The sequence below is a fragment of the Felis catus genome, chromosome B4 (assembly GCF_018350175.1).
Source record: "Felis catus isolate Fca126 chromosome B4, F.catus_Fca126_mat1.0, whole genome shotgun sequence".
In the NCBI taxonomy this organism is placed as follows: Eukaryota; Metazoa; Chordata; class Mammalia; order Carnivora; family Felidae; genus Felis; species Felis catus.
In genome coordinates, this window is record NC_058374.1 from 189085 (window position 1) to 1342517 (window position 1153433).

At 45.8% G+C, this 1153433-nt stretch overlaps 4 protein-coding genes, 8 long non-coding RNA genes and 2 pseudogenes across 58 annotated transcripts; 7 read left to right on the top strand and 7 right to left on the bottom strand.

Annotated features, from left to right (window-relative positions):
- Nucleotides 1-22173: 22173 nt before the first annotated feature.
- On the bottom strand, nt 22174-78881 carry LOC123386400. 6 transcript variants are annotated; one of them, XR_006600175.1, is made up of 13 exons: nt 78742-78881; nt 76495-77845; nt 75661-75724; nt 67866-67885; nt 63568-63672; nt 61704-61804; nt 60458-61477; nt 53928-54085; nt 43921-44311; nt 42350-42438; nt 40519-40675; nt 23045-23201; nt 22174-22329 (listed from the first exon to the last, which is right to left on the bottom strand). It is a non-coding gene; the product is annotated as an uncharacterized LOC123386400 (long non-coding RNA). The 6 variants fall into 6 exon arrangements; XR_006600176.1 differs by lacking the exons at nt 22174-22329; nt 23045-23201; nt 40519-40675; nt 42350-42438 and having other exon boundaries at nt 42756-44311; XR_006600177.1 differs by lacking the exons at nt 22174-22329; nt 23045-23201; nt 40519-40675; nt 42350-42438; nt 43921-44311 and adding an exon at nt 44336-45338.
- LOC111558167 lies at nt 46227-46379 on the bottom strand (annotated as a pseudogene).
- On the top strand, nt 78783-155503 carry LOC123386401. Of its 3 annotated transcripts, none has more exons than XR_006600183.1 (9): nt 78783-78918; nt 85232-85321; nt 104347-104549; nt 113283-113400; nt 120367-120523; nt 151944-152082; nt 154323-154379; nt 155302-155362; nt 155470-155503. It is a non-coding gene; the product is annotated as an uncharacterized LOC123386401 (long non-coding RNA). The 3 variants fall into 3 exon arrangements; XR_006600185.1 differs by having other exon boundaries at nt 104393-104549; XR_006600184.1 differs by lacking the exon at nt 104347-104549.
- A 255-nt stretch (nt 155504-155758) lies between these two features.
- Nucleotides 155759-195495, top strand: LOC109495578. Of its 2 annotated transcripts, XR_006600181.1 has the most exons (6): nt 155759-155877; nt 158540-158693; nt 191868-191974; nt 192602-192757; nt 194115-194359; nt 194553-195495. It is a non-coding gene; the product is annotated as an uncharacterized LOC109495578 (long non-coding RNA). The 2 variants fall into 2 exon arrangements; XR_006600182.1 differs by lacking the exons at nt 155759-155877; nt 158540-158693 and adding an exon at nt 158888-158988.
- LOC123386402 lies at nt 158999-163863 on the top strand. Its single transcript, XR_006600186.1, has 3 exons — nt 158999-161063; nt 161861-161865; nt 162499-163863. It is a non-coding gene; the product is annotated as an uncharacterized LOC123386402 (long non-coding RNA).
- Nucleotides 195496-209842: 14347 nt separating the features above from the next.
- On the bottom strand, nt 209843-309522 carry LOC123386798. The gene is made up of 4 exons (XM_045062598.1): nt 308971-309522; nt 271947-272101; nt 217696-217813; nt 209843-209999 (listed from the first exon to the last, which is right to left on the bottom strand). The coding sequence occupies exons 1-3, from the start codon at nt 309520-309522 to the stop codon at nt 217768-217770; spliced, it is 753 nt and encodes a 250-aa protein (XP_044918533.1). The 3' UTR covers nt 209843-209999; nt 217696-217767.
- A 54580-nt stretch (nt 309523-364102) lies between these two features.
- On the top strand, nt 364103-498847 carry ZMYND11 (zinc finger MYND-type containing 11). 15 transcript variants are annotated; one of them, XM_045060782.1, is made up of 16 exons: nt 364103-364206; nt 424618-424752; nt 450698-450857; nt 458182-458226; nt 460806-460967; nt 472771-472848; nt 473716-473808; nt 475834-475921; nt 476678-476733; nt 481488-481565; nt 482407-482525; nt 487451-487658; nt 488007-488204; nt 488866-489138; nt 489451-489636; nt 498307-498847. In XM_045060782.1, exons 2-16 carry the CDS (start codon nt 424637-424639, stop codon nt 498427-498429), a joined length of 1983 nt encoding a protein of 660 aa, XP_044916717.1. In that variant the 5' UTR covers nt 364103-364206; nt 424618-424636; the 3' UTR covers nt 498430-498847. The 15 variants fall into 15 exon arrangements, with proteins under 15 accessions (XP_044916717.1, XP_044916715.1, XP_044916714.1 ...); XM_045060780.1 differs by having other exon boundaries at nt 364178-364311; XM_045060779.1 differs by lacking the exon at nt 364103-364206 and adding an exon at nt 364468-364598.
- Nucleotides 498848-500145: 1298 nt separating this feature from the next.
- Nucleotides 500146-530334, bottom strand: LOC109501255. 8 transcript variants are annotated; one of them, XR_006600188.1, is made up of 6 exons: nt 530031-530334; nt 529314-529414; nt 528612-528697; nt 501275-501400; nt 500831-501055; nt 500146-500255 (listed from the first exon to the last, which is right to left on the bottom strand). It is a non-coding gene; the product is annotated as an uncharacterized LOC109501255 (long non-coding RNA). The 8 variants fall into 8 exon arrangements; XR_006600189.1 differs by having other exon boundaries at nt 529540-530334; XR_006600187.1 differs by having other exon boundaries at nt 529314-530331.
- A 2580-nt stretch (nt 530335-532914) lies between these two features.
- On the bottom strand, nt 532915-945874 carry DIP2C (disco interacting protein 2 homolog C). Of its 15 annotated transcripts, none has more exons than XM_023256255.2 (39): nt 945574-945874; nt 740649-740720; nt 738917-739081; nt 729268-729378; nt 698304-698429; nt 687992-688201; nt 676106-676240; nt 673373-673492; nt 672135-672332; nt 663322-663413; nt 657018-657128; nt 644188-644311; nt 643783-643892; nt 643567-643669; nt 641744-641808; nt 640231-640324; nt 640014-640133; nt 638714-638828; nt 622279-622418; nt 620939-621075; nt 619094-619302; nt 618123-618237; nt 617436-617637; nt 611874-611983; nt 610560-610640; nt 605084-605207; nt 604518-604639; nt 603390-603501; nt 603202-603311; nt 595039-595169; nt 586074-586242; nt 583904-584074; nt 562186-562215; nt 560755-560816; nt 545781-545838; nt 543606-543680; nt 540696-540870; nt 538955-539078; nt 532915-536070 (listed from the first exon to the last, which is right to left on the bottom strand). In XM_023256255.2, exons 1-39 carry the CDS (start codon nt 945656-945658, stop codon nt 535818-535820), a joined length of 4866 nt encoding a protein of 1621 aa, XP_023112023.1. In that variant the 5' UTR covers nt 945659-945874; the 3' UTR covers nt 532915-535817. The 15 variants fall into 15 exon arrangements, with proteins under 15 accessions (XP_023112023.1, XP_023112022.1, XP_044916706.1 ...); XM_023256254.2 differs by having other exon boundaries at nt 738917-739084; nt 945574-945802; XM_045060771.1 differs by lacking the exon at nt 945574-945874 and adding an exon at nt 937567-938902.
- On the top strand, nt 729118-731205 carry LOC123386403. The gene is made up of 2 exons (XR_006600195.1): nt 729118-729400; nt 731061-731205. It is a non-coding gene; the product is annotated as an uncharacterized LOC123386403 (long non-coding RNA).
- LOC109501257 lies at nt 761170-768256 on the top strand. Its single transcript, XR_002159186.3, has 2 exons — nt 761170-765685; nt 767252-768256. It is a non-coding gene; the product is annotated as an uncharacterized LOC109501257 (long non-coding RNA).
- A 48312-nt stretch (nt 945875-994186) lies between the features above and the next one.
- Nucleotides 994187-1038440, bottom strand: LOC123386404. Its single transcript, XR_006600196.1, has 3 exons — nt 1036417-1038440; nt 995942-996044; nt 994187-994479 (listed from the first exon to the last, which is right to left on the bottom strand). It is a non-coding gene; the product is annotated as an uncharacterized LOC123386404 (long non-coding RNA).
- Nucleotides 1038441-1059307: 20867 nt separating this feature from the next.
- Nucleotides 1059308-1151523, bottom strand: LARP4B (La ribonucleoprotein 4B). Of its 4 annotated transcripts, none has more exons than XM_023256269.2 (18): nt 1151262-1151523; nt 1126470-1126604; nt 1125768-1125827; nt 1109606-1109756; nt 1109207-1109347; nt 1096451-1096529; nt 1094714-1094850; nt 1088856-1088959; nt 1085022-1085132; nt 1083505-1083558; nt 1083211-1083420; nt 1080582-1080688; nt 1079807-1080058; nt 1075654-1075699; nt 1067872-1068036; nt 1065616-1065746; nt 1065416-1065524; nt 1059308-1062948 (listed from the first exon to the last, which is right to left on the bottom strand). In XM_023256269.2, exons 2-18 carry the CDS (start codon nt 1126548-1126550, stop codon nt 1062676-1062678), a joined length of 2211 nt encoding a protein of 736 aa, XP_023112037.1. In that variant the 5' UTR covers nt 1126551-1126604; nt 1151262-1151523; the 3' UTR covers nt 1059308-1062675. The 4 variants fall into 4 exon arrangements, with proteins under 4 accessions (XP_023112037.1, XP_011281891.1, XP_011281890.2 ...); XM_011283589.4 differs by lacking the exon at nt 1151262-1151523 and adding an exon at nt 1150394-1150740; XM_011283588.4 differs by lacking the exon at nt 1151262-1151523 and adding an exon at nt 1113613-1115281 and having other exon boundaries at nt 1126470-1126549.
- On the top strand, nt 1062948-1064305 carry LOC123386405 (annotated as a pseudogene).
- Nucleotides 1151524-1153433: the final 1910 nt, after the last annotated feature.

Sequence of the window (1153433 nt, forward strand, 5' to 3'; positions counted from 1 at the left end):
GCCCGTAGCACTGCACCATGCAGTGAACCCAGTTCCCGCTTCTATGCAGCATGCAGTGAACACAGTGCCCGCAGCACTGCAGCCTCCAGTGAAGCCAGATCCCACGGCACTGGAGCCTCCAGTGAACCCACTTCCCGCAGCACTGCACCCGCCAGTGAATGCAGTGCATGCCGCACTGTAGCCTCCTGTGTACCCAGTGCCCGCGGCACTGCACCATGCAGTGAAACCAGTTCCAGCTTGTATGCAGCCTCCAGTGAACACATTGCCCGTAGCACAGCAGCCTCCAGTGAACCCACATGTGGCGGCACTGCTCCCTCCAGGGCTCCCAATGCCTGCGACACTGCCCCCTCCAGTGAACACAGTGTCCGTGGCACTGCAGCCTCCAGTGAAGCCAGTGTCGGCGGCACTGCACCCTCCAGTGATCCCAGTGCCCACGGCACTACACCATCCAGGGAACAAAGTGCCTGTGACACTGCAGCCTGCTATGAACCCAGTGCCAACGGCTGTGCAGCCTCCAGTGAAGCCAGTCCCTGCCGAACTGCATTCTCCATTGAAACTTGGATCCGCGGCACTGCAGCCGCCAGTAAAGCCAGTGCCCGCGGCATTGCGGCCTCAAGTGAAACCCGTGCCCACAGCACTGCAGCCTCCAGTTATCCCAGTGATCCGTGCACTGCAGTCTGCAGTGAACCCAGTGCCCAGAGCACTGCACTCTGCAGTGAACCTAGTTCCGACTGCACTGCAGGTTCCAAGGATCCCAGTGCCCATGGCACTTTGGCCTCCAGTGAACAAAGTGCCTGCGGCAATGCACCCTCCAGTGAAGCCAGTGCCCGCGGCACTGCACATTCTAGTAAAGCCAGTGTCCGTGGCACAACACCTTCCAGTGAAGCCAGTTCCCACTGCACTGGAGCCTCCAGTGAACCCAGTGACCGCGGCAGTGGAGCCTCCAGTGAACCAGGTGCCCGTGGCACTGCAGGCACCAGGGAAACCATTTCCCGTGGCACTGCAGCCTGCAGTGAACCCAGTGCCCGCGGCACTGCAACCTCCAGTGAACCCAGTGCCCAGGGCACTACAGCATCCAGTGAACCCACGTCCCACAGCGCACTGCACCCGCCAGTGATGGCAGTGCCTACCACACTGTCGCCTCCTGTGAACCCAACAGTGCCTGTGACACTGCAGCCTGCTATGAACCCAGTGCCCGTGGCTCTGCAGCCTCCATGAAAGCCAGTGCCCGCCGTACTGCAGTCTCGAGTGAACCTAGGGTCCGCGCCACTGCAGCCCCCAGTAAAGCCAGTGCCCACGGCATTCCAGTGTCCAGTGAAACCCGTGCACACTGCACTGGAGCCTCCAGTGATCCCAGTGATCCGTGCAATGCAGTCTGCAGTGAACCCAGTGCCCACAACACTGCACCCTGCAGTGAACCCAGTTCCGAGTGCATTATAGGTCCCAGGGATCCCAGTGCGCATGGCACTGCAGCCTCCGGGAACAAAGTGTCCGCGGCAATGCACCCTGCAAGGAACCCATTGACCGCCGCACTGCAGCCTGCAGTGAACCCAGGGCCTGCGGGTCTCTACCCTCCAGTGAGGTCAGTGAGCCTGGCACTGCAACCTCCAGTGAAGCCACTGCCGGCGACACGGCACCCTCCAGTGCAGCCATAGCCCACGGCACTACACCATCCCGGGAACAAAGTGCCTGTGACACTGCAGCCTGCAATAAACCCAGTGCCCGCGGCTCTGCAGCCACCATTGATTCCAGGGCCCGCCGTACTGCACTCTGTAGTGAACCTTGGGTCCGCGGCACTGCAGCCGCCAGTAAAGCCAGTGCCCGCGGCATTGCAGCCTCCAGTGAAACACGTGCCCACTGCATTGGAGCCTCCTGTTATCCCAGTGATCCGTGTACTGCAGTATGCAGTGAACACAGTGCCCACAACACGGCACCCTGCAGTGAACCCAGTTCCGAGTGCACTACAGGTTCCAGGGATCCCAGTGCGCATGACACTGCAGCCTCCGGTGAACAAAGTGCCCGCGGCAATGAACTCCAGGGAACAAACTGACCGCGGCACTGCAGCCTGCAGTGAACCCAGGGCCTGCGGGTCTCTACCCTCCAGTGAAGCCAGTGAGCCTGGCACTGCACCCTCCAGTGAACCCAGTGCCCACGGCACTACACCATCCCGTGAACAAAGTGCCTGCGACACTGCAGGCTGCAATGAACCCAGTGCCCGAGGCTCTGCAGCCTCCATTGAAGCCAGCGCCCGCTGTACTGCATTCTCCAGTGAACCTGGGGTCCACGGCACTGCAGACGCCATGAAAGCTGGCACTGCGGCATTGCGTCCTCAAGTGAAACCCGTGCCCACAGCACTGCAGCCTCCAGTTTTCTCAGTGATCCTTGCAATGAAGTCTGCAGTAAACCCAGTGCCCACAGCACTGCACCCTGCAGTGAACCTAGTTCCGAATGCACTGCAGGTTCCAACTATCCCAGTGCCCATGGCACTTCAGCCTCCAGGGAACAAAGTGCCTGGGGCAATGCACCCTCCATGAACCCAGTGCCCGCGGCACTGCAGCCTGCAGTGTACCCAGGGCCTTCGGGGATTCTACCCTCCAGTGAAGCCAGGGTCCCTGGCACTGCACCCTCCAGTGAACAGGGTGCCCACGGCACTACACCATCCAGTGAACAAAGTGCCCGCAGCACTGCACCATGCAGTGAACCCAGTACCCGCTTCTATGCAGCCTGCAGTGAACACAGTGCCCGCAGCACTGCAGCCTCCAGTGAACCCAGATCCCATGGCACTGGAGCCCCCAGTGAACCCACTTCCCGCAGCACTGCACCCGCCATTGAATGCAGTGCATGCCCCACTGTAGCCTACTGTGTACCCATTGGCCGCGGCACTGCACCATGCAGTGAAACCAGTTCCAGCTTGTATGCAGCCTCCAGTGATCACATTGCCCGTAGCACGGCAGCCTCCAGTGAACCCACATGTGGCGGCACTGCTCCCTCCAGGGCCCCCAATGCCTGCGACACTGCCCCCTCCAGTGAACACAGTGTCCGCGGCACTGCACCCTCCAGTGAAGCCAGTGTCCACGGCACTGCACCCTCCAGTGATCCCAGTGCCCAGGACACTACACCATCCCGGGAACAAAGTGCCTGCGACACTGCAGCCTGCTATGAACCCAGTGCCCATGGCTCTGCAGCCTCCAGTGAAGCCAGTCCCTGCCGAACTGCATTCTCCATTGAAACTGGATCCGTGGCACTGCAGCCGCCAGTAAAGCCAGAGCCCGCGGCATTGCGGCCTCAAGTGAAACCCGTGCCCACAGCACTGCAGCCTCCAGTTATCCCAGAGATCCATGCACTGCAGTCTGCAGGGAACCCAGTGCCCAGGCACTGCACCCTGCAGTGAACCTAGTTCCGACTGCACTGCAGGTTCCAAGGATCCCAGTGCCCATGGCACTTCAGCCTCCAGTGAACAAAGTGCCTGCGGCAATGCACCCTCCAGTGAACCCAGTGCCCGCAGCACTGCAGCCTGCAGTGTACCCAGGGCCTGCGTTTCTCTACCCTCCAGTGTAGCCACTGTCCCTGGCACTGCACCCTCCAGTGAACCCAGTGCCCACGGCACTACACCATCCAGTGAACAAAGTGCCCGCAGCACTGCACCATGCAGTGAACCCAGTTCCCACTTCTATGCAGCCTGCAGTGAACACAGTGCCCGCAGCACTGCAGCCTCCAGTGAACCCAGATCCCACGGCACTGGAGCCTCCAGTGAACCCACTTCCCGCAGCACTGCACCCGCCAGTGAATGCAGTGCATGCCGCACTGTAGCCTCCTGTGTACCCAGTGCCCACAGCACTGCACCATGCAGTGAAACCAGTTCCAGCTTGTTGCAGCCTCCAGTGAACACATTGCCCATAGCACTGCACCCTCCAGTGAACCCAGACCGGCGGCACTGCCCCTCCAGGGAACCCAATGCCTGCGACACTGCACCCTCCAGTGAACACAGTGTCCGTGGCACTGCACCCTCCAGTGAAGCCAGTGTTCGCGGCACTGCACCCTCCAGTGAACCCAGTGCCCAGGGCACTATAGCATTCAGTGAACAAAGTGCCTGTGGCACTGCAGCCTGCTATGAACCCAGTGCCCACGGCTCTGCAGCCTCCAGTGAAGCCAGTGCCTTCCGAATTGCATGATCCATTGAAACTTGGTTCCGTGGCACTGCAGCCGCCAGTAAAGCCAGTGCCCGCGGCATTGCGGCCTCAAGTGAAACCCGTGCCCACAGCACTGCAGCCTCCAGTGATCCCAGTGATACGTGCCCTGCAGTCTGCAGTGAACCTAGTGCCCACAACACTGCAAACTGCAGTGAACCCAGTTCCGAGTGCACTGCAGGTTCCAGGGATCCCGTTCCGCATGGCACTGGAGCCTCCAGTGAACAAAGTGCCCGCGGCAATGCACCCTGCAGTGAACCAGTGCCCGTGGCACTGCAGCCTGCAGTGAACCCAGGGCCTGCGGGACTCTACCCTCCAGTGAAGCCAGTGTCCGCGGCACTGCAACCTCCAGTGAACCCAGTGCCCAGGGCACTACACCATCCAGTGAACAAAGTGCCTGTGACACTGCAGCCTGCTATGAACCCAGTGCCCGTGGCTCTGCAGCCTCCAGTGAAAGCCAGTGCCCGCCGTACTGCAGTCTCCAGTGAACCTAGGGTCCCCGGCACTGCAGCCTCCAGTAAAGCCAGTGCCCACGGCACTACAGCGTCCAGTGAACAAAGTGCGTGCACACTGCACTGGAGCCTCCAGTGATCCCAGTGATCCGTGCAATGCAGTCTGCAGTGAACCCAGTGCCCACAACACTGCACCCTGCAGTGAATCCAGATCCCACGGCACTGGAGTCTCCAGTGAACCCACTTCCCGCAGCACTGCACCCGCCAGTGAATGCAGTGCATGCCGCACTGCAGCCTCCGGGAACAAAGTGCCCGCGGCAATGCACCCTGCAGTGAAACCAGAGTGAACCCATTGACCGCCGCACTGCAGCCTGCAGTGAACCCAGGGCCTGCGGGTCTCTACCCTCCCGTGAAGTCAGTGAGCCTGGCACCGCAACCTCCAGTGAAGCCACTGCCGGCGACACGGCACCCTCCAGTGCAGCCATAGCCCACGGCACTACACCATCCCGGGAACAAAGTGCCTGTGACACTGCAGCCTGCAATAAACCCAGTGCCCGCGGCTCTGCAGCCACCATTGATTCCAGGGCCCGCCGTACTGCACTCTGTAGTGAACCTTGGGTCCGCGGCACTGCAGCCGCCAGTAAAGCCAGTGCCCGCGGCATTGCAGCCTCCAGTGAAACACGTGCCCACTGCATTGGAGCCTCCTGTTATCCCAGTGATCCGTGTACTGCAGTATGCAGTGAACACAGTGCCCACAACACGGCACCCTGCAGTGAACCCAGTTCCGAGTGCACTACAGGTTCCAGGGATCCCAGTGCGCATGACACTGCAGCCTCCGGTGAACAAAGTGCCCGCGGCAATGAACTCCAGGGAACAAACTGACCGCGGCACTGCAGCCTGCAGTGAACCCAGGGCCTGCGTGTCTCTACAATCCAGTGTAGCCACTGTCCCTGGCACTGCACCCTCCAGTTAACCCAGTGCCCACGGCACTACACCATCCCGGGAAAAAATTGCCTGCGACACTGCAGCCTGCTATGAACCCAGTTCCCACGGCTCTGCAGCCTCCATTGATGCCAGTGCCCCCGTACTGCTCTCTGTAGTGAACCTTGGGTCCGTGGCACTGGAGCCGCGAGTAAAGCCAGTGCCCGTGATATTGCAGCCTCCAGTGAAACACGTGCCAACTGCACTTCAGCCTCCAGTGATCCCAGTGATCCGTGTACTGCAGTCTGCAGTGAACCCAGTGCCCACAACACTGCACACTGCAGTGACCCCAGTTCTGACTGCACTGCAGGTTCCAGGGGTCCCAGTGCATATGGCACTGCAGCCTCCAGTGAACAAGGTGCCCGCAGCAATGCACCCTCCAGTGAACCCTGTTCCCGCGGCAGTGAAGCCTGCAGTGAACCCAGGGCCTGCGTGTCTCTACCCTCCAGTGAAGCCAGTGTCCCTGGCACTCCACCGTCCAGTGAAGCCAGTGCCGCGGCACTGAACCCTCCATTGAACCCAGTGTCCGCGGCACTGCACCCTGCAGTGAACCCAGTGTCAGAGCACTGCAGCCTGCAGTGAACCCAGTACCTGCGGGTCCCTACCCTCCAGCGAATCCAGTGTCCCCGGCACTGGACGCTCCAGTGAAGCCAGTGCCCTCGGAACTGCACCTTCCAGTGAACCGTGTGCGTGACAATGCAGGCTCAAGTGAGGCCTGTGCCCGTGGCATTGCCCCCTCCAGTGAACCAAGTGTCAGTGCCACTGCAGCCTCAAGTGAAGCCAGTGCCCGCGGCACTGCACATTCTAGTAAAGCCAGTGTCCACGGCGCAACACCTTCCAGTGAAGCCAGTTCCCGCTGCACTGGAGCCTCCAGTGAACCCAGTGACCGCGGCAGTGGAGCCTCCAGTGAACCAGGTGCCCGCGGCACTGCAGGCACCAGGGAAACCATTTCCCGTGGCACTGCAGCCTGCAGTGAACCCAGTGCCCGCGGCACTGCAACCTCCAGTGAACCCAGTGCCCAGGACACTACAGCATTCAGTGAACAAAGTGCCCGCAGCACTGCAACATCCAGTTATCCCAGTGATTCGTGCATTGCAGTCTGCACTGAACCCAGTGCCCACATCCCGGCACCCTGCAGTGAACATACTTCAGACTGCACTGCAGGTGGAAGGATCCCAGGGCCCATGGAACATCAGACTCCAGTGAACAAAGTGCCTGCGGCAATGCACCCTCCAGTGAACACAGTGCCCGTGGCTCTGCAGCCTGCTAGGAACGCAGTGTCCGCAGCTCTGCAGCCTCCATGGAAGCCAGTGCCCGCCGTAGTGCACTCTCCAATGAACCTAGGTTCCGCTGCACTGCGGCCGCCAGTAGAGCCAGAGCTCAGGGCATTGCAGCCTGCAGTGAAACACGTTCGCTCTGCACTGCAGCCTCCAGTTATCCCAGAGATCCGTTTACTGCAGTCTGCACTGAACCCAATGCCCACAGCACTGCACCCTGCAGGAAACCCAGTTCCGACTGTACTGCAGGTTCCAGGGTTAAGGGTAGCCATGTCCTGCATTGAACCCACTGCCCAGGGTACTGCAGCCTGCAGTGAACAAAGTTCCCGCGGCACTGCACCATCCAGTGAACTCAGTACCCGTGGACACTGCAGCCTGCAGTGAAACCAGGGCCTGTGGGTCTCAACCCTCCAGTGAAGCCAGTGTTCCTGGCACTGCACCTTCCAGTGAAGCCTGTGCCCCCGGCACTGCACCCTCCAGTGAAGCCAGTGCCCACAGCACTACACCATCCCGTGAACAATTGTCTACCACACTGCAGCCTGCTATGAACCCAGTGCCCGCTGCTCTGCAGCCTCCATTGAAGTCACTGCCCGCCGTACTGCACTCTCCATTGAATCTTGGGTCTGCGGCACTGCAGCCGCCAGTAAAGCCAGTACCTGCAGCATTGCAGCCTCACGTGAAACACGTGCCCAGAACAATGCAGCCTCCAGGTTCCCAGTGATCCGTGCACTGCAGTCTGCAGTGGACCCAGTGCCCACAGCACTGCACCCTGCAGTGAACCTCGTTCTGACTACACTGCCGGTTCAAAGGATCCCAGTGCCCATGGCACTTCAGCCTCCAGTGAACAAAGTGAATGCGGCAATGCACCCTCCAGTGAACCCATTGCCCGTGGCACTGCAGCCTGCAGTGAACCCAGGACCTGCCCGTCTCTACCCTCCAGTGAACCCAGTGCCCACAGCACTACACCATCCAGTGAACAAAGTGCCCGCATCAGTGCACCATGCAGTGAAACCAATTTCCGCTTTCATGCAGCCTCAAGTAAACCAATCGCCAGCAGCACTGCAGCCTCCAGTGAACCCACTGACCGCGACACTACACCCTCCATTGAAGGCAGTGCCTGCTGCACTGCAGCCTCCAGTGAAACCAGTGCCCGCATAACTACACCATGCAGTGAACATAGCTCCCGCTTCTATGCAGCATGCACTGACCACAGTGCCTGCAGCACTGCAGCCTCCAGTGAAGCCAGATCCCGCAGCACTGGAGACTCCAGTGAACCCACGTCCCGCAGCACTGCACCCGCCAGTGAAGGCACTGCCTACCGCCCTGTAGCCTCCTGTGAACCCAGTGCCCCGGGCCTGCAGCATGCAGTGAAACCAGTTCCAGCTTTTATGCAGCCTCCAGTGAACACACTGCCCGCAGCACTGCAGCCTCCTGTGAACCCAGATCTGGCGGCACTGCCCCATCCAGTGAACCCACTGCCTGTGGCATTGCAACCTCCAGTGACCAACTGCCTGAGACACTGCCCCTTCCACTGAGCCCAGTTTCGCAGCACTGCACCATCCAGTGAACCCAGTACTCCTTGTACTGGAGCCTACTGTGAACCCACTGCCCGCGGCACTTCAGCCTCCAGTGAACCCAGTGCCTGCGGCACTGCATCCTCCATTGAACCCAGTGCACGTGTCACTGAATCCTGCATTGAACACATTGCCCAGGGTACTGCAGCCTGCAGTGAACCCATTGCTCGCGTCACTGCATCCTGCATTGAACCCAGTGGCCAACGTACTGTAGCATGTGGTGAACCCAGTTCCTGCACCACTGTACCATGCCGTGAACCCAGGACCCATGGTACTGGAGCCTGCTGTGAACCCACTGCCCGCGGCACTGCAGCCTCCAGAGAACCCAGTGCGCGAGGCACGGCACCCTGCATTGAACCCAGTGCACGCGTCACTGCATCCTGCATTGAACACACTGCCCAGGGTACTGCAGCCTGCTGTGAACCCAATTCCCGCGGCACTGCACCATCCAGTGAAATCAGTACCAGTGGCAGTGGAGCCTGCTGTGAACCCACTGCCCCTGGCACAGCAGCCTCCAGTGACCCACTCCCTGCGACACTGCCCCCTCCAGTGAACACAGTGTCCGTGGCACTGCACCCTACACTGTACCCGGTGCCCGTGACAATGCACCCTCCAGTGAACCCAGTGTCCAGAACACTACCCCATCCAGTGAACAAAGGGCCGGCGGCTCTGCAGCCTCCATTGAAACCAGTGCCCACCTTAATGCACTCTCCATTGAACCTTGGGTCCGCGGCAGTGCAGCCGCCAGTAAAGCCAGTGCCCGCGGCATTGCAGCCTCAAGTGAAACGCGTGCCCGCAGCACTGCAGCATCCAGTTATCCCAGTGATCCGTGCATTGCAGTCTGCAGTGAACCCAGTGCCCACATCCCGGCACCCTGCCGTGAACATACTTCAGACTGCACTGCAGGTAGAAGGATCCCAGGGCCCATGGCACGTCAGACTCCAGTGAACAAAGTGCCTGTGGCAATGCACCCTCCAGTGAACACAGTGCCCGTGGCTCTGCAGCCTACTAGGAACCCAGTGTACCCGGCTCTGCAGCCTCCATGGAAGCCAGTGCCCGCCGTACTGCACTCTCCAGTGAACCTGGGGTCCTCAGCACTGTAGCCGCCAGTAAAGCCAGAGCCCGGGGCCTTGCAGCCTCCAGTGAAACACGTGCCCACTGCACTGCAGCCTCCAGTTATTCCAGTGATCCATTCACTGCAGTCTGCAGGGAACCCAGTGCCCACAGCACAGCATCCTGCAGTGAACCTCGTTCTGACTGCACTTTAGGTTCCAAGGATCCCAGTGCCCATGGCACTTCAGCATCCAGTGAACAAAGTGCCTGCGACAATGCACCCTCCCGTGAACCCAGTGCCCGTGGCACTGCAACCTGCAGTGAACCCAGGGCCTGTGGGTCTCTACACTCCAGTGAACCCAGTGCCCACGGCACTACACCCTCCAGGGAACAAAGTGCCCGCAGCACTGCACCATGCATTGAACCCCATTCCCGCTTCTATGCAGCCTCAAGTAAACCAATCGCCCGCAGCACTGCAGCCTCCAGTGAACCCACGGACCGCGACACTGCACCCTCCATTGAAGGCAGTGCCTGCTGCACTGCACCGTCCAGTGAAGCCAGTGCCCGCGTAACTGCACCATGCAGTGAACATAGTTCCCGCTTCTATGCAGCATGCAGTGAACACAGTGCCTGCAGCACTGCAGCCTCCAGTGAAGCCAGATCCCGCAGCACTGGAGACTCCAGTGAACCCACGTCCCGCAGCACTGCACCCGCCGGTGAAGGCACTGCCCACCGCACTGTAGCTTCCTGTGAACCCAGTGCCCGGGCACTGCAGCATGCAGTGAAACCAGTTCCAGCTTTTATGCAGCCTCCAGTGAACCCATTGCCCGCAGCACTGCAGCCTCCAGTTATCCCAGTGATCCGTGCATTGCAGTCTGCAGTGAACCCAGTGCCCACATCACGGCACCCTGCAGTGAACATACTTCAGACTGCAATGCTGGTCCAAGGATTTTAGGGCCCATGGCACGTCAGCCTCCAGTGAACAAAGTGCCTGTGGCAATGCACCCTCCAGTGAACACAGTGCCCGTGGCTCTGCAGCCTGCTAGGAACCCAGTGTCCGCGGCTCTGCAGCCTCCATGGAAGCCAGTGCCCGCCGTACTGCACTCTCCAGTGAGCCTAGTGTCCGCGGCACTGCAGCCGCCAGTGAAGCCAGATCGCGGGCATTGCAGCCTTCAGTAAAACACGTGCCAACTGCACTGTTGCCTCCAGTTATCCCAGTGATACGCTCACTGCAGTCTACAGTGAACCCAGTGCCCACAGCACTGCACCCCGCAGTGAACCCAGTTCTGTCTGTACTGCAGGTTCCAGAGATCCCTGTACCCATGTCACTGCAGCCTCCAGTGAACAAGGTGCCCACGGCAATGCACCCTCCAGTGAACCGAATGAACGCGGCACTGCAGCCTGCAGTGAAATCAGGACCTGTGGGTCTCAACCCTCCAGTTAAGCCAGGGTACATAGCACTGCACTTTCCAGTGAAGCCAGTGCCCCGGTACTGCACCCTCCAGTGAAGCCAGTGCCCAGAGCACTACACCATCCCGTGAACAAAGTGCCTGCCACACTGCAGCCTGCTATGAACCCAGTGCCTGCTGCTCTGCAGCCTCATTGAAGTCAGTGCCCGCCGTACTGCACTCTCCATTCAACCTTGGGTCCCCGGCACTCCAGCCGCCAGTAAAGCCAGTACCTGCGGCATTGCAGCCTCACGTGAAACATGTGCCCAGAGCAATGACGCCTCCAGGTTCCCAGTGATCCGTGCAGTGCAGTCTGCAGTGGACCCAGTGCCCACAGCACTGCACCATCCAGTTATCCTAATGATCTGTGCACTGCAGTCTGCACTGAACCCAGTGCTCACAGCACCGCACCCTGCAGTGAACCCAGTTCCGACTGCACTGCAGGTTCCAAGGATCCCAGTGCCCATGGCACTTCAGCCTCCAGTGAACAAAGTGCCTGAGGCAATGCACCCTCCAGTGAACCCAGCGCCCGCGGCACTGCAGCCTGCAGTGAACCCATGGCCTGCGGGTCTCTACCCTCCAGTGAAGCCAGTGTCCCTGGCACTGCACCCTCCAGCGAACCCAGTGCCCGCGGCTCTGCATCCTGCAGAGAACCCACGGCTTGCGGGTCTTACCGTCCATTTAAGCCAGTGTACATGGCACTGCACCTTCCAGTAAGCCCCGTGCCCAAGGCACTACACCATCCAGTGAACAATGTGCCCGCAGCACTGCACCATGCGGTGAACCCAGTTCCTGATTTATGCAGCCTCAAGTAAATCAATTACCCACAGCACTGCAGCCTCCAGTGAACCCCCTGACCGTGGCACTGCACCCTCCATTGAAGGCAGTGCCTGCCGCACTGCACCCTCCCGTGAACCCATTGCTGGCGGAACTGCACCATGCAGTAAACCCAGTTCCCGCTTCTAGGCAGCCTGTAGTGAACACAGTGGCCGAAGCACTGCAGCCTCCAGTGAACCCAGATCCGCAGCACTTCCCGCAGCACTTCACCCGTCAATGAAAGCACTGCCTACCGCACTGTGGCCTCCTGTGAACACAGTGCCCGCGGCACTGCACCATCTAGTGAACTCAGTACCTGTGGCATTGGAGCCTGCTGTGAACCCACTGCCCACACACTGCATCCTCCACTGACCCACTGCCTGCGACACTGCACCCTCTTGTGAACACTGTGTCCGTGGCACTGCACACTTCAGGGAACACCGTGCCCACAGCAATGCACCCTCGAGTGAACCCAGGGCCCACAGGACTACACCATCCAGTGAACAATGTGCCCGCGGCACTGCAGGCTGCTCTGAACCCAGTGCCCGCAGCTCTGCAGCCTCCATTGAAGCCAGTGCCCCCCGTACTGTACTCTCTAGTGATCCTAGGGTCCGGGGCACTGCAGCTGCCAGTAAAGCCAGTGCCCGCGCCATTGCAGCCTCCAGTGAGACAAGTGCCCACTGCACTGCTGCCTCCAAGTATCCCAGTGATCCATGCACGGCAGTGTGCAGTGAACAGAATCACCACAGCACTGCACACTGCAGTGAACCCACTTCCGACTGCACTGCAGGTCCAGGGATCCCAGTGCCCATGGCACTTCAGCCTCCAGTGACCAAAATGCCTGCGGCAATGCACCCTGCAGTGAACCCAGTGCCCGCGGCACTGCAGCCTCCATTGAACCCAGTGCACGCGTCACTGCATCCTGCATTGAACCCTCTGCACAGGGTACTGCAGCCTGCAGTGAACCCAGTTCCCACGGCACTGCACCATCCAGTGAATTCAATACCAATGGCACTGGAGCCTGCTGTGAACCCACTGCCCGCAGCACTGCAGCCTCCAGGGACCCACTGCCTGCGACAATGAACCCTCAAGTGAACACAGTGTCCGTGGCACTGCACCCTCCAGTGAACCCAGTGCCCAAGGCACTACACCATCCAGGAAACAAAGTGCCCCGGCACTGCAGCCTCCTATGAACCCAGTGCCCGTGGCTCTGCAGCCTCCATTTAAGCCAGTGCCCGCCGTACTGCACTCTCCATTGAACCTTGAGTCCGCGGCACTGCAGTTGCCAGTAAAGCCAGTGCCCGAGACATTGCAGACTCCAGTGAAACACGTGCCCACTGCACTGCAGCCTCCAGTTATTCCAGTGTTCCGTGCATTGCAGTCTGCAGTGAACCCAGTGACCACAGTAATGCGCCCTGCAGTGAACCCAGTTCCGACTCCACTGCAGGTTCCTGGGATCCCAGTGCCCATGGCACTGCATCCCTCAGTGAACAAATTGCCCGCGGCAATGCACCATCCAGTGAACCCAGTGACCGCGGCACTGCAGCATGCAGTGAACCCAGGGCCTGCGGGTCTCTACCTCCAGTGGGGCCAGTGTCCCTGGCACTTCACCCTCGAGTGAAACCAGTGCCCATGGCACTGCACCCTCCAGTGAACCAAGTGTCCGTGCCACTGCAGTCTGAAGTGAAGCCAGTGCCCATGGCACTGCATACTCTAGTAGAGCCAGTGTCCGCGGCACTGCAGCTTCCAGTGAAGCCAGTTCCTGAGGCACTGGAGCCTCCAGTGAATCCAGTGACCGCTGCACTGCAGCCTCCAGTGAACCCAGTGCCCGCAGCACTGCAGGCACCAGTGAAACCAGTTCTCGCGGCCCTGCAGCCTGCAGTGAACTCAGTACACGAGGCACTGCAGCCTCCTGTGAACCCAGTGCCCGCTCTACTGCATTGTCCAGTGAACCCAGTGCCTGGGGCAATGCAGCCTCCAGTGAACGCACTGCCCGACACAGTGCAGCCTCCAGTGAACCCGCTGCCAGTGTCACTGCAGCCTCCAGTAAACTTTCCAACCGAAGCACTGCTGACACCTGTGAACACACTGTCTGAAGCACTGCTGCCTACAGTGAACCCACTGTCCGAGGCAATGCAGCCTCCATGAACCCAGTGCCTGCCATCAAGGAGTTATTTACGTTAACGCCTCATGTCATTAACCCTAAATTTACTCCTGTAGGAATGTAACCTTTAACAGGTCAACAATGAAATTCCTATTCATTGCCGGAAATTTAACTGATAGACCGCTGCCATTCCCTCAGGGAGGAAATCTCGCCTAAATAAGGTATTCCATGCCACTAAATTTGTTTTAAGTTTGTTTTGAGAGAGAGAGAGAGAGAGAGAGAGAGAGAGAGAGCGCGCACAAGCAAGGCAGGGGCAGGAATAGAGGGAGAGAGAGAAGCCCATTACCACGAGGTCATGATGTGAGCCAGGATCAAGACTCGGACACTTAACCAAGCGATCCAGACCCTCAGAATGTGGAGTTTCAAAGGTTCGAAGGCTTGGCTGGGATACATCCCTGAGGGCACTGGCCTAATCCTTCAGAGAATGCAGCAAACTACTTACAGGCAGATGGTATGGAAACAGTGACCTGTACATCGCCTGGTGTACACAGTGGGGCGATTATACACTCTCATGGAGAGCACCCCTGAGAGGCAGTGTTCACAAGGGGACAAAGGAGCCAGGACAGAAGAGGTATGTGGGACTATTTTCCTCCTCTTCCCCACAGCATAGACACAGAGCCATTTGCTGGAAACAATGTCATCCCCACACTGGCTGCCTAAGATGCTTACACCAACCCCACATTCCTGTGCTCTGGTGAGACTGGACTTCTAGGTCAATCAGGCTTGCCTCAGTCCCAATGGAGGTGTCCCCTTCCCCAGGAGACCAGCAGAAGCCCATGACCACACCACCTCTCTTGACCAGACAGTTCTGCAGAGCTTCACTTCGAGTGGCAGTCATTTCAAGTCTCATTTAAGAAGCAGATCGGAGCTGACCTAGACAAAACTCAGCACATTCTGGCTAAGGACCATACATTGTCCATACAACTGGCCTGAAGGACAGTGCAGCCAGAACACAAAACAATGTACGCAACACACACCACAGACACTCCCTGATGTGTCAGGCCCTGGACACTAGATGACCTCCTTTTCATAAAGCCATTCATCTCACAGGCAGCTAACATAATGAGCGTTTGTAACACAGAGAAGGCAAATACTCAGCCAAAATGCCAAGACAAGAGGAATGCATCCCAAATGAAAGAACAAGATAAGGTCATGGCCAGAGACATGGAAGGAACACTTCCAAACTCATTCTATGAGGCCAGCTTGGCCTTGAGTCCAAACTGGACAAAGACCCCACCAGAAAGGAAAACTACAGACCAATTTCCCTGATGACCCTGGATGCAAAAATTCTCAACAAAAGTAGCAAGCCGGATCCAACAATACATACAAATAATTAGTCACCACAATGAATTGGATTTATTCCTGGGATGCCCCACCAATTCAATATCTGCAAATCAACTGATGTGATACATCACATTGAGAAAAGAAAGGATAACAACCATATGATCCTCTCAATAGATGCAGAAAGAGCATTTGACACAATGCAGCATCCTTTCTTGATGGAAAAAAAAGCACTTATGAAAGAAAGGATAGAAAGATATTGTCTGAATATCAGTATGTCCAGATATGAAAGTCCCACAACTAATATAATCTTCAATGAGGAAAAACTGAGAGCTTTCCCCCTAAGGTCAGGAACACGACCGGGATGTCCACTCTCACCACTGTTATTGCACAAACTGTTGGAAGTCCTAACCTCAGCAAGCAGACAACAAAAAGAAATACAAGGCGTCCAAATTGGCAAGGAGGGTCAAACTTTCCCTCTTCGCAGACATGATGCTTTCCAAGGAAATCCCAAAGACTCCATGGAAAAACTGTTAGGACTGATACTGGAATTCAGGAAAGTCTCAGGATATAAAATCAATATACAGAAGTTGACTGCATTTCTATACACCAATAATGAGTCAGCAGAGAGAAATCAAGGATTGATGTACTTTACAACTGCACTGAAAACCATCAAACACCCAGGGGTAAACATAACCAAAGAGGTAAAAGATCAGTACACTTAAAACAACAGAGGGGCGCCTGGGTGGCTCAGTTGGTTAAGTGCCGACTTCGGTTTAGGACATGATCCCGCATTTGTGGGTCTGAGTCCCGTGATGGGCACTGTGCTGACAGCTCGGAGCCTGGAGCCTGTTTCAGAGTCTGTGCCTCCCTCTCTCTCTCTTTCTACCCCTCCCCTGCTCATGTGCTCTCTCTCTCTCTCTCTCTCTCTCTCTCTCTCTCTCAAAAATAAACAAAGATTAAAAACATAAAGGAACAAACCATACAACATCTATGAAAGAAATGGAAGAAACACAAAGAAACGGAAAAACATTCCATGCTCATGGATGAGAAGAACAAATATTATTAAAATGTCAATACTCCCCAAAGCAATGGACACATTCAATGCAATCCCTATCAAAATAACAACAGCATTCCTCACAGAACTAGAACAACCCTAAAATTTGTAGGGAGCCAGAAAAGACCCCAAATCGCCAAAGTCATGTTGAAAAAGAAAACAAAGCTGGAGACATTAAAATCTGGACTTTATGGTGTATTAGAAAACCGCAATCATCAAGACAGTATGGTACGGGCACATAAACGGACACAGACATCAATGGAACGGAATAGGGAACCCATAAATGGACGCTCAAACATATGGCCGAGTAATCTTTGATAACACTGGAAATAATATCCAATGGAAAAACAAAAGTCTCTTCAGCAAATGGTACTGGGAAAACTGAACAATGAGAAGATTGGACATGGACTATGTTCTTAAACCACACACACACACACACACACACACACACACACACACACACACACCTCAAAATGGATCAAAGATATAAATGTAAGAAAGGGACCATCAAAATCCTAGAGGAGAAAACAGGAAATCTACCTCCTTGATCCTGGCCACAACAACTTCTTGCTTGTCATGTCTCCAAAGCAAGGGCAATAAAAACCAAAATGAACTATTGGGACCTCGAGATAAAAAAGCATCTGCACAGAAGAGGACATAATCAGCAAAACTGAAAGGCCACTGAATGAAATGGGAGAAGATATTTGCAGGTGACATATCAGATAAAGGCTTAGTATCCAAAATCTATAAACAATTATCACACTCAACACCCAAAAACCAAATAATCCAGTGAAGAAATGGGCAAAAGACGTGAAGAGACACTTTAACAAAGATGACATCCAGATTGGTCACACATGAAAAGATGCTCAATCTCACTTGTCATCACTGAAATACAAATCGAAACCACAATGAGATATCCCCACACACCTATCAGAATGGCTAAAATTAACATCTCTGAAAAAGACAGATGTTGGCAAGGATGCAGAGAAAGGGAACGCTTTTGAAATGCTGGTGGGCATGCAAAGTGGTGTAGCCACTCTGGAAATAGTATGGAGATTTGTCAGAAAAACTAAAAATAGAACTACACTAGGCCCCAGCAATTGCACTACTACGTATTTATCCAAAGGATACACTAACGCTGAGTCCAAGTGGCACATGCACTGCAATGTTTATAGCAACATTATCAACAATAGATAAGTTATGCAAAGAGCGCAAAGGACCATTGACAGATGAATGGATAAAGAAGATGTGGTATATTCATACAATGGAATATTACTCGGCGGTCAAAAAGAATGAAATCTTGCTATTTGAAACAACATGGATGGAACCGGACTTGATTATGCTAAGCAAAATATGTCAGAGAAAGACAAACATCATATGATATCTCTCATCTGTGGAATTTAATACAACTGATGGACGTAGTGAAAGGAAAGCAAAAATAAGATACAAACAGAGAGGGAGTCAAACGATAAGAGACTCTTAAATACAGAGAAGAAACTCAGGGTTCCAGGAGGGTTCCTGAATAGGGGTATGGGCTAAATGGGTATGGGCATTACGGGCGCACTTGGGATGAGTATTGGATATATTTTGTACTTGATGGATCACTAAATTCTACTGCTGAAACTGTATTCCACTATAAAGTAACTAACTTGGGATTAAATTAAAAAAAAGAAATATTAAAAAGAAGTAAAGAAATGTACTACCAGTCAAAAGAAAAGAATATTTAAATCAGGCTCTTTGAGTGGAAATCTAGGACTAAAAGTGTTACAGACAAGAAAGGATCAGAGAAAACATCAAGAAACAATGGCATAACAACTAGTAGAATGGCACTAAATATATACCTATCAATAATCACTCGGAATATAAATGGACTAAATGCTTCAATCAAAAGACATTGGATAGGGCGTCAGAATGGACAAAACAAACAAACAAACAAGCAAACAAAAAACAATGTCTATCTAGATGCTGCCTACAAAGCCTTATTTGGACTTAAGTCTCCTGCAGATTTGAAGTGAGGGAATGAAGAAATATTTATTATGCCAATAATGTTAAAAGAAAGCCAGTAGCAATACTTATATCAGGCAAAATAACCTTTAAAACCCAGACTCTATTTTGGTACACTTTGGGTAAATACCTAATAGTGACATTTCATGAACCCAGTATTTATAGCAGCATTATCAAGAGTAGCCAAACTATAGAGAAAGCCCAAGTATCCATCAACTGATGAAGGTATAAAGAAGTTGTGGTGTGTGTGTGTGTGTGTAAGTATGTATACGCCTATATACATATGTACATATGTGTACGTTCATATATACAAACATATGTATATACAAAGAAATATAACTCAACTTCAAGAAGAATGAAATCTTGCCATTTCCAATGATGTGGATGGAGCTAGAATGTATTATGCTAAGTGAGATATGTCAATCAGAGAAACACAAATATAGGATTTCACTCATGTGGAATTGAAGAAACAAAACAGATGAAAACATGGGAAGGGGGCAGGAAACGAGAAGAGTGGTAACAAACCACATGAGTCTCTTAATGTTAGAGAAAAAAACCGAAGGTTGATGGAGGGAAATGGGTCAGTGCTGGGCTAGATGTGGGATGAGTATCAAGGAGAGCACTTGTTGTGATGGGCACTGGGTATTGTATGTAAGGGATGAATCACCAAATTCTACTCCCAAATCCGAGAATGCACTATATGTCAACTATGTCTTAAATTAATATAAATAAATAAATAAGGAAGGAAGGAAGTAAATAAATAAATAAAGCTATAACAAGAGATGAAGACGGACGCTATCTCATACTAAAGGGGACAATGAAACAAGAAGATCCAATGATTGTAAATTTTGATGCACCCAACATGCGATCACCAAGTATATAAAATATTTAACAACAACCATAAAGGAACTCATTTTTTATAATATAACGATAGTAGAAGACTTTAACACATCGCTCACATCAATGGACAGAAGCTGTAAACAGAAAATCAACAAGGAAACAATGGCTTTGAATGACACAGTGGACCAGACGGGTTTAACAGATATATTTAGAACACTCCATACTAAAATGGCAGAGTACATATTCTTTTCAAGCGCACATGGGACATTCTCCACAGTTGATCATATTCTAGGTCACATATCAGAAGAAGAACAGCAGAAGGAAGGAATAGAGATTCAGACAGAAATAAGGGATATTCAAACCAAAAAGACACTAGAAAAAATCAGTGAAACCAGGGGCTGGTTCTTTGAAAACAGAAATCAACATGAAAACTTCTAGGCAGACTTTTGAGTAAGAAGAGAGACAGGAATCCAATAAATAAAATCACAAATAAGAAAGGAGAAATAACAGTCCACACCACAAAAATACAGTTAGAAGTTAATATTATGAACAACTATATGCAACAAATTGGACACTCTGAGAAAAATGGACAAATTCCTATAAACACACAAACTACCAACTCTGAAACAGGAAGATACATATATTCTGAAAAGAGAAAGAAATCAAATCAGTAATAACAAAAATCTCCCCCCAACACAAAAGTTCTGGGCCAGATGGTTTAACTGATGAATTCTACCATCCATTTAAGAAAGAGGTAATATGTATTCTCCTCGAATTATTATGAAAAATAAAAAAGAAGGAAAACTTATAAATTCATCTTATGAGGCCATCATTACCATGATGCCAAAACCAGATAAAGCCTCCACTAAAACCGAAAACTGGCGGGGCGCCTGTGTGGCTCGGGCTGTTTACTGTCCAACTCTTAATTTCGGATTAGGACATTATCTTGCAGTGCGTGGGTTTGAGTCCCATGTTGGACCCTGCCATGACAGTGTGGAGCATGGCCAGGATTCTCTCTCTCCCTATCTCTGAGCCCCTCCCTCACTTTTATGTACTCAAAGGAAAGAAATAAACATTTAAAAAGTGTTAAAAAAATTTTAAATAAAACTGCAGCCCAATAGCCTGATGACTATGTATGCAGAAATTCTTATTAAAGTACCTTCAAATTAAAGTCAACAATACATTAATAGAATCATTTACCATAATCAACTGGGATATATTCCCGGGCTACAAGGGTGGTTCCACATTCACAGATCAATCAACATGATGCACCACAGTAATAGAAGAAAGGATAAGAACAATACGATGCTTTCAACAGATGCAGGAAAACTATTTGACAAAATGTCACATCCATTCATGATAAAACCCCTCAGCAAAGTACACTGAGAGTCAACCTAGCTGCACATAATAAAGGTCATCTAGGAAAAACCCACAGCTCATCTCATCCTCAATGGGGAAAAATTGAAAAATTTTCCTCCAAGGTCAGGGACAAAACAAGGATGACCCGTCTCACCACTGTTATTCCACATAGCACGGGAAACCCTAACCACAGCACTCAGACAACACAAAGAAATAAGAGGCATCCAAATCGGCAAGGAAGAAGTAGCACTTTCGCTATTTGGAACTGACATGATGTGTTCTCTAAACAGCATGAAATATTCCCTTAAAAACTGCTAGAATTGATATATGAATTCGACAAGTCACAATCTACAGAAATCAAGCTACATAGATGTACTGCATTTCTAACACAAATCATGAATTAACACAGAGAGAAAGTAAGGGATCAATCCCATTGACAGGCTCACATATACCACAAGAAACCAGGAATAAACCTAACCAAAGAGTTGAAAGACGTGTATTCTAAAGTCTATGAAACACTGATGAAAGAAATGGAAGAGGACACAAAGAAATGGAATACATTTCATGTTCATGGATGGGAAGCACAAAATACTGTTAAAATGTCTACACTCCTCAAAACAATCTACACATACAATGAAATCCCTATCACACTAATAAAAACATTTGTGACAGAACAAGAACAAATGATCTCAAAATTTGTATGGAATAACAAAAGTCCCCAAACAGCCAAAACAAACTTGTAGAAGAAAAGCAAAGCTGGAGACATCACAATTCCAGACTTTAGGTTATATTACAAAGCTATACTGATCAAAACAGTATGGAAGTGGCAAAACAACAACCACCACCACCACCACCACCACCACAACAACAACACACAGAGGCATAGATCAATAGAAGAGAAACGCAGAAATGAACTCACACCTATATGGTCAATTAATTCTCAACAAAGCAGGAAAGAACATCCAATGGAAAAAAAGATAGTCTTGGGACACAGGGGTGGCTCAGTCAACAAAGTGTGTGATTGTGAATTCAGCTCAGGTTATGATCTCAGGGCAGTGCAGACCATGCGTGGGATTCTCTGTCTCCATTTCTCTCTGCCCCTCTTCTGCATGCTCTCTCTCTCTCTCTCTCTCTCTCTCTCTCAAAAATAAGTAAATAAACTTAAAAAAAGGCTCCTCAACAAATGGTTTTGGAAAAACTGGACAGCATCCTGCAAAACAAAACAAAAACTACAATGGACCACTTTCTTACAACATACACAAAAATAAATCCAACACGGATAAAGACCTATATGTGAAACCTGAAACCATAAAATCCCAGAGGATAACACAGGTAGTATCTTATTTAACATTGCCTGTACAAACGTCTTTGCAGATATCTCTCTACAGGTAAGGGAAACACAAGCAAAAATAATGAGACTTCATAAAAATTAAAACCTTCCATCACCAAGGAAATAATCAACAAAACTAAAACACCTACAGAATGATATTTGCAAACGACATCAGATAAAGGGTTAGTGCCCAAAATATATACAGGTATACAGCACCCAAAAAATGAAAAATCTGATTAAAACTGGGCAGAAGACAAAAATGGACATTTCCTGAAGGAAGACATATACCTGGCCAAGAGACACATGAAAAAATAACAATACTGATCTTCAGGGAAATACAATTCAAAAGTACAATGAGATAACACATCACATCTGTCACAATGACGAAAATCAATGAAGGATGACACAGCACGTGTTGCCAAGGATGTGGGGAAAGAATAACCCTCTTGCCCTGTGGGTAAGAGGGCAAACTGGTGGAGCCAGTCTGGAAAACATTATGGAGATTTCTAAAAAAAAAAAAAAAAAAAAAAAAAAAAAAAGTGGAAATGGAAGTAACTTACGATCCAGCAATTTCACTACAAGGCATTTCCACAAAGAATACAAAATCTTCAAAGGGATACATGCACCATGATGTTTCCAGCAGCATTTTCTACAACAGCCAAATTACAGAAACTATCCAAGCATCCATCAACTGATGAACAAATTGAGATGTGGTATATGGAATGTAATATTATTAGGCCGTAAAAACATGAAATCTTGTCATTTGCCATGAGCTGGATGGAGCGAGAGAATGTTATCCTGGGTGAAATAAGCCTTTCAGACAAAGACAAATACCAGTTGATTTCACTAACACATGGATATAAAACAAAACAAAGCGGGGGGGGGGCGGGGAGGAGACAGTAACAAACAGACTTTTAACTAGGAAACAAACTGAGGGCTTCCAGAGCAAGGTGGGGAATGGGTGAAAGAGCTGCTGGGGATTAAGAAGTGCACCTGGGATGAGCACCGGATGACGTGTGGAGGGGTTGCTCTATATTTTACACCTGAAACTAATACTACACTGTATCTTTACTCACTGCAATTTAAATTCAAGATAACGTACGTTAATGACAGGTACCTACCAGGTTTTCTGTAGTTTGCAATCACTTAATTAGGTTGGAAAAATAACCATGAAACTTTTTAAAAGGCATGTATGATGTGGGGGACAGTTTGTGCCCTTACCTCGGTCACTGATTCTAGCAGGACTGGGAAAGTGGGTCCCAGCTCATTTTTCTAGGAGTTCCCAAGACGAGCATTTCATGTATTCATGTCCTAACGGAATGCAGCTCCCGTTCTTCTGAATTTCTGTCAGGGTTTCTTCCCGGAAACTAGCCTGAATCTGGAACAACAAACCATCGACTGCATCAATGAGGTGATGTCGTGGGACTCCGCAATCCATGAGACCTTTAGTAAAATACATCTTGTTCAAATACTGTCCGGGAAGGGGAGGAATGAAACACGGGAACAGCCCAGAAAACGCAAGGGCCTGTGCAGCTCAGCAACCAGCTTGCCCAGGGAAGCCACCCAGCGCCCACTCCTCAGCACTCAGTACAATAAGACAAATTCTCTCTGGCGACTCAGGAGATGCCAAGTTGCTACAAAGCTCCCAAGATCTCCCCTGGGGCGGGCGGCACAACCTGCTGGAAATGCAGCTCTGCTCTCTGTACTGAGGCAGCTGCAGAGGCCCTGAGTACTCTGGGAGCAATCAAAGCCCTTCCTGCTCTCAGGTGCCCTGGGTCAGAAAAGCCCATGGTGCACCCTCTGCTGGCCATCACTGCCTGGGCAGAGGAACCCGCCTCTCCGGGTCTGTGGTGCTCGAGCTCTCTCTGTTGGCCATCATGGGCATTTTTGCAACGTGGAAGGCCCTGGTTGCTCAGCTGAGACACTGAAGTTGCCTGGACAACTAAACCTGTTCTCCACAGTGGGAAAGGTTTTAATGACAGGGCCTGGGACACAAAGAAATCTTTTCCTTCTCCTTTCTTGTGAGTGAAGAATGAAACCGACTTTATTAACGTAATGACATCATTTGTAATGTTTTAAGCAATGTTCACAGAAAAATAGACCACCAATTTACACTTGCTGAGCAAGTGGTAATTGTGTTTACCACCAAAATACTTAGGTTAGATAAAGAATGAACACCTTTGAGAGAGATACCGGCGTCAGCTATGGAATGGATGAGTCCTAGGGATACAAGGGACAGCCAATGGAATGGAGTCAATCCTGTAATAATACTGTTGCATGCTTTCACAGGATAGCTACACTTGTGCTTAAGTACAATATAATATATAGACATATGGAATGACTACAATGTATGCCTAACACTCATACAACAAATGTGTGAACAATATTTCAATTAAAAATAGACATCCTTTACACTATTTTTAATTTCTCCTTCTTTGCCAATAAACTATCATTCCTGGGGCGCTTGGGTGGCTTAGTCGGTTAAGCGTTTGACTTTGATGCAAGTCGTGATCTTGCAGTCCATGAGTTTGAGCCCCGTGTCAGGCTCTGTCCTGAGAGCTCATAGTCTCGAGCCTGCCTCAGATTCGGTATCTCCCACTCTCTCCCCCCTCCCCAGCTCGGGCTCTCTCAAAAAAAGAAAAAAGAAACATTAAAAATGAAAAATCATTCCTAATTTGGAACCTGTGAAATTCCATTTATACCAGATTCTCTAACATCACCATCTTGATGTGGAGAGCTTATCTGAAAAGTCACTAATAATATCTTTGATGACACATATGTGACAAGGTCAGAATGAAACTTATAGGAAGCTATGAATCATTTGTGAATTTACAGTATGTATCCTTGGCTAATATTTCCAATGAAACGTGCTTTAGGGACACGGATGGATGAAATAATGTCCACCAGTCATATAGGTAAATATCCTGTAGGACCATGATGCCTTCGATTACTAATTGCCATCTCTTCAGCATTAAAAGAAAGCTGGGACAAGAAAATGTCTTTGAATTTGATGTAAGAGAAGACTAGAGTGTTTTACAGTGTTCACCTACCTTCTGGAATCCTCAGATTAGTTGTGGACAGGAGGATAGCAACCCACGATTGGGATGCACACCGCTAGTCCCAGAGGGAGGATATGGACCTTATTGTCATTTTTTTAAATCAATATCAGCAGTCCACCTCTACCAGGTACAGACTTCAGGACCTGGGGACAACATGATGCCTGATGCCTGGGTTCAGAACTTGAGGAAGGCCAGCTGGTGGGGGAGAGGGGAAATCCAACAGGGCCTGGGGCAGTGAGAGAGATGGCCCAGGACACCTCCCCACAGGGCAGACTTGGCGTATACCTGCCAAAGAGCGGCACAATCTCCCTCAAGACATCCCTCTCCATGACAGAACATGAGGCTGAGCCTCACAATTCCAGAAGAAATGAGGGATACCCATCTGTTCAATTCCAACGGCTTCTGCAGAGCTTGGACCCAGGGATGTTGGAGTTTTGGGGTCATGGAACTCTGGTGCCCATGATACAAGCTCTTTCTTCCCCAGCACTCAGAGCCACCTCATACATCCCCTCTCCCCTGATGCATCTAACGCCATCCACATACCTGGAGCAGGTGTCGACCTTCCTCTTTGTACTTCCTCTTTTCAGTGTTTCTCTCTAACCACATCTCTCCATGTTTCTTCCTTTCCCTCTTTAGGGAGTGGTGTAACATATGGTGCTAACCTTTATTCTTATACATGTGAATATCCAATTTTCCCAGCACCAGTTATTCAAGAGACTATTCTTCTCCACTGTGTATTTTTGACTCCCTTGTCAAATACTAGTTGACCGTGCATGCATGGGTTCAGATTTGGCTCTCAATTTCCGTTCCATTGTCTTATGTGTGTGCTTACGCCTGTGACATAACAGACTTCTTTGTGTTAGAATGAAGCTTGAAATCAAGAAGTGTGATGCCTCCTATTTTGTCCTTTCTTGCATTGGCTACTTTGGGTCTTTTTGTGGTTCCAAATACATTTGATGAAATGTGTTTCTAATTGCATAAAAATTGCATCGGAGTTTTGATAGAGATAGCACTGAATCTCTAGAAGGCTTTGAGTAGTATGGACATTGTATCTGTATTAATTCCTCCTTCAGATGGACATGGGGTGGCTTTTCACTGACTTGTGTGTTCTGTTTCTTCCATGCAAATTGAATTTCTTCCATTTCTGCACACAGGTTTATAGTTTTCTGTAGAGATCTTTCACTTCCTTGGCTAAATTTATTCCAACAAATTTTATTGTTTTTGATGCTATTGTAAACGTATGGCCAACTACTCTTTGACAAAGCAGGAAAGATTATCCAATGGAAAAAAGACAGTCTCTTTAACAAATGTTGCTGGGAGAACTGGACAGCAACATGCAGAAGATTGAAACGAGACCACTTTCTCACACCATTGACAAAAATAAGCTCAAAATGGATAAAGGATCTGAATGTGAGACAGGAAACCATCCAAACCCTAGAGGAGAAAGCAGGAAAAGACCTCTCTGACCTCAGCCGTAGCAATTTCTTACTTGACACATCCCCAAAGGCAAGGGAATTAAAAGCAAAAACGAACTACTGGGACCTTATGAAGATAAAAATCTCCTGCACAGCAAAGGAAACAACCAACAAAACTAAAAGGCAACCAACGGAACAGGAAAAGATATTTGCAAATGACATATCGAACAAAGGGCTAGTATCCAAAATCCATAAAGAGCTCACCAAAGTCCACACCCAAAAAACAAGTAATCCAGTGAAGAAATGGGCAGAAAACATGAATAGACACTTCTCTAAAGAAGACATCCGGGTGGCCAACAGGCACATGAAAAGATGCTCAACGTCGCTACTCATCAGGGAAATAGAAATCAAAACCACATTCAGATATCACCTCACGCCAGTCAGAGTGGCCAAAATGAACAAATCAGGAGACTATAGATGCTGGCGAGGATGTGGAGAAACGGGAACCCCCTTGCACTCTTGGTGGGAATACAAATTGGTGCAGCCACTCTGGAAAACAGTGTGGAGGTCCTCAAAAAATTAAAAATAGACCTACCCTATGACCCAGCAATAGCACTGTTAGGAATTGACCCAAGGGATACAGGAGTACTGATGCATAGGGGCACTTGTACCCCAATGTTTATAGCAGCACTCTCAACAATAGCCAAATTATGGAAAGAACCTAAATGTCTATCAACTTTCGAATGGATAAAGAAATTGTGGTTTATATACACAATGGAGTACTACGTGGCAATGAGAAAGAATGAAATATGGCCCTTTGTAGCAACAGGGATGGAACTGGAGAGTGTGATGCTAAGTGAAATAAGCCATACAGAGAAAGACAGATACCATATGGTTTCACACTTATGTAGATCCGGAGAATCTTAACAGAAACCCATGGGGGAGGGGAAGGAAAAAAAAGAAGTTAGAGAGGGAGAGAGCCAAAGCATAAGAGACTCTTAAAAACTGAGAACTGAGGGTTGATGGGGGGTGGGAGTTAGGGGAGGGTGAGTGATGGGTATTGAGGAGGGCACATTATGGGATGAGCATTGGGTGTTGTACGGAAACCAATTTGACAATAATCTTCATATATTAAAAATAAAATAAAATAAAATGTATTTATTTAGTTTAGTTTAAATTTATGTATGCATTTCTTATTTATTTTTTCAAGTTTTTATTTAAATTCCAATTGGTTAACATACAGTGTATGTTAATTTCAGGTATAGAATGCAATCATCCATCACTTACATACAACAGCCAGTGACCCTCACTGCTAGCGCCGTCCATAGCCCATCACCCATTTAACCCATGCCCCTGCCCACCTCACTTATAGTAACCCTCCATTTGTTATTTATAGTTAAGAGTCTGGTTTCTGGTTGATTTTTATTTCATTCAATTATGTGAGGGGTCACATTTATTGCTTTGCATTTCTGAAACATCCTGCCTTTACAGGGAATAAACCCTTCGTCACGGTCAATGATCCTTTTCATGTGATCCTGAATTTGGTTTGCCTGTACATTATTGGGAATTATTCATCTATATTCATCACAGGGATACTGGCCTATAGATTTCTGTTCAGGTAGTATCCTTTCTGGCTTCCTACTAGGGTAATTCCAGTGTCATGAAATGAGTTTGGTGGTGTTCATTCCTTTTGAATCAGTGAGAGGACTGCTGTTAGTTCTTCTACAAACGTTTGGTTAAATTCACCAATGAATCCACCTGGTCCTGGGGTTTTCTTCCTTGGCAGAACTTCGATTACTGATTCAATTTACTTACATTGGTTATCTTCTTGTATTGATACAGTTTTCCTTTAATGGGTCTGTGCAAACCTTGTATATCTTCCTGATACAATCTTGGTAGGTTGTGTGTTTCTAAGAACCTATCCATTTCTTCTAGGTAGGTAGTTTTCTGTCATCTAATTTGGCCATAGTCGCCACTTTGTCTGCTTTATGTTTCTTTGGTATAAGGCATAATATTTTCTCTTTTATTTATAATTCTTTTGAATTTGGTCCTCTTTATGTCTTAGCATAGTCTATGTATAGTCCTAACAACTTTGTTTCACTCTTCTAAGAACCCGCTGTTGATCTTCTTCATATTTTCTATTGATTTCATGGTCTGTTTCATTGGTTTCCCCTCTCATATGGATTAATTTCTCCCTTTTGAGAACATTGGGCATAGATTGTTGTTTTCTTCTATTTCTTAGAAGTTAAAGGTAGGTTGGTCATTTGAGTCTCAAATCTGTCCTCCAGGCATGCAAACCCAGTGACTCATCAGAGAACCTTCAATAGGTCTTTTCTGTCCTACTTCTCATTCTCAGAACTCTGAGAAATAGAATCCGAAAATTTATTTGAAGACACAATAAATGAAAACTTCTCTAATGCGGGGAAGGAAACAGATCCAGAGCAGAAGGCACAAAGGACCCCCTGTATATTCAAAAGAAGCAGATCCACACCAAGTCGTATAGTAATTAAAACCAAAAATGTCGTGATAAAGAAAAATTTTCACAGCAAGAAAACAAAAGTTGACAGTTACCTAAGAGGGAAAACCCATAAGGTTCTTACTGCATCCTCCAGTAACCCCAGTGCCCGCAGCACTGCAGCTTCCACTTATCTCATTGACCGGTGCTCTGTAGCCTGCAGTGATCCCAGTGCCTGCGGCACTGCAGCCTCCAGTGAACCCACTGCCCACGGCCCTGCAGCTTCCAGTGAAGGCAACGCCCACTGCACTGCACCCTCCAGTGAACGCAGTGCCTGCGGCACTTCACCCTCCAGTGAACCCAGTGCCCACAGCGCTGCAGCCTCCAGTGAACAATGTGCCCGCGGCAATGCATCCTGCAGTGAACCCAGTGCACGGGGCACTGCAGCCTGTAATGCACCCAGTGCCCGCGGCACTGCCTCCTCCAGTGAACGCAGCGCCCGTGGCACTGCAGCACCTAATCAACCCCGTGCCTGCGGCACTTCAGCCACCAGTGAAGCCAGTGCCCGCCACACTGCACCCTCCAGTGAACCCAGTGCCTGTGGCACTGCAGCATCCAGTGAACACAATGCGTGAGGCACTGCAGCCCCAGTGAACCCAGTGCCCGCGGTCTGCAGCCTCCTGTGAACCCAGTGCCCGCAGCAATGGATCCTCCAGTGAATCCAGTGGCAGTGGCACTGCAGCCTCCAGTGCCCCATGACCTCGGCACTGCAGCCTCCAGTACCCCAGTGCTCACGGCACAGAGCCTCTAGGCTCTGTGCTCGCGGCACAGACCCTCCAGTTTCTGACGCCACTCAGCATGTCTGAAGGCACTCCCCGTGCCTGAAGGCACTCCCTTTGCCTGAATGGCATAGGCACTCTCTGAGGGTGCACCCCTGCCAGAGGGCATTCTCTGTGTCTCCTTGAGTGCCCTGTGCATGATGGGGCGTCCCTTGTTGAAAGGCACATGTGCTCCCCTGGCCTGAATGGCACAGGAGCTCGCTGTGCCTGAAGCCGTGCCCCATGCCTGAAGAAGCTCCCATTGCCTGAAGGCAAGCACCATGCCTGAAGGCGCTCCCCTTGCCTCAAGGGCACAGGCACTCCGTGAAGGCTTGCCCATGCCTGACGGCGCACCCCTTGCCTGAGCGCGCCCTGTGCCTGATGGCGAGCCCAGTGCCTGTCAGCTCACACTGTGCCTGAAGTGCATAGAGGCTCCCCATGCCTGATGTCGCGCCCTGTGCATGAAGCCGCTCACTGTGCCTGAAGGTGCTCCCAGGGCCTGAAGACAAGCCCCATGGTTGAAGGTGCGCACCGTTGCTCCAGGCACTGCAGCCTGCAGTGAACCCAGTGCCCGCGGCACTGCAGCCTCAAGTGAACCCAAGGATCGCGGCAGTGGAGCCTCAAGTGAATCGCGTGCCCACGGGACTGCATACTCCAGTGAACCCACTGACCGAGGCACTGCTGCCTCCAGTGAACCCACTGACCGAGGCACATCAGCCTCCAGTGAACAAGTGCCCGTGGCACTGCATCCTCCAGTGAACACAGTGCCCGCAGCACTGCATCCTCCAGTGAACAGTGTGCCAAGGTACTGAAGCCTCCAGTGAACACAGTGCCCGCAGCACTGCAGCCTCAAGTGAACCCAGTGCCCGCGGCACTACAGAAATCAGTGAACCCAGTGCCCGTGGCACTGCATCCTCTTGTGAAACCAGTACCCGTGGCACTGCATCCTCCAGTGAATAAGTGCCCTCGGCACTGGAGCCTCCAGTGAACCCACTGCCCGAGCACTGTAGCCTCCAGGGAACCCACACACCGAAGCACTACAGCCTCCAGTGAACCCACTTGTGGAGTTACTCAGCCTCCAGTGAACTTTTCGCTGGAAGCACTGCAGCTTCCAGTGAACCCACTGCATGCGGAACTGCAGCTTTCTGTGACGGCAGTGCCCGCTGCACTGCACCCTCCAGTGAACGCAGGGCCTGCGGCACTTCACCCACAGTGTACCAAGTGCCCTAAGCACTGCAGCCTCCAGTGAACCCAGTTCCCCTGGCACTGCAGCGTGCAGTGAACCCATGCTCACAGCACTGCAGCCTCCAGTGAACAAAGTGCCCACGGCAATGCAACCTGCAGTGAATCCAGGGCCCGCAGCACTGCACACTCCAGTGAACCAAGGGCCCGCGGCACTGCACCCTCCAATGAACCCAGTACCCGTGGCACTGCATCCTGCTGTGAAATCACTGCTGGCGGAACTGCAGCCTCCAGTGAACCCACTGCCTGTGACATTGCACCCTTCAGTGAACAGAGTGCCCGTGGCACTGCACCCTCCAGTGACCCCATTGCCCACGGCATTGCCATCTGCAGTGAACACAGTGCCCGAGGCACTGCAGCCTGCAGACAAACTAGTGTCCACGCACTGCATCTTCAAGTGACCCCAGTGTCCGCATCACTACAGCATCCAGTGAAGCCAGTGCCCGATGCACTGCTTCCTCCAGTGACCCCAGAGCCCGTAGCACTGCAGCTTCCAGTTATAGCAGTGACCAGTGCACTGCAGCCTGTAGTGAACCCAGTGCCCGCGACACTGCACCCTCTAGTGAGGCCAGTTCCCACTGCAGTGCAGCCTCCAGTGAACTCACTGCCCGCAGCACTGAAACCCTCCAGTGAAGGCAGTTCCTGCCACACTGCACCCTCCAGTGACTCAGTGCTCGCGGCAGTGCACCATGCATTGAACCCAGTTCCCGCTTCTATGCAGCCTGCAGTGAACACAGTGCCCGCAGCAGTGCAGCCTCCAGTGAACCCACTGCCCGTGACACTGCAGCCTCCAGTGAAGCCAGTACCCGTGGCACTGCCCCCTCCAGTGAACCCAGTGCCCGCGCACTGCACCATGCAGTGAACCCAGTTCTGACTGCACTGCAGTTTCCAGGGATCCCAGATGCGACCTCAGTAAGACTCACCACATTCTAGCCAAGGAGCCTACCTTTCCCATACAACTGACCTGAAGGATAGTGCAGCCAGAACACAAAACAGTGCATGCGACACACACCACAGACACTCCGTGATGTGCCAGGCCCTGGACATTGGATGACCTCCTCTTCATAAAACCATTCAACTCATAGGCAGGTAACACAATGAGCTTTGGTAACACAGAGATGGCAAATACTCAACCAAAATTCCAAGACAAGAGGGAGGCATCCCAAATGAAAGAACAAGATAAGGTCATGGGAAGAAAAATGGAGGGAACACTTCCAAACTCATTCTATGAGGCCAGCATGGCCTTGAGTCCGAACTGAACAAAGACCCCACTATAAAGGAAAACGAGAGACAAATTTCCCTGATGGCCATGGATGCAAAAAATCTCAACAAAAAGTGGCAAACTGGATTCAACAATACATTAAAAGATTATTCAGCACAATGAAGTGGATTTTATTCCTGGGATGCACAACCGATTCAATATCTGCAAATCAACTGATGTGATATATCACGTTGATAAAAGAAAGGATAACAACCACACGATCCTCTCAATAGATGCAGAATAAACATTTGACAAAATGCAGCAGCATCCTTTCTTGATGGAAAAAAAAAACACCTCATGAAAGGAGGGATAGAAGGGTCGTGGCTCAATGTGAGAATGTCCAGATATGAAAGTCCCACAGCTAATAATATCTTCAATGGGGAAAACTGAGAGCTTTCCCCCTAAGGTCAGGAACACGACAGGGATGTCCATTCTCAACACTGTTATTCACCATTCTGTTGAAAGTCCTAGCCTCAGCAATCAGACAACAAAAAGAATTACAAGGTGTCCAAGTTGGCAAGGAGGGGTCAAAATTTCCCTCCTCACAGATATGATACTCTCCGTGGAAAATCCAAACGACTCCACCAAAAAACTTCTAGGACTGATACAGGAATTCAGGAAAGTCTCAGAATATAAATTCAATATACAGAAGTTGATTGCATTTCTATACCCCAATAATGAATCAACAGAAAGAAAATTAAGGAATTGATCTCATTTACAACTGCACAGAAATGCATAAAATACCCAGGGATGAATCTAACCAAAGAGGTAAAAGATCAGTACATTAAAACAAAAGAGGGGTGCCTGGGTGGCTCAGTCGGTTAAGTGCCAACCTCAGTTCAGGACATGATCCCGCATTTGTGGGTTTGAGTCCTGTGACGGGCTCTGTGCTGATAGCTTGGAGCTTGGAGCCTGCTTCAGATTCTGTGTCTCCCTCTCTCTGCCTTTCCCCTGCTCACGGGCTCTTGCTCACTCGCTCACTCTCTTAAAAATAAATAAACATTAAAAAAAATAAAAGAACAAACCATACAACATCTATGAAAGAAGTTGAAGAAGACACAAAGAAATGGAACAACATCCCATCTCATGGATTGGAAGAACAAATATTGTTAAAATATCAATACTACCCAAAACAATGGACAAATTCAATGTAATTCCTATCAAAATAACATCAGCATTCTTCCAGACCTAGAACAAACAATCCTAAAATGTGTATGGAACCAGAAAAGACCCCAAAGAGCCATAGTAATGTTGAAAAAGAAAAAAAAAAACAAACAAACCTGGAGACATTACAATTCTGGACTTTATGGTGCATCAGAAAGCAGCAATCATCAAGACAGTATGGGACGGGCACAAAAATAGACACATATATCAAAGGAACAGAATAGGGAATCCAGAAATGGACCCTCAAAATTATGGCCGAGTAATCTTTGACAAAACAGGAAAGAATATCCAACGGAAAAAAAAGAGTCTCTTCAGCACATGGTACTGGGAAAAATGGACAGTGAGAAGAAGAACCTGGACTATGTTCTTAAACCTCTGGGTCTCTGTCTGTCTGTCTCTCTCTCTCTCTCTCTCTCTCTCTCTCTCTCTCTCTGACTCTCTCTCTCTCACACACACACACCTCAAAATGGATGAAAGATCTAAGTGTAAGACAGGAGACCATCAAAATCCTAGAGGAGAAAAAAGGCAACCGACCTCTTTGATCCTGACTGCAGCACCATCTTTCTTGTCAAGTCTCCAGAAACAAGGGCAATAAAAACAAAAATGAACTATTGAGACCTCAAGATAAAAAGCTTCTGCACAGCAGAGGACACAATCAACAAAACTAAAAGAAACTGAATGGAATGGGAGAAGATATTTTCAGGTGACATATCAGATAAAGGGTTACTATCCAAAATCTATAAAGAACATATCACACTCAACACCCAAAAACCAAATAACCCAGTGAAGAAATGGGCAAAAGACATGAAGAGACACTTTAACAAGATCACATCCAGATTGGTCATACCATGAAAAGATGCTCAACCTCATTCGTCATAAGTGAAATACAAATCAAAGCCACGATGAGATATCCCCTCACACCTATCAGAATGGCTAAAATTAACATCTCAGGAAACGACAGATGTTGGCAAGAATGCAGAGAAAGGGAACGCTTTTGCAATGCTGGTGGGAATGCAAAGTGGTGTAGCCATTCTGGAAAATAGTATGGAGATTCGTTACAAGAAACAATAAGAGAACTACACTACAACCCAGCAATTGCACTAATAGGCATTTATCCAAAGGACACACTAACGCTGACTCGAAGAGGCACATGCACTCCAGTGTTTATAGCAGGATTATCAACAATAGCTAAATTATGCAAAGAGCCCAAATGACCATTGAGAGATGAATGGATAACGAAGATGTGGTATATTCATACAGTGGAATATTACTCGGCAATCAAAAAGAGTGGAATCTTGCTATTTGCAACAAGGTGGATGGAACCAGACTTTATTATGCTAACCATAATATGTCAGAGAAAGACACACATCATATGATTTCTCTCATCTGTGGAATTTAATACACTGATGAACATAGTGAAAGGAAAGCAAAAATAAGATACAGAGAGGGAGTCAAACGATAAGAAACTGTTAAATAGAGGGAAGAAGCTCAGGACTCCAGGAAGGTTTCTGAATAGGGGTATGGGCTAAATAGGTGATGGGCACTCAGGGGGGCACTTGGAATGAGTACTGGATACATTTTGTAATTGATGGATCACTAAATTCTAATCCTGAAACTGTATTCCACTATAAGGTAACTAACTGGGGCTTAAATTTTAACGAAGAAGAAATATAAAAATAAGTAAAGAAATGGACTACCAGTCAAAAGAAAAGAATATTTAAATCAGACTCTTGGAGTGGAAATGAAAGACCAAAAGTGTTACAGACAAGAAAGGATCAGAGAAAACATCAAGAAACAATGGAAAACAACTAGTAGAATGTCACTAAATATATACCTATCAATAATTACTCTGAATGTAAATCGACTACATGCTCCAATCAAAAGACAAGGATAGGGTGTCAGAATGGACAGAAAAATAAAAAGAAAGAAACAAAAACAAAAACAAAACAAGGTCTATCTAGATGCTGCCTACAAAGCGTTATTTGGACATATGTCACCTGCAGATTTAAAAGGAGGGAAAGAAAAAACGTTTATCATGACAATAATGTAAAAGAAAGCCAGTAGCAATACTTATATTAGGCAAAATAAACTTCAAAACCGAGAGTGTAGTTTGGTACCCTTTGGGTCAATACCTAGTAGTAAAATGCATACACCCAATATTTATAGCAGCATTATCAACGTTTATTTATTTATTTTTTGGGACAGAGAGAGACAGAGCATGAACGGGGGAGGGGCAGAGAGAGAGGGAGACACAGAATCGGAAACAGGCTCCAGGCTCCGAGCCATCAGCCCAGAGCCAGACGCGGGGCTCGAACTCACAGACCGCGAGATCGTGACCTGGCTGAAGTCGGACGCTCAACCGACTGCGCCACCCAGGCGCCCCTATAGCAGCATTATCAACATTAGCCATACTATGGAGAAAGCCCAAGTATCCATCAACTGATGAAGGTATAAAGAACTTGTGTGTGTGTGTGTGTGTGTGTGTGTGTGTGCATATGTACTCACGTGTATGCTCATATATACATACAAATATACATACGTATATACAATGAAATGAAACTCAGCTTCATAAAGAATGAAACCCTGCCACTTGCCACGATGTGGATGGACCTAGAATGTATTATGCTAAGTGAAATATGTCAATCAGTGAAAGACACATATATGATTTCACTCATGTGGAATTGAAGAAACAAAACAGATGAAAACATGGGAAGGGGGCAGGAAAAGAGAAGAGTGGTAACAAACCACATGAGTCTCTTAGCCATAGCGAAAAAAAGTGAGGGTTGATAGAGGGAGATGTGTCGGCGCTGGGCTAGACGGCGGACGAGTATTAAGGAGAGCAATTGTTGTCATGGGTACTGGGTGTGGTATGTAAGGGATGAATCACTGGATTCTATTCCTGAAACAGAGAATGCACTATATGTCAACTAAGACTTACATTAAAAAAATAAATAAAGCTGTGACAAGAGACGAAGATAGACATTATCTCATACTAAAGGGGACAACCAAACAAAAAGATCCAATGATTGTAAATTTTGATGCACCCAATATGCAATCACCAATATAAAAAACATTTAACAAAACCATAAAAGAATTTATAATAATAAAATGATAATAGAGGACTTTAACACATCTGTCACATCAATGGACAGAACCTGTAAACAGAAAATCAACAAGGAAACAATGGCTTTGAATGACACACTGGACCAGATGCGTTTAACAGATATATTCAGAACGCTCCATACTAAAATGGCAGAGTACACATTCTTTTCAAGCGCACATGGGGCATTCTCCAGAAATGATCACATTCTAGGTCACAAGTCAGGCCTCAACAGGTACCTAAAGACAGAGATCAGACCAAGCATCTTTTCTGACCACACGCTAGGAAACTTGAAGTTAACCACACTCATACACACACAAACACACACACACACACACACACACACACACACACACACACACATGCACACACAAAGGGGGAAAGGCCACAAATAAAGGGAGGTTAAATAACATGTTACGAAATGAATGGGTCAAACAGGAAATCAATAAGAAAATACACTGAAACTAATGAAAATGAAAATACACTGGTAAAAACTTTTGGAATGCGGCAAAAGCAATTTAAGATGGAAGTATATAGCAATACAAGCCTACCTTAAAGAGCAAGAAAAATCTCAAACCCTCCTAACTTACAACTAAAGGAATGAGAAGAACAGCAGAATGAAGGAAATAATAGAGATTAAGGCAGAAATGAGGGATATACAAACCAAAAAGACACTAGACCAAATCAATGAAACCAGGGACTGGTTCCTTGAAAACAGTAATCAACATGAAAACTTCCTAGGCAGAGTTTTCACAAAGAAGAGAGAAAGGACTCAAATAAATAAAATCACAAATAAGAAAGGAGAAACAACAGTCAACACTACAAAAATACAGTTAGAAGATAATATTATGAAAAACTATATGCAACAAATTGGACACTCTGAGAAAAATGGACAAATTCCTAGAAACACAAAAGCTACCAAAACTGAAACAGGAAGATACCTAAAATCTGAAAACAGAAAGAAATCAAATCAATAAGAAAAAAAAAATCTCCCCCCAATACAAGAGTTCAGGGCAGAGGGCTTCACTGATTAATTCTACCATCCATTTAAGGAAGAGGTAATATGTATTCTCCTCGAATTATTACAAAAGATAAAAAAGAAGAAAAACTTACAAATTCATCTTATGAGGCCATCATTACCCTGGTACCAAAACCAGATAAAGCCTCCACTAAAACCGAAAACTGCCGGGGCGCCTGTGTGGCTCAGTCGGTTTATTGTCCAGCTCTTAATTTTGGATGAGGACATTATCTTGTGGGGCGTGGGTTCCAGTCCGACATTGGACAGTGCATTGACAGTGTGGAGCATGGCCAGGATTCTCTCTCTCTGTCTCTCTGCCCCTCCCTCACGTTTATGTACTCTATCTAAGGAAATAAACATTTAAAAAAATGTTAAAAAATTTAAAATAAAACTGCAGACCAATAGCCTGAGAGTATGTATGCAGAAATTCTCATTAAAATACCTTCAAATTAAAGTCAACAATACATTAATAGAATCATTTACCATAATCAAGTGGGATATATTCTTGGGCTGCAAGGGTGGCTCCACATTCACAGATCAATCAACATGATGCACCACAGTAATAGAAGAAAGGATAAGAACAATATGATGCTTTCCTCAGATGCGGGAAAACCATTTGACAAAATGTCACATCCATTCATGATAAAAACCCTCAGCAAAGTAGACTTGGACTAAACCTACCTACACATATAAAGGTCACCTAGGAAAAAGCCACAGCTCAGCTCATCCTCAATGGGGAAAAATTGAAAGTGTTTCCTCCAAGGTCAGGGGCAAGACAAGGATGACCCGTCACCACTATTATTCCACATAGTACAAGAAGTCCTAGCCACAGCAATCAGACAAAAAAAGAAATGAGGCATCCGAATTGGCAAGGAAGAAGTAGAACTTTCGCTGTTTGGAACTGACATGATGCTCTCTATAAAAACCATGAAATACTCCAATGAAAATTGCTAGGATTTATATATGAATTCCACAAATCACAATATACAGAAATCAATGTACAGAAATCTATTGCATTTCTATAGACGAGTAATGAATTAACAGAAAGAGAAAGTAAGGGATCAATCCTATTGACAGGTGCACCAAATACCCCAAGATACCTAGAATGAACCTAACCAAAGAGGTGAAAGACCTGTACTCTAAAGGCTATGAAACACTGATGAAAGAAATGGAAGAGGACGCAAAGAAAAGGAAATATATTTCACCCTCATGGATGGGAAGCAAAAATACTGTTAAAATGTCTACACTCCTCAAAACAATCTACATATGTAATGAAATCCCTATCACATTAACAAAAACATTTGTTACAGAACTACAACATATAATTCCAAGATTTGTATGGAACGACAAAGACTCCAAACAGCAAAAACAAAATTGAAGAAGAAAACTAAAGCTGGAGGCATCACAATTCCAGACTTCAGGTTATATTAAAAAGCTGCACTGAACAGAACAGTATGGTACTGGCAAAAAACAACAACAACAACAACAACAACAACAACAACAACAACACACAGACGCAGAGATCAATAGAACGGAAACCCAGAAATGAACTCAAACCTATATGGTCAATTAATTCTCAACAAAGCAGGAAAGTATATCCAATGGAGAAAAAAAAAAGATAGTCTTGGGACACATGGGAGGCTGCAAAGCATGTGATTGGGGATTCAGCTCAGGTCATGATCTCAGGGCAGTGCAGAGCATGTGTGGGATTCTCAATCCCCATTTCTCTCTGCCCCCTTCTGCATTCTCTCTGTCTCTCAAAAATAAATACATACACTTAAAAAGAATCTCCTCAACATATGGTTTTGGAAAAAACTAGACAGCAACCTGCAAAACAAAACAAGACCAACAATGGACCACCTTCTTACAATATACACAAAAATAAATCCAACATGGATAAAGACCTATGTGTGAAACCTGAAACCATAAAAATCCCAGAGGATGATGAACACAGACAGTATCTTATTTGACATTGGCTGTACAAACATCTTTGCAGATATATCTCCTGAGTTAAGGGAAACACAAGCAAAAATAATGGGACTTCGTAAAAATAAAAAGCTTCTAACACCAAGGAAATAATCAACAAAACTAAAACACCTACAGAATACTATTTGCACACGACATCTGATTAAGGCTTAGTGCCCAAAACAAATAAAGTCATACAGCACCCAAAAAAGGAGAAATCCGATTAAAACTGGGCAGAAGACACGAATGGACATTTTCCCAAGGCAGACATACACATGGCCAAGAGACATATGAAAAGATGCTCAACAATACTGATCTTCAGGAAAACACAACTCAAAAGTACAATGAGATAACACATCACATCTTTCAGAATGACTAAAATCAATGAATGATGAAATAGCAGGTGTTGCCAAGGATGTGAGGAAAGAGAAACACTCTTGCACTGTGGGTAGGAATGCAAACTGGTGCAGCCACACTGGAAAACATCATGGAGATTCATCAAAAAAAATGGAAATGGAACTACCTTAAGATCCAGCAATTTCACTAAGAGGTATTTACACAAAGAATACAAAAATAATTCTTCAAAGGGATACATGCACCATGATGTTTACAGCAGCATTTTCTACAACAACCAAATTACAGAAACTTCCCAAGCATCCATCAACTGATGAATAAATTGAGATGTAGTATATGGAATGTAATATTATTAGGCCGTAAAAACATGAAATCTTGTCATTTGCGACGAGGTGGAGGAGCGACAGAATGTTATGCTGGGTGAAAAAAGCCTGTCAGAGAAAGACAAATACCAGATGATTTCACTAACACATGGAAATAAGACAAAACAAAGGGGGGGGGGCGGTGAAGTACACAGTGACAAACAAACAGACTCTTAACTAGGAAACAAACTGAGGGCTTCCACAGTGAGGTGAGGGAATGGGTGAAACAGCTGCTGGGGATTAAGCAGTGCACCTGGGATGAGCTCCGGGTGACATGTGGAAGGGTTGCTCTATATTGGACACCTGAAACTAATACTACACTGTGTCTTCACTCACTGGAATTTAAATTAAAAGATAACATAAGGTTAATGACACCTACCTACTAGGTTTTCTGTAGTTTTCAATCACTTCACTAGGGTGGGAAAATAACCATGAAATTTTTTAAAAAGCATGTATGATGTGGGGGCAGTTTGAGCCCTTACCTCGGTCTCTGGTTCCAGCAGGACTCGGAAAGTGGGTCCCAGCTCATTCTTCTAGAAGGTCATGAGACGAGCATTTCATGTATTCACGTCCTCACAGAATGCAGCTCCCGTTCTTCTGAACTTCTGTCAGGGTTTCTTCCGGGAAACAAGCCTGAATCTGGAACAAACCATCGACTGCATCTATGAGGTGATGTCGTGGGACCCCGCAATCCACGAGTTCTTTAGTAAAATACGTCTTGTTCAAATACTGTCCAGGAAGGGGAGGAATGAAACACGGGAACAGCCCAGAAAATGCAAGGGCCTGTGCAGCTCAGCAACCAGCTTGCTCAGGGAAGCCACCCAGTGCCCCCTCCTCAGCACTCAGTACAACAAGGCAGATACTCTGTGGGACGAAGGAGATGCCAAGTTGCTGCAAAGCTCCCCAGGTCTCCCCTGGGGTGGGCGGCAGAACGCGCTGGAAATGCACCTCTGCTCTCTGTCCTGAGGCAGCAGCAGCAGAGGCCCTGTGTTTCTGGGATCAATAGAAGTCCTTCCTGCTCTGAGGTGCCCTGGGTCAGAAAAGACGATCGTGCGCCCTCTGCTGGCCATCACTGCCCATGCAGAGGAACCCGCCCCTCCGGGTCTGTGGTGCTCCAGCTCTCTCTGCTGGCCACCATGGGAATTCCTGCAATGTTGAAGACCCTGGTGGCTCAGCTGAGGGACCGAAGGTGCTCTGGGCAACTAAGCCTGTTCTCTACACTGGGAAGGGTCTTAGTGACAGGGCCTAGGGCACAAAGAAATCTTTTCCTTCTCCGTTCTTGTGAGTGAAGAATGAAACCAACTTTATTAAGGTAATGGCATCATTTGTAATGCTTTAAGCAATGTTCCCAGAAAAATAGACCACCAAATTACACATGATGAACAAGAGGTTATTGTGTTTACCACCTAAGTGTTTAGGTTAGATAAAGAATGGACACCTTTGAGAGAGAGATACTGGCTTCCAGCTATGGAATGAATGAGTCCTAGGGATACAAGGGACAGCCAATGGAAGAGAGTCAATCCTGTAATAATACTGTTGCATACTTTCACAGGATAGCTACACTTGTGCTTAAGTACAACATAATTTATAGACATAAGGAAGGACTACAATGTATGTCTAAAACTAATACAACAAATGTGTGAAGAATATTTCAATTAAAAATAGACATCCTTTACACTATCTTTAATTTCTCCTTCTTTGCCAGTAAACTATCATTCCTGGGGCGCTTGGGTGGCCTAGTCGGTTAAGCGTCCGACTTCCACTCAGGTCATGATCTTGCAGTCCATCAGTTTGTGCCCCACGTCACGCTGTGTCCTGACTAGCTCAGAGTCTGGCGCCTGCCTCAGATTCAGTATCTCCCACTCTCTCCCCCATCCCCAGCTCGGGCTCTCTCATAAAAGGAAAAAAATAGGAACATTAAAAATGAAAAATCATTCCTAATTTAGAATCTGTGAAAGTCAATATATATACCAGATTCTCTAACATGACCATCTTGATGTTTAGAGCTTATCTGAAAAGTCACTAATAATATCTGATGACACATATGTGACAAGGTCAGAATGCAACTTACAGGAGCTACACATCTGTTATGAATTTATGACATGTATCCATGGCTTATATTTCCAATGAAATGTGCTTTAGGGATACGGATGGATGAAATAATGCCCATCACTCATGTAGGTCAATTTCCTACAGGACCATTATGCTTTCAATTAGTAATTGCCATCTCTTCAAAATTAAAAGAAAGCCGGGAAAGAAATTGTCTTTGAATGATGTAAGAGAAGACTATGGTGTTTTAAAAGGTTCACCTACCTTCTGGAATCCTCAGATTGGTTGTGGACAGGAGGATAGCAACCCACGATTTGGATGCACACCATTCGTTCCAGAGGGAGAATATGGACCTATTGTCAAATATTTTTTTTAATCAATATCAACAGTCCACCTCTGCCAGGTCCAGACTGCAGAACCTGGGGGCAACACAATGTCTCATGCCTGGGTTCAGAACATGAGGAACGCCAGCTGGTTGGGGGGGAGGGGGGAAATCCAACAGGGCCTGGGGGCAGTGAGGGAGATGACCCCGGGACACCTCCTCACAGGGCGGGCTCTGGAGTTTAGCCGCCAAAGAGCAGCACATTCTCCCTGAAGACATCCGTCTCCATGACAGAACATAACGCTGAGCCCCACAATTCCAGTAGAAATGACGGATGCCCATCTTTTCGATTGCAATGACCTCTGCAGAGCTTGACCCCAGGGATGTTGGAGTCTTAGAGTCATGAAACTATGATGCCCATGATACCAGCCCTTTCGGCCCCAGCACTCAGAGCCACTTCACACATCCCCTCTCCCCTGGCTCATCTCACCCCGTTCACATACCTGGACCAGGGCTCCACTTTTCTCCTTGTACTTCCTCTTTGTCTCTGTTTCTCTCTAACCACACCTCTCTGTGTTTCTTTCTTTCACTCTCTAGGTCTTGCCCAATTCCCCTATCACTCATCCAGTTTCTCTCTCCTTACCTCTTTGTCCACCTCTCCCCAGGCTTCAGGCTATCTGCTCTGTGCATGCAGCCCTGTCCAGGAGCACAGGGAACTCCTGTCTCTGTCTCTCTGTCTCTCTGTCTCTCTCTCTCTCTCTCTCTCTCTCTCTCTCTCTCGTCATGTTTTGCCCCAGGCCCTGATCAAAATGGAGGAGAATCCCCCATACAGCAGCTGCTCATATTGACATTTGCTAAAGCAATGCTGGCAGAATGTGGACAGCCAGACATTTACCGTTGGTGGCCCAGCCATGACCCAAAAGCTGCTGGAGGGCTGGCTGCTTCCCTAAGCTGGAAGGAAAAAAGGGCTCACAGGGTTCAGGGTCCCTGATGTAGATTGGATTGGCTGATGTAGAAGGAGCCGTATGCTTACACCCAACTCTCCCGGGTGGTGTCGAAGGAACCTTTCTCAGACCATGGACCTCTGCCCTCCCCATGCCTCAATATGGCTTCAGGGGGAGCTTTATGGGACACCATGTGACTCGCCACAAAAATTGTGCCATTTGCCCCCTTGGAGGCCACCTGGATTGGTGCTATTGCTAGCAGCTGGTAAGGTGCACAAGGGCGCAAAAGCTGAATTAATGCAGGGCCTCCTTACTGGTCTCCTGAATCCATTCCTCACCATCAGAAGAGACCCTTTCCTGGAGACAGATACCTGCCCTGCTCATCAGCACAAACCACATCAACTAGCACATGTGCCATGTGCTCATGAGCATCAATCTATACATGAACAACCACCACCAGATCTCCCTAAAGGATGTATCCAACCCCTAAGATGGAACTATTGGTCCCTTCCAGGCAATACAACCCCAAAGAATGATCTGTCTTCGTACACCAATACTATACATTCTACCTGTTTGTTAACTGCATATACAGGAACGCCAAAGTGTACACTTGATGGGGAATGAGTGTCGATTTTCCTGGAGGCAGACGCTGACATAGAAACACAACTATGACAAGTGTATTAGGGGATATTAGGAAGGACAATGTGGAGGGGACGGGGTGGACAGGGAAATCATTCAGACCAAGGGGTAGATTAGACACCATCTCTAAATATATAATAACCACAGCTGGTTTGTAATGGTTCAGTGTGCTCTTCAAATTTCAAACTGGTGGCCCTCTATGTCAAAGTGATTGAGTTATTGCAAAGGGAACTTCTGTTCTTCTATATGCGTGTTTTCTTCTTCAATACATCTGTGGCCTTGGATGAGCACATATTTGTCAGGGTGCATTTGTGTGTCTACCTGTAATGGAAGAGGATTATCTTCAGATCCCTAAACATCCATATTCTCATACTTATCTTTTCCTTCCTTGTAAAGTAGGACCTGAATTTTAATAGAAAACACACAGGGGTCTTTGTTGTATCCTTTGAAACTAGAATTGCCAATCTCTCAGCCTCAGGCATTATACCCTTAGTCTCATGAAATTGAATGAACATCTGCTGATGATCTTCTGTGTGCAGATACATTCGTTTCCACGCTGAAAAGGGTGAGTGCTCACTCATCCCATATATTTTACAAATTCCTCATGTGCTTAACCACCTCTTCATCGCACTGACCTCAGAGATCAACATTATCCCTGCTTCTCAGATCACAAAGCTGATGCTCTGAGCTGAGGCTCTCCCCACTGAGAGCTGGCATTAGGTCTGAGACAAGAGGGACACACGCAAAGCCTCAGGAAATTGTGAGGGAAGTGTCGGAGATGCAAACCTTCAGGCAGGGTGGTGAAAGCAGGTTCAGGGTTGCGGTGACAGGAGTCCAGCAGGGGCATTTCCTGGTCAACCCTGAATTCCCCGCTAAGAGTGTGACTCAGGCTGAAGCCAAGGAAGCCACACAGCTAATCTACAACCTTTCGTCGCATTTAGTCTCACAGAGATACACACACTTAGGCACAGCCCAACATATGTATGTCCTAAGAAGCTTGAGGAATCTTAACAGTGTCCTCAGTCAGCAGCACCCTTGCATTGAAAAGCCTGTGAGGCCATCTCTACATCTTCTCAAAGACTCAACAAGACAGTAGATGAATATGCTGAACATGTCAACTCATACTGTTCAGATCATCTTACAAATAGTCGAGGTGGAGGTCACTGAGGGCACCAATGAGCTGGTGGTGACTTATAGAGTCCATGAACAGTGATAAAGGGGATCTGTGGGCAGGGGCATGCAGGGTGGACCTGGTAAAAGAGGAGGTCCTCTTGCAACCATAAGGACACACGGAACAGAAGCGACAGGTATGTTGGTATGGCAGACAGAAGTAGAACGCCCACAGGAGCTGAAACACAATGAAGCAGGTGTCAGCACCTGGACCCTTGTTCATTCACGGGTTCTAGTAGAATGCAGCATCAGTGCCAGAAAACTCTACCCTCCCACGAGATCCCACTTACAACCTGAAGGTCTCACGAGGACCTCCTATGAGGTCCCACCTACAGCCTGAAGGTACCAGATGCACAAGGAGAAACTACTGTCTCCACACATCACTGCACATGTTTACGAATGCAGAAAGCCAAGGAATCCTATTCTTGAAATTGATGGCAGTAATGCCAGTCTAATAAAGGAACGTATTCCAGAGAGGCAGGCATCTGTGTTCAGGACACCCCTCTTCCACCAGATCTGCAGACTTTTTATTTACACATTGAGAACAGACAGAACATGAAGGAATGAAAGAAAAGCCCAGCACCACACAGAGATTCAGGGCCACCCCAGGGTCAAAGCTCAAATTGCCATCCCATTCATGTCCTTACTCTGCTTCCCTCACTGACAAAGACATCTTCTGTGCAAGGGCACAGAGACCTCTGAGGAGATGGGGATTCCTGCAGTCCTGCAGGGGGCCTAGAAATGTGTTTTCTGAGAGAAACACGTTACCTGCGCACATTCATTGGTCTCAAGAGTGTTTATCTTAATTCACAGGTAATTCAGCTTTTAAGTACAATATGAGTTGCAGAGCTATTTTATCCCATTGTAAAAGGGAGGTAGAAACTCTACATAAAAGAACGAACGGAAACATGTCTCAATTTCAGGTGTAAAACTCCCATAAGGCATCATGAGACAAAGTACCAGTTGCAACTGCTCCCGGGACACAAGAGAACCTGCTCATATAAATACAACTGAAGAACTCTGTGAGTTACTGGCCCTGCAGGTGATCACTGATTCTCTCCCTTCACGACTGAAGTTGCACGTACATTTTCGATTACACATGCCGCTTCTGAAAATTCAGAGTATTTCCACCTAGGGGACAACTGGAGAAATTCTCAATTAGCAATAATCGCGCCTCGGATAAACCTCATTGGCTATGATACTGCCACTGCGCAAAGCTTGGGAGAAATTCTCTATTGCACGTTGACCAACACAGAAGGACCAGTAATGAGTTCTGAAATTTTTCTAAGAACCCTCAACACTGCACAAAGCACACAATGTAGTATTGGAAAGTGTTGTTATCTTTTCCAGGCACGAGGCTCATAGCAGACATTCTGAACAAATTCATGGCCTACTCTGAAATAGGGAAAAAAATGAAAATAATCAGGATAATCCCATGCAAAGAAGGTGAGAAAGGTGTCCCATGCTCCAGAAGACTTGAGGGTGCAGTGAAGTGTCATTTTCCTCAAGTTATTTCCACAAACACAAAGTGATAGCCACGTGGTCCTCCGCCTCCACACACTTGTGGCGTCCAGAGGCACTAGCTAACATGATGATCTTAAACTGGAGAAGTCTGGAGGCTTGTGAGGATGCAAATCAAACAGTAAAAATACCAGAGGGCATAGAAAACCAGACAAGGTCAGACAAAAGTTTCCAGAAAGCTTTGCAACTGAAATAGGCAATGGAATATACCTTGTCTTTCTCTGCATCCATGATAGAGACACAACTGATATTCCCCATGGGAGTTGCACCATGTCCTAGGTCTCATAAAAGATGGAGGGGGATGGAAGTTGATTCTGACTTGCATAGACTGTGTGCAAGAAAAACAAACCATCCGCAACATGTTTCATTATATTCAACTCTTTCACATTCTCATGTCCCGTACTAGGGGCAGAGGGTTTTTCAGGTGCCTCAGGTGACCCTTGAGGACAAGAGGGAGATCTGATCCTGTCCTTTGAGGAAGGTCTACATGGCCCTGGTTCAGGAGTTTTTATAACTAATCAAGCAGCTGTGAACAGTTCAGGTCTCAACTAGCTAGAAATAAAGTTAGGGGTGTGTTTCATCCCTCAGAGAGTCCAGCACATGGTCTCTGTACAAGCTACATCCTAGGGAGTGCTATGTCTCTCAGCATGTATAAGGCCTCTTTCCTTCTCAGAGACATGTGTTGCCCAGCTCACTGGGTGGAAACGACTGCCCATTTCATTCATTTCCTGAGAAATTTGAAGCACATTACACTGTCCTCACTCAGGCTAACCTGAAAGCCCTGTGGTGCCATCACTGCATCTTCTCCAAACACTCAACAAGTAAAAAGACAAAACGTGTTTTATAAGTCAACTCATACTGTTTCAATCATCGTTCCAGATGGTGGAGGTGGTGGGTGAGGTCCCAGAGGCCACCAGGTTGGAGAAGTTGGTGGTGGCCCAAAGACCATGGATGGTGATAAAGAGCAGCCCAACGGGGTATGACACGGAGGGCACTTCTGAGAAAGGAGGAACTGTTCTGGAAGCCATTTTGACATGCCGGACAGAAATTAAACTCTTGAGATGTGTTAGAGTAAAAGGTGAAAAGTCCAACACCAACACTAACATACCTGAACCCCAGTGAAGCCGGAATGGCACCTCTCTCCTTCCCCTCCACCTGGTTTCAACAGGGCAGCATCACTGCCACAAAACTCCACCCTTCCCAATGGGTCCAACCTAGAGCTTCTAGGGGTTTGTGGAGACAAAGCAGTGCATTGCTGGCAGCAAGCATGGTACTAGCTGTGCCTGAAAATGTAGGGAAGGAAGTGGCTACTCTTAAAGGATCAGGGGGATAATTCCAGACTACTAAAGAAAGTCTGTTTCACACACACAGGCTTCTATTTCCAGGACTACTCTCTAACCAGCCCTTCACCACTTCAACAGTTACGTCTTGGCATAATAAGAGCTGAAATGGTGAGGAAGAATTTTGTTCTCATATCATTCATTTACATCTTTAATCCATTTCAAGTTAATTCTTGGAGTGATGTAACATAAGGTGCTAAGCTTTAATCTTATACATGTGACTATCCAATTTTCCCAGCTCCAGTTATTCAAGAGACTACTCTTCTCCACTGAGTATTCTTGACTCCCTTGTCAAATACTAGTTGACTGTGCATGCATGGCTTTAGTTTGGGCTCTCAATTTCCATTCCATTGTCTTGTGTGTGTGTGCCTATGCCAATGACATAACTGATTTCTTTGTGTTAGAATGCAGCTTGAAATCAAGAAGTGTGATGCCACCTGTTTTGTTCTTTCTTGCATTGGCTACTTGGGGTCTTTTTGTGGTTCCAAATACATTTGAAGATATGTGTTTCTAATTGCATAAAACTTACATCGGAGTCTTGATAGAGATTGCACTGAATCTCTAGAGGGCTTTGGGTAGTATGGGCATTGTATCTATATTAATTCCACTGACAGATGGACATGGGATGGCTTTTCACTGACTTGTGTGTTCTCCTGTTTCTTTCATACAAATTGAATTTCTTCCATTTCTGCACACAGGTTTTACAGTTTTCTGTAGAGAGGTCTTTCACTTCCTTAGCTAAATTTATTCCTATAAATTTTATTGTTTTTGTTGCTATTGTAAATGGGATTGTTTTCTTTTCCTCTTAGATAATTTGGTTAGTGTATAGGAATGCTACAGAATTTGATATGTGACTTTCTATTTTGGAACTTTATTGCATTTCTTGATTAGATATGAACAGGTTCTTTTACATTAAACTTTTTATTTCATTCCTTTACCTTATTTTTTAAAAAAATCATGTTATTTGGGAATAGCTGACACACTGTGTTACATTAGTCTCAGATGAACAACATAGTGAGTGGACAAGTGTATACATGGTGCTACGCTAACACAGGTGTAGCTGTCATCTCTCACCATGCATCACCACTCCAATACCATTCTCTATTTTCCCTATGCTATGTCTTCTACCTGCGATTTATTCATTCCATAAACAGAAACCTGCATCAACCAATCCCCTTCACATATCTAGGGCATCCTTGTCTTGTGCCTCATCTTAGAGGAAAATCTTTCACAATCTCACTATTGAGTATGATGTTAGCTGTGGGCTTCACATACATGGCCTTTCTTATGTTGAGATATGTTCCTTCTACACAGAATTCTAAAGAGATTTTTAGCACAAATGGATACCAAATTTTCTCAGAACTTTTTTTCTGTGTCTATTGACATCGTCACATGAGTTTTCTCTTTAATTTTTAAAATGTATTTATTTATTTTAGGTTAAATTTATTTATGTATTTCTTTAGAATTTATTTGTTCAAGTTTTTAATTAGATTCCAGTTGGTTAACATACAGTGTAGTGTTAGTTTCAGGTATAGAATGTAGTCATCCATCACTTACATACAACACCAAGTGTTCCTCACTACTAGCGCCCTCCTTAGCCCGTCACCCATTAAACCCATCCCCCTGCCCACCTCCCTTCTAGTAACCCTGCCTTTGCTATTTCTACTTAAGATTCTGGTTTCTGGTTGATTTTTTTTTTCATTCAAGTATGTGAGGAGTCACATTTATTGATTTGCATTTCTGAAACATCCTTCCTTTACAGGGAAAAAAGCCCTTCATCACGGTCAATGATCCTTTTAAGGTGATGCTGAATTTGGTTTGCTTGTATATTATTGGGAATTATTCATCTCTATTCATCACGGGGATACTGGCCTATAGTTTTCTGTTCAAGTAGTATCCTTTTCTGGCTTCCTACCAGGGTAATTCCAGTCTCATGAAATGAGTTTGGAGGTGTTTATCCCTTTTTAATCAGTGAGAGGACTGCTGTTAGTTTCTTCTACAACCGTTGTTCAAATTCACCAGTGAATGCACCTGTTCCTGGGCTTTTCTTCCCTGAGAGAATTTCCATTACTAACTCAATTTACTTGCATTGGTTATCTTCTTGTATTGATGCAGTCTTCCTTTAATGGGTCTGTGCAAACCTTCTATATCTTCCTGATACAGTCTCGGTAGGTTGTGTGTTTCTAAGAACCTATCCATTTCTTCTAGGTAAGTGGTTTGCTGGCATCTAGTTTGCGCATAGTCACCTCTTTGTCTCCTTTATATTTCTTCGGTATCAGGTGTAATGTCTTCTCTTTTATTTATAGATATTTTGAATTGGGTCGTCTCTCTGTCTTAGCATAGTCTATGTATAGTCTTGACAATTTTGTTTCACTCTCCCGAAAACCCACTGTTGGTCTTCTTCATATTTTCTATTGATTTCATGGTCTCAGTTTCATTGGTTTCCACTCTCATATGTATTCCTTTCTCCGTTTTGAGAACATTGCACGTAGATTGTTGTCCTTTTCTAGTTCTTTGAAATTAAAGGTAGGTTGTTCATTTCAGTCCCAAATGTATCCTCCACGCATGCAAATCCAGTGACTCATCAGAGAAGCTTCAATAGGTCTTTCCTGTCCTATTTCTCATTCTGAGAATTCTGAGAAATAGAACCAGAAAATTTATTTCAAGACACAATAGATGAAAACTTCCTTCAATCGGGGAAGGAAACAGATTCAGAAGCAGGAGGCACAAAGAACCCCCAAAATATTCAGCAGAAGCAGATCTACACCAAGTCATGTAGTAATTAAAACACAAAATGTCATGATCAAGAAAAATTTTAACAGCAGGAAGAGAAAAGATGACAGTTACCTACAAGAAAAACCCCATAAGTTTATCACTGGATGTTTTTCAGAAGAAAGTTTGAAACCGTAAGTGAGCAGCAGGTATGGTAAAGTTGCTGAATGGAAAACATCTGTAGCCAAAGAGAGTCTATCCACAACACTATCATTCAGATGGAAGGACAGATCAAGAGGTTGCCAAATAAATACTAAGCGAGTTCACAACCAACAAACCACCCCTGCAAGAAATGTTAAAGGAGACTCTTTAAGTGGAAAAGAAACACCTAAAGTGACAGTATTAAAGTGCAAAACGCAAAAGCAATAAAAATGAATATATCTGTAAAACATCAGCCAAGGTATCCACGATATGAAAGGTTTTGAAATATGACACTACATATCTACAACACGGGGAGGAGAGGAGTAAAGAACTGGTTCAAGCTTCAACAACTATCAACTTAATATAGACTTCTATATGCAGAAGTGGTTAGGTACAAACCTAATAATAACCACAAATCAAACACCACTAATACATATGCAGAGTATAAAGACAAGCAATTTCAACTGCACTACTAAATAAACCCAGCAAACCATAGAAAAGAGAAAGAGAAGAAAGGATCAGACAGATTCAGAAACAACCAACATCAAGTAATAAAAGGACAACTGTATGTCTATCAATCACTTTGAACGGAAACAGAATACATGCTCAAATCAAAGGCACTGGGGGACAGATAGGGGCACCTGGATGGCTCCATCGCTTGAGATTTCGACTCTTGATTTGGGCTCAGGCTATGATCCCAGGATCCTGGGATTGAGTCCCAACTGAGCTCTGCACTGAGCTTGGGATTTGCTTAAGATACATTCTCACTCTCATTCTCTCTCGCTCTCCTTCTATCTTCCCCCATTCCCCCACCCTGCCATCCCATGCCTGTGCACTCTCTCTTCATAATAAAAGGCACTGGGTGATAGAATGAATAAAATATAGGACCCATCTATCTTCTACCTACAAGAGACTAACTATAGAACTAAAGTATCAAAAGAAAACTGCAGTAGCCATACCTATATCAGAAAAAATAGATTTAAAAAGAAAACTGTAACAAGAGACAACGAAGGACACTGTAATAATAAAAGGTACAATCCAAAAAAAGATAGAACAATTGTAAACATATACATGCTCAACCTGAGAGCATCCAAGTACACAAAACAGTCAAAACCTAAAGTAAAGTATTGATAGTCATACAATCATGGTAGGGCACTTTAACACTCCAATGACACCCATGGAGAGATCATTCCATCAGAAAATCAACAAGGAAGTAGTGACTTTGAATGATAGAGTAGACCAGATGGACTTAACCGATATATTTAGGACATTCCATCCTAAAACAGCACAATACTCATTCTTTTAACATGCACATGGAAAATTCCCCACACTCAATAAAATATTAGGTCATAAAACAAGCCAAAACAAAATCAAACCAATCGACGTCATACCATGTGTCTTTTCAGACCACAATGCTATGAAAGTAGAAGTCTCCAACAAGAAAAAAAAAATCTGCAAAAGGCACAAAAACATGGAAGTTAAACAGCATGCTCCTAAACAATCAATGGGTCAACCAAGAAATCAAAGATGAAATCGAAATAACATGGAAACAAATGAAAATGAAAACACAACAATCCAAACTTCTGTAAAGCAAGAAAACTAGTTCTAACAGGGAAGCTTATAGCAATACAGGTCTGCCTCAGGAAAAAACAAAAAACAAAAAACCCTGAAGTAAACTCCATAACCTTATAACTATAAAAGCCAGACAAAGGACAACAAACAAAACCCCCAAACAGCAGAATGAAGAAAATAATTAAAAGCAGAGGAGAAATAAGTGATATAGAAGTTAAAACTACAGTAGAACAAGGTAAGTGAAATTAGGAGCTGCTTCAATGAAAAGAACATTGAAATTGATAAGCCCTAGCCAGACTAATCAGAAAACAGAAATGACACCTATAAATAACAATGACAGAGAACAACCAACACCACAGAAATACAAACAATTGTAAGAGAATATTATGAGAAACTATATGCCAACAAGCTGGACAAACCAGATTATATGGATCAATTCCTAGAAACATGGAACTTACCAAAACTGAAGCAGAATGAAATCGAAAATTTGAACAGATGGTTTACTAGCAAGAAGACAGATTCAGTAATCAAATGTCACCTAAGAGACAACAGTCCAGGACCGGACAACTTCACAAGCACATTCTATCAAACATCTGAAGAAAAGTTGATGCCTATACTTGTCAAACTATTCCAGAAAATAGAACAGGAAAGAAAATATCCAAATTAATTCAGCATTACCCTGATACCAAAACCAGATAAAGACACCACGAAAAAACAAAACTACGGGTCCATATCGTTCAAGCACACAGATGCAAATGTCCTCAACCAAGATTTGGTAAACAGAATCTAACAACGTACTCAAAAAAAAGTCCACCAGACTAAAATGGGTGGTGAATGTAAAACTGAGGCAGGTCTACGAATCTCTGAATGAGAAAATGGGCCAAAAAAGAAACATAAAAAAAAGTGGAAATGTATCAGACAGGGGATCTAAGCATCAATTTTCATAGAGACACACTATGCTCAGCCTTTTTCTTCTAAACTTGGCTCACAATGCTTGCTTAGTACAATCTTTCCCACACTGAGAAGTGGCATTGGTAAGTTCTTTGACCAGCAGCAGTCTCAGAGGGATGGCGTGAATCAGCTTTTAGTAAAAACTGCAATCAATTTAAAAGTATTTCAGTTTTTCACGAGTTCATGAGAAATTAAAAAACATGCCAAATCTCAACTGAAAAAGACATAAGGTAACTAGTATGTTTTTAAGATATCATTGATGAGATTCCTTCCAACGAAGACAAGAAAGGATAACTGTAACAAATTCTGACGCAGGAATAATATTGAATATTCAAATAACGGGAGGTTCCTGACACAAAGTACCTGTCAGGTTTTCAGTTGTTTTCAGCGACTACAACATTGTTGGGGGAAAAATACCCACTGAAAATTATAAAAGCATGTATGATGTGGAGGGCACATTGTGTTTTTACCTCTGGCTCTGCTTCCAGCAGGACTTGGAGAGTGGGTCCCAGCTGATTCTTCTAGAAGGTCCTGAGAGTCAACATTTGGTGTCTTTACTTCCAAACTGAAAGTGACTCCTGTTCCTCCGTATTTGTGACAGGATTTCTCCCTTAAAACAATTTTGAATCTGGAACAACAACAACAACAACAACAACAACAACAACAAAAAAAAAACCCAGCCTCTCTGACGTGGCATCGTGGGACCCCCTGAATCCACACATCCTTGACTGAAATACATCTTGTTCACATACCGGCAGGGGAAATGAAGAAAAAACCACGGACAGCCCTGAGAATGCAAGGGACTGTGCTGCTCACTGACCATCCAGCGCTTCCTGGAAGCTGCCCAGCACCCCTCCCCAGTACTCAGCCCCACCACTGAGGAGACACCAAGTGGCTGGGAAGCCTCCAGAGTCTCCCCCAGGCCTGGGGGCGGAGCCTGCTGGATACCCAGCTCTGGCTCTTTGCCCACACTCAGAGGAACTGGGTCCTCAGGAGCAAGGAAGCCTTTCCAGCTCTGAGGCACCCTGGATCAGAAAAGCCTAATGGGCGCCTTCTCTGGCCATCGCTGAGCCTGCAGAGGACCGGCCCCTCCATGGGCGTGCTGTGTGCGCGCCCTCTGCTGGCCGCTGTGGGAATTCCTGCAATGTTCAAAGCCATGGCCGCTCAGCTGGAGATACTGAGGGTGTAGCTGGTCCAGTTAAGCCTGCCCTCCAGATTGGGAAGGGTCTTATTGACAGGGCCTGGGACACAAAGAAATGTTTTCCTTCTCCTTTTTACTGAATAAGGAATGAAACCGAATTTATTGATACAATGATGTAATTTGTAATGCTTTAAGCAGCATTCCCAGAAAGACAGACTGCAAATTGACACATGCTGAATGAACGACAGGCAGTGGTATTTACTATGAAAATACATGGGTTGAATAAAAAATTGACACCCTTGAGAAAGAGATACAGGCTTCCAGCTATGAAATGAATATGTCATTGGGATACAATGTACAGGTTATAGAATATAGTCAACCCTGTAAGAAAATATTGCATGCTTTCACATCATAGCTACGCTTGTCTAGGTATATGGAGAGCATGTTGTATACACACGGAATCACTATGATATACGCCTGAAACTAATACAACACGGTGTGTCTACTATATGTCAATAAAATTTGACAATACTTTAACTTTCTCCTTCACCATTAAAATTTATTTCTAATTGAGAACACATGAAATTCCTTTTACACCATATCCTCTAATGTCACCATCTTGATGTTGAGAGCTTATTTTTCACGTTGTCAATAATGTGTTTGATGACACAAATGTGACAAGGTCAGAATGCATACCTAGAGGGAGCTACACATCTGTTATGAATTTCCTGCCTCTATATGGGTAATATTTTCTATGAAAAGTGCTTTAGGGATGAAGATGTGTGAAATAAGTTCCATCAGACTCATAGGTAGATAATTGTGCCTTGAAATAATTGCCATGTCTTCACAATCACAGGAAGGCTAGGTGAAGACAGAGATTTCTCTTTTCATGTAAGAGAAAGGGGTGGTGTTTTAAACTTCTCACTTACAATCCACAATCCAGAGATCAGCAGTAGATGTAAGAATAGCAATGCACTATCATGTTGCACATAACTAGTTCTGTTGGAGAAGTGGAGAAGGTACACTAAAGGTGGCTGATTGAACTAAAACAAACTCTGGTCTCTAGCTTAGAGACCCCGTCCTCCGGGTTCTTCTTCCCTTGTTTGCTGCACATTTAACCCCCCCCCCCCACACACACACACAAATACGGAGGCTGATAACTAAAAATTACCCTTCCTGCTCTCAATCAGGGTTGAGATCTTTGGAGACATACGGTCTCCTCTGAGCCCGCTTGTGTTAAATAAATCTCCAATCCCCCAAGATCTCTGAGTGCCACTTGGTTTTTCCACCAGTGTTCCAACCTGGTTCCATAACAAATTTGGTTCCCTGAGCAGGAAACCCAACCATGCTGGCTCATTGTTGCCACCAGTTTGGGAGAACAGCGAGGCGGTACCGGAATGAGGGATCCTAAGGTAGAGTGAGCAACCTGCCTAAATATCGGCAGTCTCCTTCTCTGTCCCATTCAGGCCAGCACCTCACCGCCATTCCCACCGGACACGAGGAGACTTGGCTGGTGAGGTACTGGACCCGAGGGTCAGAACCGGTAAGGCTGGGGCCAATCTAGTCAGGGCCACTCACAAGAGTGGAAGGGGCACCTGTTTACTCCCCAAGACTTCAGAAGCCTCACAGGTAGGGATTCTCTGGTAGGGAATATAATAACATCTGGTGTGTATGTGAATGTGAATGTGCGATTCGGTCTCACTTGCCTGCTGAGTAAGATTCTGTGGCTCCACAGACAGGTACCCTTGGGGTCCCTAGGGGCCCATGGAGACTGAGTGGGCCTGTCTGAGATTCCATAATGAATGGCACTGGGTCTGTGGTGATATAAGAATGGCTTCTGATCATGTGTCACAAGGCTGGGACCTCTGGGGCTGAGCGTCACCTGGGTTCCTTCAGGAAATGGCCAGGCAAGCATCTGGCTGGTCTCCTCATTGGAAGGGGCGCCCCTGTCCCTCTGTCCTTGTGACTCCGCCTCACGGGAGAATTGTGGAGTTGGGATGGAGCAAGGAGAGCCAGGCAAAGGTTTAGGCTGCTTTACCCGGAGACTCACCCAGGGAGCCAAAGAAGCGACAGACTGCTCCCCTAATGTTCCCCTCTTCATGACAATTTAGGCTCCCCTCCCCTCCCCTGAGCTTGAAACTCCTCCCCCAGAGGGCTGGCTGCTGCCACTGCTGCCACTGCTGCAGCCTCCCCAGCCAAGGCACTGCCACTGCAGCCACCCATTTTCCTCCCCTCCATGCAAGACAACCCTCCCCCACAAGGCCCTGTGGCCAGATTGTGCCCTTGGCCAGGTGCAGGTTCTCTCCAGATGCAGGTCCACATATGTTGATATCAGAGGGTCTCAGGGAGATCACAACAGGGGGCTTATAAGACCATAAATATGCCCAGCAGCAAGGGAGGAGGCCGAGAACCTCCTTAGCAAGGGGTCAATGATCCTACTGCAAGGGGAAAGGACATTAGAAAGAATAAGTGTCCCAACAAGGGAAAGTCCCAAAAACCCAGCAGATATCAGGAGGAACCTCCAGAAGAGGACCTTATTGGTCTAGCCGAGATAGAACCCAACTAAAAGGAGACACTGACTCTCTCTCCCTGTTCCTCTGCTTAATAGATGTGAGGGATTCTCCCTCATTTCCCAGGTTAACAGCTATAATTCGAGGGTGCCATGGGGCACACTCTGGTCTTTACCTGCTACCAAGCTGCACACGCTGCCTCAAGCCATTTATCTCCATGACTGATACAGAGACAGGACCCCAACACGCCAGGCAAAATGAGGGGCACCCATCTTCTCAAGGGCAATGGCCTGTACAGAGGTTGCCGCAGTGAGGTTGGAGCTTTGCACTCAGGGAACTGTCATGCCCAGGGTTCCTACACATTCTGCCTCCAACACTAAGAGCATCATCACAGAGCCCCTCCTGGATGGCCCATCGCCCTCTCCACACACCGTGACCAGCTCCATCCTTTCTTCCTTGCCTCCTCTTTGTCACTGCTTCTCTCTACTGTCTCCCTCTGTTTCTTCCTCTCACTCCTTCAGACATGCCCAATTCCCCCATCACTGACTCATTGTCTCTCTCCCTGCCTGTCTCTTTCTCTGCCTCTCCCCAGGCCCTCATCCTTCTGCTCTATGCAGCCCTGTCCATGAAGCATGGCACCACATGTCCTGTGTCCTCCTCTCTCCTGTCATCTTTTAGCCCATGCCCTGATCACAGTGTATGCGACTCCTGTTTACAGAAGCTGCTCATGATGACCTGTACTGCAGCATTGCTGTTCCAACCACTCCTGGGAAGCATGTGGACAGCCAGACCTTGACCCCTTGGTGGCCCAGCCATGAACCCAAAGTTTCTGGAGGGCCGGTTGTGTCCACAACCTGGGAGGAAGGAGGGCCCTGCAGACATCAGTGGCTCAAGGGCAGAATGCATGGGCTTTAAGTCCAGGACAGAGCCCTATGTTTACAACAAACCCTGCCTTGGTGGTGAGGGAGGAAAGGGTTTCATGTGTTTGACCTCTGCCCTGCCCATCCGTCACTAAGAAAACAGTGGGATGAGGGGCACCTGGGTGGCACAGTCGGGTAAGTGTCTGACTTCAGCTCAGGTCGTGATCTCATGGGTTATGAGTTTGAGCCTCTCATCAGGTTCTGGGCTGACAGCTCAGAGCCTGGAAACTGCTCTGGATTCTGTGTCTCCCTCTCTCTCTCTGCCCCTCTCTCGCTTGTGTTCTGTCTCTCTTTCTCTCCTGCTAAATAAATAAACAACCATTGCACAAAAAAGAAAGAAAGAAAAGAAAAAAATAAAGAAAACACTGGGAGGAATACGAGACATCATAAATCTCACCCCAAAAACGACTACCATAAATCTACCTCAGCTCCCACCTGGATTGGTGCTACTGCGAGGTAGCTGGTAGTTGGGAAAAGACCACAACATCTGGATTAATACAGGGTTTCCTCACTGCAAGCATTGCAGTGTTCTACTGCAAATATGTCTTCCCTGGGAATTCATAATATTTTTACTACATGAACAGCTGCAGTGACTCTGCAAAAGCACGTTTCCCAGAGATGGGAAAACTGATGAATTATGAAATTTGGAAAAAATTAACCTTTGACTAAGAGCATTCAAAATTGCTAAGCATATTGCAGAAAGTAGGACTTTTCGTGTTTTTCAGTTAGTGAGTTTCACAACCAATGTTCTAACCAGGTTAATGACTAACTCTGTACAGAAAAGGAGTAAAATAACAACAATTAAACTGTTTCAGTTTTCAGGAATATTCCCATGAAAGGAGGTCTGGAAGAAGTGAGCCAGGCCAGGAGACCTGAGTGTCAGGTGAGATGTCATCCTCCTCATGTTATTTCCACAAACACACAGTGGCTTCCCTGTGGTCCTCAGTCTCCAAACACTTATGGCTTCTGGAGGCACCACCAAAGATGACAAACAAGCTAAGAACAGAGAGGCCTGTAGGCTCTTGAGAAAGAGTTTTACTCTTTGTACAGTAAATAACGCCATAGATATATGTCAGAACATACAACCTAGAGACAACACCAGGAGAGAGTGCTGTATAAAGAGATAAAAGATTCCAGAGAGAGAGTTACAACTGAAAATTGTTGTATCATTTCCCTTGACCTTCGCTGTGTCCATAGTAGGGACTGAATTCTTGTTTCTCACAGAAGCTGCACCAGGTTCTGCATTTGATAGAGGCCAAAGAAGGGATGGAGGTTTTTTCCGGTTTGCACAGACTGCATGGAAATAAAAACATACAAAACAAAACAAAACAAAACACCTCCGTGCCTTCCTCCAACATCTTGCACTGCTTTCTACAATCAGGTCCCTTACCAGAAACAGAGGGCTTTCCACATGACAGAGGTGACCCCTTGGGACTCAGGGGAGCCTTGAGGAAGGCACCAGAAGGCTTTGTTTGGATATTTTTTAATCAGCCAACTGTGGACAGGTCAGGGCTCAATTCATTGGAAATCAACACTAAAAGAAGGGTTTCCTAATACACATCATGGGAAACGACAATTCATCACAGATTAAAAATTAAAATATGAATGGCTTAGTTAAGATAATGTCTGCAAATGTCAGCATGAACAGCACACTGTCCTTTTCTACAAGGCATGTGTGGGATTTTTCAAGTGCTGTACTGTATATATCATCTGCCTTATGTATCTGACAAGGGATTATGTAAGTATTCATGAAAAGAAACGACCTTGAGGAGACTAATACTATAGTAATGAGGAAGGGAAATGTTAACGCTATGTGGATTGAGCTGCAAAGTTTCAGAGTTACACTAATAAAATAACATTACAGAAGTGAAATTTCACAAGGATTTACTTTACTGAGAACTATAGTTCACAATACAAAAAAAAAAAAAAAGAATAAAGGGACCTGTAAACAGAGGAAGAAATGTCTGCTTTCTTTCATCAAAGCATATTTTCTCTGAGCATTTATCCAAAAGCCAATTCAAGAAAGCTCATCAGGACATACAGCCTCCAATTCATGCTGTTGTTCACGTTATTTATGTGAAACAAAAGAAACAGCCTTCAACATTGTCTCAAGGTGGAAGGGGCGCTGACCCACGATCTTTCTAGCACCCTCTCTCCAGTTAAGTGTAACCGGGAGGTGGCAGGGGGACCCACAGTCAGTGGAGGGGTGGGAGCTTTACCACACACAGGGACAGACCCAAAGAGCCCTGCTGGCTGGGGCATCTGGGGGAACTAGTGTCCTGCCACCACTGTGAGACAACCTGTGCCCTCTATAACCACCTGGGACTGTTTGCATGAGACCCAACAGTGACACTCACTGGAACGAGAAGCCAATTGTGTGGATGTTGCTGCAGAAGTTAAGCTACTGCATTTCAAAATGTGCTCCGTACCTCTCCATGGAGGGATCTCCTTGTCAGGTCCCCGTGCCATTGGCTTGTGCCTCCTGAATTCCTCTAGAAGCCTCTGTCTTTGGATGACTTCCAGTCTTAAAGATCGAGATGAGTCAATTTCACTAAGAGTTACCACAACCAGGCCTCCATTGGACACCAAATGGTTTAGCCTTTTTTAAAACGTCACAGCGCCCTTAAAAGAAATATGCCAAAATCCTGTACCTGCATTTCAAGTAGGCAACCTCCCTGCTCTGCTCCGCCACTGCCTTCTCCAGATCATGAGCCCCGAACTCGAGAGAGAAACACATCTACGTTTAGTTGTGGCGGGGTGTGCACAAGAGGAGGAGAGGAAACATTCTTACCCAGTTGTCCTGAAATGCCTTGTCACAAAGAGCAATCAGAAACAGTCAGCACATCAATAAAACCCATGTGGAGAGATTCAGTGTCCCGTTATGATCATCTGCGTTAGGTGCTGAAGCACTTAGGAACTACTAGGCAGAGTGCAGGCTACCTGGTGTCTGAAGGTGAGCTCTGACTGCTGCAGCTGTTCTTGTGTTTCTTCTATTCTTCTCCTGGGCGTGCAATGGCTTTCATCAGATGAAGCACCATGTTGAGCGTGATGTTAATTGGCCCAGTTTCCCATCACAAGAACTGAATTCTCATACATACGACCCAATCATAGAAGACACATTTCACATGAGGAGGAGAGTACAGAAATCTCAAAGCCATCACTACATCATCTTGGATTTATTATTTAATGCCTGTGGGGCTCCACATTGACACGGTTTCCTTAACTGTGGTGACAGCTCTCTAATTCTGCAGTGAGGATCTTTCATTGTAAAGCTCAAATCTTCTTTTCCTTGTATCCTTATCATATTTCTCATGGTTACAACAAGTGCGTCTCTAAAATGGGATCTTCATACTTGTCGATGTGATTTGTCCTTGACCAAACTGCTTCCTGAGGTGTGTAATCATTTCCAGGACCTCGAGAAACATGTTCAGGAACCATTTCCACATAGTCTGGCGAGGATCAAGGATCAGGAAATCTTTAGTTAATTAACTTGTTTAGATTAATAGTTTTAACTTATCATCTGGAAAATGTCACATCTCTCTTGAAGTCTCTATAAAAATGAATGTCTCCTGAATGTTTGTGTGTATGTGTGTGCTACTTGGCTCTAAACACTGTACAAAGTTTCAAAGTAATAAAATGGCTGTCGTGAGAGCTGCTGGTAGGAGCTGAACTCACTTGTAGTTCCGAAGCTCTTCTGCAGCTAATTTCACTTTCTCCTCTGTGGCTGACAGCTGCTTCTCCCCTTCCACTGCTCCCATTCTTTCAGTCCCAGCTTCCTATGAGGGGAAAGAAACATATATTTCCTGGTAACCCATGTAAAATTCTGCCTTTATTCCCTCCCTGAAATCTGAAGGCAGGACTCAAATGTCCCCTCTCCCCTTCCCCGTAAATGCACAGATCCACAAATACAACCAGGGGGAAGCAATGACACCCACCATCAAGGGACTAAACAAACACCAATTCCAGCATGCTTGCAAGTCTTTGGCAACTCTGAGCTCCTCTTCACAGCTCTCTATTCGTACTCATCAATACATCACATAAATATAAAAAGCCCAGCTGAGATGCACTAAGAGCCCTCCCAGTCTCAGGCTTTTGTTATTGGAACAGCAAAAGTGTTTTTCTTTTCAATGTACAAAACTAAGCCTGGCCAACTCATCCCAACTAAACACATAAGGATGACGCAGGGGTTTCTGACTTGACTGATTTCTCCCAAGAGCCCAGAACTTTCAATCAAGGCTCAGGCCATGACACTGCCATAGAGACATCTTTCTTGGACATGGTGTCATTATCACTGTACAATGACCTCCTGGATATTTCTACAGTTCGCGAGGGAACTCCTGCCACCTGCCTCAAAGACACCAGTTGACAAGAATGTAAAATACACTGGTTAAAAGAAAATGATGTGAATTGCCCACCTTTATAATGTTGTCTTCTGGAAAAGGAATGCGGGGAGGGGAAGGGAAGGGAAGGGAAGGGAAGGGAAGGGAAGGGAAGGGAAGGGAAGGGAAGGGAAGGGAAAGAAGGAAAGGAAGGAATACTGAGTTCACAGGTTTCAGTAATGCTGGCACTCCTGATCTCCTACCAGACATAACTCCCATATCATCTGCAGCAAGATACCATCACAGTACACCTGAATTTTCCTCCCAATATTTCCTACCTAATGTCTAGAGTGTAAACAAAAATATATACACATATGGCAGTCATGTCACTATGATGGGGCTGAAATGTAAAGGACAATGAAAATGAACCCTGAGGTTTTCACAAAGTGAAGGAAGGTGCAGATCACAGAAATTAAGGCAGAAGGGAGGATCACAATTCTTTACTGATTACTACGGTAAAAGTATGGTTGGTGTTAAATGTGCTCAACGAAAGAAAATTATCCCCACTGTCTGACACAATCGTTCTTACAACGGTGTTTGTACCAATTAACACCTGAAAATCTTACTTACTTCTGTGAGCTTCTGTCTTTGTCCACACATTCTACCACGAACGTCTACTTTCTTCTTCAGCGTGCCCCATTTTGCATCCCTTGCCCCTTTCACACTCCTAAGTCCATCACAGTGGCCCCCAGTTCCCTTTTGCTGTCTGTCAAGCATAAAACAGTTTCCTTGAGTGTGCACACCTATTCTACGAGTTTGGCCATGAGGGCGTAGAGGAGAAAGGACAAGATTACTAAGACAGGAAGCCACTTTTTACCTTCCCAGAGGAAACTCATTCTACCAAGTGTGGTTTTCTCCCCTCCAAAGCAACACCTATTTCAGGTTACATTATTAGACATCAAGACTCCCTGCATCAAATCCTTGCTGCGTGCAGTAGTATCTCCCGACTTTAAGACATATTTGAGAAAGGTGGAATGACTATAGAAGAACGTACACTATAGCGAATATACTTACCAATACTAAAATGTAGACTTAAATGTTTATGATGGGAATCTTTCTAATGCATGTATTTTACCACAGTGAAAGAAGAGAAACTTAAAAAAAAAGTAATGATGTTCAGTTCTCTGATTTATATAACACTTGATAGTAAATTACGTTACCTGATTCTTTTGGATCTTAAGCTGAGCATTTTCTTTCTGCAGAGGCTGTTTTTCGGACTTTGATTTCACTCCCTTGGTATCAACTTCATTAAGGGAGAGGTGAACCTGAGAAAAATATTCACTCTAGTGATTTCTTCCCAGGAAGAAGATCACTCAGTAGATAACATATAAATTGAATATTCTAAGACAGGAAGATTTGTTTTTCTTCAAAGCTAAAGTGTTCATTGGAAATCCTGCAGGAAATAGAGGGAATTTACTTCTGAAACTTCTGAAGTGTTTACTAAATTAGCACCTTTCAAGTTCTTTGTAGATTTTTCCTTTCCCTGATTTGCAAGAAGATAGAAACAGAACGTGTACGAGGCTTTCCAAACATACACTGGACAATGTGTCACGAAGAAGCATTGTCAGTAGAACATACCCCACAGTCAGTCTCTGTATCATTAAAAATCCAGTTTGGGACAAAGGGAAAAGCCAGACACATAAAGAAATGAAGGCCGAGGAGAATGGTGGAAGGGGTAAATGTTTCAGAGCAACTATCTTGGTTTTGAGACAATGGAACTGTGACTGGATGACAATGAAAAAACGAAGAAAGTGTAAAATCTTTCGAGCCAAACAGCTCCAATGAATGACTTTTCTTTACGGAAAAGAAATATTGTCACCAGATTCTCTTTCAAAATTCTCTGAATAAAGAGGAACACAACTGTTCAACATGGTGAGAAACCTCTAGTGCTCTCTCCTGACACCACTGAATGATATAAAACTTAAGCCAGGGTTATGAAAACAAATTCTGCCTCACTCCTACCTAAAAGAGGTACTGTGGTGTTCCTGCTTGAAACAGAAGTTAACAGCATGGAAGGTTGAGGGGCTCAATTCACCCAATGACCAAAAGGGCTCAAACATCAAATTATGGTAACTCAGGAAGCCCCGATTCTTGACATTCTGATTTGTCTCAGACTGCAGCGAAGCGTGCGCACTTGGAGCGATGTCCTAAAAAATTCATTAGTGCGCTCAAGTGTCTCACGGTTGTTCTTCAACAAAACACATAATCATCAGGAATACTTACTCCTTTCTTTTACTTCCATTTTTAAAGGACAAAGAAGGGATTTTAATACTTTTTAAAATTTAGTTTTTGCGAGAGAGACAGAGCGAGCGAGCAGGGGAAGGGCACACAGAGACAGAGGGAGAGTATCCCAAGCAGGCTCCCCACTATCAGCATGGAGCCTGATGCAGGGCTCAAACTCATGAACCATGAGATCATGACCAGAGCTGAAAGCAAAGTTGGATGTTTAACCAACTGAGCCACCCAGGCACCCCAGGACAAAGAAGGGACTTTTATCTTACATCTATGTGCTTCATAAGAGGGAAGATTATTTTGCCACAAGGTTTCTTGGGCACATTTCTTTGCTCCATTGATCTACACAAATATGTAATAAAGGATTCAGAATTCAAAAACATTAATTACACTGACATGAAAACCTACCTCTTGTGGGTAAGTCACTACAGAAATAAAGGATGTGGTATTTTACATATGTGATGATTGCTTTGAATTTAGCCTGGTAGAGGATGGGATGAAATGGGACATCAGGATAAAAGAGGAGATGGTAAAATCAGTGAACCATAAGTGAATGCATTTCTAGATGAAATCATGAAAATGAAAAAAAAATGGGGGGGATGATTATACCTGCTGTTCACAAATGGATATTTTTTTCTGAGCGTTTTGAATTTTCCTTCATGTAGTACTTAATCTTCTCAGAAACTTGATTTAAATTAACCAAAAAGATTACTAAAGCAATTTCTCAAGATTATTACCAAAACCAGTAAAATCAAATTACCCATTGTGTCTGGCACTTTGGTCACATGTAACATTTTGGCATTACTGTGGTCCCTGAAGAAGGTAAGTTTTAGTTACTGGCATTTTACTTTTCTTTCTCTCCTTTTTCTCTCTCTCTCTCTCTCTCTCTCTCTCTCTCTCTCTCTCTGTTTCTTTTTCTTTCAGAGAGAGAGAGAGAAAACACATGAGTGGGTGAAGCGTAGGGAGAGAGAAAGAATCTTAAGCATATTCCAGACTCAGCGGGAGTCCAAATCAGGGCTCGATCCCATGACCCTGTGATCATTTCCTGAGCCAAAATGGAAAGTCAGATACACAACCAACTGAGCCACACAGGTGTCCCCTAATATGCCATCATTAAGCAAGATTGTTCTTAGAATATATGAACAGTTCAAATTTCCCTGACTTCACTGGAGGAGAAATGGAGAAAATCAAGTATCCTACATACTTATATTCTGTATTTCATGATCAAATAAATAAATCAGTGCAATTACTTTAAAAACAAACATCAAACAGAAAAAATAACCTACCTAATTTCATCCAGGTTTTCCCCCACTTTCACTCACGCTTTAAAAATAAAGAAAGGGACTCCTGGGTGGCTCAGTCAGTGGAGGTCCCACTTCAGTATGGTCATAATCTTACCATTCACCAGTTTCATCCCATATCAGGCTCACTGCTATCCACACATAGCCTGCTTCAGATCTTCTGTCCTCCTCTCCCACTGCGCCCTCCTCACTTGCACCCTCACACCCTCTCATAAATAAATAAATCTTTTAAATAAATGGATCCATGGGGCGCCTGGGTGGCTCGGTCGGTTAAGGGTCCGACTTCGGCTCAGGTCATGATCTCACGGGTTGTGAGTTCGAGCCCCGCGTCGGGCTCTGTGCTGACAGCTCAGAGCCTGGAGCCTGTTTCAGATTCTGTTTCTCCCTCTCTCTCTGACCCTCCCCCGTTCATGCTCTGTCTCTCTCTGTCTCAAAAATAAATAAACGTTAAAAAAATAAATAAATAAATAAATGGATACATAAATAAATAACTCTAACTCTAACTCTAACTCTAACTCTAACTGTAACTCTAACTCTATCTATAACAAGAACCTCGGGCTTCTGGGCACGTGATCAGTTGATTTTGGCCCAGGTCATGATCTCACGGTCAGTGAGATTGAGCCCATGTGAGGCTCTATACTGAAAGCATGGAGGCTGCTTGCGATTCTGTATCTCTCCTTCTCTCTCTGCCTCTCCACCACTCGTGCACACACTCTCTTTTTCAAAATAAGTAAATAAACATTTAAACAAATACTGAGAGAGAATTTATTCTAAATGTCACTTTTTTGGCACTAGAGGCCTCCAATGTCTTTCTGCTGTTCCACATGGTCCCGTCCATGGCACCCAGGGTGGGATGCTCAGGTGCATATGGGCTTGGAATCAAACACACTTGGGTAAAAATTTCAGCTTTACTACTTAGTAGCTAGAACCCTGGATAACTCCTAATGTCCCCAAATCACAAGATGGTGAAAGCCCAAGATGCAAACCTTACCACCTGCATTATTGGTAAACACCATGCATGCAGGGGACACTCATCTTACACGTGGATAGCACATGGAAAGCACCTAGAACAGGGCCCAGTACTCCAGAATCTTCTGACAGGCATTGAATTCTATTGTTCGGTCCCAAGCTGCAAGCTTACCTTCTATTTGTACAATGTGAGAGCTCTGCTGCCCTGAGGTCACCCTTCTCTATACCAGCAGTGCTGTATTCCCCATAGCAACACCAGCATTTGAGGACCCACTATATGCCGGGTCACTTGATCAGCCCAGTCCCTGAAACCCATACACAATCCATTAGCCCCATTTTGCATCTTGTTCACTTCCACTCACTCTCCACTGACACTAGAGGGTCTCTCCACCAGGATTAATAACACATGCTTAAACCTCTCTAGTGACACACACGTGGCCTGGCAATATCTGACCTCTTATGTAAGCCTTGAGCTTCTTGACAGGCTCAGATAGTACCTCAATCTGTACATTTCCCCCAGTAGGCAGGTCATGCCAAAATACTCCTGCCACTGGATTCTTAAACATTTCTGACCCAGAGTTAAATTCATCCACTTCTCTCTAATTCTCTGATTTTTTCCTCTACTTGGTCACCTATCTCAGTTGCCTGCAACTCAATCTGTGTTATCACATAGGATGCAAATAAGGAAAAGTCACTGTAAAGAGTTAAGGGACTAACTAGACCATATAAGTCAATCTCTTTATTTCTAGCTGAATTAGAAACCACAGTGAACAGCTGTATAAAAAAAAGTTTAAGGGGCACCTGGGTGGCTCAGTCAATTGAGTTTCCAACTCTTGATTGTGGCTCAGGTCATGATCTCATGGTTTGTGAGATCGAACCCCGCATCAGGCTTTTGAATCTTTTTTAAAAAATTAAAAACAATAGATTACAAGGAAAATAGAAGCCTGAAATCTTACCTTCATATACTTGATTCTCCCTAGAAGAGGGATAAAGAAAATTAAATTTGATGTAGAAACAATATTTTTTATAAAAGTATACCTCATGACAACAATGTCAAAATCATAATCCAATGTGGTATTATAATAAAGGGTGGTTCAGCAAAATAAATTATGTTTATAACTGTTGCAATTCTGGTATAGTTAACATACAATGTTATATTTGATTTGGATGCACATATTGGGATTCAACAATGCTGTACATTACTCAGGGCTCATCCTGGTAAGGGCACTCTTTAATCCCCATCACCCATTTCTCCCATCCCTCCACCATCCTCCGCTTTGGTAACCATCACTTTGTTCTCTAAAGTTAGGAATCTGTTTCTTGGTTCGTCTCTCTCTTTTCCCCCCCTTTGCTCATTTGTTCTGTTTCTTAGATTCCCCATATGAGTGAAATCAGATGGTATTTGTCTTTCCTTAGCATTATATCCTCTCTATCAATCTGTGTTGTTGCACATGGCAAGATTTCATTCCTTTTTTTGCTGAGTAATGTTCTGTGTGTGTGTGTGTGTGTGTGTGTGTGTGTGTTAATGTATATATCACCTCTTCTTCGTCCACTTATCTATGGATGGACACTTGGGCTGCTTCCACAATTTGGCTATTGTAAATAACGCTGCAGTAAACATAGGGGTGTGTCGTAGACTCTAAGTCTAAAGTTCTCTTTTGGCCAGCAAAAGAGCAGATCCAGGATTGAAACTAGAGATGGCTAATGTCCAGGAAAAGGACAAGAACCCCGAATAAGGGTCCTTGCCCCATATTTATTCAGATCAGAAGGCTTGCAAACGTGATGGGTGTGTACAAAGAGACAAAGAAACAAGGACCATTAACTTGTGGATGTGAGGGGAAAAGGGGGAATTTGAAGATATACACTGTTTTGGGTTTGGGTCAACATAAAACAAAATCCAGGCTTCGAACAGATGGGTAGATGGCTGTTAACAGCAGACAGGAGGTGCTGTGCCTATTTATCTTTGCCAGCCTAGGGGATGAGACAGATAGTGAGAATAACCTCAGGGTTAATAAGCCACCTTTTCTTTTGTTAACCATATCCACTCCAGGCTGCTTTTCCTGCATGGCAGTAGTCCAAAGTCCAATTCACCACTGTACCCATCCTGGCCCTATTCTCCTATGAAAGCACCTTTCTGCTATGGTACTAAATTTGGGGTCTTTCACCCTGAATATCTAACTTGTTATTTCTGTGTATTGACCATCTTTCTGTCATTTCTATTTCAGTCCTTTGCCTCTGTATATATTTTGGGGGCTCAGCACCCCCTCCCTATTTTGGGGACTTTTGTACCTCCATATTCCCAGTACCTTTTTCCTCCCTATTCTCAGAGTGTCTTTGCACCCCCCCCCCATTCTTGGGATGCCAATCTGGTTTAGCCAAACTCGGTTGTGAGTATTATCTTGACTATGTTATTTCTTTGTGCCTTGTGAACCCATTGGTGTAAGCCCAGGGGATTCCTAAGGTTATCCCACACAGAGGTACTTACCTCCTTTAGAAGTAGTTTTTTTTTTTTTTTTTTTTTTTTTTTGTATTCTTTGGGTAAATACCCAGTAGTGCAGTTATTGCCTCACAAATCATTTCTATTGTCAGTTATCTGAGGAAAGTCCATACTGTTTTCCAAAATGGCAACAGCAATTTGCATTCCCAGCAGGAGTGCATGAGTGTTCCTTTTTCTCCACATCCTCGCCAACACTAGTTTTTTTCTTGTCTTATTGATTTTAGCCGTTCTGACAGGTGTAAGGTGATATCACGTGGTGGTTTTGACTGCATTTCCCTGACCATGAATGATGTTGAGCATGTTTTCATGTGTTTGTTGACCTTCTGAATGTCTTCTTCGTGGAAATATCTGTTTGTGACTTTGGTCCATTTGTAAATTGTATTATTTGCTTTCTGGATGTCGAGTTGTATAATTTATTCGTATATTTTGAGTACTAACCCTTTATCACCTATTTCATTTGCAAATATCATCTCGCATTTAGTGGGTTGCCTTTCAGTTTTGTTGATTGTTTCTGTCTCTGAGCAGGAGCGATTTATTTTGATGTAGCCCCAATAGTTTAATTTTGTTTTTATTTCCTCTGCCTCAGGAAACACTCTAGAATAGTGTACCTGTGGCCTACCATACTAAAACTTTAGAAGTAGAATAACCTATAGAAATAATTTCCTTTCTACTTGCTGATATTTCAACAACCATTTCTATGGAAGAAAATTAAGGTAGAAATCTTATTTTTGACCAAAAGCTCTGTTTACATTCTATGAAACAGACACCAAACTACTAATTTTCAATAATGGAAATGGCAGAGTTATTTTAGTGTAATAACCAATGCACCATTTACTTCCAATTCTTTTTTGTCAAGTCCAATAACCATAATAAACTTCAGAACCACAAATATCTCAGAGATTCAGACAAAACAAAAGTAAAGGTAAAATCTTTGGACTAAAAGATGCCTCTGACTCACCAGAAACACTGGAGAAATGTCTGCTGCAGTTGGCTATTTTCTGAACTGACAAACAATTCTGTCAAATCGGGTCCTATGATTTTTCCCCCATCACCAACCATAAAGGTTTTCAAATCAGAGAGGAAGGGGGAGATGGCTAGAGAAAACACACGAGCAACAACAGAAATGAAAACAAACGTTTCCAGAAAGTGCAAAAAGTGCTTCCTTGACGAGAGTCATTCCCTGAAGACATTATAAAATTAGACCAGGTACTTGAGACGTTATAGAGAGATCTGAACAAAGTAAATCAAATCATAGGAAGTATGTTCTCAGACCACAAATCACTCAAACTAGACATCAAGAACAAAAATGTCTTTGTTGGAAAATGACCCCAAAAAATGAAATTAAACAATAACCTTCTCAAAAAGACATGGACTCGATGGGAGTTGGGGGGGGGGGTGGTAATGGCAGAAATAGGTGAAGTAGATCAAGAGTACACTTGTGATGAGCATGAGAAATGCATAAAATCACTGAATCATATGGAACACCTGAAACTGATATTGCACTGTATGTTAATTATAGTTGAATTTAAAAAAATCCATAGAGGTCAAAGAAGACATTTCTGCAGAAATTTTAGCATATTTAATCTAAATGATAATGAAAATTAAATGTATTAGAGGGAAATTTATAATATTGAGTGCATATAAAAGGTCCAGCTATTATAAAATTCTCTGCTTACTTATGATTACAAGTCTATCTATAAGGTACTTTGGTATACACACAGCAAAACCAGTTCACCAGAGGTAAATTAGACAAGCATTAGTTCCCATGGAGGCAGGAATGATGCTATGTTTCCAGTGAATTTCAAACACATCACAGCCAAGAGGGAAATGGTCAGGCAAAATATGGACAGGCTGAAATAATATTGGAGATGATGAGGAATCTTAAAGACGTTTACACTATATCTGTCATAAATAATCATCCTTATAAACCCTCTACCAGCCTCCAGGAGGTTAGTAAGCACTCCTCTCAAATGTCTCCTCATGGAAGAGCGAGAGGACAGATGGCTTACAAAGGAGCAGGAGCAAACTTATGGGGGCGACGACTGTGTTTGTTCTCTTACTGTGGTCACGGTTTCATTGCTGCTTACCATTTGTCAGATATCAATGAATTGTATTCTTTAAAAAGGTATTGCTATTCTATACAAAGTATACGACACTGAAGCTGTAGGAAAAACATAATAGGCAACTCTGAGAAGTTTTATTTTGCTGACAAACATATTGCAACTGTGTTTTAATAGTAAGAATTTGTAAGGCAATGTAAAACAGAATAATTAAGAAAATGCAAATTTAGAGTAGATAAGAAGTCAATGACTTCTATTGTAGATTCATGAAGAACCTGGATACAATCCTTTGGAATATCTCCAAACTATGCCCCAAATTCATGGAAGAATGGAAGAACGTAAAAACACAAAATGTACTAGAGATACAAATGAGATTCTTCTACAGAAAGATGTTTACAGATACGGATATATCTGAGAGAGATGGGCAACTGCTATTATACTAATATGCGATTATTTTCCAAAAAGAGGAATTACACATTAGCATTCACTTTTTGATGTTTTCTTTCAATGTTCACTTTGATTCTGAATCACAGCTCAAAATGTCAGATTTCTGAGGTACAAAAAGATTTGCATAATCAGGTTGTATAGTTTGATAATATCTGTGGGATTTTAAGTTTCCTGAACACACATCTCCAAATAGCCAGTGAAAGGAATTCATGTTTCTATTTCATGGTATTGTGCCAAAATCAATCAATAGCAACTCTGAAAATTGATCTCTAAAAGAACACAGGGGTGCCTGGGTGTCTCAGTTGGTTCAGCAACTGACTTTGGCTCAGGTCATGATCTCGCAGTCCGTGATTTCGAGCCCCACATCGGGCATTGTGTTGACAGCTCACAGCCTGGAGCCTGCTTCACATTCTGTGTCTCCTTCTCTCTCTGTCCCTCCCCTGCTCACACTCTGTCTCTTTCTCTCAAAAATAAACATTAAACAATTTAAAATGAAAAATAAAGAAAGAATACAAAATTCTGGGATATGGTCACCAAAACAACAGAACACATATCATTCTACAAAAATTGGACTTAGAAGCACTTTAGGAACAAAACACTCACAATGCAATTCACACTAATTCACATAGCAAGCTTAATTTTGTGCAAATGAACATGTCTAGAAAGTAGCCTCTGAAATCTGTAACATTTTAATCTTCAGCTCTCAGAGATGAGGTCACAAAAATGTGTAATGGTGGGACATATACACTGTCTTTGTCTAACCACTGTCTGAAAGAAAGCAGTAGCTGTCAGCACAATGATTGGTCATGGGGCGCAAATGCACCAAAGACACAGGCCATCTTGTCACGACGGTAAAACATCTTCAGCTGTGGGCACTCTTGGTGCATCTGGCAGCTGTCTGCCTACAGATATCAGGAGTTGACGCTGAACTAGATTAGATCCATTGGGGCCAATAACACTAGGTTCTCACAGTCAGTGGCCATGAGTAGGTGGAGGTGGGAAATGCAAGACAAGTTAGTTGGTGGAAGAATGCAGAGATGAGGCAAGGAGAGAGAGTTGAACCTGTCCGTGAGAGGCAGGTAAAGGGGGGAAATTCTGTAAAGACGATCAAGAATTTTCCTCCTTCGCAGTCTCAAAAGAAAGAGAATTGATTCTATTTAGATTGGAGGCATTCATGTGGAATGATTCTGCCTCAGTGCTAGGGTTATTCCTGACTACTGGGACTTTTCAGGTCCCTCTCTAAGGATCCGGTACATTCCAATCTAAAGAAATCTACTTATCTCTGTGGTGTTCCCTGTCTGTCTGCCACTCTCACTCTCCTAGGGGTATGAGTTTTGATTAGTCACACTGGGTACCTGGTATTTCGTTGTATTTGGACAATCCCAAGGACATTCAAAACCCTTCTTGTTTTGAATAAATCAACACTCTGCACATACGTAGCTAAAGAAAGGACAACAGGGCTGCCTGGGTGGCTCAGTTGGTTAAGCGTCCGACTTCGGCTCACGTCATGATCTTGCAGTCCGTGAGTTCAAGCCCCGTGTCAGGCTCTGTGCTGACAGCTCAGAGCCTGGAGCCTATTTCAAATTATGTGTCTCCCTCTCTCTCTGACCCTCCCACGTTCATGCTCTGTCTCACTCTGTCTCAAAAATAATTTAAAAAAAGTTAAAAAATTTAAAAAGAAAAGAAAGGACAACAATTTATTCACTTCCTGATCATGTTGCTCCTAGTGATTTTCCTATCGTAAATGTGCAAGCAAGATGCAGTCACTTAGTGTCTGCTGGGCTTATGAGGCTCCCAACGACACAGTTGGACACAGAGTCCCTGGAGGAAGCTTCCAAGACCAGTGGCAAAGGGATGCCTCAGAAGTTGTTAAAAGTCATCAAACCAGGACGTACAGAGTCCAAAGTCATTACACTTTTTAACACTCTAGTACTAACACCAATCCAGTTATCACTGTTCCCAGGCCTACCAAATATCACAAATATGAACAATGTGCTGATAGGAAAATGAACTAAATAAGAGCGTGTGACATTTTTAAAAACAACTTTAGTGAAATAATTCACACATCATAGAAATACCTATTCCAGTCAATTAGCTCAATAGCTTTTAGTATCCTCACAAATCCTTCCTTCTTGACACTATAGACCTACTATATTCGGGTTTACATCCTGTCCGCACCGCTCTTTTTGAACCAAGCAGCACAGACAGGACCCAGAATTTGATGTGGACAGCTGTGGCCACAATGACTTCAGGCTTGTGGAGAAACCTTCCCTGTGGTCCTCAGTCTTCAGGAAGAAATGAAGTTCCTCTGAAGTTCCCATCAAAAGCCCCATAGAAAAGCTGTTGTTTAACCAGTGTGAAAGAACCCAATTGGAAGGAAGAATCCACCGATGTCCCATGTTTACTCACATTTGTGTTTGGGGAACGGGGACACCCAAGCACAAGGAGCTAGAAACACAGCCTCTGTCCCTTCCTGTCCCTGTCCTTTAAGGGGACTCTAGGGTTCCAGGCAGGAGGTGGACATGGGGGATGGGGTGTAGGTGGGAAAGGGAGGAGTGGGGAGGGGTGGGACACAGGGGAGGGTGGTAATTGAGGATGTGGGAGGAGTATAAAAACAGGGTGGGGTTAGGGAAGGGGAGTGTCAGGAGAAGAAGGGGGTCAGAGACAGTACCAGGATCAGATCAAGTACAAGAGGGGAGGGAGGAGGGTTCAGACAGGTTAGTAGGTTAGCAGGTCAGTAAATCACTAGGTGAGCAGGACACAAACAGCAGGTTAAGTGGACTCTCAAAAGCAGGTAGAGCAGAGGAAGGTCCTTGTTCTTCCAAGCCCTCGCCTGTCTGGGTGTTTCCATAACAACCCGGAACATTTATACTCTCTCTGGACCAACCTGGTAGAGCAACATAGACACCCCATGTGACCTCATTTTTAAAAAGCCGCTTCCCAGCTGGTTCACCACCACGTGCCATCCCAACGACCGTTTCTCTCTGGAAACTTGGCTGACCTTCTGGTTTCTGGGCCCTCCTAACCCAGCTCCCTGTCACCTCTTCTGAGTGCTCTCTCCTTCCTATCTGAACTCCCATCTCCCACGGGCAATAGCTGAACAACCGAAGAAGCAAAGGAGGACAGAACTGCAAGAACAATCAAATACACAAACAGACAGGAAGGTTTAACCCTCTCTCAGTAAGTCAAAGAAGATAGAACATCCATAAGACAGAGATCTTGAAAGCAAACCATCGGAATCCCACAGCTATATCCATATATGTGTCCACACGGACATAACACTGCAGAGGACACATTCACTTTAGGCACAGAGGATACAGTTACAAATATTCACCCTACTTGCTACAGCCATAAGGGAAATTTCAAAGGAATGAAATTCTTTGAGAGGAATAAAATCACACAAGGCATGGTTTGGTATTAGAATGTGCTAGAAATCGCTAATAAAGAGGTAACTAGAAATTCCCATATGTTTAGACATTGAGAAATTCCTCTAGAAGTAGAATATGAGTCGAGAAATCCCAAAGAAACAGACCTACATTTGACCTGAATGATAGAAGCCTGATAAAAGTGTAATCCAAAATGTCTCCTGGCCTGCAATATCCTGGAATATTGGTGGGAGAATATTGTCTGATCCCCAAATCATCTCTAACTGACCTAGACATTTTAACACCACAAACAGTGGTAGATCTGTTATTTATCTGTGGGACCGTCCTAGCTATTGGCATGGGCTGTACATTATGAACTTACGGGGGGAGAGGGTGGTCGTCAGAGAAGAAATCCAGCTGACTCAATAGGGATCTCCTGAGGACTCCTGGAATGACAGGATTTTAAGAGAAATAGTTCATCCGCATCTCTCCTGGGGGACCCACAACAACACCGATTGTTGGCAGCTCCAGGTGTGCTGGGTGGGGAGGGCCAAGCAGGTGGGCAGGGTCCAGGGACCCAGGGGACTAGACAAACCTACTGTATTCATCTCTCCTGGGCTCTGTCCTGAGCTGAGCTTCCTAGTTTCTCTACATGATCGACTCAATGATTACCCATCTGAAAATCATTGTTCTAAATCCCTTCACTTTTATTTTTTTGGCAAATTAGTTGTAACATGAACCACTTGGGCACTGCTAAAGGAGCAAAGCAAGGTCTCCAACCTAAGTATAAAGAAACCATACAAAACAACGAAAACCAAACCCAAAACAAACAAGAATGAAAAACTAATAGTTACATTCCCTTAAGATCCTGCTGCCTGCCTAAAGAACCCCAGTGTTGGGCTTTCCTGGTTATAATGGAGAGGTCAGCTCCAGAGGGGGTGGAGACTGACTGGCCCAAAAGTGAATGGGAGAGAGGCCCTGATTATAAGGGGCCCCAGGGAATTCCAAGAAGGGTGGCCGGGGTCACCCTGATTATAACTGGAGCAGAGACCAGGGAAAGTAGACGCAGTGAACAGAGTTTTGGCAGCCTTGAACAAGTGAGATCATTCATTTAAGTGTCCCCAAAGCCAATATCAGCCTCCCATCTGGGGAGCCTCTCATTGCCCCTGACAGCAGAGCCAGGAGCCTAGAGTTTGAGACCCAGTGTGCTGCTTACCAGCTGTGTGAGCCTGGGCTGGTTTCCTTCAGTAAAATGGGAGTGTCCATGTCTGTGTCCAGAACTGTGCTGAGGACAAGATTAAGCCAGGGGCAGAGCACTGGAGGTTCTGTGATCCCACGACAGAGCTAGGAGAGGCTGCTTGCGATTCTGTATCTCCCTCTCTCTCTCTCTGACCTTCCCCGGGAGTTTCTGTGCTGAGACCACAGAGCCTGGACGCTGCTTGGAATTCTGTGTCTCCCTCTCTCTCTGTCCTTCCCCTGCAATTCCTTCAGGCACTGGGAGTGCCTACTTCAGGCACTGGCAGTGAAGACTTCAGTCACTGGGAGTGAGGACTGCAGTCACTAGGAGTAACTGCAGACACTGAGTGTGACTTTGACTTCAGTCACTGGGAGTGGCTTCTGGAGTGACTTTCCTCACCTGGAGTGACTTCCAGAGGGAATTCCTTCACTGGGAGTGACTTCGCCAGTGACTTCAGTCACTGGGAGTGATATCTGGAGTGACTTCCATCATGGGGAGTGACCACAGGAGGGGCTTCCCTCATTGGGAGTGACTTTGGGAGTAACTTCCTTCACTGGGAGTGACTTTGACTTCAGTCCCTGGGAGTGGCTTTGGGAATGACTTCATTCACTGGGCATGACTTCAGCCATTGGGGGCGACTGACTTCAGTCACTGGGCTTGCCCTCAGGCACTGGGCATGCCTGTGCCCTTCAGGCAGTGGGCTAACCAACAGGCACAGGGTGAGAATTCAGGCGTGGGGCAAGACTTCAGACATTGGGCGTGCCTTCAGGCAAGGGGCTTGCCTGCAGAAACTGGGCGGGGCTTCATGTAAGGGGCAAGGCTTCAGGTAGGAGGGTTGCCTTCAGGCAAGGGGCTTGAGTAATTGCACATGGAGCTGTTTCAGGCAAGAGGCATGCCTTCGGGAACAGGGAGCTGCTTCAGGCACAGGGAAACTTTCCAGGCACAGGGCGCACCTTCAACCATGGAGCTTGTCTTCAGGCACTGGGAGCACCTTCAGTTACAGTGAGAGGCTACATGCACAGGGCACGACTTCAGGCAAGGGGAGCCTCTGTGTTCTTCAGGCACTGGGAGGGCCATCAGGCACTGGGCTCACCATCAGACATAGGGCACACTCAGGTAAGGGGCGCTCAGTCAGGCATTGGCAAGACTTCAGGGAGTACCTGTGACCTTGAGTCAGGGGAGCGCCTTCTGGCATGGGCCTTGTCTTCAGGCACGGGGAGCTTCTTAAGGCATGCGGCGCGACTTCAGGCACCTGGATCTCCTGTGCCATTCAGGCAAGGGGAGCACATGTGCCTTTCAACAAGAGGCTCCCCATCATGCACAGTGAACTCTAGGAGACACAGAGATGCCCTCATGCATGGGGTGCACCCTCAGAGATGCCTGTGCATTGCAGGCACAGGAAGTGCCTTTAGGCACTGGGAGTGCATTCAGGCACAGGCATGGTAAGTGGCTTCAGGAACTGGAGGCTCTGTGCTCGCAGCACAGAGTCTGAAGAGGCTGCTTGGGATTCTGTAACTCCCTCTCTCTCTGTCCTTCCCCTGCAGTTCCTTCAGGCACTGGGAGTGCCAACTTCAGGCACTGGCAGTGAAGACTTCAGGCACTGGGAGTGAAGATCATTCACTGGGAGTACGACTGCAGTCACTAGGAGTAACTGCAGACACTGAGTGTGACTTTGACTTCAGTCACTGGGAGTGACTATGACATCAGTCACTGGCATTACTGTCACTACAGTCACTGTGAGTGACGTCAGGAGTGACTTCAGTCACTGGGAGTGACGTCAAGAGGGACTTCTGTCACTGGGTGTGACTTAGGGAGTGACTTCCAGCACTGGGAGTGATTTTGCCAGTGACTTCAGTCACTGGGAGTGACTTTGGGACTGACTTCCCTCAAGGGGAGTGACTTCCTGAGAGAGAATTTCCTCACTGAGAGTGACATAGGGAGTGACTTCTGTCACTGGGAGTGACTTTGGGAGTAACTTCCTTCACTGGGAGTGACTTTGGGAGTGATTTCATTCACTGGGCATGACTTCAGTCATTGGGGGTGACTGACTTCAGTCACTGGGCATGCCTTCAGGCAAGGGGCATGCCTGGGCCCTTCAGGCACGGGGCTAGCTTTCAGGCACAGGGTGAGAATTCAGGCATGGGGCGTACCTTCAGGCAAGGGGCATGCCTTCAGGCACTGGGCGGGGCTTCTTGCATGGGGCAAGGCTTCATGCAGGGGACTTACCTTCAGGTGTGGGTTTTGCCTTCAGGCAAGGGGCTTGAGTACAGGCACGTGGAACTGTTTCAGGCAAGAGGCAAGGCTTCAGTAACAGGGAGCGGCTTCAGGCACAGGGAACGTCTTCAGGCACGGGGCGCACCTTCAACCATGGGGTTTGTCTTCAGGCACTGGGAGCACCTTCAGGTACAGTGAGCGGCTTCATGCACAGGGCGCGACTTCAGGCACGGGGAGCCTCTGTGCTCTTCAGTCAAGGAGCGGGCGCACCATCAGGCACTGGGCGCGCCATCAGGCACGGGGCTCCCTCAGGCAAGGGGTGCTCAGTCAGGCATGGTGTGTGCCTTCAGGGAGTGCTTGTGCCCTTCATTCAAGGGGAGCGCCTTCAGACACGGAACATGCCTTCAGTCACAGGGTGTGCCTTCAGGCACTGGGCGCGGCTTTATGCATAGGGCGCTGCTTCAGTCAAGGGGCTTGCTTTCAGGCAGTGGTTTGACCTACAGGCAGGTGGAGCTTTTTCACGCACAGGGCGTGCCTTCAGGAACAGGGAGTGGCTCGCGCACAGGGCGTGCCTTCAGGAACAGGGAGTGGCTTCAGGCACAGTGAGCATCTTCAGAGAAGGGGTGCTCCTTCAGCCGTGGGGCTTGTCTTCAGGCACTGGGAGTGCCTTCAGGTACAGGGAGCAGCTTCATGCACGGGGCGCTCCTTCAGGCATGGGGAGCATCTGTGCTCTTCAGGTATGGGGCACGCAGTCAGGCATGGGGCGAACCATCAGGCATAGGGAGTGGCTTCAGTCATGGTGCAGGGCTTCAGGCATGGGGCGAGGCTTCAGGCAAGAGGAGGTCCTGTGCCATTCAGGCAAGGGGAGCGCCTGTGACACTCAGGCACGGAATGCCCCATCCTGCACAGGGAGCTCAGTCAGACTCAGTGCATGCCTTCAGGCATGGGTTGTGCCTTTAGAGAGTGCTGGTGCCTTTCAGGCAAGGGGAGTGCCTTCAGACAAGGGGAGTGCCTTGAGGCATTGGAGGCTCTGTCCTGTGAGCACGGAGCCTGGGGCTCTGTGCTGGGAGTACAGAGCCTGGAGGGGCTTCTTGGGATTCTATGTCTCCCTCTCTGTCCTTCCCCAGGAGGCTCTGTGGTGAGAGCACAGAGCCCGGAGCCTGCTTGGGAGGCTGTGTCTCCCTCTCACTCTGTCCTTCCCCTGGAGTGCCTTTAGGCACTGCGAGTACCAATTTCAGGCACTGGGAGTGACGACTGGACTGCAGTCCCTGTGAGTGAAGACTGCAGCCACCGGGAGTCACTGCAGATACTGAGAGTGACTTTGACATCAGTCTCTGGGAGTGACTATGATATCAGTCACTGGGAATGACTTTGACTTCAGTCTCTGGGAGTGACTTCAGGAGTGACTTGAGTCACTGGGAGAGACATCTGGAGTGACTTCCTTCACTGGCAGTGACTTAGGGAGTGACTTTCATCACTGGGAGTGACTTAGGGAAAGACTTCCTTCCCTGGGAGTGACTTTGTCTTCAGTCACTGGGAGTGACTTTGGGAGTGACTGGGCATGACTTCAGACATGGGAGTGACTGACTTCAGTTACTGGGCATGCCCTCAGGCACTGGGCGTGCCTAGCCCTTCAGGCATGGGGCCAGCCTTCAGGCATGGGGCCAGCCTTCAGGCAGGGGAAGCCTTCAGTCAAGGGGCCAGCCTGCAGGCATGGGACCTGACTTCAGGCATGGGGCATGTCTTCATGCTCGGGGTGTGGCTTCAGGTAAGGGGCTTGTCTTTAGGTACGGGGCATGCCTTCAGGCACAGGGAGTGGCTTCAGGCAAGGGGCTTGTCTTCAGGCAAGGGAGGGCCTTCAGATTTGGGGAGCAGCTTCAGGCACAGGCGCGCCTTCAGGTACTGGGAGCATCTGTGTCCTTTAGGACACTTTCCATGGAATGTAGCGCTGCACCACTTCTGGCCCCACATGTGTGTGGTCATATCAGATTTAGGAATTTTGTCCTCATCGAGAGAGAGAGTCTTAGCTGGTGTTCGGGTTTGTGCCAGGGACTTAGATAGGGCTGAATGGACAGGAGACGCATTTAGTCTTTGTTTGCCAGGGCAAGCCTCCATCGTGGGCCATTCTTTGATTGGGACTTAGCAACCACTTCTGCAGCAACATCTGGACTTTGGATTTACATGGTGATATTCCACATTCCACGCCAAGTAATACTCTTCCTCCTCTGGACTCCATGCGTGTGGGATCTTCAGACTAAAGAATTGGGTCACCATCAGAGAGAGCCTTAGTTTCCGTTAGGGTTTGCTTCAGGGCCATTAGCAGCGATGAAGCAACACTACTCATGTTATCTACATGGGGTGTTGGATGAGGGACCATGCACACGTGAGGGTCTGGTGTAGGATTAGCATTAGATTTGGAGTGAGGTTTAGGTTGAGGAGTACTGCAAGGGTCACGGTTAGTGTTAGGGTCCAGGAGGCCCTAGGTGCTGAAACCCAAGCAGTGCAGTGATCTCCCTGGAGGGTGTTCATAGATGTGCACAGCCCCCTTTGTGGAGAAGTGTGTTCACACTTCTGAACAACCCCGGCTAGGGGAGGGTTGCCATTCGCACATGGGCCCCACCGCATATCACTGGGTGCTGTTCACACATGTGCATGCCTCTCCCTACTGGCGGAAGAGTGTTCACACATGCACAAAACTCCTGCTCCAAGAGGTAGGGCGTTTCCACATGAGCACAATCCCCATCAGCGAGGGAGGGCATTCATGCATGCTCCTTACCCACTACCGCAGGAGGCTGTACAGGCATGTGCACTGCCCCCCCCCCCACTGGTGTATGTTCACACATGCACACAGCTCCCCTCAATGAGGGAAGGCATTTGCACATGTGCCCCCCTCGCCTCGGCAAGGAAGGGTGTTCAGGCATGAGCAGAACTACCACCTCAGGCAAGGAGGTCGTTGGCGCATGCGCCCTGCCCCACTTAGCACAGGAGGTGCTTCAGGCTTCCTCCTGGCCCCCTGTCAGCATGTGAGTCAGTCACCCATGCACAGCGCCACCCCTCAGGGAGAAAGTACTGATGTCACTATTGAATGTGACGTTTCATGAATGGTTCTTTTCACTTTCACAGCTGAAGAAACACGTATCTCTTAAGGTTATGTTTAGGGTTAACATTACCATCAGTGGCAGGGTAAGGGTTTGGTCAAGCTTCCTCCCCCTGGGCATGGATTTCCCAACATTAGCATGTCCACTTTTGGCACGGGAGCGTGTTCAACCATGTGCCCGACACCACTTTGGCACAGCAGGGTGTTGACCTAGGCTTCCCACCCCCATATTGCGGGAGGCTATTCACACACACGCACTGCTACCCCTAGGGACAGAAGGGTGTTCACACATGTGCACGAACCCTCTCAATGTGGGATGGTGTTCACGCATGCACCCAGCCCTCTCCACTGGGAGAAGGTTCTCATATGCACCACGCCCCCTTGTCATGGAAGGGTGTTCATGCATAGGAACAAGCCCCTCTCTATGAGGGGGGGGTGCTTTCATGTATGTGCCCTGCAACTCTGCAGCCAGGGAGGCCGTTGATGTATGCCCCCCGCCCCCCTCGCCAGGATGGCGTTCACGCATGTACAAAGCACCCCCTCCTTGCCGAAGTGGGTTCAGGCATGCCCACAACCCCCGCTCTGTGAGGTAGACCATTTGTACAGGCACACAACCCTCCCTCAGCAAGGGAGAGCATTCATGCTTGTCCCCACTCACCTCGGTGTGAAGGGTGTTCACACATGCACAGAACCCCCCTCAGCGTTGGAGGGCGTTGAAACATGTGTCCCACCCCACTTGACACCAGAGGTGGTTCAGGATTCTGCCTTGCCCCTGGTTGGTGTGTGAGATGGTCACCCATGCACAGTGCCACCTTTTAGGGAGAGAGTAGTGATGTCACTATTAAATGTGATATTTCACGAATGGTTCTTTCACTTTCACAGCTGAAGAAACACACATCTCTTAAGGAAAATGTTAAGGTTGGGACTGACATAAGGGGTAGAGTAAGGCTTAGGTAGTACTTCCTCCACCCTGGTTATGAAAGGTTTTCAAGCATTAGCGTACCCCCCTTTGGACAGGAGGGGGTTAACACATGCACCCTCCCACATCAAGGGAGGGGGTCACCATTGCGCCACTGTCTCTGTGATGGAGGGGTGTCACTCATGTTCTCCCCCACACCTCTGCATGGGAGGGGATGATGCATGTGCCCCTTCTGCACCCCTTCATCGGCGATGTAGCCTTGATGTTCCTTTTAGGTCAGACGTATTTTGCACTGCCTTGGCCGCTCATTGGATTAAGTGTCCCACTTCGGTTCAGGTCATGGTCTCACGGTTTGTGGGTTCGAACCCTCGCTTCACCTCTGTGCTGATGACTCTGAACATGGAGCCTGCTTCAAATACTGTGTCTCACTCTCTGTCTGCCCCTTCCCCATGTGTGTTCTGTCTGTCTCTCTCTCTCTCAAAAAACCGTGAAGCTAAAAACATTTTAAAGCAGCTCCATCGGTCTACTTGTCTCTTGCCCTATCCCCGCCTCTTCACGGGAAGGTCCATTTCACTGATTGGAAGAGATATTAAAACCCTCGTGTGGCCATTCATATGAGTCACTATTTAGGAAACAAGTGATTATGCTACTCTTTCACGGTCAGGATACCATGGCCGTTTCATGAATGTCCCTAGGCAGGCAAGGCCTCTAAAACTAGAAATGCTAGAGGTGATTTTACTGGTAAACAGGTGGGGTTTGTGTTCACTGAGTTCCTTTTACTTCTTTTCATCTTCCTTGATTGCCTATCTGTGTTGGGTCAACAATTGGTTGGATATTGACTTTATAGTTAGGTTATTTTTATCTCATGGTTAACTATCCATGGTTATCTGCTCTGATAGAGCTTAAGCAAGTACAAATATTTCTTGTTGCACATACTAGCATTATTGTTTTCTGTGCACCTGCAGCTGTTTCTCCCAGTCCATGGGGAGCAATCACTTCACATCCAGCACCACCTGCTTTGTCCTCCTATGCCCAGCAGCACATGTGCCAGTGTCTGCAGAACTTCCCTTGTTTCTCTGTCAGCCGAGTCTGAATGGGTTTCTTCTCCCACTCATCCCTAGTTCTCATCTCTTTAATGGATGACACACATCGCTGAAGGTCACAGTGAAGTCTCAAACTCCAGTATGTGGATTACGTGGCACCATTTTACAGTCTCACTTGATTACTCCCTTTCTTTAAGGATTACTTCCTTCCTCCTCCCACCATCTGGGCCGCTGCTCACCTTTGTCTGTGTTGGTTGGTCCTCATCTTCCTGCCCCCCATCTGCTTTCCATCCGCCCTTACTCTGGGGTGATCTCAGCCAGCCTCAGGCTTCTATATGCCAGCAGCTGGGGCCTCTAAGTCTTTGCACGCTGCCCACAGCTGTTCATGTCTCCAGACGCCTGACTCCAGCTGTGCACCACACAGGTACTACCCTCCCCAGACTCTGCTACCTCCCTGTAGGCGTCTCCTGTTCCCCTCCCCTTTTTTACTGGGCTGATGCCACACTGGCTCCTCCCTGCTCCCTGAGCTTGTCAAGCACATACTCCTGCTTCAGGTCTTTGCACACACTTTGCCTCTCTCTGTCGGGGACATACTTCCATGTGCCAACATGACAAACTCCCTCATTTCCATCATCACCTTGCTCTGACATGACCTGCTCAGTGGTGTCTCTGCTAGCTCTCTATGTAAAACTGAAAACTGCTCCTTCTCCGACCTGAACACACGATATCCCTTCCCTGCATTCTTTTTCTTCCTGGCCCTTGGCACCATCTGTTTTTCTTTCTTGCTTGCTGGATGTCGCCTACTGCAGTCCCTGCCAGTTTGTCGGCTCCATGGAGTCCAAAGACCAAACTAGCTTTGTTTAAGCCTGGTTCCTTAGGGCCCTCGAACAGTGCCTAACTCCTTCAAAGGCTCACACACCTTTTACTGAGCAAGTAAATATTGGGATTTCATATTATTTTGCTGTGTCCGCCATCACAATGTACCACAGACTGGGTGGCTTAAGCAACAGAAATTTATTTATTTATTTTCTCACACTTTAGATCAAGGTGTGGCCAGGGTGAGTGTCCTCTCTCCATGACTGGTGGATGATCTCGTTCCCATTGTCTTCACGTGGTCTTCCTTCTGTGTGTGTAGTTGCCCACTCTCTTCCTATAGGACACCAGTTATCAGATTAGAGTCCCTCCCCACAAATGAGCTCATTCGACCTCCACTTTACCTTTCAAGATCTGGTATCCAAGTACAGTCTGATGGGTAGTTAGGACTTCAATGTATGGACTTTGGGGGCAAATCCATTCCATAACAGGTTTCTGTCTGTTGTACCTAGTCAGTACCTACATGGTTTTTTTTTTCCTCTATGCCCTTGTGCCCATTATTTGCTCACACAGTGCTAATCCCAGTTTGCCCTTAGCCCAAGTTATAACTCCGTTTATTTATTTGCATAGGCTTGCATCTTCCCTCTACCTCTATACTCCAAGTTCCTGGCTGGCACTGGAGTTACATCCTTAGCACGGACATCATAACCTCCACGTGAGGTAAGTATGATTATTTTCATTTTGAAAATCAACAATCTGAAGCTTAAAAGAGAGTAAGTCATGTTTCTGAGATCACAGTACTAGTAAGTGCTGTCCTTTGGATAACTTTGTTCTCATGGGCTCCAAAGCCCACTTTCTTTCATCTACCACATGTCTCCAAGTTGAATGCGGAAAAGTCATACTTCAGCCTGGTATAATATAAGCAATGGTATGTGTAATGCTGGCGTAAGAATTCAGGAAATGGGATTAAGTTTAGTATCTGAGTAATTATACCCACAGGTTGAATTTCAATCTCACATCCTTTTATTTTTTACTGCTGCAATTTCTGTTATCCTTAATGATTACATAAACGTATTCTTCCCTTTGCAAAATTTAGCCAGTAAGAATACTGAGAGAGTTTGTTTCCTTTGTAACAGGTCTGAATTATACAATGAATTCGTGTCAAGATAATAGCTGTTATTTTTCCTACAACATAGAGTAAAAGGTCATTGCTTTTGTTGTAAGAGTTTACCATGTGTTCTTGGTAACATGACTGAGCTGTATTGGTGAAAACCCGTCGTAGATTTTGAAAGTCAGTTATTTATAGTTAAGAGAGTATTGTTCTTTCTTTGGGTGCAGCTGATTGTTTGAAATAGAACCTGGGATTTGTCTGCATAGATTGTCTATTTCAGAATGAGCTTTGTTTTAAAAAGTATGTTATATTTGCATTCATGCAAGTTGTACCATCATTAAATTGACAGGAAAGCAGCTGTTAATAGTTGTCATTTGGGCATGTAGATGGAAATCCTAAGGGTCATGGTGTGACTCCTTACATGTGTTGAGCTCTGGTTTCATTTGGCATTTCCAAACCGTTGCCATGACCTTATGAATGTGGATCAAGTGGCCATATAATGGTTGTTTTAGATTGGTATCAGTGGTGTAGAGATGATTCTTAAGTTGTGTATGAGGAAGCTGTTGGTTTTCTGCTTCTATGTCTGTGTACCTCCTAAAAATAGAAGACTAGCGCATCTTATCAAAATTAATTCTGTTCAAAGTCAATGCACCTTGTGAATGAGCTAAAGGCTTAGATAATAGTCAATACTTTTGGAGTCTGATATTAATTTGCAATTTTAAAATACGTCTACGGGCATGTGTGGCTCAGTTGGTTAAGCATCTGACTTTGGCACAGGTCGTGATCTCACTGCTCATGAATTTGAGATCCATGTTGGGCTCTGTGCTGGCAGCTGGGAGCCTGGAGCCTGATTGAGATTCTGTGTCTCCCTCTCTCTGCCCCTCCCTGGCTCATGCTCTTTCTCTCTCTCTCAAATATAAACTTAAACATAGAAAATAGGTCTAGAATGAATCTGTAGACCATAACATATTTATAGTGACTGCTGATTGAAACAAAGAAATAGCCTGAAACTCCAAGCATACATTACTGTTGTGTCCCTAGGCTCCCATGAAATGCCAGGTTGACCATTAAGCTGAATACAAGCAGTAATCTTTTAGTAACCTGGAAGAGATAAGCATACTATCATAGCTAGTAAGGTTTGGTATATGTCGTTTTGGTAGACCTATTTTCTTTAATGATCAAAAAATTAATTTGAGGTCTCTTTTATTTGGGTATTCAGGATTAAGAGAAGTTACCCGAGGCAAATGAATTAAGACCATTTTAGAACTGACCTGGACTTAAACAGCCAGAGACTGGAGTCATGATAAAGATAGTTTGAACATGCCATTTCATCAAATAAAAAAAATACAGCTCCTGAATGACAATCATCATGTTGGAGGAGAGTTTCTGGTGTTCTCTCCACAAATGGTGCATGATCTTCAGTCAAGGATACAGCCTCACTGACTGTACTTTTACTGACATGATGGTTCAGATACCAACAGTGTTGTCTGTTGGGATTGTCTTTTATAAAACTGATATCCTTTCAGTTTTCAGCTTAATTAATATACTAAGGAGAAAAAAATGTTTCCCTCTTTCTGAAAAATAATCCCATTTGTATTTAGAGTTATCATTAAACATAGTATTTCTAAAAATGGTTAATAAATTGGAAGTCAATATAAATTTGCTTGTGAAGTTATCAAATGGAAAATTTTTGCCAAAGCAGTTATTTTACGTTTTATAGGAAAACTAATCTTTTATACCCTTACTGCATTTTTGTTATATCCTATTCACTTTGGTTTCGTGCTATTTGTATGTGTGTGAGTGTGTGTGTGTGTGTGTGTGTGTGTGTGTGTGTGTGTGTGTCTGTGTGTGTGTGTCTGTGTGTTTGCAACTAAGAGAAATGTGGAATATTTGGTCATTTAAAAAGATTCACTAGTTTAGGCAAAGTCTGCCATAAACAAATGCAATACATTATGTCCAAAGTAGTCAAGCAGATTTTGCATCATGAGTAAAAGTTGCTTTATCTCAAATGAATTTGCTTTTCTCTTTTCTTTTTTTTTTTAATTTTTTTCAACGTTTTTATTTATTTTTGGGCAGAGAGAGACAGAGCATGAACGGGGGAGGGGCAGAGAGAGAGGGAGACACAGAATCGGAAACAGGCTCCAGGCTCCGAGCCATCAGCCCAAAGCCTGACACGGGGCTCGAACTCCCGGACCGCGAGATCGTGACCTGGCTGAAGTCGGACGCTTAACCGACTCTGCCACCCAGGCGCCCCTTCTCTTTTCTTTTTAACAAGCCAAGTCAAAGGTGAATATGTTCTTTCTGCTCACCTTGAGGCAGGGCAAGAGCAGATTTGTGTCAGAGCACATTGCCTGTATTTATGAGAAACTAGGGAGATTAAGAAAGCCACTTAGGTACAAACCTTAGTGGAGACTCATGACTGGCTCAGATTTTCAACAATATTCTGTTGGGATATCTTTTATTTACTGGGTTAGTTTTTTTTTTAATTTTTAGTTAATTTATTTTTTTGTTTTCCACATTTAAGAGTTTTTTTTATGTTTTTGTCCCCCTCCATGATTTTATATTATTTTGCTTCCCATTCCTTATATTCATCTGTTTTGTATCTAAAGTCCTCATGTGAGTGAGGTCCTATAATATTTGTCTTTCTCTGACTGAATTATCTTAGCATAATACCCTCTAGTTCCATCCATGCAGTTTAAATGGCAACATTTTATTCTTTTGGATTGCTATGTAATACTCTATTGTGTATGTATATGTGTGTGTATATATGCATACACACACACACACACACACACACACACACACACACACACACATACACACATACCATCTTCTTTATCCATTCATCCATCGATGTGAATTTGGGCTTTTTCCATACTTTAGCTGTTGTTGATAGTGCTGCTATAACTTTGGGGTTCACTTTTCCCTTTAAAATAGCATATCTGTCTCATTTGGATAAATACCTAGTAGTGAAACTGCTGGGTTGTAGGGTAGTCCTCTTTTTCATTTTGTGAGGAACCTACCTACTGGTTTCCAGAGTGACTGTACCAGTCTGCATTCCCGCCAGCAGTGCAAGAGTTCCTCTTTCTCCACTTCCTTGTCAACATCTGTAGCCTGAGTTGTTAATGTTAGCCATTGTCACAGGGGTGAGGTTTTATCTCATTGTGGTTTTGATTTGTATTTCCATGATGATGAGTGATGTTGAGCATTTTTTCATGTTTCAAATGGCCATCTGGATGTCATCCTTGGAAACTGTTTGCTCAAGTCTGCTCATTTCTTCACTGGATTACTTGTTTTTGGGGGGTTTTGAGTTCGATATGTTCTTTATAGATTTTGCATAGTAATCCTTTATCTCATATGTCGTTTGCAAATATCTTCTCCCATTCTGTTGGTTGCCTTTTAGTTTTGCTGATTGTTTCCTTCACTGTGCAGAAGCTTTTTATTTTGATGAGGTCCTAATTGTTCATTTGTGCTTTTGTTTCCCTTGCCTCTGGAGACTTGTTGACTAGGAAGTTGTGGAAGCAAACATCAAAGAGGTTTCTGCCAGCTTTCTCCTCGAGGGTTTTGATGGCTTCCTATGTTCAATTTAGGTCTTTCATCCATTTTGAGTGTCTTTCATCCATTTTGAGTGTGAGAAGGTGGTCCTGACTCATTCTTCTGTATGTCGCTGTCCAGTTTTCCCAGCACTCTTGCTGAGGAGACTGTATTTATTCCATTGGACATTCTATCCTTTTTGTCAAAGATTAGTTGGCCAAACGTTTCTGGGTCCATTTCTGTGTTCGTATTCTCTTCCATTGATCTGAGTGTCTGTTCTTGTGCCAGGACCATACTGTCTTGGTGATTACTGCTTTGTAATACAGCTTGAAGTCCAGGATTGTGATGCCTCCTACTTTGGTTTTCCTTTTCAAGATAGCTTTGGCTATTTGGGGTCTTTTCTGGTTCCATACAAATTGTAGGATTCTTTATTGTAGCTCAGTGAAGAATGCTGGTGTTATTTTGATAGGTATTGGTTTGACTATGTAGATTGTTCTGGGTACTATGGACATTTTAACAATATTTGTTCTTCCTATCCAGGAGCATGCAATATTTGTCTTTTCTGTGTGTTTGCCACCTGCAATTCCTTTCATAGGATTTCTATAGTTTTCAGTGTATAGATTTTTCACCTATTTGGTTAGATTTATTCCTAGGTATTTTATGGGTTTTGGTGCAATTGTAAACGGGATCGATTCCCTGATTTCTCTTTCTGTTGCTTCATTCTTGGTTCATAGGAATGCAACTGATTTCTGTGCATTGATTTTATATCCTGCCCTTTTGGCTGAATTCATGTATTATTTCTAGCAGTTTTTTGTTGGACTATGGTGGGTTTTCCACATAGAGTTTCATGCCATGTATGAAGAGTGAAAGGTTGAGCTCCTCCTGGACGATTTGGATGCCTTTTATGTCTTTGTGTTGTATGATTGCTGAGGCTAAGACTTCCAATATTATGTTGAATACCAGTGGTGAGAGTGGACATCCTTGTCTTGTTCCTGACCTTAGGAGGAAAGCTCTCAGTTTTGCCCCTTTGAGGATATTAGCGTCGGGTCTTTCATATATGCCTTTTATGATCTCGAGGTATGATCCTTCTATCCCTACGTTCTTGAGGGTTTTTATCAAGAAAGGATGCTGTATTTTCTCAAATGCTTTCTCTGCATCTGTTGAGAGGATCATGTGGTTCTTGTCCTTTCTTTTATCGATGTAATAAGTCACATTGATTGTTTTGTGGATATTGAACCAGATTTGCATTCCAGGTATAAATCCCACTTGCTCGTGGTGAGTAACGTTTAAATGTTTTGTTGGACCTGGTTGGTTCATATCTTGTGGGGGATTTTTGTATCCATGTTCATCATGAAAATTTGTGTATACCTCTCCTTTTTAGTGGGTCTTTTTCTGGTTTTGGAATCAAGGTAATGCTGGGTTCAGAGAAAATGTTTGGCAGTTTTCCTTCCATTTCTTTTTTTGGGACAGCTTCAAGAGCATAGGTGTTAACTCTTCCTTAAATGTTTGGTAGAATTCCCCTGGAAAGCCATCTGGCCCTGGGCTCTTTTTCTTGGGAAATTTTTGATTACTGATTCAATGTCTTTACTGGTTATGGGTCTGTTCAAATTTTCTATTTCTTCCTGTTTCAGTTTTGTTAGTTTATATATTTTTAGGAATTTGTTTCTTCCAGATTGCCCATTTTATTGGCATATATTTGCTGATAATATTCTCTTATTATTTGTATTTCTGCTGTGTTGGTTGTGACCTCTCCTCTTTCATTCGTGATTTTATTTATTTGGGTCCTTTCCTTTTTCTTTTTGATCCAACTGGCTAGTGGTTTATCAATGTTATTAATTATTTCAAAGAACCATCTTCTGGTTTCATTGATCTTTTCTACTGTTTTGTGTGTGTGTGTGGGGGGGGTTATTTGTTTTTTTTTTTTTTCTGTGTGTGTTTTTGTTGTCGTTTTCAGTTTCGATGGCATTGATTTTTGCTGTAATCTTTGTCATTTCTTGTCATCTGCTGGTTTTGGTTTTATTTGTTGTTCTTTTTCCAGCTCTTTAAGGTATAAAGTTGGGCTGTGTATCTGAGACCTTCGTACCGCTTTTGGAAGGCCTGGATTGCTATAAATTTCCTCTTATGACTACCTTTGCTGAATCACAGAGGTTTTGGGGTGTGGTGTTATCCGTTTCATTGGCTTCCATGTACTTTTTAATTTTCTCTTTAACTTCTTGGTTCACCCATTCATTCCTTTTTTTTTATTTTATTTTTTATGTTTTAAAATTTACATCCAAATTAGTTAGCATATAGTGCAACAATGATTTCATGAGTAGATTCCTTAATGCCCCTTACCCATGTAGCCCAACTCCCTCCCACATCCCGTCCAGTAACCCTCTGTCTATTCTACAATGTTATGAGTCCATTCTGTTTTGACCTCTTACTGTTTTTATTTTCTTTTTGTTTCCCTTCCCTTATGTTCATATGTTTTGTCTCTAAAGTCCTCATGTGAGTGAAGTCATATGATTTTTGTCTTTCTCTGACTGACCAATTTCACTTAACATAATACACTACAGTTCTATCCACGTAGTTGCAAATGGCAAGATTTCAGTCTTTTGGAATGACAAGTAATACACCAGTGTGTGTGTGTGTGTGTGTGTGTGTGTGTGTGTGTGTGTGTATCTCTATATCTCTATATCTCTATCTCTATATCTATATCTGTATCTATACCACTTCTTCTTTATCCACTCATCCTTTGATGGACATTTGGGCTCTTTCCATACTTTGGCTATTGTTGATAGTCCTCCTATAATCATGGGGGTGGTGCATGTGTCCCTTCAAAACAGCATCCTTTGGATTTATCCTTTGGATAAATGCCTAGCAGTGTAATTGTTGGGTCGTACGGTAGTCTGTTTTTAGTTTTTTTGAGGAAACTCCATACTGTTTACAGAGTGGCTGCACCAGCTTGCATTCCAGCATTCATTCTTTAGTGGTATGTTATTTAGTCTCCACGTATTTGTTATCTTTCCAATTTTTTTCTAGTGGTTGATTTTGTGTTTCATAGCGTTGTGGTATGATAATATGCACGGTATGATCTTGAACTTTTTGTACTTGTTGAGGGCTGATTTGTTTCCAGTATGATATCTATTCTGCAGACATTCCATGTGTCCTGGAGAAGAATGTATATTTTGCTGCTTTAGGATGAAATGTTCTGAATATAACTTAAGTCCATCTGGTCCAGTGCCTCACTCAAATCCATTGTTTGTTTGTTGATTTTCTGTTTAAATGATCTTTCTGTTGTCATAATGGGGTGTTGAAGTCGCATACTATTATGGTTTTATTATCAATGAGCTTCTTTATATTTGTGATTAATTGATTTATATCTTTGGGTTCTTTCACATTGGGAGCATAAATGTTTACAATTGTTAAGTCTTCTTGGTGGATAGACCCCCTCAATTATGATACAACACATTTATTCATCTCTTGTTACAGTCTTTATTTTGAAGCCTAGATTGTCTCATATCAGTAAGGCTACTCTGTCTTTCTTTGGCGACCATTAGCATGATAGATGGTTCTGCATCCCCTTACTTTCAATCTGAAGGTGTCTTTAGGTCTAAAGGAAACAGTCTTTGGGTCTCTTGTAAACAGAATATAGATGGATCTTGTTTTTTTTTCCCCACTCTGCTACCCTGTGTCTTTTGATTGGAGCATCTATGCCATTGACGTTTAGAGTGAGTACTCAAAGATATGAGATTATTGCCATTATGTGTCTTGTACCATTGGATTTTGTGGTGGTGTTTTTTGTGCTACACAGTCTTTGGTACTATTGGTGTTTTTTCATTGTTTTTTTTTTTTTTTCCATCTTTTCTCCCCTCAGAGAGTTCCTCTGAAAATTCCTTGAGGACTTGTTTAGTGGTCACGAACTCCTTTAAGTTTTATTTGTCTGGGAAACTTTTAATCTGTCCTTCTCTTTTGAACGACGGACGTGCTGGATAAGGAATTCTTGCCTGCATAGTTTTCTGATTCAGCACATTGAGTATATCTTGCCACTCCTTTCTGGCCTGCCAAGCCTCTGTGGGTAGGTCTGCTGCAAACCTGATCTTTGTTGTCGTCTCTTGTTGGTTAAGGACTTTTTTTCCCTTGCTGCATTCAGGATTCTTTCCTTGCCTGAGTATTTTGTGAATTTGAATATGATATTCCTTTTACTGGTGGGTTTTTGTTGACTCTTACTAGAGTCCTCTGTGCTTCCAGGACTTTAATGTCTGTGCCTTTACCCAGGTAAAAAAAATAAACATCCGCTATGATTTGCTGACTTAACACTTCTACCCCTTTGTCTCTCTCTTCATCTTCTGGGAGCCCTATGATTCTGATGTTGTCCTTTTTAATGAGACAGGGTTAGGTGTAGGTAGAGGGTTATGGTTAGGGTTAAGGTTAGGATTAGGTCCCAGGACGCTGCAGGCACTGAAACCCCAACACTGCACTTGTCTCCATGAAGGGCTGAGTGGAGTACACAAGGGAGTATGCCAGTCAGGATTAGTCTTTGGGTTCCAAGACCACACAACTCTATGGGACGTTCTTCGGGTAGGTCTCAGAAATACTCTCTTGTAGACACACTCGGACACATGTGTCTCTTGTAGACACACTTTGGAAATCACATGGTGATGTTTCAGGTTCCATGCGGAGTGTTTCTGCACCTATTTTCGAACCCGTGTGCGTGTTGTAGTCAGACTTTGGAATTGGGTTACATGGGGAGAGAGCCATAGCTACTGTTAGGGTTCGGACCAGGGACCTCGACAGGGCTGACTCAACACTAGTATCATGAATTCCATGGAGGACTGAGGTGACGGCACATGCACAGCTGTGGGCCTGCTGTAGAGTTAGTGTTATATATAGAGTTAGGTGCAGGTTGAGGGTTAGGGTTAGGATTACAGTTAGGGTTAGGATATGTCCCAGGAGACTCCAGGCACTGACCCCACATGAGAGCAACTGTTTCCCCGAAGAGCTGAGTGGAGTGCACAAGGGAGGATGCCGGTCAGGATTAGTCTTTGAGTTCCAAGGCCAGACAAACGTATGAGCCACCCTTCAGGGAGGTCTCAGGAATCCTCTTGGGCAGCTGCAGCCAGGCCTTTGAAAGGACATGGTGATGTTCCAGGTTTTTTGCTGAGTGATTCTGCACCACTTCATGCACCCAGACACGTGGTGTTTCAGACTTTGGTATTGGGTCCCCATGGGGAGAGACCTTAGCTAAATTTAGGGTTCGATCGAGTGACATCACCAGTGCTGAAGCGAATCCAGGCTTGTGATCTCCATGGAGGGTTGAGGTGAGGGCCCATGCGAAGGTGCAGGTCATGAGTAGGCTGTGAATTGAGATAGGGTTAGGGATCTGTTGAGAGTTCTGGCTAGTGTTAGGGTTAGGTTTAGTTCCCAGGAGGCTCCAAGCGCTGACCCCACAGCAGTACAGTTGTCTCCCTGAAGGGCTGAGTGGAGGGCACATTGGATCATGCTTGTCAGGATTAAGTTTTGGGTTCAAAGGCCAGACAACTGTATGGGCCACTGGTCGGGTAGGTCTCAAGAATTCTCAGGGGCAGCTACAGCTCGGGCTTGGAAACAACACAGTGATGTTCCAGGTTTTGTGCTGAGTGATCCTGCACCGCTTCATGACCCCAGGCGTGTGGGGTTGTCAGACTTTCGTATTGGGAACCCATGGGGAGAGAGCCTTAGCTAGGGTTAGGGTTCGGTACAGGGAGGTCGCCAGGGCTGAAGCGATACCATTCTCGTGAATTCCGTGGAGGGCTGAAATGTGGGCACATGGGCGGTGGTGGGTCTGGTTTAGAGTTAGTGTGAGAGATCATGTTAGGTTTAGGTGTAGCATTAGGTTTACGGTTCTGTTTATGTTTGAGATTAGTTCCCAGGAGGTTGTAGACCCTGAACCTACAACAGTGCGGTTGTCTCCCCGAAGGGCTGACTGGAGTGCACAAGGGAGGGTACTGGTCAGCATTAGTCTTTGCATTCCACGGCCCTACACCTATATCCTCACTCTTCGGTAGGCCTCGGGAATCCTCCTGTGCATCTGAAGCCCTGCTTTGGAAATGACATGGTGATGTTCCACGTTTCACACAGAATTATCCTGCACCGCTTCTCAACCCTTTGTGCCTGCTCTTGTCAGACTGGAAATTCGGTCTCCATATGGAGAAAGCCTTAGCTACAGATAGGGTTTTGGCCAGGGAAATCTCCAGGGCCGAAGTGACACCAGCCCTGTGATCTCCCTGTATCGATGATATGAGGGCACATGCATTGTGAGTCAGGTGTAGGGTGAGTGTTAAAGATGAGGTGAGGTTTAGGTTCACATGTATACTGTGGGTCACTGTTAAGATTAGGGCTGGGTCACAGGAGGCTCCTAGCACTATACCCCCAGTAGGGTCATTGTCACCCCACAAGGCTGAGTAGAGGGTTCTAAGGAGGGTCCCAGTCAGGCTGAGTTTTGGGTTCCAGTGCCAGTCCTTGGTTAGACCTCAAGAAGTCTCCTGTGGATCTCCTTCTGGTCTTTGGAAATGACATGGTGATGTTCCAGGTTCCATGCCGCGTAATTCTCCTCTGCTTCTGGGCCCCATGTCCGTCATGTCCTCAGACTTAGGATTTGGATCCCCATTAGGAGAAAGCTTTTACCAAGGTTAAGGTTTGTTCCATGGATGTTGCCGGGGCCGAAGCGACACCAGTGCCATGATCATTCTGGAGGGCTGAATGAGGGTCCATGTGCGGGTGCAGGTCATGTGTAGGGTTAGGTTTAGAATCGGGGTGAGGTTTAGTTTCAGCGGTATGTGAGTGTCACAGTTAAGGTTAGGGTTAGGTTCCAGGAAGCTCCAAGCACTGAACCTCTGCAGGGTAGTGGTCTCCCCAGAGGATTGTGTGTGGGTCTCATCGGAACGGGCTGTTCAGGCTTAGTCTTTGTGTTCCAGGGCCAGCCTCGTGTGTGTGCCATCTTCAGTTGGGCCTCATCAACCCCCTTGTGCTGCTCCATGCGGGCATTGGAAATGTCATGATGATGTTCGATGTTCCATGTGGAGTAATTCTGCACTGATTTGGGCCATTTGTTTGTGGTGTTCTCAGAGATAGGAATTGGGTCCCCATCTAGAAAGATCCTTAACTATGGTTAATGTTCTGACCAGGGACTTCACCAGTGTGGATGTGACACCATTCCTGTGTGCCGTGTGCGTTGGGTTAGGGTTTGGGATTGGGTTTGGTGTTAGGGGTTATTGTTAGGGGTTAGAGTTAGGTTTATGCATTAGGGTTATCTTTAGGGTTATGGTTAGTGTTTAGTGTTATGGTTAAGTGTTAGGTTTGGAGTTAGAGTTAGGTTTAGGCATTAGGTTTGGGCTTGGGTTAGCCTTAAGTTTAGGGTTATGGTTTGGGTTTGAGAGTTAGGGTAATGGTTAGATGGTGGGGTTAGGGTTAGTTGATAGCATTAGTGTTAGGGTTTGTGTTAGGTTCAGGGATAAGGTGAGGTCTAGGTATGACTTGGGTTCGGGTTATGGGTGTTGGGATTGGATTAAGGGTTAGCCTTAGTGTTAGTGTTAGAGTCTTATGGTGAGGATTAGGGTTAGTTTTAAGTTTTGTAATTTTAGGATTAGCGGGTTGAGTTAGAGCATTAGGGTTAGGGTTTTATCGTTTGATTTATAGAGTTACGGTTAGAGATTTAGGGTCAAGGTTATGGTTAGTTCGGGTTATGTTTACTTTGTCGGTTCGGTAAGGTTAGTGTTGGGTTTAGGCGTAGGGATAGGGGCTTGGTTTTATTAGGTTTATGGTTAGTGTTATCTGTTAGATTTAGGTTTTGGGATTTTGGTTAGTGTTAGTTTTAGGGATAGGACATAAAGTAGGTCATGCTTGCACTCCCACTTGGGGCGGGGAGATGTTCATGTGTGCACACAGCCCTCCATCCAGGAGGGATTGCGTTCATTTTTTTCGTCCCTGTCTTTCTGCACTGGAGGTTGTTTTCACCTCGCCCCATTCGAGCTTGTCTCTGGACTGTTTCACACTGTCACCCTGCCCTCTCTCCGTATGATAGGAATTCACGTACTGCCTCATCCGTGTTTGATTAATGGGGTGCATAGTTTTAATCTCTATATCATTTATTTCTTCTGATTTTAATTGTTTTGTTCATTCTGCTGATTGGGAGTTTTGTTTGTTGTCCTTTGTCTGGCTTTTATACTTATAAGGTTATGGAGTTTACTTCAGTGTTTTGTTGTTGTTTTTTTTTTTTACCCCCCTGAGGCAGACTTGTATTGCTATAAACTTCCCTGTTAGAACCATTTTTCCTGCTTACAGAAGTTTTGATTGTTGTGTTTTCATTTTCATTTCTTTCCATGTGTTTTGGATTTTCTCTTTGATTTGTTGGTGAGCTATTGATTTTTCATAAGCATGTTATTTAACTTCCATGATTTTGTGCCTTTTCCAGATTTTTTTTCTTGTTGTAGACTTCTACTTTCATAACATTATGGTCTGAAAAGACACATGGTATGGCTTCGATCGGTTTGATTTTGTTTTGGCTTGTTTTATGACCTAATATTTTATCGAGTGTGGGGAATGCTCTATGTGCACGTGAAAAGAATGTGTATTGTGCTGTTTTAGGATGGAATGTCTAAAATATATCGGTTAAGTCCATCTGGTCTACTCTATCAGTCAAAGTCTCTACTTCCTTGTTGATTTTCTGATGGAACTATCTCTCCATTGATGTCATTGAATTCTTTACTTTTGGACTGTTTTGTGTATTTGGATGCTCTCAGGTTGAGTGCATATATGTCTACGATTGTTCTATCTTTTTGTGGATTGCATCTTTTATTATTATAGTGTCCTTCTTTGTCTCTTGTTACCGTTGTCTTTTTAAATCTATTTTGTCTGATAAAGGTATTGCTACTGCAGATTTCTTATGATACTTTAGTTCTATAGTTAGTCTCTTGTAGGTAGAAGATAGATGGGTCCTATATATGTACTCATTCTATCACCCAGTGCCTTTTATTATGAATACAGAGAGCACAGGCATGGGAGGGCGGGGTAGGGGGAATGAGGGAAGAGAGAGACAAAGAGAGAGAGGGGGAGAGAGAGAATGAGAATGAGAATGAGAATGAGAATGAATCCTCACCAAATTCCATGCTCAGTACAGAGCCCATTTGGGGCTCAATCCCATGATCCTGGGATCATAGCCTGAGCCGAAATCAAGAGTCCAAATCTCAAGCGATTGAGCCATCCAGGTGCCCCTATCTGTCCCCCAGTGCCTTTGATTTGAGCATTTATTCTGTTTCTATTCAAAGTAATTGATAGACATGTACTTGTCCTATTATTACTTGATGTTGGTTATTTCTGAATTTTTACGATCCTTTGTTATCTTTCTCTGTTTTTGATTTGCTGGGTTTCTTCACAATTTCACAGTTGAAATTGTTTGTCTTTATACTCTGCATATGTATTAGTAGTGTTTGATTTGTGGGTATTATTAGGTTTGTACCTAACCACCTCTGCATATAGGAGTCTATAATAAGTTGATAGTTGTTTAAGTTTGAACCAGTTCTTTACTCCTCTCCTCCCCGTGTTGTAGATATGTAGTGTCATATTTCAAAACCTTTCACATCGCGAATACTTTGGCTGATGTTTTACTGATATACTCATTTTTATTGCTTTTGCATTTCGCACTTTAATATTGTCACTTTAGGTGTTTCTTTTCCACTTAAAGAGTCCGCTTTAACATTTCTTGCAGGGGTGGTTTGTTGGTTGTGAACTCGCTTAGTATTTATTTGGGAACCTCTTGTTCTCTCCTTTCATCTGAATGATAGTTTGCTGGATAGACTCTCTTTGGCTGCAGATGTTTTCCATTCGGCACCTTTACCAAACCATGCTGCTCACTTACGGTTTCAAAGTTTCTTCTGAAATACATCCAGTGATAACTTTATGGGGTTTCCCTTGTAGGTAACTGTCAACTTATGTTTTCCTGCTGTGAAAATTTTTTCTTTATCACGATATTTTGGGTTTTAATTACTATAGGACTTGGTGTGGATCTGCTTCTTTTGAATATACTGGGGGTTCTTTGTGCCTCCTGCTCTGGATCTGTTTCCTTCCCCACATTAGAGAAGTTTTCATTTATTGTGTCTTCAAATAAATTTTCGGATTCGATTTCTCAGAGTTCTGAGAATGAGAAGTAGGACAGAAAAGACCTATTGAAGGTTCTCTGATGAGTCACTGGATTTGCATGCATGGAGGATAGATTTGAGACTCAAATGAACAACCTACCTTTAACTTCTAAGGACTAGAAGGAAACAACAATCTATGCCCAGTGTTCTCAAAAGGGAGAAATTAATCCATATGAGAGTGGAAACCAAGGAAACTGAGACCATGAAATCAATAGAAAATATGAAGACCAACAGTGGGTTTTCAGAAGAATGAAACAAAATTGTCAGGAGTATACATAGGCTATGCTAAGACAGAGAGAGGACCAAATTCAAGAGAATTATAAATAAAAGAGAGGACATTACGCCTTATACCAAAGAAACATAAAGCAGACAAAGTGGCGACTATGGCTAAATTAGATGCCAGAAAACTACCTACCTAGAAGAAATGGACAGGTTCTTAGAAACACACAACCTAGATTGTGTCAGGAAGATATAGACGGTGTGCACAGACTCATTAAAGGAAGACTGTATCAATACAAGAAGATAACCAATGTAAGTAAAATGAATCAGTAATCGAAGTTCTGCCAAGGAAGAAAACCCCAGGACCAGGTGGATTCATTGGTGAACTTAACCAAACGTTTGTAGAAGAACTAAGAGCAGTCATCTCACTGATTCAAAAAGAATGAACACCACCAACTCATTTCATGAGACTGGAATTACCCTGGTAGGAAGCCAGAAAAGGATACTACCTGAACAGAAATCTATAGGCTAGTATCCCCGTGATGAATATAGATGAATAATTCCCAGTAATATACAGGCAAACCAAATTCAGGATCACATGAAAAGGATCATTGACCGTGATGTATGGTTTTTCTCCTGTAAAGGCAGGATTTTTCAGAAATTCAAATCAATAAATGTGACCCCTCACATAACTGAGTGAAAGAAAAATCAACCAGAAACCAGACTCTTAACTATAAATAGCAAATGGAGGGTTACTATAAGGGAGATGGGCAGGGGCATGGGTTAAATGGGTGATGGGCTATGGAGGGTGCTGGCAGTGAGGATGACTGGGTGTTGTATGTAAGTGATGGATGACTACATTCTATACCTGAAATTAACATACACTGTATGTTAACCAATTAGAATTTAAATAAAAACTTGAAAAAATAAATACTAAAGAATTGCATGCATAAATTTAAATTAAACTAAATAAATACGTTTTAAAAAATAAAAAGAAAATAAATGTGATGATGTCAATTGACACAGAAAAAAAGTTCTGAGAAACTTTGGTATTGATTTGTGTTAAAAATGTCTTTAAAAATTCAGTGTAGAAGGAACATATTTCAACATAAGAAAGGGCATGTATGGGGCGCCTGGGTGGCGCAGTCGGTTAAGCGTCCGACTTCAGCCAGGTCACAATCTCGCGGTCCGCGAGTTCGAGCCCCGCGTCGGGCTCTGGGCTGATGGTTCGGAGCCTGGAGCCTGTTTCCGATTCTGTGACTCCCTCTCTCTCTGCCCCTCCCCCGTTCATGCTCTGTCTCTCTCTGTCCCAAAAATAAATAAACGTTGAAAAAAGAATTAAAAAAAAAAAAAAGAAAGGGCATGTATGTGAAGTCCACAGCCATTATCATACTCAATAGTGAAATTGTGAAAGTTTTTCCACTAAAATCAAGCCCAAGACAAGGATGTCTTAGATATGTGAAGGGGATTGGGTGATGCAGGCTTCCGGTTATGCAATGAATAAATCGCAGATAAAAGATATAGCATAGGGAACATAGAGAGTGGTACTGGAATAGTGATGCGTGGTGAGAGATGATAGCTACACCTGGGTTAGCCCAGGAGAATGTATACACTTGTCCAATCACTATGTTGTTCATCTGAAACTAATGTAACACAGTGTGTCAGCTATTCCCAAATAACATGTTTGTTTTAAATACGGTAAAGGAATGAAACAAAAAGTTTAATGTAAAAGAAACTGTTAATATCTAATGAAGAAATACAGTAAATTTCCAAAAGAGAAAGTCACCATATCAAATTCTGTAGCATTCCTATACACTAACCAAATTATCTAAGAAGGAAAGAAAACAATCCCATTTACAATAGCATCAAAAACAATAAAATTTATTGGAATAAATTTAGCCAAGGAAGTGAAAGATCTCTACAGAAAACGATAAAACGTGTGTGCAGAAATGGAAGAAATTCAATTTGCATGGAAGAAACAGAACACACAAGTCAGTGGAAAGCCACCCCATGTCCATCTGTAGGAGGAATTAATATAGATATAATGTCCATGCTACTCAAAGTCCTCTAGAGATTCAATGCAATCTCTATCAAGACTCCAATGTAATTTTTATGCAATTAGAAACACATATCCTCAAATGTATTTGGAACCACAAAAAGACCCAAAGTAGCCAATGCAAGAAAGGACAAAATAGGAGGCATCACACTTCTTGATTTCAAGCTTCATTCTAACACAAAGAAGTCCATTATGTCACTGGCATAAGCACACATACAAGACAATGGAACGGAAATTGAGAGCCCAAACTAAACCCATGCATGCACAGTCAACTACTATTTGACAAGGGAGTCAAAAATACACAGTGGAGTAGAGTAGTCTCTTGAATAACTGTTGCTGGGAAAATTGGATATTCACATGTCTAAGAATAAAGGTTAGCACCGTATGTTACACCACTCCCTAAAGAGTGAAAGGAAGAAGCATAGAGAGATGTGGTTAGAGAGAAACAGTGACAAAGAGGAAGTACAAAGAGGAAGGTAGACACCTGCTGGAGGTATGTGGACGGCGTTAGATGCATCGGGGGAGAGGGGTTGTATGAGGTGGCTCTGAGTGCTGGGGCAGAAAGGGCTTGTATCATGGGCATCAGAGTTCCATGACCCCAAGACTCCAACATCCCTATGTCCAAGCTCTGCAGAAGCCGTTGGAATTGAACAGATGGGTATCCCTCATTTCTTCTGGAATTGTGAGGCTCAGCCTCATGTTCTGTCATGGAGAGGGATGTCTTGAGGCAGACTGTGCTGCTCTTTGGCAGGTAAACTCCAAGCCTTCCCTGTGGGGAGGTGTCGTGGGGCCATCTCCCTCACTGCCCCAGGCCCTGTTGGATTTCCCCTCTCCCCCACCAGCTGGTCTTCCTCAAGTTGTGAGCCCAGGCATCAGGCATCATGTTGCCCCCAGGTCCTGAAGTCTGTACTAGGTAGAGGTGGACGGCTGATATTGATAAAAAAAAAATTGACAATAAGGTCCATATCCTCCCTCTGCGACTAGCAGTGTGCATCCCAATCGTGGGTTGCTATCCTCCTGTCCACAACTAATCTGAGGATTCCAGAAGGTAGGTGAACACTGTAAAACACTCTAGTCTTCTCTTACATCAAATTCAAAGACACTTTCTTGTCCCAGCTTTCTTTTAATGGTGAAGAGATGGCAATTAGTAATTGAAGGCATAACGGTCCTATAGGATATTTACCTATATGACTAGTGGACATTATTTCATCCATCCGTGTCCCTAAAGCACGTTTCATTGGAAGTATTAGCCAAGTATACATACTGTAAATTCACAACTGATTCATAGCTCCCTGTAAGTTTCATTCTGACCTTGTCACATATGTGCCATCAAAGATATTATTAGTGACTTTTCAGATAAGCTCTCCACATCAAGATGGTGATGTTAGAGAATCTGGTATAAATGGAATTTCACAGGTTCCAAATTAGGAATGATTTTTCATTTTTAATGTTTCTTTTTTCTTTTTTGAGAGAGCCCGAGCTGGGGAGGGGGGAGAGAGTGGGAGATACTGAATCTGAGGCAGGCTCGAGGCTCTGAGCTCTCAGGACAGAGCCTGACACGGGGCTCAAACTCATGGACAGCAAGATCACGACTTGCGTCAAAGTCGGACGCTTAACCAACTAGGCCACCCAAGCGCCCCAGGAATGATAGTTTATTGGCAAAGAAGGAGAAATTAAAGATAGTGTAAAGGATGTCTATTTTTAATTGAAATATTGTTCACACATTTGTTGTATGAGTTTTAGGCATACATTGTAGTCATTCCATATGTCTATAAATTATATTGTACTTAAGCACAAGTGTAGCTATCCTGTGAAAGCATGCAACAGTATTATTACAGGATTGACTCCATTCCATTGGCTGTCCCTTGTATCCCTAGGACTGATTCATTCCATAGCTGTCGCCGGTATCTCTCTCAAAGGTGTTCATTCTTTATCTAACCTAAGTATTTTGGTGGTAAACACAATTTCCACTTGCTTAACAAGTGTAAATTGGCGGCCTATTTTTATGTGAACATTGCTTAAAGCATTACAACTGATGTCATTACGTCAATAAATTTGGTTTTAGTTTTCACTCACAAGAAAGGAGAAGGAAAAGATTTCTTTGTGTCCCAGGCCTTGTCATTAAAACCTTTCCCAATGTGGAGAACAGGTTTAGTTGCCCAGAGCACCTTCAGTGTCTCAGCTGAGCGACCAGGGCCTTCCACATTGCAAGAATGCCCGTGATGGCCAGCAGAGAGAGCTCGAGCACCACAGACCCGGACGGGCGGGTTCCTCTGCCCAGGCAGTGATGGCCAGCAGAGGGCGCACCATCGGCTTTTCTGACCCAGGGCACCTGAGAGCAGGAAGAGCTTTGATTGCTCCCAGAGGACTCAGGGCCTCTGCCGCTGCCTCAGTACAGAGAGCAGAGCTGCATTTCCAGCAGGTTGTGCTGCCCGCCCCAGGGGAGATCTTGGGAGCTTTGTAGCAACTTGGCATCTCCTGAGTCGCCAGAGAGAATTTGCCTTATTGTACTGAGTGCTGAGGAGTGGGCGCTGGGTGGCTTCCCTGGGCAAGCTGGTTGCTGAGCTGCCCAGGCCCTTGCATTTTCTGAGCTGTTCCCGTGTTTCATTCCTCCCCTTCCCGGACAGTATTTGAACAAGATGTATTTTACTAAAGGTCTCGTGGATTGCAGGGTCCCACGACATCACCTCATCGATGCAGTCGATGGTTTGTTCCAGATTCAGGCTAGTTTCCGGGAAGAAACCCTGACAGAAATTCAGAAGAACGGGAGCTGCATTCCGTTAGGACATGAATACATGAAATTCTCTTCCTGGGAACTCCTAGAAGTATGAGCTAGGACCCATTTTCCAAGTTCTGCTGAAACCAGTGACCGAGGTAAAGGCACAAACTGTCCCCCACATCATACATGCTTTTTCAAAAATTTCATGGTTATTTTTCGAACCTAGTGAAGTGATTGCAAACTACAGAAAACCTGGTAGATACCTGTCATTGACGTACGTTATCTTTAATTTAAATTGCAGTGAGTAAAGATACAGTGTAGTGTTAGTTTCAGGTGTAAAATATAGAGCAACCCCTCCACACGTCATCCGGTGCTCATCCCAGGTGCACTTCTTAATCCCCAGCAGCTCTTTCACCCATTCCCCACCTTGCTCTGGAAGCCCTCAGTTTGTTTCCTAGTTAAAAGTCTGTTTGTCACTGTCTCCTCCCCGCCCCCCCCCCCGCTTTGTTTTGTTTTATATCCATGTGTTAGTGAAATCATCTGGTATTTGTCTTTGTCTGAAAGGCTTATTTCACCCAGGATAACATTCTCTCGCTCCATCCAGCTCATGGCAAATGACAAGATTTCATGCTTTTACGGCCTAATAATATTACATTCCATATACCACATCTCAATTTATTCATCAGTTGATGGATGCTTGGATAGTTTCTGTAATTTGGCTGTTGTAGGAAATGCTGCTGTAAGCATCACGGTGCATGTATCCCTTTGAAGATTTTGTATTCTTTGTGGAAATACCTTCGAGTGAAATTGCTGGATCGTAAGGTACTTCTATTTCCAGTTTTTTTTTTTTTTTTGAGAAATCTCCATGACGTTTTCTAGACTGGTTGCACCCGTTTGCCTTCTTACCCACAGTGCAAGAGGGTTATACTTTCCCACATCCTTGGCAACACCTGTTGTTTCATCCTTCATTGATTTTAGTATTGTGACAGATGTGATGTGTTCTCTCATTGTACTTTTGAATTGTATTTCCCTGAAGATCAGTATTGTTGAGCATTTTTTCATGTGTCTCTTGGCCTGTATATGTCTTCCTTCAGGAAATGTCCATTCGTGTCTTCTGCCCATTTTTAATCAGATTTCTCATTTTTTGGATGCCGTATAACTGTATATATTTTGGACGGTAACCCTTTATCCGATGTCATTTGCAATATCATTCTGTTGATGTTTTAGTTTTGTTGATTATTTCCTTGGTGATTGAAGGTTTTAGTTTTTATGAAGTCTCATTATTTTTGCTTGTGTTTCCCTTACCTCTAGAAATATATCTACAAAGACGTTTGTACAGGCAATGTCAAATAAGATACTACCCGTGTTATCCTCTGGGATTTTTATGGTTTCAGGTTTTACATATAGGTCTTTATCCATGTTGGATTTATTTTTGTGTATGTTGTAAGAAAGTGGTCCATTGTTTTTGTTTTGTTTTGCAGGTTGCTGTCCAGTTTTTCCAAAACCATATGTTGAGGAGCCTTTTTTTAAATTTATTAATTTATTTTTGAGAGAGAGAGAGAGAGAGAGAGAGAGAGAGAGAGAAGAGAATGCAGAAGAGGGGCAGAGAGAAATGGGGAGAGAGAATTCCACGCATGGTCTGCACTGCCCTGAGATCATAACCTGAGCTGAATTCACAATCACACACTTTGTTGACTGAGTCACCCATGTGTCCCCAGACTATCTTTCTTTCCATTGGATATTCTTCCCTGCTTTGTTGAAAATTAATTGACCATATAGGTGTGCGTTCATTTCTGGATTTCCATTCTATTCATCTCTGCCTCTGTGTGTTGTTGTTGTTGTTGTTGTTGTTGTTGTTGTTGTTGTCGTTTTGCCAGTACCATACTGTTCTGATCAGTACAGCTATGTAATATAACCTAAAGTCTGGAATTGTGATGTGTTCAGCTTGGCTTTTCTTCTTCAATTTTGTTTTGGCTGTTTGGGGACTTTTGTCATTCCATACACATTTTGAGATTATTTGTTCTTGTTCTGTGACAAATGTTTTTGTTAGTGTGATAGGGATTTCATTATATGTGTAGATTGTCTTGAGCAGTGTAGACATTTTAACAGTATTTTGTGCTTCCCACCCATGAACATGAAATGTATTTCCATTTCTTTGTGTCCTCTTCCATTTCTTTCATCAGTGTTTCACGGCCTTTAGAGTACAGGTCTTTCACCTCTTTGGTTAGGTTTATTCCTGGTTTCTTGTGGTATTTGTGAGCCTTTCAATGGGACTGATCCCTTACTTTCTCTCTCTGTTAATTCATGATTTGTGTTAGAAATTCAATACATCTATGTACCTTGATTTCTGTAGATTGTGACTTGTCGAATTCATATATCAATTCTAGCAGTTTTTAAGGGAGTCTTTCATGTTTTTTATACAACACATCATGTCAGCTCCAAATAGCGAAAGTGCTACTTCTTCCTTGCCGATTTGGATGCCTCTTATTTCTTTGTGTTGTCTGAGTGCTGTGGTTAGGGTTTCCCGTACTATGCGGGATAACAGTGGTGAGAGGGGTCATTCCTATCTTGTCCCTGACCTTGGAGGAAAAACTTTCAATTTTACCCCATTGAGGATGAGATGAGCTGTGGGTTTTTCATAGATGACCTTCATTATGTGCAGGTAGGTTGAGTCTCAATGTACTTTGCTGAGGGGTTTTATCATGAATGGATGTGACGTTTTGTCAAATAGTTTTCCTGCATCTGTTGAAAGCATCATATTGTTCTTATCCTTTCTTTTATTATTGTGGTGCAACATGTTGATTGATCTGTGAATGTGGAACCACCCTTGCAGCCCAGGAATATATCCCACTTGATTATGGTAAACGATTCTATTAGTGTATTGTTGACTTTAATTTGAAGGTATTTTAATAAGAATTTCTGCATACATAGTCATCAGGCTATTGGTCTGCAGTTTTATTTAACATTTTTAAAAACATTTTTAGATGTTTATTTCTTTCCTTAGAGTACATAAAAGTGAGGGTGGGGCACAGAGATAGGGAGAGAGAGAATCCTGGCCATGCTCCACACCGTAATGGCAGGGTCCAACGTGGGACTTGAACGCACGCACCACAAGATAATGTCCTCATCCGAAATTAAGAGTTAGACAGTAAACCGACCGAGCCACACAGGGGCCCTGGCAGTTTTCGGTTTTAGTGGAGGCTTTATCTGGTTTTGGTATCAGGGTAATGATGGCCTCATAAGATGAATTCGTAAGTTTTCCTTCTTTTTTTATTTTTTTGTAATAATTCGAGGAGAATACATATCATGTCTTTCTTAAATGGATGGTAGAATTCATCAGTTAAACAATCTGGGCCAGAACTCTTGTGTTGGGGGAGATTTTTTTTATTACTGATTTGATTTCTTTCTGTTTTCAGATTTTACGTATCTTCCTGTTTCAGTTTTGGTAGTTTGTGTGTTTCTAGGAATTTGTCTAGGAATGTTCTCAGAGTGTCCAATTTGTTGCATATAGTTGTTCATAATATTATCTTCTAACTGCATTTTTGTGGTGTTGACTGTTATTTCTCCTTTCTTATTTGTGATTTTATGAGTCCTTTCTCTCTTCTTACTGAAAAGTCTGCCTAGAAGGTTTTCATGTTGATTACTGTTTTCAAAGAACCAGCCCCTGGTTTCCTTGATTTGGTCTAGTGTTTTTTTGGTTTGTATATCCCTTATTTCGGCCTTAATCTCTATTACTTCCTTCCTTCTGCTGTTCTTCTTCTGATTTGTGACCTAGAATGTGATCAATTATGGAGAATGTCCCATGTGCGCTTGAAAAGAATATGTACACTGCCATTTTAGTATGGAGTGTTCTGAATACATCTGTTAATCCCATCTGGTCCAGTGTGTCATTCAAAGCCATTGTTTCCTTGTTGATTTTCTGTTTACAGCTTCTGTCCATTGATGTGAGTGATGTGTTAAAGTCTTCTACTATCGTTATATTATAATAAATGAGTTCCTTAATGGTTGTTGTTAAATATTTTATATACTTGGTGATCGCATGTTGGGTGCATCAAAATTTACAATCATTGGATCTTCTTGTTTGGCTGTCCCCTTTAGTATGAGATAGTGTCCGTCTTTATCTCTTGTTATAGCTTTATTTATTTATTTATTTATTTATTTATTTATTTATTTATTTATTTAAATTTAAGTCATAGTTGACATACAGTGCATTCTCGGATTCGGGAGTAGAATTTGGTGATTCATCCCTTACATACAACACCCAGTGCTCATCACAACAAGTTATCTCCTTAATACTCATCCCCCATCTAGCCCAGCACTGACCCATTTCCCTCCATCAACCTTCAGTTTTTTTCTCTAACAGTAAGAGGCTCATGTGGTTTGTTACCACTCTTCTCGTTTCCTGCCCCCTTCCCATGTTTTCATCTGTTTTGTTTCTTCAATTCCACATGAGTGAAATCATATATTTGTCTTTCTCTGTTTGACATACTTCACTTAACATAATACATCCTAGCTCCATCCACATCATTGCAAATGGAAAGATTTCATTCTTCTGGAAGTTGAGTTATATTTCATTGTATATACATATGTATGTATATATGAATGTACACATATGTACATATGTACATATGCGTATACACACACACACACACACACACACCCCACAACTTCTTTATGCCTTCATCAGTTGATGGATACTTGGGCTTTCTCTATACTTTGGCTACTGTTGATAATGCTGCTATAAATACTGGGTTCACGAAATGTCACCCAAATGTATTTACCCAAAGGGTACCAAAATAGAGTCTCTTGCATTGAATGTGTCGATTGCTTTGGGTAGTATTGACATTTTAACAATATGTTTCTTCTCATTCATGAACATGGAATGTTTTTCCATTACTTTGTGTTTCTTCCATTTCTTTCAAAGACGTTGTATGGTTTGTTCCTTTATTTTTTTGTTTGTTTATTTTTGAGAGAGAGAAAGAAAGAAAGAGCACATGAGCAGGGGTGGGGCAGAAAGAGAGAGAGAGGAGACACAGACTTTGAAGCAGGCTCCAGGCTCCGAGCTGTCAGCATAGTGCCCATCACGGGACTCAGACCCACAAATGCGGGATCATGTCCTGAACCGAAGTCAGCACTTAACCGACGGAGCCACCCAGGCGCCCCTCTATTCTTTTAAGTGTACTGATCTTTTACCTCTTTGGTTATGTTTAGCCCTGGGTGTTTGATGGTTGTAAACACCCATCAAACAGGTGTTTGTTTGTGCAGGTGTAAAGTACATCAATCCTTGATTTCTCTCTGCTGACTCATTATTGCTGTATAGAAATGCAGTCAACTTCTGTATATTGATTTTATATCCTGAGACTTTCCTGAATTCCAGTATCAGTCCTAACAGTTTTTCCATGGAGTCTTTTGGATCTCCTTGGAAATTATCATGTCTGCAAAGAGGGAAAGTTTGACCCTCCTTGCCAATTTGGACACCTTGTATTTCTTTTTGTTGTCTGCTTGCTGAGGTTAGGACTTCCAACAGTTTGTGCAATAACAGTGGTGAGAGTGGACATCCCAGTCGTGTTCCTGACCTTAGGGGGAAAGCTCTCTGTTTTTCCTCATTCAAGTTGATATCAGCTGTGGGACTTTCGTATCTGGACATACTGATATTCAGACAAGATCTTTCTATCCTTCGTTTCACGAGTGCTTTTTTTTTTTTCATCAAGAAAGGATGCTGCATTTTGTCAAATGCCCTTTCTGCACCTATTGAGAGGATCATATGGTTGTTATCCTTTCTTTTATCAGTGTGATGTATCACATCAGTTTATTTGCAGATATTGAATTGGTGGTGCATCCCAGGAATAAAATCCACCTCATTGTGGTGAAAAATTATTTGTATATATTGTTGGATCCGGTTCGCTAATTTTTGTTGAGAATTTTTGCATCCAGGTTCATCAGGGAAATTGGTCTGTAGTTTTCCTTTCTGGTGGGGTCTTTGTCCAGTTTGGACTCAAGGCCAAGCTGGCCTCATAGAATGAGTTTGGAAGTGTTCCTTCCATGTCTCTGGCCATGACCTTATCTTGTTCTTTCATTTGGGATGCATTCTTCTCTTGGCATTTTGGCTGAGTATTTGCCTTCTCTGTGTTACAAAAGCTCATTATGTTAGCTGCCTGTGAGATGGATGGCTTTATGAAGAGGAGGTCATCTAGTGTCCAGCGGTTGACACATCAGGGAGTGTCTGTGGTGTGTGTTGCATACACTGTTTTGTGTTCTGGCTGCACTATCCTTCAGGCCAGTTGTATGGACAATGTATGGTCCTTGGCCAGGATGTGCTGAGTTTTATCTAGGTGGTCAGCTCTGATCTGCTTCTTAAATGAGACTTGAAATGACTGCCACTCGAAGTGAAGCTCTGCAGAACTGTCTGGTCAAGAGAGGTGGTGTGGTCATGGGCTTCCGATGGTCTTCTGGGGAAGGGGACACCTCCATTGGGACTGAGGCAAGCCTGATTGACCTAGAAGGCCAGTCTCACCAGAGCACAGGAATGTGGAGTTGGTGTAAGCTTCTTAGGCAGCCAGTGTGGGGATGACATTGTTTCCAGCAGATGGCTCTGTGTCTATGCTGTGGGGAAGAGGAGGAAAATGGTCCCACACACCTCCTCTGTCCTAGCTCCTTTGTCCCCTTGTTGTGAACACTGCCTCTCAGGGATGCTCTCCATGATAGTGTATAATCTCCCCACTGTGTGCACCAGGCGATGTACAGGTCACTGTTTCCATGCCATCTGCCTGTAAGTAGTTTGCTGCCCTCTCTGAAGGATTAGGCCAGTGTCCTCAGGGCTGTATCCCAGCCAAGGCTTCTAACCTTTGAAACTCCACATTCTCGGGGTGCCTGGATCACTTGGTTAAGTGTCCGAGTCTTGATCCTGGTTCAGATCATGACCTCGTGGTCATGGGCTTCTCTCTCTCCCTCTATTACTGCCCCTCCCTTGCATGTGCTCTCTTTCTCTCTCTCTCTCAAAATAAATAAACTTAAATTTAGTGGCATGGAATACCTTATTTAGGCAAGATTTCCTCCCTGAGGGAATGGCAGTTGTCTATCAGTTAAATTTCCAGCACTGACTAGGAATTTCATTGCTGACTGGTTAAAGGTTACATTCCTACAGGAATGAATTTAGCGTTAGTGACATGGGGCCTTAATGTAAGTAACTCCATGATGGTCCTGTGAGTTTTCTTTACATTCCACACCCATATTTTTGCACATCATTTTTTTAATTAAAATCATAGCCCTAAATAATATTTTAGTCATCTACTGCCGGCCCGATGATCATATCCTGTAAAACTGTGACCATCTCCTAATCATAGATGAAGATCCACTCTGTGGCTCTAAGGCTTTTGTGACTCTAAATTACATTGATGTATGTTACTAAGATCTTTGTGAGTCTAGGTTACTGCTGGCCTTCTGAAGTCTTTGACCAAGGGACACCCAGCCAGATTGCTGAGCCATCACTTAGGCACAGAAGCACCCTTGCCCCTTCACCTCTTCCTAAAGCTTTGTCTTTCCCTCTGGTACTTCTGGGTCTTACCCTTTTGCAGATCACGTGCTGTGATGGACATCCCCTCATGAAAACCTGTCAAAGTGGATGAGAGAAACCTGCTTCTCTGTGATGTTTCAGAAATGTAAATCAATAAATATGACCCCTCACATAATTGAATGAAAGAAAAACCATCCAGAAACCAGACTCAACTATAAATAGCAAACGGAGGATTACTAGAAGGGAGGTGGGCAGGGGCATGGGTTAAATGGGTGTTCATCTAAGGAGGGCGCTAGTAGTGAGGAACACTGGATTTTGTATGTAAGTGATGGATGACTACATTTGATACCTGAAACTAACATTACACTGTCTGTTAACCAACTGGAATTTAAATAAAAACTTGAAAAAATATATACTAAAGAAATACATAAATAAATTTAAAGTAAACAAAATAAATATATTTTTTAAAATGTTCTTAATGTTTATTTATTTTTGACAGAGAGAGAGGGGGAGAGAGATAGAGAGAGAGAGAGACAGAGTGGGCATGATCAGGGGAGGGACAGAGAGAGTGTGAGACACAGAATCCAAAGCTGGCTCCATCTGAGCTGTCAGCACAGAGCCTATGCGGGGCTCAAACCCATAGACCGTGAGATCCTGACGTGAATCAAAGTTGGACGCTCAACCAGCTGAGCCACCCAGGCGCCCCATACATTTTCAAAATTAAAAAGAAAACTGCTGTGACTATGTCAATAGACACAGAAAAAAAAGTTCTGAGAAAATTTGGTATCCATTTGTGCTAAAAAAACTCTTTAAAAATTCCCCGTAGATGGAACATATCTCAACATAAGAAAGGCCATGTAACACGTTGTGTCTTTTACTTGTTATGTGTTTAGAGGAGATGCAGTGATGGCACCACAGGGCTTTCAGGTCAGCCTGAGTGAGGACATTGTAATGTTCTTCAAGTTTCTCAGGACATGCATGAAATGGGCAGTCATTTCCACATAGTGAGATGGGCAACACGTGTCTCTGATAGAGAAGGAAAGAGGCCTTATACATGCTGACAGACATAGCATTCCCTAAGATGTAGCTTGTACAGAGACCATGTGCTGGGCTCTCTGAGGGATGAAACACACCCCTAACATACTTTCTAGCGAGTTGAGACCTGAGCTGTTCACAGCTGCTTGATTAGTCATAAAAACACCTGAACCAGGGCCCTGTAAACCTTCCTCAAGGGACAGGATCAGATCTCCCTCTTGTCCTCAAGGGTCACCCCAGGCACGTGGAAAACACTCTGTCCCTGGTAAGGGACCCGAGAGTGTAAATGAGTTGAATATAATGAAACATGTGGCGGATGGTTTGTTTTTCTTCCACACAGTCTATGCAAGTCAGAATCAACCTCCAACCGCCTCCATCCTTTATGAGACCTAAGACGTGATGCAGCTCCAATGGGAAATATCAGTTGTGTCTCTACCAAGGATGCAGAAAAAGACAAGGTAAATTCTGTTGCCAGTTTCAGTTACAATACTTTCTGGAATCTTTTATATGGCCTTGTCTGTTTTTTGTTTTTGTTTTTGTTTTTGTTTTTGTTTTTTGTTTGTTGTTGGGTTTTTGTTTTTGTTTTTGTTTTGTCCTCTGGTGTCTTTACTGTTTGATTTACGTCCTCACAAGCCTCCAGGCTTCTTCAATGTAACATCATCATGTTAGCTAGTGCCTCCGGACGCCACAAGTGCATAGAGGCTGAGGACCACGTGGCTCTCACTTAGTGTTTGTGGAAATAACTTGAGGAGGATGACACTTCCCTGCACCCTCAAGTCTTCTGGAGCGTCTAACTCCTTCCACACCTTTTTACACGGGATTATCCTGATTATTTTCATTTTTTCCTATTTCAGTGTAGGCCATGAATGTGTTCAGAATGTCTGCTATGAGCCTCATGACTGGAATTGATAAAAACTCTTTCCAACATTATATTGTGTGGTTTGTGCAGTGCTGAGCGTTCTTAGAAAAATTTCAGAATTCATTACTGGTCCTTCTGTGTTGGTAAATGTATGATAGAGAATTTCTCCAGTTGTCCCCTAGGTGGAAATACTCTGAATTTTCAGAAGTGGCACATGTAATAAAAAATGTACGTGGAACTGCAGAGAATCAGTGATTACCTGCAGGGCCAATACCTCACAGAGTTCTCCAGTTGTGTTTATAGGAGTAGGTTCTCTTGTGTCCCGGGAGCAGTTGTAATTGGTACTTTGTCTCATGATACCTTATGGGAGTTTTTCACCTGAAATTGAGACATGTTTGTGTTCATTCTTTTATGTAGAATTTCTACCTCCCTTTTACAATGGCACAAAATAGTTCTGCAACTCATATTGTATTTAAAAGCTGAATTACCTGTGAATTAAGATAAAGATACTTGAGACCAATGAATATGCACAGGTAATGTGTTTCCCTCAGAAAACTCATATCCAGGCCCCAATGCTGGACTCCAGGAATCCCCATCTCCTCAGAGGTCTGTGGCCTTGCACAGATGTGTTTGTAAGGGAGGGAAGCAGAGTGAGGACAGGTATGGGATCAAAGGTAGAGCTTTGACCTTGGGGTGGCCCTGGATCTCTGTGTGGTTCTGGTCTATTCTTTCATTCCTTCATGTTCTGTCTGTTCTCAATGTGCAAAGAAAAAGTCTGCAGGTCTGGTGGAAGAGGACACCAGAGGGATCCTGGACACAGATGCCTGCCTCTCTGGAATACGTTCCTTTATTAGACTGGCATTAGTGCCATCAGTCTTCTAGAACAGGACTCGTTGGCTTTCTGCATTTTTAAACATGGGCAGTGACGTGTGGCGACAGTCGTTTTCCCTTGTGGCATCTGGTACTTTCAGGCTATAGGTGGGACCTCATGGAAGGGTAGAGTTTTCTGACACTGATTCTCTGTTCTACTAGAACCCATGAATGAGCAAGGGGCCAGGTGCTGACACCTGCTTCATCGTGTTTCAGCTACTGTGGGTGTTCTGCTTCTGTCTGTCACACCAACACACCTGTCACTTCTGTTCTGTAGGTCCCTATGGATGCAAGAGGACCTCCTTCTTTCCCAGGTCCACCCTGCACAGATACAATTTATCACTGTTCATGGGCTCTATGGGCTACCTCCAGCTCCTTGATGGTGGGACAGGACCCACCACCTCCACCTCAACTATTTGTGAGATGAACTGTGCCGTATTAGTTGACATGTTCAACATGTTCAGCTTCTATGTTGTTGAGTCTTTGAGAAGACGTAGAGATGGCCTCACACGCTTTGTAATGCAAGGGTGCTGCTGGATGAGGACACTGTTAAGATTCCTCAAGTTTCTCAGGACATACATATGTTGGGCTGTGTCATTTCCATTACTGAGCTGGGCTGCATATATCCTTTGTGGAGAAGGAAAGAGTCTTTTAATAGAAAAGCAGGCATATCAGTTCTGCAGATGTTCCCAGCACACAATCCATATCCCTGGCTCTGTGAGAGATGAGGCAAACCCTTACCATCAGGGGCTTCAACTGTCCTAATGGAGAGAGAGAGTCACATGTGTTAAATTACATGGACCTTCTGGTCTACAATAATGGCAGCTCCAGTAATGGGTCCTCAAGTACAAGAGACGGAGACATGAAACTCATGGAAATGAATTGGAGACTGTGCATGAGAAGGGAGAGCTGAGATGGTACAGAGAGGAGGGTGTTGGACTCAGTGAGATGGAGTTGGAGGCCATTTGTGGCAGGGCCCACAACCTGGGCAGGGATTGTGAGCGCAGAGTGGCATCCACACAGAGCTGCTGTATGGGTTCAAGGATAGTTCATGCAGGTATCATCTCTGAAATGTCATTGTGGCCAAAGTGCACCTAGTTCATTATCTAAATAAAGACTATTGTTTCTCTTGGAGATTCTCCTTAAGGTCCTGGATCCTTGTGAAAGAATGCTCTGGAGATTTGTAGTTTTCCTTGGTTCTTATGGGATGCTTGTCTGCCTAAGTTCGCGTGCCTCTCTGTGACTAAATGTGATGAAAGGTTGTAGATTAGCTGTGTGGCTTCCTTGGCCTTCAGCCTGAATCACACTCTTAGCAGGGAAATCAGGGTTGACCAGGAAACGCCCCTGCTGGAATCTTGTCACCGCACCCCTGAACCTACTGTCATTATCCTGCATGAAGGTGTACATCTCTGAAACTTCCCTCACAATTTCCAGAGGCACTGCCTGTGATCCTGCTGTCTCAGCCCTAATGCCAGCTCTCAGTGGGGCCATCTCAGAGCCTCAGCATTGTAATCTGAGAAGCAGGAACAATGTTGGTCTCTGAGGTCAGTGCGATGAAGAGGTGGTTAAGCACATAAGGAATTTGTAAAATGTATGGGATGAGTGGGCATTCACCCTTCTCAGGGTGGAAATGAATGTATCTGCACACAGAAGATCATCAACAGATGTTCATTCAGTTTCATGAAACTAAGGGTATAATGCCTGAGGTTGGGAGATTGGCAATTCCTGTTTCAAAAGATACAACAAAGACCCCTGTGTTTTTTCTATTAAAATTCAGGTCCTACTTTACAAAGAAGGAAAAGATAAGTATGGGAATGTGTATATTCAGGCATCTATATCTCAGATCTGAGGTAGACATACTAATGCAGCCACACAAATATGTGCTCATCCAAGGCCACAGATATATTGTAGAAGACAAAATGCATAGAGGAGAACAGAAGATCCCTTTGCAATAAGTCAAAATCACTTTGACGTAGAGGACAATCCGTTTGAAATTTGGAGAAGACACTGAACCATTACAAACCAGCTATGGGTATTATATATTTAGAGATGGTGTCTAATCTGCCTCTTGGTCTGAATGCTTTCCCTGCCCACCCGGTCCACTCCACTTTGTCCTTCCTAATGTCCCCTAATACAGTTGTCACAGTTGTGTTTCCGTGTCAGTGTCTGCTTCCAGGAAAATCAACACTCATTCCCCATCAAGCGTACACTTTGGGGTTCCTGTGTATGGAGTCAGCCAACACATAGTATGTACAGGATTGGTGGAAGAAGACAGATCATTCTTTGGGGTTGTAATGCCTGGAAGGGACCTATAGTTCCATCTGAGGAGTTGGATACATCCTTTAGGGAGATCTGGTGGTGGTTGTTATATCTGTAGATAGATACTCATGAGCACATGGCATGCGTGCTAGTTGATGGGGTTCATGCTGATGAGGAGGGCAGGTATCTGACTCCAGGAAAGGGTCTCTTCCGATGGTGAGGAATGGATTCAGGAGACCGGTAAGGAGGCCCTGCATTAACTCAGCTCTTGTGCCCTTGTGCACCTTACCAGCTTCCCCCAATAGCACCAATCTAGGTGGCCTCAAGGGGACAAATGGCGCAGCTTTTGTGGTGAGTCCCACATGATGTCCCCCATGATGTCCCACAAAGCTTCGCCTGTTGCCTTATTGAGCAATCGGGAGGGCAGAGCTCCATGGTCTGAGATAGGTTCCTTGGACACCACCCAGGAGAGTTGTGGGTAAGCATATGGCTCCTTCTACATCGGCCAAGCCAATCCACTTTGCCCCAGGCACCCCGAAACCTCTGAGCCCCTTTTTCCTCCCAGCTTAGGGAAGCAGCCAGCCCTATAGAAGTTTTTGTGTCATGGATTAGCCACCAAGGGTAAATGTCTGGCTGTCCACATGCTGCCAGCATTCCTCTAGCAAATGTCAACATGAGCAGCTGCTGTAGAGGGGATTCTCCTCCATTGTGATCAGGGCCTGGGACAAAACAAGACATGAGAGAGGGAGAGACAGGAGTGCCCTGTGCTCCTAGACATGGTGCATGCACAAAGCAGATATCCTGAAGCCTGGGGAGAGGTGGAGAAAGAGACAGGCAGGGAGAGAGACATTGAATTTGTGATAGGGGAATTGGGCATGTCCTAGAGAGTGAAAGGAAGAAATAGAGAGAGATGTGGTTAGAGAGAAAGAGAGACAAGGAGGAAGTACAAGGAGAAAGTAGAGACCTGGTCCAGGAATGTGGATGGGGTGAGATTGGCCAGAGGAGAGGGGATGTATGAAGTGTCTCTGAGTGCTGGGGCAGAAATGGCAGGTATCATGGGCATCAGTGTTGTGTGACTCCAAGACTCCAACATCCCTGGGGCCAAGCTTTGCAGAGGCTATTGCATTTGAAAAGATGGGTATCCCTCATTTCTCCTGGAATTGTGGGGGCACAGCCTCATGTTCTGTCATGGAGAGGGATGTCTTGAGGGAGAGTGTGCTGCTCTTTGGCAGGTAAACACTAGAGCCGCCCTGTGGGGAGGGAACCCGGACCCATCTCCCTCACTGCCCCAGGCCCTGTTGGATTTCCCCGCCGCTCCCCGCCGCTTCCCTAGCTGGTCTTCCTCATGTTCTGAACCCAGGCATCAGGCATTGTGTTGCCCCCAGGTCCAGCAGTCTGGACCTGGCAGAGTTGAACTGCTGATATTGATAAAAAGTATTTGACAAGAAGGTCCATATTCTCCCTCTGGAGCTAGCGGTGTGCATCAAGATCGTGGGTTTTTATCCTCCTGTCCACTGCCAAACTGAGGATGCCAGATGGTAGGTGAACCTTTTAAAACACCATAGTCTTGGGGCACCTGGGTGGCTCAGTCGGTTGAGCGTCCGCTTCGGCTCAGGTCACGATCTCACAGTTTGAGAGTTCGAGCCCCGCGTCAGGCTCTGTGCTGACAGCTCGGAGCCTGGAGCCTGCTTCGGATTCTGTGTCTCCTTCTCTCTCTGCCCCTCCCCCCCCTCTCTCTCTCAAAAAATGGACATTAAAAAAAAATAAAAAACAAAACACCATAGTCTTCTCTTACATCAAATTCAAAGACATTTTCTTGTCCCAGCTTTCTTTTAATTTTGAAGAGATGGCAATTAGTAATTGAAGGCATAATGAATGGTCCTATAGGAATTTGACCTATATGACTGATGGACATTATTTCATACATCTGTATCCCTAAAGCACATTTAATTGGAAATATTAGCCAAGGATACATACAGTAAATTCTTAACAGATGTGTAGCTCCCTGTAAGTTGCATTCTTATCCTGTCACATATGTATCATCAAAGATACTTTTAGTGACTATTGAGATAAGCTCTCCACATCAAGATGGTAATGTTAGAGAATCTAGTATAAATGGAATTTCACAGATTCTAAATTAGGAATGATTTTTTTTTAATTTATAATGTTTCTGTTTTTCTTTTTTGGAGAGAGCCTAAGGGAGGGAGGGGGGAGAGAGCAGGAGACACTGAATCTGGGGAAGCTCCAGGCTCTGAGCTGTCAGGACAGAACCTGATGCAGGGCTAAATCTCATGGACTGCAAGATCATGACCTGAGGGGAGGTCGGACGCTTAACTGACTAAGCCACCCAAGCGCCCCAGGAATGATAGTTCATTGGCAAAAAAAGATAAGTTAAAGATAGCATAAATGATGTCAACTTTTCATTGAAATATTCTTCACACATTTGTTGTATTAGTTTTAGGCATACATTGTAGTCATTCCATATGTCTACAAATCATGTTGTACTTCACAAGTGTAGCTATCCTGTGAAAGCATGCAACAATATTATTACAGGATTGACTCTATTCCATTGGCTGTCTCTTGTATCCCTAGGACTCATTCGTTCCATAGCTGGAAGCAGTTATCTCTCTCTCAAATATGTCAATTCTTTATCTAACCTAAATACTCTGGTAGTAAACACAATTACTTGCTCAGCATGTGTAAATTGGTGGTCTATTTTTCTGTGGACATTGCTTAAAACATTACAAATGATGTCATTATGTTAATAAATTCTGTTTCATTCTTCACTCAAAAAAAAAAAAGGAGAAGGAAAAGATTTCTTTGTGTCCCAGGCCCTGTCACTAAGACCCTTCCCATTGTGGAGAACAGGCAGAGTTGCCCAGAGCACCTTCAGTCCCTCAGCTGAGCGACCAGGGGCTTCAACATTGCAGGAATTCCCATGGTAGCCAGCAGAGAGAGCTCAAGCACCACAGACCTGGAGGGGCGGGCTGCTCTGCCTAGGCAGTGATGGCCAGCAGATGGCGCGCCATCGGCTCTTCTGACCCAGGGCACCTCAGAGCAGAAGGGCTGCTGTTGCTCCCAGAGGACACAGGGCCTCTACCGCTGTCTCAGGACAGAGAGCAGAGCTGTGTTTCCAGCAGGTTCTGCCCCCCGCCCCAGGGGAGACCTTGGGAGCTTTGCAGCAACTTGGCATCTCCTGAGTCGCCAGACAGAAGCTGCCTTGTTGTACTGAGTGCTGAGGAGGGGGCGCTGGGTGGCTTCCCTGGGCATGATGGTTGCTAAACAGCACAGGCCCTTGCATTTTTCTGGGTTGTTCCCGTGTTTCATTCCTCAATTTCCTGGACAGTATTTGAACAAGACGTATTTTACTAAAGGACTCATGGATTGCGTGGTTCCATGACATCACCTCATAGATGCAGTCGATGGTTTGTTCCAGATTCAGGCTTGTTTCCGGGAAGAAACCCTGACAGAAATTCAGAAGAACGGTAGCTACATTCTATTAGGAGTTGAATACACGAAATGTTCGTCTCAGGACCTTCTAGGAGAATGAGCTGGGACCCACTTTCCGAGTCCTGCTGGAACCAGAGACCAAGGTAAGGGCACAAACTGTCCCCCACATCATACATGCTTTTTAAAAAAAACTTATGGTTATTTTTCTAACCTAATGAAGTGATTGAAAACTACAGAAAACCTGGTACGTAGGTGTCTTAAACTTGTTATCTATTACTTTAAAATACACTTAGTAAACCTACAGTGTAATATTAGTTTCAGGTGTACAATATAGAGCACCACTTCCACGTGTCACCTGGTGCTCATCCCATGTGCATTTCTTAATCCCCAGCAGCTGTTTCATCCATTCCCCCACCTCACTGTGGAACCCCTCAGTTTGTTTTCTCATTAAGAGTGTTTGTCACTGTCTCCTCCCCCCCCCCACTTTGTTTTGTTTCATTTCCATGTGTTAGTGAAATCATCTGGTATTTGTGTTTCTCTGACAGGCTTATTTCACCCAGCATAACATTCTCTCGCTCCATCCACCTCGTGGAAAATGACAAGATTTCATGTTTTTATGGCTGAATAATATTACATTCCATATACTACATCTCAGTTTATTCATCAGTTGATGGATGCTTGGTCAGTTTCCATAAGTTGGCTTTTGTAGAGAATGCTGTTGTAAACTCATGGTGCATGTATCCCTTTGAAGAATTATTTTTGTGTTCTTTCTGTAAATACCTCGTAGTGAAATTGCTGGATCGTAACATAGTTCTATTTCCATTTTTTTTTGACGAATCTCCATGATGTTTTCCAGAGTGGCTGCACCAGTTTGCATTCCTTCCCACAATGCAAGAGGGCTTCTCTTTCCCCACATCCTTGCCAACACCTGCTGTTTCATCATTCATTGATTTTAGTCATTCTCACAGATGTGACGTGTTATCTCATTGTACTTTTGAATTGTATTTCCCTGAAGATGAGTAATGCTGAGCATCTTTTCATGTGTCTCTTGGCTATGTTTATGTCACCTTGGGAAAATATCCATTCATGTCATCTGCCCATTTTTAATTGGATTTCTCATTTTTGGGGTTCTGTATAACTTTATATATTTTGGACAGTAACCCTTTATCAGATGTCGTTTACAAATATTCTGTAGGTGTTTTAGTTTTGTTGATTATTTCCTTTGTGACGGAAGCTTTTTATTTTTATGATGTCCCATTATTTTTGCTTGTGTTTCCCTTACCTCAGGAGATATATCTACAAAGATGTTTGTACAGCCAATGTCAAATAAGGTACTGCCTGTGTTAGGTATCCTCTGGGATTTTTATGGTTTCAGGTTTCACACATAGTTCTTTATTCATGTTGGTTTATTTTTGTGTATGTTGTAAGAAAGTGATCCGTTTGTGTTTTTGTTTTGTTTTCCAGGTTGCTGTCTAGTTTTTCCAAAACCACATGTTGAGGAGACTTGTTTTTTAAGTTTCTGTATTTATTTTTGAGAGAGAGAGAGACAGAGAGAGAGAGAGAGAGAGAGAGAGAGAGAGAGAGAACATGCAGAAAAGGGGCAGAGAGAAATGGAGAGAGAGAATCCCACGCATGCTCTGCACTGTGCTGAGATCATGATCGGAGCTGAATCCACAGTCACACGCTTTGGAGCCACACGTGTGTCCCAAGAGTATCTTTTTTTCCCCATTGGATATCCTTTTCTGCTTTGTTGAGAATTAATTGACCATATATGTATGAGTTCATGTCTGGGTTTCCATTCTATTGGTCTCTGCGTCTGTGTTTTTGTTGTTGTGGTTAGTTGCCAGTACCATACTGTTCTGTTCAGTACAGCTTTGTAATATAACCTAAAGTCTAGAAGCGTGATGTCTCCAGCTTTAGTTTTGGTCTTCAATTTCTTTTGGCTGTTTGGGGTCTTTGTCACTCCATACATATTTTGGGACTCTTTGTTCTAGTTCTGTGACAAATGTTTTGTTTGTGTGATAGGGATTTCATTACATGTGTAGATTGTTTTGTGGAGTATAGACCTTTTAAGAGCATTTTGTTCTTCCTGTCCATGAACATGAAATGTGTTTCCTTTTCTTTGTGTCCTCTTCCATTTCTTTCATCAGTGTTTCACAGCCTTTAGAGTACAGATCTTTTACCTCTTTGGTTAGGTTTATTCCAGGTATCTTGGGGTATTTGGTGCACCTGTCAATGGGATTGATCCCTTACTTTCTCTTTCTGTTAATTATTTGTCTACAGAAATGCAATAGATTTATGTACATTGATTTCTGTATATTTTGATTTGTCGAATTCATATATCAATTCTAACAATTTTGGGGGGAGTCTTTCATGTTTTCTATAGAGAGCATCATGTCAGTTCCAAATAGTGAAATTTCTATTATTATTATTCTTATTATTCTTATTATTATTATTATTATTATTTCTTCTTCTTCTTCTTCTTCTTCTTCTTCTTCTTCTTCTTCTTCTTCTTCTTCTTCTATTATTTCTTCTTCTTCTTTGGATGCCTGTTATTTCTTTTTGTTGTCTGATTGCTGTGGCTAGAACTTCCAGTACTATGTGGAATAACAGTGGTGAGAGGGATCATCCCTGTCTTGTCCCTGTCCTTGGAAGAAAAAGTTTCAATTTTTCCCCATTGAGGATGAGATGAGCTGTGGGTTTTTCATAGATGACCTTTATTATGTGCAGGTAGGATGAGTCTCAATCTACTTGCTAGGGGGTTTTATCGTGAATGGATGTGACATTTTGTCAAATCGTTTTCCGGCATGTCTTGAGAGCATCATATTGTTCTTATCCTTTCTTTTAATACTGTGGTGCATCATGTTGATTGATCTGTGAATGTGGAACCACCCTTGCAGTCCGGGAATATATCCCACTTGATTATAGCAAATGATTCTATTAATGTATTATTGACTTAATTTGAAGGCATTTTGATGTGAATTTATGCATACATATTCATCGGGATATTGGTCTGTAGTTTTATTTAAAATGTTTTTAACATATTTAAAGCATTTATTTACTTAGAGACATAGAGTCCATAAAAGTGAGGGAGGGGCAGAGAGACAGGGAGAGGGAGAATCCTGGCCATGCTCCACACTGTCAGCACAGGGTCCAACGTGGGACTCGAACCCATGCGCTGCAAGATAATGTCCTAATCCAAAATTAAGATTTGGACACTAAACCCACCGAGCCACACAGGAGCTCTGGCAGTTTTCATTGTTAGTGGAGGCTTTAACTGGTTTTGGTATCAGGGTAGTGATGGCCTCATAAGATGAATTTGTAAGTTTTCCTTCTTTTTTTAATTTTTTTGTAATAATTCGAGAAGAATACATATTATCTCTTCCTTAAATGGATGGTAGAATTCATTAGTGAAGCCATCTGGCCCTGAACTCTTGTGTTGGGGGGAAATTTTTTTATTACTGATTTGATTTCTTTCTGTTTTCAGATTTTATGTATCTTCCCATTTGTTTTGGTAGTTTGTGTGTTTCTAGGAATTGTTCCATTTTTCTCAGAGTGTCCAATTTGTTGCATATAGATTTTCATAATATTATCTTCTAACTATTTTTGTGGCGTTGCCTGTTATTTCTCCTGTGTTATTTGTGATTTTATTTACTTGAGTCCTTTCCTTCTTCTTTGTGAAAACTCTGCCTAGGAGGTTTTCATGTTGATTACTGTTTTCAAGGAACCAGCCCCTGGTTTCATTGATTTGGTCTAGTGTCTTTTTGGTTTCTATATTCCTTATTTCTGCCATAATCTCTATTATTTCCTTCCTTCGGCTGTTCTTCTCATTCCTTTAGTTATAAGTTAGGATTGTTTGGGATTTTTCTTGCTCTTTATGGCAGGCTTGTACTGCTATATACTTCCATCATACACTGCTTCTGCCGCATTCCAAATATTTTTACCAGTGTATTCTCATTTTCATTAGTTTCAGTGTATTTTCTCATTGATTTCCTGTTTGACCCATTCATTTGGTAGCATGTTATTTAACCTCCCTTTATTTGTGGCCTTTCCCCCTTAGTGTGTGTGTGTGTGTGTGTGTGTGTCTGTGTGCGCGCACGCGCACACGGTTAACTTCAAGTTTCTTAGCTTTGTGGTCAGAAAAAATGCTTGGTCTGATCTCTGTCTTTGGGTACCTGTTGAGGCCTGATTTGTGACCTAGAATGTGATCAATTATGGAGAATGCCCCATGTGCACTTGAAAAGAATGTGTATTCTGTCGTTTTAGTATGGAGTGTTCTGAATATATCTGTTAAACCCATCTGGTCCAGTGTGTCATTCAAAGCCATTGTTTCCTTGTTGATTTTCTGTTTACAGGTTCTGTCCTTCGATGTGAGTTATGTGTTAAAATCCTCTCATATCGTTATGGTATTATAAATGAGTTCTTTTATGGTTGTTGTTAAATGTTTTATATACTTGGTGGTTGCATGTTGGGGGCATCAAAATTTACAATCATTGGATCTTCTTGTTTGGTTGTCCCCTTTAGTATGAGATAGTGTTCGTCTGCATCTCTTGTTACAGCTTTATTTATTTTTTATATTTAATTCTTAGTTGACATACAGTGCATTCTCGGATTCGTGAGTAGAATTCAGTGATTCATCTCTTACATACAACACCCAGTGCTCATCGCAACAAGTGCTCTTCTTAATACAGGTCCCCCATCTAGCCCCGAGCTGACCCATCTCCCTCCATGAACCTTCACTTTTTTTTCTCTATCATTAAGAGACACATGTGGTTTGTTACCACTCTTCTCTTTTCCTGCCCCCTTCCCATGTTTTCATCTGTTTTGTTTCTTCAATTCCACATGAGTGAAATCATATATTTTTCTTTCTCTGATTGAGAGACTCTGATCAGGCATGATGTGAAGTACATCCTGTAAAATCTGTGTATCATTCATTATCTAGGATAACTGCCTTTATGGAAAGCCATTTGATGACATGTTCATTCAAGATCTGAAAAACACTAAATTTACATACCACATAATACAGTGGTATATACATACGCTATTACCTTAAAATATGTAAAGTAGATATTTCTATGAAATGTATATCATGCATTGAGTTTTCTGTACCATGAATGCTATTATTTAAATTACACAATAGTAAGAACAACAAGAATAGGTACATGACCATCACTAGTAACTAATACTAGAACTAGTCATATAATATTATGTGTTGAAACATAAAACCATGATTACTAATAATCTTTTCATTCGTGGTGGGTTTCTAGTAACCAGAAAAATTGGGAAGATATTATTGAGTCTCCACATACATCAGAGTGTTTTCTGACTATTGATGCCCTCTAAGTTGATACATGATCACAATCAATATCCCAAAGAGATATGGTAGTATTAACTAATTTTATATTTGTATTCACATTGCTTCGTTTTTAACCTCTTCTGTCCCTGACTCATCCCAGCTGGCACATGACAGTCATCCTGTGTCCTTCGGCTCCACTTGGCCATGGCGATTTTTAGACTTTTCCATATTTTTCATAATCTGCAAAGTTTTGAGGGTATGTTTGTAGAATGTATTTTGTAGAATGATCCTTGGTTGGGATATGTGTAACGTTTGTTCAAATGCTTAGGCTGACTACTGTGTTTTGGAGCAGAAGATCCAGAGGCATAGTTCCATCCATAATTATCACTTCACATAAAGGTTATTTACTCTGAAGATCGGGGTCTTTTGTGGTTCTGTACAAATTTTAGGACCGTTCTAGTTCTATGAAAAATGTTGTTGCTATTTTGATGGCGATTGCATTAATTGAGTCAGTTGCTTTAGGAAGTATAGACATTTCCATGAAATTTGTACTTCCGATCCATGAGTATGGAATATCCTTCCATTTTTTTTGTGTCATCTTGTATTTCTTTCATCACTGTTTTATAATTTTCAGAGTATAGGTCGCTCACCACCTTGGATAGATTTATTCATAGATACCTTATTATTTGGTGTACAACTGTAAATGGGACTGTTTTCTTAATTTCTCTATTGCTTCATTATTGTCTAGAAATGCAACAGATTTCTGTACAATGATTTTGTATCCGGTGACATTGCTGAATTCATTTATCACTTCTAGCAGTATTTGGGTAGACTCTTTAGGGTTTTCTATACATAGTGTCATGTAATCTGCAAAGTGCAAAAGATTCACTTCTTCCAGATTTGGATTAGTTCTTTTCTTTTCTTTTCTTTTACTTTACTTTACTTTACTTTACTTTACTTTACTTTACTTTACTTTACTTTACTTTACTTTACTTTACTTTACATTGTTTTGTTTCATTTCGTTTTGTTTCGTTTCATTTTGTTTGATTTATCTGCTGGCTGTAGCTTGGACTTCCAGTACTATGTTTATTAAAAGTGGTAAGAGTAAACATCCTTGTCTTTTTCCTGACCTTATAGGAAAAGCTCTCAGATTTTCTCCATTAAGGTTGATTATAGCTGCAGGGTTTTCATAGAAAACATTTATTACATTGATGTATGTTCCCTGTAAACCTACTTTAGGGGGTTATAATCATCAAAGGATGTTGTAGTATGTGAAATGCTTTTTCTTCATGTATTGAAATGACCATATGGTTCTTTTCTTTTAACGTTTATTAATTTTGAGAGAGACAGAGTGTGACCAGGGAAGGGGCAAAAAGAGAGTGGGAGACACAGACTTCGATGGAGGCTCTTGGCTCTGAGCTTTCAGCACATAATCCGATGTGGGACTTGAACTCACCAATCATGGGGTCATGACCTGTGCTGATGTCGGACTGCTAAAGGATTGAGCCACCCAGGTGCCCCGATCATATGGTTCTTATCCTTTCTCCTGTTGATATATTGTATCACATTGATTGATTTGTGAATACTGGACAACCCTTGCAGCTTGGGTATAAAACCCACTTAATTGTAGGATATATTTACAGTTGTTATATCTCCTTTGGACTGTACCCTTTACTGTTATATAACATCCTCCTCTGTCTCTTGTTATGTACTTTGTTTTAAGTGTATTTTTTCTGATACAAATATTGCTACTCCAGCTTTTGTTTTTTCATCCGTTCTTACACCCTATGTCTCTAGATTGGAGCATTCATTCCATGTACCTTCAAAGAAATGATTGATATGTATCTATGTATTGCCATTTTATTACCCGTTTTCTTGTTTTTTCTAATGATTTTCTCCAATCCTTTCTTGTCTGTCTTTCATGTTTTGCTCATTTTCTTTAGTGAATTACTTTAATTTCTTTATCTTTATTCTTAGCATATTTGTGACTGGTTTTTGATATATTGTTACTGCTGGCTGGATTATTTATATAGCCTCTTCTGCGTTTACCAGTTTGTATTAAGCTGATGGTCATTTACCTTGGAACCCATTATGTTCTCCTCCCTAGGTTCTTGGTAGATGTTATTATATTTCAAATCCATATCTCTGAGTTCCTTAACTATTTTTTTACAGAAATATTCATGTTTTACTTGATTTATGTCTTTTAACTCTATACTGTCACTTTTTGTCTCTCCTTTCCACGCAGAGTCCCTCTTAATATTTCTTTCAGGACTGGTTTCATGGTACAAACACCTTTAGTTTTTGTTTGGGAAATCCTGTGTCTCCTTCCATTCTGAATGATAGACTTGCTGGATAGAGTATTCTTGGCTGCTGATTTTTCCATTCAGCACTTTGAATATGTGATGTCACTCGCTTCTGGCTTGCCAAGTATCTGTTCAGAAATCTGGTAGCTAGCCTTATGGGTCTTCCCTTCTAAGTGAAGTCTCTTTGTCTTGCTGCTTTTAAGAGTTTTTTTTTTATTGTCACTGTAATTTGCAAGTTTGCTTACAATATGTCTGGATGTTGGCTTGATTTTGTTCATTTCGATGTGAATTCTCTAGCCTCCCGGATGTGGATGTTTGTTTCTTCCCCCAATTGGGCATTTTTCAGCTACTGTTTCCACAATAAATTTTCTTCCCCCTTTTCTCTTTCTTCTGAGACTCCTACAATATCAATATTGTTATCTTTGCTGTAGTCACTGAGTTCCCTTAGTCTCATCTCACGTTACAAAATTCTGTGCTCTCTCTTTGGTTCAATGTGATTAATTTCCATTGCTCAGTCTTCGAGGTCACTGGTTTGTTCCTCTGCTTCTTGCATCCCTCTGTTAGTTCCAGCAAGCGTGTCTCTCCTTTATGTGCCCTCAATGTCTACTGAATTATTTCTTATCTCTAGTCAGGGGTCCCACTCTTCTACTCATTTCACAACTCTAATGAGTATCCTTATGATCATTGTTTTCAAATCTGTATCAGGTATGTTACTTACATCTCTTTGTCTTAGATCTCTGGCTGTGGCTTTGACTAGGTCTTTCATTGTGGATAAACATCTCTGTGTGTCCATTTTGTCTGTCTCTCTGTCTCTATTTCTCTGTGTTAAGAAAGTCAGCTGTCCCTTCTGCTCTTGAAACTAATAACGTGATGAAGAAGAGGTCCTGGAGACCTCAGCAGTGCATGTCTCCGTTTATAGGACCTGGACCTTCAGGAGGCTATCGTATGGGTATTCTTCACTCCATGCTTCTGTATCTGGGTTACTTTTCCTTTTAGTGCAGGTGTCTGCACTGGTTGCGTGCCTGTTGTGGGCTGTGCTTTGTCTCAGTGGTGTTTGTGGGACCCAGGCAGGCCAGCTGTGGGGTGGTATGCCCGCTGGATAACTTGGTCACAGGGCAGGAGTGTTAGCAAAATTGCATAGAGCTACTAGTCCTATGCCAGATTTCCCGATGTCCTTTGGTGCCTGGGGGCTGTGGACAAGCCATGGAAGCTAGGGGCGTGAGGATATGCACAGAGCATGTTTGTGCCTGGGGACATGTGGCTTAGTGAGACAGATGAGGGTGTCTGGATATGTACAGCTGGGTGAGGTACAGATGTGCACAGCGTGCTGTGGCAGCTATGCATGCAGCTTGTCAGACAGGGTGCCCTTTTGGTTTGAAAAATGTTTGCCCTGAGACCAGCCGGCTTGGTGTGGTGAGTCCCCTAGTGAACCCTTGGGACTGGCGCACTGCTAACAGGTTAGTTAGCAAGTGTCTGTGTAGCCTCACCCTCTTGTGGGTGCTTCTATGCTTATTCTGGGAGGCTGAGGGAGAAGAATGGTGTCTGTGAGCTCCCTCATTGTTGGAGAAGTCCTCCAACACACTCAAGAATCAGCATGAATACATCCGTCTCCTGTTCCCTCGGCATTGTGTAAAATGCCATGTTTACATTCTTCTCTACACAGGCGGGGATCTGGCTATCACTCATCCTCCTGGATCTCCCAGTTCTGGGTCAGCTGACCTCAAAAACTCCAGGATCTGAACACAAAGGTATTCAGCCCCTCAAGTTTTAATGCCCAATGTTATGGAGATTAGTCTTCCCTGTTTGACCTCCCTGGTGTGAGGGCTCACTTTTTCTGTCCCTTCTCCAGACAGATAGCCTCCACCTTTCTGACCTTCCTAACCTTTCTGATGCAGCTTCTCTCTACTTCGGTGTGGAGTTTGTTCTGCCAGTCTTTGGATCGCTCTCTGGTTCATGGACTTGGATGTGGATGTTATGCAGTTGAAAACATGGGACAGGGTGAGCTCAGGGTCATCTTATTCTGCTATATTAATTCTTTAAATGTCTTATTATTTTGGATTTTTGAGAGATGGGAAGACAGACTCATATCACACATGCACTTCAGGTTTGGAAAGGAACTTTCCCACATTTGCTTCTATTATTTTATGTTTTGAAACTCTCTTTAATGAGGTATAATTACATATAACAAAGCCTCAAGTTAAAGGGTATACTTTGATGCGATTGAGGGTACAGGACCATGGGTACAGCATCATGATATCATAGGGTTTCTCCCTAAACCTTCCATCACGATCCCTTTGTGTCTAATGCTAATGTTGCTTTTGAAGTAAGGACTTCTTTTTTTTTCCCCCATGTTATCACATATTGCCCAGGTGTCTGAAAGCCAGCATTGGGGTATCTCCTTTTCTTATAGTCTCTATTTCCATAAGTTTTGCAGTCAGTCTCCCTTTGGACTTTTGCTTCTATTGTATCTCTCTGTATGTTCACATACTTTCGTTGCACTAATTTATCATCATCGCTTTAATTTTCACTAAATGGTATGAGCTGCAGTTCCACTTATGACAGAATGCACAGGCTTCCTGTGACATGTATTCAAGAGCAAGGCAGATATCCTGAGCACTTGAGCTGAGAATGTCACCCTGTCTTTTTGCTGGCCCTCTTCCCTTCCCTGTGAGACAAGAATCTCCTTTTGTTCACACAGAAATGTGGGTGAAGTCAGTAGAAAACATTGCATTCTCTCCTCTTCCCTTTATCTGTCAAAATCCTTGCCACTATCTTCTGCCTTTCCCTTTCTCTGACTCAGTCTCCCAGGCCCACTGTTCCACTCCAGCCATGATCAGAGTGTCCTCCAGCTGCTGGCCTCTGCCCTGTCCAACCTTCAGTGAGAAATCTGGAGTAGGATTATGCAGTTCACAGGACTGATCAAGAAACGTGGTCCTCAGAGCCCTCCTGCACAAGGTTGATGTCCGTGGAGACATGACATTCTGAGGGAGGATCTGACTCCATATGTGGCCTCCTCACTCATCTCCCACAGTCACCCCTGGTCACTGATCCTTACCCACCATTAGAAATCAGCCATATGCTAGGGTCAGGTACCTGTCTATCTGACCCCAAGCACCAGGAGTCAGTGAATGTTTCTAAAATAAATGAGCACAAGCACCCCATGCATCTAGATATAGGAAGTTACCATCACCCCAGAAAACTCTCTCGGGCTCCTCTGCAAAAAGGGCGATCTTGCTACTATCCTCCATCACTGCAACTTCTTCTAGTTTGTTACCTGTGTGTATAGGAACCTCACTGTGTGCATTCTATGGGGGGTGAGAGTAGGTTCTCCTAGAAGCAAACACTGAAACAGAGACAGAACAGTGAAAGTACTCTTAAGGGATACTAATAAAAACAAAGTGGAGAGCGCAGGGTGGGCAGAGAAAGCATGCAGGCAGATCTGACACATTTTTAAGATATATAATCACCATACTCTGTCATCTCACACAGTCCTCTTCAAATTTCAAAATAGTTGTCGTATAAGGTGGTGGGATTTATGAGATTTGGGGTTATTTCCCTATGGTCTTATGTTTTCCTACATGCATTCCCTCTTCAGTACTTAATCTGTGGCCTCAGATGAACACTTAGGTGTGGATGCATCTGCGAGTCTATATGTCATGGAATATGATTGTCTTCAGATCTCAGATGTAGAACTCTGATATACACATTCTCGTAATTATCTTTTTCTTTCTTTGTCTGGTAGGGCCTGAATATTAATAGAATAAGTGTGTCATTGTCTTCTTCTTTAAAGTGGAGATCCCCAATCCCTGGGCTGAGGCGTTAACCGTCTTAGTTTAATCAACTTCTGTGAGCATCTTTTTTGATGATCATTTGTGTGGAGGTATCTTAATTGAAACTGTGAGAAGGGAGAGAGGACATTTCCCAGACATTTTACAGATGCATTCTGTGTTCAATGTCTTCTTTTTGTTATGTCCTTAGAAACAAATATTACCCCTGTTTCACAGATAACACAGCTCAGGATCTGTGTACGTCCCACTGAGAATTGGTATTCTGGCTGAGACAGCAGGAACACAGGGAAACCTTTGGGATATTGTGAGAGAAGTTTAAGGAGATAGATGCAAAGCTGTAGTCAGAGTGATGTCAGGGGTCCAGCAGGGGTGGCATCTGGGCATCCCTGAATTGTAGTTTGACCCAGACTGAAGTCCACTGCAGGCACTCAGCTGATCTAGATCCTGTCTTCACTTTTAGTCTCACTGAGGGACATCAACCTAGGCACACAAGCATTTCCTTAAGACCAAGTTAAATTTTCTATATATCCAGGGCATTTTTTCACCCATAAATATCCAGAACCTTCAGACAATGCAGGGAGACAACAAACTTTTTAGATGATCACCTAGGTGCACTTTTTTTTTTTTATGGGAGCTACTGTTTATTTTTTTATTATTTTTTTTATATATATATGAAATTTATTGACAAATTGGTTTTCATACAACACCCAGTGCTCATCCCAAAAGGTGCCCTCCTTAATACCCATCACCCACCCTCTCCTCCCTCCCACCCCCCATCAACCCTCAGTTTGTTCTCACAGTGCACAATGCAAGGTTCCTCTCCAAAATGTCATATTTGTAAAAGTGCACCTAGATGATCACCTAGGTGTACTTTTACAAATATGACATTTTGGAGAGGAACCTTGCATTGTGCACTGTGAGTGATACCACATAGCAGCTCCGTGTGGAACTCATGCTCCCTGCTCAGGCTGTGGTCAGGAATGGCCTGCAGCTGCATCTCACTGAACCCAGGACCCTCCCCTCTGCACTTCCTCAAAGTCTGCTTAATGTCCTCAAATTCCTCAAATTTCTATTCCTGTGTGATTCAAGTTTCCCCCACTCCTTCACTGGTTTTCAGTACGCCCGATACATCTGCCTTTGTGTAAAATCCTCTTTCTTTTTGACAAGAGAAACCTAAAGCTGACCTCATTACAGGGAAATTATACAGTCCATTGAACATATGTCCTGAGAAACTTGAGATATGTTACAAAGTCCTCAGGCAGTTTTGCAGTTGAATTGCCAAGCCCTAACAACCATCTCTACATTTTTCCCACAAAGTGTTTCACGAAGTAGATGAATATGCTTTAGAAATCCCTAACCACTTCAGTTTATCTACCCAAGTGGGGGAGGTGGAGGAGGGGGGGTGGTTCATAGCCCATGACTTGTGATGAAGGACTGTCCATGGGGTTAGGGTTAGAGTTAGGGGTTAGGGTTAGGTTTAGATGGTTAGAGCTAAAGGGTTAGGATTAGGGTGAAGGTTAGGTTTAGGGTTTAGAGGTTAGGGTTGGGGTGATGGTTAGGGTAGGGCTTAGGCGTTAGAGTTAGTGTCATTACTGGCCTCAAGGTTAGGGTCACGGTCAGGGTAGTGTCAGGGTCATGGGATATGTGTTAGGATTTAGGATTTATTGTTTACAGTTTAGCGTTTAGGGTTTGGGGTAAGGGTTAGGTGGTTGGGGTTAGGTGTTATTGGTCAGGATTTAGGGTTAGGGTCAGTGTCAGTGTTTGGTTTAGGATTATTGTTTAGGATTTATAGTTTAGGGATTAGGGTTAGAGTTTAGTGTTCGGGTGTAGGGTTTAAGTTTATGGTCACAGTCAGGATTTGGGTTAGGATTTGGAGTTTGGGTTCAGGGTTATGGTGTAGGCTTTAGGGTTAGTATTATGGTTGCAGTTGGTATTGGGGTTAGGGTAGGGTTAGTGCCATGGTTTGTGTTAGGGATCAGATTTAGGGCTAGGATTAAGGTTAGGATTTGTGTTAGGGTTAGGGTTAGTAGTTAGGATTAGTTCCTAGGACACTGCAGAAGCTGAACCCACATTATTGCACTTGTCTCCCCGAAGGGCTGAGTTGAGGTTCCAAGGTCGGGTGCCTGTCAGGTTTAATATTTTGGTTCCAACCCAGAGAACACTATGGGAGAGTGGTCTGGTAGGCCTCAGGAATCATCTCGGGTAGCTGTAGCCAGTTTTGGAAATAACATGTTGATGTTCCAGGTTCTATGCTGAGTGATCCTTCACCTCTTCTTTTCCCCAGGGCGTGGTGTTGTCAGACTTTGCTATTGCGTCCCCATGGGTAGAGAGCCTTAAGTAGGGTTATGGGTTGTTACAGAGTCGTCGCCAGGGCTGAAGCAACTCTAGTCTCGTGATCTCCCTCAAGGGCTGAATTGAGGACCCATGCGACATTGCGTGTCAAGTGTAGGGTTAGGGTTGTGATAGCTTTAGGATTCGGTGGAGGGTCCTAGTTAGGTTTAGGGATAGGTTTAGGGTTATGTTCCAGGAGACACCTGGTGCTGAACCCAGAGCAGTGAAGTTGTTTCCCCAAAGTCTAATTTGAAGGCACAATTGAGGGTGTTGATTAGCATTAGTCTTTGAGTCCAAGGCTAGACAACTGTATAGGCCACTAGTGGGTTAGGCCTCTGGAAATCTCTCTGGAGCTTCAACCGGTCCTTCAAAAAGGCATAGTATATTACAGATTCTATGCGGAGTGATGCTGCACTGCTTGTGTTCCCCAGGCATGTGGTGTTGTCATATCTTGTTATTGGGTCCAATGGCGAGAGAGCCTTATCTAGGTTTAGGTTTCCGTCCAGTGACATTACCAGCTCCAAACAAAGCCAGTCTCGTCATCTCCCTCGAGATCTGAAGTGTGGGCCAATACAACGATGTGGATCAATTGTAGGGTTTGGGTTCGAGTTAGGTTTCGGTTTCGGTTGAGGTTTCTGATTAGGGTTAGGAGTAGGGTTCAGGGTTTGTTCCAAGGAGGTTCAAGGCGCTGAACCCATAGCAATGCACTTGTCTCCCCGAAGGGCTGAGTTGAGGGCACAAGGGAGAGTGCCGGTCAGGATTTGTCTTTGGGTTCCAACGCCAGACAACTCTATGGGCCACTGGTCGGTTAGGCCTCAGGAATACTTTCGAGCACCTGAAGCCCAGCCTTGGAAACAACTGGTGATGTTCCAGGTTCTATGTGGAGTACCCTGCACGGCTTCTGTACCCCAGGCACGTGGTATTGTCAGATTTTGGTATTGGTTCCCCATGGGAGAGAGCCTTAGCTAGGGTTATAGTTCGGTCCAGGGACGTCACCAGGACTGAAGCAACTCCCGTCTTGTGATCTCCCTCGAGGGCTGAAGTGAAGGCCCGTGTGATGGTACTGGTCAAGTGTATGGTTAGGGTTCGAGACTGGGTTAGGTTTGGGTTGGCCGTTCTGGTTGGGGTTAGGGTTACGGTTAGATCCCAAGAGGCTCCAGGCACTGAACCCACAGCAATGTGGTGTAGTCGGACCTTGGAAATGACTTGGTGATGTTCCAGGTTCTATACCGAGTGACCCTACATCGCTTCTGGACCCCAGGCACGTGGTGTTGCGAGACTTTAGTATTGGGTCCCCACGGGGAGAGAGCCCTAGCTAGGGTTAGGGTTTAGTCCAGGGATGTCACCAAGTGCAAAGCGACTCAAGTATCCTGATCTCCCTCAATGGCTGAAGTGAGGGCCCATGTGACGGTGCGGGTCAAGTGTAGCATTAGGTTTCGACATAGGGTTTGGTTTCTGTTGAGGGTTCTGGTTAGGGTTGGGTTAGGTCCTAGGAGGCTCCTGGCGCTGAGTCCACAGCAGTGCAGTTGTCTTCCCGAAGGTCTGAGTTGAGGGCACATGGGAGGATGCCGGTCAGGTTTAGTCTTTCCGTTCCAATTCCAGACAACTGTATGTGCCGTTGGTCATGTAGGCCTCAGCAGTCCTTTCGGGCAGCCTCAGCTGGGCCTGAGAAACGACATGCTGAGATTCCAGGTTCTATCCTGAATGATCCTGCACTGCTTCTGGACCCCAGGTGCATGGTGTTGTCAGACTTTGGTTTTGTATGCCCATGGGTAAGAGCCTTAGCTAGGTTAAGGGTTCCATCCAGGGATGTCGCCAGGGCTGAAACAACACCACTGTTTGCTTTCAGTGGAGAGCTGATGTGAGGGAACTTGTGTGGCTGTGAGTCTGCTGTAGAGTTAGTGTGCTAGATATGGTTAGGTTTAGGGTGAGGGTTATGTTTTGGGTCACTGTTGGGGTTAGGTCCCAGGTGACTGAAGGCAGTGACTCTACAGCAGAGTAGTTGTCTCCCTGAAGGCCTTAGTGCAGTATAGAAGAGAGGGTGTTGGTTAGCATTAGTCTTGGGTTCCAAAACCAGACCAACATCTGGCCCACCCTTCGGGTAGGCCTCAGGAATCCTCTCTTGCAGCTGCTGTTGCGCTTTGCAGATGACATGGTGATGTTCTATGTTCCATGCTGAGTATTTCTGCACCAATTCTCGAACCCATGTGTGTGCTGTTGTCAGGCTTTGGAATTGAGTCCCAATGGGGAGAGTGCCTTAGCTAGGGGTAGGGTTCAGTTCAGGGAAGTCACCAGGGCTGCAGCGACTCCAGTTTTGTGGTCTTCCCCGAGGGCTATCTTGAGGGTCTGTTCAAGGGCGCGGGTCAAGTGTGGGTTATGGTTAGAGATCGTTTAGGTGTAGCATTAGGTTTATGTTTAGGTTTACGGTTAGGGTTAGGGTTACGTCCCATCAGGTTCCAGGCACTGATCCACATGAGAACAGTTGTTTACCTGAAGGGGGTAGTGGAGTACACAATGGAGGGTGCTGGTCAGGATTAGTCTTTGGGTTCCAACTTTAGATAAATATATGGGCCACCCTTCAGATAGGCCTCAGGATTCTTCTCGTGAAGCTGCTGTCATGCTTTGCATATGACATGGTGATGTTCTATGTTCTATGCCTAGTATTTATGCACCGATTCTCAATCCCGTGTTTGTGCTGTTGTCAGACTTTGGAAATTAGTCCCCATGGGGATAGACACTTAGCTAGAGTCAGGGTTCAGTAAAGGGAAGTCGCCAATTCCGAAGCGACACCAGTGTTTTGAATTCCACGGAGGACTGAAGTGAGGGCATATGCGCGGCTGTGAATCTGGTTTAGAGTTAGTGTGCTAGATTGGGTTAGGTGTAGGGTGAAGGTTATGGTTGGGGTTATGATTAGGGTTAGGGTTAGGTCTCAGGAGACTCTAGGCACTGAACCCACAACAGTGGTGTTGTCTCCACGAAGAGGTGAGTGGTGGCCCCAAAGGAGGGTGTCAGTCAGGACAAGTCTTTGGGTTCCAAGGCCAGACAAATGTAAGGGCCACCCTTCGGGTAGGCCTCAGGATTCTTGTGCAGCTGCAGTCACGCTTTTGAAATGAGATAGTGATGTTCCACATTCCATGTTGAGTATTTCTGTACTGATTCTCGAAACCGTGTGCATGCTGGTGTCAGACTTGGAATTGGGTCCCGACGGGGAGAGAGCCTTACCTACTGTTTGGGTTAGGTCCAGGGAAGTTAGCAGAAGCGAATCGACTCCGGTTTTGTGATCTCCCTCGAGGACTGAATTGAGGGCCCATGCAACAGTTCGGGTCAAGTGTAGGATTTGGGTTACTGTTAGGGTTTGGTGTAGGGTGAGGGTTATGCTTAGGGTTACGTTAGGGCTAGGGTTAGGTCCCAGGAGGCTCTAGGCACTTACCCCACAGCAGAGCAGTTGTCTCCCCGTTGGGCTGAGTGGAGTACACAAGGGAAGGTGCCAGTCAGGATTAGTTTTGGGTTCCAATGGCAAACAAATATTGGGCAAGCCTCACATAGGCCTCAGGAATCCCCTTGTTCAGCTGCAGTTCCTCTTTGAAAATGACATAGTGAAGTTCCACGTTCCATGTCGAGTATTTGTGCACATATACTCAAACCCGTGCGTGCTCTTGTCAGACTTTGGAATTGGGTCCCCATGGGGACAGAGCCTCAGTTAGGGTTAGGTTTCGGTCCAGGGACTTCACCAGGACAGAAGCACTAACAGTGTTGTGAGTTCCATGGGGGGCTGAAGTGAGGGTACGTGCGTGGCTAAGGGTCTGGTGTAGCTTATTGAGATTGATAGGATTAGGTGTAGGGTGAGGATTATGTTTAGGATTAGGGTTAGGTTTAGGTCCCAGAAGACTCCATACACTGTTCCCACAGTAGAGCTGGTGTTAACTCGAAGGGCTGAGTACACAAAGGAGGGTGCCAGTCAGGATTAGCCTTTGATTTCCAAGGCCAGACAAATGTATGTGCCACCCTTCAGGTAGGACTCACGAAGCGTCTCATGCAGCTGCAGTAACGCTTTGGAAATGACATTGTGATGTTCCACGTTCCATGCCAAGTATTTCTGCACTGATTCTTGAACCCGTGTGCGTACTGTTGTCAGACTTCGGAATTGGGTCCCCATTGGGAGAGAGCCTTAGGTAGCATTAGGGTTTAATCCAGGGAAGTCGCCAGGGCTGAAGCAAGTCCAGTTTCATGATCTCCCTCGAGGGCTGAAGTGAGGGCACATATGAGGGTGTGGTTTAATGTAGGGTAGGGTTAGATATAGGGGTAGGTGTAGGGTGAGGGTAATGGTTAAGGGTAAGGTTAAGGTTACGGTTAGGTCCCTGGAGGCTCCAGGCTCTGAACGCACAGCAATGTATTTGTCTCCATGAAGGGCTTAGTGGAGTGCTCAAGGGAGCGTGCCAATCAGTATTAGTCTTTGTGTCCAAGGCCAGATAAATGTATGGGCCACCCTTCCCATAGGCCTCAGGAATCCTCTTGTGCAACTGCACTCGTACTTGGAAATGACATTGTGATGTTCCACTTTCCATGCCGGGTATTTCTGCACTGATTCTCAAACCCGTGTGCATGCTCTTGTCAGATTTGGATTTGGGCACCATGGGATAGAGCCTTAGCTAGGGTTATGGTTCAGTCCTGGGACGTCGCCATGAATGAAGCGACACCATTGTTGTGAAATCCATGGAGGGCTGAAATTAGGAACACACTTGTCTGTGGATCTGGTTTAGAGTTAGTGTGATAGATAGGGTTAGTTGTAGTGTGAGCGTTATGGTTAGGTTACAGTTAGTGTTTTGGTTAGGTCCCCAGAGGCTCCAGGCACTGACCCCACAGCACAGCAGTTGTATCCCCAAATGCTGAGTGGAGTACACAAGGGAGGGTGCCAGTAGTATCATTCCTTAGGATCCAAAGGCAGAGATGTATTGGCCACCCTTCGAATAGGCCTCAGGAATCCTGTCATGGGCTTTGCAAATAACATGGTGATGATACACATTCCATGCCAAGTATTTCTACACATATTTTCGAACCTTGTGTGTACTCTTGTCAGATTTTGGACTTGGTTCCCCATGGGGAGAGACACTTAGATAAGTTTAGGGTTTGGTCCAGCAATGTCCCCAGGGCCGAAGCAACTCCAGTGTTGTGAATTCTATGGAGCTCTGAAGTCAGGGAACATGTGCAGCTGTGGGTCTGGTGTAGACTTAATGAGATAGATAGGGTTTGGTGTACGGTGACATTTATGGTTAGGGTTACTGTTAGGTTTAGGTGTAGGTCCCACGAGACTCCAGACACAGACCCCAAACAGCAGGTGTCAACCTGAAGAGCTGAGTGTACTACACAAGGAAGGGTGCCCGTCAGTCTTCGTATTTGGGTTCCAAGACCAAACAAATGTATGGGGCACCGTTTGGGTAGGCCTCAGGATTCCCGCTGTGCAGCTGCAGTCGTGCTTTGGAAGTGACATGGTGAGGTTCTAAGTTCTATGTCAACTATTTCTGGACCAATTCTTGAACCAGTGTGCGAGCTGTTGTCAGATATTGGAATTGGGTCCCAATGGGTACAGAGCCTTAGCTAGGGTTAGAGTTCATTCCAGTGGTGTGGCCACGGCTGAAGAGGCTCCAGTCTCGTGATCTCGCTGCAGGGCTGAATTGAGTGCCCATGCAAGTGTGTGGGTCAAGTGTAGTGTTTGGGTTAGATATAGGGTTCAGTGTAGGTTGATGTTTATGATTAGGGTTACGATTAGGGTTAGGGTTAGGTCCTAACCCAGCAAGCTCCAGGCACTGAACGCACAGCAGAACAATTGTCTCCCTGAAGGGCTGAGTGTAGGACACACAGGAGGGTGCCTGTTAGGATTAGTCTTTGGGTTCCAAGGCCAGGCAAATGTATGGGCCGCCCTTCGGTTAAGCTCAGGAATCCTCTTGTGCAGTTGTAGTCACGCTTTTGAAATGACATTGTTATGTTCCACGTTCCATGCTGAGTATTGTTGCACTGATATTCGAACCCTTGTGGGTGCTGTTGTCAGATTTTAGAATTGGGTCCCCATGGGGAGATAGCCTTGGCTAGGGTTACGGTTCAGTCCAAGGAAGTCGACAAGGCTCAAGCCACTCCATTCTCATGATCTCCCTCGAGGGCTGTGTTGAGGGCCTTAGCGAAGTTGGGAGTAAAGTATAGGGTTCAGTTAGAGATAGGGTTAGGTGTAAGTTGAGTGTTATGTTTAGGGTTATGGTTAGGGTTAGGTTTAGGTCCAATGAAGCTCCAGGTACTGAACCCACAACAGTGCAGTTGTCTCCCTGAAGGGCTGCGTGGAGTGCATAAGGGAGCGTACCGGTCAGTATCAGTTCTTAGGATACAAGGGCTGGGAGATGTTTGGGCCACCCTTGGAATAGGCCTCAGGAATCCTGTTGTGCAGCTGCAATCACACTTTGCAAAAGACATGGTGATGTCCACAGTCCATGCCGAGTATTGTTGCACCAATTCTCAAACACATGTGCGTGCTCTTGTCAGACTTTGGAATTGGGTCCCCATGGTGTAGACACTTAGCTAGGGTAAGGGTTAGGTACAGGGAAGTCACTAAGCCCGAAGCCAATGTTGTTAATTCCATGGAGGGCTGAAGTGAGGGCACATGTGCGGCTGTGGATCTGGTTTACATTTCATGTGCTAGATAGGATTAAGTATAGGGTGAGGGTTATGGTTAGGGTTATGGCTACGGTTAGTGTTAGGTCCCAGGGAGCTCTCCATCCATGTAGTTTCAAATGGCAAGATTTTATTCTTTTTGAGGGCTAAGTAATATTCCATTGTGTGTATGTATGTGTATATATACACACACACACATATACATATACATACTATGTATATATGTATGTATTTATACCACGTCTTTATCCATTCATCCATTGATGGACATTTGGGCTTTTTCCATACTTTAGCTATTGTTGATAGTACTGCTATAAACTTTGGGTTTCACGTGTCCCTTTGAAATAGCATATCTGTATCCGTTGCATAAATACCTACTAGTGCACCTGCTGGGTTGTTGAACAGTTCTCTTTTTCATTTTTTGAGGAACCTACATACTGTTTTCCAGAGTGGCTGCACCAGCAGTGCCAGCCAGTGCACCAGTGCACCAGCAGTGCAAGAGTTCCTCTTTCTCCATTTCCTCGCCAACATCTGTTGTTGCCTGCGTTGTTAATGTTAGCCATTCTCACAGGGGTGAAGGGGAGTTTCATTATGGTTTTGATTTGTATTTTCCTGATGATGAGTGATTTTGAGCATTCTTTCATGTGTCAGATGGCCATCTGGATGTCTTCCTTGGAGGAATGTTTGCTCATTTCTTTGCCCATTTCTTCACTGGATTACTTGTTTTTTTTGGGTGTTGAGTTTGGTATGCTCTTTATAGATTTTGAATACTAATCCTTTATCTCATATGTCGTTTGCAAATATCTTCTCCCATTCTATTGGTTGCCTTTTAGTTTTGCTGATTGTTTGCTTCTCTGTGCAGAAGCTTTTTATTTTGATGAGGTCCTAATAGTTCAGATTTGCTTTTGTTTCCCTTGCCTCTGGAGACGTGTTGAGTAAGAAGTTGTGGACGTCAACATTAAGGGGGTTTTACTTGATTTCCCCCTTGAGGATTTTGATGGCTGCCTATCTTACATTTAGGTATTTCATCCGTTTTGAGTGTCTTTTGTGTGAGAAAGTGGTCCAGGCTCATTCTTCTGCATATTACTGTCCAGTTTTCCCACCACACTTGCTGAGGAGACTGTCTTTATTCCATTGGATCTTCTTTCTTTTGGTCAAAAATTAGTTGGCCATACATCTGTGGGTCCAATTCTGTGTTCCTGTTCTGTTCCATTGATCTGAGTGTCTGTTCTTGTGCCAGGACCGTACTGTCTTGATGATTACAGCTTTGTAATACAGCTGGAAGTCCAGGATTGTGATACCTCCTACTTAGGTTTTCTTTTTCAAGATTGCTTTGGCTATTCGGGGTCTTTTCTGGTTCCATACAAATTGAAGGATTGTTTGTTGTAACTCTGTGGAGAATGCTGGTGTTATTTCGATAGGCATTGCATTGAATATGTAGATTGCTTTGGGTACTATTGACATTTTAACAATATTTGTTCTTCCTATCCAGGCGCATGGAATGTTTTTTTGTTTTTGTGTTTTTGTCATCTTCATTTTCTTTCATAATCTTTCTATAGATTTCAGTGTATAGATTTTTCACCTCCTTGGTTAGATTTATTCCTAGGTATTTTATGGATTTTGGTGCAATTGTAAACGGGATCGATTCTGTGATTTCTCTTTCTGTTGCTTCTTTGTTTGAAGAGAAATGCAAGAATGTAATTAATTAAATTAATGCAAATAATGCAATTAATTAAATTAAATGCAAGAATGTAATTAATTTCTGTGCATTGATTTTATATCCTGCCACTTTGCTGAATTCATGGATCATTTTAGCAGGTTTGGGTGGAATTCTTTTATCAAGAAAGGATGCTGTATTTTGCCAAATGCTTTCTCTGCATCTATTGAGTGCATCATGTGGTTCTTGTCCCTTCTTTTATTGATGTGATGAATCACATTGATTATTTTGTGGATATGGATCCAGCCTTGCATTCCAGGTATAAATCCCACTTGGTCGTGGTGAATAAAGTTTAAATGTATCTTTGGATCTGGTTGTCTAAAATCTTGTGGAAGATTTTTGCGTCCATGTTCATCATGCAAATTGGTCTATACTTATCCTTTTTAGTGGGATCTTTGTCTAGTTTTGGAATCCAGGTAATGCCGACTCATAGGAAGAGTTTGGATGTTTTCCTCCATTTCTATTTCTGGGGCAGCTTCAAGAAAATAGATGTTAACCCTTCTTAAATGGTTGGTAGAACTCTCCTGGAGAGCCATCTGGCCCTGGGCTCTTGTTTTTTGGGAGATTTTTTATTACTAATTCAATTCTTTTTGGTTACGGGTCTGTTCACATTTTCTATTTCTTCCTCTTTCAGTTTTCATAGTTTGTGTATTCCTAGGATTTTGTCCATTTCTTCCAGATTGCCCATTTTATTGGTATATAATTGCTGATAATGTTCTCTTATTCTTGTTTGTATTTCTGCTGTGTTTGTTGTGATCTCTCCTCTTTCATTCTTGATTTTATTTATTTGGGTCCTTATTCTTTTTGATCCAACTGGCTGGTGGTTTATCAATTTTATTAATTATTTCAAAGAACCAGCTTCTGGTTACATTGATCTCTTCTGTTTGTGTGTGTGTGGGGGGGGGAGTTATTTGTTTTTGTTTTTATTTTCAGTTTTGAAAGCATTGAGTTTTGCTGTAATCTTTATCATTTCTTGTCTTCTGCTGGATTTGGTTTTTATTTGATGATCTCTTTTCCATTACGTTAAGGTATAAGCTTAGGTGTGTATCTGAGACTTTTCTTCCCACTTTAGGAAGGCCTGGATTGCTAAACTTCCTCTTATGACTATCTTTGCTGCATCCCGGAGCTTTTGGACTGTGGTGTTATCAGTTTTATTAGCTTCCATGTACTTTTTAATTTTCCTTTATCTTCTTGGTTCACCCATTTATTCTTTTTTTTTTAATTTTAGTTTTTATTATTTACAATGTACATCCAAATTAGTTACCGTATAGTTCAACAGTTATTTCATGAGTAGATTCCTTAGTGTCCCTTACCCATTTAATCCATCCCCCCCACAACCCCTCCAGTAACCCACTGTTTGTTCTCTATATTTATGTGTGCGCTTCCTTTGTACACCTCCGTTTTTATATTATTTTTGTTTCCCTTCCATTGTATGTTCATCTGTTTTATCTCTTAAAGTCCTCCTATGAGTGAAGTCATATGATATTTGTCTTTCTCTGACTACTAATTTCACTTAGCATAATACCCTCTAGTTCCACCCATGTAGTTGCAAATGGCAAGATTTCATTCTTTTTGATTGCTGAGTAATACTCCATGTCTCACACACACACACACACACACACACACACACACTACATTTTCTTTTTTTTTTTTTTTTTTTTTTTTTTTGAAATTTATTGACAAATTGGTTTCCATACAACACCCAGTGCTCATCCCAAAAGGTGCCCTCCTCAATACCCATCACCCACCCTCTCCTCCCTCCCACCCCCCATCAACCCTCAGTTTGTTCTCAGTTTTTAACAGTCTCTTATGCTTTGGCTCTCTCCCACTCTAACCTGTTTTTTTTTTCCTTCCCCTCCCCCATGGGTTCCTGTTAATTTCTCAGGGTCCACATAAGAGTGAAACCATATGGTATCTGTCTTTCTCTGTATGGCTTATTTCACTTAGCATCACACTCTCCAGTTCCATCCACGTTGCTACAAAAGGCCATATTTCATTTTTTCTCATTGCCACGTAATATTCCATTGTGTATATAAACCACAATTTCTTTATCCATTCATCAGTTGATGGACATTTAGGCTCTTTCCACAATTTGGCTATTGTTGAGAGTGCTGCTATGAACATTGGGGTACAAGTGGCCCTATGCATCAGTACTCCTGTATCCCTTGGATAAATTCCTAGCAGTGCTATTGCTGGGTCATAGGGTAGGTCTATTTTTAATTTTCTGAGGAACCTCCACACTGCTTTCCAGAGTGGCTGCACCAATTTGCATTCCCACCAACAGTGCAAGAGGGTTCCCGTTTCTCCACATCCTCTCCAGCATCTAGAGTCTCCTGATTTGTTCATTTTGGCCACTCTGACTGGCGTGAGGTGATACCTGAGTGTGGTTTTGATTTGTATTTCCCTGATAAGGAGCGACGCTGAACATCTTTTCATGTGCCTGTTGGCCATCCGGATGTCTTCTTTAGAGAAATGTCTATTCATGTTTTCTGCCCATTTCTTCACTGGGTTATTTGTTTTTCGGGTGTGGAGTTTGGTGAGCTCTTTATAGATTTTGGATACTAGCCCTTTGTCCGATATGTCATTTGCGAATATCTTTTCCCATTCCGTTGGTTGCCTTTTAGTTTTGTTGGTTGTTTCCTTTGCTGTGCAGAAGCTTTTTATCTTCATAAGGTCCCAGTAATTCACTTTTGCTTTTAATTCCCTTGCCTTTGGGGATGTGTCGAGTAAGAGATTGCTACGGCTGAGGTCAGAGAGGTCTTTTCCTCCTTTCTCCTCTAGGGTTTTGATGGTTTCCTGTCTCACATTTAGGTCCTTTATCCATTTGGAGTTTATTTTTGTGAATGGTGTGAGAAAGTGGTCTAGTTTCAACCTTCTGCATGTTGCTGTCCAGTTCTCCCAGCACCATTTGTTAAAGAGGCTGTCTTTTTTCCATTGGATGTTCTTTCCTGCTTTGTCAAAGATGAGTTGGCCATACGTTTGTGGGTCCAGTTCTGGGGTTTCTATTCTATTCCATTGGTCTATGTGTCTGTTTTTGTGCCAATACCACGCTGTCTTGATGATGACAGCTTTGTAGTAGAGGCTAAAGTCTGGGATTGTGATGCCTCCTGCCTTGGTCTTCTTCTTCAAAATTCCTTTGGCTATTCGGGGCCTTTTGTGGTTCCATATGAATTTTAGGATTGCTTGTTCTAGTTTCGAGAAGAATGCTGGTGCAATTTTGATTGGGATTGCATTGAATGTGTAGATAGCTTTGGGTAGTATTGACATTTTGACAATATTTATTTTTCCAATCCATGAACAGGGAATGTCTTTCCATTTCTTTAAATCTTCTTCAATTTCCTTCATAAGCTTTCTATAGTTTTCAGCATACAGATCCTTTACATCTTTGGTTAGATTTATTCCTAGGTATTTTATGCTTCTTGGTGCAATTGTGAATGGGATCAGTTTCTTTATTTGTCTTTCTGTTGCTTCATTGTTAGTGTATAAGAATGCAACTGATTTCTGTACATTGATTTTGTATCCTGCAACTTTGCTGAATTCCTGTATCAGTTCTAGTAGACTTTTGGTGGAGTCTATCGGATTTTCCATGTATAATATCATGTCATCTGCAAAAAGCGAAAGCTTGACTTCATCTTTGCCAATTTTGATGCCTTTGATTTCCTTTTGTTGTCTGATTGCTGATGCTAGAACTTCCAGCACTATGTTAAACAGCAGCGGTGAGAGTGGGCATCCTTGTCGTGTTCCTGATCTCAGGGAAAAAGCTCTCAGTTTTTCCCCGTTGAGGATGATGTTAGCTGTGGGCTTTTCATAAATGGCTTTTATGATCTTTAAGTATGTTCCTTCTATCCCAACTTTCTCAAGGGTTTTTATTAAGAAAGGGTGCTGGATTTTGTCAAAGGCCTTTTCTGCATCGATTGACAGGATCATATGGTTCTTCTCTTTTTTTTTGTTAATGTGATGTATCACGTTGATTGATTTGCGAATGTTGAACCAGCCCTGCATCCCAGGAATGAATCCCACTTGATCATGGTGAATAATTCTTTTTATATGCCGTTGAATTCGATTTGCTAGTATCTTATTGAGAATTTTTGCATCCATATTCATCAGGGATATTGGCCTGTAATTCTCTTTTTTTACTGGGTCTCTGTCTGGTTTAGGAATCAAAGTAATACTGGCTTCATAGAAGGAGTCTGGAAGTTTTCCTTCCCTTTCTATTTCTTGGAATAGCTTGAGAAGGATAGGTATTATCTCTGCTTTAAACGTCTGGTAGAACTCCCCTGGGAAGCCATCTGGTCCTGGACTCTTATTTGTTGGGAGATTTCTGATAACCGATTCAATTTCTTCGCTGGTTATGGGTCTGTTCAAGCTTTCTATTTCCTCCTGATTGAGTTTTGGAAGAGTGTGGGTGTTCAGGAATTTGTCCATTTCTTCCAGGTTGTCCAATTTGTTGGCATATAATTTTTCATAGTATTCCCTGATAATTGTTTGTATCTCTGAGGGATTGGTTGTAATAATTCCATTTTCATTCATGATTTTATCTATGTGGGTCATCTCCCTTTTCTTTTTGAGAAGCCTGGCTAGAGGTTTGTCAATTTTGTTGATTTTTTCAAAAAACCAACTCTTGGTTTCGTTGATCTGCTCTACAGTTTTTTTAGATTCTATATTGTTTATTTCTGCTCTGATCTTTATTATTTCTCTTCTTCTGCTGGGTTTAGGCTGCCTTTGCTGTTCTGCTTCTAGTTCCTTTAGGTGTGCTGTTAGATTTTGTATTTGGGATTTTTCTTGTTTCTTGAGATAGGCCTGGATTGCAATGTATTTTCCTCTCAGGACTGCCTTCGCTGCGTCCCAGAGCGTTTGGATTGTTGTATTTTCATTTTCGTTTGTTTCCATATATTTTTTAATTTCTTCTCTAATTGCCTGGTTGACCCACTCATTCGTTAGTAGGGTGTTCTTTAACCTCCATGCCTTTGGAGGTTTTCCAGACTTTTTTCTGTGGTTGATTTCTAGCTTCATAGCATTGTGGTCTGAAAGTATGCATGGTATAATTTCAATTCTTGTAAACTTATGAAGGGCTGTTTTGTGACCCAGTATATGATCTATCTTGGAGAATGTTCCATGTGCACTCGAGAAGAAAGTATATTCTGTTGCTTTGGGATGCAGTGTTCTAAATATATCTGTCAAGTCCATCTGATCCAATGTCTCATTCAGGGCCCTTGTTTCTTTATTGACCGTGTGTCTAGATGATCTGTCCATTTCTGTAAGTGGGGTGTTAAAGTCCCCTGCAATTACCACATTCTTATCAATAAGGTTGCTTATGTTTATGAGTAATTGTTTTATATATTTGGGGGCTCCGGTATTCGGCGCATAGACATTTATAATTGTTAGCTCTTCCTGATGGATAGACCCTGTAACTATTATATAATGTCCTTCTTCATCTCTTGTTACAGCCTTTAATTTAAAGTCTAGTTTGTCTGATATAAGTATGGCTACTCCAGCTTTCTTTTGGCTTCCAGTCGCATGATAAATAGTTCTCCATCCCCTCACTCTCAATCTAAAGGTGTCCTCAGGTCTAAAATGAGTCTCTTGTAGACAGCAAATAGATGGGTCTTGTTTTTTTATCCATTCTGATACCCTATGTCTTTTGGTTGGCGCATTTAATCCATTTACATTCAGTGTTATTATAGAAAGATATGGGTTTAGAGTCATTGTGATGTCTGTATGTTTTATGCTTGTAGTGATGTCTCTGGGACTTTGTCTCACAGGGTCCCCCTTAGGATCTCTTGTAGGGCTGGTTTAGTGGTGACAAATTCCTTCAGTTTTTGTTTGTTTGGGAAGACCTTTATCTCTCCTTCTATTCTAAATGATAGACTTGCTGGATAAAGGATTCTCGGCTGCATATTTTTTCTGTCTAGCACCCTGAAAATCTCGTGCCAATTCTTTCTGGCCTGCCAAGTTTCAAAAGAGAGATCAGTCACGAGTCTTATAGGTCTCCCCTTATATGTGAGGGCACGTTTACCCCTTGCTGCTTTCAGAATTTTCTCTTTATCCTTGTATTTTGCCAGTTTCACTATGATATGTCGTGCAGAAGATCTATTCAAGTTACGTCTGAAGGGAGTTCTCTGTGCCTCTTGGATTTCAATGCCTTTTTCCTTCCCCAGTTCAGGGAAGTTCTCAGCTATTATTTCTTCAAGTACCCCTTCAGCACCTTTCCCTCTCTCTTCCTCCTCTGGGATACCAATTATGCGTATATTATTTCTTTTTAGTGTATCACTTAGTTCTCTAATTTTCCCCTCATACTCCTGGATTTTTTTATCTCTCTTTTTCTCAGCTTCCTCTTTTTCCATAACTTTATCTTCTAGTTCACCTATTCTCTCCTCTGCCTCTTCAAGCCGAGCTGTGGTGGTTTCCATTTTGTTATGCATTTCGTTTAAAGCGTTTTTCAGCTCCTCGTGACTGTTCCTTAGTCCCTTGATCTCTGTAGCAAGAGATTCTCTGCTGTCCTGTATACTGTTTTCAAGCCCAGCGATTAATTTTATGACTATTATTCTAAATTCACTTTCTGTGATATTATTTAAATCCTTTTTGATCAGTTCATTAGCTGTTGTTATTTCCTGGAGATTCTTCTGAGGGGAATTCTTCCGCTTGGTCATTTTGGATAGTCCCTGGCGTGGTGAGGACCTGCAGGGCACTTCCCCTGTGTTGTGGTGTATAACTGGAGTTGGTGGGCGGGGCCGCAGTCAGACCTGATGTCTGCCCCCAGCCCACCGCTGGGGCCACAGTCAGACTGGTGTGTGCCTTCTCTTCCCCTCTCCTAGGGGCGGGATTCACTGTGGGGTGGTGTGGCCCGTCTGGGCTACTTGCACACTGCCAGGCTTGTGATGTTGGGGATCTGGCGTATTAGCTGGGGTGGGTAGGCAAGGTGCACAGGGGCAGGAGGGGCAGGCTTAGCTCGCTTCTCCTTAGGTGATCCTCTTCAGGAGGGGCCCTGTGGCAGCGGGAGGGAGTCAGATCCGCTGCCGGAGGTTTGGCTCCGCAGAAGCACAGAGTTGGGTGTTTGCGCGGAGTGAGCAAGTTCCCTGGCAGGAACTGGTTCTCTTTGGGATTTTGGCTGGGGGATGGGCGGGGGAGATGGCGCTGGCGAGCGCCTTTGTTCCCCACCAAACTGAGCTCTGTCGTCAGGGGGCTCAGCAGCTCTCCCTCCCTTTGTCCTCCAGCCTTCCCGCTTTCCGAGCAGAGCTGTTAACTTATGACCTCCCAGACGCTAAGTCGCGCTTGTTGTCGGAACACAGTCCGTCAGGCCCCTCCGCTTTTGCAAGCCAGACTCGGGGGCTCTGCTTGGCCGGCGAGCCGCCCCTCCGCCCCGGCTCCCTCCCGCCAGTCCGTGGAGCGCGCACCGCCTCGCCGCCCTTCCTACCCTCTTCCGTGGGCCTCTCGTCTGCGTTTGGCTCCAGCGACTCCGTTCTGTTAATCCTCTGGCGGTTTTCTGGGTTATTTAGGCAGGTGTAGGTGGAATCTAAGTGATCAGCAGGACGTGCGGTGAGCCCAGCGTCCTCCTAAGCCGCCATCTTGCCGCTTCTCCACACTACATTTTCTTTATCCATTCATCCATCAATGGACATTTGGGCTTTTTCCATACTTTGGCTATTGTTGATCCTGGTGCTATAATCATGGGGGTGCAAGTGTCCCTTCAAAACAGCACACCTGTATCCCTTAGATAAATGCCTAGTATTGCAATTGCTGTGTCATAGGATAGTTCTCTTTTTAGCTTTTTGAGGAGCCTCCATACTGTTTTCCAGAGTGGCTGCAGCAGCTTAGATTCCACCATTCATTGTTCAGTAGGATGTTCTTTAGTCTACAAGTATTTATTATCTTCACAAATTTTTTCTTGTGGTTGATTTCAAGTTTCATAGCATTGGGGTCTGAAACTATGCACGGTATGATCTCTTTTTGTACTTGTTGAGTACAAGTAAACATAAAATTATTTATGTTTACTTATTTTAGAGAGAGAGAGACACAGCATGAGCAGGGGAGGGGCAGAGAGAGAGGGAGACACAGAATCCGAAGCAGGCCTCAGGCTCTGAGCTGTCAGCACAGAGTCCGACACAGGGCTCATACTCACAAACCATGAGATGACGACCTGAGCTAAAGTCAGATGCTTAACTGACTGAGCCCCCCAGCCACCCACTTTAATGAACTTTTAAATGACACCGTTCAAAGGGCACTTGCTACTTTGCAAACTCAGAGAGAGAGAAAGAAGTGTGAAGAAACAGGAAGTGGTAAGAGTCGGCTGCTGAGTTTTACCGTAATTTGGCTTTGGAGGCTTTTTTTTCATTGGGTGAAGTGAGCACAGCATATTTGCCTGCCATTTACCACAGTAGACAGTGGGCCTCTGGGAGCCAAAACCCTTTCTTTCCTTTTTTTTTTCAATATATGAAATTTATTGTCAAATTGGTTTCCATACAACACCCAGTGCTCATCCCAAAAGGTGCCCTCCTCAATACCCATCACCCACCCTCCCCCCCTTCCAACCCCCATCAAAACTCTTTCTGACCAATGAGCTGGAATTTTACTAGGACCGCCAAGATGAGTTTTGCTATTTCAAGGACTAGGAGTTATCTTTTATTTTCACAACTAGGTAATTATCACATCATTCAACTCTGTCCTCCACGATATGTAGAAAATACCCAAATATAGTTGAGAGAGAAAGGGTTATAGCCATAGTGTATGAACCTTTCCCTTTAAAAAAATATGTTTAAATTATGCTTTATGATTTTTTTTAATTTTAGTGAGGGGGCATGCAAGTGGGGGAGAGGGACAGAGGGAAAGAGAGAGAACCTTAAGCAGGATTCACACTCAGTGTGGAGCCCAACACAGGTCTGGATCACATGATCCTAGAAAAATGACCTGACCCAAAATCAAGAGACTAATGCTCAACTGACTGAGCTACCCAGGTGCTCAATAGTCTCTTTCTTTCTGAATGCTGAATAGTAAATTTTCAACGTGAATTGGGGGATAAACAGGTATACATACATACATACATACATACATACATACGTATACCACTAAGAAAGCCATGAGTTGTTAGACATGAACTATATTCCATCATCTTTGTCTTCTAGTTATATTCATGCCTCAAGGTGTTTTTTGATTGCAATGCACGATCTTGCTGTGTGAGGTACAAATTGTTGTGTGATCAGTTTTCCGTGAAAGTCTTTCCTCACATCTGCCTTAACCACACGATGCAAATGTTGAATTCGAGGATGCATAGCTAATAGCCTTGAGGTCCAATAACTGTCAACTAGAAGTTATATTTTCTGTTGGGGAGAAATCCCCATATGATGGCAATGACTTTGAATTGGTAAGGGAAAGAATACTTTCATGCCTTCATGGTTCTTGCCTTTTTTCTGTCTCACCAAAATCAAGACTCAGGTCATGTGCCCGTTTATCAAGAAAACACCCCTTTTTTTCCAGAAAATAAAAACGCCCTGGAAGACAAGTGTGATGCATTGAGGTCTGTAAAAGCCACAAAGGAAGCAAAAGTCAAACAGCTGAAGGAGAAAGCACATAACCTAGAAGAATTCTATGAACAAAGAAAAGTGCCTACAAAAAAGTAAGATGGGGGCGCTTGGGTGGCTCAGTCAGTGGAACGTCCAAATTCGGCTCAGGTCATGATCTCACAGTCCATGAGTTCAAGCCCCATGTCGGGCTCTGTGTTGACAGTTCAGAGCCTGGAGCTTGCTTTCGATTCTGTATCTTCCTCTGGCCCTACCCAACTCGCACTCTGTCTCTATCAAAAAATGAATAAACGTTAAAAAAAATTTTAGAAAAGATGTTCATGTGAGAACTGTCACAAGGACCGTATTGTATGGGAGATCATGGCAGCCAGTAGAGATAATTGTATTTCTTTTGGAACTGGGTCCAGAGTATTTTTGCCCAATGCATTCAGTAGAATTGGACCTTCCCTTCCTACCTTGCTTTCTGTAATGTAACCTGCATTTTCCTTTCTGTCCTAAGTGCTTGCCACACATTGTGTCATGTTTTGGGGGCAGAAGAGGGAAGGTACCATCATTAATAACTTTAATACCTGGATCCACTCTGGAATCACCTACACTGTCCTGTAGGTTTCAATCGCATCACACTGTTTTGTCACGCAGCAATTAGGTCATTTTTGTTCAGGACCAGACATGGGTCAAAAATGTGTGGGGAAAAAAATGAATTATCTTGCTGCAGAAACAATGGAAGTTGCTTTCTGGAAAGTGGGTAGGGGTACCAGCAGTACTGGATCCCTGCATCCATTCTGCTAGTGAGATTGTTCACTGCAGGCCCAATCCCTAAGAAAGTCAAGTTGTTTCCTGTCCCCCGATTTTTCAAGTGTAACTCTTCTGAGTCTTGGCCAAAGCCTGCAGCTTCACTAGGGCTCATCTTTGCTGGCCGCCCCTGAACTAGAATTGTTTACTTCTCAGTCTGTGCCCATAAAGTTCTTCAGCTTCTTTGCCGTTCAAATGTATGCCCCCCACATCAATGATGAGTCCTAGGGAGTTTGGGTCCAACTGCCAGGCTGGCTTTGTCCTGGGCTTCCTTCTTCTCCATCTTGGTCTTGTGTGTCTTCGTGGGGTTGTCAGATACTTGGTGCATTCAGTCACATGTTTCCTCCTTTGTACAGTATTTCCTTTTGTTCTCAGGAGGAGATGGGGGACTTTAGAGTCCCTCACTCGTGTTGGAAAGGGAAGTCTTCTCTTCCCTGGAGACTCACTTTATGTTCATCCTTCCCGTAGCTGGGGTTAGGGCTTGCTCTGTCTCACTGGCATCTTGTTTTTGTCAACTCGTAAGCTCTTTCTGTGAGTGGGTACAGCACCCTGACCACCTCTCTATCTTCAACCCCTTACAACAGAGCCACTACATTACAACCACTCCAGCAAGCATTTGCCCAAGGACTGCCTGAGAGGCCAGAAGGAAATGCATGTGCCTTTCTCTGTCTAGTGCTTTTGTGTCATTTGCTAAGAGATTTTCAATTTTGCATGTGATTCTTGAGTACATCAAGTGTCAAGTTGAAACCATCTCAGTCAACACCACAAAGAAAATAGTCTGAGGGCAACACAGCAACCCAGCCTTGCCAAGCATTGCCTTCTGCTGCCTTCACTATCAATGGAATGAGTCTTGTTAAAGTAGATTTGGCTCCATGAAGTTGAGAGTTTTCCACCTGAAATCTCTTTCCTGGAAGTAAACCCAGACTGTGTGACAGTTCATATCAGGTTGTACGTCAGGAGATGAGGTTGTTCTAAGATTGGCCTTTTGAAGGTGGAGGCAGGGGTTGCAGTCCTGAACGCTAGCGATGTCTGGGAGTGAGCTGCAATGTTAGTGAAACCATATTCTGGAAGGTCGCCTTTCAGGTGATTGCCTGTGTCATGGTACAACTTTTGGACTGAGAATCAGGGCTCCCCATGGAGGTGTAAGACTAGTGATGATCCCCTGCTTCATCCTAATGGGTACAGTTTGTCAGATACGGTTTTTCACTCACTGATGAAATGAGTCTTCGCCATATCAAACAAAAGACCAACTCTGGGAAGGCACAAAATACAATGGTATTTGATGACTTTATGATAAAGGAGATGAAACAAGCGAACTAGAAAGACAGTTCCAATAGTAGAGACGTGGCAGCAGACAGAAGTTGAATTTTCTTGAACTTAAATGGGGTGTTCACTTCATTTCTCTGATTGGGTTGTCAGTGTGTGCATTTATGGGAGAAGTGGGGGAAGGGATATTTGCATAGGCCTTCAAGAGTGCTGGGAGGTAAAAAGGGAGAACTTCTGGACCTTGGTCCTGACTGTGTATGTATTTTTCCCATCTTAGGAAGCTGAAAATGACACTGTGAACTGGCGGCAAAGAAGAATCAGCTGGCAGCTGCAGGTAAAATTTGAAAATAGCTACAGAAGGGGCGCCCAGGTGGCTCAGTCGTTTAAGCGTCCAACTTCAGCTCAGGTCATAATTTCACAGTCCGGGAGTTCCAGCCCCATGTCAGGCTCTGTGCTGACAGGTCAGAGCCTGGAGCCTGTTTCAGATTCTGTTACATCTCTCTCTGTCCCTCCCCTGCTCATGCATGTGCTCACTCTCTCTCTGTCTCAAAAATAAACATTAGGAAAAAAAAGAAAATAGCTACAGAAGAAATAAACAAGTACAAGTGAGTTCAGCTAGTCTAGTAATTACCAGAAGCTCATGAAACTGCTGTTCATTTTTTGGTTTTTAATCTTTTTGCAATGTTTAAAGTCAACATATACATAGAGTATTAACAGATAAAAAAAAGGTAAGTTTAGAAAGAATAAAACAATTAAGTTTATAAACATTTGCAGATCTCAAGTAGTGGCCAGACTGTGTGGAAACTTTGTCCATGCTAACATTCCTCGGGGGTGGTGTCAATTGTCATCATCTGTAGGAAAGCAGTGTGTCGTACAATGAATCATACCCATCAACTTGGTAGTGCCATTTCATGGCCCTCGTCTTTGCAACCCTGGGAAACATGGTGAGGATATAAGTTATAGAAGAATAGATCTTTATAAAAAAAGACACTTGTCACATGATGAGTTAGAGAAAGATTGAAAATGGGAGGGAATTCTATGAACTCTGAACCCTACAGGCATGGGATAATGAGTAAGGAAAGGATGTAACAATAGCTTTGATCCTACTGTACATTGATAATCATGGGCAAAGTGTTTCATGTGTAAGAATAAATTGTATCAGGGGACAGATATGAGGTTGGTGGGAACGTGGGCAGCTTATTTAAAATCATACCCAATATTGGGCCTTATCTGACAAGAGCAATTGTAACTCACAGGCAACAAATTGAACAAACACGGGAACAGCTGCAGCAGACAGAGCTCACCTTTAGATACCAGGTAACCTGAGTTCTGCCTGACATACTGAACCCTTAGCACCTCACGCGGGTGGGTGTAGTGGCCCTTGGAATCCCTAACCATGGGCTTTTCATTGTTGGCTTTTTCAGCTTGCAGTTCATGAGAATGCTCAGGACAACTAGGTAAGTGTTTTCTTGTTTCCTCCCCTTTCTTTGTTGCACAGTGTGGCACCACCTTCCGACTGAAGGTGGATGTGTTTTTTCTCCCCCAGATCAAGACTCAGATCTGGGACAGGGAGATGGTGGAGCAGGGCAGGGAGGTCGCTTACTTGAAATACAGGTGTGGTCATTTAATTTGCGTTTTTATGGGTGTTTCCAGGGATGAGGCCTGCATTGTTAGTTGTCTAGTAGAGGACGTGGTGTTGCAACTCTTATAGAAGTCCATTATTTTTATGTATCCAAGACTGGACGGGATGAAAGCAAAGAGGCTGCCTGAGGGATACACGAAGCAGAAACCAATGGCTGCAAGACCAGAGACGCAGAACCCTCCGAGGAGAGGTAAGAGGCACATTGTGATGTGCCGCAATCTAACTTCTGCTGTGCAGCTTGTTCCTGTGGATGATCATTGTGTGGTCTGGAAAGAATCACAAGCACTAAGGACGGCAGGTGGTCTGAAGGGGTGACAGAAGGGTGTTCTCCTCTGCTGCCGCAGACAGTGAGGCACTTGTCCCTGAGACTGGTGGAGCTCATGCCCCTCCTCTACCGGTGACCCTCTCACCTCCTCTAGCATCCCCCTGTCTGAAGAGCCTGGAAAGGATGACAGGATATGGGCCTCATCATTCTTCCCACCCAGACTCAATGTGAAGACTTTAGTTTATTTGAGGAGAAGGTCATTTATTCACTAGTTTTAACGGTCTTTATTTTTGTTTGTTTTTGGGAACTCTAGGCCTACATCCGTCCACTCAAGTTCCATAAAGCTTAGCTTAGTCCTCTGATGGTATCAGTGTAACTCTGCAGGTTCACTGCTAACTTCTCACAGTTTTCCTTTTCTCTATAGTGTAAAATTAGTCTTTAGTTATATACTAATTGCTCTCATGTGGAAGGCAGCTTGTAGATAAGCTGAGAGATTGAACAATTTGCCTGAAGTCTGAAGAAATGCACGCTTCTTGAGGACTCATTGAGGATATACACCAAACCAGTATTCTCAATGTTAATCTTTTTTTTTAAGTTTATTTATTTTGAGAGGAAGAGACAGAATGCCAAGCAGGTTCCACACTGTCAGTGAGGAACCCAACGCTGGGCTTGAATTCACAAGCTGTGAGATCGTGACCTGAGCCAAAATTCAGAGTCGGATGCTGAATCCAAGCATCCTCATATTCTTTATCTGTAATGAAATCGTGATTTCCCATGATGTATACTGAGAAAACTGTTTTACTGATGAATTCTAAATTGCTAGTTGTGCCTGACCTGTCCACAGTTATGTGATTAATTATGAAACAACATGAACTAGAGCACCGTGAGGTCTTTATCAAGGTGAGGCGATGGTTCTCTCCCTTATCCTTGGGGGTCACCTGAGGCATGTGGGATACCCTCTGCCTCTGGTCAGGGACCTGACTGTAGGGAAAAGTTTAAGATATTTGAGGAATGAGTTGAGGGATTGTTTTCATTATGCCCAGTCCTCTGAAAGCAGAATAAACCTCTGTCCCTTCTAAGGTCTTTAGTAGATCAAGAAACTGCTGAAACCTCTGTGAGTTACAGCGGCTCTGGCTGTACCAAGAATGCAGACAAGGGCAAGGTAAATGCCGGGGCCATTCTCAGTTGTAACTCTTTTGGGAAACCCTAATCTTTATGTACAGCATGCTCACCCAGCCTTGTCTTGTTTTGCGTGTTGTGTGATATGTCTATTTCTTCTTTGTTTTCAAAACGCATACTCATAACCCAGGAGCCCACAGGCTTCTCGATTTTTAGTCTGTCAGCTTTCTGTGGTAAGTTTAGAAGCCAAAAGCGCTTAGAGACTGAGTACCTTAAGGTTTTTCCGTGAGTTTCAAGAAATAACGAGAGGAGGATGACTGCACACTCCAAACAGAAGTCTCCTGGCCTGGGTGACCCCTTCCAGACCTCACCTCTGTGGGAAGAGTGTGGTTGCTGTGTCATTCTTTCTTGATTCTGGCTAGGAGATGAACCTGTTAGAAACGACCTCATGATTCCAACTTTATATTTTGTGCCCTGTGCCATTTACAGTGGTCCTAAGATAAAGCCAGTGTCATCAGTCATCCCCTTCCTGTCTTTGTTGGTAAATGACTTGCCTGGAATCCTCCACCTATACCTTAGGTAAAAATAGTTTGAACACTGTGTCCTTCAATTGTGTTTCTATGAGCAGTTTTTGGTTGTGTCCCCAGTCACTGTTAGAGCTCATACAGTCTCATGACACATACCAGGAGTTTTGTATCAAAACACTTGCATGAAATCTGTTATGTGAATTTCTCCTTCTTTTTTTCTGTTGCACATAATTACTCTGTGTCCTATAGTATGCTTAAAGTCAGAATTCCCTATGAATTAAGATGAACACATCTGAGCTTTGTAGACATTCACCACAAGTAACTTGTTCTTCACAGAAGACTCTCATTCCCCTGCAGGATTCCAGGCAACCTCCACTCCCCATAGGTCTCAGAGGCCTTTGACAACACTTCAAGAGGGAAGACTCCTTTCTCAGGGAGAAGAGCAGAGGAGGCATAGAGAGGGTCCGGCTGCAGAACGTTTTGCCAGGAGTGGCTGTGATTCCATGAGCAGAATATGAGCCGTGTATTCCCACTCATTTTTTGTGTGTTCTTAATATACCAAAAGCAGAGCATCTGAAGTCGCTGGAGAGGAGGGAGGCAGGGTGAACCTGGACATCGATGGCTGTCTGTCTGGAGAATGCTACTTCATTAATCTGTAATTAATTCTGTTAACCCGTTAGGACAGGACCGTTGCCATTTTCTTCCACAGACATGGGCAGTGATGTGTGGTGGCAGTAGGTTAACCTCTTGCATCTACTACCCCAAGCTGTAGGTGCTATCCAGTGGCAGGGACAGAGTTTTCAGGTACTGATGCTACTCTCTTGGATCCTGGTGGCAGAGAAGGTGGCAGGTGCTGACACACTCTTCTCTGGGTTACAGCTGCTTTTGGTATTGGTTATCTTGTCTGGCATATGGATGTAGCTGTCACTTCTGTTCTGCAGGGCAGTCTGGATCCTGGGGACCTCCTCCATTAACTGGACGATTCTGCATGCCCTACCCTGGAGACACCCCACCCCCATGGACTATTAGGCACATCCACCTCCTGAACTTTGGTGGCCCTGGGGCCATCCAGAACCCCTCCACCTGCAACACTTGGTAAGATGATTTAAGCACTAGGAGTTGACTTGTAAAACACACTCACCTTATTTTTGTTGCTGTTAGGTCTTGGGCCAAGGTGCAGAGGCGGTACCACAGACCATTGTGATGCAAGGGGAATGTGTCTGCTGCCATTACCACATTCCTCAAGTTGCTCAGGATCTCATCTTTGTCCTTTCCCTCACCATGGGTTGGTACAGGCGTCTCTTGTAGAGAAGGAATGGGGCTGTATGCAGAAAACTAGACATAGCGTTTCAGCAGAAATGCCCTGTACACAGTCCACGTGCTGGGATCTGTGAGGCATGAGGCACAACGTAACGTATGTGCATCTAGTTGTGCCCCCAGCCATCCATAGTTGTTCGATGAGTGATGAATCATCTGAATCAGGGCTTTTATGAGTCTTCATCACGTTATAAGGGATGGTTCTTCAAGTTCTTCTTGGGGATCACTGGAGGCATGTGGGACACCCTGTGCATGTAATTTGGGATCTCACTGGGGCAAAGAGTTTAAGTTGTCGGAAGTATCAGGGGAGGGTCTTTTGTTTTTATTCTCCAAACAGTGGACTCAAATCAGAATAAACCTCCATCCCTTCCAGGACTTTTTACATGTCCAGAAGTAGGTGTCAGAATCAAGAGTGACATTGACACTGGCTCTGCCAAAACTGCAGAGAAGCACAAAGTAAATGCTGTGGCCATTTTCAGTTCTAAGTCTTTACGGACAGCCACATCTTTCTGTACAGGACACTCTCTTGCCATTGTCTCTGGTTTGTGTGAAGTATGGTCTGTCTGCTGTTTTTGTTTTTTTCCCAAATGCAAAACCTTTACCGCCGAGTCTATGGGCTTTCCTGTTTTCCAGCTGGCATCTGTTTGTGGTAACTTGAGCAGCTAAGCGTGCCTAAAGGTGGGGACCATAGGGCTTTTCCAATGTATTCCTGGAATAAATCAAGGAGGATGACACCACGTTCCACTTGGAAGTCTCCTACATTGCCTCATTTGTGTGGATCTCCTCAATGTGGAATCATTGCTCTTGCTGTTTCTTCCTCTCCTGTTTCCTTCTATTGAGGGTTTTAACATGGTCAGAAAAATCTGTGGGTATCCTTACAATTTCAAAATGCGAACTGCCTTCACTCCAACTTACATTTTTGTATGTGTCATTTAGAATGGTCTTAGACAAAGTAAACTTCATACCCATCAGCATTTGGGTAAACATGCTGTCCAGAATCCCCTCATGTGTGCCCTGGTCACAAATACTCTGAACTATAAGAGGTGGCATATTTGTCATAGAAAACATGCACTGATACTTAAGTTGTGAAGAGAAAAAATCCAAAATTACCTGTGTGGCAATTCCCCACGGTGTCCTTCACTTGTGTTCACATGAGCACGTTCTCTCGTGTCCTGTGTCACAGGTACAGCTAAAACATGGAAACTTATACCAGACATCAAAGTGCATTTGTGTTAATTTTGTCTTTTAGAATTTCAGCTCATTTTTCCAGAGAACACAATTACCCTGCCAAATATACTGTACTTAAGCTGAGAAGTACCTCTGAATTCAAATAAATTAGCTGAACCTAACTAACATGTATAGGCCAACTAACATGTATAGACTGCCTGTTTCTCTACGAGCATGCTTTCCCAGGTCCTCTACAGGCCCTCAGGATCCCCATCTCCCCATATGTCTCTGTGCCCATGGATAGCACTTCCAGAGAGAAGGAGACCCCATCGTTGGGACAGTAGTTTGGGCACAGGCAGGGGCTTAGAGACAGAACCTTGAGCCACGAGGGCTATGATTCCATGTGTGGACTACTGGGATTTTCATTCCTTCTCATTCTGTAGTTCTTCACAACACAATAAACAGCCTCTGTGGTGGAGGGGATGAAGGGTGGAGTGTGATCCTGGACATAGTTGCCTTCCTATTTGGAATATGCTACTTTGTTAATTTAGTATTCAGACTATAAATCTTCTAGGAAAGGGCCCTTCCTGTTCCTACGTTTCCAGACATGTGGGGACATTAGTTTACCCCAATCACATCCTCTTCCCACCCCAAAGCTGTAAGTGGAACCCAAAGTATGGATAGAGATTTTGGCACTGATGCTGCCCTCTTGGAACCTGGTGGTGGGGAAGCTAGTAGGATATGAGCACTGCTGCTTTGGGTTTCTGCTTTTTGCTGGTGTTGGTGCTCTGTTCTGTCCTATGAACATACCTCTCATTTCTTTTCCACAGGCTATTTTGTATGCAAGAGTCCTGGTCCTTTCCCAGGATTGCCTTGCAGGCTGTGCCCCGTGGACCACCCTTCACCACCAGTCATGGGCTATAGGCCACATCCCACTCCTCCACCTACTCTATTTGTTAAGATGACCTGAACTGGATGAGTGTATATTCATCTTCTTCATGATTGACTTTGTGTCAATGATGTAGAGGTAGTTGTGAGTCTTGGCAATCCAACTACAAACTGCCTGAGGACACTGTAGCATATCTCAAGTTTCTCAGGACATACATACAATGGGCAGTGTCATGTCCCTGTAATACAGTGAGCTATACGTTTCTCTTGTCAAATGAAAGAGGATTTTTTACACAAAAGCAGACGTAGCAGCAGTACTGGGGCGTATGTTGGAGACACAATGTGTTGGGTTCTCTAACTTTTAGAGCATCAGGTGTCCTGTGTGAAAGAGGGACATTCATTAAATGGTTCAGACCTTGTAATCACCAAAATGGAAACACCAGTGAAGGATCCAGGGCAAAAACGGGGGAACCTTGAATCATACAGGAATAGAAGGAAAGTTGAGTACAATAAGCAGAGTTTGAGGAGGTGCAGAGGGGAGGGTGTTGGGGTCAGTGAGATACAGTTGGAGGTCATTCCTGGCCACAGCCTGAGCAGGGAGTGTGAGGTCCATACGGAGCTGCTATATGGGATCGCTCTCAGTGCACAATGCACTGTTCGTCTCCAAAATGTCAGTGTGTTGCCAAAGTGCACACAGGTAATCATCTAAAAAGATTGTTGTCTCCCTGGATTTTCCTGAAGCTTCTGGTATTTGTGGGGGGAAAAGAGACCTGGAGATATGGGGAGTTTAACTTGGTCTTATGAAAATACTGTATGCCCAAGTTCATATCCCTCAGTGAGACTAAAAGTGGATACAGAGTCTAGATCAGCTGAGTCATCCTACAATTCAGGGCTGGTCAGATGCCACCACTACTGGACCCCTGTCATCACCCTGACTACAGCTTTGCATCTCCTCAAACTTCTCTCACAATATTATGACGCTTTGCCTGTGTTCCTGCTGTCTCAGCCCTAATACCAGTTCTCAGTGGGACCTACACAGAGCCTCAGCTGTGGTATCTGTGAAAACAGGGATAACATTTGTTTCCAAGAACAAGAGAAAAAGAAGACATTCAGTGCAGAAAGCATCTGCAAAATCTCTGGGAAGTGTCCCCTCACACCTCTCACAGTTTCAATTAAGATATCGCCACACAATGATCCTCCAAAAAAGATGGTCACGGGAGTTCATTAAACTAAGACTGTTAACAACTTAGCCCAGGGAGTGGGAATCACTGTTTTAAAAAATAAGACAATGTCCCTCGTTTTAGTATTAGAATTCGGGCCCTGTCACACAATGAAAGAAAAGATAATTATGAGAATGTGTACATTCAGAGACCTAGATCTGAAGACATTTTCTATTACATATAATCTCACAGATGCAGCCACACACTAAAGTGTTCATCTGAGGCAACAAATAAACTACAGAAGACAGAATGCATGTAGGAAAACATAAGATCACAGGGGAATAAACCAAAATCTCTTTGCCTTATAGGACAACTCTTTTGAAATTTGAAGAGGACTGTGCACGGTGACAGACAATCGTGTTTGTATATACATTTTAAGAAGGTGTCAGATCTACCTGAATGCTTTCCCTGCCCATCATGTCCCCTCCACTTTGTCCTTCCTATTGTCCCCTAATCTACCTTTCATCGTTTTGTCTCTGTGCCAGCGTCTGCTTCTAGGGCCATCTACTCTTGCTCCCCATTGAGTGCACACAGTGGGGTTCCTGTACACACAGGTAACAAAGTGCCAGAAATGGTGGTAGGGAGGATAGAAGCAAGATCACCCTTTGTGCAGGGGAACCTGAGGGAGTTTCCGGGGTGATGGGAACTACCTATATCTAGATGGATGGGGTGCTTATGCTCAATTATTTTAGAATTATTCCCTGACTCCATGGTGCCTTGGGGTCAGACAGGTATTTGTCCTTAGGAAATGGCTGAGATCTAATGATGGAGAATGATGAGGAACCAGCAGTTTCTGTAGAGAGGAGTGAGGGTCAGACCCACGCCCAGGATGCCAGGTCTCCACAGACAGCACCACGTGTAGGAGGACTCTGAGGAGCAGATATTTCTTGATCAGATCCATGAACTATATAATACTCCTGTAGTTTCCTCACTGAGTGATGGCAGAGCTGAGGCCAGCAGCGGAGGACACCCTTATCATGGCTGGAATGGAGCAGTGGGCCTGGGGGATTGAGTCAGGGAAAGGGCCAGGCAGAAGGTAGTGACAGGGAGTTTGAGAGACAAATGGAAGAGAAGAGAAGGGACACTTCTCTGCTGACTTCACCTACATTTCTCTGTGACCAAAACGAGACCCTTGTCTCCCACGGAAGGGAAGAGGGCTGGCAAAACACCGAGTGACATACTCAGCTCAAGTGTCCAGAGTATCTGCCTTGCTCTTGAGTACCTAACACAGGAAACACGTGCTTTCTGTCACGATTGGAACTGCAGCTCATACCATTTAGTGAAAATCAATCCAACTATGCATCCCTCAGCATTAAAGTGCTGCATAAAATTAAGTGAACAGACTGAAAGATACAAGGCAGGATAAAGTCCAAAGGTAGAGCGACGGCAATACTTACGGGAATACAGTCTATCCGAAAAGGAGGTAGGTACCCTAGTGCAGGCCTTCAGCCACCTGGGCAATATCTGAAAACGTAAAAAAAAACCAAGTCCTTACTCCAAAAGCAACATTGGCTCTAGACACAAAGGGATCATGATTAAGGTTTAGAGAGCAACCATAGGACTTCATGGTGCTGTATCCATGAGATCAAGTTTCATCAAATTATACCCTTTAATTTGAGGCTCTTTGTTATATGTAAATTATACCTCATTAAAGAGAGTTTCAAAACATAAAATTCTAGAAGCAAATGTGGGAAAGTTCCTGTCCAATCCTGAAGTGCATGGGTGATATGAGTCTCTCTGCCCATGTCTCAAAAATCCAAAATAACAAGAAAGACATTTAAAAAGTTAATAATAGCAGAGTAAGAGAACTCTGAGCTCACCCTGTCCAATGTTTTCAACTGCATAACATCCACATCAAAGTCCATGAAGCAGAAAGCAATTCAAAGACTGGCAGAACAAACTCCACACCTAAATAGAGAAAAGCTGCATCAGAAAGGTTAGGAAGGTCAGAAAGGTGGAGGCTGGCTGCCTGCAGAAGGAGCAGAGAAAGTGAGCCCTCACACCAGGGAGCTGACACAGGGAAGACTAATCTCCATAACATTGGGCATTAAAACCCAGGGGGGCTGAATTCCCTTGAGTTTAGATCCTGGCACTTTGGAGGTCAGCCGACCCAGCACTGGGTGATCCAGGAGGTTGAGTGATAGCCAGGTCCCTGCCTGTGTAAAGAGGCAACGTAAATATGGCATTTCACACAATGCTTTGGCCACAGGAGACACATGTATTCATGCTGATTCTTGACCCAGCTGGCCTGCCTGAGTCCCACTGACACCACTGAGAGCAAGCACAGCCCACAACAGGCACACAATCAGTCCAGACCCCTGCACTGAAAGGAAATGTAACCCAGACACAACAGCAGGGAGTGAGCAATACCCATATGATATCCTCTTGAAGGTCCAGGTCCTATAAATGGAGACATGCATTGCTGAGGACTCCAGGACCTCTTTTTCATAATGGCATTAATTTCAAGATCAGAAGGCACAGCTGACTTTCTTAACACAGAGAAATAGAGCCAGAGAGACAGACAAAATGGACACACAGAGATGTTTTATCTACAATGAAAGACCTACTCAAAGCCACAGCCAGAGATCTAAGCCAAAGAGATATAAGTAACATACCTGATACAGAATTTAAAGCAATGATCATAAGGATACTCAGTGGAGTTGTGGAATGAGTAGAAGAATGAGACCCCTGACCTAGAGATAAGATATAACACAGTAGACATTGAGGACACAGTAAAGGAGAAACACGCTTCCTGGAATGAACAGAGGGATGGAAGAAGCAGCAGAACAAACTAGTGCCCTCGAAGACTGAGTGATGGAAATTATCACACTGAACCAAAGAGAGAGAACAGAATTCTGCAACGTGAGATGAGACTAAGGGAACTCAGTGACTACAGGAAATATAATAATATTCATATTGTAGGTGTCCAGAAGGAAGAGAAAATGGGGAAGAAAATTTATTTGAGGAAACAATAGCTGAAAACTTCCCTAATTGGGGGAGGGAAACAAACATCCACATCCAGGAGACTAGAGAACTCCCATCAAAATCAGGCCAACACACAAACCTATTGTAAGCAAACTTGCAAATTAGGGTGAGAATGAAGAAAAACTTGTAAAAGCAGCAAAACAGTCCTTAACTTAGAAGGGAAGACCCATAAGGCTTGCTACATATTTCTGAACAGAAACTTGGCAAGCCAGAAGTGAGTGACATCACATATTCAAAGTGCTGAATGGAAAAATCAGCAGCCAAGAATACTCTATTCAGCAAGGCTATCTTTCAGGATGAAGCAGACACAGACTTCCCCAAACAAAAACTAAAGGAGTTTGTACCACTAAACCAGTCCTGCAAGAAATATTAAGAGGGATTCTTTGAGTGGAAAGGGGAGACAAACAGTGACAGTATAGAAGTAGAAGACACAATCAAGTAAAAAATGAACATTTCTGGAAAAAAAATCAGTTAAAGTACTCAGAGAAATGGATTTGAAATATAATAACATCTGCCAAAAACCTAAGGAGGAGAAAGTAATGGGTTCAAAGGTAAATGACCATCAACTTAATACAAACTGCTAAATGCAGAAGAGGTTCTATAAACACCTAACAGTAGCCATATCCTAAAACCAGTCATAAATATGCTAAGAACAGAGATAAAGAAATAAAAATATATCACTAAAGAAAATAAGCAATACATGAAAGAAAGGCAAGAAAGGATCAGAGAAAATCAATAGAAACCACAACAAAACAGGCAATAAAATGGCAATACATATATACCTACCAATCAATTTTGAAGGGAAATGGAGTGAATGCTCCAATCTAGAGATGTAGGGAGTAAGAATGGATGAAAAAACAAAACAGATCCAGATGCCTACGAGTGACCCACTTTACACCTCAAGAATGATAGGATAGAGAAACATCACACAAATGAATGTCAAAAGAAAGCTGGGGTAGCAATATTTGTATCAGAAAAAACACACTCAAAAAAGTACATAACAAGAGACAGAAGAGGACAGTATATAACAGTAAATGGTACAATCCAAAAAGAAGATAAACCAACTGTAAATATATCCCACAATTAAGTGGGATTTATTCCCAAGCTACAAAGGTGGTTCAAGAGAAGGCAAATACTCAACCAAAATGCCAAGACAAGTAGAATGCATCCCAAATGAAAGAACAAGATAAGGTCATGGCCAGAGAAATGGAAGGAACACTTTCAAACTCATTCTATGAGGCCGGCATGGCCTGGAGTCCAAACTGGACAAAGACCCCACCAAAAGGAAAACTACAGCCCAATTTCCCTGATGAAGCTGGATGCAAAAATTCTCAACAAAAAGTAGTAAACCAGATCCAACAATACATAAAAAGGATTATTCAGGAAAATGAGGTGCATTTTATTCCTGGAATGCACAATAGATTCAATATCTGCAAATCAACTGATGTGATACATCACATTGATAAAAGAAAGGATAACAACCACATGATCCTCTCAATAGGTGCAGAATAAACGTTTGACAAAATGCAGCAGCATCCTTTCTTGATGAAAAAAAGAAACGTCATGAAAGGAGGGATAGAAGTATCATGCCTCAACATGAGAATATCCAGATATGAAAGTCCCACAGCTCATATCATCTTCAATGGTGAAAAACTGAGCTTTCCCTCTAAGGTCAGGAACACGACAGGGATGTCCACTCTCAGCACTGTTATTCACCATACTGTTGGAAGTCTTAGCCTCAGCATTCAGACATTAAAAAGAATACAAGGTGTCCAAGTTGGCAAGGAGGAATCAATCTTTCCCTGATCACAGACACGATACTCTCCGTGGAAAATCCGAACGACTCCACCAAAAAACTTATAGGATTGATACAGGAATTCAGGAAAATATCAGAATATACAATCAATACGCAGAAGTTGATTGAATTTCTATACACCAGTAATGAATCAACAGAGAAATCATGGAATTGATGTAATTTACAACTGTGTTGAAAACCATAAAATACCCAGGGATAAACCCAACCAAAGAGGGAAAAAATCAGTACAGTTAAAACAATAGAGGGTCTCCTGGGTGGCTCAGTCGGTTAAGTGCCATCTTCGGTTCTGGGCACGATCCTGCATTTGTGGGATTGAGTCCCTTGATGGGCTCTGTGCTGACAGCTCAGATCTGGAACCTACGTCAGAGTCTGTGTCTCCCTCTCTCTCTCTGCCTCCCACCCCCCCCCCCGCTCATGCACTTTCACTTGCTCGCTCACTCTCTCAAATATAAATAAACATTAAAAAATTAAAAGAACAAACCATACAACATCTATAAAAGAAGTTGAAGAAGACACAAAGAAATTAAAAAAAAAATCCCATGCACATGGATTAGAAGAACAAATATTGTTAAAATGTCAATACTACCCAAAGCAATCGACAAATTCAATGTAATTCCTATCAAAATAACACCAGCATTTTTCACAGAGCCAGAGACAACAATCCTAAAATTGTATGGAACCAGAAAAGACCCCAAAGAGCCAAAGCAATGTTGAAAAAGAAAAACAAAGATGGAGACATTTCAATTCTGGACTTTATGGTGCATTAGAAAGCCGCAATCATCAAGACAGTATGGTACGGGCACAAGAACGGACACATAGATCAAAGGTCCAGAATAGGGAACCCAGAAATGGAGCCTCAAACATATGGCTGAATAACCTTTCACAAAGCAGGAAAGAATATCCAAAGGAAAAAGAAGAGTCTCTTCAGCAAATGGTACTGGGAAACCTGGACAGTGAGAAGTATGAACCTGGACTATGTTCTTAGACTTCTCTCTCTCTCTCTCTCTCTCTCTCTCTCTCTCTCTCCCTCTCTCCCTCTCTCTCCCTCTCTCTCTCTCTCTCTCTCTCTCTCTCTCTCTCTCACACACACACACACACACACACACACACACCTCAAAATGGATGAAAGATCTAAATGTAAGACAGGAAACCATCAAAATCCTAGAGGAGAAAACAGGCAACCTACCTCTTTGATCCTGACCGCAACAACTTCTTGCTTGTCATTTCTCCAGAAGCAAGGGCAATAAAACCAAAATAAACTATTGGGACCTGAAGATAAAAAGCTGCACAGCAGAGGAAACAATCAGGAAAACTAAAAGGAAACTTAATGGAATGGGAGAAGATATTTGCAGGTGACATATCAGATAAAGGGTTAGTATCCACAATCTATCAAGAACTTATCACACTCAGCACCCAAAAGCCAAATAATCCAGAGAATAAATGGGCAAAAGACATGAAGAGACACTTTAACAAACAGGACATCCAGATTGGTCACATGTGAAAAGATGCTCCAACTCATTCCTCATAAGTGAAATACACATCAAAACCACAATGAGATATCCCCTCATGCCTATCAGAATGGCTAAAATTAACATCTCCGGAAACGACAGATGTTGGCAAGGATGCAAAGGGAAAGCTTTTGCAATGCTGGTGGGAATGCAAAATGGTGTAGCCACTCTGGAAAATAGTATGGAGACTCGCTACAAAAACCAAAAATAGAACTACACTAGGACCCAGCAATTGCACTACTAGGTATTTACACAAAGGATGCATTAATGCTGACTCCAAGTGGCTCATGCACTCCAATGTTTATAGCAACATTATCAACAATAGCTACATTATGCAAAGAGGCCAATGACCATTGACGGATGAATGGATAAAGAAGATGTATATTCATACAATGGAATATTACACGGCGATCAAAAGGAGTGAAATCTTGCTATTTGCAACAATGTGGAGTGAACTGGACTTTATTATGATAAGGAAAATATGTCAGAGAAAGACACACATCATATTAAATTCCACAGAGAGAATTCATAACACTGAAGAATGTAGTGAAAGGAAAGCAAAAATAAGATACAAACAGAGATGGAGTCAAACGATAAGACACCGTTAAATAGAGGGAAGAAGCTCAGGGTCCCTAGAGCGTTACTGAATAGGGGTATGGGCTAAATGGGTAATGGGCATTAGAGACAGCACTTAGGATGAGTACTGGATATATTTTGTAATCGAAAGATCACTAAATTCTAATCCTGAAACTATATTCCACTATAAGGTAACTAACTTGGGCTTAAATATTAAAAAAGAAGAAATATTAAAAATAAGTAAAGAAATATACTGCCAGTCAAAAGAAAAGAATATATAAACCGGGCTCTTTTAGTGGAAATGAAAGAGCAAAATTGTTACAGACAAGAAAGGAATAGAGAAAACATCAAGATACAATGGTAAAACAACTAGTAGGGCATTAAATATATACCTATCCATAATTAATGTAAATCGACAAAATGCTCCAATCAAAAGACATTGGATAGGGGGACAGAATGGAAAAAAAAAAAGAAAAGAAAAAGAAAAAGAAAAGAAACAAAAAAAACAAGGCCTACCTTGGTGCTTCCTACAAAGCCTTATTTGGACTTAATTCACCTAAAGATTTAAATTGAGGGAATGAAAAAAACATTTATCATGCCAATAATATCAAAAGAAACCCAGTACCAATACTTATATCGGGCAAAAAACCTTTAAAATCGAGACTGTAGTTTGGTACCCTTTAGGTCAATACCTAGTAGTAAAATTGCATGCACCCAATATTTATAGCAGCTTTATCAACAGTAGCTAAATTATGGAGAAAGCCAAAGTATCCATCAAGTGATGAAGGTATAAAGAATTTGTGGGGTCTGTGTATGTGTGTCTGTGTATTCATGTATACGCATGTGTGTGTGTGTGTGTGTGTGTGTGTGTTCATACATAAATACATACATATGTATATACAATCAAATATGTCTCAGCTTCAAAAAGAATGAAATCCTGTCATTTGCAATGATGTGGTTGGAGCTAGAATGCGTTATGCTAAGTGAAATATGTCAATCAGAGAAAGAAAAATATATGATTTCACTCATGTGGAATTGAAGAAACAAAACAGATGAAAACATGGGAAGGGGGCAGGAAAAGAGAAGAGTGGTAACAAACCACATGTGTCTCTTAATGATAGAGAAAAAAAAGTGAAGGTTCATGGAGGGAGATGGGTCAGCTCGGGGCTAGATGGGGGACCTGTATTAAGAAGAGCACTTGTTGCGATGAGCACTGGGTGTTGTATGTAAGAGATGAATCACTGAATTCTACTCACGAATCCGAGAATGCACTGTATGTCAACTAAGAATTAAATATAAAAAAATAAATAAAGCTGTAACAAGAGATGCAGACGAACACTATCTCATACTAAAGGGGACAACCAAACAAGAAGATCCAATGATTGTAAATTTTGATGCCCCCAACATGCAACCACCAAGTATATAAAACATTTAACAACAACCATAAAAGAACTCATTTATAATACCATAACGATATGAGAGGATTTTAACACATAACTCACATCGAAGGACAGAACCTGTAAACAGAAAATCAACAAGGAAACAATGGCTTTGAATGACACACTGGACCAGATGGGTTTAACAGATATATTCAGAACACTCCATACTAAAACGACAGAATACACATTCTTTTCAAGTGCACATGGGGCATTCTCCATAATTGATCACATTCTAGGTCACAAATCAGGCCTCAACAGGTACCCAAAGACAGAGATCAGACCAAGCATTTTTTCTGACCACAAAGCTAAGAAACTTGAAGTTAACCATGTGCGCGTGCGCGCACACAGACACACACACACACACACACACACTAAGGGGGAAAGGCCACAAATAAAGGGAGGTTAAATAACATGCTACCAAATGAATGGGTCAAACAGGAAATCAATGAGAAAATACACTGAAACTAATGAAAATGAGAATACACTGGTAAAAATATTTGGAATGCGGCAGAAGCAGTGTATGATGGAAGTATATAGCAGTACAAGCCTGCCATAAAGAGCAAGAAAAATCCCAAACAATCCTAACTTATAACTAAAGGAATGAGAAGAACAGCCGAAGGAAGGAAATAATAGAGATTATGGCAGAAATAAGGAATATAGAAACCAAAAAGACACTAGACCAAATCAATGAAACCAGGGGCTGGTTCCTTGAAAACAGTAATCAACATGAAAACCTCCTAGGCAGAGTTTTCACAAAGAAGAAGGAAAGGACTCAAGTAAATAAAATCACAAATAACACAGGAGAAATAACAGGCAACGCCACAAAAATAGTTAGAAGATAATATTATGAAAATCTATATGCAACAAATTGGACACTCTGAGAAAAATGGAACAATTCCTAGAAACACACAAACTACCAAAACAAATGGGAAGATACATAAAATCTGAAAACAGAAAGAAATCAAATCAGTAATAAAAAAATTTCCCCCCAACACAAGAGTTCAGGGCCAGATGGCTTCACTAATGAATTCTACCATCCATTTAAGGAAGAGATAATATGTATTCTTCTCGAATTATTACAAAAAAATTAAAAAAAGAAGGAAAACTTACAAATTCATCTTATGAGGCCATCACTACCCTGATACCAAAACCAGTTAAAGCCTCCACTAACAATGAAAACTGCCAGAGCTCCTGTGTGGCTCGGTGGGTTTAGTGTCCAAATCTTAATTTTGGATTAGGACATTATCTTGCAGCGCATGGGTTCGAGTCCCACGTTGGACCCTGTGCTGACAGTGTGGAGCATGGCCAGGATTCTCCCTCTCCCTGTCTCTCTGCCCCTCCCTCACTTTTATGGACTCTATGTCTCTAAGTAAATAAATGCTTTAAATATGTTAAAAACATTTTAAATAAAACTACAGACCAATATCCCGATGAATATGTATGCATAAATTCACATCAAAATGCCTTCAAATTAAGTCAATAATACATTAATAGAATCATTTGCTATAATCAAGTGGGATATATTCCCGGACTGCAAGGGTGGTTCCACATTCACAGATCAATCAACATGATGCACCACAGTATTAAAAGAAAGGATAAGAACAATATGATGCTCTCAAGACATGCCGGAAAACGATTTGACAAAATGTCACATCCATTCACGATAAAACCCCCTAGCAAGTAGATTGAGACTCATCCTACCTGCACATAATAAAGGTCATCTATGAAAAACCCACAGCTCATCTCATCCTCAATGGGGAAAAATTGAAACTTTTTCTTCCAAGGACAGGGACAAGACAGGGATGATCCCTCTCACCACTGTTATTCCACATAGTACTGGAAGTTCTAGCCACAGCAATCAGACAACAAAAAGAAATAACAGGCATCCAAAGAAGAAGAAGAAATAATAGAAGAAGAAGAAGAAGAAGAAGAAGAAGAAGAAGAAGAAGAAGAAGAAATAATAATAATAATAATAAGAATAATAAGAATAATAATAATAATAATAATAATAGAAATTTCACTATTTGGAACTGACATGATGCTCTCTATAGAAAACATGAAAGACTCCCCCCAAAATTGTTAGAATTGATATATGAATTCGACAAATCAAAATATACAGAAATCAATGTACATAAATCTATTGCATTTCTGTAGACAAATAATTAACAGAAAGAGAAAGTAAGGGATCAATCCCATTGACAGGTGCACCAAATACCCCAAGATACCTGGAATAAACCTAACCAAAGAGGTAAAAGATCTGTACTCTAAAGGCTGTGAAACACTGATGAAAGAAATGGAAGAGGACACAAAGAAAAGGAAACACATTTCATGTTCATGGACAGGAAGAACAAAATGCTCTTAAAAGGTCTATACTCCACAAAACAATCTACACATGTAATGAAATCCCTATCACACAAACAAAACATTTGTCACAGAACTAGAACAAAGAGTCCCAAAATATGTATGGAGTGACAAAGACCCCAAACAGCCAAAAGAAATTGAAGACCAAAACTAAAGCTGGAGACATCACGCTTCTAGACTTTAGGTTATATTACAAAGCTGTACTGAACAGAACAGTATGGTACTGGCAACTAACCACAACAACAAAAACACAGACGCAGAGACCAATAGAATGGAAACCCAGACATGAACTCATACATATATGGTCAATTAATTCTCAACAAAGCAGAAAAGGATATCCAATGGGGAAAAAAAGATACTCTTGGGACACACGTGTGGCTCCAAAGCGTGTGACTGTGGATTCAGCTCCGATCATGATCTCAGCACAGTGCAGAGCATGCGTGGGATTCTCTCTCTCCATTTCTCTCTGCCCCTTTTCTGCATGTTCTCTCTCTCTCTCTCTCTCTCTCTCTCTCTCTCTCTCTCTCTCTCAAAAATAAATACAGAAACTTAAAAAACAAGTCTCCTCAACATGTGGTTTTGGAAAAACTAGACAGCAACCTGGAAAACAAAACAAAAACACAAACGGATCACTTTCTTACAACATACACAAAAATAAACCAACATGAATAAAGAACTATGTGTGAAACCTGAAACCATAAAAATCCCAGAGGATACCTAACACAGGCAGTACCTTATTTGACATTGGCTGTACAAACATCTTTGTAGATATATCTCCTGAGGTAAGGGAAACACAAGCAAAAATAATGGGACATCATAAAAATAAAAAGCTTCCGTCACAAAGGAAATAATCAACAAAACTAAAACACCTACAGAATATTTGTAAACGACATCTGATAAAGGGTTACTGTCCAAAATATATAAAGTTATACAGAACCCCAAAAATGAGAAATCCAATTAAAAATGGGCAGATGACATGAATGGATATTTTCCCAAGGTGACATAAACATAGCCAAGAGACACATGAAAAGATGCTCAGCATTACTCATCTTCAGGGAAATACAATTCAAAAGTACAATGAGATAACACGTCACATCTGTGAGAATGACTAAAATCAATGAATGATGAAACAGCAGGTGTTGGCAAGGATGTGGGGAAAGAGAAGCCCTCTTGCATTGTGGGAAGGAATGCAAACTGGTGCAGCCACTCTGGAAAACATCATGGAGATTCGTCAAAAAAAAAATGGAAATAGAACTATGTTACGATCCAGCAATTTCACTACGAGGTATTTACAGAAAGAACACAAAAATAATTCTTCAAAGGGATACATGCACCATGAGTTTACAACAGCATTCTCTACAAAAAGCCAACTTATGGAAACTGACCAAGCATCCATCAACTGATGAATAAACTGAGATGTAGTATATGGAATGTAATATTATTCAGCCATAAAAACATGAAATCTTGTCATTTTCCACGAGGTGGATGGAGCGAGAGAATGTTATGCTGGGTGAAATAAGCCTGTCAGAGAAACACAAATACCAGATGATTTCACTAACACATGGAAATGAAACAAAACAAAGTGGGGGGGGGGAGGAGACAGTGACAAACACTCTTAATGAGAAAACAAACTGAGGGGTTCCACAGTGAGGTGGGGGAATGGATGAAACAGCTGCTGGGGATTAAGAAATGCACATGGGATGAGCACCAGGTGACACGTGGAAGTGGTGCTCTATATTGTACACCTGAAACTAATATTACACTGTAGGTTTACTAAGTGTATTTTAAAGTAAAAGATAACATAAGTTTAAGACACCTACCTACCAGGTTTTCTGTAGTTTTCAATCACTTCATTAGGTTCGAAAAATAACCATAAGTTTTTTTAAAAAAGCATGTATGATGTGGGGGACAGTTTGTGCCCTTACCTCGGTCTCTGGTTCCAGCAGGACTCGGAAAGTGGGTCCCAGCTCATTCTTCTAGAAGGTCCTGAGACGAACATTTCGTGTAGTCAACTCCTAATGGAATGTAGCTACCGTTCTTCTGAATTTCTGTCAGGGTTTCTTCCCGGAAACAAGCCTGAATCTGGAACAAACCATCGACTGCATCTATGAGGTGATGTCATGGAACCACGCAATCCATGAGTCCTTTAGTAAAATACGTCTTGTTCAAATACTGTCCAGGAAATTGAGGAATGAAACACGGGAACAACCCAGAAAAATGCAAGGGCCTGTGCTGTTTAGCAACCATCATGCCCAGGGAAGCCACCCAGCGCCCCCTCCTCAGCACTCAGTACAACAAGGCAGCTTCTGTCTGGCGACTCAGGAGATGCCAAGTTGCTGCAAAGCTCCCAAGGTCTCCCCTGGGGCGGGGGGCAGAACCTGCTGGAAACACAGCTCTGCTCTCTGTCCTGAGACAGCGGTAGAGGCCCTGTGTCCTCTGGGAGCAACAGCAGTCCTTCTGCTCTGAGGTGCCCTGGGTCAGAAGAGCCGATGGCGCGCCCATCTGCTGGCCATCACTGCCTAGGCAGAGCAGCCCGCCCCTCCAGGTCTGTGGTGCTTGAGCTCTCTCTGCTGGCTACCATGGGAATTCCTGCAATGTTGAAGCCCCTGGTCGCTCAGCTGAGGGACTGAAGGTGCTCTGGGCAACTCTGCCTGTTCTCCACAATGGGAAGGGTCTTAGTGACAGGGCCTGGGACACAAAGAAATCTTTTCCTTCTCCTTTTTTTTTTTTGAGTGAAGAATGAAACAGAATTTATTAACATAATGACATCATTTGTAATGTTTTAAGCAATGTCCACAGAAAAATAGACCACCAATTTACACATGCTGAGCAAGTAATTGTGTTTACTACCAGAGTATTTAGGTTAGATAAAGAATTGACATATTTGAGAGAGAGATAACTGCTTCCAGCTATGGAACGAATGAGTCCTAGGGATACAAGAGACAGCCAATGGAATAGAGTCAATCCTGTAATAATATTGTTGCATGCTTTCACAGGATAGCTACACTTGTGAAGTACAACATGATTTGTAGACATATGGAATGACTACAATGTATGCCTAAAACTAATACAACAAATGTGTGAAGAATATTTCAATGAAAAGTTGACATCCTTTATGCTATCTTTAACTTATCTTTTTTTGCCAATAAACTATCAATCCTGGGGCGCTTGGGTGGCTTAGTCAGTTAAGCGTCCGACCTCCCCTCAGGTCATGATCTTGCAGTCCATGAGATTGAGCCCTGCATCAGGTTCTGTCCTGACAGCTCAGAGCCTGGAGCTTCCCCAGATTCAGTGTCTCCTGCTCTCTCCCCCCTCCCTCCCTTAGGCTCTCTCCAAAAAAGAAAAACAGAAACATTATAAATTAAAAAAAAATCATTCCTAATTTAGAATCTGTGAAATTCCATTTATACTAGATTCTCTAACATCACCATCTTGATGTGGAGAGCTTATCTGAATAGTCACTAATAATATCTTTGATGACACATATGTGGCAGGATAAGAATGCAACTTACAGGGAGCTACACATCTGTTATGAATTTACTGTATGTATCCTTGGCTAATATTTCCAATGAAATGTGCTTTAGGGATACAGATGTATGAAATAATGTCCATCAGTCATATAGGTCAAATTCCTATAGGATCATTCATTATGCCTTCAATTACTAATTGCCATCTCTTCAAAATTAAAAGAAAGCTGGGACAAGAAAATGTCTTTGAATTTGATGTAAGAGAAGACTATGGTGTTTTGTTTTTTATTTTTTTTTAATGTCCATTTTTTGAGAGAGAGAGGGGGGGGAGGGGCAGAGAGAGAAGGAGACACAGAATCCGAAGCAGGCTCCAGGCTCCGAGCTGTCAGCACAGAGCCTGACGCGGGGCTCGAACTCTCAAACTGTGAGATCGTGACCTGAGCCGAAGCGGACGCTCAACCGACTGAGCCACCCAGGTGCCCCAAGACTATGGTGTTTTAAAAGGTTCACCTACCATCTGGCATCCTCAGTTTGGCAGTGGACAGGAGGATAAAAACCCACGATCTTGATGCATACCACTAGCTCCAGAGGGAGAATATGGACCTTCTTGTCAAATACTTTTTATCAATATCAGCAGTTCAACTCTGCCAGGTCCAGACTGCCGGACCTGGGGGCAACACAATGCCTGATGCCTGGGTTCAGAACATGAGGAAGACCAGCTAGGGTAGCGGGGAGCGGCGGGGAAATCCAACAGGGCCTGGGGCAGTGAGGGAGATGGGTCCGGGTTCCCTCCCCACAGGGCGGCTCTAGTGTTTACCTGCCAAAGAGCAGCACACTCTCCCTCAAGACATCCCTCTCCATGACAGAACATGAGGCTGTGCCCCCACAATTCCAGGAGAAATGAGGGATACCCATCTTTTCAAATGCAATAGCCTCTGCAAAGCTTGGCCCCAGGGATGTTGGAGTCTTGGAGTCACACAACACTGATGCCCATGATACCTGCCATTTCTGCCCCAGCACTCAGAGACACTTCATACATCCCCTCTCCTCTGGCCAATCTCACCCCATCCACATTCCTGGACCAGGTCTCTACTTTCTCCTTGTACTTCCTCCTTGTCTCTCTTTCTCTCTAACCACATCTCTCTCTATTTCTTCCTTTCACTCTCTAGGACATGCCCAATTCCCCTATCACAAATTCAATGTCTCTCTCCCTGCCTGTCTCTTTCTCCACCTCTCCCCAGGCTTCAGGATATCTGCTTTGTGCATGCACCATGTCTAGGAGCACAGGGCACTCCTGTCTCTCCCTCTCTCATGTCTTGTTTTGTCCCAGGCCCTGATCACAATGGAGGAGAATCCCCTGTACAGCAGCTGCTCATGTTGACATTTGCTAGAGGAATGCTGGCAGCATGTGGACAGCCAGATTTACCCTTGGTGGCTAATCCATGACACAAAAACTTCTATAGGGCTGGCTGCTTCCCTAAGCTGGGAGGAAAAATGGGCTCAGAGGTTTCGGGGTGCCTGGGGCAAAGTGGATTGGCTTGGCCGATGTAGAAGGAGCCATATGCTTACCCACAACTCTCCTGGGTGGTGTCCAAGGAACCTATCTCAGACCATGGAGCTCTGCCCTCCCGATTGCTCAATAAGGCAACAGGCGAAGCTTTGTGGGACATCATGGGGGACATCATGTGGGACTCACCACAAAAGCTGCGCCATTTGTCCCCTTGAGGCCACCTAGATTGGTGCTATTGGGGGAAGCTGGTAAGGTGCACAAGGGCACAAGAGCTGAGTTAATGCAGGGCCTCCTTACCGGTCTCCTGAATCCATTCCTCACCATCGGAAGAGACCCTTTCCTGGAGTCAGATACCTGCCCTCCTCATCAGCATGAACCCCATCAACTAGCACGCACGCCATGTGCTCATGAGTATCTATCTACAGATATAACAACCACCACCAGATCTCCCTAAAGGATGTATCCAACTCCTCAGATGGAACTATAGGTCCCTTCCAGGCATTACAACCCCAAAGAATGATCTGTCTTCTTCCACCAATCCTGTACATACTATGTGTTGGCTGACTGCATACACAGGAACCCCAAAGTGTACGCTTGATGGGGAATGAGTGTTGATTTTCCTGGAAGCAGACACTGACACGGAAACACAACTGTGACAACTGTATTAGGGGACATTAGGAAGGACAAAGTGGAGTGGACCGGGTGGGCAGGGAAAGTATTCAGACCAAGAGGCAGATTAGACACCATCTCTAAATATATAATACCCATAGCTGGTTTGTAATGGTTCAGTGTCTTCTCCAAATTTCAAACGGATTGTCCTCTACGTCAAAGTGATTTTGACTTATTGCAAAGGGATCTTCTGTTCTCCTCTATGCATTTTGTCTTCTACAATATATCTGTGGCCTTGGATGAGCACATATTTGTGTGGCTGCATTAGTATGTCTACCTCAGATCTGAGATATAGATGCCTGAATATACACATTCCCATACTTATCTTTTCCTTCTTTGTAAAGTAGGACCTGAATTTTAATAGAAAAAACACAGGGGTCTTTGTTGTATCTTTTGAAACAGGAATTGCCAATCTCCCAACCTCAGGCATTATACCCTTAGTTTCATGAAACTGAATGAACATCTGTTGATGATCTTCTGTGTGCAGATACATTCATTTCCACCCTGAGAAGGGTGAATGCCCACTCATCCCATACATTTTACAAATTCCTTATGTGCTTAACCACCTCTTCATCGCACTGACCTCAGAGACCAACATTGTTCCTGCTTCTCAGATTACAATGCTGAGGCTCTGAGATGGCCCCACTGAGAGCTGGCATTAGGGCTGAGACAGCAGGATCACAGGCAGTGCCTCTGGAAATTGTGAGGGAAGTTTCAGAGATGTACACCTTCATGCAGGATAATGACAGTAGGTTCAGGGGTGCGGTGACAAGATTCCAGCAGGGGCGTTTCCTGGTCAACCCTGATTTCCCTGCTAAGAGTCTGATTCAGGCTGAAGGCCAAGGAAGCCACACAGCTAATCTACAACCTTTCATCACATTTAGTCACAGAGAGGCACGCAAACTTAGGCAGACAAGCATCCCATAAGAACCAAGGAAAACTACAAATCTCCAGAGCATTCTTTCACAAGGATCCAGGACCTTAAGGAGAATCTCCAAGAGAAACAATAGTCTTTATTTAGATAATGAACTAGGTGCACTTTGGCCACAATGATATTTCAGAGATGATACCTGCATGAACTATCCTTGAACCCATACAGCAGCTCTGTGTGGATGCCACTCTGCGCTCACAATCCCTGCCCAGGTTGTGGGCCCTGCCACAAATGGCCTCCAACTCCATCTCACTGAGTCCAACACCCTCCTCTCTGTACCATCTCAGCTCTCCCTTCTCATGCACAGTCTCCAATTCATTTCCATGAGTTTCATGTCTCCGTCTCTTGTACTTGAGGACCCATTACTGGAGCTGCCATTATTGTAGACCAGAAGGTCCATGTAATTTAACACATGTGACTCTCTCTCCATTAGGACAGTTGAAGCCCCTGATGGTAAGGGTTTGCCTCATCTCTCACAGAGCCAGGGATATGGATTGTGTGCTGGGAACATCTGCAGAACTGATATGCCTGCTTTTCTATTAAAAGACTCTTTCCTTCTCCACAAAGGATATATGCAGCCCAGCTCAGTAATGGAAATGACACAGCCCAACATATGTATGTCCTGAGAAACTTGAGGAATCTTAACAGTGTCCTCATCCAGCAGCACCCTTGCATTACAAAGCGTGTGAGGCCATCTCTACGTCTTCTCAAAGACTCAACAACATAGAAGCTGAACATGTTGAACATGTCAACTAATACGGCACAGTTCATCTCACAAATAGTTGAGGTGGAGGTGGTGGGTCCTGTCCCACCATCAAGGAGCTGGAGGTAGCCCATAGAGCCCATGAACAGTGATAAATTGTATCTGTGCAGGGTGGACCTGGGAAAGAAGGAGGTCCTCTTGCATCCATAGGGACCTACAGAACAGAAGTGACAGGTGTGTTGGTGTGACAGACAGAAGCAGAACACCCACAGTAGCTGAAACACGATGAAGCAGGTGTCAGCACCTGGCCCCTTGCTCATTCATGGGTTCTAGTAGAACAGAGCATCAGTGTCAGAAAACTCTACCCTTCCATGAGGTCCCACCTATAGCCTGAAAGTACCAGATGCCACAAGGAAAAACGACTGTCGCCACACGTCACTGCCCATGTTTAAAAATGCAGAAAGCCAACGAGTCCTGTTCTAGAAGATTGATGGCAGTAATGCCAGTCTAATAAAGGAACGTATTCCAGAGAGGCAGGCATCTGTGTCCAGGATCCCTCTGGTGTCCTCTTCCACCAGACCTGCAGACTTTTTCTTTGCACATTGAGAACAGACAGAACATGAAGGAATGAAAGAATAGACCAGAACCACACAGAGATCCAGGGCCACCCCAAGGTCAAAGCTCTACCTTTGATCCCATACCTGTCCTCACTCTGCTTCCCTCCCTTACAAACACATCTGTGCAAGGCCACAGAGACCTCTGAGGAGATGGGGATTCCTGGAGTCCAGCATTGGGGCCTGGATATGAGTTTTCTGAGGGAAACACATTACCTGTGCATATTCATTGGTCTCAAGTATGTTTATCTTAATTCACAGGTAATTCAGCTTTTAAATACAATATGAGTTGCAGAACTATTTTGTGCCATTGTAAAAGGGAGGTAGAAATTCTACCTAAAAGAATGAACACAAACATGTCTCAATTTCAGGTGAAAAACTCCCATAAGGTATCATGAGACAAAGTACCAATTACAACTGCTCCCGGGACACAAGAGAACCTACTCCTATAAACACAACTGGAGAACTCTGTGAGGTATTGGCCCTGCAGGTAATCACTGATTCTCTGCAGTTCCACGTACATTTTTTATTACATGTGCCACTTCTGAAAATTCAGAGTATTTCCACCTAGGGGACAACTGGAGAAATTCTCTATCATACATTTACCAACACAGAAGGACCAGTAATGAATTCTGAAATTTTTCTAAGAACCCTCAGCACTGCACAAACCACACAATATAATGTTGGAAAGAGTTTTTATCAATTCCAGTCATGAGGCTCATAGCAGACATTCTGAACACATTCATGGCCTACACTGAAATAGGAAAAAATGAAAATAATCAGGATAATCCCGTGTAAAAAGGTGTGGAAGGAGTTAGACGCTCCAGAAGACTTGAGGGTGCAGGGAAGTGTCATCCTCCTCAAGTTATTTCCACAAACACTAAGTGAGAGCCACGTGGTCCTCAGCCTCTATGCACTTGTGGCGTCCAGAGGCACTAGCTAACATGATGATGTTACATTGAAGAAGCCTGGAGGCTTGTGAGGACGTAAATCAAACAGTAAAGACACCAGAGGACAAAAAAAACAAAAACAAAAACAAAAACAAAAACCCAACAACAAACAAAAAACAAAAACAAAAACAAAAACAAAAAACAGACAAGGCCATATAAAAGATTCCAGAAAGTATTGTAACTGAAACTGGCAACAGAATTTACCTTGTCTTTTTCTGCATCCTTGGTAGAGACACAACTGATATTTCCCATTGGAGCTGCATCACGTCTTAGGTCTCATAAAGGATGGAGGCGGTTGGAGGTTGATTCTGACTTGCATAGACTGTGTGGAAGAAAAACAAACCATCCATCACGTTTCATTATATTCAACTCATTTACACTCTCGGGTCCCTTACCAGGGACAGAGTGTTTTCCACGTGCCTGGGGTGACCCTTGAGGACAAGAGGGAGATCTGATCCTGTCTCTTGAGGAAGGTTTACAGGGCCCTGGTTCAGGTGTTTTTATGACTAATCAAGCAGCTGTGAACAGCTCAGGTCTCAACTCGCTAGAAAAGTATGTTAGGGGTGTGTTTCATCCCTCAGAGAGCCCAGCACATGGTCTCTGTACAAGCTACATCTTAGGGAATGCTATGTCTGTCAGCATGTATAAGGCCTCTTTCCTTCTCTATCAGAGACACGTGTTGCCCATCTCACTATGTGGAAATGACTGCCCATTTCATGCATGTCCTGAGAAACTTGAAGAACATTACAATGTCCTCACTCAGGCTGACCTGAAAGCCCTGTGGTGCCATCACTGCATCTCCTCCAAACACATAACAAGTAAAAGACACAACGTGTTACATGGCCTTTCTTATGTTGAGATATGTTCCATCTACGGGGAATTTTTAAAGAGTTTTTTTTAGCACAAATGGATACCAAATTTTCTCAGAACTTTTTTTTCTGTGTCTATTGACATAGTCACAGCAGTTTTCTTTTTAATTTTGAAAATGTATGGGGCGCCTGGGTGGCTCAGCTGGTTGAGCGTCCAACTTTGATTCACGTCAGGATCTCACGGTCTATGGGTTTGAGCCCCGCATAGGCTCTGTGCTGACAGCTCAGAGCCTGGAGCCTGCTTTGGATTCTGTGTCTCACACTCTCTCTGTCCCTCCCCTGATCATGCCCACTCTGTCTCTCTCTCTCTCTATCTCTCTCCCCCTCTCTCTCTCCCTCTGTCAAAAATAAATAAACATTAAGAACATTTTAAAAAATATATTTATTTTGTTTACTTTAAATTTATTTATGTATTTCTTTAGTATATATTTTTTCAAGTTTTTATTTAAATTCCAGTTGGTTAACAGACAGTGTAATGTTAGTTTCAGGTATAAAATGTAGTCATCCATCACTTACATACAAAATCCAGTGTTCCTCACTACTAGCGCCCTCCTTAGCTGAACACCCATTTAACCCATGCCCCTGCCCACCTCCCTTCTAGTAATCCTCCGTTTGCTATTTATAGTTGAGTCTGGTTTCTGGATGGTTTTTCTTTCATTCAATTATGTGAGGGGTCATATTTATTGATTTACATTTCTGAAACATCACAGAGAAGCAGGTTTCTCTCATCCACTTTGACAGGTTTTCATGAGGGGATGTCCATCACAGCACATGATCTGCAAAAGGGTAAGACCCAGAAGTACCAGAGGGAAAGACAAAGCTTTAGGAAGAGGTGAAGGGGCAAGGGTGCTTCTGAGCCTAAGTAATGGCTCAGCAATCTGGCTGGGTGTCCCTTGGTCAAAGACTTCAGAAGGCCAGCAGTAACCTAGACTCACAAAGATCTTAGTAACATACATCAATGTAATTTAGAGTCACAAAAGCCTTAGAGCCACAGAGTGGATCTTCATCTATGATTAGGAGATGGTCACAGTTTTACAGGATATGATCATCGGGCCGGCAGTAGATGACTAAAATATTATTTAGGGCTATGATTTTAATTAAAAAAATGATGTGCAAAAATATGGGTGTGGAATGTAAAGAAAACTCACAGGACCATCATGGAGTTACTTACATTAAGGCCCCATGTCACTAACGCTAAATTCATTCCTGTAGGAATGTAACCTTTAACCAGTCAGCAATGAAATTCCTAGTCAGTGCTGGAAATTTAACTGATAGACAACTGCCATTCCCTCAGGGAGGAAATCTTGCCTAAATAAGGTATTCCATGCCACTAAATTTAAGTTTATTTATTTTGAGAGAGAGAGAGAAAGAGAGCACATGCAAGGGAGGGGCAGTAATAGAGGGAGAGAGAGAAGCCCATGACCACGAGGTCATGATCTGAGCCAGGATCAAGACTCGGACACTTAACCAAGTGATCCAGGCACCCCGAGAATGTGGAGTTTCAAAGGTTAGAAGCCTTGGCTGGGATACAGCCCTGAGGACACTGGCCTAATCCTTCAGAGAGGGCAGCAAACTACTTACAGGCAGATGGCATGGAAACAGTGACCTGTACATCGCCTGGTGCACACAGTGGGGAGATTATACACTATCATGGAGAGCATCCCTGAGAGGCAGTGTTCACAACAAGGGGACAAAGGAGCTAGGACAGAGGAGGTGTGTGGGACCATTTTCCTCCTCTTCCCCACAGCATAGACACAGAGCCATCTGCTGGAAACAATGTCATCCCCACACTGGCTGCCTAAGAAGCTTACACCAACTCCACATTCATGTGCTCTGGTGAGACTGGCCTTCTAGGTCAATCAGGCTTGCCTCAGTCCCAATGGAGGTGTCCCCTTCCCCAGAAGACCATCGGAAGCCCATGACCACACCACCTCTCTTGACCAGACAGTTCTGCAGAGCTTCACTTCGAGTGGCAGTCATTTCAAGTCTCATTTAAGAAGCAGATCAGAGCTGACCACCTAGATAAAACTCAGCACATTCTGGCTAAGGACCATACATTGTCCATACAACTGGCCTGAAGGATAGTGCAGCCAGAACACAAAACAGTGTATGCAACACACACCACAGACACTCCCTGATGTGTCAACCGCTGGACACTAGATGACCTCCTCTTCATAAAGCCATCCATCTCACAGGCAGCTAACATAATGAGCTTTTGTAACACAGAGAAGGCAAATACTCAGCCAAAATGCCAAGAGAAGAATGCATCCCAAATGAAAGAACAAGATAAGGTCATGGCCAGAGACATGGAAGGAACACTTCCAAACTCATTCTATGAGGCCAGCTTGGCCTTGAGTCCAAACTGGACAAAGACCCCACCAGAAAGGAAAACTACAGACCAATTTCCCTGATGAACCTGGATGCAAAAATTCTCAACAAAAATTAGCGAACCGGATCCAACAATATATACAAATAATTATTCACCACAATGAGGTGGATTTTATTCCTGGGATGCACCACCAATTCAATATCTGCAAATCAACTGATGTGATACATCACACTGATAAAAGAAAGGATAACAACCATATGATCCTCTCAATAGATGCAGAAAGGGCATTTGACAAAATGCAGCATCCTTTCTTGATGAAAAAAAAAAAAGCACTCGTGAAACGAAGGATAGAAAGATCTTGTCTGAATATCAGTATGTCCAGATACGAAAGTCCCACAGCTGATATCAACTTGAATGAGGAAAAACAGAGAGCTTTCCCCCTAAGGTCAAGAACACGACTGGGATGCCCACTCTCACCACTGTTATTGCACAAACTGTTGGAAGTCCTAACCTCAGCAAGCAGACAACAAAAAGAAATACAAGGTGTCCAAATTGGCAAGGAGGGTCAAACTTTCCCTCTTTGCAGACATGATAATTTCCAAGGAGATCGAAAAGACTCCATGAAAAAACTGTTAGGACTGATACTGGAATTCAGGAAAGTCTCAGGATATAAAATCAATATACAGAAGTTGACTGCATTTCTATACAGCAATAATGAGTCAGCAGAGAGAAATCAAGGATTGATGTACTTTACACCTGCACAAACAAACACCTGTTTGATGGGTGTTTACAACCATCAAACACCCAGGGCTAAACATAACCAAAGAGGTAAAAGATCAGTACACTTAAAAGAATAGAGGGGCGCCTGGGTGGCTCTGTCGGTTAAGTGCTGACTTCGGTTCAGGACATGATCCCGCATTTGTGGGTCTGAGTCCCGTGATGGGCACTATGCTGACAGCTCGGAGCCTGGAGCCTGCTTCAAAGTCTGTGTCTCCTCTCTCTCTCTTTCTGCCCCACCCCTGCTCATGTGCTCTTTCTTTCTTTCTCTCTCTCAAAAATAAACAAACAAAAAAATAAAGGAACAAACCATACAACGTCTTTGAAAGAAATGGAAGAAACACAAAGTAATGGAAAAACATTCCATGTTCATGAATGAGAAGAACAAATATTGTTAAAATGTCAATACTACCCAAAGCAATCGACACATTCAATGCAAGAGACTCTATTTTGGTACCCTTTGGGTAAATACATTTGGGTGACATTTCATGAACCCAGTATTTATAGCAGCATTATCAACACTAGCCAAAGTATAGAGAAAGCCCAAGTATCCATCAACTGATGAAGGCATAAAGAAGTTGTGGTGTGTGTGTGTGTGTGTGTGTGTGTGTGTGTATACGCATATGTACATATGTACATATGTGTACATTCATATATACATACATATGTATATACAATGAAATATAACTCAACTTCCAGAAGAATGAAATCTTGCCATTTGCAATGATGTGGATGGAGCTAGGATGTATTATGTTACGTGAAATATGTCAAACAGAGAAAGACAAATATATGATTTCACTCATGTGGAATTGAAGAAACAAAACAGATGAAAACATGGGAAGGGGGCAGGAAACGAGAAGAGTGGTAACAAACCACATGAGTCTCTTAATGTTAGAGAAAAAAACTGAAGGTTGATGGAGGGAAATGGGTCAGTGCTGGGCTAGATGGGGGATGAGTATTAAGGAGATAACTTGTTGTGATGAGCACTGGGTGTTGTATGTAAGGAATGAATCACCAAATTCTACTCCCGAATCCGAGAATGCACTGTATGTCAACTATGACTTAAATTTAAATAAATAAATAAATAAATAAATAAATAAATAAATAAATAGCTATAACAAGAGATAAAGACGGACACTATCTCATACTAAAGGGGACAGCCAAACAAGAAGATCCAATGATTGTAAATTTTGATGCACCCAACATGCGATCACCAAGTATATAAAATATTTAACAACAACCATTAAGGAACTCATTTATTATAATATAACGATAGTAGAAGACTTTAACACATCACTCACATCAATGGACAGAAGCTGTAAACAGAAAATCAACAAGGAAACAATGGCTTTGAATGACACACTGGACCAGATGGGATTAACAGATATATTCAGAACACTCCATACTAAAATGGCAGTGTACATATTCTTTTCAAGCGCACATGGGACATTCTCCATAATTGATCACATTCTAGGTCACAAATCAGAAGAAGAACAGCAGAAGGAAGGAAGTAATAGAGATTAAGGCCGAAATAAGGGATATACAAACCAAAAAAACACTAGACCAAATCAAGGAAACCAGGGGCTGGTTCTTTGAAAACAGTAATCAACATGAAAACCTTCTAGGCAGACTTTTCAGTAAGAAGAGAGAAAGGACTCATAAAATCACAAATAAGAAAGGAGAAATAACAGTCAACACCACAAAAATGCAGTTAGAAGATAATATTATGAACAACTATATGCAACAAATTGGACACTCTGAGAACATTCCTAGACAAATTCCTAGAAACACACAAACTACCAAAACTGAAACAGGAAGATACATAAAATCTGAAAACAGAAAGAAATCAAATCAGTAATAAAAAAAATCTCCCCCCAACACAAGAGTTCTGGCCCAGATTGTTTAACTGATGAATTCTACCATCCATTTAAGAAAGACATGATATGTATTCTCCTCGAATTATTACAAAAAAATAAAAAAAGAAGGAAAACTTACGAATTCATCTTATGAGGCCATCATTACCCTGATACCAAAACCAGATAAAGCCTCCACTAAAACCGAAAACTGCCAGGGCCCCTGTGTGGCTCGGTCGGTTTACTGTCTAACTCTTAATTTCGGATTAGGACATTATCTTGTGGTGCGTGCGTTCAAGTCCCACGTTGGACCCTGCCATTACAGTGTGGAGCATGGCCAGGATTCTCTCTCTCCCTATCTCTGTGCCCCACCCTCACTTTTATGTACTCTAAGGAAAGAAATAAACATCTAAAAATGTTTTTAAAAATGTTAAATAAAACTGCAGACCAATAGCCTGATGACTATGTATGCAGAAATTCTTATTAAAATACCTTCAAATTAAAGTCAACAATACACTAATAGAATCGTTTACCATAATCAAGTGGGATATATTCCTGGGCTGCAAGGGTGGTTCCACATTCACAGATCAATCAACATGTTGCACCACAATAATAAAAGAAAGGATAAGAACAATATGATGCTTTCAACAGATGCAGGAAAACTATTTGACAAAACGTCACATCCATTCATGATAAAACCCCTCAGCAAAGTACATTGAGACTCAACCTACCTGCACATAATGAAGGTCATCTATGAAAAACCCACAGCTCATCTCATCCTCAATGGGGTAAAATTGAAAGTTTTTCCTCCAAGGTCAGGGACAAGATAGGAATGACCCCTCTCACCACTGTTATCCCGCATAGTACGGGAAACCCTAACCACAGCACTCAGACAACACAAAGAAATAAGAGGCATCCAAATCGGCAAGGAAGAAGTAGCACTTTCGCTATTTGGAGCTGACATGATGTGTTGTATAAAAAACATGAAAGACTCCCTTAAAAACTGCTAGAATTGATATACGAATTCGACAAGTCACAATCTACAGAAATCAAGGTACATAGATGTACTGAATTTCTAACACAAATCATGAATTAACAGAGAGAGAAAGTAAGGGATCAGTCCCATTGAAAGGCTCACAAATACCACAGGAAACCAGGAATAAACCTAACCAAAGAGGTGAAAGACCTGTACTCTAAAGGCCGTGAAACACTGATGAAAGAAATGGAAGAGGACACAAAGAAATGGAAATACATTTCATGTTCATGGGTGGGAAGCACAAAATACTGTTAAAATGTCTACACTGCTCAAGACAATCTACACATATAATGAAATCCCTATCACACTAACAAAAACATTTGTCACAGAACAAGAACAAATAATCTCAAAATGTGTATGGAATGACAAAAGTCCCCAAACAGCCAAAACAAAATTGAAGAAGAAAAGCAAAGCTGAAGACATCACAATTCCAGACTTTAGGTTATATTACATAGCTGTACTGATCAGAACAGTATGGTACTGGCAAAACGACAACAACAACAACAACAACAACAACACACAGAGGCAGAGATGAATAGAATGGAAATCCAGAAATGAACGCACACCTATATGGTCAATTAATTTTCAACAAAGCAGGGAAGAATATCCAATGGAAAGAAAGATAGTCTGGGGACACATGGGTGACTCAGTCAACAAAGTGTGTGATTGTGAATTCAGCTCAGGTTATGATCTCAGGGCAGTGCAGACCATGCGTGGAATTCTCTCTCCCCATTTCTCTCTGCCCCTCTTCTGCATTCTCTTCTCTTCTCTTCTCTCTCTCTCTCTCTCTCTCTCTCTCTCTCTCTCTCTCAAAAATAAATTAATAAATTTAAAAAAAGGCTCCTCAACATATGGTTTTGGAAAAACTGGACAGCAACCTGCAAAACAAAACAAAAACAATGGACCACTTTCTTACAACATACACAAAAATATATCCAACATGGAGAAAGACCTATATGTGAAACCTGAAACCATAAAAATCCCAGAGGATAACACGGGTAGTATCTTATTTGACATTGCCTGTACAAATGTCTTTGTAGATATATTTCTAGAGGTAAGGGAAACACAAGCAAAAATAATGAGACTTCATAAAAACTAAAACCTTCAATCACCAAGGAAATAATCAACAAAACTAAAACATCAACAGAATGATATTGCAAATGACATCGGATAAAGGGTTACCGTCCAAAATATATACAGTTATACGGCATCCAAAAAATGAGAAATCTGATTAAAAATGGGCAGAAGACACGAATGGACATTTCCTGAAGGAAGACATATACAGGCCAAGAGACACATGAAAAAATGCTCAACAATACTGATCTTCAGGGAAATACAATTCAAAAGTACAATGAGAGAACACATCACATCTGTCACAATACTAAAATCAATGAAGGATGAAACAGCAGGTGTTGCCAAGGATGTGGGAAAGTATAACCCTCTTGCACTGTGGGTAAGAAGGCAAACGGGTGCAACCAGTCTAGAAAACGTCATGGAGATTTCTCAAAAAAAAAAAAAAACTGGAAATAGAAGTACCTTACGATCCAGCAATTTCACTCGAAGGTATTTCCACAAAGAATACAAAATCTTCAAAGGGATACATGCACCGTGATGCTTACAGCAGCATTTCCTACAACAGCCAAATTACAGAAACTATCCAAGCATCCATCAACTGATGAATAAATTGAGATGTGGTATATGGAATGTAATATTATTAGGCCGTAAAAGCATGAAATCTTGTCATTTGCCATGAGCTGGGTGGAGCGAGAGAATGTTATCCTGGGTGAAATAAGCCTTTCAGACAAAGACAAATACCAGATGATTTCACTAACACATGGATATAAAACAAAACAAAGCGGGGGGGGGGGCGGGGAGGAGACAGTGACAAACAGACTTTTAACTAGGAAACAAACTGAGGGCTTCCAGAGCAAGGTGGGGAATGGGTGAAAGAGCTGCTGGGGATTAAGAAGTGCACCTGGGATGAGCACCGGATGACGTGTGGAGGGGTTGCTCTATATTTTACACCTGAAACTAATACTACACTGTATCTTTACTCACTGCAATTTAAATTAAAGATAACGTACGTCAATGACAGGTACCTACCAGGTTTTCTGTAGTTTGCAATCACTTCACTAGGTTCGAAAAATAACCATGAAATTTTTGAAAAAGAATGTATGATGTGGGGGACAGTTTGTGCCTTTACCTCGGTCACTGGTTTCAGCAGAACTTGGAAAATGGGTCCTAGCTCATACTTCTAGGAGTTCCCAGGAAGAGAATTTCATGTATTCATGACCTAACGGAATGCAGCTCCCGTTCTTCTGAATTTCTGTCAGGGTTTCTTCCTGGAAACTAGCCTGAATCTGGAACAAACCATCGACTGCATCGATGAGGTGATGTCGTGGGACCCTGCAATCCACGAGACCTTTAGTAAAATACATCTTGTTCAAATACTGTCCGGGAAGGGGAGGAATGAAACACGGGAACAGCTCAGAAAATGCAAGGGCCTGGGCAGCTCAGCAACCAGCTTGCCCAGGGAAGCCACCCAGCGCCCACTCCTCAGCACTCAGTACAATAAGGCAAATCCTCTCTGGCGACTCAGGAGATGCCAAGTTGCTACAAAGCTCCCAAGATCTCCCCTGGGGCGGGCAGCACAACCTGCTGGAAATGCAGCTCTGCTCTCTGTACTGAGGCAGCGGCAGAGGCCCTGAGTCCTCTGGGAGCAATCAAAGCCCTTCCTGCTCTCAGGTGCCCTGGGTCAGAAAAGCCGATGGTGCGCCCTTTGCTGGCCATCACTGCCTGGGCAGAGGAACCCGCCCGTCCGGGTCTGTGGTGCTCGAGCTCTCTCTGCTGGCCATCATGGGCATTCTTGCAATGTGGAAGGCCCTGGTCGCTCAGCTGAGACACTGAAGGTGCTCTGGGCAACTAAACCTGTTCTCCACATTGGGAAAGGTTTTAATGACAAGGCCTGGGACACAAAGAAATCTTTTCCTTCTCCTTTTTGTGAGTGAAAACTAAAACCAAATTTATTGATGTAATGACATCATTTGTAATGGTTTAAGCAATGTTCACAGAAAAATAGACCGCCAATTTACACTTGTTAAGCAAGTGGTAATTGTGTTTACCACCAAAATACTTAGGTTAGATAAAGAATGAACACCTTTGAGAGTGTCCTTCACTTGTGTTCACATGAGCACATTCTCTCGTGTCCTGTGTCACAGGTACAGCTAAAACATGGAAACTTACACCAGACATCAAAGTGCATTTGTGTTAATTTTGTCTTTTAGAATTTCAGCTCATTTTTCCAGAGGACACAATTACCCTGCAAAGTGTACTGCACTTAAGCTGAGAAGTACCTCCGAAGTAAAATAACTTAGCTGAACCCAACTAACAGGTATAGGTTACCTGTTTCTCTAAGAGCACACTTTCCCAGGTCCTCTGCAGGTCCTCAGGATCCCCATCTCCCCATGTGTCTCTGTGCCCATGGATAGCACTTCCAGAGAGGAGGAGACCCCATTGTCGGGACAGAAGTAGATTGGGCACAGGCAGGGGCTTAGAGGCAGAGCTTTGAGCCATGAGGGCTATGATTCCATGTGTGGACACTGGTATTGTCATTCCTTCTCATTCTGTAGTTCTTCATATACACAATAAACAGCCTTTGTGGTGAGGGGGATGAAGGGGGGAGAGCGATCCTGGACACAGATGTCTTCCTAGCTGGAATATGCTACCTTTTTAATTTGGTATTCAGTCTATAAATCTTGGAGAAAAAGGGCCCTTGCCGTTTCTACGTTTCCAGACACGTGGGGACACTAGTTGATCCCAATCACATCCATTCCCCACCCCAAAGCTGTAAGTGGAACCCAAAGTGTGGGTAGAGATTTTGGCGCTGATGTTGCCCTCTTGGAGCCTGGTGGTGGGGAAGCTAGTAGGATATGAGCACTGCTGCTTTGGGTTTCTGCTTTTTCCTGGTGTTGGTGCTCTGTTCTGTCCTATGAACATACCTCTCATTTCTTTTCCGCAGGCTATTTTGTATGCAAGAGTCCTGGTCCTTTCCCAGGATTGCCTTGCAGGCTGTGCCCCGTGGACCACCCTTCACCACCAGTCATGGGCTATAGGCCACATCCCCCTCCTCCACCTACTCTATTTGTTAAGATGACCTGAACTGGCTGAGTGGCTGGTAAAGTATATTCATCTTCTTCATGATTGACTTTGTGGCAATGATGTAGAGACAGTTGTGAGTCTTGGCAATCCAACTACAAACTGCCTGAGGACACTGTAGCATATCTCAAGTTTCTCAGGACATACATACAATGGGCAGTGGCATGTCCCTATAATACAGTGAGCTATACGTTTCTCTTGTCAAATGAAAGAGGAGTTTTTACACAAAAGCAGACGTATCAGCAGTACTGGTGCATATGTTGGAGACACAATGTGTTGGGTTCTGTAATGAATGAGGTGCACCCCTAACTTTTAGAGCATCAGGTGTCCTGTGTGACAGAGGGACATTCATTAAACGATGCAGACCTTGTGATCACCAACATGGAAACACCATTGAGGATCCAGGGCAAAACCAGGGGAGCCTTGAATCATATAGGAATAGAAGGGAAGTTGAGCACAGTAAGCAGAGTTTGAGGAGGTGCAGAGGGGAGCGTGTTGGGGTCAGTGAGATGCAGTTGGAGGTCATTCCGGCCACAGCCTGAGCAGGGAGTGTGAGGTCCATATGGAACTGCTATGTGGGATTGCTCTCAGTGCAAAGTGCACGCAGGTAATCACCTAAAAAGATTCTCGTCTCCCTGCATTTTCCTGAAGGTTCTGGATATTTGTGGGGGGAAAAGAGCCCTGGATATATGAGGTATTTAACTTGGTCTTATGAAAATGCTGTATGCCCAAGTTCATATCCCTCAAGAGACTAAAAGTGGAGACAGGGTCTAGATCAGCTGAGTCATCCTACAATTCAGGGCTGGCCAGATGACACCACTGCTGGACCCCTGTCATCACCCTGACTACAGCTTTGCATCTCCTCAAACTTCTCTCACAATATTATGACAGCTGTGTTATCTGTGAAAACAGGGGTAATATTTCTTTCTAAGAACAAGAGAAAAAGAAGACATTCAGTGCATAAAGCGTCTGCAAAATCTCTGGGAACGGTCCCCTCACGCTTCTCACAGTTTCAATTAAGATATCGCCACACAATGATCCTCCAAAAAAGATGGTCACGGGAGTTCATTAAACTAAGACTGTTAACAACTCAGCCCAGGGAGTGGGAATCACTGTTTTAAAAAATAAGACAATGTCCCTCGTTTTTCTATTAGAATTCGGGCCCTGTCACACAATGAAAGAGAAGATAATTATGAGAATGTGTACATTCAGAGACCTAGATCTGAAGACAATCATTTTCTATTACACATAGTCTCACAGATGCAGCCACACACTAAAGTGCTCATCTGAGGCCACAGATAAACTACAGAAGACAGAATGCATGTAGGAAAACATAAGATCACAGGGGAATAAACCAAAATCTCTTTGCCTTATAGGACAACTCTTTTGAAATTGAAGAGGACTGTGCACGGTGACAGACAATCGTGTTTGCATATACATTTTAAGAAGGTGTCAGATCTACCTGAATGCTTTCCCTGCCCATCCTGTCCCCTCCACTTTGTCCTTCCTACTGTCCCCTAATCTACATTTCATCGTTTTGTCTCTGTGCCAGCGTCTGCTTCTAGGGCCATCTACTCTCGCTCCCCATTGAGTGCACACAGTGGGGTTCCTGTACACACAGGTAACAAAGTGCCAGAAATGGTGGTGAGGGATGATAGAAGCAAGATCACCCTTTGTGCGGGGGAGCCTGAGGGAGTTTTCTGGGGCGATGGGAACTACCTATATCTAGATTGATGGGGTGCTTATGCTCAATTATTTTGGAAATATTCCCTGACTCCATGGTGCCTTGGGGTCAGACAGGTATCTGTCCTTAGGAAATGGCTGAGTTCTAATGGTGGAGAAGGATGAGGGACCAGCAGTGACTGTGGTAGAGGAGTAAGGGTCAGACCCACGCCCAGGATGCCAGGTCTCCACAGACAGCACCAAGTGTAGGAGGATTCTGAGGAGCAGAGATTTCTTGATCAGACCCATGGACTACATAATCCTCCTGTAGTTTCCTCACTGAGCGATGGCTAGAGCCGAGGCCAGCAGCTGGAGGACACCTGATCATGGCTGGAGTGGAGCAGTGGGCCTGGGGGATTGAGTCAGGGAAAGGGCCAGGCAGAAGGTAGTGACAGGGAGTTTGAGAGACAAACGGAAGAGAAGAGAAGGGACCCTTCTCTGCTGACTTCACCTACATTTCTGTGTGACCAAAACGAGACCCTTGTCTCCCACGGAAGGGAAGAGGGCTGGCAAAACACCGAGTGACATACTCAGCTCAAGTGCCCAGGGTATCTGCCTTGTTCTTGAGTACCTAACACAGGAAGCACGTGCTTTCTGTCATGATTGGAACTGCAGCTCGTACCATTTAGTGAAAATCAATCCAATTATGCATCCCTCAGCATTAAAGTACTCCAACAAAATTAAGTGAACAGACTGAAAGATACAAGGCAGGATAAAGTCCAAAGGTAGAGCGACGGCAATACTTACGGGAATACAGTCTATCCGAAAAGGAGGTAGGTACCCTAGTGCAGGCCTCAGCCACCTGGGCAATATCTGAAAACGTAAAAAAAAAAAAAAAAAAAAAAAAAAGTCCTTACTCCAAAAGCAACATTAGCTCTAGACACAAAGGGATCATGATTAAGGTTTAGAGAGCAACCATATGACTTCATGGTGCTGTATCCATGAGATCAAGTTTCATCAAATTATACCCTTTAATTTGAGGCTCTTTGTTATATGTAAATTATACCTCATTAAAGAGAGTTTCAAAACATAAAATGCTAGAAGCAAATGTGGGAACGTTCCTTTCTAATCCTGAAGTGCAAGGGTGAGATGAGTCTGTCTGCCCATGTCTCAAAAATCCAAAATAATACACTTAAAAAATTAATAATAGCAGAGTAAGCAGACCCTGAGCTCATGCTGTCCCATGTTTTCAACTGCATAACATCCACATCCAAGTCCATGAACCAGAGAGGGATCCAAGACTGGCACAACAAACTCCACACCTAAATAGAAGCTGCAGCAGGAAGGTTAGGAAGGTCAGAAAGTTGGAGGCTGGCTGCCTGCAGAAGGAGCAGAGAAAGTGAGCCCTCACACGAGGGAGCTGACACAGGAAAGACTAATCTCCATAACATTTGGCAGTAAAACCCAGAGGGGCTGAATTCCCTTGAGTTTAGATCCTGGCGCTTTGGAGGTCAGCTGACCCAGCACTGGGTGATCCAGAAGGATGAGTGATAGCCAGGTCCCTGCCTGTGTAGAGACGCAACGTAAACATGGCATTTCACACAATGCTTAGGCCACAGGAGACACATGTGTTCATGCTGATTCTTGATTCTTGACTCAGCTGGCCTGCCTGGGTCCCACTGACACCACTGAGAGCAAGCAGAGCCCACAACAGACACGCAATCAGTGCAGACCCCTGCACTGAAAGGAAAAGTAACCCAGACACAACAGCAGGGAGTGAGCAATACCCATATGATATCCTCTTGAAGGTCCAGGTCCTATAAATGGAGACGTGCACTGCTGAGGACTCCAGGACCTCTTTTTCATACTGTCGTTAATTTCAAGATCAAAAGGCACAGCGACTTTCTTAACACAGAGAAATAGAGCCAGAGAGACAGACAAAATGGACACACAGAGATGTTTAGCCACAATGAAAGACCTAGTCAAAGCCACAGCCAGAGATCTAAGCCAAAGAGATATAAGTAACATACCTGATACAGAATTTAAAGCAATGATCATAAGGATACTCACTGGAGTTGTGGAATGAGTAGAAGAGTGAGACCCCTGACAGAGTTAAGATATAACACAGTTAGACACTGAGGACACAATAAAGGAGAAACATGCTTGCTGGAGTGAACAGAGGGATGGAAGAAGCAGACGAACAAACTAGTGACCTCGAAGACTGAGTGGTGGAAATTAATCACATTGAACCAAAGAGAGAGAACAGAATTCTGCAACGTGAGATGAGACTAAGGGAACTCAGTAACTACAGGAAAGATAATAGTATTCGTATTGTAGTAGTCCAGAAGGAAGAGAAAATGGGGAAGAAAATTTATTTGAGGAAACAATAGCTGAAAACTTCCCTAATTGGGGGAGGGAAACAAACATCCACATCCAGGAGACTAGAGAACTCCCATCAAAATCAGGCCAACACACAAACTTTTGTAATCAAACTTACAAATTAGGGTGAGAATAAAGAAAACTCGTAAAAGCAGCAAAACAGTCCTTAACTTAGAAGGGAAGACCCATAAGGCTAGCTACATATTTCTGAACAGAAACTTGGCAAGCCAGAAGTGAGTGACATCACATATTCAAAGTGCTGAATGGAAAAATCAGCAGCCAAGAATACTCTATTCAGCAAGGCTATCTTTCAGGATGAAGGAGACACAGACTTTCCCAAACAAAACCTAAAGGAGTTTGTACCACTAAACCAGTCCTGCAAGAAATATTAAGAGGGATTCTTTGAGTGGAAAGGGGAGACCAACAGTGACAGTATAGAGGTAGAAGACAAATTCAAGTAAAAAATGAACATTTCTGGAAAAAAATCAGTTAAAGTACTCAGAGAAATGGATTTGAAATATAATAACATCTGCCAAAAACCTAGGGAGGAGAAAGTAATGGGTTCAAAGGTAAATGACCATCAACTTATACAAACTGCTAAATGCAGAAGAGGTTCTATAAACACCTAACAGTAGCCAAATCCTAAAACCAGTCATACATATGCTAAGAATAGAGATAAGGAAATCAAAATATATCACTAAAGAAAATAAGCAATACATGAAAGAAAGGCAAGAAAGGATCAGAGAAAGTCATTAGAAACCACAACAAAACAGGCAATAAAATGGCAATACATATATACATATCAATCAATTTTGTGGGAAATGGAGTGAATGCTCCAATCTAGAGATGTAGGGAGTAAGAATGGATGAAAAAACAAAACAGATTCAGATGCCTACAAGTGACCCACTTTACACCTCAAGAATGATAGTGAGGATAGAGAAACATCACACAAATGAATGTCAAAAGAAAACTGGAGTAACAATACTTGTATCAGAAAAAAATACACTTAAAAAAGTACATAACAAGAGACAGAGGAGGACAGTCTATAACAGTAAATGGTACAATCCAAAAAGAAGACATAACAACTGTAAATATATCCCACAATTGAGTGGGATTTGTTCCCAAGCTACAAAGGTGGTTCAATATTCGCAAATCAATCAATGTGATACAATACATCAACAGGAGAAAGGATAAGAACCAGATGATCAGGGCATCTGGGTGGCTCATCCTTTAACAGTCTGAAATCAGCTCGGGTCATGACTTCATGATTCCTGAGTTCATGTCCCGCGTCAGACTCTGTGCTGAAAGCTCAGATCCAAGAGCCTCCTTCGAATTCTATGTCTCCCTCTCTCTCTGCCCCTCCCCTGCTCACGCTCTGCCTCTCTCAAAATTAATAAACATAAAAGAAAATAACCATACAGTCATTTCAATACATGCAGAAAGGAACATTTGCAAAGTACAGCATCCGTTCATGCATGTAACCCCCTAAAGTAGGTTTAGAGGAAACATACATTAACGTCATAAAGGTTAACTATAAAAACCCTGCAGTTATAATCAACCTTAATGGGGAAAATCTGAGCGCTTTTCCTGTAAGGTCATGAAGAAGACAAGGATGTTTCCTCATACCACTTTTAGTAAACAAATTCCTGGAAGTCCTAGCCACATCCAGCAGACAAACGAAATGAAACGATTTGCAGATTACATGACACTATATATAGAAAACCCTAAAGAGTGCACCCAATAACTGTTAGAACTGATAAATGAATTCAGCAATGTCACAGGATACAAAATCATTGTACAGAAATCTGTTGCATTTGTAGACAATATGGAAGCAGTAGAAAGAGACATTAAAGAAAACAGTCCCATTTACAGTCATACGCCAAAAATAAGATATCTATGAATAAATCTAACCAAAGTGGTGAGCGACCTATACTCAGAAAAGTATAAAACAGTGATGAAAGAAATTCAAGATGACACAAAGAAATGGAAGGACATTCCGTACTCATGGATCAGAAGTACAAATATAGTGAAAATGTCTATACTTCCCAAAGCAATTGACAGAATTAATGGAATTTCCATCAAATTACCGACAGCAGTTTTCACAGAACGACAACAGTCCTAAAATTTGTATGGAACTAGAGAAGACCGCAATATTCAGAGTAAACAATCTTTATGTGAAGTGATAATTATGGATGGCACTATGCCTCTGGATCTTCTGCTCCAAAACACAATAACTCTGGCTTAAGCATTTGAACAAACGTTAGGCATATCCCAGCCAAGGATCATTCTACAAAATACATTGTACCAACGTACCCTCAAAACTTTGCACCTTATGAAAAATATGGAAAAATCTAAAAATTGTCATGGCCAAGTGGAGCCTAAGGAGACAGGATGACTGTAATGTGGCAGCTGGGATGAGTCTGGTCTAGGAGAGGTTAAAACCGAAGCAATCTGAATACAAATATAAACTTTACTTCATACTACCATATCTCTTTGATACCTTGATTGTGATCATGTACCAACCATTATGACATCAATAGTGAGAAAACAGTCTGATGTATGTGGATACTCAGTATTATCTTCCCAATTTTTTTTGGTAACTAGAAACCCATCATGAAAGAATAGATTATTAGTAATCATGGTTTTTCTACACATAAGATTATATAACCAGTTCCAGTATTAGTTACTAGTGATGGCCATGTACCTATTCTTGTTGTTCTTACTATTGTTTAATTTAAATAACAGCATTCATGGTACAGAAAACTGAATGCATGATAAACACTTCATAGAAATATCTAGCTTTACATATTTTAAGATAATAACGTATGTATATAACACTCTATTATGTGGTATGTAAATTAAGTGTTTTTCTGATCTTGAACGAGCATGTCATTGAATGGCTTTCCATAAAGGTGGTTATGCTAGATCATGAATGAGTCTCAGATTTTACAGGATGTACGTCACATCATGCCTGAACATTGTCAAAAATAAAAACATACACGCAGACAGATGAAGCATTGTGACTGGCTCACTTATTGTAAAGAACCCTTGCTTTAATATTTTCACGTATACTTTTAGCAGGAATATAAGAGAATCAAATATTTCCAAATCAAAGAGATATTCAAAGACTGGAAGAACGATAGGGAGTTCAAAGGGTTTCAGAAGGATAAGATGTGACCATGAAGGGGGAGTCACAGGCAAGCAGCTTTCTCTGGTCCACACTGACATGTTTGCATGAGGATATGTGACTTGCCAAAGGGTAAGTCCCAGAAGTACCAGAGGGAAAGACAACGCTTTAGGGCGGGGTGACGTGGAAAGGGTGCTTCTGTGCCTAAGAGATGGGTCAGCAACCTGGCTGGGGGTCCCTGCGTCAAAGACTTCAAAAGGCCAGCAGTAACCTATACTCACAAAGATCTTAGTAACATAGATCAAAGTAACTTAGAGCCACAAAGATCTTAGAGCCACAGAGTCGACCTTCAACTATGATTAGGAGATGGTCAGAGTTTCACAGGATATGATCTTTGAGCCGGCAGTAGATGGCTAAAATATTATTTAGGGCTATATATTTAATGAAAAAAAATGTATGTGTAAAAATTTGGGTTTGGAATGTTAAGAAAAATCACAGGCCCATCATGGAGTTACTTACGTTAAGGCCACATGTCACTAAACCTAATTTCATTCCTGCAGGAATGTAACCTTTCACCGGTCAGCAAATAATTTCCTAGTCAGTACTGGAAATTTAACTGATAGATCCCTGCCATTCCCCTCAGAGAGCCAGTCTTGCCTAAATAAGGTATTCCATGCCACTTTTTTTTTTTAAAGTTTATTCAAGTTAGAGACAAAGAGAGCACATGCAAGAGAGGGGCAAGACAACAGGGAAAGAGAGAATCCCACAACCAAGAGGTCATGATCTGAGCCAAGATCAAGAGTCAGACACTTAACCAAGCCATCCAGGCACCCCGAGAATGTGGAGTTTCAAAGGTTAGCAGTCTTGGCTGGGATACAGCCATGATGGCACTGGCTTACTCCTGAAAAGAAGGCAGCCAACAACTTGCAGTCAGATGGCATTGAAACAGTGATCTGTACAACACCTGGTGCACACACTGGAGAGATTATACACTGATCGTGGAGAACATCCCTGAGAAGCAGTGTTCACAATGAGGGGACAAAGAGCTATGACAGGTGGGCTGCGTGGCACCATTTCCCTGTTCTGCACACCTCCCCCCCAGCAAAAAAAACACAGAGCCATATGCTGGAAACAAGGCAATCCCCACACTGGGTGCCTAAGCTGCTTACACCAACCCCAACTTCCTGGGTTCTGGCGAGACTGGCCTAGGTCACTGAAGCTTGCCTCTGTCACAATGGACCTGGCCCATTCCCCAGAACACCAGTGGAAGCCCATGACCAGACCACCTCTCTTGACCAGACAGTTATGCTTCACTTCTAGTGGCAATCGTTTCAAGTCTCATTTAACAAGCAGATCGGAGCAGACCTAGATAAGTCTCACCACATTGTGGCCAAGGACCATACATTGCTCATACAACTGGCTTGAAGGATAGTGCATCCAGAACATAAAACAGTGCATGCAACACACACCACAGACACTCCGTGATGTGCCAGGCCCTGGACACTTGATGATCTCCTCTTCATAAAGCCATTCATCTCAGAGGCAGGTAACATAATGAGCTTTGGTAACAGAGAAAGCAAATACTCAACCAAAATGCCAAGACAAGTGGAATGCATCCCAAATGAAAGAACAAGATAAGGTCGTGGCCAGGGACATGGAAGGAACACTTCCAAACTCATTCTATGAGGCCGGTATGGCCTTGAGTCCAAACTGGACAAAGACCCCACCAGAAAGGAAAACTACAGACCAATTTCCCTGATGAACCTGGATGCAAAAATTCTCAACAAAAAGTAGCAAACCGGATCCAACAATACATAAAAAGGATTATTCAGGACAGTGAGGTGGATTTTGTTCCTGGAATGCACAATAGATTCAATATCTGCAAATCAACTGATGTGATACATCACATTGATAAAAGAAAGGATAACAACCACATGATCCTCTCCATAGATGCAGAATAAACGTTTGACAAAATGCAGCAGCATCCTTTCGTGGTGAAAAAAAAAAAAAAAAAAACCTCATGAAAGGAGGGATAGAAGTATCATGCCTCAACATGAGAATATCCAGATATGAAAGTCCCACAGCTCATATCATCTTCAATGGTGAAAAACTGAACACGACGGGGATATCCACTCTCAGCACTTTTATTCACCATACTGTTGGAAGTCTTAGCCTCAGCAATCAGACATCAAAAAGAATACAAGGTGTCCAAGTTGGCAAGGAGGAATCAATCTTTCCCTGCTCACAGACATGATACTCTCCGTGGAAAATCCAAATGACTCCACCAAAAAACTTCTAGGATTGATACAGGAATTCAGGAAAGTATCAGAATATACAATCAATATGCAGAAGTTGATTGCATTTCTATACACCAGTAATGAATCAACAGAGAAATCAAGGAATTGATGTCATTTACAACTGCACTGAAAACCATAAAATACCCAGGGATAAACCCAACCAAAGAGGGAAAAGATCAGTACAGTTAAAACAATAGAGGGTCTCCTGGGTGGCTCAGTCGGTTAAGTGCTGTCTTCGGTTCTGGGCATGATCCTGCATTTGTGGGATTGAGTCCCTTGACGGGCTCTGTGCTGACAGCTCAGAGTCTGGAGCCTGCCTCAGAGTCTGTGTCTCCCTCTCTCTCTCTGCCCTCCCCCCCCCCCCACTCATGCGCTGTCACTTGCTCGCTCACTCTCTCAAATATAAATAAACATTAAAAAATTAAAAGAACAAACCATACAACGTCTATAAAAGAAGTTGAAGAAGACACAAAGAAATGAAAAAAAAATCCCATGCACATGGATTAGAAGAACAAATATTGTTAAAATGTCAATACTACCCAAAGCAATCGACAAATTCAATGTAATTCCTATCAAAATAACACCAGCATTTTCCACAGAGCTAGAGACAACAATCCTAAAATTGTATGGAACCAGAAAAGACCCCAAGGAGCCAAAGTAATGTTGAAAAAGAAAAACAAAGATGGAGACATTACAATTCTGGACTTTATGGTGCATTAGAAAGCCGCAATCATCAAGACAGTATGGTGTGGGCACAAGAACAGACACATAGATCAAAGGACCAGAATACGGAACCCAGAAATGGAGCCTCAAACATATGGCTGAATAACCTTTCACAAAGCAGGAAAGAATATCCAAAGGAAAAAGAAGAGTCTCTTCAGCAAATGGTACTGGGAAAACTGGACAGTGAGAAGTATGAACCTGGACTATGTTCTTAAATTTCTCTCTCTCTCTCTCTCTCTCTCTCTCTCTCTCTCTCTCTCTCTTACACACACACACACACACACACACACACACACACACACACCTCAAAATGGATGAAAGATCTAGATGTAAGACAGGAGACCATCAAAATCCTAGAGTAGAAAACAAGTAACCTACCTCTTTGATCCTGACTGTAACAACTTCTTGCTTGTCATTTCTCCAGACGCAAGGGCAATAAAACCAAAATAAACTATTGGGACCTCAAGATAAAAAGCTTCTGCACAGCAGAGGACACAATCAGGAAAACTAAAAGGAAACTTAATGGAATGGGAGAAGATATTTGCAGGTGACATATCAGATAAAGGGTTAGTATCCAAAATCTATCAAAAACTTATCACACTCAACACCCAAAAACCAAATAATCCAGAGAAGAAATGGGCAAAAGACATGAAGAGACACTTTAACAAACAGGACATCTAGATTGGTCACACGTGAAAAGATGCTCACCCTCATTCCTCATAAGTGAAATACACATCAAAACCACAATGAGATATCCCCTCACGCCTATCAGAATGGCTAAAATTAACATCTCAGGAAACGACAGATGTTGGCAAGGGTGCAAAGGGAAAGTTTTGCAATGCTGGTGGGAATGCAAAATGGTGTAGCCACTCTGGAAAATAGTATGGAGATTCGCTACAAAAACCAAAAGTAGAACTGCACTAGGACCCAGCAATTGCACTACTAGGTATTTACACAAAGGATACATTAATGCTGACTCCAAGTGGCACATACACTCCAATGTTATAGCAGCATTATCAACAATAGCTACATTATGCAAAGAGGCCAAATGACCATTGACGGATGAATGGATAAAGAAGATGTATATTCATACAATGGAATATTACACGGCGATTAAAAGGAGTGAAATGTAGCTATTTTCAAAAACGTGGAGTGAACTGGACTTTATTATGATAAGGAAAATATGTCAGAGAAAGACACACATCATATTAAATTCCACAGATGAGAGAATTCATAACACTGAAGAACGTAGTGAAAGGAAAGCAAAAATAAGATACAAACAGAGATGGAGTCAAACGATAAGACACCGTTAGAGGGAAGAAGCTCAGGGTTCCTGGAGGGTTACTGAATAGGGGTATGGGCTAAATGGGTCTTGGGCATTAGAGACAGTACTTGGGATGAGTACTGGATATATTTTTGTAATTGACGGATCACTAAATTCTAATCCTGAAACTGTATTCCACTATAAGGTAACTAACTTGGGGTTAAATTTTAAAAAAGAAGAAATATTAAAAATAAGTAAAGAAATACACTACCAGTCAAAAGAATATATAAATCGGGCTCTTTTAGTGGAAATGAAAGACCAAAATTGTTACAGACAAGAAAGCATCAGAGAAAACATCAAGATACAATGGTAAAACAACTAGTAGGGCATTAAATATATACCTATCAATAATTACTCTAATGTAAATCGACTAAATTCTCCAATCAAAAGACATTGGATAGGGGGACAGAATGGACAAAAAAAAAAAAAAAAGAGAGAGAGAGAGAAAAAGAAAACAAACAAACAAACAAAAAAACAAGGCCTATCTACGTACTGTCTACACAGCCTTATTTGGACTTAAGTTACCTGCAGATTTAAATGGAGGGAATGAAAAAACATTTTTCATGCCAATAATATCAAAAGAAACCCAGTACCAATACTTCTATCGGGCAAAAAACTTTAAAATCGAGACTGTAGTTTGGTACCCTTTAGGTCAATACCTAGTAGTAAAATTGCATGCACCCAATATTTATAGCAGCTTTATCAACAGTAGCTAAATTATGGAGAGCCCAAGTATCCATCAAGTGATGAAGGTATAAAGAAGTTGTGGGGTCTGTGTATGTGTGTGTCTGTGTATTCATGTATACGCATGTGTGTGTGTGTGTGTGTGTGTGTGTATTCATACATACATACATACATATCTATATACAATCTAATATGTCTCAGCTTCAAAAAGAATGAAATCCTGCCATTTGCAACGATGTGGATGGACCTAGAATGTGTTATGCTGAGTGAAATATGTCAATCAGAGAAAGACAAATATATGATTTCACTCATGTGGAATTGAAGAAACAAAACAGATGAAAACATGGGAAGGGGCAGGAAAAGAGAAGAGTGGTAACAAACTACATGTGTCTCTTAATGATAGAGAAAAAAAAGTGAAGGTTCATGGAGGGAGATGGGTCAGCTCGGGGCTAGATGGGGGACCTGTATTAAGAAGAGCACTTGTTGTGATGAGCACTGGGTGTTGTATGTAAAGGATGAATCACTGAGTTCTACTCACGAATCCGAGAATGCACTGTATGTCAACTAAGAATTAAATTTAAAAAATAAATAAAGCTGTAACAAGAGATGAAGACGAACACTATCTCATACTAAAGGGGACAACCAAACAAGAAGATCCAATGATTACAAATTTTGATGCCCCCAACATGCAACCACCAAGTATATAAAACATTTAACAACAACCATAAAAGAACTCATTTATAATAATATAACGATATTAGAGGACTTTAACACATAACTCACATCGATGGACAGAACCTGTAAATGGAAAATCAACAAGGAAACAATGGCTTTGAATCACACACTGAACCAGATGAGTTTAACAGATATATTCAGAACACTCCATACTAAAATGACAGAGTACACATTCTTTTCAAGTGCACATGGGGCATTCTCCATAATTGATCACATTCTAGGTCACAAAGCAGGCCTCAACAGGTACCCAAAGACAGAGATCAGACCAAGCATTTTTTTCTGACCACAAAGCTAAGAAACTTGAAGTTAACCATGTGTGCGTGCACACACACACACACACACACACACACACACACACACACACACTAAGGGGGAAAGGCCACAAATAAAGGGAGGTTAAATAACATGCTACCAAATGAATGGATCAAACAGGAAATCAATGAGAAAATACACTGAAACTAATGAAAATGAAAATACACTGGTAAAAATATTTGGAATGAGGCAGAAGCAGTCTATGATGGAAGTATATAGCAGTACAAGCCTACCATAAAGAACAAGAAAAATCCCAAACAATCCTAACTTATAACTAAAGGAATGAGAAGAACAGCCGAAGGAAGGAAATAATAGAGATTACGGCAGAAATAAGGAATATAGAAACCAAAAAGACACTAGACCAAATCAATGAAACCAGGGGCTGGTTCCTTGAAAACAGTAATCAACATGAAAACCTCCTAGGCAGAGTTTTCACAAAGAAGAAGGAAAGGACTCAAGTAAATAAAATCACAAATAACACAGGAGAAATAACAGGCAACGCCACAAAAATACAGTTAGAAGATAATATTATGAAAATCTATATGCAACAAATTGGACACTCTGAGAAAAATGGAACAATTCCTAGAAACACACAAACTACCAAAACTGAAACGGGAAGATACATACAATCTGAAAACAGAAAGAAATCAAATCAGTAATAAAAAAATTTCCCCCCAACACAAGAGTTCAGGGCCAGATGGCTTCACTAATGAATTCTACCATCCATTTAAGGAAGAGATAATATGTATTCTTATCGAATTATTACAAAAAATAAAAAAAGAAGGAAAACTTACAAATTCATCTTATGAGGTCATCATTACCCTGATACCAAAACCAGTTAAAGCCTCCACTAAAAATGAAAACTGCCAGGGCTCCTGTGTGGCTCAGTGGGTTTAGTGTCCAAATCTTAATTTTGGATTAGGACATTATCTTGCAGCGCATGGGTTCGAGTCCCACGTTGGACCCTGTGCTGACAGTGTGGAGCATCGCCAGGATTCTCCCTCTCCCTGTCTCTCTGCCCCTCCCTCACCTTTATGGACTCTACGTCTCTACGTAAATAAATACATTAAATATGTTAAAAAATTTTAAATAAAACTACAGACCAATATCCCGATGAATACGTATGCATAAATTCACATCAAAATACCTTCAAATTGAAGTCAATAATACATTAATAGAATCATTTACCATAATCAAGTGGTATATATTCCCGGACTGCAAGGGTGGTTCCACATTCACAGATCAATCAACATGATGCACCACAGTAATAGAAGAAAGGATAAGAACAATATGATGCTTTCAAGACATGCAGGAAAACGATTTGACAAAATGTCACATCCATTCACGATAAAAACCCCTAGAAAGCATATTGGTACTCAACCTACCTGCACATAATAAAGGTCATCTATGTAAAACCCACAGGTCATCTCATCCTCAATGGGGAAAAATTGAAAGTTTTTCTTCCAAGATCGGGGACAAGACAGGGATGATCCCTCTCACCACTGTTATCCCACATAGTACTGTAAGTTTTAGCCACAGCAATAAGACAACAAAAAGAAATAAGAGGCATCCAAATTGGCAAGGAAGACATAGAACTTTCACTATTTGGAAATGACATGATGCTCTCTATAGAAAACATGAAAGACTCTCCCCAAAATTGTTAGAATTGATATATGAATTCGACAAATCAAAATATACAGAAATCAATGTACATAAATCTATTGCATTTCTGTAGACAAATAATGAATTAACAGAAAGAGAAAGTAAGGGATCAATCCCATTGACAGGTGCACCAAATACCCCAAGATACCTGGAATAAACCTAACCAAAGAGGTAAAAGATCTGTACTCTAAAGGCTGTGAAACACTGATGAAAGAAATGGAAGAGGACACAAAGAAAAGGAAATACATTTCATGTTCACGGATAGGAAGAACAAAATACTGTTAAAAGGTCTACACTCCACAAAAAAATCTACACATGTAATGAAATCCCTATCCCACAAACAAAACATTTGTCACAGAACTAGAACAAATAGTCCCAAAATATGTATGGAGTGGCAAAGTCCCCAAACAGCCAAAAGAAATTGAAGACCAAAACTAAAGCTGGAGACATCACGCTTCTAGACTTTAGGTTATATTACAAAGCTGTACTGAACAGAACAGTATGGTACTGGCAACCACCACCACCCACAACAAAAACACAGACGCAGAGACCAATAGAATGGAAACCCAGGCATGTACTCATACATATATGGTCAATTAATTCTCAACAAAGCAGGAAAGGATATCCAGTGGGGGAAAAAAAAGATACCCTTGGGATACATGTGTGGCTCCACAGCGTGTGACTGTGGATTCAGCTCCGATCATGATCTCAGGGCAGTGCAGAGCATATTCTCTCTCTCCATTTCTCTCTGCCCCTCTTCTGCATGTTCTCTCTCTCTCTCTCTCTCTCTCTGTCTCTCTCTTTCTCTCAAAAATAAATACATAAACTTAAAAAAAGTCTCCTCAACATGTGGTTTTGGAAAAACTAGACAGCAACCTGCAAAACAAAACAAAAACACAAACGGACCACTTTCTTACAACATACACAAAAATAAATCCAACATGAATAAAGAACTATGTGTGAAACCTGAAACCATAAAAATCCCAGAGGATACCTAACACAGGCAGTATCTTATTTGACATTGGCTGTACAAACATCTTTGTAGATATATCTCCTGAGGTAAGGGAAACACAAGCAAAAATAATGGGACTTCATAAAAATAAAAAGCTTCTGTCACAAAGGAAATAATCAACAAAACTAAAACACCTACAGAATAATATTTGTAAATGACATCTGATAAAGGGTTACTGTCCAAAATATATAAAGTTATACAGCACTCAAAAAATGAGAAATCCAATGAAAAATGGGCAGATGACATGAATGGACATTTTCCCAAGGTGACATAAACATAGCCAAGAGACACACGAAAAGATGCTCAGCATTACTCATCTTCAGGGAAATACAATTCAAAAGTACAATGAGATAACACGTCACATCTGTGAGAATAGACTAAAATCAACGAATGATGAAACAGCAGGTGTTGGCAAGGATGTGGGGAAAGAGAAGCCCTCTTGCATTGTGGGAAGGAATGCAAATTGGTGCAGCTACTCTGGAAAACATCATGGAGATTCGTCAAAAAAAAAAATGGAAATAGAACCATGTTACGATCCAGCAATTTCACTACGAGGTATTTACAGAAAGAATACAAAAACAATTCTTCAAAGGGATACATGCACCATGAGTTTACAGCAGCATTTTCTACAAAAGCCAAATTACGGAAACGGACCAAGCATCCATCAACTGATGAATAAACTGAGATGTAGTATATGGAATGTAATATTATTCAGCCATAAAAACATGAAATCTTGTCATTTTCCACGAGGTGGATGGAGTGAGAGAATGTTATGCTGGGTGAAATAAGCCTGTCAGAGAAACACAAATACCAGATGATTTCACTAACACATGAAAATGAAACAAAACAAGGGGGGGGGGAGACAGTGACAAACACTCTTAACTAGAAAACAAACTGAGGGGTTCCACAGTGAGGTGGGGGAATGGATGAAACAGCTGCTGGGGATTAAGAAGTGCACCTGGGATGAGCACCAATTGACGCATGGAAGTGTTGCTCTATATTGTACGCCTGAAACGAATATTACACTGTAGGTTTCCTAAGTGCAATTTAAAGTAATAGATAACATCAGGTTAAGACACCTACCTACCAGGTTTTCTGTAGTTTTCAATCACTTCATTAGGTTGGAAAAATAACCATAAATTTTTTAAAAAAGCATGCATAATGTGGGGGACAGTTTGTGCCCTTACCTCGGTCACTGGTTCCAGCAGGACTCGGAAAGTGGGTCCCAGCTCATTCTTCTAGAAGGTCCTGAGACGAACATTTCGTGTATTCAAGTCCTAATGGAATGCAGCTCCCGTTCTTCTGAATTCCTGTCAGCGTTTCTTACTGGAAACAAGCCTGAATCTGGAACAAACCATTGACTGCATCTATGAGGTGAAGTCGTGGAGCCCCGCAATCCACGAGTCCTTTAGTAAAATACGACTTGTTCAAATACTGTCCAGGAAGTTGAGGAATTAAACACGGGAACAACCCAGAAAATGCAAGGGCCTATGCTGTTTAGCAACCATCATGCCCAGGGAAGCCACCCAGGGCCCCCTCCTCAGCACTCAATACAACAAGGCAGCTTCTGTCTGGCGACTCAGGAGATGCCAAGTTGCTGCAAAGCTCCCAAGGTCTCCCCTGGGGCGGGTGGCAGAACCCGCTGGAAACACAGCTCTGCTCTCTGTCCTGAGACAGCAGTAGAGGCCCTGTGTCCTCTGGGAGCAGCAGCAGCCCTTCCTGCTGTGAAGTGCCCTGGATCAGAAAAGCCAATGGTGCGCCCTCTGCTGGCCATCACTGCCTAGGCAGAGCAGCCCGCCCCTTCAGGTCTGTGGTGCTTGAGCTCTCTCTGCTGGCTACCCTGGGAATTCCTGCAATGTTGAAGGCACTGGTCGCTCAGCTGAGGGACTGAAGGTGCTCTGGGCAACTCCGCCTGTTCTCCACAATGGGAAGGGTCTTAGTGACAGGGCCTGGGACACAAAGAAATCTTTTCCTTCTCCTTTTTTTTTGAGTGAAGAATGAAACAGAACTTATTAACATAATGACATCATTTGTAATGTTTTAAGCAATGTCCACAGCAAAATAGACCGCCAATTTACACATGCTGAGCAAGTAATTGTGTTTACCACCAGAGTATTTAGGTTAGATAAAGAATTGACACCTTTGAGAGAGAGATAACTGCTTCCAGCTATGGAACGAATGAGTCCCAGGGATACAAGAGACAGCCAATGGAATAGAGTCAATCCTGTAATAATATTGTTGCATGCTTTCACAGGACAGCTACACTTGTGCTGAAGTACAACATAATTTATAGACATATGGAATGACTACAATGTATGCCTAAAACTAATACAACAAATGTGTGAAGAATATTTCAATGAAAAGTTGACATCCTTTATACTATCTTTATCTTTTTTTTTTTTTTTTTTTGCCAATGAACTATCATTCCTGGGGCGCTTGGGTGGCTTAGTGAGTTAAGCATCCGACTTCCCCTCAGGTCATGACCTTGCAGTCCATGGGATTGAGCCCTGCGTCAGGTTCTGTCCTGACAGATCAGAGCCTGGAGCTTGCCCCAGATTCCATGTCTCCTGCTCTCTCCCCCCTCCCTCCCTCACTCAGGCTCTCTCCAGAAAAGAAAAACAGAAACATTATAAATTAAAAAAAACATTCCTAATTTAGAATCTGTGAAATTCCATTTATACTAGATTCTCTAACATCACCATCTTGATGTAGAGAGCTTATATGAATAGTCACTAATAATATCTTTGATGACACATATGTGGCAGGGTCAGAATGCAACTTACAGGGAGCTACACATCTGTCATGAATTTACTGTATGTATCCTTGGCTAATATTTCCAATGAAATGTGCTTTAGGGATACAGATGTATGAATTAATGTCCATCAGTCATATAGGTCAAATTCCTATAGGACCATTCATTATGCCTTCAATTACTAATTGCCATCTCTTCAAAATTAAAAGAAAGCTGGGACAAGAAAATGTCTTTGAATTTGATGTAAGAGAAGACTATGGTGTTTTAAAAAGTTCACCTACCATCTGGCATCCTCAGTTTGGCAGTGGACAGGAGGATAAAAACCCACGATCTTGATGCACACCGCTAGCTCCAGAGGGAGAATATGGACCTTCTTGTCAAATACTTTTTATCAATATCAGCAGTTCAACTCTGCCAGGTCCAGACTGCCGGACCTGGGGGCAACACAATGCCTGATGCCTGGGTTCAGAACATGAGGAAGACCAGCTGGTAGGGAGCGGCGGGGAAATCCAACAGGGCCTGGGGCAGTGAGGGAGATGGGTCCGGGTTCCCTCCCCACAGGGCGGCTCTAGTGTTTACCTGCCAAAGAGCAGCACACTCTCCCTCAAGACATCCCTCTCCATGACAGAACATGAGGCTGTGCCCCCACAATTCCAGGAGAAATGAGGGATACCCATCTTTTCAAATGCAATAGCCTCTGCAAAGCTTGGCCCCAGGGATGTTGGAGTCTTGGAGTCACACAACACTAATGCCCATGATACCTGCCATTTCTGCCCCAGCACTCAGAGATACTTCATACATCCCCTCTCCCCTGGCCCATCTCACCCCATCCACATTCCTGGACCAGGTCTCTACTTTCTCCTTGTACTTCCTCTTTGTCTCTCTTTATCTCTAACCACATCTCTCTCTATTTCTTCCTTTCACTCTCTAGGACTTGCTCAATTCCCCTATCACAAATTCAATGTCTCTCTCCCTGCCTGTCTCTTTCTCCACCTCTCCCCAGGCTTCAGGATATCTGCTTTGTGCATGCACCATGTCTAGGAGCACAGGGCACTCCTGTCTCTCCCTCTCTCATGTCTTGTTTTGTCCCAGGCCCTGATCACAATGGAGGAGAATCCCCTGTATAGCAGCTGCTCATGTTGACATTTGCTAGAGCAATGCTGGCAGCATGTGGACAGCCAGACATTTACCCTTGGTGGCTAATCCATGACCCAAAAGCTTCTGGAGGGCTGGCTGCTTCCCTAAGCTGGGAGGAAAAAGGGGCTCAGAGGTTTTGGGGTGCCTGGGGCAAAGTGGATAGGCTTGGCCGATGTAGAAGGAGCCATATGCTTGCCCACAACTCTCCTGGGTGGTGTCCAAGGAACCTATCTCAGACCATGGAGCTCTGCCCTCCCGATTCCTCAATAAGGCAACAGGCGAAGCTTTGTGGGACATCATGGGGGACATCATGTGGGACTCACCACAAAAGCTGCGCCATTTGCCCCCTTGAGGCCACCTAGATTGGTGCTATTGGGGGAAGCTGGTAAGGTGCACAAGGGCACAAGAGCTGAGTTAATGCAGGGCCTCCTTACCGGTCTCCTGAATCCATTCCTCACCATCGGAAGAGACCCTTTCCTGGAGACAGATACCTGCCCTCCTCATCAGCACGAACCCCATCAACTAGCACGCACGCCATGTGCTCATGAGTATCTATCTACAGATATAACAACCACCACCAGATCTCCCTAAAGGATGTATCCAACTCCTCAGATGGAACTATAGGTCCCTTCCAGGCATTACAACCCCAAAGAATGATCTGTCTTCTTCCACCAATCCTGTACATACTATGTGTTGGCTGACTGCATATACAGGAACCCAAAAGTGTACGCTTGATGGGGAATGAGTGTTGATTTTCCTGGAAGCTGACGCTGACACGGAAACACAACTGTGACAACTGTATTAGGGGACATTAGGAAGGACAAAGTGGAGTGGACAGGGTGGGCAGGGAAAGCATTCAGACCATAGGGCAGAAGACACCATCTCTAAATATATAATAACCATAGCTGGTTTGTAATGGTTCAGTGTCCTCTCCAAATTTCAAACGGATTGTTCTCTACGTCAAAGTGATTTTGACTTATTGCAAAGGGATCTTCTGTTCTCCTCTATGCATTTTGCCTTCCACAATACATCTGTGGCCTTGGATGAGCACATATTTGTGTGGCTGCATTTGAATGTCTACCTCATATCTTAGATGTAGATGCCTGAATATACACATTCTCATACTTATCTTTTCCTTCCTTGTAAAGTAGGACCTGAATTTTAATAGAAAAAACACAGGGGTCTTTGTTGTATCTTTTGAAACAGAAATTGCCAATCTCCCAACCTCAGGCATTATACCCTTAGTTTCATGAAACTGAATGAACATCTGTTGATGATCTTCTGTGTGCAGATACATTCATTTCCACCCTGAGAAGGGTGAATGCCCACTCATCCCATACATTTTACAAATTCCTTATGTGCTTAACCACCTCTTCATCGCACTGACCTCAGAGACCAACATTGTTCCTGCTTCTCAGATTACAATGCTGAGGCTCTGAGATGGCCCCACTGAGAGCTGGCATTAGGGCTGAGACAGCAGGATCACAGGCAGTGCCTCTGGAAATTGTGAGGGAAGTTTCAGAGATGTACACCTTCATGCAGGGTCATGACAGTAGGTTCAGGGGTGCGGTGACAAGATTCCAGCAGGGGCGTTTCCTGGTCAACCCTGATTTCCCTGCTAAGAGTCTGATACAGGCTGAAGGCCAAGGAAGCCACACAGCTAATCTACAACCTTTCATCACATTTAGTCCTCACAGAGGCACACAAACTTAGGCAGACAAGCATCCCATAAGAACCAAGGAAAACTACAAATCTCCAGGGCATTCTTTCACAAGGATCCAGAACCTTCAGGAGAACCTCCAAGAGAAACAACAGTCTTTATTTAGATAATGAACTAGGTGCACTTTGGCCACAATGACATTTCAGAGATGATACCTGCATGGACTATCCTTGAACCCATACAGCAGCTCTGTGTGGATGCCACTCTGCGCTCACAATCCCTGCCCAGGTTGTGGGCCCTGCCACAAATGGCCTCCAACTCCATCTCACTGAGTCCAACACCCTCCTCTCTGTACCATCTCAGCTCTCCCTTCTCATGCACAGTCTCCAATTCATTTCCATGAGTTTCATGTCTCCGTCTCTTGTACTTGAGGACCCATTACTGGAGCTGCCATTATTGTAGACCAGAAGGTCCATGTAATTTAACGCATGTGACTCTCTCCCCATTAGGACAGTTGAAGCCCCTGATGGTAAGGGTTTGCCTCATCTCTCACAGAGCCAGGGACATGGACTGTGTGCTGGGCACATCTGCAGAACTGATATGCCTGCTTTTCTATTAAAAGACTCTTTCCTTCTCCACAAAGGATATATGCAGCCCAGCTCAGTAATGGAAATGACACAGCCCAACATATGTATGTCCTGAGAAACTTGAGGAATCTTAACAGTGTCCTCATCCAGCAGCACCCTTGCATTACAAAGCGTGTGAGGACATCTCTCCATCCTCTCAAAGACTCAACAACATAGAAACTGAACATGCTGAACATGTCAACTCATACAGCTCAGTTTATCTCACAAATAGTCGAGGTGGAGGTGGTGGGTCCTGTCCCACCATCAAGGAGCTGGAGGCAGCCCATAGAGCCCATGAACAGTGATAAATTGTATCTGTGCAGGGTGGACCTGGGAAAGAAGGAGGTCCTCTTGCATCCATAGGGACCTACAGAAGTGACAGGTGTGTTGGTATGACAGACAGAAGCAGAACGCCCACAGGAGCTGAAACACAATGAAGCAGGTGTCAGCACCTGGCCCCTTGCTCATTCATGGGTTCTAGTAGAACAGAGCATCAGTGTCAGAAAACTCTACCCTTCCATGAGGTCCCACCTATAGCCTGAAAGCACCAGATGCCACAAGGAAAAACGACTGTCACCACACGTCACTGCCCATGTTTAAAAATGCAGAAAGCCAAGGAGTCTTGTTCTAGAAGATCGATGGCAGTAATGCCAGTCTAAGAAAGGAAAGTATTCCAGAGAGGCAGACATCTGTGTCCAGGATCTCTCTGGTGTCCTCTTCCACTAGATCTGCAGACTTTTTCTTTGCACATTGAGAACAGACAGAACATGAAGGAATGAAAGAAATGACCAGAACCACACAGAGATCCAGGGCCACCCCAAGGTCAAAGCTCTACCTTTGATCCCATACCTGTCCTCACTCTGTGAAGGAACCAGCCGAATGAAGTCTCATTCAGCACTGCCATGAGGATAAAGATCCTCTTTTGGAAACCACTGCAAGGCAGTGGACCATCACCAAACCACATGCTGCTATTGCTCTTACTGTCCTCTTTAGTTCTGACTCTTGGGGAAGCCTGGAAATGGGAGACATATGTAAAAATATAGACAAGATCCCATGGATAATATGTGTATGTGGAGTGATTGGGGCCCTTATATTAATCATGGGATGAGGGGACTTTGCCAGAGGAAATTGAAAGGGGGTTTTCAATCACCTTGTATTGGGTTCATTTATAATCAGAAATATTATTCTGTAAGTCATCCTACTAGTATTAGATATACTGCATGGAAAGTTCCTTGGAAATTAGTCAAAGATATGTTTAGATGTTGCCCCTGGCAATATATTGTGTTCTAAGTTTATGACTAATCCTAAAGGTTGCCATTGTGAAGTGTACAATGGATTAGAAGACAACCTGTACCCTAATGTGTATAAATAAATTGTAAAACTCTGACTGCGTCAATATGAACACAACAACATTGTAAAGCTTCTTAGAAAAGTTATCATGACCCTAAGAACCTGGTGAACTTTACACAAGAATTGTAATAAGATAAATGACCCTGTTTGTGACATTGTTAAAGATTTCTTTTCATTGTATCTACCTTATGTAAACTGAGGAAATAACCTTTGAGGAACTTTCTGTGAACTTTGTACCTTCCCCTTTCCCTGAAAATAATCATGTTAGACTATATATGTCGGTACACTCATGCCTGCCTCATGCCTATCATGTAGAATTAGTCATCCCCCACCTGTTAAGACTCCGGTCCCCAAGTGATAAATAACTCCTTCGCTACCTGCAATAAAGGCTGATGTGCAGAAACTGAAGTGTGACTTCCTTCGCCGACGTCCACCCATCCCATCAGGAACCCTGACTGCTGGAGCTGGTCTCCGGCAACTCTGCTTCCCTCCCTTACAAACACATCTTCTGTGCAAGGCCACAAAGACCTCTGAGGAGATGGGGATTCCTGGAGTCCAGCATTGGGGCCTGGATATGAATTTTCTGAGGGAAACACATTACCTGTGCATATTCATTGGTCTCAAGTATGTTTATCTTAATTCACAGGTAATTCAGCTTTTAAATACAACATGAGTTGCAGAGCTATTTTTTGCCATTGTAAAAGGGAGGTAGAAATTCTACCTAAAAGAATGAACACAAACATGTCTCAATTTCAGGTGAAAAACTCCCATAAGGAATCATGAGACAAAGTACCAATTACAACTGCTCCCGGGACACAAGAGAACCTACTCCTATAAACACAACTGGAGAACTCTGTGAGGTACTGGCCCTGCAAGTAATCACTGATTCTCTGCAGTTCCACGTACATTTTTTATTACACATGCCGCTTCTGAAAATTCAGAGTATTTCCACCTGGGGGACAACTGGAGAAATTCTCTATCGTACATTTGCCAACACAGAAGGACCAGTAATGAATTCTGAAATTTTTCTAAGAACCCTCAGCACTGCACAAAGCACACAATATAATGTTGGAAAGAGTTTTTATCAATTCCAGTCATGAGGCTCATAGCAGACATTCTGAACACATTCATGGCCTACACTGAAATAGGAAAAAATGAAAATAATCAGGATAATCCCGTGTAAAGAAGGTGTGGAAGGAGTCAGACGCTCCAGAAGACTTGAGGGTGCAGTGAAGTGTCATCCTCCTCAAGTTATTTCCACAAACACTAAGTGAGAGCCACGTGGTCCTCAGTCTCTATGCACTTGTGGCGTCCAGAGGCACTAGCTAACATGATGATGTTACATTGGAGAAGCCTGGAGGCTTGTGAGGACATAAATCAAACGGTAAAGACACCAGAAGGCCAAAAACAACAACAACAACAACAAAAAAAAAACACAAAAAACAAAAAAAAACAAACAAGGCCAGATAAAAGTTTCCAGAAAGTATTGCAACTGAAACTGGCAACAGAATTTACCTTGTCTTTTTCTGCATCCTTGGTAGAGACACAACTGATATTTCCCATTGGAGCTGCATCACGTCTTAGGTCTCATAAAGGATGGAGGCGGATGGAGGTTGATTCTGACTTGCATAGACTGTGTGGAAGAAAAACAAACCATCCTGAACATGTTTCATTATATTCAACTCATTCACACTCTCGGGTCCCTTACCAGGGACAGAGCGTTTTCCACGTGCCTCGGGTGACCCTTGAGGACAAGAGGGAGATCTGATCCTGTCCCTTGAGGAAGGTTCACAGGGCCCTGGTTCAGGTGTTTTTGTAACTAAACAAGCAGCTGTGAGCAGCTCAGGTCTCAACTCGCTAGAAAGTATGTTAGGGGTGTGTTTCATCCCTCAGAGAGCCCAGCACATGGTCTCTGTACAAGCTACATCCCAAGGAATGCTATGTCTCTCAGCACGTATAAGGCCTCTTTCCTTCTCTATCAGAGACACGTGTTGCCCAGCTCACTATGTGGAAATGACTGCCCATTTCATGCATGTCCTGAGAAACTTGAAGAACCTTACAACGTCCTCACTCAGGCTGACCTGAAAGCCCTGTGGTGCCATCAATGCATCTCCTCCAAACACATAACAAGTAAAAGACACAACGTGTTTTATAAGTCAACTCATACTAGTCATATCATCTTTCCACATGGTGGAGGAGGAAGGTGAGGTCCCAGAGGACCCCAGTTTGGAGAAGGTGGGGGTGGTCCAAAGCCCATGGGTGGTGATAAATGTCAGCCCACGGGGTATGACATGGAGGGCACTTCTGGGAAAGGAGGAAATATCCTGGAAACCACGTGGACCTGCAGGACAGAAATTAAACTTTTGAGATGTGTTAGGGTAAAAGGTGAAAAATTCAACACCAACACCAACACTAACATACCTGAACCCCAATGAAGCCGAATGGCACCTGTCTCCTTCCTCTCCACCTGGTGTCAACAGGGCAGCATCAGTGCTTCTAAACTCCACCCTTCCCACTGGGTCCCACCTAGAATTTCTAAGAGTTGGAGGAGGCAAAGCAGTGCATTGCTGGCAGCATGGTACTAGCTGTGTCTGCAAATGTGGGGAAGGAAGTGGCTAGTCTTAAAGAATCAGAGGGATAATTCCAGACTACTAAAGAAAGTCTGTTCCACACACACAGTCTTCTATGTCCAGGACTACTCTCCACCCAGCCCTTCACCACCTCAACAGCTCCGTCTTGGCATAGTAAGAGCTGAAACGATGAGGAAGAATTTGGTTTCCGTACTATTCATTTACATCTTTAATCCATTTCAAGTTAATTCTTGGAGTGGTATAACATAAGGTGCTAAGCTTTATTCTTATGCACGTGTATATCCAATTTTCCCAGCCCCAGTTATTCAAGAGAATACCCTTCTCCACTATGTATTCTTGACTCCCTTGTCAAATACTAGTTGACTGTTCATGCAAGGGTTTAGTTTGGGCTCTCAATTTCCGTTCCATTGTCTTGTGTGTGTGCTTATGCCAGTGACATAATTGATTTCTTTGTGTTAGAATGCAGCTAGAAATCGAGAAGTGTGATGCCTCCTATTTTGTTCTTTCTTGCGTTGGCTACTTGGGGTCTTTTTGTGGTTCCAAATACATTTTAGGATATGTTTTTCTAATTGCATAAAAATTGCATTGGAGTCTTGATAAAGATTGCACTGAATCTCTAGATGGCTTTGGGTAATATGGACATTGTATCTATATTAATTCCTCTTAAAGACAGACGTGAGATGGCTTTTCACTGATTTGTGTGTTCTCCTGTTTCTTTCATCCAAATTGAATTTCTTCCATTTCAGTACATGGGTGTTATAGTTTTCTGTAGAGAGATCTTTCACTTCCTTGGCTAAATTATTCCTATACAGTTTATTGTTTTTGATGCTATTGTAAATGGATTGTTTTCTTTTCTTCTTAGATAATTTGGTTAGTGTATAGGAAAGCTACAGAATGTGACAAGGTGACTTTCTAGTTTGGAACTTTAATGTATTTCTTGATTAGATATTAACAAGTTCTTTTACACTGAACTTTATTTCATTCTTTTACCTTTTTAAAAAATCATGTTATTTGGGAATAGCTGATACAGTATGTTACATTAGTTTCAGATGAACAACATAGTGATTGGACAAGTGTATACATTCTGATACGCTAACACAGGTGTAGCTACAATCTGTCACCATGCATCACTATTCCAGTACCATTCTCAATGTTCCCTATGCTATATCCTCTATCTGTAATTTATTATTCCATAACCAGAAGCCTGCATTACCCAATCCCCTTCACATATCTAGGGCATCCTTGTCTTGTTCCTGATCTTAGAGGACAATCTTTCACAATTTCACTATAGAGTATGATGTTAGATATGGGATTCACATACATGGCCTTTCTTATGTTGAGATATGTTCCCTCTACGGGGAATTTTTAAAGAGTTTTTTAGCATAAATGGATACCAAATTTTCTCAGAACATTTTTTGTGTATCTATTGACATAGTCACAGCAGTTTTCTTTTTAATTTTTAAAATGTATGGGGCGCCTGGGTGGCTCAGTTGGTTGAGCGTCCGACTTGATTCACGTCATGATCTCACGGTCTATGGGTTTGAGCCCTGCATCAGGCTCTGTGCTGACAGCTCAGAGCCTGGAGCCTGCTTCGGATTCTGTGTCTCACACTCTCACTACCCCTCCCCTGATCATGCCCCCCCTCTCTCTCTGTCTCTCTCTTTCTCTCTGTCTCTCTGTCTCTGTCAAAAGTAAATAAACATTAAGAAAAATTTTAAAAATGTATTTATTTTGTTTACTTTAAATTTATTTATGTATTTCTTTAGTATATATTTTTTTCAAGTTTTTATTTAAATTCTAGTTGGTTAACATACAGTGTAATGTTAGTTTCAGGAGTACAATGTAGTCATCCATCACTTACATACAACATCCAGTGTTCCTCACTACTAGCGCCCTCCTTAGCCGATCACCCATTTAACCCATCCCCCTGCCCACCTCCCTTCTAGTAATCCTCCGTTTGCTATTTATAGTTGAGTCTGGTTTTTGGACGATTTTTCTTTCATTCAATTATGTGAGGGGTCATATTTATTGATTTTCATTTCTGAAACATCCTTCCTTTACAGGGAAAAACCCTACATCGCGGTCAATGATCCTTTTTATGCGATGGTTAATTTGGTTTGCCTGTATATCACTGGGAATTATTCATCTATATTCATCATGGGAATAGTGGCCTATAGTTTTCTGTTCAGGTAGTATCCTTTTCTGGCTTCCTACCAGGGTAATTCCAGTCGCATGAAATGAGTTTATGGTGTTCATTCCTTTTGAATCAGTGAGAGGACTGCTGTTATTTCTTCTACAAACGTTTGGTCACATTCACCAGTGAATCTACCTGGTCCTGGGCTTTTCTTCCCTGAGAGAATTTCGATTACTGATTCAATTTACTTACTTTGGTTATCTTCTTGTATTGACGCAGTCTTCCTTTAATGGGTCTGTGCAAACCTTCTATTTCTTCCTGATACAGTCTTGGTAGGTTGTGTGTTTCTAAGAACCTATCCATTTCTTCTATGTAGGCGGTTTGCTGGCATCTAATTTAGCCATGGTCGCCTCTTTGTCTCCTTTATGTTTCTTTGGTATCAGGTGTAATGTCTGCCCTTTTATTTATAATTATTTTGAGTTGGGTCCTCTCTCTGTCTTAGCATAGTATACGTATAATCTTGAAATTTTTGTTTCACTCTTCAGAAAACCCACTGTTGGCCTTCTTCATATTTTCTATTGATTTCATGGTCTCAGTTTCATTGGTTTCCACTCTCATATGCATTACTTCCTCCCTTTTGAGAACATTGGACATTGGTAGATTGTTGTTTTTTTCTAGTTCTTTTAAATTAAAGGTAGGTTGTTCATTTGAATCCCAAATCTACCCTCCACGCATGCAAAACCAGTGACTCATCAGAGAACCTTCAATAGGGCTCTTCTGCCCTATTTCTCATTCTCCAAACTCTGAGAAATGGAACCAGAAAATTTATTTGAAGACACAATAGATGAAAACTTCCTTAATGTGGGGAATGAAACAGATGCAGAAGTAGGAGGCACAAAGAACCCCCAAAATATTCAACAGAAGCAGATCCACATCAAGTCATATAGGAATTAAAATGCAAAATGTCGTGATAAAGAAAAAATTTAATAGCAGAAAAACCAAAAGATGACAATTACCTACAAGAGAAGCCCCATAAGGTTATCACTGGATGTTTTTCAGAAGAAACTTTGAAACCGTAAGTGAGCAGCACTGTATGGTAAAGGTGCTGAATGGATAACATCTGCAGCCAGAGAGTCTATCCACAACACTATCATTCAGATGGAAGGAGAGATGAAGAGGTTCCCAAATAAATACTCAGCGAGTTCACAACCAACAAACCACCCCTGAAAGAAATGTTAAAGCGGACTCTTTAAGTGGAAAAGAAACACCTAAAGTGACACTATTAACGTGCGAAACGCAAAAGCAATAAAAATGAGTACATCTATAAAACATCAGCCAAAGTATTCGCGATATGAAAGGTTTTGAAATATGACACTACATATCTACAACACGGGGAGGAGAGGAGTAAAGAACTGGTTCAAACTTAAACAACTATCAACTAAATATAGACTTCTATATGCACAAGTGGTTAGGTACAAACCTAATAATAACCACAAATCAAACACCACCAATACATATGCAGACTATAAAGACAAGCAATATCAACTGTGGTACTAAAGAAACCCAGCAAACCATAAAAAAGAGAAAGAGAAGAAAGGATCAGAAAGATTCAGAAACAACAATCATCAAGTAATAAAAGGACAAGTATATGTCTATCAATTACTTTGAAAGGAAACAGGATAAATGCTCAAATCAAAGGCACAGGGTGACAGATAGGGGAGCCTGGATGGCTCAATCACTTGAGATTTCGACTCTTGACTTTGGATCAGGCTATGATGCCAGGGTCATCGGATTGAGTCCTAATTGGGCTCTGCACTGAGCATGGAACTTACTTAAGATACATACTGAGTCTCATTCTCTCTCTTGCTCTCTCTCTACCCCCATTTCCCCCAACCAGCCCTCCCATACCCTGAGCTCTCTCTCTCCTCATAATAAAAGGCACTGAGGGGCGCCTGGGTGGCGCAGTCGGTTAAGCGTCCGGCTTCAGCCAGGTCACGATCTCGCGGTCCGTGAGTTCGAGCCCCGCGTCGGGCTCTGGGCTGATGGCTCAGAGCCTGGAGCCTGTTTCCGATTCTGTGTCTCCCTCTCTCTCTGCCCCTCCCCTGTTCATGCTCTGTCTCTCTCTGTCTCAAAAATAAATAACAACGTTGAAAAAAAATTAAAAAAAAAAAGGCACTGGGTGAGAGAACGAATGAAATATAGGACCTATCTATTCTCTACCTACAAGAGAGTAATTACAGAAGTAAATCATCAAAAGAAAACAGCAGTAGCCATACCTATATCAAACAAATACATTTAAAAATAAAACTCTAAGAAGAGAGAAAGAAGGAAATTATAATGATAAAAGGTATAATCCAACGAAAGATACAACAATTGTAAACATATATGTGCTCAACCTGAGAGAATCCAATACACAAAACACTGAAAACCTAAAGTAAAGAATTGATACTCATACAATCATAGAAGGGTACTTTAACACCGCAAAGACATCAAGGGAGATATCATTCCATCAGAAAATACACATTTGTATATTTTCTAATAACAGCATGCACATGGGTTCCAGAATTGATGAAGAAATACTCGACATGGAACATGGAATATCACCATGTCATTTCCAAAGCAAGACGGCAGCTGCACGGGAGGATTCCTGAAGCCTACAGTAAGGGTGGCACATACATATGTCTAGCCTTGGAACCAATAGAATAATCTTGACCGGCACACACCCTTGTGACTCCACTCAGCCCTTTGGAGATACACCTGCTATGCTCTGGGGTAACAACCCAGAGCCTCCAGGGAGCTAACCCTAAACATAATGGTAACCCTAACCAGAATACTCACCCTACACCTAACCATATATATCACACTAACTTTACAACAGATCCATGTCGGAGCATGTGCCCTCATTTCAGCCTTCCATGGAATTCAAAACACTGATGTCGCTTCAATCCTGGCGACTTCCCTGGACCGAACCATAAACCGCCGACAACACCACGTGGCTGCGGTCCAGAAGCAGTAAAGGGTCACTCGGAAAGGAACGTGGAACCTCACCATGTCATTTCCCAGGCCCGGCTGCAGCTGCCCGAGAGGATTCCTGAGGCTTACCCTACAGGGGGCCATAGATTTGTGTGAAATTGGACGCCAAAGACTGGTCTTGATTGGCACCCTCCCTGTGCACTCAACTCAGACCTTTGGGGACACCACTGCACACCTGGGATTCAGCGCCTGGAGAATCCTGGGACCTAACCCTAAACCTAACACGACCCCAAACGGGGACCCTCCACCAAAGTCTAAGCCGACCTCGAACCCTGACCCTATACTTGAGCCCCACGGTCACATAGGCCCTCACTTCAGACCTCGAGGGAAATCACGAGACCCAGGTCGCTTCGGTCCTGGTGACGTCCCTGGACCGAAACCTAACCCTAGCTAAGGCTCTCTCCCCACGGGGACCCAATTCCAACGTCTGACAACACCACGTCCCTGGGGTCCAGAAGCGGTGCAGGCTAACTCGGCATGGAACCTGGAAGCTCAACATGTCGTTTCCCAACCAGACTGCAGCTGCCCGAGAGGATTCCGGAGGCCTCCCAGAACAGGGGCCCATCGAGGTGTGTGGCCTTGGAAGCCAAAGAGTGATATGACCTGCACCCTCCCTTCTGCCCTCAACTCAGCCCTTCGGGGAGACCACTGCCCTGCTGTGGGTTCGGCGCCTGGAGACCCCTGGGACCTAATGCTAACCATAAGCCTACTACATAACGGGACCCTCCAACGAAACCTAAGGGGACCTCGAACCCTAAACCTACACTTGAGCCGCCCCGTGGCATGGGCACTCACTTCAGCCCTCGAGGGAGATCATGAGACCGGAGTCGCATCGGCCCTGGTGACGTCCCTGGACCGAATCCTAACCCTAGCTAAGGCTCTCTCCCCATGGGGACCCAATACCAAAATCTGACAACACCACGTGCCTGGGGTCCACAAGCGGTGCAAGCTCACTCAGCATGCAACCTGGAAGCTCACACTGTCCTTTCCCAAGCCCAGCTGCACTTGCCAGAGAGGATTCCTGAGGCCTCCCTACCAGGGGCCCATCGACGTGTGTGGCCTTGGCAGCCAAAGACTGATACTGACCGGCACGCATCTTGTGCCCTCAACTCAGCCCTTCGGGGAGACCACTGCCCTGCTGTAGGTTCGGCGCCTGGAGTCCTCCTGGGACCCAACCCTAACCCTAAACCTACCCCGAAACACGACCCTCCACCGAAACTAAGGCCGCCTTGAACCCTAAACCTACATTTGAGCTTCACCATCGCATGGGCCCTCACTTCAGCCCTCGAAGGAGATGACAAAAATGGAGTCGCTTTGGGCTTGGCGACCTCCCTGGACAGAACCCTAACCCTAGCTGAGGCTCTCTCCCCATGGGGACCCAATACCAAAGTCTGACAACACCACGCGCCTGGGGTCCAGAAGCGGTGCAGGCTCACTCGGCATGGAATCTGGAAGCTCACCATGTCGTTTCCCAGGCCCGGCTGCAGCTGCCTGAGAGGATTCCTGAGGCCTCCTCAACCAGGGGACCATCGACGTGTGTGGCATTGGCAGCCAAATCTGATCCTGACCAGCACCCACCCTTGTGCCCTTAACTCAACCCTTGGGGGAGACAACTGCCCTGCTGTGGGTTCAGCGCCTGGAGCCTCCTCGGGGCTATAACCTAACCCTAACCCTACTCCTAGCTGGGACACTCCACCGAAACCTAAGTCAGCCTCGAAACCTAAACCTACACTTCGGCCGCACCGTCGCATGGGCCCTCACTTCAGCCCTCGAGGGAGATCACGAGACCAGAGTCGCTTCGGCCCTGGCGACGTCCCTGGACCAAACCCTAACCCTAGCTAAGGCTCTCTCCCCATGGGGACCCAATTCCAACGTCTGACAACACCACGTGCCTGGGGTCCAGAAGCGGTGCAGGCGGACTCAACATGGAACCTGGAAGCTCACCATGTTGTCTCCCAGGCCAGGCTGCAGCTGCCCGAGAGGATTCCAGAGGCCTTCCCGACCAGGGCCCATCGACATGTGTGGCCTTGGCAGCCAAAGACTGAATCTGACCGGCACCCACCCTTGTGTCCTCAACTCAGGCCTTCGTGGAGACCACTGCTCTGCTGTGGGTTCGGCGACTGGAGCCTCCTGGGACCTATCCCTAACCCTAACCCTACCTCAAACAGGAACCCTCCCCCGAAACCTAAGCCAGACTAGAACGCTAACCCTACACTTGAGCCGCCTTCTCGCATGGGCCCTCACCTCAGCCCTCGAGGTAGGTCACAAGACTGGAGTGGCTTCGGCACTGGCAACGTCCCTGGACCGAACCCTAACCCTAGCTAAGGTAATTTCCCCATGGGGACCCAAAACCAAAGTCTGACAACACCATGCACCTGGGGTCCATGAGCGGTGCAGGCTAACTCAGCATGGAACCTGGAAGCTCACCAGGTCATTTCCCAGGCCGGGTTGCAGCTCCTGAGAGGATTCCTGAGGCCTCCCTGACCAGGGGCCCATCTACATGTGTGGCCTTGGCAGCCACAGAGTGATCCTGACCGGCACCCTCCCTTGGGCCCTCAACTGAGCCGTTCGGGGAGACCCATGCCCTGGTTTGGGTTAGGCACCTGGGAACCCCTGGGACCTAACACTAAACATAATACTACCCCAAAACGGGACCCTCCAACGAAACCTAAGCCTGCCTCGAACCCTAACCCTACACTTGAGCAGCCCCGTCGAATGGGCCCTCACTTCAGCCCTCAAGTGAGTTCACGAGACCAGAGTCACTTTGGCCCTGGCGACGTCCCTGGACCGAAACCTAACCCTAGCTAAGGCTCTCTCCCCATGGGGACCCAATACCAAAGTCTGACAACACCACACGATTGGGGTCCACAAGCGGTGCAGGCTCACTTGGCGTGAAACCTGGAAGCTCAACATGTCGTTTCCCAGGCCCGGCTGCACCTCCCAGAGAGGATTCTTGAGGCATCCCCGACCATGGGCCAATGTACCTGTGTGGCCTTGGCAGCCAAAGACTGATACTGACTGGCACGCTCCCTTGTGCCCTCAACTCAGCCCTTTAGGGAGACCACTGCCCTGATGTGGGTTCAGCGCCTAGAGTCTCCTGGGACGTAATCCTAACCATAATCCGAACCAGGAACTTCCAATGAAACCTAAGCCGGCCTCTAAACCTAACCCTATACTTGAGCCGCCCCGTCGCATGGGCCCTCACTTCAGCCCTCGAGGGAGAACACGAGACCAGAGTCGCATTGACACTAGCGACGTCCCTGGACCAAACCCTAACCCTAGCAAAGGCAATCTCCCCATGGGGACCCAATACCAAAGTGTGACATCACCATGCATCTGGGGTCCACAAGCGGTGTAGGCTTACTTGGCATGGAACCTGGAAGCTAACCATGTCAATTCCCAGACCCGACTGCAGCTGCCTGAAGAGATTCCTGAGGTCTCACCAACCAGGGGCCCATCGACGTGTATGGCCTTGGCAGCCAAAGACTGATCCTGACCAGCACCCTCCCTTGTGCCCTCAACTCAGCCTTCGGGGAGACTGCTGACCTACTGAGGGTTTGGCGCCTGGAGCCTCCTGGGACCTAACTCTAACCCTAAACCTACCCCAAACCCAGACCATCCACAGAGAGCCAAGCCTGCCTAGAAACCTAACCTTAAAATTGAGCAGCCCCGTCGCATGGGCCCTGACTTAAGGCCTCGAGGGAGAAAACGAGACTGAAGTCGCATTGGCCCTGGCAACGACCCTGAACTGAACCTGAATCCTAGCTAAGGCTCTCTCCCCAAGGGGACCCAATACCAATGTCTGAAAACACCGCACACCTGGGGTCCACAAGCGGTGCAGACTCACTCGGCATGGAACATGGAAGTTCTCCATGTCAATTCCCAGGCCCGGCTGCAGCTGCCCGACATGATTCGAGAAGCCTCCCTGACCAGGGTCCGATTGACGCGTGTGGCCTTGGCAGCCAGAGACTGATCCTGACCAGCACCCTCCTTTGTACACTCAAATCAGCCCATCGGGGAGACCACTGCCCTGTGTTTGTTTGGCGCCTGGAGACTCCTGGGACCTAACGCTAACCATTACCCTACACCAAAACGGGACCCTCCAATGAAATTTAAGGGGCCTAGAACCCAAACCCTACACTTGAGCAGCCCCATCTCATCGGCCCTCAACTCAGCTCTCGAAAGAGTTCACGAGAACGGAGTAGATTCGGCCCTGACGACGTCCCTGGACCAAACCCTACCCTAGCTAAGGCTCTCTCCCCGTGTGGACCCAATTCGAACGTCTGACAACACCACGCGCCTGGCGTACACAAGCGATGCAGGTTCACTCGGCCTTGAACCTGGAAGATCACCATGTCGTTTCCCAGGCATGGCCGCAGCTGTCCGAGAGTAATCCGGAGGCCTCCTCGACCAAGGACCTTTCAATGTGTGTGGCCTTGGCAGCCAAAGACTGATCCTAATCGGCATACTCCCTTGTGTCCTCAACTCAGGGCTTTGCGGAGACCATTGCCCTACTCAGCGTTTGGCGCCTGGAGCATCCTGGGACCTAACTTTAACCTAAACCAACGCCGAAACGGGACCCCACGGAAACGTAAGCCCACCTCGAAACCTAACCGTGCACTTGGGCCGCCCCGTAGCATGGACCCTCACTTCAGCCCTCGAGGGACATCAGGAGACTGGAGTCGCCTTGGCACTGGCGACGTCCCAGGACCAAACCCTAACCCTGGCTGAGGCTCTCTCAACATGGGGACCCAATTCCAACGTCTGACAACACCATGCGCCTGGGGTCCAGGAGAGGTGCAGGCTCACTTGGCATGGAACCTGGAAGTTAACCAAGTCCTTTCACAGGCCCAGCTGCTGCAGCCTGGGAGGATTCCGAGGACCTCCTCGACCAGGGGCCCATCGACATGTGTGGTTTTGGCAGCCAAAATCTGATCCTGACCGTCACGCTCCCTTGTGCCCTCAACTCTGCCCTTCAGGAACACCACCGTCCTGCTGTGTGTTGGACGCCTGGGGCCTCCAGGGACCTAACCCTAACCCTCACCCTAAACCTAACCGGGAACCTCCCCCGAAAGGTAAGCATCCTCGAACCCTAACCCTGCACTTGAGTCGCCTTGTGGAATGGGCCCTCACTTCAGCCCATGAGGAATATCACGAGACCGGAGTTGCTTCGGCCCTGGCGACGTCCCTGGACCGAACCCTGACCCTAGTTAAAGCACTCTCCCCATGAGGACCCAATTCCGACGTCTGACAATGCCACGTGCCTGGGGTCCAGAAGCAGTGCAGGCTGACTCGACATGGAACCTGGACGCTCACCATGTCGTTTCCCAGGCCCGGCTGCAGCTGTCCTAGAGGATTCCGGGGGCCTCCTCAACCAAAGACCCAATCATGTGTGTGGCCTTGGCGGACAAAGAGGGATCCTGACCGGCACCGTCCCTTGTGCCCTCAACTCAGCCCTTTGGGGAGACCACTGCCCTGCTGTGTGCTCGGGGCCTGGAGCCTCCTGGGACTTAACCCTAACCCTACTCCGAACAAGGACTCGCCACCGAAACCTAAGCCAGCCTCGTATCCTAACCCTGCAATTGAGCCGCCTTCGGCATGGGCAGTCACTTAGCCCTCGACGGAGATCACGAGACCGGAGTCGCCTCGGCCCTGGCGACGTCCCTGGACCAAACCCTAACCCTGGCTAAGACTCTCTCCCCATGGGGACCCAATTCCACCATCTGACAACATCACGCGCATGGGGTCCAGAATCAGTGCAGGCTGACTCGGCATCAAAACTGAAAGCTCATTTCCTAGGCCCGGCTGCAGCTGCCCGAGAGGATTCCGGAGCTCTCCTCGACCAGGGGACGATCGACGTGTGTGGCCTTGGCAGCCAAAGAAGGATCCTGACCGGCACCGTCCCTTGTGCCCTCAACTCAGCCCTTCAGGGAGACCACTGCCCTGCCGTCGGTTCGGCGCCTGGAGCCACCTATGACCTAACCCTAACCATAATCCTACCCTGAAACGGGACCCTCCACTGAAACCTAAGCATGCCTCGAACCCTAACCATGATCTTGACCCGCCTTGTGGCATGGACCCCCATTACAGTCCTTGAGGGAGATCTCGAGACCACAGTCGCTTCGGCGCTGGTGACATCCCTGGACCCACCATAACCCTAGATAAAGCTCTCTACCCATGGGGACAAAATTCCAACGTCTAAAAACACCTCGAGGCTGGGGACCAGAAGCTGTTAAGGATGACTCGGCATGGAACCTGGAAGCTCACCATGTCGTTTCCCAGGTCCGGCTGCAGCTGCCCGAGAGGATACCGGAGGCCTCTTCGTCCAGGGGCCGATCGACGTGTGTGTCCTTGGCCGCCAAAGACGGATCCTGACCGACACCGTCCCTTATGCCCTCAACTCTGCCCTTCGGAGAGACCACTGCTCTGCTGTGGGTTCGGCGCTTGGAGCCTCCTATGACCTAACCCTAACACTACCCCGTACCGGGATCTTACACCGAAACCTAAGCCTGCCTCGAACCCTAATGCTACAATTGAGCCGCCTACTGGCATGGGCCCTACTTCAGCCCTCACGGGAGATCAAGAGACAGGAGTTGCTTTGGCCCTCGTGATGTCCCTGGACCGAACCCTAACCCTAGCTAAGGCTCTCTCCCCATGGGGACCCAATTCCAACGTCTGAGAACACCATGCACCTGGGGTCCAGAAGTGGTGCAGGCTGACTCAGCATGGAACCTGGAAGCTCAACATATCGTTTCCCAGACTTGGCTGCAGCTTCCTGAGAGGATTCTGGAGGCCTCCTCGTCCAGCAGCTGATCGACGTGTGTGGCCTTGGCAGCCAAACACGGATCCTAACCGGCACCGTCCCTTGTGCCCTCAACTCAGCCCTTCAGGGAGACCACTGCCTTGCTGTGGGTTCGGCGCCTTGAGCCTCCTCAGACCTAACCCTAACCCTAACCCTACCACAAACCGGGAGCATCCACCAAAACCTAAGACTACCTCGAACCCTAACCCTGCATTGAGCCGCCTTCTGGCATGGGCCCTCACTTCAGCCCTTGAGGGACATCATGAGACCAGAGTCGCTTCGGCCCTGGCGATGTCCCTGGACCGAAACCTAACCCTAGCTAAGGCTCTCTCCACATGGGGACCAAATTCGAATGTCTGAGTACACCACGCACCTGGGGTGCAGAAGCGGTGCAGGCTGACTCGGCATGGAACATGGAAGCTCACCATGTCGTTTCCCAGGCCCTGCTGCAGCTGCCCGAGAGGATTCCGGAGGCCTCCTCGACCAGGGGCCGAAGGACATGTGTGGCCTTGGCAGCCAACGACGGATCCTGACCGGCACCCTCCCTTGTGCCCTCAACTCAGTCCTTCGGGAAGACCACTGCCCTGCTGTGTGTTCAACACCTGGAGCCTCCTGGCACCTAACACTAACCCTAACCCTACCCCGATCTGGGAACCTCCACCGAAACCTAAGCCTGCCTCGAACCCTAACCCTGCAATTGAGCCACCTTCTGGCATGGGCACTCACTTCAGCCCTTGAGGGAAATCACGAGACTGGAGTCGCTTCGGCCCTGGTGACATCCCTGGATGGAAACCTAACCCTACCTAAGGTTCTCTACCCATGTGGACCCAATTCTAACGTCTGAAAACACCATGCGCCTGTGGTCCAGAAGTGGTGCAGACTGTCTCGGCATGTAATCTGGAAGCTCATCATGTTGTTTCCCAGGCCCGGCGGGAGCTGCCCAACAGGATTCCGGAGGCCACCTCGACCAGGGCCGATCGACTTGTGTGGCCTTGGCAGCCAACGACAGATCGTGACCGGCACCATCCCTTGTGCCCTCAACTTAGCCCGTCGGGGAGACCACTGCCCTGCTGTGTATTTGGCGCCCGGAGCCTCCTGGGACCTAACCCTACTGCGATCTGGGACCATCCACCAAAACATAAGCCTGCCTCCAACCCTAACCCTGCAATTGAGCCGCCTTCTGGCATGGGCCCTCACTTCAGCCCTCGACGGAGATCACGAGAACAGTGTTGCTACGGCCTTGGCGACGTCCCTAGACTGAGCCCTAACCCTAGCTAAGGATCTCTCCCTATGGGGACCCAATTCAAACGTCTGACAACACCACGCGCCTGGGGTCCAGAAGCGGTGCAGGCTGACTCGGCATGGAACCTGGAAGCTCACCATGTCGTTTCCCAGGCCCGGCTGCAACTGGCCGATAGGATTCCTAGGCCTCCTCGACCAGGGACTGATCGACGTGTGTATCCTTGGCATTCAAAGACGGATATTGACTGGCACCATCCCTTGTGCCCTCAACTCAGCCCTTCGGGGAGAGCACTGCCCTCCTGTGGGTTCGGACCTGGAGCCTCCTGGAATCTAAACCTAAGCCTAACCCTACCCCAGTCCGGGACCCTCCACCAAAACCTAAGCCTGCCTCGAACCCTAACCCTGCAATTTAGCCGCCTTCTGGCATTGGCCCTCACTTCAGCCCTCGAGGGAGATCACGAGACCAGAGTCGCTTCGGTGCTGGTGACGTCCCTGGACTGAACCCTAACCATAGCTAAGGCTCTCTCCCCATGTGGACCCAATTCTCACATCTGAGAACACCACACGCCTGAGGTCCAGAAGCGGTGCAGGCTGACTCAACATGGAACCTGGAAGCTCACCAGGTCGTTTCCCAGGCTCGGCTGCAGCTCCCGAGAGGATTCCGGAGGCCTCCTCAACCAGGGGCCAAACGACGTGTGTGTCCTTGGCAGCCAAAGATGGATCCTGACCGGCACTCTCCTTGTGCCCTGAACTCAGCCCTGCGTGGAGACCACTGCCCTGCTGTGGGTTCGGCGCCTGGAGCCTCCTCGGACCTAACCATAACCCTAACCCTACCCCGATCTGGGACCCTCCACTGAAATCTACGCATGCCTCGAACCCTAACCGTGCAATTGAGCCGCCTTCTGGCATGGGCCCTCACTTCAGCCCTCGAGGGAGATCACGATACCGGAGTCGCTTCAGCCCGGGCGAAGTCCCAGGAATGAACCCTAACCCTAGCTAAGGCTCTCTCCCCAAGGGGACCCAATTCAAACATCTGACAACACCACTCACCTGGGGTCCAGAAGCAGTGCAGGCTGACTCGGTATGGAACCTGGAAGCTCACAATATCGTTTCCCATCCCTGGTGTACCCGCCCGAGAGGATTCCGGAGGCATCCTCGACCAGGGGCCCAGTCACGTGTGTGGCCTTGTCCGCCCACGACGTATCCTGACCGGCACCATCCCTTGTCCCCTCAACTCAGCCCTTTGGGGAGACCACTGCCCTGCTGTGCGTTTGGCACCTGGAGCCTATTGGGACCTAACCCTAACCCTAACCCTAACCCTACCCCGAACCGGGAGCCTCCACAGAAACCTAAGCCTGCCTCGAACCCTAACCCTGCACTTCAGCCACCTTGTGGCATAAGCCCTCACTTCGGCCCTCAAGGGAGATCACGAGACCAGAGTCGCTTCGGCGCTGGCGACGTCCCTGGACTGAACCTGAACCCTTGCTAAGGCTGTCTCCCCATGGGGACCCAATTCCAACATCTGACAACGCCACGCGCCTGGGGTCCAGAAACGGTGCAGGCTCAGACAACATGGAACCTGGAAGCTCACCATGTCATTTCCCAGGCCCGACTACAGCTACCCGAGAGGATTCCTGAGGCCTCCTCGACCAGGGGCCCATTCACGTGTGTAGCCTTGGCAGCCAAAGACGGATCCTGACCGGCACCCTCCCTTGTGCCCTCAAAACAGACCTTCAGGGAGACCACTGTCCTGCTGTGCGTTCGGCGCCTGGAGCCTCCTTGGACCAAACCCTAACCCTAACCCTATCCCAAACCGGGAGCCTCCACTGAAACCTAAGCCTGCCTCGATCCCTAACCCTACAATTGAGCCGCCTTCTGGCATGGGCCCTCACTTCAGCCCTCGAGGGAGATCACGAGAGTGGACTCACTTCGGTCCTGGCGACGTCCCTGGACCGAACCCGAATGCTAGCTAAGGCTCTCTCCCCATGGGGACCCAATTCCAACATCTTACATCACCACGCGCCTGGGGTCCAGAAACGGTGAAGACTGCCTTTGCATGGAACCTGGAAGCTCACCATGTTGTTTCCCAGGTGCAGGTGCAGTTGCCGGAGAGGATTCCGGAGGCCTCCTCGACCAGGGCCCCAATAACGTGTATAGCCTTGGCAGCCAAAGACTAATCCTGAATGGCACCCCCCCTTGTACCCTCAACTCAGCCCTTCGGGGAGACCACTGCCCTGCTGTGGGTTTGGCGCCTGGAGCCTCCTGGGACCTAGCCCTAACCCTAACCCTACCCAAACCGGGGCCCTCCACCGTAACCTAACCCGGCCTTGGACCCTAACCCTAAACTTATCCCGCCCCGTCGCATAGTCCCTCACTTCAGCCCTCGAGGGAGATCACGAGAGCACAGTCGCTTTGGCCCTGACGACGTCCCTGGACTGAACCCTAACCCTAGCTAAGGCTCTCTCCCCATTGTGACCCATTACCAAAGTCTCACAACACAACCCGCCTGTGGTCCAAAAGCGGTGCAGGCTGACTCAGCCTGGAACCTGGAAGCTCACCATATCGTTTCCCAGTCCCGGCTGCAGCTGCCCCAGATAACTCCTGAGACCTCCCAGACCAGCAGCCCATCGACGCATGCAGCCTTGGCAGCCTAGACTGGTCCTGGCCGGCACCCTCCCTTGTGACCTCAACCTAGTCCTTCAGGGAGACCACTGCCTTGCTGTGGGTTCGTCGCCTGGAGCCTCCTGGGATGTAAACTTCACCCTAAACCTACCCTGTGTCAGAACCCTCCACCGAAATCTCAGACATCCTCGATACCTAACCCTCCACTTGAGCCGCCCCGTCGCATAGGCCCTCATTTCAGGCCTTGAGAGAGATCACGGGACCAGTGTGGCTTCAGACCTGGCGACATCCCTGGTCCAAACCCAACCCTAGCTCAGGCTCTCTCCCCATGCGGACCCAATCCCTACGTCTGACAACACCATGTGCCTTGGGTCCTGAAGGGTTGCATGGTCACTTGGTATGGTATCTGGAATGGTTTCCCATGCCTGTTGCAGCTGCCAGAGAGGATTCCTGAGTCTTCCCCGACCAAGCGCTCCTAGAGTTGTGTGGCCTTGGAAGAACAGAGTCTGATCCTGCCCGGCACTCTCCCTTGTGCCCTGAACTCAGTCCTTCTGGGAGACCACTGCACTGTTTGGCTTCAGAACCTGGGGCCTCCTGGGACCTAACCCCAACCTTACCCTTACCGGACACTCCACCGAATCCTAAGCCGGCCTTGAACCCTATCCCTTCATTTTAACCTCACCTTCGCATGGGCCCTCACTTCATCTCTCGAGGGAGATCTCGAGACTGGAGTCACTTCGATCCTGGCTACGTCCCTGGTCCAAACACTAACCGTAGCTAAGGCTCTCTCCCCTTGGGGACCCAATCCCAAGGTCTGGCAACACCACGCGCCTGGGTTTCCAGACGCGGGACAGTGTCACTCGGCATGGTGCCTGGAACCTCACAATGCCATTCTGCAGGCCCGGCTGCAGTTGTCTGAGAGAATTCCTGAGGCCTACCCAACCAGTGGCCCATAGAGTTGCATGGCCTTTGAAGCCAAAGACTGAACCTTACCGGCCCTCTCCCCTGTGCCCTCAACTTAGCCAATTCGGGTGACCACTGCCCTGCTGTGGGTTCAATACCTGGAGCCTCTTGGGTCCTAACCCAAACTCTACCCCTAACCTGAAACCTCAACCAAATCCTAACCCGGTCTTGAAACCTAATCAAACACTTGACCCCCGCTATCTCCTGGTCCCTTACTTCATTCCTCTAGGGAGATCACGAGACTGGAGTTGCTTTGGCCCTGGCAACGTCCTGGACCGAACCCTAACCCTAGCTCAGACTCTCTCCCAATGGGGATGTAAGCAACAAACCATAAATCGTCTATGAGACAAATTGAAGAAACCCAAAGAAATGGAAAACATTCCATGCTCACGTATTAGAAGAACAAACATTGTTAAGATGTCAATACTACCAAAGCAATCAACACATTCAATGCAATCCCTATCAAAATAACACGAGCTTTCTCCACAGAGCTAGAACAAACAACCCTAAAATGTGTAAGGATACAGAAAAGATACCAAAAGCCAAAGTCATGTTGAAAAAGAAAACAAAGGTGGAAACATAACTATTTTGGATTTATGGTGTATTAGAGAGCTGCATTCATCAAGACAGTATGGTACAGGCACAGAAATGCAGACAGACATCAATGGAACAGAATAGGGAACCCAGAAATATACCCTCAAACATATGGTGAGTAATCTTTGTTAACACAAAAAGAATATCCAATGGAATAAGGGTCTCTTCAGCAAATGGTACTAGGAATACTGGACAGTGAGAATGATGAACCTGGACACTGTTCTTAAACCACACACACACACACACACATACACACACACACACACACACACACCTCAAAATGGATGAATTATCTAAATGTAAGTCAGGAACCATCAAAATCCTAGAGGAGTTAACAGGCAATGTACCTCCTTGATCCTGGCTGCAGCAACTTCTCACTTGTCATGTCTCCAGGAGCAAGGGCAATAAAAACCAAAATGAACTATTGGGTCCTGAAGATAAAAAGCTTCTGCACAGCAGGGGACAAAATCAGCCAAACTAAAAGGTAACTGAATGAAATGGGAGAAGATATTTGCAGGTGACATATCAGATAAAGGGTTAGTATCCAAAATCTATAAAAAACATATCACACTCAACACCCAAAAATCAAATAATCCAGTGAAGAAATGGGCAAAAGACATGAAGAGACACTTTAAGAAAGATGACATCCAGATTGGTCACACATGAAAAGATGCTCAATCTCACTCGCCATCACTGAAATACAAATGAAACCCACAATGAGATATCCCCTCACACCTATCAGAATGGCTAAAATTAACATCTCCAGAAACGACAGATGTTGGCAAGGATGCAGGGAAAGGGAACCCTTTTGAAATGCTGGTGGGAATGCAAAGTGGTGTAGCCACTCTGGAAAACAGTATGGAGATTTGTCACAAAAACAAAAAATAGAACTACACTAGGACCCAGCAATTGCACTACTAGGTATTTATCCAAAAGATGCACTAACGCTGACTCGAAGTGGCACGTGTACTCCAATATTTATAGCAGCATTCTCAACAATAGCTAAGTTATGCAAAGAGCCCAAATGACCACTGACAGATGAATGGATAAAGAAGATATGGTATATTGATACAATGGACTATTACTCGGCGATCAAAAAGAATGAAATCTCGCTATTTGCAACAACGTGGATGGAACCGGACTTTATTAAGCTAAGCAAAATATGTCAGAGAATGACACACATCCTCTGATTTCTCTCATCTGTCGAATTTAATAAAACTGATGAACACAGTGCAAGGAAAGCAAAAATAAGATACACACAGAGAGGGAGTCAAATGATAAGAGACTGTTAAATAGAGGGAAGAAGCTCAGGGTTCCTGGAGGGGTACTGAATAGGGGTATGGGCTAAATGGGTGATGGGCATTAGGGGTGGACCTTGGGATGAGTATTGGGTATATTTTGTACTTGATGGATCACTAAATTCTACTGCTGAAACTGTATTCCTCTATAAGGTAACTAACTTGGGCTTAAATTTTAAAAAGAAGAAATATTAAAAATAAGTAAAGAAATGTACCACCAGTCAAAAGAAAAGAATATTTAAATCGGGCCCTTGAGTGGAAATGAAAGACTAAAAGTGTTACAGACAAGAAAGGATCAGAGAAAACATCAAGAAACAATGACAAAACAACTAGTAGAATGGGACTAAATATATACCTATCAATAATCACTCTGAATATAAATGGACTAAATGCTCCAATCAAAAGACATTGGATAGGGCATCAGAATGGACAAAACAAACAAACAAACAAACAAACAAAAAACAATGTCTATCTAGATGCTGCCTACAAAGCCTTATTTGGACTTAAGTCTCCTGCAGATTTGAAGTGAGGGAATGAAGAAATATTTATCATTCCAATAATGTCAAAAGAAAGCCAGTAGCAATACTTATATCAGGCAAAATAAACTTTAAAACTGAGACTCTATTTTGGTACCCTTTGGGTAAATACCTAATAGTGACATTGCATGCACCCAATATTTATAGCAGAATTATCAACAGTAGCCCAACTATGGAGAAAGCCCAAGTATCCATCAACTGATGAAGGTGTAAGAAGTTGTGGTGTGTGTGTGTATGTATACGTATGTATATGCATATGTACATATGTGTATGTTCATATATACATACACACGTATATACAATGAAATATAACTCAGCTTCAAGAAGAATGAAATCTTGCCATTTGCAACGATGTGGATGGAGCTCGAATGTATTATGCTAAGTGAAATATGTCAATCGGAGAAAGACACATATATGATTTCACTCATGTGTTATTTAAGAAACAAAACACATGAAAACTAGGGAAGGATGCAGGAAAAGAGAAGCGTGGTAACAAACCACATGAGTCTCTTAATGTTAGAGAAAAAAAAGTGAAAGTTAATGGAGGGAGATGGATCAGCGCTGGGCTAGATGGAAGACGAGTATTAAGGAGAGCACTTGTTGTGATGAGCACTGGGTGTTGTATGTAAACGATGAATCACCGAATTCTACTCCTAAATCCGAGAATGCGCTGTATGTCAACTAAGACTTAAATTAAATAAATACATACAAACATAGATACATACATAGATACATACATACATACATACATACATACATACATACATACATAAAGCTATAACAAGAGATGAAGACAGACACGATCTCATACTAAAGGGGACAGCCAAACAAGAAGATCCAATGATTGTAAATTTTGATGCACCCAACATGCAATCACCAAGTATACAAAACATTTAGCAACAACCATAAAGGAATCCATTTATAATAATATGATGATAGTAGAGGACTTTAACACATCACTCACATCAATGGACAGAACCTATAAACAGAAAGTCAACAAGGAAACAATGGCTTTGAATGACACACTGGACCAGAAGGGTTTAACAGATACATTCAGAACACTCCATACTAAAATGGCAGAGTACACATTCTTTTCAAGCATACCTGGGGCGTTCTCCAGAATTGATCACATTCTAGGTCACAAATCAGGCCTCAAGAGGTACCCAACGACAGAGATCAGACCAAGCATCTTTTCTAACCACAAAGCTAGGAAACTTGAAGTCAACCACAAAAAAAGGGCGGGGGGGGGGGGGGAAGGCCACAAATAAAGGGAGGTTAAATAACATGCTACTAAATGAATGGGTCAAACAGGAAATAAATGAGAAAATACACTGAAACAAATGAAAATGAAAATACACTGGTAAAACCCTTTGGAATGCAGCAAAAGCAGTCTATGATGGAAGTATATAGCAATACAAGCCTACCTTAAAGAGCAATAAAAATCTCAAACAATCCTAACTTACACCTAAAGGAATGAGAAAAAGAGCAGCAGAAGGAAGGAAATAATAGAGTTTAGGGCAGAAATAAGGAATATAGAAACCAAAAAGACACTAGACCAAATCAATGAAACCAGGGGCTGGTTCTTTGAAAGCAGTAATCAACTTGAAAACCTCCTAGGCAGATTCTTCACAAAGAAGACAGAAAGGACTCAAATAAATAAAATCACAAATAAGAAAGGAGAAATAACAGTCAACACCACAAAAATACAATTAGAAGATAATATTATGAACAACTATATGCCACAAATTGGACACTCTGAGAAAAATGGACAAATTACTAGAAACACACACACTACCAAAACTGAAACAGGAAGATACCTAAAATCTGAAAACAGAAAGATACCCCATCAGTAATTTAAAAAATCTCCCCCCCCAACACAAGAGTTCATGGCCAGATGGCTTCATTGATGAATTCTACCATCCATTCAAGGAAGAGGTAATATGTATTCTCCTCGAATTATTACAAAAAATAAAAAAAGAAGGAAAACTTACAAATTCATCGTATGAGGCCATCATTACCCTGATACCAAAACAAGATGAAGCCTCCACTAAAACCAAAAACTGCAGCGGCACCTGTGTGGGTCAGTCGGTTTACTGTCCAACTCTTAATTTTGGATTAGGACATTATCTTGCAGTGCGTGGGTTCGAGTCCCACGTTGGGCCCTGTCATGACAGTGTGGGGCATGGCCAGGATTCTCTCTCTCCCTGTCTCTCTGCCCCTCCCTCACTTTTATGAACTCTATCTAAGGAAAGAAATAAGCATTTAAAAAGATGTTTAAAAATTTTTAAACAAAACTGCAGAGCAATAGCCTGATGACTATGTATGCCAAAATTCTCATTAAAATTCCTTCAAATTAAAGTCAACAATACGTTAATAGAATCATTTACCATAAGCAAGTGGGATATATCCCTGGGCTGCAAGGGTGGTTCCACATTCACATATCAATCAACATGATGCACCACAGTAATAGAAGAAAGGATAAGAACAATATGATGCTTTCAACAGACGCAGGAAAACTATTTGATAAAATGTCACATCCATTCATGATAAAAACCCTCAGCAAAGTACATTGAGACTCAACCTACCTGCACATAATAAAGGTCATCTAGGAAAAACCCACAGCTCATCTCATCCTCAATGGGTAAAAATTGAAAGTTTTTCTTCCAAAGTCAGGGACAAGATAGGAATGACCCCTCTCACCACTGTTATCCCATATAGTACGGGAAACCCTAACCACAGCACTCAGACAACAAAAAGAAATAAGAGGCATCCAAATCGGCAAGGAAGAAGTAGCACTTTCGCTATGTGGACCTGACATGATGTGCTCTATAAAAAACATGAAGGAGGGGCGCATGGGTGGCGCAGTCGGTTAAGCGTCGGACTTCAGCCAGGTCACGATCTCGCGGTCCGTGAGTTCGAGCCCCGCGTCGGGCTCTGGGCTGATGGCTCGGAGCCTGGAGCCTGTTTCCGATTCTGTGTCTCCCTCTCTCTCTACCCCTCCCCCGATCATGCTCTGTCTCTCTCTGTCCCAAAAATAAATTTAAAAAACGTTAAAAAAAAATTAAAAAAAAAATAAAAAACATGAAAGACTCCCTTAAAAATTGCTAGAATTGATATATGAATTCGACAAGTCACAATATACAGAAATCAAGGAACATAGATGTATTGAATTTCTAACACAAATCATGAATTAACACAGAGAGAAAGTAAGGGATCAATCCCATTGACAGGCTCACAAATACCACAAGAAACCAGGAATAAACCTAACCAAAGAGGTGAAAGACCTGTAGTCTAAACGCTATGAAACACTGATGAAATAAATGGAAGAGGACACAAAGAAATGGACATATATTTCATGTTCATGGATGGGAAGCACAAAATAATGTTAAAATGTCTACACTCCTCAAAACAACCTACACATATAATGAAATGAAGTGTGATAGGGATATCACACTCACAAAAACATTTGTCACAGAACAAGAACAAATCTCAAAATTTGTATGGAATGACAAAAGTCCCCAAACAGCCAACACAAACTTGTAGAAGAAAAGCAAAGCTGGAGACATCACAATTCCAGACTTTAGGTTATATTACAAAGCTATACTGATCAGAACAGTATGATCAGTATGTCCGTACTGAACAGTACTGACAAAACAACAACAAAAAATAACAACAACAACAAACTCATACGCATAGATCAATAGCATGGAAACCCAGAAATAAACTCACACCTCTATGGTCAATTAATTCTCAACAAAGCAGGAAAGATCATCCAATGGAAAAAAAGATAGTCTTGGGACACATGGGTGGCCCAGTCACGAAAGCGTGTGATGGTGGATTCAACTCAGGTCATGATCTCAGGGCAGTGCAGAGCATGCGTGGGATTCTCTCTTTCCATATCTCTCTGCCCCTCTTCTGCATGCTCTCTCTCTCTCTGTCTTTCTCTCTCTCTCTCTCTCTCTCTCTCTCAAAATAAATACATAAATATAAAAAAAGGCTCCTCAACATATGGTTTTGGAAAAACTGGACAGCAATCTGCAAAACAAAACGAAAACAATGGACCACTTTCTTACAACATACACAAAAATAAATCCAACAAGGACAAAGACCTATATGTGAAACCTGAAACCATAAAAATCCCAGAGGATAACACGGGTAGTATCTTATTTGACATTGCCTGTACAAACGTCTTTGTAGATATATCTCTAGAGGTAAGGGAAATACAAGCAAAAATAATGAGACTTCATAAAAATTAAAACCTTCCGTCACCAAGGAAATAATCAACAAAACTAAAATATCAACAGAATGATATTTGCAAACGACATCGGATAAAGGGTTAGTGTCCAAAATATATACAGTTATACAGCACCCAAAAAATGAGAAATCTGATTAAAAATGGGCAGAAGACATGAATGGACATTTCCCTAAGGAAGACATATACATGGCCAAGAAACACATGAAAAAATGCTCAACAATACTCATCTCCAGGGAAATACAATTCAAAAGTACAATGAGATAACATATCACATCTGTCACAATGACTAAAATCAATGAAGGATGAAACAGCAAGTGTTGCCAAGGATGTGGGGAAAGAATAACCCTCTTGCACTGTGGGTAGGAATCTAAACTGGTGCAGCCACTCTGGAAAACCACATGGAGATGTCAAAAAACAAAACAAAACTGGAAATAGAAGTACCTTACAATCCAGCAATTTCACTACAAGGTATTTCCACAAAGAATACAAAATCTTCAAAGGGATACATGCACCATGATGTTTACAGCAGCATTTTCTACAAAAGCCAAATTACAGAAACTATCCAAGCACCCATCAACTGATGAATAAAATGAGATGTGGTCTATGGGATGTAATATGATTTAGCCGTAAAAACATGAAATCTTGCCATTTGCCACGAGGTGGATGGAGAGAGAGAATGTTACGCTGGGTGAAATAAGCCTGTCGGAGAAACACAAATACCCAATGATTTCACTAACACATGGCAAGAAAACAAAACAAAGGGAGGGGGGAGGAGACAAACGGACTCTTAACTAGGAAACAAACTGAGGAGTTCCACAGCGAGGTGAGGGAATGGGTGAAACAGCTGATGGGGATTAAGAAGTGCACCTGGGATGAGCACCGGGTGACGTGTGGAAGTGTTGCTCTATATTGGACACCTGAAACTAATATTACACTGTGTCTTCACTCAGTGGAATTTAAATTAACAGATAACATAAGGTTAATGAGACTTACCTACCGGGTTTTCGGTAGTGTTCAATCACTTCACTAGGTTGGAAAAATAACCATGAAATTTTTTAAAAAGCATGTATGATGTGTGGGACAGTTTGAGCATTTACCTTGGTCTCTGGGTCCAGCAGGACTCGGAACATGGGTCCCAGCTCATTCTTCTAGAAGGTCGTGAGACGAGCATTTCATGTATCCACGTTCTAATTGAACGCAGCTCCCGTGCTTCTGAATTTTTGTTAGGGTTACTTCCCGAAAACAAGCCTGAATCTGGAACAAACCATCGACTGCATCTATGAGGTGATGTCGTGGGACCCTGCAATCCACAAGTCCTTAAGTAAAATACGTCTTGTTCAAAAACTGTCGGGAAGGGGTGCAATGAAACACGGGAATAGCCCAGAAAATGCAAAGGCCTGTGCAGCTCAGCAACCAGCTTGCCCAGGGAAGCCACCCGGCGCCCCCTCCTCAGCACTCAGTACAACAAGGCAGCTTCTCTCTGGCGACTCAGGAGATGCCAAGTTGCTGCTAAGCTCCTAAGGTCTCCCCTGGGGCAGGTGGCAGAACCTGCTGGAAATGCAGCTCTGCTCTCTGTACTGAGGCACCAGCAGAGGCCTGAGTCCTCTGAGAGCAATCTAAGCCCTTCCTGCTCTCAGGTGCCCTGGGTCAGAAAAGCAGATGGTGCGCCCTCTGCTGGCTATCACTGCCCAGCAGAGGAACCCGCCCCTCGGGGGTCTGTGGTGCTCAAGCTCTCTCTGCTGGCCACCATGGGAATTCCTTCAATGTTGAAGGCCCTGGTTGCTCAGCTGAGAGACCGAAGGTGCTCTGGGCAACTAAGCCTGTTCTCGTTGGGAAGGTTTTAGTGACAGGGCCTGGGACACAAAATCTTTTCCTTCTCTTTCTTGTGAGTGAAGAATGAAACCGAATTTATTAACGTAACGACATCATTTGTAATGTTTTAAGCAATATTCACAGAAAAATAGACCACCGATTTACACATGCTGAACAAGAGGTAATTTTGTTTACCACCAAAATACTTAGGTTAGATAAAGAATGGACACCTTTGAGAGAGAGAGATACCGGCGTCCAGCTATGGAGTGAATGAGTCCTAGGGATACAAGGGACAGCCAATGGAATGGAGTCAATCCTGTAATAATATTGTTGCATGCTTTCACAGGATAGCTACACTTGTGGTTGAGTACAACATAATGTATAGACATATGGAATGACTACAATGTATGCCTAAAACTAACACAACAAATGTGTGAACAATATTTCAATTAAAAATAGACATCCTTTACACTATCTTTAATTTCTCCTTCTTTGCCAATAAACTATCATTCCCGGGGCGCTTGGGTGGCTTAGTCGGTTAAGCGTCCGACTTTGAGTCAAGTCATGATTTTGCAGTCCATGAGTTTGAGCCCCGCGTCAGGCTCTGTCCTGAGAGCTCAGAGCCTCGAGCCTGCCTCATATTCGGTGTCTCCCCCTCTATCCCCCTCCCCAGCTCGGGTTCTCTCAAAAAAAGAAACATGAAAAATGAAAAATCATTCCTCATTTAGAATCTGCGAATTTCCATTTATACCAGATTCTCTAACATCACCTTCTTGATGTTGAAAGCTTATCTGAAAAGTCACTAACAATATCTTTGATGACAAATATGTGACAAGGTCAGAATGCAACTTACAGGGAGCTACACATCTGTTGTGAATTTACAGTGTGTATCCTTGGCTAATATTTCCAATGAAATGTGCTTTAGGGATACGGATGGATGAAATAATGTCCATCAGTCATATAGGTCAATTTCCTATAGGACCATTATGCCTTCAATTACTAATTGCCATCTCTTCAGAATTAAAAGAAAGCTGGGATAAGAAAATGTCTTTGAATTTGATGTAAGAGAAGACTAGGGTGTTTTAAAGGGTCCACGTACCTTCTGGATTCCTCAGATTGGTTGTGGAGAGGAGGATAGCAACCTATGATTTGGATGCACACCGCTAGTCCCAAAGGGAGGATATGGACCTTATTGTCAAATATATATATATATATATATATTTTGTCAATATTATTAATCCACCTCTGCCAGGTCCAGACTGCAGGACCTGGGGGCAACACAATGCCTGATGCCTGGGTTCAGAACTTGAGGAAGGCCAGCTGGTGGGGGAGGGGGGAAATCTAACAGAGCCTGGGGCAGTGAGGGAGATGGCCCTGGGACACCTCCCCACAGGGCAGGCTCTGGAGTTTACCTGCCAAAGAGCAGCACACTCTCCCTCAAGACATCCCTCTCCATGACAGAACGTGAGGCTGAACCTCACAATTCCAGAAGAAATGAGGGCTACCCATCTTTTCAATTCCAATGGTCTCTGCAGAACTGGGGCCCAGGGATGTTGGAGTCTTGGGGCCATGGAACTCTGATGCCCATGATATAAGCCCTTTCTGCCCCAGCACTCAGAGCCACTTCATACATCCCCTCTCCCTTGGCCCATCTAACCGTGTCCACATACCCGGACCAGGTCTCTACTTTCCTTCTTGTACTTCCTCTTTGTCTCTGTTTCTCTCTAACCACATCTCTCTCTATTTCTTCCTTTCACTCTCTAGGGAGTGGTGTATTATACGGTGCCAAACTTTCTTCTTATACATGTGAATATCCAATTTTCCCAGCACCAGTTATTCCAAAGACTACTCTTCTCCACTGTGTATTATTGACTCCCTTGTCGAATACTAGGTGACTGTGATGCATGGGTTTAGTTTGGGCTCTCAATTTCTGTTCCATTGTGTGTGTGCTTATGTCAGTGACATAATTGATTTCTTTGTGTTAGAATGACGCTTGAAATCAAGAAGTGTGATGCCTCCTGTTTTGTTCTTTCTTGCATTGGCCACGTGGGGTCTTTTTGTGGTTCCAAATAAATTTTAGGATATGATTTTCTAATTGCATAAAAATTGCATCAGAGTCTTGATAGAGATTGCACTGAATCTCTAGATGGCTTTGGGTAATATGGACATTGTATCTGTATTAACTCCTCCGAAAGTTGGACATGGGATGGCTTTTCACTGACTTGTGTGTTCTCCCCTTTCTTTCACCCAAATTGAATTTCTTCCATTCCTGCACACAGGTTTCATAGTTTTCTGTAGAGAGATTTTCATTTCCTTGGCTAAATGTATTGCTATAGTTTTTATTGTTTTTGATGCTATTGTAAATGGGATTGTTTTCTTTACTTCTTCTTAGATAATTGGGTTAGTGTATAGGAATGATGCAGAATTTGATACGGTGACTTTCTAGTTTGGAACTTCACTGTATTTCTTGATTAGATATTAACAGGTTCTTTTACATTAAACTTTTTATTTCAGTCCTTTACCTAGTTAAAAAAAAAAAACATGTTATTTGGGAATAGCTGACACTCTACATTACATTAGTTTCAGATGAACAACATAGTCATTGGACAAATGTATACATTCTGCTACGCTAACACAGGTGTAGCTATCATCTGTCACCATGCATCCCTACTCCAGTACCATTCTCTATGTGCCCTATGCTATATCTTCTATCTGTGATTCATTCATCGCATAACCAGAAGCCTGCATCACCCAATCCCCTTCACATATCTAGGGCATCCTTGTCTTGTGCCTGATCTTAGTGGAAAATCTTTCACAATTTCACTATTGAGTATGATATTAGCTGTGGGCTTCACATACATGGCCTTTCTTATGTTGAGATATGTTCCTCCTACACAGAATTTTAAAGAGATTTTTAGCACAAATGGATACCAAATTTTCTCAGAACGCTTTTTCTGTGTCTATTGACATCAACACATGAGTTTTCTTTTTCTTTTTTAACATGTATTTATTTAGTTTAGTTTAAACGTATTTATGTGTTTTTTTTAATACTCATTTTTTCAAGTTTGTATTTAAATTCCAGTTGGTTAACATACAGTGTAATGTTAGCTTCAGGTATAGAATGTAGTCATCCATCACTTACATACAACATCCAGTGATCCTCATAACTAGTGCCCTCCTTAGCCCATCACCCATTTAACCCATCCCCCTACCCACCTCCCTTATAGTAACCCTCCTCTTATTATTAAGAATCTTGTTTCTGGTTGATTTTCTTTGATTCAATAATGTGAGGGGTCACATTGATTGATTTGCATTTCTGAAACATCCTTCCTTTGCAGAGAAAAAAATCCTTCATCACTGTCAATGACCCTTTTAATGTGCTGCTGAATTTGGTTTGCCTGTACATTACTGGGAATTATTCATCTATATTCATCATGGGGATACTGGCCTATAGATTTCCGTTCAGGTAATATCCTTCTCTGGCTTCCTACCAGGGTAATTCCAGTGTCATGAAATGAGTTTGGTGGTGTTCATTCCTTTTGAATCAGAGAGACAACTGCTGTTAGTTCTTCTACAAACATTTGGTCAAATTCACCAGTGAATCCACCTGGTCCTGGGCTTTTCTTCCCTGGGAGAACTTCGATTATTGATTCAATTTACTTGCATTGGTTATCTTCTTTTTTTTTAATATATGAAATTTATTGACAAATTGGTTTCCATACAATACCCAGTGCTCATCCCAAAAGGTGCCCTCCTCAATATCCATCACCCACCCTCTCCTCCCTCCCACCCCCCATCAACCCTCAGTTCTCAGTTTTTAACAGTCTCTTATGCTTTGGCTCTCTCCCACTCTAACCTCTTTTTTTTTTCCTTCCCCTCCCCCATGGGTTCCTGTTAAGTTTCTCAGGATCCACATAAGAGTGAAACCATATGGTATCTGTCTTTCTCTGTATGACTTATTTCACTTAGCATCACACTCTCCAGTTCCATCCACGTTGCTACAAAAGGCCATATTTCATTTTTTCTCATTGCCACATAATATTCCATTGTGTATATAAACCACAATTTCTTTATCCATTCATCAGTTGATGGACATTTAGGCTCTTTCCATAATTTGGCTATTGTTGAGAGTGCTGCTATGAACATTGGGGTACAAGTGGCCCTATGCATCAGTACTCCTGTATCCCTTGGATAAATTCCTAGCAGTGCTATTGCTGGGTCATAGGGTAGGTCTATTTTTAATTTTCTGAGGAACCTCCACACTGCTTTCCAGAGCGGCTGCACCAATTTGCATTCCCACCAACAGTGCAAGAGGGTTCCCGTTTCTCCACATCCTCTCCAGCATTTATAGTCTCCTGATTTGTTCATTTTGGCCACTCTGACTGGCGTGAGGTGACACCTGAGTGTGGTTTTGATTTGTATTTCCCTGATAAGGAGCGACGCTGAACATCTTTTCATGTGCCTGTTGGCCATCCGGATGTCTTCTTTAGAGAAGTGTCTATTCATGTTTTCTGCCCATTTCTTCACTGGGTTATTTGTTTTTCGGGTGTGGAGTTTGGTGAGCTCTTTATAGATTTTGGATACTAGCCCTTTGTCCGATATGTCATTTGCGAATATCTTTTCCCATTCCGTTGGTTGCCTTTTAGTTTTGTTGGTTGTTTCCTTTGCTGTGCAGAAGCTTTTTATCTTCATAAGGTCCCAGTAATTCACTTTTGCTTTTAATTCCCTTGCCTTTGGGGATGTGTCGAGTAAGAGATTGCTACGGCTGAGGTCAGAGAGGTCTTTTCCTGCTTTCTCCTCTAAGGTTTTGATGGTTTCCTGTCTCACATTTAGGTCCTTTATCCATTTGGAGTTTATTTTTGTGAATGGTGTGAGAAAGTGGTCTAGTTTCAACCTTCTGCATGTTGCTGTCCAGTTCTCCCAGCACCATTTGTTAAAGAGGCTGTCTTTTTTCCATTGGATGTTCTTTCCTGCTTTGTCAAAGATGAGTTGGCCATACGTTTGTGGGTCTAGTTCTGGGGTTTCTATTCTATTCCATTGGTCTATGTGTCTGTTTTTGTGCCAATACCATGCTGTCTTGATGATGACAGCTTTGTAGGAGAGCCTAAAGTCTGGGATTGTGATGCCTCCTGCTTTGGTCTTCTTCTTCAAAATTCCTTTGGCTATTCGGGGCCTTTTGTGGTTCCATATGAATTTTAGGATTGCTTGTTCTAGTTTCGAAAAGAATGCTGGTGCAATTTTGATTGGGATTGCATTGAATGTGTAGATAGCTTTGGGTAGTATTGACATTTTGACAATATTTATTTTTCTAATCCATGAGCAGGGAATGTCTTTCCATTTCTTTAAATCTTCTTCAATTTCCTTCATAAGCTTTCTATAGTTTTCAGCATACAGATCCTTTACATCTTTGGTTAGATTTATTCCTAGGTATTTTATGCTTCTTGGTGCAATTGTGAATGGGATCAGTTTCTTTATTTGTCTTTCTGTTGCTTCATTGTTAGTGTATAAGAATGCAACTGATTTCTGTACATTGATTTTGTATCCTGCAACTTTGCTGAATTCCTGTATCAGTTCTAGCAGACTTTTGGTGGAGTCTATCGGATTTTCCATGTATAATATCATGTCATCTGCAAAAAGCGAAAGCTTGACTTCATCTTTGCCAATTTTGATGCCTTTGATTTCCTTTTGTTGTCTGATTGCTGATGCTAGAACTTCCAGCACTATGTTAAACAGCAGCGGTGAGAGTGGGCATCCCTGTCGTGTTCCTGATCTCAGGGAAAAAGCTCTCAGTTTTTCCCCGTTGAGGATGATGTTAGCTGTGGGCTTTTCATAAATGGCTTTTATGATCTCTAAGTATGTTCCTTCTATCCCGACTTTCTCAAGGGTTTTTATTAAGAAAGGGTGCTGGATTTTGTCAAAGGCCTTTTCTGCATCGATTGACAGGATCATATGGTTCTTCTCTTTTTTTTTTTGTTAATGTGATGTATCACGTTGATTGATTTGCGAATGTTGAACCAGCCCTGCATCCCAGGAATGAATCCCACTTGATCATGGTGAATAATTCTTTTTATATGCCGTTGAATTCGATTTGCTAGTATCTTATTGAGAATTTTTGCATCCATATTCATCAGGGATATTGGCCTGTAGTTCTCTTTTTTTACTGGATCTCTGTCTGGTTTAGGAATCAAAGTAATACTGGCTTCATAGAATGAGTCTGGAAGTTTTCCTTCCCTATTTCTTGGAATAGCTTGAGAAGGATAGGTATTATCTCTGCTTTAAACGTCTGGTAGAACTCCCCTGGGAAGCCATCTGGTCCTGGACTCTTATTTGTTGGGAGATTTTTGATAACCGATTCAATTTCTTCGCTGGTTATGGGTCTGTTCAAGCTTTCTATTTCCTCCTGATTGAGTTTTGGAAGAGTGTGGGTGTTCAGGAATTTGTCCATTTCTTCCAGGTTGTCCAATTTGTTGGCATATAATTTTTCATAGTATTCCCTAATAATTGTTTGTATCTCTGAGGGATTGGTTGTAATAATTCCATTTTCATTCATGATTTTATCTATTTGGGTCATCTCCCTTTTCTTTTTGAGAAGCCTGGCTAGAGGCTAGTCAATTTTGTTTATTTTTTCAAAAAACCAACTCTTGGTTTCGTTGATCTGCTCTACAGTTTTTTTAGATTCTATATTGTTTATTTCTGCTCTGATCTTTATTATTTCTCTTCTTCTGCTGGGTTTAGGCTGCCTTTGCTGTTCTGCTTCTAGTTCCTTTAGGTGTGCTGTTAGATTTTGTATTTGGGATTTTTCTTGTTTCTTGAGATAGGCCTGGATTGCAATGTATTTTCCTCTCAGGACTGCCTTCGCTGTGTCCCAAAGCGTTTGGATTGTTGTATTTTCATTTTCGTTTGTTTCCATATATTTTTTAATTTCTTCTCTAATTGCCTGGTTGACCCACTCATTCGTTAGTAGGGTGTTCTTTAACCTCCATGCTTTTGGAGGTTTTCCAGACTTTTTTCTGTGGTTGATTTCAAGCTTCATAGCATTGTGGTCTGAAAGTATGCATGGTATAATTTCAATTCTTGTAAACTTATGAAGGGCTGTTTTGTGACCCAGTATATGATCTATCTTGGAGAATGTTCCATGTGCACTCGAGAAGAAAGTATATTCTGTTGCTTTGGAATGTAGAGTTCTAAATATATCTGTCAAGTCCATCTGATCCAATGTCTCATTCAGGGCCCTTGTTTCTTTATTGACCGTGTGTCTAGATGATCTGTCCATTTCTGTAAGTGGGGTGTTAAAGTCCCCTGCAATTACCACATTCTTATCAATAAGGCTGCTTATGTTTATGAGTAATTGTTTTATATATTTGGGGGCTCCGGTATTCGGCGCATAGACATTTATAATTGTTAGCTCTTCCTGATGGATAGACCCTGTAACTATTATATAATGTCCTTCTTCATCTCTTGTTACAGTCTTTAATTTAAAGTCTAGTTTGTCTGATATAAGTATGGCTACTCCAGCTTTCTTTTGGCTTCCAGTCGCATGATAAATAGTTCTCCATCCCCTCACTCTCAATCTAAAGGTGTCCTCAGGTCTAAAATGAGTCTCTTGTAGACAGCAAATAGATGGGTCTTGTTTTTTTATCCATTCTGATACCCTATGTCTTTTGGTTGGCGCATTTAATCCATTTACATTCAGTGTTATTATAGAAAGATACGGGTTTAGAGTCATTGTGATGTCTGTATGTTTTATGCTTGTAGTGATGTCTCTGGGACTTTGTCTCACAGGGTCCCCCTTAGGATCTCTTGTAGGGCTGGTTTAGTGGTGACAAATTCCTTCAGTTTTTGTTTGTTTGGGAAGACCTTTATCTCTCCTTCTATTCTAAATGACAGACTTGCTGGGTAAAGGATTCTCGGCTGCATATTTTTTCTGTCTAGCACCCTGAAAATCTCGTGCCAATTCTTTCTGGCCTGCCAAGTTTCAAAAGAGAGATCAGTCACGAGTCATATAGGTCTCCCTTTATATGTGAGGGCACGTTTACCCCTTGCTGCTTTCAGAATTTTCTCTTTATCCTTGTATTTTGCCAGTTTCACTATGATATGTCGTGCAGAAGATCGATTCAAGTTACGTCTGAAGGGAGTTCTCTGTGCCTCTTGGATTTCAATGCCTTTTTCCTTCCCCAGTTCAGGGAAGTTCTCAGCTATGATTTCTTCAAGTACCCCTTCAGCACTTTTCCCTCTCTCTTCCTCCTCTGGGATACCAATTATGCGTATATTATTTCTTTTTAGTGTATCACTTAGTTCTCTAATTTTCCCCTCATACTCCTGGATTTTTTTATCTCTCTTTTTCTCAGCTTCCTCTTTTTCCATAACTTTATCTTCTAGTTCACCTATTCTCTCCTCTGCCTCTTCAATCCGAGCCGTGGTGGTTTCCATTTTGTTATGCATTTCGTTTAAAACGTTTTTCAGCTCCTCGTGACTGCTCCTTAGTCCCTTGATCTCTGTAGCAAGAGATTCTCTGCTGTCCTGTATACTGTTTTCAAGCCCAGCGATTAATTTTATGACTATTATTCTAAATTCACTTTCTGTTATATTATTTAAATGCTTTTTGATCAGCTCATTAGCTGTTGTTATTTCCTGGAGATTCTTCTGAGGGGAATTCTTCCGCTTGGTCATTTTGGATAGTCCCTGGTGTGGTGAGGACCTGCAGGGCACTTCCCCTGTGCTGTGGTGTATAACTGGAGTTGGTGGGCGGGGCCGCAGTCAGACCTGATGTCTGCCCCCAGCCCACCGCTGGGGCCACAGTCAGACTGGTGTGTGCCTTCTCTTCACCTCTCCTAGGGGCAGGATTCACTGTGGGGTGGCCTGGCCCGTCTGGGCTACTTGCACACTGCCAGGCTTGTGATGCTGGGGATCTGGCGTATTAGCTGGGGTGGGTAGGCAAGGTGCACGGGGGCAGGAGGGGCAGACTTAGCTCGCTTCTCCTTAGGTGATCCACTTCAGGAGGGGCCCTGTGGCAGCGGGAGAGAGTCAGATCCGCTGCCGGAGGTTTGGCTCTGCAGAAGCATAGAGTTGGGTGTTTGCGCAGAGCGAGCAAGTTCCCTGGCAGGAACTGGTTCTCTTTGGGATTTTGGCTGGGGGGTGGGCGGGGGAGATGGCGCTGGCGAGCGCCTTTGTTCCCCACCAAACTGAGCTCTGTCGTCAGGGGGCTCAGCAGCTCTCCCTCCTTTTGTCCTCCAGCCTTCCCGCTTTCCGAGCAGAGCTGTTAACTTATGACCTCCCAGACGCTAAGTCGTGCTTGTTGTAGGAACACTGTCCGTCAGGCCCCTCCGCTTTTGCAAGCCAGACTCGGGGGCTCTGCTTGGGCGGTGAGCCGCCCCTCCGCCCCGGCTCCCTCCTGCCAGTCCGTGGAGCGCGCACCTCCTCGCCGCCCTTCCTACCCTCTTCCGTGGGCCTCTCGTCTGCGCTTGGCTCCGGCGACTCCGTTCTGCTAATCCTCTGGCGGTTTTCTGGGTTATTTAGGCAGGTGTAGGTGGAATCTAAGTGATCAGCAGGATGCACGGTGAGCCCAGCGTCCTCCTACGCCGCCATCTTCTCTTCTCTCTATCGCATTGGTTATCGTCTTGTATTGATATAGTCTTCTTTAATGGGTCTGTGCAAACCTTCTATTTCTTCCTGGTACAGTCTTGGTAGGTTGTGTGTTTCTAAGAACCTATCCATTTCTTCTAGGCAGGCGGTTTGCTGGCATCTAATTTGGCCATAGTCCCCTCTTTTTCTCCTTTATGTTTCTTTGGTATAAGCCGTAATGTCTTCTCTTTTATTTATAATTATTTTGAACTGCATACTCTCTGTGTCTTAGCATAGTCTATGTATAGTCTTCACAATTTTGTTTCACTCTTCTGAAAACCACTGTTGGTCTTCTTCATATTTTCTATTGACTTCATGGTCTCAGTTTCATTGGTTTGCACTCTCGTATGGATTACGTTCTCCCTTTTGGGAACATTGTACAGATTGTTTTTTTTCTAGTTCTTTGAAGTTAAAGGTAGGTTGTTCATTTGACTCCCAAATCTATCCTCCACGCATGCAAATAATGGCTCATCAGAGAACCTTCAATAGGTCTTTTCTGTCCTATTTCTCATTATCAGAACTCTGAGAAATTAGAATCAGAAAATTTATTTGAAGACACAATAGATGAAAACTTCCCTAATGCAGGGAAGGAGGCAGATCCAGAAGCAGGAGGCACAAAGATCCCCCAATATATTCAACGGAAACATATCCACACCAAGTCATATAGTAATTAAAACCCAAAATACCGTGATAAAGAAAAATTTTCACAGCAGGAAAACAAAAGATGACATGTACCTACAAGGGAAACCCCATAAGGTTATCACTGGATGTTTTTCAGAAGAAACTTTGACACTGTAAGTGACCAGCATGGTATGGTAAAGTTGCTGAATGGAAAACATCTGCAGCCAAAGAGAGTCTATCCAGCAAACTATCATTCCAATGGGAGGAGAGATCAAGAGGTTCCCAAATAAACACTCAGCGAGCTCAATACCAACAAACCACCCCTGCAAGAAATGTTAAAGGGGACTCTTTAAGTGGAAAAGAAACACCTAAAGTGACCATATTAAAGTGCAAAATGCAGAAGCAATAAAAATGTGTATATCTGTAAAACATCAGTCAAAGTATTCATGATATGAAAGGTTTTGAAATAGGAACACTACATAGCTACAACACGGGGAGGAGAGGAGTAAAGAACCGGTTCAGACTTAAGCAACTATCAACTTAATATAGACTTCTATATGAAGAAGTGGTTAGGTACAAACCTCATAATAACCACAGGACAAACACCACGAATACAAATGCAGAGCATAAAGACAAGCAATTTCAACTGTGAAATTGTGATGAAACCCAGCAAACCAAAAAAAGAGATCAGAAGAAAGGATCAGAAAAATTCAGAAACAACCAACATCAAGTAGTAATAGGACAAGTAGATGCCTATCAATTACTTTGAATGGTAACAAAATAAATTCTCAAATCAAAGGCACTGGGTGCCAGATAGGGGCACCTGGATGGCTCAATCCTTGAAATTTCGACTCTTGATTTCGGCTTAGGCTATGATCCCAAGATCATGGGATTGAGCCCCAATTGAGCTCTGCACTGAGCATGGAACTTGGTGAGGATTCATTCTCATTCTTAATCTCTCTCTCCCTCTTTCTCTCTTTGTCTCTCTCTTCCCCCATTCCCCCCAACCCGCCCTACCATGCCTGTGCTCTCTCTCTTCATAATAAAAAGCACTGGGTGATAGAATGAATACAATATAGGACCCATCTATTTCCTACCTACAAAAGACTAGTTAAGGAACAAAAGTATCAAAAGAAAACTGCAGTAGCCCTACCTATATCAAACAAAATAGATTTAAAAATAAAACGGTAACAAGAGACAAAGAAGACACTATACTAATAAAAGGTACCATCCAGCAAAAAGATAGAACAATTGTAAACATACAAGCGTTCAACCTGAGAGCATCCAAATACACAAAACAGTCTAAAACTAAAGAATTGATAGTCATACAATATTAGTAGGGCACTTTAACACCCCAATGACATCAATGGAGAGATCATTCCATCAGAAAATCAACAAGGAAGTAGTGACTTTGAATGATAGAGTAGACCAGATGGACTTAACCGATATATTTTAGACATTCCATCCTAAAACAGCACAATACACATTCTTTTCATGTCCACATGGAACATTCCCACACTCGATAAAATATAGGTCATAAAACAAGCCAAAACAAAATCAAACGTCATACCATGACGTCATACCATGTGTCTTTTTGGACTATAATGCTATGAACGTAGAAGACTACAACAAGAAAAAAAATCTGGAAAAGGCACAAAACATGGAAGTTAAATAACATGCTACTAAACAATCAATGGTTCAAGCAAGAAATCAAAGACAAAATCCAAAATGAATTGGAAACAAATGAAAATGAAAACACAGCAATCCAAACTTCTGTAAAGCAGGAAAACTGGTTCCAGCAGGGAAGTTTACAGCAATACAGGTCTGCCTCAAGAAAAAGAAAACCCTGAAGTAAACTCCATGACCTTATAATTATAAAAGCTAGACAGAGGACAACAAACACAACCCCCAAAAAGCAGAATGATGAAAATAATTAAACTCAGAGGAGAAATAAATGATATAAAGATTAAAAGTATGCACCCCAAGGACAAAAATGGATGAGGCAGTAAGTGAAATCTTACCACACCGAGAGAGGGCAGGGTGATGGCTTGAAACACTCCACACCCATGCTGGAAAGTGGCGAGGCAAAAACATCCTCCAGTGCAGGAAGACAGAGGCGATAAAATGAACACAATCCGTGACAGATGGAGGGTGGTGTCCACACATGAACATCGTCCCACTCCATTTGGGAGTGCAAACACGACCTACTTCTGGCTGTAGCCCTAACCCTGACACTAACCCAAATCCCAACACCTAAACCTAGCAGCTAACCCTAACCATAGTCCTAATACTAAACCCTGCCCCTATCCCTAGGTCTAAACCAAACCCTATCCCAACCGAAGTGTAAAAGTAAACATATCCAGAACTAACCCTAACCTTCGTACCCTAATCCTAACTCTAATTGTAAAACCCTACCCCTAATGCTCTAACTCTACCTGCTAACACTAAAATTGTAAACCCAAACACTAACACTAAACATAACCATAAAATTCTAACAGTAACCCAAACGCTAACCCCTAATCCAGTCCCCTAACCCATAAGCCGACCCAAAGTCCTAGACCTAGACTTCACCTTATCCCTAAACCTAACGCAAACCCTAACACTAACGCTAACACCTAACCATAACCCTACCATCTAACCCTAACCCTAACTCTCAAACCCAAACCATAACCCTAAACCTAAGCCTAATCCAAGTCCAAAGCTAACACCTAAACGTAACTCTAACTCAAAACCCTAACCCCTAACCATAACCCTAAACACTAACCATAACCCTAAACCCAACCCTAATGCATAAACCTAATTCTAGCCCCTAACACTAACACCTAACACCAACCCTAACCGTAACCCTGACCCCTAACACCAAACCCAATCCCAAACCCTAAGCCAACACACACGACACACAGGAATGGTGTCACCTCGGCACTGGTGAAGTCCCTGAACAGAACATTAACCCTTGTTAAGGATCTCTCTGGATGGGGACCCAATTCCTATATCTGAAAACACCACAAACAAATGACCCAAAAGCGGTGCAGACTTATTTGGCATGGAACATCAAACATCATCATGACATTTCTAATGCCCGCATGATGCTGCACAAGGGGGTTGATGACGCTCAACTGAAGATGGCACACACAGCTGTCCCTGGCTCACAAAGACTAAGCCTGAACAGCCCGCTCCAACGAGGCCTACACTAAATCCTCTGGGAAGACCACTACCCTGCAAGAGTTTCGGCGCTTGGAGCTTCCTGGGACCTAACCCTAAACTTAACTGTGACACTCACATACCGCTCAAACTAAACCTCACCCCAACTCAAACCTAACCCTACACATGACCCGCACCCGCTCATGGACCCTCATTCAGCCTTCCAGGGTGATCATGGCAATGGTGTCACTTCGGCCCTGGCAATGTCCCTGGACCAAAACTTAACCTTGGCTAAAGCTTTCTCCTAATGGGGACCCAATTCCTAAGTCTGAGGACATGACGGATATGGGCCCCAGAAGCGGAGGAGGATTACTCAGCATGGAACCTGGAATATCACAATGTCATTTCCAAAGACCAGAAGGAGCTCCACAGGGGACTTCTTGAGGTCTAACCAAGGAGTGGCCCTGGCACCCAAAACTCAGCCTGACTGGGACCCTCCTTAGACCCCTCTACTCAGCCCTGTGGGGGGACAACTGCCCTACTGGGGGTATAGTGCCACAAGCCTCCTGTGCCCAAGCCCTAATCTTAATGGTGACCCACAGTATATAAGTGAACCTAAACATCACCTCATCTTTAACACTCACCCAAAACCTGACTCACACCATGCATGTGCCCACACATCATCGACACAGGGAGATCACAGGACTGGTGTCACTTCAGCCCTGGAGATTTCCCTGGCACAAAACCCAAACGGAGCTAAGGCTATCTCCACACGGGACCGAATACCACAATATGACAAGAGCACACACACTGGGTTGAGAAGCGGTGCAAGATAATTCTGTGTGAAACGGGGAACATCACCATGTCATTTCCAAAGCATGGCTTCTGATGCACAGGAGGAATCTTGAAGCCTACATCCTGAGTGCAGATATATGTGTCTGGCCTTGGAATGCAAAGACTAATGCTCATCAGTACCCTTCTGCACACCAGTCAGCCCTTCAGGGAGACAACTGCACTACTGTACATTAAGGGCTTGGAAATGCTTGGGAACTAATCTTAACCCTAAACAGAACTGTAAACTTAACCCTAAACCTAAACCTAATACGAACTCTCACACTAACTCTACACCAGACCGACAACCGCCCAAGTGCCCACATTTTAGCCCTCCATGGAACTCATGTGAATGGTGTCACTTTGGCCCTGGTGATGTACCTGGACTGGACACAAACCCTAACTGAGGCACTCTCCCCATGGGGAACTACTACCAAAGTCTGACAACACTATGCACCTGGGGTCCAGAAGCGGTGCAGGATGACTTGGCATAGAACCAGGAACCTCACCATATCCTTTGATACAACCGGCAACAGCTTGCCGAGAGGATTCCTGAGGCCTATCCGACCAGGGCCCCACAGAGTTGTGTGGCCTTGAAAGCCAAAGACTAGTCCTGACTGGGACCCTCCCGTCTGCAATCAAATCACCATTCGGGGAGACAACTACCCTACTGTGGGTTCAGCATCTGGAGCCGCATAGGACTTAACAAAAACACTAACCCTACAGAACCCTAACCAGAACCCTAAACCAAATATAACCCTATATCAAACACTAACCCTACATTTCCTCCCCCCCCCCCCCCCCCCGTGACATGGGCCCAGAAATCAGCCCTCAAGGGAGATCACAAGACTGGAGTCGCTTCGGCCCTGTCGACATCCTTGGACCAAATCCTAACCCTAGCTAAGGCCCTCTCCCCATGGGGACCCAATACCAAAGTCTGACAACACCACCCGCCTAGGGTCCAGAAGCAGTGCAGAATAACTCAGCATGGAACCTGCAAACAAAACATGTCCTTTACCAGGTCCGGCTGCAGCTGACAGAGAGAATTCCTGAGGCCTCGCCAACCAGGGACCCATAGAGTTGTGTGTCCATGAAAGCCAGGGAATGATCTTGACCGGCACCCTCCCTTGTGCCCTCAACTCAGTCATTCAGACACACAACTGCACTGCTGTGGGATCAGCGCCTGGAGACTCCTGGGAACTAACCCTAACCATAACCCTAACTGGAACACTCCACTAAAACCTAAGCCGGCCTCAAACCATAACCCTACACTTTGGCCGCAACTTCGCATGGGCCCTCACGTCAGTCCTCGAGGGAGAATATGAGACTGGACTCGCTTCGGACCTGGCGACGTCCCTGCACTGAACCCTAAACTTAGCTAAGGCTCTCTCCACTTGGGGACCCAATACCAAAGACTGACAACACCACATGCCTGCAGTCCAGAAGTGGTGCAGTGTCACTTGGAAAGGAACATGGAAACTCACCATATCATTTCTGGGTCAGGGTGTAGTTGCCGAGAAAATTCCTGAGGCCACCCCAACCGGGGGACCATAGAGTACTGTGGCCTTGGAAGCCAAAGAAGGATATTGACCGGCTCCCTAACTTATGCGCACAACTCAGCCTTCGAGGAGACCACTGCACTGCTGTGGGTTCAATGCCTGGAGCCTCCTGGGACCTAACCCTAACCCAAACCCTATCTAAGGCTGTCTCCTCAAGAGGACGCAATTCCAACGTCTGACAACAAACGCGCCTGGGGCCCAAAGTGATGCAGGCTCACCTGGAATGGAACTTGGAAGCTCACCATGTCGCTTCCCAGGCCAAGCTGCAGCTGCGCGAGAGGATTCCGGAGGCTTCCTCGACCAGGGGCCCATCGACGTGTGTGGCCTGGGCAGCCAAAGACGGATCCTGACCGGCACACTCCCTTGTGCCTTCAACTAAGCCCTTCGGGGAGACCACTGCCCTGCTGTGGGTTCGATGCCTGGAACCTCCAGGGACCTAACTCTAACCCTAAACCTAAACCTACGCCGAAAGGGACCCTCCACCGAAACCTAACCCTGCCACTAACCCTAACCCTGCACTTCAGCCGCCTTGTGGCATGGGCCGTCACTTCAGCCCTGGAGGAAGATCACAAGACCGGATCCACTACGGCCCTGGTGATGAACTTGGACCGAAACCTAACACTAGCTAATGCTCTCTCCCCATGGGGACCCAATTCCAAATCTGAGACACCACGCGCCTGGGGTCCAGAAGCGGTGCAGGCTGACTCAGCATGGAACCTGGAAGCTCACCATGTCGTTTCCCAGGCCCGGCTACAGCTCCCGAGAGGATTCCGGAGGCTTCCTCGACCACGGGCCCATCACGTGTGTGGCCTTGACAGCCAATGACGGATCCTGAACGGCACCCTCCCTTGTGCCCTCCATTCAGCCCTTCGGGGAGACCACTGCCCTGCTGTGGTTTCAGCGCTTGAGCCTCCTGGGGCCTAACGCTAACCCTAACACTACCCCGAACGGGACCCCTCCACCAAAACCTAAGCCTGCCTCGAACCCTAACCCTGCACTTGAGCTGCATTTTGGCATGGGCCCTCACTTCAACCCTCGAGGGAGATCACGAGACCAAAGTCGCTTCGGCCCTGGGGACGTCCATGGACCAAAACCTAACCCTAGCTAAGGCTGTCTTCCAAAGGGGACCCAATTCCAATGTCTGTCAACACGATGCACCTGGGGTCCAGAAGCGGTACAGGCTCACTCGGCATGGCACCTGGAAGCTCACCATGTCATTTCCCAGGCCCGGCTACAACTGCCCAAGAGGATTCCGGAAGCCTCCTTGACCAGGGGCCCATAGACATGTGTGGCCATGGCAGGCAAAGACGGATCCTGACCGGCACCCACCCTTGCGCCCTCAACTTAGCCCTTCAGGGAGACCACTGCCCTGCTGTGGGTTCGGCACCTGGAGCCTCCTGGGACCTAACCCAAACCCTAACCCTACCCCGAACCGGGACCCTCCACCGAAACCTAAGCCTGCCTCGAACCCTAACCCTGCACTTGAGCCACCTTCTGGCATGGGCCCTCACTTCAGCCCTCGAGGGAGATCACGAGACCAGAGTCACTTCGGCCCAGGGGACGTCCATGGACCGAAACCTAACCCTAGCTAAGGCTGTCTCCACAAGGGGACCCAATTCCAACGTCTGACAATACCACGCGCCTGGGGTCCAGAAGCGGTGCAGGCTCACCCGGAATGGAAACTGGAAGATCACCATGGCGTTTCCCAGGCCCGGCCTCAGCTGCCCAAGAGCATCCCGGAGGCCTACTGGACCAGGGGCCCATCGACTTGTGTGGCCTTAGCAGCCAAGATGGATCATGACTGGCACCCTCCCTTGTGGCCTCAACTCAGCCCTTCGGGGAGACCACTGCCTGCTGTGGGTTCGGCGCCTGGAGCCTCCTGGGACCTAACCCTAACCCTAACCCTACCTCGATCCGGGACCCTCCACCGAAACCTAAGCCTGTCTCAAACCGTCACCCTGCACTTGAGCCGCCTTCTGGCATGGGCCCTCACTTCAGCCCTTGAGCAAGATCATGAGACCGGACTCGCTTTGGCCCTGGCGACATCCCTGGACCGAACCCTAACCCTAGGTAAGGCTCTCTCCCCATGGGGACCCAATTCCATCTGCTGACAATACCATACGCCTGGGGTCGGAAGCATTGCAGGCTGACTCGGCATGGAACCTGGAAGCTCACCATGTCGTTTCCTAAGCCAAGCTGCAGCTGCCCGAGACAATTCCTGAGGCCTCCATGACCAGGGTCCCATAGAGTCCTGTGGCCTTGGAGCCAGAGACTGATCCTGACTGGCACCCTCCCTTGTGCCCTCATCTCACCCTTCGGGGAGACCACTGCACTGCCGTGTTTCAGTGTCTGGAGCCTCCTGGATCTAACTCTAACCCTCACCCTAGTCTTACCCTTTACTGGAACCCTCCACAAAACCTATGCCGGCCTCGAACCCTAACCCTCCACTTGAGCCGCCTTGTGGCATGGGCCCTCACATCAGCCCTCAAGGGAGATCTCGAGACTGGACTCACTTCGGCCCTGGCGATGTCCCTGAACTGAACCCTAACCCTAGCTAAGGCTCTCTCCCCATGGAAACCCAATACTAAAGGCTGAGAATACCTCCCACCTGGGATCCAGAAGTGATGCAGGCTCACTCGTCATGGAACCTGGAGGCTCACCATGTCGTTTCTCATCCAGGCTACAGCTGCCCAAAACGATTCCAGAGGCCCCCTGACCAGGGGCCCATAGATTTGGGTGGCCTTGGTAGCCAAAGACTGATCCTGACTGGCACCCTCCCTTGTGCCCTCAACTTAGCCTTCCAGGGAGTCCACTTCACTTCTGTGGGTTCAGTGCCTCGAGCCTTCTCAAACCTAACCCTAACCCTACCCCTTACTGGAACCCTCCCCCGAAACCTAAGCCGACCTGGAACCCTACACTTGAGCCTCCGTGTCGCTTGGGCCCTCACATCTGGCCTCAAGGGAGATCACGAGACTGGATTTGCTTTGGCCCTGGCGATGTCCCTGTACCCAACCCTAACCCTAGCTAAGGCTCTCTCTCCATGGGGACCCAAAATGAAAGTCTAACACCACACGCCTGGGGTCCATAAGCAGTGCAGGGTCACTCGGCATGGAACCTGGAAGCTCACCATGTCATGTCCCAGGCCTGACTGCAAGTGCCCAAGAGGATACCTGAGGCCTTCCTGAGCAGGGGCCCATAGAGTGTTGTGGCCTTGGAAGCCAAATATTGATCCTGAACAGCTCCTCCTTTGTGCCCTCAACTCAGCCCTCCGGGGAAACCACAGCCCTGCTGTGGGTTCAGCGCCTGGATCCTCCTGGGACCTATCCCTAACCATAACCATACCCTTACCCGGAACCCTCCACCCTAACCTAAGCCAACCTCGATCTCTAACCCTTGAGCTGCCCTTTCGCATGTGCCCTTACTTCAGCCCTCAAGGGAGATCGCCAGACTGAGGTTGCTTCGTTTCCCAGGCCCAGCTGCAGCTGCCCTAGACAATTCCTAAGGCCTACCCAACCAGGGGACCATAAGTTTTGTGGCCTGAATGCCTAATCGTGACCGGCACCCTCCTTTGTATCCTCAAATCAGCCCTCCAGTGATAGCACTCCACTTCTGAGGGTTCAGGGCCTGGAGCCTCCAGGGACCTAATCGTAACTGTAACCCTACCCATAACCGTACCCTCCACCCAAACCTTAGCCGACCTCAAACCCACACTGTACACTTGAGCCACCCCGTAGGATAGGCTCTCACCTCAGCCCACGTGGGAGATCACGAGTCTGGAGTCCCTTCGGCCCTGGCAACACCCGTGGACTGAACCCTAACACTAGCTTAGGCTCTCTCCCCAAGGGGACCCAATACCAAAGTCTGACATCACCACGGGCCTGGGGTCCAGAAGCGGTGCAGAGTCACTCGGCATGGAACCTGCAACCTCACCATGTCATTTCCCAGGCCTGGGTGTAGCTGCCCAATGGGATTCCTGAGGCCTCCCCAACCAGGGGCCCATTGAGTTGTGTGGCCTTGGAAGCCAAAGACTGATCCTGACCAGCACCCTCCCTTGTGCCCTCAACTCAGCCTTTGGGGGAGACAACTGCACTGCTGTGGGTTCTGTGCCTTGAGCCTCCTGGGACCTAACCCTAACTCTATCCCGTCCCCTAACCAGAACCCTCCACCAAAAGCTAATCGCACCTCGATCCCTAACCCTACACTTAGCCGCCCTGTAGCATGGGCACTCTCTTCAGCCTCGAGGTAGATCCTGAGACTGGAGTAGCTTGGGCGCCAGCAACGTCCTTCACCCGAACCCTACCCCTAACTATGTCTCTTTCCCATGGGGACCCAATACATTGTATGAGTACACAACGGGCCGGTGGTCCAGAAGCGGTGCATGATCAGTCGGTATAGAACCTGGAGCATAATCATGACGTTTGCCAGGTCCAGTTGCAGCTGCCCGAGAGGGTTTCTGAGTCCTACCCGACCAGTGCCCATGGATTTGTGTGGCCTTGGAAGCCAAAGATTTATCCTGACTGGCACCCTCCCTTGTGCCCTCAACTTAGCCCATTTGGGAGACCACTGCCATGCTGTGGGTTCACCACCTGGAGCCTCTTGGGACCTAACCCAAACCCTACCCCTAACCAGAACCCTCAACCGAATTCTAACCCAATCTTGAAACCTAATCAAACACTTGGCCCGCACAGTCACCTGTTCCCTTACTTCACCCCTCGAGGGAGACCACAAGACTGGAGTCTCTTTGGCCCTGGCGACCTCCTTGACCGAACCCTAACCCTAGCTCAGACTCTCTCCCAATGGCGACCCAAGGAGCAAACCATCATTCGTCCATGAGAAAAATTGAAGAAACCCAAAGAAATGGAAAACATACCATGGTCATGAATTAGAAGAACAAACATTGTTAAGATGTCAATACTACCAAAGCAATCAACACATTCAATGCAATCCCTATCAAAATAACACGAGCTTTCTTCACAGAGCTAGAACAAACAACCCAAAAATGTGTAAGGAGCCAGAAAAGATACCAAAAGCCAAAGTCATGTTGAAAAAGAAAACAAAGTTGGAGACATAACAATTTTGGATTTGTGGTGTATTAGAAAGCCGCATTCATCAAGACAGTATGGTACAGGCACAGAAATGCAGACAGACATCAATGGAACAGAATAGGGAACCCAGAAATATACCCTCAAACATATGGCTGAGTAATCCTTGATAACACAGGAAGAATATCCAAGGGAGAAAAAGAGTCTCTTCAGCAAATGGTACTAGGAAAACTGGACAGTGAGAAGAATGAACCTGGACACTCTTCTTAAACCACACACACACACACACACACACACACACACACACACCCCTCAAAATGGATGAAAGATATAAATGTAAGTCAGTAACCATCAAAAACCTAGAGGAGATAACAGGCAATCTACCTCCTTGATCCTGGCCGCAGCAACTTCTCGCTTGTCATGTCTCCAGAAGCAAGGGCAATAAAAACCAAAATGAACTATTGGGTCCTGAAGATAAAAAGCTTCTGCAGAGCAAGGGACACAATCAGCAAAACTTAAAGGTAACTGAATGAAATGGGAGAAGATATTTGCAGGTGACATATCAGATAAAGGGTTAGTATCCAAAATCTATAAAGAACTTATCACACTCAACACCCAAAAATCAAATAATCCAGTGAAGAAATGGGCAAATACATGAAGAGACACTTTAAGAAAGAAGACATCCAGATTGGTCACACATGAAAAGATGCTCAATCTCACTCGCCATCACTGAGATACAAATCAAAACCACAATGAGATATCCCCTCACACCTATCAGAATGGCTAAAATTAACATCTCTGGAAATGACAGATGTTAGCAAGGATGCAGGGAAAGGGAACCCTTTTGAAATGCTGGTGGGAATGCAAAGTGGTGTAGCCACTCTGGAAAATAGTATGGAGATTCGTCACAAAAACAAAAAATAGAACTACACTAGGACCCAGCAATTGCACTACTAGGTATTTATCCAAAGGATACACTAACACTGACTCAAAGTGGCACATGTACTCCAATGTTTAAAGCAGCATTATCAACAATAGCTAAATTATGCAAAGAGCCCAAATGACCATTGACAGATGAACGGATAAAGAAGATATGGTATATTCATACAATGGACTATTACTCAGCGATCAAAAAGAATGAAATCTCGCTATTTGCAACAACGTGGATGGAACCGGACTTTATTAAGCTAAGCAAAATATGTCAGAGAATGACACACATTCTCTGATTTCTCTCATCTGTCGAATTTAATAAAACTGATGAACATACTGAAAGGAAAGCAAAAATAAGATACACACAGAGAGGGAGTCAAATGATAAGAGACTGTTAAATAGAGGGAAGAAGCTCAGGGTTCCTGGAGGGTTACTGAATAGGGGTATGGACTAAATGGGTGATGGGCATTAGGGGCGGCTCTTGGGATGAGTATTGGGTATATTTTGTACTTGATGGATCACTAAATTCTACTGCTGAAACTGTATTCCTCTCTAAGGTAACTAACTTGGGCTTAAATTTTAAAAAGAAGAAATATTAAAAATAAGTAAAGAAATGTACCACCAGTCAAAAGAAAAGAATATTTAAATCGGGCCCTTGAGTGGAAATGAAAGACTAAAAGTGTTACAGACAAGAAAGGATCAGAGAAAACATCAAGAAACAATGACAAAACAACTAGTAGAATGGGACTAAATATATACCTATCAATAATCACTCTGAATATAAATGGACTAAATGCTCCAATCAAAAGACATTGGATAGGGCGTCAGAATGGACAAAACAAACAAACAAACAAAAAACAATGTCTATCTAGATGCTGCCTACAAAGCCTTATTTGGACTAAAGTCTCCTGCAGATTTGAAGTGAGGGAATGAAGAAATATTTATCATGCCAATAATGTCAAAAGAAAGCCAGTAGCAATACTTATATCAGGCAAAATAAACTTTAAAACCGAGACTCTATTTTGGTACCCTTTGGGTAAATACCTAATAGTGACATTGCATGCACCCAATATTTATAGCAGAATTATCAACAGTAGCCCAACTATGGAGAAAGCCCAAGTATCCATCAACTGATGAAGGTATAAAGAAGTTGTGGTGTGTGTGTGTGCGTGTGTGTGTGTGTATACGCATGTACATGCATATGTACATGTGTATGTTCACATATACATACCTACATATGTACAACGAAATATAACTCAGCTTCAAGAAGAATGAAATCTTGCCATTTGCAACGATGTGGATGGAGCTCGAATGTATTATGCTAAGTGAAATATGTCAATCAGAGAAAGACACATATATGATTTCACTCATGTGGAATTTAAGAAACAAAACACATGAAAGCTAGGGAAGGGGGCAGGAAAAGAGAAGCGTGTTAACAAACCACATGAGTCTCTTTATGTTAGACAAAAAAGTGAAGGTTGATGGAGGCAGATGGGTCAGCGCTGGGCTAGATGGAGGACAAGTATTAAGGAGAGCACTTGTGATGAGCACTGGGTGTTGTATGTAAACGATGAATCACCAAATTCAATTCCTGAATCCGAGAATGCACTCTATGTCAACTAAGACTTCAATTTAAATAAATAAATAAATAAATAAATAAATAAATAAGCAATCCATAACAAGAGATGAAGACAGACACGATCTCATACTAAAGGGGACAGCCAAACAAGAAGATCCAATGATTGTAAATTCTGATGCACCCAACATGCGATCACCAAGTATATAAAACATTTAGCAACAACCATAAAGGAACTAATTTATAATAATATAACTATAGTAGAGGACTTTAACACATCACTCACATCAATGGACAGAACCTATAAACAGAAAGTCAACAAGGAAACAATGGCTTTGAATGACACACTGGACCAGAAGGGTTTAACAGATATATTCAGAACACTCCATACTAAAATGGCAGAGTACACATTCTTTCCAAGCATACCTGGGGCGTTCTCCAGAATTGATCACATTCTAGGTCACAAATCAGGCCTCAAGAGGTACCCAAAGACAGAGATCAGACCAAGCATCTTTTCTGACTACAAAGCTAAGAAACTTGGAGTCAACCACAAAAGAAGGCGGGGGGAAAGGCCACAAATAAAGGGAGGTTAAATAACATGCTACTAAATGAATGGGTCAAACAGGAAATAAATGAGAAAATACACTGAAACAAATGAAAATGAAAATGAAAATACACTGGTAAAACCCTTTGGAATGCGGCAAAAGCAGTCTATGATGGAAGTATATAGCAATACAAGCCTACCTTAAATAGCAAGAAAAATCTCAAGCAATCCTAACTTACAACTAAAGGAATGAGAAAAAGAAAAGAAGGAAGGAAATAATAGAGTTTAAGGCAGAAATAAGGAATATAGAAACCAAAAAGACACTAGACCAAATCAATGAAACCAGGGGCTGGTTCTCTGAAAGCAGTAATCAACTTGAAAACCTCCTAGGCAGACTCTTCACAAAGAAGACAGAAAGGACTCAAATAAATAAAATCACAAATAAGAAAGGAGAAATAACACTCACACCACAAAAATACAATTAGATGATAATATTATGAAAAACTAAATGCAACAAATTGGACACTCTGAGAAAAATGGACAAATTCCTAGAAACACACAAACTACCAAAACTGAAACAGGAAGATACCTAAAATCTGAAAACAGAAAGAAACCACATCAGTAATTTAAAAAATCTCCCCCCAACACAAGAGTTCATGGCCAGATGGCTTCATTGATGACTTCTACCATCCTTTTAAGGAAGAGGTAATACGTATTCTCCTCGAATTATTACAAAAAATAAAAAAAGGAAAACTTACAAATTCATCGTATGAGGCCATCATTACCCTGATACCAAAACCAGATGAAGCCTCCACTAAAACCGAAAACTGCAGCAGCGCCTGTGTGGCTCGGTCAGTTTACTGTCCAACTCTTAATTTCGGATTAGGACATTATCTTGTGGTGCGTGGGTTCGAGTCCCACGTTGGGCCCTGCCATGACAGTGTGGAGCATGGCCAGGATTCTCTCTCTCCCTGTCTCTCTGCCCCCCCTCACTTTTATGTACTCTATCTAAGAAAAGAAATAAACATTTTAAAAATGTTAAGGGGCGCCTGGGTGGCTCAGTCGGTTGAGAGTCCGACTTCGGCTCAGGTCATGATCTCACAGTCTGTGAGTTCGAGCCCCACGTCGGGCTCTGTGCTGATGGCTCAGAGACCGGAGCCTGCTTCTGATTCTGTGTCTCCATCTCTCTCTGCCCCTTCCCTGCTCATGCTCTGTCTCTCTCTGTCTCAAAAATAAAAACATTAAGAAAAAAAAATTTTTTTAAATAAAAATAAAAATGTTAACAAATTTTTTAAATAAAACTGCAGACCAATAGCCTGATGACTATGTATGCCAAAATTCTCATTAAAATACCTTCAAATTAAAGTCAACAATACATTAATAGAATCATTTACCATAATCAAGTGGGATATATCCCTGGGCTGCAAGGGATATATCCCTGGGCTGCACATTCACAGATCAATCAACATGATGCACCACAGTAATAGAAGAAAGGATAAGAACAATATGATGTTCTCAACAGATGCAAGAGAACCATTTGACAAAATGTCACATCCACTCATGATAAAAACCCTTAGCAAAGTACATTGAGACTCAACCTACCTGCACATAATAAAGGTCATCTAGGAAAAACCCACAGCTCATCTCATCCTCAATGGAGAAAAATTGAAAGCTTTTCCTCCAAGGTCAGGGACAAGACAGGGATGACCCCTCTCACCACTGTTATTCCACATAGTACGGGAAATATTAGCCACAGCAATCAGACAACAAAAAGAAATAAGAGGTATCCAAATCGGCAAGGAAGAAGTAGCACTTTCGCTATGTGGACCTGACATGATGTGCTCTATAAAAACATGAAAGACTCCCTTAAAAATTGCTAGAATTGATATATGAATTCGACAAGTCACAATATACAGAAATCAATGTACATAAATGTATTGCATTTCTATACATGGATCATGAATTAACACAGAGAGAAAGTAAGGGATCAATCCCATTGACAGACTCACAAATACCACAAGATACCAGGAATATACCTAACCAAAGAGGTGAAAGACCTGTACTCTAAAGGCTATGAAACACTGATGAAATAAATGGAAGAGGACACAAAGAAATGGAAATACATTTAATGTTCATGGATGGCAAGAACAAAATATTGTTAAAATGTCTACACTCCTCAAAACAATCTACACATGTAATGAAATCCCTATCACACTAACAAAAACATTTGTCACAGAACTGGAACAAATAATCTCAAAATTTGTATGGAATGACAAAAGTCCCCAAACAGCCAAACCAAACTTGAAGAAGAAAAGCAAAGCTGGAGACATTACAATTTCAGACTTTAGGTTGTATTACAAAGCTGTACTGATCAGAACAGTATGGTACTGGCAAAACAACAACAACAACACACAGAGACATAGATCAATAGAATAGAAACGCAGAAATGAACTCACACCTATATGGTCAATTAATTCTCAACAAAGCAGGAAAGAATATCCAATGGAAAAAAAAAGTCTTGGGACACATGGTTGTCTCAGTCACCAAAGTGTGTGATTGTGAATTCAGCTCAGGTCATGATCTCAGGGCAGTGCAGAGCACGCGTGGGATTCTCTCTCTCCATTTCTCTCTGCCCCTGTTTTGCATGCTCTCTCTCTCAAAATAAATACATAAACTTAAAGTCTCCTCAACATATGGTTTTGGAAAAACTGGACAGCAACCTGCAGAACAAAACAAAACAAAACAACAACGGACCACTTTCTTACAACATACACAAAAATAAATCCAACATGGATAAAGACCTATGAGTGAAACTTGAAACCATAAAAATCCCAGAGGATAACAAGGGTAGTATCTTATTTGACACTGCCTGTACAAACGTCTTTGTAGATATATCTCCTGAGGAGAGGGAAACACAAGCAAAAATAATGGGACATAGTAAAAATAAAAAGCTTCCGTCACCAAGGAAATAATCAAAAAAAACTAAAACACCTACAGAATTATATTTGCAAACGACATCTGGTCAAGGGCTTGTGTCCAAAATATATAAAGTTATACAGTACACAAAAAATGAGAAATCCAATTAAAAATGGGTAGAAGACATGAATAGACATTTTCCCAAGGAAGACATACACGTGGCCAAGAGACACATGAAAAGATGCTCAACAATACTGATCTTCAGGGAAATTAAATTCAAAAGTACAATGAGATAACACATCACATCTGTCAGAATGACTAAAATCAATGAATGATGAAACAGCAGGTGTTGCCAAGGATGTGGGGAAAGAATAACCCTCTTGCACTGTGGGTAAGAATGCAAACTGGTGCAGCCACTCTGGAAAACATCACGGAGATGTCAAAAAAAAAAAGTGGAAATAGAACTACCTTACGATCCAGCAATTTCACTGAGGTATTTACAGAAAGAATACAAAAATAATTATTCAAAGGGAGACATGCACCCTGATGTTTACAGAAGCATTTTCTACAACAGCCAAATTACGGAAACTGCCCAAGAATCCATCAACTGATGAATAAATTGAGATGTAGTATATGGAATGTAATATTATTTAGCCATAAAAACATGAAATCTTGTCATTTGCCACGAGGTGGATAGAGCAAGAGAATGTTATGCTGGGTGAAATAAGCCTGTCAGAGAAAGACAAATACCCAATGTTTCACTAACACGTGGCAATAAAACAAAACAAAGTGGGGGGGGGGGAGACAGTGACAAACAGACTCTTAACTAGGAAACAAACTGAGGAGTTCCACAGCGAGGTGGGGGAATGTGTGAAACAGCTGCTGGGGATTAAGAAGTGCAAGGGTTGCTCTATATTGGACACCTGAAACTAATATTACACTGTATCTTCACTCACTGGAATTTAAATTAAAAGATAACATAAGGTTAATGACAGATACGAACCAGGTTTTCTGTAGTTTTCAATCACTTCACTAGGTTGGAAAAATAACCATGAAATTTTTTAAAAAGCATGTATGACGTGAGGGACAGTTTGTGCCCTTACCTCGGTCTCTGGTTCCAGCAGGACTCCGAACGTGCGTCCCAGCTCATTCTTCTAGAAGGTCCTGAGACGAGCATTTCATGTATCCACGTCCTAATTGAATGCAGCTCCCATGCTTCTGAATTTGTTAGGGTTTCTTCCCGGAAACAAGCCTGAATCTGGAACAAACCATCGACTGTATCTATGATGTCATGGGACCCCGCAATCCACGAGTCCTCTAGTAAAATACATCTTGTTCAAAAACTGTCGGGAAGGGGTGCAATGAAACACGGGAACAGCCCAGAAAATGCAAAGGCCTGTGCAGCTCAGCAACCAGCTTGCCCAGGGAAGCCACCCGGCGCCCCCTCCTCAGCACTCAGTACAACAAGGCAGCTTCTCTCTGGCGACTCAGGAGATGCCAAGTTGCTGCTAAGCTCCTAAGGTCTCCCCTGGGGCAGGTGGCAGAACCTGCTGGAAATGCAGCTCTGCTCTCTGTACTGAGGCACCAGCAGAGGCCTGAGTCCTCTGAGAGCAATCTAAGCCCTTCCTGCTCTCAGGTGCCCTGGGTCAGAAAAGCAGATGGTGCGCCCTCTGCTGGCTATCACTGCCCAGCAGAGGAACCCGCCCCTCGGGGGTCTGTGGTGCTCAAGCTCTCTCTGCTGGCCACCATGGGAATTCCTTCAATGTTGAAGGCCCTGGTTGCTCAGCTAAGAGACCGAAGGTGCTCTGGGCAACTAAGCCTGTTCTCCTCGTTGGGAAGGTTTTAGTGACAGGGCCTGAGACACAAAATCTTTTCCTTCTCTTTCTTGTGAGTGAAGAATGAAACCGAATTTATTAACGTAACGACATCATTTGTAATGTTTTAAGCAATATTCACAGAAAAATAGACCACCGATTTACACATGCTGAACAAGAGGTAATTTTGTTTACCACCAAAATACTTAGGTTAGATAAAGAATGGACACCTTTGAGAGAGAGAGATACCGGCGTCCAGCTATGGAGTGAATGAGTCCTAGGGATACAAGGGACAGCCAATGGAATGGAGTCAATCCTGTAATAATATTGTTGCATGCTTTCACAGGATAGCTACACTTGTGGTTGAGTACAACATAATGTATAGACATATGGAATGACTACAATGTATGCCTAAAACTAACACAACAAATGTGTGAACAATATTTCAATTAAAAATAGACATCCTTTACACTATCTTTAATTTCTCCTTCTTTGCCAATAAACTATCATTCCCGGGGCGCTTGGGTGGCTTAGTCGGTTAAGCGTCCGACTTTGAGTCAAGTCATGATTTTGCAGTCCATGAGTTTGAGCCCCGCGTCAGGCTCTGTCCTGAGAGCTCAGAGCCTCGAGCCTGCCTCATATTCGGTGTCTCCCCCTCTATCCCCCTCCCCAGCTCGGGTTCTCTCAAAAAAAGAAACATGAAAAATGAAAAATCATTCCTCATTTAGAATCTGCGAATTTCCATTTATACCAGATTCTCTAACATCACCTTCTTGATGTTGAAAGCTTATCTGAAAAGTCACTAACAATATCTTTGATGACAAATATGTGACAAGGTCAGAATGCAACTTACAGGGAGCTACACATCTGTTGTGAATTTACAGTGTGTATCCTTGGCTAATATTTCCAATGAAATGTGCTTTAGGGATACGGATGGATGAAATAATGTCCATCAGTCATATAGGTCAATTTCCTATAGGACCATTATGCCTTCAATTACTAATTGCCATCTCTTCAGAATTAAAAGAAAGCTGGGATAAGAAAATGTCTTTGAATTTGATGTAAGAGAAGACTAGGGTGTTTTAAAGGGTCCACCTACCTTCTGGAATCCTCAGATTGGTTGTGGACAGGAGGATAGCAACCTATGATTTGGATGCACACCGCTAGTCCCAGAGGGAGGATATGGACCTTATTGTCAAATATTTTTTTAATCAATATTACTAGTCCACCTCTGCCAGGTCCAGACTGCAGGACCTGGGGGCAAAACAATGCCTGATGCTTGGGTTCAGAACTTGAGAAAGGCCAGCTGGTGGGGGGAGGGGGGAATCCAACAGGGCCTGGGGCAGTAAGGGAGATGGCCCTGGGACACCTCCCCACAGGGCAGGCTCTGGAGTTTACCTGCCAAAGAGCGGCACACTCTCCCTCAAGACATCCCTCTCCATGACAGAACGTGAGGCTGAGCCTCACAATTCCAGAAGAAATGAAGGATACCCATCTTTTCAATTCCAATGGCTTCTGCAGAACTTGGACCCAGGGATGTTGGAGTCTTGGGGTCATGGAACTCTGATGCCCATGATATAAGCCCTTTCTGCCCCAGCACTCAGAGCCACTTCATACATCCCCTCTCCCCTGGCCCATCTAACCCTGTCCACATACCTGGACCAGGTCTCTACTTTCCTCCTTGTACTTCCTCTTTGTCTCTGTTTCTCTCTAACCACATCTCTGTTTCTTCCTCTCACGCTCTAGGGAGTGGTGTAACATATGGTGCTAAGCTTTGTTCTTATACATGTGAATATCCAATTTTCCCAGCACCAGTTATTCAAAAGACTACTCTTCTCCTCTCCACTGTGTATTATTGACTCCCTTGTCAAACACTAGGTGACTGTGCATGCATGGGTTTAGTTTGGGCTCTCAATTTCTGTTCCATTGTCTTGTGTGTGTGCTTATGTCAGTGACATAACTGATTTCTTTGTGTTAGAATGAAGCTTGATCAAGAAGTGTGATGCCTCCTGTTTTGTTCTTTCTTGCGTTGGCTACTTGGGGTCTTTTTGTGGTTCTGAATATATTTTAGGATATGACTTTCTAATTGCATAAAAATTGCATCGGAGTCGTGATAGAGATTGCACTGAATCTCTAAATGGCTTTGGGTAATATGGACATTGTACCTATATTAATTCCTCCAAAATTTGGACATGGGATGGCTTTTCACGGACTTGTATGTTCTCCTGTTTCTTTCACCCAAATTGAATTTCTTCCATTACTGCACACAGGTTTTATAGTGTTCTGTGGAGAGATCTTTCACTTCCTTGGCTAAATTTATTCCTATAAATTTTATTGTTTTTTGATGCTATTGTAAATGGGATTGTTTTCTTTACTTCTTCTTAGATAATTGGGTTAGTGTATAGGAAGGCTACATAATTTGATACGGTGACTTTCTAGTTTGGAAATTTACTGCATTTCTTGATTAGATATTAACAGATTCTTTTACATTAAAATTTTTATTTCGGTCCTTTACCTTATTTAAAAAAACATGTTATTTGGGAATAGTTGACACACTATGTTACATTAGTTTCAGATGAACAACATAGTTATTGGACAAATGTATACATTCTGCTACGCTAACACAGGTGTAGCTATCATCTGTCACCATGCATCCCTACTCCAGTACCATTCTCTATGTTCCCTATGCTATATCTTCTATCTGTGATTCATTCATCACATAACAAGAAGCCTGCATCACCCAATCCCCTTCACATATCTAGGGCATCCTTGTCTTGTGCCTGATCTTAGTGGAAAATCTTTCACAATTTCACTACTGAGTATGATATTAGCTGAGGGCTTCACATACATGGCCTTTCTTATGTTGAGATATGTTCCTTCTACACAGAATTTTAAAGAGTTTTTTAGCACAAATGGATACAAAAATTTCTCAGAACTTTTTTTCTGTGTCTATTGACATCATTACATGAGTTTTCTTTTTATTTTTTAAAATGTATTTATTTAGTTTAGTTTAAATGTATTTATGTATATCTTATTTATTTTTTTCAAGTTTGTATTTAAATTCCAGTTGGTTAACATACAGTGTAATGTTAGTTTCAGGTATAGAATTTAGTCATCCATCACTTACATACAACACCCAGTGATCCTCACTACTAGTGCCATCCTTAGCCCATCACCCATTTAACCCATCACCCTACCCACCTCCCTTATAGTAACCCTCCGTTTGCTATTTATAGTTAAGAATCTTGTTTATGGTTGATTTTCTTTCATTCAATAATGTGAGGGGTCACATTGATTGATTTGAATTTCTGAAACATCCTTCCTTTGCAGGGAAAAAACCCTTCATCACGGCCAATGATCCTTTTAATGTGCTGCTGAATTTGGTTTGCCTGTACATTATTGGGAATTATTCATCTACATTCATCACGGGGATACTGGCCTATAGATTTCTGTTCAGGTAGTATCCTTCTCTGGCTTCCTACCAGGGTAATTCCATGACATTAGTTTGGTGGTGTTCATTCCTTTTGAATCAGTGAGATGACTGCTGTTAGTTCTTCTATAAACGTTTGGTCAAATTCACCAGTGAATCCATCTGGTCCTGGGCTTTTCTTCCCTGGGAGAACTTCGATTACTGATTCAATTTACTTGCATTGGTTATCCTCTTGTATTGATACAGTCTTACTTTAATGGGTCTGTGCAAACCTTCTACTTCTTCCTGGTACAGTCTTGGTAGGTTGTGTGTTTCTAAGAACCTATCCATTTCTTCTAGGCAGGCGGTTTGCTGGCATCTAATTTGGCCATGGTCGCCTCTTTGTCTCCTTTATGTTTCTTTGGTATAAGGCATAATGTCATCTCTTTTATTTATAATTCTTTTGAATTGGGTCCTCTCTCTGTCTTAGCATAGTCTATGTATAGTCTTGACAAATTTGTTTCACTCTTCAGAAAACCTACTGTTGGTCTTCTTCATATTTTCTATTCATGTTCTCAGTTTCATTGGTTTTCACTCTCATATGGATTACTTTCTCCCTTTTGAGAAGATTGGACATAGATTGTTGTTTTTTCTAGTTTTTTGAAGTTAAAGGTAGGTTGTTCATTTGACTCCCACATCTGTACTCCACGCATGCAAATCCAATGGCTCATCAGAGAACCTTCAATAGGTCTTTTCTGTCCTATTTCTCATTTTCAGAACTCTGAGAAATTAGAATCAGAAAATTTATTTGAAGACACAATAGATGAAAACTTCCCTAATGCGTGGAAGGAGACAGATCCAGAAGCAGGAGGCACAAAGAACCCCCAATATATTCAACAGAAGTAGATCCACACCAAGTCATACAGTAATTAAAACCCAAAATGTCCTGATAAAGAAAAATTTTCACAGCAGGAAAACAAAAGATGACATTTACCTACAAGGGAAACCACATAAGGTTATCACTGGATGTTTTTCAGAAGAAACTTTGACACTGTAAGTGACCAGCATGGTATGGTAAAGTTGCTGAATGGAAAACATCTGCAGCCAAAGAGAGTCTATCCAGCAAACTATCATTCCAATGGGAAAAGAGATCAAGAGGTTCCCAAATAAATACTCAGCGAGCTCACAACCAACAAACCACCCCTGCAAGAAATGTTAAAGGGGACTCTTTAAGTGGAAAAGAAACACCTAAAGTGACCATATTAAAGTGCGAAATGCAAAAGCAATAAAAATGAGTATATCTGTAAAACATCAGTCAAGGTATTCACGATATGAAAGGTTTTGAAATAGGAACACTACATAGCTACAACACGGGGAGGAGAGGAGTAAAGAACCGGTTCAAACTTAAGCAACTATCAACTTAATATAGACTTCTATATGCAGAAGTGGTTAGGTACAAACCTCATAATAACCACAAAACAAACACCACTAATACATATGCAGGGTATAAAGACAAGCAATTTCAACTGTGAAATTGTGATGAAACCCAGCAAACCAAAAAAAGAGAAAGCGAAGATAGGATCAGAAAAATTCAGAAACAGCCAAAATCAAGTAATAATAGGACAAGTACATGTCTATCAATTACTTTGAATAGTAACAGAATAAATGCTCAAATCAAAGGTACTAGGTGCCAGATAGGGGCAACTAGATGCCTCAATCGCTTGAAATTAATTTCGACTCTTGATTTTGGCTTAGGCTATGATCCCAGGATCATGGGATTGAGCCCCAATTGAGCTCTGCACTGAGCATGGAACTTGGTGAGGATTCATTCTCATTTTTATTCTCTCTCTCCCTCTTTCTCTCTTTGTCTCTCTCTTCCCCCATTCCCCCCACCCTACCCTCCCATGCCTGTGCTCTCTCTCTTCATAATAAAAAGCACTGGGTGAGGAACAAAAGTATCAAAAGAAAACTGCAGGAGCCATACCTATATCAGACAAAATAGATTTAAAAATAAAACGGTAACAAGAGACAAAGAAGACACTATACTAATAAAAGGTACCATCCAGCAAAAAGATAGAACAATTGTAAACATATATGAGTTCAACCTGAGCGCATCCAAATACACAAAACAGTCTAAAACTAAAGAATTGATAGTCATACAATATTAGTAGGGCACTTTAACACCCCAATGACATCAATGGAGAGATCATTCCATCAGAAAATCAACAAGGAAGTAGTGACTTTGAATGATAGAGTAGACCAGATGGACTTAACTGATATATTTTAGACATTCCATCCTAAAACAGCACAATACACATTCTTTTCATGTGCACATGGAACATTCCCACACTCGATAAAATATTAGGTCATAAAACAAGCCAAAACAAAATCAAACCGATCGACATCGTATCATGTGTCTTTTCAGACCACAATGCTATGAAAGTAGAAGATTACAACAAGAAAAAAAATCTGGAAAAGCCAGAAATACATGGAAGATAAATAACATGCTACTAAGCAATCAATGGCTCAACCAAGAAATCAAAGAAAAAATCCAAAATGACATGGAAACAAATGAAAATGAAAACACAGCAATCCAAATTTCTGTAAAGCAGGAAAACTGGTTCTAACAGGGAAGTTTATAGCAATACAGGTCTGCGTCAAGAAAAAAAAAAAAAACTGAAGTAAACTCCATGACTTTATAAATATAAAGCCAGACAAAGGACAACAAACAAAACCACCAAACAGGAGAATGAAGAAAATATTTAAAATCAGAAGAAATAAATGATATAGAGACTAAAACTATGCACCCATGAACCAAAAATGGATGAGGCAGTAAGTGAAATCCTACCACACCGAGAGAGGGGAGGGTGACAATGTGAAACACTCCACAACGAAGCTGGAATGCGGCGAGGTGAGAACAACCTCCACTGTATGGAGACAGGGGCGATAAAATGAACATAATCCCTCCCAGATGGAGGGCAGTGTCCACGCATGAACATCCTCCTGCTCAAAGTGGAAGTGCAAATACGACCTCCTTCTTGCCATAGCACTAACCCTAACGCTAACCCAAATCCCAACACCTAAACCTAACAGCTAACCCTAACCACAGTCCTAATACTAAACCCTGCCCATATCCCTACGTCTAAACCCAACCCTAACCCTACCGAACCATAAAAGTAAACATAACCCGAACTAACCTTAACCCTCTTAACCTAATCTTAAAACTCTAATCCTAAAACCCTAACCCTAATGCTCTAACTCTACCTGCTAACCCTAAAATTATAAACCCAAAAACTAACACTAATCCTAACCATAAAAATCTAACACTAACCCTAACGCTAACCCCTAATCCAATACCCTAACCCATAACCCAAACAAAAGTCCTAAACCTAGACCTCACCTTATCCCTAAACCTAAGGCAAACACTAACACTAACGCTAATACCTAACCCTAACCCTACCATCTAACCCTAACCCTAACTCTCAAACCCAAACATAACCCTAAACCTAAGCCTAACCCAAGTCCAAAGCTAACGCCTAAACCTAATTCTAATTCCAAACCATAACCCCTAACCATAACCCTAAACACTCACCATAACCCTAAACCCAACCCTAATGCATAAACTTAATTCTAGCCCCTAACACTAACCCTTAACACAAACCCTAACCGTAACCCTAACCCCTAACATCAAACCCAATCCCAAACCCTAACCTAACACACATGACACACAGGAATGGTGTCACCACAGAACTGGTGAAGTCCCTGAACAGAACATTAACCCTTGTTAAGGATCTCTCTGGATGGGGACCCAATTCCTATCTCTGAGAACACCACAAACCATGGGCCAAAGCGGTGCAGGAATACTTGGCATGGAACATGGAACATCATCATGACATTTCCAATGCCCGCATGATGCTGCACAAGGGGGTTGATGATGCCCAACTGAAGATGGCACACACAGCTGTCCCTGGCTCACAAAGACTAAGCCTGAACAGCCCGCTCCAACGAGGCCTACACTAAATCCTCTGAGAAGATCACTACCCTGCAAGAGTTTCAGCGCTTGGAGCTTCCTGGGACCTAACCCTAACCTTAACTGTGACACTCACACACCGCTCAAACTAAACCTCACCCCAACTCAAACCTAACCCTACACATGCCCCGCACCCGCTCATGGACCCTCATTCAGCCTTCCAGGGTGATCATGGCAATGGTGTCACTTCGGCCCTGGCAACGTCCCTGGACCAAAACTTAACCTTGGCTAAAGCTTTCTCCTAATGGGGACCCAATTCCTAAGTCTGAGGACATGACGGACATGGGCCCCAGAAGCGGAGGAGGATTACTCAGCATGGAACCTGGAATATCACAATGTCATTTCCAAAGACCAGAAGGAGCTCCACAGGGGACTTCTTGAGGTCTAACCAAGGAGTGGCCCTGGCACCCAAAACTCAGCCTGACTGGGACCCTCCTTAGACCCCTCTACTCAGCCCTGCGGGGGGACAACTGCCCTACTGGAGGTATAATGACACGAGCCTCCTGTGCCCAAGCCCTAATCTTAATGGTGACCCACAGTATATAAGTGAACCTAAACCTCACCTCATCTTTAACACTCACCCTACACCTGACTCGCACCATGAATGTGCCCACACATCATCGACACAGGGAGATCACAGGACTGGTGTCACTTCAGCCCTGGAGATCTCCCCGGCCCAAACCTAAACGGAGCTAAGGCTATCTCCATATGGGGACCGAATACCACAGTCTCACAAGAGCACACACACTGGGTTGAGAAACGGTGCAAGATAATTCAGCGTGAAACATGGAACATCACCATGTCATTTCCAAAGCATGGCTTCTGATGCATAGGAGGAATCCTGAGGCCTACATCCTGAGTGCAGATATAGATGTCTGGCCTTGGAATGCAAAGACTAATGCTGATCAGTAAATTCTACACTACAGTCAGCCCTTCGGAGAGACAAATGCACTACTGTACATTAAGGGCTTGGAAATCCTTAGGAATGAATCTTACCCCTAAACAGAACTGTAAACCTAACCCTAAACCTAAACCTAAGGCGAATTCTCACACTACTCTGCACCAGACCGACATCCGCCCATGGGCCCACAATACAGCACTCCATGAAACTCACGTGAATGGTGTCACTTTCCCCCTGGCGACGACCCTGTACCGAAACCTAACCCTAAACAAGGGTCTCTCCCCATGGGGACCCAATACCAAAGTCTGACAACACCACACGCCTGGGGTCCAGAAGAGGTGCAGGGTCACTACCCATGGAACCTGGAACCTCACCATGTCGTTTACCATGGCCCGGGTGCACCTGACTGAGATGATCCCAGAGGCCTACATGACAAGGGGCCCATAGAGTGGTGTGGCCTTGAAAGCCAAAGACTGATCCTGACCCGGACCCACCTTTGTACCCTAACTCAGCCCTCAGGGGAGAATACTGCACTGCTGTGGTTTCAGCGCATGTCTACCCCTAACCTTACCCCTAACCGGGACACTCCAAGAAAGCCTAGGCCGACCTCGAACCCTAAACCTACACTTCAGCCGCACCGTCCCAAGGGCCCTCATATCAGCCCTCGAGGGAGATCACAAGACCGGAGTCGCTGCGGCCCTGGCGACCCCCCTGGACCGAATCCTAGCCCTAGCTAAGGCTGTCTCCCCATGGGGACCCAATACCAACGTCTGACAAACCCACGAGCTTGGAGTCCAGAAGCGGTGCAAACTCACTCGGCATGGAACCTGGAAGCGCTGGAAGCTCACCATGTCATTTCCCAGGCCCAGCTGCAGCTGCCCGAGAGGATTCCAGAGGCGTTCCCAAACAGGGGTCCATTGACTTATCTGGCCTTGGCAGCCAAAGATTGATCCTGACCGGCACCCTCCCTTGTGCCCTCAACTCAGCCCTTCGGAGAGACCAATACACTGCTTTGGGTTCAGAGCCTGGAGCCTCCTGGGACACAACCCTAACCCTAATCTGATCCTGAACCGGAACACTCCACCGAAACCTAAGCCGGCCTCGAACACTAACCCGCCACTTGAGTCGACCCGTCGCATGGGCCCTCACTTCAGCCCTCGAGGGAGATCAAGAGACTGGAGTTGCTTCGGCCCTGGCGACGTCCCTGAACCGAACCCTAACCCTAGCTGAGGTTCTCTCCCCATGGGGACCCAATACCAAAGTCTGACAACACCACGCACCTGGGGTCTGGAAGAGGTGCAGGGTTACTCGGCATGGAACCTGGCAGCTCACCAAGTCGTTTCCCAGGCCTGGCAACAGCTGAACAAGAGGATTCCTGAGGCCTCCCCGACCAGGGGCCCATAGAGTCGTGTGGCCTTGGAAACCAGAGACTGATGCTGACGGGCACCCTCCCTTGTGCCCTCAACTCAACCCTTCAGGGCGACCACTGCACTGTCATGGGTTCGGGGCCGGGAGCCTCGTGGGACCTTCCCTACCCCTAACCCTACCCGGAACTGGAGCCCTCCACTGAAACCTAAGCCAGCCTCGAGCCCTAACCCTATACCTGAGCTTCACCGTTTCATGGGCCCTCACTTCAGCCCTCGAGGGAGATCGCAAGACTGGAGTCGCTTCGGCCCTGGCGATGTCCCTGTACCGAAGCGTAACCCTACCTAAGGCTCTCTCCCCATGGAGACCCAATATGAAAGTCTCACAACACCATGAGCCTGGGGTTCAGTGGTGGTGCAGGCTCACGCAGCATGGAACCTAGAAGCTCACCATGTCATTTCCCAGGCCTGGCTGCATCTGCCCAACAGGATTCCTGAGTCTACGTGACCAGCAGCCTAAGGAGTTGTGTGGGCTTGGAAGCAAAAGGCTAATCCTGACCGGCACCCTCCCTTGTGCCCTCAACTTAGACCTTCGGGGAGACAACTGCTCTACTGTGGGCTCACTGCCTGGAACCTCCTGGGACCTAAACCTAACCGTAACCCTGCCCGTAACTGGGAACCTCAACCGAAACCTAACCCTATCTCCAAACCTACACCTACACTTGACCCGCACCATCGCATGGGCCCTCACTGCAGCCGACCAGGGAGATCACGAGACTGGAGCGGCTTTGGCCGTGGCAATGTCCCTGGTTCGATCCCTAACCATTACTAAGGCTCGACTCCCATGGGGACCCAATACCAAAGTCTGACAACACCACGCGCCTGGGGTCTAGAAGTATTGCAGGCTCACCCGGCATAGAACCTGGAAGCTCACCATGTCATTTCCCAGGTCTGGCTACAGCTGCTCCAAACGATTCCTGAGGCCTACCAGACCACTTGCCAATAGATTTGTGTGGCCTTGGAAGCCAAAGACTACTCCTGACTGGCAACCTCACTTTTGCCATCAACTCAGACCTTCGTGGATACAACTGTACTGCTGTGGGTCCAGTGCCTGGAACCTCCTCAGACATAATCCTAACCCCAACATTACCCCTAGCCAGGATCCTCCACCAAAACCTAACCCTATCTCCACCGCTAACCTGACACTTCACCCGCACCATCAAACGGGCCCTCACTTCAGCCTTCAAAGTTGATCACCAGACTTGAGTCCCTTTGGCCCTGGCACCATCCCTGGACCAAACCCTAACCCTAGCTAAGACTCTCTCTTAACCCTAACCCTAACCCTAACCCTCAACATAACCCTAAACCTAACCCTATCTGCTAACCCCTAACCCTAGCCCTAACCCTAACCATAACCCTAACCCTAATCCTAAACCCACATGTCAGGGGATCTAGAATCTTGGAACAGGGCCATGTCAGATGAAAACATCACACAGTAGCAGACTCTTTTGGATTCATGCATCTGCCGAAATCCCAGCCCTAAACTATCCAAGTGCTCATATTCCCCCTGAAGTATGTTGGATTTGGAGAAGCAGTTAATGCTCAGACTGATTTGTCTTTACCTTCAATGTCTGTAACACTGCTTAACTGAGCAAGCATCTCCAGTCTATTAATGCTTTTAATTTACTCTTCAGTAAATCACATACTCCAAACTAATCCTAGATTAATCACACTACTGTTCCAGGCAAGAAGAGATGACAGGAATATATTTCAAATTTAGTTCAGGTGTATTTTTATAAGAATCAGCGCTTGAGATTGACCTCCAGCTGTCAGTCAAAGTAAAAGTTTGTTGTTGCTGGCGCTCATTTCTAGGGAAGGAGAGTTTGGGTGATGATGGGTAAGATGTACTTCTGGCAGAAGTCTTTGCATTACTCCAGTAAAAGGGGCTCGTTTCCCAGGGAAAGAGCTCATTTTTCCAAGTTTTTTGGAGAGAGATTTAGATCAGCAAATTGTAGCCTTTCCCAGACCAATTACTCTCTGACAGTCCTCACAACTCTCTGTATTTGTACTCTACATGCCCTGTTGTCACAGTCTCTTCTTTCCACTTCTTCACTGATAAGCCTCAGAAGGGCCCCCCAACAGCTGAGCTACTGGGATCTCATGGGTGAGAGCAGATGAGAACCTACCGCCTTCTTGTATCAAAATAACTCTACTATTAAAAACAGGTTTTTATCTTTACCATAAATAGTGGATTTGAAATCCCATCAAATGAGCACACAGCTGTGATTTCACACTAATCGATACTAAGGGCTGATGTCCTATACAAATTCATGTTCACAGAAATATCAGTCCACTCTGCATTTCTACATCACCTACAGTCTTCATCACAAATGCTCAGTTATATTTTGTATTTTTCCTTTGATGCTTATTCCTATACATCACACTGTACTGACCAGTTTAAGCCACTACATCCTCCATATTATCAACATAAGTATAACAAAGAAATATTTAACATAGTATCATGTCCAATCACCAAATGATCAAATTATCAATAGTTAAAACATTTTAAACCTGTTAAACTTCCTTGACAATTGTTTCCAAGTAAAGATCATTGTTAGGAGGCTCCTAGATGTACCTACCAGCTTGCAAAGCACCATCAGGCACATGTCAGGTTGCTATATCATCAGAACCAAGGCTGTCAGTATTTTTTTTGTTTATTTATTTATTTTGAGAGAGAGAGAGAGAGCACAAGTGAGGGAGGGGAAAAGAGAGGGGAAGATAAAATCCCAAGCAGGCTCTGCACTGCCAGCACAGAGCCCAATGCATGGCTCAAAATAACAAGCCATGAGATCATGACCTAAGCCAAAACAAAGAGCCAAAGACTTAACTGACTAAGCCCAGGTGCCCCAAGGATGTCAGTTTTTAGAGAATGCAGGGTTTTGTTCCTTTTTCAATTTCTGCAAATTTATTTCATTTTGTTAGTCTTAATGTCCAAATGACCCATATTGTCTTCACTTTTCTAATGTATGACTTAGATTAGATTATTTCTTGGAAGTTCAATGTCAAATATTTCTCATTTTATTTATTTAAAAAAATTTTTTTATTTATTTTCTGAGAGAGAGAGAGAGAGAGAGAGCGTACTGAAGGGGAGGGGCAGAGAGAAAGGGGGAGAGAGAATCCCAAGCAGGCTCCACATCATCAGCACAGAGCCTAATGTGGGGCTCGAACCCACAAACCGTGAGATCATGACCAGAGCCGAATCAAGAGTTGGACGCTTAACCAACTGAGCCACCCAGTTGCCCCTATATTTCTCATTTTAATAGTTCCTTTATTTCTTTAACCTCCAATCATAAAATGTCCTTCTCTTGTCACACATACGAGTTGTTCTAGTTGTACACATGCCATCATGATGTGTCCTTTTTTTCTCTTTGGTCTCCAATAGGTTAGGTTAAGACTTGGCTCAGAGCATCCTATCCTGGTCCAAGTTCCTATGTTATATATAACTGGTTGAGGAGGCATCAAGGCCGTATTCGTAGGTGCTTGTATCTTAGGTATGGCCAAAGGTCTAAGTCATATAAGGCTATTTTGATTCCATTCCACCAACACATCCTTAGGTACATGTTTTCCTTCTGTCATAGGGGACTTTCTATGGCCTATAGGCTTGCTCCATTCTCTCTCTTGGTACTGGGGAACTGCAAAAGGGTGGTAAGCTAATGTCATATTTCCTTCTTCAAGTGCCAATACTCCAATTTTACAATGACCCAAGGAATCACAGTCATTAGGATGTGTAATATCTACCTCACTTCTGGCCAGGTTGTGTAGCATCTCAGACAAGCAGGATAGCCCCCAAGATTAGAGCTGTTCTAAGAGTATTCCCCATATCAACCAATCTTAACTGCAACAGGTATCAGTCTATAGTTACAGAAACATCTTTCATGTCATTTTTTTTAGTATTTTGTTATTTTTAGTGATTTCTCCAGCTGCTTTATGTTGAATTTCCATTACTTTGTTTACTTTCATGTGAAATTCTCTTACATTTTATAATAAATTGCTAAATCTATCCATCTATGCCCAAAGATGACAAAGCTGCCATGATACGTATACTATTGATATTGTTTGATTTCAAATCTGTTTTGGGCATAGGTGGTAAGGTTGGAATAAATGAAGTTGGATAAAACTTAGCACATTTGGGGTATCTATATCTGTCTGGAAAAACCTTCATATTAAACTTTAAGTCATAGGCTACGATTGTGGCTCCCAATAAAATCGTGGGAAGTTTTGTTAAGAGAAAATTCCATACTGTTGGGGTAGAAATCTGTGGTGTAAGATTCAATACTGACATGTACCACCAAGTATGTTTTATATGCTAAGTTTCTTGTGTGTCCTCTGTACCTATTATAAGCTGTGCATTTTCTGTTAAAGTCTGAATATAGTGTCCATTGATCTATAGGCCATGATCTAATCAGTGACTGTTGGATTGCAAGCTCCTTGGGAGCTTCCTAGATGTAGTCTGAAACCAGCCCTTGTTTGAATGGCAGGGAGAGACCAAAGAAAGAGGCAGACCACCCCAGATTGTTGGGTTGCAGGTTTAAGAAGCATGGGAACTTATATACATGCCTTGTATTGGCAGCAGGAGAAAGAATAGATATCCACACCTTGTCCCTTCTTAGTGGTTTATATAGAGGCCATAAAGAAGTTCAGTCACCTATGCCATCCAGATAGTCTCAACACCACATCACTATCTCAAGACCATATCATTGGAGCAACCTCTTGGAGCAAGGAAGGAAAGTGAACCCAATTTCCAAGGACAGGGAAGGGGTAATTGCCTGGATCCAAGTCAGAGCAAGTGGTGGTCATGTCATCTCAAAGACCTTTCTTACACACCCTCATGACTGGCTCTTACAATCTCATGTGAATCTCTCTTCTGCAATGTGCCCTGACTGGTCAGGAAAGAGTTTCACTAGCATGGAGATGGTTCCTGTGGCAGCTATCTGGATGTGTTGGAGGCAGATGCCACAGCAATTGTATAGGCACATGAAAGAGAAAGCACAAATTAAGACAATGATTCTGGAAATGAGCAACAATTTTTCCACCAAGAGGTCCATGATCCCAACCACTGATTTATTAAATCCTCATGGCTAGGGTCATATCACTCAGGGCATTCCCTTGTTTCACCATGTAATTTAAGAAACATAATACATTATAAGACTCATCTAATGAGTACAGCACACAACATTCTGTTTGGATAATGGCACAGGTGCCTTCTTGCAAGGCAGCAATGATGTCCAAGTCTATCAAATTTTAGAGGACAGCTTTTCCCGTTAGAGATTTTTTTCATTGTTCAGTAGGGACAAGACTTTTTTGCTATCTCTCAAGGCTCACTGACTGAATATAGTAAGGGCTATATGTGCTCCAATGCCTGCAAAGCCAATTTAACCAACAAAGAGAGCAGCCTAATTATTGTACCAGTCAAAGACACGGTGTGTCCATCTGGCCTTAAGGATAGAGAAGTTGTCAATTCTTGTTTCCACAGGGCAGATTCTCCCCATGTCCAGGAAAAACCCAGGGTACAATGGCCCAGACACTCAGGTGGAGGCCATGGCCAAAGATTTTTGCCACAAATCCATGAGGCCCTATTCTAGAGAGAGCAGCTGCCCACATACCCAACAGTTGATTTCTTTGTCAGGCATATGAGCTGACCCACTGTAGAAAGATTTAGCCTGCAGGTGCCCATACTGTGACTGAACACCAGAGGATCAGCAGAGTCTAAGGTCAAAAATACAGGTAATAAGTAGGAAATTGAATACAGAGGTCTTACCCTACTACAAGAATGACACTTGCAGCCTGATCTTTAGATGTTAATATGGCTGCACGTTTAAGAATTTGAGAAGTTTGTGCCTGCCAACCATGCTGGCCATGGTAGACAGCCCTATAAGGTTTGAGGAAAGTGACTGTAGGTGGGACATGGTGGACCAGGACCCCCACCACTTCCCTTTTTTTTTCAATGGTGTATGTTCCATTCTGGTTACAGTACATTTAATTAGGTCCAACTGCAGCAGGACAGCGGGGTCCCATTTCCAACTCCCAGGGGTGCAAAAAAACTCGCCCATCATATCAGGCTTTTCCATTGCAAATTCTGGTGAATAACTCCTTTCCAGGGTGTGACAGGACTTGCTGTTCTCAGCAGCATAGCATATTGATTTTCAGTGAGAATCAGGGCATAGGCTGTGAAGCCACAACTTCCATACAATTACAGTGTTGTGTGCCTAAGCTGGGGCTTTCTGTCTGGCATTAGGGGGAACAGACCCTACTGACTGATTAGTGTATCCAGCCAAGGTGGTTTTACCTGTTAGTAATGCAGCTGGCTGTTTTAATATTCCATTTTTCCTATCAACACTACTGCTTATAGGTTATGGGGGAGATAGAACTTCTATTCACTGCCATGTGCTGTTCCCCAATCTTGCACTTTATGGTATTTGAATTGTGAAGCCCCCATCCACTATCTATTCAGTGAGTATATCCATACGTGACACTCAGCTGTTCTGGTCTCCCAGTGTCTGCAGCCTGGTTTGCACAGCGTGCACAGGAGAAAGCTTGGGTTAGCCAAATGTAGTGTTCACTCAAAAAAAAAAAAAAAAAGCATATCTAGAATCCTTGCTAAGAGGGAGGAGGCTACTCTATTCAATCCGCCAAGCTCATCTCAGCTGAGAACCTCAGTGGATGACCCCAGACTCCTTTGGCAGTTGCCTTGGGTATTGTTTGGAATGTACAGGACATGGTATTCCTGTGTTAACCCAGTCGCTGTACCTCAAGGGCAATCCAGCATCTGTGGCAAAAAGCTATCCCCTCCAGGCACTGCAATGGTTACTCCGTCTATGCCCCAATCTGCTGTATCTACTGAAGACTCCATTGTTAGGGCTCAGTCTCAGCTTGGGCATTTGATTCCTGATTGCCAGAGGCTGTCAGTGCCTTATGAGCCAGGATATGAAAAACAGTGAGGACCACCTCAGTCTGTTGAAGATGTCTTTCCACATATCCTAACCCCACAAAAGCTTATTTATGTTTATCCACCTCTCAACTTCCCACTGTATAAGCCATAGGGTTCATCACCTTAGGACAGCCCTACTGTCAGTGCAATAGGTTACAGGCCAGGGCTCATGAGTGACTGACCACCAGCCAAGCAGCTCTGAGTTCAACCCCGGCTGAAAAGGCTGTTGTGGTGTGTTTCTGTTTCCATCCATATGGTGTCAGTGTTGGCTGGCTGGACAGTGCTATGCAGGTGGTGGATTGCATTGACTACACCCATCTATACACTAGGCATCAGCCAGAATTTCCCCACTCCCTCTCCACAGGCTACAGGGATGCCTTGGGAAGAGGAGCCAGGATATCTGTAGGGTCTACATACTCTACAGTACCTACTAGCACTCACATTAATAGGTCCAGTAGGCGGGTGGATAGAATGCTCCTCTGCTGCAAATAGGCATGGCACATAGTACCAATGGGGGTTTCATCCATGACAGAGGTGGGTTGGTGGTGCACATTGTCACTCCACCCCTTGACAGGCAGGGAAGTTCTCACCACAATGTGCTGTTCCTTAGTAATCAGCTCTACCTCAGTGGGTGCTGTGCATACTGCAGCAATCTGGCACTCTATGGGGGTATATCACTTTTTTCCCCCTTCCAGAGCTGAGCCCAAAATCCTATGAGTACTCTTTCCTCTTGTTTCTGCCACATGGTCAGTCCATATCATCTGGAGTCACAGACACCTCTAATTCAAATGGTACTTCTGCTTGGGAGATGCCCAGTGCTGTTATCTCCTTCACTAGTAGTTTTAATCCTCAAAGGTGTTTGCTGCTCTGATCCCCAGTCCCACACACACCCTTTCTTTCTCAGGTGATATAAGGAACAGAGGCGCTGTGCCTAGTGAGGCATATAAGCCCTCCAAAGTCCCCAAATCCCTATGAAGTCTTGCACTTTGTTCACATTCTTAACACTTGGAAGGGATTGCACATTATCAATCACAGCTTTTGGGACAACATAGTCTTGACTGACCAGACAGTTCCCAAACAGTTACAACAGTGCCTGGGCCTTGAATTTTCAGGGGGTTCATTGCCCATCCTTCTCCCTCACAGATATCCCAGAAAAGCTTGTAGGTTGTCCTGCAGCAGAGGCAATCTTCACATGTTAACATTTTATAATCAAGGTTATGGGCCCGTTTTACTGATGTGGGAAAGGAAAACAGGGACAGTCTCAGTCTATTATCCCATGACGCATGGTGAGTCTGTGCAGGTAACCCTGGGGAAGCAGTTAAAATGTCTATTGTTGCCCCTCCTACATGAAGGCAAATTGATGTGAGTCAGTAACCAGACATATACTGAAAAAGGCATTTGCTAAGTCCAGCCGAACATGGTATACTACTGGTACCATGGCTAAAGTATCTAAGATGGTGTCGGTGTTCAGCACAGCCTCGTGGATCAGAGGAACTACCTTGTTCAATTCTTGGAAGTCCACTGTCATCCATCATGAGCCATCTACTTTTTTACCAGCCATACTGGGCCATGGAAACTACTATGGGCCCACTCAGTGCAGCTCATGGATGGTTTCACCTACCTCCTATGTTCCTTCAGACAATTTCTATTGTTTGACAGTTACCATTCTTCACAGAAATGGCAGGTGTACCGGCTCCCAGTTCCCATTTCCCCTTAGCCCTGGTTTGATTACTCTCACCCAGAGGTAGAATTCATCAATATAGATTTGCAGAGTTGCACTTAGGAGGATGTCAGTGGCCCATATGTTCTCTGGTTTGGAGAGATAAATGCCATATGTTCTTGGGGTGGACGGTAGGGAATGCCATATTTTCAGTGTCAGAGGACCTTCCTGAGAATAACTGCTTGCCCTTCATAACCATCAATGGCATTAAAGAGGCCAGAACACCTGTGAAAGTCACCATGTATTAGAGAATTTCAGCTCCAGTATCTACCAGGGCAGTCAACTTTTGTTTATTTCCAGAAGCCAAATGAATACTGAGCTCAACATGAGGCCTCTTATGGCTTCCAGTGGCCCTCACCTGGTGGCAATCTTGGCCTGTATTCTGTACCCAGGAAAGGAAGGCACCCAGCCTGCATAGGACTATATCCCTGAGGGTGTTTCTGGAGGAGGTGATGCATCAGGGATGGTAGGGGTAGATGGGGTAAATCTCAATTGCTGTACAGTTTTTAAGGATTTTTACAGATTGACCAGCACAGTGTTGGGTTGTCCGTCTATATGTTTTGGGTTGGGAAGGGTACTTACGGCAATGTGGTCAAGCCACATTTACCTCAGGGTTATTTTTACCACATGCTTTACAGCCAATTGTGATAGACTTTTGGCTGTGTGTTTGATTTTAGAGGGAGAAAGAGAGTGCAAACAGGGGAGAAGGGCAGAGGGGAAGGGAGGGGGAGAAAGAGAGAGAATATCCTAAGCAACCTCCACACTCAGGATGGAGCCTGACGCAGAGCTCAATCCCGCGACCCTGGGATCGTGACCTGAGCCAAAATCAAGACTCAGACACTCAACCAACTAAACCGCCCAGGTGCTCAGACTTTTGGCTTTTTTAGCTTCCTCTCTGTCTTAGGTCTTTCCCATCGCCTGTACCCTTTCCTGGTATTTGTCTATTTTGCCCAGATCAGCAAGGCATTGCATGGAGGCAAAGCATGGAGGTTACTAAAAATGAATGGGTCACCCAGGCAATTAGAGAAGAAATTTAAAAATATATGGAAACAAGTGAAAATGAAAATACAACAGTCCAAACGTTTGGGGATGCAGTGAAGGTAGTACTGAGAGGAAAATACGTTGCAATCCAGGCCTATCTCAAGAAACAAGAAAAATCCCAAATACAAAATCTAACAGCACACCTAAAGGAACTAGAAGCAGAAGGGCAAAGATACCCCAAACCCAGCAGAAGAAGAGAAATAATAAAGATAAGAGCAGAAATAGATAATATAGTATCTAAAAAAACTGTAGAGCAGATCAATGAAACCAAGAGTTGGTTTTTCAAAAAAATAAACAAAATTGATAAACCTCTAGCCAGGCTTCTCAAAAAGAAAAGGGAGATGACCCAAATAGATAAAATCATGAATGAAAATGGAATTATTACAACAAATCCCTCAGAAATACAAGCAATTATCAGGGAATACTATAAAAAAATTATATACCAACAAACTGGACAACCTGGAAGAAATGGACAAATTCCTAAACACCCACACAAGTCCAAAACTCAAACAGGAAGAAATAGAAAAATTGAACGTACCCATACCTAGTGAAGAAATTGAATCAGTTATCAAAAATCTCCCAACAAATAAGAGTTCAGGACCAGATGGCTTCCCTGTGGAATTCTACTAGACATTTAAAGCAGAGATAATACCTATCCTTCTCAAACTTTTCCAAAAAATAGAAAGGGATGGAAAACTTCCAGACTCATTCTATGACACCAGCCTTATTTTGATTCCTAAACCAGAGACCTAGCAAAAAAAAAAAAGAACTATAGGCCAATATCCCTGATGAATATGGATGCAAAAATTCTCAACAAGATACTAGCAAATTGAATTCAACAGCATATAAAAAGAATTAGTCACCATGATCAAGTGGGATTCATTACTGGGTTGTAGGGCTGGTTCAGTATTCGCAAATCAATCAATGTGATACATCACATTAATAAAAGAAAAGAAAAGAACCATATGATCCTGTCAATAGATGCAGAAAAAGCATTTGACAAAATTCAGCATCCTTTCTTAATAAAAACCCTCAAGAAAGTCGGGATAGAAGGGACATACTTCAACATCATAAAAGCCATTTATGAAAAGCCCACAGCTAATATCATCCTCAATGGGGAAAAACTGAGAGCTTTCCCCCTGAGATCAGGAACAGGACAGGGATGTCCACTCTCACCGCTGTTGTTTAACATAGTGTTGGAAGTGCTAGCATCAGCAATCAGACAACAAAAGGAAATCAAAGGCATCAAAATTGGCAAAGAAGAAGTCAAGGTTTCACTTTCTGCAGATGACATGATATTATACATGGAAAACCCAATAGACTCCACCAAAAGTCTACTAGAACTGATACATCAATTCAGCAAAGTCGCAGAATACAAAATCAATGTACAGAAACCAGCTGCATTCTTATACACTAATAATGAAGCAACAGAAAGACAAAGAAACTGATCCCATTCACAATGCACCAAGAATCATAAAATACCTAGGAATAAACCTAACCAAAGATGTAAAAGATCTGTATGCTGAAAACTATAGAAAGCTTATGAAGGAAATTGAAGAAGATACAAAGAAATGGAAAAACATTCCTTCCCTCTCTGTAACCTTTTTCCCCCTTCCCCTCCCACCCTGGTCTTCTGTTAAGTTTCTCAGGATCCACATAGGAGTGAAAACATATGGTATCTGTCTTTCTCTGTATGACTTATTTCACTTAGCATAACACTCTCCAGTTCCATCCACGTTGCTACAAAAGGCCAGATTTCATTCTTTCTCAATCCAAGTACTATTCCACTGTATATATAAACCACAACTCCTTTATCCATTCATCAGTTGATGGGCATTTAGGCTCTTTCCATAATTTGGCTACTGTTGAAAGTGCTCCTATAAACATTGGGGTGCAAGTGGCCCTGTGCATCAGTACTCCTGTATCCCTTGGGTAAATTCCTAGCAGTGCTATTCCTGGGTCATAGGGTAGATCTATTTTTAATTTTTTGAGGAACCTCCACACTGTTTTCCAGAGTGGCTGCAACAGTTTGCATTCCCACCAACAGTGCAAGAGGGTTCCCGTTTTTCCACATCCTCTGCAGCATCTATAGTCTCCTGATTTGTTCACTTTAGCCACTCTGGCGTGAGGTGGTATCTGTGTGGTTTTGATTTGTATTTCCCTGATGAGGAGTGACATTGAGCATATTTTCAGGTGTCAGTTGGCCATCTGGATATCTTCTTTAGAAAAGTGTCTATTCATATCTTCTGCCCATTTCCTCACTGGATTGTTTGTTTTTTGGGTGTTGAGAATGGTGAGTTCTTTATAAATTTTGAATACTAGCCCTTTGTCTGATATGTCATTTGCAAATATCTTTTCCCATTCCATCAGTTGCCCTTTAGTTTTGTTGATAGTTTCCTTTGCAGTGCAGAAGCTTTTTATCTTCATGAGGTCCCAATAGTTCATTTTTGCTTTTAACTCCCTTGCCTTTGGGGATGTGTCAAGTAAGAAATTGCTGCAGCTGAGGTCAGAGAAGTTTTGTCCTGCTTTCTCCCCTAGGGTTTTGATGGTTTCCTGTCTCACATTCAGGTCCTTTACCCATTTTGAGTTTATTTCTGTGAATGGTGTAAGAAAGTGGTCTAGTTTCATTCTTCTGCATGTTGCTGTCCAGTTCTCCCAGCACCATTTGTTAAAGAGACTGTTTTTCCATTGGATAATCTTTACTGCTTTGTCAAAGATGAGTTGGCCATACTTTTGTGGGTCTAGTTCTGGGGTTTCTCTTCTATTCCATTGGTCTATGTGTCTGTTTTTGTGCCAATACCATGCTGTCTTCATGATCACAGCTTTTTAGTAGAGGCCAAAGTCTGGGATTGTAATGCCTCCCACTTTGGTCTTTTCCTCAATATTACTTTGGCTATTCAGGGTCTTTTGTGGTTCCATACAAATTTTAGGATTGCTTGTTCTAGCTTCGAGAATATTGCTGGTGTAATTTTGGTTGGGATTGCATTGACTGTGTAGATAGCTTTGGGTAGTATTGACATTTTAACAATACTTATTCTTCCAATCCATGAGCACGGAATGTTTTCCCATTTCTTTGTACCTTCTTCAATTTCCTTCATAAGCTTTCTATAGTTTTCAGCATACAGATCCTTTACATCTTTGGTTAGATTTATTCCTAGGTATTTTATGCTTCTTGGTGCAATTGTGAATGGGATCAGTTTCTTTATTTGTCTTTCTGTTGCTTCATTATTAGTGTATAAGAATGCAACTGGTTTCTGTACATTGATTTTGTATTCTGCGACTTTGCTGAATTGATGTATCAGTTCTAGTAGACTTTTGGTGGAGTCTATTGGGTTTTCTATTGGACTTAACAGATATATATACAGAACCCATCCCAAAATAGCAGAATACACATTCATTTCAAGTTTACATGGAACATTCTCTGGAATTGATCACATATTAGGCCACAAATCAAGTCTCAGTAAACTTAAGAAGATTAAAATCTTATCAAGCATCTTTTGCAAACACAACCATTATAAAACTAGAAATCACACACAAAAAAATGAAAAACCACAAACACATAGAGGCTAAACAACATGCTACTGAACAACAGATGGGTCAATGAAGAGATCAAAGAGAATTTTTTTAATGCCTGGAGACAAATGAAAATGGAAACACAATAGTCCAAAATATTTGGTACACAGCAAAAGCTGTTCTTAAGAGGGAAATTTAGAGTGATACAGGCCTATCCCTTATAAACAAGAAAAATATCAAATAAGCAATCTAACCTTACACCTAAAGAAGCTAGAAAAGTAAGAACAAAGACAAAAGCTAGTAGAAAGAAGGAAATAATAATAATCAGAGTGGAAAGAAATGAAATAGACTTAAAAAATAGAAATGATCAATGAAACCAGGAGTTGGTTCTTTGAAAAGAAAAATAAAACTGATAAACCTTTAGCTAATTCATAAAAAAACAAGAGATCTCAAATAAACAAAATGCTAACTGACATAAAAGTAAAAACTGACACCACATCAATAAGAGAATTATAAAAGATTAATATGAAAAATCATATGCTAACAAATTGGACAACCTAGAATTAGATTAATTCCTAGCAACATACAATCTTCCAAAAGATTGGAAAAAACTGATTACTACTGACAAAATTAAATTGTTAATTAAAAAAGTTTCCTGGGGTGCCTTGGTGGCTCAGTCAGCTGAGCATCTCACTCTTGATTTGGGCTCAGGTCATAATCCCAGGAACACGGGATCGAGACCTTTGTCAGGCTCCATGCTGACAGTGTGGAGCCTGCTTAGGCTTCTCTCTCTCTCTCTCTCTCTCTCTCTCTCTCTCTCTCTCTCTCCCTCCCTCTCCCTCTCCCTCTCCCTCTCCCTCTCCCTCTCCCTCTCCCTCTCTCCCTTTCCCTCTCTCTATCCTTCTGTCCCCTTCCCATGTTTGTGTGCTCTCTCGCTCTCTCAAATTAAAAAAAATATATTAAAAAAATAAAATAAAATAAAGCCTTAAAAAAACAACTCCCAACAAACAAATGTCCAGGATCAGGTGGCTTCACATTTAAAGAAGAGTTAATAACTATTCTTCTCAAATTAATTCAAAATAGAAAAGGAGAACTTCCAAATTTATTCTGCAAGGCCAGTGTTACCCTGATACCAAAACCAAAGGCACAAAAGACAGAAAGACAGAAAGAAAGAAAGGAAGAGAAAAGAAAAGAAAACTACAGGTCAATATCCCTGATAAACGTAGATGTGAAAACCCTCCTCTGTAAGCTACTTACAAACCAAATTCACCAATACATTAAAGGATTATTCACCAAGATGTGATTTATATATACAATGGAATACTACATGGCAATAAGAAAGAATGAAATCTGGCCATTTGCAGCAACATGGATGGAACTGGAGGGTATTATGCTAAGTGAAATAAGTCAATCAGAGAAAGACAGACACCATATGTTTTCACTCATATGTGGATCTTGAGAAACTTAACAGAAGACCATGGGGGGGGGAGGGGAAAAAAGTTACAAACAGAGAGGGAGGGAGGCAAACCATAAGAGACTCTTAAATACAGAGAATTGAGGGTTGATGGGGGGTGGCGGAAAGGGGAAAGTGGGTGATGGGCATTGAGGAGGGCACTTGTTGGGAAGGGCACTGGGTGTTGTATAGAAGCCAATTTGACAATAAATTTTTTTAGAAGGATTATTCATCAGAATCTAGTGTAATTTATTCCAGAGATTAAAGGATGACTCAATATCTGTAAATCAATCAAGGTGATACATCATATTAACAAAACAAAGAATTAAAATCATATGACCATCTCAATAGATGCAGAAAAAAAGCATTAGATAATACCTGTTCATGATAAAACTCTCAACAAAGTAGTATTAGAGGAAACATATCAAAACATGATAAAGGTCATATATGGCAAACCCACAGCACACATCACAGTCCATGGTAAAAAAAAAAATGGAAAGTTTTCCCTTTAAGATCAGGAACTACACTCTTGGCATTTTTATTCAACATGATACTGGAAGACAAACCATGACCCCCAGACAAGGAAATAAGATAAAAGACATCCAAATTGGTAAGGAAGAAGTAAAACTCACTACTTGCACATGACATGATACTATATATAGAAAATCCTAAAGACTCCACCAAGAATCTATGACAATAAGTGAATTCAGTAAAGTAGTTGGATATCAAATTAATATACAGAAATCTACACTTCTATGCATGGATGTCAAGGAAGTAAAAATAGAAATTAAGAAAACAATCTCATTTACAATTATACCAAAAAGAATAAAATGCCTAGGAATAAATTTAACTGAGGCAGTGAAAGATTTGTATTCTAAAAGTACAAAACAATGATGAAATAAGTTGAAGAAAACATAAAGAAATGGAAAGATAAATTGAGCTCATGGAATGAAAAAATTAATGTATTTAAAATGTTTATACTATGCAAAGCAATCTACAGATTCAAGGCAATCTCTATCAAAATACCAATACTATTTTTCACAAAAGTAAAACAAGTAATCCTGTGGATTTCTAAGGAACCAAATAGTCAACACTATGGAGATTCCTCAAAAAGTTAAAAATAGTACTATCCTATGATCCAGCTATAGCACTACTAGGTATTTAGTCAAAGGATACAAAAATACAGATTCACAGCAATACACACACCCTGATGTTTACAGCGGCATTATCAACAATAGCCAAACTATGGAAAGAGCCCAAATGTCCATCTACTGATGAATGGCTAAAGAAGACATGATATATATATACAATGGAATGTTACTCAGCCATCAAAAACAATGAAATCGTGCCATTTGCAATGAAGTGGATGGAGCTAGAGTGTATTATGCTAAGCAAAGTAAGTCAGAGAAAGACAAATATATGATTACATTCATATGTGGAATTTAGAAATCAAAACAGATGAACACAGGGAAAGAGGAAAAAAAGAGAGAGGGGGAAGCAAACCATAAGAGTCTCTTTTTTTTTCTTTTTTAAATATAATTTATTGTCAAGTTGGCTAACATACAGTGTATACAGTGTGCTCTTGGTTTTGGGGGTAGATTTCCATGATTCATCACTTACATACAACACCCAGTGCTCATGCCAACAAGTGCTCTCTTCAATGCCCATCACCAATTTTCCCCTCCTCCCTGCCCCCCATCAACTCTCAGTTTGTTCTCTGTATTGAAGAGTCTCTTATGGTCTGCTTCCCTCCCTCTGTTTGTAACTTTTTTCCTCCTTCCCTTCCCCAATTGTCTTCCGTTAAGTTTCTAAAGTTCCACATATGAGTGAAAACGTATGGTATCTTTCTCCGACTGACTTATTTCACTTAGCATAATACCCTCCAGTTCCATCCACGTTGCTGCAAATGGCCAGATTTCATTCTTTCTCATTGCCAAGTAGTATTCCATTATATATTATAAACCTTCTTTACCCATTCATCAGTTGATAGACATTTAGGCTCTTTCCATAATTTGGCTGTTGTTGAAAGTGCTGCTATAAACATTGGGGTACATGTGCCCCTATGAATCAGCACTCCTGTATCCTTTGGATAAATTCCTAGTGCTGCTGTTGCTGAGTCATGGGGTAGTTCTATTTTTAATTTTTTGAGGAACCTCCACACTGTTTTCCAGAGAGGTGCACCAGTTTGCATTCCCACCAACAGTTCAAGAGGGCTCCCATTTCTCATCCTCACCAGCATGTTGTTTCCTCAGTTGTTAATTTTAGTCACTCTGACTGGTATGAAGTTGTATCTCAGTGTGGTTTTGATTTGTGTTTCCCTGATGATAAGTGATGTTGAGCATCATTTCATGTGTCTGTTGGCCATCTGGATGTCTTTGGAAAAGTATCTGTTCATGTCTTCTGCCCATTTCTTCACTGGATTATTTGGTTTTTGGGTGTTGAGTTTGGTGAGTTCTTTATAGATATTGGATATATGTCATTTGCAAATATCCCATTCCATTGGTTGACTTTTAGTTTTGTTTTGTTTTTTTTTATGAAATTTATTGACATATTGGTTTCCATACAACACCCAGTGCTCATCCCAAATGAGCCCTCCTCAATACCCATCACCCACCCTCTCCTCCCTCCCACCCCCTCCTCCCTCCCACCCCCCATAAACCCTCAGTTTGTTCTCAGTTTTTAACAGTCTCTTATGCTTTGGCTCTCTCACACTCTAACCTCTTTTTTTTTTTTCCTTCCCCTCCCCCATGGGTTCCTGTTAAGTTTCTCAGGATCCACATAAGAGTGAAACCATATGGTATCTGTCTTTCTCTGTATGGCTTATTTCACTTAGCATCACACTTTCCAGTTCCATCCATGTTGCTACAAAAGGCCATATTTCATTTTTTCTCATTGCCACGTAGAATTCCATTGTATATATAAACCACAGTTTCTTTATCCATTCATCAGTTGATGGACATTTAGGCTCTTTCCATAATTTGGCTATTGTTGAGAGTGCTGCTATGAACATTGGGGTACAAGTGGCCCTATGCATCAGTACTCCTGTATCCCTTGGATAAATTCCTAGCAGTGTTATTGCTGGGTCATAGGGTAGGTCTATTTTTAATTTTCTGAGGAACCTCCACACTGCTTTCCAGAGAGGCTGCACCATCGGACAAAGGGCTAGTATCCAAAATTGACTTTTAGTTTTGATGATTGTTTCCTTTGCAATGCAGAAACTTTTTATCTTCATGAGATGCCAATAGTTCATTTTTGCTTTTAATTCCCTTGCTTTTGGAGACGTCAAGCAAGAAGTTCCTGCAACTGAGGTCAAAGATGTTGTTGCCTATTTTCTCCTCTAGGGTTTTGATGGTTTCCTGTCTCACACTTAGTTCTTTCATCCATTTTGAGTGTCTTTTTGTGTATGGTGTAAGAAAGTGGCCTAGTTTCATTCTTCTCCATGTTGCTATCCAGTTTTTCCATCACCATTTGCTCAAGAGACTGTCTTTTTTCCATTGGATACTCTTTCCTGCTTTGTCAAAGATTAGTTTGCCGTACACTTGTGGGTCCAATTCTGGGTTCTGTATTCTATTCCATTGGTCTATGTGTCTGTTTTTGTGCCAATACCATAATGTCTTGATGATTACAGCTTTGTAGTAGAGCTAAAGTCTGGGATTGTGATGCCTCCCACTTTCATTTTCTTTTCAACATTATTTTGGCTACTTGGGGTATTTTGGGGTTCTATACAAATTTTATTATTGTTTATTCTAGCTTTGAGAATAATGCTGGTGCAATTTTTATTGGGATTGCATTGAATGTGTAGATTGCTTTAGGTAGTATTGACATTTTAACAATATTTGCTCTTTCAATGCATGAGCATGGAATGTGTTTCTATTTCTTTCTGCCTTCTATTCCCTTCCTAAGTTTTCTATAGTTTTCAGCATACAGATCTTTTACATCTTTGGTTAGGTTTATTCCTAGGTATTTTATGGTTCTTGGTGCAATTGTAAATGGAATTGATTTCTTGATTTCTCTTTCTGTTGCTTCATTATTGGTGTAACCAATTTCTGTACATTTTTTTTGTACCCTGTGACTTTGCTGAATTCATGTATCAGTTCTAGCAGCTTTTTAGTGGAGTCTTTCAGGTTTTCCATGCAGAGTATCATGTCATCTGCAAAAAGTGAAAGTTTGACTTCTTCTTTTCCAATTTGGTTGCCTTTTATTTCATTTTGTTGTCTGACTGCTGAGGCTAGGACTTCCAACACTATGTTAAACAACAGCAGTGAGAGTGGACATCCCTGTCATGTTCCAATCTCAGGAGGAAAGCTCTTAGTTTTTCCCCATTGAGGATGATATTAGCTGTGAGCTTTTCATATATGGCTTTTATGATGTTAAGTTATGTTCCCTCTATCCCAACTTTCTTGAGGGTTTTTATCAAGAAAGGATGCTGTATTCTGTCAAATGCTTTTTCTGTATCTAGTGACAGGATCATATAGTTCTTATCCTTTATTTTATTAATGTGATGCATCACATTGATTGATTTGCAAATAATGAACCAGCCCTCCAGCCAGGAATGAATCCCACTTGATCACGGTGAATAATTCTTTTTATATGCTGTTGAACTTTATTCGCTAGTATCTTGTTAAGAATTTTTGCATCCATGTTCATCAGGGATATTGGCCTGTAATTCTCCTTTTTATGGGGTCTCTGTCTGGTTTGGGAATCAAGGTAATGCAGGCTTCATAGAATGAGTCCAGAAGCTTTCCTCCCATTTTTATTTTTTAGGACAGCTTGAGAAGGATAGGTAATAAATCTGCCTTAAATGTCTGGTAGATTTTCCCTGGGAAGCCATCTGTCTCAGGACTCTTATTTGTTGGGAGATTTTTGATAACTGATTCAATTTCTTTGCTAGTTATGAGTATGTTCAAATTTTCTATGTCTTCCCATTTGAGTTTTGGTAGTGTGTGGGTATCTATGAATTTGTCCATTTCCCCCAGATTGTCCAGTTTGTTAGAATATAACTTTTCATAGTATTCTCTGATAATTATTTGTATTTCTGAGGGGTTGGTTGTGATGTGTCCAATTTCATTAATGATTTTATCTATTTGGGTCCTCTCTCTTTTCTTTTTGAGAAGTTTGGCTAGGGGTTTATCAATTTTGTTTATTTTTTCAAAAAACCAACTCTTGGTTTCACTGATCTGTCCTACTGAATTTTTGGATTCTATATTGTTTATTTCTGCTCTGATATTTATTATTTCTCTTCTTCTGCTGGCTTTGAGGTTTCTTTGCTGTTCTGCTTCTAGTTCCTTTAGGTGTGCTGTTAGATTTTGTATTTGGGATTCTTCTTGTTTCTTGAGGTAGGCCTGGATTGCAATGTATTTTCCTCTCAGGACTGCCTTTGCTGAATCCCAAAGGGTTTGGATTGTCATGTTTTCATTTTCATTTGCCTCCATGTATTTTTTAATTTCTTCTTTAATTGCCTGGTTGACCCATTCATTCTTTAGTAGAATGTTCTTTAACCTCCATGTATTTGGAGGTTTTTTTTTTAACTTTTTTCCTATGGTTGATTTCAAGTTTCATAGAATTGTGATCTGAAAATGTGCATGGGTATGAACTCAGTTCTTTTATGTTTATTGAAGGCTGTTTTGTGACCCAGTATGTGATCTATCTTAAAGAATATTCCACGTGCACTCAAGAAGAATGTGTATTCTGCTGCTTTTGGATGAAAAGTTATAAATACATCTGTCAAGTCCATCTGATCCAGCGTGTCATTTATGGTCATTGTTTCTTTATTGGCTTTCTGCCTAGATAATCTGTCCATTGTTGTAAGTGGAGTTTTAAAGTCACCTGCAATTACTGTATTCTTATCAATAGGATTGCTTATGTTTGCGATTGATTTATATATTTGGGTGCTTTCAAATTGGGTGCATAAACATTTATAATTGTTGGTTCTTCTTGATGTATAGACTCTGTAATTATGATATAATGCCCTTCTTCATCTCGTTACAACCTTTAATTTAAAGTCTAGTTTGTCTGATGTAAGTATGGCTACTCCAGCTTTCTTTTGACTTCCAGCAGCATGATAGATAGTTCTCCATCCCCTCACTTTCAATCTGAAGGTGTCCTCAAGTCTAAAATGAGTCTCTTGTAGACAGAAAATTGATGGGTCTTGTTTTTTTTAATCCATTCTGATACCCTATGTCTTTTGGTTGGAGCATTTAGTCCATTTACATTCAACATTATTATTGAAAGACATGGGTTTAGAGTCATTGTGATGTCTGTAGGTTTCATGCTTGTGGTGATGTCTCTGGTCCTTTGTAGTCCTTGCAACATTCCACTCACAAAGTCCCACTTAGGATCTCTTGTAGGGTTAGTTTAGTGGTCATGAACTCCTTCAGTTTTTGTTTGCCTGGGAAAACCTTTATTTGTCCTTCTATTCTGAATGACAGCCTCGCTGGATAAAGGATTCTTGGCTGCATATTTTTCCTACTCAACACATTGAACATTTCCTGCCACTCCCTCTGGTCTGCCAAGTTTCAGTGGACAGGTCTGCTACTATCCTTATGTATCTACCCTTGGAGGTTAAGGCCCGTTTGTCCCTAGCTACTTTCAAAATTCTCTCTTTATCTCTGTATTTTGCCAGTTTCACTCTGACATGTCATGGAGAAGATCAATTCCTATTACGTCTAAAGGGAGTTCTCTGTGCTTCCTGGATTTCAATGTCCGCTTCCTTCCCCAGATTGGGGAAGTTCTCAGCTATGATTTGTTCAAGTACACCTTCCACCCCTTTCTCTCTGTCTTCTTCTTCTGGAGCTCCTATAACATGGGCATTATTACATTTTATTGAATCACTTAATTCTCTAAGTCTCCCATTGTGGTCTAGAATTTTTTTTTTTAGTTTTTTTCTCAGTTTCATCTTTTTCCATGATTTTATCTTCTATTTTACTTATTCTCCCCTCTGCCTCTTCAATCCTCATTGTAACCACATCCAGTTCATTTTGCACTTCATTTACAACATTTCTTAATTCATCACGACTATTTTTTAGTTCCTTGATCTCTTCAGCAATAGATTCTCTGCTGCCTTCTATGCTTTTTTCAAGCCCAGCATTAATCTTATGACTATTATTCTAAATTCTTGATCAGATATATTGTTTATATCTGTTTTGAGCAATTCTTTAGCTATCATTTCTTCCTGGAATTTCTTTTGAGGAGAATTCTTCCATTTCATCATTTTGGCTAGTTTTCTGTCCTTTATGTGTTTTAAAAGCTTGTTATGTGTTCTGCACCTGCAAGCACTACTATATTAAAGAGGTGTCATACACTGTACAGGGCCTGGCCCTTCAGGAAATGTTTTTTGGAGTGTGTTACATTCTCTCTGTTGTTGTGACTCTGGTTGCTTTATCTCCCTACTCGTAGTGATGGTTTCAACCCTCCACCAGTTGTGCTTTGATTTGTTCATTGAAGTAACTCTGGGGGAAAAATTTTTAAAATTTTTTTTTTAATGTTTATTTATTTTTGGGACAGAGAGAGACAGAGCATGAACGGGGGAGGGGCAGAGAGAGGGGGAGGCACAGAATTGGAAACAGGCTCCAGGCTCTGAGCCATCAGCCCAGAGCCCGACGCGGGGCTCGAACTCACGGACCGCGAGATCGTGACCTGGCTGAAGTCGGACGCTTAACCGACTGCGCCACCCAGGCGCCCCTGGGGGAAAAATTTTTAAATGGGGTGGGCAATGGTGGTGGAAGAGGTCTTATCCCATACAAAGAGAGAAATGACAGGGGCAGGGGAAAAAAAAAGAAAAGAAAAGAAAATTGACCATGTGGAGAAACTATACAGCTTTATACAGACAGAGAGAGGTAAATAAAGAAATATAGAACAGGTGTAAAGAGAACAGATTAAATATATCTGCTTAAACAAACTGACAACCAGAATAACTAGATTAGAGAAGGAAAGAAAGAAAAGTGAGAAAATTTTTATATTTATATTTATATTTATATTTATATTTATATTTATATTTATATTTATATTTATATTTATATTTATGGAGAATCATATTTTTATATGTGGAGAATTTTCCAAGAACTAAATCAGAAAATGCAAAACCACTAGGTGCCTTGGAACTGGTGGTGTGCTGGTCTAGAGGAGGGGCTGTCTGTTTGGTCAGTGTTAATCTTGTTCAGGTAGAAACACAGTTATCTGGTGTGAAGGGGCGTAGTGTAGGCAGGTCCCACCTCCACTGTGGCCCCTTGTCCTTTCCCTGAAGCCCTACCTTGTTGGTGATGGGGAGAAAATGGTGACACCCAAGTCTCTCCTCCCCGGACTGGGTGTCCCAAACTACTCTGTTCAGGCTGACCTCACAGTGGTGTGCGGGTGTGAGCTAGCTGTTTTGGTTTTTGTTTTTTGTTATTTGTTTTCTGCTCCACAGTCTCTAGCACCTCCCTGGCACTCGTCTGGAATTCAAACACTCATCTCAAAGGATCCTGCTCTGCACTCCCCAGTACCAGGAAGTGCTGCACCCTGCCAATAAAGGGCCTCTGGCTCGTGGGTGCAGGCAAGGATCTTTGTCCTTGGAACGGCTATATACTTTCTTCCCACAGCACTCAAGGGAGGGGATTGCTTTCTCCCACTGAACACTGTGCCTCTGAACTAGTTACCGAGCCCGGGGCTGGCTCCCCTCCTCCCCAGGTGCATGAACAGGGCAGCTGGCCCCAGTCTGGAGAAAGCTCTGCAGTTAAAAATTGGATCTTTCTCCATTTTTTTTCCAATACCCATCTGTGGTTTTTCTCTTGTTCAAATACAATCCTACACTTTCACAGCCTCTCTTTCTCTTCCTTTTGTCTCTCCACAGAAGTGGATCCCTCCCCTCTGTGTCTATGACACCCATTTTATCTCTCCCAGTTGGCAATCACACACCTACAGCCTGCCAGGTTGTCTCTGTGGACCCCTGAAGACGTGTCTGTGTTACTCTGCAGCCTGGACTCTTGGAATTCCAAGTCCTCTGGCCTCAACACTTCTGTGTTTGAGGGATGAGGGAACTTCAGGTCCCCCTACTTCTCTTCCATGTTGGAATCTCCCCCTTGGAGTCTCTTAATGATAGAGAACAAGTGGAAGGTTGATGGAGGGAGGTGGGGGGTAGATGGGCTAGATGGGTGTTGGACATTAAGGAGGGCACTTGTTATTTTGAGCACTGAGTATTGTAGGTAAGTGATGAATCACTGAATTCTACTCCTGAAACCAATATTGCACTGTATGTTAACTAACCAGTATTTAAATGAAAATTTGAGGAAAAAAAAGAAAACAAATAACCAAAGGAGTCTTGAGAAAGAACAAAGTTGGACATATCACAATCTCAAATTTCAAGATATATTACAAAACTATAGTAATCAAAGCAGTAGGTAACTTGCACAAAAATAGACACATGCATCAATGGAACAGGACAGACAGCAAGTGTCTCTACACCAGAAAGTCAAGGGTTATTCAACATACTAAAACCAAGCAAGCTATACACCACAATAATTGTTTAAATGAAAATGGGATCATATACGTTGATGCAGAAAATGCTCTAAACAAAATCCAATGCCAGTTCATGATATATACACTCAAGAAAGTAGGAATTAAAAGTAATGTGTGCAATAAACCTACATCAAACCTCATGTTCAATTTTGAAGACTGAAAGGTTTACTCTGAAATCAGGAACAAGGCTAAGATGCTGGCTTTCAACTGTTACTCAATATTATGCTGAAAGTTCTACCCAGAACAATGAGACAAAAAAAAAATGGTGTCCACAAGTGAAAGGAAAAAGTAGATCTAGGTCTATTCAGAGACCAGAGATGACATCATCTTATATATAGAACTTCCTAAAGAATCATCAAAAAAATGATTAGAGATAGTCAACTAAGTCAACAGTTACAGAACAAAATATTGATACACAAAAATCTCTCCTATCTGTATACACTAGCAATGAATCATCTGAAGAGGAATTTAAGGAAACAATTTTATTTCAGGTAATACCAATGTTAATAAAATACTTAGGAATAGATGTAATTAAGGTGCAAGACTTATACACTGAAAACTGTAATACACTGCTGAAAGAAATTAGAGGAAACATAAATAAATGTGAAGATGTCCATAGTGATAAAAAGACTTACTATTGCTAGGGATTCCCAGCTAGTTCAGTTAGTAGAGCGTGCAACTCTTGATTTCAGGGTCGTGAGTTCAAGCCCCACATTTGGCGTAGAGCCTACTTTAAAATAAATAAAACATTTTTCAAAAAGATTTACTATTGCTAAGTGGAAATAGTACACAATACAATTTGCAGATTCAATGTGATTACCAGGAAAATTCATTAAGGCTCTGGGAAGAATGCACAAGTTAATCCTAAAAGTCATGGAATTTCAAGGGACCACAAGACAGCCAAAACAGTCTTGGAGAAGAAAATCAAAGATGGAAGTTCATACTTTCCAATTTCAAATATTAATACAAATTCAAAGTAATAAAATATTGTGATACTGTCATAAAGATAATACATACAGATCAGTGGGACTTAATCAAGATCCCAGAAATAAGCTCTTCATTTATGGTCAACTGAATTTTGGCAAGGACGACAACATTACACTGGGGAAAGTATGGTCTTCTCAACAAATGGTGCTACACAACTGACTATCCATGTGCAGAAGAATAAAATTGGACATTTACCTCACATGACATACAAAAATTAACTCAAAATAGATTAAAGGCTTAAATGTAAAAGGTAAATATAAACTCTAGACGAATCAAATGAGGATAAATCTTCATGACCTTGGATTTAGCAGTGCTCTTAGATCTGAAGTCACAATCAAGAAAAGAAAAAGTAAAGAAATTTAATGTCATCAAAATTAGACACTTGGTATGTCACAGGATGCTATCCTGAAAGTGAAAAGGCAGCCCACAGAATGGGAGAAAATATTCTCACATTATTTATCTGGTAAGAGTCTGTTATACAGAATATGTAAAGAACTTTTACAACTCATCAAGACACCGAAAACAGCCTCAGTGAAACAAGCCACATGAAAAACACCACCCATACTGGCACCGTCTTGCTCCCTAAATCCATCCAGGTTACGCAAATAAGGTGAATTCTGGGGAACAATTCCAGAAGAAGAAACCGGATCAGAACCGAGAAACCTACTTCAGACAGTGAGGCAGGTGGGGCAGCCGAAGCGGGCCTGCGGTCGGGGTTATACAGTGGAAACAGCAGGGATTTTCTCATTCGCGGGGGGAGTGTCCCTTTTTGGGGTCAAACACACTGGAAGTGGTAAATGTGATGAAGAAACCCAGAGCCGGAGTGTCGGGATGACGAGTATCTGTGCGGCTGTGACAAGTTCACTGCACGTCTGCAATCACCGCAGAGAAAACTTACTCCTCCGCACCTTTGTGCGGGTCCCGCTCCACGAGCGGAGGCCAAGTCCAAGCCGGAGGCCGCGCGGCGCTCAGACCCCGCTCCCCCGCAGTGGAGGCCGCACGCGAGCAACAGGCGGTGGGAGGGTCACAGCGCTAGGATCGCGGCCATACGCACCAAACTCCCAGTGGCGCCATCGCAGACACGGAACAGACACCCCGACCCGCGCGGCCAGAGCGGCGGGAGCTTGAGCACCGCCCGGGGCACCGGCTCCCGGACCGCGAGCCGCGTGAGGACGCGGCAGGAACCGAGTCCGCGCAGAGCGGGAAAACGGACGCGCGGCCCCGCGGTCCCGGAAACCAGAGAGGGAAGACCCGACGGCCGCGCGCCCAGCCCCGCGGGGGACACAGTGTCACCAAGCACGAAGCCGAGCCGGACCCTTCCCCCGCTGGGTCCCATGAACACCAACCCTTCCCCCCCCCCCGCCAGCGTCCCCGCTCCGGAAGCTCCTCCTCTCCGGGCCTCGCTTTCTCCTCACCTGCTCCTCCTGCGGCGGGTCCTGAGGAGACCGGGTTCTTGTCCCTGTGGACGCGATCCCACGTCCTCTCGAAGTCTTCACAGCGGGTCCTGAGGAGACCGGATTCCTGTCCCTGTGGACGTGGGCCCATGTCCCCCCAAGCCTCCACAGTGGGGCCTGTGGAAACTGGGTTCCTGTCCCTGTGTCTGCAGCCCCACATCCCTTCAAATCCTCCACAGCGGATCCTGAGGAGACCAGGTTCTTGTCCCTGTGGACGTGGCCCCAAGTCCTCCCAAATCCTCCACAGCGGGTCCTGAGGAGTCTGGCTGCAGCTGGTGGAGATGTGAGGCCCACCTTCCCCCAAGCCTCCACAGCGGGCCCGTAGAAGCCGTGTTCCTGTCCCTGTGGGCATGGCCCCACGTCCCCCAAGCCCCAGAGAGGACTTCCCAAGTCCTTGGAAGGCTGAGCAGCTCGGGGAGAGCCGGAAGACCAGGGGCAAAGTGCGCATGCGCCACACGGGTGTGGGGACAGGGCTCGGCGCCCCCTGCGGGCCGTGCAGGTGGTGCAGGACATGCTGGGCCTGTGTTTCCGTGGAGGCACTGACCCCACCCTGGGCCCAACGGAATCCGTTAAATTTTGGAAATTCAAACTGAAATGGAGCCCAATATCCCCTGACTTCTCCACAAATAGTTAAGGAGCACTTAATTGGAAAGTGTATGAAATGAAATTAAATGTAGGCACAAAGTTTACAATCTTCTATTGCAAAACTGTAGATAAATTCAGAATTAAAACTATCAAAGTTATCTAAAAGAAATCATGAAAGAGAAGCTATGTGACCTTGGGTTCAGTGATGGGTTTTAACACACAACACTAGAAAGCAATCTATAAGAGAAAAAAATTAGTAACATGAACTTTAAAAAACTTGTACTCTGTGAAAGACCTTGTGTAGAGAACCAAAAGGCAAGCCACAAACTGGGAGGAAATGTTTGCAAAATGCATATATGATAAGGAATTTGTATTCAAACTATACCAAAAACTCTCAGGACTCAACAGTAAGAAAACAACCTTGGTGAAAATGGGTAAGATCTCAACAGACCCCTGGACAAAGAAGATATATAGATAGTAAATAAGCATACAAAACTATGCTCTACATCCTCTATCATTAGGAAATTACAAATCAAAACAACGGTGAGATAGTGCTGCACACCTGGTAGAAATGCTAAACTCCAAAAACAAGAACACCAGTTGCTGGATGGACAGGAACGATAGGAACACTCCTTCATGCTGGAGGTGTATGTACAGCCACTGTAGAGGGCATTTTGGCTAAATAAGTCCCACCTTAGGATCCAACATTCATGCTTCTAGTATTTAAACAACTGTTTTGAAAAACAATTTCCAAACAAAAACTCACGTGCAGTTATGCACTGCAGCTGTATTCATAATGGTTAAACACTTAAAGAAGTCAGGATATCCTTTAATAGATGAATGCATAAGCAAATGGGGGTACATCCATGTGAAAGAAGCAGAATATGCCACCCTAAAATATGCTTCTCTGGCACAAGGATTATTTGGGGATCATTAATTTTAAGAAACTGCAGACACAGGGGAATCTCTGAAAACTGAGTAGAAATTGCCCTTTGGTGAGCAAAATTTGCATTTATAAAGGAAAGCACCATTTGTAAGGGTGTCTCCCTTTCTACCAGGAATAGAGGAATGAGTAAATCTCAATAACCTGTTATCAAAGGAGAAAGCGCAAACTTAAATCTGTGTAACAACCATACATACCCTAGTTTACTGTGATTGGCCTGATGACCTCCCTTAACTGGCCTTCCCACCACCCAAACTCTTTTTGTCTTTGGCCAAAGATGGCCTGCGGGGTGATAGCTGGGCCATTTGGGGAAGTTACTCATCTTTCCTGAGTATCTCCCATCTATACAGGACATATACATGTAATTAAGCTTCTGTTTGGTTTTCTCCTGTTAATCTTCTATTGCAAGAAGGAGTCTCACCCAAGAGGCTAAAAGAGTAGAGGGAACGTTATCTTATAAAGTATGGTAGCTAACAGTTTGGAAATCACCACATCTGTAATCTGGAATGGAGTGATGAGTTACATAAATGGCAGGTAGTAGGAGCCATGTTTCTCATGGCTACAGTGGAAAGTAACAGATTAGCAAAGGGAGAAGATCACAAAACCTGTGTGGTGGTGGACCAGGTTGGAGACATCAGCATAAACTCATCTTTAGCTTAATATGGAAACAGACAATTCCCCATAGAAATTTTATAATTAGGTGTGTTTACATGCACATATAGGTAGGAATACATGCATATATTTCCTTGCATTGTCTGCTGAGCACATTTAGCTACCACATGTAAGACTTTAATACTCTTCTTTAATAGAAGGGACCAGGACTCTTTGAAGATATTGCTGATACTAGGACTAAGACAATAAATATAGGAGCCAGGATAATCTCAAAGTATCAGAAAGTAAGAAGGTACCAAGAAAAAAAACTCACAAAGATGGAAATATGTCAAAGATAAACAGGAGCCGATGAAAAGTGCTCTCAGTAGCCAAAGCAGGAATGAACCTGTGGCGAAATATTGTAGTGCTGGAGTATAACCAACAGCCTAAAATAACTACACAGGTGTCCACCCTGGTAAAAATAAAAGATTTGTTAAAAAGGAAACTGTAGGCCCAAAATGGAGTCACTTGTGCTAAGAGACCCCAGTCAGTAAGCCAAGACTTAGTACTTAACCTAACTGGAATTTCACACACACGCCCCATGTAACCTTTAACCAGTCAACCTAGAAAATGTACTGAATGGCTCCTTCTGGTCCCCTTAGGAAAGTGACCTTGCCTAAAACAATGCTTCCTTTGCTAAAAATTTCCTTTTTCCATTCCTTCTCTGATTTAAAAATCTTTCTCCTCCCTGCATCTCAAAGGAACTCCTTTCTATTTGCTAGATGGGATGCTGCTGATTCATAAAATTGTTCAATAAAGCCAATGTAATCTCTTAAATCACTCAGTTGCATTTTTATTTACAAATTACATAGGCTTTTGTTTGTTTGTTTTGTTTGTTTGTTTGTTTGTTTACAAATGGGATTGACTAGACCTCTCCTATGCAGAATTCTGAACAACAGATGTAGACAGTCATCCATCAAGGAGGTGCAGGTAACTCCCCTCTTCTAAAGTGTGGGCTCCACACCGTGTCTTCTGGCTCACGAAGACACACCATATGCACATATGGGAAAAGAGTAACTCACGGTGGGGAAGCCTGAAGAACACTGCCTCAGCCAGTGGTCAACATGAACACGGACAGTGACAAGTGGCCTCCAGACCATGTTCCCTTGATGTAAAGTGAGGACAGAGCATTTTACTTCTGTGATCTGCTTCCTTAAAACCCATAACCCCAGACTAATCATGAGGAAAACACCAAGTAAATCCCAATGTGTAACTTTCTACAAAATACCTCCAAAGTCATTGAAGAGACTGTCACAGCCAAGAAGAGCCTACAGAGACATGATGACCATATGCCGTGTGGTGCCCTGCATGGGATCCTGGAGCAGGAAAAGGTAGAAGAGAGGGAACCTGAATAAAATAAGAACTTTAATTAATAATAATACCAATATTTGTTCATTAATTGTGACAATTCTGAAGAAAAATAGAGTAGAAATTAAAGGTCAAATAAGAGAAACCTATTGCATCAGACCGAAAGCCTCAGGCAACTGGGTGATTTCATAGTAAAAATACATATTAACAAAACTCACCCTTAAATAAGGGAGAAACATTTGCCATCCAAGTGTTGCAGGGAGTATGGCCAGAGTCGCAAAAGATGAGTCCTCAAACAAAGTGCTTTTAAGTGAAGGTCCTCATACTCGAGTCGAATGAGACCCTGACTCCAGAATGAAGCTTCTTTTTATTAGGATAATTGCTAAAGACTACGTGCATAAAGTCAGCTAAACAAGCGTGTTAATCAGTCTAATGATTTAACTTTTCAAGGTTGAATTTCAAGTTATTTGGTTTCTATAACACTAGGAAGGGTCAGGTGTGAAGGAGGATCCGGCCTTGGACAGCGTTAATGGCTCTAGGCGATCCTTACCAGCCTCAGCCACATTCAGCTTTGTAAACATGTCCTAAGGCCTTGCACCTTCTCCAGCCCTTCCCTTTTGAAGTCTTTTCCTTTGATGCTTCTCTCCTGCATCTCCCACATCCAAGGACCTCTTCCTCCTGCTGGCTCTCCTCTCAATGCTTCTGGGGTTTTCCTCTCCAGGGACAGAGAAGGAATAGGGACAGAGCTGTTCTACAAGTCCCCTGAGACCTGACCCCACCTGCTGTCTTCATCTCCCCAGCCATGGCCCCCAGTGAGAACACTGCACAGAGTGTCTCAGGGATCGTTAATTCTGATGTGTCAACCAGCACTTTTTGGATGGCAAGGGACTGGACACACTTACTGAAGCACAGTAAATTACTATTTGTTAATATGATGGAAATAGGATCACCTAGGTGACTCAGTCAGCTAAGTGTCTGACTTTTGATTTAGGCTCAGGTCGTGATCTCATCATTCGTGGGTGCAAGCCCCATGGGCTCTGCACTAACAGTGTGGACCCTACTTGGGATTCTCTCTCTTTCCCTCACTCTCTGCCCTGTCCTTGCTCACTCGTGCTCGCTCTCTCTCAAAATAAATACATAACCTTAACAATATGGTGGAAATAAATTAATGCTTGCAAGTGCCAAGTTAAGAGTCGATTTGGACCCAGCAGATCCAGGGGCTCATACTCTCACAGTGAGACCTGAACCCTCTCCAATCCTCCATCCTTCTAAGTTTGTTTGGGGAGGCCCCATTCATAGGCACAGTCTCTCTCACTGTATCTGGGACCTCTAGCAACTCCAGGCTGACACCCACTCACCATCCATTCTACTGGGAAGGGTTTCTCTTTCCTTTGGGATCCATGAAAAGTCATGGCTTTCATTGTCTTTGGCCTGGCTTGGGTCACATCCTCATCCCTGAAGTCATCAGAGCACCCAGAGGATGGAGCATGGGATTGGCTGGACTTGGATCATACACCCATCATCGAGGTGTATGGGATGTGGGGGCTGCCCTCTGGAGCTGTTGTTATGGGAGGCAGGTGAGATGTAGTCCCCAAAGGCAAGCAGAAGTGTGGACTTGGACCTGAGAACAGATGCCATGTTGGGAAAACAGCAGATTCCACATCACTGATGGCCGACTGCCCAGCTGTGGAACCTGAAGCCCAAGGAAGGAAGGATTTCACTTAGGGTCAGGGGCTGCAGCCACCCACCCAGTGCTCTTGCTGTCCTCCCACGATTGCAAAAAGCAATTCTAATTACTGAAAAAGCAACTTTGCTGTTGGTAGGAAGCTCAAGGCTCCTGCCTCAGGCATTGGGTCCTCAGATCTCAGAGGCTAGAAGCCACACAGACCTCATTCATGTCCCCAGGAGGAGATAGACCAGGAGTCACACAGTAATTACCCATTCCCAAAGAACAAACTGGCTCATTTTCCACTCTCTTCTCCTTTACAAAGAGCAGAGACCAAATGAGAGGCTGGTAAGGAAATTCTTGCTCAATAAAGTAGATGGAGTCACATGGACTCTGCCGTAAAACAGAATCTATACTTGGCTGGCTTTCTGGAGGCCACAGGACTGGGTATATGGCTCTCAGAGGCCATGCAGCCTCAGTGAGAACCTGCCCACTGAGAGTCACAGGGGCTATGATTTCTTCAATTTTCAATGAGTATGAGTGTTAAAGATTTATTACAACCAGAGGACCAAAGGATTGCAGGGCTACACTCTGCTTTATGGTTGTTGTGGCCATAGCCACATTCATAGTTTGGAGGATTATTACCTGTCTAAACAGGCTGAGAGGCTGAGGAAGGAGGAACTTGTCTCAATCACATGTCTGCTAGGAATGGAAACGTCACAAGAGACTGTCTATGCTTCCTGGTAGCTATTCAATTACCTAGCAGTACAGGCAGCTTAGTACTTGGCCACGGAAATTGAAGGGCCCAGGGTGGCCTCAGCTGGAGGGCTATGGATGCCTTCCTGGGTGGTCACAGACCAAAGGCTATCCTGTTTGACACCACACTGTCTACTGCTGCCCACTAGGATGGGACGAAGGATCCAGCAGGTCTCAGGAGGTCACCACCAGCACTCATGAAGACAACACCTAGGGGCTGGCAGATGGCTGCATCTGGTCTTCTCTCCATCCACATGTGTCCACTGAGTGGAGTGCTCTCACATGTGTCCAGGCTAAGGTGGCACCTGGGGATGCACAGGCACAATGAGAACCACCATGACAAGATAGGAGAGCATGGAGAAACTATGCAGGACCTCTGAGTCATTGCAAAACTCTAGACAGAGGTTAAATTAAATTTGAAACAGTCAATGAAAACAGTGGATATTCCACTCTTCCTCATTCAGACTCCAGGAATGGAGGTTACAGGGAAAAAATTGCAACCCCTGACTCATGTGTGACCACGGCCAATTTGAGTCCATCACAGAAGCCTCAGAGAAATGAAGAGAGGAGGATGGGGGCCAGTTATACTTAATCCTCACCCTCATCCTATAACCCCTAACTCCTAGCCCTAAACCTTCGAAAGCCCTAACTATAAACCCTAACCCTAGCTCTGACCCTAAACCTTACCATAGCATTCATTCACATATCTTACCATGATATCCACATGTTCCTTCCTTTGCCTACAAGGGATAAAATGGTCCTTTTAAGACTCTGGGACAATTCCCTTCCTTCAATGATACCTGGTTTGGTGGGCATCTCATCACCTTTGTCCAGTTTGTTATGATCTGAGGCATTGTACACAACAAAAGGCACAATTGGGTCCAACTTGGTGTTTTTTCCACACATACCCCAAATATCTTCACCTTGTGTGTTTTCATAAAATGCAGACACTACATGACACTTTTTAAAAAGTGTTGACACTTTTTAACACTGTGCTTAGCAGTTTTTGGCACATGGAAAACATTCTTCTTTAAACAGTGTTTAAATACTCTGTTTCACAAGTTAGGTGCTGGACTAAATGTGTATAACCTTGACTCTTTGAAACACGGTGTTTAGTACTGTGCAAATACCACTTTGTAATGCTTAAACTCTGTCTTTAATAATGTTAGGTGGGAGAGAGGTTAAGTGTAGTTTCAACTCTGAAACACTGTTTAGCATTGTGTACTGGATTTAACATTGTATTTGGAAATAAATCTTTAAACTTCGTGTTTAACAACAGAAAGAGGAGATAGACTGAATGTAATATTGACTCTTTGGAAAGTAGTGTTCATCAATGTGTGATGCATGCAGCACATTCTCCCGTGAGTTGTGTTTCAATTCTTTGTCACATTCAGGATGATAGTGACTGAAAATAACGTAGTTTGATTGAAACCCTGTGTTGACCATAACGTGGGATATTTAATATACACAACTGTGATACATTTCTAAACTCCTTGTGTAAGTAGGTATATGAGTGACAGTATAATATTGACTTGGAAACACAATGTTTAACTGTATGTGGTAGATGCAATTCATTTGTCAATTGTGTATATTTAAACACTGTGTAGGGCGCCTGGGTGGTGCAGTCGGTTAAGCGTCCGACTTCAGCCAGGTCACGATCTCGCGGTCCGTGAGTTCGAGCCCCGCGTCAGGCTTTGGGCTGATGGCTCAGAGCCTGGAGCCTGTTTCCGATGCTGTGTCTCCCTCTCTCTCTGCCCCTCCCCTGTTCATGCTCTGTTTCTCTCTGTCCCAAAAATAAAAAATAAAAAACGTTGAAAAAAAAATTAAAAAAAAAATAAATAAACACTGTGTAACCAACTGGTTGCATGAGTGATTGAGTATAATGTTAACTCTTTGGAATGCTGGGCCTAGCAGTGTGTGGTGCATATAATTTCTTCTGTGATACATGCTTACATTATCAGAGTCATGAGCGTGAGTAAGTAAATAACAATGTTTGCTTTTGAAATGTTGTTTAGCAGTAGTTGCTTCCACTAATAGTACTTCTGGGATACATGTTTAAACTCTGTATTGGACAGAGGTAAGTATATTATTGACAGTATAATGTTGACTCTTTGAAATACTATATTCTGGGGTGCCTGGGTAAATCAGTCGGTTGAGTGTCCGACTTAGGCTCAGGTCATGATCTCACAGTTCATGGGTTCAAGCCCTACATCAGGCTCTGTGCTGACAGCTCAGAGCCTGGATCCTACTTTGAATTCTGTGTCTCCCTCTCTCTCTGCCCCTCCCCTGCTCCTACTCTGTCTCTGTCTCTCTCTCTCAAAAATAAATAAATATTAAATTTTTTTTTTAAAAAAAGAAAGACTATATTCAGCGCTGTGTAGTGCAAGTAACACAGTCTTTGTAATATATATTTAAAACATATGATGAGTGTTTTTTCCTTGGGCTTCTTTCAAAATTTTTTCTTTGTCTTTGGTTTTCTGAATTTTGATCATGATAATCTCAGGTATAAATTTTTGGTATTTAACCTTCTTAGTATTCTTTTAGCTTCCTGAATCTGTGGTGTAGTGTCTGATACAGAGTCAATTGTGTCCCACTGAATTCTATATTGAAGTCCTAACTACCAGTACCTGGAAAAGACATCTTATTTGGAAACAGGTTCATTGCAGACGTAATTAGTTAGGATGAGATAATACTGCAACAAAGTGAGTCTCTAATCCAATAGGATGGGTGTCCTTTTAAAGGAGAAAATTTTGATAGTGACAAAGAAGGAGAATGCAGTGTGAGGATGAACACACCATTGTGATGATACCTCTACAAGCCAAGGCATGACAAGGGTTGCCAGAGAACCACCAGAAGCTACAGGAGAGGCTTGGAACAGACTTTTTCTCACAGCCTTCAAAGGCAACCCATACTGCTCACACCTTGTTCTCAGACTTCTAGACTGAGAAACTACACAATATTTTTCTGTTGTTTAAGCCACACAATTTGTGGTACTTTCTTGTTGCTGCTGTTGTTATTGTTGTTGTTTTTAAACATTTCTTCCAATTTATTTTTTGGATATAAGTGACATATCCAACATGGGAATTTTTTTCAACAATTAGATGTAGTCTTCTATTTTTTCATTTTCAAATTTTTATTTAAATTATAGTTGGTTAATACACAGTGCAATATTTGTTTCTGGAGTAAAATCCAGTGATTCATCATTTACCTACAACACCCAGTGTTCATCCCAGCAAGTGCCTTCCTTAGTACCCATCACCAATCTAGCCCATCCTCCACCCTCCTCCCCTCCAGCAACCCTCAGTTTGTTCTCTATCATTAAAAGTCTCTTATGGTTTGTTTCCCTCTCTACTCTTTCCCCCCCTTCCCCTATGTTCATCTGTTTTGCTTCTTAAATTCCACACACGAGTGAAATCATATGGTATTTGTCTTTCTCTGATTGACTTATTTTGCTTAGCATAATACATTCTAGCTCCATCCATGTCATTGTAAATGGCAAGATTTATTTCATTCTCTTCAATGGCTGAGTGATATTCCATTGTATATGTACATACCACATCTTCCTGACCCATTCATCAGTCAATGGACATTTGGTCTCTTTCCATAGTTTGGCTATTGTTGATAGAGCTGCAGTAAACATCCAGGTGTGTGTACCCCTTTGAGTTTGTACCTTTGTATCCTTTGGGTAAATACCTAGTAGTGTAACTGCTGCGTCGTAGGGTAGTTCTATTTTTAACTTTTTGAGGAACCTCCATACTGTTTTCCACAGTGTCTAACAAGTTTGCATTCCCACCAACAGTGCCAAAGGATTCCCCTTTTCTCTGCAACTTTGCCAACACCTGTTGTTTCCTGAGTTGTTAATTTTAGCCATTTTGACAGGTGTGAGGTGGTATCTCATCATGGTTTTGATTTGTATTTCCCTGATGATAAGTGATGTTTAGCATTTTTTCATGTCTGTTAGCCATCTGGATGTCTTCTTTGGGAAAAAAAATGTATTCATGTCTTCTGCCCATTTCTTCACTAGGTTATTTGTTTTCTGGGTGTGGAGTTTTATAAGATATTGCTATATTTTGGATACAAACCCTTTATTGCACATGTCATTTGCAAATATCTTCTCCCATCCTGAAGGTTGCCTTTTAGTTTCATTAATTGTTTCCATCACTGTGAAGAAGCTTTTTATCTTTTCTTTAAATTTTTAAATGTTTATTTATTTTTGACACAGAGAGAGACAGAGCATGAATGAGGGAGGGTCAGAGAGAGAGGGAGACACAGAATCTGAAGCAGGCTCCAAGGCTCCGAGCTGTCAGCACAGAGCCCAACATGGGGCTTGAACTCACAGACCATGAGATCATGACCTGAGCCAAAGTCAGAAGCTCAACTGACTAGGCCACCCAGGTGCCCCGAAGAAGCTTTTCATCTTGATGAAGTCCCAATAGTTCATTTTTGCTTCCGTTGCCCTTGCCTCTGGTGATGTGTCCAGTAAGAATTTTCTCTGGCCAAGGTTAAAGAAGTTGTTGCCTGTGTTCTTCTCTAGGATTTTGATGATTTCTGATCTCATATTTAGGTCTTTCATCTATTTTGAATTTATTTTTTCTATATGGCATAGGAAAAGGGGCCAGTTTCATTCTGCATGTTGCTGTCCTGTGGTATTTTGTTACGGTAGACCTAGCAAACTAATACAGTGACTATCACTAAATCTGGAAAATTCTCAATCAATTAGAAGCATTACCTTAAAATATTATTTGACTTCTTTTTCTCTTCTCTTTCTGGTGTTTCCACTGAGTGTATATTACACCTTCCAAAATTGTTCCATGGTTCTTGGATATTCTGCTCTGCCTTTTTAATTCTTTTGTCTTTTTCATCTCAGTTTTGAAACTTTCTATTAACTAATCTTCTGACTCATGATTCTCTCCTTAGCTTAGTTCAGCCTGTTAGTTAGCCCATCAAAGCCATTCTTCACTTCTCTTACAGTGTTTCCTTCCTCCTGTTAGGTGAACAGTTAGGTTATTGATTTGAGATCTTTCTCATTATTTTAAGGTAGAGGCTTACAATTATAAATTTTTCTCTAAGTATTGCTTTCACTCCATCCCATAAGTTCTGATATATTGTATTTTCATTATAATTAATCTCTATCACCAGGAAGATTTTGAAGTAGCAAGAGAGCACAATCCATCTTTTTATGTTCTCCCATGGACAGACTCTTAACTCTATCATTCGGCCAGAAGTGAAATCACCATTTGATTCCACTGAGTAAAGAACTTCCTGGAGGAGGGGAAAGCACAAAGCTCTTTCAAAGAGTCGTGTATGTTAGGGGCACACCAAAAATGATTGAGTGCTTTCTGCACAGGATGGGGTAGAATAAATGGAGAAGAAAATGAAGCGGCATACAAGTTTGACATATTGTGATATCCAGTTCAGTACTTACCAAAGGACTAAACTTCAACAACTTCAAAAAACTAAAAATAGAACTACCTTATGACCCAGCAATTTCACTACTAGGCATTTATCCAAGGGAAGGACTGAACTTCAACAGACTCAGCATCTAAGTGCACACAGCCTGACTGTCTTTCACTATTGTGAACATCTCCATAGCACAAGCAAAGTGTCCCTCCAAGAGCATAGACTCCCAGTACATGTGTCAGCATTACAGTGTTCCAGGAAGAGGTTTGCTGAGTTCTTTGATTTTAATGATTTACTATCAGAGAAAATCAAAGCTAGCAAATACTGGAATTTCCTGTGCATGGGAAAGCTAAGCAATATCATCAAGAGGTTAGTGTCAGGCTACAGACATAACTGACTGAAAGCCAACCTGTGCAAGACTTTGGAGGATACAAACGTGTTCTTCCACTGAGTATAAAGTGCTATCTTCTACAATACTGTATGAATACATAGAATTAATAGGATTTTGAAGAATGACTGCCAAGTGAGTGGTCACTATACATAAATATTTTTCACATACATGTGTGTTAATTGAAGTACAAAATAACAAATACTAGTTTCTGCTCTATGGGGATAGTACCATTTATTATCTCCATTCTAAAGTCAATATCCAGTTGAAGCTAATGGAATAAAGTGCTACTGGAAAATACTGCTGCTGCTCAAGGTCAAAGTCATTCTTCCTTTATGACTGGGTATCTCTATTCAATAGCATTTATTTTAATTGTTAAAGACCACAGTGAAAGTCTGGAGGGAAAAGTAACATTGTTTTTTGTTTCGCATAAGCATAGGATTTTAATATTTACAAATTTCCCCCATATATCATCTCATTTATGACTTAGATATTTACAGATATATCTTCTGAGAAAATTTTAATTTATCAAGGCAAATATCTCACATCAGTAAATGGCAGTTGTTAAATTAATGGTAAGTCAAGGCAAGGAGGTCAGAAAAGTGTTAATGGGAAGATGAGTCATCTACTTATGATAATGATTTCCATAGTGTTTTAGTATCACCTTCCTAGTCACTTCCTAGCTCACTGTACTATACTATCTTATTTTCTTCACATCACTTACCATCATCTCAAATTGTATTTCCTATCTTTCTCCATGTCTCTTTTCTGTTTTCCCCTGCTAGCATGCAGCCTCCATGAGTATAGAACTCTTGCTTATTTTGTTCACCACCCTGCCTCAATAACCTAGGACAGCAATGGTCATATAGATGGTGTTTTCCAAAACGAGCCTCAAAATTTGGAGTTGTGGATATGACTTTTGGACTGCCCTCTCCCTGTTTTGAAGACGGTATATCAACATAGGAGAGAATTAACTAGAAAAATCCAAACATATTCACGATCTTCAATCTCCTTGTGCAATATGCACAGCCAACTCAAAACAGAAAGTTAGTCTAGTTCCTATAGCTTCAGATTAAGAATCAGCATATTATGTAGTACGCACTAGATTGAGGTCAAAAAAGTTAATTTACCTCTTGGCTCTGGCACCTTCTTACTATGTAAATTTGGAAAAAGCAGTTACAGCTTCTGTGCCTCAGTTCCCTAGGCTACCAACACCTATGTGATCTTTTTCAATGTCATCTTTTTTCATTGTTTTTTAACTTGGTTGTTTCTACCCAGTAGGTTTATCAAGACCATTCACAACAGAGTTAAACAGTATAAAAATATAAAAATGCTTATGATTTACAAGCTTAAATGGAAACAACTTTTCTTTTGATCTTTGAGTTTTCATTGCAGTCCATCTGGTCTCTGTGCCACAAACTCAAATGACAGACAACTCACTATTCATAAGGGAGCACATTCAGTTGAGCTGCAATGTTGTCCAAATTCTACATCAAGTGATTCCACCATAACTGTTCGGTGTTCCCTAAAGTGTGAACCTCAGTTACCTGCCCAGGATCTACCTGAATTTTCTTATTAGAGAAGAAGATGCCTGATCCTACCCTGAAATTAGAGTTCCAATGCACTAACCAGTGAGGCGGGTTTTACAGTTTTCATGGTAAAAGAAGAAAGGTTTATAGTACACCCAACACTAAACTTCATTAAAATCCCTTTTAGACTGTTGTTTTTCTGAAATTCATCTCCTTCCTTCATCTCCTGTCTTCTTCCCTTCCATTTCCCCCTCCCCCCACATTGCTTCCAAAACCACTCTCAGGCCTGGACACTTTCACCTCCAGCCCTTGGTTTCTGTGACCTCTCGGCCTAACAGAAGTCTGACGACGAGCTGACAGCACTGGAGGGAGAAATTCAAGGACCATGTACTGTCCCTCACCATGTCAGCCGAGAGACCCCTTCCAACCTGAAGTAGCTTCTCTATTTCCTCCCATAAAAACAGGGCAGGAGAAGGAAGGTTACAGTGTGCATTTTGCTAGGAAATAGCACTTTCTTCCAAACATCACACCAGCATTATATCATTGAATCTCATTGGCATGAGCCAGGGAGACCCCAACAGGTCCTGACAGATCTCTCTCAGAAAGACCACTTGACAGAAGCAATGTCTGAGCACAGAAATGAAGCACTTGTGATCTCAGTCTGCAAAGTCTCACTGATTTTAGGAGATCTGCTAGTCTCACTAAGAAAGGTAGATCATGGGGGTGCCTGACTGGCTCAGTCAATAGAACATGCAACTCTTGATCTCTGGGTTGTGAGTTCAAGCCCCACCTTGAGCATAAGCTTAATTTAAAAACAAACAAACAAAAAACAAACAAACAAGGGGATTGCAAACTATAAGATCCATCCAGGCAAACTTCTCGAAATGAAGACAGGTGGTTCTGATGGAAATGATGTCTTCACTTGTGCAACTTTACCCCCAACTCTCTCACAAGTGCATCTGCACAAAATTTTATAAAAGCACCTTTTCACTATACTTTCTGCTACTTCAGTCAGTTTTTTTTTAATGTGCAGATACACAGTGAACACCTGAAAGTAAATCTTAAGACATCAGGATGCAGGTTATTAGGACTTGGAATGGTTTCCTGAGTAAATGATATTGATTTTTTAAGTAGTTTTTAGGGAAAAGCAGAGTGCAAAAACAAGAAGATGAGGGTGTTGTGCCACAAAATAAAAGACACACTGACCCTAAACCAGTGAATTAATTTCTATTTAACCACAAAACAAAATTTTCCATTAAAATTATAATTTTCAGGTATTTTCAATAGACTTGTTAGTTTTTTAGTCATAGCTGAAATCATTTTTAAGAAAATTATTTCATTTTGGTATAAGGTCTTAAAAAATAAGATGGGATAAATATTAGCCTAAGAGTCAGCAGTGTGGTTCAGCCATTAGCTTCTTCTTTGGTGACGAAGAGAATCAGACAAGACACCCTTGATCAGCCACTCTAAATGCTTATAATGCAAAGACATTTGGGAAACAGCCCAGACTCTGTCCAGCATATCTGCCTCAGGGACCTTGGATGCCCTGGGGACCATGACTAAGGCCTGGAGGCCTTCACTGATAACCACTCACCCAAACTGTCACTGGTTTTGATTAGAAAATCTGGGAAATTTGGATGATTTCTATTCTCAGATTTTATCATATGGACCTAATCCAAGTTTATTCCATAAGTCTAAAGAAAATGAAATACTATTTGGAGCAGGGAGACTAAAAACCCAAAGAAAACACTTTTGACTCAAAATGTGTATTGGTATAATTATTGACCAGATCTTTGAACCCTGTTTAATCCTCTCAACATTGAAGAAATAGCTTCATGGGAATGCAAGCTGGTGCAGCCACTCGGGAAAATAGTATGGAGGTTCCTCAAAAAACTAAAAATAGAACTACCCTATGACCCAGCAATTTCACTACTAGGCATTTATCCAAGGGATACAGGTGTGCTGTTTCAAAGGGACACATGCACCCCCGTGTTTACAGCAGCACTATGAACAATAGCCAAAGTATGGAAAGAGCCCAAATGCCATCGATGGATGAATGGATAAAGAAGATGTGGTATATACATATAATGGAGTATTGACAATCAAAAAGAATGAAATCTTGCCTTTTGCAACTACATGGATGGAACTGGAGTGTATTATGCTAAGTGAAATTAGTCAGTCAGAGAAAGACAAAAATCATATGACTTCACTCGTATGAGGACTGTAAGAGACAAAACAGATGAACATAAGGGAAGGGAAACAAGAATAATATAAAAACAGGGAGGGGGACAAAACAGAAGAGACTCATAAATATGGAAAACAAACTGAGGGTTACGGGAGGGGTTGTGGGAGGGGCGGATGGGCTTAATGGGTAAGGGGCACTAAGGAATCTACTCCTGAAATCATTGTTGCACTATATACTAACTAATTTGGATGTAAATTTAAAAAAAAATAAAAAATTAAATTAAAAAAGAAGAAATAGCTTCAATATATAAGTAGTGTCTAAAGTGGTAATTTAATTCTTTAATATTCATGATATGTCAAACATTTTTAGATTGAGACAGTTTAATATACAGTATTACTGAGTTAAGAATAATGTTATACAAAATCTTCAATTTTAGTATGAACACCTTTAGCACTTTATGAAAAACACACACACATACACATCTTATTGAAGGGTGTGAGACAGAGTTTTTTTCTAAATAACTAAACAAGGGGTGCCTGGATGGCTCAGTCGTTAAGCATCCGACTTCGGCTCAGGTCACAATCTCGCAGTCCGTGAGTTCGAGCCCCGCGTTGGGCTCTGTGCTGACTGCTCAGAGCCTGGAGCCTGTTTCAGTTTCTGTTTCTCCCTCTCTCTCTGACCCTCTCCCGTTCATGTTCTGTCTCTCTCTGTCTCAAAAATAAATAAACGTTAAAAAAAAAGGTTTTTTTAAATAAATAAATAAACAAACAATAATGGAAAATTAGAAACTTTGTAAATTACTCATATTTTGGAAGCATTTAGTATATAAAACATCCAGTTTGTGACCTGGCAAAGAGAATAACCCATGTCAAAGTAAAGACACATTAGTATTATGGGTTTTTTTTTTATTTTTTTTAATGTTTGTTTATTTTTGAGAGAGAGGCAAAGTGTGAGTGGGGAGGGGCAAAGAGAGAGACACACACAGAATCCGAAGCAGGTTCCGGGCTCTGAGCTGTCAGCACAGAGCCCAACATGGGGCTGGAACTCACAGACTGCGAGATCATGACCTGAGCTGAAGTCAGACGCTTAACCGACTGAGCCACCCAGGTGCCCCTAGTACTATGTTTTAATGCTCTTTAAAAATCTACATGTTTAGAGCAAGCAAAAAAACTTGTTACTGCAAGATAGAAACTGTTTTTAAGACTCTTTGATAATAATACTAAAGCATTAAACTACTGCAAGAGGAGATATATTTTCCAGTTTCACAAGAAAAATATTTCATGATCTGATTTATACAGAAAGAAAGAATTAGTCTTAAAATTTAGTTTTTTATTTACTTCTTCACTGCTCATCAAAACATTGGACTCATGGGTGTGTGGGTGGCACAGTCAATCAAGTGTCTGACTCCTGGTTTCAGCTCAGGTCATGATCTCATGGTTGGTGAGTTCGAGCCTTAAATTGGGCTCTGTGCTGACAGCACAAAGCCTGTTTGGGATTTTTTTCTCTCCCTCTGCCTCTCTCTTTTCTCTCTCTCTCTCAAAATATAAATAAATAGGGGCGCCTGGGCGGCGCAGTCGGTTAAGCGTCCGACTTCAGCCAGGTCACGATCTCGCGGTCCATGAGTTCGAGCCCCGCGTCGGGCTCAGGGCTGATGGCTCAGAGCCTGGAGCCTGTTTCCGAATCTGTGTCTCCCTCTCTCTCTGCCCCTCCCCCGTTCATGCTCTGTCTCTCTCTGTCCCCCCAAAAAAATAAATAAACGTCGAAAAAAAAAAAAGATAATATTTTTACCAAGTCAGATAAAGGGCATTCTGGGAAAATGTCTATAACAACTTTAACAAGTAAAGACAAATAGAAATCAGCAGTGTGCAAAATGGGATAAAAAAGAATGAGAGCATAAATCAATGAAAATATCAGTAGGAAATCAATAGAAAAAAATGAACAAAGCCAAAAGTTGGGTTTTTTTGAAAGAGCAATAAAAATGATAAGCCTCCAGCCAGGCTAACTAAGAAAAAAAGTGAGAAGACAAAAATTACTAATATGAATAAAACAAGAGACAACGCTACAGATCACATGGACATTAGACAGATAATAAAGGAATCTTAGGTAATTCTTTGCCCACAAATTTGATAAACAGGAAGAAAGATTTTAAGAATATAAGATTCATTTATGCTGCCTACAAAATCTCATTTCAGAACTAAAGACACACAAAGACTGACAGTGAAGGGATAAAAAAAGATTTCCCACAAAAATGGAAATAAGAAGTAAGCTGGGGTAGCAGCACTTATATGAGACAAATTTACTTTGAAACAAACACTATAATAAGAGACAAAAAGAGCATTACATCAGGATAAAGGGATCAATCCAGCAAGAGAATATAACAATTACACATATCTATGCATCCAACATAGGAGCACCTAAATATGTAAAGCAAATATTAACAGACACATTGAAGAAAAGTGACAGTAATACAATAATAATATGAGATTTTAACATCTCATTTGTATCAATGAATAGATCATTATGACAGAAAACCAGTAAGGTAACAATGGCTTTCAACAACACATTTGATAAGATGGACTTAACAGATACATAAAGAACACTTCAACCAAAAACATCAGAATACATATTCTTTTCAAATGCATATAAAACATTCGCCATAATACATCACTTGTTAGGTAGGCCATTAAACAACTCTCAATAAATTTTAAATTTTGAAATTGTATCAAGCATCTTTTCTAATCACATTATGAAATTAGAGATCAATTACAAGAAAAGAATGTGGAAAACACAAAAACACATGAAGGCTAAGCAACATGCTACTAAATAACCAATGGATTAACAACAACAACAAAAATCAAAGAGAAAATAATAAAATACCTTGCAAGAAATGAAGATGCAAACACAACATTCCAAAGTGTTTTGACTCTCTCTCTCTCTCTCTCTCTCTCTCAAAAAATAAATAAATAAACATTAACAAAAAAAATTCACAAGGGTGCCTAGGTGGCTCAGTCGGTTAAGTATATGACTTTGGCTCAGGTCAAGATCTCACGGCTTATGAATTTAAGTCCGGCAACAGGCTCTGTGTTGACAGCATAGAGCCTGCTTGGGATTCTCTTTCCCTCTCTCTCTGCCCCTCCCCCTTCTCAAAATAAATAAACTTTTTAAAAATGACTTTAAGAGAGAGGGATAAAAGGGGGAACTGGTTGTCTCAGTCCGTGGAGTGTGTGAACCTTGATCTCAGGGTTGTGAGTTCAGACCCTACGCTGGATATAGAGATTACTTAAAAAATAAAAATAAAATAAAGACAGCTAGAGAGTCTTAGGAAATTGCTAAATGTGGAGGAAAAGTTAGATAAGCATAGTTTAATGATACTAAAATTTGTAGGAAGAGTGCTTAACAGATACCTGGACATGATATTGTTTTAGATTTGTTCTGACTTTTCTATTACCTGGTTTAAAGTAAACACACTGCTAGCCTGGTGTCACCAATTCACTGTCGAAAATGCACTAACAAGTGACACATGCCTGCATCGTAATAAATTCCTTAAACTCCGGAGGACTTTGGACACTTGAAAGAATAGGAAAGTAAGAACTGATCAGAACAAAGGAAGCCGAGCCCCTCCCATAGTCCGTGAGGTCTCGACTCTTTGCTTTACTGTCCCTCTTACACAAAGGAATAAAGTTGATGATTTAACAATTGCTTAAATTTTAAATGATCAGTTTCAACCTTCACTGCACTTGAAAACCATACTATCTTTAGTACATTTCCTTTGTCAGTCAAGCTGGTTCAGCCAGTTTCTCACTATTCGTAATCCAGGAAGGTCCACATAAAAACTGTCCTACCGATGATATGTGTGTACCCAGGTACACGTTCAAATGTTTATCATCAAGGGTGAGTGATGCCCAAGGAGACAGAACGAGGGAAAGCAGGCACTATGAAAATTAACACAGTAAGTGTTGCCTATGAAAATAGGGTAAAATATTAAATATGACAGCAGATAAAGTTAGTGTCTCAAGGAAATACAAGAAAAAACAACCTGAATAGGGCAAAAATACAGTAAAATGTAACAAGACTGACCATGTGTTAGTAATTAATTGTTAAAGTTGGATAATAATACATGGCAGTGAATCATTCCATTCCCTTGACTTTTGTTTATGTTTAAAATTTTCCATAATGAAAAAAAGAGGGGGGAAATCATTAAAAAAAAAGTCCAATTTGTGTTTTTTAAAGACCTTCTTTAAACAACTAAATAAAACTTTAGAACAGTGGTTAGAATGCATATAAAAACAAGATGCATTTGTGGATAAGCTTCCTAGGGAAAGATAATACAACACAGAGCATTGAATTAATGCCAGTGAAGAAAAGGCCACCAATTAACCAAGAACAGGTTGTGACTCTAACAAAATGGTTCAGCTCGGCCATTTTTGTGTGTCATTTTAAGCTTTTAACCAGATAAATGAGAAACTTCATTTAGGAACATTAGCATGTTGGTTTAAACACACGCAGAAACACACACGCACTATCCAGTCCCCAAAACAAGAGAGAGGATTCTCTTGAAACTGTAACATATAAGCAAGTGGTTTGAGATAAATGATTTGAGAAAGTTGGTTTGTGTACTAGGCCCGTTATTTCTTAAAACACAGAGTGCTAAGAAACAATAAATGTTTCTAAAAAACAAATATGGTATCAATTCAAAGACAAAAGGGAGGTTCTTGTTAAAATGATTTATTGAATCCAATCTTTTGAAAATAAACTCAAAGTGAAAACAATAGTGAAGTTTTGAAGAACAAACCGGGCTTAATACTTAATAGTTTTTGTTAGTAAAATCACAACATTAGTGGAGGGTAGAGGAAACCTTAGTACATATTATCCACTATTTGATCTAATATAAAATATATACAGTGCCTCAGGAAATTTTGTCTGACAATTCAATCTGCAGGGCACATGGGTGACTCAGTGGGTTAAGCGGCCAACTTCAGCTCAGGTCACAATCTCAGTTTGTGAGTTCAAGCCCTGTGTGAGGTCTGTGCTGATGGCTCAGAGACTGGAGCCTGCTTTGGATTCTGTGTCTCCCTCTCTCTCCTCTCTCCACCCCAGCTTGTGCTCTCTCTCTTTCTCTCTCTCTCAAAAATAAATAAATAAACATTAAAAAAAAAGAAAAGAAAATTGAATCTGCATTAGGGACTAGCTCCTCAGTGAAGTCCCTAAGCTGAATAGCAAATGTGAGTTGCTAAAGAAAATTATGATAGTTTTTGACATTAGGAAGACAATAAAAATGACGAGTGTGCTTATTTTGTTCCCTTGGATTCTCTTTCGAATGACAAAAGCACAAATTCCCAAGCATACTACCCACCTGGTCTTTGTTACTTTGCTCCCAATTTCTGATCACTTCCCCTCTCGTTAGTACCCCTGGGCCCTGTCTCTAACCTAACATCCAATTCTTATCTGAATTTTTGTCCCCTGAATCAACGCTGTCAACTCCTTAAATCTTGTTTAGCATAAAACAAAAGGTTTATTTAAACCATCTGTCTGATAAATTTTTTAAAGACCCCTAATTTAGAAGGGAGAAAAGCACTCTTAAGCAACAAAATAATTCAGTGATTTTCACAAAGAAGCTTAAAATAAAACTTAGGAGTATGCCTGAGTGCTTATTTTTTCAGCTTTACTGAAGTACAATTGAGAAAATTATAAGATGTTTAAAGAGCACAACATGATGATTTGACACATGTGTACATTAGGAAAGCCCCCCCCCCCCCATTTAACACATCCCTTACATCACATTATTTACTTGTGTTTTTGTTTTGGTAAGAATATTTACATTGTACTCTCTTAGCAAATTTCAGTTATACGATACAGCGTTATCAACCCATAGTCACCCTGTTATATCCTCAGACGTTGTTCGTCTTATAACTGAGTTTTTACCTTTTTACCAGTCTCTCCCTATTCCCCCACCTCACAGCCCCTAGCAATCACTGCTTTTCACTCTCAGTTTCTGTGACATCAACTTTTTTTTTTTAATAGTGAATTTTTTTTTCAACGTTTATTCATTTTTGGGACAGAGAGAGACAGAGCATGAACGGGGGAGGGGCAGAGAGAGAGGGAGACACAGACTCGGAAACAGGCTCCAGGCTCTGAGCCATCAGCCCTGAGCCCGACGCGGGGCTCGAACTCACAGACCGCGAGATTGTGACCTGCTGAAGTCGGATGCTTAACCGACTGCGCCACCCAGGCGCCCCTCAACTTTTTTTTTTTTTAATCCTCATGTAAGTGCTATCATGCTGCATTTGTGTTTCTTTTTTTTTTTTTTTTTTTTTTTGCTGCATTTGTGTTTCTTTGTCTTGTTTAGTTCACTTAATATAATGCTCTCCAGGTTCATCCACATTGCTACAAATGGCAGGATTTCCTTCTTTTTTAAAGCTGAATAATATTCCATTTTATTATATGTATATATGTATACACCCACACACACACACGCACACACGCACACACTATTTTCTTCATCCATTCATCCACTGACACTTGGGTTGTTTCCATACTTTGGTTATTATGAATAATACTGCAAGGACCATGGGAGTAAATATTTCTTTTGGACATATATTCAGAAGTGGGATTGTTGGATCATAGAGTAGTTCTACTTTCAATTTTTTGAGAAACCTCCATACTATCTTCCAGAGTGTCTACACCAGTTTGCATTTATTTCCTCCAACAGTTCATCGGTGTTCCTTTTTCTCCACATTCTCACAAACACTTGTTATTTCTTGTCTTTTTGATAATAGCCATCCTAACAGGTGTGAAGTGATAGCTCATTATGGTCTTGATTTGCATTTCCCTGATGATGAGTGCTATTGAGCACCTTTTCATGTGTCTGTTAGCCATGCGTATGTCTTTGCAAAAATGTTTATTCAGGTTCTTTGTCCATTTTTTAATTTGTTTGTTTAGTTGTTTGTTTTTCTATTGAGTAGTATGAGTTCCTTGTATATTTTGGATATACTCCTTATTGGATATGGGGCTTAAAATATCTTCTCCCATCCCACAGTTTGCCTTTTCATTTTGTTGATGGTTTCCTTTGTTGTGCAGAAGCTTTTTCTCATATTTCATTTGTTGGCATGTATAGTAGCAGAAATATTACTGTTGTTCAGGTTATAGTAACTTTAAATTGAAAGGTATGCAGCAAAAAAAGAACATGCAGAATAAATGGATTATAGCAATATCCATGGAGAAAAAGATTTTCTGTAATAAAAGAAATATCTTCTGACTTTTTGCAGCATTCAGGAATTGAAAATATTGAAATATTTGTTATCAACTTTCACGAGTTTTCTGTAGCAGATTTAACTTTGTTTTCCTAGAACCTTGATGATAATTTTCCAGACACACACAATCAACAAGTGATGCTGTGCCTCTTTTTTAAAAATTACATTTATTATTTACCAAAAAAGAAAAAAGTATTACAAATTTTAGAAATATTTCTTTCGGGGCGCCTGGGTGGCGCAGTCGGTTAAGCGTCCGACTTCAGCAGGTCACGATCTCGCGGTCTGTGAGTTCGAGCCCCGCGTCGGGCTCTGGGCTGATGGCTCGGAGCCTGGAGCCTGTTTCCGATTCTGTGTCTCCCTCTCTCTCTGCCCCTCCCCTGTTCATGCTCTGTCTCTCTCTGTCCCAAAAATAAACGTTTAAAAAAAAATTTAAGAAATATTTCTTTCAAACAAATTAATAAGACAAGTCTTACTGTTTTACAAGGTAATTTTTAGTTTCCCAGAAAATTCGTTAATGCGGAATGGGTTATTCTCTCTCAGGGTCAGAGCATGAACTTTTTCGTTTGAAGTAATACTGCTTGTTTATTTTTGCTTTTGTTGCCCTTGCTTTGGTGTCATATCCAGAAAAGAATTTCCAGGACCATTGCAAGGAGTTTACAACCTGTGTTTGTTCAAGGAGTTGTACAGTTTTGGGTCTTATGATCAAGTCTTTAATCCATTTTTAGTTGACTTTTGTGTATGGTGTGAGATAGGGGTCCAGTTTCATTCTTTTGCAAGTGGTAATCCAGTTTTCCCAACACCACTTATTGAAGAGACTGTCCTATTGAGATGATCATATAAATTTGGTTCTTCATGTTGTTAATATACTCTATTGTATTGATTGATTTGTGGATATTGAACCATACTTGCATGCTTTCATCTCTGGAATAAATCCCACCTGATTATTGTGAATGATTGTTTTAATGCACCATTAAATAAGGTTTGCTAATATTTTGTTGAGGATTTTTGCACCTACGTTCATCAGTGATAATAGACTGTAATCTTCCTATAGTATCCATGTCTGGCTTATTATCAGGGTAATGTTAACCTTGTAAAATAAATCTGGAGAAGTTCTCACCTCTTCTATTTTTTGGTAGTTTGAGGATTGGCATTAATTCTTCTCTAAATGCTTTGTAGAATTCACCAGTAAACTTATCTGGTCCCAGACTATTCTTCGTTAGGAGGTTTTTGATTACTAGTAATTGGTCTGTTCAGATTTTCTATTTCTTCATAAGTCTTTTTTTTAAATATTTATTTATTTTTGAGAGAGAGAGGAAGAGAGGGAGAAACAGAGCATGAGCAGGGGAGGGGCAGAGAGAGAGGGAGACACAGAATCCGAAGCAGGCTCCAGGCTCCAAGATGTCAGCACAGAGCCTGATGCAGGGCTCGAACTCACAAACCATGAGATCGTGACCTGAGCCGAAGTCAGACGCTCAACCAACTGAGCCACCCAGGCGCCCCTCTTCATAAGTCTTGATAGGTTATATGCTTATAGGAATTTCTCTATTTCTTCTAGATTGTCCAATTTTTTGGTATATATTGTTCATAGTAGTGTCTTAGAATCCTTTGTATTTGTGTGGTATCAGTTATAATGTCTCCTTTCTCATTTCTAGTTTTATTTATTTGAGTCCTCTTTTCTGGGCAAGTCTAGCTAAAGGTTTATCTATGTTGCTTATCTTTTTACAAAAATGGCTCTTAGTACATTGATCTGGTTTTTTAGTGTCTATTTCATTGATTAATTCTCTAATATTTGTTATTTCCTTTTTCCTAATAACTTTGGGCTTAGTTCTTCATTTTCTAGTTCCTTGGGTGTAAAGTTAGGTTATTTGAGTTTTTTTCTTTAAAGATTTTTAAGTGATCTCTATACCCAATGTGGGTCTCAAATGCACAACCCCAAGATCAAAAGTCACATGCTCCACTAAGTCAGCCAGGCACCCCAAAATATTTTTTTCTCAATGTGTACATTTATATCTTTAAACTTCTTCCTTAGAACTTCTTTTCCGACATCCCCTAATTTTTAAATTGTTTATAACTTATTAAAAGCAATTTTTATTAGGGATAATTATGTTTATGTACTCAGATGTTCACTTTCTTTTAAAATACTTACAAATCCTTTCACAATGGTTTAGTTATGGCTATGGACTGTCCATGTGATTTTAACAATAATGACATACTTACTTTACTCTCAGACAAGCAGTTTGTGAATGGGGAAAGTGCCGTGGACCAAACTTTGTCATCCAGAATTCATATGTTAAAGCCCTAACACCCAATTTAGCTATATTAAGAGTCAGGAAGTAATTAACATTATATGAAACCATAAGGGTAGGGCCCTGATCTGATAGGATTAGTGTTCTTAGAAGAGACCACAGATCTCATTTCCTCTCTATCTCTTTCTCTCTCCCTTTCTCTCCCTCTCTCTTTCTCCCTCCCCCTCCTGCTCCCCTCCCTGCCATGTGAGGACACTGTAAGAAGGCAGCCATTTGCATGCCAGGAAGAGAGTTCTTACCAGAAAACTTATCAGCTAGCACTTTGATCTGGACTTCCCAACCTCCAGAAGTGTGAGAAGATAGATTTCTGTCATTCTGTTAATAAATTTCAGTCTGTGGTATTTTATTATGGCAGCCCATGCAGACTAATGCAATGAGTAAATTAAAAGTGCTGGGAAAACAGGACAGCTACATGCAAAAGGAGACTGGACCACTCTCTTACACCATACACAAAAATAGACTCAACATGGATTAAAGACCTAAGTGGGAGACATGAAACCATAAAACTAAAAGAAAATAGGCAGTAATCTCTTGGACACCAGCCTTGGCAACATATTTATGGCTATATCTCCTGATGCAAGGGAAATAAAAGCAAAATAAACTATTGGGACTACATCAAAATAAAAAGCTTTTGCACAGTGAAGGAAACCATCAACAAACAAAAAGGCAACCTACTGAATGGGAGAAGATTTTTGCAAAGATATAAGTAATAAGTGTTAATATCCAAAGTATATAAAAAATGTATACAATTCAACACACCAAAAACACATACTGATTTAAAGGACCTGAATAGACATTTTTCTAAAGACATACAGATGATCAACAGACACATGAAAAGATGCTCAACATTACTCATCAGCAGGGAAATACAAATCAAAACCATAGTGAGATACCACCTCACACCTGTCAAGATGGCTAAAATCAACAGCACAAGAAACAACGAGTGTTGGTGAGGACGTGGAGAAAGGGGAACCCTTGTGCACTGTTGATGGGTATGAAAATTTGTGCACTCACTCTGGGAAACTGGATAGAAGCACCTTAAAAATAAAAAATAGAATTACCATGTGATCCCATAATTCCACTACTGAGTATTTACCCAAAAAACTACAACAACACTATTTCTAAGGGAAACATGGACCCCTATGTTTATTGCAGCATTGTTTACAGTAGCCAAGATATGGAAGCAGCCCGAATGTCCACCAACTGACAAATGGATAAGGAAGTGGCATACATACAATGGAATATTACTCAGCCACAAAAAGAATGAAATCTTGACATTTGCAGCAACGTGGATGGAGCTAGAGAATAGTATGCTAAGTGAAATAAGTCAGTCAGAGAAAGAAAAATACCATATGTTTCACTCATATGTGGAATTTAAGAAACAAAACAGATGAGCAAACAAAAAAAAGAGACACAACAACAACAACAACCAGACTTAAATACAGAGAAGAAATTGGTGGTCACCAGACGGAAGGAGGGTGGAGGGGAAGAAATGGTGAAATACAGGAGAGTAAGAGTACACTTGTTGTGATGAGCTCTCAGTAATGTATAGAAATGTTGAATCATTATATTTAACACCTGAAACTAATAGAACACTGTACATTAACTATATTTAACTTTATTTTTTTTTTATTTTTTTCAACATTTATTTATTTTTGGGACAGAGAGAGACAGAGCATGAACGGGGGAGGGGCAGAGAGAGGGAGACAGAATCGGAAACAGGCTCCAGGCTCTGAGCCATCAGCCCAGAGCCCGACGCAGGGCTCGAACTCACGGACCACGAAATCGTGACCTGGCTGAAGTCGGACGCTTAACTGACTGCGCCACCCAGGCGCCCCAAACTTTAAAAAGTCCCTATCTTCCAACTAAATTTTATTTGTGTGCTCTTCCTCAAGCTAGCCTTTGTTGTCAATTAATTTTATTTCCCCTTCCTCAATGCCAGTTTCATAAAGCCATATGAAAAGCAGAAGACACAAAAGGAAAAGCAAAGAGCACACATAAAATATTAACTGCCTTTGCTATTCACGGTGCCAATACACGTTTTATGCAGATGAGGGTGAGTCTGGATGGAAGCAGGGTCCCTTGATTTAGCCCCACTTCTGTCCCACCCAGTCACAGTTGCAGAGATGAATTTTTTTATTGTGAAGACAAAGAGCACATGGAGTCAGAAAGATTTGGGGGCACAATATGTGAAAACCTACATAGACATTCTGAACTGTAGTTTCTTTGTGTGTAAAACACAGATGATAATATCTACACCACAGAGCATACTGAGAGTTGAGATTACATATGGCCATCAATAAAATGGCTGCTGTTATTATTATTAAGAGAAAGAATTTCATTCAGAGGAACTATGGTATTTGAATTGGATTAGCAATAAAAGCTGGCTGCACTGCAAACCTTTACTGTCGGAGAACACATGACACATACAAATGCAGGGTGAGGGATGGAACCCTGAGGTTGTCTGTGCATTATTTTAATGGGTGAAGAATCATATGAAGCCTCCACGCTGTGTGTAGAACCATGATTTTCCTCATTTCTAGAGCTGCTACCTGTGGCCTTAGACTTTAAAATCTCTGTGGGAGCAGGGCTTTGGTCCAGCCCTTGTTCCGAAGCACCCAGATCTGCCTCTGGTAGTCAGAGTCTGTAAACACATCCTTGTGATTCCAAACATTCAAGTGAGCTTGAAGTCTCAGGTTTTACTTACAAAGATGAAAATTTTGATCCTTTTCATTTTCAAAATCCATCTTTCTTGGATTAATCTCATTTTCATTAAGATATAACTTCGTTCTTATGATCAAAAAATAAATCAACAGTGACTGAAAACAAAAACTGCCTCTCCCCCCCCCCCCTTAGAACCTACTTGCTTATTAAGAACATGCTTAGAAGGTATTGCTTCCTGTGACATGGAAGTTCAGACACCCAAAAGGGCCAACTAAACCTGAGTGCAAAAGAAAAGAAATTGTGGACTTTTGTAGCCTATAAATCAACATGTACTAATAGACCCTACAAATGCAAAATTATAGTCATTTCTACGTATATGCAAGCCTACATTTTATCTCTCCTCTCCATTATACTACTTATAAAGTGCTGCCACAGCACACCCAAAATGTCAGACGATACAGATTGAAGCACTCATGAGTACCTTATCATCTATCAAAAACAATTAGAATCTTGAAATAAGATATTTTGTCAATAAATGAGGAAACAAGTCTTTTTTAGATGCTCTATTTTGACAAAGCTGGCTTGAAATATCTCAGAAAACTTCACATATTTACATAGAAAGTTTTAGAATAAATGTTACACATGTAAAAATGGAAAGGTTAATTACTAATTCTAAATACAACAGGACATGGCAGAAATAGAATTTTACATAAAATATACTAATTTATTTCCCCTTTACTGTTACCTGATTTTAAAAATAACTATAGGGGTGCCTGGGTGGCTCAGTCGGTTAAGCGTCCGACTGCAGCTCAGGTCATGATCTTGCGGTTTGTGAGTTCGAGCCCGGCGTCCAGCTCTGTTCTGACAGCGCAGAGCCTGGAGCCTGCTTACGATTCTGTGTCTCCCTCTCTCTCTGCCCCTCCCCTGTTCACACTCTGTCTCTCAATAATAAATAAACGTAAACGTTAAAAAAAGTAAAACAGTAATTATAAATAATGCTGTATAAGTGAGTAACACAAAGTAAATTCGTTAATTTCACTTCTATATCAAGCCCGTCGTGTGTGTGTGTGTGTGTGTGTGTGTGTGTACAAGAAATTTGCATCTATGAGTATTACGTAGGCAAGGCACAATTCTAGGAAATCTCCCAGCTGTCAATTAATGTACTTAATAGGGAAATAAAGAATACCGGGTAACTTAACATAATGACACGTGAGCCTTGAGATAAAATTCTCAGTTCTTTAATCCTCAGGCTTTTCTCAATTAAAAAATACAAAGGCAAAGCAAGGGACAATAGAACTCACCCACGCCCAGGAGAGAGGAAAAAAAAAAAAAAAACCACCCAGAAGGAAGCGAGTAACTGCGATGTGTCTACTCCAGCAGGGCGGTTCTGGACCCTTCTGACGAAGAGAACGACCCTCTCTTCCTGGTGGGGGGTGGGGGGGCGCAGGGGGCATTACTCGAAGGTGAACTGCTCGGTGAGCCCGCCCCCGCGCGCCCAGCGGACGCACCTGTTGTTCCGCGCCGGGCTCTGGGAGCTCAGTCTCCTCCCCAGGGGCGCTACGGGCCGCAGGTGGGCGGGCCGGCGCCGCACTCCTCGTCCCCAGGCTTTGCTCTACAGCTCTTCCCAGAACCCGTGCGGAGATGGGCGCCCAGGGACGGTCCGCACAGCCATTCAGAGAAGAGGACGAGCCCTTGGGTGGAGGTGGTGCCCTTTTTCTGAAGCACAGCAGCCACTCAGAGCGTGTGCTGCCGGGAGAGGCTGTTCTGTTATCAGACACCTCTTGGCTGCCCTTAAGGAGAAGCCTTCAAAAAAGAGGGACAGGTAGATGGGAGCAGGAGGAGGGACAAGGAGCTCAAAGACTATTTCCTCACTGTGCGGCTATGCCTTACCTTATTTTATTTTATTTTATTTTATTTTATTTTATTTTATTTTATTTTATTTATTTTCCTATTTTATTTTATTTTATTTATTTTATTTTAGTGTTATTCTCAAGTTAGTGAACATACAGTGTAGTCTTGGCTTCAGGAGGAGAACCCAGTGATTCATCTCTTACATACAACACCCAGTGCTCATCCCAGGAAGTGCCCTGCTTAACGCCCATCACCAATTTAGCCCATTTCCCCACTCCCCTCCCCTCCAGGAACCCTCAGTTTGTTCTCTGTATTTAAGAGTCTCTTACGTTTGCCTCCTCTGCTTTTATTTTTCCTTCCCTTCCCCTATGTTCATCTGTTAAGTTTAAACTATTTTCACCTCATTATTTGAGGAAAGACAGGTGAATGGTTTTCAAAGACCTAACACTTGCCCTGTGCTTAGCCTTGCTCTCACATTCAAAATGTATTCTAGTAAGACTCAAACAGATGTAGTTTTCAGTTATTTTAAATAACTAATTTTAAACTAACAACTAATGAAGGTATAAGGGATCTAATTATAAGAGAAAAATACACCCTTGACAAACTGGGAGAAGCTTAATTTAACATTTTAGTGGTCTCTTAAATATTTATGGCCTCTTCTAACAAAAAGCATCAATAAGCTTTATGAGTCCCTAAAGATCTCTGCATGACAGAGGCAGGCTGTTTTTTAACTGCTGCTTTGCAGGTTCAAATAGGCACAATTCTGGAAAACGGAAGAGGAAAAAAAAAAAACATGGTTCAGTTGCAAACTTTAGGACATAAAGTGACAAATATACTTGCGCTAAAACAGAACAGAGAGAAAAAACACTTGCTTTGGAGGAATTGATATACAATCTTCATTGATTTTATGAAGAAAGATTTGCAGTTGGGCCAGAAACCGGCATGTATTTTCCTGCTAGAAAATAAACTAGTATTTATTATAAACTATGGCTGTGTGTTTTCATTACAGTAGTACTTCTTGAATTTAAAAAAGCTCTCAAATCAGTTTACTTAAAAAGGAAATCCCCACTGAATGTTCATGTTTATGCATGTGTATGGGATATTTTCACATGTGAACAGAGGGTTGGGAGAAGAGCAGACTTGGGTGGGAGACGGCAGAGCTGTTGATAAGTGCTCTGCCCTGCATCCCTTCATCTCTAGAAAAGATACAAAGCAGAGAAACCCAGAGCCACTGTGCTGATGGGCCTAGGAAGTGAGAGAACAAAATGACAAATTAAAAAACAAAACAAAACAAAAAGCAACTACATAAACCTGGAGAGACGTCAAGAAAAAAGCAGGTGAACGTAGCAAGAAAGAAACACAAATCATATTTTCTGAGTGAAAAAAAGGGAAATAAAGATGAAATTAGATATCTATCACTTTCCCCCTTAATAAAGAAAAATAAAACATCTGATCCTTTTTCTTACAAAATTTTATTTAAATTCTGTTCCTACAGTGTAATAATGGCTTCATAAGTAGAACTTAGTGATTCATTACTTACATATAACACCCAGTGCTCATCACAAGTGCTCTCCTTACTGCCCATCACCCATCTAGCCCATCCCCCACCCATCTCCATTCATCAACCCTCAGTTTGTTCTCTATCATTAAGAGACACTTGGGGTTTGCATCCCTCTCTTTCTCTATTTTTTCCCCTTCCCCTATGTTCATCTGTTTTGTTTCCTAAATTCCACATGAGTGAAATCACATATCTGTCTTTCTCTGACTTATTTCACTCAGCATAATACTCTCTAGCTCCCTCCACTGTTGCTGCAAACAGCAAGATTTAATTGTTTTTCATGGCTGAGTAATATTCCATTGTACACGTGTACCACACCTTCTTTATCCATTCATCAGTTGGTAGACATTTGGGCTCTTTCCATAGTTTGGCTATTGTTGATAATGCTGTTATAAACATAGGGGTGCATGTATCCCTTCAAATCTGCATTTTTGTATCCTCTGGGTAAACACCTAGTAGTGCTGGATCCAGGGTAGCTCTATTTTTAACTGTTTGAGGAACCTCCACACTGTTCTCCAGAGCAGCTGCACCAGTTTGCATCCCCAGCAGCAGTGCATGAGGTTCCCCTTTCTCTAAATTGGTGCCAACACTTGCTGTTTGTTGCATTGTTAATTTCAGCCATTCTGACAGTAGTGAGGTGGTATCTCCTTGTGGTTTTGATTTGTATTTCCCTGATGATGAGTGATGTTGAGCATCTTTTCACATCTATTAGCCATCTGAAAGTCTTCTTTGGAAAAGTGTCTATTCATGTCCTCTGCCCATTTCTTCACTAGATTATTTGTTTTCTGGGTGTGGAGTTTTAGATTTTTCTATATTTTGGATACTAACCCTTTAGGAGATAAGTCATTTGCAAATATCTTCTCCCATTCCAGTGGTTGCCTTTTAGTTTTGTTGATTGTTCCCTTCAGCTGTCAGAAGCTTTTTATCTTGATAAGGTCCCAATAGTTCATCTTTGTTTTTGTTTCCTTGCCTCTGACGATGTGTCTAGTAAGAATTTTCTCTGGACACTGTCAAAGAGGTTACTGCCTGTGTTCTCTAGGATTTTGATGGTTTCCTGTCTCACATTTAGGTCTTCCATCCATTTGAATTTATGTTTGTATACGATGTAACAAAGTGGTCCAGTTTCATTCTTCTGAACGTGGCTTTCCAGTGTTCCCAGCATCATTTATTGAAGAGGTGTCTTTTTCCTGTTGGATACTCTTTCCTGCTTTGTTGAAGATGAGTTGACCATATAGTTGTGGGTCAAGATCTGATCCTTTCAATCCTTCTGGAAATTGGTATAGTTCCTTATACATAAGTATATTGTTAATTTTCTTGTTTATATGGATATAACCAGTATAGCACATATTGAACTGAACATATACCCCCTTAACTAAAGGAAAGAAATGCACCCCAGTCCATAACACCTCTGTGAAAACCAGCATCTGGAAGCAGGGAGAAACTAATTAGAAGTCTTCTTTATTAAAATTGGTGCTGTGGGAATTCTAACTATGCCAGGTATTAATTTTCCTCAGTAGTTTTTAAGTACTCCTTGTTTCTTCTACTTTGGTAGAAGTTTATTGTGTTGAGAGAGATTTCATTCAAAATTGTGTTCTTGTTTGCAAATCTTTAGGTATACAGACAACAATTTGAAGAGAAAGCCATCCTCATAACTGCTGTATGTATTACAGACGAGGTTGGAGATTCATTCCCCACGGCCTAAGGGGGACTGACCCCCACCCACACGTTCTCAGGAACTTTGATATCAGAATCTCCCACTCCAGAGGCTGGGAAAAAACCACACACTCTTCCTCTGCTCACATCCCCGTGCACACACTGGCCCCAGATTTGTTCAGACAATATACTCATGTCTGCTGCAGAGATCAGGGGAGGCAACCAGCTGGGCAAATAGGCTTCGGGCAAATACTTTTCTCATGAGTAATAATACATGCAGCACAAAATTCAGGGCCAGCCGGTCTCCCTGTTCTTAACCTCCTGACGTAGATCATTCATACAGAGCTGTTGGTCAGATTTTCCCAGAGATGTGACAGGAAGAGAACAGGGCAAAGTCTTTCAGGCTTGTCCTTATATTCTTTTCTCCTTTCAGAGCGAGGAGGGGGAAGGAAGTAAGAAGGGCAAGCAGGCAAAACTATTGAGTGCTGTCCCTGTGTCTGTGTATTTTGGATAAGGAGAGCATGACCCATAGGAATACAGGGTGCTTGTAAGGGGGAACCACCAGTTCTATAAACGTGCCACCTAAGAAACTATTTTGGCCGCATGGCTTACCAGGGGGTATATTCATTCAAAACCAAAACAGGCATAGCTAATCCACTCTCCCAGCAACCACACAGCTGCAGTGACTACGGGGCCATTATTCCCTCCAGCCAGGCATAAAAATACAGGCTGAGTATACAAGGAGGTTTGTTTAATGGTTACAATTGGAGCCCGCGTAACCAAGACTCACAAGGAATCAAAAGAGGGAATTCCTTATATTACTTAGAGACAGTGCCTTCTGGGAGCAAAATCTCCCAACATATTACCAATATACGCAGAGGTTTTATTCCTTTGTCTTTGGCGAATCCACTATCGAGTTCATTTCCAGGGTTAAGCAGATCTGATAAACACTCCTTTAATACCGATGACTTTCAATGAAGGACTTGAAACTAAACTTTACCCAAGTACGTCAACATACATGATAAGCACATTTATTTCCTTCTAAAGCACATCATTTGACAAGAATATATTTTAGAAGAGAAAAGCCTTCCAGGTCTCTTTCGTAGATATTGCACCCTTGTGGACAATGACTGGCAGTTGCAGGGGTTGCCAGTAACCTCCCAGCTCAGCGTCTGTCGTGGACAGAAGCTCACATCCTGATAAAAGGTTGTAGTATATCAAAATGTTACAAAAGGAATGAAAGAAACCTTTTGAGTAGAATGATGAGGTACATAAGTGATCTGCAGTCATGAGTAACTATAAAAAGCCAGCTGCTTATTTGATCTGAGAAAGGAATAAAAGTACTTTCATTATCGGATAGAGTCAGTTCAAATAAGAGAATTTATTTCTATTTCATGTTGTTACATTGAAAACTTTTGAAAAATATTCCCTGAATTGTAACAGAGAATATTTATGTATTTCATAACCAGTGGAGTCTAACTAGTGCCTTCCTCTGTAGAAATGGCATTAAATGAAGTGTGCCTTGTGTGTGTTGTATAGGAAAGTCCTTTACTTTTCTGAAATTAGCAAACTATACCACAGAAGCCTTATACTAGTTTTGATACCTCATCAGGTGTGCTATGGAATCTAAATGCAATGATTAGAATTATTATTTTATGGAAAATGTTATTTTGTTTTCTAACATACGTAGAATTATGTATCTTCTATCATTGAATTAAAAATTTTTATTTTTTTTAAGTTTTATTTAGTTATTTTGAGAGAGAGACAGAGAGAGTGAGTCAGGGAGGGGCAGAGAGAAAGGGAGAGAGAGAGAATCCCAAGCAGGCTCTGCACTGTTAGCATGGAGCCCAATGCGGGGCTGGAACTCACACACCGTGAGATCATGACCTGAGCCGAAACTAAGAGTCGGACTCAACCGACTGAGCCACCCAGGCACCCCATGAATTCAAAAATGTTTAATGATGTCTGATAATACCATTGTTTAGATGAGTGATAAAACTAATTAGCATTCTTTTTTTAATGTTTATTTATCTAGAGAGAAAGAGAACACGTGTGCACCTGTAAGAGCAGGGGAGGGGCAGAGAGAGAGGGAGAATCCCAAGCAGGCTCCTCGCTGTTAGCACAGAGCCTGATGCAGAGCTTGATCTCACCAATTGTGAGATCACGACCTGAGCTAAAATCAAGAGTCCGAGGCTTAACTGACTGAGCCACCCACACGCCCCTTACTATTCTTTTTCCAGTGAAAACAACTGAAATCCAGCGAAGGAAGAGAGCACTAAAATATTTTGCTGACTTTAGTGATAATGTAAAATAGGAATTGTACTGTTTTTAAAGTACTTTTTAAACACTTCCAATGAAACTATTATATAGATTTTAAACTTTGTTCTATTTTTTTTTAATTATGGATAAATTGCCTTGGTAAAAATTAACAGACATTAACCTCATGTCTGAACCTCATTTTAGGGGCTGTCTTCAGATCCAGACAAGGACAGGGTCGCTTACACCAGGAGGAAAGCCCTCCCTTCTGACTGGGAGCAGCAGTGTTGTCACCCACAGACTCTCCTTCGACCTTACCTGAGACACAGGTCTGAGAGCAGGGCGATGGGTCCATAGAACCCAGACCTTCAGTGGGCAAATGCACAGGGGACATGCGTGAACATGCAACCACGTGACCATGTCATTTCCAGCCAGATTCTGTAGGTTTGACGTAAATCCTTCATCACACAATTAAGAGGCCTCCACAAAGGTGTGATGTCCTATAAAAGTGGGATTACGGGGGCACCTGGGTGGCTCAGTCAGTTAAGCGTCAGACTCTTGGTTTCAGCTCGGGTCATGACCTCTCGGTTGAGTTCGTGAAATTAAACCCCAAATCAGGCTATGCACTGACAGCTTGGAGCCTGCTTGGGATTTTGTCTCTCTCTCTCTCTTTCTCTCTGCCCCGCCCTACTCATGCTCACTCACTCTCTCTTTCAAAATAAATAAACATTTTTTTTAAGTGGGATTATATATGTGAGCTGTCTCAGTTAAAGTGAGGAAACGTGAATAAGTGACAATTTAAAGACAACTTTTTCTCCTCTCCCTCATATTACACAAAGGGCACAAACGTGGAGTTCTGTTAATTTTCTTACTTAGGTTTTAATAGGCATTCCGTGTACTTCCTAAAATTGAGGTCAAGGAAACCGAGTGAATCGGGCACTCTGAGCAAGCCTCTCTAGAAGTGGTGTCCAGATGTACTCTGGTCGCCATTGTGTCCTGGGCCCAGTGTGGACACGTGTGCACATCTCCTCTGACCCAGTAAATCTCCTTGGACATTCACATCGCCCCCTTCACTCCCCAGCCCACCCTACTCAGCCAAACCCATCACAGAACACCGTCTCCCTGGCATCCCAGAGTTAGTACTAAACAAGAATGGCTAGCAGAGAATGAAATTAAACACACACACACACACACACACACACACACACACACACAGATTGTTTATTAAATTCCAGTCCTGGTTTTACAAAATTATAAATTATGTTTCACAAGTGCTTTTATTCATGAAGCACACCTGCTTAACATAGTTATATTAACTAAAGTCTTATTTAGTGTCTACCCAAAATTACTTTTCCAGCTCTGGCCATTAACAAAAACAATAATTTCTAGTTGTTCCCTTGGGCTTTCAATAACCTAACTATCCAGTGTTGTTAGCATTGCCATCCTAGAGGCCATGAATACACACCATTCAAAAATAATGCCAGCAAATAGAAGAAATATAAACATAAGTGGGTTTGTTAATTTAAGAATCTACTTCAACCATTGGTAAAATAATAAATTAAAATGAATAAGTTCAAAACACATTGCGTGGTTTTTCCCTATCTGTGGCAATGTTTGCAGACAAGGAAATCCCATGATGTCAGCCACTGAAAGGTGACATATTTTGATTTGGAATGTCACTGTAAAGAGGCAAAAGGGCACTTCCACATGAAAGGAAACACTAAAAGTTGAAGATGAATTCCCTTATTAACCTAATTGATTCCAGTAATGAAATGCAACATTATTAAATAACTTCTGTTGTATTGAACTCTACTTACATATGATATTAGATTCAGAATAAAGTCTCTAAGATGGGATAGCAAAAGTAATGGGCAACTAAAAGAAATCTTTCATCAAACGTCACTACCAATGCACTACATATCCTAGAGACAGCGGAATGCATGTGAGCACGTTTCCAGCATTTCTCTTGAAGCACACATGAGGACAGGATCATCAGCATTCTACCCTCTACACTGATAAATTTCCCCCAAACCACGGTTTTTATTTTTAAGTCAATTTAACACCATGAAACAAATTTCTAAGGTTTGTGAGAATCTAACATGTAATTTGAATTAAATCATTGTGAGTTTAGAGTCACTTAAAGTATTAAGTATTTCTCGGCACTTGTGTTACCAGGAACATTCATTTGATATATATTTTATTTTTATTGAGACATAGGAAGAATTCATCAGCTATATGAATAATTTTAGTCAGAAATCAGGAAAGAAAATATTAGGGTTAGAGCAGCTAGCCTAGCGAAACCATATGTCCAAGTCTTTCGTTTAATTTAGCACAAAGGGGACTCCTGTGTCCGAGGAAGCACTTTTGTGGCTTTCTCCACATGAAGGCTGGGGTACCTTGGGGAAGATACTTCTCAAGGTAATAAACATTTAACACTGAAGACCCCTTCCTCATGCTCTCTCATCATCAACAAGCCAAACAACTCGTAATCCCTCTGATGGCATGTTTTGCAGAGCAGAAAAACAAGGATGGAAAAAAAAACACCACTGTTGTGTTTTTAAGTTAGTTTGAGCAACATAAAGATTTAATTTTGTTGTGTCTGGTATGCCAATATTTAACCTTTGATTTAGCTTTAAGAGCTTTGCCTTGTATTAATTACATAGTGACAAGGAATTTAATACAAAGAAATCCTCTTTTCTCCTAATTTTTCCTGTGTTCCATAAAGGTGTTTCCAGCTAAGAGCTTAGTTATTCCAGTAAGAAATAAAATCTACAAGAATTAATAGGGAAATATTATTCTGTTTATCATCTTTTAAATGAACAAATCTTTATTAGGCACTTATTATTTACCCAATAATCCTAAAATCTGTAGTTTGTTGGGTACCTAGTATGTCAGGTACATATACGTACAAACTAAATGTGCATGTCATCCAAGGAGTATGTATGTACCTTGTCCAGGACAGATTACATCGTGTAATATAACAGTCACATTACATAGTGGGTACTAAACTATAATCTGAATTACAATCCTCCAGGTAGGTGAGTAAAATCAAACTCAGATATTTTTTCTCAAAGTCTAAGTTCAAACTGGCATTCTCACTGCCTCTTTGAGAGGTCCTCATCCTCTCTGTGCTTGCTGATATTCAGGGTTTTAAAGAACAAAGCCCAGTTTTGCCCCCAACAATTTTGAATATGCCGATGAATGTGGTTTCTGGTTCCCCATGTAAAGGACTTTGACAGTTACCACTCCATCCTAACAAGCAAATGCTAACTGGAATGAAAAAATCAACAACTCTTCTTGGATCTGTAGAAGGGGAGGGTACAGGAAAAATACCCGATGCCAGCCTATTCTAGCCATCTTGTTGCAACTAAAAGAGAAAAAAAGAAACTTTAAAAAAACGCTTGTATAGTTCACAGTCTGGAGGCACAGGCCCAGCTGAGACTGAGACCTGATCATGGGCATGACACTCCCCTCCCCCACTTCACCACATCACTAAAGGCCTGTTTACTGCAGTTCCTTTTACCCAGTACATTGTGTCTATCAGGAAAAAATTGAAACCCACACTAAAAGGCAAAACAACAAAAACACAATCTGAAGAGACAAGTATCAGAACCAGACATGGCAGGGATGTTGGAATTATCAGTCTAGGGATTTAAAACTATGCTAACAGATAAAAGAGACAGCATGCAAGAATGGATGGGAAATGTAAGCAGAGAGGTGGACATCCTGAAAAAGAACAAAAAAGAAATTCTAGAGACCAAAAACAGAAATGAAGAATGCCTTTGATGGGTTTATTAAGAGACTGGACATGGGTGAGGAACGAACCTCTGGACTTCAGGATCCATCAATAGAAACCTCCAAAACTGAAAAGCAAAGACACCAAGGACTGAAAAGAAAAACAAACAAACAAACAAACAAACAAGCAAAAAAAAAAAAAAACAACCCAGAAGATCCAAGGATGTGGGGCAATACAAGAGTATAATCTACATATCATGGGAATGCTGGTAGAAGACAGAGAGAAAGGAATAGAATGAATATTTGAAATAAGAACTAAGAATTTCCCCCAAATTAATGACGGACCCCAAACCACAGATGCAGGAAGCTCAAAGAACATCAAGCCGGACAAATGCCAAGAAAACCCCACTACACCTAAGCACATCATTTTCAAACTACATAAAATCAAAGATAAAGAAAATCCTTGAAAAAAGCCCGGCGGGGTGGGGGGGGGGGGTGGTGGGGGAAATGCCTCACCTGTAGAGGAATGAAGAGAGGACTCATATCACACTTCTCAGAAGGCATGCAGGCAAGAAGACAGTGGGGTGAAATATTTAAACTGTGAGAGAAAAAAACCCCACCAACCTAGAATTCTCTACCCTGTGAAATTATCCTTTCAAAAGTGAAGAAGAAATAAAGACTTTCTCACACAAACAAAAATTGAGCATTTTTATTGCCAATAGACCTGCCTTGCAAGAAATGTTAGAAGTTCTCTGGAGAGAGAGAAAATAATATAGGTTAGAAACTTGGATTTTTATAAAGAAAGGAAAAGGATTAGAGAAGACTAAGAGAAGGTAAGATAAAACCTTTTATTTTTCTTATTCTTAAGTGATCTAATAGATAACAGCTTATTCAAAATATTAATAGTAGCAATGTATTTGCTCATGTATGCTTAGGTATATTATGTACAGAGACTTGTGTATGCTTATATATAACTGAAATGAATGACAGCAATGGGGTGGGAGACAGAAATTAGGACTATTTTATTATTATAAGGTGCTCACACTACCTCTCTAGTGTTATTTGAAAATAGAATGGGATTAGTTATAAATGTATATTTTAAACTGGTAAGCCACCACTACAAAAAGCTGGAAACAGTACCACTGGTATGCTAATAAAGGAGAGAAAATGCGAGCACAGAAAATGTTCGGTTAAAACCACAAAAGGTGGAAAAAGAGTGAAAGAGAAAAATAGGAACAGACTACAAGGGCCACAAATAGAAAACAACAAGGAAAATGGTAGATATTCATCCAACCATATTAATAATCACTTTAAAAGTCAATGGCTAAATACACCAATTCAAAGACAGAGACTGTCAGAGTGGATTAAAAAGCAAGACCCAAGTATATGTTGTCTACAGAAACCCATTTTAAATATAAAGATGCATATAAATTGAATGTAAATGGATGGAAAACAAAGATACCATGCTGACACTGATCCAAAGAAAGCAGGGTAGCTACATTAACTTCCAATGGAGCAGACTTAAGAGCGAGAAAGGTTGCCAGGGATAAAGAAGGGTATTATGTAATGACAAAGGAGTCAGTCCCTAAATGTGTCTGCATCTAACAAGAGAGCATCAAACCAACTGAGGCAAAAACGGATAGAACTGCAGGAGGGATGGGAATACGCACTTTCATAGCCAGAGGCTTCAAGTCCCTCCTCTCAGAAATGGACAGGTCCATCAGGCAGATGGGTACAGGTACAGTTGAGCTCAACAAGTGTCCATCCACTGGATATGATAGACATCTCCCGCCAGCAGTAGTAGTCCGTGGAACAACGAAGGTGTTCGCTGTGTGGGTCCAATTTCACGCAGATTGTTTCAGTAGGTACAGGGCAGGCCTGAAAATGTATTTTCTCTTACGATTTTCTTAACATTTTCTCTTCTCTAACTGAATGTATGGTAAGAATACAGTATACAACACACAAAATATGTATTAATTGACTATGTATGTTGTCAGTGAGTCTTCTGGTCAACAATAGGCTATTAGTGGTTCAGTTTACGGGGAATTAAAAGCAGATTTTCAGTTGTGCAGACCGTCAGTGCCTATGACCCCCACGCTGTTCGAGGGTCAGTGGACTTTATGCCACAACAGTAGAATACACATTCTTCTCCAGCTTGCACATAGCTTCCTCCCAGACAGACACAACCTGGGCATTAAAACATTAAACAACACATCTCTAAATAACACATGGGTCAAAGAACAAATCTCAGGAAGTATTTTTAAATATTTTTAACTAAATGAGAATAAAAAGACAATTTATCAAAATCTGTGGGATGCAGCCAAAGCAGTGCTACAAGAGGAAATGTTAGACTGAGTACATGTATGAGGGAAGAACAAAGACCTGGGAGCCTGGCTGGCTCGGTCAGTGGAGCCTGTGACTCCTGGTCTCAGGGTCATGACTTCAAGCCCCACGATGGTGTGGAGCCCACTTAAGATAAATAAATTTTTAAAAATTAAAAAAAAAATTTTAAAAAAGAAAGAATAAAGATCTAAAATCAATCTTCTAAGCTTCCACATTAGGGAACTCGACTTATAAATATAAAAATACAAGTTTTATATCAGTTTTGGTATCTAAATGTTATATATACAATCTCTGTGAAAGAATAATATGTATTCTCTGTAAATATAGTACTTATATATCTATATTTATATGTTTATATGTAATAGGTTATATATGTTACATATATAAATATATATTAAGTGTATTTTATTTATATAATTGCTATCTTAATTATACTTTAGTGGCCGGAAAGAGAGTATTTTCCATTGTTCAGATAGTGCGCGAGAACAGACACATGAATAAAGCAATATTGTATATTAGAAGTGATGGCAAAATAAATGGGATGTTACTTTTTTTTTTTTTTGAGTATGTGTTTATCTGCAAAACAACAAAATCTTGACTTGGAATGACTCAGGCACAGAGTCCTGAGTCCCTTTTGCCAAACATCTCTCTTTAATCATGTATCCTGTTGACAACAGATTATCCTCAAACATATGAAACGTTTTCCTTCAAATTTCTTTTGTGAAATAAGGAAAATAATCAATAATGACTCCAACCCACACCACACTGGCTTCCATTGTGAAAACATTTGTATGAAGGTTGACAATAAGCTGCACTTGTTTTATTTGACCTCTCAACAACTGTTAGCAAAGGAGAGCATGTCCTATGACCAGGAGAGCATGTCCTATTTCTTTCTGTGACACCACATGGAACTAGTTTTCCTCCTTCAGTCCAGAAAGAAGGAATAGATTCACATGAAGCAAAAGAAGGAACTAAAGAGAGGGAAGGAGAGGGAGCCAGGAAAATAAAATCTATTGTTCCAAAATATTTTGTAAAATCTAAATATCAAGGGAAAGCACTCTTCCTATTTTTTATGAGATTAAGAACAGCATACTTACATCAACTTTTAAGAATACATTTAGTAAATTTAATAGAGATAAAGAAAACATGATTTTAGTGAATTTCCTTAGGTTGCCTATGTGTGATGCATGTATAGTAAGTTGTTTTTAACTTTCTTTTTGTTTAAAAAATAGCATCCTTTATTAGTTTTATTTCAAATTGAACAAATCTTTATAGTATAGATAACATTGCAAAAGCAATTGGCAAACTATCGAGACTCAAATCTGAAGCAAGTTCTATATCCTAAAAATGGAATATGTCACAGAGTTGCACACAAAGATGAATGTTATCTTATAAAAGTAGCAATAATAAAAATATTTCAATTCAAATTAGAATTTTAAAAACTTGTCTTCCAGGCTACAAAATAGTTGTAACTCTCACACCTGACCGTAACTCTGGGATTCACTCCCTTTATCCATCATCATCAACCCATTCTTGCCAGAGTAGAATCTGAGCATACTAGTCTTCCTAAAAGAAATAATAAATGAAATAACCCAGATGGGCTCAACTGTTAGTTTTATGAGCCTAAAGAGTAGATGGTCAAAGAGAACAATTTTTTTTCATTTTAGTTGAGTCATTTGGATATAGTATTTTGGATTTCTTTTTCCTTGTTTGTTTTAGAGTTTTTCTCATGTCAAAAAGCCCTGTTTAATGAATGTTCATCTTTTATTTAAAAATTTTAATCTTTTGTTCTGATGGAGAGAATAGAAATTTTAGCTCGAAGCAGGGTGGTGTATATGTGTGTGTGTGACATTACAGGTAAATACTGAGGAATACATTTGAAATGATATCAGGAATAGTCCAGACTCCAGATTCTTGTCAATAGATAACCCTGAACTAAGGTTTGAGTTGGGTCACTTGCCACCTGAGTCTAGGCAAGACATTTTATCTTTCTAAATCTCAATTTCCCTCCGAGTAAAGTGTGAGTGATGAAGTTACCAATTGTTAAGAATTAGAGGAGCTAGCACAGGGAGGAGCAGCTCACTCCCTACTGCGCAGAGCTCAGAATATTCTAGTTTTAGGAATAAAGGTCCTTATGGTGCAATGAATAATCAAGAGCAGATTTATAGAAAAATTAAACTTTGTAACTGCAATTCCTCATCATCGTATATAGAATTTCTTACTGTCATGAGATGTAGGAGCTAAACATCACTATAATTTTCTATGTAAAATATTGAAGTGACTTCTAGAAGTTGACTTTGAGGGAAAACTGACATGAAATGTTATGAGCACTTTCTTCTAATTGAACTCCAGCTTATTCTATTGGATTACCATTTTCCTAAAGGGCACACTTATGATATCTGGCTTCGTTTTTACTTCTATTTTTCAAAAATCCCACTCAGGGAATCTGAAGATAATGCTATCATGTTAAACAATATGAAAGTGTTAATATTCATTTTCTTTGACTGAGAAAAATGACTTCAATTCAATATTACTATGAATGGTAGAGTTGTTCATATTTGACAGAATAAATGTATTCATAGAAATTTTAATTGGAAGGAAATGTTCTGTTAACTGCATTGTATGCTGCTTTTGAGGGTAGTCTCATTACTGTTAAATACCATTTACAATAATACAGCATATCTTCTAACATCAAAAATTTCATTTTCAGTACAACCTTTTTTTTAATTGAATACAGGATCAAAAAAGTTAAAATATAAAAAGGAAAAGTAAATCACATATAATTTTATTTTTTTATTTTTATTTTTTTTATTTTTTAATGTTTATTTATTTTTGAGAGACACAGAGACAGAATGCAAGTGGGTTAGGGGCAGAGAGAGAGCGAGACACAGAATCCGAAGCAGGCTCCAGGCTCTGAGCTGTCAAAAAATTTCATTTTCAGTACAACCTTTTTTTTAATTGAATAAAGGATCAAAAAAGTTAAAATATAAAAAGGAAAAGTAAATCACACATAATTTTATTTTTCAGGAATTAACGTATTTTGTAATTTATCTGTTTTTTAATTAATATGTACACTTATTTTTATATGTGTGATCATTTTCCCTAATGTATACCTACTTTTTCACTTAACATAAAAAACCTTCAGCAATAATTTCTTCAATGGTTACATAAATCCTATCTGGAATAAATCACAATTTATTTAGCTAGGTTGTTATTGTGCGTGTATGCATGCATGTGTGTATGTGTGTGTGTGTGTCTTGCTGATGTAATAATAGGCTGTCTACACAAAGGATTCCAAAATGTGTCTAACATATAACAACTAAGCACCTCGAATAGAAACTCTTGGTTAAATATTAAACAGAAATAAGTACAGATGCATTTAAAACAAACAGCAAGCATTGATTTCAGTTACAGACTTACCTAGAATGGAGGTACACACTGAAACAGTTTTATAATTAGTATTCAGTACATTGGTAGATATATGAGAAATTCTATAATTATCCCCAAATCTCATTGCAATCTATAGATTCAATTACCTTTTCTTTCGGCAACTGTCCTTTAAAAAAAAATAGTCACTAAAAAGAACCCCCAGAGTTTGCTGAGTTTCACTATTTCATTTACCTTCTTTGCCCATATTCTGGAGGAGTTTTCGAAATAGGGGGAAGAAAAGAGAATGGGACACAAACACACAAAGACAACCTGGCCCTGCGTGGCTGTGTGTGAGGGTTGGCGGCAGCCCCGAGGGTACAGCAAAGCAGAGAGAAGGGCCTGGTAGATGGACTCAGGCAGAAACAGGAAGAAACGCATGGCTTCTCACATGCGGCTGTCGAGGGAGCAGAGCTTCCTGTGTTTGAAATTCTTCGTGCAATCAAATAAAAAGAGAAAAAAAAAAAAACAAACAACAAGGAAATCATGCTCCGTGCAGATTTGCTCTGGCTCAATCTAAATACTGTGCCTGAGCAAAAGTGACCATCAAACTGTAGGTGCACAGTGACCAAGTTATTCAAGAAATACTTTTGGTCTGTAATAATTTTTAAGAAATTAATTTACCACTACAGTTCTTTTTCATTTCCCCTAGGTTTTTACTTACTACGCATATCCCCTGTGAGATCTAAAATGTTTTAAACATTTTCTTCAGCTCTTTAAGGGTTTATCACTGGACAATTCAGCAAGACACAGTTTCCTTCCCATATTAGAGGGAAGATTACAACACAGAAGGACATTTCATATTTCATGACTTCTAGAAGACAATCTTTTCATGAGCTATTTATTTAGAATTATTACCTCTAATGTTCCTGTCCCCTGAGGGTTTTAAAAATTCCTCTCAAGTCTTTTGATATTACAAAACTGAAACATGCGTCAAGGTAACACGACTTTTAATTTTTTATGTGAATTATCCAAATACTCTACCTAAAATGGAAGATCCTTCAAAATGAAGTAAAATTCCAAGGTAACTGGCAGGAGCTACTCTGATGTTTTCTTAAATATGACTTTGTGTGGGAAGGAGCATCACTGTTGAAACACAACCATCATGAAGCTGAAGGAAGAAAGTGAAGAGAAAATCTTAGGTACAATATGTCATAGTCTTGGGTTGTCAAGAAGCTGAGAGTATTTCCCACAGGTTCTCATTTGTCACCACAAATGGTGGTAATGACAGAAAATGGTTTCTGTAGAATGTAGCACCAAGGAAGGCCTTCTGTTCAGAGTTCCATGTGATTAGCTGTGCTCACCCACCATTGCCAAGAGAGTAAACCTTGGTAATAATGGGTAAGTGCAGGTGTTTCCTATTTTAATGTAAACCCACTACATGAAATCCTTCGTAAGATGATGGTGTAGCATGTAACTAACTTTTGTCCTCCCTGAAAAGTGACAAGATATTGAAAACGTCTCCCTGAGGAGAGGCTGGGGGATGTACATAGACATGTAAATGTGCATTTCCTGGTGTATTAAATGTTTAATGAAGAGGAAGGAGAAAGGCCTCCATCTGGAGCCAGCGGGTCTGCTGGTGCCTGTGCAGAGGCCAGGAATGATTTAAATCCAAACAAGCCAACCACCAGAAGTGCGGGGGAAAGAGAGAAGATAAAGCAGGAGTAGAGAGAAGGGTGCATGAACCAGAAGGATTACCTGATAAAAGGGCATTCTCGAAGTCTCTTAGAACAGGTGAGTTGGGAGCAGGCAGGAACAACAGGCTTTCCAGGAACAGGTGAGGGGGTAGAACTGGACTTCCACGTAAAATTTTAGCTCTTGTGGGAAGCTTCGAGCAAAGTTAGTAAACCTCCATTTGCAAAGGAGAAACTGCTGCTTGCCAAAAGTTATATAACCAGTCAAAGGCAATGTTTGGGAAAGTGCCTGCTGGGCTCGGTACAGGCTGAAATTTAAAATTCTTCTGTTCCAGGTTGTGGCAACTAGGACATCAGAAGCCGAGATGGTCCCCGGGACCTGTCTGAGGGCTTAGCTGTTGGAGGGTCAGTAGGGCTCAATGAGGTGGGGGTGGGGAGGGGAGATGCTGCTGTGACTCTCTCATCTGCACATCCTTGTCCTCAGGTTCCTGGCTTCTGTTCTCCTGTGTGCCCTGTGTCATGGTGACAGGGGAGCACTTAATGTCTGAGTTTACTTGGTAAAGTAGATATTACTGCCCCCATTTTATGGATGACAATACCAACAGTAGCTATTAATTATCAAGCAGTTACTCTGGTTGGGCATCAGTAGGGAACAGTGCATTTGCTTTCTTATTGAATCCTCACAATGATGCAATGAAATAGAATAATATTCCCATTTCACAGATGACAATAATGAGACTTGTCAAAGATCAACAGCTATAGAATGCAGGAGTTAGGGTTCTGATCCAAGCAATCTGATGCCAAAAATCCATGCTCCTGACAGGTAGTGGCACTGAGGTCCTTCCTCAAAAGTTCTCAAGGTTAGTTGGAATTTGAATCAGGCACTCCAATGCCAAAGCCCACGCACTTTCGCTATGTCATGTTAGAGAAGAGAGATAGGAAAAAGGCTAGGAGGGAATTTTGGAGGAAAAAAGACACATGCACACACAAACAGCCTTTCCATCTTGTATGATGAGCTTCTAGTGAAAATACATGGGGTCCTGCTTTCCTTTAAATGCCCTGAGGCAAATTAACCAGGGTGTGGGAGGACCTACTTATTTTTTTTTAATTTTTTTTAACATTTATTTATTTTTGAGACAGAGAGAGAGCATGAACGGGTGAGGGTCAGAGAGAGAGGGAGACACAGAATCTGAAACATGCTCCAGGCTCTGAGCTGTCAGCACAGAGCCCAACGCGGGGCTCAAACTCACAGACCACAAGATCATGACCTGAGCCGAAGTCGGACACCCAACCAACTGAGCCACCCAGGCGCCCCTAGGACCTACTTATTTTTTTTTTTATGTTTATTTATTTTTTAGAGAGAGAGAAAGAGAGCAGGGGAGGAGCAGAGAATCTGAAGCAGGCTCCAAGCTCTGAGTTGTCAGCACAGAGCCCAACCCGGGGCTTGAACTCACAGACCGTGAGATCATAACCTGAGCGGAAGTCTGACGCTCAACAGCTCAACCGACTTAGCCACCCAGGGGCTCCCAGGACAGCCTACATCTAATAACACTGCATATTCACAGATGGAAGCAGGAGACACACAAAGGACCCTGAAGAAATGCCTTGGTCAGACCCTGAAACCCAGCAGCCCAGAGGAACAGGTCCAACGTACCACACAGGCAGTAGGGGATTGGGGCTTTCCAGAGAAATAGATCTCTTATTTTATTTTTTTTATTTATTTTTTATTTATTTTTTTAATGTTTTATTTATTTTTGAGAGAGACAGAGACAGAATGTGAGTGGGTTAGGGGCAGAGAGAGAGGGAGACACAGAATCCGAGGCAGGCTCCAGGCTCTGAGCTGTCAGCACAGAGCCTGACGTGGGGCTCAAACTCAAGGACTGTGAGACCATGACCTGAGCTAAGTCGGACGCTCAACCAACTGAGCCACCCGGGTGCCCCTAGATCTCTTATTTTATACTGGAATGTTTCTGAAATTAAAATATGCACAATGCCTATTCCAGTCTGAGTCACAAAGGATGACAACTTCAATGAATACTAATTGCCATTACCAGGTTTGGTCCGCAGCTTTTTACTTCCGAAAACATGATTTTTAATCATCCACAGACAGGCACTGAGAAACTAAGCAACACTAACTAAACTTGTTATATAGTAATTTAATATCAGAATGCTAATTTACTTTTAGGGAAGATAAGGAGAAACTGTATTTCTATCTAAAACATCAATATCTAATATACAAGACTATGGCAAAATCCAATGGGAAGCCAGAAAGGTACAGAATAAACTCAAACCAAATTAGTAAAATGAAGGTACAGTCTTAGAAAACATTTTATTGGCCCCTGAGAGACATTATCGCTCTGCCCTCTATAATGGCCAGCACATGGACACTCACGTTAGTATCTCCCCTTTATTAAAAAATGGTTCTTATCCTCTTGGGGATGAGGAGCTGTAGTACACTTAAGAGATGCTGTTCACCTAGACCACACATTCCCATGGATGCGAGTTTCAGTATCATCCCTTTCTTTCCCACATCAGGAAGTGTCCCTAAGGTGAGTGAGTAAAAAAAGGATATTATTACAGGTATAACTTTCAATTTCACTCATATGCCACACTTTATTACCAGTGACAAATTGCCATGCTAATATCTTACATTGCAAACATATATGTTTGGTGGTATTAAACACACACAAATCTTTACTTCTTGATTCTTTCTGGATTGGTGAATTTTGAAATGGGTTTCTCAGATACCATACGTGCTGTTTCTGCCTGCGAGATGTTCCTCCTCTGCTCTTGATCTGTTTTCTACAAATAATGCCTGGATAAGATTTCATTGCCTGGCTATCGTGACAATGTAGTAATTAAAGCAGTAATTACTTAAACTCACTTTGGATGAGTTAGTAATTGGTAAGTAGTACATTTGTAAGCCTTTTCTCGTGATGACCTTCTCCTGTGACAACCACCTCATCTATTTTATAGTCAGTTTCATTAACTTCAATTACCTAATAGTTCTATGTTTTGCCTTTTCATGTAAATTTTGGGATGTGAGCTATGTATAGATTGCAGCCACAGATCTTTATACATTAAAGAATCAGTGGAAAATAAGAATCTATACAACTTTAAAAAAAATTTTTTTTTCAACGTTTTATTTATTTTTGGGACAGAGAGAGACAGAGCATGAACGGGGGAGGGGCAGAGAGAGAGGGAGACACAGAATCGGAAACAGGCTCCAGGCTCCGAGCCATCAGCCCAGAGCCTGACGCGGGGCTCGAACTCACGGACCGCGAGATCGTGACCTGGCTGAAGTTGGACGCTTAACCGACTGCGCCACCCAGGCGCCCCAAGAATCTATACAACTTAATTTTATAGTTACTTTTCTGAAAAGTAGATATTCTTTTTAAAAAAAGTTTTTTTTAATGCTTATTTTTGAGAGAGAGAGAGAGAGTGCACAAGCTGGGGGTGGGGGGCAGATAGAGAGGGAGACACAGAATCTGAAGCAGGCTCCAGGCTCCGAGCTGTCAGCACAGAACCCAAGGTGGGGCTTGAACTCACAAACTATGAGATCATGACCTGAGCTGAAGTTGGTCGCTTAAACAACTGAGCCACCCAGGCGCCCCAGAAGTAGATATTCTTTTAAGTGAGGGATATCTACACTGTGTCATTCCGTAAATGGGGAACAACCAGTCTCTCAGGCTAGTATTATTACAATTTTTTTTTCCTGATTATAAGCAAAGATTCTTTAAAAATAAGATACCCGCAACCCAAAGCAATATGCATTAACATTTTCTTCCACAGTATTTACTTCTAATATTTAACAAAATGGAAATCATATGTATACATTTTTTTTTTTTAGTAGACTTCATGCCCAGCACAGAGCCCAACTCAGGGCTTGAACTCATTACCTTGAGATTAAGACCTGAGCTGAGATCAAGAGTCAGACTGGGCCACCCAGACACCCGTGTTTAAGTGGTTTTATATATTTTTTCAAGTAACAGTTTCTTTTCTTTTTTTTTTTAAATGTTTATTTATTTTTGAGAGAGAGACAGACAGAGAACAAGCAGGGAAGGGGCAGAGAGAGAGGGAGACACAGAATCTGAAGCAGGCTCCAGGCTCTGAGCTGACAGCACAGAGATGTGTTAAGAAGCCCCGACAAGGGGCTCCAACTCACAAACCGTGAGATCATGACCTGAGCTGAAGTCAGACACTCAACCGACTGGGCCACCCAGGTGCCCCTCCAATTAACAGTTTCTAATGCTAGATGTTTTAAATCCTTCCATTTGACTTTACTGATAATACAAAAAAACATTGTGATGAACCTCATTCATTAGTTCATTAAATATTTCTGAGTTCCAAGTATTTGGAAAAAGTGCCTCACCCCAGGCCATTTCATACCCCACCACCCACAACCTGACTCCTCTCTCCCTTGGTTTCTCTCCCAGCCCCCACCCTAGGTGGTGAGATTCAGTGGTCCACTATGCCAGACCTGTTTTTTTGTTTTTTAATGTTTATTTAATTTTGAAGGGGAGAGAGACAGAGTGTGAGTTGGGGAGGGTCAGAGAGAAGGAGGGAGACACAGAATCAGAAGCAGCCTCCAGGCTCTGAGCTGTCAGCACAGAGTCCTACATGGGCCTCGAACTCATGAGCAGGAAGTCATGACCTGAGCTGAAGTCTGACTCTTAACCAACTGAGCCACCCAGGCTCCCCCAGACCTGTTCTTAAATATGTTGAAAGTGAGAAAAAACAACTTGGAGAATCATGTTCTCTCTCAATAAAGCCATGCTTGCAGCCCTATTGTCTGGCAGCAGATTAAAATTTCCTATTTGGAGTAATCAGCAGCTTAGTGTTAACTTTTCTTCTATGTCCATTCGTGCTGTGGCAATCCTAATGGCCTCCAAGGTATGCAGGTGCTGTGGGCTAACAAATGCCCTTGTGTGTGGAAATGCAAAGGTGAAAAACATATTAATGTGCTCCAAGAATATCAGCCCAGGTATACATACTTGTTCTGTTATACACACACAAACACACACAGGCATCCATGGACAGGGAGAACATTACATAGACCTCTCAAAGTTTGGGAGACCTGCATTTACAAGATTCTTTACTTCACAGCCCTCGAGCAACCTAAGTACAACATGATCTGATTAACATGTAGTTTTAATTAAGATGTGTTAAGAAGGACTATGATACTTGATCAACAGAACCACTAGTATGTTATTTAAAAGCAAAACAGTAATATCCTGACAGTGTTCTATCAAGTGCAATGAAATCACCAATCTTATCTGTGGCATTTTTCCATGTAACCACACTTGTTGGGTGCCAGGGTATTCTATAGAGAACAATCCTCTCATCAAACTGGAAACACTAAATCTAATAACACTATATTTACACTGAGGTAAATATATCATTGAGATAGAAAAATAGGCCAATTTAAATTGGGGGCTCTGGAAGGTCCTTCTGGAAAAAGTGACAGTCCAGCAGATAGATACCTGATGAGTAGGATTATCCCCAGGAAGATGGGAGAAAGATGATCCAGAAGACCCTCCTTCTGGAGGTACAAACTCTGTACCATTCTGAGATGGGACAAAGGTCAACAAGACAGGAATGAAATGCACAATGAATTTAAATTTAGGAGCTAAGTAGGTGCCAGAAAATGCTGGGCCTTGCAAGCCCAAGAACAGGATTTGATTTTATTCAAAATGCAGCAGAAAATTGTTGGTTTTAAGTAGGGACAGACATGAACAATGTGTTCATACATTTTTGCCTATCTCGCAAATAGAGTCTTTATGATCGGTTTCTAAATGTGGATCTCTTTCCCTGGTATCTCACCGCTGCGTCGGTGCAGGTAGGGGATTGAGCTCGAGCTAGCTCGAATAAAGGCTCTTTGCTTTTGCATCGGAAAAAAAATAAAAATAAAAATAAATGTGGATATCTGGGGTCAACGACAGGAATATTTTTCAGGCTCTTGCAATCTCAAGAGAGTTCATAACAAGTCAGTTCAGTGATGAATGAGTCTCCATGTCTCTCACCCTCAATAATATGACCACTCTAGAATTCTGCCATTTGAAAAAAAAGCAGTGTTGTGTTGTTTTGTCGTTTCATTGTTAATTTGAATATTGGTCAATATTTGCTAATAGTTTATAGTTCTTCTTTTATAAATCACCAGTGGCTTTTGTCCCTTCTTTGAGGAGGATAATGTTGGTGCACATATATACATATATATTTAATTTTTTCAATATTTATTTATTTTTGAGAGAGAGAGAGAGAGAGAGAGAGAGAGACTGAGCACGAGTGGGGAAGGGGCAGAGAGAGAGGGAGACACAGAATCTGAAACAGGCTCCACAGGCTCTGAGTTGTCAGCACAGAGCCCTACTCGGGGCTCATAACCTGAGCTGAAGTCTGATGCTCAACCAACTGAACTACCCAGGTGCCTATATGTTGGTGTATATCTTACTGATGTGAAGTAGCTTTTTATATCTAGGAACTATTACCCTAGTTCTCATTTCTTGCATATATATATATATATATATATATATATATATATATATATAGTCCAGTTTGTTTGATTTTTAAATTTTACTTGCACAGTCTTTCCACTTACAAGGGTAATCTGTTATTGAAAAAAATTCTTGTAAGTTGAAAATGTAGTTACTATTACTTTAAATCAAAATATATGCTATGTATTCTGGAGTCCCCATTCATGAAAAACACAAAGTCTCATTGAGACCGTCTATTTCACTTGTTTACATTACTTAAGGTAACACAATGTAATACTTCTACTTATCAGTTTCTCTATTTTGTGCTGTTCATTTGCATTCCTGAAGCTTTTTCATACAGTTAGTTATTCTGCATTATATACTTAAGACTATGTTCTGAAAGCATATATACAGTACTCAATATTTATATAAGTCAACCTTTAATGCAAAACAGTCTTTAATGCAAAACTATTATGTTGAAAAAGGCAAAATAAATAAAAGCAATGCATTTCAGTAGCACCTCCCTGGACTCATTATTGCTACATGCTAGCAAACCGGGAACACTCTGAGGCAAGAACTCAACAGGAGACCCCAAGGCTATAGCTGTGAAGTTGCCCCAACCCTACCAGTCCCAAGAAATTGGAATTGGTCCTCGTAGGTGAACAAAGCAGGAAGGAAGATATTAGAGAAACTCTTTAGAGGTATAAAAGTTGTAGCTCCCATGGGCGTATTAAGTAGGTCTGTATTTGGTTTGGACTTACAGGGTTCATAAATTTTTATACAGCCAAATTTTCTACTCATTTTTTGTGATAAAAATCACTGCTTTAGGTCTCAGATATTCTTACTCACCTTCAATATTACAAATATCCACCTATAGTTTCTTGAACCTATTGAAAAATGATTTTTAGTTTTTACAATGACATTTAAGTCATTTGGGTTTGTTTAGTGCAAGGTAAGGATATAATTTGATTTATTTTTTAAAGAGACAAAATTTCCACATTAAGTTGTTGGATAATGTATGCCTTTTCTATTCAAATAATATTTCTTAAAGTAGAAGCTGGACAAAGCAATACGCTGATCAGGTCAAGTATTAGTTAAGGGTAGAAACTGGTGGTAGGATTTGGGAAGGATTAGGCCTGTTGTGGGTCCTTCTTTGGGAGGTGCTAAATCTCTGAAACATGTCCTGGTTGATGCAAACCACTCCTTATGGCTGGCTGCTCTTCTTTTTCCCCTCTTCTCTGACACCTTTGCCCTCTCTTTGCAGTCAGATGGTAAACTCATGGTATAATCTGAGTTGTATGGAAATAACTATTTTGGTATTCTGGGTCTTCCTCAACTCCCTCCCCCGCCCCAAACTTAAATTATTGACACCAAACCATTGGCTCAGACCATATCCCCTCCTCCATATTCACTCAGCTGAGAGAAAAATGAGGTAAATGAAACTGTTCTGAAGGGAAAATGGAACCAAGGGCTAAATTCTAGGCAATTTGGGGAATTGTCCAAATTTGGAGTTTGGGGATAAACTATTTGGGAATTTGAGGATAAACTAACTTAGATTAGATAGAATGAGAGATAAGATCTGAGTATGAACAGTGAAAAGATGCCTAAACAATTTAACTGGAGGAAAATGTGGAATCATGCAGTCACTTCTTTCCTAAAAGGTAAGCTTCCTTTTTTACACATACATGAACTTGTCTTACTTGAGCAGCCTCCGGGAAATACACAGAACCATGCAGTCCTCTATTTTATAGATGACTTAAAAAAAAAAAAAAAGATGATTTAAAGCTGTTCATTGTTAGAATTTCTGGGCCAGTGTTTAAATATCAGGTATGACTTGATTTTTTTCTGACACCATTTAATTCCTCTCCTGGATCGTAAAGACATATATTAATCTGTAAAAATGATTTAAAATTATCTTGTGACATCTCTTGATCTAACCAAAAACTCTGTGAGATGCATCAGATCCAGGGTTGAGTGTGGAAAGACTGTTTCCTTGAGTGGTGTGCATCATAGAACACCTATTCAAGTACTACCCATTTCCAAATTATTAGGCTTAGCGACCAGGTATGAAAGAAGATTGATAAATTGGATTAGAATCCTTAAATTTCTTGAACGGTCTCTTCCTAGTGATTTTCAGTACATATGTCCAAGGAGAACCAGAGTAAGAAATTTTGGCTGATAGGTCCGTCTTCCTTCCAAAGTCCTACCGGAGAAAGGTCATTATGGAAAATATGTGAAATCTGTAAGTCTGTTTATCTCTGAGTCTCAGTAAAGCATCCACTGGGATCTCCTCTGGTTAGATGTAGGATTACAAACTGAAACAGATACTTCTCCTTACACCTGTACGGGTGTAGCCAGGTGGATAACGGGTGGTCCTGTTCCTCTCGCAGTCCTGGCTGTGCGCGCCTGGAACGAGGAATCTAGCACCTCCCTGCAATTGTTTCTGACGGCCGAGCTGGAAAGACCTCGCCCGCACGTTCGCGGGATCTGCCGACCTGCGGGAGCCGGCGGCCCTGCGGGCGCGCGGCCCACCGGAGCAGACGCGGCCGCCTCGCCCCCAGCCCCGCAGGTCGGAGCCTGACGATGCTGCGAGCGCCGGGCGCTTTGTGCGCTGGGCCGCCGGCTCCCGCGTGCCCGCACGTACGTAGCCTTCACGTGTGTGCTGCTCTCGAGTGCATGTGTGGATATGTAAGAATATGCTGAAGCAAATTCGGAGACAGGCGCCGAGGACAGGACGGAGGGAAGGTGGGTGTGGGCGTGCGCGGCGCCGGCCCGGCCGGGAGGGAGCCCGCGGCCCGCACCCCGCGGCCCGCTCCCCCGCGCGGCCCGCACCCTGCGGCCCGCCCGGCCCGGCCACACAATAAAGTCCGGGGGCGGGCGGGCGGAGGTGGAGGAGGCCGGGCCGGGCGAGCGGCCGCCCCGCGCACCCACCGCCATGTGAGCGGCGCCGCGGCCTCGCAGGACGCAAACTTTCCCCGGCGGCGGCGCCCCAACTTCCCGCCCCCAGGCCTGCCGCGCGGCGCCGAGACCCCGTAAGTGCGGGCGGCGGCGGGCCCCCCGAGTCCCCGGTCCGGCCGCCGCGCCTTCCCGGCCGGGAACGCGCGGGTGTCCGCGGCGGTGGCTTGTCAACATGGCGCCCCTGAAGCGCCGAGTCGGGGAGGGCGGCGGGGAGCCGGGGGCCCGGGGAGGCGGAGGCCGGGCCCGCGAAGCCGGCGGGCAGGCCCGGCAGGAAGGCGGCGGCGGGGCGGGGAGGCGGCGCGGAGGCGGCGCGGAGGCCGGGAGGCGGGGAGCCTTTCCCACCCCCCCCCCCCCCCGCGCCCCGCAGGCCTGGGCCCGGGAGGCGGCGGCGGCGGGAAGGAGGCGGCGCGGCGGCGGCGGGGCCGGGCGCGGAGGGGGAGGGCCGGGCGCGGCGGCGGCGGCGGCGGCGGCGAGGACCGGAGCATAATGGTGGGAGACTCGGCCGCGGCGGCGCGGGGCGCGGGGCGCGGGCGGGGGCGTCCGAGCGGTGGCGCCGTCGCTTTGTGGAGCCCGGCCCCGGCTGCAGCCTCTCGGGCCGCCGGCGCGGTGCGCTCGCCGCCCGCCCTCCGAGAACCGCCCCGAGTGGCCCGCCGGGCTTTGTGCAGGCGGGCGGGGGCGGCGGGGCCTGCGGGGATCCCGCCCGCGCCCCCTCGCCCTCGGCGGGTCCGGGAGGGGCGGGCCGCAGGAGGAGGACCGTGCAGGGCCTGCTCGGGCCGGAAGCCGGGGAGTCGCGTGAGCGCCGCCCGCCGGGCCGGCCCTTCCCGCGCGGCCAGGCCTGGGGCCCTCGGGCCGGGGTCCGCGGATGCGCGGCCCTGTGAGTGGGGGAGGGCGGCGGCGCGCTGGCCGTCGCGGCTCGTTGTTGGAGGGCGGCGGCCGCGGCCGGGGCAGGGCGGGCCCCGAGGACCCAGGCGGGGCCGGGTCCGCGTTCTGTGGGGTAGCCTCGGCGGCCGCCAGGCCTCCGTCTCCTCAACAGGTCCTCCCGGGCCTCGGAGCGGGGCCGCCGATTGCAGGCCCGCCCGGGACCCCGGCATCCACGTGGACGGCCCCTCGCGCCCCCCACCCCCACCCCCGTGCGACCCGCGGTGCGGTGTTCGTGGGGCCTGGGCCCGGGTCTGGCTGGGCGCTCAGGGCAGGTGCCTGCAGGTTGGAGGGACCCACGGGTGCCCCGAGGTTTAGGTCCTGGGCCCTTAGGTCCGCTTCATCCGGTGTTTTGCATCCTACAGTAAGCCTGCCTAAAAAGAATTTAGTCCGATGAAAAGCAGAAAGTAAAAGGCTTGTTTTCTTTTAAAGTGAGAAATGAAGTGGTTGTAGCTTACTAAATGTGGCATGCGTAACCTTTTCGGGTTTTGGGGTCATTGACTCTAAAGGTTGGAAGTTATCGAGGAGACAGTCTTGGTTGTACTTTAAAAGTTTGCTTTCTAGTAAGCACTGTCACCTTTGTGGTTTTTCTGAATTCTAATTTGTACAGTAAGAAGATAGAATATGAATTTTGTACAGGCATGTTATTTTCCACGTCTTTGGCGAATTGGCGCTGGTTATGGTCATTTTTGGTGGATCCTTTATAGGATGGTTAGGCTAGAGATTCAAAGAGTAGGAGATGTGGGATGTGATTATGAGAGAATCAATTTTTTTTTTTCTTAACTCTACCTGTGGTTAACAGAGGATTTCTGTCTTTTACATGGTACTTTCTCCCCATAGATGTTCATGAGAAAACTGAATCTCCCTTTCACATTCCCTAAAGTGGGCAATTTATTTCTGCAGTTACCTGTTGCAACGTGTTTAAATACACCTGTAAATGATTTACAGAGAACGATCACTTAAAATGTTAATTTTCGCTTCTGAGCTCATGCTGAATATTCCTGGGACCTGGTTATGTTGGTACTTGGAGTGGGGTGTCTTTTTTCTGATTTCCTTGAATTGACACGTGTTTATGTAAACTCTTTCCTAACTCTACCCCTTTTTCCTTAGGGGTTGTTCAGGTAATTCTCTCACGTGCACTGTAATAGAGACACCCATGCACTTTGGCATACCTTGAGACATTAAGTTAATGAAGAATTCCGGCTTTTGTAATAGAGGTATCAGATGCTGCATATTGCTTCATATTGCTTAAAGACCTAAACCTTTGGCGTCCTATTTCCTTTACCTTCCTTTACTATCCATCCATTAAATTCTACATAGTAAATGTCATTTAGGTAAAGAGGGTGTATCTGGAAAAAAAAATGGAGTTAATGGTCAGACTTTGCCTTATGATAGCTAAACACTTCACTGTTTGAAAACCTTAACTTGGACTTAACACTGAACTTTTTTTAATAGGGTGATTAGATTTTTTTTTTTTTTTTTGTCTGTCATTTAGATCAGAGAGGTGGCATAGCAAAATGATCCCTGAGCCAGATGACTTGGGTCTGAATCTCCTCTGTCAAAGTAACAGTAGGCAAATTAATTACATTTACCATGCCTGGTCTCAGTTTCCCCATCTAGAATACAGGAATGATAGTAATTGTACCTACCTCATAGGCCTATGGGTGCATGGATCACTATTAGACATTCAGTTCAGTTGAGTAAAATTCAGGCTAATACTTTAAACTTGTGTACAGGAGAGAAGCTCTGAAATTACAGCACATCGTGCTCACATGTGTCTTGTTTACCGATTTGTGGTGGTGTGCACCTCGGAATCTGTGTTTTCAACTTTAGTCATTTCAGAAAGTTGGAAAATAAGCATTTGTTTGTTGTAGTCCTTGTGGTTCATTTACTTGAAGCAGCGTTAAGGGTCTTTTCATCATTACTTTTTTTTGCTTTTACTTTTTTTTTTTTTTTTTTTACTGGTAAAGTATACATAACAAAATTTATCATCTTAATTTTAAAGTGTATAGTCTGGTGATATTAAATTCACACTGTTGTGCAGCCATCACCACTGTCCATCTCCAGAGTTCTTTTCGTTTTGTAAAACTTAATATCCAGTCATACAAACACTGACTCCCTACCTGCCTCCCCCCGTGCCTGGCACCCACCTATCCTGACTTCTGTGTCTTTGATGAAGAGTCTGGGTAACTGAAGTACACGGTGTGAGTTCTTGTTGTAACTGTTGGTAATCAGTGAATCATTTTCTCTTTTCTCACATCTGTCACCTTGTCTGTAACTGCTTCAGGTCGTATGTTTTATATTTACTTGAAGCAGAAGGACTTTCTGAATAAAGAATAACTGCTTGTCATCTCTTCATTTGGAAGAGGAATTCATAACCTTCACCAATATTTTTACTAGGAATTTTGACAAGTAAAAAATAACTGAATTGAGTTTAATTTTTACCTGTATGTCTTGAGCAGTAACTTTAAGTTACTTTTTGTGGTGGCGTTGTCAAAATTTAAAAAACAAATCTGCTTTGGTGCAGTGATTTCGTGACAGTCATTAGTGATCTAAAGGTTCTCTATATCATCAGTGGTTTGGTCTTGATTTTTGAAACATTTGGTATCTACAAGTTCATCACATAAATGAATACCATAATAATATGGACCAAATGGTGTATATTCATTGAGTCTTAGCCATTGTGCAAAGTACTTTACATATGCTGTTCCACTTCTAGAAATCCTACAGCACAGCAGTCTTTGTTTTAATATGAGAGGCCCCACCACCTCCTACCACACCCCATTCCAGCGTACGCTCTTTAACAAGAAGTGGGCAAATGAGGAGTTTTGTGAGAGAATGTGCTCTCTAGAACATAAGTTTGAGGATCGCTGTGATAGGAGGTAAAGTGATACAAACGAAGCTTAATGGGAGGGAGAGAACAATCCAAATCTAAATACCCAAGAGTATGGTCTTTTTGAGTAATCAAGTCTTAGCTGTATTATTTTAAACGTGTCGTACCGCCGTAAGGAAAGATCTTATCGCACATGTGTGTGCCTGTTACGAATAATTTTTCAGGCAGAAAATTCTTGAAAAGTTTATTGTGAAAATGCTGTATTATACTTAATGCAAAAGTTATTTACAAGTGTAAATAGTCTGTATGTTTACTTGGATGTTAAAAAGTATTTGTGTAGTAGTTCATTATTTAGTAGGGACATTTAGTATATTGTTAGATACTTATTTACCTCAATTTTACAACTAATCTATGTGGAACTAATAAACATTTAGACATTTAGTCTTTCATTGTATTATATTTTATATTCAGTAGTAAAAGGTTAAATGTTTGCCTAATTTTACATGAATTTAAAGAAATTACAAAGGTAATGGGATACTGTTAAGTCCACATTTTTCAGGCATCCTAGGACTCCTCTGTTCTTCAGTGTTGAGAGGAATATATCTCACAGATCACATTATATTGGAAAAATGTGTATTGATGAAAACTTGTGTGGTGTTTCATTTATTTTGTGAACTGAATAATATTTAAATATAGTAGGTTACCTAATTTTGTTTTAAATAAATGCTTTTGTAGTTCACATTACTCCATAATTACTGTTTCATAAGATTACATTAAAATGTTGTATTTTCTGACAATAGGTAGAATGTTTTAATATCTCGTTCATTAAACATTGTTCTTTATGGAAACATAAATATTGTTCTTTATGTTTTAGACACTTGCTAGGTAACAATTACTGAAGCAAGTGAAAGGTGACAGAAGAAAGTAAGGATAGGTGCCGTGGAATAATATATTGCATTTGAGTTAAGATTACTTTTGAAGTTTTAACACTGATTTCAGATTTATTCTGATTTGTAACTTTGTGATTTTATTATGTTCATCACATGAGGATTTTTAAAAACAACTTTGTTGTGATTAATACTTTTTTACGTTCTTCAGATATTATCTAAGTATTTAGTGAAAGGTAGACCCGCTTAAAAATTTTAATATTTTCCCCAGTTTGATATGCTTACATGCTAAGTAAAGTTAAAATATAACGAGGGAAGAATCTTCTTACCTAGGTAGGCATGTATCATGTAAACACAAGAATATTCAAAATTTCTGGGGTGCCTGGGTGGCGCAGTCGGTTAAGCGTCCGACTTCAGCCAGGTCACGATCTCGTGGTCCGTGAGTTCGAGCCCCATGTCAGGCTCTGGGCTGATGGCTCAGAGTCTGGAGCCTGTTTCTGATTCTGTGTCTCCCTCTCTCTCTGCCCCTCCCCTGTTCATGCTCTGTCTCTCTCTGTCCCAAAAATAAACGTTGAAAAAAAAATTAAAAAAAAAGAATATTCAAAATTTCTAATGGATTTGTGCGAAGTTAGTCACCTAATGCTAATTCTCACAATTGGGATTAAAAAATGCTAAGTTTGTTTTTGTTGTTGTTGTTTTTTAATCAGGAAGATACAGGGATTTATAGCAGGAGAATCTGTCATAAATATATTTTAATTTGCTGTGTATTGACATTAGGTCCTTTGAGAAGTTCACCTTCCAGGCAGTTTTAGAAAGCCAGGTTCTATCATCTACACCATGCTTGTGGCAGCACCATTTTCTTAAGAAGGTGTCACTTAGTGAACATCTACTTTACTAGGCAGTTATACTCTGGTTCAGTCTTCGCTACAGCACAAGGAGAGAAGTGTTATTACGGTATGATTATATGATAAGTTACATTGTTACAGTACAGTTGTAAGTACCCTGTGACTTACAAGGAGACAGCTGGACCCAGTGGGTTAAGTACCAGTGCCGGAGGTCACACAGCATACATGATCAAATGGGTTTTGAGTTCAAGTTTATGACTTATACTCTATTTGGCTGCTGTTTCCCTAAAACCTACCAACTACTGGGCTCTTTTTACTGTTATACCTTCATCCTCCAAATGTACGTTTATAATCCTGAAAAAGCACAGAGTAATAAAAGAATTTAACACTATGCCTACTCTCCTTACAAAAAGTAGGAGGTGGGAAGAAAGGACTGTTAGGTACCTCCTGGTAATCAGAACTTTCCAAATGCAAAGTTCTGGTTAATTCCAATCTCTCTGGTAAATGACAGCTAGTAATCTGAGAGCAGGCATCAATGATTGGCTCATCGTCTTGCTGTAACTATCGGCAGTCACACTATGAAGATAACTTGGTGCAGGTGTTGGGGCCAACTTACAATCTTCATTTTAATACTTACATATAGAAGAGAAATGTCTGAGAATTTTCAGAATTCACTCCAACAATAGAGTGTTCTTGCTATATTAGAGGGACAAGTCATTGTCTTGAGGAAGCCTTTAGCATTCCCTTTGCTAAATAAGTTCAATTTGGATGGAAGTAGCTAATTTCTTGGAAGTAGCTGTAAGTACTGAGGCTTCAGAATTCAGTAGGTGTTTACTATTATCTAAAATAGGGGCGCCCGGGTGGCGCAGTCGGTTAAGCGTCCGACTTCAGCCAGGTCACGATCTCGCGGTCTGGGAGTTCGAGCCCCGCGTCAGGCTCTGGGCTGATGGCTCAGAGCCTGGAGCCTGTTTCCGATTCTGTGTCTCCCTCTCTCTCTGCCCCTCCCCCGTTCATGCTCTGTCTCTCTCTGTCCCAAAAATAAATAAACGTTGAAAAAAAAATTAAAAAAAAAAAATAAAGTAATATGAGAACCATAGGGTGAAGAGAGACCTAGATGAATGGAGTTGTAGCCTGCACAGATCCAGACCATCCTGATACTCGTCAGAAGGGATGTTAGAGTGGGATATTAAACATGGTTTTCCCATTTAATGGCTGTAGAAGGATTTTTAGGAAGAAGGCTTAATGAAAGGGTGAGCATGGAAACCATCTTGGCTTGAAAGCTGTTGTGAACTTTTTAGTTTTTTTTGTAGATTCTTATCTGCCTGTTGATTTTTTTTTCCATCTCAGAAATGCACCTGAGAAATGGTGTCTGCGAGATCAAGTCCTTAATTTTTGGGTTTTGACATGCCGCACGTCTACTTTACCCGATCTTTTCAGTAGGAACAAGTGAGATTAATGTATTTGGGATTTCCACTGATACCATATTTAATTTTTCAGGCATTTTATTTATCATTAGAGGTGTTGTCTTTTTAAATTATAGAGTACATAAAGTTTAAGGTGATTTATTTTTCTATTGTACTTATAATTTAACCTGTTTTTTAAGTTTATTTTTGAGAGAGAGGCAGAGAGGGGGAGAGAGTGTGCACGTGCACACAAGTGGGGGAAGGGCAGAGAGACAGAAGGAAAGAATCCCAAGCAGATTTCCACGCTGTCAGCCCAGAGCCTGAGGCGGAGCTCGATCTCACGAACCGTGAGATCATGACCCCAGCCGAAATTAGATACTTAACTGAGCCACCCAGGTACCTCTACATATTTCTTATATTTTAAGACATTTAATATGTAATGTCAAAAACCTGTTATCTCTTTTTTGAAATACCTTCTTAGTTTACTACTCTGCACACCTGTATTAACACAATTTTAAGAAGTGTCTTGTAATCTCTAGTCATGTTGGATTGTTTCAGGTAAGAAACTTCTGTTTGAATAATTTGAAACTTAAATTTTATTTTCTGGGGATTATTAGAACTAGCTTCTAGTCCCCATTATTTTCAGGTGAACAACCTGAAACAACCACAAAGCTGAACAACCACGAAGCCGGTTTAAAGTTAGGCTTTCTCTTGTCTCCCTACTTCTGTAGAAGCCAGGGTACACGGCAGCTGGTTTTTAGATGGGGAGGAAGCAGCCCTTTGCACACTTCATTTCCTACGGGTCCCCGGCTTCTTACTGCTTTTTCTAGTTCTACATCATGTGACAACACACAGCTTTTAGAGTGTGTTGTCATATTTTCTTACCTATAAATAATTTTCTCAGTTTTAGAGTACCAGATATGTTCAAAAGCAATTATTAAATTGCTGTTGTTAGAACTCCATTTTTTCCCCCAAGAGAACACTTTTAATAAAATGAGGCACAATGTTTAATAAGGCAAAAATTCACACAGAGGGTTAATATAACATCACATTCTCGTGTGTCCTGTGGGGAAAAAAGGAGGTATAGAATTGAAATAGCTTAAATTTTTTTAGAGCCTTTACCATTACAAAGTAATACATAAATTTGATGTACCTAACTATCTTGTTCTGAAAATAAATTTTTTTAAAAAATATTTATTTATTGTTAAGAGACAGAGTGTGAGCAGGGAAGGGGCAGAGAGAGAGGGAGATACAGAATTCGAAGCAAGCTCTAGGTTCTGGGTTGTCAGCACAGAGCCTAATGTGGGGCTCAAACTCATGAACCGTGAGATCATGACCTGAGCCAAAGTCAGATGCTTAACCGACTGAGCCACCCAGGCGCCCCTGAAAAGAAAATTGCTGAATCGTGTTGCTGAATTACATTTATTATCATAAAGTTTTAAATATCTATATATTTATAGATATTCTTAAGTCACAAGATTTCAAATACATAAAATTAAGAAATCAGACACTGAAAAGTAATTTGACTAAAGTAAAAGTACATATATTTTCCATAGGCGGACCTCAGGCAGTCAGGTCTCTCCATGATGATATTGTTGCAAGGTGATTGTTGAAGTTAATATTCCTTCTCAACATACACCACATCAGTGACCACATCAGTGTCAACCATTTAAATTTAAAAGGATTGTCTTGAAATATCAGTTGTAGACAGAAGAACTAACCAATTTAGTAATGTTTTTGTAGGACCAGCAATAGCACTTTTAATCTTCTCTCAGTTTCTTTTAACTACAATTTAGAATAAAACAGTTGTATCCCATTTATTCACAGCCAAAGAAAGTAAGTTCTGCTGAGTGCCCATAGTCAATCCAACCATGGCTTTCTGGTACAATGGTATATAAATAACCTTCATTAAAGGTTAAAACTAGTAAGTTTTAATATTTACTAGATTGAATACTGTACCTTAGGACAAATTGAGACTGTCAAGTCCCAGGTAAAAGTCTAGTAGCACCCACATCAGTATTACCCTGTGAGTGTTCAATAATGTTTGGTGTTAGTGAACTGGTATTTTCTACCTCAATTCTTAATATGGACCATAGAGAGAAAAATGGAGATGTTGACATGAAAAATGTTAGAACATAGCCCCTTGCAAGCTAGTGTTACAAAGACACCACTTACAAAATATCCTAGGCTTTACAGCAATAAAATCTTTGTATCATGTTATTGATTCGAAGTTGGTTAGAAGGCCTAAGATATTTTGTGAGTGCTTTCTAACCAACTTCATATGAATTGTATTTTAAATAGCATCGTCTTCTAGAGTTTCACCTTGAAGAATAGAGTGGGGATGTTAGACGGGTGTAGGACCAGGAGTCAGTGTTTGCTCTTCAGTAGAGGTGCCGCTTCCTAGAATGATTCTGAATACTGTAAATAATAGGAGCAGGATCACAGGAAGTTTGATTTATAGGAAGTAATTGAGAAAAATCTGAATTCTTTCATATGAAATGCTGAACTGAATGCTGGCTGTTGCAGCATCTGCCCTCCGTGTCCTGGACCGCGGGTGGCAGGAGGCTCTGCTTCTGGTCTCTTCCCTGCGCTGAGGCCTGGAATCTGTTACCAGGCAGTGCACGGAGGTCTCTGTGAATGTGTCCTTCACTTTCTCCCCTGGGGACTACGACAACCCTGTCATTCAGGAAATTTTGGAGTCCACTCTTATGCCCTGCTGTGCTTTATGTAAAACTTCTTTAGCCAGTAATTGTTTATCCTTCCAACAGTGGGTTTTTGTTTTTGTTTTGCTTGTTTTCAGTGAGCAAGTATATTGGTTAATATTAATAATAGTTCGTAACCTTTGGTTGGGTATCCACCTTTCACTTCCTCATTCCACTGCCAATGGTGAAGTCAACTCAAAATTTACTTGACAGTTTGTGGGCATTTACGTTCTCCGCTGAGTCTCGTCTTCACCTTACTGCCAGCCGTCAGTGATTTGTCCCTCAGTTGAACTGCATTAGCCTCAGCTGGTTCGTATTCTGTTGCTTGTTTTTATTTAAACTTGACCCCATAATCATCTTGCCAGTTCCTTGACCTGAGAACCCTGACGGAGATTTTGGTATAATTCCTAGTATGGTGCTGTACATGGTACGTGGAGGTGGACAAGACTGCCTGCGTACTGTAGGCACTACACCACCATCTGGGCTCTAAAGCCTGCTGGATTTCTCAGCTGAGCTCATTTTCCACTTTCTGTCCTGACTTACTAGAGCCCTTTCTCCTGGGCGAGAGCAGGCTTGTGTGGGAAGTAACATGCTGCACCTGCCGTCCTCTTCACCTGTGCTCTGCACATCTGCCCTCCAGAAGCCTCTCACCTGCCGTCAGACACATTTGACATCTCCCACCACCACAGAATAACACAGAACAGCAGACATCGTGCTGAACTGCACACCTGCTCTGGTTTTCTTCTCTCCTGTACTAACCTTTCTGAGCACCCGCCAAAAGAACCGTTTCCCCCTTTGTTTCTCCACTTCTTCTAGTCCAGTGTCCTCCACCATCGGGTGATCGAAGCTGCTCCAGCGAGGTCACGGTGACGTGACCTGTCGGGCTTCATTCTGTGGTTGTGAGGCACGGTTGACCATCCCCTCCTTGGTTTCTGAAATGCCACACTCTTGAGCTTCTCTTGAGCACCTCTGACTGCTGCTTCTGTGTTTGCCAGATGCTGCTGCCCTTTCTCCTCCTCTTTCTCCTCTTTATTTTAGAGGGAGACTGTGCTCAATCCCCCAACCCTGGGATCAGGATCTGAGCCGCAATCAGGAGGCAGACGCTCAACCGACTGAGCCACCCCTGCACCCCCGAGATGCTCTTCTGCCTAGAAGTGAACGTGAGGTGCCCCTGTGCTCTGCCCTTGGAACCCTGTTCTTCTCCTGCCTGGCTCCCTCCAGAGTCTCATCCCTGCTCATGGTCTGTTATCATCAACATGGTGGTAGTTACTGTATCAGCTTAGATGCTTTCAGTTCAAACTCGGAAAAGACCGTGGCTCACACTGGAAGTCCAGGGATAGGACGGACTGTGGGTCCTCCTGTCAGCAGCTTGGAGTCCTGTCTTTCCCTTGTGCAGTCACCCCTGCCCCCAGCAGCAGCTTTATTCTGAGACTAGTGCCCCTCATGGTTGCAAGATGGCTGCATCACGTCTAGAACTACCGATACTCAGAGAAGGAGGAGGCTGTTTTTTAGGGGCAAGGGCATCTGTCCTAGAAGTAGAAGTGAGGAGGGTGGAATTACTATGACTGATACTGAATAACCCTCCTAGCCAAAAAGCTGTTGGGGAACTAATCGCTTTCTTTGGCTGGACAATTCTTCAGTGACTTCCCAGTGTCTTACGTTATAGTCTCGAATCCTTCATAATGGCTTATGAAGCTCCTCGCTGCAGTCTGGCTCATGCACACAGTACCACCTTTGATGCTACTCTTCCTTTGCTTCAGCCTTGCTGGCTAATTTTAAATGTCTGGAGGCTTTGGGTTAAATGTCACTTCTTCAGGGAGAGATGCGGGACCACAACCTCTTCCAAAGTGCTTCCATACTTTTTTTTTTTTTTTTTTTTTTTAGTATTTTTTAATGTTTATTTTTGACAGCGAGAGAGATGGAGCATGAGCGGGGGAGGGGCAGAGAGAGAGGGAAACACAGAATCCAAAGCAGGCTCCAGGCTCTGAGCCCTCAGCACAGAGCCTGACGTAGGGCTCGAACTCACAGACCACGAGATCATGACCTGAGCCGAAGTCGGACGCTCAACCGACTGAACCACCCAGGCGCCCCATACTTTTTTTTTTTTTTTTTAAAGTATGTACAACGTGGGCCTTGAACTCAGTCCCTAAGATCAAGAGGTTCCTGAGATCAAGAGCTGCACACACTCCACTGGTGGAGCCCCCTGGGCATGTCTGGCTGCAGCCATTTCTAAAGCTGATGTGATGGGATTATTTTAGAAAACAATGTGCCTTCATTAACCACAGTTAATAATTACATACTTCTAGGAGTACTAAGCACAGGCCAGAAATGTGAATGAGACTAAACCTTTTTTGACACCTTTCTTCAGGGTTGCAGGAAACACATTTTAACCAAACTAAAACTCAGAGTACTTTAGGAACAGAGGTTGTATTAAAATAACGGGTATTTGGCGCTTCAGCTGTGGAAAGTGCTCATCAGTGTCTGTTGTTGTCTGTGTCCTCTCTTGCCATACACTTTGCTACGTGTAAGGTAGTGGTTAAGATTTCATAGTTTCTGGAAGATGTAATAAAACATGGAATTCAAAGATATTATAAGCTTTGATATGTTTATTACATCCATTCAATATAAAAAACAAGACAAGAATGTGTGTTACCCAGGCCTGCTCAGAGGTTAGGTGTCAGCTGAAATGCATTCTTCTCTCGATGTTTGCCGCTGTTGCAAGAGTGCGTGCTGGGAGCCCGCGTGCCACTGTCTCCCCCTGCTTTGTGTGTTTGCGATCTGTGATCTGCAAAATGGTCCCATAACTTCTTAGTTCCCCTCTTGTCATTCATTATAATAAAATTCACGTACAGTAAAATAAGATTTGCTCCTTCATGAGAGTAAAATATCCTTAAGTGGACTGCTAAATAATTGAGGGTTCAAAAATTTTTTTTTAATGTTTATTTTTGAGAGAGAGACTGTGAGAGCCAGGGAGAAGCAGAGAGAGAGAGAGACAGAATCTGAAACAGGCTCCAGGCTCTGAGCTGTCAGCACACAGCCCGATGTGGGGCTCGAACTCATGAACTGGGAGATCATGACCTGAGCCGAAGTCGGACACTTAGCTGACTGAGCCACCCAGGCGCCCCAAGGATTTTAAAAAATTCTCATCGAGGGGCGCCTGGGTGGCGCAGTCGGTTGGGCGTCCGACTTCAGCCAGGTCACGATCTCGCAGTCTGTGAGTTCGAGCCCCGCATCAGGCTCTGGGCTGATGGCTCGGAGCCTGGAGCCTGTTTCTGATTCTGTGTCTCCCTCTCTCTCTGCCCCTCCCCCATTTATGCTCTGTCTCTCTCTGTCCCAAAAATAAATTAAAAAAAAAAAACACGTTGAAAAAAAATTCTCATCCAGTCTCATGTAATCAGAATCTACACAGTGGAAAAGTTCACCTGCAAAGTTTGGTCTAATTTCATGCATTAAAGAGATGATATTTTATAGGCAAATGTATTAGGAAGAAAGAGAGATCTGTATAAACCGATTAAATTCCTTCAAAGATTTATTTGTTTTAAAGTTTATTTTGAGAGAAAGAGCGTGTGGTAGCAAGTCAGGGAGGGCTAGAGAGAGAGAATCCCAAGCAGGCTCCACACTATCAATGCAGAGCCTGACATGGGGCTCAAACCCAGGAACTGTGAGATAATGACCCGAGCTGAAACCGAGTTGGATGCTTAATTGACTGAGCCACCGAGGTGACCCTTCATTCAAACATTTATTAAGCGATAGGTGTTACTTGTAGTATAAGCTCTCTACAGCGGATGACATGGACCTTCCTGTTGTCCCTCTGCTGTTGAACTCCTTAGCACAGTGCTGATGTGTACCTAAATAGTTCATACTCTGTCGCTTCTGAAGTACAGAATTGTCATGTGTCCTTCAAAGTTGATGTTTACCAGTGTACAATCTGCAAATTATGACAGATTCCTCTTGGAAAAAAATATTTGAGAAACGACGCCTTCTGGTTAACTTAGCATGGGCTGGTATGGTTGCTGTGTTGTAAATAATGGCTTCAAAAAATAATTCTCGACACAAACATTATGACCCTGTTCATAGTTTTTTAAGTTCCTGAAAGACCGTGATCATGCCATTTTAACTGACTTGTTAGGAAATAATGTTATGAGTGAGTTATAGGACAGGGAATACTCTGCCATGGTGGCAATGATCAGCCTTGGCTGTATATCTAACTGGAAAGCTCATAAAAGCTTTGGTTTTCTTCATCTCCCTGCTTAAAATGGTTTGCAGGATGTTCACTTTATCATGTTATAAAAATGACTATTTAAAACCTCTGAAAAGTAAAGATTACAATTTATTATAATTATAGTCCATCTATTTATTCACAGTAATGTTGTGTCAGGTCACCACAGACAGGGAATTCACCAACATTGATCCTTTGCTTCTGAGGGAAAAATACAGGGTTACGTTCCTGCTAGCCCTCTGCTCACGTTTTTGTAAACCGAAATGCCATTTCTGTTCTACAGTGTCATTTGCTAAAATCCTTAAAAAACAAGCCAGTATATGCAGGCAAATTTAACCTTTTTTCATATGGTGTCACTTTTTGAAACATGGCAGGCAGCCAGCACTACCTGAGGAGGATCTAGCGTTTTCTTGACCCCAGCAGGTAACTGGTCTGTAAATTTCTTGGACTTTCGCCTCAGAACAATGCTGTCCGCTACACTTTTTGATCTGTTATCATCTCCTGGATCCATGAATGCAGCTGCTTTTCCATCTTTTGAGCACCGTAGGTGTTACCGTAGCACTTTCCGGAGTAGCCTCAGGCACGAATGGGTGCACTTCTCCTGCCTGGTTCTGGGTGACGGGGCAGGTGAGTTGTTAGGGACAGCCCTGTGACCGGCTGCCTGAATGAGGCCTACCTGACACGCGCACCCTCTCCAGGAGGCAGCCACAGCCCGCTGTGCTCAGGAGCCCTCGCTTAGACTGTTCAAGCTGGGAGATCACCAACAGAACGCAGAAATGCAAAAAACATGCATTAAGTAGACTGCAGAAAGGGCACTGTTTACTGTCTGGGCTGGAACAGGAGGCGGAATGGGAGCTGGGAAAGTGTCCTGTCCTGAGTGACTGTGGCCACAGGTACGGATTTCAGCAAGAGGGGAGTTCACACGTGTGAGTTCTACAGATGATGAGAATCTGCCGTAGGTATGTATCTGAAGTCTTTCTGTGTCAGGGTTTTTATGTTCGTTTCATGTTTGTATCTTTTATTTTTACCCGAAAGTTCATGGCTACAAGTGAAATCTGAGAAAATTCCTCTTATTTTGACTTCCTTTAATTGGACATCTTTTCCTAGTAGTTTTATCTGTAGAGAACACAGATAAGCACTTGTGTAGAAAAGGGTTACGTGTGTTAAAAAAAAATGTGAAGACATGTTTGGCCTCAGTGGCAATCTTAAGAAAAGCAAAATAAGATAGGATACAGTTTTTGCACTTTTGGTTTTGATTGAAAATGAAAACGAGTCGTTGGAGCGTGTGGCTCTTGATCTTGGGAGTGTGAGTTCGAGCCTCATGTTGGGCATGCAGAGATTACTTAAAAAAGAATGAAAAGACCAAAAAATCTAGAGAGGATAACTGATATCCATAGTGGTTAGAAATCTAAAAACTCATACCCTTCATTTAGAGGAGAACTCCTACCCTCTTACAGCATGACCCTGGGAAACCATCTGTCATCAGGGTGGTGGTCTGATATTTGGTGGATATTTAAAACAGCTTTTAAAGCAAAAGCGCATCTTTTAAGAAACATGCATACTGGGAAGAGGTTAGTGGGTCAGTGGTGAACAGTAAGGGAGGAGATAGAAAATTAACAAAAGTCAAGCACACATATGTAAAAAGCATGTCTGATTTGCAACCTGAGCTCACCACAGGACATGTGGCAATGTCTGGAGACCTGGGACATTTTTGACTGTCATGCCTTAGGAGAAATTATTGGCATCTAGTAGGTAGACGTCAGGGATTCTGCTAAGAGCCCCACGGCACAGACACCTGCTCTGTGACACCCCGAGGTAGGTAGGTAGGTGTCTCTGCGCATGGTGACGACCCTGGGTTATTAGGGAAACGTGTTTGCTATCTCTACATGCTGTCTAAGCAGCTAGACTGTATCTGATAGATGTTTGATTGCCAGTCACCCTGCTTTAAGGAAATTTTAATGCTTAAAAAAAAAAATCATCATCAGGGGCACCTGGGTGGCTCAGTCGGTTAAGCAGCTGACAAGCTCAGGTCGTGATCTCATGGTTCATGGGTTCGAGCCCCGCGTCGGGCTCTGTGCTGACAGCTCACAGCCCGCTTCAGATCCTCTGCCTCCTTCTCTCTCTGCCCCTTCCCTGTACTCTTTCTCAAAAATAAATTAAAAACATTAAAAAAAAATCATACTTATTTGGAAGATTTATACATCTTGTTTTTAATTATTTTAAGTTCCGGTATAGTTAACATACAGTGTTATGTTAGTTTCAGGTGTACAATATCATGACTCAACAGTTCTTACATGTCTTGTTTTTAAATAAGGATAAACTATTTTTGTATTTTAGTTGTTTTACTTATGAGTCCTGTAACAGTAACTCTTTGGAAAAGCTTTTATCCTTGCCACGTGATTAATTTCTTAAGATAAATATAATCAGATATGATACATACTTTAGCTTAAAGACTCTTATTTAAATAAAAAAAACCCCAACTAGTGCTGTCACGTTTAGATAGTGTGAAAACCATACATTTGGAAGTAGATTGGTGGATTATATTCTTTTGAGAGACAGCATAGTATGGTCTGCATTTTCATCACTATCCAGCACATGACTCAGAGTACTTACCTAGTAAAATCACAGATTTGAGCCAGATTAGGAATACAAACAAAAAATACCTTCATATTAATATTTTAGGTTATGTAGGTACAGATCTTTTCATTGATATTTGAAACTTGACAGTATATAATCTGACATTTCTTTGATATTTTTTGGTGGTAGAAGAGGATATTATAAAGAGTTTTAAGTTTTTTTAAACTGAATTTTATAATTAATTGTTATTTTCTGTTATTAAGGATCAGCTACTATGTACAGTATTGAGTGTTTGATACCTAGGTCTTGGGAACTTGAGGAAAGTAATTTAGATTTAAAATACATGGCAGGGGGTGCCTGTGTAGCTCAGTTGGTTAAGCGTCTGACTTCGGCTCAGGTCATGATCTCACGGTCCGTGAGTTTGAGCCCCCGTTGGGCTCTGTGCTGACAGCTTGGAGCCTGCTTCAGAATCCGTGTCTCCCTCTCTCTCTGCCCCTCCTCCACCTGTGTGCTCTCTCCCCCTCTGTCTCAAAAATAAGCATTAAGATTTAAAATCTGTGGCAAAGGGGCACCTGCGTGGCTCAGTCAGTTAAGCATCCAACTTTTGGTTTTAGCTTAGGTCATGATCTCACGGTTCCTGAGTTTGAGCCCCACATTGGGCTCCTTACTGACAGTGTGAAGCCTGCTTGGGATTCTCTGTCTCCCTCTCTCTGTCTCTGCCCCTCCCCTGCTTGCTCTCTCAAAAAATAAAGTTAAAAAAATATATATATCTATATATCTATATATGTGTGTGTGTATGTGTGTATGGCAAAATGTTAATTATTAAAGCACAGAAGACTCATGTAATTCTACTTTTGTAAGACTCCTCACGTGAATAAGCTGTGTCCTTTGGCTTCTGTGACTTGTGTTTTAAGTGCGCAGTTCAGTGGTTTCTAGCACATTCTCAAGGTGGCGCAGCGCTTTCACTCTCTAGTTCTAGAGTATTTTCACACCCCAGAAGGAAACCCCAAATCCGTTAACATATTCCCCATTCACCTCTCCCAGCCCGGGCAGCCCCTCCTCTGCTTGCTGTCTCTGTAGATGGGCCCATTCTGGATGTTTCCTGTCATTGGGGTCCTAGGGCATGTGGCCTTTTGAGTCTGGATTCTCTCACTGAGCATCGTGTTCAAGGTTCACCCATGTAACAGATGTCCGTACTTCCTTCCGTTTTATGGTTCAGGAGTTTTCCGTTGTATGAGCAGTAACCTAGTAGATAGACCATATTTTATTTATCCAGTCATCAGTTGATGGATATTTGCGTTGTTTTCATTTTTTGTCTGTTACGAATCACGCTGCTGTGTCTATATCCGCACAAGTTTTGTTGGACATAGGTTTTTCTTTTTGATTGAGATCTAATGGCCATAACAAGGTGTACTGTGTGTTGATTTGATACCTTATGTATTTCCATATGATTGTACCATGGAGGTAGCCAACACCTCTATCACATTTCATAGTTATGATTTCTGTTGTGGTAAGAACACGTAAGATCTGACTGCTCAGCAACTTTCAAGTGTATGATATAGTATTGTTAACTGTAATTACAGTGCTATGCATTACACCCCCAGAACTCATTTATCTTCGAATTGGAAGCTTATACCATTTGACCAACATCTCTCCAATTCTCTTGGTCATTTGCCTAGAAAAATTGCTGGGTCATATGCCTCCTCTCGAGAAACTGCCACACTATTTTCAAAAGCCACTGCATCATTTTACCTGCCCACTAGCGTTGTGTGAGGATACAACTTCTCTCCATCTTAGCTGGCACCTGCTTTTGTCTTGTTTTTTTGAGTAGAGTTTTCTTATGAGTGTCAAGTAATATCTCACTTTGGTTTTGATTTGCATTTTCCTAGTGATCCGATGATGTTGGGCGTCTCTTCATGTGGTCGTTGGTCATTTGTTTATCTTCTTTGGGGAAATGTCTCCTTATATCCTGATATCTTTTCGTATCATTGCCCATGTTTTAAGTGGGTTGTCTTTTTATTATCAAATTGTAAGAATTTTTTTTGTAGAGTATGCATAGAAGTCCTTTTTCAGATATATGATTTACAAATAGTTTTTGTCTTGTGGATTGTCTTTTCACTTTCGTGATGGTGTGCTATGAAGCAAAAAAGCTTTTAATTTTCATGAAGCCCATTTCTTGGTTGCCTTTTCACATGACCCCTCGTTCTTTTTTATACCTGCTTTGTACTCCACTGGGTGGGTGCCCCATGCGATGTTTAACCAGTCCCCTATTGATTTAATATTACAGATAGTGCTATAATAAATGGCTTTTTGCGCATATCATTTGTGATTGTGTCAGTGATATTGCTAGCCCAACTAGTAAATGCATACATGATTTTGGTGGTTACTGCCACCTTCCTCACATGAAGACTGTGGTGTTTGTGTTCTTACCAGCAGGGTGTGAGGAGGGTTGTTGCTGTGCTGCTGTACAGCAGAGGATATTGCCAGGCTCTTCTACTTCCAATAGTCTGATAGGTGAGAAATGGTAAAATGGAGTCTCAGATTACTCTTCTAAAAGATTTTCGTAAGCATTTGGGACTAAATCTCAACTTTCTATCTTGATGCATTAATCTCTTTTCATGTGCCAGTCCCGCACTTATTAATTATATTTACTAATAATTAGTTATGTATTAATTCCTGGTAGGGTTAGCTCTTCCTCATTGTTTTTCTTTTTGTGAAAATTCTTGCTATTCTTCCTAATGAAGTTTTATGAAACCGTTTTCTTTCTTAAGAAAATAATTTTGAATATTTGATTGAAATTGTATTAACTTCTAAATTAACTTAGAAAGAATTGGCATTTTGATGATCTTGAGCCTTTCTACCTGAGAACATGGTATCTTTCCAGCTATTCAATTATACATTTGTGTTTTTCAGGAGCATGTTATAACTCTCACCATATTGGTTTGTGTATTTCTTTAAGTTTATGACTACTAGATACTTCATTGTTTTTAATCTTTTGTTATAAATGGGATATATTTTTGTTTCTTCTAAATTATGTATATGAAGACACTGCTGCATGTTAATTTTTTATCCTATTAAATAAAGTATTTTGATTGAATTTTTTATTCTTCTTAGTTTTCTGGATACATAATCATACCATCTGTGTGTGCAAATAGAGGTATTGCTACCTTCCCCCCCATTCCTGTTCCTCTAATTGCTTCCTCTTGTGTAACTGCACTGATAAGTACCTCCAGTGCAGTATTAAATGAGAACAATGTAGTGAGGACCCATAATTCTTTATTTACTCTAGCAGAGAATTCTCTGATAATTCATTAATGCTGACTTTGTTGCTACATGCATGTATATGTACACATAGTTCCCTCAATTCATTTTTTTTTTTACATGAATGGATGTTAAATTTTGTCAAGCACCTTTTCAGCATTTACAGAGGTGATCATATTCTTCTTAGCCCTTCTCACGTTAATTATGTTAATGTATTTCCTAATATTGAACCATCATTTCATTCCTGGAAAACTGCATTTATTTTAATGTGCTGTTTGGTTCTGTTTGCAAAAATTTTATTTAAGATTTCTGCAAGGATATCCATAAATTTATGTGTATTGTTTATTGTTTATAGTATAAGTTTGTGTGTTTATTGAATCTAAGAAATTCTCCATTTCACCCTGATCCTTCTTATGTTTCTCTCTGATGTGGACTGGATACTCTCCGGTTCTGCCTTAGAGCACTCACTCCAGGAATTTGCTGCCTGCTTCCTGTGTTCAGTCCTGTTTCCTAGATAGCACAGGGTTCCCGGGTCTTCCTTCATTATGGTGTATTTATTCATATTCATAGCTTCCTGAAAAGGGGTGCATAGGGCATTCTTTTCCGGGTTATGTGCAGATGGAAAATCTCTTCACAATAAATTCATCCTTCACTAGTTGATTGTTTGCATAGTTATAGAAATTTGGGTTGAAAATAATTTTTCCTCAGCATTTATAAGGCATTCTCCCATCATTTCCTAGCTTCTACATTGCTGTTGAGAAATCCGAAACATCTCAGACTATGGCAGCCTGGGGGCTCTGTTGCTTTCCGCTGGTGTTCTGACCTTTGAAGGCAGCGTGCTTTGGGCCTCCTCCCATTCCTGTGCTGGGCACCTGATGGGCCCTTTCCCCTGCACATGCCTGTCTTCATTGCTAGGTTCTTTCCTTGAATTATTTCTTGGATAACTTTCTCCCCTCCAGATACTCTTTCTGAAACTCTTGTTATTCGGATATTGTATCACCTATAAGATTTTCTCCTCTGGTCTCCTGTTGTGCATTTCTTGTCTTTTTCTTCAACTTTATGGGACATAGCCTAAACTTATCTTCTATTCCTTTAGTAGGGTTTGTTATTCATCATCTTTAAATATTTTCTCAATATTCCTGTTTACAATGTTCTATTTATGGGTTCATAGATACATTTTCTTTTCCATCTCTTTGATGATATTAGTTATGTGTATTTTGAAAATCTTTACTATTCTTGCATTTTTTGTTTAAGTCTCATGTCCTCCCCCACCTCCCCTGATTTTCTGTTTGCATGATACGACCTTTTTCTTTGTTTTATTGAGAAACTCTTCATCAGTGTCTGGTGATCCTTGGCTGTCTGTCCATATTTAAGGGTGAGGCACTAGAAAGATATTTGAAATTCTGTGTGTGGGCTTTACAATAAGGATGTCAGTGGGCCAGATGGCTGCTTCTTAGTTTCCCTCAGACATCAGTGTCTGTGATAATTTAATTTCTCCACAAAGTTCTCATCTGGCCTCTTGCCTGAGCCTGAGATTAGGTACCTGGAATTTAGTGGTAGAAAGGAGCTGCCAGGTATTTACAATTCATCGTGTGGCTTTTTATTGAACCTCCTGTTTTTCGCTTGTATATCACCACCACCCTTGTTGCTGCCAGATGCACTTTCTGGTTCTACCTATTCATAGCCTCTGTCTCCTGTTCCCTCAGGGATGAGGATGGGTGGATGTCTGATTGAACCTGCCTGACGGCACTACAGATGCAGGAGTCTAATGGCTTCTTATCCAGTCTATTAAGTAAGGCCATTTATTCAGCATCCCTGGTTATCCCAGCACCTGCTGCCTCCTGTTCCCAAATTTTCCTGGAGTTGTAGGCTGGTGGCTTGCTTCTCATTACTACACCCCTGTGTAAATTTGATCTTACACTCTTTGGCCAGAACATTTATAGTTCATTTATCTTCTTATATTTTTTCATTCTTTTGTAGAGTATATGTTCATCAAAGATATTTTTTTTGTTTGTTGCCTTTAGAGAAGGGGATAAAATAGAAAAATCTTTATTCTGTCATCTAAGGATTACTTTCTTAAATCAGATTGTTGCCTCTTCTATTCTTCTGAAGTTTAAAATCCTGTTTGTTGCTGCTGCCTATTGAAATTATGTGGAAATCCACACTGGTGTGGTCACTCTGGACTTCGGGTCTCAGCATACCTCTCTGTCTCTTTGCACATTACAGCCACTGTGCGTTCTGCCTTCCTCCATCCCAGGCTTTCTCACATGACCAGCTCTTTTTCATCATTCAGGTCTTACCTCAAATAGAATCTCCCTAATATTCTAGGATCATCAGGATTGGTTAGGTTATGCTGCCATAACAAGCAACCTCCACATCTCAGTGGCTTTAAAGAAGAGTGATTCTTGCCCATCTGACACGCCCCGTACAGATGGTCTGGGAACACTGCTGTGCACTGTCCTCATTCTGGGACGTAGGGTGACACAGCAGCCACCATCTGGCTTTACCCATGGCATAAAGAAAAAAGGGCATAGCCTATCAGAGAGAGAGAGAGGTTCTAAATCTTCCAAAATGGAATTGGTATAGATCCTTTTTACACAGATTCCATTCGCCAAATCTAGTTACGTGGCCAAACCTAATTTAAGGGCAGGGGGGGAGTTCAGTCCTACTAGTGCCAGGGACAAGAACTACAAATATCTGGTGAATGAACACTAATGACACTGCCATGGCAATGTGACCAGCCAGTGTAAAGCAGCTGTACTAGGCAGGGTTCTCCAGGGACACAGAACCCACAGGACGCATGCACGCACACATGTGGAGATTGGTTTTGCTCTTTGTTTATGGAGGCTGGGAGGTCCCCAAATCTGTAAGCTGGAGACAGGAAAGCTGGTGTTGCGTTCCTGTCCAAGTAAAGCCAGGGGAGCTGATGGTGTAAATCCCCGTCCCAAGTCAGAAGATGAGATGAGCTGACCAGCCACCCTAATAGGCCCAGGCCCCCCGTGGATTGGAGGAGGCCCGCTTTTGTGGGGAGGGAAGTCGCTTTACTGAGTGCACCCATTCAGATGTTGATCTCACCCAGAAACTGTCTAACCAGCCTTATGTGAAATTGACACGTAAAATTAATCGTCTCAGGGGGCGCCTGGGTGGCGCAGTCGGTTAAGCGTCCGACTTCAGCCAGGTCACGATCTCGCGGTCCGTGAGTTCGAGCTCCGCGTGGGGCTCTGGGCTGATGGCTCGGAGCCTGGAGCCTGTTTCCGATTCTGTGTCTCCCTTTCTCTCTGCCCCTCCCCCATTCATGCTCTGTCTCTCTCTGTCCCAAAAATAAAATAAACGTTGAAAAAAAAAAATTAATCGTCTCAGGAGGCCTCACCATTGCCTTTTATTTTCTTTGTAAGACTTGGCACTGTCTGAATTCATCTTGTTTTTATGTGTATTGTCTGCCCGCCCCCCCCTTTCTGAGTTGTCCACCACGTCCTGAGTACCTAGAGCAGTGCTAGGCAAACAGGCGCTCATAAACCTGTGTACGTGATGACCCAAAGGGTGATTTTTAACAGGAGCACGTCATGAAAGCCTTTGCTGCTGAAGAGACTACCGTAAGACTGCTTCTCTCTTTTCTTTCCTGCCCAGTAAACAAAATTAGGTATGCTTTGTGTGAACTGCTGTAGACAGCTAACAGTAGTTTCCTTTAATATTATAGAGTTAGTGGTTAAGTGTTCGAAACACTTTAGTAAAAGTAGTTAAGAAATCACCTCCCATTTGTAATGACATGGATGGAGCTAGAGAGTATTCTGCTAGGTGAAATAAGTCCATCAGAGAAAGACACATACCATATGATCTCACTCATGTAAATTTAAGAAACAAATAAGCAAAGGGAAAAAGAGAGGCAAACCAAGGTACACTGTTAACTATAGAGAACACACTGATGGTCACCAGAGGGGAAGTGGTTGTGGGATCAAGGATGCACTTGTTATGAGGAGCACCGGGTGATGTATGGTAGTGTTGAATCACTATATTGTACACCTGAAACTAATATAACACTGCCTGTTAACTAATTGGAATTAAAATAAAAACTTAAAACCACTTCAATTAAGAGAAAACAAAGTTATGCCAAGAATACAATGTATGTGCTTGTAACTTCATAAACTTAACTGATGACATCAGTTTATATCACTGGTTAAAATTTTCGTCCAGGGGCATCTGGGTGGCTCATTGGGTTAAGTGTCTGACTCTTGATTTCGGCTCCCATTATGATCTCCGGGTTTGGGAGATCAAGAAATGGGTCGGGCTCTGCACTGACAGCAGGGAGCCTGTTTGGGATTCTGTCTCTCTCTCTTTCCCTCTCCCTCTCCCTCCCTCCCTCTCCCTCCCTCTCCTTCCCTCTCCTTCCCTCCCTCTCCCTCCCTCTCTCCCTCTCTCCCTCCCTCTCCCTCCCTCTCCCTCCCTCTCCCTCCCTCTCCCTCCCTCTCCCCCCCTCTCCCTCCCTCTCCCTCCCTCTCCCCCCCTCTCCCCCCCTCTCCCCCTCTCTCCCCCTCTCTCTCCCTCTCTCCCCCTCTCTCTCCCTCCCTCCCTCCCTCCCTCCCCCTCCCTCTCCTCCCTCCCTCCCCCTCCCTCTCCCTCCCTCCCCTCCCTCCCCTCCCTCCCCTTCCCTCTCCCTCCCTCCCCTCCCCTCTCCCTCCCTCCCCTCCCTCCCCTCCCTCCCCCTCCCTCTCCCTCCCTCTCCCTCCCTCTCCCTCCCTCTCCCTCCCTCTCCCTCCCTCTCCCTCCCTCTCCCTCCCTCTCCCTCCCTCTCCTTCCCTCTCCCTCCCTCTCCCTCCCTCTCCCTCTCTCTCCCTCTCTCTCCCTCTCTCTCCCTCTCTCTCCCTCTCTCCCTCCCCTTCATCTGCTCATGCTAACTCTCTCTCTCTTTCTCAAAATAAATAAGTAAACATTTACAAAAAATTTTCCTTGGCCCAACAATGTAGAAATGCAGTTAGTGGTGTTGTCTAAAAGCAAATATTTATACCTCTTTGCTATATATTTTTGTGAGATACTTGTATGTCTTTGCTTTATAAGGAGAGAGACATTTATGTTCTATTTAATTAATTTTACATTATGAAATGTTTAAAAAAAAGTCTTTATTCTCTTTCAATCTTTTATATCTTACCAGTTCTTTTTGTGCCTGTACCAATCACTAGTTACTAGTTTTACTCCCTCTTGTTTGCAGATGACATTCTTATGAAAGGAAGTTTGTTTTTTCCTTGAATAAAAAGTTTTCACATTTCACAAAATTTAAGCTGTTTATATTTATGCTGTTATAAGAACTGTTAAATACTGGAGGTTTTAATAAAATTTTCTGTACATTAATATCAGTTGGATTTGGACACATTACCCACTTTGGGTAAAATTGAAATTGTTTAAGGCAAGGCAGAAAAACTAACAGTTTGGGTTTCACACTGCAGTTCCCAAATTTTTAGATGAAGATGATATGCCCATTTTGTTTAATAAATTATTTAAAAGAGAAGTTATAACTCAGATCGTTCATAGTTTCATAGTTTGATTCTTTGCAGACTTCCATTTTTATGATGAAATCTGTAGAGATGGCAAAACTGTAGGTTGTCATTTTCTGTGTGCTTGTTTCTGACATGTTTAAGATGCAACATGAAATTTCTTTTTTTTTTCTTAATGTTTATTTATTTTGAGAGACAGAGCATGAGCAGGGGAAGGGGCAGAGAGAGAGAGAGAGGGAGACACAGAATCTGAAGCAGGCTCCAGGCTCCGAGCTGTCATCATAGAGCCTGATGTGGGGCTGGAACCCATGAACTGTGAGATCATGACCTGAGCTGGTCAGGTGCTTAACTGACTGAGCTACTCAGATGCCCCTGTGAAATTTCTTGATGCAGATATAATTGACATATAACACTGTATTAGTTTCAGGTGTACAGCATGATGATTCAATATATTTATATATTGTGAAATGATCACCACAATGAGTTTAGTTAACCTCTCTCACCTCACATACATATTTTTTCCCCTTGTGATGGCATCTTTTAAGGTTTACTCTCTCTTAGCAGCTTTCAACTCAACACAGTAAAGTATTGGTAACTGTGGTCACCATACCGTCTTTGACATCCCCAGGGTTTACTTATCTTAGAACTGGAAGTTTGTACCTTTCAACCTCCTTCACCCCTCTTCTGTTTCTGAGCTTGTTTGGTTGTTTTCAGATTCCACAGGTAAGTGAGATCGTAGAGTATCTGACTTATTTCATGTAACATAATGCCCTCAAGGTTCATCTGTGTTGTTGCAAATGGCAGGGCATCCTTCCATTTTTATTGCTGAATAGTATTCCAGGGCGCGTGCGCGTGCGTGCGTGTGTGTGACATTTTCTTTATCTGTCCATGAATACTTAAGTTGTTTTTGTGTCTTGGCTGTTGTAATTTATGCAATAATGAACAAGAAGGTGTAGATATCACTTTGAGATAGCAATTTTATTTCCTTCCAATAAATACCCAGCAGTAGAATTGCCGGGTCATGTGGTAGTTCTGTGTTTTCTTTTTTTTTTTGAGCGTCCTCCATACTGTTGGCTGTAGTGGCTGCACCAGTTTACAACCCCACCAACAGTGCACAGGGCTCCCTTTTTCTCCACATCCTTGCTGACACTTGATATTTCTTGTGTTTTTGATGGTAACCATTCTGACAGGTGTGAGGTGATATCTCATGGTGGTTTTGATTTGCATTTCCTTAATGATTACTGAAACGTTCAGCACCTTTTCATGTACTTGTTGGCAGTCTGGATGTCTTTTTTGGAAAAATGTCCACTGCAATTAAGCAGATATCGCAGTAGAGTGAAATGAATTTTTTGGTTTCCCAGTGCATGTAGAAGTTATGTTTACAACATACCGTGGCCTGTTAAGTGTGCAATAGCATTATGTATGAAAAAAAAACTATACATACTTAAAAATATTAGTAAAGAATGCTAATCATCACCTCAGCTTTCAGCAAGTCAAAATCACTGGTCACAGATCACCATGGCAAGTAGAATAATAACAAAAAATATTTTGAGAATTACCAAAGTGTGGTACAGACATGAGTGAGCGGATGCTGTTGGAAAATAGCACCAGTAGACTCACTCTGTGCAGAGTTGCCACAAACGTTTAATTTGTAAAAAATGTAATATCTGTGAAGCAGAATGAAATCAAGTGCAGTAAGAGAAGTTGCCTATATTGAGACCCTCTGCTACTTTTTTAATTGGATTGTTTGTTTTCTTTTGGGTTGCATGAGTTATTTGTATATTTGGGGGATTAACCTCTTATCAGATACATGATTTGCATATATTTTCCCCATTCTGTAGGTTGCTTTTCATTTTGTTGATGGTTTTGTTTCTTGGGCAGAAGCCTTTTGGTTTGATGTAGTTCCACTTGTTTATTTCTGCTTTTATTGCTTTGCTTTGGTGTCAAATAAAATATATATATATATATATATATATATATATATATATATATATATATATATTGCCGAGAGACCAGTGTTTAGGAGCTTGCCCCTTGTATTTTCTTGTAGGCGTTTTAAGGTTTCAGGTCCTAGGTTCAAATCCATTTTGAGTTGATTTTTGTGTATGATGTAAGGTAATGGTTCATTTTTATTCTTTTGTAGTGGCTGTCTTGTTTTTGAGACTGTCTTTCCCCATGGTGTATTTGTGGCTCCTTTGCCATAAAGTAATTGAACATATATGTGTGGGTTTTTTTTCTGGATTCTCTTTTGTGGTTCATTGATCTATGTGCCTGTCTTCATGCCAGTACCATACTTTTTTGATTACTATAGCTTTGTAATACCATTTTTGTCTACAAGAACTTTTCTTCCGGTTTTACTGAGAACTAATTGACATACAGCCCTGTATAGTCTAAGGTCCACACCTAATGATTTGACCTCTAGATTGTGAAATGGTTACCATAAAGTTTAGTTAATATCCATCATCTCTACAGATATGAAAAGAAATAAAAGAACAAGAAAAAGGTGATTTCCTCATGATGAGAACTCTTAGGATATACTATCTTCACAACTTTCAAATGTACCACACAGCAGTCTTAGCTCTCCAAATAATATAGTTTGCAGTCAGGAAGTGTGATGCTTCCGGCTCTGTTCTTCAGGATGGAAAGGTTTTAATTACACATGTGTACCCCAAATTTCTATTGAGATATATTTATTTGCCTCCACAGGCTACTTTATTTTGCACTCTTTGGGGATTATTAAATTCAGACTTAGTCATATGACAAATACTTGTTGACTACCTGCTGTGTGTCAGGCTTGTAGGACATCATGCTGGACATTGGTGAGCCCCTATTCTACAGAACACACATTCTGGAAGGAAGTAGAACAAGCCATTACAAGAACTGTGCTGTGTGAGAACGGCCCTGACAGCTACAGGGTAGATGGCTGTGTAAGCTTATGGCAGCAGCTTTTATATTTCAGGAGCTTGAGGCTGACTGCAAGACCCTCATCATTTCCCCACTTTATGTGATTGAGCGGTAGAAAATTGAGTACTACCCTTTCACTGTTCTTTATTTTTTTAAGTTTATTTATTTTGAGACAGAGAGAATGAGCATGAGCAGGGGACGGGCAGAGAGAGAATCTCAAGTGGGGCCCATGTTGTCAGCACAGAGCCCAACATGGGGCTTAGTCTCATGAACTGTGAGGTCATGACCTGAACCGAAACCCAAGAGTCTGGTGCTTAACTGACTGAGCCACCCAGACACCCTTACTAACTATTCTTTTATTATTGATCTCAGTACCATGGAGTATTCCCAAACACAAAGTGAGTGTTTTCTTTAGTATTCACTAGATTTGGAAATGTCCATTATTTTCAGATCTGACTAGAATTATTGCTAATTTGCATATATTTCTGTTATGTTCATAATAAAGGGTAATTACTCCTTTTCTGGTTTGGATTCATCTCCTGGCTTTCCAGAGAGGTTATCTATTCCTTCCCTCTTGGAGAGTCTACCTTAGCCTTTCCAGTGAATCTTAACTGGATCTCAAACGTTTTCAGGTCTTTTGAATTTGAAATAAAAGCTCAAATGTGTCTTTTGGCAAAACCTGGTAAATTGAACATATATTCATTCCTGAAATCCAATTAAAAAGAGTAAAGTTCCTAAATGTATGAGGACAAAATGTATGAGCTAGACTAGGGTGTAGAAGAGCTGTCGTGAGCATTGTGTAAACTGGAAAGAAGTGGGTGAAGTGTTTTCGATTTAGCAGACAGGGTAGCTACGTGCCTGCAGAGGGAAGGACCAAGAAGCATGCCAGGTGTGTCCCAAAATAGGGGAAGTCTCGGGAATTAGAATTAGTGGGGTGGTGGGGCGCCTGGGTGGCTCAGTCAGTTGAGCGTCCGACTTTGGCCTGGGTCGCGATCTCACAGTTCGTGAGTTCGAGCCCTGCGTCGGGCTCTATGCTGACAGCTCAGAGCCTGGAGCCTGCTTCGTATTCTGTGTCTCCCTCTCCCTCTCTGCACCTCCCAGCTCATGCTCACACTCTGTCTCTGTCAAAACTAAATAAAACTTAAAAAAAATTAAAAAAAAAAAAAAACTAGAATTAGTGGGGTGGGGAGTGGGTGGGGTTAATGACAGGATGATTTGTCCTCGTCTGCACAATACTGTGCACAGCCCGCTCACGACCCTCCTCTGTACTACGGACCTCATGGAAAGGACAGACCAGAGCAGTTCTGATCTAGGTCCACCTGAAAGTGGGTGAGGCCACGTTGAAAACGGTTGGGAGGAGGTCTAGACTCCCACTTCTGGCCATGAAGGACCACTTGCTACTATGCTTGTGTTCCCATTGCGGACCGTGGGGAACATGGGTAGGATCTGGGAAGCAGTTGTTTGCAGGCCCTGGATGATGGACAGCGTAGGACTGATCCCTGAGATGAAGAGACAGGAGGTGAATGCCACCATTGCCCTGTTCTCTGCCTGGGGAAGGTCCTACTGGAGCCCCAGTGGAACATGGGGTCCTGGGGAGCTAAGAGGCAGGGAGTTGAGAGTTGAAAGTGTGGGTTATTGCATGGAGAGGGGGCGACTTATGTCCCAGTTAGGAATAGTGTTTGCTCTGTCCTGAAAATACAGACATTGAGTATTGATTTAACCAGAAATTGGGGCATGATTTTCTCGAGCAGATACAAGGAAGGATGAGGGTGGGGGAGGAATGTGTGTGAAAGAGATGAATTGACATAGGGTAGGAAGTCTGTGGATGAGGTAGGATAATCATGTTATTTATGGATACTGAAGTAAGTACCAAAAAACAAGACTAAAAGTGGTTGACCGTGATCTCTTTAGGGTGGGAGTGTTGGCACTGTTTGGTTAAAAGAAATCTTACACACGTATTTAAGTTCAATGAAGATAAAATTCAGATAAACCACAGACCACGTGACATCCGTTTCTTTCCTGCTACCTCTTCTGGGTCTGTCTTCTGGAGTTTGTTCTGTCCCTCCACCTCCCACTTACTCCTAAGCCGCTCGTCTGGCTGTGGGCAAAACTGCTCTTGCTGCGGGTCACTAGTGACCGGCCTTGTGCCACACCTGGTGGATGCTTTTCAGTTCTTTTTGTGACTTCTCGGCAGCACTCCTCCCTCCTTGAAATCCTGTCTGTGCTCACTTGCGTAAGGCAGCTCTCCCAGATGTGCTCCTCAGTCAGGTCCTCTCTCCCCAGCCCGCATGACCTTCATCCCGCTATCTCATCAGCAGATGTTGGACCAGTGTCGCGCTCTACTCTGTTCTGTCTTGGGCAGTGGGATCTGCCGTGATGGTTTCAGTCAGCGTGTGCTTTTGGCTCCTCAGCACCCTGACCGCACCTACTCCATGCCCCCCTTGGGAGGTCTGAAAGAGACCTAGGACTTGGTAGGTCCAGACCCAGAGCCCACAATACTCCCCTCTGCAGTCACGGTCTTCACCCTAAACTCCACACACCAGTTGAAAACACCCCGGTGCAACATGCTGTGTAAGCCAGAAACCTTGACATTCGCCTCACCCTCATTCACAGCCCAAAGTCAAGCCCTGGTGATCTTTTCTCCTCTGATATGTATGCCGTAGCAGGGGTAACCTGAAAACCCATTATTTTCCAGAGCTCCTGTTGGCCTTCCTTGCTGTTTGCCTTTTTTTCCTTCAACTTTCTCCCTCCTCCCCCTCTGCCTCATCCTTTCCTTCTGTCTTTCCCTTCCCTCTGCCCTCTTTTTTACCCACCCCCTTCCTCCTCTTTAACCCTTTTTGAAATCACATTTGCTCTTCCTGGTTGTATAGCTCCAGTTCACATACAGGGTGTTTTCTTTCTGGGCTAATAACAACTGGGGAGATGTTTCTGTAGGTCTCCTCAGGGGTGGTTCGTGTTCTGACCGTGGCATATGGCAGTGACGACTGTGAGGGTTTGTGACAGTGAGAGGTCTGTTGTTGGTTTTATTCTGAACAGGGCCATTGATCTTCATGCAAAGCCAGGAGTAAGCAGAGGTGCACTGGCTGGTTGTGGCACCTCCATGGACTCTGCAGATTCAGACACAAGTGTTCCCGCCGGTTTTCAGTGTGTTTGGCCGAGGACAGAAGCTCTGCAGACAGGGCAGTTATCACCGTTACTGTGAGAACAGCTGGCCCTTCTTCCCTCACGCTCCTCTCGCACCCAGGACAAGGCACCTTCTGTGGCTCCCTTGAGGGACCCCTCCCGCACAGGCTGTGGTCCCTGAGGGTTTGGCTGGGCCCCACAGAGCACTTTGTCTCTGGTGTGTAGTCCGGCGCCGTGGGTGTGTGCTAAGTGTTTGCCACCGAGGGAAAGTACGTATGACATGATGTGACAGCAGTGGTCTGAGAGCCTTGGCTGATGGTCTGCTGTCCACCTACGGGGAAGCTGAATTAGCGTCCTGCATCCTGGTCCTGGCACTCTTCGTGCTTGATGTAGTTTTTATCAATAAACAGTTTATATGGATTCCATATTAGTTGCCCATCAGAATTTCTCATTCCTTTTCAGACTCATTTGTGAAGTTGAAGAAAATACGTACATTCAGACTCCATCCCACAGTCTTTGGCAATACATGCACTTTAAAAGGAGACTTAGATTCTATGAACATTTATCTTTATGGCTAAGTATTATTTCTCCTAGAGTGGGCTGTTAAGTATATAAAATTCCATGACGCATAAAATCAGGAAAAACACTTGACTTTGTGCCTCTTACGTGTTTTCTGCATAGTGTGTGATCCTTTTTAAGTATGTGGGCAAGATCACATGATGGTTCTGGTGGTTCCTTGTTGGCTGGTGTTGGATGATGTATCTGCTGCAACTTGCATCTTGGTTTTGCTAGTACTGAACACTAATAGATGCCATAAAATTCATAGTACTTTAAAAAAGGATTTTAGGGGCACCTGGATGTCTCCGTTGGTTAAGTGTCCGACTCTTGGTTTTTGCTCAGCTCATGGTCTCACGGCTCGTGGAATTGAGCCCTGTGTCGGTTCTGTGCTGACAGTGTGGAGCCTGCTTGGGATTCTGTCTCACTCTCTCTCTCTGTCCCTCCCCTGTTTGCTCTCTCTCTCAAAATAAATAAACTTAAAAAAAGTTTTTAAATAGTAGTTAAAAACTCAAATATAGTTATCTGTACCTTTAACTTAATAGAAAAAGATAATCTACTGGCAGTAAATGATTATTGCAAAGAGTACTGTGAAAGGCATTTAAAAACCCAAGAATCAATTAAAGGATTCCTTTTTTGACATTCAGATTTGTCGCATTAAAGAAATTTGTATCCTGCTGAAATACACATAAAATTTACTGCAGTCCATCCCATACCTTTTCATCTTGTAAAACTGAAAATGTACCCATTAACCGCTAACTCCCGTCCCTCTGCCCCCAGCCCCTGGCACCCACCACTCCACTGTCTGTGACTGATTGTGACCATTCCGAGGATCAGAATTGTGGGGGATGTGTCTTTTTGTGACTGGCTGGCTGGTTTCACTCAGCATGATGTACTCGGCTTATTCATGTTGTAGCATGTTGCAGAATTTCCTTCCTTTTTACACTGAATACCATTCCCTTTTATGTAAACGCCACGTTTTGTTACGCATTCATCTGTGGATGGACACTTGTGTTGCTCACATGTTTTAGCTATTGTGAGTAATGCTGCTGTAAACGTGGGTGTACAGATATCCCTTCAAGACTCTGCTTTCAGTTCTGTGGGGTATATACCCAGAAGTGTAATGGCTGGATCATATGATAATTCTATTTATAGTTTTTTGAGGATCCTCAATACTGATGACCACAGTGGCTGCGCTATTTTACATTTCTACCAACAGTGCACAAGGGTTCTCTTTTCTGTGTCCTCACTAATGCTAGTTTTCTGCCTTTTTAAAAATAGTCGCCATCTAATTATTGTGAGATAGTATCTTATTGCAGTTTTGATTTGCATTTCCCTAATAAATCCATTACGTTTTCAAGTAGTAGTCTTTTAAAAAAATTTTTTTAAGTTTCTTTATTTTGAGAGAGAGAGAGCACATGGGAAGGGCAGAGAGGGAGAGAGGGGATGCCAAGCAGGCTCTGTGCTGTTAGTGTGAAGCCTGACATGGGGCTCAAACTCAGGAACGGTGAATTCATGAACTGAGCCAAAATCAAGAGTTGGACGCTTAACCGACTGAGCCACCCAGGTGCCCCTCAGGGATGGTCTTTTAAGTTAACCGGTCTGTTTACAGATCTGATGGTCCTACTTCAGGAATTAGTGCAACATACTCCTTTTAAAGCTTCATGTTCCTTTTAGCATCAATTCAGGTCTTAGAACATAAAAGATTAAATGAACCCCGAGCACCTTGGTTTGATGTTTTCCAGCTAAGCTGTTTAGGGGGCAGATGAGAGTTTCTAAAGGCTCCTGCCATCACCTACTCACACCTTCTCAGAGCCCGCACCTTCCTTCTTTGTCATGCATTTTGGTTTTAGTGAGAAAGGGAAGCATCACATAAATTTAGGACAGATGCACTGTTACGATAATTCAGAAATTTCTTGAAAGCAGAGTTTGCCATTTCCCTTGAAGGAGCATGAAATAGGTGAGGACGAGCAAGGTGATACATCTTCACCATTCCACAGCTGCCCACAGAAGATCTCTGGAGATTACTTTCCCTTCTCTGATTGGCAGGGTGTCCTTGGAATGTGTCTGATCGCATCTGTTCTCTTCGCAAAAGCTCAGTGTGGCTTAGTTTAAAGGTAGTAAGACACACAGAGTTAGGCTTTTGTGTATGATTCAGTCTTTTATTTCAACATCTGTGTTACAGATTTCCAATTGGCAAATAAATATAAAATCTAGATGGAAATGGTTTGGTGTTATTAATTTAAAATTTTAAGGCAATTTGAAAGGAATACAGAATTGTTAATAGCTCGTGTTTGTAAGTCCCAGTTTCTTTCCTGCAGTTATGTGAAAAATGATAGGTGTGTATCACTATTTGTGATTTTCTTAAATAACAAATGTTAGTTTTCAATGGTATTATTTATATCGTATTACCTTTCTGCCTCTTAAAAAAATTTGAAGAAAGACCTATCCGTACAGGAACGTGAATATGGCATCATCAGCATAATCCATGGCTCAGTGAATTATCGCTGAGTAAATATACCCATATAATCACAACCCAGGTGGAGAAACAGACTCTTGGCAGCATTGCAGAATGTGGAGGAAGAGTTCTTCCTTCTCGTCACTGCCCTGGTCCTAGAACTTCTTTGATCAGCTGTTTTTGAACTTTTTGTATTTGGTTCTCATGTATTATTTTGTGAGTGGTTTTCCAGAGAATCATTAGTTCATTCAGTTTCACTGTTAATGTAGTTGTTATGTTTCATGGTATGACTAAACCACAATATTTTTATCTAGTCTACTGGTAGTGGAGGTTGAGTTACTTCCAGTTTGGGGTTTTTACAAATACTGCTGCTTTGAAATTTTTGTACATATCTTTTGGTGACCATGTGCGTGCATCTGTTGGGTATATATACCTAGGGTAGAATGTTCAACTTTAACATATAATTCCAAACTGTTTTTGAAAGCAGTGTACCACTTTATACTTAGCAGAGTACGTCAGAGTTCTTTTGGCTCTCAGTTTTACTGGCCTAATGATACCTCTTTTTAAACAAATTCTTAATTTTAATGTAGCCCTATTTAGCAATTTACTGTTTGTAGGTACCCTGTATAAGAAATCTTCCTCCCCACCCCAAAAAAGGAAATCTTTCCCCATTTCAAGATCATGAAAATAGTATGCAACATTTTCTTTTAGAAGCTTATGTGTTTGTATCTGTAATCTGTAGGGAATTAATTTTGGTGTGTGTTGTACTGGTTGTCTGATTGTCTTTTCCCCATATGGGTATCTCGTTGATCTGGCATTATTTATGGAAAGCATTACCTTAGATCCACTGCTCTGAGTGCCATCCTTGTCACATAAATCTAGTGTCCATGGATGCATGAGGCTGTTTTTGGGTTCTTTGTTAGTTTCCATGAATTTATAACTGTTTTGGTCTCTTGTCTTAATTGCTGTAACTTTATAATAAATTTTGATACATGGTATCAGATCGTCCAATTATAGCTTATTTGTTATGGTCTTGTTACTTATTTGTTGTTTTCATTTTATTACTGGCTATTGACCACTTAAATTTCTGTATAAATTTCAGAATCCTTTTGTTAATTTATACACAGAAAATTCTAGAATACTGATTGGATTTGTACTGAATTTTAAATCCATTTGGGGAAGAATTAACATTTTAATAATACTACTCTTTCTAATCTGTGAATATAATATATTCTTCTATTATTTTTTTTTAATTTTTTTTTCAACGTTTATTTATTTTGGGGACAGAGAGAGACAGAGCATGAACGGGGAAGGGGCAGAGAGAGAGAGGGAGACACAGAATCGGAAACAGGCTCCAGGCTCTGAGCCATCAGCCCAGAGCCTGACGCGGGGCTCGAACTCACGGACCGCGAGATCGTGACCTGGCTGAAGTCGGACGCTTAACTGACTGCGCCAGCCAGGCGCCCCTATTCTTCTATTATTTAAGGCATTTTTACTTTTTCTCAATAATGTTTTATGGCTTTCTGGGTAGAGATCTTGCATATCTTTGGTTACATTTCTGACTTTTTTTGGCAACATTATAAAATTGTAATTTTTTTCATTTATTCATTGTTAGTTGGGTTGATCAATGAAAGGCAAAACTGCAACCTGCAAAATAAAATGTGTGCATTTATTTGGGGTCTTAAGGATTGCCCTCTGGGAGACACAGAGTTGACTAAAGTCAATAGTGTGCTCCAGAGAGATAGAGGAGGTTAGAGTTTTTAAAGAGGAAAGAGGGAATTTACATAGCTGGTTTTTTTTTTTTTTCTAGTTTTGGTTATTTTTATTTATTTTATTTTATTTTTTTAAATTTTTAAATTTTTATTTTTTATGAAATTTATTGTCAAATTGGTTTCCATAGATATCCAGTGCTCATCCCAACAGGTGCCCTCCTCAATGCCCATCACACACTTTCCCCTCTCCCTCACCCCCCACCAACCCTCAGTTTGTTCTCAGTATTTAAGAGTCTCTTATGGTTTGCCTCCTTCTCTCTCTGTAACTTTATTTTCCCCCTTCCCCTCCCCCCGGTCTTCTGTTGAGTTTCTCAGCATCCACATATGAGTGAAAACATATGGTATCTTTCTCTGCCTGACTTATTTCACTTAGCATAACACTCTCCAGTTCCATCCACGTTGCTACAAATGGCCAGATTTCATTCTTTCTCATTGCCAAGTAGTATTCCATTGTATATATAAACCACATCTTCTTTATCCATTTGTCAGCTGATGGACATTTAGGCTTTTTCCATAATTTGGCTATTGTTAAAAGTGCTGCTATAAACATTGGGGTCTAAGTGCCCCTGTGCATCAGCACTCCTGTATCCCTTGGGTAAATTCCTAGCAGTGCTATTGCTGGGTCATAGGGTAGATCTATTTCTAATTTTTTGAGGCACCTCCACACTGTTTTCCAGAGCAGCTGCACCAGTTTTCATTCCCACCAACAGTGCAAGAGGGTTCCCGTTTCTCCATATCCTTGCCAGCATCTCTAGTCTCCTGATTTGTTCATTTTAGCCACTCTGACTGGTGTGAGGTGGTATCTCAGTATGGATTTGACTTTATTTCCCTGATAAGCAGTGACGTTGAGCATATTTTCATGTATCAGTTGGCCATCTGGATGTCTTCTTTAGGAAAGTGTCTATTCATGTCTGCTGCCCATTCACTGGAAGACCCTGAATAGCCAAAGTAATACTGAAGAAGAAAACCAAAGCGGGAGGCATCACAATCCCAGACTTTAGCCTCTACTGCAAAGCTGTAATCGTCAAGACAGCATGGTATTGGCACAAAAACAGACACATAGACCAACATGAAATAGAATAGAGACTCCAGAATTGGACCTACAAATGTATGGCCAACTAATCTTTGACAAAGCAGGAAAGAATATCCGATGGAAAAAAGACAGTGTCTTTAACAAATGGTGCTGGGAGAACTGGACAGCAACATGCAGAAGAATGAAACTAGATCACTTACACCATTCACAAAGATAAACTCAAAATGGATGAAGGACCTGAATGTGAGACAGGAAACCATCAAAATCCTAGAGGAGAAAGCAGGAAGAAACCTCTCTGACTCAGCAGCAGCAATTTCTTAATTTTACACATCTCCAAAGGCAAGGGGATTAAAAACAAAAAATGAACCATTGGGAACTCATGAAGATAAAAAGCTTCTACGCTGCAAAGGAAAAAACAAAACGACAAGGCAACCGATGGAATGGGAAAAGATATTTGCAAATGACATACCGGATAAAGGGGTAGGATCCAAAATTTATAAAGAACTCCCCAAACTCTACACCCGAAATACATAGTTGTTTTGAACGAAGTGTGATTGGTACTGGTCTGGCTACCGTTAAACAAATCTATACCTGATTGCTTGCTAAGACTACTGCTAGGCAGGAAGTCCATTTATGTCCCTTCTAACATGCAACAGATGCCTTGGCTTTTAAGCTGGGTTCAGCAACAATTCTGAGACTGAGACCTGAGGTAAACTTGAGCCCACTTCCTCTCTGTTCTCCTGGCTCTTTTAAATCACTCTCTTAGTGCTTTCTTCATTGTATTCTCTCCGTTCTATATAAATAGGTAGTTTTCTGTACGGATCTTCTACCCATCCACTAATACTCTCAAAGGCATTTATTAATTTAATTCATATGTAGATTTTTTGGATTTTTCCATAGAGAGAAGCATGTTATCTCTGAATGACAGTTTTAATTATTCTTTTCCAATCTGTATATATCTTCTTATTTTTGCCTTATTGCACCAACTGGGTCTTCTGGTCCAATGTTGAATAAAAGTGGTGAGTGTGGGTGCCTTAACTCATGCTTATTTGTAGAGATAAAACTTTCAACATTTCATGGAGTCTGGTTTTTCTGCCGTTGGTTTTATGTAGATACACTTTTGCAGATAGAGGAGTTTCCCCTCTATTCCTATTTTGCTTTGAATGTTATGAATGGTTGAAGAATTTTATCCAGTGTTTTTCTGCATTTATTGAGCTGAATTTATGATTATTCTTTATGATTATTAATGGGTAAATTGCTAGGATTCTAACAACCTTGGTCACACTGTATTGTACTCTACATATGTCTGGACTTGATTTGGTAATATTTTGATTAGGATTTTTGCATTCATGAATATGAATGACCTCAGGCCTATATTTTTCTCTCAGTGACCCTTCCAGGTTTTAATATCAAGGTTACGTTGATGTCACATAACAACTTATGGGCATATTTCCTCTTTTTCTTTTTGTTGGAAAGAGTTTCTGAAAGATTAGTGTTTTTTTTTTTTTTTTTTTTTTTTTCCTTCTTGAAATGTTTGGTAGAATATAAGGTGAAGCTATTTTGTTCTGGAGTTTTTCTTTGTGAGAAAGTTCTTAATTATCAGTCCAACCTCTTGTAATAGTTAAAGGCTTGTTTGCGGTTTGTGTTTCTTTGTGTCTGTTTTGGTAGTCGTTTGGTAGCTTAACCAAGGATTTATCAATTTTGTCTGTCTTTTCAAAGAAACAGTTTTTCCTTTTATTGAGTCTCTCTTTTGTATGTTGTCTAGTTTATTGATTTCTGTTCCGTGTGTGTGTAATTCCACTGTTTTGGTTTAATTTTTTATTTTAGATTTTCTTGAGATGGATGTTTAGATTATTGCTTTTTAGCGCCCCTCCCTTTTATGATATACGTTCAGGCTATAAATTTCTTTTTAAGTACATCTTAGAACTTTTGATGATTAGTATTTCATTCCTTTCATTAAATTTCCTGATTCTTATGGTGATTTTTTTCATCGACCTATAATGTTATTTAGAATATAGCAATTTGGGGGTTATCTTTTGTTACTGATTTCTTCTTCAGTTCTACCGTAGGCAGAAAGCAAACTATAATTTCAGTCCTTTGAAATTTGTCAAGACTCGCTTTACCCGGTGTGTGATCAATTTTGTAAACATTCCATGTGCCTTTGAAAGGAATGTGTGTTCTGCATTTGTTGACTGCAGAGGTTTATGTAAATGAGGTCAAGTTTGTTAAATGTTTTTGTAAATCTCTGTTTAGTAGTCTCCTTTGTCAGTTATTGAGAGAAGTATGTTAAAATCTGTTATGACTGGATTTGTTTTTCTTTCAGTTTTGTCAGTTGTTTTGCTTTCTATGTTTTGACACTATGCTAAGGATATAAATCTTAAAATATTTTCTAATGGGTTGAGTCTTTTTATTCTAATGAAATTACCCTGTTTTTCTTTAGTAACACTTTGTTATTACACTCTTTCCAGCTTTCTTTTTGATAATAATTCTGCATGGTATATGTATATATATTTTTACCCTTTACAAACTTTTTGTGTCCTTATATTTGAGATCTGTCTTTTGCGAGCAGCATACAGATGAGTTTTTGTTTACATCCAGGCTCAAAATTGCTGTCTATTACTGAAGCTACACTGTTTAGATTTAATGTAGTTACTGATATATTTGGGTTTTAATCTGTCATTATAATCTGTTTTGTATTCATCTTGCTCCTTTTTCTTTCTTCTTTGTTGTGTTGGGAGTGGTGTTCATAAAGCAGTATTCTTTAACCTCCTTCTGATAGCTTGGTGGTTATATGCTCTTTTAGAGGTGGTATCTTTTGTCCTTGATGTATCAATTTCTAAAAATTTTTTAATTTTTTCCAGATAATGCAAGGAACTTACATATAAATTATGTGTTCTAAATCTAGAAGACATTTTTGTTGTTTTATACAATCAGTATTTATTTAGATTTACCTACGTCTGTCCCCTTCTCGTTGCTCTGAGTCTCTTTCTGCAATTTCTGAGTTGTCCTCTGGGATTCTTGTTCTGTCTGAGGAATGTCTGCATTCGTGGGACTGCTGTCGTGAAGTCTTGGCTCATATACATGATACCTTACTCAGCTTTCAGTTTTGCAGGCAGAACAGTTTTGATTGGCAGCTCTTTTCTTGGAGATCTTTGAAGACAGGATTTCTTTATCTTCTGACTTCCATTGTTTTTGAGAAGTCTGCTTTTGAGGGTAGTATGTCTTTTCCTGTGGTGCCTTAAACCCTTCGCATTTATCACTGGTTTCCAGCAGTTTTACTGTGAAATGCCTGGGTGGAGTTGTCTGTGTTCACTTGCTTTTGCTTTCTGGGAAGGATTCTTGATTGTGAAGCTGAATGTCCTTCGCAGTTATGGAAGATTATCAGCCACTCTCTGTTCTGCTTCCTTCTTCCTTTCTCTGTTCTTAGGGTCACAGTGGAATGCAAGTCAGACCTTCTCGAGCCTATCCATGTATGCCTCATGCTCTTGTTGATCCATGCTTTCTTCTGCATGCTTTCTTTTGAAAATAGTTCTCAGGTTCACGAACTCTCCTTTCATCTGTATCTAATCTGGTGTTGAACCCTTCATTGAGTGCTTTAGTTATTAAACTTTTTCAGTTCTGCCCTTTTCATTTAGCTTTTTGTATTTCATGTTCTCTGCTGCAGTTTTCAGTCTTGTAATTTCTTGAACATATCAAGTATTGTTATTTTTTAATGTTTATTTTTTCATTTTTGAGGGAGAGAGAGTGAGCAGGCAGGGGAGGGGAGAGGGAGACAGGATCCAAAGCAGGCTCCAGGCTCTGAACTGTCAGCAGAGAGCAGGACACAGGGCTGGAACTCACAAACAGTGAGATCATGACCTGAGCCAAAGTTGGACACTTAACCGACTGTGCCACCCAGGTGCCCCAACAAGCATTGTTATTTAAAAAAAATTTTTTTTATGTTTGTTTACTTTTGAGAGAGAGTGCGAGTAGGGGAGGGGCAGACACACACACACACACACACACACACACACACACACATCTCAAGCAGGCTCCAGGTTGTGAGCTGTCAGCACAGACGCGAGGCTTGAACTCAGGAACAGCAAGATCATGACCCAAGCCAAAGTCGGGTGCTTAACCGACTAAGCCACCCAGGCACCCCAAGCGTTGTTGTTTTTTTCTTTTAATTTTTTTTTAACGTTTATTTATTTTTGAAACAGAGAGAGACACAGCATGAACGGGGGAGGGGCAGAGAGAGAGGGAGACACAGAATCGGAAGCAGGATCCAGGCTCTGAGCCGTCAGCCCAGAGCCCGACGTGGGGCTCGAACTCACGGACCGCGAGATCGTGACCTGAGCTGAAGTCGGACGCTTAACCGACTGAGCCACCCAGGTGCCCCCCAAGCTTTGTTACTTTAAAGGCCATGTCTAATCCCTCACCATCTAGAACTCTTCCTGCAGTTTGTATTGTTTTTGTTTTGCTTTTCTTGTTTTGGTGGTACTGTCTTACTCTTTGTGGATTTGGTTATTTTTACGTGTGTTCCAGATCCTGTAATGAAAAACTATAGGTATGAATTGAAACTCAGGAGGATGTTATCCAGAGAGGGTTTATGTTTGCTTCTGACTGACAGACGGCTAGGGTCCCCAGTAGTCCTGGATTACATTAATCTCATCAGCAGTTGAGATGATTTGAAGTTTAAGAAAATGGTAATTTTGTAGTTAATTAGCTACTTTCATTTTTTGCTAGGTAATTATTTTATGCATGAAGAATGAATTCTTTGTAGTTTTCTTACTCGTAGGATGCAGCACTTTGGTGTCTGAATTTAAAATTTGGGGGGATTACAATATTCCCCTCCTTGTGGTAGGCACTCACTGCTGATTTTAATCGTCTTAGCCTTGTGTCTGCTGAAAGCTTTGCTGCTTTCAAAACCGCCAGGTGCTTGTATAGGAGAAATGTGACTCTATACACAGGGTTTACCTCTTGGTTTTCTGTTTTCCTCAATCGTACATTCTGTAAGTTTTCAGTGCTCTGTTTGATGCCTTCAAATAGGTTTTTTCTTCTCAGTTCATCTTTTCAGGTTCTCATGAGCAGGTTCTTTGCTATTACCAAACTACAGCATTCTGAAGTAAATTTTATTCCAGATTTCCAACAACTAATGAACATATTGTATGCCTAACTAGTCATATACAACTCAGTTTTCTTCGAAGTAATTACGTGTATGTTTTTTTAAAGAACAGGTATAAATTAGTAAGTTCATGTATCTCAGTTTTCATAGATTTCCTTTCAAATATTGGTAACCAAAATATGCCTGTAGCAAATAGTTGTTTTACTTTTTTTTTTTTAATGTTTATTATTTTTGAGAGAGAGCGAACAGGAGAAGGATAGAGAGAGGGAGACACAGAATCTGAAGCAGGCTCCAGGCTCTGAGCTGTTGGCACAGAGCCCGATGCGGGGCTCAAACTCACAGACTTGTGAGATCATGACCTGAGGTGAAGTCGGACGCTTAACTGACTGAACCACCCAGGTGCCCTTGTAGCTAATAATTTTTATAATGCTGGGGTAAATACTACCTCTTTGATGGTTTGTGGCAAACACTCATTCAGAGACTGATAAAAGTCAAAGATAAGTCCTTTAAAGGGAATAAATTCAGATTCATAAAAAGTATTCATTGTGGGGCGCCTGGGTGGCTCAGTCGGTTAAGCGTCCGACTTCGGCTCAGGTCATGATCTTGCGGTTTGTGAGTTCGAGCCCCACGTCGGGCTCTGTGTTGACAGCTCAGAGCCTGGAGCCTGTTTCAGATTCTGTGTCTCCCTCTCTCTCTGACCCTCCCCCGTTCATGCTCTGTCTCTCTCTGTCTCAAAAATAAATAAACGTTAAAAAAAATTGAAAAAAAAGTATTCATTGTATTGTTTCTTATTTTTCTCACATAACAGATTATTTCTGATACTGGGTCCATTTTATTATGATTAAAATATTTTTTATTTTGTGAAATGATGGTAAAACCAGTGTCTGTGGTTTGCTGTGTGTAACAAAGTGCTACAAACTGGGTGGCTTATAAACAGTAGACATTTATTTCTCACAATTCTGGAGGCTGGGCGTCCATTCAGGGTGCCGGCAAGGTTGAGTTACAGGCCTTCTAACCCAGTGGACTATTGAATTATCCTTCTGTCGTGCATGGTAGAAGGACCAAGAGATATCTCTGGGGCTACTTTTATGAGGACATTAATCCCATTCATGAAGTCTCTACTCTCCTCATCTTCTTTTTTTTTTTTTTTTCAACGTTTATTTATTTTTGGGACAGAGAGAGACAGAGCATGAACGGGGGAGGGGCAGAGAGAGAGGGAGACACAGAATCGGAAACAGGCTCCAGGCTCTGAGCCATCAGTGCAGAGCCTGACGCGGGGCTCGAACTCACGGACCGCGAGATCGTGACCTGGCTGAAGTCGGACGCTTAACCGACTGCGCCACCCAGGCGCCCCTCTCCTCATCTTCTGAAGGACACACCTCCTAGGATACCATCACTTCAGGCACTAGGTTTTTTTTTTTTTTAGCACATGAGTTTTGGGAAGCACATAGATGGACACCATGACCAGGTGAAAGTTATAGATCAACATTAGGAAATCCATCAATGTAATACATCACATTAGTAGAAGGAAGGAAAAAAGTATTGTATCAATTGAAAACTAGGACCTGTAGGACCTTCCTCAACATGATAAAGGGCATTGATGAAAACCCAAACTAATACTATACTCAGTGATGAAAGACTGGAACCTTTCTCCTTAAGATCAAGAGCAAGACAAAGATGTCCGCTTTCATTACTGCTGTTCAACATCGTACTGGCAACCTTGGCGAGAGGAATTGGACAAGGAAAAGAAATCAAAGGCATTCAAATTGGAAAAGAAGCAATGGAACGGTATTTGATAACATGGTCCTGTTATTTAGAAAATTCAAAAGAAATCCACAAGAAAGTCATTAGAACTAATAAGTTCAGCCAAGTTGTAGGGTAATCAGTTGGGTTTCAGTATACCAGTAGTGAACAATCAGAAAAGGAAATTAAAGCAATTCCATTCACCTTGGCATGTAAAAGAACGAAATACCTAGGAGTAAACTTAACCATTTGAGGTGAAAGACTTGTACACTATAAATTATAAAACATTGCAGAAGGAAATTAAAGAAGACCAGAATAAATGGAGAGACATCTTGGGTTCATGGATGAGAAAACTAAATACTACCCAAAGCAGTATAGAGTTCGGCACAATCCCCATGAAAATTCCAATGGCCTTTTTTTCCCCTCCAGAACGAAAAAGCCAATCTTGAAATTCATGTGGGATTTGAAAGGGACCTGGATAGCCAAAACGATCTTGAAAAAGAACAAAATTGAAAGACACACACTTCACTGTGTCAAAACTTGCTTCAGAGCTACAATAATCAAAACAGTGTGGTACTGACATAAGGATAGACGTATGGAATTTAGAAATCTGAAATAAATTCATACACATTTGGCCAATTGATCTGTTTTTCATTTTAATTTTGGCATAGTAAACCTATGGTGTTATATTGATTTCAGGTGTACAATGCAGTGATTCAGTACACACACACACACACACACACACACACACACACACACACACACCCAGTGCTCCTCATGACAAGTACACTTCTTAATCCCCTTCACCCATCCCCCCACCCCTCCCTTCTGGTAACTATCAGTGTCCTCTGTAGTTAAGATTCTGTTTCTTGATTTGCCTCTTTTTATTCCCCTTTGCTCATTTGTTTTGTTTCTTCGGTTCCACATGTGAGTGAAATCATACTGTGTTTGTTATTCTCTGATGGACTTATTTTGCTTAACGTTATACTCTAACTCCTTTATTATGGCTGAGTAATAGTCCATTGTGTATATATACATCTTCTTTATCTGTTCATCTATTGATGGACACTTGGGCTGCTTCCATCATTTGACTATTGTGGATAGTGCTGCTATAAACATCAGGGTGTATGTCCCTTTTAATTAGTGTTTTTGTATTTTTTGGATAAAGGCCTAGTAGTGTGATTAGTGGATGATAGGGTAGTTGTTTAGAGAGACCGCAAGTGTGGGAGAGGGGCTGAGGGAGAGAGAGAGACACTCTTAAATAGGCTCCACACTCAAATTGGAGCCCAGTGCAGGGCTTGATCCCACAACCCTAGTATTGTGACCTGAGCCAAGTATCATGACCTGAAATCAAGAGTCAAATGCTTAACAAACTGAGCCACCTGGGTGCCCCTCATAGAGTAATTCTATTTTTAACTTTTTGAGGAACCTCTATACTGTCTTCCAGGTTTGGCCAATTGATTTTTGACAAGGGAATTAAGTCCATTCAATTAGGAAACCATAGTGTCTTCACAAGATGGTGCTGGGATAACTGGATTTCCACATATAAAAGAATGAGTTTGGATTCCTTCCTTATGCCATAGACAAAAATTCAAAATGGTTCAATGACTGAAACAGAAGAACTAAAACTGTAAGACTTCTTAGAAAAAAACATAGGGGTTAATCTTTATACTTTATACCTTAGATATTACTTTGGAATTGGCATGAAAAGCAAGAGCAATGAAAGAAAAGGTATATCTATTCTACTTTATCCAAACTAAAAACTTTTGTGCATCATAATCATAGGATATTATCAAAGTGAAAACATAACAAAATGGGAGAAAAGATTTGCAAAATATATGGATAAGGGGTTAATATTTAGAATATGTAAAGAACCCCCTCAACCTATCAACAAAAAGATGACACAGTTAAAAATGAGCAAAGGACTCCAATAGACATTTCCCCAAAGAGGATAGATAACCAGTGAACACGAAAAGATGCTCAACATCCTTAGTCATTAGGGAAATGCAAGTCAAAACTACAATGAAATACTCCACACCTACTAAGATGGCTGCTAAAACCACATTGAGATGCCATCTCACACCGGTCAGAGTGGCTAAAATGAACAAGTCAGGAAACAACAGATGTTGGCAAGGATGTGGAGAAATGGGAACCCTCTTGCACTATTGGTGGGAATGCAAACTGGTACAGCCACTCTGGAAAACAGTGTGGAGTTCCCTTGAAAAATTAAAAATAGAATTACCCTACAACCCAGCAATAGCACTACTAGGAATTTATCCAAAGGATACAGGAGTGCTGATTCATAGGGGCACATGTACCCCAATGTTTATAGCAGCACTATCAACAGTAGCCAAATTATGGAAAGAGCCCAAATGTCCATTAACTGATGAATGGATAAAGAAGGTGTGGTTTATATATACAATGGAATAGTACTTGGCATTGAGAAAGAATGAAATCTTGCCATTTGCAACAACGTGGATGGAACTGGAGGGTTTTATGCTAAGTGAAATAAATCAGCCAGAGAAAGAGATCATGTATTTTCACTCATATGTGGAACTTGAGAACCTTAACAGAAGCCAAGGGGGAAGGGGAGGGTAGGGAAAAAAATACAGAGAGGGAGGCAAACCATAAGGAACAAACTGAGGGTTGAAATGGGGGCTGAGGGGAGGGGAAAATGGGTGATGGGCTTTGGGGAGGGCACTTGTTGGGATGAGCAGTGGGTGTTGTATGTAAACGATGAATCATGGGAATCTATTCTTAAAGCCAAGAGCACACTGTATACACTGTATGTTAGCAACCTTGACAATTACATTAAAAGACAGAATGGCAAGTGTCAGCTGGGAAGTGGAGAAATTAGAACTTTCACATGTTGCCTGTGTAATGTAAAATGGTGTAGCCACTGTAGAATACAGTTTCGTAAAATGTTGAGTGTAGAATGAATGATCCAGCAGTCCCACTTCTGGGGATATACCGAAGGGAATTGAAAGCAGGACCAGGACACACACTTGTATGCCAGTGTTCATTGCAGTTTTTCACAGTATCCAAACTACAGAAACCACGCAAGTGTCCATCAGCACATGAGTGATGCCACTGAACTGTACACTTAAAAATGGTTAAGATGGCAAGTTTTACGTTACATATACTGCACCATAGTTTAAAAAATTAATACTACATACCCAAAACCTCTGAGTTGTATATTTTTGGTGGGTGAAACAGAGTATGTGAATTATGTCTCAATAAAGGTGTTATAAACAAAGGGTTAACCTCTATTTTCCTACATACATTTTGTTTTTTTTAATTTTTTTTTCAACGTTTATTTATTTTTGAGACAGAGAGAGACAGAGCATGAATGGGGGAGGGGCAGAGAGAGAGGGAGACACAGAATCGGAAACAGGCTCCAGGCTCCGAGCCATCAGCCCAGAGCCTGACGCGGGGCTCGAACTCACGGACCGCGAGATCGTGACCTGGCTGAAGTCGGACGCTTAACCGACTGCGCCACCCAGGCGCCCCCATACATTTTGTTTTTTAAAGTCATATTCTGTCAAATCCGGGAGTCTGGAAAGATTTTTTTTTTTTGCTTTACTAGTATAGCTAATAACATAATTGAAATACGTTTGTTGTTATTAGGAATCGTGATCAGTATTTAAATGGTGTTACTTTCTGTAGCTAAACTAGTATAACTTGCTTTAAATAAATCTGTTAGGAAATCTACTTCGAGTGTCTGTTTTGCCAGCTCTCCACATTCTATACTTGTTACATATGGAAATTGGACAGCAACTGATTGCTTTGGGGTATTTGAGGGAATATAGTTGCTCTTTAGTCTTGACACTGGTAGCCAACCACTTATTATCATAGACTAGACTAGCTTTATTTCTTCTCCTTTTATTTTTATTTATTTGTTTAATTTCAGGGCTTGTTGGGGAATGTATTCAATCAGTAAGTGCTTATATTGTATACTTGGTGGTACAACTTGTTAAGGGCATAAAGTTTGAAATATATGGCCTACTTTTAGAAAACTTGATGTTGGGTAATGTGTATAAAATAATTATGTAGCAATCAATACAGACATGGAATTAATTGTAATTGTAGATTTTACATATGTTAAGTTGGTATAATAAATAATAACTGAATACAATTTAATTGTAACTTTAACTGAATAATAACTAATAATAAAGCCAGTTGTAATAAATAAAATTGTGAGAGACTAACAAAAGACCAAACACATCAAAGAAACTAATGCTAGTGTAGATTAAAATTTTATGTATGATTAGAAAGGTAACACCGTTCATTAGAGAAGAAAGAAATCTTTCAGTAAACCATGCCAATGCAGTTGATTACCTCTCCGGGGTAACCTTCTGTATTTTACCCCACGGTTTCCGTTTGGGCATGTAAGATGCTTGGATTTGCCACTCCATCCTAATAACAAGAACTGAACTGAAAAACCAGCAAATCTACTGAGATTATGAGAGCAGGAAGGCCACAGGACAAATGGCTGCCACAGAAGTTGGAGAGACAGAAAGGCAAATAGAATCAAAACTTACCAGAGCAGAAACCCACCAGCAGAAACATCTGCAGGAACCATTGCTGGGTAAGAAAACCTGAATGTGATTGATGAACTCCTGGAGGCTCAGCGTGGACAAGTCTGAGTTAAAAATCCAGGGGGACCAGCATCATAGGGGCCCCCCACACTTTTGTAAGACTTATCTCCAGGAGCTCTCCCAGGTCCTTCTAGTGAATATAGGACAAAAAAATGCCCTTGTGGTTCCATTGCGACTGGGGTCAGGAGGAGAGGAACCATTTTAAAATCTGCCAGAACATTCTGTTCTTAACAAGGCCCGCCCGCTAGAGAAAGTTTCACCAGAGCCTGACTGACCTAGGGAAGAGAAATACCCAAGTCCAGCTCACTCCTAGCAATCCTGTTCCACCTAATGGGGTAAATAAAAGTGAGAAGTACTTGTCAAGTTCACAGTGTATGGGCACAGGCTCACCAAAACACTGAGACTAATCCTGGGACTATAGAAAGCATTCCCTTCCCACATTTTACACTGAATTACTAAACACCTGCTTATGCAGTTCCTTTTACTTAGTACATTCCACCTCTCTCTCTCTTTTTTAATGTTCATTATTGAGAGAACATGTGGGGGAGGGACAGAGAGAGAGAGAGAGAGGGAGAGGGAGACACGGAATCTGAATCAGGCTCTAGGCTCTGAGCTGTCAGCACAGCCTGATGTGGGACTTGAACTCAGAAACCATGAGGTCATGACCTGATTGGATGCCAGCCAACTCAGCCACCCAGGTGCCCCAGCGTCTACCTTTCAAAGGAAAATACAAGGCATACTCAAAGGCAAAACAAACACAGGACTTTAACAAGCATCTGAACCTGGGTCAACATGGCAAGGATATTGGAATTATCAGAACAGGAGGTAAAAAAAAAACAAAAAAACAAAAAAAAAACTGATTAATAGGCTAGGGACTTTAATGTAAAAAAAATAGAAAACATGCAAAATTAGATGAATACTGTAAACAGATGAAAAGTCTAAAAACATCAAAAAGAAATGCTAGAGTACAAACACATTGCAATGGAAATGAAGACTACTTTTGATGGGGTCAGTAGACTGGACATGGCTAAGGAAGGAATCTCTGAACTTAAGGATATGACAACAAACTTCTAAAACTGAAAAGCAAAGAGCAGAAAGACTGAAGGAAAAAAAACATGCAAGGACAATGGGACAACTACGAAAGGTATATCATACGCAAAATGGGAAAGCCACAGGAGAAGACAGAAGAACAAAAGCAATATTGGAAGCATTCATGATGACAGGTTTCCCCAAATTAATGTCCAACCAGATCAAGAAGCTCAGAGAATACCTAGCAGAATAGATGCTGTCCAAACCACACCTAGGTATATCATTTTCAAACCTCAGAAAATCAAAGATTAATCCTAAAGAAGCCAAAGGAAAAAAAACACCTTACTTATAAAGCAGCAGAAATAATAAATACATCAGATTTCTTCTCAGAAACCATGCAAGCGAGAAAACGGAGTGAAATATTGAAAGTATTGAGAGGAACCTGCCCCCCCTGCCCGCTCCCCTCCATCACCAAATTAGAATTGTATATCCTGCAAAACTGTCCTTCCAGAAGTGGAGAAATACTTATGAGACAAACATTGACAGAATTTGTTGCCAGTAGACCTGCCTTGGAAGAAATGTTAAATGAAGTTCTTTAGAAGGAAAAGGCAACATGTCAGAAACTCAAACATACATAGAAGATCATTGGAAATTGAGTAAGGGTAAAATAAACCCGTTTTTCTTATTCTTAATTGATCTAAAAGATAAGTTTGTTCCCAATAGCAACAATGTACTTTTATGTGCTTGTGTGCATCTGGATATTTATGTATGCTCATGCATAAGTGAAAGGAATGACAACAATGATAAAAGGTACAGAAGAGAGGTATTAGGAACATTTTGTTAATAGGTACTTCTACCTGTAAATCTAAATAGTGTTATTTAAAAATAGACATGGTTAGTTTTAAATGTATATTGCAATATTTAGGGCAGCCACTAAAAAGTAACAACAAAAAAGTAAAATTAATATGCTACTATAGAAAAAAATAGATGCATATAAAGTACTCAAAATGACAAAAGAGAATATGGGTGGAAATCAAAAGCAGGCACAGGGAACAAAGGCATAGACAACAGCAACAAATATGATAGACATTAATTCAATTATAGCAAATAATCACCTTAGACAACATGGTTAAAATGTAACAATTAAAAGACGAGATTGTCAGAGTTAATTAAAAAATAGGACCCAACCATGTGTTTTCTACAAGAAATCCATTTTAAATATACACTAATTGTGGGGCGCCTGGGTGGCTCAGTTGGTTGAGCCTCCGACTTCGGCTCAGGTCATGATCTCATGGTCTGTGGGTTCGAGCCCTGTGTTGGGCTCTGTGCTGACAGCTCAGAGCCTGGAGCCTGCTTCGGATTCTGTGTCTCCCTCTCTCTCTCTGCCCCTCCCCTGTTCATGCTCTATCTCAAAAATAAATAAACATTAAAAAAAATTGTTTTAAAAATATACACTAGTAGATGAAAATAAATGGGATAGAAAAGATAATACCATGCTGACACTAATCAAAAAAAAGTTGGAGTAGCTATACTAATTTCAGATGGAGCAGATGTCAAAGCAAGGAATATTAATGGGTATGAAGAGCATTATGTGAAGAGATTCATACTCAAAGATGGTATAACAGTTCTTAATGTGTATGTGCCTAACAACAGTGTGTCAAAGTATTTCAGGCAAAAACTATTAGAACTGCAAGAAGTGATAGATGAATGCACTGGTATATTGGAGATTTCAACACCCCTCTCAGAAATGGACAGGTGCAGTAGGCAGGAGATAAGCACACAGTTGAACTCAACAATATTAATTGGATATCATCAACATCTATAGACTACCTCATCCTACAACAAAAGAATATACATTTTAAGCTCACATGGATCATTCACATCCTCAGCCATAAAACTCAATAAATTAAAAAAAAATTAGAAATCATACAATATCTGTTGTTAGACCACAATAGAATTAAAATAGAAATCAAGAGAGGTGCCTGGGTGGCTGGGTTGAACGTCTGACTCTTGATTTTGGCTCAGGTCATGGTCCCAGGGTAGTGGGATTGAGGTCCCATCGGGTTCTGCACTGAATGTGGAGCCTGTCTGGAATTCTCTCCCTCCCCCGCCTCTCTCTCCCTCCCCCTCTACCCCTCTCCCTTTCTTGGGTGCACTCTCTTAAAACAAAAATTCAAGAAAACAAAAATCGCTTTAAGTCTCAAAATACTTCAACATTAAACAACATACAGGCTGGAAAAGAAATCTAAAAAAATTTTTTAGATTTGAATTAAATGTAAATGAGAATGAAAATATATCTTATCAAAATTTGTAGAATACAACAAAAGCAGTGCTTACAGGGAAATTTATAGCATTGAATGTATATATTAGAAAAGAAGAAACATCTAAAACCAATATTCTAAGCTTCCACCTTAGGACACAAGAAAAAGAAAATTAAACCCAAAGTAAGCAGAAGAAAAGAAATAGCAAGAATTAAAGCAGAAAAATGAAACTAAGTAGGAAATCAGTGGAAAAATCAATGCAGTCAAAAGCTAGTTGTTTGAAAAGATCAATAGAATCAGTAGGTCTCTATACAAGCCTTAGAAACAAAGACACAAATTATTAATCTAAGAAGTAAAAGAAAAGCTATCACTACTGATCCTCTAGACCATAGAAGTATAGTAAAGGAATACTGTGAACAACTCTCTGCCCACAAACTTGATAACAGATGAAATAGGTCAATTTCTTGAAAGGCATAATCTGGCAAGACCCCTGCAAGAAGAAATAGATAACCTGTTTACACCTTTATAAAAGAAATTGAATCAGTAGTTAATAACCTTCCAAAACAGAAAGCACCAGACCCAGATGGGTTCTTGATTTTTATGCATCTATTAAAATAATGTAATTTTTCTTTAGCCTGTTAATAGATGCATAAAAATCATTTGACAAAATCCAGCACTCATTTATAATAAAAGCTTCAATCAAACTAGGAATAGAAATTACCTACAAAAGTTCTACACTAACATTATCATACTTGATGAGAAACACAGGTGTCTTGATGAAATCAGGAACAAAGCAAGGATGTCTCTTCTTACCATGCCCTTTTCAACATGGTATTGGAAGTCTGAGCTAAAGCAATAAGACAAGAAAAGGAAATAGAAGTATAGAAATTTGGAAGAGAGAAAACTATTTTTGTTTACAGATGACATGATTGTCTACACAGGAAATCTGAAAGAATTGATAGGTACCTGGAACTAATAATTATAACAAATTTAATATATAACAATATATAAAAGCCTATTACTCTCTTATATATCAGCAATGAACAAGTTGAATGTGAAGTTAAAAACACATCACCATTTATATTATCGCCCCCCCAAATGGAATACTTAGGTATAAACCTAACAAGATATGTATAAGATCTATATGAGGAAAACAAAATTCTGATAAAATAAGTGGAGAGAGAACCCTTGTTCAGGGATAGGAAGACTTAATATTGTCAACACGTCCGTTCTTCCCAACTTGATCTATGGTATAGATTCAGTGCGGTCCCAATAGAAATCCCAGGAAGTCATATTTTGGATATCAACATAGTGGTTCTGAAATTCATATGGAATGGCAAGAGATCCAGAATAGCCTACACAATGAGGACAGCGTGGTATTGGTAAAGCAACAAATACATCAGTGGAACAGGTGGGAGAGCCCAGAAGTAGACCTGCATAAATATAACCAACTGATCTTTGAGAAAAGAGCAGAGGTAGTACGATGGAACAGATATAATCTCTTCATCAGATAGTGGTGGGACAACTGCATCCATATGCCAAAAAAAAAAAAAAAAAATGAATCTAGACACAGACCTTGTACCCTTCATCAAAATTAACTCAAAATGAATAGAATCATAGACCTAAAATGTAAAACTTCTAGAAGATAACGTAGGAGACAGCTTAGGTGTCCTGGAGTATGGCAGTGACATTTTAGTAACAACACCAAGACACGACCCTTGAAAGTAATAGTTGATAAGTTGGACTTGATGAAAATTAAAACTTTGAAGAGAATGAGAGGACAAGCCACAGACTGGGGGAATATTTGTGAAAGACACCTGCTAAAGGACCATTACCAAAAGGTATAAAGAACTTTTTTTTTGAATGTTTATTTACCCTGAGAGAGCAAGCACGTGCAGGGGCGTGAGGCAGAAAGAGGAGACAGAGAATCCCAAACAGGCTCCACCATGTCAGTGCAGAGCCCGACTGAGGGCTCAAACTCACGAACCACCAGATTGTAACCTGAGCTGAAATCAAGAGCTGGATGCTCAACTGACTGAGCCACCCAAGTGCCCTGAAATGTACAAAGAACTCTTAAACAAGTAAGAAGATGGATGTGATTAAAAAATGAACAAAAAATTTGAACTTACATCTCACCAAAGATGAGATAGAGGTAAAAAGTAAGTGTATGAAAAGATGTTCAATATCCTATGTCATAGGAGAATTGCAAATTAAAACAACGTTAATTTCTCACTACACATCTGTTAGAATGGCTAAAATCCAAAAAACACCGATTGCTGATGAGAATGTGGAGCCATGGGAACTTAGTCATTGCTGGTGGGAACGCTAAATGGTGCAGCCACTCTGGAAGGCCGTTTTCTTACAAAACTAAACATACTCTTACCATCCAGCAGTTGCACTCCTTGCTATTTATCAAAAAAGCTGACCATGTACACATAGAAATCTTTACAGGGTTGTTGATAGGAGCTTTAATTCATCAAAATATGGAAGCAACCAAGATATTCTCTAGTCAGTGAGTGGATGAACTGTGTTATGTCCATTCAATGGAATATTATTCAGCACTAAAAGGAAATGAACTGTCAAACCGTGAAAAGATACGGAGGACTCTTAAATGCATAGTACCAAGTGAAGTCAACCCAAAAAGGCCACATACTGTATGATTCCAGCTATAGGACATTATGGAAAAGGCCAATGATGGAGGCAGTAAAAAAAAAAAAAAATCAGTGGTTGCCAGGAATTGGGGACACGGAGGGATGAGTAGGTGGCACACAAAGGATTTTTAGGCAGGGAAACTATTCTGGGTGATACTTTGATGGTATATACTTGTCTTAACGTGTATGTGAAAACCCATAGGGTGTACGGCCCTAAGAGTGAACCAACCATGAGCTGAAGCGTGGGCTTTGGGGGAAATACTGGTATGCCAGTGCAGGTTTCTTGACTGTAACAAATGTCATTTCTGGTTTGGGGTGTTGATAAGGCGGGGGGGGGCAGGTGCGTGGGGACATGGGATTCCTGGTATGTCCTGCTGAGTTGTGCTATGAACCTAACACTGATCTGTAACACAATGTTTATTAGTGTTACATTATAAAAAGTTATTCTCAGACGGATTAAGAAGTCAGTGTTTAAAAAAATTAAAACACAGGTGCCTGGGTGGCTCAGTCATTTAAGGGTCCAACTCGATTTCAGCTTAGGTAATGGTCTCAGGGTTGTGAGATTGAGCTCCATGTCAAGCTCCATGCTGGGTGTGGAGCCTGCTGAAGATTTTCTCGCTCCTTATACCACTCACTCTCTCTAAAAAGCAAAAACAAAACAGAACAAAACCAGGGAAATACATTTGAATATTTTTTCTGACTTGAATATGAAAGGACTTATAATCAGAAAAGTTAACATAAAAGAATTCATGGTTAGCTAGATTTCCATATAATTTCATTTAGTGTTTACTAAGAGAGAAAAGTTATTTTAGGAATAATCTTAATATATAAAGACATTAATATCTAAATAGGAAAATGCTATGAATAGGCTATCAATGAAAAGTAATTTGAAATTACTAGTAGGTTGTGGGAAAATTTCAACCTAACCTAAGTAATCAATACACATTATACAATTGGATTTAGTTTTAAGTTTCGTGGAATATTTAATGTAAATATGTCAAAATATTTACAAAACATACTTGTTAGACAACATGAGAGAAAAACCTGGACCCACTCGCCACTGGAAGCAAACTTCAGAACACACTTGATTATGTGTGTCCTCCCAGTGTGGTCCTGTTGGGTACACTGTTTTCTCAGCCTGCCATTATTGTTTCAATTTCCTTTGTCACGTTTATCACTTCTGCAATAAAAAGTTTGCCCATATATGTATTTATCTGCAAGCATTGTATTACTTAATTTTGCTTATTTTTAATTTCCTGATTGATTTCTCTTACTCTCTTTTTTTCCCTGTTTGTAGCATTTGCATGATGTTAAAGAAGATATGGGGCGCCTGGGTGGCTTAGTTGGTTGAGCATCCGACTCTGTTTTGGTTCAGGCAGGTCATGATTTCACAGTTTGTGAGATCGAGCTCTGTGTCAGGCTCTGTACTGACAGCATGGAGTCTGCTTAAGACTGTCTCTCCCTCTTTCTCTGTCCCTCCCTTGCTCGTGCTTTCTCTCTCTCTCTCAAAAAAAAAAAAAAAGATACACAGGTGGAAGGGATTGCGTTAAATTTGGATTTGTACGGGTAGAGAATATCAGTATCACCTGGGGGCTTGCCACAGTTACTTGGACCAACTCAGACCCATTAGGATGGCTCGTATCAAAACCAGAAAATTATAAGTGTTGATGAAAATGTGGAGAAATTAGAACCTTGTGCACTACTGGCGGGAAAGTAAAAGGGTGCATCTGCTGTGGAAAACAGTTTGGTGGGTGTTTAAAAAATAAAACATGTAATTGCCAGTTCACATGGCAGTTATGCTTCTGGGTATATCAAAAGCAGGATCTCAAAGACGTATTTGTATACATGTGTTCATAGCTACGTTATGTGCTGAACGTGGAAGTAACCCAAGTGTTCATCACAGATGAGTGGATAACAAAATGCAATGTATATGTGCAGTGGAATAATATTCAGCCTTAAAAAGGAAGAAAATTCTGTAACCTGCTACAACGTGGGTGAACATTGAGGACATTTTGTTAAGTGAAATATGTCAGGTACTGAAGGACAAAAACTGTCTAATTCCACTTCTAATTCCACAGTTCTAAGGTACTTAGATTCGTCACAAAGTCGAAGTAGTACAGTGGGTGCCAGGGGTTGGGGGAGGAGGGGAAGTACTTAGGGACTAACGGGTGCAGAGATTCAGTTTCACAAGAGGAAGTGAGTTATGTGACTGGATGGTGGTGACTGCTTCAGGACATTGTGGATGTGGTTAATGCCAGTGAACCGTACATGTAAAAATGGTGATGCTGGTTTATGTTATGTCTGTTTTACCACAGTAAGAGAAATTGGGGGGAAAATTAGTGGGAAGTTTTTGGTTTTGTATTTTTATTTTTTAAACTATAAGCCTCTTGAAAATCACTTTCTGAAGGAGCTCATCTTCCTAAGGGGAGCCGAAAAGATTGAGGAGTGTTTTTGTTTTTTTTTTTTTGTTTTTTTTTTTTTTTTTTTTTTTTTGGTCTGTCATGTCCCTCTGAGGCCACCTTGGAAGATAGATGAAAGATGAAGCCTGTCCCTTCTTAGTGGAACTGATGGATCTTCTGAGGAATTTATAATTATTTGCACAAGGCAGTATGTCTGTAAGAGACATATTAAAAATTAGAATATGCAAGAGTTGAGTTTGCTTTAGTGTGATCCTAGAGGAAAGGTCAGTCAGGGACAGTTGCATGGACAGTTGCTCAAGTCCCAGCAAGGAAAGGGCAGAGCACAGCTTAACCAAGGGGACCAAGGTCCAGTGTTTCGGGCAGACTTTGGAATTTTGAGGGGTTCAGTTTAGTAGTAATATGCATTCAGGAGAGAGGGCTGCAGACTTGGGTTTGTTCACATCAGTGAAGACCTTAAGAGAGAAGCTGTCTGTACATGGGAACTGAGACACTCATTTCCTAGGATTTTATTGATGAACAAACAAATTGCTGTGCTTAATATCTAGCCACGTTATTAATCATGTTAGGTCAACAACGGAAGGACTTTTATCTGTTTTACTGCTATATTGCCAGAGCATCTATAACAGGCATGTCTAACTATGTTACCAAACAATGATTTTAGGTTTCATAAGAAGGAAAATCTCAGTGGTTGTACTTCGGTGCTTTTATGATGTGTCTCAGACATCATCGTGCTCTCCTTTCGTGGGTCTGTGTTCTTCGCAAGGCTCCCCTTGGGCTCCTGAGTGTCTTCCTTGTGATGTGTGTACCTATGTTGACTCAGTTCAGGCAGATCTCAAAACTCTTTGGTTTTAACTTTACGTGTTTTCTGAAGTGTGTGCTGCTTAATTCTTGAGTCTTGAGTTTAACCATTTCTAGCAATTAAGTGACATCACTTGTAGAGTTTCTGCTATTAGTGTCCCCACTGTATTCTTTTGGTTGTTATGTCATATAAGTAGTTATATTTACTATATGGCGTTATTTTAAAACACTAGCTTTGGTTTTGTATATTTTCTGTAGTTCTGAATAAATCATTCTTAATTTTTCATATATGTACTTAGAAAAAATGCAAGTTAAATTAACATGTTTACAATGATATGATTACTTACTACTCTTAAACCCTTTGTGTCACATTGTCCTCTCTTTTACTTCTACACGTCATAAACCTAATGAGATCTAACAATTGTATCTTTGCTTTGAACAGCCAGTTATCTTTTAAAGAAATTAAGGAAATTCCTCTTGTGTTCCCCCACATATCTACCATTCTGTAGTGTTACCTAATCTAGAAGTAGTGCCCCCCTTGTGTAGATTCTCCTGGCATGTATTCTGGACCATGTTGGTCCTCTCTGACCTTACAGTAGTTCATGTATATATCAAACTTCCTCTGCCAGTTTTAGGCCATTTCTGGCAAGGACTACAGTTTTTGCATTTTTAGATAATTCAGTGTATCTATCGAGCACAGAAAATACTTACTTTTTTTTCTTTTTTTTTCCCTTCTTTTTTAATTTAATTTAATTTTTTTTCTTTCAATATATGAAATTTATTGTCAAATTGGTTTCCATACAACACCCAGTGCTCATCCCAAAAGGTGCCCTCCTCAGTACCCATCACCCACCCTCCCCTCCCTCCCACCCCCCATCAACCCTCAGTTTGTTCTCAGTTTTTGACAATACTTACTTTTAAGCATGTAAGTAGGGTTGAAGTAGTGTGTTTTTGACTGAGCGTCTGTATAACCTGACAATGTATAGTACCATAGTTCACCATTAGATGTCACTCTGTAACATACTTTACATTCTTGCCAGACAATTCCTTACCGGAAACGCTTGTCAGATTCAGAAAGTTGGCATTGCTTAACAGCGCACTTACACTGATACATAGTGGTTTCTCTCTAAACACACATTCATAAATTATAATTGTTACTACCTTTAATTCTGCGTCTAAGTCTGTACTGAACCCAACTGATTTTCCTTAGTTTTCTTTAAAATTTGAATGCTGGCTTTATTTTTTGGTTATTCTCTATGTGGAGCAAAGTCTGCAAATATTACAAGTAGTGGTGGGAAGAAGTAGGATATTCAAGAATACCTTCAAACGTGTTCAGAATTCTTCTGTTAGTAATGCAATTTGAAAAATACCTTATTCCAGGAGGCTGACTGACCCCACACTCATGGGCGACTGCTGGTTTTGTTTGGGTGTGTCAGAGAAAGAGGGAGAACGGACTTGGCTCTGAAGAGAAACATAGAGGCAGAGAACACGGAGACCTGTAGGCTCTGCTGGCCAGTCCTGGAACACAGGAAAGTGCCAAGAATGAGATTCCTTCACTCATTCCCACCCTTACAAGATAGGAAAGGTCAGGTCAGGGGGGGTTTGATGTTCACCTTATCCCTAAGGGTGGCCAAATGCTAACCCATGTGACGATGCAGGGATCAGGTGTCTCAGGGCCGAGGACACTGCTGACAGTCCAGCCCCTCTGTGCCCAGCTGGGAGTCCAGTTGTATGCATGAGCCTCTTCTGCAGCACTGTTGCTCAGCCATGCTCCCTGTACGCTTGCCAGAACACAGCCAGTGACCATTTTCCTCACTTCGCTCAGAATATTGAAATTTGAATGAAACAGCGATGTTTCTGAGTGATACAATGAACAACCCCCCCTCCCCGCCCCCGCCAGCCCAAGCATGTGAACATTCATGCAGATGTGGATCCACCCATGTCCTCTGGGACACCAGCTCCCAGCCTTTCACACCTCAGCCAGAAATAACTATCTTACAGTTTCTGTTTATGGTTTTATTTGGAAAAAAAAAAAAAAAAAGAATGTTGTCATTTATCAGTATGGTTTTATAAAATTCAAAATTTAAAACCCTGAGTATAATAAAATACCAAAGAATAAGGACATTTGAATCCATTTATATTGATCTGTCAAATTATACACAATGTATTATCAAAAAATGAAATTTTATGTTCTGCTTTTGCTTTAGAATAAGATATGCATTTTTTTAAATACGTTAGTATAGGATGACTACTAACCCTTATTGGGAAGACCTTTTTAATTCTTTGGTCTTAAAATGACATTTTTTTATGAAATAATGAAGCAAATGACAATTTTTCTGAAGTAATTGGTAATGTAGGTGTAGAAAATATAGTAGAAAGGTTGTCATACTCCATACTACAGTAGTGTCCTCTCCAGGAGTTAGGATGTGCTGAGACTGTTACTCACTTATACTGATAGAGGTGCATCTTGTAATCCATATATTTTTTCCTTATGTTTTTGTGTATTCCTACAGTTAAAGAAGTGAACAGGTCATGGCACGTTTAACAAAAAGACGACAGGCGGATACGAAAGCTATCCAGCATCTTTGGGCAGCCATTGAGATTATACGGAACCAGAAGCAAATTGCCAACATTGACCGTATTACAAAGTGAGTAATTTAAGCAAAAATATCCGTGTGAAGTTTCCTATAAGATTTTTGGGGGGCAAAGGTCTAAAACCAACTTATTTATTATGCTCATCAACGCATTACAAAGTAACAGTCACTTTTTGCCTTATATGTAACTTATTACAGAAGCATAGGCAACTTGTGTTTAGATGTTTTGTAAAGAAATATTAGAGAAGTAAAATACCAGTGTGTACTACTTATAATAGCTTTTTAGTTCTCAAAGATTTTTTAACTCTTGGGAACAGATCTTTATGTCTTTTTTATCAAAAAGGCTCTGCTTCTGAGTAAACTGTCTAAAACCAGTGTGCTGTTTGTTGAGTGTTCACTGCCACACACGTTGGTCCCTAGTCCACTAACCAGGACTTTCTGACCATTTCATTCTGTGTTTTGGAAATTACATTACTTTGGTAGACCAAGATTCAGGATAGAAAATTATCAGAATACTTTATGAATTCTCTACTTACCTGTTATATACTGATCATAACAGGGTCTTCAAATGGAACTTGATTTTGTTCCTTTGTTTCTCTGAGTATTTTTAAGGGAATAAAGCTAAATCCATCTTTTTTAAATGGTTGAATGATATTTTTTGGTAATTTAGATAGAATTTCTTTATTTTCTACACATTCCTTAGATGCTATGTGTAAAAGTGGAAACAAGTGATTTACAAAAGTTCATTTAGTGCTTATTTTTGCCTTTATTAATAAGTAACAACATTGAATAGCACATATTTTTGTCTCTTACCTACATTCTGTTAAAGATTATAAAGTTTACTCAAGAGGGCAGTGACCAGAGAAGGAGAAAGAATAATGCCATGTGTTGCTCTAAGTCCGTATTTAAAGTTGCTATGTACATGTCCTAGCTCCTTAGGGCCACTAGCATAAAAATATTCGGTAACACTTGTATGGAAAATAAGAATAAAATAAAGAGCACATTATAATTAAATTCAAATTAGTATGTTTTTATAAAAAGCAAATAATTTGGGGGTGTGTTACAAAGTAGAAGTTATAGTGAGATGGTATTGGCATAAAAACATGTTTTCAAAACCTCAAGAATAACAGCCATACATATTTTCCTGTGGTTGGGAATTTTTAAAAACATAGTTTATGTCTATCAAAATTACCTACAGAAGGATGTGGAAATAAGATGCTGCTCTTTGGGTTTAAATTTTAAACTTCAGGTCATCCCAGTTTGACAGAACTGTCCCAGTGTTGGAGGTGCTTCCTCCTCCCTGGGCCGGCACCTGCTCTGGGAGCCTTGGAGGCGTCTCCTGGTGCCAGGCGTCCATAGTTGGGCCGCGAAGGTTGCCGCTAGTTGATGGCAGTGGTGGTGCAGGTGCCGCGCAGGTGATGTGACATCTGTGTGCACTCTCGTGAGAGAGGAGAGGTCCGTAAGGAGGAGCACACACCGTGTCGTGCCCTTTCTGCATTAGGGATTGTTGATAAGCGTTCTCTTTTCTCCCTTCTCCGTCAGCTCAGCGTTCAGGCTGCCAAGGCTGACTTTTCTCCATGACCTCAGGTCCGTAGATCTTAAGATACATATGAATAAATGTAATCACCTACCAAAAATTACTGTTTTATCAGTGTCATCTAAAGACGAAAAAAAATTAACCAGCGGGTAACTGTTTAAGAGTGGTGGCCGGTGTCTCTTCCGCTTCGTCTGAGAGGACCTTCTTCCTTCCTGTTACGGGTGCGCTTGATGGTACAAAGACGAACCAGACAACACTGTTTCTGGCACAGCCTGTGTGTCATTAGTTTCCTACCAGGCCATCAGCCCCAAGGAGGAGCTGTCTGCTTAACCGCCTGGCCTGCTGCCTTAGCTCCTGGGTTGAGCTGGTGTCCTTGTCACTACCCTGGCCAAGTCAGGTTGGGAGAAGCATTGCCCCATGATAGGAAGACAGGTGGCTGTTCTGTATTCTAAATAGGTAGATACTTTTCAAGTCTTAGATTAACTTAAAATCGAGTTGCTCCGCTTACTTACAGCGGAGGTTGAACATAGAGTTACCTTTTAATTTTTACACATATGGCGAATTCCTGACGGCTGTAGCAGAGTTACTGCGAAGAGGGTGTATGTAGTCATCAAGGTCCTTCTGTGTTATGTCTGGTGATGGACTCCATTGTAGGAATGGAACCTGTCTTCAGTCAACACTTTTTAACAGTTTTGGGCTTTGGGATCATGGTTCTTTATGATATTTTGAAGCCTGGCAAACCCCAGACACTGTAGTTAACTTCTGTGCAGTGTTTTAGTTCTGCTTGTTTTTGTTTCTGTTTGAAAGTCTCTTTGAGGTCACCTTCAATCTAAAGGTTTTCATTCATCCTTGTTGTTGTTTTCCTTCGCAGTTTATTGAAGAAACTGGTTCATTTGCTCTTAGGTTTCCCACAGTCTGGCTTTTGCTGGTTGCATCCTGTGGTGTATTTGTTTCTCTGCATTTTGTGGAAATTGGTAGTTTTCTGGAGGCTTGGGTGGGGTGAGACTCCTTTGCAGTAGCATGTGGTCCTACCAGGAGGTCATATGCCCATTTCTCATGCGTGAGATTGGCAGTCGTGATGTACAGCGAGTAGTGCCCGTAGCTCATTAAGGATCATCAACAGGATTACTTCTATAAGGATGTAAACTTGCCTCTGCATCCTGTGTGGCAGCCCCATGGTGTGTCCATGTCCAAAGGGAGAGTAACTGACTCTTTGCCTTTATTTGCCAGTGTTTAAAATGGCATCCTCTCCTGGTAACCAATTAGTTTTTTTAAAGTGCCATTTGGAATTCATGCGTTTAAATACTTTTGATACGTTTCAGTCCATTTCTGACAAAATCCTTATTTATGCTCAAATTTTTCCGTCTTTCACCAGTTGGAGCCTCTCTACATTGACTCCTAAAGTGGCTTTCTGCTTTTTCTTGCAACAGGGTTTTTCAGGCTCATCTGTTTTATACCCTTGGAACCATTGATTTCTCCAAGGGGCTCTAATTTCCTTCACTTAGAAATTGTATTTCAGAAGCATGTCTGGCCCTCAGTGTGCTCACTGCTGCTTGGTTGATCTTTCCAGGCCTTTTAGAGGGCAGAGGAAGTGTATATAATTTTAAGACAAAAGAACACCCTATTAATGAATACTGATATTTTCCATTTGAATTTATGGCTACTAGTTTTTCCCAAACTCTTCTACCAAAAATGTTTCTCTCTTCTTACATAGTAAAGACATCATGAATCGTAACTAGTCAGTTGTTTTATCCAACATTATATGTCAAGCTATTGCAGCGTAACCACACCAACACTATAACCAATAAATAGTATGTTTGATGGAAACCATCTAAATTACTTTACCCATTGTTTTCAAACAGTTGTACTGATTCTAACCTGCCAGAGGTGAGAGCGATTACATGATCTACTTTCTTCCTCACAATTGGCATTTGGTCTTCGTCTACAAACAAGTATTCATTTTATGGTTACCACCAGCCCTTCTCTTGGTATCCACAATTCATTCTCTGGTAGATTCTTTTTATTCTTCCCCAAGTTTTACTGAGATGTAATTGACATATAATATTGTGTTAGTTTACAAGGTGCATGACATAATGATTTTGTGTTTGTACCTATTGCAAAATGATCACCATGGTATGTTCAGTTAACATCCATCACCTTGTTTTTCCTGTGATGAGAACTCAGATCTGCTCTGTTAGCACCTTCCAAATACATAGTACAGTGTTATTAACTGTAGTCAGCATGCTGTCCACTACATGCCTTAGGACTCATTTATCCTATGGCTAGAAGTTTACAGCATTGGCTCCCTTCACCCATTTCACCCAACACTTGCCACCACCAGTCTGTTCTGTTTATGTGAGCTCAGTCTTTTTAGATCATACAGTGTTTGTCTTTCTTCGTCTGACTTCCTTCACTTAGCATAATACCCCCAGGTCCTTCCACATTGTCACAAAATGATAAGATTTCCTTCTTTTTGGCAGAATAATAATTCCATTGTATATACACCACATCTTCTTTATGTATTCTTCTGTGGACGGGCACTTAGGGAGTTTCCATGCTTTGGCTATGGTGAGTTTGCTGCAGTGAACATGAAGTGCACATACGTTTTTGAGAGTGTGATTTCATTTCTTTCAGATAAATACCCAGCAGTGGGATTGGTGGATGGTACAGTAGTTGTGTTTTAATTTTTTGAGTAGCCTCCATGCTGTTTTTTCAAAGTGGCACAAACATCTAGGAGATTCTTAAGGTTTCATGAGAAGTGATTTTCAAGTTCTTGCTGGTTCTTAACAGTTGGTTGCAGCCTTTTTTACTGGAAAGTCAGTTTGGCTGGGTATAAAATCCTTAACTTCTTTCTTTTTTAGGGTTTTTATAGGTTATGTATGCTGGCTTATAGAGCCTCTCGTGGTTGCCATGTACCCTAGGAAAGAAGCCTGTGCTTCTTTACCAGTTTCTTTTAATTACCTCTCTCTCTTTTTAAACAGCTAGTGTTCTGTTCAAAAAAGGAGTAGAAAAGGAATTATAAATGAGAGAATCATTGTTGAGATTTATTGTGTATTTCAAGTATTTAAAAAGTATAACTTCCAGAAACTTCTTTAACAGGTTCTATTATTTGGGATGGAGAGTACTTTCACCAAAGGAGTCCTTCTGAAATCAAAGTACATCTATGGGATTAAGTTTGATTTTTTAATTAATGGTGAAGCTGTCTCTCTGTTTTAAAAGTACAGATTTATAGATTCGATTTCATGATAATATAAAATTCCATAGTTCTCATTTGGGAACTACATAAACACAGGTAAATTTTGACCTCTCATTAAAAAACATTTTACAGTTTTCAGAATCAAAGGATGTTTTCTGATGTTTAGTCATCATAAAATTGAAACAAATAAGTCACTTTATCATTAAAAAAATGAAGTACAGTAGTCAGTTGAGATGAAAATAAGCACAGGCAAGGGTAGCTTCTCTTTTAGTTGGAAAGTTTATAAAGGCTAACTTGTGAGTGGCACATATGGATTCATAAGTTCTATGAAATTTGAATAGGTGTTGTGAAACTAAAGCTTTGAAATGTTTGACTACTTGATATTTATATGAAACAAATATTTATAACAATTTGATGCTTCAGATCATAATGTTAGCTCTTGTTCTACAGTTTTTAAGTCAAGAAACAAAGATTAAGAGTCAGGGGCACCTGGGAGGCTCAGTTGGTTAAGTGTTCAACTCTTAATTTTGGCTCAGGTCATGATTTCACAGTTCGTGTGTGCACGTGCATGCTCTCTCAAAAATAAGTAACTAACTTTAAAAAAAGTAAGACTCCTATGACAACAAAATCAGTAACCAGTGGAATTTAGATTTTTAATCCCTGAGATTCCCAATAGTACTCCTAATTCATTATCATGTTATTTTTCTAAATGTCACCTCTATGTTAATATTCCATAAAAGTAAGTCACATGTGTCACCTCTGTTTCCTCTTAAATCCAAACATACTATTCATATCTAACTTGGATAATTATAATGTGGCATTGGAATTTTGTAAGTATTCTAAGTAGTAGTTGTGATTTAAAGACCTGTTGAAACAAGCATGGCCTTTATGTTCACCTACATGTTCCAGCATTATGGGCAGCTTAGTGCTGTTGGGAGAGGTCGCTCACATCTGCTCCGTGCTGGGAAACACAGGTATGTCTGAGCTGCCTTGAGCACCCCTGTGATGGCCTGTGTTCAGAGGTGACTGTGCTTGTGGCTGATGTGATCAGGCCAACCCTGGGTTGGTAGACTAGTCCTATTCAAATTAATGTTTCAGGTTAGGGCATCAATTAATTACATGTGTTGCTTACTTTAGGGTCACACCCCACTTATAAAATGTGACCTCTGAACTCTTGTGACATGTTTGGCATTGAAATGTGTGAGTTTTCCTGGAGCCCTTCCTGTCGCTATAGGCAGACGTAAGCCTGCACTGCAAGTCCCTGTGTGAGGGCTGCCTTTGAAGTTGCACTGGGTACACTCTTTACTCACTTGTTTAAAATTAACTTATGAAACTTCTAGCAGCTATTATGTCATAATTGTGCTTTGTCTCTATGTCAGCTGATTTTCTTTTCTATCTTTGTTTTTTTTTGTTTTGTTTTGTTTTTTGTTCTTTTTTTTTTTTTTTTTTTTTTTTGGAGGGGAGGCAGACAGTATAAAAGTATGGAATGTTTCACAGATTTTCATGTCACCCTTGCATGGAGCCATGATATTCTTCTATGTGCCGTTCAGTTTTAGCACACATGCTGTGGAAACAAACACTCTGTCCACTCCCTCATTGGATTTGTTGGAGAGGAAGGAGATAGCCCCTGTCTGCTACTTTGGAAATAAGTTACTTTGAAAAACTACCATCTAATAATAGACTGTGGATGTAATCCCAAGAATTCTTCCCAGAATTACTAACCGCATACCCTTTTCAATCTACAATGATTTATTTTTTATTGCATTTCTTTTGTGATAGTGGATGGGCAGGTAACTTTACCACCGTTACATCCTTATTTTTATCTTGCATAATAACAGCCTTGCAGAAGAAGTAACTGATTCTGAACAACCGTAATCTACAATTCGACAGAGAGCTTTCTCCTGTGTGCACAATTCTTGGGGCCCTCCTCTTGGCTTGGATTATTGGCTAGCTGTTTTCATGGTTGACATTTCTTTGCAGTTCTGTGAAGGAAATATACCGCTAAGGCACAGAAAAGTGTAAACAACCATTAAAGTATAAATTAGTGTTACCAAGTAGTAGAGGCCCCCCACACGGAATAGGGGCCAGCCCTTCATGCTGGCTGATGGGTTATCCGCACTCCATGCCTTAGTCAAGGGGTCGCTGCAGTCAGGAATTTGTAGAAGGTGTGGGATTAGCTGCACCTGGGAGTTTGGACAGGATTCGGGCAGAGTTGGATCAGACGGACTGGAAGACTTTTAGGGAAGGGAGATGAGAAGGCAGAGCATCAGACAGGGAGGGCTGCTAAGGCCAGCACAGAGGTTTTTAACCTGTAGCCAGAAGGGAATAGTGAGTTTGTTTGGAATATGGAAATAGAGTAAAACACACTCATTTTTCCCTCCCCAGATAGAGCGAATGTTCCTCTTCAATGTTACATGTGTGCGGGCTCTCCCTTGCTCTGGCCTGGGTCTGAGCCCTCCTCATATCTTGCCTGTGCAGTGGCAGTAGGTTCCTAATTGGGCTTCCAGCTTCCCACTCTTGCTGCTGCTCTGTTGCTTCCCATCTTTGGAATCAGAGAGATTTTTCCAGAGCACCATCTGACCACACGCTGCATGATTGAAAGCTTTTTTCTGTTGTTCATGAAGCCTGAATTCTTGTGCCAAGTTGATACTCTCTGGGCCTTCCTCTTCCCCGTCATCTGCTGCCATGACCCACCTGGTGTGCTGCTCTCGGCGCCCGGGACCCCTGCAGACCCTCGGATCCACTGTGATGCACACTGTGCCCGGATGCTGACTCCTCTCTCAAGTCGTGTCCCTGAGGAGGCTGTTCCTGACCCCTTCAAGTGAACTCAGCCCTCATACTTCATCAGTATTTTTCTAGATTTTAGATCTGATTATATTCTTAAGATCCTTTTTTTTAGGGGCACTTGTGTGGCTCAGTCAGATAAGTGTCCAGCCTTAGCTCAGGTCATGATCTCGCGGCTTGTGAGTTCAAGCCCGTGTTGGGCTCTGTGCTGACAGATCAGCCTGGAGTCTGCTTCAGATTCTGTGTTTCCATTTGTCTCTGCCCCTCCCCTGCTCACACATTGTCTCTCTCTCTCAAATATAAACATTAAAAAAAAAATCCTCTGTTTTATTTCCTCGTTGTGCACAAAGTGCCAATACCTGAACAGGACATTTGTGTGAGCCCTTCGCAGTCAGACCCTGGCTGTCCTCCTTTCATGCCCCGCTGCTCGCCACTAAGGCTTCGTGTGATGAGACTCTTCTCCGTTTTCTGAGCTATTATTTTTGATTCTTTATTTTGTATTTTTCCTTCTTAATCGACAAAACATACCCTTTTTTTTTAAATTTTTTTTTTCAACGTTTATTTATTTTTGGGACAGAGAGAGACAGAGCATGAACGGGGGAGGGGCAGAGAGAGAGGGAGACACAGAATCGGAAACAGGCTCCAGGCTCTGAGCCGTCAGCCCAGAGCCCAACGCGGGGCTCGAACTCACGGACCGTGAGATCGTGACCTGGCTGAAGTCGGACGCTTAACCGACTGCGCCACCCAGGCGCCCCAAAACATACCCTTTTAAGATTCAACCAGATAACCATCTCCTGTGAGGTATTGATTCATTCCTCACTGTAACCAGCCCCATTATCCTTGTTCTTGGCTCACATAGTGATATGTGTGAAATTCAGTTTTATTATTTATTGTAGTCTCTTACTACTGTAAAAGCATTTCCACTTCCTGTGCTGTGAGCACCTTGAGGGTAGGGCACACATCTTTCCTCTCTTTAGATCTTAGTGTAAAGCCAGTGGCTAGGGAAAGGAACTGGGAGAAGGTTTCTAGGTAACCGTAAGTATTCAGTTGCATGAGCTGAAGATGTGGTTTCCAGGAGGCTTAGAATTGAGAAGCAGCCCTGTGCTACTTCGTAGATTTGTCTGTGTGAATTCTGCCCCCCGCTCCCGGAGGTCTGTTTTCCTTCACCTTATTTTGCTGATGAAGGTGTTGAGACCCAGGCTGCTGAGATCTGGCCTAAAGCCATGTGGGTTGTTGGTTGCAGAAGAGAAATACGAATATAGATCTATCTGATGTCGCAGTCCAAACTTTTAATCTTCATTGTTTCCTTTTGGTGTTTGGTGGGTCTACATTTGTATCCTTGCTGGTGTTGAAGATGTTAATTTACTGTCATGAACATGTGCTTCCAGATTATCATGTAACAGCAGCTCCAACGTTCATATTAACCCTGCTTTATGGGCGAAGAACGTGAGGCTGTACAAGCAAATTATTTGTCTAGATTGTTAGGAATAACCTTTCTTCAGAGTATATTCTAAATTTTAAATAAATTCATCGATGAAGGATCTAGAAAGGTGTTCTTTAGGTTGTGAAGTTTATTTTTGTCTAGTGCAACATTAAAAAGAATTGTTGTATACCCATCTATAAAACACCTAGTGGCAGATCATTGTTACTTTGTTTTTTTTTTTAATGTGGTAAAGTACACACACATATAGTTTACAATCTTAACCATTTTTAAGCCTACAATTAGGTGGCATTAATTACGTCCAGACTGCTGTGCTGCCGTCTCCACCATCCATCCCTGTAACTCACTTCATCTTGTGAAGCTGAATCTCTGCACCTGTTAGTCACTGAGTCCCCATCCCTCCTCCCACAGCTCCTGGCACACACCATTCTCCTTTGACTTTGTGACAGTGACGACTCTATATCCCTCAGAGGCGTAGAGTCATATAGTATCGGTCTTTTTACAGCTGGTTTCCCTCAGCATAATGTTCTCAATAACACACTCTGAATTTTCTTCCCCTTTAAGGCTGAGTAATAGTCAGTTGCATGGAGTGTGGCCACATCAGTTATCTATTCACTTCACGATGGATACAGGGGTTGCTTCCATGTTTTACTATTATGAATAATTCTGCTATGGACATGGGTGGACAGATCTCTTTGAGACCCTGCATTCAGTTCTTTGGGGTATAAACACAGAGGTGGAGTTGTGGGGTCATAGGCAATTCTGTTTTTAATTCTTTTGAGGAACCTCCATACTGTTCTCCACAGCAGCTGCACCAGTTTGCGTTCCCACCAGCAGTGCAAGAGGTTCCCTTTTTTAACATCCTTGCCAACACTTGTTATTTCCTGTCTTTTTTATTTTAGCCATGATGACAGGCGCGAGGTGGTATCTGATTGTGGCTTTGATTTACATTTCCCTGATGATCAGTGACATTCAACATCTTTGGAGACCTGTCTCTTCAACTTCTTTGCCCATTTTTGAATCAGGTTGGTTGGTAGTTTCACAGGTTTTGTATCTCTTCTGGATAGCAATTGCTCACCAGATCCACGATTCACAAATATTTTCTTTCAGTCTGGGAGTTGCCTTTCTACTCTGTAGACCGTGTCTCCTGTCGTACAAAACTTTAGAATTTTTATGAAGCCCACTCTCTTTTTTCTCTTTTGTTGCCTGTGTCCTTGGTCACATCCAAGAAATCATTGCCAAATCCAGTGTTGTGAAGCTTTGTGCTGCATATTCTTCCAAGAGTTTTACTGTTTGGGGCCTTACATTTAGGTCTTTGACCGATTTCGAGTTAATTTCTGTATATGCTGTTAGGGAGGTGCCCAGCCGCCTCCTTTGTGTGCGGAGATGCAGTTTTCCCAGCTGTGTTGGTTGAAAAGACCGGGTTCCCCATTGAGAGGTCTTGGCCCCCTTGTCAGAAACCCTTTCGCTGTATATGTGAGGGTCTCTTCCTGGGCTCTCTCTTCGATTGCATTAGTCTGTATGTCTGGTTATGCCAATGCCACGTGGTTTGCCTACTCTAGCTTTGTGTAGTAGGTTTGAGATGAGGAAGTGTGAGTCCTCCAGTTTCTCCTTAGTTTTAGATTATCTGGGTTATTTAGGGTCCACCGAATCTGTAGATTGCTTTGGGTAATATGGACATTTCAACGATATATGAATTCTTCCAGTCCACAAACATGGGATGTGTTTCCACTTACGTCTTTACTGTCTTTCAGCAGTGTTTGGCAGTCTTCATCGTGCAAGCTTTTCTCCTCCTTAGTTACGCTAATTTCTACATATTTTATACTTTTTGATGCTATTGTGAATGGAATTATTGTCATAATTTTCTTTTCAGTGTGTTCATTCTTTGTGTATAGAAACGCAGCTAAATTTTGTGCATCACCTTGTGAGCTGCTACTTTGCTGAACTCATTTGTTGTGACAGCTTTTTTGTGGAGTCTTTATAGAGTTTTCTGTGTGTAAGATAATAAAATCTACAGAGGTCATTTTATTTCTTATTTCCAATTTGGATGCTTTGTATCCTTTTATCCAAATGCTCGGGCTGAGGTGCCTAGTGTTATGTTTACTAGCAGTGGTAGAAGTGGACGTCCTTGTCTTGCTCGGGACCTTACAGGAAAAGCTCTCAAGTTTTCACAATTGAATATGATGTTTGCTGTGGGCTCATCATCTATGGCCTTTGTTATGGTGAGGAGGTTTCTGTCTGTACCCAGGTGGTTGAGTGTTTTCATGATGAGAGGATGTTGAATTTTGTCACACCTCCGTTCATTCTGTTAGCATGGTGTCATGTGTACTTAAGTGCATGTGTTTAGCCATCCCTGCATCTATAAAGCACCCAGTGGTAAAGCATTATTATTGAAGATATTTTAGTGTAAGTAAACTAAATAACCAATTGGCAGGACACTTGGAAAACAGGAAGCAGAATAGTCACCTATAATTTCTCTGTCCACAGTCAAGTAAGAGACCCGCTTTGATCTATTTCTTGTCATTTTTTTCTATGCTGGTGTTTTTGTTGATGTTGATTAACCTTTGACCACATTGTTCCATGGTCACCATAAATTATTATGGTAGCGGGTGCATGGTATTCCGGTAGGGGCTGGGGGACACTTCTGCAGCACACCGAGAGGGGGCGAGGGGCACGCAAGGTAAACCACTGTAAGGTTCACATCCTGTTAGTGTATTTGCCTTCCAGACAACCACAGGGGTTGACACTATTAATGTTATTTTATCACTAGGCACTCTGAGATGCAGAGAAGTTAAATAACTAGCCCAGGGCCATGTAGCTAGTTGATCATAAGAGCAGCTGCTCGGGCCGAGGTCTGTGTGACTTTGTAGGTCTGGCTTCTCCCACTATGCTTGTCCTGCCCCCCATGCCTCCTCTGTCCAATTCTTATGCGTCCAAGTCTTCTAGTTGTATAGATATGTAGTAATGCAAATATGGGGTGTAAGCTGGGAAGGATAAACGATAATCAGTGCAGGAACCCTGGTTTAGAACATATTCGGTGCCAAGCCCTGGGCTGAGCACCTGACAGTCATTCCAGCCCTATAGCTAACTGTGTGTGATCACCTGCGCATTTGTATCGTGCTGCTGTCGTTTTGTCCTCGGATGACTCGGGTGTTTCCAGCGTTTACACTGTGTTCAGTAGTCTCCTTAAATTGTTGTCTTTCTGCCTGTTTTGATGATTTCTACATGATGGTCACTCGGGTTATCCCCAGCTTCCTTCTGCCACACACGGCCCCCCAGCGCTCTAGTCCTTCACCAGCACAAACATGAGGAGTCAATTAGTGTGTCTGTCCAGGAGCAGAGTTCCTCCTTGATACAGGATGCACATGTACCTATTTGGCCTCAGTCTCGAGAGGATGCCCCACTCCGCAGGGCATGGGGTTCCATGCCCACGTGTCTGCTGCTACTTGCCATTGTTCATCTGCACACATGCTGTCGCTGAGATATTTTAATTTACGTTTCTGTATTCATTCATGAGATTAGGCAGCACTTGGTGTTCCTACAAGGTTGGCCTTTACTTTCTGTGGATGCCTGTTCTTATCCTTTGCCTATTTTCCCAGTGGGGTACTTGTCTTTTTCTGTTGATTTGCAGAACCTCTTGTTCTTCTAGACATTAATTCCTTTATACATGTCACGCTTTGAAACGTCTTTTCTTGTTCTGTTGTCTGTTTAACTTTCCCCATACTGTGCTTTGTTGAACAGAGATTTTTATTTTGAGGTCATCAAGTTCATTGCTTTTGGCCTAAAGGTTTGTGCTTTTGAAATTTTATTTAAGGAATCCTTCTTAATATGGCTGCAAGAATATTCTGGAGTATTTTCTTTCATTAACTTTGGAGTTTTACTTTTCAGAGTTCTTTAATCCATTCATTGTTTCTTTCCCTGATGGTGGTGGGAAGGGGCCCAGTTTTAGTTTTTATTTTTCTCTTCTATGCTAAGTCTGTCTTCTCTTTTGGAATTTAAACTTTAGAATGAGAGACCCCTGTCGGTATTTTAGGGCCTTGTATTTTGTGAAAGTGCCATCATTTGCCCACTCAGTGAGCATGGGAGTAGGAAGGGTTTGTTTCTGTTTTGTGGATCAGTGAATGCCAAGAACCAAAAAATAGAAGTGGCACGTGGCATTGCCTCGTTCACGTGGTTGCTGGATGTTGAGCGACCGTGGGCTCTTTGCCTGCAGCCTGTTGTCCTGTCCACAGAAAGCTTGAAATCTTGAGTGGACCAGCACTGACTGCGGAATCAGCTCTCCTGTGAACTAGCAGTATTTCCGCGAGGAAGTCCCTTTCCTTCATTTCTCTGCAAATTGATGCCCCATGTAACCTCCATCTTAATGAAGATGCAGAAGGTTGTTCCCTGTCTCCAGCTGCAAGCAGCCCCTGATCTGCTTTTCACTGCAATGATTAGCTTTGCTTGTTCTAGAGTTTTGTTTTTTGTTTTTTGTTTTTTTTAATTTTTTTTTCAACGTTTATGTATTTTTTGGGACAGAGAGAGACAGAGCATGAACGGAGGAGGGGCAGAGAGAGAGGGAGACACAGAATCGGAAACAGGCTCCAGGCTCTGAGCCATCAGCCCACAGCCTGACGCGGGGCTCGAACTCACGGACCGCGAGATCGTGACCTGGCTGAAGTCGGACGCTTAACCGACTGCGCCACCCAGGCGCCCCTGTTCTAGAGTTTTATAGAAGTGGAATCACACAATCCATTCTTTTCCATGATTGCCCTGATTTCTTGGTCAGCAGGTTTTGAGATTCATTTGCTGTGTATGTTGGTAATTCATTGCTTTGCATTGCTGGGCAGTATTCCAGTACATGGATATACCACAGTTTTAAAGTCCGTTCACCTGCTGAGGGACATTTAGGATGTTTCCATTCGGGGGCTGTTATGATAAAAGCTGCACTGTGCTCTCACGTGCAGGTGTAGATGATATGTATTCAGATAAATGCCTAGGGATGGAATATCAGTACTTGGGTCGGGCACTGATGGTAGTTGTGCTATACATGTGAAGCAGACAAGCCAGGAGAAGAGGGTGGAGGGTGGGCATTTTTTAATGTGTGTGTGTACATTGTGTTCGTATATGTATATCAGACATGCACCGTGTATTTTATCAGAATGTCACTTGTTCCACATATATTTTGGGGACAATTAGAAAAAGATGTAAGCACAGTAAAAGAGTAAGGTCGGCTGGTAGATGGAGATTGAGGAGGAAAGGAGAAAGGAAGGCCAGGCTGCAGAGTGGAGCCAGGAATAAAGATTCTGCAGGTGAATTGTCCCTGAAGCCCCACAGCTTGTAAAGGATGTGTTACCGACCTGGCCTTTAGTTTTCTAGTAGCTAAAACCAGGGGAAGCCTCAGATTTTAACAATGTCAGTAACGGAGTCAGTTGCTGAGGTGAACACAGCCATTTCTAACAGTAGTAATGCCAGAAAGAGATTTATTCTTAATGTTTTCATAAAAGTAACCATTTTATGTCCATTGCAAAGCTCGTGTCGGTTGGCAGAGTCTCGTCCCGTGTTGCATAGTTACAGGCTGAGGCCTCAGATGCAGTTTTAATTAAAAGGTCCTTCCTTGTTACATACACGAGTGAGCCGGAAGGGTGCCTGCTGCTGCTCGTGCTGTTTCCAGCTGGCGAGGCAACCAGACCTGAAGCTGGCAGCACATTTCCATGTCAGGCATGAAGCCCGCACTGCCCCTCAGCCTGTTGTGAGTTGTGCAGCCCCACACGGATCCGGTTGCGTCACGGTGACACACGCACTGCGAAATGATGTTGTTAAAAGTTGGTGAATGTGGGGACATGCCGATTGAATAGTGTAAGAAAGTACCCTGTAAGATGTATCATTCATCATTACTGAAATTGAGAGTTCTGAATGTAAACTCTTTCCCTTTTTATATAATGGAACCGGTGTTAAGAAGAAAGTAAGCAGTGTGTGTGTCCAGGAAAAATGTGGTTTTTTCCCCCAAATGAAAACTTTGCTTCAGATTTTTAAAGTTTCCATCTAACTGTAAAATAACTACGGATTTTACTTTTACTGATTTTAATTAAAGTCACGGCATAAATAATGAAGTAATGATTTACTGTGTGCTGTTCGGTGTAATTAAAATAGAGCAATTCTTTTTTTTTTTTTTTCAACGTTTATTTATTTTTGGGACAGAGAGAGACAGCATGAATGGGAGAGGGGCAGAGAGAGAGGGAGACACAGAATCGGAAACAGGCTCCAGGCTCCGAGCCATCAGCCCAGAGCCTGACGCGGGGCTCAAACTCACGGACCGCGAGATCGTGACCTGGCTGAAGTCGGACGCTTAACCGACTGCGCCACCCAGGCGCCCCAGAGCAATTCTTTTTTAAAAAATTTTTTTGGTGTTTATTTTACTTAAAAATTTTTTTTAATGTTTATTTATTTTTAGAGAGATAGAGCATGAGTGGGGGAGGAGCAGAGAGAGAGGGAAACACAGAATCCAAAGCAGGCTCCGGGCTCTGAGCTGTCAGCACAGAGCCTGACGCCAGCCTCCAACCCACGAAGCGCTAAATCATGACCTGAGTCAAAATCAAGAGTCGACTCTTAACCAGCTGATCCACCCACCCAGGTGGTCCTAAATTTGTTTTCACTAGTTCAGAAATGAGGGAGATAGGATTCAAGGGTTATGGTTAAACAGGAATTCTGGAAGGGGGCAGAAAACGTAGCACATTTCGGCTCTCCTTGTCGGGTTTTCCCCAGAGTCACCCTGGAAATCCATGGTGAACAGTTGTCTGGTATTGAGCAGGAGGGCAGACGTCTAGAAGGACCACCTTCCGGATTCTGGCCTTGGACCTGCAAAGCTAACAGAAGCCTGCCTCCTGCGCGTGGGCTGGCTCCTGTGCGACAGGTGCGCGTAAAGCAGGCGAACGGGCTTGGGGGAGACCCACCTTCCTCTAGTGAGGTGCTGATTGCTCTAGATGCTTTGTGGTGTTTGTGTCGTGTCCTGAAGTTCCACACCTCTTATGTAGTCAGATGTTGTGGCCCTTCTCTGTTCCCATGGCTTTTATACTCAGAGTGTCCTTTAGCATCGAGAGATCAGATCAGCGTTCACGTAAACTTGTATTTTGTTTTCCGGTCCTGGTGTTCTTAGTGGAGTCTTTTCAGCCCCTGAGCACGTGTCTTGGGGCAGCTGTGGCAGGTGTCAGTTAGACAGTGAAATTAGAGGCAGGGCCAACTATATTCAGATTGTCCAGAAGACACTCAAAACAGGTTTGTTATATTTTCATCCAGATGAAGACCTCTAGATTCCAGGATAGTGTGGGGCTGTTCGTGAAGGACGGGACACATGTTCATTATGTCTTTTCCATCAACAGAAGACGTGTCAGATTGGGTCGTATTTATACTGGTGTCATCAGTGTGTCATTTCCCAGTATGTGTATTTCCAACAACATGATACAAGTGGCTGAGGTTGTTCAGATCATTATTGGAAAGGTTAAAGGTAGATAATCACTTTTAGAAAATTACCACTTGTGAGATTTCTTTTGTAAAAATGTTCAATCAGCAGTGGCTGTCTACCACTAACAATATATATATATATATATATATATATATACATATATATGTATATACATATATACATACATACATATGTATATGTACATACATATATACATATGCATATATATATTTTTTGTCTTGGAACTTGCAGAATTACCTCGGGGGAGGTGACCCACCGTAGGATTTTGAGCCTGTTGCTTGGATGCACTTGAGGGCTGAGCAGCAGTTGGGAACTCTTTGGGGACAGACTGCAGGAGAGGGGATGGGTAAGATGAGATAAACCTTACTGAGAAACCCCAGAGAAATCAAACATAACATTTAGGAAGTATTACACCTTTATGTACTATTTCATGATTCATCCTAAGTGAAACTAGAATAGGAAACTAGTTGGCCACCGTCTGTGCATCTCAAACCCAATCTGCTAGTTTTGTGTCTTTATTTGATGAAGATAAGTCCCTGTGATGGGTCAGCAGCGTGTAAGAAAGTGAGAGGCCTGGCAGGACCTTAGCCTGAGTTATTAACCCAAACGTTTTCACGTGGAGCAAACTTGCCTGAAGACCCGAGAAAAGGAGTAATGAGCTGGCACCCTTTGTTGTGTTTAAGGTCCTGCACACAGCAGTCAGTAACTAACTCGTAACTAATTCATGCAGGCCAGTCTTAGGCTTGTCCATGTCCTTGCGATGGCTCGTCACTTAATCAGCGTCTACAGCTCTCCGACTCCTTCTTCCTTTTTAAGAAGAGGTGAGAATCACTGCTGTTTTAACAGAACAGAGTAAGGAGTTGTTCACGTTTAGGCATTATTTTATGAGCTGTGTTTGTTGACTCTTGCCAACTTACTGGTGATGTCTGTCACAGTAAACGTTAACCAAAGGTCTTGCGTTACTCGCTAGAGTTTTGCATGTGCTGCGTAGACCACACACACAAAAGGAGCCCTTCAGCACAGTGTTGATAGGTATGTAGTTCACCTTTGTCCTACCTGATATGTCGTTTTGCTAATTCATTGTTTCCTGTTTTGAGTTTTGTTACTCTTAGATTTTGCAATCTTTTATGTGTTTAAAGCTCTCTTTTGTTTCTTCTATCATTTTAGTTCTTACTTGGCCCTTAATAGAATATAGACACTTTATTCCAGTTCATTCTTATTTTTGCATTACACTTAAAATTTGATTTATTCAGAATTTATGGTACAGATCTAGTTATTTTTATCCAGATTGCATTTAGTTATTTTACTATCACTTGCTACATATTGTTAAAAATTTCCCTTCTTTTGTAATGCTTGCCTCTCATAATGAGATTTTTGTGTACTTGGACCTATTTCTAGGTATTCTGATCTTTTGTTTGAATGTTTCTGGCCAGTGCATTGTTTTTAAATGGTTGGTACTGTCAGCAGTAATAAAATTTTATGCCAACCTGATTATTGTCACTTTCTCAATAAAGTATTTCATAATAATTTCTGTGGGGCAGAGTTAGTCGTTACTCATTTTTCTTCTTAATACATTTTTATGATATCCTTTCTTTCATTTGTGGATGCTTCTTAAGCTCATAAAGTCCTATACTGAGACATTGTGAATTTGGTCCCTCAGACAGAAAAAAAAAGCCTGCATAAAGTCTAGAGTTTCAAGTGCCAGTGTACTACATTCTACAGTGTTAATTATGACATTAAGAAACGATTACCTGTGGGGGCGCCTGGAGGGCTCAGTTGGTTAAGCGTTGAACTCTTTGATTAAGGCTCAGGTCATGATCTTGTGGTTCACGAATTCGAGCCCTGCATTAGGCTCTGTGGTGACAGTGTGGGGCCTGCTTAGGATTCTCTCACTCTCTCTCTCAAAATAAATAAACTTAAAAAAAAAGGAAAGAAAAAGAAATGTGTACCTGTCAACTGCACCTACTGTGGGAACCGTTTTGCAATCTATATAAATATTGCATCCTTATTTTGTGTTCCTGAAACTATGTTATATGTGAATTATATTTCAATTTAAAAAGTAAGTTTTTAAAGGAAAAATTAACAACTTTTGATAATTGTACTTTTTTACTTAAGATGTTAACATTAGGTACAGTTAGGTGAAGGGCATGTGGGGAGTCTACTATTTTTGCAACTCTTCTGCAAGTCTAAAATAAAAGATTTAAAAGGTGACATTGAAATTCTGTTAGTCATTTATATATCCGAGAAGCATTTATTGAGTGCCAATTTTATGCAAAGCAGTATCTAAAATAATTTTTCATCTCCTAATTTTCTGACTGCATCTGCAGATAGTTCAGCAAATAGGTCCTAAGGCCTTCACGGGAAGTAAATAGTACCCATCTGAGAAGATTCCAAGGCTAATGTAACAGTCTTACATGTGCCTAGCCTTTAGATGACACTTTTAGATGCGTACTCATCACTTATTCTTTATTCTAAATAACCTAAACCCAGACCTCCCATTGAGAAAACAAAAGCCCTTCCCTCAGAGCTGCGCTATTCCCAGGATGTGCCGGTCCTGGGAGGTAGCACTGTTCTGCCTGGATGTGATTCTCATGTTCAAGTGCTTCACCCCTGCCTTCTCCTGGTCGTCTTGTCCCTGTGGAAGGGGCTTCCTGAGTCTACCCCATGTCCTTCCTCATGTGCCCTGTGTGTACCCGTCATTCCCCCTGGACTGGAACAGCTTTCTTTTAGCCCAACACACTGTTGTCACTAAAGAGAAGAAAATTCTTCCTGTGTCTTACTGCACGTTTTGTAGCTGTGTGCATCCTAGTGTGTGGTTACACTCAGCGGATTAAAAAACTTCAAGGAATGATGTGATGCCATTCTTGTTAAAACAGCAAACTGAGACTGGAAAAGAATTTTCTTAATAAGACATAGCTACCTGTATGTATCCTTAGCACGCAATCGTATTTGTAATTGTATTTATTTATATTTGATAAAATACATCTATCAATAACCTTCAGCAAGTGTCATGTTTAATGGTGAACTATTATAGTCTTTGCAAAATCTAAGAGCGGGATACCCGCCATCACAGCCCAGTGGTGTTGTGCTAGAAGTCCTGGTCAGCACGGTTAAAAAAAAAAAAAAAAAAAAAAAAAGGCAAGTTTAATAGACTTAAACAGTTCAGTAGACTTAAACAGAAATACTTTAATGAGAGTTTAGCAAGGTTTCTCAGTATATACTAGCAGCCATCAGCCAGAAAATAGTATATAAAATAAACTCCCTTTTTCAAAAGAAACAAAAAATAGGCAATACCTAGGAAAAATCACAAAAAATATACAAGAATTTTGGGGAGAAAAATTATAAAACTTTGTTAAAGACACAGAAGATATAAATGAACAGATGTACCAAGTCTTGTCAGTATTGTAATGATATTTATTCTCAAATTAATGAAAATTTCAATATTTTTCATGGATCTTGGCAAATTGATTTTAAAATCATTATGGATAAATAAATGTCCAAGAAGAGCCAGGATGAGTTTGAAAAGAAAGGAGGGGGCTGCCCAAGATGGGCAAGCTTGTGTCGGAGGAGGGAACTTCCACGCATTGCTGGAGAGGTGGTAAATGGTAGCTGGCTTTTAAAAGTAACAACAGTCTTCGGATGGACTGATGGACATCTAATAGATGGACAGTCAAGTTCTGAAGAGGGGACCATGGGAAAATGTCTTCATCCGACCCCTGCTTCTGAGCCACTTAGTTCTACTTGAACTTTCTCCACGGTTCCTGGATCTACCTCTGGAACTCTTGTGCACGTACAGAGATGATTATATAATGTTTTTGAGAAAGTGGACCGTTTCATACCATGATTTTATTCGCTGATTTCCTTCTTTTTTTTTTTTTTTTAATTGAGGTATAATTCACAAATAACGTTAGTTTCAGGTACTCACCATAATGATTGAGTGCCTGTATATTCAGTATCTGTATAATTAAAAAAAATTTTTTTTTCAACGTTTATTTATTTTTGGGACAGAGAGAGACAGAGCATGAACGGGGGAGGGGCAGAGAGAGAGGGAGACACAGAATCGGAAACAGGCTCCAGGCTCTGAGCCATCAGCCCAGAGCCTGACGCGGGGCTCGAACTCACGGACCGCGAGATCGTGACCTGGCTGAAGTCGGACGCTTAACCGACTGCGCCACCCAGGTGCCCCAGTATCTGTATAATTGATTCAGTATCTGTATAAATAGTTGACCCCTTAAGGGTCCACTTCTATACAAGTTTTTTTTTTCAGATGGTATATATAGTATTGTAAATGTATTTTCTTTTTCTTCTGATTTTCTTAGAGATATTTTCCTTTTTCTAGCTTATTTGATTATAAGAATGTAATATGTAGCCCATATAACATGTAGAATGTGTGTTAATTGTTTATATTGTTAGGTTTCTGGTCAGCAGTGTGCTGTTAGTTAAATTTTGGGGAGTCAAAAGTTCTGTGTGGATTTTCGACTATGCAGGGGGTCGACGCCCTTAACCTTGGTGTTGTTTAGGGTCATATGTACTGTGAAATACTCACCACAATAGGTCTAGTTAACATTTATCACCTTGCATAGTTAGAAAAAAATGTTTTTCTTGTGATGAGGACTTTCAAGATCTACTCTCTTAGCAACATCCGAATATGCAGTACAGTGTTGTTAACTGCAGTCGCCATGCTGTGTGTGTTCTCCGCCATGACATTTATTTTGTGACTGAGAGTTTGTGACCTTTTGACCCATTTCACCTCCATCCCTATACCCCACCACTGGCATCTGTTCTTCATATCTGTCAGCTTGGGGAGTGTGTGTGTGTGTGTGTGTGTGTGTGTGTGTGTGTGGTTTTGATTTGCATTTCCTTGATAATTAGTGGTGTTCAGCATCTTTTGTGTACCTGTTGGCCGTCTTTATTTCTTCTTTGGAAAAGTGTCTGTTCAGATGTTTTGTCATTTTTTAATTGGATTGTTACTTTGCTTTTGAGTTGTATTATGTTCTTTTTAGATGTTGGATATAACCTCAGGCCCAGATTTTTTAAACATAATATATCTTAGAACTTCCATTGTCCTAATAACATCGACAACACTGCTTCACTTTTTTAACGATCATATAATAATTTTTGGTATAGCTGTAGTATTACAATTTATCCAGCCTCCTAAGATTTACTTTTAGATTCTTTCTAATCTTGTTGCCAACAATGCTAAAATGAATTTCCTGTCTTGTATATATATTATTTCACACATGTCTGAGTGTATCTATAGGATGAATTTCCAGAAGTGAAACTGTTGGCTCTGAAGGTGTATACGTTTCTATACTTGGTAGACATTTGCCCCACAGTGTAGCGCTCTTTTACATGGCACCTGTGACATACTTCCCATCAGGTCCTGTCTGTCTGCACAGTGTGCCAGACCTCTGACAGTCACAGAATGCTGTTTTGTGGTCTTCCTTATTAATTAGGATTTTTTTAATATATTAAGAATATGTAGAATATAAGTTCGGTCTTTCAGTCTGTGTGTTCCAAATATATTTCCCAGGTTAGCATTTGTGATTTTAACTTTGGTTATCATGTTTTTTTCCCTATGTAGAAATTGCTGATTTTATGTAAATTTTTCAATCTTTTCTTTAAATCACTCTGGTTTTTGTTTCAGATTAGGCAGGTTTTATTCGCACCATGATTGCTCTCCCGTGTTTTCCTTGTCATAATTTTGTGGTTTTGTTTTCAGTACCTAAATCTGACCTATTCAGAATTTACTTATGGGCACAGAATAAGGTACGGCCCCATCTTTATTCTTTTTCAAGGAAGCAAAGCCCCCTGTCCCAGTGTCCTGTGTTCGTTGATTAATCTTTCCCACACTAATTTGAAATGGCACTTTTATTATAATCAAAATGTGTATTTGGGTCTCTTTCTGGACTTTTATGTTTGTTCCATTGGCCTACTGTTCACACAAAAGTTTAATTACTTTGGCTCAACAGTGTTTTAATACCTTATATTTCCCTGAAAGAATTTTCCTGGGAAGTTATTTTTTAATTCTCTACAGAACTTTAGAATTAACTTGCCTACTTTGCGGTAGCATTTCATTAAATGATCTTGGAGGCAATTTGGATTTGGTTGTCTTCCATTCAGATATCAGGCATGTGTTCATCCTCTCATGTCCGTTGCATTTCAGCATTTTCTTCATACAGATCTTGTCTTTTCTTCTGTTTATCACTCTGTATTATCTTTCTTATTGCTGTTGTAAACAATTGTGGTCTTATTTTAAATTTCTTAACTTTTTTTTTTTTGGTTTATATGAATGCTGCTGTTAATTTTAGTATATTTGTACTCAAATGAATAATTGATTACATTATTTGGTTATTTAAAATAGTGTGTCAGCTGATTTCCTTAGGTTTTCTAGATATATAATCTGCAAATAATGATTATTTTAAATCTTTACCAACTTTTACACTTTATTTCCTTTTTTAAGGTATGTTGGTTATTACCTTTGGCATAGGGTTAAAGGCATCTTTGAATATTCCTGATCAGGTTAAGGAAATGTTTGTTTACTCATTCCCTTTTGTTCCGGGCTGGATGGTGAATTTTACTAAATGCGCTTTTAACACATATATTTCTCACTTTTGATCTATTAATAGGATGAATCCTATTTCTAGATTTCTTTGTAATAAGAAATCTTTGGAGAAATCCTAGAATTAAACCCTCATTATAGTATATTCTTTTGATACTTGAATGTGTTAATATGTTAACATTTATTTTATATTGATAATATTAGACTATATTCACATACTTAATTTAGGATTTTTATCTGTTCCCATGGGACACTGGTTTTCTTTTTCTTCGCTATTTTTGTAGGGGTTTGTTACTATTAGTTTGCTAGATTTCTTGCATTCCCTCTTTATTAAGTACTGGAAAAGTTTATATCATATTGGAGTTATCTGACCATTAAAAGATTGATAGAAGTGCCTTGTGAAAATGTCCCTACCTGGTGTTTTTCGGAGAAAGCTCTTTGCCAACTTCCTCCATTAATTTCTTTTGAAATTGCCCATTTCAAGTATTCTATTTTTTTCTGTGGTCAAGTTTTGGTCATTAATATTTTCCTAGAAAATTATAGTGTTTATCTTCTATTTTGGCACAGAAATAAACAAAGTAGTTGCTTATAATTGTTTTAATTTCTTTGTTATGGTTATGGCTCCGTAGACATGTCGTAGTACATATGTTTTTCTGATTTGTGTCTTCATTGTTGATTAGGTCAACTAATGATATCTCTATTTTTCTCTTAAGGAAGGGCTCCTGGACTCTTAGTTTTCACTTTTTATCTTTTAGGCACTGCTTTAGCTTTTTAGTTATGTGCTTAGATTTTTTTTTTTTTGCAATTTTTAGATAACCTTTTTGATTGACTTGTTCCTGAGCGTTTTCCAGTTCCATTATTATTAATACCTTGTTTACTTTCACTGCAACTAGCAAGTGTCTGCCATCACTTTTGGAATCTGAAATAAGGCTGTTTTTGTGTCCAATTTTATGCTGAACTGTAAAGAATTTCCTTGGACCTGTTGAAGCTATGTTTGGGTTTCAGAATAAATTTAACTAGATCTGCCTTCTGCCTTGTTAGTTAGGTCTTCTGTATGAATACTTAGGTTTGTCCACTAGATGTTTTGTGGATGGAGAGGAGTCGCATAATTCTGTATTCCTGTCAATATTTCCTTTATTTCTTACAGTCTTTGCTTTATAACAACCTATGCCCTGTTTGTCTTTTTTTTTTTAAACCTGATTTTTGCCTTGGATTCCAAATTCTGTCCATTACAGTGTCGATCCTGTTTCGTTTGGGTTGCATTTTTATGATGTGCCTGTGCCCGTTCTTGTCCAGTTGTCTGAGTCACTTTAAAAGTGTGTCCTGTAGACTGTGTATTTTTAGTGTTGTGATTCAGTCTGTCTTTTTTGTACTGTGGAGATTAGCCAAACTGTATTTATTAAACAGACAAACTTGGTTTTGGTCCTGTCGTCATGTGTAATATATGCTTCCTGTTTCCTTTTGGTGTTTTTGTGCTTCATCACATAATATGTTTTTTAGGAGTTTCTTCAGATCATTTAGAAGGTTTGTATTTTTGTTCTGAGGGTTACCTTTATGAATTGAGATGGTGTACTTGAGCTCATTTCTGTTGGCTCCTTCCTGTGAACAATGAGGAAATTAAGACACAGTCACCTGGGTTCATGTCCCTTCCCCCATCGCACCTGGACTTGACAATTTCTGCACTGACTCTGCACATGGAAATAGGGCTGCGCCTCTGGCAACACAGGCGACACTGTGGGGCTCCTGGGCCTCTCCTGCCGGGTTGGATGTGCTGGGGTGTCGCTCTGTTGAGGCCAGCGTGCGTTCACCACCGTCCCCACCCTCCTCTTTCCTATCCTTGCAGCTAACTGCACTGATAGATGGAGCAGCACCTTGTGAGAGTTGGTGGTCTCGTAAACAGAAAGCCGTGATCTTCTACAGACTGCATGCACATCAGTCCTTCTGCCGGGTTCACTGCTTTGCTTTCTTGAAATTTATCCTTTGAATTTAGAAGGTTCTTCTATGATACATTCTTGCATTTTCAAAATGATTTGTTGTGAATGCTTTGATACTTAAATGACAGATTAATTTGGTATAAAATTCTTGTGTGCTAGTAAATTTCCTTAAGGACTGTGGGCGCGGCCCCACGTCTTCTCCGTGCCAGGTTCTCTGGAGCATCCACAGATGGCCTGACTTGCCACATAGTATGTTTTTGTATCTGGATGTCCAGAGGAAGCTCTTTGTCCAGTAGCTTACTGGAGGAGGCTTTTGGGGTTTGAATGGAGGGAAATGGAGAACAGCACAAATCCAACCATATGTGTAACATTCTATTTCCTTAAAAAACAAGCGGTGAAGCAAAGATTCCGTAGTGTTAACATGAGTTCACTATGGTTGGTGATTACAAGGGAACCTAAGTGTTATTCTCTGTGGTCCCGAGTACATTTGAGATATTACATTTCTAGAAATTAAATGAAATGCCCTGTGAATGTAAACAAGGGAGTGCCTGTAGGCTTTATTGATTGACTCCAAAGTCTATTTCATTGAAAATCACATTTTTGCTTTATTGATCCCAACATACATTCTTGTTTCTTTATGTCGACAGCCATTCGTGTAATTGTTATATGTTCCTTAGCGTCATTTCCTAAGTTTTGAGTCCAAGTATTCTTTTATATTAAGAGGTCCTGTGACTAGAGATGGTAAAATTCTAAATTTGGAATTTGAAGAGTGGGAGTTAGTGGTAATTACTCTAGAAGCCAGAACTACATGAGATGTTTGACTAAAATCTGTTAAGGGATTTATATTGTTGGTTAAAGACTATTTTTGAACAAATATTCCTCTAAATATACAAATAGAATTAAGGTTTAAAATACCATGGTAATTAAAAGACTTAAATATTCAGGACTTTCTTTCTTTCTTCAGTAGGGCCCTTGTAAGGACGAGTTGTAACAAAAGAGAAATCACCTCTATTTTTCTTATTTTTATTATTATTTTTTTTTAGTACTAAGGGGTTTTTAAATTTGCTTTCCCTCTGTGCTCAGGTATATGTCTCGAGTCCACGGTATGCATCCAAAAGAGACCACCCGTCAGCTGAGCCTGGCTGTGAAAGATGGTCTCATTGTGGAAACCCTAACAGTGGGCTGCAAAGGCTCAAAGGCTGGTATTGAGCAGGAAGGATACTGGTTGCCAGGAGATGAGATTGTAAGTATATTTTATTTGATAAATGTGGAGGTGCTGATTTTAAGCTTTTGAATATCATTTAAATACAACCCGTAGAAATTGATTTTTAGAAGTTTAGTGATATTTCACTTCAGTATTCTTTATTAACCTTAAGGGCATACTTGTGCTGGATGGATAATTTCGTTCTTCTTTAGGGGAAAACTCAGTTCTACAGAGAGCCTGCTTTCTCTGTCTAGGTTACCTTGAATCTGTAAAATGAAGTCCCTTTTAATGTACGTGTAATTAATGGTATTCCTATTTTCTTCAGTAGATGCTAGTAAAGAATGTTTCAATGCAGGATAATGTCGATGCCATCTAGACAGAGTGAAAAGGAGGATGGGCTTCCCTGGGAAACTGCTCACTTCAGGCTGGATGATGTCCACGCCGAGAGCCACCTGTCCATAGGGTTTCTGCAGGAACAACGGTGGCCACGTTAGGGTCCCCTGGCCTGTGTCCTCACTGACCATGACCATAAGCTGGTTTGGTGGCACTCTAATACAAATCAGGAAAGACAGAGTTAAGTTTTCTTTATAGTTTTGCCTAGTTCTTACTTTGACTCCTCTTTGAAGTGAGGACATTTTAGTCTTCTCTTTCCTTTTACGTTACACTTGGATACTCAGGGGCCCATGGAGAAGTGCATTTTTTTTCTTGTGTAAAAATTGGCTTCCCGTCTAATATTTTTATCTTCCTACCTTTATATGCCTTTGATACTTCTTGATTAGAAAAGTCTTAAGTTTTGCTGAAGAACATCATTTAAAGATGGTAGGCTTCAAATATAATAGATACTAATTTTTTTAGTTTCTGAAAGGAGTCAATTTAGTAAGTAGGTGTTTTGAGAGTGTTTATCATGAATTCTCTCATAAAAATGACACAGAACCTTAAAATTTGTTCTCTGTGGAAACATTTCCCAAGAATTGTGAATCGTGTTTCCTTTTCTGGCTCCCGGGTGGACGTATGGGCGCACACGCCCGCCGTCAGGCCCGAGGGGCATGCTTTCTGGGGGCAGCTGGTCCATGGGGGCAGCAGTAAGTTTAAACATTAGGGAAGTTGTTCAGTTTCAGTGCTGTGTTTGTCAGTTGAATCTGTGCCTTCAAAGTTTTAGGAAAGAAAATTCACATTTTCCATAAACACAAAATGTGGAAGAAAAAATGTTTAATGTCACTGGTATCATCTGATGTGAGCACTAGAAGTGCTCTTGAAATCTTAAGTCAGAATGTTTCCATCATGGTGATTTCTCTGTTCACTTCCTTTCAGAAAAGTAGAGCTTTGTTGCCAATGAAGAAACTGTGGGGGCCAAGTCGTAATAATTATAGCATGAGGTGATCTAAATCTCCATCAGACATTGATAATTGATACCTTTTTATACATTGAATATAATCCAGGTAATAGAAAATGTCTAATCCCAACACACTGGGAAGTTTACAGACTTAGTATAGATGGCGATACTGGTAATTTTTGATATTTATATATAATTAACCGATAGTAAGTGCAACTTAATCTAATCCATAGGATTTTGGTTTGTGGACCATGTGTACATTTTTCATGCAAATGATTTTACTTCTCCTTACTTCCCGTAAGCTTTCTTCCCCTCCAACTTGGAGGTTCTCTGTTCAGTTTACTTCAACAAGCAGTTAATGAGCTATTATACGTTCACCACTGCATTGGATTCTGTGTTCTTTTTATTTTTACATGTCCTTAGTCTACATATTTATAGCATCATCCTTTTCTTTTTCTTTTTTCATTTTTCAAGATGAAATTTTGTATGTAAATGAAACAACCAGTGTACAGGTTTTATTAATTCTGGTTGGTTCTTACAAACATTTTATGTACTAAGTATGCATGTTATATGTATGCATGTACACAAGTACAACGAGGTGTATAAAATTGTGCCTAGTTTATAGAATAAGCAAATAAAATAAAAATTCGGAGACAGCATATTGCAGCAGAAAGAGGGTCAGGTCTTACATTGTTAATAGATGGCGTTTCCACCCCATCTCAAACATTTATTTTGTTGTGTGACCTTGAGGAAATTTCTTAACCTCTGATCCTCATTCCTCACCTATAATACGGGCATATTAATATCTATTTCACTTGATTGTGAAAGGATTCAGTGAAATTATCTGTATAAAGCATATAGCTGTGTACTCAAAGCAAATTTTGGCCAGTGAACAAATATGCTTAAGAAATGCCTACATACAGTTTAGCAAAAGCACATACATTTCCTCCTAACCATACAAGCAAAAATTCTCATTAGGGTCTTTTTACTTTTTAACCTGTATCTTTAAACACAAGGAGCTTTGTATAGAACTTTCCCCAAGACCCTGGATTTGTTTGAGGTGGAACCACAGAGTGATGAGATTGTGTATCTTAGACCCATGACTGGGTTAGCACCTGTTCCCTAAGGGAGGTCATGCTCCCATTTTCATACACTAAGGATACCCTAGAAGGACATGGAGCTGACGTGTGTCACGCAAACATCTCGAACTGCGTGGCCCCGTGCATGTGGGCCGCTGTGTCTGGGCCCATTCTGAACCACAGAGCTTGGGAGGTGCACCCAGTCTGCACTACCAGCAGTGCCCTCCCATACGGCACGTCTCTCCCCTCTAATGAAGCCAGTCTTGGGGAAGGGTCACCTGTTCTGACTTGCACAGAAGCACTCTGTGGGCTTGTGGTCACCCCGCTAGTCCAGGCATTGAGTCTGGGGCCTCCTTCATACCTCCTCCACCTTGTACATGGTGGAATCCTCTGAACACTTGAGTTCTTAAATGGAAAGATGTAGGTTATTATTAATCCTGTTGACTTTCCGACTCCCTACCAAGAGAAGAAAAAGTCAATTAGATCTATATGGCCTTGGGAAGGAAATGCATTAAGATTTTTTTGTTATTTGTCTTAAACCTTTAATTGGAGGTTAAAATACTCTTTACTCAGGAGGTTCTGTCATTTGAAAATGGGCAGTAAAGCTCTTCTTTTCCTTCTATAACCTCTAAAAGTGTTAGCTGTACCTCAGAGGTGGGGAAAAGGCAGATTTTCCTTAGTAAGTCCCCAAGGTATATTCCTGGTTAGCACGGAGCTTGGATGGTCTTGTCTTCAGTCCTTTATGGTAGCAAAGACCAGGTAGTTCTCCTGATCTGCTCCTCCATGTTTGAGCAGAGGGCTTGTTGGTGTCATGTTTTTATTCCACCTCGGCTACCTTTTCTCTTGCTAGTTATTTTTACAAACTGATATAATTGAAAGATATGGATATCATACACATTATTTTTATTAATTCCAGCAATCATGTAATAAATGTCTAATGCTAATAGTATGTCAGGATATAATTATATATAATCTGTTTAAAAGGAAGCCTGTATAAGTCAGGACAGTGGCCTCCATTGTACTGAGGTGCCTTCTGCTAGACTGGAGTGATTTCTGATCCAAACCAGCACGATAGCCCTGTTGAAGTGGTGACTCATTTGGAGAAAGTGATAAAATTGGGTAGAGATAAGCATCCTAACGGTGATATTTAAGTATGACCATTTGAGAAAGCAGAATAAAAAACCCAATTGTTAAAAATGAGGCCATTCTTCATTTTAAATGGTTTGCTTAAATATTAGTCAACAAACTAGCAAAAGTATCTGTACCTATCAGTTTTAAAATGACAATCCCGCGAAACCGGGAGACACTCTTGTAAGTTTTCTACGGTCCTCTTATACTTCCAGATTTGTATGTCATTAATACTCATGGGATCCAAGGAAGTCATTTAGAAATGTTTTTCAGAGCTTTCCAAATTATATTAATAAAGGCCAGTAGACCCACGGCATAGAGTGAAACTTTGTGATATCTGACCATTCAGCATTTTGTTGTATCAAGGCTTTTTGAGTTTTTAAAGAAATACTGCATGTTCTCATAGACTGCTTCATCATCTGCTTGCTCTAGAGAAGTATACACGAATGGTTACATTCCATTCATACTTGATCATGATGGTTATTTCCTTTATTCTCACATCGTGAGAACTGTCTTTCTTGAGCAGAATTTCACCATTTGTTCGGCTAAGTTTGGTATTTGGTAGCTCCCTTTGTAATAAAGACAACTTAATTTCTTATGAGTTAAACTTTTAACTCATAAGGTGCTCAGTAAAGATAGAAAGGTCTTATGAAAGTATTGAATGTAGTACAATAGGGCAGGTATCCCTGAGTTATGGATCATTTGCAGATGTATCAAATACATGTTTTGATATCGTGGCAGTTAATACTGTTTATTTCATGCTTCCTGCTTTCTTCACGGCTCCTGGCACAAAGCCATGACTGTGCCCTATTATTTTTTTTTCTGCCCTATTATTTGACAGGTATGTTTGATCTGACACTAAATAACTTGGTTACAAGTGTAGAGGCTGACTTAAAAGTGCCTAGCAATGACATTCTGTATGAAAGTACTCTTTATTCACCTCTCAGATCTGGACTAGGGTCTCATCTCTTCTTTCTTGATTACTGCCATTTGAAAATCCATGTGCTTGTAGGACACTGTCACTTGGAACCCTTCTGCCGTTCAGATGCACCTGTAGGCAGGAGCTCAGGTCTTGGCTGCTTCAGTCTGAGTGCTTCCTTCTCAGAGAGTCCAGCTGCTCCTGCTGAAAAGCAGGACCTCGTGCTGCTTTTTAAAGTAGGCTTAGGTGAAAAGATAGAATTCTTTAGTTTTGCTTTTTCTCATGTATTTAATGTTTTAACACTTTCAAAGGAGCATAATTAGGGGCGCCTGGGTGGCTCAGTCGGTTAAGCGTCCAATTCTTGATTTTGGCTCAGGTCATGATCCCATGGTTTGTGGGATTGACCCCCACATTGGGCTCTGTGCTTACAGTGTGGAGTCTGGGAGCTTGGGATTCTGTCTTCCTCTCTTCCTCTCACTCTCACTCTTGCTCTCTGCCTCTCCCCACTCCTCAAAATAAATAAATAAACTTTTGGGAAAAGAAGCATAATTAATGGAAATATACATTTTGTGGTTTCTTGAAGAGATCACAAGTTATCTTGGGGATGCATGGATTTAGTGTTAATTTATAGAGGGGCAACATAGACCCATTTTTCCCATAATCTTTTGCTTCTCCAGATTCAAAGTGGCTAGTCTAAAAGCAGATGTGGTTTGTGTACTTCTCAAAACATGGCTAAAGTCACATCTTTTAGGTAAGACACAGGAGTTATGCATCTGCGTTTATGTCTTCCCCTTCAGAAATCACACCATTATACAGCCATGGCAACAAAGGGTTCTCTTGCTTTGTTCTTGAAAAAATATTAAGGGAGGCCTGCTGAATTCAACAGCTTGACTGTCCCAGCCCATTTCATAAATACAAGTATTGAAGTAAGAATTTTTTTAAAGACTAGATCTTTGCATTTTTGTTGTTATAGTTGTCATAAATTAATCAATCCTATGTTTTAAGTTCCCTAAATGCAAAATTTCATGCCCCTTGGATACTGTTGATTTTTTTAAGTGAAATATATTTTATTATATTTATGCTGACTGTGTGCAGAACTACAGTTTCTTTCTTCCAAAGGTCCATTACCTGTCTCAGATACAGAAATATACATAGTCACTGGGGCACCTGGGTGGCTCGGTCAGTTGAGCATCTGCATCTTGATTTTGGCTCTGGTCATGATCCCAGGGTCTTGGGACTGAGGCCTGCATTGGGCTCCATGGTGAGCATGGGGCCTGCTTAAGATTCTCCCTCTCTCCATCTCTCTGCCCCACTTTCCTGCTTGCACACATTCTCTCTCTCTCAAATTAAACAAAAAAAATTAAAAAAATAAATATATACATAGTCACTTATTTACTAAGTATTAAATATCTGTGATTATTAATCAACTAGAAACCAATTATAATGTGGTTCTATGTGTATTCAAAGTGTAACATACTTAGAAAGTCTTGAATTGGTAAAGAATTTCCATATTCAGTGGAATATTTTGGGTCATGCTGTCCTATATTCTTTAAAGCTTTGATTGACTGATTGGTTTTGTGTGTGTGTGATTCCTTTTTTCCCCCTCCTAAATTCTGTTTCACTAAGCAATGTACACTGTTGTAATAGTTTTACTTTTGAAAAATACTGGAAATATTTAATCACCAAATTCTTAGCTCTCAATGATATTTATTAACAATTTAATAACAGAATTTGTTTATTAACAGAATTAAGGCTACAATTGTGGAGATTTACTTTTGTATTCTCTCTATGTTAGGATACCACAGACACATATTTGATGATAAAGTAAGGTTTATCTGTTCATTATGTATAAAGAGGGAATTACTTTAAAAGTTGGAGTCTCTCTTGAGTGTGGTGAAGGGTGGATTACAGTGTGGGAGCCCTAGTTATAGACACAGCTCTCCCACTGAGCCCTCTTGTTGCTGTGTTGTCTCTAAGTCAAGTTGGCACTATTTCTGGCTCCATCTAGCTTACAGAAACATGTCAGCTGTCACAAGGAACTTGAAGTCCTGGAGGAAACTCGCACACGTATTACTACAAACGTCACAGCATTTTGTGACTTGTCCTCAAGTCCTGTTTGTGCACTGTAGTAAACAGATTGTCTTCATCAGCAGCGGGCACCCACTGAGCATAGTAACTCATTCAATCCTTACAAAAACCCCATAAACTAGGCAGTATTACTTTGTTCATTCCCAGGTAGAAAATGATGCAAAGAGAAGCTAGGTATTCTGCCCCAGATCATACAGCCCGTGAATGCTGGAGCCAGGATTTGAGCCGGTGTGGTGGCCCCAGAGTCTTACCCAAATGCTGTTAATGGTGACAGATGTAGGTCAGCAGGCTGCTTCTCTATAGATGGTGGAGTGTTTTCTCCTGGTTCGGAAGACAGCCCGTGTGGCTCTCAGTCTGTGGTCAAGTATTGTATTTACTGCGTTCACATTCATCACTCCTGACTTGAAAAAGCAAAAAAAACCAACTTGAACCAGTTTCAGATCAAAAGGACATATATTCATGGTCTTGTGCAAAGTTTTAATGGCACCGAATTTGTTAGTAAAATGTTTTTCTAACATCACTATAGGTTTCCTGGCACATGAATTCTCTTTGAATTTTCTCTTTGTTCATTTGTAGCTTTTGTGTTAGCGTCAAAGTTTCCTCTCCAACAAGTAATTACCCTTGAGTTTGCGTGCTACTGTCTTTTCATTGATGATTAGACATTCATAGATTATCAGTTATAACATTTAAAAAGTAATGTAAGTTGTATAGCAAATAATAGTTTGTGTACAAAAATCCCTTTAGCTCTGTTTATTGCCTGATGTTGAGCAAAGTTATAGTAGAGAGACCAAGATTATTTTGTTTTTATTTTGAAAGGCCTACAGTATGCAGCCTTTCTCCAGGACAGCAGCCCCAAACAAGGTGAACTGATTTTGCACTATGTTATTTTACTTTAATTCTGCTTTTTTTTTTTTTTGGCATTACATTTCTATCTTTTTTTTTTTTAAGGCTTAGTTTACTCTTGTTAGAATTATTCTTTAAAATCATACTATCTTTACACCGCTTCTAGTTTTGGTTTTATGCTAGTAGGTTTGCATTTTTAAAACTTTCTTGAAGTACTGGAATGTCATTTCACATACTACACTGTTGTTCAGGCTCTATCTAGAGTAGTTGCTGACATCTAGTGAAATCCAGTGAATATACACGCTTAGCTTTTTGGCACACTGTGAGCATTGGTCACAAGTCCTATATTGATGGATTTTGTTTACTAAAAGACAAACTGTAGGCAATTCTGCCTGTAACAAACGTGCTTACATTATTTATATCCATAACAGTGTTTCCTGGATTCAGAATCTTTTGAACTTGACTTTTTGCATGTTTTGTATGTTCTGAACAGCTATTGCAGTTAAAAGAATGAATAGCGCATACATGCTCTTGTATGAATATGTGTCCCCATGTGTCTCCCCTGCATTTGGGTTACACTTTCGTTCCTATAACGGTTGTGAAAAACTAGGTCGAGTGCAAACTCCATTGAAGAGAGATGCACTGCCATCTTCACGTCCTGGCTGGACGGGAGAGGGGAGGCTTAGAAAGGAGCAGGAGGTTCTGGAGAGACCTGAGCTGTGCGCCAGCCGTGAGCTCTCTTGCTCCCTTGCTCTCTGGTCTTGGGGATCTGAGAATTACAGGAAGATGAATTAGTGTAAAAACAATACAAGTGATGAGAGATGGTGGTTTCTTTTGTTTATGATGAGTCACATAAAAGCCACCAAAATCCTTTCAGGTGTTTCTGAACAGCCGTGAAGAAAATATTCTGAAAGACTTTGTTTCAAACTGGAAAAGAGTTCTGTTAATTAAAAATAGAACAACGTATTTTTCCCTACTGAAACCTAATTTATCAACAGTTCATGAGACAAAAATTACAGTAGCTGAAGTACAGCTTCCCACATGAGCCGTGCGAGGTGGGCGCCCCAGTGACCACGGTTACAGCCAAGCACCACGCACGTGCTGTGTCCCAGTTGGTGAGCTAGATTCCTTCTGCCATATTTTATGTCAGATCAGTATCCTCAGATTTTTTTTGGTAGTCTGACTGAAATTACTCCACCAGAGTAATTTTGCAGAGTATGTATATCCGCAGCAAATCACCAGAAATGGTCATGCTTTTTTCTTTATTACTTTGGTCGATAAAGACCAAACTTTTAATAAAAAGCAAACCAAAAATTTATATTTTTGCAGAATATACCATAGCCATGAGGATGGGTAGAAAGTGTAGGAAGATGTGAATTTTAGAACATTAGTGACTCTCTTCTCTTTTGAAGGAGCGGGTAGTAGGCTTCTCATAAGGAAGGTCAGGCAGCAATGCGTTTGGACCACAGGTGCCAGAGGAGCTGCGCTTCCTAGACAAGTTGTTGGAGTTGTTACGGATGTGAGAGAAAATGAGGAAGCTGCCCAGCCTCAGAAGCAGACTGTAGACAGTGGTTTTTGACAGAAAACTGATGGCAGAGCTGAAGCCTGGAATTTCAGGATCCCCGTTGAAAGTGGCCTTGATTATACAAAGTGTAGTTTCAAGCCTTGTCCATTTAGTTACTGCATCTACAAGAGAAGGTTGGGAGTTAATCCATCACTCCTAACACAGGTGTTTTTTGATAAAAGCTGAGAGTGAAATATGAAAAATGAATTAATGAATTCTAAACTAAGACAACTGGTAACATCTTCCTGTTTATATTTAAATGCCGTTGGCTGTACAGACACAGAGCTAACAGAAAATGTTGAAGACCACCTGTGCACCTGTAGTTATGTTCTTTTACTTCCAGGGATAGTCCCAATAAGAAAATAAACCTACTTCCTTTTTTGTTTTTTTTTTTTTTTTTATGGTAATGTCCTTTGGAGAATGTGATTAAACCTTTAGTTTCACATTTTCAATTTATTTTTCCAAATTCAACAGACCCTGAAAATTTGACAACTGTCAGAACATGGACATTCTGATTAATGTTATTTTCAATAAAGCATCCAATACCATGGATGAGAAGATAAGAATAGTGAGCATCACCATTTATTACTATTCTCTCTGTTCCCACAGTGTGCTAAGTACTTACTATATTTTTTTTAAAAACGCAGAACAAAACAGAGGTTTGTTTATTTGAAATATTAAGCTATAGGTGTTGGTGTGGGCTGTTCAGTTTACTGGAGAAATTATTCCATAGATTATATTAAAAGATGAAAGATAATGTTAGAATGGGGATTGGCTTTGGACTTACTTCATTTTGGGCTGGTTTTACTATCAGATCACTTTAAGATATTCTGAATATTAATACTGTTTAGGAAAGACATTCAAAATTTAAAGAAGCAAATTTCTAGGTATTTTTTCCCTCTTGTTTTAACACAGTTAATGTCTAAAATTGTTTTTAATGCCTAACTTGTGATGGACTTTAGTTTCAATTTTGTTCTTAGTCATTGCAGATATTGACAAAATGTCATACGAAATTATTTTGTATTTTTTGTAGGACTGGGAAACAGAAAATCATGACTGGTATTGTTTTGAATGCCATTTGCCTGGAGAGGTGTTGATATGTGACCTGTGTTTTCGTGTGTATCATTCCAAGTGTTTGTCTGATGAGTACAGGCTTAGAGACAGCAGTAGTCACTGGCAGTGCCCAGTTTGCAGGGTGAGTACCAATGAGCTTTCATGTCCTGGTCAGAGGGTTGGAATTCATTAATGAGAGCTGCACAAAGATACCCCAGGTGGTGTGCCAGGTGAAGGGATAAAGTACTGGAGGGTGGGGGGTGTCTACTGGAATGACGGTAAATGAACACAGCACTCGATGCACACCACAGAACACTGACACATTGAGGGTATGGATTTTAGAAAGTTTTAATCACATAAAAATACACTTTCTTCTCTTGCATTACACTTGCCCCTGGACTGTGTGACTCCTTTAATGCATAGTCTTTGGAAAGCAAGAACCAGTCTCCTATCCCAAGTTGGGTTCAGTCAGTGCTCTCTACTGCTCAGAAAACACAGCTAGCAAAAGGCACATTGTTGGAAACATTTTGTATCTACTTCCCATTTTATATCCATGTAATGTCGCCCTTATTTTTTTGTCATATCATGGGTTAGTTTATTCCTTGCTTATATTTTATTTGGAGGGTGGAGGGATGGGACAGTTGTATATAAAGCATTCTAATTATTTAAAGCAAAATGAAATAGTCTGGTAGGTAAAATAGGTACTTTCCACAATTATTTTTGTTCCTATTATTTCCCCAGTGAAAAGTATACCTGGCTGTGCTTGTTGGTTGTAGAGTGTGTGTGTGTGTGTGTGTGTGTGTGTGTGTGTGTGTGTGTGTACGTACACATGATGTGTACATTGCATATGGCATTGATGGTGATTCGTAAGGAAGGAATGATTTTATTGTAACTTCTGTTTTGTGTTTATAATAATTATGATATGTATTCGGGACCATGCAAATTGCCCAGATTACTCATGGGCTCAGTTTCTGAATATATTTTACATTACTTGAGTAAGTTAAATATTTGTTTATATTTTTTAAAAAGTTGTGGCTTCATAATTTTTCCCTTCTTTAATACTGACCCTAATTTCCTGCCAGTATGATGAGCTTCTAATCTTCTTTTAGTCACTCTGGCTTTGTGTTATCTTAGTATATTTCATCTCACCAGCACTACTGTATGTACTCGGTGTTTTACCTCAGTATACTTTTTCTCCCACTGCTACTACACGTCATCAGCATATTACCTTCCTTTACTTTATCTCAGCAGCATACTTTCTTTACTCAGTGTATTACCTCAGTATAGTATATCTCACCATCGCTTTACATACTCAGTGTATTACCTCAGTATGCTTCAGCTCATAGCGTTGCTGTGCCTACTCAGTGTATTACCTCAGTGTAGTGTATCTCCCAGCACTACTCTACATACTCGGCATATTGCTTCAGTATACTTCATCCCACAGCGGTTCTGTACTCCTCCATATGCACCTCAGTGTACTTCATCTCACAGTACCACTGTACTGGATACTCTCCGTATAGTGCCTCAACAGAGTTCTCCTCACCAGCACTACTATACGTACTCAGGGTATTACCTCAGGATACTTCATCCCACAGCACTACTGTACCTACTCAGTGTATTACCTCAGTGTTACAGCTTCACCTCACAGCGCTCTCATACCTGGTCAGTGTATTACCTCAGTATACATCATCTCACTAGCGGTACTGGATGTACTCGTATTTTACCTTGATATACTCCATCTCACAGTACCACTGTACATACTCAGGCAGACAAGAGACCATTAGGGTGGCATTACAAATACAGTGTGGAATAATGACTCATAATCAAATGCCTAAATGCTAGATCAGTGATAAATCCCTGAATCTGCCTAGATGAGTATCAAGCCTTAAGTTGCGGACTTCCTCTTAGATGTCTGCAATAATTTGTGACGTCTCCATGAAATTAGTTTCATTGGTGATGTGGGAACTGCATTAATACCCATATTTTTGTGGATTTGGATTGTGCATTTTAAAAGCAAATATATATCTTCTGTTTTCTGATAATAATTGACACTTGAGGAGGTTAAGATATTAATGAGACCTTAAGAACAAAAGCAGTAAGGTAGTAAAAATAGAAAAGGAGGGGTCCCTGGTCAGATAGGGACTCTGAGACTTAGGAAATGCAATTCTGGACACCATGGTGTCTTTACAGCCATAGCTTTTTAATATTTAGTTCTTATTTTCATAGTAAAGACTTCAAAACCGTTGGGATTTTTGAGGATGGGTTAAGCTTTATTGTGGATATTTTATATTCCTAAATGGAATGCAGCAATTACACCTTTGAAGAAAATGTCTAATACTACTTTTGTAGGAACCCACTGTCAAGTTGTCAGATTCCATTTTCGATGTGTTTGCTCTGCTTTTACTGATTAGATGATTTGTTGTTGTTGTTGATTTCAGAGTTACTGGATAACAGAAATATGATAGCCACAGTGCACCCTGTTCTGTTTTTCCTTTCTAGCCCTTGGTTTCCCTTTTGTCTTGTTAGTCTGGACGTCCTCACGTTGTGAGGCAGCTCCACTTGCTGTGGTGATGCGGTGTCTGTCGGTAAACGCTCATGACTCACGCTGCTTTCCTAGACGGGGAGCCGCTCTGATGAGGCTCAGAAAGCCTGTGTCTGGGTTGGGGTGGTGAGCTTTATTCTGAGCTTGAAAATTTCTGAAGAAATGGTTACTACTGTGTAGGATCTGTTCTGTTCTTTTAATTATTATGCTCAAGAAGCAGATAGGTGCTAACAATTTCTTTCCTGGGAGAAGGGACCATAATAACCTTGAAATTCTAATGGGATTTTAAATCTCTCTAAGGTAAAGCTTCTGGTTGTTGTTTTTTGTTTTTTTCATTAAGTGTCAAAACTTCCAGTTTACTTGAAGCCATTTTTGTGATCTACTATGAAAGTAACTGAGCAGACTTAAATGTTCTTGCACTTAATGAACAGAGAGTCTGTACCCTGGGACCCAAGAACATAGTTCCAGATCAGAATTTTGATCTCCAATCTCTTGCTCAATGTTTGGAAAGAATATAGATTAAGTAGATATACTAATGAGGAATTTTGAAGATAAGATGCCCAGAGCCAAATTTTAGTGCAGGTGGAAGTAGTAAATGGAAGCTCCGTTCATTACCTAAAAATGAATATTTCTAAATAGTGATCAGAAGACTTTTGTTTCTACGTAATCTCTATCCCTTGCAGCACTGAAAATGTCACTGAGAATTGGCTCTCTGTTGGCCAGCGGTTAGCTGTTTCCAGATTTGCTTCAGTTCAAACAGCTTTATCTCATGTATCTGACTATTTACAAATATTTTAAGAAAGTGAAAAAAAGTTTTCTGAATTTAAAATAATTTTATTAACGTTAATAATAAATCTCAAGAATATCACAATCCTGAGGCTATTTCTTTGGAATGTCTGCATTTCTGAAAGTAATTAAATCGTACAGACCCAGTAGATTATTCCTGAAAAGTAGCCTATGAATGTCATGTTAGCATTTTGATTTGGAAAAAATACTAGTAACATACTGTTTTACACTCTTATAGAGAACTCTCATTAATTTTAAAAAGGGGGACTTTAAAATCATTTCTTTTATAGTTTGCTGTGAAAATTTCAGGTAATTTAGCAGAGGATAAAAAAATAACATTTCCAGCAATGCTATCACATAGTAGGTGAATGTTCTCACAGACCTCTCCCGCGTGCGTGTGAACATGTGCATGTGCACGTGCCTGTCCATTTGTGTCTGTGTCACTTCACGTGCATGCCTGAATGTAGCCGGATCGTGTCTGTTCGCCAGTAGTATCCCAGGCTCCTCCCCTAGCCGGGTGCACTGTGACGTACTCACACAGTGCCCTGATGGCGTTCATCTGTGTCACCCACTCTGTCCTGACCGGCAGCGCCTTTCCAGTCACAGGACATGCACTGCTGTGTCCAGAGCTGGGCCGCACTCATGCTGTTGTTACATTCCAGTGTATTTGAATTTTATATTCCTGAAATAGCCATGAAGTTTTCAGGAAAAGATGAGAAAACCATAACTTGTAAGTGAAAGTAGCTTTTAAGGTTTTATTTGCCTGAAAGATCCATCTTTAAAACACAGTACGGGCCGTTGTATTTTTTTTTTAAAAAAGACACACTTAACTTACACATATTTATGTAATTAAATCTGGCCACCTTCACAGGATAAATGTATTGAAGTGAAATTCATAAATGTAAAGGGTGAGCACATTGTGTGATAAAAATCACCAAATTGCCCTTCAGAAGATTATACTCGTTTAGACCACCATGAAAGTATTTTCCGATGCTTTTTGTTACCAATTTGATAGGATACAAATGGATGTCTCATTTCAAAGTTGCTTCATTTTTTTATAGTTTCCACATTACAAATTCACTTTATGCTTTAATGCTTTGGTTATGGAAGGCAGGCCTGTGCATGTGCACGAGCCTCTGTGCATACGTGTGTGTGTGAACACACGTGTGTGCATGTGCATGCATACCTGGTGTGCATGTGTGTATGTGCATGGGTGTGTGTGGGCATGTGTGCATGTGCATGTATGTGTTACCAGGGGCTTCTGTGCGCTTCTGTGTTGTATGCTCACATGTGTACATGTACACGTGTCCGTTGCATGTGTGTACATGCATGTGTGGCTGTGTGCAGATGTGTGTGTGTGCACCGCATGCTTTCTGGTCTCCACGCCTGCTGGTGAGCATCATGATACTGTTTGAGTGATGATTGCATGAACTTTTTTTTTAATATGCGGGCAAAGTAACGCACTCTAGGACCACTCCTTAGGTTGGCCCATGCTGCCTGGTAGACCTTTCTGTGGGGTGGAATGTTCTCTCCTTGCAGTTCTGCGGGAGCACTGGCCACATGTGTTTAGTGAGCATTTGAGCCCTAGATTTCAATTTGGCAGAGACCTGGCAGGGATTTATTTCACAGGCCTACTGAACGTGAACCAGGACTGAAACGCCACTAGGGGGACACCTGCAGTTCCGACGGTGGGCACCAGCTTGTCAGTGCCCACTTGGTTGTGGGTGAGCTCCGCTGGGGACATTTGCACTGTGACTTCTGTTTGTTGAGGGAGCTAAAGAGAAAATCCTGATGAAAGCTGCTTCCTGAAACTGGAGATAGAAATTTACTTCCGAATCTGTTTTTCTTTCCTTTGGGGTCATGGGCAGGACAATTTTCTTAAATTCCCAAGATAGGGAGACGACTTCTGTAAAGTTCAGAAGGAGTTAGAACAAAGTGCTAAAGAAAATACTTTGAAAACATGCATTCCCTGGACGTCTCTGCCAAGGAACGGTAACTGTCCTTTCTGGCCAGTCTGACTTAATGTGGGAAATTCAGTAGTTTCATTGTGAATGAAGGTGAGTCAGGTTTTCAACCATATTAACAAGTCTGGAATGGAGATTTGATTTTTAAATAGAAGCAGAAGTTTTTGTTTTTGCTTATGTGTCTTATGGTAGACAATCAAAAGTATTATTAAAAAATGCAAAATGAACATCTTTGTCTGAACCAAGTCCTCTCTGAAGCTCGTTTGCTATTCATTAACAGGCCTGACTAGGAAAGGGTGATGGGAAAGCCTAGGGATTTTTAAAATTGGATATAGCATCTGAAACTGTAAAATCTCATGTATTGTTTATCTAATCTCTTTATAAAACCGCCTGGACCCAAACAAGAAAAAAACCACACATACTTTGTACATTGCCTTCCCATGACGAATTTAACAACATTATGGTCAGAAAGGCTTGGATATGAGTGTAAAACGTCTTGTGGTGGTATGTTCTTCCTGATGTACTTATTTATTTATATTTATTTATCCATTTATTTATTTGTAATTCATTTTGAGAGAGAGAGAAAAAGGCAGTGCGTGGGGGAGGAGCAGAGAGAGAATCCCAAGCAGGCTCCACGCTTTCAGTGCAGAGCCGGACACAGGGCTCGATCCCATGAACTGTGAGATCATGACCTGAGCTGAAGTCAACAGTCAGATGCTCAGCCGACTGAGGCACCCAGGCGCCCCTCCTAATCTTTTATTTTTAACTCTGAGAGATTAAAAGATAATGAGCTAGTTCCTACATCAGGATGGTTACAACTTAATCTAGACAGTGTTTCCAGTATTGATGAACTTACAATAACTTACAAAGTGTGCATAATCTCCTTATGTTGTCAAGTGCCCCAGGTGGGAGTGCGAGGAGGAAGGAGGAGGGAGGGGCAGGGAGTATTCCTGACAGCTTCGTCAAGCAGAGAACAAAAAGCTACTCGTTCCCTGACCCGACAACAGAGAAACGAAACTTCTTTGCAGAGGAGAACAGAGAGGTGTATCCCACTGAGGAATACACGCTGCCTCTGTGTTTTGAATCTCCTTCTTCTTCAGTGTTGTGTACAAGGGGAAGGACCAGGTAGATGCAAAATCTGTGTTCCATGCCACAAAATGTTCCTGAATGTTCCTTCCCTGTTCTCCAACCTTGGTGACCCAGAACTCAAAGTTACCCCCACAAGTGCATGGAATATTGAACCATAAAATCCCTGACATGCATGGCACCCCCTCTCTGTGGCTAATATTTTAGCGGTTTCTTTGTGAATATGTGGATGTTTTTACCATAGTGGTCAGCTTTGTGGCAGGTAGGATTAATTTGAGACTGTGCTTTAATAGACTGGCGGCTACAAAGTTGATTGTATCATCTGAATTTAAAGGCAAAACTCCTAGACCTCAATCAGACAGGAAGGAGTTGACTTTGTAAAAAATAATAAATACAGATACAGCTGGAGTTGGGATGAGCTAGTCTGGAAACTCTGTGCATTAGTGACTCTGGACCCACTTCCCAATGAGGGAGAGGCTTGTGAGCAGAGAGGTGTCCGTCCGTGTGCTCCAAAAATCCACCTCGACCTGTTCATAGCTGGAATTACCCTCCAGGTTCTGTTACCTGTGGGTGAGAAGGCATATTCATGGCAGCTTAAGGGAGGTTTTTAAACTTAAATTGAAATTCGTTTAACCTAAGTTAAAACGCTTTCCAGGAGGGCCAGTGCACATGGCTGCGGGATTTAGGGTAGAGTCGCGGGGACCACACAGCTGAATGCGGGCACCCCACCTGCAGGAGCAGGCCAGCCGCGCTCTCTGCTGTTCTCACTGATGACAGCTATGGCATTCTGCCCTCTGGTCTTGCAGAAGAGAGTTAATTTCAGTCTGTTTCTGCCAGGGGTGAAAAGGACTGAACACAGGTATATTTTTAGAAAGTCATCCTAGTAACTGATTGTCGCTGAGGGGCTACTGGGGCCCCCTCTGGTATGAATGGAGAAAGGCCGCACTTTGAGCCGCTTCCATGGCCACTTCCAAGGCTGGCACTGCTGCTGTGGAAGTTTCAGATGCTGGGGTTTCTTGTAAGTGATGATTCTTTTGTATTCCGTGATAACAAACAGTTGTGGAGAATAGCAGAGCCTCTGATTTCCATAACAAGATAGGCAGTTTATGTGCAGATTCGTTGTGATTCTTTTCTGTTCTGTGATTACAGACAGTTATTGAGGAGGGCTTGGAGCTTCTTGATTCCTCAAATAATGCAGATAGCTTATAGAAACACTAGAGGCCACTTGCACCCAATTACCTGGTGCTTGTTTAGAACACAGCCTCGGGCCAAGGACTTTTCAGCACGTGCCCTCGATGTCTGTGAGCTCACTAACATTTAAGGGAGTCTGGTGGTTGGAGGCCAATGGCACTATTTAGGTGACATCTGACAATAATATGGTTTATTCACCAGAAGTAAACAGAATGGTTTATAGTGGCCAGAGTATGCCGACACAGTTTGGTTGTAAATAATCGTTTCACATTTAGAAGGATTTTGTATGGTTGAATTCCACTACATAGAATATTTTCCCCGGTAAGCAATGAAGTTACTAATGACTACCAGCAGTTCAGTCCCACTAGCATTTATTGAGCACTTACTGTATGCCACATACTGCACAAAGCCCTGGCCCAAGACCAGGCTCAGCTGGAGCAGTGTGGACCCTGCTTTCACAGAACAGAGTCTAGTCTGGGGTGGGTAAACCCACAGCCTGTGGGGCAAACCAGGCCTGCCAGATTGTGTACTGTTCATGAGTTCAGAATGGAGTTTACATTTTTAAATGGTTGAAGAAAAGACCACTAGTCTAGCCCTGTAACAGGAAAGATGTTCTGGGTATTAGGATTCCCCAGGAAAGCGAGATACTCTTGACCTGTTTAGTCACAGACTGGGGGACTTGGATTTGGTGAGCTCAAGCAGCACACATACATGATCTAAGGGAAGGCCTCCTGGATCTCTGCATGCTTTTTTCGTTTGGGTACTTGGTGGACTGGAGATGCCGTTTCCATACGTTCATTTTCTGCTGGAACATGTGCTGCATCTGAAAAGCTGGGTCTCTGAGATCAGTCTTGAGGGTTCGTTCATGTGATGGCACTTGGGCACTATTGTCTGTAATTAACTGTGGATGAGCCTTGACCTGGTCTAAGGTTGCTCGTACCTTTTTCCAGCCAGAACCACCATCAGGCCCAGAGTGTAGCTGAATTACTTGATTCCTGTTTTCCCTAGGCCATCCGCCTGGCCTTACCCAACTTGCTCTGACCCAGCAAGTGTTTGTGCTGGTGGTAAGAATCCCTTACTCAAGAAGACGTTTGAGATTTTCTGTTATTTCTCCCCAGAAAGGAAGGCAGCCCCTTGGTAATCTGTCATGTGTTTAAGAGCGTCTTTAGTGGGCATCTCACACATTTGAATCAGCTTCGGCCGTGTGATTATTCTGTTTTGACAACGGTTGCAACAACTTTGGCCATGTAATGCAGAGGCTCTCCTGTTTGTAGATATTGACAGAATGATCCCTGTATGGTACCAGTGATGTGAACAGTCCCCAGAACTTTCTGGGCTTTATCTGAGCTGCATACTGTTGGAGAGAGGCCTTTCCTGAGGAGTCCTGAGGTCTGCAAGTAGAGAATACGTACAGTTCTTTATGCCCGAGAAAGGATTGGATCTGAAGTAATCTGCAGATATTTAAAGCATGATTTTTGTTTTTCTGACCTTGTTGTTAGAGCTGTCTGCTTAGTTATGTTACACACAGAATAGCATTTACCCTAGAAGCTCTTCCTTTAATTTCTGTCAAAGTGGCTTTTTCTCAAGCCCACTGTCTTGTTTTGCTGACAGACTTAGTTGAGACAGCACTGAGGATGTCACACAGGCAGCTCACAACTCCAAGAAATCCCCGCAGGTCTTACGGTGCAGCCCTCAAACAGAGGCTACAATGCTCCATTCCTCTCTCTTTTTTTTTTTTTTTTTAACATTTATTTATTTTTGAGAGAGAGAGAGACAGAGCATGAACGGGGGAGGGGCAGAGAGAGAGGGAGACACAGAATCCGAAGCAGGCTCCAAGCCCGGAGCTGTCAGCCCAGAGCCTGACGCGGGGCTCGAACTCACGGACCGCGAGATCGTGACCTGAGCCGAAGTCAGACGCTTAACCGACTGAGCCACCCAGGCGCCCCACCATTCCTCTCTTTTGTGAAATACGAAGAGGGAAATGTCTGAAAGCCCACAAGTTTAGCAAGTGTGGAAGCATCTTATGACAAATGTTTTGTCTTCAGGAATTGCAGGGAGAGGCCATGTCTGTTCAGGGCCCTCTCTTGTTGGTGTGGGCTCCCTCAGAGGGCCCCACCCACGGACGGGCCTGTGGGTCTGGGGAACAGGTGCCTGCAAGCCCCTGGGACTGCCTGGGGGCAGCAGCTCACGTACGCCCAGAGCGCTCGTGTTACAGTCTGTGCCCTGCTTTTTCAGGAGAACCCATGTTTATCACCAAAAAAGATACTTGATTTATTTTCTAGGGCTCTAAAGAACCAAAAGGGGTTAGGTTGTGACTAACAGTGAAGTACTTCATATAGCTTGATGTCGAGATCACCACCAGGAAAAACCATGTTCCTGTGCAAATGTGGGCTACCCAGCAGCCCTGGAGAGAGGGCGGCCATGCCGTGGTCGCTGCAGTGACAGACTCTGTCCCCAGAATCCCCTCTGCACAGCCGCCCCAGGCCGAGCTGGTGGTATGCGCACGCAGACCTAGAGAGCAGAGTGTCCCCAGCCTGCTTCATGGAGGGAAGGTCTGGAACAATACTTAGCATCGACATTATGTTTCATTACATGAAGTGTTGTGTATTTCCCTTAGTTACCTGTCATCTATTAAAAGAACCATAACCCCTCAGATAGTATTACGGGACCTGATGTAGGTTGCTATTTCATTGGAGTTTACACAAATTTATGATTTCATGATCAGATTGATATTTGGGATCAGCAGTTTTAGCAGCACAGCCACATATTTTGGAGTTCACATGATCGAGTATGTAGCTAGCTAGAAGCTTTCGTTTTTGTTTTCTCTTTTAAGAGAATATAGCTTTCCCGAGAGGTGAGGAAAAAAGCAGCCTTCTTGGCCTCTTACCCTTTGTTTTTCCCATATTTGACAGTCCGCCAGGCTGTTCATTTAGCGTAGAAAGTAGCGCATGGAAGGATGTCCGAAAGCATGAAGAGCTGACCGTAACTTCCCGTCCCCAGAGAGCTCCCTGTACACTCGTCCCGTGTGGGGTGCAGGTGCCGCACCGCACCCTCCTCAGCGGCGCCGGCTGACGGGAGGGTGGTTCTCACGTGCTGGCGTGGGTCTTGTCAAAAGTGACGGCCCACCAGCTCCTCCCCCACAAAAGACTCTCAGCCTGGAGCCCAGGAAGTGTCCTTGTGCAGCAGCAGCGGTCGCCACCACACGTCACCACTCCTGTGGGATCAGCGAATGAGCGGACAAAGCGGTGTAGAGCCCGGGGACCTTCCCCTGGGACGTCCCCCGGGACGTCCCCAGTCCCATGCTCAGCGGCGAGGCCCCACTCTGGGCACGGACGGGGTCGATGCTCTGTAACTGGCATGACTTAGAAGCTGTGTGCACAGCATGTGCCAGATGAGCACAAGAGAAGCAGTGACTGCCCGCGCCAGAGTCCAGGTGACCAGTGGAGAGGGGGCCACCTGAGACACGAAGTGCGGAAAACCACATCTCCAGAGAAGAAAGGGCCCGTTTTCTGTCGAGACGGGTTAGGGTCGTGTGTGTGGATAATCCGTTCCCTGGAGCCCCAGCGAGGCGCTGGTAGTTTGTAGTTAGCTGAGAAATGTTGGCTGCTTCGTCCGGTCTGTTAGCACATCAGGATGACCTCTGGCGCACACCGTCCTTCGGGCCTAATGATGTCACTGGGTAGAGGGCCGTCACCTGGTGTCCGAAGGGGGGTGCGCGGTTGTGAAACACCGGCCTGGGCCTAGTGGGCGAGGCGGCCTGGCCGCCTCCGTGGGGCTGGGGGTCTGCCCCGAGGCCTCAGTCTCGACAGAGGAAGTGTGTCCTAGCTGACATTTATTTTCTGAGACGTAAATTGAAGAACCTAATTAGTTTTCAGGTCAGACTCCTAGAAATTGAAGTTATTACTGAACAGACCCTGACACGTTAAAAGATAAGTAGGTATGCCTGCCTGCACTGCACTCACTCATAGGGGACGCGGATTTTTAATAACCTTTTAGACAAAGAGTAACGTTGTGCTGAAATTCACCATTCGATATTACTAATAATGCTCCCTAAAGGGTTTCAGCTGACTTTTCTCTTTTGTAAAATAAGTGATTCTGCGTTATGTCATGATCAGTATTATGTCATTTGTTTTATCTGAAAATAGTGGAAGTTTTAAGTTTTAAAATACTGAGGAAAAAGTGCATAGTTGTCTAAGGTATTATGTCCAGTACGACATAATATTTTCCATTTCTTTCTCACATAAAGCACTGTTTTTACCGTGCGCATTTCAAAGGTTTCTCTGTATCAGATGTGCTGGAAATAGTGCGTGTTGTGTACAGTCCTTGCACACCGTACAAAATCACGTTTTACATCTGGCCTTTTCTGTTGTTAACAGAGCATCAAGAAGAAACACACAAACAAACAGGAGATGAGCACGTACTTGCGGTTCATCGTGTCCCGCATGAAGGAGAGGGTGAGTCCTGCACAGTCTCCGGGCCGCCCTGCCAGGCTCCCTCCCTTCATGCCTTGCAAGTTAGCGCGTGACAAGTCAAGATGCACAGAGCAGGATGGGGGTGGAGAACACCGCCGTCATACTTCTTTTGTGCGTGATGGCTCCACAAGAGGCTTTTATTTTTTGGTCTTGTCTTTGTTTTCACGGGCATTTCTTTAGCTGCATTAGATTAGACGTGCACTTTTCTTTTCCTGCTGATACATCTCTGTTGTTTCATCTTTTATTTTTCAAAATCTTTAATGAAGGTACAGTTGATCTACAATATTATTAGTTTTGGGTGTACCGCATAGGGATTTGATATTTATATACATAACTCCATGCTCACCAGTAATTATAGCCACCACCTGTCACCATGCAAAGTTACTACAATATTACCAGCTATATTCGCCATGCTGCACTTGTCATCCCTGTGACTGACCTGTTTTAAAAGTGGAAATTTGTACTTCTTCATCCCCTTCACCTGTTCTGCCCATCCCCCTCCTCCTTCCCTCTCTCAACCACCAGTTTCTTGGTTGTATTTAGGAGTCTGCTTCTGTTTTTTCTTTGTTTTGCTTTTCAGATCCCATGTACAAGTGAAGCCATGTGGTATCTGTCTTTGTCTGACTTCACTTACCATAATACTTTCTAGCTCCATCCGTGTTACTGCAGTTATTGCCCAGCAATATTGTGATAATTAGTGTCTGAAGTGAAGTGGCGTTTTCCAAAATAACTGTTCTTTCTATCAAAACCCAAAAAATGCCACATTGAACTATATAGCGCATGTACATTTTTCCAGTTAATTCTAAAGTGTTTAGAAATTGTGTCACCTGTCTCTCAATGACCTTTCAGGCTATAGACCTTAATAAGAAGGGGAAGGACAACAAACACCCAATGTATCGGAGGCTGGTGCACTCAGCGGTGGACGTCCCCACCATACAGGAGGTAAAGCCAGGCCCTCTGTCCGGTTTCTGATACACCCGTAGCTCCCACATGACTCACAACTCCCAGCTGAGCATGATTCTGTTGCCATTCCCCCTAGGGTGTGTGCCTGCTCGTCCTCTACTTAGAGCCTAAAAGGTGTAGCCCCTACAGGGGCATTGCTGCTACTGAGATGCCTTGTGCTTTTACTGTGCGTGCAGATCAGGTGTCCCGTTCGAAAAGGCCTGGTGTTAAGCCAGCTGTAGATTCTGGATACTTGCTGATCCCAGGAGAGGCGTGTAGAGCCTGGTCAACTGAATATTTCAGATTCGAGGACTCCTATCTGCACGTGGTTTCCTAGCACTAGCAGGTACTCAGGAGTTTTTCTCAAGGGAACATTGGAGTCTAGGACTAGAGTCCTGGGAAACAGCAGAGTGAACTTGAACAACACAAAGATTAGGTAACCAGAAAACAATTTTCTCAGAGTTCTTAATTTTACCTTCTGTAGCTGAGTATTGTAATGGGTTTGTTAACATGTAATTACAAATTGCGGTAAAATCCAGTAGAACATTTTAACGCATTTCCCAGTTAGGGCCGCTGAATTACTAATTCTGTACTTTATGCATCCTTTTGAATTTCAGATCTCGTGGTTGGCCACAGTAGCTTATAGGGAGACCATAGGAATAATTTTAAGTTATTTTACAAGTTTCTTAGTCCCCTTGGCAGCTGAGAAAGACTGCAGGTGATTACTTCAGTAGGAAATGAGCGTAAATGAAGGGTGTTCCCTCTAAAGAGGCTGGCAGAGTCTGAAATAAAAACGAGTAGTTTTCATTTCACCTCCTGCCCCAGGTTCCTGTCCTCAAGCAAAGCCTCTTCTAAACCCCAAGGTCTCTACGGGACAGTCCTTCCTGCCCCTGCTTCTGCTCCTTCCAAGCTTCCCTTAGTCTGATCCCGGCGGATCCGTAGAGAACACCAGCTGGACTGATGGTGTCTTAGCTTTGTACGTAGCAGGTGCTGTTCATGAACAGAAAGCACTGTAAGGAAAATACAGAGGAAAGCATGATTTTTATCCCATCAGGAGCTTACAGTTCAAACCAAAATACAGGCCGTGATCGTGCAAATCTCAAAAATCACAAAGATGCTGTGGGAAACCTGGGTTCAGTTTCTCCATCTGGGTGTAGATCAGGTCACCGGGGGAGCTCTAGACGTTGCCAGTGCCAGGGAGAACTGAGCCCGGGACGGTCAGAAATTCACAGTGGGACTCAGTATCTGTAACTAAGCCTGTGACCCTTGATGCCAGAAGGGAGGCAGGTTCCTCCAGCAGGGGATATCTTGCAAGCCTTCTTGAAGAAAGCACCACTGAGGTGGGCCTTGGAGGATTTCAGCAGAAAGACAGGATCTTAGTTGTTATTTAGAGGCCTTAGTATTCTAAGTCCTTTCCAAGCTGATTTCCTAAAGTGCTACCAGGATAAGAAAATGCCTCCTTGCTACTTCTAAATAACTCGTTATACCCTTCTTCCAAACACTTTGCCTGCCTGCAAAAAACCCTCAAATTCCCTCCATAATCCATCACGTATACGTGTCTAGCACAGCAGAAAGCCTTGCCTTGACCTGGTGTGTAGAGGAACAACTCGGACTTTGCGGGAAAGCGTCGCGTAGGCCACTGGTTGTTGCTTTCAGTCTCTGTTAAGACTGTGCTAGAAAAATGGTAGGTGTGTAGTTACCATCTGCACTGACCACAGCCTTCGTTCTCCGCGCAGCCCAGCAGCAGTGAGAGGCCCCGGCTTTTGGCGGAGCTCAGCTGCTGACTTAGTGCAGAGGAGGGTGGGGGCTGCCCGCGGTCCAGTGCTCTGCACGCCGCACTCCAGCCGCAGGTGGGCCTTATCGGTGTCCTCACGCGTGTCCCATCCATGCCGTGGGACACGGGAGTGGACATAGCGACATTCTGGAAGGTTCTGCCGTGCCCCTTGCGCTAATAACCCGTTAGCATAAGGCAGACAAACATTCTAGCTATTAACGCTTTGCTATTTTGTTTCTCGCCCTCTGCAGAAAGTGAACGAAGGGAAATACCGCAGTTATGAAGAGTTCAAAGCTGATGCTCAGCTGCTTCTCCACAACACAGTGATTTTCTACGGAGGTTGAAGGGTTTTTTTCTTTTCTGTGCATGCTTCTCTATACCACTTAACCTTCGTGTTGGGAAATACCTTTTATAAAACATTACATTCAAAAAATTGATACTTTAATGATTTGTAAGTAATAATGTCAGGGTTTCAACTTTGGTAATATGGTTATAGTTTATAAAATTGACTGGCCAAGAATTCTAGTACTAAATGCTGAAAATATTTTTATTCTTTATAGTTTTATATATAAGCTTAGTTGAGAGGCTTTTTATAAGCACTTTAATTCTGGTCCTTTTCCATTAACGTCTCATCATTTGAAGGAAAAGAAAGAGGGCACTCTGTATGTAGAGGATCCGTATTCTGTTGAATATAACATTACAGCTGTCTATAGAAATGTTGTTTGGCTGCCTGAACTTTATTTATGTTATTTTTTAAAAATGTTTATTTATTTTGAGAGAGAGAGAGAGCAGGGGAGAGGGGCAGAGGGAGAGAGAGTCCCAAGCAGGCCCCATGCTGCCAACACAGAGCCCGACGTGGGGCTCGATCTCATGAACCGTGAGATCATGACCTGAGCAGAAATCAAGAGTCAGATGCTTAACCGACTGAGTCCCCCCCCAGGTGCCCCTGAACTTCATTTAAAATAGACATTTTCATTTTAAATGGTATATGTCCACTCTAGTCACACTGAAAGAAAATGCAAATGGTTGTACTACTTTTGATAGTTTTGTGTTTCTGGATTTGTGGTAATAGATACTGTCTGCCTTTCATTACAGCAGACAGCGAGCAGGCTGACATAGCACGGATGCTGTATAAAGACACCTGTCACGAGGTACTGCTTACTCCCAATAATTAAACTCCTGCTGTTTTCCAGACTTAGTTTAGAATTCTACTCTTACATATGTTTCAGTTTTGCCATTTCTTTAAATATAATTTTATTTCCATGTTTGAAATACATGGGAAATAATGCAAATCAAGGAGGGAATTTTCTCAGAGAAATCCTAGGAGTTAGATTTAGTGGTTAAGTAACTTGTACAAATAAAGTATGTTTCCTTTTCTGTAACTGCTCTCAGGGATGTTGGTTACATAATGCAGGCAAATGTCTTGCACTGGGCAGACACTCAATAAATGTTACCCTCCTTTTCACTGTCAAATTAAAGCATAATTAACATACAGTGTGAAATTAGTTCCAGTTATACAGGGTAGTGATCTGACACTTCCATATGTCACTGAACTGCTCCCCCAAGTGTGGTCCCGTCACCTCACAGCGTTATTACAACGTGACCAATTGCACTTCCCGCCCCCCCACCCCCCCCGCCCCCCGCCCCCCCGCTCTGTGACTTACTAACTTTGTAATTGGAAGTTTGTACTCGATAATCCCCTTCACCCATCCACCCATGTCCCCTCCCCTCTGGCAACCACCAGTTTGTTCTCTGTTTAGGAGTTGTTTTTATTGTTTGGTTTTTTAGATTCCACATATGAGTGAGCTAACATGGTATTTGTCTTTCTCTGACTTATTTCAATTGGCATAATATTCTTAACTCCATCCACATTGTTGCAAACGACAATATTTCATTCTCTTTTTATGGCTGAATAATATTCTAGTGTGTAAGTGTGTGTACCACTCTTTCCTAATCCGTTCCTCTACTGATGGACATTTGGACTGTCTTCATAGTTTGGCTGTTGTTGATAGTGCTGCCTGTAAACATCGGGGTGCATGTGCCCTTGAAATCTGTATTTTTCTATCATTTGAATAAATACCTAGTGTGCAATTACTGGATTGCAGCATAGTTCTACTTTTAAGGTTTTGAGGAACCTCCATACTGTTGTCCAGAGTGACTGTACCAGTTTGCGTTCCCATCAACAGTGCATGAATGTTCCTTTTTCTCCACGTCCTCGCCAACACCTGTTGTTTCTGTGTTGTTACTTTTAACCATTCTGACAGGTGTGAGGTGGTATCTGCTTGTGGTTTTGATTTATATGTTGCAGATGATGAGTGATGTTGAACTATCTTTTCATGTGTCTCTTGGCCATCTGGATGTCTTCTTTGGAAAAGTGTCTATTCATGTCTTCTGCCCATTTCTTAACGGGATTTTTTGTTTTCTGGGTGTGAAGTATTATGATTTCTTTATAGATTTTGGATACTAACCCTTTATCTGATACGTCGTTTGCAAATAATCTCTTATTCTGTAAGTTGCCTTTTAGTTTTGTTGATCGTTTCCTTCGCTGTGCTTTTTATCTTGGTGGGGTCTCAATAGTTCATGTTTGCTTTTGTTCCCCTTGCCTCCAGAGACACGTCTCATAAGTTGCTCCAGTCATTGTCAAAGAGGTTACTGCCTGTGTCTTACTTTAGGATTTTGATGGTTTCCTGTGTCACATTTAGGTCCTTAATGCATTTTGAATTTATTTTTGTGTGTGGTGTAAGAAAGCGGTCCCATTTCATTCTTCCACGTGTGGCTTTCCAGTTTTCCCATCACCACCTGTTGAAGAGGCTGTTTTTTCTCCACTGGATATTCTTTCCTGCTTTGTCGAAAACTAGTTGTCCATATAGTTGTGGATTCATTTCTGGGCTTTCTATTCTGTTCCATTGATCTGTGGGTCTGTTTTTGTGCCATACTGCCTTGATGATTACCGCTTTGTAATACAGCTTGAAGTCCGGAATTGTGATGCCTCCAGTGTTGCTTTTCTTTTCCAAGGTTCCTTTAGCTATTCAGGGTCTTTTGTGGTTCTGTGCAAATTCCAGGATTGTTTTTTCTAGCTGTCAAAATGTCAAATGGTATTTTGATAGGGACTGCTTTAAACGTGTAGATTGCTTTGGGTGGTATCAACATTTTAACAGTAGATTTGTTCTCCTAATCCATGAGCGTGGAATGTCTCCATTTCTGCCATCTTCTGTTTCTTTCATCAGTGTTCGATAATTTTCAGAGTATAGGTGTTTCACCTGTTTGGTTGGCTTTGTTCCTAGGTGTCTTATTGGTGGAATTGTAAGTGGGACCAATTCCTCAATTGTTCTCTGCTGCTTCGTTATTGGTGTATATAAATGCAACAGGTTTCTATACATTTGTGTTGTATCCTGCAGCTTTACTCAATTTATCAGTTCTAGTAGTTTTTTGGTGGAGTCTTTCAGGTTTTCTACTTAGAATATCACGTTGTCTGCGAATAGTGAAAGTTTGACTTGTTCCTTGCCCATTTGTATGCCTTTGTATGCCTTTTATTTCTTTTTGTTGCCTGACTGCTGTGGCTGGGACTTCCAGTACTGTGTTGAATAATAGTGTTGAGAGTGGACATCTCTGTCTTGTTCCTGATCTCAGCAGAAAAGCTCTCAGTTTTTCTCCATTGAGGATGATGTTAGCTGTAGTTTATGGTCTTCATGACCATGTTCCCACTACACCTGCTTTGTTGAGGGTTTTTATAATGAATGGATGTTGTACTTTGTCACATGCTTTTTCTGAATCTATTGAAATGATTATTTGATTTTTGTCATTTCTCTATTAGTGTGGTGTGTCATATTGATTGATTTATGAGTGTAATCACCTTTGCATCCCCAGAATAAATCCCACTGATTGTGGTGAATGATTTTTTTAATTCTTTATTTATTTTTGAGAGAGAGACAGCGAGACAGAGTGTGAGTGGGGGGAGAAACAGAGAGAGAGGGAGACACAGAATCTGAAGCAGGATCCAAGCTCTGAGCTGTCAGCACAGAGCCCGACGTGGGGCTTGAACTCACGAACCACAAGATCATGACCTGCGCTGAAGTTGGACGCTTAACCGACTGAGCCACCCAGGTGCCCCATGAATGATTTTTTGAATGTATTGTTGGATGTGGTGGTGGTGGTTTGTTATTTTTATATCCATGCTCATTAGGGATATTGGCCTATACTTCTCTTCTTTTTATTGTCTTTATCTGTTTTTGATACAGTGCTGGCCTCATAAAGAATAGTATAATCCATTCATATATTGATGAACCCTTGGGCTGCTTCCATATCTTGGTTATTGCAAATAATGCTGCTGTAAACATCGGGGTGCACATATCCTTTTGAATTAGTGTTTTTGTATTCTTTGGGTAAATACCCAGTAGTGCAGTTGCCTAGAATTGTTGACTAGTTCTATTTTTAATTTTTTGAGGAACCTCCACACTGTTCTCCAGAGTGGCTGCACAAGTTTGCATTCCCATCAACAGTGCAAGAGGGTTTCCCTTTCTCTGCATCCTCACGTACACCCTTTGTTTCTTGTGTTAATTTTTGCCATTCTGACAGGTGTGATGTGATATCTCATTGTGGCTTTGATTTGTATTTCTCCGATGAGTGATGTTGAGCGTCTTTTCTTGTGTGTGTTGGCCATCTGGGTGTTTTCTTTGGAAAAACATTTCTTTAGTTCCTCTGCCCATATTTTAATTGGATTTTTTTTCTTTTTGGTTTTGAGTTGTGAAATTTTTTTTAAATATACTTTGGATATTAATCCCTTATTGTATATGTCTTTTGCAAATATCTTCTCCCATTCGGTAGGTTGCCTTTTTATTTTGTTGATTGTTCCTTTGCAGTGCAGAAATGTTACCCTCTTTGTTACAATTGTTTTCTTTTAAAATCTTTATTTTTAATGTTTGTTTATTTTGGGAAGAGAGAGAGTGCCAGTCGGGGAGGTGCAGAGAGAGGGAGACAACAGAATCCGAAGCAGACTCCAGGCTCCCAGCTGTCAGCACAGAGCCTGACGCGGGGCTCAGAGTCACAAACCGCGAGATCATGACCTGAGCTGAAGTCGGCGCTTAACCGACGGAGCCACCCAGGCACCCCAATGTTACCCTCTTTGAATGAAAGATCCTATATAGACTTCACACCAAAAAACCCCACAAAAACAAAAAAGTTCCTATTTATACAATAAGTAAAATACATATTAGCATATTAGAGGTTTTATTTGTGTGTATAGTCTTTTTTATTTGAAACACTCACCTGAAAATTTATATAAAAAGTCTTGTTTCCTGATAAAATTTGACCTTTGTTTTTTCATTCATTCCACAAATATTTATTGAGTGTCTACTATGTGCTGTGCAGGGTGTTAGGAGAGATAAAGTGGTGATTGAAGTACTGCTTTTTGTCATGGGGCTATATTCTTCAGAATATACATTCTGAAGAAAGAGGCTCAAAAAAGAAACGGACAGAATATGTTTCTTCACAAGACGTGAAAGAGTGTTATGAAAGGAAACAAGGACTAAAACAGAATGAGGGAATGTAAGGACTGCTTTTATTGGTAATGGTACTTAAGATGGGTAGACCAGAAGGATCTGTCTGCTGAACTAGCATTTAATGTGCATATGAACCGGAAGGAGGGCGGGAGCCAGGCTGGGAGTGGAGGCCAGACCTCCTGAGGAACTTCTTCTGCTCCAGGCCCGCCTGGGACCATGGAGACGGTCTGAACAGGAACGTGGCAGGCTCTCCTAGTATTCATTGAGAAATGAAAAATGTAATCTCAAGGAAGAAAATTCAGGACTATCTGTGCACATGAGAGAGAATGCTAATTTACATGGATCTGTTTTATACAGTTTGATGCTCATGTTTTGTGTAGGCTAAAATAGTTGCTTTTCTTTTTTAGCTGGATGAACTACAGCTTTGCAAGAATTGCTTCTATTTGTCAAATGCTCGTCCTGACAATTGGTTCTGCTACCCTTGTGTATGTAAAATTTTGTGATTTTCTGTTTTTTACCTCTTAAGTGTGTGATGTACTATTCTAAGCAAGGTTATTTCCAATTTATTTAAGGATTATAATCCTTCCTAGGTATTTTTCTTTGTATCATAGTATATACATGGGCTTAGTGAGCATAAAACCTGAAACACAGGGGAAACAACTTGGCATCATTACCCGTTTCTGACTTTAAAATGAGGAACTTCAGAATAAACCCTTAATAGATAATAGAGTGAACTTCTGCTCTTCCCGTTTTTTCACAAGAAAGATAAGGCTTCCTGTATGCTTGTGGCTATGTGTGGTCCCCTGGAATGACAGGATTTCAGGAAGGTCCCGACTGGTCTGTGCCTGTGGTCGGGGCTGCATCCAGCCCTGGGCGTGCCAGGCTGCCTGTGGAGGACGCCCCTGTGCTCCTCAGGTGCTCTGGGGTCTCTGTGATTCCCTAAGCCTGGAGCAGGACCTCAGACTTTCACATCTCTCACAGGCTCCCAGGTGCTGGAGTGCACCTTACAATGCAGTGAGGGTGTTGTGTTTGCCACTGTTACTCACGGGGTCTCGCCTTGGAGACTGGCTCATCCCTAAGTGCTGCAGGCTGTGTTTTCTGAGAGATGAGGGTCCATATCTCTGTTCTTGTGCAGACTGTAAGTTTTTGGTGCTTTACTTGAAGGCAGAATCAATCCGAGAAAAAAAAAGCTCTATGGGTTTAGGAGTTAAAAAAAAAGAAGTGTTTTTAAAATACTGCAGTATACTTCCTAAGTTGAGCATTAATGACATGTGTGCATTTAATACTTTGAAAATAACATGGTTACATAAAACATTTTATTTCCAGATACCTAATCATGAACTGGTTTGGGCCAAAATGAAAGGTTTTGGTTTCTGGCCAGCCAAGGTCCTACAGAAGGAGGACAACCAGGTTGACGTTCGCTTCTTCGGTCACCACCACCAGAGGTAAGCGTGATCCTGCGCCCACCAGGGCTGACCTCTGAGTGACCCTTGGGGCATCCATCAGATGGTCCTTGGTATTGGGAGGGCAGAAAACAGTCTATAGTTCAGTTTGGAGAAACAAATCACATCACCTTGGTGTTTTGTTGTTGTCGTTGTTTTTGCATTTATTATCCATTGCTCTATTTGGTTAATTATCTTTTCCTTTTTTCTTGAGAGTTCAATAGATAAGTGCAGGGGAAAAAATTAATAAAAACCAGGAAATCTAGTACCCAGAATAGGAAATTACTAGTACTTTGCCATTTTTGCCTTTTGTTTTGTTTTGGCTTTTAAAGTTTTTATTTAGTTCCAATTAGTTAATATATGGCAGATCAGCATGTAGCCTGACGAGGCAGCTGACGACGATTTTTGCAAATGGTACTTGTAGTTTGGGCTCCCGACATGGTGTGATGCAGCACAGGCTCGTGCTGGGATTGCGTGGTGAGGCAGGTGTGGAAGGGCTCTAAGAATGTGGCCACTTCATGGTTTGTGAAGACAGGATGCCGTTTCAGGCACCTTTTCAAAGCTCTGTTAAAAGCCACAGACAAAAATCATCGACGTGGGAGCAGGAGACCATGTCGATCTTGTGATCTAAGGATGTGCATAAGAATTACATGAAGGGAACTGCCAGACATGGTATCCAGCCTATATTTTGAAGTTCCTGTTGCCAGGGAGATGTGTACAGCCCAGCTTAAAACTTTACGTTTTCATGATACAGTATCTGTATCCCAACAGTAAAAATTTCTATTACTGTAAACTTATTTTTTTATTACAAAAAATTTTTTTAATGTTTTTATGTATTTTTGAGGCAGAGGCAGAGAGCATGAGTGGGGCAGGGGCAGAGAGAGAGGGAGACACAGAATCCGAAGCAGGCTCCAGGCTCCGAGCTGACAGCCAGAGCCTGATGCGGGGCTCGAACTCACGAACCACGAGATCATGACCTGAGCCAAAGTCGGACGCTCAACCAACTGAGCCACCCAGGCGCCCCTGTAAACTTATTTTTGCATAGTTACGTATTTCATACAAAGAATGTGAACCATACTATGAAATTATAGCTGCCTCTTTCATTGTGATATCAAAGCCTTAAAGTATTGTTCTGAGTAACATTGTCATTAATAGCCGTGACTGGACAGTGATGAAAGCTCACAGATACTAAAAGTAAAGGGGAAAAATAGCAAGTCAGCTACATGATCTAAAGGCCTTTCCAAGTATTTAAATGTCTGTTGTGCCTGAAGTTGTGAGGGTTTTATGTAACTGTCATCACTGTGAGAAACTATGGTACAAGAGACTTTATTCCTCTCCATAGTGAATTTTTAGTCTTCATTTAATTTAAATAGAAGTTTAGTGGCAAGAAACCTACGGATAGTGTAAGTTTCCAAAAACGTAGTTCCGTTCCTTCAGAGATAGATGCATCCCTAGCTGATGCTGTCAAGGCAGGAAACATGGGTAATCCCACCATTGACTACAGAATGAATGCTTTGACTGTATGGATTATGAAGTAGCAGCACATTGTATTGGGTTTGTTACCGTGCCCCATCAGAACGGGGATGGAGGGGTGGGGAGGCCTGGACAGGGGTACGGAGGGCGGCCTCCATAGCAGTGGAGAGGGCCGGTGGGCTCCACCGTGGCTCGTGCTCTGGCATGTGCTTGTCCTGCTCTGGTCTCAGACACGGTGTTCAGTCTCTCTCAGCCTTGTTTCCTCACTTGTAAAATGAGGGCTTCCGTAGCACATCTTGGAAGAGTTTCTCTGTAAGGGTTAAAGAAATGTTGGTACGTTCTGATCTAAGCATGGTGCCTGGTGTGCAGCAAATACTTAATAAAAGTCAGCTTATAGTACAAATATCCAAACAGGGAAGAAGTTTCATTAGTTAACCTAGAGAAACCAAGAATTCAGTTACTTTTAAAAAAAACACACTACTAGGTTAGAACTGATAATCGGAACTTTTTAGCAGATTACAAATTTTTTCATCCATTTTCCGACAGCTTTATAGTATCTACAACCATGAGTGGTATTTTGATAATGTGAGTTAATTTGTCTTATGTCATTCATTATACAATGCAGATAGTATTTTAAAATAATATTTCAGGTAATCTCCTTGGGTCCTTGGCATGTTTGTGATCTGAACAGAAAATTACAACATAAAATTCCATTTCCAGAGAGTTTTTTTTTTCTTCCAAACTTACTACTTCCTGGCATCTAAAAAATCTAAAAAATTCTGGACAGATGGCTCTCTGAGGACTTTAGTTTAGAAAATACAGCTGACCCTTGAACAAGAGGATGGGGGTGCCAGCCTCCCCCCCAGTCCTAACTCACCTATGACTTTTGACTCCCCCAAAAGCTTAACTATAGCCTTTCTAATAATGTAAAGTTAACTCCTGCTTTGTATGTTACATGTATTATATGCTGTATTCTTACAGTAAAGGAGGAGAAAATACATTTACAGCCCTGTCCTATGTCAAAACAGTCTGTGTATGAGTGGACCCTTGCAGTTCAAGCCAGTGTTGTTCAAGAGTCAACTTTAACAGGTCTACAATATTACTATAAATTCAGAATCTTTTCCTTTCCTTCTCTGGTTACAGTGTGCCTAATAAAATACTTGAACTAAATGAGTGATGAGGACATACCTTATAAGTTACACTGTATCTTACTGGCATATTTGATTTATTAAAAGCAATCTTTATACAGTTATAATAATGAGTTTTCATTAAGCAATATGTTACCAACCAAGAGGAGATGGCTAATAAAGGCCTAGCAGCAAGTTTTCACTAACACTGTTTTTAGCGTCATAACTGTTTACAGGTGCACATTTCGGTGGTGTTGAGTGCATTCATACTGTTAGGCAGCATCACTACCAATAAGTGTTCTTTTGCCAGTTCATCCTATCTTCGTACATAGGCAGGAGAAGGAAAATGTATATAAATCAATGGTCTTACACTAGTCCGCACTGTGTGCTCGGCACAGAGTGTGCTGCCCCTCCCCAGGGCCTATGCAAACTGTGACCAGGAAGAAAGGTGGCTGTGACCCCACTCACTGGAAGCGGGGTTTTGCTAGGATTTGCACGGTTGGCCTGCCAGAGGAAAAAGTAGTGGGGCGGTCTGTGTCAACAAGGCTGAATCTCTGCTGCAGGTGGCCAGGGGCCCCGGGAGCCGGCAGGGAGCTACAGGCAGGAAGGAAGCACACCATTCTGAGCTCATTTGCCATCAGGTTACCGAGCCATTTGATTCCGCGTGTGTTCAGAGCCTTCAGGATTGACAGATGTGCAGACAGAGCCAAATTAGATTCTGCTTCTTTTTATTGGACTTACCCTGAATTGTAGGGTGTCTTTGTAGATCGGATTGCCAGAGATAACCAGAGAACCTCTTTAAAAGTGGCACCTGATCCCCTGCAGTCATGGAGGGGATTATAGGAGACTGGGAACGTGTGTGTGAACCACACTGACGCTTAATTATGTCTCATGTTAAGAGCAGCCTGAATCAGTTTTCTTGTATCCAAGGGATAAACAGATTATTTAAGGAGAAAAAAAAATACCAACAGGTCACAAATTAGTTCCAGGTAGTCAGCACTGTTAGTGACACAAATGTGTCTCAAAAACAGTTCTTCAAAAAGTGTAGTTTACTTTGGTAGGGGGCCTAATGAAGCACTGATGTCAGATGAGACACTGTGGACGTAATATTTACAGATCCTTCGTGGCAGGTCACGGCTCCAGCTGTCGGCATATTTGATCTGGAAAGCCTGTGGCCTCACGTGCACAAGCGAGTTCCAAGTCTGCACTTGTGGTTTGTGTGTGTGCACCGTGCTTCCCTCGACCCTTTGGAATAAGTCTTGAGGCCGGTGTTTGTGACACTCCGTCCCTGCTGGCCGGAATGGGGGGCAGGGGGAGCTGACCCGGCACACGTTTAAACAGGAGACAGACAAGAATCAGTCTCTCGGTGCTTGTGTGCTGTTCCTCACTTGTCCTGGCTGCTCCAGAGAGCGTCTCCCTAACTGTGGCTCGTGCACCTTGCTGTTTTTGGTCTTGTTTGTGACATTCCCTCTGCCAGTAGCTCCTCTTATGGGACCTGGTATACATCGTCCTTGTCCTTCAGGCCCGGCCGCAGCTGTCTTCCTCTCAGGAGCACCCTGTCCCTTCACAGTTGTGACAAACCCAAAGAGCCTTCATGGCAGAGGCTGTGTGGGTGCAGGTGCCATCCTAGAACTAGGATGTTTGCACCCGGGACTCCGGCCCCTAATTCATAGCTCTTACCCAGCGCATCTGGGCAGCGTCTCCTCCAGCGGTCCAATGAGGCCGGAACCTGGTAGCGGCCCCGTGCATTATTGGAGGAGCTGCAGTGCCTTCTGCTGGCACACAGTGGAGTCCAGTTGGGTGACTGGTGCCCAGGGAAACTTTCTCGAGAACTAAATCAAGTTTTACATCCGGTACTTTTGGGTCAGTACCACACATAATGCAGAGAACCTTACGCTCCTACCTGAGCACCTGGCTGCTGAACAGTAGATGCTGCGAGTCTGAATGTGATGAAACGTAACATGGGGAGGCAGCGTTTGCCCTCATCTTGTGCACACGTATCTGCAAACACACACACCTGTAGTTGTGGTCTGCACAGAGCGAGTCTTGAGTAACGGAGTGGCAATGGGAGGAGACGCTGGAAAAAGGACTTAGGAACAGGCTAACCGGGTTGAAGAAGGCCGTGACGGTGCTGAGGGGTTTTGAGGTATTTGAGAGTCAGCCCTGTTCTGAGAACCTGTCCCCTCCTTCCTCCTCCATGTGGGTCTCCCACTCCCCTCCCCCACCCCACCCCCGGCCATCGCAGCATCTCCCAAGGCCTACTTTGCAGTGGGGAGAATCTGCTGCCGTTTTGGGAATTTCTAACTGTATCTCTGCGGTTACTTGAAGGGCCTGGATTCCCTCTGAGAATATCCAGGACATCACGGTCAACGTCCACCGGCTGCATGTGAAGCGCAGCATGGGCTGGAAGAAGGCCTGTGACGAGTTGGAGCTGCACCAGCGCTTCCTTCGCGAAGGAAGGTTCTGGAAGTCTAAGAATGAGGACCGAGGAGAGGAGGAGGCAGAGTCCAGCATCTCCTCCACCAGTAACGAGCAGGTGGGTGTCCCCATCAGTCACGGTGAGCGTGAGCGCTGCCAGTGCACGTTCCGACGGTTCTCCTTCCTTTCGTACAAAGGGGTAACGGGCTCTGCCAAAGGTATCAAAACCAGTTCAGGCAGACAGATAAGCAACCCTGATCCTGCCTCTCTTCCGTAGGCACATTAGTGCCCACCACCACACCTGTGCGGGAGTTCCGTGGGTGGTGACCATGTGGCCGCAGGTGTGCTAAATGCAAAAAGGGGCGGGTTACTCGCTTCTTCCCTGTGGGCCATGGCCAGTGTTGTCAGCACAGAAGTGTTTCACAGCATCTGGAGTAATGTGCTGTTGTTTTTATGATGCCCACAGCTAAAGGTCACTCAAGAACCAAGAGCAAAGAAAGGACGACGTAATCAGAGTGTGGAACCCAAAAAGGAAGTAAGTGGCCCGCCTTGCAGTGTCCAGGTGGCACTGCAACAGGAAGTATCTCCCAAGTTATGGTCAAGACAGTTGGCTCCAACGTACGGCACTTGTGAAAAGGCACTGCCGTCAGATAACATCGACCAGGTTGGAACCCGTCTTCTATCAGTAGAATAAGCCACACACAAACCAGAAGTCTCCTATCTCAGACCAAGTCTGGCTAAGTGGGAGGGCACTTGGCTGCATTTCCTGCAACTCTGCTGGTTTTCTAGTAGCATGATTAAAAACAAAGCACTTGTCCACTACATCAATTGGGTCAACATTGAAAAACTGGAGGAAACGAGGGTTAAGCTCAGCCTTTTAAAATGATAAAGTCTGTTAATGCTCTAAATCCAAGGATTAATCTTAGCACAATTCCGAATACTTAGTGAGAAGTGGTTTAGAATTTTAGGATATCTGTTAATGATCTAGTCCAAAGAAGTGAGTCTAAACTGATAATGGTTTAAGTTTTAAATATTTTTGCTTAGGCTACCTGAAAAGCAAAGACCATAGTATTATATGCAATGACATTATAAATGAAGATCCTATTTAGAATTACCGTCTCTATTAATTGAATGGAAGTTTTGAGGGTTTAATTGTGGTAAAATCTGCATAACAGAATTTCCCATCTTAATTCCAGGTTTCTTAACCGTAGTTTATTACGTGGCTATTTATGTGTATCGCTGTGTTTTTATCCTAACAGAGCTTGTTCTTGAACTGGCGGACTGGTGGCTTTGTTTCACATCTGAGCACTGTCCTTACCCTTTAGGAACCAGAGCCTGAAACTGAAGCCGTGAGTTCCAGCCAGGAAATCCCCACGATGCCTCAGCCAATCGAAAAGGTTTCTGTGTCCACTCAGACCAAGAAGTTAAGTGCCTCTTCACCAAGAATGCTGCACCGAAGCACACAGACCACCGGTGATGGAGTGTGTCAAAGCATGTGCCACGACAAATACACTAAGATTTTCAATGACTTTAAAGACCGAATGAAGTCTGACCACAAGCGAGAAACGGAAAGAGTTGTACGAGAAGCTCTGGAAAAGGTAAAGCCCCCCCCCCCCCCCACGAGGACCCTGAGTGTGACGAGAGTTTTCCCGTGGTGGGTTATTAGCAGCTTTCACGTGGGCATCCTCCAGGCTGCTCCTTTGTAAAGCCAGGAACATAATAAGACACCTTTGATAACATTTCAGTTAATAGTAATAACTTGTGTTTCTTCATCGAAGGCGTTGGGAGCTCTTGATGGGTTGGAAGGAAGAGGGGTATCCTCGAAGTAGACGCGGTGTTAGGGTTCTCTTCAGGGTGATGGTCCGTGTGAGCTGAGGGCAGACTGTTACGGGCTGACCTTTTCATTTCAGCTCCGTTCCGAAATGGAAGAGGAGAAACGACAAGCTGTAAATAAAGCTGTAGCCAATATGCAGGGTGAGATGGACAGGAAATGTAAGCAAGTAAAGGAAAAGTGTAAAGAAGAATTTGTAGAAGAAATCAAGAAGCTAGCAACACAGCACAAACAACTGATTTCTCAGACCAAGAAGAAGCAGTGGGTAAGTATCCGTGTTTTTCTGAAAATGTACCACCCAGTGTACTGTAGATGTGATGAAAATCCGTTCAGGAAGACATATGTGGAACGTGCAAAGTTCATACCTGAAGTAAGATCAAATGTGAAATTACCAGCTTTAATTAATTTTAAAATTTTTATTGAAAAGTCCTCTCATCTGTGAAGCCACATGACGAGTATTGCTCAGGATTATTTTGTTAAATTGGGATTGTGAAGTGTCAGTACAAATTCAGTGCATCTAGTTCACGTGACATGTCCGCTGTGCGGGGAACGTATGTGGATAAGCTGGCCGGCTCTTCCGTCTGCCTGTAACTCCTGGTAGCCAACCTCTCGGTCGTGAGACTATAAATGTCAGCATCCCAACGGCAAGTTAAAGATTTTCACATTTTGCTGCCCAGCGTTTATCCATTAGACTCTTTTCAGTCGATTTACTTTTTGATCGTAACAGCTCACTGGTCTGTAACTCCACTTAGAATCTGACGAATTGTCCCCTTTCACAGTGTCCTGTTTGTCACTCTCGTCTTCCCCTAGAACAGGAGCTCTGGGCGCATGTGTCCACCCATCTCAGCTAACTGGTGGTGGAAACGTTTTACTCCCAAAAACTCATCACTTGTTTTTTAATTTTTTTTTAATGTTTATTTATATTTAAGAGACAGAGACAGAGTGCAAGTGGGGGAGGGGCAGAGAGAGCGGGAGACCCAGAATCCAAAGCAGGCCCCAGGCTCCAGTGGGTTTGAACCCACACACTAAGATCATGACCTGATCCGAAGTCAGATGCTCAGCCTAGTGAGCCACCCACGCGCCCCTAGCTTGTTCTTTTTAATAAGTAACTGTAAGAAGTTTTGTGATTCTTCATTTGATCCAGACTACATTTTTTAAAGTATAATTTATTGTCAAGTTGGCTAACATACAGTGTATACAGTGTGTTCTTGGTTTGGGGGGTAGATTCCCATCTCTTACATACAACACCCAGTGCTCATCCCACCATTTTCTGAAGAGGGTCTTTACATTACAGTAAATGTTTCCTCAGAAAAGTAAACATTATAAATACTCTGATAAAGAAAAAGGGGAACTTGACGTACAATTCAGGAGACTCTGTAAAGATGACCTGATAGGAAAAGCAGATGAATGAGATAAATATCACTAGATGGGAATGAAGGTGTGCTCAAAATAATGACCAGCACGAAGCCCCAACACTACGTCCATGATTCTGTCTTCATGCAAAGACTAGAGAAAGCTAGAAAGTGGGCAGTAGATATATGGGAAGAACCCCCATAAGTTTACTAAAGGATCAAAATGGGAGAGGAGGCTGGAGTAGGGAATGAGGACACTGCTTTTTCTAGCATGTTCCAGCTGTGAACGAGCAGAAGCTGTGCTGTTAGACCTGATGTTTATCTAAGTCCACGTGGAAATAATGCTATGCAGTATTTCCTTTCTCAGGGATGAACGGTGCGCTGCTGTGTGTACGTACATACTGCATCTTCTCTGTTCACCCATTCGTGGATGGACACTTAGTGAATGCGGGGCTATGGGTATCTTTTCAATATCTGGATTTCATTTCCTTTGGACACATACCCATACGTGGGATTTGCTGGATCAAAGAGTAGTTTTGTTTTTTTATTGGTCGAGGAGCCTCCACACTGTTCTCCAAAGCACCTGCAACACTTTGCATTCCCACCAGCAGTGCACGAGGGTTCCCCTTTCTCTGCATCCTCGCCAACACCTATTGATTCCTCAGTTAATTTTAGCCACTCTGACAGGTGTGAGGTGGCATCTCATCGTGGTTTTTATTTGCATTTCCCAGATGATGAGAGACAGGGACCTGCATAGATCTTTAGAATTTTTTTAAATTAGGTGATTGGTTTTTTTCCATTGAGTTGTAGGAGTAGTTTATTTGGGGCCTGAACCACATATGTCAGATACAGCATTTGCAAATATTTTCTCCCATTCCATAGGCTGCCATTTCATTTCATTATTTCCTGTGCTGTGCGGCAGCTTTTTAGTTAGATGTGTCCACTTGTTTAGTTTTACTTTTGTTGCCTGTGCTTTTGGTGTCAGATCCAAAAAAATCATCGCCAAGACTGATGTCAAGGAGCTTTATTGCCTGTTTTCTTCTAGGAGGTTTATGGCTTCAGGTCTTACATTCAAGTCTTTAATCCATTTTGAGTTAACTTCAGTGTTTGAGCAACGAAAGTGAATCTAGTTTCATTCTGCTGCACGTGGCTGTCCAGTTTTCTGCCTTTCATTGACGAGACTGCCTTCTTCTATTCTCTTGCACCCCTTTGTTGTAAACTCATCAAGCAGACAGTGCAGGTTTATTTCTGGGCTCTCTGCTCCACTGAGCTGTGCATCTGTTTTCATATCAACACCAGATTGCTTTCATTTATACCCATTTTTTAAATGAGGAATTTTATGAGCTTATGAGATTATGAACAGAGTGACTAAAGAAACACTCTGCTTGTCATGTCTGGTAGATGGGTAAATACAATTAAATCTCACATTACAAAATAATAGAACATTGCTGGACAGAAAGTATGTAGGTATGCCAAAGTATTTCAGATGCCAGAAAATGGATGTTAAGATGAGATACTAACAACAGAATGTGGTACGGATAGTACACTCTTGGAGTACACCCACAAAGAAAGGGAGAGATCAAGAACGAAGGAGTGCACGCCTAAATAAATGTCAGGGTACTTGACAGAAAGGATGGCACTGCTTAAGACACGATTTAAAGGTGGGGAAATGAAGAAAGAAGTGAAAACACCTGGTCGAGACTCACATGAGTAATTAGCACATGCCCAGGATTTAAACTCAGATGGGATTCATTTCAGCTGTTTCCAAAATTAAAACATGCTGTCCATGCTTTTCTAATAACTTTACTGAAATTGCAGTAAGGATCACAGGAGACATCTCAAAAGATTGATTTTGATAAGAAAGTACAGGGGCGCCTGGGTGGCGCAGTCGGTTAAGCGTCCGACTTCAGCCAGGTCACGATCTCGCGGTCCGTGAGTTCGAGCCCTGAGTCGGGCTCTGGGCTGATGGCTCAGAGCCTGGAGCCTGTTTCCGATTCTGTGTCTCCCTCTCTCTCTGCCCCTCCCCCGTTCATGCTCTGTCTCTCTCTGTCCCAAAAATAAATAAACGTTGGAAAAAAAAAAAAGAAAGTACAGCATATGCAATGAGGAAGAACGAGGGTAGAATCTTAGGTACCACAATGTAGACTGCTCCACCTGGTCCCATCCCTGGGACTCATCTACCTTTATAGGTCATTCTGTCTGTATGGACCACCTCCAGGTGCCGACACCAAGTGCATCCTTCTCTTCCTTGCCAGTACTGGTTCATCCTCACTGTGTGTGTCTGGGGTCTCACTTTTCTGTTGCCAACTCAGCTTGAAACTGTAGTGTTTATGTTCCCCGAGTCCAAACAGCCCAAACTAGATGAATTCTTCACCTTTGTGTAGACCAGTTTTTCACCGTCAGTTCTGTTCACATTTGGGCCAAGAATTTCTTGTACACAGGCTGCCCTGTGTACCATAGACGTTCAGCAGCATCCCCAGTGTCCATCCCCGGGCACCAGGAGTACCTGTTCTCCCCACCCAGGTTGTGACAATCAAAATGTCTCCAGATGTTGCCCAATAAGATGAAGGCTGAGAACTGAGCACTAGTTTTGGGTCAAAAGTGACCTTGATAATAGCATATCCAGTGGAGAGATACAAGTGAAAGAGTGCCTTCGGACTAAGAAAGAAAGGAAAGAGAATAATTGGAAGTAGGAAGTTTGGCAATTCTTGCAAGGAGTTTGTGAAGGGGAGCAGAAAAACGGGGGGGGGGTCTATTGAAAGAGATGTAAGATGGAGTATTTTTTAACTGTGCTTAAATACACATAACAGTGAAGACGGTAAATTTTAAGTGTACACTTCAGTGGTATTAAATATACTCCTGTCGTACAACTACTACCACAACTTTTTTACCTTGTAAAGCGGAAACACTTTACCTGCTAAATAATTCACGCCCTGCTCCTGGTAACCACCATTCTGTTTTGTCTTCACGACTGCGACCATTCTATTTGTCTTTTTATAACTGGCTATTTCACTTAGCATTATGCCCTTAAGATTCATCCCTGTTGTGGCACAAGGAAGGTATCTTTTCTTTTTCGGGGTAAATAACGTTACACTGTGCATATGCACTGCACTCAGCTGTGCGTGTACTTGTCGATGGACGCTGGGGTTGTGTCCATGTGTTTGCTGTTGTGAATAGTGCTGCTATGGACATGGGTGGACACATCGTTTTGAGACCTTGCTTTCAGTTGTTTTGGGTATGTAGCCAAAGTGGGGCTGTGGAATCTTATGGTAATTCTGTTTTTAAGTTTTTGAGGAAATACTCTACTGCTTTCCACAGCAGCCATACTATTTTACACTCTTACCAACAGTGCACACATGGGGTTTCAAATTCTCTCCAAGATAGTAGCCATTCTGACAGGTGCGAGGCAGTATGTGATTGTGGCTTTGATTTACATTTCCCTGATGATCAGTGACATTCAACGTCTTTTCATGCTTATTATTGGTCATTCTTGTATCTTTGGAGACCTGTCTCTTCAACTTCTTTGCCCATTTTTGAATCAGGTTGGTTGGTAGTTTCACAGGTTTTGTATCTCTTGTGGATAGCAATTGCTCACCAGATCCACGATTCACAAATATTTTCTTTCAGTCTGGGAGTTGCCTTTCTACTCTGTAGACTGTGTCTCCTGTCGTACAAAACTTTAGAATTTTTATGAAGCCCACTCTCTTTTTTCTCTTTTGTTGCCTGTGTCCTTGGTCACATCCAAGAAATCATTGCCAAATCCAGTGTTGTGAAGCTTTGTGCTGCATATTCTTCCAAGAGTTTTACTGTTTGGGGCCTTACATTTAGGTCTTTGACCGATTTCGAGTTAATTTCTGTATATGCTGTTAGGGAGGTGCCCAGCCGCCTCCTTTGTGTGCGGAGATGCAGTTTTCCCAGCTGTGTTGTTTAAAAAGACCGGGTTCCCCATTGAGAGGTCCTGGCCCCCTTGTCAGAAACCCTTTCGCTGTATATGTGAGGGTCTCTTCCTGGGCTCTCTCTTCGATTGCATTAGTCTGTATGTCTGGTTATGCCAATGCCACGTGGTTTGCCTACTCTAGCTTTGTGTAGTAGGTTTGAGGTGAGGAAGTGTGAGTCCTCCAGTTTCTCCTTAGTTTTAGATTATCTGGGTTATTTAGGGTCCACTGAGATTGCACGTGTTATTTCAGGATGGGTTTTCTATATCAGAAAAAAAGGTCAATGGGATTTTGATAGGAATTGCACCGAATCTGTAGATTGCTTTGGGTAATATGGACATTTCAATGATATATGAATTCTTCCAGTCCACAAACATGGGATGTGTTTCCACTTACGTCTTTACTGTCTTTCAGCAGTGTTTGGCAGTCTTCATTGTGCAAGCTTTTCTCCTCCTTGGTTAAGTCTGTTTTTTATTTTAGTTGTCTTTGATTTGAAACAGAATTTTTTTCATGGTTTCCTTTTGAGATTGCTCATTGTTCCTGTTAGAAATGCAACTGATTTTAGGACCTTCCATCCGCCTCCTTTGCTGAATTCATTTGTTCTCATAGCTTTGATGTGGAGTCTTATGCATAGAAAACTCTAAAGATGGAGCCATATACAAACCAGGTAAGTTTAGTTCTTTTCAAGTAGGGGTGTCTCTCTTGTTTGCCTGATGCTGTGGCTATACTTTCTATAGTTGAATACAGGTGGTTAAAAGTGGGTGCCTTCTTGCCTTATTCCTGACTTTAGAGGAAAACTTTCAGTCTTACTGACTCTGATGTTTGCTGTGGGTTTTTCATACTGTGGCAGTTTCCTTCTATTCCTCTTCTGCTGAGTGATTTTTATCATGAAACGGTGTGTTGCATTTTTGTCTGATGCTTTTTCTGCATTAGCTGAGATGATCATGTGTTTTTTTTGTCCTCATTATGTTGATGTAGCATATTACACTGATCCATTTGGTGGTGTATAATCCTTCTATTCTCCTGAATTCCATTTGCTAATATTTTGTTGAGGATTCTATCCCAGTGTCCATAAGCCATGTTGATCTATAGATTTTGTTTCTTGTAGTGTGTCTGTCTGCCTTTGATATCTGGGTTATGCTGCATTCATAGCATGAATTTAGGGAAGTGTTTCTGGGGTGTCTGGGTGGCTCAGTCAGTTGAGCATCTGACTTCAGCTCAGGTCATGATCTCGCAGTTCTTGAGATCGAGTCCTGCTGCATCAGGCTCTGTGCTGACAGCTCAGAGCCTGGAGCCTGTTTTGGATTCTGTTTCTCCCTCTCTCTGCCCCTCCCCTGTTCATGCTTGCTCTCAAAAACAAATAAACATTAAAAAAATTTTTTTTCCTTTTAATTTTTTTTTCAACGTTTATTTATTTTTGGGACAGAGAGAGACGGAGCATGAATGGGGGAGGGGCAGAGAGAGAGGGAGACACAGAATCGGAAACAGGCTCCAGGCTCTGAGCCATCAGCCCAGAGCCCGACTCAGGGCTCGAACTCACGGACCGCGAGATCGTGACCTGGCCGAAGTCGGACGCTTAACCGACTGCGCCACCCAGGCGCCCCCAAATTTTTTTTTTTAATAATAAAGGAAGTGTTTCTGCCTCTTTGCAGTTTTTGGAAAAGTTTGGGAAGAATTGCTATTCTTGTTTAACTATGTGCTAGTATTTAGCATCACCAGCAAATCCAGTGTTTTTTTGAGATTAATAATTCAGTCTGCTTAAATTTGAGTTAGTCTTAGTAGGTTTTGTGCTTCTGGGAGTTTTTCCATTTTATCCAGGTTATTCAGTTTTCTGATGTGGAATAGTTAATGGTACTCTTAGAATCCTTCATATTTCTGTAGAATCCTCAGTAAGGTTCCCACTTTCATTTCTGATCTTAGGAATTTGAGTTCTGTCTTTTCTTAGTCCATCTAGCTAAAGATTGTCCATTTTGTCAATGTTTTCAAAGAACCATCTTTGGATTTCATTGATTTTTGTCTGTTTTTCTGCTCTAATTTATCTCTGCTAAACTCTTTATTATCACTTCACCTTGTAGGACTTCACCTGAGTATTTCTTGCAGGGCAGGTCACAAGTTCCCTCAGCTTTTGTGTATCTGGGAATGTTAAAATTTATCCTTCGCTTTTACAAGGACAGTTTTTCTGAATATAGGATTCTGCATTGACAGTATTCTCTTTTAGCACTTGGAATGTATCAGTCTTCTGGCCTCCTGGTCTGGTAAGAAATCTGGTGGTGATATACTAATGATCCTTTGACATGTGACAGTTTGTTTCTTTGTACTGCTTTCATGATTCTCTTTTAACTTGGGCTTTTGAAAATTTGGAGAAAATGTGTCTTGATGTGTGTCTCATTGAGGTCATCTGACTTGGAATTTGTTGAGTTTCTTGGATATTTACGTTCATATCTTTTATCGGATTGGCAAGTTTTCAGCCATTATGTCTTCACGTTCTCTCTCCGCGTTCCTCTCTCCTCCTGGACTCCCATAAGGAGTATCTTGGTGCATTGGATGGTGTTCCCCAAGGTCTTTCAGGTTCTGCTCATTCTTCTTCTGTCTTGTTAATTTTCCGTTGTCCTGTCTTCACTCAGATCTGTCTTTGAATTCCTCTAGAGAATCAGTGTTTTGCTTTAAAGGACTTTCCAGTTCTGGGTTTTCTTTCTCATTTCTTTATTTTAGAGCATGAGCTGGGGAGACAGGCAGGTGTGGGGGATGGGGTGAGTCTTAAGCAGGCTCCATGCTCAGCACAGAGCCTGACACGGGGCACAATCTCCCAGGATCCCAGGGTTAAACCCTGTTAACTTTAACTCTCTCCACATTTCTCTTTAACACTTGTCCTAAAGATACTCAAAGAATTAGATAACATCTCTGCCATTAAGGGCCTTTTCAGGGACAGCCTTTTTCTCAGTATGCCTTTTGTTATTTTTGTTGTTATGGTTGGACACTGGAAGCTAATAACGTGGTAACTCTAGAACTCCCTTCTCCCCTCTTCAGCTTCGCTGATTTTTATTGTAGGCTTTGTGCTGAGGATCAGTCTGAGGCATAAACTTAAGGACTTTTCGGGTCTTTTCTGAGTGTTTCCTTAGACATGCACTCTTATGTGCAGTTAGTTTTACATATACACTGTTGCCACCATGCAGCTGGTGGTAGGGGGCAGCGGCTAAAGTGCTAAGAGCTGAAATTGACTAAAATTAACCAGAATTTACTGTCCACAACTTACCCTGGGAATAGCCAGCCTTCAACAGACTCCATAGTTGCAAAATAGTTCCTGAAGACTGATTCTACCAATGCAGTTGTCCACATGGGGAGAGATTCCTGGTGCTTCCTGCCCTGCCATCTTTCCAGAATCCTATTTAGGTTTGTATGCTAATGGGAATGAGCAGTAGAGGTGAGAGGTTTATGTGCCAGGTAAGCTCACATTTGCTGCTGACTACATGCTGCAGCTTCCATTGCCCTGTTGTTCCTGCCGTTCAGCTTGGTGCATAAAGCATACTTGATGTTCTTGGTGATACGGCTGAAGGTTGAGCCACAAAAATCTTTAAAAGCAGAGCTTCGCAGGTCTCCAGTGTTAACCACTCTCCGAGTTTAAACGCGGCCCTGATTTCTCGTCTGCAGTGCTACAACTGTGAGGAGGAGGCCATGTACCACTGCTGCTGGAACACGTCCTACTGCTCCATCAAGTGCCAGCAGGAGCACTGGCACGCCGAGCACAAGCGCACCTGTCGCCGGAAAAGATGAAGGCGGGTCTCGCGGAGCACCAGCGACGAGTACTCTTCTCAGACAAAGCGGTTTTTGTTTCCAAGAAGCCAAAATTGTTTAGAATTTGCTTCCCATTTTGCACCAGCCTTTAAACACTTTTCGTGAAGAAATTTTGCACAGTAGTTTAAATCTTTTGTTAATGCTCCTCCGGAGTTTTTCAGGGGGTAAAAGTAACATCAGTGGAGGGTATTATTTTAAATAAATTTTAATTGAGAATTTGTTGCATTTTCAGCAAATTTTAAAACATTTTTAGGTTTTACAGAGATTTTAACCTTTAAACAACAGATCTTTAAAAAAACAACAGGTGAATACAAGTGAGTTTAACAAAGAAACATTTAAAATAGATCTGAATGTAAGAACTACAGAACTGTTTCAGAAATAAAACATACTACCTTGATGTGAAATTTATTTCTTAACCTTGTTGAGCTGGTTTTGTTCAGCTTAATTTACTGTTTAAAGGCATTATCTATCTATTGGTTATGCCAGTGGGTATATGATTGAATTTAGGGAACAGGGTTGACACAGCAGGTGCTAGTCCTGCGTATTTTTTCTTAAATATTTCCCAATTGTGTTTTTCATTATTTCTTTTCAATATATAACTTTTATAACAAATTATTAGCTTTGATCTTGTAGCTTAAAATTGCAGGGAACTGGGGTAATCTTTTACTGAGCTGGATCTTAGAGAAAATGAATATTTAAAATTTAAAGTTTGCACATTTCATCTTTGTCCTAACATGAGTGCTTGTAACAAGAGAAACAAAAAATAAAAAGCCAAAAACTACCTTTCTCCATCCATGAAATTATAGATGAGGCATACAAATTTCTTTAATGCTTCCCTTCCCTCCCCAAATATCATCTGATTGCCTATTATCTGGTGTCACCTCGTATATTGTAAATTAATACTGAAAGGAAAGAAAGCACTTAAGTTTCACAGAGGCCGTTATGTTTGTAGTAATGGGTCATTGCCTACTAATGAACTCCATCACTGTACACAGAATGAAGAATAATGCATGTTAATTTTCTTGTATTAAAGATGCCGTGATTTGTAAAAAGTCTGTATTTTGCGGAATGTCTGGATTAAGAAGCATTACCAATAGGAATGGATCGATAGTTGAATAATGATTTTTTTATACATAGATATATAAAATACAGCCAGGAAAATGTTAAATTACTTTTTTTTAAAAAAAAATCTCGCCATTTATGTTTTTCAAAGACTGATCTTAGACCAAGTCAAATTCCCATCTATCATTTAGTTATTTTTTAAGGTTAGAGAAATAATTTGTAAATATTTATTTAGACCTTTGATATTTATTAAAGCAATTACACACCATGGAAGTGAAAGAATCAGGAGGAAAACCTTTTAAAAAGTTTTCTCCAGGTTTGTCAGGGTCACTCTAAAGATGAAAATGTAACTAAGTCTTCTGTGAAAGAATCCTCCATCCGGTCCTGATGCTGTTGAGGTGGTGACACAAGCTAACGCAGGCTGCTGCACCTGAATTAGGCAGTGACTGGGCATCTTGTTCCCTCCCTGTCACTGTGATGCGTCCGCATCGCCACGGTGCCGGTGCCGTGGTCTGAGTGAGATCGTAACCGAGAACACTTACCTTCTCTGATTGTTTTTCAAGTTTTAAAACTTCGATCCACCCCTATGAGAGCAAGTATTGTGGAAATATTTTTGGTGTAAAATCATTCCAGAGTATGTACTATTTACCTGATAGCTGCATGAAAGTAAGATTCGTGTTACTTTGGCTTTTTTGTCTCCGTTGACACGGTTGCAACATTTCCAAGTTACTACAGTGTGAAAACTGTGTGTTTAAAAAAAAAAAAAAAAAACAAAATTAAAAAAAAGAGATTGTGGCCTGGTTTTGTAAAAGTTTTAGGTAAAATTACAACTGATTGTTTTAGGAATCACTATTAAAATTTTTTCTGCAAATCATAAAGCTATATCAAGGTGTTGAGCTTGGCCACTATGCACATTGTAATTACTCATTGTGGCTGTCCAGTTCTATGATGCATTCTGGCATTTTGTAAGCTGCTCTGACTAGCAATATATAGATTCATTTAATGTGTTAACATTGGTTAATAAATGTATTTAAAAAAACTGGCTTTAATACATTGTTGATCTCACCCATTCCCCTATACCGAAGCAGACATGGCCATCTGACATGGTAACCCTGTACTATGGGTTTGACCTCAACTTTCTGTGGACAGTGTCTTAAACATTCACTTACACATTTGAGTTGAGTTTACTTTTATCAGTCCACAAAAAGACTGAAAATACTTGGACCAGTTCTTGAAACTTTTAGGTCTCATACAAAGCCCATTTTCTTACTTTTTATGCTATAGGCTGAGCGTTCACCACATCTTGCTTCATACCCACCTGTGATGCCTGTGTCCATGCAGGTCGGTGTCACCCTCCTGACCAGACTGTGATGCAGTGTGGCTCAGCCCTTGTCTGTGCCTTCAGCACCTAATTCAGTGGTTCTCAGACTTCTGATGTGAGGATCACAAGAGAGCTCATCAGGACATTGCTGGGCCCCAGCACTTGCACTGCTCACAAGTTCCCAGGTGTCAGTGATGGGGTCATCCTTTCTTGAAAATATACCTGTGTTCACAAAACAGACTGCGTAAATTTTAGTATTTTACGGATTTCTGGGGCCCATCTACAGGCTCCCCACCCCTGGAGGGACCCAGATCCCTTGGGTTAAGAATCTCAGATCTACGGGATTGGAGAGACAGAAGTCTGACAGGCAGGGAGACGACAGCAGTCCTGTGACTGTGACCTAAATCAGACCGTCTCACAGTCCACGTGCATGCAGATCACCTGGGAATCTAAACTGCAGAGTCTGGCCCGGGGGATCTGGGGTCGGTGGAGCAGGTGTGGTGCCACTTTCGTACTTCAAGTGATGTTGATTCTGCTGCCCAGGGATCACAGCTGAAAGGTAGGACACTGAAGGGCATGTAAATTAACAAAACCACTACTGCGTTAAAAACCACAAAATAATGCTGTCAGATGAAAGCCTGTAACGGGCACATAGGTAATTTTAAATTATTTAATAACCATGTTAAAAAAGGAGTAGGTGACAACTTAATCTAACGTAGCCAAAATATTTCCGTATTTACTATACCCATTAATGAGATATTTACATGCTTGTTTTGCACTGTGTTCAAAACCCAGTTGTGGATTTTAGGCCTTTAGCCATCCCTGTTTGGACTAGCCACATTTCATTCCCTGATGAATGATGACTGATGGCTGATGACTGCCCTTAATGGACAGAGCAATCTGAAAGAAGGCCTCTGTCTTCCCGAGGGCGTGCCCCATCACTGCCTTACCTGTGGACAATCTTCACTAAGCACATGTGTATTAGAAGGCCTACGTGATACCGAGGAGCTGACAAGAAAATCTGTTTTTGCCAGAATTAGAGCTAAGGGTAGGTTCTTGGTTGTTTCAGAGTCTGAGATTTAGAACTTAGAAATCACCCAGGCAACACATTCTAAAGTGACATTTCAATTAGGCAGCTCTGGGAAGGCATCCTAGAAATCGCTATGGGCCTAAAGGGTGGTTTGAAAACTCTTACCCAATCTAACTTCTTAATCTCACACTGGAGAGAAAGCTGAGGCCCAGAATTGCTCAAAGTCAAGATCCAGGTTCCTAATATCTGCCCCTTGAAGATTGTGGGTGGCTTAATAAAGTCGTGCAATGATAACAGCCCTACCTTCCAGGAACGGGGCAGAGTATAACCGAAGGTGTAGAGTGCTAAGGGAACTCAGATGACACAGTGTAAACGTCATTAATTTAACAAATACTTGATCTACAGCATCTGTGTTAGATGCTGAGTATATAATAATGAGAAAAGACGTTCCCTGTTCCCATGTAGTTTCTGATCTAGTGGGGGTATCGAATACATACAACATTCTACTTATAAACCAGAGTTAGGTGCAATGAAGAAAAGACTACAAGACTGTAGGATACACAGCACAAAACGTAGAAGGGGGACGAATTAGGGAAGGCTTAGAAATCTTAGGTGAGGAGTCAGCTAGAGAAGCAGCATTACAGAAGAACCACTATCGATTTGGGGATGCCTCCTTTTTCTCCTTCGTATGTTTACTATGCACATTACTTTTAAGATCATAAAGTTATTAAAAGTCTTGCTGAAGGGGTCTACAGGGCTTTAAAAAGTTTTTTTTTTTTTCCTTCTGGGTGAAGAAAGAGATTTGATGTGGTTACGGACACCAAAGGACAGGAAGAGGGGTGACTGTTAACCACCAGAGGATAACCAAAGGATTAAGTCCACAGTGACTAGAGGAGACGGGATGGTACAGGAAGTGAAGATCTGGGAACACGACACCTGAGAAGTTGGTTAATGAATGAGAAAAGAAAAACAGACGAGGTAAGTTAGGTTTAGGACAAGAAGAAGAAAGAACACTAAACTGATGTCAGCATCATGGTGGGTAAGATGTTCGACAAAGAATCAGACCTCTCTGCCAACCAAAGTGCCCTTATGGCTGCTGTGGGATCCAGGACCCAAGAGAGTCTCATCCACCTGTGCATCCGATAATAGGCAGACACAGCTCCCTCTGAGCAAGAGGAGCAAGTGAAGCCAGTGGGGAGCAAGGATCCTGCCCCAACCCTTCTTGCCACAGTCAGAACAATACCTGGAGAGTGTTGACCCCGGGCAGATTCCCCAGAATACAGAGCAACTGCAGACACCCGGGAACCCCGAAAGCACTTTGGTTCCCAGCTTTGCACCTCGCCCCCAACTCCCCCCGCAAGGAAAGACGGCATGGGACTAACTGGAGGCCACAGTGACCTCTGCACAGGAGAGGAGGCACTCGGCCAGGGGAGCCTGGCCACCCCAGTGTTGCAGGACTCAGCCGCAGAACCCGCAGTCCTCTGTGACTGGCAGGAGGAGGAGAGGAGGACGGAGGCAGAGAACGTCACAGGGCAGTGAGTGGATGCAGTTTCTGATGGCTGCACTCAGCAGGAAGTCCAACCTGTAGCCTCTGGGGACACCACATATGGGGACCTCTGCACCGGGTCCAGGGTACCCCCAGTGCCCCAGAGGGAAACCCATGCGACTCCCTGCTCTGCAGCCTCTCCTTATGTTCCTGAGCTCAGCAGCCAGAGCAAGCTCTGAGACCAGAAAAGAGCCAGGCTATGGGGCAAGGGAGAAACCACAAGCATCACTTCCACCGGAAAACAGGAGAGCGGTTTCCTTTCAGTAGCCAGTAAGATGAATTTTAAGAACCAAAGACGACATAGAGCTTAAGAATTCTGCCACAAGAGGGAACGAGAAGAGTGGAACAGGTGTACCATCCAAAGTCAGAGATAACCCAGGTAATAACAACACTAACAACCAGAACTTACTGAAGGCAACTAGCAAACCGTTAAACAGGAGTCTCCTACTTCAAATGCAAGAGCAGCATTGCAAAAATACAAGGAACATGAAAAAAATCAAGAAAACCATCAAAAGTTAATTCTCCAATAATCAAGCTTAAAAACGTGGAATTTTGTGATCTAGTTAATAAGTAAAAAAATAGCTGTTTTGAGGAAGCTCTAAGTGCTACAAGAAAACTCAGAAAGACAATTCAGTGAAATGGGAAAAAAAACACAAGTTTAAAATAAGATACTTCCCAAGGAGATAGGAATCACAAAAAAAAAAAAAAAAAAAAAAAAAAAAAAAAAAAAAAAAGGAACCAAGTAGAAATTGTGGCTTGGAAGAACTCCACAAGTGAAATGAAAATGCAATAGAGCACATCTTCAGTAAAGCAAATGGAAGACAGAGTATGTGACTTAAAGGATGGGAATTTTGAAATAACCTGATTAGCGGAGAATACAGAAAACAATGAAAAAGATTGAAGAAAGCCTACGTGCCTATGGGATTCAATAAGAACAAATACTAGGGATGCGTGGGTGGCTCAGTTTGTTGAGCGTCCAACGTCTGCTCAGGTCACCATCTCCTGTTTCATGAGTTCGAGCCCTGCGTTGGACTCTGTGTTGACAGCTCAGAGCCTGGAGCCTGCTTCAGATTCTGTCTCCCTCTCTCTCTGCCCCTCCCCGCTCATGCTCTTTCTCTCAAAAATAAATAAACGTTTTTTTAAAGAACAAATATCAGAATAATTGGAATTCCAGAAGGAGAAACAAGGGAGGAAGGGGCAGGAAATTTATTTGAAGAAATGATAGCTGAAAACTTCCCAAACCCAGGGAGAGAACTGGACATCCAAGTTCATGAGGCTAATAGATCTCCCTAATATCTCAATGCAAAAAGAACGTTTTTAAGGCACATTAAAATGAAACTATCAAACATATAACAGAGAAAGAATTATAAAAGCAGCCAGGGGAAAAAAAGATAAGCTACAAAGGAACCCTTCTCAGGCTATCAGTGTATATCTCAGCAGAAACCCTGTGGGCAGGAGGGAGACTGTGTAATGACATATACAAAGTGTTGAAAGAAAAAACTGCCAGCCAAGAATGCTTTAGCTGGCAAAGTTATCCCTCGTGTACGAAGGAGAAGTAAAGACCTTCCTAGACAAACAGAAGCAGAAGGAGTTCATCACTAGACCTGCCTTACAGGAAATGCTGAAAGGCTGAGATGCCTGGGGTGGGCGTCTGACTCTTGATTTCAGCTCAGGTCATGATCCCAGGGTTGTGAGATCGATCGAGGGCTGTGTCAGGCTCCTCGCTGGGTGTGGAGCCTGTAAGAGTCTCCCCCCTCTGCCCCTCACCCACTTGTGTGCATGCTCTCTCCCAATAAAAAATAAAAGAAATGCTGAAAGGATTTCTTCAAGCTGAAGTGAAAAAATACTACTTATGACATAAAAACATATGAAAACATACAGTCAGACTTAGAAAACTGTAATTGTGTAATAGGATGGTATGTTAACCTTGAACTATAGCATAAAGGCCAAAGGAAAAAAAGTATTAAAACTAACTAAAGCTACTATAATTTGTTACTGAATATATAACATAAAAAGAGGTCATGACAAAAAAATTTAAAACAGAGAGTAAAAAAATGAAGCCTTTGTATCTAATCAAAGTAGCATCTGCTTAAAGTGTACTGTTTTACCTATGAGACGTCCAATGTGAGGGTCCTGGTAACCACAACGCAAGAGCCTAAGTAAACCCACACAGGTGAAGACAAGGAAACAAGGAATACCACCACAGAAAATCACAAATTTACAAAGGTCGGCAAAAGCACAGCGAAAAGGAAACAGTGGAAGTACAAAACAACCAGAAGATAATTAATAAGACGGCACTGGTAAATTCTTACATGTCAATAGCAGCTCTAAATGTAAAAGGATTGAACTGGCCAATCAGAATGTATAAAGTGGCTGCATGAATTTTTAAAAACAAGACCCAACCCCATGCTTCCTACAAAAGATTCACTTCAGGTCTGAAGACACAAATAGGCTCACAGTGAAGAGACAGAAAAAGATACTCCATACAAGTGCAAACCAAAAGAGAGCAGGGATGGGTATCCTTAGATCACACACAAAAAATGGTAAGAGACATTGAAGGTCAATATGTAAGGGAGTAAAGTCATCAGGAAAGTAAAGCAACTGTCAATATGTATGCACCTGATACCACAGTACCTACAAATACTAAAGCAAATAGTAACAGGTCTGAGGAAAACAGACAACACAGTCAAGGTAGGGGGAATTAATACCTCACTTTCAGCAACTGATAGGTCATTCAGACAGAAGATTAACCAGGAAACATTACACTAGAACCATACATTGGACCAAATAGACATTTACAGACACTCTATCCAACAGAAGCAAAATGTACATTCTTCTCAAGTACACATGGAATATTCTCCAGCACAGAACATATGAGCAAGTATTAGCAAATTTAAGAAGACTGAAATCGGGGAGTCTGTCATGAGGAGAAGGGAAGATGGCGGCGTAGGAGGACGCTGGGCTCACCGCGCGTCCTGCTGATCGCTTAGATGCCACCTACACCTGCCTAAATAACCCAGAAAACCGCCAGAGGATTAGCAGAACGGAGTCGCCGGAGCCAAACGCAGACGAGAGGCCCACGGAAGAGGGGAGGAAGGGCGGCGAGGCGGTGCGCGCTCCACGGACTGGCAGGAGGGGGCCGGGGCGGAGGGGCGGCTCGCCGGCCAAGCAGAGCCCCCGAGTCTGGCTTGCAAAAGCAGAGGGGCCTGACGGACTGTGTTCCGACAGCAGGCGCGACTTAGCGTCTGGGAGGTCATAAGTTAACAGCTCTGCTCGGAAAGCGGGAAGGCTGGAGGACAAAGGGAGGGAGAGCTGCTGAGCCCCCTGACGACAGAGCTCAGTTTGGTGGGGAACAAAGGCGCTCGCCAGCGCCATCTCCCCCGCCCATCCCCCAGCCAAAATCCCAAAGAGAACCAGTTCCTGCCAGGGAACTTGCTCGCTCCCCACAAACACCCAACTCTGTGCTTCTGCGGAGCCAAACCTCCGGCAGCGGATCTGACTCCCTCCCGCTGCCACAGGGCCCCTCCTGAAGTGGATCACCTAAGGAGAAGGAGCTAAGCCTGCCCCTCCTGCCCCCGTGCACCTTGCCTACCCACCCCAGCTAATACGCCAGATCCCCAGCATCACAAGCCTGGCAGTGTGCAAGTAGCCCAGACGGCCGCGCCACCCCACAGTGAATCCCGCCCCTAGGAGAGGGGAAGAGAAGGCACACACCAGTCTGACTGTGGCCCCAGCGGTGGGCTGGGGGCAGACATCAGGTCGGACTGCGGCCCCGCCCACCAACTCCAGTTATACACCACAACACAGGGCAAGGGCCCTGCAGGTCCTCACCACGCCAGGGACTATCCAAAATGACCAAGCGGAAGAATTCCCCTCAGAAGAATCTCCAGGAAATAACAACAGCTAATGAGCTGATCAAAAAGCATTTAAATAATATAACAGAAAGTGAATTTAGAATAATAGTCATAAAATTAATCGCTGGGCTTGAAAACAGTATACAGGACAGCAGAGAATCTCTTGCTACAGAGATCAAGGGACTAAGGAACAGTCACGAGGAGCTGAAAAACGCTTTAAACGAAATGCATAACAAAATGGAAACCACCACAGCTCGGCTTGAAGAGGCAGAGGAGAGAATAGGTGAACTAGAGGATAAAGTTATGGAAAAAGAGGAAGCTGAGAAAAAGAGAGATAAAAAAATCCAGGAGTATGAGGGGAAAATTAGAGAACTAAGTGATACACTAAAAAGAAATAATATACGCATAATTGGTATCCCAGAGGAGGAAGAGAGAGGGAAAGGTGCTGAAGGGGTACTTGAAGAAATAATAGCTGAGAACTTCCCTGAACTGGGGAAGGAAAAAGGCATTGAAATCCAAGAGGCACAGAGAACTCCCTTCAGACGTAACTTGAATCGATCTTCTGCACGACATATCATAGTGAAACTGGCAAAATACAAGGATAAAGAGAAAATTCTGAAAGCAGCAAGGAGTAAACATGCCCTCACATATAAAGGGAGACCTATAAGACTCGTGACTGATCTCTCTTTTGAAACTTGGCAGGCCAGAAAGAATTGGCACGAGATTTTCAGGGTGCTAGACAGAAAAAATATGCAGCCGAGAATCCTTTATCCAGCAAGTCTGTCATTTAGAATAGAAGGAGAGATAAAGGTCTTCCCAAACAAACAAAAACTGAAGGAATTTGTCACCACTAAACCAGCCCTACAAGAGATCCTAAGGGGGACCCTGTGAGACAAAGTCCCAGAGACATCACTACAAGCATAAAACATACAGACATCACAATGACTCTAAACCTGTATCTTTCTATAATAACACAATGTAAATGGATTAAATGCGCCAACCAAAAGACATAGGGTATCAGAATGGATAAAAAAACAAGACCCATCTATTTGCTGTCTACAAGAGACTCATTTTAGACCTGAGGACACCTTTAGATTGAGAGTGAGGGGATGGAGAACTATTTATCATGCGACTGGAAGCCAAAAGAAAGCTGGAGTAGCCATACTTATATCAGACAAACTAGACTTTAAATTAAAGACTGTAACAAGAGATGAAGAAGGACATTATATAATAGTTACAGGGTCTATCCATCAGGAAGAGCTAACAATTATAAATGTCTATGCGCCGAATACCGGAGCCCCCAAATATATAAAACAATTACTCATAAACATAAGCAGCCTTATTGATAAGAATGTGGTAATTGCAGGGGACTTTAACACCCCACTTACAGAAATGGATAGATCATCTAGACACACGGTCAATAAAGAAACAAGGGCCCTGAATGAGACATTGGATCAGATGGACTTGACAGATATATTTAGAACTCTACATTCCAAAGCAACAGAATATACTTTCTTCTCGAGTGCACATGGAACATTCTCCAAGATAGATCATATACTGGGTCACAAAACAGCCCTTCATAAGTTTACAAGAATTGAAATTATACCATGCATACTTTCAGACCACAATGCTATGAAGCTTGAAATCAACCACAGAAAAAAGTCTGGAAAACCTCCAAAAGCATGGAGGTTAAAGAACACCCTACTAACGAATGAGTGGGTCAACCAGGCAATTAGAGAAGAAATTAAAAAATATATGGAAACAAACGAAAATGAAAATACAACAATCCAAACGCTTTGGGACGCAGCGAAGGCAGTCCTGAGAGGAAAATACATTGCAATCCAGGCCTATCTCAAGAAACAAGAAAAATTCCAAATACAAAATCTAACAGCACACCTAAAGGAACTAGAAGCAGAACAGCAAAGGCAGCCTAAACCCAGCAGAAGAAGAGAAATAATAAAGATCAGAGCAGAAATAAACAATATAGAATCTAAAAAAACTGTAGAGCAGATCAACAAAACCAAGAGTTGGTTTTTTGAAAAAATAAACAAAATTGACAAACCTCTAGCCAGGCTTCTCAAAAAGAAAAGGGAGGTGACCCAAATAGATAAAATCATGAATGAAAATGGAATTATTACAACCAATCCCTCAGAGATACAAACAATTATCAGGGAATACTATGAAAAATTATATGCCAACAAATTGGACAGCCTGGAAGAAATGGACAAATTCCTGAACACCCACACTCTTCCAAAACTCAATCAGGAGGAAATAGAAAGCTTGAACAGACCCATAACCAGCGAAGAAATTGAATCGGTTATCAAAAATCTCCCAACAAATAAGAGTCCAGGACCAGATGGCTTCCCAGGGGAGTTCTACCAGACGTTTAAAGCAGAGAAAATACCTATCCTTCTCAAGCTATTCCAAGAAATAGAAAGGGAAGGAAAACTTCCAGACTCATTCTATGAAGCCAGTATTACTTTGATTCCTAAACCAGACAGAGACCCAGTCAAAAAAGAGAACTACAGGCCAATACCCCTGATGAATATGGATGCAAAAATTCTCAATAAGATACTAGCAAATCGAATTCAACGGCATATAAAAAGAATTATTCACCATGATCAAGTGGGATTCATTCCTGGGATGCAGGGCTGGTTCAACAATCGCAAATCAATCAACGTGATACATCACATTAACAAAAAAAAAGAGAAGAACCATATGATCCTGTCAATCGATGCCGAAAAGGCCTTTGACAAAATCCAGCACCATTTCTTAATAAAAACCCTTGAGAAAGTCGGGATAGAAGGAACATACTTAAAGATCATAAAAGCCATTTATGAAAAGCCCACAGCTAACATCATCCTCAACGGGGAAAAACTGAGAGCTTTTTCCTTGAGATCAGGAACACAACAGGGATGCCCACTCTCACTGCTGCTGTTTAACATAGTGCTGGAAGTTCTAGCATCAGCAATCAGACAACAAAAGGAAATCAAAGGCATCAAAATTGGCAAAGATGAAGTCAAGCTTTCGCTTTTTGCAAATGACATGATATTATACATGGAAAATCCGATAGACTCCACCAAAAGTCTGCTAGAACTGATACAGGAATTCAGCAAAGTTGCAGGATACAAAATCAATGTACAGAAATCAGTTGCATTCTTATACACTAACAATGAAGCAACAGAAAGACAAATAAAGAAACTGATCCCATTCACAACTGCACCGAGAAGCATAAAATACCTAGGAATAAATCTAACCAAAGATGTAAAGGATCTGTATGCTGAAAACTATAGAAAGCTTATGAAGGTAATTGAAGAAGATTTAAAGAAATGGAAAGACATTCCCTGCTCATGGATTGGAAAAATAAATATTGTCAAAATGTCAATACTACCCAAAGCTATCTACACATTCAATGCAATCCCAATCAAAATTGCACCAGCATTCTTCTCGAAACTAGAACAAGCAATCCTAAAATTCATATGGAACCACAAAAGGCCCCGAATAGCCAAAGTAATTTTGAAGAAGAAGACCAAAGCAGGAGGCATCACAATCCCAGACTTTAGCCTCTCCTACAAAGCTGTCATCATCAAGACAGCATGGTATTGGCACAAAAACAGACACATAGACTAATGGAATAGAATAGAAACCCCAGAACTAGACCCACAAACGTATGGCCAACTCATCTTTGACAAAGCAGGAAAAAACATCCAATGGAAAAAAGACAGCCTCTTTAACAAATGGTGCTGGGAGAACTGGACAGCAACATGCAGAAGGTTGAAACTAGACCACTTTCTCACACCATTCACAAAAATAAACTCAAAATGGATAAAGGACCTGAATGTGAGACAGGAAACCATCAAAACCCTAGAGGAGAAAGCAGGAAAAGACCTCTCTGACCTCAGCCGTAGCAATCTCTTACTCGACACATCCCCAAAGGCAAGGGAATTAAAAGCAAAAGTGAATTACTGGGACCTTATGAAGATAAAAAGCTTCTGCACAGCAAAGGAAACAACCAACAAAACTAAAAGGCAACCAACGGAATGGGAAAAGATATTTGCAAATGACATATCGGACAAAGGGCTAGTATCCAAAATCTATAAAGAGCTCACCAAACTCCACACCCGAAAAACAAATAACCCAGTGAAGAAATGGGCAGAAAACATGAATAGACACTTCTCTAAAGAAGACATCCGGATGGCCAACAGGCACATGAAAAGATGTTCAGCGTCGCTCCTTATCAGGGAAATACAAATCAAAACCACACTCAGGTGTCACCTCACGCCAGTCAGAGTGGCCAAAATGAACAAATCAGGAGACTCTAGATGCTGGAGAGGATGTGGAGAAACGGGAACCCTCTTGCACTGTTGGTGGGAATGCAAATTGGTGCAGCCGCTCTGGAAAGCAGTGTGGAGGTTCCTCAGAAAATTAAAAATAGACCTACCCTATGACCCAGCAATAGCACTGCTAGGAATTTATCCAAGGGATACAGGAGTACTGATGCATAGGGCCACTTGTACCCCAATGTTCATAGCAGCACTCTCAACAATAGCCAAATTATGGAAAGAGCCTAAATGTCCATCAACTGATGAATGGATAAAGAAATTGTGGTTTATATACACAATGGAATACTACGTGGCAATGAGAAAAAATGAAATATGGCCTTTTGTAGCAACGTGGATGGAACTGGAGAGTGTGATGCTAAGTGAAATAAGCCATACAGAGAAAGACAGATACCATATGGTTTCACTCTTATGTGGATCCTGAGAAACTTAACAGGAACCCATGGGGGAGGGGAAGGAAAAAAAAAAAAAAGAGGTTAGAGTGGGAGAGAGCCAAAGCATAAGAGACTGTTAAAAACTGAGAACAAACTGAGGGTTGATGGGGGGTGGGAGGAAGGAGAGGGTGGGTGATGAGTATTGAAGAGGGCACCTTTTGGGATGAGCACTGGGTGTTGTACGGAAACCAATTTGACAATAAATTTCATATATAAAATAAAAAAAAAGACTGAAATCATAACAGGTATCTTTTCCAACCACAATTGTATGACACTAAAAATCAACAAGAAGAAAGCTGGAAAATCTAGAAATACCTGGAAATAACACACTCTGGAACAACCAAAAGGTCAAAGAAGAAATCAAGAGAAAACTATAAAATATCTGGAAACAAATGAAAATGGAAACAACAACACACACCAAAACTGATGGTGGGGAGGAGGAGGGTGAGGAGTACCCCCACACCTCCCCCTCTCCCCCCCATTTTAGGAGGCCAGCATTACCCTGATCCCAAAGCCAGATATAGACGTGACAAATAAACTATACACCAACACTGCTAGTGAATTCATAGGGAACAGTTGTTGTTTTTTTAACTCCAAATATTTAATTTAACAAATCATAAACAAAATCAATTACCGTGATTTTAAGGATTATAGATCTTTCTGAAAGGCTACATAATATTTAATCAATTTTCTTTCCCTCTCCAAGTACTGCAATTTGAACATGCCATGAGCTTTATTTCATATTGAGGTGTTTTCTTTTTGTCAAAAGCTTTTTTATCATGGCTTGCTCTTTCTCAGTTGTCAAAAGGCATCAAGAAAAAAGCTTAACATTTTTAGACAACACCTTCTAGGGAAATGTTAGTTGAATTCTCATGGAAAAATGCAAAAACAAGAGGATGCATTTTGATTCAGGTAATAAGATGCCTTGAATATATATTCGGTTGTGCCACAGATTTAAAATTTGGATGGAGACTATTTTTGTGACTTTATTTCCACAAGAATTCAGGTGAAGCAAACAAAAAGTAGAAGGTTTGGTTATAAAAGTTTTAATATATTTCCTAGTCAAGGCCTGCAAAAATGTTACATTTTGATTTTCCCTAAAAAGTGACATATTGCTGAGACTCGACCTGTTGAAGACCACCGTATTAAATATATTTATGGGTAGAATTGTTGGGATTAGCTGAACAAGAAACACCCCATGGGTATTTTATATTCAACTTCTCTAACAACTCCAAGGGCAGGCCCTCTAATATGGTAGCTTAGCATGAAAGGGTAACTTAGATATTGGTAAATCACAATATAAACTCTGCAGAAACCATGCATGGGAATATTTTCTTGTGGGAATAGTAAGAACTTGTTATTAACGGCAATAGCATTATTTCTTTTCTGTTTGCATTTGCCAAACTCTGCCTGACAATGCTTTTCAAAACATGATGTGTTTATCTTAAAACATATTGATGTTAAAAACCATAATGTCATATTAAGAGCTTTAGATAATTATCGGCTCCAGATTTTATTACGTTTGCTTGCATACTCGTGTACTTTCTGATTGAATTCGGCTGTTACATTAGGTGTATTTTCCTACAATTAAGTAAAAGTTGAGTAAGTTCTCTTCCAATGATGAAGAACCTTCCATAGCTGGTTCCTATACTGTGTTGATATAAAATCAATTGGCCTTGATGAACCTGATATTCATATATCCTTTTTAAGAATCTATTGAGATTAGAGTTCCTTTGTCTCTTTTTTACATCCATAAGTCAATTATTTTTGAAGGATTTTATCTAATCCTATTTTATTCTTTTTTAAAATTTTTGTTTAAAATCCAAGTTAGTTAACATATAGCGCAATGATGCAAGAGTAGAATTTAGTGATTTATCACTTACATATAACATCCAGTGCTCATCCCAACAACTGCCCTCCTTAATGCCCATCAGCCATCTAGCCCATCCCCCACCCAATACCCTGCCAGCACCCTCAGTTTGCTCTTTGTCTCTAATAGTTTGCCTCCCTTTCTGTTATCTTATTTTTCCTTCCCTTCCCCTGTGTTCATCTGTTTTGTTTCTTAAATTCCATATATGAGTGAAATCATGATATTTATCTTTCTCTGACTTCTTTCACTTAGCATATTATATTCTAGGAATATATGTATATATATGTTCATAATATATTGATAGTACATATATATTCTAAGAATACATATATATAGATTCATAATATATTCTAGTTGCATCCACATAATTGCAAATGGCAAGATTTCCTTCTTTTTGATTGCTGAGTAGTATTCCATTGTGTATATATATACCACATCTTTTTTATCTACTCGTCAGTTGATGGACATTAGGGCTCTTTCCATGCTTTGGCTATTGTCAGTAGTGCTGCTATAAACATTGGGGTGCATGTGCCCCTTTGAATCAGCATTTTTGTATCCTTTGGATAAATACCTAATAGTGCAATTGCTGGGTTGGCAACAATTTTTTTTAATAATGAATAGTTCACATGAAATATTGTATCAGTTTCAGATATATTCAATATTTATGTACAGTATTGAAATGGTCATTACAATAGATCTAGTTAACTTTTGTCACAAAAGTTGTTACTGTATTATTGACTACATTCCCTATGCTGTACATTACCTCCCTGTATCTTATTTCATAACTGGAAGACTGTTAACTCTCAACCCCTGATACCTGTTTTCCATCCCCTTCTCCCTTTACCTCCCCTCTGGCAATCACCAGTTTAATTCTCTGCATTTATAAGTCTGTTTCAGTTTTATTTTCTTTGTTTTTCTGTTTTTAGATACCACATGCAGGTTAGGTCATATTTGTCTTCCTCTGTTTTTGTATTTGTCTTCCTCTGTTTATTTCACTTAATATAATACCCTTTAGGTCCATCCATGTTGTCACAAATGGTAATAATGCTCCATTGTATCCACATACCACTTCTTTATCCATTCTATCAATAAGCATTTAGGTTGCTTCCATATTTTGGCCATTGTAAATAATGCTGCAGTGAACATAAGGGTGCATATGTCTTTTCAAATTAGTGTTTTCATTTTCTTCAGATAAAAACCTAAAAGTAGAATATTGGTTCAGATGATATTTCTACTTTTAGCTTTTTGATGAACATCTGTTCTCCACAGTGGCTGCACTAATTTACCATTTCCACCAACAGTGTGCAAAGTTACCTTTTCTCCACATCCTTGCCAACACTTGTTATTTCTTGTTTTGTTTATAGCCATTCTGACAGGTGTGAGGTGGTATCTCAGTGTGGTTTTGATTTGTACTTCCCTGCTGATCAGTGACGTTGAGCATCTTTTCATGTGCCTACTGGCCATCAGTATATATTCTCTGAAAAACTGTCTATTCAGTTCCTGCACCCACTTGTTAATCACACTGTTTCTTATATTGAGTTGGAGATCTTTGTGTATTTGGATGTTAATCCTTTACTGGATGTACTAACCCCTTATTGGATCATTTGAGAATATTTTCTCCCATTCAGTAAGGTTGTCTTTTTGTTTTGCTGATGGTTTCCTTCACGGTGCAAAAGTTTTTTAGTTTGATGTAGTCCCATTTGCTTATTTTTGCTTTTGTTCTAGTTGCCTGAGGAGACAGCTCCAAAAAATATCACTAAGACCAATGTCAAATACTGCCTATGTTTCTATGGGAATTTTATGATTCTGGGTCTTACACCTAAGTCTCCATTCCATTTTTATTTTTGTAAACGGTGCAAGAAAGTCATCCAATTTCATTCTTTTGCATGTAGCTATCCAATTTTCTGAACATCATCTATTGAACAGACTGACTTTATTGCATATTCTTGTCTCCTTTGTTGTTAATTGACCATATAAGCATAGATTCATTTATGGGCTCTCTATTCTGTTCATTGATCTATGTGTCTATATTTTTGCCAATATCAATACTGTTTTGACTACAATAGCTTTGTAGTTTACTTTAAAATCTAGTATGATGCCTCCAGCTTTGTTCTTTTTTTTTCTCTAGGTTATTCTAGTTGTTCAGGGTCTTTTCTGGTTCCACACAAATTTTAGGATTCTTTGTTCTAATTCTGTGAAAAATGCCTTTGTATTTTGATACAGATTGCACTGAACCTGTAGATTGTTTGGGGGTAATATGGGCATTTTAACAGTATTAATTCCTCCAATTCATGAGTATGATGTAGTTTTCTATTTATTTGTGTCATCTTCAATTTCTTTCTTCAGTATCTTGCATTTTTTTAAATTTTAGCATGCAGATCTTTAACCTCTCTGGTTAAATTTATCCCTAGGTTTTGTTTTGTTTTGTTTTGTTTTGTTTTGTTTTTGATGCAACAACAAATTGGGATAGTTTTCTAATTTCTCTTTCTGCTACTTTGTTAGCAGTGTACAGATATGCAAGAAACTGCTGCTATATATTTATTTTGTATCATGCACCTTTACTGAATTCATTTATCAGTTCTAATAGTTTTTGGTGGAGGCTTTAGGGTTTTCAATATATAGTATCATGTTATCTGAGAATAGTGAAAATTTTACTTGTTCCTTTACAATATGGATGTCTTTTCTTCTCTTGCCCAATTAATGTGGCTAAGACTTCCAATAATGTTGAATTGAAGTGGCAAGAGTGGGCATCCTTGTCTTGTTCCTGATCTTAGAGGAAGAGCTTTCAACTTTTCACTGTTGAATATGATGTTATCTGTGGGTCTGTCATATATGGCCTTTATTATTTTGAAGAACATTCTACACCTACTTTGTTGAGAGTTTTTCACATAAATGTATGTTGACTTTTGTCAAATGCTTTTTCTGCATCTGTTGAAATAATCATGATTTTTATCCTTGTGTTATTCACATGGTATATCATGTTGGTTGATCTGCAGATACTAAATCATCCTTGAATTCCTGAAAGACATCCCACTTGATGAGGATGTGCGATCCTTTTAATGTATTGTTGAGGTCAATTTGCTAATATTGTGGTAAAGATTTCTGCATCTATGTTCATCAGTGATACTGGCCTGTAATTTTCTTTCTTCCCTTTCTCTTCTTTCTCTCTCTCCTTCCCTCCTTCCTTCATTCCTTCCTCTCCCTCCCACCCTCCCTCTCTTCTTTCTCTTTCTCTCTTTTGCCCTCCCTTCTTTCCTCCCTCCCTCCTTCCTACCTTCCTTTCCCTCCCACCCTCCCTTTCTTTTCTCTCTTTCTCTTTCTCTCTCTTTTGCCCTCCCTTCTTTCCTTCTTTCCTCCCTCCCTCCCTCCCTCCCTCCCTCCCTCCCTCCTTTCCTTCCTTCCTTCCGTGGCTTTGTCTGGTTTAGGCATCAGGATAATGCTAGCCTTGAAGGATGAGCTAGGAACCACTCCTTCCTCTTCAATTTTTTGGAATAGTTTGAGAAGAATAGGTATTAACTCTTCTTTAAATGTTTGGTAGAACTTACATGGAATCTAAGAATCGAAACAAATGAGCAAGGGATAAAAAGAGAGAGCAAGCCAAGAAACAGACTCCTAACTATTGAGAACTGATGGGTTACCAGAGGGGAGTTAGGCAAGGGATGGGTAAAACAGGTGACTGGGATTAGGGAGTGCACTTGTTGTGATGAGCACAGGGTGATGTATAGAATTGTTGGATCACTATATTCTACACCTGAAACTAATATTACACTATATGTTAATTATACTTGAATAAAAAAAATGTTTGGTGACTGACCTGTGAAGCCATCTGGTCCTAGGCTTTTGTCTGTTGGGAGTCTTTAGAGTACTGGTTTAATTTCATTACTAGTAATCAGTCTGTTCAGATTTTCTATTTCTTCCTGATTCAGTCTATGAAAATGGTACGTTTCTAGTTTATTCATTTCTTCTAGGTTGTCCAATCTGTTTGCATATAACTGTTCACAGTTGTCTTTTAAGATCCTTTGTATTTGTGTGGCATTTGTTGTAACTTCTCTTTCATTTCTTACTGTATGTATTTGGACCTTCTTTTTCTTGATGAGTCTTGTTAATGGTTTATCAAGTTTGTTTATCTTTAAAAAAACTGTTAGTTTCCTTAATATTTTATGTTGTTTTTTAGTCTTTACTACATTTACTTCTGCTCTGATCTTTATTATTGTTTTCTTTCTACTAACTTAAGGTTTTGTTTTTTCTAGTTCTTTAGTTGTAAAGTTAGATTGTTTTCTTGTGTCCTGAAGTGAGCTTGTATAAACTTCCCTCTTAGAACTACTTTTGCTGTTTCCCCTAGGTTTTGGAGCATTGTGTTTTCATATTTATTTCACAAAATACCTCACCAAATTTCTTCTTTGATTTATTCACTGATCCCCTGGTTGTTTACTACCATGTTGTTTGGTTTTCACGTATGTGTGTGTGTTTTCAATTTTCTTCTTGTAGTTGACTTCTAGTTTCCTACCATTGTGGTTGGGAAAGATTCCTGATATGGTTTCAGTCTCCTTAAACTTACTGAGTTTTGTGTGTGACCTAACGTGATCTATCCCAGAAAATGTTCCATGTGCACTTGAGAAGAATGTCTACTCTGCTATTTTTGGATAGAATGTTGTTTATATTAAGTCCATCTTGTCTGACGTGTGGTTAAAGCCCATGCTTCTTGTTAATTTTCTGCTTGGATGATTTACCTATTCATGTAAAGTCCCCTACTGTTATTATATTACTGTCAATTTCTCCCTTTGCTTCTGTTAATAATTTGCTTTGTATATTTAGGTGGTTCTATGTTGGGTGCATAAATATTTACAAGTATTATATCTTTTTGTTGGATTGATCACTTTTATCATCATGGAATCTCCTTCTCTGTCTCTTGTTACAGCTTTTGTGTTAAAGTCTATTTACCCTAATATAAATCTTGCTACTCCAGCTTTCTTTCATTTTGTTTGCATGAAGTATATTTTTCCATCACTTAAATTTCAGTCTGTATGTATCTGTAGGTAAAGTGCATCTCTTGTAGGCAGCATTTGGTGATCTTTAATTTTTTTAAGTCCATTCTGCCAGCTATGTCTTCTGGTTGGAGCATTTAGTAGGTTTACATTTAAAGTAAACAGCGATTGGGGCACCTGGGTGGGTCAGTAGGTTGAGTGTCCAGCTCTTGATTTTGGCTCAGGTCATGCTCTGAGAGTTCGTGAGATTGAGCTCCACGTGGGATTCTCTCTCTCCCTCTCTCTGTGCCCCTCCCCTGTGCTCCCTCTTTCTCTCAAACATTAACAAATAAACACTTAAATAGTGATAGGTATTCATTTGTTATAATTTTGTTTATTATTTTCTGGTTGTTTTTATAGTTCTTCTGTTCTTTTCTTCCTCTCTTGTTCCTTTCCTTAGAGACCCTATAACTTTCTTTAGTTACTGTTATATGTGGATCCAATGCTCTTATTTTTTGTATATCTATTATAGGTTTCTGATTTGTGGTTACCATGAGGTTCATAGATAGTAACCTATATACACAGCAGTCTATTTTAAGTCGGTAGTCATTTAAGTTTGAATGCATCCTAAAAATCACTACATTTTTATTCCCAACCCACGTTTATGCTTTTGACATCATATTTTTACATCTTTTTATTTATTGTGTGCCTTAACTAATTACTGTAGGTTTAGTTGATCTTGCTAAATTTGTCTTTTAACCATCATACTAGCTTTATAAGTTGTCTATCCACTATGTTTTCTATATGTTTGCATTATAACCAGTGAGATTATTTCTCTCATATATTTTCTTACTTCTAGTTATGACCTTTTCATTTCTGTTTAAAGAATTCCCATTAATATTTATTGTAAAGCCAGTGTAGTGGTGATGGATTTCCTTCAGCTTTTACTTGTCTGGGAAACTCTTTCTCTCTCCTTCAATTCTGAATGACAACCTTGCTGGGAAGTATATCCTTGGTTTTAAGTTGGTTTTTTTGTTTTTTTTTTTTTTTCCTTTTAGCACTCTGAATATATTGTGCCACTCACTTCTGGCTTGCAAAGTTTCTGCTGGAAAGTCAGCTGATGGTCTTATGGGAATCCCCTTATATGTAACAAATTGCTTTTCTCTTGCTGCTTTTAAGATCCTCTAATTTTTGGCATTTTAATTATAATGTGTCTTGATGTCGACTGCTTTGGGTTTATCTGTGCCTCCTGGACCTGGATATCTGTTTCCTTCATGAAAAGTTTCCCTTCTCAGGTTAGGGAATATCTTAGCTATTATTTCTTCAAATAAGTTTTCTGCCCATTTCTCTCTCTTCTCCTTCTGGGACCCCTATAATGCAAATGTTAATATCCTTGATACATCCCAGAGGTCCCTCAAACTATTATTATCTTTTAGTTTTTTTTTTCTTTTTGCTGTTCAATTTGGGTGATTTCCACTACCCTATCTTCCAGATAATGGATCCATTATTCTGTATCATATAACCTACTGTTTTTTTCTCCCAAGAGCATTTTTCACTTCTGTTTTTGTATTCTTCAGCTTAGATTGGTACTTCCTTATATTTTCTTTATCTTTGTGTAACTTCTCACTGTGCTTATAAACCACTCTTCTCAGTTTGGTAAATGTCTTTATGACCATTACTTTGAATCCTTTATTGAGTAGATTGCTTATCTCCATTTTGTTTAGTTCTTTTCCTGAGGTTTTTGTCTTATTCTTTCATTTAGAATCTATTCCTCAGTCTCCTCATTTTGTCTGACTCTTTGTGTTTGTTTCTATGTACTAGGTAGTACAGCTATGTCTCCCAATCTTGAAGACAGTGGATTTATGCAGGAGACATCCTCTGGGATGTAGAAGTGCAATAATCCCTGGACACCACAGCCAGGCGCTCCAGAGGTGTCCTGTGTGTGGGCTATATGTGCCTCCTGTTGTGGCAGGGCCATGACTACTGCTGGGGAACTACTGGACAGGGTTATCACACTGTTAGGTATAAGGCCCAGTGAAAGCATAGGACTGTGGGGGACTCTCAGCAGGGCAGGGACCCTTGGGATTAGCAGCTTAGAGGAAGGATCCCAAAATGGTGCCCACCAGTGCTGGAATCTGCACAGCAGAATGAGATACAAACATGGCTGCTGCTAGTGTCTCTAGCACTAGCACAAAACAATACACACAAAACAAGACAAAAACAAGAGTACATAATTCTCACCCCCCCCCCCCCCCCCGCCGTGTGCTGAAGAACAGGTGTTCTTCAGATCACTATTTCCAAGCTCCCTGCCAGGGCTGTTGGCCTGCCTTCTCTCTAGGAGCAGGGCAGTGCCCTCTGGGATATATCCCAGCCAAGCCAGCTGACCTTTAAAACTCCAGGCTTTAGGTCCCACTGATTGCAAGAATTCATGACATTTGGTCCCTCTCATTTTCCAAGCCAACGGCTTTGGGCATATGTTCTCCTTGTGTTCATCAACAGACGAAGAGAAAGCATTTGACAAAACTCAACATCCATTCATGATATGAATGGTCAACAAAGTAGGTTTAGTGGAAACATATCACAACATAATAAACATCATATACGATAAACCCACAGCTAACATCATATTCACTAGTGAAAAACTAAAACATTTTCCTCTAAGATCAGGAACAAGACAAGGATGTCTATTCTCACCACTTCTATTTAACACAGTACTGGAAGTCCTAGCCACAGCAATCAGGCAAGAAAAAAGAAATAAAAGGTAAAGCTTCCAGGGAAGATGGTGGAGCAGGAGGATCCTAAGCTTATCTCATCCCACAGACAAACCCTGATAACACTCACATCAGTGTAAATCACCCAGAAAACCACCTACAGACTGGCAGAACAGACTCTCCCCAAGTAAATGTACAGAAGAGGCTATATCAAAGAGGGTAAAAAGGGGAGAGGACATGGTTTGGAACCAAAATGACCCGAAGGACTGTCCATAGGAGGGAGGGACACTGCAGGCATGGAGAGAGGAGACAAGCAGACCCCACACTGTCCACTGCAGGCACAGGGGACCCACACTAGGAAGATGAATCTACATCAGAGCTTAGAAGACCAGAGAGGCTTAACTTCATGAGGTTTTTGTTTTTTTTTTTTTTAAATCAGTGGGGCTTAACATTGGGAACTTTCAAATTCAGTGGGCTTGGCTCTGGGAGAGTGAGTGAGCGAGGAGTGAGCAAGCGAGCAAGCAAGCAGGAGGACATGGAGTTCCTGCACTTAAAGAGAAAGCACAACAAACAACCCCACTGAGCTACAGCATAGGAACAGCAGTATGAAAACCCCCTGGGGTACACAGGATGATTTATTTACTAATCTCAGATTGTACACAGGAAGGGCATGGATCTCTAGATTTCTCCAAGAATGAAAGAGCTGTTGGGTGACATTTATATTTCGCTCCACTCCAGCCTCAATACATGGACATCTGCAGGAACCAGCACCAATACCCTCCAACTAGCTTTGCTAAGAGTGTGCCCTGCCCCAGCATTCTTCTGTGGATCCACCCCATTCAACCTGTCCCACTCAGTAGGTGTCCATTTAAAGGAGCACCACAAGCCCTGAAAGTGGCCAGGACCACCCCAAAATGACTCCTTCTCTGGGGAGACAAAGAGCCAGCCATGGTATGTGAAGACACATACCACTTCAACGGCAGCCATACCAGTGGGCTGGGGGCAGACAAGCCCCTCAGGGGATAACACAGGGTGGGCACCCTACAGTTCAGTGCCACTGCATCTCTGCCAGACATCTGGCCTAACCCACCACAAGCCCAACGCAGCCCAAGAAAAGAAAAAAAATTCACAGGTACATATAAATAAAATAAAAGTAGTAGATTAATCACCTGTAAAACATATGGGGGTTAGGGGTGCCAGGGTGACTCAGTTAAGTTAAGCATCCAACTCTTGATTTTGGCTCAGGTCATGATCTCAGGGTCCTGAGATGGAGCCCCATGTTTGGCTCCATGCTGGGTGTGCAGCCTGCTTAAGATTCTTCCTTTCTCCCTCTACTGCTTATGTGCTCTCTCTGTCTCTAAAACAAAACAGAACAAAACCAAAACCCAACAAAACAAAACCAAAAACCCCAGAATGTGTGGAGGTTAAAGCATAAAAGCAGTAAAATCAAGTATATCTACAAAACTCAGTCAAGGGATTCATAAAATATAAGGATGTAAAGTATGCTAGCATATACATAAAACACAGGGGTGGGGAGTAAAAGTTTAGTGCTTTTAGAATAGGTTCAAACTTGAGTGACCATCAGCTTAACAGAGACCATTATATGCATAAGCTGTTGCATAAAAAGCTAATGGTGACCACAAATCAAAAATCTATGGTATATATGCAAAAAATAAAGGGAAAGGGAGGCAAGAATATCATCAAAGAAAGCAATCAAACAAAAGACAGAAAAAGAAACATAGAAGAACTACAAAAATAACCCCCAAACAAGTAACAAAACGGCAATAAGTACGTATCTATCAATTAATTTAAAGGGACTAAATGCTCCAATCAAAAGACATAGATGACTGAATGGATAAAAAAGCAAGACCCATCTGTATGCTGCTGCTAAGAGACTAATGTCAGAACTAAAGACACATGAACATTGAAAGTGAAGGGATGGCAAAATGTTTATCATACAAATGGAAGTTAAAAGAAAGCTATGGTAACAATGCTTATATGGGACAAAATAGACTTTAACAAACATAAAGTTATCAACAGTAATACAAAAATAGTAGGGGGCTTTAACACCTCACTTACATTAGTGGGTAGACCGTCGAAAGAGAAAATCAATAAGGAAACTGTGGCTTTAAGTGACACAATGGACCAGATGGATCTACAGACATATTCAGAACATTCCACCCGGGAGAAGCAAAATACACATTCTTTGCAAGTTCACATGGAACACTCTCCAGAACAGATCACATGTTAGACCACCAAATCAGTCTAAACAAATTCAAAAAGTAGAAGTCATATCACACATCTTTTCCAACCACAGTGGTATAAAACTAGAAATCGACCACAAGAAAAAAATCTGGAGACAACACAATAGCAGAGAGGTTAAATAACATGCTACTATACAATGAACAGGTCAACCAAGAAATCAAAAAGTAAATAAAAAAACTACAGGGAGACAAATAAACTGAACACAACACGGGTCTAAAACCTTTGGGATTCATCAAAAGCTATTCCAAGAGGGAAGTCTATAGCAGTACAGGCCTACCTCAAGAAGCAAGAAAAATCTCAAATAAACAACCTAACATGACACCTAAAGGAGTTAGCAAGAGAACAAACAAAACCTAAAACCAGAAGGAGAACAAAAATAGTAAAGATTAGAGCAGTAACAAATGAAATAAAACAAAAACAGAACAGATTAACAAAACCAGGAGCTGGTTCTCTGAAAACAAAATTGATAAAACTCTAGCCAGACTCATCAAAAAACAAAAGTGAGAGAGAGGACTCAAAATCAGAAATGAAAGAGGAGACATTCCTTGCTTCTGGACGTAGGCCTGTATTGCTATATACTTCCCCCTTAGGATCACTTTTGCTGCATCCCAAAGGTTTTGGACGGTCATGTTTTCACGTTCATTGGTTTGCATATATTTTTTAAATTTCTTGCATTTCCTGGTTGACCCAATCACTGTTTAGTAGCATGTTGTTTAACCTTCATGTACTTGTGGTTTTTCCAATTTTTTTTCCTTTTGGTTGACTTCAAATTTCACAGCCTTGTGGTGAGAAAATATGCATGGTATGATTTTAATGTTTTTGTATTTGTTGAAGCCTGCTTTGTGACCTAGTATGTGATTATGGAGAATGTCCCATGTGCAACTGAAAGAACGTGTATTCTGCTGTTTTAGGTTGGAATGTTCTGAATGTATCTGTTAAGTCCAGCTGGTCCAGCGTGTCATTCAAAGCCATTGTTTCATTGTTGATTTTCTGTTTAGATATCTGTCCATTGATGTATGCGGGGTGTAAAAGTCCCCTATATTATTGTATTATTATCAATTCGTTCCTTTATGGCATGAACTCCTTTAGTTTTTGTTTCTGGGAAACTCTTTATCTCTCCTTCTATTTTGAATGACAGCCTTGCTGGATAGAGCATTCTTGGCTGCAGATTTTTCCCATTCAGAACTCTGAATGTCAATCATATCACTCCCTCTGGCTTGCCAAGTTTCTGTTGAGAAATCTTCAACTAGCCTTATGGGACTTCCCTTGTAACTTAAGGACTTCTTTTGTCTTGCCGCTTTTAAGATTTTTTCTTTATCACTGTATTTTGCAAATTTAGTTAAATATGTCTTGGCCTGCTTTTGTTGATTGTGATGGGAGTTCTCTGTGCCCCCCTGGATCTGAATGTCTATTTCTTTTACCAGATTAGGGAAGTTTTCATCTATGATTTCCTCAGATAAATTCTTGCCCCCTTTTCTATCTGCTATTCTGCTGTGACTCCTATAATATAAATGTTTTTATGTTTTATGGAGTCACTGAGTTTCCTAAGTCTATTCTTATATTGCATAATTCTTCTTATTCTCTTATGTTCAGCTTCAGTATCTTCTATCATTTGGTCTTCTAAATCACTAATTCATTACTTTGCTTCTTCCAGCGTGTGTTCATTGCATCAAGACTGATTCCAATCTCAGTTTTTATATTCTTCATTTCTGACTTTCATTTTTTTCTCAAGTCCAGTGAGAATCAATAATGATTGTTGCTTTAAATTCTCCATCAGTCATGTTACTTACATCTGTTTTCCTTAGATCTCTGGCCATGGCCTTATTTTGATCTTCCGTTTCGGATGGATTCCTGTGTTGGCGTTCTAAGTCTCTGCCCTCTTCCCTGTGTCAGAAAAGCCAGTTATGTTTCCCACTCTTGAAAGTAATGGCTTTATGAAGGAGAAATCATATAGTGTCCAGGTTCTGAGATTGAGGAAGTGTCTCAGAAAATAATGTTTTTTAAAAAAAGAAATGAAAGGCATCCAACTGGAAAGGAAAAAGTAAAACTGTCACTATTTTGCAGATTATGTATATTCAGAAATCCCTAAAGACCACAAAAAAAACCCTATTAGATCTAATAAATTAATTCAATGAAATTGCAGGATACAAACGTAACACAGAAATCTGTTGTGTTTCTATACACTAGTAACAAAGTAACTGAAAAAAATTAAGAAAGCAATCCCATTTACAGTTGTACCAAAAAGAATAAAATAGGGGCTCCTGGGTGGCTCAGTTGGTTGAGCAACTGACTTCAGCTCAGGTCATGATCTCATGGTTTGTGGGTTTGAGCCCTGTGTTGGGCTCTGTGCTGACAGCTCAGAGCCTGGATCCTGCTTCTGATTCTGTGTCTCCCTCTCTCTCTTCCCTTTTCCCATTCACACTCTCTCTCTCTGTCTCAGAAATAAACATTAAAAAAATTTTTTTTAAAAAGAATAAAATACTTAGGAATAAAGTTGACCAAGGAAGTGAAAGACCTGGACTCTGAAAACTCTGACATTTATGAAAGAAAATGAAGACAACACAAATGGAAAGATATTATCATGCTCACGGATTGGAAGAATTAATGTTGTTAAAATGTCCACACCACTCAAAGCAATCTACAGATTTAACACAATTCCTTTCAACCGGAACCAGAACAAATAATACTAAAATTGTAAAATTGTAAGACACAAAAGACCCTGGTTAAGCAAACATCTTGAGAAAGAAGAACAAAACGGGAGTATCACAATCCCAGATTTCAGGATATACCACAAAGCTACAGTAATCCAACAGTATAGTACTGGCACAAAAAAAAGACACAGATCAGTGAACAGGATAGAGAGCCCAGAAATAAACCCATGCTAGTGTAGTCAATTAATATACAAGAAAGCAGGCAAAAACACACATTGGAGAAAGGACAGTCTCTTTAATAAATGGTGTTGGGAAAACTGGACTGCTATATGCAAAATGATAAAATGGGACTTCTTTCTTACAACATACACAAAAATAAACTCAATGCAGCCTTAGCGACATATTTATAGACAAATCTCAGGCAAGGAAAACAAAAGTTAAAAAAAAAAGAAAGAAAGAAATGAGACTACACCAAAATAAAAAGCTTTTCCACAGCAAAGGAAGAAATCAACAAAACAAAAATAAACCTTATTGAATGGGAGACAATATCTGCAAATGATACATCTAATAAAAGATTAATATTCAAAGTATATAAAGAACTCCTACAACTCAATAAAAAATAATTAAAAATAGGCATAGGACCAGAATAGTTATTTTCAAAAGAAGATGTACAAACATCTAGAAACACATGAAATGATGCTCATCATCACTAATCATCAGGGAAATGCAAATCAAAACCACAATGAGTTATCACCTTACACCTATCAGAATAGATAGTATCAAAAAGACAAGAAATAACAAATATTGGTGAGGATTTGGAGAAAAGGGAACCCTCATGCACTGTTGGCAGGAATGTAAATTTGTGCAACTGTGGAAAACACTACTGAGGTTCCTCAAAATATTAAAAATAGAAACACCAAATGATCTAGCTTTTCCATTACTGGTTATTTACTCAAAAAAAACAATAATGCTAGGACAAAAAGATATATGCATCTTATGTTTACTGCAGTATTGGGTATGGATGCAGTGTTAAGTGTCCACAAACAGATGAATGGATTAAGATGCCCCCGCCCCCCCCACACAGAGGAATATTATTCAGCCACACACACACACAAAAGAGATCTTGCCATTTGTGACAGTGGGAACGGATGTAGAGGGTATTCTGCCAAGCGAAATGATCTAAACAGACAAAGATAAATACTATACAATTCCATTTATATGCTGAATCTAATAAACAAAACAAATGAATAAACAAAAACAGAAACAGACTCACAAATACAGAGAACCTGTGGTTTCCAGGAGGGTGGGGGGGGGGTGGGGGGTAAAAATAGATGAAGACAACTGAGAGATACAAATGTCCAGTTATAAAACACACCAATCAGGGGAATGAAAAAGAAAAGTACAACACAGGGACTATAACCAAGAATATAATAATTCTGTCTGATAACCGTAACTATACTTACTGTGGTGAACACTGTGTACATACACAATTGTCAAATCACTGTGCTGTGCACCTGAAACTAATGTAACATTATGGGCCAACTATAATAAAAATACCAAAGTTTTAAAAGTTACGTTTTCGGGGCACCTGGGTGGCGCAGTCAGTTAAGCGTCCGACTTCAGCCAGGTCATGATCTCGAGGTCCGTGAGTTCGAGCCCTGCGTCAGGCTCTGGGCTGATGGCTCGGAGCCTGGAGCCTGTTTCCGATTCTGTGTCTCCCTCTCTCTCTGCCCCTCCCCCGTTCATGCTCTGTCTCTCTCTGTCCCAAAAATAAATAAACAAAAAAAAAATTAAAAAAAAAAATAAAAGTTACGTTTTCTCAAAAATGAAAATTTAGGCTTTCCTACTAGCCCACGTGGTAAATGGTGGGATACTGATGGCAGGTGACAGTGATCTCTGTCTCCTCTTTCTCCTTCCCTGATGGCATCGTTCCTAGCGGAGGTCTTCACACGTGCACACGTAACGTACCAGTCCAATTCTTGCTTTCCAGCTTTATTTCCCCAATTAGACTGTTGTCGTTGGCAACGTTGTGCCTCCTGGAACTCCGTTTCTATACTCACGTAAGTGCTCTAGACACGGTAGGAACTCCTTAAAGGCCATTAGACCCACTGACCTTATTCTCTGAACATCAAGGGGCCATCAAGCGCATGGCTGAGCTGAACTGAGTACCTGTGTCAGACAGAGATCTGGAAGGACAGGCTGGAAGAAACAAAGAGGCAGCAATGGGGGGAAAGAAGGCATTTGCAGAAAATCATTTCCCACAGGTCATGCTTTCGCAGGATCCTTTTACACAGAGTATTTAACATATGAATACCTGATTATTTGACTTTAACTTTAAACTAACCAAATGGAGAGTTTCACTATTCACATTACCAAGGATCATGGGGTCTCTTTAAAGATCTCCCTAAGTGCCTCTCCACAGGTCCTTAAACAGGTGACAGAGTCAAGGACCAACAGCAAATATGGTTGCCTCTGCCGCTAGATTATCAATTAGGTACTAAGAGCAATTCTGAACTCTGCTGTTTAAAAAGAATCTTGACATTTGGGGGGGATTTTGTTGCATTTTAGGAAATTGGAGCCCTGGAATATTCTGTTCAGTACAGGACCCCCAACACCATTACTCCTAAGTTAAGGGAGGAGTGTTGACTGGGAAAGTGACAACCACGTGTTGGTCCTGACTCCTTTACCCACCAAGACCCCATCAACCTGACACATTCACCCTTGTGCAACCACTGCACAAGCGAAAAAACAAAAAAATCTGAAACACAAAAACAAAAACAATGCCCCAAACAACCCAAAGCATATCTTCAGTTACCTTCTGGGTTTACTTTGAGAAATAAGTCACTTCCTCTCTGAGCAGGTCCAGCTCCCCAGGGGGGTTCTCACGTCTGGACGCAGGTTTGTTACAAGAACTAGCTGTTTATGGCAAGGAAACAAGGTTAAATGAGTGCTTGACTTCATGCCCACATTTCAGCTAGAAAGTCAGTTTAAAGAACCGTGTACGTGGGGCAACTGAGACCTTGGCGATCATCTCGTCTTACCCCTTGGTTTTGGAGACAGTAAAGCTCACGTGATCCCCTCTGTGTGCAGCCAAGACTACATCTCAGTCTCCGACCAGCTGCCTCTCAGCCTCTGCCAGACCTCAAAGCTGGGAGCGTGATGGGGCTCCTTCGCTTTACCCCACAACTTCAAATGGTTGGTGCTCAGATATTTATTGATAAGGGAACAACAGAGAAGTTGGAACATTAAATTGTTTAAAGACCGAACTACCAGACTCAGAAACTAATTTCCTGTGGAAGGAAAAATCAGAGTCAAAAGTTACTTCTCAGAAGTTTCCTTACTGCTTTGCATCTTAGAACAGGAATCAGCTGACGATGACCTCAGGGCCAAATGTGGTTGCTGTCTGTGGGACCCAAAGCTAAAAATGGCAAAGCTTCTAAACCCAAAGCTTCTAGATAGTTGAGAAAAGTCAATGGAATAGTACTTCACGATGGGGAACTGAAACGAAACCCACATTTCTGTGTCTGCTTACTTGAGGGCTGCCTTTGTGTCGCACCATCAGCAACGAGTGGCTGAGACAGAAACCGCCTGGCCGGCAGAGCCCGCGCCACTTAACTCCCTGGCCCTCCCACGGCAGGCTGGCAAAGAGCTGGTTAAACGCTGGCTGCAGCTGGTGCCAAGACGCGGCATAACCGCTGCACCTTGTTAGCTTTTCAGGCATAACTGCCCGCCAGCGATTAGCGGTTGTCACCAAAGGAATCCCTACAGCCCGTCCATGCCCGCCAGCTCCATCTCCAGAGGCGCCTGTCCGTCTCCAGGAAGCACAGGGCTGGTGGCGCACGTCCACTTACTTTCAATCTACGCAAGCGCTTACGTCGTCGCCTGGGTGACAAAGAGCCCGGACGCACTCAGGACCTGGTGGCGCCTGTTGATGACAACACTCTGTCCCCGAGAATCACTGCTTGCTGTGCCCTAGTCACTGAGCACACACCAGAGCCGGGGACTTCAGGAACTTAGTCCTCGATGGAACGCCGTCTGATGGTGACCAGGACAGGTTCCACCTGCCGTTGCCTGGTGAGCGTGAGAAGGGACACCTGGTGGACGCAGGAAGCACAGCCACGGGTCAGGGACTCACCAAGGGTTACCGCACAAGACCAGGCCGGTCCCGGGTGCCTTGGGGGCCGCTCTGGATCCACGTTCAGGCTTCAGGGGCGCACTACTGCTGGGCAGTGACCCGGGGTCTGCCGACATCCTCCCGAAGGGGCAGCCAGCGTGCATCGGCGTGGGCTGCCATCCACCCGTGTTTCTCGGCACAGTCCCTTCACAATGCAGCGAGGACGGGGAACATTTCCCCTCGGCTCCGCTCTGGCCTAAGCAGGAAACGGGCTCCAGTCGCTGACCTTTGCCCCGACCCGCCCCCTTACTGCACCTGCACGCTCGCATCCGTGGTGCCCGCTCTCGAACGACGCTACTTCGCGGCTTGCCAGAGCTCCCTACCGTGCTGTTACCCGGGGAACCAATCCCCCACTCGAGAACCGCGCCGCCCCTCTCTCACCGCCTTCCCCTTTCCCCGTGGCTGCCGCCCCCCACCGTCTTTCTGGTATTTCCAGCCGTTGGTCGGGTGGCAGAGGCACTTGCGCTCCAACGGCGGGTCATTACAGTGCACACGTGTGGCAACAAGGCCTGCGTGGCTGTCAGCACTCGCTGGCACCTCGCGTAGGACGAAAGTAGGTACCGCTCGCCGTGCCTCCAGCAGCCCCTACCGCGTCCCGAGCTGTCCGCCTCCCACCGGGCTCGAGCCCTGCGGGCACAGGGATCCTCAGATACTTACCCACCAGGACGTCCTGCGTCCGGCCAGCGCTTACACGACGCCCGCTCTGTGCGGGGGCTCCGCGGCGGAGCCAGCATGGCGAGCGGGCAGGTGAAGACGGAGAACACGCGTCCACACGGGCTCAGGGAACAGCAATGCGCACAGCGGGGCTGCCGCCCCCTGCCCTCCTCGGCACTGGGCGCCGGCGGGCTCTTCCTCCCGCTCACTCTCCTCCCTCCCAGGTCAGTGCTCCAGCCCGCTCCTGGAGGAGTGCAGGCGGGGCCTGCACGCTGTCCTCGGGGCGGTGGACGCATCTCCCCCGGCCACACCACACGCCGCGCCCCACCCTCCCGCCTGCCACACGAACGGTCTCCCTCTCGGGGCTCGGTCCCCACACGCGCGAGAACGGAGCCTCAGGGGAGGAAGGCCTACGGGCCGACCTGCAGGGGTCGTGTGCCTAGAGATCTATGCCGTGGGGGCGGCAGACACAGCCAAACCACGAAGGCTTCCCCTACCCACTGCCAGCCCGGATGGCAGGTGCGCGGGACGCTCACGCCCCGGTGACAGCGTCGGGAACGCGGCCGACCTCTGTCCCGCCCGGTGGCTCCGGACCCCCCACTGGGTCTAGAGGCCCGACACGCTACTACGGTGCGGGGGCGCACACGGGGGGCACGCGTGAGGGGGCCTTCCGTCCGCGCGCGCAGGAGGCCGCAGGGCAGACGACCGCACAGGGGCGAGACCCAGCTGCCCCAGGCTGTCACCGGCCGGGTCCGGGAACCCACCGCCGTGGAGCTGCAGCGCGCGGAGCAGGCCGCCACAGCCGAAAGCACGGACGCACGCACGCACGCACGCACGCACGCACACGCGCCGTCCGAAGCATGGCCGCTCAGGACCACGTGTCTGTCAGCGGGTCTCGGGCGCCCAGCTCGCGAGGTCCGAGGCGCCTGCGTGGGGCGTCTCCACCGCCACAGGCAGGGGTGCTCAGGGGCGAACGGCGGGGCGCGGGGGCCGCTGCCCCGCGGGCGCTTCGCGGCGCACATTTGAGGTCTACTGGTTTTGGTGTGTCTACAGCTGAGTTCTTGAGAACCATCAGGCTGAAGGTCCGTGCGCCTGCCCTGCCCTTGCGACACAAACCTGAAAGAATTCTCAGATCTTGGGCAAAAGACAAGAGCTTCTGGTCGTCAGATGAACAAAGACAAGTTGGGTTGGAAGAGTCAGCTGGTCCTACTTCCTGACATGCAGAGGTCCCCTGTCATACAGCTGACAAAAGTATTTGCACACAGGACTCAGGCTTACTCTTTGTCCCCCAAATCTAGCAAGAATCTGTACACTTCCAGCAAATGTGAACAAATATATTTAGATATATTTAAAAGAATTAAAAAAAAACATTTCACAAAACATGTTGCCATAGGAATTTTTTAAGCAATAAATGCCCACATCAAAATTTAAACATTGTTCAAAGTATGATTATCTGTACTAATAAGTAATGCAACAAATTATGTAAACAGAGTCAGATACATTTCCCATTTCCCTGCAGGAGTCACTTCCTTCCTGGGATTGAACCTGTCCCAGACAGTTTTCCAGGGGACCAATTAAGAAACTGCTATTTTCAGAGCAACAAAAATAAAAGCTTTTATTTGTTCATTTGAATATAAAACAGGCGTTATCACAGATGTACAAAGCTTACTGGTGGTTTAACATACGAGAAGGTTGCCGTCCTTTGCACATAAAAATTTTGTTTGAAACCGTGATTGGTTGAGTACATGAATTTCTCTAACCAGTCACCACACTCTATGAAATAACGCTGCTAACATTCAACTGATAAAAGGGACAGTTTCCCTTGGGTAAAGTGTCAAGCAGGATTAAATATATATAATAAACAAGCACCATGAGGAAGCCGCCCTGTTGGGTTAGGTCTGTGTTTCAATGTTCATTGTGTACCCTTCTTTGTGCAAGTTGATTACACGGTTTTGTCTGACTTCAAAAGCACAAGGTCACAAGACAAACATTGTTACATTCTCATGAATGATTTATCTACAGCACAATTTCTAATACAGAACGATCCTTCTTTATTGCTGAAACGGGTTTCCTTTCCTTTTTCTTGCACAAATGACCTTTGATCCCAGCCCCCAACCCTTTGACCTCAACTCTAACATGAGAGATGATAGGACGTCACTAACCATGTTCACAACCGCACCGCCTTGCATGTGAAGGTCCTACTGGAAGTGACACCTGGTTTGTTTGCTTCCGACATCAGCTAGACCTCACAAGTTCTCCTGCAACTGTGTTTCCTAATCAGTACATGATCTGAAGCCTTAAACCATCCTTCCCCTTAAACAAGGTTGGTATGTGTAAGAAAATGTCTTTTTTCTGTGTGTGGTGGGGATTCCCCCCGCCCCTCGTAGGAAGCAGAAGACTGTAGGAATGTGTATCTGAAGCGTGTAGAAATATTCACACAGCAATGAAGTCAAATAATATTTTAAAAATCAACTAATTTGTGGAGATGGAAGGATGCACCCCACATGCAGACAAAGTTTTAAAAATGCCACTTAAAATTTTAAGAAAACAAGTAGCCTTGGATCTCGGAAGTCAAACAAAACTCTCTTTTAGCAAAGGGCTTACTGCTGGCGCATATAGCAAAGGCAGGTGAAGACATCGCCTACAATGTAACGAAAAGAGAATCTAAAGTTTGCCCAGCAACAATCTTGGTCATGCATTTCTAGCAACGAGAGCCACTGCGGGGTCATATTGGGGCAGTTACGAGATAAATCACGCTTGGACAGCTGATACCTCTTCTTGGCTGGACACAGATGGGCCAATTCAATCAAGGAGTGTACAGGTGAGACATGAAAATTGGAAGGCGTGTGAGGCAGCAGCAGCAGCAGCAGCAGCAGCAGCAGCAGCAGCAGCAGCAGCAGCAGCAGCAGCAGCAGCAGCAGCAGCAGCAAGAGACGGAAATCAGAAACGTGTTATCCACAGGTGGCGAGATGAAGGCAGCTGTGAGGCTTTCTTGCTCCAGCCAGTGGCTCTGTTAGGAGTCCGGGGGCAGCTCATGCGAGTTCCCTGTGGGTTTTGCTCACGCCGGGGCAGGGAACCCCAGAGAGCTGGCCGAGGAGACGATCTCCTAGGTGAGTCTTTTCCCTTAAAGCTGTTCCGGACACTCTGTCCACTCCATACAGTGGCCATCTGAGGGGAATCAACACAACCCAGTGCAAATGACCACAGAATATCGTTCCTTTTCATACCAAGGACCAAAAGGGGTGACACTAACAAAAATGATGAAGAACGTTGTGCAGCGAATTCTTGCAGCTAAGAGAACAGTGCCACACACACCTGCCTTCCCTAATGCCCGCTCCGCGTACTAAGCACATGCTGGCACACCGTTCGCTGTTGCCCCCACAGCAAAGGAAAGATAGTGCACATTTAGCCTCAAATTCCTTCCCCATCTCTGAGATGGCAATAACTTCACTTGCTGGTCTCTGGTTCTAGAAGAAACATTTAGACCGGGCTACCGGCGATCTGTGATTGCTCACATCAGCAAAGTGGGTGTGAGAGAATCTCTCTTTATCTACAGTACAGTGGAGGGGACACCATGCAAGTGACAGGTTCTGCATTTTAAACTTTAAAATCTCCTTTGTTCATTAGTGAATTTATATTTCATATATATATATTTGTTGTGATACTATCCACGCAAGATAATACAACACTTTTTTATATTAGCAAACATTACAAGACTTTAATGTTCTTGAATGTTTTTTCTCTTTTATACTTCTAAAGAGATCAAAATAAATTAAACGTTTTGTACATAATTACATATGAAGAAGTTAACTTATTTTATCTTTTTAGTTTAGTACAAAGTTATCTGCAAGATAGTTGCCGAAATACACCTTATGTATAATTCCTTCTCACTCTATGCTAACTTCCAAGGCTGTATGCTAGCCTTTGTTTCTTCAGTACATTTCCGACAAAGAAAGCTGCTAAAATCTAATTGGAAGGTGCTATTTGGAAGGTTTCCTCGTACCTCAACAAACTTTCCTAAAAGGATAAGATCTAGCAATGGCTTAAATCAGTAACAAGGTCCATGTCATTAAGATTTCATGACACATTAAACAGAGAAAACAATTCTTTGTCACACTACATAAATTGTTTAAAAGAACCCATCTTGAGGGCAGAATATTTTTTAATTGCTATTTTGGCTTAACAAAATACCACATTTACGAAGAAAGCACTTATCCAATAATTAAAAAAAAAAAAAAAAGAAAAGAAAGTTTTTGAAATGGGTTTTCCAACAAACTGAAGGCAGTAATCCAAAGTCCTTCTGAGCAAACTTCAGTGGTAAATTCACATTTCACATTTCACCCCCATGCCAACCAGGACTGCTGTGGAGTCTCGCTGAGGCGTGACCAAAGGCTCCATCCCAGTGAATGTCGCCCTCGTGTCTGCAAACTTCAGTGACACTGAGAAAAACGTTTCCTTCCCTGGAAAGGTCCATGGGAGCCAGAGACGAGACTACATGTTGTAGGCCACATAGATGGGGTCCAGCTGGTCAGCCAAAAACCCATCACGCAGGTGCATGCGCTGCTTCTCTCCCCGGGAGTTGATGGGGATCACACCGATGTCCACCACAACCACCACCCCCACCACCAGGTAGTGCTCCTCCAGGACCACATTGGTCACCAAGGGGACCAGGTCCAAGGCTTCTTGCTCTGACCCATCAAGCTCAACCACCACCACCAGCAAATTTGTCCAGGTGAACACAGCGCTGCAAGAGAGAGAAAATCATCACTATACAGCGAGGTTTTTATTGAACAACTAGGCTTTCTTGTCAACAAGTCCCATCCATCTGGCTCTCTTTGGATGTGCCTGTGCGCTGACCATCTCTCCGAGCCCACGGCCGTCAGCTCATTAAGTGCCGCACACAAGCCTGTCGCTGGCGTTTTCTAACGGCGGCACTCATGGTGGCTGCTGCGCGTGCACGTGATCTCTGTGCTAGGCATCACCCTGACAGCGGCCCTGCCCTCTGCCCTCAGCCGCTGCCGAGGGACACGCCGCGGTCGGGTAGCACGGGAGCCCCACCACCTGTGCCCCTAAGGTGAAACCTGTGTCCCCGCCTTGGGCCTGGGGCTGGTATGCAATGAGGCCAGGGGTAAGTCAGCAGAGGCTGGAGAACAGCTGGGGCTTTGGGGCTGGTCCTGCCCTGCCTGTGCCACAGTGGGAGGGGGGCACTGAGGGAGCACGAGCAGCATGGAGAAGAACCGCCAGCTTTGTGTGCAGCTGACCACGGGTCCCGTCACGCTGGGGCCAGCTAACCCAGGGGGCAACTGCACACACGGGGGCACAGTAACTGTTTCTAGTACTGAGTCTGGGATGAGTCGAACGCAGCAAGAGGTGACCTGTATGGGGAACAATTCCTTAAGAACATCAGAGATGGACCCAGAAGTATTCTATTTGGGATCTTCCAGTGGAAGGTCACCCGGAGTATTTGGTCCGGCCAGTCTGTGGAAGCCTAAGCTTGGTGCTGCTTTCCGCTGCCAGCCACCTGAGCTTTCACGGTTGGTCGTTAGAAAGCGGTAGTAAGAGGGCGTTAGTGGCCACTGCTCCTGGTGCACACGCTCCACTGGCCGCGGAGGTCGGAAGGGTCCCAGGGCGAAGGGGCTGTGTGCAGGAGGAGGCCAGGCTCCAGGGGCCTGCAGGGGGCTGCTGGTATCTGCTCCTCCAGCCAGATGCACAGAGGTTCTATGGGGCAGCAAGTGTTGGGGAGACTCACTGTGTTTTCTAATAGCTTCAGAACACATTTATTCAGAAAAAAAAACTCCACACATCTTGTTTAGAACGACCAGTAAATACATTAATGTGGAAGGAAAGAGCAGGGAATGTGTTCGACAAATTACTGCTCCTGGGTTTGGCCTGGTGATAAGCGCGTGTACCCAAGGAAACAGTCCTGCCGAGGTGTGTTCCCAAGATGTGCTGGTGGGACTCTTTGTGACTCTAAAATATTGCTCTGCATGGCCCGAGTGAGCCCATCCTGAGTTTGTGATATCACAGGTTAGATACACATAGTAGCCACTTTGGGCATAATTTATTTATAGCATTTGACACTGAGGACACAGCATTAGGAACCAGGCTGGATTTCTGTATTGGATGGGGGAGGGCTTTTCTAGGAAGCTGTGGGTGGGCCAACATCTCTCTCCTCCCAACAGAGCTTTCCTAGGCCCAGAGATGTCAACCTCTGGAGACGACGGATGAGAAGGGAACGATGTGGCTAGCGGGACTGTGCCGCTGTGCACAGTCACATCGAGTGACACAGGTGTCAGCCTTGGTCCGAGATACCTGACAGGGTGCGCTGGCGGAGCAGCACAGGCCCGGTGAGGGAAGGAAGAAGGAGCAAGAACGACATAGTAGGCTGCACTGGGCGGTTGCCGGCGGACAAAGCCCAGCACAATCAAGCCGCTGTCTTTCCGGTGCGCACGTGAACAGAGCGGAGCATGGGGCCTGACACGCCTCGGGTGAGGCCACACAGCAGGTGGCAACAGCAGTGCTTAGAACAAAACCCTGAACCCTGGAACAGAAACCCACAAGGGGCAGCAAGGAGCACCTGCCACAGACCTGCGAGGGGCAGACAGCCCTTTGCAACTACACAGAAAACGCTAGAGGGAGGCGGTGCAAACCAGTCTGAAGTATTTTCTCACAGACACAGAGCTGGAAGGCTGTAACCGGGGTGCGGCCCGGTGCCATTTCTGGGCCGGGGTCTCTCTAGGGCTTCCGTCTCCTGTCTACACGCAAGCGGACAGGCAGCCTCCGCAGATTCGGGGAGAGCAGGCCCGCGTCCAAGTCTGAAGCACAGGACCGTGCAGGGAGTGATGGTTCTCCCATCTCTTCCATCCCGCCAAGCTTTCTGTGTTCCCGTTCAGTAAGCGCCAACAGATAACCAGCCTGCAATCCACTCACATGACGCAATGAACCATCTCAGGCCAATCTACCCACGAGGAAAAACCGCTCACGAGACAGTTCGGAACGTGCCTCCCTTTGGGTTCGAGAGCAGCTTCGTCAGGCCTCTGCTGGCTCCGGGACCCACCAAACGCACAAACCTACAGCTACGGGTGCTGAGCCACTTTTCACTCTTAAACACCACGTGAAGGCGCTCCGTGAGCTTGAGGAAGGGCTCCACGCTGCGGCCTCCAGGCCAGCCCCAGGCACCGTGGGCCACCGTCAACACCGCCAACCAAATGGACCAGGGAGGGAGGGAGCCCAGCTCCAGGAGGACAGGCCCCGGGGCCCCCGGCCTGCTGGAGGGCATCTGGTGTAACTGCCTCCCGTCTGAGCCTTACGGCCTGTGAAGGACCCTCACTCTGAAGTGCCTGCTCGTGCGCCTGTGTGCAGTCCGTTTTCCCCATGTGACCCTCTCGCAGACTCAACACAAGTAAGTGACAATTTCCGGGACTCGCCCTCCAGGCGCATCGTTCTCAGGCAAACACGTAATCTGTGGACTCTACGCCAAGAGTGCCCTTTGGCGGCTAAGTTATCAGCCCCGAAGGTAAAGGTCTACAATCCAAAGCCGAGGCTCTCCTGCACAGGCCCCCCGTCCATTCCCAATGCCACACAGTCTCTGTCCCGTGCCACTGTGCACACGCCCACCCACTACTCACCATTCTGTGACGCTTTTATGGGCTCTGATGACTGAGGTCTCGATGTCTATCGGGTGATACCTCATCCCCCGCAGCTCCATTGCCTCATCCAGAGCCCCCACCACATACAGGGCATCGTGGCGCTCTGTGTAGGGAACGGAAAACGTGTGTGAACTTCGCCACAACGGTGCTCGAGCTGCTTAAAAACAAAGTCTAAAACTACTCCTGACTGCGAGATGCAAAGGAGTGGGGCCACTGAGCGAGGGTAGCAAGCTCCTTTCTACCAGGGTCGCTGTGTTCCCAGGGAAATGCCCGGGCCAGCACTGCAGTCTCCTGGGAGGGCTGCTCTCACACCTGTAACGTCGCTCCGCACCTCAACACCACGGAGTAGAGTGCGTTCTCGGACCAGCTTCTGTGCACCTGCAGTAGGCCAGCCCACGTTCCTTGCAGCCCTCAGCCCCAGTGGGGCCGGCAGACATGCCCCAACCCTCAGGGTGCTCTCCCAAAGCCCTAGGGTCAGGGTGCAGCAGCAGAGCCAAAATTAAACCTGGTTCCCTCTGATGTCATCACATGAGGTCTAAACTCATTCTACCTCTCAGTAGGAAAAAAAGCAGAGTTTCTGATAATGCTCATAAACAAAGATTTCCTTAGCTCATGTAACCGTGAAACGTCTTCTCACTCATGCAAGCCTCGGACAGTGGCAACATGCGGTCAGTCCGTCTTTCCTTAAAAGTAAGGAGACACCCTCAACCTTTAGGGTGGTAAGTATATCCGAGAGTATTTGAAAGAAGCGATCGACATACAGAATACCAGAAAAGAAGTCTTTTCCAGTTTTAAGTCAGATGAGATGAGGACCTTTATTTGCTGGCCTCTAACTATTAATACAGCAGGGACTCCAGCCTTTGGGGGGGTGGTCACAGAGCTGAGGACAACAGCGCTGTCCCAGCACCCCCAACCCAAATGCCACAGGGTGGGACCTATCCCATCTCCTGAGGAGGTCCTGGGAATCCCAGATAACACCCTCCAATAAAATAGCCTATGGTTTTCCCAAATTGCAAACATGATACAAACACGATGCCAAAATATGTTTGTGCTTTGCTTTCCCCCTAAATTCATGCCAGTTCAGCCAGGCTCACAGAGCTCCTGCCATGCAGCTGTGTCTGGAAGCCTTCTTGAAAGTCACCTCCTGGGGCTGGGGTCTGACAGGATCTCACCAAGAAATCTCTGCTCCCATCCTTTGAAATAACGGAGTCCTGCCTCTGTTTTGAGTAGAACTGGTAGCTGAGAGCTTAATAGCAAGTAGGACTTTACATTTTCATCTTTCCTAACTTCCCCGCCTGGCACCAGCCGCCCTCAGACGCGGGAGCAGCAGCCTCCATGCGACCACGGCCCGAGCGCCTGGCTACCTCTCCTTCCTGACAGGCCACACTGTCAGGTCCTGCCGCCACCGCCCAGCTGGGGTTGCGGGCGGGCCTCGTTGGGACTGGGCGGCTGCAGGAGGGGCGGGGGTCTGTCCACTGCACTTAGGGGCGCGGTGTCACGGGCAGGGCACACTCTGGCTCCTGTGAGAGCACACAGGACACGACGTGCGGCTTCAGCGTGGACACTCTCACCCCCGCCATCCTCTCTTCCGTACTCAGCTGCTTCCTGGCTGGTTTGCAGCCAGCATGTGCGAGGAGCCCCTGGGGCTGGGGCCCCAAACCCACACAAGTTCTCAGGGCCTGGGGACCTGGCTTCTCGACCCACCTGCCTGGGCTCTTACCTCCGTTTGCGTCTGTGAGCTCCGTCCTCCGCAGGAACCCCAAATAGCCCGTCCTCGCCCAGACCGTCTGCGTGTCTCCGAAACTTAACCTTGAGTTGAAGTGGTCTGACTGGAGGGACTCGTCTCCATAAATGGTGAAGTAGCCACTGGCGTTGTGGGCACTGTGAACCCAGATCTGTTCAGGAAGCAACAGAATTGGGTGAGTTCACCTGGGAACATCTCTGGGGAAGAAACTACGGGCGCAAGGCAGCAGCTGATCAAGGCGCCCTCAAGGCAGGAACAAGGCCACGTGAGTCTCACGCAGGCTTCTGGGGGGAACACAGAGGCGTGAAGCAAAGCACCAAGCTGTCCACCTATGGAGAAGCTCGTCAGAACAGGAAGGGTTTGAAAGGAGGCACATCAAGTGAGCGATGTTGTACTAAGCAGTTTCCTTGCACTTATTCAAATATAATAATGATTGTTTCTAAAAAGCAATTTGGAAAAATGTTGAAAACTTTTATGATTTATTTTTCCCTTTCACGTGGTTTGCACACTTTTGGGAACATATTCCAACACAACAGCAGAAACCAAAACCGACTCAAAGAAGGAAAGGTGTGTGATATCAAGAAACAAAACAGCCCGTGTGTGTGACACTTGGGCAAATGAGAAAGAGCAACATTTTGACTCAAAGTGGTGACCATGTGAGTCATGCAGAGCCATGGAAAAGACTCGAGGTTAAGCCAATCAAGTCCCTGAAACACGCATAAAACTGCGTGCAATTCTGTCTCTGCAGGGAAAAGAACCAGAAGACAGGGTCTTCTGGACTACACAGTGTTTAAAGTAAAGACGTTCTGAGCTGGGTTGTTTTCATGATTTTATTACACTGAAAAATGGACGAGTGAGAGACAGTCCACCTTGTCTGCACTGTCCCGTGGCTCTCAGACACTCTGGGCACACCCACAGCCACCCAGTCAGGACCTGCTGAACAAACCCAACCCCAGAGGAAAGACAAAAGCGACACCATCGTATAAGGGCAATGAAACTTGTTCCTTCTTCTCAGACACAAAATTTCCTTGTGAAGACACGTTCCTGTTCAGAAAACCAGAGTGAGGTGGGCTCTGATGCCCGGCGGGAGCCGAGGCCACTGGCTAGACAGCGGCACAGGCTGGCACCCTCTCCAGGCACCCAGGACAGCACACTGTCCTTCCCAGTTTCATTCCTAGGAATTGACTGACTGAAGTTTATTTATTTTGAGAGAGACAGAGAGAGCGGTAGAGGGGCAGAGAGAGAGGAAGAGGGAGAATCCCAAGCAGGCTCCGTGCTGATGTGGGGCTCGAACCCACCAACCGTGAGATCATGACCTGAGTCGAAACCAAGAGTCGGACGCTTGACTGGCTGAGCCCCCAGGGGCCCCGAAACAGACTCGTAAGTACAGAGTATAGACTGTGGTGCCAGAGGGGAGGCAGTGGGCAGGGGCTGAGTGGGGGGAGGGGATCGAGAGGTAAAAACTTCCAGGTGTAAAGTCAACAAATCTCGGGGATCAAAAATGCAGCACAGGGAACGTAGGCAATAGAATCGTCATCATGTTGTGTGGTGACCACACTTGTCCTGGTCAAGAGTCACATCACTGTGCTGTGCACCTGACGCTAACACGACACTGTGTGTATCAACGGTCCTTCAAGTAAACAAAGCCGCTGCACCCCTCTTCCCGGTGCCCCAGCGCAGTGGCGCAAGCACACATCACAGGTGGCTGAAGAAACGACAGTGGTGAGTCCTGACCGCTGCTCACATCCCAAATGCCTTTTCTGGGTGGGCTGCTGCTTAGCCCTTCGTGGGAATCTCTCGATCACGTGTGAAGATCAGAACTGAGGGGATAAAACACTGCACGGGTCTTACTGAGGAATCTCCTTTAAATATGTTCCTAGACAGGAGCCCGTGCGGCTCACCAGGCTTAACACCCGCAGTTACCTAAGCATCCGACGCTTGGTTTCAGCTCAGGTCGTGATCTTGCGGTTTCGTGGGGTCGAGACCCACGTCAGGCTCTGTGCTGTCAGCATGAAGCCTGATTGAGATTCTCTCTCCCTCTCTCTCTGCCCCTCCCCTCACTCACACTCACACTCTCAAATAAATAAGCTTAAAACAAAAGAGTCTGTTGGTTGAGCGGTGGTGTTTTTAATAAGCTGTTAGTGACGGCAGCAGGTCTGTGGGCAGCTGGGGAACCTCTGTGAGGAGGGAAGCTGACCATGTGGGGCAGGTGGCACGGCAGCAAGGACGTGGGCATTAGACCCAGTGCCCGTGAGGGGCTCGGCCTTGCCGAGAACAGGAGGGAAGGTAAGTGCACCGTGCCCCTTTCTGATGTCCCTTCCACTGGCTGAGTGGGGGAGGGGGTGATCTAGGGCAGCAGGAACGGGGGTCAACCAGCGTGGGTTTCCTCCTAAATACGAGCGAATGGGTCAAGGCCACTGTTGACTTTCTGACAGAGGAAATGCCTGTCATTCCCTAAACTGCGACCATTTACTGACACTCCATGGTTCTAGGCTGTGGCCCTGTGCCCTGGGCACGTTCTCCATGGCCGACCTGACGCGCTTCTCAGCACTAAGTCGGCAAGCGGGCGGGAAAGGCAAGAGCTAGGACGTAAGGAAACTCACTCCACGTATGTTCACTATCCTCTGCCCTAAATTCTCTGGAGAGGGCCATTCACACTTGCTCACGGAAATCTGCTTTGCAACCCTGAACTTCGGTGACCCGTTCTAGCGGTAAAGTTTATTTCAGGTTCCTTCCCAGCCAGTGACTTGACTTGAGGCTTAGCGGTGCTTCCAGGTGTTGAGGACGACCCGGCGCGTCCAGCAGGGCGGTCATTCGGTCTCAGAGGCTCCATCTCTGAGCACGCCCCGCAGCTCGCCTCACCCGGGCGGACACCCCGGAACTCACCTCACCCAGGTGGGAGTCGCCCAACGGTCCTTTTGTTTCTGGATTGGCAATTATGATCCGAACCCCCGGGAGGATCTATGTGGCAGAGGAGAACGTTCTGGTCAGTGGACAGACAGGCAGATGCCACACCAATCAACCTTGCTGTGGCCTTTATGCCACATGCCTGTTTTCCTTTCTAAAACTGTCTAGAAAGTGGTATGGACTTAAATCAAAATTACATACCATAACATAATTACTGCGTGACAACCGCATCTTACTGTAATTATTACTACAATGATAGTGCCTGTATTAAAGTGATCTTCACATTAAGAATCTGGGGACACCTGGGTGGCTCAGTTGGTTAAGCATCCACTCTTGGTTTTGGCTCAGTTCATCCCATGGTTCCTGGGATTGAGCCCTGCATCAGGCTCTGCGCAGACAGCGAGAAGCCTGCTTGGGATTCTCTCTCTGCCTCTGTCTCTCTCTGACCCTCTCCCACTTGCTCTCTCTCAATAATAAGTAAACACTTAAAAACATTAAGAATGTGCATAGAAACATGATGATTGATACAACTTAACTCAGCATGATGCATGAAAAATAGGAATTTTCAGACATTTCAATTAACTTTTCAATTGTGTTTAGTATCGTGCCTGGCATCATGGCGCGTGAATGTGGATGAAGGGGGAGGTTTGCAGTCGGTGCTGAAATAAGGAAGTCACTCATGGATCAACGTTTCGGAGATGAGTGTGGACCGAAAAGTGAGGCAGGTGTGGTGGAAGGGAGCAGGGTGGTGGCCCCTGCCGTGCTGTCAGGCGTGTTCTGACTAGAGAGCCTGGACAGCCCTCTCTTTCCTCAATCATGCTTCCAACGTTCTCCTGCCTGTCACTGTCTTTTATCGTAATATTCGTATCAACCATCTCCTTTTTTTACATTTTTTTCCATGTTTATTTATTTTTGAGAGAGAGAGAGGAGACAGAGCACAAGGGGGTGAGGAGCAGAGAGAGAGGGAGAGACAGAATCCGAAACAGGCTCCAGGCTCCGAGCTGTTGGCACGGAGCCCGACGTGGGGTTCGAACTCACGGCCCGCGAGATCATGACCTGAGCCAAAGCCGGACGCTCAAGCAACTGAGCCACCCGGGAGCCCCGACCATCTCCTTCTTAATGGAAGTTTGGCTTAGAAGCGTTTTGAATTTCACCGAAACCACATGCATCTGGAAGCAAAAGCTGATTCTGCAAATTTGGAGTGAAGCCCGTGTGGGCTCAGTTAATCGGACCTTGTAGGGTTGAGCTTCAGTAAGAGCTCTTGGAACGGGTGTCCTGTCCCCTAGTCTGAAGCGTGACACGGTGGCTCTGGTCTCTGTGTCTCGCTCAAGGCTGAGTTAGGGCAGGAAAGCACAGGGTCCTACCATGAGAACCAACTTAGCAGCAAGAATTCTCACTGGCGCTCACACTGACACAGATGATAAAGGATCCAGAACTGACATAAGATGCTTCTGGAATTATGTCAAGTGGAGAAGAGATAGAACAACGGGGGCCAAAAATGAAAAAAGAAATCTTCGCTTTGGTGTAAATATACTTCTCACCCTCAACTTGTAAAAAAAAAAAAAAAGACAAACAAAGAAAACATAACCACTGTGGCAGGAACTACTCCTCCCCCTACCCCACCATAACCCTTCCTTGCCTGCTTTCACAGCAACCGATACCTGGGTTTATAGCAAGGCCCATACACACTCAGAACCAATATAAGGTTTCTAACTTTTCTTTCAGCCAGTGTGACAGTGTGACCGTGTGACCGGACTTTGGGTGGCGGTACTTAAGTGTGCACAAGGCAACTCAGAAAACTTCATCTGCATCTTTCCTTTCCTCCTTTTTCTGTTTCTTCTCCTGCTGGCTGGAATGTGAAAATGATGGCTGGAGCTAGAGCAGCCACTTTTGACCCTGAGGTACTCTTAGGAACAGAATCCATGCAAAGTAGAACAAGACAGAAAGTGCTGGGGCCCCTGGAGGTTTCATTTCTTTTTTGTGAAAGAGAAGAAAAACCTAACTTGTTTAAAATACTGTTGTTTTGAGTTTCTGTACTCATGGCCAAACCTATTGTTAAAAATATTCTAAAAAATACATTTCTTAAAATGTCAAAGCTCATACGCTAAGACTCAGGTTTATGGAGAAATACATCTTTCTTCCTTCAATACTTACTTTTCCTGATTCCATCAGGGGCAAGCTGTGAGGAGAGCCTCTTTCCACTAAACGCACTCTACAAAGAGAAAGAGAAGGTATGACTTGGCCGCGTTCTTGAGCCTGTGGTTCCCTTCCTCCATACTTAGCACCTGCCTGGTCAGTGCTGGTCAGTCTGCTGGGGAGCACTGTCCAATGCAATGCACTGTTTAGATGTCCAAGGAAAAAGTGATCCCAGAGCAGACAGTAGCTGTGCTCCGGCAGGAACACGGAGAGAGACACAGGAGGGGCCACAGAGAACAGAGGCCAAGTCCCGTTCGCCAATCATGCATGACCACCAGGAAAATGATTCTGCCTGGACAGGAACCAGGACTCAACTCAGCACTTGCAGAAAAGGAAAGGCACACGGGTTAGACTGGAGTGCGAATGAGCTCCGGCCACGGGGACAGTGGCCCAGGTCCGCAGAGCACAGAATCGACCTTCTGAACCAGGTGCATCTGACCCCCACGAGGACTGGCCAATTTAGACGGCAAAACCTTCTAGAAAAGAAACTCTTTTCCACTAAAAAATACTTAATGGTGGCTTAATCTTAAGAACCGTGGAGGACACTGGTGCTGGTCACAACCACAGCTGGCTGAACCCCCGCGGTGTTCTTTCTGCCACGGTACAAGACTGGGATGCTGTTCCTTCGCCTAGGGGGCACTGTTTGTTCACAGAGTGCCGTGCTCGACACTAGGGATACTCGGGGCACAGCAGTGAGGGGTGCTGGAGGCTGTGTCTCTGTGTCCATGGAGGAGGGATGCTCACCACCCCTGAGTCACCCTCTGTGTGGTCACAGCCATCCTCCTGCTGACTGGCAGGTGCTCTGGAGACGGGAGGGGACGGGGAGAGGGGCAGGAGGCCTCAGAGGGGACCCCTGGTCACAGTGTGGGGGCGCACGAGGCTCCCTCACAGCCGGCCTTTGCGGCACCTGCAAGTGGGATGCCACGGGGGCGGGAGGGTGGTCAGGGGCGGGGCCGGGAGGGAGAGCACCTGACCGGTGGCGGCAGCGACGTGATGATGTGCAAGAGCTCACCATCCCCAGTTCGGGTTGGACGACAGCCACTAAGATCTCTGGTGCTGGTCTTGGGAAAGGCTTTGATGCTGACGACAGCAAAGGAGGGCTATCCCAGGAAAGCAGCCCAGATCTTACACACCGCTGCAACGGTTCCAGAACATGCCAACAGGCTTAATGACATGAAGCATCCACGATAAATTACCCGATGCAGCGACAGAACTGTAAGCGACAAATGCTCTCAGGACCCAGGCGGCATTGTGCTCACAGAGGCCGGGTCAGGAGGCTGGGACCGCTACCCTCAACTAAAGCCAAGCTCGTCTGAATGGTCAGGTGACGTGAACACGCCTGTGTCCAGTGGCTGGCCGCACAACTGTGGCTTCTGGATGTCAGCAACGAGCTACAGACGGAGAAAGCTGCAGGGACAGGAGGCTGACCTGGGTGGGAAATTGTGAGTCGTGTGGCTGGGGAAAGACAGGATGAAGGAGCAGGGGCCCAGAGGGGGTGGGCTTGGCATGAGGTCCCAGCACCACACAGCCCGGTCTCCGCGCAAGCAGGGCTGCTGCTCTCTGGCTGGGGGTGGGCGGCGGGCCCGCGATGCGGCCGGGCTTCCCTACAGCCCAGCGGGTCAGGCTGGGCAGCAAAACTCCTAGCCAAAAGTTAGGGCTGTTTTGGACACACTCCCACTCTGCCAGCTGTCCACGCAAAGCCAGCACAACCTTAGGATGCGGAAAACCCCTGTCAGGCATTTTGGATGTATCCAGCAGCTGTGACTGCTGCATTAGGAGGGTGAGGACCCCGGACAGGGCACCTAGAGTCACCAATTGAGCCAGACGCTTGAAACAAGGGAACAAGAGCAATGTCCCCGGACCGTGCAATTTGTGCCCAGGATGTCCACGGCTCTTCCTTCTCTCCCTCCGTGCAGGCTTCTACCTCGGCCTGTGCCTGGACAATCTAGGGCGAGATGACACGGGCGAGGGTCTCCTCCAGCCAGTGGGGCTCCTGGCCACGTGCACGCTGGCTGGCCTCTGCCTTGCCAGACGGTGGCCTCCTCGGCCCTCTTCCTGCTTGAAGAGTTTACGCGTGTCCTGTCCTTCCCTGTACGGCCCTCAGCCTCTGAGAAAGCAGGCGTTTCATCTCAAATGTGGAAGAGAGGAGGATCTACCACGAGGAGTTTCTTCTCTGGCCTTTGTTAGAGCTTCCCAGGAACGCAGGAATGGGGTGCTGGAATCACTCAGGGTTGCTCTGATGTGAAAAACTTACAGATCCTACTGGCAAATGCCACAGAGGATGGTCCTACATCCACATGAAAAATATCCAGAGAGTAAAATGAAAAATAAAACAGCCTTACGGAAAAAGGCAAGCTGTGTCCTCAAAGAGCCGGAATGCACATCTGCAGCACACGGAAGGAGGAATCTTCCCGCTTGTAAGGGAGATGCTGATACCGAGCCCTGGACGGGCTGCAGGGCGACAGCGGGCACCCGGGCGAAGCCCTGCTCGGCCTGACCTTCCCAGGGTGGGAGGGTGCTGCTCACAGGTCAGGTGAGCTCCGTACATCCTGTGCACCTACCAGGGGTCCGTGAGATGCCCTGGGTGCTGTGCCGCCATCAGCACCGCTCTCTGGAAGCAGCCTGGATGGTCACAGCCAGACTGCAGCTCGCGTGGGAGGCTGCAAAGGCGGGCGCCCTGCCCGAGAGTGGGCTTGGCTCTGTCCCACAGTGAAGTGGGATGGTAAACGGAACCCTGTCTCCCGGGAGGTTACAGAGAGACCGAGCCTATGATCAGATCATTCTCCGGGGGACTCGCGTGGATGTGGCAGAATCTGTCTGACACAATTCAGGACCTGATTAAACCTGTCAGCCCTGGGACCAGGATTTTCCGCCCCTTCCCTTGCTGCCCCCCGTCCACTGCTGCTGGCCGTCAGCGCACCTGCTTCCCCACCCCCCTCCAGCCCGCTGTGCGGCGTCAGGAAGGGCCTGCCTCTGACGCTTCCAAACTCAAGCACCAGCCCTGGACTTCCGAAAACATGTTTTTCCCCCGAGGCTGTTAATACGGACTTGAAGTTTAGGCTTTCGCTAGAAAAGAAGAAACGGCAAGGCAGAAAGTTCACGTGGGGAGACCGGTCACTCCCTACACAATCCCTCCCTTGTGCGCTGTCCTTACTCCCATCTGAACCTCACCCTGCACAGCTGCAGCCACCAGAGTGACGTCAAGGAGCTACAGACACAGGGTGCTGAAGCAGGAGGTCCGTCTGCAAAGGGCTCCTTCCTCTGGCCTTGTGGAAAAGGCTGGGGGGAGGGGCTGCTGCAACCTCACCACCCCCCAGCACACTGCCCCCTCCTCTCCCTGACACAGGGTGCAAACCACGACTGTCACCCAGGGGAGGTGAGCACCTCCACCTGCACAGCTACCGTCACCCTCTGGCAGGGTGCCCATCACACCACCGGCTCAGGAGACGGGAAACAATCGAGAAATCACACTATCTGTCCCTGTAAGAATGACGGCAGCTGCCACCGCTGCTGCCAGAAATGTCACTTCGGGAACACGGACGAGCCCAGTGCAGATGTGTCCTGAGCGGGGACAGACAGAGGCCGAGGGTGGGTACCTGTCCCTGCCAGCTGTGCCGCTGCCCGGCCCCGGCCACCCGGGGAGGTCTCCGTGACCTGGAGGGTGTGCAGCATCCACACCTCCCATCACCACGACCCGCTCTGTCACAGCAGCCAGAGGAGGAAACGGGACCCCGGGTCTGCCCCTGCACCTAGCACGCCACAGACGCACAGCTGCAAACTGGGGGCCTTCCAGGCCCACGTCTACACGGCAGCGTCTTCCAAGGCAGCCTGAAGCATCTGAAGGACGGACTATAAGGCCGCTGGCACAAGTTTTTCAGAATCCCAGGAGAGGGAGGGGAAGTTCCAAAACACGGGATGTCATGCATGTTCCGAACCCTGGCTTCAGTGACCCGAGGTGCTAGGGTCGGATTTTGTCCCCAGCTTCCCGGCAGCTGGGGCAAAGGGAGGAAAAATGAGACAAGTCTCACGGTCGGTCGAAGTCTGGATTCTAACAGCGCTGTAGGTGAAGCCCTACCAGAGAGGACCGCTAGGGGCACGAGGAAACCCCAGACAGAAGGGGCATCACGGTCATGTCCCCACAGGAGCGAGGCAACAGAACACTCCCCAAGCACTGCTGCCCCTAACGGAAGCTCTGCCCCGGAACCCGCGCTCAGAGCTCTAGGTCACACATAGCCCACGGCACTGCCACCAAGCCAGCAGTGGCAGAAGTGACGTGGAAGCCCAAAACCGCGTAAAGCCACCCAAAATGAGTGACACCAGGCACAACACAAGACGTGCTTATCTAACACAGCCACGGGACAAAGCAGTACCGAGCGTCCCGGGTGCCCCTTCTACAATCACGGGTCTAACACGCTCCTGCCCCCAAGGTCCCCTGCCACCGCTGGGCCCAGACATTGCTCAGTGCAGTTCCTCGTCTCTCCCTCAGGCTGACGGGAGCCCAGACTCCTCCTCTTCTGTTGGGTCTGTCAGCGGACACCCCAGCCGGAGGTGCGGGCCAAGACCCCGTGTCCGCTCATAAGGCTTTGATGGCAAAGTCATCTGAGGTAATTACTATGTTTCGACAGCAGCGTTTGATGCACAGGAAACCTGAAGGAACAGCTCAGGCTCTCTCTCTGGGTCCCCAGCAACGACCGCGGTCCTGGACACACAAACGCGCTGCGGTTCGGGAGCCACACCAGCCCACGTTTCCTCAGCTTCCGGCTGACGACTGTCTTCTGGACCCCACAGGACAGCTGGTTCCCACGTCTCCTTAGCTCGTCCCAGCTGCTGCAGTTTCTCAGAACATCCTCGTTTTCCACGACCTTGGTAGTTGTGGGGGCAGGGGCAAGGTGCTGTGCAGAGCATCTGGCATTTCTCACGGGGTTACACCGCGGTTGTGAGCTGGGGGAGGAAGCGCTCTCATCACGGGACACCCCCACCCGTGCCGACCCTGACCTCCCACGAGGCTGCCAGGTGCCTCACCGAGCGCCACTCCCCACCCTCCCCACCGTCTAGGGGAAGATGTTGCTCTGCGTGCCCACACGGGCCTCGAGGGGGCTCACGACTCCCACTACCACTGGCCAAGCTCACACCCCAGGAACAGGGACTTAAGACAGGCTGTCCTTCTAACACAGGAAGTGGAAGAAGCTCAGGGCTGCGGGCTGGTAATGTGCCCCCAGGGAGACACAGAGATGTCTGCATGGAGCTGGGCGCTGAGAGGCACCGGGCAATGTGGGAGTCCCTCCGGCTGTTCTGGAGTTTGCTTCTACGCCCCACGGGACACCTCTGGCCCCTTTCTACATCGATCCGCGTCTGCCAGAAGTGGTTCCGGTTCTGCTCCCTCCCACAGTAAGGGGTTGGTTAACTTACGTGCACTCTTCCCTTTTTGAGAAAAGAGTGACCTGAGAAATCATTCCTGGACTTCATACGTTAAGAGTTTTGTTTTTAAAACTTTTTCTCTTTGAAAGTTATTTCAAAACGGTGGAAAACTTACAAAAATGAAAACAGTACAAAGAACTGTTTTAATATCCCTTACTCAGATTCACCCATTGCTAGCATTTTACTCATTTGCTTAACCATTTGTGTGCCCTCTGCTCTGCTCACTCGCGCGCGCGCTCTCTCTCTCTCTCTCTCTCTCTCTCTCACTCACACACACATGCACACACGACCCTTTACTGCTAAGTACTTTAGTATGCATTTCCTACAACGATGGATATTCTCATACACAGTCACAGGACAGTTGCCAACTTAGGAACGTTAACATTGATCTGATATTTTCATCTGCGGTCCCCATTCCCATTTTGTCCATTAGCCCAATAATGGCCATTACAGCACTTCCTGCGCCCCCACCCCCTCCCCAAGTATAGGACCTGCTCAGCACCACATTTTGCATTTGGTTGTAATGTCTGTTTAACCTCCATCAACGAGGAACATTTCCAAGCCCTTTCTGTCTTTATGAAATTGACATTTATAAAGAACACAGCCCCTGCCTCTTAAAAATGTCATTTAAAACCTTTTAACTCAAGATGGAACAAATACCTAAATGCACGAGGTAAAAGTATAAAAATGTTACAATAAAACAGAGAGAGTAAAAGTTTTACAACATCGGGTTTGATAAAAAAAAAAAAAAAGAAAAATCCCACGACACCAAGAGCACAGGCAGCGAAAGATGGATAAATTGGGCCACATCAAAATGAAAAGCTCTGTGACTGATAAAGTCAGCAGAATGAAAGGCGACTCAAGGAATGCACAAAACATGTGCAAGTCATTTATCTGATAAGGGACTAATATCCCGAGTATAAAGAAGTCCTACCACTCAAAAGTAAAATAATTTAATCAAGTTAGGCAAAGGACTGGAACAGACATTTCTTCAAAGGAGACACGTGAATGGCCAATACGCACGAGAAGATGCTCAACATCACTGGTCATCAGGGAAACGCAAATCACAACTACAACGAGATACACTTCACACCCACTAGGGTGGCTACTACACCAAAAAAATAACATTAACTGGCATCGGCGAGGATGCAGATACTGCTGGGTGGGAATGTAAAACGGTGCAGCCACTGTGGAAAACGGCCTGGTGGTTCCCTGAAAAGGTAGAAACAGGACTACCAATGACCCAGCAGTTCCACTTCTGAGTATATACTTAAAACGTTTGCAAGGAGAGTCTAGGAGAGAGAACTGCACACCCATGTTTACGGCAGCTTTGCTCACAATAGCAGACAGGTGGAAACCACCCAAGTGCCCACCAGTGGATGACGGATCAGCAAAATACGGTCCATCCCTACAATGGAACGCTATTCACCCTTAAGAAAGAAGGAACTCTGACGCATGCTACGACATGGATGGGCCTTGAGGACATGCTGGGGAATGTGGTCAAAAAGATGTGACCACTCGTTGACGTGTGAGCTCGACCCGGGCACTCAGAGGCTTTTCACCCCTCCTCTGTCTTTGGAATGTGGGTTCCACGTGCCTTTCCTGCTCCCAGTGGCTGTTCCAAGGACATGGCCTTGGATGGTGACACGGTGCTGGGAATAGGACTGAACTCAGTTGGGGCCTCTCTATGATCTTTTAAGATCTGGCGGGCAGATGTGGGGATGCATTCGTCTGGCTGTCACCCAAGACAAGCCTCGAGGGGAATTCCCATGCTCCTTATAACTGCCACCTGCCTCACCCCCCTGGAGGGGCATCATCTTCCCTCGGGCCGCACTGGGTTGCACCTGGGAAGCTCCCGGGAGGGTGTACACAACAGACACTATGCTCAGTAGAATAAGCCAGTCGCAGAAGGACAGACACCGTGTGATTCCACATGTGAGGTACGCGGAGTAGTCTATTCACAAAGACAGAAAGTAGAATGGGGGTGCTGGGGCTGGGGGCAGGGGAGTCAGTGCTTCATGGGGACGGAGCTCCGGCTGGGGAAGAAGAGGCAGTTCTGGAGGCGGATGGAGGGGAAAGGTGCACAGCAATGTGGACGTACTTAATGCAGCTGAACTGTGCACCTGAAGGTGGTACGAGGGTAGGTTCTCAGTTAAAATTTAATCATTTGCACATTATTTTGGGGTCTCTAATTCGTCGGGTTCTCAACAGGGCTATGCTTGTCTGTCTGGAGGATCCTGTCTGGAGGTCCATCAGTCCATCTGGCTCCCCCGGGGTCTGTTCTGAGCTTGTCAGTTCTTTGTGCCTTTAAGCAGAATGTTCCAGCACACAAGGACGAAGGCAAGAGCACTCACCAAGTTGCACGCCTGCTTGCAGTTTTCTGTAAAATCGCAGGTAAGCAGGAGGTGTGGGAGGAAGTCACATGTCACTTCAACAAGCTGACCACGAACAAATCCCATCATTTCGTGGCGCCTGTCACACACCCAGCCCTCAGCTCTGGCCCCGTGGCCCCCGCACCAGCCCTGAGCAGTGGCTGGGCCTGCGTCCCAGCAAGCAGCCGGGTTTTCCTCCACAAAAAGACTATCGAAGAATGAGTTTACTGAAGCAAACAGATGCTTCACTTCTAAGGAAAAGTATCTAGGATTCATTCCTTTTAAAATAACTTTCACTTTCTGATGAGACAGTGACTGAGTCTCTAATGAGACTGAGACAGTAACAGGACAGCCACATGTGAAAGAATCAGGTGGTTGCCCTTGGCTTTACATGGACATGTGAAACATATTAAGATCCTGTCATCAAATGGCATCTAAACATTTTGTTATGGTGGTTATTTTGTTAACAGTGAGAGCAGGGTAACTTAGCAGGATATAAAGACACAGGTTGAATGAGCGGGCCAGGAAGAAAGAAAGAGGGTTTTCACAGGCCTGTATTTTTCCACACCTACCAAAACACACTACTGGCCATTTAATTAAATAACACGGCATGTGTGTGTACATTAACACGATGAGGAGGGAAGAGAGGACAAGGAGGTGACGGGGTGCTCACCTAACGTGGGACGGCCGGCATTTCCTTCTGAGCAGTTCGTCTGAGGGAGCAGGTACAGTAAGAACAGAGGCCCCGCCCTTTGCGGGGGTTCTGCCGGACCCTTTCTCCTTCTCGAGGCCTGAGATCATGAGCACGCGTGAGGGGGCCTTACCCTACGCCACAGAACTCCTACCAGCTGGCAGTGACGGACCCCCTGCATGGCATGCCCGGGAGGGGCTCAAGGCACTCTGGCCACGCGGGCTCACAGCTCACGATTAATCGGGAGACTGTGAACAACTTCTGGAAAAGGAAACGGCAGGAGGCGGCTCTCTGCAGTGGGAGATTTCCCCCATGGAACAGGCAGGAAGTGAACTGAGTCCCTCGACTGTCAGAGAAGAAACACAGCGCTGGTAACACGGTGGCTGTGAGAACAGATGTCTGATTTTAGGGCAGGGTGGCCAGATTTAGCATAGAAAAATACAGGACGCTTGGTTAAATGTGAATTTCAGATCAACAATGATTTTTAGAGTACATGTCTATCCATGCATATGTGGGACATCCTTGTCCTAAAAAAATTATTCCTCTTTTCTCTGAAATTCGAATCTAACTGGCTGTCCTGTATTTTATGTGCAACTCCAATTTACAGGATTTGGTGGTGGTCTTCAGGACAAGATTTAATGAAAAAGCCCGTGGAACAAAAACTAGTCATTATGTTACTTATTTTTTATTTGCATTTAATTATTTAAATTTGGTCTTTACTGAAAAAAGACCACAGAACAGTTTCTCAGAAGAACCTAAAATGTTCTGGAAAAGTAAAGAAACATTTAATCAGAACTCCACAGTGTGTTGAATTGCGGAAGGGACTCAAAAATCTGTCCCAATCATTCAGAACTGGGTGGGAAGGGGAGGCCAGAAAGAGGGCTGGAACCGGCATGTTCCTCCGGAACTCCCTCCCTCGTGCTGGGGACGAGGGCCCAGGAGGTTCAGGGACTGGGTCTCAGGTCACACTTCCAGGTGGTGGCAGAACTGTGCCCAGATCTCAGTGCCTCGGTCTGTGGTTCCTCCTTTTCCTCTCAGGATCTCCTGACGGGACAGCAGGTGTCAGAACGGGGTGCAAAGAGCAGAAACAGCACTGGGTTTAAAAGGGGTACAGTCTCTAAGGGATGACGGATGGGGGAAAGTAAACAAAGAAAGCAGTCGAGGGGAAGAGCCTGCCTCCCCCATCTCCTGAAGTTTCCTTAGTGCGAGGCTGGGATGCTGCCCTGCCTCCCACACCTGCCCAGGGCCTCCTCAGATATGGCTTTGGGGCTCTCTGCCTGCACACCCAGCCCAGAAGGAGATTTCGAGAGGCTGTGTGCACTGGGTTGGACTCTGAAGAGAGGAGAAGGAGACAAAAGGGAATAATGTCTTTTTTTTTTTAACGTTTATTTATTTTTGAGACAGAGAGAGACAGAGCATGAATGGGGGAGGGTCTGAGAGAGAGGGAGACACAGAATCCAAAACAGGGACCAGGCTCTGAGCGGTCAGCAGAGAGCCCGACGCAGGGCTCGAACTCACGGACGGCGAGATCGTGACCTGGGCTGAAGTCGGACACTCAACCGACTGAGCTACCCAGGCGCCCCGGGAATAATGTCTTTTTAAGGAAGCCACAAACTCCAGAGAAGATTTTGGCCTTACAGGGTAGATGGAGGCTGGAAATTCACCCTGAAATTACCATGTAAGGGATACTTTGCAAAGCGTGAACTCTTCTTTTTTTGTCCAGTTATCTCCAGAGGTAAAGTCGTCTGATTTTCAAGTATACTCCGTAAGAAGTATTTCAGGAATGCACAAAACCCGCACCACAACTCTGATCAGTTAAATCTTCAATTATGAAGCAGCCACTTAGTTGGCTAAACAATGAATTCAAAGAGCGTGCACCTGCCTGCAGACAGCCAGAAGCAGAAATAAGGGTGGACGATACACACTAGTAGGTGAAAAAGCCAATCTGTAACTACATATACAAGGTCCTATCTATCTATCTATACTCCCGCAAGAACGATACGTTGTTTACATGGATGAAATTATTTGATCATCACAACGCTTCTACGATGTAGGTACCCTTGTTTCTGTGTGACACGCAGAGAACAGAACACAAAGAACACACGTGCTCAGGCTCACCTGCCACAAGGGGTGGCCACGAACCCAGGAGGAACAGGTCCTGCGTCCAATCGAACGGCAGGGAAACTATTGTGTCATCTGCTTCCAGGCAGAACCTCTGGGGTCAGCTCAATCCACAAAGGGTCTGGTCAAGTCAGGTGCCCGGCACACCTCCCAGAGAGCCACAGAGGACCGTGGGACCAGAAATCAGAGATTCAGTAAGAAGTGTAATGTGAGGTTCTGCGAAGAAGCTCACGCCAATCATACCAGGAGCCAATCAAAAGAAGGGTCTCATTCCAGCTGGTCTGTCTTCATCCAGCCCCCTCCTGCCACAGACTGAGTCACAAGCCCTCCTGTGCACTTCTGTTCTGTGCCTACTTCCCACGGGATCCTGACCCTTGGTTAACCACTGACCAGGGATTAATGGACTATCCTTGCTTTCCTGAGACTTAGCACTTCAGGTTGGGAGGAGTAAGGAAGCTAAGAAAGCTAAGAAAGCTTTATGGTAACATTGTATCCATAAGATAAAACTCCTAAAACTATTACTTTAAGTGCTGAAAAAAATTTTTCCCCCGTCCTATCTCAAGTCTGCAAAATCCAAGTGCTTAAGGAAAGATCCAATCAGAGGTGACAGAGACCATGAATTCATCTTGCATGAACATAGTAGAAACAATATTCTAAAAACAGTCATTTTTAAGTAGTCCTAAAGCCATGCCATCATTTCCCTTGTGCACAGTGGAACTAAATTTGTTCCAGAAGTAGGAGCAGGGTTATCCTTGCAACTTGAGGCAAAAACGTTCTCCATGGCGACCTCCCAAACACTGTGGTTCATAGAAAACAATGGGAATTAAAAACAGAGGCAGAGGAGCGCCTGGGGGGCTCAGCTGGTTAAATGTCCGACTTCAGCTCAGGTCATGATCTCACGGTTCATGAGTTCGTGCCCCGCATCAGGCTCTGCGCTGACAGCTCAGAGACTGGAGCCTGCTTTGGATTGTTGTCTCCCTCTCTCTGCCCTTCCCCTGCTTGTGCTCTCTCTCTCTCTCAAAACTAAACATTAAAAAAATCAAAATAAATAAAAAAAATAGACACAGAAAGTCCAGTACAAATCAAATCAATTTGGGAAATCTATTTGATCACAGGTTTCCACAATGTGGCTGTCCTTTGTCACCTGTCTTTCCATGCGTGCATATGAGAATGCAGTCTCTTTCTGGGGACACTGCACTTAACACGCTGACAGGCTAACCCTCTCCAAGTTAATTAGATCATAATTACGTAGGTGCCCTGGGGCTCCCAGTGAGTGTTCTAGAGCAGCAGGAAGAGTAATTAATCCCACAACTGAATCTTCATACAGTGGAAGTCAGGACAAGAGCCCCATTTTTTTTTTTTTTTTTACACTAATGGTGGCAAGACAGAGAGTCAATATTTTCAAAGCTCTGTTTCACCTGCACCCTGCCGGGACCCCCGGTCATCCTGGTGCTGTGGCCCCACGGGTCCCTGGGAAGGCTGGCTTTACCACACCCACTCTGAGCACAGGGACACTGAGGTCACAGGGCCTGCCCAGAGGTGAACCCCGTTCACTCGGACCGCAGAGCCTCTCTGTCGCCATCAGCTGCAGCGTAGGGCACACGTGTTACATGTTGACAAAGGTCAGAAGTGAGGCTAGAGACTGCACGCTGGAGGACAGCTTCTCTAGGGAATATTCAGGGTTGATGGTGTTTGAATTGGACTGGACTTGAAGTCAGGGGTTGGCGTGGAGACCGGAGGCCCCGGGGGCATGGCTCACCGCACAGGACGAGAATCGGCCCAGGAGGCAGGAACCTGACAGGTGAGGGGGAGGTGCCACGGAGGTTTTCTGCTTCAGAGAAGCAGGGCCCGGGCGGAACCCTGACCGGCCCACAGCCTGGCTGGAAGGTCGATTACAGGTCACAGGTCGTGGGAAGTCGGCCCTCGGGAAGAGGCAGCGAAGGACCCCGAGAAAGCGCCGGCAGGGAGGCTCCGGGGACAGGCCTCGCTGCAGGAGTGGCTCCGTCAGGTTCCAGGGCCGCTTGGTTTTGGTGTCCGGAAGTCAAACGCGGAAAGAGGGGCAGGGGAGCTAAGTCCAGCACAAAACTTTTGGGGTCTGAAGACCTCCCTCAGCTCTGGGCCACCTGTGTCTTTGGATGGCAGGGGAGAGAGTCGAGGATGTGAGAAAGTGTCACTGGCGGGCAGGCGGCCAAACCAGAGCGACAAGTGTGCAGCCCTGGGCTTTCCTGGGAGCGGCCTGGGCAGGGCACACGCGGATGCCTCCGGTGCATCCTGACCCCGGCAGCCAGCTGGGCGCCCTGACACGAATCCACGTGACCACGGGCCACGGTGATCAGCAGCACCACCCAGTTCTCTCTGAAACGTGCGACTGCCAGCAGGTTCACGAGGACGTTTCCTTCATTTTCAGATGACCTCGTCAGAGAAAAGCACCTGAGATTACAGGTTAGGACAGAAGTGTCACTTAAGAGGCCGCCGGACTGACTCCAGGGTCGGAGAACCGGAAAGTCTCCACGGAGCGCTTCCTGCATCTGAGGCGCCCCCACCCCCCTCAGCCACGCCCCCACTCCTGATTCCACCTCATGTTGCCTCGTGGCACGTTTCCTCCACGGAAAGATATGCTGAGGACCTCAAAAGGCAAGGTCACGGGCACCGCAGGGAGTGCCTACCGTTCTGCTCTTCTCCAGGAAAGAAAACTCAGCCCCCGAGTCCCACCACCCCTGATGCTCTGGGACCCGTGGACACAAGATGACAGCCTCTGCTCTGATGGCTCCGTGACTGCAGGCCACCCTCCTGGGGGAAAGGGCCGTGGTTTGACCCAGGTGTTTGCTCCCCGTGTGTTTCGAGCTCCAGGCCACACACAAAACGGCGCGTTACTCAAACAGGGATTCTTGGACGAGCCCCCGTCCAAGAAAATATAAGAGGCATAATATCACAATATTATTTCCGGGTTACTTTTCTAGGGGGGAAAATTCAATTTGTCCTAAAGCCCAGAAGTTACTGTGTGAAAATGTGTATGTGCCCCTGGAGCAAGTTATGTGAACGCCTCAAAGCCAAGTTTCTGAACCATGAAGATGCTCCAGATGAGACTTCGTGGCGGGGTAGCCGGCGAGGGGCAGCGGGCACGTGCTAGTCTCTGCCCTCGGCCTCCGGGAGGGGCCTCCGCCAGAGGGCTCTAACCTTGGTGCCCCCTGAACAGAAGGGTCTGAAACGAGGGCCCCAGGCGCCAGGTGGGACGTGGCTGGCTGAACACAGGTGGTGCCTCCCAACATCAGCCCATTGCAATCGCACGTGGGGGGCTGATTGTGCCCAACAGGAGACTTTCGTCTGTGTCCCCAGCCCCCATCTCCTGGATGCCGGCCACCCTACTCCCCGAATTGTGCTCAACAGGCGCAGCCCAACATCCACGGGGCACAAGCCCTGTTGGGAATGCCCATGAGAGTCGGGGTGGTCCTCTCCAGGCTGGCTGGCGCGTGCACGGGCCGGCCCTCAGTCTCCACAAGCCCGCTCCCAACACACCCACACGACGACTCCGTGTTCCTCCAGGAGCACGCCCAGGCCACCAGCTGTGACCATGAACTCCCTTCTTCCCACTGTTGTACAGCACGAGGACACACATTCGCAGGCAAGGGAAGGAGACAGGCGGCCTCTGGCCATCACCACACATCCATCGGCCCCCACTGGTCATTCATGGGTCACACCCGTATGAGGTCTACGCTCACTGGTCCCAGTGCAACAATGACCGGGCATGTCCCTCGTTACCAAAAAGAAACAGTCTATTTGAGGGGGAGTCTGTAGGAAAGACAGCGCATCCTCCTCCTGGCTGGGGAGGAAATTCCCGGGAAGGTCCTCACCTTGCTTCCACGCCCCCCACTGCCCCCTCCCAGTCTGAGGCAAACTTACAAAGGACCCCCTTTCATTTCTGCTCAAGGCTGCTTGGGAAGCTGCACAGAAGGTAACTTCAGTCCTGTTTTAATTTTCCACAGAAACGTCTTCACAAAAAATTACAATTCAAGTAAAGGAACGTGGGCGGAGCACTGGGGACTTGAAAAGGTGTGACTCTGTCCCCAGCCAGAATGGTGAAGGAAGAGCAGCATGTGTGGTCACCCCCCCCCCGCCCCCACCCCCGCTGCAGACCTCAGGGTCCAGGCACAGAGTCGCCTGCCCCTCGGGAACAGAGCACAAGCGGAGGGATGCCGCGGCTCAGGCTGGCCCAGCTCTCCTGCTTGGCCCGGGGCCACCATGCTCAGACAGGACGGACACCGAGCTCCTTCCCCCCTCGACAGCCCTGCACGCGGGGCCATCAAGACACAAACCCGGAAGCGCATCGTACCTGTCGTGCCTCAGAGCTCGCATGTCAACGTACACGGTGGTCGGGTCAGGTCCCGAGGTCCCCTGCAAGCAAGGAGACAGTGCGGTTAGCTCAAGTTTGTGCGGGAGGAACCGGGGCTGTGCTTCCTACCAGTTAGTGAGCATTTCTTTGCTAAAATCTCCACCTAAAAGCACTAAATGCACAATTCCCTCCAAGATGCCTGCTAACTTCCAGTCTGATAACCTCAGTTCTGAAAGGAACATTTTACTAGGATTATGCTGGACTTTCACACAGCTGAACTATCATTCACATTTACAAAAATAAGAAGGAAAAGACACGTGCCACACGTCTTGCCCAACGGAAAAGGGCTGGAACTGCCCAGACGTCTGGCTAGCAGGCTGTCAGGGATGGAAGCCTCGTTTGCTGAGAAGTTCCTACCACAGGCACCCCAAAAGATGTATTTTTAGAGGTCAGGATGTTAAAGCAAAACACATGACATGAACTCACAGCTTGAGAAGGAAACCCTGCTTGTGCCTTGGCTCTCCTCCAGCAGAGGGAGGTCATCTTTGTCTGGGACATAGGTCAGGGAGGCGTGTGTTGTGTCAACAGCCCAGTGAGCCCGGGAGCACCCTGTGAACTGCGCTATCTAACACAGGGGGGTCCACAGATCTTCTCTCGGCACCGTGAATCCCTCCACAACACGCTGGGTTGACTTCTCACCAGCGATTTCAATGTAAGAGCTACGTAATTAAAGCTATATTACAAACCCAAATTCTACCTCTGTTTTCTTGGGAAGGCAATGTGGTACCTTGGGTAGAAAAAGATGGGGCCCCAAACACGTTTCCAAAAAGTGCCACAGCCCTCACAACTTATTTGAAGAAGTATGCTAAAATTCCCCAGCGGCAAATCTTAACCACGTGCCGCACAACACTAAGGTAAAGACACCTCCGTTAAAACGTGCTGCTCCTACCCCTCCTGGTCACGGTCTCCCCCCGCAGACATGGGAAGCAGCACACGCAGCCGGCCTCGGCAGGAGCTTCCACCCCGTGTGATGCAGACCTGGGACTCCCCGGGGGAGCCGTGTCACAGACCAGCGCTGGGTGGGGAAGGGCTCTGACGTTCTGAGTAATGCAGAACACAGTGCCACCGAAGGCCGATTCAGAAGCAAACAAGTCGGGAAACGGGTCACTAAACACAGGAAGTGGAGCAAAACGGACAGAACCCCCAAACCGGCAGGGAAACCACTGACTGTGCACACGGAAGTGTCTGTCGCGAGTGCGCGACGTTCGAAGAGGTCTGGGAGAGCAGGTCATGCCGGGTGCCAGTCCTCCGCCCGCGGCCCGCACACCCCAGCCAGGCTCCGCACTCCACTTCTGGTCTGTCCCACTGCTGGAAGCTGACCAGACGGCGGGGAGGGGGGCACTGGTGTGGACGTACAGGAAGGTCCCCTACCTGCTCGGCCGCCTTCCACAGCCTGTGGGGCTACAGCAGCAGGGCGGGAACAAGAAGAAAGGAGAGAACGCCACACCAACAGGACCACAGGGAAGCGACACACAGACACGCAGACAGAACAACCCAACAATTAAAATGGGATGAGGAAGGGGGGGTGGGGAGGAGAACGCAAAAAGCAGGGAACAAAGTAAAAAGAAGATCAAAAACAATGTCAAATATGGAAATCGTTAAAATCAATCACTGTACCATTAAAGGCTAAAGAAAAAAAAAAAGAAAAAAATCTTAGATGTCAACATACCCACAGAGCAACGGAAGAGAGCCACAGAATGACTGATCATGGACACACAGACCCGAGTAGTTTCTTTCATACATGAGGTCGATGGTATTACCAGACAGTTTAATTTTATGGTGCTCTAAGCTTCTTTTCTTTTCTGAGGCAATTGGAAATATGAATCTTACTGGCCCAATCTGTTGAACGTTCCCTCACTGAAACACGGTTGCCCCTTGAACAGCACGGGTCTAAACTAAGCAGGGTAGCTTCCATGCGGGCTGCTTCAGAGAAATACAGGGCAGTGCTGCTAATGTATTTCCTTTCCCCTCATGATTTTCTTAGTAACACTTTTGCTTCTCTAGCTTGCTTTACTGCAAGAATACAGTATATAATACCCATAACACACAAAACAGGTGTTAATTGGCTGTCTATGGTATCACCAAGGCTTCTGGTCAACAGCAGGCTATTAGTAAATTTGGGGGGAGTCCGAAGTTCTGTGAATTTTCCACTGTGCGGGGGTCTGCACCCCTAAGCCCCCACATTGTTCAAGGTCCACTGCAGCCCTAAGTCTCCTAAGACAATCACGAAGGAGAGCCTGGACACGTTTACATCTAAAATCAGGGTGCCTAGCCCTGCTCATCCACAAGGCAGGATGCAAGAGGCCAAAGTACACTTGAAGCATGAAGGAACCAAGCACCAGGCTTGCACAGGGTCCAGGTCAGCTGTCTGATGAGGGTTTTCCCAGGACCCTGGGTCAACCCCTCAAAGACACTGCCTTCCATTTTTCTCTCATCTTCCATGATTTCGGTGCCCGCCTCTACCCCTTTTAAATGACCTACACTGGCATGACAGAAACACTCCAGAAAGCGCCTGGAATCAGCTCCCGTAGTGCCACGTGTTTCCCCAGGTGACCGAGGGGTCTGATCCGATGTGCCCAGAAGCACAGAGTGGACACCATCCCACGAGCACTGCGCTGACGTACAGCCACTGGCGCCAACCCCACCCCGCAACCACCACTTCTGGCCGGACTCCATGACAGCAGTGATAAAAAGTAGTCATCAGCTGGGTTTCCTGGGCTGTGGGCAGTGGCACACAAAGCCAGACTGGAAAGCTATCACCGCTCAACACGGAGGCGGGGCGAGCCTAGAAAAACAGCAACGGTTCCAGGTTTAAAACAAGGGCTCCCTGCTCCTGTCACTGCCTCCCACCAGTATCTACGGCTGCTGCCTTCTTGACAGGGAGCTGACGTAGGACACGAAGAAAGAACCAGGTAAAGGCATGTGCGCTTCAGCGGAACCCGGGACTTGGGATCTATTCCAGCCGAATGCAATGTTTTAAATAAATCCCTTCACGATTCCTTGAATCGCAAACATATTTTTTTTTATTCTCAAGTTAGTGAACATACAGTGCAGTCTTGGCTTCAGGAGGAGAACCCAGTGATTCACCTCTTACATATGACACCCAGTGCTCACCCCAGCAAGTGCCCTCCTTCATGCCCATCACCGAGTTAGCCCATCCCTCACCCCCCCATCAACCCCAAGTTTGTTCTCCGTATTTAAGAGTCTAGCTGGAGCAAAATAAGCCCATATTCCCTCTAAATTATTTTAATTCACAGATTTTGTTGCGATGGCTCAAGGCAGTATTTCGGAGAACAATACGTATGACTAGGAATGAGTTTTCCAACTTGTATAAGCACAGAGGGAACAACTCAGCACCAGGAGCAAAAGCGGTGTACTACATCAACGAGGGCTATGGGAAGGAATAGGTAAAGGGTTAGTATATAGGTGTTTCCAAACTTCAAAAGCCCTAAGGTACACAAATTCGAGATTTCAAGATACGTACGAGGGACTGTACATCTAGCAAAGTTTCCTCACTGTCACAAAATTAATTTCACTTTGCCAAAGGATGCAAGCTGGAGCTTTAAGGAGATCCCAAATGGATAAAAGTGCCCTCAAGAATTTAGAGATCATCAAGCAGAAAGCACCAGCAGGAAAGAAAATGCACCCATTCCAATCGAGCTTATTCAGAAATGAAAACAAAGCATGTTTAAATTTTAAGTTATATTAATCAGGAAAAAGGACTCACTCTAAGGTTCCACTGTACAACAGACATGTCATGTACAGACATATTCACACTAAAAATCATTTTTTCTAGAGGTACAGTTATCAGTCAGGCATCAAGCACTAATTGAACAAATGAGTTATATCTCAATGTCAGCTAAAGATATACAGACTCTCACCCTGAACAAAACCCCAACAAGGAACTTACTTTGAATGCTTCAGCCAGGCAGTGCTTAACTAATAAGCAACTCACACACCACAGTTAGCACAATCTAATATTAGCACACAGCCCCTTAAAGCTGAAAGTAATAAATTCCTTAAAGCCTAAGTAATAAATTGCTCACTGGAAATGTGAGCACAATTCCAAAGCACTGATGTTGGGCATATCTACTGTGCTGCGTGTTGGAGGAAGTTTTCCATAAATGGAGGTCATGGAAGGCAGGTTCGCGGGGTGGGTTCCGGGGAGCACGCAGGGGCATCTGAGCACAGCACAGGGGCTCATCACTGGCCACTCTTGCAGCTGAATTTGGAGTAGGGTTCCTGCCTGCAGGACCCCAGCCAGGATGTTTGGCCCTCCAAGCAAATCTGTGTATTAACAATGATTTCTTAAACATTTTAATTGAGGTATAATTTACACACAACAAAATACACAGGTTTTTCATATTTGGTTACGTGAATTCTGACAACCGTATACACCCCTGTAACTACCACCCCAGGCAGTGTATACAAATTCCCTCACTCCATACCCTAAGAGGCTGCAGCTTTGAGATTTCTAACACCAGAGACTGGTGTCACTGGACTTCATACAAAGTAATACAGTGCGTACTGAGTCTTGCTTCTTTCACTGAACATGAGGATTCTGGAATCCTCCGTTGCACCAGCAGCTCACTCCTTCAAGTTCTGAGGGACGTATCGTGTGAGTATGTCCTCTATCACACATTCTTGTATCCTGCTGCTGTTGAACATTTGGGTTATTTCCAGTTCCGGGCTGTCATGAAAAAGCTTGTACAAATGTATTTGTACAAATATGTTTGTAGACGTGTTTTAATATCTTTTGGGCGCGCACAGGGACATGCTGGCTCACGGGGCTGAAATGCACTTATAAAAATCGCTCGATGTGTCTCCAACCAGCAATGAATAAGGGTTCTAGTTGGTTCGCAGCTTTACCAACATTTAGTGCTGTCAGCCTTTTGGATTTTAATTATTCTAGGAGGTGAGAAATGGAATCACCAATTTTTTCTTTTTTGGTAGTGAAAAATCACAATTTCAATTGAATACGGCATGTTGTGCTTTGACTCGTTTCCTTTTTCTTCGAGGTAGGAAGGATTTCAGGAATTACACAGAGTATGGAATGCTTCCCAGATCCACAGGTCACCCCGCAGGGGCTGTGCTCACCGGTTTGGTATTGTCCTGATTTTAGAGCATGTGCTGTCTACACAAGCACACCACGGGGTTGTAATCCGCACTTTCCTGATGACTACAGATGCTGACCATGTTCTATGCACTCATTGGTCCTTTGTACAGCTCCTTCTGTGAAGTGCTCATTTGAGCCTTTTGCTGCTTATTTTAATAGGTTTCCTTTTTGTTGTTGTTGTTTTTAAAATATATAAACACAAGTCCTTTGTCAGATATGTTATTACAAATATACTTTCCCAGTCTGTATTTCTTCTATTAATTATCTTTAATATATTAAAATTAATTTTAACTTTGATAAAGTCCAGTAAATTGTTTTCCTTTTATGCTTAGTGTTTTGTGCCCTAAGAAATCTTTGTATATCCCACATCATAGTCTTTTTGTATCTCTTCGAAGCGTTATTCTAATTTTTAAACGTTTATTCATGTTTGAGAGAGCTTGAGTGGGGGAGGGGCAGAGAGAGAGACAGAGAGAGACAGAATTCGGAGCAGGCTCCAGGCTCTGCACTGTCAGCACAGAGCCCAATGCGGGGCTCGAACTCACTAACTGTGACTTGACCCAAAGTCGGATGCCTAATCAACTGAGCCACTCAGGCGCCCCTGGAAGCTGTGTTCTACAAGTTGCATTACGGACGTTCATGTCTATGATCCACCTAGAGCTGAATTTCATGTATTGTCCGAGAAAGGGATTGAGGTTACTCATACCCATATAAATCTTCAGTCGTTCCAGGGCCATTGGTCAAAAAACCTTTTCTTTGCCTATTCAGTGGACTTGGTAACATGGTGGGTCTATTTCTGGATTCTTTTTTTTTTTTTTTCCAGGTTACTTTGTTTTTGTTGTTTTGCTTTTCCCTGCAGGTCTCCCTCGATGCCACTATCACATTGTGTCGATCACCACAGCTTTAGAGCGAGTTTTGAAATCAGATAGGTAAGTCGTTCCAACACTGTTCTTTTTCAAGACTGGTTATCCTGTTTTGCAATTCTGTAACAGCTTTAGAACCATTTTGTCACTTTCTTCAGGAAAGCCTTCTTAGATTTTGATGAGACTGATCAATTTTGGGGGAAAAAAAGTCATCTTAAAAATACTGAGTCTCCCACCCCATGAATATGGCGCATCCATTCATTTATTAGAATTTCATTTCTTCCAGCAATACTTTGTGATTTTAGTGTACACCTTTAAGTGTGCCTTTCCTTCTTAAGTACTTGCGGTTTTGGGTATTACTATAAATGGCATTTTAAAAATTTCATTCTCTGGTTGTTCATTGCTACTCTATAGAAATACTGTATTTTTGTTGTATTTTAAATGCAGTATAGTTAACATATAGTGTTATATTAGTTTCAGGTGTACAATACAGTGATTCAACAGTTTCACACAATACCTGGTGCCCATCACAAGTGCATCCTTAATCCCCATCACCCACCCCCACCTCCCCTCTGATAACCGTCAGACGCTCTCTATAGTTAAGAGTCAGTGTTTTGGGGGAAACCTGAGTGGCTCAGTCAGTTAAGGGTCTGACTCTTGATTTTCGCGCAGGTCGTGATTTCAGGTTGATGGGATCGAGCCCTGAGTCAGGCTCTGCACTGAGCACAGAGATTGCCTGAGATCCTCTCTCTCCCTGCTATCCCTCCCCTGCTCATGCTCTTGCTCTTTCTCTCTCTCAAAAAAAAATTCTGTGTTCTGGGTTGTCTTTCCCCTCCCCTCGCCATGTTAGTTTGTTTCTTAAATTCCACATATGGATGAAGTCATATGGTATGTGTCTTTCACTGACTTCAGTTAGAATACCCTCCAGGATCCAACCATGTTGCTGCAAATGTCAAGATTTCATTCTTTTTTATGGCTAGTATTCCACTGTGTGTATGTACATATATATATATATACCATATATTATCTTCTTTATTCATCTACTAATGGACACTTGAGCTGTTCCCATATTTTGGCTACTGTAAATAACACTGCCATAAACATCAAGATGCATAGAAATACAATTTTTTATGTCTAAACTTAAGAAGATTATTTTTTAATTTACATCCAAGTTAGTTACCGTACAGGGCAACAACGATTTCAGGAGTAGATTCCTTAATGCCCCTTACCCATTTAGCCCATCCCCCCTCCCACAACCCCTCTAGCAACTCTCTGCTTGTTCTCTGTATTTAAGAGTCTCTTGTGTTTTGTCCCCCTCCCTATTTTATATTATTTTTGCTTCCCTTCCCTTATGTTCATCTGTTTTGTATCTTAAAGTCCTTATATGAGTGAACTCATATATCTGTCCTTCTCTAATTTCACTTAGCATAACACCTTCTAGTTCCATCCACATAGACGCAAATGGCAAGTTTCATTCTTTTTGATTGCTGAGTAGTACCCCATTGTGTGTGTGTGTGTGTGTGTGTGTGTGTGTGTGTGTGTGTGTGTATACGTATCACATCTTCATCCGTCAATGGACATGTGGGCTCTCTTTCCATACTTTGGCTATTGTTGATAGAGCTGCTATAAACCTGGGGGTGCATGTGTCCCTTTGAAACAGCACACTGCATCCTGTGGATAAATGCCTAGTAGTGCAATTACCAGGTCATAGAGTAGTTCTATTTTTAGTTTTTCGAGGAACCTCCAGACAGTTTTCCAGAGTGGCTGCACTAGCTTGCATTCCCACCAAAAATGCAAAAGAGATCCTCTTTCTCCACATCCTTGCCAACATCTGTTGTTGCCTGAGTTGTTAATGTTGCCATTCTGACAGATGTGAGGTGATATCTCATTGTGGTTTTGATGTGTATTTCCCTGATGATGAATGATGTTCAGCATTTTTTCATGTGTCAGTTGGCCACCTGGATGTCTTCTTTGGAGAAGTGTCTATTCATGTGTTTTGACTATTTCTTCACCAGATTATTTGTTTTTTGGGTGTTTGATAAGTTCTTTATAGATTTTGGCTACTAACCCTTTATCTGATATGTTGTTTTATCAGATATGTCTTCTCCCATTTCACTGGTTGCCTTTTAGTTTTGCTGGTTGTTTCCTTCGCTGTGCAGAAGCTTTTTACTTTGATGAGGTCCCAATAGTTCATTTTTACTTTGTTTTCCCTTGCCTCTGGAGATGTGTTGAATAAGAAATTGCTGTGGCCAAGGTCAAAGAGGTTTTTGCCTGCTTTCTCCTCAAGGATTTTGATGGCTTCCCATCTTACGTTTAGGTCTTTCATCCATTTTGAGTTTATTTTTGTGTATGGTGTAAGAAAGTGGTCCAGGTTCATTTTTCTGCACGTTGCTATCCAGTTTTCCCAGCACCACTTTCTGAAGAGACTGTCTTTATTCCATTTGATATTAGTTCCTGCTTTATCAAAGATTAGTTGGTCATACATTTGTGGGTCCATTTCTGGGTTCTCTATTCTGTTCCATTGATCTGAGTGTCTGCTTTGGTGCCATGTATAAATTTTATTTTGTGTCTTTGTAACTTCACACACTAGCAATTGTAGTTTTGTAGTTCCATGGGAGTTTTTACATTCACTATCCAGCAGTCTGAAAAAAAACAAACTTTAGCTCTCCACTTCCAGAGTTTGGGCTTTTTATGCCTTATCACATTGGCTAGGACTTCTAATACAATGCTAATGTTCCTGATTTTAGGGGAAAAGCTCTCAAAGTGGACCACTGAGTATGAGGTTCCAGCTTTTTTATGTTTTAGCTCAGATTGAATAATTTTCTCAGATTGTCTTCCTAGTTATCCCATGAATGAGCACTGAATTCTATCAAATGCATTTCCTGCATCTATGGATACATCATACTATCTTATTTTTCTCCTTCATTCTGTTAATATGAATCACACTGTTTTTAAATGATAAAGCAACTGTGTATTCCTGAGCTACAACATGTTTGGTCAGGATGCACTTTTAACTTAAAAAAAAATGCTTATTTTGAGAGAGAGGGAGGGAGAGAACGAGCAGGGGACGGGGGGAGAGAAAGAATGAATATCCCAGACTCCAAACTCAGCACAGAGCCCAATGTGGGGCCCATGACCCAAGCCAAAATCAAGAGTTGGATGCTAGACTGACTGAGCAACCCAGGTACTCCTGATGTACTACTCTTTGTATATGTTGCTGCATTTAATATGCTAGTATTTTGTTGAGAATTTCTTTCACGTGGGATACTGGCCTGGATTTTACTTTCTGGGAATTTTTTTTTTAATGTTTGTTTATTCTTGAGAGACAAAGTGAGACAGAGCATGAGCAGGGGAGGGGCGGTGAGAGAGGGAGACCCAGAATCTGAAGCAGGCTCCAGGCTCTGAGCTGTCAGCACAGAACCTGATGCAGGGCTCAAACCCATGGACTACAAGATCATGACCTGAGCTGAAGTTGGACACCTAACCAACGGAGTCATCCAGGCACCCCACTTTGAGAACTTTTGTCAGATACTGGTATTTAGGTTATGCTCCTTTCATAAAACATGTTGGACAGTGTTCCATTTTCCTCTTTTCTGAACAAGTTTTTCTAGGATTGGTATTTTTTCTGTGAAATCATCTGAGCCTAGACGTTCTTTTTTTCTCTCTCTCTCCTGTGAAGGTTTTGGATTGTAGATTCACTTTCTTTCTTGTATATACTAAACTACCTTCTTATAATTACCTTCTCCATCCCTGCAGTATTCTCTGTTTTGAAATTAATATTGCTAGATAATCATATAGCCACTTCAGCTCTCCTTTAAGGTTAGTATGGTACAACTTTTCTGTCCTTTTCCTTTTAATCTATTTGTGTTTAAAACCTGTTTGTCTCTCTGCCAAAAATAAATAAGCATTAAAAAAATCTTTAAAAAAAGGGAGCATCTGGGTGGCTCAGTTGGTTGAGCATCAGACTTTGGCTCGGGTCATGATCTTGCAGTCTGTGATTTTGAGCCCCACGGCAGACTCCGTGCTGACAGCTCAGAGCCTGGAGCCTGCTTCAGATTCTGTGTCTCCCTCTCTCTCTGACCTGCCCCCACTCATGCTCTGTCTCTCTGTCAAAAATAAACATACATTAAAAAAAATTTAAAACGTGTTTGTTGTAGGCTACATATAGTTAGGTCTTGCTCTTTAAAAATCCAATATCATGATCTCTGCATCTTACTTGGGGTGTTTAGACCATTTATATTTATTGAATTACTAACGTGGTCAAGTTTAAATCCATCTTTTTTTATTCATTCCATCTATATTTTTGCCCTTCTTTTCAGACTTGTTTTGTATTTAGTATTGCTTTATAGGTGCATTTTATCTCCCTTGTTGGCTTATTAGTTTATTACCTGCTTAAAGAAAACAAAATTCATGGTCACTTTTGGGTTTATGGCACACACCTTTACCACAGCCTACCTTCAAGTGATATTATGCCACTTTATGTATGGTATAGAAACCCTGTGACCTTATACTTCCATTTCTCCCTTCCCAACCTCTGGACAGTTGTCATACTGATTTTCACATATGATAAACCTCACCACATATTCACCATTTCTGTATAAGCCATCGATAATCTTCTAAAGAGATTTAAGCAGTGCTAAAAGTCTTATATGTTTACCAATGCAGCTGCCATTTCCAACACTACTCATTTGTTGTACAGATCCAGATTTCAATCTGGTATCATTTCTTTTCTGAAAGGATTTTAATATGTCTTCCTGCGTGGGTATGCTGATGGTAAATCCTCAGCTTTTTTTCCGGTGGCTAAAAAAAGTAGTTAGCCTGTGTTCTTGAAAGATATACCCACTGAGTGTAAAATTCTAGGTTGATAGTTCTTTTCTTTCTGTAAAGATGTCCTCTACTGTCTTTTTCACATCATTTCTGATAAGGAATATGAAATGATCCCTATCATTGTTCCTTTGTACGCAACTTGCCTTTTCCCCCCATCTGGAGGCCTTTAAGATATTCCCTGTAACACTGGTTTTGAGCAACGTAAGCAGTTTCCTTCATGTTATATTGGAGGTAGCTGAGCTTTGAGATTTGTGGGTTTATAGTTCCATCAAAATTAAAATAGTTCTTCATATATTTTTTTCTGGGTACAGACTCCTTCTTCCGCTTTTGGGGACTCCAAGCTTCTTATATTAAGTCACCTAAAGTTACCCCCACAGTTCACTGATGTTCTTACCATTAAATTTTTTTCTATGTTTTATTTTGCAAAGTTTCCATTGCTATGTCTTCAAGTTCACCAATACTTTCTTCTGCCATCGATTCCATCATTATATTTTTCATCCCAAATATTGTAGTTTTCCTTTCTAGAAGTTCAATTGGCTTTTTCCCCCTCTTTAACATTCCATGACTCTTCTTAACTTTTTGAATATCTGGAACATAGTTAAAATAACTCTTTTAGTGTCCTTGTCTGTAAATTTAACATCTGCATCAGTTTACTTGTTTTGATTGACTATTCTCTCTCCTCACTGTGGGATTTACCTGTTTTGTGTAATTTTTAATAGTATATCAGACATTTATTAAATTTGACCTTACTGGGTGCTGGGTATTTTTTTTAATCCCTATAAATCTTCTTGAGCTTTGTTCTAAGGCAAATTACTTGGAAAGAGCTTGATCTTCCTGGTTCTTGCTTTAAATATTTGTTAGGTGGGACCTGACCAGTGCCTCATGAATTATGAGATTCTCAGTGTAGCTGCTGCGAACAAGCAGTATTCACTACAGTCCTTTTGGCTGGTTCTTTCATGGTTTTGAGTACTTTTATAACAGGATTGATGCTGATTGGTGTTCAGAGGGATACTTGAGGATGCTCTACAAACACTTGAGGCAGGTCCTCTGTGAATCCCCAGAGCTCTCCGTGTCTCTCTCCTCTGCAGCACCCTGTCCTGTTACCTATAGCCACCTTTGTCTCCTCAGACTCAGCTCCATCTCTCCACTCAAAGAGCTCACCAGGCTCTGTCTTCCCTCAGCCCTTGTCTATTGTGCCCTGGAAGCTGTCTCAAAGCAGTGACCTGGAGAAATCACAGGGCTAACCTTGCTTCTCTCAAGGCTTTTCCTTCTTTGTTCCCTGGTATCTAGTGTCATGCTTCATGTATTTGACCATTCTTCGCTTGTTTCAGGAGAGAAGATAAATCTGGACCCTGCTATTCCATCTTGGCCAATAGAAGAAATCCCCATCCCTATTACTAGTACTTTCCCCCCTCCCTCACTCCTGATCTCTCAGATATATTTAGGTATAATCTGCATGCAATAAAATTCATCCTTAAGCTTACAGGTTGATTGAGTTTAGCCAATAGTCATGTAACCACCATCACAGGACACAGAAGAGTTTCATCACCCCAAAAGTCCCTCCTGCCTCTTTGCAGTCAATTCCTTCCCCTGGCCCTCAACACCTGGCAACACCGATCTGATTGTTGTGCCTACAGTTTTGCCTTATCCAGGATATCATGTAAACAAACTCAAACTCATACAGTATGCAGACCTCTGTGTCTGGCTTCCCTCACCCAGAAAATTGTTCATGAGGTCCATGCTGTTCCCTGCAGGAGTCTATTCCTCCCATTCAATAATAGAACAATGACAGTAATGATGATGATGGTGATGATGATAATACGTTGCTGCATAAACAGACTACATCCTGCCCCTTGTCCTCAGGTAATAGATATGTAGCTGTTTCCAGGTCTTGATGATTATGAACGAAGCTGCTATACACGTTGTGTGTAAGCCCTGAAGAGGATGTACACTGTCACTCCTCTTGGGTGAACACCCAGGAGAGAACTGCTGGGTCATATGGGAAGTCCATGTGCAACCATACAAGAAACTTACAAACTGTTCTCCAAAGTTGCTGCACTGTCCCACACCCCAACCGTGATGCACAAAGACTTCAAAAATTGCCCCAGTCCTTGCCAGCACGTGATATTATTCTCTCTTCTCCTAGTGATCAGTATTGGTAGCAGTTTGCCAAGTTTATTTTTGTAAAGAATCAATTTTTAATTGTACTGAGTTTTCCATTTGTCTGTTTTCTATTTAATTCATTTCCACATTTTTATTTTCTGTTTTCAACTTTGGGTTTTAATTTTTTTCTCTTCCCTAGAGTTTTTAAGGTGGAAGCTTAAATAGATTTTAAACTCTCCTCTTCCCTAACACAAACATTTACTGCTGAACACTTCTTTAGGTGCAACCAACAAAATTTGTATATTTTCATTAACAATCCTTTTAAAGTGCTTCCTAATTTTTCACATGACTTCTTCTCTAATTCATGGCTTATTCATAAGTGTGCTAATTTCCAAATATTTCAGGATTTTTGGCCATCTTCCTATTATTGATTACTAGTTCAATTACATCACAGAGAATATACTCAGTGATTGCAGTCTTTTAACATTCATTGAAAATTGTTCTCTAGTCTTTCTCAGAGAATTTTTCAGGTTTGAAAGAAATGTCAACTCCACAGATGCTGGTGTCTGAGTCTGCTTGGGCTGCCATAACAAAATACCACAGACTGTGTGCTGTAACAGAAACTTATTTCCTCATGGTTCTGGAAGCTACAAGTCAGAGACCAAGGAACCGGCAAGATTGTGTTCTGGTGAGTGCGCTCTTCCAGACTTGCTGACAGCTGCCTTCTTGCTGTGTTCACATGGCTTTTCCTCACTGTGTGTGCGGGAGGGTGTAAGCCCTGAGTTCCCTCCCTCTTGTAAGGACACCGACCCTATTAGATTAACTCCCCACCTCTAATGACCTCCTTCAGCCTTTATTACCTTTTTGCGGGCCCTCTGTTTAAAATTGAGTACAGTGTTCTTAAACTTCCGTTACATCAGGTTAGGCCACAGTGTTGTTAAAATCTTCTACGTGCTGATTTTTAATGGGAGAGAGATGTAAAGTCTTCAATTATGACTCTGAATTTATCTCCCTTCCCTCTGAATTCTGTCAGTTTTGTTTCACGTATTTTGAAGCTCAGTTTTTGGGTGCATATGCATTTAGGATTTTCGTTTTACTGGTGAATTGACCCTTTAACTATCATGAAATGGACACCTGTTCACTTTTTGGTAACCTTTATGTCTAACACATTGTTTTTTGTTTTGTTTTAAATTCAAGTTAGTTAACATACAATGTGGTATCTGGTTTCTGGAGTAGAACCCAGTGATCATCTCTTACATATGTCACCCAGTGCTCATCCCAGCAAGTGCCTTTCTTAGCGCCCATCACCCATTTAGCCCATCCTTCCACCCACCTCCCCTCCAGCAACCCTGGGTTTGTTCTCTGTAGTTAAGCGTCCCTTACGGTTTGCTTCCCTCTCTGTTATTATCTTGTTTTTCCTTCCCTCCCCCTCTTCCTGCACCCCCCCCCCCCGCACCATGTTCATCTGCTTTGTTTCGTCTTTTGCAGACTTTGTGTTTACTTTCAATCTGTCAATACCCTCAAAGTTACGGTGTGCTTCTTGGAACTACATACAGCTCAATCTTTTTAGCCTGACAATCTCTGCCTTTTAACTGGCCTACTTAATTTACATTTAATGTAACTGTTGATATAACTGTTTCCTGGTCCCTTTTGTTTTTGTTCCTCCTTTCTTCCTTCCCCCCACCCCCCACCAGCACAGTATTTTGGGTATAGCGTTTTATCTGCTCTATTGACCATTTTGTTTTAGTTGTTGAGGTAGACATTAAAATTTGCATAATTTATCACAACCCACCTTCACATAAGATTGCTTTATGACAATGAACAGCAGCGTATTTCTGTCTGCCTCCCTGCCTGCCCCGAGGTTTGTTGCCCCATGTGCTGCTTCTGCTCAGGCTCAGAGGCCTCAACTGTCTTTTTGTGCGTTGGGCAGTTAATAATCTTTAAAGAAATGTATTTACATATCTATACAGTGATAGAAAAAAGATCAAACATTTACCTGTGTTTACCTTTCCAAGCATTCTTCCCTTCCTCCTACAGGTCTGACCTGCCTCGTGTGATTGCTCTACCTGAGCACCTCAGCCAGACTTTGCTGAGATGATGTCCCTCAGCTTTGCGCTGTCTACAGAATCTGTTTTCTTCCCAAGAGGCACTTTCACTGATAAACGGTTTTAGCACTTTAAAGATAGCACTCCACTGGATTCTGACTTGTATTGTTTCTGTCTTTTCTTGTCCTTTGTGCATTTTATAGCTGCTTTAACACCATCTCTAATGTTGGCATTTGATGAAGATGCGACCAGGTGTGTTTTTACTTACTTGGAGCTCACTGAGATGTCGAGTCTGTAGGGTTGACACCTCTCATCAGTCCTCACCATTATGTATTCAAACTGCTCTTTGTCCCATTTCCCTCCCCTGCTGGGATCAGACTACATGGAGTCAGACAACCTGAGGTCACCCCAGAGATCTCAGAGACCGGTCCATTTTGTATCTTTCCTTTTCTCCTTGTCTTTCAACTTGGGAGAGTTTCTACTGATTGGACCTGAAGTTTACTCACTGGCCCTCTCCCCTGCTGCTGGAACCATGTGGAATCTTCTGTTCCTACATCTGCAGCTTACATTTCTAGCATTTCCATTTGCTTTTTTGTAGTTTCTGTCTTTTGGTGATCTCTTCACGCCAGGTGTATACCTTTCCAATTAGATCCTTTAACATACATTTCATAGCTATTTTAGAGCTGCTGGTAATTCCAGCATGTCTGCTCTACTGACCATTTCTTCTTATGGCCACATAGTAGATTTCCTTTTCTTTCTGTATGTCTTTTGGTTTTTTACTGTAAGGCAAGCATTGCATTTAAAAGACCAGTGGAGACTGAAGTAACAAACACGCTACTCCTGGAAAGGGCACACCCTTCTCTGACCTCGACTGGGTGTCTCAGTGAGTATGCTGCAGGTGGTCTGGGCTCTCCCAACAGCTCCAGTGAGGTGCCATTCAATGCTGGCTTCATGACAGGGCAGGACCAAGAGTTGGAATCTGAGACTCTGGACACCAGCTTTTTGCCTGATGAGGTGGTTCTCCCTTCTGTCCAGCCTCTCCCTAGCTGTCTCCACTCTGCAGCCCAACATCCAGCCTTTGGAAGGCAAATGTGCCGTGTTTGGTGAAGGCCCAGGGGGCCGGGAGGCACGTGCTCCTGACACACCTCCATCTTCAGAGTACCAGAGTACTGCACCCAGCAGCGTGGGGCTGCCCAAAGGAAGGTACTCGATTCCTGCTCCCTGCTCAGCCCTCAGTCCCTCTGCTTCCCGCCCACGGAAGGCCCACAGCCTCTCAGAGGAAATGGTTTCCCTTCCAGGGCCCCTCCTGAGGCTTCAGAATCCTGCTGCTTTGCTTTTACTGGAGGCCTGAAGAACCTTAGATGATTCTCTCGGCTCTCCTGCCCTGCAGACCCCTCTGGACAGGGCTGGTGCAGGGATGCAGAGTGACGGAGCCGTGCCCCTTGGGATTTTCACCTTCCTCCCCACACTACATGCCGCATCAGCGGTCTGGCTGGTCTCGCTGGCGAATCCCTCCTGCCGCTCCTGTGCCAGGATGAAAACTTGGGTCTCTTCTCTCCACAGAGGACTTCGGTTCATTGACGCTTCTGGAAGCTTCAGCTCTCTGATGGATCATAAAACCTTTTAACTTGTATATATTAACCGGATTTTTTTAATTGTTAGGGTTGGAATGTGACTTCTACAGCCTAGTAAAAAATGGAAGCCCAGACTTCTTTTTAGTAAATGTCTCTTTCACTAACATCAAGCAGAGCCGGTTTCTGTGGTTGGTATTAAGCATTTGACTGAATCAGAAATTGGTATCGGGAGTGGCCGCAGTGAGAGACTGGCAGGGAAATGAGTGGGTCTGTTAGGGCCAGAGGTAGTGAAAATCCAGCTCACGTGCCAGGCCAGACTGTGGCAGTCCGTGCCGCGTACTGACTAACCAGTTAATTAGCTAACTTTCACCAAGGTCAGCAAACCCACGTGCAGAGAAGCCGCCTGCCTGCTTCTGCAGAATTTCCCAGGAACACAGCCATGACCGTTGGCTCACATGCCACCTGCTTCTGCTTGGAGCTATGCTGGCAGAGCAGGGCTGTGCAGACTGGCCACATGGGCCACAGGCCCAGGCTGCCTGCTCTCAACCCTGCAAGACAAAGTGCTATGAAGGCTTCAGGACAGACGGCTGCCAGTCCCCCCAGCGTGAAAGCATGCAGACTGGGAAGCAGGGTGGCTGTGTCTGTGAGCGCAGCTCAAGTGGAAGGACCAACGAGCTCCTAAGCCCATGTTCCTGGTTCAAGGCACAGGCTACAACCTAGAACTTCCTGTGACCGATAATGCACCAACTCAAGCCAAAGTGAACTGACAGTGAGGTGGGCACAGGTATTCACCCGCAGGTGGACAGCCCATCAGGGTGTCTGGGACCCTATGCTCTCCCTGCGGTTACCCCCAAAGCTCCAGAGTGTCCAGAGGGGAAGACACACGTGGAAAGCGGCAGGTCTGACGCCAACTGCCTGTCACCGTGGTCACTCCACGCCTAGCACACGCCCAGAGCAGCCCTACAGAGGGACGCGTGAATGTGCCTCCCCTGTCCCTCCGCCCCTGATCCTACAGAGCCCGTCCGTCCGTGGTGGTGGACTTCACAACCTAGTGCATGGCTTCACTATCAGCAAGGGAAGGGCTACCACCTAGAAATAGCTCAAGTGCCGACGCTTCAGCTCATTTCTTCTTTGGACAGATGGTGGGTGTGTTACTACTGGTTCTAAAAGTGAAAGCCACGTTAGGAGAATTTTTTAGGGGGCAGGCGACATGTAAGAATGGGACAAAGAGTATGTGCTGATTTGGCCAGACAGAGGGATAGGCTGAAACAGCAATCAGTCACCCCTTTTGGTCACCAACCATCTGAACCCTTTTCCTGTATTTGGGGGACCCTCCCCCTACCTTTGGAGCTGTGAGGGATACAAGGCCCCCGTTCTGTGTAGTAACTAAGAACGGCCCACACTGTCCTCCCCACCACCCCAGAAGCCAGCAAGTGACCAGGTAACCGTGTCCACTCACGGCTCCAAAGTCTGAGCTCCCTGCGGATGTGCTGGAAGTGGGGCTGGCATCTAGAACCAGCCGCTCAGTGGTGCAGTTTACAACACCAGTGTCCTCCCAGGAACGGCGCTGGGGCATGAGCTATTCCTGGGTGCATGGTCCCAACCCAGGTCCTCGAGCTCCTGGGCTGCTTGTGACATGACCCATGGTGTCTTGGTAAATGAATTTTCATTTAAATTGCCAAAGAAGGTTCCTGCTGCGTGCAAATCAGAACACTGACTGGTGCACTGGTAACCAGTACAGGTCCATGGTCTCCAGTGTTCATCTTCATGATCTGGGACAACACAGATCAGCAGGAAAGGGTGTGTGAGTTTCCACTGAATATGACTAATTCCAGGGAGCATACAACCCCCTACGGCCCCTCGTTTATTTTTATTTTGCTCCATCTAAAAGCACTGGAGGGGGAACAATGAATGGAGAGCTCAAACTAATGAAAGTATTATAGCTATTAATTTTAGTTTGAGAATTACTTAAGATTTATATTGGCCTCTGAGCTTCCTGGTTTTTTTTTCCTTTCCAACAATCAGTGACTTCACTTTTCATTATCACAGTGGCTGTATTTCTCCTGCATTTGTGAGTTTTAAGATTTAAGGTTGGCTATAACTGTTACTATTGATTTAGTCCCATACAGCTATTTATAATGAGTTTTCCTCCTAGATAGTTGTTAGTTTTCTAAAATATAATAAAGATCAAAGTTTCTGCTTAAGGTGACTTTAAAGTCTTAGAAAAAAGATGACCTCATCTTCCCTCCCTTCTTTCTGCTGGGGAGGAGAATGCTCAGCTTTCTGTTGCAGTGAGCTAAATTTCTTACTCGAATACAACCGAAGACCTTTCAGCTTATACTTCTGACAAGAGCAACTGTGACCGGAGGTGATGTCTTTTTCAAAAGAGGTTAATAAGCACGTGACACTTCCTAACAGCACTAAGCGAAATTTAGGTCAAACTTAATTAAACTGAGAAGTCATAATTTGACCTAATGTCCGCTTGTGTCATAGATTTCACAAATCCAAATCGTTTTAAACCTGTTTTTATGGTTAAAGATTCTGGGAAATGTCATCTCTAAGTATAAAAAATGGCACATACTTCTGCGTTTCTTTCTTGTCTACAATATACCAGTATTTCGTGTAAAACCCAAGGCAGCCACACTTAATTTTATGGGTCCATTCTGCCACCACTGAGCTGGGACGTGGAGCTCAAGGGGGGTGTGCCCAAATAATTCAAGTGGCAGGTCCTGCCTCGGAACAGTAAGCGGGTAAATAAATCACTTGGCTTCTGAGACGGAAGTGCTGAGTCAACAGCATGGAAATTATACCTCAATGTTCTATTTTTATGATGGTCTCACGTCGAAATTTTTTGTACTTGCCCATTTGTATATTTGACAACGATCCATCTGTCAATCTTCCTGATTTTGTCTTAAATCATGCAGGGCTTCATGCAGCAGTGTAAGCAAGCGGCCAGCACTGCTCTGAGCTGCCCAGACGCCTTCCCTGTAGGCCCCCCACCCGCACAGCAACAGACTGGAACGCTTCCCTCAGCGGCCTCCTACCCACAAAAACACGGCTTTCACAGTGCCCGACTCAGGTCGCACGAAACAGTGGGTCTGCCTTAACACACTAGAGAGGAGGACACCATTAGAAACAACTTAGGTTCTCCTGGTGTTCACTGTCCGAGCCTGCTTGGATCATGTGGTCCATGAGCAGTAAAGGCCCTGTCTCTACCTCCCTGCTTGGTCGACGGGGGACGTTCACTTAACTTGTCTGAGCCTCAGTCTCCTCCATCTGAACAAAATGGTGAACTTACCCCCAGTGAGGTGTGGGGAGATCCAACCAGATGCTACCTGGAACCGCAGGGCCCAATACCCTGGTCAGAGAACGCTTGTGTCCTGAGGGTGAACGTCTTCTCACCTAAGTTGCAGGCCCGGGACCTGCGACCTGAGCTAACTACACTGAGGGACAGGGAACCCTTGATTCTCGCTGGCAAGGGAGAGCTACAGCCAGGCCACGGCTTCGATCTGGTGGACACTCACGCCATGGGCTCACTGCGGAGGGGACTCATCGTTGCCACAGAACTACTTCACACCGGAGGCCGGACTCTTAACAAAAAACCGCGCCTGGTTTCTCCAAGGTGATTGGTATCTGCAGCTAAAGGGATCGAATTCTGGTCTTTTGAGAAGGTTGAGTCAGCTCTGAGCATCAGCTGTGCGACCACATGAGATGCTGCGCTGGGCTGAGTCCCTCACTGACTGCGGGACCAGAAGCTGCTTACAAAGGGATAAGCCGTGGCAGAAAGCGTCAGGCGTGAGGGCTGAAGTGCCACGGGAGGTCAGAGCAGCTCGAGAATTCAGAGGGCCACGGAGAGAGGTTTTTGTCACATGAAGATGGCAGAAGTGCGGTTCAGGCCAAGAACAGCACGAGTCGCGGGGCCCAGGAGTAAAAGCATCAGACTCTCTGGTGGAGAATGGCCTTTAGCGTAAAACTGCAGCGTTGGGAGGGATGCTTGGGGCTAGATGACGAGAGTCAGCGCGCCATCCGTGAAAACCATTCTTGCAAAGTAAAAACGATCCCTACCCTGTATCTCCATGTAACGTTAAGACCCCACTTTAGTCTGCAGTCATAAAAACCTGTCCACCGTGTGACTCGGCCTTCCCCCGAAGAGCAGGGACCCCTTCTGAGAGTGGCAGGTGTCCCCACAGAACACGGCCCGTGACTGCACGGCCGAGGCCCCACCCCATCTGGCAGCGTCCCTCCCCACCCACTAGGCACCTGGCAGAGGGCAGGCTCCTTCCCGCTCCCGCCGGGGCTGGTCTAGAGGACGTCGCGCCAACTGGCAGGCCCACAGTGAGGACGGCCGTCAGTCCTCCTGAGAAGGCGTGCCAGACAGTAACGCGTCAGCGGAAGACAAGCGTCCCCGCTCAGTGTGCTGCTGGCACGTGTGCTGCTGGCTCTGCCAGTTCCGCTCCAAGGGGAAAACTGAAACGCCCAACGCCTTTACACACTCAAGTCCAGTATTTGGAACTGAGGGAGGATTACAGCTTTTTGTGCTTTTGATAGTTTTACACCAAGGCATTAATGGTATTACTTCTGGGTAAATGGAATTATGGACTTAATCATTTATTTACCGGCTAATCTGTACTTGCTGTTTTTCTGAAATACTCCTTTATAAAAATATTCAATCCATAAGAAATTCAGAAACGTTCAGGGTATTTCCCTTATGTGTGTAAACATTCATAAACTTCAGTGTTGTGTGTTTGACAAATCTCATTAGGCACTTGTGGGTCAAGCCCTACAGAAACGCCGTGGGAGCGGGAGCCATGGGTGTCCCCTCGGACCGTGGGCTCTGCTCGCGGCCGTCCCCCACGCCCGCTGTAACTTGTGCTACGACTCATGGAAAACTAATGTTTCCACTGACCGGCCCTGCCTCAGGCTTCTGCCTCTCTGGCTTCCTGGGGCACTTTGCTGAGATACCACCTGCTGGGGGGGGGGGGCTTCTTTGACCCCCGTGTCCAAGTCGCTTCACTCACTTACTGAAAAAGCCTCTGCGTGTTCACTCTGTACCTCACTGATTATAAGGAAATGCCCAATGAGGGTACAGCCTGACTCAGGTGACTCAAGGCTCCTTGCCGTCTGGGGGCCCTCCCTTGAGCTGCAGGGACACTGCTGTGTGTGAAGATGGGGTGCTGCCTCCTCAAAGCCAGAAAACCCCTCCATCCTGAAACATACCTGGCCCCACGTGTTTTGGCAAGGGACCATGAGCCTGCATTGCTTTTTAGGATACGCTTGATCTCTGGCGACTTTCACTGATACTAACCATTCAGAAAAAGGAAAAGTGGCTGAAAATGAGTTGAGAATAAAGCAAACAAACAAGTGGAAAAAAACGTAAAATGTACGAAAATATTTCAAGATGCTGCCAAGATTCCAAACTAGCACCATGCCCACGATGGCAATGCCCCTCTGGATGTAATAGAAAATCAGAAAGAAAGAAAGAAAGAAAGAAAGAAAGAAAGAAAGAAAGAAAGAAAAGAAAGAAAGAAAGAAAAGAAAGAAAAGAAAGAAAAGAAAGAAAAGAAAGAAAAGAAAGAAAAGAAAGAAAAGAAAGAAAAGAAAGAAAGAAAGACCCATCTGCAGCTAATGTTTCTGAAGCAATCACATCAGACCAGTCACATGGCAAGAGGCCCTCCTTGGCCAATATCCGTGGCAGAGCAGCACCCAGAGTGCCGGTGAGGACGCGGCCGCCCCAGAGCTTTCTGAGGTCACCCGTGGGGGTGACTGTGAGCAACCACCTCTGGGGTCAGAAATGCAGGACAGTGGGTGGGCAAGTCGGGAGGAGACCTGTGTCAACATGCCCCCTTCCAGCACCTGCTGTGACTGGCGTTTCTATCTCTCAATATGTTCGAGGAACGAAGTCTACAGCTGTGTCCTGTGATGGAATTCCTATGTGGCTTCCCTGTCCTCGTGTTCAGGCAGCTCTGACCCGGTACAGAATCTCCACGGACGGGTGTGCCAGTGCTCAGGGTTCAAAGAAAGAAAGGAACAGTGAGGATGGTCACAGGTGGGCTTTTAGCCACAGTTGCCACGAGAGTATCTTAAGAGGACCGCCTCACACCTATGCCACAGAGGTGCAGCCAATCACGACTGATCGTTTCCAGACTGCCATCCCAGCAGCCAATTCCCAAGTCTGCTAAAGTACCTGGCATTCTTCCTACAGAAATTACTGCCTGTACAGGATTTCTTGCCACAATGAAACCTGTGTCTAGTATGGCATCTTTACACAGCCTGACTTCAGGAGCCTGGGCCAACTGCTACTCACGTTAACAAACGTTAAACTGTTTCATACAGAATAAGTTCTACGAGTGCTAGTTATGAGTCATGGCTACTGACCAACGCAGAGTGAAAAAAAAGAAAAAGAAAAAAACCACAAACAAGTGTGTACCAATCACATGCATTCGATTAAAGCGTGTCTTTTGTACGCGTAGCTCAGCGCCGGCCAAGGAGACTAACCCCACTACTCTGTGTGCCTGACATTTATAAGTCACTCTGACTGGGGCACTTAGGGATCCATGAACCCACCTGCAAGCAAATGGCCAGGTTCACTCTGCAGCCGAAGGAGGTGCTCACGGCCCGCGGGTGGAGACCCAGGTCTTTAAAGAGCTTTGAGAAAGACTGGGTGAGCGCTATCCGAGGCCGCTCCTCTGCCACGACCACACAGGTCCGCACGCGGGACAAGTCCAGGCCCCGTGCCTAGAAGCAAGGACAGCGGTGAGATGTCAGCCTTTCAGGGCTCAAGGGTGTGACCTTCTCAACCAGATGGGTGGAAGTCACACACACTCCACACAGATACTCATTCCCAGGGCCTGGTGTCCACGTTGCTAATTAAACTGCCCTAGGACATGCGCGTGGAACAAGAAATCATTCAGTACCAGATTATCAAAGACGCCACTAGAAACAGATTTTAAAAACCAGCAAGATGCAGCAGCAAGGAGCACGGGGAGGCCAAGCAAGGTCCTGGACAAAGTAATTAAGGGACAGGGTGTGCAGAAGCAAGGAAGCACCTGGATACACGCCTGTAAGACACGGATACACAACAGCACACGCTGCCCACGAGTGAGAAACCCTATGTTTAATGTAACGGTGGAAAAGACACATTCCTTCTGGGTCCCATGAGACTTAAAAGGTTACGCCAAATTCTCACGATTAAGAATGTCTGAGCACACCTCAGTTCTGCGCCAAATCCAGTGAACTGACTCGAAGGAGGGCCTCCCATGAGGGGAGCACGAGACTCTGTGTGGAGGGCGCTTCCCGGCTGGGCTGGGGGCCCGCGGGGTGGAAGGAGCCGCGTTTATGTGGGCGGCGGGTGGCAAACGATGGTCTCCAGCAGAACATGAGCAGTGGGAGGACGTGCGGCACAGGCAGAGCCACGCAGCCCTCCCGGAACCCCCCCCCCCCCCCCCCGCACAGTGGCCTGAGCACAGGGCATGGACACAGGCTCCTGAACAGTGCAGGAGACACCAGCTCAGGTCACTCTGGCACTGGGAGCTCGTGCACAGATAGGACCTCACAGACAAAAATGACACAGAAAACATTAAAACTGGGAGATACCAATGATCGTTCACATAGTTGCGTGTTTGGGGCGGCAGTGCGGCCTGCGTCTCGAGATGGCGGACCTGGATGGAGCCAGACATTCCAAACAGGGCTCCAAAATTCATTAAGTGTAAGAACTTGCTAAGGGTGCCCAATTTCTCTGTCACGTAAGTGTCCTCATCTTTAAAATGGAGACAGTAGTAGTTCCCACTTCACACACCCGTTGTAAAGGTTAGATGAATCAACACGTAAAGTGCTTAGAAAGCACTCAATTGTGTCATCATTCGTGAAAGGTACTCCATGATTTTATAAAACAATACGGGTGGATGTAAGTGATAAGTAGGTCTTACAAATTTCTTTTCCTATATATATTTATAATTTCAAGAAATTACGCCTTTATTTACATAACTTAATGTGAATGTTATCTCGTATTTCTTTTCTTGTTTAAGCTTAATGCATTAGTTCTAAACAGGAAAACAAAATTCAGGATATAAACGTATTGTGTAAGTATTTATATATACTTATTTATATATACAGACAATTTACGTACGCCCGTGCACACACACATACACGATATAACCTATATATACAAAAAAAAGACATAAGCAATGGATAGAATCAGAATATAAATCAACACAGGTGTATCACTATTCTCTCCTCCCTCCTTACTTGGATGATGACTACTTCATTTACCATGAAAATATGTCTATCAAATTGTTATTGGTTTAAGTGGAAGGCAATGCTAATATTTTGATTAGGATGCACACCTATAAATCAGGGTGATCGAGGAAAACAAAAATGAACAGCTAAATTCAAATTATCACTTGAACACCAGCATCACAGTAAAATTAACTCCACTGAACAAGGGAATTCACCAACAGAAGAAAAGGCAATTTAGGGCCTTTCAGGCAGACCTAATGGAATCACAGACGACAGTGCCACACACACTGACCTATAACTCTTGGTGGCAGTGGGAAATCATCTTCTAAACTAAGGTTTTCACATGAAATCAATCTTGGAAGCTTCCGGTGACAGCGGATTATACCTCGGTTTTTGTGGACATTTTAGCACCAGCAAACCCTCCCCATGCCCTCTGACAGCGAGCTTCCCTAGGATGCTGGCAGGTGTTCCCCTGGAAGCCGGGTGACAGGCTGCTTACCTTGAGTGATTCTGTCTGTGAGCCCAGCCCCTTGGTACAAAGTTCCATCACTGAATAGGAGCAGAACGTGTCCCGGACTTTGTACTGACTCACGGCAAGAAGCCACAAGGCAGGGTTGGTTTCCAGCTCAGAAGGCGGGATGAGAATGGACTGGTGCCCAGAGTACACGCTGCAGAGACAGACAGAGGGGCCGGGTGAGCAGGGGACCGCAGACATGCGCTCGGCCCTCCAGGTTTGCAAACACAAAATGAAAGCGAGCTCACGGAGACACAAAAGAACTATAGGAATCATGGTTCAGTGGCTGCCTTTTTGAGCACTCGTCTGAAAACGTAAAAGCGGAGAGGCTGTTACATTTCTCCCAAAGTCGCTACATTAGCAAAATGCAGGAAACGCGGGGATGAATTTATAAAACTGTATGCTTTCTCTAGCGGAGCGTCTAATCGAGTCCTTTGTCCATTCTTCTTGGGTCATCTCTAGGCCCAACGTGGAGCTTGAACTCATGACCCTGAGATCAAGAGTCACACACTCCACTGATGGAGCCTCCAGGCCCCTTGTCCATTTAGTTTTCAACTGGCTTTTATTGCATTACTGATTGAGGAATTTCAAACCTCAGTATGTTGAAACCAAAACTCAAGACGTGTGAGAGTCATCCGACGGTGAGTAATTCACATGCACACACACGCTGTCGTAAAGCTGCACGGCTTTCTCTCTTACTTCATCACTTAACAGTAACCTGTAAGCTGGGAATGTTCCTTAATCTGATCGCCTAGGAAGGAACAGCACAGTGAGTAAAAGAGAGCACCGCCATACTTCGTTTCAACAACCATACACCATTCACTATGTGCACACACGCTGTATCGGCTGCACTCGGGCATCTCCGAGCTCACTCAACTGCCACTGTTACTTTGGTGAGTAACAAAGTCCCACGTAAACCAATCTTCCCTTTCAAATGAGAGTACTTCCTCCAGGGAGGAACAAATACTGACTCGAGAGAGTGGGGGGAAGTGTGCGGAGGAAACCCCACATCAGGAGCTGTGGCCCCACCACATGCCTGGGCATGCCAGCGGAGAAGTGAAAATCATAAGAACTTAACAAGTAACTGATATAACCTTTGGATGCATTAGAATCAATACCACTTAAAAGGCCCTGTTTTTGCTTCAGAAAGCGCCTTAGTCCATCACTACGTACCCCTCCGACGGTCCTTCAGGAAGGACCTGCTGTGATGCAGTGTGACGACTAAGGGGCTGCCCGGCAGCTGCCAGGGCTCAGGATGGCATGACCCCCCCACCCTTCACAGGTGTGGCCCCCACACCTTTCTGCTAATGCCAACCCCTGACAGCTTTCAGAGGTCATACACTGCCAATATGGAACATTTCATGAAGAATACGGTCTTTTTAGACCAACGAAACGGGTTTGCTGGCAGATGGGTTCTCAAGGCAGATCCCACAAATCTTACATCCAAGACATGTGTTTAGAAACTGCTCATTAAAGGAAGACAGGATATGTAACCACATCTGAACACAGTGACATCTGTGCGGAGAAGCAAACGCACACGCCAAAGTACCAGCACAGGTGGCACACATAAGTGGGACGAGGGGTGTTTTTCTGGCCCTTTACTATTTTCTAGAATACTCTCATTCATTTCTATAGAATGTAACACACACGCGCGCACGCGCGCGATCTCTAACCTGGAAACATCCAATCATACATTTCTCATCAAGATGACAAACCACGGGAAGCTGGGAGTACTTCAGTACTTCTAATGGAGAACTATTTATCACAACATGAGTCGACAACCAGCGTGTGTGGGAAGACAACCTAAGTGTTATTTGAGGAAGGAGGCGTGATAGCCAAGTGGGAGCAATTTTTTTTTTTGAGAGAGAGACAGAGACAGAGAGCACATGGGGGAGGGGCAGAGAGAGTCCCAAGCAGGCTCCATGCTCAGCACAAAGCTGGACTCTGGGCTCGATCCCACGACCTTGGAATTGTGACCTGAGCCAAAACCAAGAGTTGGATGCTCAACCGACTGAGCTACCCAAGTGCCCCAAGTGAGAGCAGCTTTTTAAGAGATAACTTTATTAATGAGAACGTTAGGATCTTTCTCAATCCTTCCGAGTCAGTATGAGAATAGACACTCTGTATTTAAAGGGTTAACCAAAAGTGGGACTAGAATCAGAACCAGTTCCGAGCTGATTTTAGATGAAATTTCAAGAGCTCTGAGGATCCACTACTGTTCTTAGTAACCAGGAGAAAAGAATAGCATACGCACAACTTTGAAGTTTCCTTTGAAATCCTGCCGATGGGGAAGTTTTGCTGGGCACACGGTGACACAGAGCGAGTGGCACACCCCAGTGGGTCCCTAGTTAAGGTGCAGTAAGTTACTTCTATAGTCCATGTCACAAAGTCACTGAGGACCCACTCTGATGATTACAGTGCTCCAAATTCTGTCAGGCTTTCTGTAAGATTTGTCCTTGGGAAGCTAACTTAGGTCATTAAACATATTACTCGGGAGATCAAATAACATCACCACAAACCTACCTGCATTACGAAGCCCAGGCACCCCGTTCCTGCAGCTGCTTTCAAGTTGTCCACTACAACTGCAAGTAACAACCCATCACACATTTCTGTACAAATGTGGCCTAGAGTTTGCGGTCTGTGAAAACAAACTTTTCCAGCAGTTCTCCTATACAGAACTGAGATTCTTTAAAATGAAAGTCTCCCTCTGGTTTAGGAAGTTGGCACGTCTTGTGTTCTCACTTTTGGGGCCTATTGTGCTATTTTCAAAGTAACCTTCCAAGAATTACACACTTGGGGTCTGACACCAACCAAACGTCCCCATTTGCTGTACTAATACGTCTAAGGGCCCACTGATACCACCGACCACTCTTAGACAGGTTTTCCCAGGGGCCATGAGGCACAGCGCTCTCCTCTCTGCTGCCAAGACCCTTTCCTAGAGCGGGAAGACCCCGAAAATGGGGACACGTAGCAGGAGGGCATTGCCAAGTGGCCTGACTTGATGGAAAGTGATGTTTTGTTCGGCAACTCTGGGCACAGTCTTACTTTCTGTCCCTTTTATCACAGAGCTCCAGAATCAACTCACACACACCTGCTGTTGTCTGAATTACAGCCTTTCTTGGGAGATAATGTGTTAATTCCAGTCAAAAGCCTCCAGGCAGCATGAAACAGGAAGAAATAAAAATAATGGAAAATGTACCTCCATGAAATTAACATTAGAAGAACCTCAGGGGCAAAACTGGGATCAAATATGGGATCATACAACAGCCAACAGCCTAAGATCTAATGAGCCTGCACATTACGAACCTCATAAATGATAATTATCCACTAGGAAGCAAGCATCTCACTTCTTTGAGAAGTGATGGGGCACAGTTTTCTGTTAACAGCAAATGTTATTCAACCTGTTCATGAATCAGGCTTAATAATACAACTTAACTAATTTCCCTGCATGATTTTTATTGCAGCTCAAATTTACACAGGCGCTGTTTCTCACCAAGGACTTTTACGTTTTCAGTGCCAGGTTCCAAACACGGTCAGTGACGTTTGAGCCATACATCTTAGGGAATCACAATGCAGGTAAAACCTTATGATGATATTCCTTTTAATGATGGCAATTTATCATTTCCATATTGTTCCCAGGGTTTTATTTTACAAATACTATCGTAGGGAGATTCAAATGCAGAAAATTAAATACAAAGCACCCAGGAGTAGTTCTCTCAAGAATACACATCAGGACAAGTGATCTGCTTCCTCTGAACCATTCACACATGAAAGCGCTGGGTCCCTGTGCGGAATTCAAAGCTAGAGAATGCCAAGCACGCTTATGAAAATTAAGTACAGGGGCGCCTGGGTGGCGCAGTCGGTTAAGCGTCTGACTTCAGCCAGGTCGCGATCTCGCACTCCGTGGGTTCATGCCCCGCGTCGGGCTCTGGGCTGATGGCTCAGAGCCTGGAGCCTGTTTCCGATTCTGTGTCTCCCTCTCTCTCTGCCCCTCCCCCGTTCATGCTCTGTCTCTGTCCCAAAAATAAATAAACGTTGAAAATTAAGTACAGCTCACCGTTCTCATTCCCACAAGTAGGATGGAAGTCAACATTAAGAAAATAATGACATCTTGATAACAGAGGACAGACAGGAAGCCTGACTCATGAATTTTTTATATGCCGTTTCCTTGCTCAGTCCAGCAGATGCTGATGAACGGTTTCATCTACTAGCCAGCGCTGACGTCTTGGCGGTAGCCACAAATACTTCCGAAACGGACCTACGTGATAGCAGGTTGCTTATACTGAAGACGTTTAACCTCTGAGAATTTCTGGAACCTGAAAAATTCTAGTTTAGATCTGAACTTCAAAGAGAACAAGATGGCTAAAAAGACACATGGGAGTAAAAAAAAAAAAAGTTTAAAAAAAGGAGGGGGGGCTCAGTTAGCTATCACAGCTCCGGCACTTGGAGCAAGGCAGACGCGGGGCGTGACGACACACACCGCCCTGCGGGCTACTGTCTCGTGCTCTTCAGTTATCCTGATGATGGGCGGTCTTCTTCTTTAAACAGTTTCACTTAGGTATAAAGCACGTACCATAAATCCACTCACTTGAAGCACGGAATTGAAAGGATTTTACTAAACTTGCAGCGTTGTAGAATTATCACCACAACGCAGTTCGAGAACACTTCCATCACACACATGTATGGCTTGGGTCCACCTGGCTCGATCGTCCTTTGACCCCAGCCCCAGTTGACCACTGTCCCACTTTCTGCCTCCATAGACTTGTCTTCTCCACACATTTCGTGTAAATGGCGTCCTATGATACAATCGTGTGATACGTGGTATTGGAGCCTGGCTTCTTAGTGTGACGTTTTGACGTTTATTCACACTGTAGCTGTATTCCATCACGGGATACGACCAACACTGTCCATCCAGCAGCTAGGACGTGTGCACTGCCTGCTTCTTTTCCTCTTTTTTGTGAAGGCCGCTACGGACATCAAGTCTTTGTGTGTTTTTCCTTCTCTTTGGTAGACGCCTAGGAGTGGAATTGCTGGGTCATGTAGCGAATTTATGCTTAATTTTTAAGAGCATGCCAAACTTAAAAATTTCACCATTTTACATTCCCATCAACAACATATGAGAATTCCAGTTTCTGAACACCCTTGGTTATTGTTGCTCTGTAGCACAGTTCTGAAACTGGAAAACAGAAGCTTTCCAACCTTGTTATTTTCTGGGGTTTGTGGCTGTATCTGCTCCAGTGGGTATGAAGTGTCAGCTCACTGGTTTCAATTTGTATTTTCCTAATGAATGTGAAACATCTTTTCACGCGTTTATCGTCATTTGTGTATTTGTGGTGAAATATCTATTCAAACCTGTTGCCCGTTTTTAAATTCATGTTGCATGTTTTCTTCTGGAATTTTAAGAGTTCGTTTTGTATCTGTTTGGAAGGACTGCATCAGGTTATGATTTGCAAATACTTTCCCCCAGTGTGTGGTTTGTCTTTCCAACTTTCTATCAAGTGCCATTTGATGTGCCCAAGTTTTTAATTTTACCGAAGCCACATTTACCAATATTTCTTTTAGATTAAGATTTACTGATTTGTCTTCTTCCAAAAGTTTTAGTTTTTACATTAAAGACTGCAACCTACTTTGAATTTATTTATATGATGCAAAATAAAGTTTAAATTAATCTTTTTACAGGTGAACGCCCAATATTCCCAAACATCGTTTGTTGAAAATACTACCCTTTTATCACTGAACTGTCTTTGCTGAAAAATGAAGTGACCACATGCAACAGGGCTATTTCTGGACTCTCTATTGTGTCTCATTGACTATTTTTTCTGTATGTACCTTCCTACCTACCTTTCTGCCAGTATAACACTGTCCTGGCTACTATAGTAAGGGTTGAACACGGGAAGTCTGAGTTTTCCAACTTTGTTATCCTATTCCAAAATTGTTTTAGATATTGTGGGTTCTTCCTTTATATTTTAGGACAATATCAATTTCTGCAAAACAAAAAATATGCTGAGATTTTTGACAGGAATTTCATCAAATCTCTAAACCTATTTGCAAAGAATTTCCATTTTAACAATATTAAAACTTTTAATCCATGAATATCAACTATCTGAATGCTTTTAAAGACACATTTGATCTTAAAAATATTTTGAAACAAGGGCGCCTGGATGGCTCAGTCAGTTAAGCATCTTACTCTTGGTTTCAGCTTGGGTCATGATCTCATGGTTCGTGAGTTTAAGCCCTGCATCGGGCTCCACGCTGACAGTATAGAGCCTGCTTGGGATTTCTCTTTCTCTCTCTCTGACCTTCCCCTGCTTGCATGCACTCTCTCTTTCAAAATAAATAAACACATGAATATTTTTAAACAACTCTGTTATATCTCAAGTCTCAGATACACAATCCTCTATTTTGTGACTGAAGGGAACTTTAGAATGAAGACATAAAAAATTGTTTCATTCAACTTCTTAAAAATGTTCAAACAATCCAAAGTTACAGAAAAGTTTTGAATAGAAATACTTTTTCCCCTCTTGAATCATCTGAGGGTGAGTCACTGACCTGATGCCCCATCAACCCCAAATACTTCAGCAGGTATTTCCAATAAACAAGTTTATTTTCCTCCACAAAGCCGATTCAGGCATCAAAATCAGGGATCAGATACGTTTCTTCCACCCAAGTCTGGGACCCTCAGTCAAGTTTTGCCAGTTGTCCTGATGGTGTCTTTTACAGCGAAAGGAGCCCGTTGGGAGACAAGGCCACAGATGCCATCGGCCTGCCTGGGGGGGAGTGGGGTCCTCAGGCCTCTGTGACACCAGTGTCCACATGCTGCTTTCCGTCCCTCCTTAGTCTGTGTCTGATGCTCCCTGGCTTGGAGTCAGTGAAGTATCTTTGCCAGGAAGACCCCGGATGGAATGCTGTCTTCCCCACTGCAACCCTCTGGGTGACACACCCCTGCCCCAAGTCTCCACCGTGAAGTTTCTCTCCTTCCCGTCATAATTAACTACTATTTTCTAGACGTCTGCCGTAGCAATGGAGCTTTTAATCTGTTCATCTGTTTGTCTGAATAGTGAAATAATTTCCCGTTTTATTCAAAGCGTTATCATCTATCATAATCTTTACCTTGATGCTGAAATTCCCCCAATTTGGCCAATGGGAGCCCCTCTGAAGGACATGTCACCGCCCTACTGTGAGCACTTTCTTGCACAAAATGACATCCAGGTTCATCTTGTTCATTTCCTGAAGGAACACGAGCCCATCTGAGAGGAAACCGTGTGTGCAGGATTTATGGGTGTTGGGCATCCTCATCACCACTGGGGGTGGGGTGGGGGGGATGCTCCCAGGTCTGGTCTTTAAGCAACTCTGATGGGATCTGTTTCTATAGAGGACCTCAGAAGGAAGAAGTCTGTAGCTATGGTATACTGATTTCTAGTGTTGCAGGGGCAATCGACAGAATATTGTGATTCTGTGACTGCTGAGTGAATTTGCAGGAGGTGTGTTCGTTAGGTCAAGGTTCCTTATAACTCCTTTTAAGAGCCCCCACCATGCCCTCGCTGCTACTAGTGAGCATCCCGTGTTGGTGGATGGACGTTGGCGAAGCACTCCATTGCTGGCTTCAGCTTTACCGGCACCTTGCCAAGTGACACACAGACAGACACATGGACAGTCTCCTATAAAGTAGGTAGGTCAGGGCGGCTTCCTTCCTAGTTGGCCAAGCATGTCTACGGTCGCTGGCACCACTGCTGGAATACCACATCCTAAACTATTTCCCGAGAGGAAAAGTTACCCACAAGGCTACTGCATTTTACAGTGAGGCAGAAATCATTAAGTATTTTAACTCAATTCCATCTGCTCTCTCAAAAAGTTTAATTGTTCTAACTGAAATGTGTTTTTCAAAAATATAGGATTGGGTTTTAATCCAACTTCATATTATTAAATATTATGAATGCATTAGAATAGCTGAGGGGCACATTTAAAGACATTAGAGAATGTCGGCCAGAAAAAAGGAAATCCTAACCACTTTCATACTGCAGCATCTCCGTTTTATACCTATGTTAGCGCATGCTTACAAAAAAACTGTACGCGTACTTGAAGGTTTATGGTGAAAGCGTGCTGTCTGGTGATTGCATTAAAAATCGTTAGGGGACATGAAACAAAGCGGGCCAAATGTTGGTCCACGGGGAGCTGGATGGGTGGCACTTCACGTACTTAAAGATGTTCAAAGTGCTAACGATAAAACCATAGTACGCTACACCAGAAATCAAACTGGAAGACGGTATACCAAAATGCTAATAGTGCCTGTTAACTGGTATCACTGGGCAGCATGATTACTGAGGTCTTTATGTTATTGCATATTTTCTACAGTTTCTTCAGGGAACACATACGCAGTCGGACAAAATGCCAATGAACTTCCCCAAGTTCATCCTCGCCACAAGCACCTGCTGACCCTGCTCTGGGCTGGACGCTGGGTGGCTGCTGGCTGGGGGGCGGTGACAGTGGCTGGGAGGTGAGGGGAGTGCTCATGGCGGTTGCTCCCGGCCTTCCTGCAGCTGACGTTCCTCCCCCGCCCGCGTCAGGGACAAGCCTGAAGGAAGAGAGAGCCTGAGCTCTCACCGGCCGATGTGACACAAACTCCAGGCCGAGGATAACTGCTGGGAGCCTTGGGCTGGAGTCCTGCGCTTGGAAAACAGGGAGCCCCACCAGAGAGCCTCCCAGAATGTGCCCAGAGTCTGTCATCTCTGCAGGTGTCAGCAAAGTTCACGGAGACCACGGTCTCCAGACGCTGCGGGATGTGGAATCCAAGGGGGGTTGGCACAGGGACCCATGCGGGCCCCCTGCAGCCAGCCCCTCTGCAAGTGGAAGTCCTCCCCAGACGTTAGCGTCTACTCTGCCAACGGTCTCAAGGGGGGGCGCACGCGACTGATTTCCTCGTCCTTGTAAAGACGCTGAGGAGGACACTCACCTGCAGAGGCACCACAGGACAAACCCAAGTCCGCAGTACGGGTCCAAGCAGATGGCCACTTCTCTCGAGGGGTAGAGCTCACACTGCAGCTTGATGGAGCGGCAGAAGGCACTGGTGGCTGCGTGGCACATCTGGAAGACAGCAAGGCCGCCTTCAGTCCACGTGGCCGACACCCAGTGCCCAAGCTGGAGCGACCCCGTCCCGCACCCCAACAGGAAGTGGGCACGCACAGGGTTCTCCGGTGATCCCACAGCCCCGGGAAGAAGGTGGGGAGACACTAGACGCTGCGGCTCACGGCCCCTCCCAGGGGTGTGCCCGACACACGCCTGTCATGCGGTAGGGCCGGCAGGGCGCGTGGATGAACATCCCATGTCAGTGACAGGAACCAGGCTCAGAGAAGGTAGTGTGCGGAAGGTCACACAGCTTCGGGCCAGAACCAGCGTTAGTCACAGGACAACAGCCAAGCTCCCGTCTCCCCGCATCGCTGAGGTGACAGTAAGAGGGCTCCCATGTGATGGAAGTTATTGCCAAACAGCATAAAATATATCTCATAAAATCAGTTTTCTCACAGAAGCTTCCTAGCCAATCAAGCCTAAGAGGAAAAGGAAAATTTTCCCAAGTCTGTGGTTTGAAAAACATCTGGAGTTAACGTGAAGTGAACGTCCCATGCAGCTGAACCGTGTGGGTTCAGCTGGAGCGAGCACCCCAATACTCAGGGCCACCCGCCCAAATGCCCGGGGGAAGCACCCGTGAGTCGCGCCGGCAACAGAGGCGAGAAGCCAGGGCCAGGGCCACTTCTGTGGTAAGCGTGGGAGCCCTGCCAGAAGCTGTGGGTGGAGGGAGGTTTCGCGACGGACCCGCCGCACAATCCACACAAGGTAACGCAGAATTACTCGAGAAGTGAGCACACACAGCTCGTCTTCCCCTGCTGTTAAGGCCACGATATTTGCTTAAAGAGGAAACAAGGCTGGGTTTCTGAAACATGCCTTCAACCTCTGCCCGCCCACTAGATCGGGAGTCAGCAAAATCCTAGCTACCGAAATTAGCCACATTCCCAGATTCGCCACTAAAACAAACCTTGCCTGAACCCCTACTCTGTGCAGGCGTTATTTATAGCTCGAGAACAGTTCAGCTCAGCAAATACTAATACGTTAATGGAGTACATGCTATGTCTCAGGCACTGTATTAGGTGCTCAGAATATAAAGAAGAATAAAACACAGCCTCTGTCGGACCTCAGGAGTTTGGGTCCAGTGGAAAATTGAGAGAGAACTCCGGTAACTGCAGGGCCTGTGAGCGCGTTCACGATGGGTGCAGAGAGCATAAGGAGGGCAGGGAAGGGGCTCTCATATCACCCTGGGGGACCCCAGTGTGCTCTGGGTCTTGAGGCTGAGTAAGCACAAGCAGAACTCATCAGAGAGACAGGAGCACAGACAGATGAAGAAAAACGCAACCAGGAAAGCTAAATGACTCGTCTCCAAGCACCAGTCTTGGACCTGCCAACATCACAGCCCAACAGCCCACGCTGGAGGAAAAACTCCCAATTCTTAGGAAGTCAGACTTGTACCTGGATAAGTCGTTTTGAAAAGCCCCAGACAACAAGCTCTAATGCCCTACTCTGAAACAGACGGTGAGAGTAGACACAGTGGGAGGAAGCAGGGATGAGGGCAACTATATGTATTTCCGGATGTGCCTCAGCTCTTCTCTTGGGTGGGTTTACCTTCCAGAGCAGTTTTGCTTTAGCTGACGTTAAAGTAAGTATCCACTCCCTGGGCACACGGCAGCTGCACATTCGGTGGAAGGGAGAGCCACCACCAGTACGACAGCGTCCTGTGGGCAAGCCCAGAGGGCCACTGATCTGAAGGGAAGGGTCCTCCACACGACTTCCCCATTGAAGTGAAAACGTTTCTCCAGGGTCTATCAGAAATCTTCAGAGTTCAAATTAAACTTTTAAATGGTTAGTATTTTAAAACTTAAATTGAACACATAAACATATACTCATGGGCCTTCTACTAAATCAGACATTAAATAGTGCCCGTTAGGGGGAAAACAGATTACTGGCTAAGTCTCTCTCAGCGTTCATTCTATATTTGAATACTTAATGACATTTGGACCAAAAGCTGAAACTGAATCAAAATTTCTGAGAAACATGAGGACATGTGCAACCAAAGAGGTAGAAGAGAATTCAATGAGAAGACCATGACCAGATGATTTCAGTTGTTTACACCTCTCAGTATTTAAGGCAAATGGGTTTTCATTAAATGACATCACAACATATTTTACCTCAGGTACTCATCAAACAAACAATCAGAAGTTTAATAAAAACTTACGAAGATTTCAGAGAAAAGTCTAATTATTTATCCCTCTGGGATTACTAGGGTTTACATTTCTATTAAGTGGAATTACCAAGAGTCACGTCACTTCATCTGTTTCATGTGTAAGTATCTTTATCGAATCAAGATGTAACATTATAGCCCCCACTTCTGTAGACCATGAAAATGGTACGATCACAAGTGTGTGTTTCTGTTTGGCTATGACAGGAGGCGGCTCAAAGCCACTCACCCTGGTATGAAAAGAAATCTGTACTCCAAAAAGCTTTTGAAGAATTATTTTATTTGATATTGCACTTTATTTGGTGTGTCACCTCAGATTCTACTGAAAAGCAGAGGAGAGGATTCTGGGAAGACTGTCTCCATAGCAACCAGACAACAACTGTGTCAGAAAATGATGAAACTCTTTGGAGTTCTGGAGTCCGTTTAAGTCTTACAACTTCCCAAGGAAAGTTTGGGCAATCAATGGTAATTAATTTTGGAAAAAGTAAGATATTCCCATTAAAAAAAAAACAGTTGTGGGAGCTCATCACATTTAAGTACTCATTAATGTACTCAATTACACTCAGACCTGCCATGAAAGAAAGGCTCAAGGGACTCCTGCTGATTGAAATAATAAGATATTAGACATATCTCAAAGTCATGTGAATAAATTTAGATCTCAGCAAAAGTAAATACAATTCAATTATAAATACTAGTATAATTGTAGCAATACTTTGTAACTCCACTTTTCATTTTCTACATGATTTAAGACACTAATATGGTAAAAAAAAATAATCATTAGCTGAAAAAATGATTGTTATTGTAACTTTGGGTTTAAATTCCACTTTTTTCCCTATATAACTTGAGACTTAAGAAATGCATTTAAAAGACTTGCTACTACACATTTTGGGCCACGCAGTATATAAAGATATAACTTTGTGACATCAGCAACTGAGAAAGGAGGGCACGGAGCAGTTTTGTGTGTTCCTGAAATTAAGCGAGTATAATCCAAACTGGAGTACTGCAACTGTAGGGTGTTCAACTCAACCCCCACTGTCACCTGAGTGACACAAGCTGTAGAATATACACAAAAAGAATTCAAATGTTTCGCTACAAAAAAAATCAACTAAGCACAAAACAAGACAGTAATGCAGGAAATGAGTAACAGAGAAGTTATTTTTTAACTTCTTTTTAATGTTTATTTATTTTTGAGAGAGAGAGAGAGAGAGAGAGAGAGAGCGCGCGCGCGCGTAAGAGTGAGTGTGAGCTGGCAAGGGGCAGAGAGAGAGGACACAGAATCCAAAACAGGCTCCAGGCTCTGAGCTGTCAGCACAGAGCCCGATGTGGGGCTTGAATCCACAAACCATGAGATCATGACCTGAGCCAAAGTCAGCCGCTTAACTGACTGAGCCAACCCAGGTGCCCTGCAAAAGCAGTTTGAATGCAGAAATTTACATGAAAACTTAGGCTAAAAAACAAAACAGATCTCACATCAACCTAACTTTACAACCTAAGGAATGACAGAAAGAACAGACTAAACCCCAAGTCAGAAAAAGGAAGTAATAAAGATTAGAGCATAAATAAACAGAGGGTAGAGGAAGCGCTGACTTACTGAAAGCAAAAGATGGTTCCTCCAAAAGATCGACAAAACAGACAAACCTCTAGTTAGATGGACTAAGAAAAAAGGAAGGAAAATTCAAAATACTAAAATCAGAAATGAAAGTGAGGACATTATGGATTCTACAGAAACAAAAATAATCAGAAGAAAGTACTATGAACAGTCGTACACCAACAAACTGCACAACCTATATGAAATGAAGAAATTCCATTTCATGGAAATCGAAGCCCAAATTATCAAGAAGAAAGACAAAACTGGGGTGCCTGGGTGGCTCAGTCGGTTAAGCGTCAGACTTTGGCTCAGGTCCTGATCTCAGGTTTGTAGTTTCAAGCCCCACACTGGGCTCTGTGCTGATGGCTCAGAGCCTGGAGCCTGCTTCGGATTCTGTGTCTCCCTCTCTCTCTGCCCCTCTCCTGCTCGTGCTGTCTCTGTCTCTCAAAAATAAAGTTTAAAAAAATTTTAAAAAAGGAACACAAAACCTACCAAGACTAAATCATAAAGAATAAAAAATCTGAATAGACCAAAAGCAGTAAAGCAACATCAAATCAGTAAAGAAGATTTTCCAGCAAAGAAAAGCCCTGTACCTGATGACTTCATTGCTAAAATCTACCAAACATTTAAAGATGAACTAATACTGGTCCTTCTCAAACGTTTCCAAAAAAATTAAAGAGAAAGGAACACTATTTTTTTAAGTTTACTTACTTATTTTTAAGACAGAGACAGTGTGCACACAAACAAGGGAGGAAAAGAAAGAGGGGCTGATGTGGGGCTCGAACCCATGAACCATGAGATCATGACCTGAGCTGAAGTCCGACGCTTATCTGATAGAGCCACCCAGGCGCCCCCGAGAAGGGAACACTTCTTAACTCATTCTATGAGATTAGTAAAACTCTGATACCAAAGCCAGACAAAACACTACAAAAACAGAAAACTACAGACCAGTATCTCTGTGGAACACTGATGCCAAAATCCTCAACAAAGCACTTACCCAATTTGGTAGCACATTAAAAAGCTTATACATCAGTGGGATTTATTTCTGTAAGGGATTGTAGGCTCTACAAATGAAAACTCAGTCAATGGGGGCACCTCACTGACTCAGTCAGAGGAGCATGTGACTCTTGATTTTGGGGCCATAAAGTTAAATCCCACAGTAGGTATAGAGATTACTTAAAAATAAAATCTTAAAAAAAATCAATGTAATATATATCATATTCAAAGAATGAGGGGGAAAAAACACATGGTATCTCAATTGATGCAAAAAAAATCTGACAAAATTCAACATCTTTTTATGGTAAAAACACTCAATAAACTAGGAGTAGAAAAAAAGGGCTTCAACAGAATAAAAGCCATATATAAAGAACACAGTAAACATCATACTCAGCCATGAAAGACTCAACACTTTACCTCTATGATCAGCAATAAGGCAAGGATGCCTGTTTTCACTCTTTCTATGCATAGTGCTAGAAGTTCTAGCCCAAGCCATTAGGTAAGAAAAATAAATAAAAGGCATTCAGATTAGAAAGGCAGAAATAAAATGATCTCTTCATGGATTAAATTAACTTGTATGTAGAAAACACTAAACATCATACACAAAAAATTGTTAAAAATTGTAAATTCACTAAAGTAGCAAGATAAAAAGTCAACATGCAGAAATCATTTGCATTTCTATACATTAAGTGAAAAATCTGAAGAGGAAATTAAAACAATTCCATTTATGATAGCATCAAAGAATAAAATGCTGAGGAATTAGCCAAGGAGGTGAAAGACTTGTACAATTGAGACTATAAAATATTGCTAAAAAATAAAGACACACATAAATGGAAACACACACCATATTCACAGATGTCAATACTACCCAAAACAATACAGACTCAGTGCAATCTCTATTAAAATCTCAATGATTTTTTTGTGTAAGTAGAAAATGCATAGAATTCATACAGAATCTCAAAGAAATCTGAATAGCCAAAACAATCTTGAAAATAAACACAGTTAGAGGACTCCCCCATCCTGATTTAAAAACTTACTACAAATATACAGTAGTCAGAGCAGTGCAGTACTGGCATAAAAACAGACATACAGATCAACAGAACAGAGAGCCTAGAAATAAACCCTTGCATATATTGGCCAACTGATTTTTGACCAGGGTGCCAAGACTATTCAGTTGGGGAAACAACAGTCTTTTCAACAAAGTGCTAAGAAAATTGCATCTCCAAATGCAAAAGAACGAGGTTGGACCCTTACCTCACACTACACAGAAAAGTTAGCTCAAATTGGATCAAAGACAGAAAGGTAAGACCTAAGACAATAAAACTCTTGGAATAAAACAAAGGACAAAGGCCTCATGACACTGGATTTGACAATGATTTCTTGGATGTGACCAAAGGCACAGGCCAAAAACGACACAAAATTGGACTGTATGAAAATGTAAAGATTTTGTGCATCAAAAGACACCATCCACAGAATAAGAAGGCAATCCAAAGAAGAGGAGAAAATTAATATCCAGAATATACCAAGAACCTATAAGACTCAACAACAAAAAACCAAGCCATTTGATTCAAAGGACTTGAATAGACATGTCTCCAAAGAAGACTTACAAACAGCCAACAACTGCGTGAAAAAATGCTTAACATCACTAATCATTAGGAAAATGCAAATCAAAACTACAAAGTACGACTTTATATCCATTAACATGACTGCCATTAAAAAAACGAAACCCAGGAAAACTCTAAGCGTTGGTGAGGATGGACATCAACTGGAACCTGTGTGGTGCCAGTGAGGACGCGAAATGGTATGGACACCGTGGGCAACAGTATGGCAACTCCCTCCCAGGTTAAAGACGGAAACTACCTCCCGACCCCAAAATTCCACTTCTCCGCATATACCCAGAAGACCTGAAGAGATGTTCGTATGTCTGTGTTCACAGCAGCAATGCTTACAAGAGCTAAAACTTGGAGACAACTCTAGTGTTCGTTGAGGGATCGACGGACAGGTTAAATGCGGTACACACATTCAACAGAATATTAACTCAGCCTCAGAAAGAAATTCTGATGCCCTCGGCAACACGAATGAACCTCCAGGACATTACGGTGAGTGAAATGAGCCAGTCACAAGAGGACAGTGCACATGACTCCACTTCTACGGGGTCCCCAGAGCCATCAAAATCACAGAGATGGGGGTGGGGGTGAGAGGGGATGGGGAGTTATTAACAGGTAGCGAGTTTTAGTTTTAGAAGATGAGTCATGGGGATGGATGGCAGGGAGGGACGGCTGCATGGCAGTGTAAGAATATTCAACGCCACTGAACCACACACTTGGGTGCGTTATTGTGGTAAACTTATGTCATGTATGTACAACCACAATAAAAAAAATTGGGAAAAGGGTAGAGAAAGAGAACTCAATGCAGTAAATAACACAAACTGAGTGGTCAGACCCCCAGAGGTGGGCAAAGGAGTTCCTGAGGCTACTGAGGATGTACCAGTACCTTGGCAAGGACACTGCCAGAGCTGTGAGGGTCCTCATGAGGTGATGTGCATAGCACAACGAACCCATGAACAACACGGGCCTGTGTGCCCCAGCCCACTTACAGACTTTTTATAGTGCAGGACTGTAATCGTTTATGTTTCTCCTAATCGGTTTTCTTTGGCTTACTACTTTACGTAAGAATGCAGTACAGATTACGCTACATACCACGTACTATGTGCACGTGATACACACACTTGCATGTGACACGCCTAACATCATATGATATGTTATATAACACACAAGATTGGTTTCAATCGACTGTTTAGGTCACTGGTAAGCTTTCCAGTCAACAGCAGGCTATCAGGAGGAGTCACAAGTTATACGTAGATTTTCAACTGTGCAGGGGGTTGGCGCTCCTAACCCCCCGAGTTGCTCAGGGGTCCACTCTAGTTGCATGCTTTAACAGGAACACAGGTTACAGCATGAGCCGTCCTCCAGCACACAATAACAGAACCCATGGCAAAAAAGCAAGAAATCCCAGTGCACACAGTTTCACAACAGAACACGGGGATTCGAAAGCCAGCAAGGAAGAAACACGTTCAGTGTTTTATTAGGGGCTGGTGAGGCTGTGTTTACACACACACAGATAGTTGGGACATTCGGAAAGAGTCGGCTGACCTAGGTAACCATGGAAGTGACCGTGCATCTTAAGGCCTCAGTGAAGCGCAAGCACACACCACTCACGTGTGCCACCGTGCAGACCGTGTCACTAACCTTCACTCCAGCCAGCATCCCCGTTGTGGACACACTGAAGTCAAGATAAGCTAGCGTGTCTGGGTTGGAAGGTTTGTAGATCTGGGCAGGCCGTTTCTTTGGCAAATCGTCTGGAGCAAAACAAAGCCATTAGCATGTCTGAGCCAACGGCAAAGCAGACAAGCAGGTACAGGTGTTTGAGGACTGACCTGTGTCCAGTATGGGGGGCCACGCCCTGACGTCTACGGCCGCAGCTGCCTCCCGGGACCGCAACAACTTACAGATCAGCTGTGTTGTCATCAAGCAGGCAGAGCGACTCACCTGAGGTGAGAGAACAAGTTGTGGAGGAAGGAGGTGAGCGGTCGCGCACGGCCAGCTGCTCACCACACACCCCGAGGCCAGCGGCTTTCACAGCAGGCCAGGCTGCCTCCCATGGAGCCAGCATGACGGCCAGGATGTGACCGCGGACCCAGAGCTCAGACACTGAGGCCCCTGGAAATTCCTGGAGCTGAGGAGTAGCCACGGTTGTGAGCGTGCTCAGAAAGGAGTGTCCCAACCAACCACCCTGTCAGCGCTGATCTACAAAAACCGCCATGTGTCTCCACAGACGCGGCCATGACTTTCTAAACGGAGAAGTGGCCTGGACAGTACTCCCACACACCCACAAAAAGAATTCGCGTGTGCTATCCCCAAACCAAGTTGTCTCTCGTGGTTTCTCCTCCAAGGGGAAAACCTTTTCCTAATCCTCTTCAACTTCCCCAAGCATAAGAAAAGTTAAAATAAATCTGCGCTTTCAAAAAGGAATGGCACACTTCTAAATCTTCAGCAGAGAACTTCAGAAAAATATATGACTTCTTCATCAGTTTGGTGCAAAAAACTCCCACTGTCTTTACAGATGCCCGTGAGAGGGGTCACTTTCTTGAGGGCCCTGCGACTCTAATGCATGAGGGAAGCCACCCCAGCCCCTAATGCCACAAGTGAGTGAAATCATGAAATCCCATTTCCAGAACTAGATGGTAGAGGCCTCCCGCCAGCCCCAGAGTTAGCCCTGCCTTGGTTCTGCCATCTGGAAGACCTACGCTTGGACCAGGGCACAGGTGGGAGGAAGGGCCCTGGGGGAGGAGGGGGGAGGACCAGGGGGGGGGAGGGGGAGAACTAGAACCCTGGGAGGAGAACCCCGGGGGGAGCAGGAGGAGGACGAGCAGGAGAGCCCCGGGGTGGGGGGAGGAGGAGAACCCCAGGGGGAAGGAGGAGAGCCCAGGGAGTGGGTGGAGGAGGAGAAGAACCCCAGTGGGGCGGGGAGTCGGGGGAGCCCCAGTGCTTCCAGGTGTGGTTACCTCCACGATCATCTTCACGGTGGGCAGCGTGGTGGCGATGTTCTGCGGGTGCGGGGGGCGGACGGTTATGGGCACGCAGCCCGCATACAGGCAGCCGTAAAAAGCTGCAATCAGGTCTATTCCTAGACAGGAGGAATGCGTAAGTGCTCAGGTGACAGTCCCCGGTGCAGAGGTGCCAGCCTGGGGCTGCGACGGGAACGGACTCTTGTCTGTGCTGTCAATTCCCGCCGCCTGTCCTTTCGGCACGAGATGCCCAAGCGGCCCAGGTGGCTGATTTCTGTCATTTCTCTAAGGAATTACTCACCTCTATCGTCACCAGTGTACTGAAGGATTTAATTATTGTTGCTTAAATGAACTACCTCAGACATCGAACAAAACAAATTTGGACACAAATGTCTTTGCGAACTTTCGCCCCGTGTATGACCTCAGGAGGCACCCAGCATGCAGCACCGCCCTGCGAGAGGTCGCAACTAGACCTAGGGAGCCACACGGAGCACGATGCCGGCTGTTAGCTAGGGCGTGGGCGACAAGGTGGCCCGCACGCGGCTGGGGAACTGCCTTCTCACCTGGTGGGTAGACGAGAGCCACGTGGTCCCCGTCCTGCAGGTGCCCTCTCTCCAGTAGCATCACGGCGATCTTCTCGGCACGCTTATGCAGCTGCACACACGTCAGTGAGCTTGCTATGGCACCCTGAGGGTCGCAAGAATGAGCAGGTGGGATTTTTTTAACGTAACAGCTTTACTGAGATGTACTGCAGGTACCAGCCAGGCACCTTACTTCAAATGCACACTTCAACGGGCACTAGCGTGTCCCCAGAACTGTGCGGCCATCCACAGTCAGTTTTGGCATGCTTTGGTCATCCCCCAAAGACCCCTATCAGTGGTCCCTTCCCACTCCTTCCCACTGGCCAAGAAGGGCAGCACCAAAGAGACATCTAGATGTACTTGTGTCAACAAAAGATGTTTTCAAGAATAATTATTTGACTTAAAGAATAGCTAAACGTACCAAAAAAAAAAAAAAAAGTCAACCTGGTAATTCTGGGACTTTGGTATAATTGCCGAGGGCAGGAAGAGTCAGTGGTGACCCGGCAGGAAAAATAAAACAACTTGAACACGTTTTTAAGAAACACCACGTTAAAAGTCAAGGTCAAAAAAACAAATGAACAAAGCAACAAACCAAAAAACCAGTAAAGTGAAAAACGAACTCATCAAATTCATTTTATGTAGAACATCACACACATAGAAACAAGTGGAAAACACATTTGGATTAAAAAATACCTTAAAAGCACTGTTGTTGCAACTTCTTACTAATCTCCAATTATTTCAAAGTAAACAGTTGAGGAAAATAAATAAAATCTAAACCCTGCTCTTCATGATGAAACCCTATATTAAAGCAATTGACAGGGTGAAGGGCAGGCCGCCCTCTGTGTCTCGGGCCAGGAAGACTCCACGCCACGGAATTTGCGACGACACCGTTTGCTCCCACAGATAGAGCGAGCCAGCAGCGGCAGGAGGAACAGCAAGACACGGGTGATTTTCGGGGACTCTGCGGGTGTGGTAGGCGTCCTGGACCCAAAGGTCATGTGTGGAGAGAAAAGTCCAAAGGGAAGGTCAGTGAGCGGTGCTAGTGTAGAAGGGGGTCACACTGCGTGGACAGAAGTGACCAGGCCCTTGGGGTCCCTTAAAAACAGGCAGTGGTGGCCTAGCGACTGGAGGTGCTGGGAAAACACGTTAGAATTCCTGTCAAAATTGCCTGTTTGTTGGAAACACCTGCTCTGGGTGGGGTATGTGGGACCACCTTTTATGATCAGGATTACAAACACCGGTGCTTGATGCTTGCCAAAATCATCCACAGATAACTGGTTGTTGTGTGGAGGTCCAGGAAGCAACTCATTCCCCTTCATGACCTGACCCACAAGCAGTGCTTGGGACTGCAAGGGCTCCTGCCCTTTCCCACCGGCTGGGACTGGTTTCTGTGGGGACAGGTCAGTGACGATTCTCTGAATCGAGCCTTGTCATCGCACACTTTCCTTGTTTTCCTTCCGAGGAAGGTTAAAAAATGAGAAAATGGAGACACGCGTAGGGTGAGAGAGCCATGGCGGAACGTGGCAAAGCTGGGTAACCAGACAGACCCGGGAGGCTGAGGTGCAAGATGCGGCCCAATCGTGAGAGCTCGGCGCCCCCAAAACCAGGCACTCCCAAGCACCCACTCCTGGAGACCACACCTGTCCAAAGGAACTGAAATGAACACACTCACTGAGCCAAGTGTCCTTTGAACATTTCAAAGTGAGATGGTACAGCTGATGGGGAGGCCCAGGACCACCTTGATCCCCAGACTGGCGGTGGGGGGAGCCCATCCTGCCGGCCGAGACACTCACGCACCAGCTGTCCTAGAGGACAGCCAGCACTACCTTCCTGGCCGTCAGACAGGCACAGCCACGATGCCGGTGGGTGGCGGTGTGCCACGGTGCGCAGGGCCAGCACAGAGGGCTCATCTGTACATCACCACTGAGCTCGGCCCTCCTTTCTGTCCCCACCCTCTGGCCGCCGGTATGGTCTGCTTGTCTTACTTAAGCAGCAAATATTCCCGCTCTGGGCTGTTCAGATTCTGGAGCTGACCTCCTGAGTTTCGGAGATCCGATGCCAATCCCCTATCAATGATCAACTTTTCCATCACGAGACAAAACCTAAGAGATTGCCAGGTATCAGTGGCTCAGAACCATTAGCCTAAGCATATCTGAAAAGATGTTTTGGCCCTAGTCTGTGAAAATTCCCACTGACATGCTTGAAAAAGGTGAAATTTAATTGGCATGCTGTCCTTCAGCCCTACTGATCTCTGAAACAGCTTTCACAACACCGTCTGTAGTTCTTTGGGTTTACGGCGGTGAACAGACAAGCCCCCGCCACAGGTGGTAACCATGGGCGGGGGGCGTCCAGTTCCAGAGTCAGCGATAGGGAACCCAGAGATCCACACTGTCCTCAAGCCCCCAGAAGGTGCCACGCTGGGGCCAGGAGCGCTGGTTCCCAGGCAGTCCAGAGCCTCTCTCAACCCCCCTCTCCTACATGCAGGGTTGAACATGTCCATACCCCACCTCTCACGAGCCCACAAGGGCACAGGCCACACCCAGCCCCAGATTCCCTGTGGGAGCTTCAGCACAACCCCCACCTCTGGGGAAATGGCCCCGGTGCCGGCTCTGCAGAACAGGAACAGTCACGGGCGAGCAGTCCAAGAAGTGGCAGCCCAGTAGCCCTGGTCAACGGCTGCCTGGCTACCCCATTCCCATCCACAGGAAAGGGTGACGTTTCCAGAGAAAGAAAGTTCTAGTGAAACCACCTCACTGGAGAAATCAGGGCTGACTTTTCCAAAAATAAGTTTTGGGTGCAATCATGACAGAATCCAACCCCTGTTCTAAAGTCAGCAGATTTCAGTGTTAGGGACTGTGAATTTTGGCACCACTTCAAAGTTTTGTATTAGGTTAAATAACAAATGAAAAAAATACTAAGGAATTAAGAAAAAGCCAAATGTGATTTATATTTGAAAATTTGAAGGAACTGTTATAAACAAACAAACAAAAAGTTACAAAGAGTTGGCTGATGTTTGTTAAAAGGAGTAACAGGTGGTCTTTTGTATGGAAACAAGCTCCAAAATGTAAGTTTTCCATGATTTGCAATGAATTATGTCCCCACGTCCTACTATAAATCTGACATAACAGCTTGTGCTCTATCGACACCTCTGGCTGTGGTGAAGAGCGTACGAGTGGACACTGTTTGCAACAAGAAAGCTGCTCTCGCAGGTGCCAAATGGTTCACCGGCTTCTACGAGCCTTGTCAAGTCGCCAAATTCACAATCCACAGAATGTGCCACGCAGGATGGAGGCGAGCCTGAAAACGTGGTGAGCCACAGGCTGGGAAGACAATGGTGTGGATACACGGAGTGAAGTTAGACATCATCAGCATTTAACCTCACCGGTTTCCATCTTTTTAAAATACCGCTTTTAGAAAACGTGAAATGGCGTGTGTGGCTTGCACTATACTTCCGCGGGATAGGAAGGGCGACTGACGTGGAAATTACAAACCACCACCATAAACATGGTGATTACGACCTTCAGCCACGGCTGAGCATTTGTTGTAAGTTCTACGTGGGGCCGGTGGGGGGGGGGGCAGGTCCGACCCTTAGACTGGCTCGGAGGCAGCTGCCTGCATGTCCAGAGCCACGTCCAAAGGAAAGCCACCAGTGAGCCACCTCTCTGTGCTGACCCAAAGTGGATTCACTCATGGCTCTGATCTCCTCCCCACCCTGTCCACTTTTCTGTTTCTAACAAAGCCCTTTTTCGAGTGACTCATTTTCCCAAATGATCCAGGGTCTAGCTACAGCAGATGACCATGACCATGGGGTCAGGGATGGGATCGCCATCACCCAGACCAGATCAGCTGGCGAGGAGTCCAGTGTCCCGGTGTCACCCCAGTCCACCATCTGAGGGCTCTGCCCCCATGCTGCCACTCCTGTCATTCTATGGGGTTAGAACAGCTCTGTCTTCCTCCCCTGTGGGGGTGGGTCATCTGTGAACACGCCCGGATCATCTCTGAGTCTGCGTGTGCGTTGCAGGGTGGTCTCCTCCTCCTTAGGCTGCCTATTTGTGCCTCCAAGGGGTCCAGGCAGATTCCACCCCCACTGCAAACGGGAGAGACCATGGGGGCCACACTGGGGAGGGTCAAAAAGGTGACGTGGACCTGTCCCTTACTTTTGCGCAGCTTAGCGCTTACGGAGGACACACGATGCCCAGCGTGTCGGCACCGCCGCAGCAGCTGGGGAAACTGTAGCTGAAGGGACCTGAGAGGTCCTTCCCAGGACAGATGACAGTCATCACTCTGGAGGGCCACTGAGAGACCACGGAGGAGGAACAGTCCCCAGGACAAATGAATGCTATGTGTAGAGGGTGGAGAAAGTCAGCACAAAAGATTAAGGAGAAATCAGGACGGCATCACAGAGCCGAAGACTGTCCGCTGGGCAACACTGTCAGGAAAGCTGAGGGAGGAGCCAATGGAGGAAAGAGAGGAGAAAAGCAGGGTGGACATGTTTCAGGGCCTTGGGTAACTGAACAGACCCTCAGGAGCCCAGGCACTATGCTTCCTACTGCAGCACACCTGGGAGTGCAGAGGAGTCAATCCAGGGAACGGGGTCCACTAGGCCCTGACAGAGGTCAGGGAAGCAGGAGCGCTTTCTAAGACTCTTCCTGGGGGACAGTCTTGAACAGACACAAGAATAAATGACCCACCGGGTCACCTCAGCCCACATGGCAACTCAAGGTCATCAGAGCCTCCGTGGTCATTTCCAGGAGCCACATCGCATGGACGCTGGCCTGATGACTGGGTATCCAGCTGAGAAACCCAGTTACATGATTGGCATTGCCTTTTACTGGTCTCTGATCTATTACTTTAAATGGCAAGAGGTACCTCTGCACATTAAGATTTTGGTATTTTGCAACTCTGAATAGCCATAATTTCTGACAACTGTATATACCCATACTTGTCAAGAGACCTATTTCTATTTCTCAGACTTTATTTCCACAGCAGAAAACTAAAAGTTAAGTATATGAAGGCTTTCGCATCTAATTTTACTGTTAATACTACCTGCTAGTATATCTAAGCTCTTATTCTTAAGTCCTCCTATGAAACAATACCGGAAGAGCTTGCTTTTCCAATGTGAGATGTCAACACAAACCTTAATTACACTTGGAAAATAGAAAAGACTTTTGTTCCCAAGGACTGAAGTCTATAATGAAAGCACATCTTCTTACTTACAGGAGAGTAGTTCACTAATAAAAGACAAAAACGTGCCACAGATCTAACCCATTCCCTGTATTTTGGGGGGGAAATAATGCAAAAAAGATAGTGCTGAAATGATCCATAAAGATCTCAGTCAAAATAGCCACAGATAAATAACATGAAGGACATCACATAGGACTGAAGTCAAAGGGTTAGGGCGGGAAGAAGACAAAGCCACAGGACAGCGACCGGGAAATTTGAGTTCAGCGTGCCTCACCCTACAGTTGAGCAGCGTGTACAGGACGTGGTCGGGGGTGGTCTGCGCCCTCCACTGCAGGACCTCCGACAGAAACAGGAACTGGAACAAAGCACAGCCGTTAGGCCCAGGCCATCCCGGCACCCTGCGTTCAGATTTAAACTCACACCTCTAGATCAGGCTAGCTTCGGTGCTTTCAGGTACTTAAAGCATCGCTTTTCCGAGGAGGAAGGAGGGCCTCCCTGTCACAATCAGAAGAAGAATCCGGCACTTACAGGGTTTTTCCTGCGTGACCTGGATTCCCATGTCTGGCTGGGATTCGCAAGTCACAGGGGCCGGCGCCGCGCCCGGTCAGAGACGTCTCCCCATAACCTGCTGAAGGCTGGGAGGCGCATTCCCGGAATGCAAGGGGCAGCCAGCACAGAAAATCCCTTCCGGCCTCCCAGAAGACGGTGATTTCTGGGGGCTGTGATGGCAAGATCAGACCTATGCTGCTTTTGAACTGGGCTCTCTCGCACTTGTTGTTTCCAAATGGTCATTCCCTGAGGTCTCCCAACAGCACTGCACATCACACAGATCACGTGTACTCTACCGAGTCAGTGTGGAGAGGGAAGGTCAGCCCCACCTCAGGTCTAATCACAGGAAACACCTGGATAGATCCCTTAATCCACTTTTTTAATAGAAATGTACTCTGAGGTCTGAACATGGTAACCAAGTGCTTTAAATAAACGTATTTCTATTTGTTACCACACTGACAATATTTTAAACGGTTGACTTTGTCATGTTTCCTGGTAGCTCATACAGACAGGGGTCACCTTTTGGTGAATCATCAGAGTCCTCAAGTCTGCATGGTGATAATGGGGACCGCAGTATGCGTGACAAAATGTGACATGCATGCTGGGTGTGGCCCCAGATTTCTCCTCTAGCCCCCGAGGTCACGTTAAGGACGCCAGTTTGCCAACCCAGGTTTCTCACTTCTGTTCTCTTGAATTCCACCAGTTAAAGGGCCGAAGCCTTTTGACGCGAGGCCGTCTGGGTGTCACGCCAGGGCTGGCGGGCTCATCAGGAACGAGCGCCCCAGGATGCCAGGACAGAGCGGGCCTCGGGCCTCAGCTCGTGCGCCCGTGTCTCCTCCCACCCCCTTGACCCTCTGCAGTGTCCCGCAACACGGCACCCCCACCACGCACGTCTTTGTGGTGAGACGGTACGGACGTGCGTGCAGGACCGAGAGGGCAGGACGCCCAAGTTCAGGGGCGGGTGCTGAGCTGGCCGTCAGTGTCGTCTGGAGCAGTGTGCCGGCACAGGGCTCGGACAGGAACCCCGTCCGCCTCTCACCTTGCGGGCCTGATCATTGTCCTCTATCTGGCCCAGGTCTCTGCCGCTGGCCTGCGCAATCCTCTTCCCAGACACCAGGTTCCCCACCATCACAGAGGCAGGGCCAATTTCTGGAAAGAATGTGAGGAAACAAGTCAACTTAAAACATGACCGCGCACCTTGGCAAAGAGCTGGCTCCGGGGAAACCCTCTGAAAGGCCGAGCTCTGAGAAAATCTTATCAGAACAGGGCTTCCAGTGTGTCCCAACAATGAGAATGATGGCAGACACGAGCGAGTCTCGATTACAGGGTAAAACAACGTTTTCACCAGATCCCGGTGGCGTCTCCCAAACCCGCTGCTGTTACTCTAATGCCAGTTGGTGGGATGCTGCGATCTGTCCACTTGGATGATTGTGAGAAATAATGCTGAAGATAAGGCAGTAAACCGTGACGCATCTCACTGCTAAGCAGTCAGGACTCTGGGATCACCTGTGTGGTGTTCCCCAGTGTCCCTGCTTGTCACTGAGCGACCACCGACATAAACTATTGCACATTTTTTATAAATACCTTTATAATGCAGGGGGTAACGCCGCACGGGCACAGTCACCTATCTCACTGACGGAACAGCTCTGGGCTCTCGCCGGCCCCGCGGAGATACGGGAGACCACGCCCAGAGGCTCCTGTCGAGCCAAAGTTCCTCTTACACCGCCATTACAGACTCAATTACCAGCACTCCTTTTACTGTTTATGAAACATTTCACAAGAAAAAAACCAGAAGCAATCTAGTCTGACAGCTTTCTCTTCTGTTTCAATGAAAGAAACAAGTTTTCTAAAAAACTACAGAAGCTCTTTCACAATGTCTAGCTGCAGGAAATCCTGGGCACCCCCCAGGTTTCTCAAAACACAATCGTTCACTTTGTTTTGATCACACACACATATGCACGTTTACCAGGGAAGGGTCAGCTGTGAGTGTGTGTGACACAAATGGCGGCAAAGAGTCAGGCAGGGAGCTTAAAGAAGGGAGTGGAAGTAACAAAGACGTCAGCCACGTGCGTTTAGTCCGTGGTTTAATAAAATACAAGTTGAAGGTCACTACTGAATCAAATTCTTGTTTCACCTTTGCCAAAGGCCACCTTACAAGCTTCTGAATCACGGCATATGTTGCCTTCTGTTATTGCACATGGAGAGCCGTGGGTCAGCAGGTAAGAAAGCCTTAGGTTCAGGTTCAGGGGTAGAGGCCAGCAGCTGCCGGGATGATGACCCCCAGGCACCCTGGGAAGATGGGCAGGGCACGGGCTGACGCCTCCAGGTGACATTCTTCTCTGCAGACGTGTGCCCATCCAGAGTTGGGCTGCCGTAAAACATTCAACGTTTTGGGAGAAGGCAGGCACTTCCAGCAGGACTGAAATCGGGAAAATGGCCCATGACACAGATCTCTGGGCCCCTGCTCACTGGCTTCATCGTAGGCAATTTGTAGTCGCCGTGACGCTGTTTCTGTGGAATCACAGAATACACCCTCTATGCTCCGCTACAGCAGGTCTGAATGGTCAGGTGTGGCAGATTGGGACTGCCTGCATTTTTCTCAGCTGGTAATAAAGACACTGCAACAGAGGAGCGGTCTTTCCACATTTAACAAGATGAAAAGACAAGGCAGCGTGGCGTACGGGGAAGCGAATGTGGCTGCTGCGTGGATGGTGCACAGGCTCAACCCGGAGCCCAGCCGACTGGCCCTCCGCTTCCTGACTTGGCGTCTGTGGGTAAAGCATCCTGACGTTCTCCTTGGTCCCGGGGGTGGGCAGGAAGGCTCGTCTGAGAAGCCCATCTGGCCTAAACTGGCTTGAAGTCTTCTCCGTAATTTTTTAAGAATTCAAACTAGGGTGGGAGAAGCACTGTTCTGAGGTGCTGGCAGCTTGCCCCCCCTTCCCCTGGGCTGGTCTCTACTGGATGTGAAGCTCAGACCTCACATATTGCTCCCCCGAGGTAGACTTAAGAATTACTTTCCAAATGGTGCTGGGAGACAGGTGCTTTCCTGTGGCATTTATTTGCAAAATCTGTCCCCCTCCCAAGAACCAAGGGTCTCCCCCCCTTGCCAAATGAGGTGGGTGTGGTGCAAGACACCCTCACAGACTTCACCGCCTCAGGATTTGAAAACATAAGGTTGAAGAGCGCCTGGGTGGCTCAGTCAACTGAGCGTCTGACTCTTAATTTCAGCTCAGATCATGATCCCAGGGTCATGGGTTCGAGCCCCATATCAGGCTCTGCGCTGAGTGTGAAGCCTGCTTGGGATTCATTCATTCTCTCTTTCTCCCTCCCTCCTTCCCCTGCTCCTACACTTTCTCTGTAAAATAAAGTAAAACATTAAAAAAAAGAAAATATAAGGTTGAGATGGACCCAAAAATAGGTACTAAGTTCACCTTTGCGTTCTCTCCCTCCCCTCCCACTTACAGATGCAGAAATGGGCAGGTCGGGAGTTTTATCTCAGAGTTGTCCTCTTCCTATTACTACCCGACTGTGTCATGCAGGGGACACACAGCACATATTGTGTCCTCTGGGTGCAGAACCCGCCAGCCCGGCCGCACTCCTCCCCTTCTCCCCAGCAGGTGCAGTGCTGTCTGCGGCTGCTCCCCCTGCTGCCCTCTGGCTGTTCAGATACACTGTGTCCCAGGGACTGTTAACACTTCAAGTTGTTAAATACTGTTGGTACCCCAACTAATGGGTTAAAGGGCTTTTTTAATTTATTTTTTTAACGTTTTATTTATTTTTGAGACAGGGAGAGACAGAGCATGAACAGGGGAGAGTCAGACAGAGAGAGACACAGAATCTGAAACAGGCTCCAGGCTCTGCACTGTCAGCACAGAGCCTGACGCAGGGCTCGAACTCATGGACCGAGAGATCATGACCTGAGCCGAAGTCGGCTGCTTAACCGACTGAGCCACCCCGGCGCCCCAAAAGGGCTTTTAACATTTTGTGCTCCGTTAAGATACTCTCACACACACGTTGTTAGCTCAGTAAACATGAATTCATCTGCTAAAAGAGGCAACTAGATCATCTACAAACTAAGTTTTAGGAGCTTTGTTTCAAGCATCCAGCAACACCCTCGTGGAAAAATGGCCTCACTAAATGCTTTGGCCACAACAAGTACTTGTTCACAGTCTGTGTCTATTCCAAAGGAGACTTAAAACTCACCACATCTAATCCCCTCATTACATTTACGGAAACTGAGGCTTCAGGGAAATGTCACCTGAGGTACGTTACAGGTCGTTAGCTGAGGTAGGGAAGTGAACCAGCACCTCATGCTGTCATTAATATTTGTTAAAAGCAGCATTTATTCAGGGGCACCTGGGTGCCTCTGTCAGTTAAGCGTCCGACTCTTGATTTCGGCTCAGGTCATGATCCCAAAGTCATGGGATTGAGCACTGTGTTGGGCTCTGTGCTGACAGTGCAGAGCCTACTTGGGATTCTCTATTTCCCCCCCTCTCTCTGCCCCTGCCCTGCGCGCTCTCACGCTCTCAAAAACAAATAAGTAAACAAACATTAAACAATAAAAAAAAATTATTTCCTTACAATAATCAATCACATAAAGCTTCATTCACCATGCTGCAGCCGTGATATCTAAACAGCCCCAACCTCCCAGCTCATCCTTTCTTCCCAGAGGAAGAAGGCTGTCCTCAGGTGCCCCGACACTGCTCTCGAGCAAAGCACCTTGGCCTTTTCATTCGGTCAGGTTTTGCCTTGACATCCGACAGGTGCACTGAGCCCCGTAGTTCTGGAAGCACATCAGGCCTTTGCAAATGACCCCCACCATGAGTATCTGTCCTGAATTCTGCCGTGAGCCTCTCTGCACCCGGGACCACTGGTGGCCAGGCCCCCAGTGGAGGTGTCTGATGGTGAACGGAGGTGGGCAGGAGACAGGGAGGAGTCAGTCACTGCCGAATGTGTGCAAGGACACACTAAGGAGCCTGCCACCATGATCGATTCCATTCACAGACCCCAACACACCCACATGGAGCCACTGCTCTGACCTTCCCACGGCTGTTTATGCCCTGAGACAATAGGAGATAAAGAGGTGATTTTTCATCATTTTGATATGCCGCCCCACAGAAAGGCAATGCTTTGTGTTCTGGGGGCTCGTCGCTTGCAGCCAGTGTGCCCGCGAAATGTAAAGAAATGGACACTTCGTCAGTGGTAACTTTTTGTTTTGCTATTGCAGTTGTATAAGCCAAGGACTGAGAGGAAAAAGAAACGAAGGGAGGTATCAGGGGATCTAGAACCTAGAATGTGAGAAAACAACAAACAGCACAGAAATCCGAAGAAAACCAAAAAGCAGAGATAACTGCGAAGCCAAGCTGCCCAGAAAGCAGACAATGACTCCATACTTTCCAAGAGAACCCACGCAGAGGAGAGAACCGCAACGCTACGTGTACGTCCTCACGAACACATGTGCATCGTGGAGGGGGTAAGGACAAGGGACACAGGCTCGAGACCTGGACTCAAGTCTGTCTGTATACGTGGGGCAACCCTTTCTTCCTGCAGCATCCGCGTCCTCCCCTCACCCTACTGAGGACCACCCACCCACCCTCTCATCCGGTCTCATTTACAGGGCGTCCGTCGGCCTCAGTCCCTACATTTACCACAAGGTGGGCTATGCCCAGAGGTGACCCAACGGTGTCTGGCTGACTCGTCGTCAGCTCTGCCCTGCAGCCACGCTGTACTGGGTGGAACAAACAGTCAACGGGTCTGGGTCTGCCTCTGTCACACTCTGGCCCCATCAACCCCCCCGCCTCTCTGTGACCCATTCTCCTCATTTGTGAAACAGGGACAGAAGAGTGCCTACCACGCAAGCCTCCATGAGAAGAGACGCGTTAATTAGTACAACATGCTGAAACAGTGGTCGTGGGGCCAGCACAGCCCGAGTGTGTGACCCCACTGCCGGCTCCTCCCTGCTTGGACGCCCTGGGACCTCCTGTCACTGCACCAGCAGAAAACCTGGGCCCTCACCTCCCACGGTCTGGAGATAAATTTTCTCTCACTGATGACTATGCAGCCTGAAAGAACATAACTGATTAGTTGCTAGGCATCGAAGTCAGATAAAGGGTAAGTACATGTTCCCCAAACCCCCAAGCGCTAGACACACATTCACTCTTACAACGTCACAAATGAATTTCTAGACTTCTGCACAGGCTTCAAGAGTTTCCCACATTTATTAGGCTTTGACACCTAAATAACCCAGGAGACAGGTAAGGAAGCATTATTCTCATCTGAAGGAAACCGTGACTGAGAGCTTCCATGCCTGGTAAAACGCCACCCAGTCAGACCGAGGGTCAACTACTCCACTGGGATCTACATAGGACTCCTTCCCAACATGCCCCCAGGTGCCGGGCTCCCAGCCAACCATGCTGTCCCAGGAGAGCCCCTCATCCACCATCCAGTGGGGCAGGTTTATGCCCTGGGAGTGTGGAGACCAGGACAGGAGTGGGGTTAAGAACCACCTACAGGCATGGGGCCTGGTCCACAGGGCACCAACAGCACCTGGTTCCAGAGAGCCACCCAGATTCCACACAACTCTCCAGGCCGTGGGACATACCTGGCTGCTTCTGTCGAGGTTTAGGCAAGTTTGTGACACAGGTATGGGGACACATCAGGACGTTGCAGGGGTGGAGTGAGCCCTCCAGGAAGAGCTGCTTCGTTTCTGACAAGTGGATCCCACCGAGTGGGGTTTTGGGGAGGGTGTTTGCTGGAACCAAGGCCAGGCAATAAACCCCAACTTGATGTATGCTGTCAATTGCCTGGAAAGTCATGAGGGAGGAAGTGGGTTAGAACAGGTGCCACAGACACGAAGCAAATGTTCAGACGGTGCAAAGTCCCGTCTGTAACATGAGCAAGCACACGCCATCCGAGTGGGGTGAAGACGCCAAGAGAAGGGGTGTCTCTCCAAATCCAACCAAACTAGCTAATTTTATGTGGGATTTGTGGAATACCACATGCACTAAGAAGGGAAATTCTGAGGAAAAAAATACACTCTGGAGATCAGAACAAAAACTATTACTTGTGACATCCCCAAGTGAATGGTGGGAGCCAGTTTTGCAGACCCGTGACCCCTAATCTTGGTCTGTTTAGTTATTTTCCAAGGATGAAATACACATTTCCCGGTCGATGCAATTTCTGACCCAATGGGGCAACGGTCGGGGAGCACGGGAGCACCGTTGGTGGGGGTTAAGGGAAGCCGGCGTGGAAGCAGGTGAGGGGCCCCGGGGCAGGAGCAGAGCTATACCTGCAGCACCCTGCTCATCCACTGGAAGCTGTCCTCCTCCGTGGAGTCTGGCCTCTGCTCGGCCACAATCACTATCCTCTCGTCGTGCAGGACAGTTACGGAAAACACAGCTATCCTGCGAGGACAGAAAGGAGCAGGTGCGGTGAGCACGTGCTGTAGATGCCGCCCAAAGCACTGTTCATTCCGCTACTGATGGCACAGCCCAGGAGAGCACAGCGCCGGCCTCTGCTCCAGCAAACCTGTGAGGGGACAGGCCCCACTTCTCAGGGCAGACGGAAGGTGCTGGGCTGTGGACGTCAGAACCGCGCACAATCCACATCTTGGGTTGCACCTGTGAAGTAAGTCTCCACATCAAGGGAAACTCTGGGACGAACGAGTTTCTGCCTCTCTCTCGGGAAGCACGGCACCACGTGACTCGGACCCCCAGAGTCCCCCCTATCACACAGAGGCTGCCCTGGCTCAGTGAGTTAAACGGGGCAATGCTACATTCACGTGTCTGTCACTTCCACTCTCGCTGGCATGCCGGGCGGCAGTAAGGCTCTACGGGAGTTCATGACTTCCTTCACATGAGCCAAAACCCGGGGAGCCGCCACCGTGAATTAGTATTTACTGTGCCCAGATCATCAGGGAGAAGAGGCCACAGGACTCCATTCTCCCACACAACTGTTGCTCGACTATTACCTTGGGGTCTTTGGAGATGATCTGCTCCAACATGAATTTTTGGCTGTTCCCTTTGTGTATTTCTTTAAAACACAAGTCTTTCAAACAGATATTTTTATTTGACTCAGAGGAGAAGTGACGAAAATTATGTATGGAGCTCAGGAAATTTCTATAAAATTGGGCATTCAGAACTAGACAGAACGTCAGAGGTCACTCACTCCCACAACTAAGGAATTTGTGCAATTTTATATAACCAGTGTCGATTGCAGACAACCCAGGGCTGAATTCCCAGAGGGCACACGCACACCCACCTTCCTCTGTAGACGAATTTCATGGGCTCCACGGCCAGCGCTGTGGCGACAATGTCGTCCGCGTTGTGTCTGCGCCCGCTGACCACCATGAGCCCGTCCATCTTGCCCACCACGAAGACGAGCCCCCCGGGGCCGACGAAGCCCAGCAGGCCTGTCCTTACGAAGGGGTACTCGCTGACAGGGGCCCCCGAGCTCGTCACGGGGAACACCTGCAGACACACGAGTGGTGAGTGCCCAGGGGCGCCCACCGCCACCCTCCTCCCTGGAGCCCATTGGAGAAGCCCCCCCTACCCCCCCAATGCTCATCCCCCACGGTCCACATGCAAGGCTGTCCACCAGTTTCCTTCCACAGCATCCACACCTAAGAATCGATACTGAGATCATGATGACAGTCTAATAAATGCTAATTAATTATTCTGCTTTAAATCCACAGTGTAAAAGTGATGAATGGAAAACCAAAAATGTGCGTAAGTTGTAAGATGATCCCTACTCATTAATGTTTCCTTATGAGGACTACACCAAAAAGGGAAAATACAAATGGGGCAAATCACAGTGTTCTAAGCCTGCACCTGTTTCCTCAGACCCTGCAGGTAAGTCACAGGAAAAAGGAGAGGGGTTTTCTACAGACTCCAGCTAGCTGGGCTTCAGGGACATTTTAGAACCTGGAAGCCACATTCAACAAAGCACCTCATCGCATCATGCTCTAAGAAACAAACCCCTAAGCAACCCGCATTTTCTTCTTCTTTTCTTAAATGTTTATTTACTTTTGAGAGAGAGAGAGAGACAGAGCGTGAGCAGAGGAGGAACACAGAGAGAGGGAGACACAGAATCTGAAGCAGGTTCCAGGTTCTGAGCTGTCAGCACAGAGCCCCACGCAGGGCTTGAACTCACGGATGATGAGATCATGACCGAGCTGAAGTCAGAGATGCTCAACCAACTGAGCCACCCAGGCGCCCCAGCAACCCACATCTTCTCGTGCACAGTTTATTCGAAAGTGTGCTCCTCGTAAGGTTAAGTATCACGTGGTCAAATGATAGCAATTCTGGGAAACTGAGGTGCGGCACAGAGTTTACCACTTAACTGCCCACAAGGCCAGTGTACGGGTCCGTACGCATGGAGTGCACTAACAGCAAGCCACCCACGCGTGCAAACAAGACACAAGTATGTGTGGACACCTAACACACACACACACAGCATATGCCACACGTGTGTGCATACACACCCGCTCATGCCGTGGAGACAGTTACTTCACGTGTGCATTTGCTCACACCTGGCCAAGTCTGGCTTCAGTGGGAGGGCCGGGCCACAAGGGAGGGTGGATCTGTGCCAGGTGTGCTCAGCCCTCATTCCTCAGCCTATTAGCTGCAGCACTTACTCAAGAGGCTAACGTAAGAACAGCACGACATACAAAAGGCCTTTTTTTCAATGTTTATTTTTGAGGGGGGAGAGAGAGCACGCGTGAGCATGAGCAGGGGAGAGGCAGAGAGAGAGGGAGACACAGAATCCGAAGCAGCTCCAGGCTCTGAGCTGTCGGCACAGAGCCCCATGTGGGGCTGGAATTCACAGACCACGAGATCATGACCCGAGCCAAAGTCAATGCTTAACCGACTGAGTCAGGTGCCCCCCAAAAAGCCCCTTTTAAAGAAACTGTTCTTGCCCTTTTTCAACACTGACTATGAGGTGAAAAAAAGCTGATAAGCTAAATTCATTGAAAATTATTAAAAAAAAAAAAGGCAGCAAGAAGTGCAACCATCTTAGCTCCTAAGAGTATTTTTGGCTGAGAAACTACCACCTTATCTTTCATGTCTGTGCACCTGGCATTGGGGCTCAGCTCCATGACCCTACCTCGAAGGTGTTCTTGGTCATGCCCGAGAGGCCGTAATAGGACGTGCCCGTGGCAATGGCGCACACGCAGAGCTCCCCGATTTCATCCGTTCTACACAGCTGAGGAATGCCGTCCGGCTTCACTGAACACATGATGGCTAGAAGCAAAACAGGACACACAGGTAATATTAGAGAGGGGAGGGAGGGAGGGGGAGGGAGACACAGAGAGGGACAGGGTGGGGAGGGACAGAGGGAGAGAGGGAGGGAGAGAGGGAGGGACAAGGAGACAGAGACAGAGGGACAGGGTGGGGAGGGACAGAGAGAGACAGGGAGGGAGGGAGGGAGAGAGAGAGAGGGACAAGGAGACAGAGACAGAGGGACAGGGTGGGCAGGGACAGAGACAGACAGGGAGGGAGGGAGAGAGAGAGGGACAAGGAGACAGAGACAGAGGGACAGGGTGGGGAGAGACGGGGACAGAGAGGGACGGGGGGGGGGCAGAGAGGGAGACAGGGGCGGGGCAGGGGGACGGAAGAAATGACTGAACACAGGGAGAGCACAGTGAGCGGAAACCGCATTTGGAACAGGAGTGTGAAGGTAAAAGGGAGGCCAGGCCGGTCCTGGTCTTCCCTGAAGTGAGTCATGAGCTTTCATGTTCCAGGAAAACGTCCACTTACACAGCTATGGTGTAAGATTCTGACGGCTTGAACTTTAATGTGCAAATCGTACTGAGGGGATGGACTTCTCCCATCTGGACCAAGAGACACCTGGGAGGAGCCCAGGCCCCCCCCCCCCCCGCACACGGCCCCTCTGTTCCCTGCAAGCCCTGCGCTCCCCCTCCAGTCATCCGGGAGCCCCGGCCGGCACAGCAGGAGGCAGCGTGTGCAGCGCCCTGACGGCCTCGTGTGCGCATTTGTGGGAACGGTTCCCTGACTTTTAGAAACGGGCTCTTCTGCTAGAACCAAGCATTGCTCATCGTCTGGAGCCCCGTCCCTGGATTTTTATACCATCTGCTACCAGCCTCAGTGCCCAGCTTTGTCCAAAAGGTGGATGGCCGGCGGGAACTTGACCCTTGCAGGGAGAGAAGCCCCCCATGGGCTGCAGGGGCATGGCATGGCCCACGGCGCCCGCTAGGGGAAAGGGCCCCGGGATCCCAGCATGGGAGGTGGCAGAGATGCCCCGTGAAGCTTCCTGAACGTTCTTTCACCAGGAGAGGCAGCAGTGACAAGCCCGGATTTAAGTGCTCCGTCTGACCTCACGCAGAGGGGCACGGTGGTCCCGGTGGGTAGCAGCCCGCTGGACACCGCTGGGGCTCCTGAGTCGACCCCCGCCCCCAACGTGTGCAGCCCAGCGTCCACACTCACCGCCAGGCATCACGAGGCCGACATCCTGCACGGTGAGCACAGACAGCTTTTCTTCAGAGTCCACCCGGATGACCCCGTAGGTAAGCCCATGCATGGAGAGGACACCCCGGCCCGGGGGCTGGTTGCTGTCATCTGTGGGCCTGAAAGAGCAGTTTTGTCTGAACACATAGGAGCAAACAAGCCACCATCACCAGAGAGGCATTCAAGTGCACGCACACCAGAGGCAGCCAGACACGTCTGGGGTCCCAAGGATCCCCGAAGCAGATCTGAATGCCACACTGTCCTGTGTTCTTAGCGTGCCAAGGGGTGCTGGTTGTCTGTTTGTGAGATGTCAACGTCATTAACTCCGTCTCTGGAATGCCCCTCCCTTACACGTATCAGCCATCGACTGATTCCTTCCCTCCCCTCTCTCCGAAGGTCTGATTTTCCAGTTTTGAAAGTGGCTAACAAGGGACCACAATGTCTCCAAGAACACGGATGATGGCACGGAGCAGAAACAAGGGAGGTGGGGTGGCCTGGGCTCAAGTTGAGACGTGCACTAGGCAGACAGAAGCTCATGGTGCAGGAATCTGAAATGACAGGCCACGCCATTCTGCATGACAAGCTTGGGGAAGTCTTTCTTCGCAGAAGGCACGTGGTGGAATGCTTTCACTCCATCTTCAGCCCGTCTTCTCCATGGCCCCCGCCACTCCAGCTCACTGCACGCCAGCCCCAGGCCCTTTATCCAGCACCCAGCCCACCCCTTCTGGGGGCTTTCACACTTGTCTCTGCCTCCATCTGGAATGTTCTTGGAGCAGACGTCCCCCTGGCAGCTCAAATACGCAAGTACTCATTACCCCCCAAGACGGCACAGTCGGGCCACCTGACTACCCACACCGGGCCTCCTGCATCAGAGTCTCTGCTCCCCAAGGGTTCCCTTCTGTTCACTGCATAGCCTTACCCCTGAGAAGTGTGCAGTAATAAAGGTCTGTTGACTAATCACTGAATAAATAAAATATTTCCAAGAACATGGATTTTGTCCCTGTAACTAAAGAATCTTCCATGTGGGCTAAGTGAGGCACACTTTAGGGAAATACCACACTTCTTTTTCTAATTTTCTGTATACACAGGGGTAGCATCCTTTTAGGATCTAAAAGTTAGAAAATAAACAGAAGTTTGCTGTTTGGCTTTAAAACTGATAAATCTTGATAATGTTTCAAGAAAACATCAAGATTTATAAGGAACCTAGAAATACAAGTAGAGAAACATAAAGGTTAAAATGTGCAAAAGGAGGGGTGCCTGGGTGGCTCAGTCAGTTGAGCACCTGACTATTTCAGCTCAGGTCATGATCTCACAGTTCATGGGATCAAGCCCCACATCAGGCTCTGCATTGAGCACAGAGCCTGCTTGTGATTCTCGCTCCCCCTCTGGCCCTCCCCCACTTGCACTCTCTCTCAAAAAAACAATGTGCAAAATATCTCATTTGAATCAAGAACTAGGTATTATAAAAAGAAGCATATATTATAGGTCGGTTATACCTCAAATAAAAAAAAAATAAAAATAAACAATAAAAAGGAAGCATAAGAGAGTCTGGAAATTGAAATGGTTCTGTCTGTGAAGCATCCAAAAGGGTAGCGCTAACCAGATACAGAAGAAAAGCCTGCCCCGTGATAAGGTCCACCCAGAACTACCCGGATATGAGCCCCAAACACTGGAATCTATATTGTTCCGCAGGGTGAGAGAGAGGAGCCCCGCAGCAACCCTCTGCTGCTACGAATCCCTGACCCCACTATTGTCCTTGGCCAAAACACAAAGCGAGAGTCTTAAATCAGAATGCTCAGTGCCTGTTGTGGACTGAGTTGTGTCCCCAAAGCTGTGACCAGTCCTGGTCCCGGTACCTTGACTGTCACCGTATTAACATGAAAGAGGATCTTTGCGGACGTCATTAGTTAAGATGAGATCATCCTGGAACCGGGACGGGCCCCAAATGCAATGATCGGTGTCCTTACAAGAGGAGACACAGGCGTCATGTGACAATAGCAGCCGTACAGCAAGGACAGGGGTGCCAGCAGCAGCGGGAGGGCCTGGAGCAGATGGGCCGTGAGAGCCCCTGGGAGCACCCGGCCCTCAGACACCTTGACCCCGGGCTTCTGGCCCCCAGAACTCTGAGGCAGCAGGTTCCCCTTGTGTCACACCACCCGGGAGGGGCGAGGCACTTACGACAGCCCCAGGAGACAAACGCACCAAGGAACGGGATTTAAAAGTACACGTATTTGGCTGGAACGACCACAGGATAGCAAAAGGCTGGCGTGGCCATGACTCAGCCCAAGCAAGGGGTACCGGGGGACCGGGATGGGCCGCGCCCGTGTGCCAAGAGGGAAAGGCTCTCTTAATATTCAAGGATGCAAGTTCTGGGGTCTTAGGCACGAGACCTGCTTTCCTAGAAACAAGACTCCCTGGAGCACAATTATGAACCGTGTTTGCTACAGGAAACCTTCAACTGTAGGCGCAAAACGAAACTATGGAAACTTGGGTACATGCGCTTCAAATGTGAACCAATGACACCACTCAGGTTTTACTTTGATCTACAGCTATATGTTTATATTTAATAGAGTCCCTTGCTCGTCAGAGAAATCTCAGACACGCTCAGCCAACAGCCCTGCCTCCCGATGACACAGCTCCGCTCAGCTGGCACCTGGGTGTGCCCAACTGTCCCGAGCCCTCTGCACACAGAGACTCACTCGGCAGGTACACCCGCACGGCACCACTGTCCTCCGCTTTACAGACCACAACTGCGGGCTTGGGCACGTTCAGTTCATCATCTGCATCCCTGTGGGGCTTGGTGGGATACAGACCCACAGCCCCAGTTAGGGACAGCTTCCCATCTCCCTCTCCTGCCTCTGGCCTCAAAGACTGAGCACTTCTTAGTTCACGGCACACTTTTCTTTTGAGGGAACTTTAGGACAAATGACACGAGTAACACAGGGGCAAATCCTTCATGTGGATGAGTGGGACACTGCACAAAAAGTCACAGCAAAGGCAAAAGCACCTGCCTGACCCCATCCCAGCCCTGCCTCACCGGCAGCCACAACAGACGACCCACCAGTTCCTTGAATCTGTATTTACATAAAATAGGCACATGTGTAAATACACCTGTATTTAAAAAAAGCAAAACCACAATAAGCATGTTCTCTTGCAACTTGCTTTTCCACCAAATGGATCTTGTGGATTTTCCTGTGTGCGTGTGTGTGATATAAACACTATGTATACCGCACATGCCAATGACCCGACCGGTCTTAATTGGTGGTGGTGTTCAATAATAGTGACATGTAGTCACTGTATTTCATTTCTATACAATTACAAATATGACTGTAAAATACATATCTAGAAAAAGAACTGAAGAATCAGAAAGTATATACGTTTAAAATTTTAATAAAGCCTATATAACTTCCCAAAAGACCATCATCTTGCACGGCCACTCTAAGTACTGTTTTCCAATCTACCAGATGTGCACAGGGTACTGTTTTATGCAGGAGGCCACCGGAAGCATGTTGTGCACGTGAAGTATCTTACAGCAGCTCTGAGACACGCATGTCTGTCGTCCCCATTTACAGGCAAGAAGCGGAGTGTGTGAGGCAGTGGCATCTGGGGCACGGCTGTGGGGCAGACCCTGGCATCGAGCGCAGACTGGCCTCAAACCTGCGCTCGTGGCCACGGGGAAGGTGGCCTCCCAGCAGCCACTTCTGCACACCCGTGCCCACACAACCCTAAAAGTGTTCCCGCTTTGATGGTGAAACGCTGTTCCTCTGTTACTTTGGTTTGCATTTGAGTGATTATTAACAAAGTCAGCTTATCTTTCTCTCCATTAACACCTTTCTAGGAAACAAAAAGTCCAAGTAGACTAAACTAGATGAGGAAGTGAAAAAATGATACCGATAAGAATTCCCAGAGATTTCAAAAAGATGTGGTTTCACAATCAAACACAGTACGACGAACAACGGCTGAGAGAGCTTGACCCGTTAGTCCCCCCAGGTTCAATGCCCAGATGACACAGAGGGCTGACTGCATGGAAGAGCAATTCTTGCAGTTCCCAGGACTGCCGAGGGGGTCTCTGCGCACAGAGATACAGAAGGAAGGCAGCTGTGAGCGGCCAGCCCTGCGACCACAGGCAAATGGCACAAAGACCTAAGTGAAGAGACGGAAGACGGAAGGTGAGCACTGGCCTTGGCCTCAGGAGGAATGTTCCTGATGGCCAATGGCTTCAACGGGAGAGCGTGCGCACCTGGTCCCTGGCCATGCCAGTTCTGCCTTCGCAAGATGTTAGATAACCCTCAGGTAATCACGCTGTGTGACACCTGAAGAGGTAGCTATAAGTTTCAACTAACACGTCCACAGTTTGCTATCACTGGCCACGCTCAAATCTGTACCCACACGAAATAAATGCAGTCACGTAAGCCACAAGCATTTGGGACAATTTCCATTCTCAGGATGTAACGGGGAAGTGGCCACTACATCTCTAAGGGTTTAGAGCCACCGTCTCTCACTGCAGCCTCCTGCAGGTGCGACAACAAAGGTCCTTCCCTGCTTCCATCAGATGGAGGCAACCTCCAACTCCAGGAACGGTTGACTCAGGAACATCCAGAGAGCAAAGGGGTCAAGTCTCAGGAAACAGCCCTTTCCTTTGCCAATGTCAGGGTTGACTACAACATTTCCAAAGGGCATGTTGTCATGGGACGCACACGCCCAAGTACATGTGACACTATCGTAATGACACTAACATTAGCCTGAGCCCTGAGTTCTTATGGGCACCACGCAGACCTTCAGCACTCTACATGCACAGATGTTCACACCGTCCTGTGACACAGACCAGTGGTCACGCCCCTTCACAGATGTGGACTCCGAGGACTGAAGGAGGCCCTATGCCGAGTGACAAAGCTGGCAAGAGGCAAAGCAAAGCACAAACAAGCCAGAATGGTGACCCGGGGTCAACAGACTCTGAAATGCACGGGGGGGGGGGGGGGGCGCTGGGCCAGGCTCACTGGACACAGAGCGTAAGGAGGTGTAAGTGCACACGTGGGGTCCACACACGGGCATGAGAGTGGCTTCTGTAACATCACCTCCTTAGGAAATACATATTTGGAGCCGCAGGGCCATCAGTCTGTGTGAGGGAGGGGCGCCCTTGTGCCTGTGGCCAGCAAGGCGCTCCTTTCTGGATGGAGAACGTTCTTTCCAGAAGAGGTACCCTGCCCCGCTTGTCTGGTGCTGTCGTCCTTGACTGAAGTCTCTCTACAGCTGAACATAACCTCATTTACCGTGGCAGCTGGCCCCCGATAACTGAACAGCACCAGGTAAAAACGCCCTTTGAAGAGAGTGGAGCAGCAGACACTGTGCGCTTGTAACAGAAACAACATTTTTAGGAACACTCCTGCAAATTTCAGGAGAGATCCAGTCAAACCCATGAATACGTGCACCCTTCTTCAACGTTGAGATGGCGACTTTCAAAACCACCCACACTAAAGTCTCAGGAAAATTCTTGGTTTTTTTTTGTTTTTGTTTTTGTTTTTTTTTGAGAGAGAGTGAGGGAGAGAGAGAATCTCAAGCAGGCTCCGTGCTCAGTGCAGAGCCCAATGTGGGGCTTGATCCCATGAACTGTGAGATAATGACCTGAGCGAAATTAAGAGTTGGGACACTCAACCAACTAAGTCACCCCAGGTGCCCTTAAAATTCATGATTTTTGACAGGGAAGTTACAAGATTGAAACATCACACCTTTAATTTCTAAGTTATTTTAGTGTGATTTTCTCCCCTTTCTCTAACGAGAGCAGTGCACACTTATTTTTTAAAAATTTTTAAATGTTTATTTATTTTTGAGAGAAAAAAAAGAGTAGGAGTGGGGGAGGGGCAGAGAGAGGGAGAGACACAGAATCTGAAGCAGCTCCAGGTTCTGAGTTGTCTGCCCAGAGCCCGACACGGGGCTTGAACCCAGGAACAATGAGATAATGACCCGAGCCAAAGTAGGACGCTTAACCAACTGAGCCACCCAGGCGCCCTGCACACTGATTTAAAAAAAAAAAAAACACAACAAAAAGCCTGCTTCAAGAGCTACGTAATATAAAAAGGGAATGTTTTCTCCTCCATTATTTTACCTACTCACTTTAGAGATAATTCTTTTCAGCCGGGAAAGGGACCATACCATAGGAGCAGTGTGCAAACTTTGTTTTCATTTGCCCTGGCAACTTCTCCGCATCTCAGGGCAGGCGATCAGGGTGCACAGCAGGGAAGTGTCAGCATGTACATCAAGGGTGGGGCTGCGCCCTGAGCGGCACCTGCTCTCTGCAAGCTAACCCTCCACCACACCAAGCACACAGTCCAACCAAACACAAAACAGAACACGGTTCGCTCCTGCACGTGGGCGGTCAGGACAACTCACACAAGGTCAGTCGAGTCACTGGGTTCTTCAATGCTCCCTGATTAGTCCATATTTCCACTTAGATATGGTGATTCTCATCTTCAAACTATTTTACATTTAGACAAGTTCTACGGTTTTGTCTGAATTTAAAACTTTCAGATTAAAATTTCTGATAATGTAATTTATCTTGTGTTATAAAAACAAGATTATAGATCTTCATGTCTGACTTTTTTTTTAAGGGGCAAAGCCATTCTTGAAAACCCCACTTCAATTCACAGGCTTGTTAACTATTTTTATTCTAGGTCACTGGTTGGGGTGTCCCCAGCAAAACTGTCCGATTCTGGCCCCCAACAGACATCCTGCCACATGGGCCCCTCCCAGCTCTCTAAATTCCAGGGGGACATTTCAACATGCAAAATGATTTTGGTGAAAAAGGGGCAACTTTATTATCCTCTGGAATTGCTGTTTTAATTACTGCTTTACATAATTGTTACCCTTTCATGGCTAAAGCATCAAGGTATTAAAAGAACATCGTGCAGATAAAAAGCCCACAGAGGGGTGACCTGGGTGGCTCAGTCACTTAAGCGTCTGACTTTTGATTTCAGCTCAGGTCTTGACTTCAGGGTCATGAATTCAGGCTCTGCACTGGGTGTGAAGCCTACTTAAAGAGCCTACAAAATATTTTTTTCATTTCAATCAACATTACCACAATGTAGCTTTAAAAAGCAGGTTCTGCATCTATATTTCAGTGATGGAAACAGAACCAGACAGCAATCCCAGAGACACATGGGGCCATGAATGATTTGCCAGTTTTCATTCTGCAATTTGCCCTCTTGAAATAATTCTACAGATAACTTTAGGTATCATGAAACCGTATTTCTCCAATATTTTTGATTTTACAACTATTTCTCAAAGAAAAAGGAAACAGAAAACATGAACCTGGGTGATGACAGTTTTAAAAACAAGAAAGACAAATACCTTGGTTGCTCAGGAAGCCAGGGAAGACCTCACAGGGGAACAGTGTGCTTTACTGCCATTACCTGGTCGACATGCATGGAAACAGACATGCGTGAACAGACACCCGTGAAGACAGATGCACGTGAACATAGGCACTTTCAGATAGATACCCATGAAGACAGGCACAAACAGGACACACACAAAGACAGATACCCATGGGACGGACAAACACACAGACAGTCACTCCTGGAGACAGACACTCATGAGCAGGAGACGGACACCCATGGAGACGGACACCCACGAGACAGACACACGGAGACAAACACCCACGAAGACAGACACCCCCGGAGATGGACACCCCCGGAGACGGACACCCACAAAGACAGACACCCACGGACACAGACACCCACGAGACAAACACCCACGAAGACGGACACCCCCGGAGACGGACACCCCCGGAGACGGACACCCACAAAGACAGACACCCATGAGACAGACACCCACGGAGACAGACACCCATGGAGACAGACACCCACGAGACAAACACCCATGAAGACAGACACCCCCGGAGACGGACACCCCCGGAGACGGACACCCATGGAGACGGACACCCACGGAGATGGACACCCATGGAGACGGTCACCCCCGGAGACGGACACCCCCGGAGACGGACACCCCCAGAGACGGACACCCACAAAGACAGACACCCATGAGACAGACACACGGAGACAAACACCCACGAAGACGGACACGCCCGGAGACGGACACCCACAAAGACAGACACCCACAGACACAGACACCCACGAGATGGACACCCCCAGAGACGGACACCCCCGGAGACAGACACCCACAAAGACAGACACCCATGAGACAGACACCCACGGAGACAGACACCCACGAGACAAACACCCACGAAGACGGACACCCCCAGAGACGGACACCCATGCTGTCACAGGGTGTGACACTGCAGAGACAGACAAGTGTGGAGACAGGCATCCCTCCTCCCTTGTCCCTTCAAGTTCCCTGACTTTCATTCTTAAAAGGACTCAAATGTCCTGCTTTGACCACTAGTCACTTTGTGAACTGACCTTCCTTTCCTTCCGGACCGTGGCTGTTCCTAGGGGGCTGCTTACAGGGCTGGTCCTACTGCTCAGACATGGCCTGGGCAGCTCTCTGCCCCAGGGGCCAGGGCACCAGCCACTGCCCCCAGATCATGGCCACAGTCCTACCACTGTCTCTCGGGACGAAGTCTGCATCCTGCCTGTGTTTCAGGGGGGACGTCTAAGGCTTCCATTGAAAACTGGGAGCCCAGAACCTTCTAACACACTCACCACTGTGTTGGTGACAGGTGATCGGCTACTGACCAGGGAAAGGACATCAAGATGCCTAACAACCACGGCACCCACCGTGAGGCCGGGCTTTCTGCTCTGGACAGGCAAACTCAGAGCAGCCAGAGAAGCCGACCAGTGTGCACGGCTGGCCCTCACAGCCCAAACCCATGGGGGTCTGGCAGCTTTGCCATGGCTACTCTGCTGGCTAATTCATGGATGCTTCTTACAGAAGAGAACCACAGACTGATAGACCTTCCAGAAAGGGCCTGAAGTCCTACAAGTTGTGAGCCACGGAACGCACCTCCAATTTCACCTTCACTGCTGACCACACACAGGAACTGGGCATCATTTCTTAGTTAAATGGACTAAAAGCCAAGAGAGCCATTAGCTGCTCTAGGCAGTTTCCTGGAAGTTCAATCTCTTTTTCATTATGAGGGCAGAGCACCTGTCCCTAGAAGATTATTAAGCATAGGACAGAGCAGCTTAGACAAGAGAAGAAAGAAGGTGGTCAGATCTCAAACCCATTTCAACGAGGGGAAACCAGTCCCCTTTGGGGCAGGCCTTTCTTTCCAAAATGGGGTGGCCTAGCAGCCAAACACTTTTTTCTTTATAATTATCATATGGGGAGGAGCAAAATGTGAGGACATAACACATCCCACACTAGAATTCATGAAGTGTCTAAGAATGGGTGCATTTTGGGGTGCCTGGGTGGCTCAGTCGGTTGAGTGTCCGACTTCAGCCCAGGTCACGATCTCATGGTTCGTGGGTTCAAGCCCCATGTTGGGTTCTGTGCTGACAGCTCAGAGCCTGGAATCTGCTTCGGATTCTGTGTCTCCCTCTCTCTCTGCCCCTCCCCCACTTGTGCCCTGTCTCTCTCTCTCAAAAATAAATATTAAAAAAAACTTCAAGAAGGAAAAAAATAATGTGTGCATTTTGTCCTCACTCTGGACCCACAAGAGCATCCATTAGCCATCCTGGATCCCCACGCAGAACGGCTTGAATAGAATGGATAAAGACATTTTTACTCAGTAACCCAGTTTCTGACCTTTTATGTGTGGAAAATCCCCTCCAGTCTCCAGTGTGCTTGGAGTTAAGTGCACAGACTCACTCTCCAAAAGCAAGATTTGTTACCACCTCTGCACAGTTGTTCACGTGCAACACTAGGAATGGGGAGTTTTCCCTTCCATTCACAGAAAGGAGCATGTTCACAAAATGCAAGTGACTGGCATTTCTGTCATATCTGTTTGAAAATGACTTAAATATTCTAGGTCAACCAAAGAACAGCGTAACCAGTGACCATCCATGCGGGGTTGATGCGATGGCTGGTGACCATCCATGTGAGGCACGTGGTAGCTGGTTACGAAGGCTTCTTCTATGTGACCACTGGCGTGTAACAGCTTCCATATGCGTCGCGAGCCTCACAGTCACGTGAAAGATCCTGGTGACCAGACTGAGGAGCAAGGAAAGGTAGCATGGAACGTGTGGGTGTGCCCTGAGGCCGACTTAATTTTGATGGCGCCGTTATTCCCAATTCCATTTAGCACACTGCAGTCGTGGCTCGTGTTCCTATCTGTTCCTGTCCCCAGACTTGTCTGTGGGCCTGGGAGCGGATGCCCATCACAGGACTGTGATGTCTGAGGAGACGTCCCAGCCAACAGGGTGGGGGCCCTGGGAGGGCCGCAGGGGTTCTTCCTCAGAGCTGGGCAGGGCGATGGCCATCTCTGTTCTCATCAACTCCTGACCTTATACAGCTTTGCACGCGACTTAAATCCTGTGCCGCGCTCCCCAAGTTCTGGTGGGAGGCAGGCCTCCCGCCCGCACTCTGGGGTCCTAAGCTTGCCCTCTCCACCCTGCATTAGCACATCACTGGGGACACGCGCAGCTGCTGCTCAAGACCTCACCCCCGAGGGCGTGTCCTCCTGCCTCAGCCTATCACGGGACCGACCTTGAAGGGCCGCCCACGGAAAGCAGGAAGGACGCACGGCCTTCCTGCTGCTGTTCTCTGGGTGGACCCGGAAGTGACACCAAACAGCAGCTGGATCGTCACATGAAAACACAAACCAGCAGACATAACACCACACGCGACTCCACTCATCAGAACACAAGCTAGAAACCTTCCTGCACACGTGTGTGGGCTCGTCTGCACAGACACCTGGGCAAAGCCCCGGCTCTTCATGGCGTCTGCTTTTGGTGAGTCGCACAGGGTGGTCAGCGGGATGTGCACGGGAAGGACCTTTGCGTCTCGGGTCACATACTCAACGTTTTTGTTTCACTTGTTCCACTTGCTTATTTGTAAACTACACACAAGGCCAGGACACAATCAATGATGGACACACCAGGAAATCACACGGCACACGGGGCGGTAGCGAACATGAAGAAGGGAGGGCAGCAAGTCTGGAGGACCACGGTCAGGACAGGCCCCCAGTGAGGCCAGCAGGGACGGGCTGGACCCAGCCCCTGTGCTTGCAGGTGGGGAAAGGGCAAGGAGGCCATGGCTGGGCTGTGCGCAGGGTGGGGCGAGTCTGGCCTGTGCACCCCTGCACACAAGCTGCCACGGAGTGGGGCCAGGGGAGGCAGGGGGGTGGGAGGCGCAGGGGATTCAGGGTGTTTACACGGCCTCCTCTGAACGGTAAGTGGAGCACACCTTGGGGCTGGACGATGCTGGTACTGAAAGTCATTTCCGCTCTGCCTCCTTCCTTCCCATACCAAGAAGAATGGAGTCATGTCTGGTCTCTGCACAGTCCCGGATTTAACCTAAAATTTCATAGAGAAGCTACAGCAGCGGGCTGGTGCGAGGGGAAAGCTCCGTGACCGCGAGTTGCCAGGCCGCGGCTGATGAGCAGGGCGCTGACTCACCTTGGGACGTAGCCGGTGTGGGCCGGGGCTCAGGGTCTGGGGTGTGCGCGTTAGCAGACACGGCTAGTCGCATCTGCTTCCTCTACAGGTGGGAGAAACTGAGCGTCTCAGAGGTGAACAGGTCTACAGCGACGCAAGTGGACGGTCAGTGTAAAAATCTGCCTTTTCTGCCACCTAGCGTGGCCATGAGATCACAATGACACTTAAAAAGTGCTCTCCCAGATCTACACAGTTCCGGGCAGACAACGTGAGGTGGGTGACAGCACAGCACACGCCTGGCAGACACCTGCCAAGCTACCCAGTCTCGAAATGCAGCTTGAACCTCGTCCACAGGACCCAGATTCCCTCCCAGATGGTACAGCGGGGACACAGTTTGTGATTTCAAGTCTCATCAAACCCGAAACAAAGGGCAGGGAAGCACCCGGGAGCACTGCCCACCATGCGGCGTCTCAGCACGTGGGGCTAGACATCAGGATCCCTCACCGCTGCTCATCATGACCAAGCAGAGGGCTGTCTTCCCAAGCCGCTCCAGGCAGAAGTGTGCAATCGGAGGCTGCGTTTCTCCAGGACCCAGGACGTCTTGGGACAGGAAACCACTCAGCCAAGACCACAGTGCTACCCAAAACGATGGGTTTTAAAAACTGCAACACGATTTTTAACATCACCTGCAGCCTGCTTCGTGTCAGGTGTGCTGGCGGGGATTTTCATCTGAATTTCAGAAACATCCTCCTACTTCAGTTTTGGTCCAAGACACTGAAGAACGTGAAATCTGAGAACGAAGGCAGTAACAGTGCAGAGGCATTTATGGGGCCCAGGAGCACCTCCAATGGATCACACGATGATCTTTAAGAACCCTCTGCTTTCAGATACCTTACAAGGATCTTCCCCAAAATTATCTTTATTTGGCTACAACTGTTAAGTTGATGATCAAGTATGTTATTAGAATTCCAACTAAACGTTTTTCCCTGTTTGATGCAGAAGCAAAATGGAGGGGTCACACTTCACTATCTGTCACCAAGCGTGACCATGAGGCCACAGGCCAAGGGACCGTCTTCCGAGAAGCCTCGGGAGATACCCGGGCCATCCCAACACGTTCAAACGGTGGTCAACAGTGCAAGCTGAGCACAGGGCTCACATCTTTATTCTGAGACAGACAGCCCGGAAGCTTCAAGACAAAACAAGCAGAAACATTTAAACCTCACAGCTTCAGCAAGGACAGGGTGACACAGAAGACGTCAGGCCTGGCCGTCGCCTCCCTCGGGAGTCTGCTCCTCTGGAGCCACGCTGCTGCTGCCACCAGAGGCAGACACGTGAGCCGCCACTGACCCTGTGAGGCATCAAGGGAGCTGTTTCCGTGCTAAGCAGGTCCGAGTGGTGCCTGCCACTCATCCCAGCACCAGCGAGCGGCTAACATGCGCTCCTGGTGATTCAAGTGCTTAAGACAGCGACAGGGGGTGGCTGGAGAGCTTGGGTCTCTCTGGGAGGAAGATGGCCAACGGTGTCTGAGGACAGAGTGAGCCTTCCCACGCACCAGAACCACGGGCCAGCCCCGCAAGCTGGGAGCACAGGCGGACACAGCTCATCCGCTGCCTTTCCAGTAGAGGGCAGAGTGCATACTCCGGGCCCCGTAGCCCTGCCGGCTTCCATTAACCAGCAGCTCTGCCGGTGCCCGCCCCACGCGAGCAGGTGCGGCCGTGCGCCAGCGACGCCTCAGAACGGCCCGTGTGAGACTCAAGGACTCGCGCTCTATTCCCCTCACTCAATGGCAGCATCAGGGCAAATCCTCTCACTGCCTCACGTGGGTGGTGTGCCCTCCGAGGCCCACGCGGGCCCCACTTTGCTCCTAGCTCTGTGTCCAGCACAGCACTGTGCCGGGGGGACAGGCACCCATGGACACCTGCTGAGCTAAGAGCCCAAGGAGGACCAGTGCCCACAAACAGTGCAAGTGAAGTGAACAGATACCGCTCTTGAGGATTAGGAAATGTTCGCAGTAAAACCAGTTTGGGATTAGAAACTGACATTTGCTGAAGCCAGTCACAAACCTTTTCCGTTTTAACCCTTTGGACTATTGAGGATGCTCAATAACATAATAAGCTGAACTGATATGAGCTACGGAAGATTTTGTGAGGAGAGCATGGCAGATATTTGGCCGAGGTGGTAACCTCATGTGTCATTTCTGCTAAGTCAGCTTCACTTGTGACAACGTGGAGTGAGGACAGGTGGTGCAGGGGGCAGGCGGATGGTCCTGAGCCTTTCTGGTGACAATCTTTCTGCCAGCCTGCCACCCTGACCCCTGCCCACATGACAGCCGTCTCCAGCTATGGTGGGCTACAGGACAGAGGGCTCACAAGGAGCCCTGGTCACCTGTATCCTCTGCCCTATCCCAGTCCCTTGATTTTCTTCTGGTAATTTTGGAAACAGCAGACCTCGAAGGTGTGAGAGTGGTGGCCAGGGTCGTGGTTGGGTGCGAGAGAAGCCGGTGGGTCTGCAAAGAGATGCCAGCTCAGTTCAAAGCAAGGCAGATGGAATCAAGTCTCTGTAAGTATAACCACACTCCCGCCTGCTCCGAGCAGGAGCTGACCAGCCCACGGTCTCACAGAGGTGTGGCATCTGCCAGCCGCAGGGCAGAGAAGGACGAGAGCCTCTAACGCTGCCATTCCCAGCCCTCGACGATGGTGTGGACTCAGCCAAGGCAGGTCTGTGCAGGGGATGCGTGGGGATGCATGGGGGGAGGCGTGGGGATGCATGGGGGGAGGCGTGGGCGCATGGGGGGGGGGGCAGGGAGGCACACGGGGCAATGTGTGGTGGTGTGTGGCGTAAGGCAGGGCATAGGGGGCCTGGGGAGGCAAATGGGGAGGCCTGGGGCACGTGTGGGGCATGGGGAGCTGGGGGAGGCTCACGGAAAAGCGCATGGGGGAGGCGCAGGGGGCACGCAGGGGTGCCTGGGGATGTCTGAGGCACTGACCACAGGGGAACTGCAGCAGAGGCCGTTCAGCACAACCCCAGGAAAGAGCAACCCCTTAATTTGTCTGTTTGGGGTATTAAAGTTTTAATCTTCTTGAAGATTTTTAAGCATTTTTAGAGAAACAATGAAAACTCCTTAGCTGATGGGGCGCCTGGGTGGCTCACTCGGTTAAGCCTCCGGTTTCTGCTCAGGTCATGATCTCACAATTTGTGGGCTTGAGCCCCGCATCAAGCTCTGTGCTGACGGCTCAGAACCTGGAGCCTGCTTCGGATTCTGTGTCTCCTCTCTGCCCCTCCCCGCTCATACTCTCTCTCAAAAATGAAATAAATAAATGTATGTGTATACATACATACATACATATATATATATACACACGTATACACACACACACATATACATATACATACATATATATGTATATATGTGTGTGTGTGTGTTTATACTTTAAAAAAAAATCCTTCACTGACCCTCCCTCCCTCTGCCATCAAGTCTGGCATAATCCACTCTACATATCCCAATGTACACAGAAAGCTTCTAGGAAATACACAAATCATCTGATGCTAACAACTGGATCTTCTATGTGTCAGAATCATTACTTATCTTATGAATTATCTGTGGCAATGGTGCTACGTCACACAACTGCACAATCTTAACACTTCAAGGCCAGAGGAAATTAAGAGTCCTGAGTCTAAGCCCCTCAACTCATTGGTGGAGAAAACTAAGGCCCTGGAGATAAGGAACTTGCCCAGGACCCCGTGGCCAGACCCTGGCTGTGTCTCCCGGGGGTGTCTCCCTAGCGTCTACACTCAGGCTCAAACTGGACCTGGTTTAATACTGATCTCGGGAGAGCACTGTGGTATCCAACCTGCTCCCAAAGCCTCCAGGATTCTGTCCAAGGCCAGACACGAATAGCGGGAGATTATATGTGGAGCGCCTCCTATTAGAACAGTGACACCTTCTAAAAATTGGAAACTGGATCCTGGTTAGTGGCGCCATATTCCCTCATCAATTTTAAAATGAGCGACAGACTTCTAATTTCTGCTTCAATCAAAATTAAAACTTTGTTCTGATACTTTAAAGGTTTTCGATTTCTCAACCTGTTAGGCAGTGGGATTGACTTTACGTTAACTAACAAGTAAAACCGTCAGAAGTTATATTACTTACACTCTTCCACTGAGTATTTTTGGGGACCCAAACCTTTCAGTAATGAGGGCAGAAATCACATGCTTTTGTGTGCTGAAAGCTGTGTCGTCCATTCTTGTGACGGAGCACATTTGTGTGACGCGAGATAAAACCTCGTTAGCGATGGAAGGCAAAGATACCAAGTCGGGTCCCAAGCTGCAAGCACGCAGGCGATGCGAATATTCCTTTCCCACACTGTGAGGATGGCAGTTGACGGATGACGATCAAACAGGCCCTTCCTGCACTTCTCAGCTTGGGTGGGATTGGCTTTATGCACCCGTATCCACGCCACCCCCACGAGTGTGCCCAGCACCGGAGCAGGCGGTGAGGCCGACTGACTGATGAACGACCAAGAGCATGAGTGACGCAGGCCCCGTGTCCACACACAGACCCGAAAGCCTCGGACGTGCCACCACAGCGCGAGAGCTCAGAAAGCCAGGACCTCGTGGAAGCTGCACGTCAGCAGGCCCAGCCCTGCCGTGAACACCTCACCCCACCCAGCATCGATGCAGCCCACCCCCGCGTAACACCAGGCCAGACGCGGGCACATGGAAATGTGGGTGACCCCCAAGGACGGGACGTCACTGCTCGCTGTACCTCCAGACGGGCCTCACGCAGTCACTCCCCAGGCTAATGGATCCGGAAGAATCCGTTCCGGCACACGCAGGGAAGCAAAGCTGGCCGCAAACGGCACGGGTCCTGCCCTCCCCCCACGCGGTGGCACCACGCAGGCGCCGCTGCAGGGGCCCAGCTGTACCTCCGGATGGCGACGGTGAGAGCCTCTGGGGAGCTGGCACAAGGACAGATGACCTCCTGGCGCAGGCCTTTACTTTGGAAGACGTTGAGGAACGCGTCGCAGGAGGAGATAGACCCTGCAGGTGAAAGGGGACCACAGTCAGCCAGCGGAAGCTCGGGACTGACTAAAACCAGCCAAACCAGCCAGACGCGAGTGCTCCTCGAGTGAGGGTGTGAGGCAGGCGGTGCGGGAACACACTTCACTCAATACCGCTTAGTACTTATGTCACCCCGAGAGATGATCCCCTCGGGCCGACTGAGCTCAAGGATTTAAAAGTGTAACTTCCGCCGATGAGCCTGCATACCTTCCCTGAGGCCTGTTCCCCCATTTTTGACATGCGTGTTCGCAAGAGGACCATATCTAAGCCAAGTGAAGACAACTCTCCCGTGTTAACCCCACCGGAGAGATACGGGAGCGCGGGAGTAACCGCCAGGCGCCTATCGGCAAACTACTGCCTTCCTCCACGACTGCTGCCTGAGAGCAGCCATGCGCGAGAGCGGCCCACAAGCCATGGAGCCACGGGGGAAACGGAAGAACCATGTACACAACTAACACCGAATCACGTGGGTGGGAGTCCGTGTGTACACATCACGTGTTCTGCTTTAACTGACAAATGTCAACAACGGTCAGAAACAAATGCCTCGTTCACTCACCCTGCTTCTGGCTCACATGCCCCCTCACAAACAACAAGCCAGCTGGGTTCTCTTCCAACCCAGGGCAGTATTTCCCGAGGTGTGTTTACGGCATTCTGTGGGACTCCTAATTCACTTTACCTGGGCGGTTTTTCCCGTAAAATTTTATAATGAAATTCCCTTAAAATGACAGATTAATTTCTTGACCAATAAAATTACTAAAGACCATAAACCAATAATAGTTAATATTTCTTGAGCACGCAGCATCACTCAAGGAAATACACGCAGGGACGACTTATTTCAATCCTCATACACTCAAGATTTAGGCACCGTTTTCAGCAAGAGGAGGAGAAGGACTGAAATCAGAAGGTTAGGGTTTCTTCCACAGAATCAGGAAATGGCAACAGCAGTACTCAAGCCCCGGACGGGAGCCAGGCACTCCTGGTCCCCTACCCGCCACCCGTCGTGGTGCCTTCAGGCTTCAGACAGTCACACTGTGAGGTCGTGAGTTTGACACCGCTTCCTAACCACAGTAATGGCCGGAAAAGGAGAAGCAAAGCGCAGAAACAGACCGAAGGGGATGAGGCTCTCTCCCGCCCGCCCGCCCACGCAGCAGGTAGGTCACTTACAGGGATTTGCACCATCAGCCACGATCAGCATCCGGAGAGAAGAGAGGTTGATGTCTCTCTGATCTCTGTGTGCTACTAACGCCCAGTGCATGTCCCTGGATTTGACACAAGCCACCTTTGCTGTGGGGACAGTAGAGGAAGGGGTCAATATGCACACAGTCAGACCAGGAGCTGTTTGAAGGAGGGAACCGGGGCGCCGAGGCCTCTGGGTGCCTACCTTTGTACTGGCAGACCTTCTGAATCCACGACAGCGGGTTCACCTTCATCAGCGCGTATGGGATGCTGATCACGTGCATCATGTTCATGACGCTCTGGAAACAACGCACCAGGTGACTGCTGACACACTAGCAGGACAGGCACCCCGCCCCACCAGGCTTCGCGCGGGGACGCGACAGGCCCGGGCCCCCATCACGGGCTTGCTCCCTGCTCCACGCTGGGGGCCAAGGGCACCACTGGCCACACAGAAGATGCCAGGCAGGAGCGTGTGCATCCAGCAGGAGCCAGGCCTTGCTCTAGGAGGTGGCAGTGAAATAGAGACTCAGAAACTGCTGATCCAAAGCAACGGCGAGCAGCTGGGGACAGCACCGACAAGACTACTGCAGAGCAACAGCATCAAAGAGGAGCTTGAACGGCAACAGCCCCCAGGCGGCTGCCGCGACCATCGGGCAGGGAGGTGGACTGAGTGCTCACGACACCACACAGGACCATCACCCCACTTGACAGGCAGGAACCCTGTGGTTCAGGAGGTCCTGGGGGCAGGCGACGGGCCTGCGGGCACAGAGCCGCAGAAGGCAGGACTGGCATCGGCTGGGGTGAGGCAGCCCGCGCTCTCCCCGCGATACCTGCTCGCCTCGCGAGCGCACACGGGCAGCCTGGCTTCTCCAGGCTGGCACCTCCCGGGACCCAGAGGCAGAGACCAACCACAGGGAAGGCACGGAGCCCCCACCCTCCGGTCCATGTGCTGCTCACGTGCCCTCACCAAGAGGCGACAAATCACACTTCGTCTACTCATATCCTATCACTCGTGCAAAAGCCCCTAGAGTTTTCTACCTCAGAAAAGATGAAGCTTAGCATAAGGAACTTACAAACAGGGGAGTAAAGATCACCACCTATGAAACCGACACAGCGATGCTCCAGCAGTTAAGCTATGCACACCTGCAAGGGCTGTGCAGACCTTAGATAACCAGGCTGGGTCTCCATCAAAGTGCCTGCAGCTCTGAACTGCCCGCCCTGGCCAGGCAGCACCCACAAGGAGGCGGCACGCATTTCTTTATGACGGGAGTGGAACTGTCAGCACAAGGGGGACCTGTAAAGCGCTTCCCCTGTGGCATAACCAGGCAGGTTTGCAAAATATTCACAAGCACTGACTCACAGAAAGGAAAAAGAACAACAGTGTCAGAGTGAAACCAATGCAAAGGAAAAGTGACCCAGACGGGAGATGTGACTAACATCATCGCAGTCGTGATTCCAGAAGGGGGCAGAGAGATACCCTGTTTCCTCAACAGCTGCACCTCTATATGGTGGGGCGGGGGGGGGGGGGTGTGACTCCCGTGAGTGGCTGACTCCCGCAGGCTTCCTGGGCTTGGGAAGTCGCATTAGCGGACAGCTTAAAGCTTCCAGCAATAACAGCTTTTCTCCCCAGTGCGAGAGGGGCTTGGGCGAGTGGCCATGTGTACAGACCCTAATTCTGGCTGTGGCCCGGGGGGGGACAGGGGAAGGGTCACACTTACTGTTAGGATGCCATGCCAGAGCCCAACGTCCTTCTTGAAATCCAACACGTTCACTATGGTTTCCGCTGAACAAATAAAAATGGAAGATTTTCATGTAGCACAGCCCAAAGGGCAAAGAAAATCCAACATCATGTCAGGGGCAGTACAGGACCTTGGAAACATGGTTCCCAGTACCTCTGCAGACATCCTGCAGCCTGCAAACCCATTTAAAAACGCTGCCCACCTGGAAAAGTGTTTCTAGCCTCCTGACACATCAGTTAACAGCGACGGCTTCACAAGCCACTTAAAACATTTTATTCCTTCTATTTATGTCCTTACTGCCCCTCCCTGCCTGTAACTTTTTAAAGATTCTTTTCATTTCCATCACGGGATCCCCCAGGAAAGGGAAGTACTTTCCAGCAAACACAGGGCATCACATCACTAGAAGCCTCAGGGTGGCTGGGGTCATAAAGGAGGCACGGGATTTGGAAGGACGGTGACGGAACAGTGTTCAAGGTTTATGGGGGACACCTCGTGAAGCGGGAAGAAAGGCTGCTAACGATACATAGTTGAAAACAAGGGCCACGGTGGCATGTGGAAGCTCGTGGAAAAACTTTTCTGAAGCCACACTTGACACCGGGCATTTCCTGACGCCTCCTCTTAGGTCCGTACGCTGTCCTTGTGCTGCTCGCCAGAACTTTGGTATCGTGCACCTGACCCCACTTCACAGAGAAGGCAGGCGTCCCCGCGTGAAGGAAACAGCCTCTGTTCCACGTCCCACGAGTATTTTCACTTTAGAAATAAGGAGCCAGTGTGTGTGTGTGTGTGTGTGTGTGTGTGTGTGTGTGTGTGTGTGTGTGTGTGTGTGTGTGTTTGTTTTCTCTGGCACCCGTGAAAGCGACAGCCCTGGACATTCAAGAAAGCAGAACAAGGAATACGAGTCCTGAGGCTGTGAGAAACGATTAGCAGTCACGTGTCTCAAGGTGAAAGTACCTTGGAAACTAGTTTAGGGACCAAACGTGAGCCAGAACATCCCCAGGACGCAAATGAATTGTTTTTTCAGAGGGACGTTGCCAGTGGCATTGGGGACAGAGAAGGAGAGGAGCATCCAACCCCCAGGGCAGTGCAGATGCCACCACCAGCTTCCTCAGGCACCAGCCCCAGGGCTGCGCTCACGTCCAAGTCCCTAGGGCAGGGCCTTGGTCACAGAAGCCCCAGCCAGGGGGTAGCTGGTTACCTGGGCGGACCCTGCCTTTTATGAGCCCCAGCCAGCACCGTGGCCATGGTTACCTCTGGTCACCTACCTCCTGGCCTCCAGGACCGTCCTGTTCGGGAGACAGAGTGTGCGTCATAAAAACCACACCCTCGGCAGCTGCTGCCCACCCTGAGAAGCTCGCAGAATCCCCATCAGAGATTCTCCCTGAGCTGCTAGGGGTGGGCTGAACATGGGCTTTTTCTGAAGATCCCAGAGACCCTAACTTGCACCCAGGCATGAACACCCACAGAATTAACTATCTGCTACAGCTTGAGCCGTGCCCTCTGAGTGCACGGGTGGAAGCCCGCACACCGGCATGGCTGCCATTGGAAATACGGCTTCTGCCAAGGTCATGAGGGTTCAGTGAGGTCATGGGGCGGGTCTGATCCCGTCAGGACCCACATCCTGGAGAGATGAGACACCAGAGCTCTCTCTCCCTGCACAGTGAGGGCAACAAGAAGGCACCGCCTGCCGAGCTCCGTGCAAACCTGACATCACTCCTTCCGTTACCAGGGGGAGTGACTCAGTCCCTCCACAGCTGACACGAGCCTCCCAGGGACGCAGTCTTGGGTCAGGGCCCTGCCCATACCTTCCGTGTAGCCGCATGCCTGCGTGAGGGCCTGGCAGTGGGTCAGCAGCGCGATCCTGGTCACGGTCACCCCGAGCACGCTTCCGTCCTTGCAGGTCTTATACTGAAATGAGATGGGGACGTGCAGAGAGGGGTACAGAGAGGACAACGCGGCTGCCCCAGTCAGGCCAAGGTCGGCCCAACTGCTCGATGCCCGTGGGCAGCGCTGCAACTCACCTCTATGTACGCGGTATCGTTGTTCGCATCTTTGATGTGTGGGAACCAATCTCGAGGGGGCTTGGAGAGATGCTTCGACTCTGTGACAAACCACAGCAGCTTTGGCCAACCTTGCAAACAAACAAACAGACCCCTCTGAGAGGCGTACTACCCAGAAACCAGGCTTGCCACGTCGTTCCCCCTTCCTGTGGCCCATGTGACACGAGCCAGGGGGGATCGCCAGTGCTTCCTCAAGCCTCAGACAACGTCAACAGCACGCACGCTGCCGGGTAAACCACGCCACACGGCAGGCTGACAACAGCAGGCGTATCGCGTTCCGTGTGCAGAAGAGCATGTCCAGGGGAGACGCAGGACCTTCCTGAGTGAAGAGCCAGACCCCCAGCTAGGCTCCTGGCTGTGGCTTACCTTTGAACTGGGGGATCTCCCCGGTTGGGCTTTTCGGCAGCCCTTTGTGGCAGGCGTCGCTCGTCAAGGCCACAGTGACTCCACAGCTTCCAAGCAAGAACCCGATCTGCTGGCTCCCTGCGTCCTGGGAGAGGCGACAGACACAGAAGTCACAAAGCCGGGAAGGACGGGTACCCTCCTGGCAAGACGTGGCCTTGTCCCTGGGTTCTGGGAGGGAGGGAACCTCCCCGGACTCTGCAGAACTGGGATCACAGCCCCGGTTGCCACTTGCTGCTGTGTGACCTCGAACGGGATGGCGAGGTCACTCAGCCTCAGTTTCCTCACCTGTGCCATGGGGTGAGAGCAGAGCCCTCGAGTGGGTCTGCTGCAAGGAATAAACTGGAGGAGCATGGACAGTGCTCAGTGTGCGCCTGGCACATAGTGGGTCCCTTAAACAGCTGCTGCTAGGTCTCCCTCCAGTTCCCTAAGACTATGACCACAGAACGTAACCGTCATGGAGAGCAGAAAGGGTTCGTCTTCCTCCGTGACACAGAGCCTGACTTTACTCACAGCACAGGGCCCTGCGGTGTCTGTTGACGTCCACTGTGGGCGAACTAGACGCCCGTTCCCAACCAAAAGGCCTGCCACCCTTGTGCGCCCGGAGTACGTCTGTGACCAAGGACACAGCCGGACAGGCGCCTGCTGCAGGACTTGGATGCTGGCGGGCCAGAGCACCGGAAGCCCCAAATGACCAGCACTGACTTAGGAGCACGGCATCCCGCGGACCCCACGGGATGGAGCTTCCCTCGGAGAGGCGATCCAGGGGCCGCCAACCTGTGGTTTTGTTGCTGACCACATCTGGCTGCCCGCAGCAGGTCTGCTCAACCGGCTTTCTTCACCCCCCCAGTCACACCAGCCAGGATTTAGAAAATAAAACGAAAGCCGACAAGGAGCGGACATTCCTACAACTGAAACATCACAACACGGTGAACCGGCCACCCTGGTTTGTTCCCACCGGGCTCTTCCTGAACCCGCTGACAACCCAGCAAGCTTGTGGGCAGACCAGCCCTGCCTTCCGGTCGCTCCGCCCACGTACGCCTCACTAAGAAAGCGTGTGGCGATGGGGTCTCCAGTGGGTAAAATCAGCAGCACGGATGTCTTCAAACGAGCCTGTCAAGCAACTGGGTCATAGTTTAACCCTACGGTGAAATCCAGGTCTCCTCACTCGGAATCGCACCGCCAACCTCCCGATACCCCATGCAGCGCAGAGAGGCGAGCAGGGGGCTGGCGCCCGACGGACAGGGATGTTCCCGTTTCAGGACCCTCACGGTACTTTTCCCTCAAGCAATGCTTTTTCAAGTGGAGTTTTTAATACTCACTCCAATGTGAATTTGGAGGTCATGTAGCCAAACATCGAGACAAGTTCTGAGGTCACGTCTGGTGGCAGGGAGGCATTTCTTTGTGAGCAGGAATTCGCTACCTCAGAGCCACATGAGCCAACAGCTCGGGAGAGTGAGCACGGGTCTGTGGGCTGGGACCTGCCAGGGCCCGCGGCCGTGCCAAGGGCTCGCAACCCATCTCGGTTTTCCCGGCAGACACTGTCCCTGCGCCCTTTCTACAACCTGCTCGAGACTGATGTTCAAAGTGACACATTCACACACATGAGACAGCTGACATAAGGCAGCAGCAGGGGACAGCAGATGAGAAGAGTAATGGACAGAATGCCACAGTTCAGCCCCAAATTCAGACCTCACCTCCAAGGGGCTTCTGTCCTCCTCATCTGGAAAATTCCTACTTGGAGCGCCAGGCAGCTGTGCAGAAACAGCTCTGCCCACCCAACCCCAGCGGCGCAGACGAGACCCCATCGCCTGCTCCCGAAGAAGCCTGTGTGTCTCCTTCACACGCTGAAGCTGAACGTGCTTCACCCCAGAGCCCAGAGCGGGTGGACACACTCTCAACACCACGTCAGAGCCACGGTCCTCCCCGGGCCCCGTCTCTACATGGGGCCTCCCGCCCAGCCTGCGGAAAGAGCCGCCTCCAGGCGGCCCGACCTGCCGCTGGCTTCGGGAAGCTGCCGTCCCGTCTCAGGGAGACTGAATGAAGCCTGTGCACTCTGTCCCCGACTCGGCGCTCCGTGTGCACCTTCCCAGGGAAGGCCCACACGCCCGGCCCGTGGTTCCTCCTCGGTTCGGTTGGGGCTCCACCCTCTCGAGAGCTGTGCTGTCAGGGCAGTCGGTGACCACCTCCCCGGTCACAAAATCCTGACGACGATTCTTTCTGGCTCGTCAAGAAAAGCCAGACCGCACCTGACTTCAGCCTGCCACCTCCAACCCTCTTGCAACAGAGAGGTGCCACGTTACGTCGCCTCGTGGGAAGCCTCCCGGTCTCTCCGACGACCCCTGGAGCACCCACCAGGCCAGGCTGGACACGTCCCAACCAGGGTCTGCTCCGCCCCAGCCTCCCAGGCAGGAAGCAGCAATCTCACACACAGAAGGGTGTAACAAATGCGAGGACGGCTCACAGAAAAGTCCCTTTCGTGAACTCACTCTGCGTCTGGGGCCCCTCACCACGAGGCTTGTGTTTATCCAAGTTTGTCCTGTGCCAGCTGAGCAGCTCCTTGGCTCTCAGCAGGTGGAGCAGGACAGAAGCGCAAAGGCGTCTCACACACGCACGGTGCTGCTGATGCCCGTGGTCCACGGGCCGTTGTGTCTCCGGTCCCGTGGTACTTTGGAACACGCACAGTTTGGCCCCTCCTAACAGCCTGCCACTCTCCTGTAAGATTTGCATGCCTGAGGCGCAGCCCGTGTCGGCAGAGGGGGACTGTGGGCTGGGCCTGCTCGCGGGCCGACAGAGCCTCCCTGCGCACAGCCGGCATGAACCGAAGCGCAGCCGCCTCAGGAGGGTGACAGCGCCAGGCTGTCCTAGCTCTGCTGCGACCCTGCCAGGCCCATCTCAGGAGGCCCCTGGAGGCTCCCCTCTGGCTCCCCCACACCCCCTGGCCAAATCATCCAGGAACTCCAGCCCTTCCTACTGCAAACCCCTCACAGAAAGGGGAGCTTTCTCCTCCCACCCAAGAACTAGGAGGGAGAGTGAAGAAACACACAGGACACTAAATTGTTCAGCCCATCAAACAACATTCAGGATTTAGAAAACGGCTCTCATTAGGCCCTTTGTGGCAAACCCAGCGGCACAGAACTGGCAGAGGAAGTGTGCGACTCCGTCACCTACGCTTCCGTGCACACCTTACCCCATGCTGACCCACAAAGGACCAATGTGGTCTTCTGTTCAAAACTAAGAAAAGTCTTCCAAGGCACGAATGTCATGTTCTGAGCTCAGAGCCCGAGGCCTGGCATGCAGCTTCTGGCTTCACTGAGACAAAGTCATCTCCTGGTCCTGTTTCCCAGCAGAAAATGCTCTATGGACGGAGGAACCCAGCATCTTCTTCTGACAAGTGCCTTCTGGTCCCCTGGTTCAGGCCGATAACCCGAGGGTCTCCGTGGGCTGGGGAGGTGAGGGCACACCACCTGGCAGGTCGCAGCCTAGATGCCCAAGACAGTAGGCAGCCCAGTCCCAGCAGGGCCAACACGGCACAGGTGAGACTGTACTCCCCTGCCCGCGCCTGTACCAGCAGAGCTCGCTTGTGGGTGCTCACACCTGCACGGACCCTTGCCGAAACACCAGACTTGCCACTAAGAGCTCTCTGCCTCAAAGGGGATGGTTGGGCCCCAGGGCCTAGGATAGAACACACCTAATGACATCTCCCCTCCCGTTGATTATTACTGCAGTAACCTAATACTCACACAGTTAGGAAGGTTTCCAGTACAATTAAAGTGAACCGCTTACGTGCCTGTCAAACATCCAAAGGATACTTAACCTCGTTATTTAAATGAAGAATGTTTATTCATTTAATATACATCCAAGCGTGTATTAAGAAATGTTATACGGTGGCACACGTTTGCATCAGCAGTATTTGAAATGACGTGCTTGTATTGTCACGTGACCCAAAGGGCAGAGGCACGTGTCTCTTTGTTCACATGATTTTCCTCTGCAAAACCAGCTCTGCTTTGGGAGACATCAGGCTATAGACTTAAGTAGAAAAATCTAAACCCTCTATGTGATGAGAAGCACATAAATAATAGCAACTGATCACATGAGAACATCACAGAGATAACCGTCTGGTTATTGCAGTGCTAAGAACCAGTCTCTGTACGAACAGCAACCTACAAATTCTTCCAGATTATCGTTTTGACACTATTGACGACAGAACTCCGAGGGCTTTGAGCCTTGAAGTCAGGTAACCAGCCCTTTGCATTTCCAAAAGACCTCAACCCACTGAATTTAATATCGATTGAAGGAGGAGCGTCATATGCCCCGAGTAGGCTTGCAGGTGAACCGTAGTGGAATTTACCACAGTGCCAAAGAATCGCTTAGAAGAACGTGGCTATCCATTCACTCAGTCCCCAAACTCTTCCACATTTCTCCATTGGGAGTATCATAGGACTCGTGGGTGGAGCCTGGAACGCTGGCAGCAAGCACTTGCAAGTAAGCCTTGGACAAAAAACCTGACACCGACATGTGGGGTATGTACAACCTATGTTTCTTATTTTCGAATACACTGTGAGAGCAAGATTTGGAATTACATCTGACAAATCATAGTGAACATGGGACTCAATCACGTCCAAACACCAAAACGTAAGCAACAACCAACATCCCCCAAAATAAAATCAAAACCCTCTAATTTATCCAGATTTCTAGTGTAAGGACACTGAGAAATGAGATATTCAAACACTTAGTTATTGACAGATCACTAGGCTCAGTGTTCTTTTTTCAAAAGGTTCAGATATAATTGACATATAACATTCCAGCAGTTTTAGGTGTATAATATGATGATTCAATATTTGTATATACTGCAAAATTACCAATACACAAAAAAAGTTGAGAACTTTTAAGATTTACTCTCTTGGCAACTTTCAAATGTGCGTGAAGTATCGCTGAATGTAGTCACCATTGTGATTATACCCCCATGACTTCTTTATTACCGGAAGTTTGTACTTCTTCACTCCCTTCAGCCATTTCACCCACCCCACAACCACCACCACTGGCATCCACCGTCTGTTGTGTTTAAGTTCTGGTTGTCCATTTGTTTTCTTAGATTCCATATTTAAGAGAAATCACATGGTGTTTGTCTTTCTCTGACTTACTTCACTTAGCATAATACCTTCAGGGTCCCTTCATGTCGTCGTAAATGGCAAGATTTCATTCTTTTTTACGGTTGAGTAATATTCTGTTGGTATACACATATAATCTCTTCTTAATCCATTCATCCATTGATGGACACTTGGGTTGTTCCCATATCTGATTATAAATAATGTTGCAATGAATATTCGGTGTATGTATCTTTTTGAATTAGCGCTTATACCTTTGTTTAGAAAAATACCTAGTGTAACTGCTGGATCAGAAGGTAATACTATTTTTAATTTTTTGAGGCACTTTCGTAGTTGCTATTACTTGCTATTTCTTGTCTTTTTGATATTAGCCATTTTAATAGGTATGAGGTGAGACCTCATTGTGGTTTTGGTTTCTATTTCTATGATGATTAGTGATGTTGAGCATCTTTGTGCCTGTGTGTGTGTGCGTGTGTGTCTCCTCTGGAAAAATGTCTATTTAGATCTTCTCCCTTTTTTTTTAATCGGATTCTCTTGCTATTAAGTGGTATGAATTCTTCACGTATGTTCGATATTAATCCCTTATCAGATACACAATGTACAAGTATTTTCTTCCATTCTGTAGGTTGACGGTGGATGGTTTCCTCTGCTGTGCACAAGATTTTTAGTTTGATGTGGTCCCACTTGTGTGTTTTTGCTTCTGTTGCCTTTGCTTTTGGTGTCAAATCCAAAAAATCATTATGAGACTGATGTCAAGGAACTTACTGCCTATGTTTTCTTCTAGAAGTTTTATGGTTTCAGGTCTTACATTCAAGTCTTTAACCCATTTTGAGTTAATTTTTGTGTATGGGGTAAGATGAGAGTCTAGTTTCATTCTTTGGCTCATAGCTGTCCAACTTCCCCAACATCATTTATTGAAGAGACTGTCCTTTCCCTGTCATGTATTCTTGGATCTTCTGTCCTAAATTGACCATGTATGTGTGGGTTTATTTCTGGGCTATTTTATTACACTGACCTACGTGTCCATACTGTTTTAATTACTAAAGCTTTGTAATAGAGCTTGAGATCAGGAAGCCAGGTGTCCCCAGCTTTGCCCTTGTTACTCAAGATTGTTTTGGCCATTTGGGTTCTCCTGTAGTTCCATACAAATTTTTGGAATGTTTTTTCTATTTCTGTGAACAGTTAGATTGAGTGCCATTGGAATTTTAATAGGGATTGTGCTGAATACTGTAGATTGCTTTAGGTAATACAGATATTTTAACAATATTACTTCTCTCAATTCCTAAGTATGGAATGTCCTTCCGTACACTGTGTGTGTGTCTTCATCGATTTCATTCACCAAGGTCTTAAAATTTTCAGAGTATTTCCACTTCCTTGGTTAAATTTATTCCCAGATATGTTGTTCTTTTTGATGTAACTATAAATGAGATTGTTTTCTTAATTTCTCTGATAGTTCACCGTTAGTGTATAGAAATGCAACCAATTTTTATATGCTGATTTTCTATCCTGCAACTTTACTCAATTCACTAAAAAGTTCTAAGAGTTTTGGGGGGGGGAGTCTTTATTGTTTTCTATATATAAAATCATGTCATCCTCAAATAGAGATAGTTTTACTTCTTCCTTAGTAATTGAATGCCATTTTACATCTTTTTCTTGCCTAACTGCTATGCCCAGGACTTCCAATACTATGTTGAATAGAAATGGCAAGAATGGGTTGATCTTAGAAGAAAAACTTACAGCTTTTCACAACTGAATGAAAGGTTAGCTGTGGGCTTGTCATATATGGCCTTTATTATGTCGAAGTACATTCCCTTTATACTCACTTTGCTACCTTTCTTTATTCAAAAAATGAATGTTGACGAACAGACATCTCTGCAAAGATGACATCCAGATGCCAACAGACACAAGAAAAGATGCTCAACATCACTTGTCATCAGGGGAATGCAAATCAAAACTACAATGAGATACCACCTCACACCTGTCAGAATGGCTGAAATCAACAACACAAGAAACAACAGGTGTTGGCAAGGATGTAGAGAAAGAGAAACCTTCTTGCACTGTTAGTGGGAATGCAAACTGGTGTAGCCGCTCTGGAAAACAGTGTGGAAGTTAAAAGCTAAAGCTATGGAAGTCTCAAAGCTAAAAACAGAACTACCCTATGATGCAGCAATCGCACTACTGGGTATTTACCCCCCAAAATACAAAAATACTAATTCAAAGGGATACATGCACCCCTATGTTTACAGCAGCATTATCTACAATAGCCAAACTATGGAAACAGCCCAAGTGTCCATCAACTGATGGATGATAAAGAAGATGGGGTATATATATGCAATGGAAAATTAGTCATAAGAATGAAACTTGCCATTTTCAATGGCATGGATAGGGCCAGAGATCATTATGCCAAGTGAAGCCAGAAAAACACAATACCATATGATTTCACTCCTACGTGGAATTGAAGAAATAAAACAAAGGGAAAAAAAGAGGGGGGTCTTGTCAGGGCAAACCAAGACTGAGACTCTCAATTACAGAGGACACATTGATGGTGTTATCAGGGGGGAGGTAGGTGGGGGAGTGGGGGAAACGTGATGGGGATTAAGGAGTGAGCTTGTTGTGATGAGCACTGGGTGTCGTATGAAGTGTTGAATCACTACACTGTACACCTGAAATTGACATTACACTATATGTTAACAGGAATTTAAATAAAAACTTTAAAAAAAAGAATGTCGAATTTTGCTAGTGCTTTTTCTGTGTCTATGATCATATGATTATCTTTCATTTTGTTGGTGTGGTATATCACATTGATTGATTCACAAATGTTGGTCCATTTGTGCATCACTGAAATAAATCCCACTAACTTATGGAATATGATCCTTTTAACATGTTATTGAGCTCTGTTTGCTAATATTTTGTTGAGAATTTTTGCATCTATGTTCATCAAGGATATGTGGCCTGTAATCTTATTCTCTTATGGTATCCTTGCCTGGTGTTGGTATCAGGGCAACACTGATCTTGTAAAAATGAATTTGAAAGTTTCCTCTGCTCTCAATTTTTTGGAAGAGTTTGAGAAGGAGAGGTATTAAATCTTTCTGAATGTTTGGCAGAATTCACCAGTGAAGCCATCTGATGATCCTGGACTTCTGTTTACTGGAGGTTTTTGATAACTGAGTCAATCTACTTACTACTAACCCGTATTCAGATTTTCTACTTCTTCATGATTCAGCCTTGGAAGAGTGTACACTTATGGAATTTATCCAATTCTAGGAGTCCAATTTGTTGGCATATAGTTATTCATGGTGGTATCCCCTAACCCTTTTTCTGTGGCATCAGTTATAACTTCTGTTTCATTTCTGATTATATTTGAGTCCTGTTCTCTTGTTTGCTTGCTGAGTCTAGCTAAGGGTGTATGAATTTTGTTTATCTTTTGAAAGAATCAGCTTCATGGTGTCACTGATTTTGTTTTTCTATATTCTTTTTAGTCTCTATATCATGTATTCCCACAATGATTGTTGCTACTTCCTTCTACTAACTGGGCTTCATTTGCTTTTTTTTTCTAGTTCCTGAAAGTTTCACATTAGAGATTTTTCTGATGGACTGAGGTAGGCCTGTATTGCTGTGACCTTTCTTTTTAGAACCACTTCTGCTGAGCTTTGAAGGTTTCATATGTTCTGCTACCGTTTAAGTTAGTCTCAAGCTGTTTCTTGACTCTTCCTTTGATTTCTTCATTGACCTACTGGTTGTTCAGAAGCATGCTGCATAAAATCCACATATCTGTGAAATTTCCAGTTTTCTCCCTGTAACTGACTTCTACTTTCATACCATTATGGGTCAGAAAAGATGCTTGATAGAATTTCAGCCTTCTTTGATTTATTGAGACTTGTTTTGTGGCCTAACATGTGATCTATCCTGGAGAACACTGGAAATGCCCTTGAGAAGAATGTGTATTCTATTGCTTATGGATGGAGTGTTCAGTATAAATTAAGTCTGCTGATGTCAGTGGGGTATTGACGTCCCTACTACTACTGAATTGCATGTCTCCCTTTAGGTCTGTTAATATTTGCTTCACAGATTTAGGTGCTTCCATATTGGGTACATAAATGTCTACAAATGCTGTGTCTTCTCAGTGGACTGATCCTTTCATCATTAAGTATCTCCCCTTCTTTGTCTCTTATTACAGTCTTTGGTTTAAAGTGTGTTTTGTCTGATAGAACTACAGCTACTCATCTTCCTTTACGTCCCTGCTTCTGTGGAGTATCTTTCTGCAACCCCTCACTTTCCTCTGTGTGCGTCCTTACATCTGAATGGAGCCTCTTGTAGACAGATCAATTGTTTTTGTTTTTTCCCATTAGCCCACTCTGTGTCTCTTGATCAGAGAATTTAGTTCTTTTACATTTAAAGTAATTATTGATAAGTATGTACTTATTGCCATTTTGGTAATTGTTTTCTGGTTTTTCTTTTAGTTGGGCCTCTCTGTTCCTCTCTTCTTCGCTTTTTTGTGGTTTGATGACTTTCTTTAGTATTACACTTAGATTTCTTTCCCTTTGTATTTTGTGTATTAGAGGTATTTGCTTTTTGGTCACCATAAGACTCACACATAACAGCCTATACACACACACACGTTTAATCTTGTGTGTGTGTGTGTGTGTGTGTGTGTGTGTATTTATATATTAAGTTTGAACATACTCTAAAACTCTTGAGTTTTTACCTGCCCTCCCCACAATTAATGTTTTGATGTTACATTTGTATCTTTTCATGTTGTGTATCCCGTAACTAAGTATCACAGTTTTCCTGATTTTTACTACTTTTGTCTTTTTAACCTTCCTTCTAGTTTAGTAAGTAATTAATCCATTACCTTTACTGTACATTTACCTTTACCAATGAGATTTATGCTCTCTCGTATTTTGCTACTAATCAAGGCCCTCTCACTGTAACATTTCTCCCACGGCCTGTTTAGTGGCAATGAGCTCCTTTACGGTTTGCTTGTCTGGAAAACTATCCCTCCTTCAATTCTGAATGACGGCCCTTGCTGGGCAGAGTATTCTTGGTTGTAGGTTTTCTTTTCAGTACTTTGAATATATCCTGCCGCTCCCTTCTGGGCTGCAAGGTTTCTGCTGAAAATGTGCTGACCATCTTAGCTGTTTCCTTGTATGGAACAAGTTGTTTTTCTCCTGCTGCTCTTAAGATTCTCTCGTTAGCCTCTGACATTTTAATTATAACATGTCTTGGTGTGAACTCCTTGGATTCATCTTACTTACAGCTCTCCAGGCTCCACGGACCTGGATGTCGGTTTCTCTCCCAAGGTTAGGAACGTTTTCTGTTCCTTTCTCTCTTTCTTTTCTGTGACACACATATTGTGAACGCTGTTCTGACTGATGCTGTCCTACAGGTCCCTCAAGCTATCTTAAATTTTTCCTGGTTTCTTTTTGCTGCTCTGTGTGAGGTCTATTGTCCTGTCTTCTTGATGGCTGCTGCTTCCTTCTGTTTTTTTCTAGTGGGAACTTCACAGGGCATTCTTCAGTTCCATTACTGTATTCTTTTCTATCTTTTAATTAAAAAAATTTGTAATGTTTATTTTTTGAGAGAGAAAGAGACACACACACACACACAGAGAAAACACACAAGTAGGGGAGGGGCAGAGAGAGAGGGAGACACAGAATGTCAAGCAGGCTCCAGGCTCTGAGCTGTCAGCACATGCCCGACACAGGGCTCCAACACAGAAACCGTGAGATCATGACCTGAGCTGAAGTTGGACACTCAACCGGCTAAGCCACCAGGCGCCCCACTTTACTGTATCTTAAGTGGCTTGACCTAAGTGGTATTCCCTATTTTCCATCTCCCCGTTGAAGTTGTGTGTTCATCCTTCCTTCTCCTGAGTTCTGTGAGCTTCCTCATAACCATTACTTTGAACTCCTAATTAGGTAAAGTATTTATCTCTGTTCATTAAGGTTCTATCTTGTTCTTTCTTCTGGAACACGTTCGTCTGTCTGCTCGTTTTGTTGGCCTCTCTGTATTAAGTGCAGCAGGTACCTCTCCCAGTCTGGAAGGAGTGGGCTGTGTAAGTAATGAATCTCCTCGTTCAGCCTTGCCCTTGGTTGTCTCCTGAACCCCTCTGATTGTCTACGCAGCCAAATGTACTCCAGATATGTTCCCCCTGTTAAGGGTGTGCCGAGACCTGTCCGAGTTCCAAAGGGAGGAATCCCACTGAGCACTAGTTACAGGCTGACTGGCAGCGAGGCCGTCAGGCAGCAGCTTTTAAAGTATGTGTATACATACAGTTTGTGGGACCACAGTCCTAAATCCTGCTGGCCTCCAGACCAGGATGTCTGGAGGTGTCTCCTGGTTACAGTTGCAAAAATTAGGGCTCCTTTCATGGAGGTGCCAGTGAACTGGAGCACAGTCAAGGGAAAGTGCAAAGTTGTCCCCCTGTCCACGTTCCCTGGGAGCACCTCCACAGTCTCTAGATGTGACAAACCTGAAGCCTGTACCTCAGGCTGTGCCCCAGGACAGGTAACCTGTGCCCCAGGACAGGTACTGCGCCCCAAGACAGGTAAACAGACCTTCCTCCCAGAAAGCCTGGGCTGTGTTTCAGTCTGTCATCTGTGCAGTGCCCCGCAAGCCATCTGTCAAGAACAGTCTCTCCCCATGATACAGACCTACTGGGCCCAGGTGTCCTAGCCCCTGGCTCCCAGTGCCAGGCGTGCATGGGTATCCCTGTGCGGTCTATGGGCACCTGCAGCTCTAGCAAGGCAGGAGGCAAGTGTGGGGCTGCAGCACGCTTACTGGCTTCGTTGACGCAGGAGGAGGGCACGGGGCTGGGGTGCACCTGTTGGCTGTAGCAGAACAGCACTAGCAAGGTAGAAGCAATGTGCAGAAATGGTCCCCATCAGCACCTCTATCCCCAGATGGAGTTCCGGCAGGCCCTTGCCCCTCTGGCAGATGCTTTAGGGTCAGCAAATGAACCCTCTTCACACACAGTGGAATCACTTTCTAAACTGCTGCTTCTGTGTTGGGCCTTGGGACAAGTGAGTGGAGCATGAGCCCCGTGGGTATGCTGGACACAAGCCCCAGTATTTCCAAAGGCAGATGTTTTGGAGGTTCATCTCTCTGGTGTAGGCCCCAAGGGCTGAAATGCCTGATGGGTGACGTGAACACCCCACTCAAGGAGGAGCTCTGAATGTGTGAGACTCCCCCTGTGTGTGGTGGCAGTGCAGGGCTGGGGCGCCTGGTGAGACAGTGTCCCTGCCTCGCCCCCCCCAATCCCCCGTCTCCCTTGAAATGGAGGAGCTGGTCAGCAGGTTCTTGGGTGTTCTGCACAGGGAGTCGCTCCACACGCAGCCGCAGCCGCGGGGCCAGGGGAAGAGGCCAGCTCTGCATCCCCCTGCGCCACCGTCTCAAACGGCCCCCCATCAGCGCTCGGAGGCCGGGGTGCGGCAGCCCCACCCCTGAAAAGCTGCTGCTTCATCCTGCTGCTGAGCTGCGCACCCAGTAACCGTCCCCTCTAATGACACAAGTGACGAGAACGTGTAGAGCCTCCCCAATGACAAAAACACCTCTGTGTGTCTCGGTCCACCTCCCGCTGAGATAGAGCCACTTAAAAACCAGCCACCTACGCATTCTGACTTCACCACAGAACGTTCCGCTGTGGCCCAGCCGGACCCTCCCTGCTGGCGACAGCATGCTCTTTACCTTTCTGGTGAGTGGCACTTCGATGGGCACGGGAACAACTTCAGCCAGCAGGCAGCCGTAGAAGGCCACCATGGACGCGGCGGGGTCATTGTTGGGGAACACCAGCGCCACCTGCACAGACACAGAGCAGGAGGGATTAACCGGCAAATCGATGCCACCAGCTTTCAAAATACCGAAAAACGATGCAAACCGCCATGGGCAGCAGGGCTCATGTTCTCCGTGAGAACAGAGGCTGAACAAAAATTAGGTGCACGCTTAAAACTACCCTTCAGCAAGATGCATTCAAGTACCGTGTACTTTCCCTTTGATTCACGCGGAAGCAACACGTATCGCCCACAGTCCTTCCTAACGCTGCCCCCAGAAGACAACTACCCGGATATTCTGCTCGTCATCTTCCTGTCACGTACTTAACACAGGGTGAACCGCACCATCCTCGCTGGGCTCGGTAAGAACTCGTGTTTCCACGTAGCCTTCACAGGGGTGACCGAGCGCTGCGTGCTTCCTCACTGGGGCAAGGCTGGCAGGGCGCTGACCACAGGGCTCCATCCTGGTCCCAGGTCAGTATCAGCCCCTCCACGCCTCAGTTTTCCTGCCTACGTCCTAGTGCTGCGGGGAAGGTCACAGAGAAGGTGGCGAGGGCTCGGTGCAAGGCCCGGCGTGCAGCACACGGCCGTGAATGCCAGCCAGCCGGGGCTGTCAGTCCATCCGTGGCACCCTCACAGATGAGGCTCCACGAACCCCTGCTGCCCTGGTTCCACCCACCGCCTTCCTGCTCGGCCTTAGGGACGAAAAGCACAATAACCTTGGAGTTATAAGAGGTAGGCTGATTTAAATTACCCGGAGTAGTAGGACTTTTTTTTAAAGTTTATTTATCTTGAGAAAGAGAAACAGCCTGTGCATGCAAGAGCAGGGGACGAGCTCACAGAGGGAGGAGGAGCATCCCAAGCAGGCTCCACGCTGCCAGCCAGCACAGAGCCCAGCGCAGAGCCTGATCCCATGACCCCGGGATCGTGACCTGAGCCGGAATCCAGAGTCTGATGCTTAACTGACTGAGCCGTCCAGGTGCCCCGGGTAATATGATTTCTAAAATGTTTTCTGATAGGCCTGAGGTGATCTTAACGTTGAATGATTTTTCCATGGGATGGCTTGTAATTATTCTTCCTCACGTGAAATGCTTTTCATTCCCCTTTTTACCTATTAGCCTATTCGGCCCATCAGTGTTTTGACAAGTACCCTAAAATCAGGATGGATCTTAAATATGTTTGACGGCATTAACTCTTACGCTTGATGCAAAGACTTCTTGCTGCAGTACTGTTTGGTTTTTATCGCTGCATTTTTTACTGGACGTTTGTCAAGACGCCCCTTTCTGTCAGTGCCCCCTACTTAACAAGTATGCCATCCCACGTGAGTCCGTCCGGGGCTTGTCCCAGGGTCTGCCGTGCAGCTCACCTGGCACCAGCCAGCTCTCCTGCCTGTTACTGCAGCCCCTCCTGGAGCAGCCGTGCCCACCTCTCAGGCAGACCGCCTCCTCAGGACACCGCAGTAGCTGTCCCGTGGCTGCGTGTCTGCACTGCCCGCTCCGCCCTGCAGACCCCACTCCTGCTGTAGCCCGCGTCACCCCCACGTCCTGATTGGGCATCGGGGTCCCACTCCCCCCTTGTGGACAAGTTTGCTGCGTGTTCACAGGCACCCAGATCCCACGACTTAACACGCACAGGTCACTTCTGCATGACTCATTCAGGAATTTAACCAATTTTTTCTCTCAAAATGTCCTAACCAGAAGTTGCCAGTTTTGCCAGGAGCAGCTGGGTAACACACTCAATTTCAATATACAAATAAGCAGGTTGGTGTGAAGGGGCGCAGATGGCAGCTGAGAACAGAAGAGGCCACGTCGTAAATTTGTCCCTGTTTGAAACTTAGCGACACAGGACAGCAGGTGGGGAAGAAATCAGCTTGGGATTCAACGAAGGTTTCCTTTCCATGCAGCATTCCTGCAGTTCACTGAAATCAGCTAAATGAGAGATACATGACCCCATAAGGCCAGCAAAAGCCATTCTGCACTACCGACGACTGTGTTTGAGAACCCTGAGAGGTAACCGTTGCTTACGTCAACTTACTCCATCCTGACAGCACTCAGCCGTGAGCAGGGCTTTCCAGAAGTAACTGACTTGCACACGTACACATATGAACCGTCAGCAATTATTTTAACAAAGTGTGTGAGGATCGCAGTAGCTGTAGGGGCTCTGCCTTCAAGTGGCAGCTGAGCTGAGAGCAACAGGTTTTAGATGTGGGTCTGGCAGGGCAACACTGAGCCTTCCGGGTGAGTATCTGTGAGCTTCCGGGTGCCGCCGCCACAAGACGTCTCTCCCTGAAACGGACCAACATGTTTGAGGAAGTCGTTCAAACTGCAGGGAAACACAGGACATACCGCTGTTCCATCCCGAACCAATGGATGTACCTATTCATAAAGGACCAGTTAAATACCGACTTGTTAGTCTTCTTGGAGCACCTGCTCTGGATGCAGGAGTCCCCGCCAGGAGCACAGAACCGAGAGCGAGAAGATGGGGCACCCTCAGACTGGGAACAAGGTCTGGCTGCCACTCCGGCTCCGTTCAAAGGAAGATCAACGAACCTGGGACTGCAAGTTCCCACTGCTTTGTTGCTGCAGCTCATGCTAGTGAGGCCACACTGTATAAACCTGGCAGAATTGTGTTAAATAGGATGAAACGTTAAGTTACAACGTAAAGTGAATAAAAGCAGACTATGAAATTGTATATTGTATCTCTCGATGATATAAAAGTAAGGGACAGGGAGGGTCAGATACCTCTGAAGGCTCAGAATAAAAACTGAACGTTTGTTGCTGTTTTGTTTGGCAGTTTAAGGAAGGGGAGTCTGTACTTCAGTCATTCCGGTTAAGTCTTGCTTCCGTTTCTGAGTCGGTCACAAGCCCTGTCTTACTGGCGGCTCCACAGTGATTCCCGTGCAACGCACACGCAGGTGCTCGGTTCTGAGGGACCCACACAGCTCCCCTGTATTCGCTCCTCCACGGATTCCTTGAGGTGTCATTGGACCTAATCCCCCACAGGGCACAGCAGGCATCCACAAACCAAGAGGCAAAGGCGCAACCCACCGCCGCGCTTCGGAGGGTCTCCTCTTGCTAAAGGGACGCCCCTCGGCCAGCTTGCCTTCAGCGCTCTTCACACCAGGAGCTGCTGCACACGCTTCCCATGTCAGCTCCTTCCCATGCTTTCCTGGAGCCTAGCCTACAGCTCACAGGCTCACTTTTCCTCTCTGGGAAGACTTCTCAGGCCCCAGATGCTCCTCAAAATGAAAAACATCTCTCTCCTTCCAGATAGTTCATCTCCACCTCTTACCCCTCTTTTGGGGACCTGTATCACTTTCCCTTTATAGAAAAGCTGATTATCAGTAATGTGTCTATTTATATTTTAATACAACTGGCAGGCTCCCTTCAGATGTGACGCACCTTCGTGCCTTCCAAAGCTCTGACTAGATATCCCCAAACCCTATTCAGCTTAGGCACATAAAGCCCTTTTCGGAAGCCCAAGAAGGTAATTCTCCAAACAACATTAGTAAGGTCACACACACACAAAATGTAAGTTTTTATGCTAAGGACTGAATGTTCACTATTCTGGGGAAAATTATGTGTTATTCAAAAGTGATTTTCAAAGAGGGCAAAAAATTCCGTTCATAGCAACGTAAGCTTATGATCAATTTACTGCTATGGTTGTGTATATTTATTCAATAAAAGTATCTGTACACATGTGCCCGATATTAACTACATGAATAATGTTTTAAATAACTTAGAGAAGTAGTCTCCCTCACACAGTCAAACCAATCTCTACCGACAAACCTCTTTACATAGTTTATTTTCTCAAAACTGTGCCCCGCAAATTCCTACTAACATCTTAGCTGAACAGAGGCGGTTTATTTTGTAGTTGTTATTTTAAGAGAACTTCAATAATCTGGAGGCCATGCTCTATAAGAATTTTTAACGAAATCACTCTACTAACACTATCCATGAAATTATAGTTAAGGGAGATATTACATACAATTGATTTTTTATTGGGGTAAAACATACACAACGTTGACCATTCATTTATTTTATTAATTTATTTTGAAAATAAAGTGCACAGCTCAGCAGCATGAAGTACATTCACAACCAGAACCATCTCCCGACCTTTTCATCTTCCTAAACTGAAGCCTCACTCCCCTTAAGGAACTTCCCAGCCCCCGCCAGCCCCCTAGCTACCATCACCCTTCTGATTCCATGAGTTTAACTACTCTAAGTACCTGGTACATTTGTCCTTTGCAGCTGCCATATTCCATGTCACGTAGTCTTCGAGCCCATCGTGTCTTATTTAGTATGTGTCTCCATGCATCTGCCGATGGACACTTGAGTTACCGCCACCTTTTGGGTTTGTGAACAATGCTGCTATGAACACTGGTGTTGCTATTATCTGCTCAAGCCCCTGATTTCAATTCTTTTGAAACGGAAGGGAAACTGTTGGACCAAGCAGTAATTTATGTTCAATTTCTAAAGGAGCCGCCATACTGTTTTCTGCAGTGGCAGCACACCGGGGTTCAATTTCTTCATTCTTGCCAACATTTACTTTCTGCTTTCTGACAACGGCCACCCCAATGGCTGTGGAGTGCGGTCTCACTGTGGTTTTAACATGCAGCGCCCTAACGAGCAGTGACATGGGGCGTCTTTTCAGGTGCTCACTGGCCATCTGCAAACCTTCTCTGGAGAAATGTCTATTCAAGTCCTCTGCCCACTTTTTAAACTTATGTTTTGTTTGTTTGTTTTAGCATAGTGTGGATACTAACCTCTTCTCAGATATAGAATTCGTCAATATTTTCTCCCATCTTGTATGTTTCTTTTTCAGTCTCGATAATGTCCTTTGGTGCACAGAAGTTATTTTGATGAAATCCAATTTATGTTTTTATTTTTGTTCCACGGTGTTTTTGGTATCATGTAAAAAAATCATTGCCAAATTCTGTGTTATACAGCTTTCCCCATGTTTTATTCTAAGAGTTTTATAGTTTTTGTTCTTTAAGTCTCCGAACCATTGTGAGTTAATTTTTTAATAGACGGTGTAAAAGGTCCAACTTTGTCCTTTTGCTTGTGGGTGGTCTAGTTTTCCCAGCACCATTTGTCGAAGAGACTGTCCTTTCCCCGTGTCATATCTTAACATCCTCGATGAACCTGCTTCACCGTGCACACGAGGGTTTATTTCTGGGCTGTCTGTTCTACTCCATTCTCCACATCTGTCTTTATGTTAGCACTGCACTGCTTTGATTACTGTAGCCTTGTGGTTTTATAATCAGGAAGTGCTAAGACCTATAACTGAGATTTACAAGCCACAGGTCAAACTTGTTCAATAAAAAAATGGAAAGAATCATAGTCCACCACAGAAGGCTGGGCCTCTGGTAATCTTCTAAAAAATTCCTCATGATGGGCCCCTGTCTTTATAATATCTTAAGTAAATCACAGCTTCTGTTCTTGTTGGTTTATGGTGCTCAGCACTGATATTTTTACTGAATTCACTTGGGAGTTCTTTGGGCACAGGTAGGATAACCCAGTGTTGGGGTCTCAGATACAAAGCAGCAAATGGAAAAAAAGATGCGACATTTGAAGGCAAGAAAATGTGGTTCCAACCCTGCCTCACATCTAAATTGGGGTACAAAGCCTGGACAAGGGTATCAAGTTCTTAGAGTATAACATTGCAAAGGAATACTAACATCTGTCCTCTGTAACTTCAGACTGCAGGAAGAATAAAAATTTGCTTTCGGTTAAACATAGTAGCCTCTGTCCAGAAATTTAACACCAGGAAAGGAACGGCACCAGCAGCGTGCTATAAAGATTTCAGTACACTGATGGATGTAAACAAAGTTTTACATATAATTTGTCCTGCCGACCCAGGTAGATGACACACGAATGTTTCAAAGTAGCAGACGACAGGACAAAGGCTGGGAATGTGGCTCTGGGGTCTGCCAGAAACAACCGCGAGTGCTGGCTGAGCCACTTACGAGTTATGTGCCTTCATCTGATGTGACACTCTCAAGTCTGCACGTCCTCATGGATGAAACAGAAGTACTACAGTCGAACTCACGGGGTTGTTGTAAAGGCTAAATGGCATATTGTGCAACTGACCCCGATTCATAGTTAATGTTAAGAAAGCCTGACTTAGCAGCATTAGCATTAGGAGACACTGAACTCTAGAACTTCAAACAGCAGGTGTCTCTGTCGCATACAATGGAGCGTTTGCAGACGTGCACTTACCCTGTCTCCTGGTCGTACCATAGGTTCCTGCTTTGTACCTAATTTATGCAGAATGTTGTAAGCGACCTTCATACTTCTTGTCCACAGTTTGCCTATTAATACAAGTGATAAAGACACAAGTAAGTGGACACATGCATTTTCAGTTATGTCTCAACATGTACATAACTAGAGACGGTCCTCATTCCTTTTAAGCCTTCAAGTAACCCTGAGTCCATGGAACCCTGAAGGAAAATAAAAGCCAGAAACTCTGACTCATAAGCTCTGAGAGGCCTAAACACTGGAACAAGGAAGGTACTGATACACACTGTAAGTGTGCAAAGCAGCTACAGCAAAGCCACAGAATACTGATCATCACAGAAGATGGGAAGATTTCTGGGGAGTAAAGTAAAGCAGGGACAAGGGCAATAGTGTGTCACTGCCGATTCACGTTATGCAAAATGACACATTTCCACTGTTAACAGGGCCTTGCTCATGAAATGAATGAAATGAGTGCAAAAGGTACTTAGGACACACTTTGCAAGGCCTGACCCCTCTTCCCTCCCCAAGTCCTGAGTTTCTCAGCATCACATCTTGCTTGTCTTGGGGATTCAGGATTTTTTGAGAGTAGTGTTTGAACTTAAAGATGGTGGTAAATATTCAGAGCTAAAGTTCTGAACTCCAGAAAAAAATGACCACAAAGGAGGATTAAAAATAGGATTGAACAGGGGCGCCTGGGTGGCGCAGTCGGTTAAACGTCCGACTTCAGCCAGGTCACGATCTCGCGGTCCGTGAGTTCGAGCCCCGCGTCGGGCTCTGTGCTGACAGCTCAGAGCCTGGAGCCTGTTTCCGATTCTGTGTCTCCCTCTCTCTCTGCCCCTCCCCCATTCATGCTCTGTCTCTCTCTGTCCCAAAAATAAATAAACGTTGAAAAAAAAAATAGGATTGAACACACACACACACACACACACACACACACACCAGAAAGGACAGCCAGCTTGGAAGAACCTCCAGGGTTCCCACCCCTGCCTCCATTCTAGCACCAGACGCTCCTGCACAGGAGCACAGGGCAGGGGACAAAGTGACTCTGACACCTAATAATGAGCTCTTAGACACCTAAAGGGCTTTATGATATCAGCTTCCACATGCTTTCAGAAGCAGGCGAGGTGTCAGAAGTTACATTAACATGATCGTAACAACAGTTAGGAGCAACTTTAACTTTCCCGTAAATACAATCACTGTTTTCAGCTTCTTCCTATTTTGAATGTAAAAGTTAAGTTTTATGTTTATAACACTTGTTTTACTTCACACTGGATTTTGCAGCAACCTAAATTAGGCTTATTGCTTATCTTCCACAGGATTTATCAACTTATCTCCTCCTTAGCGATAAGGGGACAAAAGGAATGTTGTTATCTTAATGTCTCTAACTCCTAGGGTATTACTGGTTTACAGTATGTGCTCAATACATGGTCTTCGTTTCACTGATGTCATAGGCAACCTAAAAAGGACAAAATGACAGTACGCTCTTTGGCCATACTTCTTGAGCACTTAGGCTAATTATCAGACATGAAGGTCTTGTCTGTCCTCCACCCTCTTCTCTAGATCTGCCTCAACACTGCAGTCCTCAAGAGTGGCTACCTTACAAGCATTTGGTCTTTTGTTAGGTGGCTATATTTTTTCCACAAAAACAGCCACTGGCTATTAGAAGTAACTCAGTGATTTTTCATCTAAAGAAAACAAATATTTTGCGCCTTCAAATCTTTTTAATGTGAACAATATTAGGGAATCACAATTAAATAAACAATTACAATCAATTTGTTGTAACTGAAAAACCCAACGGCTTTGTGAACAAATCTGTTACAGTCAGATGATTAGCAATGTTACGTTTTGTTACACTTTCAACGTCATTCTCTGTTTGGATATTATCATATATTCATACAGAAGCCGGTCTACAGTCGGGAGCTTGAAAAGAGCAACATACTTTTGGCAAAATACCACTTGCTGTTTTTCAAGGAGAAAAGCTTTGCTGATTTAAGTTGCAGGAGACACAATGGTTCTTTACTGATTTACAGAAGAGAATGAAAAACTTTCCAAACAAGAGAAGTTACTGGGAAAGGGATCAATCAGAATGGAAGGGCAGACCATGCATTTTCCCAGAAGCAAATGCAAAACCAGACGTGTAAGAAATGTTAAAGAGACTTTTTCATGCTGAAAAGAAATGGCACTAATAAGTAACAAGAAAATAAATAAAAGTATAAATCCCACTAGGAAAGGTAAATCTGGAATAAAGGTAGTGGACTATATAAAGCCAGTATAAAAGGAAAAGGACAAAAGTAGTAAATAGGGACACGCAAGATATCAAGATGTTAAATGTGACATGAAGAACATGAAATGTGGGTGGGAGAGTAAAAATGCACGGGTTTAGAATGTGTGCAAACATAAGTTGTTATCAACTTATGGTTATAAATATAAGCTGTTGTATGTGAGCCTCCTGGTAACCACCAAGCAAACACCTCTAGCAGATACACAAATATAAAGGGATAGCAATGTAAGCCTCACACTAAAGAAAGTCATGAAACCACAAAGGAAGAGAAAAGGAACAGAGAGGCCCTACAAAAACAACCAGATAACAATTACCAAAATGGCAATGAGTACCTCTTATCAATAGTTACTTTAAATGTAGAAGGACTAAATTCTCTCATTAAAAGACACAGAGTGAGTTAAAGGGGGGAAAAAACACACACACACAAAAACAAGAACTGATCTGCTGCCTACAAGAGGCTCCGTTCAGATGTAAGGATGCACACAGAGAAAAGTGAGGGGTTGCAGAAAGATACTCCACAGAAGCGGGGACGTAAAGGAAAATGAGTAGCTGTAGTTCTATCAGACAAAACACACTTTAAACCAAAGACTGTAATAAGAGACAAAGAAGGGGAGATACTTAATGATGAAGGGATCAGTCCACTGAGAAGACATAACATTTGTAAACATTTATGTACCCAATATGGAGGCACCTAAATCTATGAAGCAAATATTCATAGCCCTAAAGGGAGAAATTAACAGCAATATGATAATAGGAACTTTAATACCCCACTCACATCAACGGATAAACCATCTGGACAGAAAACCAGTAAGGAAATAGCGGCCTTGAACAACACATTAGAACATACGGACTTAATTTTTATCAAACACTCCATCCATAAGCACCAAATACACATTCTTCTCAAGTGCACATGGAACATTCTCCAAATCGTACGTGAGGCCACAAAACAAATCTCTATAAATTCAAGACTGAAAACATAGCAAGCATCTTTTCTGATCCATAATGGTATGAAGTGTGAAGTCAATTATAAGAAGAAAACTGGAAAATTCACAAGTATGTGGAGATTAAACAACATGCTACTGAACAACCAGTGTGACAACAAAAAATTCAAAGAAGAAATTAAAAAAATACCTTGAGACAAGTAAAAACGGAAATACAACATACCAAAACTTATGATTTGTAGCAAAAGCGGTTCTGAGACGAAGTCCATAGCAATATAGGTGTACCTCAATGAACAAGAAAAATCTCAACTAAACAGCCTAGTCTTATACCTCAAGGAACCAGGAAAACAAATGAAGCCCAAGCTAGCAGAAAGAAGGAAGTAACCAAGATCAGAGCAGAAATTGTTAAAATAGGGATTAAAAAGGCAATAGAGAAGATCAACAAAACCAAGAACTGGTTCTTAGAAAAGGTGAACAAAACTGACAACCCTTGGATAGACTCACCAAAAGAAAACGAGAGTGGACTCTCATTTAAAATCTCAGATAAAATCAAAAATGAAAGTTATAACCAACACCACAGAAATACAAAGGATCACAAGAGACCACCAGGAACAATGATATGCCAACAAACTGGAAAAAATGAATAAATCCTAGAAACATACGATCTTCCAACAATGAATCATGAGGAAACAAAATCTCAATAGAATGATTACTAGTAAGGAGATTTAATCAGAAACTTAAAAACCTCCCTACAAACAGAAGCCTTTCCTTGTGAATTCTATCAAGCATTCAAAGATTTAATACTTATCCTTCCTAAACTCTTCCAAAATAATTAGAGGAGGGGAATGATTCCAAACTCATTTTATGAAGCCAGTGTTACCCTGATACCAAAACCAGACAAGGACACACAGAAGAAATAAAAGGCCCTTACTCCTCATAAACATAGATGCAAAATTCCTCAACAAAATATTAGCAAACTGAATTCCACAATACAGTAAAAGGATCATACACCGTGATCGGTGGGATTTATTCCAGGGATATGTGGATGGCTCAACGTTGTCAAATCGATCAACATGATACACCACATTAACAAAATGAAGAATAAAAATCATTTCTCCGTACATGCAGAAAAAAGCATTTGACAAAATTCAACATTTTTTGATGAAAAACTCTCAACAAAGGGAATACAGAGGGACCATACCTCAACATAATAAAAGCCATATATTCAAAACCCATAGCTAGTATTGTGTGCCGAGAAAAGAATCAAGACCAGGATGTCCAGTCTCACCACTTTTGTTCAATGGTTTTGGAAGTGCTAGCCAGAGTATTTGGGCAAGAAAAAGAATTAAAAGGTATCCATATTGGAAAGGAAGAAGTAAAACTATCTGTATTTGAGGATGATAGGATTTTATATACAGAAAAACTCTAAAGATGCCACCAAAACCAAAGAAGTAAACAAACAAGAAACCCCGTTAGAACTAATCCAAGAATTGAGTAAAGTTGCAGAGTGCAAACTGATACACAAAATTCAACTGCATTTCTAGAAACTAACAATGAATTATCAGAGAAATTAAGAAAACATTTAGAGTTGCATCAAAAAGAGTAAGTACCATGAAAAATTTCAACCAAGGGGCTAAAAGACCTAAACTCTGAAAATTATAAGACACTGATGAAAGAAACTGAGGAAGACACAAACAAATGAAAGACATTCCATGCTCATGAATTGGGAGAAATAATATTGTTAAAATGTCTGTACTACCCAAAGCAATCTACAGATTTAATGCAATCCCTACCAAAATATCTATGGCATCTTTCATGGAGGTAGAACAAAGAATCCTAACATTTGTGTGGAAACACGAGAGGCCCCAAACAGCCAAAGGAATCTTGAGTACGAAGAACAAAGCTGGGGGCAGCTAGCTCCCTGATTTTAAACTGTATTACAAAGCTACAGTAATTAAAACAGTGTGGCACTGGCATAAAACAGACACAGATCAATGGAACAGAGAGCCCATAAATAAACTCATGCATATATGTCAATTAGCTTACAGCAAAGGAGTCTAGAATACACAATAGGGAAGAGGCAGTCTCTTCAATTAGTAGTGAGAAAACTGGACAGTCACATGCAGAATGGCACTGAACCACACCTAAAAATTAACTCAAAATGAATGAAAAAAATCGAACCTAAGACTTGAAACCATAAAACTCCTAGAAGAAAATAGGTGCTAAGATCCTTGACATGGATCTTGGGGATGATTTTTTGGATCCGACACCAAAAGCAAAAATAAACAAGTGGGACCGTATCACACTAAAAAGCTTTTGCGCAGGACGGGAAACCATCCACACAATGAAAAAGCAAATTACAGAACAGAAGACATTTGCAAATCATTTATCCAATAAGGGGTTAACATCTAAGTACATAAAGGACTCAACTCAATGGAAAAAAATAATGGATTCAAAAATGGGCACAGGAACTGAACAGACATTTCTCCAAAGACACACAGATGACCAAAAGACAATGACAGGTACTCAACATCACTCATTACCAGGGAGATTAAATCAAAATCACCGAGCTACCACCTCATACCTGTCAGAATGACTAGCATCTAAAAGACAGGAGATGACAAGTGTTGGCGAAGATGTGGAGAAAGGGGAACCTCTTACACTGTTGGTGGGAGGGCAAACTGGGCAGCCACTCTGGAAAAACCAGCATGGGGGTTAAAACTGGTCATCAACGGATGAGTAGATGAAGAAAAGGTGGTATATGTACACAGGACATTATTCAGCCATAACAAGGCATGAAATCTTGCCATTTACAACAACATGCATGGACTTGGAGGCATCATGCTACGTGAAACAGGTGAGACAGAGAGACACAAATACCTTGTGATCTCACTCACTTGCAGAATCTAAAACCCAAGCTCATACATATACGGAGAACAGACTGGTGGGGGGGGGGGGAGAGGGAGGCATAACTGGGTGAAGGGGATCAAAGGTACAAACATCCAGTTATAAAATAAGTCATGAGATGTATAAAATGGTGACCATGGCCAATACCAGTTAATAATAATTCCGTATTATGTATTTGGAAGGTAGGGGACATGAAGTCTCAACCGATTTTGCCAAGTTAAACTGGTATTTTAACTGACAAAATAGATATTAAGACTCTAAGATAGCCTGTGCATATAGAAAAAAGAAAGAGATGCGGACATGATGCATGCACTGTCTTACTACAGATTAATTTTAATTTCAATTGGATTTCTGTGAGGAGTACGCAACCATAAGAAGAGTGTAGGTCTGAGGAAGCGGGTAGGTGGGTGAGGAAGGGGTTTCAGAGCTCACGCTCAGCACAGCGGCTAGGTCAGCTGCGAACAGCAGTGGAGCCTGAGAAACACATCGCCAATAATGCAAAGCATAAACCATGTAGAAAGGTTTCTCAACGCTTTTCTAGCTCAAGCACCTGAATATTTCAAAATATCTGGAGCAAAAGCCAAGTCATAAATCACAAAAGGAAGGAAGGAAGAAAAGAAAAAAAGGAAGAGGGAGGGAGGGAGGGAGGGAGAGGGAGTTTGCTTGGTAATAAAAGCGCACTGCAGCAAAGTAGAATAAATTTGCAGGTATCATGCTGAGAACAGGAGGAAGCGAAGATTCATGATAGAAGGAAATTAGTTGCTTAGCATGATTTATTTTTACTAACTAAAGATTGTAAGATGGTGTTTTATTTGTATTGGTAAATGGAGAACAGTGGATTGTTCTACAGGGTTGTTAACCTTCACTCCCTGTATTTTCCATCAAAGATCCCAAGTTTCTCAGCTACCCTCCGGCTTTGCAGGAAGTTAAATGAGAGCCGAAAGTGAACTACAAGACTGTAAACAGTCTAGCCTGCCAATGAGACTGAGTTCCTTGGTATGAGAACAATTCTTATTCAGTGAGCTCTTCTCTCTATTCTGAGCAATACCCAGCCATTACAGGTTCGTCTATCTCAGTGTTTCTACCTACAAAGCACTTTTCTACAGTTTTTCTGGTATTGGCCAACACTTCCCTTTTACATCCTGATGAACTATCACCGTATTTTTGGAAATGCATTGCTTACATTCCTTTAACAGGTCAAAACCAAGAGTGACCCACAGCATATGCCTCATACAGATGAGCAAATGCAAGAAAACATAGATGACTGAAGAGCAGGGGCTGTGATGCTGGGGTGTAGACACACTTCCCATAGATAGCCAAATTCCCTCAGATAACTTCCGGCGTCCATCTTACACCACAGCTCGCAGTAATGTGCACGAAGGCAAAGTCAGCGCTTCTTTGCTCTTTGTTCCCTCAGGAGAAGGGCTGCCCTTCCGACCGCAGTCCTCAGCCTGGAGAACTGTGTCTCCTTCTCTGATGCCCTGCCCCGCGCTGGGCAGGTACACAGTTAGCGCCTCGCACATCTCAGCGCACGCTTGTAGGCAGCCAGGTGGGCGCTTCGCTGCGTGTGCACACGGTGGGTCCTGGGAGTCCCCGTACGTGGCAGATGATCTCTGGAAGAAGCTAAGGAATGGCAGTTCCAGCCACACCACCAGCTTCAGGGCTGGGTCTGGCCAGGGATGGGGGTCACTAAGGAAAGTCTTCCACTTACTTGACTAAGACCTATTTCCAAAGAACATAATGAAAAAATCCAGCTAAGCCTCACCATGGGTGAAATGCTCTTTATCCACTTAGAAATACCCAACATTGCCAGAAAATGGCAAAGCTGGGAGACATATGCTCCTAAACCCCAAACCCATTTCTGTCCGTGAGACGCACAGGTAATGCTGGAGTCTACAGCGGGTACCCCCTGAGGCCCCACATCCCAAAAGGCTGGACTCTGTGTCGCTTATCGTAACATGGGCCAATGTAGAAACGAGCCCCCTTCCTACTCCACGTAAGAGCACTGCTGCCAGGGACACAAAACTTCGATCTAGACACAGGTCACCTAATCTCACACGTGCAGACAGAGGAGGGACAGCTCTGGTCTTTCTGTTATTCAGCTGGTCTCTCTGCAAAGCTGCAGCAGGTGCTGTGACAGTAACCCAACCACCTGCTTTCTCCTTGGCCCCTTACCCAGGGAACAAAGAGAACGAAATCTTTCTGGTACAGAAAACTACTTCCAAAAGTTCACAGATTTCATTAATTGTACTGAATGAAGAACTAAAGAAAACCCTGTTTCTCTTGCTTTTTTGAGTAATCACTTTGGAAATGGTTTTTGTTTTTTCTGAAGGATACACATACAAGAGTTTAGATACATATTCTTTAATTACCCATCCTTCCTGAAGGCACGACTTTCAAGAACATCACATACATGTTCCAAGAGGTAAAATCTACTATCTTATTAGGGTTATGACTGATTTTTTTTGTACCCATTTCTGGATTTTACTCCAAAAACGCTTAATAAGTAGTAACTTTTCATATTCAAATTAAGTACTTTCCCTAAAATATTTCCTTTCTAAGTCCATTTTGTTTCTGTACTGGATTTACAAACTTAAGTGAAGCACCCCAAAAGTGGCTGCTGTATGCAGGCAGAGTCAGGAAGGTGAAGCGGCATACGGAATTACCGTAAGTGAGGATGTACAGGGGCTTCCCGTTCGTGTCCATCGTGGTCAAGCACGGGGCCTTCGGGGAGATGGTCCCCCACCGCTGCAATGCGGCTTCTAGCGATGGCGGCCAGTTCGTCACCACTCCCAGCTGCTCCCCACGTACCGCCAACATCTGCGCTCCCTCTGGCTTTGGCTGGTTCGGATCCGGTTGCTGAACTAAATACATTGGAAGTATTTTAAAAAAATACATGCATATTAGCACAATCACCGTTCTCTTCCTTTTAAAGAAGGTAGAAGACTTACACATGTTTACTGGTGGACTGAAAACATGCACACGTGCTTTCCTAGAATCACAGCCAGGACCTATATGCTAGCTTCACGGACGTAACGGAAGCACTTAATTCTTACATTTTCTAAGGCAATGTTGGGATGGTGAATATAGGGAGACCTGAGCGCATCTGTAAACCGACAAATGAACTGTGTATTTTAACATGCCTGGACTCTGGGATTGCAACAGCTGTTCAAAATATCAACTCCTGATGTACATACACTAGTAATTCTGGACTCCAGAGCTCAAATTTTGTTAAATTATATTTTGCCCTTCAATATGGGGATGTAAATTTGAATTTGCAACAATTACTATCAATAACCAACCCAAGCACATTTTCTTGAGTAAAACAAAAAATGGCCTATAATGCAATACAATCTTCCCAACTCTTTAGTTTAGGTTAGCAACTGTTAGGCTTCTCACTTTTAGAAGAGGATTCTCTCCCTCACAGTCTGCGATTGACAATCTCCCCCTGCTGGCCAGAGAATCAGCAGTGTCTCACTTGTGGTACAAAGAACAAGAAAATAAGGAATCTGGGTTTGACGTAGTCCTGAATTTGCACAGAGGGGCAGGAAATGAGCTCAGCCGCCTGCACACTCTGCCTTCCTCTTGATGCGCTTACGTAGAGAGCCCGTGTCACCTTGAGTCACGGTTTTGTATGCTTCCCCGCGTTTCTGCTACCTGGTGGCGGCCGGGCTCACGGCCGTGACTGCACCCTGGGAGGGCCACAAACATGCAGCCTGGGTGTCTATCGTGCCTTGCCCGCACTTAGCCTGTCTTTAAAGGCGGCTTTGGGAACAGTGCCTACAGTCTCTAGAGAAGATTCTGGTCTTGCAGGGGTGCCAGGATCGTTACTCTTAACAGCCCAGTCATGACAGTCCCTGGGATCACGCAGACAGAGTAAGTGGGGGGCGGAGGCCCCTCTCACCTTCCAGCAATTCTTCAAAGTCATCAACAAAGAATTCCCGTAACGGCGGCCGCTTCGGTCGTTTGAGCGTATTGACGAGCTGTTGAATTTTCGCTGACACCCGGCTACTTACTGGCACCCCTGGAAAACAGAACCACCGACAGAAGAAGGACCAGTCAGTACCTCACCAGCTGAACAAGCAGCCACAGGAAAAATGGTCGTGACACCAGTGCCAGGGCCCCATATTGAGGGTCCTGCAATTGCCACCCAGGACACCCCACCCGGCAAGAGCTTGCCCCTGAGTGGGTGTCAGGGTGCAGTGGCCCCACCAGCACCACAGGGTCTGCAGAGACCCCTGGAACGATGCTGCAGATGTCCTGCTGGGGTTGGGGGAGGGGCACCAGACCCTGGGCTGCACCTAATCACACCTCCCATTCCTGAAACAGGATCTGCTCCCCTGTCCTTCTCCAATGGAGTTCTGAGAGCTGTCTCTGGAGACCACCAGCACTGCCCTCTCTGGGGCCAGAGTGGCCTGCCCAATGTGCCAGGCACATCCTGACACGAGGGCGGGGCACTCAGGCTCCGCGGGCTCCGTGGCAGGCCTGTACTCTGACTATCCGGTGGCCCCCGTCCGTGCCTCAGTTTCTGCTCACCTGAGTGCATGTTCAGCCAGTGCTTCCTGAGCACAGCAATTTAAACGCTCTTAATTTTTTGCATAACCCAAAACACCAGGATACGGCACATACTCACATGTACAGAGAAAAACAAACTCCGTATCATAACAACATATTTCTTATCTACAACAACGAACGACATCATTTTGGAAACTGAATAAATGATTGCCAAAAAGGCAGAAAGATTTTTAAATGCCCCAAATTAACAAATACAAGGAGCATCAGGGTGCTGACATCCTCAAGCCGGACAAGAGTGTCCTTGTAGCACATTCTACTCTGCAGAGAGGTCCTGCAAGGGAACCAGGCTGGAAGGGGCTTTCCTGAAACCCTGGCAGAGCTGCCCTCCTCCTCCTCCTCCTCCTCCTCCCCCCCTCCCCCACTGATGGTCATGTATCATAAAGACAGATCTCAGCGTCTGGAACAAATATGACAGATCTCAAGGAAGCTTTTTATCAAATAAAAAGCATTTTCACAGATAGCCTCAAAATATATTGGGCACTTGCAGAATTGAGACATCAAATATTTTATAGTTTGGGAAACATACAAAGATATAGCACCCAGAACTCTCAATATCTAAACACAGTATTTCTCCACTAAGTGCCCCACTGAGTAGGTTCGGGTGAACGGAAGGTCGTCTCCCACTGCCACTGGTGCTCCGGCTCGGCCACAACACGCAAGAGTCCTCCTGAGGACCCCGCCCCGAGCCTGTGATGGGTTAGGGCTGGGGGGGTTCCAGAATCTGTTTTCTGACAAGGTCCTGGGTGACTCTGATACAGGGATCATTGCACACAGAGAAACATAGGACACAGAGGACTCACGTGGTGTCAGCGGGACAACATGAATTTACCTAGGGGAACAGTCAAAGGCAGACTTCACAGACAACAAAGCTATTAAATGGTGACAAGAATAACAGTAACAACCGACTGGATACAGGATGACTTTTAACAGGGACACAAAGCAACACTGGCACTGCGAGCACCCCAGGGAAACCAGGGCGGCTCACCGACCCCAGGGGCATGGGACTGGAACGAGGACTGGGCATGCCACCCGACAGACAGGTCAGGGCCTTCCTCGCCAGCCCCAAACCACACAGTGCCACAGGACACACACCTAGAGGGATGGACAGCACACCAAGGCCACACTGGCTGCCTTCACGAAAATCACATCTTACATCACCACTGGGTCTACCACACTCTCGTGGCCTGGGAAGGGCTGAGCACATGGAAAGCAGAATAGAGCATGGGGTTGACGCCCAAGTCTGCTTCTCCAGACCGGGTCACAGAAACGGCCACCATACTCAGAATGTACTGACACAGAAGGACGAGGAATGAGGGAGAGCCCCCACTACTGTACTTGATCACCGCTGACATTTTTTTTTCCGATATGGAGGAAAAAACCCTCTTTCTTCAGAAGTCTAAAGCATCACACTAGCCCATACATGTCAATCATCGGTTTACATTTTTTTTTTTTAATTTTTTTTTTCAACGTTTATTTATTTTTGGGACAGAGAGAGACAGAGCATGAACGGGGGAGGGGCAGAGAGAGAGGGAGACACAGAATCGGAAACAGGCTCCAGGCTCTGAGCCATCAGCCCAGAGCCTGACGCGGGGCTCGAACTCACGGACCGCGAGATCGTGACCTGGCTGAAGTCGGACGCTTAACCGACTGCACCACCCAGGCGCCCCCATCATCGGTTTACATTTAACTTCATGTTATCCTTCTCCTAACTGCTCGTGGTCTTAACACGTCCGTGCTAATTTCTTAACTGCCGAACCAACATTTGTTACTGATTAGCAAACATGTCAGACTCATAAAATTTCTGTTTTCTTCTCATGACTGAGTTCCCCCCACACTGATATTTTTTCCTACAGGGAAACACTCTTGGACAACTTGGAGATCATTTGCATTTCTTGTCCCCGTGCCACCTTCCATGGGAGCCACGTAAAGAAGGTGATAAACCAGGTTCCGTGAGTCACTTTGTATCTACAAGAAACACATCCATCCAATCCTGCGCACAGAAGGGCAACTTAGTCGAAATGAGGATTTATAAAGAAGGAGAAATGATTGTCAGGAGACCTACCATCGCCAGTCTCCATGAGCTCCGCGTTGCCATACTTTGGTGCCGTCCGTGATGTCGTTGAGCCTTGTGGCCTTTCTACTTGTATCGAGTGTTCTGAGGTGTAAGTGGTTACATCAGGAGGTGCAGAGTGATTTTCTATAAAGAAGCAAATTACAAGTTTTCAGATCATCACAATGGAGTTATTCTGAAGGGTAAGTGAGCAAGGGGGCTTCAAAAACTGCCACATCCCAAGAAAGGGCCAAGAATCTGAATCCAAGTGCACCACAAAAGTGTCAGGACAAAGATGATCTTTAAGGCAATTTATACTTCTCAAGATGGAACCACATTGATACAATGATATTACAGCTGAAGCCGCATCAATGCAGCACTTTAAAGTAACGTTTTCAAACAGCCAGTGGAAAGAGAAATATTTTAAGTTATGGGTTTGTTCGTAAAGGGTAACTTCCTTGTCTGTCCTAACAGAGACAGTGAGGAGCTCAAGCTCTACAGGTAGAGCGCCTGGGGCTTGTATCCCACTTCCTCCAGGCCCCAGGGGGCGTGCCGGTGCCCTCCTCCACTAAATGGGAATGACATGGCCAGTCCCCTGCAGGGTACAGTGAATGGACTAAACACACGTAAAGCTCTTAAGATACTTTATGATAAAGAGTAAGCATTCAAGAAATATTAGCTGTTCCATTTGTTTTAGCACGCGTGATACTGAATAATCATTCCAAAGTGTGTTTATAACCAGTGTGTATCAGCGCGGTATCACCCACGAGACTGGCCCCAGTCCGTCCCCACCGCGACAGTCACCATGAAGGGAAGCACTCACTGGTTAAGTGGGGGAAGCACAATTTTTGTATTTGCTAAATAAGGCATTAAGAAAAGTGTGTCAATGAGACCATCAATGACATTTTGCATATCTTCAGTTCTAACCACGGGCATTATACCATTAAGTCTGATTTGGTTATCCTTACTAGGCAGCAGCTTGACTGGGTTTCTGTGGCTCCGCATGATTAGAAGCACATGCTCCACAGCCGGCCTGTCTCCTCTGGATGTTGCCCCACTTCAGCACCACATACGAGGACTGTTTAAGCACTGAAACCACCAACCAAAAGCACAAGAAAGACGACAAACAGGGTGCCAAACAGATCGTGTAAAGAACACCTTCTATAGTCCAAGGTGATAAAAGAGGTAGAGCATTACCCCGTTGGCCCTCAGCTGGGAACACGCATGCCGGGGACTCAGATTTTAGCCGTTCTGCACATGTCCTCAGAGAACCGATTTACAGTTATAAATAGGTTGCCCAAGGAGGCGGGTCTGCAACTATGCACGCACGGAGACCGCGGAGTGAACGATTACAGAAGTGATCTCCCATCACGAGGGGACGCCACAGCGAGGGAGATTAACGCGCACCCCTAGGCAAGCTTCATGGGGGCAACTCCCGCGGCCAACACATCCCGATGTGCCTGGGTGGTCCGAGGCATGCCGACCCTGCAGGCACATGGACACACCCACGGCCCTGGTTGCTGGGCTGCCGGCGTCACAGGGTTTGGCCGTCTGCTCGTCGCTGATCCCCTAGGACCAGTTACTAACCAACCTATGCTTTAGGGTCCTTCTCCGTAAAATGGGGATGGTGATGATAACACCTACCTCAAGCGGTAAACACACAGAGGCACCCAAGCGCTGCCACCATTAGGTGCACAGCACAGACGTTCGCCAAAGGGAGCCCGTGAACGCACCTGCAAGGGCAGCACAGGCAGGAGCAGAGCCCCAGAGGGCAGCGGTCGTGCAGTCTGAACCCGGAATCTCCGCACGGCAGACAAGCGGATGAGCGCGCCAAGCACAGCCCGCAGCAGACAGCTGGGTTCTCCACGTCTCACCTCCCTTTTCCAGGAGTGTTCGCCCCAGCACGGGCTGGACTGTGTCCCCGCTAAGTCCCACGTGCAAGTCCTCACTCCGAGGGCCTCAGAATGCGAGCGCACACTGAGACGGGTCTTTAGAGGGGTCACCAGCATCCTCCTGAGGTAGTCGCAACAGACACACACAGAAGGACGACCACGAGAGGACACGGAGAGAAAGCGGCGTCTGCACGTCCAGCAGAAAGGCCTCGGGAGGAACCAGCCCTGCCCACACCCGGATCCTGGACTCCCCGCCTCCAGCAGGCAGGGCAGTGAACTCTGTCGGTTAAGCTCCAAGTCCAGGGTGCTTGTCACGGCAGCCAGAGCGGCCTCACACCCCCCAAAGGACAATTTCCTGGATCTTAGCTCAGAAAAGGAACACCTCTGACAAGGGCGAGTAGGCAGCTCTGTCCGGTCACCGAGCGACGTGTGGCAGGGGGACTCGTGTCGCCTCTTCGATGTCTGAGACGCCGTTTCCACCCTCCTTTTCAGCCCTACCCACGCTTCGACCAAAGAGACTTGCCTTGGCAGTAAAAACGCTGACTCTGTGGCTCAGCGGTACGCTCGCTGGGGTCTCCTATCTTGAGTGAAGGCACAGCAGGCAGCAGAGCGAAATGACAAAGATCCAAGCCGGCCACCCAGCACGGTGAGCGGAGAGGCGCTCACCGTGCTGGGGCCTCACTTTCGCGTGAACCTACATCGGCAGGCAGCCACGTCGCGGGCTCACGTCCGTGTGTGCCTACGTCACCGGGCAGCCACGTCACCGGCTCACGTCCACGTGTGCCTACGTCGCCGGGCAGCCATGTCGCGGGCTCACGTCCACGTGTGCCTACGTCACCGGGCAGCCACGTCGCCAGCTCACGTCCGTGTCTGTCACCGGGCAACCACATCACGGGCTCACGTCCGCGTGAGCCTACGTCGCCAGGCAGCCACGTCGCGGGCTCACGTCCGGGTGTGCCTACGTCACCGGGCAGCCACGTCGCCGGCTCACGTCCACGTGTGCCTACGTCGCCGGGCAGCCACGTCGCCGGCTCACGTCCGCGTGAGCCTACGTCGCCGGGCAGCCACGTCGCCGGCTCATGTCCGCGTGTGCCTACGTCGCCGGGCAGCCACGTCGCCGGCTCACGTCCGCGTGTGCCTACGTCGCCGGGCAGCCACGTCGCCGGCTCACGTCCGCGTGAGCCTACGTCACCGGGCAGCCACGTCACAGGCTCACGTCCGCGTGAGCCTACATCACCAGGCAGCCACGTCGCGGGCTCACGTCCGTGTGTGCCTACGTCGCCGGGCAGCCACGTCGTGGGCTCACGTCCGCATGAACCTATGTCGCCAGGCAGCCACATCGCTGGCTCATGTCCGCGTGTGTCTACGTCACCAGACAGCCACGTCGCGGGCTCACGTCCCCGTGTGCCTACGTCACCAGGCACCCACGTCGCTGGCTCATGTCCGCGCGAACCTACGTCACCAGGCAGCCATGTTGCGGGCTCACATCTGTGTGTACCTACGTCACCAGGCAGCCATATCGCCAGCTCACGTCCACGTGTGCCTATGTCACGGGGCAGCCACATTGCCGGCTCACGTCCGCATGTGCCTACGTCACCAGGCAGCCACGTCGAGGGGTCACGTCCGCGTGTGCCTACGTCACCAGGCAGCCACGTCGAGGGGTCACGTCCGCGTGTGCCTACGTCACCAGGCAGCCACGTCGCCGGCTCACGTCTGAGTGTGCCTACGTCACCAGGCAGCCATGTCGAGGGGTCACGTCCACGTGTGCCTATTGCACCAGGCAGCCACGTCACCGGGCAGCCACGTCGCTGGCTCACTTTCGCCTGATCCTACGTCACCGGGCAGCCAGGTCACCAGGCAGCCACGTCGCAGGCTCATGTCCGCGTGTGCCTACGTCACCAAACAGCCACGTCACCAGGCGGCCACGTCACTGGGAGTGGCCACTCAGGGCTGCGCAGCGAGGCGCGAACATTGCAGGGTCTCCACTCTGAAACAGGGAAGTAACAATTCCAATGCATCTGTTGACTAAGAAGTAGGAGCGGTGACAGCTGGGTGACTCCAAAATGCCTTCCAGACTTACTTCTGCATCATCTCCCCTCCCTCTCAACCTGCTCACAAATCGCACATGTGGCCATGGTGGGGTCACTGCCCCCGCAGCCGGCATCCGGGAGGGCACCAGAGGACGCCGCGCTGCCGTGACACGGGGCTCCAGGGACTTAACTAGGCTGCCTCGAAGCCTGTGACAGGTGCTGGAAGCGTGGCTCAAGGACTGTAAGGCTCATCGGCTTCTGGGGTGAGGCCACAGATGTCCACCTGCAGTAGAACTTTGAGATCATCAGACCAGGTCTCCATTTTCTGCGCAAGTGAGTTCACTGTTTATCAATTTCCCTGTACTTTTAAAATAAAGAAAAAATGGTGGCCATCCTCCAGCCACCTGTCAAGGGTCACCTCTGCTGTGAACCCCACCCAGAGCTGCCCCCACAGGTGGATTCTGTATCATCTATGCCATAGGACTTTTGTCCCCAGCAGCAGATGGTTGCTTCGGAATCTGTAATGCATGATAGCACGGCAGGGGAGTGGTTGGGAGAGGGGTGAGAGGAAGGAGAGAGAGGAGGGGGGGAGGGAAGGAGAGAGGAGGGGGGGAGGGAAGGAGGGGGGGAGGGAAGGAGGGGGGGAGGGAAGGAGAGAGGAGGGGGGGAGGGAAGGAGAGAGGAGGGGGGGAGGGAAGGAGAGAGGAGGGGGGGAGGGAAGGAGAGAGGAGGGGGAGGGAAACGGAGGAAGGGGGTTGGGATGGGGGAGAGAGGGGGGAGAGGAAGTAGAGAGAGAGAGGAAGGGGAGGGAAGGAGAGGAGAGGGGGAGGGAAGGAGAGGAGAGGGGGAGGGAAGGAGAGGAGAGGGGGAGGGAAGGAGAGGAGAGGGGGAGGGAAGGAGAGGAGAGGGGGAGGGAAGGAGAGAGGAGGAGGGTGGGAGGGAGGGAGAGAGGAGGGGGTGGGAGAGAGGGAGAGAGGAGAGAGGGGGTTGGGACAGCGGGGAGAGGAAGAAGGGAGAGAGAAGAGGTGGGGGAGGGAGAGAGAAGAGGTGGGGGAGGGAGAGAGAAGAGGTGGGAGAGGGAGAGAGAAGAGGTGGGGGAGGGAGAGAGAAGAGGTGGGGGAGGGAGAGAGGAGGGGGTGGGAGGGAGGGAGACGGAGGGAGGGGGTTGGGACGGGAGAGAGGAAGGAGGGGGAGAGAGGAAGGAGGGGGAGAGAGGAAGGAGGGGGAGAGAGGAAGGAGGGAGAGAGAGAAAGGAGGGGGAGGGAAGGAGAGAGGAGGAGGGTGGGAGGGAGGGAGAGAGGAGGGGGTGGGAGAAAGGGAGAGAGGAGGGAGGGGGTTGGGACAGGGGGGAGAGGAAGGAGGGAGAGAGAAGAAGTGGGGGAGGGAGAGAGAAGAAGTGGGGGAGGGAGAGAGAAGAAGTGGGGGAGGGAGAGAGGAGGGGGGTGGGAGGGAGGGAGATGGAGGGAGGGGGTTGGGACAGGGGGGAGAGGAAGGAGGAGGAGGAGAGAGAAAGAGGAGGAGGAGGAGGGAAGGAGAGAGGAGGGGGGTGGGAGGGAGGGACACAGAGGGAGGGGGTTGGGAAGGGGGGGAGAGGAAGGAGGGAGAGAGGAAGAGGAGGGGGAGGAAGGGAAGGCGAGAGGAGGAAGGGGGTTGTGAGAGGAGTGAGTGGGAGGGAGAGAGGAGGTGGGGGAGCAAGAAAAGAGGGAAGGAGGAGAGAGAGAGAGAGAGGGAGGGAGGGAGGGAGGGAGGGAGAGGAGGGGGGCATGGAGGGAGGCTGGTCTTCCGGCTGAACCTGGAAACTCCCTGCCTCCTGACCTAGCTCCTTCCAGCTCTCAAGGTCCAGACCCCTGGGTCCTTCATGGACGCCGAGGTTACTCCACCTGCCCGCATCCTCGGCACTTGGCCAAGGCTGAAAAAAGACTTCAAAGAATGAACGAACACAACCTGAAGTAAATTAAGGACACCTGACAACCCGAGAGAAAATGCCTCTGGTTCTAACACCGGCGGACGTGTTAATTCTGACTGTACGCCTGGGGATCCCCAGGGTAAATGGTGATAGATCCCACTTTTTAAACCATATTAACTATTTTTCAGTCCCCAGACAGCTTCTAAGTGAAGAGAGGAACGGCAGAAAACCTGGTTTTTGCATGTAGAAGGCAACGTGCTTCAGGGCCACTGACCGACACAGATGATACACTACGGGCTTCCACTCGTGGAGAATGCTTCCCCAGAGTCCCCCCAAGCTGGCAACATTACCGTGGAGAAGGGAGCAGTGGGGATCCCTGCTCCATGGCCCTGAGACCACTCTGTCCACCCCGCCGCTCCGGCCTGCGCGCCTTCCAGGTGGTTCCTCGATGAAACGGTGGTGGGGAGCCGCACAGGACCTTCCCAGAGAGCAGGGGCTGGCCCTCAGAAGAGTCAGAACATCAGCTTCCCGCTTGGGTCCGTCCTCCACGCACAACCGACTGGGAAAGAGGACTCCCCGCGGTCTCACCTGCGGAGTCTGCCGACCGGCTCCTGGTGGTGGTGACCCACTCCTGCCTTCCAGTTGGTAGGCACGACATCCACAGACTGGACCCGGACGTGGCTGCAGGACAGCCTGGCGGTTTATGCGCCAGCACCTCTCCGGCCACAGTTCCGAGTCGGAGCCGACCTAGAACCGCCTCCCTCCCACACGATGCTACGTGATTCCGTGAAGGCGTGAGAGCCACTGTCAGGTCTCCGGAAGCGCACACTAACATCGGAACGGGAGCCTTCATCTTCACACAGGAGCCTCCGGATTTTTACATGCACGCTTTCAAGTCCGCGATGAGAGGCGAGAGTTGTCAGGAAGCTTGCACAGACCTCGGGCCCTGTGGGGGTGTGATGGGGACACCGAAGTCTTCATTCTTCACGCAAAGTTTAACTGGGCTTTTGTCTGGAAAAGAGCTCTCCTCTGTTGTAACAAGCAGGGCCGCGCCCGAACGGAGACACCACAGGAGACAGGGAACCAGCACCATGAGCAGGCACCCCCACATCCCACAGGTCTGTGTCTGGTCCTGCTGACCACTGACCAGATGGGTGCCCTGCAGTCTCACGTCAACTGTCCTGAGCCTCAGTCTCCCGACTGCAGAACAAGGCGGCCACCACCCCTCACCCGGCTGCAGGAACTAAGTGACAGGGCACCCTGGCTCCCTGCTGCAGGCTTCCCTCCACCTTCTCCTCCCTTAGGTGGGAACCCTGCCTCTTCGAAGCCCTGGGAAAGAACCTGTGAAACTCATGTGCATAAAGCCGTAAATAATTGCGTTACTACTTTCAGAGTTGAATGTTTTTAAATGTTGCAAAAAACCAGAAAAGGCGCATCTCTCTCGTGTGCACCGAGTGACTGTGCAGGCCAGGGAGGTATTCCTGCTGAACGGCACACACAGTGCATGAAGGGTTAGGACACTTTGGGATCCAAAAATCTGTACTTTCATTCTAAGTATAAAATCCAAATAAGCAAAATTTTGAGAGGTGGAGGTCCCAGGCGCACTTCTGCAGAGACAGGAGCAGACCTGTGTCCTAGTAACACTGAAGGAGCAACACACTCAGAACAGCATGGAGGGAAAGGACACGAGGGCACAGGGGCCGTCACGGTCCAGACGGAGGGTGAGGGGCCAGGAGCAGTCACGAAAGAAGAAGGTGTGCAACACGTGTGCAGCCAAACACCCAGAACGTGGACACGCGTGGTTCGTGGGAATGAGGAGCCGAGGATGCTAATGCCTGGAGCCTGCTCCTCGAGGGACCAACTCTTTGGCACGCTGGCCTTGGGGTACAGGGGTCAGCGGGCCGTGTCGGGAGGCACTTGGAAACGGGGGCCGTGAAGGATTTCTTGGTGGGAGATGCAGATCTGAGCATCCGTGAAAAGCAGGTGGCCTTGAAGACCGCAAGTCATGTGTGAGTGCATGATGTCAGCGAGAATGTGGAGACACAAGGGCAGGACAGGAGCCACCTGGGGGGAGGGTAGGGACAGGAGGGCATGAGTGCCAGTGACACCCCCAGCTGGGTGGGAAAGAACCGACCTCCTGGGACCCAGCATCAGAGCAGAGGATGAGCCTTCGAAGAGTGAGCACCTCTGTCCAGAAAAGGAAACAGGAAGACACAGCAGAGACACGAGACATCTGCTGGAAAGGTGTCCGTGGTTACACAGTGTTCCCCAAGGAGATGGAAACACATGGGCGGTGACATTAGCTCCACGCCCCTGGTATTTCTGCAGGTATCAGCTTTATTTACTGTCACCTAAACGTGACACAGGGGTGAGAAGCCTGACAAGAGAGGAGGGTCCTTCTCACAAGCCGGGATTGTCAGCCCCAAATCACCAAAGGAGCCCCCCAAAACCTATAATGGATACCAGAGTCTCCCCTCTGCCAGGGTTATCGGACACATGGTCCGGGTTCTCCTTCTGGCCGTCTCAGAAGCATGGTTTACAACGCTCTGAACAGGATGTGTCAAAATTACGATCATAGGACAGCCTGCCACCCATTTTTATAAATAAAGTTTTATTGCCACACTGACATGCCCTCATGTTTCCAGGTGCCTTGGTACTAGAGAGCAGAGAGGAGAAGTATCAGAGCACACTGCTGGGCCCATAAAGCCTCAGTCATTTGCTCTCTGGCCCCATGAAGGAAAAGGTTGCTGAGCCAGCCGTGTAGTCTAGCTGTGGGAGACAGAGCAGGGGGACCCCAGCTCAAGCGAGCGAGCTTTGCCAACATCACCATCCTTGACAGGTGTTTGATGTTTTAAGACTAAGTGTCTGAACAGTATCAATGCAGAGGTTATGAGAGAATTCAGTACTTCAGATGATTCTACATAAATACGTGTGGGTAGGTTATCAAGCGCTCAGAATAAATCTCCTAGGAAAGAGGCGTCTACATACAAACACACAGCAGCCACACTCCGGGCTAATCACGCAACAAGTGTGTGCGAGTGGGAGCGCCCTCTGATCTCCACCTTCTTAGCAGGATCAGATGCAGGAAACCTGATGAGAACCAGCTTGCTTACGCGGTACACAGCAAACACAGCGTTCACGTCGACGAATCCTACAACACTCTGGAAACGGCAACTACTTCTGTGAACCTCTGGCTAGTGACAACACACCCAGCATACGCTAATGGAACCCCAGTGATGATGCCTCCGCTGTGTCAGTCAGCAAAGGGTGACACGGACCTTCACCGCCACGGTACCTGTGGCCACAAAATGAGAGACAAGAGCTCAAGCCAAAGTCTATTTGCCGAACGTACAAATTTTATTATAAATGTACAACTACATTATCTATTCTGCTTTGTTCTTACTTCTTCGTCTAGAAACGTACCAATAGTTTCTGTCCAAATTTTCCACTTCCGTGTAGTAACCAATTCGTTTTCCTCTCACGCTTTTTGTGAACAAGCCTCCTGGAGTTTAAAAGCGTTCCGCTAATTTTCCTACTGAGTGACGCTCCTCGACTTTCGATACTGATACAGTACTTGAGGGGTGTTAATCCTGCCTGTTGCCGTTGTCTCAAGCATGTGACATGCACAGAGTTCTGAATGAATACCGCCTAGTAATGATCCAAAACATTCTGGTACTCACTGGAACAAGGGCCCTTGCCTGAGGAGCGGGGAGCGACGTCACCCGGGGCCCTCTGCGTTGCATCCTGGAGGCCTCCATCCTCGCGACGGCACACCACGCGAGAACCCACAGGAAGCAGAGCCGCAGGGAGGAAAACCTCCTGGAGGGGGCTTCACACCATACACGGAGCTGGCCTGACTTTGGGGATACACGTGTGGGGTCCCTATGTACACGGTCAGGGTGAAAACCCGTGGGATTTTGCTTCAACAAGGTAGAACAGCCCACTTTGTGGCAGACCCTTGTTGGCCTCTGCTGTCTGTAACCACCAGGCTTTCCTCCCCCAATCAGGGAGCAGCAGGGCCTGTCCCTCCAGCAAGTATCTCACCGAGCGGGATGAGGGGTACGGTGCTGGTGGGCTTACTCTGTGAACACACACACAGTCTCATATGCAGGTGCACACACATTTATATATACACACTCTCACAACACACACATGCGCATTCTCTTGTGCACACCCTCCCTCACACACACAGTCTCTCATACATCCACACATATGTACACACACTCATATACACATGCACGTATACACTCCCAACACACTCACGCACATTCTTACATTCTGCCCTCACACACACACACACACACACACACACACACGCACGGTCACACCCTCACACTCTAGACTTCTCAGTCTCAACAAGAGGGTAAATGCTGCCAGTTCTAGGACTTTCCACGTTGTCTGCTTCGCCATGTAGCTGTAGGTCTCCTCTTCCTCATTTTATTCTGTTTTGCCACTGCTTTCTTTCAAATTTTTCACACGGACAGAAAATTTCCAGGTATCCTAGGAACTGATCTTTGCGCCAAATTAGAGAGGACTGTGACGTCACACTCCCAACAGCTATTTTTAGGTTCTGCTGAGACATGAAGCACATGAGTCATGCAGCCTCTTACAGTCTGGATAAATCTAACCCTGCAACCGGACCTTCCTCCAGGACGTCACAGGTCACGTCACAAAGGGACAGCCAGATGCGGGGACGTTCCGTGTGTCTCACGGTAAAATTCTGAGGCTTTTTTACAAGTGAGGTGAATCACACCATACACACTCCCCCAGGTCGGGGTGAGCAGCACAGGTGGACAGCCTTCCGCGTCACACCACCCACACGGGAGCCACGCGACACGCACAGACACTCTCAGGTCCCGCACGATGAAACCTCATCTCTTTCACGGGCACACGTCTCTGTGTAATTTTTAGCTTACTCTGATCCCAAACGGAGTTCTTGGTGCTCACAAAACTGTGTCACTGTCACCCGAGGATAGAAAAGTGAACTCTAATACGACCACTTGGCATTGGACCGTTACTTTACAAAAAGGCAGAATTTTCCTATTTTCTTTGTACTCACGGCAGCTCTCAGAGGAACAAAGGAAAGAAATCATTATTCTTTTTTTCCCCACTAAACAACTAGAGCAGGAAAAGGGGCTTCTGAAGCTGCCAGCAGCCATTCATGTGGCAACAGAGGCCAGAGCCAGCTCTCCTGACCGGCTGCCTGAGCATCTACAGTAGAATCGAGGGCACACTGCTGACACTGTTACCAGCGAGGTTAACTCTGACTTCGTTCAGAGCGAGTGCTCTTGGGGCAAAGTCCGAAGAAAGTGGTTTGAGTTTCTCTGAACTCTGCCAAGTAGCTAATAATCTAGAAATAAAAGCTTGTGCGTCTGAGATGTCTGTCGAGTACTTAATTCACTACCTTTGCCTGTTTCCTAAATTTGGGCTTTCTGCAGACACGAGCTTTGCCGTGGCGAGGAGGGCATGGTGTCGACAAGCACCGTGAGGAGTGTGTGTCCTGTGAGCGAGGTAAGCCCTGCCCACATTGCTATTTTAATGGGGACCTTCCTGAGCTATCCCGGAACCACATTCAAAGCACGTAGTTCACTCTGTGAAAGATTTTTATTGGGAGTTGAAAAATCTTAATCCACAACTAAAACTGGGTGAGAACAGATCTGGATGCCATACTCCTCCCGTCCACACTGGATAAGGCCTCATTTCGCGGCACGTACCTCCTGTGTCTACGATTCAGACAGCACTGCGGCTCATCCAACGCCCTCTCTTTTCTGCTAGTAATTCTTACCCTCCTTTCACACTATTTTCAAACATCTCAAGCAATGCTTGAGAACGTTTCCTTTACGAGCAGAAAGCCCGACATCCTCGCTGTCAGGGACACTGGGGGCAGTAAAAAGCCAGCTTCACCAAACAGAAAAACGAAAGCATCAAAGCAGCTGAAGGGTTGGAGCCGGGCTCTGTGCCGTCCCTCGAATGGATTCCGCGGCCGAGATGCACAGACGAATCCACAGACACCAAGACCACGGCTACTAGATGGCCACCGGCTTCGGGATGACCACGGCGAGGCACTCACCTATGTGCGTCTGGGCCATGACGTCGGCCAGTCTGTGGGCGGCGCCGCTCCCCCCGCTTTGGGTGGAGGAGGAAGAGGTCGTGGACGTGGTGGAGCCATGGATGGCCTGGCTGATCCAGTGCTCCATGTTGATGCTGCCCTGGCTGGAGGTGGGGGTCCCCTGGGAGTCTCCCTGCACCGAGCCTTCGTCTTCCGAGCCAGAAGAGGTATCTGCGAGAGACAGATCTGCTATGCATCACGGCAAAGAGACAAACACCAGGGCAGACACCACCAACACACGCTAACCGCCGATGCTTTGTGCTTTCGACACTCTTGAAAAGTCACAGATCTCAGAGAACGAACTCTTTTTTGGTATAATGATTTTTTCATCGAAAACACCTTAAATAAATATGCTACAAAAAGGGTTTTTGTGTTTTGTTTTGTTTTGTTTTGACATTACAATCTTGGGCAGAGACATACTCACCTATTTTCTTCACTCAGTTTGCGAAGAAGCCAACTGTTTCTAGGCATGCTTACAGCAAGCGAGAAGGATGGGGGCGGCATTTTCTGAGGCAATGAACTTCCATGTGTTTCAAAGTGTGACTGTAGCCCTTGTTTAGACCTGAGGTACTTCTCTGGGCTGTATTGTTATGTTTGTTTATTTTTGACAGAGAGAGAAAGCATGAGCTGAAGACAGGCAGAGAGAGAGGGGGACAGAGGATCCAAAGCAGGCCCGTGCTGACATCAGCAAGCCTGACACGGGGGCTGGAACTTACAAATCGCGAGATCATAAGCTCAGCCGAGATCAAGAGTCGGACGCTCAACCGACTGAGCCAACAAGGTGCCCTCTGAGCTGTATTTTTAAATTTCGTGTGAGTAAAGGTAACCACGTCCCTCCCCAAAGAGTAAGTTGTCAGCAAGGATAGTGGTGTAGACGTTAGAATGACTCCCATCTCTTTCCCACCAAGGCTTTGCTTCCTCCTGTAGTGAGGATTATATGTCAGCACATTACATGAGTAAACTAAACGTATTTGCTTTAACGCTCATTTCTGTTAAATTTTTTCACTATTCACTTGATTTATTTTCCTCTCTGAATACTGTGCAACTTGGATTGAGATCAAACACATCACTTTTTTTCATTAAAAGTGATAGAACTATTTTTATGTAACATGATTTCCCTAGCAGCCGTGACGTTTTCAAGAATGAAATACTGGTATACTTGTTATTTAAATCCTCATGTAAGAACAGCTTCTGGGTCCTACCACGGGTGAGGTACACCAGGAGGAAGTAGAGACCGGAGCAGCTCGAGAACATCTAAGGAGAACAAGGGAAATGACAATGTGTCTTAAATCAAGACACGGACTTTTGTTTTTTCCAACACAACAGTATTTGTGAAGGACATTGACATTCATATTTTATTATCATTGTGATATGGCCAAGCTCTCTGGAAAATTTTTGGAAGTTTGTTAGGAATTTGTTAGAAAAGCAGCAGTATCAGTAGAAGACCAACAAATTCTCTCCCTCTGCTCTGCTTTGTGAAATAGTGGGATTATAATTTAAAGAAAATTTACACATTTTTTTGTATTCAGGCTTAAGGCTTCTTTCGTTTTTGTTTTTGTGATTGTGGTAAAGTACAACATAAACTTTACCACTGTAACCATTTTTAAGTAGAAATTCAGTGATACCAAATACACTTATAATCTGTGCAACTGTACCCACCATTTCAGTATTTCTCTTCATCTTGCAAATCTGAAACTCTGTCCCCGTTAAACAATGACCCTCCATTCTCCCTTCCCCAAAGGCCCTGGGAACCACCATTTTGCTTTCTCCTTATACAACTGGGGCCACTTTAAGTACCTCACACAAGTGTCTTCATACAGTATTTGTCTTTGTGCGTGGCTCATTTCATTCTGCGTAACATCCTCAAGGCTCATCCATATTGTGGCACACTGCACAATTTCTTTCCTAAGGGTGAATGATAATCTATTTCACGTATGTAGCACATTTTGCTTATGCGCCCATCTGTGGACAGACAAGGGGTTGCTTCCATGTCTTAGCTATTTTGAATAATGCTATGAATATGAGTGTACAAATATCTCTTTAAGATATTTCAATTCCTTTGGGTACAGACCCAAAAGCAGAATTGCTGGGTCATGTAGCATTTTTTAAGTAACTGCCATACTTTTTGCCATAGAGGTGTTCCCACCAATAGTGCACAAAGGTTTGAATTTCTCCCCATCCTCACCAACCACTTGTAATTTTCTGGTTTTTGACAGTAGCCATTCTAGTGGGTGTGAGGTCGTATCTCATTGTAGTTTTGATTTGTGTTTCCCTAATGACCACTGATGCTGGGCATTTTTTCATGCTATTAATGGCCATCTGTATCTCATCTGGAAAAACGTTCAAGCCCTCAGACTTACAATTTTTGAGAAACGCACATACCCCTACATCCATCCAAATATTGTTATCCTCCCAAAAAGTATTCTTATGCTTCTTTACTGTCAACCTTTCATTCCCACTCCACCCTTTCACAAGAAAACTACAGAAAAATATCCCTCATGATACAGACACAAAAATCCTCAAAACATATTAGCTAACAGAATCGAGCAAAATATAAAATGGATAGTACACATTAGGACCAAGTGGTGACATTCAAAAGTCAATTAACGTTATGTACCCTATTAGTAGGATAAAGGGACAAAAACCCTAAGTTAACTTTCAAAGTCACAGAAAAAGCATTTCACAAAACCTAAAACTAACTTATGATAAAACCTTTCAACAAAGCAGGAATAGAAAGAAATTTCCTCGACCTGACACAGGGCATCTGCGAAAACGCATAGCTGACACTGTATTTAATGTTAAAAGATTAAACGTGCAGCTCCTAAAATCAAGACTAAGGTAAGGATGCCCCCTCTTACCACTTCTATTCAACATTATTTGCAAACCTTCAGCCAGTGAAATAAAGCAAAAAGAATAACTTCAAGGCATCCAGATTGGAAAGGAAACATTAAAACTGTCTTTAGTCAATTTAATATGATCTTTTATGTAAAAAGTCCCAAGGAACACACTAAATTCTTCAATTAATAAATTTAGCAAGGTCACAGAATACAAGATAAAGATACGAAATATCTTTATATAGATACTAGACGCAATTAATGGAAGACAAAACATAGTTTGAAAACTGTGAATCTGGTACAGGATTTGTATTCAGATTATATGAAAAACTGTTAACTAGTGAGGAGACAACTCACATAAAAAATGGGAGAGTGTGAACACTCAACCAATGAAGATATACAAACAGCAAATAAGCCCATTAGGAAAATGCAAATTAAAACCACAATGAGATAACATTTCATATCTACCAGAATGGCTACAATAAAAAATACAGACAATATAAACGTTTGTAAGGATGTTGAGAAACAAATCCTCCCACATTGCTAGTGCGAATGTAAAATGGCAGTACCCATATAGAAACAATTTGGCAGTTTCCTGAAAGTTAAGCATAAAATAACTATAGGATTCGTTAACAAATGATATGTGTTGATGCAAACATATGTACATAAATGTGGAGAGCAGTATTATTCATGATAGCCAAAAGCTGGAAACAAGCTCAGTATCCACCAACTAGTCACGGGTAAACAAAACGTGGTGTACCTATCTAACAGGACACAATTCAACAAGAAGGAATGAACTGATGCATGCTACAACATGCAAGATGCTCAAAAAATTATGCTAAAGAAGATGCAAAAGAACACATTTTATCATTTTATTTACAAAATTTCCAGAATATTTACAGAGGCATAGAAATCAGATCAGAGGCCCCTATGGCTGAATGTTATAAGGGGAATTAACTGCAAATGGGCACAAGGAAACTTGTGGAGTGGTGGAAATGTTCTAAAACTAGATTATGGCAATGACAGCATTATCTATATATTTATTAAAAATCACTGAGTCACACACTTACAATAGGTTAATTTTGTGGACTGCAAATTACACCTCAAGAAATGTATTAAAGGTGAATGTGTGTTCCACAGTAGTTGAGTATAATATTCTGTGAACAGCAACTGCATCAAGCTGGATGACCGTGTTGTTTTGACCAATTATTAAGAAAGGTATTTTTTAAATCTCTAGTTATTATTCTTGACTTTTCTATTCCCCCTCACTATTCCAGCTTCTGCTTTATAAATTATACTGCTCTTTTATGTATGCAAGTATTCATTATTACATCTTACGGATAAATTGTTCATTTCCATTATGTAAGGTCCCACTTTACATCTTGTATTACTATGTCTTGCCATCTACTTTGATATTAAGAAAGACTTGTATGCTTTATATTTAATGTTTCCACTGTATAGTTTTTCAACCTTGTATTTTTAACTATCTTCATTTTTGACTTAAATGTGTCCTGGCTGGATCAGTGGGTAGAGCATGTGACTCTCGATCTCAGGGTTGTGAGTTCGAGCCCCATGTTAGGGGTGGAGTTTACTTTAAAAAATACGGCTGTATCTCTTATAGAAGACATATAGATGTATCTTCTTTTTTTACCCAGTCTGACAATCCCAATCTTTTAATTGGGTGTTTGGTCCATTTATAATTATCATAATCAATGATATAAATGTGCTAAAATCTAGCATTTTGCTATTTTTCATTCATTCCACCTATTTTTTATATCTGTTGATTTTTCCTCTGTTCTTTAACCACATTTTTTTAGTTTCATTTTGTGTCTTCTATTAAATCTTACTTGTACTTTTTTTTTTAGTGGTTGATGTAAGGCTAACAGCTATGCATCCTTAATGGGTCTATATGGGGTCAATATTCTGTTTATTCTTCAAATCTGACACTATAAACTTTCTCTTTCACCTCTACTCCGAATACACCTGACACTATACATTTTCTACTGTTCACATTCTACCTACTTCACAAAAGTAATAGCCACACAACAGTATAATGCCACTCACCCCTCATTGTTTTAAAGCAAATTACAATAGGAAAACATAGTATTCTGTTTGCCCAATTATTTACTATTTCCAGTGTTCTCTCCTTTTTACCGATTACATTTTTCATCTAACATCGTTTCCCATCAGCCTAAGTGACGTCCGTTAGCATGTTTGCAGCGCAGTCCTCCTGGCACTATATTCTCTCGCTTTTCATGTCTCATTATGTCTTCGTTCCATCCTTGTTTATTAAGGATATTTTCTCTGAATATGAGTTTTGTTTTTTCCCTTTAGGACTTTAAATATGGCTTTATACTGTCTTCCAGTCTCTATAGTGTCTTTATGTAGGTCGTTCATCATTCATATGATGTGCTCTTGTATGTAGTATAGGTTTTCCTCCAATTACTTTCAAGATTTCCTCTTAATCGTGGGATTTCAGCACTTTGACCACTGTGAACTGAGGTATGATTTTTTTTAACTTATCCTGCTTTGGGTTCACTGAACTTCTGGGATCTATAAGGTGGATTTTATAGCAGTCTGAGAAGTTCTCGACTATTGTTTCTTCAAATATTTCTTCTGCCCTCTCCTCTTTTCCTTCTTGGGTTCCAAATAAGTGGGTAACATTGTACCATAATACTTGAGGTTCTTCTGTTAACTTTAATTATGTCTCCCCGCTCTTCAGTTTGGTTAATTTCTCTTCATGTCTCTTCAGGTTTACAGACACCTTCATCTTCCTCCTTCTCCAATCTGATGTTAAGCCAATCCAGTGAAGTCTCACCTCAGTGAGAACTTTACTGTTCTAGAGTCTCCATTAATTTAAAAAAAAGTATTTTTCCCTTTCTCTACTCAGCTCACGTATTGAGACGATATTTTCCTTCAGTACTTTAACATATTTTAATTTGATTCCCTGAATGTTTATAATCAGATTTTAAAACTCCATCTTCCACTATATCAAACATCTAAAACCAGACCTCTCCAACAGAAATAGGAGTCTCATAACATAGTTTTAAACTTTCTAGTAGCCACGTTAAAAAATAGATACAATTAACTTTTTAAATGTATTTTTATTTATCACTAAATATTCCAAACATTGTTGCTTTAATAAATAATAAATATGAAAATTAAATACCTTCCAGTGATTTTTTCATATTAACTCTTCAAAATCTGGCATGAATTTCACACTTACAGCAAATACAATTGACACCAGCCACAGATGATTAGTGGTTACCAAGAGCACAATGAGGCCATCTTATGTTCATTTTATGTTGACTCCTTTTCCTGTGGCCACAGATCACATTTCCTGTATCTCTTCATATCTAGTGACTGTTTACCGAGCAGTACACATTGTGGATGGTATGTGGAGGAGACTCTGGATTCTATAATCTTCCTCTAAAGCCTTGTGATTCTTATTTTAGCAAGCAGTCGGACGTTGAGCAGACGTGGAGTGATTCTTTGCTAGTGTGGATCTGCAGAAAGCTCCAATCCCGTCATATGCCTGAACTCGGATCTCTGCCTCCTCAACTTAGCAGAACTACTGGCCTTGCTCAGATCTCAATCACTGGGCCATGGTCTAAAAACTTCTCCAGGCAGAAAACTGTGAACTGTGGGGCTCACCTCGCAAGTTTTCCTGCTCTCAGGTTCGTCTCTCACTGCTGGATGTCCGTGGCTTAAAAACAGCTGCCCCATTCATTTGGGGCAGTTTTATAGTTATTTACAGTGCATGGGTTAGTCCAGTACAGGTTATTTCATTATGAGTAGAAACAGAATTGCTGGCAAATTCTTATGTGAAAACTAAAGGAAAGCTTCACCTGTAAAAGACTGTCAGTCTAACAGTGATACTGGTTGGTTACACTGCTCAGTGACCAGTCATTTCACAGAGAAAATATGTATTTCAGGAATATGCTCTGAAGATCAGAGGACACGAGATGAGTTTTAACTCATCAGTGTTAAAGCAACAAAGGAAAAAAGAATGAGAGAAAATAGAGCTCAGCCCCAAGGTTTTGTTCAAGCAAGTATGGTTATAAACAGGTAGAGTACTGCTACGCACAAAACAGGTTGTAAATAAAAATTTTATGATGATGGAGCTGGCATTTGATTGTATGAAACTATCCCATGTGATATTATCACCAGGACCTTTGAATGACAGTTTACAAAATGTATTACATGGCATACAAGCAAGCGCTAACTAAATGGAAATATTTCACCAAAATTATACTCCCAGTAACGTTCTTTTATATTTTGTAAAGATATACGTACAATGTTTGATTTCCTAGAGTTTTGTCTTTCATCATGTACAATAAAATAACATTTCTGAGGATAGGTTCAATGTGTGAAAAGGCACATACATAATCACATTGTTTCTTGCATTTTAAACTCAACATTTCTCATAAAAAACGTAGCTCAGAAAAATGTCAATCTCTTTGAATGCTGTCTAGTTCCAAACATCTAGTTAAAATATTTGAAGTGGGTTTGTTATCCTTGTAAGTGCATTCTGTTACAAAAACACATACAAAATAAAACTTTTCACCACATTAGCAGAACAGAGAGTCCAGAAATGAACCCCTGTTTATATGGTCAACTAATCTATGACAAAGGGGGCAAGAATATGCAATGGAGAAAAGACAGTCTTTTTTTTATGTTTATTTTTGAGAGAGACAGAGAGAGACAGGGATGGACGGATGCACACAGAGTGCAAGCAAGGGAGGGGCAGAGAGAGATAAGGAGACACAGAATCTGAAGCAGGCTCCAGGCGCTGAACTGTCAGCACAGAGCCTAACGCGGGGCTCGAATTTGTGAACCGCGAGATCATGACCTGAGCTGAAGTCGGATGCTTAACTGACTGAGCCACCCAGGGGCCCTAAAAAGACAGTCCCTTTAACAAATGGTGTTGGGAAAACTGGACAACAGGTAAAAGAGTGAAACTAGACCACTTTCTTATACCACACAAAAATGGATTTTTTTCACAATGGATTACAGACCTAGATGTTTAGATGTGACATCTAAAACCATAAAACTCCTGTAAAAAACAGCCAGTAGACTCCTAGACATAGGTCTTAGCAATATTTTTTGGACATGTCTCCTCACACAGGGAAACAAAAGCAAAAATAAGGAATTAAGACTATACGACTGAAAAGCTTTGCACAGTGAAAGAAAGCTTTGCACAGAAAAAGCAACCTACTGAATGGGAGAAGATATTTGTAAATCATGTATCTGATAAGGGGTTAATATCCAAATAAATATATAAAGAACTCATAAAACTCAGGACCAAAAAATAATAATCCAAACTGAGTAAAAATGGGCAGAGGACCTCAAAAGACATTTTCCAGAGAAGACAAAAGATGGCCAACACATGAAAAGATGCTCATCATCACTTGCCATCAGGGAAACGCAAATCAAAATCAGGTATCTCATCACATCTGTCATAATGGCTAGTATCAAAAAGACAATAAATCACAAATGTTGGCGAGGATGTGGAGAAAGAGGAAGCCTCTTTCACTCTTGGTGGGAATGCAAACTGGTGCAGCCACTGTGGAAAACAGTATGGAGGTTCCTCAAAAAACGGAACTATCATATGATCCAGCAATTCTGCTTCTGAGTATTTATCAGAGGAAAATGAAAATACTAATTCAAAAAGATATATGCACCCCTATGTCTTTTGTTGCATTATTTACAATAAGCAAGATATGGAAGCAACTTAAGTGTCCAGCATATGATGAATGAGGATGTGCTATCCGTACAATGGAATATTAGTCATATAAAAGAATGAAATCTTGCCATTTGCAACAACATGGGTGTGCCTAGAAGGCATTATACTCAGTAGAATGTCGGAGAAAGACAAAATACTGTAAGATTTCACTTGTATATGGAATCTAAAAACCGCAACAAATGAACAAAAACCAGAAACAGACTCAAATATGGAGAACTGGTGGTTCCAGAGGGGAGGTGGGTTGGGGGATAGGCAGAATAGGTAAAGAGGATTAGAAGTTACAAACTTCCAGGAGCACCTGGGTGGCTCAGTCGGTTAAGCGTCCAACTTCAGCTCAGCTCAGGATCTCCCAGTTCATAAGTTTGAGTCCCGCATCAGGCTCTGTGCTGACAGCTCGGAGCCTGGAGCCCATCTCAGATTCTGTGTCTTCCTCTCTCTCTCTGCCCCTTCTCCGCTCACATTCTGTCTGTCTCTCTCTCTCAAAAATAAACATTAAAAAAAAGAAGTTACAAACTTCCAGTTATGAAATAGAGTCACGGAAACAGAAGGTGCAGCATGGGGAATACAGTGAATAACACTGCACTAACTTCATATGGCGACACGGTGACCACACATCACAGGGAGCACTGAGTAATGTGCATAAATGCTGAATCACTATGTTGTACACATCTCTGAGTTGAAGTATGTGTTTCTATTACTCTCACTGCTTGCAAACACTCAGGATTCAACTTCAAAACACTCTAAACAACGTTGTACACACCCATTTGTTCTTACTATGCAAGGTAACTTGGGTCTGCAGGAAGGGAGGGTGGCAACAAGGACATGAATAATGTTGGAACCCAACACACAGAAAAAACACGTAATTTAGGCTCAATACTTCATGTTTTCTAATAGATACCTGTGTAATTTAACCTTGCTCTTTACTTTGGTTTTGAAGATCATAAAACACAGACTGTAATTATTTGGGTAAAGAACAGAACTTAGGTAGTTATATAAAGTTCAAGATAAATAAAAGCATAAATATGAATGGGATATTACCTTCAACCATTTAAGATCGAGGTCAGCAGGCCTGTGGATCAAACTGGCCCTCTGCCTGCCTTTATAAATAAAGTTTTATTGGCAAACAGCCACAGCCACTCACTGACACGTTGCCTGTTTTCACACCACCACAGCAGAATAAGCAGCTGTGACAGACACTGCACTGTCCAGAAACCAAAATACTACCTGCACTTTACATACTCCAAACTGAGGTAACAGGATACATTTTTCAATTCATTTGGTTTCTTAATATAACCTTATGACATATGTATGTTTTAAGACTTTGAGAATATATATACATCTATCCAAGCAGAAGAGAAGTCCAAATTCAGTTATAACTATGGAGGCACAAACTCTTCTCTTTCGCTACATGAAGAATTAAGTGAAATTTCGTAAGACTAAAAGTCTGCATCATTTACGAGTCTCAATGAAAAGGTTAAAATACTATTTGTATAGACATACCTAGTAACATGAATTTTCCCTCCGAGTTTAATATAGAGCGTGTACACCATTTCTGGACTTCTAGTTCCGAAAATCTGAATCACAACACCATTACTTTGGAAGCTACAAGGACCGGGACTGCTGAAGCTAGCAGTGAATTCATCCCCAGGCTCGCCCGTCACTTTGGGAAGCAGACAGCGGGCCTGCTTCTCACCTGGAGGTGTGTAGGCGTCCATCGAGGTCTGCACAACCAAGGACCTGCGTTTGGAAGGCATAGGCACTGCCATCTTCCTTTCTTTGTGTTTAGCCAGCGCTGCCTGCACAGCTTCTGTGTGGACATCTAAAACAAAAAGAGAGCTCAATCACTCCATTGTTCACAGACATCCTGAAGGCCCCAGGCTTTTTTTTTTTTTTTCCTTTCTGTCTGGTCCTGTGACATAGTTTACCCTACAGAAACTGTTACAAACAGATGTGTGGGGAAGGAATGAAAAGAAGGATAAACCTGCTGGTTTGAAAGCTGCAGTGAAATGACATTCAAATTCATTCGGGCTTTTAATTATTCATTTTATTACCCTAGAATCTATATAAATAATCACACACTGGCTGCAGAGTGCTTTGTGACTTTTCTTAGGTGAGTGGGTCTTGATCTTTCTCTATTTCTTCAGAAAGAAATTTCTGAAGAATACATTTTTCAAGCCTCGTAATGCATTCTGATGTTCTGCTAAAGGAGGCACGTACTCCTCACAGGCTGTGGCAATGATTTTCACTAACACTTACCAAGCACTCAGGGCCTGTCACTGTGTTTGGCCTTTTGAGTGTATTAAAACCAACTGCAGGGGGCGCCTGGGTGGCTCAGCCGGTTAAGCGTCCAACTTCGGCTCAGGTCATGATCTCGCGGTGCGTGAGTTCGAGCCCCGCTTTGGGCTCTGTGCCGACAGCTCAGAGCCTGGAACCTGTTTCAGATTCTGTGTCTTCCTCTCTCTCTGACCCTCCCCCGTTCATGCTCTGTCTCTGTCTCAAAAATTAAAAAATAAACGTTAAAAAAAAAAAAAACCAACTGCAGCCACCCCACAGAATTTACTGAATGCCTACTTTGTAAGCGCCTCAGGGATGGGTACAGTGGAGAGCGAGGTGGACGAGGTACTGTATCTCACGCAGCTTACTTGCTAACAGGTAAGGGACACACAAAAGACAATCGCATAGGGCAGGAATTAAAACAGAATAAACATACGGCCTACTTAACAATGAGGCCAGGGAAGAGTTCAGTCAATGTTACGTGTGAGCAGTAAGAATAAACAGCCATTCTGGGGCGCCTGGGTGGCTCAGTCGGTTAAGCGGCCGACTTCGGCTCAGGTCACGATCTCGCGGTCCGTGAGTTCGAGCCCCGCGTCGGGCTCTGTGCTGACAGCTCAGAGCCTGGAGCCTGTTTCAGATTCTGTGTCTCCCTCTCTCTGACCTTCCCCCATTCATGCTGTCTCTCTCTGTCTCAAAGGTAAATAAACGTTAAAAAAAAAAAAAAAAAAAGAATAAAGCCATTCTGGCAAGATGAGGATCTCCAGGACACAGAGAAAACCCAGCTCCCAGGTATGGAAGCTGACTGACAGAGCAGGTGCCAGCAGAGAGAACAGAGCCATGCGGAGGGATGCACCTGGCTCCCACTTTCAGTGTGACAGGAGCACTGGGGATTTTCAAGAGGGGATGACATGATCTGACTCCATGTCAGGGGGTCGTCTGGCTGCCATGAAGGCAGCCACAGGAGAACAAGTGGGAGCAGGGAACCAACCAGAAGGCAGTGGGTGGTCAGGCACCAGATGGCTCTACGCAACCTTCCACACAATCCCACAAAGGAGGAGCTCCGAGTATTTTGCAAACGAGTAAGCAGAGGTATGAAGCTCTCCCAGTTATTTAAGCGCGAGTGGCAACGCTAGGTGTGAACCCAGGTGTGAACAACTCTGGTGCCCACACCCTTCACCATCAACCACACCACACTACACTCTAGCTGTTCCTATGAAAACTCTAAGAGATTAGCATTTTAGAAGAGGCCACCTAGACACTCCCACGGGCCAACTGCAGCCTGCGTCTCTCCTTATACAAAGTGTGAAAAGACACTGTGAAAAGAAAAATCTATTAAGCAGAGGTAAGTATTCATTTACAGGTGTGGGGGAGAAAATAGAAAATATACCTGCAGTGAAATGTTCAGATCTTTACACTGATAAAGTTCAATGCATGGAAATGTATCTATAGAACCACTACCCCAATCAAGACACAGGACATATCTATCAACCCAAAGTACTTACGTGTGTCCTTCCAATCAAACCCCACCCTGAATAAACAGCTACTATTCAATATTTTGACTAGCTTTCCTTGGTTCTTGACCTTAATATAAATAGAATCACACTGATTTTATATAACCATATATAGACTCTGCTATAGTGCTATATGGATCAGCACTTCATAGGTTTTTACTGATGAGAACTGTTACAACATATCAATGTATCATCATCTGCATTTCTCCAGTTGATGGTTATTTATGTTATGTGGCCAAAAACACTAAAATTCACCCTCCCAACAATCCAGGTAGTCAGTACAACATTGTCAACCACAGGCACATGGTTGTACAACAGATTCTCAAAGCTCCCCATCCCACAAGATGGAAACTCTACAACCCCACCTCCCTCTCTCTCAGCTTCTGGCCACCACCATTCTACTTTCTATTTCTCTGAGTTCGACTAGCCTAGATACCTCACGTAAGTATAATTGTGCAGAATTTGTCTTCTTGTGATTGGCCCATTTCTCTTAACATAACGTCCTCAAGGTCCATCTATGTTGCGGCATTTATCAGAATTTGCTTCCTTTTTACAGCTGAATAATGTTCTATTATGTGGATACAACATATATTCTTTATTGATTCATCCACCATTAAATACTGAAGTTTTGACTACCTCTTGGCTGTTGTGAATATGCTACTATAAACACTTGTGTATAAATATCTGTTTGAGTCCCTGCTTTCATTTCTTTCAGATAAACACCCAGAATTGGGATTGCTCAGGCTTCCAGGGAAGGTGGGGACGTAGGAGGGTCCTACCCTCACCTTGTCCCATGAACACATCTAGATAACAGGCACATCATTGCAACTAACCCAGAAAAAAACCCTAAGACTGACAGAACAAGCTCTCCACAGTTAATGGTAGACAGGAAACCAAAGTGAAAACAGAAGGAAGGGCAGAGACCCTTCCAGAACCAAACTAACCTGTGAGACTAACCACAAACAGGAAGGAGAACATGAGTGTAGAGAAGGGAGAGGAAAAGACCCCACACCAGCCACCCCAGACACGGGGGACCCTGCACTGGGAAGATGAGACCCCGAGACATTTGGCTTTGAAAACCAGTGGGGCTTAACTTTGTGAGTGTTTACAATCAGTGGGACTTAACTCAGGGTGCTTTAAAACTCAGCTGGCTTACTTCTGGGAGAGCCTGAGGCCAACAAGAAACTGAGTCTCTGCCCTGGAAGAGACAGCAAAACACACAACCCCAGAGATGAAGCATAAAACAGCAGTATGAAAAACTCCTGAGGTACACAGGAAGGATATTTATTTACTAATTTCAGAAACCCACAGGACGGGCAGGGGTCTTTAGGAGACTTGTCTAAGAACAAAACAACTGGTGGCACCATTTTTCCCCCCACCCCCCAGCCTAGTTACCTGGATACCTACAGGAACCAGCACCTACAGTGGCCACCTAGCTCTGCTAACAGTACACCTGACCCCCACATTTTCCTTCGGCCTCACTCCACCCAACCCGCCCCACTCTGCAGGCATCCCTCGAAGTGGCTCCAGTTCCCATTCTGCAACCAGACCAGCACATCTAGCTAACACCCAAGGTGCTGCCACCCTTGAATCCGCCTCATCCAACTTGCCCACTGAACAGGAGTCCATCCAAAGCAGTGCCTGACTCACCTCATTTTGCAAGCAACCCCACAGTGACCAGCACCACGCCAAAGTGACTCCTGCCCCAGGAGAGGGGAAGATCCCCCCACACACCAGTCCAACCACAGCCCCAGCAATGGGCTGGGGGCAGACATCAGGTCTGACTGCTAGCCACACCCACCAGCAAAAAGCTCACAGAGGGGCAGCAAAAAAAAAAAGAGAGAGAACCCTGGAGTTCAGAGTCACTGCAACCCCAACAGTCAGAGTGGGGCAGACTGCAGGCCTCATCTCCAAGAAAAGCCCCTTTGGGGCCAGCACAAGAGAGTACCCTGCAGTAAGGTGTGACTGAAGCCCAGCACACAGGCTAAGAGGAAGCATCTAGTCTGACCCAAGGCAGCCAAGACTGGCCTCTGATAGCACAGGAACCAAACCCTGCCCACAATAGGCAGAGAGAGCCATTGTGGGCAATTGGAAGGCAAACATGGCTCAACCACAACAGCATGGCACATGCAACACACACAGGTGACACTCTGAAGTACCAGGTTCTGGTCAACAGGGGACATTGTACAGGACATTGAACAGGGAGGCACAATAACTCTTCATAAGGCCCCTACTTTCAACATTAGGAGTCATAGCTGACTCTCCTAACAAAAGAAAACAGACACAGAGAGTGAGACAAAGTGAGACAGAGGAATATGCCCTGATGAAAAAACATGAGAAATTCACAGCAAAACAGCTCAATGAAACAGAGATAAGCAATATACCTGATAAAGAATTCAAAGTAATGGTCATAAAGACACTAGATTTGAAAAGGAGTGGAAGATTCAGCGAGACCCTCAACAAAGAGATAGAAAATATAAAAGTGAACCAATCAGAGATGAGAACTTAATAACTGATATTAAAAATACATGAGAGGGAATAAACAGTAGACTAGAAGCAGCAGAATGGATCAGTGACCTGGAGGACAGAGTAATGGAAGCAGCCAAGCTGAATAGCAAAAGAAAAAGAACAATAAAAAATGAGAACAGATTAAGGGAACTCGGTGACACCATCAAGCATACTAATATTCACATTATAGGGATCCCAGAAGGCAAAGAGAGAGAAAAGGGGGCTAAATATTTACTTGAAGAAATAATAGTTGAAAACTTCCTAAATCTGGAGAAAGAAACAGAAATCCAGATCCAGGAGGCACAGAAAGTTCCCAGCAAAACTAACCTGAAGAATTCACATCAAGACACAGAGATTAAAATGACAAAAAGTGGTGATAGAGATTTTTTAAAGCAACATGAGAAAACAGTTACATTCTAGGAAACCTCTTGAGGTTATCAGCTGATTTTTCAGCAGAAACTTTGCAGGCCAGAAGGGAGTGGCAGGATATAGTCAATGTGCTGAAAGAAAAAAAAAACAAAAACAAAAACCTGCAACCAACAATACTCTACCCAGCAAGGCTACCATTCAGAATAGGAGAGATAAAAAGTTGCCCAAATAACAGGCAAAGAAGTTCATCACCACGACACTAGCTTTACAAGAAATACTAAAGGGAATTCTTTGAGTGGAAAGTAAAGATCATAACCAGGAATAAGAAAATTAAGGAAGAATAAAATTTCATAGGTACATACCAACACAAGTACATTAATTTCTTATAAAACCAATATGGAAGTAAAAGCATAAAAGCAGTAAAATCAATTGTATCTATAAATATTAGTCAATGGATTCACAAGAGTATGTGAAGTATGACACCATATACATAAAACCTGGGGGGAGGCAGTAAAAATTCAGTACTTTTACAATGGGTTCAAACTTAAGCAACCATCAACTTAATATAGACTGCTGTATGCACAGGATATTATATATAAACCTAATGGTAGCCAAAAATCAAAATCTGGTAATATATGTGCAAAAAATAAAGAGAAAGGAATCCAAGCGTATCAATAGAGGAAACCATCAAACAACAAGCCAGGAGGGAACACGAAAAAGGAACAGAGAAGAACTACAAAAACAACCATAAAACAATAACAAAATAGCAATGAGTAGACAACTGTCAATAACTGCTTTGAATGTAAATGGACTAAATGCTTCAATCAAAACAATTGGTGAAAGGGGCACCTGGGTGGCTCAGTCCGTTGAGGTTTGACTTCGGCTCAGGTCATGATCTCTCGATTCGTGAGTTTGAGCCCCGCATTGGGCTCTCTGCTGTCAGTGCAGAGCCTGGAGCCTGCTTCTCATTCTGTGTCTCCCTCTCTCTCTGCCCCTTCCCCGTTTGTGCTTTGTCTCTCTTCCTTTTTCAAAACTAAACAAACATTTAAAAAAAAAAAAAAAACAGTGGGTGATGGAATAGATAAGAAAATAAGACCCATCTATATGTTGCCTGTAATAGATTCACTTCAGACCTAAAGACACATACAGATGGAAAGTGAAGGGTGGAAGAACATTTATCACACAAATGGAAGTAAAAAGAAAGCTGAGGTAGCAATACTTTGACAAAAGAGACTTTAAAACAGGCTATAACAAGAGACAAAGAAGGACACTACATAATCATCAAGACAACAACCCACAAAAAGATGTGACAGTGGGGCGACTGGGTGGCTCAGTCGGTTAAGCTCAGACTTCAGCTCAGGTCACGATCTCGCAGTCCGTGAGTTCGAGCCCCGCGTCGGGCTCTGGACTGATGGCTCAGAGCCCGGAGCCTGCTTCCAATTCTGTGTCTCCCTCTCTCTCTGCCCCTCCCCTGGTTCATGCTCTGTCTGTTCTATGTCTGTCTCAAAAATAAATAAACATTAAAAAAAATTAAAAAAAGAAAGATGTGACAGTTGTAAATATTAATGCACCCACCATAGAAGTACCCAAATAATAAAGTAGCTATTAACAAACATAAATGAAAAAAATGAAAGTAATACAATGATAGTAGGGGGCTTTAACACCCAACTCACCTCAATGAATAAATCATCCAAACAGAAAATCAACAAGGAAACAGTGGCTTTAAATGATATGATGGACCAGATGGACTTAACAGCTATATCCAGAGCATTCCATCCCAAAACAGCAGAATACACATTCTTTGCAAGTGCACATGTAACACTCTCCAGAACAGATCACGTATTAGGCTGCAAAACAAGTCTCAAGAAATTCAAAAAGACTGAAGTCATATCATACATCTTTTCTGACCACAGTGGTATGAAACTAGAAATCAACAAGACAAAATCTGGAAAGGACACAAACAAATTGATGTCAAAAAACATGCTACTAAACAGTGAATAGGTCAACCAAGAAACCAAAGAAGTCGTCAAAAAATACACGGAGAAAAATGAAAATGAAAACACAATGGTCCAAATTCTTTGGAATGAAGCAAAAGCTGTTCTAAGAGGGAAGATTATAACAATACAGGCCTATGTAAAGAAATGAGAAATATCTCAAACAATCTAACGTTAAACCTAAGGAAGCCAGAAAAAGAAGAACTAAGCGTAAAAGCCAGTAAAAGGAAGGAAATAATAAATAGTGGAGAAGAAATAAATGAAATCAAGACCAAAACAATAGAACAGATGGATGAAATGAGGAGCTGGTTCTTTGAAAGCATCAAAAAATTGATAAATCTTTAGCCAGAATTATCAAAAAGGGAGAGGACTAAAAAATAAAATCAGTAATGAAAGAAGAAATACCAAAGAAACACAAAGAATTATAAAAGACTATTATAAAAAATTATACATCAACAAATTGGATAACCTACAATGGGTAAATTCCTATAAACATACAATCTCCCAAAACTGAATCAGGAAGAAATAAAAAACTTGAACAGACTAGTGACTAGCAATAAAATTGATCAGTAATCAAAAATCTCCCAATAGACCAAAGTCCAGAACCAGATGGCTCCAAAGGTGAATTCTAACATTTAAAGAAGAGTTAATACTTACTCTTCTCAAACTATTCCCAAAAATGGGAGAGGAAGGAAAGCTTCCAAACCCATGCTATGAAGCCAGCATTACCCCAATACCAAAACAATATACACTACAAAAAAGGAAAACTATAGGCCAGTATCTCTGATGGACACAGATGCAAAAATCCTCAACAAAACATTAGCAAACTGAACCAAACGATACATTTAAAAAATCATTCACCATGATCAAGTGGAATTTATTTCCAGGATGCAAGGGTAGTTCAATATTCGCAAAATCAATGTGATACATCACATCAACAAGAGAAAGGATAAAAACCATACGGTCATTTCAACAGATGTAGAAAAAGCATTTGATAAACTACAACATCCATTCACAATACAATCCCTCAACAATGAGGGTTTAGAGGGAACATACCTCAACAAATAAAGGTTATGTATAAATATATAAAAGTTACAAATATGTATTTAAATATACATATACATATACATACACACACATATATATAAATATAAATATATGTGTGTGTGTGTTACCTTCCTTTTAGTGTCTACAGGGACTGTAACATACATTTACTCATTTGTAATACTGGTTATATTTATTTTTTCTTCCTTGATCTTGCTAGAAACAATCTTCTCTTTCTTTCCTATTTCATTGTTTTCTACTATTATTATTTCCTTCTTTCTACTTACTTTGGCTTAATTTTCTTTTCAATTTCTAGCCCCTTAAAGTGGAAACTTCGACCACTGACTGATTTTGACCTTTCTTTTTTCTGACATAAGCACTTAAAGCTGTGTATTTCCCTCTATACATTGCCTTAGTTCCTTTCCACAAATTTTGATATTTTGTATTTTAAGAACCTTTTAATTACAACCTGTTTCCTTCTCTTTAAAGTAAACCCCTTATTCACAATATACAGTTGAGTTTTCACTTTCTCAAATTCACTTTGATAATCACTGACTTTTATCCATTTATACTTAACAGCTGCACTTAAGTCTTATTTTTGGTATTTATTTTCTGTTTCATTGGGTTTTCATTCTCCCCCCCCCCCCCCCGCCCTTTATACCTCTGGCTTAATCAAGTTTTTTCCTTAAGTATTTCATCTTAGTTCCCTCATTGTATTGCTATCATAACTTTACATATTCTTTTTGATGGCTGATAAAGGAATTATTATATGATTCCTTAACACAGTCCACTTAGAGTTAATATTGTGCCAGTCTGTGAAATAAAGCAATACGGGGAAAAAAAGAAACCAACTTGCAACAGAATTCCACCTCTCTCCATATTTTGGGCTATTGTTATCATATATTTTACAACTGCATTGATAACTACCACTACACAATGCTATAATTTTTGTTTCACACAGCATTTTTCACAGAACTAGACAAAGAATCCTAAAATGTGTATGGCACCATAAAAGACTATGAATAATCAAAGCAATCTTGAAAAAGAGAAAAAACCTGGAGATTTCATGGTATTTGATTTCAGGCTATACCACAAAGCTATAGGAATCAAAGTGGTATGTTATTGGCATGAAAACAGATACACCGATCAATGGAACAGAGAGCCCAGAAATAAACCCACACATATATGGCCAATTAATCTACAACAATGGAGGCAAGAATATGCGATAGGTAAAGGACAGTCTCTTGAACAAATGGTATTTGGAAAACTGGACAGCCACATGCAAAAGAATGACGGAAACTGGACCACTTCTTCACAACATACACAAAAATCAACTCAAAATGGGTTGAAGACTTGAATGTAAGACCTGAAACCATAAAATTCCTAAAAGAAAACATAGGCAGTAAGCTCTCTGATATTGGTCTCAGCAACATTTTTTGTATCTGTCTCCTCAGGCAAGGACAACAAAAGGCAAACATGTGGGACTACATCAAACTAAAAAGGTTTTGAAAAGCAGACAGTTATTTTTAATGAAGTTAACAAAAACTTGGTATCTTCACTCTTTTGTATGAATTCCATCTGTTGTTTTTTCCTTTAGGCAGAGGTCCTAGCTCAGGTGCTAAGCATCAATTCTCTGCTGGCCCTAAGCCAGAAAGACTGGATTTCAGTGGCCACTAGTCACGTGAGGATTGGAGAACGCCCTTAGGAAGAGCACTGCCAATCTTACCAGGGTCAGTTCCTAAATTTCAGGGGTAGATTCCTCTCCCAAAATATAACAATAGGGGAGAGGGAGAGCGCTAGACCTTGTCATGGATATCGGCGAGCCCAGTGTGACCAGGCTAGAGCTGGAAGCACTCCTGCTTCATTAAAATATGTGTTCTGGTTGTCACAGAATTTTGTGTGGACACTGTTTTAACTCATCATTTTAATGACACTGTCCCTAAAGGGACGTCAGCTGAACAATATATCATTGTTTCCTTTCCTATAATCTGTTCTGATTTCAAGATTTTCTCTTTATCTTCAGTTTTCTTCGGCTTGACCACAATGTACCCAGGAGTGTTTTTCCTGGTCTTCAGCCTGCTTGGGGTTCACTCTTCTTAAATCTGAGGTTTACAACAAATCTGGAGAGATTCTTATTATTTCTGCAGGTATTTTGTCTGCCCCTCCTCCCGTCTCCTCCGGGGAGCCCACCTATATTTGTGTCAGGCTGTCTACTGGCTCATAGATCACTAGGACTTTCTTCGGCGCTTTTGATCTATTTTCTGTTACTCAGACCAAATCACTTTTATGACCTATGTTCAGGTTTCCTGAGTACCCCACTCTGTCCAATCCTGTATTATGCCTATCCACCCAAAGTTCTCGATTTTTATGTACGTCTTCAGATAATATTTCTATTTGGCTCCTTTTATAATTTCCATTACTGTGCTCAGTTCCCTATTGTTCCTTCATTTTAAATATATTTTCCTTTAACTCCTTATACAACTTATAATAGCTGCTTTAACATCCCTGTCTGCAGTTGGCTTTATTAACTGTTTTCTCTTGACTATGGGTCATGTTTTCCTATTTCCTCACATGTCCAGAAGTTTTTGGTAGAACAATGGAGCCTGTGGATAACACTTCATGCAGATGAGGTTCTCTGCTGAGTACTGATTTTTGTGCCAGCAGTCAATTAAGCTGGCCAGACTCAGGTTCTAGACTATGGCCCCACCACTAGCAGCTGGAACCCATGCAGAGTGGAATTCAAGTCCCCACAGGCACCCACAGTCCAGGGTTTGCCACAAATCTGAATGGAGTTTACACCCAGATTTGGGGGCCCCCTGCTTTGTGGCTCTTTCTCTCCCAAAATTTTCCCTCATCTCCAGCTGTTCTGAAAGTCCCGAATTCTTTTTTATGACACATTAAGCTAGTAACTCAATGGCTTTCAGCCTGGGTTTTAGAAGCCCCAGACTATGCAAACGGGGAGTATCTTCAAGGCAAAAGCCAAATAAATAAGAATCTCACATGGCGCCACACCCTTCTTTCAAGTGGTCCTTCCATATTTAGCCAAGGTTTGGGAGTTGCTCTCCAGTTCAAGCAATTATTAATATTGTGTCAAGTTGTTATTGTAATATGTGGAAAGGCTGGTCTCATACCAGCTCCAGAACCAGTTCCTACATTCCTTAAGAATTTAATAGGATTGTCCAAGTCAAGTAAAATATAAGTTCAAACCTACTTGGGGCACCTGGGTGGCTCAGTCAGTTAAGCATCTGACTCTTGATCTCAGCTCAGGTCATGATCTCAGTTTGTGACACTGAGCCCCATGTTGAGCTCTGGGCCAACAGTGCAGAGCCTGCTTGGGATTCTCTCTCTCCCTCCTCCCCTGCTTGTGCACCCTCACTCTCTCTTTCTCCCTCCCTCCCTCTCTTTCTCTCTCAAAAATAATTAAATAAACTTTAAAAAAATACTCTACTCAGTTGAGACTGAGTTAAGGGACAACTCTTACCTAAATTAAACCCTTCATAAAGTGACTTTTTAAAAATTTGTGACATTAAAAAAAAAAAAATACCAGGGGCGCCTGGGTGGCTCAGTCGGTTAAGCGTCCGACTTCAGCTCAGGTCATGATCTCTCGCTTTGTGAGTTTGAGCCCCACGTTGGGCTCTGGGCTGACAGTCTGGAGCCTGCTTCGGATTCTGTGTCTCCCTCTCTCTCTGCCCCTCCCCTATTCATGCTCTGTGTCTCTCTGTCTCAAAAATAAATAAACGTTAAAAAAAAAAAAAACTTTAAAAAAAATACTAGAATCAACTGAAAACACCCAAGGCTTACAGGGAACACCACCACTTGGCCATATGCTTCCTAAAAGAAAATTAGTTGAAACAAGTGACTCCCAAAATTTCAAGTCAAAGGCACAAATTATGTGCTTTTTTGTGGTTGTTATTCTTCATATGACAACGTTAAGTTATACCATCGAGGCAGTTACTAAAACTGCAGGCTACCTGCACACCGTCACTGTGGCTCCACAGCTCAGCTCACCGCTTTAAGAAAAATAGTTTTCTGATTGCAAGTTAAACTTAAGGAAAACAAATTTTGTTCAAGAATCCATTTGAGTGATTCAGTTTTTTACACAGAGTTTCTTCCTCTGATTAGTAAACAGCCAACAAAATGCAAATCCAGCTAATAGCTACTCAATGAACTTCCCACAAGTATCTGGGATGCGCTCACCTGGAATCAGCAACGAGCAAGGGGAGATGCAGCCTCACTACTCTTAGTTTCTGGCAGCTTCTGGCACTACCGGCAATTCCCGTTTGTTAAGGAAGTCAGCACACACACTAACTTGGGGCAAATCGTCAACCTCTGTGGACCTACGCGCAACACAGTTCTATTTAATGATCTATTCAATTCTCCTTTTCAAAAAGGCAACTCTGTTCTCTTTTTGCCATAGCAGGGGTTTAGAGAAATTGACAGTGTGTTTGTAAAATTTCCATGGAAGTGCAATCAAATTTGGGGAGCCAAACAGACGGCATCTACTGCACAGAGCCTGTGAGCTCATAGGTGGTGGGCAGGGATCTTGTCTCCCAGGTTCTGCTGCCTGGAGAGGCGTCTGTTCATCTGCCCGGTGCCTGTGGAAGGTGGCCAATGAAAGCAACAAATCCTCCCTCTCCTGTTTCTTCTGTCTCACATTATGAACAGGGATGCACACCCGACTAGCAAAACCCCCTTCCTGGACTGAACTGACCAACTCAAGCTACTTCAGATTTACCTCCTAATCTTTCTTTAGTGTATTCCTCCAAAAGGCCCAATTTTTAGGAAAGTAACCAAAACAAAAGCCACAACCCTGAAACCCACTCTTGCTCTACCGAGAGAGAGAGAGAGAGAATGTGTACCCGGGGTTGCCATGGGACACCAAAAGCCCCACAGCATGCAAACGGAACACATACATCCACACAACCTCTAGTGCACGAACCCCCCTCCTCAATGCCCTGAGTTGTGCTTAAACAATTGACCTCTTGTGCTTAACGTAACCACCACAAGGGATATCTAGCATGTCTTAGAAGTTTTACAAAGTTTTAGATCCTTTTTATATATGGTCTTCTTTTTGCCTCAAAGTTGGTATGCTTTTCATTTTCTCCTCATTTCCTATCTGACCATGATTTGGCCAAGATAATTAAAATTCTTGTGTTTAAAGTTATTTTACTTTTAAACAATTAAATGAACCATGCCAAGATATTAACAGTAGTCATTTAAGAATGATGAAATTATAGGGGTACCTGGGTGGTGCAGCTGCTCAAGCCATCGACTCTTGGCTTCGGCTCAGGTCGCAATCTCACAGTTCATGGGTTCGAGCCCTGTTGGGCTCTGTGCTAACAGTGTGGAGCCTGCTTGGGATTCTCTCTCACTCTGCTGCTCGTGCACACATGCATGCTCTCTCAAAATAAACACTTGTTTTAAAAAGAAAAAGAATAAGGACATTACAATGTATTGATTTTTGTTCATCCTTTTTGACGTTTACTAAGTTTTTTGCTTTGAGGATACGTTACTTTGAAAACCCAAAAATATACTTTTCATATAAAATGATTTTAGTGAAGATGGACAGGTACATTTTAAGTAAACTGTGTATAGAGGCACCTGGGTGCTCAGGTGGCTGAGCCTCAGGTCATGATCTAGCGGTCCGTGGGTTCGAGCCCCTCGTTGGGCTCTGTGCTGACAGCTCGGAGGCTAGAGCCTACTTCAGATTCTGTTTCTCCCTCTCTTTCTGCCCCTCCCTGGCTCATACTCGCTCTCTCTCAAAAATAAACATTAAAAAAATTTTTTTAAATAAACTGTGTATCTTTCCCATAAAAGTAAAAGACTTTTTAAAAATTGCTCATACTACACATGAGTCTGCTAAGTTTTTTCACAAAATTGAGAGAAAATAGAAAAGTAGAATATTCCTAGTCACCTAGAGACCAGCATGCCCAGCCAGGGACTGCTCTTCTGGCCTATGCCCCAGAATGAAAACAAGAGTTTACCTGTAGTTGACCAGGAGTAAGAAAGAAATGTTTGCTGTAAGTCATGAAGACGTTGTTTGTTTACAGCAAAACTGAACAATACATACAAGTGAGTAACTAAACTTCAGGCTATTTTCAAAGAGGCAACTCTATGTTTTATTTTAATGACAAAAAATGGCATAATAAATACTTAAAAATATCTATCCGTAGCACTCAGAAGGTTCCATCAGACTACGTATTGAATACTAATGTTAGGTAAAATAACGGGATGATCCCTTCCCAAAACGCACTATGGCGTTAGCACCCAGACCCCTGGGAGAGGCATGCTAATCCGATCAAAACAAAACAAGGACAATATGTGGAAAGACACGAGCTCCCCTGTAGCTGAAGATGAGCTTCTTGAGGATGTGAGGTAATGATGGCAAATAGCGTTCCCTGCCCTGTAAGAATAAAATCTTTAGATCAAAATTTCCCTCTGTGTGTTAAGGTGTTGTCCCATTCTAACCCCCTAGTGTCCTCGACTGCTAACTCAGATGCTAAACTGCTAACCCTTCACAGAGTGACCAGCTCTTTTTGGAAAAATGCTTTGAAATACAGTGAGTTGTGGGGGACAGACTGACCCACGTCACCGTGCCTCTCTGGGGCCTCCTGACCTTCCTTCTCCCTTTTCCCTCCATGGGGCTGGGGTCCTCACAGAAGACAAGGGACAAATCCTCCTCCTTTGTGGGCCAGCACCAGTGGGCACCTCTGGGAAGCCCTGGGCAGTTCCAAGGGCCCTTGGACACAGGACGGGGGCACACTAGGTGCACAGAAGATGGGAGAGGGGTATTTGCTGAGAAGAAGTTCATAGGTTTTAGCCTAAAACCCAAACCAATCCTACGAGAGCTCACAAAACTAAAACCTTTTAGAAAAATACAGGTAGGTAGGCGGCCACACAACCAATCTCCCCTTGAAAGCCCAACATCTCCTAAAACGAGACTACGAAGTCCAGCAGCTACGACGCGCAGGAGACCCATTACAGCCTTCAATCGAGTGTTGCTGAACCTTCACCACAAAGGTCCTGGACATCGTTTTCACCCAGCCACGTGATTCAGACACGAGGCGTTGGCCCGGGCGGTGGAACGTGCCAGGTACAAGTGAGCAACAGCCAGAGTGAAGAGTGCAGCAGGCAGCAGCGACAACAGCGGACCACACTGGGCGAGCTCAGCCCCAGTGAGGGGCCCAAATACAGGCACCAAGAGATCAGAACACGCACCAGGAGAAAGCCATCTGGCTCTAGAGCTGTACTCTTACTTTCACAGGTCAGAGAACGGTTATCTTCTACCATTTCTAAGGATCAGAGGAGACGGGTACCCAAAACAGGTCAAAGATACTCCAGGCTGCTCACAGAGAGGCCAGGAAGTGGCACTCTGTCATCTCACGTAAGGTGAACACGATTTCAGTTTGGGATTCCAAGTCGGTAATAGCTTGCTGACCGCTAGTGGTTTCCACCTCGTCCCTGCACACCAAGAGCGTGAATTCTCAAAGCAGCACTGTCACAGTGCTGGCGTTTCTGCAAGCCACGTGTCACAGGGCCCTGCGACAGACAGCAGGAAGAGACACAGGCACGAATACAGGCTCCCTGTGCCCACCCTGCACATGGCCTGCGGACAGTACCCTGCTCTCCCTGGAGCTGCTAGAATGCTCTCGAAGGTCACAGGGCCTTTCTCTTCACAAGAGAAAAGCCTCTTCCAAAGTTTCAGGGAGATCCTTGAACAGGAACATCTCAAACAGAAAATTCCACTTGCCCTTTGGTTTCCTGCACTAAGTAGTCCATCTGTTTGCCTAGAAGAAAGTCCTATCTCGCAATATGGCGAATGGGGTATTCGGAAAATAACAGTACCAGCGATCAGAACACCTTTACCCCTCAGAGGGAGGGCATGTCTATGTACACCCGGGAGTTTAAATCTTAAGAAAAACTGACATGTGGCCCCTTCACTTCTCCGTCCTGAAGCTGAAAACCACTGCCCATCTCCTGGAGCTCCCACTGGTCATGGAGTCCTCAGTGTCCTACCGTCAGTAACACGCATGTGGGCGCTGAGGGCGCGGCTGCCCAACTTCACACCAACAGCGAATTAAGCCACGAGAAAGCCTCTGCAACAATGCTGTTTCACAAAAACGGGGCAGTGAAGGCCATGGTTCTAGAACCTGACTACCTGGATTCCTCTAGAGGAGTGTGGGCACATGATTTACCCATCCATGCCTCAGTTTCCCTATGTGCACCTACGTACAGGGGTGGCTCGGAGAATGAATGAGTCAGGGTCCCGAAAGCCTCAGGGCAGAGCGTGGCCCGCAGTAAGGGTGACACCTGTGCCACGCCCTCATCTCTCAACCCGCTACTGCTCAGGATTAACGTCAGCCCGAGCGAGGACAGCCAAGCACTGGAGATACCAAACCTGCGCCGAGAGCCAAGAGGGGCAAGCTTGCCTGTACTCTGACCACTGTCCTGCTACCCTGTCCTCACAGCCAGCAGCCGTCCCAGTGCATCTCTTTCATGGCTACCCTATTTGTTCTTTGGGTAGAACGTGCACCCAGAGGCAGAGGTGCGGCACACTGAGTGAAAATGAAGAGTGAAAGAACACGGGGACGGTAGGCAGAGTGTGTTTCCAGCGAGGGTGTCCATCAGAGCAGCAGGAAGGGTCATCCCCAGGGCACATCCACTCCTCCCCTCTCTGAGCTTCAGCTCCGTGAAGATAGGAAGTCCAAGAACACATGGGGCGGGGACGGACAGCTCGTGAAAGGGGGCTCTGGTCCAACAGCTGCCCATTCAACAATTATTCATTGAAACTCTCCTGGGTCACTACTCGCACTTTTGTCTGTAGAACCGTTTCCAAGGAAGAAAGAACAATGTCACTATTCAGCCAGTAAGTGAACATGTACCAAATGCTTTCACTGTGCTAGGCCCTGCTCTAGACATAAATTATCTTTATTCATTATAAACTCATCCCCATGTTTAGCACTTTGAACTAATGCTTTTGTCCTTAGTAAATGACACGGGAGATAAAATTTTATAACAGCTATAAACTACCCAGGAAAGACACCAAAAGTTAGTCAGAAAAACAAAGGCCAATAACCTTGTTCACACAAAACGAGGCAGTGACACTCTGGAATCGTGTGATAGATTCCATGAGTCCCATAAAAAGCATCTAAAGCCGTGTGTGGTACGACCCAAGTGCTCCAATAAACATGGACTGTCGGGATCAGGACTACTCGGAGAAAACACCAAGTGTTGCTGTGTGCTCGAGGCCCTGGTTGAACACCGATGCGTGCCAGGTGTTGTGACTGTTCCGCATTTTCTAGAATATCAAAACACGGAACTGTGCACGATTAGCCTTTGTATCTGGCTTCCTTCTATCAGCAAAATGCGGAGACCCATCCAGCACATCCACCATGGCTCATCTGTCCTTATTACCTCTTGCCTGTCCCTGGCCCTCTGCTTTCACATGTAAATTCCAGCCAGTTTGTCTCTGTAGAGGCCCCTGTGGGAATCTTTATTAGAACTGAATATAGGAGAGCTGACACCTATACAGGATCACGATTCCTGGGCCCTTTTAGCAGGGCACCCATTCATTTAGCTTCTTTCACCACTTTTATATACGATTTTATGATTTTCACCATAAAAGTCTTACACGTCTTCTGTTTCAATTTTCATTAGGTTCTTTATAAGTTGCTTTTTGGTTTTTAGTTTATGGAATCTTCATATTACTTATTGGGAAAAATTTTTAAGAAAACTAAGAAACAAGATCACCAGGAAAGAACAGAAATATTCAACAGAATTAAAAGCTCCATTTAATTTTAACTTTTTTTCTTTTTAGAGAGAGCACATGGGCACAGGAGAGAGAGAGAGAGAGAGAGAGAATATCCCAAGCAGGCTCCATGCCCAGCACAGAGACTGTGACCTGAGCCAAAATCAAAAGTGGGACACTCAACTGACTGAGCCACCCAGGCACCGTTAATTTTTACATTTTAAAATCTACTGTACATACAACTAAAAAAAATTGTTTAATGTTTATTCATTTTTGAGACAGAGACAGAGCATGAGTGGGGGGGGGGGGAAAGGGGGGAGGGGAGAAAGAGAGAGAGACAACAGAATCTGAAGCAGGTTCCAGGCTCTGAGCTGTCAGCACAGAGCCTGATGTGGGGCTCGAACTCACAAACCATGAGATCATGACCTGAAGTCGGACACTTAACCAAATGAGCCACCCAGATGTCCCTGTACATACAACTTTTTAAATCACATTTTGACACTTAAGTATGTAGACATAGGATTTTTGTTTGTTCAGGGTATATTGATCCATTTGCTAAACACTCATTATTTCTAATAGCCTGGATATTACTTTGGAATTTTTATGTAGATAACATCGTCTAATTTTCCTTTCCCATCACTGTCAGCATCCATTATTGACACATTATTCTGTCCTAGAATGAACTGGGAAGGGTCTTTCTCTCCTCTTTCCACTCTCTAAAACTACAGAGAATCAGACTGGTTAATTGCTTGATAGTGGGATATAACTTAAATACAAGCCTTCTGAGCCTGCTGTGTTCTTTGTGAAAAAGTTTCTAGATACTCTTTCCTTTTAGTTATGGCCATAGGACTACTCAAGGTTTCCACTTCTTCATAAGATTTTATATTAGGAATTTGTCCATTTAAGTTTCAAACTTACTGTCCTATAGTTACACTATTCTGACTATCTTGTTTTCTCCAATATATCTGTAGTAACATGTCCCATTTTTAATTCCTCATACCATTCACTTGTCTTGTTTCATATTTCTGACTGCAGATTCTCCAACATGATTAGTATTTTCCAAAAATAACTTTCATCTTTGTTGATCCTCTAAATGCTATCATTATCCTTTCATTTTTTTTTAACAGATTTTTATTTTTAGGGAAATTTTAGATTTAGGGAAAAACTGAGTGGGAAGTACAGCATGTTCCAATTATCCCCCTCACCTCTGCACACACTTACCCCCCTACACTGATGTATTACTTTAGTACAACTAATGAGACAATATTGGTACATTATTAACTAAAGTCCATAGTTTACATTAGGGTTCAATCTTGGTGCTGTACATTCTTTGTGTTTTGATGAATGCAGAAGGACATGAATACACGGTCACAGTGTCATATTGAATAGATTCACTGCCTAAAAATCCTCTGTGCTCTACCTGTTCATCCCTTCCTTCCCGAGCACCTGGAAGCTGATCTTTTTGCTGACTCCACAGTTCTGTCTTTTCCAGAATGTCACGTATTTGGCACCATAGAGTCTTTTCAAATTGGCTTCTTATATTTTGTAACATGCATTTACAGTTTCTTCATGTCTTTTCAAGGCTTGATAATTTCATTTTAGCACTAAATATTCTATGCTAATGGATTACCACAATATATTTATCCATTCATTTGGGTTTTAATTTTTAACTTTTTTTTAATGTTTTTATTTATTCTTGAGACAGGGAACGAGCATGAGCAGGGGAGGGGCAGAGAGAGAGGGAGGCACAGAATCTGAAGCAGGCTCCAGGCTCCGAGCCGTCAGCACAGAGCCCGACGCGGGGCTCAAACTCACAGACTGTGAGATCATGACCTGAGCCAAAGTCGGACGCTCAACCAACTGAGCCACCCAGGTGCCCCTCTGGTCATGCACTGTTTTTTTTTTTTTATTTTTATTTTTTTACTATTTTTGAGAGGCAGAGAGACAGAGTATGAGCAAGGTAGGGGGCAGAGAGAAAGGGAGACACAGAATCCAAAACAGGCTCCACGCTCCAAGCCGTTAGCACAGAGCCCGACGCAGGGCTCGAACCCACAAATCGTGAGATCATGACCTGAACCGAAGTCGGAATCTTAACCGACTAAGCCACCCAGGCACCCTGATCCATTCATTTGCTAAAGGACATCTTGGTGCTTTTAAGTTTAGGCAATGAACGAATAAAGCTGCTATAAACATTCATATGCAAATTTCTGTATGGATTTATTTCCAACACATTTGGGTAAATACCAAGGAATATGATTGCTAGATCATATGGTACTGGTAGGTTCTGTTTTGTAAGAAACTAGCAAACGTTATTCCCAAGTGGCTGTACCAGTCCACATTCCCGGCAGTAACGAGAGTTCCTGTGGCTTCACATCCTTGCCTGCATTTGATGTTGTCAGGGTCCTGGATTTTTGTCGTTCTAATAGTGGTATCTCATGATTACTTTAATTTGCAATTCTCTAATGATAAATGACACTCAGCATCTTTTCTTTTGTGTATTTGCCATCTGTATGCCTTCTTTGGTAAAGTGTCAGTTCAGATTTTTCCCCCACTTCTTAATGGGTTGTTTTCCGACTCAGGGTCCGAAAAGTTTTTTGTATATCCTGGACACCAGGGTTTTGTTTTTTTTTTTTTTTTTTATCAGAAATGTGTTTTGCAAAGATTTTTCTCCCAGTCTATGGTTTGCCTTTTCATTCTGTCTTTTGCAAGGCAGAAATCTCTAATTTTATTGAAGCCCAACTTATCAAATTTCTTTGTCTCTCGCAGATTATGCTTTTGGCATTGTACTTAAAAAGCCATCACCAAACCCAAAGTTTATATTTTTATATTTTATATTATATATACATTTGTCATATATTATATATATATATATACACATATTTATATATATATATATATATATATTTCCCCTATATTATCTTCCAACAATTTTATAGTTGTTGGTTTTATTTGGGTCTATGATGCATTCTGAGTTAATTTTCCAATGGTATGTGTTGAAAAGGCTATCATTTCTCTACTGAATTGTCTTTGTGTCTTTGTCAAATATTGACCATATTTGTGTGGGTCTGTTCTGGGCTATCTATTATGATACACTGATTTATATGTCTATTATTACACCAATACCTCTATCTGTACTATCACTAATTTTATAGTAAGTCTTGAAGTCAATTAACATCAGTCCTCATCTTTGTTCCTCTTTGTTGTTGTTGACTATTATTTAGGGTCTTCTGCCTTTCCATGTAAACTTTAGAATTGACTTGTTGATATTCACAAAATAACTTGCTGGGATTTTGGCCAGAACCGTACTGAATCTATGCATCAAACTGGGAAGAACTGACATCTTGATAATATTGAATCTTCCTATCCACGTACATGGAATCTCTCTCCGTTTAGTTAGGATTTCTTTTGTCACTTCTATCATTTTCCTCATATAGGCCCCGTACATTTTTAAATTCCATCCAAGTATTTTATTTTGGGGGGCTGATGTAAATGACATTGCCTTTGAATTTCAAATTCCGATTATTTGTTGCTGATATATAAGAAAGCGATTGGTTTCTGTATGTTAACCTTATATCCTGCAACTTTGTTATAATCACTTATTACTTCCAGATTTATTCTTGATTCTTGGGATATACTTTTGATTCCCTTTTACTGTCCCATTGGCATTAGCTAGGACTTCCAGGACAATATTGAAAAGGAACAGCGAGAGGGGACATCCTTGCCTTGCTCCTGACTTGGTGGTAAATCACTTAGTATGATGTTAACTGTAACTTTTTTTTAGATGTTCTTTATCAAATTGAGGAGGGTCCCCTAAGTTCCTAGTTTGCAGGGAGTTTTTAATCATGAACGGTTGTTAGATTTTGTCAAATGCTTTTTCTGTATCTATTGGTAGAGTCATATGGGTTGTTGTCCTTAGTTTGCTGATGTGATGAATTACGTTAATTTATTTCCAAACATTAAATCAGCCTTGCATACCTGGAATAAATCCCACTTGGTAATGGTATATAGTTTTTATACATTATTGCATTTTATTTGCTATTTTGTTGCAGAAATTTATATATTCATGAGAGACAGCCTGCAGTTTTCCTTTCCAGGAGAGATACTAACCTGTAGTTTCCCTTTCTTGTAATGCTTTTGTTACAGTTTTTGGTATCAGGTTCAATGCTGGTCTCACAGAATGATAAGGAAGCATTCCCTCTACTTTTATCTATAGGAACTGAATGTAAAAATGGATACAATCTCTTCCTTAGATGTTTGGTAGAATTCACTAGTAACCCATCTGGGCCTGGTGCTTTGCTTTGGAAATTAATTACTGATTTTTTAAACAGACCCAGCCTTATTCAGATTGTCCATTTCTTCTCGTGTGACTGTTGACAGATTGTGTATTTCAAGGAATGGGTCCATTTCACCTACATAATCAAATCTGTGGACATAGGGTTGCTCATAATATTCTTTCATCATCCTTTATTGTCCTTTATTCCTACTATAAGTAGGAATAATCAGTTTTTCATTTCTGGTATTAGTAATTTTTATCTTCTCAGTTCTTTTTAGTTAACCTAGTTTATTTTTATTGATCTTTTCAAAGAACCAGTTTTTGTCTTCTTTGATTTTCTTGCTTTTCAATTGCATTATCTCTTAAGTTTCACTATTTTTCTTTTTTTTTAATGTTTATTTCTGAGACAGAGAGAGACAGAGCATGAGCAGGGGAGGGGCAGAGAGAGAGGGAGACACAGAATCAGAAGCAGGCTCCAGGCTACGAGCCGTCAGCACAGAGCCCGATGTGGGGCTCGAACTCACGGACCGTGAGATCATGAGTTTTGTTGCATCCCGCAAATTTTGATCAATTTCTCTTTTTTAGTTCAAAGTATTTTACAAATTTCTTAGGCTTCTTTGATCTGTGTATTATTCAGAAAAGTGCTGTCTACTCTCCAAGAAAGTGGGAGTTCTCCAGTTATGGGTCAGAAATTTTTAGGATAAGTCCACTGTGGTCTGCGAGAATATTTTTATTCCTGTTCCCTTCCATTTAAGGTGTGTTGTATGGCCCAGAACGTGGTCTATTTTGGTGACTGTTCCGTGTGAGCTTGGGGATGCGTACTCTGCTGTTGTTGCATGGAACACACTCCAAACTTCAATCAAATGCAGCTGATCCCACTGAACTCTTCAGTTCAACCATGTCCTCACTGAACTGCTGCCTGTTGGGTCTGTCCACCCAGATACAGAGATGCTGAAGTCTTCACTGTAGCCATGGGTTTGTCTATTTGTGCCTGCAGACTTATGGTTCCTGCCTCATGTATCGTGATATTTTAGTAAGGCAGGTATACATTAAGAACTATGTCTTCTTAGAGAATGAACTCCTTTATCATATGTAATCCCTGATAACTTTTCTTGCTCTTAAGTCGGCTCCATAAGAAAATGTAGCTATTCCAGATTTTTTAAAAATTAGTGTTAGCATGCGGAGCACCTGGGTTGCTCAGTCAGTTGGGCGTCCGACTTCGGCTCAGGTCACGATCTCACGTCTCATGAGTTTGAGCCCCACGTCGGGCTCTGTGCTGACAGCTCAGAGCCTGGAGCCTGCTTCGGATTCCTTGTCTCCCTCTCTCTCTCTGCCCCTCCCCCACTCGTACTCTCTCAAAAATAAATATTAAAAAAATATCAGTGTTAGCATGGTGTATCTTTCTCCGTGTCTTCACTTCTAACCTAGGTCTTTATATTTAAAGGGCATTTCTTTTTAAAAAAAATTTTTTTTCAACGTTTTTTATTCATTTTTTCGGACAGAGAGAGACAGAGCATGAACGGGGGGAGGGGCAGAGACAGAGGGAGACACAGAATCGGAAACAGGCTCCAGGCTCTGAGCCATCAGTCCAGAGCCTGACGCGGGGCTCGAACTCGCTGACCGCGAGAGCGTGACCTGGCTGAAGTCAGACGCTTAACCGACTGCGCCACCCAGGCGCCCCTAAAGGGCATTTCTTATAGACCACATACAGTGGGTTTGTCTACTCTGAAGGTGTAAGTGGAGCAGGTAGGTCAACGACATTTACAGCGATTTGTATGTTTGGGTTACTGTTTAACAGGTTGTTACTCTTACCTATTTATTGCACTTATTCTTTGTCTTCTACTCTTTTTCTGCCCTTTCCAGTTTTAATTGAATGTTGTCTATGATCTGACTTTTACTCCTCTCTGGGCACATCAATTATACTTCATTTTTTTTTTACTTTATTACGTAGTTGCCCTTAAATTCACAGTATGCATTTATAAATAACCCAAGTCCGCTTTCAAATGGCACTATAAGACTTCAAGGGTAGTACAGATGTTTTATAACAGAGTACTCTCAATTCCTCCCTCCTGCCTCCTATAACATCACTACCATTCATGTCACTCATGCATTTGCACCCAGTACATTGTTCCTGTTATTACTCTGAACAAACCTTAATCTGTAAGATTAAGATGTATAAAAATAACAGATTCCATTTCATCTTCACGTAACCCTTCTCTAACATTCTTCCTTTATGTAGATCTGAATTTCTGACCCCGCCACTTGCGGTCTACTGATGAGCCCATTCATCATCTGTGTTACAGCTGTCTCTGACTTCTAGCATTGCCCTTCCGTTCTTTCCAGGTTGTCCATCTCTCTGCTTCCAAGGCCCACCCCTAGTTCTCCCTGTGACTTCATTTTGCTGACAGACCAAACAGGGGGTGCTGGTTTTCCATTTGCTAAGCTTCTTTCTTGTACAGATCCGTGTGAAGCGTCCATGCTGCCACGGAAGCCGAAACTATCTCCTCCACTCCATTTTACTGTTATTTCTCATTTCTCCGGGACTTACTCAATCTTCCTTTTCCAACTTAAGTTAAATCCTTTTTTCTTCACTTTCCAGGATTTCATATTACCTAATGTAAATATTTTAGGCTATCAATTTCTAGGTAACACTTCGCTGTACCCGACAAATTTTGACTATTCTTTCACCTGAACTATAATAGCCTCTTAACGTCTCCCTGCTTTCAGACAGGAACCCACCCCACTTCAACCAACCTATCCCACACTACCTGCTACACACGGACGTTTCCAACATGCAAATCTGTCATTTTCTGTTTAAATGACTAGGCCCTGACATCAAAAATGAGTTCGTTTTCATTAGTTTTGGACAAAGAGGCCTTTATGGTCTGTCTTCAACCACATCTTCCATCTTCCAAGTCTCTCACAGCCGTGGTTCTAGCATGGCTCCGTGGGATGACACCTTCTGCTGTGGCAGTTTTCTACGCCTGCACTGCCCAGTGCAGCAGCCGCTGGTCTTAAATACGGCTGGCGAAGCAGAAGAACAGAATTTTAATTTTAATTAACTTAAATGTAAGAGGTCCCATGTGGGTACTGGCCACCACACTGTGTGGTGCAGTTGGACACAGCTGGGCCTGTCTTTCACGGGGAATACCGAACCAGGTATGCGGTCTGATTTAGTGCCTTCTACTCTTACTCTGCTGTGCAAAATATGTTCTGATGTATACTAAATAATGAAAAAACTTATTTCAGACAGAATCGGATCTCAGAGTCAGGAAGCATGTTAAAATCAGTGAATTCAAGCCGACTAGAGAAGGAAGACCTTCTCCATGTAGGAAATTAAACTGTAATGTCAAGGAAGGACTCACTACGGGGTAAAACACTCTGTGGAAGCAAATACAGCGTGTTCTGTATTCTTGGCTCACCGACAGTGCACAGCAAAAGCGCAGCACGCGAAACTGTCTGCACACGTGTTGAACGGGTGCCAGGACACCAGCCACTGATCACTGGAGTAGGTCAGACTGTAAACCGTCAACAGCGCAGAGCCAGCCTCGGGAAGGGGTTCGCACGTGGAAGTTTGTAGTTCATATCCTCTCTCAAGTTTGAAAGAGGAACTTCATTTTTACCACATAAGCAGTGGTTCTCAAACTCGTAGACCCAAAGCACGTTTTTTAAACTGTTAAAAAGGGGCGAAAACATTTTAAAAGCTTTTGTTTATAGGACTGACGTCTTGATGTTTACTGTATTAGAAAGTAAACTGAAAAACTTTTTAAAATGTGAGATTTCACAATCACCATCTGCACCAACTGTCAGAACGCAGCACGTGTCCAGCAGCCTCAGGAAAATCCACGTACGACCAGGAGGGGATGGGTGTGGACACGGCAGATCATGTGACAGTGTTACTCTGGCAACAGTCTGACCTCACAGATGTCCCTGGAGGGTGGGGGCCCCCTGGGTCCCTGGACCTGTCTCAGTCTGCTGCGCAGGAGGGAGACAGGGCTCTGTGGTGTTCCACCCGGAGTGAGTGTCGGGCCCCTGGAAGGCAACCTCTCTGGTCCAGGCACACATATGAACTGGGATGTGCTTTTTAAAGCTGTGTGTCAGCTCACCAAGAGACAAAACCATCGTTTTAAACATACTATAGTAGGAAACTGTATGCTCCATGTTTATTTTAAGGTATCCTAGTTGGTCCTGGTAGGAATAGAAACAACACAAATCTTCAAGTTTTTTCTAGGACTCCTGGTTGGAGGAAAAGGGTGTAAAAAAACAGCTAAACTCCCTTTAAGCTCCAACCTAGACTTATTCAGTAAGAGTAACAGAGTTTCTAATACAGAGTTTGACATTTTCTAGGTACTCAGGAAATGCCTGTTTGTTCATTCATGCATTCATTCACTTTCCAAATTAAATTTAAGATTCCAAATAAAGTTATTTTAAAAAGAGAAAGGTACACACTACTATAAAGGATTCCAGTAGGACTTCATTACAATGGAAGACCATGGGTTTGGAAATGAAATGGAAAAGTATAGCCAAGAGAGATTAAATTTGAGGCTATATGGTTGACTGGATTGAGTGTTAATTAGGGCAATTATCAATGAGATAATAGAATTACTTCTTGGTTTATGTCATTTGATCACTAAAGCATCCAAAGTACCTCTGCTGCAAGCTGAGTGGTCTAAGAATTTTAGAAAACAAAATCTCCTGAGGGCCACAAAACTTTTTCTTTTGAGTCTCTTAAATCTTCCATGCTGGCTCAGGAAAAAACAAACCAGAAAATCCTGAAACCTGTACACTGGATAGACTACAATAAGCTCTTAAAGTTTCACATCATATTTTAAAAAATGATATGTGAATATATACTGTAAGAGAAAGTAACTTACAGTGTATTAGTGAAATGTCTAAATCAAGAAAACTCATGACTAGTCTATTTTAACAACAGGAAATAGCAGAGAATAAGGTCATGAGTGAGACCATCAAATGGGCTGAATGGTGACCCACGAGCCCTCACGAGCACTCCTCCAGGGTGGCCACCACGAGACACTGGGGAGGTGCTCTGTGTGGGTCATAGGAGATGACAGTCCTGATGAAACCCCGCTGAGATTCACAAGCACATGTGAAGAGCTTCTGGATAGGTTTCCCCTATACGTAAATTAAGCAGTTATTATTTATTCAAAATTGACAGTAGTATGAATTTTAAAAAATTAGAAGTCTATAAGGAATAACATTTTCATAGTATTCTTTACACAGTAAGTGAACAGCAGGACAAATCCCACCACCTTTAACTTACAAAAACCTTAATCCTCTAAAGAGGAACTGGAGACCATCACCCACACAGCTGGAGGGCACCAGTCACCAGGAATTCCCACCTCACGTGCCCCCATGCTAACCCAGCCTCAAGCTCCTATTGCTGTCACCTTCTAAACAGATGTCAGATCTCACTGGCATGGATGCCTCTCCTAAACGTGCATCAGTCTCAGAGTTTTTCCAATTCCTCTACGTGCAATCCATAGGCCATAAAGCTGCCAAAGTCCTTCCCAAACCCTAAATCCTCTCCTCTTGTGCCTTTGCATAAAATCTTCAAGGAGTACCCTGTCATCTTCAATATAACGTCTAAGTTCTCAGGCACAGTACACAACAGATCTTAAAATCTGGCCATCCCACCTAACTTCTTGCTTTTCCCCAAATGTGCTATGCTCCTTCACCTTCCTTCCTTCCAGAACTATCAACTAGGCACCATTTTCGATGCTTGCCATACATGAATAAACAAGAAAGACCCTGGTCTTTGTGAGCCTTACATTCCCACGGTAGACAGACAGGTGGATAAATTGGTACACGGATTACTAACATAGGTAGCAAAATGACAGATAGATGGACAGATGACAGGCAGGTAGGCAGGAAGACAGATGGCTGATAGTGCTGGTGTTGGTAACTCAATGGACACACATGAAATCAGGAGGGGAAGGGTAGGGACTACACACAAGGTGATACCGTGTCCTACCATTTTAACAGGGTGGTCAGGGAATGCCTCACAAAAGCAGTAACCCTTGAGCACAGATCTGATGGAAAGGTAACAAGCAATGTATATACATGAGAGAACGTTCTAGGCAGCAGGAGCAGGGAGTAAAAGGCCCCATAGCAATCAGGTGCTCAAGAAACATCCAGAAGCCAGCAGAGCTGTGGGAAGAGGATGATATGAAAGACCAGGGAATAACGGGAACCCAGACCACACACACGGTAGATGCGAGTCTTACTCTCAGACCGACGGAAGCTACAGGAATACAGAGCAGAGGAGTGTCACCAGCTAACACTAGGTCACTGGTCCAGCTCTTCCCTTGGACTGTGAGCAACTCTGCCCAAAGCAGGCTGAGCTCATCCCCGAGTCTGGGTTCTAACTGGAAAGGGCAGACACCAAGCACAGCAGGTGTTACACCACCTCATGGGGATGCTGTCTGATGTGAGCAGAGATTCTGAAGGAGGCTCCAGGTGGCCCGGATGGAGACAGGTGCAGTTTCCTCCACTACCACCCTCCACCCATGCTTCCCTCCCACATCTACTCCACTCTCCCTACACAGGCTCATGGAAATGCACCTGAGGCCAAGGCAGCTCCTGAGGCCAAGGCAGCACCGTTTCCTACTTTGTCAACCTGTCTCAATGACAGAGGTTTTCTTTTCTCTTTGAAAAGAAAAACAATGAGGCAAGCAGCACCTCGCCTGTCTCCTACAACAGCCAGGAGGATTAGCAAAATATACCTTAGCAGATGCCAGGTAAACTTAGGGTTATCATCCCCACCCTTCCTCATTAGGAAACAGAGGTAACACAGGAAATAGACTGTGCTATGTCTTACTTTCCAATTAAAAAAAAATTTAACACAGAAATTTAGAGCCTGGAGAACAAGACAAGTTGCAGTCTTCTATGTGGTAAGAAGCCAGATAACAGACCAGACAAAGCTAGACTTGCACCGTTTTGACGAGCTATTCACTGGGCTATTGTTAACAATCACATACCTCCCTGAACTTCTAGTTTCTCATCTAGAAGATGGAAAAAAGAACACTTAACTAGTCTCTGTGAGAACTGAAGATACCGGTGATAGTAAACATGTGTCTACATGTATATGTCTACACATCCGCATGTGTCTGTGCATGTCGGTGTCCACATGTGTCTACATGTGTGTGTCTGTGTACAGATCTACACATATGTGTGTCTATGGGTCTACATATGCACCTGTGTGTCTTAACTGTGTGTGTAATTATGTGGTTACGTTTGTGGGTCTACATGTGTGCTGTGTACCTATGTGTCTACATGCGTCTCTGTTTACACGTGTATCTACATATGAATTTACTTTGTGGGGTTATATGTACATTGGTGTGTGTATGAGTGTGTGTCTATGTATGTACCTGTGTCCACTGTACGTACGTGTGACTTTGTATGCATCTATATGTGTCAGTACTTGTGTGTCTACTGTACCTGTGACTGTGTCTACGTGGGTGTCTATACCTGTGAGTCTCCCCTATATGTGACTATGTGTATGTTTATGTGAACCTACTTGTGTTTACTGTACGCATGACTTGTACCGTATTGTATACACACGTACAATACTAACATAGTAGCATTAAGACAGTGAGGTAGCTGAAGCATTTCACAGAAAGCTGACGGCCCGTGTGTGCCTGCCTCCACCCTCCCGGCTATCTGAAAGAGGCCTGGGACACCAGAATGAGGATGGGTTCCTGACACATGCTGGCTGTTCACACATCTCTGGAAAACAGAAGGTGGGGTTGAGAACCAGCTCCCGCTTCATTCCATCTCCACACCGTCCCCACATCCAGGCGTCCTGGGGGTGTGTGGCAAAGGGGTGGCCCTCAGCATTGGCTGCCTTTCAAGCCCACTCTTCTTCCGCAGATGATGACCAGTGATACCCTAAGATCTGCCCTACCTCTTCCTCCCTCTTGGGAAGGAGCACAGCCAAGATGTCAGGGAGACACCTCTGTACAGGAAAGGGTGGGGGGTGGGGGTTCGTCCTGTCACCCCCACTACTGGGAGGAGACGTGAAACAGAACCGAGACCCTTACGTGGTCGACCAGCCCAGCCCTAGGGTGAACTGCCTGAGCTTCCTCGTGCTGTATCCTCGGATTCCTTGTCTGCAACATGAAGGCGCAATAAGTAAGTCACCTGCTGGTTATAAAAACCACAGGAGACAGAGCCTGTGAAAGCGCTCTGCTAAATAGAAAGTAAAGCAGAAACATGATCTTTTAACTGCTGTCATTAGCAATCCACATGTGGCCTGAACAATGACACTTACTGACAATTTTCCTTAAAAACTGTAGTGAGGGAAGCAGGAAAAAGCAACTGGAGTGTAGGTGTCAGGAAAAAAAATCTCTCAAAACATAATTAAAAAATTCATCACTGTGCAAGTTTCCTGATGCTAAATTAATGAAGGAAATGCGAGCCAGCCAAACCCAGGTGATGGCTCCAACAGAACGGAATTACTAAGACACAGCACCATAAAACACAAAAGAAATAACAGAGAACATAGAAAAGTTTAAGAATTTTCTTTTTTGAAAACTACTTTTTTGAAAAACAAATCCTGAGGTTAAAATGAAAAATTATACTAGGAACCGAGATAATAAAAACCAAACTGCAAAATTTGTCTCCCAGGAGATTACTGTTCAATTGTCACTAATTTCTAAATAGCAGACAGTATCTATAAGAATGTGAAAAGAGTTACTGTTTACTGAGTTTTAATGTGTACCCCTGAGGGTATATTTGTTTATGAGGTAGAATGTCACCAGCTATGATCACACAACCAACCAAAGGACATTCAAACACACCACACCTCTGCCGCATCACCACACAGCTGCTGCAGACATGCACCCACCCACCCATCCATTTCAGCATCACATCACAGACTAGGGGGTCAGTGACCTCACGGCCGCATGGTGCCTTACCCGACCGATAGCGCTCATCTCGTGACCCTGAGGACCTTCGGCGGTGATAGCGAGTGGAAGAGGCAGGAGTGACTGGAGCCCGGCGCTCAGGAGGCAAAGCTTGATCCACCCCTGGGTTAAGGGAAACAGCAAAGTAAGATAAGGCTTTACTTGGCAGCCAAAGTGCATCCACTTTGCAGAGTAAATCATTCGGAATAATAAAGCCCTGACTCACTGCATGCCTACAGCCAAGCTAGAGCTCACAAGGGCATGGCCGGGGTGGGGAGGGTTGGGGACAACGGACAGGAAAGGGAGAAGCGTCCTGGGCAGGGGCAGGCTCATACCCCGACACTACAGCCTTCAGACACCAGCACAGCCTCCCTTACAGCACAAACGTCTACTAGGTCATGTGAAGAGACTCAAGTCTCTAAAACATGGGTAAGAAAACTAGAGCCCAACAAATCAAGTTGTGATTTTCTTTATGTAAGACACATACAGGAAGGGTTATATTAATTCTCAAGGAAATTTAAAATCACGTTTATCATTAAGTTACCTATGAAATAAATTTTATAGGGTATCAACACCACAATTCAGGTACCAGGATTGAGCATAAATTTTCATCTTTGCTCATTCAAAATTTCTAACTCTGAAACCTTATTCCATTTGATGTGAATAGCTGAAAATTTTTTATTTCAATATGGCTTTGATGAATTACCTAAAATGATAAAATGGTCAGATAAAAACGACTTGATAGGTATCTGTCAAAAGCTGACCTAAATCTGGCAACCATGATACCTGTTGGACTTCGGAACTAGAGCGACAAGAAGCACAGTCTAGGTAAAACTAAGTAAGTTGACGGGAAATATTTCATCATTACAGTTCAGAAGTAAAGACATTCTGAGCACTGAGCAAACAGTAATTGTTGCTTCTTCAGAAAAGGACCAGGCAAAACCTGGCAGAGAAAGTAAACCAGAGACAGCAGCTTTATCAGAAACTATTTATGGTTTTCCATGATGGCTCCGCGAGAGTTATTTCCATCAGGGATTTAATACTTCTCTCATGCTGGTGATTTCTGCACCCCGATTCTTTTTTCTTGAAGTAGGATCTACACCCAATGTGAGGCTTGAACTCACAACCCTGATATCAAGACTTGCACACCCCTCTGCACCTTAATTCCTGGTGGCATGTTTGTGGTAGATGACAGGTTAGGTTAACCTCACTACGGACTAACTGTACTCGGTGAACTGCGTAAGCACCCCAGCCCACAGTCGCCTGGTGAGGTTCTGTGAGCTCCTCGTCTAGCAGGCGTATTGACACTTCTTGACGACACAACAGTTCACGGCTACCAAACCTCACCCAGTTGCAGTCTACAAATCATCTTTCGAAAAAAACTACTCTGGATTCTCATTAAAGAGATACACAGAATTTATGACATCAAGGAGTACTATTAAGTCATAATGAAAATTGGTCACTTGGCATTTTTACATCCATATTTATAAGCATGGATTTAACAATCCCTCTTAATTACCCATTTTAGACAATACATGACTTCTTCACACCAGTGTAGCCGTCACTACACCATTATTAGGATCATGAGTCAGTAGTGTGCTGCAAATACCCTTCTAATCTTACGTGCTTTTATTATTCTGCGGTTAGTATCTATCTTTGGGCTCCATCATCTTGGTTTTCAATGTACTTGTTAAATCCTTCAAAATATCCCAACAGAAATGAAAAAATCTTTCCAATGCATTCCTCACTGTGGGCAATCACTGATAACCTGGTAACAGTCTTAGTTTGATTTTCTTTTTCCTTAGAGACCCTCCTGGTGGATCCCCTCCTGTTCTAACCCCAGCTGGCTGGTCCACACCTGCTGCATAACCACCAGGGAGCACTCCTACCTCCAGAACTTGCTTTCGCCTAGAAGACTAAGCAAGATCATGTATAAATTTGAAATCTTGAAAATGTGTATAAATAGATTTATTTAAAAATTACGTGGGAGCGCCTGGGTGGCTCAGTCGGTTAAGCCTCCAACTTCAGCTCAGGTCATGATCTTGTGGTTCTTGAATTCAGGCCCCACATCAGGCTCTGTGCTGACAGCTGAGAGTCTGGAGCCTGCTTCAGATTCCTTGTCTCCCTCTCTCTCTGCCTCTCCAACCCCCCTCCCCCCCGGCCCGCTCACATTCTCTCTCTCTCTCTCTCTCTCTCTCTCAAAAAATTAAAAAAAAAAAATTTTAAGTTATATGCATTCATTACCTCTCAAGTATTGTTCTTAAGTTACATGTCATTCTGGTGGTATATTCTTTACGAAAAATCTGTTTTTTTCTTTTCTCCTCTACTTCCACAATTTTTTCTTTCCTGCCACCAAAGGAGTTGCAAGCCTGTGTCTTCTGTGGTGAGGTTATCACCGTATCTACCTGCAGCAGATCTTTTATCTGAGCTGTTCCATTTACCCAAAGAAAAGCCCTCCCCAGTCCCCCATCTTGTGAGACACCTGTCAACACAGAAGCATTTGTCATTTGGGGCTGAAGCTGTCCTCACCCTCCAGGGCACATGCTCCAGTTCGGCACTGCCTGGTACCCCAACTCCAGAGGTTCTCAGTTCCATTTCTCCAGAGAACGAACATCTCTGGGGGAGTGGGGAAGACGTGGACCACCTGGTTCCAAGGCGCTAAGCCTACCCCCTCCCCCGCCATGGTGCCCATGAAACCAGCGTCGTCACTTGTCGCTTCCTCCCCCCTGCTAAACTGGGCACCCTCGTCATCAACCCCAGAGATCATAAAACCCTGTCATGGACTCTCCCACTCTTTCATCCTGTGGATGACACTTCATCCATTTACAGACATCTTAGTGCAGTTCCAGGAAGCAGAGCTAAATGTGCATATTCAAGCCGCTGAGGTCAAACAGTGCCTGATTTATGCATATATCCAAGTCTGGCGTTCAATTTCAGCCATGCCACAGACCTAGTGCATTCAAACACGCTTCCTGGAATTAACTTTCACCCCGCTCGGGTCCCCAGGTGGCCACGTACTTCTGGGAAATGCAGTCACGGGACACAGACCAGTGCCCGCCTGTCCACAGAGGTGCACATCTGTCTTCAACCAATTTCGCATGCAAACACTGTGCACGTTTACAGGCTTCACAGGCTGAAGTTCACAGCTTACAGCACAAGTTTTAAGAGGAATGAGTTATTTTGATAAAAGAAAAACAGCTTCAACAGGTCACTGGCAACAGAGCATTTAAAACAAACTAAAATATTAGCGTAGCATGTGCATACCCACCATTAATTTTAATCTGACCTCACTGCGAATGAAATCTCAAGTACCGTCAAGGTATGTTCTGACGGGAAGAAGCCATCAGTCAAATTTGCAACTGAAATCAGAATTTCCAACGTGTCACCACAGGAGGACCCAGAGGTAATAAAAGAGGGTCCTTCCTGTTGAATTCCATAAAGTGAGTACACGAATCATTACTCAAACACACAGAGCTCAGCACACAGCTAGCCGAGGGCCCATGTTCACACCACAACTGGAAACCAGCTCTCAGGAAAAGCACAGACCAACCAGAGGGCCTACAACAGGATGCGTGAGTCGGATCTGAGAGACGTCACTGGAAGGTGAGCCGTCTCGTGGGAGGTGGGGTAACCCTCCAGAAACACACAAATCTCGGCGGGGGGGGGGGAGTGAAAACATGACAGGGATGGAGAGGAGCTATCTCCCAGGCACTTACTAAGCATCAGGTCCCACGTGAACTGAGGGAAAGAGCACAGAGACAACATCCTCTCGGATACCCATCACTGTGACCCTGGGCCTCAGTTTCCCATCTGTACACAGCCACGACACTTTCAAGTAGCACGTGAATGTTCTCGGGTAGCTGCCCCTTCCCTTGAGATGGGCGCCCCCCCCCTCCCACCAGGGATCTCGCTCTCCCTCTCGCTCTCCCTCTCTCTCTCTTCCTCTCGAGATCCACCCCGCCAGCACACCAGGCTCACAACAACGCTCTGGTGGCTGGGTCCTCGTGGCAGAGGCCGTGTGCTGCTTGGTGCTGTACTCTTGATACAATGGCCATTTGTCACACTGCTGAATCTGGCTGGTACCTTGAAGCCACCAAGAAGTGCCTTCATGATCTCACTGCCAGACTACTCGTCCACCAGTGATCTTCTCAGGACACAGTGCTGCCCAGGAGTTAAATCCAGGCCGCTGAGAGCTATGAGGTCATCTGACAACAATGTGGTCTTCGTCTTCTTACTCAGGAGGCTGCGGTCAGGAGCTAGGATGTCTGTGGGCTCCTCTCCTCCCTGGGCCGAATGGCCCCTGGCCTGCAGGAGGGGCTCAGTGACGTTCCTGAACCAACATGGGATGTTTTCACAGCACGTGCGGGTCCTTGCAAGGCTCCTGCAAGGCTTCAGTTCAGCCATGAGCATGAGATTTTGGTTTTCCTCGAGAGTTGCAAAGGGACGCCAAGTACGACTCATCAGAGGAAGGAACCCTAGTAGCCTAAGGGGGGAGGAGAGGGGCGGCCAGGATGGGAGAGAGGGACCCGGCCTCCAGGCCCCTGACCTTCAGCCACGCCACTGCCAACACATGATGAACAAAGGACTCACTGAAGAAAATTCTTGACAACGCAGTTGTCACTCCAACAACCCACCAATTCCAGACCCTCAAATACACCCAGTGAATTCATCATCACTACAGGCAACCAGACAGCAGAAACCACAACAATCCCCACAGTAACCCGGAAATATGGCCATCGGGGCTCCAGCACTCTGATGCACCATGTGCCACAGGCCAGGAGACCTGTGGTGTAGACAACACGGGGTCATTCAGGATGGCAAATGTTCCAGAAAACATCAAGACTTTTCCAGACAGCAAGGGAAAGACGACACTGATAAATCTTGGTTTTCAACATATTTTTAAAAGAAATCATGAAAGATACACAGAAGAGGACTTGAAGAAAAACGTATATGGGAGTCAAAACCAGAAGACCTTGATCCAGACTCTGGTCTGACTCTTACCACATGCGCAACTGGACAAATCCCTCAGCTGCCACCTCAGCTCCCATGCATGTTGGGGTGCAGACATGGACACGGTCACCTGTGACATCCCCCAGGACCCTTGCTGGAACGGACACCTCTCTGGCCCTGTCCCCTGGCAGACAGTGCCTGTGGATCCCAGCACCTAGCAGAGCCCGCCACATCCACGGGGCTCTGACACACACAGATCCTGCTTCAGGAACCTGGTAAAATTGCTGAGGGCTTTTCCAGACTTCAAGTCTGCACCAGAACAATTTCTGGGTTGTCCCCTACTCTTCTAGTACCTAATTATACTCTCAAAAAACAGCACTTACTTCTAAAACAAGTGCAATCAAGCCTTTGCCAGAAAATAACCAGTACAATCGTTGCACATACGGGTAAGAAATTTACTACATCTGCTTTGTATTGACTCAGATGAGAACACAGCACAGAAAGACAAATTCTGTCACCTTAACACCTGCCCCAACCATCAGCCCGAGTCTTATGTTTCTGCCACTGTTGTTTCTACCCCTCAAAACAGAAGTCCTTGCCAAAAATCAGTATGAATTTGCTACAATATTCTTGTTGATGTGTTTTAATTTGATTAGATATCATAATGTGGAGAAGTGCAGAAGATCTGGAACTCTAGGGAGTTTTAAGTGCACCCAAACTCTCGGCCTCTGCCCATCGGGTAAGAGAAGCTCAGGAAGGATGGAGCGTGCAAAGTCAGGAGCAGGGCTTCAAGTATTTTCGTTTCTCAGACACGTCACATGCTCTTTGCAAAAACCCACACGAGCCAGTTCCAGAGGGGACGCATCTCCAGCTGCCCGGGTGAATGATCAGAGATCCTGCCACCAGCTCTGCTCAAGCTCCAGGGGCGGCTTTGCTGCTGTAACCACTGATAACCGGGGAGGAAAAATCCGGCTGGTAAAACACCACTAAACATAACGGGAAGCCCATCTGACCAAACCAACAACTGTGTGTGACAAAACAAGAGTACTTCTCAGGCAAATGACAGCAACAAATAGTGTCCCAAGATCAAGATCGTGGATGGCTTCCCCAAGACACAGGTAGTTTACCTCTAGTTGAGAGAAACTTATTTCCTACTGCAAGTCAATCTGGAACGAATTCATGCTAAGTCAGACAGGCAACCTGATTTAAATACCCTTTTATTCCTCTGGGAGTTGACCCTGCAGCTTACACCCCACCCATCGTCAACAAATGGCACAGCATGACTCAGCTGAGCAGGCCCCCAGGGACAGGCTTGTGCCCCTGAAGCCCAGGTTGGGACAGGCAAACATGGCTTCTGGGCCGAGGGATGCACTTTGGGAGACTCTAACTCCTGTTACAGAAAGACGGCCTGGGCCAAATCGTGCACCGGGCACCAGAGAAGCACAGCAGTTGTTCGTGTGAAGAACCAAAACCGGCCGCCCCCAGTCTCAGGGAGACCACAGCACCGGCACACTTGATCCTCTGACTCTGGAACACAATGGCAAAACACTCCGGTCTATATCCTTCAACACAGGACGAGAAAGTTCATCTCCTGTGAGACTATAAATTGCACAATTCACAAGCTGGGAGCTCTGCCCCTTGCAGGAGACTCCTTCACAAACCTGCAAACCCAGCAGACTCCTCATTAGCTGGGTTTCAGGTACAGCTGCCTCCACACAGGCCTGTCGTCAGGATGGTGGGTCTGCAGTTGAAGCTCTCAACACCGGGGTTGTTGAGCTGAAATCCAGGATTCACGATAATAATAATAAGACACAATTCAACTGACTAGTGTGCAGAGGCCCCAAATCGTGTTACTCTTTAACCACTAAGGTATGGAAACAAGGAGAGCACTACGTGTCACCGTTTACCACTTAAATGTACCCAAACTGGAAATCAAATAGAGCTGTGCTCACAGATAGGAGACAGCTACGGCACTGACAGGTCCATTTGTCTGGATGTTCGAGGCATCGTACAGAGCTAAGCACCACATTGGCCACGACCTCTGCCCTCAGCTGGGCTCCCCGAGACCCACTGAGCACCAGCACCTGCCAGACACATTTGCTTCCCTGCCACATGTGGTCTGTGGCCAGGAGGACACGCGGCAGGGCCCTGCCTGCTACCTGCGTGGTTGTATAGGTGGCCTGCCCCCCAGCAAATGGCCTGTAACGTGCAGATGGTTACTCGTTCATCCTGGCGGGGGTGGAATCATCTCATATTGAACCACCACCAACCTACAACTTCGTAATCATTTCAGAAGTAGGATGCTGTTCAGGGGCCTGTTCTAACCCCAGGGATCCTTGCAGAAGTGACACCTGACATGAGCTTCAAATGACGCGCAGATGCAGGCAGAGGGCACCGGCACACGCAGAAAGCCGGCCTTGGAAACGGGTGACCGTCAGACAGAGTCCAGCAGCAGGAAGGTGCGTGGAGCTGCAGAGCAGCTGGGACTGCCGTGTGCCAGGCCCTCCTGACCCAGACCCGGCTACACTCTGCGCATGGCCATCCGCCGTCTCTGGTAGGAGCAAACGGGGTACAGTTAACCTAACCGAGAGAGGTCCCCCCTGCGAGGGGGCCATTCATGCGGGTCCCACGGCCGGTTCCCAGGGAGCAGGAAAGCAACAGACAGACTAGCTCCCTGTTCTCATTATCAGAATTCACCCAGATTTCCACAACCACGCAGTCACGGGAAATCCTCATAATTGAGCCACTCAAGGAAAGGCAGGCTGGGCACAGAGTAGACCAGACCCACATAAACCACTCACCACTGGGAAATACGCCCGGACGGTCCCAAGGAAAGTAAAATCCAGCTAACATACACGTTATTAGAAAGAGGAACTGTATCTGGTTGAGAAAGTTTCACTACTTATGGTAACCGGAATTTTACTACTTTACGTCCCCATGGCCTTGTCACAGGGGCCGTGAAGACTCAGTGATAGAAGATATGCCCGAAGAGACTGGTACAGTGGAGTTTTCTCCCGTTTTTTAAGTTTCATCAGGTTTAGGAATGAGTGAGAGAGGTGCTACATAACGGAGCACTAGTACCAAATGTCTTAAGATTTTCTCCTTGCAAATGATCTTTAACGTATTCTTTCTGACCCTTCATCAAACACACAATTTTCATCTTTCCTTCTAGCGTCTGGCACACTTTTTCTCATCTGGATTTAAGGCAGTGCTCAACACTGCTCCCCAAAAACACGGTTATCTCCTGGGCAGACGGGACCAGGAAGCAGCCTGTGTAGGGAGCACAGTCCCCAGACTCTGGCACCAGGGCTCAGACGCTGGATGCCTGCACAAGCCATTCTGATTCAGAACTGTGCGTCCCAAACCACATCTTAGGAATATTTGTAGCATACTTTACAGAAGTGTTAATATTTTCTCTGGTAAGTAAAAATAATGTGTTAAAAAAAAAAAAAAGTTCGTCAAAACACAAATCCCCTTGTAAAAAAGCAGAGGGTGGGTTAGGGTCACTACAAACAAGATGCTTTTCATGAGATCCTACCCCAAAAGAATGACTTCTCAGACTGAGCTCGTCAAGGAATAACACTCTGAGAAGCTGTTGCTTTCCATGCTACTTCCCCAAAGTTCCACATAAGGAACAACTGCTCACCCCAGCAGTTTCTCAGAAACAAAGACGAGCAGAGAAAACTGCGAAACTGACAGGGAACCTGGTCTCCCGAGCTTAGAACCATGGGGGGACCTGCCTTCCCTTCCCTGGGGGCATGGGAGGTGGGGGACCCAGGCACCCAGAGCAGCGGCCCCAGACAGGTGCTGCCTCCCCACATTGTGGTCAGGCGCCCGCGGCTTACGTAAACCGTGATGTGGGCCCCGCAGCTAGAGCCAACTCCTCCACCCACTCCCCGCCTCTGTCCCCAAGCTGGTCCAGAGAAGAGGGGCAGGAGCCACAGCCAAGGCCTCTTCTGAGACCCTAGGGCCAACGCAACACTAAATTTCTCTATTTCTTCCTGATTTTCAAATAATGGCTTTTATTTGGGATTAAACCCTAAGGGTAAACTTAAAGCTTACAAACGTGTTTTCTTTTTCTACTAAAAGATGCACTGAACTCAAACTGGGGCTTCTCATATTCAAAATATTGCCCACTGAAGTAACTCCGGCCTCTGAATAGGCTCATTACCTCTGAGTATACACTCGAGGATCACTGGCTCGGTTTTCCTATTTCCCAGTGGCATGGTGCCCTCTGGGAACCTGACGGTGCTGCAGGGCAGACTCGCCCCCAAGCAGAGCTCAGGGCCAGAATGGCCCAGCACACCCTCGCTGAGGCCAGGGACATAGGGTGGCGGAGGACCAACCATTTCAACTAGAATTTTATGATTTGTCACGCATTCTTCTTTCTCTAGTGTTTTGTAAATGGTGCTCCAACTGCGGAAATAGGATTGTAAAACACGGTATTATATTTTCACAGGAAAGACTCAGAACTGGGCCCTGAGGCAGCGGGACAATCAGGGTCCGGGGATCGTGACAAGCTCTGTGACCGAGGGGCGGTGGGGCCCTGGCTGAGTCACAGGAGCTCGCCTGGAGGCTGGGGCTCAAGCCCGGAGCCCCGCCTGAGCCTGCACGCGGCTCCGGTCCCCCACGCTGGGTGTGCACGGCGGCGGCAGGGGGAGGCCGGCCCGGGAGGCCCCCCTCCGGGTCTCTCTCAGTGGAGTGCGCTCACCGAAGCGAAAGTAAAACAGCGGCCGGTTCCCCGCGGTGCTGGCCGCCCGCTCTCTGACCGCGGCTTCTCGGATGTCACACACCCCGATGTTGCCGGAGTGCAGCGCTCTTCCCGGGGCTCCTTCACTGTGCTGCAGTCTACACCGGACCACGGCAGCTCCATTCGCTGCTGTAACAAGTTGAAAAAAACTAATTAATGCAAACTTTAGTTTTTTTAAAATTTGTTACAGCACTGAGCAGAGCTGCCGACCCCATGCAGAACGGCACAAAGAACACCAAAGGACCACGCGACACAGGGCCACCCTCAACGCCCAGCCAACACGGGTCAACCATGTCCTCTGCACCACCGCGGCTCAAGAATGCCTTCTGGGGACGGGCGGCACCGTCACAGGAATTAAAACCCAACAATGTCAAGAGCCCACATCTGCCCCCGAGCAGCCCTCCTCCAAAATGTGGAGGCGCCTCCTGCAGAAAGGAATTCACAAGGACGGGCCAAGGAAACGGCCAACAGCTTGGCGGTTCTGTTAGAAAACCGTCTGGCCATCGGCCCACATCTACTCTGAAAGCCTCTCACACATGGGTGTCAGCCAGCCAGAAATCGGATTCGATTTTAATTCACTGAATAGAACCGAGCTTCTTCCTTCCGTGAGCCAGACAACAGGAAAATCCAGCCCATCGGCTAAGTCAGGCCAACACAACACGCCCACCTTTACATTATCTTCTTAAGTATCAAGGAAGGAAAGAAAAATACACAGAATCAAAACAAAACTACAAACACAATGGAGACTCAACACACGAATTCAGTTCCCTGGAACGTGCTCTGTGGGACGCGCCCCTTGCCAAGCTAACGGAACACCAGCTGGACATGCCATAGCCTGGAGAGCAGAGGGGCAGAGCGGGGGTCTGTACGCTGTGTGCACCTGCAGATCTGAACCTCTCACTGGGCTTTACACATGTTGTTTCAACAGTGAAAACGAGGAGTTCAGGAAGCACCTTCGAGATTTAGGTTGCTATCCTTTATTCTTGAGGACTTGGGTCAGCCTGGAACCATTCCTAAAGCCTAGCCGATTTTCAAGGTCACCTCTGACTGAACCACAACTCCATCAGAACTAACGTGTTGGAACTCCAGCCTGGTAGCAGTTTCTTTTCCCTGAAATGCGCAGAATGCATCTCAAGTGCACAGAGATTCTACAAACCTCCGCACAGGAAACACCTGAGTGAAACAGACTTTGTACTTCAGGGGAAGATCCACAGCATTTTACAATCACATTTCAGAACACACCCAACCTTTACCATTTCATAATCCCAGGCAGGATGTCATTCAGTTTCTAGATTCTAGATCTGCCCCCCTGTGACACCAACAAAAACCTTGGCTTAATATAAACTATAATCAATAGCAATAATTTTTAACTCACTAAACCAAAAGTTATGTTTACATCATAATGTTCATATTTTTATGGTTACAATAAGCATTTTAATCAACATATTCTTGCCTTCTACAGATGAAATACCTACTAAATTTATTGCACACATTTATAGAAAAGTCACGTGTGCCCCCCTGTATCCACAAAACATGAGCAACCACACAGAAGAGTTTGACGTGGCCCGCACATCAGAAGTGTGACTTTCGTGCAAGTTGGGCTAGAGGAAGGGTCTGCACTCAGCAGTTTCTCTCTCGTGTCACACTTAACTCTTAAAATTAGACGCTTTATGTACTCATGGAAGGTACGTACTCGGAGGCTGGGGCAGGTAGGCTCCAATTAGTTTTGACCTCTTCTTTTCATATCCTTTTTGGGTGATGTCACCTGTAAGAGAAGGAAAGAGGCATTCAGCATGGTCTCAGTGACGAGCAGGTCACTCAATGGGCTCTAAGACGTCGCAAGTTACCTCCTTTGTGTCTTGTTTGCCTTGTACTTATAATTCAAAGGAGAAAGCACCATATGTCATTCACCTTGGCCCTCCCCACCCTCACAGAGTCATCTAAGACACATAAAAATCCTCGCTAGGCTCACATTTGTCCCAGACCCTCCTCACAAGGCTCCGGCTCTGACTGGGCCCAGAGTGAGTCTTGTGACTTTATTCACATGGGCCGAGCAGAAAGGCCCCCAGTCTACCCGGCTCCCAATAGCTTAGCCAACAGGAAACTGCAGGCATCTACGCTGGGGATAGATGTCCACCAAAACCATTGCTGATTAGGATTTTCCTCCACTGACTGACCTGCTTGTTGGTCCCACAGACACTCAACTGCTAGGGTGTTTATGAAATAAATGACTCAGACCAGATGAAACATGAGATAAAACAGAGCAAGAAAATGTGGGACCTACAAAAATCCAAAGTATGCAAGCAAGGTGCTTATCCTTAAAGCATAAATTAAAATTTTAAAGCCACAGGTTCACACACAGAAGAACAAGGGGGCTCACCATGCTGACCTTTTCCCCAAATGCGGAGTACCAAGGACAAAGTGGAAGCACTAACACACACAAAATGCTGGGTTTGTCCCTGAACGTTTTGTGATTATTTTTTCCTAATATTCGGAACAAGCCATCATTCCCAGAAGAGCTTAAAAACTCAAGTTTTAATAAAAATACAGCAAATGAGAAGTTATGAGTCATACACAAATTGGTGAATTTGCTTTTCCTAGTGACATATGCTCACCGAATCTGAGCAAACCACGAGCACCCTGTATAAAGACTGCCCGTGACCGACCCGACAAACTCACAGCTCACTTTGCAGGCTGTGTGCCAGGTGAAACACACACCTAGTTTTTAAACAACCAAAGTTTCTGGAAAACGTATCCCACCATCCACGATGAGCACTTCCGATGCGACGGCGTGTCAGCGGCCACTGTCGACACACAGACGGTCTGCGGCCCTTAAGTGTATGTGCTATGGCTGCACACATAACACAGTTAAGGCCCCAAGTCTGCTCAGTTGCTTCTGGAGACGCTCCATCAAGTTTTAAAAGGCTGTCTAAAATCTCAACAACCAAAACATCCCGTGTGCACATACACACTCTGGAGCATGTTTGTGATTTACCAGGAAAACAGAGTAAGTTACCGAATTAGGATACTGGCTGAGAAGTGGCAGTCATGGGCCATGCCTTCTGATTTCTGCCCACGACTACCACGCCTCTTAACATTAAAGACGAGGGGCACCAGCGTGGCTCAGTCAGGTAAGCATCTGACACTTGATTTCGACTCAGGTCATGATCTCGCGGTTCTGGAGTTGGAGCCACAAATGAAGCTTTGGGCTGACAGTGCTGCTTGGGATTCTCTCTCTCCTTTTCTCCCTCTCTCTGTCCCTCCCCTGCTTGTGTGCCCGAGCACTCACTCTCTCTCTCAAAATAAATAAATAAACTTAAAAAAACAAACAAACATTAAAGGCAAGGAGCCATCTGGCTTTGGAAAAACAGGATAAAACCAATCTGTAGGAGGAATCCCAGCGATGCCTGGAAGCTGTGTGGTCAAGGTAGGACCACAGCGGCCGAGGAGGGGGAGGGTGGTCCATGGGGAACCAGGCCCTCAGGCTGCTTCACATCAATCTGCCTGAGGGCAGAATAAGAAAAGCAGTCAAGCCCCAGGGGACGGTTGAAGCTCCCAGTCCTGCTCACAGACAAGGAGGAGCCCCCCCCCCCCTTAGATGACAGATGACAGGACAGCAGGACCACCACGCCTTCTCTCAGCCCCTGGGTTCGCTGTCCCTCACCACGCATGCTTCCCCAACGTTCTCTGAAAAGAACGCCATCGAGGAAGCCAGTTCCCTTGTAATTTACGGCTCCTGCATCCGCCGTGGCTCATGTCAGCCCTTCCCGGACTCAGAGCCCGTCTGCTCCCTGCAAGGGAGGGGAGGGGAGATGAAATCAGGGACAGGAAGAGGAAGGCACAGGTGAGGGTGTACGGCTGGGACCACGGCACACACAGCGCCCTGAGCACGAGGTAGACACCTGCTGTTTACCTGTACTCTGCAGGGTCCTACACCTGAGTCCCAGCAGGGTAGGCCAGCACCTTTCATGGTGTGTTCTGTACCCAAAATTCAGCTCAAGTTTCAAAAACTTCTCAGATGAACATCTACGTGTGGGGGAAGGAAGTCTGCACCTAATTGTCGGCAGAGACCAATCACAAGGAAACTCAGTTTTAACTCTGTGTCACTTCAGGAAGCTCCCATCATTAAGACTTTAGGCCTCAAGGAAGATAAGCCCTTTCCAGGTGAAAACACACTCTTCACTCTTCATGAAGTCAGAAGACGTCAGTGTTGTTCTCCAGAGCATCTCTACCCAGGTTCCTGGCCCGGCTCGGAAGGGGCTGGATGGTGGGAGGAGTCAGTGCTTCTGAGCAGGTGATTCGCTCCAGCCCCACTATGAAATCATGCTCACAAGCACCCGGCTCACAGGGGATTCCAGATACCACTCTCAGAGACCCCAGGTTGCTACCAGCTCTTAAAACCTACAGGCGTGGAAAGAGAGACACTTTTTATTAAATCACTTCATCTAAATGAGGGGGCGGCAAACGACAAATCCAGCTTGCAGACTGTTTTTGCACACAACGCTTTCCTGGCACACAGCTGCACCCCCTGTGTGCACCACAGCCCGGACCGCACGGCCCACACCACGACAGACAAGTTTCCACAGCCCCTGTCCCACGCGTCCCAAAGAGCCTTTAATCCTGAGAACTACTGATTTGACAGGCGAGAAACAGACAAACGGTGCTCCTGTTTCCGGCCCAGGTCCCCAGATCTAAGAAAACAAACTCTGACCAAATCGCAAACAACTTCCCACCGAAGCCACACCTGAAACCTTCCACTCCAGCCAACACGGACGTGGTCGGTGTTCTGGCCACTTGCCCATGACATGCCTCCCCCCGCAGGACCATCCTGGCCTTGGGCTCCGGCCGCAGAGAACTCTGCACGAGTCATGGTAGTGCTTTCCTCACGAGGCCTTGGACAGCTGCTGCCAGCTTACTCCTGTCACATACGCAAGTGACTCCCTCAGAATACGGGCAATGCCGTCAGGACTAGCGTCCTACAGAGCTGAGCCCCAGACCCACTGTTTCACAAACAGGCACCGCGTGTCAGTGGGTTTAGTCACACAAGCCAGCACTGGACATGAATGTCACAGAGTGACTTCCAATAAACAGCTGGACAGAGTCTGTGCTCATCATCCGGGCACACAGAGGGTGATTATTTAACTGTTTGGGGATCATTTGGGGAAGAGGCAGAGAGGGATGCTCAATGACTCCATTATTAGGGTGTCTGAGACCACAGCTTCAGGGTGTGTTCCCCGAAAGGATCCAGTGTCTGTGCCAAGGGCCCAGGGTCATTCAGGCGCCCCAAGCATCAGGGCTAAAAACGTTGCCGCTTTTCCATGGAGAAAGTCCAGTTACTTTGAACTCTGCAACTACTTTAGCATCAATCTGTAGCAACCTCTCACTGTGAGTTTATACAGGCAGATTTTCTCGCCAGGGGCTCTTACGTTCTGCCAGTGAGCTTTTCTGCGCTGATACAGTAACGAAGACACGTAAGTTGGAGCAAGAGGAGAGAGATGACTGACCGATGAGAGGAGGATGGATGGAGCGATGGAAGGAAAAAGGATGAAGGGGTACACACGATGGACACGAGCTGGCTGGCTTCACACGCGACTCCGTCCTCCCAGGGCGCCTCCCCAGTCTCTGCCCAAAGCTGATTGACAATCCGTGCCATGATGCGACACCACCGTGAAAACACGCTTCTCCTTCTCTCATCATCCAGGCTGAAGGCTCCATGGGCACTCCTCTCTCCTCCTCACCCTGGATCTGTGGTGAGCATGCAGCCTTCAGGGTAAAACCGTGACTCTGAGTAGAAGGGCCACCCTGGGAGGAGCCACTCCTTCCTGCCACACCAACCCTTGCTCAAGTATTTGCCACATAAAATCCAAACGGCATACTTCCATACTCCTGTGTTGAAGACACCCGCCCACGTAACGCCTTTCTCCTTTCAGGAGTAAGAACACAGGACACAAAAGTGCAGAAATCGTCCTTTCTCAGTGAGAAGAAAACGCAACCGATCTTCTGAAATACTTCCCACTTTATCAAAAATTTCCATATTGTCATCCTCCAAGAAGCTCAATAAAACTTAAAGTTTCATAAGAAATTGAAGTTATGTCTTTCAGTACCAAAAAAAAAAAAAAAAAAAAAAAAAAAAGGTTTGCAGACAAGTTCTGAACCTAAACAAAAAGCCAAGTAAGGCAAAACTACCGATACATAGCTGAGCAACACTGAACAGAGACCTTTCTCACCTTCCCCAAAGGAAGCATCCTCTTATTACCATCGTAGCCCAGAGGTTCAGGTGAACCCCCAAGTCCTTGAAAAGAAGCCAAGCAAATGCAGGGCTGAAGGAGACACCGCAGGCCCCCATCTTTCCGACCCAGCCTCGCACCATACACTCAGGCCCCACGAGGGTCTGTGCAGAGCCACTGGCCCTGTGATGCCTGGCTGGGAAGGGGGAGCCTGGACCACCAAGACATCTCAAGGTGACAGGATGCTCCCTAGGAGCGAAACTCAGGCCACAGAGCCAGGCTGGGATCAGAGTAAACAGACCAGCCTAATGGGATGGTTTCCATTCCCAGCATTAGGACTTTGATTCTTCATCTGAAGCTGGAACGAATGCTTATGTAACAAGGCAATCATTCCCATGTTTGGAATTTTACAGCTGTCAGGAACCTTCCTAACATCCCGCTCCTGGGCCGATGGCTTTATAAGGTATCAGGAGCACCCTGGAAGGCACTCTCCCCCCGGCCCGGCTGCTGGAGGCGTGTTAGCCACTCTGTGCTGAGCTTTTTGCAGAAAGAGACTGTGGCGTCCGTGCTTGCACCCGCCTGTCCAAGGTGGTGGGAGCACACAGACCCGGGACCCCTTCTGTCCCTGAACACAGCTGGGGGCCCTGAGGGTCAGTTTACTTCCCCAGGCCTCACCTCTCTCGTTTTTAAAATACCGGTAACAATATCTACTACCTTCGGGGCACCTAGGTGGTGCAGTCGGTTGCGCGTCTGACTTCAGCTCAGGTCACGATCTCACGGTTTGTGGGTTCGAGCCCCATGTCGGGCTCTGTGCTGACAGCTCAGAGCCTGGAGCCTGGTTTGGATTCTGTGTCTCCCTCTCTCTATGCCCCTCCCCCCCCACACACACACTCTCTCTCTCTCTCTCTCTCCCTCTCTCAAAAATAAAGATTAAAAAAATTAAAAAAAAATAATATCTACTACCTTCTACTGCAGTGGAAAAGGTCAAATACAAGGGATGGGAAAGGTCTCAGTGAGCACCAGCAGACGGGAGAAGGTACTTTCAGCCCCACAAACACTTTCCGTGATCTGTGACCCGTTCATACTGTGAGGGACACTGGGGTGCCCAGGCAGCGTTCCCACCCCGGAAGACCTCCAAGCACCTGCTCAGCTCACTAGCATGCGGCCAACAGGCAGCAAGCAGCCATAAAAGGACCCTCCCAGGAGAGGAGGCCAAAGACAGGCCGTTTACCGAAGCAGAAACACTGAGGAAACGCAACATCACGCCCTCTAAAGCGTCCACTTGCTTCTCCTCTCTCCCTGACACCGCCACCTGGGCCAACAGTCCCACGTCTTCTGGACGGCCACTTGCAGCCCATGACCTCCAGCCCAGTGCCTGTCCTCACTGAAAGGGCAACACGGCCATGGGACCACAGTACTCAGCACATGGAAGGCTGGTCACCGCACTCAGGGTGGACACCAAGCCCCCTGGCGGGGCCCGTACGTCCTCACAGAGTGTGGCCCCATGTCCTGCCAACACACACCCCACAGCCACGACGCTTCCTCTGACGCCATCTAGATGCAGGGCTGCTTTCACTGCCCCCAAGTTTTCTAAGACGGAAGCCACACTTCCAGTGTAAAGTTCAGAAACTTGAATTCCATAGGGCATTTTACGTAAGGTGATTGGGGTGAAGACAGTCCCTTCTGTATGAATGCAAAATCACCAAGGCCTATTTAAACACTCAGTATGATGGGAAAAGACTCTGAAGAACTACCAAGTAACACAATTGGTATTTTTATGTTTATGTGAATGACCAGAAACTTCCGTAAGGCATTCAGCTAATGCCGTGACCAGAAAGACAAATATCATAAATGTGCCACTGTGATAAAATCCTAATCCTAGCCAATAAGGTCTCAGATATTATCACTTAAGGTTTTACTTTTTGTTGTTAAATATTATCATGTGTCCCCTGTAGCTGCCTTTTTTGGTTTGTCAGGAACTCCAACTGTATGAAGGTTTAAAGAAAATAACCCGTTGGAAGTCCGTTCTATTCCAAACCACACAAGAGGCGTCTGCCCAGCCCTGCAGCCATAGATATGCAACCAAGCTGCAGGTGTAAAGGGGGCCCTGTACCAGCACCCCCCCCCCCAGCCGGACAGGACACCAGGGCTCTTCAAGAATCCCAAAAGAACCTGTCAAATTCTTAGGATGCTGTAGGTCTGCTGTGCAGGGGAGGGAGGCTTTGTAAGTGTGAGGCTGCTTTGTTCTCTGGCTGCAAGGCCTCCCTCCTGCCCGGTCAGTCCAGAACATTCAACTTGCTGTGATCACTTGCTATAAATACATTAAACAAGCGTCCTTTCTTGGTATTTTCTGAGATTCAGAGATCCTTCCCTCAGAAAAGGAGGAAACAGTCTCACACTCCAAGAACAGTGTTCCTGAAAAGACCACAGAAGTCTGAAACACAGCTGCTCCCACTTTCCAGATGGGACTCACTTTTGTGGATCCCGAGTCCCACAGGTAAGCAGGTTTTACTAGATGCTGTGACTCTTTCTCTGTGGGAGAGCAGGAAGGGGTAAGGTTGGGTGATGGACACCATTTTTCATGATTTCTAGCTAGAAATTCAGAAGGAGCTGAGGGCAGGGTCCCGGCTGGCCCCCCTCTCTCATCCAAGCCCCAGAGACCTCATGAGTGAGCCTCCTGCCCAACGACAGGGACAGCGTCTGTACCTTGGATTGGGAGGGGACAAAGCACAGAAGGGAAAAGGACGGGTACGGGCTGTCTCATGATTCGGGATCTTCCTGGGCACCTTACAAATAAAGGCATTTATACTTCAGAGTTCCCGTAACCATCCTCCTGCTCATCTTCCAGTGAAGGGGTGGCCTGACCTGGCTACCGCACTTGCCCACAGGCCCGCCGAAGGCACCACCCAGGACCGTCAGGTGCCCATCCTCTGAAGCCCCCCCACTGTCCCACCATGAAATGTGTCCACACCTTCTGCAGAAGTGGAAAGAGGGCAAACAGAACCAACAATGTCCGTGTCACTCCTAGGACCAGGACGGTCTCAGGCGTGGCCCGTGGCAAGCACGCAGCAGGCAGCAAAGGCGGGGCGTGTGGGCCAAGCACCGGCAGTGGTTATGAACTCCACCCCTCGGCGCCCGGTCGGAAAGGGCTACATGGGCACCAAAGGAGAACGAGAAAACCATGGAGTTTATCAAAGGCTTCATTACTGAGACAACAGGAGGAAAACAGGCCCATTAGTAGCTACAAAAGTTCATTCCAGTGCAGAAACCCCAACACCCAGAAAATCGTGTCCCTGAAACAAAACTCAGAACCATTGTTTATACACATCAGTTACGGGAGTGCCAGCAGACACGGATCCAAAAGAGAGGCTGTCCTAGTTTTCCACAAACATACAAGTACTATCTCCCTGTTTCATAAACACACCCTCACTCACCTAGAGTTTGGTCTTAAGTGTTCCCGGAATCATTTAAGCAGCTCCACTGAGGGTCGCTACAGCTATGGTTGTCTGCTCGGCTGTTTTTGCGGCAATACCAACAAGGCAAAGCAAACCGAGAGGACGCCTGGTCTGCCCCAACACAGCGTCACGAGAGGAAGCTCACAGAAAGGTGAGCGACCTGACCACCTGTGCCCTGCCAAAGCGACCCAAGGCAACACGGAAACAGGTTCCAAGCAGGGTCCCCAAAGTCAGCTACTGCACACCCTGCTTGGTGCCACTGCTATTTTTACTTGGGCCCATCTGACGGGAAGGCAGCAGCATCTCAAAATGGTTTTACTTTGCTTTTCTCTAACACCCAATGATACCGAGCCTGTTTTCATGGGTCTTTTTTTTTCCATATGCACATCCTCTCTAGTGAAGTGTCTGTACCTGTCTTTAGCCCATTTTCTCACTGGACTTCTAGTGATATTGTTGAATTCGGAAAGTTCTTTATGTAGTGTGAATACCAGTCTGTTGTTGAGCATGTGGGTGGCACATGCTATCCACATCTGTACCTGGTCTGTCCACCCTCTTTCACAGAGCAGGTTTTAATTTTCGTGAAATCCAATTCATCAATATTTCTCTCTTAATTTTTGAAGGGACTGTGCTTGTAGATTCAAGTCTACAACCTGTTTGCCTAAGCCTAAATCTTGAGGATCTTCTATGATTTTTTGCTATAAGTTTCACAGGTTCACATTTTACACTCACATCTATGATCCTTAAGCAGATTTTTCTGTAAGTGTGGGATTCAGATCTAGATTTTTTTTCTTACGGACATCCAACTGTTCCAACATGATTTTCGAGAAGCTTATCCTTCCCCCAATGAATTGCTTTTGCTCCTTGGTCAAAAATTAATTTGGCATACTTATGTAGCTGTGTTGCTTTCTGGGCTGTTGGGATTTAATGAGTACTTGTCCCAAGGACACCTTCAATGTCCAGATGTCATTCTCTAAGTGTCACTGTCATCCTAAAGGAATCATTGATACGTTAACCCCTAAAGCTTAAAATGACCTAAGGGCTGGCCTGGGACTGGACGCTGCCATGGCTGGAGAGTGGCCAGCTCTCAACTCAGGTGGGCTCTTGGGGCACAAAGGACCCAAGTAGGTTCAGACTCCGGGAACACAACTGGGGACCTGCCAGCAAGCGCAGGCCACCTACAAATTTTTATAGGACATTTAGGCTGGGTCATGCCCCCTTCTGCATATCCACACACAGGGGCCTACTTCCCCTCACAGCTACCTGCCCATGGGTCAGAGGTTAGGGCCCAAAGTGAGCTCACACTCACTCCCTGCAGCACACCTACCCGCCCCACCTGCAGGCCCCAGGAGCACTTCAGGGAGCGTGGAGATGCCGGTGAGCACCGCACATCAGGCATGGTGATGCAAGCCCAGTCTTCCTCCCTAGAAATAAGGAGCCCCATCACCCGCCCCCTTCTTTCAGACTGAATAAAACACACCAAGGAGTCACTGTGACCTTCAGGAAATGCAGAAATCTACAGCTCAGTAGGGCATCCCACCTAAAACAGCAGCAAAGTAACACTGAAGCTTTGGCCTGCACCTGAGCTCGGAATTTCCTAATGCCATCAGAGGGTCCGGAGTTTTATTACCATTCACTCATTCATTCGTCCAGCAAACACGTATTAATACCTACTATGTGCCAAGCAGTTGGTAGAGGATGGTACATGAGAGAGACATGGCCCCATCACTAAATGTTTGCTGGACCAAAGATAAAAGTTTTTGAAACTTTTTAAAGGTGGAAATAAAGTAGCGACTAAGTTAACGATTCTAATGACGTTCTTAAATTGTCCCATCTGGCCGAGTAATGGGAAATAAGAATGGGTAAGTATGATGGCCCTCTTGTTGGGGTCAAGAGACAGAATATGTCAAGATTTTTTAAATCATTTTATCTTCAAATTGCATATATATTTTTAATCCTGCTTTCTAAAATAATGGCTCAGTCCTGTAAAGTCTTGCTCTTAATTTCAAGGATTTTGGAGGCAGGGAGGAAAAAGGAAGAGGGCAGATATGCCAGGAGACACGTGTGATAAACTAGTTATTCGGATAATTTTATGTAATCATTAAAAAAGATGTATACTTTTTGTGAGACCGATGACCTATGAGAGTCCCTCCAGAAAACACGCTGAGGTGCACAAATCCACCTGCAAACAAGACCAAAACTATCCTGAACTGCTGGGAATAAAACATCTGCACAGCCCCAGCACCTAATGTGTGCATGATAAAATTCTGATGAACCACTACCTACTTAAATAAAAAGAACCATGAAAATATAAACTTTTTACTCACGGAAACACTGTGCTTTTTAAACATTCTGCCCAACTTGGATCAAGTGGCAATTATTAATAATACATTTTATTCAAAAGGCCAATAATAAAGCATAATGTATACAATCCTGTACCTGATGATGCACTGTTTGAGGTCTCTGCTTTACTGCTGGAATCAACAAACCTCTGCTGGATATTTGACTACACACATGATTAAAGGTAACTTTTTAATCTTTACAAAATAACGGACACTGGCACCATACATCCCAATAGAGGAAAGATGAGCACACAGAATGACAAAATAGAAAAAAAAAAAAAAACCTTTTACATAAAATAAGAAAAAATAACAAGTAACTAAAGCTTAAATCAACATATAAAATGGCTTGAGGGGCGCCTGGGTGGCTCAGTCGGTTGAGCGTCCGACTTCGGCTCAGGTCATGATCTTGCGGTCCGTGAGTTCGAGCCCCGCGTCAGGCTCTGTGCTGACACCTCAGAGCCTGGAGCCTACTTCTGAGTCTGTGTCTCCCTCTCTCTCTGCCCCTCCTCCGCTCATGCTCTGTCTCTCTGTCTCAGAAATAAACATTAAAAAAAAAAAAACTGGCTTGAAAACATGGTCATGTTGCAAAATAGCTTCCAGAGCAAAGCAGCTGACATAAGCCCAGAGACCAGGGTGGGTAAGTACAAAAGTGAAATTTCACTTGATCAACACGTAAGAACTACAACGCCATCAAACACATAACAACAAGCCTCACGTGCCTGCTGCGTGCCGAGCCCTGGTCCCGGCATGAGGCAACAGCAGAATACAAACCAGAAGACCCCTGTCATCCCTGTTGTCATGGCACTTAAGTTCAAACTCCCACACGGTAATGACTTTTACATCACCAACACTCCACACATCAGCCAACCTCCCTGGCAAGGTCCACTGCTGTTAGTGGCTGGTCAAGGCACAGACCACGAGAATATCAGGCGGGAATGCTGGAAATTAAGCTGCACAAATCCTAGCCATGATCGCTAGCCAAAATGAGATTTGGATGAACTACACAAAAGTACCTTGAACTCTCAAATGAGAGTGAAAGATATTTCCTACTGAAAATGGAAACCAAAATTTCTGGAATATAGCCAAAATAGTGAATAGTACACTTATGGCATTAAAAGTTCAGATCTGAAAAGAAAGGTCTGAAATCACTAATCTACCCTTCTTCTACCTTAAGAAAGTTGAGGGGGGGGGGATCCAAAGCAAGCGAAGGGAAAGAAATAATAAAGGGCAGAAATCAGAGAAATTGAAAACAGAAAAACCAAAAGCCTACAAAGAAAATCCAAGGAATCCATAAAATTAACTGCTAGCCCTACTAACTGACTTTAGCAAGGTCACAACATACAAAATCAAATCATATTAACATACACTAATAATGAGTATCTGGGACTAAATTTTTAAAAACATTTTACCTTTACATATCATTTACAGTAGCTATACAAATGAGAAGTACTTAGGTATAAACCTAACAAAACATCCAAAACATGTATAGGATCTGTAGGATTTTTACAGAATCTGTATGCTGACAAGTATGAAACAGTGAAGAAAGAAATCAGAGAAGATCCATACAAATTAAGAGACATACCATGTCCATGAACATAAAGATGCCAGTTCTCTCCAAATTAATGGATACATTTAACATGATCAAACTAAAATCCTAGCAGAATTCTTTTAGATGTACCCAATTCCACAAGATATATGAAAAGTCAAAGAAACCAGAATAGCAAAAAAATGAGAATAAAGTTGGAGGTTTCATGCTACCACATTTAAGATTTATCACAAACTTACAAAAATCAAAACAATGTGACCACACACACGTCTAAATGCTTTCTGACAAGGGTGCAAAATGAATTAAATAGGGAAAGGATGGTCTTTTCAACGTGGCTGGAGTAACTGGTATCTATATGCAAAAAAAGAATCATCGTCATCTCAACCTAACCCTCAAATAACTCAAAATAGATGACAGAGCTAAATGTATTAACAAAACTAAAATTTTAGAAGAGAACACAGGGGAGAATCCGCATAACTTTGGGTTAAACAAAGAACATGAGCCATAAAAAAATAATGAAGTGGACTTCATCAAAATTTAAAAATTTGTTCTGAAAAAGGCACTCTTCAGAGAATGAACGCTAAGCTAGTGACTGGGAGAAAATATTTTCAAACCACACCTCTAACAAAGGACAGACAGCATCCTGATTAAGAACCTGGCAAAGACGTGAACAGACACGCCAACAGGGTGGATCAAAAGCTTGCGAAATAAGCACCATGAAACACACAGATCTGGGCACCAGTTAGTTTTACTATATGTTAATCTTAAAAACAAGACAGAATTCCTATGAAAAGTAGAGACAGCACCACAGGCTACAAAGGCATGCAGTGTACCAGCCTGAAGAAAACCACTAGGTGTCCCCCACTCACGGCACCACCTGACGACCCCCGCGAGCCCCCAGCAACCACCTGGAAACCCACAGTTTACACACAAGGTGAAAGAGAAAACGCAATTTCAGCAACATTCAGAAGTATTTCTCCAGCTCTTAACCTCCTGTTACACTGGAAAAGGAGCCACACTTTGATGGACCTTCTACAGAAAATTAGGTGGCATTGCTAACACTTTTGAATTCCTTTTGAGAAGAATCTTCCTGTCCATTCTCACCCCCCCCCCCACCCCGCCAAGGTTTTCATAAAGATTCTTACACACCTGATAAACTCTGTAGCTATAACAGCTTATGTCTGGACCCATCACAGGGACTTAGCCTAAAGTTCCATGTCATTCTGATTTCAAAGCCAAGTCAAAAGGCATATCGACATAGTGATTATTTCACCCAAGAATTAAACTACAGCTTCCTGATCATGCTACTTGAACACGGCAACTTCCTTCTATTTGGGGGTAATAGGTAAAATTGGCCTACCTTTGTGAGCTAAGAAACAACTGCACGGAGGGGCACCTGGGTGGCTCAGTTGGTTGGGCGTCTGACTTTGGCGCAGGTCATGATCTCACAGTTCGTGAGTTTGAGCCCCACATCGGGCACTGTGCTGACAGCTCAGAGGCTGAAGCCTGCTTTGGATTCTGTGTCTCCCTCTTTTTCTGTCCCTCCCATTCTCGTTCTCTCTCTCAGAAATGAATAAACATTAAAAAATTTAAAAAAAAAAAAGAAAGAATTTCATGGAAAGGCCTCCCCTTCAACTCCCTGTAGTTTACAGATGGAGTACCCCAGCCTTCCCCACTAGAGCATGCCTGTCCAGAGTAAGGGTGAACAACAGAGAATATTTATCCCCAAGTCTCCGTGACGTATGGAAATCATAGTCAAATCACCACTGGGCACAAATTTGTTCACATGCTCTGGAGAAGATACAGCCCACACTTGAACAGACACACGAGAACAGCTATCAGCAGGATGATGGTCTGTGCTCCCACACCCAAGGTCAGAGCTGCTTCCAGATTTTCTTCATGCAGAAAGACAAGGGCTAGTCATCCCAGATACATATACTGCACCCTGTTGTGACTCCCCTGAAGTTTTAGGGTGGAAATGCAGTGAGTGATCCTGCCTCAAAGCGAGGATTTCATTACCAGCTTCCACGTTAGGACCAAGATAGTAAAAGATGAATAAAAATAGGTTCCTAAAGCTACAGGATGCCAATTCAGAAGAAAATACCCTGAAATCTCAGTGATCTAAATTATAGATAGTGAAACTTTTTCCTGGTATTTTGTGTTACCTTACTCAGCGACTAAATAATTCTGTATATCTTCCTTTTTAAAAAAAAAAAAGCATAACGACTAACAGGATGTGCCAGCTAGCCTGCTTCTTTCCAGCTTCGTGTCAAAGAGAGGAAACAAACCAAAATTACAAAGGTACCACGCCTTACATTTGCATGGTCCCCTTTCTTGCAGGGCAAACCGTCACTTTCACCAAACAGAACCTACTCCAGGTAAAGGTGGGAAAGAGAACAGCTAAGCTCGTTTACATCTGTTTCCTGACACAGCTCCTCTCACGTATTCCTTTGTGAGCTCCTGCGAATGGCGGGTAGTGGGTTTAATACCTTCAGTCACGCAAACATCTTACAGGCGTGACTTAGGAGATTCCAAGGATGAATAGGGCCTACTCCCGCCCCAGGAGACCAGGCTCTCGTGGGACTTGCATCCTTGCCTCTGCAGCATTCTGGCCGCCTCACTGGACCTGGGCTCGCCCTGGAGGGAGAAAATGTCCTGCCGCACAGAGCAGTCGTGGCTCCCAAGTGCTTTGAGGAGCCATTACAGCTCCAAACATTTAAAGGAAACAACCAATACGTAAAGAAAGGATTAGTAACACTCCATCAATTCCTTCAATCCCTTTCAAAGATTATATAGCCACAAAAACATGAGCCGTCCGGGGAGTCTAAGCAGCGCTGCAGACAGGGCTGCCTCTACCGTCCACGGCTACAGCACGTGTGCCTGTGACAATTGGGGCACGGCCTGTCAGCTTCTCAAGCTGTTTTGTTTTTTTTTTTGAGAGATAGAGTGAGACCAGAGGAGGTGGGGGGAGGAGGGGGAAGAAGAGACAGATAGAGAGAGAAAGAAGAAGGGACAGAGAGAGAATCTCAAGCAGGTTCCATGTTCAGCACAGAGACCAATGGCCCTGGGGTCATGACCTGAGCCAAAATCAAGAATCAGATGCTCAACCGACTGAGCCACCCCAAGCTTCTTAATCTATTAACCCCTCAATCTATGAATCTCATTTCTCTGCAGCACATCCCCGGTTAAAAAAAAAAATGTGTCAAGCTTCCGTTTCTTGCTGTGTATTATGACAACAGTAACCATACTGAATATATTTTCTCAAATGACACTGGACCCACCCTGAGAACACAGACCTGGTCTCACCTCCATCTGCCCCACCATCCAGCTGTGGAAATCACTTTAAAGGCAACCCTATCAGAAAGGAAGAAGTAAACCAATCACTATTTGCAGATGACACAACACTGTATGTAGAATACACTAAAGACTCCACCACAAAACTATTAAAATAAATGAATTCCATAAAGGTGTACAATACAAAACATACAAAATCAGTTCTATTTCTATACTAATAGGAAGCCATCAGAAGGAGAAATTTTTAACAGCCCCATTTACAATTACATCAAAAAGAATAAAATACTCAGGAGTAAATTTAACCACAAGGTGAAAGACCTGTATTCTGAAACACAGATGAGAAAAACTGAAGATGACACAAATACCCCTTGCTCACAGATCAGAAGAACGACTAGAGTTGAAATGTCCATGCCTATCCAGAGCAACCTACAGATTCAATGCAATACCCATCAAAAATACCAGGGCATTTTTACAGAAGTAACATAAAAACATCCTAAAGGTATATGGAACCTCCAAAGACACTAAACAGCCACAGTAATCCGGAGGAAAAAGAACAAAGCTGGAGGCATCATGCTTCCTGGTGTCAGAGTATCTAACTAAAGCTGCAGTAATCAAAACAGCATGATAACTGGCACGAAAACAGACACACAGATCAACAGACCAGGAGAAACACCCTGGAAATAAACCCAGGCTAACACGTTCGATTAATCCATGACAAAGGAGGTAAGAATACAAAACGGGGAGAAAACAGTCTCTTCAACCAATGGTGCTGGAAAACTGGGCGCCCACATGCAAGAGAACGAAACCGGGCCGCCTTCTTACACCGCACACGAAAATACGTTTACAATGGATTAGGGCTTAAATGCAAGATCTAAAATGATAAAATTCCCAGAAGAAAACACAAACAGTAAACTCTCTGACATTGGTCTTAGCAATATTTTTTGCACCTGTATCCTTCAGGCAAGGGCAACCAAAGGCAAAAATAAATACATGGGCTCACATCAAACTGAAACGCTTCTGCACAGTGAAGGAAACAAAATGAAAGGGCAATCTAATAAATGGGAAAAGATATTTGTAAGTCATATCCAGTAAGGGGTAATATCCGAGATACATAAAGAACTTACACGGTATCAAAAAAACTAAACAGCCCAACTTTGAAAATGGGAAATGGGCTTTAGTAAACATTTTTACAAAGGCATACAGTTGCTCAACTCACTCATCATCAGAGGAATACAAACCAAAATCAGATATCACCACACACCTGTGGGACGGCTAGTATCAAAAAGATGACAAACGAGTGCCGACAGTGCTGCAACAGTGAGGCACCGTTGGTGGGAATGCAAACTGGTGCCGCCACTGCGGACCACAGTGTGGAGGTTCCTCAAAAAGCTAAAAATTGAACTGTCGTGAGAAATTCCTACTTCTGGGTATTTATGTGAAGATCAAAAACACCAATCTGAAGAGGTATCTGCACCCCACGTTCACTGCGTTATTTACAACAGCCAAGATAGGGAAGCAGCCCAAGTGTCCACAGACAGATAAATGGAAGATGTGGGGCATTTACACACATACACACATACAGGAATGTGACTCAGCCATAAGAAAGGAATGAAATCTCGGCCACTGCTGAAACATGGATGGATCTAGAGAATATAATTCTGAATGAAATAAGTCAGAGACAAGTCCGTATGATTTCACTTCTGTGGGGAATTTAAACAAAGCAAATTAGAAAGAGACTCACAAGTACAGAGAACAAATGTAACAGGATGGGCAGAAGTTGGGGGCAGGAGAAATAGGTGAAGAGGATTAAGAGGTAGAAACGTCCAGTTATAAAATAATAATTGTGGGGATGTCACGTACAGCATAGGGAATATAGTCGTTAATAATGTGATAACTTTTGATGGTGACCACACTTCCAACATGGGGATCAGCTCATGGTGTGTAGAAACATCAAATACACCCAAAACTAATAGGATATCCAGTGGCAATTACGCCTCAACAAAAATATCACTCCAAAGAGTCACGAGTATTGGTGAGCAATTCTCTTTTTCAAAGAAAAGGGAGAGTGCTGAGACACCACGGGGCGTCTACAGCAGTTTGTTGGCACAAGGAGATTAGGGGGGAGGTATGGCAGTTAAGCTTGGTCACGCGTGGTGGGTGCAGCTGGACGACGACCGCTCTTAACAGAGCTACCATTGTCCACGTTCCAATGCACTTTCCACGCACAATACCTTCGGGAGACACATCCAGATAAATTCGTGACTCACTGGAGCACGACCACGGATGAACCCAAGCCAGTATTCTAACCCCTGTATCCCGTGAATGCAGGATCTTAGCCTTAAGCCAACACAACTCAAAGTGTGTAAGAGTTACAAAAAGCGCGCAGGGTCACTGAGACGCAAAGAAACCACAGCAGAACTATTTTCCTGCTCCCATCTTTGGGCACAGGGAGTCTTATAAAGTTCGGTACTAAAATTTAAAAAGTTCAAAATCCTGGGAGGAAAAAAAAGGTGTGTATGGATGCAATTCTGTATGTGTCTGTGTCTGTATATATGTGTATCTGCATGTGTCTGCATACACATGTGCCTACCCGCATGTGCATCCGCGTGTACGTGTGTGCATCCATGTGTGCATTATGTGCTTGTGTGTATCTGCAATTGTCTGTGTGCCTGTGCATGTCCGTGTGTGCATGTCTGTGAACATGTGTCCTTGCATGTATGTGCATGTGTGTTCATGTCTCTACGTGCACATATGTACATGTATGCTTGCGTATACATGTCTGTGCCTGCCTGTGTGTGCATGTGTCTGTGTATGCGTGTGTGTGTGCCTGCATGTGTGTGCATGCCTGTGTGAATTTAAATTGAAGTGTTCAGAAAAAGCGATTCTCTCTGGATCATGTGTATTTACCAACGTCTTGGCATTTTGTAGGCACAGACAGCTAATAAAGTATAGCAACCATTTTTAAAATCCTCTAATGAAACAAATTACTAACTCACTGTCACGGAAAAACCAGGCTGGCTGACACTTTGGCTGCAGCAGGAGCTAGTAACTCCATAAGGAAAGAAGAGAAAACTGAAAATTTTAATTTACACTTTGGAATATCTCATTAACCCAGCCCTGTAACAGTTACCGTGTAAAGCATACAGCACTGGGGTGCATGGTGTGTTGGGACATGAGGAGAGAAGCATCTTGACTCCCGAATGCTGTTCCACACACTCCCCACATGCACTCGCCCCGAGGCAGGATGGGGGAGCAACAACTCGGCCGCAACAGGCTCAGTTCACCGAGCCCTGGGCAGAACAACAAACACATTTAAACACACACACTATTTAAAAACACACTTCTGAAGGCATTACGTGACAGAGTCAATTTAAACACGGTCACAGTAAATTCTGGACAACCAGTTGTGACAGGTCCACCAGAGTCCACACTTCTCAATACGAGGACTTTTCTGATCTCTGGTGTCAAATTCCAGTTATGACAACTTGTGTCTTCAAGGGGGAAAGTGACACACACATTGGTCATTACAAAGTGATAAGTGGTGAGACCAGGAAAAGAACACAAGTGGAGAAAAGGAAGATGCGCCAACAGGAACTAAATATAAAAATATTTAAAATGCCCACAAAATGAGATAAGCCAAGACAAGGAAACAGAAGAGAGACCAGAGAGATACAGACAAGGAAAAGCTACTGTGGACCAGGAAAGGGAACTGAGAAAAATCATGGTTCTACTTCCTACTCAGTTCAGGAAACCTCATCTCTGAGCTCTGGGTTCTTCTCCTGGCGAAGACTCAACAGGAGGTCCACGAAGCTGCCACAGCAGAAACAGAAAACACACAAACATGGACTCCTCCGAGCAGAAGCAAACCTTGTCTCCTCACCCAACCCTAGGACTGCCACAGTTAAGGCAGCAGAGAACCACGCAGTGCCTTCGTGGTCTTCAGTTTAATGGAACCATCCACAGAGCCTTCAATCCTCCCTCTACTTGAGATGGACCAGACCCAAACCCGCTCGCTCTTCTTGCTGCGCAGCTGGACTTTGGTCCCAGCTTCTTCCGGGGTCAAAGGTGTCAGGCGTGTCAGAGGCATGCCAGCTGTGGCTGAGACCAGTCCGCTACATCAGACAGGTGGTGACGCCATGACAGCTGACGCACTGGCCCATCCTGTCCCTCCCCACAATGCCTGAACATAGAGACTGCCAGGAAGGTGGCGGGTGCACCCACGGCCGCCAGCACCTGTCCCAAAGGCATGCCTAAGGCCACCTGCTGGCCAAGAACTCCACATGAGTTCGAGTTAGGCCATTAAAATCTTGGGACTTGTTGTAACAGCTAGAATTATGAAGATTAATCCAAAAACCAATTATCTTTTTTAACTAGACCCTAATTATGTGAGATTGCTTTAGACACCCGTGGACTTGAGATCCAAACACACCTGAGCATGAGCACCTTACAGCCAACAAGCTGGGGCCCCGGACGCCACTGCCTTCCCTCCCTAATGGATCCTGTACACCCAATAGGCACTGCAGCTTGTGAACACTTGCTGTATGCTGTTTTCTTTGATCCTTACAACAATCCCACTGGTACCTGTCGGGGCTCAGTATGGGAGAGATCTGGGGCTCAAGGCGGAAAATTACATTAACTGCTTGGTGGGGGCCACAGGGTTCGAATCCAGCCCGTCTGATAGCGAATGCCATGCTCTCAGCCTGTGACGTTAAGCTTTCCCCCTGAAGCGCCTGATCACCCCGAAATCTTCTGTGTTTCAGTCATTTGCAAAGGAAAGGAACACCAAACCAAGGAAATACGTAAACTGGGGGGAAAACGGGGTGTTACCAAATTTTAATACACTAAAGGCTACGATAGTGAGAAAGTCGCCGCCACATACGCGCTACCAAAGCTTTCAACAGCATTTTAAATGCGTTACTTTGTCTCCCCAGCCACACTGTGCAGAAGGCAGTGCTAACAGCCCTGCTGCACAGACGAGAGAACTAAAGCCCAGAAAGGTTAGGAGTGAAATCTCATTCGCCAGCGTTTCCGCAGAGTAAACCCTCAACACGTGCGGGACAAATGAACACAACGTGGATGTTGCTAATGATTAACGGAAGCCCCCGCCGAGCTCACCGATGACGAACCCAACAGGGCTCCTGCCGGTCAGGGGGACGGAGGCCCACAACATGGACCTGCCCGTAACCACACGACAGCGTGGGGTTCAGCGTGAGGTTCTGCCTGCCCAGAGCTCTCGGCTCCGTGCAGGCGCAGAGGGAACGCCCACTTGGCGTCTGAGCTGCACCCACAAGACACGGTCCTTAAAAGAGCAGGCGCAATGGTCTGAAATTCACAGCCGCTGCTAGAACGCCTCCGTCCACCCCCAGGAGGAAGCCGCGCTCAAGCGTGGGTGCAAAGCTCAGTACGCACCGCGTCCCGCCCCCACGCCGTCCCCGACCGGGGCAAGCCCTCACGTGGGCCAGCGTCCCGCTCAGAGGTCCCGCGAACTCTCCTGCTGGCGTACACCCAGCCCCACCTCTACTGCGCAAACTCGGCCTCTCACAACGTGCCCTGGCAACGCCCAGAGGAGCCCCCGGGGTCGACGGCTCGGGACGCACACCCGGAGCCCTCCTGTCGACGGGGTGGGGACCACGCCACGCTCCGGCCGCTCCCTGCGCCCTACCCTCCCCGCAAACTCACCGCCGGGGCTCCCCAAGGGCATACCCACGTCCTCAGCAGTGACAACGGAGGTGTCCGCGCCTCCAGTACCGCCCCGGCCCGCCCCCAGCGCTCACCGGGAAGACGATGTTCCCGAGTTCTCTTTCGGCGCCGGCCCTGGAACCGCACTGCCGGCCGAGCACCACCCTCCTTCCGAGGAGCTGTCGCTGCGGGGCTGCATGGACCCCGGGGGCACAGACACCCTGCGGGGGGGTGGGGGGGGCGCCCACGCCGTCCCTCCTCGGTCCGGGACCCCTCGAGCTCTGGGCTGCTGCGGGCGCGGGGCGACGCCCCCTGTCGGCCGGCTGCGCAGGTACCGCGTGAGAGCCAGTGAGCGCGGCCGTCTGTGCCCAGGGCCCTCCGCGCGTCCACCCGCGCCACAGCCCCTCTGCAGAGGGGGGCTCTGCAAAGGCGCCCCCCCCCCCAACAACGCCACACGACCGAGGAGACGCAGGCGGCTCACCCCGCCCCATTCCCCGCGGAGACCCCGGGCGGCGGGCGCTCAAGAGCGGGTTTGGGCTGCAAACCCGCGGTAAAAGGCAGGCGGCCCCAGGAAGCCCAGGCCCGACGGGATGTCCCCAGGAGGGCGCCGGCTCCAGGTCTACCTCCCCGCACCCACCGCGCCGGGGCGGGCGTGAGCGCGCGTCACAGGGACCCCAGCTCCTGACCCGTTCTGTTCAGAGCTGCCGAAGGCGCCACGAGGAAGACACGCGGTGGCAACCGGCACGTCACGTGCTGTCCCGGACAAGCTTCGGGGGCAGGAAACCGTCCCCGGGGACGACGAGAAAATCACCAACAGTGCCGACTTTACCGACAAAGTGTTCGTTTGCTGGCTGTGAAGGACGCACCAGCCCCTCGCGTCATGGATACACCTCCCTCCTCGCATAACAGACCTGCCCGGGGAGTGGTGGACGCGTCCTGCTCGCAGGACGGACGGAGGTGCTCGGAGAGTGAGGGCGGCGCCCGGCTCGCGTGACGGACGCGCCCAGAGACTGACGACGCGCCTGGCTCGCGTGGGGCGTCCGCCAGGAGCAGGAAGTGTGGGGTCCGCGAGAAGCCGGTAGCATAATCACAAGGAACTGTTCTACAGTTTAGTATGGAGATTCCCTTCGTTGGAAAACGAAGCCATTCCCATGAAATCTTTGTCTCGGAAGCATAAAGGACTTCACTTTCTCCAGAAAGGTAACACAGCAGGAAATAGACGATGCAGCAGCGTCTGCTGCTCGAGGCCCCGGAACCGCTGGGAAAGCACCCCCCACCCCCACCCCGGGCCTGGGCCGCCCTCCACACTGCAGGCAGGTCGGGAAATGCAGGGCCGCACGGGCAGCACAGACGACGTCAGGGCGACGGTTCCGGCCTCCTGCTGCCCCGGCCGGGACACGCACAGCCCCACGGACTGACAGAAACCGTCCGCCGGGGCACCCGGGCCTGCGGTCACCGCCAGCACGGACGCCCCCCCCCCGTGGGGACACTGGAGCAGCCCCATTAGCTCGCTGGGTCTGGGGCTCCCGCGTCCTCTTCCTGAGCAGCACCGCGGGCCCGCAGACGCTCCCTCCCTTGTGTCTGGGGCTCAGGCTCACACCCCCGGACCCCGCCGCCGTGGCCCACGCCGGGCGTGCTGGCTCCCCGACAGCCCAGCTCAAGGCGAACACGCTCACGCAGTCCCCATGGAGGCTACCGAGTGACGCGCAGACGACGACGCGGGAGATCCCGCGGCCTGGAACCTCCTGGAGCGGACCTCTGCGAGACGGTAGGGAGCTCCCCCGACGGGCTCCCAGGCCCGGCCCCTGTCCCGGCGGCCGCATTCTTGTCCACAAGGGACCGGTTCTCTGCTCTTCTGGGGAAGGGCCGCCCCGCGGGTACCCCCACCGAGCAAGTCGGCTGCCAGGCACCGTGCCTCCAAGCAGCACAGCACCGCCGGCCGCGCCTGCAGGCTCCAGCTTAGTGCACGAGCTGCTACAAGTTCTCACTTCAGATCTCCAGACTGCCTGGCTGCGCACGATGGCGCATGAATGCGGCTGTGTGGCCGTAGCCATCACTCTCAGTGTTACCTCGGCCTCTTTCGGAACCTCACGTCTTCAGGGGTTTTGTGGAAGCTCACCCCCTTCAAAGTGCCACCTGTTCCTCCACAGAGCGTCCAAGATCGGAGCCTGCACACCCAGCCCCTCCTGTCTGATCCAGAAACGGAGTCAGTGTGTCCAGGCGTTGGGGGCCACGGTGGGGTCCCTGCAGTCCTGCGCCCCAGACCCCAAATCTCCATCCACGACGTCTGCAACTCAAGGTCATCTGTCCGACCAACAGTCTGTGCAACAGTTTGTGCCTGGGGTTTTAGCAAAGAAATCGGAGACAGCCTCATCTTGGCCCCGACTGTCACAGCAGAGACCACGAGACTGGCCCCTCAGACTCCAGCCTCACGGGAAGGTGGTGCCAACCTGAAGTCACCAGCTCTACCCACAGGGTCACAGGCTGCCTGGACTGCTGTGGGCAGCATTTCATGTTCGCTACCCACACTCCCAGGACTCGACCACAGAATCGGCCCCACGTACTTGGGCATGCAGCTCAGGGAAGCCTTCGTGACCTCCAGCCTCAGTTTCCCCATCGGCAAGCTGTCCATTCGCTGCCAGCTGAGGCTCCCAAGTATAAATGAGCTACATTTTAAAGAAACGGTGAAAAGGAACTGAAAGCAAATGTTTCTGCCAACTACATTCCTTTCGCCTCCCCTTCCCAAGCCCACAAGGGCTGCCACATGCCTCTGCCTGTCACGCCGCCATCCGCCACATCTTGCTGTCCTCCCGTTCCTCCTTCGAGACTCTCCTGGCTGGCTCACTGCCCTGACCCGGCCATACACGCTGTCTTTCTAAAACGGAAAGCACTCTTTTTCTGTTTCTGGGAATATCTGAAGGGGTTCCACCTTCCCCCCCAAACCCCTCAGCACCTGCCAACTACACCGTCCCTCGCACATGGTGGGCTGGCCAGGCATCAGGGTCCCAGCCCTGCACCCGTGTCCCCAGCTCCCTGCCGCTGCCTTCCTGGGCATCGATCCCCTAATGAATAAAGGAGAAGGAGCCCAGGGCGCTGCAGGATTGAAGGGGCACCACACACATCACTGCTCAGAGCATGTGCTGCTCTCGTGACAGCTCTTACGTGGGGCTGCTGTCAGGGCCCGTGTCTCCAGCTCCCCCAGCGCCTCGCAGCCCATCACAGAAAGTCCCTGTGGGGACAGGGCCCGGCAGAGGGCCAGACCATTGTCCTTATGTCCTCAGGGGGCAAGACCTCTGGCAAATGAATGGTAGATGGTGACATGCTGCTCCATCGTGAGATTAATCTTAAAATAGCATTTGTTCTGGCCAATAGGATGAGAAAACGCTGCAGGCGTTTTGTTGCTATCTGATTTCTAACGCGTCCAGGAAGAGATGCACGTACCCCTACCCAACTTGCATCACTTGGCCTCCAACACCCGCAGGGCCTCGGATTTCAGATGCCCGATTCTGCAGCGCTCCCTCCAGGGCCACAGTTGCCACAGCACATACCGCCAGGAAGAGCAGAGCAACCAGGAGGTGGGCCCGGAACAGTAGACTCCAAGCCCCCACAGCACGCACAGAGACGCTCAGAGCCACCGCCACACAGGTGGGCAGAGGAGGAGATCCCCGCCACGTCTCATCCCTGCTGGCCTGGGTGCCCCTTCTGCGCTCCCCTCACTGCAGTCTCTCCCAGCTGGAAGTCCGACAACCTGCCCCCCACACCCTGAACCAGCTCGCGCAAGGGATCCCTGTGAAAATCCACGTTTGATGAACCGGGGAAAGGCAGCTTAGGGGATTTCTTGGCAAGGATGTCAATGAGGCGTGACCAAAAAAGTAGGAGTCATTTCCAAAGAGGGCAAATGACCTCTGGTGTGGGCCCAGCTGGCCAGCCCCCAGACCGCCACACAGGGCTCCATGACCTTCCCCTGCCCCACCTGCTTCAGTGATCTCTTCTCCCCTGGCTTCCTGTCAACCGTCCCACAGACACTGACTAACCAAGAGGAAGAGAGGGAAGACTCGGGACTGCCCTCTCAAGCACCTAACATCACCTTCACACATGCTAACATCTCAGACTCAGCTGTGGACAACCTTCTCCTACAAACAAGAAAACCTATGTTCACAGACACTAAGGCACTGCTCCAAGGTCAACAGGTAAAAGTCCACACTCCCGTCACACGGCCTGCCCGTGCCACAATGGCTCCTGACATGGAGTGCAGGACGGTGCCCACCACCCACCAACATGTAACGACGCACAAGTCAGCTCCTAGTGGTAGAAACTCAGCCAGACTTGAACTCAGGGGACCACACTCAATCAGCTCCAAGAGGATCTCCCTTGTGCTCAGAAATCTGGGCGACAGGCACACACTGCTGCACACCCTCATTCGAGTGGAGACCCCCCGCCTGGCCGGTGCCCCACTCATACCTCCCTGGATTTCCTGCTGGGGCCTGCAGGGGTTGGGGTCCCAGACCCTCCTCTCCAGCTGGCTCTCCAGAAGCAGGTGCTCCAGGGAAGTGGTGTGTTCCCCCAGCCTGCCCTTCCCACCACCTGCCCCACACCACACTCCACTGCTGGGGACAGAACACTGTTCACACACTCATCTGCAAAGTCACAGATGTAGGCTGTCCCCTGGGGCTCACACAACCAGACAAGACAGAGCTACACGAGATGGACAGCTAGTCAGTTCAAGTGCCATTTATTATGTACCAACTGGATACCATCACTGTGTTAAGAGCTACCAGTCCTGAGGTGACAGAACAGGAATCCAGGCTTCCCTGCAGATCTCCTTCACAGTGGACATGGTTCCCAGAAACAGTAAGACTGGGACAGTTCACTGCTAAGGAGTCAGACTGGCCTCTTAGTGGCCATCAGCACGCATAACAGATCACCAGCTTAACGAACAAGCAGTAATTGGAGATCAGGGGCTCTGACGCCAGGCATAGGAGGAGGAAGCTGGGGTGTACCACAAAGATCAGGGGCAGGAGCGTTCCTTACATAGGAGCATCTGGACAGTGGTGGGCAGATGTGAACCTGGACTCCAGCAAACCCCACACCTGTAGTCCACACTTAACGATCAGCTCAGAAACAGAGACGCTCCAGCCCGTGCCTGGGACAGGTCCTCCGTGGCATTTCATCATCCTCCGCTGGGTGTCTGGATGCTTCCCAGGTTCTTGCTTTCATAGCAACAAGACGAGAAGGTGATCACCAGTGTGACATGTCTTAGCCCAGTGGTAAGGAACAGGGGACTGAGCACAAGTTTGCAGTGTATCAGACAAATGAAAAGCCAGGTTACCATTTTAGCGCTCAGCAGCAGAGCTATCTACTATGTAGATTTATCTGTACCAATTATTATCATTAGAACGTTAAGGATGACTAATATTTACTGAATTCTTACCTAGCTTCCAAGCACTACACCAGGACTTTGTGCATGACCTCAACCAGTAGCAGCAAATCTGTGAAGGAAGTTACATGTGATCATCCCTAATTTGGAGACCAGGAAAGTGGGGTTTGAAGGGCTAAGTGAGAAAACCAGACTGTATACCACATCTGTCACCTCTGAGACCCTTGCTCCCACCTTTTTTGTTTTGCTTTTAAAAATCATTATTGTGCTCCAACTTTTTTCTCATGAACTTCCTATTTACCTTGAATATACGCATACTCACTAAGTAGTACAGGTGCACTAGCACATGCCAGTTAACCATGACCTTTCCCTCTTCCAGATGTTCCTGGTCTGCTCTCTGATCCTGCCTGCCAGGCTTCGAGACACAGCAGCACTGCAACCAGCACAAACAAGCAGTGGCTGGTACTTTAAACAGGACTGCCAGTTCAACAGTACAGATAAATTGGACAAAAACTCTTTCATTGAAACACAGACTGAAGTCCAGAAGGACAAGGAGAAAACCCCAGTGAAAGAGCAAGAGTACAAATGCCAGTGGACTGTTCCAGATGCCCCACGAGCCAGCAGGTTTGAGGGCAGCATTATTACCTGTCTGCTCTGGGGCTGCTGATCAAACCTGTGGCATAGATCATTGGTAACTCAATCAACCCAATGTGGACATTTTGATCATTCTAATATGGCGGCACAGAATGACCAGGACTAGTCACACTGGGGCACAAAACACACCCTCTTTCCATTCCTGTGTTCTTTACACCTCCTTCCTCAAAACCCAGTGTTTTTTCCGAGACAAGAGGCATAACATGGCCAAATTCATTGTGATCCTGTAGACATTCTCAACATCAACGTGCTCTGAGCTAGCAATCTAATGTGCATTGAAATCTTTATTGCTGCTCTCAACACAAACGTTCGTGCACAGCTGCTTCTGGAATGCAGCACCTCATGACCAAGGGCATCCTGCCCCAAGTGTCCCTACAGTCTCCAGTGCACAGCCCTTTGGGGGGGGCTGTCACCCAACCTGCCATCAGGGGGCAGCGAAGAGTGACAGCAGTCTAATCAAGAAGGAATGGTCAGGAGTGCCTGGAGCACAGGGTGCAGTATTGCCTATAAAGCGCTTTTATGTGCACACAAGAGTGTGCCCTGTGCAAACTTCTTAGTCACCAACTCTTCTGCTGAAGAAGTGCTTTCAGTGGCTTAGCTAAAATGAGGGGCTGGCAGATTGATCAGAGAAAAATTGTGCCCACCATTTTTTTTTTTTTTAGGAAAAAATGTTACCAAACAACCTTAATCTTAGAATTCAACGTAAAATAAACAACAATTTTGTTTTCAAGCCAATGTGCTACTTACTGATCCTATTCAGGATCCTATTCAGAAAAGTTAAAACAGGCAAAGCATGGCATTTACTTTGAAGAAACGAAACCAAACCCCTCTAATTTTCCCTATTTCCTAAAGACTGAGAATTGTGTAATCTTTACGGAAGTGTGAAGGATGGATTCCGATGCCTGCCCAGCCTCCAGCAAGGAAGTTCTCTTCCATGACGCATCAGACCTCTCCCGGAGGTTGACCTGGTCAGGCAACAAGGTCACTCCACACAGCCAAGGCCAACACACATGCCCATCCTATTTACCACCTGTCCCTCCAGACCTGACAGTCAGAATTTTGGATGCTTGTGCTTACTTGGGAGTATTTCCTCCAAGAATGGACCAATCAAGTTCCAATAGCATGTGATGACCCCATGTCTGTAGCTAAGCAACCACAGTGGTGACACAAACCACAGGGTTTTAATGTCTTTCTACACAAACTGAATACAATTTAATTTTTTCACATCCACATGTTTAAGACTTCCCACCTGGTGGGCACACAAGTGCTAATTCCCAGAGAAACAAGCTGTTCAGGAATGTTAACATTTACCGTTATTATCACTATGAAGAATTATCCTTAAAAATGCATAATAATCTCATTCTCGCATTCACCAACTGATAGTCACACAGGAATGTTTCCTGTCAGGTTTCTGATCAGGAAAAAAAAATGGATTGCTGGCAAAGAGATAAATATGTAAAACTATGCAAAATACCTCAAGAAAAGTTAAGAAATAACATAACCCAATTAGTTCTTTAAAATGTTGTAAATGCAGGTGAATTTCAATAGTAATTTGTAATTAAAAGTATCACAAAAATCTTTCAAAATGTTGATACTCGAAGAATAACCATAAATGGACATAAAATGCAAGCCAGCAAGCTGGCACCAGGGTAATTCTGGGCTGTTATTTTTAACATACGCGGTTATTATTTACTCAGCTAAAGTATAAGCCTCTCCACCCCAAGACTGATTTTCATAGGGAGGCTGATCTTTAGTAAGTAAAGGCAGTTTTAAAAGAGGTTGGGACATCTAAAAATAAGCGGTAAGCACTCCCCCAGGGGTCGCAAGGCCAGCTTCACATCTGATGTCAGCACCACAGATAAAGGTTCGCCCCGCTCTGCACACACGATAGTCAATGCTCCGCAGCAGCACGAGAATACATCAGCGCTAACACTGGACTAAAAGAAAACTATCGGGCTCATAGGTAGCATTCAGCTATACGAGCTGTGACTTTAAGAGCATGTTTATGCTCAAAACTAGATTCCTTTGATTTGGGGGCAGGGGAGAATCCTCTGGGTGGAAAAGCTTCTGTTTCTAAGGTGAACTGGACACTGCTGTCTGGGGCCTACCTGTCACAGGTCAGCAGATGGTGGAGCAGGGGGAGGTGGGGTGGCTTTCCCGGTCTTCCCCAGCAGGCCAGGACTTGTCCACTAGCGCAACGGGGCCAAAGTCTTCCAGGTCCAGTAATGCACCTAGAGACCCACTTGCGTTGGAAATCAGTGAGAACACGCGATTTTTTCTGTTTTAGCAACAACCCAGCACATAGGTGAATTTTAAACATCAGACTATGTGGAAGTGCCAGCAGAAGTCACCCTGTAGCTGTCCCTTGTCCTTACTTGAAATCGGCTGTTCACCCCTCAAGCGAACTAGCCCTCCTGGCTCAGGCGTCACGTGTATCACCCTCGAAGAGACAGCATCCGGTGGCAGGAGGCTGCCAGCCTCACCCACATCTGTGGCCAGGCACACAGACATGGGAGAGGGGCCAAGCATTCCCCACCGAGAACTGGGTGTTGGTCCCACCACCCTGCCCAGGGTGTTATTTTCCAATACATCCATCCCTGCTTTCTGCTTCATCGGCAACTCCCTGCTTTCTGCTTCATCGGCAACACGTGTTTATATCAATGGACTTACCCTAAAAAACAGGAAGCAAATTCAGATTTCAGATTAACAGGGATTGTGTGAACTCAGGATCTCAACACAAGACAAACACAAGCAGCAGGAGCACTGGCTGCACCCCACACGTGCAAGCCCGACAGGGCCCCAGGGTTTTCTTGGGAACTAAGACACAACAGGGAACATGGGCCACCTCAATCACTTTCTGCCAACAGCAAGTACACCCACTGTCCCCTGGGCGCACGCCCTGTCCTAGAAACAACCCCAAGCAGCAAGCATCCAATCAGCAGGCAAAGGGTATCTTCACACCCTGTGGGGGATATGGGGCCACATCATAAGTCTTGTGTTTTGGGAGCTGAGAAGAAGACACAGACGTCCACAGACTGATGCAGGGACTCCCGAGGGCACCACAGGGTGATGCGCTGAGTCTGTCCCTGCCAAGGCCTGGATCTCCGGTGACTCTGCACTGAGCCCCACAACCCACGGCGCAAACCCATTGACACCCAATCCCACCCTGCAGAGCCTGTACCCCAAGCAAGGCTCAGTGTGGACCCCATTTCCCAGGCCCAAGGCAGTCAGCAAATCGACAAAGAGTTGTCTGGAACACCTCCCAGAGACAGCTGGGGCCTGTTCTCTGCCTTGGGCGGGCAGTGCAGTCTGTGGTTGACGGATTCCATGAGAGCATCCTGACACTGGACTCTGCTGCCCCCATTCCGCACGCAAGCCCCCACCTTGCCAAACACATGCCTCTTCCTCAACCACCCTCCCTCCCCGTCTGCAGTCCACCATCTTCATTGAGTGTAATCCCACCACTCAAGGCAAAGGCACCACTAACCTACCGGCCACCAAGAGGGAGACGTGCTAATTACGCTATGATGCCACTTAGAAGATGCATCACCATTTCAGCGATGCTAAATGAAAGAACAAAGGAGCCTGGAGGGGGGCCTTAGGACCCTTCCATGAAGCTCCTTTGCTGCCACGGCCCCAAGTCCCCTCCTCCACGCACCCCCTGTGCCCCTCCCCCACACCCTTCCTCCACATGCCCCACCTCCACGCACCCCCTCACACACCCTACCCCGCCCCAGTCTGAGAGTTCACGAGGCCCTGTTTATATCTCAGCGGCCAAAAGTAACAGGTGCTCCCCATAAGCTTTCTTGGTGATGATGACTAACACAATTTCTCATTATACCTAGACCACGAGGAGAAACAAATCATGAGACCAAACAAAATGGGGACGGCTTCTAGATAAATTTTTAAAAGATTATACTGAAGGCCGTTCATCATTTTCCATCAGAGTGAGAACAAAATATTTCAAACAGATTTGCCCCTGGCAGAGATGCCCTTTCCTTTCACTGACAGCTCACTAATACTCCTACATTACACTGAATTTATCTCAAGGCATCCTATTTGTGCCAACATAAAAGGCCGCTTTACTAACAATCAACAGCCACCCCGACTGATGCGTTCAACAGCAAGGAAGCAAACCCTGCAACACTCAGATGCCATCTGAAGCAAGTCTAGAAGCATCCTCAGTGCAGTTTCACGGCAAAGAAACGTAACATCATGATGTCATGCTCTCCCTACACCACCAGATGAAATGCTCACTGCAAACACCACACAGGGACCCGGACACCTTCCAGAAACAGGTCTGGGGGTAGCGGTGCTGAGGAAATTTCACATACAGAAGAAGCCACTAACCTCTGCCCTCCCCTCTAACTCACGAGACAGCCCGGCTCCCATCAGAGCCACCCTTGTGACCAAGTATGACCCTGTTTCAGGCTGCAGCCCCAGGACAGCTCCGAACCCTCACAGAACAGTAAACAGCAATCCCCAGTCACCCCGCAGCTGCAAGCTCTGCTCCCCACCGGACGAAATCTCAGAGTAAGTCAAGTCTGTCACAAGACCCAGCAGTGGTGTTTATCCAGACAGGACTCTCCGGGGACCCTGAAGCCCAGCGCTCTGACTCCTGGGCTCGCCAGGACCTGCAGGGGCACTTCCTGCTTATGTCCAGGCACAGGCTCCACCCTTCGAGGACCCAGTTTGACAGAAAACCACACGTACGTTAGGAACCTCTGCACAGGATGGACTTCACCGGGGACAGCTGCCCCTGTCCCAGGAGAGGCTGTAGACCTGGTCTGATCAGAACTCCTAACTGCTCTCCCCCACCCCCACGACAACAAAATTTCTGATTCCAGCAGCCAGCTCTTCACTGCCCTCAGCCTTTAAGTAAGCAGCTATTACTGTTAAAAGAAAGGAGACTCCCTGTTCGTCCAAAGACTACAGCCTCAACAGCCATCGCTTTATGCAAACGCCCCCACTGACCCAGAGCCTAGGCTCTGCATGTGGGGTCATGTGGACCTTCCAAGTCATATTCAGTCCCCACCTCTCTGTCCACTTCGCTTACATCATGCATACTTTTCTTCATTATCTACCCACCCTCCAGCCCGGGCGCTCCCGATCCGGCCCCTGCCATGGTCATGGGCCCAGGCACCGGCCATTCTCATGGCCACAGGGTAAGGACTGACCCTCTGGCAGGCACTCGGCACCCCCAGCCTGTCCCCAGGTCCTCAGGGCACATCCAGGGGCCTTCCAGAACTACATCAGTGGTCCACAGCCACACAGAGGCACCACAGATGGGGCATAGAGCCAGTAGACAAAGTCCTGGCTATCAGGCCCAGTCGTTCAATCGCTGATGCCACCGAGCCGGCCACAGGCAGTGGCTATGGCACTGAAACACCTGTGCAAACCACTCCCACAGTTAGACGCCCAGCCAATACGCGGCACTGCCCACACCTCACATCTCAGCAGAGGTGTGATGACCTTCCCAGGGCCTGATAAATCCCCTTCACGGCCAAAGCCAGTGCGCATCAGGCCCATCACCCAACAGAATTCGAGCCCTCCCAAGTACCTGACAGCGCGTGGACACATCAGGGAGGGACACGGCCCCTTGCAGTTAATACACACGGCCTGGGGTACAGAAAGACTCCAGACCCCTCCCTGCAGCTGCTCCACGCGGTGTCAGAGGAGGGGTGGGCTCCGTCACCAAGAAAAGAGACCTTGAACCGCCAACACACAGAGGGTGACAAGGTGCCTTGAAGGGTGGCTCTCCCCAAAGAGAGCCTTGCAGGAGTCCTGGAGGGCAACAGAAAGCGTGAAGCTCAACTGAGACAACGACGACATCCCTCCCCAAACAGTCATGAGCAAGCTCTGGCGTCACCACCACACCTACCAACTGTACTTACACCTTGAAAAATCTCACCAGTACTGACGTGGAAACGTCAGGCAACAGAGTTCAGAAGGCTGCATGGAATTTCCCTAGACGCACAGATTTTTGAGTTAAACTCAGTGAGCTAAGATACTGGGTAGTTTTTACATAGGACCTTCAAGGAACACAGCTTAACGACAAGCGGCATAGTATTTAGGGTGATCACACCGGGAAGCTCACGGTGAAATTTAAAACAGAGATATCTTGACAAAATTATCAAAAAGTAAAACTGAAGCATCAAATGATCTTTAAACAATACTACGGAGCCTCCAACAACTGTAATGTGTATCAGGTATAAGACCTACACCCACATGCAGAAAATTATTAGGGATGTAACAGGGGAAGAAAAATTAGAAACAGAATTTTAAATGTATTTACAAAAATAACGTTTGCACATCCACAGGCTTTCTAAGGACTCCCACAAACTGCGCATCCCAAGTTAAACAGTGTGTGTCTTGCGTGGGAAGAGACCACTTCTCTCCAGAAACCACGTGAATGCCATAGCCTCACAGGAGTTTCAGCCCACGCGCTGTCCTGTCTACTCCACCACCAGGCCCCAGGCGGCCCGTGCCCCTCTCTGTGCTCAAGTCAGACCAGGCAACACCCCAGCGCCCCACGACCTTTCTGTTCTGTGGCCACTGACCCTTAGCCACTGAAGTTGGGCTTTAGGGCAGACAAGTCGAAAATTGGAAAATCACAGAACCTTTAGTTTTTTAAAAATCTGCATTTTCAGTTAACACAAATGATCTGAAAGGGTAATATGATAGGCACTGATTCTGCCTCTGTGGTTTGCTGCCTACCTCTGCATATTAAATTATACTTGTGAAATACATATGTCCTTTAATCAACATTTACAGGGCATACGCTATTGACTATGTGTAATAGTCACGTGATATCGTTTTAAACGAGAAGTTTTAATTCGGGGAGTTGAGACATCACTCTAAAGTTAAGCCCCCGACAACCGTTAACCGAAAATACCGCACAGAATGATTACAAAACCAGGGACAGGGTTCAATACAGATCCTGTGGCTTTGTTTCCCTCAGTGTGCACGCTAATATATAAATGTTTCCACTTAGCATTCTCACAAATCTTTGAGCCCAAATTCCCTAATTTTCATAACCACAGGTAAGTAAGTACCCACATAGGATGAAAGGGAACAAAGCATTAGTTCTTGAAAGCGAGTAACTGATTCCAGGCACTGCCGAGTCCCAGCCCCTACTATCCGGGCAAAGCCACGCTGACAGGAGGAGCCTTTACTGTGATTCTGGTTTCAGGGGACCACTGCCCATAACTGCCTTTGCTCTCTGAGTCCCTGTGTCAAAGAAGAAGACGCTATGTGGCCCCTGGTGCCCAAGAACAGATCAGCTCGTTAAAGTTAAAACAAACAAAAAAAAATGGTAAAAAACTTAACCCTGTTCCAGGTCTAACATCATCTCTGCCACCCAGGCCCATTCCTGGCCACACTCCAGCTGTGTGACCCTGGCAGTCACTTCACCTGGAAGATGATCTCTGCATCCTGCCAGCTCTAGAGACCTTGCTGATTCTGTGATTTACTTCTCAGTGAATTAGCTAATGATAAAGGGTTAAGTTATAAGTCATTTGCATGAATATATTAACATGGAAGTCCTGGACAAAACCGCACAGGCCTCATCTCCCTCACACAGATTTTCACTAGTATTCAGCCCCCCTCCATTATAGACCTTATTTTTAAAACAGCTGGCAATTCACAGGAAGAGTAGAAGGTATAGACTCTCCCATGCAGCCCTTCCCCGCACCATGCACAGCCTCTCCCACCATCAGCGTCCTCACCAGACGGTGCATTTGTCACAATCGTGAACCAACATGGACATGTCATCGTCACCCAAGGTCCATAGTTCGCATATGGTTCACTCTGGGTGCTGTACATTCTGTGGGTTTGGACGCATGTATGACGACACACACCCCCGACCCACCTCCCACCCTGGCAAACACTGATCTTTTATCATCTCCATAGGTTTGTCTTTCCCGGAATGTCTAGAGTTGGGATCATACAGGATGGAGCCTCTTTAGACTGATGTCCTCACTCAGTAACATGCATGTACAGTTTGCCTTTTTATAGCCTGAAGCGCATTTCTTTTTAACACTGAATGAGATCCCACTGTCTGGAGTAACACAGTTTATGTATCCATTGACCTTGAAGAACATGCTGGCTGCTTCCAAATTTTGGCAATTCTGAATAAAGCTGCTGGCGACAACCATCGTGTAGATGTAAGTTCTCAGCTCCCTTGGGTAAACACCAGGGAGCATAACTGCTGTATCCTGTAGTGAGGGTACATTTAGTTCTGTAGGAACCCACGAGACGGCCCTCCCGAGTGGCTGCCCCCATCCGCGTGTCCGCCTGCCGTGCGTGAGAGACGTGTCCTCACCAGCATGCGCTGGTGTCAGGGACCTGGATTTTCCACTGTGTCCCTAGCCCCTTACAACTTTCTAAGGAAGGTAACTTAAGTCAGACAGGGCTTGGCATCTGCAAGGGGCTGATCAGGCAAGAAGGAGGCTGTGAAGGCTAGTGGCACAGTCACACTGGAACAGGTACACTAGGAGGTGTTAGCCTGGACCTTAGAACTCCTCTGAGGACCTGGGGGGTAGGACCATGAGGTCCCCAGGGAAGGACCCTGACCATGTGGTAAGAGTTAGGCAGCTAAGGCGCAGCCTGGGGCTAGTCTTGCCCACCCCCCATCCCCCGACTCCTACAAGCTGTGACTCTGGGGTATTCTAGACACCGCCCTGCAGTGACCCCCTGGCCCAGAACTGAGTGTCCATGCTAAGGGAAGGCAGGTCTACCCAAGGGACGCTAATCCAGACAGACCAGAGACACCCCTGAGACGATCCTGTGCTATTGTGAGCAACCCCCAAAACTGAAACGTGCCGTGTAAGATGGAGAATGTGGGAGGGTCCACACAAGATGTCCCTGATCATATCTGGGAGAAGTCGCGAAGCGCAGACCACAGGACAATCTCTACGGCCCTTCGGGCCACAGAGGAAATCACAGTAACTTAGACATATACCTGACCACAAAGCACATATGATAGAAAATAAGCCACAAACAGAAACATCTTCAGATCTGGAAGTCACACTACCTCACTGATGAAAGATCTCGGAGGGAGGTGACTACTCTCCAGTTGCATGTAGAGATTAAAATGTGAAGGTCTAGCAACAAAACAGAGTTCTCTCAAGTGTCAGCATTTTGTTTTTTAAAACTAAGGACGTGTTGGGGCGTTCAGGGTGGCTCAGTCGGTTGACTGTCCAACTCTTGGTTTCGGCTCAGGTCAGGATCTTACCGTTTGTGAGTTCGAGCCCCACGTTGGGCTCTGTGCTGACAGTGCAGAGCCTGCTTGGGATTCTCTCTCTGCCCCACCCCTGCTCACACATGTGCTCTCTTTCCTTCTCTCTCTGCCCCTCCCCTGCTCTCTCAAAAATAAATATCAAAAAAAAAAAAAAAAAAAACCCAAAGCACTAAGGACATTATCCTCTTTCCCCTTCTGAACTTCCATTTTAAATAATCACTTTTACTTAGAAATTCCAGAACTTGCTAACTTGATAGCTAAAATTAATAGTTAATAGGTTCAGCATTACTGAATTGATTTATTTTTTTAATGGAAACAATATGATTAGGAAATCTGCTTGAAGGACCATCAAGGTTTTAAAACATAACATTGTCTCTTCCTTTGACTCACGAACAAGGTGGTGAGCCCGCAGACAGGTTCAAAGCCAGATGGTGAACATACAGAATCACATCCCCAAGGGCAGAAGGTCAAGAATGAATGCAGAATATGCTGAATAAGATCATTTTACACCACGTCATTTAAAATATCCCACGTATCTGGGACTTGGGTGGAACAAATATCAGGAAAGCATTCCTAACCGGTATAATGGCTCAGTGACAGATCGTTTCATATCAAATTTGAAATTTAATTAAATGGTCATTTTCATTTCATAGTTTCAGGATTTCTAAAGCTCTTATATCCTCCAACCAGACTTAGACTTTGGCTAGGCTAGGCAGTCTCCACATCACAAAGAGCCTTTGCGTCAGAAGCAACAGAATGCCGCTTTTGATGAAGATTTTGTAAGTGGAGACAAAAGCCCCCGGGGACCACAAAGGCAGATTAACCTGTAACAGAACAGATATAAGTGCATTCTGACGGAAAACAGTGGAGAAAATACTCAACAGAACAGGAAGATGAACACGGCGCTTCTCACGCAGGGGGCGGACGCTTGAGGAAACATTTTCAACTCCAATAGGGGGAGTGGGCAGAAAGCTCCCTCTGGGGTTTCCCCTTCCGTACGAGGAGACAGACCTCTGGATTGCCCACCTGAGAGGTCAAGAATATCAGGAGAGCACCCAATAAAAAGCCTGGCAAGTGGAAAAAGAAAAGCCAGGAAAACAGAGCCAACACTGAGCACCTGTCATAAGCCGCACCGTTCACGTATTTAATCCCAATGTCAGTATCTGGTGGAAGAATCCATACCCAAGGGCAGACAGGACTTGTGTAGTCAGTGGTTCTCAAACTGGGGCTGGATGAACCCAGATTCTCATCCGGCAGGACAGGGGCCAGGGTCTGCACTTCCGGGCACCCGCAGTGGGCAACAGGGGAGGACAGTGCCCTGCCCCACACTCCCTTCTCCACAAGAGCTGGTGCTAGACTCTCCTTCACTGGTCACCCACACTAGTCACCAGCAGAATGACAGGGAGGAACACAGAGCTTATGCAAGTGTGTAAGGGGGTGGACCCTAAAGAGCGCTAACTGGGGCTTGCCGTCAAATGCAGACAAAATGCAGGACACACACGCACACCCTCACAAGAGGAGGTGAAGCCCTACACAGCAGCCCCATCAACGCCGAGTGGACTGCTTTGGAAAGTTCCGACTGGTGGAAGGGACGGAGGCACCGCCTAACTGTGTTCATGCTAAATTACAGAATCCAGGTGTTTACACTCATTCCACGGTCGTGTTTTCATCCCGTCTCCTACAGCTGTACCTGCCCGCCTGCGGTCCGATTGCCATCATGGGCACAGACCCACACGGCCCAGAAACCTAGTCAGAGCTTCTTCATTCAAACTGTCACAGAAGTACTTTGACAATGTTTTTAGAGATAAAAATTCTCCCCCAAAGACTGCCTCACGTAACGAATTTCACAATAAAAGTACCTTCTGAGCTCTTTCAAGAATGCATCCACACTCATGCCTTTAACTATTTCTACACGGATAACCTCCAAGGGCATTTCACTCATGTGTTACATCGAAGTATCAGTCTACACTCTAACAGCAAACTGATAGTGACTCCTGGACGTTTTACGCCTGTGCGTGTCTCCATCGCGCTGGAGCACCATTTCCTCCAGGTGAGGCCCTGGCTCTGAGGTGGGGAATGCTCCACACCTGTGCCCACATCACCCAGTTACGTCCTGAGGAGGGACAGAGGTGTCCTCACCGTGGGAGACGCCATCAGACCTGCTCCAACAGTGACCGGGAACAGTAATTTAACCTGAATCTTTTGGGACCGTGCACTCAGGATACGTACTACCGCAGCAGGCAGAGGGAGGAGTGAGCCTCTGAAGGGATTAAGGACAGCGAAAGCAGGACCACCACAGCAGCCACAGAGCGGGTGCTCTGCCTCTGGGAACACAAGGTCGTGTCCCCCCGCTGGGCTTCCCTGGGTCTCCCCCACCTGTCGCCCCAGCCCTGTGGACCCGGTCAGCCTTCAGCGATACTCACTTGGTCTCAATTCGGACACATTCGTGATCTTTGCCCAATTCATAATTCAGTCCCAAACGACCTTGGTGTCCTGGCAAGGGGACGCCTGTGGCGTCTACTTTTTCTCCACAGCATCTGAAGAGCAGACCTGCCCTCGTCGGCCTCCTGACCCGGGTTCCCAGCTGGCTCGTCAGCAGGCGGTGCTGATGGCTGGAATCTCCCTGCTTCATTCTTGCCAGCTTGTTTAAAAATTAATGATCTTGGTACTTCCGGGGTGACTTTGGGGGCAGGAAACTTATAAAACGATAGAAAGATTTAGGTTCACTCTTCTTTCCGCTCTCAGCAAGGGTCTGCTGGAAGCAGACTCCCCAGAAGAGAGTTCTGTGACCCGCCTCCTAGAGAACAGCTAACAGCTTCGTGGACAGAACACCACGTGTGATGGCGACACCAGGCTGAGAGGTCCGCCAGTTCGTGGTGCTTCCAAAATCAGCATAAACGTTGGCCGAGGGACACAAAACACTGTCATGAGATCAGCAAGTGACCAGCCTGGGAACAAGGCTCTCTCAACCTTACAGTGCAAAGCCGTTGAGGAAATTCTGTCTACCTGAGAGGGAAAAGGTAGAATTTCACGGCATAATCGAGCTGTTTTCTCCAGCCCGCTCACGACACACCAGCGGCGGTGGCTGCTCCTCCAGGGCTCACGCTGCACGTCAGGCCCTGCGCTGCTCAAGCGCATGCGCGTGAGCTCCTGCAGGGGGCGCCCAGCGGGCGCCCAGCTCCTGCAGGGGGCGCCCAGCCGCTGTCCGTCCCGGGAAGGATGCCAGTCCTAGGCCCGCAGAGCAGGGATATGGAAGGAACCTGGATCATCGGCCTCACGTGAGAGACAACCTTCTTTGTTCTTTAAGCTATCGTGTTATTGCGTTTCCGTAACAGCACCTGCCTTTACCCCAATGCTTGGGCTGCCTGTACCTTCGCTTCTTGTGCGAAGCACAAGCACACATCGCAGCAACAGCCATGCACACCACGGACTCATCCATGTCAAAATCCACTATAGGTGATCCAGCACCTCCACGTCTGGGTCTATACCCAGGAAAACTGAAAGCAGGGTCCTGAAGAGATTTCTGCACCGTGTTCATAGCAGCTTCATTCACAACAGCCAAGAGGTGGAAGCAGAAGCCACCCTAGTGCCCAGTGATGGACAGAAACTGGCAAAAGGTGTAGTTCATCCATACAGTGGAGTATCACACAGCAAGGAGATCCCACAATGTGCTACAGCACAGATGAATCTTGAAGACATTACAGTAAATGAAGTAAGCCAGACCTAAGAGGACATGGGCTACATTACTACACTTCCCTGAGGTACTTAGTGTTTAATGAATTACAGGGATAGATGGATGGCGGGGACGGCTGCACAACAACATGAATGTATTTATTTGTAAATATTTGAGAGACAGAGTGAGCACATGTGTGCGTGATCAGGGGAGGGGCAGTGAGAGAGAGAGAGAGAGAGAGAGGGGGGGGGGGGGGAGAGAGAGGGAGAGAATCCTAAGCAGGCTCTGCACTGTTAGCACAGAGCCGGATATGGGGCTCGAACTCACAAACCGTGAGGTCATGACCTGAGCCAAAATCAAGAGCTGGGCACCTAACTGAGCCACCCAGGTGCCCCCAGTGTGAATGAATTTAATACCAGTAAACCACACACTTAAAAACAATCATGATGGCAATTTTATATAAATTCTAATTTAATCAATTCAATTTAAGACCAGAGGAAAAGACCCACTGTCCACATTAACTCTATTCACATCATAATCCACTAGAATTACTGTTACAGTCTGCTAATAGATGGCTTTCTGCTGGAGATACATGTTGCATGTTCGTTGTACACAGTCTGTGAGTTGACAGATGAACACAGGTGGAGACCAGATATTAGCAACACATCACAGCAAGGCACCACCTTCCTTGCAGGACAGTTCTCCGTGTCACTCACTGTTCCACTCAGCAGCCGACACCCAACCTCAGCCCCGTACAGTCCTCCCATTACAAGCACACACGCCAGGAAGCACTGCCCTGATACTTCTGCACGGCGGGGCAGGGTGGGAAGGAGCAGCAACACTCTCAGCTGCAAACAACGCCCCCTGGAACCCCTCACACCCAGGCCGTGCCCACGTGGGCACGGAGGCAGCCTGGCCGTGCTCCTCTCCCGGCCCATCTGCCTATGCTCTGGAATGGCCAGGAGTCCTAATGAAAACACCGTCAGCAGCTTCTGAGGTGTACAATTTATCACGTGAGTACCTTTGTGAGAATCACTGAAAATCTGTCGGAGTAGATTCGAAGCTCTCCAGGAGGCCACAGATGTCCCTGTCACCTGTGAACACTTTCACGGGCCGGGGAGCCTCATATTTATGGCGTGTGCACCTGCACCCCTACCTCCCAGCGGCAGACTGGGGTGCACGCCCACGCCTGTGGGCTCGCGGCGCCTCCTCTAAGTGGGACCCCTGTGGCCTGTGAGCGCCCCTGCTGCAGGCAAATCCACACAGTGCCGCTTAACCGAAACTTTTCTTGTTCTTTTCAGTTCCAAGTTACAGAGCCCAGCCAGAGCAAGTTGTCTTGGTAGGAGGAGAGGGAGGCAGTCATTAATCAGCGACAAAGAGGAGCTCCTGCTGGTACTCTCGTGCGTCCAAAGTCTATTCCCTCTCAAAAGAAATCACCCTCCTTTCTGCTTATACGGCTGCCCATTTGTTTCATTTTTGGTTTTTGTCCTTAAAAGATATAAAAGCTATTTCTCAACAGATGGTCTATTTTACTCCTGCTTAGGAATAAAGTAGCTGACTACTCCAGAAGGGAGAGACCAGGAAAGGAGGAAAGAGACAAGGGAATGATCATAAACCCAGATTAGAGAGAAGATGCCCACAGGCGTACAGGTTAGCAAGAGCGTCAGAGGTAATAACGGGCATTTTTCTCACTTCTTCCATTAACCAGTGGTGTACCCTAAGGCACCCCACTTAACGACTTCTTGTTACACCTGTTAGGATTTCTGCCACTATTATTCTTAACTGTTAATTTCTCCTTGCTACCAAAGAAAGGCTGAGCTCCATTTCTCCGCTAACAAACTCTCACTTGCACGCTGGCAGGTTAGGCCCCCAGTTATCCTGACATCTCCCCCTCCTGACTAGTCGGCCTCCAGGACCTGGCTCACACTGCAGGGCTGCCAAAGCTTTGCAAACAGTGCCGTGCCCTTCGGTCGCTACCTTCAGAGCGCCCCCGTGGCCGAGGCTGACCTACGTGCCAGGCCAAGAGACAGCGAAATTTCCCGCCTTGCTAGCGTGGATGCTATTTTATCCCACAGTAGAACTCCGCTTCTTGTGATTAGATATCACATGTCACAATGGATAAAATGTGTTGGAAATGAATGCATATCTCAGATATGAAGTGGAGTGTGAGAAGGGCTTATCAGGTGCCTTGGTTATTGGATATGTGCCTGATTGAAAATAGCTTTCTGGACCGGGGACAAACATCCTGATGGGTTAGCTTCTGGCTTTATTTACAGAAGAATCACCCATTTCATAATTGCTCTTCCAAAGGGAAGCATCATGGGACAGATGTTTATATGATGCTGACCAGTGTGCTGAGGGGTCAAGAGAGGCAGGGCATCGCTCTGAGTTCAAATCCATACTATTACAGGGGCATCTGGGGAGCTCCATCAGTTGAACGACCATCTTCAGCTCAGATCATGATCTCACAGTTCATGAGTTCGAGTCCTACATCAGGCTCGCTGCTGTCAGCACACAGCCTTCTTGGGACCCTTTGTCCCCCTCTCTCTGCCCATCCATGCTTGTGTTTCTCTCTCTCCCTCTGTCTCTCAAAAATAAATAAAAATCATTAAAAAAAACCATACTATTGCTAAAAAGGTAACAACCAATCACACAATTAACGAATGGCGATTGCTCTAACTGCACAGGGCCTCCTGCGTGCTGGGGCCGAGTAATAGCCCGGTGCTTCCTGAGCTCCCTGAAAGCTCACTCTGGCGGTGAATCCCGGCAGGTGGAGACTGGGAACGCCCACCAACAAGACAGGCCGTTTCCACCCGGCAGGTGCAGACTAAAGGAAACTGACAGTTGTATGTGAGGAATTCCTGGTCTGACATGCATCTTGTGGAAAACCAGGATGCAACCAGGTACTGAGTCCTCTGTGCAGACCACCGGGTCTGTAAAGCTTTGCATGCACGGAAGGCAATGTCTGACGGCAGAGCCTGGCACTGTGCTCCATCATCAACAAGACAGGCTGTTGGGGAGGAAGGGCCCAATCACACCACAGCTCCTGATAACCACGAGGAGTCATCCACGTGCATGGGCTCCTGGCCGTGCTCAGCCACAAGTGCCAAATTCTGGGACCGAAGTTACCAGCAGGCCATAACTAGTTGTAATCCCATAACTTACATAACCGACCAATTGGGTGAATACAGGGTTCCCTGAGACTCCAAGAGATTAGCCCAGAACCTGTGATCTAGAACAGAGGCAGCTGCCTCTCAGAGTGCTATTAGTCACTCTTCTCTAGTGTGGGAATTCTCGATCTAAATGAATAAACACACTTCTTAAACCACAAGAAGCCTGAGGCTACCTCAAGCAGAATCTTTGAAGAGATTCTTTCAAAACACTCTCACCCAAAGGTCAGTGCACAACCACAACAGGAAGCTCTCGGATCTCGAGCCTCATTTCCCCACTGGACAGACGCAGACACAGACGGTCACAGCAATAGCCTCTGGATCCCGATCCATCCATCCCAGCCCTCCCCTGGAGAGCCCTGTGCCGCCACCCACCTCTCAGAGCAGGAAGCCCAAAATAACTACCCCCCCCCCCATCCAGGAGCTGCAGCAGAAAACCAGCTTCATCTGTAAAGTTTGTTTCCAAGAAGGTGATCTGCCCCTGTGTTTCTTACTGGCAAACGAGTCAAAATCATCATCTTGTGCAAGGCAACCAAAACAGGGTGGTTTTTCCCCACTTAAAAGACCTCCCTGTCTTTGTCCATTTAGAAGTGACATTTTTTAGGGGCACCTGAGTGGCTCAGTTGGTTAAGCATCTGACTCCTCGTTTCGGCTCAGGTCACGATCTTGTGGTTCTGTGAGTTCAAGCCCCGCATTGGGCTCTGTGCTGATGGTGCAGAACCTGCTTGGGATTCCCTCTCTACCCCCTCTCTGCCTCTCTCTCTCAAAATAAACAAACAAACTTACAAAAAAAAAAAAAAAACAGGAGCGCCTGGGTGGCTCAGTAGGTTGAGCATCCAACTTCAGCTCAGGTCATGATCTCGAGGTTCGTGAGTTCGAACCCTGCGTTGGGCTCTGTGCTGACAGCTCAGAGCCTGGAGCCTGCTTTGGATTCTGTGTCTCCCTCTCTCTCTGCCCCTCCCCTGCTAGCATTCTGTCTCTCTCTCTCAAAAACAAATATATCTGAAAAAAAAAAAACATTAAAAAAAAACCCAGAAGTGATATCTTTGGAACTCAATATTCCTGAGTTTGGCCATGTGAACTTGGTCACGTGGACCTCAGTCCGCCTTTACAGCTTAGAGATTTTTCTAATTCTTGGCTATTTTGGTGTAGTGTCGATACCTAAGAAAGGATCAGAAATGACCCTCTCTCTCCATAAATTCTAATGGCAAATGCAGTAAAACCCCACATAGTGAAGTTCTGACGTTCAAATCCTAATTAACAAGATCTAAGAAGTAGGTCACTCTCTTAAGCACCCACTGATGCTATCTTCTGCAAGTCAAGCTGTGAGATTCCACAAGCCAACCCTGTCCCCTCTGAGCAGATTCTCCGAGCAGCACCCGGGCCCACAGGTATGCAAACAGCCACACACAACCAAACCCTATGGCCCCGGGGCTAAAACAAAATGCTTGAGTCCTTCCAACTAGCTTGTTCTTCTCAAAACCACATAGCAGACAGCCTTCTAAAACACTGTGTATGGGACCGATGTGTTCAGCAAATGTTCCCTTCTACACAGATACAAAGACAGAAGCTTGTGGAATTACAAAATGTCATTTGCATTAAGTCCAAGAAATTGAGGGCTTGGAGTACTAAGAATGTTTCAAAAATCCTATGGAAGGGCGCTGGCTGGTTTATTCAGTAGAGATTGCAGTTCTCGATTTTGGGGTTGTGAGTTCAAGCTCCATGTTGGGGGTTGAGTTTACTTTATGAATGAATGAATGAATGAATGAATGAATGAATGAATGAATGAATGAATAGGGGTGCCTGGGGTGGCTCAGTCGGTTGAGCATCCAACTCTTTACTTCAGCTCAGGTCATGATCCCAGGGCATGGGATTGAGCCTTGTGTCGGCCTCAGCACTGCTTAGGATTCTCTCTTTCCCTGTGACCCTCTCCCTGCCTCACTCTAAAAAATAAAATTTTTTAAGTTTTCAAAAATTAAAACAAAATAAATAAAAAGAAGTCCTTTCTAATGCTTAATAACATCATGAAGTCCAAACTCACGTCTTGGGTGCTCAGGACGATGGAAGAGGGGATCCAGCATGTTGACATCCCCACAAGACACCACCTCTCACACAACTGCTTGAGCCGGATGCTCAGGGAGAACCCGCAGGGACTGAGACTGGCAGGCACTAACACCGTCCCGTCGGGGACAGGCACATCCCACCCACCTTCCTGTCCTTCCTGCTGGCTGGGCCCAAGGCCCGTGGCAGAGCAGCAAGAGAGGCGAGTCGGGGGTGGAGACAGACCCCCTACCTGGGGTCTATTACAGAAAAAAAGTTTATTTCCATTGTTTGCAAAACCTGAGAGAAATAGGACAGGAGTGTTTGCCGACTGGCAGTGTCTAACTCCGTGGGGGGTTTGGGATCGAAACCTAACAGAAGGAAACCGACCCTGCTGCTTAGGAGACCAAATTCCAGCCTATATTTTCCACGTGCCCCGTGGATGGTCCGTGAGCTTAAATTACAGGCCTTCTCACAAAACAGGTAAGAATCTGCTTCTGGTGTGGGGATTCTGGTGGCTACCTTGCGCCCTCCTCCCGGGACAGGGTGCGGCCGCCTCAGTCCCAGAGAACGCGGGTCACAGGCCGCTGGATCAGAGCCGCTGTCAAGCACCGGCGAGGCCAGTCCCCACTCTCACGCCGGCGCTCCCGAGACGAAAGCCCAGGGGCCCCAACAGACCTGTGTCCGAGGGCCAGGCTCCCCACCAACGACCCAGCCCAGACAGTAACGCCTTTGCTTCCAGAACCAGCCTCTCGGTTCAGAGTCAGGCCTGGAGAGGAGGGCAGCAGGGGAATGAGCGGTTTCAGATCTTCACCTGCTGTCCCCAAGTCGCACAGGGGGACACAGGGGACCCGTGATGCGCACCGGCGTACCAGTGCCTCACTGGTCGTTTGACCTCAATTCCTCGAGGGCACGTTTAAGTTAACAAACCCTGAAATCAGCAACATGTAGGATTCCTCACAGAGCACACCTCACAAGAGGGCGACACCTGGTGGCACCCGTGACACAGGACTTCCTGTGCATCCCACGGCCGTTTCTGTCACCTCTTTGACCTGGAGCGACAAACAGTCCCCGTGCTAGGTCCTGCAGTGAAGTGGGACGTGCAAACACAAGTCCCCACGCCGACTGGGGACCATGATTCTAATTCGTTTACTCCTGTTCACTTACTATTATTTCTGTTTAAGTACTCAGGACAAAATGGGTCGGTCTGGTCACAGCAACCACGGCAGCCCTCGTGGGGTCGGGCCACCTGGATTACACCTTCCACATCAAACCTGAGAACGCACAGCCTCGCTTAAGAAATTACTCGGCTGTGCTCAGGAAGCGTGGCCTCTTAGGTCACACTTGCCACGGTGGTAAATTCTTAGACTTAAAGCCGTGGTCAGAGTATGAAGGTTGTACATACATATCTGCACACAGATGGGCGCGTAGGTTCACGCCATATCGTTAACGCGTATCCCGCATTCCTCCCGGGAACTTGCACCTGAAGCACAGTACATCTTCAGGCAGAGGCGACATCATTTCCTGCGGTTGCTGTGATTAGCGTAGACCGAGTGGCTGGGCAGAAATTGCCCCCGACGTGGACCTACGCCCTCTGTGGGACCACCCCCCATGCGGACCCACACGGCCCCCACCGCCCCAGTGGGGATGCTCCCCCACAAACCTACAGCCTCCACGTGACCACCCTCCACGTGACCACCCTCCACAGGACCACCCTCCACAGGACCACCCTCCACCCAAACCTACACTTTCCACGTGACCACCTTCCACGTGACCACCTCCACGCCAACCTACACCCTCCACGTGACCACCCTCCACGTGACCACCCTCCACCCAAACCTACACCTTCCACGTGACCACCTTCCATGTGACCACCTTCCATGTGACCACCCTCCACGCCAACCTACACCCTCCACCCTCCACAGGACTACCCTCCACCCAAACCTACCCCTCCACCTGACCACCTTCTGCAGTACCACCCTCCACGCCAACCTCCACCCTCCACGCCAACCTCCACCCTCCACGTGACCACCCTCCATGCCAACTTACACCCTCCGCAGGACCACCCTCCATGCAAACCTACACCCTCCACATGACTACCCTCCACGTGACCACCCTCCACACAAACCTACACCTTCCACGTGACCACCTTCCGCAGGACCACCCTCCACGCAAACCTCCACCCTCCACGCAAACCTCCACCCTCCACGCAAACCTCCACCCTCCACGCAAACCTCCACCCTCCACGCAAACCTCCACCCTCCGCAGGACCACCCTCCACACAAACCTATACCCTTCGCGTGACCACCCTGCACACAATCCTACAGCCTGCCTCCAGGATCTGCCCCCGTCTCTGAAGCACTCGCAGCAATCCCCACTTGGAGCCCCCAGCTGGGGGCTGGGTGGTTACCGTGTGGGAAGACAGGGAGGTTCTGTAGAGGGCTGGTGAGCCCAGAAGCCCAGCACTGTGAATGTGCTCAATGCCACTTAACTATACACTTGGAAATAGTGAAAATGGTAACTGTTAAAAAAAAAAAAAAAGAGAACGAGGAGGGGAAGGGCAGAGAGAGAGAGAATCCCAAGCAGGTACAGCACTGTCAGCAAGGAACCCGACACAGGGCTCAAACCCATGGACCGTGAGATCATGACCTGAGCCGAGATCAAGAGTCAGATGTTGACCGAGTGAGCCACCCAGGTGCCCCCAAAATGGTAGCTTTTAAGCCATATAATTTTACAATTAAAAATTAAAAATTTGTCAAGTAATATATAATCTATAACTCACAGTCTCCATCTCTCACATCTTGTAAGATGTGTAAAGTCCTGAAAATAGTTGGCTCTGTTATGAAAGATGAACATACCTGAGGTTTGTAAAACCCACACAAAATCTTTCAAGGTGTTTGAGGTAAAGCCAGAAAGCAAAGGGCCTATTGGAAGTAACGCCCACCAAGCTTCTCGATTGATGGGACGTACTGAGGATACACTGAGCGCACATGTTCCCCGGATGCTGAGGCGGCCTCGTCTGGCCTTCCATCTCTGACCACCATCCATCTGGCCCCACACCTTCACTGCCCGAGAAACACCAATAAATCCGATGGCTGCACATTAGGCTGACCGGCAAACTACAACTGTGGCCAGGCGAGCCAGAACCCCAAGTGCTTAGAGGGACAGGACCCAGGCAGAGAGGTCCCCCACCCCGCTGCTCCCCACCCTGGGGCACGATCGTAGCCTACCTCCGCCCCTGCTTTCCTGCCGTGTTTGCCACTGACCTAATGAGCTGTGTGGCTAGTCTGTGGGCCTTCTGGTCCCGTGATGTTGGGGACAGCTGGCCTGGGAGGCCCCTTCCCAAAAGATACAGGCATTCTTCCAGCTGTGAGAGCCCTCCTGCTTCCACGCTACAGCTCCAAGAGGAGCTCGGCCCTTCTCGCACCTGGCAGCCTCCCTGCCCCGGCCCCCTGGCCCTGATGACCTCCTTGTCTGCTGGCATCTCCAAGAAAGCACCTCCAAGTTCAGAGACCCCGCTCTGCTCTCACTCCACAGCACCGCCAAAGGCTCACCCACTGAGCATCCACACAGCCACTTTTGATTTTACCTTTCCAGGCCAGGCCTTGCGTGTAAGCTACAGTCACAACTGGCCACTGGATTCAAATTCCACTCTGCGACGGGTTGCTTAACCTTTTACCAGACTGCACGGACAGCAGGGCTGAGGCACATCCTCAGAATTCTAACACAACGCAGCACCCAGAACATCGTATCCCTTGACAACCGTACCTCCTGCTTCTCTTTTCCTAGGGTTGCACGGTAGAAGGGGACTAACCCTTCAGAGTTCCTGCCCGTAACACCGGGAGACAAGAGCGGCAAGTACGGACGCCATCATCAAATGCATTCGGGAATCACACGCGTGCAAACCCGAACCCCTACTGCGGACCGCCAGGCCCAGGAAATGTGAATCGTGATATTAAAAAGAAAGACTCCACAAAGCCACGTGAACAACATATGAAAACAATCTAAGGGTGCGGGGTCCTCTGATTCCGTCCCTACCAAGAGCTCAGATAATCAAATAACTCGTTTTTCAAATGAGCACTTTTCTCTACCCCATTTAAGAACCATTGTGAGTTTCGTGGTTAGATGCATTTCAGCCAATCGCTAGGATGGGTCTTTATTCCCGAAAGAGAAAAGGCACTCAGTGCCACAAAACCCTGGGGAGGAAACCCTACGCTGACTTTAAAACGGTTTACGGGAAGAGGCTGTTGAGCCAAAGCTGTACCAACGACCCGCCGACCACGGCTCACGGACACCCCAACCCAGGCAGTCTGGGGACGGTTTGAAGTGAACAGCACGGGGGACCAGGAAGGATTAAGCTCACAGCAGACGCCAGGCAGCAGCAACCCCCGCTTCCTCAGCAGCAGAAGGGGAGGGATGTCTTTCAGGTGGAGGAAACCAAGTGAGTGCGCCCTCCTGAGAAGCCCTCCTCCTCCAATGCCAGGTTCGCCTCGGCCGGGCCGGCTCGCCCAGCACGTCTGCCGCCGCGGTGTCTCCCGGACAAAATCAAGCCGGTGGCTACCGGCCTTCACTGACTGGACAGCACGTTCCGTAAAAGCCCGGGGTCCCTGGAGCTTCAGGTCCCGGAGAGGACCAAGAAGAGGACTTTGCAAAACCCCTCGCGCGTCTCTGACGGCGGCCAGGTTTGGAAACCACGCGAGGGACCAGCTCCACGGTGCCGGACACGCCACCCTCCTCCAAGCATCTCCAGGCCGCGGCCGGCGGCCAGCGGGGTCGGGGGCCCTGGGGGTGGTCAGGCAGCCCCGCACAGCAGCGCCCCAGTCCAGCAGCGCACTCGAGAGACACGCTCTACCCCAGACGGCGCAGACAGGCCGGCGCGGGCGGCACGGAACCGTCCTCGCCGTGGACACGGGCTGCTGCCTCAGCGCTCGTACCAGGAACGGCAGCCACCTTGGTGTGCGGCACTGGCCACAGTGGAACAGCTGCAGACACGAGCACCACCCGTCAAGGGCCAGGAGCAGCGAGGGCCCTCTGCACGCTCCAGTTCCTGAACCTTCTGGGCACGGCTCAAGCCACTGCGCATGACAGTCTCCACGAGGTTCCCTGGACTCCTGCTCCCCAGGAGCTGTCCTGCCAGCACACCTGCCCTAGCCAGTCCCACGCCCCTTCTGCGTGGACACCCGTGCCAAGTGTCCTCACTGTTTCCAGTGGGCAAACACAGGGCACACGAGAGGGGCGACCCCGTCGGGAAGGCTGTGGGAAGGAGGTCAGCGATACGTGTACCGAATTCTTGTTGCCGTGGAGATAAAACTCCCGTACTCGGCACCTCTTGCCGCATCAACAGCCACTTGGGTAAAAGACATCTCCTTTGCGTCGCGTTCAGCCTGCACTTACCCGTTTTCCCTCTGCATGAAGGCCAGCAGTAAGTTTTGTGTAAGGCAGATTAACAACGTGAGCTACGGCATAGGGTGGCTCACTGTGTCTAATACGCAAACACACAGTTCAAAACGCTATGATGACAGAGCAAGTTTAGTCATTTTAGCACAGGAGTTCCCTAGTAACAGCTTCACACACAGCACTTTGCACCAGTGGAAAGGAAGATATTTCCTTCTAAAATATCAACGCCAGCAAAGAGCTTCTTAATTTCCCTAACTGAAACACAACCTATAAACCACAAAATCCCTCCTTTTAAAGCATGCAACTCAGTGATTTTTAGGGTGTTCTCAAGGTCATGCACCCATCCCCCACGTTTCCACCGCCCCAAAAAGCCCCCCAGCACCTGGCTAGCATTCCCCTCTTGAGTCTCCATAGATGCATCTGTTTAAGCATTTCATATGAATGGGATGTTCACTGGGTGGCCTCCTCGGACTGGATTCTTTCCTTTAGCACAAGGTTCATCCACCTTCCTTCCTTGTTCTAGCTGAATAACTATCTCATTGTACAGAGGGGCCACATCTTGGTTACGCCTTCATCTGCTGGTAGACATTTGGGTTGTTTCTACCGTCTGGCTATGATGAATAATGGTGCTGTGAACGTTTTTGCATAAGTTCTGTATGGACGTACATTGTCAAGTTTCTTGGGCATATGCCTAGGAATGGAATTTCTAGGTCACGTGGGGATTCGATGTTTAACATATCGAGGAAATGCTGAACTTTGCAAAACAGCTACACACTTACAACCCCCCCCCCCCCCGCCCAGCAATGCACGAGGGTTCCAATTTGCGTCCCCCCAGCACCTGTCACCTTCACAGTGGGTGTGAAGTATTAATTCATTGTGGTTTCAATTTGCATTTCTATAAAGACAAGTCATGTTAAGCATCTTTTCGTGTGCTTTTTAAGGCACTTGTATATCTTAGGAGAATGTCTATTCAACTCCTTTGCCTATTTTTAAATTGGGTTGGTTTTCTTTTTACTGTTAAGTTGTAAGAGTTCTTCATGTATTCTGGATATTAGACTCTTATTAGATTTAATTTGCAAATAATTTTCTGTACGTTTTCTTGCTTGCTAATGTCATTTCAAACAGTTACAAACATTTTTAATTTTGATGAAGCCCAATTTATTTTTTCTTGGTTTCTTCTGCCTCAGAGGTCACCTTCTGAGAAACCAGTGTCTAACCTAAGGTCACAACGATTTTCACCTGTGTCCTAAAGGTGTTCTGAACTGAAACATGTCCCGCAAGTTTCATATGTGGAAGTCCTAAATGCCTAGGACATAGTTATGTGACTACTTGGAGAGAGTGACTTTAAAGAAGGAAGGTAGAATGAGGTCACTGGGTGGGTCCTAATCCAATCTGGTGCCCTTATAAGAGGAGGCGGTCAGGACACAGACACACAGAGACACACGTGGAGGGATGACCAGGAGAGGACACGTGGGGAAGACGGCCCTGCCCACGCTCCGACCTCAGTCGGACCTCCAGCCTCCAGGACATGAGAAAATATATTTCTATTGTTTACGCCCCACGGTCTGGGGCACTTTGTTACAATAGCCCTAGTAAGCCAACACAAAGGTTTTCTTTTCTTTTTAATAGTTTTTGCTCTTAAGTTTGATCCATTCTTGAGTAATTTTTAGTAATTTTTTTTTTTTTACGTATGGTGAGATAAGGTCCAACTTGCTTCCTCTGCACGTGGGTACAGGACACACCAGAACCACTAGCCGAGAAGACCGGCCCATCCCCACCGAGTGACCTTGGCACCCTCATCAAAATCCAGCTGACCAGAGACATAGGGGTTACTTCTGGAGTCTCAGTTCTCTTCCATCAGTCTGTCTGTCCTCATGCCAGGACCACACTGTCTACATTAGTGGAGCTTCGTAGGAACGTTTAAAATTGGAAAGTGTTGGTCTTCCAATTTTATTCTCTGTCAAGACTATTTTGGCTTTTTACTTCATTTTTAGGGAATTTAAAAACTGTACAGTCAAGGACTGACCTTGCACAATGAAAGGGTTGGCCCTTGTCCCAGGCTCCTGGGGGTAACTGCTGGGCCCTTAGAATTTCTTACCTAGTTGAGTGTCCCAGCTTGCCTGGGGGCTCAGGCTGTGCCAGCTATGCCCACCAACAGTATGGGTCATGATGGGTCGTAGGCTAGTCTCAACCCCTGGAAGGGCTGGAGGCAGAGGTCAGGCGTGCAGGCAGTCAGTTGCATCTACGAAATGCCCTGGACCCCAAGGCTGGGGGAGCTCCCTGTTGGCCACACTCGGTGTGTGGGTGAGGTCTGAGCTGTCCACAGACCACTGGGATGAGCCGGCCAGAGGCTCCACGCCTGGACCTGCCCCAACCTTGCCCTGTGTGCACTTCTTTTTGGTGATTTTATCCTGTTTCCTTTCACTGTGAGACACCTTAAATGTGAAGATAACAGCTTAGCTGAGCTCTGTGGGTCCTAGCAGATCACTGAACCTAAGGACGGTCTTAGAAACCATCTGACTTGCACAAATTTAAAAGCAAAGCTCTCTAGGCACTGATAAACTTTTATTCCAAAGTTCTATTGTTCACACTGAAAAGCCCCATTCTGGCTCCTCGCCAAGCTGTCGGGGATTACGTAGGTAATCTACGTGATGTGAGCCTGCTGGTCGTTTGGCATCACCTGGCATTTTCCAAACCATATTCTACAGAAAACTTATTCCACAAAGGACCTTTACACAACCAGCACTATTTTTCAAAATGTGTCCAGGATATGCAATATTCTGAGATAGGAAAGGAAAAAAGTAATCTCTTCAATGATTTTCCAGAAAAAGAAGTTAATGGCAGACAACTTGCCATCCGTCTAGGCCAGTGGCTTTCAGACTATATGCTTAAAATGACTGAAGATCACAAAAAGCTTTTATGTGACAGTATCTATTATTAGTCACCATATTAGAAATAACAATTTTATGTTTGTACTAACTCACTTTTTTTTATTTTTTTTTTTAACGTTTTATTTTTGAGACAGAGAGAGAGCATGAACGGGGGAGGGGCAGAGAGAGAGGGAGACACAGAATCGGAAGCAGGCTCCAGGCTCTGAGCCATCAGCCCAGAGCCCGACTCGGGCTCGAACTCACGGACCGCGAGATCGTGACCTGAGCTGAAGTCGGGCTTAACCGACTGAGTCACCCAGGCGCCCCTGTACTAACTCACTTTAAGGCTCCAGGCTCTGAGCCATCAGCCCAGAGCCCGACACGGGGCTCGAACTCACGGACCGCGAGATCGTGACCTGAGCTGAAGTCAGACGCTTAACCAACTGAGTCACCCAGGCGCCCCTGTACTAACTCACTTTAAAATAAACTCACTACATGCTAATCAACACTCTCCTAAAGAAAAAAAAAATTCCAAAATTAAAAAACACCAAGGTTACGGGTTAAAGTGGCAATGAGCTACTTTGCTGCACATTTCTGATGTCTGACTTAATACAAGATAGTAGGACCTCACACCTGCTTCTGTATCAGTTTGTTGTGTATGTAGTTTTAAGGGTCATGAAGAAAATTGGGCCTCACGCTAGTAGAGACTTGGAAAAGGAAGAGAGACACTGAACAGTGTTTTTCAGGCAATTTTTGGTATTTGTTTATGATGCTACATCAAATGTAACAACTGGTTCTTTCCTTAAAGGTTATTTGAAATGTGGAATCTGAAATTTTGTCAGGGAATCTTTTGTGCTCAATGTCTTTTATTTTTTTACTTAATTTTTAAATTTATATCCAAGTTAGTTAGCATCTAGTGCACTAATGATTTCAGTAGAATCCAAGGATTCATCCCCTTCCCATTAAGTGTCCTCCTAAATTCCCCTTACACATTTAGCCCATCCCCCCACCCACAACCCTCAGTTTGTTCTCTGTATTTAAGAGTCTCTTATGTTTCGTCCTCCTCCCTGTTTTTATATTATTTTTTCCCTTATGTTCATCTGTTTTGTATCTTAAATTCTTCACGTGAGTGAAGTCATATGCTGTTTGTCTTTCTCTACTTTCGCTTAGCATAATCTAGTTTCATCCATGTTGCTGCAAATGGCGAGATTTCATTCTTTTTGATCGCCAATACTCCACTGTGTGTGTGTCCGTGTGTCTGTGTGTCTACACACATCCATACACACATACCACATCCTCTTTATCCATTCATCCATCAATGGACATGTGGGCTCTTTCCATACTTTGGCTATTGTTTGTTGATAGTGCTGCTATAAACATGGGGGTGCATGTGCCCCTTCAAAACAGGACACCTGTATCCCTTGGATTAATACCTAGCAGTGCAATTGCTGGGTTGTAGGGTAGTTCTATTTTTAGTTTTTTGAGGAACCTCCGTACTGTTTTCCAGAGTGGCTACACCCGCTTGCATTCCCAACAATGCAAAAGAGATCCTCTTTCTCCGCATCCTCACCAACATCTGTTGTTGCCTGAGTTGTTAATGTTAGCCACTCTGACAGGTGTAGGGTGGTATCTCATTGTGGTTTTGATTTGTATTTCCCTGACAATGAGTGATGTTGAGCGTCTTTTTATGTGTCGGTTGGCCATCTGGATGTCTTCTTTGGAGAAGTGTCTATTCATGTCTCCTGCCCATTTCTTCACTTTTTGGGTGTTGAGTTTGATAAATTCTTTATAAATTTTGGGTACTAACCCTTTATCTGATATGTCATTTGCAAATACCTTCTCCCATTCTGTCGGTTGCCTTTTAGTTTTGCTGATTGTTTCCTTTGCTGTGCAGAAGCTTTTATTTTGATGAGGTCCCAGTAGTTCATTTTTGCTTGTGTTTCCCTTGCCTCTGGAGACATGTTAAGAAGCTGCTGCAGCCAAGATCGAGGAGGTTTTTGCCTGCTTTCTCCTCGAGGATTTCGAGGGCTTCCTGTCTTACATTCAGGTCTTTCATCCATTCTGAGTTTATTTTTGTGTCTCATGTAAGAAAGTGGTCCAGGTTCATTTTTCTGCTTGTCACTGTCCAGTTTTCCCAGCACCACTTGCTGAAGAGACTGTCTGTATTCCACTGGATATTCTTTCCTGCTTTGCCGAAGATTAGTTGACCATATGTTTGTGGGTCCATTTCTGGGTTCTCTGTTCCCTTCCACTGATCTGTGTCTGTTTTTGTGCCACGTGCTCAATTCTTTTAAACTCACTGACCACCTTGCACAAAGTCAGAAATTAAACCAGAGGAAAGGCTCAGTGCCATGTGCAGCCACTGAGACAAGAACAGAGAATGACCCTGACTTATCAGGAAAAAATAATTCAATCTATAAATACATTATGATAATCAGCATTGGAGAACGTTTACTTATAGAGCAGGCTGTTTTTGGACCGAAGCCACGCACGCATTGAGCTAGTTACAAACAGACAAAGCCTGCCCATCTCTGCCGTCCTCACTGAAGCAGGCTGAAGACCTCTTCTCCTGGGGACACATTAGCTTGATTCAAATTCCTTTCTCTAGATTGTTTCTAATTTTATAAATAAGCTTTCATTAAATAAGACCAGTATTGACATCAAATTCATTTTACTAGATCATGTGACCTGGACGCAGTAGGACTCAGTTCCACTGATCAGAACAGAAAACCTCAAAGTTGCAGCAGCTTCAACAATACTCAGGGGTGTTGCCTGCTCACATGGACAAAACCAGAGCCCTTGGTGGGCCCCCCAATCCTCCAGGACATGGTGGCCACCAGGGAAAGCAGATGCCCACACCTTAAAAGCCTCCCTTTACCCCTTAGTCAAATCACTGTCAGGTGGCCACAGCAGGGCACACAGAGAAGCAACGCCACTCTGTGATAGGACAGCAGGACCTGAGGTGGGTACGGGACACACACACTGACGGGAGCATGAGACGGTCACCTGGCGCTCCACACGCAGCCCATGACATGAACAGAGGTGTTATTGTTGCCACTGTGCCATAAACACGAACACTAAGCTCCGGAGAACTGAAGACGGCCAATGCTGTCCCAACAGACTGCGAGGAACACTTACAGGTGTGCACACACACACAGCAGTCACGTCTGTGCGTGTGCACACACAAGGACAGAAGCAAGACCGGGCTCACGTCTGGGCCCCTCTCCAGCGGGGGGGTTCGGTGCCCTGCCCGGCCCCTCCCCTCCCACCCAGGCTTCCCCTCCTGACCACACCGCACACCTCCCTGGGCCTGGAACGCCCCTATCTTTCAGGGCCGCCTGCTCTCCCTTCAAGCACAGCCCCGAAGCCACTACTGGAGCGAAGTGTTTCCCACTCACAACTATGACCGAGTCACCGAGTCTGCAGGATGATTGGAACCAGCGACCTAGGAAGTGCTTTCCTGGCGCTTGACACCTGCTCAGGAGAGAAGCTGGAGTGCGGCCCCTCCTCCCCACTCCACTGTCCCCCACCAGGAAGGTCTGCACCCCGGGGGGAGAGCCCCCCCTCCACACTGCAGGAAGCAGGAGGCCACGCTCTACGTCCTGTGAGCATCCAGCTCCGAGCACCACTCAGGAGCACAAGCCTCGGGGACACCGAGCTTTCTGAAAGGGACAGCGAGCTGAGGGAGGGAAGCGAGTGGCCGCCCTGCAAACCCTGATGCAAACCTTGCGCCAGAACAGAAGCAGGGGCTGTCTGAGCTGAGCTGCGGGCGACGTCGTAATTAAAATGTTATACCTAATGTCAAAGAAAAGTAGCAATTTAGGTCACTGTGCACATTTAAAGCGGTACAAATATAGCGGCACTTCCGGAACCAAAGAACAGGAGGCTGGCAGAAGATACAGAGCAGCTCAGCTCACCCCAGAAAGACGGGGGCAGAACAAGTCATTCCAGGTCAGTACGGGGGGCTCCGCAGCTCACGTGTCCAACCCACCCAGAGGGCAGTGGGAAAACGACGTAAACTCGCTGTTCGGTTTTACTTTCTCCTGGGGGGGCTTCCCTGATCACCCTGCTCCTCCGTCTTGCCCCGAAGCTCACGGCAAGCGCAGGTACTCACCCACAGAACCGAGCATCTGGCCGCAACAAAGATCACTAATACCTGCTACCTGGGCAGAGGCCACCAGGGGCACATGTTGCTTAAAAAAAAGGAGTCAAGGGGCACCTGGGGGGCTCAGTCGGTTAAGCATCTGACTCAGGTGGCTCAGGTCATGATCTCACAGTTCGTGGGTTCAAGCCCCGCATCAGCCTGGAGCCTGCTTCGGATTCTGGGTCTCCTTCTCTCTCTCTGCCCCTCCCCTGCTTGTGTTCTCATTCTCTCTCTCCCCTCTCTCCCCCTTCTCCCTCTCTCTCTGAAAAATAAACATTTTTTTTTTTTTTTTTTACAAAAAAGGAGTCCACACCATCAAACTTAATACTGTGCCCTCCACAAATCTCTACCAGAAAAAACTTTACCTTCCAGACCCTGTCCATCCAGGGCAGTAACCACAAGTGACAAGTAGCTAAAGGTAATTGAAATCCAGATCAAACGTTTGGTTCTGTGTGGGCATTGATCCCTTTCCCATGACTCGGCAGCCACGGGGGGTCAGCTCAGAGTTGTGTGTCCATCACTGTTGAACCTTCCACTGGACAGCACTGTTCCAGACCCTCTTGATGTCCACAGACTGAAACCACCAATGCTTTCTCCGCATCCCTGCCACGTAAAGTAAGTGTGCTGTCACCACAAACGGATCTGTGCTGATTCTGTCCTTTCAAAGTCCCTCCTCTTCTGTATCACAGCCATCTGCAGGGTGCCCCCTTCCACACCCAGGAAAATGGACATAGTTGTAGAAAATCAGAAACAAGATCAAGGTCCCAACCCCCTCACCTACAAGTTTTGAAAATCCCCTTAAAATCCAGGATAATCGCCAGGGTAGCAACAACAGACACCCCCAGGGCATGTGGCAATGGGGAACCCAGACAGCTCAGGTCCTCTGCTCAGACACGGCCTGTGGCTTCCACCCCCAGCTCAGGTCCACACACTGTCCTCTTTCCTTTCGTCTCGCCAAGGGCTTCCCTGCCTCTTCTTGATGCTGAGCGGCCCCTCCTGCCCACAGAGCCAACACGTGCCCAAGACACATGTGAAGGACAGGCCAGGCCACCCTGCAAACCACCCGAGGTCACCAGACGAGCACCAGTTCATGCCCTCGCTGCACCATCACGATGTCCTGTGCATACAGGGAAAACGGCAGGCCAGGAGTCTGACCTCCACGCCTACGCTCGGCTTGTCCTGGCCTCCGTTCTAGAGCAAGCATGGTGCTCTCTGAGCTGGATCCCGAGCTCCTTTGTGGACTTCGCGGAGGGAAGGAAGCCCTGGTTCAGGACCCATGGCTGGAGCTCCAACCTCCTGCCGGGTTGGATCAGGGCCAGCAGTGATGCTCAGGACTGCTGTGCCCCAACATCCACCCCCAGTGTGTGCTGAGCCCAGAGCGTGTTGCAAAGAGAACCAGAACTCAAGGCACAACTTTTTTTTTTAATGTTTTTTAATTTATTTTTGAGACAGAGAGAGAGACAGAGCATGAGCAGGGGAGGGGGCGGAGGGAGAGGGAGGCACAGAATCGGAAGCAGGCTCCAGGCTCTGAGCTGTCAGCACAGAGCCCAACACGAGGCTCAAACTCACAAACTGTGAGATCATGACCTGAGCCGAAGTCGGATGCTCAACCAACTGAGCCACTCAGGCGCCCCAAGGCACAACTTTCAAACTTCTCGACCACATTCCCAGTGTTAACAGACTAAAGTTCAGTCTTCACTGATCAGGACCATCTTCTGGGACAACGTACACCTGCCGTTTTCCAGGGACCACAGAGAAAAGTTCGTATAGATTTTTCACCAGCACAGCATCAACAAGAAGTAGGAACAGGCTCAAGTCCCTGACAGCTGTAGACACCCCGTCCTCCCTCCCTCTCATGGAGGTACAAACACATCAGCACCACATGACTGTGCCGGAGCAGAAGCACAGAGGTCTCGGAAGGGAAATGACCGGTCACTCCGGTTCTTCCGGCAAAAGTTTGGGTGCACCCAGGGGACCACTGGACCGAGGTGCAGGCTGGAGCCTTCCGGGCCTCCCGATTCGCCACCCCTTCATCCGGACGTGATGACGACACTCTGCAGGAGCCACCACCAGAGTCTCCAGGGAGGGCGTCACCCTGGATCCCCCCACCCCAAGAAGGCCACACCTGGGAACTGGAGGACAGACCCTCTCATCTCTGCAGCAAGAGGCTGCACATTGTCTTGGTGACGCGGGAGCAGTTGTGCGGGCCGCTGCCGGTTGCCATGGGGATGCGCACTCTGCCGTAGCCAACGGAGGCTGTCAATGGAAGCTCTCGAAAGGCCAGGAATTACAGCTCATTTCTGAGATTTACTCTCCATATTTTCTATTCACTATTTAGATGGAAAGCATCATGGGGTTCTAGTGGAAATAAATTTTCTCTGCAATCTGTCACATCGAGATAGTAGAAATATAGCTGGGATTTTAATAGGATCTATGCAAAGGAACAGATGGTACTATTTTAGGAACAGTGCTTGCTGCCTTTTTAGAAACATAGTAAAGTCCTTGCCAAGTAAAAGGGTTGTTTATGCCTTTGCTTTGGAAACGGAGCGGAAAAGTCCTCCTTTATTATTCTGATATATTCAGTATTTAAGTATTCTGGTACACTAAATGTATTAAATATTCAAAATAAGCAGTCACATTTGGTTTACTTCATTCCTATAATGCAACTGTGAGGATGACGAAGCACCCTGGACCAGCCGGGTCTGAGCCCCACTGGCCCGTGTAAAGCCGACAAAGGTCTTGGGAAGCGTCACGCAGAAGCCTCCGCAGCTCCGGCCTTTGTTCATGGATGAGTGGCTGGGCCGCCACACGCACGGCCGTCACAGAGGGAGCCCACGTTTGCTATTTTATCCATGGTGTACGGAGACCATTCCCACACTGAGCTAGGGCCACTCTGCAAGCAGAGGCTCGGTGCTGCGGGAAGCCCTCTCCCCACCTTCCCCTGGGCCCTGACCCCGTGAGCAGGGGGCTCTCCCTCCACACGGAGGCCCATGCTCTCAGGGCCCCTGCGGGGGAGGGGCTCCTGGTTGTTCCTGGTTCCTCGCAGAGGCCGAGGGGCTGGACGCACAGTCGGTCCACGGAGGGGTTCCGCGCCTGAATAGTCGGGGAAGCAGACTGCATGTGTTCAAGACAGAGGGTGTGAGAACCAGGGTGCCCGGGCCCACGCCACACCCTTTCTGATCTGTGACAAAAATAAAAGCCTCTGGGGGGAGAAATCATCATGTTAACTGGCTTTTCACCAAGAACCCAACCCTAGAAGGCAGGGCAGAGCAGGAGCCAATGGCAAACTGTCCCAGGTGATTCCTGGAACCAGGAACAGTAGGTGACAGCTGGAGGGGGTGCAGGTGACAGGAGGGAGCTGTAGACAGCACTCAGGCAACAGCTCGTCCCTCCCTATGTGGTCAGTGGGACCAACCACGTCCGCTAAGAAGGAAGACACGCCTCCAGGCACCCGCGGAAGCAGCGGACGGCAGCCTCCCCACGCCGGTCACCACGAAGGCGCCTCGACACCCGCCTTCCGTGACCACGTGAACCCTGCGGTCCGCTCCTCCTCGTTCACTGAAGACACAGGTTCTGGGCTTCCCATTCAAATGTGGAGCCTCAAGACAGGGAAACCCCACCCAGGGACCGTGCACAGATGCCTCCAGGATCAGACCGCGCACGCCTACTCTGGGTAACCTTCTGGCATATTTTTGAAAACCAGTGCAAACTACAATCAGCTAATTCAAATGCAACAAAGAAAATAAAAGCAAATGCAAACGTGCACCGACAAGACGCAACCCTCCCTTCACACCCTAGATACCCGACTTCAGTGTGTGTTTTTATCAGCGCTTCATTACTGTGTACGCTGTCCCCATCAGCCACGTCCTCAGATGTGCTCACTTTCCTGTGCACAAGGAGTCTACCCACTACGCACAGGGACTTCTTCCCCACGGTCTGACCATGTGCGAGTTGTAACGGCAGCATGATTTCCCCATCAGCTTTGTGTTTCCTCCACCACCAACTTGACATCAATAAAGAGGGTAAGAGCTGTGCATCAAAACTCAAGTAACTCAAGTCTGTGACAAGCTAGAATAAGGAAATGTTGGATACTTAGGACAGAAAGTTCCTTGGCCACCAGGTCCTGAGCCCCAGGCACTCCCAGCTCCCAAGAAGTGACATGGGCTGACAGCACAGACCCCGTCACACGTCAGCGACAAAAACAAGGAAGAGAAGGCGGATGATTCATAAGCAGGAGATGTGGACAGTTCAGGTGCACGGTGGTCTGGGGACCGGCCACCTGCACACAAGCACCTTGCCGGACTCAGACCTGCTACATCCGAGTTCTAACGTGGGGGCTTAACGAGCTCCCAGGGCAATCACTTTGTACTCCAAGTTCAAAAGACCCACCTGCTTTGAACCAACTGCATGTGGCTCAAAGCAAGACTTTCATACAGGGAGTCCTCACCCCACTGTTCAAGGAGAAAGAACAGTCTTCAGAGAACAGCCTCCCACATGATGCTGATGACCCCCCAGATCCTACCGACTCTGTCCACGGAGAGCAGGACCTCGTAGGCTCCTGCCTGAAGCTGCGCCTTTGGTCAGCCCATTTTCATGGAGTCCCCTGTGCCCTCCCTTCTGGTCGGACGTGATTTCACCTTCCAAGCCCAGGGCTGAGCTCACTCAATCCCATGTTATCCTCAGACACCTTTGTATTTAACGTTACTTGTGAACAGCACTGCCTGGTTTTGCCACAGTTTCATCCTGACCGAAGCCCCAGGAGGCAGGTGCCACTGGAGGTCCACCATGCACACGGGGCCCAGAGCAGTGACGTCAGAAGGCGTGGAGCATGAGGCGGCAAGCTTAGGTTTGCACCGCGGCGGCGGGTGCCGACAGTCCATACCCTTTGCTGCCCTCTTATCCGCACAACTAAACAGCTTTCTGACAAAAGGAAACTGGAATTTGAACAGGAAGTTTCTTACAGGTTAAGTTCCAGGGGGCACGCTCCACAGGAATCTTGCCTGGAGAAGGACTAAGGCAGCAAAGTGCAGGGAGGGGCGTCGTGTGATGAATGGCTGAAGAAAGTCCGTTCTTCTGAAAGAGGGAAGGCTGGAGAGATGTGGCAAATGTGCCAACGTCTGAAGGGCCATCAGGGGAAGAGGGAGCAGATCTGATCTCAGCTGTTTCTGGAGGCAAAGCAGAGAGGTCCCAGGGAGCCTGTCTGAGGCGGTGCACAGGGCACAGCTTGTGAGGAGGCCAGGCGTACGGGCAGCGAAGGGGCAGGGGCGGTTAGCTCACCCCTGCCCGGCTGGGCCGAGGGCCGGTCATCTGCTCCCGTGTCCACGTGAGCCTCCAGAGCGGCAGCAGCCGGGGGCCAGGAGGCGGCAGCCCCACAGGCAGGGCACGGCCCCCAAGGCGGGTCACCGTGGCAACCCCAGGAGCCCAGGCAGCCCTGAGCAGCCCCGCCGCACACCCGGCACCTCCCCTGGCTCCGCGGCCGTGGGGGGAGCACCTGGCAGCCCCGAGCGCCCCGCAAGACCGCGTCCCCCTGGAAAACGCTCTTGCCCCTAGAATGTCTGAAGTCACGTGGATCCTACAGCTTCAGCTTTGCAGGGCTCTGAGTCCCCCAGACCAACTCTTGGGAAAATTCCTTGACGATCCAGCTCAACTAATCCTGCTGTCGTTTCAGCTACTCGCTGTTTTCTTTCGACTCGGACGCTCATTCCCCCAGGGGACAGAAGTGGCTCTCTGTGGGACAGGGGAAATGCAGGGAACCGGAGAAGCCCTGGAGAGGCACCTCCCCACGAGGCCAGGTAGACAGAACCCAGCAGGCCCCGAGGGACCTGTCACCTCCCGCTGTAACACCTTCTCCATCCGGGGGCTTCCGCAAGTTCCCACCAGGCCAGCAGGACGGGTAGAGGATTTCCCCAGCGGAGGAGCCCTGGGACATGCGTGGGGTACACATAAGCCTGTACCTGACGGGGTTTGCACGTGACCACCGTGCGACCTTGGGGACCACTGGACGACCACGCTCAGCACCCAGGACAGGGGCTCAGAGCAGCTGCCACCAGTCACCCCGCCCCCAGATCTGGGATGCGCGGTAGCTCGAGAGGGCTCCTGTGCCCCTTGCGTGTCCCCGTGTCCCAGAGGCGAGCCTCACATGGGAGAGGATGCAGAACCGCCCTCCCCCGTCCAGGCCCCGCTCGGCCACCAAAAGTAGCCAGACCACAAAGGGACAGTCACGGTGACAGCTGCAGGGACCGTGGCTGGCCATCAGGAGCCAGAAAAATAAACCTCAGTGTGCAAACTGTCCGCCATCGGGATTCGGTCACACTGACACAGACAGCGACGAAGAGGAAGAAACACTGATGCAGATGTCAAGGCAGCGACACCTGGTGTGAGAGTCGCCGTAGAAGCCTGAAGCTGGCTGTAGCTCCAGCCCCAGAGGACGTGGTGCTGGGCCCACACGAAGCCACACAGGACACACCCTGGGTCTGTGGAAGGCTGCACAGGACGTGGTCTCGGGTCTGTGCAGAGCCTGGACATTCACTCCCCTTCGACCCCCAGGGGGCAGCGGCAAGGATCCCCCATGCGGAGTGTGCTGGCCACGGAGGCACACGCCCTCAGCGTCACGTCCACCTAACACAGACGGTCTCTCCCACATACTCGGAGTCGAACAGGGTTTAACTCTTGCGATCACCTCGTGGGACAAGCGAGCTCATTTCACAGACCCGCTGTCTGGCCACGAGCCTGAGCGGTCTGCCTGCCCCTTTGCTGACTGTCTCCCCATCTGCCAGGTTTGCTGCAGGGACAGAAACTCTAGGGTCTCTGGGCCAGACCCAGAGTCGGAACCTACAGTTGACAGAAACATGCACAAATTGGTGTTATAAAGCACTGGCCCTCAGTCTTCTTTACACAGCCAAGGAACCCTGCAGGTGAGCCCAGGCCACGGTGGCCGGGGAGGGCGCTGACAAGCACCAGACCGCCGACCCTTGGCCCCATCCCTGGAAGTGGGGTCGTCACACAGTCACACACACACACATGCCCCGTCGTGTGAGCCAGCCACAACCCAGAACAGGCTGGGCCCCACAGACCTGCTTCTGCCAGCTCTCTTCCATCACGCTCACAAAGCTGGGACAAAAGTACAGGTCCTTTTGTCAATTCACAACAAACCAGAAGGCAGCTGTTCATTCCATCACTTTTCAGATAAAGAAAGTGAAGTAACACAGGTCAAGGCCAAAGGAGGCGGGCAGGGCGGGGCGACCACGCTGGGCTCTGCGAGCCTCCATTCGGTATTCAGAACGCGCACGTACAGTCTCGGTACCAAACAAACTCATCTCCAAGGTGAGTCGCCCGTGGCAGCTCCCAGGACAGGTTCCCACCCGCTAGCCAGCCTTCGACACCTCGAGGTCTGGGGGGCAAGTGTCCGTGCTCCGCTTTCTCTGAGGGAGAGAGCAGTGCACTTAGCGTTCGGGCCGCCCCGCGTAGAGGAGGGTCAGTGCCTGGCCTGCTGCCTCGTAACTGTGCAACCCGGGCTCCATCGTCTCCCTCCACACCTTTTGAGGGCTGCCCGGCCTGCATCGCGGCCGCTGCCCAGATGGCCCCGTCTTACAGGGGCGCCCAGCCCACGCTTAAAACGGAGCCTCCTTGCTTCACCGAACCCAGTCACGCCCTCCCTCCCTCGGCCGGCTCCTCAGAAGGGGCCCCGCCTTCCAGTCTCCGTAAGCCCGGGACCTAGAAGAGCACCTGCCACGAAAGCCGGTCCCTCGTCAGTGTATCCGGAAGAAAGAAGGCACATTTCTGGCACAGGGTGCTGTGCTGGCACAGGTTCTTGAGTGGAATGGGCCATGGCGCCTCAGTTCCAGAAGGCTGTGGATCGCTACTGGCGTGAAAACCCTCCTTTTGGACAGGAGCAAACCCAGAGCCAGAGAGGCTAAGTGGTCTGTGCCCAGCTCACAGCATGAGGGGGTGGAAGCCGGCCACACTCCCCACCACGGGCTCCGGCTGGTGCCAAGCACCAGGTCACCCGTCACTTACAGAGTGACCCAGGCAAACATGATTCAATGAGCTGGTATTTTCCACCACTAGTGACCTCCATGGTTTCCACGTCCAGGGAGGCAGCAAACTGGTGAAGCTCATGGAGGTTTCTCCCTCCTGAGCAGGTCTCCCCACCTCCCGCTCCACGTGGACACCACACATCAGTGTGCAGGACGCGTTCTGGAGCCCCATGTGGCCCCGCCCCTTGAGGGTCCCCGGCTTCAGCAGACCCCAAGTCCCGGCTCCTCTACCTTTCAGCAAGCCCAGAGCCTGCACCTGTGTGAAGCCCAAACATGCTGAAATACATTGATCAGAAGACTTCTGTTATCTCCTCCTGTCTTCAATTTAAGGTCTCGTAATGAGGGTGCTCAAAGGGCCAAGGGGCGAGCCGGACGGCCTTGCTCCCACCCTCACTTACCAGGTGTCCGCGAGCAAGCTCAAGGGTGGACGCCCTGTGAATGCCACCAGCCTGGCACTGGCACCCAGAGCCTGCAGGGCCTGCATCCGGGCACACCCAGCCGGCCACAGCCACGGTCACCTGCACAAGAGGGTCACAGCCCTGCCCCAAGGAACATGCCCCCAGTCGGCACAGACATGGCCAGCAGGCCAGGGCAGCTGTCCTTCCAGTCCCCCCATCTGTAATCACGTTGTCCCAAATTCTCAGACTAATTCCACAGTCTGACTTGAGAATAATTACTCTAAACTCAAGTTCCCTTGACTTTCCCCCACGTCGATGGCTATTCCTTCCCCAACAAGGCTCATTTTAAAACACCCTTCCCATTCAGCCTCACAAACATACTTACTGTCCTAATGAGGTTTTCATTCAGACTCTGGAAAGCTTTGTACCTGAACTCGGAAACAATTAAGCTGGTGCTCACGGCCGACCCATCCCTGAATAGGCCTGAGGCACCAAGGTGAAGGGGCCCCAAGCACAGGCAGCAATGACCAAAACGCAACGCAGGAGGCCCCGGGGCGTGGACAGGCCGTCGGAGGGAAAGGCCGCTCGGAAACTACCTCTGAGCCCGTCCTGGAAATCAGCACACGGGAACAGGTGCAGGCAGGACCGTCCCCACGCACAGCTCCACGCCAAGGGGCACCCGGGGAGCCACCTGAGCATGTGACCGGAGGCCCATTCACTCTTGATGCCACGGCTGCTGCTGGCAAACCCACGTGGCATTGCTGACTCCCATCCCAGAAACCACTTCTTCACCCTTTTTATGCACCCACGCCACAGGCCTTCCTGTTCTTATTCTGTCACATTAATTTCAAAATTTAATCATTTTTATCAGATCTGCAGGACAACGAAAGGAAGAAACATAAATGGAAGATGCAGATAAGCACACAGGGTGACACGGACACTTTGGTGACCCGACCACCCTCTTCCTAGAGATCCTGGGAGGATCTCACACAGGACATGGACCACCGAGGAAAACAGCAGAGTCTGAGGGGAAACGGTGCCTCAGTTTCTCTGGCTGGTCCCCTCTGGCCCCTCTCCTCCATCCTGAGCGTGCGCGGATGTCCACCTGGACCTTCCCTGAAGACAACCCACCAGCCACCTGATCGCCCCACGGGAAATCTCCAAGGACCTTGAACAAACTCAGTCTGTCCCACTGCCCTCAACCTCATCCCCCACAAAACCACCTCAGGAAACAGCACCGTCCGCCCGGTGCTCAAAGCTCCCTGCTGTCCCGCGATGGCACGGCCGCGTCCCCACCTGAGGGTACCCCTGGACAGCTCCCGACGAACCCTCCGCGTTCTCCATTACAAACAGAACAGACGACCTCTGAAAGCAAGTGCGTGCCATAATGAATTATTTTAGAGTGAGCATCCATATAACCAGTCCCAAGACAACCAGAACTCTGCGACCCCCCAACCAGAAGCCTGTCTGTGCGCCCCAAGGACCCTGGTGTTTTTAGCTATCCCCGTGCCTCTCTGCTCCTCCTCTGTATTCCAGATTATGTCAAACCCCAGTTCAAGCTCTTTCAGGCCTAACTCAACTTTAAGATCACGTCCCAAATCCTACACGGCCTGGGAGCCGGGTCCAGATGGCCCCAGTGACCCCACGTCCGGGGCCCCTCCCTCTGCTGTCAGTGAAACGTGGCACAAGGAACGCTGTGAGAAGAGGAGGTCTTGTGAGAGGACCTCCAGGGACGCTCAGGTGGTGAGGGGGACAAGATCCTTGAGGTGTATGCAGCCCCGCCAACGTCTGGAGCCAGAACTACCCGGGTCAAGGCTACCCATGGACCCGGGACCCTAAAAACGGGAAGAACAAATATTCGCTGTTTGAGGCCACGATGTTCTGGGGTAACTTGTTAAAACGACAATGGACGACTAACACGCACGGGCTACTGGGGTGCGGGACCCGCTCCCGGCTCCCTCTCTGGTCTCTCCCAGCGTCACGCGTGGAGCCCTGCCCACCAGCAACGCGGCATCACTCTCGGTGACTCACCGTTGCCAGATTCCCTTTGCCACAGAATATCTGCAGACGCGAGAAACGTTCAGTGGAGAAGCATTATGTGATCACGTGATCTGAGTAGGTATGCAGAAATGCCTGCACATGTATGGACTCACCAAGACCGTAACAATCACACCTGGTGTGTGCTCTCCAAGACCCGGTTGGAGCCCGCTCTGCACCGCACACGCCACCCCCCACGCCAGCCCTTGTCCGCGGCCTCTCCAGAGCAGAGGCTACACCTCCCCACCCTGCTCTCAGCGTCCAACAGACGCCGGCAACGAGTATCTACTTAACCAAGACCCGTCTGTGGATAAATCTGAAAAATGGTCGTTAACACGATTCTGGAATTTTTATCAGAGATCTCGTAATTAAATGTTTCCTTTATTCTTCCTGTAGTACTTCTAAATGTTTGGTGCGGAGTTGGCAAAAACACCAGTGGGTTCGGGCCAAGACGCTTTGACCGCGGACCCCAGACTCGGAGTCCATGCGGGATGATTAACAGGCATTGTGTTTGGACACTTGTCTTTTGTACTTAGATTAAAATAAAAAATAAATAAATAAATAAAAACCAAGACACTCAAGTAGCTCACATTCTATTTCAATTCCCTTGATTTCTGTAGTAACGGGCCCCCTTCCCTCCGCTTCCCCAGCCAACTGCTAAAAAGGGCCAGCTGGAAAGTATCGATGTCTGGGCCTCTGTTCTAGTGTGAGGGAAAGACGGAGACAGAGACACAGAGACAGAGGGAGAGAATGTGGGAGACACTGGTGTCTCGGCTGCATAAGGAGTTGGCAACACCGCCAGAGCTGAAGTAACAAAAACACTTAAAGGAAGATGCTCTAGCGCCTACCAGTTCTTACATTAGTGTCCTCGTTTGCATTCTCCCTTACGTAATTTTCTACAAATTGCAAGATAATGCATTTTGCTGCCAGATACACTGTTACCAAAGAATTACACGCGTAATAAAACCCAGCTCACACCGCAGGCCGTGAGCTCTCTCAACACAGCCCTCAAGGCAGGAATTCCTTTCCCTTCTTTCCCGATAAACAGGTTCCAAGAAAGCACGTGCCCAAAGTTACACAGCCAGCCCAGAAGGCCCGGCCCTCTCCTCGCTCTTTCCTTGCAAGGACGAGCCCAAACTGTCCACACAAGTAACGAGTTACACTCCTCTGAACTTAGATGTTCAACCCCCGAATCCAAAACCCTCTCCTTACTCAAAAATGCATACATATAAACATAGGGGCACCTGGCGGGCTCAGCTGGGTGAGCGTCCAACTCTCGACTTCAGCTCAGGTCTTGATCTTAGGGACACAAGTTCAAGCCCTACATTGGGCTCCATGCTGGACGTAAGGCCTACTTAAAAAAGGTATACAGATACATAGGATTATTTGAGGATAAGCTGCCATATGAAACACAGGACTGATTTGCCTGTGTTGGCCTTATTTAATTACATTTAATTTCAAAGCACGGCAGTAGAAAATCCAAAGTTTCTCCAAAGGGGTAGGTGTAGGCCCTTCGACGAAGCACATGGCCCGTGGCAGGCTGTGGAACAGGGAGGCAGGCCAGCCCACGGGGGGGTCCGTGTAGCAAACGGACAGCAGAAAACAGGGGACACAGGCGGCTCAGCACCACAAAACCCGTCAACATCAGCATCAGACGGCATCAGACGGTGGCAGAGGGAAACTCTAAGTTACAAACAGGAAAGGTCTTTGCTGGCTCGTAAAACATGACACCTTCATCCCGGGTTCTGCCTCCACCAGCTCCGCCATTCCTTCCGCTCGCGTCCGCTCAGCGGGGTCTAAACAACAGAGCACGACGTTTTCCACCCAACGGTAAAGACGCTCAGTCAAACGTACGGCAGCGACTGGACAGGTCTGAAAGTTGGGGTCTGTTGGCATATTCCAACCAGGTCTAAAATGTGATGAATGTGCACGGAAACCACACAATCTGCCACTGCTGGATAAAGGACAATGGGAAGCATCAACTACTAACCTCATCAGTGTGCTTTCCAAGAGAACCTTATTCTCCAGCTATTTAAAAAAGCGGGATGAGGGGCGCCTGGGTGGCGCAGTCGGTTAAGCGTCCGACTTCAGCCAGGTCACGATCTCGCGGTCCGTGAGTTCGAGCCCCGCGTCGGGCTCTGGGCTGATGGCTCGGAGCCTGGAGCCTGTTTCCGATTCTGTGTCTCCCTCTCTCTCTGCCCCTCCCCCGTTCATGCTCTGTCTCTCTCTGTCCCAAAAAAATAAATAAACGTTGAAAAAAAATAAATTTAAAAAAAAATAAATAAAAAAGCGGGATGAACCATTAATGTTTTGTGAAATGACCCTTATACAAAGATTCTAGGTACTGCTTGGTATTCATACTTAATTCCCACAAGTGGTCAGTGTTTGGTTTGGGTTTTTATGGAAACACTTGTTTTGACTGTTTCCTCTAGAAACCCTTAGCAGAGAGTTTGTGCAGCGGCCTTTTTCCTGCGAAGCAGTTTTTCCTCATCTTTCCATCAATCACGCTACTCCAAAAACGAGTATTCCTTTTACATACAGCCACAGACAGCACACATACATTTTTAAACCATCGATGCACAATCTGGTGAGGCTTACCAGCCAGCAGAAACAGGACAGCTTGGCTACAAACCATGAGCTCACAGAGTTCTGGATAACCAACCAATTATCTTCTGCACTTACAAATGCCCATGTCATTCATTAATCCATTTGTAAACATTTATCAAACACCCACTAAGAATCTGCCACTGTTAACTCGCTCTCAGGGAGCATTCTGGTGGAAGAAGCCAGAAGGCAGAGAAAACAGTGAGCACACACAATAAAAGATCAGTAGAGTTAAAGGTAGGAGGCACCTGGGAATAACAACTCTAGATTAAGTAGTCAAGAGAGGTCTGAGTTGTCAGAATGGAAAAACAAACGCCCCAAGATTCAGGGGCCAAGGTGCAGGCTGGCACAGCTGGCCAGCACTCAAGCCATCCACTGTCAAAGGATCATCAAGGGACTCTTCCGTTTCTGGTTAAGGAAATGTCACTTTCCCTCGCTATGACCTCAGACCTGATAAGGCGCATATGAATCAATGTTTCAGGGATGCCTGGGTGGCTCAGTCAGCTAAGCGGCCGACTTCGGCTCGGGTCATGATCTCACACTTGATGAGTTCAAGCCCTGTGTTGGGCTCTGTGTTGACAGCTCAGAGCCTGGAGCCTGCTTCAGATTCTGTGTCTCCCTCTCTCTCTCTGCACTTTCCCCACTCACACTTTGTCTCTCTCTCTCTCAAAAATAAAATAAAAACAATGTTTCAAAAGTCAGAGGTTCTGTCAGATACTAACCCTTACGACAAGAAGCCCATTAAGACTTTTCCAGCTCTGGGACTCAGATCTCTCTGCAACAAAGGGTGTTCTCTATAGAAGGCATTCAGAACGAAGAGAGCCACTGAGATGCAAAGCCAAGCCCCAAGTGTATCTGGCTCTGGTAAACACTTCTCTAAGTTACTTCAGGCAACACTGGAACAAAATGAAAAGTGTCTGTTAACTCACTTAGCCAGCTAATAGCTCAGGACCTATAATAACACTCCCCCACGGCTGTCCCATTAAGCACGTAATGGGAAGAACCCAGAGAAGGAGACAGAACCCTCGAGCCTTCACGGAGACCCCAGAGACGTCCCCCGACTCTTCCTGTAATTCCCACTCAGCAAGACAGGCAGGTGGTGGGATCAGACCAGTGACTGCCAACCAGGAGTCTGAGGGAGACCGTTCAAGATTTTGAACATTTATGAGAATGGTCTATTTGCATCTGTGAGATCACACAAGCTAATAAAAAGCGACATTTCTCCTTTTCTCGAGAATTACCATCAATGCACTGTGTGACCACTGGCTGTACTTCCTGGTGGCCACAAGTTTGGAAGGCAATTCTGTGTCTGTGATGAGGGGTCTAACGATGACAACAGTACCTGGGCATGTGGGCCACCAGACCCTAGACATGATCCGTAACTGGGCACAGAGCCAGGCCTGGGTGTCTCATCTTTGTGGGGGAGCCCTGGAGCAAAGAACCAGACAGCACAGGGCACGGCATGGCCAGGTAGGACCAGAGAAAACCACCGCAGATGCGCGGCCATGGCACATGGTTATTTGAGCGGAAGGCACTCAGGAGACAGCAGGTGCAGGGAGAGATTTTCTCTGAACTCCCCTCAGACACCTGAAGACAGATCCTCCAGAAGGACCTCTGCATCCTCGGTCCCTCCCCGGGAGACCCACCAACCAGGAGGACGGACTCTTGTCACAGGAGACGAACTGAGAAGTAGGCTCACACCCAGAACACTGTCAAAAACTGTCCCCCTCCCATCTGTTCCTCTGAGGACCCAGCCATCCCCCCCAACCCGTTCACTCCCCGAGAGGCCTGCACCCCCCCCCCCCCATGAGGATGGCACAGGAGCCCAAGTCTAAGCCACCTCGGGAAGGGACCAGCTTCCCTGGGCATCTCCCGTGTGTACACGAGGTAACACAGATTAACAAACTTCTTTTCTCTTCTCTCGTCCATCTTGTTTACTGCGGGGGTGTCAGCTAAGAACTCAGGAGGGTACAGGGAAGACTGCTTTTTCTCCCCGACAGAACTTCTACTCAAGAAGGAAGCTCTTAGCCCAGAACAAGCACTCCCGCCTCAGGGCCCCACGCACATCCTCAAAGCCTGTGACTTGGCGGCTTAGTCAGCGTCATTCCTCACGTTGATGATGATGCATCCTGCAGAGTTCCTGACGGCCCTCCAGCCACGGGTGACGGCCGAGAACCTCCCACCATGAGGACTGCACACTCGCCAAGGCTGTGGCCGTCCTGCCCGCCCATCCCCACCCCCGCGCCGTGCTCCGCTCACACCTGTGTGCTTCCCTCCCAACCACCGGGGGCAGCGTGGCCACCGTCCCTGACTCCCAGAGTCCCATCAGGAGAAACAGACGCTCATTCGACCAATTAGCCCGTCAACCTGAGACACAGAGACCTCGAGACGGATTTCTGCCCTGGACCAAATGCCCTCCCCATCCCCCAGCTCCAACCACTGGCACCCCGTCTGCCACTGTGCCTGACGTGGCCCGAGGGACAGGGCGCCGGGAGGCCCAGACGATGCAGTCGCCGGAGCCGACGGTGACCCACGAAGGGACCACACGATCCAAGTGTGTCCGAGCGCCCACGGTACACGGCGCACGGCCCTGGGCTCCCGGGGCTAAATCCCGTGAGGAAGAGGGCACGCGTACAGCAAGAAGGAAAGCCGGGCGGGAAGGCCGCGAGACGGCGCAGGAATGGAGGGCAGACGGAGGGCAGAGCTAAGCGGCATTCAGTGGGTGGCACTGGGGACAGAGAAACAAGAGCCGGTGACACGTGAGTCCCACAAACACTCATCTTTAAAGGACACCTCGCTGCTAATTAAGACTCAGTCAGGATGCAAGTTCTTGACCGCCTGACGTATCACCGTGCAAGCTTCTCCAACGTCCTCTACTTGCTGGCAACCAACCCGAGGCGCTCCCGGGAAGAGGCCCACTCGATGCGTCACGGGTTCTCAGGCTGGTTTCTAAGCAAGCTTAGCCCCTTGGCTGTAGCTCAGTAACTAACATGCTTGAAAACCCACGATGGCCAGGAAGATCAGCTCATTTCAGCAAGTATTAATTGCCACACGGTGCCCTCAGCAACAAATGGCTTTCTGGTTCTTTTTCATACGTGTGTTTTCTTGTTCTTGGAGGGGAAGAAGCCTCACAGGGTAGGGCTGATGATCAGCGTGTGGCCAGGGGATTCCAAACCGCCTCAAGGAGATGTTCTCACACACGTGTACGTACGTGTTCATGCGTGTACACGCACGCTCGGCGGGTACTGGCGGATCGGCACCCGGTAGGGTTTCTCGTTTCAAAGCCCCAGGAATAAAGCCCCCGAACTTGACCACGTGGCAGGGTATCTGTCCAGGCCTACTGTGTATTTTTTCTTCTTTGGCTTCCCCTGGAGTCCACACCTCAGACAGCTGTACGCATGGGCCCGCACCCGCGGCAAGTCTCCCTGGCTCGCGAGCGTGGAGCCGTGGCCCCGCTCCCCGCAGTCTCCTTGCACTCACGCTGGACTTCCCGGGCAGGGAACCTCTTCAAGCAAGTGACCGCAGCCCCTCACTCTTGGTGCCAGTGCAGCTTGTCTGCTGGGAAGGAAGGCTCCAGACACCAGGAGGTTCCTGTTCCGGTTGTAACCACTGGAAGACAAAGTCCTTCTGGAGTGAACACTCGCCCTCCTGCGAAGCCACTGATTCACCGATGTCAACACCGTCTGCACATGACCAGCACAGAAGCCACATTCCAGGCTTGGTGGCCACCACGACCTTGAGTGATGACAGAAGGGTCTCTTCCTGGTCTCCTCGCGCCCCCTGGTTCTCCACGCTTCTTGCTGTCTGCTCAGCTGCGTGCCCGCCCCACTCCTGTTAACGGACTGTGGACAGAGAAGGCACACCACCACCAGGGTCGGGTGCGGGCATGTTTCAGAAAGATATTTCTTTACAAAAAAGCAGGAATTTTACTGCAGGAAGTCTGCTGTATCTTTTGTTATTCCCACTTTTGATCTTCCCAAGGTTCCAAAAATGATCCTCGCCACGAGGGTCCCAAGTACAAAAGGACAGGCATCAGGCTATTTTCTAATGTTTAAAACGCTGTAAAGAGGTCCACCCTCAAGAATTTTCTGTCAGTAACACCAAACAAGGTAAATTTTCCTGTTGAGAAAACGGAGCTCCAGAACCACAACTATGCTCTTGACGAAGCTGTGTATGGATGCTTCTGTCTGTGAATCGTTACTTTAAGAATGGTGGCTCTCTATTCAAAGACATCACTTGGCTGTAAAGAAATGTGATTTATCATTTTCTCTAATTTCAGTTTCAAGTATCTGACACATGAAGAGACTCCGGATAAATTATAAAATCTCTACTAACCAGACAAAATTCTTTTTTTTTTTTTTTAGCAGATACCATTTTTTTCACCCCACGTGTGTGTGTGTGCACGAGTATACACATGTGTACTTATGACTGCAATTTTAAATTGACCATCCCAAATTAAGATGCTTTCCATTTTAAAAATTGTTCAAATGTTAAATGTTCTATTACTACACATTTGTAACAGGATTTGTATGAACAGCCTTCCAGATTTCTTCCTCACTGAAAACCAATGTATTCCAAACCATTTTCTCTTGCTTAACCAACTTCTCATGTTTTCATCGATAAACAATCCACTGCAGAAAATTCCAGAAACCAAAATAGTTTTCAACAGTGAACATAATTATGACAGGCCAGCAGCATTCTAACAATAGGGCAGAACTAAATGTTTATTCATTTTTTTGAGGAGGGGAGGGGCAGAGGGAGAGAGGGAGACACAGAATCCAAAGCAGGTTCCAGGCTCTGAGCTGTCAGCACAGAGCCGGACGCGGGGCTCAAACTCACGAACTGTGAGATCGTGACCTGAGATGAAGTCGGACGCTTAACAACTGAGCCATCCGGTGCCCCCTCAACTTGCCCGCTTTTAAAAGGAACAAACACAGGTCAAGGTTCACATGTGTTGATCTGTACACAACCTGGGCAGAGCCCCCACTGACCTGCAGGGTGTCTACGGACAGGGCTCTCGCCCGTGTGGACCCGCCTGACAACCACACACTACAGCCTCCATACCCCCTGCATCCACCTCCTGGAAATCGTCCCAGGCTTAGATCCACCTACTGCACTGAAATCTGAGTCAAATGCCTTCCCGTAACCCAGCCCGCAAGTCCCTCAGGGCTCACAGCCAATGGCGACCAACACCCACGGCTTTTCCTGAGGCGTCCTGCAGGCTGGCTCTGCTACGCATACGGTTATAAGGTCTGGCTTGGCGTTTATTTTTTTCCCCCATTATAGGTGAATGCTTAAGTGTTCTTAAAGCTGCAAGCTTTCCCTATTTTTTGTATTTGTTCCTTAATGAGAATAGAAAGTTTTCAAGTATCCTTCATCCTAAAACATCTCCTACCAATGGCAGCTGTTTTACCCCCTGTAAATAAAAGGAAATTCATTAACAGAATTTACCAAACTGAGTCAGACCGGTCTTCAGGAGAAAATGAGAATTATACACAGGTATTCAACAGACTTTCTCAAAACTACTTTAAGTCAGGGACCAAGAAACCTGAGCCCGGGGGCCAAATCCAGTCACCCTGCTTTTGCACAGTTATGAGCTGAAAACTGGGCGTCTACTCTCAGGTGGTGGAAAGAATCAAAAGAATATTATTTTGTGACACATTAAAGTTTTACCAAGTTCAAATCTAAGTGTCCCTAACCGCAGTCACCCTGGGGCACAGCCACACTCCTTGTGCCTGGCACGTGACTCTGTCACTCTGCAGTGCTGCGACGGGAGCTACGTGCGCCTCGCGACGACGCACGGGAGGCGGTTCTATCTCGAGTGCCACGTAGATCCCGTGTGTAATATCTTACGTCATCACGTCAAAACAAAAAGAGAAAAGTGGATTTCAGATGCACCCCTTTCATGGCGCCCGGCGGGCTCAGTCAGAGGAGCGTGTGACTCTTGATCTCGGGGTCGAGTTCCAGCCCCATGTTGGGTGTAGAGATTCTAAACAAATAAAACTTAAAAAAACAAAATTAAACACACATAAATATGATCCTTTTCAGCAGAGAAGAGCGGAAAATACGTAGTCACAGAGATGAACGACAAAGCACTGTGCTCAAGAGGCCAGCACAGGACAGCTGGGCCAACGTGCCCAAACTCTAACACTAACTACATCGCAGCAGAATTCCACCAAGAACAAAATTGAAACTGTAGCCGATGTCTCAGAGGCGCGTCTGTCAGCCAGGCAGGGGTAGGTGGTCAGCGGCAGCGAGATACATTGTGTCTGACCACAGCGACTCTCAGGACGTGTGTCCAGAGGAAAATAAACTTTGTAAAGAGCAGCAGCCTTTCAGCAACAGCAGCCATTTGAGGCTTCAGAACACGAAGCAACATCGACAGTTAACACGGCAAATTATTCCAAGTTTTCCTTGGCTCTTAACGAACCAATAGTTCCAACACTGCTCAGTGTTTATTCAAAGGATCGGAGTCTGAGATGCCAGAAGTGTCCCCTAGGAATACTCTGGATGGACCAACTACAAAGGACGGTATTTTCAAAGCTGAGATGACACTTGTTCAGAACAACCTGAAGTGGGATCTGCTGAGAGGTGTTAGAAGTCATCGCGGGGACGACGTGCAAGGGAAAGGCATCGGAGGACGAATTTCCGGGGCTTGTGGAATCACTCGGCGTTTAAGGTACAGAGTGCTCACTGTATCATTTACCTGCAGCTATGCTGGGGGAAGATTTTAATCCCTCCTGCTTTAGCGGAGGAGTGGGGTCACGTGAACCTCTCTGGCTCTCGTGGGCTGAACCAGCTTCCGTCCCTTAGTGTCCAGGGCCGATCAGCCAGTCTCCTCGGTCACGATTCCCTGGGCTCTGCCTGGGTCCCCTCCGCACACGGAGGACCAGGGACCTCAAGGCAGGAGGAGCTCACCCCAGGGCTCACCTGCCTCGTTTCCCATCTGTCAGGTCAAGTCCTTTGGAACTGATTGTCCACATCCTTTGTTGTACTTTGAGGCAGAAGGGTGATGCTGCCGGGGGGGGGGGGGGTTCACCCCACCTTGGATAGAAGCCGGAGTCCACGGTTACTCAGTGATTTGCACCAGCTCCAAAGCCAGACGCCTGTGTTAAACCTCTGCTTTGTCATCTTTTGCAAGGACAGGCATACCTCATTTTATTGAACTCTCTAGATTTTTTCTTTTTCCTTTTTTAATTGAAAGTTTGTGGCAACTCTGTGTCAAGCAAGTCTATTGGCACCGTTTTTCCAACAGCACTCGCTCACTTCAGGTCTCTATCACATTTTGGTCATTCTCATACTATTTCCTACTTTTCATTATTGTTATAGTTGTTATGGTGACCCCTGATCGGTGATTATGACTTGCCGAAAGCTCAGATGATAATTAGCATTTTTTGGCAATCAAGTATTTTTTAACTTGGGTATTTACATTTTTTAGACATAATGCCACTGCACACTTAATTACCATATAGAGTAAACGTAACAGGTATGCACTCGGAAACCAGAGAGTTCATTTCACTCACTCTGTTGCAATATTTGCTTTCTTGCAGTGAGTCTAGACCCAAACCCACAATATCTCCAAGGCATGTTTGAACCTTTTGGCATCATGGTCTTTACCTGTGAGTTCCAATTTTAAAAGAAGGCATTTTCCACAGCCGACTATCCCAATTACACTGACAATTCACTCGTGCAAATACAAGTAATAGTATTTGCCTGTTAAGGTTTTTAGGAGGATTAAAGGAATCAATGGCATCTTTACGAAGCACTTAGAACAGTGCCTGACATATAGCAGGTATTACATTAAAAACTGCTATTTTGGAGGCCACTTCAGCTAAAACCACCCATTTGCTTTTGACATTTTTTTAAAAAATTTTTTAATATTTATTTATTTTGGGGAGACAGAGTGCAAGCAGGGGAGGGGCAGAGAAAGACAGAGACAGACTCTGAAGCAGGCTCCAGGCTCCGAGCTGTCGGCACAGAGCCCGACGCGGGGCTTGACCTGGGTTGAAGTCGGATGCCCAACCAACTGAGCCACCCAGGCGCTCCTGCAGCATTTGACATTTTAAAAACATACAGATATAAACAAGAAAACAAGAAATATATTTTCAACCTGACTTGTTGGAAAATTCAAACAACCAGACAACAAAAGTTATTTTCCTCTCTCTCTCTCTCATTTTGACCTTCTATCATATTCGAGCAAAACTGCATCACAACTGAGTTCAGTCTTCTACTACAAAGCCTGGCAATGCCACACAGAGCCTTCTTGAAGGTGAAGAGAAGAGGAAAAACACTTACCTGCCCCCTTATCTGCTACAGATTTCCCTACTGCTGTTGAGGGGAAAGGCACCAAGCTGCCCTATGCTGCAGGTACAGGACTGCAGCATCGCTGGGGAGCTGGAAGGACACCCCGTCTATGGGCAGCTGGGCCAGCTCAAACCTGGGGCCGCCCTGGTCAGCGTTAGGGCCCCGGCTGCCCACGGGCCAGGAGGAGAACACAGCCTTCCATCAACGGACCAAGTGTTAACGGTCAGGAACATCCCTGCACCAAGAATTACACTAGAGTATACCCACATCTGTAAGTATAAAGTGAGTACTGCCCTCCAAAATGTTTAATTCACTTAAGGCACACTACTGCAAGGTCACCACCTACACTTTCAAAAACATACATTCTACATGAGTGAAATGGCCTTCAACTAGAATTAGCCCAGAAAGTTTCTTTTCCATCTTGGTTCTGCTTTTTTAAACAATGACTATGAGGAGTAATCAGTGTTTCCCATTTTAAAAGAAGGCATTTTCCACAGCCCACTATGCTGGTTACACCCAGAATTCACAAGCACTAAGACACAAAACCATGCTTTTCCACTTGCTACGTGCAAGGTTAGTTTCTACCACATCACCAAACGCACTTAAATTTCAAACCCATGGAGAGAGAAGCACTGTTACACACACAGTGACAGAAACTCACCATCGCAAAGAAAACTTAAACACGCGAATTATACACACTCCAACACAGTGCTCTGCTCACAAGTATCCAATAGCTTAATAACGTAATAGAAATACTGCTGAGCCTGGGTGGCTCCGTCGGTTAAGCGTCCAGCTCCAGCTCAGGTCATGATCTCACAGTTCGTGGGTTCCAGCCCCGCGTCGGGCTCTGTGCTGACAGCTCAGAGCCTGGAGCCTGCTTCGGATTCTGTGACTCCCTCTCTCTGCCCCTTCCCCACTCACACTCTTTCTCTCTCTCAAAAATAAATAAACATTCAAGAAAATTAAAAAGAAAAAAAATATTGCTGAGTCTGAATAAACAAAGAAACTTGATTAGTACTTACAACACATCCGGGAAAATGGAACATCATTTAGCACAAAAGCTGCGTCTGTGACTTACTGTTAAACTCAAGTGGCTGCCTTAGCAGCGCGTGTCCTCCTCTGCTGGTTCGCCTGTCACCACAGCACACCTCCATCCTGACACCCGTGCAACTTTACAATGGAAAGAAGATTCCAAACCACATCAGAGAAACAAGAAGGTGCTTTTCAAAATTCGAAATCGTTTTTAAGAGATACATTAAAAGGGTTTTTTTGTTTGTTTATTTTAGAGAGCAGGTGCCTGCATGCAGGGGAGAGGCAGAGAGTTAGGGAGACGGAAAACTCCAAGCAGGCTCCACACTGTCAGCATACAGGCTGAGATGTGGGCTTGAACGCGCAAACCGTGAGATCACGACCTGAGCCGACGTTTAACCAACTGAGCTACCCAGGTGCCCCTCTAAAAACGTTCTAAAATCAGTGCTTCTTTTAGAGCACTCTTATATTAAAATCTTCAGTCCAAACAATGTAACAGCTTACCTGGTCACTTCTCAAAAGAGCTGCCATGTAATTTTTGCCAACTGGAAACTAAATCATGACTACTATTTATTGAAAGCTTACTTTTAATAGACCTTTAAAAAAGGAATCCTACAAATACGCTTTTCTTTAGAAGGCTGTACTATTACTCGTCTGTTCACGTGATACACAAACATTGGCCACCAGGAGACACGACCAAAGCCTTTACTTCTACACTTGGCTTTCTGCTTTTATTTTAAAAACCATTCCAAGAATAAACAGTGCTAACTCTCTGGCACAGTTGCTATTGTTACAGCTCATTTAGACCTGAAGCTGTCACACTCAGAAGGCAGCAGCGACACTCGGTGTGGAGGGGATGGGCAGGCCGGTTCCAGCTGTGGGCACCCACAGTAGGCTCCCAGGCCAGCAGCAGGTGGAAAACAGGAGCCTGTCTGAATAGCGAGCGGCTCAGGGTCCTTGAGTATCTCACCACAGAGACAAGGCTTCTACGACACCACGGGCACCACAGAGCGGCCCAAACGGAGTGTAGTTGTGGCCTCTGTCGATCCTCATCTGCAGAAATGGCCGCTCACTGGACAGCCCGGGGCCATGTGGACAGGCTAACAGGGCAGCTAGGGTGAACCTGAGGGCCAGATGACAATGGGGCTCTGCACACCACAACCCTGCTCCCCCCAAGCCCTTCCTCTGAATCAAGACTCAGTGAGAGACATCCTCCTCCACAAACCATGAAATGACAGCCACACAGCCTCAGAACTGACGCTCCAGGAGTTTAAATCTATTTGTGATAACTGACCTATTCTGGAAAAGTAATTCTAAGTAAATGGAAATAATACGCTAAACTCCACCACAAAGTGGGCTCCCAGAGCGTAGATCAGTGGTTCTCAACAAGCCTGGGAACTTGTTAGAAAGGCACATATTTGGGCCCATTCCAGACCCACGACATCAGAAACTCTGGCCCCAGGACAGTAACCTGGCATCTGTGAGGCTGTGGCTAACACACAAAGGGGAGAAACAGCAGAAAATTAACCTGACTGTGGTTCCTCTTGGCCAAAAGTGCTTCCTAAGTCATCTGAGTGTTTCTGGGGAAACTGTTTGCAGCTTCACGTACATGCCTTGAGCATCAGCAAGAGTTTCTGATCAAGGCTCAGAGCACAGTTCTGGGGCCAGCTTTATGGCACAGAAGGGGTGTCCTGGGCCATCAGTCGCCATCCTGAGCTTAAGAGTTATTGGGGACACAAGGAAGAGGACGGGGCTCTACAAACTGACATGACATTGCCTGACCCCAGGAGGGAGACCCACGGCAGCGTGGGAACAGTCAACAAGGAACATGGTCCCTTTTCCACGTTCAGGCGTGGAGGAAGGAAAATGGTTTTTGTTCACTTCTATAGCCCTAAAAAAAGAGTAAATACTAACCCACTTGTGAAATCAGAGCTCAAGGTCTAAGTTAGGCAGAAAAAGCCTATCTTCAACAAGTCTCAGATCCAAACGGGAGCAGGAAGGTACACGTGTACTTAGGGAGAAGATTAAGCTCCTTTCTGACCTAGAGATCAGCTGTGGATCTCCCAGAATGTTTCTGCAGATGCCTCCGAGAGATGTTCCCGGGAGAAGTGAACAGCATGGCTGGACCACCAAGGCCTGCCCGTAGTTTCTTGGGCCTGAGGCAGTGTGGGCGTCAGCAGCCCTCCAGATTCAGGAGCGACAATGGCCTCACAGAAAGGGAAGGGGGCTGCCCGGGGAAACTTCCCACCCCAGGGCGAGCGCTTCTTAGCCCAAGCAGTCAAGGAACAAAGTAGCCAATGGCCCTACTGCTCCCAGCGCCAAGAACAAACCTGAGTGACCAAAGGTCTTCAAACTATGGTCCCTGGAAGAAATCCAATGAGCTCAGAGTGAGTTTTACATTTTTCGTGGGTTCTTGAAAGCAAACAACAAACATGACTACATAAGAGACCCACACATGGCTAGTACAGCCTAAGACGTGTGCCCTCTGTGTCCTCACAGAAAGTTCCCAGCTCCAGCCACCGTGTTTCTACAAAACAAGGTCACCGACTCTCTAAAACCAATGCACTGGGGCATCTAGGGCTGGAGGAGACGCTTCCAAACACCCTCGATAGGTACACAAGGTCCCATCCTTAGCTCAGATTTGATTTTTGTAAAAGCTACAAGGAAGGTGGTTCATCTGAGAAGTAGTACAGCTCGAGACCCATAAGAGCATGCGCTGGTGGGGCAGTGAGCAGGTGTCCCTGTGCGGCGATAACCAGCCCAAAGCCAAGTGCCCAACCACCCAAAGCACGGCTGGACGACGCCCAGTGGCAGGACGGTGCAACGGAGGTTGAAGGCTTACAGTGCGTGCTCAGGGTGACCTGGGAATCACTGTAATGCAGGCGAACATACCTGCACACGGCCATCAGAGTGAAGCCACACGTCTGACGTGCAGGACCCTGTGGCCAGGGTAACCCCCTCACGTCCCATGTCTATGAGCCGACAAGCGCCAGCACTCAGAAGTCCCACCATTTCTGACCCACGGACCTTCCCTGCGACTCCTCTGCCTGGACCTACATCACGTACCCGAGCCGCTCACTCACTCCTGCACCATTTCTGTAGCCTCTCAGCGGTCGCGCACCATGCACACCACAGACCAGTGACCTCGGTGCCACTTGGAGGGGGTCCCTCCAACGGGCAAAGACTCAGTCTTGCACCAATAAGTCCACGCGCTTCCCCTGCCCTGCACAGCTCCAGCATCAGCCCAGCCACCTCCTGGGCCCGTATGTGCCACAGAGGATAACACCTGCTCCAGAGGTGCACTGTGTCCTCTCTGCAGACACAGAAACGGCCTTCCGGTTCGCTGAGAGTGCCGTCCAGAATGACACACGGAGGAGCCCAGCAGAGGCTCTGCTGACTCTGGGCCGGAGGGGGACCTCTGTCCAAGGCCCCCCGGTCTCCACATCCATCACCAACCACATGAGCCCATCCCCCGCCATTTCCAAAACACAGCCTTGCAGCTCCCATTCTTGCTGTCGCACAGGCCACACCCACACGTTTCCAACTCTCCACAAGGACCCAGCACCACCCCATGCAGAGGCGGCACCCCTCCCCTGTACGCAGCAGGAGCCCACAGCCCCTCCCCTGTACACAGCACGATCCACGGCCCCTCCCCTGTACTAGCATGATCCACGGCCCCTCCCCTGTACGCAGCATGAGTCCACGGCCCCTCCCCTGTCCGCAGCATGATCCACAGGCCCTCCCCTGTATTCAGTATAATCCACGGCCTTCTGGTCATTACAGGGGTTGTTACAAATTCCTGTGCAGCACCATGGGACTGGATAGAGTCAGAGGCACTGGTCTCCACAAATTCCTATCCCTCCCAGAACATTGCCCTACACGAGCTAAGCAACCAATTAATTCTAGAATTAAGTATCAGCAAAATACTCCCTTTCAAAGAAAGAAAAGATCACAAGGGACTTTAGTAATACCGAAAAGTTCCATTAGTCATTAAAAATTGTTTGCTGCATCGTGATGAAAACATACTATTCCTTATTTAGCTTTGATAAGAGCCTATTTTTTCAAAAGAAATCATTTATCAGGATTCCTGTACAACAAGGGCATCATCCATCACCTCGGCGTTGCCACAACTGGACCGGCCTGAGTCCAACAAACCTCAGTACTTTCTCCAGCAAGAATTCCAGAATCTGAACTGGCCAATTGGTGTGCAATGATACAGAGACGTCATTAAACCCCGACAGCCCCACGGAGAAGCCGCTCAGCTGACCAGGGTAAACATCGCCGCTCAAGTATGACCCACCGGGAGGAGAGCCCTTCCCAGGCGGATGCAACAAGTGACAACCGCCATGGCAATCATCTGTTTGGTGGGCATTTATCACCGTTGAGTCCCCGTAACAGTCACCCACTGATGAAGCGGAAACCCTCATCAGAGCACCCTCCCCACATGCACCAGAAGCCTGACTCCTCAAGCTGGCCTCATGAGCGACCTCCACAGGTGGCACCACACCCACCACGCTGCCCACTTCCCAGAACAAGTGACTTTTACCGCCTCCCTCCACCTATCCCCTCTCCCTTCTCCGTCCCCCAGCCTCTCCCCTCTTCTGTCTCTCACTTGTCCCAGGATCAATTTCTCGGTCCAAGTGAGGCCATGTATTGGCAGGATCCACCGGGTTCGCTGGGAAATGTTTTTCGTCCTGTGTTTTCACAGCAATGATCATTCTTAACCTTAATCTAAATATGCATGCTCCAGCCCCCTCCCCCCCCCCCCATAGCTGCCCGTAACCGACTTCTGCCCTGGGACTGCCATGTCACGTGTGCACAGGCCCACCTGCTAAGGCAGCTGTTGGGGAGGCACAGGGCACACAAGGGACAGATCAACCACACTCAAGATGCAAGCAGCTATTTCCGCAAAACGTCCTTTAAATCGACCTTGATTTCAGAGATTATACAGTTCTGCTATTTAACTTGCATGCTGCGTTACTTAGGTGGTCTGGAACGAACCCAAGGTATCGCCAAGGTGTGTCTGTAACTTGCGACAGATCAGCTCTACAGTGGAGTGGATTTAAGATTACCAAGGATTGGGGCGCCTGGGTGGCTCAGTCGGTTGGGCGACCGACTTCGGCTCAGGTCATGATCTCACAGTCCATGAGTTCGAGCCCTGCATCGGGCTCTGTGCTGACAGCTCGGAGCCTGGAGACTGTTTCAGATTCTGTGTCTCCCTCTCTCTCTGACCCTCCCCCGTTCATGCTCTATGTCTCAAAAATAAATAAACGTCAAATAAAAAAAATTAAAAAAAAAAAGATTACCAAGGATAAAACTTCCCAGTGGCCCCAAAACAAAATAACCGAGCACCCTTTTTATGTAACTTCTACAAATCCAACAGCCATATGTACGTTTTCTTGCACAAAGCTCCAAAAGACCAGTAAGCAAGGTTTAAACGTGTGAGCCCAGGTGAGAAAATGGCTCCCTCCAGCCCCACAGGTGAACGTCTGGAAAGCCACCACCCTCTGCGACCAGTGTGTCAGGAGCCCACTCTGTCCAATGTTCAACTAAATAGTAGCCAATCCTATCAGACCAACTAAGTAGGCCAGAGATTGGGACCTCTCGGAAGTCCTATCCACTGTGGATTTTTCTACAAACAACAGGGCATTATGCCCGAATACTGAGTAAGGTGTAAAGATAAAAATATTTGCAGAAAACAATACAATCACCCATAAAAGGTACCACTGTCATTCTACAAGGGAGATACTTTAAAGCACATAAATTTTAACAAACGTGAACTCCTCGGGTTTTATTGCTTCTGTTATCAAATGTAGTATATCATTCCAAAAGTCAAAGTCATGTAACTCACATCCAAGGAAATGAAAAATAATCCCAGTTATTAGCAATCATACAAGAACCCTGCTCAAGGGGTCCAATTGTTCAGACTATAAACAACGATACACTAAAGAAATTGGAATAATGAGGAAATTTTCAATATTAGTGAGAGACTAAGCATTGTTAAATTTACATGACTCTAAAATGATACAGAGCATCACATCCGATACAGTTCATTCACATCCGAATTCTATTATATATCTATTTTATGATTAACTGCTTCAAATTATTAACGGCATTCACATACATTTTCCAAACTAAGCCAAGTACAGTAATTCTATAAGAGAAAGAAACTGTTAACAGAGTTTTCACACATCTCAAAACTCACAACTGAAGGGGCACCTGGGTGGCTCACTCAGTTAAGCATCTGACTAGTTCAGGGCATGATCTCGCGGTCCATGGGTTCGAGCCCCGCGGTGGGGACTGTGCTGATAGCTCAGAGCCTGGCGCCTGCTTCGGGTTCTGCGTCTCCCTCTCACTCTGCCCCTCCCCTGCTCACACTCTGTCTCTCTCTCAAAAATAAACATTTGGGGCACCTGGGTGGCTCAGTCAGTTAAGCGTCTGACTTCAGCTCAGGTCATGATCTCACGGCTCATGAGTTCGAGCCCCACATCGGGCTCTGTGCTGACAGCATAGAGCCTGGATCCCACTTCGCATTCTGTGTCTCCCTCTCTCTCTGCCCCTCCCCTGCTCACAGTCTCTCTCTCTCTCTCAGTAATAAATAAATATTAAAAAAAAATAATAAACATTAAAAAAAACCTCACAATTGACATGCTAGGAAAAACACACTGTATTCTATTCACGAAAGCAGCTTTCTGAAATTACTACAGAAGTCATTCTGTGGACCCTACCAGTAGCAACTACAAACTCAAAAGTAACAAGACTATTTCTAGAAAACTCGGGCCATGCTCTGGAGGTCTGAACTCATTCTGAATGGTCCTTCTGATGACACTTGATTCTGTTTTCCACTCAAATATTTTGCCGAGGACTCTAAGAAAATGTCACAGATAATTTTTTAAAACTGATGCTTTTCTTATGTTAAGTCACATTATAATGTGTCTTACTGACTAGATGGTCAAAAATGTTCAAACATTTACCCACATCAATAAAGAGAACCATTCCTTTCAGCAACAAAGCTTCCTCTTTTACACATTAACATCAGTAATGTAATAGACTGATCATTTTCCATAAAGACTTTGCACAATTCCTAGCACAGATTATAGCAAGAAAAACTCCATGACAGTCTTTCCACAACTAAATAATTAAGAAGAGGGAACTACATATTGCTTATTAGAACGCCTGTGTTGTTTTACATATACATAAATTCAAATGAAAAAATTCAGTAGAGTTATGCTTTGGAAAACAGCATTTCCAGTAATGGGAACAGCGAAATAGAAAACTAGTCCTCAGGTGACAGCCTCACGTGGCATGTGACAAGTGAAGTACCCAGTCCCAAACCCAAGCTTATTAACTGAGAAACACAGAAGAAAAGCACTAGGCCCAGGAGCGTCATCATAACAGGCTGAGAACCGGGAGAAGTGGCAACAATTCCTCCATCTTCTTGATGGGAAAAGCAACACTCTTTTTTGAGAGATATGGACAAAAAAGGAAAACAATCTGCCCCACTGCAAACATCCTTAACTAACACAAAACATGGCACAACCACAGAGGTTCTCAGGCAGGTTCTCGGAAACCAGAGTGTGGAAGGTACACAGGTTTTCAAATGCTCAAAGCCAGTTGTCGTGAAGTTGCTATCACACCAAGGTCTCACGCAGGCCAAGTAGAACCTCCTTGCTCATCGGCCTCTCCCAGCACTTGGTGCTTTATATATACAAAGTCAGCTCTTAAAACTTACTTGGTTTAATAGGATTCCATTCACCAGAGAAGAGATTTGTGAAATTCGACATGCCAATTCTTCTCACCAACATGGCAGAATGGCTTCAATATACTGAGCAGAGCTGGGGAGACCCAGGAGAGCTGCTCTGATGCTGGGCACTCAGAACCGATACCACCCGTCAGTGTGCAGGCCTGGCTTACAGAGAAACAGACCCAAGGAAGGAACTAAACCTGCTCCATCCAATATGGCTGTGTTTTCAACTTCACCTTGTAAAAACCTAGTGCATGACCTTGTGAACACTTATTTGAAACTCAGAGAACTGGGGTGCCTGGGTGGCTCAGTCTGTTAAGCATCTGACTTCAGCTCAGGTCGTGATCTCATGGTTCGAGCCCCACATCAGGCTCTGTGCTGACAGCTCAGAGCCTGGAGCCCGCTTCGGATTCTGTGCCTCCCTCTCTCTCTGTCCCTACCCCACTCACATTCTATCTTTCAAATAAACATTAGGAAAAAAAACATTAAAAGCCTTTGAAACTCAGAGAATTACTTAGACAACAAAGTTTATTATGAGTATAATTCACTAAGTATATATAAAACATTTAGCAAGACCTTTTGAGATTGCTTTTATAGAAAGTAAATTCTCATTTGAGGGTCATGTACATTAACTGATGGTCTCAAATACCAGCAGTAATTGGCATTAAGTATATCTGCGGAAACTTCTTTTGGCTGGTCGAGGCAGCCTTGTTTTTAAAAGGTACCGATCACGGACCATAGTGTCCAATTAAGTGAATAAACCACTAGATTTTAGAGCACATCCGTCAGTGATTGGCAATGACTTGTTTTTAAAGGGAGAAAAGGGAAACATCGGGATTATAAATAGGAATTAATACAGGCAAATGGAAACTTGAAAAATCCGTCACATTCAGGTCAATGCCGTTTTCCCTGTGCCATCAAGACGCCCACACGCCGGTTTCTTAGACTTGAACACACTGGTCATGATGTGCCGTGTGTGAGGACGGCCTCCCCAAGAACAGAACCTCGGGCTCGTCTCTGTGCCCCAAGCAGCAAACACCACGTGAGGCACACAGTAAGAGCCTGTGAATGTCTGTCAAGGGAATAAAGGGATGAATAAAGGGTTTGCCACGCTGTCACCGGCCCTGGGGCTCACGAAACGTAGAGTACCTTCCTGCCTCGAAGGTACTTACATTTAACCAGTTTAAGATTTTCTTTCTGTGAGGGGCGCCTGGGTGGCGCAGTCGGTTAAGCGTCCGACTTCAGCCAGGTCACGATCTCGCGGTCCGTGGGTTCGAGCCCCGCGTCAGGCTCTGGGCTGATGGCTCGGAGCCTGGAGCCTGTTTCCGATTCTGTGTCTCCCTCTCTCTCTGCCCCTCCCCCGTTCATGCTCTGTCTCTCTCTGTCCCAGAAATAAATAAAAACGTTGAAAAAAAAAAAAAAAAAGATTTTCTTTCTGTGAAACGTTCAGTGACCATGAATCACACACACACACGCACACACAATTTTTTTAAGAGACTGGGAACACACGTTCAGTAAGGTGAACTTGGCCATAACTAAACATAAAGATTATTTTTCACTGTCAGAGAAAGGAGCTGAGACGGCGTCTCTTAAAATGTTGTGGCTTGTTTCTCCAGAAGCAGAACCCGAAGTCTGCCTCTGACACAGCCTGTTCTTTTGTTCTAAGAAAGCAGAATATCCCAGCAGCAGTCCGTCAAAAGCGCAGTTCCCCCAAGAAATGGCAACAGACATTACTTATTTAAAAACAGAAAACTTCAGACAAATACTGTAAGATTTGAAACATCCTACTGTCAAATCTCAAACCTGGACATGTTTTTCACACAAACTTCTTACTTTCCCGGTTTACTTAAATGCCCTCCACCCTTCTCTCATCCTGAAAGTCCTACTCCTCCTTCCAAACAATCCCTAAAAATGAGCTTATGTGTCATTTTCAACACAGTGATAACTGCGTTGATTTTTAACTGCTTCCATGAGCAACATCACAAAGTTTCTGCTACTTAGTGACACAGCACAGCACACTCGTCTCCCTCCGAACAAAGAGCAGCAGGAGGAAGACGAACGTTTCCTGGCGGCTGGTAACTGTTAAGCGGCTACCAACAAAGGCTGTGAGAAAGAAGTGAAGGAACAAGAGCGCTGATCGGTCCCTTCACGTCTACAAGCCACCCCGGGCACGGTGAAGTCGTCTTCCCTTCTGGGGACAAAACCCACTTTGTAGCGCTGTTACGAAGAGTAAGCAAACACACGCCCGCGTATCAATTACGTGATAGGGATCGTTCCCACATTACTGCAAAGGTACAAAACCTCGCCAAGTTCCACGTACTATGCAGCCGGCAGAGAACAAATGTTTTACCCTACACTATGCCTGCGCTAGCCGCCTGGTGCCTCACCGGAGCCCTACTGGAGCCACGTTCCTGCTAATGCGTGGTGTGCACACATACACGTCCATATGGCGCACGCACATGTAGAGCACGTGTACAGCACCTGACCATACGCATACACACATATACGTCCATAGAGCGCACGCACATGTACAGAGCACATGCGTACAACTCCTGACCATACACGTACACACATATGCGCCCATAGAGCACACGCACATGTACACAGCATGTGCGTACGGTGCCTGACCATACGCATACACACATATACGTCCATAGAGCACACGCACATGTACAGAGCACATGCGTACAACTCCTGACCATACACGTACACACATATGCGCCCATAGAGCACACGCACATGTACACAGCATGTGCGTACGGTGCCTGACCATACGCGTACACACATATACGTCCATAGAGCGCACACACATGTACAGAGCACATGCGTACAACTCCTGACCATACACGTACACACATACGCACCCATAGAGCGCACGCACATGTATACAGGACGTGAGTACTGTGCCTAACTGTATGTAGCCTACGTACACATAGCATATAACCATATAGCATATATACATATACAGTGCATACGGTGTCCACAATACATAGTGCTTACAGAGCACACACACATATACAGTACACACATACTGCACACATAGTGTATCTGTACATAATATATATCCATGCACTATGTAAATACAGTGTCCACAAAAATATATAGTGTATAGTGTATGCACATATACAGTATATGCACATATAGACCCATAGTGTATGTGTATATAATACACATGTCCACGTAGTGTATAATAGTTTATACACATATGTGAATATTATACACATGTATAGTCCCTACACATAGAGTATGTACTTGTGTCTATACAACGTACATGCATATAATGTATCCATATATGCATATATATACAGTGTACATAGTATACATACAGCAAAAAAACACATATGCATAGTGTATACACATGCATTTACACAGTGAATGCATATATACCCACAGTATACAAACTATGTATAACATATATAAACAGCACACACAGTATATATAAAATATCCATATATGTGTAGGGCGTATGCATATAATGTATACACATACAAATGGTGTACATACAGCTTATAGCCATAGGGTCATATACAGTACACGTGTAAATAATGTACACAGCGTATATGCACAATGTACACATGGTACACATGCACACTCGCAGTACACATATACAACATACACACACATGCACCTATAAATACATGCGGTGTACATGCACGCACAGGCACACGCACAGCAGATACACCAACCCGGTAGAAGGTCCTTGCTTAATGTCACCCTTTTACATTCCATACAAGAGTTGCCAGTTCTATGTAAGTGACTTTTTTCCAAACCAGAACTCAATGTTTTTTTGCTTTTTGTTTTTATTTTTCTGAAGTTTTTAAAATTTATTTTTAATTTATTTTTGAGAGAGAGCGCGCGAGCAGCAGAGGGGCAGAGAGAGGGAGGCAGAGGATCCAAAGCAGGCTCAGTGCCGACAGCAAACAGTCCAACACGGGGCTCGAATTCACAGTGAAATCATGACCTGAGCTGAAGTCAGATGCTCAACTGACTGAGCCACCCATGTGCCCCCAGAACTCAGGGTTTTTAAAAATAATTTTGTCCCCCTCTTCTGAGACAAACCCTTGTACTTGATAAAGTTCCTACTAAGCTGCTTGAGCTGTAGATGCTGTGTCAGATTATTCTTCATTTTTTGATGAAACAGACAAATGTCCCAGAACAAGGCCACCTGCCAGGCGTCAGAGTTGACGGCCAGCAGCCACACAACGCAGAGCACAGCCTGAGCCAGGCAGGGCTCTGTCCTGAGGGGCCTGTTGCCAGCCGCTCAGCGCCAGTAACTATTCTGACATATTTCTGTTTTTATTTTTATACCTCCTTGTTTCTTGAATTGCACGAGAAAAAGAAAAAAAAAAGAAAGAATAGCCCAGTGCCTGGGGGGCTCAGTTGAGCATCTGACTCTTGATTTCGACTTAGGTCGTGACCCCAGGGTGGTGGGATCTCTCTCTCTCCCCCTCTGCCTTCCTCCCCCACTCATGCACATGCTCACTCCCTCCAATCTCAAATGAGTGAATAAATGAATAAAGAAAAACAGGCCACATGTTCGTATTTTTAAAAAATTAAAACTTTCTAAACCAAAGACTGGTATCTGTCAGCAATGTACCATCAACATTCACTAAAAATGTGGCCCCTGTGAAATAAAGGCTCCAAGTCTCCAAATATAAACCAGCTTCTGAAAATACAAAAATCAAGGAAACTTACCTAAGGAAACCTGTCCATCAAATTATTCATCAAAGCTACGAGTCAAATATGTACTTGGAGATTTTTTTCAACATTTTCTCATTGCAATATTTGGACACCGAGAGTGAAAAGTAGGAACGAATATACCAGTACCTGGAAGATTCCTACAAAGCTGTTTTTGTGTGTTTTTGATACAAATAAAACCAAATCCTGTAGGTAATGGACTTGGTTATTCTTTATTTGAAGCTCTGAATGGGGTTAATAACCAGGAGGGAGTAAGGTCATGTCTGCAGGATGCAGACAGGAAGCTGCACCTGAGCCTGGGGTCATTAAGTTCTGTGTGCATTCCACCCTCAGGCTCCGCCAGGCTACAAAAGAACCCAGCTTTAGAAGCTATTGATCTCCCAAATCTCTCCAATTTAGCTTCTCCAAAAGCGGCCTGAGCCCAAACATCTACTAACATCCGAGCCCAAATGCGCTTATTAAGCGTGTATAGTTACTCGAGAAGCTCAAAGAAGAGTCCACACGGACTCTGACAAGACAGACCGTCCAACAAACTCAGCACACCACAGCCCATACAAGATGTCTCCTGCTACCCTCGCTGGTCTGGGGGAAATCCGAGGGAGAGCTCCCGATCTTGGCAATTCTCTTTGGACCTGATCCAACTCCAACAGATACAGAAAATTCTCCTTAAAAAAAAAAAAAAACCCATAGTCAATTCCCTAGAAAAACCTAAGGAAACCTACTGACCCTGAAGTGGAGGAAAAAAACAGTGTTATATATACTAATAACAACAGGTTTCCAAATGGAGTGTGCACACCCAAGTGGCCATGAGACCCTGTCCTGTCCTTGGGAATCACTGACAAGGCCGCAGGTTTCCACCTATTCTTGTTTTTAGGTAAAATGGGGCCCAACACTGCCCTAACACCAGCTGTGAGAAGTCTTCCTAGGCTCTCGGATTGCCTGCTTATCAAAAAGAAATAAACGTATGTATGTGTCTATGATTTAGTTGCAAAGTCTGGCTCAAGACTGCAAGAACACAAGTGGAAGGAAGTTTCTGAGTGTCCAGTGCACATAAAAGTTACTTTGGGAGTAAGATTAAGGAAAGGTTCGCCTGGAAGAAGTTATTCAGGAACTACAGAACACACAAGCCAATCAAGTACTCTTTACCCAAGATTTACAGTAAGAGCTAGAATTTTAAATACTCTGGTTACGGCTTGTGATGGTTCCACTTACGATTTTTCAATGTTCAGACTTTACAATGATACAAAAGCGATATGCATTCAGTAGAAACAATTCCTTGAATTTTGAATTTGGATCTTGCCCCGGGTAAGCGGCATGTGGGATGATGCCCCCTCACGAGTGGCTCCCTGTCAGCCCCGCGATCACGAGAGTAACAACGGATGCACGGACAATGACAATCGTCCGCGCCCACACCACCACTCTGCTCCTCACCTCGAGCGCAGGATTCAGCCCACTACGTGAGACAGTCAACACGTCATCATCAAACAGGCGTGGCGTTAAGGACTCTGCCCAAACCTAGGCTGAGGTAAGTGCTCTGAGAACGTCTAAGTAGACCCAGCTAAGCGGTGAGCGCTCAAGGTTAGGGCACTGGATGCACTTACCACTTACGGTATTTTCAATTTAGGAAGGATTTTGGAGGGATGTGACCCCACCGTAGGTTGAGGAAGATCTATAGATGCGACGTTGTAACAAGTTCAGAAAGAAAATAGCCAGGAGGTGAGGCACGTGCTATGGGGCAGAGACACGGGCCGGCTACATGCCCTTGGACAGATTTATTAATCTAGAACTCTCATTTTCTATGCAAGTCAAATGAAAATGACATTGCCTAGTTCATTGGTTTCTCTCAAGATCAAGTTTAAAAGTGTGCAAATGCTTAGCTCCTAAGAAGCTCTCGATGTAATTTATTTCACTATCATTATATTTAATATTAATATTAAATACAAAAAATTAACAAATATGAAGTGTACAGCCAAATGTCAGATAAGCCAAATTCTAGCTTATTCATCACCCCAATAAAAAATTCACTGAAAAATCTGTTGTGAACTTAAAAATGCAGAAACCTAGAGGGCCATCATCAACGACCACGGCCAGATGCTCTTCTGGAAGAACCACGTATTCTGGTATCACCCATGAAGCATGGAAGCAACCTGTGTGTGAAGACCAGGCCACTGGCCGTGGTTGGCCACCACCGTTATTCTTGACCGTGCCTAAAATCGCTGGCCTCTGGCCTCAGCGTCTGTCCCGCACAGCAGTCTGCACACGGCCCTTAGTGCCCCAGCACCGACTCTGCCTTTCCCCCACAGTAGGTTCCACTGTGGCCAAAAGCTGGTTTTAAATCCTCTTAACTACAGTCCCACCTAACTGTCAACAAGGACAAAAACCAAACACTCAAATAGGAAATGAAAAACACCCGCAAACCCTGTCCTACTCGAGACATTTTGCTCCTAAAACAACGAGAAAGTTATGATAATCTCTAAAACAACAGCAACAACAAAAAAAAAAAAATTAAAAAAAATAAAACAACAGCAACAACCATTTAACACGTGTTTTTGAGGGGTACCTGGGTGGCTGAGTGTCCGACCTCGGCTCAGGTCACGATCTCATGGTTGGTGGGTTCAAGCCCCATGTCGGGCTCTGTGCTGACCGCTCAGAGCCTGGAGCCGGCTTCTTGGATTCTGTCTCCCTCTCTCTCTGTCCCTCCCCTGCTTGTGCTCAGTCTCTCACTCTCAAAAAAAAGGTTAAAAAAAGAATCTAATGTGTGCTTTTGAAATGCTTCAGCTGATCAGGACCATCTTCACCAAGAATGTTTTTTTAGGAACTCAGCCGACAAGTCCCACGTGATCTCAAAGCCTGCACGCTGACCCTCACTCAAAGAGATCACCTTTTGTGGCGGAAAAGCCACAGACTCTATTCAAGGACTGAGGACACATGAGGGTTTCCCTCTCCACAATACAAAACATGTGACCTCTCCAAGCTCAAAGAATAACTATGTTCATGTTTTTAAAGTCTCCCACTGACCTTGTTAAACAAACAAATGCTACTATTTACACTTTATCTTTCCTCCTGTGAGAAGTGTCTCCAGCTAGGGAAGCACGGAGCTCACAGATACCTCCCGATTCTCCAAATTCACGTCACACGAGGCCCACTCCTCAAAGACCCCAACTCTGGGCATCAGGAACATCTGGACGATACTCAGCAAACAGTTTTTAAAGAGAAACTCAATTTCTGATTATCCAATACTTCCAGAAAAACAGCAAGTCTGGGGAGAATCCGTTCTGTGCTTGGTTCAGGCTTCGGCACTTCCCGAAGCTGCTTCCTCCGGGCACCCCCAGGACAGTCCCGCAGGCTGGCCAGACCCGCTGCCCCTCGGGAGCCGGTGACAAGAGCTTGGTGAGGCCACCCCATCACCGCACGTGGTGCTGTGGCAGGAGGAAGCCGGGGATGGCCTCATCCCAGGCTCTGCTTGGAACCTTCCCAAACAAGAGAAAGGGGACAGAACGGGACCCCGGAGATGAGATGACCCACAGGAGCTCAGCATTCCCTGGCCGGGCCGCTGGATATGTGCTGCTGCAGGCAGTGAGGGTCGCCTCAGGAGAACCAGGCCAGTGGCTGCTTGCCTGCTGGCTGGCCGCCACCGCCCCCAGTCTCTCCACCGACCACAGGCCACCGCAGGTGTGCAGCTTGTAATAACCGCCGTGGAGACCCGCTCAGGTCTCCAGAATCAAGAACGCGTCCAACTGTACAGAGGCCAGGAGGGAGCAGCGAGGTGTGTGGATGCCGGCAGCTATGTCCTAGAGCTGAGACGCCAGAGACAAGGTTACACGGGGGACCAAGTGGGGACTCGGTGTTTCCGTCCACTTCACGACAGAGCCCTTCTGTGAACAGGCAACGTATCACTGCTGCCATCATCGGCTTCAAAACATCGCATTTATCAGCAATCGTGAATACTGACTGTTCCCTGGGACTTTGTACCAGGTACTCAAAACAATAAAAAATTTTATCAGGAAGATTTGGGGCCAAATCTGTTTTCAGAATGAATTCTATGTTAAATTATGAAATGCTTAATGAAAATCTGAACGAGGAGATCACGTCAGGTTCACCTGAAATGCATCGTGAAATGCCTATTTATCGCAAAGCTTTGATTTGAAGAATAGAAATGGAAAAATAATATCCTCTAAAGGATATCAGCCAGCACAGCTATCATCTCAAACTATGACTGCTGGCGTGTACTTCAGGATAAATTACAGACACAATGTTAAGACCACAAGCTGAAGGTGCGTCTCAGCACAGTGGGAGAGCTCTGTTAGGATACGGAAAAAATGAAGGTGTCTCTGGAGACCATTTAATAACCGGGACTTCGACACTGCAGGACTGTGGCCAGAAGCTGCAGGACTGTGGCTTGTTCTTTGGGGTTCAGCACAGAAGACACCAGCCCTCGCAAGTCCCAGCTCATGCTGCCTTGCAACGAGGAAATGAGAGAAAACCATGGACCGAGCTGTGTCGACACCCAAGGAAAGATACAGCGGGATGAAAGAATCTGTCGCCACTCACACCTTACTTCACTATTGGAAAAACTTCCCTTCTTTTTTGGGACTATTAAAAAAGACAAAGAGGAGAGGATGACACACATATTTCTGGAGTTTTTTTTCTTGGGAATTCCTTAACAATTATGCCAGGACTCCGAAAAGTAGGCAGAGTAATTTGTAAGAATCAAGAAGATAAGGCAGTATACTGATGTGAAAACAAAACCATTAGATATGATCTGATTTTAAGTTTCCTAGGACTTCTAATTTTATAATTTTTGAATGTTTATTTTTGAGACACAGAGTGCAAGCAGGGGAGGGGTAGAGAGAGAGAGAGAGACACACACACACAGAATCTGAAGCAGGCTCCAGGCTCTGAGCTGTCAGCACAGAGCCCAACATGGGCCTTGAACTCCTGGGAGATCGTGACCTGAGCCGAAGTCAGATGCTCAACCGACTGAGCCACCCAGGCGCCCCTAGGATTCTAATTTCAAAAATGTTGTTCCACTGGCCTTCTACCACTTTAAATGAAAATAAAATTATTACCACAACCTGAAAAGAAGCTGTTCTAGCTCTGATTGGACTTCATAAAGTGGCCCCACAGCCTAAAGGTCCATCATTATGTTTGTAAGTGATGCAGAAAGGAACAGTCCCACCACACACTGCCCCACACTTGGGCAGGTACAGACCCAGCATGGATGACAACCATCATGGCGGCAATGACCCCGGGATGAGGGCAGGGACTCTGCGCACAGAGGGTGCTTATGAAGAACATTTTCACCAAGGTTTGCTTTTCACTGTGCAATGGAGAGTTTCCAGATAGACTTTTCCATCCCCACAGAGAACCATCCTTGTCTTCTACGAAAAGGCACAAATGGGTAAGGAAAATTGCAAAGCACAAAGCTGGACAGGACGTGACGGAGTCGGAGCCCGAGCCCAGGACTGCTGACCCAGTGTGGTGAGGACGCCCATCACCGCGGATTCCCCACCACCGTGCAAGGGGATGTCCTCCCAGGCACCAGCACACTTTGCATTAGCACATCTACCTGCCCTGTAGAGTGCAGGAACGGTGACCGTCGGTGCGAGGAAGAACCATTAGAACACGCGTGCCTGGGGTTTGTGTGGTTTAAGTGCACCAGGCTGCCTCAGGAAAGGGATGCTGCTGCCAAGGGTGGTGAAATGCATTCCTACGAAACTGTTTTGACCCATCTTCAGTGGAGAAAGGGATCTGGCTGGAGCACCAGGGTAAAGCTGTTCTTATAAGGAGCACAGGGCAGAGACCTCCAGATTCCCTGTGTCCAGGAACAACCCCAAGTCACCAGGGCTCAGCTACAGCAGAGAAGGGAGTCCCGTGAGGCTGGCGCAGACTGGATCAAGTCTAAATGGCAAGTTTTTACCAGGTAATTTAAACAATACAGTCACTTCTCAAAAACATGGCTGTTTTAGCGAGCTACATTTCAGGCTGAAAACATACACACAAACCATCTAAGGAAACCAAAATCATTTCCCTGTCAATAAAAGCAACTTGCTGAGGGGTGCCTGTTGAGCATCTGACTTCGGCTCAGGTCATGATCTCGTGGTTTGTGGGTTCAAGCCCCACATTGGGCTCTGTGCTGACAGCGTGGGGCCTGCTTGGGATTCTGGGTCTCCCTCTCTGCCCCTGCCTTGTCTGCACTCGGTCTCTTTTAAAAATAAATAAAAACATTTTTAAAAACTTAAAAAAAAGAAGCAACTTGCTGAATTCATCATTCATTTCCTTCTTCTGATAAAAAAGGAACTTACAAAGAAAGATTTACTGTTAAACCACACATACAAAATTTGGAGATTAAGAAGGGCTTGAGAGCTTTCCCCAGTCCTTCGGAAAATAATATGTAAGAGCTATTCCAAACAGAATTTATAAAAATTTAGAAAAATACCATTTAATTTTGGTTTCCATAGAGTAAGACACCAGAGCCCTTAAAAATTTTAAGTTAGGAACTGTACTTTTTCTAGTACTAAAATGGAGAAAGACTGCCTTTGCCAGGGATAAGGTGCAGGCCGTGGCTGGGCACTCGATGTCCGACGGTGCTGGGCTGAACCCTGCCCGTGCGTTACCTCGGCCGGTCCTCACAAGTGCGTGACAGAGGCAGCAAGAAACGCCCTAGTCTGAGCGCCCTGCAGGTCTAGGGCAGGAAGGGTCCCCAGACCCTACTCTCCTGCTTGGTCCCCACAAATTCTGAGCAAAAGATCTTTGACCTGAAAGGATGCTCTGTTCTGCCTTTTCAATATATTTTTTTCAACGTTTTTTATTTATTTTTGGGACAGAGAGACAGAGCATGAACGGGGGAGGGGCAGAGAGAGAGGGAGATACAGAATCGGAAACAGGCTCCAGGCTCTGAGCCATGAGCCCAGAGCCCGACGCGGGGCTCCAACTCACGGACCACGAGATCGTGATCTGGCTGAAGTCGGACACTTAACCGACGGCGCCACCCAGGCGCCCCTTTTTCAATATATTTTATTACAGGGTTAAAAAAAAAAAGTTAAAAGTCTTACGGTCATTAAAATGACTGGGTATAACCTCCATTATTGGCCGAATTCCAAAGTGGCAGATAACACCGCTTTTTCTACTTTCTAAGAGTCTAACAAACTTCAAATAGAATTAATGTAACACCAGGGCACCTGGGGGCTCAGTTGGTTGAGTGTCCAACTCTTGATTTTTGGCTCAGGTCACAATCTTACAGTCCTGAGTTCGGGCCTCACACGGGGCTCTGCTGATAGTGTGGATTCTCTCTCTCTCTCTCTCTCTCTCTCTCTCTCTCGCTCGCTCTCTCTCGCTCTCTCTCCTCCTTCCCTGCTCACTCAGGCACGTAAGCTCTCTCTCAAAAAAAAAAAAAATTAACAATTAAAAGAAAGATTTAATGTAACACCAACTTGGGTATATTTTGCCCTGACTCTGAAGTTATAAAGGGAATTTTTGTAACAGAAAAGTCTTTCTGCCACTGCCTTGCTTCACAGCAGCTTAGTTAAGTGGTCTAAAACAAAGGAGAGGGTCACCATTCTCCCGAAGGTCATACGGCTATAAACGTGAGACGGGTGCCCTCTGCTCCCAGCCTGGCACGGTCAGGGTCTCCTTGGCAGACAATTACCTCCTGGAATCCCTTCAGCCACTTGCACGCGGCTCTTAGAGACACCGCAACCTAAACCAAAAAGCGCGCTTCCTGAGCAAACTACATGAATCTAAGCAGCCAACGACTCTCGACGTGACCCAGGCGATGCCAGGCACAGACAAGAGCACCTGGTGCATCACGGACGTCCTGCGCTCGCTCCGCCAACCAGGGGTGGCACACACCCGCACGGCCACGACGCGGTTCGAACACGTGCAGACGTGAGGCCTCAAAAATTCTGGATCCTCTGCTGCCTACAGTTCTCCAGCACTATGCAAACCCTCCCTCCTCCAGAGAGACCACCCCACCCACCGAGCAGGGAGGCCGGACGCCCTCCATTGAGTAACAGGGGTGTTGATTTACATCAACGACACTCGCCACAGAACAAGGACCGAGTGTCGTCTCCTCAGCGTCTTCTGTACTTAAAACTATTTTTTTTTAATTTTTTTAACGTTTATTTATTTTTGAGACAGAGAGAGGCAGAGCATGAACGGGGGAGGGTCAGAGAGAGAGGGAGACACAGAATCGGAAGCAGGCTCCAGGCCATCATCAGCCCAGAGCCCGACGCGGGGCTCGAACTCACGGACCGTGAGATCGTGACCTGAGCTGAAGTCGGACGCTTAACCGACTGAGCCAACCAGGCGCCCCTTAAAACTATTTTTAAAAAGCCACTAAGAGCAGCGTGTGTGCAGACGCGTGACTGCGTGTGTGCGTGGGGACCAGGTTACTCCTCCAGCAGCAGCAATACGGTTTCTCTCCTGCACGGCACGCTGTTCTATCGTGTCGCTGTTAACGGGCTCGTGGAGACGCCTGGCTTCCTTCAGGGTCCGGTGGGGCATCGTGCGGGTGGCCTGCTCCCACCGCCGTCCACAGGCAACCCAAGCCCTTCCACTCAGCCAGCCCTGCCCACCTGCAGGCCCGCCTCGCGCCTCCGGCTCCCAACGCAAGTTATACACGTCTGCGCCCACGCGGCTCGCCCTCCGAGCCCGCCCGTTTGCTGAGGACTTCCTGTTTATCTGGTCTCCTTAGCACCTAAACTGTGCTTGACACACTAATTATTCACCGCAGTTTGTGGCCGATTTAAACAAATGAAGCACATGGTGTCTCTGAATTAAAGGATAAAGGCCTGCTTACTTAAGACACATCCTGTTACCAGACAAAGAGGATTTTTTTTAGTATGCATAGTACCAACTGGGTGGTTTACGCGACAGGAACCGATGCTTCGGAAGCTCTGACCCATCACCCACGGTTCCCAAAGCGCCTCCACCGTGCCCTGGGCTCTGCTTCCCACGCTCACCGCAGCTCGCCTGCAATCAGACCAACCACAGGGCTGTAAAGCTGACACACAGACACACAGACTCTTGAACGCTCCGCTCTTCTGAGCTGCAACGTCAGCAGAGCCCAACCCAAGAAGCAGGAATGGAAACGCCAGGCTCCAGACACTTCAGTGTTCTACCTCCCAGAGAATTTTCAAAAAGCTGAAAACAATCCCCACGGAGGAAAAAAACACACTGGGATGAACACCTTCAAAGCGTAGTCGATCATTAGTGGGCAGCCGCCAGGTGGTAAAGCTGCTTCAAAGAACATTTGGGGAATTATTTACAGGCACTTGGGACAATGACGGCAGCCTCAGAGGGCCGGCTAGAGGGGGCAGAGGCTGGGGTCAGGACACAAACCAGATGTGTCGCTACCGGAAAAAAACGCGCAAGTGACGGAAACGTCACTCCTGGCCTTTCGTCGGCAGTGACTAACACTGGGCCAAACCCAGCTTGGATTATCAAGCCACGAGTGGGCCCGTCACATGTGTCCCGCCCCACCCGACAGGCACGCTGCTCCCCTCTGCCACATTCTCAAGCTCTGGCCGACTTTTCTCGGCGCCCGGCAGGAAGAACTGTGCTCCACTCAATAGGTAAACCAGCCGAGCTGGGCTGGGGCTCCTATTTGATGCTGAAAGGAGAAAATACACGTTATTAAAAACTAAAAAACAGAAGGGGCCTAGCAGGATCGCTTTAACCCAGGGTCACAGATTCCCTGACGGTGCATTTGCCGCCTCGTGATCCACGTTCGGCTTGGGGATGGGACCCGATGCACCCCCCAGGGCTAGACCGCGTGGCTTCCACTTTGGCCAGGACACCGGCCCAGGGAGCCATGTGATGGCACGCGGGGAGGGCCACAGCCACCAAGCCGCCGCACAAGGGACTCTCAGCCACAGGCGGGGAGGGAAGCGGCCTCCAGGTGGCTCTGGGCCCCAGGTCTGCCCACGCCCAGCTGTGGCCCCAGACATCCCGAGCAGTGACACATCAGTAACCACCGGCGGGTGGGGAGCTCCCACGGGGAGCAGCGGCCGTCACCTCCCGCGTTGTAGGGCAGGCCTGCAAGTCCCCACTGAAGGCAGCAGGGTCTGCGGTCTACACTCCCAAGGCTCCAGAGCTGGAGCTCCCACTCTCTCCAGGGCAAAGCTCACCCAAAACCTGGCTCCACTGAGCAGCGTCTACACACGTGTGCAATTACAGTAGGTGAAAATGGGAACGGCCAGGGTGGGTCGGGGTTGTGATCCCGGCAGCTTCGAGGTCTCTTTGGATGGCCCTTGGGGTTACAGGGTCCAGTCTACAGGCTCCGGGGGCTCCGAAGCTGGGACAAGAACCACTCCCTGGTTTAGTTTTACTGGAATCAGCTCACGACTGACTCCCGTTCGGAAGGCTGTGCGTGACACTTTGCACCCCACACCCCGGAGCCGGAGTCACACACGAGGTCAGTGAGGACAACCCCGGCCACCTCAGGGACGACAGACAGACATGCACACCGAGCGCTAACAGCGGGGCGATAGGCAGGTGGCGGCCGGCCAGCTTCTCTGGAGAAGGATCCGGAACAGCACTAAGCGGCTGCTTTCCCCACAGGGCCCAGTTCTGCTGAACTGACAGGCCCAACTGGAATCGAGGCTCTGGATCAGCTCACTACCTGGATGAAGAGCTTTCAGAATTCACTTCAACCCTCAGAATGGGGGCCACATGCAGCTTTCTCCTGTACACACCTTCTCTCTTACAGGGAAAAGAAAAATCAATCGGGAGAGAACGCAAAGGCCATAAAATACAGCCACCAATTTAAACATTAAAATTTAATAACACTCTGAATCGAAGACGAGTTAAATTACATCTCCAAACCTCTAAAAGCAGCTCAGGCTGTGCAGGGAGGGAGGCCATGTCTGCGATTGCGGGGCTCAGGGACGCACTCACGTGCCCCTGGGACGGGACGGAGGCAGCCCACACGGAGCCCTCCCTCCCTCCCAGCTGTCCGACGGGTCTGTTGGGAAGAAGCGTGTGTGCGGGCCACGAGCACGGGGGAGGAGACCCCCGCCCACCCACACCCGCCCCAGCATGACAGCCACACGGAGGAAACGAGTCACTGGCTCTCAGCTCGCAGGCAAGCTCTCCAGGAGCACCACTGGGAGCACGGCCCGCCATGGCGCAGAAAGAGAAACCAGCAAACGCCACTCACTCTCCCCCAAGGGATCATCCAGCCACGCATTCCAGCCTCCACCTAGGTGAAGCCAGTTCCTTCCCAGCACCAATGGCACGGGCGGGACCCCGAATGTGGCCCACCTCCCCTGCAGAAGCGTCTGCTTGGAGAGGACACTCGGTTCCAGGCTGACACCCAGTCGTGCACTCCTGCTCCCCAGCGAGAAGAGCAGGACACGTGGCACCAGGGAGGAGCCTGAGGGAGGACAGGGCCTTGCCACAGCTCCCACCAAGCAGCCACCAGGATGACTTAGCCATCCGAGGCCACAGCCACTTGCCAACAAGGGCCCGCTGACTCCAGAGGCCGACGGGCCGTCCTCACGAGGCTGAGGAGGTGGTTGATGGTCCAGCACCAAGAGAACTGGACGCTGACGACACCCAAACCCACCCTGAGGAAGGCCGGAGAGGACACAGGATCACACCTCCGCAGGAACTGGGGTTCTCAACCCTCATCTTTAAGTAAGGCTCAGGCCTCAGCCTGTTTTAACCGCCAGAAAAGTCAGACAGTTAGCCACGGATCATTCACGGTGTTTGTTAGGGACCTACTTTCTCCTAGAGCATCGTGCTGCAAAACACTGGTGACATGACCCCTACTCAGAGCACCCAGCAGATGCCCAGGTAAATCCAGATAATGTGACAAGTGAGGCGTGGGAGGTTCTGATAGGAAATCCCACAGACATTTGGGCCTATCATGTCCACAAGACAAGGGAAGTCCTTAAAGTAGAGATGTTAGAGGGGAACCTAGGGGGCTTAGTCGGTTAAACATCCGACTCGATTTTGGCTCAGGTCATGATCTCACAGTTGGTGGGATCGAGCCCCAAGTCGGGCTCTGTGCTGACAGTGCAAAGCCTGCTTGGGATTCTCTCTCTGCCCTGCCCCTGCTTGCTTGCGCTCTCTCTCGAAAATTTTTTAAAATTTTTAAAAAGCCATAGATGTTATAGAGTCTTTGTGTTCCCCCTAAACTCATATGTTGAAACTTAACCCCCAGGTGATGATGTTAGGAGATGAGGGTCTTTGGGAGAGGAGGGGGGTTTGAAGGTAGAACCTCCATGATGGGATCAGTGTCCTTGTAAAAGAGGCCCCAGGACGCTCCCTCGCCTCTTTGCCATGTGAGGACCCAGGAGAAGACGCTGTGAACCGGGAAGGGTCCCCACCGGACACGGAATCTGCTGGTGCCTGGACCTTGAAGCCTCCAGAGCTGTGAGGAACCAGTTGGTTTCTGAGCCCATCTGTGGTGTTGGGTCCCAGCAGCCTAAGCTGAGACAAGAGGGAACCTGAGAAGACACAGGATAAAACAGCATCCTCTCAGGGATTCGGACGATAACAGAATTTAGGAGAACACCAGAAAATCCTCGCTTAAAGAAACGTCCAGCCTAACGTAAAGGGAGCTGCCCAGCATGTGTGTGAGTACAGGGGAGCATCCGTCACCCGGGTCAGAATGTTCCTGAAAAACTGGACCTGAATTACATCGAGCAAATAGCATCCAAATCTTTCTCAGCGTGACTGCTTTTAATTACCCTAGAGTGCATAATTCCATAAAACCAACAACCACAGCCTTAATAGCTCCACAGGCCATGGGTCTGGCTTCGATGGCATACGTCCTAAAGCCCTGTTTGCTGCGGTGGGGCCAGTGAACTGAGCCGGGTCAGCGCCCAGGGAGGCAGGAAGCCGGCCCGAAGCCTGTGCTTCTCACATGGCAACACCCTCACGTCCCTGGACTTGCCAACACCGTCCCAGGCAGGTCTGAGAAGACAGTCATCCACACGTGAGGAGTGTGGCGAAGCGCATTCGTCAGGGGTAGCACCAACGGCAAGACCTGAGGATGAAAAAACCCTGACCCTTGAAGAATGACCTTGACCCACACCTCAATACACGTAAATACACCTAAACCACCACATTAAAACATCGGGGGAGAGAGGACGTTCACTGTTCATTTCGCATCACACATTTCTAACTGCCATACGAGAGGGGAAAGCAATTTGCCCAGCCAGAAAACAGGGTCTTTTAGAGACCCAAAAGGCCCCTGAGAGACTATGGCCTCAAAACCAAGAGGGCAGAGCGATCACAGCATGGATGGGACAGAAATGGCCCTGCCACCCTGGTGAGGGCTCAGCAAAGCGGCACCACACTCCATCCTTACTAGGGTCTGTCTGCCATCGCTTCTTCAGTCCTTTCTAGGTTTCCACCTAATTAGCTCTGAACCGTCTCCAGGAGAGAATGAGAATTCAATCACCTGAGCCTCTCTCAACAGGTAAACAAAAGGAAAGCCCCGAACTTAAGCTTCTGCAAAGGCTGAGAGCAGAGTTCCAGTACTGTATTGTCTTGTTAAAACCCCAAATTTCCTTCCAAACTGGTAGAGACTGGTGTAAGATTAGAGCACAAGCGTGTGTGAGGCCCAGAAAGCCCAGACTGTAAAGGGGGAGTCAGGTCCATGGTGGTGAACTCGGTAGGGAACCTGAGGGTCCCACGTTCCTGCTGGGAGTTCTTGCTGCAGGCTGGACCAGAGACCCCGCTCTCAGCCCTCGGCTCTGGAGGAACGAGACCACGCTGGACAAGGCTGCAAACGGGCCACCCCTGCAGTGAATCATGCCCTGGTGGGAGTGTGTCCAAGCTGACGAAGTCACCTGTGAGCAGAACCCGCTTGGCTATATCATGCGTAGCCCATTCACCCACGTCGCTCCAAAAACTTCTCAAACTAGAACCCACAAAAACCTGTTCCTGTACGGAATATTTAGTAAACAGAACTTTACAAGTAAAATTCCTACTGTGGAAAACAGATTTTCAGGAACTCTGATGAAATACAAAACACACACATATCCAGCACATTTCCATCGCCTCTGTTCCCCATCCCAGACATGCCTGTTTCAGGGAATGCATGAGTCTCAAAATGCTAACATCTCATCCATTAATAGGAAGTCCAGTCCTGTCCCACAAACCCACAAATGCTACCTGGAAGCTGGGGAAACCCAGGGGCTTGGGGATGGTCAAGGGCATGAGTTCCAAAGCCCGACTGCCAGAGTCCCTGTGAAGTTTACACAAATTATCTGAATCTCCTAAGCTTTAATTTCCTTTTCAGTAAAATGTGGATGACAGTAGCTTCCTCCTGAGTCACAGGGTTAACACACAGCGTCAGCTGTCAACACGCAACTCACTGGGGCTGCGCTAACAGAGCAGGCCATCAGCATTATGTATGAAAAATCAACATCGAGGATGTAGCGAAAACCAAAAAGTCTTACACGTCTATAAAAATCATCAATCTTACCTTTGAGCTGTTAAGCAGCAAATACAGAGTCGTCCTGTGCATAGGCTCTAGTCTGACCACCCCCCAACCAAGCAGGAAAGCCCCCGCCCATCAAGCCTTCTCCGTGTGATAGCCCTCAAACCACCCCCAGTGATGCAGAAGGACAGACTAAGGGCCAGGACTGCAGCTTAGGATTTAAGCTAAAGGGGTTGAGTCTGAAGTCAGTGCTGTGCACTCAATGCACGTACGTGTCCCCAACAACCGGGTGAAGATGCTGTCTGCAGGGCTTAAGGTGCTGCATGCTGCCAGGGCCAAGGGCTGTGCGCCCATCCTCTCCCCAAGGAAACCTATGCCAAGACCCCTCTCAGCCAAGGCTCTGCATGTCCAGAGCGGAAAGGACCCTCCTGGAGGCAGGTGCAAGCACCCAGGCTTGCGGACCACTGCCAGGGACGACACCAAGGTGCTGGGGGTACCAAGACCTACACAGCCTCCTCGTGAAGGGACCAAAGCCACAGGGTCACCCCTTAGGCCAGTGCCCCCTCACATGCACTGACTCACATGCACTGACCACAGCCCCTCCAACAGCACAGTCTGGTTCACCGAGTACTCCAGACCACTGGGCAGCCTGCGTCCCCTTCAACAGCCCCCATCAACAGCCCTCCCCCAGTATTTGTGACTTTTCTTTCAATTCACCACATCGAAACATAAAAATAAAACTCCATACACAGTTACATTAAGGAAACAAGTTTTTTTCAAAAGTAATTTAGGGTAACTTTCACCAGAACTATTGCCATTGCTGTTAAAAGTGACTTTAAATTTGTTACAGGGCACCTGGGTGGTTCAGTCAGTTTAGAGTCGTGACTCAGCTCAGGTCATGGTCCCAGGGTCCTGGGATCAAGCCCCACTTGGGAGACTTAGATTCTCTCTCTGGCCCTCTCCCCCACTTGCACTCACTCGCTCTCTCTCTCTAAAAATAAATAGAAAGATGAAGATTTTAAAATTAAAAAAATAAAACTATGTTTTTTTTATGCCATCTTCCCTTATCAACTAAGACTCCAGGAAAAAGAAAAAAATAGAATCATCATGGATTCAATTCCATTTTGTCATATTGGAAGTACACATATTTCCTAAATATTACAAAGCAGTGATGAGCGAAACGAGAAAAATAAGATACCTTGCATTCACAGATAAGAATATTGCGAAAATGTTCACGCTACACAAAAGCATCTATACTTTCAGTGTGATTATCAGAATCCCAATGCATTTTCCACTGTTATAGAAAAAACAATCCCCAAATTTGTATGGAACCACAAAAGAGCCAGGATAGCCAAAGCAATACTGAGAAAGAAAATCAAAGCTGGATGCATCCCACTTCCTGATTGGAAGCTATGTTACAAAGCTGTAGCAATCTAAACAGTATGGCATCATCACAAAAACAGACACAGAAGATCAAGAAAACGGAATCAAGAGCCCGAAATAAACCCATGCACAGACACCCAACTGTTCAACCAGGCACCAAGAACACACAATTGGGGGATGTATCGTCTCCTCAACAAATGGCGCTGGGAAAACTGGACGTCCACATGAAGAAAAATGAAGTTCGATCCCTATCTTACACTACGCACAGCAGTTAACTCAAAAATGGATCAAAGACCTAAAATGTAAAACCTGAAACTACAGTACTCCTAGAAGAAAACACAGGGAAAAGGTCCTCAACATTCATCTTGGCAACAGGTTTTCTGTTTGTTTGTTTTTTAACCTGACACCAAAAGCAAACCCAAACAAGAGGACCACAAACTAAAAGCATCTGTGCAATGAAAGAAACAAGCAGCAAAATGAAGACAGCCCACGGAATGGGAGAAGATACTGGTGAGTCACGCATCCGATAAGGGGCTGATATCCAAAACACAGAAGGGACTCCTACCAGTCAACCGCAAAAAAAACAGTTAAGAATAGGGCAAAAGGCTTCAACAGACATTTCTTTTTCCAAAGAAGACATCCAGATGCCAACAGACACACAGATGCTTGACATCACTCTTCATCAAGGAAATACAAATCAAACCCACGATGAGGTACCACCTCATACCTGTCAAAATGGCTAAGCTCAACAACACAAGAAACAAGTGTTGGTGAGGATGCAGAGAAAGGGGAGCCGTCTCGCACTGCTGGTGGGAATGCAAACTGGTGCAGCTGCTCTGGAGAACAGTGTGCAGGTTCCCCAAAAACTTAAAAAGAGAACTACCCTATGACCCCGCAATCCCACATCTGAGTGTTCCTCTGAAGGAGGTAAAAACACTGGGTCTAAGACATCTGTGCCCCGACGCTCCCTGCAGTATTATTCACAGAAGCCAAGAGTCCATGAAGGGTGACTGGGCACATACGCGGTGGAATATTACTCAGCCATAAACAGGAGATTCTGTCCTTTGCGATAACATATATAAACCTGGAAAATGTCGTGCTAACCAATACAAGCCAGACGGAGGAAGGCAACCCCTGGATCATCTCACCCCCTATGTGGACTCTAAAAAAGCAAAACTCAAATAGAGATGCGTCCTCTCTTTCTATGGTTTTGTCTTTTCCAGAATGCCACGTAAACAGGATTTTATAGAATGTGATGTGTGAGACCGTATTCTTTCATTCAACACCAAGCCTTTGCGAATCATCCAAGCTGCTGTGTCAATAACTTGTTTCATTTGACAGCGGGGTAGTTAGTATTCCACGGTCTAGATGGCCATACCACAGTTGGCCTGTTCATCTCTTTTCGGCAACTCCGAACGGAGCTTCCGTAAGGGCTCCGGTACAGGTTTTTGTTGGGGAGACATCCAGGCGCAGACCGCCGGGTCACAGGTGAAGCACATGTTCATTTTTGTAAGAAAGTGCCATTTCTGGAGCGGCCGTGCCAGCCTGAGTTCCCACCAGCAGCAACCACACACACCAGTAGCCCCATCCTCGCCAGCACTCGGTACTGGCCGTGCCTCCGTCCCAGCCACGCTTCGGCACGTAAAAGCGTCACGCCCTGGCTGTCATGGGCCTCTCTGTGGGACTGGTCATGGCCAACAGTTCCTGCGCTTATGTCCCTGTGGCTTTGTCGATAAAGCATCCGTTCGAATCTTCTGTGCAAATGATCTCATTTGTGTTCTTTGCATGGAACTGTGGGGTCCTTTACATATTCCGGGCGCAAGCCCTTCGTAGGGTGTGTGGTTTGTGGATACTTTCTCCCAGCGTGTAGGTGGCTTCTGCTTTTTTCCTTAACAATGTCTCTACAGAGCAGAAGTTTTTCGTTTTGGCGAACTACACTTAGGTTCTTCTTTTGTGAGCCGCCGTATTATGTCCAGAATGCTACCTTCAGGGTAAAAAGAGTTCCTCTGATGTTGTGTTCTGGAAGCTTTAGAGTTTTACATTGGAGCTATGACCCCATTACAGTTGACTCGTGGATATGGCACTTTTCACTTTGTTGCACGTGGACGCCCGATGCTTCCTGCACCATTTGTGGAGGAGATACTCCGCTGTCCGCTGAACTGCTTTTGCACCTTGTCAGAAATCAATGGCCACATTTACGCGGGTCTATTTATAAACTCTATGCTCTATTGATCCATGTTCCTTCCTGAGTATATTATAATTCACTACTTACTTTAGCAAGTGTCTCTTTGTGGAAAAAAAAAATAACATTATTGTCTGGAAGCAAAAACAAACTAATAACGCTCTACATGACATTACTCTTCTTGTAAGGAAGGTGCAAAGCCCTGAACACTTAGATGCCTTCATGGCTCTCAGGCACATACACATGTAAAACCTGAAAACATTTAGGGTGAAAGCAATTCATTTCAAAATAGCTTCCAAAGGCTATCAGCGTGGAGCCAGTTTCTCCGTGCAAACACCAGCCATTCAGCAACAGCCTGAAAGTCATAAGGAACTACTCAAAATCTGTTAATTAAAATTATAATACGAACATATTTGCAGATGAAGACTAGGGGATCTATGCAGACTAGATCATAAACGCCTACAAGGACAGTACAGACAGGTCAGAAGCTGGGAGTGGCTTCCAGAGGAACGAACCTGACAGAGCAGAAGCACAGACACAGTCTCTAAACCGATCCTGAGAGTAACTTTATAAACTAAACTGGGGACCAGAGTGGTGGCCGAGGGCCTGCCCCCTGAAGGCCTCAGACCTGACGGCCTGTCCGCTCCCCTGAAGAGAGGGCTCGACTGCTGGGACAAGAGCAACAACAAGTAATTATTGGGGGAAAGCATACAACTAGCGCGTGGTGCTGTAAGGGCCTAGGACACGATGCTGCCTTGGGGGATACATGGCCTCAAGACACAACATGCATACGGACACACAGCTGCTACCCGGCCCCAGAGAGGTGGGGATTACTGACGCCCACACAGTGCCGGCCTTCCCTTCCCTGGATGACGGCTCTGGATGGCAAGGCCCTCGCTTCCTTCTAACCCAGAAGTCCAACGAGATCTCGGACAGCGACCCTTCTTCCCAGAATGCTCTCCTTTAAAACCTAGCATGCCGTGAGCTATGCACACGCCAGCCTGGAGGCTTCCCCATCTAGGACCAGCACCTCAGGCCCTGACCGGCTGAGAGAAGGGCTCATTAGTCCTTAAAGACACACACCGAGAGCGGCTCCTCACTCTTTGTCCACAGTGTCCTGTCCCTGAGAGTCAGACGAGACGCTCCCCACGCCTTTGCCTTCACAGCGCCAGAAATTCAGTTAGAAATAGGAGAAGGAAGCTGGAAACTACTAGGACACGAGAATGAAGTCTCGAGCAGTACGTGTCATCGTGAGGAAGCTCTTGGAGGGGGACCATTCCCGCCTCAAGAGAGTAGCATACACATCAGTCCGCACCAACTGCTATCAAGATGCTGGTCTGGGAAACCCTCTACCCTGTGGTCACCAACGCTGCACAGCAATGCCCCCCGCCCACTGCGCAGAGCCCGCGGGGCGGCCACGTTTCCGTAGCAAACATAACAAAGGGCACGCATCCCACGTGTTGTCTCTTTGGAAAGAGCCACCAGGGAACATTACACCATCTTCCAAGGAGTGAACGGCATGGCCCCAAACGTCTCTGGAACTGTTTTTTTGTTTTTTTTTTTAATGTTTGTTTATTTTTGAGAAAGAGACAGAGCATGAACAGGGGAGGGGCAGAGAGAGAGGGAGACACAGAAATTGAAACAGGCTCCAGGCTCCAAGCTGTCAGCACAGAGCCTGACGTGGGGCTTGAACTCACGAACCACGAGATCATGACCTGAGCCGAAGTCGGACACTCAACCGACTGAGCCACCCAGGCGCCCCTCTGGAACTGTTCTTGACGCAACCTTTCCCTTCCAGCCCAAACGGCCCGAAACAAAATTCACAAAAATCTCTGCACCAAGAAAGACGTCAGGCATCTCCTTCTTTAACCATAAATCTTCACTGTTAGGGTAGGACGTAAAATAACAGGGTCCCCAAACCAGTGGCCCTTTGGCATATTGTGTCTTGTGTCTGACAATGACGCACCTTTGTTCTAAGAACTGGATTTTTATACAGAATCGAGAGTGAGACAAACTATCTCTGGTGACTTAAACTAGTGTCCCTGGCTTGTAACACATGGTGAATAAGCTGGACAAAGGGAACGACTGAAGGGAAGAAAGTAACTCGAAGCCTGACCCCTGAGGAAACCGGACTTAAAGACAGAGCAAGCGGCCAGTGTCGTGGAAACGACGGGAGCCCTGGTCGAGACTGCGCCTCCTCCTTGGCGCTGGTGACCGAGAGATAGCCTCTGAGCTGGCCTCTTGGGAGTTCCCTCCGCCTCCCTGGACCCGGGGGGAGGAAGGAAGTGGAGCCCCAAAGCCATTCTTCACCTCATCCTGCCCAACCGCCTCTGGATGGGACCATATTCCAGGAACTCCCCCCGGAAACAATGGCTCTCTGCCCTTGGCGCCCCAGCCCTGCCCGTCCTATGCTGGGGGCTCCGTGACCAGAATCCGTGACCAGGCCCCCTCCACCCCCACAGTCACCTGCAGGCACCCCTGGAGGCTCCGGTCACACAGTCACAACGCACACGCTGAGCCCAAGGGGCCAGAAGGAATCTGCCTCTGGCCCCGCTGGATCCGCCCAGACCTGGAGATGGTCATCCCCCTCCCGTGTGCCCGCTCTTTGCTCCTTAGTCCCAGACCCCCGAGCTGAGCTCCAGGGACCCAGGAAGTCGTCTAGGAATGTCCAGGCTCAAGCTCTTACCTTTCCCTGGTCAAGATCAGCACTGCAACATGGATTCCACACGTTTTGTCATAAAAACAAAACAACGATCTCCATTTATCAGAGACAGTGCAGGTGCTTTGCATTATTAGTGTAACTGGTAAGCCAAGCACACGCCCACACTTGTATCTTTTAAAACTAGTCTCGGGCACCTGGGCGACTCAGTCGGTTGAGTATCTGACTTCGGCCCAGGTCATGATCTCACAGTTCGTGAGTTCAAGCCCCGCATCGGGCTCGCTGCTGCCACCCTGGAGCCCACTTCAGATTCTCTGTCCCCTTCTCCCCACCCCTCCCCCACTTGCCCTCTCAATACATACATACATACATACATAAAACTAGTCTCGTGGCTACATTTTTCTTGATAGAACCAGACACTTACCCATTTGGAGGACAAATAACCAGACTTTTAAATTATTCTTAAAAACAAAAAATGCCATCGATGTGCACAGAAACTTCCAAATACCCAGCTGATCTGAGCCCTGCACATAAACAGAGGTTGGTGATGGAAGAGAACATCCCTTTCCATTTATTTACGTTCCAGGTTGGAAAAAGCACAAAGTCCACAGGACAGAAAGGCAAATAAGACTCATTAGGCAAATAAAACTTGGGTTCAGCGGAGAAGCAGCATACTCCCCGCCCCCACATCTGGGACTGCAGGACAGTGAGACTCAGAGGGTCATCAGAAACCTTCTCTGTGCTCAACAGTCCCTACAAGTTCAAGGCCACCTGAGGGGCAAACCGCCAGGTCACGCAATGCAGAGGGACCATGTGGAGACATACAACACGCTGCTTACTGGGAAATTCTGGGCCACAAATGGTGAAGGTTCTGTGCAACTGATTTTTACATTTCATTCAAGAATTATGTGCCAGTCTTTGGAGAAGAGCTAGAACACTATATTCAAATATAATTTTACATTTCTAGCAAAAAACACAGTGGTCACATAGGAAGAAGAAAAAACTAACAGGTCATATATTTGGGATATGAATTAAAATGCAGTTTCTTTCTGTTCTTAACATGTAATTTCCAGGGGCGCCTGGGGGGCTCAAGTCGGTTAAGCGTCCGACTTCAGCTCAGGTCATGATCTCGTGGTCCCATGATCACCGAGTCTCTGCAGAGAACTAAGGGTCTTCAGGAGAGTCACAAGAGGGTCCCCTAAGGACAGCAAGTGCTGCAGAAATCAAGCCCATGCCGATCCCCTAGAAGGACAGCCCGACTGTGGTGCATCTGGGGGTCGACCTCGGTTTCCCCACTGGAGGTCCACTCCATGGGAGAAGGTTCTGTCGTTCACCTGTGAACTTCCGAGGTCGAACGAGGGCCCGCAGGGGTGACGGGCTGGGGGACAGCGTGCAGCAGGCCCTTCCTGCAGCAATCAAAACACCCCATTTATTACTGACAACAGTCATAGCTGAGTCACCGGTGCAGGAATGCGCCCAGCTCGGCTCATCACAGCTCGCTGTAACCAAGCAGCAGTGCGTGAATCCTATACAGAATCTAGTAACGGTAACTGAAAGAGCTCACTGTATGTAGTAAGATAACTTAAAAACTCCTGTCGCATTTTGCAAGCACTAGCCAGGAATGGACGCGGTGAAGGTCATGGGCCACCTCAACTGTTTATAAGCAACACCCTTCCTTACAAAAGCCCTTTTTTAACTGCACAAATTCCGAAATCTTCCTGCATCCACGTTTACATGAGGAAAAAAATTTAACAGGTATCATACAACCCAAGGAGAAACTTCCCATTTTAGACCCCACCCCGATCTGCATGGGCTCTTTGAGCAATTATTTCACACACAAGGGCGTGGGGAGGCAAGAGGAGCCATTCCTGAGTATTCAGCACTTCCTGACACGACGTCCTCAGCACTGGGAAAGGCCCCATCACGGAGTTAAGAAAACGAGTACAAAAATTAGGTATTTGCTCAAGATCACACAAGCACTGAACCACGAAGCAGGGCCCTGACGCCCAGCTTTCTGGGGTCGAGCTGCATTTACGCTATTCGGTGCCACTGACGCCATGAGAGATGGCCATCCTGGATCCTCTGGGCTTCAACACCCAGTGACCCAGAAGATGCTGGGGTATCTGCCCTGTAAACAGCCCTAAATCTGACACCGTACTTCCCGAGTATTGGCCACTTTGGGGCTGCCATGGAGAGGTGTCCGGGACCCGGTAGAGGGAGACTTCTCCACGCGTGGGATTGGGGGCGGCCAGGACGCAGGCTCTAGAATGCCAGGAAAGGAGTCCCACGGGATCCCCTCCAGGCAGGGCGGCCCCAGCTCTCTGGACAGGCTACTGAGGGAGCAGGCATGTGTCCTCTACTGGAGTCACATCCAGAGCCACGACTGCGGGGAAGACAGAGGCCAGTTGAAGACAGACCTTCTCACCCCTGCAGACACACAGCCGTCGGTAAGTTCACAGCAAGCGTCTGGGACCCTCGTGGGATGTTCATCCAGAAGACGCATGTGAACGGGGATGACTCAGAGCCTGCTCCTACAGCGGAAGGCGAGACCGTGAGCTCACCTCCTTCCAGAGGGTCCCTCGGACCGTCAGAGGGAACAGGATGATGACACCGCGAGTGCTCAGTCCCCTGGCCTCTATGCGGAGGGACAAGACCTGTGTGCACACAGCGTGAGGAACACCACCGGGTAGAAACAGCCACGGAGCCTCATCCTGCCGGTGCTGTGTGTGGGCCCCTGGACACGCGGCCCAGGACCAGTGGGGACGCCGCAGTGTGCCCCACCTGCTCGCAGATCAGCAGGGGCCACCCCGCTCCAAGCACCGCAAGCCTGTCCCCACACAACCCAAGTGGTGCTTCGAGGCTGGCTCACAGCTGACCAGACCCCAGGATCCTGCAGATGGCCCTCTGTTTCACAGGCAGGGAAACACCCACGGCATCACGTGGGGAAGCGGCCAAGGCTGTGACACAGCGGCCTGACACAGCCCCGGCCCAGGGAGAGGGAGGACCTGGCCTCAGCCTGGCTCTGTGCAGGCACGACGTCGGCGGGCAGCCGGGGGAGACGCCGCCGTGCAGGGACGGAGGGCTGGCTGTTCCCAGGACACAGCCACACCTGCAAGAGTCAGCAAGTGGGCACTGGGTCATTTGTCCCCACGGACACTTAACCCTAAGCTGGAGGGTCAGGATGACGAGTCGGTCATCGCAGCATGCACACAATACAAGTTAGATTTTGCTGCAAAGATGCATCTTCATTAAGACCGCTTTCACTCAAAACTGCTTGAGCTCACACAGTAAATTTTTAAGGCACCTTCCCAAAAGAAAATAATGTTAAAGAAATGAACGTCTTAAAAGGTGGACTTTTTAAAATTCAAACAGAGTTAACATACAGCATTCCGTTAGTTTCGGGTGCACAAAACAACGATTTGACAATTCTACATATTTCCCTGTGCTACAAGTTATATGAATATTTTCACATATTGACATTGAGGAAACTAGCTTTAGTCTCCAGAACTGACATCACAAAGACCCCAGACTGTGCCCTGTGTGACAGAACTGGACTCCATCATACCCACGCCCAGCGGCACTCCCCCCAGGACCTCACTGGGCTTCCCCCCAAACCAGAGGCGTCTGTCCACTGTCCTGCCCACCCCAGACAGCAGCCCACGTGCTCCAGCAGCCACGATGTTGGGCGGCTCTTCTGTCCAACAGGGCGGATGTGGGGTGAGGGCCTGTGGCCCCAGGTCTGACCCGGAGGCCGTGAGTGGGGCAACAGAATCGTGTCCAGGCTGCTGCATTTCAGGAGGCTGCCTGACCCCAGCCTTTCTCGTCTGCTGGAGCAACCAGCACAATGTAGGAAACGTCCCGGGGGTGCTGAGCTCCCTCGGGACAGTACCGGGCCCACCCCCACGCCGTGCGATGCTCATTTCTATCCCCAGGACACTAGAAACATCGCTATCCCCCTGAAAGAGTCCAGCTTCCCCTGTGAGGGTAAAAAACTAGGTCCATCCTGAATACAGGGAAGCAACCGGAAACAGTCGGTCAGCCACAACGGTCTTCAAAGCATCAAACACAAAAACGACTGGAACGACTTTGGAACTTACGCCCGTCAAGTTTCAGCACAGCAGAGACTCAACGCACCGGCAACGGGGCAACAGTGTCAGCAAGCCGAGCGCCCCAGAGGCACTACCGACCCCCAGACAGGAGCTGGACGCCAGCTTGTGGGGTGTGAGCACACAGCCACCCCCCAGCGTGGGGTGGGGGCATCGCTGGAGGCGGGAGGGCACGCAGGCTCCTGTTAGAGCTTCCCGCGTCGGACCATCGCTCCCCGGCACGTGTCTGAAGCCTCTCGGCCACCGGCACCCGTGCTGGCCGCAGAGAAAACGGCTTGTGGGCGAGCCGGCCAGGGCGGGCGAGCCGGCCAGGGCGGGCTGTGCCGGGTGACCCCGCCTCGAGGCCCCACGACTGCCAGAGCGCAGGGGGCTGGCCCTCTGGGTCCAAGGATTCTGCCCCAAGGAGCTATCTTGCAGCTCCCAGAACTGCAGGGGCCCCAAGCAGTGCACGTGGATCCTGCCACAGACACGCGAACACGTCGTCCTCCTCCCACAGCACAAGCCCGCCCTTCATTTCCCCCGTCCTTTACTCCACACACAGGTGCTTCTGCAACGTCCCCTCCGCACTGCTCGTAAATCTTACGGGTTTCATAACCAAGACTTCACCGTCAAACATCCTATCTGTAGGAGTCACGCTTTCACTTTTTGAAACAGTCCTCTGACCGCTGTACCAGGCCCAATCCGGTGAGCGCCCTCCTCCGTCTGACTTAACACACGTGTGGGGGCTCCCCCTACAGACTATCCACAGCGAATCTGCAGCCCAGTGCTCCCCAACCGCAGCAGCCTGCAGCATGTGCCTCCGGGACGTGCCCGCACACCTTTCAGAGGACCGTACCGAGCTTCGAGGCAGAGGGAAAGGTGAGGGGGCGGGCCCCTAACAGATTATCTGGCATATTCACAGCGCTTACACGAGGGAGAAGCTTACCATCAGGCTGACAATGAAATAAAAGATCACAAACATGAACTCGCAGAGCCCAGGGTCCCAGGCCCCAACCTGGTCACTGACCAGCTTCAAGTGCCTGGGTCACTAAGGTGGGTCCTCAGTTTCCTCTTCTGTGACGGGACGGGAACACCTTCCCACACTACCAAAGAGCACAGAGACATGAGTGAAAGGTGTTGCAGAAAAGATCCCATAAAAAAAAAATCCCTGCTTTTTAACGGAATTCACTGTATCGATACAAATATTGACTAAGTCATGTAATACTTGGTACTAAACTTTCATCTTCATGAGACGTAGCATTTATTTACCTGTTTATTCCACAGGTATTTACTCAACTCTTGAGAAAATTATACATTAGGAGACACGACAAGACAGTTTCCCCTGAAGGAAGACCAAACCCCAAATGGAAAGCCCACGATCACTGAGCCACATGAGGCAGTCCGTCAGAGGGCGAGTGGCATCCACAGAAACCGCCTGCGTCCTCGCCCGCTGCCTCCTGCTCCACCTGTGCTGCCCAGAACCGGCTTCCCGAGCGTTTCGGCCAGCACGTGAGACACAGCAGGACCTCCCTGGACGAGCTCCCAAAGCCAGTGCAGGGGAGGAAGGCGGAGACAGAGAAGCAAACCGCACTTACATCCACTCCAGGACCTGGCCCAGATTATCCCCCTGAAGGGAAGACCACCCGTGGCCTGGCCTCACCCCGAGACCCAGTGCCCCCACCCCTCCCGGGCCACTCAGAGTGAGGAGCCCCGGTGCAGGCAGGGCGCACAACGGCTTTAGTGACAAAGGTGATAAACATTTTTACTGAGTATCAATCAATAATCAATGCTTGCCACCACAGATGCAAATAGTAAAGATATTTTTTAACTATTTAAATTAATTTGGGGGCGCCTGGGTGGCTTGGTCGGTTAAGCGTCCGACTTCGGCTCAGGTCACGATCTCACGGTCCGTGAGTTCGAGCCCCGCGTCAGGCTCTGGGCTGACAGCTCAGAGCCTGGAGCCCGTTTCAGATTCTGTGTCTCCCTCTCTCTGACCCTCCCCCGTTCATGCTCTGTCTCTGTCTCAAAAATAAAATAAAAACGTTAAAAAAATAATAAAATAAAATAAATAATTAATTTGTCTCAGGGCACCTGGGTGCCTTAATCAGTTAAGTGCCCCACTTCGGCTCAGGTCATGATCTCACAGTTTATGGGTTCGAGCCCTGTGTCGGGCTCTGTGCTGACAGCTTGGAGCCTGGGGCCTGCTTTGGATTCTGTCTCCCTCGCTCTCTGCTTCTCCCTTGCTTACACTTTTTCTCTCTCTCCTTCAAAAATAAATAAATGTTAAAAAAAAATTTGTTTTAATGGATTTGTCTCATGATTTGCTCCTAATGCGACATGATAAAACTAGGCTTCTATTATGTAAGTCTTCAAATACCCTTGAACTGTTTCTGTCCCTTCTTATTCTTGTATACAATAAGCCTAAGGTTAGAGGAGCACAAAAAATACCATTGATAGCAGCTGAGATGACGAGGGCAGGACTTGCCCCCACAAGGGACTGACCCCAATTCCTCTCCTTCCCTCACACGCAAACACCAAGAATCCAGGAGTTAGGAAGGAGTGTGGACCAGCCCCTGACTGCCAGCATCCCGGGGGGTCACCGCTACCCGGCAAACAGACCCACAGCCAGGATGCTCGCCCCCAGCCCCACCTCACGGCTCCAGAGAGCTCAAGCCTCTGCACACGTCACTGCTCAGGACCACAGCAGGTGCCAGAGAACACTGTTAGCCTGCAGGCAGGTCAAGGGTCGAAGAAGCTGATCGGATAACCGCTCCTCCGTGGGGAAGACCCACACGTCCTTCCAGACAAGGAGCCACGGGTGCCCAGCGAATCAACTTAAGGGTAAAGCATTTAGCTCACACATAAAAAAAGGAACAGGTGAGAGCCGCCATTGGGCCAATGTGGCTCAAACACACACACACACACACACACACACACACACACACACACACACACACACACACACACACACACACACACACGCTCCAGCCTCCACTGCAGGGGCGTCTTCCCTGCCCTTGCCCTCCAGCGCCACTACAAGGGAGCACTTTGCTGCCTTTCCCAGAGATCCCCAAATTGTGCCCAAACCCTCTGGTTCAAGCCTTGAAATCAATAAAGAATCTCAACATGGACTTTCTCTCCCGAAATCTAAATCCACCCCTCCCCCCCATAAAACATACAAAACATACAGCTATGATACACATTTCCTGGAGGAAACCATTGAGATCCCATCCAGACACCACAAGGAAGGACACCTTGTCCCCTCCCACCGCCATCAGCTGTGCCCCAGAGACCCCTCCCATCCTGCACCCCCGGGGGCCACTGGGGCCGCACAGCTCAATGAAGCCACTCAGTCCCCAAATCCAAAGCAAAGCAGGGTACGGGGGCGTAAAAGGAAACCCACCCCATGCCTCGCTTATGTGCCGACGTTCTTAAGAGTGAGAACAAAGAATCCTCATTTGATGGGAACGTGACAGCAGTCGACACAGAGCAAAATCTCTGCGGCCAGGGAGAGGTGGTCACCGGGATCTCTGACACCAGCGGTAAATCTGCAGCTTATCTGAAGCCACTTCTGGCAAAACAGAAGCTTGTGGACGTTAGCTTTTCTGTTTACAGAGCATAAATCTCTACAGCCACACCCAGGGACATCTTCCCACGCCTAGAAATGTCTGCATCAGGCACACACGTGGGGCCTCATCCCTGCTTCATACACGGAGGTGACACAGGCCATGTGAAACCAGGACCCCAGAAATAAGAAGGAACAAGTCAGCCCGCAAACCACACCTTTCCTGGTTGTGAACGAAGTCCAGAGCCAGAGTCCCTGACTTCTCACCACTGAACAGAATAAATGCCATTGCCCCCTGGTTTGGGCGGCGATGGGGCAGGGGGACGGGCGGGGAACAGCAGCCTCTCATTTGCTCAATGCCAAGAGAAGTGAGGCTTCATTGAAATGATTAGAATTAGTCCACTATGTGCACGGAGCGTTCCCATTGGAACACAGCACCCACAAAAACAGACATTTTTAAAAGGATTCACAGAAACGTCAACTCCTTCGAGTGCCTTTCTCCTCCTGCTGCCAGGAAGGTATTTACTTAGCAACAAATCTAGTGGTCTGGAGCCAGCCTGCCAGTCAGTAGGTCAGGGATGAAGCCCCAACAGGGACTGACACACGCCCTCGGGCCACCAAATCCAGCCACCACACGTGGAGCCCTAAGTCCCTCACCGGACGTTCAGCAGAAATGAAGGGCAAACTGGGCGCCCAATTCCCCACCACCCACCTCCACCTGTCTTCCCAGCTCATGGCATTTATGAGTACTAAAGAAATATAAAAATCATAGGTTTCAAAATAACACGTTTAGATTGAGAGCATAAGACGGAAGCTAAAAAAGCAAGGATGAATGGCCAAGAAGCTTTGCAAATTCTCCCAAATATGGTTTACTGAATCCCCAAACTCACACACCAACCCTCCCAAAGGAGAGGCGATGAATTCAGCCTCAACCATTTCTTAAAGTTTCACTTGGGTTTACAGAGTGATCTGGTTCCCTTTTCCCTCTTAATAGATGAACAATCCAGTAAGTAGTTAGTTATTTCGTTTCAGGGAAAAGACTGAAACCATTTTTAAAGTCCACACAACAAAACACCACATTCTCATTCATCTCTGTGCCTTATAATAAAAGGCCTATTCAGCTTCAAGCATCTACAGTACAGCTTCTGTTCAACAGCATTTATGTGAACAGACATGGGAAAGTCAGAACACACTCAGTCTGAGCTTTCAGAACCCACAGAACACGTTTTAACAGCAAAGTGTAGGTCACCTAAATATTCTTTGCTGTCACCCAGAGGGGAAAAAAAAGCTAAGTAAATGCCCCATTCCCGCCCCCCCAAACAAGAAGTATTCCTCACACGAGTGATTTCTAACCACCTCCTTCTTATCAACATCAACCAAACAAAACCCGCAAGATAATTTCAACATATTTATCTTTGATTCCACTGAAACTAAGTTGAAGGGTTTACAAATAGTTTATCTTTAGAATCCAAATGCAGGACTCTAACAGAAATTAGCTCCTTTTATTAGGGGTACCCTAAACTTTTCTAGAATGTTCTTTGAGAGACACATCCATAAAGCTTCCGTAAGTTTTCCATTAACTGCTGTGGAATGCAGAGGTTGGGCTGAGAGGCATATGTGTAAACCCACAAACTGCACACATTCCCAAATTCTCCACTCACAGGATGAGCCCTTTTTAAGGACTCAGATAGGAGTACAGTGGTTGTCTGGGAAGGGGGAGGATGATTTTTAGAGAAGATAAAATGTTTTTCATGCAGAAACAACTGCTGACCCTGACCCCTCCTCCCACCGCTGCCCACGTGCACGCCCATCAGCTTAGCGGGGACACCCTCTCTCTGGACCTGCCCGAGATGTCACATGGCTGCCGCCATATGCATTTGTGCTGGCTCGTCTCCGTTTGTGCTCCCCTCTCAGGCCCCGAGTCCCCACGCAGGGGCTGCCAAGGGGGCGCTGGTCCCCTCACTCACAAGGGCATGTTTACGGACACACCCTTAGCGAAAGGCACAGCACCGAGGCCACAAGCAAAACAAGGGAAACCATTTGGTTGAAATGACTAATAGCTGATAAAGTCTGGATGGGGCTTCAAGAGAAGGGAGACCGTCCAGGTCACTGCGTTCTCAACAAAAAGCCACAGACCACCCACCCACACAAACACACAAACGCACACACCCACACACCATCTATGTGAATCTCAGAAACGTGCAGCACAGCCTGGACCCCATCCCTTGTTGAGTGGCTCCGCGTCCACTGGGCTCAAGGCGCTTCACGTCCTGGCCTTCCCTTCCTTGCTTAAATTGAAGCAGAACTGTTAGCACCCAGGTGGGAGGGCCGGAGGGCTCCAGGAAACCAGCCTCGTGTGGGGCGCAGCAGAGCGTAGGGCACACGGGAGCTGCTGCCGTCCTGGGCCACCATGTGTTACCGGCTGGGCTGGGTCGTGTGCTCCTGAGGCCGCTACTAAGCCTGGTCTACACCCGCTCGTCTCAGACTCACGCTGACCCCCAATCCAGAGGAAGGGCTGAGCTGGGAAAACCACCCCCACTGCAGAGCAAGTCCAGGGAGGACCACGTGCTCCAGAGGGAGCCTGGGACCAGCGACTGAGGGTGGGTGGCGGGCTCTCGTCATCAGACAGACAAGAGGGCACGGACACCCTGTGCGTGGCGCTGGCCAGAAGCCTTTGGTCCTGGTATTCTGGGCTCCCCGTAAGGTGCAGCTCAAGCAAGGTGCTAGCACCGTCGGGACTCCAGTTTGATGCCAGGCAGGAACACTGGACACCTGAGAATTTCAGGCAGAGGCGTCATGAAGGCTGTTCTGCCAGGTGTGTGTCTCAGGGGTCCACTGTGGTGGCAGAGGGACAGCACCTGGTGGCCTCAGGACGTGTAGGGTCACTGGAAGCCGCCCCCAGGTGCTGTTTCCAGAGCACCTGGTGTACGTGTCCACAGGCACCCCAACACACAGAGGACCCCACTCAGAAGACCTCAGTTCATGGCGCGGCCGCATCTGGATGATTACACGAGCCCCCACGGCACCACCTGTCGAGACCACGCAAGGATTCGGTCCCTCTGAAGTGCCGCGCGTTTCAGGGACACCAGCCTTGTCGCTGGGTCACAGGAGGGGCCCGTCCTCCCTTCCTGCCATCGGCAGGCAGACGCCCGTGCCATGGAATCCAGTGTCCATCCTCCCAGAATTCAGGTGTTGAAGCCCAGCCTCCCACGTGACAGAGTCACAGGCAGCCTGTGGTAGGCAAGGAAGTCATGGGGGGCTGTGGGAGGTAATGGGGGGTCGTGAGGGCCCCTGATTTGGTGGTTAATACCCTTGTAGGAAGAGGCCAGGGAGCTGGCTGCTGGAGGTTGCATTCGGGCTCCCCTCCCTCCCACCCCGGCAGGTGCAGCCCGAGTGAGAACCAGAGGGACCCCCGCTTCCTGCACCTGAACTGACCACACGTGGACTCCAGCCTGTAGAGCCACGAGCCACCAATGCTAGAGCCCCCATCTGGGGTCCTTTGTTACTGCGGCCCGAGCTGACACCTGGAAGGGCCTGTGTGTAGGGGCCACTGCACCCGCACACAATGGCCACCACCCACCTCCCCCCACTTTCACCGGAGCAGAAATCAACATGACCTCCCAGCTGAGCTTCGAAACCATCTCCCCGCTTCCTGTTCCCTTCCAGCCCCAGAGAAGGGCCGCCCGGGCCAGAAATGGCCCAGAGCCTGGGGAGGACACAGAGCAGAAGGGACGGGCAACATGTGACGGCCACCGAAGCCCGGACGGGGCGCGCGTGTGACCTTCTCAGTAGCAAGGACGTTCTCCGCACCCTCAGCCGCTTGCTGCATGATGCACTTCCCCAGCTTGGGCAGACACCAGCTGGCTCCCACGAAACATGCCGTGGCTGAGTCAGGGTCACAACAGGCTCGAAGCCGTCTCGGGAGCAAAGCCAGGCAGTGACGTGGACGAACATTTCCCAAGGTTCCAGCCATGCCTTCGCCGCACAATAAACCACGTGTCCAGAACCCGCCCTGCCAAGATTTACATGTGACGTGTTACATGTGAGTGTGCTGCACGTGCACGTGAGAAACCGGGCCACGGGACAGCCAGGCTACCCCCCCACCCCATCTCCACACCTGTCTGCTCCCCGGCCCCACACCTGCTCACAAAGAAAACCAAAGAGCTTTCTTTCTTTCTAGCCAATCATCCTACTTTGTGCTACAGTTAACCCATGAACAGCGGGGGGTCAGGGCTGACGACACTTGTGCTCCGAAATATCCACGTGACTCCCCCACATGGAGGACTCCCCCTCCTGTGACTCCCCCAAAAACTTTACAAACAGCCTACCGTCAACAGGAAGCCTTACTGATAATATTAACACAGATTTCACATGTGATATTACATACTGTATTCTCACAATAAAGTAGGCTAGAGAAAAGAAAATGCAAGGAAATTTTAAGAGAAAATACATTTACAGGGGCTCCTGGGGGCTCAGTCAGTTGAGCCTCCCACTCTTGATTCCAGCTCAGGTCAGGATCTCGCAGTTTGTGGGTTCGAGCCCCATGCTGAGCTCTGTGCTGACAGCAAGGAGCCTGTTTGGGATTTTTTGTCTCCTCTCTCTGTCCCTCCCCCACTCTCGCGGTCTCTCTCTCTCTCTCTCAAAATAAACTTTAAAAATGCATTTACAGTACTGTCTTGCATTTACGGGGAAAAAAATCTATAGAAATGGACCCATGTACTTAAAACCCATGATGCTCAAGGGTCAACTGTACATGGTTTAAATTACAACACTTTCCTTCTAAAAAAGTCCTACAAATGCAACTAGTATTGTTACCACTTCAAGTTTTCAGTAAATTTCTAGATAACCAGGTAAAAATCAAAAATAAAGCTACATTAAGGTTTACAACACTCTACAATAAATACAGCCATGCTTTGAAAATCACCATTCCCGTTTTAGACATCTAACTGCATGAGAAAAGTGGAAATGCTCTTGATTTTTCTTAAAACAGAAATGACCACTTTTTACAGTTTTAAGAAATGGCTACTTTTAGAACTACAATAAGTCTGTGGATCCAGCCGGATGCTGTGCATTGGCTCGCTTGATTTCAATTCCAGCTGAAGCTAAAAACTAAAAATATGCTTCCCAGACACGCGGGTTCCCCGTGTGCTCCAACACGGTCTGGAATGCAGCTCACTGCTCTGAGAGCCTCACATCAGGTAAAAATAAAATTGGAATGTGCTAAGCAGAGACTACGCGGAGGGCTTACCAGGGTGGGGGAAGCAAGCACCACAACAGGGAGAGCAGGGGCCATGGGAAGGCCGGAAGCCTGCTCCGAGCTTGGTTAGCAGGCACTCTACCCACCCCCTGGGCAGTGGGGCAAGCGGCAGACCTCATCACACGTGCGGCGAAGGTGGGAGTGAGAAGGGTGCACAGGGGCGTCAGGGTCCTTAGGTCTCTGGGGACGGGGTTCCTTGGGGTCGGCACGGCTTAGCCGACCTGTCCTGCAGGACACAGGGCTCAGGAGAGCTCCTTGGTGTCAGACACGAAGGTCTGTAAGGTCTGGAGCACAGAGCAGCGGACAGACCCCTACGGCCACCTGCACTAAGTCCCCATGCCGCATTCCCATCGAAGCATCTGGCTCTAACCCCTCGACCCACACAAGCTGCTCCTAGTCTCCCTTCAGGAGCACGGCAGGAGGAGACCATGTTCTACAGCCCAGACCCGGCTTCTCAACGGGTCGGGGCTCAAGGGGACCCTACAGACGCAGCCGAGCCTCCCCAGAGCGTGGCAGGGGGCCCGTGGAGACGTGCGCCCCCCACCAGGGCCGGAGCCTCTGCAGCAGAGGCTGGCAGAGCGCTGGGGGACGGCAAGCAGACATACCCACAGACGTGGGAGACCTACTCGTGCTGATTTGTAGGGGCTCTTGTCTCGGGGCAGGCGGGGGGGGGCCTCGGAAACAAGCCGAAACCTGTCCCAGGAATGCGCCACCGCCAGCTTGCTGCAAAGATGTCAGACGTTCACGTTTCAGTTCCGATGTGGAGATGCACGCATGAGACCTACGTGAACCTGAGCGCCAAGTACATAAACTAGGAAAACAGGAACATCCAACAAGCCTTTTTACCCTTCTCAACAGTTAAGCGGGTGAGTTCTGCACGCCGATACCCAAACCTGGATCAGTGCCGACTCAGGACTTCTGTGGATCCCTAATATGCTTTAATTTTTCATTCTAACACACAACGTGTGAAAGCCTGGTCTCCCAGTGATCCCGTACAATGCACGTTAACAGCAGGAATGGACTGTGTGCACAGCGTAGGGTTTTTTAAAGGCTCAAACAACAGACGCAAAGATGAGAGTAGTCTGTTCGATTTTCTTTTGCGAAGTGTAAATACCTATTTCTTAGAAACCACCTCTCATGATCATTTAAGGCACAGGAAAGGCTGATACAATGTAGTTCTTCCTAAAACACTCAGAGGTAAAGAGCAGAAATGCTGTGTTAGTTCCTACTTCTGCTGTAAGAAATCACCACAAGCGTAATGGCTTCTAACCCCCAAATTTCTTCTCCTACAGTTGCAGAGATCAGAAATCTTACCAGGCTAAACTCAAGGTGCGGGCAGGGCGGGTTCCTCCAGAAGCTCCAGGAGCACCAGGCCCCCTCCTTTCCAGGCTCTAGGGACGCCTGAGACTCCTTGACTGACAGCAGGCCTCACACACCTCTGCCCTCCCTGTATCTCATTACAATAAAACAGAGTCTGATTATATAAATGTTTACAGTTTGGAGCTTTTATTTTTTTTAAGTTTATTTTTATTTTGAGAGAGAGAGAGAGCACATGCACACATGAGTGGAGGACGGGGGGGAGAGAAAATCCCAAGCAGGCTCCAGGCTCTGAGCTGTCAGCACAGAGCCCAATGCAGGGCTCAAACCCATGAACCATGAGATCATGACCTGAGCTGAAATCAAGGGTTGGATGCTTAACCAACTGAGCCATCCAGGCGCCCCTACAGTTTGGAGCTTTTATAAGTAACTATAACATACATACACACACACACACACACACACACACACACACACACACACACACACACAGTTCTCCACAATTACAGACATGAATTGCCTCCACAAAACACATTTCTCAATTCTATGGTCCCACATTAACTAAAAAGGTAAAGAACAAGGACAAGAACTTTTTAGTTAATTTGAGTTAGTTTAGTTAAATTAACTAAATTTAATTTGGTTAACCTGGCCACGCAGGACGTACCCCTGGCCAGTCAGGGAGCAGCAGTACCCAATCTGGGGGGAAGGAGGGAAACGTGATCTCACTCAGGCCCAGGCCACATGTTCCAGGTTTTCTCTATCAAATTGCTGGCTTCTACTTTTCCTACGCATTCTCAAAACCAGTCTATCACAGAAATTATAGTTCAAGGACACGGAAATGGCCATCACTATCTGAAACATAGGTGCGAGCCAATCGAGAGACAGTGCAACTGCTTTACAACAAGACAGAACATCTAAGTACCCCAGGCGGACGGCTGCCTGTGGGTGCTCACGGGGACCCTGAGAACAGGGATGTGGGTGTGGGGGGGGGGGTATGCTCCTGACCTGTGACCTGAGAATCACAACCCACCCCACACCCCTCAATGCAGAGTGTCGGGATTCCGGGCAGTCAGGCGCCAGGACTTAAACACGTGACATTTCACATCCATGCAATGTTTTCTTCCTAAAATGGGAAATCAGGGCCGCATGATGGGATTTCTACCACCATCTCAACCACTGGCCTCAGGGATCTTAGGACATCATGAGAATCTGAATCTGTCAGTTTCACACCAGATTCCAGAGTGTCCTGAAACGTTCCTTTCAGTTTGCCAGTCAGGATTCTCTCGCCAAATCCAGTGAAGTCTAAATCCCCGACCAAAACATCATGTCACCACAAATCACAAGATGAACGGACGCCCTGCCCTCAGCCCTGGTCTAAATATAAAAAACCGTCATTTGTACAAGATGGTACTTGAGGCAAAATCTCAGCGGAAACCAGAAGCCGTGAAATCTCATCATCCCCTTTTTCGATTTGGATGTGAAGGCTATTGCCGAACCAGGTCTCGGAGTCTCAGAACACACACGTCTAAAGTAGGATGTGCACTTTAATTCACAGCCCCCTCTGTTTGGGGAACTGATTCCTCCCATGACTACAAAGCACAGTCCACCAATACTTGCGGGTCACTGACCCAGCCACAAAGATTACACAATGATCAAGCCATAAAACTGCCTTCTTGGGAGTGTCTCTCACACTCAGAAGTAAACGAGGAAGTGCGGGGGTTGAGCAGGGAATCCCCCCACCGAGCAGAACCACCAGAGCACGGTGGCTCTCTGCTCCCCAGCCCCGGGGACAACAGCCCTCTAGGAATACACCAGTTCTGTGTACACACCCTTCTGGGCCCATCTCACGGGTCCCCTCTTGGGAAGCACCGCCTCCCCTGAGTAACCCAACGGTCTGTCCCAGGCCCCACAGCAGCCAGGTCCACACTCGCCTGGTAACACCTGAAGGCCGTGGTCTTCCTACATGGACCCCGGGAGCCAGACGCAGAGTTCCCCACTGGGAAGTTTCAGGAAGGGAGAACCAACCAGTCCGTTTTCTTCATTCTGCTCTGCAAATGCTCAGTGGTCTCTTCCAGGTGAATTCTGTGTAAATGAGGAAGGGCCTGCCGTGTGAGACCCGCCTATCACAGCCCAGACATCAGCTCACAAGCTCCACACTCAGGGTCCTCATTTAGATGCTGGCAGGCTCCCCTCTGCCTCCAGAAGGCACAGCAGGGACCCCTGAAACCACCACCCACCTGACTTCTCTTCTGGGACTTGACTTCTCCGTAATGAAGAGGAGCGTCCCACTACTCAAGATCTTGCTATCCCCCCCTCCCGAGACCAACCTTCTATAACGGTAATGTTTCTCCAATTTCAGAAATCAGACTCATCCCAAAATCAAAAAAGACACGTGCACACAAATTTGTGGGATCCCTGGCTCATCCCCTATTTCAGATCACCACGGCTCATTTCCACTTCGGAGCTTTACCGCAGAGAATCCAACTAGAATCTGAAGAGGGTTTTCAGCAATAATTTGAGAGACAACCAGAACATACCAAAAAAATCCCCAAACACAAGTTCCTGTATTCATGACATCCCCAATCTTCTGCTACACGTGCACGCATGCGCACACACACACGAGCCCCACACCGAGAGGTAACACTCTGATTTGATCTTATGAGCCCTTAATCACACCCAATACAGGGCCAAGCACAGAGCAGGCCCCACAGCATCCTATTGGACTGGGTTCTCCGGCCCAAGGGAGGAGGGTGCTTGGTGCTCAGCCTGGTATTTAAGGCTCTGGAACATCCTCCCTCGTTTTCATCCCAGAAGGCCTTGAAGACACAAACTCGACCTGGATCCACAAGGCAATTCAAGTACACGCCCGACTCTGAGGCAGAAGACGACGGTACCTCTAACCTGAGTGACCAGGTACTAACGTAAACACGTACTAACCCAAACACGTACTAACCCACCCCGAGCTTCAACGAAAACACAGCTGGGATTAGGGCAAAGACACATCAATAGTCTGCATCCTTGACCAGGAGCTGACCACACCAACCCCTTTCAGGTTTGCAGGCAGACGTGGACAGGACTGTTCATGACCATATATGTCCAGGACTCCCCATCAGACGGAGTCTGCTTTCGTGGATAAACTACAGCTGCCACCTTCATCAACGGAGGCCCAGCGAATCACGATTTACACTCCTCAGAGCGGATAAGGGGGAAACCGACAATTGGATTTGAGCATTTTACGGGTTCAGACGAAGTCAAAGGGGTTTTGAAGGCCCTCTGCGCCACGTCACTAAGCCGCACGAACCTGCAGGGTTGTTATGGCTCTTGCCACAATCCCACAGGGTGAGCATTCCAGAGGACACCAGGGCCAGACAGAAGCCCCGGTGCCAGGTTCTCCCTGAAATACGCACAAATGCTCGCCAGCAAGTCTGACAGAACCCCCGTCTCCCTCCCGTCACCTGGAAAAGAAGTCACCACACACAAAGCTCGGCCAGAAAACATGTTAGCACTTGCATTCGGTTCTTGCCACTCAGAACAGACTTTCTGGAGGTAAACCTCCCTCAAGCCTGCTGCATACCTTCGAAGACACAACCCAAGCAGGTTCACTGCACAGGCGATCGTGTATAAAAACATGGCCATTTCATGAGATCATCATCCCCGTGACACAATTAATGCACTCCTTACCCCGACACACAGCACAGTATTTATTAAAAATATGACTAACTTGCTCTGCTGAAATTCTGAACATGTTCAAAACAGAAAACCCCTGTACTGCAAGCCTAGTCCTCATCATTCCTTATCATGGTCATCATATAAACAGAATATTCCACCAGAAAAGGAAAAGGTAAGAACACATTTAGCTGCTATGACTCACTGCTCTAAATTTAACGTAAAACATCTAAAATTATCAAGAGACAACTACGATTACAATATATTTAACTATTTCCACCTAAATTCAAGTCCCTGTTAGGCACTGTGACCTTTTCTCTAATTGTACAAACTTTCCAAAAGTGAGCTCTAGACTTAAGACAACTTTTTCCAGTTCTGGAATCGAGATGAAATTGGCCGAAGGCTATTCCCTCAGCTGTCAGGAACTGTTCGTTTGTGAAGTATCAAAGAAGGGAAGGACCCATGCCCTTTGTTCACCCCAGGCAGCAAAGTGAAATGGACTGGAAACACTGGGCAGGGTTTTGTAACAAAGCCGATACTCAAATTAAGATCAAGGTGGTTTCCTGAATGAATAATAGCCTCCATGATGCCTTTTCAAAATGAGTTCATACGATCTGATAATTAACTCAGAAAACGATGTAAGTCATTCTTTTATCTTGGAAAAAAAAAAAAGAGGATAACTTCCCCCCCCCCCAACAGTTTCCCTTTCCTTCAAATGATTCTGTTTAATCTAAAGTTGAGACTATTTAACAGGAAACTCTCATGTTCCTTGGCTTTTCTAACTGAAGATACAGTGCTCTATCAGCTTCAGGTGTACAATACACCGATTCAACAATTCTATACATTTCTCAGTGCTCTTCATGACAACTCTACTCTTCACGCCCTTCACCCATTTACCTGTCCCCACCATGTCCCCTCTGGTGACCATCAGGGTGTTCTCTAGAGTTAAGAGTCTGGGTTTTGTTTTTGTCTCTCTTTTATTTCTCATACTCCACATAGGAGTGAAATCATACGGTATTTCTCTTTTTCTGATTGACTTCACTACACTTATACTCTCTAGATCCATCCATTTGTTGCAAATGACAAGATCTCATTTTTACGGCTAATATTCCATTGTATACATGCCACAGCTATCCATTCATTAGTCAATGGACATTTGGGCTGCTTCCATATCTTGGCTACTGTAAATAATGCTGCTGTGAACACAGGGTTGCATAGATCTTCCCCAATTAGTGTTTTTGTTTTCTTCCGGTAAATACTCAGTAGTGGAAATACTGGATCATAGGGTAATTCTATTTTTAATTTTTTGAGTAACCTCCATACTGCTCTCCACAGTGGCTGCACCAGTTTGCATTCCCACCAACGGTGCATGAGGGCTCCTTTTCCCCACATCCTCGCCAGCACCTGTTGTTTCTTGTGTTATTAATTTTAGCCATTCTGACAGGTATGAGGTGGTGTCTCAACAAGGTTTTGATTTGTATTTCTCTGATGAGGAGTGATGTCAAGCACCTTTTTCCTGTGTCTGTTGGCCACCGGCATGTCTTTGTTGGAAAAGTCCCTGTTCGTGTCTTCTGCCCATTTTTAATTGACATTTTTTTCAAGTGTTGGGCAGTGGGTATCTAGCTTAAGCTAATATTACAGTAGCCAATATTTCCCAAAGAGAACCAATGACAAAAAATAAAATAAATGTAAGTAAATAAAACTAAAGGCAGAACTGGCTGACGTGCATAGAAGGGACAAAACGCCCCACGACCGGCAAATTTTTCTTCTTCTCTGCAACAACTGTCAAGTTGCTGGTTTCCGCCTATTTTTTGGAAGCCCTCTGCCAGAATTCCTGAGGCTGTGCCAGGAAGTCTACTTTTCCCATCCCAGGGAACCAGGCCTGCCTATCCTTAGGGCCCATGTGGTCTTTGTCAAAGAAGAACCACGTCCCTAAAATACACTTCCTGCCAAGAGCTCTCTCACCAACAATGTCTAAAACTCTCCCTCATGAAGCCTTCCTCGATTTATCAAATGAAAATCTGAACATTTACTTTCATTCACTTACTCCGGGCAACAAAACATCTTATGCTTTCTATTTAACTAAAAGGTAAAAAGAAGCCTGGGACTTGTTCACTCATGACTGACTCCCACCTCCGAGAACGGCCTGACATTCCGCAGTTATTAGCTGAATTAAGATCAATATTTTGGGTAGAGGTTGAAAACCATCTGTGACTTCAGACCACTGGATCTGGATCCACGGGTCGAGGCACCCACAGGACCACAGTGTGCACTGGGGCCATTCACAAGTGGTTTCCAAATCCTGTCCAAATGGGTCTTTTCATTTCAGGGCTTTCCAGACACAGCTGCTTCGGTTATTATTTTGGTTTCTTTATTTTGTTTTGTTTCAAGAAATCTTTTACATCACTTACCACCAAGAATAAACCCATTCACCTACTTTTCACAAATAAAATGTCAAATATATCAGGTAAAAGATGGTGACAAATTGGGGTGCCTGGGTGACTCAGTCAGTTAGGCCTCTGACTTTGGCTCAGGTCATGAGCTCACAGTTTGTAAATTCAAGCCCCATGTCAGGCTCTATGCAGACAGTTCAGTTTGGAGCCCGCTTCAGATTCTGTGTCTCCCTGTCTGTCTGCCCCTCCCCTGTTCATGCTCGCTTGCTCTAAGCATTAAAAAATGTTTTTTAAAAAGACGGTGACAAATAACATGTGAAGGTATTTTTAAATCCGGTACATTGAGTGTAGCTCGATCTTTAAATGAGGATGTGACGTTGGGAAGAAGTCACCCAAGGATTCAGTTACTGGAGAACCTAAAACCTCCAGGAGTCAAGTATGGGGTAGGACTGCAAGGCAAAATTGTTCTCCGAGTTTTGATTTCAAAAGAGCAGAGGTGCCTAAATGAGCTGTCATCTGTACTCTGTATTGCTGCCCCCCCCCCCCCCCCCCCGCCCAAGGAGATCCGAGGAGCACGACAGGCAGGTCACATCAGGGCAGCACCTTCAAAGCCATACTTTCTGGTCCTGGCCATCCTACAGACAGAACTCCACGCATACCTGATAGAAAGGATCATTCACAAGGAGCTGCTCACTGCCTTGAACTTGCACAAACCCTCAAGAAACAAAACCAACGGTCAAGTTCCAGAGCCAAGGGTGTGTTTCTTCAAAGTCAAGAGGGCCAGGTTTCACAGGAGACACGGGGTTCTGTTATTAGAAACACTTGCTTCCTTGCTGGTTTCATCCTTAAATAAACTTAGAATTTGAAGTGACTAGTGACCATTCTCTGCAGGTCGATGTACGCTTTGGTATGTTTCGGCCCCATGCTTTGCCCTGGTTGTCCTTAAAATGCACCTTCACACCTGTGAAAGGGTGGCACGGGACAGACACTGGGATGGTCAACGGCAGAGCTGTGTGCTGCCTGCTCTACAGGAGGACATCAGTCCCGGTTTTGCACAGGCAGCGCCTATAAATGGCATTTAGAACAGACGACTAAAAGACTTCTGATTCCATTCCAGAAGGACTCTGAGGAGCAGGGGTGCAGAAATCTAAGCGTACCTGCTCCCTACAAGCCAATGGGAGGGGGTCCGGACAGGAGGTCCCCGAGCTTGTTCAGTCAGCACACGCTCCCACCGCTCCCACCCCTCCCACCGCCAGGGATGCCGAGCCTCTGGGTGTGGGCCCCGGGACGGTTCTCAGGCCCTAAGGTGGTGACTGATGAGCGCCAGGGTGTGTGGATTCCCAGAAGCTAATGAACAGAAACCCAACCTTTCAGCACTTCACGTCCGAGGTCTGCTCAGGCTGAGCCAGATTCGGACGTCCAGCTGCAGAATACCCTGTCCTGGGACAGGCCGTACCTCAGCGTGAGACCTGCCGGACAACCAAGGGAGACTGCAGCTCACCCAGCAAGTCATGAAGCGATCCACACAGATGCATGTCGCCGGTCCCCAGACGGCCCCACACCCCAGGCCGACACCGGCACTCTCTGCTCAAGTAAGAGAGGCCATGTCAGCAGACGCACGTCGGAAGGCACCTGTAACCTCCTTGTTCACCTCCTCTCCTGGCAAGCCCCCCCTCCCCCACTCAGCCAGGGCATCTCCCCTTGGCCTCCGTGTCTCTGAGAATTCCAGTCCAACAGGTAAAATAAGGTGCTGTTGCTTCTATAAATAAGCAGCACGTCCTGGCATCCGAGTGGAATGTGCCCGCGGACGTGGGAGGGACGGCGCAGCTGAGGTCATACCAGCTGGCGAAGGAATCCCACTTGGAGGCGAGTCAAGGCACCGAACACGGTTCCGCTGGCTTCACATTCCTGGCGAGGCTGGAGCGAGCACACAACGGCACCCACTTTCCTCACCCTGATGGCGTGGATTCCTCACCTTTTATTAACTCTCACCGTTCCCAACTCGTGATCATTGCGATGGGAACTTAACAGCAGGGAATTAGAGCAAGTGCACGATTTGCTACTGAATTTCAATGCCACAGAGTCCTAACAAAAGTGGACGTTATACCAGGGACTGTGCCTGGAAATGGGGTCCACCAGGCTTCTGCTCGTGGCTGGAAATGTGGCCACTGCAGCCACTCCTTCAGGCCCAGAGCCTCCCGAGCAGAGCGGTCCCAGCTTTCCCGGTGCACCTGCCCTTCACCCTTTGCAACCCCAACATGTTCCCCACTCCGGGCCCCCGCCCTGTCTTCCCCCACCCTAAGACTCAGGGACATTGTTTTTCCACGCAGATGGCCAAGAGGCCTGGGTCACCCCACACCAATGCCTACACCACCACCAAGTCTGTAGCACTGAGGACCAGAAGAGCTAGCTCAGTTATCACTGCCAGGATCTCTGGATTTCAATTTTGAAATCCAGGATTTCAAAACACAGCTACAGTAAAACCTTGATTTGTGAGCATGATTCGTCCTGGGAACATACTTATAATCCAAAGCGAATTTCCAGAACCATTGGCTCAGTTGTGATCATGTGACATTCGGCATCATGTGCGACTTGTATTGCAGGACATCGCTCGTTCATCAAGTGAAAATTTATTAGAAATATTTGCTCGTCTTGTGCAATGCTTGCAGAACAGGTTCTTTGCAATCCAAGGTTTTACCATACTTGTGAATTCAAAGTAGCAACCACACATTTATTTTACAGAACCAGTAATACGGACGAATAGGTGTAAGCGTTCTGTACTTGGCCAGGAATCAAAGCAGGGCTCCACCTGTGTTCGCAGTACGAGGTCAACACAACACCAGGTGGTGTAGACCATGGGGGCTGGGGCTTCCCATCAAAATACTACTGGAGACTCACCGGGATGGGGCGGGGAGGGAAGCCAGGAGCTGCCCGCAGCCCCCACCTGAGACCAATGAACAAAAATGCTGTGAGCGGCTCTGGGGAGAAAAGAGGCCATTCAGACCTGCATGTGCCCTGAGGAGCCAGAGCAGGGCGGCAATTGTCCGCCCCTGCCCCAGCCAGCAAAGACCTCGGGGCGCCCCCGGCCCTTCTGTGCAGGTGTCATTACTGGGACAGCCTGACGGGACAGAGACGACCCTTACCTGCTCTGTCCAAACAGAGGCCAACGGGCACACGGGGCTGCTGAGCTCCTGAAACACACCGAGTGTGACTGAGGGACTGAAATTTGATTAACAAGCTTCTTTCGCAATGTATTCAATTCACGTGATTCAATTTAAGGGAGCCGGTGGCTACCAGCCACCACAGCAGACACCGCATCTGGAGAGAGTCCGTGTGGGAGGAGGCAGACGCCCAGCAGCTCATCTGGTTCTCCAAAGTAGCTCGCCCCATCGTCACCACGAAGGACGTCCCCAGGGAACAGGAGACAACAGGTGTGATGGGAAGAACCCATCCGCAGGCAGAGCGCCTAGCTCTGAATCCCAGTCCTAACACGTACACGACCCGTCTCCAACTCCCCGCCGAAAGCGGGGACAGTGCACCGGGGAAGGAAGGACAGGATGACGGAGCCTGCCCGCCACACACGCCCAGTTGTCACCCTTTGCAAACCAGGCAACTGCTGCCCCAGACTGTCACAAGGAGGAGGACTGGGGAGACCATTTCCCATGCTCCTCAATGAAACATAAATGGAAATCGCACTGTGAAGTGGTGTAGGATCTGAGCAGCCCCAGGTGGGCTCCTGCAGGCGGCTCTTTCTGCCAAAACCCAAGCGACAAAAATAGAAATCTCGTGTGCGTCACTCGCTTCTTCCTTTGAGGAGAAACCATTTGCACAGCTGTTAAAAGAGAGCAAACAGCTTCTATCTTCAGCCTAATCACCAAGGACTACCATGGCCGCCTCCGCAGGCCTGGAAACGTGCAGAAGCTCTGCAGGCGGGTGGACGGGACCAAGGAACAGCTTCTTCCTCGCCGAGGGTTTGCCTCCCCAGATACAGCCAACCAGCACCAACATCAAGGTCACTCCCATCCAGTCCCAGGAGAGATGTGAAGAGATGTACCACGTGCCGATCGCTTCACCAGTGGAGGAAACACCCGCACACAGCCACCCGCTGGGAAGAGATGCTAGGCTGTTGCTGAAAATCCCTTTCTGCCATTTTCACCAGAGTTTAGTTGGCAATGAAAACCCAGACCTGGTGCATCAAGTTACACTCATCCTCAAAGCAGCCGGAATTTGACCCCCTCACATCATCCCGAAGGGCTGAGGAGATGCTATCCAGAGATCAAACGTCACCAGCTAGTTTGTTTCCAAATCAGTTCCTCTGCGAGCGCACGATGGTTGCTCGGATTCCAGATTCCAGAGTCGGCTTCTACCACCACAGGAGAGGCTCCGGGTTTAGGGGAAGACACGGTTGGTGGAATTCTTCACCTGGGGCTCCCTTTCTCCCAGCGTCGCCCCCAACGACCGCGGAGAAACAGCCGAGCTCTGCTCCTGCTTTAGCGCGAAAGTCAGGCTCACATCTCCCCACCACCCAGTCTAACCCTGAATTGTACACTTTTGTGGGGGGGAAAAAATCATTTCTCACTTTGGGCTCCAAAACAAGCACTGAATTTCTAACAGTTTCATCAATTAGATTTTCAAGCAGCAGTTTATGATCTGAACTACAAACTGAGGCAAAATTCACAACTCACTGGGCTGCAATAGTAGGTCTAATTTACGTTGCAGATAAACGCAGATGAGAGCACCAACTAACTATAGGTCAGTTCACAGGACGCTTCGCAAACAAACCAACTACTCAATCAATGAGTGTTTTCAGTCAAATGCAAATTAATTTGCTTTCTTTTTTTTTTTTAATTTTTTTTTCAACGTTTATTTTTTTGGGGGGACAGAGAGAGACAGAGCATGAACGGGGGAGGGGCAGAGAGAGAGGGAGACACAGAATCGGAAACAGGCTCCAGGCTCTGAGCCATCAGCCCAGAGCCCGACGCGGGGCTCGAACTCCAGGACCGCGAGATCGTGACCTGGCTGAAGTTGGAGGCTTAACCGACTGCGCCACCCAGGCGCCCCTAATTTGCTTTCTTTATGAAAGACTTTTTTTCTCTTTTCCAGTAAGAATTTCAGCGTTAGGGAAAATTCACAAATGTGTGTTTGTTCTGAGTAGGCCTGTGTCCGCCTTCTCGGATGGGACCCTCCTAAGGGAAGCCAGCCCCACACTGGACAGACCATCGGCCTGAGGCAAAGAAAGAAACCTCGCTGAACCTGCGTCTCCCACCGGGGCAACCGACTGAGCCACCAGGCGCCTAAGTGTCCGATTTTGGCTCAGGTCATAATCTCACGGTTCGTGAGTTCGAACCCCACATTGGGCTCTGTGCTGACAGCCTAGAGCCTGGAGCCTGCTTGGGATTCTGTGTCTCCTTCTCCCCGACTCACGCTCTGCCCCCTCCCTCCCTCTCACAAAAACAAACATTACAAAAAATACTCGGGCGCGCACACAGATATGTTGTGGGGCTCCCAGTGACCTGCATGTTACTGATTCTGTGGCTACAAAGCTGGAGCACCACGCGGTTGATCCAACTCAGCCCTGCCAGACTGGACTCGATCATCCCCATGCCCTGAAAGGATGGTGATTCGTGTACCAGACCCCAAAGGGCAGGTTTGGGAGGCAGATGGGGCGCTGGACAGGGCAATCACAGAAGCTCCAGGGAGAGGCAAGGCCCGAGGGGAAAGGTGCCTGCTCCAGGCCAGAGAGACAGAGTATCCCACCTAACCGAGTAGCAAAGTGCTGAAGCCACAGCCTGCACAGGCCTCCCCAGGCTCAGGGACCCCGCTCGCGGGCCTCCCTGGGGCCCTCAGGATGGGCCTGGGGGACAGGCTGCCGGGAGAACGCAAAGAGGGGAGACAGGACCCTCAACAGAGTGGTGTCTTCAGCCACTGGCGGGAGGGCAGCTGCCCTGTGGACCCCCACGGCACAGGGTGAGACCCAGAGCCAAGAGAAAAGGCAGAAAAACAGGTCCCTTCCTGGGAAGGGGTGGGGGGCGGGGGGAATCTCCTGCCAACAATAACAGGAGACTGGCTGCCATGAGAAAGTCTCCCCCAAGAGACTGGGGGCTGAGAACGGGCCAGGCGGCGCTCCCCCTGCCCCGTGACCAGCAGCCACAGCCTATGGAGACAGGGCATGGAGAGACACCCCAGCTTCTGGCCCGAGGCTGGATCAGGAACACTGGGAAAACCTCCAGACCCCCCAGCCCAAGAACAAGGTGGGGTCACAGGAACTGAAGGGGCTGTGACAACAGACCCCAAAGCCCCCTCCCACAGCAGTGACTGTGCGGGAGAGTAGGGCCATCTCAGCACAAACACCCTTCCCTTTAGTCTCTACCCTCCCCCACTGGTGTTCCGTCAAGAACATACACGTTACATTAACTACACTGGAACTTAAAAACTTAAAAGAAAAAAAAAATTGAAGACACATGAAAAAAGCAATTAAAAAAAAAAAAAAAAAAACCACAACCAAAAAACAAAACAACACACAGACCCAGAGCAGAGAGGTCTCAGAAGTCACAGCCAACAGAAGGGGAAGTTTTCAAACTTACAATCAATGTGTTAAGGGGTCTAACGGGACATGTGGCCAACACACGAACAGATGAGTAACTCTGGCAATGAGGAGGAAACCATAAGGAGGCAAGAAAAGGAACCCATGGTAAGAGATGGAGAAGGCCTTCCACACGCTCATCAGTGGATTCAACCCAAGTGAGGGGGAGGCCTGAACACGGATCAAGAGTCACCCAACTGAAGCTCGAAGTGAAAGGAGGGTGTCCACATGGGGGCGTCCATGTGGAACAGGGAAAAGTAGGGAAAGGAAATATCTAAAGAGACAACCACCAAGGATCTCCAAAACTAATGAAAGACATAAAACCACAGATTCCAGAAGCTCAGAGAACCTTGAACAGGAAAACCCACACCATTTTTGTGTGGTTATTCTCAACAGTAAGAGATTAGCCTTCAGGGAAACAGCAGAATTATCTGGAGAGCTCTGTCCAACTATACACATCCCAGATTCCCTTTACAAAAAAATCCCTGCCTTAGCAAATCTGTGTCCTTCAGGTATGCTGGATCAGGGAACTGGTTAAAAATCATTCAGATCCAAGCACTTTAAAACGACAGTTGAGGGGCGCCTGGGTGGCGCAGTCGGTTGGGCGTCCGACTTCAGCCAGGTCACGATCTCGCGGTCTGTGAGTTCGAGCCCCGCGTCGGGCTCTGGGCTGATGGCTCAGAGCCTGGAGCCTGTTTCCGATTCTGTGTCTCCCTCTCTCTCTGCCCCTCCCCCGTTCATGCTCTGTCTCTCTCTGTCCCAAAAATAAATAAAAACGTTGAAAAAAAAAAAAAAAAAAAGACAGTTGAGACAGAACACATGTCGGACTCACTCCAGGCAGAAGCAAATAAAATCGACAAAAACCTATCCAGTGCCTCCGTGGGACAGGGGACCTACCAAAGAAATTTTCTTTTTAAATCTGAGAAGACGGTCTCTTCCTATGATAAATTTTAAGAAGGCAGTTACAGTTATCTGAGCCCAAGTCTGGTTGGAAGAACCTCACTTCAAGAAAGCCAACAAGGAGAGAAAGGTCTAACTGTCGGTCCGCAAACGCTGGGGATTGAGGACGTTATCACAGCTGAGGAGCCATCATTCTGATCATCTCAGGCACCAGCTCAAGAGCTGTGCACATGTCGGCAGACCGGACCAAAGACAGTCACCACCATACACGTGTAGCGCACGTGCCTGTGGAGGCCACAAAGGCCACACTGGAGGCCTCATCAGCACATTCCCAACCCTAAACATCAGGCCCGCCTGGCTGCCCGTTCGCTGTGCGCACACATCCTCGGGATGCCAGCGTGCATGCACATCCCCCCCGCCCCCCGCCCCCGAGGCACACTCCTGTGCACACGAGCCAGTTCGGGCAGCCCTTGCTCCGCAGAGACCAAAACTTCTCCAGATGGAAAATTCGGGATTCATCCTGCACTCCTGTTCTTCTCATCCCTCAGTCCACACAGCCACCAAGCATGGTCTGTCTGCTCGATGCCCCATAAACGTTCTGGGCGCCCCTCCACGCAGCCACCAGCTGCTTTAATGACTGGCACACACCGGCCTCACTCCGCAGCCATGACCCCTTCCCCGAAGCCCCTCCCCAGGCCGCAGCCACGCCCCCTCTCCCGAAGCCCCTCCCCCAGGCTCCTGTGACTATCTACACTGTAGACAGAGGTGAGGGTGTGGAGTCAGGACCTGCCCTTATACTGGTTCCGCCACTAACCAGCTGTGGGACCTTAAAGACAAGTTGGACTCTGGGGTTTCTCAAATGTAAACTGGGGCAACTGAGCCTCCCTCAGAGGGTTGTGTGAAGCCTGGATGACATCACAGCCCTCCACACATGCTAACGAGACAGGTGCCTATGTGTCAGGATTCCCCACCGCCACCGAAAATACAATCTGAACCACGGGGACACAGGGCAATACTCACCAACCATCAACACAAACGCTGCCTACCACAACCCTCTCCCCGTTCCCACCCTGAACACCCCCACTCTCACCTACTGCCCCCGACAAGAACACAGTGCACCCAGCTCACACATGCGGGCTCCCTTCCTGTGCTCCTGGGTCTCAGGCACCCCCTTCCGCGACAAGAACACCCTTTCCGGGAAGCATTCCCTTCCTGTGTAGGCCTGTCTGCTCATCCTGCATGTACTGACCCCTCCTTTTTTAGAGAGTTTTTTAGAGCAGTTTAAGGTTCACAGAAAAAATGAGAAAAAGGTACGGAGATTTCCCACACACCTCCTGTCCTCCACATACGCACAACCTCCGCCATTATCCACATCCCCACCTGATGGTACGTCGTTATCAAGGATGAACCCACATGCACATGGCCTCATCACCCCGAGTCCTCAGTTTACAGGAGGCGCGCTCTTGGTGCTCTGCATTCTGGGGTCTGTTCAGATGCATGACGGCATGTGTCCACCACTGTAGTATTAACACAGGTAGTTCCACTGCCCTAAAAATCCCCTGTGCTCCACCACCCATCCCTCCCTCCCAAGTCCTGATCTTTTACTGTCTCCATCGTTTTACCTTTCAAGAAGATCACACAGCTGGGGTCACAGCACGGAGCCTTTTCAGATTGGCATCTTTGACTTAGTAACGTGGCTAAGTGACTTAGGATTCCTCCAGGCCTCCCCCTGGCTCGACGGCCCATTTCTTTTCATCACTCACTAATGTTCCACTATCTGGATGTAAGCTTATTTATCCATCACCTACTGAAGGACATCTTAGTTGTTTCCGAGTTTGGGCAATTCTGATTAAAGCCACTGGAAACATTCACGTGCAAGTTTTTGTGGACGTAAGTCTTCGACTCTGTGAGTGACTACCAAGGGCTGTGATTGCTGGATCGTGCGCTAAGGGCACGTTTAGTTTTCTAAGAATCGGCCAAACTGTCTTCCCAAGTGGCTCCACCGTTCTGCGTTCCCACCAGCCACAGAGTTCCTGTTGCTGCACACCCGTGTCAGGCCAGGACTGTGGCCATTCTAATAGGCGTGTAGTGGGATCACTCCTACTGCTGAAGCAATTTCACTTTGCTTTCAAGCACAGCATGCATTCGCTACAAGAATGGCAGTGTCCTGGCTTGCCAGCCCCAGGACAGCAAGTCGCTGACCAGCACACACACAGACCCACAACCATGTCTCTCCTAAGATTCTAAGTGTTTTTAAATCTGAAATATTTTGTTTTAAAATGCTGCTGTGGGGACGGGGGGATCCTGGGTGACACAGTAGGTTAGCATCTGACTCCTGATCTCCACTCGGGTCATGATCTCATGCTTTGGGAGTTTGAGCCCCACCATCAGGTTCTGCACTGATGCCGTGAAGCCTGCTTGAGATTCTGTCTCTCCTTCTCTCTGCCCCTCTGCTTGTTCTCTCTCTCAAAATAAATCAACCAACTTTAAAAAATTAAAAATAAGTAAAATGCTGCTGGGGGGCACCTGGGTGGTTCAGTCAGTTGGGCATCTGACTCTTGATTTCGGCTCAGGTCATGATACCAGGGTTGTGGGATTGAGCCCTGTGATGGGCTCCACACTGAGATTAAGATTCTCCCTCTCTCTCCCTCTGCCCCTCTCCCCTGCTCACTTGCTCTCTAAAATAAATTTAAAAATAAATAAAATGCGGGTCACCTGCATTTATTAAAAATAAATAAAATGCGGGTGGCCCAGTCGGTTGGGTGTCTGACTTCGGCTCTGGTCATGATCTTATAGTTTGTGAGTTCGAGCCCCATTGTTGGGCTCTGTGCTGACAGCTGGGAGCCTGCTTCTGATTCTGTGTCTCCTTCTCTCTGCCCCTCCCCCCACTTTCACTCTGTCTCTATCTCTCAAAAATAAATAAAAACATTAAAAACTAAAAAATAAAAATTTTAGAATAAAATGCTGAAACGTACTTTGTGCATAAATTGCTAAAAAAAATGACACGTAAAACAAATGCCTTCACATTGTTTACACGATAGTAATGATGACAAAGTTACAAATCTGCCAAATAAGATTTTTTGCAGTTTTTAAACTGATAACATCTGATGCATTCTGGGTATTCAAGTGCCTCACATTTACGTGAATTACAAATATCCCTCTGAGACACGCGTATCTGGCACGAGAGAAGCAAAGGCAAGCCTTGAGCTGAGTTCTGGCAGACCTGCGGGCTCGTCAGAGCAGATGGTCCGTTTGCGGAGACAAAAACGGAGCTGTTGGCCAGTGGTGCGGCCTCGTCCGGGTCCCTCCCAGCGCACGGCCCGGGCTGGCTCAGCCGGCCAGCCCGCGTTTCTCAGAGGCCCACACACAGCTGCAGCTCACATTTTAGATGGAGCCCTGGCATGTGCACACTCCCGCCCCATGTTAAAAATACTGCCAATGAGTGCTCTGTGTCACAGGTCACATGGGTTAAAGCCACACTGCAGCTGATTCCGCGGCCATACCCATAAATTATGTGTATTTATAGCCGTGACTACTGAATAATAATTTTTAAGTCATCACAGGTTCTGTTTGCTTTTTTGCAAGTAAGTTAAAAACTATAATGTTATAGACTCCGAAACCATGGAATAACTGATTTGGGGAACAAAGCCTCTCTAGGGATTTATCAGCACTCGAGCACATCACCCAGCAGTTTCCCTGGGTACAAAACCACACTCCGCCTATGCCCATCAGGAGAAACACCCCAGAGGGCTTTGCTGGGCACAGAGCCCCCACATGTGCACACAGCTGAACGGCAGCCACATTATGGCCCAGAAGCACTTTCCTCCATTAAAGTTCGAGCTTTCTTTTTCCACAATGTTAAATCTGAAAGGACGGTGTATGTTAACACACACACACACACAATCACAGTTCCATTTTTTTTTTTTCCAATTCAGAATTCAGTAAGGTCATGATCACTTTAATACAGCTGTTTTTCCACGAAATGGAGAAAATCAGAATCCTTGTGACTGCCTCCCGGGCTGGGGCAGACACTCTCTCTAACCCTGAAAACCTTTGCTGTAAGGACAACACAGTGAGCTCCCCTCACTGAATCAGAAAAGCATGTTGTCACCAGAACGTCTCATCATGCTATTTACCTAACTTGGGTGTGAGCCGACTGGTGAATTGTATTTCCGTATGTGTACCTTGGTGTTGGAGTTTCCTCACAGCTGTAAGGAATTGCTGGAAACACAGCAGCTCAAACACCACCAGTTTATCTTACAACTCTGGAGCTCGGAGGTGGTACAGGTGAGCCTCAGGGCCGACGTCCAGGGCTGGTCCTTCGGAGGCTCCACAGAGAACCGGTCTTCGCGCCTCTTCCCGCTTCTGTGGGTGCCCACCCTCCACCCGTCTTCATAGCCAGCAACGCCGGATGCCCCAGGGATCACACTCTGGTGCCTCCCCCAGTCCCGTCCCCCTCCACCTACCTCCCCGGCCCCCCTCTCCACCTTCATGGACCCTCATCCTAGCAATCAGGGCCAGTCCATGCCGGTCACCTGACCAGCAACCTCTGTCCCCCTTTGGCATGGGCTCCTCAGGGTGGACGTGCATGTCCGAGGCCATCCTCAGTGACAAAGTTCCAGTTTTTAATGTATGAATAATAATCACTTATAAGGACTCTGTGTCAAAGCACAGGAAGTCCCTTACTTTCTGTAGACCCAGGGCTCCATTTGCCATCACAAACAGAACCTCCCACTCCTGCACATGGGTGCTGAGAACAAGGGGGCTGGACAGATGGGTGCCCCCGCTTACCTGGCAAGGGGTCAGACCAGGTGAGAGAGGGTTTGCGTGCACATGTAAAAAATCTATCCATTGCCACATCCAAAGGGCACTCACAGAGGACACAGCTGCCTGACAGCCACGTTCGGTACAACTTCAATCTCTACTGGGAAAAAGTCGGCACTGAGCAAAGAGACCTTCTGACGGGTCATGAACTCGACAGGCCACAGGGGACTTGGGTAAGGAGGATGCGGTGTGTGTGGAAGGGCAGCCAGTAGGTCACAGGCAGCCTGTGGCCCCTGGACCCCGAAGGAACCCACAACAGCCTCCCTAGGAGGCAGGAGCCCATGCCCCAGCTCCCCCAGAACCAAGGAGCCAGGAGCTACTCCATGACATGCAGGGACACCAAGAGCAGGCCTGGGACATGCACATTCATGCCCCCGACCCCAAGACCCAGTGTGGCACCAGGTCAGCAGCCACCAGTGGACCGCGAGCTCACCCTGGCCCAGGCTCTACACAGAGGACGACACAGGGTTAGAAATGGCAATGTCAGCAGAGCCATCTGCTCACAGAGGGGCTCGCAGGGTTTTAAATGCCCAGGTGGGGGTGCCTGGGTGGCTCAGTCGGTTAAACGTCCGACTTCGGCTCAGGTCGTGATCTCGTGGTCCGTGAGTTTGAGCCCTGCGTCGGGCTCTGTGCTGACAGCTCGGAGCCTGGAGCCTGTTTCAGATTCTGTGTCTCCCTCTCTCTGACCCTACCCCATTCATGCTCTGTCTCTCTCTGTCTCAAAAATAAATAAACGTTAAAAAAAATTTTTTTTAAATAATAATAAATGCCCAGGTGGTTGAGGGACACCACACACAGGACTGAAAACCATGTGCCATCACACCTGTGATATCAGACCTGCAGTCCCGCCGGCCCGGGAACTGCCACTTGGAATAAATCACCATAACCGTGCCCAGTATGAGTGCTCGCACAGCCAGGGTGAACCCCACTAGAACGTTCTGTTGCCGGTATCATCAGGGTCACGTGCAGCTAAGACCCAGATACACAAGGGCTCGGAAGCCCACTCAGCCAGACCGATGGACTTTCTATTGTTTCTAACACCAAAGATTTCATGCGTGTTTTGTTATGTTTCTGTGGCTTCTTACCCCGTCTGCTTTATGGGAGTATTTCCCACTCTTTCAACTGCGGAGATACTTCAACCATAAGTTTACAAAAGTTGCTTCTAAGTGCGCTCAATCACTCTGTACTCGACAAGAAAGCAGCAAAGAGGCACATAGAGAAGAGGCCGTCTTCTCCCGCACAGCAAACCCACACTGAACTCCAAACAACAACACGTACAGAGGGTCTCCACTTGCAAAACCTACACACAGGGGTCCTCCAGGCAGACCGTGACATGTGCAGACAGGGCAGTGGGGCTACAGCACCACCAGACTCGGAGACAAGGCCGTTTGGGTAAATTCGGGCTCCAGACTTAGATTAACCGAAGCACGAATAAAAACCACCCACAACAGTTTGTCTAAAGAGAATGGATACCTGGAAGTGCGGGGGAGGGTAGGAACAGAATGAAAACGGTACTCTGAACAGCAGAGGAAAAATGGCCTATTATGTTTTTCTCTTTGTTGTGATGGGTCTCGTAGGACAAAACTGAATTTAGTCACTTTACTACTTTTGATTGTTTTGAAGCAGAGTAGAAAGTATCAATTATGCCAAACAATAAAATCCTGAAACTCTCAAAACAATTCTAATTTGTTTGAATTTTTAAATAAATGTGTTTTCTCTGGACCCTTAGTTTATTCACTGGCTCTCTTACCAACATAGGGATGGGTCCATGTAACGGCTGAATTATTTAGTCATTGCAGCAAACTATACTAGACTTTCTGGTTTTGCTTTTCCCACTGAAGACGCATGTGAACATTCTCACAGTTGCAGTTACCTGGTTCTGAGGAGACCCAGGTCCCCAGAGAGGAAGAATCAAAGCCTTCAAGACGCTTGTGTTCAGTTTTGGGGAGACTGGGAGAGACACAAGCCTGAGGGCCACTGACGGGTTCACACCGAGAGCACGACCACCCTGACGGAACAGTAACGGTCTATGAAACAACACGCATGCACACACGCGTCACTTGGACGCACAGGGAGGGATGGGAGAGGAGGGACAGGACGGGTGGGCGGCGAGCCGGCTGGCCCCCAGCTCCAGCCCCACCGGGGGCGGGGTCAAGTCCACCAGGGCAACGGGAGCAGATGGCACTCGGTCCAAGTACACCAGCGTTTATCGAGAAACCGCTAGACCAGGAGCTATATTTGTTGCCGGGACAAAGACAGTCGGTTAGACCTCGAGCAGCTTAAATGTTCTCAACGTAAATTCCAGATCGCAAATTTCCTAGAAGTGCTTAAGCTCGTTACCCAACATCAACCCAAGGATCGCACTGTTTAGATCCCGTATTCTAATCCTAAACTGCAAAGCATCAGCACGCACCGGGTCATTTTTCCGTTCAGAACACTGAGCAGATAGAAAGGCTTCAGCAAGAATGGGGTGCGGGACTACCCAAGGGTCCCCGGAGCATTGAATCGGACAAAGCTCAAGTACGGGAAGAGCCAAAACCACCCAAGAGAAACAACGTTAGACATCAAGAGATCACGAGTGTGTAGGCATTGGATGCGGCCGGCTCTGAGAAGGGGGGCGTCGTGGCTGCAGCTGGCGGGGAGGCAGGGGAGAGGAGACACAGGCCACAGAAGCAGGATGCCAGGAAAGCAAGGGCCGCTAGTCAGAAGCTTCTCCATGCGGCCGAAATGCACTCCGAGGGGAAGAAGGCACAAGTAAATAGCATGAGCCCCCAGACTTTGTTTCCGTGGTAAACGTACTTTAATAGATCAATCTCTGAAAGTGCCTACGATGGCAAGAGGATATCCCAAGAAGAAATCTAGCAGACCAAGCCAGAACGGTTGAGCTCAAAGCCCTACTCTGCTACTGGACCCACCAACCACGTGCATTTGCACCCGAGTTCCTTGTGTGTAAGCAAGTCCACTCTCCTGCCTCCCTCAGCACTTCCCTCTCTCACCTGCACACACACCTCTAACCGGCCCAGGTGAGGCCGCTGCCTCACGCCCCAGGAGCACGGTCCACCAGCCACAGGGTCAGCAAACAGATGGAATTATTTGTATTGCCACAAATCCTAAGACTGAAAAAGGCCTCAGAGACACATCTGAACCTTTCACTTCATGCCTGCCACCAGATCACAAAGGAAACGCTCTAAACTAAGTAGGATGTTTAGACCATAACAGGAACAGGCCTGCTTCCTCTTTGGCATCCACTCTCCTGGACCCTCTCAGCCATGGTGCACAGAACTTGTCCTCAGGAATGGGTGCCAAATGATTTAAACCAAAGCGTCCGGCTCCAGCCCCTTCAGGAAGCAGCAGGGCTGTCCCTGGTCGGCTGTAATTTGGGGGCTCCTGAGACACAAATTCACACGGTGTTTTTTCCAGCTTTGAGATGTACTTGACCAAATGCTGTCAAAGCTTCAGGCGTACAACATGATGATCTGATGTGTGTATGTGTAGCAAAATCATCACCAGGGAGGGCTAATCAATGCCTCCCTCACCTTACACAGGTGCCCTTTGTGTGTGTGTGTGTGTGTGTGTGTGGCCTAAACACGGAAGATACTCTAAGCAACTTTCACGAACATAATGCAGTATCACTAAGCCACCACGGTGCACACTAGTTACCAGAACTTACTCATCTTCCAACTGGAAATTTATCCCCTTCAACCAACCTCTCCCCATCCCCCCACCACCAGCAACCACCATTAAATGCTGCTTCTTGTTCAGTTTTAGACTGAACGTGGAGTGCATATGGAATCACAGAAGAATTTGTCTCCCGGACTGATCTCACTCAGCCTTTCATGCTTGTCCATGTCGTTACAAATGGCAGGATTCCCTTCTCTTTGTGGCTAATATTCTTGCCTGTGTGTGCAACATGCTCTCTCTCCATTCATCCCCTCGATGGACACTTGGATTGCTTGCGTCCTGGCTACTGACTGACTTCCTCTGAATATATGCTCCCAAGTAGGACCGTTGGATCATACGGGGTTTCTGGTTTTAACTTTTTGAGGAAGCACCACACTGTTTTCCAGAGTGGCTGCACCAATTTACGTTCCCATCAATGGTACACAAGGTTACCCTCTTCTCCATCATCCTCACCAACACTAGTTATTTCTCATCTTTTTGATAGATACTGTCTTCACCCGTTAGAATGGCTACGATCTCACTGTGATTCTGATCTCCTAATCAGGGGGGCTGAGCACCACATTTAGTGGATTGTGATTTTTTTTTTTTTTGGCCATTATTTGTACGAGTTCCTTATATATCCAAAAGGGTTAAATCCGTTGCTGATCACATAGAACGTAGGACTGACTCCGATCGTGAAGCTGGGACATCTGGCTGCCCGCGCAGAGCACCAGGATGTAAGCACTCCAGGAAATCACGTGCTGACGTTGCAGGGTTTATCCCACGGCGGCTGAGGTACCTCCAGGTAAGGAAACCGCTCAAAGTGAACACATTCTCCCTTTTCCACTCAGTTGCTTCAGTCCCAATCTCCAGCTCAGCATCCACCGCAACAGCAGGGAGTGTTCAAATCTCGTTTGGCCGGATGGGTCTGGACCCCAAGCCCACAGGCCCTCTTCCTGTGCATCTGGCCGCTCGAGCACACTCACGGCCGTCACTTACGGTTCTCTACCTGCCTGGGCCTGTGCCCCGGCCCCCCGACTTGCCCGGCCACACCTCGCGCTCCGACACGGTCGGCTCCACTGTGAGTGCAGACACAGTGCGGCCAAGCAGCTCCTGCTCCCGGTGGGTCTGCACCCGGCTGGCCCGACTTACAGTCGTGGCCCTCAAACCTGAGCCAGCTCAGGAACCAGAGAATTCCTGGTGCCACATGACTGACTGCTAGGCCTCTCCTCCCCTCGCCGGCTTCTGGTCAGTAGGGCTGGGCTGGGGCGAGTCACGTGTGCTTCTGACAGGTTCCCAGGAGACGCTGGTGCTCCTGGCAGCCCCCCACCCCACACACACCCCAGGCTTCCATCAGGCCCGTCCCCACACGGCCCCAGGCTAACTCTGTACAGTTCGCACCGTGTGAAGACGCTCTCCCCAACTTCCCAGCCACAGCTGCCCCATCTACTTGGTCTAAAACAGTCATGCCCATGACTCAGGTCGGCCCCAGGTCAGCAGCCATTAAGAAGGACCTTTCACAACCACACTTATCAACACAAACCTTACAGGATAGATTACTGGCTAGAAAAAACAGCTGATAAAGCTGATAAGAAACAAGTGATAAAACTATTTCAGAACACAGAAGTATTGGTTTAAAATACAGACAGGTGGATGGGGGGACAGACCCTGGGAAAAACCCTGCAAGAATATGCATTACGATATTAATAACGGTTATTTCCAGTGGTGGCATCACCTGTGGGGTTTGCCAAATAATTTTCAATTAACACGACTTGCTAATAGCTTTCCGTTTGTTTGAAGATATTCAGGGAAGAGCAAGCTTCTGTAAAGCTTCTTCAGAACATCCATTTCACTGGTTACGTTCAGTGCCACCCCTCCCAGCGTCACCGTGCTTCAAGGAGAAGGCACGGCCTCAGAGGCCACAAATCACACCCGTAAGCGGAGAACACATCTCGGCAGCACACGCCGACGGGCCCCAGAGCAGATGACACGGTCAACACGGAGTTCTCCTGAAAGCTTCGGGGGCACGGACAGGACAGAAGGACAGATATTGACTTGGCCACTCAGCTGCGTCTGGAAACCCGGCTCTTACGTTCCACTTGGTCCACATCAAAAGGCACAAAGAGCTGCTACGTTCGATTTTAATCCAATTGCGTTTTTATGGAGTACTGGTGTCACAGTAGCACGTCCTTGAGTGACCCGGACCCCACTCCAACGCACCGGCCTTTCCAGGACAGCCTCCTCAGGTTGGCCGCAAAGCCCCGAGAAAGCCCTTCATAAACACCTCAATGACACAAGACACATAACCAGGCCGCCTGCCCGTTCAAGGAGGATTCGCTGCCCTGCTCACAGGTACAGCTGAAGAGAATGCAGAGGGGAAAGCCCAGCAGGGGCCGAGGAGAGAGTGGCAGCGTGAGCCCCGGGGCCAGGCAGCCTCCATGCACATCGCCACGACGACACAGGTTGGGGGACCGTCAGCCTTGGGGCAGAAGGGCTGGGTCCCAGGCAGCGGGTAAAACCCCAGTCGCCCTCCTCCCGCCACTCCTCTGGCGTGCACCCAGGCGGGACCCACCTTTGCCCACCCCGGTTTCTACGAGCAGAACCACAGAAGTGAGAACCGCTCCCACCTCCAGGCAGACACCGGGGAAAGATTGCCGTGGACGCCCTTCTGCCGGACAGCCTCCTGCATTTTCCATCTGGGTTCCCGAGGTGAGCTATGAACAGTAAAACTCGCGGGCCTCAGTCACAGCCGCTTCTGGCCACTGTTCGTGCTAACCATCAGCAAACAGCTGGGACGGCACCAGGAGACAGACCCCCCTACCACCCACCGGCCCGAGGGGATTCCTCAACAAGGACACCGGCGGCCTTCCCACGTCTGCCGGCCTCGGGCAGACTGACGTGCGTCCCGTGAGGCTAACTAACAGCCACAACCAGCTCAGCAGAGGAAAAGCACGTCAAGCCTAAATGTGTCCTAAAAGTGGGCAGTTGGTAGGAGCCAATGCCTAGATCAAACACGGCTCAGAGGCCGTCCTTCACGGTCTGCACAGCGCTGACGACGGCTAGGGCGCTCCACGGGGTCGGGAAGGCCGTTAGGGGGCGGGTATGCCCGGCCCTGGCCAGCCCCTGCCACACCACACCCGGCTCCGGAATGCTGGGTTGGCACAGAGGAGAGGGGCAGGAGGAGAAGGCTCGGGGAAGAACAGGAAGAACACCAAGGACTCCTGCCACGTCTGACCTCACACACACGCGCTGTCATTTCCATCGGGGTGACTGCACTCAGCGGCTCTTGCTACATCCAAATAAATACACCACCTTTTAAAACTACTGAATCTGATTACTTACAGATGGGCAACAGTTGCCTAAAATGCCAAAAAATTTCTAGGAAAATTAATGTGAAATTGTCTATAAGTTTTTAAGTGACAACCCATCAATTTAAGGTAATTAAATACTGGAGGACATGGCATCAGATGGCAATGGAATAAAGCAAGGAGGATTACCACTGAATTTCCCTGAAAAGGGGCCAGCGAGATTTTCTTAAATGACATGTCAGAAGACATTTTCATAGCCTGGAAATCTAGAATAACTGCATCTAAATGAAACACACAACAAATCATCCCAAAATAAGAACCTACTTAAAAATTATGTTCACCAAGAAAAGCCAGTAAGCTATGAATAGATGAAAACCACCTACTAACACGGAGCCACTATTTCCACGGGGCTCTCTTGCCAAACTTCAATCACGTCACTTTTATCAAGTGCTTATGTGCTGGGTATTTTCAGTGCACAGCATGTGGTATTTTCATGACCACCTTCTGACTGAGCTACACTTACGATCCCTGTTTTACAGATGGCAAAACAGAGGCGAGGAATGGTCAAGGGTCCCGCCAAGGTCACACCGGTGATGAGGGCCGCTGGGCCACCAGCTGCAGGGCCCCTGAGCATCACCTCAAACTGCACCTGCTGCCAGAACTCCCTGCGTGCACCCTCAGCAGCGACCGTGTCCAAGCTGGGGTTGGGGTGGGACCGTGCACCGTCTCGTCCAGCAGCACCCGGGAACGGCTACAGTCCCCTCCTGCTCCCTCACTTCTGCCCCTCCTTCTCCCGGCACGTTTCACCTTCTTCCTTTTTACCACGAGCTCCTCAGACGGCTCCACTAGTTTGAAGAGGGTCCGTGCTGACCCTCTGACAGAAGATACTCTGTCTGCCTCTTCAGGTCAGGATGCCAGAGCTGGGAAGGTGCCCGAGCAGGACAAGGAGACCATCCAGGTGACCCTCACATCTGGAGGAGCTGAGCCCACGAAGGACAAAACCACCTCAGGCCCCACCAGACAGGGTGTCAGGAGCAAAGCCCCCATCTCTGTTCATCACGGAACCCTCAACTTGTCTTGTTCACAAACCCGTTGATTTTAGCCCTAATAACTGTTCATATCTACTCTCCGCTTAGGGGATGTTCTCCTACAAACTACTCATGAGAAACCAGATCAACAGTCCCATCTATTACAGAAAAACTCGTGTCCTTCCTTCTGACTCTGCCCCCATCATTAAAGTGAGATCTGATCGCATCTCCCACTGTGACAGTTCTCACAGCTTTAAGAGAAAATCTGAGAGTGGCTGATGTCAACAAGGATCCGTCTGCCTCATGGGGTAAAGGTCCAGAGAAGGGTTGGTATGCAGCGGCAGCCCCAGGACAGACCTCCAGGACCCTCTCCTCCTCGCACCAAGAGGCTGCTTCTTCACCAGACATCGCGCCGTGGCCCCGGCAAGGAGAGAGGGTGAGGGTTACACGTTTTAATCCAGAGAGGCACATCCTCCACCCCAGGAATTCTGATCAACATCCCCTTCTCTAGGAAGGTAACCCAGCCACCCCTGGTTGCGTAAGGGACTTTCGGGTGGGGCCACTTCTTCCCCAAACAAAACTGGAGCATTCTGAGGAAGAAAGCTGGGGAAAAACACATGGTTGTCGTCGTGGAGACCAGCAGTGCTGGCATCCGGGTTCTCGGCAAACCCAGGAGTCACCGCGAGCATCTCATCTGAGCACAGGAACATCTCCAACCCAGACTGTGGTCACTTGATGCTTTCACCAGGAGGCATGAACTCTGCCTCCACTCGGACACCACCCAGGAAACCATGGGTTGGCCAAGCACATCGGACTTCACCTGGGTTAAGGGAATCCCTCGGCCTCCCTGAAGACCCAGAAGGATCGAGAGCACTGCCTGCTTCGGCCCCAGCATGGCCACCTCGGGGCAGGTGCAAACAAGGCAGAGGCCCCCAGGGATGGGCCAGGCCGGGCCCCCCAACCCCGCCAACCACCCTGGACCTTTACGGGAAGGCCCCCTCAGCAGTGCGTCACAGCTCTGGCCAGGATGCTGGGGTCCCACGCAGCTCATCTGCTGTCCGCCTCACCACGGCCATGACGAATCCACTGCAAGTTCATGGCACACGCAGTCTGGTTTTTGTTCACGATTTGGGGATTTACCCAGACACGAACATGCCGAACCACAAACCTGAAAGGTCATCAGCGTCTGAAACAGTACGTTCGAGTAGCTGCAGGGAGTTATCTGGTGAGTAAGCAGCAGAATGGAGGTCGAGATGAGGAGGCTGACCTTGCGCCGACCTCTCTCTAGGCTGAAGTAACACCCAAAGTTCAAAGACATACAACATTGCTACACACGAGCCAAAGAGGACCACTGTGCACGGCCCTGGGTGGTTTACTCCTTCACTGCACGCTGACACCTTTGTGTTCAAGAGCCTCCCAGCGCCAAACTCAAATGTGCACACGCCCCAGAATCGTTTTAAACGTTTATTTTTGAGAGAGAGAGAAAGAGAGAGAGAGAGAAAGAGAGAGACAGTGAGAGCAGGGAGAGGCAGAGAGAGGGAGACACGGAATCCGAAGCAAGTTCCAGGCTCCAAGCCGTCAGCACAGAGCCCAACGCGGGGCTCAAACTCACGAACCGTGATATCATGACCTGAGCCAAAGTCGGACCCTCAACCGACAGAACCAACCAGGCGGCCCTAAAATTTTTTCTAATGTTTATTTTTGAGAGAGAGGGAGAGGCAGAGAGAGGGAGACACGGAATCCAAAGCAGGCTCCAGGCTCCAAGCTGTCAGCACAGAGCCCGATGTGTGGGGCTCCAGCCCACAGACCGTGAGATCATGACCTGAGCTGAAGTTGGACACTTAACAGACTGAGCCCCCGGGTGCCCCCCAAGAATTTTTAAATAGCCCAAACAAGCTTACTTTCGGCACTGAGATCCTGCCTGCTTTGCCCTCTATCAGGCGACACCACCCTGCAGGAGCCCTGAAGGACGGGCAAACCATTAACCAGCAAGACAAGAGAAGCAGGACCCTGTGTCAGAGGGAGAGAACATGGGGGTGGGGGTGGGGGTGGGGGTGGGGGTGGGGAGGGCAGGAGAACGAGCACGCTTCTTTCACTAGCCCCGCAGGGTGCCACGGTGCTTGGTCATCGTGTGGGGCTGCCCTCTGCAGGGCAGGGGAGCGGCAGCGTCCCTCTCTCCATGGACGCCCGTACCACCCCAACCCTGTCCCAGTGACCAAAGCTGTCTCCAGACATCAGCACAAACGCCCTGCCCTGGGGTCAAGATTGCCGAGCTGGGAGCCACCGAGCAGATTCACGGCTCCCGACAGCTCAACCAGGAGTCGGGTTTTGTTTCTGTGGGTTTCAATCCCAGGAACAGCACGACCAGGGCTCCCTGGGAGAGCGTGTAGGACGGATTAGAGAGGCTTCTCACTGCCTGGTTCCACGGAGCACGAGACACATGGATGCCACGCGGCAGCAGTAGGAAACAGCAGGCCACGGGGGACAGACCCCAACCCTCAGGCGTGCCAAGCCAGGGGCTGTTTGCCGATGTACGAATCCTGACAATAATGTGAGCACGTGGCCGTGGCCGCTCCCTCTCCTGACAAAGGAGCGGATCCAAGATGAACAGGAGCACAATACGTGGTCCTTCCACAGCCTGGGTCCCACGGGGCATCAGGGCCACCCTGGTGCCACCGGAGTGGAGGGTGAAGCCCAAGGTCTGGGTGTTGGCAAGCACCCGGCTCCATGCCCCAAATGTCAGCTCGAGGGCGGTGCCCCACACAGAAACCTCCAGAACCGGACCTGTTCCAGACAGAACCGGACCTGTTCCAGACAGAACCAGATGAAGCTCCAATGACACAGAAGACTGCCCACCACGCTCCTGTGGACTCAGCCCCGTTTGACACACTGCACTGCCCTTCCACGGAATCTCGTTACTGGGACTCAGCATGAAGGTCACCAAACGGGAGACGTCGTGGCCAGAGTTCGAGGCGGCACGTGTCCCCAAGGAGGGGTGATGGTCTCCCCTCAACACACACTGCCTCACAGAAACCTCACCGTCTGCCATCAGTTCCGTCTTGCTTCTGTTGGGTCCCCTGGACCCAGATCTGGACTGAACTCTCTCCAATTTGTGGCCCACGAGAAAGAGCCTGGCAGAGGGGAGTGGCCCTGGCATGGCACCAGTTGACCCTCTGGCTCACCGCTCGCGGGGACCCCGGGGCCCATCTGCCGAGGATTCACCTTCTCCGCAGGAAACAGCGCCGCTGGCTGCACCCCACTCCGCACTCGAACGCGTGATACGAGATCACGGGCTGACCACGCCTCCCATCCAGGAGATGGACCACTCAACTCCTGCCAGAGCACTCCCTCCGCGGGGCTCTCCACTTTTCCTTTGTTCACATAATTCAAGACACTTGTCGACAAGGAAAAAATGCGCTACAAAACTGAACCAAAAAAAAAAAAGTTTTCTAATTAAAGATTTTTAAATTCTTCCATATACTTTTTTTAATAGTTGTAATTATAACCATACTTAACGTTAAGCACTTCAACTAAATGAGAGGTTAATTATACAGACTTGAGTAATTACGAAAAGTAAAATAATATATAAAATGTCATAATGAATAATTAATAAGGCCTCTTTGATCTGGTTGAGACCAGGGATACAGTGCTAATAGGCTCTGTCTCTTTGGTACAGGGATAATTTTACTGAATAAATCGCATATCTGCTACCAAAAGCAGGTTTTAATAAGCATTTAACCCTGCCCAAAAACAGGGCTGCGCATTTTCCAATGGTTTCATACTTAGATACACAAAACATGAGGCATGATGACTTAAGTGCCTTGTGGCACAGAGCAGAGACAACGTGTTTGTGACAAACGTTCTGGGACTCTGTTTACCTTCTGTTGTACTGTGTTATGGGAACACCTTATCACACGAAAAAACTTACAGGAAAGGGGCACCGAACTGAGCAGAGAAGCCTCAGGCTGGATGCCCACCCTCCGAGAACCCGAGGCCTCCCAGGAGGGCAAAGCAATCCAAACAGTTCAAATCAACAATTAAAGTTATTTCCTGGATGGCTTACTGAAAATAACTGAAAGTATTTCAAATAATTCAAACAACTACAATTATTTCATTTACAGACTGAAGATAATTAAAATTAATGCTAATAAATTACTTTATTACTTTAATGTAGGAAAATATTTGATGTAGTAAAATACCTTGTATTTCCTCCATTTCCCATCTTTTAGGGAAAGAATAGTGAGTATTCTGGAGTCTTATGTTCCCATCCTTTTATCGGTCCCTTGGGGCACTTATAGCCTTGTAGCAATCTTCATTTTAATTAAATCTGTGTAAGAATATGTTATCTGCAGGGACTGGATTCTGCTTTAAAAAGGAGTCTTATGATCGCATTTGATACATGGTTAGCCATCAACATCAATGCTGCCTAAATGTGTCACCTTGTGACAAGTGACAACAGGGTGGGACCGTTAGTACCGAGTACCCGGAGGGGTCAGAACACGTAAAACGTTGTTTACGGGAGCAGTCTTTAACGAGCGAACCTGTAGAGGGAACTCTAATCTGACACGGGGACACATCTTCATCAAATGTTCACCCAGTGCTGAACAGCCCCCTTCTCCAGCCAACCCCGCCAGAGAAATTGAAAATTTAGGAATGAACGGCAAACGTGTGCAGACCCCAGTGACTCCGGGGCAGGGTCTACAAGGGGAGCTGGGCGTTTGTACACAGTTCGGTGAAGACATTTCCTACTTCACTGGAATCCATGACAGGATCCAATCCTCGCTTTCACTTTATACTCAAAGATGTAGTTTTCTAGTAAGTGAAGGACCAATACTCAATAACCAATATTCCAACGGACTTTTGAAACCTTTAGAAACTCAACATGATTTAAGAATGTTTTTAATTGTCGTGCTCGCTCCAGCAGCACACAGACTAAGAATGTTAATTGTTAAGCTGAACAGAACCTGTTTCTGGGAAGGCACCAAAGCACATGAATGCCCAGATTTAAGTAAAAAATACAACAGGATTAACAGAAGAGTCCATGCCATCCTGTAAAAATCACCTAAAGAGCTCCCTAAAAAGGCCAAGCTAGTCATAAAAAACACTGAGGGTTCCCTCTGCTACCAGGTCTGAGAAAATAAACTCTCGCAAGTGGTGCCTCGGGGCAAATTACGGTTCTAATTTCTCAGAAAGGTGCGGCAGGATCGGAATTTGCGTCTGGACGGTTGCTGGAGGGGCGGTAAAGTTAACGGGGACAACCCGTGTCCCCATGACTCCTGTTCCGCAGTCGCCTCCCACACCTCGGGGCGCACGGGCTCATGGCGCAAGCAGCGGTCACTTGGGGGAGAGCACGTGTCCACCCGAGTCTGCCTGAAGCGGCACCCGCCGGCCCACGCGGCCCGGACGTGCTTCCCCCAAGTCCCCTCGGAGACCAGGGAGGGGCGCGGGCCACTCGCGGGGGAGGCGGCGCGGCAGCTTTCTGGCGAGTCTGACCTCCGCGCGGTGCCTTTGAGAGGACCGCACTCGGGCCCTCAAGAAATCCGACCGGGAGCTGGGAGCGCGGCGGAGGGGAGGAGCGGCCACCGCTTCCCATCACACGGCCAGGCCTCTCCACCACCTGCCACCGCTCCCAGAGCGCTGAGGCGTTAAAAGTAACCCGGCCGGCCTGGGAGCGCACCAGGGTCGGGTTCACCCGGCTGCCGGCTGCACGACGGAACCGATATCCTCGCTCGACGTTCACGAAGATACTCGTGTAAAGAAGGGCTTCTCAACACCAGCCGCACGTCACACCCTTCCAGAACAGACAGCAGACCCCCACCACGGCGGCCGTAACGTACGGCTCGGGCTGAGGCTCAGCTCTCCCGCCGGCTTCGGGGCCGCCCTCAGTCCCCCGAGGTAAACACAGCCCTTTCCACGTTTATTCACATCAGCTGAGTCTTTCTACTAGGCCCTGCCTGATGGCAGACACGAGCGATTGCACTCAGCAACACCTTGCCTGCCTACTTCCGGGCTCCCTCGCCTAAAATATAATGGTCCTGGCCGCCCGGGTGGCTCAGTCGGTTAAGTGTCTGACTCTTGACTGCGGCTCAGGTCATGATCTCACGGTTCGAGAGTTGGAGCCCATGTCAGGCTCTGCACCATCAGCCGTCTGAGATTCTCTCTCTGTCTGCCCCTCCGCTGCTTGCGTACTCTCTCCCTCCCTCTCTCAAAACAAATAAACTTTAAACAAAATAAACATAATGGCTCTACCAAGCTGATAAAGCTGGACTCCGGCCTCCAGAGAAGTGCTAAAGTCTGAAGGAGACACATTCCAAAACCACCTTAATAAGCCTCTCATTTGTGCAACGATCACAACAAAGGCTTGGGCGTCTCCTGTCAGCAGTCGAACCCTGTCCTCCCATAACCAGACTACACGTGCAGGTGCTCACGTCACTGGCAAAGGGTGAAAGGTTAGGGCACAAAGCTGTTCCTCATCTATTCCAGGCAAGTGAGTCTCCTCAGACCCAGCCAGCCACCCAAAGCCACTGTCTGGACCCCTGGCATTCGAGCCACCTGTAGAGTGGGCCCCAGGGGGACAAAATGCCCTCACCACTGGACCACTCTCCACACAAAAAACAAAGACTTGTTAAAAAAAAAAAAAACAACAACTGCTAAAACCCGGGACTTATGACGGTAATACTGTGGATTAAGAAAACAGAACCAAAGCTGCAATGAAAAGCCAAATAGGCACCAAATATACATACAGTGTCTCAGTGACATTACCGAAGAGGAATTTTACTGCAACTTTTTCGCCGGGTAACCCTGCCCCCAGCAGGGCAGCTGGCACAGCGAGCGGCCAAGACTATCTCTGAAGTGATGTGGGAAAACGCACTCGACTCCCCAGACGGACACAAGTACAGCTCTCCTCCCAGAACCTCTTCTGGAAGCTCTCTCCCAGCCTTGCCTATTGAAGGGACAGTCCCCCAGCCCCGGCATGCAGAACCTCCCAGTCGACACCACTGCACACTCCCACCGGTTAGCCAGGCTGAGCCGTGCTGCAAACCCCAGCGATCGGTCAGGGCAACCCCGGCTTGCCAGCCACACTAGAAGCATTTCGCGGGAAGGAACCCTAACAGAAACATTAGCATCTACAGAAACACGGTCCTTCAGACAGTCAGACTTCCCAGGAATAGCCAGCCAAGGGAACACACCTATCCTAACGTCTCTCGACATCCTACTGGCCTGTTACAATGATTTGTTATTTTTAACCTGCCTGCATCGAACAGCTGCACTTTCAGCCACGAGGTCACCCCCGACTCACGTGACATCAGCTCAAGGGAGTCCAAAATGACACTAAGGATAAGGTTTTCACTGGATGTGCCCCCCCTTTCTTCCAGAGATGCAGATTTCACACCAAACGCAAACTAGGTGGCGAATCCAAGGGATGAAATCCTACATCGAACGAGAACATCACGAACGCTCAAGTTCCCCACGTCTGAATCCAGAAACAGTAGCTTTGATCTGGACTTCCCTTTTAATTTCCAGATTTTCTCCCACTCTTTATCATGAAAAGTCTCAAACATACTTAAAGTTGAGAGAATGATACCATGAAAATGCCTCACGTTTCTCCACGAGGACCAGCCGCCAACACTCTCGTGCCGCGCCCGCCCGCATCGACCTGCGCTGCCCGCTGTCACCCCTAATTACTCAGCCAGATACAGTCTTAGGGACAAGGAAGCTACAACCGGAAGCCATCATCACACATAATTAACAGTTTCCTATTATCACGGTCTAGCTTATATTCAAATTAACTCAATTGTTCCCAAAAAACGGCTTACAGCCATTTTCTTCTCCAAACCAACCCAGCCAAGGTCACGCGCTGCCTTTGGTCATTCTCTCTTCTCTTTCATCTGCAACAGCCCCCAGCCTTCACCCCACACTTAGTTTTCAGGATCCTCACTCCTTCAGGCATCCAGGTCAGCGCCCCGTTCCACGGGTGTCTCCTGCGGGGTCAGGAGTTGCTCCTCTATCCACCCCGACTTCCCGAGGGCACGAGGCTCCCCACTCCGCCTGATCCCAAACGCTTTGTGGCCAGAATGTGGCTCAGTAACCTTCCTGCTTAAGGTCACGCACTCTCCTCAGAGCGCAGACTCACAGCCCCCAAAACGGCATATCCAGGGAGGCTCTGGCCGCAGAGTCCACGCCGGGCAGGTGCACCTTCAGCCAGAGCCGCCGCTGCAGCCTGCGCACAGGTGTGCCCGGCAACCTCTCCGTGGACAAGGGCATCCTCCCACTCCATGGGCAAGGAACACCACTGGCCAACCAGCTCCCCAGGTCCCAGAGTCCAGTGAAGACGCCTCCCAGCCGGCCTCAGCGCCGCTGGGCTTAAAGGTGGACACCGTCTACTTCCATCACCTGCGCCCTTGGTCCGCTGCCTCCGGCCAACAAAAGTTCCCTCCCCCAACCTCCTTTTTGAGCTTATGGATTTTTATTTCCCTTTATTTACCCTGTGGACTTTTATTTCTTCAGTGCAATGTGGTGAGTAATCGTTGTTCCGACACAAAATTTGGCATTAACTTCTGCTCTTATGTAAATATTGCTGAGAAGACCTAACATGCAATAGGGTGACGATTGACATTATTTTCACAAGACTGTATAGAATCACAAGATGGTTTACATCATCCTAACCCACATTTCTCCAGGACTTAGGGCTGGGTCTTTTTTTTTCCAGATCCGTTCCCTACATTCCTAACATCTGAGTGGTTAACATTCCTTCTTCCACAAAACTGTGGAGACACAGCAGTGTCGAGGCCACAGCCTCAGCCACGTTTGGGGGACGCTCATGAGGCCGACACTGAAGGGGCAAGACGTCTTCATTCTCCACAAGAATTTGTGAGTTTTCCCCACCTTCTGCGGAGGGTTTCCATATTCGCCAATGGCTGCTGCCAGATTTCATCCACACGTTAATCCTCAAAATACGTCTACACACCTGATAGGACATTGCCTTGATTTTGCTCTGTGACAGGTTATCAGATGTTCATCCAATCAAGTGTCAAGTTTCAAAGCGGGGTGAGAACTGGGTCAAATCTCACTGTGACACTGGATTCCAGAAGGATCCACACACTGGGGAGGGAGGGTGGGAGGGGCACACACCTCAAGAGAGGAGGAGTCAACTCCTGATGGGAAAGGCCACCAGGTCACCACAGAGATGGGACCATCAAAGGACCACACGGAGAGAAGTAAATTGGGTGTCTTCCCCGAGGGACAAACCATTCATACCTGCCACTTGTACCCAGACCTGCTGACTACAGATTCCAGAGTTCTCATGTTTTCTCTATTCTAAGGGCCAGTTGTCCACAGTACTCACGATTCCAATTCATTCTCTCTTTTCCAAAGACGAACAAGAGAGACTTAACTCAGAGGTAACAACCAACCCAATGAAAATAACCCAAGCTCTTGCCCAGGACTAATCCCTCCATGGAAATGCGAAAGGGCCAGGTATCTACCGACACTTCCTTCCACAAGACGGGGAGCCACAGGCCGACTCGGGCAGAATGGGAGAATGCCAGCAAGAAGGGCCAACCCCTGCCGTGCACCTCATCTCAGGAGTAGATTCTGCAAAATTTAGAGGGTGTGCTGTAGGGCTGCACCCTCCCTGATCAACCCCAGCCCAGGTCTACACGTGACCTTATTGCAGGACCAGGCAGAAGGGACTCTGTAGAGACATCAGCGTGACTGGGGAACCGGGACAAAGCACTGAACCCATGCATGACGCATGAATGAATTTCCAACATTTATGAGAAGAGCATGCATTGTTTAGGAAAACGCTGTCTGCTATGACATTCTACTACATGGCTGCTTCCTCATACGGGTAGATCTCACATCAGCTAACTCAAGAAGACGACATTCTAACGGCAAGACAAGGCTTTACCAAGAGCAAAAGTACATTGCAGATCCAATCACACAGGACAACGTAGCCTGAATACTTAAATTCCTGAAGCACCATTCTTGCAAAATGAGACATTAACACAAATAATCACCTTAACGCGAGAAAAGGCCGCCTTCTCCCAGAAGGTGACAGTTAGACTGTGAGTCACAAGAAAGGGCCATCCAGGTAGAAAAGGCTCTTCCTCTTACAGCCTGTTTATGCAGTGAGACTAGGGTTTCAGGTTTACAGGCACTTGGAGGTTTCTAGCACTTCTACCAGAAAGCTAGACAGCTGGACGTCTCCAGGGTGTGCAGGTTTAGAATCACACGAACACTTGCCTGGTGCAAAGTGCGGACAGGAGAGGCATCATCTACTGTGCAGATTCCAACGTCATGTTGGGATTAGTCCGTGAGATGTCCTCAAGGCAGACCCGTGACCGCCGGGAGGGAACAGCTCAGGAAAAGGAACTGTAAAACCCACGCGCCGAACTTAAGCTCTCCCTCCCGAGGTCTGGGTGAGGTCACCTCATGCCTAAGTGAGAAAGGTCCCCCGTCCCGAAAAGTAGGGAGCCACCATGTTATCGATGTCACGAAAGAAGCAATTCTTCTTATGCCACAAAGCAATCCACACCGTCCATTTCCCACTTTGGAAATGCTTTTGTCCTCCCTGCTTCACTCTGCGGGGACCCCCAGAGCAGAGGAAGGGCCACCAGGATGAGAGGGCCTGCTGGGCTATGGTTAGTGACACTATTTGTCACAGCAAAATAAGGAAAGAGAGCCAACCTCCTCGCTTTCTCACAGTAGTGGCCCACTTGTTCCCAGGCCCGTAAGGGACACACGGGACTGTCCTCTCCCCTGCCCTCGAGCTTCCTGGCACACGCATGGTCTGTACAGAAACCAGCGCGAGAAGGGGCTCACTCAGCTCCCGTGGGCCTGCCTGGGATTCACAGTGGGCGAGCACCCAGCGTTCTCCGCAGTGCACCTGCTCACGGGCCACACGGAGGCCCGGGACAGTCACACGTGAGAAGCAGCGCTAGAATTCATCCTCCCTGTGTGAGGGGTCGGTCCCGCCGTGAATCGCACAGCCAGGGGGTCACCGTCCTGCCAGGCCCGGCCCCCACCTGACCGCTCCATAGACAGGAGGGCACCCAGGACCCGGGCCGGGGTGGGGGGGCCACGCAACAGGCTGCCTCCTGCTGCAAAACCACCGCTGCGCGAGCATGGTGTCCACATTCAGGAACCCCCCCAGGGACGGCACACACAGCGGCCAGTGTGGGGACCCCTACAGGTAGGGGAAAGGCACCGACAGGCAAGCCCACCCCCACGTGCGGCACAGAAAAAGCCAAGCGGCCTCCAAGCAGCAACACACATCAACTCCCAGTTGACAGGGGGCAGAGGTGCTCAAGTGAGGACAGAAACCAGGAAGGCCCAACTCAAACAGGGCTGCACCCCCACAGGCCCACACTCCTGAGATGGCCTTCGGGCCCTTGGGGCTTCGTGGCAAGGCAGCAGAGAGCCCACGAGGCCTGGCACCTGACTGGACGTGCCAACGGGGCTACGCACGCGTCATTAGACAACCTGATCGCCACATTCCTCTTCTGAGGCTTTCCCAGTCGTGCCCGGCTGGCACGCTGGCACTCTCTTCCTCCATTCTATCAGAAGAGGGGGGAATACAGGTCCAAGATGATTCACAACAGACCACGGTCAGTCACATCTCTTCTGATCCCAAAGGATCTCTAGGTAGTACCTCATCCTGGGTCAGAAGTGAGACTCTCCTCACCGACTTTACTCACTCTGTGTAACTGCAGAGAATTCACTTTTCTTAAAATGTGTAAGAGACAGCACAAGCATGAGCAAGGAAGGAGCAGAGAGAGAGAGGAAGAGGATTCCAAACAAGCTCCATGCTTTCAGCACAGAGCCCGATGCAGGGCTCAAACCCATGAACCTGGAGATCATGTCCTGAGCCAAAATCCAAAGTCATACACTTAACCAACTGAACTACCCAGGCACCCCAAAACGGACCCCATTTTAACGTGATCTACTAGTCAATCAAAGCTATCGTAGCCAACATCACTGGAGTAAAGTCCTATTACTTAGGGGGAAAAAAAATCAACATGTATTTAGCTCGATTAGATGAATGGTTTTATATCCCTGCTGCAAGAAGCAAAGGCAAGAAATAATGCCTACTAATTTGAAGTCTTTGCCAAATGTGATGAAGGACATCATTTTTCTGACCATGCCCGTTTTTTGTTTTTTTTTTTTCAACATTTATTTTTGGGACAGAGAGAGACAGAGCATGAACGGGGGAGGGGCAGAGAGAGAGGGAGACACAGAATCGGAAGCAGGCTCCAGGCTCTGAGCCATCAGCCCAGAGCCCGACGCGGGGCTCAAACTCACAGACCGCGAGATCGTGACCTGGCTGAAGTCGGACGCTTAACCGACTGCGCCACCCAGGCGCCCCATGACCATGCCCGTTTTAAGAAAACATTTCTATTCCCGTGCCACACGATACTACAAATGGCTACTTCAGAACCTGGCCGTTTCATGCTGGAAATTCAGCAAGCACCATTCACTGGCAGCCTGCATACGGGAGGTTCTGGAAACTCCACCAGAATCATCTGCGGGGCACACCCTCCCTAGAATCTCTGCCCTTCTGGGTGAGGAGTCCGCATTTCTGGACACACTAGGATACACCTGGGTATGCCAGGCAGGGCACATCTAGGGCACGAATGCCCCGACGCCATGACTGCCGATTCCCAAATTAAAAACAAAAATGGCCACGCAGGCTTTGTTGACTAGATTTATGTCCCTAGGGACACGTCGGCCAACTCGGGCACGTACGCATCACCCGTACTCGTGTCTTCCGCCCCACTGCGACTTTGGTCAGAAGACCGGCTCGAAGGGTCAGGGCCCAAGGCCCCCCACACGGGCCCCACGCGTGGGGCACACACGTCTGCACCTGAGACACAACAGGCCCCTGTGTTCTCACACGGACAGGACAGTCCCTTCCGCCTTCTGTCAACTGCAGCTGGCGTCCGTGGAGCTAATTTAAGAAAGGAATGTGATACGAATCCACGTGAGTCACGCTAAACTCCCCCCATGTGCTCTCCAGGGAAAGAGATTCAACAACCCAGCACAGGAGTGCAGGCAAAGGGCCAGTGAAGTCCCACACTCGTGAGGTCGTGAGGTCACCCGTGATGTGCAGAGGGAGGGAGTCTGCAACCCAGCTCACCAAAACTACTTGTTATTCAAATCACAGCACTTTGAGCGGGAAGGGGCTTGGCCTTCATCGTTACCCCTCCATTAGGCCCGTTTTATTCGATAAACGTGCATTAGGCACCGACGATGCATAGAGAATCCCCTCCCTGCAGGGTTCCGGGCTATCCGTTCAGAGCATCAAAAAAAATTTTTTATTGAATTCTGGCTGGTTTGTAATGTTACACATATCAACACTTCTGGGTTTTTTTTCCCCCAGTTTTTAAAAGAACTCTCATTCGATGCATTTGCTTTATTAAATCCTACTGCACACTTTTGAATTACAAGGAACGATTACTAGGATGCTCCAGGGATGAGTGGGGGAAGTCACAGACTTGGAACGCAGGGTCGCGAGCACAGGGGTGGCCTGCAGGGGGAGGGGAAGAAATGGAAGCAGGCACCCCTCTCCCCTCGCCCACCGCCTGGACCCCAGTGTGCGCGTGCACTCACGGGGAGAGGACGAGAGGTTCGCAGTTAGTGCGGAGACACAAGAAGCCTTAGGAAGAAGCCAAGTTTTCAAGGGGAAACGAGGTAAAAAATCAGGATTCTCTACACTCACTCCTGGCTGAAAAGACGACAACACGCCACAGGGGGGTAGAGCGCGAACCCTGGGGAGAGGGCAGGGGTGTGGGGCAGGAGGCCTCGAGGGAGGGTCAGTCCACAGGCGGAGACAGCGAATCCAGCCGAGGTCTCCGCCCCAAGGGAGGCTTGCTGATGGAGACCCCATAGACCCTCTGGGAAGTCTGCAGGCAGGTTTCAGAGAGCAGAGGGGCCGTCACAGCTGCTCCTGCCTCGCACACGGCCCCCGTCTCCCACGGGGGATGGAACCAGCTCCACCTCGGCCAACACACAAGGGGCCTGGGGGTTCAGGGTCCCCCCCCATGCCACCTCCCTGCAGAGGGCCAGGGGGGGCCGCAAAGCCCCCTCCAGTCCACAGCCCTGCTGTAACCTCCCCACCCCCAGTCATTCTCGGCGGAGCAAGAACAGCGACCACAACCTGAGACACACAGTCAGGCCGTGGAAACGTCGCAACCGCAGCACCAATGAAGCGACAGCCAGGCCTCGGACAGGATGGTCGGCATCAAAACTCTAAACCGTGAAAGTAGAACAGACCACTCAGGAGGAAAGGACACAAAACACGGGGCTCACGACCCAACCAGGCACCTGTGACGGGCGGTAATGGTCCAGAAAACACGACAAAGACCCCAACAAGTTGAAGCTAAACATCAGCTTTCCGTGACGACAAAGGGGGAGAAAACTGCAAAAACGTTCAGGAGGAAAACAGGTCTCGTACCAGGAGACAAAAATCTCGATTTCCCTCCACAAACCGAACCCGGGAGGACGGCAGAGCATCGAGCGGGTGTCGCGAAGAACTACGGGCAGTAGGTGGCGGCGGTCACACGGGACTGGAGGCAGCAGGAAGGGGCTCAGAGCCCCATGGTCCACGTCCCTGCGAGGACGGACTCTCATCCAGAGGGACACCAAAGCCAGGAATGGGGTGCGGGAGGCAGGGCACACCGGGAGCCTCCCTGTCCGGAATCGCCGCGGGACTTGGTCCCGAGGGCCGCCTGCCTCCCCCAGACAAGAAGATGCACCGTTCGCACCAGCTCATCCTCAAGGGCATAAGGAGACCGGGAAAACTTACCAAACATGGACTGGACGGGGGCAGTTAAAAGTAATTTTTAAACAAGTCTCAATCTTCCACAACGAAAACCGTAAACACGCCTTTTAAATGTCCGCTCACCTGTCACGTGATCATCGCATAACCAAACACGGAACACACCAGAAGGCAGTGCACTGCGAACCAGTACTGCGTCCCCCCCAACAGAGGACTCGGGGATGCTTTTTCCCCTCCATCCTCCTGTGTGACAAATGTTACTTCAAATGCGAACAGAAAACAAACGCCATAGTTTAGGAAACACTGTCAGTCACCAGCACATAAGCTCCCTCAAAATGTTTTCCCACCCATCATTCTGGTTTTGGTTTTTAAATCAAGTGGGTTTCTCCCCCTAGAAAATTACACAGAGTGTCATTACTTTTTAGACTAAAGCGAATTAACATTCACGCTGAACCAGATACATTTTGGAAAGAGGATACGGGGGAGTTAACGGGAATCGTGTTCTCCAGCGAACTTTGGCCAGTGCCAACTCCCGCCAGCCCCGACGGGAGCCCTGGAAGAGCACGGAGGCCAGGCTGTGCTCCTGACGCCCAGACGCCACCCTGGCCGGCCCCTCACTGCTCCCCACACCACCTCGCTCAACGGTGACAATGTCCAGGGTCCACCGTTCCTGCCTCTGTGCCAGAGCACAGGCGCCCACGACCCCACCACCCAGAAAACACACCGCGATCTACAGACCCAACATAAAGGGTGGCGGACCCACAGTCTCTGCACCACCACCGGAGCGACAGGTAGGATTTTATCCCCACTTCGTTAACTCCATGATACTGGGTCATAACATTTTACAGCAGTTACCAAAACATTTCATTTTGCATTTATGATTAGCCAAGCAACTTAAAAATACAAAACAGGGGCGCCTGGGTGGCTCAGTCGGTTGAGCATCCAACTTCATTCAGCTCAGGTCACGATCTCGCGGTCCGTGAGTTCGAGCCCCACATCAGGCTCTGGGCTGATGGCTCAGAGCCTGGAGCCTGCTTCCGATTCTGTGCCTCCCTCTCTCTGCCCCTCCCCCGTTCATGCTCTCTGTCTCAAAAATAAATAAATGTTAAAAAAATTTTTTTTAAAAATACAAAACACACAAGAAAAATTTTATAGAAAGGGGTTTTTCTTAAACTGTCAAATTACTTTAAGCTGGAAATTAAGCTAATTAAATCTGATTCTCTAGATGGGGGCATTAGAGGGGGCAGTTTAAAAATGTTTTTTCTTCCTAACTTCACACAGACCCACTCAGTTGAGAATTTCCTTCACCAGAAGTACATATTCTTGAGGCTGAAAACCACTGCATTAACATGTATGAACGGTAACGTTTGCTTTTTCACCAGCCAATTTGAACATGACCCATAGTGGCAGGGTGGGGAAGGGCAGAGGACACGAACATCACAATTATTCTATAGCAATAGGATACTTTTTAATTAGAAGTATTATATTTATCATAATTATATGCACGCTGCGTTACTTAACTGAAGTTCCTATCTAGTAAGGAAATGATTTTTCTTATTAGAATAAAGTAAGCATGAAATGTATCTTCTGTAAAGCAAAATACCAGAAGCAGCTTTCCTTTCCTCATGTTACCCAATAATTTTCAGATTTGGGGTTGTGTCGTGTTCCAGCAAATGCTGTGAATTAGACGGAACTCAGAAGTCAGAACACAGCATGTGTTATTTGAATTCTTAATAACCAGAGTATGTTGAGTGCTAGAAGATGAAATGAATTTATAGTTTAAACCAATTTCTCAAGTCACTTGGCAAATGATACTCTGTTTTACATAAAGTATAGGTTCTTTCTGGCAGAAAATCAAACTTGGTATCTGAGGTAAGAGAAGCAACACTGTTCTTGTTACAAACACGCACACGGCTCCCTTGCAGGGGACCATCTGTCACCCACATTCAAGCGTTTGGCGCTTTGAACCATCAACACGTCGAAACTTAAGAGAAACTTTGGACCGTATTTGCTGTCCAAAGTTCACGTGGACTCCCGCCGTCTACAGGCACACAATTTCCTTACTGGGAAGGGCATCCCGCGTCGCGGAGGACGCAGGCCCAGGGAGAGACACACGCGCGCCCACCGCCTCCTGGTTCCGCACGGAGACGCTCCTGTGGGCTGCCTGCCGGCCGAGAGTCAAGTCCAGAAGCACGTGCCAGGCGCCCCTGCTCCAGGTGGGGGCTGGGACCTCGCTCCCACTGGGACAACACACCGCAGGCACCCTCAGGGGCCAGGGCTGTGGTCTGCAGAGAAGGAAACGGCCACGCGCAGGACTCACGACGCCACCCGCCCACTGAGGCCACACACCCGGGTCTCAGCCTTGGAGCCAGTGGGTCCTGCCTCGGACTGCTCCTGGGTCATCCCTGTCCTCAAGCTCACTCCTGTTCTCTGTGTAAGTTAGCTGAGCTGTTTTCTCTTCTTGAGTTTATTTATGTTGAGAGAGAGAGCACACACGCACACAAGCGGGCGAGGGGCAGAGACAGAGGGGACAGAATCCCAAGCAGGCTCTGCACTGTCCGCACAGAGCCCGATCCATGCAGGGCTCAAACCCATGAACCACGACATGAGGACGTGAGCTGAAATCAAGAGTCAGACGCTCAACCAACTGAGCCACCCAGGGCCCCTGGCTCAGCGGTTTTCTGCATCTTGCCGCCAGAACCCTCAAAGCCACCACCCTGCAGCCAGGACTCTGCTTCACCACAGCTCAGGTCTTCCGCACGTACACCCACCTGCTCACCGAAGACACTGCAGACCCCCCAACGCTTCCCTGACCTCCAGGCACATCACAGGTGTGCACGGAGGAACCCTGAAGTCCCAGAGTCCTACAAGCATCTGCAGAGGACAGACACTGGGCTGTGCTCTGCTATCCTCCCCCGCCCCCACCTCGGGCCGGTACACATGCCCCCCCCAACCGCCCAGGGTCAGCACCCCCTGGACGCCCTTCCCAGCCTCACCTGCTGGCCCTTCAGCTGCGTCTCCTGGAACCTCCTCCCAGCCAGCTCCCGGCCCCGACACCCACCAGAGCCCAGGGCCTTCACCTCTGCACCCAGCGCTGCCTCCCACGACCACCAGCCTCTGCCCCACCTGCATCACCCCAGTGAGCACCAGTCAGCACCCCCAGCACAGATCTGGGACCACATCTGTCCCCCACTCTGCCCTCTGCCTGGGAGAATGCACCACAGACAGCTGGAACGAATGCATGGATGACTGAATAAATTTTTAAAAACACAAGATAAAAAATATGTGAGGCAATTTTAGGCTACGTATTCCTACAAAAGGGAGTATGTAAAAAACGGAATTTTTCTTTACCTTGTTTCATGCCTCCCAATGAAATGTACTCAAAAAAAACATTTCCCCAGGATGTACAGCTTTGACAATATAAGAATACAGGCCTCTGACAGTAACTCTGAACATCCACACGCATTCACATCCTCGAAGTTTTCTAAATACCGTCCTCGGAACAAAAAAGTCTCTCGGTCGAAAGCCGCACCGGGCACGTAGCTGCTGGACCAGCGAGGTGGTATCTCCACCAGGTGGCCCGTCGCCACAGTGAAAGGGAGAGCGGGAGGAGGGACCGCAAAGAGAACCGCCTAAGGAGTAACCCGCAGACCCCTCGGGGTACGAAATGAAAGGGACACCGGTGCATCCTGAGGAAGATTCTATCGACCCTGCTCACGCTAGTTCACGTTAGCTAACCCGGACCCCAGCTTGTGATGCCCTCATGTGAGAGCCGACGCAGTAAATAAAATGGACAAATCAGAGACCGGAACTTCGTATTTCAGCAAGAGTCTTGAACGTGCACCACAGGCGGTAAAGAAGCCATTGGCTGCAGACGCGACCAGCTTCCTTCTCCACCCGCCCCCTCGGGCGGCACTGAGCCCCAGCCAGGGCTGCGTGAGCCACAGAGGGCGGCCAGGCTGCCACCCCGGACCGTGCAGGACGCACACACGCTGGAGACCTGGGACCCCCGGCTCGCTCTGCGGTCAAGGAACAAGCCGCCGTCACTCGAAGCCACCACATGCTTGCGACTGGCCACCACAGCCAGGCCGACCCAGCACCCACACGTAACTTTGATCTCCCGCCGTGAGAAATAAAAACCACGTGACACAAGCACCCCCAGCCCCTCCCAGGGCAAGCCGCTGTGCCCAGACCCTGACTCTGTGTGTCTACGCTGAAAGCACAGAACCCACGCGGGGCCACGTCTTTCGCACAGAGATGGAATCGTGGCAGAGGACCCTGTTGAGCTGCTGCCGTCCGTTCTCGGGCACCTGTGCAGACCAGCAAATCCACGCCCCACTCCCTTCTCGCCGGCTCTGCCGTGGTCTGTGACAAGCCGGGCTGTAACTTCTGCCGTCGTCCCGGGGTGCGTCCAGTCCCTCGCGGCCTCTGGGCCACGCACCCGAGGGGGTTCGGCGCACCTGCGGGCGAGAGCCGCTGGCCACCCCTCGCTCCAGGTGCGCGGCCCAGACCCTCAGCTAGGCTGTCCAACCCAACAGCCACCTGTGTCCCGCACGGCCCAAACCGTGAGCAGACGTGCCGGGCACGCTGCTGGGACTTCCTTAAAAAGGAAAGGGAAAGGCAGACGTTTGAGGTGATGTTCACAAACTTCCATGAACACGTGCAGGGAACCAGAAAGTTCTGTGCTGGACATCAGTCACCTTTCCTAACAAAACAAGCATCTTTCCTTGCAAAGCAGGGCCCGGTGCCTCCCAGGACTGCAGGCCGTGGCCCTCAGACAGCCTCGCCCAGGATGGTGCTGGGTCGGGCCCACCCGGCTCGTCCTTCCCCAGGGCCTTCACCCAGCCGAGTCCCTTCCGTGGTCACAAACGTGCTGTCCTCACCGGTGTCTCGTGCACGGCCCGGACCCAAGGGGGAAAGCTGGTGTCTCTGCCACCAGCGGCCATCCCCTCCCTCAGCTCCAATGCTCATGTCGACTCAAGACTGATTTACGGGTCAAACCCCGGGGTAGGGGTTTCTGTCATACTCCCGTTTCACAGCCGAGTTGTTTTCTCTTCTAACACAAGTGATTGTTTCCACTATCCTACTCGGCGTGGGAGCCCAACACCCAAACATGTCCACTGCGGTGGCTCCCGGGGCAGCTAGGAACGTGGCCCCGCTCCACACCAAATACTCCATGCTTGGGGGGGAGGGGAGGGAGCGGGGAAGGCCTCGGTTCAGGCACGTCACTAAGAACCAGAACTCGTGTTTCCTCGTGTTCTAAACCACCCGTCTGTCAGAAGCCAACATCTGGTTGTCTGGAAACAACGATTTTCCGAGAAAGATGTGCTCATGATCCAAACTGCCCACAGCACAGGGGAGGGGCCCTGCTCCTCTCGTGAAGCAGTAGCAGGAGGAGCACGGCCCGGGGAGGCCTCCCAGCAGCCCCTCCACTTTATCCCAGGCAGCTCTCCAGGCCTGCGCTTTCGGATGGGCACAGAGAGGGGAGGGGAGGGGAGGGGAGGGGAGGGGAGGGGAGGGGAAGGGAAGGGAGGGGAGCCACATGCTGACCTGAGCCCACCCCCAGGGCCTCTGGACCTCACTCAGCTAAAGGGGGAGGCAAGGGCTCCCATCTGTGACCCCACCCCACTTCCCACCAGAAGACCCAAGAGCACCCAGCTCGGCACTCTGGGAACTCCGGAGATGCCCCCCTCAGACTCGGAGGCAGCCCTGGATGCCATCCAGCGTGTGGGACAACCGCTGGACAGGATGCACCCAGCAGAGGACTCCCAGGGAGGGTACTCGGGAGGACGGAGATCAGGGCCAAGCACGTGTTTGTACAGAAGACGCAGCAGCGACAGGCCCCCGGGCAGGACCTGGCCGTCAGCCAGAAGTAAACACGGGCACGGGGCACCCTCGTTCTATGCCCATCACAGCCTAAAAGTGTCACAGTTAAGAGACCCCACAACCTGCGTGGCAAATCAGTAACCATCAGAGGCTCATCAGTAAACCTGGGGGGGGCGAGCCCGCAGCCCTCCTGGCCAGCACCACCCAACCCCGCCCTGCCCCCCGGCGTGACGGCCTGTTTCCACCACGGGGTCTGCTCCTGGAAAGGTGAGCTTTCTCACGTGGACACTTTGGGCCGCGGACAGTTTTTCAAGAATGTGCTTTGAGAACCACGTGCCCAGACCACCCGGAGCCTACACGTGAAGCTCCCAATGACTAATCAACAGCCTGGGGCCCACAGAAAAGGTGCAAGACGTGCCAGTGCCATTGAATCAAGGTGACAGGAAGCAAGGACACTGAACAATCCCTGGGGTCGGGGCTAAGTTCAGCACGTGAGGTCCTGACCGGCACACATCCCTGAAGCCAGAGGGCTCTGAGAACTCCCCCAGGGTCTCAGCCGCCCTGCCCTTCAGGCCTCTCGAGCAGCAAGGCCCAAGTGCTGGAGGGCGATCAGAAGCACCGCAGACAGGGGAGGGTGTTCTGAGAGCACGGAACTTCCCCAGGGAGCCAGGCCTCCGGGCAACAGCTCGGGCTCAAGGCCAGGATGTGGGCTTCCAGGGCAGCTGCCTGTGAAGGGCCACAACTGTGACCCGGAGGCTTGCTGGGGAATCACCAGTCACAAACTCAAACCATAACTGTGTCTCTAGAATCTCCCAATTCAGAAACTTGAGAGGAGGTACAACTTTGGAGGAAAGGAAGTGTCCCCCTGGATGGGAAGCAATGACCCTTAAGGGTTCTCAAGCCCCAGGGACCCAAGTTCCCTTCCCTGAGACCCAGCAGGGATGAGACTAGGGCCGGCTCGGAGGGGACGTGCGGCACTCCGCCCCAAAGGGACCCTGTGCTCTCGGGTCTGGGCTGTCCCAACTCGAGACGGGGCTCCTCAGACAGGCGATGACCACCAACTACAGCATCGTGTGCACTTCTCAGGGCCACCGGACACTGGCTGTCTCACCCCCACCTCTGGGAGGGCTCCGGCCAGAGGCCACAAGGAGCCCACAGGGCCACAGGACGAGCCAGGGACACGCCAAGGGACGGTGGCGACATGCTGCCTCCCCCCTGCACACTCCACAACTGCCTGCCAGTGCCGATGGGCGGGTCATCAACAACTCAGTCTCCCTGTAAGGACGGCCGGATGAAGGGTGCAGAGAGCCACGAGTCCTTTGCAGGGGAGACCACCCCGTGCACAGCACCAGAGAGCCCCAGCATTCAGAATCCAGGGGGCTCCTTCCCAATAAAGTTCTACTTTTGTTCAAAAGAAGCCCTCGTTCTCAAAAGGCTGATTTCCCACATCCTGTGGTACGGATGGCGTGCCTGCTTCCGGGTGAGAGAAAGTACACTTTAGAAGTAATTAGAGTATTAACAATGACTAAACTCCACCGAGCACTGGACACGTGCCAGGCACGATGCCTAGATTTACAAACTCCCCATTTACCAACCCTACCACTCAGAGCAGACGGCCACACAGAGGACTACCAAATAAACAGGACCGTCAAATGACCCCAGAAAGTATATAAATGGCTCCTAGAAAATAGCCTTGTCATACTCCTGGCTTTCAGTCCTGAGTCTGAGTACACCACAGAAACGTCCAGGGCAGAGACGCAAAGTTGTGCTGTGCTGGTCTGTTCTGTACTACGCGGTGCTCCGTGGCTCTGTGCTGTTCTAGACTCTTCTACACTATACTACACAATACCGTGCTGTGCTATCTTCTATACTATGCTACACAATGCTGTGTTCTGCTGTGCTGTGTGGTCCGTTGTATCCTATACAATGCTAGAGTAGTCTGTTTTATACCACACGGTATGGCGCTATGCTATTTGGTCTGTTCTATTCTATAGAACACTGTGCTCTGCTGACTCTGCTAGCATATACTGGGGTCACACTTCACGAAAGTTCTGCTTTTATGATACCTTTTTTCTAAGCTCTTTTCAAAGGCAATATCCAAATGCAATTTTTCATTATATTTTTAAACAATGTTTGCTAATATGCACATGCATATTCACTATAACCACTGCCATTACCTACCTCATAGAATTAACTGTTTCTTACAGCCAGCTTCTATGGGCTTTCGCCTGTCTTTTGCAGTCTGGTTTCCTAGTGAAGAAAGGCATACAGCATGCAGTGGGATGCTAGACAACCAGCACTGACCTGGAATCATCAGCATGCACCCGCGAGGCCCCGTGTCAAGGAGGTCGGCGGATGATGGGCATCAGGCACACAGTAGACTCCAAAATGGCAGAATGGAGAGGGGATCCAATGCTCTGGGTTGAGCAGAGGGTTGATCAAAAACCCCAGCTCAGCGTGGAGCTTTGCTTCAAATCATAAATGCCCTAAGGAGACCAAGGAGAAGACGGCAGGAGGCGGTCTTACAAGTGTTGACAACTGGCTTCAAAAGCGGGGCCCCTTGGAAGGGAACACTGACCTCCCACTGGATTCAAGGGACACCAACGCTGTAGATTTATAGGGAAAAGTGAAAGAACCTGAGAGCAGATGTCCCAGCTCCAGCCAAAGCCAACAGGAGGAGGAGGAAGAAACAGAAACTGTGCTATTAAGCCGGTATAGTTGTTAAGCTGGGAAATCTTTAAGCATTGAAGATCACACAGTCTGTTTGTTACCAGGAACACTAACCACTATCCAGTCCTCCCTGGCAAACATTACCATTAACCCATCTGCATTCTGTACAGCATACTCTATCATGCGTGCAGGAAATCACATGCAAAGCTCATAACAACTAAGGATGTTACTTTTCTCTTGATGTCTGTGATGCCTCTGCACCATTACAACATCAACTCCTACAACACAGGTAGATACAGATTTCACATACTTTCAGGCACCTCTACCTAATGGCTGGGCTGTTTACATGTGCTATCCCTGCCTCCCTGAGCAGAGAGCCAAGGGGTTGCAGGCAAGGGCTGACCAGTGAGAGGTCCCTACCAGATAGGAGTGTACAAATCTCTCTCTTGTACACACACACACACACACACACACACACACACAAACACACAGAAAAGTAAGGAAAAGAACTACAAAAACAACTGGAAAACAAAAGGCAATTACATGCCTATCAGTAATTAGTTTAAATGTAAATAAACTAAATGCTCCAGAAGAAATAGGGTAACTAAATGGATAAAAAAACAAGATCCATATACATGCTGCCTACAAGAGACTCACCTCAGACCTAAAGAGACATACAGACTGAAAAAGAAGGACTGGAAAAACATACACTGCAAATGGAAGCGGGGGAGCCAGGATGTCATGACTTGGACAAAACAGACTTTAAAACAAAGGCTAGAACAAAAGACAAAGAAAGACACTATATAATGATAATGAGATCAATCCAACAAAAAGATATAAACAATTTTAAATACATATGCACCCAACAATGAGAGCACCTAAACACGTAAGGCAAATAGCAACAGACATCATGGGAGAAATTGACAGTAACATAATAGTAGAGAACGCTGACACCCCACTTACATCTGTAGATAGATCATCAGAAAGAAAACCAATAAGGAATCCACGGCTTTGGATGATAAATTATACCAGATGTTCTGGATGTATCCATTAGGTCTATTTCACCCAAAAACAGAATACACATTCTTTTCAAGTTCACATGGAACATTCTCCAAGATAGATCATGTTTGGCCACAAAACAATTATCAGTAAATTCAGAAAGATTGAAATCATGTCGACTATCTTTTCTGACCACAATAGTATGAAACTAAAAATCATCTGTAAGAAAAAAAATCTGGAAACAACACAAACACATACATGGAGTTTCAACAACATGCTTCTAAACAATGAATAGGTTAACCAGAAAATCAAAGATTAAATCAAAAAATACATCAAAACAAATGAAAATTTGTCCTGGGCCACCTGGTGGTTCAGTCGGTTAAGCATCTGACTTCAGCTCAGGTCATAATTCAGGATTTGTGGGTTCAAGTCCTGCATCAGGCTCTGTGCTGACAGCTCAGAGCCTGGAGCCTGCTTCAGATTCTGTGTCTCCCTCTGTCTCTGCCCCTCACCTGCTCAATCTCTCCCCCCCCCCCCCGCCCTGTCTCAAAAGTAAACATTAAAAAAACTAAAAATAAAAAAACAAAAAACACAACAGTCCAAAATCTTTGGGACACAGCAAAAGCAGTTTTAAGAGGGAAGTTTATAGCAATATAGGTCTATTCCAAGAAACAAGAAAAACCTCCAAATAACCAACCTAACCTTACATCTAAAGACACTAGAAAAAAGGAAAAACAAAGCCCAAGATTAGTAGAAAGAGATAAAGATCAGAGCAGAAATAAATTGAGACCAGAAAAAAAAAACAATAGAACAGATCAATGGAAGAACCAGGAGCTGGTTCTTTGGAACGATAAACAAAACTGATAAACCTTTAACCAGACTTAACAAGAAAAGAGAGAGAGAGAGAGAGAGCGAGAGAGAGAGCGCGCGCGCGAGCGCGCGAGCCCAAGCCAAATCAAAAATACAAGAGAAATAACAACTGACAGCACGAAAACAAAAGGATTAGAAGAGAATATTGTTAAAAATTATAGTCAACAGGGGTGCCTAGGTGGCTCAGTTGGTCAAGCATCCCACTTCAGCTCAAGTTATGATCTCACCGTCCGTGGGTTCGAGCCCCGCATCAGGCTCTGTGCTGTCAGTTCAGAGCCTGAAGCCAGCTTTGGATTATGTGTCTCCCTCTCTCTCTGCCCCTCCCCTGCTCATGCTCTGTCTCTGTCTCTCAGAAAATGAATAAACATTAAAAAAAAATTTTAACCAACAAATTTGGTTAAATATAAATTTTTTTATAGCCAACAAAATGGACAACCTAAAAGAAATAGATAAATTCCTAAAAACAATCTTCCAGAACAGAATTAGGAAGGAATAAAAAATTTGAACAGACCTATTATCAGCAAAGAAATTGAATCAGGAATCAAAAAAATTTCAGAAAACAAAGTCCAAAAGCAATGATCAACAAAGAAATTCAATCAGTAATCAAAAAACTCCCAGAAAACAAAAGTCCAGAACCAGATGGCTTCACAGAAAAATGGTACCAAATACAAACAGTTAATATCTATTGTAATAGGTAAGAGTTAATACCTATTGTTCACAAGCTACTCTGAAAAACAGAAAACTTTCATATTTATTGTATGAGGCCAACATTACCCAAATACCAAAACCAAATAAAGACACTACAAAAAAGCAAACTATGGGCCAATATCCTTGTTGAACATAGATGCAAAAATTCTCAACAAAATATTAGCAAACCAAACTCAACAGTACATTAAAAAAAACTTTCAGCATGATCAAGTGGGATTTATCCCAGGGATGCAAGAGTGGCTCAATATTCACAAATCAATGTGATGGATCACATCAACAAGAATGAAAACCATAGAATCACCTCAACAGATGCAGAAAAAAAACCACTTGACAAAGTACAACATCCATTCATGATAAAAACCCTCAACAAAGTTAGTTTAGAGGGAACATACCCCAACAAAGGGCCATATATGAAAAACCCACAGCTAATATCTTAAATGGGGAAAAAACAGAGCTTTTCCTCCACAGTCAGGAACAAGGCAGCGATGTACACGCCCACATTACTACCTAACACATTACTACCTAACACATTACTATGTGCTACAAGTCCTGGCCATGGCAATCAGACAAGAGCAAGAAATCAAAGGCATCCAAACCAGCAAGGAGGAAGTAAGACTTTGACTATTTGCAGACGACATGCTACTCTATGTAGAAAACCCTCAACTCCACCAAAAAACTAGAATTGATAAATGAATTCCATAAAGTTGCAGGATACAAAACTAATATACAGAAATCTGTTTCATTTCTATACACTAAAAACAACAGAAAGAAATTAAAACAACCCCTTTTACAACAGCACCAAAAACAGTAAGATTCCTAGGAATAAACATAACCAAGGAGGTGTAAGAGCTACACTCTGAAAACTAGGAAACCTTGATGAAAAAAATTGAAAACGCAACCTGGAAAGATATTTCATGCTCATGGATTGGAATAACAAATGTTATTAAAATGTCCATACTACTCGGGGTGCCTGAGTGACTCAGTGGGTTAAGTGTCTGACTTCGGCTCAGGTCATGATATCTCACAGTCTGTGAGTTCGAGCCCCGTGTCGGGCTCTGGGCTGACAAGAGCCTGGAGCCTGCCATGGATTTTGTGTCTCCCTCTCTCTCTGCCCCTCCCCCACTCACACTCTGTCTTTCAAAAATGAATAAATGTTAAAAAATTTTAAATAAAAAATGTCCAGACTACTCAAAGCAATCTACACACGTAATACAATCCCTATCAAAATACCAAAAGCAGGGGGCGCCTGGGTGGCTCACTTGGCTGGGCGTCCGGCTTCGGCTCAGGTCATGATCCCACAGTTCCTTGGGTTCCAGGCCTGTAGTGGGATCTGTGCTGACAGCTCAGAGCCTGAAGCCTGCTTCAGATTCTGTGTCTCCCTCTCTCTTTTTCTGCCCCTCCCCTGCTCATGCTCAGTCTCTCTTAAAGATAAACAAAAAAAAAAAAAAAAAAATGTTTTTAAGCTTTTGCACAGCAAAGGAAACTAACAAAAAAAGACAACCTACAGAATGTGAGAAGATATTTGCAAATGCTGTATTTGATAAGGGGTTAACATGCAAAATATATAAAGACCTCCTATAACACACACACACACACACACACACACACACACACACACACACCAATCTGATTAAAAGATGGGCCATAGGACCTGAACATTTTTCCAAAGACAACATTCAGATGGCCGACAGAGACATGAAAAGAGGCTCGACATCACTCATTATCAGGGGAATGCACATCAAACCCACTATGACATACCACCTCACGCCTGTCAGAATGGCTAAAATCACAAACACAAGAAATAACAAATGTTGGAGAGGATGAGGAGAAAGGGGAACCCTCGTGCACTGTTGGTGGGAATGCAAACTGGTGCAGCCGCTCTGGAAAAGAGGACGGAGGTTCCTCAGAAGGTTAAAAATAGAACTACCCTACAACCCAGCAATTACACTGCCGTTTACCCAAAGAAAACGAAAACATTAATTCAAAGGGATACGTGCACCCTGATGTGCACTGCGGCATTACTTACAATAGCCGAGATACGGAAGCAGCCCAAGTGTCCATCAGTAGACAAGTGGATAAGGAAAACGTGGCTTATAATTACAATGGAATATTACTCAGCCATAAATAGAATGAAGTCTTGCCATCTGTGACAACGGAGAGCTAGAGAGCACAGTGCTAAGTGAAAGAAGTCAGAGAAAGACAAATACCATGTGATTCGACTCATATACAGAATCTTAAAAAGATAACATTCTTACAGAGAATAAACTGGTGGTTGCCTCAGGGGAGGTATGTGGGGGATGGGCAAGATAGATAAAGGGAATTAAAAGGTACAAACTTTCAGTTGTAAGAGAATGAAGTCATGGAGACAAAAACAACATCACACACACCACATGCTCACACAGTCACACACATGCACACAAAGATGTGTGCACGCATGCACGCAGTCACGCACACTCAGAGGAGGGCCGAGCATTAGAAGTGTCGCATCCTCCCCGAGGGTCTTCTAGAAATTAACGAGCCCACTTTACTGCACCTGGCTCGCTCTCAGGGAACGAGGCCAGGCCAACACCGTCTTCTCCACGGTCTCTCAAACTTGAATCGAGCAGACTCTGCTGATTAGTCAGAGTCCGCAAAGACGTGTGTTTTGACCCCAGACTGAATGTATTCATTCTCCCCGTTCCCTGGGTAACAGCGGTTCTGCGAAGCAGGGCTGTGCAATATGGGGTCACTTATTCAATAGTACTTCCTGGGATCTGACCCACTTACAATGTTTTTTCTGTCTGAGTGATTTCCTCCTGACTAAAATCATGAGATAATTCCTTCCCTTCCTGGTCTTTCTTTCCAAGCCCTTTCATCATCTCAGAAACCAAATCATAGTTGTCAAAACCAACGGCAAAGAAACAGCCTTCAGAACCAACACCACGGCAGGAGGAGCCAGGGACAGGGAAACGTTCTCCAGAAACACACAAGACTCCAAGTCAGGAGCCCTGGGTCCCTCTCAAGTCAGAGATGCCCAGACGTGATGGGGACCAGCGTGCGGCCCAGCCCGGTGTCGTGGGCGCAAAACGACGACTGTGTCCTGTGTTACTCATTCACGGAGCAGCACTGAAGGAAGACCGAGACACACGCATGCCACGCCCCCACAGGGCGGTAAATTTTAAGACCTGCACCTGCTTTATGAGGGACCGGACACCAGAGTGCCTAGGAGAGAGCGCTCGAAGGCCACAAGGCCGTCTTGGGCTCACGGAGAAAACCGCGCCCTTACAGCATCACGACTCAGCTGTCCTACCAACACTAGGGGCAGCGAGTACAGACTTCAGTACCAGGTGCTCCAAACATGACCTGTGCAGCATGGCCAAGAGCTCCCATAACCTGATTTCTAGGAATCTAATTTTAAACATCTTCACAGCTAACAGATCACAAAAATACAGCATTTGGAACATTGTAGCACAAGTGCTATAAAAAAAAAAAAAAAACCCTAACCAAAAATAAAAGTGGCATTTCAGGCAAAACCCTGGAATTAGAAGAACAGAGTTATATCCTGAAGCTCTTCAAAAACCTTCCTTTTTTCCCTTCAGCTACGCTCACCCCCATAGAACAACGATGATCACAGTCACAATAGTTAAATAATTTAGTGGAAATGCCAAGACTCTCTTTTCTAGAAGGACCTCCCACCTGCACTATAAAAGTTCTGTGTGTCCCCCCTCCCCTCACCCCCCAGGGGCTCGAGCGTCCCCTCCCCGCATCTTCCGCCTTCTGTTTGCCTCGCAGAGCCCTGAGCGAGGGGCCGAGGCCTGCGTCACAGCCCTGACTGCTAACCCATCTGTTAGGACAGACACATAGGACTGAAGAAAGGCAGGAAGGAACTGCAGGCGGGACCCGAGAGCAAGAAGTGTCTTGGTCCCCGCGGACGCTGTCAGCTCCGTGCCACAAGGGCACCTCCCCACTCATCCACCACGTAGGTGAGATGAGGCACCAGAAATGCAGGAATTACACATTCACACTAAACCCCCACTATTCCCAGCGGCAGGTGCCCCTTCCAAACGGCAGGGCGGTGGCCAGCCAGCTGCACGCACTCCCGGATCACGCTGGCGGAGGCTGCCCGCAGACCCCAACGGGGCCCGCTCGGAGTTAAGCATGGGCGGAATGCCAGAATCCGCGCACGTGGTGCACCCCCCACCTGGAGGCCCTTCTGGAACCTCCCTTCTGCCCGGTTTGTGAGCCTGCAGAAGCACCCAGTTCACACACACGTGGGAAAAGACCGTGTCCATGTGGGGCCCGGCTCCACCAGCTCCCCCTCTTCCACGGATCATGGCCTCTCCTCTCCTGCCTCACCCGCTCAGCCCTGACCCGCACTAGCGTCTTCCCCCACGGCACCTCCCCAAGGGAATGGACACCCTCTGGACAGGTGGTCACCCCCAGCCCCCACCCAGCTGCTCCACTCAGGCACGAACGAGTCCCTGCCCTCCTGGTTCTCAGCCACGCTTCAAATTCTCTTCTGGAAAACCTCCTTCCTCTGGGCCTTGATGAGCTACACCGTCCAGGTCCCTCCCCCTCACACAGGGCTTTTTCCTCCCTCCACGGACTCTGGCCTCCTTGCCTCCACGCGTGGGCCCTTGTCCACCCTGGTCCTCTACCCACTCCAGCCCGTGTGCTCTCTCCAAGCACAGCTCCCCGTCTTCAAACTCCCAGCTCACATGGCGTCCAGAAGCATTTCAAGGTCATGTCCAAAATGAGCTCACCTCCCTGATTCTCTCGTTTCCTACAACCACCACCAGCGGCCTGGAAACCGCCACCACCCGGCCCGCACCTCCCCTTTCCCCCCAGACTCATTGTTAAGGCTCCTTCGTTTGCTTCCCCACCCCCACGCTCCCTCCTCTTCCCCCGGCCAGCTCAGGCCTTGATCAGCAGTGATGCTGATACTGCACCAGGACATGGGCCCCCAGCCCGCTCTCCACCCGAAGCACAGCCCGGCTCCTCTCCTGGGAACACCTCCAAACCCCTCGTGGTGCCCCAATCACCTGACAGCTGAGGACTCCTGTGTTCTGGCCTCAGTTTTGTCGATACAGAGGTTATCGCCCCACAGGGGTGGTGGCCCCCATGCCCCAAACAAGCACTTCATACCTTTAAGTGTAGGTGAACACGCCTTCTTAAAGCAAACGCCTTTCTGAGAACTTCAGGACCTTGCCACGAAATGCCGAGAAGCAAGAGGTGAGGACCAGGGCCATGAAGAGCCCACCCTGTTGGGCAGCTGGCGTCCCCCGGCCGCCACAGAGGGCTCACCTCCGCCACCTGGGCGCCAGCGGACCTGCACAGTGACAGGGAAACAGGTCTGGTCCTAAAGCTCTTTGCACCAGTCGTCCTGTTAGATTGCTCAACTGATAAAATACAACCCCATGAGGAGAAACTAATCCAATGAAAAGTAGGATGTTTGGCAAAAACTAGATATAGGAAAATTTATTTTTTTAATTAAAAAAAAAAAGAAAGTGCCTTCAAATTAGGTATGGGGAAAACCATAGTAAAACGTTAGGGGAAATACATTATTAAAACCTGGGACTCTAAACTGTGACATGAGAGGGCATGGCCACAGGCATGGTTTAGGCAAGAAAGTCACGTCCAGGCTTTGGAGGTAAGGTATCTACGCACCATCTCCAAGATTCATCATTGAGACCTCTTCAGCTCAAAAACATCAGACAGAAGGGTTCCTACTGTCCAGGAAAGACGTCACGGGATCCCGGCCCCATTGGCACCAACATGAATGGACTGGTCCTCTCCAGGAGGCCAGCATGGTCCGGGCAGCGAGGGACTTGGGGTAGCTTCCTCACCGAACACAGGAGGGGCTGGGTCTCTCTTGTAATTCGACATCCAGCTTTTGAATCGCAGTTTCAAGAAAGGGTAGAATTTTCACACACAGTGAAAGAAAGCAACCAAACTGATGAACAGAACAGCACAGAAGGCAGGCTGGACAGGCTAGAGCTGGTTTGGGACAACCAAGGCCAAAGGCACATAGTCGAGGCCGCTACGCGGGGGATGGTGTTCTTCACCCTGCACCCCAGAACAGAGAGCGAGAAGAGGAGGGAGAATAGCTCCCCAACTAAAAGCTGTTTGGGGTGGGTCCGAGCATGTAAAGGGATCTCAGAACCTCCCTCCCTAGAATTTTCTTCACAAAGCACAGCAGAAACCCCCATAACCCTACATCCTGGGCAGCTGGAAGGTCAGAGTGCCCGCGGAGACACAGATGGAGAAGCATCTAGCCCATGTGCCAGCAGAGCTGTGCAAACACTTCAGGATCCACGCATCAAAAGGCTGCCATTTCTGCAAAACAAAGATGCACACAAATTTCGGCCTGGGCAGATGGAGAAGTACAGGCTAACAGGAGGCCCGGCTACCCTCCCCATACAGGGTCCCAAACCAATCTGCGTTTCCACACCAGGGCACGAGGGATCCCTTTTCTCCACATCCTTGCCAACACTTGTTGATAAGAGCCATTCTAACAGGTGTGAGATAATATCACACTGTGGTTTCGATTTGCATTTCCCTGATGAGGAGGGATGTTGGGCGTCTTTTCATGGACCTGTTCGCCTTCTGTAGGTCGTCTTTGGAAAATGTCTATGCAGGTCCTTTGCCCATTTTTTTAAACCGGCTTATTTGCTTACTGCTGTGGAGTTGTACACGTACAATGGAGAAAGGAGGGTGTGTTCAGTAAGTACTATCGGGGTATACTGGAGAATCACACACAGGAGGAGGAAATTGGACCCTTCCCTTGTGCCCCTCACAAAAACAGAAGACCTGAAACGGTGAGACCCTTACAAGTAATACAGGGAAAAAGATCCTTGACATTGGCCTTGGCAACGATTTCGTGGATAAGACACCAATATCAACGGCAACAAAAGCAAAAGCAAAATTAAACAGTTGGGAGTAAACTTATAAGAGCTTCTGCACAGCAAAGGAAAGCGTCAGGGAATTGAAAAGGCAACCTCCAGAGTGGGAGAAAGGATTTTCCATCCTTCTACCTGACAAGGATTTCTACCCAAAACAGAAAGGGTCAACATTTTGTGTTTTCAGCATAGTTCAACTCAGATGCATCATAATACGTAAAGTTCTTTTTTGCAAAGTGGGGTGCTTTGCAGGAGACAAGCCTTTATGAGATTCAATAGAAGGACCTAGCAATTACATTTTGCTCTGGGTGGGAGAAAACCATGGTTTGGGGAGATGCACTGAAATTCTGTGACTTCCTCACTAGAAATCATCCAGCTGGCAGTCCTGGATGTGGGTCCCGAGCCACCTTTCCCACCCATGAGGCCTGGACATTTAACCTTTAACCCTATGTTTTCCCTCTTAACACTACTTGTTTCCTGTGGTTAAGGGATTATCCAATAAAATGATACATCTGAAACTACGTTGTAAACTAGCCAGCAAAACATTGTTTTATCGTCATTAATCTTCCGAATTAACTTTAAAACGCTATGGAAAAATAAAACGGTATTGTAGAAATAAAAATTTTGCAGTTTTAAGATTACAAATGATTTTTTTTAATGTTTATTATTTTCGAGAGAGTGAGAGACAAAGCATGAGCAGGGGAGGGGCAGAGAGAGAGAGGGAGACACAGAATCCAAAGCAGGCTCCAGGCTCCGAGCTGTCAGCACAGAGCCTGAGACAGGGCTGGAATTCATGAACCGTGAGATCGTGACCTGAGCTGAAGTCGGACACTCAACCAACTGAGCCACCCAGGCGCCCCTCCACAATTTAAAGACTTTTAATCCTAGAAGTCCAGTAAGGATATCTAGTTGGGAAAATGGGAAAAATTCACCTAAGAAACACTAAATAAACTCTAAGTACAGCAGGACAGAAGTTAGCTTTCCAAAACACGAACACTCAGAACTGTTCAAAAGATTGAGTTTTCTTTAACAGAAGTCTGGTAGATTCTACCTTTTCAACCACCTGTGACAAGGCGCAAGTTGAGGGAGCCTTGCTCCTGCCCACGCGCCCATAAGAAATGCTGCAGAACCTGGGACAGGGCTGGATCCTTTCCACGAGGGAACCCTTCCTGAGCAAGGGCCTCACACTGTGTCCCACAAAGGCAACCAATCGCAGCAAAAAGGTGCCCCAGAGGAAAGTGAAAACAGCAGCTAGGCTCCTCTAAGGGCTCGAATGCCAAGCCACCCCACCAATCTTACTTGGGACCCACGCACCCCTGAACAGAACCTGCTGACCCAGGGAAGTCATCAGGTGGAGGTCACCCACAGAAGGTCTGCAGAGGGTGCGGGCCTTCACCTTCCTGCTCCCCCGGTGCTTGACCCTTGGCCCTGGGGGTAAGTGTGGCAGAAAAGGGCAGGGGTCACTGTTGTGCACATGACACACAGCTGTCACAGCACAGGAACCGCTCGTGTCCTTCCTCCGCCGCTGGGGCAGGGGTGCGTTTATTTGAAGAAAGTTTCACCCAACAGACGCCTGAAAATCCATCCTCTTCCAAGTGGCCTTCTATGAACAGCCTTTCCCTTAATACCTACCAGGAAAATTGAAAACACAGCAGAGGACACCATGACCTTCCCCCAAAGGCTGGCACAGCCAAGCCCACAGGTCAAAACACCTGCCTCCTTGGCAGGATACACTTACAGGAAGACAGAGGATTATCTTCAAGGGGAAGAAGCCACTGGCTCCCAAAGGCTGGCCAGCTGCGCTGGAAACCCTCACGGAGCCACACCCCGGCCCCGCCCTTGGGCTGGGTTCTAAAGGCCAGGGTTAATGGCCTGAAACCAGTTTCCCAAGTGATAGCAACAAATGGCCAGGTTTCTGCACTGCAGAACAGACAGGTAATAAAGCAGAGCTCAGGCCAACGTGCTGGCCCAAGTATTTGCCTGCAGCTGTTCAAAGTTTCAAGCACAATGGCAGTTCCCACTGGGCTGGCTTTCTGCAGGTGGCTGCAGGAGTGTCCCACGGACCGCTGGCCGTCAGACTGCCAGCTGGGTGTGGACGCGGCTCACGGGCCAGGTGAGAGTGCCTCTGTTGAGATGCGTGATCAGAGCCATCACACCTCCAGAGGCCAACAAAGAGCGGAAGTCCCCAGAACGTCTGCGGCCACAGCACCTTCCTCTGGCAGCAGGGAAGACAAGGAAAAATGTGAACAAAAATGCTAATTTGTAAGGACCAACTATTGTTGTGCTTTTTATTATCAACCTTTTCAGCACTGTGTCAAAAGATTTAATGACATTAATCGTAACTTTCACTCTACTGGAATACAGAAGTACTTTGGTTAAAAATACCTGTGGAAAGGGGCGCCTGGGTGGCTCAGTCCTTTAAGCGTCTGACTTGGGCTTGGGTCATGATCTCACGACTCATGGGTTCGAGCCCCACATCAGGCTCTGTGCTGACGGCTCGGAGCCTGGCGCCTGCTTGGGATTCTGTGTCTCCCTCTCTCTCTGCCCCTCCCCCACTTGCTCTCAGCTCTGTCTCGCTTTCAAAAATAAACAGTTAAAAAAAAATTTAAATACATATGGAAATGTGCAAGAGGCAAGGGAAAAATGCTCTCACCACTAGTATCCTAACAGGACCACCAGGAACAGTTTACAGATTGTTTACAGAAGTGGGATCATAATGTAGATAGTATTCTGCCACAAGGAAATCTCTTACCAAGAACAGGGTCACAGGTTTGGTGTTGTGAAACACGTAACAAGTGTTTGCACTAGAGTCCATTTTTACTAGTCTCTGCTGACAAATACACTTTAGAAAGACCAAGACCCCAGCAAGGTACAGCAGTCCTCTGGCAGATGGGCAAGACCACAGCAGAGGAAAACTGGGGCCCTCCGGGCAGAGAGGCCAGGACAGGCCTGGAGAGGCGGGACAGGACAGGTGGGGAGTGGATGGCAGGTCAGGGCTCACCGGGAAGCTTCCCTGACACTCTTCAGCCGTCCTCGCAGACCTGCAAAGGAGAGAGGTCTAGACCACTTGCTGCCCTTTTCCGTTTTACAGACTTAAAAATGTTTACGTGTCAAATGTTATGGAGTGTAATGCCACAGCTGTCAGGGCCAGCACCGACCCTGCAAGTCCTCAGCCACAGCTGGGTCGTCAGTCACACATGACACCATGGCCACCTCGTTGCTGCAGGACCAGCCTGCAGACTCCCCATCTGCACCTAACAGAACAGCAACAGCAGCCCCACTCAGGGCTCTCCTCCTGACCTAGGAAAAGTAGAACCTAAAACAAACATTCACATGCTAACAAGGAGGCAGACAACCTCTGATCTTACAAAATAGTCTCTTCCCCACAGCCCAGACGATGGAGGGCTTAGCTCAGTCTTGCACACAGTAACAGAGCCTCCGCTGCTCCAGACCACAGCCAGGGACCAGGGTGGGAGGGGACAGGCTGGCCACACGGAGGACCCAGGGGGTCCCTGAGGTTAGACACAGCACCTCCCTACATGGAACCCACTCGGTGGCTCCCCAATGACCAGGGACCACCCGGCCATGGGGACGAGGGAGCAGCCGGGGAGAACACCGAGCCTCTCCACCAAAGCGAGGCTGGTGCTACAGGGCAGAGGGAGGACGGCACCAGCCGGATGGCCGGAGGAGGGAGCAGCCAGGGCACAGGAGTCACCCCACCCCGCTGCCCCCCAGGTGGAGGGCCCAGCGTCCACAGGAACCCGAAACACAGCACAGACTCCCCTCTGCACACATTCTGCACACACAGGACACACAATCCGTGCACCACGCACGCCCACAGCCTCAGAAGCTGGCGGCTCTGCTGTTAATGATTCACCCCTGCCCGAGTCCAGCACCTGGAAGGAAGCAATCTGGGCTGGGCTAGAAGGAGGCCGGTCCCGAGTCCCTGCACTTCCGTAAACTTGCATACCAAGTAGGAAGGTCGGATAAGGTCATCTCCACGGACGTGGCCTCATGCTTCGGTGTAGCTTTCTACTCAAAAGTCATCCTGCTGAAAAGTACACGTTGAGCCTTGTACAGTCAGTGTGCCAGCTAGGACTTACGTGGAGAGAACACACAAGCTGGGCCCCCAACCACTCACGCGTGCTCTTGAAAACCAGGAAAGCCCCAGATGCCACCTCTCATTAGGCTCAGTGCCCAGGACCCCTGGCCCAAGAAGCCCCCTGCCTCAGCCTGAAGACGGCCAGCCAGGGGAGCAGGAGAAGGCGGAACCCAGCAGCCCCGGGGGCAGAGTGCAGCCACAGCCAGCACCCTGGGCCCCAGGAGTGCCTTCTTCCACTCCCTGAATGGCTCAACCCTCACCTAACCCTGCACTGGCTGGTGGCGGGTCCCACTAGGCTCTCTGCCCCATCGACAGGCTTAGGTTCCAGGTCCTGCTGGGTTATAGGAACGGCTCTCACCGCTCCCTCAGTGTCCGGTCCAGATGTTCAGTCAACTGAATGAATGCTTAAGAAAAGGAGGACAATTCAGAAGCACTCAGGCAGCAAAGGAAGCCTCCAGCTGAGTCTGGAATCAGGTGTAACTGGCCTCACAGGATGGAGGTTTGCAGGTGCACACGCGCCCTTCCCCCAGGGTGGGGCCGGGCGTGCTCCGCCGAAAAGTCCACTCGAGCTGGTGTTAAACAGTACACATGTCCCAGGGCGAACTCCCCCAACCCCAATCTTCACATTTATCACTATACCTCCCTTAGGAACCACAGAAACCCCACAAGGTAGGACAAAAAGGTCGTCCAACATCCCAGCCGACACCAGATTAGAGCACCTCTGGTCCCTGTAGCTCATGGGGCACGTGCCAATCTTCCATTTTATACCCACTTCAGCACAAGGCGCTAAACCGAGGCCAGGACCCTCACGGTCACCCACAGGAACAAAATACGATCCTGCTCCAAGCCAGGGGAGGGGACTTACGGCAGGGAAACAGGCCCCCCCCCCCCCCGCCTCCATGCAGACCTGACTTCCCAGCTGGTCTCTGGGCTCAGACAGGGGACCCTGAGGGCAGAGCATCTCCTGAGGGAACAAACACTACCCCTTGAGGCACTAGGGCCACCTGGACCAGCAGACCCTGCCCCTGAGAGACCCCAAGACAGGGATTGATCTGGTGTTCACTGCCATCAGCAGGTGCCCACCATCCTTTGCCCCCCCTCCCCACCCCCCCCCCCGCCATGAACTTGGAAGGATTTCTGGCACTTTGGAGACCATTTTTTTTCCTCTATGCCAAATTTATTTTTTTTTTCAATATATGAAGTTTATTGTCAAATTGGTCTCCATACAACACCCAGTGCTCATCCCAAAAGGTGCCCTCCTCAATACCCATCACCCACCCTCCCCTCCCACCCCCCATCAACCCTCAGTTTGTTCTCAGTTGTTAAGAGTGGAGACCATCTTTGAAACACTAGTCCTCGGTCTTCCTGACGCTGGCCTCGCTGAAATAAATTTCTTTCCAATCTCACCACTACTCACTTCTCTGCCTTTGGATTCTGTCAGCGGCAAGGGGCCAAAACCTGGGGTGCTGGGGACCCCCAGAGCCAGGTGTACTTGCACCCCTGTGCCCCCCCCCCCCCCCGCTATAGCAACGTGTGGTTTCTTAATTATAGAACTATTTCGTTTTTCTACATACAGCCGGTGCTGCAACAGGCTTGCAGAGCCTCCGTACGCGTGGCCCCACGTGGGGAAGAATTGGCACAGCCACGAAAGGTCAGCCGAAAGCCTGGGAAGAGCATTACGATTTTCCAGAAGCCAACAGAACTGGCGATGCCTAGACAACTGGAAGTTTGCTCAAGGTGTCTTGCTCAAAACAGGTCCTTTCCAAAGGCTGTCAAGGATTCAGGCAGTCAGGACCCCTCCCCACCCACACCCCCCCCCATATATGACGGCTATGGGTCAGAAAGAAGACAGAAGGGAGGAGGAAGAGAGGACTGAACTTAGGGTTTACAACAAAGGCATAAATGGAAATTAAACACAGGCCTCTGGTTATCTCAGAGACCAAGTTAGTCTAAATTACAAGTAGCAACATTCACACTTAATTCTGAGCCTACAGGTGATCTGGAACCACTCCATTAGAAGGATAAATCGAAAGAGAAAGTCAATTCACAACGCAGAATAAGGACTCAGCCAGACTAACCAAATTAGTATAATCTACTAAAAGTCAAATCGTATCTTTCTTTAAGATTGGGTTATTCTGCAGCTCGGGGGCAATTTCAGATTTAAGATAAACTAGAAAATGATCTTGTTTCCCTTCGTTCTGATAACCACGGCCCTCATGAGGCCAAGGCAGAGCAGCTTTCCTGGCTTACAGAGCAGGTGCAACCCAGCTATGCACAAATGACCCAAAGACAGAATGAACGCTCCATGTCCTGTCCCAACAAGTCACGGGACTTCTAACAGTAGTGGCACTCTCGCAAGACAAGTCTATGGCAAACACACAGCACATGGGGCGCCTGGGGGGCTCAGTCGGTTCAGCGTCCGACTTCGGCTCAGGTCATGATCTCACGTCTCATGAGTTCGAGCCCCACATCGGGCTCCGTGCTGACAGCTCAGAGCTTGGAGCCTGCTTTGGATTCTGTGTCACCCTCTCTGTCAGCCCCTAACCCACTTGCATTCTCTCTCAAAAACACACATTAAAATTACATATATATACATATATATATGTGTATGTATGTATATATATGGGGGTGGGGAGAGAGAGAGAGACAGAGATATCTCTAAACACACAGCACAGAAAACCACCTTGGCACTGGCATTTATTTAACAAGAGAAGTCGTCAAGGGTCTCTGATACCAGAACATTTATCTTTATTAATGAAGAGCTACATGTATTCTAACCAAGGAAATGGGAAGTTGTACTGTCCAAAAATACTCAAATGGCCCACGTTCTAGGAAAAGGCCTACATGCCTGTATATGCACACTGTTTAAGCACCAGCTTAGATACATACATTCAAAATTCTGATGCAAACAGGAATAATCAGGGAATAGGGGAGGGTGTAACTAGTGAAAACAAAGCTGGATGTTTTACAAAATTTCTCGAGACAATATCCCCAGGATAGCCAGGTATCACACAAAAATCTTATCTGTTTTAAACATGATTATTCCTGCCAACATTTACCTGGATTAAGACTTACTTATATACAGCAAAAGAAGCTAGAAGATTTGTCCTGTTTTTTTAATTTTTTTTAATGTTTACTTGTTCTTTGACAGAGAGTGAGAGAGCATGGGCCGAGGAGGGACAGAGAGAGGAAGACACAAGATTCCGAGGCAGCTCCAGGCTCCGAGCTGTCAGCACAGAGCCCAACACAGGGCTCCTACTCGCAAACCGCAAGATAATGACCTGAGCCAAAGTCAGACGCTTAACCAACTGAGCCACCCAGGTGCCCATGTCCCGATTTCACTTATGAGTGGAATCTAAAAAAACAAATGAACAAAATGGAGACATAGTAAAAAACTGGGTGTTGTCAATGGGCGGGGGGGGGGGGGGGGGGGGGGGGGTATGGAGTACACACGTCTAGCAAAAAAAAAAAAAGTCTTTGCAGGGAGAAGTCAACACAGAGACTACAGTCAATACCGTGATAACTCTGACGACAGAGGAGACTACACTTATCATGGTGAGCATTTCATAACGCGTAGAATTGTCAAATCACTATGTTGTACCGTGCACCCGAAACTCATATAGCATTGTATGTCAACCATACTTCAATTAAAAAAAGATTTGCCCTAACAAGATTCTCTAATCACTAGATTATCTTCACAATTATGAGTAACCACTAAATAGCTTCCTCTCAAGGATCCCAAACTAAAAATAGGAGAACAAAAGAAAGCCACATCCTGACGACTTTATTAAGCAGATTATAGTTATGAAAATAAAGGATGTTTGAGGCTACATTCCTAAAATATCCTTCGAAGAACTGTACCAGCTGGCAATGGTTACATCAGGTGGAAGAAATATGCAGGTTCTATGGGAGTAAATAGGTCTTAAAAACCACGGATACCATGAAACCTGTCATCTTTTTAAAAATCGTATTTGCTACTTTGGATCTGGTTATCGTTCTCCATGAGGGTGGGCCTGGGGTCAGGGAGGCAGGAGTGAAAACCAAGGTCAGGATGGGCTTGAAGGACAAAGCAGGCTGACGCGGACCTAACCCCCAGCCACCTGGCTTCAAGCAAGCTCCCGAGCAGGGCGGCTTCTCAGGAGGCACGTGTAACTCGGGTCAGGAGTGCTGAGAAAGTGGCGCCTAGAGCAGGGCCTAGCGCACAGAGGGCAACCGTGGGCGCGGATGGAGGGACCGCCCACGTCCAAACCGAGCTCCGTCTGCAACATCAGATTTCAACAACGTCCAAACTGTGCACCACCCGTTCCTACTGACAGGACTCCAAATCTCTGGGGACCAGAGAGAAGCACAGCTCGGTAGGTGTGGCCCTCAGCCCCGCAAGAGCTGGGGATCAGAAGGGGCACTCGGAGTGAGAGTTCTCTACCTGAAGCTAGAAACCGATCGCCTCCTGAGCGACCGCCGGTGGCTTAAACACAATCGACCCCCTCCTGGTTGGTAACGGGGAAGCTGAGAGGTCACCCTTTCCGTGTAGGGACGCTGAAGACACTACTCCTGGATCCTCACTTAGAAGACTTTTCCCAGACACAGGACCAAGAATTAACAGCATGGTCTCTTGACCAAAACAATGAAGATTTCTGACAAAAATCACACACACAGCCTCCTGGTTCTAACGGATGCAGAACAGAAAGGTTAGCCTCTGCAGAGGGGCTGCGTTTTCTGTCCACCTGCCACGAGAAGGGAGTTGCGAACACACAGAAAACGTGAAGGGTCGTGTAACGGACACCCTCGTATCCGCCCCTGGGCGGCAGATTCAATTTTAAACGCCGAGTCGGGGAGGCAGCCCGCTAAGACAACGTCCGGGGTGAACCCGCCCCATCACCGCCAAGCGGGGCGAGGACGTGAGCGTCCTCCCCGGCTCGCGGCTTCAGGAGGGACGGCCACCGCCGGGCCCCCCGCCCGAGAGCACCCGCGGGCGCCACAGAGCTCCTCTATCGGAGCCCAGATCAAAGGCCGGATCCCCAGGCGTGGTTCACGGGAAAGGCAGTCCCACAGTCGAGGATACCGAGAACCGTCAGGAAGACGCTACTAATGTGCTTCTAAACATGAGCAATCTAGTCTCCTCGTCTGTTCAAAGAGGAGGTCATTCCCTCAGAAACTGTTTTAAAAGGACTCGAACCCATCAATACAAAGCCTACAAGGCACCAAGGAATTACGAAGTTGACTTCGCACCCCGGTTCCCAGGAACGTTAGCGTTCCAGTGTGCGCGGCCCACACTACCTCGTGAGCCACCCGTCTCCGGTGACAGCACTCCCAACCAGCGGCCGGTCACCTGCCCAACGGCCACGGAACGCGCCCACCCGCGCAATCCACCCTGCACATTCCTTCCCCAAGGCCTTGCCCTCTCGAAGCACGGGACGCAGAACAGAACACCGTCAGAGCGCCCCTTTCGCTCACACGCTTTCCATCAAGGGCAGATCTCACCCAGAATCCTATTTGTGCCAAACACTAAAGAAAGTCATCAAACAAAGTCAAGGCTACTTCCTGCCTGGGTCCAGGGCCAGATCTTCCTAATACAAGGGAAGAATTCTAAATTACCAACTGTTATAAATCCCTTCCTCATCAGGGATCTAAATAATAACTGCTCACATCTACATGTGAAGAAAGAAAAGCAAATTCTGCTTTTCATTATTTGTGTACAAGTGAGAGAGAAATGTCTCAAAGTCTGCACGCTGATACCAACAGCAAAACAGCCCCAAGGGCGAGTGCTCGTGTGACTGTGTCCTGCTGTGGTCCACGAGGAAAGCATGGCCATCAAAGGAGGCCTACAGTCACCTGTGCTAAAAAGCGAAATGAACTCGCAATCCACCTGCAAAACCTCATTTTTACCGAATTTCCTGACATGATATCACACCACAGCAGTAACTTGTGGCCGTGGAGGGACAGTACAACGCACATTAGTAACAAAGTTTCAGTCCTGGAAAGCTGGTAGGCTAATTCCTGAATTTTAAAGGTGTGTATTTTAACGACTTAAATTTAATCGTGCCCTTGCTTAAGGAGTGCCTTAAAGACTGCTTTATGTTACTAAATCTCACCAGCTCTTAAGCATCCACTATGTTGGAATACGAGAATTGTTTTGAAGCCTGGTCACGCTCACTTAATCTAGCACAAAGCCCATCTGTACCTTGTTTCATGTTACTTTTAAATAGTCATTGTATATAATTGAAGCCACAACTTCGAGATAGCATTAAGTCCACGTGGTACCGGGGTGGGGGAGCTGCCTCAAAACCCTACCCCTAGTTTTTATTTTAAAAGCAGCTTATGAAAACAGGAAAAGTAAAAGATGCTTATGAGAGCCGACACACAAACCGAAACAGTGCTCGACCCATGTGACTGGCAAGGCAAGTGTGCAGGCCAAAGCCCCAAAACATCACAGATGTCATCACACAGGGTGAAGCCCTCGGGCGTTCAGCAAGCGGGGCACAGGGCCATCGCCACAGCAACCCTGCCCATCCCCAATGCCAAGCTCTGAATCTTGGGAGGGGCCTGGCCTCTCAGAACGACCCGAGGCCCACAGGGTCCCACCTGTGGGGCTTATCAAACGACATCTGTACTCACGAATCACCAGACACAGGGCATGAGAAGGGGCGTTCAGCCCAGCACCTCCCCACATGCTGGAGGCTGACGAACACGTGTGTCCAGAAGAAAGAGTCCCAAAGTCACAGCCAGTGGGGCTCTGAGCCTCGTCATCAGGGGGCAGACCCAGGCCACTCCTCCAGGAAGCTTTGGGAATAACTCCAACTGGAAGCCCAACACAGTGCAGAGACGTGGTGGGACTAGAACTTATGTGGGACGTGCTTCCCAGGAACACCCGGGCCAGAACGTAAGTAGGACGTGCTTCCCAGGAACACCTGGGCCAGAACGTAAGTAGGACGTGCTTCCCAGGAACACCTGGACCAGAACCTAAATAGGAGTGCCTCTCCTACTTCCCTCCCAAAAAATAGGCTTAAAGGTGTACTGACCAAAGAGCCCATCAGGAAGGAAGAAGTTTTGTCTTTAAAAAGGGGGGGAGAGGGGCATTAGGCTCTGACACTATTGGTTCACAGCAAGTGCTCAGGTAACATCAGTTAAGAAGTGTGCCCTCCCACACCCTCCTTCCACTTCTGTTCTCACAAGGCTGCTCAGAAGTCACTCTAACCTCCGTCCACCTGGATAAACTCAGTCACGGGGCGGCCAGGGCCAGCAAGCACCAGGTGCTCTAGCCCAGTGGACACACCTGGGACAGAAAGCAGACCCGGGTGTTTACCAAGCAAATAACACGTCATCACCTCACTGAGCCTCGATAACACCCCGGAAGTAGGGTCAGGAGCTCCCCCTGACAGCTGAGGAAACTAAGGCTGGGGAGACGAGCCAGCTCACCCAGGATGGGCCCACACGTCCTCTCCACGTGGACGGAGATCAGGAAGAGGTCTTCTCAACAGACACACCTCAAGATCCTCCCACAAAGCCCTACAAATAGGATTTAGGAAAACATCCAAAGAGATTCAGGAAGCACAGAAGAAGGTCATCCATAAGTTAAAAATGGAATTTTGTGCTCTGAATTCCCACTCTACTAAAATCCAGCCCCCTCCAGCTGATGGCTCCTTAGCAAACCTGTCCTTTCTAAAGCACGTGGCCAACTAAAATATTTCATCTGTTCCTTTCCCCTGACAAGAGCAGGCTTTGCAACTGCTCTTAAATATACTTGACATCCTTACCTGAGGATTTGTAAGCTACATTTTGTCAGCATACAGGTAACTGTCACACCAACGTGACTGGCCATGCTCTGTCTGCAACACAAGAGGTAATCTCTAGGGGCTCCTGGGTGACTCAGTCGGTTGAGCATCTGACATCGGCTCAGGTCATGATCTCGCGGTCCGAGAGTTCGAGCCCCTCATCGGGCTCTGTGCTGATGGCTCAGAGCCTGCAGCCTGCTTCAGATCCTGTGTCTCCCTCTCTCTCTGCCCCTCCCCTGCTCATGCTCTGTCTCTCTCTCTCTCTCTGTCAAAAATAAATAAACATTAAAAAAAAATTTTTTAAGAAGTAATCTCTATCTGTGTTAACTTATTCATGAAGCAGCCTCGGAATCTCCCCAGAAGGTTAATTAATAACAATACAGTTTACATTTCCATTTTCATTTCAGGTAGAGCGGCCTACAAAGTCTATTTTTCCCAAGAAGTATCTCTTGATACTTCCTCAGAAAGACCATCAGGGTGAATCCATGCCAACCTCCTCTTTATGGAGAAGGGAACTTCAGCTTGGCGAGGAGGGGGAACAGGGGATAACACAGGATTCAAAATAGATGCTCCTGTGTTTCTCGAGAGCGCCGGAGTCAGGGTACGTGGCTCCGGGTCAGAATGAGAGCACGATCAGACCTCCCACATTAGGGGACAAAAGTGTGCTCGCTAAAGAAACTCTGGGACATGTTGGCCTCCCCCTCTGCAGGCTTTCATTTGTCCCATGCACTCCTGGCACAGGGCAAGCCCCACCCGTGTGAGGTCTGGTCAGAACACAAGCAGAACCCTTCCTGCGTTCTTGGAACCAGGTGTCCCTCGGCACAGGACCACGTCCCCAGAGCAGGAGCCATAGCTGTGAACGCCTTCCTCCCAAACCAGACACTCAGCCCTGAGCCAGGTGGATCTGAAGCTTACACGTAATTTTTAAATAGCTTAAAAGTTATTAAATGTGTTATTAAATTATTAAACGACTTGACTAACCAGATAATTGAGTTAAAAAAAATTAGCTGTTCACAATTGTGAATAAGTATGTGAGGAATCCTCTCTCTGGAGCTGACAGAACTAGATTGGATCTGGCCCGTGGGCTCCAATCTTTTCATTAGGACACAGATTTCCAACCCAATCAGCAAACACACGACTTACAACCATCAGCCCAGAAGAAAAAGACATATTTCTAACCTGGTATCAATCACAGAATCCCTTCACTTCTCTTTATCTTGGATAGTTTGGTCTTTTTTTTTTTTTTCTTATTTTTAATACCCACTGGACAAAGCCCTTCAGTAAGGAACGCTCTCGATTTGCAAAGCACACAGCACAGAGAGCCCATTTTACTCTCCAGGATTTTCAACAGCAGCACTGACTAGCAGCCTCCTTCCCCGAGGGGACTGCTTGCTGCCGTGTTATCTTTTACAACTCAGGACCTTAGCGCTTCCCCACTTTGTCTCAAGGGATTATTAACATTAATAACCCCAATTGGGTCCAGAAGAAAGGAGTGCACTTTACGTGTGTTCGGAGGACAAACACTGGTGTCTCCGGCATGCTGACCCCTACTTTCTTACCCCACACCAGCTGGGGTTCCCAGAGTCTCCTCTTTGAGAGCGCTATTTATTATCATCACCAACAAACGGAAGCAATTACTTCTTTTGAGACATGACAAGTTTTTGACCCTCTTAGCAGAAAAGAACAGAGCACTGGTAACAATAGGTCATCTCTGAATGGCAGGAAGGAAGGAAGGAAGGAAGGAAGGAAGGAAGGAAGGAAGGAAGGAAGGAAGGAAGGAAGGAAAAAAAAGAAAGAAAGAAGGGAGGGAGGGAAAGAAAGAAAGAAAGAAAGAAAAGAAGGAAAGAGAAAGAAAGAAAAGAAATAACACAAAAGAAGGAAGAATAGAGAGAGAGAAGGAAGGAAAGAAAATCACAAAAAAACTAAAGTTGGAGACCTTGACAGCAGAGGTGGAGAAGGAGAAAGTGAAGCATCAGGAGAGCGCCAACCCTGTAAAGCGTCCAGAAATCCACCGCGGCGCCCACGGTGCATGTTACAACAGATCAAACGTCCCCCGCTCCCAGGGTCAACAGCGATACGCAAAACCAAGTCAAGTACCTGCAGCCAAGAATTTGATTCTTCTTCAGCATGCTTGAGCGATTATGACAAGGACTGGAAATGAGCTTAATAATATGACTAGGATTTGAACTAGTGAGTCAGCCTATAGATATAGGCCATCAAAACGAAGATTATTCAACACATTCTCTTTACCATCCAGAAGAATACAACTCATCCCATAAATCACTGCTTTAAAAAAAAAAAAAAACCAGCTCTAAAAAAAGCGACAACCCATGTGAAAACGGCTGGGATGAGGAAGAGGCAGAGAGTGACTCATAACATCCAACAGCTTGTAGCCTCCAAACCATAACAAGAGTATAAAACCAGTGGGCCCAGTATAAAACAAAATAGAGTCATTGTTACCGCGTTGACCTCATAAAGCTCAGATCTAGGCGTAACTACAGCACTGCAAATATGTTATGAGCACTCGGAACAATTTTACAGGTCTATGCCTTTAATGTGTGCGTGTTTACTCTTCCAGCTTCCGGGCTAAATCTGACATCTATATTTATTCATCGAGAAAAGAACATTCAAATTTAACTATTTTCCTAACTCTGAAGAACTCTTATAATTCAAATCCACACATTTCAAATCCCACACATATCAACGCTGCCATTTTGTAAATATTTTTTTTAAATACAGGTAACAATATTGTGGGTTTATCATGCCAAGCATTCCATTTCATTCACCACAATACTTACAGCCATTTGACAACTTTGAGGCAGATGTAACAAAGTAAACAAATTCTGTTACCAAATTCGAGGTCTGATTCAGGGTGGGGTCCACGTGGCCTCACAGCTGTCATTTCCCCACTCTGGGGACCCCTCCCTTCCTCCCCTCCAATGACAACAAATTATCAATGAGCACCTAAAGGAAAACAGTTTTTCCACACACTTGTTTTCAAGAGTCAACTATATCCTTTCAATGAGGGTAACGTACACAAAGTGTGGGTCGCATTAGACATGGCCGGGCCTCACAGCTTTGGAGGGTGGTCCTAAGGTGTCAGCCAGGGCAGAGCCCTGAAGTCTGTAGAGCGGGGCCTCCGAGAACACAGGGGTAGGACTCGAGTTCCAGAGCTAAGTGCCTCTCTTATCTTGTGCCCAACGGCCCCGAAAATGCCACACTGAAAGTCAACAAACATTCCCACCGGCCATCCCTTTCAGATTTTATTCTTTGGTGACAGGAATGTGCATATGAACTGCTCGCCCGCAATTACTTAAAAAAAAAAAAAAAAGTCATTGGCCCCTTGACCGACACGATGAACCGACGTTAGATTACCTTTCACTTGCCTCCTTAGGTAGCCACTCACTAAGAAAGTGTCCCACCAGACTCTGCTCCAGATCCTAACAGGTAAAGTAATTTGGTGTATTAATTAGCAAAGCAGAGCATGAACTGAGTAACCCCCATAAGCAAAAATTAGGAAGTGAGCAAAGTAACAACAACCACAAAATGTAGAACGTGGACTCTGTTTCTTAAAACCTGCTCTTCTACAAACACCAACCAATTTTCACAGGCTGCATCGGGAGGTGGTTTCCCTAAGTTCTACCGAAATAAGAATTCAGCCAGTCCTGGGGGAGAGAAGGCGTCCATCTGTGGCAAGCGCAGGGTACACACAGCCCGGGACACAACCATCAGTGAACACACAAACGTATTGCTACATTTCGATCAACAACTGAAAAATTTTTTAAGACCTGAGTCTTTTTTAACTTTTCCGTTTCTTCTCCACTTTGCTTGGTGTTTCCATTTAAAGTTTTTCCTTAAGCCAAAATGAAATTATTTGGGGGCCTTCTTAAAGCCAAATAGGAAAAACGCACAATTCCAAAAGGTGAGATGTCGCGAAGGGGAGGGAAGAGGAAATGATTTAGGGGAGAGGAGCCTCGGCCGGCCACCCCACCTGGTGCCCTGCAGCCAGCCAGCTCACCGGCATCTCCCCTGCAGGCCCGTGTTTGAGCAGACGGACACGGCCCACACCCACGACTCCACCCAGACATGCGGACCGGAGGCTGTCAGTGCCCCGAGGAGGGGCCGCCTGCCACATCTCCCCACAGAAAACTCCTGCGCTTTGCTGACGATGCCGCTCTACAGTGAGAGGCTTTCCCCAGCGAGGGAGGCACAGGGTAGTCACACACAGCGGAAAGAAAAAAGGAGGCAACCAGCAGAGCAGGACGGAAAAATCGGAGTTCTGAAGCTTGAGAAGTCAATCTGCAACCCTTTAACAGTGACTCTAGAAAACAACACAGCACCAGCATCCGTAACAACACCCAGCAGACAGCACAAACCCATACTGCACCGGTGCAGAGAAGTCCACACCACACACTCCCATTAGGGGCTGGCAGGCCATACAGGAACGTGTTTCTTCAATCTATATACACATTGTTTTCCACCCTCCTCAGCAGGAACCGAGCACTGGAGATCGCACGTGTTTCCATAATATTTTCTGATATTACAATAAAATGATGAAGACTAACTCACAGAATTTTCTCCACGTGAATCATGACCGAGGGTTAAATGTGATCAGAGTTGTTTGAACATTTCACTTTGCAAGCGGATGTGCTGAGGGAAGTACCACGATGTAAAAAGACAGATTTCTGACCCTTCCAATCTTTGGCTTCTCTGATGCAATACTGAAAAACAAGTTGATTCACCAACTTAAGCCAGGAACAACTACTCTATGTGGTTACAAGACCTGAAATTCCAAAGAAGACTCCACCAGTTCAGCATGGACAAAGCAAGTCAAACACGACACAGCTAACGAGCCAGGGCAGAGGGGGGAGGGCTGGACGGGTCAGTGCGCCAACCCTCTTGTTTCATTCTTCAGTGTTCAGGCCAAGCCTCACAAGGCTTACACAGAAAGACAATAATGTACTTCCCATATGCAGACACATACCCCTCTCTCCACCCTGACACCCAATGGGAAGTTGACGAAGCCCCTTTGAAAAACCTGTACAGACAGAGGTGTTCACGGAGAATGAGATCGAGCATCCCTTGGTCTAAAGTGTTTTTGCCACCCTCTGGTCAGCGGGAACAAGAGTGATGGCTGGTGACAGGTGAGTGTCATCTAACAGGTAAGCGTGCCCCCAGGTTCAGGTGCCTAAGCCACAGCCCCGTGCAGCACGGGGCCAGGACACAGGTCCTCAGCACTGTCCCAGACTCGAGGAGCAAACGCAAGCTGATGTCCAGGCTGACGGGGGAGGTGGCGCGATCCTGTGGAGCTCAGACGGCTTCCCACTTTGCTAACACAGATGGGGTACTGACACAAAATGTCAGGGGAACGCAGACACAGCAAAAGCGTGTGGGGGTAAAGCACAAATGTCAGGGTCCCATAAGGAATACTGAGCAGGGCAAACATGACTAGGACCGGCGGGGGGGGGGGGGGCTCAAAGTGGGGCGAACCCCATCTGAACACTGACAAAATCGCAGAACTTGGGCAAATACTTTCCAGTGGAGACTCCATCCGTTCAAGCAATCTGCCCACACCGCACACTTTATCCACCAGTTTGAGTCTAAATATTGTTCCCAGCAGGCTACTCCTCGTGTGCCCTGCCTTGGGGTCCTCTGAGGCACTAGCAAAGCCCCCTTGCCTTCCAGCAGCCAGAATAGTGTCTGCTGAGCACACACAGTCCAGGAAACAGCCTCCTCTCCTCCCACGGGGCTGCTTCACATTACAGAGCATTACAGTGCCCTGCAGAACCCCAAGTTTGAAACAGAAAAATAGAAAGGCGTCCAGTGCCTGTAACCCTGAAAAGGCAGTTAACACGACACCGCAGCCCCCACGCCAATCCCTCCCTTGCCCTGAACGTGTTAAAAAGGAAAACATAAAGTCAACATTAGCTCCTCCCTGCCGATGAAAATTGGCACGAGTGAACGTGCGTTCTGGCTCCCCGCCCTAACAGAACCGTTACACACGCGCGCACACACTCACACACACAAAAGTTCACCAGGCCGAAGGGCCCCAAATGTAAATTCAAAGCCGGCCTGTCCCCACCCCACATCATGGGGTGGCCTCTGCAGGGCGAGCCGGGGACACGAAATACATGTTAAACACTTCACATTTCGGAACTTTGGTGGTTCCTTTCTTGAGAGGCCGCAAAACGCGACCTAAACTTATGACAGTTGAGCACATGACCCCGCCACTAAGAGCAGATGAGAAGCCGCATCTAACACTCCGTGCGGTCCCTGTAGCAAATCTGTCACCAGTGTGGATGTGCGAGATGAGCGCGCGACAGCAGAGCTGCTGCGGGGGGAGTGGGGGGGGGGGCCCGGCCGCGGCCCCCGCCCTGCCCAGCACGACACACGGAACAATAGTGCGCGCCCCGCGCCGCCTCCAGCCCCCAAGTGCAACGCCAAGTTTCGCGTTAGAACCAGGCCGGCCGGCACCCAGGCCGCGCGACGCGGACGTGTCCCCAGCGCCGGCCGCGGGGCGAGCGCACGGACGCGCACCAAGGACACGGCTCCCCGCCAGGCGGGCGCCCCGCGGCCCAGGTTCCCCCCCACACGGCTCAGCCCCCCCCCCCCGCCCCCCGCGCCCCGCGACCCCCGTCCCCGCCCCAGGCCCCGCCGCAGCGCGGACACCCGCAGGCACCCGCAGCGCAGGGGACCCGGGCCCGGGGCGGGAACAGGGCCGCGCGCACCCCCGCCCGGCGCCCCCCGCCCGCTCCCCCCCGCCCGCCGCCCGCCGCCCCGTCCTCCCCCCCGCGCCCCGGCCCCCCCCCCCCGCGCCCCCGCGCCCGCGCGGCCCGGCCGGGCCTGTTACCTTCCGACAGCTCGAGCTCCAGCTCGGCCAGCCGCGCCCGCACCTCCAGCGGCAGCGCCGTACCCTCCAGGCCGCGGTCCGCCATGCTCGCGGCGCCCCCGCCCCGGCCGCCTCCCTTTGTTCGCAGGCCGCGGTCTGGCCGCTCCTCGCGCCCCGCGGACCCGCACCGAGCGGCAGGCCGGGCGCGGCGCAGCGAGCGCTCCTCCCCCGGCGCCTCCTCGGCGCGGCCCCGCCACGCGGCCTCGCGCCCGCGCCCCCGCCCGGCCCCCCGAGCGCGCCCCCGGACCCGCCGCTGCTCCGGGGCGCGCTGGCGGCGGGGGCGCGCTCGGGGGCGGGGCGGGGGCCCGGGGCGCGCGGGGAATGCGGCCCGGGCGGGGGGCGCGCGGGGGTGGGGGGAGGGGTGGGGGGAGGGACGCTCGGGGTCCGGGCGGGGGCGCGCGGGGGTGAGGATGGGGAACGAGTGTGGGGGTCGCCCAGGAACGAGAAGGGGTGGTCGCTCGGGGGGGGGGGGGGGGTGGGCGGGGGGCGCGCAGGGGCGGGGATAGGGAACGAGTGGGGGGGGCGCGCTCGGGGGACCGGTGCGGGGGGTGGGGCGCGCGGGGGCGGAGATGGGGAATGAGTGTGGGGGTCGCCCAGGAACGGCGAGGGGGAGCGCTCGGGGGGAGCTGGGCGGGGGGCGCGCGGGAGCGGGGATAGGGAATGAGTGTGGGGGGGCGTCCGCGAAAGGGGGTGCCGCGGGGGCGGAGATGGGGAACGAAGGGGGGCGCCCGGGAAAGGGGGGAAGGCGCTCGGGGGGGCCGGGGCGGGGGTCGCACGGAGACCGGGCTGGGGGCGCGCGGGGGTGGAGATGGAGGAAGAGTGGGGGGGGCGCCCAGGAATGGGGGGGGGCGCCCTCGGGGGGGGGGCCTGGCGGAGGACGGTGATGGGGAACGATTGTGGGGGTAGGGGCGCGCTCGGGGGGCCGGGCGGGGGCCGGGCGGGCGGGGATGGGGAACCGGGGACCGAGAACGAGGACGAGGACGCGCGCGGGGGGTAGGGAGGGGCTGGCGGGGCCGCGTCCGCGGGCGGCAGGGGTGGGGGGTGGTGAGCTTTCGGCCGGGGGCGCGCACCGGGGGATGAGGCGGGGGCGCGGGGATGAGCGCGAGGCCGCGCGCGGGAGGTGGGTCGGGCCGGACGGGCCGGCGCAGCGCGCGCTCCGGGGGCGCGCTCGGGGGCGCGGGGCGCGCGCACCGGCCCAGCCCCGCCTCCGCCTCCTCCCGGTTTAAGACAAAAATGCCTGCTGGAGCCCAGGCCTAACGTGCAGTTAACACTGAAGTGTTCTGGGTCTTAGCTGAACGATTTTCTGTGGATCCTTGGGGGTGAGGGTGTAATGACAGTGCGGCCGTGGACTAGGCGCTAGATGCCAAGTTCCAAATTCTGGATCCAGAACCGGCCAGTCCGTGCCCTTGGGGTGATCAGCGTCCCAGACTGGGCTCCACTTCCCCACCTGAGGAAAAGAGGAGCGACGGCGTGGCCCAGCCCCCACTTCCCACATCAGCGCCACCAGGCTGTGACCCGGTGGCACATGGTCAGGGGGACCCGGCCGTCCTCAGACCTCCGGCTCCTGTATTTCCCCACGCCCTGGCCACGATGGTCCTGTGACGTGGCCCTCGGCCCTTTTCTTTTGCACTCCTTGTATGCTTTCCTCTTGGTGGGTCAGTTCCCACCGCATCGGCGTCACCGTGGCACCACTGATGACCAAGTCTGTGCCTCTGTCCTGATTTTGAGAGGCTCTCTCACACATCCCACTGTCCAACTGAAGAGCCTGCTGAGATGCCCCCATACCCAAACCCCAGAAACCCAAAGTAAGCCAGCTCCTTCTGACTGTTTACTTCCACTGGAAAGAGTCCTGGACACTTCTCTTCCTCAGTCTCCATGCACCCTCTGCTTTCCGGTCCTCTCAAGGCTCTGGCCCAAGGACTGAATCAACTGAGCTCATGGTCATTCCCGGTCGCCCCCTGCTGCTCCCCTGAAGCCTTCCCACTCGGTTCTCCTGTGAGTTCGCACTCCACGCTGCGGCCGGGGTTGGCTCCCAGAAGCACACTGCCATTCCTTCCCAGCCCAGGGACGATCTACTGAACACAAGCCCAGCTCTGCCAGACTGGAGACCCTCCGCCACCAGCTCCACGCTGCGGTCCGGCTGCATCCCACAGGCAGCGCATCCCAAGGAGCTGGTGTGCTCTTCCTCAGTAGGCTTGCTCTTTCTTCTCTTTAGCGCCTTTCTTCATGCTGTGGCTTTCCCTGAGCACCCACTCCCCTGCTCTGCCCACACCCTCCCACATGCAGGCCTAACATCAACCCCAGAAAAATCTCTTCCTCCTTTGCTGTGCTCCTGAGACTTGCTGCCCTTATCATATTTGACCTTTTTATTTCTCTTCTTCACTGGTGGAGGCCCCTCAACACCAAGGCTTCCTCCTCATCTTTGTCCTTTCCCTTGACGTGGCCGTTGTGACAACTTAGGTGTTGGCATTTCTCACACGGAGCTGTCTTGCCAGTGGGGAATTGTGAGGGAGCAGCAGATATCTGCAATGACAAGACTGAGAAGGGTGAACCCCAAACTCCTCTGCTTCATGTTCTATGGGCATGAGTCCAGCGGACCGTGGGAGCCGAGCTGTATACGCCATTCCTGTCCCCTGTTCATGACAGACAGACCACCACGTTGCAGAGAGCCCTGCAGTCCAGTCTGTTCATGCTGCAGGTGGAAGGCTTTACAGAAATAACGCTCAGCAGAACTGGGATTCACAGCCCGTCTGCAGAGCAAAGCCCTGGGTCCCTTACAGCAAAGTGGGGCTGTGCCTCAAACAGTGAGGTCAAGTCAGTGGAGGGCAGGATGATGTCCCAGTAAGACTACAGATTCCCTTCTTAATGCACGGATGGGTCTGGGTCATTCACGTATGACGCTGGAACTGAGGTCAGCTCCAAAGAAGAGTACGGTCTGATACTTCGATTCTGAGCTGATGGCTCTTCGCTTCAGCAGGCTCTTGTGTCCCTACACACACACACACACACACACACACACACACACACACACACACAAAAGGGGTGATGTACACTTGGCTTTTCCAACGGCCTGACAGACAATTTTATCTGGAAATCCTGCCATGTCCTCAAAGCACGCTATGTCCGAAATCCGACCCCGCCTACTGCTGATCCTCGACCTCTGCTCATGACCTCTGAATGCAGCCTCGCTCCTAGTGATCCGTGCTCTGAGCCCTGCCTCTTAGCAACCTCACACATTCCCCCGCTTCTGTGCACTGCCACCACCTAAGTCAGGCCTCCAGCACACTCCCCCCTCCCCCACCAGTCTCTTCCTTCTAATCTTTCCTACCATGGCTGCTAGAGTGATCTTCCCAAGTGCCACTTCGAACAGGCCATAGTCCCTTTGCTCTACAATCTATGCTGACTCTCTGCCTGCAAGCTGAAAGCCTCCTTGTTTTGACATTGAAGGTTCACAGGCCTGGCACGGTTTCCTTCCCTACCTTCTGCTCCACGACTCCCCATCATGCACCTGCATTCACCTGCAGAGTTCCTCCACCTTCCCGTCCCCCCCTTACCTGACCTGTGTCACAGCCACACATCCAATCCTTCCCGTCCCCCCTCCCTTACCCCACCTGTGTCACAGCCACACATCCAATCGCACCCGTTCCTGTCCACTTCAACTGCCACTTCTGCCATGAAGCTTCCTTCCTAACCTCCTCATTGGGAAGATTCAAGCCCACCTCTTGAATCACACGCCTCTTTTCCTACCTGTGCCACCTGGATGCATGGTCTACGTGTGCGTCTTAACTGGCAGCTAGTCTACAACTTTCCCACTGTGTTGTTTGATGACACATAAACAGCATATTGTTTCTGTGATGCTTGTGGGTATGTATGTGTGTGAGTCTATGTATAAAAACCGGGTTCAAATGTGTGTCGAGGTGGACATAACAATACCCAACAGAGGCTTATTAGAATGAATTGAATAAGCGTGAAGGGTTATTTGCTTCAAAGGTCTGCCGAAAGCCCTGAAAATTCCACCATCTGAGTTGCATCTTTGAACGACGGTCGATTATTTTCAAAAAGTCACTGGAAAATCTTAAGACAGCTACCTGAGAGTGGTTACGCATCAATGGCATTTATTAACACACCGGCATGGTTTAATTTATCAAACAAGCCATCTTTACGTAACAAAACCCAGAGGGTCTGAGCCACAGCACAAAACATTCTCGGGTGAGGAGAGAGCGGCCCCACGGTGGTGATCCTGGCCGACTCGGAGGCAGCTTGGCCGAGGCCAGTGGATTAAAGAAACTCTGAAACATGAAGTGGTCAGCTCTCTGCTCCCATTCTGTCCCAGTGAGGCCCGTCCCGGAGACAGTATTTGGAGTTCCCTGCGGGGCAGCTACATAGACCTAATTACTTAACCATCATGCCATCTAGGATTTGGGGGCCTCTGTCCGTGTTTTGCTGTACTGCCTGCCCTGGGTGATGTGTCACAATTATTTGCCCACGTATGACAGCTCACCTCTACTGTTTTCTGTTTCGCCGAGCTCCCAGCCACTTCTGAGTGAAAACTTAACCGTTCACATATCACTCGGCTCTAGATTTCAGACAATCTGGTGGGGATGGAAGAGAGCAGTAAAGGAACGTCTAAACCAGGCGGAGAGGGCTTACTTATTAATGAGGTAACTGTAGGTAGGGAAAGACAGGCAGGTGACGGCCTCGCTCACAGATGCGTATCTCAGAGTTCGTACCTTGACTTCCGAAGCCTTACTGCTGATAAAAGTTGATCAGTTCACTCATCAGATTCATGTGGGATTTGTTAATCCTATGCTTTCTCCTGCGTATCCCAATCTTGTGAATTTTTTACCTTTTCCAAAGCCACTAGGAATTGCTGGTTGTAAAATACCACGGTGGGTTTTCTCCAAGTTTTTCTATCATAAATCCTGGGGGCTGCGGTGCCCACAGCCCTCCCATGCCCAGCCTTCCACGGCTGAAGTCCTCCTACAGAACATGCCTGGCAATTTCTGTGTGGGGTCAAGTTTCATTTGGGTCTTACTGTATTATCAGCACTTCAGCTTGGGTGAAGTGAGTTGGGTTTAAAGAAAGGAAAAAAGTAAATAATCTGATACAGAAAGTTTGGGTTTAATTAGTCAGTACTTAGAAAGCAGCTTGAAACCTTGAATGAGACTATTCTATGCAAGCAAGAAACCATTAACATTTTGTGACTTTTCTTACATCCTTACAGAATTAACTAAATAATATGCATGTGACTAAGTTTGGTGAACCACACGGGTATTTGCATCTCGCCTGTGCTGACTGTCCTCCTCTGGAAGTGAAGACACAAGAACAAAGTGTGGGCGAAGGAGAAGAGAGAAGTAATCCCAAAGAACCCACAGCACAGTTAATTTGCTTTTCCTTGCCATTTCCAGAAGTGATGACGATTCAACTGAGTCAAAGATGTTGATGGAAACACAAGTCTGTGAAATTTATCCTCGACAAACAGCCCAAGTGTTTCCTTGTATTCATTATTACAAATCAATTTGCAATTATCAAAAAGGTAATTATTTCTGATCATTTTAGTGAATTGTTAATCACTTCTACTAAAGGTGATGTGGGAGCACAAAACAACAAATTATCCAAAGATTAATCCTGTTTGGTCTTAGATCGCATCATATTTTTATAGCATATTTCCTCTGCCAATTATGATTGACTAATGTCTAGCTTAATTAAGCTAATGTCAAGATTAATTGTCATTCCCAGAAATCGTATCAATTAATTGCTGAGACAAGTCACACATAGGCTTTTTTTACTCAAGGTTTTACAAAGTGTTCTCAGATATAAGGTTTTTTTAAGGGCTTAAAACATAAGTTTTTGAGGTAGAAGAGAGGAGAGTGGTTGAAGACTAAAATCTTGCCATCAAATCCACAAAGTGGGGATGCCTGGGTGGCTCAGTCGGTTAAGTGTCCGACTTCGACTCAGGTCATGATCTCACGGTTTGTGAGTTCAAGCCCCACATCGGGCTCAGCTGACAGCTCAGAGCCTGGAGCCTGCTTCAGATCCTCTGTCCCCCCCTCTCTCTGACCCTCCCCTGCTTGCACTCTCTGTGACTCTCAAAAAAAAAAAACGTAAATATTTTTTAAAATCCACAAAGCGTGGGGCGCCTGGGTGGCTCAGTCGGTTAAGCAGCCGACTTCGGCTCAGGTCATGATCTCGCTGTCTGTGAGTTTGAGCCCCACGTCGGGCTCTGTGCTGACAGCTCAGAGCCTGGAGCCTGTTTCAATTCTGTGTCTCCCTCTCTCTGCCCCTCCCCCGTTCATGCTCTATCTCTCTCTGTGTCAAAAATAAATAAACGTTAAAAAATTTTTTTAATAAAAAATAAAATAATAAAATCCACGAAGTGAAACAGCATCATAAAAGAAAATTTTCAAATTGACCTCATCCTTTCAAAATGGAAAATATCTGTATATACCAAGTTCAGCACACTCCTGAATGGCTTCCACTATGCCAGGTAACATTCTACCACAATGTCTGTTGCAGACTCTAAAAAATCCACTTGTGTAAAATCCAGAATCTTGCTATCAGAAAGCTAATTAAAAGCAGTGTTTTTGAGTGAGTCTGTACTGGCTTGCCCACACACCCTACAAAAGTAAGTAAAAACAAAGATCACGATGCTTATACTGTCCACAGAAGACGGTACACCAGTCTGAGAGAATCCCAAGGACTTAGCTTCCTCACCATCACCTTTCCCTGCACAGCAAGATAAAGTTCGTCCTTTGAGAATGGGACTAGGTAGGAACAGGAGGGCACAGGCAATCCAGGGAAAGCCAAATCCCAGTTACAGTAGAAATCTTACCCTAGTTGGTGCTGGTATTTCCTCTTCCTGCCATGCTCACAGTCATATAATGGACTGGGGTGAGGTAGGGCAGGTTCCCAAGAAGCAGAGCCTGAGGCAAGGATCCAGAGGCACTTGCTTGATTGAAGGCATGTTACAAGAACCTGTAGGGAGTGAACACATAACGGCAGAAGGAAGAGAGCAGACTACAGTGGCCCAATCCATAGACTGATGGGGCAGTTGTCTGTACAGCATGAACTACACGGGTCCACTTATATGTGGATTTTTTGGACAGGACTGTAAATGTATCTTCTCTTCCTTATGATTTTTCTTAACAGCATTTTCACTTCTCTATTATAAAAATACACTATATACTATACATAACATACAAAGTAGGAGTTAGTCAACTGTTCATGTTATCAGTAAGGCCAACAGTAGGCTAGTAGCCATTAGTTTTGGGGGGAGTCAGAGTTATACATGGGTTTTCGACTGTGCAGGGGTCGATGCCCCTAACCCCCCATTGTTCAAGGGTCAACTCACTCTTAAGCACAAGAAAGGTTGAAAGGTGGAAAGAGAAAGATAATGGGTGGAGGAAGGGTAAGAGAAAGAAACAGAGGAGGCAGCAGAGAAGCCAGGGAGAGTAACACGTGGACCCCTCCCCTCCCAAGGAACATGCGTGCAAGGAAACAGAACGGTGTTAGAACAGAAAGGGAGACTGATAGAAGAAAACACAGGTGCAGGCAGACAGAGCTCCAAACCAGTGATTTTAAGGACGTGACAGATTCGATAAAAAATTTAAAAACAGGCAAGCAAAATACTATTCTGAAACGTTGCTGTGGAAATTGGATGTTGTGTTAGGCTCTTAGGGCTTAACAACATGGCACAAACTGGGTGGCTTTGAACAAGAAACACGTGTTGTCTCACAGTCTAGAGGCTGGATGTCTGGGGGCGCCTGGGTGGCTCAGTCAGTTGAGCGTCTGACTTTGGCTCAGGTCATGATCTTGCGGTTTGTGCCTTCATGCCCCTCGTTGGGCTTGTGCTTGACAGCTCAGAACCTGGAGCCTGCTTCGGTTTCTGTGTGTGTCTCTCTCTCTGCCTCTCCCCTGCTTGTGCTCTGTCTCTCTATCTCAAAAATAAACAAACAAACATAAAACCATTAAAATTTTTTTTTTAATTTAGAGACTGGAAGTCTGAAGTCTAGGTGTCAGGAAAGCCATGCCCTCTGATGGCTGGGGGACAATCCCTCCTGACTCCACTGTCACGTAGGCATTTTTATGTTGTCTTCTCTCTGTCTGTGTCTGTCTCCAGGATTCCCCTTTTTAATAGGGACACCAATCCTGTTGGATTAGGGCCCACCAATCCTGTTGGATTAGTGACCTCCTCTGAACTTGGTTGATACTGCAAAGACCCTGTTTCCAAATCAAGTCACAGTCTGAGGTCCTGGGGTTTGGACTTCAACACATCTCTTGGGTCACACAATCCAACCATAACAGATGTTAATATGGGAAAAAACCAATCTAGATGAAAGCTTTACATCCCGAACACCAAGAAATTACAAAGGGCTAACTACATAGGAGCAAATTATAAGACCAACAAGCCAAAATTGGGGAATTGAAGCAGCAGAAGAAATTTTAAGTAACACCTTATATGTAAGTTCAAACATTTTTGAATAACAAGAAATGATAAACTAAAACAAAAGCAACGAAACACAATTTTAAAAAGGGATTGTTAACAGTCCCCAACTTATAGAGGCTCCACTTACCAGTTTTCAGCTTTTACACTTTATGAGGGCACAAAAGCCATACGCATTCAGTACAAACCACACCTCGGACTTTGGATTTGGATCTGGTCCCAGGCTGGCGGTGTGTGGGATGATTCTCCCTTGTGAGCAGCTTCTAGTCAGCCCCGCGATCACGAGAGTAACAACCGAGGCACTGACAGTCGTCCTGCACCCACACCGCCATTCTGTTTGTTACTTTCAATATTCAGTAGATTACATGAGATAGTCACCACTTTGTTATGCAAGAGGCTTTGTGTTAGGTGATCTTGCCCAACTGTCGGTGCATGAAAATGTTCTGAGCACATTAACGTAAGCTAGTCTAAGCTGTGATGTTTGAGGGTTAGGTGTACTAAATGCATTTTTGAGTTGACAGTGTGTTCAAGTTACAATAGGTCTATTGAGAGACATGGTAAGTCAAGGAAGATGTGTAGTTTTCTTCCTAATAGCGCTCGGTGGTTATCATCAGTTGACCCACTGATAAAGCTACTATTCTTTGTCACCTAAGAGTTTCACATTAATGTCACCACATTTTAAGTCACATTAGCAGATGGATACCTGCTTGAAGAAGGCCTCCGGTTCTGCAATTTTTTAGGAGACCAAACCATTAACTTTTATTATAATATCACTGTATTATAGTGAACGTATTTTATCTGCAGGTAAGTGGACTTCCTGGCACTGGCCACAGAAAACTTACTACTGCAAGAGGCAGCATGGTGGGACGGGCCTCCTCCTGAAAGTAGGGTCTACCAGAGATGAACAGTGCACGTGGACGGTACCCGCATGTGTTCTCGGCACACGGCTCACCCCCAAGAGGAACAGAAGAAGTCAGTGTCTGGGCTGTATTATGTAGTTGTCAGTGGAGAGAAAGTCTGGCATCAGGTGCTGTGTCATGGCTGGTAGTAGGAGTCTCTGAAAAATATTTCATAAGCATAATCATGTACACACCAGTCCAAACTGGAGACAAAGAATGGGGAATTCTAAAGGGATGGTTCCAGGAGGAAAAAAAAGAAATTAATAGAATGAACACATTGATAACAGTTTGAGATTGATTTATTTTGGTGATTTATTTGATTTACACAGTTGTAATAATGTAAATTCTGAAAATTGGGATAAAAAGCAATATAGTTGGGGAGGAAGAGAACAGGACTTTAATGTGTGTAAGCTTAGAGAAAAAGAGGTAGATAAGAAAGCTAGGTCCTCATCTTGTGGATGTAGACAGTCAATATCAATAAGTAGTTTGTGTATTTTTAATGTTAATTTTTTGACATTTTTTATTTATTTTTGAGAGACAGAGAGAGAGAGCGCAAGCAGGGGAGGGGAAGAGAGAGAGGGAGACACTGGATCCAAAGCAGGCTCCAGGCTCCGAGCTGTCAGCACAGAGCCCAACATGGGGCTGGAACCCACAAACCATGAGATTATGACCTGAGCTGAAGTCGGACGCTCAACTGACTGAGCCACCCAGGTGCCCCAAGTTTATTTTGAGAGAGAGAGAGAGAGAGAGAGAGAGAGAGAGAGAGAACCAGCAGGGGAGGGGCAGAGAGAGAGGGGGACAGAGGATCCAAAGCAGGCTCCGTGCTGACGATGGAGAGCGTGTTGCGGGGCTCGAACCCGCAAAGTGTGAGATCATGACCTGAGCCAAAGTCAGACGCTTAACCAACTGAGCCACCCAGGCGCCCCGTCAATAAGTAGTTTTATGGAAAGGTGAAAAATACAGACATAGCACTATAAGCTTATTATTTAGAAATACAGAGGGAAACACCAAAAGCATCACCATAAATGTGACTGTGCTTCCTTCAGGAAGGAAGATGGGAAGGCTCTGGGGACGCCTGTTTTTATCAGAAGTCTCCTGGTACAATCACATACTTTCACTGCGAAAAGTAACGGCTACAGAAATGTGCATACATGCTTTGGCACTTAACAAAGAAAGTAGAAAGCCAACTAATTCTCAACTATGTTAGAAAATTGATTTTCATTGCAAGTCTAACTAGATCATTTTTTAAACATTTCTATTGCAAAATGTAACATACAGAAATGTGCATAAATGTTATTGGTAACATTCAAATACTTAGAAAGCCAAGTAACTGTGAACCAACTCAAGAAATTAAACATTATGTACTTCCCAGAAGTCCCTCCTAACTACAATGCCCTCGTTCTCACCAAGACATTCTTCTGACTTGTAATTATTTCTCTGCTTTTCTTAACCAGCATTGGATGCATCCCTATAAAATACAGTCTAACTTTTGAACTTTATATGATAGAATTATACCATAATTATAATTTATATGTTTTGTTTTTATTCATTCAACTGTAGGTTTATAGATTTATCCATATTGTCCCATGTAGTCTACTTTTTCTTTTCCTCTAAGCAAATATTCTTTGAATGAACGTATCAAGAGTTTATTGATCCATTTTATCATTCCACTCATTGGTGGGCACTTGGGCTGCTCCCAGATTTGGGCTATTACAAGAAAAATATAGCAATATAATATACCCTATCATTATTAAACATTTTATTTAATATTTATATTTAATAAATGTTGTTTGATGATTATTACATATTAATAATTAATGCTGTTTAATAGTTATACTTATTTATGATTAAATATTATATTATTTCAGATATGATATGCTGGTGAATATAGTGCAACTTTCCCCCCTGCTCTGAATTGCTCCCTATGCCGTATGTTATCCTGCACACATAGGCTCTTTTCTGTTCCACTCATCTATTGGTCTGTCCCTGCACTGATAGAGCACAGTACTGATACGACACCTAAACATCTGACACACTGAGCTTCACCTCTTCCTTCCCCTCCTCTGCTCTCCTCCTTCTTCAAGCCTTGGCTGTACTTCTCCCTGCATTTTTGTTTATATTTCAAACTCTCTCTCTTGTGTCACTCCTGCAAAATACTCCTGGGATTCTGAGTGGGGCTGCACCCAACCTGGAAGTCAACGTACAGATAAATGGCCTGTTTGCATTTTGACACTTCCATTCCACAAACACAGCGTATCTCTCCGTTTTTCAATAATGTCTTTCAGTAAAGTTACAGAATATTCCTCATAAAGATCTTTCACGTCATCCTTTTATACTTCTTTTGTTTGCCATTTTTGTATGCTATTTGTAAATGGCATATTTTAAAATTACATTTCACATTTCCTTCTTTTTTTTTAAGTTTATTTTGAGAGAGAGAGAGCACAGGTGAGGGACAGAGAAAGGGAGAGAGAAAATCCCAAGCAGGATCCACACTGTCGGCACTGAGCTCAATGCGGGACTTGATCCCACAAATTGTGAGATCATGACCTGAGCTGAAATCAAGAGTCGGACACTTCACCGACTGAGGCCCCCCGCCAGGCATCCCTAAAATTACATTTTCTATTTGTTGCTCTTATATAGAAAAACAATTGAACAATTTTATTTTATTTTATTTTTAATTTTTTTTTGAACGTTTATTTATTTTTGGGACAGAGAGAGACAGAGCATGAACGGGCGAGGGGCAGAGAGAGAGGGAGACACAGAATCGGAAACAGGCTCCAGGCTCTGAGCCATCAGCCCAGAGCCCGATGCGGGGCTCAAACTCACAGACCTCGAGATCGTGACCTGGCTGAAGTCGGACGCTTAACCGACTGCGCCACCCAGGCGCCCCAACAATTTTATTTTTATTAAATTACTTTATTTATAATTTTTATAATTTATATTTTGTTAAATATTATTAATTCTAATATTTTTTATTTGCAAGAAATTTTTGCTTAATATATATGCAATCATTTCATCTGAAAACAATGATAATTTGCTGTCTTCCTTTCCAAAGTTACCAGTCGTGGAGCACCTGGATGTCTCAGTCGATTGAGCATCCGACTCTTGATTTGGCTCGGGTCATGATCCCAGGGTTGTGGGATCCAGCCCCACATTGGGCTCTGTGCTGGGCATGGAACCTAAGATTCTCTCTCTCTCTCTCTCTCTCTCTCTCTCTCTCTCTCTCTCTCTCTCTCTCTGCTTCTGCCCCTCCCCTGCTTGTGCGCACGCTCTCTCACTCTCTCTCTTCTCCGTAAAATTTGAAAAAAAAAAAATTTTTTTTAAGTTACCAGTCCTGATTTTTTTCTTCTCTTACTGTAACAGCCAGGACATCCTGCTTAGTGCTGCATGGCAGTGGTGATCCCAGGGATAGGAGACGTCCTTTTCTTGCCCACCTTGCAAAGGGGAGGTTTTCAAACACTTGTTAAATACAGTGTTGATTGTAGATTTTTGTAGCTTCTCTTCATCTGATTAAGAAAGCCCTAGTTTACTCAGTTTTTAAGCTGATACTGAAATTTAGCAAATGCTTTTCTTGCATTATTGGGAGGATTATGTAGTTTTTCCTGTATTGACCTGCTAATATGGAAAACAATTAACTGATTGTTTTAAATGTTAAACCAACCTTGTATTCCTAGGACAAATCTGACTTAGTCGAAGTCTATTATCCTTTTAACATAATTGCTGAATTTGGCTTAATATTACAGTAAAACTCATCAACAACTCCCCCCAAAATAAACTGAAATTAAAAGTAATACATGGTCACTTTTTCCCCTTTCCTTTCTCAGAGGGTGATTAAAGTTTTTAACCTCTTCAGGGGTTGTGGACAGGGTTAGGGCAGCTGTCAGTGCTGCATTGTTTCCTAAGAGCTGGAGAAGTAGGGGAGAGATCCCTGAATCCTAATCTGAGGCACCTTTGAAAGTCCAGGTGCCACAGCTATCAGAGTTTTCCCCACTGATATTTAAGCCAAAAGTTGACAAACAAAAACAGAAAGGAAAAGGGGAGGGGGGGAGAAAAGACAGGAAAGCATAAAAGATGAAAAATACCCCACACATAAAACAACAGCAGGGGCTGAGGCATATTTGCAATTCCATAGCCCTCCCCAGAAGCCTGGAAGAAATCAAGGGACGTGTGTTTATACAAAGGATTTATTGGGATCTCATTACCACATTGTGGTGGGGCTTTAGCCTGTTCTTAAAATTTTTACATTTGTGTCCATGAGTGAAATTAGCCTAGAAATATTCCTTATGCATCTGTCCTTGGGATCAAGTTTTACCAGATCATTAAATAAGTTGCAAAGCGCTTCTTCTGCTGTCTGGAGGAGGGTAGGGATGGAATCCTTTCTTCCTTGAGCATATCAAATAACTATCTAGTGAAACCAGCTGGCCTGGAGCTTTCTTTTAAGGGAACACACGTGGTGCCGATTTAATTCTTTACGGGTTTCACATTGTTGCAGTTCTGTTTCTTCTTGAGTCAGTCTTGATATACTTCCTCCCAAATTTGTCCACTTCCTCTCATTTTCAAATTTATTGGCATAAAGTTGTTAATAATATCTTCTTTCTAAAGTGGGTGTGTGTGAGGCATCTGTGGTGATATTCTTTTTTTTTCAATTGAAGTATAGTTGATGTACAATGTTATATTAGTTTCATGTGCACAGCACAGTGATTTAACAATTCTATACATGACTTGTTGCTCGCCAGGGCAAGTGGTGTCACAATCTGTCACCATAAGAAGTTATTACAATATTATCTACTATGTTCCCTATGCCATACTTTTCATTCCCATGACTTATTTATTTTATAACTGGACATTTGTACCTTTTAATCCTATTTTGCTCACCTCCCAACCCCTCCCCCTCTGTCAACCACCAATTTGTTCTCTGTATTTATGAGTCTCTTTCTATTTTATTGTGTGTTTTGTTTTTTAAATTCCACATATAAGTGAGATCATATGGCACTTTTCTCTCTGACTTCACTTAGCATAATACCCTCAAGGTCCATCTATACTGTTGCAAATGGCAAGATTTCTTTCTTTATTATGGCTGGGATACATACACACACACACACACACACACACACACACACACACACACACACACCTACTCATCTTTACCTACTCATCTACTGATGGACACTTGGGTTGCTTTCATATCTTGGCTACTGTAAATAATGCTGCAAAAAAACATCAGGATGCATATCTTTTCAAATTAATATTTTTATTTTCTTTGGGCAAATACCGAGCAGTGCAATTCCTGGATCACAGGGTACTTCTATTTTTAATTTTTTGAGGAACCTCCATACGGTTTTCCAGAGTGGCTGTACTAGTTTGCATTCCCACCTACAGGGCATGAGTGTTCCTTTTTCTCCACAACCTTTTCAACACCTGTTGTTTCTTGTGTTGTTGATTTTAGCCATTCTGACAGGCGTGAAGTGATATCTCAATGTGGTTTTGATTTGCATTTCCCTGATGAGGAGTGATGTTGAACACATTTTCACATGTCTGTTGGCCATCTGAATGTCTTCTTTGAAAAAAGACATTCTGCCCATCTTTTAATCAGATTTGTGTGTGTTGAGTTGTAGGAGATCTTTATATAGTTTGGATATTAACCCCCTCATCAGATATATCATTGGCAAATATCTTCTCCCATTCCATAGGTTGCCTTTTTGTTTTGTTGATGGTCTCCTTTGCTGTACGAAAGCCTTTTATTTTGGTGTAGTCCCAATAGTTTATTTTTGCTTTTGTTTCCCTTGTCTGAGAAAACATATCTAGAAAAATATTGCTAAGGCCAATGTCAAAGAGATTAGTGCCTATGTTTTCTTCCAGGATTTTTTTGGTTTCAGGTCTTACACTTAATCCATCTTGAATTTATTTTTGTGTATGATGTAAGAAAGTGGTCCAGTTTCATTCTTTGGGATGTTGCTGCCCAGTTTTCCCAGCACCATTTGTTGAAGAGACCATCTTTCCTCCATTCCTTCCTTTGTTGTAGATTAATTGACCATAAAAGTGTGGGTTTACTTCTGGGCACCCTGGTCTGTTCCACAGATCTGTGTCTATTTTTGTACCAGTGCCATACTGTTTTGAATACTATAAATTTTTGGTGTAACGTCAAATCTGAGATTGTGATACCTCCAGCTTTGTTCTTTCTGATGATTGCTTTGGCTCTTCAGGGTCTTTTGTGGTTCTACACAAATTTTAGTATCTTTTGTTCCAGTTCTGTGAAAAATGCTGTTGGTATTTTGATAGAGACTGCATTGAATCCATAGATTGCTGTGGTTAATATAGACATTTTAACAATATTAATTCCTCCAATCCGTGAGCATGGAATATCTGCCCATTTGTGTCATCTTAAAATTTTTCATCAGTGTTTTATAGTTGGTTATTTGCAACTTCTATTTTTTATCAGTTTCACAAGTGCTTTTGTCAGTTTTATTAGCGCTACTAAAGACCAAACTTTTAGCTATTTAATTTTTGGTTTTATTTTACTTAATTACTGCTCTTACCTTCATTACTGACTTTATTCTTCCTTCACAAATTGAGGATTGGCCCAAAAAATGAAGATGTAGATGAGGTGGACAATTTGGGGGAGATTCTACCAAGAATGACTCAAGAACACTCACTCTGGTGTCTTGCTATCTCTGACATCCTGTTTGTCATTGTCCTTGAAAAGTACCTTTGTTTGTTGGTCACCCAAGATCTAGAATGGATTTGTCTTCCCTCAGAGCACATCTTTGTTCCTAAGATTGCTGGGGATACTAACAGTTGCAACCATCTCAAACCAATTCTATAACCCCATTTTTCTTGGCTTCTGTGTTCCAGATCATGTGTATTCAAGTACAAAGAGCTGATCTGTGACCCCAAATTCCCCAGAATTTTTTTCTTGCCTTTTTCTTCTCTGCTCTGTTTCCTTCTAAGGCAGCTTCCTTAAAATCACCCATGGCTAGGGTACAGAGTGGGTTTAGATATGGTTTATTCTTACTCTAAGTGTGATTGCCCTTTTGGGGGCCCCAGGTTAAGGTCTGAACGTCTCCTTTAAAGCCTTGGATATCGGGCCTGACTTCTTCTGTTCCTTCTGCCTTGTAGGAACAAAAAACTCACCAAAGTAAAACTCACATGTAAGTATGACAAATGTCCTCAGGGCATGAGTACTTTTGATGGCCATGTTTGCTCTCATGTATAAACAGTGTATACTCATGCTTATAGCTCTCATTACAGACTTTCGTAAAATAATTTGCTACTGTCTTCAGATTTTTTAGACATTAAAAGTAATTTTTGAAAAACATGGAAAACTGGGTCATATAATAGTTTTCATTGTTTTTAGCTGGAGGATTAATTTGACTAATCCAGACTGGTGTTTCTGGAAACCAGAAGCCACTCTTGAACTTCAAAGTATTTTTATGTTTCTTTTACTAAAAGAAAAAGAGACACATAAACAGACATAAAGAATGTGTGGACTGCAGAGAAGGAGCTATGAATGAGACAGACACAGTGCAGAGAAGGAGACTGTCTTCGGCCGAGTCTTGGAAAATGAGAACCAAAATCCAGACAAAGATAAAATGTGGACCCAAGAAGAGTCAGCAGCAAATGCAAAAGCGAGAGGTGTGGGGCAGAGCACAGTCAGGGAGGCCACGTGGTGAGCTTCCATCCTGCAGCTGGGAGCCCACAGGGACAGCTGGAGGCTCTTGAGCGTGGATGCCCTCTGACTTGGTCCTGTCATGGTCACTGCCTCCTCACTGACCTGATGTGAATTCATCCCCCATTTCTGCCCTGCCCCCACTCATCAGAATCAGTAGGAAGGCTTTTCCTGCACCAGCCCTCACAGCAGTCACCCTCTGATTTTGCGGTCCTGGCCCCTTGGTTGGTTTTTGATCTAAAATGAAAGTCCTGGTGCCAACCGATTTGCACCCCTGTGGCCCCTCCTGTGACAACTGATGGTGCCAATCACCAGGACCCTGAGAGAAGAGAAGTGGCTTGTGAGGGAAGGAGCTGAGTCATATCTGAAGCACACAGAGTTTGTGAAACTGAAAGTTTGAGGAAGCCGTCGGATCTGCAAGTCCAGAACTCAGAAGAATACTTGGAATGAGAGAAAAGACTTAAGAGTGATTAGATTACACCCCTGGTAACGAAACCTTGGGAAGCCTCGCTGGGTCATGTGAAATAAGATGGGTGACCCCAGAATGAATCTAGAGACCACCAACACTTAATGGTCGGAAGAGGAATGACAATGGCAGCCAACGACTGAGGAGCCTGGGCCACTGCTTCAGCTTGCTCTGATCTCGGGTGGCAGGAGGTGATGCAGTGTCTTAAAAGGTCTAACTTATTACCAGAATCTAGAGTTTAGTTTTGTCTGTTTTGGGATTTTATATAAATTAATCACACCGTACATATTCTTTTTTTAAAAATTTTTTTCACCTTGATTTATTTTTGAGAGAGAGAGACAGAGAGAGAGAGAGAGAGAGAGAGAGAGAGAGAGAGCAGGGGCAGAGAGAGAGGGAGACACAGAATCCGAAGCAGGCTCCAGGCCCCGAGCTGTCAGCACAGAGGCCAACGCAGGGCTCGAACTCACGAGCTATGAGATCATGACATGAGCTGAAGCCGGATGCTCAACCGACTGAGACACCCAGGCACCCCGACACTGTACATATTCTTTTGGGACTTGTTTTTTCCCCAATATTGCTTATATGGGTCATCCTGTTGTTATCTGTGTCTGGTGTTTTTTTAATTTCATTGTGGCTTAGAATCCTATTGGATAAATAACCTTCAACTTACATATCCATTCAGCTGTTGGCAGGCATGTGAGTTCTTTCCATTCAGGGTTATTCTGAATAATGCCACTTGGAATGTGCTTGTACACACATCTTTACACATGTATCTTTATACACATAAGCACTCATATCTTGGAGGCACATCTGGGGTGGGTTATTTAGTAATAGTGTATGATTATCTTCAGCTCTACTAGGTAATACTGATCTGTTCCCAAGCGATTGCACCCACTCAGCCTCCCCTCAGCCCCAGATGACAGATCCTGACATGTCATGTCCTTGCCAACATTTGATGGGGCCAAACTTTAAGTGTTACGGTAAGATAGCAAAACAATAGTATATCTGTGTTGTGTTTAAGGTTTTATTTTTTATTTCCCCGATGGCTGATGAGATTCAGCACATGGTCATATGTTCATTGGTCTTTGGATCACCTTTCTGTGATATGTTCATTAAAGACTTTTTGGTCATTCTGGCTTTTCTGGCTAACTTGCAGAAGTTCTTTGTATATTCTAGATACTAGTCCTTTGTCAAATATCTTTTCCCACAGGCCAGCTTATATTTCCATTATTTTTTATGGCATGCTTTGATGAACAGAGTTCTTAATTTTAATGTGTTAAATTTAGTAATCTTCCTGTGTGTGTGTGTCATTAGAGCTTACTGCATTTTGTTTAAGAAATCCTTCCACTGGCACAAAAACAGACACTCAGATCAATGGAACAGAATAAAGAACCCAGAAATGGACCCACAAATGTATGGCCAACTAAACTTTGACAAAGCAGGAAAGAATATCCAATGGAATAAAGACAGTCTTTTCAGCAAGTGGTGCTGGGAAAACTGAACGGCGACATGCAGAAGAATGAACCTGGGCCACTTTCTTACACCAGACATAAAAATAAACTCAAAATGGATGAAAGGCCTGAATGTAAGACAGGAAGCCATCGAAATCCTTGAGGAGAAAGCAGGCAAAAACCTCTTTGATCTTGGCTGCAGCAACTTCTTACTCAGAACGTCTCCAGAAGCAAGGGAAACAGAAGCAAAAATGAACTACTGGGACCTCATCAAAATAAAAAGCTTCTGCACAGCGAAGGAAACAATCAGCAAAACTAAAAGGCAACCAACAGAATGGGAGAAGATATTTGCAAACGACATATCAGATAAAGGGTTAGTATCCAAAATCTATAAAGAACTCATCAAACTCAACACCCAAAAACCAAATAATCCAGTGAAGAAATGGGCAGGAGACATGAATAGACACTTCTCCAAAGAAGACATCCAGATGGCCAACCGACACATGAAAAAATGCTCAACATCACTCATCATCAAGGAAATACAAATCAAACCACAATGAGATACCACCTCACACCTAACATTAACAACTCAGGCAACAACAGATGTTGGTGAGGATGTGGAGAAAGAGGATCTCTTTTGCATTGTTGGTGGGAATGTAAGCTGGTGCAGCCCCTCTGGAAAACAGTATGGAGGTTCCTCAAAAAATTAAAAATAGAACTACCCTATGACTAAGCAATTTCACTTAGGTATCTATACAAGGGATACAGGTGTGTTGTTTCGAAGGGGCACATGCACCCCCATGTTTATAGCAGCACTATCAACAATAGCCAAAGTATGGAAAGAGCCCAAATATCCATTGACATATAAATGGATAAAGAAGATGTGGTATATGTATACAATGGAGTATTATTTGGCAACCAAAAAGAATGAAATTTTGCCATTTTCACCTTTGTGGATGGGTATTATGGGAGGGTATTACGCTAAGCGAAATTAGTCAGTCAGAGACAAACATCATAGGACTTCACTCATATGAGGAATTTAAGACACAGAACAGATGAACATAAGGGAAGGGAAGCAAAAATTATATAAAAACAGGGAGGGGGACAAAACATAAGAGACTCTTAAATGTGGAGAACAAACAGAGGGTTAGTGGAGGGGTTGTGGGAGGGGGGATGGGCTAAATGAGTAAGGAGCATTAAGGAATTTACTCCTGAAATCATTGTTGCACTATATGCTAACTAATTTGGATGTAAATTTAAAAAATAAAATTAAAAAGAAAAAAGAAATCCTTCCTATTCCAAGGCCATGAAGATATTCTCTGGAATCCCTTTCTAGAAGCTTTTACTTCCCCATCTGGGCTGCTATGTTTTCTACTTCTGGTAATCATGGACTAAGACCCATGGGATGGCCTCCCCTCCCCTGGAGAAAACAATCATAAAACCTGGAAGCATTACCAAAAGCAAGAAGCAAATGCTGTTGGGGGGACCCCACACAGACTGATGGAGGTTCATGCTCTTTGGAGGAGGGAGATGGGGAGCTATGTTTCTAGGTCTTTCGATCTGGGACTGAGTGTGGTCTACACAGCAAACATAGTCTCTTTGGCATGGGGAACCAGAGACGTGTAGCCAGGACTACAGCATGAATGCTGAAGACTATGGAGGAGCCCCATAGATGAGAAGGCCAGGCGGGGTCCCCATATCCTGTTTCCCATATGGCCACTGACCCCGAACCACGCATGCACACAGCAGACTCCAAGTCCCCCCACTGAAGACAAAACATCCAAACAGATTGAAGCCGTCTGTGCCCCATTTCCACCAAGAAAACTACCCACCAGGGAGAGAAAGCAGTACCCATGCCAAAGTAACAGAGTTCTGAAGCCCACAGTTTAATTTTCATAAAGACCCAAATACAGTCCAAAACTACCCGACCCTGAAGAACCAAGGAAAGAGGACACATTTTCAAGAGAAAAGAAAATCAATTGAGTTGGATTCCAAGTTTGCTTCTAGATGTTGAAATTTAATACTTCAGTCTTTGGTCTTTCTATTAACTTTTGTATATGGTGTTAGTAAGGATCTCTTCTTCCTCCCTCCCTGTTTGGCCAGTCAATTTTCCCAATAGTGTTTATGGAAAAACCCCACTGATCTGCCACACATCCCATGACCATAAATCACTTTTATTTATTGCTTTACAGTTTTATAACCTTCATGTCTTTTAGTCCTGATTGCATTGGCCGAGGCCTCTGAGGCGGTGTGAGCTGACACTCTTATCCTGTTTTCAGCTCTCAGGCCCACTTACTACATTGCATCATTGAGTATGGTACTTGCTGGAGGCCCTCTTGCTATCTTTTATCAGACTAAATAAGTTCCTGATTACTCTTAGTTTGCTAAGAGTTGGGTTTTTTTTTTTATTATGAATGCATGTTCAACTTTATTGAATGCTTTTTGTAAGTCTACTGAGGTGACCATCTTATGTTTCTAATTTAATGTGTCAATGTGATGAACTATTTTGATTGATTTTCTAATGCTAATCTCTTCCTGGGATACATTCCTCTTGGTGATGGGGTGTCTTTCCTGCTTGTTTTACTGATCTCAGTTCCTCAATATTTTGTCCAGGTTGCCTGCATCCGAGCTCCGGAGACAAACTGGCCTGTACTTCTCCTTTCTGGGGAAGCCCTCCTCTGGTTTCTACACCAAGGTTGTGCCAGGCTTGTGCAGCAGGTTGGGGGTGTTTCTTCTCTTTCTGTTCCCTGAAATTATGTGTGCGAGGTCAGTGTTGGCATTCCCGAAAGGCTTCCGAGAGCTCACCAAGGTCAAGGCTGCTCAGTGGAGCAAATGCTGGCCGGGTGGCTCTCAGGGCAGCCTGTCTCTCTGCTGGGGGCTCAGCACTGAGGCATCTGTCTCAGGAGCGCCAGGGTTTCAGCAGGAACCACAGCCCGTCTTGACGTGCACACACCCCCGACAGGACTTGCTGCCCCAGGTGGGGGTGCAGAGGGCAGCGCCTTGGGACAGAAATGGCTGTGCTACTCTGGCTTTCCCGTAGCTTTCTGTTTGCGTCCAAAACTGACCTCGAAGTTCCCACTGCTTCAGATCTTTAACGCTTCCATGGTATTTTCTGTCCCTAAACGTGGTCCTTTTCATTTCCTTTCCCTTCAGCAGGAAGGGTGAGCCAGACACCAGAAGCATCAACTATGCTTCCCCGTTTTTCATGTCAGGGGTACGTCTGTACCCTGGTGTCATGACAGGAGGTGGGACGGTGACTCTTTTTTCTTCTCTGTGCAACAACATCAGCAGAGGCTTGGAGGCAGGTCTGTCTTCACACCCAATCACAGATTCCAATCAAATGGGCAAAGGCTGAGCGGGGAGAAAAGCTCATATTTAAACATTTTGTGAGTTAGCAAATGTCTTCGTGTCCTTCCTTAAATGAATAAAAATGGAAAGCTTAGTTTCAGTTGTCTGATCTGAGAAAGTCCTGTAATAAATGTCTTCAAGATGCACATCTCAGAGTAATAGAACCAGAGTCAGAAATACCAGCAAAGTCTATGACTGCGTATTTGCTCCTGTGCTTGCAAGGAGAAAGAAAATGTTCAGCTATGCCTGGCTTTCATCAAAATGCCCGTAAATTTTATCTGTTTTCGTTCCTGGGGTTTAGTGTCTATAATATTCACAATTTTCAATGTTCTTTGAATAAAGAAAAACAATATGATGATGTGTCTGAATCTTTGTTCCACTTTGCTGTGAGAGACCTGTGTAAATTTAGCAACACTAAGGTATTATTGCTTTTTCCACGACAAAAGAACATGGACTTTCTTCAGTCTGAATCCAAAGTCATTGTTATTTAAAATAAAAGAAAGAGTCAGGAAGGGAGTTCTGGAAATAACGTGCAGTGGGTTTTATAAATCGCAGCCCCACTCCTATTAAGGGCTGGTGCAGAGCAGACAGGCACGCGTGTTCTCTGAGAGGATACGTCACTCACACACGCGTTCCTTTATTGGAGGTTATGTCACCAGGGGACAGCTACAGAAAGCATTACACCATTTGGTGGATGCTTTTTATTTATTTATTTTTTAAATGTTTATTTTTGAGGGAAAGAGAGAACGTGAGCAGGGGAAGGGCAGAGAGAGAGGGAGACACAGAACCCGAAGCGGGCTCCAGGCCCTGAGCTGTCAGCACAGAGCCCGACGCGGGGCTCGAACTCACAAACCTCGAGATCATGACCTGAGCTGAAGTCGGACGCTCAACCGGCTGAGCCCCCCAGGTGCCCCTACTGTTTCCATAATTTCACCGTGCAGTCAGTCTTTCTCTGTCTCACTTATCTCACCTAGTGTAACGCCCTCAAGTCCATCATGTTGTTGCAAATGGCAGGATGGCCTTATTTCTTATTGCTGAGTAAGTGTATGCATATACCACATCCTCCTTATTCACCCATTGATGGACGTTTAAATTGCCTCTATTTCTTGGCTATTGTGAATAATGTTTCAAAGCACATGGGAATATAGACATCTCTTTGAGATCCTGTTTTCATTTCCTTTGGACATGTGCCCAGAAGTGGAGTGGCTCTACTGGGTGGTGGTTCTATTGCTAATTTCGTGAGGAACCTCGTTACTGTTTTCTGCAGTGGACGTTCCGACTCCACTCGCACCAGCAGGGCAGGAGGGTCCCCTTTCTCCACATCCTCAGCAACACTTGTTATTTCTTTCTTCTTGATACTATCACTCTGGCAGGTGGGAGGTAATATCTCGCTGCAAGTTTGACTTGCGTTTCCCTGATGATGAGCGATGTTGCTACACGCGATTTTATCAGTCGCATAGCAATTCACTTTTCCTTCCTTCAGATTCTTTGCTCTTATAAATAAATCCACAATGAAATCCTTATATGTGATACTTTATGTATATTTCTGATTGTTTTCTGAAAATAGAGTTCTGGAAATGAGAAAGCATTGCTTCACCAATCAGAAAAGCCTCGGAATGGTGTGAGCTTGTGCAACATTTATTATTAAAGCCATCGTGCTCAGCCCTGGGAATGTGGACGTGGAAATGACAGAGCCCCTGCCGTCCGCAGACCTCCCTACCCTACGAGGCCCCGTGAGCTCAGACTCTTCTCCAGGGCCACCGTGGCAAAGGCTTTGCTATAAAACCAGCTGTGCCGTGACCTCAGCAACTCAGCCCAACCAAGCCCAGTCCCGGCCCCTGTGCACAAAACCCAAACCGGCAGGCCACGCTCAGCCCCATCAAGGGCCATTCTTAGAACAGCCAGCTCTCGTCAAACTGGGGATTTGGTCCAATACGGGTGTTTGTGTGTTTATGTTATTGTAAATTTCTAGGCTAATCAAAGTTTTGTAGATGAGATTCTATCTTAATGAAAGCTTTCCCTGTAAATCCTTCGGTTAAGTAAAGAAAATTGTTACCCTTTTACGGATTTGTTTTTTAAATCCAGGTTCCAGAAGCTTAGAGGGAAACATGCTGGCATGCTGTCCCTATATGTTGAAATCTACAGTGCCTGAGGGAGGGAGAGAAGTCGCCTCGGTTCTCCTTTGGAGATTCCAAGAGGATAGGACCCGTTTGTGCGTGAAAGTGGGCATATTATAGTGGACGCATTGTGGACGGAACCACAGAGGAGCCTTAACTGGATGCATGTCAGGACCCCAAGGCCTTCCTGATGCTCACCCCTGTCCACTGTCCATGGCTGGGTCAGCCCTGGCCACCTGTAGAGTCCTCACCATCTGTAGCCCTTTCCCTCTTGGTCCCCGTCCTGGGCTTGGCCCCAGAAGCCCCATCCAGCAAACCTGCCCAAGCGCTCAGGCCCTCCGAGCCCCTCAGAATCTGGGTCCGAACCCCCTGTCAAGCAGCTGCCACTTGGGGACCTGAATGTTCTGCAGTCAGACCCCTGGGAAAGCATCCTTCTCCTTCTGGGAACATTTGCATGTTAACACAACATTCTTGATAGCCATTTGCACCAAAGGAAAAATGCAAGAGATTCGAGCATGAGGGCCCGTGGCCCCTGGGCTTCATCCCTGCCCATGGGCACTGCCCTGCACCCTCGCTGGCCCCTCCTGGATCCCTGTCTTACACACTGCCTTTGCTGTGTGCCCGTCACCCTTTATGTCTCCTCCTGCCACTGCAATGGAAACTGACTCTGTGTGACCTTCTTGTCAAAAGGGTGTATCTTAACATATTTTAACATGTTTCAACTCACCTTGAAAGAAAAAGGCAATGTCACATATGGGAAGGGTGTGTCTGGTAACACGGCTGTAAGGGTGCACATGTAACCCTGGCGTTCCCAGGACAAGCACGGAACAGCTCTGCCAACACCATGCCTTGGGAAGACACCTGGAATAGACAGACCTTTGGGTGAGCCTTGGAGTCGCTCCAACCGGCGAGGCCCCACGAGGCGTCCCAGACGCTGTGGCTCCCCGCACGGCTCCTGAGGGGCCATGTGTGACAGCAGCGAGCCCCCTGCAGACACAGAACCAAAGAGGAGCCACAAGCTCAGCAGAGGACACATGCTCCTGACACGGCAGAGCTCGGGCAGGACTCAGAGCAGGAGTTTCTGAAACACATTTGAACCTTCCAAGGGGCCCCTCGGGTTAGCGAGGGGACAAACACAGGTGGAGTTAAAACCTTCGACCATCGGGGGGGCGGGGGCCCGGGGGGTATCCTAGCAGATGTGGGGAAAATGTATTCAGTTAGAAGCAAAAGAAAAGCCATCAGTGAGCTAAATGGTCAAACAAACACACCAATGAAAAGCGGAAGTTGAGGAAGATTAAGTGACGGTTACCAAATGAATAAATCAAAGTGCCGCATCCCGCAGAACCAGAGACCCCTTCAGTGTGATGCCCGTATTATACATTTTGCCGTATTTGAATATTATCAGTTCTCAACTTCTCCAAACAGCTGATCACTTACGCTAGAAATGTCTCGTACGCACGACTGACCAGAGCGGCTTTTCCCAGCAGAGCTCGGGCTGCGCAGCGCTGTCTGAGGAGCTCTGATTAGATGTCCATTTCTAGCCCCGTCAGCACCGACGTGCAAGTCAGAAAGACGGCGGGAGCCTGTTGCCGCCCCGCAACCGGGCGCCGCGGCCAAACGCTGATGGCCTTCTCTGCTCACGTGGCTGGACACCCAGCCGCACCGTGGCTGCGTGGATTCCGACGCTCGAAGCTGGCTCTGGCTGTCAGAGGGGCCGTGTGTCTCCGGAAGATCAGCCTGGGCTTCTCCCCACAAGAGCTGGACCCCAGAAGCCCCAAGACAGAGAGAGTGAGCAAGCTGGCTGCTGTCCCGGCGTGGAAAGGAGGGAGCTCCGCCAGGGCACGGACACGGCAGGGAGGGTGGCTCCACGGACGGGGCCTTTCCCCGAAGACACCGCCTGCATTGTGCAGAGAACGGTTGCGATGAACTGCCTGGATTACAACGAGACCCGTCACTGAGGTTTTCTGGGAAACTGTCATGAAGTGTTCCCTGGCCTGCGGTGTCTGTAAGGCGAACGTCCCCTGTGGGACTGTGAGGTCGTTCCCTCACGACCGTTTGTGCAGGACTCCCTTCTGCTCTGAGCACCCTCTTCGGCAGCGTCATTCTCCTCCCCACCCCAGCAACTCAGCAAAGATCCCGTAAGTCTCTGCAGAACACAGCTCGAAAAACACGGAGTAAGAACCTTCTGAACCAGGTACGAGCCACTTCTGATCAATCCTGGCTGCTGTGAACACCAGCCAAACGATAGCAGGCAAGGAACATTCCTGACGCCCACCATACGCCCAACAGCACGCCCGCACTGTGGCGGACACGAGGTCCACGTGGCAAGAAGCTTCCTGTGTGTCTCAGCAGGAAAGGACACGGGACACCTGTCAAACCGCAGCAGGGGCCTTGCCAGGAGACGGTGACAGTTCACACCCTGAATAAGCAATTGATTCACGTTCCTTCCGAAGCTCCTCGTGCCCACGTGGACAGAACCTGAGAAGTGGCTTCTCCCTGAGAGGAGCGTGTTATCCACGCCACGGCTCGAGCTCTCTCTGCCGCTATTTACGGGGACCTGCCCCCCCCCGACCACCTCCCTGTGGTCACAGCCACACGAGCCGGGAGCACCAGCCGACCAGGCCGCTCTTCAGCAGGTGAACCAAGTAAACTCAGAGCCCACCTTGAATCTTCTCTTCTGAAGCCGAGACGAATAAAGCTGTTGGATAAAATATGATTTCTCTTCTCATGAAGCAGAAACCGGGAGCGGCACCCATAACCAGGCTCTTTTCCCCTCTCTCCTGCCCGCTGCACCAGGCAAGCAACAGGCTCGGTTCAGGTCTGTCAAAGATCTGTGTTCACGTGCTCTTAGGACTAAAATTGCTTCTGGTGAGACGCTTCACAAGCTCGACCACAAGCAGTTAACTGAGACAATTTACAAGGGTTATCATGCCTGGTTCTTAAAATAGTTTTCCATTGGAAAAATGAAGAGACTTACTGGTTTTTTTAGACAACCATATTTCTTCCTGGGATATGTGAAATCCTCTGGCCCCTTCCTGCCCTTGCACTATTTTTTGAGTATCAATTTAGAAGAAATGCTTGTTTTCTTTTTTAAAAATTTTGTTTTATTTAAGAGAGAGTGTGTGAGCAGGGTAGAGGGGCAGAGGGAGAGAAAGAGAATCCCAAACAGGCTCCCCACTCTCAGCACAGAGCCTGACACAGGCTCGACCCCACGACTCTGGGATCATGACCTGAGGTGAAATCAAGAGTTGGATGCTTGGGCGCCTGGGGGTCTCAGTCGATTAAGCGTCCGACTTTGGCTCAGGTCATGATCTCACAGTTCATGAGTTGGAGCCCCAAGTCAGGCTCTGTACTGACAGCTCGGAGCCTGGAGCCTGCTTCAGATTCTGTGTGTGTGTGTGTGTGTGTGTGTGTGTGTGTGTGTGTGTGTGTCTCTCTCTCTCTCTCTCTCTCTCTGCCCCTCCCCTGCTTGTGCTCGCTCTGTCTCTCAAAAATAAATAAACATTTTTAAATAAATAAATAAATAAATAAATAAATAAATAAATAAATAAATAAATAAAATCAAACACCCAATTCTCAGCAACAAGGACAAAAACTCACAAGGTATAGAATGAAACAGGAAAACATGGCTCATTCAAAGGAACAGAATTCACTATCCCTGAGAAAGCTTACACATGAGATTTATTCCACAAAAAACTTTAAAACAATCATCTGGGGGCACCTGGGTGGCTCAGTTGGTTAAGCATCCGACTTTGGCTCAGGTCATGATCTCCCGGTTCGTGGGTTTGAGCCCCGTGTCGGGCTCTGTGTTGACAGCTCAGAGCCTGGAGCCGGCTTCGGATTCTGTGTCTCCCTCTCTCTGCCCTTCCCCCGCTCGCACTCTGTCTCTCTCCCACAAACAAGTAAACATTAAAAAATTTAAAAAACAGAAATAAATAAAAGGAGACACCCTCACCCTCTGATTGCGCACATAAAAGAATGCATGCAGAGTTGGACACAGGCCCAAGGGAGGCATGCACGTAGATGACAGTGCTGTGGCTGATCTCCTGACACTAACATCTCAGGATGTGGGAAGGCGGTAGGTGGACGTTGGGAGAAAGAGGTAAGAAAAAAGGAACGTAGGTCAAGGGACCAAGATTTACTGAGTACTCACCCCCTCCGTGTCAAGCACCGAACTTGGCACTGTGGATACACGCTGTGGATATCCTCACACAATCTATGAAGGAGATAATGCTATTCCCACTTTTCAAAGAAGAAAACCAAGACCAAAGGAGGTGAATACAGCTAGCAAACGTCTGGGTCTTACTCCGAAGCTCTTCATACCTGTTATGGGCTGACTTGTGTGCCCCCGAAATTCACATGAGGACCTCAGAATACGACCGTATCTGGAGACGGAGTCTCGGAAGAGGTGAATAAGGTAAAGTGAGATCACTACAGTGGGTCCTCATCCAACGTGACTGGTGTCCTTGTAAGAAAAGGAGATCAGGACACACACATACACATGCACAGAGGGCCGACCACGTGAGGACACGGGAAGAGATAGCATCTGCGCGTCTAGGAGAGAGGTCTTGGGAGACACCAGCTCTGCCCACGCCTGGACCCAGCCTCCAGGACGTGGGACAGTGAGTGTCCGTCGTTGAAATGCCCTACGGTGTGATTTGCCATGGCTGCCAAGCAACCACGGTACCGTAGTCAAACACACTGCGGTGGGAGCAGCGGGGCAAAGCTCTTCCCAAGCAGGGTTCCCAGAAATTCCAACAGGAGAACTGAAGATGGTTCTCAGGTCAACCAAGTGTGAATAAGCTAGCTCGAACAAACTTAAATGATTTTCTTACAATTAGAGAATTTCTCGTATTTGTACATGCTACTATGAAATGAAACTCTGAGGGGGCACATAAAAAGCAGAATCTCGGGGCGCCTGGGTGGCGCAGTCGGTTAAGCGTCCGACTTCAGCCAGGTCACGATCTCGCGGTCCGTGAGTTTGAGCCCCGCGTCAGGCTCTGGGCTGATGGCTCAGAGCCTGGAGCCTGTTTCCGATTCTGTGTCTCCCTCTCTCTCTGCCCCTCCCCCGTTCATGCTCTGTCTCTCTCTGTCCCAAAAAATAAATAAACGTTGAAAAAAAAATTTAAAAAGCAGAATCTCTAAAATGTATCCAGACACGTAGGGACAATGTCATTGGAGGAAACGTCTTTCCATTTCAGACACAGCAGTTCATTCCGTGGCTCCAGCATGGACAGGACCTCAGATACGTCCTCGGGAGGGGAGGGCCATGACCACGTTGGGAAGGGTCAAATACCAATACGGTTAGTGCTTCAAAGAAGTCAAGGGACACCTTTACCTCCTTCTCCTTGTTCTTCCCATTAATACTGGTCTTATGAATGTAAATGAAATTCATCTGGGATTTAATGTTGAATGTTTGGGTAATAAATTATCAGCTCTTTTTCACTTGTCCATTGATAAAAATTTAAAGTATATCAACTGATTTCCTACCACAGTACCTGTGTTTTTTTTGCAGACACCCAAAAACCTCAGATAAGCACCTTGTATGTAAACCTTCACACCCTGACCACGTTCTTCTAATTCACACCCCTTGACCTTTCTTGAACGTTAGAAGAATAAAAAAGGGTCACATGTCACATGGTAGGAGGCACGTTTCATTCCAACCGCCATCCATACCCTTGCCCTCGTGGCCATGAAAATGGGGAGATGTTATACCACAACTGGTCTCTACCTTTCCTGCACAACTGCAATAATGATTAAATCCATGGCTTCTTCTCACCATGAAACAGGTTATGTGCATGATTGACCCATAGAAATAGGAAGGAGTTGACCTCCAACTTAAGAAAAAGTATCTATTTGGGGCTCCTGGGTGGCTCAGTTGGTTAAGTGGCTGACTTCAGCTCAGGTCATGATCTCACAATTCGTGAGTTTGAGCCTCATGTCGGGCTCTGTGCTGACAGCTCAGAGCCTGGAGCCTGCTTCGGATTCTGTGTCTCCCTCTCTCTCTGTTCCTCCCCCGCTCATACTCTCTCTCTCAAAAATAAAGATTAAAAAAATTTTTTTAAAGAAAAAGTATCTATTCAAACTATTATTCTCTTTATTTAACTTAAAAATTTTTTAATGTTTTTATTTATTTTTGAGACAGAGCATGAGCATGAGCAGGGGAGGGGCAGAGAGAGGGGAAGACACAGAATCTGAAGCAGGCTCCAGGCTCTGAGCTGTCAGCACAGAGCCCCATGCGGGGCTCAAACTTACAAGCTGTGAGATCATGACCTGAGCTGAAGTTGGACACCTAACCGACTGAGCCACTCAGGCACCCCTCTTTGTTTAACTTTTAAATTTGAGTATAGCTGACACACAATGTTACATCGGTTTCAGGTGTCCAACATAGTGGTTCAACTTCTTTATATGTTATGCAATGCTCTACACTCTATTTTTTAAGGAACTGTCAAAATTCATATAGACAAGTATTTTCCTATCTTGTGAGGGCACTAAATTTCATTGCTCCATAGTATATATTTTATAAACTAGTCATCTATTAAGAGTAAGGTTCCAGAATGACATTCTGGCGTGTGAAATTCTACACAAGTTCTAGATCTGTGTCCTCTGAGCTTCCCTCAAGGAAAATTACTTAAGTGTCTAGAATGTGCCCATTTTGAGAGAAAAAATTGGAGACTACATACATCCTCAATAGTAGAGTAATTGTTAAATGACTTACGATGTATTCACACAAAGTGATGATGGGATGGCATCCAAATTTTTGTTAACATGGGAAGTGCTCAAAATATATAAAATTCCATGTATAAGCTCATCTATGTAATCTTACACATAGTCATTTTAAAAATTGGAAGAAATAAAAATTGGAAAGATATTGTGGAGGATTTCCCTTTTCAGCTTTATTGAGATATATTTGATATATATGTAGCATTGTGTAAGGTGCAAAATGGGATGATTTGATACACATTTGTAGTGTTAAATGGTTAACACCCTTATTATCTCACATAATTATCGTGTGTGTGTGTGTGTGTGTGTGTGTGTGTGTGTGTGTGTGTGTGTGTGTAGAGGACATTTAAGATCTACAATCTTAGCAAATTTCAAGTATATAATACTGTACTGTTAACTGTAGTCACCATGCTGTGACTATACATTACATCCCCAGAACTTATCCATCTTACAACTTGGAGTTTGTATCGTTTGACCCACATCCCCCCATTGCCCCCACCCCCAGCCCATGGCAATCACCACCATACACTCTGCTTCTACACATTCACCTTTTTAATTTTCTTTAAGTTCAGCTTTTTTAGATTCCGCATATGAGATCATACTATGTTTGTCTTTCTCTGACTTCTTTCACATGTCAAAATGCCTTGAAGTTTCATCCATGTTGTCACAAATGGCAGGATTTCCTTTCTCTCATAGCTGAATAATATTCCATTAAACACACACACACACACACACACACACATACACACACACACACACACACACACACACACACACACACACACACACACTGGATTCTTTATCAATTCATCCATAGACAGACACTCAAGTTGTTTCTATATCTTGGCTATCATGAATAATGGCGCAATGAACACGGGTAGACATCTCTTCAATATCATGATCTTATTTCCTTCAGATACACACCCAGATTTAGGATTGCTAGATAATATGGTAGTTTTATTTTTAATTTATTTTATTTTTATCTGAGGTGGGAGGAGCAGAGAGAGAGGGAGACAGAGAATCCCAAGCAGGCTCCACACTGTCAGCACAGAGCCCGATGCAGGGCTCAATGACCGGGAGATCATGACCTGAGCCGAGATCAAGAGACAGACACTTAACTGACTGAGCCACCCAGGCACCTCTATTTTTAATTTTTAAAGTGTGGGGCTCACTTTAATTTGTGAAGCCCAGTGTGGGGCTCAAACTCACAATCCCAAAATCAAGAGTCACATGGTTTACCGACTGAGCCAGCCAGGTACTCCTATTTTTAATTTTTTTTTGATGGACCTCCATACTGTTTTCCACTATGGCTGCACCAATTTACATTCCCACCAACAGTGCATGAGGTTCTCTTTACTTCACATCCTCACCAACACTTGTTATCTCTTATCGTTTTGATAACTTCACAGGTGTGAAGTGATAGCCCATTGTGGTTTTGATTTGTATTTCTCCAATGTTTAGTGATGTTGAGTACCACCTGTTGGCCATCTGGATGTCCTCTTTGAAAGAAATGTCTATTCAGGTCCTCTGCCCATATTTTAATTGGACTATTTGTTTTTTTTTTTTTGAGTTGTACATTAACTATTCACCAGATACATGGTTTGCCAATATTTTCCCCATTTCATAGGTTGCTTTTTCATTTTGTTGATTATTTGCTTTGTGTGCAGAAGCTTTTAGTCTGAAAAAGTCCTATTTGATGATTCTTGCTTTTGTTGCTTGTGCCTTCATTGTCATATTCAAAAAATGTTGCCAAGATCAACGTCGGGGAGATTTTCCCATTTTCTTCCAGGAGATGTATTGTTTCAGGTCCCGTGTTTTAGTCTTTAATCCATTTCCAGTTAGTTTTTGTGAGTGGTATAAGACAGGTGTCCAATCTCATTCTGTGATTATCTGGTTTTTCCAACAACATTTATTGAATGGACTATCGTCCCACAATGAAAATTAGTCGACCGTATATGTGTGGGGTCATTTCTAGGCTCTCTGTTCTGTTCACATGGGTCTACGTGCCTGTTTTTATGCCAGTATCACACGGTTTTGACGACTTAACTTTGTGATAGTTTGAAATCAGAAAGTGTGATGTCTCCGGTTTTGTTCTTTCTCAAGATTGCTCTTATTGTGGCTACATGGGAATTTTAAGATCGCTGTGAAAAATGCCATTGGAATTTTGATAGGGATTGCATTGAATCTACAGATAGCTTTGGGTAATATGAACGTTTGAAACAATATTAACTCTCGCAGCACCTGAGTGGCTCAGTCAGTTAGGCATCCAACTCTTGGTTTCATCCGATCATGATCTCCCAGTTTCGTGGGTTCAAGCCCCACATCGGGCTCCTTGCTGACAGTGCAGACCCTGCTTGGGATTCTCTATCTCCCTCTCTCTGCCCTTCCTCCACTCATGCTGTCTCTTTCTCTCCCAAAAGAAATACATAAACTTAAAAAAATAAACAATATTAACTCTTCCATGAAGACAGGATATTTTTCCTTTTGTTTTTTCTTTTATTTCTTTCTTCAAAGTCTTACAGTTTTCAGTGTACAGATATTTCCTCTCCTGGTTAAATTTATTCCTGGGTATTTTGTTCCTTTTGATGCTATTATAAATGGAATAAAAATTTTCTCATTTAGGTATTTCATTTCAGTGTATAGAAACACAACTGATTTCTCTATGTTGATGTTGTATCCTGTAACTGTACTGAATCTGTTGATTAGACCTAACAGGCTTTTTTGGTGGAGTCTTTAGAATTTTCTAAATATAAGTTCATCTCATCTGCAAACAGAGACGATTTTACTTCTCTCTTTCCAGTTTGGTTGTCTATTTCTTCTTCCCACCTAAGCACTGAGACGAACTCCCAGTGCTATGATAATGGAAGTGGTGAGTGTGGGCATCTTTCTCTTGTTCCTGATCTTAGAGGAAAAGCGTTCACCCTTTTGCTGTTGAGTAGGATGGAAACTCTAGGCTGGTCACACGTGCCATTTATTATGTCACGGTATGTTCCTTCTACACCCAATTTGTTGAAAGTTTTTATCATGAAAAGATGCTGAATGTTGTCAAATGCTTTTTCTGGTTCTATTAGATGACCATAGGATTTTTATCCTTCATTTTGTTAACACTGTGTGTCACGTTCATTGATTTGTGTATATTGAATCATCCTTGCATCCCAGGGATGATCCCACTTGATCCTAGCGTATGATCCTCTAGATGTGCCGCTGAATTTGGTTTGCTAATATTTTGTTGAGATTATTTACACCTATGTTTTTCAGGGATATTGGTCTTATCTTAAAGTGTTTTCTTATCTTGTACTGTCCTTATCTGGCTTTGCTATCACTGTAATGCTGGCCCTATATCATGAGTTTGGAAGTGTTCCCTCTTTAATTTTTTGAGTTTGAGAATTAGAATGAAATCTTTAAATGTTTCTCCAGGGAAGAAATTCTCCAGGGAAACGGTCCGGGCTAGGCTTTTCTTTGTTGGGAGATTTTTGACTACTGATTCAGTCTCCTTACTTATTTCGGTCTGTTCAGATTTTCTAGTTTTTCATGAGTCAATATTGGTAGGTTGTATCTTTATAGAATATTATCCTTTTTTTCTAGGTGGTTCAATTTTGGGCATATGATTGCTTTTGGTAGATTCTTATCGACCCTTTTACACTTCAAGTAATTAATAATAGGTAAGGACTTACTAATGCTGTCTTATTCATTGGTTTCTTGTGCTTTACAGCTTCCTGTTCCTTTCTTTATCTCTTGGGGCCCTCCCTTGTGAATGGATGATTTTCCATAGTGCTATGCTTTGATTTTCTTCTTTCTGTCCTATTCGTCTACTATAGGTTTTGGCTTTGTGATTAATATGAGGCTTACAGAAAAAAAAAATATCCTAGAACAATGAATTCTGCTCTGGTAACAACTTCACTTTGATATCATCCAACACTCTGCCCTTGGATTCCCTCCCCTCTTATGTTGTTGAGGTCACAATTTATATCTTTTTATAGCGTGTGTCCATGATCGTAGCTATATTTTTAATACACTTATCTTCTCTTTAGTAGAGTTGGCTAACACACAAGCAGATCACATGACTAGACGGTTGTGGGTGTTTGCCAAGGCAGCTCATTCTCAGATATTCAACACTCACATGTTGCTAATTAGCCTGGAGACCCTCTCGCAGCACTTCTCCTGAGGCAGGTCTGCTGGCGGTCTCCTTCTGCTTCTGTTTGTCTGCAAGCGTCTCTCTGCCCTTCATTTCTGAAGGGCGGATTGGCCAGGAACAGTGTTCATGGGGCCCGTTTCCTCTTCTGCACATTCCCGCTGCCTCCAGCCTCACGGTTTCTGCAGAGAAATGCACAGATAATCTTGTGGGCTCCCCTGTAGGAGGTCAGGTTCTCTTCTCTTGCTGCTTTTAAGATTCTCTCATTGAGGGGTTCCTGGGGGGCTCAGCCGGTTAAACATCCAACTCTTAACTTTGGCTCAGGTCATGATCTCACAGTCATGGGATCGAGCCCCATGTCTGGCTCTGCGCTAACTGCAAGGAGTCTGCTTGGGATCCTCTCTCTCTCTCTCTCTCTCTCTCTCTCTGCCCCTCCCCTGCTCATGCTCTCTCTCTCAAAATAAATTAAGGACAAAACTTTTTAAAAAAAGATTCATTCATGTAAAAAAAAAAAAAGATTCTCTCTTTGACTTTAATTTTATTATAATGTGCCCTAGAAAAGATATTTTTAGGTTGAATTTTTTTCATGAACTCAAACGTCCCGATCTCTCCCCAGATTTGGGCTGTTCTCAGCCATTATTTCTTTACACAAGCTTCTGTCCCCTTCTCCTCCAGGGCTCCAATAACCTACAGATAGCTTTTCTTGATTATCTCACGGTTCACATGGTCTTCTTGGTTCTCCTCTGACTGCAGAGTTTCAAAGTTCCCACCTCCAACTTCACAGAGTCTTTCACCCATCAAATCTGCTGCATTTTTCAGGCTACTCAGTGAATTCTTCTGCTCCAGAATTTCTGGTTGGGGGCTTTTTTTTTTTTTTATGATTTTTATCTTTTCTAAACTTCCAATTTTGTTCATGTATTGTTCTCCTGCTTTTGTTGAATTGTCTTTGTTCTTTTCTTATGGCCGCTGAGTTTCCTTGAAACGGCTATTTTGAATTTTTTATCGGTAAATCCCAGAGCAGACGTCTGTGGCGTCTTGCAGTTACTGGAAATCACTGTGATCTTCTGGGGGTTTCTGTTTCCTTGTTTGTCCACATTCCCGCATTGCTGTCTTCACATCTGAAGTATCGATTCTGGTCTTTACCAGCTGCTTTTGGGAGAGAAATGCCTTCTGTCAGCCCCGCTAGGGATTCTGATGCTTTCTCAGACCCCCTACGCGTACGCCTGCTCCATACTTCTCCATCACTCTTACAGCAAAACCCTCAGGCTTGCGTGCCTCCTCTCCCCCCTGCAGTGCACCAGGCCAGGTGTTCACAGTCTCTCTCACTTGCCCAGAGGTGGTGCTAATTCTCAGCTTTGTGGTCTCTCCCAGGCCCGCAGATTCAGGACGGCTTTCTGTGCATGCTCACTAGCTATCTGCAAGGGTCAGCCTCCCCACTAGGAGTGTGCACAGGGGGCTGGCCATGGAGAAGGGAGGTCTGCGGGTGAGGCATACCGAGTGCTGGTGGCACCAGGGGCCAGGAGGGGGGTCCATGGATAGGGTGTCCCCGCAGTCTGCAGGCAGGCCTCCTGATGAAAACCTGACAAGATTAGAAGGATCTATGTGTCTCAGTGCCATCTGTGCCCTGGCTGTGGTTTTCCGAGCCACCCCCCACCCCAAGTCATGTAGCTCCCGGCTCAGCCGTCCGGGTGGAGCGGGAAGGAGATGGGCTCGTTGGCAGCTCCTACATGGAGGGGAGCTGGCTGCTCACTCAAGCCTCTCGCTTCCCCCGAGGAGAAAGCGCGGGCTGAGAAAGGCGACGTTGACCTGAGCTGTGCTGCTGAGTGGTGGCGATGCTGTAAACTGTTCCTATCCCCTCCCCAGGGCACCAGTCTCGGAGTTTTCTGCTCCTTTGGTATCCGGAGCGTCTCCACGGAACTCCTGGATGCCCACTAGGCTCTGTCGTCTACAGGTGATGGTCTAAGACAGTGTTCTCCAGGGGCCCCAGGACCGTGGCCAAAAGGGGCTGGAGCTGGTCCACCGCTAGGACCAAGGTCTGTGAGCCTGTTTCCCAAGGTTCCCCTGCTGGCCCCCTGGCTCCCACAAAGGCACTGTTGTCCGTGGATGGATGTTGAATCGTTATCGCTGGCAGAGGTACGTACAAGTGAGGAACATCTCTTTTGGCCCCTTGTGAATCGCTGTCCAGATTTTCTTATTTTCCTCCAGTGTCCACATTGCAGATGCTTCATAAGTAGATATTCCCTATATACTAGGAATTAGTAAAAATATTTGTGGAAATTCTTGCTCACATAAGTTGTTCTTTCATTTGTCAAAATCATTAGCCACTGCCCGTAACGTACCTACCAACTGCTTGTTTTCCATGAGTCCCTCAACTCTCTGATGTAGGTGAACATGTTGGAAACGTTGGTAGGAGGCACTGTGATGTGCAGAAGGGAGGCAGATGAGCGACTCGGATTTTACTCTGCCCCGCAAGTTGGATACTGTATCTAAGTGCTTTTTTTTCACATTTTAACTTCTGTGTGATACACTGCATCTTAAAATGATAGCTTGTCGTAAGTTTGGCTGGCAGAATTTTTCCTTTCTTTGTGACTCACACAATAGTGGTGTGCCTTGTGGTTGAAGGCATCTTGGGTTCCATGAAACGTGATCATTCCTTGCGGACTTTCTTATGTGCTTCAAGCAGCACTAATGGAGATAGAAATTTCAGTATGTGCTCTGCTCAATCTCCTGGGATAAGTAAAAAAAAGCAAAAACCTTTTCTCATAATCCAGTCTATTTTTTATCTCCATATCCTGCACGTTTTTAAGTAATGAAACTTCTGTTTTTAAAAAAGTGATTTATGCACATTCACAACTTACAGAAATTACCAAAAGGTGATATTAAAAAACAAAACAAAACTTTTAAAAAATGTTAGCATGGCTGGGTGGCTCAGTTAGTTAAACATCTGACTTCAGCTCAAGTCATGATTTTGTGGTTCATGGGTTCGAGCCCCAGTTCGGGCTCTGCGCTGACAGCTTGGAGCCTGGAGCCTGCTTCGGATTCTGTGTCTCCCTCTCTCTCTGCCCCTCCCCTGCCCATGCTCTGTCTTTCTCTGTCTCTCAAAAATAAATACACATTAAAAAAAATGTCATCCTAAATCCCTCCGTTGAGAAATAAACAGAATTGACATTTGGTAAACATTATTTTAGAAGTCTAGAAAAGAACGTTTCCTCTGAAGTCACTAAATGGACGTTCCGTTCCATTTACGGGATCGCTGTGTCAGGACGGAAGCTACCCTCGTGTAGGATCATGTACATCTCTCTGTAACGTCATCGCTAGCTCTTGAACCACTTGGACCTCTCCCTGTGTCGCTCTGACGATCTCAGCCTTCTCCCTCTCAGTTTGGCTCTTCAGTCGCGTCTGTCTGTTCCCTTTTTGCGAATAAAAGATACTCGTCTGCGAAGTTTCGCTTGGTTGGCGCTATGGCTCTCGGCTCTGCGTCATGTCGTCTTACCGCCTCGTGGGAACTTCTGCTTTATCGAGTCCGTGCAGTTATGTATTTCCCTAGGAAGCAAGAAGCACCTGCAGAGAGTTTGCTTCTTCGCCTGGGCTGCTGGTCTTTGGCCCACCGTGCTGCCTCCTTCCCCAGTCTCCGGGATGCACTCCCGTCTCCACCTCACTCGCCGCGCACTCTGGCAGCGCTGTGCTTGCCCTCGCACCCTCCCAACCTCGTCTGAGGCCACTGTCCCCTCCTTCGGAGCACGGGAGCTGCCGCGGTCCAGCCGGGCAGCGCGTGAGGGGTCGGTGGGAAAAGCACTCCGGGCTCTGAGGCACGTCCAGGGGGCCCGGGGCCCGTGTTCTCTTCCCACATCCAGGCAACCGGCTCTGTGACGGCTGCTCCTCCAGCCACGTTTCCCCCCCCCGCCCTGCTCAGTCAGGACATGTCTCCAACCTGGCGGAAAGTTCTGGAAGCCAGCAGGCCTCAGGGCTCCTCCGGGGCTGGAAAGCACTGGAAAGGGCCCCCGGCGCTCCTACCCCTCCTGCTCCCGAGGACCGGCCTCACTCGGCCGGACGGTCCACCCGGTGGACAGTCTGCTCGCCCGCCGCTGTTGGGCGTTAGCGGGGATTCCCAGGCTGCTCCTGGCGTTGAGGGGCAAGGGCAGGATCCGAGGCTGTGCCCGTGGCCCCTCTGTGCCGGCCACCAACGTTCACACCTGTGGGTGAGAGTTGGCCCACTTCCTTTCTGTTTGGCGGGCTGATTTTACTTCCCGGCTCACGGGGTAGGTGTCCCAGGCAGGGCTCCGTCAGGCTAGCCCGGCGCTGACTTGCTGTGTGTGCTTGAACTCGCAAACACTGGCTGACCGATTTAGACAAAGTGCTTCCTCCGCCCGCAGGGCGTCCTTCTAATCTGGGCGCTGACTCATCACTGCATGGTCACATGACGTCTGCCTCCGGTGGTGTCCCTTGAATTCAACACGGTGCCCGGCTGCCTCTGCCGACCATGAACAGCTGCCCCCGTCCCCTCGGGGAGCTCCTGAGTCCCTGCCGTGCTTTGCAGCCTCCAGAAGCCCACCTCGGCGTGGTACGGGGGCCTGGAGGCAGTAGGGACAATGGGAATTCACACTATACAGCCGAGCCCAAGCCAGGAGGCCTCCTGGAATCCTGCACTCGTCTCAGCTGTGCTGTGGCCTCTCTTGATTTTCCAAGTATTTCCTCCATTACACTAGTCAACACAACCAGTTAACTTCTTTCAAGGACATTCCTAAAAACTAAAAATAACCAGAATCCGTAGTTCACACTAGGGTCACTCCTGGCATTGTGCGTTCTATGGGTTTCAACAAACATACAAGGACACGTGTCTGTCATGGTATCACACGGAGTAGTTTCGCTGCCCCCCAAATATCCTCTGCGCCCCACCTGGTCATCCCTCCCTGCCAACACCTGGCAACCCCTGATATTTTCACTGCCTCACGGTTCTGCTTTTTCTAGAATGTCATAGACGTAGACTCATGCAGCGCGCGGCCTTTTCAGACTGGCGTCTTCCACTTGGTCATACTCATTTACGGCTCCTCCGTGCCCCTTCATGGCTCAAGCGCTCATCTCCTTCCAGCACTGGATCATGTCCCGTCGTCTGGCTGGACCACAGGTGACTTATCTATCACCTACTGAGGGACATCTTGGTTTCTACCTGGGTGATCACAGGCATCTAATTTTTTGTTGTTAAATACCAAAAATAGGAGCACAATTACCGGATCATATGGTGAGAGTATGTTTGGTTTTGGTGATTAGTTTTGAACGTTGATGATCTGTCAGTTGTAACAAATGCACCATCTGGTGGGGGTGTTGATGGTGGGGGAGGTGGGGGGGGGCAGGGACATGTGTGGGAGTCTCGGTACCTTCTTCCAATGTTGCTGTGAACCTTAAACTGCTCTAAAAACAAATTCCTTTTTAAAAAATCCCAAAAACAGAAACATTTTGTTTGGAAGTGTTTCAACCAACACTTTTATTGACTTATGATTTATTCACATAAAAACTTAAAAGTTTCCTTGGAAATGCAAAGCGGGGAGGCCACAATTACTAAAGGACACTGTCCCTCATTAGTGAGCTCAACTGATATTTGTGGCAGCACCGGCGAAAATCACTCCCAGAACCAGCCCTTCAAAGTAAAAGCCCCAAGGTGTAGACGCACATGGACAGAAGCACAAGTGTCCACAGGCAGATGGTGGGTGTCCATGGACAGAGGCATGGGTGGGTGCGGGTGCCCATGGACAGACGGCGGGTGTCCACGGACAGAGGTGCTGGTGTCTATGGACAGAGGTGCAAGTGTCCACAGACAGACGGTGGGTGTCCACGGACAGAGGCGCAGGTGTCCACGGACAGACGGCGGGTGTCCACGGACAGAGGCACGGGTGTCCACGGACAGAGGTGCTGGTGTCTATGGACAGAGACGCAAGTGTCCACGGACAGACGGTGGGTGTCCACGGACAGAGGCGCGGGTGTCCACGGACAGAGGTGCTGGTGTCTACGGACAGAGGTGCGAGTGTCCACTGACAGATGGCGGGTGTCCACGGACAGAGGCACGGGTGTCCATGGACAGACGGCTGGTGTCCACGGACAGAGGCACGGGTGTCCACGGACAGAGGTGCTGGTGTCTATGGACAGAGACGCAAGTGTCCACGGACAGACGGTGGGTGTCCACGGACAAAGGCGCGGGTGTCCCCGGACAGAGGTGCGAGTGTCCACCAACAGATGGCGGGTATCCACGGACAGAGGCATGGGTGTCCACGGACAGACGGCAGGTGTCCACGGACAGAGGCGCGGGTGTCCACGGACAGAGGCACGGGTGTCCACGGACAGACAGTGGGTGTCCACGGACAGAGGTGCTGGTGTCTATGGACAGAGGTGCGAGTGTCCACGGACAGAAGTGCTGGTGTCTATGGACAGAGACACAAGTGTCCACGGACAGAGGCGCGGGTGTCCACGGACAGAGGTGCGAGTGTCCACCGACAGACGGCGGGTGTCCACGGACAGAGGCGCGGGTGTCCACGGACAGACAGCGGGTGTCCACAGAGGCGCGGGTGTCTACGGACAGAGGTGCGAGTGTCCACCGACAGACGGTGGGTGTCCACGGACAGAGGTGCTGGTGTCTATGGACAGAGGTGCGAGTGTCCATGGACAGACAGTGGGTGTCCACGGACAGAGGCGCAGGTGTCCACGGACAGACGGCGGGTGTCCACAGACAGAAGTGCTGGTGTCTATGGACAGAGACGCAAGTGTCCACGGACAGAGGCGCGGGTGTCCACGGACAGAGGTGCGAGTGTCCACCGACAGACGGCGGGTGTCCACGGACAGAGGCGCGGGTGTCCACGGACAGACAGCGGGTGTCCACAGAGGCGCGGGTGTCTACGGACAGAGGTGCGAGTGTCCACCGACAGACGGTGGGTGTCCACGGACAGAGGTGCTGGTGTCTATGGACAGAGGTGCGAGTGTCCATGGACAGACAGTGGGTGTCCACGGACAGAGGCGCAGGTGTCCACGGACAGACGGCGGGTGTCCACAGACAGAGGTGCTGGTGTCTATGGACAGAGGTGCGAGTGTCCACAGACAGAAGTGCTGGTGTCTATGGACAGAGACGCAAGTGTCCACGGACAGAGGCGCGGGTGTCCACGGACAGAGGTGCGAGTGTCCACCGACAGACGGCGGGTGTCCACAGACAGAGGCGCGGGTGTCCACGGACAGACGGCGGGTGTCCACGGACAGAGGCGCGGGTGTCTACGGACAGAGGTGCCAGTGTCCACCGACAGACGGTGGGTGTCCACGGACAGAGGTGCTGGTGTCTATGGACAGAGGTGCGAGTGTCCATGGACAGACAGTGGGTGTCCACGGACAGAGGCGCAGGTGTCCACGGACAGACGGCGGGTGTCCACAGACAGAGGTGCTGGTGTCTATGGACAGAGGTGTGAGTGTCCACAGACAGACGGTGGGTGTCCACGGACAGAGGCGCGGGTGTCCACGGACAGAGGTGCTGGTGTCTACGGACAGAGGTGCGAGTGTCCACAGACAGACGGTGGGTGTCCACGGACAGAGGCGCAGGTGTTCACGGACAGAGGTGCTGGTGTCTACGGACAGAGGCATGGGTGTTCACTGACAGATGGCAGGTGTCCACCGTCAGATGGCGCGTGTCCACAGACAGAGGCGATGGTTTCCACCCACGGAGGCATGGGTGACCCCAGTGTGTATCCAATGGCGGGTACTCAGATTTCAGAGGAAGGACATCCTGGCTCACGCCACCACAGGGATGGCCTTCAAATGGTGCAGTGGGAGCACTGTCACCAGAAGACGTGGCCACGGGCCTTCACACGATGCAGCTGGAGGTGTCCCATCTGCACAGACAGAGCCAACAGGGAATGGGGACCCAGAGCTCAGGCCACAGAGGTGCGGCTCCGGCAGAGAAAGGGCTCCAGGCAGGTGTGGGGATGGTGGGGGGGGCACAAAGCAGGGGGGTGGGGAACGATCTCACAGCCGGAGGGGGGTTGGGAGGGCCTCACATGGGGGGGGGGAGGGACGGCCTCACAGCAGCGGGGAGGGGGGTGGTATGGGATGGGACAGCCTCACAGCAGAGGGGGGGTGGCTAGAGTTAGGGGGGAGGGGGGAAACAGCTGCACAGCAGGGGGAGCGGCCTCACAGCAGAGGGGACGGCCTCACAGCAGGGAGGCTTGATGGTCACACACCGTGTGGGGGGGACGGTCGCACACTGGGGGGTGCACTGGGCACTGGCTCTCTGGACTTCTGCGCTGTCTGGTGTCACTGACCACACCGGCTTCTTCAAGTTTCCTCCACGTTTTCTGATTGGACCCACGGCCTCAGCTTCTCTCCCAGACTCCCATTGGCCTGACCCGTCAGCGTATGTGGTTCCAGGGTTCTTGACTCCTCGCTGTCTACACTGGCATCGGCAACATTGTGGATTCACATCTACACTTTCCGCTCTGAGCTCTGACAGAGGTCACAGATGCCCCTGTTCAGTCACCCATTGGGTCTCATCGCCTCCCCAAACTCGGTGGCCATGACCTCCTTCATGTGGGACACTCTCTCCCTGTCCCCAACCCCAAATGCTCCGTCTACTCTCCAGCTTCCTGCTCTGTGCCCCAGGACATTAGCCATGTGGATTCAACCAGCCAACTGGTGGTGTGGGCCTCATGGGAGTCCTGCCAGGTGTCCCCCAGGGGTGACCGCTCTTGTCACATCACGTGGCTCTCTCTGCTGGTCTGTCTTGTACCTCGGGCTCCCGCGCCACCCCTGGTGAAAAGCCCATACTTATTAAGCTGACCTCCAATCACCCGGTTTGAGCATACCCCACCTTTCCCTCCAGGGGACCCACCTGGGGAGGGGGGTGGTGAGCACACTGGTTGGTGGGGTCCAGCCCATCTGTCCGCCCAGCAGCGTGTTTCAGTGCCCAGACCCAGCACCTGTCCACCTGTAGCATCTGTCCCATCGACTTACAGCCTCGGACTCTTCAGTGACCGTCACTCCCTGGCACACCGAGCCCAGCCTGGGTGCGTCCTCCGAACCCGAACCAGTGTGAGCCGTGAAGTCCAAACGTGAATCCGCACCTGGTCCTTCATCATGGCCACAGCTGTCTCTGCTGGGAAGCCGGCCAGAGGCAGGACCGAGCTGAGCATCTTGAGCCACACGCCCTTGACCTGGGCTCTGAGGGGCGGGGCCGGTGGGAGGTCAGACCAAGGTTGTGCGGGCAGCCGTGGCCTGTGAGTCCTTGAGGCCCAGGAAGGGCCACATGGACCACGTGGTTGGGACAGATGCAGAGGTGCGGTCGGGCGAGCTGGGCACGCCTAGTAAAGGGGCAGTTTCCACGGGGGCATCATTTGCTGACGGGTTGCACCGTCTCCAAAGTAAGTCAAATGTTCTGGAAGGACCCGATGAAGGCGCGTCCTGGCAGCAGCCTTCCTGCAGAGGAGACCAGGGGCCAGCGAGCCCGGCTCGGGCCAGCGGGGCCACACCTGCTTCTGTACATAAAGCTTCGCTGGCACGGGGCCACCTCATTAGTTTCTGGTCCATCTACGCCGCTCCTGCCGGGCGACAGAGCTAAGGTGCGACGGAGACCACGTGGCCACAAAAGCCAAAATGATTATCTCTGGGCCTTTACCGAAAAATGGGCGGATTCCTGGACTAGAGAGTGCGAAGAGGTCAGGGGTCTGCCTTCTGCCGCCCTTGCGGGCACTCTGAGGTGTCATTCCACTTCAAGAACGAACATCCACGTTTTCCGTGATGCGCACACGGTTCTCAGCCTCGCCAGCTGCCAGCCCTGCCCGGCTGCATGGCCGCGTGGCCGTGGGCTCTCTGCTCCCGGAGGGAACGGGGGACCCTGACGGCTGCCGCGTGGTGTGGCGTGTCCCAGGCGAAGCCACCTGCCCTGTCCGGGGACATTTTCTAGGGGCTCGGCATGGAGACCTGGACAGGGGCCGGCTGACGCGGAGCCCCCAGACCCGCCTACTTCACACTCCGGGTACGGCCGTGGGAACAGGCCTGGCCTGACTCTACAGGCTCTCCTTCTGGGGTCCTCTCTGTCCCTTAGCTTACATCCGGAGGTGAATTGTCCTCGCCACCGCCTTGAGTGTCACTGTGTGCGGTGGGACCTGGCTGTCACGGATAGCTCCCTTCTCTAAGGAGCGTCTCCTTACCTGACGGTCAGAGAACATTCCCACGGCACCTCTGCCTCACAGTGCAGTCAGCAGGTGTCGGGACAATAAGGAAGACCCTCGTGTTCGCCGGGGTTCTCCAGAGCAAGAGAGCAACGGGGCATATACGGACACAGGCAAGGGGACGTTCATTATGGGAACTGGCTCACGTGATTCTGGCGGCTGGGAAGTCCCATGGACTGAGGTCTGCAGGGGCGCCCATGGTCCGAGGCTGAACAGGGCTGCATGCCTGAGGGCTGGAATATGGGCACCCAGCTCAACAGAAAGAGCGTTTCTCCCTTCGTCCGCCTTTTGGTTCTACCTCAGCCCTCAAGGGACTGTCTGATTCCCGCCGCTGGTGATCTTTCCTCAGCCCACCGAGTCACGCAGAAGTGACGTTTCTCTGTCTGGACACCCTCAGCCCCACGACACTGGCCTTCACGCTTCACAGGGACAGGTTCTCCGCCAGGCCCCTCGGCCACCGTTGCCCGACCCTTCTCCGTACTCGTGCACCCCGAACAGGGCGCCCACTGCCCCCTGCACCTGCAGCCTCTCTCTCTGCAGCTGGAATGTCTACATGCTCACACTCCTGGAGCTCAGGACACGGGTGGTTTGCTCTCGTCCTCTGGTGACCGGTGTGGGGCACATGCTCACGAGGCCACGGAGGTAACGGTGGTGACATGACAGCACTGTCCTGCTCCTTCTGTTCGGGGGTTTGGGGAGAAGCTTCTGTCGTGAAGGGCACGTGTGCGGCAGGCAGAGGCGCACACGGTGGAGACTGCAGGGGGAGGAGGAAGGGGAAGCCGCGGAAAGGCCCCACTGAGACCCCAGTGAAGGGACGGCCCGTTGCTCCCAAGGCATCCAGATGGAAAGGCAAGGGGCCCAAAGCAAAGGTGGTTAAACCATCGGGAAGGTCAGACTGGTCATGTCAGATGGGCAAGGTTACCACACCCCCCGATGGTCGGAGCAAAGGACATACGGCCCCCAGCGCCTGACGCGCTGGATAAAGTGGCAACAAGGTCATGGTCACCGAGCTGACCCAGGAGATTCAGTCCACACTGCTTTCCTGTTCCACATCTTTGGGGAGCACCCAGGACAGAAAGCACACAGCATTCTCTTGTGAAGGACACGCGTGTTATTTCCACCAGAAGCCCTGTCCGGACGCCCCCTGAACTGTCCAGGCACCAGCTTAGCGGTACATAGCCCTCTCTGAATCACTGGCCTCCGTCTCCACTGCTCCTGGGCCCCAGGCGACAGACACCAAGGGAGGATGAATGTCTCTGCTCCTCGGCGAGGAACTGCACCCATACGGCAGAGTTTCCAGGAATCTGATAGATCGAGTCAATTATGGAACACCAGACTTTAAACCCACATGGGAAGAACTTAATCACTTTTAAAAGAAAGAGCAGACGTTTGTCCTGGGGCAGAGAGAATGAGTAATAAGTAAATAATTTATATTGGATTCTAACTTTGCTGGGCAGTATCCAGTGCGAGGCCGTGCACCGCTCAGAGCTGTTGGCGTTTAATGACTGAAATAAGAACACAATAAACGCCCTGCGGTGCCGAGGGCTGGACGCCGGGTTCATAGATTTAACCCAGGCGGGTGGAGATGCTTCTCAGTAGGAAGCTGGAAACAGTTTTGAGGCTTTTGTCCAACTGTTACCTCAGGACGGAGCCCAGAGCCTGAATCATCAGAGCTGAGAGGCAGCCAGTGCGGGGGGCACATTCCTTCACACAGGCCAGCCGTGGGCAGGGACTGATGTAGAATCCGTCACCAATGTGCGGGTGGGCGTGCCCCAAGGGCCCCTCGGAAGTTGTCAGGGGCTCAGGTCCACTCGCCGCAACCACGTCATAAAGACACAGGTTAGGGGCCTCCACCGCTCACACCGTCCACGCCGCCGCACGGCCAAGGCGTAGCCCGTGTGGCACTCAGCGAGCCTCCAGCAGCCTGCCCAGGGGCCCCTCGTCCCGAGAGGAACTGTCCCCGAGAACACGCTCCAGCAAACCCCCCAAGCAAATCTCAGGGTCTGCTCCCCCCGTGCACGTGGCGGCTGCCAGGGGGTCAGGTGAGTGGATGGGGCCATCACAAAGGTGCGAGTGCGGTTAAAGAAGAGTGAAACCCAGTGGTGGGCAGGGCAGCAACTTCAGGGAAGCTGAGCCATCGTGGTCCTGCAGAGGCAAAAGGAAGGGGGGAGAGAGAGACAGAGAGAGGGAGGGAGAGAGAGGGAGAGAATGAAGGCCTCCTGCATGTTCCTGGACTGTCCGATCTGCCGTTTCCCCCACAGCCTGAGCCCAAGCCAGAAGCCAGAGGGCAAAGGGGCCGGTCGGCCCTGGGTGCTGCCCAGAGGGGTGAATTCTGGGTGCAGGACGGCCAGCCCAGGCAGGTGGATGTTGATTCTGAAAAGGAGGAATGATACTGCTGTGCAGCACGACGTTACCTGTGACAAATCTGAACACCTGAGGACACCTGAGGAAGGCTCCTGGGGACCCTCCTGGGGGCACTGTGGCTGTTAGCTGTCTGGAAAGGGAGATGGAGGGAGAATGACAGTGACACGGAGGGAGGGAGACAGAGGAAGAGAGGAGGACGCCAGTAGGGGCAGGAGGGAGCAGAAGGCAACGCCCCAGGACACCCCAGCGCCAGGGCTCCGTGGTCTGCAGAGGTGTGGGGGGCTGCTCCCCACCGCAGAGGCAGCCTCGACGTCCACCCCGGGATCTCAGCCCTTCAGAAGGAGTTCATCATCCACTCTCACATGGAGAAAGAGGAGAAAAAGGGAAACGCGGCCATTTCCCCAAAGGTAAAAACCTCATCGCTGTGCAGACCTGGGACAGAATTTTAGGTCACAAGTGTCACTGTCTCTCTTGCTAGCCACAGATCAACAAAGGGAGCCCTCAGGGGCACCTAAGGGAAAGAGAGCACAATGAATCCTTCCAAATCAGATCTGAATTCCAGAATCTAACTGTGGTGGAGGTGAACCATGCATTTTAAGTGAATACTTCTACATTAAGCTCTTTAGAAAAACTTTTCTTTTTCATCCTCCCCCTATCTGAGAGCGAGCGAGCAAGCGAGTGAGAGAATCTCAAGCAGACTCCATGCTCAACACAGAGCCGGACACAGGGCTCCCTCCCATGACCCTGGGATCAGGACCTGAGCCGAAATCAAGATTCAGACACCCAACCAATTGAGCCACCCAGGCTCCCCAGAAAAGCTTTTTAACAAGTACTTGAAACACACCAGGGTTTTAATTTTGCCACTAAGGCTACACTTAGCATTACAGTTTAGATTGTGTGATTTGTAAATAATAATTAACAAGAGGCATTTTGAGGCACTTCGATCATCAATATTGTGTTTACTCAGTCAGCTTCCCATGCTACCTGTTGTATGCCAGGCACTGTGCTAGGCTCTTAGAGAGTGTTCATGAGTTGGTGACATTTTGGAAACCCTGTAAGAGACTTTTTAAAGAAATACTTTTAAATAACACCTAGTCTGAGACAGAAATATCAATGGTGTATATTGCAAAAACAAACTGGCAGAATAATAGATAATGAAACTTCATTTTTATAAAACAAAAATCATATTTTGGTTTTTAAAGTAATAACCAATTCACTTGTGTATATGGTAAATGATTAAATTTATTATAATTTTAAAAGTCTACACATCAAGTAACTAGAAACAGAAGAACAAACCAAGCCCAAAGTTAGCAGAAGGAAGGAATAATAAAGATCAGAGAAGAGATAAATAAAATAGAGAAAAGGAAACAATAGAAAAGATAAAACTAACAGTTGGTTCTTTGAAAGAACAAACAAAATTGATATTTAACTAATCATTAAAAAAAAAGAGAGGACATAAATCAATAAAATTATGACTGAAAGAGGAGACATTACATCTGATACCCAGAAATACAAAGGATCAAAAGAGACTACCAAGAACAATTATATGTCAAGTAATTGGACAACCTAGAAAAAATGGATAAATTCTAGAAACATATAACCTACCATAACTGAATCAGAAGAAGTAGAAAGTTTGAGCAAATTACTAGTAAGGACATTGAATTAGTAATCAAAAACATTCCAAGAAACAAAAGTCCAAAACCAGATGGCTTCACTGGTGAATTCTATCACACGTTTAAAAAAATTAATGCCAGGGGCGCCTGGGTGGCACAGTCGGTTAAGCGTCCGACTTCAGCCAGGTCACGATCTCGCGGTCCGTGAGTTCGAGCCCCGCGTCAGGCTCTGGGCTGATGGCTCAGAGCCTGGAGCCTGTTTCCGATTCTGTGTCTCCCTCTCTCTCTGCCCCTCCCCCGTTCATGCTCTGTCTCTCTCTGTCCCAAAAATAAATAAACGTTGAAAAAAAAATTAATGCCAATCCTTCTCACGCTTTTCCAAAAATTAGCATAGGAGGAAAAACTCCCAAACTCACTTTACAAGGCCAGCATTACTCTATACCAAAGTCAGATAAGGACACTTTAAGAAAATAAAACAACAGGCCAGTATCCCTGATTATAGATGCAAAAATTCTCAAGAAAATAGCAGTAAACGAAAATCAACAGTACATTATAAAAATCATACACCAAGGGGTGCTTAGCTGGCTCAGTCAATACAGCATGAAATTCTTGATCTCAGAGTTATAAGTGCAACCCCCCCCCATGTTGGGTGTAGAAATTACACAAAAAAATAAAATCTTAAATAGTTCAATATTATTAAAAAAAAACATACACCATGATCAAGTAGGATTTGTTCCCTGAGATGCAAGTATGGTTCAATATATGCAAATCAATAGCGATACACCACATTAACACAACAAAGGATAAAAATCATATGCGCATCTCAATAGATGCAAAAAAGCATTTGACAAAATTTAACATCTGTTCATGATTAAAAAACTATCAACAAATTATCTATAGTAGAAATGTACCTCAACATAATAAAGGCCATATATGACAAGCCCTTCCTCTGAGATCAGGAAGAAGACAGGGTTCCTGCTCACACCACTTCTGTTCAGCAGGGTCCTGGAAGTCCTAGACAGAATAATCAGGCAAGAAAAAGAAACAAAAGGCATTGGAAAGGAAAAAGTAAAACTGTCTCAATTGGGGCACTTGGGTGGCTCAGTCGGTTGAGCGTCTGACTTAAGCTCAGGTCATGATTTCATGGTTCATGAGTTTGATCCCCCCATTGAGCTTTGTGCTGACAGCTCAGAGCCTGGAGCTTGCTTCAGATTCTGTTTCTCCCTATCTCTCTCTCTGTCCCTCCCCTGCTTGTACTCTCTCTCCCTCCCTCTCTCAAAAATAAATAAACATTTAAAAAGAACTGTCTCAATTTGAAGATGACATGATTTTATGTATAGAAAATCCTAAAGTCTTCACCAAAAAAAACGAAAGTTAAATCCAATCCATGAATTTAGTAAAGTTGCAGGATACAAAAATTATTTGCATCCCTATACATTGAAATATCTGAAAAAGAAAGAAAGAAAGTGATTCCATTTGCAGTAGCATCAAAAACAATAAAATATTTAGGAATACATTTAACCAAGGAGGTGAAAGATCCATATACTGAAAACTGTAAGACAGTGATGAAAGAAGCTGAAGAAGACACAAATAAGTGGAAACACATACCATGATCATGGATTGGAAGAATGAATATGGCTAACATGTTTATAGTATCCAAAATCTATAGATTTAATGCAACCCCTATAAAAATTCCAATGGCGGGGCGCCTGGGTGGCTCAGTCGGTTAAGCGGCCGACTTCGGCTCAGGTCATGATCTCGTGGTCCGTGAGTTCGAGCCCCACGTCGGGCTCTGTGCTGACAGCTCAGAGCCTGGAGCCTGTTTCAGATTCTGTGTCTCCCTCTCTCTGACCCTCCCCCGTTCATGCTCTGTCTCTCTCTGTCTCAAAAATAAATAAACGTTAAAAAAATTTAAAAAAAAAATTCCAATGGCATTTTTAAAGAAGAAAATACATCCTAAAATTCATATGGAACCCCAATGGCATTTTTAAAGAAGAAAATAAATCCTAAAATTCATATGGAACCACATAAGACCTTGAATAGTGATAGCAAGCCTGAGAAAGAAGAACAAAGCAGAAGGCATCACATTTCCTGCTTATAAACTATACTACAAAACTAAGTCATGAAAACAGTATGGTATCAGCATAACAACAGACACATAGGTCAATGGAATACACTCATGAGCCCAGAAATAAACCCAAGCATATACAGTCAACTACTATTTTGGACAAGAAAGTCAAGACTACTCTATGGAGAAAACAGTCTCTTTAATAAATGATGCTGGGGAAATGGGGTATTCACAAGGGATGAAACTAGACCCCTATTTTCACACCACTCACAAAAAAATAACTTGAAATGGATTAAAGATTTAAAACATAAGGCCTGAAACCATAAAAGTCCTAGAAGAAATCATTGGGAAAAAAGCCCCTTGACATGGGTTTTAGTAGTGATTTTTTTAGATATGACACCTAAAACACAAGCAACAAGATAAAAAAACAAACAGGTGGGACTACAGCACACTAAAAGCTTCTGCTCAGAAAAAAGAAACTTTCAACAAAGTGAAAGGCAACCTACACACAGGAGAAAATATTTACAGACCATGTTTGATAAGATGTTAAAGTCCAAAATGTATGAAGAACTCATATAACTCAATAGCAAAAAAATCAACAGTCCAACTAAAAATGGGAAAACAACCTGAAAAGACATTTTTCCACAGAAGATATCCAAATGGTAAACAGGTACGTGAAAAGATGCTTGTTATCACTAATCATCAGGGAAATGTAAATCGAAACCACAATAAGATATCACCTCATACCTGTTAAAATTGCTAGTATCTTTGATTTCATTTTGTTGTCTGATTAAAGAACTCACCAAACTCCACACCTGAAAAACAAATAATCCAGTGAAGAAATGGGCAGAAGACATGAATAGACACTTTTCTAAAGAAGACATCCGGATGGCCAACAGGCACATGAAAAGATGCTCAACGTCACTCCTCATCAGGGAAATACAAATCAAAACCACACTCAGATACCACCTCATGCCGGTCAGAGTGGCCAAAATGAACAAATCAGGAGACTAGAGATGCTGGAGAGGATGTGGAGAAACAGGAACCCTCTTGCACTGTTGGTGAGAATGCAAACTGGTGCAGCCACTCTGGAAAACAGTGTGGAGGTTCCTCAAAACATTAAAAATAGAACTACCCTATGACCCAGCAATAGCACTGCTAGGAATTTACCCAAGGGATACAGCAGTGCTGATGCACGGGGGCATTTGCACCCCAATGTTTATAGCAGCACTTTCAACAACAGCCAAATGATGGAAAGAGCCTAAATGTCCATCAGCTGACAAATGAATAAAGAAGATATGGTTTATGGGGCGCCTGGGTGGCTCAGTCGGTTAAGCGTCCGACTTCGGCTCAGGTCATGATCTTGCGGTCCGTGAGTTCGAGCCCCGCATCAGGCTCTGTGCTGACAGCTCAGAGCCTGGAGCCTGTTTCAGATTCTGTGTCTCCCTCTCTCTCTGACCCTCCCCCGTTCATGCTGTCTCTCCCTGTCTCAAAAATAAATAATTGTTAAAAAAATTTTTTTTTAAAAAGAAAAAGACAAATACTATATGGTCTCATTTGTATGTGAAATAAAAAACAAAATCAAACTCAGAAACAGAGATCAGATTTGTGGTTACCAGAGGTGGAGGGTGGGGGTGAGGGAATTGGAGGAGGTGGTAAAGAGACATCAGCTTCCAGTTATAGGGCACCGGGATCCAATGTACAACACAGTGACTGTGGCTAACACTGCTGTGGGTGTATGTGAAAGTTGATCCAAGAGAAGGTTCTCAAAGTTCCCATCACAAGAACACCTCTCTGTAACCATACAGGATGGATGTTAACTAAATGTATTGTGACGATCATTTCCCAACATGTGTAGGTCAAGTCATTACGCCATACACCTTAACCAGTACAGGGCTGCATTTCGACTATCTCAATAAGACTGGAAAAAAGAATAAAATAAATAAAAACCAACTGAAAAAATGTGATAGTTATTTGTCTCATTTGTTTTGAATCACAATAGTAATTCGTGGCCATTATAAAAATGTTAAATGTATGCACAGATAAAGTCACTCCCTTAAATGCAATTTCTTAGAAGTTAGAAATGGTGCTTTTTTCTGCTGTCCAGATCTTTTTCTGTGCTTTTACATAAGTAATTTTTAAAAACAAAATGCTCTTTTATTATGCTTACTGCTTGATAACATTTTTAAAGACATTATAAACATTTTCCATATCAGTTTATATAAATCTACTTTATTCTTTTGAATAGCTATATAATATTCTCTTGTTCAGATATATCCTAATTTATTTAACCCTTCTCTAGTGACATAAATTTAAGACATTTTAACAATTTTTCTATAACAAATAATGTTCCCTGGGCATCTTGCAAGCCTGAAAGTTTATCTGCTTTTCTACCTTTTCCTTGAAATATGATTGCCAGGGTTATGTATTTTAAAAATCTCTCTGGGGGCACGTGGGTGGCTCAGTCGGTTAAGCATCTGATTTCGGCTCAGGGCACGATCTCACAGTCTGTGTGTTCAAGCCCCGCGTCGGGCTCTGTGCTGACGGCTCAGAACCTGCAGCCTGCTTTGGATTCTCTTATCTTCCTCTCTCTGCTCCTCCCCTGCTCACTGTCTCTCCCCAAAGTAAATAAACATTTAAAAAATGTTTTTAATAAAAATAAAAATCTTGCTGGAGTATCATATTGCCTTCTGACTCAGTTACCTTCTCCCCCAGTAATGCCATGTAACAAAGTACCACAAACATCGCATCTGATACTGAGCGTCTCTTGTGCATGTGTGTGGCTGGCTGGCTTGCCTGTGTGTCTGCAGATAGCCTGGACCAGTGATCTTGGGTGGCCCCAGTTGGGTGGTCTGGGCCACTCCACTCCACCTGCCTGTATATCGCCCTCCAGCAGTTTGGCCCTAGTGTGTTCTCCACGTCCAGGGAGGGGTGCAGAGAGAGGACAACTCCAACGCCCACCTGTCAAGTTCCTGCTTGTGTTTTGCCAACACCCCGTGGGCTGCCATAAGTCACACACTGAGCCTAGACTCAGATATACCACAAAATTGGGAGAGAAGGGGTGCTGATTTAGGGAGGGATGTGGAACTGGACTCTTCAGATAGTGTGAGCACATTTACGGTCCCCCAATATCAAATAAGAACGAACGTGTATTCTGCCACAGGCTCATCAACATTGGATATTATCAGCTTTTAAAATGTTTGCTAATCTAGCAGGCAAAGAAAATCATACTGATCATCACTTTAATTTCTATTTCCCACACTACTAGTGAGATATATTTTTTCTATGTGCAAACTGGCTATTTATATTTCTTCTGTGAATTGCCTTTTCATATACTTTTCCTATTTCTCTATTGTTTTTCATGATGTTTAATTTTTTTTCCAGGAAAGCAAGGACCCAATTTTCCTCCCCAGACCACTGTTTTATTTATAAAGGCAAAATGAAAGATAAGACAATTTTTCAGGTAATTCAAGCAAATAAAATCTGCATCATGCACTCAATTATCTGGATATTCCAAGGACAAATTTTGATATGCATTACCTCTGCAATTTCTTTAGTTCTCTGCTTAATTTGCAGCTTCATCCAACAAAAGCTAGATTATTTTCATTGTACTTAGACCAAATAATTTAAAAATAAAACATCGCTCCATTTTCCCCTTAGCAAAACCAAAACCTAATACTAGAAATTAATTCCACCTCTCCTGATTTCAGTAGGTGTGTCTAACAAAGCCTTTCTTACTGATTTTACCTAAAATCTTCCAAGGTTTTGTATTTGGGCATGTTCTTTTTGGCCCTTTTGGCTGAACTAATGAGTCAAGTTGGAGAAGAAAAATGGGTCTCAATTCCTCTCTGTCCTGGATGGCCTCTTCCAAACTCTCATCCTTCTTTCAGGAGGTCGGGCATGGCCTCAGAGAGAGGTATGTGGCCAGGAGTGGAGGCAGTGCCCAGACGTCAGAGAAGGGTAAAGAGCAAAAAGATAGGATATTCCAATAAGAAGGGCAATAAAAATAATAGAAGATGCAATCACTACTTTCAGAGGTTATGATTTTCCCTCTAGAAATGGAAAACACCAAATTAAAATAATTAAAATAAAATCTGGGGGGAAAGTGGCTGCGTGTAAATCAACTTTTAAAATTAGGGGCCCCCCAGGGGGCTCAGTTGGTTGTGTCTGACTCTTGGTCTCAGCTCAGGTCATGACCCTGGAGTTGCAGGACTGAACCCCGTGTTGGGCTCTGTGCTGAGCATGGAGCCTGCTTAAGATTTTCTCTCTCTGTCCTCTACCTCGGTTGTGCTCTCTCGCAAAAAGAAATTCAATAGCATGCCTAGACACTAGCAAGAATGACTAATTAGAAAATGTGGAAAGAGGGAAAAGAGAGAGCGCGCATGCATGAGTGTGCTGCCATTCTTGACAGGACCTAAAAATATAAAACATCTTTGCAAGTTTTAAAGAAAAAGGTGAATACCTTGGCTGACAAAACCTGCAGAGCATCTTGATGAGATCAGGAAGTCCTTCTCTTTCTAATAGTGGCTAATAAGATCCAACTGGACCGACACACTCACAGGAAAACCACAACATTCGGAGAGCACACAGAAGTGGCAGCCTGCAGGCCCAGCGATGACAAGCACATAGAGGGCGGGGCAGCCCACACCAGAGGACACCTGTTTCTGCAGCCTCCACACGGGGCTGCCGCAAAAAGCAGGAGCACAGCCCCCAAGGGTGCCGGCGGGAAACCCCACACTTTATGGCTTGGAGCACCACACAACAGTCCAGGGAAACCACGAGAGAGAGAGAGAGAATCCAGAAGGGAAATCCACAGAGGGGAGCCTCAAACCCTGTCTGTCTCTAAACTGCACATGTGTGGGCAGAAGCTAAGAATATCCGCTCAAGACAGAAAGTCTGAACCAAGACTGGTTTGCAGTCCAACAAGATGACTGCCTTCTGAGACCAAGAAGCAGCACTCCCCAGAGAATGTGACAGAGGTTCACATCTTGAATTTCCAGGATTTCCAAAAATGCCTTATAAACAAACACACACACCCAGGCGAATGGAACCCATCCTCCAGAGAAAATAAAACAGACTGATATAAAACCTGAGATGAGCAGGTGTTGGAACTAACAGGCCAAGGTTTTGAAATGGCTACTATAACTATCCTCAGCAAAGTACAACACAGAACAATAGAAATGACAAGAAAGAAAGAAAGAAAGAAAGAAAGAAAGAAAGAAAGAAAGAAAGAAAGAAAGAAAGAAAGAAAGAAAGAAAGAAAGAAAGAAAGAAAGAAAGAAAAGAAAAGAAAAGAAAAGAAAAGAAAAGAAAAGAAAAGAAAGAAAAAAGAAAGAAGAAAGAAAGAAAGAAAGAAAGAAAGAAGAAAGAAAGAAAGAAAGAAAGAAAGAAAGAAAGAAAGAAAGAAAGAAAGAAAGAAAGAAAGAAAGAAAGAAAGAAAGAAAGAAAAACTTTCTAGAACTGAAAAAACCTGTCTGAAATAAGCGTCCTGTCGGTTAAGCGTCCGACTTCAGCCAGATCACGATCTCGCCGTCCGTGAGTTTGAGCCCCGCGTCAGGCTCTGGGCTGATGTCTCAGAGCCTGGAGCCTGTTTCCGATTCTGTGTCTCCCTCTCTCTCTGCCCATCCCCCGTTCATGCTCTGTCTCTCTCTGTCCCAAAAATAAAATAAACGTTGAAAAAAAATTTAAAAAAAAAAAATTTCACAGGTGGACTTAATAGCCAAATGGAACTGACAGAGGAAAGGATAAGTAACCCTGAAGATCAATAAATACAAATGGCATAGTGAGAAAAAGCATAAGAATTGATTTAAAAAAAAAAACAAAGATGAAAACTCAAAGGACCTAGAAGGTGACATCAAATGATCTTATGCAAAACTGCATAACGGGACAGAACAAGTATTTGAAGAAATAATGGCTGAGATTTCCCATCTTATAAAAGACATAAATTTACAGATTCAAGATGCTCAGTAAACATGAAGCTGGATAAATACAAAGAAGGCTGTGCTGGGGCACAAACAGCTACAGCTAAATATGAAGACTCAATCTTGAAATAACAAGAGAAATGCAACATTAGATATGGGGAGCCACGCTCCAATTAGTGGCTGACGTTTCATGGCTATGAATGGGGCCAGGAAGAGTGCTGAAAGGGAAAAAAAAAAAAAAAGCTGTCAACCCAGAGTTCTCTCTAGTGAAAATATCTTTCAAGGCAAAATTGGGTCTATTTTTGCAAAAAGGCATCTGGGAAATTCCAGTTTCCAGTTCCCCTTCCAATTCACCACTCGGTCCTAACAGCAAGTAAAAAGCTGAGCAGACTGAAAAATTAACACTCTTCTTGGATCCATGGTTGTGGGGGAGTGTGGGGAACAGGACAAACCACAGCCCCCAAATTGGAGAGACAGGCATGGAACATGGAGAATGACAACCCGCCAAGGAGAGACTCCCAAGCAGAAACCCCCTGAGGAACCTGCACCAGGGTATGAAACCTGACCTGTGACCTGACCTGTGATTAAGTGTAAGCCATTCGGTGTGCACAACTCTGAGAGTTAAAACTCCAGAGGGATCCAGTCCTAGGTGTGTGGGGGGTGGGGCACAACAGCGTGAGTTTCACTTCCAGGAGCTCAACCAGGTTCTCACAGTAAATATCAGAGAAACACCCCCTCACAGTTCCGCAGGAGGGGCGGAAAGGAACCAGAATACTCTGTTCTGAACAAGGTTTGTGTCAGGAAACTAGCTAACCAGATCCTAACCTGCTAGAGTTTCATCAGAGCCTAAATGACCTAAGGAAGGAAAATGGCCAAGTCCAGCCACTCTAGCCATCCTGAGAAAAAAAACCCTGAGAAGCATTTGTGAAGGTCACAGTCCAGGGGCACAAGGTCACTAAAAGACTGAGCTCCAATCAGGACTGTGGAGCACTTTCCCTCCCACACACCTCACCACCACACCACTACAGGCCTATTTAGAGCAGTACATCATGTCCAGATTTCAAGAAAAAAAAAACTTCAAGGCATATCAAAAGACAAAAAAACACAGAGACAGAGCAAGCATTAGAACCATTCATGGCAGGGATGTTGAAATTATCAGGAAAGGAATTTAAAACAACTATGATTAATATGCTAAGTGTTCTAATGGATAAAGTAGACAGCAGGCAAGAACAGATGGGCAATGTAAACAGAGAGATGGAAATCCTGAGAACCAGAAAAGAAATGCTGGGGATAAAAATCCCTGTAATAGACACAAAGACTACCTTTGATGGGCTTATTAATATATATTATGATATGGACATTAATATTATGACATGGACATAAAAATGTTCAACACAATGTTAGAGAATTGAATTTTAAAAATATGTAAAAAGAAATACATATTATGACCAAGTGGGATTTATCCCAGGTGTGCAAGGCTGGCTCAACATCCAAAATTCAAATGACATAATCTATCACATTAACAGGCAAAAAAAAGAAAAATCACATGAGCATATCACTAGATGCAGGAAAAGAACTTATAAAATCTAATATGTATTTGTGGTAACAATTCTCGGTAAACTAAGAACACAGGGGGCTCTCTCTACTTGATAAAGTCTATCTACAAAAAAACTTACAATAAACATTATGCTTTATGGTGATCAAATTAAAAATTTTCCACTAATACCAGAAACAAGGCAAGAAATTTCCTTCATGATTCTTTTTCAACAACATGCTAGAGGTCCTAGCTAATGCAATAAGGCAGGAAAAGGAAATAAAATGTATATAGATCAGGAAGAAAGTCATAAAATTGTCTTTGTTTGCAGATGACATAATCATCTATGTAGAAAATCTGAAAGAATCAATAACAAAAACAACCCTGGAACTAATAAGGGATTATAGCAAGGTTTCAGGTTACATGATTAATATACAACAGTCAATTGTCTTCCTGTATGAACAAGTGGAAACTGAAAATAAAAACATAACACCATTTACATTGGCACGCCCCAAAATGAAATACTTAGGTATATATCAAACAAAACATATGTAAGATCTGTATGAGGAAAACTACAAAACTCTGATAAATGAAATTAAAGAACTAATTAAATGGAGACATATTCCATGTTCATGGATGGGAAAATCCAATATTGCCAAGATGTCAATTTTTCCCAACTTGATGTACAGATTTAATGCAACACCCATGAAAAACACCTGCAAGTTATTTTGTGGATATCTACAAACTAATTCTGAAGTTCATAGGAAGAGACAAAAGATCCAGAATACCCAATACAATACTGAAGGAGAACAAAGTTCTTCTAATGTAACCTGACTTCAAGACTTAGTAAAAAGCTACAGTAACCATGACAGTGTGGTACTGAAGAAAGAATACACAAATAGATCATTGAACAAAACAGAGAAGCAGGAATAGGCCACATAAATATAGTCAACTGACTTCTGCAATGAAGCAATGACAACACAATGGAACAAAGATAATCTTTTCAACAAATGATGTTTGGACAATTGGACATCCACAACCAGAAAATGAATGTAGACACAGATCTTACACTCTTCACTACAATTAGTGACCTGGATCACCCTCAATGTAGAACACAAACTTTACAATTCTTAGAAGATAATGTAGCAGAAAACCTAGATGACCTTTGGTTTGGTTTCGCCTTTTTAGACACAAGACCAAAGACATGATCCATCAAAGAAATAATTGACAAACTGGACTTCATTAAAATTTAAAACTTCTGCTCTGCAAAAGGCAATATCAAGAGAATTAGAAGACAATCCACAACTGGGAGAAAATATTTGCAAAAGATGCATTTAATAAAGGACTATTATCAAAAATATATACAAATATAAATTTTAAAACTCAATAGTAAGGGAAAAAAATCACCCAGTTAAAAATGGGTCAAATACCTGACCAAAACCTTACCTAAGAAGATAAAACAGATGGAAAATAAGTATATGAAAATATGCTCCACATCTTATATCATCGGGGAAATGGAAATTAAAACAGCAATGAGATACCACCATATACCTATTAGAATGACCAAAATCTGGAACACTGACAACACTAAATGCTAGGAAGGATGTGGGGCAATAGAAACTCTCAGACATTGGTGATGGGAATGCAAAATGGCACAGCCACTTTGGAAGACAGTTTGACAGTTTCTTATAAAAATAGACACATACCCTTACTGCAGGACCAAGCAATCATGCTCCTTTGTATTTGCCTAAAGGATATGAAAACATGTTGACACAGAAACCTGTACCCAGATGTTAACTGCAATTTTACTTATAATTGCCCAAACTTGGAAGCAACCAGGTTGTCCTTCACTTGATCTTGGCCAAAAGGCCAAGAAGCAATGACAGGATGTCCTTTAATAGGTGAATGCATAAATAGACTGTGGTGTATGCAGACATTGACATATAATATCATTCAGCACTAAGGAAAAAAAGGAGAGAGAGAGAGAGCCAACAAGAGCGAGAGCGAGTGAGCTCTCAAGCCATGAAAAGGCATGGAGGAGTCTTGAATGCACGTGACTCAGTGAAAGAAACATATCTGAGAAGGCTACGTTCTGTATGATGTGAATTAATGACATTCTGGAAAAGGCAAAACATGAGGACAATAAAAAGATCGCTGGTCACCAAGGGTGGAAGTGGGGAGGGATGATTAGCTAAAGTACAGAGGGTTTTTAAGGCAGTGACACTACTCTGTATGACATAATAACAGTTTTATGTCATTATACACCTGTCCAAACCCATTAGATTTACAGCACCAAGTGTGAGCCCTTACTTAGGCAAACTGTGGACTCAGGATGATTATGATGTGTCACTGTAGGTCTATCCCTGGTGAAAAAATGTACCATTCTGGAAGTGACATTGGTAGTGGTGGAGTCTGTGGGGGGGAGGGGGGGCGGGACAGGGAATGTATGGGGAATCTCTGTGCCTTCCTCCCAACTTGACTGTAAACCTAAAACTACTTTAATAAAAAATGTCAAAAAAAAAGAAGGCAAAATATCTGCTCATATAATATAAATGAATTTGCCAGGGCGCCTGGGTGGTTCAGTCAGTTAAGTGTCTGACTTTGGCTGGGGTCATGATCTCACAGTTCCTGAGTTCAAGTCCCATGTTGGCTTCTGCTCTGACAGCTCAGAGCCTGGAGCCTGCTTCAGAGTCTATGGCTCCCTCTCTCTCTGCCCCTCCCCCACTCATTCTCTCTCTCTCTCTCTCTCTCTCTCTCTCTCTCTCTCTCTCTCTCTCTCCCCCTCCCTCCCTCCCTCCCCTCCTCTCTCTCAAAAATAAATAAAACCTTTTTTAAAAAGGAAGAATAAAAAAAGTGAATTTGCCACCAGAAAACTAACACTGCAAGAAATGAGAAAGCCAGTTCTCCACAATGAAAGGAGTTGGTATCAGATGGAAACTTGGCTTGTCAGAAATGAGTAAAGAGCATAAGAAAGAGTAAATATCTGGCTAAATACAAGTATTTCTTTGCTTTCTTTGTCTTTAATTTCTATATACCACAAACACCGATTTAAAGCAAATACTATAACAGTACCTTTGGAGTTCATAACACACGTGGATAAAATATATCTAACAGCTATAAGATAAAGGATGTGGGGTACAAGAAACACAGACCTATATAATTACAAGATTTCTGCATTTTATGTGACATATTAAAACTGTGACTGTAATTACAATGTGAAGAGTTAAGGACATAATATACAGGTTCCTGTTCTAATGCAATAGTCATGCTCTACCTTGTCTTTTCCACTAAATGCAACTATTAAACAACAACATAATGCATGGAGCAGCTAATTGAAGTCCCTGAAAACAGCCAGTAGCAGGCAGACGGAGAAGAAGAGTGGAATCTGAATTATCACCAATAAACAGTGAGTTTACTCTTGTTTTCTTTCAGTGTTGTCCAGCCTGGACTCTGGCTAGCCTACAATCTAGAAGAGAGAGTGCAGATAGAGAGGGCTCTGGAAGAAGGTGTCTAACTCTGGCATGAGTAATAAAACCAGAGTGTCCCAATGCTGAGAAATCTCCTACTTTTTATTTTATCTATTTACACACATCCCAATCTCTAAGCAATTCTGTAGCAGTGGCAACAGCAACAATAAGGGCCCACTGCAGGATCTTAACTGAGGGAGAGGACACTTCTCTCCATTTGGAGATGGTGTGATAGACAAAAGCAAATGCTATTGCTTTTTCTTGTTCTTCTCTGGATTATTGGTTCTGGACACATGAACAGTGACATGAAGCATAGAGCAGAGGAGTGTTAAGTAAAGCTCCCATTTTCTGGTTGGAAGATTGAAACAGAGAGCTCTGGGAAATTTGAAAAGTGCCAAGGAAATTGTGGAGAAGGAGAATCTCAGGAAAATGAATCCATAAAGTTGTTTGTGGACATCTGGGTTCACCTCTGAAATATGCATGCATATGACCTTAAACATGTATACAATTTCCATAGGATTTAAACAAGACCTAGAGTCCCATAACATAATATTCAAATTGTGCAAGATACAATCCAAAATTGCTTGACATAAGAAGAACCAGTAAAATCTCAAGTTGCATGGGAAAAGACTTTCTGAGATTTTAAGTCAACTATTACAAAAATGTTCCAAGAAGTAAGGGTTAAGTCTCTTGAAATGAATGGAAAGATAGAAAGTCACAGCAAAGAAATAGAAGATATAAATAAAAACTAAATGGATAATTTATAAATGAAAAATACAATCACAGAAAAACTTAAAACTCAGTGGTTAGTCTCAGTAGCAGAATGGAGATGACAGAGGAAAGAGACAGTGAACTTGAAGGAGAATTAATAGAAATTTTCCAACCCGAAAAACAGACAGAAAAGGATTTTTTAAAAAAAAAAAGATCATTTCAGAGATCTGTAGGCCAACATCAAAATGTCCAACATTCGTGCCACCTGAGTCCCAGGAGAGAAGAAAGAACGCGGTCAGAAAAAAGCACTTGAAGTGTAATAGGTGGGAAATTTCCACATTTGACAAAAGACAGAAGCCTCGGTGTCTTTTTGAGTTTTAAGAAACTCAGTAAACCCCAAATATGATAAACCTAAAGAAATGCACATTCAAACACATCATAATTACACAGATGAAAACTAATGACAAAGAAAAAGCTTTGAAAGCAACCATAGTAAAATGACACGTTACTTATATGGGAACAAGGATTCAAATGACTGTAGATTTCACATCAGAAACCGCAGAGGCCAGAAGGAAGAGACACATTTTTTAAGTGCTGGAAGGAAAAGGCTGTCACCTCAGAACCATATAGCCAGTGAAAAAATATCCTTCGAGAATTAAGATGCCATAAAGACTATGACAAAACAAAGAGAATCCCTGGCCAACAGGCCTGCTATGAAAGAAATGCTAAAGGGGATCCCTCAGACAGAAGGAAATGATACCAAAAAGAACCTTAGAACATCTGGGTAAATATAATAGACTATTTTTCTTCAGTTCCTGAAAATGTGTTTGGCAGTGGAAAGCAAAAATTACAATACTGATTGGTTTTCTAGCATAGGTGGATGTAATACATATGACAAGTGCAAAATAAAGGGGGGAGGGTGAGAGGGCCCATGTAGTGATAAGGCTTCTGTGTTCCATCTGAAGCAGTCAAGTTATAACTTGACTGTGAAAAAGTTATGTATATTCTAGTCCTATAATATTCCTTTGAGTTGAGTGTCCGACTTGGGCTCAGGTTATGATCCCATGTGCTGACACCTCAAAGCCTGGAGTCTGTTTCGGATTCTGTGTCTCCCTCTCCCTCTGCCCTTCCCCCGTTTACACTCTGTTTGTCTGTCTGTCTCTCTCTCATAAATAAATAAAAACATTAAAAAAAATTTTTAATAATAAAAAAAGAAACTATACAGAGAGGGGTGCCTGGCTGGCTCAGTCAGTGGAGTGAGTAATTCTTGATCTTGGGGTTGATCTTGGGGTTGTATAGATTACTTAAAAATAAAATATTTTTTAAAAACTACACAGAGAGATAGAATAAAAACCGCAACAGATAAATTAAATATTTAAGATATTCAAGTAACAGGAGTGTCTCGGTGGCTCAGTTGGTTGAGCATCCAACTCTTGATTCCGGCTTGGGTCATGATCCCAGGGTCATGGGACTGAGCCCCATGTTGGGCTCCATGTTGAGCATGGAGCCTGCTTAAGATTCTCTCTCTCTCTCTCTCTCTCTCTCTCTCTCTGCTCCTCTCCCCTGCTCGTGCACTCACTCTTTCTCTCAAAATTAAAAAATATGTATTAAAATAACAAAAACAGCAAGGAGAAAAGGAGAAAAAGAGGAGTAAAACCAGACGGAATAAGAAAACAACTAATAAAATCATGGACCTCAGTCTAAGCATATCAATAATTACATTAAATGTAAGTCATTTAAAAACACAAATTAAAGACAGAGACTTTCAGAATATAGGGGGGAAATGACTAAATATGTGCTGCTGACCAGAAATTAACTTCAGATATAGTGATATAGACAGTTGGAGAGTAAATGGATGGAAAAAATATTCTATGAAAATTCTAATGGAAATAAAGCTTGAAAGTGACATCGGAAAGTGGTGGAGTAGGCAGCTCCAGGTTCTCCTCTCTCTAAAGAAACATTGAACAACCAGCAGAAACTGTAAGAACCAATTTTCTGAGAACTCTGGAAAATAGTAAAAGTTTATAGCAGCTATGCAAACACTATATCAGGAAAACAGCACTTCAAATGGTAGTGGTGATTTTCCTTGTCCTGGCCCCGCTCCCTCGCTGGCACGGCAGTGGTCTTGGGTCAGTAACCATCTTAGCGTGGCAGCAGTTTTAAAGCAGTAGCCCATGTTCCCATTGGGGAACCCTTTCCCGGGGCCTGGCAGGAGCAGAGCAGACCTTAGTAGCAAATTACTGTGTATGTCTGTGTCACCTGTCTGGGGTCTACCTGAAGGACCAACACAAGGCAGTTAAGTCAGGTCACCTAACTTGGAAGTCAGGCTAGAAAAATGATAAGACATGCATGAAAATACCACAAGCCAAACCAAAAGCCCTCAGCTACCTGGATAAAACTTTTGCAGTATAAAATATACAATAACCTGCCTAAGGCATAAGCTGGGAGGGTTTCCTAGGGAAACCGGGACATGCAAAAGGAGCCATGAATACTGGCAAATTTAGAAAGCAGCACACATGGCCCGGCATGATGCGTGCTCAGAAAAACCTGAGAGGACCCGAAACTCTCACCTGGGGTTTATTCAGTGCAAGCCTGGCTAACAGTCGAAGGAGGGTCTTGGCACAGCACCAATTTGCAAAGACTGGGAGAGGTCATGCTCGCCCTCTCTGTATCTCTGTGTGTCTGTCTCCCTCTCTCTATCTCTGTCTCCTCTATCTCTCCCTTTGTCCCTTTGTCTCTGTCACTCTCTCTGTCTCTGTTTTTGTTTGTTTCTTAATTCCCACAATTCTAGAAAATCTCATCAAGACACTGGCTGCACACAAGCTGAGGATCAGAGACTTCAGGGAGCGCATCAACAAGGAATACAATGTCTTTGAAACAGCAGTGTGAGAAAGTCTCAAATCAAGTAACCTAATCTTCAACAACCTAAAAAAAAGCAAGCAAAGACTCTGATTTTGAGAGTTACCACTTTATTATAATCAAGTATCATTCTTAGCAGCAGCAGCAACAAAAGACATACAAAGAAACAGGAAAGCATGGCCCATTGAAAGGAACAAAATAATCAACAGAAATCATCTTGTGGAAGTCCAGACTTCAGACTTATTAGACAAAAACTTTAAAGTAACTGTTTTAACTATTCTCAAGGAATTCTGAAGGAGAATACAAAGAGCCAACGCAAATCAGGAAAACGATGTACAAACAAAAAGAGAATATCAACAAAGAGGTAGAAGCCATAAAAAGGAACCAAGGAGAAATTCTGGAGCAGAATACAGCAAACAAAATAAAAAACTCACTAGATAGGTTCAACAGCAAGTTTAAGCAGGTGGATGAATCAACAAATGTACAAGAGGAAAATGAAAGTAATTGAGTCTGAAGAAGAAGAAGAAAAGAAAAAAAGAACAGGGGTGCCTGGGTGGCTCAGTCAGTTAAGCATCTGAATCTTGATCTTAGCTCAGGTCCTAGCCTCAGGATTGTGAGTTCAAGCTCTGTGTTGGCTCCACACTGGGTGTGAAGCCTACTTAAAAATAAATAAAATAATAAAATAAAGTAAAAGTAAAGAGCAAAGCTGAAGGGACTTGGTGGAACAGCCAACATATGTATATATGCGTATTCTATATGTATATGAACCAGTACACACATACAGAAATCCCAGAAAGAAATACAGAGAGGAGCAGCCTGGAAGAGTATTTAAAGGAATAATGATAAAAAATGTACAAATTTGATTAAAAAAAACCCATAACCCTACAAATCCAGGATGTTCAATAAGCTCCAAGTAGGTTAAACTCAAAGAGACATACATGAGAGTCACTGTAATTAAACTGTAGAAAGACAGACAGAAAGAGAATGTTGACAGCAGCAAGAGCAGAGTGACTCATCATGTACCAGGAATCCTCACAAGATTAGTGGCCATTTCTCACCAGAAACTTCAGCAGCCAAAAGACAGTGGGTTGGCATATTTAAAGAGCTGAAAGAAAATGTCAACCGAGAATCCTATATCTGGCAAAACTGTCTATTAAAAAGGAGGGAGAAATAAGACCACCCCAGAAAACTGAAGTCTGAGGGAATCCACTACCACTAGACTTGCCACGCGGGTAGAAATGAAAGAACAGAAGACAACCGCTCACAGCCGTATACAGAAGTGAAGACTTCCAGTGAAGGTAAGAGCACATACAAACACAAAAGTGATATCGTATGTTTGCAACAACATGGATGGAACTAGAGTGTATTATGTGAAGCTAAATAAGCCAGAGAAAGACAGATATCATATGATTTCACTCATATGTGGAATTCAAGAAACACAACAGATGAACAGTAGGGGCAGGGAAGGAAAAATAAGATAAAAACAGTGAGGAAGACAAACATAACAGACTCTTAAGTACAGAGAACTGAGGGTTGCTGGAGGGGAGGTGGGTGGCGGTGGGTGCTCTAAGTGGGTGATGGGCACTAAGGAGGACACTTGTCGGGATGAGCACTGGGTGTCATATGTAAGTGATGAATCACTGGATTCTACTCCTGAAACCATTACTACACTGTATGTTAACTAACTTGAATTTAAATAAATTAATTTTTTAAAAATAATAGAAGAACTAAAATAATTCCATGGAAATGAAAAAATAAATAAAAATATAAATGCTAAAATGTAATTTTAAAAATGCTATAGAAATGCAAATTTATAAAATAAAATGATCTCTATCTCCAATAAGGCATATGCAGTGAGTTATTATCAGAGACATCTATTTAGCATGCTATTTTTATATTACAGGATATGAACATGCTTCTAAGTTGCTAAACAAATGTATTTCTACGCTAAAAAAAAAAGTGAGTATATTGTGTTTGGTTTGGTTTGTATTTCTACTTTTTACTTCCCATAGGATTTTTTTAAATTTATGAATGTATAAAGATATAATTTGTGACAACATAAACAGGAGAGGGCAGAATTGTACAGGAGCAGTTGTATGTGCTTTTGAGTATGGATTGCTAACTAAAAAAAATTTTTTAATTTAGGTTGATAAACATAATCTCTATGGTAACCAAAAGAAAATATCTTTTTAAAAATATATACACAAAAGGAAATGGAAAGAGAAGCAAATGGTTCACTATTTTTAAGAAAAAGATCAACTAAACACAACAGAAGGCAATAAGGAGAAAATGAGGGACACAAAAAGATGTAAGACACAAAGAAAATAGCAAAATGGCAGAATTCTTTCTTATCAGTAGTTACTTTAAACTCTCCAATCAAAAGGCAGAGATAGATAGAATGGATTAAAAACAACAACAACAAAAACCATGATCCAACTATATGATGTTTGCAAGAGACTCACCTGAGATCCAAAGACACAAATAGATTGAAAGTAAATATTGGAAAGATATTCCATAGAAATAGCAACCATAAGAGAGCTGGATGGGTATACTATCATCTGACAAAACAGACTTCAAATTAAAAAAACGTTGGACTGTTGGCTGGCTCAGTTGGTGGACCACGTGACTCTTGATCTCAAGGTCATGAGTGGAGTCCCACATTGGATGAAGAGATTATTTAATAAATAAAAGTTAAAAAAAATAAAAATGGAGTACCTGGGTTGGTTGGGTGTCCGACTCTTGACTTCAGCTCAAGTCATGATCTCACAGTTCGTGGGATCAAGCCCTTCGTCCGGCTCTACACTGAGAGTGTGGAGCTTGTTTTGGATTCTCTCTCTCCTCTGTCTCTGCCCCTCCCCCACTCTCACACACACACACACACACACACACACACACACACGTGCTCTCTTGCTCTCTCTCTCAAAATAAACAAACTTAAAAATGAAAACAATAAAAATGTTTACATGGCAGAAATATTTAAAATTTCAAACCTGTTAAAAGAGACAGAGAAAGACATTCTATATTAATATGTGCATCAAACAACAGAGGTCCAAAATATACAGATCAGGCACTGATGGAGTTGAAAGGAGACATAAAGGACTACACAGTAAAATGCAACAAAGCATAGACAATGCAGACTTAAAGGGAGGAAAGACTTGAACAACACTCTGTTTGCAACAGACACCTACAGAACATTCCACCCAATGACAGAGTGCATGTTTCTTGACAGCACACAGAACACAAGCTCCACAATAAAGCATGCATTAGGCCACAAAATAAGTCCCAATAAATAGAATAACTGAAGGCATGCAATGTATCTTTTCTGATCACAAAGAAATGAAGCTAGAAAAGAAAACTGGAAAAATCCGCTAACATGTGATTAATACAGTCTTATACAATCAATGGGCCAAAGAAATCATCAAAAAGGAAATGAAGAAATACTTAGAGATGAGTGAAAACACAACACAATGCACCAAAACTTACAGGACGCAGCAAAGGTAGTACACAGAGTGAAATGTATGGTTGTAAATTCCTGAATTAAAAAAAAAAAGACTTCAGGGAAATATAAATTAAAACCACTAATAAAGGGTTAGTAGCCAAAATGTATAAAGAACTGATACAACTCAACACCCAAAAAGTGGATAATCCAGTTAATGAATGGGCAGAAGGCATGAATAGACACTTTTCCAAAGAAGACATCCAGACAGCCAACAGGCACATAAAAAGATGCTCAACATCACTCATCGTCAGGGAAACACAAATCAAAGCCACACTGAGATACCACCTCACACCAGTCATGATGGCTAAAATTAACAACACAAGAAACAACAGGTATTGGTGAGAATGAGGAGAAAGGGGAACCCTCTTGCATTGCTGGTGGGAACGCAAACTGGTGCAGCCACTCTGGAAAACAGTATGGAAGTTTCTCAAAAAGTTAAAAATAGAACCACCCTGTGATCCAGTAATTGCATTACTAGATATTTACCCAAAGGATACAAAGATCCTAATTCAAAGGGATACATGCACCACTATGTTTATAGCAGCACTATCAACAATAGCCAAACTATGGAAATAGCCCAAATGTCCATCGACTGATGAATGGGTAAAGATGTGGTATGTATATGTAGATAGATAGATATAGATATAGATATAGATATAGATATAGATATAGATATAGATATAGATATAGATATAGATAGATGTGGTGTATATATATATATATATATATATATATATATATATATATACACATACATACATACACATACACACACACACAATGGAATATTACTCAGCCATAAAAAGGAATGATATTTTGCCATTTGCAATGACATGGATGGAACTAGAGAGTATTATGCTAAGTGAAATTAAGTCAGCCAGAGAAAGACTCACTTTCACTGATTTCACTCATGTGATTTCACTCATATGTGGAATTTAAGAAACAAAACAGAGAAGCAAAGGGAAAAAGAAAGAGGGGCAAACCAAGAACAAACTCTTAAAGAGAACAGACTGATGGTTATCAGAGAGGAGATGGCTGGGGGTGAACTAAATAGGTGATGGGGACGAAGGATCCACTTGTGATGAGCACGGGTGATGTATGGAAGTGTTGACTCACTGCAGTGTAACTGAAACTAATAGAACACTGTTAACTAGCTGGAATATAAGTAAAAACTTTAAAAGTACCCATAATGAGATATACCTTACACAGCTAACATCAAAGAGACCAGAAATAACAAGTGTTGGCGACAATGTGGGAAAAAGGAATCTCTTGTGCACTGTTGGTGGGAATGCAAACTGGTGCAGCCACTGTGGAAAACAGTATGGAGGTTCCTCAAAAGGTTAAAAATAGGATTACCATATGATCCAGTAATTCTACTTCTGAGTATTTCACTGAAGGAAATAAAAACACTAATTTGAAAATATATATGCACCCCTGTATTTACTGCAGTATTATCTACAATAGTCAAGGTATGAAACAACCTAAATGTCCATCGATGAATGAATGGATAAAAAAGATGTGGTGTGTATACACACTGGAAACTTAACTATAAAAAGAATGAAATCTTGCCATCTGTGACAACGTGGATGGACCTAAAGGGTATTATGCTGAGATAAGTCAGTCAGAGAAAGACAAATACTGTATGATTCCACTTATATGTGGGAATCTAAAACAAAACAAAATAAAACAAGTGAACAAACAAAACAGACTCATAAACCCAGAGAACAAACTAGTGGTTGCCAGAAGGGAGGTGGTATTGGGAGGGACAAAACAGGTGAAGGAGACTAAACCCAAAGCTAGCAGAAGAAAGGAAATAATAAGGATTAGAGATGAGGTAAGTAAACCAGAGAATAAAGAAACAATGAAATCAACAAAACAAAAAAAGGTTCTTTTGAAAAGATCAACAAAATGAACAACCCTAGACAGATAGACACAAAGGAGAGAAGATGCAGATCACTAAAATTAGAAACCAAAGTGGGACAGTCCTACTGACCTTATATAAAAGGATTAGGAGAAAACATTATGAACAATTCTTTGCTAACAAACCGCATCACCTAAATGAAATGGACAAATTCCTAGAAACACACAAATGCCTAAACAGATTCCATACAAGGGCACCTGGGAGTAGGTTGAGGTCCAACTTGAGCTCAGGTCATGATCTCGCGGCTCATAGGTTCGAGCCCCATGTCGGGCTCTGTGCTGACAGCTCAGATCCGGGAGCCTGCTTCAGATTCTGTGTCTCCTTCTCTCTCTGCTCCTCCCCCACTCATGCTCTCTCTTTCTCTCTCTCTCAGAAATAAATAAATGTTAAAAAGTTAAAAAAAAATTCCAACAGTCTTTTTTGCAGAAATGAAGGTGATCCTCAAATTTGTGTGATATTTCAGTAGACCCTAAAAGGCCAAAACAACCTTGAAAAAAACAATGTTAGAGGACTCCTACTTGATTTCCAAATTCATTACAAAGCTACACTCATCCAACCAGTGTGGCATTTACATAAGACAGGAGGAATACGTGGGGCCTAAGGGAACAGAACTGAGTCCAGGTATAAAACTAGGTGTGTGTCCGCAGCCGACTGACCTTGGACAAGGAAGTCAAGTCTGCTCAATGGGGAAAGAGCAGTCTCTTCAACAGATGGAGTGGGGACAACGAGATTTCCACACAGAACAGAATGAATTTGGCCCTTACCTCACACCGGATATAAATATTAACTCAAAATGGATCAGTGACCTGAATACAGGAACTGAACCCACAAAACTCCTAATAGAAACACAGTGAGGTAAAGCATCACGGTCTTGAATTTGAGGATGGATTCTCAGGACAACAAAAGAATGATCAGCAAAAGGACAAACGGATACGTTGTACTTCATCAAAATTAAAAACTTTTGTATATCAAAACACATCAAGAAATAAAAAGACAACCTGTAGAATGGGAGAAATGTTTGTAAATCATATATCTGATGAGGATTTAATATCCAGAATATATAAATAACCCCTATTACTCAACACCAAAAGACAAAGAACTTAGCTGAAATGTGGGCAAAGGACTAACATCAACATTTCTCCAAAAAATATGTACAAATGGCCAATAAGCACATGAGAAGATGCTCAGCCTTGGTCATTAGGAAAGTCAAGACCAAAGCACTATGAGACACAGCTTCACAGTGACAAAGATGACTAATAAAAATGGGAAATAACAAGAGTTGGTGAGGATGTGGAGAAATTAGAACCCTCACACATGTTGGTGCTGCTGTGGAAAACAATCTTACACTTAAAAGAGCAAAATCATTTAAATGTGCTCTCTGACAATAATGGAATCAAGTCTCAAAATTAGAAAATATTTCGAACTAAATGAAAATGAAAATACAAGGGATCAAAATTTGTAGGATACAGCTGAAGCAGTGCTTTCGAGGGACAATGAAAGAATTAAATGGTTATATTAGAGAAAGACAAATTCTCAAATGAATAATCAAAGTTTACACCATAAGAAATGAGAAAAAAAAGGAGCAAAATAAACCCAAGGGAAGTCAAGGGAAGAAAATAAAAACGTAAGAGCCAGAAAATCAAAGAAATTGAAAATAGAAAGTCGCCACAGAACGTCAATAAAATCAAAAGCTGGTTCTTTGAAAAGATCAGTAAAACTCATAAACCTCTAGCAGGTCGGCAAAGATAACAGAGAGGAACACAGGGTCTTCCACATCCTAAAGCCAGCTTCATAAAGATATGTCATCAGTAGGAATACAGTGAGATCTGATGTTGAGACCATAAACGACTTCAAGTTAGAAGTGTGTAGGGGCTCCTGGGTGGCCCAGTCGGTTGGGCGTCCGACCTCAGCTCAGGTCATGATCTCACAGTCCGTGAGTTTGAGCCCCGTGTCGGGCTCTGTTCTGACAGCTCGGAGCCTGGAGCCTGTTTCAGATTCTGTGTCTCCTTTTCTCTCTGCCCCTCCCCTGCTCATGCTCTGCTCATGCTCTGTCTCTGTCTCAAAAGTAAATAAAAACATTAAAAAAAAAAAAAGTATGTGCAGTGTCCTACAGCTGCCAGATAACAGTATGTTTCCTTCTAAAATTGCAAAATCCCATGCTATGACTTACCCCGCAGCACTCTGGGAAGGCTTTGTGCGCAGCTGGAGAACCACAGATTTAATCAATAAACAAATAGAACCAATGGTTAAAAAATCTTCCCATAAAGTAAATATCAAAGCCAGGAAGTTTTATAATCAAGTTCTACTAAACCTACAGGGAAGGAACAGTTAATTCCAACATTACATAAACTCTTCCAGGAAATAGAAAAAGAGAGAGAGAATACTCCCAACTAATTTCATGAAGCTGACTTAATTTTATTTTTTAATACAAAAAAAAAAAAACAAACAACAAACAAAAACAGTGTTTAGGTGGTATATTGGTGCCTAGCAAACCACTTGAAAACCTTGTGGCTGACACACCAAACATTTATGATCTCTCATCGTTCCATGGTTGGCAGGACTCACATGAGCTCTCCTGCTCCATGTAAGGTTCCTGGGACTGTGCGGTCACAGGGCCCAACGGGGCTGTGATGTCCAAGATGGCTCCATCGCACAGGTGTGGCTTGGGGAGTGGCGCCTGCAAGGTCAGGTCAGCTGGCGTGAGGGGACGACGGGACCCCCCCCCCCCAACATGGTCTCAGAGCTTGTACTCTACCACGTGGCCTCTCCTGGATTCTCCAGCAAGTTAGCCAGGCGTGGTGCATTGCATCTGATGTTCTCAAAGGCGAGACCACTGAACCCACAAATCCTTTCTAAGACCTGTGCCCAGAACCAGCACACGTTAATTCTGCAGCACTGGAATGTTTAAATTTTTTTTAATGTTTTTGTTTATTTTTGAGACAGAGACAGAGCATGAGCAGGGGAGGGGCAGAGAGAGAGGGAGACACAGAATCTGAAGCAGGCTCCTGGCTCTGAGCTGTCAGCACAGAGCCGGACGCAGGGCTCAAACTCATGGACCATGAGATCATGATCTGAGCTGAAGTCGGACGCGCAACCAACTGAGCCACCCAGGTGCCCCCGCACTGGAATGTTTAAACTGAGCTGTAGCACCACTCCAGATTTGACAGGAAGGGGCCAGCGACACGGGGCGTGAGTTCTGGGAGACATGGTTTGTCTTCGAGGAGGGCGTCATCACTTACGAACACAGAGGACAAACCCTAAACCAAATTTTAGCAACAGAACTCAGCACCATGTAAGAAAGGTAATGGTGAACCAGTTAGACTTATTCTGAGGTTGTAAAGTAGTTTTGCATAGAAAATCAAGTGATACGGCGCGCCTGGGTGGCTCAGTCAGTTAAGTGTCCAACTGTTGATTTCAGCTCAGGTCATGATCTCGAGGTCCGTGGGCTTGAGCCCCACGTGGGGCTCCTCGCCGGCAGTGCGGAGCCTGCTTGGGATTCTCTCTCTGTTCCTCCCCTGCTCTTGCACATGTTCTCTCATGCCCTCTCTCTCAAAATAAATTAAAAAAAAATTGACTAATGCAATTTACCACCTTTAGAAGTTAAATGAGAGAAATCTCATGTCACCCTCTCAGCAAATTCCAAAAAGAGTATTTGATAAAACTCAACACCCATTTATGACAGTGTCTTTCAACAACCTGGGCATGGGTGGGAGCTTCCCTCACATGACAGAGAGTATAAACAAAAATCTGTCACATGGACTTTTAAGAGCTAAAATCAGGATGAGTTCCCAATTTGCTGCAGTCAAGCTTGAACTGAGAAATCCAGACAGTGGTCTTGAAGGTTTCTCGTTACTAAAAGGCTACAAATCTCCTTATAGACAAGTGAGGTGGCAGAAAATGCAGTTTCCCAGGACAAGCAATTAGTATATGTAACATCAAGACTGTTATATTCCACAGAAGATTATTTGAAAGTAAGTATGTGAGTTCTAGATGACACAAAAAGGAGCTTCTAAGATACGAGTACTCCATGTCCTTACCATAAGATCCAGAACAGCGACACAAGCCATGTCCCTAGCATAGGATCTGGAACATAAGAGGTCCTTGACCTCTAAATCTTATAAATGCCAACACAAGAGGACCCTGACCCGAGTTGCGCCAAGATTTACATCCTCTTACAGATTCAATGCAATCTTTGTCAAAATCCCAATGACAATTTTTGCAGAAACAGAAAAATCCACCCTAAAACTTATATGGAATGCCAAGGGTCCCTGAAGGGCCAAGACAATCCTGAAAAAGAAAAAAACTGGAGGGCTCAGACTTGCTGACCCCAGAACTTACTACAAAGCTGCAGTTTTCCAAACAGTGGCAAACCCACAGATAAAACAGTCGAGAGCCCAGAAATAAATCCTTGCATTCATAGTCAAGCGATTGTCAACAGGGTGCCAAGGCCATTGAATAGGGGAAAGAACAGGCTTGTCAATAAATGGTGTTGGGAAAACTGGATATCCACAAACAAAAGAACGAAGCTGGGCCCTGACATATGCCATATACAAAAATTAACTCAAAATGAACCAAAGACCTACATGAAGAGCTAAAACTGTGAAACTCTCTTAGAAGAAAACAGAGGGAACTGTTCATGATTTTGGATTTGGCAATGATTCCTGGGATATGACACCAAAAGCATAGGCAACAAACTTAAAGGTAGATAAACAGGGCTGATTAAAATGTAAACTTCTGTGCAGCAAAATCCACAATCAGCAGAGTGAAAAGGCGACCCATGCAATGGAAGAAAATACTTGGAAATCATATATCTGATAAGGAGTGAATACCCAGAATGTACAAAGAACTCTCGCAGCAAAAAACAGCCCAACCAAAAAAATAGGCAAAGACTTGAATAGACATTTCTCCGGAGATAACAAATGACCATGAAAATATTCTCAACATTTCTACTCGCTAGGTGAATGTGAATCGAAGCCACAGTCAGATACCAGCCCACACCCACCAAGATGGCTACTGTCATAGAAACAGACACGTGGTGGCAGGATACAGAGAAATTGGAATCCTTGTCCACTGCCGATGGGAATGTAAAACGGTGCAGCTGCTGTGGAAAACAATATGGCGATTCCTCAAAACAATGAAAAATTTTAAATGAGCATACGATCCAGCAATCCCATTTCTCGGTCTAAACCCGAAGGACATGAAAACAGGGGCTCCAGCAGCATGACTTACAGCAGCCAGGAGGGGGGCAAAGCATCAATGGCTGAGGAAAGAAACAAAATGTGGTGTTTACCTCAAGTGGAATATTATTCAGCCTTAAAAGGGAATGAAATTCTGCCACCTGCTACAGCATGGATGATCCCTGAGGACACGACGCTGAGTGAAATCAGTTTTCTGATAAAATTTTATATTTGTCCGTGTGTTTCAGATATCAGTTTTCTGATGTTCAGCTTTATTTTTGTATTACCTTGTTTTTAATTACCATTTTTTAAAGTAGGCTTCACACCCAACGTGGGGCTTGAACTCACGCCCCTGATGGCAAGAGTTGCATGCTCCACCAGATGAGCCAGCCAGGCGCCCCTCTGATGTTCAGCTTTAGCCGTGGCTTTGATCAAGTATCTGCTTTGACAGCAGGCTATTTGTTATTTGGCAAAAAATGTATTTGATGCGTTTCTAGCCACTCCAAATATGCCCATAAAATTATTTGCAAGACTTATGGAGAAAATCTTGAAACTTATTTGAAAACCATTACAGAATGACTTAGAATAGAGAAATATAGTTAAAACTAGGAAGACTGAAGATCATAAAGATGTTATTTTCCCCCAAATTGTTATATAGATCCAATATGAGTGTAATCAAAATTCCAAGAGGGATTTTGGGTAATTTGAGGAGTTCATTCTAAAATTTGTATGGAAGGGCAAAGAGGCAAGAACAGCTAGGACGCTCCTGAAGACCTGCCCGATAGAGATGTGCCTAATATCAAGACTTGTCAAGTTGAAGGACGTAGCCCCGTGTGGTGGTGTTGGCTCACGGATGGACAGATGGACCAGAAAAGAGAGCTCAGAAGTAGAACTGTACATATTTGTGAATTAGAATTTTTGTAATTTTAAAATATGAATACCTATTGATGAGCAAGATGAAAATTATGAAATTTTAAAAATTATTAAAGCCATTAAAAAATACAGAAATTTTGGGGCCCTGGGTGGCTCAATTGCTTAAGCATCCAACTCTTGATTTTGGCTCAGGTCATGATATTGTGGTTCGTGGGTTCAAGCCCCGTGTCGGGCTCTGCCCTGACAGCATGGAGCCTGTTTGGGATTCTCTGTCTCCCTTTCTCTCTGCCCCACCAATGCTCATGCTATTTCTTTCTTTTTTTTTTTTTAACGTTTATTTATTTTTGAGACAGAGCATGAACGGGGGATGGTCAGAGAGAGGGAGACATAGAATCTGAAACAGGCTCCAGGCTCTGAGCTGTCAGCACAGAGCCTGACGTGGGGCTCAAACTCATGGACCGCGAGATCATGACCTGAGCTGAAGTTGGCCGCTTAACCGACTGAGCCACCCAGGCGCCCCGGCTCATGCTATTTCAAAATAAATAAATAAGCTTTAAAAAATACAGAAATTTAACTAGTATATCAAAGAATACACCACAAGGAAAGAGAAGCCTTCCGAATGTTAGCCCTTCACCTTACTTTACCTCTCACGTAATCGGGAGGTTGGTTTTTATTGTCGTTAATTTAGCTGTGATTAACATCCCACAAGCAAAAGTCTCACATTCACATTTTTAGGGGTCCTAATAATGTGTTATCAAGATACTATAGTGCACTGTTTTAAGTGAAGAAATTAGTAGGATTATGAATTTATTTATTTGTTTGTTTGTTTATATTTTACTAATTTAAGCAACAGGATCATGGCAGATTTTGAGCCTGGGCGAGGCAAAACCATCTTTCCTATGAAGAGAGAAAAACTCTCCAAAGTCCAAAGCTTTAAAAATCCCACACACTGATGATTGGCTCCATCGCTCCAATACGGCAAAAACTCTCCAAAGTGGGGGATTTTGTGAGATCTCTGAGTGAATTTCTTTTCAATCTGGGACTCTCCTTCTTCAACAATCTTTCCCGTTTCTGTGAAGGACTTCTCTCTGTGAAGCTTGTCTACACTGCTCTGCTGGTGCTCTGCAGATGGGCAGAGACATGGCCTCCCCTCATGTGCACTGTAGTGTGTCAGTGCTATTAGGGATGGATAGACACTACGGAGAGGTTATTTTTAGAGAGAGCGAGAGCAGGAGCTGGGGAGAGGGGACAGGGAGTGAAAGGCAGAATCTGAAGCAGGTGCCATGCTGAGTGTGTGGAGCCCAACACGGGGCTGGAACCCACAACCCTGGGACCATGACCCGAGCGAAAATCAAGAGTCAGAGGCTCACCTGAGCCCCCCACGCACCCCCCCCCCCAGACAAGTTTTAAGGAAGAATTAGGGCAGGAGGAAGAACAGACACCAGGAGGGAAGGTAGATGGAGGGGTATAAAAGACATGAGGCAGATGGTCTCAAGACTTTAATGACACAGAAACTTACTCATGATAGAACATTAGTGAAAAAAATCAGATTATAAAATAGAATGAGCAATGATGTCCTATTTATGCAAAAAATATATATTTTTATACACACATGTATATATGCACCCATGTATATATACACACATGTATACAGTCACACGCATATACGCATATGCGTACGAACTCCATCAGAAAGGTGTATACCACAACGTTAGTGGTTAATTTTTGTAGTATATGTAATTTTTATTTTATTTTTGTGTATCTAGTTATGATCTCTAAATTTTCTAAAATGAACATGTGTTATTTTTGTAATTAATAAAAAAATATTTTAAAAAATAAAACTGAGTTTTCCACTTCTGACTGTAAGGGAGTAACAGCGTCCAGACTTGTCTTCCTATTGTAACAGCTAAAAATTAGACGTAACGTGTTAAACAAACCATCTGCAAACAGCCACAGTACATAAAATTGGTTCTGAATGTTGAACAACAGACCATGCAGGACTGTCATTCCTAGAACAAGGGAAGCAAGGGAGATGAGCCTTCAGCAACCTGGATTTCTCCCTGAAGGCAAGGTGTGGTCTCGGCATGGGAGGAGAAGCATGGCTGGGGTTGCACTGAGTTGGGGAGGCACAGATTGGGGACCCAGGGATGCTGATGCAGCCGAAGTGTGTGAGGCAAAATACTGAGGAGGAAGAGAAGGTGACACAAGCCAAGAGCTTAGAAATGTGCACCAGATGGGGTGCCTGGGTGGCTCAGTCAGTTAAGCATCTGACTTCGGCCCAGGTCACAATCTCACAGTTTGTGAGTTCGAGCCCCTCATTGGGCTCTGTGCTGACAGCTCAGAGCCTGGAGCCTATTGGAATTCTGTGTCTCCCTCCCTCTCTGCTCCTCCTCTGCTCATGCTCTCTCTCTCTCTCTCTCAAAAATAAATAAACACTAAAAAAATTTAAAAAAGAAAAAAATGTGTTTTCTGAGTCTTCTGCTGGAAACCACTTGTTCGTGATCAAGGTAAAACTCCTTCGTGCAGAGCAAATCCCAGAGAAAGAAGGGGTATTGAGACTCTACTGCAGAACAATTTCAAGAGCTTACTCGGGGCTGGCAATTGCTCATATTCCCTATGGTCAGGGCAGACAGACCTTGCTGAACACATGGGCAACCAGTAGATGGCCTGAGTAGTGAGGCTAACATAGTCCTGTAGGAAAGACTAATCTAGGCCTGCCTTAAAATAGCTTCAAAACAAGCCGTGAGGGAATCTGGCAGGAGTGAAAATAGCTTCAACACTTTAAGGAAATACAACAAAATCTAGTAATTGAGAATCTCAACTCACAATGGCTGGTATCCAATGAAAGCATTCCTACATATGCACAGAAGCATGAAAATGTGAGACAATCAGAAGAAAAGTCAGTCAATAGAAACAGACCTAGAAATGACAGAGATGAAGTGATTATCACACACGAACATAAAAGTTACAGATGTGCTCACTATGCTCGAGAATGTGACGGAGCACACGTGCCTGAGGAGGGAAGAAAGGGAAGACATGGAAGATGCAAAAAAAAAAAAAAAAAAGAAGAAGAAGAACCAAATGGAAATTCTAGAGATGAAAAATTCAATAACTAAAACAAAAATTATATGAAATGTTATTAACACCAGATGGGATATGAAGAAGGATAGCTCAGTGAACCAAACATACAGCAAAAGAAGGCAACCAAAATAAAACAGAGAGAAAAATGGTAAGCAAAGCCTAGCACACCAACGGGGAAATCCAGTGGTCGAACAGGTGTGTGGTCGGAGGCCCAGCTGGAAAGTGGGCGGAGGTGCAAAAAATATTAATGATGTAATTTTCCAAATTTGGTAAAGTGTATAAGCCTGTATCCTAGAAACTCAACAAAACCCCGACAAGTATAAACACAAAACCACAAAACAAAATAATAAAAGCATTTAAAACTAGAGATAAAAGGGGTGCCTGGGTGGCTCAGTCAGTTAAGCGTCCGACTTCGGCTCAAGTCATGATCTCATGGTTCGTGAGTTCAAGCCCCACATCAGACTCTGTGCTGACAGCTTAGAGCCTGGAGCCTGCTTCAGAATCTGTGTCTCCTTCTCTCTCCGCCCCTCCCCAACTTGTGCTCTGTCTCTCTCTGTCTCTCAAAAAATAAATAAATGTAAAAAAAAAAGTTAAAAAAAAAAACTAGAGATAAGAAACAAAATCTTCAAAGCAACCAAAGAAAACTGACACAGCAGTTTTTTTAAAAAGCATAAATTGGACTTAAGATGAACACTTCTGGGGGGCCCGATGGGCTCAGTCACTGGAGTGTGCAACTCTTGATCTCGGGGTCATGAATTTGAGCCCCGTGTTGGATGTAGAGCCCACTTTTGAAACATGGATACACCTACAGCAAACTGGCAAAGAAAAAGGGGGGTGAGGGAGAGAGAACTTCTGCACTTTAAAAAGACTCCATGGGGGGCGCCTGGGTGGCTCAGTCAGTTAAGTGGCCCACTTCAGCTCAGGTCATGATTTCGTGGTCTGTGAGTTCGAGCCCCGCATCGGGCTCTGTGCTGACAGCTCAGAGCCTGGAGCCTGTTTCGGATTCTGTGTCTCCCTCTCTCTGACCCTCCCCTGTTCATGCTCTGTCTCTCTCTGTCTCAAAAATAAATAAACGTTAAAAAAATTTAAAAAAAATAAAATAAAAAAATAAAAAGACTCCATGAAGAAGTGAGAGAGCAAGCCTCGGACTGGGAGAAAATACCTAACAGATTTATCTGACAATGAACTTGTACCTAGAATATACGAACAGCTCTTACGATTCGGTAATAAGACAACTCGGTTTTTTTTTTCCAACGGAAAAAATATTTGGACAGACAGTTCATAAAATAAAGTATGCAAATGGTCAGTAAGTACCAGAAAATATGCCTAACATGGTGCAAATTAAAACCGTGAGGAGAATGTACTAAACACCTCCTAGGTGGCTGAGGTTTCGAATGCTCACAATATCAAGTGCTGATGGGACCGTGGGCACCCGAAGCCGGTTACCACTGTGGGAAATGCAATGGCACAGCTACCCTGCAGATCAGCCTGGCAGTTTCTTATGAAGGTAAACCGTGGGGCCAGGGAGGAGTACCTTAGGGGCACCCTCCCCCTCGTCTCTGCAAAATTGAAGTCCTCCCCGTGCTTCCAGAGAGAACGGCCTTTGGGAAAGCTGGCAGGTGCCCGCAGGCCCTCTGGGAGCTAGGACGAGCCCAGTTGGAAGCCAATGCCTCTGTCTTTAAACACTGGGAATTGGGTAAGGTACGCCTCAACAGTGACTCGGCACCCCGCTGTGGAGGACTCTCCCTGCGGGGACGGCTGGCCAGCAACCCTCACCACCCAGCCGGGGACCCCGGCCCAAGGAAGGCTGACGGGTCCTTATCTTGTGTGGTCCAGGGCCCTGGCAGGTTCAGGGGGACCTGGTGAGCCAGACCCGGCATCCGGTGGGCCCTTCCTGCCCATCTTCCCATCCGCAGCCTCTGCTACGGTGTCCGCTCTTCACTTGTGTGGTACGTACTGGATTTACGGGGGTGAAATACACATGCCAAAAGTTTGCCGTCTTAACTGCTTGTAGGGCACAGCTCAGTGCCGTGAAGCACACTCACTGCCATAATGCATCCCCACCATCCTTCCGCACATCATCCTCCCTAGTAAACCCTGTCCCCGTTCAACGCTAACTGCCCCCCGCCCCCTCCCCGGAACCCACCATTCCGCCTTCTATCCCCGTGAATCTGTTCGCCCCAGACATCTCTCGACAGTGGGAGCACACGGTGTTTGTCCTTCCGCTTCTGGCTTATGTCACTGGAATTTGTGCCCTCCACGTTCACCCATGTCGCAGCCTCTTCGAGGCTGAATCACGTTCTACTGTACGAACGGACCTCGTTCGGTTTATCCATCTGTCAACGGACACCTGGGTTGAAAACCTATTTTCCTTTTGAAAACATCACCAAGTGAAGCTCGCCTCTCTCAGAAGTGACTGCAGCCCCGACCGTGGTTCAGGTCAAGCACTGAAATCTGATATACTTTCAGTTCTTGGATCGGTGCACAAGTTCGGGAAGACACCTTGGAGAGCCTCGGCTCTGAATCTGCACGTATGAATGTGCGGCTCGGGCAAGGTGGTCTCCATCCCTTTCGTGTGTGCGTGAGTGTGTGACGTAGGCGTGCATCCGTCGGCAGACACGGGGGCCCAAGCTCCATGTTATGGCATCTTTGACCGATGCAGGCCCCTCGTACACAGGCAGGAAGTGTGCTGAAACCTGCATTAAAGCCTGGGCTTTCTTCTGCCAACACCCTCTCTGGACTGGTGTTAGTTTTATTTGCTACTTATCATTGTTCTTAGAAAATCTAAAAATTTCAATTATTAGCATGAGTGTTACCACTCATCTTTATATTGTACAACGTAGTTTTAAATGCAAAGACCAGAGCATTTAACTTATATGCAGAATCACTGAAATGACACGATTCTGTTTGCCGGCTCGACCCCAGATGATGCCTCCCGATGGCAGTGAGACAAAACGAGACAGGCTGTGGAAGGTTGGAAGGGGGACAAGAAGAGCGCATCCCTTGTTCTGAGCAGCAGGGGCCACCTCCCCGGGCCCACGGCAGGCAGGGGTCCTTGTGGCCCAGCTCGGGTGCCTGGGGCGGGAGGCAGGGAGGACAGAGGCTCCAGGCCCCAGCACCTGCTCCGCTATCCTGTGAGACTTCACTTGCAAACACAAGTTGTACGGCAGTGTGGAGAATGTGGAGACAGACATGCCCAGCCCAGGCCGTGCAGCTGGAGTTCAAGCCCGTGACGCTGCAGCTAGTGGACGAGGTGTCCTTCGGCTGCCCAGGGCTCCCACGGGCAGCTGACCTGCTTGCCTGGTGGCCTCTGCCACCAACAGCAGAGGTCATGCCCTCGAACTGCTCGCTAACGCCTCCCCAGGCCCCCTTTGGAACTTGGCCAGCAGTCAGGCGGGGCTCGTGGGCTGGAAGAGCCTGGGTGGATGTCACTTGAGGCCTGTTCCCCCGCCCCATCTGCACTCCTGGCCCCGCCCACAAGTCCAGAACACCTCCCTCCTCTGCTGACTTTTGGACCAGAGAGAGCACAGCAAGTGTGTTGTGAGCTAAACCGAAGCCAGGTGCTGAGCAGAAGCTGCCCTTGCATCCATGGAGCGTCCCAGGTACGTCTTGTGCTCTGTGCTCTATCTTCTGCCCCAGCTGACAAGGGGTTTGAGGCAGCCGCCTGCCCTGGGTATCTGGCACCTTCCAGAACCATCTGGAACCATCTGGCACCATCTGGCACCTTCCAGAACCGTCTTCTTACCTAAACGTTAAACGGTAAGCTCTCTAAAACTTTTGCAAAAGGGCCTTCCTTTCTGTGCGCTGCCGGCACCGGTAAGACCTCCCCGATCGTGCTGTTAGCCTTCAAGTCCGCGGCTAGGAGCGAGGCTGACTCTGGAGGCTCATCGTCCCACCGCTGGCATTTCCCCACCTCTGCGCCCAGACGTCCCCAGTCACTTTGCAGGGTTCCCTCTCACCTCATACCCCGTAAATGTCACGCTGCAGCCAGTTTGGCCTGCTTGTGCAACCAGACGGCGGCAAATGTGGAGACGGACCCGGTGACGCCAGCACCGCAGTCCCGGCGAGACTCAGTGCCTCCTCTAGCGGCCACCCTGGAGGCAGCAGGTGGCCCGGCCTGCACACACAGAAATCTTCCTGTTCTGCCGCCCCTTACCTGCCCCTCGCCACCGCACCTGCCCCGTGGAGCAGATCACGGCCGGACCTCCCGGCTCACCTCGCACGGCCGCGGGAGGCGCCCACCGAGGACGCGGTGTGGACAGACCCCTGGCTGCATAGACCTCGGTTCAAAAGTCACTGCCCGGTTCTGCTGCAGAATTTAGGAGACGGGAGCTGACAATTTGTTTAAAAAGCATATTCGCTTCAGAATGGGATGGAAACAGAGACTGAAGAGGTAGAGAAGGGGGTGCCGACCAGCGAATCCCGTGTCTGGACGGCAGTGGTCATGGTGGGGCACCCGGGGCCAGCTGGGGACACTGGTGGCAGGATATGGAGCTGGGGGAAAAGACTGTGGGCTTTTTCTTTTCTTTTTCTCTTTTTCTTTTCTTTTCTTTTTTTTTCTTTTTTTTTTTTTTTTTTTTTTTTTTGAGCAGGGGAGGGGCAGATGGAGAGGGGAACAGAGGATCTGAAGCAGGGGAGAGGCAGGGGAGGACAGAGGACCTGAAGCAGGGGAGAGGTGGGGAGGGGGTACAGAGGATCTGAAGCAGGGGAGAGGCAGAGAGGGGGGGACAGAGGTTCTGAAGCAGGGGAGAGACAGAGAGAGGGGACAGAGGATTTGAAGCAGGGGAGAGGCAGAGAGAGGGTGACAGAGATTCTGAAGCAGGGGAGAGGCAGAGAGAGGGGGGCAAGGATCTGAAGCAGGGGAGAGACAGAGGGGACAGAGATTCTGAAGCACAGGAGAGGCGGAGGGGACAGAGGATCTGAAGCAGGGGAGGGGCAGAGAGAGGGGGACAGAGGTTCTGAAGCAGGGGGGGGGACAGAGGCTCTGAAGCAGGGGAGAGGCGGGGGGGACAGAGGCTCTGAAGCAGGGGAGAGGTGGGGGGGGGACAGAGGATCTGAAGCAGGGGAGAGACAGAGAGAGGGGACAGAGATTCTGAAGCACAGGAAAGGGGGGGGGAAGAGGATCTGAAGCAGGGGAGGGGTGGGGGAGGACAGAGTATCTGAAGCAGGGGAGAGGTGGGGAGGGGGGACAGAGGACCTGAGGCAGGGGAGAGACAGAGAGAGGAGACAGAGATTCTGAAGCACAAGAGAGGTGGGGGGGGGGGGACAGAGGTTCTAAAGCAGGGGAGGGGCAGAGAGAGGGGACAGAGGTTCTGAAGCAGGGGAGAGGCAGAGAGAGGGGACAGAGGATTTGAAGCACAGGAGGGTGGGACAGAGGATCTGAAGCAGGGGAGGGGCAGAGAGAGGGGGACAGAGGTTCTGAAGCATGGGGGGGACAGAGGATCTGAAGCAGGGGAGGGGTGGGGGGGACAGAGGTTCTGAAGCAGGGGAGAGGCAGAGAGAGGGGGACAGAGGTTCTGAAGCAGGGGAGAGGCAGAGAGAGGGGGACAGAGGTTCTGAAGCAGGGGAGAGGCAGAGAGAGGGGGACAGAGGTTCTGAAGCAGGGGAGAGGCAGAGAGAGGGGGACAGAGGATCTGAAGCAGGGGAGAGGCGGGGGGGACAGAGGATCTGAAGCAGGGGAGGGGTGGGGGGACAGAGGATCTGAAGCAGGGGAGGGGTGGGGGGACAGAGGATCTGAAGCAGGGGAGACGCGGGGGGGACAGAGGCTCTGAAGCAGGGGAGAGGTGGGGGGGGGACAGAGGATCTGAAGCATGGGGGAAATGGGGGTGGGGGGAAGAGGATCTGAAGCAGGGGAGGAGCAGAGACAGGGGGACAGGGGATCTAAAGCAGACTCCATGCAGAAAGTCAGAGCTGATGTGGGGCTCAAACCCACAGACTGTGACATCGTGACCTGAGCTGAAGGCAGATGCTTAACCGATTGAGCCTCCCAGGTGCCCCAAGATTATGTTTTTTCAATAGTTAATAGTCATCATTAATAAACACATTCACTTCCGAATGAAATCTCCCAAAATCTTATTGTGAGACTTGCTTTAGAAAACATAACCTCTGTACATCATGGTTTTTCCCTGAAGTGACCACATGTGATTCCTTACTGAGACTCTCTAATGAAGCACTTTTAAGTCTGGAAGCCACTACGGTGAGAAGCTGCACAGGCAGGGGACAGAAGAATTTGGGGCCCTTTTGCAACCATTTAAATTAAAAGTTGGGGGACGCCTCTTTGGCTCAGTGGGTTAAGCTTCCAACTCTTGATTTTCAGCTCAGATGGTGAGATCCAGCCGGGAGTCAGGCTCTGCTCTGGCAGCGGGGAGCCTGCTGGAGATTCCCTCTCTCTCTGCCCCTCCCCAGCTCTCTCTCTCTCAGAAAAAACCAAAACCAAACCAAAACAAAACAAAAAAACCAAAAGACAAAAAAGTTAAAAGTTGGCATTTTACCTAATATTTTTGTACTTCCTTTGTTTTCCCCATAATGTGGGCATTTCCCCTCTAAAAATGTTTTAAATGGATCGTGGTAAGGGCACATACACAAGATCTACCCTCTCAGCAGATGCAGGTGGCAACGACACAATATTGTCACCTACATGTGGTGCAGCCGATAGAGAAACTGGAGCCCTTGAACAGCGTTCGGTGTGGGAACACACACCGGTGGTGTTCCTTAGGACACTTTGAGTGGATTTGGAAACCCAACTTTTTCTCACGGTGAAAGGTGTCATCGGCGCTTTTTAAACAGTTACCCGGCCGCTCCTGCGGGAACGGGAAGGAGGGAAAGTGGAGAACGGACGCAGGGCTGCCCCAGGGCCCTGCTGGCCTCCTGGCCCCGCCCGGCGCCCCGGGGCACCCAGGGCATAGGCCTCCCGGCATCCCCCGGGCCTCGTCCTCAGCGGGCAGGCGCGCCCTGCCCAGGTGCCGGGGACTCACGGGCCTTGGCCGTGCCGTGCAGGGGGGGGGGCTGACAAAGCCCGCTGTCACTCGGCAGACCCCCACCTCTCGGGGGCAGGTGAGGCGTGCGAGGTGCCTGCCCTGGGGCTCTGGCGGTCCTCACCTGCCCCCTGTGCACACACTGGGGGGCCAGAGCAGACCCGCTAGAGGGCGGCCCTGGCGTGGTCGGCGGGTCGAAGCCCTGACTTGCAGAGCCTCGGGCCTGGCAGGGGTGGCAGGTGGGGGAGGGGTCAGAGCCGGGGAGGCGTGGCTTAGGCGGCAGGTGTGCGGGGCGGGCACAGCGAGGTCGAGCGCCCGAGTGCAGCAGTCGGACGTGACAGGAGCCGCTGGTGGAAGACACACCCGGTTTCCACGACTTTGTGCAAAGAGCAAAGGGTTAATAGTTCAGGGCTGAGGGGCGCCCGGGGCCCAGTCGGGGGAGGGTGCAACTCCGGCTCAGGTGGTGATCTCCGTGTCCCTGGGTTCGAGCCCGAGTGGGGCTCTGTGCTGACTGCTCGGAGCCTGGAGCCTGCTTCGGATTCTGTGTCTCCTCTCTCTCTACTCCCCTCCCCTGCCCTGCTCGTGCTGTCTCCCTCCTCTCAAAAATAAACATTAAAAATATTTTTTAAAATTCCGTCTTGATTCCAAGTTGAGATGATCTTACGAATATGGTGTGCGAATCAAATACTTCAGGTTAATTTTACCTTCTTTGTGCGTCCTCAATGTGTCCACTAGGAAACCTGAGGCGGCCCACGGGGCCCACGTTCTGTTGGCATTGGGCAGCAGGCCGGCTGGTGATTAAGGGCCGGCAGTGCATGTCGGGCGGCCTGGGCCTGCGCCAGGTGTGCTCAGGTAACGGTGTCTGAGCCCAGTGACAGAGAACACCCCAGGGCCCGTCAGGGCAGGACCTGAGCCAAGGCCAGGCTGCTCCACTGACGAACCTCGGACGGGATCCTGATGAGCTGGAGACCCTGGACCGGGGCACTTACTTCAGACACAGGTGAGCTTCTGTGCCGAGGCACCCCGGCCGGCACAGATGCGAGCGGGGGAGGCCTGGGGGTGCTCACTCCATGGGGGGAGGGGGTCACTAGGGATCCTTGGCGGTGACGGAAAGTATCTGCTGCTCCTTGACTGAATGACCACCGGCCCGTTGGGTCAGGAGGCTGGTGCGCAAGCAGGACACTGGGGGCCCGGGCCTTTCCCAGGGGTGACGTCTGAGGCCGGCCAGGTGCCCCACATTGCTGAGGACGTTTAGGGTGTGATCTCCCCATCTCGCGGGGCTCCCCCGCCACAGACCCGGATCTGTAGGCAGGAATCATTAAAGGCCAGTCGTGAGCTGCCCCCGGGAGGAACACAGCATCAGGCTCTGGAATCAGAGACCAGAGACGCGCCTCAGGACAGCCACGGCTCCAGCTCGGCCGAGCACCGGGACCTCCACCTTCCACACGATTCTGGCATCTACAAAAAAGCACCGGTTTCCAAACGGTTTTTCAAACACCTGGGCAAACCTGATCTACAATCGACTTGCATTTAAAAATCTCAGGAAAAAGGGCACCTGGGCTTCTCAGTCCAGTCAGTTGAGCGTCCGACTTTGGATCAGGTCATGATCTCGTGGCTTGTGAGTTCGAGCCCCACGTCGGGCTCTGTGCTGACAGCTCGGAGCCTGGAGTTTGCTTCGGATTCTGTGTCTCCCTCTCTCTCTGCCCCTCCCCTGCTTGGGCTCTCTCTCTCAAAATAAACAAATTTTTTTAAATCTCAGGAAACATTCAGTCCCCGTAGGTTCAGCTGGAAACTCTGTGAAGACAGAGGTGATCAGGGGATGGCTGGAGAGGCAGGTGAAGGGATGCTTGGCTGTGGCGTCGGTCTTTCTGTGCAATTCCCGGATCCCTTTTCCATGGCTGGTCCCCACCAAGCCCTTCCCATCAGACGGCGGACGGGAGCGGCGAGTTCCCAATTTCTGGATTGTCTCCTCTAAACTCGCTTCCTTGGTGTCGCGACGGCCCCTGGGCCCCGGTGCCACCCCAGACCCCGCCAGGAAGGCGTCGGGTGGAAGTCCAAGCCGGATGTGAGGGTCGGGTGTCCGGGAACTCTAGGAGCTGGGCAGAGTGGGCACCGTCAGCAGTGCCCCCGGCAGCAAGCGTTTGTGTTCCCTGCTCCCCCAAACCTCAGCCTCACGCTTACACTCCGCCCGGGTGTCGGGTGCCATCTACACCGTAGGCGCCGCTGCACAGAAACAGACATCGCCTCCACTTCCAGGCCTGGGTTTCGGTCCTGTGGTACCTGTGGTCTGCAGAGCTGTCCCCCTGCGAACCTGCGCGGCACGTGGACCCCCATGCGGTCCCCCCACCCCGGACTTGGGGGGCGGGGGGCTGCGATGGCAGAGTGAGATGGAAAGTTCCAGATGGGCGGAGGCCGTTCTGCTGTAAGGGTCCCACTATGGGGAAGGCAACAGCTGTGCATCGCGTCTGGGGGCCCTAACCCCACCCTGCGCCCTGCGTGCGGGGAGATGCGGTCGCGCACATTCCTGCCCCGGCAGAGGTGACCTGACATGTGGCAGGTGGAGGAACCCGCCCGTTCGCGGCGCGCCAGCCAGCCCTGGACACCCCAGCGCCCCGTCCAAGATGGGCTCTGCTCCACCTGAACCCTTGCCCACAAAAGCGCTAGAACAATGGCTGTTTCATGCCGCTCGGTTTTGCAGGTGGATGTTATGTAACAATAGGTAACGGCAGCAAGTCTGGCGGTAGAGATAAGTAAAAACTAGCCCGTGGCAAATGTAACAGGTGATCTCGCTAATCATGCAGAAGAGCAGAAGAGGATCCTCTGGGCACGTAAAGTGGAGGTGCCCCTAGTCAGAGAGATCAGGGAAGCCTTCCTGAAAGAAGGGATGTTTGAGATGAATCTGAAACCGGCAAAGAGGGACATAAGGGGAGAAAACAGCAGGTGCAAAGACCCTGCAATCGGAGACGCCACCGGGTTGGAAAGGTCCTCCTGGTGCAGGAGCTGGGGGCTCAGAGTAACAGCACACCAACGCTCTGGGTCACATCTTAGCAGCTGCTGGGGCCTCTCAAGACAGAAGGAACCGAGACGCACAGCCACCCTCCCGGCAGGGCCCTCGGTACATCTCACCCGGGGCCTGTGTCGGCGATTCCTCGTAAAGAAGCACACATGAAAATGGAGGCCAAGTGCTTCTTCTTGGGAAGCACCCCTGCAGCAGCCCCGCCTGCCACTGAACAGACACCGTCCTGCAGCGTCCCCAGAGGACCCCGTGCTGAGACAGCTACCCTCCCCCAGGGGCGCCTACCTGCAAGCTGGAGGCTTCCAGAACCGCAAGCAGGTGGGCTCCCTCCCAGGTCCAATTTCAATCTGGCTCTGCCGGTGTCATCAGGGTCCCTTCAGAGGGGATCGTCTTACGCGGTGACAGGTCAGGATGTAAGGAAGGCTCGCGCCCCGGAACCTTCTGCCGCCCAGCCTGGAGTCCCCTTATCTGGTGTGAGTGTTGGCAGGTCTGAGACAGAGCCCCCTGGGCTCAGAGGCAGCACGTGAGGCTTGGGTTTCCCTCCAGCTGCGTCCACTTACGCCCAGCTGCAGCGGGTGCACCACACCTACGTCACAGGACCCTCGTGAGGGTTCAAAGAGACAGTGCCTGAAAAAGACGCCGGAAGGTGTCTTCCTCGCTCAGGGGCAGCTCCCGGGAGACGCCAGACCAGTCACGGACCCCGGAAAGGGTGGCGGCCGGGATGAAGCCGGGAGGGCTGGGAGCCAGCGGCCAGCACGTCCAGACCGGCCCAGGGCACGTGGTGCTGACCTGCTCTGCCCAGACGTGCTTTTGGGAGGCGCTTCTGGTGTCCTGGCCTCCCGTCCAGCCTTTAAAGGGGAGGCTGGCCACGACGGAGACTGCCTGGCTGGCCTGGGGGCTTGAGGGCTACCCCTACCCATAGTTCAAGAGACTAGGGTGGCATCTCCATGGGGGACCCCCACGAGCAGGGCCCGGGCCCCGGGGGCATCTTTGAGCCTCTGATTGAGCCCCGATTCTGATTTTTGGCTCCTTCCTAAAGCAGCGTGTGTGTGTTATAGAGGGTGTTTTTGTACCCTCCTCTCAGAGGATGGCCCGCGCTCCCGGCTCCAGGTGCCCCGGAGGCCGCTTAGCCCTCGAGCCAGGCCTTCCGGAAATAGCCCAGGAATGTGCATCTCCGGGAGCTCTCCCCTGGATTCGAGCAGATCTTCGGCCAGAGCTCCTCACCTGGAATTGGCTTTTTGCCTCCAACTTCGCTCCACGGCAGCAGCCTCCCGTCTGGGGCCAGGAGATCTGAGTGGTCCGAGCAGAAAGGTCTGCCCGCTCTTCGAGAACCCAGAGCACTCAGCCAGCCAAGCGCTCCCTGCAAGGGGAGGCCCTCCTCTGGGATTACTTTTAAGTCAGGGTGCCTGCAACCATCGGGCCTCAGCAGAGGCTCGCGCAGGCCTGGCCAGCAGCCGGGGGGTACTCGGCCCCCCTCTGTCCACTGCCCAGGGCCACCGGGGAGGCCGGACGCCCGGAACCTGTCTCACCGGGGAAGGCGGCTGTCAGCCTACGTAAGCCACACGCCCTTCAGAGCCGGCCCCCGCCTCGGCATGCGGACCTGTGGTGTGGGCGGTTTCGTACACTCTTCCTCCAGTTTATTCTCAGGGTTCGGCTCCTGGCGCTGCTCAGACACCTTGCTGTGTGGACTCAGGTCAGCAAGCACCTTCTTGTTGCCCAATGGGAAGGAAGGACTGTCTGACCTGAGGGCTGCTGTGATGGCCAAAAGGCACAGATGGACACCGTGTGGCCACCTGGGTCCTGTCTCCCACCTGGCATCTCCCTCTGCTCACTCAAGGAGGGGCTCCGACGTGGGGTCGTGGGTAATACCTAGGTAATACCTACCACTGTCCAGGACTGGACAAAGCTCCTGGGGCCTGCTGTCCCCTTCCTGGCTCCCCGACTGGCTCTTCCAGAACCATCTCCCACATAAACCACTCACACTCAAATGTCAACCCCAGCTCTTCTTAGGGGGAGGCCCCAGCCCAAGTCCTGAGAGAGATTTCGGCTCCCTGGCACCCCCAGGGCCGGCTGGCAGGCAGGCCAGCAGCAGGACCGGGGCCCTACAGGCGGGTTGGGCACCTGACCAGCGCATGGGCTGAGGCCAGGGAAGACCCCGGGGCCTTGCTGAGTGGGACTGGCACCCTAGACACCCCAAGCGTGTCCCTGACCTTTTGGTCAAAGGTGGTGCCCTCTCTGTGACACAGATCAAGGGGCAGCCGTGCAGGGAGGGGTGGGCAGGCATGCCAGCCCCTGGAGGCCGGCTGACTGACGGGAGAGGTGTGCTCCTGCCTCTTACCTGGGGCAGGTACCCTGAGTCCGTCCCTCCTGGGAGGCAGGGACACCAGTCCTACATGTCCCCGTCTCAGGGTCGTCCCCCTCAGGACCAGCTCGGACCTGGACTCCGCCTCCCAAGTTAGGTCAGAGGACCTTTCCAGCCTCGTGTGGGAGGGTGAGTCATTCCTTCCTCCATTGCAGGGACAAACCTACCAAATGCCTCCCAACCACTGACTCAGTGCTCCGAAAAGCCGTTTTTGGAGCCTCACTGAGGGCTCGGTGCCAGTGAATCAGAAGTTCCACTATGGAAATAGAAATTGCAGAAGCACTATTTCCCAGCAGGCAGAGCAGGAAGGGAAGGTGCCCACATGCACAGACGAGGCCGCCCACACAGGCCCTGCCAGCCTGAGGCCCCTCTGAGAGAGGGTCAGGTCCTGCCCCACACCTGGAGCCCAGTCAGCAAAGGAGCATCTCATCCAGACAGGACCTGGGTCTGTAATGGGGGGTCTGCACGGGGGCAGGACCCAGGTCAGTATTAGGGAGTCTACATGGGGACAGGACCCAAGTCAGTAAAAGGGGGTCTACATGGGGACAGGACCCAGGTCAGTAAAAGGGGGTCTGCATGGGGACAGGACCCAGGTCAGTATTAGGGGGTCTGCACGGGGACAGGACCCAGGTCAGTATTAGGGGGTCTACATGGGGACAGGACCCAGGTCAGTATTAGGGGGTCTACATGGGGACAGGACCCAGGTCAGTAAAAGGGGGTCTGCATGGGGACAGGACCCAGGTCAGTATTAGGGGGTCTGCACGGGGACAGGACCCAGGTCAGTATTAGGGGGTCTACATGGGGACAGGACCCAGGTCAGTGATGGGGGGGTCTGCACGCAACAGGACCCAGATCTAAACTAGGCCTGAGCCTGCTTTGAGCGGTGTCTGTACCCCAGGTGAGGAAACACATTGCTTCCCAACAACAAAATCCAGCCTGAGGCCGGATCACCCCTGGGAGTCAGGCCCTGCATCCTGGGCAGCCAGCTGGTGGGGGTGGCTTGTCTGCGTCTCACACGGCAGTTCTTCACTGACTCAGGGATGCCCTGGCTTAGAGACGTGCTCTGCCCCCATCTAAGGCCCTATTCCCCCAAAATGTTACTGAAGTGTGGACAGGTTCCGAGGCGGGAACCCCCCCTCAGGACAGGCATGGGACGGCATGTGAACAGGCGGAGGAGGGTCCTGAGTGGGTGGCTGCTGACCCAGGGACCACCTCTGGAGAAAAGCTGGGGCTCCCTCAGGTGGCCCTAGAAGCACACACCTCCCCGGGAAAAGCCGCAGCGCCGAGGGGACTGCAGATGGCCTCGGCGTCTCTTCCCGCAGAGGGTGACCCTGATCCGGTTTAACTGCAGTACACGCTGCGAACCCCGCAGACGTGCCTGGCGCCAGGTCTGGGCCCCACATGATGCCCATGACAGATCAAACCTGTCTGATGCCCCGGTTTGCTCTGAGAAGCTGACAGAAGGAAGCCTCAGCCCCTTGCAGAGCCCACCTGCCACTGCCAGGCCCCCATCACGGGCGTGGGCGTGGGCGCCAGGGCTGGGTGGGCACCCCTGTCCTGTAGACCATTCTGGAACATTCCACCTGAGATCCTCGGTGTCTCGCTGGCCTGTTTCTCACCCCCTCCAGCTAGTGGCAGGTGCCAGCCTCCCTTTCTGGCCAGCTGCTGCGCTGTGGGAGGTGTCTGGGGCTGAGCAGGCAGAGAGAGCATCTACTGCCAAGGACAAAGTCTGGGGTCAGGATCCAGTTTCATGGGCTTCAGGTGCCCCCAGAAGTCACACCTCGACCGGGAAGAACGCAGGTGATGGTCGCAGTGGCCACGTCCTGCTGGGTAACAAACAGCCCTTCACTCGGCAGCTCCTCAGCACAGCCTCTGTGGTGTCTGTGTCTGGGCGTGGCTCAGCCAGGAGCTCTGACCCGGGGGCTGCTGGCCTCTCAGAGGCCTCCCGGCAGGCAGCGTGGAGGGCCCTTGGTGACCTCATCTTGGAAATGATATCCCCGCTCTCTGCTGCGTCTATTTCCTACTCGGGAAGAAGAGCCGCCAGGCCCAGCCCACACCAGGTGGGAGGCCACAGGGCCCCCCCAGGGGCTGCCAGCCACAGCCTGACTTCCACCGACAGACCCGCGCTTCGCCTCTGGCCCCGTGCACGCTTGTCAGGACGCCGAGGGAGCCTCACTTCCCCATTCAGGAGAGGAGGAGGGAGGCCCGGTGAGTCGCCGGGGATGCAGCGGGGCTTGCCAAAACCTTCTGCTGCAGACGGGTGTGCAGAGCCTGGACAGGAGGATGGGCTGACCGGGCTCAGTGTAGCCAGGGTGTGGCTCACACCAGGCGTGGCCGGTGGTATGGATAGGAGTCCCTGTGAGTCAGGCAGGGGACCCAGCTCCCTGTCATACCAGGAGCAAGACTGCGGGCCCCGGCTACAGGGCGGCGGTGGGTCCCTGGCTGGGGTCTCGAGAGGGCTCACTTCCCTTCCGTGGGCTGTGGCCTGTCATACCTGTGCTGGTCCAGTCTCAGGGCTCTCGGGGGACGTGGAAACCACTCATGCCACTTAGGCAGAATCTGTAAGCTCGCAGGAGCATCTCATCAACGCAAGGGTAGGGGTACCGCCAGGTCTCACAAGGGGCTAGACCAAGACGGACCATCCGGAACCCGGGCCAGACCCTTGCCCGGCCTTTCCCAGGTCTCTCTGTTTCTTCTGTCTCCCTGCCTCTCTTTGTCCCTCTGCCTCAGGTGACACATAACCAGAGGTGGCCACTGGGGCACAGCCAGAGAGGTGGGAAGGACAGAGAAGAAGGGCTGTGTTTGGTGAGCTCTCAGCATTGGTCCCCGTGTGGATCTGGGGGATGACAGACCCTTGGGGACTGGCTGAGCCCGATGGCACATGGGGCAGAGAGGGTGGTCGGGCTCATGGCTGGGTGGTCGTGGGGGGCCAGGTCAGCCCCTCGTGGTTCTGAACTCCCAGAACCGAGGCAAGGGAGCCTTGCTCTCACCGCACACAGGGTCCTCCTAGGTCCTGGTCTTAGCATTTTCATGCATGATTTCCTTTCAAAACATCCAGCAGGTAGGTTTTACTTCCTCCATTTATCATGAGTTAACAGAGGCTCAGAGAAGTTAGGTGACATGCCCAAGGTCACACCGCTTTTAAATGACAAAACAGAACTGGAACTTGCATCACCGGGGCTCCCCAGGCGGGCGGGAGCGGGACAACACACCCGTGCCCCCAGAGCCGACCACTGCCCTCGGGCTTCTCCCTAAGGAGGTGGGCTGGTGCTCAACCCTGGAGCTTCGCTGTCCCTGTGTCGGCGGAAAGGACTCGGCTCCGGTGGTCCACTCAGGGGTGCGCGGGGAGCCCCCGGGAGACGGGCGGTCCTGGCGGGCAGCCGCCCCTCTGCGCCCCGGCGCCTCCGGTGCGTCTGCAGCAACATGGGACATCCATCGGTAAGCTTTGATATCCATCATCTCTTGAAATGGCAATATTTTGGATGTGTTGAGTAAATAAGCTATATTAAAATTAACTCAGCCTGCCTCTTTGGTGTACTTTTATAACGTGACTACTAGTAAATTTAAAATTACTTGTGCGCCTCGCATTCCGTTTCCAGCGGCAGCGCTGCCTCCGCAGACCGGGACCCTCCCGCAGGAGGGCGCTGCCGGCGGAGGACTCGCCTCCACGCCAGTGTGGACGCTTCCGCAGGAAGCGGTTGGGGGGAGGGGGGCTGCTCTCCCCGCCCCTCGCCCCTCCCCTGCATAACTGCCCCCCACCCAGGGGGCAGCAGCCACGCCCGCCCCACCCCCACCCCCCCCCCCCCCCCCGGGGCAGATCCAGGTCTCCGGAATCACGGAATGTGTCCTCGACGCCGAGAGGCGCTTAGAGATGCGGGAGCCACGCGCGTCTGTGCAGGAACGCTAGCGGGCGAGGAGCACCTGCCGCCGCACCTGTGACCCCGGCCGGCAGAGCCCCGCCTGCAGGGGTGCGCGTCACCGGGACACGGCGCCTCCCAGGCCAGGGGCGGAGCGGGGCGGGGCGGAGCGGGGCGGAGGGGCCGAATCACCCGCGGCCCGCGTTGCCGGGCCGGGGCTCTCGGGCCGCGGTGGACGCCGCGCCGCCTGCACGCGGGCGCATGCGCCGCTGCCTCGGGCCGCGCGTGGGCTCGCTCGCGCGTGCGCCGCTCCCTCCGGCCGCGCGTGGGCTCGCTCGCGCGCCTTCCTCCCGGCGCGCGGCCCGCAGCGGCCTCCCGCAGAGTTTCCGGAAGGACCGCAGGAAGCGCGCATGCGCGGCCTCGCTCTGCGCGCAAGCTCTGCACCGGGCAAACTGTGTTCTTTTCCACTTCGGGACTGCAGGGGCTGGTTCGGTTCACGGAACTCGGAGGTTTTCCCCGCCCAGAGCTGATGCGCACAGTCGAAGAGCAACTCACGGAAGAGGTTGTTTTTGTAATTCGTTGCTGATCCCTTTTCTCCTCATTCTGTGGGATTTACCCAGCTGCTAGCCCCACTGAGCACCCGGCGATAGCTGGCAAACGTCATCTACAGCCGGGTAAGTGGGGACGAGGCGCTGTGGGCGCGGGAAAGCCGGTGGCTCGGGGGGCGTGGCCTCCAGAACCGCACCTGACGGCGGGAGCGCACGGAGCCGAGGGGCAGCTGCAGGGGGCCGTGCACACTCCCAGGGCAGCCTGCTTCCCGCCGGCTTCTGCGGCCTTGCGGGGCCACAAACCCAGAGCTACAAACGCACTGGCCGCATTCCTGCGCGGTCAGACCGGGCCAGTCTGGACACCGGGAGCCCGGTGTCCTGAAGGCTCCCAGGAGCCAAGCCGTCACCAGCCTTGCAGTCCTGCCCCCGCCCCCACCCCACAACAATGGACGTCTGTGCTGTCCTTCCCGGCCCTCCCCTCCCTCCTTCCTGCCAGGAGCATCACCTCGAAGGGGGCAGGAGGGCTCCAGGTCAGAGACACGTCGAGGAGACCGCCTCTGCGTGCTGTCAGGACGGACTGGCTGTGCTGTGTAACACACACGCCCAAACCCGGAGGCTCACACAAGTCGCCTGCGGTGGCCTCCGACCCCCACGGGCCTCATTCCTGGCGCCTGGTCTCAGGCAGGCCGCAGGTCCAGTCGGGAAGAAAGAACGCGGAGGATCAGGAACCAGCTTTTCAGTGTTCGCCCTTGGGTGACACATGGCCCTTCTGATGAAGGTCAAGGTGAGGCGCGTGCCTGCTTCCTTTCAAGGGGGCAGGGGAGCAGAAGCTGTGTCGCAACTGAAGCAGAAAGGTGCGGGGCCCGGGCTGGGGGCTTCGGCCACGGAGGAGCATGCTCTGACGCTAGAAGGCACGGCGCGGGCGGCAGCTTGCAGTGGTTAAGCAGCCGCGGTGGTATTTGGGGCAGACGCTCATATTGCCCCACAGACGAGGACCCTGAAGCAGGGCGAGACCCCTCGGCCTCGACCAGATTCGATGCCTGAGCTTCCTTTGTGATGGAGACGGCGGTGGAGCTGGGGATGTGGGCGGGTGAGGAGAGCTGGGCTCTGGGCCTGGTGACATCTGGTCGGTGAGGTTGGCTGGAGGCAGCAAGGACACACAAAGGAGGGCAGGAGGGTGAGAGCCAGCAGAGGAGTGACTCCGTTCGTGCGACTGGATAACATTTCCCAGGTTCTTCCTCTTTAAAAGTGAAGCAGAACGCAGTTGATTTTATTTTTATAGGCAAGAAATGTGCACGGCACCGAGGACCCCAGAGTACCACCCGGTGCTCAGTGAGACGCAGGTCAGGGTCCATCCCTGATCCTAACCACAGACTCAGCTTTTGCCAAGTCCTTCTGGTCCTGCGGGTGTTGGTCCTGTCAGGAACGAGTTTGGACAGCAAGAAAGAGGCCGGCCTTCTTTTTTTCTGTGAGCTCGGTGACTCTTGTCCCGTGCGGGATCTGTTCACACCACACTCGTCCCTCTGGCCCATCACCTGCACCCAGCCTGGGCTGGTCCAGGCTCAGCTTCCGTGTCTCTGGAGCCTGGCCCAGGATGAGGGAGCCAAGGTGTGGTTCCCCGGGTCCCCTGTGCCAGGGACACAGGGCTACGCTCCCCCGGGGCGTCTGGCCCCAGATCAGGAGGACGGGGTGGTTCCCCATGCCCCCCATGCCCCAAGAAAGGACACAGGGCTCCACTCCCTGGAGACTGGCCCAGGACCTGGAGGAGGGGGGTGTTCCCCATGCTGACCCACTGGAAGGTGACCCCGCGTGTGTGCTCCGAAGGGCCCTGCCATCTGCAGTGGAGATGGGTGTGCACAGACCCGCACTGACACTTCCCGTTGGCCCTGCTCTGTCATGCTCTGTTGGGACCTCGTGTCCTCCTGCGGACCCAGCGGACCTGTCCCGAGTGCGGGTGTGCTCCCGCCCTTCCCCATGCTTCACAGACCCGCACTCTCCACCCGTGGCTCACAGCTCCCCTGGTGGCCCCCCCGCCCTCTCTGCACCAAATCCAGCCCCCCAACACTGCCTTCCTGACTTCCTCCCTTTTCCCAGCCTCTTTCACCATCCGTCCATCCAAGTGGCAGTGGCCTCCTAAGTGTAAGCCAGTGACATCCAGCTGCATCTGGAAACTCAGCTCCGGGACAAAGTCCAGATCCCCTCAGAGGACCCGCCAGCCGGCAGGGCTCCCCGTTTCTCCTGGACACATTTCCCTCCGCCGCCGACCCTGCCTCCCTACATCTCTCTCCACCGAGTCAGCGCTTTCCTATTTCCACCACGGTTGAGTGAATACGGTCCCCACGGCCACATCTGGAGATGATGCGGCAGGGAGCGTCTGTGGAGGTAACTGGGGCTAAGGGAGCCAATGGGGGGACCCGTGTCCTCATGAGAAGACAGACACACAGAGCTACCCCCCCCCCCCCGCCCTGGGCACAGGGGAGGCGGGGAGAAGGCACTGTCCCAGGTGACAGCGCTCACCTCCGGGACCTGGCCCTGCCCCTCGCCTCAGGTCCCACCTCCAGTCCTGAGAAGTGTGTGGGCTCCGCTGGCTGCCCTCCCGAGCACCGTGCGGGTACCTGTGGGGCTGGGAGCTTCAGGGAAACCACACCTCTGTGTGTGTTCTAGGGGGGCCGGGGAAGTGACAGCTGGAGAGAAGCCCCCCACCCAGGGTGTGGCCTGGGCGGGGGGATCGAGGAGGGAAGCCAGAGATGAAGCTGGATGTTGTGCAGAACGAGAGAGGGGAGACACAAAGTGGAGGAATTGTTGAGGGAGAAGGACTTAGAGATTCGGAACATTTGAGAAACCGTGTCCCGGAGAGAACACTGAGCAGGTGGCTGGGCGTCCACGGAGCCAGGGGCAGGCAGGGCTGTGCTGGCAGCCGCGGGTTCGCTAAAGGGACACGCAGGTGACACAAAGGGAGGCTACCAGGTCCCCAGACTCTCCGGGTCGGTCGATGGGTCCCCCACTGCCACCGTGCGTCACCCTTCAAGCAGAGACTGACCCTGATCTGTGGGTCCTCTGGCGTGGCCACCCCCACTCTTCCTGGACCACGGACACTCCCACATGCGGCTCCACGTACCTCCCTGAGCTGCAGACCCGGAACAGCACCCACGGCTTCTGGGGGCCCACTGGGCCGAGGGTTGGGGACCCCAGAGACGGAGCTCTGGGGCCTGCGCAGGAAGACACCAAGGAGGCCCTGTGGGGGCGGGGCCATCTGTGGCTGAGCCCGCCCTCACTGGTTACAGGGAAAGAGGACCCGAGAAATTGAAAAAAAAAAAACGTGCCACCAACCCATGGGAGAGGGGAAGGGGAAAAAAAAAAAAAAAAAAAAGAGGTTAGAGTGGGGAGAGAGCCAAAGCATAAGAGACTGTTAAAAACTGAGAACAAACTGAGGGTTGATGGGGGGTGGGAGGGAGGGGAGGGTGGGTGATGGGTATTGAGGAGGGCACCTTTTGGGATGAGCACTGGGTGTTGTATGAAAACCAATTTGACAATAAACTTCATATATTGGAAAAACAAAAACGTGCCACCAGCATTTCGGGCAGGCTGTGTTTGGTGAGCACAGGCTGGCTAGCCCTCCTCGGTGCCCAGGCCCCTGCTGCCCATAGCTGCCCGGCCAGGATCCACATTACCCGGAAGCTGATTTCCAAACTAGCAGAGCAGCCTGAGCAGGCCATGGCCCCGGGCACAAAGGCCCTGAGGGGCTGATGGGGCCCAGGGGCCCACAAGGATAAAGCTGAGACTTGATTCTGTTCCCAGGACGTTGGAGGCGGTGCTACAACCTGCAGCCTTCAAGTCTTTCCACCGCCCTCTGGCGCCCTCTGGTGACAGACTGCAGACGCCCGCTTGAGGCCAAACCCCTTTCCTGTTTTGGAGTGAAGACAGACCTGGCCCAGCAGGAACTGACGTCCTGAGAGGAGGGGCGGGGAGGGGGCGCCGTCACTCAGGCCGGGACCGGGGCCAGGGCAATCGCTGAGTGCATGTGCTGGGGGCCGAGTGGAGCTGAGCCCCTGTGGGGGCAGCGACCCTGGCTGGCCCTACTGGGTGGGGCTTCCCCTCCATTGGATGCTCCCCTTTCCTTTGCTGGCGTTCAAACATGGCTGCCTGCCCCCCACCCCTCAGCCGCCGGCTCGCTCCCCCAGAAGAGACTGCGTCCACCTCTGCACCTCCTTCCAGCCTCAGCGCTATAACAGCCAGAGGGACTGACTCAGAAGTCCATGGAGCAGTCCAGGCCACTGGCTTCAGAGAATCCAGATAAGCTTAGAACCTGTCCGCACACTTGAAAATCACTTAGAAGACTGAGGCATGAGGAAATAGACGCTCTGAATACCAGTTACTAGTAAGGAGATTGGCTCAGGGATCAAAAACCTCCAGCAGACAAAAGTCCAGAACCAGATGGCCTCACCGGGGAATTCCACCGAACATCAAAGGAGGGATTAACACCAATCTTTCTCAAAATCTTCCAAAAAATAGAAGAAGGGGTGGGGGGAACACTTAAAAATCCATTCTGAGTCCAGCATTACCCTCATACCAAAGCCAGACAAGGACGCGAGAAGAAAAGAATCCCACAGGCCAGGGTTTCTGAACATAGATTTTAAAAAATCCTCAAATTGTCAGCAAACAAAATTGAGCAACACTTTCAAAGGATCACACACCATGATCAAGTGGGATTATCCCTGGAATGCACGGGTAGTTCAACATCTGCAAATCAACATGATACATTAAATGAAGGTTAAAAATCACATCATCATCTCAATACATGTTGCAGAAAAAGCATTTGATGAAACTCAACATCCGTGCATGATAAACATTTTCAACAAAGTGAGAATAGAAGGAACACACAGCATAATAAAGGCCATGTATGAGAAGGCCACAGCTAATGTCACACTCAGCTGTGAAAAGCTGAGAGCTCTTCCTCGAAGATCAGGAATAAGACAGGGATATCTGGTCTCAACACTCCTGTTCAATGCACTACTGGAAGTCCTAACCACAGTAATCAGGCCATATGAAACACACAAGGCATCAAAATTGGAAAGGAAGAAGTAAAACTGTCACTGTTTGCAGATGACATGATACTTATATAGGATACCCTGAAGACGCCCACCCCAAAACCATTAGACCCAATCAACAAATTCAGTGGTGTTGCAGGTTACAAAATCAATACACACAAATCTGTTGTTTCCATATACTGATATGATAAACAACCGGAAGAAAAATTAACTGTCATTTACAATTGCATGAAAAACAATAAGATACTCAGGAATAAATTTAACCAAGGAGGTAAGATATCTGTACATGAAAAGCGATAAGACATTGATAGAAAAAAAAAAAATTGAAGACACAAATGGAAAGCTATACCACATTTATGCATTGAAAGAATATTGTTAAAATGTCCATATTATCTAAAGCAGTCTACAGATTTGATGCAATCCCTATCAAAATTCAAAGGGCATTCTTCACAGAAATAAAACAGACCATCCTAAAATTTGTATGGAACCACTTAAGGCCCCAAATAGCCAAAGTAATCTTGAGGAAGAAGAAGCAAGCTGGAGGCATCACATTTCCCAATTTCAATCTGTATTACAAAGCTACAGTAATAAAAACAGTATGGTACTGGCATAAAAGTAGACACATAGATCAACGGAATAGAATAGAGACCCCAGAAATAAACTCACACATATACAGTCAATTCACAACAAAGGAGGCAAGAACACACGATGGGGGAAAGGTCAGTCTCTTCAGTAAATGGTGCTGGGAAATTGGACAACTGCATGGAAAAGAATGAACCTAAGACCCCTATCTTCCCCCATACACAAAAACTCACTTGAAATCGATCAAAGACTTGAAAGTAAGACCTGAAACCATAAAACTCCTAAAAGAAAACATAGGTGGTAAGTTCCTTGACATTGTTATCTTGGATTTTCTGGATTTGACACTAACAGCAAAAACGACAACAAAATAAACAAGGGGACCACATCAAACTAAAAAGCTTCCGCCGAGCAGAGGAAACCATCAACCTACAAAATGGGGGAAAAAATACTTGTAAGTCATGTGTCCAATAAGGGTCTGACATCCAAAATGTGTAAAGAACTTATAAAACCTAATAGCGAGGAAACAAAAATTCGATTAAAACAGGGACAGAGGAACTAAACATTTTCCAAAGAAGACATCCAGATGCCAACAAACACATGAAAAGATGCTCAACATCACTGATCATGAGGGACATATAAATCAAAACCACAAGGAGGTACCACTTCACACCTGTCAGAATGGCTAAACTCAACAGCACAAGAAACAACAGGTGTTGGTGAGGATGTGGAGAAAGGAGAACCCTCTTGCCCTGCTGGTGGGAATGCAAACTGGTGCAGCCACTCTGGGAAACAGCGTGGAGGTTCCTTAGAATATTAAAAACAGAACCACCCTACAACCCAGCAATTGCACTTTGGGGTATTTATTTGAAGAAAACAGTAACAGTAACTCAAAAAGATGCCTGACTCCTGTGTTCACTGCACTATTATTTACAGTAGCCAAGATATGGAAGCAGCCCAAGTGCCCGCTGACAGAAGAATGGATAAAGAAGATGCAGTGTGTATATACATACACAAACCTAAAAAGAATGACATCTTGCCATTTGCAACGACATGGAGGGGACCTTGAAGGTATTACGCTAAACGAAATAAGTCAGACAAAGACAAATACTGCATGATGTCACTTATCTGTGGAATCTAAAAAAATAAAATAAACTCATAGATACTGAGAACAGATTGGTGGTTACAAGAGACGGGGGCGGGGAGTAGGCAAAATGGGTGAAGACCATCAGATGGTACAAAACTTCCAGTTATGAGGGAAATAAGTCCTAGGGACACCATGGCGACTGCAGGCGATAACACCGTAATGTATATTTGAAAGCTGCTAAGAGAATAGACCTTAAATGTTGTCATCACAAAAACAAACTGTCACCGTGTGCCCAGTGAGGGATGGTAAATAAACTTAGCGGTGGTTATTTCACATATTCCAAATCATTATGTTGTACACTAACTGATACAACGTTTTAGGTCAGTTACTTCGCAGAATGATTTAGCTCCACCTTAAGAAATGTTAGGACGGGGCGCCTGGGGGGCTCAGTTGTTTAAGCTACCGACTTCAGCTCAGTCATGATCTCACAGTTCTTGAGTTTGAGCCCCGCGTCAGGCTCTGTACTAACAGCTCAGAGCCTGGAGCCTGCTTCGGATTCTGTGTCTCCCTCTCTCTCTGCCTCTCCCCCACTCGCACTCTGTCTCTCTCTCAAAAGTAAGTAAACATTTAAAAAAAATTTTTTTTAAGAAATACAAGGGCTCCAGGAAACTAACGGCGTCGCGGACGTGAGTTAGTAGGGAGCGGCTGCAGCCAGGGTGCAGGCTCCTTACCGTGAGCACCACCGGCTCTCACTGCAACACAGAGCTCGCCCCCGTGGCTCACACGGCAATCTCAAATACGATGCCAGCTCCCCTCACTTTCCTCAACTTTCTCTTCTCCAGGCTGACTCACTGGGCCCCTCCCTTCTGGGGAGACAGGATTTGGGGGCCTGGGCTGCCCTGAGGCCAGCCCACCATGGAGAGTGCTCCACAGCCATCCTGTGCCCGTTCAGGGTGCATTGTCAGAAGCCCTCGAAAGTAACATTTGCCCCAAGACGGCTCCTTCCTCACCAGCAACGGCGTCTGCATCATCTGGCACCAGACACAGCTCTCGTGGGCCCTGGGAGCCAGGATCCCTGGGGGTCTCAGAAGACGTGGGCTTCTCAGCGAGGCTCGGCATCGCTGCCGAGAGGGATTAGCCCCTGAATCCATCGGCAATGAGCGTTTGTCCTGTTGACCTTCAGTGTCATTGCTGGAGGCGGAGGTCACTGCGCCCACCCCCAGGCCCTACCCGGCTGGCCTCGGAAAGCCTGAGAACCTGCATTTCGACAAGTTCCTGGGGACCCTGCTCTGAGAAGGACTGGACGCGGACTCGTGAGGGTTTCACGGCGGGATAAGGGTGTGGCCAGGACTGAGCTCAGCAGGTCAGGAGAGCAGCCAGAGAGGAGGTCCCGGAGGCCCCACCTGGACGGATTCGGGAGGCTCCCTCGTGCAGCCCGGCTTCGAAGTAACCCCAGCTGATTCCTGTCAACCTTGCTGCGCTCAGACTCAGAATCAGATGATCGTGTGTATCGCTGTGTACGTGCACGTGTGCGCAGGCAGGTTTGCCGGGTCACACCTCCTGTGGACAATACCGTGCTGAACAACGTGCCTAAACCTCCACGTGTCCTGCAGCTGTGTTTCCCCGAGTTCCTGATTCCGGTGAGGCTGACATTGGACGGTCCCGGCCAGAACCCCAGGACGCCGCCCTCACTGCGTGACCCTGTTCAGAAAGCAGGAACACGTGTGGTCCTCGGGCAGCGGGGTCCCAGACTGGCGGGTTGGGGCATGCCCACCCACTGCCTGACGTGTAGAAAAAACAGAAATGTGTTCTAGATACTTAACAATTAATTTAAAAGTTTAAACTTTCGGGGAGCCTGGGTGGGCGACCGACTTCAGCTCAGGTCACGATCTCATGGTCTGTGGGTTCAAGCCCCACATCGGGCTCTGTGCTGACAGCTGGAACCCTGGAGCCTGCTTCAGATTCTGTGTCTCCCTTTCCCTCTTCTCCTCCCCACTGTGTTCTATCAAAAATAAGTAAACATTAAAAAAAAACCCCAAAAGTTTAAACTTCCGTGTTTATAGCTGCAGAGAGCTGCCCGGGGCCCAGGCTCCAGGTTGCTCTGGTGGGCAAATGGGGGCCGCTGTATGATGACAGCCCACGCCACGTCTCAGGACTCACGGGGTGGACATGATACGTGTATTTCCCTCCAGTGCTCCCATGTGGCCCCACTGTCTGTGGTTCTCCCTGAAAGTGAATGAGCCTGAGGCGGAGGGAGCCGTGCAACCCAGGGTTTCTGGGCTTTAAACTGTGTGTTAGAATATTTTTTAATCTTTTGTTTTTGTTTTTGTTTTTGTTTTTGTTTTAGAGAGAGAGTTGTGGGGGGGAGGGGCAGAGGGAGAGAGAATCAAAAGCAGTCAGTAGGTAGGCACTGGGCCGGGGGGGGGGGGGGGCAGCGGGGGAGGGGGAGGACCCTCGAGGCCCTGAGGATGCAGGTCTGCACTGATCGCCGTGCTGCTGTCCTGGAGGCTGGCTGGCCTCCATCTGCCTGTGAACAAGCCGAGTCTACACGGGGACAAGGACAGGCAGGAGTGTGGACCCTTGGAAATGAAGGCCACAGGGACCCCCAGGGGTCCAGCCAGTAGGAGCGCCAAAGCAAACCCTCCTGCTGGCTTAAAGGGCTCTCTCTGGTTCAGTTCCACAGAGTGAGCGAGTCAGCTTGGACGTCTCCAAATACAGAGGTGGGGACAGCGATGCCAGGACCCCTGCCTCGGTGTGCCCACAAGCTGTGGGCCTGGAGCTCTGAGAGGAAGCCCTGGCACCTCGCAGGGAAGAAGGCGGACCTGAGCGGGCGGCCTGAACCAAAATGCATCCAAGTTAGTTGCACCTGTTTCCTTTCATGCTTTTACCTGGCTACCAGGACGCTCACAGTGGCACGCAGGCTCACGCTGCATTTCCGCTGGACAGCACCCAGCTGGGCCCACAGGGGCGTTGGTGGGCTTGCTGAAAAAGGGCCAAGGATGAGGAGAGGAGCCCCGGACCCCTCGGTCTCCGCGGCACACAGGCCGGCACTGAGGCGGAGGACAGGCCTCCCCTGTGACGCCGCTGCAGCCCCGGCTTGTGTGTCCCATCGGGAGAATCAGGATGGACGGCCCTGTGGCCGCGGGCCTCCAGCCCAGACTGTCGGGGCTCGTGGCCGGGTGTGTGTCCCCCCTGCCAGACTGCAGGACAGACAGCCAGGGAACCCAAGACCGCCGCCCACAGACAGTGGAGAAGGGATCCAAGACGGAGGGGGCAGGGGAAGGGCCGGCCCACCACAGCCCACCAACCCCTTCGCCCTCGCGATGCTTGTCACGCTGTCACCCTGGCGGCCTCCTGGAGGAAGCAGGGCCACCCTGTACCCTGAGACCCCACCAGCGCTGCGGCCTGGACCCTCCTAGACCGGCTGTCGCCACACAGGGGCTCCAGGACGGCTCGCTCACCTGCCGCAGGCCTGTGGCGCCCCCCCTCGTCCGCACCGTCCGTGCTCCCTGTGAGCTGGGCTCCCCCACCCCCCGCAGCCCCGCGCTCAAGCCGCGGTTCTCCCGGCCTCCGCCCCGCCAGCCCCGCTCCACTTCTCGCGAGGCGGCAAAGCGCGGCTCCTGAAAACGTGAACTGCCTCGCTCAGCGTGTTTGCGGGACGTACCGCCCAGCACGCTCTGCACGGTCCCGGCGCCGGGCAGACAGCGTTAGGCAAAGGGGAACCCCGGGGAACCCCGAGCCCGCCCCGGCGCCGCGCCCTCGAGGCCAGGCCATCGACGGCGGGCCTGTCAGGCGGCCACCGGGGCCTCAGGGGCAGCAACGCCGCCCCGGGCTGGAGCCACACGCGACTCCCAGCGACGCGGAGCAGAAGCCGGCAGGTAGGCCTCGCGCGTGAATCCGGGGGAGGTGGGCCCCGGGGCCGGAGAGGGGACCCCGGTGACGCCTGGGGGCGATGAGCCTCCCCCGACGTGGGCCGGCCGCGGGCCGAGGAGTGGACCGTGGGCCAGGGCAGCCGCGGAAGCACCTCGAGGGCGTGAGTCGGCCGGTGGCGCCGCGTGGGGTTCACAGCCACGGCGGTGGCCGGCCGGGGCTTCGGGGACAGGGATGGGGCGTGTGGAACGTGAGGTGTGAGGGGTCCGGACGCGTGTCCCCAGGGTCCCAGCGGCCGTCTCCCTAGGAGCGTCCCCGTGCGTCCAGGGCCACCCCGCAGGCCCTCTCCAGAGCCTGGGGGGAGGCCCGCTGGTGTGACGGTCGCTGCTCCAGAACGGAGGCGGCTGCCAACTCTGGCCGGCGAGGTGAGAACTCCCCGGGCGGCTCTGACATTGTCGCTAGCACCCGGCCGTAACGTGGGTGCCCACGGCGTTCTGCCCCGCATGAGGAGGTGGGCCCTGATGGGGGGCTCGGACCCCTTGGGGGCACCCTGGGGACACCTTGAGCTCAGCACCGCCCGCTCAGCCCCAGGGATTATGTGTGTCTCCAGGACATGGAGCCCCGACAGTGACAGTGCGGTCGGGTGGGCCTGCCGGAGGGGGGAGGGAGGGGCGGGTGGGAAGCCTCGGAAGGGACGGTGGAGGCTCCCGGAGCGCAGAGGTCACCGTGACCGGCCAACACTGAGACCCGATCTGCCCAGCGGCCCCTCCACCCGCACTCATGACCCCTGCGCTCTGTAAAAGCCACCAAACGCCCCCCGCCCTGCCCCCCGCTTTGGTTTGGGCAGCTTTGGGTGGAACCCGCACACGCTGCCCACAGAGGCTGCCGGGACGGCACCCAGAACAGCCAGACCCTGCTCCCGGGACAGGTGGGGACACCGGGATGAGGTTCTCCAGGTACAGGATCCTGGTGGCCAGGACCCTATGGACAGACCGGCCGCCTCACATCTGGTGGTTTCAGGTTACCCACAAGTCTCTCTTAGACACCTGGGTAGTCACATGTCTACACTGTCCCCCCTGTACACACCATCCACCCTCAGACACCCAGCTGGTCACTCGTCTACACCATCCACCCTCAGACACCCAGCTGGTCACTCGTCTACACCATCCACCCTCAGACACTTGGATGGTTACTCGTCCACACCATCCACTCCCTCAGACGCCTGGACAGTCACTCGTCTACACAGTCCACCCTCAGGCACCCTTGTGGTCACTCATCCACACTGTCCTCCCTCTGTCAGCTGATGGTCATCGTCCACACTGTCCACCCTCAATCAGCTGGATGGTCACTCGTTGACTGTCCACGAAACCAGGTCCATGCAATCTCTGGGCTGTCTCGTGTTCTCCCGACCCTGCCCCTATCTCGGACCCGTCCCCCCGACAGTTCCCAAGGGCAGCTGGCTCCGCCTCACGTCTTCTCCCAAAACCATCCACCAGGCCGTGGCTCCTCACTCACCTGCACCCAGCACACGGGCCCCCTGAACTGAACACGGTGGCCGCGGCTCCACGCGCCATGCTTGGTTCCAGCCAACAGGGACATCCCGGGACCCGGGACGTGGGATCAGGCCGCCCGCACCTGCTGGCAGCGGAGGGACGACGTGCCAGGGAACCTGGCCGCCGCTGGCTGGGTCCGGGGTTCAGGCGCTGGCGGTACCACTTCAAGTGCTCGCCGCTTCTTCGTCGTCACAGTATGAGGCGGGCACCATGGAAATCCACTAAGCTGAACGGACCAGGGGCACCGATTAACCTGCTGGTTACCTGTGAGAAGAGACTCCGGAAGAGACCGCTCTGGCCAACATACCTGGGGCCACGGAGACACTGATGTCCTTGAAACGGCCTGCGACCTGGACCTTAAGCATCCAGCAGGTTAGAAGCCCTGGAAGGCAAGGAGAAAAGGAACAGAGGAGCTCACGGAAAACACACAGCCCCAGCGCACAGATTCCTTTGTGTGTGAATGGTCTGCGTGCACCAGGTCACGGCCGGGACTGGCAGCTGTGAGCCGAGATAAAGGGTCCAGAAGGTGCACCTCACCGGCATTATGGGAAACGAAAAGCAGGAACGGTACACCAACGTCCAATAAAGTAAAATGTCAGAGCCTGGGAACCAAGAGGGAGATCACTGAATGGTCACAGGACAGATCCCACGAGAAGACACGGCAATCCTGAAGTGCCCAAACACAGGTGCCCAAAGTACCCCGACCGAGCGCCACCGGAGCCGGAAGGCGCGAGCCCCCGGGAGCAGGTGTGCAGACAGGTGCACCCCTACAGCTGGGGAGGATCCGAGGGCTCCTCCCTGCGCTCTCCCCCAGGCCCCGAGGACGGTCCCGCGGCAGACCGCCGCCGGGTCGCCCATGTCGTACGGTGTTCTCTGACCACAATGGAACCAGACCAGGAGCCGGTGACACAGAGACAACGGGAAACTGTCCCACCACCTGGAGCGAAAGGACACACTTGTACATACTCACCTGGTCAAAGAATGTAAAAGTACAAAGAGCTGGGACTCAGCTCACAGGGACATTTACAGCAGGGAGCACCTGCCTCAGAAGGGACCATAAATCAACCACCTTAAATCCTAAGGAAGCGGGAAGAGAAGAGCAAATCAAAGCCAAGCAGGAGGAAGGACAGGTGCAGCGTTACTGACCTACACTCGTGCCCACCTGACTTGGGCACCGGTCCTGGGGCTTCTTGCGTGTCTGCCTGCTTTTCCCTCGTGACCTGACTGCCCATCACCCACAAGCACCTTTTGACCATGAATTCCCGACAACGACCCTCTGCGTCCTTACCACCCCCCACCCTGAACCCCAAGTTCATGGAAGGAGAGTCAGTAGGAAGAAATCTTCATTTGACTTTGCAAATTAGGCCCAAGCTCCCAGAACCTCGTCCCAGGATGAAGTGACTCCTGGTGTGGTTTTCAGCGGGGCGCTCCTGCGGCAGCCTGGTCTCCAGTCTAGCGGCCAGGGGCTGGGATGCCGCCTTTGCCAGGAGGCCACCCAGGGTCCCTCAGAGCCACAGTGTGGGCAGGTGCCGCCAGCCCTGAGGGCCAGACCTAACCCCCCACGTTCCTGCCCTCGTTGTGGCTGCAGGGAGCAGACCTGCAGTCACTAACAAAAGGTGCTACTCTAGCGCTGTGTACCATGGACAGCACTGCTGCCCTGAAACCTTGGCCACGTTCGGCGCTGACGCCCTGCCTGGTGCCGCCTCTCACATCCATTCCTACACTTGGACGTGGCGACTCCAGTCTTTTTGTGCCAGATGCACGGCAGGCTACGGGGGAGGCCCTTCTCCAGCGTCATTGCTGCTGCAGGCAGCGTCATTGCGTCATTGCCCGGGACAGGCTCTTTATCCTTTTGGTGGCTCCCAATTGTCTGGGAGCCTGAGACCCAGCAATCTGGGCCACACAGCTGGGCCTCTTCAGAAGCCCCGATGCTGCTGGCGCTGTGTGCGTACTGGGCACGCGTCCTACGTCCTGTGGCTGGGGCGGAAGAGCCAGTGCTCTGCGAGACGAATGGCCGCCCCCGGGGGGCACCCGCTTTGCTTCTCAATGTTCTGGAGGGTCCTCGCACACTGCGTGCGGAGCCTCTGTACTGACGGGGTCATTGCAATGACGAGTCATGAGTTTCAGCTAGGCAAGGTGGCCACCGTGGCTCAGAGAAAATCTGGTTTAGGAGGAAGCCAGGCATTGGGGGCCCTTGCCATGCCAGGGACACCCCCTGATGGCTGCATCTCCCCATCTCCTGGACACACAATTGCCAGCCCCTGCTACGGAAAGCCTTTCCTCCCTCGGTCAGCTAGCAGGCGGCCTCTCCTGGTACCACCACCCGAACCCTGAGGGCCCAAGTGACCGCCCTTTCCTTGCGACTCCCCAGCCCCCTTCAGCTCAGAGCAGGACTGTGGGGGCACGGGGGCCAGGCCCACCTGGCAAACACCCAACGCACTAGCCACGCCCCACAGCCTCCGGTTCCGCAGACACGCAGAACCTGAGGGGGAAGGCCGGTTGTTCTGTTTTCCGTTTCCCCCTCCCTGCCTCTGCATGGTGGGCCAGAACAGTGTGTCAGAGGGAGGGGCCCCAGAGAGCCCGGTGTAAGACCACGACAGGCCACTAGGCAAAAACGGGGCTCACAGCTCATCAGGCCCCACAACCTGTGGCCATCTGCTGGTGGCACTTCTTCAACCGTCACTTTTACTCCACGATTCAGGACAACACAGGACTTTGATGTTAGTAAGAAATGTGGATGTACCAAGGAACACAATGCAACAACTTCAACTTCTTGGGGAAGGAGGGCTTAAATGCTGGGGGCCAGCTCTTGCACCCTCCCACAGCCACGAAAGCACAGGCCTCGGCTGGCCTGCTGGCCCAGGTGAGCAGCACGTGGTGACGAGGTCTGTGTACCCCCCCCACATCAGCCAATCCTGATGTGTGATTGTCATTTCAAACCATTGGGTTTTGGGGGGCTATATGGAAACAGCAAAGCAACTCATTGCCCTATTTCTTCCAAGTTTTCTAGGCCAGTGCTGTGCACAAAGAATACATACTCAATAAATATTTTGTCAATTTAACAGACATTTATTGAGCATCTATTATGTTGCAGACAGTGTACTAAGAACAGAGGGTACAGAGGTGGTCAGGATGGGCTCACTTTCTGCCTTCGTGGAGCACATTCAATCACTGCTGCAAGGAGTTCCATGAAAGCAATTCCTAGCAATGCCGAATGACGGCTGAACGAAACCCTATGGTGTTAGCAAAGAAACAGAACTATAGACAGTGAAGGACAGAGCGCCTAGACAACACGCATGCACCTGCAGGGCTTCTCTAAATAACAAGACTGGCATCACACATCATGGAGGATAACAAGTGACACGGAGGAAAGATACTCTCCGTATGGCGAAAGCAGAATTAGGTTCTTACCCCAGACCATACACACACACACACAGGCCAGCAATTCCAAACAGACTGGGTGCACGCGCACGCACACACGCACACGCACACAGATTATCCTTACGCCTGCAGAGTAGGGAAATACTTCATAAACAAGACCAAGACGCTAGAACTGTAAAGGAGAAGATTGATAAATTTTACTACATGATAATTAAAAACTGTAAGATAAAACATACTCTAAAAAAGTTAAGACAACTGGTAGAGATTGAGGGGAAAAATTTGTAACATACATAACAGACAAAGAATTAATAGCCAGAACAGATCGAGAACACCACGTCAGTAAGAAAAAGGTAACGCCGCAGAAAAATGGGAAAAGGATATGAACAGGCAGTTCACAGACGAGGAAAATCAGTCCATTAACATCTAAGTAGACCTGTGTGCATCAACTCAGTAATACACTAACACGTTCGTCCATTCAGCCTTGAGCAGCGCTGGCATCACCGGTATTTAGGGATACGTCAATTACTTTGTTTCTGAGGCTCACATCTGATTTGAGAACCACAAGGACCCATCATCAAGCAACTCTATGGGAACACCTCGGGGAGACAGGCCATTTAACAAGAAACAAAAGATCCCGACATAGGGTATTTACCTTTGTGGCAAATCTTGGATTTAATACTCCCCCAAGTGCCTTAAACCACTGCACCTGGGGGTACCCTCACACTGCAGACGCTCAGTGTGCGAGGCACCATGATGACCCAAACACAAGTTGGAGGCAACCAACCATGTTTCATTCTCTATATATACACTAATGGGAAGACACAAAAATTATTTCTTAAAAAGATGTATTCTTGAAGAAATTTTTAATTAAAAAAAAAATCAAAAGAAAAATTGAACAGTGCCTAAATCTTTATTTTTCATAACCTACATTTTTCAAATTAGACAGTTTTACACTGAATGACACAAAAGGAAACTTAAATTACCAATAGTTTACATGTAAGCTTGATTCCAGTCTTAATGAAAAGTAGAACAAAAACAAAAGCCCTCAAGAAAGCTTCCGTATTACATCCCGCTCTGCTCCTGACTTGGATTGTCTGCTGCGCTCCGGGTGACAGGCCACCAAGTGCACGAGAGCACGACTGCAGCTCGCAGGCGGCAGGCACAGACGCGCACCTTCCTCGCCCGCTGCCCTCGGAACAAACGGAGCCGGTGTTTAAATGTAAACCTTGTGCTCCTGGCTAATCCAGCAACAGGAAACATTTCCTGCCACCCGCTAGTGACAATCAGTGATGCGGGGACAGGAGGGCCAGACCAGGAACATCAGGACACCAACTCTTAAAAAGCAACTACTCTACTTGAAATTCATGTCTGGTGAAATGGGGCCAGATTCTCATCCCTCTATTTCCAAATTAGAAGTATCCTCACACAATTTTACAAGTTAAAACGTCATTTGTGATTGCCGTATCTGACTCTACACCCTGAGGTACTGCCGAGGAAAGAGTGACGTTTCTAGAAATGGACAAAAGCCTCAGACTGCTGGCTGCTTGCGCCAGAGCGGCCGCCCCCCGTGCTGCGTCCCAGCCTCCCCTTGTGTGGGCTCCCCTCCTTTTCTGTGAGTGTAAGATCTCACAAGGATCTCAGAAAGATGGGCTTTTTTGGACATAATATAGCTATTTGGCATATCATCTTTGCTTAATTAAAAAGAGTGCTATAAAAATAACACCAGAGCGAGGTTGCAAATCTGGATGCGACAGACTCTGGCCACGAGGACAAGAGCTGCAGTACGGTGCAGGCGTGGGTGCGGGGGGACGGCCGCCACACTGGCTAGCCGTGCCCCGTTGCTGTCACGAGTGACCACCTCCGTCCCGTGTGCAGTAGATGGCTACAGCTGGCTCTAGCACACACACCCCCCGGCCGGGGGAAGGACACGGCACTCCTGAAAACCAGTGTCTCAGCTCCACAGGTCTGCGGCTCGGGGATGATGAAGGCTGACGGCATCCGCTCCCTCCTCCAGCAAAGACCGCTCAGTGCGGACCTCCTGTGGCTCGCCTTTCCAACTCTTCTCACAGTACTCATTAGCTGGGGTGTCAGAGGTCAATTCTTCCTGATTTTTTAAGTCCACAATCCCTCAACTACAAAAAAACGAATCCCCATGTTCCTTTTACAGGCATCTGCAACATACTAGCACTGTTTTTTCTAAGTAAAATCTGAGTACTGGCAGCTTCTCTGAAGGACACGGTCAAGCTCACCAGGGCGTGTTTTCCTCTGGCAGGGCGAATCGCGCGTAGCTATTTATGATTTTAAGTAGATTATCTTTTACGTTCTCCTGAAGATCCTGCCAGTTTCTGCTTCCTACATTATGCTTTCACATTAGCTATGATTAGTACATATTTACAGACTTTTAAGAAGAGCATGAAGACATCGGAAGGCTTTAACAGGACTTTCCGTTTCCCTTCTGCAGCAGCAAAGAGGAGAATCAGTCCAACACACCAGCATAAGAGGAAAAGAAAAACACCTCAACAAATTAAAATAATATTCAAACCACAACATTTAGTTTTATCTACATCCAGCTCAATAGCAACATTTATAATATATCAATAATTTTTATCAGATTTTTCTCTTTAGGGTACCTTTTTAATATGTTCTGATTATTTACAACTGTACAAGCAAAGCACACACTCCCAAGTGCACATATTTAATACAGTATCGACTATTTGCATTTACAGGATTTCTCAACAATCTGAGAAAGGTCAACTGTTGCAGATCTTCAGGGTACATCACAGACACCGCTGCCAGCCCAGCTCCCACACTACGGAGCGCTCACTCAGAAACCCCGGCGGCGGCGGCCCCACGTGACAGAGCGGCTCTGGAGCCCACTCGCGCCCACCCAGGGGCCGGTCTCCGCCAACTCTAAGCTGTCTTCTACAAAAGTTAAGGCAAAGTCATTTTCAAGTTTAAATAAAATTCAAGTCTTTAAATATTGGATGGAAATAATTTTAAAAAAACAAACACCTCAGTCTTGTTAAATAACATTTTGTGGAATAAACTGTATGGTTACATTTAGCAGGAAATATTTTAATGTCTGCTGCTTAGAATACTTAAAGAAAGAATTTAGGCATTTTAAAACAAAATAATTTATATTGAACTTTATTATCCACTGCTAGCGCTAGTGCATGCGTGTTCTTCAGAGTGCAGCACTTCCGGAAGGGAGTCAGTGAGACCCTCGTCTCGGAGGGAACTGTTGGCCTCACCGCCACGGGCACCGCACACACCTCTCTCACGACTTAAGTAACACTTCCACTGTGTGCCGACACGGAGGCACGGGGAGGCTCCCACGGAGCTAATGCGGGGGAGCCGCGGGAGCCACGGCAAGAGCCACGGTGGCTCCCGAGCCCTCCGGGCCGGCTCGCGGGAGCAAGACAACATCAGGGTACAATTTCGCGGTGACGCGTCGGTGGGCAACCAGGTTTACGTTTTCATGTAGGTTCTATTCACAATGTGCTTTGACTCTATCTTACACAACAGCCACGGAGTCTGGATTGAGAGGCTGGTTACTTGCTTGCAGCACATAAAAACTCACGGTTTCAGGGCTCTCTTGGGTGCATCTTGCCCAGTAGGTCAAAAACAGGCTATACTTAAAAAAAAAAAAAAAAAAAGCCAAAACAAACAAACAAAAAAAAAAACCCAAACAACTGCTAGCGTCACTTGCTAAGATTCTGAATGAAGTACAACTCCCATGCCAGCGAGGGCACCACCTGACCCCACCCCTTCTCCAGGCCACACTGACTGTGTTGCCTCCAAACCTCGATCCCAGCCGTCTGCAGCCCACCCGTCGGTCTGGACATCTCAGAGATATGCACTTGCTAACCAGTTATTTTAAAAAATGAAGTAGCATAGTTCCGCTTAATTTAGAAAAACTCACTATATATAGAGCTTGCATTCATAGCCACATGGAGGCTTAATAAAAATATCAATTTGTTAGGATAAATGCATTTACTATCCTGAAAAAAATCAGACTTATGCATCACCTCCAGTTAAGCACCAACCTAAAATAAGGTTTATATTAATTAAATCCTGAAAAATAGATTTTTTTTCAAGAGGGGGGAAAATCCGACTCACGGAAGAAACACCACTTGCAGGCACCTCAGCGGCCCGTCTACGCTGCAAGCTCCTAACCAGCGGCTCACTCTCGGCCCCGAGTGGGACAGTGCTGAGTTGTGGCGACCTCAGTTCCTCACAGCCCTCCCAGACCTCGGCGCTCACTGAGGGGACTTGGGAGGGGTGCTCTGTTCTCTGTGTGGACGCTTCCCGGCCGCTGGGGGCGAGGGCCGGCGGCCTGGCGGCCTCCTCTGGTCTTTGGGTGGTCCCGGGTTGGACTTGGGGGCACAGGGCTCTCTCTCGGCGAGCTTCTTTTCTTCCTTCCCACAACCAACAGCATTTGGCTTTTGTTCTTTCGGGGGCTGCAACGGGGAAGACGGAGGCTCTCTACTCGTCCTCTGACAAATTTCCGCATAGCTGGGTTTTCGCAATTCCTGGGAAACAGACACAACAACGCACAAAATGACGTCTCCAAACATGTGAAAATAAAGTCTACTTCAGGTAAAAGTGAACAAAGTTTTCAGCAGGAGCCAAATTCCACATTCAAAAGTACCGTCACCGGTAAAGGTTCATAAACGTCAACAACTTCTATTTTCCCGCAACGCAGGGTTCCCTCCGAGACACTCTAGAAATATCCTGTAAAAATGGGTAAAACTAGAAAAGGTGCTCAGACACATAGTACTGGCCTCTGCACACTCTCTCGCCATACGGAAGCCTCCAAGGGGGTGTGACAAACGGTGCCCCTGGAAACAGGCAGGAGCAGCACCTGCTTTCTCTGCCCACGTTTCCTTCCAAGCACGGCACTGCGCATGGCACGGGCTTCCTGGAACACCTGTAAGTGATGCAGCCCATCACTCACCAAGGAACGTCAAATAACGTCTGTGCCCATTTCAAACTACCAGAGGCTGGTGGTGTGGATTTGGATTCAGGAAAGGTGAAGGCAGAGTTAAAAACTTTCTAGAGGCGTCCGCTTGTTCCCTTGGCGGCTGTCTTTTCTCTCATTCTGCTCTGCCATGCCCTGCTCTGAAGCGACACCCACCATCTCCCCCAGCAAGTGGGCTCGGCCTGCGGAGGACGCCATGCGGCTCTGCTTTGTCTGGCTCTCGGAGCCCGCCACCGCCCCGAGCAAGCGGTCCATGCGGGCCATGGGCTACGACCTGTATAATGCCTATGATCACACAGTACCACCTATGGAAAAAGCCCTTGTGAAAATGGGACATTCAGATAGCTCTTCCTTCTGGGTGCTATGGAAGAGGAGCTCCCTGTTCTGGCTTGGCTGAGAAACACCTCATAGATGTAGGAGCTGGCATCACAGGTGAAGATTATAGAGGAAATGTGGGTGTTGTACTAAATTTTGGCAAAGAAGGGGCGCCTGGGTGGCTCGGTTGGTTGAGCGTCCGACTTTGGTTCAGGTCAGGATCTCCCAGTCTGTGAGTTTGAGCCCCGCATCGGGCTCTGTGCTGACAGCTCAGAGCCTGGAGCCTGTTTTGGATTCTGCGTCTCCTTCTCTCTGCCCCTTCCCTGCTCATGCTCTGTCTCTCAAAAATGAATAAACGTTAAAAAAAATTTTTTTTTTAATTTTGGCAAAGAAAAGTTTGAGAAAGGGTGATCGAATTGCACAGCTCATTTGTGAACGGATTTTTTATCCAGAAATAGAGGAAGTTCAGGTTTTGGATGACACTGAAAGGGGTTCAGGAGATTTGGGTTCTACTGGGAAGAATTAAAATTTATGCCAAGAATAGAAAATGAGAAAACATACTTTTCTTAAAAAAATAAAGTGTCTCTGCTTAAGCTGTTTTGGTGTTTTGTACTTCTGTAAACTTACTGGTGTTAGCTTCTAAAAGTGGTTGTCTTAGGATTAAAGATACCTCAGTTGGGGTCACAAAGGAACTTACTTCCTCGTGTTTTTATATATTTGAATGTTGTATAAATTAGTGTGGTGACCTAATACAAAGTGTTTCCTTTTTTTAATAGAATGTATATCAATTACAGATCCAAAACTCCCTATATTATTTAATTCACTAAATGCTGCCTCTCAACTTATTAAATTGCTTTGTAAATTACAAAAAAAAAAAAAAAAAAAAAACCTTTCTAGAAACGGGAGTCTGGGTGGCTCAGTCAGTTGAGCGTCAGACTCCTGATTTTGGCTCTTTTGGCTCAGGTCGTGAGCCCAGGGTCATGGGATTGAGCCCCGCATCAGGAACGTGGGGCCCGCCTGGGATTCGCTCTCCTCCTCTCTGCCCCTCCCCCAGCTCACTCTCTTATCTCTCAAAATAAATAAAGTTAAAAAAAAAAAATTTTTACAAAAAGTTAATATTTCAGCTGTTGAAGGCTAAATAGTAGAAAAGAAACTTAAAACTATTTCACGTCCATAAGCCATTTACTAACTTAAAAATAATTACAATCTGTAAAAATTTTTTCTTTAAAGATTCAACCCTGTAGACCTAAGGATTTAACTTCCAAACGTCAATGGCAGAAGTTCACCCAAGATCACACTGAGGACAACACAGATCAGAACAGGGCGAGCGCACCAAGGGCAAAGCAGCAGGGAGAGGAGCTGCAGGGGCCCGTGGCCAGGACAGAGCTGCCCTGGGTGGGGGTAGCGGCGGCCGTGCTTCTGCTTGGTGTCTGCTGTGACAGCACCGGTCTGAGTGAGCAGAATCCACAGAGAAGGCGGGGCAACGGTCCAGAGACTTGCAGACAACCTCACTCAACCAACAGAGAAACAGAAAGGTCCCGGGACAGTGGCAATGAGAAAGAAGCAGGACACTTGGTGGAAAGTTAGTAGCCAATACACAAGGTATTTGGTACAGAAAGCACAAATCAGACTTCACGGCAGATAAGCTGGATAAGACAGACAAGATGCAGGAAAGGAACCATCTTCTTCCCACATCAACATACCGTGGCAGCGCCATTCACTTGCACCGATTTACTCGCTGTTGTAGTGAGGGCAGAAGGAAGTCTGTCCACATTCGAGGTCTCCCTCTGCTTCTCCACCACCTTGGGATCCCTGCAAAAACGCCACCCACGGTGTGAATCTCCCACACACGCCAGGCAAGGGCATCTGACGGCATGGAGGCTTGGCGGCAGGTGGTACTTACTCAGGCAGGTGGGAGGGGGAGGGGGAGGGGGAGCGCCCATAGGCTGCAGACAGGGTGCAGGCAGCTGGCGCTAAGGGCTCTCTGGGGCTCACTGCGGGGAGCGTGTTCGTGCTTGCGTCCGCATTCAGGCCCTGAAAACCAAGGGATGAAGTTTAAATTGGGTGGAGAAGAAGCCCTCACAGATCTCTCAGAATGACCTTAAAATACCAGTAACAGTTCCTGGTCTGAATGACAAGGAGGCTTGCTGCCTTCCTCCCCAGGACCCAGGGTCATTCCACCTGAGCTGAACATACAGCCTCCACACAGGGAGCGGCTGGAAGACACCGCCATCCAGCCGCCAAAGAAGCAAAGCCCTGTCCTCCAGGGAGCCCCCGCTCTGCCCACAAACACCTCTTCACTCCTGTGACATGGGCCACCCTTGGGCTTCTACTTCTCCACAAGCTCCTTTTCTCCAAGGAATAAATATCAGAGGCATCCTATTCCTGACACGCCGGTGCCTAGCACAGCCTGGCACAGGATGAACACTCGAGTTCCCACCTAATTCCCACATGGCTCATTTTTGTAACTAAAACCAAGAAAATCAACACTTCAGTACAGATAGAAGTCTGAGGGCCTTGTGGTGAGAGGTGGGTGTGGGCACACTTCCCGCTTGAATGCACAAACCGTCCCCCGGAAGGAGGTGTGTGAATTCCCAATTGAACAGGCGAGGAAACCAAGGTTTGGAACAATTACATTAATTTGTGCACAATCATGGGGCAAAGACGTGAATAAAGCTAGATGCTCTTACTCCAGCCAGTGACCACACACAGCGACACTTCACAAATGCACAGTCTCCCTCCCACTGTGTGACTAGTACGTAATTGGAAGTGAGATTAAGCGCAAATATAACGTTTTCTTATGATTCTATTTTCATGGCAGATTAAAGGTTCAGCAGTGGACTGAACTGAGAGCATGTGGGGAGGGCAAGGTGAGCAGGGCAGTGCTGCGGCCCCTGCCGGAGTCCCCACTGCTCTCACACATAGGCACCAGGGCACAGAGAGGGACGCTGCAGGGGCTCCACCTGGGTGTGGCACCCGGCCAAGACTTTTTACAATTAGCCATTCTTTCTTCAAAAAATAAATGATACAGGGGTGCCTGGGTGGCTCAATCAGTTCCACGTCCAACTCTTCATTTCAGCTTAGGTCATGATCTCACGGTTCATGGGATCAAGCCCCTCATTGGGCTGGCTGCTGTCAGTGCAAAGCCCATATCGGATCTCATCTCTGTCTCTCTGCCCCTTGCCCACATGGTCTCTCTCTTTCTCAAAAATAAAATAAACATTTAAAATACATATATATAAATACTATAAACATTCAGGGGGAAAAAAATAGGAGCAGTTATCATGCAGCAACAGGACAAGGACTGAACATGGGGCTCTATAAATCCTGCCCTGAGCCCTGGCCTGGTAACTGAGGGACTCTGTGGTGGCCCTGCAAGTGTCCACAGTCTGGACGTGGCTGCAAAGCGGTGCCTGCCCCAATCCAGAGGCCTTCCATCTGAGGCAGTAGGTGGGGAGATTTCCATTGGAAAAAGACACAACGAGACTGGTGGAGAGCCAGGCAGAGGACAAATGCTACCATGGCAACTTGACAGCTGTTCCTGCCTCGACCCGGCTAAGCGCTCACCCAGGCACCACACTTCACTCCCAGCACAGACCCTCCAAACCTCATTAACAATCGAAGAACCCAGAAGGAGCACTGCAGACTAACACTCTCTGACTTCGGTAGCTCCCCTCATTCTTGGGCCTGCAAACAGTACAGAAGAGTGAGGGCAACTGGTGTGGTAGCCCGTGGAGCTGGCCAAAGCCACCGGAATTACAGTAAAATCATTCTCGGCTTCTCCTTAGTGATGTCGATTACTAAAAACTATATCACTTCTGTTATAATTCAGGTTTTTGTTTTATTTTGTGGACTTGTAAAATAAAGTCAGGTCCTGAATAACAACAATAAAAGTGCAATCTGAGTCTGCAGCGAGAGAGTCTGTGTGGCACATGACACAGGTTTCCGCCTCTGACCTTGGCAGGCAGCGAGGGAATGCACTGAGAGGGTCTAGTTGTACGTTCAACTCTGACCCGACTACTCCAAATCCACGTGGCCTCCACAAATCACTTACCCTCTCTGAACCTCTTCCACATGCACACACCTGCCTGTGTGAAGACCTGGAGAAGCACTGGACTGAAACTCAGCACTAAGCAAACATCAGCAATACGGATCTTACCCTTTCTTTTGATGATCCAATTAAGAAGCTAGACAGCCTGTTTTCAAACAGGTCCTCGGTCTTCAGGTGGCCTGCCGCTCCTGGCAGCGGAGGGAAGTTGGACAGTCCTAATTCAAAGCTCGGGGACGGGGGCTTTGGTGGCGTTGGAGACTGAGTTTGACTCCTCTGAAAGAGAACAACACTGTCATGCTGCGGAAGCTCAGACTGTAAGATGCGAAGACACGCAGCAGAAAAGTAAGGCAAACAATCCGTTCCCTAGCGTTCTGATTTCCCCCTCTGCCTGAAAACAACACAGGTCATCCAACCATCACAACACTTCGTCACCTAGTCAAAGATCGTTTGTTAGGCAGCAGCAACCATCAGGAGCACAGCTGTGAAGCTCAACCCTCCTGAGGCTGTCATTGGCCGTACAGCCACTTCTCTGAGATTCCCAAACTGTCCACTTCCCGGCCCACAGTCAGCTGACCAGGTGGACACAAGCGTGCAGCTGAGGAAAGCATGGAGACGGTGACACAAGAGAGAGCACTGTGAAACAACTTGACCCCACCAGTCGAATATCACAATAGCCTGAGTATAGCCCCTGACCTTAGTCCTTTCCAGACAAGGTCTGGGTTATTACAGGAGAGCCTATCCTCTAAATTATAAACAAGATACTGAAAGAAATAAACCAAAAAATGTCACTTTGAACTCTCTGAAACTTATGTAAGAATTTTACACAGATTTCCATTGAAAATGGTTTAACAAGGCAGAAGGGGCTTCAGTTATCTGAAAACTTGATTTACTCACTTTATATTTTATAATCACTACGGAAAAACATGGTATTTGAGGACAGATTTTTATCAGATTCTTTGACTTCAAGAAAATAAACTCAGAATAATATAATTTGTAAACCTAAGATCCCGGGAGAAAGGCAATGATGTATTTTTATTGAAAAATTATCAAAGCAACTTGCTTTAACAGGCTAGAAGTCATTCTGTGGGTGTCCAGTCCCTTGGCTGAAGAAGACAGGGAGGAGAACGGGGATAGGAGTTCAGGTGGGAGGTAAGCGTCTTTGAGTAAATATGGGCTACTCTGACTGGAAGCAATGCTTTCATGGGCTCACATAGCTGGAAAGGGTCAACAATGCCCAGCAACTTACAGCAACAGAAAGATTACTCCCTATAGAGACAGAATCTAGACAAAATCTGGTAGAACTCAAGAGACAGCAAGTTAAAGAGTGAAAAGGGACCCACACTGATAAAAATCCCACCCTCTCTCACAGGAATTCATCCCAAATGACAAAACAAGATAAGGCCACGACCAGAGATCTAAGCAAAACAGATCTAAGTAACATACCTACCTGATGGAGAATTCAAAGCAACAATCATAAGGATACTCACTGGGCTTGAGAAAAAAAGGTATCAGGGAGACCCTTACCACGGAGATAAAAGAGTTAAAAAAAAGAATCAATTGGAGACAAAGAATGTAAAAACTGAGATAGGAAACAGGCTTGATGCAATGAACACAAGGCTGGAATAAACAAAGGAACGAATTAGTGACAAAGAAGACTAAATAATGGAAAATCATGAAGATGAACAAAATAGATTTAGGGGATTCAGTGACTCCATCAAACATAAAAACATTCACATTATAAGAGTCCCCAAAGAAGAGAGAAAAGGGGCAGAAAATTTATTTGAGGAAAGAACAGCTGAAAACTTCCCTAATCTGGGAAAGGAACCAGATGTCCATATCCAGGAAGCACAGAGAACTCCCCTCAAAATCAACAAAAGCAGGCCAACACCAAGACATATTGTAGTTAAATTTGCAAGATACAGAGATAAAGAAAAAAATCTTAAAGGCAGCAAGACAAAAGATGTCCCTAGCTTACAAGGGAGAACACAAAAGGCTAGTTGGAGATTTCTCAACAGAAACTTGGCAGGCCAGAAAGGATATATTCTGAATGAGAACAATCGGCAGCCAAGAATTCTCTACCCAGCAAGGCTATCATTCAGAATAAAAGGAGAGATAGCAAGAGTTTCCCAAACAAAATCAAAAGGAGTTCGTGACCACTAAACCAGCTCTGCAAGAAATATTAAAGAGGACTCTGAGTGGAAAGACCAAAAGTGACAAAGACAAGAGAGGATCAGAAAAATCTCCAGAAACACTGAAACAAGTAATAAGACAGCACTAAATACATATCTATCGATAATTACTTTGAATATAAATGGAATAAACACTCCAATCAAAAGACATTATCAGAATGGATTAAAAAAAAAATCTATATGCTGCCTGCAGACTCATTTCAGACTGAAATGACACCTGGCAGATTGAAAGTGAGGGGATGGAGGGGCGCCTGGGTGGTTCAGTAGGTTGAGCGTCTGACTTTGGCTCAGGTCATGATCTTGCAATTTGTTGAGTTTGAGCCCCGTGTTGGGCTCTGTGCTGACAGCTTGGAGCCTGGAGCCTGTTTCGGGTTCTGTGTCTCCCTCTCCTGCTTGTGCTCTGTCTCTCAAAAATAAATAAAAATGTTAAAAACATTAAAAAAAAAAAAAAAAAGGTGAGGAGATGGAGAACCATCTATCATGCTAATGGACGTCAAAAGAAAGCCAGCGTAGCCATGCTTGTATCAGACAAACTACATCTTAAACCAAAGACTAACAAGACATAAAGAAGGGCACTGTATCATAATAAAGGGGTCTCTCCAACAAGAAGAGCTAAATCAATTAATAACAAACAAAAAGGGACTAATCGATAATAATATAGTAATAATAGGAGACTTTAACACCCAACCTACAGCAACAGACAGATCATCTAAGCAGAAAACCAACCAGGAAACAGTAGCCTTAAATGACCTACTCACCAAATGGACTTAACAGACACATTGACAACATTCCATCCTAAAGCAGCAGAATACACATTCTTTTTAAGTGCACACAGGACATTCTCCAAAACACATTACATACTGGGTCACAAATCAGGACTCAACAAAAACAAAAACAACAATACAAATACCATGCATATTTTCAGACCACACTATGAAACTAGAAGTCAACCACAAGAAAAAAATTAGAAAGCTCTCAAATACATGGAGGTTAAAGAACATGCTACTAAAGAATGCATGGGTTTACCAGGAAATCAAAGAAATTAAACACACACACACACACACACACACACACACACACACACACACACACACAGAGAAATAAATGAAAATGAAAACAACGGTCCAAAACCTTTGGGATGCAGCAAAAGTGGTTTAAAACAGTGAAGTATGTAGCAATACAGGGCTACCTCAAGAAGCAAGCAAAATCTCTAATAAACATCTAACCTGACACCTAAGAGAGCTAGAAAAAGAACATACAAAGCCTCAAGCCTGCAGAAGGAGGAAAATAATAAAGATTAGAGCAGAAATAAATGATATAGAAGCTTAAAAAAAAACCAGATCAATGAAACAAGGAGCTGGTTCTTTGAAAAAATTAACAAAATGGATAACCCCCCCCCAGAGTTATCAAAAAAAAGAGAAAGGACCCCAAAAAATAAATTCACAAATGACAAAGGAGAAATACCAACCAACATCACAGTAATGTTATGAAAAACTATACGCCACGGCTCCTGGATGGCTCAGTTGGTCGAATGTCTGACTTTTGATTTTGGCTCAGGTCATGATCTCACGGTCAGGAGATCAAACCCTGCGTTGGGCTCCATCTTAAGATTTTCTATCTCCCTTTCTGCCCCTTCCCTGATCACAGGTACATGCTGTCTCTCTCAAAAAGAAGAGAAGAGAAGAGAAGAGAAGAGAAGAGAAGAGAAGAGAAGAGAAGAGAAGAGAAGAGAAGAGAAGAGAAGAGAAGAGAAGAGAAGAGAGGAAAGGAGAGGAGAAGAGAAAGAAGAGAAGAGAAGAGAAGAGAAGAGAAGAGAAGAGAAGAGAAGAGAAGAGAAGAGAAGAGAAGAGAAGAGAAGAGAAAAGGAAAACTTGTGGTACCTGAATGGATCAGTCGGTTAAGTGTCCAACTCTCAGTTTCAGCTCAAGTTCGTAAGATTAAGCCCCACACTGGGCTCCGCACTGACTGCAGAGCCCGCTTGGGATTCTCTCTCTCTCCCTCTCTGTCTGCCCCTCCCCTGCTTGCCTACACGCTTTCCCTCAAAATAAACATTAAAAATGGTGCACCTGGTTGGCTCCATTGGTTAAGCATCCTACTTCGGTCAGATCATGATCTCGTGGTTCACAACTTTGAGCCCCGTGTCGGGCTCTGTGCTGACAGTGCAGAGCCTGGAGCCTTCTTCGGATTCTGTGTCTCCCTCTCTCTCTGCCCCTCGCCCACTCATACTCTCTCTCAAAAATAAAACCATTTAAAAACAATTTTTTAAAAAACCAAACATTAAGAAAACACCACAAATGCACCAAAAACAGTAAGATACCTAGGAATAAACCTAGCCAAAGAGGTGTAAGACCTACACTCTGAAAATTATAAAACACTGGTGAGACAAACTGAAAAGGACACAAAGAAATGGAAAGACATCCATGCTCATGGATCAGAAGAATACTATTAAAATGTCCAAGCTACCCAAAGCAATCTACACATTTGATTAAACCACTATCAAAATAACAGAGCTAGAACAAACAAGCCTAAAATTTATATGGAACCACAAAAGACCCTGAACAGCCAAAGCAACCTTGAAAAAGAAAAGCTAAGCTAGAGGCATCACAATTCTGGACTTCAAGTTATATTACAAAGCTATAGTAATCAAGAGAGTATGGTATTTGGCACATAAACAGACACAGAGATCAAAAGAACGGAATAGGAAACCCAGAAGTAAACCAAGAACAAAATAGGAAACCCAGAAATAAACCCACAACTGTGTGGTCAATTAATCTGTGACAAAGCAGGAAAGAAAAGCCAATGGGGGAAAAAAAACCAGTCTCTTCAACAAATAGTCTTGGGTAGACTCGACAGCAACATGCAAAAGAATGAAACTGGACCACTGTCTTACACCATACACAAAAATAAATTAAAAATGGATTTAAGACCTAAATGTGACATCTGAAACCATAAAAATTCTAGAAGAGAACACAGGCAGTAACCTCTTTGATACTGGCCATAGCAACTCCTTACTGGATACATCTCCTGAGGCAAGGGAAACAAAAGCAAAAATAAACTACTGCAACTTCATCTAGACAAAAAGCTCTGCACGGTGAAAGAAACAAACTACAAACCTAAAAGACGACTTTTGGAATGGGAGAAGATACCTGAAAATGACATATCCAATGATTTAGTATCTAAAATACATAAAGAACTTATAAAACTCAACACCCTAAAAATAAATAATCCAATGAATAAATAGAAGACATGAACAGACATTTCTCCAAAGAAGCCATCCAGATGGCCAACAGACACATGAAAAGGTGCTCCACATCACTCATCATCAGGGAAATACAAATCAAAACGACAAGGAGATACCACCTCACACCTGTCAGAATGGATAAAATTTACAACACGTGAAACATCAGGTGTTGGTGAGGATGCAGAGAAAGGGGAACCTCTTGCACTGCTGGGGGGAATGCAAACTGGTGCAGCCGCACTGGAGAACAGTATGGAGGTTCCTCAAAAAGTTAAAAATAGAACTACCCTACAACCCAGCAATTGCACTACTGGGTATTTATCCAAAGAATACAAAAATACTAATTCAAAGGGATACATGCACCCTGATGTTTATTATCTACAGTAGCCAAACTATGGAAAGAGCCCAAGTGTCCAGTGACAGATGAAGGGATAAAGAGGCAACATGTATACAATGGAATTTTACTCAGCTATAAAAAAAAGAAATGAAATCTTGCCATTTGCAAGAGAGTGCAATGCTAAGTGAAATAGTAAGAGAAAGACAAATACCATAGGATTTCACTCATATGTGGAATTTAAGAAACAAACAAGCACAGGGAAAAAAGTGAGAGAGAGAAGCAAACCAAGAAACAGACTCTTAACTATAAAGAACAAAGTTGGTTACCAGAGGGGACGAAAGAAGTGGGGGATGGACATGAGGGCACTTGTCATGACGAGCACGGGCGACATATGGAAGTGTCGAATCACTAGACTGTACACCTGAAACTAACGGAACACTTTAACTCCCGACAAAACTTTAAATACACAAATAAAATGCATTACAAGTTAAAAAAACAATCCCCACTATCTCTTTGGGGCATCCCTACCTGCCTCTCGCCTTTCCCATGGTCTACGGTTCAGGTGCGTTTTGGTGACTCACCCTCAGAACCCAGCTTACGCTTACCAGCCACTCAGCTGCTCTGTGCTCTCTGTAACTCCCCAAAGCCCTAAGTTATGCAGCAGCCTGTGACCTGAAAGCAGGTTTCAGAGGTTTTATTGTAAACATCTGCATTTTTCTGAGATGAACACAGGTTTTTAGAAGACCCCATTTCCAGGGATTCAGATTTCACAAAAATGTTACTAAATCTTGATTTTGCAGGAGTACTCAGGTAGGCAGCACTGTCTAGATGCAGGAGTTACAAAATGGCAGTGCCTTCAGGTGAGGTCCCGTCTTGAATGCAGTGTTTAACAGTGTTTTAGGATCTGAACAGCTTGAGACAAGATGAATGAGGCCCTGCTCCCACAACCTGGTTGGTCCAAGTACACATGCGCTATCATGGTCTCTAAATTCCTGAAGTCACCAGAACGTCCCAACGCAGCCACAGGTGCACTTTCTTAATAAATGCACCTGCATCATGGGCCTGGCCTTCCAAGAGGCTCCCTGGTATGAACACGTGAGTCAGGTATGCAAAATGCAACAGGAATAAATGTCCCCTCTGAAGGCAATTTAGTAACGAATTGAGAGTAATTCAGTTCAGGGAACTAATATCTGAAGACATACTCTGATACCAGTCTTGTTAGTCCAAATGTTAGAAGAATTCATTAATTCCAACTGTAATCAGCCAATTTAAACTGCCTCACCAAAGGGTTCACCAAAACCTAGACTAAATCAACCAACACAGCAGAATTACGACTGTTTTATTAACTACTTACCTGTACTTTCTAACTAGACAGAGAAAATGTACCTTGTGTGACAGGAGAGCACATACTCACTGGCTCAGGGGGTGGACCAAGAATCTACTGAAGGTCCTGCCAGTCCTTGAAGTGCAAGGATGGACATCCTTCCATCCACCCACAGGTCCACATGAGCTAAGCTGGCATGCTTCACATAGAAAGGTATGGATCCAACCCCACACAAGAGCCCAGAAGCATTATCTATAGGAGAAGCCACATGATCAGCCCAAGCAAATGTGGCCATGCCTCCAGTACGCAGCGTTCGCTCGGGCCCACCCTTAGTGGGGTTGTTCTGACCATTAGAGCACAAGGCAGTAATGCTTTCCACATAGGAGATACAAAGTTAAGGGTTTTGAGTGAAAAATACTGATGCACTAACTCCTACACAGGAAAGTTTATTCTGCTCGCCAGAACTATTAAATTCAGCTCATTGAACTAGTACTGTCCAGTTATCCACACACAGAAAACTCACAATGTGTGTGTAGACCACCGCGTGTGCACACTGTGGTCTTGGCTGTGCCTACTGCACACACACCATCACGGTGTGGTGACATTCCAGACTCTTTAGTGACCAGTATTTTACAGTCGCCTCCAACTTCTCCTCTTTAGGCTACAATAATGTCAGTTATCACCTGATGCATATCAGATTAAGATAAAACCTCTTAACCTTCATTCATGTAGTTAAATCTCACATTTAATATGAATTAAGCTTAAGAATCTTGCAAAAGTGCCACGGACTAGATGTACTCACTGTCAGCTTCTCCTCCCGTTTCTTCCGGTAACCAAAGGAATTCTTCCTAGAAAAGAGGAAAGCAAAAGACTAATTTTTTCCCACCGGGAAGATTTTTCACTGAGCACAGGTACGTGCACACTTATTCAGTCTTTATTCCTTTGTAATCTTTTACAGATGACTTTTGATTATAAAATCCCAACTTTAGGGGCACCTGGGTGCTCAGTCAGTTAAGCGACCAACTTCAGCTCAGGTCATGATCTCACAGTTCGTGGGTTCGAGCCCCGCGTCAGGCTCTGTGCTGACAGCTCAGAGCCTGGAGCCTGCCTCGGATACTGTGTCTTCCTCTCTCTCTGACCCTCCCCCGCTCTCACTCTCTCTCAAAAATAAACATTAAGAAAATGCTTTTTTAACCCCAACTTTAAGAAATATAAGCAAAATAACAACTTCATAGTAAAAGACTACAAGTGATGTCTAGATAGAGAACTTAAAGAAAAACAAAAAGAAGAAAAAAAACATTTACTGATAAAATTTTCCTAATACTCATTTAGAATTTTTGTTATGATAGAAATACCTGAACGTCCATTCAGTTGAAATGACAAGATATATAAAACCTGACAATGGGCCATCCAGGTGAACTGTTAAACACTGGTAATGAAATGTATCAGATGAATCATTAAAATGGAAAGACCCCGAAGTAGCTTGGCCTGCTCTCCCTCTCAGCCCCAACATGACCCACCGTGTCAGCACTACCAATGGTCTACTCCAAGGTTTCCAAACCCCAGGCATTGCCTATCCCCAGCAGCCGGCTACGTGCACAAGGCTCCAGATCTTTGCGGGCAAGCGCCCGGAGTCCATAGCATACTTTCATGCTGTGGATGGGCTTATGTGGCCTAAGAGTTCAGAGTAACTCTCATTTAGGGTTGTCTTTACTTACTTATCCCTTTGCCATTTCAGCTGAATACACTTGTACACTGTAAGCTGGAAAGGAGTTCAAAGAAATAATCTTGACCAATTCCTTTCCTTTACACAAAACCCACAAGCAGCCTTGCCCAGGATGGCCTAGCTAATTAGGACAGGCTGACAGCCTTCCACTTTTATGCCGAAAAAGGACACTCTGGGGCCTCTGGCTAGACCCTCTAGGAGAAGCAACAGTGCAAACTTCTAGGACTTCGGAGCAAAGCCATACCCTTTCCTTTAGAAAGTACTCCAGAAAGGCTCCTGCTTTCAACTGGCTCCCAGTGGAGACTACATGCCGGACCATGGGACAGCAAGTGACCATGGACTCGAGCTGCCCATCAGAAATGGGGCACTAAGCCCCAGGGAAAAGCACAAACGCCAGCAACAGCTCTCAGTCCACTGCTGAGGCCTCCTCACAGGGAGTCCCTGAGAACAGTGACGGGGGGGGGGGGGGGGGGGGAGGAGGGCAGGGTGGTCAGTTCCAGACTAGCACCAGGGACAGCTGTGCAGCGTGTGGACGCCTCCACTCCACTCCACTCCACACCACAATCAAAAGTGCTCCCCAAGACCAGTGTGCAGGGGAATCTCCAGACCTAGAACTTCAAGCAACATTTGCTGCATCCTGTGTCTGGAGGCAGAAATAGCTCTGCAGCAGGAGGCTCAGGGTCTGGCTGGACAAAAGCCTCGCAGAGACTCGCCCTCAACGTATGGTGACGAAGAGCCCTTGGGAAGAGGCCCGGGGAAGAGACAGCGTGCGCACACCTGTGACACACACAGCACTTCAGACAAGACCCCGACAGCCGGGAGAGAAGAGGTGCACCTATCTTGGGCCAGGGCCCCAGGGGCGCAGCGATCACGTTGGGGCCCTGCCACCACGCCTGGCCCGTGTGTCCCTACCGGTGGGCCCCGGCTGGCTGACAGCACTGACCTTTTTTTGTCCCGGCTGGGCCTCCACCGTGTCGGCACCGCAGGCATGTCTCTGGACATGGTGCCCGGGCCACCCGACCAGGGCCAGAGCGTCCTCAGAGGACAGTCCTACCTCAGGAGACATAACACGGGCTCCAAGGTGAGCATGGCACAGGGCTGGAGTGTGGAGCACAGGTGGGAGGACTCTTCACTATCACACCTGACTTTTCACCAGCGCCGTGCTTCCTTCCTGGGCCCACAACTCTGAGCCTGGCAGTCGCTCTCAGCACGTGACATACCTGAACCCAGCTGGCGGTCACTGCCACACAGGGTGGGAGAACCACAAGTGGTCCCAGGGGGCTGCCGGGGCCCCTCATATTGCTCCTTACCACCCAACAAAGTTAAAGGAAAATGAAACAAAACCTAAGAGAAAGAGGGATGCCTGGGTGGCTCAGTCAGTTAAGTGTCCAACTCTGGTTCAGGTCACAATCTCATGGTTCGTGGGTTCGAGCCCCGTGTCGGGCTCTGTGCTGACAGCTCAGAGCCTGGAGCCTGCTTTGAATTCTGTGTCTCCCTCTCTCTGCCCCTCCCCTGTTCATGCCGTCTCTTTCTCTCTCTCAAAAATAAATAAACATTAAAAAAAATTAAAACAGAAAACAAAACCTAAGAGAAAGAAGGTTGCTGGTACAGGGGCACCGGCAGGGGACACAGCCACTTTGGCTTGCCCTCCAGCTGAAGACGCCTAGGCACCAACACCCTGTCTGTTGACATGGCAGGCGTGAGCACCAGGATGTCCCACGGGGGCAGCCGCAGTCGGGTGAGGGTAGCCCTCTGTTGGGAAAAGCGCAAGGCGGTTCCTGCTGTCCTGCAAAGTCCTACCGCAGAACAAGATCACACGTGACTGTGTGGCCAGAGGTGGCCCACATGGGTCAGCCGGGTGCCCCTCAGTTTCCGCGACGCCAGGTGGCCCTGTCCTTCCACTGCCAGGACGCTTCCTGTGGAGCTTTTCCCAAGACGCCAGAGGGAGATGGGGAGGCAGAGAGTGGGCCTATGGACTTGCCCTCCTGCTGGTACTTCCTCTGAGCTGTCTTCTGAGGAGGACAGACCGGCGCCCGCGGCATCACCCAGGTGGCAGGCGCGGCCTCCTTCAGGTCTGGCCTCAGCTCCGCAGGCCCTGCGGCAAGCCTCTGGTCTCTGCTGTCCCCCCCCAGCCCCGTGGCTGGCCGCAGCCTCTGTGTGGCCTCAGTAACCTTCACCTCTCCAATACCCATTGAGCTGACTTTACGGCAAATGTCCTGGTGACGTGTGGCGGCAGGCTGCAGCCAGCCACTCAGTCCCCCGGCCCCACCCAGGCCAGACCGTGTAAACTGACGTGCTACCAATGCAGTGCACTGTGCCTCTGGGCCCCTCACATGCCCCAGAGCGCCAGGGACAGAGAGGAGCCCACGCTGCAGGAACCTCTGTGTGCAGACATTGTGCTAATGTGCAACACTGGGAACATGTGCATCTAAAGTTTTCCAAGTTGGTGAAAGAAATGCTTAGGCGGGCTGAACCAGTGCAGGTTACCTGTCAGAAGGGATTTCCTTCCAGACAGCCCCATGCACAGCCGACCACCGAGAGACCAAACCGGACGGACGCACTCACCTCTGCCTCTTCTAACCTTACTCCCAAACAGAGGAGGAAGGGGCAGGAGGCGGGGCAGCACGCACACTGCCTCAAGCAAAAGTACGGAGGTCCTGGGCACAGCCCGACATCAGAGGCACGGGAACGACCAGACACCGAGGGACCCAGGGTGTTAATGTGTGTCCCACGGACAGCACGGGCACATCTCCACAGAGTGTGGCCAGCGGGCACCGCTTCACCAGTACGGATTATTTTTCTAAATACATTTAGTACAAATGGTCTGGTCTGCCACAGCCTGGTCTGCCTGGCGCACAACCCACTCACTACCATGGAAATGGAGCAAGGCTGAGATGCTGGGCCTCTACACGGGGAGGTGGGGAGGCCTCAGACCCGCACAGCGTGGACACTGGTGTGTGCAAAGCTCCAAATGTCCACCAACGATCGTGACCTAATGTGGTTCCTGTCCATCTACAGCTCTTTCCACAATGTTATATAAAGAAGAGGAAGCCTGTCAAGTCTCTGCTCTCGAGTGACCCTCTGAGTAATTACATAAAACCTTTGATCTGATGCTGTGTACTGTATCTGAAGAGGAAATGCTAAACCACGCCTGCAGAGGACACTGGACAACGTTCACAGCCTACTGGGACAGGCCGCAGCTGTCTGATAGGAGCTCGCAAGGACTCACCTCCCTCTCCCTAAACCAGGGGGAGATTCCGCGCTGCTCTGCTCCACGCGACCAGACCCAACCTCCCTCTTGGCGTAGGCGGGAGGGTTCTGTATCCGTGTTCTAGGAGGACCTGTCTGCCGTGCCTGTGGGCTCCGAACGCCATTAATTAGACGGTCTGCAGTGAAGTTAAATATCGAAGGGCTTTCTAACAGTCCAGGTCCTCTCTCTGCACTGGGAATGGCATGGCGTAGATGAGATTTGCTAGGATTCCTGGAAACAGAAGATTTGCACATGCTCAGTGTTAAAGCCATCGTGGCATCATAAAATGACCTTGCTAACATGAAATGACTCAACTAAAAGGTACTTTCTATTTAGAAAAAAACAGTACAAACATTACTTAAGAAATAGTTAACGCATGCTATGTCCGCTAATGCGAATCTACAAAGTATCGACGTTCTGTGTTGCGGCGGCCCAGGTCCAAATTCAAAGCGGGCCCCCACGGCCACAAGCCGCAGAGTACCTGTGCTTTATGCAGGCACTCCGGCACACATCTCAGGGTATGACCTCAGTGCGATTCTAGGCTTCCAGCAGTTTCATCTCCACTGGTCACATGTGTCACAAGAGCTCGTCAGAAAGAGCTTCTCCATGTACTAAACGTGACTCGAGCACGTGGGAAGGACTCCCCGCTTCAACACGGCTCATTCTGCTCCACTCAAGAGCACAGCACAGCGTGGCAGACCTCTTACCACAAACCCTGGGGAGCCACCACGTCTCCACCACTCGTGGAACTTGCCTGCTTCTTGGAGGGTACTGTCTGAGCGAAGTCAGAGGAGACGCTGCAGGTTTGAAGGTTGGAGACGTAAACCCATTTATAAATCCAGTATTTGGAAATGGAGTTACCTAGATTCATTAAAAACAAACAAGTCAGCAAGTCATAGACAGCCTTCACGCTGGCTAATGGTGCACCTCATGGTCGTTGGAGTTATTTCTCGACTTGCCAAGTAGGCTCTGCTCCAGTTAAGGCTTGAAATATTTCCCGGATGAAAAGAACATGGTGTTAGATTATTGCCAATGACCAATATTTCCTGAACCAGGCTGGGGCTGAGGCCTTCTTCTGGGCCGACTAGGGTGACCTCCCCACAACAGCCCCCCAAGGAAGCCAACCTACACCTGTGGGGGCTGGAGCTAAGCATATGCTGTGACAGAAAGCAGATGTTAGACACAGCTTAGGACCAAATAAAATTGTTTGCTGATTTAAAAAAAAAAAAAAAAGCAACAGAGGGGAAACTCTGGGGGCAAAAGATACACTTAGAACTTTGTGAGAATCCTCAACATGCCATCTGAGAATAGCTGCCAGAGTGAGACTATTTAAAAATCTATCAATCACACAGGAACTAGATTTTAAATCACATAAGACTGTGAATCATGGTAAGACCAGTTGTGACAAATCATTTCCTGTATGTACTCTTACATAGAGAACTCTGGTATTTGAGTAATTCTGCTCAAGAGTTTAAAAATAAATTAGACCCTCAGGAGCACTCAGGTGGCTCAGCCAGTTAAGCGTCTCACTTTGGCTCAGGTCATGACCTCACAGTTCGTGAGTTCGAGCCCCGTGTCAGGCTTTGCAATAACAGTTCAGAGCCTGGAGCCTGCTTTGGATTCTGTGTCTCCCTTTCTCTCTCTGCCCCTCCCCCACCCATGCTTGCTCACTCACTCTCAAAAATAAACATTTTTTAGAAATAAATAAATAAGTCCCTAACCCAATCATTTGACATTACTTGCTGAGAATTAACAGGTACTATCTCTTCACATCTGCTCCAAATGACACAGTGTGCTTTTGAGCAAGCAAAAGGCCTCATTCCTGAACCAGGGTCAAAGGAACCACCTGAAATGGCCAACCGACCCCTAGTGCCAGACAGGCACAGACGCGATGAGAGCGGTCCGAAAAGCAACGTAACTCCAGAGGAAGCAGACAGCACAGTGCGCCGGCTGGCCTCCCCTGGAGAAATTCTTCAATGCCAGAGCTCAAGGACTCTACTCCCCATTACGGTTCTCTCATGATCTGCCGGCCACATGGCCACTGGTACCTTCAACAGAACGTAGCATTTTTAGCATGGGGGGGAGGGGGAGAAACCTTGTCTGCAGTGTCTCCAGACCTCAGGCCCTGACGGTGCCCATGACCACCTCTCCTGACTCCTGTGGCCCCACAAGCCACAGGCACAGAGTGCGTGGCCTCAGGACACACCGGAGATGCCACACAGCCTGGCTTCCCCTCTGAGCACCCTGCCTCAGCCTCCGTTTCAGCTCAGAGACACCCAGCACGCCAGCCGCCCGGTGCCCCCGCACACCCACTGGCTCTCCTACAGCCCCCTTCCTTCCACCTCCTGATGAGCTCAGCAGAGAGGACATCACAGCAGGTAAGCCCCCACTGTAAGCTTCACAGTATTCTGTCCAGGTCCCGTTTTCCCAGTTCCCGCCCGCCTGCCTGACACCATGGTTTTTCCCAGGCTGCGTGCTCTTAGGGACGCTCATCTGCACGTGTGCGACAGGCACGGACACCCCCAACCCCACCTGAGTTGCTGCTCCATCTCTAACAAGAGCCCCACATGACATCCCCACATGGTGGGGCCTGGCTCACAGGCCTCTGCCACATCCCCCACGTGACCCCAGCCCCACACAGCTTTCCCCAGCTGGTCCACAGTCACACCCTCAAGACCATTACTCAACTCTGGCTTCCCAAATACAACCTTACACACGTTGTGCCCTTCCCTGTCTCTGGCCCCACCGACACCTGCCCTGTGGCCTCATGCAAGCCTGTCCATCAGCCCATCCCCACTGTCCATGGTGGGAGCCCAACGACCGGGGCTGATCACAGTCCTGATTCTGTCCCATGCCCAGCCGGGGCCTGCCTGACCTCTCTAAGCTCTCCAGAGACACAGCTGGGGAAAACCACCTGGACCCACTACACAGGCCAGTCAGTCTGGGGCTGGTGGGAAGAATAAAGCTATAGGTCTCCTTGTCCTCCACTGTTAGAAGCCTGTTAAAACATCCGTGAGTCCTTAAAAGTGTCTCCCCTGGCACCCCCTGTGCTCAGAAGTAACCCCGTCATCCCAGACCTCGGATCACGTTTTGTGTTTTACTGGGAACTACACGGCTTAGGAAGGTGCTGCTACACAGGACGGCAGGTGGACCCCGCCAAGGATCAAGATTAGAGCCTTCCACTTTTTCAGTGTACACAGCGGCACACTGATCTCCCGATTAAATTGAGGTCTGCTACAGGACCCGAGGGTCTGTTTCACCACGGCAGACTGTAGACCCGTCCGGTTCCCCTAGAGGCCTGGGGCCCCACCCTTCTGAGCACCTGGTGCAGTGCCCACCACAGAACCTCCGGCTGCATAAGCTCCAAACACCGCAGGACTCACCAGCGGCGGATCAAGATAGCTGTGTGTGGCCGACCACGTCTGGGGAGCAATCAGGCTGTACAGGGGGAACTGCTGCTGAGGGCTGTAGACCGGAGGTAAGTAAAAGGAGGCTGTGTAGCGCTGCTGCGCGTAAAGGCTCATGTCCAGAGGTCTAAATCCATTCTTTGGCAAAAATGTGTTTATAGCTATTGCCTTTGCTTTTATCCGTGCCTGTGTGAAGACAAAGAAGTGTCTGTGAGAATACTGAAGAAGTGATTTGCAAATACAGAGAGTCTAACGAGTGGTCTTGCTTACCTTAATTGGTTTTCCTTGAAAAGTCTTGACTTCTTCTCGAAGATATTTGTAAGCCTGAGGGCAAAACCATCCACAATACCACTGTGTTATTCATCTTCGAAACACAAGGAACTGGCAGGTAACTCACTACCTCAGCTAAGGAATGGGGTCATCAAAATACGACGGACAGAACCTAGAATGGGGAATCTTAACCTACTCTGGGTCAATAGTTCCTTAAAAGAACCTCTAAGAGTGAGGGAGCCTCCAGCAAACAGTCTCATGCTCAACATGTGACCACGATTCGAGCAGGACTAACAGACACCGTAGAGCCTCCCACAGGCCACCAGCCAAGGGTCCTGACCTGCAGGTAACAATGGATACCAAGTCCCCAGTCATAACTCCAATCTGAAAATGGAATTACACAGTTCAGGAGAAGAAAACATTGAGATTGCAATATTCCGAAGTCCCTGCCTACGTGGCTCCTTATTCTTCTCCCAAGTGCACTCCTTAAGGCTCTGAGCCACCTGATCTGACCTGGGCCCGTCGCACGCGCCCTCCTGGTGAGGACAGCTCGCGCCTGCCACGCTCACAGCTCCTACCTGTCTCCAACTGCCCAGCTCCTCCTCTGTCCTTTCCCTTCCAGCCCATTAACACCCATCCTTCAGGTTTCTCTCTTCTGAACTTCATCGCATTCATGTCACTTAACACGTAATATACACAGCTGACCCTCAAACACGGGTTTGAACCACAAAGGGCCACCCACATGCAGACTTTCAAGAACTACAAGACAGTACTATAAATGCATTTTCTCCTACTTATGATTTTCTTAGCAGTATTTTCTCCAGCTTATTTTATTCTAAGAACACAGTATATAAGAGACAAGGTAGGAGTTAGTCAATTGTTTATGTTATCAGGAAGACTTCAGGCAGCCCAACAGTAGACTAGCAATAGTTCCACACTTCGGAGAATCAATCATTACACGTGGACTCCCCACCATGCGGGGTCGGCATCCCTAACCTCCACGCTGTTCAAGAGCTACCTGTACTGGCAATCCCTTTAAGCATGTTAACGTTTCCCCCAGCAAGACTCCTCCTTGAAGGGCAGAGAGACCATCATAACTCCCTGCCTCTCCTCCCAGAGGGCCGCAGGGCCGTTTCAACTGTCTTACGACACACAGTGACACCTGGTGAAAGTTAAGGTGGTGTTCCAATTTCCCAAAACACTTTCTAAGTATTAAAACTTTTCTCCGCCCGAGAAAAGAAAACATAAAAGAAAAGAACTCATTTTCACATGCTGCTCATCTTACATGTCCTTAAGAAATAACGTCATATGTTTTACATATTGCTACAAAAACTATTTGCACAAACACACCTATTTCAGTTTCTACAACATGATTTCCCCTGCACTTTATATAATCAAACTTAGTGCCACAATGCAACAGTAATCTCAACACCCACAGTCAGGCCCCCTACGTACAACTTAGGTTAAGTATTAAGTACTGGTAACGCTGGGCTTCAACAGCGGTGGGAAGGACTTACCTGCTGTGCATCAGCTTCTGTTTCAAATGTAATAAACCAATTATCATTATAGGCAAATTCACAGTTTATGAATTTCGGTAAATTGTCTCCTTTGAACAGTGCTTCTACTTCCTACAGGGACAGAGAGGCAGAAATTAATTCTCGGCTACACTGCATCTGTCCTTACCAAATAGAAACGGTACGGACACTGGAGGACAGATTCTTAGACACAGAGTCCAACATACTGATGGCTAGTAAACCTCTTCCAGAAGAGCAGAGGTGCTGAGTGTGGCTTCCAGAATCAGGTCCCCACTGCCACAGGAAGTAAATCCACTACGTACCAAGTGCTTTTCTTAGGACCAAGGTCCCTTTAAGGTAAATTAACATGCTGACATTGCTGCACTGCACTAGAAAGCTGGTAACTACACACCTGGGGAAGGAGGGTGGTAATCTGAGAAATTTAAACATTAGCTGAACTTTTGGTTTTGGCCAAGATGGGCCAGATTTATGCTCCCCAAAACCAAAGACAAAATGTAGGAAAAGACAGTTTCAGAAAGCAGAGCTCAGGCCATACAGGGCAGATGAGCCCGTGAGTGCCCAGCTTGGGCCCGGAGTCCCCATGGAGACCCCACAACTCAGTGCCAGGAGGTGAGCGCTGACCCATCCCCACGAGTCCAGGGCTCTCAGTGGGGCTCGGTGTGCATCAACAGCCCCTGAAATGATCAGAGGGAACAGCAGCAGAGCTTGCCGGGACGGGGGTGGGGGAGTGTCTCCCCACCAGACACAGTGGGAAAAACTCCCAACTCACAGGACCTCAGGCAGTGCACACAGAAGGGCCCGGCTGCAGTGTGCGGAAGAACAAAGAACCGGCCTGGAGTGAAGGCAGCCTGGCTCCCGCCTAACAATATGCCTGAAGGGTCAAACTGAACCTCAAACAAAGCTCAAAAGTGACTACAGGGGAAGAATACAAAGACATTCAGGACCCAATAACACAAAATCCAAATGCCTGGCCTCCATTCAAAATTCACCAGATACACCAAGAAATGAGAAAATATGACCTAAGGGAGGGAAGTCCATCAAATTAGACCCCGAACTGATACAGATGACAGAATTAAAAGGCAAGGATATTAAAATAGTTGTTAGACATATATTCTATATTCACAAAAGCAAAGACTGAACATGTTAAATAGAGATATGGAAGAAGAAAGAAATAAAGACCCAAAATGAACTTCTGGAATGAAAAATGCACTAAGTAGGATTAATGGTTAGTTAGAACTTTGAAAAAAAAAAAAAAAAGAAGGGAGAAGAGAAAAACTATTTGAAGAAATAATAGCTCAGGACACTTCAAGTACAAGAAACTTACCAGCTACATCAAGGTGTATCACAATCAAATTGCCTAAAGTCTTCAAGGCAGTAAGAAAAAAGAACAGTCACTACATACAGAGGAATGGAGACAAAAGTGAAGGACCCATCCTCAGAAACAACGCACACCAGAACACAGAAGAACATCTTCAAAACGCAGGAAGGATAAACAATCTTGTCAATCCTGGATTCTACACCCAGAGAAAGTATCTTTTATAAAGGACAGTAAAATAGACATTTTCTCAAACACACAAAAGCTGAAAAAACTCACTACCAGTAGACCTGCACCCCAAGAAATAAAGGAATACCCAGGCAGAAAGGAAGCTAAAAGGAAGTCTAGATCTAGACATGGAATGAAAAGCACTGTAAATGGTACATGGTGGATAAATATGAAACACATCTTTATTTTTAATCTCTTTAAAAGAAAATTGACCCGTTTAAAGCAAGCACAACAACAAAGCACTATGTGGTTTAGGACTACACAGAATTTCTGAGCACAGACGGGCGTGAGAAGTGGGGGACCATCTCAGAAAGGTGAACAAATGGTACTATATTAAGGAAAGGCAGATGCTGATACACTTCGGTGTCGACTACAAACCGTAAAAGCCACCACTAAAACAAAACAAAGAGTTATATCTAATAAGCCAAAAAGGGAGATAAAAACCACGTTAGCCCAAAACAAAGGGAGGCAAGAAAACAAGAACAGTATAGACAAAGAAAACAAGCAGCAAGATGCTAGATTTCAACCCAATCACACAGTTAGTCACTTCGAGGATAATGGCGCCAGCTCCGCACTCAGCAGAGATCTCCGGGGTAAGGAAGGCACGACCCAACTGTGGGAGGGTCCCAAGAAGTGCCCGCTAACCACGAAGACACGGACGGGCTACGTTAACACAAAGACGATGCACTGTGCCTACGGTAACACAACAAAGCTGCAGCGGCTATGTTAACACCAAAGTCAATTCCAGAGCAAAATACTGCCAGGGAAAACAGGGCCATCTGATAAAAGACAGTTCATCGCCCAAATCAACTATAATTTAAAAACTTTTCTGAGCACCAACAAGCACATGGCTGCTTTCCGAAGACTGCTGGCCGCTGGCCCCCAAGAGGGGCTCTCTGCCACCTGTGCTCGGGGCGGCCTCCTGTCCTCTCACTCAGCTTCTCATGACCACATTCTTTACTTGGTCAACGTTTAATTTATAACAGTTTCTTCTGAGGCTTCTCTCTTAAAATTTCCATGGTTCAAGTTTTACAACACATGTAGGATATGCTATTTGGAATAATATAAATACACCACGATCAGTGTCCGCAGTGAAAAGTAGAAAATTCTTCTTGGTTATAGTCTTTACAAGTATCTTACAGGACCTATGTCTTAAATACTATTGTGAGTTAATACAGGCACCCAAACTGGCAGGAAGAAACAGGATGATCCTTCATATTTGGAACCTTAAAAAGAGGACCAAAAATTCAATCCAATTTCTTTTTCTTCACATACTATAATACAGAATGAGTAAAAACGAGCCTCAGTTGAACAGAAAGTAAACCCTGCTAGAACAGTGCCATACGCAGGAAGGTGTGATTTTTTAATCCTATCAGAGATTCGTTAGAACTCTCACCTTTGTTACACTCCACCAGGAACTGTCCTTCCTAAGCCTGCACGTACACTAATCTATCTTCCCTACGGAGAAGGAAGAGAATGTCCACAGCATGACTGACCCAGGCCTAACTCATGGAAGACCCAGGACTAAGAAAGCAAACTTCCTGGGTCTCGAAGTGTCCACACAGCAGCCAGCCAGCACGCTCTAACCAGGCCAAGAGCTGCCTCTGTTAAAGCCCCACCTCACGGCTTTTCATCGTCCCAGGTGTGGCCAGCGGGTTCCACTGGCCTGCAGGGTTTACACAACGCGCCCCAGCATGAGCATCTGCACGAGTAACACATTTTCCAGCAAAGCAGTAACAGCAGATCACTCTTCAGGACACTTACGCTATCAAATACTGTAGTTTCCTAAAATTACTGCCTAAGTTGGAACTACTCAAGTTTTGATCTCCAGGCCCCGTTTCCACAGAAGGGACGTGCCTGCCTCCCCCTGTGCCAGCATCAGCCCTGATGTGGGCAGGCCAGCCGGCCAGTCCAGGCACTCGTTACAGCACATTCTCTCAACTCTTCCGAGTTGCCCTGCTGTCGTGGAGATGCCTGTCCTGAAAACTTATTTAACATAAAAACATGTTCCTTGTCTTAACTTGTGGGTTTATTATTTTTAACGAGTATTTAAACCTTTCTCACTTTTAATTTCTAAGTAGTGAGTTACCAACTCTCCTGTACTGTGTAGCGTGAAGTACACGGTGGAGTTCTGGGACACTATCAGCGTGTAGGTCCTGCGAAGAAAGCATCACTGTGCATATTCTTAAAAATATACCCCCCCAAAACACAAAAATAAACAAAAAACCCACACAAAAAATGTGCAAGCGTGCTTTGGAGGAGAGAGGACTTACTTCCACAGGGGTGGACTCGGAGATTTCACGCAGTATCACGATGCAGCGGTTCTGATTTGGCCTTACTTTTTCTCCCTTCTCGTCCACTTGGACTAAAGGTAAAGCTACAAAGAGAAGAAGAATGAATGGTAAAACACAAATACTAAAGCTGACTAACCATTTGTACGCTGTTATAAACACTCCTGTGCAGTGTGCTACATTATATTTACTAAATGCACCGAAGAAACCCGCATACAGTGGGTCACTGTGACACAAACTATCAGAAGTTTTTAAACCCGTCCTGCATTTACAGTTCTCTAAACAAAGGAACATGGGAATTCAAAAAGTCCTTTAAGAGCTACAGTAAATTTAACACCCTGTACCACAGATTCTAAAGAAAAACAACTAAATGGAGATCACAACTCAGAGTTAACTGGCTTCCTATTTCCACGAGTCCCTATCATAAAATAATTTTCTGTCCTATTATGACTTTCTATTTTAAACTCACAAGAAGGTGCCACATGTGCCTCACCCAGCTTTTTCCAGGGACGATACACCCACCGTCAACACAAGGAAGCTGGTGTTGGGGCAATGGTGTGCACACAGGGACAGGCCTGAATCAGACCTCACCAGTGCTTACATGCACTCCTTTTCGTTATGTTTTGTTTTTGGTGTCATGTCTACGAAACTGTATTGTGTACGATCAGAATCAGGGCTCAGTGCTGTCCACCCTGACAAGCTCAAGTTAGCAACATCAGGAATGGAAGAATGACTTTACTACAGGTTCCATTCATATTTAAAAGGATCATAAGGAAATATGAAAAGCTCACACTAATAAGTTAGACTACTTACATGAACTAGAAACATCCGTAACAATACACACCACCAAAGCACACCCTAAAAAGACAGTCACCAGAACAGGCCTGGATCTAAAAGAGAACTCAAGGCCCAGACAGTGTCCTTGGAGAATCCTATCAAATATTTAAGAAAAACATAAACCAATCCCACAGGACAACCTCTTTCAAAACACCAAAGGTAACACACTCCAATTCAACCCATGAAACCAGAAGTTCTCTGCTCTCCAATAAACTAAACAAAGACATCAAAAGCAAGAAAACTATGCACCAATAACCCTGTGAATACAGATTAAAAATTCTTACCAAATTTTGCCAAATTGAATCCCACAATATTTAAAAAATGGTAATAAATCATGACAAGCAGGATTTATCCCTGTAACAAAAGGTTGGTGTATTAAGCAACCGAAAATTAAGCAATGTAATTCACCACGTTAATGGAGTAAAAAAACAAACATAAAAAGCCATACAATTACCTCACATATACAGACAAAGTATCTGGCAAAATCCAACATTACCCCCCAAAATACTCAGCAAACTAGGAATGGAAGGGAAACCTCACTCAAGAAAAATCAACATCTAGCATCACACTTACTGAAGACAGGACAAAGCAAAACCACTGTCCCCTCCATGCCTGGTCACCATTGTACCAGAGGTTCGAGCAAGGGCAGTCAGGCAAGAATCAGTATATCAGAATGGATATAAAGAGGGAAAACTCTTTATATTCATAGGCCTATATATTCATAGGCCAACAGGCTCATTTCTATGCAGAAAATCTGATAAAATCTCCAAAACAACTAGAATTACAGTTTAACAAGTTTGTAGTATGCAAGATCAATATACAAAAATAAATTACAGGGGTGCCTGGGTGGCTCAGTCGGTTGAGCATCCAACTTTTGGTTTGGGCTCAGGTCATGATCTCATGGTCTGGGAGTTCAAGCCCTGTGTCAGGCTCTGTGCTGACGGCCCGCGGTCTGCTTGAGATTCTCTGTCTCTGCCCCTCCCACATGCGCTCTCTCTCTCAAAATAAATAAAGTTAAAAAAAAAAAAAAGAATTGTGTATCTACATACTAGCTCCAATTGGAAACTGAAATTAAAACATTATTTAAAATTGTGTCCAAAACAGGAACGGTTATAAATCTGGTAAGATATGGAAGTCTCTACACTGAAAACTGCAAAATATTACCAAGAGAAAAAATTTAAAACTGTAAACAAATGGAGAGATACTCTGTGTTCATGGAATGTAAAACTCACTGCTGTTATGATGTCAATTCTCCCCAAATTGATGTATGGATTCAGTGCAATCCCAGTAAAAATACCAACTGGCCTTTCTGAAACTGAAATGTGGATTCTAAAAGCCATATGGAAATGCAGACCATTTCGAAGAGCCGAAACAAAGTTAGGAAATTTTGCACCTACTTTAAGACTCCCTATAAAGCCAGAACAATGAAGACACTGGTGCCAGTGTTCAAACCTATAAGCAGATCAAGGACACAGGGCCCCACGTGTAGGGACAGATGATCCCAACAAGTGCACAAGGCACAGCTCAGGGGAGAAGGGAGTCCTTCCAGCAAACGGCATGGGGACAGTGCACACCCACATGTGCAGGGGCAGAGAATTTAGATCCCTACCTCGAACCACATACAAAAATTAGCTTCAAATGGAACACCTAAAAATGACCTAAAAATGCTAACCCTACAACTGTAAAGCTTCTGGGAGAAACCTTTGTGACTTTGGACTAAGCACAGATTTCTTAGGTACAACACCAAGAGCAAGATCCATAAAAGAAAAAAATTAATCAAGGGACTACACAAAAAATTCAAAACTGTTTTTCAAGAGACACTATTATTATTAGAAGAATAAAAATGAGAAGCTAGAGACTAGGAGAATGTATCTGAGCTTCTATCTGGAACACAGATAATACACATCTCAAACGACCCCCCCACCCCCCACCCAATCTCCGATATAAGGAAGGTGGTGGGTGGAGGGGGCGTGTGAACAGACACTTCAGCAAAGACATAAGAAGGGCCAACAAGCAGGTAAAAAGATGGCCCGGTGCCACAAGGCAGCAGGGAGACAGAAACCAAAGCCACGATGAGGTGAGCGCCACGTGCCACGAGAACACAGGGCACAGAGGTGCCTGTGCGCAGCAAGGGCCTGCGCCTCCCACCCTGGGAATGGGCTGACAGGTTCACAAGCTGCAACACATCCAGCTGCTAACCAAGACGGATGGAAGCCTCAGTCCGCACGGAGACTCTCACACCAGTGCTCAAGGCATTTACTTGTAGTCACAACCCAGGAATAACCAAGCCCACAGACCGGGGGGTGACTAATCCAGATGTGCTCTATCTACTGCATGGAATACGGCTCAGCAGTAATCGTGCTGAGTGTCAGAAGCCAGACTGGGGGGGGGGGGGGGGGGGGGGGGGATGCTATTGGATGACTGATTCCATTTACATAAAGTTTTTAGAAAATGCAAACCAGTCTGTAGCGACAGCAAATGAGTGGTTGTCCGTGGGGGGGGAGGAAACTCCCGGGGGTAACAGGAGGGTCGTCATCTTGATTCTGGTAGTTGAGTGAGAGAGAGAGAGAGAGAGAGAGAGAGAGAGAGAGAGTGTGTGTGTGTGTGTGTGTGTGTGTGTGTGTGTGTGAAGATGTGTAACTTCCCTAATGTACACTTAAAGCATGCATACCTAAGGTCCGTAAACTCTACTTCAATAAAGCCATAAAAACCAAACCAGCAGAAGGGACTGGCGAACCTCTCCATGCCTCTCATACCCGTCCTGTCCCAGTCCATGTGCCCCCTTAAAAGCCCCTTTACCCAGGGGTCAGTCCCGCTCAGGCACGTCCACTCTCACACCTGCACCTCTGAGCCGAGGAGACACAGTTCTGTTCTCCACACACCTGAACTTTGGATCCACGGGAGCATCTTGTCCACATCTGAAATATGCTTTCAGATTCAGCATTAGAACTTTAACACTGATTCTTACTGGAAACACAGGACCAGTTCACTTTACTGGTTCTAGTGGCCACGTTGTGGCTCTATCACAATGTATTTCTTCATGCTCTGGTGACAAATATCTGAGTCTATTTTTAAATTAGCAACTTCAACTGCATGAAGTATAAAAAAAAAATTTGAACCAGCTTTCTGTACCATGCACTACACACCATGCAGAGTATGATATAAAAACAGAATTTATGCAATTCAATCAACACTAGAGTTCTGGTGTCATAGTAGGAAATATTCAAAATGTCTACAGTGTATCTAACTTTATCTTGGGCATTTTGGGGATAGGGTAAGATTTAAACCGAGATCTCTGCTCACAGAGGCTTATTTACATCACCCTCTTCAGAACAACAACTAACATGCTAAGCACACTCTATTCGTCAGGTTATTACATGTGCACATGCATCGGTAACGTGACAATTCAAGACCCTCTGCCGATACACTACTGGAAGGGGAGGCGGCGGGGGGTGGAGAGGGTGACAGGGCTGTCTGTCCCCAGAGAGAAACGGCTCCATGAGGCAACCACATGGGGCAATTAAACATCCTCACTGTCTGCACGAACGACTCCTAGCCAGCATGGCCAGCTGAGAAATGATCCACGGGGCAGCCAGGCTTCCAAGGAATACCCAGGGGAAAAAAAGAAAAAAACCTACATCTGGGATTCCAAATAACAGGCAAAGAGTGTTAACAGGGTCACGAGCTTTTAGTTAGGAAAGCCACCGGCCTCTGCACGTAGGTCGGACCAAAACGCACTCCCGCGGAATCCTGTTCTGAACGTGAGACAAAGAGACACTGGAAAGCATATAGCTATCTTGGGAAACAGTGGTTACAATTTTCAGAATTCAAGCTTCATAGATGATGTTTGCTAGTTTCTTCACTCCCTGCTCCAATAATTTCATGACCTTACAACATTTTCCTAGGGGCAGAAAGTACAGAATTTTACCTCCAACTAAGTTTGGAGGTAAGATGCTCATTCTGTTCTTCTATTAAGTCAAATGCACGCAAGAAAAAATCATCACCGACTGTTAGCCACCCAGCTAAGCCAGGGAGTACGTAAACACATCTGCCTAAGTGTCTGTGATGGGAAGTCACAGTGGTGACACGGGGAAACGGGGTTTTAGTTCTGGCATGACTGAGGACCAGCAGCCCTGAGAAGGGAGAGGACGGAAAGAATTCATCTGGTGCCTGCAGTCGTGTTACAGAAAGTGACATTTTGTAATGAAAAACAAGCCCATTTCAAAAAGACATCCAGTGTACTGTACACTTAATTCAAAACTCATCCCCAGTGAAGCTGTCCTGGGTGGGAGGATGGGAGGGTGGGATGGAAGCATTACAAAGGCCGTAAGAGAACCGTGGGCAGTGACGGTCTCACTGATGCGTATCTCCCTGCTTCTAAACTGCCCCAACTGTACCCTTAAATACATGCAGCGCACTGTATGTCAGCAACACCTCAGTCACGTGGTTTTTATAAAAACACGAAACAAAATGTCAGGTTGTAGAAGCCTTCATCTGCAAAGCAAACCAGGACACCAGTGACCACACCTCTGGCATGCCAGACAACACCTGAAATATCCACGTTTCCTGAAGGCCTGCAGGCCTCGGATATAATGTTTAAACCTCCCTCTGATATCGCCAAATGTCCACAAAACAACTTCACATACATCCTTTTAGAGAAAAACCGTAGTATTTCACCAAAACTTCAGCAGGAAGTTAGTATTTAAAGAAACCCTCTTTGTCGGTAGAATGCTAATTAAAACGTATTCTACTTTACCCTGAACATCATTATCTACTTTATGGTTCACTAACATCACAGCTGTCATTAACCTGGACTACACAGGGGGTTGGGTTATGGAGCCCCTCAACGCCCTCGCCACACCCACGAGCCACTCAGCAAGGCCAGGAACATGAAGGAAGACCCCAGTCGCCATCAAGTACCTTGCACCCAACGGCTATTGATGTACAAGCTCACACAGCCGTCAAGACCATTTGTGAGCCAGCCCAGACCGCCGTTTACTTACACCTCAGCACTTCAACAATCAAGTTCATGTCAGTACTGAGCTTCTTGACGTGGTCCAGGTTAGCTACCGTGGTGATTGGCACGTACTGATCACTGTCCATCTGCGATATAAGGTACATGTCACTAGCAAGGTTCTCCCTGCAGAGAGAAGACAACAGCTTTGAATTAACCTTCCTTTAAAAGCAAGCTTCGGAAGAAGCAGGAGTGTGGCATGGGGGTACTTCAGAGTCAGATGGGAGTTCAAACCCCTTCCATCATTTGCCATCTCTCTGACCTTATGTAAAAATTTTTACAGACATTTGGAGAGGCAGGGAGGACAAAAGTATACTGCACTTGTTACAATCACAGGGTAAGCCTTTGGAAACATATTTATAGCTTATCTTTGTTCTAAGAAGTGTTTGAGTAGCTTACTAAAGATACAAACCCACTTTTTTAGGTATGAAAATCCTAAGAAAACTACGAAAAGGCCAGGAAAGGCCGGTCCCCAGAGTGCTCGCTGTTCAGTCTGGAACACGTACCAGAGGAGCTGCAGACCCAGTGGCAGCCAGGTTACAAAGAAGGAAACGTGACCAATGACATGACCCACGGGGTCCCTCCAAGGAAGCTGCAGGTACCAGCAGTTCAGGGGAAGGTGAGCCACTTGCTGCTGTCTGGCCCATGCTGCAAGCTTCTGGTAAGTCTCCATAACCAGGACGGCGTGCTCAAAACCTCTCAGCACAGACACACTGGTTCCGCAGCAGAGGCTGAGGACAATCTCTAAGATCCACGAAGCCACACAGCCACAGACCCGTGGAGGGACCCGCTGCTCCACCCCCACCTCTCAGGTGGCCCAGGGGGGCGAGAGCAGGGCTTGAGCAAGGCGCAGACCCAGCTCCTCCAGCACACAGCCTCACAGCCCAGGCTCACGGCCTGGCTCTCCATCTCAGAGCACGCCCTCAGGCAGGGTGCGGGGTGGGCAAGGAAGGAAAGCTGGGGCCCCACCCGGCCCTACCCCTCCTCTCCCCACCGTGCAGCCCCATAGTCTACGGGGCCCCCATCAGACGCTCTGAAGTCCGAAAGCAGGCCCAGAAAAATACTTTAAAAATCACTATCACTGATGGGAAACTTTACATGTGACACATCAGTTATCTTCATGCTCAAAGAAAATTACACTTAACCCAATCCCATCCTCTTGTATGTATGGTTGTCGCTTTGAACTTTAAAGGTTCTGCTTCATTTGTCAAGAAAAAAGGTATTACTCAGGAAGTTGTTCTCATAAAGAACAACTAAAACTACGAGTGGCACACATACAGAACGCTTTGTTACTGCAGAGTTTGGCAGACTACGAGGACTACTAACAGCAAATTGTTCTCAAACTTCACTGTGCTGAAGAATGTCTCTGTGAGGCGATGACCTACGGCCCCGCCTTCAGAGTCTGATTCTGTGGGATGGGGGGGGGGGGGGGGGGGGGGGGGGGCGTGCCCAGGACTCTGAATTTCAAAAAGCAACCTAGGAAATGATCATCACGATGGATCCATGCAGACGTGCGTGGAACACCGGCCTAGATGATTATGTTTGGTTCTCCACTGTGTCAAAGGCTAGGACTACTCCACATTCTCTACTTCCTATTAATAGCTATACACAGACATAGATACCAACAGACATACCCCCTCGTGTGTACACAGTGTCACATCTGTATAGAAAAACCGGCAAGAACACTCCAGACAGCAGGGATGAGAAAAACCACTGGCGTCCTTACCTAGACAAGCAGAACTCCAATGTCTTTTTGAGTACTTCTCGGGGGTCCTCCTGGGTTTCTGGTTGAGACTCATTTCCTCCTACATAAAAGCAATGATCAACTTAGGAAAACAGGCTTAAAATTTGCCAAGCAGATGATTCTGCACAGCAATTCTCATGATTTCAATGTACATGTTAATTTACCTACACTGTGCCTTGATAGTAAGAAACTTGCTATTTTACCTACTAAAAAAAAAGAAATCAGAGGCAAAAAATTTAAAACCCCCTCTCCCCCAAACAAAAACAACAGTTTCAAAAATAATCTGAGGGATGCCTGGGTGGCTCAGTCGGTTAATAACGCATCCTACTGTTGACTTCAGCTCAGATTATGATCTTGTGGTTCTTGAGTTCAAGCCCCACGTTGTGCTCTGTGCTGGCAGCGTGGCATCTGCTTGGGATTCTCTTTTTCCTTCTCTCTCTGCCCCTCCCCATTTCAAAATAAATCAACATTAAAAAAAAATATTATGAGCAGTAAGATTTATTAGCAAAGTTTAGAGGTCCTTCCCCCCCCACCATCCTGAAAATAAGTGTAAATTATTTAATTCCTTGTCTCAATTCAAAAGGCCTTTCAGGCAGACTGCAAGAACACAGATACTAAAACCAAAATGAAATATAAAGAAAAGAATCAAAATAAGAAAAAGGCAAATACAGGCCAGGAAGATAAAGGCTGGGGATTACAAGCACATGGGCCATAAGGATGATGCAGTCTCTACACTAGAGCCTTATGAACCTGCTGTTAAAAGTCCAAGCAGGCATGGGGCACCTGGGTGGCTCAGTCAGTTGAGCATCCAACTTTGGCTCAGGTAATGATCTAATGAGTTCACAAGTTCGGGCCCCGCATCGGGCTCTGTGCTGACAGCTCAGAGCCTGGAGCCTGCTTCAGATTCTGTGTCTCCCTCTCTCTCTCTGCACCTCCCCCACTCACGCTCTCTCTCAGAAATAAACAAACATTTAAAAAAAAAAAAAATTTAATGTCCAAGCAGGCAAAGTTCCAAGTAAGAAGCCTCTGGGCCAGAGATCCTACTGGAGGATACCAAGTGAGCAGACCCTCAACAGGAGACAGACTGGCCCGAGCCTCTAGAGGCGACTTCTTCTAAGATGGTGGACGGCACAGTGGACAATGTCTGAGCACGTGTCCCACGAGGTACCACTCACAGACCAGGGAGTGAGCTGGCACGCAAGGTGAGGTCCTGGCACCCCTGCACCTGCACACCACAAGAGCAGGATTTTCACACTGGAGTCTGGGGTGACGCCCCTGCCCTTCCCCCAAGACTCTGCACTCCAGGCAAGGACCCCAATTTTAGGTGGCCAGGATATCAAAGGCACCAAAACACTAAGAACAGTTTTCATACACTTCTACATAAATCTGCACACATACTCACGTACGTGGAGTTTTCTCACAAGAGACGCCAGTTTAAAAGTCAAAGACTGACAACAGTAAAGACAAAGTGGGGCATTTACTGAACAAGTAAGCACAAACTCTCTGCTCCCAGCGGGAAAGGCGATCTGCAGCTGAATGAGTCAACATGGAACGGAACATCAGGTGGAGTCAGACATGAAGGAGACCGCCACCGTGCACGAGGAGAGACTGCCCAGGCTGCTCCGGACGTGGCAGCCACTACAGCGGTGGCACAAAGCAGAGGCCAAAGGAGGAGACGGTGGGCCTGGCGGGGATCAGGGGAAGTGCGTTCTCCAGCAGGGGTGCCGCCAGAGCACGGGACTAGGCTCCTGCAGAGAGGTCAGCACGTCTGGGCAAGTCAATGGGAGCACACGATGAGGGCACAGAGGCCGGGAGGCGGCAGTCAGAGCCTGCAGGCCTTGTGGGCTACTACAAGGAGATGAGGATTCTAACCTAAATGTGATAGGAAAACAATTTTCATCTTGGAGAGATGTCTCCGGTCTGTACTGAAGATGGACAGTGAGGCACAGGAGGGAAGAAAAAAGCCTGGTTAGGACGCCAGTGCAATAATCGAGGATAAACTAGTATTTGGGACAATTCCAGGTAAGGGTGGGACTTCAGCCAAGGACACAGAAGATCGGTGGTCTAGGACCGACCCCTGGGCAGGCCAATCTCCGAAGGAGAACAGAGAGGGTGTGGCCAAGGAGGGGACATGAAGTCAGCAAGAAACACAGGACACGGCAAGGTCAAGGGACAGAAGAAGCCACAGTTCATCACTGGAGGCCCGGATAAAGGCAGTCACAGTGCTGTTGATGAGCCTGGGGCAACAGTCTACCTGGATGGGGCTTGAGAGGGCATGGGACACGAGCACATACAGACAGCTGGCCCAGACAATGCTTCTGGAGAGTTCTGCTAGGGAAAGACCGGGCGTAGAGGGCAGGCTCATCTAATGTGAGAGAGAACAGTGCTATGTGGAAGGCTCCTCCTATGGCAGAGAAAGGGTTCACGAAGACCCTGAGAGCGCAGAAAAGGGTCCCAGACAGAGGCTGAGGTGTACAGGTGTCAGGGTGGAAAGTGTGCTTCTGATGGCTCCAGTCTTCACAATTGAGACAGACGTGAGGTCATCTGCTTCTAGGCAAGACGGTGGAACCGGAGGTCCCCCCCCGACCAGCAACACTTCGGCATCCACCCTCGGACAACAGTGCCCAATGGGAGCTCTGGCGTCCAGGGAGAAGACGGTGAAACCTGGGTACGGTCCAAGGCTGAGCGAGCCGTTTGAGAAGGCAGGCTCTGCATCCAGGCAGCTGACTTGCCAGAGGCCCCAGCTACAGACCCAGAAATGCTCTGCCCCTTGAGGATTCCACCACACCGTTTGGCTTGGGCCTGTCACCAGCATCATTGCTAAGGACCCCAGGAGGAGCCTGGCCCACCTGAGTCCTGGGTAATCAGCACAAACACCTCGGTCCTGGCTGTGGGCCCCAAAGTGGGCCCAGCTCCAGCCCCCCAGGCTGCAGTCCAGGAGTCCCTAGAGCAAGCCCAACACAGTCAGACTGTAAGTACCATGAGGGCACCAGAAGTGGGCTCCTGCCACTCTCCACCACAGTCCGTGAGCAGGCCTGCTGGCCAAGGGCCCCCCTGGAAAATACCCACAGTCAGTGCCTCTGGAGACAAGCCGGCCGACCCAACCTCAGGCTGACAGCAGGTTCTGAAACAAGCCTGTGACTTGGCTTCAGCCCCTCCCAGCAGCCCACAAGCAGCTGTGCCCGCCCAGAGACTCAGCAGGAGACACAGCCGTCCCTGTCCCCAGAGCTCCCAGGGACCACACAAGATCCATAGCCAGATTCCAATGTAAAGGAGACGTACAAATGGCCTGACAAAGGGTCCAAAATAATCATCTTTTAAAGAAACTCAGTGAGGGGCACCTGGGTGGCTCAGTCAGCTAAGTGGCCGACCCTTGATTTCGGCTCAGGTCATGATCTCACAGTTCTTGAGTTTGAGCCCCGTGTCCGGCTCCAACTGATGGTGTGGAGCATGCTTGAGATATATTCCCTCCCTCCCTCCCTCCCTCCCTCTCTCTCTCTCTGTCTCTCCTCTCCCCTCTCTCCATGTGCACGCTCTCCCTGACTCTCAAAATAAATAAACTTAAAAAAATAAAATAAAATAAAGAAATTCAGTGAAATCCAAGAGAACACACACAACAGAATCAGGAAAATGATGCAAAAACAAAGTAAGTTTAGTAAGGAAGAAGAAACCATACAAAAGAAGTAAACAGCGGTGCCTGGGTGGCTCAGTTGGTTGAGCGTCCAACTCTTGATTTCGGCTCAGGTCATCATGCCAGGGTCGCAGGATCAAGCCCCACATTCAGCCCTGTGCTGAGCCTGTTTGAGATTCATATTCACCGCCCCCCCCCCCCGCCTGCTGGTGTTCTCTGTCTAAAATAAAACAAACAAATAAACAAAAACAAAAACCAAACAGAAACCCTGGAGCTAAAGAACACATGGACAGACCTGAGAACAGAGTCAGACATGCAGAGAGACTCGGCAGATGTGAGATGGGTCATGTGACATTAGCCAGTTAGAGGAGCAAAAAGAAAAAAAAAGAAAAGAAAAACAGTGAGGAAGTCTATGTGAGTACTGGGACACCATCTGCTGGGATTCTGTGCACTAGCATAAACTGTCTGAAAAAAAACAAGAAAACAAACCCATTCATAACTGCATCGAAAAGAATAAAATATCTAGGAATAAACTCAACCAAGGGGTGACAGACCTGTACCCTGAAAACTTTAAGACACTGATAAAGAAACTGAGCAAGACACAAATACATGGAAAGATACTCCATGCCTGTGGATTGCAAGAATATGGTTAGAATGTCCACACCACCCAAAGCAATCTACAGATTCCATGCAGCCCCGTCCAAAATTCCAACAGCATTTTTCAGAGCTAGAACAAACAATCCTAAAACTCATATGAAACCAGAGACCCTGCACAGCCAAAGCAATCTCAAGCAAGAACAAAGGGGGCATAAATGCTCCCTGATTTCAAATTATATTACAAAGCCAAGTGATCAAAACAGATTGGTATTGAAATAAAAAGACACACAGATCAGTGAACAGAATAGAGTCCAGAAATAAACCCACACATATAAAATTCAACTGATTTTCAACAAGACTGACGAGAATACTTAGTGGGGAAAAGGTGTGTCTTCACTGAACAGTGCTGGGAAAATGAGGCAGCCACATGCAAAAGAATGAAACCGAACCTTGATCTTACAATACGTACAAAAATCAACTCAACACAGACTGAAGACTTAAATGTAAGACCTAAAACTATAGAACTGCTACAAGAAAACGTAAGGAAAAAGCCCCTTGAGATGAGGCTGGGCAATAATTTTTTTGGTCTTGCAAAACCATGCAAGTGGGACCACATCACACTAAAAGCTTTTGCTCAGCAAAGGACACCATCCACACAATGAAAAGGCAGCCTACAGAATGGGAGAAGATATTTATGGGATCTAGACCTCTTTGATAAGGGGTTAATATCCACAACATGTAAGAAATTCATTCACAATAGCAAAACAAAACAAAAATTTCATTAACAGTGGGCAAAGGACCTAAATAGACATTTTTCCAAAGAAGACGTACAGATGGCCAACAGTCCATTAAAAGATGCTCAACATCACTAACCATTAGGGAAACGCAGATCAAAACCACCATGAGACAACATCTCACACCCACCGGGATGGCTAGTATCAACAAACCAAGATAACAAGTGTTGGCAAAAACGTGGAGAAAAGGAACTCCTGTGCGCTGCTGGTGGGAATGTAAACTGGCACGGCCACTGGGGAAGACAGTGTGGAGGCTCCTCACCAAATTAAAAATAGAAGTAAGTACCATATGATCCAGTAATGCCACTGCTGGATGCATATCCAAAGGAAATGAAATCAGTATCTGGTAGAAACAGCTACACTCTCATGTTCGTGCAACGTTACTCACAGTGCCCAAGACAAGGAAACAACCCAAGGGCCTGTCCACAAATGAATAAATAAAGATGGGACGTATACAAACACTGGGGTATTACTCAGCCATAAAAAAGGAGGCATCCTGCTATCCGCGACAACATGAACGTTGAGGCGCTATGCTAAGTGATACAGTCAGGTACAGAAAGGAAAAAAACTACATGACGTCACTTGTATGTGGAATCTACCTGAGGGTAGACCCACGGTTACCACGGGCTGGAGAGTGGGGGAAATGGGGAGATGCTGGTCACAGGATGCAGACTTTCATTATCAGACGAATTCAAGTTCTGTGGATCTAAGGGACAGAACGGTGACTACAGTTGACAATCCTGTACTGTACACCTGAAACTGGCTAAGAGGGTAGACCTTAAGTGTGAACACACCAGAACAAAACAACTACGTGAGGTAATGGGTATGTTAATTAATTAGCTTGACTGTACTCATCATTTCACACTGAATACGTAATATCAAATGACCAATGTGGTATATTTTAAACATATTCAATTTTTACTTGTCAATTAAACCTCAATAAACCTAGAAAAACCGTAACCTCACCCCGCCATTTCCTCACATTGTTTCCTTACACTTCTCTTTTCTATTGTGGTTACCATCCTCCCACATGCCCTATCACGAACTTACTTATTATGTGGGTTAGTTGTCTGTCTCTGTCAAACAGATATAAGCTCAAGTAAAGCCAGGGCTCTCACTAGTCACATCACTGATGGATCCCAAGTAAATGTGGCACATGGTAAGTTCTGAATAAATACTTTCCGAATGGAAAACGAAAACAGTAAACAAGTTTTCCACGTGCAGGAACATCGGCCCCTAAGAGAAAGGAGACGTACGACTTTCCGAGGCCCAGGCTCAGGAAGTGAGAAGCCAGACAGAACTCAGTGGGCATGCTGCGTTAAGGAGCACAGAAGAGGGTGCCAGGACAGGGGGCACAGGGAGGGGCCCGCTCAAGTAGGCAGCCGTGTCACGGCAGCAGTGTGATGGGAGTCCCTGAGACCGGGACGAGCCCCCTGGAAGGTCGAGTAGCAGCACGCAGACCTCTCTCCCCAGGGGGCTGGAGACGTGCCTGCCGCCCCCACTGGACCAGGGTGCCTCCCGCTCACAGAGCATGGGGTCCTGCCTCAGGGGTGGGAAGGAACCGGCCGACTAAGCTCCACTCCCCTCAGGCCTAACAAATCTTCGAGCAAGCTGTAAAAGCATCAAACCATTTCCAAGTAACTTAGATGTACGTTGGAACGATAACCAAAATACTTAAAGAAATACAAAACCATTAAGCGCCCAACCAAGACAAATTCAATCCAACCAAAACTTACCACAAATGTGAAGCAGGAAAATAGGACTCGTTATTAACAGCAACCTGTCCAGAACTAACACAGATGTTAACATGAATTGACAAAGACATTATAATGGCTAGCCTCCACGTGCATAAAAAGTTAGGTAGAAATGTGAAAATATTTAAAAGACGCACCTAAGACTTCTACAAGTGAAAACGACAATGTCTGATATTAGATATAATGGAAACTTTCCAAAATGAAACTGAGAAATAAGAGTTTTTAAAAAGGACCCAAGACTGGTGAGCTCTGGGACAACTTCAAGAGTCTTATACAGGAAAAACCAGAGATCGTAAAAGAAAAGACCGGGATGGGGGTGGGGGTGGGGGGTGGGAGTCACAGATAGAGGAGCATCATTTGAAGAAATTACGGCCAAAATTTTTCCAACTTGGATGAAAACATTTATAAACAGATTCAAGAAACTCAATGAACACCTACCATAAGAAACATAAAGGCTGCTTTTAAGATACATCATAATTAAATCCCCAAAACCACTGATAGAGAAAAACAGCTTGAGGGGCGCCTGGGTGGCTCAGTCAGTTAAGCATCTGATGTCGGCTCAGATCATGATCTCACAGTTCATGAGTTCGAGCCCATGTTGGGCTCTGTGCTGACAGCTCAGAGCCTGGAGCCTGCTTCGGATTCTGTCTCCCCTTCTCTGTGCCCCTCTCCCGCTCATGCTCTCTCACTCTCTCAAAAAATGAATAAACGTTAAAAAAAAAGAGAGAGAGAAAAACAGCTTGAAAGAGAAGTCTGTGTGAAGTGCTGACAAAAAAATCTGACAGAGAATTCTACACGAAGCAAAAACAAATGTAAAATAGAGATGGTTTCAGAGACACCAAAGCTGCAACAACCCATCACAGCAGATCTGCACTACGAGAGAAGCACTGGAGTCCTTGAGGTGGAAGCAGGAGCATAAGCAAAAGGACCCTTTGTGGGTTCACACAAAGGAAGGAAGACCACCAGAAGTGGCAACTACAGAACAGCCCCATTAACAACAGCAAAATACACACTCTTCTCAAGAGAAAAGGGAATGCGTACTAAGATGGCCCATATTATGGGCCATGGTACAAATCTTAATAAATTTAAAGGGATTCAAGTCATTTATGTCCCACAACTATAAGGAGAGTAAATTAGAAGCCAATAAAATAAAGCTCCCTGGGAAATCCCCAAATATTTAGAAACTAAGTATCAGACTTCTACATTACCCATGAATTAAAATAAAAAAAAGAAAGAAAGAAATCAGAAATCATTTAACTGAATTTATTTTTTTGTAAAAAAAATTTTTTTTGACGTTTCTTTATTTTTGAGAGAGACACAGTGTGGGCAGGGCAGGGGCAGAGAGAAAGGGAGACAGAATCCGGAGCAGGCACCAGGCTCTGAGCAAGCTGTCAGCACTGAGCCCGACACGGTGCTCGAACCCACAAACCACGAGATTGTGACCTGAGCCAAAGTTGGACGCTTAACGAACTGAGCCACCCTGGCGCCCCTGAACTGAATTTAAACACACACACACACACACACACACACACAATATACCAGAATACACAGAGATTGTGCTAATAAACGAGTATTTAGGAGGAGATTTATAGAAATAAATGGCCACCTCAGAAAAGAAATGCCTCCCATCGATGAGCTCAGCTTCCATTATAAGACACTAGAAATAAAAATTAAACCCAAGTAATGAAGAGAAAGTAGATTATAAATATCAGAAAAAAAAACAATGAAACAGGAAGGAGAAAAATGATGCAGAAAAATCGATGAAACCAACTACCACTTCTTTCAGAAGATCAACAAAATTGACAAACCTCTACACAGATTCATGAGGGGGGGAAAAAAAGCTATGAATTACCAGTAATAGTAAGAATGATGCGGCATAGCTACAGATCCTACAGATGATAAAAGAATAAACAGAGTTTTATGAGCAATTCTACACGACAGAGTTGACACTTTAGATGAAGTGGACCAAATCTCTCTTTGTGAGACACAAGTAACCAAAACTATCTCAAGAAGAAATGGACAACCTGAGTAGGCCTACATTAAAAATCAAACTGGGGAGGGCGCCAGGGCGGCTCAGTTGGTTAAGCACCAACTCTTGATTTCAGCTCAGGTCGTGATCTCGTGGTTTGTAAGTTTTGAGCCCCACATTGGGCCCCATACTGACAGCATGGAGCCTGCTTGGGATTCTCCCTCTCCCTCTCTCCGCTCCTCCCCCGCTCATGCTCTCACTCTCTCTCAAAAAAAAAAAAAAGGTAGCTGAAAACTTTCCTTCAAACAAAACTCTTAGGCCTGAAGGGCTTCACTTCCTTCATTTCTTCATCTAAAAAAGAAACGATGGCCTCTTCAAAAAAAATTAACAGAGGAAATACACTGAAAACTACAGACCAACATCCCTCATGAACACAGATATGAATACTTTAAACAAAATTCTGGCCAATCTAATCCAACAACTAATCAAAAGTGTATTACATCATGACCCAGTGAAGCTTATCCCAGCAATATAAGGTGGATTATATACAATCAATGTAATTCATCGAACACACTAAAAGAAAAAAAGTATGATTATCGCCACAGATGGAGAAAAAAGGCATGATAAATGCCAAAAACCACTCCCGATAAAAACTCTCAGCAAATCCTAACAGAAGGGCACCTCACGAACCTGATAAAGGTCATATACGCAAAACTACACTAACATTACACTTACTGGTGAAATGGCACGTTTCACCCCTACGATCAGTCAGAGGTTTGCGCTCATGATCTGTTCACTGTTCACCTTTGTAATGAAGGCTGTAGCCAGGGCAACCAGGCAAGATAAAGAAATATAAGGCACCAGATTGGATAGGAAATAAAACTGAATGTTTTTAACAAATAACACGACTGTCCATGTAGAATATACAATGGAATCCACAAAAAGTTCCTACAACTAGGAAGTGAGCTTAACACATTTCCAGAGTGTATCAATTCACAAAAATTAATTATATTTCTAACTGGTATAAAAATTCCAAATTAAATTTTTTTTAAAAATCTCTTACGATAGCACCCCCGCCCCCCCAAAAATGAAATACTTACGGATAAACTGGACGAAAGATAGGAAAGACCAGTACACTGAAAAGTAAAAATGTAGCCAAGAAAAATTACAGAAGACCTAACCAACTGGGGAAGTGTAACAGCTCATGTGCACTGCACTGAGACGTCAAGTTTCTCCAAGTGACCTACAGATTCAGTGCAATCCCAATGAGCATCTCAGCATTCTGAAGACATTGACCAGCTCAGCCTAACCTGTATGGACATAAAAAGGAACTAGAATAGTTAAAATAATTCTGAAAAAGAAAGCTAACACCACCTGTTTGTAAGAATTATTTACAGTAATCAAAACAGGGGGCACTATTTTGAAAACAGACTTAACAGATGGAACAGAAGAGTGCCCAGAGATGAACCCACACGTAGGGACAAATGATCCTGACGACAGCCACAGACAGCCCAGGGGAGAAGGGGGTCTTTCCAGCAAACGGTGCTCTAATAGCTGCACACCCACACATGGGGGAAAGAAACAACTCTTCTGTCTACCTCACACCATATACGACAACTGACTTAAAATGAGCCACAGACCCCAAAAATGTGAAACTTAAAACTACACAACTCCTGGGGAGACACCTCTGTGACTTCGGATTCAGCTTAGATTTCTTAGATACAAAACCAAGAGCAAGACCATAAAAGAAAAAAGACCTGATAAACTACACCATAGACCAAATTTAAAACTTCTGCTCTTCAAAAGACACTGTTAGGAGAACAAAAGACAAGCCACAGACTGAGAGAATGTATTTGCAAATTATACACCCGATAAGGACTTGTATCCAAAATGTATAAAGAACTCCCAAAAGGCAATAGTAAAACCGAATAATGAGCAGACAACTTGAACAGACCCTTCACCAAAACAGGCATATGTAGAAGATGTTTGACACCATTAGTCATCAGGAAATACAAACTAAAACTAAAATAAGATTCAACTACCTACCTTCTGAATGACTAAAATTAACAAGACTGACCACACGCAGCATCGGTGAGCATGTGGAGCAGCTTTGATCTGCTGTGAGCACGACTGTGGACGAGCACACAGAGGTCCACTATGGACCACAGCTCTACCACCTTTTCAGAAGATAAACCTACCAGATGACCCATCTGTTCCATTCTTACGTATCTACCCAAGAGAAATGAAAACATCTGTCCATACAAAGTCTTGTGTTATAAACGTTCATAGGAGCTTTATTGGTAATAGCCAAAAACTGGAAACAACCCAAATATTCACCACCAGGTGAATGGAAAAACTAATGGTGGCATACAATGGAACGGAATAAATACTGCTCCGCAATAAAAGGAAATGACCGATGAATGTTACAACGTGGTTGAATCTCAAAATTAGTAAGCCAAGTAAAAGAAGCCTGACAAAAAGAACACATGACGTAAAACTCTATTTACATAAAGTTCTAGAAAGTGCCAAGAGTGACAGAAAGCAGATCAGTGGTTGCCTGGGGCAAAGAGAGGACACAGGAAGCTTTCAGTGGTGACGGATATGTTCATGATCTTGATGGTTTTACAGGTGTATACACATCTTACCGAATCTGGTAGAGAAATCAGTGTGGAGTGGAAGAGTCAGCGAATCAACTCGATAGTGCACCTAACACCATGCTCCAAACTAGGGAAAATAAAACTTACAGACAAGCTGGGATGCACTCTAAACACGTGATGTTTATCGTACATCAATTATGCTTCATTAATGCCCTATGCCCCCAAAAGCAAAGAGGAGGAAAGGGCTGGGGTCCATGGAGAACAGAAGGTGTAAAATAGCTGTCCAGGGGTTCAACCGCACCGTAGCCTTGGCCACGCCAAGGGCTAGCCGGGAGTCTGTGACCCCGAACTGACGATGAGAGCATTCCACGTGCTACCCATTTTGTTCAGCCACCTGAGCCCACCTGCTCAGGGGTCAGCACGTGGCAGGTAGAGAGCTGACGCAAGGAAGTAACCAAGGAAACGCTCTGGGTGCTGCCGGCGGAGCCAGATCACAGCGGGGGCCACCAGCAACAAGTGCCAGCAGCCACAGTGCAGGCGCGATGTGCCCAGGGCTCACCCTCCCCCAGAAAAATACACACACACACACACACACACACACACACACACACACACACACGCTGCTGAACTACGGAAGTCTGATAAGCAAGACGTGCAATGAGTTGTGTTCACAGATCGCCTCCCGGTAAGAATGCGGCAGCGGCGCCGAGGGAAGGGGGCCCTTCTCTAGCTCAGGTGTAGCTCCAGTCACCCGGGACACCAGATGCACTCACGGTGCAGTGCGTCTGCTCTGCTCTACCAGATTCCCAGTAGATAATCTAGGGGAATTATTTCTCCCACTCTGGTGGCCCCATCCAATGGTTAGTGAGGAGAGAGTGGCCTGCCCCACAGTCTGCTGGCGCTCTGAACTGTGAGTCGTCTCTTAGATGACAGTGGAATCAAAATTGGAGGTGAGCCATCCATGCCCCATCACCCCTGGGTACTTCTACACTGGCCACATCCTGGCCCCAAAGAGAACTGTTCTGTTCCTTCTTCTGAAAACAGCCTTCAATACTCCCTTCCACGGAAAACCAACTTCCTTTGGGGCTGACTCTCTATTTCAATACTCACGTTCCTTTTCTGTACTTCTACCAACACCCGGACCTATGGCCCATCTTCTGCTTCTCCTGATTAAACCAGACCCACCTTTCAGGAACTGCTCAGATCTTAAATGCCTTGTGGCACCTTGCCAACCAGAACTCATCTCTGTATCCAGATAAGAGGGAGTTCAAAGTAGAATCAAAGGAAGCAGTGAAAGGCAACAACGTTTAGAGGAAGATTTAAGAAGCTCAATTTTAAAAAGCAACATAAAACAGTCCTCAGTGTATATAAAAATGAATTCACGAAAGAGCTTTACCAGTCTCGCTGTTTTCCGGCGGAGATTCATACTCTGAGCGGTCCAGAGCCGACGTGCTCACAGCTGGTCGGTCCGGCTCCTGCAAATCCGACAGCGCCACACTCTCATGACCTTTGTCACCATCACCATTGGCATCCAATCCTGGAATTAGGAATATTACCCCAAAGGGCAGGATTAGAAGAATAAATTTCTCTTAAAACAAAACAAGCAAAAGAAAGGCTTAACAGTTGCAGTTACTTGAGTTTTTTTAACTTGTGACAGATCTCTTGGCTCTTAAATACAGTAACAAACCAGGACACAAATCTTAATTGGTAATTTCTTAAAGACGGGTTAAATGGGAACAAAGACTAAGCCTTGAGGGCAAAGGCCCTCCTCAGCACCAGCAGGCTCCAGACTCACCCTCCTGGCCGCAGGCTGTGCAAGGCCCAGCCGGCTCCTCCCAGTTTGCACTCACACCGCCATCCGCCGCACTGCCCGCTTCCAAACGCAGCACGGGGGTCCCCCACACTTTAGCATTAGGGTTTAGCTCTGAAACCTTGGCTGTCGGTACCTAGGGGAAAATGCAACATATACATTTGTATCCCAATTCTAAACAAACACAATTTTACTCATTAATTTAGAGCTGAAACACCTCTACATGAGAGAATTACACGTGCAAAGTAACAAAAGTTGATGCACTGAGCTGGGCCTCATTCACCATCAGGTTCCTCATTTCCTACTAAGTGGAGGCTCTTGAGAAACTACAAATGAAAGATGAGGTCCCCAACTTCATGAAGATTCAATAAATAACTGGGGATCCAACTGTCATCTCTGTTCTAGAAAACCCAACACAATTCACAGATTTACAGAGACGAACAGAAGGTAGATGGATAAAGTTCATACATCACAGATCTCACTACCGTCCCTCGGCATTTACATGATTTCGGTCTGTTTTTTCTTTTGTTTTAACCCCTGCCCGTCTCTCTCCTAGTCCAATGCTGCTGTAGAGCCTGGGTGCCGAGCAGACTCTCCACCGTGCAACCACACACATCCAGCTTTCCCACATTACTGTATTCAAGCCACCAAACTGGCCCCCTGAGCTCGTGTACACACTCCATGCTCTCTAAGGTCTTACCACTAACCTGGGTCTCCCCCCCCCCCCCCCGCCGGTGGCACCCGTGCAGCTAACTGCCCCGAGCGTTCCCAACACAGACCCACGTGGTCCTAGGAGCGCGGCGCCCGGAGGCAACACACTCGCAGCCACTGTGGTGCTCCTCTTGCTACAACACGTCTGTCTGGCCCACGAGCCCACATAAACTCCTGTATGTCCCCTTGGTTGGCCACTGTATCGCTCATATCTGGCAGCCCTGACCTCAGGACAGACATGCCCGAGAAATACGCTGAGGAACGAATGTGTCATACGCAACACAAAACTTGCATGTTCCACTATCCAAGGAATTGTGCAAAGTCTTAGGCCACAACTGAGGGGAAACCTATCCTTATGTAATTTACTACTCCTTAAGCAGTAGATGCTCAAATCCAAATCAAGTGTTAGGAACTTAACACAACTTTAAGCAGTTAACCAGTATTCAAGCGATCCTCTTGAGTGACAAGGGACGAAAGAATGGAGACGTGTGATCAGGAGCAGATGATAGGAAGACTACCTCTGAGTCTGCTAGATGCCAGGTGCACTCTATGCACCTTCCTGGGCTTCATCGCGACAACCCTGACGGTCTCACAAGTAGGAGACCAAGGCAGACAGAGGTGAAGCAACCTGCTCACAAAGAGAGTAAGCAGAAGACCATCCTAACCCCGGCAAAAACGGAACACTGTCAAGTGTTCATTACCGTCTTGTAATTCACACGAAGAACAGCTTGCCCCCGTTGTATGTGAGGCGTGGGGCTTTTCCTGCGGTCACGTGGGACTCTCAGTGCCTGTCGACAACTCACGCTTCACCTGCTTGGCTACCTGTCTTGCTTCTCCACTGAAAATTCAGGGCCAAGCAGTGGTTATTAAAACCAAACGTGAGCTGACCTTAACAGCTGCGTTCTGAGGCGACTTCACATAAATGACCAACACCACTCTTTCCGAGTACAGCATCCACAAATCCTGACGCTCTAAAGAAACTCAACCCCCCCAACACTAGGCTCCATAAAGCAAACCTACTGATTCACACACCTGTGTGTTCTGGACAGGAGAAAGCACGGCCCCACCGATGGCCTTCCGAGTAGGGAGTGAGGGTAACTAGGATCAGAGAAGGGAAAAGGATTGGGGATAAAGTATAAAGTAGGTGACACGATGGGGGAGGAAAGCGGCCAACCCTTCATCTCAAATTAGCACCGCCCGCTCTTCGATCGGCCACCGAACCATCACTCGGAGCAGCCCACTGGCTTCTGAAGTGTCTGCCCCTCTGGTTCTTCCACCTGCAAACTGGACCCGGATGAGAAAGACGTGCACCTGGGCACAGAGACAAGAAGGTCCGAAGAGAAAGCCCCACGTTAAATGTACTCGAACTAGAAGCCCACCCAGACACACGTCACAGCTGAAGAGCCGCTTCGGAGCAGGACACACAGACCTCACAGGAAGGGCAGGCGGCCCCAGGGTCCGCGTGGGCACCACACTGGACCCTGGCACGTGGACCCCAGCAGCTGACCGGCAAGCACGCCCGCTTTCGTACACAATCATGTGTGTATCACTCAAAGGCCGAATTTTCTAGTGTTTTGCCTCCACAATTCAAGAAGTGAGCAATTAGTTGCATGTAACTCTTTCTGGCAAAACTCCCAAATGTGGGAATGGAAAGGAAAGAGAGAGGGTTAATGGTTAATTCCCTAAGTAGTAGGGTTAAATTTATTCTTATTTTCACATCATTGGCATTAACATTTGAACCACATCTATCTCCTTACTATCATCAATCATTTTTCTTGCCTAATGCAACAAAAATCACTAATAATAAACTAGTATCAAGAAGACAAGTAACAAATGTTGGCGAGGATGTGGAGAAAGGGGAACCTCGTGCGCTGTCGGAGGGAATGTAAACCGTGCAGCCGCCCTGGAGAACAGTCTGGAGGTTCCTCAAACAACTGAAAATAGAAACACCAAATGATCTAGCAATCCCACTTCTGGAGATTTACCCTGAGGAAAACAGAAATACTAATTTGAAGAAAATACAGGCACCCGTGTTCACTGCAGTATTATTTACAGTGGCCAAGATATGGAAGCAACCTAAGTGTCTCCTGATAGATGAACAGATGAAGAGGTTGTGTGTGTGTGTGTGTGTGTGTGTGTGTGTGTGTGTGTGTGTGTGTGTTGTGTACATACACAGCATAAAGGGACTCTAACACCCTGCCATCTGTGACAACATGGATGCACACAGGGAGCATTACGCTAAGTGATGTAAGTCAGACAAAGATAAATACCATATGACCTCACTCATATGTGGAATCTAAGAACAAACAAAGAGACCAAGCTCACAGAACAAATTGGTGGCTGCCAGAGGTGAGGATGGGGGTTGGGAAAATGGGTGAACTGTTTTTTGTCTCAGTTTAAACAAGCTGAATCTATAAATAAATATACGTAATATATACTTATTTCTTTTATAAATAATCCTACAAATATTATAAATTATAAGTTATAAGTATTTTGTAAATAATAATACATATATTTGTAAATAAATATAAATGAGATTTGCTGTTAGAAATACACCTCTCAATTATGCATGTCCAAAAAGACTGCTTTAAGGGCAAGAGTAACTTCATGTTTGTTCAATGTTTGCACTTAGTGCAGACTGTCTGCAAAGACACTCAAATTGGCTGCCCGTTACAGCAGCTTCTATGAAGCTTCTTCCAATTGAGCAGGGCCTGCCTGGGCACCGTGGTCGGAAAGCCCTTGCAGTGCTTCCAACTGACAGGAGACAGATTTCAGAGCCAGGTAAAGCAGCAAATTTGACCTGCCTCGTGCAGGTACCATACAAAAGTAAGAGAAAGCATAGGTTTTGAGTCTTCTATACTGTCCAAGTGCGGCCTTTCAGAAATGACGTTAAAATTCAACGGGCAGATGTCTACCCTGCACCAGTCAGGCGGTGTGAGGAAGGACAGAGGCCGCACAGGCTCAGGTGCACACACAAAACATCCACACACGGAAGGGGGGCTGCACCAAGCTGCGACTGATGGCCAGCAGCGCTGGGTTCAGTGCTGACAAGAGCTGACGCACAAACTCGGGCTTAAATACACTGAACAGTAAACTGAGTCACGCTCTCCAGTTTGAAAATGGTTAAGCTGATGCTACAGTAACTCATATCCTCATACGAACATTCAAATGACTGCTCGTTGCTTAAAAAAAAACAACAAACTCAGTGACAGTTAAAAGCAATCAAAACAAAACGCTAGCATTTCCCAGCACCATAATAAAAACTGCTAAAACATACTTACTAAATGTCCGCCTCTATTCTGCCATCCCCAAATTGCAGCGTCTTCTGCCACTGGTAGCTGATATGGCTTCTCCATCCAGAACAAAGCGACCTCTAAGTCTGGCGGCTTCCTGTGCAGACACTCATCAGGCATCTGTTCCTCTTCTAAAGCGTCTTTCCCAACTGCACGAGCCCACGGACAGGCCTCTGGATAGCTGGTGCAGCCGTCAGCCAGTCCTCCGGAAAATGTCTGACTCGCAAACCCTCCCACTGGGTAACAGGTGAGTTCACTCGAAAACTGGGAGTACCATCCCTCTGGGAAGCCCTGCAACCCTCCTCTTGCGAGACTTCCAGGTATCGTCACGGCGTCTTCTGTGAGTGACAGAACGTGGTCCCCACAGTGTGGTGCCACCATTTCTGCACCGCCACCTGGGATGGCGGGAATGACCTGTAGCGCCTGGTGAGGAGGGTCTGTGGATCTGTCCACGTGGGCAGGATCAACACCGGTCACACAGGAATATCCCTCAAGAGTCTCACCTAACTCCATTTCTCCAAAAGTCACCTGAGGGCTTCCCACAAAAGCCACTCCGCTGCTAAATGCAGGGCCATCAAACGTGGGCTCGGCACCTCTTAGCTGCAGACAAGGTGCGCGCATGCTTGTCCCGCGCCTGTCAAGGCTGCCCGTCTCCCCTCCCTTACCTGCTAGTGCTGGCCTGCTTGTCCCCGACGTGCTGCCACCCGAGGTGTCAGAACCTTCCTCCACCAACTCTGAGAAACGCTGCTCCGGTCCTGGTCCCGCATTTTCACCGCTGTTAGCAGAGTCCTTCTCTTCAAGTACTTGTGACCTCTGCTCACCTGAACTTGAACTCTGGTGTAGTGGTGGCACAGGATCAAGAACTTCATGTCTGTGGTCCTTCACTCCGCAGGCTTCATCACTTGCTTCTCCGTGGCTGGTTCTAGCACCGGGGCGCTCTGTTCTGTCGGACCTACTATGAGCCCGTGTGTCCTGACTGGGTGCTGCCCTGCGTGCTGCTGTACTGGTGTCCCAGTTAAAGGTGGCTTTCCAGTCTGACTTTGCCTTTCCTCCGACGTTCTCACTGGTCTCTCTGAGACTGGCTTTCAGGGACTCTCTGACGGCACCTGCTAATCTTTGCTGGTCACTCTCTGCACTCTTCACACACATTTCATCTTCTGTTTTAAAATTCCGGCCAGTTTCACTTTCTTCTTCAGTGCAGGCAAAAACAAACGCGGAGGAGACGGAGTTACTCTTAAGACATCTGGAGCCATCAAGAGCCTTCCCATCCGGGGGCACTTCCCGTGAGCTTCTGAGGGCCGGGGCACCCATTCTTTGGAATACTCGCTCCGTGTTTGTGTCGGGCGGTGCACCAGTTAAATCACAGATACGTGCTTCGGCCTTGCCAGGCTCGGGATCCACACGCGGGTCTACCGGATGTGAAGATCTCCGTTCAAAAGCCCTCTGTCCACAACCCTCATCTGCAAAAATGCTCATTTTATCCTTATCCCGAGAAGATGAACAACTCTCAATCTGCAAAGACAATTCTTTATCTGCAAGCTGCATGCTCCCACGTTTCAGGCTGCAGCCAGCCCATCGCTGCCTCTCGACCATCGCTGGACCCGGGGAGTGTTCTGGTCCAGGATCACCAGGTCTCTCAGGGGCTACTTCCTGGAAACTGGCATGAACGGGAAGACACTCATTTCCGAAGCTCAGGGGAGGAAAACACCTGTGTGAACTTAGGTCAACCCTACCTAGACGTATGAAGAGACTGTCTGGTCTGCCAGCATCGGAGCTGAAGTAATCGTTGCCTTTTAGCAGTCTGACAGAATTATTTTCTCTTTCCTTTTCAGAGTTTACACCCCGACCTCCACGGGCTGCTACAGCCCCAGATCCCCCACTTCCTGCAAGCAAATCGGCATGTGAACCTCGTGTCGGACTCACTAGTTCCTGACTCCACTCCTCGCTCTCTTCGGGGATGGCGTGCACGCGTCCTAGCGAGCCAGTGTGCGTGTCACTACTAAACTCAGTGAGCACGCCCACTTGACATGAGGCGCTGCTCTCGGTGTAATTGTTAGGGAACCCGGGGCAAGCATGTGCCCTTAAAGACATGGTCAGAAGTTCACGACCAGGGCGAGTACTTCCCTTAAGGGCTTCCTTCATTCCCCCCGGACCCGGCAGGCCCCATGGGGCCAGCTCTCCCCGCGGTGCATCTAACCGCCCTGGGCCCCGCACAGCTTTCTCTGGAGGCCGGGACCCCCCGCGAGTCCCCTCTGCGGGGACAGCTGACCAACCGTCTTCTACCGCAGCTGCTCCACATGCAGGGGCCCCTGGCTCAGCGGCAGCGTCCAGGCAGGCGGGATCTACGACACAAATGCTGTAAAACTCGCTCCCTCTCCAATCCCTGTGTGCCTTGTGACCGACACGCACACGGTCTTCGCCCTTCATCTCCCTACCTGCCCAGCGTGGACGGGCGGCACCACTGCCGATTTCAACGGCCACCACTCCTCTCCCCTCTGGCACCGGGTCGGGCTGGGGGGCTGGGGAAGGGCCCAGACGGCTCCGGTAGGAGGGCAGCAGGGCACCAAAAGGACACTCGTCCCCTTTGGAGCAAACACCTTCAGAGAAGCCCGGGTCGCTGACAGCGCCCGCACGGCGGGCATCCGAGACACCGTCCCGGCCCTGCTCGACAGCAACAGTTTCCGAATTCTTGTCACTCCTGCGTGAGCGTCCGCACCGAGTGCGGGGTGGGAACTCCGGGGAGGAAGCAGAGCCCGCTGAGCGCCCCCGCAGACCCCGCAGACCGGGCCCGTGGGGCTTCTCCCCTTCAAGGGCATCAAATAATGAGGACAGAGCTGTGCTCCTCTGGCTCTCCGGCTCCGCCTCCTCCACAGATTTCTGCAACAGGCCGGCTTTTTCCCCGTCATTGTCGCCACCGAGTTCCCTGCTGAAGCAACAACCCATGTCCAAAAGCTCGCACGCTCGCATAACACGCCCGGCCTTCTCGCAGCCTCCACAGGCACGTCTCGGGGAACCTGCTCTGGTTTCCGCCGGAGGCCAACACCCAGATCCCAAAATAGCCCCTTGCACGACAGTCACATGCCCCTGCCACTCAAATCCAAAATCCTAAGTGTCACAGGCCCTGCCCAGCAGCCAGCCTCTTCCACGCACTAAAACCCAAACAACACATGGATTCCAAAGATTCAGACTCAGAAAAGCGACAAGTAATTTTCACATTATTTTTCCCATTCTCATAAACTCAATTAGAAAAATGCTATAATTGTTATACGAGCCAGAACAAGGCACTTCAGACTCCTGCCTTTTCCAGTGTTTCCACATTCTCTGAATTCTGTATCAGGGGATGTGGCAGCCACAGAGGCTGGCATGCATGCTCCCCAAAGAGTGCTCTTTAGGGTGTACAGGCAGTAGAGTTGCACCTCATTCTCTGCCTCTGAGCCTGAGGTCTGTGGGCGTGGAGGAGATTCGCACAAGAGAGGCACAAGGTTGGAGCTGGAGCGGTGTCCTTAGGGATGCACGGTGAAAGACACATTGTCTCAGATTTGCTTTAAAACACCCCAGCAAGTAAAGAAACACATACCTACAATTTTTATAAAGCATGTGCGTGTGTGTGCGTGTGCATGTGTGTGTGGACAGAAGGAAGAGGTAGCAAAATGAGAGGGGGGAAACTGTTCAAGTTCACAATGGGCACACATGGTTCACTTAATTATTCTTACTTGCACAGAGCTCTAAACATTCTCCTTAAGAGAAAGGAAAGAGCGAGGCACCTGGGTGGCTCGATTAAGCGGCTGACTCCGGTTCAGGTCTTGATCTCCCAATTCACGAGTTTGAGCCTCGCATCAGGCTCTCTGCTGCTAGCGCAGAGCCTGCTTCAGATCCTCTGTCCCCTTCACACACGCTCGCTCTCTCTCAAGACTGAACATTTAAAAAAGAGAGAGGGAGAAAGGAAAGAGCAAGAGAAAAAGAGGAAAAAAAGAAAACCAACACCCACCAGGCCAGGACCAGGACCAGGAAGTCCCTCAAAAGTTCCCACTCCTGATTGAGGTATCTGCCCAGGTGTGAAGCTGTTTGTGTCACTACACGTGTAAGCTTTGGCAAGTAATCTGATCTCGGCCTGTTTTCCCACTTGTAAAATGGGACCAAAAGCAATACCTATTTTAAAGAGCTGCCATGAAGACAGTAAGTAAAATACTCAGAACGGAACCCTAACAAATTCTGGCCCCAGCCCACTTCTACAATCTCCTCTTTCTCTACGATGCCATCCTCCTTACCTTCTCTCTCTCTTCCAGAGAACTCACCCAACCAACCCCAGCATGGCCCCCGTCTTTCCTCGAACCATCCATCACGTCTCCCACTCCTGTCTCCCAATCTCACCATCCTTCCTAAGGCCAGCCCTCCCAACTACGCAAGATGACCACTTCCCATCCCCACACGCTGGCCGCTCTTTATGCCTCTAAGAAAGCATTCTAACAGAAGTCTTGGTGCCTGTAACATCAGCTACTTCAAACCAGGGTCTGTGGTGGCTGATGCAACCACAAAATTTTATTATTTTTTTTTTAAAGTAATCTCTACCTTCAATGTGGAGCTCGAACTCACAACCCTGAGATTAAGTATCACATGTTCTACCAACTGAGCCTGCCAGGCGCCCCCTAATACATTCTTCTTATTTTTTAATATTACAAACACAAAATTTTAAAGATATGTTCACGTGTGCACATAAGGTTAGTAGCACAGTGGCACTGTGTGACAATACTTAAATTGACCTACTCTACCAGAAGGAGAGTTGGATTTAAAATGTTACAAATTCATTCATGCCTGGTGACAGCCAAGTAACTCCAGGTATGCCTCAGACACAAATTGGCAAAAGCTATGGGAAAGTCGTTCGCACGGCATTCAGCAGCTCAGGCTGTGGTAAATTCAAAGGAACCCTGGGTAAGCAGACCACAAGTACCTGGTGAAGCAGCTTTAGTTCCAGCAAAACATCACTTGCCACACTAAATGAACATCATAAATTTGCATTTTACTGGTTTGGGCAATCAAGTTTTATATTTGGTAAAAATTACATGCATTAAGAGTTTATCAGTAGTTCTATATATTATTAGAAAAACAATTTAACAACAACCTAGAAAAAATTCTCATTCAAAAGGTTACAAAAAGTCAAGCAAAATGGTGAACTAAGAAGCTCAAAGCTTCTAAACTCCCCTACAGAAATATCAAGAAAACAACCAGAAGCTTCTAAACCAATTCTATAGGGAGCCCTGAAAAAGAATCACAGGTTTATGGCAACTAAGCAAACACACAGCAAGAAAAAACTCTCCATGGGGCGTCTGGGTGCTCAGTCGGTTAAACGTCCTACTCCGGATCTCAGGGTCATGAGTTCAAGCCCTGCACTGAACAAGGAAGGAAAGAAGGAAAGAAGGAAAGAAGGAAGGAAGGAAGGAAGGAAGGAAGGAAGGAAGGAAGGAAGGAAAAAAAGAAGGAAGGAGAAAAAGAGAGAGAGAGAGAGAGAGAGAGAGAGAGAGAGAGAGAAAGAGAGAAAATGCTCTCCTCCACGTGGTAGGCATTTCTGTGGCATGGTGTGGTCTTGGTCTAGGGGGCTCCCAGACCCCACCCCGCTGGAACTCTGCAGAGGGAACAGAGTAAAACCTTATCTGCAAATTAGTGTGTACATGTGTTCAATCCTAGCTGGAGTTTTCCCTGTCTCACATAACTCAGAACACAAATGGGAAGTGGCAGGCAATGCTCATAAAAGCTGTAAGGCAGCTTCAAAATCACACCCCCCTGGGGCAAGGGGTTACCGGTGGAGACACAGCCAGAAACCACGTGAAGCTCAAAAAGAATAGGGTGCAACTCTTTGGGAAATCAGGGCAATCAAAAGCAGCCATGTATATGGAAAATTCTGAAAGCCACATCCAGTCAAGACATACGCTCAAAAAAAGTCCTGAGAAGACCTTAGGCTTTCACCTCAGGTTGATCCCTAGTCTCCAACCAAGCTGAACTACTCAATGACGAACTGTCTCAGAAGAGAGGCAGTATGAAGACTGGGAAGGGTAACTGTACTCTCTCTTGTTTTGGAGGGGGAAGAAGGTGTCTGGTCTGTTTCAGTTCATGGTATTAAAGGAAATCTGTCAAAATATTAGCTGAACACAAGTCAAAGGAACAGAGACTTCAGCGAACACATATGAAAGGGAATAGTCTCTCCAAATTAGTTTGGAAAAGTCTCAAAACAATGAGACGTCATACACATTATAAATAAAATCAGGAGTGCCTGGGTGGCTCACTCAGTTAGGCGTTTGGCTTCAGCTCAGGTCATGATCTCCCAGTTCGTTGGTCTGGGCCCCACATCAGGCTCTGTGCTGATGCTCAGAGCCTAGAATCTGCTTTGGAATCTATGTCTCTCTCTCTCTCTCTCTCTCTCTCTCTCTCTCTCTCTCTCTCTCTGCGTGCGTGTGTGTGTGTGTGTGTGTGTGTCTCACCTGCTTGTGCTGTCTCTGTCTCTCAAAAATAAACATTTAAAAATAAATAAATAAAATCAAACACCCAATTCTGAGCAAGAACAACAAAAAATCACAAGGCATGCAAAGAAACAGGAAAACATGGCTCATTCAAAGGAACAGAATTCACTGTCCCTGAGAAAGCTCAGACATGGGATTTATTCCACAAAGCCTTTAAAACAATCATCTTGGGGTGCCTGGGTGGCTCAGTTGGTTAAGTGTTGGACTTCAGCTCAGGTCATGATCTCAAAGTCAGTGAGTTCAAGCCCCACGTCGGGCGCTGTGGCTGACAGCTCAGAGCCTGGAGCCTGCTTTGTATTCTGTGCCTCCCTCTTTCTCTTTCTCAAAAATAACAAACATTAAAACATTTTTTTTCAAAAAAAAACAACAATCATCTTAAGGGCTCCTGGGTGGCTCAGTCAGTTGAGCATCTGATTCTTGATTTCGGCTCAGGCCATGATCCCAGGGTCCTAAGATCAAGCCCCATGTTGGGCTCCACACTGCTCATGAAGCCTGCTGAAGATTCTTTCTTTCATCTCTCTCTGCCCCTCACCCACTCACACACACGAGCATGCTCTCCCACTCTCTAAATATTTAAAGCAAGCAAATAAAAACATAATCATCTTCAATATGCTCAAAGAGCTGAGGAAAAACACGGACAAGGAACTAAAGTTAACCAATAAAACAATATAGGAACAAAACAGGAGTATCAACAGAGAGAGATTTATTAAAAAAAAAAAAAAGCAAACAGAAATATTCTGGAGCTTAACGGTACAATCACTGAACTGAAAAATTCACTAGAGGGGTTCAACAGCAGACTTGGCAGAATAATCAACAAATGTGAACAAGGGACAAACGGAATTATCTAAAGGAGCAAAAGAAAAAAGAGGAAATGAGTGGAGCCTAAAGGATTTATGAGACACCAACCAGAGGTCCAACACACGTACTGTGGGGGCCCCATGGTGGGGGCAGGAGAGGAAGGGCAAGAGAGCATTTGAAGGAACAGTGGCCAAAACTTCCCAAATTTGATGAAGTACAGGAATTTACAAATCCCAAATCTCAACAAACATAAAGCAGAATAAACCCAAAGAGACCCGTACCAAGACACATTACAATCACACTGTCAAAAAACAAAGAATTTTTAAAGCAGCAAGAAAAAACTCCTTGTCAAGTACAAGAGGTCCTCGATAAGAACGTTAGCCAATTTAGCACGAGAAACCTTGCAGGAAGAAAGGCAGTGGGTGATCAAGTGCGGACAGAAAACACTGTCCATTGAGAAGTCCTTATCCAGCAAAACTCCTCAAAACCGAAGAAGAAATTAAGACATTCCCAGATAAACAAAAGTTAAAGTAGTTTGTTCACAGCAGGTCTGCCCTGGAGGAAAAGGTAAAGGAGTCCTTCGGGCTGCAGTGAAAACACAGGACACAGGAACTGGAGATTCTAGAAGACGCAGAGCTCTCTGGTGAAGGAGAAACAAGAACAGGCAGAGAGCCAGGATCACTGCCATTCTGCCTTACAGCTTCACTTTTTATTTTCTTCAGGATTAAAACTATCAATCGATATTGTTGGGCATAGTGACAAAGATGAAATGTGTGATACCAGTAACATAAGGGAGGGAGAGAACTTGACAGAAGTAGTTTCTGTGTGCTATTGAGGTTAAGGAGAAATCAATTTAAACTAGACAGTTGTAACTTTTGATGTTATATGTAATCCCTATGGTAAGCAGAAAGATATACAGATGATACATATAAAGGTAAGTTTGTAGAATAAATGACTAAACTGTCAATTATGCCATGTTGATGCTAATGAAACTTTTCAATTTAAGTATGCCTTGCAAAGTATCAATGAAGTACGTTACACAGTTCATGTCCTTATGTGTCTTAAAACTCCCAAAACACATTAAAAAAAATTTTTTAATAACATGAAGAATAACTTCTTAAAATATAATCAAATACATAAGTAATACAGATGATTAGAAAAGGATGAATCAATGAAGAGAAAAGTTATAGCCAAGAATGCCCTTGTAGGACATAAAAACCATCAGGATAGGCAAAAATTATGGGGGGGGGGGGGGAGGACTGGATTTGACTCTATTACAAACAATAATTTGGTTACTTTTCAACTATATACCCTTAATCCATATTTACACTACTTTTTAAGTTTTTTCATTTATTTTTGAGAATAGGGGAGGATCATGAGAGGGGGAGAGAGAATCCCCATGAAGCGGACTCCATGCTCAGTGCACAGTCCAACTTGGGGCTCGATCTCATGAACCATGAGATCATGACCTGAGCTGAAATCAAGAGTTGGACACTCAACCAACTGAGCCACCTGAGCCTCCCCATATTTACAATAGTTTTAACAGTCTTTTCTATATAATAAAGTTAGAAAATAAAACATCTATTTGTCTACTTCAAATTACATCTCAGGCTCTAACCTCTCTGCTGAGGTCCACCTGGCCCCACCTGCCCACTTCACTGCTTGCTTTAATTTCTAACAAGAGGATTTGCTCTCCACAAACCTTTACGTCTCCAGTTTTTTCCATCTCAAAAAAAATGAAAATGCCATCCATCAAGTTGCTCAACGACCCCTGGTTTATCTTTTCCTCAGCCCAACCTCTACATCCAATCATCACTTGAACCCACTTCCAAAATAAATTTGAAATCCACTCGTTCCTAGTCTGACCCACCACCATCACTTATAAGCTTTCATTCCTTAGTAGTTTATTTGCTTTTTTTGCTTCCATGCTTGACTCACTGCAACCCATAATATATAAAAATGTAATGAGGCCAAAATAACCTTCCTAAAAGGTAAATCACACTACTCCCCACCTAAAATCCTCCATTTTTATTCCAAGTAATTTCATCCACTCAGAAACAATGCAAATTGTGCCACATGACAAAGAGATGGATTTTGTCTGGGGTATTATTTTCCATTTGTTTCTCTTTTTCAATGAGATAACAGATGCCAAAGAGGAAGTATCTTTGGATTTGGACTCTGAAGCCAGTTGCCTGGGTTCAAATCATGGTTCTGCCACACTGCAGTTGAGAAATCTTGAGGAAATGACTTAAGCCTCTTTGGGTCTCAGCTTCCTTTTGTCAAAGATCAATTTCTGATGCTCGCTGATTAGCTAGGGCTGTAGTAAATAGTTACTTCTCAGTAAGGTTTTATTTTGGGGGGGGAGGAGGAGGAAGGAGCTGTATAATAAATACGATTAGTATTACCACCGGCTAAACGCAAAGCTGCTCCTGAATTGTTCAGACATTTATTTGGGCATCGCTACGGCAATTCTCCTACTCACACCAACTCGGGGGAAAGACTGAACCTTCCAGAGACTGTGACACATGCTCACTCAGCAATCGAAATGACTGCAGACTACTGAGCATCAACATCTGCAGCCACTAAACCCGCCACCGCATGCACACACTCAGGTGCACCATGAAGAATGGCAGCCAGAAAGCTTTCAGAGCAATGCCATCTAGAGTAACGGGAAAGAAGTAACCGTACAAATGCCGCAGAAACCAAATGGCTAAAGGAAGAATGGCACCGTAATGTAAAGAAAATATACAACACCGGGTACAAGGAGACACACAGATGAAATCATGCCCTGTGGGAAAATGGGTGAAATTGATGTATGCTGATTACAGCTACATAAAAATGTGTGCACTCTTTGATTTTCTGTAAAGACGCTCAAGCTTGTTATAAATAAAGCTTTATTAAAGGACACACATGCTGTAAGCCCAGATGTCCCTTACGGCACCTTCCGGCTCCAGTATTTAAGGATTCTGTTATGACACGAAAAAGATAGGATAAGTAGGCAGAGAGGGAAAGATGAGGACCTGAGGTCCCTGGATGGGGACACACCTTTCTTGGAACAATGCTGGGAGTGTCTGACTAGGGCCAACCCTGTCAGGCAAAAGGTCCCTCTTCAGAGTGTAACAGACACTACCACCACCACCACCACCTCAGGGTCCCCTCAGGAATTTGACAATCAAAATGCCTAACTCAAAAAAGTGGGTCATAAAACTTATGTTATATAGGGGAAGCATGACCCGTCTGACTCCTCACTCAACTGCATCGAGACCATCAGAAGGGACAACCCAGCACCTAGAGCTGCCAAGCCAGTAAGGATGGGACCTGAGAAGGAACAAGAAGGAAGGGAAGGGAGACCAGAACCTTCTAAAATGAGGACCCTTGCCTAGAGTCACGGGCATTTGGAAAAGCCCCCTCTCCGTAAAGAGAGCTTTCCTACTATTCTTCCTTTCTGATCTTCTACTCTAATAAACTTGGGCCTGCTGCTCATTTTGCGTCCACCTCTTCATTCTTCAAAGTGGCGAGACAATGAATCCCAGGTATTGTGGTAAAAAATCCTGCAACACTGTGAAAACCTAAGTGTGCAACATCCTGTTAACACCGGTAAACAACATATCCACTTTACAAAACCTCAGATCAGAGATGGGATCTGCCCAAGGGACACCAGGGTCCTGAATACTAATCAGGGCTGGACCAAGAACTTGCCACATGTCTTTATAAGGTGTTAACTCTTAAAAATGACAAAGAACACAAGTGAAGCAGTACTAGTTGCAAATTATTTCTGCACAGAAATGAAATGCTGAGTTCTGGCTCAAGTGTTTCCATTCTCTTCTAGATAGGTCTTGTCTCAATACTTACCAACCAAGTGAGAAAACAGGCAAAAAAAACCTCAGAAGCCAAAATCTAATTTTTAGCCCTGCAATATGTTTTAAAAAGATATCTATCTGAATATTATGTTGGACTGTAAATCAACCATGGGAAGGAGGGAGATTAGTTCTAAAAAAATTTTTTTTTAATGATTTCTGTATAATTTCCCTTAGACAACTAAAGGTCTTAAATTTAGAATTTAAATTACTTAAAACATCATAGAATTCATTTAAAACATCAATACAATATATGAAAAAACTCTATATTTCATAACAATGAAATAATTATTTTGGAGGGTATCTTTCATTTTTAAAAATTCTACCTTATTAAAAGTAGATCAGCAATCCAGTCTCCTTCAATTTCTACATGAACTGCTTACAGTTTGGGGAAATAAATGAAGTTTACTATAAAGTGTATAACATTACTTTACAAGTTTTCCTTTTCTTTTTTAAATTGTGCCTGGTTTATAAGATCACTTGGAAGACTGCCAAGCTAAGTGTAGCATGGCTCCAAACACACCTGACACAGGCACAGGAGGTTAAAGCAAGATTTAAAAACCAATGGATCTCCATTTCCTTATTCTTTCATTAACCACAACTGAAATGTGAAACCAATTTTCTTAGTAAAAGCTTACTGTAACTTGTGTACTTTAAAAAACACAGGTTTCAAAATGTAGAGCTAATCATATACATTCAGCAGATTATCAGTGAACACTAAAAACAATGTGATGAGTCTCTGACACTCAATGAACACAGGGCACACTGCGTCTAGAACTATACACACAGCACACACACACACACAAGCCAGATGAGGATGTACGGTACTGAACACTTCCAACCCATGTGGGTCTCTCCCCCACTTCATCCCCCTTTCTTGGGAAACATCAACGTTTTCTAATTCTGTTACAATAAATATTTGTTGTGAGGCAGTATCTGTGGGCCTCCACAGTGACTGATCTCAGAACTGAATTACCTGACTCAAAGCTGGGATGGAGCTGGTCTGAGAAGTGGTTTGAGATATGGGACCATTCATCTGTAAAATTGAAAACAGCAAACACACCATCATTACGATATAAAGCAGCATTTTCAAACCACAGTGATTTAGCAAAAACAAAACCCACTGAGGAAAACACATTTTTACATGACAAAGAAATTCAGTGAGATATTCAGAAAGAGGTAGGAGCCTTGAAACTTAAAATATCTTAAAATTCTGCCTGACCACCGTAATTAAAATTCCTTGTAACTTCAGTGGGGAAAACTAAGAAAAATCTGTTTTTTGCTTGACATGATAAAATCTTAAAATAAACAAAAGCAATCAAAATAAAAAATTTATAATTAATTCTTTAAATACATTCTTTAAATTAATTCTTTACATACATACCAGTACAACAGGTACAATGTTATTAAAGTACTTATAAATCACTGCATTTTTCTTAGGAATTTAAAATCCAAAAGCTCAAAGTGTCTAAAGCTATTTGTTTTCTCTATCACCTAAGTACTTACAGCTTCCTCTACTAAGCTACCCATAAACTGATTCAGAATATAACTCCTATATTTAGCTTATAAGATATGCCAGAGTTACTACTTTGATTTACTTCTGAAATCCAAAGGAGCATCTGTTATCAGAAGAGGAGAGGAAGGCATCAGGCCAATTCTGGCCTCGACCCGCACTCACCAGATGAGCGCTGTCTTTCCCTTCCTGGACTCGCTGGCCCTGCGGTTCAGCCACGACCTTAGTGTCCTGATCAGAAGTCATGAGCTGTTTACTTGGTGGCCGCACTGGGAGAAGCTGAATGGCCAGCGAAGGATGCTGTGGGACGACAAAGACAGCACATCAGTAACTGGAAGTACGGAACACCAGGGGTTCTTACAATTAAGTGACTAGGAAGTCTGCAAACCCTCAGGTTTTCATGTGCTTATCCCTCTGGAGTCTCAGCAGTTCAAAGAAATCTGCCGGCGATTTAACACCTTTGTACTAAGCCAAGAATATACCAAGACTAGAAATCATGTGCTAACACATACAAACCCACTGACGCCCACAAAACCATTTTTTTAAAAACGGAAAATTACAAAACTAACAGAACTCCCATTTGTGATCTGATGATTCCCAAATTTATATGTACGTATCATTTTTGACTAGCACCATCAATTTCATTTTCTTCCAGGACAACAGTTATCAAGAACTGAACAGTAAGTAGTTGAAAAGGAATCCCACACCAACGGAAAAGCACCTCCAGACAGCAGGACCAGAGTTGTGAAGCTAGCAGCCTTTCCGGCTCAGCTCAACAGCTAGACCCTGAACTTCAAACAACGTATCTCCTTTGATGTTCCCGAACAGCGTACACAGTAACTCTGGTCCATGAGGCGGGACCACAATACCCATGATTTCATCAGATCAGTCTGAGAACCAGGGTTCCCAGACAGCCAGGCCTGACCTCCACCGCCTCACAGCACCCCAAGGACTGGATTTAATCCCCGTATCTCTCAGGCACTTCTGAAAACACAGCATCCACATGTCAGATACAGAGACTTAAAAGCTAGCTATCGGTCTCACGAGGTGACCATGCAGGTTTTTGGTTTCCATGATGGCGATGGCGCTCCCTTCTCTCAATAACCAGCTTATGAACTTCGCAAAACGCTTGTTATAATGAAACAATCTGATGATCAAAGGCGATCTCATGCACTGGTCAACTCTATCATCAGAAGCACAAAATCACTTCCGTGCTATTAGGCAGGTTTGGCAATACCAACTACTCAAAGAGAAGAAGAAATACTTGGGACAAATCCATTTCAGAAAGGTCAGTATTTTCCAAAATACAGGATGAATGACAAACGTTGAAGTGTAATAGTTTGTAATACTTGTGAAACTGTAATAGAAACTACATCGACTCTCACGAAACATCAAATCCAAAAAATAAAGACACAGAACGGTAAACAGACTGACAAGTCACAGAAAGTACTGTAGATGCTTTACCATATTAACTGCTGGATTTCTAAGATTCTTAAAGAAAAAAATGTTTGGTTAAAAACAAGGTAAGATAGATAAATGGGGGGGGGGGGGATTCAATTACAAAGAATCCTTTATTACATCTACTACCTCCATTTTTTTTCCAGTCAGAAATATGTGCCTCCCGGTCCAGTGTTCCCATGCATGCTGGCAACGCTCCACCACAAAAAGAAAGAAAGGAAGTCGTGGCAGTGTCCTGGGACGACAGCACGGCAGGCCCGGTCTGTCCCAGGTGCCCCAGCCACGAACCAGTGATCCTGATGCCACACCAGTCCACCTCTTCATTACCGACCCAGCCAGCACACACGGCTTTCCTCAGGCCCTACACCCGGAAACAGGGGTTCCTGTGTGGGCAGCACAGAAGGCACAGAGCATTACAACTAGACTTGGTCGAATGTTTCAATCCAGAAGACGGTTTGGCAGGGCAGCACTGATGACAGCTCCAGCAGAGAACAAGCCTCCCAGGCACCCATTGTGAGACCACAGCCGTCCTGAGGCCTCAACGACTGCCTCCAGAAATGGCCAGAATGCAGGTCTCGGGGCTGGACTAGAAGGCTAGGGACAGGGTGGGGGAAGGTGCCACCAAAGCAAAGCCTGTGCTGGCCCCAGACCTAGCGGTCTGAAGTGGTGACAGTGTCCAGAGGCAGCCTTCACAACGGCCTTCCAGAGCCAAACAAAAGGAGTGATTTCCTTGGTTCGATTTCACCCATCGCCGTGGAAAAGCAGAAAGACGACACCAAAGGGCCCTTCCTCCTATCTCGTGGTCTCTATGCTAGCCGGACATTTTACATTTCATCTGTCAAGGCTACACCTGGAAATTTTATCAATCTTATTAAACATTTGGGACGGTACGGTCCTCTCAGATCTATTTCTAAAGAATCCTTTTCCCATATACCAGAAATGTCTGTTTCATAATTAAACATTTGTTAAGGGCTCCGGGGTCCTATCCAGGACCCCACATCGCATTTAGGTGTGACTTCTCGTCTCCTCCACACTGTGACAACTCCTCAGCCTCTCCTCATCTTTCCTCTTCACTTTCCAAGTGTGAAGGGCTCTCACAGCCACGCACGGACAACGTGCGGAGCAAAAAGAATGAACGAGTAACAAACACGTTAGGATCCACGACAGTTCAAAACACCACCACGCTGGTCACCTGCGGAGACTGTCAGGATTCCAACTCATTCTTCTGAAGATTCCTAAAGGCAAACAACCGTCAGCCCGCCTTCCTTGGAGGACGGCAGCGGCATAACCGAAGAGCTGAGCGGGGCGAGCTGCTCTCTACGCAGGAAGCACCACTAATAAGCGGGGACAACTGAAGTAGAAAATCACAATAATGCAACATCTAATGAAATAACGAAGGCAATTACCATCGACGTCTGCTGAAATCGGGCAGAGAGAGCGGACAGAAAACTTTATAATGGCTAGATCGGATGGACACTGAAGCCACTTTTCAATCTCATGACTGAAAGTGTTAACAACCAGCTGTTACACTCTTCTTGGTGTGAGCAAAGAGCACCATTTATGAAGTATTCTTGCCAAAAAAAGAACCTTTAGTTAATCAAACCTCTAGATCTGACTCCCAATTTAAAGGAAATTCTGGGGCAATACACGTTAAATAACACCAACACAAAGCTATTAGCTAAATCTAAAATGTGGGGCATTCTAGAAGACAGATGACCTCATTTTTGCACGAAATCTAAGACATGAAAAAATGGAAGAGATTTTTATTGCTACAAAATACAAAAGCTTTAACCAAAATAACCTTATGTGAGAACTGTAACGAGACTGAAATAAATTAACTCTAGAATGACATTTTTGACAGGAAAAATTGAATGTTGCCTAGGTAATAAAGGATATTATAGAATGATTATTAATTCTGTTGAGTGCAATCCAGGTGGTGTGGCTGTGGACAAGTCTTATCTGTGAGATATACAAACTAAAAGACTGTGGGTACAATTACATATCCGGAATTTGCTTTAAAATATGCTAAAAACTGTTTTGGTAAATTTAAGAGACAACACAAAACAAAAATGCAAGAATGCAGCAAGTGGCTAACAGCTAGAACTGGATGACGGGTGCACTAAGGACTGCTATACCGCCTGCCCTCTCTACTTCCGTGGTTAAAGTATTCTGTAATGAAAAGTAAAAAGAAAAATCTAATTAGGACATAGTTACCAATATTCATCTGAAACTTCACACACTTACTGTTGTTTAAAATCTAGGGGCGCCTGGGTGGCGCAGTCGGTTAAGCGTCCGACTTCAGCCAGGTCACGATCTCGCGGTCTGTGAGTTTGAGCCCCGCGTCGGGCTCTGGGCTGATGGCTCAGAGCCTGGAGCCTGTTTCCGATTCTGCGTCTCCCTCTCTCTCTGCCCCTCCCCCGTTCATGCTCTATCTCTCTCTGTCCCAAAAATAAATAAACGTTGAAAAAAAAAATTAAAAAAAAAAATAAAATCTGCACTAATACAAAAATATGTAAACTATCTCATGAACAATGTTTAGCTTTAGCAAAAAAAAATAAAAATAAAAAAATAAAGAAAAATACAGAAAAGCAGAAACTAACACAATATATTTCAACTATTTAAAAGATTCAGAGATTACCTTAGGTTAAATAAGCAGGATATGAGACTGTGGACAGTATAATTACAAGTATATTTTAAAAATTCACACAGCTGACTTTGTGAATATTTAAAAGTAATACACTAGATGACTAACAATGTATGACCAAGAGTTAAAACACCAGGATAGTGTCTTACGTTGTTTCATTTCTGCAGTCTCAATTTTCCAAATACCTTATTGTTTTATAATCACACATGCTTAATGAAACTCATCCAGCTTGCTGGTGCTGTGTTTACCAAGCAAGCATCGAACAGTTCAGAGCCCCCCGTGCGGTACCTTTCCAACAACAGAAGTACTGATTGGCAGGAAAAGCAACCAGGACCCTTCCCAGTGGGTTGTCAATACAGATTAATAAAAATGCCAATCAGCTGTCACACCATTTTTTTGTGAAAATTCACAACTCAGTCTTGTTCTCTAAGACAGGGGGTCTCAGAGGGTGGCCTGTGCCTGTCAGGGGTCCCAGAGACCTTCCCAGGGGCCCTCAGATCATACCAATTGTCACAACAACTCCAAGATGCTGTTTGCCTTTGTCTGCTCACAAACTGCTGTGGAGTTCTGGTGTGGTTACAAAGGAGAAGAGTCAAGGTTATGTGAAGGGACTGTTAACACACTCCTCACTGTTCCAGCTATTCATCCGTGTGAGGTCAGATTTCCTTCTCATCCTTCAACCAAAATAACAGATCACTAACAGATCAAATGCAGAAACACAGAAGAAGCAACCTGAGATTCTATTAGACACTGAAGAGATTTATAAAAATACAAAACAATGCCATTCTCCTCATTAAATTATTTTTTTGTTTTGGAAAAGATTGCTACCTTTTCATAAGCAATGATATTTATTTTACATGTAATGGCTTTGCTATTATTGTTAAAGAAAAACTTTTTAAATCTGAGTCGTAATTTTTAATGCAAATATACAGATAAGCCCCATAAACAAAAGTTCTTCAAGATCTTCAATAATATTTAGAAGTGTAAAAAGGTCCCAAGACCAAAATGTTTGAGAACCACTGATATAAGGCAAAAGGAGCGCTATGTACAGATGCCTGGCTTCCATGGACAGGAGACAGCCTGTGTTCACGGACCGGAAGCCATGGTATTCCTAGGATGGCAACACTGCACATCTACAGAATCCATGCAATCCCTATCAAAATCCCACCTGCCTTTTTTGCAAAAATTGATGAGATGATCCTAAAATTCCTATGGAAATACAAGAGACCCAGAGTAGCCAAATCATCTTGAAAAGAACAAGCTGGAAGACTCACACTTCCTGATTGCAAAACTTACCACAAAACTACAGCAGTTAAGACAGTGTGGTATTGACATAAGGAGAGACATACAGAACAAAAGAACTTAAAGAGTCCAGAAATAAACTCTCACATTTATGGCCAGTGAATTTTCACAAGGGTGCCAAGACCATTCAATGGGGGAAAGAAAATCCTTTTCAACACGTGGTGCTGGGACAACTGGATATTCACACGCAAAAGAATGGAGTGGGGCCCTTATCTCACTCTCTCTATAAAAACTAATTCCAAATGAATCAAACATCTAAATATGGGGCACCTGGCTGGCTCAGTTGGAGGAGCATGCGACTGTTGATCTCAGGGTTATGAGCTTGAGCCCCACAATACGCATAGATATTCCTTAAAAATAAATTAAAACAAAAACAAAACCTAGGGGCACCCAGGGGGCTTAGTTGGATGAGTATCTCACCCTTGATTTTGGCTGAGGTCATGATCGCAGAGTCATGGGATCGAGTCCTCTGTCGGGCCCCGTGCTGAATATGGAGCCTGCTTCAGAGCCGCACTCTCGCTCTATGGGGTGCCCAGGTGGCTCAATCAGTTAAGTGTCCAACTTCGGCTCAGGTCATGATCTCGTGGTTCATGAGTTTGAGACCCACATTGGGCTTTCTGCTTTCAGCACAGAGCCTGCTTTGGATCCTCTGTCCTCCCTACTTTCTCTGCCCCTCCTCTGCCCTTTTTTTTGTCTCAAAAAATAAACTTAAAAAAAGAAAAAAAAAAAAGAGTCTCTCTCTCTCTCTTTGCCCCTTCCCTGCTCACGTACTCTCTAAAATAAAAAACAAAACTACACTCAACTAAACTAAATGTAAGAGCTAGAATTATAAAACTCAGAAGAAACCACAGGAGTAAATCATCTTAAGCCTGGATCAGGCAATGCCTGCTTACATAGGACACCAAAGCACAAGCAAAAGAATTAAAAACAAATTGGTCTTCATCAAAATTAAAAACTTTTGTGCTTCAAAGCACACCACTACCAAATTGAAAAGACAGCCCACAGAATAGTTGAAAATATTTGCAAATTATATCTCATAAGGGATATGTGTATATACACAGAAAAAGAAAGAGAAGAATGTGTTCCTAAAACTCAATTATAAGAGACAAATAAGTAAAAAAATGGGCAGAGTATGAATTGACATTTTCCCAAAGACATACAAATGGCCGGTAAGTACATGAAAAGATGCTCGACATCATTAGTCATTAGGAAATGCAAATCAAAATACAAAATACCACTTCAAACTCATTGGAATGGCTATAATCAAAAAGACAAGTAACAAGTGTTGGCAAGGATGTGGAGAACTGGAATCTTAATACAATGCTGGCGGGAATGTAAAATGGCACAGCCACTTTGGCAAACATTTGGATGCTGAACACAAGGACATCACATAAGCCAGCATTCCCACACCTAGGTATATCCCCAAGAGAACTGAAAGCATTTATCACCCCCAAAACTTGTACGTGAATATTCAAATAGCGGAATAGCCAAAAAGTGGAAATAACCCAAGGAATAAACTGGAAGAGGTTAAGAACTTTATTTTCATACATGTGCTTGGCATACCTCAGTGGATTTGCAAATAACAATGACACAATCATAGTTTGAGAATTTGATAATTTCTACAACAATCAAAATAAAGATAGAGACCTGGAGACTTCCTGACTCCAGAACAACATGAACATTTTTTTTCTTGGTTACAAAAGGGTAGTGTGTAAACATAGATGATTTGTCTGTGGATCAGAAATCCAAAAAGGGAATGAATTAGTATTTGGATCTGTGTCATGCAATGGTTAGTCTAAATGCTTCACAAAGTCACTCAATCAACCTCAATTTTCTTAGCTCTCACGCCCACTTAGCAGCCTGGGAAAATGCGCTCAGACATGACTCAGTCAAGGTCACCAAGCTAGTTGAGTCCAGTGAGCTAGTCCATATACACACACATAATTTCTGCTATTCAAATCTACGTGCCCGTACGGAAATTCCGCGGTGCAGACAGCTCGCCCTGTCAATCCATGCCAATGGGCGCCCCCACTGTGACAGGACCTCAAAGTACCTGCAGCTTCCTTCATTGGTCTTCATTCCTTCTCCCCCCATTCTATGGTGACCTTCATATTGCCCAGTGCACACATAATGGTTTTAATATTTAAAATAAGCACTTTTTAAGAAACCAACATGGTGCCCAAATATAAGCCAAATTTAACTTCATCTTTTTATACAATAAAACCAGTGATCTGATTCAACGCCAAGGAAAAAAAAAAACAAAACAAAACTGGCCGTGTTGAGAGATGATATGTTGCATCTTACTGGGGAATTTTCAAGCATATAGTTTGGTTTTTTTTGTTGTTTTTTTTTTTTTGTTTTGTTTTGTTTTTTTGCTTTATGAGTTGGCCTTGAAATGTACACATTTCATAGGAGAGGAGATTCTCTTATATGGGGGCCACAGAGGAGACAGCTTTTTTCAATCTAAAAACATTGTTCTGAAATAAGGAAGTCTCCAGTTCTACAAACCACTCTCCATTCTCCATATTCACCCAGCCATTCAATACTTCCCTGTCTTTCTTTGCACCATTTCTCTTCTCCTCGCCTGGGATCCTCCTCCCTCATTGAAGGCCTCCTTCTCTTTCCTCTCTCATTCCTTCTTCATGTGCCCACAGCCTTATGTTCTTTACAGCATTCACCACACCTGTGGTTCTCTCCTACCATCCTGAGTCTCTTTTAGGAATCCATATTTTTCATATATATCCCACCAGTGATACGTTACAATTTTACCCCCAAGGGCTTACAATTTACCTCCAAGAGCTTCCTATTGTCAGTAACACTCAAGTACAGATGGTTTGGCTGCAGTGTTGTGTCAACACTCTATTTCTATATTTGCATCCACAAAATGAGAGAGGAGTCAAGTTTGCTAAGTTTTCTTCTAACTCCTCTGGTCTGTGGCTGAGAGCAAGCAGTCCAGGGACAGTACAAGATGCTACGACACAGACATGTGTTCTGAGAACTCCCGCGTAACTGTTTGGATTATTTTTCAAAAAACAGTGACTGAATATTCAACTGGATAAGTAAACACAGTTTTATCCAAATATGGAAAATGGGCTGTTGAGAACCTTAGAGACTGCCCTAATTAAGTACTATATGATCCCTTTGAGAATCAATTAGAAAAGCCAGAATTTGTTACTTTCAATGTCTAGACATACTATGTTGAAAGACAGTTTACCTATCAGACCTCTGAAACTAAATAAACTCAGTGGAAAAAAACAGAAATGGTCAAAGAAGCTAAATCAAATCATTAAAGCACCATCACAGTGTTTTGGGATTTGGAAGGACATTTGTTAATAATAGTAACTTTCTTTTAGGGACTCAGTATGCACACCTCTAAATAGAGGTGTAAGAAAATGAAATACCATGATAGGAATTACAGTTCCTCATTCACTCGGCTTGTGCTGCAGGCTGCATTACTGTGTTTATCTCACAGCTGTCAGCATCGCTCTGTACGTAATATTTAAACTATATGTTCCTGTCTCAGGGAAGAATAATTTGTGAGCAGCTCAGAGCACATTAGTCTATGTACCTACCACAGCACAGATCTCCAGAGATCATATACTCGACTGAACCTTAGGCTTGAAGGTGGGGACATTTATAGAGCAGCAGAACCCTGCTTCCAGGAGAGCAGTTACTCTTTGTTTTTTCCAGATTCAGTATCTACAAGATAGTTTTCCCACAGTAACTGTGGCACTCAAAGACACGGACAAATGAAAGAAAGGAATCTAGCTTTAGTAGAGTAGTTGCTTAATTACACATTTAAACTGGCACCCAGTAGGGAAACAGTCCTAAACAGATGCTGCCAGTAAGCTTCAAGATCAATTTTTTAAATTTCCTTTTGCACGTGCACACCTGCGCTTCTACTGAGAGAGACAGCAATGGGGAAGGTGACTCATTTTTTTTACACTTCCATCTGATTCTGCTCAAGGGGCAGAAAATCAGACACAAGGCCCACTTATTTCTTACCCAGACAGGATCGGAAAAGCATCTACATAAGAAGTATACCCCAAAAGTTACATTTAAATTTTTTCCCACTAACTGCTTTTAACTTAGAACTTATTTAGTAATTCCACACACACAATGAAAAAGGTCCCTTCCAGCTTTAAGACTTAAAATTGGTTCATGGGATGTTATCTCGCCCTGGAGAGGGCAATTATTTGAAAAGATCGTTTTAGCTAAAATTTTCATTAAAATACAATACAAAACAAAGAGAGAGTTTAGGTCATCTCATTAACCCTCTGGTTAAAACATTAAATCTCTGCAAACTCCAAGCAGTCCAACACTTGGTGATAAGGAAGCCTAAATACTATTTGAAACAAGTGAAACAATATGAAGATTTAAAGATCGCATCTTCTCACTCTGCTCGTGACTGGAACGGTCATTTTACAAAGGAGGGTGCAAAGCCCAGGCAGGCAGTCATACCCTTAGAGGCAGGGCCCGGCTGCCCTCAAAGTGTGACCTCTTCCTCGGACCAGGAGTCACTCCTCTTCCGGTGGAGGAACATCTCCTTAGGCAGTTACATGCCCCGCCCCCATCTGAAACTCGCCACCCCCCCCCCCCCATCTGAGATGAGATGGGAAGGGTGCCCACCACATAGGGCATATCCTCCCAGGGTGCAAGCTCAACTAATCCACACACCTGCCTAAACGCTACCAGAAACCTCCACACCAAAGCCGCTGCCTCCACAAGACAGGATGCAACCTATTTCATGTAACCTAAAATGGAAGGAGCGAAATATAAGAAATATTTTTCACAAAGATAGTCCATTCCAGAGTTGAAAAGCAAGTTGTTCTGAGTGCAGCCTGTTTAGAATGTATTCTGACCTCCGCTTGACTGTTATCAACATTTTCTCAGGTAGGAGCTGTTTCCCACGTTGCAAACCACAAGCCGCGGCCAGCCAGGGCTGCCGCAGTAGCTGGCCAGGCGGCCAGCGCACCCTCTTCCTGACTCGTTCGGGCCCCTCACTCCTTGGATCGGTATGCCCACCTACTGTGTGGGGTGCACCCACCTGCTGGGTGGGGTGCACCTCTCCGAACACCATCTCTTTTCTTAGCCACACATGAACCTCCTGGTAGCAAGTAAAACGTATCTGGAGTCCAGAGGAGGAAAAAACAGCTTACTGCTGGCAGTTCATTCTATGATCACCTTATAGACAAACAGCAGAACTGCTTCATTCAATATCTTTCAGAATTCATTTTTACCCTAGGAAATGGCATATACGTGGTTCGCCCTTTCTTTAGGACACAGTTTTGTTAACTTCATTTTGAACATAGGATCCTTTTCTTGGGATTACCCACACTCTCCATAAAAATCTTCACTTTCTCTCATTTACAGCTGAACATAAAAAGCGCCGACGATCAAATGCAGTACCAGCATATACCTGCACCAAAGAAAAGTCAGACTCGGTATCATAAAAAAGTCTTTCAAGAGACCCAGAAGTCCTCTTCATAAACGAACTCTGGATAGTACATTGCTTCAAATCTTTCCAAAGGAAAAAGTCTCTATTTCACCTCAACCTTATCAATCTTTCATTTCTTTAAAGACTGCTGATCACATTTTATTACTTTCCAATTTATAGTCCCATAACTACAGCTTTTCAACCGACAGCAGATGCTAGTTAAGTGAGATGGGGGGGGGGGGGGGTTGGTGAGCAACCTTAGAACTCAGCATTTCAGCAAATAACAGAATTCAGAGCTGGAAAGCGGCTCAGAGCTGACTTAATCCTGTGCTGCTCAGACTGCAGTATGCTTATTATTCCTAGGAGGGCGCCAAAGAATCAGAACTAGAGGTGATAAAATTGTCCAAAGTCCAGAACTATTTATATATATAAAGTGATTAAGTAATAAATAAATAAATTTAATTAGTTTAAAAAAAAAAAAAACAACTGAGGCACCTGGGTGGCTCAGCTGGTTAAGCTTTAGACTCTTGATTTCAGCTCACGTCATGATTTCACAGTTTGTGAGATAGATCCCGGATGTTAGCACAGAGCCTGCTTGGGGTTCTCTCTCTCCCTATTTGTCCTCTGCTCACTTGTGCACGCGTGCTATCTCAAAATAAATAAATAAAAATTAAAAAAAATAAACATTAAAAACAAAACAACCAACACAACAAAAACCTGTACACCCGACACGGACAAAATATCTTCATTCTGTAACAGACACGTAGCTTTCAAGGGCATTAAATTAAAAGAAAAGATTTGTCTTGGGAAAAGGTACTTCTGATCTGTGTCAATCAGCTAACCAATAAATCAAAACAAAGCAAGAACATCCTGAATGTGTAGTGTTTCTACAAACGAAGAATGAAATTCAGCACATCATGAAAACATTCCAAAGGGTCTGTAGGACTCGAAATCAGTAAAGAGCTGTTTGATCCAACAGATGGTAGTGATAAAGATGGCAACTTACCTTCCCCAAGTCCTCACTACAGCCCTGTAGACATTCCCTAAAATCTTGTTATGTGAATAGGCAAGCCAGCTTCCTTAAAAATTAAAAGCCATTTAACAGCTTTATAATAAGTGGTGATAAAATACACCTTATTTCAAGACCTATATTAATGTGCATCCCTCCTTTCTCAAATTTAGTATTCCTAACAGATCTAGATTTCTTAGCACTTTGGTGACAGAGAGTGAAATATCCTGCAACAATTATAATCCTACACAAGCTCTTGAAAATCAGAGGTGCCTCAGTGGCTCAGTCGCTTAAGGGTCATCTCTTGATTCCAGCTCAGGTCATGATCTCACAGTTAGCAGGATCTGGCCCTGCATCAGGCTCTGCGAGGACATCACGGAGCCTGCTTGGGATTCTGGATCTCCCTCTCTCTCTGCCCTACCTCTGTTTGCATATGCTAAATCAATCAATCAATCAATCAATCAATCAACTGAAAAAAAAAAACTTAAAAAGGAATTCGGACCTCACAAGTCAAAGCAAGGGACCCCAAATACAGCCTGAACATAACACAACTTAAAAAATCTTCACGAAAACAACTGACTTTTTGTCAGCAGTTTCCACCCAAAGAAGATCTGGAGAAGAAACATACTAACTAAGGGAGCGCTGGTCCTTTATCTGTGCTCGGGACCCTACATCCTCCTCTCTTCCTGCATCCTCCCTTCTTCCTCCAGCACTGTTCAAACACGCCTGGCCTAGGTGGTCTCCAAAGACAGAGCGCGCGCAAGGGAGGAAGAGCCGAAAGGTCAGAGAAGCAGGGACAGGGAAGGATAAAGACAGGGGGCCGGGGGCCTGTCCAAGCTTTGCGAAGATGGCCCATCACCTGCTTGCTGCTGAGGTCTGCCTGTGCTGGGCACTCTCCCTCCTCAGCCTCCAGGCAGCTGGATCATACTTGCCACTCTCAGCCTTTTTTCCCCCTCCCTTCTTACCCCCACGGATGCTCTTCCTCTGCACTAAGCGCAACACAAGCTCTGGCCCTGTGTGACCAGAAGTAGCCGTGAATTCAAGCAGGCGATTCTAAACACCAACACGTGAACCCTTCACCACTTTAACTCGTGTATGCTCCATGGCTTGGGCTTTCTCCTTAGACTGATTCAGTCCACCAGACCCTCTTTTCTTTCTCTCTCACCTAAACCACATCCATAACGCATCACCAAGACTTTCCCTTTGTTTCTTTAAAGTACAACTTAGTTACAAAGTGTGAAAAGCACAGTCCTTCTAGAATATTCTCCAATTTTTATAGTGTCTTACCCATGTACCTAACAGTTTTCCTTGTGATTTGTTTTTATTGAGACACTCCAAAGTTTTCAAAGTCGTGCGCCTGTGTTTCCACACTACTGTACCAGCCCATACTAGTTACGTCCTACAACTGCAGGAAGGAGCGGAGTGCCCTGAGCCCGCGTGGGAACACCCCGAGCTGGCTCCTGAAAGCACACCACCCAGCCGGTGGGGAGAGGAAGTGGGCAGCCCACGCCAGCCCCGCAAGGCCCACAAATGACTCCAGGGGCTCCTCCGGCACCCCACGCCCGGGGGTGTTCTTCCACCTCTGTGAGTACTGCAGGCTGAAAGTCAGTGCAAGTGATCGGCTCCCCAAAATCCATCGTCTACAAAAATCCATTCCCACCACCCTTCTCCTGAAGACAAATAAAGCAAATCTGACAACCCCTCCATCTCAACGAAACACAGCATATCATCTACCCAGCTGCCCAAACCAGAAACCTACCAATGCATTTTCAACCTCTTCTTCTCAAATTAGCCTGTATCTTCCCATCTCTATTACCGATAACCACCATCTCGGAACCAAATCACTACCTGACTTCTTACGCATCTCCGACCCCACCAATTCCTCACAGAATGACCTTCCTGAAACAGGAAACTATCTACTACCCTGCAGTTCACACCCCGAAGGCCTGCGCTTGGCATTCTCCGTCTTCCCACTGCCTGGGTTGCAAACCCATTATGCCCAGCGGCACAGCGTGTCAAGAGCACGCTGCCTCTCCCGTGCTGGGAGGGCAGGAACGTGTCTATCTTCTCGGCCACTATATTCCTGACATAGTACCTATCAGAGTAAAACCTCAGGAAATACATGTTTTAATCACAGTGTCTTTCATGCAATAAACACGCAGGAAGAAATTTTTGGTCTTTAAAACGATGATTCCAAGTAAAAGCCTCTGTTGCTGCAGACTACAAATGATGTGTTAGTGTGGGAAATGGTAGTATTTTTAGGTCGGGGCAAAATTATCGTGGGTTCGGTTTCATTTCATCTCAGATGCTCTCCAGATTCTGGATGTATGTGTGCACATGTGTATATGTGCAATCTAAACATCCAGAAGAGCCAAATACAAAGTGATGCTGACAATAAAAAAATTACATTTAATTATTAAAATAACAAGTTATTTTATTCTTAGGAAGAAGTTCCTAAGTGGCAAACATATGCTAAAATTTTTTTGTATTGAATGTGGAGGTCAAAGATCTTTTTGAAAATCTGTAAGCCAAGTCCTTTCACTGCAAAAACAGACACATACCAGAAATGTTAAACACAGACACAGAAGTTTAAGGAACCACCCCCCCCTCCCCACCACCTCCAGTCCACCGATGAACAACAGGTTGGGCATCTGAGGAGGAGTCAAGAGCAGAGGCTCGAGGCCCGCCCAGCGCCCCAAGTCCCCGCTGACCAGGTAGTGACGCTGGACACTCCCATCTTACCTACTGTGAGCATGTTTAGGGCAGGTGCATCACAGCGTGTGATTAAACCAACGCAGTCATTACTAATCACTAGGGAGCCAGAGGCCGGACCCGGGGAGCCAGGGGCGCCACGCTGACTCACAAAGGAGCAGCCAGAGTCTAAGACCAGGGCTCAAATGCCGGGTATGGCAACTGAACACACTTTCACATTTCCCAACATGACAATGCTAATCAGATGATATTAAAATACAGTGAATAACACCTAACACAAAGTGTTCCCTGCAAAAGGGATACCACACTTAAAAGAGAATTTAAGTTCTACAGTTGTGATTTCAAAAATATCTACTACTCTAGATAATCTTTCAGTTTGATATTCCAAAGGATATGTATCCTAGCACAATACGATCTCCATTTTATAAATAACTAGATCACGACTCCAAGGCCAGTTAGGATTATAATTCAACACATGAACACTGTAACCGTAACACCGTAAAAGTTCCAAGCGAACTATCAGTCAGCATCAGCTCCAGTAATTCTGAATTACTGTCCAGTGAAATAAATGAACTTCTCTCAGTCTTGGGGTATGAGGTACCCCTCACCCTAGTAATACTCACTGTACAGAGCACTATTAAAACTTTCTGTTTCAAACCAGCACTTCTGAAGCTTAACTATGCTGTGTGGCATAGGCTGCAAATGTATCAGGATACTTAGACCTAACGCGTACATAGGACACCTAACATTTCCAAGAGTTGGGTCCTGTTTGCAATGGACTTGGAAGCAAGAAACTAGATTGGCCCCATTTTCAGCTCTTCATCGTGTGATATAAAACAAACTGTCTCCAGGCCTCAGTTTTCCAAACAGTGAAACAGGTGTTCTGAAAAACAAATTAAAAAAAAAAACAAAAAAAAAAAAAACCAAGGATTTTAGATACTCCGAGTCCCAAGCCAAATGCGTGTTGCTGAGGGTGAGGAACTGTGGCAGTGTGCATTCATTTCTCACATCCTGTAGGAACGCTGCAGGCGGTTCCAATCTGAAGTCATTATGCACACAGCAGGAAGCAAGCAATAAGTTGTTGAGCATGGTAAACTAAAGGCCAAGAGAGGTGGCAGTGCTCACCTAAGTCACCCCCTCTCAAGTCTGAGCCCTCTTTACAAAAAGGTGATGAGGATGAACAGAGGTGGTGACAATTTCAAAGCCTGAATATGGAGCCCGGCACCAGCAGCCTGGATAGCAAGGTTTACAACTGTCTGCCAGTTCAGGAAGGAAACCACTGAATTTATATGAATTTCTCAAAGACAACATGTTAACTGCAGTCTGAATATATGATACAAATTGGAAGATCTGTCAGTGCCTTCCTAAGTTGTTTAAATTATCTAAAATGATGAACAATACCCTTAATTTTCTTGAAACGAATGCTTTTTTTGTTTCAAAAAATAGAGTTTAATAGCTGCTGTAAGATTCTGCTTTAGAAAAAAACCCCGTAAAACGCCAACTTAAAGTTCTGTAGCATTCGAAAGGTTAACGAACACTCCCACCACCTTTAGTTCTTTTGTGAAACCCCCCCATCAAGGGAGTACCTCGAGACCACCTTCCGGGAGTTCTGTAACTGGAGCGCAAGGCAGGACTGAGCTCAGGGAGGACAGCAAAGGCACCACACCCTCTGCCACCTGCTGACCGGCTGCCCTGCACACTCACTTTGCACTCCCACTCACTTTGCACTCCGTGGGCTTCAGGCTGAGTCTTTGGAGCTCCAAAACCCGAGGACTACACCTGCTTATCAGAAACTACTTATCAAATCTCAGTTAATAACAGAAGAGTCTCGGGGAACGTCCTATTTCCAAGTGTTACACCACTCACACGCAGACACCATGCGAACACTGTCAGAGGCTTCCCTCCCCATCATCCACCTCCACAGTGAACAACGGTGCTGAAAACAAAATTCTCCATGCAACGGAATTTAGGCTGATCAGATGTACTATATTATTAAACACTTGGTAAATATATGGTTTACAAATTTTCAATACACTTCCCTAACTGCACCGACACACCAAATTGTAAACTGGAAGTTAGTGATCCAGCCCTGCTCACAAAATCACCTAGTAATACAATTAGGGGCCATTAATGATCCTGGGACAATACCTGACCTGCAGCTTTTTCTCTTGAACTGTCATCTTGCATTTTCCCAAAACTTAGTGAGCTGACAGATCAAAAACCTCCACAGTGACAAGCACGCTCTCAATATCCTGAACTTCAAAGGAAAAGTGCCAAGAATGTCCCCGGTCTTGACTGAAACTACTAAAACTTACGGTCATTTATGACCTCAAGGCACTGTGTGCAGGGACACACTTCACTCGTAAGTGGAAGTTCACGGGGTCACAAAAGACTTAAAATCTGCAGTTTTTTGTGGCGATTCTATTTTCTCCTCCTGGTCCATTCACCCTTAGGGTTAACTCTCCCACAGAGGTGGCCTGAAAGGTAATCATTTCAGCAAAAGAAATGAAAACACATCAACATATACAAAAAAGTGTGAAGAGCTGCAAGCACAAACAGACTGCTGTGAACTACTGTACTCATTTCGACCTTTGGTCCTCACGGACTGCCCCCCGCCCCTACTGTGTAATGTGTGAAGAAGAAAATACCGCTGACTCATCAGTTACTCATTCTGTACGATGGTCTGTACTCAAGTGACCTGCTGAAGAGACACCGGAAACAGCTTTATATTCTGAAAACAAGAATCACTGAAGATTCAGATATTAATCAAAAAGGAACATGAAAACTTCCAATCCCAGGGAAAGTTTCATCCACAAAAGTTATTACAATAAACTTCTGCACCAAAAGACAACTAGCATACTATCATTTGAATGTTTTTACCTCCTAAAAACACAAGAGAAAATGGTTTATGTTCTACATGTCTAGATTTTTAAAAGGTAACTTTCCACAGGCATTTTGAGTCTACTTTTTTTTTTTAATGTTTATTTATTTGTGGGGGGGGGGGGGGACGGAGGGCGTGCTCAGGGTAGGGGCAGAGAGAGGTAGGGGGACAGAGGATCCAAAGCGGGATTACGTGCTAACAACAGCAGGGAGCCCAATGTGGGGCTTGAACTCATGAACCGATCGCGACTGGAGCAGAAGTCCAAAGTCCCTCAAGTCTACTTTTAAAAATTCCTGCTGGGGCGCCTAGGTGGCTTAGTCAGTTAAGCATCTGACTCTCAGTGTAAGCTCAGGTCAGGATTCGTGGGCTCGAGCCCTGCGTCAGGCTCTGTGCTGACAGCGCAGAGCCTGTTAGGATTCTCCCTCCCTCTCTCACGCTCTCTCTGCTCCTCTCTCTCCCCTCCCCCACTTGTGCGGTCTCTCTTTCAACTAAATAAATAAATAAATAAATAAATAAATAAATAAATAAATAAATAAATAAATGTATGTATGTATGTATGTATGTATGTATGTATGTATGTTCGTTCCTGCTATTCTGTGATTCTGTGACTCTGCAGAGTTGGAAAGAGCCTGGCAGCTATACAGTACTACAAGCTCTCTGAGGATACATACGTTATATATATGGTAAGGCAGAAATTACACAGATGGTAAAACTTAACAATGAAATACAGAGAAATAACATAATTAACAAAGAAAAACGTTCAGAAAGTAATCTTTAAAGAACTGGTTTTAAAGGACACGATATTTTCAGAATAAAATATTTGAAAAGGGGTTTTTTAACACGTTCAGAGAGATATAATCAACTTGTAAACTCAGGCAACTTGTAAATCTGTATCAAACCAGTCACTATGTTTTCATCCTTGTATTTTGAACTTTGACAATAAAACAAAACTTTTCGAAATCTGAAAACAGAATGTTCTCATTCTTCAGAAGTTTCTAAAAAAGGAATCTCTTTAATTATTCTGTCTTAATAAAAGCTGAAATAACAAATATACTTTACAACTGATAAACACAAGCAAACTTAAGTCAAATTTTTAAAATATTGTTTTAAACATTATGTTTAATATAAATGAAAAAGTTCCTAAACAAGCTATTCTTCATTTAGGCCAGGGCTTGACCTTTGCACTGTGATAAACACAACATAAACACGAGGGCCCTCCACCTCAGGGCCAAGTAATACCCATCTGTGTGTGCCCTTTCCTTTCTCCCCATGCCACTCTCCATAAATCGGAATAAGATTGCTTAAAAAGGCAATAGTCATGGAATTCTCCTGCTGAAAACCCTCCAACTGCTTTCTATTGTTCTTAGGACACAGAGCAAAATTCTCACCTATGCGGAGATCTCTCAGATCCCATGTGATCCAGCTGCTACCTCGTCTGACCCCTTCTTTACTCAGCCTCATTCAAATTATTCCTCCAAACGCTGTGCTCAGTATTGCTGTGCACCCATCTTGTTTCCATGGCCAGCTACCCACCCCCCCCCCCGCCCTACTGCACTCTTCCTAAGGGAGCCTCCTGGCCCCTCAAGGCCTACAAGGCCAACACAACGTATGGCTCTCATACGCGCTCATTGGTTATCTACGTCCCTCAGTGGACAGTAAGCTCCAAAAAGGAGAGCAATCCATCCCTTCTGCTCACCATTATAACCCTAAGATTTATTCATAAATTATTCAGTGAATACTCTGTACTGTTCAAAGGTCTAGGTGCATGTCACTGAAGAAAACAGAAACCCTCAACCTCAGAAAGTTAACTTTCAAGCACCATACATAAAATATGGAAGTTACAGGGGCGCCTAGGTGGCTCAGTCGGTTCATGTCAGCTCAGTCCGACTCCTGGTTTCAGCTCACATCATGATCTCACGGTTCATGAGTTTGAGCCCTGCATCTGGCTCTGTGCTGACAGCGTGGAGTCTGCTCAGGATCCTGTCTCTCCCTGTGTCTGTCTCTCTCTGCCTTTCCCCTGCTCGCCCTCTTACCTCTCTCAAAAATAAACAAACATTAAAAAAACAAAAATACATGGAAATTACTTGGAACATTACAGTATAATAAGAGCTACAAAGAGAAATAAGGGAACGGAGATCAGGGGGCCGGCCATAGGACCTGCTGTAGTAATGTAACAGTAACAGCTAGACTACTCGAGGGAGTGTGTGCTGAGAGCCATCAACAAGTTTTGTGGATGGAAGCTTCAAGAACCCAAATGCCTGCCTGCTTTCCTCTAAATAAAACAACACACTTTCCCTTCTAGATCCTTCTAGACCACAAGCCCTAGAGAAAAGCTCTAAAGCTCTGGTATCATTTGTCTTTGTACCGCGCACGTCCCACCGATCAAAACACCTCCTCAAAGAAGGCATGAGCCCTTGTCTTACATCCCTACCCGACCCTGCAGCAATGACTCTCCACAGGGAATGAAAAATGGAAAAATCCACTTAAGTTTAAAAATACATTTTCACTATTGTAAATTGCTTTGTTTGGGCTAATATAATTTGTTTTCATTTTAAAGCCAAATAAAGAAGAAACATTTGTTATTAAAAAGGGGGCACATTTCTAAAGACTGAGAAAGAGTACAATCTAGGTCACGTAATTAAATGAGTCCATCTAAAACACGGCAAGCACTAGATAGAGCTATCAAACCACTAACATTTTGTAAATATAACCACGCACTTTCCACTGCATTCGTTTCAAGTGAAGATTCTCGTGTCTGTTATACAGGCATGCAACTACTATCCGCAAGTCATTTCCCTACAACCAAGTGAGAGGTGTCTTCAGACACGCCTTTTTCCATCCAGTTAAAGTTTACTAAACATCTACAGAGGGCCCCCAATTTATGTTTCAACATACAAGTTTTCAACTTCACAATGGTGCAGAAGTGATACACATTCAGTAGAAGCTGTACCTCAAATTTTGAATTTCCACCTTGTTCCCAGCCAGCAGGCTCCCAGACAGCCCCACGATCGTGAGAGTAACAACTGCACCCACACCGCCATTCTGTTCGTCACTTTCAGTATTCGATGAATGACACAAGAGACAGTCACCACTTCATAATCAAACAGGCTTTGTGTGAGAGCATTTTGCCCAACCACGGGCTAATGTAAGTGTTCTTAACATGTTTACAGTAAATAAGGCTAAGCTGTGAGGTTCAAGGTTAGGTGTATTAAATACATTTTTGATTTAACAACATTTTCAACTTACAAGAGGTCTACCAGGACATAAGCCCATCCTAAGTTGAGAAAGATCTGTATGGGGGGCCTGGACCTGAGCTTGGCAAAGAGGTTACAAAAAAAGCATCTCACCCACAAGGAGCTCTACTTAATTAGGGGCTGTGCCTAAGGTGATACAGAAACAGAGAGGCACTAAGCACGACTTTAGAAATTAAGGCAAAGATTCTTGAAGGACTCCTGAAATACCCTTAGAAGGATGGATTAAAGAGCAAAGTTAAGAAAAAATAAATTTAAAAAAAGACATTCAATTTCAAGCAAAGAAACTATGGGGAGCAGAGGCAGCACCATCTCCAACATCACGGTCCTGAGGTAGAGGCAATGGTCAGTTCAGGCCAAGCAAAGGTGGCCTGGCCAGCAAGGAGGATGCAGAAATGCCAAGGCCCCTGGAGCCAGGCCCCTGGGCGTTTCTTATTTAGGCAGGGGACAGTCACAGAGGAGTTTTTAAAAAGGGCCCAACAAACAGGATATGCTTTTAAAGCAGCCTCTAGCCATAGTGTGACTAAAACAGTGTGCTGTAAAAAAGAGACATGTTATTTCTGTCACACAAATACTATCCTAATTTATAAGTTTTTAAGCCAAAAAATTTGCATATTAGACTTCATAAAGAACATTTTCAGTGAAGACTAAGTCTCATCTTAAGGATTCTCAAAGTCTCCCTAAAAATCAAGTAGCATGCTTTTAAATTTGAGTCAAATTATAAAACGTCCTTCACGTTATACAATTCACTCTGTGACCCAGGTCTCACTACCAGGGAAGTAGGATGGACACTAAAGACAAAATCAAACTGAGACAGGAGATGCAAAAGTGGTGGCATCACTCACCTGCAGCCCTTATTAACTACGTGAAGGCAGCTTACTAGGAAAATGGTGAAAAGTCAGTTTATGAAAGCATTAAAGGGACAAGAAGGCCTTTGGGGGTGGAGGAAGGTAAGAAGGGAAGGAGACATGAGCGGAGTTAATACTTTTCTTACCTGTTCCTAAGGTTAAAGACATTTATTTACATACAGGAAAAACAAAGTGTTAGATCGTTAGCAAAAAAAAAAACAAAAAAAAAACAAAAAAATTTTCCACCTTGGAATTATCTTCCTTCTAATAAGAGAACCTAATGGTTTTTCACTTTACAATTCCATATTCTAATAAAGGAATTCATTTTCTAGTCAAGGTAACTCCAGGAGAAGTAGAGTAGCTCCAAAGGTATTAACAAGTACAACAATTAGCAAACAGTCTGAGCTGAACTAAACTACAATCAGATCTGGTGAGTTTTCTCTCTCTCAGAAGGCAGTGCCTCATTTACTGTGTACTCTAAAATTAGCTCTGACAAAAAAAGAGAACTCTTTAAAGGAATAAAGTTTTACAAAAGAGCAAAAGCAACAAAGCCCAGCAAGTTTTTAACTATGTATTTTCCATAAAAACTACTTCAGTGTTTGTTTTCTTCTGTCCATAAGAAAAAGGTTCAGTCAATGGCCTTTTAGGAAGAATTACAAGAACACACGGAGATTTTCTGGCATTTACCAAACTGAAAAAAATACTTAAGTACGAGAGAATTCTTTTTTTTTTTTTTTAATGTTTATTTATTTTTGAAACAGAGACAGAGCATGAACAGGGGAGGGTCAGAGAGAGGGAGATACAGAATCTGAAACAGGCTCCAGGCTCTGAGCTGTCAGCACAGAGCCCGACGCAGGGTTTGAACTCACGGACCGCGAGATCATGACCTGAGCTGAAGTCGGCCATTAACTGACTGAGCCACCCAGGGACCCCAGTACGAGAGAATTCTAAGAGCACAACCATGAGGTTATGCAAGCATATTTAAAACTTGTGCCTTTAAGGGGAGGGCAATAACAAACACAGCTTAAAGTAACATAGATCCATACTGCTTTTAACAATCTCCAAGGACCATCATACAGAGACCACATGTTACTAAAATTAGAAGACCAAAATTATGATCCCACTTATCACTATGGAAAGTATGAATCCAGCACTACACTTTGAAATAAGAGTGGAAGGAGTCTGTCAGGCACTTCGCACTTGGTAAATGGGACCACAGGTCTAGCACTACAAAAACTTGTAAATACTGCTGCAAATCTACTTAACAGGAGTTAAACTACCTGAAGGTACTGTTTATTGTATTACTGTTAACAACCTGGTGCTCCCAACTTGCACTTTTCATATTTTAGACTTACGTTTTATATATGAAGACTGCTTCATACAAACAAGTCACTAAAATGTGTCCACAGAGGTTAAGTATGTATTTGTCAAAACTTATGCTTACTTGTGGAAATCATATTAAGTTCAATAAATTCTCCAACTCTCAACTTCCTTTAAAGCACAATCCCTGGGAACCCTAAATAAAATCACTATCTCCCTGAATATGCTGCCATTTAATTTCATCCACTCTTCCACGAAAACACGTTAAAATGAATGCTAGCACTTGCATTATCATCTATTTTCTCTCTGGCTTCTACTCAAACATAGTGTAACTGCTTTCTCAAAATACACATTTTATCCTCAGAATCTGCTTTCTCTGCCCAGATACATGTGATCAAGCAAAAACAAACAACCAAAACACACCAAAACAAAAACTCTCCAAAGCATTTTTTAATTTTTTATTAAAATTGACAATCACTGAATATTGAAAATAGTAATAAGGTAAACATTTTCAAGTTTTAATAAGAACTTATTATTAATTTCTATTAATAGGTTAATGAATAGTAAAACACCCAACTTGTCACAACAACCCTAAGAGGCTGACATTATTACCCCTTCTAGAGATGGCCAGTAAAGCACCAAGAGGGTAAGTCATTTCCAACCAGTAAGACACCATGCCATTCTTCCATGTAAATAAATCAAGTCACATTAATGTTTCAAAATACAGGATGAAATTTATCTCCAACCACAGGCAAGTTTCAAAGGGAAATACACAAATCAACTTTATGGTTGAATAATAAATTTGCTAATCTGATGCTTCACTTTAGCAACCCAAGCAAACTCCAGTCAAGAGATCTCTCTTATAGCTTGTTTCACCAAACTGCCTGTCCCTATACTAAATACAGAGGAAAGCGAAAAAGCCACAACCATTTCAACTTCTGTAAATTACCCTGACTGTAAATTAGAGGGAGCCGGGCAGGTGGGGAAGTATGGAAATTGCACATTGTTCACACAGTGCACCAGGGAACATCTCTTCCCCTCCCCCCCCTTTTGCAAAGGACAACTTAGCACTTATTTCGAGTGCATTTTAAATTCTTAACACAACTTAAGAGACCAACTAAATAGCATTAAGAAAAAAAAAAAACTTTCGAAAGGGAAAGTAATTTGTATACTTACAACATTCGTCTTCGACTTGGCATTATCCTTTTTTAAAACCCTCACACTTACCAAGTAATTTCCCTGCACAGTGCAGCGAAATCGTTCGGTTTCCTCAGTTATCCAAAACTCCAAACTTCCGTTTAAGATTAGGACAAATTGCAGTGCAGCCAGGAAGACGGTGTCGAACGCTTAAGAGTTACCCTACGGATAATTTTCTAGTTGCATCTCATCCAAAATTAAAGGCCGGTTTACATAAAAATAAGAAACGAACATGCAACACAAAACTGCACCGAAATCTTAAGTTTACGTTCGGATTGGACACGCCTGAGACGCAGGTGGTAAGAGACTGCTGACCTGTCCTTTTCACCACAGTGTACCGTGGTCCTAGTTCGAACGCAGGGCATCCTTAGATTTGATTTCTCTCTAATTCCTTCAGAACCCGCCTCTGCTCAAGCCCATCGAGAGGAGAACGGGAGCTCCCCAGACACACCCGGAGCAACAGGATCCCCACTTCCTGGTCCGAATGACCCCGTCCCCTCCCCGTTCGGCCGGCCGCCGGGGCCTGGGCCCGGGGCGGAGGGCAGGGCGAGGCCTCTGCAGTGCGGGCGGGACGGCGGCGCTGGCCCGGCCCCGACCCCCACGCCCCCGGCCCCGACTCCCGGCCCCGACCCCCACGCCCCCGACTCCCACCCCCGACCCCCGCGCCCCGGCCCCGACCCCCGGCCTTGCACCCGGGCCCCGCAGCCCGGCGCGGCCCCGCCACCACGGCCCTGCCCGCCGCCCGGCCCCGTCCGGCCCGCCCGCCGCCCGCCGCCGCGTCCTCCGGGAAGATGGCGGCCCGTGACAGGCGGGCGCGGCGCGGGTCCGAGGCGGCGGCCCGGCTCCAAGCGGGAAGCGGAGAGGACGGAGCGGCCCGCTCGCCGCCTGCCGCGCTCACCTGTCAGCAGCGCCGCCGCCGCCCGGCCGCCGACCGCCGCAGCCCCGGTGCCCGGCGACCGCGCCACACGCGGACGGGGCCGAGAGGGAGGGGCGGGGAGGGCGCGGCCGGCCCGGACGAGCGGCGGGGGCGGCGCGGCGCGGCGCGGGCTGGCGGCGGGCGGCGGCGGCTCCTTCCCGTTTCGGGCCCGAAAATGTCTCAACCTCGCGACTCCGGCGCCCCAACGCTCCTTCCCGTTCGCATGAGAACACACAGCTCCCACTTCCGGGGCTCGGCGGAAGTCCCGCCTCGCGCGCCCGCGCACCCGCGCGCCCTCGGACTCAGCGGCCGGGCCCGCCGACTGGCGCTCTACGCCCGGGAGAGCCTCTCGTCATGGCAGCGCGGCGTCCCGATTGGCTGCGTGCGGCGCCCGGCCCTCCCCTCTGCTTCCCGGCCTTTCCGTGCGCGCGCCCCTCCCGGCTGCGCTTGTGATTGGCGCGGGCGCGCACGCAACCCCGCCCCGCCCCGCCGTCCCCTCGGTCCCCACCGCCCCCGCTGCGACTTGAGGAGGCGGCGCCGTAGCGTAGTCCTGCGACCTCCGCCTTGCTAGCAGATGGCCGTCTCCCGGCACCCCGGTCCCCGCCTCCCAAGACCACGACCCCCGACCCCCGACCCCCTCACCCGAGACCGCGACCCCGTCCCCCCCTCACCCCGGGACCGCGACCCCGTCCCCCCTTCACCCTAGGACCGCGACCCGGTCTCCCCCTCACCCTGGGATGGCGACCCCGCCCGCAGACCCCTGCCCCTCAGTGCCTGAACAGACACACCCACACACCACTTCTCCCCCCGCTCCCGCCCGGTCCGCCCAGGCGCAGGTTGGGCCCCGGAGAGCCCCGGGGCGCCGGGCGTCAGCTCCGTGCTGCAGGCTCTCCCGGGTCTCGAGTCACATTGTGTCACCCACCCACACCCGTGGTGCGGGGACGGAAGACAAGTGTGTTCACCTCCTTGAAGCCGGCTCCCTACTGAGCACTGATCGTATGGACGTAAGGACGTGGACATTTGAATTAGTCCCATTGCAGTTCACACGTACTGAAGGTGTTTTCTGGTCACTGCCCAGCCAGTCCCTGCACCTGTGCTTCCCATTCGTGCTGCGGAGGGACGTGTGCATGCAGGTGTGCGCTTGGACTTCCACGTCCTCAGGGCCCGGCGCGTCCTCAGGCCCCGGTGTTGGGTGCACTTTGCTGGATGACCATGTCACCTCCCGGCTCTAAGGAGCTTGCACACTACATAGTGATATTCACGGCAAGACTTTTTTTTTTTTTTAATGTTTATTTTTGAGAAAGAGAGAGAGAAGTAGCAAAGGAAGGGCAGAGAGCGAGGGAGACACAGAATCCGAGGCAGGCTCCAGGCTCTGAGCTGTCAGCACAGAGCCCCATGCGGGGCTCGAACTTACAAGCTGTGAGATCATGACCTGAGCCGAAGCCCGACGCTTAACGGACTGAGCCACCCAGATGCCCCTTCATAGCAAGACTTTAAAAATAAAAACCTCTGAGGACTGAAATTCCCTCCAACACTGAAAGCACTAAGTGCAGCGTTTAAAGCCCAGGGGCTCAGTCTCGAGCACCCAACTCTCGATTTCAGCTCAGGTCCAGGGTTTGAGCTCTGTGTGGGGTGTGACAACCAGCTTGGGATTTTCTCTGTCCCTCTGCCCCTGCCCTGCTCACTCACACTCTCTCCCTCTCAGAATAAACTTAAAAAACAAAAACAAAACACACTTCCCAAGAGCAGCGGTGGGGCAGGCGGGAGCCTTTCTCAGGTGGGCTCCATGTGCATAACTGCCCCTGTAATGTTCTGGACTCAGGCCCCTCCTCTCTGCTGCTGAACTCACCCCTAGGCCCAGTGACGTGGACCTCCTTGGGCCAATCAGGAATTCCCTAAAGATGGTAAATTAAGCTTTCACCATCTTGCTTATGTCTACATTCAGGCAGACATTATGGTACACAGGTAAGTTCCTAAATTACAGAAAAAACCAGTAACCTAAGTGACATGGGAATACTTTATGTTGAAATGACATCTCTTATTTCGTACTCACATTGTGTGATCCTTCCTCGATCAAAATGCTTTTTGTAGATATCACCTCACCCCTGTCAGAATGGCTAAAGTCGGGGTGCCTGTGTGGCTCTGCTCGGTTCA

What these genes read in the sequence shown, in the direction of transcription:
- LARP4B (XM_011283588.4), bottom strand. Translation starts at nt 1,115,217, where the DNA reads ATGGTCGAGAGGCAGCGATGGGCTGGCTGCAGCCTGAAACGTGGGAGC. An exon ending in AGAATAGAGGCGGACATTTA is followed by an intron (nt 1,109,757 to 1,113,612) that starts GTAAGTATGTTT and finishes ATTTTCCCCTAG; the next exon opens with GTACCGACAGCCAAGGTTTC. An exon ending in TCCCCCTCCCACCTGCCTGA is followed by an intron (nt 1,065,525 to 1,065,615) that starts GTAAGTACCACC and finishes GCGTTTTTGCAG; the next exon opens with GGATCCCAAGGTGGTGGAGA.
- DIP2C (XM_023256254.2), bottom strand. Translation starts at nt 945,658, where the DNA reads ATGGCGGACCGCGGCCTGGAGGGTACGGCGCTGCCGCTGGAGGTGCGG. An exon ending in GCTCATGGAGACTGGCGATG is followed by an intron (nt 673,493 to 676,105) that starts GTAGGTCTCCTG and finishes TCTGTTTTCCAG; the next exon opens with GGGTGCCAGTAAGTAGCCGG. An exon ending in GCGACTCCCACCTGGGTGAG is followed by an intron (nt 540,871 to 543,605) that starts GTGAGTTCCGGG and finishes CTTCCTGAACAG; the next exon opens with ATCTGGGTTCACAGTGCCCA.
- LOC123386798 (XM_045062598.1), bottom strand. Translation starts at nt 309,522, where the DNA reads ATGTCCTGCACCACCTGCACGGCCCGCAGGGGGCGCCGAGCCCTGTCC. An exon ending in ACCCGCCGCAGGAGGAGCAG is followed by an intron (nt 272,102 to 308,970) that starts GTGAGGAGAAAG and finishes GGTTTGTTCCAG; the next exon opens with ATTCAGGCTTGTTTCCGGGA. An exon ending in TGCTGGAACCAGAGACCGAG is followed by an intron (nt 217,814 to 271,946) that starts GTAAGGGCACAA and finishes TCTTCCACACAG; the next exon opens with TCTATGCAAGTCAGAATCAA.
- ZMYND11 (XM_045060782.1), top strand. Translation starts at nt 424,637, where the DNA reads ATGGCACGTTTAACAAAAAGACGACAGGCGGATACGAAAGCTATCCAG. An exon ending in GGCAGTGCCCAGTTTGCAGG is followed by an intron (nt 460,968 to 472,770) that starts GTGAGTACCAAT and finishes TGTTGTTAACAG; the next exon opens with AGCATCAAGAAGAAACACAC. An exon ending in ATAAAGACACCTGTCACGAG is followed by an intron (nt 476,734 to 481,487) that starts GTACTGCTTACT and finishes TTTCTTTTTTAG; the next exon opens with CTGGATGAACTACAGCTTTG.